This window comes from Pipistrellus hanaki (genome assembly GCF_964339955.1).
Source record: "Pipistrellus hanaki genome assembly, chromosome: 3".
Taxonomy (NCBI): domain Eukaryota; kingdom Metazoa; phylum Chordata; class Mammalia; order Chiroptera; family Vespertilionidae; genus Pipistrellus; species Pipistrellus hanaki.
Genome location: NC_140505.1, coordinates 11,557,763 through 12,508,231, shown reverse-complemented (window position 1 = coordinate 12,508,231; position 950,469 = coordinate 11,557,763). Strand labels below are relative to the sequence as shown.

The 950,469-nt window shown below is 36.7% G+C and overlaps 2 protein-coding genes across 3 annotated transcripts; one reads left to right on the top strand and one right to left on the bottom strand.

Annotated features, from left to right (window-relative positions):
• Positions 1–28,136: 28,136 nt before the first annotated feature.
• On the top strand, positions 28,137–31,163 carry LOC311619060 (uncharacterized protein C8orf48). Its single transcript, XM_084876984.1, has one exon. It carries the CDS (start codon positions 28,267–28,269, stop codon positions 29,131–29,133), a length of 867 nt encoding a protein of 288 aa, XP_084733110.1. The 5' UTR covers positions 28,137–28,266; the 3' UTR covers positions 29,134–31,163.
• A 290,603-nt stretch (positions 31,164–321,766) lies between these two features.
• On the bottom strand, positions 321,767–911,556 carry SGCZ (sarcoglycan zeta). Of its 2 annotated transcripts, XM_084877019.1 has the most exons (8): positions 910,789–911,556; positions 507,695–507,889; positions 433,768–433,869; positions 388,722–388,809; positions 367,156–367,278; positions 336,793–336,865; positions 327,210–327,333; positions 321,767–322,402 (listed from the first exon to the last, which is right to left on the bottom strand). In XM_084877019.1, exons 1-8 carry the CDS (start codon positions 910,825–910,827, stop codon positions 322,211–322,213), a joined length of 936 nt encoding a protein of 311 aa, XP_084733145.1. In that variant the 5' UTR covers positions 910,828–911,556; the 3' UTR covers positions 321,767–322,210. The 2 variants fall into 2 exon arrangements, with proteins under 2 accessions (XP_084733145.1, XP_084733146.1); XM_084877020.1 differs by lacking the exon at positions 433,768–433,869.
• Between the last annotated feature and the right edge of the window lie 38,913 nt (positions 911,557–950,469).

Here is a 950,469-nt window from a genome sequence, read left to right as displayed (position 1 = left end):
AAATGATTACACTGAAATACCAATTAATATTAGCTGGAGGCAATGAAAACCACTACAAAGTAAAATACACAAAATCCTAGGGTAGATACATATTTGACCCAAATTGAGTCTCCTAATATACATCATTTACTGGTTTACAAAAGAAATGGAATAGGCTATCAAAAATGCTTATAGAGTCAAATTTCAATGTATAAAAATTAAACTTTATGTTTAGACAATAATTTGCTTCATAGAGAACATAGCTGCAGGAAGACCCAATAGTCCCCTAAAATGATCAAACTGGGCTGTAGTTACATTTAAATGAGATAGTGGGTATGGTTACTCATAAAACAAATACCTCACAACCACAAAACTATATTTAATGGGATATAAATAACAGGGATTATTATATGAAATATATTTTGAAACATATTATTGATATTTATAATGTTTACTTATATCCATAACTCTGATTATATGGTTAATACATTCTTACAACCCAACATTTTATATATATTCTTCTCAGCCTAATTGAACTAACCATGGGTGAAGGTGTAGATTCATATCACTATGAACAAGACCTTTCTGAGCCCCAAACACACTGAGATACTAGGGCCATATTAGATATTCTACAGAGGTAACATGTATGATCCTGGCTCTCTGGTAGCTCACAAAAAATGATTTTGGGGAAAGGAGATTTATTTTACCACCAATGGCAATAGCAGCTAGGAACAACAAACAACATCTCCCTCCTTCTATCCCAGTGATGGTGAGCTAAGTAAGTAGTACGTCATGACTAATAAAGAATAAATAGTATACTTCATATATTACAGAGAGGGCAGGAGGATCTGATTCCATAGAGAGGCATTAATAACATTTACATAAAGTTAAAAGGTTCCATCACGAGAAGGGAGAAGGTGAAGTTAGAGAGACTGAGGAATTCTAAGGATGTAGGTTATAATCACAGAGCAGAATTAGGCTTCCAAGCTTTGTTTTAATAAAGCTTAGAGTCATAGGTAAAATATAGGTTTTTAGGAGTGGCTCCAATGAAAGTGGAATGAAGGACTTAAGAACAAGCTTTTTCATTGTCAGTACTTACTTGGAACTTCTCACTATGTCAAACAGTAAAACAGTTAACTCTAGAGGAGAGTTAACAGAGATGTGGCAACATAAAATAAGAATGAATAAAGCTTTATAAACATGGTTGTGGAGGACTTTGAATTTCAGGTAAATAGATTCAAAGAATGTGCTCATACTTAATACATCAGAACTGATAAAAAGAATTTATAATGGAATCCATGTCTGGGATATTGAGAAACACAGATATCAGAAGTAAGTGAATAAATAGGCAGTCTAGTAACAAAGCAATTAGAGATCTGGTCAAAAAGCACCATAGTCATTTCCATGGTCTTAGTTAAGCATTTCACTACTAATTTAGTAAAACATTTCTGTGATTAAAATAGACTTAAGCTTAAACTATTCTACTTAGAACTACGCATTCTACCAAACAGTAAAATTTCAATGCTCTTTAGCAAATGACTTTTTAAAAACGAAATTGCAGGTTTAGGGAATCTCTCTAGATGTGATTCAAGTCAGGTGATTGGGTCTGATACTAAGCAGAAAATCCTACTCAACACTCCAATTCTTGAACTGGATAAGCTAGATAAAACACTGTCTGGACAAACCACAGGCGCTGGTTGTGCCACATTTTTCTTCTACAAGTTGGATCAAAAAGCATGCATTCAAGTTCATCAATTTCTGTTATCACCAAAATGCTTGTTAGGTTTGAAGTACTATACTAATTATTCCTGAGCTTGGTAATGAGGCTAAGACAAGATAAGTTAATGAAGGCTTGGACATGACAATCACTCATTTAGGGATTTGTTCAAATTACAATCTACAAACAGGATAGACACTGATCAAAGATGAAAACCAGGACAGTAGTTCAGACTGCCCTCCAAGGATGTAGCCAAATCTGCTATTGGTTTTTATATAAAAGGTTCACGATCTGACCTGTTTAGAACTACTATACTTCTCTTTGAGAAACATGGAATTGATATTCCACATTACTATGCTATCCATTAGACAACTTGACAAGCTAATTCATCATCATTATTATTACTAATTATTATTATTGCTATTAACTTAATTGAATTATAATTTACATACAATAAAAGTCATCAAGTCCTGACACCATCACCAACACCATACTATAAAATGTCTTTCACCAATCAGTAAGTTCCCTTTTACTGTTATTCCTTTCTCTCAATCCTTAGCTCGGGCAGCTATTGATCTTTCTGTCACTATAGTTTTATTTTTTCTAGAATTTTATGTAAGTAAAGTCATACACTATATTGCTTTTGGCTTTGTGTATTCCACAGAATTATTGACTTCTTTTATTCAGGATAATGTTGGGGTTGAGATCAGGCCCTCCCTTGCTGGCCTGGTCCCCCCCAATGGCCCTCCCCTTCTGGCTTAATCTTACCCCCAACTGCCCTTCCCTGCCGGCCAGTTTATCCCAAATGGCCCTCCCCTGCTGGCCTGATTGACCCTAACTGCCTCTGCCTTGGCCCCCACCACCGTGTCTTTGTCCAGAAGAAAGTCGGACATCTAGTAGAGGGCTGGTTGACCTGGTCTAATTAGCATATTGCCCTTTTATTAGTATAGATAGATTATATAGGATAGGATTGCTTAAATGGGGGGGAGGGGGCGAGGACCTTTCTCAGCAGGAGGAAATGCTCTTGGCAGACAAAAGTACATAATTTCTATATCTGGACTGATAGCCAGCCATGTGCACTATACTACCAAACCAGTTATTAAAAAATTGAACCCCTTTCTTATACCTTACACCAAACAACTGTTGCCATTAAAACCCCTTCTCATCCCCCACCTTAGGTTCTGTTTTTGAAGTTCACCCAGACATCCCTCTCGAAATCTGGGACCGCTGGCTCCTAACCCTTCACCTGCCTGCCTGCCTGACTGATCACCCCAAACCACTTTGCCTGCCTGCCTGATTTCCCCTAACCACCTCTGCCCCCTGCCAGCCTAATCACCTCCAAATGCCCTCCCACCCCCCCCGCTGGCCTGGTCACCCCCAACTGTACCCCCTTGCCAGCCTGGTCAACCTTAACTTCCCCCCATCCCTGCTGCTGGTAGCCTCTTACTGGCCCCCCTGCCGGCCTGGCTGCCTCCCAACTGCCCCCTGCTGGCCTGGTCACCTCTCACGGTCCCCCCGCCAGCCTGGTTGCCCCATGCAGTCTACTGTTCAATCCTTTGGTCATCTCTTACTAACCCCCCTGCTGGCCTGGTTGCCCCATGTGGTCGCCCCATGCGGCATGCTTGTTCAGTCGTTTGGTTATCCCTCACTAACCCCCTGACAGCCATCTTGTGAGGGCATGACAGTCAATTTGCATATCACCTCTTTATTATATAGTGTAAGGTAAGGGCCAAGATTATTTTTGCATACAGATATAAATTTTTTAGTAACTAAGGATTGTTGAAAAGATAATCCTTTAACTACTTAATTGATTTTATTTTTTTGTTTACATTAAATTGACTATGTATATTTGAGTCTCTTTCTAAATTCTTTATTCTGTTCCATTGGTTAATTATATATATTTTTAACAATACCATATTGTCTTTACTATTGTAATTTTATAATAAATCTTTTTAAAGCTTAAAGTGTTGGCAATTCTAAGCCCTTTGAATTTTTATATACATTTTAGAAGCAGTTCATGATTTCTTCTTAAGAAAGTCTGAAATTTTTATTGGGATTGAGTTGAATCTATAGGACAATTAGGGGAGAATATACCTCTTAACACTATTGATCTCCCAATTAATAAGCTTGCAATTAGATTTATTTAGGTATTTAAAAATATTCAGCAATATTTTACAGTTTTTAGTTTTTAAGTCTTACATTTTCTAGTTTAATTTAATATAAATATTTTATGCTTTAATGTTGTTATTTTTAGTTTCAATTGTTTGTTGCAAATATAAAGAAATCGAGTTGATTTTTGTATGCTGGATGTTGTAATTTAAAATATGATTAAATCACCTAATAGTTCTAATAGCTTTTTAAATGAATTTCATAGAATTTTCTACCAAGAAGATTACATAATCTAATAATACAGACAGTTTTATTCAATATATATTTAGCAAATGTTTCTGCACTTATTATAGTTACACAAATTATGAAATTTATGTAATTTCTCATTTTTCTGTTAATACAGTAAATTATATGAATTTATTTACCCACTGGCCTTGCATGTGGATAAATTTTACATGGCAACAGTGTTAAGGGGAAGATGCTTGTGTTGCTTGTTCTAATAATAATAGTATCTTCTACATGACTGGTGGTTAGTGACCATTTATTTTTAAGTATGGTCAATTAAAAAATGAAAGAAAGTAGGAAAGCAATTTTTGAAAGTTTAAATTAAGAGAAAATATAACTATAGTCTTTCCTAAAGTAGTACTTTGTGTACAATTGTGATTATTTTGCAAATTTACTAACTTCAGAAGAAGATTATTTAGACCAACAACAAATGCAGTTGTCAACAGATAATCTTAGAGCGACAAAAAGAAACATTTTATTTATTAACTAGTAGCCCATTGCAGGAAGATTCCTGCAATAGGGCTTCCTGCTGCACTCTCCCCCACCCCGCCTGCTTCCCTTCCTTCTCCCCTGACCCACTTGCTTGCTTCTTCACAGCTTTGCTTCCTTCTGCAGCGCTTGGCTTCTTTCTAAGCTGTCTTGATATGCAAATTAACTGTCATCTTGGTGGGTAAATTTGCATACTCACCCTGATTGCTTGGTGGGTGTGACTTGGGCCTAGTGAAAGGGCAGTCAATTTGCATATTATTCTTTTATTAAGTAGGATTATTTTATATCATCTGCAACCCATGTATAATAGATATACAAATTGTATATATTTACACAAATAATCATTTTCACTCTCTTCTATCATTGTCTATCTTTCTCTTTCACACACATTTGAGCAAATATGAGCTACCCTAATACATTGATCTCTTAAGTGACAAATGAAACAATTTAAAATCCAGAAGTCAAGCTAAGGTGTTGGAGCTGCCAAATGGAACAACTTTTATCAGTGATTTCATGTATTTTCTAATGACCTTAATATTTAAATTTAAAAATATCTACTATCTATCTATCTATCTATCTATCTATCTGTCTGTCTATTGTGTAGATAAATTGATAAATATGGTCATACTAGAGGCTCGATGCATGAAATTCATGCAAGAGGAGGCCTTTGCAGCCATGGTGGCCTTGATCCTGTGGCTGCAGCCCCGGCTTTGTCGGGAAGGATGTCCTGTCTAATCAGCATATTATGCTTTTATAATTATAGATGTATGTAATACACACACATGTATATTGTATATATAGTATAATTGTTTGGAGCAATTATATAGATATATATAGTATGTGGCTAATCTCTACATAGTCAATTAAATAAAGTATTCAGCATGAGAAAACAAAATTTAGTAATAAGTGCAGAAATGGGAGGAGCTAAGGGCAGACTTGTGAAGGAGGAGATTACAAAAAGCAGACAAAAGAACTGAAAAAGTGTAGCAGCTGGTGCTGCTCAGTGATTGCACAGATTCATGCCCCTGAGAATAAAAGCTTAAGCACAGTCTAATAGCCTATGTTCAAGATGATGAAATGGAGTCATTAGGAATAAGTTAAGTCTGATCAGTGTACTCTGTTTAACAAGGCATGGACGTGTATAATCCATTTAAAAAAGCTGTCCATTAAAACAGGTAAAAATATTTTGGCACCTTTTGTAGTAAGCTTTATTTCTTTTGGGAAATTCACTTGGACAATACGCTTCAACATCAATTTGTTCAGTAATGCTGCTTAAATAGGGAGTTTGGAATATCCGGGAGCATTCACCATGTACCAGGTAAGGGCCGCACAGACTGTACACTTCCAACTTCAGGGGGCGCTATTGACACGGACTGCGAGTTTAATAGCACCTCCATTGGAATTGTGCGGTACTGCAGTCAGGTTCACCAAGGCTGGGATTTTAAGCTTCTGTTTGGTTCACTGTGATAGCACCAGTGCCAGGACAGTGAATGGCACCCGATAATATCATTTCAGTCACTGTGAATAAGTGCATGTGGAACTAAATTTAAACTGCGACCTTTAGAAACAATATAAATTCGTTCTGAGAAGAACTAATACTTTAATAAGTGCCCATTTATAATATAAACAAAACATTATGGACATCCTGTTTAAATTGGAGAAAAACGTTTGATTGAAGGGTCATAGGGAGATGTCTGCGAAAGGAAGGAAAGAACTGAGGAAGCTTCAGCTTCATGAAAGTGACTGAAGAAAGCTTAGGGTTCACTCTGGGTCACCTTTGCCTGCCAGTGGTCACTCTTTTTCCTGCCCCAAAAGTAGGGCCCAGAGTGGCTTCCAGCATTCTCAGGATTAGATTGTAGTGAATTTTACAGACAAGGCTCACCCTTCTTATTTTCTGCTCTGAAACCCTCAGTCTATTGTAAATTGTTTCTGTGGATTTTATCTGTTTCACATACTTTGTCAGTTCCAATTGTACCAGAGATAGAGAACATTTAGAAAGATGATAATACTAATGATGACAAGGCATTCGATTTGGAATCTGGAGCTTAATATTCTACATCTGGGTGGACCACTATGCTAAGATAAATTATGTCATATTTAATATATAATCTTTATTTATTTCAGAGAGGAAGGGAGAGGAAGAGAGAGAGAGAGAGAGAGAGAGAGAGAGAGAGAGAGAGAGAGAGAGAGGAACATCAATGATAAGAGAGAATCATTGATCGGCTGTGTCCTGCATGCCCCCTACTGGGAATAGAGCCTGCCACCCAGGCATGTGCCCTTGACTAGAATCAAACCCGGAAACCTTCAGTTCCCAGGTAGACTCTATTCATCAAACCAGCTAGGGAAAATTAGATCATATTTAAATAAAAAAGACTGTGTATTTGCCTGATTCTTTTGTTTGTCTATGAGGTTAAAAGAAACTTAAGAATTATTATTCTATTATGAATAGTAATTAAGCAATTTGGAATCCAATGTATCTATACTTTATGCTGAATAAAATGCTGCAGACTCTATGAGACATATTAAAATTAATCATTTTAGGAACTTTAAGTTGATTAATTCTTTAAAGGCACATTAGGAGACCAGCCAAGCAAAATAGTACACTTATAGTCATTAAATGTATGCATTGGCTTCCAAAGTATGTTGAAGAAAATAGGAGAGGGGATTAAGAAAACATTTTTTTATGGTATCTTGGAAATCTAGTCTATTATAAAGTCAAAAATAATTTTTGGAAAACTTGTAAAGGATATGCTATTTATAGGATCCATGGTCAGCTTGTCAGATGTAATGGTTTTCTCATATTGGTCATTAATCTTTGTTTCAGCAATAATCGCAGACCACCATAAATTCTACATACCCATGGAATTCCGTGGTCTGAAATTATTCTCCCATTAATGCCCAAGCATTAAAAATAGACCCAAGAATTCAAGAATTTGTTTTCTTTTCATCAGTTGCAGTGTAAAATGTTTATAAATCTCCATCTTATAAAACTATTTTAATATGATGAAATATTTGGAACGCTTTACAAAGCCATAGCAAAAATTTCACCCTTTAAACTAAAAATCAACTGAGGCCCTTTATAAAAAAGCCATATTTAGCTGTAAAGTTTTTACAGGATCATGTTTGAGGTGCAACTTGAAATCACCTTCCAGATGTCTCGTTTACAGAATGTGGCTGGTTCATCCATGAATCACCCGCATGTCATGCTGTGTCTGCATTGAAGTTGCATGCAAACGAAGGAAATGCCAGAGCCCTCTGTTCTCCTAAGGCTTTTATTGTAGGAGCCGCTCAGTCCATACTGCCTTTTGATAATGGAAGGCAACATGAAGATAGGTCATGCTTCCAGTGGGGTCAGCATCTTAGTAATTGGCCATAATTACTCTGGAATATTATATCCCAGGTTTAGGCTTCTTTCCATCTTCCATATTTTATTCATCAATCATGCTTTCTGTCATAACTTGGCAAGATTCTCTAGAATGCTGCATATTGTTAAAACAATCCTACATTTCCTGAAGTAGACACTCTATGTATCCCAGAGTAAAGAAGTCTGGAGAAGTTCTTTCTTATTGAATTAAGTTATATGTAAAAAGCATCATCTTATTGTAATAATAAGCATACATTAAATATCTGTGACAAATCATTCCTTAAAATCTTGTGATGCATCATCTACTTTTATTGCATATGATAATTTCCTCATTAAATAATGAGGACATTTTTACAGTATCTGCCAGAAAGCTGATGATATAATGAAGGCGCTGCCTTGCATGAAAAACATGAATTGGGGAATAATAGTATTATCAATTCAGGACTTACGATAAACAACTGAAAATATTTTTATAGCCTTCTAAATAGGTATTATCAGTCAAATATGGGAACTTCTATGGCTTTACAAATAAAAGTTAAAGTCCTCAGCAGTATATGAAATGATTTTCATACAGACTCGGGTAAGGGGAGCTTTCTTGCTTAGATGGACACTTGTATCACAGTCACATTTACTAAATGTACTAAAGAAAAACATGGGTGCCTCTGTCAGTGACACAGCACAACTTGTAATCACTCTGACTGATACTCTTCAGACCACAAGGAAATACATCTCTCCTCTTGTTCTCCGTCTTCACAAGGAAGGTGGTTATAGCCTATTGCTCTGAACAGGACAAAGGTTTAAGGGTTTACTTCTGCTGGGAGTAAAAACAGACACGGATCGTGCATTAAAAAGGAGTATTTGTTGAGGTTGGAAAATATAATGGGCTTTATCTGTTGGTTAGCTTGACTCAAAACTTTTCCATGTTTAGCTTCTATCTGTACTCTTCCCTTAATCCCCAACTTCATGTACCTAACTCCTCTTGCTAATTCTTCTCCTGGCACCTGCCTCTACAGACACTTTATCTAGTCATTTTGAAACACTTGCTATTTTCTAAAGCACTCTTATCTCTCACTGGTAGTTTCTTTTCTTGGAATCTCCCTTCTTTTTTTTTTGTCTTCTGGATGAAATTTGTTCATTTTCAAGATTGTATTCATGTTAACACCTCGCAACATTTTCTCAAGCATCCCAAACTCAACATAAATATTAATAACATCTAAAATATAAAATGCTAATATTAAGTGCTAACATTATGTCCAAAACTGTTAAGTGCTTACATACAGGTATATGCATTAATAGTGCACATAGTAAGAGTTCAATATGTTGTTGCTTTTGTTATTAGTTGTTGATGTTAAACTTAACAATCCTCTCCTTTCCCTTACTTCCCCTTTTACCGCACTAGATCAGCTAAGTCTATTATATGCCTCCATATTCTTCTGTACTCAAATATATTGGCCATTTTTAATGTTTACACATTTGACTTACACTGAGTGGCCAGATTATTATGATCTCTGAACGCATAATAATCTGGCCACTCAGTGTATATCCTCTATAATAAAAGGCTAATATGCAAATTGTTCCCTTGACTAGGAGTTCAACCAGCAGGCAGGCTGGCCAACTGCCCATGTCCCCTCCCCCTGGCCAGGCTGGCCAGATCCCACTCATCACTCATGCACCGGGATATATGTGTGTGTGTGTATGTATATATATATATATATATATATATATATATATATATATATATATATGTATGTATATATTGAGTGGCCAGATTATTACATGTTCAGAGGTCATAATAATCTGGCCACTCAGTGTATATTTGTCTTTCTGTGTATATTTCATTCATTTTTTTTGTAAGCCAAGCATCCAATATTAAACTGATCTAACAAATTAATACCAGAGGGAAAATAAAGGGTGAGATTTGGGGTCTGCAGTATAGAAGTAGGTATGAAGATGATGGATAACATAAGGGAATTTTTAAAAGAAATTTTAAAAAATTATAAGAAATATAAAATAAATATTTGAAAAAGTAAAAGAAGGGACTTTCAGGCATTTACTTAGATGCCCCCAAGGGGTTATTTATGTGAATGGTTGGCAATTGCTTAATTAAAGTGTTTACTCCTCCCCCCACCCACCCTTTTACTCCAGTTCCTTTAGAAATATTGAACTGCCTTACAGCAACTGAATATATATATATATATATATATATATATATATATATATATATATTCAAAGTTAATGTGATGTGTCTTGTTTATATCTTCAAGAAAAAAACTTTCAGTTGAACTTGAGTAAATTTTTTTTTATATTGTCCTAACCTGGCATATAATAGGTGCTTAACGAACAGTGTCAGCCAAGTTTCTTAAGAACAATAATATAATTATTAAAATATGCATACATATGATCACTTCTGAAAAAAGAAGTTTGATGTAAAAACTGTAATGGGAGTTTAAGAAACTCTGTCTTAAACTCCCACTGATCAGCTTTCATATGCATTTAGCAATATTACAGTTTTAGTTGAGATCATATCTTAAGAAACTCTTGATGGCATAGAAATGTGAAATATGTCTATGACAACATATTGATAAACAACAAGAAAGCCAGTAACCAGCACAATCTAGTTTCTTTGGTTTGGTATTATTGATTACTTATTTTTAGTTGAGTTATATGAAGTATCTCATACATTTTTTACAATAAAATTTATTTTTAAAATATCTTTTTGGGTTCCAGAAAAATGTTGCAAGGGATTGAGTGAAAGGACAATTATAATTATTAAATTTCAGTGAAATAATTCCTTTCCTTTTTATACTTTATCACCATGATTTAGAAAATATAAAAATTTATATTATTTTTTAATATTCCCCCTACCATTACATTTAGTTATACTTGACCAACTATATTAAAAATCAATAAATTAGTCTCTGCTTATAAAAAAGATTTATTTTTGTACTCTAGGGCTGGCAAAATTAGCAGTAGAAGCTCTGGAAGGAAAAAACATCTTTTCTTTTTATTGTTCTATGACTGTTTTTATTGTTGACCCTATTACATGTATCTCCTGCCCCTCCACCCCCTTTGATTTCTTCCCTCTACCCCGCGCCCATCCTTCCTAGGCCTTCACCACATTATTGTCTCTGTCCCTGTGCTATGCATGTATACGCATATATATTCTTTGGTTGATCTCTTCCTGTCCTCCCCACCCTCCTCCAGAAATTTCTTTAATGTAGGCCTTCTTAAGTCAGTTATGTTCAGTAGCCATTCTTATGAGTAATGGGACAGAACACTAAAGAGCAAGAAAAATAATTGTATTACAAGAAACTCAATAGCTTAAAAAATTTTTTTTTTAGGAACTCATTATCCTGAAGAATATTACAAACTATATTAGAAGACACTTCCATCTGAGTTGAAAATTGTTTCAAAAACTCTATAAAACACTAGATGCAGTAAGCAAATTTAATTGCTTTGACCCTGCAATTACATTCCCATCCTCCGTACTTCCTCATTTCTATAAGGTATCCCAATGAAATTACACCACAGAAACATTACTGTGCAGCTAACACATATCACATAATTCACTAGTCTAAGAAAAGATAATACATTAAACAGCAGAGGAATTAAATGTTTAAGCCATGTTAAAGGATGTGGTAGAAAAAAACATCTGGAAAAGAACAGGTTGATTGAAATAGGCCTTTGTGGTTTTAGGAATGGAAGGTCATATTAAACTAATCTCCAAAAGAACTCAGAATACTACTGCCAAAGTAGACAAAGAAAATTCAGGGATGTAATACATTTGGATTTTCAAGGATCACACGAAAATGCTGGAGCTTAGGGAGTCAGTCCAGCAATGTGTTATCCTTTATTTTTATTCTTCCTATTGTTTTTGAAAACAGATCTCTGGATTGTTTTAGAAATACATGTGAATAGGAAGACTCATTTATATTCATTTAGAAAATATTTATGGTGCTTACTATGTGCCAGGCAGGTGCTGAGATTAGAGACAAGTGATTTATATCTTCACCCTTGACACTCCAGAACCTGGTTTGAGAATCAGGCAATTATCCTGCCCATTCAGTAGAGAGAAACCAACCCAGCCTGAGGTTGTACATGATCTGCTTGAGATGATTAAGGACAACTGAAATTTTAAAATTAAAGATGAGGGTAATCCTCTTTCCCACCCAATGATGACAAAATATACATATATGGAGACATATATAATTTTCTTTTTTTTTGCAGAAGCATTTTGTAGAAATAGAAAAGAAGTGAAACCATAGAATCTTACAGCAAAGTATCAGTATATACATTCTTTTAGTTATTTATAAAGCTGTTTCTTAAAATCAGCTTAAGCCTTAATAGATCAATCATTTAATCAGATTGGTGACTGGAGTTATGAGTTGGATCTAGCTACATGTTTCTTGCTTAATCGTGAAGTTGTAGAGCTAGAAAGAATCATAGATAACTCCTGTCCAGAGAGAATATTGAACTGCATTCTAGAACAACTACCCAAATTTTTTTTATAGTCAAAGAGCATAGAAATCAGTGGACTAAATGAAGTTAACTAAATGCATTTTTTCTCCTGCAAGAATTCTCAGTGAATCTACTCTACCAATGTTTACTATATTTCCCACAAAAAGACAGACAGTTTATAGCATTTTCCAAATGTGTGTGCTCACATATATACATTCCCAAGAAAAATTTATGGGAAATATTAATTTGAAAACTCATTGAACAATATGGCCTTAGACCAATTACCCTACTTTGTAAAGATAGAATAAAGATTTAGTGAGTTAAGTGATTTGCACAATAAAAAGGCACTTAGAGTGAGCCAAGACAAAGAGTTTAGCTTTTAGATTTTTAATCTAATACTCATTCTCCTAAACTGTTTTGCATACACATACCTCTAGAAGCACATAAAGCTTTCCCAGACAAACAGGATTGGGCAAAGTAGGTTTACAGTTATGAGTACATATAGCAGAGTTTATTCTTATATTCTTATTTATTATTTATTAGTTATTATATTAGTTATTGTTATTAATATTATTAACCTACTTTTGCCCAACCTGTATATAGGCACATATAATTTTAATGGAATCTAGTTCCATATCTGTTTCTTAAAACTGATTTGCCTAAGATTAAGTCTGTGGTTCGATCATGGGGTAGAGTTGCTCTTTGCTTTACTACATCCCCTTCCATGGTAGTTCTTCTTTTGATTTGGTACTCGAGAGGCCCATTGCATGAAGATTCATGCAATAGGCCTTCCTTCCCCTGGCTGCTGGCACCAGTTTTCCTCTGGTACCAGGGACCCAGGCCTTTGCTCCGGCCGCAGCAGAAAAGCCAAGCTCTTCAGTCTTCAGTCGTCTTCAGTCTTCACTTGGGCTAGAGCCTTCAGTCTTCGCTCTGGGCCTACATATGCAAATTAACCCACCATCTTTGTTGGGTTTATTTGCATACTCACTCCTTATTGGCTGGTGGACATCACAGAGGTACAGTCAATTTGCATAGTTCTCTTTTATTGGTGTATTTTGGAGGAAATGATTTACTTTTATAGAAAAGCACTAAGGGATCATAGAATTAGGAATAGGAATATTGAACTACAAGCTTGTTACTTAAATTTACACAATATTGGTCTTATTAATGCAATAATCATCAATACCCACATAACACTGACGTATTTAAATTTTGATAGTATCAGCCAATAATGTTTGATTGATAATTAATTATCAATGAAGTAAACCTTTTTAACTCATATTAAAAATTAAACAGCTATCAGCTTTTCTGTATGTATATACCACCTTCCTGCATATTATTTTTTATGAACTATGTGTGCACATTTGGAGAGCAATAGTATGTAATAAAACTGTGTAGGGATGAACAGGTCATTTTAGTTTTATTATTTGTAGGATATTTTCTTAAATAATAAATGATTCGATTTAAGGTTTAATGTTTCTTACATATTTATGGTAGATACAAGGATTTTCATTTTGTTTTTTTCTCTGAACTTTCTGAATGTTTAAAGTATTTAAAATTTTTTTTTAAAAAAAGCAGTTTACTGAAAAGAAGTGAGTTGAATATCAAGAAACTAGCTCTGGGTGGCTGGAGCATAATGAGGGAGGGGACATGGCAAAAGGAGAGAGGAGAAAGGTAGCAGTGTAAGTGTGGCTCTTTTATAAAAGGATATTTGGGACATGTGTTTCTCAAACCTCAATATGCATAAGAATCACCCAAAGGCTTATTTTTTAAAAATACATTTTTATTGATTTTAGGGAGGAAGGGGGAGGGGATAGAGAAAGATAGAAACTTCATTGATGAGAATCATAGATCTGCTGCCTTCTGCATACCTGTTATTGGGGATCAAGCCTGCAACCCAGGCATGTGCTCTGACCAGGAATTGAACCGTGACCTCCTGGTTCATAGGTTGATGCTCAGCCACTGGATGAGCATCACTGGCTGGGTGGGATTTGTTTAATGCAAATTTAATATGCAAATTCCAATCCAGGTGGTCTGGTTGGACTATGTTCTTCCCTTGTAAGACTCTCCCAGGCAATGCCCATTCTCCTGGTGCGAGGGCGCCATTGGCTAGGTCCTAGGGTGCAGGATCTCAGACTTGACTGCACACTGGAATCCCCAGACTTATAGAAAATGCTGATGTCTGAGTGCAAAGCATCCAGTAATTGGCATTGGGTGTGGTTGGGAAGTGCAGCAGAATCTGAGAACCACTATTGGAGACCCAGGCCAGGTGTCTTCCCAGCTCATTTCCTCGTCTGAGGACCCCCACGAGATGTCTGCTTCCTGAAGTTTTCTTCTGAGGGGTTTAGGGGTAGAGGTCACTAACCTATACCCGTCGATGCTACCACTCAGGCCAGGCCCTGTGTGAGGCATCAAAACCCAAAATGCAAACATAAGCTGGATGCCTGTCAGGCGAGCTCTTTCCTGACTGGGCCCCGGGCGCTCAGCTCAATTACTTCAGGAACTTGAATCACCATTATGTGCAAAGCAAAAGCCAAGAAAACATATGCCTACTGCTGAGGAGGAAGCTATCGGAGATGCTGCTGACTTGCCAGCACTGCTGCTAGACTAGGAAATCAATTATTTAATCATCAAACTCATTTGTTATTTTCAAAATTCATCCAATGTCTGATATGTGTAAGGGACATAATCAAATGGTCGAGAAAACAGACTTGTCCCAGCCTTGGTCAGGCTTACAGTTATGACAGACAATAAACAACTTATTACACAGCTGTGAATTTATGATGTGGTAGTTGTTCTATGCATGTTCTGGGTACTGGAAGCATGAGTAGGAGGGGTCTGAGGGAAGGGCTTGTCTGAAAGAGTGATAGATGAGCTGAGACTGAAGGATGAGTAGTAATTAGCTGGGAGCACTGGGTAGGAGGCAGGGGAAAGCTGCTGTTGAACATTGACTGTTCCTGCATCTCTCGGGGGAATTTTCAGCTGCTTAAACAATTTCCTTTCTCCTCCTTCCCCAAGTATTTTTACACAAAACCCTTTAGTAACTGTATTAGTCATTGTTTCCCTGTTTTCTTTTCCTCTCAATCTGGAAAAGCCAGTCCATGCCAGCTGATGGTTTCAGACAAGATAACATGATGAGCCACAGTAAGACACATGAAGCAGGGGAGGGAGGAACCCAGTCTGAGTTGTGTTTCAATCTGGTTGCAGGGTGTGGGCCATTATTGAGAAAGGAGTTGGAGTGAAAGATGAAAGAAAGGAAGGAAGGAATGTGGGGAGAGCCTAGAGGATGTGAGGCTAACTGGAAGACGGGTGCAGTAGATTCAGTGAGAAATCATGGTGTCCTGGCCCAGAGCTTTGGGAAGGGACTGCAGAGAAGCAGCTGCAGCTGCTGGGAGAGGTGTCACCGGGGTTGGTGATGGTTTGGAGGTTTGTGGTGGGAGAGGTAGGGCCAATGGCTGACTCAGACTCCTTGGCTCATTTGTGGGTTTCTGCTCTGTGTGTCATGAGGTTTTTTTTTTTTTTTTTTTTTTTTTTTTTTTTTTAATATATTTTATTGATTTTTTTTTTTACAGAGAGGAAGGGAGAGGGATAGAGAGCTAGAAACATCAATGAGAGAGAAACATTGATTAGCTGCCTCCTGCACACACCCTACAGAGGATGTGCCCGTAACCGAGGTACATGCCCTTGATTGGAATTGAACCTGGGGCCTTTCAGTCTGCAGGCCGAAGCTCTATCTGCTGAGCCAAACTAATTTTGGCAGTGTCTCATGAATTTTTAACCTCATTACTGAATTAATTGGCCATGTTCTAACTACCCAACTTCTGTTATTGTCGGATTGCTTTTAATATATGATAATTCTAGACTTTCAATGGCAAGTCTTAAAATTCTTACTGGCAGTAAGAAATGTATAGAAAACTAAATTTCTTATTTTAAAATGATGTATTTTTTATGAGAAATGAAATTCTGCGTAAATGCAAATATGTGTTTGGGCATTCCTTTTTCTCTGTGTGCTTAAGCACAGGATATTTCTTGGTCACTGGGCCATTACAGAACTGATTAGGAGTGCATCTGAGCTGGCATGCCAAATAGATGGCAAAAATAGTACCTATCCTGAGAAGCATCTAATCGAGATGAGAATTTGGAATTTAGCCATAAATTGCCAAAACTATTGACAAGATAGCATGACAATGTCACATGGAATTTGCCTTTACTTTGGTTAATCATTTTCTTCAGATATTCTTGTCAAGTATAAAATAGATATTTGTCTAGATTTTTTCCCCCCCTGTGATATAGTGAAATACTTTAGAAATTAAGATCCACACATAATCTTTAAAAGATTGGCAGAAATCATATTTGTAGTTTTCAATTCTCACTCCAAAACTAAAATTTTGCTCTTAAAAACAAGAAACAATACAAGTATTGGGTGAGAAATGGGGTGAGGGACAGAAATACATCTCAGAATGATTTGCTAAAATTCAATAGTTTTTTTAAAGAATACTCTAAATATATCTCAATATGTAGGTGGTAGGGAGAAGTGATTTAGCAACTACTAGAAAGACTACAGGTCTGACAAAATGCATTAATGTTATTATTATTCTGATTATAATATGGTGTTAAAATGACATTACATGTTTTCCAAGATGAAGTAAAAATCTGAAGCTAATTTGGTTTATAGCTTTATTTACGAAATCTATTTTCCTTAACCAAAGATTAGAAAATTTGATAAAAAACATTTTAAATAAAAAAATATAAAGAAAACAGACATGCATTTGTACTTGAAGAGTTTAACAAATTTGGTGCATATATTTTAGCAAAGGAAAGGACAGAATTTGATCTCTGCTAGCTAGAACAAAGGCTGGCATTGTAAGATTTACTTTTCTGGCATTTATATTCTGTTGACTAGAAAAGTTTGATACTCTCACTAAAATTGGAAGATCAGAAGATCAGAAAAAATATTAAGGTGGTAGAAATGTAGAGATACTAGGAACCATGATATGTTTTAATTACTTCATTTTTTTTTTCACTTGAGGAAGTAACTTGTATGTCCTTAGTTGTTTATTGTTCAAAGTATTTTTACATATTAAGTTTACTAGTGCTTTGGACAATCATATCGGGAAGTTAAGATACAAATGCAAAACATAAGAATCAGAAAATAAAAAATGTTTATTAAACATTAGATGACTCGCCCAGCTAACATGACTCAGTGGTTGAGCATCAACCTATGTACCAGGAGGTCATGGTTGGACTCCAGGTCAGGGCACATGCCAGGTTGTGGGCTTGATCCCAGTGTGGTGCATGTAGGAGGCAGCCAATCAATGATTCTTTCTCATTATTGATGTTTCTATTTCTCCCTCTCCCTTCCTTTCTGAAATAAAAACACACACACAACTATATTTTTTTAAAAATAGGTAACTCATAATAAAGGAGTTAGTATTTGAAGGATGTTAGTCTTCAGGTTTCCTACTAAGTCTACTCCAGAATTATAATAATGATGGTGACTACACCACCTACCCTATATCAGGTAATAAACCTTAGTCTATGTTATCTCATTTAATACTGAACACCACCTCAAGAGATGGGTGTTGCTGTCATTTTTACATTATAAGAAACAAAAATGTAGGATTTGATACAACTTAAGTTTGGGGAGGGAGTTCATAATATTTTCTTTTTGAAATTTGTAGGCTCTGAGGAACATTTTAACTTTTCTTGTTTGTATTTAGGTTAACTGAAACACATTTTGATAGAAAGCTTTGACGATATCTCTTGATTATTTTTTAGTCTCACCTTTTCAAAGCTTGTATTGGGACATGCCTATTTAATAGTAATTGAAGGAAGGAAGGTTTCTAATCAGATAACACAGTATGAAAATATTGTGAAAGATAACACAGTACAAAAATATTAAAATATTACAAGTGGGCCACTTTTAATACTTCTCAGTTCCATTCAATTCATTTGATACCATTCTCTTCATACTGGATGAATTTCGTTCTTGTTTTTGTTCTTACAATATTGATTATTATCACTATACACAACATAGAAGAGGGATTTACAGAAGACTCAGTGGCTTTTACCACCAAGCTTCTTATTTCCAAGCAGTTCAAACTGATAAAAACTTGGCTTCAAGGATTCTGTAATAAAAAGGCGAGAGACAAAAACAAAACAGCTGAAACTGGTTTGGCTCAGTGGATAGAGTGTTGGCTTGCAGACTGAAAGGTCCCAGGTTCCATTCCGGTCAAGGACATGTCCCTTGGTTGTGGGCATGTCCCCAGTAGGGTGTGTGTGCAAGAGGCAGCTGATCAATGTTTCTCTCTCATTGATATTTCTAACTCTCTATCACTCTCTCTTCCTCTCTGTGAAAAATCAATAAAATATATTAAAAAGACAAAATAAAGCAAACAAGCAAAAACAACTTTACAAACAGAAGAATTTAGTTTAATGCCAGACACACTTATTAAAGGGTCTATCAAGTTTGATGCATGAGACTTACAATCTCAGAAAAAGACAAGAAGCAGCCACTGCGAGCTAGAACAAAGGCTGATATTGTGAGATCTCAGTGGCATAACATACAGGCTTCAAATAGGAGTTCTGGTCAGCGAGACATAAAGGAAGTGCTTTATTAGCTATCATAGTGCATACCTCCCAGGCCCGGACCACGGGGCAGCATGCAGTAAGCGCATGGGCGCGAAGAATGAGCTATTCACTCAGGTCTCATAATCTTGCTCTGTTTCAGCCTCCTGGGTTGACAGCTTTCAAGTTAAGCATGGAAGGCTCTACAGAAACAGTCTTGCATTCTTCGGTGATAGAGTTTGTTTTTGGAAAATGCCTATCTAAAATAAGGAGATAAAATAAGTTGAGCCAGGGAGCTCCATTGATTGCATTAGATGTCTCTTCAGAGCCTGGTGATTCTTTTATGATTACTCGGAACACTTCAGTAACACAGTTCTACAGAAAGATTGGTCTCAGATGAGATTATGTGTGAATTCTATGTCACTCAACCCTATGCAATCATATGAATATTCATTTTACAGTGAAAGCTTACTTTGTAAGTAGAAAAATTACAGTAAAATGCTTTGCAGAGATATGGAGGAGGAGAAAAATAGTTCTATGCAGTAGTTTTCAAGAAATCCACTGTGGATTCCGGTCTTTTATCCTGTTATCTGGAGCCACTTTAGCCCCTCAAGGAGAACACCAAACTCCATGACACAAATTCAAATTAATGGCAACTTTTCTGAATTCATGTAATACTTCCCCTGTGCTTTGAAGAGAAATGCATTATATTTAGGTTTTGATTTATGTTAATTTCCTAAATGCCAAGGTCAGTATTAAATAACATTGCCAACAGTCTTAGGGCCCTAACTATATAAAATTGCATAAAGATGCTAAGAATGATTGTCTCTGAATTAGGACTACAATGAAGAGACCATAAATAAAGTGGCTATCTATTGGGTCAATGCTAGAAAACCTACATATTACGTTGCTATGATAGAATTTCAAGACAGAATAGCAAAAGAAATCATACAATTCAAAATCCATAGTTAACATTATTTATTGTGAATACTATCACCATTGAGGCCCTTAACTATATTGGAGATATTGTTTCTAACATGACTGAATAATTTATGACCTACGCTTGTTTGGAATTTTACCAGATACTCAGATGGAGCAGTGGGAAATCATTGCTTAAAGCTCCAAAACATTAAAAATCCTAAACTATACAAAAAAAAAATTTTTTTTAAGACTTGTTTAAAATTTAAATTTTACTTATTTTCTAATAAAAACTATCATTTCTTACTTAAAACACTAAATCTGAGGAATCACTCCATAGGCTGGCCAGTCAAGTTTGTGATGGTGTCAGAGAATAAATATATTGCACTTTCAAGGCCCCTATAGGCCTTCATCTAAAACAAAGGTACTTCTTAATTAACATACAGGTCAAGTCAACCTTGCTTACTAGAATGTAGCTCTACGTACATCTACAAAGGAGTTTGTTCTTCTTAAGTCCCTGAATCCAACGCATCTATTTTTGTTTCTCAGCAAACCACAAGCAGCTTTTTACTAAAAGTTTATCCCAGCAGCAGACTCTAATTAGCGTTTAATCTGTTATTTTGTTGTTGTTGTTGTTGTTGTTTAGGAAAACCACATGCTATGGTCTAAATTCTTATGTTGATGTCCTAAGCCCCAGTAACTCAAAAGACTGCCTCTGAAGATAGAGTCTTTACAGAGGTAACCAAGTTAAAATGAGGTTATCTTAATGTGAGTGGGCCCCTATGGCGGGCATCCTTCTAAACAGGTGAAATTTGGACACAGAGACATGCATGCAGGGAGAGTGCTGTATGAACATGAAGGTGGCCACCTACAAGCCAAGGGAGAGGCTCGGGGCATATTCTTTCCTCACAGTCCTCACATGGAACCAACAGTCCCAATTCCTTGATTTCAGACGTGGAGGTCTCAACTGTGAGATAACTGTTACCGTGTTTCCCCGAAAATAAGACATCCTCCGAAAATAAGACCTACTTACAGGTTTCCTTCTGAGTGAAATATAAGGCATCCCCCCGCAAATAAGCCCCCTCCCCCCCCCCCAGGCTAAACATGAGAGATTTGGTCCACTGATTCTGAAAGAATGGAGTCACAAGAAATTCACCAGGAAATTCAGGAATTGGATTGTTATGATGATGTTCCAGAATATGATGACATGATTGTCATTGAATAAATGAGTAAATTCTTGATACTGTAGGATTCACAGTTTGTCTGGTTTGTGTTGACAACTACCGTACTACCATACCGTATACAGGTAATAAATTTCCTTTATTTTCATTTAACAATAAATGTGTACCATATTCTTCTTCATGGAAAAATAAGACATCCCCTGAAAATAAGACTTAGTGCATCTTTGGGAGCAAAAATTAATATAAGACACTGTCTGATTTTCGGGGAAACAGGGTATCTAAGCTACTTAGTTTATGGTACATTATTATAGCAACCAGAGCAAATTAATACATCACACAAGAAATAAAGAATGTTCCATATCTCTGGTAATTTATTTATTTTTAGTATGTTTTTATTGATTTCAGAAAAGAAGGGAGAGAGATAGAAACATCAATGATGAGAGAGAATCATTGAATGGCTGCTTTCTGCATGATCCCCATTGGGGACTGAGCCTGCAACCCAGGCATGTGCTGTGACAGGGAATCGAGCCCTGACCTCCTGGTTCAGAGACCGACATTCAACCACTGATCCACACTGCTTAGGCTGGTAATTCTTTTTTAAAAAGGTAACTGAGATTATGTTCATTTTTCTTAATTCTATATGTTGATCAAAATTATGACATTCGGAATGCCTAGGCTCAAACTGTGTTACCAATTTATTGTTAAGTTTATTTGCCTATAATTATTTAAAATTTAGATAAATATTACATACTTAGAAATTATTAAAAAATAAAAAAGTACTATATTTTCAGGATTTAATTTTTAAAAAAATATATTTTATTGATATTTTACAGAGAGGAAGGGAGAGAGATAGAGAGCTAGAAACGTCGATGAGAGAGAAACATCAACCAGCTGCCTCTTGCACATCCCCCATTGGGGATGTGCCCACAACCAATGTACATGCCCTTGACTGGAATCGAACCTGGGACCCTTCAGTCCACAGACCGACGCTCTACCACTGAGCCAAACCGGCTTCGGCAGATTTAATTTTATTTATACTAAGTTTTTAAAAACATAAATCCAGAAAAAGTGGATAACGCACTGCCAATTTTGAAAGAACATAGATGGAAAATTCATTTAAATTCTATAATTGTAGAGTTTGTTCTATGCTAATTTATGGACTGTTAACCAACATTTTATCTATATATTTATCTCTCTATCAGAGTTGTGATATAATAGTCTTTTATAGGGCAAATTTGTGCATAGGACAATAATCATGCAGATCATTTTGAGTTTTTATTTTTCTAAATTTAAAAATATTTCTAAACTAGAAGTTTCATATATGTTTTACAAATCCAAGATACAGATGAAGTTAGTCTAAGCAATAGAATTTTGTGCAACTAGCAGGTCATAAAACAGAAATACTAAAATCTGTAGCATTCTAGTATACAAGTAATAGCAAGTTTAAAGATACAAGTTAGTTCATAATCACTAAAATAAAATTGTACAAAATAAAGTAAACTTCATAAACTAAAAAAGAAATAAATCTAAATGAGGAAGACTACCTAAAATATGCCAAAGTATACTTGAATACTTGGAAAAATATACCATATATTTCTGAATAGGAAGACCAGATTAGAAAAAATTTCAATGTTTATAAATTTAGTGCATTTCAATAGATTACTATTATGTTTTTTTATTATATCCTTTAGCAAAACAAGTTGGTTATAAAATTCATTTGGAAAAATAAATAAGAACATCAAGCAGTTTTTGAGAGTGGTCTGGCCCTCTGAGATGATAAAATGTATTACAGAGAATATTAAACAGTACAATATTGGTATGTGAATAGAAAGACAGACCGATATACCAGAATTGAAATAATAGGGGGAACAAAAACCTAAGTACATATGGGAATTTATGATAAAGGCAGCATTTAAAGATAGTGGGGTAACAAAAAACATTTTGAATGTAAGCATTACTGAAATCACTAGAGAGCCATATAGAAAATAATATAATCAGACTCCTTTTCATACAATAGTAGGAAAGAGACTAAAAAGATCAGAGTTTCAAAGTAAGGGAATAAAATATAAGGGAAAATATTAAAATGTTAATTGTTTATAGTGATTATCTTTGGGAGGTCAAAATTTTTATTTAAAATAAATATTTGTGGCTCATCTTTATCTTTTTAAATGCCTACAGTAAATATATGGTCTTTGTAAAACAATAACTATTAAAGTAAAAGCAGCTCTTCATAAGGCAATTAATCAATTAAAAAAGTAATAAAACTGAAGGAAAAAAGAAGATTGGGATATTTGAAATGTGAAATATTTTTTTAAATAAGAGACAATTACTGCACTGTAAGTTGAAATCATTCTTTATCAAAAGTGATGTAAGATTCTTCACTCCACAAAAATGATTTCTCACAGTGAGATTTCTGACACATTCACTTAGCATCTTAGGAGAGGAAATAACATTTCATTTTGCTTGGTCCACAGAAGCTAGTACGGTGCTGTGAAGTCTATGTAAAGGGAAGCCTACTTTTGGAGGATCTGTAAACTTAATTTCCCTTTTTCATAAAATAGATTTCACCTTGGTACTCTTTTCAGCACAATAGCCCCAGGAAGGGGTACAGGCCAAATACCACCAGTCAAAGCAGATGCTATGGTACCTGGGAGAAGAGCTTGCAGAAAGAAAGAAGCAGAAAGCGTGCCTGACTCCCTCCAAAGGAAGAGATGAATGAGAAAGGAAATCAGGCAGGAAGACTGGTTTGTTTGGATCCCTTCTCTGAGGCTAAGTCTTCAAGCTACAAAGCATGTTTGATTATTGAGGAAAAGCTGGAAGAAGCGCAATTGCTCTGCCTCCCGTTAAGACCTACGAGGACAGAAACGATAACTGCAGGACAATAAAATGAGTGCCATAATGTGGTTAGGGAGGGACACCTGATTGGTCTCTTTCCTTCCTATCCCCTCCTACACCCACCCCAGGCAGCCTCGCCACAATGTAGTCTACATAGGACTGCAGCCTTCCCAGGGGCCCCTAACAGATGTCAAGATGTTTGGAATTTCTAGAGGAACAGCTTGCCAGCGGAAGTCTCCCGAGACATGGTGAAATGGCAAGGCTCTAGGCCATGCTGTGAGTGCCAGAGCACATTCCTTTATTCCTCTGCCATTTTTCAGCAGGATTTTGAAAGAAACAGAGCCAGCTTCCAAGAGGGAACCAAAGTACCAGTGGATGTCAAGACAAGTGGGTGTTAAGATAGGCAGGAGAGGTTTTGACAAGTTCCACTGGCCTTGGACTTTGTCAGGAACCTGGAAGGAGCCTGACTAATTGCACGTTGGTTAAAACAGCACAAACCCAAGGACCGCATGCACTGTGCCGTGAAGGCCAGCAAAATGACATGTGCAAAGTTAGGGCCCCAAACACCATAGATATTAAAGATTTTCCCTCTACGTAGACTCCATCTTAGGAAGGAAGAAATAGTTCATTAGGGAGTTATATTTAGCATTGATTGAATGTTTCTCAAAAGGGGACTGACAGGAGAAGGCCTAGGATATTATTAATTATCAAGTTAACGGTTTTTCATAGCTACCAAATGGGCAAAATGGGTGAGACTTTGTAAAGAAAATTGCATTTATATAACAAGAAATAAAAATGTAGCATTTTCTTTGTATGCTTGAGTATTGATCGAATAATTTGGTTTTAGTTTTTGTTAATTTTAGTTTTAGATAATTAGTTTTAGTTTTGCCAAAAGAAAACGATTTCACCAAAGTTCATGGATATTTGCTAAATAAAGAGTTAGTGATTATAAAACAAAGTTATTGAGACACTGAAACATTACCTGAGTTTTCTGGGAGAGCTATAAATATTTTCTGTCAATCCCTTGGTCTTTCTTTTACTGATAAAAACAATGCAAATAGAATATTTAAAATATTGTACTATATTTTTTCTTGCAAATCTTGATTAACTCTTCTCTCAGAATAGCAAGTTGGAGTGATTTGTATTCAGTGGTGTAATATAAAGAGATTTTAGGTAAGATATAAAAGTTGTAACGCTCCACCTTTCCCCCCCTTTATGCATTCCTATTTTATTTTCTCACTTGAAACATCTAATTAAAAAATAGTGTAAGGCATTATACTTGTTCAAAGATCTCTTAGCAATCTCTTTTAACAATATGAATATAGGTTTCTTGCCAGGAGTGTTTATATAATGGGCTGAGATTTTTTTATTTTTACATATGCATCATTGAAAATTCTCATATAGAAGGAAGATAGGAGGCTAATATTACTTTTATTTCACATATAGAAAAGAGATAACAAAAGAGTATGGATTTTAAGTTGAGTTTCCTTTAAACTTTATTCTGTGATAGACTTAGAAATGAAAGTAAAGAGTGTAAGGTTTATACAAAGGGTCATGGAGTCTGTCTTAAAACCAAACTTTGACCTTCGTCTTTATGAATCTTATTTGATAATGATAGTACTACTGAGCTATTTTACTTCCTTAGATAATACATTTTGGACTGTTAAGTAGTTTACTGGGTCACGCAAGTTATTGCAAAGAAATTGGATAATTACAGGATGTTCCCTCCAAATTTACTTGCTTCTGGGACAAAGTCATCTTTAAAGATAGATAGCATATTAGAAAATGTCAGTATACATTATTTTTTAAGTATAGCTATCTTGCTCAGTATTTTTTTGGATAATGTGTGTTATGATATATTAGGTGTAAATATTTAAGGAATAAGGAAGGTGTTAAAATAAACATTAAAATAGAAAATCTTGAGCCTCTGAGATGCTGGAAATTACTTGAGACTATCTATACATTATTTGATACCTCTTTTAAAGACCAACATTTTATGATGATATTAGAGGCCAGGTACAGGAATTCATGCACCAGTGCGGTTCCTTGGCTTATCCTGTGGGACTGGGTCAAAACCAGTTCTCTGACATCCCCTAAGGGTCCTGGATTGCCAGAAGGTTCAGGCCAGGTCCAGGGATCCCACTGGTGCATGATTGGGGCCGGGAAGGGTTGCAGGAGGGCTCCAGGGAGTGTCCGGCCTTTCTCACTCAGTCCTCAACTGCCAGACCCCAGCAGCAAACTAACCTACCCGTTGACTGTCTGCCCCCTGGTGGTCTGTGCACATTATAGTGAGCAGTTGGTCGGCCTTAGCATATCATTAGTGTGTTAACATTTTGATTGGTTGAACCCATGACCAGATACTTAGCATATTAGGCTTTTATTATATAGGATATAATTTGGTTTGAATACATGAAGTTGGAATCTTTTTTCTTTGTTATGAATATTGCTCATATTTGGGAGATCTTTTTTGGACATTACAGACTTTTGGCTCTCTGCCAAAGAGAACATTTTTGGAATAATATTAAATATATCTGGCTAGACTTGAATAACAGCACCCCCTTCTCCCCCCTTCCTTCTCTCCTCCCCCCTACACACACACAATGGAGCAAGGAAGCCCATTCTCTGGCAATTCTGAAATATGTGAAATAAATGACTAAGACTTAGACTCAGATATTTATTAAGATCTAGAAAAAGCCAGTCTCCATAGATAAAGTTTTACAATTTTTGAGAACAGTTGTTCTTAGCACTCTACCGTGCTTTTTAAAAGCTGTTGTAAAGGAATATGCCATGAGTAACAACTGAATTTGGGGGGTTCTGGAAGAAGAACAGACTGACGTTCCTTGAGCTGGTAATTTCTATCCCATAAAACCCACCAGGCCTGTGAGAGGGAGTGCTTGTTTCTGTCCCCGCAGTCATTCAGCTCACTCTCTCAGCAGAGATTTATTTATTGATACCTCTGTGTGAGGCCCCTGCTAAGGTACGGGCAGCATTGCCTTGGTGTCTGCTTTCATGGAGTTTTTGACTGCAAGCTGTGAGAGGTTGGGGAGTGTTAGGGAGTTGCGGAGGGTGTGCAAGCCTTCCCAGGGAAAGAGGAGCATCAGTAGTTGATCACACACAGAGGGGAGAGGAGTGTGGAAGGGCCTTTGAGAGGGGCCCTGAGAACCTGTGATCTGAGGGCGCTGAAGGATGCCCAGGGCCAAACCAGAGATGGTTAGACCTGCATCACCACCATTTGCCCATCACCCAGAACTGAAATACCATGGCTGACATGTACACATAAGGAAATGTTCGACATTGAAATTGGGTCTCAAAAGAACTGTTGGCCCAGAAGGGCACTCACTACAGACTGATTCATTTGCCTCTCAGCATAACCATTATGGCTTGTCTCAGTTTTGGTTCTTAAAAGTATATTTCTTGTATCACATGATCTCACGCATCTAGGGGAAATAATGAACAACATAAGCTGAAGAACAAAAACAGGCCCGGAGACAGGAGACAGGGAAGCATCTATCAGACTGTCAGACCTCAGAGGGAAGGTAGGGGAGGGTGGGGGTAAAGGGGAGAGATCAACCAAAGGACTTGTGTGCATGCACATGAGACTAAGCAGTGGTCATGGACAACAGGGGGTGGGGCATATATGGGGAGGGGTTTGGGATGGAAATAGGGGGATGAGGACAAATATGTGATACCATAACAAATAATAATAATAATAATAAAGAACAGGGACAGTTGTGCCAGATGCGGCTATAGAAAGGCTGGAGGAAGGTGGAGGGGATGGGTCAGTATTTCCCTCCTCTCCTAAGGCGAGCTCTACAAGCAGTGCTCTCTGGCTGCAGGATGGGCAGGCGTGTTCCTGCGTTTCTGCCTGTGCCTTCTGGCCCGCGGGGATTGTCATTTATTTATTTTTAATCATTTGAAACTTTTATTTATTTATTTATTTTGCGGGGGCTGCGGAAGCTCCTTTCTAGGGTCAGTCGGAGACTGCCTGTCCCTGTTGGACTCATATACGTGGTCTCCTTTGACCCCCGAGGAAAGGCATTTGCACCCTTTCTCAAGGATTATTGCTTTTTGTAGTAAAAACAGCCGCAGAGACCGCGGAGAAGGCGCTGGGCAAACCCTGTGCCACCGGGGGAGGGAGGCGGAGTCTGCGCAGTGGGGCCCGGAGGGGCGGGGAGGAGCGCCGCGGGGACCCAGTGCGCATGTCCGCCCTGCGTTGCCAAGGCAGCGAAAAGGCGTCACCCGGAAGAGGAGCCGCAGGGCCGAGCTGCAGAATCCCACAGGGTCCGGCTCTCCCTGGCTCAGGCCTGGCCAGTTCCTGGGCCACCAAAGCAAAGCCAGTGGGCAGCCGGAAGTGGTGCAGTGTGATGGCCGGCCGCCTAGAAGCCAGGGGATCCGAGAAGCCACGTGCATGGGCCCAAATGGACAGCAGGGCCACGGATGACCTCCCTCCTGAGGCCTCCGAGTCCTTCTCTGAAGAGGTACAGAGTTCAAGGTCACTCAGTTCCCCTGGAGGGCCGCTGCCCTCGCCTCCGGTCTCAGGGGACAAACCTGAGAGTGGAAAGCCCCCTGCACACATGTTGGAATATCAAGACAAACGATCCGAGCTTCCAGAAGAGAGGTTTAGTCGGAAAAGAATCGACTACCTCAAGGGCAAAGAGACTGACGCTGGGGGACACCCACCAGACACTCAGCCTCCATCAGAAGTCACTCCGGTGTCTGATGAACAGATGCGTGCCCTGCAGACGTTTTGCACCGTGAAGGTGAACCTGATGCACCGCAGAGCTACCTCTAAAGGAAAGAAGCGCAGCAGACATCAGAAGCCGCAGCTCAGGTCGGATGCAGAGGCTCCAGAGGTGGATGCCGCCGGCTGTACTGCCCCTGATGAGCTTTTGAACAGAATGCATTTAAAAAACGTGATGGCAACACTAAAGCAGGCGGCAGCAGTTAAGCAACACGTGCCCTCGAGGTGCCCTGATTGTATCAGAAAAAGAGCAGAACTGGCTCAATCTGCCTTCCTGAAACGAAAGAAGACTTTACTGGAGACACTTCTCCTCCAAGAGAAAATAGATGAGCATCTTCATACTAAAGACTTCCTCACCTTTATCGGAGAAGCACACCGGGGCCTTCCCAGGCTCTCAGATGACCCCAGAATAATCTGGAAAAGACTGAATGAGAAAAGCCAGAAGAGAGAGACTGGTTTTGAAAGGTCGGATCCAGAGCAGAAGATATAGTGGAATGGAAATGGGGCTTGCCATTCACTGTTTGCTCTACCACCTCTCAAACCACTTATTCTAACCAAACAGGAGATGCTGTTTATTAATGATAATGTATGATGTGGGTAGGTGTTTTTGTTTAATTTGAATAATTGTCATCATTTCTATAAGCACTTTGGAAACTAACTTAAAAATTTACTATGCTTCCTTCACATTTTGGAGGACGAAGAACTTTTGATCCAGTATGTTTTTCAGATTTTAGAGGGCAACATGGTAGTTGGGATAGTTACAAAGTTTTTACAACAATCCAGGAGAGAGATGCTGGTAATTTTGGACTAGGGTTTTGACAGTGCAGATAGAGGTACAGAAATGTTAAGAGATAATTAAGGAAATAATAATTGACAGTCTTGATGAAGAGATGGGTATGGGGATCTAATGAAAGGTTAATGTTAAAAGTGTTACTGAGTTTCTGACTTGTGTATTGAATGGATAATAATTTCATTAAATTGTACATAGAAACAGAAGAGGATCCTGTTTGATGGAAGTGATTAGCAGAGTGATTATTGGGACATGACTGGTTTGAGATACCCACTTTGAGACATCCACTTTGAGAGGTTGAGAAGCATTGGGTTATTTGCTTTGAAAAGATTTGGCCTATATATTTGGAAAAAAGGGAATGGGCTAGGATCATTGGCTCACAGTTGCAAATTGAAATCATAGACGTAAGTTCTTCTAGAAGAGGATAGGGTGAGAAGTGAACAAGAGGTATAACTCACTCCTGAGAAATTCAGCAATTAAAGGCTGAAAAGAGGAAAATAAGCCATCAAAGGTTTAGAAGAAATTATCAGAAAAGGATGAAAGAAAGATGTAGTGTCACAGAGAGCAAAGAGAGAAAAATGTCAAGAGAGATGGGTTTTCTAAGCTTGCAAATGCAACAGAGTTCATGTGAGATATTTAGTCACGTCCTCGAGCTCTGTTGATCTTAGCAACAGCCATTTCACTTAAGAAAAATTGGCTAGTCAGGCAAAGTAAATTGAGGAATAAATGTAAATGGACATGAAAAATATGAATGTAGACTACATCTTGAAGTTCAGCTTCAAGGAGGAAAAGAGAGGGGAAGGTGGAGGTATATGTATAAGCGAGGGAAGAATGCTTAAATAAATTACCTAAAAAACCATTTTTGGAGGGCCATATTTTATGAAACTTTTCTTATTCTAATTTCCATTCTGATGAAACAATATCATCCCTGAAAATACCATGGCATTTTGAGAATACATTTATTGAAAAAGAGTGTTAGCTGGCATTCTGAGAAATTCATTTTCTATAAAAATACAAATCCTGAAATTTGTAACAATACCTGGAGGCTATTTTTCTGCATGCCTAACAACTAAGCTATAACAGTGGAAAAGAAATTTGTGAAAGTTTTAACAGTCTTTATAACATTCCAATACTATTTGATTTTAGATTTTCATTTATTTATAAAAATACTTTCTCCTACAAAACTTAGCATATTCCCTCGTATGAAGTCAGTCAAGCAAAATGGAAATCAAATAATTACCATTTGCATAGTAACTTTTTTTTATTTGAATTGCACATTATGTCATGCTTTATCTTTGGCATGATAGTATAGTCACATTTCACATAATCAAAATTCTGAATAATTGCCATTTAGAATTCCCCCCTTAAAGGGTTACAATATACTCATTTAGTCAACTAAGTCATAGTCATCTTTTGTTCCTGCCTTTTGTAAAAAAACCCAAGTTAACTACTCTTTTGGCAAAGACCATTAGCTCTTTCTTCAATATTTTCTGACCATGACTTCTTATTTCCATCTCCTTACCACCTCCACTCCTAGTTTCTCTCTTCAGTGCATTCTCCATACAGTTGTCAGAATTATTTTTCTAATTTACAAATCCGTTCAATTTTCCTGTTTAAAAGAAAACTAAATGATTAATCAGTGCCATAGGAATAATTTGAATTGATTAAGGCAGTGGTAGGCAAACTCATTAGTCAACAGAGCCAAATATCAACAGTACAACAATTGAAATTTCTTTTGAGAGCTGAAAATTGACTTCTGTGCATGAACCACAAAGATTCAATTGCACTGTGCGTGCACGCCCATGGTATTTTGTGGAAGAGCCACACTCAAGGGGCCAAAGAGCTGCATGTGGCTCGCAAGCCGCAGTTTGCCAACCACCGGATTAAGGTCACATAGAGGTTCTTTAATATCTGGCCCAAATTTACCTATATAACCTCATCTTCTCCCCCTCTATATTAAGGCTCTCTATAAGACTTGCAATTCCCTAAGCTCCTTGTGGTTTACAAGTTTATATTCATGTTACAATTCTCTTAACCGCCTTTTCCAGCAGGTGGCCTCCTCTTTTCCCCCTCCTCATATTCAGTCATCGCTCCCCTTTCTGCTCCCCCTCCTCTTCCTTATTTAGTTTTAAACTTTACTATAACAGGGATAATATATTTACACTAGAGGCCTGATGCATGAAATTCATGCAAGGGGCTCGGCCCTCGTAGCCCCAACCACGTATGGAAGGTCGATTGGCTGTCCGGTCTAATTAGCATATTATGCTTTTATTATTATAGATGGCACAGAAGTCAAAAGGATATCAAAGATTTCATATGCAAAGTTGCCCTTCCACTCTGTTACCATCCCACTTCATTCTAAGCTGACCTGCCACCACCTACTCTTCCAGGTCAACACTTCATTGACTAGATCATGGGATAAGAGCAGAGGTAGAGAAAATGCAGGGAATTGAGGAGTGGCCACTTACCAACCAGGGCAGAGAATTTTTGTATTATAACTAATTCAACCTTATTAGTGCATATGGCTAACTATTCATGTTACTTATAAGAAGCCACCTATATTAGTTTCTTATATATTTTTTTCAGAGTTTCTTTATGCAAATACAAACACTAAAAATAATTCACTATGTGCTTTCTTTGGTACCTTTTTTGTTGCTATTTTTTTTCTTGTGATAAAAAGGATATAATATAAGATCTGCAATTTTTACTATTGCTAATTGTACTATTTAGTGGCACAAATTGCATTTACAATGTTGTGCAACTGTTACTCTTACTATTTCCAAAATTTTTCATTACCCCAAAGAGAAATTCGATTCATTAAGCAATAACTCCCCATTGACCCCTCCTTCCTAGGCCCTAGTAACCTCAAATGTACTTTTTGTCTCTATTTTAGTACAGTGCCTCATACAAAACTTTCATGGATGAAAAAATAATTGCATCGAAACTATGAGATTTAATGTCTTTTGCACCAAAAGAAGAAAACAGTTTAGTAGCAACATACTTTTTTTTGTTGTTGTTAATCTTTTGCCTTTATATAGCTGTTTTCTGTAAAATTTCTCTCTCACCATGGTTTGGATTCACTTTTGCTTGAATACATGTAATTTTTCTTAGTGTAGATTAGTTAAAACTTAAAAATTTTTTTTTTTATTGACTTCAGAGTGGAAGGAAGAGGGAGAGAGAGAAAAAAAAAAATCACTGATGAGAATCATTATCGGCTGCCTCCTGCATGCCCCCTACTGGGGATTGGGCCTCAGATTGGGCATGTGCCCTGACCAGGAATGGAACAGTGACCTTCTAGTTTGTAGGTCAGTGCTCAACCGCTGAGCCATGCTGGCTTGGCAGTGACAAGCTTTTTTTTTTTTTTTTTTTTTTTTTTTTTTTACAGAGATAAAGAGAGAGGGATTGAGAGTTAGAAACATCGATGAGAGAGAATCATTGATCAGCTGCCTCCTGCACACCCCCTACTGGGGATGTGCCCGCAACCAATGTACTGCCCTTGACTGGAATCGAACCCGGGACCTCCCAGTACGCAGGCCGATGCTCTATCCACTGAGCCAAACCGGTTTTGGCAGTGACAAGCTTTTTGATAAGACATCTTTTCAGGAAGTATGCAGCCAATCACTACAGTATTCATTTAAAAGAATGAATATGAAAATAGTTCTCTGGAATCCTCATTTTTGGATGGAATTTTTTTTTTTATCACAATTGTTAATTTTAAAGATAATTTACGACTTTTTGCAATTTTGAAATGGTGTAAAAATTCTTGATGCTTGAACATAATTTTTATTGCCTCTGAATAAATTCAAAAGGAATGAATATTCTTTCTCCCAAATTTTTATAGTTGCACCCACGGGATTCCAGTGCAGCTGCGAAGGAAAGCCCATCAGATCAGAGGCTAAGAAACCACATATTTCTCCAATGCCCTAGACATGCATCTGGCAACTTGGTACCGAATTATGCAGATAGTTAATTTACATCATTACAATATATGAGTTACATAAAATGCATCTTTTTAGTTTACATTTTGTCGTCTAGATTTTTTTTTAAACCAACAAACAAGATTCTTCGCCAAGAAACAAATCTATGCATTTAACAAACACAGGAATAATGAAACCCTTGAAAAGAAGTAAGTGAGGGACCAGATTGAGAGAAAAGAAAGTTCAGTCCTGAGCATCTGAGTCATTCGAATTCCAATCTCAGAACTGTTTAGGAATGTTTGGGACACCCAGCTCAGAATACCTCCGATTCTAAACATGTTAGTTTAATTCCTGATGCAGCCTAATATAGTAATCTGGTTGTTTCCATAGCAACATAGCTAAACAGGTTGCAAAGAAATAGGAACTGTGGCTCTACTTGGGCATGGGCTCTCTCTCATTTTTTTTTTTTCTTCTGGAATTGGCAGATGAAAAATACATTCACAAGTAGTTAATTTGAAAAACAGAAAAGACAGCCTAACAGCTATTCTTAGTTGATAATCCCCTTTGCAATAGAGAATTGAGAACATTTCCAATTTGCAGTAGACTCAAATTACAGTGAAAATTGCAAAATTCTCTGAGGGTGGCTCAAATAACCCTAAAGCCAAGTTTTGAGGATCTCACTGCTTGTTGAGCTCTGAATTGAGGTTTAGGAGAAAATAGGTTGTGGTCATCACATACAAAATTTGCTTTGGATGTCAAGACGGATGACCCCACTCAAAGTCTGAACAGGTGTGAACAAGTTTATCAGCCACTTCAGGAGGGCTTCTGGGGAGGCTCTCGAGCTGATCTGCAAAGGGCTTGAGAGAGAGAGGAAAGGAGACTGTCTTGGTTTTTACTGTGATTATGGAGGGGCTGAGGTGAAGATTTTTACCTGTGGGCTGCACATTGTCACATGGTTGGAAATTCCTGCCAGTACCAAAGGAGGAATCCACACCTGTGTTTTCTTATCAATCAGTCCAAACCCGGGGCGAAAGGGTAAGGCTTTAAAGTTTTCGATTATCACACAGCAAAGACGGAATCAGACACTTTATAATAATTCCCCTGATGTTTGATTAATGATGGAACTACGCCAGGCATGTTTCATTTAATTAAACTTCAACCTGCTTATGTGTGGCATAATGGTGCTCTCCGAAACCTGTAGCCTCACTGGTAAGGGGGTTCAAGTTCCATTGAACACCTTGTTCAAGGGCTCAGCTTTGTGTATTTTAGAAATAAAATGGTCTCTCTTTATGCCTGCCACTCCAAAGAGGATCAAGTGAGGCTGGCCTGTATTTTGGCTTTAATGTGTAATCTTGATGTATATGTTGGGTATTTGTGAGACAAGAGGTTCCCATGGTTATTTTTTCAAATTGGGTAAGTAACTGATGTTCCTACCTTTGGCGGGAGTGGACCGTGGCTGATTCCCTTGGCAATGGCCCCAAAGTCTGTACAAATGCACAGATGGAGCCAGTTGTTGGCCACGGCCAGAGGCCTGCCTGAAGTTCAGCTGATAGTGCTGACCCTTGTACCCCACTCTTCCTAAAGGACGTCTGGATCAAGGACTGAGGAGCAGCAGCTTTGCAGGAGGCTCCATCCTGGGGCGTTTTGATGCGGTTCACTCATTTGATTCCAATGGCCCCTCTAGGTAGCCAGGAGGTGGGACCTCTCTTGAACCTTGTTACCTGGCAACGGGCTGAGGACAGAAGACGCTACCCTCTCCTGTGGGCGGGCTAGCCCAGAGGGCCCAATCTGAGCTCTGTGCTGTAGGTGATATTTCTGTCTCAGGAAGGAGATCCTGACGGCTATGGCTGAGCTTGCGGGGTGCAGCCTGTGCCCCAGGAAAGGTGTGGAGCGGCCCAGGCTCAGGGCCTGTGAGAACTTGTTTCCAGACGAGCTCCAAATGCAGCCATCAACTGACAATCTAATGGCGCATGGAATGCGAGGAGGAGGAGGGCAGTTCCCACACCGAAATCCATGGGCATCTTATCATCCAGGGTGGTCCAGGGATTTTAGGAGGGAAAAGAGGAGGTTGCTCCTCTTGCACGGCCAGTGTGGATCAGTGGTTGAGTGTCGACCTAGGAACCAGGAGATTACGGTTTGATAACCGGTCAAGGTACATGACCGGATGGTGGTCTCAATCACCACTAGGGGCACCTGGGAGGCAGCCTGTCAGTGATTCTCTGTCACCATTGATGTATCTCTCTTTCTCTCTAAAATTAATAAAAAACATTTTTTTTTTTTAAAAAAGAAGTGCTCCTTTTGAGCACTCGAAGGCACTATAAATCTGCTAAAACTAAGTAAGACACACCTGCTTCAGGTACCTCAACATAATCATACCCAGAGGAATTTTTTGAATTTAGGATTTTATGTAATGCATGTCTAGCAGAGAGTTGGAAATACATGTAAGCAGTCATTCAGACGTGCAGAAGTTGTACTCGGGGAAATTGTTCATGCACACACAACTCACACAGGCATGCACACTCACATATACTGCACATATACTCACAAGCATGTACATGCACAGATGCAACTCTTAAAAGAAGAGATGACATTTTGTGAGTGGCCACTGTATGAACCCGCACATTTGAAGGGTGACGATTGTGTCTTTTAAAGGGTGTGTTTTCATTTTAACCACAGCCAGAAAAAAAAGAGTGATTAAAAACAGCTGGAACATATGTCTATTTTCACCTCCTCCATCTGGAACTTTGTTTTTGGCTATCACAGACATTTTCCAAACAAAACTCTGCTGAACAAAATGATAAATGTAGAATAGACATGTTTGAAGAGCTTTATAGAATCCAAAGCATTGGTGTGTTTTTCAAACATAAAACTAAACCTTTAAACATCACAAATGGATGGTGTGACATTTAGTTTAAATTTGTAATTGGGCAATGTCATTACTACAATTATGGCTATTTAATCAGTAGGTATCTATATCTAGGAAGAAAAAAATGAAGTATTTTATTGTATATTTATATTTGAATAGAACAATTAGGAAACTAATATAATGTGTTAGCCAATCTCTCAATGTTGCCAGGTAATCCACTCTCTGATTCACCCTTTCTCCTAAAATTTTCCATGAAAAGTATTATAGCTAGACAGTTATGCCAGGCCCTAACTACTATAACTTACTCTTCCTTTTCCTGCCTGCGGTATGCTTTTATATCAGAACATTCTATGTAATAAGTCTAGGTTAATCTTTTAAAACTAATTTGGTAAAACAAAAAACTACTTTGGTTACATCACTTCTATTGTGTATACACTAAAATTCAAAATCATCAACAACTTTCAATATATAGATCCCACTTCTGTTTTCAACAGGGCTTAAGAGCCCAGATTTTAAAAGTCTTTGTCTCAAATTCTAGTTCTTCTAATTGCAAGTACATTTTTGCAAAGTTTCATTGTCCTAGCCTAATGGATGAGTTTTGAGGATCTGAAATTAGGTTTCTGCAGAGGAAGTAGATGAAAGATGGAAAAGATTGGGGATAATAGAATGAATAAACCTTGATGGCCAATTGACTAAAAGAGAGAAAATGCTATTAATCATGGCATTTACCTGAAGCTATTACGTGGATTACCTGAGAGAGAGAGAACCCAGGAAAGAGAAGTTTGGCAGAATGAGAAGGAAATAATTATTTTGAATTTGGTGTATGACATCTAAGTGAGCATATTTGTTCCACAGTAGTTGAGAGCCAGAGAAAGAGAGCAGAGGCAAAGATTAATATTTTTGGAGGCACTAGATAATTATAATTGCTATGTTTATCCCACATAAGAGCATTAAATATAAATTTACTCCATTGTAGAAAACTATAGCCCAGGGTGTAGTATATATAAAACCCCCAATTTTACTGGATAATTAAGCAATAAAATTAAAGTATATTCCATAAAAATGACAGAAGCAGTATTAAACAAAAGTTCACATAAAAATCTTGGTACCATTTACCTTGAACATTTGGCTCAATATAAGATGATTCATAAATTGTGACTACTTGACTTTCTCAGCAGATGTTTTCATAAAGACTAAAGATACAGACTTAGGATTCATGGTTAAGTGATATTTAGTAGACTAGGAGAAGTATGGGGGCTGGGAGAGGTCATGGCTACTCTTTTGCTCTACATTTAGGGAAGTTCTTTTGTGACCAAGCATATAGTTCTGAGACAGCTGAGAAGGGAGAGGGTCACTTATCCAACAAGCTAGATTCCCCAGGGCAGTGAACCAGGTGACAGATCGAGTCAGATGGCCCTCACATTCCTATAAGAGAAGATACTTTTCACAGTTCTGGACCATATCCACTCAACATAAAACAGGATCTGATAACAATTATGAGTTGCTAGCGCACAGTGAGAAGTCAAATACCAAAGCCAGTCCTTGCCAAGTTTTCCTTTGTATTTTAACCACATGATCCATATTCTTCATTAGGTTATCCTTCATCTGTCTAAACAAGAGGCTGTTGTTAGTTTATAGAACTTAACCATTCTTAGTCCAGGCATGCTTATGCATTCTTCTTTAAGGTTATAACAAAAGGAAAATGTTTGCATGACCTGTAATTACAGAGAAAGCTAATTGAATGACCCAAACCAAGTCTTTCTAAGAATGTTTGGGAAGATCTAATGAAACAACATTTACATTTTACAACAGTCAGGGGCAGGGGTTCTCCATTTCTTCTGGGAAATGTTAGCACCTCTTCCTAACAGCTTTGAGAAAGGCACTTTGTTGGATAGATTGCATATGCTCTTTGAAAGTTACCTTCAGATGTTGACTTGTGTTTAATTTATTTTGTGTTTCTCAGAAGCTCAACTGTTGGATCATGGAAAACCAGTTTAATTTGCACTTATTTTATTTTAGGAATATTGAGAATTTTCAAGGTAATTAGCTATTTGCATATTTTTTCATATATATATATATATATATATATATATATATATATATATATATATTTTTTTTTTTTCTTTTCCCCCCAGTTCTATTGGGAATGTTCCATTTTCTTCTCACAGATATAAGGCACCTTTTATATACTTATAAGATTGTCTTTTTAAAATAAGATATTGTATAAATATTTTAAAATATTAGAATATAAATAAAAAGGAAATAGTGAAAAAATAAAGATAAAAGAATTAAATACACTCTAATTTAAACTCTAAAATATATGTGTAGACATAGTGATTTTGAAAAAAATGAGAGACTACACCAAATGTATTGAGTTACTATCTGTGTATAAAGGGATTACTTTAATATTCTTTTTGTACATCTATGTTCTTTTCAAAATTTCAACAATGAACATGCATTTTTTAAGTGATGAAAAACAACACAATTTTGGATAAAAATCCTAACATGTTCTTCATATAAAAAATATATATGTATTCTATATCGTAAAAGCCTAATGTGCCACTAGTTCGGTGTCCTGTCGGCCGGCCATTCAACCATAGTGTAATATGTTAATGATATGTTAAGGCCACTCAACTGCTTTCTATGACGTACACTGACCACCAGGGGGCAGACAATGTGGCTGGGGTCTGGACAATAGGGACTGAGCAAGATGGGCCAGACACACCCTGGAGTCCTCCCTTGGTCCCTCTCCAGTTGGCCAACTTCCAACATCCCTCTCTGGCCCCGATCCTGCACCATTGGGGACTCTCAACCTGGCCTATGTCCTCTCGCAATCTGGGCTGAGGGCCCCCTTCCGCCCCCTGAGTACACAAATTTCATGCACCAGGCCTCTAGTTGTGTGTGTGTGTGTGTGTGTGTGTGTGTGTGTGTGTGTGTGTGTTTGTGTGTGTGTATGCTTTTCCTTTATTTTCCCTATAATTTTTTATGTATGTATATTTATTCTATATTGACACTAATTCTGTACATAAAGTGTTAAGGATAGTTTTCATGTATGGGCTCTCAGCATCTTTGAATATATTTCCTACGTCCTAATCATTCCCCACATGATGAGTCCTGCCTCTCCAAGGTAGAAGCTATGATGTTCGTGTCTCCAGTTTCCTTTACAGCTGAGTAGAGCCATGTCTCCCAGGTTCCACCAAATAGAGTCCCCAGAGTGAGATTTGTACTTAAAAGTGATGAGTATAGTTGTGGAAGTAGCTGTCCTTGGACATGACAGTGGTGGGTGTTCAGTTCTGAGCATCTTAAGCTGAGGAAGAGGCCCTAGCGCTTTCACTAGAATGTCCCAAATGATATGGTTGGGCAATGGGTTTGGCTATTTAGCATTAAGATTTTGCTTTCTAGCCTTCTTACAAACTCTGGGGGCTCCAAAGTATTTCTTAGTATACACTTTTTTTTTTCTTCTGATTAAAATGCTCCAAGTAGGCTCCGTGTTTCCAACAGGGAGCACTGCTGTTCAATGACTTACAATTTACATGTGTTTCTTTCAACTTTGCATTAATTTTAAATAGCTTCATGCACACTTTCAAAGTTAGAAAGTGCTGTAATTTATTTACTTTATCATGTGTAGTATATTTGGTTTGTTTCTTTTCTAGAACATAATAGAAATGCTACATTCAGCACTTACTATACATATATCTGTTTATACTTTCTTTCAAAGCAGATATTCGCAGTAAATTATAATAAAAAATGTTTAATACTTTTCAATGCTGTTTACAAACATTGCCAGTGTTTACTGCATTATAGCCCCCGGGCATCAATAAAATGGGTCCCTTCGAGGGATTCAAAGGTCAGTGTGGCTAAGGATAATGGATGAAATAAAATTTATATAACATGAAATTAGAGAAAAAGAAACAGCTCATAGCACATGGGGTTTTTAAGTTAAGGTAAGGAGCTAAGTTTTTATTAAAAAAAAAAGAAAAAAAAGAAAGGGTGATGGGAAGTCCCAGGAAGATATTAAAGAGAGAATGAAATAATCTGATATACTTTATATATATAAATCGAACCCCCATTGTTTCATTGCAAGGAGGGAGAGCCACTGGGAGAATCTAATCCAGAGGGAATGGTGGCTTGGACTTGGTTGGTAACAGTGCAATTCAAAAGACCTGGGAGATCTGGGATAGGTTTTGGAGGAATAACATAAAATGTAGAGAATATAAGCTGTGAGATTTGAGAGAAAGTAGACTCCGGGTGATAAATAGGTATTGACCTGGACAACTTGGAAGGGGTGGTGGTGAAATACACTGAGATGGAGGAAACCAGGGAAGGATTAGGTTTATGAAATGGGAGAGACATCCAGGATTCTGCTTGATCTTGGTAAGTTTAGTGTGCCTTTGGGTATTTTGTGGTGATTGAGCATCAGCAGTTAGATATAAATATCTGAAGTTTGGGGATAGAGATCAGATATTAATTCAGTGACAAATGGCAGGTTGGGGATTGGGTGAGGTCACCTAGGGAGCACTTATTGAATAAAAACAAGAGGCCAAGGATAGTGTCCCTGGGTAACCCAACAGTTAGAAGTCAACAGAGCAAGGACACCAAGCAAGGAGGACAGAGAGTACCAATGTGGGCAAAAGCACTCATATTTATGAACTTTTGGAATGGCCCCTAACTCCAGTATTCTGCCTGCACCCTCCCACCCCTGCCTTTTTTTTTTCTGTTGGGGTATTCATGACATTTGATTAAACTGCAAAAACTTTTCATATGTCAGTGACACAGATTCTTCGCTATAATGTTGGAGTTCCCCTCAATTTTGTCTTTTGTTTAATTTATATTTTGCTATCTCCCTTATTTATTTTGTAGCCAAACATCCTGCTGTTTTAATATATTTTATTGATTTTTTACAGAGAGGAAGAGAGAGGGATAGAGAGTTAGAAACATCGATGAGAGAGAATCATCGATCAGCTGCCTCTTGCACACCTCCTACTGGGGATGTGCCCACAACCAAGGTACCATGTTTCCCCAAAAATAAGACATCCTCCGAAAATAAGACCTAGCGCATGGAAAGATAAGATATCCCCTGAAAATAAGACCTAGTGCAACTTTGGGAGCAAAAATTAATATAAGACACTGTCTTATTTTCAGGGAAACAGGGTACATACCCTTGACCGGAATCAAACCTGGGACCCTTCAGTACGCAGGCTGACGCTCTATCCACTGAGCCAAACCGGTTTCGGCCAAGTATCCTGCTATTTTAATGTACTCATTGCTTTTATTTTTCCTCCAGTTTTTTTTCTTTAAGGGTTCTTGTCCCTCCAAAACCGAATAAACATTGACCAATAGACCTTGCTCAGTTTTTATAAATTCTTATTTGAAAACATTACTTTAGCTCTTTAATTCATCTGGAATGTGTATTGGTAACTGAGCAGACATTTGTTGGAACGATGGAGCGAATCTTGGTTAGCCAATCTTGCTGGCATGGTTCTTCTTACTGAGGGAATTTCCCTCCTTCAATATCCCAGTCCTACCCGAGAGGGGCACCAGGAGCAGCAGGCTACAGAAGACCCGGCTACCTGAACCACAAGCTTCTTTTGTTGTGAGCCTTTGGAATTTGTTTTGTTCCTAGTGGCAATGGTTAATCTCTGTTAACCAGGTTTGGTCATGTTAGCTTCCCGACTATTCTATTTGAATCTGCTGTTGGAAATTAATCCCAGAAATATTATTGAGTCATGCTTTTTAAACAGGGTCACACCCTCACACATACCCCTCCCCCCCAAATATCCCAATCCTGAGTGCTATTTCTGTTTTATTTCTATGTAAGGGATTTAGTGTCAGTGTATGAATAAGATATCATGGTCTGAGGTAGCAAGGCTGTTCAAATTTCTTCCAAATTTGCACTGTGATCTTCCTCACTGAATCGCACCCAATCTATGTTCCAGTTGGCTGTGATTTTTAATAAGAGCCATCATCAATTTTGTTAATAGCAGGTTAAGAGGAGGTGTGTTTGTAAGGGAATCTGGCATCCCTGATTTCAAGTGCCTGGATCCCTTAGTTTTTATTTTTTTATTTTTATTTGTGTGTGTGTGTGTGTGTGTGTGTGTGTGTGTGTGTGTTTTGCTTTGTTGTTGTTATTATCAGCACACCAACTTCAGGAGCATCAGGGAATTTAACTGCTTCAGTTCACCTGGGAACACGTGGCAGCCACTAGTTTTATTGTCAAATATTTTCAGTTCTCTTTCTGGGCACATGGCAGGATTGCAATTCTTGGCTCCCCTGCAACTGAGTGTGACTACCTGATTTGCACCGATTGGTGGAATGCTGAGTGGGAGTGATGTGGAAGCTTCTAGGTGGAAGCTCTCAGTATCACTGTCACCAACCTGCCAATTCTAGAGAGCGGCTGCCCTGTCTGTCTGGGTGCTGGGACTGGACCTTGTGAAAGAGCAACAGATACGTGACTCAGATAAGAAATAAAACTTTGTTGTTTTGAGTCACTTAGTTATTATTAGGGAGTAATGGAGCACCTCCTGACTGATACAGAATTGGTAACATCTAGTGAGATACTCTGGTACTAACCTAATTAGAAAACTTGTTTAAAAAATATGTTTATTAGTTACAGTCAGAAGTGATACCGTGAAAATTGATTAGGAAATCAGTTGAGCACATCCTTGGGCAAAGAACTTCATCCATGTGGGTGTGCTCATAACATAGTTGTACATCAAGATGAAGTTTGGCTAACATGACAAAGCATAGGTCACGAAATTAAGAGAATACTCACGCAAAGATTCTTTCACCACAAAATCATAATAAAACTGGAATAAAAATATGCATGGAGCGTGAATATAAGACTGGCTAATTTAAACAGACAACAGATCTCAGGATCTTCTGAAGCATGGGCCTCTTTTATGGACTTTGCCTTGGACAATGCAAGGTCTTCCAGCGAGTCCTACTTAGCTCTGTGCTCATTACAGATGAGTTTTCTGTAATTGGTGATTCTCTGGCAATTGTTTTTTTTTTTTTTTTTTTTTTTTTTTTAAATATATTTTATTGATTTTTTTACAGAGAGGAAGGGAGAGAGATAGAGAGCTAGAAACGTCGATGAGAGAGAAACATCGACCAGCTGCCTCTTGCACACCCCCTACCGGGGATGTGCCCGCAGCCAACATACATGCCCCTGACCGGAATCGAACCCGGGACCTTTCAGTCCGCAGACCGACGCTCTACCACTGAGCCAAACCGGTTTCGGCTGGCAATTGTTTTTATTTATTTATTTTCAGGAGCAATCTAATTCCTTGGTTCTATCTATACATTCTATTAGATTCTCCCTCATGACTTTCATCTCCTTGCTTGCATGCTGATAGAATTTCAGCAATCTGTGTTTCACATTAGTTTTTCCCATTTTTCAGTGTAAGTCTTTGTAGTCTATACAGCCTTCATTTGAATGGTGTGTTGTCCTTTTCCTTTTCTTCTAAATCCAGAGCCTGGACCTCTCAGGTTATTGTCTTTTCGAAACAGTATTCTGATCACTTTCAAGCCCTGTACTTGCAATATAGAGATAGTTGCAGAAAGTTTTCAAGCAAGTTAGGAGCAATGGCCTAATTTCAGGTTAATTTAATTTTATTTTAAGTTTTCATATGAAGCATGTACCTGTTAATTTACTTCACCATCCCTTTCAGTCAATCTTGAAGGTGACTCTCAAGGTGACTTTGATTCCTGTTTTATTGTAACTTTTCCATATTTCTGTATATATATATATATATATATATATATATATATATATATATACACATTCAGAAAAATAGTGTCTGGGATTCAGATGATCCTTTTTTTTTTTCCACAACAAGTATGAAAAAAAATGGGATCATCTGAATCCCAGACATTATTTTTCTATTCAGACATCTCGAGAATCTGGCTGGAATGGCCAGGGGTCATTGGTGAAATTGTAGTCATTACTGCTCAGCACAGTCACACGCATTAAGATGGCAAAGAAAGACATAATAGAGACGCTTCCTGCCTCTCTTCCTCAATAAAAGGCACCTTTAGTTACTTAAACATTTTTTTGTTAATAAAAATCACAAGCATGTTCCTTTTTGAATAAGAGTAGTGTTCTTGATGTCAGGTGACAATTCTCCTGACTGTTCTATTATAAATGTGTTCATTTTCATGAAAGCACTAGTACATTAAGTATCAAACAACATCATTGAATATAGCTTCTTGGAAAATAGAAATAATAACTAGGTAAACAGAATCGGATTAACATTATCTTTTAGTATCTCAAAAGTGAGTTCTGTGTTTGGAATTTTGATGGAGTGAAATTCATCAACATGTCCTACTTTTGGCATTTTGAACATACCTTCCACGAATGAAATGAATATCAAATATTAAAATGTACATTTAGTATTGGAGTCTTTAAAAGTATTTCACAATCATCAAAGAAAGCAATTAAGTAAAAAAAAAAAGCGTTGACTCTTGCTGAGTTAGAGAAATCTGTGTGAAAGATGTGCTGGTAATGATTAGAGATAACGTTTTAACATAAACATTCAAGTAGAGAAAGATTACTAATTGTGAAAATATGTATCATAAATACAGTGCCAAAAATTGCCTGTGTTTCTTTTTTTTTTTTTTTTTGTATCACAGTACCTTCCAGAAGATCTTTAAATGGAATGACACCCTTATTTCCCCTGCAGATTCACAAATGATAAATCAACTAAAAAAAATGTTTTCCATCAATCTTGTGGGAAACCTATGATTACTGCATTTTATGACACGAATTTTACATGTCTAAATATCTAGAAAGATAAGATATTTAGAAGTCTCTTTCTTTCACATATGCAATCCCTACATTTAATATATATGCTTATATATTCTGGAAGTACCTCTGATGAGTTGCATAGTTCCATACCTATAGCATATAGTTCACTTTACAGATGTTACCTTGAAAAGAGCGTGTTTAAAGTCATGTGGAGAGAGTTAATGGTGAATAAATCAACTCTAATACTATCCCATTTATAGTCAGTTGTTGGATGACAGCTTCAGCATAACACAGCTCTTTGTGAGGAAGAGATGGCTTTAGGAAGCTCTCCCACATGGCCTTCTCTTCCATTATTACTTTGTTCTCTTGACGTAGTAGGATGGGGAGGTTGGAGGCCGTGTGGGGACAGTGGGGTAACTTTTCTTGGCAAAGCCCCTGAGCTGCTGTGGCCCACAGCACCCTGAAGAAACACCCACCAGCCTCCAGTGTCTCGTATTTCCGGTCTGTGGAACTCTCCCAACCTTACTCAAGCATCTTGATAATCAGATTTCCGGTGGGCTTTCTTAAATGTCGCTGCTACTTTCATGGAAGAGATGATACTTGAGCTGCTTAGGAGGTTGGTAGAGAAGCAGCCCCAGGTTTTCAGGAAGAATGAGAGCTTTGAATGAGACCGGATGAGCTTAGAAAAGAGGCAGAAAAGATTTCGTGCATGGATAAAGGTGTGTGTGTGTGTGTGTTTGTGTGTGTGTATGTGTGTGTGTGTGTGTGTGTGTGTGTGTGTGTGTGTGTGTTGAAGGATAAAAGCTTGAGTGGAATTGCAGCATGCACAAACATAAGAGGCATTTACCAGGCTATAGCAAATTATATCATGATTTAATGAATACAGTTTTATTCAAAGTCAACATCTTGCCCCCTTGTAGGTCCCCGCTCAAAATACATTTCATAACTACACAGAAGGATTGGGCAAAAAAAACAAAACTTGTAGACATTCTGATCTATTTTAATTTGAATTGCTACACGCAGGATTTAAAATTACGTCATATATAGAACAACGGAGCCAAGAGACAACTAAATTTAACCACCTTTGTGTGGAATGCAGAATTGCATACATTACTGAGAGTTAGAGAAGTTTGTGTATAAAAAGAAAAAGAGGTATCAAGAGTCTGATTGCTAATCTAACTTTGCCACTGGTAGTGGTCTGCCCTCTGCCTAAATAAACCCTCGTCAGCTTCCACTTTCTCATCCAGTAGAGAAGTTTATTTTCCTGGAGTTTTTGGAGTGCCTGTTCAAACTTTTAAGTATAATTAGAATTATTAAAACGTCAAATAAAATAATTCAGAGAGGTATACTAGGGAAAGTGACATCCAGCCAACATTTCGCTGTTTTACCATTCGTGTCATTTTGAAATTCAGGGGAAATGTCTGGCACTTGCTGGGAGATCAGGCCCTTCAAGGGCGGCCTCTGCTGAGCTGGCTGAGGAGAGGCTGGGCCGCGTGAGCCCTCCCCATCTCTCCTGGCCACTCAGAGAGGGTCTGTTTAGGTCACTTTTATTATTAACACACTCCACAAAGATTTTCTTTGAAGAAAGCATTCTTAGCTAAATAAGAGAGAAGAGTAGCTGATATGTTATCCCCTATATCTCTTTTAGAAGTAATCTACTATTTTAGTATTCTATCTCTTATGAACCAGAACATGGTAAAGTTTCCCAAAACTACGTAACTTTTCTTTACTTCAGTTTATAAGCTGATCGTAACACATTTACATTTGCATACACTGGATTTTTCTTTAAACGTCTCAAAGTAAAATTTATTATCATTGCATTATTACTTTTGTTACTTTGCTTTAATAATCAGTATTAGATATGTCAGTCCATGCAGGGGCCTTAGAAGATGACAAATCAATCCCAAGTCAGCTCCTCAGTACATATTGTTAAATCAACTTTGTTTATTTCATGAGTGAGCTATATTAAAAAAAATAAATATATATTTTTTGCTATTGGGATATTATAACAATAAAACTAACATTTTAATTATTCTGAAAAATATATTATTTATAGAATATAAACATAAATCTGATCTATGTCATACACTTGTAGTAAAATTGTAGCCTTATTTGTTTTTTACCAATTGAATAAATCAAACTAAATATTTAATGTTAAATACCAAAAAGTAAGACCAAAGAAAGGAGCAGAAGTTAATACAGATGAAACTTGCAAATTGTGAATTATAAAACAAACAAGCATACTGATTAAAAAAATTCTGTTTCTATAGAAAGGTCAATAATAAAAATGCTCTATCATATGTGATTAAGACAAAAAGAAAGAAAAGAAAAATATATGACATTAGAAATTATAAAGCAGTTATTCACAATAGTAGGAGAGATTAAAGAATTATAAAATTCATTTTATCAATCTCATATCAATAAGTCTGTACATTGAGATAAATGGATAATGTCCTAAAATAATAATAAATTATTAAAAGTGATTTCAATGGAACAAAACCTATATAAAAATTAAGATCTATGGAAAAATTTTTGTTATTTGTTTTTACTAAAATAGAAGCTAGATGTGGTGTTTATTTCTAATATTTTTATATTAGTAAAAATATTTCAGATGACAAAAATATGGAGAGTGTCTTAAAACTTCTTTTAGGATTTTGTTACCAAATATTAATGCAGAAGGAGGGGGGAAATGGATAAATCAAGAACACATAAATATATTGGAATAAACTATAGAACTTGTAGTAGTCATTTACCCAGAAAATGATAAAACATTATAGAGAGACATTAACAAAGATCTAAATAAATGGACACATATACCAAGTGCCAAAGCAGGACTCTATTTGAACATCAAGAGGACAAAAATTGTGACTAACGAATAAATGTTTATGGAAATTTCATAAACTTCAATATGGATGAATGAAGACTTTGAAATTGTTAAAAGATTTTGCTTACCTTGATTCAGCCATCAATTCAAATGGAGACTGCAGCCAAGAAATCAAGAGAAAGTACAGACTCAGAAAGGCAGCAACGGAAGAATTAGAAAAGATCACCCAGAGCAAAGTTGTGTCCTTAGATACCAAACCTAAGATCATTCAGACCCAGTATCCCTGATCACTACACACGGATATGAAAGTTGGATGAGGAAGAAGGCTGGTGGAAAAAAAAAATGATTCCTTTGGAGAACGAATCATTCTCCAAATGTGTTGGAGAAGAGCTTTATACATATTTGGAATCAACAGAAAGTTGACCAACAGGTTCTAGAGCAAATTAAACCTGGTACATCCCTGGGGGCAAAAATAACAAAACTGAAGCTATCCGGCTTCAGGCACATCATGAGATGTGAGGTGAGGATGCTTTGGAAAAGACAGTGATGCTGGGAAAAATAGAAGAGAGCAGAAAAATAGAAAGACCAACTATGAGATAGATTGACTCCTTCAAAGAAGCCCTTGGGCATACATCTACAGGAGCTGAGCTGGCTATTGAAAACAAAACATTGTGGACATCACTCATTCATAGGGTCAGCAGGAGTCAGATGCACCTACCAAGTTACAGATTGGAAGACTCAATAGTGCAATGTCAGTTCTAGAAAAATCTATATATCAATTTAATCCTAATAAAAAAAAATCTTTCCTTTTTTGGTAGAAATTGCCAAGCTGATTCTAAAAACAAAACAAAACAAAACAAAACAAAACAAAACAAAACAAAACAAAAAAAGCAAAGGTCCAGAATAGCCAGGACAATTCTAAAGAATGATGAAAGTCCTTATAATAACAAGGAGACTGTAGAGTTGAGAAAGAAAAACAAATCTCAAACTTACTACGTGTATCAGTCTGTATGGGGTATGGCCCTGCTGGGCAATCTGATTCAGGCTTAGCATTCTTGCCACATGCGCCATTCTCAAATGATTCTATCCCGTTTCATTCCTTGGAGAAATTGACACAGATGGCAGGATCTCAGGATCCCTAAATCTTTTTGTTACAAGGCAATGGAAAACATGTTTCTCATCTTTTAGGAGTTGGGCCAAAAATTCAGACTATAAAGGGCTCCCCAACTTATGTAACTCTCAATTATTTCTCTATGGATTTTTATTGAAGTAAGTGCACTGTGAGAAGACATATCTGTTTCTCTGATAACCTTTCATTTAATTTATAAGCTCTCTCAAGGCACGGGTTGTATGCAATTTCATAACTAAAACCTAAGTAAGAGGAAATGAGTTAAGGAATTCCTAGGGGAAATTAAAACCTGAAGAAATTTAAATGTCTCAATGAGGCCCAGTAATCAACAGTTCCACCAGGAGAGACACAGAGTTATTCACTTGATCCGAACTCTGGAAAGTTAGCTGCAACTAGAGTATCTTTAAAATAGCTTACCATCAAAGAAATTTTGCATTTTCTGTCATTACTAGCATAATCCTAAGTCAGTCACCTTTACTCCAGGCAGAAATTAGTATAGAAATATTTGGAATAAGGGAAAAGTGGCAATATAAAAATATGCTGTATTGTTCCTATATAAGATTACTTCTATTTTTAATAGAAGTTTCTTTTATATTATATTTATGCTTTTCAAAATCTTAGGTAGAAGAATTCTTATTTTATTTAAAGTAAACTTATTTTAGCATGAAATAATGAAATTTCCATAAACAGCATCCAAAATGAAGTTTATTCTCATGAATTTTATTTGCATATTGTATACATATATACTTTTATGAGCATCAACTGAACAGGACATTTATTTGTATAGATTTGCCTATTTACAGTGTGCACTCATTTAACAACTATTCCAAATGGAATGCACTCATTTTATATGTAATATTCATAAAATCATCATGGATATTTCCCCAATTTGTCATATTTTATTCTTTGCTTATTCAATGCTCCCTGATGTATACATATTCATTTATTTGGGGCCTCATACATTTTTAAAAATCAGTCCCTACTTTCATCTAATGTCTCATAAAGTTACAGAAAGCCCTCCGAAAGCACACCCTTGTCCCATTTAAAATTATTATAGATGTGGCAGCATCAAGCAGTTCTAATATAATGCTCAGATATCCACCCATAGGTGAGCCATGCTCTAGATCTGGCTTCTCATATTTTCACTCCAGTAATCAGATTTTGAACTAGCTTTTTAATATTTTATATATATATATATATATATATATATATATATATATATATATATATGATTTCAGACAGAAAGGAAGAGGGAGAGAGAGAGAGAAACATCAATGATGAGAGGGAATTGATGCAAGTCCCACACTGGGGATTGAGGCCACAACCTGGGCATGTGCCCTGACAGGGAATCAAACTGTGACCTGGTTCATAGGTCAATGCTCCACCACTAAGCCATGCCAGCTGGGCTGGACTAGCTCTTGAGCTCAAATTTCCCATCTGCCACTAAGCAGTTGATATTTTATACTTTAATACATAAGTTCCTGTCTAAGAAAATTATTACTTAAAATATTCTGTTCATGTGATCCCATAAATTATAGAATTTATGAAGAAATGCTGACATTTTAGCATGCAAGTCATATTTCTCAGATTGCCAGAAATGGGGCAAATATTATTTTTCAGGTTATGTGCCCTATTTTTGAGTTGTGGAGACATAATTGCTATAATGGGGTTAATACTCATAAGGAAGTACTTGTTAAAATAATCAGGCTAGCAATATAAACCTAGTATGTGAGATGGCAGCGTGGATAACTTGGCTAAGTGTTCAGTGAAGAACTAGAGTAACAGGATGAATGAACAAGAAAACAGAGAAAGGGAAATAGAAGAATGAAAGGAGTGTGTATTTTCTAAGAAATATGAGACATTTAAATTTCACTATATATAATTTTACGGTCTAGAAACTGCATCAGATATAAGAAAAAACCAAAACCAAAAACCTGCTTTAGTGACTTTGCTAGCTGAGTGACCCAGAAGTATTATTCACATTCTGTTTTGGGTTGTTGTTTTGTTCCCCACAAGAATTTTCAATGTGTCCACTATTTTCAAAAATCGACTCTATGTTTTTACATTTCAAAAAAGAAATATGGCAATAAGCACCAATGGCTGCTGACATCACAGAAAGAAAAACAGCCACAACTTAAGTACCTCCTGATAGGAGAACCCAGGCCTGTTCTGAAGTTCCTGGCCAAGACATAGAACCTGAAGGAGAGCAATTCCCTAGACCCAAACTCCCATGGCTTCCACTATATCAGGGGACTGCAATCAGCAAGATCAGGCTGGAAAATTCTACAAGATAAAAATCCAGGTTCTTTTCAACAAAGTGAAAGGGATGGGGGGAAGGAGAGATTAAAGGAGAAGAAAATGTATAGATTAAAAATAATCCAAAACAAGTCAATCAATTGCTTTATATAGTCCCTGATTTAAATAAATTGTTAAAAAATGACATCTAGGATTATGTATAAAACAATTATACATTTACTTGTTTATTTGATGATTTTAAGGATGTTTATTTTTTGAACTGTAATTAATGGTAGTGTAGTGTATTAAGGAAGCTTATTCTTTTAGAAAGGCACACTGAAATAGCTATAGATAAAATGATATAGCCTCTAGGATTTACTTCAAGATAATATGGGAACTAGGACAAATGGAAGGTGCTATGCATGAAATAGGATTGATCATATGTGTTCATTTTTTGTAATCTTTATTGTTAAAAGTATTACATATGTCCCCTTCCCCCCCACAACATTGATCTCTTCTAGCCTGCCCCCACCCCAAACCTTCACCACCCTATTGTCTGTGTCCATGGATCATACATATCCTATATAATAAAAGCCTCATGTACTAAGTCCGGTCGTCTGGTCGTCCAGTCGTCCATTCAACCAATCAAATCATAAAATGCTAATGATATGGTAAGGCCGTTCAACCACTAGCTATGACATACACTGACCACCAGGCGGGAGATTCTCCAACCATTAGGTTAGCTTGCTGTTGGGGTCCAACCAGTCAGGACTGAACAAGATGGGCTGGACAAGCCCTGGAGCCCTCCTGCGGTCCCTCCCTGGCTGGACAACCTCCCTAGTTCCTCCCCGGCCTCTATGGTGCACTGGTGGGGTCCGTTAGCCTGGCCTGCACCCTCTTGTAATCTAGGACCCCTTGGGGGATGTCAGAGAGCCAGTTTTGGCCCCGTCCCACTCAATGCAGGAGCTTCCCCCTAGTGGTCAGTGCACTCTCACAGGAGGAGCACTGCTCAGCCAGAAGCTGGGCTAATGGCTGACAAACACAGAGGCAGTGGTGGGAGTTTCTCCTGTCTACTCAGTAGTGCTAAGGATGTATGACTGCTGGCTTAAGCCCGCTCCCTGCATGGGCCTAAGCCGTCAGTCAGACATCCCCTGAGGGCTCCCAGGATGCAAGAGGGCACAGGCTGGGCTGTTAGATTCTCCCTCCCCCGCCAAGTGCACAAATTTCATGCAATGGGCCTTTAGTACCAATATAAACTCTTTGGTTAATCTCTTCCCACCACCCGACACCCCCATTTCCTCTGAAATTTTGATAGTCTGTCCCATACTTCTTTGTCTCTGGATCTATTTTGTTCACCAGTTTATTTTGTTCATTAGATTCCACATATTAGTCATATGTGTTCATTGTTAATGCTTGGCCCTGGGTACCTAGAAGTTCATTACACTGTTACTTTTGTATATGTTCAAAATTCTTCTTGTATTTTTAAACAATTATGGCGAAATAAAGGTATTTCCAGGATACTGCATAAACAACAAAAATAAAATAAATGAACTTTTCAAATTTCTATTATTTCCCAGAATCTTGGCTTTTTATATTTTCCAATTCTATGAAACTTTTGGGGGAAAGACTTTGTCTTCTCCCTTATATTTAAAATTTGTTTAGATAAAAGCATCTGTAGTTTATATAATTTTCTATTTGTCATCAGACAATTTCTACATGTATTTTTGTTAGGTTGTAGACTTATTTTAAGATACCAGAAATTAATATTTCTCTAGGTTTTTAGGTGGCAATAACTTTGATAAAAACTTCTGTTAATATAACATAAAGTGAACATGCTAACTTTTAAGATAATTAAATTTAAGATAATGAATACATTAAATTATTCAAAGAATGAACAGTTTTGTTTAATAACATTTAAACAATTATCTTACTTTCCAAATTGTAGTGAGAAACACTTAGAACATGAATACTAATGCTTAATTTGTGATAATTTATTCTTGTGTGTAGAGACACTAATGGAAATATGGTGTTGGTTTTTCTCATCTAGGCATTAGGATGCTGAGTTTCACTGTCACTCATCTCTATGTAATGTTTCTAACATCATTCATTGGTTTATGAGTCTTGGCAATATTAGAATAGTAATTAATATCTACAATTCACTAATCCAGACAGTTTGCTTAATAAGAATGATTAATTTTTTCTTATTATTTTATCAGACTACCCTACATGTTATCCAAACAGAAGTCACAGAGTAATAATAAAATCACTAATAGGGCTTCATAAGATTAGTTTGTAGTAATATTACCTTTTTTTTGCAAACTATAATGGATAACATATTCAACAGAACATAAAAAATAAGCACAGTGAATTTTAATTACTTATGCTAAAAGACCCCACACTTTACATCATACTGACAGTTTAAGTCTCCCTAGTATACGTAAGTGTTTAAGACCTTTGCCCTGTTTCAAAACAGTCAACTGAGCAAATGCAAGTGATTTTAAATTAAGGATGACTGTGCAATTACTTTAGGGAAGAAAAAAATTAGCTTGTCCATTAGTGTTATAGGTTGTTGTAAGAAAAAACATGCTGTCTGTTCATTCAATTAACTCTCAGCCTCAAGGCCACTATTCATCTCATTGATAACATTGTTGATTAAGCATCTCTACATTTTTAAAAGGCTGTGCTTTTAGACCACATCACCTTGATAACATGCTTCTCTGGGTTTTATTGGATCTATTTGGTGCATTAGCTAATTGTCAGAAAAGGTAGACGATTTATTTAATAAATTTTGATCAAATCCTATTTAAAAGTTTATGTTAAGTACACTATACATGCTCTCTTCTAATCAAAATAACTATACACATACATAAACATTACTTCAAAAAGCAATGAAAATCTTATAGTTTCTGTACTGAAATTATTCAATATCAAAATGGAGATGGTAATGCAAATACCAAATAGTATCATCTGCCTTAAACTGAACAAATATTTCCATTTTGACCTAATTAGCAGAAATCATCTTTCCAGTTATACAACACAGCATTGCAATTACACCAATTTTGGTTAAACGTTCCTAATGTTCACAAGAAAGCATGACACGATTTTTGATGAATACAATTTTAGTCCATGTCACAAAGTAACACGAAGCATCTCAAGTATCTATGCACATTTAATCATAGGCAATTTTATCTACTTGCAGAAATATAATGACCATATTTTAAGAAACATGTTAACACGCAAACCTCTGGCATCACAATGCACATATATTATTATACATGACATTACATACAAAAGGAGAAGTAAGAGCTTTACCTAGTTAATCACCTGGGTTGGTCTAAAGCTGAGGAGAGCAAATGGGTTCCCTGGCAATGTCTTGTCTGGCAATCCTGAGCGAGGGAGGCCACAGTTTAAGGGGGTGAGGGCAATTGCAGTTTCAAGGGGCGGGACTTGTGTTCAGTAATGAATTCCCCAGGGACTATTTCCAATAAGGGAATGCTATTGCAGACAATGGAACCATTCTCCATTTGTTGACCCTCGTTTTGTATGTACAATCCACTGTGGGTGTATTCATGCATCCTTAGAGGGAAATGGCACATAGTTCACTGAGCTTATGATATGGAGACTATTTTGGAACAAGGATTATGTAAAAATAAGATTGAGCTTTCATTTCCTTGAAGTTTTTCCATTGTGTGGTTATGTTTTCTAATTTTTTCCCTGTTGGGATAAAAAATCAGAAGAAGGCTGAACTGCAAGCAGTGTCATCTCTGGCCTCTGATACGGGGAAGCCCTCTGAAACAACCCTGAGGTCTCTGCCTTGCAAGTGTTAATGATGACACTGGAGGCTCACTATTTTGGAACCCACCTTATTTAACTTGGGACAGTTATATCTGTTAAATGATTTTTTTAATAGTATGATTTCTTATGCATCATCTTTTCACGAAAATTGCAAACAACCTCACACATCTCAGATTGTGTTACAAATCAGATAGCATTGTTTGACTATGTCTGAGAGTTGCATTTTCCAGAAATGTTTTTCTCATTTTGCATAGATCTCCCAACTTACTCTGACACATTCTTCACCCAATTCTCTCTGTTTCTTTTAATTCCTATCTAGAATCTAACAACTTCTCACTACTTCCACCATGATTGCCCTAGCATAACTATCAGATACCCTTCCCAACCAGCTTCCCCTTTTCAACACTGATGCCCTATAACCTGTCCTCTCTGTACAGCAGCCTGGCTGATCCTTTTAAAAAATGTATTTTTATTGATTTCATAGAGAGGAAGGGAGAGTAAGAGTTAGAAACATCAATGATGAGAGAGAATCATCTATTGGCTGCCCTCTGCATGCCCCCCACTGGGGAATGAGCCCGCAACCCAGGCATGTGCCCTGACTGGGAATTGAACCATGACCTCCTGGTTCTTAGGCTGATGCTCAGACACTAAGCCACACCCTGCCAGGGCTGACTGATCCTTTTAAAACACAGGTCAGAACATGTTATTCTCCAGATTCCCCAATTACACCATACTAAGTAATCTTGAAAATTCTCTAACAACTTCCACCCTAATTCAGAATAAATAAACTCTTTACAACACCCTAGAAAAAGACTGGCTCCTCATTCCAACTCTTTGCCCTTACTTAACACTTTCCCTTCTCTTCCACTGACCCCCTTGCTCCTTGAACTCTAGGCAGACTGGTCTGCCTACCATTCCTCAATGGGGTCAATGGAACTACTGCCTCAGGAACCTGGACCTGCTGATTACCCTCCTGGAATACTCTTCCCCAGATGGGTTTCTATGCATTTAGGTCTCAATTCAAATGGTAGCTTAACCATGGAATGTTCCTTAACTATCAATAGAAATGTTAAATATACACTTCATTATGGCCTTCTTACCTTGCTTTAATTTTTATTTCTTTTTGTTGATTTTTTTATTCTTATTGAATTTATTGGAATTCATAAATTATACAGGTTAACACATTATACATATTTCAGATGCACAGTTCTACAACACATCATCTGTACATTGCATTGTGTGTTCACCACTCCAGATCAGATCTCATCCCATCACCATTTATCCTCCCTAGATCCTTCTCCACATCCCCCACCATCTTTCTCCCCGGAATTATCACAAAGCTGTCTGTGTCTATGAGTGTTTTTTCATTCCTCTCCCAGCCACGCCCAATCCTTCAACTTTCCCCCTCCCCAACAGCTGACAGTGTGCTCTCTATCTACGAGTCTGTCTCTATTTTACTTGTTAGTTCACTAGAGTCCACATATGAGTAAAATAATATGGTACTTGTCTTTCTCTGACTGGTTTGTTTCACTTTGTTTCATTCTCCAGGTCCATCTATGCTGCCTCAAAGAGTAAGATTTTTTTTTACAGCCGAGTAGTATTCCGTTATGTAAATGTACCACAGCTTTTTTATCCAGTCATCTATGATGGACACTTGGGCTACTTCCAAATCTTGGCTATTGTCAATAATGCTGCAATGAACATAGGGATGCATAGATTGTTTCCAATTAGCGTGTCTGGTTTCTTTGTATAAATTCCTAGGCATGGAAACGCTGGGTCATAGATAGTTGCATTTTAAATATTTTTAGGTAATTTCATATTCAAAAAAATATACATTTTGAAAAGTTATACTTTTATCATATTTTGTTTTCAAAATATGAATATAAATGTTAGAAAGAACATCATACTTTCCTCACAATAAGGTCTCAATATGGGAGTATTTGGAGCTTTGGGGGTATCTAAATACCTGTAAGAAATGCTGTAATTCTTCTTTAACTAGAACTTAGCCAGTTTTCTGTCAGCTTTACTACCTGATCCTCACTGCTGTTATTGCTTCCTACTCCTTTCTCCCGGTGCTGAGCTGCAAGTGAAGAAAACAGGGTAGAGGCGCAGAGATATGCTGCTTGAGTTTGGAACTCTATTGCATAGACTGGAAGTCCAGAAGGACCTTGGAACATTAAACTCACATGCACACACACAGAACTTTTATATATAAACTAGAGGCCTGGTGCATGAAAATTCATGCACTTGAGGTGAGGGAAGGGGTCTCTCAGCCTGGCCTGTGCCCTCTCACAGTCTGGAACCCCTGAGGATGTCCACCTGCCAGTGTAAGCCCACTCCCTTGGGGATCAGGCCTAAGCTGGCAGTCAGACATCCCTCTGGCAGCCTGGAAGCCATCAGTCGGACATCCTTAGTGCTGTGGAGGAGGCAGGAGAGGCTCCCACCACCATCGCTGCATTCACAGGCATCAGCCCAGCTTATGGCTGAACGGAGCACCCCCTGTGGGAGCACACTGACCACCAGGGGGCAGTTCCTGTGTTGATGGTCTGCCCCCTGGTGGTCAGTGTGCATCATAGTGACCAGTCATTCTGCCATTAGGGTCAATTTGCATATTACTCTTTTGTTATATAGGATGGATGGATGTGTTATTTTTTGAATCATCAAATTTATGACACATGTTTTCTGATAGAAAATTTAAATAAAAATTTGTAATGTAAATATCTAAAAAGTCTTTCTGGAGACTTTTTATCCTGGGATCTAATGCTCATTACTTCATTATACAGTTATTTGATTTAGTAAAACTCACTAACCTCATTTAGTTGCTTTTTTTTTAATGCAAAAATGAAAGTTAAGATGATGGCTTTCTAACAACTTTTCTAATCACTGAAGAGGTAGTATGTCCTTTACATTGGTTTTGGAAAGTACTTCTCAATGACCTTTGCAGTAATATTCATAAAATAACTACAATCCAGACTTTGAAATTTATTTTCTCAGATCAAGTACAAGATACCATTTGACTATTCTTCAGTAAAGAAATAAATTTGTTCCTTTCTGAGTTCTGTGTTGTGCTTATATTAAATTACTGTCTAACTGGTTTCCATCCACTTTCCTGATTCCCTTAATAGAAAATAACATTACTGCCCCAGGTCATTTCTCTTGGTATAAATGGATTATACACATATATTTTCTTTCTGCTCCTTTAGGGAGGTTTAATCTGGCAGCAGAATTTTCTGAATTTAACTCTGGTTAACAAACACTGGATCCATTAGTGGCCAAGGTATAGTTTGATGTTAATTAAATCATCTTACTCCATTTTGTAGGTAGACTGTTTTCTGTTAGAGAAAATTGAATTCTTAAAATAATCCTTTTTCCTTGAAAATGGAAAACCTTTTGGCATGGTTTGCAGCTGTCCCTCTAACTCCTGATGCATCATGCAGTGTGATAGGAAAGGTAAAGGACTCCATAAGCAAGACAGCGTCTCAGATGACAAAGCAGTAATGCATTCACCTGGCGGAAGCCTCATTTTACATCTGACAAACCCTTTTGTCTGAGTGCAGAGAAACTAGAAATGACAATTGGCATTTCACAGCATCTTTATTCTAACGCGTTTCAGAATTATAGCCAGTTTTATTGTGTCTTTATCTTTCCTTCATGAGAAAGAACATCAGAGCCCTTTCCACACGGTGTGGTGCTGGCTTTGGTAGAAGCCCTCTGTGTCCAAAGGTTAAAATAAAGCCTATTATGCTGATTGGCTTCTGAACTAAGCCACGGGATTAGTGAAATTTTTAAAAATGGATTTAAAGAGCTATCTGCATATAAAAATTTTATTTCCTTCACCTTAATCCCTAGGTCTTAAAAATATCCTTGGTTCTTTATTTATTATCCAGTTATTCTCCTTACGTTGAGTGCTTGTCTCTCTACCCCGCCAGCCCCCAGATAGAGAGGGTCAAGGTGGTATTGGAAGAAAGGAACAAATGACATTTGCTTGTCATGAATGTAAGCAGGCAGAAAAGAGATATTATGCCTGAAAATAACCTTATTCTATATATTGAGGCCCTAGAGGAACATATTTAGAAAACAAGGTAGAAAAGTCAGTGCAAAGTTTTGCTTTCAATCCTAATATTTTAACATGGGCACAGATAAATCTTGATTAATTTTAGTGCTCTTTTGTTTAAAATGTTGAGTGAATAAAGAAAAATAAGCATACACAACATGCATTTTGAAGTTCTTTAAATATTAGTAATTGTATTAATAATTATATTAGTAACTGGAGGCCTAGTGCATGAAAATTCATGCACACGGTGGGGGAGAGGGGTGTCCCTCAGTACAGCCTGTGCCCTCTCACAGTCTGGGGCCCTTGTGAGATGCCCACCTGCTGCCCTAGGCCTGCTCCCTGAGAACAGATGATCTAAAAGAAATAATCATATCCTTGGGTAAGGATTTTTTAAAAAGGTAATGGTCACATGAAAATTCACTGCTAGTGGGGCTGAGGGGACGGGTGCCACCATCTTGTGGTTGTGGGTGCTGCCATCTTGTGAGTGTGTGATGGTTAATTAGCATATTACCTCTTTATTATATAGGATAATATATATATGACATAACTATAAGTTATTAATACATATAAATATTTTATATAATAACACATAATTTATGCTCAGATATTTATACATTTTTGTTACTATTTATTATAATTTATGGATATATCATAGCCATTATAGCATAACAAAAACTATGATCTACATGTTTTCAAGGGTATGGATGTTCTGTCTGAAAAATGTATGGTTTTTCATTGACATTCTCTTATTGTACATGCAGGTAATCATTTAGATGGGTTAGCAATCTGGTGTATCAATAGGCTAACTGAACTCAATTAGTTCTCTATTAAAAACAGGATTTCTAAAAAACTAGCACAAGTTCCATCTGTGCAGTTTTACCTACAGAGTATTATAGAATTAAGTGTTATGGATTTTATATCCTAATATTATAAAACTGAGATCAAATTTGGTAGGAATATAGAGTTTCTAATCATGACCTTGGTATGGAGGTAAACAGTTTCCTTTGGAGAAATATGTGGTGTAAGTTGTATCCCTACTTAGTCTAGGACAGGAAAAAGCTCACTCCTTCCTTGATAAAATATCAAGAGCTCCAAAAATGGAGGGTCTGGCCTCAGGAGCTTAATGGACTAAAGCATTATTTATTTTTTTTTAAAAAATATTTGTTTCTTTCTGCATTCACCTAAAATTCTATTTATAGAATAATTAAATTATAATTAGATAAGTAGGACATTTTTCATGCATTTATTTAAAGTGAAGCTAATTTTTATCTAGCTGTTAAGAAGTAAAATTAGTTATTGGACTGGATATTTTAAGGTTGGTATCTTACATAGCCTTCCCTTACATTTTTAAGCACTTTTATCTAATGCCTTAAGATAATATAAACGATTGAACTCTTAGATACATATTAAGTACCACTTAAAATAATGAAATTGGCTTTACTTACACATTGAAAATAATTTAATTTAATCTATAGATAACTCAGAGCAAGGTAATGGAACCAGGAAAGTTTCTTTCCTCAATATACAAATAAACTAAAAGATATGTCTGATTCTGAACATAGATTTGTCCAAAAAAGATGTTTAGCTTGAAGTAATTTCACAGAAAGAATACAAATTAAAAAGCTAAAATAATATAAAATATTTCACTGAAAATACATCTCCATCAGTATACCTACTAGGTGGAGATATTTAGCATAAAAGCAGCTAGCAATGACAATGCTTTTTTGAAGGTCTGAGGTACAAAGTGGCTGTTGAAAGAATGTGTCACTGTAGAAGCCAGGTTAGACAACTGATAATTTCAAAATACTGCCAAATCTCAGTGGATTAATATAAACATGGCTTTTGCTCATTTCAGTCTAGAGTGAGTGAGATGGCTCTCCTCTAAGCAACGACAAAGGACACTTTGGTGGTAGCTAACTGTATCTGTCCCCATCGTCAGCTCTCCAAGAACAGATTTCCAACTGTTGGATGACAGTAGAGGGTTGACATACTGTAGGCGTGGCAAAGTAGAGAAAATGTCATCAATCTATCCCCTGGCATCTAATGACAGTTTCTAAAAGTGATTTTTCAGAAATACATACAACCACTCTACCTGTTTTTCCATATAACATAAGTGAGAGATGGAAAATACTTAAAAGGATCACAGGACATCCCATTGTTGACTGTTGAGAATTAGGGTCTACAAGAAGATATTGTGATCACTGTTGGCAAACATTGAGTAGAACATATTTTAGAGAACTGCTCCTTTACATAAACTTTGATTATTGATATTAGCAATGAGTTTCCCTTTCCTGTCTTTTAATAATTATTAAAAATTTCCTTTATCCTTAGATGAAGGCTATCTTCCACATAATTAAAGTGATAGTTTTGAAGGGATTGTTAACAGGAAAGGGAGTACATGGTGGAGATTTATATATTGATTTCAGAGAGAAAGGGAGAGTGGGAGAGAGAAATGAGAGACAATCATTGGTTGCCTCCTGCACGACCCACATTGGGGATTGGGCCCGAAACCCAGGCATGTGCTCTGATGGGGTATCGAACCATGACCAGTTCATAGCTTAACTTTCAATCACTGAGTCACAACATTTTTATTTCTACATACATTATGGATTGCTAAGGAAGAAAAACCCTCCCAGTGAGAAAAAAACAACCTAAATATAATGAATAAAATAAAATTAAATTAAAAAGGCAAATGCATACCTGAATTTGGACACATACATACATAAAACAAGTAATATAAATCTAGATAAACTATAAATTGAGTGGGCAAAGCTTCTATGGCTAAAGGATCAGTGGATTAAGAAAAAGAGGACATGCAGTGTCTAAGTGAATAAAGAAAAATACAATTAAAAAGCCCAATCAACAAAAAGTATGTCAGGAAAGGTAAAGAAGAACAGAGGGAAAAAATTAGCTAGATATGAGACAGTAGTAATTAATGCCAAAATTTCAACAATCTCTGTAAGTATAAATAGATTTAATTTCTCAATTATGAGAGATCATTAGAATGAATGCATTGGGTCTATCCTTAAGCTTAAGGTACATCTAAAACTACCCTGTTTCCCCAAAAATAAGACATCCTCCGAAAATAAGACCTAGCACATGGAAAGATAAGACATCCCCTGAAAATAAGACCTAGCACAACTTTGGGAGAAAAAAATTAACATAAGACACTGTCTTATTTTTGGGGAAACAGGGTAAAGAATGAAGAAAGGGTGGTAGTAAAAGGATAATGATAAACCAGACAAATACTATTAAATGAAAACTGAAGTGACTGTACTGTTGTAAGAAAACAGTTGTTAGTGAAAAATGAACAATGGATATTAAAAGGATTATTGCATAATCACAAATGGCTCAGCCTCACTAAGAAATGTAATAATTATAAACCAGAATCTAGCTAACATATAATAAATATTTATGAGTAGAACCTATTTGAACTGTAAGAAAAAAATTAAAAAATATTTAGGGGAAATTTTAATATACACCTCCCAATAATTAATAAAATACAAAAAAAATTCATAAAGAAGATTTAAATAACAGTGAACATGCTTATTAAATGGACATATCCAGAAAAAGAAAAGGCACATCTCAAACTATTCACCAACAAAATATTCTTTTGTAAATATGTTTACTTATATAACATACTTATGATTAAACAATAATAAATTATTACATGTTATAGATAGTAATATTTAGATAATACATTTCCATCATTACAAATATTTGAAATGAAGACTAGCTAAAAATTAGTGAGATAAATATTCAAGCAAAGAAATTATAATAAACAAAATAAACTTGAAGATGCTAGAAAAATATAGTAATAAAAATAAGTGTGAAATTAATGAAATAGAAAAAAAATACAAGATAGAAGATCAGCCAAACCTAAGTTGATTCTTTAAATAGACTAATAAAATTATCAAACCTGGAAGATATTTTTTTTTGAGGAAAAACAAAAGGCACAAATAAATATTAGAAATTAAAAAATGGAATATAATTATGATGTATGTATTTGAGTATGTATCAAGTTTGCTATATACATAAGCTACAAAAATAATTCCTAGGAAATTATTTTGTAGGAAATAATTTTGTAGGAAAACATTTTGAAAATATAAACTTCAAAATAAATGATTCATATTAACAACAAAATGTATAAAGCACCTGGGAATCTATTAATCATAAGATCAGATAAACTACCTGGAAGAAAATATAAGATTTTACTAAAAAATGTCTTAGAAAATGAATATTTATGAACAACTTAAAATTAATAGAGATATTCTATCTTCATAAAGAAGAATAATTCATATAATAAGAATGTCAATTATTTTTTACTAATTCTGTCTATAAAATAATACAATTTTAATAAAAACATTGAGAGGATTTGATTGGCATTTAATAGGATGAGTCTAAAAATTCATAAAAAATCAGAACCCAAAAGCGTCAAGAAAAAAATTTTTTAAGAAAAACTTAATGGGTGTATTTTCCTTGTTGTATAGACATATGAGGCAAAAACAGAAAAATAGCCAATAGTTCAGAAATACTATTTATAAGAAGCCAAAGAATTGACTCACACACATATATAAACTTTACAGATGACAAGTTTGGCATTTCAAATAAAAAGCAAAAATAAAAGAGAAAAAGAAAAGAAAACATTTAAATCATTTAGGTTAAAAGAAAATAGAAAATTTGTAGAATTTTGGGGTGAGGAAAGGATTTCTTAAGAGAAACAAAGCAGAATGCTCAAGAAAATGATGAATAAATTTGACTGTTAAAACGAAAAATGTCTGGTAGCAAGAGACACAAAATATGAGAAGACTGAGACAGTCTGGGGGAAGTTATTTGGAATGCAAAAAATTAACAAAGATTAGTATTCAAAATAGATTTTTCAAGCTACAAATCAAAATGAAAAAGAAAACAACCAAGTAGAAAAATAGAAAAAGATATGAAAAGGCAATTCACAGAAGAGGAAACATGAATGGCCAAAAAACACATAAAAAAATGCTCAACCTCCCTGGAAATCAGGGAAATGCAAATTAAAGTCACAAAGAAATACCATTTCTCAGTCCTCATACTGGGAAAAATCTCAATAGTCCAACAATAACAAATACTAGTGAGGATATGGGGCAACAGGACTTCTTTTCACTGATGAAGAATATGGTTTTAGCTGTGCTAGAGAGCAGTGTGTTATTATGTGCTAGGTCTCAGCAATTCCATTTCTAAATGTATATCCAGCAGATTAAGGAGACTCTTTTTTTAAAAATATGTTTTATTGATTTTTTTACAGAGAGGAAGAGAGATGGATAGAGAGTTAGAAACATCAATGAGAGAGAATCATCAATCAGCTGCCTCTTGCAGGGATGTGCCTGCGACCAAGGTACATGCCCTTGACTGGAATTGAACCCGGGACCTTTCAGTTCGCAGGCTGATGCTCTATCCACTGAGCCAAACTGGTTTCAGCAGAAGACTCTTACAACAATGATCATAGTAGCATTGCGAGTTTTAACAAATAACCAGAAAAATAAAATGTAATCAATAAAGTTGAGTGTATAAATAGAGGTATGACCACCAAATATAATAGAAATATCAGTTAGAGATGAATCAATAAGAAGTAGTATATGCTCTTGAATGGGTCTCACAAATATGCCGAGAGGGAAACAGCAAGGTGCTGAGGAATTTACCAGTTTACTATGATCCATAGGAAGTTTAATAATCTTAAAGGTTATAATATGTGTGATTTAGGATTCATATATATGTAGTAAAGGACAAAGAAATGCTTAGGAGTGATAAACACTACAATCATACAGAGGCAACTTTGTGATGGAAGTTGGGAAATGTATTTGGGGAAGCTGTACAGAAGGTTTACACTGTATTTCTAACAGTTGAGTATATGGTTGAGTATATGTTTTTAAGTATATGGTTGTTTATGATCTTATTATGTAAGCCTTTTTGTGTGTCAGAATGATTTCATAGCTTTTTCCCCTCAAAGGATACAGATTATAAAATGAACCATAAAATGTCTAATCTCATAAGTATTTGACTATAGTATGTATGTATCCATAGATTGATTGGTAACTGAGGCCCAGAGACAGGAAATAACTTAATCAATGCTAACTAATTAGTTAATGACAGAATTAAGACTAAAACCATTTATCTGACTCAAACTCCAGTGCCTTAAGAACTCCTATTATTAAGCAACACTAGAGAATACAATGTTTAGCTCCTTTTTGCAATTAGGAAAATGGATTCTGAGAGAAGTTTAATTGATTGTTTTAGAATTTCAGAATTAGAAAGCAGTGTTTTTTTCTACCACGACACAGTCAATAAACAGATTTATCAACCAAAGTGGCTCTAGGGGCTATGATTTTTTAAATCAAGTAAAAGTTAAACATGATATATCTGAATTTCCACACAGAAGTTGCCTTTAAAAATGTCTACTAGCTGATTCTGATATGTTATTTTCGTTTGTCAATGGAAAGAAGGACTTAGGAGTAAATATTTCTACCTGTGGAATTGAACAATAACTTCACGTTCTAGTCAGAAGAACTATAACAATATTTTTGTTGTTTATGTATTATGTGCTGTGTCTGTATGAGGTATGTTAGTTACATTTGCATAAAGTGTATGTATGTCTGTGTGCTTGAGAGCCTATACATCTTCTAAGGTGGTGGCAGAGAAGGACACTTTCTATAAATATTAAGTTTAAGGGAGCTTAAAGAATGTTGGGAGGGAGGGTGGCAAGTTTATAATATTAAGTACAATCTGCCAGTCAAGTCAGGAGTCCAGAGAGTCAAAGAGGGTAGGTAGTGTGACCCCATAGGTGGAGAGAATTTGCCTCTCACTGTGGATTTGTGCCTAATAAATGGTTCCAGGAACCCAAGCAGCTGTTTATTACTTCATGCATCAGACAATGCCCAGTGAGGGATGAGGATTTTAGGAGCTGAGCAGATTTACTGAGATCCCTTTCACTTAGTTAATCCTTGAGATACAACACAGCTACCCTCACATTTCCCAAACCAGGATAACTACCCAGGTTTGTCTGGATATCTGAGAGGTCTTCTTTCTTCCTTTGTATCAGTGAACGATTTAGCTTCTTTTGTTTTGGTAAATGGAAGTGGAGATGGGTGGACAATAAACACACTTGTTTCAAGGTTCTCTGAAGTTCTCAGGTGAAATGATAGATATAGAAGAAATGAAGTAGAACTTAGAATTTAAAAAAATTCAGACCCCAAAATTAGTAAACCTAGCAAGATTTCTGGAATTAGCAGAACAAACATGGGAGGGAAAGAATCTATTTGGTAGTTTTATTTTGAATGTTTTGAACTTTTATTTTGAACTTACATTTGTCTTTAATGGCTGTACCAATTTGCATTTCTAACAGAACATAAGGGCTTTCTTTACTCCACATCCTTACCAGCATTTACTATGTTTTTTTTTTTTTTTTTTTTTTTTTTTTTTTTTATAGTGACCATTCTAACAGGTATAATGTGATATCTCATTGGGATTTTAATTTGGGTTTCCCTGATAATTAGTGATGTTGAACACCTTTTTATGTACCTGCTAGCCATTTGCATGTCTTCTTTAAAAAAAAAAGACATAGGAGTATATATCAGAAGGAATTCTAATCACTATCTTAAAGGGACATCTGTACCCCAGGATCACTGCAGCATTGAGACATGGAAACAATCTAAGTGAGTGTCCACCAATGGTGAATGTAGTGTCCAAATCCTGTATGATTCAGTCAGAGTGACAAAGACAAATAGCCTATGGTTTTACTTCTATGTGGTATCTATGAGTCAAACTCAGAACCAGAGTCAAGTGGTGATTGCCAGGGGCTGGGGGAGTGAGGGGAATGAGAAGAAATGGGTAAAAAAAATAGTCTAAATTGTAGCTACAAGATGAATAAGTTGTGAGGATGCAATGTACAGCATGATCATTATTTTAGGCAATATCATATTACATACTTAAGATGGACTAAGACAGTAGGTCTTAAATGTTCTACATACAAAGAAGAACAGGTGACATTTTGAGGTAATGGATGTGTTCACTAACTATTATTAATCATTTCACAACAGATACATATATACAATTATCACATTGTACACCTTACATTTGCACAATTTTATTAGTTAATTATACCTCAGTAGAGCAGGAAAAAATCAGTTTGTGCTTGGGTTCTTACTGGTGTATAGAGAAAGCTGCCTAGGCTTAACCCAGTAGAGAAAGTGGTGGTATATAAGGCGGTAAGGGCAGTGGTAGTGAGAGCATCTCCAGTGAAAACCTGTTCCAAGGAGGGCAACTGTCAAGGAGAACGCTGGCAACTCAGATGTGACCCTGGGGTAAATACAAAGAGAGTGGCCAGAAAACTCCTTACTCTCCAAGTGAAGTTCCCCTTCATTTGACTCCTGTCAAGGCTATGTCTAGGATCATATGACAGAGTTGTACAGTAGTATCCCCTTATCTACAGTTTTAGTTATGCTCAGTCAACCTGTTTTTACTTAAATATTGATTGCTTTTGTGTCACCAGGGGCATTTGTGAGTCTGGTAGATAGGGTGGATAATTTCTTAGGGACAACTGCCATCCTATGTAATAAAGAGGGAATATGCAAATTGACCATCACACCATCACAAAGATGGAAGCACCCATAGCCACAAGATAGTAGTGCCCAATCCCTTCGCCCCGCCAGAGTCCCACAGTCCTTTCAGCCCAGTCGGGGAGGTGACAGGCACACAGTGTGGCCAGACCCACCCTCAGCCCCGCTGAAGAGCAGGTAAGCCTTAGATGGTGCTGCCCAACTGCCTGGGGTTGCCCGAGGCTCAGGTAACCAGGGCTGGCTGAGGCTTGCACTGACAACAGTGGCAGCAGCAGAGGTGTGATGGGGGCATTGCCTTCCCCTGATCGCTGGGTCACCTCCTGCCCCTGAGGGCTCCTGGACTGTGAGAGGGGGCAGGCCGGGCTGAGGGACCCCCCTCCAGTGCATACATTTTCCTAGACCAGGCCTCTGTGAAATAATTGACCATGAGTGAGGTTGCCACTAAGGTGAATAATAACTGTGACCAGTTATAGAGAAGTACCCTACAGACTCTAGATATATTTTATTCCCCTATGGCTGAGCAAAGTCTGTGTTAATGGACTATAGGAGAATGTGAATAGTATCTAGTGAGGCATTGCATCAGGTAAAGGTTCCTACTCACATGCCACCACTACATAAGAGCAAGTCTCCATGTCTGCTTTCTGACAGATGGGTAGGAGTTAACTTGGACCTTGCTGCTCCAATGTGGTCCCCAGACTAGTAGCATTAGCTTTGCAGTCCAGATCTACTGAATCAAAATCTGCATTTTAGTAAGGTCTGCATATTCGTTTGAGAGCTAGAGGAGACACACCAATTAGAAGAACTAGAATTTTCAAAGGCATAAATCAGCATGTGCTATTTGGGAGAATAAAGCAATAAGAATTCTTTTTAAAATCATGTACTTCTTTTTAAAATTACGCGAGCATGTAATGTGCGAGGGGTAATAGGAGCAGCAGCAGCAACAGCAATATTAGTCATAATAGAGGTAGCAGTAAAGGTAGTAAGAGATGCAGGAATGTTTGAGGTTGGAGACACAGGCAGGAATTCAACTTGGAAGAGTTTAAATTCATTGTCAATGATCTGATGGAATTTAACTGGAGAGTGATGTAATGGAATTTATGATTTGTAAAGATTGTTTTGGTATCAGAATGGGGATAAGATGAAGGAAGAAAAGGTAGTCAGGTAGACCATTAGCAGATAATTGTGGTAACCCTGATAATACATGATGGAGACCTAAACTAAGGGGGGGAGGGTGTAATAGAGACTTAAAGAATAGGTGATTATTTAGAGGAGAGAATTCATAGACTGTGCAGCCCATTGGAGGAAGGAGATAAGGAAGATAGAGTCAGCAAGGCTGATCCTGAGTTCCTGCTATTTAGGGTGAGTCCTAGGAAACAGACCTGAGGCAGCCATTGTGTGCAGGAAGCTTCTGGGGCAGTGCTGGCAGGGATAACCCTTGTAAGTGGTTGAGGAAAGCAGACGTGGGCCAGTGAAAAGTTGAGCTGAGATGTGCTTGCAGTGGAGGGCTTCCCTTATCCTTCATGTAGATCTGGAACTGGGGTAGCCAATCAGAGTTTCCCCAACAGAGGCAAGGAGTGTGAGACTTAGTTCCTCCATATTTAACAATCCCTGGATCCCCCCAAGAATGGGATATAACCTAGGACAAAGGACTCACTTTAGCTAAGGACACTTTCTAGAGAAGGATTCATCGGTAAGCCATCAGCATTCCTGTAGCAACTGAGGAAATGCATGCCAGGGGCTTAAAGGGAGGATCTGATGACACAACTGAGAGTCCACTATTCTTGTCTGCTATGCCCAGGCAGACAGTGACAGTTTTAATATACATTAATTCAGGAGAGGAGATACGTGTGAGATAAAGGTGGGCTAATAAATGTACATGTTTATTTTGAGGAACCCAAGGGACCTCAGATTAGATCTGACAATGAATCTGTTGGTCCTTGAATTAGCAAAGATCTGAATTATAGATATAGAAATCTTTACCATATAAGTTGTAGTTAAAACTATAGTTATTGTTAAAATTATATAGAATTAGACAAGTAAACACAGAGACTTTGAGATTTAAGTTCAGAGTATCAAATAGGGCTTTTAAGGAGTTAAATGAGCCAAGTGATATGGCAGAAGCTGAACTTAAAAAATTATTTGAGTAAGAAAGTATAAGTAATATTCTCCAGGGCTTTGAAGGGCACGAGTAATTTAAGGAAGACTATTTCTTTTAAAAAATATATATATTTTTATTGATTTTTTACAGAGAGGAAGGGAGAGAGATAAAGAGCTAGAAACATTGATGAGAGAGAAACATTGACCAGCTGCCTCCTGCACACCCCCCACTGGGGATGTGCCCACAACCCAATTTACATGCCCTTGACCGGAATCAAACCTGGGACCTTTCAGACCTCAGACCAACGCTCTATCCACTGAGTCAAACCGGTTTCGGCTAAGGAAGACTATTTCTAAAAGATCCAGCTTATGTATTCCAACCAACCAGTGGCTTCAATAATAGCAGGGTCAGTGGAGTGATGGACAGTGAGGACTTAAAGGCAGAGGACATATTGATAGATTACTGTTTTAATAAATAAAATGTTCTCACTTATAGTTATAAGAAGAGTAGTGGTTGGAGAACTAGGGAAGAAGCAAGTTTAGTAAAGGACTTTCAAAGATATTATTTAGGTATAAGGAAACTGAGAAAATGGAAGGATTCCAGGGCTATAAAGATGATAAGATCATGGGGATGGGGAGAAGGGGAGAGAAAGAGAGGAGAGAGGAGAGAGGAGAGAGGAGAGAGAAGAGAGGAGAGAGGGAATTTTATGAAGAGGACGGTCTGACATTAACTATAACTCGTTTAGTTGAAGGATGTAGCCAGTCTCCAGGGTGATCCTCCTGGGAGAGAAGGAGAAGACGGACATTAAATCCTTGACCTTATTCTCTTTCCACCCTTTCTTCTGCTGGTGTTCTCCATTCAAATGAAATTGAAATCAGAAGGCAAGGAATCTTTTGATGTAGTCCATTTTGAGCAGAAGGAGAAAAATGGAGTGTGAATCTGGAGAGCAAATAGAAGGTCTAGCAAGGCAGAGAAAGAGTTTAATGCCACAGATGAACCTGTGCTCTCTTTCTCTCTCAGATCTATAATAATAAAAGTGTAATATGCTACTTAGACTGGAGAGTGAAATGACCTTCCGGACATCATTCTGGATGTCCTTCTGGACAAAGCTGTTGTGGTGGTTAGGGGTGATCAGGCAGGCAGGCAAGCAGTTAGGGGAGTTCAGGAAGGCAGGCAGAGGGGTTAGGGGCGATCAGAGAGGGAGGCAGATGAACGGTTAGGAGCCAGCAGTCCTGGATTGCAAGAGGGATGATGTCCAACTGCTGGAGTTGGATTGCAAAAGGGTGCAGGCCAGGCTAAGGGAACCCCCCCACCTTATGCATGAATTTTGTGCACCAGGCCTCTAGTGTAAAGATAATTGTCTCCATTCAGAGAAAACTAATGGGGTCAATTAGCTATCCTGACAATAGAAATGAAGAATTTCATATTTAAGACTAAAAACATTCATAAAAAAAGAAATATACAATTTATAATATTAGAAAGTTCAAGAAAGTCAATACTTTATGATACATAGAAAATATTCCATAGAAAATGTGCATTATTAATAACATGTAGACTAAGATTATGATATTAGATTATGAAAACAACAACATGATGTCAGCGTTTTTAAATTCATCCTTAAAAAAAATTGTTCTCAAGAAATGGAAAGCAGAGAAGCTTGGAGACTTACCAGGACTGAGTCCTTTACAGTCAACAACTGGCTCTTAAACTTGCAAAATATTTAGAGCATGTGTTTTTCTTTGCTTGTTAGTTTTCCCACACCACAGATTTTCTAGATTTTGCTAAACTAATCCAAGTGCCTGGCTCATTTCTCCCTCTGCATCCTTATGCATTTCCTCTGCGGATCCAATTCCCTGTCTAAATTAGTACACATTTTTCTTGAAGGAAGGACCAAATAAAAAAGAATAAAAATGAGCCAACATTTCTTAGCATTATTTAAGACAAACAGTTCTGATGTTATTCATTTCAGTTTGCTCACTTAAAAATCATGGCAGAGCTGTTCAAAAGAGTAAATAAAAATCAGGGTTTTTTTGTTTTGTTTTGTTTTTTCATATGAGGTAAGAACACTTAACATCACAGCTATCCTTTCATCAAACTTTTAAGCATAGATACAGTACTGTTAACTACAGGTATGCTGTACAGTAGATCTCCAGGTTTTTTTCATCTTGCATAACTGAAACTTTGTTCTTTTTGACTAATACTTCCCTGTATTTCCCTGCCTTCCCTGACAACTACCATGCTTCTGTCTGCTCTAGTAATAATAATGATAATAATAATAATCATCATCATCATCATCAAAGAAGGTGGGAGGAAATCTTTAGGGGTAATGAATATGTTTATGGCATAAATTATTTCACAAGTTTATACCCATCTCTAAACTAGTCAAGCTGTACACACTAAATAGATACAATTGTTTGTACATTAACCATACTTCATCAAAGTGGTTTAAAAAAGCATAGGTATGTTGAGTTTCAGTTTTAAAAAATTAACTAAAATACAAATTTGTTGGTTATTTTTGGTAATGGGGGTCATTCAGGGAAAAACTGAGAATAGAGGAAGAAGCAGGTAAATTCTTTTCAAGAAGTTTTACTCTTTCCTTCTTTTAGTTTTGCCTATGTAGAGCATTAAAAGTACACAGGGAAGCCTACGATAAGTCATTGGGGTGGAGGGTGAGGGAGTGAATGGAGTTTGGATAGAACTCTGGGGAAGCCCGGGTCTTCACTGGCTCTCAACATCATGGAAGGCTCAGGAGGTACAGATAAAAACACGTGGATGCTGTACCACAGGCTGATGAAAGAGGGCTGAGGTGACACTCAAGAGGACCTTTTATTTTGAAATGGCCAGTAAAGCTGCTCTATCTGGGGATGGCTCTCTGGAGGCCCTTATTTTCTTTTTGGAAAATGGTCTAGGACAGTGGTTGGTAAACTCATTAGTCAACAGAGCCAAATATCAACAGTACAATGATTGAAATTTCTTTTGAGAGCCAAATATTTTTAATTTAAACTTCTTCTAATGCCATTTCTTCAAAATAGACTCGCCCAGGCCATGGTATTTTGTAGAAGAGCCACACTCAAGGGGCCAAAGAGCCGTATGTGGCTCTGGAGCCACAGTTTGCCGACCACGGGTTTAGAAGAATAAAAGAATTTCTAGAAGCATTGACTTCTGATCTAACCTACATGTTTATGATAATTTTCTCTGGATGGTCTTAACCCTCACCATATCCTTTCATGAAGTGCCAATTACAGGGTATGTTTATACTTACTGCCTTCATTACTCAAACCCAGGTATAGGCTGAGTCACTAGTGAATGTTAGGCAATATTGTTATGAAACAAGTAAAACGGCTCTTTGATTTACTTCAAATCAATCACATCGTTAAAATAATTTGAAAATATTTTTTCTGGGTGTGGTAGGTGGATTAGGAATTAATGCGCACTGATGTCAAGACGAAAGGTGAACCCTGTCTTCAAAGGTCCTGCTATGGACACGTTTGATCTTTGTCTCAAACCAGTAGGTAGGGAACCATGGCACAGTCTAACTGAAAACTCTACATTTGTAATAGAATCACTATTTTTACGGGGAACTTCAAAGTATCTACAATTTATAATTCTTTAGTTGATTGTACACAAACCATGTGCCCACAGAGCTTTGGGTCTTGCTTACCTACAAGGGAAAAAGCACATTCCTGCCCTCATGGAATTCATTGGTTCGCTGTAACACTGCTAGTGGAAAGCACACCCTTTCAGTTCTGCTCAGGAAACATAGCCCAAGGGTGCCCAGTGTATATGGCACGTGAACCGTAAGATTAGTCTCTTATTGTCTGAACAGCAAACGTACCTCCTGCTGAAGAGTCCGTACTTGTTTCAGGTTAGGTTTGATGCAGGAAAACTTTTCTTTGAAAATCTCTCCCTTCTAATATGGAAGCAAACCTGTGCCACCCTAACTTAAGTTTCAACTGCAATTCTATAAGCAGTTTAAAAGAGAGATATTTTTAGAGCTATTATGTTTTGTTTGTGTTTTTTTCCTTTTTTTAAAAAAAAAATTATTGAGCTATTATGTTTTTAAAGTAAGTTGTCAAAACAGCAACAAAAATTTAAAGCCTTTCAGAATCATCTATACTAATAAAAGGGTAATATGCTAATTAGACCAGGTCAACAGGCCATCTCCCAGACATCTGACTTCCTTCCAGACAAAGCCATGGTGGTGGGGGCCCAGGCAGAGGTAGTTAGGGGAAATCAGTCCAGCAAAGGAGAGCAGTTAGAGGCAAGATCAGGCTGGCAGGGAAGCGCAGTTGGGGATGACCAGACCTGCAGGGGAGGGCAGCTGGGGTCGACCAGGCCTGCAGGGTAGGGTAGTTGGGGGCATTAGGCTAGCAGGCAGGTGAGTGGTTAGGAGACAGTGGTCCTAGATTGTGAGAGGGATGTCTGACTGCTGGACATCCCCTGAGGGGTCCCGGATTGGAGAGGGTGCAGGCCAGGCTAAGGGATACCCCTTCATGCACAAATTTCATGCACCAGGTCTCTAGTAAGAAATAAAGTAAGAGGATAATTTGATACGCAACATGTGGCTGATAGTTTTGCTTTAAGGACCCGCCTTAGCTAATTCTTCATTAAATAGCTCTGAGTTAGATTGTTTTGGTGTTACTGAGTCTATAGCATCAAATCAATGAATTTCACTGAATCCCAGGCAGATGCCCTTGGCATTTTTGAAAGTCTGGCAGAACTCAAGCCAGGTAACAAAAATGTGCTAACAGCACTCTATTCTTAGTAACAATGAACATGTCCTTAACATAAATACTTTGACTTTCAATACTCCAGTCCCATCAGCTCTTCTCTCTCTTCTCTAGTTTTTCCTTAGAACTCTCCTTGAATATTAGGATTTAGTAAGGACTTTGAGGGGAAAAAAAATCCTCAGCAGGATGTCTCTGGGCATTCCAAGTCAAGAGTATTTATCAACAGTAATTTCTATTTTTATAAATGTCTGAGATCATGTGGGTTTACAAGAAAGACTTGTCTATTTATTATAGTGAGGTCCTCCATGTTCTCCCATGACAACAGCAGGCACAGGCCTAATAATTTATCTTTTCCCTCGGTATTTACTTTGAGAAGAGTAACTGTTCTAGCACTGATTTATGTGTGTGTCAAAAATGATTTCTGCTAAATATTTACATGTTATATACACAAAAGCTTCAATTTTCCCAGTACTGGAGTAATTTATTACAAAAAAAAAATATGTTGATATTTAAAAAATGCAAAATCCCACTAATCCACATTAATTAAAACAAAAATCAGACTGAATTAAGATGTATCCATTTCTGGAGCTTTTTAAAGGAAGCCAGTCTTATGATTTCAACATACATGTACACACACACACACACACACACACACACAGGAGATCAATTGTTACTGTTCAAAATCTTGAGATAATATCTTATCTAATAAAAGAGGGAATATGCTAATTGACCCCATGCCATCGCAAAGATGGCAGCACCCACAGCCAATAAGGAGAGAATACCGGTATGCTAATTGATTGCTCTGCCCTCAAAGATGGTGGTGCCCACAGGCAGTAAGGAGGGAATATGCTAATTGACTGCTACACCCTCACAGATGGCAGCACCCACAGCCACAAGACGGTGGTGCCCAGTCCCCTCAGTCCTGCTAGGGCGGCAGGTGTGTGGCATGCCATTGGAGTCCCCCAGTCCCATCAGCCCCCCAGCTGCTCAAGGCTGGCCTGAGGTGCAGGCAAGCCTCAGATGTCGACTTCCCAGCCGCCTAAAGCTGGTGCAAGGTGCAGGCTAGCCTAGGATGGTGGCTGCCCAGCCACCCAGGGCTGCCCGAGGCTCAGGCCAGCTGAGGCTCGTGCTGCTGGCAGTGGCAGTAGCAGGGTTGTGATGGGGGTGTTACCTTCCCCTGATCACCGGGTCACCTCCCAGACTATGAGAGGGAGCAGGCTGGGCTGAGGGCCCCCTTTCAGTGCATGAATTTTCATGCACCAGGCCTCTAGTGGTTTAACAAACAGGTAAGAATGAGTTAGAGTTAATAACCATCCAGAATATAAAAATAACTTAAAAGTTTCAAAATAATGTGTTAACATTTAAAATCTTGCTTTGAAAATGTATGTTATCTCACACTCAAAAATATACTTTTCATAACTATAGTAGCTTTTGGTTGAGCACATATCATTCCAGGGTACTGTGCATTTAAAAATGTAAAATCTTAAGATTTTTTTCTTGGAAAATAAGTCCAATTTTCAAAAGAATGGTATTTCTTAAATGTTTATGACTATTGTTTGGGACCCTTACATTTCATATAAAACTCTATTTTATCTACTTGCTTAGATTGCTTAGATGACTTCATCAAATGTGTCTAATGTGTGGCACTATGTTAGGTTAATACCATGTTAGGGTAGCTTTATGATCAGTGTGAACTTTCACAGCTATATATACATCCTCCACGGTTAGAGCAGAAGAAAAGTCAGCATGGGCATTAGATCAGTATCTGATAGGAATGGTGTATACTGCCCCATTTCCACTGGATGTATATTCCAGAAATGCCCTTGAATCAGCATGTCCACAAACCCATGCTCCCCCAAATAGAAGTCATGGCTCACGCCTCACTTTCAGTCTAGTCTTCTCAGTGTTTCTGAAGGGTTGATTGAAAAATTGGCCTCAGTTTTTCACCTCTCCCTGTACCCATACCTTTTGTTAGGTTACTGTTCAAGTCCTCCCACTGAAATGTCAGAAAAGATTTTCCTAGCCTGGAACTCTGAGCTCAACGATGTGACTTGCTTTGTCCGAGGGAGTTGGGTGGATGTGGCCACAGATCTGTTCTGAGCCTGGGCCTATAGGGATGCAAAGTACTTCTACTCTCTCTTCTGCATCGCAGCCCTCGCCATAGGGACGTGTCTGAGCTTGTTCGCTGGAGGGTGAGAAGCACCCGGGTTATGTCCACTGAGGCCAGTCTGGATGGGCAGATCGGCCTGCTCACCCCCAGACATATTAGCAAGCTCAGCCTTCAGAGACAAAGCTGCTTAGAGACACTTAGTTGATTTCAGCTACTTGGATAATAGATGCTTTTGTTGCATGCTACTGACATTTTGCGTTTTGTTGTTAAACAGCAAAAATTAACTAATGCAACCAGATGAGAAAATTCATGACATTGGGGGCAGGAAATTTATGCAGTGGTTTTTCAAAACAGAGGCCTTCCACTTTCCATATAAGAATTATTTTAGTGTCTTGTTAGACTATAGATGCCTAGGTCACATATCAGATACACTGAATCAGATTCTTTGGTAGATATATAATCCAGTAATTATTATAGACATTAACATTTGAAGATTGCCCATCTATGGATTTGATCTCTGTAAAAGACTTTTTAAAACTTTTTTTTCTGGTGGTGGCAGCAAAAATTTCCTCAAGCAAAGTATGAGTAGTACATTTTTTTTTGAGACCTCCTTAAGTTGTTCTTTTTGTTAAATTCTCACAAGTAGAGAAAACATAAGAGTCACAATGGAAAACAACCACACATACAATTTAATGGTCATGTCTGTTTTATGTTCTGTAAATAAAGTATTTTAAAGTCATAATGTAGTTTTGCTAACATAGACAAATTTTCTGGAAAAACACCAAGCCAAATGAATTAAGTTCTGGGCTAAAACACTCAGTGATCTAAGTGTCTTAATATCTATATTTCATAAGAAAGTTATTTTCAGCCGAAACCAGTTTGGCTCAGTGGATAGAGCGTCGGCCTGTGGACTGAAAGGTCCCAGGTTTGATTCCGGTCAAGGGCATGTACCTTGATTGCGGGCACATCCCCAGTAGGGGGTGTGCAAGAGGCAGCTGATGAATGATTCTCTCTCATCGATGTTTCTAACTCTATCCGTCTCTTTTCCTCTCTGTAAAAAATCAATAAAATATATTTTTTAAAAAAAGTTATTTTCACTTTTTTATTCCCAATATACACAGGATGTGAGAAGTTCTAAATTTTATAACCATACATATAACCTTAAAAGAGATAATCTTAGGTACATTCATTTATTTTCCTTCTTTCTTTTATGGTTCTTAAAAACCATTTGAAATGGCTGGTACTGAAAGTTCATATGACAGATCTGGACATCATAAAAACTCACACTTTTAGCCTAGGTTTCGACTATGAACTATTTAATGGTCTGGATTCAATTGTTGAAATAACATACATTATTTCTCTTTTATATCCTGAAATACTAACAAAATGTTTCCCATCCCTTTAGTTTTATGATGAACTTATTTTCATGTGATTATTAAAATACAAGTAGATAAGTGGCCAATATTTGAGCTACTTTTTTAAAAAAATATATTTTATTGATTTTTTTTACAGAGAGGAAGAGAGAAGGATAGAGAGTTAGAAACATCAATGAGAGAGAATCATCGATCAGCTGCCTCTTGCACACTCCCTACTGGGGATGTGCCCGAAACCAAGGTATGTGCCCTTGACCAGAATCAAACCCAGGATCATTCAGTCCACAGGCTGACGCTCTATCCATTGAGCCAAACCGGTTTTGGCTGAGCTACTTTTATTAGACAGAATTCTCCAGAGACAGAGAACAAATAGGAGATATCTATATTTATTTCTATATCTATACATATGATATGTGAGATACACATGTATATATACATAGATACATACATATGTGCATGCAGTTTATACAGATGAATATGTTACAGAGAACCAAAAATGGAGTAGATGAAGAATATATAATTTGAGATTTTAAAGCAAGGAGACAATAAAATTCCCAATTTTAAAGCAGCAAAAAGAAAAAAGAATCCAAAAAATATGAGAATAGTATAAGGAGCCTTGGTACAAGTTCAGGTGAACCAACATTCACATCATAGGGGTGCCAGAAGGAAAAGAGAGAGAGCCTTGTTCTGTGTGCCCCTTGGAGGTTCATCATGCTCACTTTGTAACGAGCTGGTGGAAGAGGACAATCACATGTACGAAGGAGTTTATAATATGGTTCAGAAATGTTGGTGCACATCATTTCTGTTCACATTTTATTACCCCAACTGCAAGGGAGGCTGGGAAACAGTCTAATTGCGTGTCCAGTAAGAAGTGAAAAGCTACCCAGACACTGCCTAATTTCCTTTTCCACTGGCTGGCACTGAATGCTCATATGACAGATTTGGACACCATAAAACCTACATTGTCAGCTTAGCTTTGGACTCTGGGCTCCAGAGAGCAGACAAATGCTGCTTATAGGCTTATAAAGACCATATTTTATCACTTCCATTGTGCACATTTTAATTGGTTATTCATCAGCAGCAGGGTCTGCAAACTTTTTGTGCAAAGGGCCCAACAGTGAATATTGTAGCTTTGCAGGTAATAGAGGCTCTGTCTCAATTACTCTACTCAACCATTGGGACATAAAAAGAGCCAATGTGGGAGGTGAGTCTGTGTTAGAATAAAACTATTTCTCAATGCAGCTAGTGAGCTAGATTTTATCCACGGGCCATAGTTTTCTGACTACTGTTCTCCTTGCAAAACACATTGCTTATATTGTCTCCTTCTTATGCAGTTTTTTCTAATTGTTACTGTAATTAAATATAGTAAATTTATGTTTATCTTTATTCATCCTAAGTATATTTAGGGGAGTGGGGTTGGAAGCTACACATAACTGTCATAGCAATCTAGTTGTTTGTTATGGAAATATTTTTCCAGTGTGAGACTAGGGCTTGGGAAGACACTGTGAGAATTAAGAGTTGCAATTTGTTTGAGTCAGGACCTTTCCATTTCAAATTGGCAGAATACCAATTTAAAAAAGGTTTAAGGAGAAAAGGGGACCTTTATTGGCTCACATCACTGAAGAGTCCAGAAATAGATCTTCAGGTATAGCAAAGATCCAAAGGATTGAATAAAGATTTCAGAAATATACTGTATCTCTATCTCTCATCTACATTTTCTGTATGCGGTCTTTTGCTTTTAGATTAGTTATTTCCAAGCAATTTCAACATCTCTGGGCTTATATCCTACTTGCTTAGTATCTCAGTAAACCCATGGATCTTCTTTCCCTATTTTAACAAAAGTTGTAGGGATAATAGTATTGTTCTAACTTAAATGAAATAGTCATTCACTTATGTCTTAAAGCTAAAGGGAAGGGATAGTCCAGTTGGTGTGGCTCAGTGGTTGAGCATCAACTTATGAACCAAGTGGTCCCCAGTTCAATTTCCACTCAAAGCACATGCCCAGGTTGCAGGCTCGATCCCCAGTGAGGGACGTGCAGCAGGTAGCCAGTCCATGTGTCTATCTCATCAGTGTTTCTCTCTCTCGATCCCTCTCTCTTCCTCTCTTTCTAAAATCAATAAAAACATATTTAAAAAAAAACAAAAAGGGTGGGATAGACTCTGATCAGGCATGCATCATATTCCCACTCTTTGGAGCTATGGGATGGATTTGGATGGTTTGGTTTTAACGTGTAATAGATGAGGTTAATCAAAGCAAATCAAGCTTTTATAGTAGAAACTGGGGGAATGCATAATAAGTGAGCAAAACAATAGCTATCAACCCGATGGTGTAATTTAACAAATTTATTTTTCATAATTTTTCAATAAACTTCAGGTGAATATATTTTTAAAATCCCATTTATGACTGCTGTGGTTTTTTTGTTTTGTTTGTTTTTTGAGGGGAAAGAGTGATAAGGAAAACCACAAAAAAATACGAGAAAGTTGAGTTCAATCTCCAGGGATACTTACTTTTAATACAAAATTTGATTTAGCTAAAGTCTGACACAGGGCTCTTACCCTCAAAAGATGCATATCAAACCCCTTAGGGAAAATGAAGTTCTTTAAGACAATGAATGAAAACAATCTATTTGGCTGAAACAGGCTTGGCTCAGTGGATAGAGCATTGGCCTGAAGGGTCCTGGGTTCGATTCAGGTCAAGGGCATGTACCTTGGTTGCAGGCACATCCCCAGTAGGGGGTGTGTGGGAGGTAGCTGATCGATGTTTCTCTCTCATCTATGTTTCTAACTCTCTGTCCCTCTCCACTCCTCTCTGAAAAAAAATCAATAAAATATATTTTAAAAATAAAATAATCTATTTGGTACATAATACTATCTGATAAATGAATACTCTGCTTTTTTAATGTAAACATAAAATACAGGGTCAAAACCACAAAAAATATCAATTACCATTAAAATAAAATAAGGATGCATTTAAAAATTAGATTTAAATTTATTATAGTGTTACATATTCCAGATGTTCACATTTATTACTTGCCTGTTAATCAATACAGATTTGGGATTAAATGACCGATTTGTTATTTTCATTTTGTTTTATATTTATGGCTCTGTGTGCCAAGCCAGCCTTCCTAGAATACTATGTAATTCTTTCATTCCACAAGGAAATAACATGTACCAGATGGTACAAGTACACACGCATAAAGCCCAGATGTCAATATTTCCAAAACGTCATTTTTAATGAGTGGGGATGAACACAAATAGACGTTACATAAGAGTTAGTATCCAACATTATTCAAATTCTGGGGGGAAAGTTGAGAATGTTCTCTACTATTAAACTTGTTGCTTATTTAAAATCCTAGACAATTAGAATAGGAAACAGGTAAAATCTTCTTGCTTGAAATGTGTTAATAATACTTGTAAATCTTGAATTAAGGTGCCAAAAGTCATCTGTAAACGTGCAACGCTGAGATGACAGATGATATGTTTCTGTTTACTTAACGGAAACATATGTGAAAATAGTTTGGAGCCTCAACATGAGACTTCACATGATGCCACTTGAGAAAATAAAGGTTAATGTGATGACGAGTAAAATAAACGCAGGAGATGACAGTCTTGTTCCAGTATGCCCTCGTGTGAAAACACATGGGGAATTTTGTGAAATTCTAGGCAAGAACCACTCCATGGAAATACTACAAACAGAAATTCACCCAGAAAATAGCAGCTGCATATTTGAGAGATGCTCATTAGAAATGGAATTAGTCAAGCTGAAGTGAAGAAGACTTAGATGAGACAAAGCATCGTCACAAGCTTGCCATAAGGAAGAATCTGCGAAGACAGCAGGGGTCAAATTTCCCATTGACATAAAGTAAAACATTCTAACATTAGTGCGAATTCAAAATGGAATAGGTTTTCTTGGAGGGTTGTAAGTTTCCTGCCTGAGGGCCATTCATGGAAACCTGGAATTCTAAGGCAGATGGCAGCTATTCTATCGATATCTTCAAAATGATTAAGTGAGGGTATGGAAGATGATTTAAGTGTATTGAACATCTACTACTTTTCTAACTAGGAAAATAGTTACATAATTTATTCAAATATTCACTTCCACAGCACATATAATTGTCATTTTACTGATCAAAGATCACAAAATAAGTGAAAACCTCAAATTCTTCCAAAGATCTTTCTAGTTTCAAACCTATGCATGTGCTGTCTAGGTTTTTTTGTTCTTGGCTTTAAGATCAGGATTATATAATCTATTGGTCAATGTAGATGACATTGAGGTGGAGGGTGATAAAATGCAGATACAAGAAAGGGGCAGGGAGGAGAGGGCAGGGCAGTATGATAAGTCTCTCATTTTCCAAAGTGAAAGGTAAAGTGGAACAATCATTAATGGACGAAGAACGAGCAGTTTAAATGGATTATTTAAGCTGCAGCAGCAACCAGGGAAGCATCTGTAAGCAGTGAAATCACTATCCGGGAGAAAAGATCAGAAAAAATGTGGCTTAAGTGAGCTGAATTCTCCTGATCTCTATCAAAAAGTCCATAAACAATGTCTGCAGTCAATACATTAAAAAAAATCAATATAGTCACATATTAAGACATAAAGTGATAACTATGCAAAAAAAAAAAAAAAAAAAGCAGAACCAAAATGGTTTTCCCACTGAAAGCAAAAGTGAAGAAAAATAATAATTAGGCAGATGACTGTTGTTTTCATCCTAACTTTGTCAGAAAACATTTGGGTTCTTAAACCACATGTGTGTTTTATGTATTTCTCAGATAAACATTTTTTAAAGTAAAGGTCTGCTATTGCTAATTAGTAGTAGAATTCATGAAATGTTTAAAAACTTTTAATTGTTATAAAATGCTTTTCTTAATTATCTAATATGTCTATCCAATAACTTTGTCTCAGTAATATTAAAAAAATGGACATAATAAAAGGCGCATCTGTATCATAATAAAAATAGTGCTATTACCTTTGATGAAAAAAAAAAAAAGAAAGAAACAATGGATTTAGAATAAAAACATTGTGATAATTTTCTGGAGTGCACCTCACTTGATAATTATTTATCTTATTTGTATGTTCTTTCTCATTGCTAGGCAATTGAGATAGTTGTACAATTGCATCACAGATTTTTATTATTGTGTGCTGGAAACTTCGATAATAAAATAAGAACTCATCTTGCTCATGAAACTCAATTGAGAGCAAATTTAGTATAAAAAAATTGGAACAATTATGGAAGCAAACAGCCAAGCACTAATAAAAATCACATGCATTTTAAATTGCACAAGATCTGAATATACTCTCTTCTTTGTTAACATCAAATAATTATTCAGTAACATGAGGTTTCAATTCACTATAAATTAGGAATACTCAATAGTTGTTAGTGATAAATCATTTAGCAGCATAAATTAAGTGTAATAATCAATTATGTTTGATGTGCTGCCATTTCTTGATGTCAGATTATCCATTAACCTCTGAATTATTTTTTAAGTGGAATAACTTATATAAGAGTTAGAAGAATATGAGCTTTATTATTCAGTATTATTTGCAGCAATATGTCCATAAGGTTGGCGCTCCTTGAATTGTAGAGCACTATGATTGCACAAAGGGGCTCGGTGAGTTCTTATTTCTTGTCTACAAAGAACTTCCATGGCTTGTGACTGTGGAGGCATGATCTTGAGAGCAATCAAAGAACTGCTACCTCTCTCAGGGACCAAGGAAAGGAACACGCAGACTCTGATCAGAAATGCTTAGTTTTTTAAAAAGTAGTTTTTTTAAATTAAATTTTAACTTTGATCCAGTTTCTGAACATTTAAAACATTCCCCAGAATCAGGAAATTATACTTTGAAATTGATTTTGTTTAACTTGCCTTGGGAAGACATTCCGAAATCCTCAATCCTCACGTTGACTTCCTCGATTTTGACTCCCTTGCTTTTTCTCTGAGCTGTCACACAATTTGCATTTTTTTTTTTTTTTTTTTTTTTTTTTTTTTTTTTACAGAGAGGAAGAGAGAGGGATAGAGAGTTAGAAACATCGATGAGAGAGAGTCGTCGATCAGCTGCCTCTTGCACACTCCCTACTGGGGATATGCCCGCAACCAAGGTACATGCCCTTGACCGGAATTGAACCCAGGACCTTTCTGTCTGCAGGCCAACGCTCTATCCACTGAGCCAAACCGGTCTTGGCCAATTTGCATTTTTTATCTCTCTACACAAAGTTTGTTGTATGTAAATCTTGAATAATTTTCTTAATGACTAACTATAAAATTCATCCCGCTCAAGAATACTTTCTGAATAAGTTCTCCTTTAAATTTGTTTTTGCAAGTTTAATATAACCCACTGTTATTACACAGGTGATCACATATACCACCCCAAATTTGCAAATGTCACGTAAACACCAGATGGTTGGAACATGGGGAAAAGAATGAAATACTCTAGGAAGATGGCCTAGACCAGTGGTCCTCAAACTCATTAGTCAACAGAGCCAAGTATCAGTACAAAGATTGAAATTTCTTTTGAGAGTTGAAAACTGACTTCTGCACATGAGTCATGAAGTTTCAATCTTAGTGTATGTGCATGCCAGCACGTGGTATTTTGTGGAAGAGCCACACACTCAAGGGGCCAAAGAGCCACATGTGGCTCGTGAGCCGCAGTTTGCTGACCACTGGCCTAAATTAACATTTATTACCTGCCTTTTTGTATCTCCTATGGTTAAGTTGTATCAAATCCCTAAATTTTGTTTGTTGGAGAGAAACACAATTTTGAAAAATGTCAATTAGAGCCAATTACTATGTAATATATTGCTTTTCCCAATGAGCTATTCATTAATAACCTCCAAATCATGAGACACATAGAAGGAGAAAACATAGAGAGAGAGAAGGAGAGAAGGCAGGGGAAGAGAAAAAGACTATGCAAATAGAGATAATGTGTTTAAACGGTCTAATATGAACCAAAGTAACTATATGAGAGTGCATTTAGTGTCTACAAAACCAAGAGAATGCCTTAGAAGTCAAGCCTTTATTTGAAGGTGAAGCTGATCCTTAGGATCGATTTCGTATGATTGTAACTTAGAATGTGTTGATGGGGAGGTGCCCCCAAAGCACTTGGACCCAGTGTTTAAAAACTGAGTCTAAAGAAAGCAATCTTTATTTTATTTATTTATTTATTTTTAGACATATTTTATTGCCTTTTTACAGAGAGGAAGGAAGAAAGAAAGAGATTTAGAAACATTAATGAGAGAGAAACATCGATCAGCTGCCTCCTGCACCCCCCCCCCCCCCCCCACTGGGGATGTGCCCGCAACCAAGGTACATGCCCTTGACCGGAATCGAACCCGGGACCTTTCAGTCTTCAGGCCAACGCTCTATCCACTGAGCCAAAATTTTCGGCAAGAAAGCAATCTTTAAAAGGTTAAATTATTGATCCTTGTGGACATCTATTTGCAGGCCGTTGGGGGACTTCAGTAGGTCCTTGCAGGAGGGCGTGCGTGCCCCTTAGGCATTTGCCGAGGCTGTGATGATCTGCAGTCAGGCCCCTGGCCCTGTGCCAATGGAGCTGGTCACCAGCTCTTGTGCACCTGGAACCCCTTCATACTGAGGGTGTCGTAGTATGTTTTGTTATGACACTCTTACCATTTATTTTCCATTGGATAATTAATCCCAATTTTGAGTGTTTTTGAATGAATTTTTTTTTTTTCAAGCCATATTATTTTTCAAGACAGAGGAAGTTCCCATGAAACTGCTGTGGTATTGCCAAACCACTGTTACATTTTGGCAAAGATATACTGTATTGTGATTCTTTCTAATAGATAGTGAGTTTGGATTTTATTTAGACAGGTATGTGAGGTATAGGAGGTATTTACTGCTGGAGATTAAAAGTTGTGATTAGCCGAAACCGGTTTGGTTCAGTGGATAGAGCTTCAGCCTGCAGACTGAAAGGTCCCAGGTTTGATTCGGGTCAAGGGCATGTACCTTGGTTGCGGGCACATCCCCAGTAGAGGGTGTGCAAGAGGCAGCTGATCGATGATTCTCTTTCATCGATGTTTCTAACTCTCTATCCCTCTCTCTTCCTCTCTGTAAAAAATCAAGAAAATATATATTTTTTAAAAGTTGTGATTAAAGGTTGTATTTGAATTCAGGAAGGTTCATTGTATTTCTCACCTTATTTAAATGATAGTCCTTATTAGGTAGAACACACAACATGCAGTTGAAAAGTGGAAAAATAAAATTTAAAAAAATCAATCAATCTGTTCTTTAGTCTCCTACATGCCATGTAACTGCCATTAAAAAAAAATCCTTTATTGGTTAGATTATCTTTGATAGACTAGAAAATTGGTGTAAGAGAACAAAGGGACTTTTTTCAATTATGAGCTGTTCTCTCTCTCTCTTCCTCTCTCTCTCTCTCTCTCTCTCTCTCTCTCTCTCTCTCTCTCTTTCTCTCTCTCTTTCTCTCTCCCTTTAAATCTTTACCCAGAATATTTTTCCATTGAGATTAGAGAGAGTGAGAGAAACATCAATGTGAGAGGAACACATTGATCGGCTGCCTCCTGCATGTGCCCTGACCAGGACCTGGGCCTGGGAGGAGACTGCAACTGAGGTACATGCCCTTAACCCTAATCGAACCCGGGACCCTTCGGTCCACAGGCTGATGCTCTATCCACTGAGCCAAACTGGTTAGGGCCTTTCCTCTATTTTTTAATTGCAAACATTAAGTTATACCATAAAAGTTCAATTATCTATAATGCCTGAAACCTAACAGGGCAATTCACAATTTTGCCTTTTCCTTTCTTACCTTTGACAGGAGCATTCAGTGGGCACAGAAACAGGACTTAAATCCTTTCAGGCTGACAGGACACAGCGAGTTAGAAAAGGGAAGTAAAGAAAAAAGAGAGTAAAAGGTTTACTGTTTCCAGCAGGGCAATCTTCCCACAAGTAATGCCTTTTGGCCCCGAATCAAAGGGACTAGATAAGCAGTTCCTCCCACCATCCTGGGAAAAGTGCGGAACCAACCGCTTTCGTAATCCACTCGAGAGAACTGTGGGAACTCTGAGATCTGCAATGCAGTCAAGGTGAGGTCTGCGAAGGGTCATTCCCTCATTCACTAATGCAAACCTTTACTGAGGACCTACTATGTGCTGTGCTTTGTACGATGCACCGGGAAGACAAAGATGAATAAAATATGGTTTCTGATCTTGCAAAGTTCACGGTCAGTTGGAAGATGGTGATGTTCAAACGGATAAGTCATAATAAAACTTGGCAAGGTTGTAATAGATATATCAGTAGCGTTTGGCAGGAACAAGGTGAAGAGACAAATTCAGTTTGATTATAAAGCTTGGGAAATTAAAACGAAAAACTATAGCTGACTCTGGAAGAGCAAAGGAGGTTGCAAAGTGCCCGATACAATGACAGAGGGAGGGAGGAGGGTTCCTAGTGACCCAGGTAGATTAGTTCCTGGGGACAACGTGCAGGGCTCATCCTGAAAACCAGAAAGAGACTTGGTAACAGCTATCCTTTAATTGCGAATGTACGGGATGCTGTGCTTACCACTTTACATGCTTTAACTCATTCATTTCCTCCACAACTGTTTCAAGTTAGATAATATTATTTAGATTTTGCTAAGAAGGAAACCACACTCAGAGAGGTTAAGTAAATAGCTGAAGGTCACCGAGATTCAAATCCACATTTGTCTGGTGCCCTGTGGTCAACGAGGCATTCAGTCCATCTATGCAGTGGCTAGACTATCAGAAAATGTCAAACTGTCTTGGGTAACCGAAGAGAAATAGAACCTTGAAAACGGACAGACTGCTTTTATTGAAAAGAAAAGAGTGCAAAGACAAAGAAAACTGAAATCAGAAGTAGGTGAGTCCAAGAGTGGTCAGACCAATGACCTTGAGAATTCTTTCAAGTCCTGTAAATCACGCACGATGGTCACTGTGGGTTCAGAGTGAGCATTCCCTTTTGACTTTGCTGGTTACATAGAATCTGCATATACACACCTTTATACAGTTCTGACATACCTGGCCCTTTAATTCAGTAGGATTCGCTTGACATGGTCTACTACAAATAGAGCCTTGTGGTGTCTACCATTATAATTTTAATGAAACACTACAAGCTAGAGGTGATCTGGAAAGGCTGCCATGGTGAGGTCAAGGATCAAGGTAGGTGTTCTAAAGTCATGTTAAAGTAAATTAAAAATATATATCTTAAGAAAATTATTATACTGAACTTACACCAACAGATGCTATTTGTACTATTGATAGTAACTGTTAGAATTCACTATTAGCAAAGGTTAAGATATACCTTTTTAAATTTATTTTTTAATTGTAGTTGACATAACAATATTATATTCTTTTCAGGTGTACAACATTGGGATTAGATGTATATATACCTTTCAAAGTAATCAACCTGATAAGTCTTAACATTTATTTTGTTTCTTTCTTTTAAAAAAATATTCTGTATCTTGTGTTGTTTTCTCCTAAGATTAGTACTAATAAGGTAGGCCAGTCAGTTTTGCATTTGTTAAGCAAAATCAAGTCATTATATAATAGATCATTTAAAAATTATCCATGTATTGCCTCTGTAGCAAAAATAATTAATTTCAAGAGGTTGGGAGCATACTGTTTTTTGTTTGTTTGTTTTTTAGTGTGTGTGTGTGTGTGTAAAGACAGCTATTCTAAATGGGAAGCCATAGGCCAATATATTTACCATACAGTTTTGCAGAAATACTGAATATTTCTAGTGGGGATAAAAGAATACAATAGATGTGCATATTTGGTGAATAAAAGGTAGTGCTGGGTGTGAGGTAAGCATTGACTTAGAAATAGGTTTTTTATTTAACCTCAAATCAAGTATTTGACTGTGTTTTTTTTCTGAAACTTCCTCTTTTCCCTCATCTCTCTGAGGCTAAATTAGAGTATCTTTTCCTGCTTTATATTTTAGTTTTCATTGCTTACCTAGAACATGCCTTCAGGTGACTGGAGGACCTACTCCACACTTAATACTTCTTTCATTTTAATAATCTCAAGCTTGCCAGTGTTCCACTCTCATTCCTCAATACCTCAAGGTGATTTTCAGAGTGATTCTTACAGGGAGAAGGAAAACGCAGGAGGACAGGTGTAAAGGACATTTTGAGTGAGGACCATCAGTCAAATCTGAACCATTCCATCTCTATCTGCCAAGTTTATAACCGGGGAGCTACAAATATAAGCATTGATCTATTAATTAATTCCCTTATCTGTTCATAGTTTTACTCATGCAACATATATTCCTGAAGCATGCCTTGAGCAACTACGGCACTTTTGGGGAGGGAAAGCACACGTTTTCAGAGAACAGCTAGTATTATATTTGAGGCGGGAGAAAAATATATATATTGCTATATGAATATTAATGCAATTGAGAAGTAATTTTAGTGTGTTTACTAGAGTCTGAAAATTATTCTCTTGTACACAACTCTTCAATTATGTTGAAACCACAGGGTCCAATGTTTATTCTTCTTAAATGTGCAGAAAGTATGATGCATTTGGTTGCGAACAAGCACTAGTTCGGGAATTATTAAGCAATATGACTAAGCAATGCAATCCATCAATTACTGTTTACATCATGTTTAACTATCTGAAATACATACAAAATAATAACAAGTTATGCTACAGCTTAAGACCCCAGAGACATCTCATCTCAGCATAAAATCTAAATCACTTTCTGGGCCTTCAACGCCCTACACTAGGGGTGTCAACTCAATCAGAGAAGGGGCCAAAATCTAAAATCCAGCCTAAATCGCGGGCCGAATGGTTTACTGAACAGTCATAAACTGACAATGTCATAAACTGACAGCGGAGTGCAGTGATGACAGCGCGGTGCGGGCCACATTGCAAGGCCTGGCGGACTGGATTTGGCCCGCGGGCCTTGTGTAGGGCCTACACAATTGAGTCCTTATCTGCATTTCCAACTTTCCTTCCTCCACTGCCTCACCGATACTTCCATCAGGAGAATTTTTGTTTCTGCCTTCACTCAGTTCAAGAGAATTACTTGTCAGGACCTCTTCTGTTCATTGTTCTTTTCATTCTCTTCCCCCAGGTCTTACCAAGGATGTCTTTTCCTCAATATTTAAGTTTAATTCAAATATCACCTCTTCAGGAAGCCTCTTGGTTTCTCTGCATCACCTTATTGGGGGGCACACTCCCTTATCTTCTTTCTTTAAGGCAGACTTTGTTTCCTGTTCACTGCTCTATGTCTTAAACACACAGATAATAGATATCTCGCTTGTAGTAGGCACCCAATAGATAGGCTAAATAGAATATAGATTTTTCTTGTATCTTAAATAGGATTCAGATTTTTCCTTGGTTTGAAGATCCAAGGAAAAGGTGTGTTAAAAGGATAAAACAAATTGTTATAGAACCTTAGTTTCAGAGAATAAAAGAAAATCACTATGACATACAGACAAGTTGGGTGCATGTTAGCAGTTAAGGGTGAGTATGGGCATGAGGTGTGTATGTACATTAAAAGCGTAGCAAGTTCAGTATGTGTACATTATCTAACTTAATAATCAAAGGAGCTACAGGAGGAATGTATAACGACGATAAGGAAATTCTGACTCATTGAGTTTAGTACGTTTTCTACTTATTCAGGGAATAAATCAATTGAACTGGAATTCAAACCCAAGTCTCTGGCTCCAGAGTCCATGCTGCTTCCTTAATCAATGTCCTCCATATTTATTTATTTATTTATTTATTTTTTAATTAAATTCTTATCTGTGTACAGATACCATTGCCCCCCACCCATACATGCCCTCTCTCCCCAGAGTTTTGTGTACATTGGTTGTACTTATATGCATTTATACAAGTCCTTCGGTTGATCTCTTATCTTCCCCAGATCTCCCTACCCTCCTCGCTGTAATTTGACAGTCTGCTTGTTGAGTGTCCTCCATATTTAGAATTACGGCTTCATAATTAGCATCATTTTCATCCAAAAAAATTTTAATTAAAACTTCTAGTAAAATAAATGTATTTTGTCACATAAAAAAATGAATCATCTGACCTACCAAAATGTCAAACTTACATACATCATTCTTGGAGCTATGAAATATATAGTAAATCCTCTCGTCCCAGTTTGGAAGTATAGCACATTTCAGAACAAACTAGACTTTTAGAAGTTAACATTAAGACATACTGCCACCTTGTGGCAATTTTTATAGCAGGGACACCCCTGCCTTCTCAGAAAGGTTTTTATGAAAGCGTGCTAATGAATTTGAATTTTATCCATTGCACATCTTTGAAATTTGTAGTCACAGAAAGTACATTAACAGTCTATTGAATATCGAGAAAAGATCTAAAGCCTTGGAATGCTACTCATCATTTGACCCTTTTGTGTTTGAGGGCAAGAAAAATCTGCCCTATGCCTCAGTAAGCAGTCGGGACTTTCCTGGTTTAGCTTGTGGGACATGCAGGCAGACAACTTTCAGCTCTATGCCTTACCTACTGTTTAAAAACATTGGAATTCCTGTGTGACACTCAGGGAGAGGGTCAGAGGAAGGAGAGAATGATAATTGAGATGGAGGCCTCAGCTCCATTGCTCGTTCTGTTTCTATCCAAGAAACATGGCACAAGCCTCATATTTAATAGGAATAAAGAATCTAATTACAAAGTGACGTTTGTGAATGTGTGTGTGTGTGTGTGTGTGTGTGTGTGTGTGTGTTTTCACTTTGGAAAGGATATCACGGTTTTGCTGACTTGGAATAGCTTAGCTTCCTATTCACATTTCCTGGCATGTTGTTATAGCGCCATCTGCTGGAATTTGTGGAAGTTGACACCAAAGACTTGAAAGCCTATAGCAAATATGTATGAAAACTGTTAAACATCATTTAAATCCTGTGAGCTACAAATAACCATAAGCTTTGTTTGAAATAATGATCCATCCTCTTCATCCTATCTAATAAAGAGGGGATATGCAAATTGACCATCACACCATAACAAGATGGCGGCCCCCCTAACACAAGATGTAGGGTTCCCTAACACAAGATGGCTGTGCCCACAGCAGAGGCCAGGTTCCATAAGGAGCCTTAACAAGCAATCAGCAGGGACCTGAGGCTGCATGGCGCTGGGCCAGGGCAGTGGACCTGAGGATCCCGTGGGGGTGGGGGGCTGACACACACTCACATGCCTGCACCCACAAAGGGCTCTTGGCCGTGACATGCACATCTCCCTGGACTTCACCCTCCAGCCCGGATCTTCCTAGTCCCACCTCCCACCAGTGTGGTGGGAGTCAGTCTGGGGAAACTTCCTCAGACTTGCTTGGTGCTGGGACTGGATGCACCCAAGCTCATGGCTCCGTGGGGTTTCCTGGTGGCCAAGGGTGCAGAGCTGGGGTGTGGGCGTGCGAGTGTGTGCATGCGTCTGCACCCGAGCAGCACATACTCAACCGCCTGCACCCACAAAGGGCCCTCAGCCGCGCCACCCGCGCCTGCCTGGACTTCACCCTCCAGCCGGATCTTCCTGGTCCCGCACCCAGGGGCCTATCCCTGCCTAAGGTTTCTCAGTAACACAGCATGCAGGATTCTGGAGTCAGGACTGGGAGTGACGGCATGGTCTCCCCGCCACCCAGTGTCCCCACCTACCTGTGGAAGGGGACAGGGAAGGGTGCCGGGGCTCTTACTGTCAGGGCTGGCAGGGATGTGGCCAGAGGGGGACATGGCCCAGCTGCCCCACCCTGCCTCGAGTGCCCCGCCCCAGCACCAGTGTGCAGGGGGCATCCATGCTGGGAGGGTCCCCACTGCGCCTCCACCTCCTTGGGAAACTTTGCTTTTCCAGCTCTGTGCCCATGGGAGAGCCGTAGGGGTGCCAGATCCCTTTCCTTCCCTCAGAAGTGCCCTGAAAAGCGCGCAGACAGCTATGCCGGAAAGGGGTCGCTCAAGTTCAGCGAGTGTTTGTGATTTGCCAAAGGCGCATTGAACGGTTTTCTCCTAACCCATTTGTGGGGGTGTAATCTGATTTAAAACCAATGCACTAAGCAAACAGAAGCACTTTCTAGAAAGTCAATTTGGAAATGTGGATCACAATTCAAGTGAATGAGCTCTGGGCCAGGAGTTCCGTGTCTGTGAATGTGTCCTAAGTAAACAGTCTAATGAGCAGTTATGTTTACGGTAGTTGTTGATGCCAGGGGAAACCAGAGACAACCTGCCCCACAATAAAGGGTTGGTGAAGTAAGCCATAGTGATGTCAGACAGTCAGGGATAACACCGTAGCCGTTAGAAACTATGGCTGTCCATCCCATTCGTTGACATGGAAAGAAGGCCATAGCCAAATGTTAAGTGGAAGCAGGGGAAGCTCAGGAGAGGGCATGTATATTTACATGTATGTGTATTTTACATGTCAGGGAAATAATAGTTTTAAAATGTGGTTCTTCCTGAGCTCTGAAATTGTGAGTGTTAGCAAATTGTGTGACAGGTGTCCTTTGGTGTCCTGTACATACAGACATCCCTGCCTGTGGGACAGCCTGAACCTGTGCCACAACTGCCCCTCTCTGCTGTGGCAACGGCCCAATCAGACATTCCCTTTTAGAGGGCTGGTTTTCTTTTCTCCTTTGCCCAAACTATACCTTTCCAAGCAAAGAATATTAACCAAGCAATCCTAACAACAGTTTTGTTTCTGACGGCAACTTATGCCCTTTTAGGCAAATGTTGTTGCTTTCAAGCCTACCAGGTTGTATTTTAAAACTTTTATTCTTCTGAAACTTGACCGTTTTTTTTTTTTTTTTTTTTTTGTTTATTTGCTTAAAATATTCTGGAGTATTTTAAATACTCACAGAAAAGTAGAGAATAGTATGACAAATACTTATCTATACTAGTAAAAGGGTAATATGCTAATTAAACCAGACATCTTCTGGATATCCTTCCAGACATCCTTCTGGAAAAAGCCATGGTGGAGGGGGCCAAGGCAGAGGCAGTTAGGGGCAACCAGGCTGGAAGATAGGTGAGCAGTTAAGAACCAGTGGTCCCAGATTATGAGAGGTATGTCCAGCAGTTGGACATACCTGAGGGGTCCTGGAATGGAGAGGGTGCAGGCTGGGCTGAGGGACACCCCCCCCCACACACACACACATGATTTTCATGCACTGGGCCACTAGTGCATGGGCGGGGGGGGCTCAGCTTGGGGATTCCTTGAGGGATGCCAGACTGCTGGTTTAGGTCCAATCCCTGTGGATGGTGTCTAAACCAGCAATCAGACATCCCTCTCACAATCTGGGACCACTGGCTTCTAACTGCTCACCTGCCTGCCTGCCTGATCGCCCCTGACTGCCTCTGCCTGCCTGCCTGTTTGCCCCTAACTGTCCTCCCCTGCTGGCCTGATCTCACCCCAACTGCCTCTGCTTGATTTATCACCCCTAACTGCCCTTCCCTGCTGGCCTGGTTTCTCCCAACTGCCCTCCCTTGTCAGCCTGATATCACCTAGTTTCTGTCTCTCTTTGTTTTTCTCAGCAGTCCTCCAGGCCTCCCTGTCTCCCTGTCTCCCTCTACCTCTTTCCCAGATGGGAAGGGGTGGGGCCAGTGCAGGCTGCTCCATCCTTTGCCAGCCCTGCCTTCCATCCAGGCCTCTTCAGGCCCAGTCTGTTTTGTTTCCTCATTCTGAGAGAGGCTCCGAGAGCAAGCTGGGAGGGAGGGAGGGAAAGAAAGGGAGAAAAGGCTGTGAGCTGCTGGGCGCTGTGTGTGTCTGTGCACGTGTGTGGTTGTGAGTGAGTGTGAGTGCAGCCCTACCTCCCCTGTCCCTGTCTCCGCTGCCACAAGTCCCCACCCACCAGAGCCTACTGCGTGCACAACCTGGGCATTAGGTTGAGCCTCCAGCCATTGTGGATGTGATGGACCCAGTGTTTTTATACATTAGGATATGCAACAAAATACTTCCTAGTGTTTAAAACAATAAAATAATTCTGAAATGAAATTAGTTCCAAGTTTTATTAGAAAAATTTGATGAACAATGTGCAGAACTGTGTGTATTATTCTTTTTAATTCAAATAGATATCATATACATAAATATATATTTGAATAATTTTAATGGAAAATATTATACATGCTGGCCTTTTAACTCCTATTGTTTACTTGAGAGCGAAAGGCTTAATGAAAGTGAGGTTCTATTATTTTTTTAAATGACTATATTGTTTCAATTTGTATTTTATACATATTTTACTTTTATTTTATTTTTAATGAAATAATGTAGGTTATCTTGATATTGAGAGTTTGAGCCATTTGTTTTACTTGTATCTTTGCCTAAGTTTAAAATTATGTTAATGTGTGTTTACTAGTAAGTATTATTAACTACTTTCTTTATGTTCCTATAACATTTTCTCTATATTTATTTTATAAGAATTATGTCAATTTGGTTCTAGCATAGTTACCATAGCAATACATCCTCTATTTAAAAAAACAAAACAAAACAAAAACAAGCATGAAAATCCTATATTTTAAAAACCAAATAAATATTTTAGTCTTTGTGCCTAATAATTACATCTGTATTTTTAAAACTGTAAAGTCTCTTATAATAATGAGCTTTTCTTATAATAATAATAATAATAGGAAAATGATTTAAAGTCTAGGTACTTCAGCTAATCATCTGCATTCTGTAGATAATTTATTTATCTTAAAGGATGTTATGAAGCTTATAGAGAATGAATCACATAGGATAGAGAATTGGTATTGTGTGTGTGTGAATGTGTATATGTGTGTGTGTATCTGTCTCCTTTACAAGTTTAAGAACTCTTTGAAGTCTCAGACATATCTTATTCATCCTCAGAAGCTAGCAGAGTATTTTATACTGATTAGCAATAATAACTGTTTTTGAATTAATTGCCTTAAGCATTTAGGAGAGAATTACAAGAAAAATAGCATCTAAGTGACTAGGATGCAAAGGTGACTTTTTGTGAAATTTGACTTTTAGACCTAAGGTTTTTTATTTGTTCTTTTATGTATTCTTTGCTAAATAATTGTCCCAGTTCTTTTAGTAGTGTGTATATTATTATTTTCACCTCCTGCAGAGCAGTGCAGGGCATGCATTAATTGTGTCTGAATGAAAACATTTGCACTAGTTTTAGATGTTTCAACATAGGTGGGTGTTTTGTGTTGTTTTTTGTTGTTTGTTTTTCTGGATAGACTGGGCTGTTTGCCTCTATATCCGCAGCATTTAGCATGTTATCAGAATTGAAGCACTCCATTAATATGTAATTGTTAAGTACAATGACTTTTAATTTTGGAAAGTCACATAAAACTCATTTTTCTCCTTTTTAGAGATATGTTAAGAAATCAAATTAACTTAGAACGAAGGGGCATAAAAAAGACCATGAGAAAATAAAGCAGGAACTGTGTTAACTCTAATGAATCAGGGAGTCTCCTTCCTATAAGAAGTCATGATTGTTGCTGCCTAAACATATTCAAACCCTTTCCAAGGGACCTAGGAAAGAGAATGAATGTGTTTGCATAAAATTCTTATCCTAGAGAGAGGCTGAAGTCATATGATGTACATACCCATTCCTAAACATAATGATCTTTATAAGCCTTGCGGGCCCTGAATTAACATTTTTAAAGGTCCAGGTGATTTTTAGCTACATGGTCTTCTGAGCGCATTTTGAAAGTCACCACCTCAGAGAAGGTGGGGCCATTAGACAGGCAGCAGCCACAGCCACTGGGTGAAAGCGAGCAGGAGGCAGCTTTCCTGTGATTGGGTTAATGAGCAGTGACCATGGCTACGATGCTTTGCCAGGAGAGCACAAACACCGTGGGATAAGATAAAAAATGAGAAATAAAGACGGAACTATGAACTACACAATACTTTTCCTTGGGCCATCATGCATAGTAAAGGATGTAATTTCTTATAATAGAGATGGGAGTTCAATCACTTTTATTTTAGGAGTAGTGGCCCAGCACACAAAATTGTGCACTCGTAGCTTGCTGCTGCTTGCTGCCACTCACTGCCCTGCTCGCCCGCCCACCGCCGTGAACCATGAGCCACTCTGCCTACCACCATGAGCTGTTGCTCATAGGCTTGGAGGGAGGGACCAGAGGTGGTCAATGCACCTCATGATGACTGGTTGAGCAGTCATTCCTGTCATTACATTCATGATCCCTGGCCTTTTACCGTGTTTCCCCGAAAATAAGACATCCCCTGAAAATAAGACCTAGCACAACTTTGGAGAAAAAATTAATATAAGACACTGTCTTATTTTCAGGGAAACAGGGTATTATAAAGGATTTTCAAAGAAATATATTCATCAAACTCATCTGTCAAGATTCAAAAGGTGGATGTGCACTTTCATGTCAAACAGTGTGGCAGACTGCATGGTCAGAGAAACTCTTATGCTACAGTGTCCCAAAAGCATTGAACACAGATATAAAACAGCAACAACAACAAAGTGCATAGGTGAGAAGATACAGAAAGTAGGACAATTCCTTGTAGAATAGAAATGATGAGAAAGCACAAATTCTCACAGGTTTACTGGACACTGATTTCAGAAGGTCTGATGGGTGGGAAGAGATCAACCAAAGAACTTGTATGCATATAAGGATAACCCATGGACACAATAGGGTTGCAAAGGCCTAGGGCCGTGGTCCCCAAACTGGCTCATGAGCCACATGCAGTTCTTTGGCTCCTTGAATGTGGCTCTTCCATAAAATACCATGTGCGGGTGCGCATGTACAGTGCGATTGAAACTTTGTGCCCCATTTGCAGAAGTCAGTTTTTGGCTCTCAAAAGAAATTTCAGTCGTTGTACTGTTGATATTTGGCTCTGTTGACTAATGAGTTTACCAACCACTGGCCTAGGGCTAGAAGGAGTTAATGGGTGGGTGGGGGGTGGGGGAGAGAAGGGGACATATGTAATCTTTTAAACAATAAAGATTTTAAAAATGCACAAGTACAGTGTGGTGACTATAGTTAACAATACTATATTGTATCCCTAAAATTTGCTAAAAGGGTATATCTCTAGTGTTCTCAACACACAGGCATCCATGCACAAATGCTAACTATATGCAGGGATGGAAACATTAACTAGTTTGATTGTGGTGATTATTTCACTATATGGTTTTAAATAAATATAATTTTTATTTGTCATTTATACCCCAATAAATCTGTAAAAAAATATTAAAATATCTGTCCTGTTTGACCTTGGTGGCTTCGTTGGGCTGTGCAAATAAGGCAGAGGGAACTAGACCTGGGGTATAAAAAGGGCAGGATGAGGGATCAGGGATTAGCAAATAAAGCTGGAGTCCCCAAAATAGGATACAGTCATGTGGTTACCTGGGAGAAAATCTGTTCTGCAGAGGATGACAGTGGGTCCCAGTCTAGTCTCTGAAGAGAGTAGTCAAAACTATAAATATTCCCCGAGAATTCCCAACTACATGCATACTTACAGTCAAATTTTACAAGTCCTATGTGGCCTGAACAAACTCAAGCTAGGTTGATTAGTGTTTCTGTCTTAGTCTTTTTGCGATGCTGTGTCATACCATTGCCAGGGTGGCTTAAAAACAGCAGAAATTTAATTCTTACAGTTGTGGACCCCGGGGCAGTCTTAAGATTAAGGCACCAAGATGGTTGCCTTCTCATGAGGGCCCTTTTCCTGGTACATAGCCATGTCTTCTATCTGCAAACTCACAGGATGGAAGGGGCTAGGTTCCATGCCCTTGATGCATGGCAGCCCTCTTGCCTGGATGGAAGCTCTCAGGGACATCCTTAGAAATCTAAGCTGCAGTCTGAAGGCTGATGGAGAAAGCACCCTCTGGAGGAGGGGCCACCTCCATGGTTCCATACCTGGGGCAGTTGAGGATTATGGTGCTGAAATTGGAATTCTAGAGCTGAGCCCAGGATGTGAAGTGGGTTGGATAACAGAATGTCCTCCTCTGACATCATTCTGCCCTGCAGGCTCTTGCGCTCTGCTCTGGTGAGGGCCAACCCTGAATATCTCTAAAATGTCTACAGGGTCATTTTTTCATTGCTTTGGACAACAGGTCTTGGCTATGTGGTATGGATGACCGATCTCCCACTATCTTGATGAATAACTCCTAGCTTCCACAGAGATGATTGATCTACACAAATTCCTGTATCAAAATTGGCCACAAGCCCTAACCGGTTTTGCTCAGTGGATGGAGTATTGGACTGTAGACTGAAGGGTCCCAGGTTCAATTCTGGTCAAGGGCATGTACCTTGGTTGTGGGCACATCTCCAGTAGGGGGTGTGCAGGAGGCAGCTGATCCATGTTTCCATCTCATTGATGTTCCTAACTCTCTATTCCTCTCCCTTCCTCTCTGTAAAAAATCAATAAAATGTATATTTTAAAAATTGGCCACAAGCTTTGAGTTCTTAACGAAACACAGCTTCTCATTTTTTTCCTCCAATATGGGTAGACTGATAATTTTTCAAACTTTTAATTCATTAAACGTTCTGTCTTTCAATCATTTTTCTCTTCTTGAACTTTACTGCAAGCATTCAAGAGAAGCCAAGTGTTCCTTCAACACTTTGCTTAGAAATAACTTTAGCCAAATATCCAACTTTATTGCTCAAAAGTTCTACCTTCCATTAGGATACAAACACAGTTTAGCCAAGCTCTTTGCCACTTTATATCGAAGATCACGTTGCCTTCAGTTTCCAGTAATGTTCCTTATTTCTGTCTGAGAACTTATCCAAATAGCGTTTATAATTCATATATCTGCCAACATTCTGCTCATAAGCACTTAGATACTCTCTAAGAGAAATAAGACTTTCTCTCCATAGCTCCTTTTCTATGGCCTCACCTGATTTTCTTCAACACTTCATGCACAGCAGTGTAGGTGTTTCCAGAATCTTCTAGCCTCTGCGTGTTACTCAGTGCCAAAGCCACTTTCACATTTTTGGGTATTTATTATAGCAGCATTCTAATCTCAGCACTGATTTTCTGTCTTGGTCTCTGTCTCTGGCTTACTTGTATGGATGATATCCCATGCCCTCTACATTGAGTTGGAGCCAATTGGTGGGGAACACTGGTAGAGAATTAGAGGAAGGAAGAAGAATGATATAAGGATAGTTAATCCTCTGGCTAGTTGCCTTAGTTAGCTTTATTCTTCCCCCCAAGAATAATCTTCTTGCTTATCTCAAAATGGCCTGCAATATACAGTTCCATGTCTTTTTGAGTTCTGGGTCCCACTTCATCTTCTTGCTCCTCAACCTAAGCTGCTAACTCATTCATCCTAACTGACTTGGTTGCTGCATGGCTCATGGTTCCCTTCATCCGTCCAACTTTTAAATAGGCATTTTTATATGCTACATATTTCTCTTTGAATTTGTCCAATTTGGGTGTGCTAGTCATTTTGTTTCTTTAAAAAAAAAACACACACACACCAAAGTTTTCTTTCTTTCTTTCTTTCTTTTTTTTTTTTTTGTGGGGGGAAGGAACATCTCATTTCTACTCAATTAAGAGAAACATTTTTATCAGTTCAGAGGTCTTTTTTTTTTTCTTCACACTTACCATGCCATGAATCCAGCAGCATAGGCCCCTTCCCGTTGGTTCTCACAAAGTGTGCTTCTCTGAGTGGAGTAGGCTCATACTTCAGATGAACTCAGATACCTTCCTCTTTGGCTTCCTTCTTTTCTAATCACTTTTCTTCCCACTTTTCAGGAAGCTAGCTCGGCTCTTTGAGTGCTTACCATGCTCAATAGGTACATTCATTCTCTTGTCAAGAGAATGAATGTACCTATTTTAGATAATAGTTATTTTCTGAACTTGCTTGTGCACAATGCCCACTGCATGCTGGGTAACACTGTAGACTCTTCCATGGTAACATTTGTGGGATATTCCTTTGTGAACAGTGCCCATTCCTTTGATGTCCACAATATCACCTTTCTTGTAGACTCACAAGTATGTGGCCAAAGAAACAACTCCATGTTTTCTAGGCCCAGAAAACATACAGTGAGTGCCTCTCCTCTTTCCTTTGTGTTAGTCATTTTGGTGAATTATTGGAAGATGGCGATTCTGATCAAAAGGGCTATTTATTTCTTATTTCCTGTTAGTATAAAGAGAACTGGAAGATAGAGTGAGGTAGTCTAAAAATATGGACATAACCTAAATTCCAAGAGGAAATGAGAGAAGAAACACAATAAAAAATACATAATATTTAATAATGCAAACATTAAGAAAACTGATAATCATCTGGAACTGATTAAAGATAATAATCCTCATATAAGGGAAGCAAACTATATACCAAATATAATAAAGGTAAATTCAAGCTATGTATAATAGATATAGTAGAAAAATAATCCAAGAAAAAGAAGAGATGTTAAAAGCTGTCAGAAAGGAAAATGGGTTACACATAAATGAATTGTGGTTAAACTGATGTCTTTCTTCTCAGTAACAACAAAGGAAGCCAGAAGACTGTGGAATATCCACATTTAAAAAGTGAGAGAAAATAACTATTATCTAAAATGATAGACTTGGAAAAAATGCTTCAAGGATGAGGGTGAAGCAAAGAGTTTTAGATAAATCAAAACAGAGAGAGTTTATTATCAACAGACTATACTAAAAAGAATTTTAACAAATGCGGTCCAGGAAAAATAAAAATGATCCCTGGAAATATGAGAAGCCAGCTCTGAAAATGGTAGACTTGTGGGTAATCCTACACAAATAATATCAACCACACAAATTAATAATGATACATGTTATTTGTGCAGTTCAAAAAAAGAGATTTATAATCTCAAACAGCAATGGCACATGTTTGGGAGATATACGTATATTACAGTGCATTAAATAAAGCTCCACTGTGACAAGAACTCTGGCTGGTGTTTATGAGTTTGTATAGGTAGGAGAGGCTTGTATCTCCATAGTAGAGATCTAAGGCAATCCTGTGAGAGCAAACCAGAGGGGGAATCTCAGGAAATGTGCAATATCCAGAGAATCACTTGATATTTTGCAGTTTCATCTTGCTAGCATCATCAAAGCAAAGCGAAACCATATCTGTGTTCAGACAGAAGGTGCAAGACACTGTTGGGCTGAAATACTGAGTTAGTGCTTTTTTCTGATTACTTAGAAGAGAGGTTTATTTTCCCAATTATACATCTTCTTTTTCTTTTTATTTTTCCAGAGAGGCAGCTGGTAGGGAAGGCAACTTCTAAATCAGAGAAGTGGGTCCCATGCTGATTGGCCAGCATGGTCGTAACCAAGCATGGAATTATCAGACAGAAGGTCCCCTGATCTGCTGCAGGGCTTTCTTTCACTGAAATAGATTTCTCCTCGCTTTAGTTCTGTCCCAGAGCACACCGCATTTTATGGGCAAGAGAGAAAGGTCATGAAAAGTATTCTTTGATTTATTGTTTGAGCTGTTGCCTTCGCTGGAGAGTACAATGAAGTCTGCCTCTTTGCAATGTTGGGCCTGTCCAGGTAGTCAATTTGGTTTCATTTTGGCTTGAAAGCTTTCCACGGACAGGGTCTGGTTTCTTCTAACAACCATCTTGGCGCATGCCTAAGGACTGGCTGGCTCTTCGCTCACCTTGTGATTTCTTAATGCTCTATTAACCCCCAAATTCCAAGTCTGGACTTCTACTTTCTGTCCAACAGAAATAACTGACTTTGGGCCCCACGTTTCAAGGACAATGCGAGCAGTTTAATAACCTAGAAACATTTTCATCATTCTTTTCACTCAATATTTTACCGTTACCCATGGGATATAAAAAAAATAAAGAGACTGCTTTCCACATTGATTTTCTTTGCTCAGAGCAGAATTCAGTCTTTGGTCTTACTTCAGATACAGTGTGGGTCCCCCTGCATGCAGTTGCTTCTCTGGAAGCTGTCAGCTCACCACACGCAGCTTCAGAGATGTGTGACACTTTGGGGACTCAGGTTAATCTGCTAAATATAATCCTCCAGTCTGCTATATGCTGCTTATCCACATTAAGCTTTGACATAAAAAGGATTTGGCCTCTAAAATATTCATTTTTCTCAAGGGAACTTGATTCTAAGACCTAAATTTTTTTTGCAGTACAGGATTTCCATCAAACGTTGCAAAAAAAACCCCTTAATTTTTCAAATAAAAGAAATTCCCCAACAATGCAGCTTTGAGGTTGAAATCTTTAAAGGTCCTTCATTTTTGGATTTATAGGCTTCAAGAGAAGTAAACAAATTTCGGTGAAGAAGATACAGTATGGACAAGGGCTTAGACCAGCTGCCTCCTCTCAGCACGGAATTCTTTCTTTCCCTGTTGTGTTGATGTTACACTTATCCTTGGCTTTTCATCAGTGACATTCAGTGGAGGGAGCTGTGTTTTGTGAGGTGGCTGGGTTTCTATCACCTACACAAGGCACCGAAAGAGATCTGTATTTTGTAAATCCGAAATAGCTGCCTATTCCGGTAACAAATGCTTCTCTTCATTTGGAAATAGGAAGATCTGTGTTTATTGAAAAAATAAAGTTGTTAAACTTTAAATACATTTTCTTATTGGGAAATGCCTTGGCTTAGGGTAGCAGAGGACACAAAAGATATAAAGATATAGATCAATAAACTCTTATAAAGTGAGCACCCATGTAACCACTGCCCATGTCAAAATAGAATCCTGATCCTAGTCCGGGAGCACCTGTGTGATCCCTCCCAAATAGTAACCCCCTTTCTTCCCAATGTGGCTACTAGCTTGACTTCTAATATAGTTAGTTTTCCCGACTTTGCATGTATATTTAATTGGAACCCTTAGATATACATACATACGTAGATGTAGATGCAGATATGCATATTTCTGTTGCTAATACACCTAGGAGTATATTGTGAGAGCTTTGTGTTGTGGGTTTGTTCCAAGTAGTAGTGAGTAAAATGCTCTTTCTAAATAATTATACCCACTTACTCTTCTGAAGAGTGTGTTGAGTCTCTGTTGCTCCACACCCTTAGTAGTGACTGGTGGTGCCATTCTTTCCAGTTTTTGCCACGTCAGGGCATATGTAGTAATAGCTTATTAAAGTTTTAATTGTAATGTTCCTGATGACCAAAGGGATTGAGCCCATTTTTAATTGTTAGTCTCTTTGTGACTTTTGTCCATTTTTCTATTATGTTGGGCTATGTATTTTCTTATAGATCGATGTGGGTTTTTAAAGAATTGTTTTGGATATGAGGCTTTTCTTGATTACATGCTTCATGTTGTATTTTGTACAATATATTTTGATGAATAGACATTCTTAATTGTGTAATGGTTTGTGTTATTGATCTTCCCTTTGAGATGAATGCTTTTTGTATATTAAAAAAAAAAAATCTCACTCCGAGCCAAGGCAATGAAGACATTTTCTTGTATTATCTTCTGGAAGTCTTATCATTTTGATTTTCTTACCAAGAGCTACAGTTTATCTGGAATTACTTTTTGTATGATTTGGTGCACAAGTTCTATTTCTTTTTCCCACATGGATGTACAGATAATCTCTCAAGCTTCTCAAACTTTGAAAATGAACATCCATTGAGGGTGCATTGAGGGCATGTGCTTGGGGTTGGGGTCAGCTGGGGGAAATTCAATGGGGGAAAAAGGAGAATTAAGTAATACACTAAACTATAAAGAACTTAAAACACACACACACACACACACACACACATACACACACACAAAATAGTTGTTTTAGGAGGATAGGATACTAATTTCAATTAATGATTTCAGCCAGTATTTGATACAAATACAATGTTAAAAACCCTTTAATTACAACAGTTAAACTTATTGTGTCCATTTTTTATTAATTTGATAAACATGAGAATGAGTGCAAACTTAAAAAGAAGGGTACATTCACTTGAATTAATTTTAACATTTTTAATCAGTTGTAAACTCTCCAGATCATATGTTCCCAACTTCTATTTAACTAATATAAGTTAACTAGAGGCCCTGAGCATGAAACTCATGCATTCTCAGTGTTAGCCTGGCATGTACCCCCTCACAGTCCAGCAGGCCTTAGGGGATGTCTGGGAGCCCTCACAGGGAGCGGGCCTGATCCATTAGTTGGACATTGGTGCTGCTATGGAGGCAGGAGAGGCTCCCACCACCTCTGCTGCCCTCACCAGCCTCAAGCCCGGCTTCTGGATGAATGGTGCTCCACCTGTGGGAGAGCACTGACCTCCAGGGGCAGCTCCTGTGTTGAGAATCTGCCCTCTGGTGGTCAATGCATGTCATAGCGATCTATTCCGCTAATCAGTCAATTTCTATATATCAGTCTTTTATTATATAGGATAATTGTATTTTGCATGTATCTTGATTTATTGCATATGATAATAGAATAACAAAGCATGGCTAATCCTAATGTGAAGCAATGATTAAATCATAGTCAATTAAAATAATGACAGTTAAAATTTAAGAACCGAAAGACTAAAAGTGAAATGAGCTTGGATAGAGCCTTTATGGATCCATTACTTTCTTTTAGTATAAACTGCAAAAATTGAGTAATTTGAAACATATATTTTTAAAACTTATTTACTATTTGCATTCAATTTATTTATAGTAAAATTTCTTTCCCAGCCCTGTGCTCTTCTAAGCCCTGATATACACCTAGTTTTTGACTGATTGCTCAACTCAGATTTCAACATGTCTTAAAAACAAGCCTGTAACATTTGCACAAAAATGCGTGATCTTCTCATTCCTATCTCTGGATTGATATTTTAAATCTCCTTTGACTTCTCATCCATTCATTTTCCAAAGGTTATCATATCCTATTTATTCTAATATATCTTCTTGGCTTTGCTAATTGTCTTCTTCAGCTCACCTGAATCCTGACATAGGTAACCTAACCTTTTCTCTGCCCTTACATTGTCTTTCCAGTCCATTTTTTACACTACTGAGAAATTTATTTTAAAATGGTCATTAGAATAAGACCATGCTCAGAATAAAATCTTATGTAACTAGATTCTGAACATGAATCCTGGAGTGCTCTAAATTTACCTCTGCTCCCCACATCCAATCCTACCAGTGTATCCTTTTTCTCAGCAATCCTTGACATTTGTTTAGGCTCCTGCACCACTTTCTCAAAGGAAGCCTTTGTCTTGTCTTAATTTCAAGGCTCATACTGGGCTCTTCAACTCTAATGCTAGTCTTGATCTAAGGACAGATTTCTGCTAGAAAAACTGGAGATGAGGAAGGGATGGAGGGATGGAGGGTGGAGGGGGAGAGAGAGAGTGGGAGGGAGAGAGAGAGAGAGAGAGAGAGGCAAAGGACATTTTTGGGTGGTAATTTTGGCTCAGGAACCATGGGGTTGTTATTTTCATCTACTATGTGAAGAAAATATAATGTTTTAGAGAGATTTCTGATTACTAGATCACTTAGGAAGTAGAATGAACTCAGGATTTTTAACTTTATGTATTAACAATACCTTGAGGACCCAGTTCTGTTCTTCTCTCTACTTTACAATTTTCCATGCTGCCCTTATCCCCAGGCTGTTGAAAGTATTATTGTAGTAATATCAGTTATTGGATCTAGTTATGATCTTACCCAGAATCCCTCCAGCGAACCACCTGTGACACCTCATTAGCCATAATTGGGTGATGTGACTCTTCCTGGGGCTATTGTTATGGAAGGGAATGGCATTACCACATTTGGATATAAAGTGTCCCAGCTTCTCCTGAGACAACATGCTATATACGAATGGAGAAAACTGGAACAACAAATGGCTCTCACAGAATCAAAATAAAGACATAGAACAATACAAATGAGTGATGTGGAGAAAGACCAGATTGCTTGTGGCTTAACTAACTAAGGTGGATCTCCATTCTTTTTGATTGAATGAGTGCTAATTAAAATGAAAATTTAAAACTTAAAATCTAAAAACATACTCAAACATTTCTGAGAAAACTCCGTATTTAGTTTCCTTCTTACTCTACTTTTGGAATGGTTTGCAAGTAACCAATATATATATTGGTTCTTATGTTATATATTAAACTAGAGGCCTGCTGCATAAAGATTTGTGTAAGAATGGGCCTTCCTTCCCCTGGTTGCCAGTACTGCCTTTGCTCTGGCCGGAGCTATCTTTCTAATGGCCCGGAGCCATCTCTCCGCCTTAGCTCTGGCCTGGAACTGCCTTTCCACCTTCCCACGCTGCCCAGAGGCCTCACGAGGATGGGGCAGTGCAGAACGCCCCAGCCCAACCTGGCTGCTCAGAGCCTGTGTATACAAATTAGCCCACCATCTTTGTTGGGATAATTTGCATACTCACTCCTGATTGGCTGGTGGGCATCATGAAGGTACTGCCAATTTGCATCTTTCTCTTTTATTAGTGTAAATGAGTCAATGTTCCTCAGCCAAAGACCATTAGGGACCCTCTTGTATCTGAAAAAGTTGGGCTTATTACCTGGTTACAGCAAGGGAAACAGGCACCATAGGAACTGTAAGGGCATCTCAATCAGAGGTATGAGAAAGGATATGTTGTAGAATACAGGCTTGTGTTATGTGATTTGGGGGCAGTCCAAGGGAGGATGGCTCTGCTGTGCATTGGCCGCTGTCAGGAAGCAGTGCATTTTAATAAATCTTATCTGGAAGGCACACATATATGTTATATTTAAAATACAATATATATGTATAAATATACACACGTATATGTTAATACCATATATATTTTAAACTATAAAACTAACAATCACAAATACTTATGTGTTAGAGACAAAGGTAGAAATGAGGAAAGAGTGCCTAGATAGAAAAGATTTTGTCAGATATTCTAGAGTTAAAGTGACTATTTATTCTGTTATTGAATATATACATTAATTTTATTATTAAAAATAAGTGAATACTTTTATATATTGATGCACATATACAAATAAACTCATGCATCAACTCAAAAATGTGTCATGCAAAAAATAGAGCTTGTGTTTAAAAAGATTCCTCATTTCAATCATTTTAAGTTAAGCATTTTCTACTTTGCTTTTAGCTTGATAATTTCCTGAATCAGATCCATAAAACCATTTGCTATTTATCTTGTACAACTATATTTGGTTCATTCATTGTCTTACCAATACTCTTGGCTGAAGCATTTAGAAGTTCTATTAAAATAAACGATTAAAGAAATAAACTGGGCATTAAATTAGGATCGTTTTATGGGGAGGTTTTTATACTGTGGTCCTAAAATGAGCTATTAAGCATTTTCTCATGTAACAGAGAATGATTAGTCCATATCTCAATAAGACACTAAATCAATGCACACTATATCATATGTGGAGCTTAAAGAGTGATCATTTAAATTTTCCTAAGAACAATCTTTAAGTGAAACAAATGCCTTTTTTTTTACAAGTCTCCCCTGCCCCAATTTTATCAAATTAGGGAAGATTTAGGCATATTGATTATTTGTAAATGGAAGACAGCAAGAATAAATTACCCCTGTAGGTGGCAGTCAAACTCTAAACAATGGATTAAAATGTTCTTGCTACAGTGGATTAATACCCTTGGAAAGAACTTGGAGTTTTAAAAACCAAGATACTTTACAATGATCTCTTTATCACTATTTTGAAATGTCTGGATTATTGAGTATTTTGTACACATTCATTTAAGATGCACTGCATAAAACCTTTGGAAAACTAAAAATTAGGAGAAGTAGGACATGTAATAGGAAGGTTCTTTTAAATCAATTGGGTTAGAAAGGCATGTTTATTGCATTTCTAATTTATGAGTTATCATAATTATTTAAAGTAATATACTAAGTCTGCTACAATTCAAATATATTTTTCTTAATCTTTACCAAATAAAGAAAATATTAAGGTAAAGATATATTAATCTTACCAGTAGAACGTTGTTTTAGAGAAGCACTGACATAACTTTCATCTTTACATGTATGTAAGAGGATAGTTATTGTTTTCATATACTCAGAACAGTATGATTATCTTCTTCCAATATCATGCCTTAAAGAAAAAGTATATAATATGCATTTGCAAGTATGTCAACGATTTGGTATATATTATATATTACACAGTAATAGTGACTGAAAGGAGGGAATTAAGAATTGAAACTTTCTAGACACAATCTATTAATTTCTGGAAATATCCTATGTTATATATATCATAAGGATTACTAAAAATGGTTAACAATGTCACTGGCATGGGCATCAACCAATCAGGAGTGATGCTGGCTAGGTGATCGCATGTTGGTGTCTGCCAGCTTAAGATCACCCAGATATTATAATATATTCTGGAGGCTTTGACAATAAGGTGCAGAAAGTCTAGCCTGTTTGCCAAAGAACTAGTAAAGCTGGAATCTAGACTGTACTGACTTCACTGCTATTGTCTTTCTATCAAAATTTAGAGGCTTACATAATACCAAGTGCATGTGTATAATAGTGAACTTCCTTGTTGTGATTGCAAAAGGAGGTAATAATAACTTTTTATTCTTTATTGATTAAGGTATTGCATATGTGTCCTTATCTTCCCATTATTCCCCTACCACCTCCCCCCTCCACACACACACACTCATGCCCTCACACCCCTATGTTCATTGGTTAGGCTTATATGCATGCATATAAATCTTTGATTGATCTCTCCCCTTTACCCACCCTCCCTTACCTTCCTTCTGAGATTTGACTGTCTGATCAATGCTTCTCTGTCTCTGTTTTTGTTCATCAGTTTATGTTGTTCATTATATTCCACAAATGAATGAGATCATATATTTATCTTTGACTGCCTTATTTCGCTTAGCTCTCGAGTTCCATCCATGCTGTTGCAAATGGTAAGAAATCCTTCTTCTTCTTCTTCTTCTTCTTCTTCTTCTTCTTCTTCTTCTTCTTCTTCTTCTTCTTCTTCTTCTTCTTCTTCTACCATAGCATAGTCCATTGTGTAAATATACCACTATTTTTTAATCCACTCATCTGCTGATGGGCACTTAGGCTGTTTCCAAATCTTAGCTATGATAAATTGTGCTGCTATGAACATAGGGATGCATATATCCTTTCTGATGGTGTTTCTAGCTTCTTGGTACATATTCCTAGAAGTGGGATCACTGGGTTAAATAGGAGTTCCATTTTTAGTTTTCTGAGGAAACTCCACACAGTGGCTGCACCAGTCTGCATTCCCACCAGCAATGCATGAGGTTTCCTTTTTCTCTGAATCCTTGCCAGCACTTGTCACTTGTTGATTTGTTGAGATAGCCATTCTGAGAGGTATGAGGTGGTACCACATTGTCATTTTGATTTGCATCTCTTGGATGATTAATGACTTTGAGCATGTTTTATATGTCTCTTGGCCTTCCATATGGCCTCTTTAAAACAAGAATCTACTTAGGTCTGTTGCCCATTTATGATTGGGTTGTTTATCTTCTTTTGTTAAGATGTATGAGTTCCCTGTAAATGTTGGAGATTAAATCTTTATCGGTGATAACATTGGCAAATATGTTCTCCCATGCAATGGGCTTTCTTATTGTTTTGCTGATGGTTTCTTTTGCTGTTCAAAAGCTTTTTATTTTGATAGAGTTCCATCTGTTTATTTTATCTTTAGTTTCCATTGCCCCAGGAGCTGTATCAGTGAAGATATTGCTTCGGCATATGTCTGAGCTATTGCTGCCTGTGGATTCCTCTAATATTTTTATGGTTTCCAATCTTATATTTAAGTCCTTTATCCATTTTTGAGTTTACTTTTTGTATGGTGTAAGTTGGTGGTCTAATTTCATTTTTTTTTTGCTTGTATCTGTCCAATTTGTGGGATCATACCTCAACATAATAAAAGCCATATATGACAAATCTATAGCCAACATCATACTCAATGGGCAAAAACTAAAACCATTTCACCTAAGAACAGGAAAGACACAGGGATGCCCACTCTAACCACTCCTGTTTGACATAGTAGTGGAAGTGCTAGCCATAGCAATTAGAAAACAAGAAGAAATGAAAGGTATCTAAATTGGAAAAGAAGACATAAAACTGTCATTATTCTCAGATGACATGATACTGTACATAAAAAACCCTAAAGAATCCATAAAAAATTATTAGACTTAATAAATGAATTCAGCAACGTAGCAGGATACAAAATTAATGCCAAGAAATCTATGGCATTTTTATACACCAATAGTGAACTTACAGAAAGAGAGATTAAAAAAAATCAAATTTACCATCACACCAAAAAATTAAGATACCTAGGACTAAACTTAACCAAGGAGGTAAAAGACCTGTAATTGAAAAAGTACAGGACATTGAAAAAAAGAGATAGAGGAAGACATAAACACATGGAAGAACATACCGTGTTCATGGATTGGTAGAATCAACATCATTAAAATGTCCATATTACCCAAAGCAATCTATAGATTCAATGCACTTGCCATTAAAATACCAATGGCATATTTCACAAACTAGGAAAAACTCTCCAAAAATTCATCTGGGATAAAAAAAAAAAAAAAAAAAAAAGACTGAATAGCTGCAGCAATCTTGAGAAAGAAGAACAAATGAGGAGGGATCTCAATACCAGAGATCAAGCTGTATTACAAAGCCACTGTTCTCAAAATGGCCTGGCACTGGCACCAGAACAGACATATAGATCAATGGGACAGAACAAAGAACCCAGAAATCGACCCAAACCACTATGCTCAATTAATATTTGACAAAGGAGACTAGGGCATACAATGGAGTCAAGACAGTCCCTTCAATAATAATAACTTTTAATAGTGATAGAAAAGAGGGTGCAGTTTCATTAGTGATGCTGGTGAGGCAGTGGGTGGGTCACTTCATTATTACTACGATGAGATATGTGTCAGAGAATGTTATACACCTTCTGAATGAATGTTTATTGTCTCCTTATTTATTTGTTTTGATGAAGTTATTTTTTTTATTGTTTAAAGTTTCACATATATCTCCTTTTTCCCCAATAGCCTCCCCCACCCCCCTAGCCATCCTTATTTTTAACCATACTCTATTTTTACCAGGAGTGTTAATTTCCAGCCTTCCTGGAAGCTAAATGGGTCCTTCTATCCCTTCAAAATAGAGACAGAGTAAGTCTTCCTAGCCTTGGAATTCATTTACTACCTATTGAACCTCTAATGCGCTAGTCATTATCTATCTGTAGTATTGTGTGCCAGGCTAGATTTTAAAGCTGTGAATACATTTCCATTGATTTTCAAGAAAATTTTATACTTTCAAGAGATAACGGAGATGGTAGGAAAATCCATCTAGATGTGCTGTGAGTGGTATTTTAGAGGGTTGCCCTTCAGTGCTTAAATAATTCCCCATTTTATTTGTGTTCTGGAAAAGGTCATCCCAATCTGATTCCAATTATTGAAGCTATTTCTGTCTATACCCAGGGGAAAATAATAATTTAGACTCTGGTTTTTTTTTTAATGGCATAAAATAATATAATACTCCTGGCTATCTGTGTACACCTGTATAGCATATTTGTTTTCATTTTCTCTTCCATAATCAACTGTATGATCTGAGTTAGAGAAAATAAGCTCTTTAATAAATATTCCTTCTATAACCTCTGTATTTTCTATTGTTTTATAGCTATTGTAAACAGATACTAACTCATCCTCTGTGTAAAAGCCCTTTATAAAACTGAGGACCAATATTCCTTGTTTTAACCTGAATAATCGCCTTAGATTTCTCAATAAGCATTGGCCACTTGTTCATTTTTAAAGGTCTGCCAAGTAATCTTGCTTTCTTAATGAAAATGTTCTGGGACTCTTCTTACATGTCATGTCAAAAATAAAATGCAATGTTATTACATTTATCTACTAGTCATTTTCCAAAGCAGTATTATGATCTTTTCTAATCTTATAAACATCACCATAAATGTCTAAACATGGGACTTCAATTATTTTTTTTTTTTTTAGTTCATAGGGGTGTGTCTATGAAGTAATATAGATATGTTTAGCTTTTTATTTTTAATATACTTTCTCTCTTTAAATTTTTGCCTATACCCTTTCAATTGTATTAGTTTTCTTTTTTTAGTTATTATTCTTTCTAGAACTATAGGTTCAGAAGATTCTCAATGTATTTGGGGCAGCATTCACCTTTATAGGCTATAATTTTTTAATTTCTTATTTTTTATTTTTTATTTTATTTTTTTATCTAGAAGACTAAAATGTTGGATTAGACAAGCTCTCAGAATTCCTCCAGATATAGGTTAGAAAGTATAAAAAAAAAAAAACCGTCTCATTTTATTTTTTCCTGATACGTTGAATTTATATTTCTCTTTTTTCATTGCAGTTATGCCACCTTCATTTCCTTTCAGGCTTTTTAAGCTGTCTTTTGTTGTCTTCCTCACCAGTCTTTTCTGACTGAAAAGCATTCCCATTAGTATTATAGCTCCTCCGGTAGTTCTTAGCTGGTTCACTCAATGTAACCTTGATATCTTGTTAAGAGCAGGATGGCTTTGGATCCGACCCCTGGGCTAAGGTGAGGAAAAATCAGAGGGTCTCAGCTGAAAGAATTGGGATGTTAACATTTTATTTCTGGGAGGCAAAGATTTTGCCAGAGGGAAAGAGTCATTCTACTTTGGCAGCTTTTTTTTTTTTTTTTTTTTAAATGTTTTTACTTTTGTATCATTACCCTTGGACTATAGTACCTGAACCTACAAGTCTGCTAAATCCTTGCATGACCTTTTCAGCACGCTGCACACAGCGTTCTTTCAAATGCAAGGTCAGGGTATCTGTCTCTTTTGATACCATGGTTGTAAAATGAGAAGTGCTGCTTATTTCAGATGAAACCTCTTTTTACCTCTCCAAAAAAAAAAAAAAAAAAAAAAAAAAAAGCTTTATTTTCTCACACATAATATCTGATTTTTACATTCCAGTAAAAAATGGGATAAAACCGAGGAGAAGGAGTCATAATGTTGTGACTATTGAAATCACAAAAATGCACGGTTGGACAGCACCTTTGCAGGTCATTTCTTTCATCTCCTCCTCTCCCCCGCCACCGTCAAATAAATTGCCTGTTCCATCAGCCCAGGAAATGGGTCTGCAATCTTTTCTTGTTGCTCCGTGGCATGAAAATCTACTACTTTTTGTCTACACACAGAATTAATTTATAAATTTAGGCTTTTAATTATACCTAAGTCATTGGACCTTCAACGTGTAGGAATTTTTAAAATCGCTGGCAACTATTACCAAGTATGGCTCCTAACACATTCAAATGGAAATCTCCTTCATTTCTGAGGGCAAATAGAGACAATGGACATTTCCCCCCCATATGTGTTCAAGTAAGTCCTGCTTTGTGAAGAACTAGGTATAAATTTCTAACTGCTAGTCACTCAGATTTACAACTCAAGGCTTATGCAAAGTCTGACTCATTCTTAAAGTTTGGAGGACTATAAAAGGGATAAAAAGCTTATCTCTTATTTGTTTAATTAATTTAAAATTGTATAAGATAATGTGAGTGTGGTTTTATTGTTTATCTATAACACGTACAAATATTATCTGCCAATGACAGCACAAAGGAGGTGAGTAGGAGTAAAGCTGTATTTAGCTAAAGAAATGCTACCAGATGGTAACTCAAATCTACAGGGACAACTGAAAAGAACTATACATGATATATAAGACTGTGTAAACACATAAAATATAAATGCTATAAATATATACTTTCCCTCTTTCTCTAGCTTCTTTAAAATAAAAAGTAATAGTTATAATAACGCATTGCTTACCTTAAAACTTATATAAATGTAATAAGTATAACAAGAATACTGTGGTAATGGGATAAAAGTAATCAAGCTATAATTTCTATTAATGTCTATAATAATGTGTCTATATCTCAGTGGAATTAATCTAAGTCTAAATTATGTTCTAATCAGTGAAGATGCATGTAAAAATCCTTAAAGCAGCTTTTAAGAAAATAATAGTTTAAGAAGTACAAAATCAGACTGTTGAACCTCAGAGTGAAGGCAGGGGAGGGTGGGTGGGAAGAGATCAACCAATGAACTGGTATGCATGTATGTGTAACCCCTGGACACAGACAGTGGGGTGCTGATGCCTGGAGGGGGGACAGGAGTGGGCTAGAAGAGGTTAATGGGGGGAAAGGAGGACCTATGTAATGCTAACAATAATAAAGATTATTCAAAAGCACTGAAAATTAAAAATTACAAGAAAAATATAAAAATACTTAGTGGAAAATAATCAGTTAGTGTAAAGGAGGAATAGAAGAACAAAAAAAGACACAAAACAGAAAATAACATGGCAGGTGTAACCTAACTCTATCATAGTAGCATTAAATGGAAATGAAGTAAGCAATTCAATTAAAAGGCGAAATTGTCTTTAATATAGTCATATAATTTAATGTAACATATCTTCCTTTTGGGGGGTTTACAAGAATTGTTCAACTTTTTTTCTTTGTTAATCCTCACTTGAGGATATTCTTTCCATTGATAGAATGGAAGGGAGGAAAGGGGACAGAGAGAAACATCGATTGGAGACACACATTGATTGGTTACTCCTATACCTGCAACCCATGGTAACTCAAAATTAGTTGGTGCCCTTGACCAGAATGGAACCCTTGACACTTCAGTCCTTAGGCTAAGACATTCTAATCATTGAGCAAAACCAGCCAGAGCAGAATCCTTAAGCTTTGAGAGGGAAGATGTTAACAATCAGATGGGGCTTATGTACATATTTGCAACATGTATGGATACACTGCTTCTGAGTGGATGCTGGGCACATGCTGGCTGCTAATGAACTGGCATTTTTTGGAGATGATACCAAAAGGACCATTATTTTTCCATGAGCAGAGGGTTGAAGCTTGGATGAGGGAATAACTTGCGCTTTGAACAACATCTCTCGTGGCAGTTGCTTGCTGGTTGCACACCATACTGTAATATATTAGAATAGGTGGTGAAGAATATTGGAAATTGACATCAGAAAGGTGAAGGACTAGACTAGCGACGTAGGGTTAAATGAAAAGCTGTAACTAAAGGGTGAGTATGTGAGTAGGTGACTGGCATATGGTTGAGGATCATAGAGATTAAATCACAGGACTGCAAGGTTGGGATTAGGCATGGTCATTAGTTTGGATATTGAAGGCACAGATGATACTGGAAATTAAAGAGAAAATCCATCTGTTTTCAATGGTATGGAGAATAGTGCTAAGGAGGATAGCGGATGTTGTATGAGTAACATGAGATGAAAAGTAGCAAGCATTTGACCTGGGTTGGGGAGGGCTAACTCTGGAAACATCAGTGTCTGACAAGAGGAGGTTGGTCTTCTGGTTGTGTATAGGAATATGGAAACTTCAAGCAATTGGTATTTTGGGGGTGGAAGTAAGGATGGGAATCAGATTCTGGCCTATTAAGTGAAGGTAATGTTCAGGGAGTAAGAGCCCAACTGCTATTTTCTGAAATTCAAATCTTAGAATTTCTCTCTCTGCTTGAAGATTCCCCTTGTAATTTAGGTTTGAAACAATCTCAATGGATTTATTTTTATAACTTAAAAAATGAAAACACCCTATATGAAGGGAAGAGATAGATATACATTATGTTTTCATTTATTCTGCCTTTTGAATAAATAAATGATTCTGTTGTTTTTGTGATGAGAGGGTTTGGCGGAAGGGTATAGCTAAGAGTTCAAAGGCATTAGGTCCCTGTGTGGCAAAAGACAGGCTGGGGTAGAGGTCGGAGGTGGAATGCTATAGGAGGACGCATGGGAATGGCTTAAAAACACATTCAGGTGTAATATCATTTCATGACTTAACTTAGACCTCCTATATTAGCCTTAGATATGAGAGAGTGAGCAGAGATACTCAAAGACCGGATTTCTCTCTCTCTCTCCTCTCTCTCTCTCTCTCTCTCTCTCTCTCTCTCTCTCTCTCTCTCTCTCTCTCTCTCCCTCTCTCTCTCTTTCTCTCTCTCTAAATTTGAGCCTCTGTTCCTTGTGACATTTAATATCACCACTTTTAGTTGGCCTAAGTGATACTTGTTTTATTGAAGCTGTCATCTGTATGTCTCTTGAAAAGCCTATCTCCTCATTTTGTTATTGCCTGTTACTGCTGCCCTCCAGAAAAACTGGCACCCTCATTAACACCAAACAAATTCATAATGCATAAAGCTATTACAAAAGTTAGCAAATTAGCAATATTAATTATAAAAGCCATAAATACTTTAAAGAGTATTTGTTTGGGAAAGTCATCATTGCACTTATTCATTTAGTTAAAGCTAATGGGCTGATTTATTTAATACATCATAGTGGAGGGGGGAAAAAAACAACTATTAAGAAAATCAATTACCTAAAGAAGCTCTTACCTTCCACTTGGTGCAAACGATTTTTAGAGCGCACATGGCCCTTTAGGCCATTCCTGCTTAATGTGATTTAAGTCTTGTGAATTTATGATAATCCGTAAAATTCCAGGGGTGATGGAGACGACCTGGGGACGCAGGAGAGCATGACATTTGCATGGATTTGTGTGTTTATGTGCACAGAGACTGCATCCAGAAGGCCGTGGCTGTGAAAGGGAGATGCTGATGGTGACACTCCAGGACAGAACAGGTGTCAAAGTTGTCCAGGAAACATGAACAGAAGAGATGAGAAGTTGATTTACTCAGCGTTATATTTTAAGTAAATTATTTTTATTCATCTTTAAATGCATGAGAAACATTTACCCCTGATAAATTATGCTCTCATGATTTAAGATTGTATTTATTTAATAATTGATTGATTTTATTCTTTTGAGGGTGAAAGCTAGCTCAAAGTTTAAAATAATCTAAGTTCATATATTAAAGCATCACCAGAGCTCAGAAGAGTGGTGAGCATAAGAGAAGCAACCAGTTATGGTCAGAGATTCTTCTTCTTCCTTTTCATAACATTAAACAAGTATTCATAGAACTTCGTGCCTAATGGCATAAGTGCATGTCGAGCCGTGTGTAAATTGAAAAAAAAAGTGTTTTTAAAAATTGCAGTATTTTCATACACAGTATTTTGAACAAGCCTATCACCTGTGCACATTGACATTTGAGCTTATACAACTTTAATTTTCACTTGCATTTTTAATATATGTGCCTTCCTGATGTAATACCAGTAAATGCCTTGAAGGCAAAAAAAAAAAGTGTGCCCCATTCTTATTTCTAAATTCATATCTGCTGTAATGTATGACACATAAGTGCGATTCAGTACAATTAGCTTATTATCACTCTTTGGTTGGATAGAGGTCAACCAAATCTCCAAATAGAGGAACATTTGGGAGGGTAAATTTGAAATTAGGCCCTGAACATTTAAAAAAAAAGTGTATATATACTTTTTGTATATATGATAATATTATTTTTATTGGAATTTTAGAGACATAACATAATAACCACAAAACTCATTCCTTTATTTCCTTCTGTTAGAGCAGTTCTGTGGAGTGTCTTCTCTGCCTTTGAAATCTCTTCTAAAGCAGTCCCTTTGGTTATCCTAGAGATCAGGATAAAACTCAGTTAAGTTGCAGCTATTCAGATACACTCATTCCCACAAGAAGCCTTGCTTGGTGAGCTGTTAAACACATAGAAGTGCAAATGACTAAATTAATAATGCATGCAAAAAAGTATCAAAGAAAGGTGTCCCTTCAGTCTCTAATCCTTTCTAGATAAACATACCCATTTGGCATTAAACAAACTACACAACAGAGGATCAGCTTTTAAAAAGATTTTTGTTTGGATTTCTCTTAAAGTTCTTTTTTTATTCCTAGTGGGTATCAAAGTCCCTTGATCGATGTTTTATTCCATATTGTATTTTTTTTAACACTCTTGAACTTACTCTACCAATAATTAGCCATATTGGAATTTTAGAAATATTGTTCTTTTGTTATCAACTACATTCTTTTTTTTAAAATATATTTTATTGATTTTTTACAGAGAGGAAGGGAGAAAGATAGAGAGCCAGAAACGTCAATGAGAGAAAAACATCAACCAGCCGCCTCCTGCACTCCCCCTACCGGGGACGTGCCTGCAACCAATGTACATGCCCTTGACCTGAATCAAACCTGGGACCTTTCAGTCCGCAGACTGATGCTCTACCACTGAGCCAAACCGGTTTCGGCTATCAACTACATTCTTGATAAAAATCTCAGAAAATACTTTGACTGACATGGAAAGGGCTAAGCCATGCCACTCTTAAGTAAAATTTAATGCGTGAGAGTTAATGTGAATAAAAATAATGTGAATCTTTCAACCTGAGCATTTACTCCGACTTTCTCTGGTGATTGGGCTTCCTCACAGCATGGCGGCATCAAGGTAGTTTTTATCGAGCGGCTTATGACTCCAAGCATGAGTGCTGCACTGAGCCAAAAGCAGCAGCATCTTCTATGACCCAGCTCTGGAAGTCACACAGTGCCACCTCGGCAGTATTGTATTCTACTGAGTCACTAAGACCAATCTAGATTTAAAGTGGGGGGGGGGGGGGGGGAGGAGGGGATGTAGACACCACCTCTTAATAGTATGAGATGCCAAAGAGTTTGTGGACATGTTTTGAAACAACTACAGGATTTTACCACAAGCCATGATAAATTAACTTGCATGATCAATGTTACACTTGATTAAGAGGTCAAACCTGGCATTGCAGAATAGATGTACAGAAGTAGCTATCTGATTAACTCATCCCTGATAATATTCTTTTAAAAATATATTTTTATTGATTTCAGAGAGGGAGGGAGAGATAGAAACAACAATGATATGAAAGAAGCATTGATCGGCTGCCTGCTGCATGTCCCACACTAGGGACTGAGCCCACAACCCAGGCATGTACCCTGACCGGGTCTTGAACAATGACCTCCTGTTTCATAGGTTGATGCACAACCACTGAGCCCTGCTGGCCTGGCCACTGATCATTTTCTTACTGAATGAGATACTAGAGGTTAGAGAAGACTATAAGAAACTCCCAAAAAGGGATACATTGAAGGACTACCTATCAACAGTTTTAAGATATGTTGAGATTTTTAACATAAAATGAAGTTTCCCAGTAATCTGAATAGGGTAAATAAAATGGAACAATTGTATCTATATCCATCTCATAGTGGCGTACACCAGCTGCCCTCCAAATTACCTACCCCAGAACAGTGTAATATTTAGTTACAACCAGCAACTTAGTGACCATTGTGAAAATAGCTTTGTTAATTAATTAATTGTGTGAGTTGTGTGCTTTTTTATTATTATGTTAGGTTTCATAAATGACTAAGAGCTCAAAAGTTTATCAGTTTTGTCATCTAAACTAGAGGCCCAATGCATAAAATTCGTGCAAGAGGAGGCCTTCCTTCTCCTGGCTGCCAGCACTAGCTTCCCACTGGCACCCGGGACCTGGGCTCCTCTTGCAGTCCTGGCTTTGTCTAGAATAGTGGTTGGCAAACTGTGGCTCGTGAGCCACACACGGCTCTTTGGACCCTTGAGTGTGGCTCTTCCACAAAATACCATGGCCTGGATGTGTCTATTTTGAAGAAGTGGCATTAGGTAAGTTTAAGTTAAAAAAATTTGGCTCTCAAAAGAAATTTCAATCGTTGTACTGTTGTTATTTGGCTCTGTTGACTAATGAGTTTGCTGACCAATGGTCTAGAAGGTCACCCAGAATGATGTCTGGAAGGACATCTAGTATAATTAGCATATTACACTTTTATTATTATAGATTATCATTATAGTAATGATAATTTCATTAAAAAAGAGAAAGATTGAGAAATGAGGTTTATGTAAAAACAAACACAGGAGAGCCATGCCATTGTAATAGACATTGTTGCCTTCAATATGATTTGTAAAATTGCCATTAATAATGTGAACTGCTTTTTATTTAGAAAATAGGAAAAATGAAAAAATTACTTTAAAAATTGCATCAGATTTAAAAGCCCGGATAAGTTATGGAGTACATGTTGCCTAACTTTTAGCAAGTATTCACTTAAACCATGCCAACAGAATGAAAATATTTTAAAAATCATCTCCACTGAAATATATTTTTCAATTATAGAAATGGAAAATATCCTTATGCACTAATATTTAAAATCTATCATAGGAGACATGTGATTAGAAATTGAGTGATAGGGATATCTTTAGATTAATGAATGTTCCCTAGAATATATCAGGTCCTTCCTAATATTTAACTTCATTTTAAAAAGATGCTTCCTAGGATTAGTTAAAAATAATTTAATAACTCCTAAGTCAAATATTCTGCAGTATCCCCTTATAATTTTTCTTATTAAAAATGACAAAAACTGATGGATCTGCCTTAATGGAAAATAGTCATGTTTTCATTTATTTTTATCTCTTCAAGCTTACTTGAATATTGAAATGAATATTACAAGCTTATGGAAACATTGCAAGTTACTATAGGACTGAACCTAAGCTAGATATACACTTGAGAAAAAATAATGAGAATATAAAGTAAAATTATTACATGGATCCTTAAGAGTAGCTATGTAACTCTGGCCAAATATATAAGGAACCAACTTTGATAGAAGCACTGATATAATTCAGTAATTTTTCAAATTCCCGTTGGTGTTCAATTAATAGCAAATCTAGGCCTTTTGAAGGTCTCCTGACTCCTTAGTTTAAAAGTTCCCCAAATAAATCTTTTTATAAACGTAAGAATTGTTAAAGACTATAGTTTCATAAAGAAAGTTAGTTTCTTAGAATCAAATGAAAGGATGTAATTGCTTAGTTTTATGGTTATTATGATTGTTAATGTGGATTGTTTGATAATATTTTCTAAAAGACTGATTTAAAGATTTTAGTACACCCTGCTTTTAGAAATGGTTCTGTTGTTAGGGCAATAGCCACCAGAGGGCAGTAAACATTCCTAGCACAGGAACTAATCAATTAAGGTGTCATGTCTCAACATGACAATTAAGGTGTCATGTCTCAACTATTAACTGATCTTGATAACTATTTATAACATCATAACTTCTAAAAATTAACATAAAAATATCTTGAACCAAATGTGTTACCAATGTATATATATAGTCTTTTTCCCTTTGCACAAACCCTTACATCCATCATATACTTTATTATATTTGCAAATGAAAAGAGTTCTTTCTTCTAAATTTTACTTTTTGCAACAAATCAGAAAGGTTTATTGACTTAATTTTCTCATAAGTTTTACAAAGACAATTTCTAAATACACAATAAACCTAATACTGTGCTTGTGGTCATTTCCTTTTCTCTCCAAAATAAATAATGACAATTTGACCAAAATATATTTGTCTTTCATTAACCTCACTGTGTCTTAGTTACCTCCACTCTGTTATGGGTCTAGTAATTATTCTTTCATATAGATTTGTTGTGAAGCTTGAAAGAAACTATTATGCATAGTTTCTGTTATTTAAGGTCTCTGTTATAGGAGACAAACCTTAATTGGAATTCAATTATTAAAATAAAAATTATATAACTTTCAGAATTGATTCTCTTATCATCACTATTGCGCTTATCTTTTAACTTCTGTGGAAACTTTCATTTTATGCACAACACCCAAGAGATTGCTCAACAGATACAAGTTCTTTTTATGATCAATATCTTATACACATTTGACCATAGCCTTTACTTTAATAATAATCAGATTTACATTTAAAACTATTAAATTGTATACAGTATTTTAAAATTGACTTGAAATAAAAGCCATGTAAAACTATGCAGTAAATCCAATAATTTGGTTACACTCAATTTCTCTCCCTTACTCAACTTAATAGCTACTGCAATTCATGATATTTAGGTAAAAACCATCTATACACATTCAAAATCTTGAAGTCAGAGCTTCAGACACATCCATTGATTTAATAAAATTATAAAGAATCAGAATAAACAGTATCCAATCAGAATAATCTGTGCTTCATATAATGTTGAGCTTATCCATTAGTTTAATGCATATTTAAGATAATTTTTATTATCTGGGGCCTTATGGACTAGGAAAATTCTCTTACTAGACAATAGGTTTCACTTAGTAATGTGCCTGCAGCACACTGAGCTCAAGAGATGAATTGTTCATTTAAAGTTCATTTAAAGGTGTCAGCAAGCACAGGAATTTAGCACTTTCTCCCCCAGATTGCCAACTGCAACTTGGCATGATGCATCAGCCTGAATGACACAGGGTTTTAGAGATTGCAGTGTGGTGTCTGCAAGTCTCAAGGGCCTGAATAACATTTTTCAAAAGCATTGCTGTCTCCAGAGTGTGTACACAAAAGACTACCTAACTTGAATTGCTTTAAAAAATAGCTTATCACAAATATTTCTGATTTATACTTACCTGTTCATTTAGTTACTACTAGTGATAGCAAATCACAGATGTTGACTGCTCTTATTCATTTCCTAATCAGTAATATTGGACATTAATTAATAAGTAGGATTTCACTGTATTTTCAGCCATCCATTTTAAAACTGTAAAGGACTGGGAAAGCAGAAGACAAAGAAATAAAAGTAACAGTTTCCCTGGAGAAAAACTTTCATATAACAAGCAAAATCAAAACGTTAAACAATACTCCAAGTGTAACTGTTCATTCTAAAGATTTACAGATCATTGAGGCCTTGCTATGTGTTAGGCATAAAGTAAATGTTGTTATTTTCCTTTTATAGATGAGAAACTGGCTGGGTGATTAAATAAATGAGTCAGTCGTATGGGGAGTGTGCTTCAGAGATAGGATCGAATCTAGGATTGTCTAACAGCAAATCTTACAGTATGCACCAAGACACAGCTCCACTCTGCTTCTCTTAAAATGCTATTTAGAATATCAACCTCTATATGGATGGCTGGACAGAAGTTAAAAGATAAGAGCAATAATAATGATAAGAGCATCAATTCTGAAAGTTATACAATTTTTATTTTAATAATTGAATTCCAATTAAGGTTTGTCTCCTATAACAGAGACCTTAAATAACAAAAGTTTCGACTAAATTACATTTTAATTATCTTCCACCTTATTGTCTAGAGTTGTGGTCGGCAAACTGTGGCTCGCGAGCCACATGTGGCTCTTTGGCCCCTTGAGTGTGGCTCTTCCACAAAATACCATGACCTGGGTGAGTCTATTTTGAAGAAGTGGCGTTAGAAGAATTTTAAGTTTAAAAAATTTGGCTCTCAAAAGAAATTTCCATCGTTCTGCTGTTGATATTTGGCTCTGTGAACTAATGACCACTGGTCTAGGAAAATACTGTGCATGTTTGCTTGATTAACTTTGTGGTAGCATACACAGAGCTTCTCTATCTTACTGTCTCTTTAGTGAGTTGCCATCATGACATATGGAAGACACTTCCTATCACCTTGTCTGTATCTCAGCCAGGAATCTGAAGGAAAGATAAAGAGAAAACACACCTCTTCTTTATAAGACCGAAATTACTTTTTAAAAAAAATATATTTTATTGATTTTTTACAGAGAGGAAGGGAGAGAGATAGAGAGCCAGAAACGTCGATGAGAGAGAAACATCGACCAGTGGCCTCTTGCACACCCCCTACCGGGGATGTGCCCTCAGCCAACGTACATGCCCCTGACCGGAATCGAACCTGGGACCTTTCAGTCCACAGACCGACGCTCTACCGCTGAGCCAAACCGGTTTCGGCAAGACCGAAATTACTTTTTAAAAAACTGAGATAAAGTCACATAACATAATTTTTATTATATCTTTTATTATATGTATTCGCATATATTTTTATTATAATAGTTCTAAAACAAGATTTTATTAGTCTACATTCACTTTATTTGGACTCTAACCCTATAGTATCATGCAAATGCAATACCTGGTTTAATAATATTAATTTCAGTGGTAATATTTAAAGTTAGATACTGACAATTTTGTGGTCATTATTTCTCTTATTCTTCAAACTTTACTTTCATACTCTTTTTTAAAAAGATGTCCCAAGGACAGAAAAGAATAAACATGCTACACCCAAATATTTCTCTTTAACATATTGGGCATGTAGGAAATCAATGAAGGTGGTAAAAATGACAATAGAAACAAAATAAAATAACTCTCACAGAGTTTATTCTAATTCAGGCATTGATTAATAAGGTTTCAGATCTATACTAGTAAATCATCCAACTGAGATCTAAAATAATATCTATAAGTAAGTCTTATATATTCTAGCCACAGAATTTTCACTCAAGGTTTGTCCTTCTGACTGGTAATGTCATTAACTTAAATGTTTTTCCTGTTCTTGCTCATTAGCTTATACAACCTAATATTAGAAAATAGAGAAACTGTATCAGAGTGAATATAGGTTTCCTACATTATGATTTTATTCTGCTTGACTATTTGACCATTTGTAGTGGCCAATGTTTTGTTTTGAGCTTGAATGCGTTTAAAATATCTTATGGTTGCTTTTAGTAGGGTGCTAAATTCACTTAGAAATCTAAAGCTAATTTCCCAAATTTTTTATGGAAATAAAAATTGAAATTAAGTGTCAGGTTATCTAAAAGATTATGGGCCTCGTGCCACTGTTTCAACAAATTCCAGTGATGAGTCATATAAAAACTGAACTTGCTTGCATTATCATAATAGTTCTGGGGAACAGTGTACTCTCCCAAACCCAATAGGGTATATGGCTCCTCAAAGGTCATCATAAGATCTTCTAAAAAAAGGAAAAGCATTCTCTTCCACATTCTGGCTTAGAATAGATGCATTTGTATATTACATGTTAGAATTTGGACCATGGGCCACAATAACTTACAGAGACATTTTCTTTGGCCAATTAAAAACAAAACAAAACACACAAGGGATTGTCAACATCTTAAAAATTAAATACTTTACATAAAGAATCATATTAGCAGCAGTTAAAAAAATTGAAGTTAATGTTTGGCCACGTAGGGTCCCCACTGCCTCATGGGATGAGTAGTGGAGGCCCTCTTAGGGCATTCTCTCTTTTGTTCACTTCACTAAAATTGGTCTGGGTTGGTTTGGGACACACCACATCTGGCTAGACGTAGGACCACTCGATTGGATTTCAGCAGAGTTGGAAGAAAGCGGGGAGAGTGAAGGGCCAGCACTAGCAATCGCTAACGCTGGTCTTTTCTGAGATTTCCAGGCCATTCTTCAAATTTCCCTCCGTGGCTGGGCGTTCCAGAATGCTCCTGTAGGAGGTGCTGCTGTCACAGGGATGGAGCAGCTGTTCCATGCGCCTGGCTTTTTACTGCAGCTTGGGTCCCCTCCAAAATCTGCTTCCTCATTAAAAGGGACAAAATACACCAAAACCGGTTTGGCTCAATGGATAGAGCGTCGGCTTGGGGACCGAAGGGTCCCAGGTTTGATTCCGCTTGTGGGCACATCCCCAGTAGGGGGTGTGCAAGAGGTAGCTGATTGATGACTCTCTCTCATCACATCCCCAGTAGGGGGTGTGCAAGAGGTAGCTGATTAATGACTCTCTCTCATCGATGTTTCTAACTCTCTCTCTCCCTTCCTTTCTGTACAAAATCAATAAAATATATTTTTTAAAAAATAAAAGGGACAAAATACAAGTTTTATTTTATTTTTTTAGCAGAAGTAGCTTTGGCACAGAGATGGGATTAGATGTAACATAGTTGTAACGAGTGCCAGGATGAACAGTAAGGGAATTTTAGAATTATAACAACAAGTAGTAAGACCTTGGGGAAGCTATGAAATCTGACATTTCTAATTCGGGTGGAAATGTTCATTCTACTTACAGAATACAAGTACAAAAGTAATGTTCATGATAGTTGCAATGTATAGCGTTCATATTATAGACCTTTGGGACACAGGTAAATACCCTTATGGTGTGAATTAGTCAGCCACCTGTAGAAAGCATCCCTTGTTACTGCTTTTTAAAACTAGGTTACAGTTCTATCCAGACATGTGGAGTGATGTTCAGGCACTCTTGAAACTTGAGAGATGGATAGGACCGGAGTGACTATAAAATGCATCGGATAAATTTATGGACTATTGATACTGAGCCTCAATCTCCTCCACCTATAAAACAGAGCTGTTAGACTTGATACAGCTAAATTCCCTTACATTGTAAATACTGGTGATTGCTATAAAACAAAACAAAAAAATATTTTATATGTGAAAGGTGAGAGTAGGCATAAACTAAAACCTGGTGAAAATAAACAAGGAATATGTGAAATAGGCAACAGAGTTACAGAATTATGACTCTTTGTCTTTTGCCAGAGTCAAGACTGACATATCAAAGCTGTTACTCTTGGTGGCCACCCTGTGACTGAACTGGTTAGTATAATGTGCCATCCTTGGGTACCTGAAAACCTCAAGAGGCTACAGTTCTGCTCAGCATTGCTGCATCCTGCTTGGTTTTGCTATATTTATCATGAGCTTTATTATTTTACTAGAGGCCCAGTGCACAAAATTTGTATACTTGGGGGGTGAGGGTGGGAAGTTCCGAAGCCTGGCCTGTGCCCTCTCACAGTCTGGGAGCCCTCAGGGGATGTCCAACTGACGGCTTAGGCAGTTGGGCATGCTTACTGCTGCTGCAGAGGCGGGAGAGGCTCCTGCTACCACCGCTGTGCTCAACAGCCATGAGCCTGGCTTCTGGCTGAGCAGTGCTCCCCCTGTGGCAGTGCACTGACTACCAGGGGCAGATCCTGTGTTGAGTGTTTGTCCCTGGTGGTCAGCGAGTGTCATAATGATCAGTCATTCCACTGTTCGGTCAATTTGCATATCAGCCCATTATTATATAGGATATTTATTTACTCAAGTTGAGTTATATCAGTTAGTAAATTATTTCTTAGGATTCCAATTTTATCAAAGTTTATTCTGAATTCAGCTATGTTCTCCCAGCCTATCCCCTCTCTTCAGAGTTATTATTATTATTATTATTATTATTATTATTATTATTATTTTAGCATTTGCAATCTTCAATGTTTTAACTGCTTACATGAAAAGTAAGTCAAATTGGTCTTCATATTGATCCCACAGCAACTCGCTTGCCACCGCCCTTAGTGGTGGCGAACTTCCTTTCTCGGATTCATTTGTCTCTGGACTCACTCCCCTCTGTTGCAGGCAGTGCTCGTTGACCTTGGGGATTAATCTTTGGTTGGTGATGCATTTTTAAAAACACACTGAAGTTACAGTACTGTAATTTATGGCTTGGTTTGCTTCAGTCAGGTCTGGGATACTATACTTTCATAGAAATGCTAGCATATATGTGTTGCAAATTTGTCTATCCCAACAAAATTATTTACCTCTTAAGCATCTTTTGCTACTTCAGGGTAACTGTATTTTGGGTTATGGCATCACAAGGCATTTATTCTCTTTATCACTCATTATTCTTTCTGCAGCAATAAAAAGCACTTTGCTATGGTTTCTTGTTGTTCCAGCTGTCTAAGTAAGAGATAAAATGCCTTGGGTTCTCATTTTAGTTCAGCCACTTATTGATTATAACATTAAGCAAATACCTTGCCCTCACTTTAGCTCAGTTTCCGTATCTGTGGGATGGACACCATATTAACTGGCCATTCCACTGCACAGAATTTGTACAAGGAAAATGCCAGCTATACAGGAAAGGGATTGCCAAATTTCCTATACAGATAGGTTAATAGTGTATTGTTCCAGGCTAGCAGGGACTCTCAAACAGAGTGTAGGCATGAGATGAATATTAAATGTCGTATGTTCAGTTATTATTACTTTTCACAGATTCGTAGAGCCAAGAGAGATCTTACACTGTCCCCTCCCATGTAAGGCCCAGAAACCTCCCTCTACTTATTAATAGCAAAACTGCAGTAAGATTTAAAACTCCTGACTCCTGGCTTGGCTCATTCACACCAGAAATTCAGACTGAGCTCTCACTGTTATATATACCCTGTGAATGGGTTTGGATTTATTATCAATCTGTGCTCATTTAAATGCTCCCCAGGAAAAAGAGAGAAAAGTGTTTACTCCTTTAGATAGATTCTGGGGATGAAGCATGTGGAGAAAGTAAAAATCATTCTACTCATGTAACTTTTAAAGTAATTAGATGCTTTCATTAAGTTCATTTATAATTGAGTGTTAATCTTCTCTCCTCCAAATTGCATCATGCCCTCACCCAGATTTTTGCTAATTCCTAGAGATGAGGTGTGGTTATGTTCTCGGGGTCACCTCTGCTGCCTGGGCATTGCTTCTGCACCACCCTCTGTTGGACTCATTAAAAAAGGAAGTCTCTGATGCCAAGCATTCATCAGGTTAGCGGACTGGATTGAATATACAGTGGGCGGGGGCATCGGCTATGTATAGGAAAGGGTCAACTCACAGCTCAGAGCTTTCTGCAATTTATCCAGTTTCTGTTTTTCCTGTTGCATTTTTTTTTTTTTTGGTTTGTTTTCTCTATCTCAGATTATCTCAAGAGCTCTAAATGCTTTCTTCTGCAGTTGGCAGAGTTGCTTAGTTCTCTTATAGGAAAAATTGGCAAATGCCAACACAGAAACACAGGTGAAGAGAAGGGAGTGGTTCATTTCATGATGTTATTTTTCAATATAGCTGCTAAGGGAAATTCTGGCACCACTTCTTTATAAGTAACATTCCTCCATTTAGATTTATAAACACGTGTTTTCTTGTAATTATATTAATGCAAGTTTCTGAAGTCCTATGGGACAAATTGGTTACTTAGTAATTGATATTGTCAATATGGAATATCCACCATATACTGTATTCAAAAATAAAACTTCAAGGTTTAATTAACCTAGCAGCTGAACAATGACAAAAGTGATCATTTTCATGTGTGGGTGGCCCTTTTCAAAAAGGTAGGTGTTAACATTTTCCAATAAATAAGATAGCATTTCTTATCTATTCTCAGAGAGTGTGTCTATCCTTCAACTTTAAAATTAAAATTCTGAATTTTTTTGCTGACTGGACTACGTTGTTATAGGCCTTTTCTGAATCCAATCAGTATGACCACGTGGAATAAGATTATTCTGATTGATTTAGACAAATAAATTCCCACCATTAGACACAAGTAAGAACTCGCTTCATTCAAACCATATAGTTTAGTAAGGGGGAGGTTCATTTCCCAGCAAGAATGTTAGGGCTGATAAGACACTGAGCTAAGAAGCCAACAATTATCAATCATTCCATACAGAAACTTTCTCTTATATACTGATTGCCTTTGTTTTAGATGCACAGGCAGCCAGTGTTAGATAAAAACCAAATCAATTCTTTCCCTTTCCACGTTGGGGCTCACTGACTATTGTAAAGTAGGCTTATGTATCATAGCCCCTGAGGCTGGTTGAGATTTACACTGAATGGCCAGATTACTATGATCTCTGAATGCATAATAATCTGGCCACTCAGTGTGTGTGTGTGTATGTGTTTGTGTGTGTGTGTATTAGAGACCTGGTGCATAAATTTGTGCATGGGTGGAGTCCAGCCATCCTGGCCAGAGGGAGGAGACATGGGCGGTTGGCAGGCCTGCCTGGTGGTCGAACTCCTGCTCGAGGGGACAATTTGTATATTAGCCTTTTATTATATAGGATATACACTGAGTGGTTAGATTATTATGCATCCAGAGATCATAATAATCTGGCCACTCAGTGTATATAGACCATATCATGCCAATGAAAGACTGTTAAGGTTTGCTTTTTCCTCTTGTCACAGCATCTGGCATAGATCCAAGAAGTAGTAATTGCAAGCCAATGAGAATCTCAGAATAAGGAGGAAGAGAAAATGTTGTTCAGAGCTCCCACCTGACCCATGAAGTGCGTGGAGAATGGGTAAGAAATAAAGCTTTGTTCTTTTTAAGCCACTGAGAGCCGAGAATCAGCTGTTATCACAGAATAACCTGGTCCTTCCTTCCTTACACACGTTAATCATTTTGGCCTGGCCTATTGTCACGGAGAGGGTCTGGGGCTACATTTCCCAGGCCATGCTTACAGCCATGTGACTATGTTTGTCCCAACAAAATTGGAAAGGAATTGATGTTTTCAACTTCTATATTGCTTGTTTGAAAGGATGTCTGTTTCCCTGGGGTACATTTTTACCTCACTTCTGGTTAGAAAGGGCAATGTCTGCAATAAGCATGAAAGCCTCATGTTGAGGATGGCAGAGCTCACCCCATATCTTTGGCCCATGGAGGACATAACTCACTAAAGGTAGGCAGCCTCCTAGCTCAGTGCTTTAGACGAAAGAGCTATAAAACTCCTATATTCCTTAAATCCCTGCATTTTGGTGTTTACTGGAATAGTCTTTCTTTACTCTAACAAATACATCAACCTGAACAAATAGTAAGCCAGCAAGAATTTATAGATGTATTTATACTATATTCCCTCCCAAGGAATGCAAAATAAACAAAAAAGTTTATCCTTTACTTTTATTATATAACTAGAGTCTTGTGCACGAAATTTGTGCACGGGTAGGGTTCCTAGGCCTGGCCTGTGGTTAGGGCTGATCGGGTTCCCCATCTCCTTACCTCCCCACCTTCTCCTTCTCTCACTCCTTCAGTGCCCCACCACCTCCACCACTGGTCACCCAACATGTTCCGTGCTGCCCCCTGGTGCCGCCCGCGCACCTCATAGAGTGTGATCCACCTCCTGGTCTCCTGGTTGAATTCCTGAGGGGACACTTTGCATATTAGCCATTCATTCATTCATTCATTCATGAATGTATTGAACAGATATTACTACCCTGCTATAAGATGGACAGGACAACACTCAATGCAAAGAGGGATACCTAGATTAAAATACATGGTACTTCCTGCAAATGTGTATCATTTAACAGGAAAGTTAAAACTGTAAGAATTAAGCATTTAGAGAAATGATGAAGCAGGATAGAATCAATGCATCCTTACCGTGCAAGGATCCTGTACTTTGAAGGCAGTCAGACACAAAGTGAGATCTCAGTTTAGACTCGACTACCTGCTAATTCTATGATGTTGGACAAATGATTGTAAAACACATGGTGATTATTGTTTTGCAAGATTGAAGTAATTATTATCAATCCTGTAGATTATGTAGAAAATTTCATGGCAGATAGTAGGCACTCCATTGAAATAGCTATTAGTATTTCGTATTAGTGTTACTTCAAAGCAGTTTGCATAAGCAATGTCATTTCCAAGGAAGAATGTGTTTGTAAAGGGCAGCAAAATTAGAGTAAGGTTTGTTTAGGTAATGAGAAGTAAACTGTCATTTGAACGGTATAAAGGATTTGCCTCAGGAGAGGAGGCGATGACTTCAGGCAGAGTTACACAGATAAGAAATGTACATGGGATAAATGGGGCATGGTGGGAATCCGATAATGTGCAGAAGCAAGGGTATATCAGGATTAAGGGAGTAAGATGGAAATGTGTCTTAATTCTTCTCTAACTGCTTGCATATAGCAGAGGCATGGATTGACCCATTTGGGGGGACTTGCAAGGTGTCATTTGGAGCCTCCTTTTTTGAAAAAAGAATCCAAAATACAAATTTAGGCATTATAAAGTAAATAGCAAGCAGCAGGTCTGTAATCCATTCTACCCCCTTTCTAGGGATGAGGGATGTTTCCAGGGAAGATGATGATATGATCACAATTCATTGTAAACTTGCTAGTGACAGATCCCTTAGCAAGCAAACCAATGGTTTTTGCTAGCAGAAGAGTTACTGCCTTGGAATGCTTTTCCAAAGGATGAACCTGGTTCTCTAGGATTGCTGTGGCCAACAAACATGGAAGTTAGATGGTTTCTGGGGAAAATGTCATATTAACTGTGTAGCTATCTGAATATATAATGGAGATATTATTATTATTACTAGAATGGCTCCTTCTGTGTAAGGAGTATTACTACACACATTACTTGGACATCTCATATATTTAATACTAGGGGTTCAGAGCACAAATTCAAGCACCTTGAAGGAAACTGTGGGCCCGCAAGGCTGCGGTAGGCACAGGTCAGCCCATCCTCCATGCCCCCGTCTGGCCCCTCCCGCCATGGCCCCAGGTCCCCTGTCTGCCTACAGCCCTGCTCCCACTGCTGTTGTCTTCACTAGCAGAGAGGTGTGGACAAGGAGCCCGGAATGCCGGTGACCCTTGAGCCCTGGCAAAGGTCAGAGCTATGCACAGACTGTTGAGTTGAAACAATAGTGGCTGAAGCAACTTCCCGACTAGATAGTCTCATGTAAATCCTTACTGATCAGACAGTCTGTCTGTTACTGGAAATTGACTGCCGAAGGGCTATAGGTGTATCCCAAACTGAATAATAGGTTGGCAAGGCCTGAGCACAAACGGAGTCCTTCCTCTTGCCTTAGGCTCCCCAATTTCCAAATTATTATTTCTTGTCTTCTCTCTTTCATTTGCATGTGACCCCTCTTCCAGAGCCCAAACCTCGAACCACTTGGGACGTGGATCATACACAGAGCGACTGGGGCTGGCACCAACAGTAGGTGCAAATGAGCGCTGCTGCCCCAATCACCCCTCAGGAGCAGGGGGCGGTGGAAAAGTCCTAGCTGGCAGCTATCGCTTGCCCCTGCTGATGGCACTGAGTGATCAGGATCTGCACTAGGTACTGGCAGCAGGTGTGAACGGCAGCTCTGGTGCTGGCTATGGATACAAATGGGGCTGGCACTGGCAGTGGATGTGAGCAGTGGCTGTGGTGCCGGCAACAAGTACGAGTACTGGGTAGGACTGCAGTGCACAGGCGAAAAGAATTTTCAGTAACCACCAGAGGCTCGCCCCAGTGACAGTGACTGGTGCCCCACCTTGGTCTGATGCCCCTACTCACCTGCTCCATCATCCCACCGTGGCTAATGCCTGCCATGTTCTGCACATGCCCCCTAGTGGTCAGTGCACATCATAGCAACTGGTTATTGGGTTGTTTGTTTCCACTGTTCCACCTATTTGCATATTAGCCTTTTATTATATAGGATAGGTCAAAACACATCTGGGGAGCTGCACTGGAGGCTCTGGACTTTCTCTGTGTTGTCTGAGTCTTATTATTACTTGAATTCTTTAAGTTATTAGTAAAGCTTGGTATTCAATAAGATATCAGATTTGTGTGAATCTAATTTGAGGATATGAACCTTCATGTTATATCAGATTGGTGCATTGAGCAGGATTTTATCCACAAATGACAACAGCTAAAACATTTATGATTATTGTTGTTATTATTATCATTAGTTTGGAAAGAAAAATGATGAGATGGGGGAAGTATGATGAGCACTTGATACAAAATTAGCAACCTATCAACTTTTGTATGAAATTGTGAAAACCCAATGCATATTGTTGGGATAAGTCTTAACAATGAAATTTGTAGGTGGTCCATTTAGATATGGGGGAAATGGCTAAGTGGATAGATAGGAAGTGTAGGAAATTCCACCACCTGATGGTTATTAACAGCCTTGGATAAAAGCTAGACTTGTAAAATAAGAGTAGGTGGAAGTGGAAAAGTATAAAATCAATTAGATCAGATTTTCCAGTCCTAGAAAGCTTCTCATGTCTCTTTGATAATCGGGAAGAGATGTTATGTTCATTAGCAAAGAACTCAGCTATGATTGTTGATTGTTGATTACTCAAAAAATTACATAAATAGCTGCAGACCTGATTCAGGTAACTGAATGCCAAGTGTATTATTTTTCCCCCCATTCAAGTATTAGGATGATAAACACACACACACACACACACACACACAACAAGCACACACACAAAAACAAAAACAAAACAAAACCCAGAAAATCCTGGAGAATAACTATTGGCATGATCTCTTAGAGAAAGCAATCAGAGAGTCATATGCTGACACTATATTTTGCTGGATGGAAGTGACTATTTTGGTAGATGGCTGATCCTCAAGTGGCTGAGAACTTTTATGAGCAAAGACATCTGGATAGTCTGCACCTAACAGGTTGCAATAGGTGAAGGTGAGGAAGCTTCCTGAGTCTCACTCTTTGCTTTTAAAGGACCATGGTAAATTCCCTCTAAATTCTGTCTGGAAGAATTTATTACCTCAGTTAAAGGCTAAGCCACAACGTCCAAAAAAGAGGCCAAGTTCTGCTTGCTTAATCTCTGTCAGGGGAACTTGGACTGTATGCAATGATTAGATAGAATAGCCTAGTAAGCAAAACTTTTTTTTGGAACTTTAGATAAAGGTGCCCAGCAAAAAGTAATTCTGATGGGGAGGTGGTGGTCGGAACTGTGCTCTTAATGGCATGGAGGTAATTCTGGGAGGGTCAGAGGTGCTGACAGAGAGAACCAGCATAGAGGTGGAGTTATGACGTGGAAAATGTGACTGAATAAGGACCACCCCTTTCCTTTTCCCTCAGTGTATCCTTGGGATGGGTGTTATATGCAAATGGGGCACATTACTCTTTATAAGGAATATGTCTGCTAAATCACTCTTTCATGCTGTATTAATTGGCTATGATAAATAGGGACCTTGGCAACCATGCCTAAGTTTATAAACTATTAAGCTATAGAGACTTCCAAGAAGAAAACAGAATTGCTGTGAGGAAATGGTTGTGGAGGTGGTTTTGATTTATCTGTCTCCCCTTTTAATAGTCCCATATGACTTGTACTTAAAGAAAACAGTGTGTAGAGGCTAATATTCGACTATGGAGGGTTAGCCAAGGTGGTTGCTTTGATTGCTCCAGCTGTACTTGATAAGGTAGAGATGATGTACAAAGTGCAACAGTCCTGTGGGGACTAGAAGGTTACCTACTTGGCTGATAAACTTTTTTTTCAATACAAGATTTGGAGTCCAGGCAATTACAGTTTGCAATCTTGTGGGGTGAAAATTAGCATGCATCCACTGTTTTGATACAGAAAAATTGGAAATCTCAAGTATATGACCACAATCTAATGAGGCAGGATTTGAACTAGATAACCATCAGAGTGAATGAGTATACTGCATTGATGGTATGATTATCACAGATTCCTCAGAGGAAGAAACTGAGAACTCACAGAGGCTGGCTGATGTATCCAACTGAAACCCAAGGCCTAGCTTTGTCTGTGAAATTCGGGGGATTACGTATATTTGGATGATGAAGGACATTTTCCTGAGAGATAGGTTCTCACAGACCCTGCCAATGAGAAATATGCTAGGAGGCCATCAGGACTCTTCAGATGCACTAGAGAAATTATATTCTTCTTCTAGAAATCCTGATGGCTCCTATTCTCAAATTCAATGGGGGGAAAAAAAAGAATGTGTAAAGGGTCTTAAGTAGAGAAATATACGTTAAAAAATTGGAGAAGAAGGTGGTATAGGGAGACCCTTTGTATTATAAACCATAACTGAACATACACAGACTAAAGCCTTTGGGAGAAATCAAATAAGTTCTGGATGTGTAAACTGTCAGAAGCAGGTGCTCATTACAGATCATTGGGAAGCAGCTGTGGGCTTACTGTGGGCAGTGGTGAAAACTACCCATTTCAGAGAAGTCTCAGGTGAGAAATGCCAATCATGTTTTGAGTGACATCAAAGCAATCTAAATAGGGAGGGAGAAATCAGCAAAAGCCAATCATAAAGCAGCAGTGGAATAGTCAGAAGCATGCTAAGGGGGAGCATCCGGTGGGTACTCACCACATACCCAAGGTGGTTGACTTTATGGAATCCTTCTAGTAAATAAATCTGGAATCGACAAACTTACTGGAAAACCTCACATGGACTGTGTACTGGTAATGATCTATGAAGAAATGGAGATGTGTCAGGATCCAAAAGGCTCCCTCTGCAAATAAGGTGAGTGCGCACTCTGCTTAGACATGCCTGTGTTGACCTGGACCTGGAAGTGAGAAGAAAGTCCCCCGGAAGTTGCATTCTAGGTCCTGGCTATTTTTTTTACTATTATTATTATTATTATTATTATTATTATTATTCTTTTGTTTCGTCTCTGTCTCAGATGCCTTTGCTTGTGCTTATGAAATTACTGTGGGGGTAAGATACCTGAATCAGAAGGGTTTGATTGGACAGTGCGATTGGATGTTCTCTCAGTTGTAAAGGGAAATATTTACTTGGGTTAAGAAAAGTAATCATGCCGAAACCAGTTTGGCTCAGTGGTAGAGCATCGGTCTGCGGACTGAGGGATCCAGGGTTCGATTCTGGTCAAGGGCATGTGCGTTGGTTGCGGGCACATCCCCGGTAGGGGATGTGCAGGAGGCAGTTGGTCGATGTTTCTCTCTCATCAACATTTCTAGCTCTCTGTCTCTCTCCCTTCCTCTCTGTAAAAAATCAATAAAATATATTTAAAAAGAAAAAGAAAAGTAATCACAACAAATCACACATCTGAAAAGCTAATGAAAAATCTGTAATATTTGTATTACCTTGTACCAGGCACACCTCTCTGGCACTCTCTCCCCCCATGCGATTTGGCTGTGTTCTCTCTAATCACCTCTTCACATGCTAATCCTCTTGAAGTATCGCTTTACACAGGAAGAACAGAAAGATGGTTCTGCCTTCCCTCCAGTGTGAGCATTTTATTTTTCATTACTGATGAGTTACTAGCTGCCCCTGAGAAATAAATCCTCTGCTTACAGTTTTAAATTACTGAAGCTTGGAAAATCCCTCACAAAATGTTCCTTGTTATGTTTCAAACCTTGTTTCCCCTCCTCTTCTATTTGGATGGCAGGCCCTTTTAGGACACCTGTATGTCACCTTGCCCTGCACCTCTTGTCATGGCACAGGATCAGCTGGTACAGTGGGTGGCAGACATACTTCTGAAAGCCACTTCTGTACATGGTAATGACTTACCCACGCATGACAGTGACTTGCGGACTGCACAGACGCCCTAAGCACAGAACTAAATGTCTTGTCTATTTGCTTTTCCTGCAGCAAGATTCAGTCATTTCGATATTACCTGGCAAGGGGCAAGTAGGAAATAAAGGTAGGGAGAGCAGCCAGGCTCACTAAGAAAGGGCTTGGTTTTGTCCATTTCACATGTGATGTTGAGAACTCAGTGCCAGGGTGTCCTTTTCAAGCTCTTGGAGGAGACAGTGTAAGTGAGGGGCCCTCCTGCTCAGCTTCATTGCTTTCATGGCAAATATGCCTCTGAGTGGGGCCCAATCATGAAAGGATTTAAACATGGAGCAGAGGAGGCAGGGCTTGATGCAGCCTTCATCTAACATATGTAAGGGCATTATTTTGACCAGATAGTTTAGAAAATTTAGAGTGAGCCAAGGACATAGGAGGTAGATACGTGGTCTCCATATGCTGCGATTATCGACTCAGTACTCAAACATTATCTTTGTTAGCATCTCAAAGATCTTCAGGGGAAAAAATGTTTTCTCTTTGCTCAAGTTTTCCTATTAATGGGAACTGGGTGACGGGAGAGCTATATTCAAGAGGCAGGATTGTTTTCACTGGGCCTGAGCACATTAGCAAGGCATTAAATCACCCTCTGGCTACATCAAGTGGTTACCGCTTTCCGAAAGTGCTGCCAGAGAGATCCTCGCTCAATCTTTTATCAAGGCCACCACACGTTTCAGACTTTTTAAATTCAGGGCCCTCATTCTGATTTATTTTTTTACCCTGTCTAAGTAAATCATCAACCGTGAACATGCTTCTTCATTTGAAAAGCAGGGTGTGTTCTAAACATTGTTAAAGTGCCTGCCCTTTAGTTGGCATTATCAGAGAAAGAAGCTCCTCTGGTTGCCAAAACCCAAGGAATAATGCTGCAATGGAGGAAGCGGCATTATTAGAGATTAATTTGTCTGATGATTTAGGACAGAGAAATGTGTGCTGCCAAAAAAATGGAAATGCTGAGAAGCCAATGCTAACTTCTTTGGCAGCAGCGGTATTAGTAAGCTGCCTCCTTGAAATGGAGACATAGCCAGAAATAGCAATCCTTATTCCATCTATTCCCCCACTGGCTCAGTGACACTGTGCTAGAAGTGGGCCAGCACTCATTTGGGGTGAGTTGGGGCATATTCCCTGTTCTCATTATAGACCTGCATACTCAATTTGCCTATTGTCCCTTTTCATTTGGGTTACCTTAGGCACTTCAAATGAGCATGTCTACCACAAAACTCATGTTTTGTTCACTGATCTAATGCTTAAAAAAATCTGATCACCAATGTATAGTGTCTAAACTGGTGCATGCTCCTGCTTCCAGTTGAGTACCCGGCTCTATCTTATTGCAATTCTTTATTATTCTTCCCATGTTTCCAGAGGTAGCCTTCTCAAAGGCTTCTCTGCCTTCACCTTTTCTCTCTCAAATACACACTTCAAAAGAAAATACAACCAGAATATTTTTTAAAAAGCAAAACAAAAATAAATCTAACAATGCCAGTCGTCAACTTAAACTTATTTAGTGGTTTCTTCTTACTGTCAGCATAACACAGTTTTCCTAGTGGCATACGAGGGGTTCTAGGTCTGGTTTTTGCCGATTTCTCAGCTACCCGACTGATGCTTAGAAACTGTGTGAAGGACTTGTAATTTGCTCTTCGGTCTCTCGGTCTTTGATGAGAGTTTCCCTCCTCCTGGAATGTTTTCTCTGTTCGAGGCTGGCATTTTCTCCCCCCATAACCTACCTCTTCTCTGTGCTCTAAAGTACCCTGTCCTCTAAGTATTTTTGAAGCTTTTTCTTATATAAGTTATCACACGATATTAAAACTCTGTGTTTCATTATCTATGAGGACAGGAGCTCTCTTGCTCACTTGGTATTCCTGCTATCCAGAAATACATTAACACATCCAAAAAAAAATAGATATGTATTTGATCAATGAATAAATGTAGGCTGTAACTAACACATGTCATTCACTCACCCACCAGGAGAGATACTGCCGTGTTTTAATCCCTCAGATACTTATAAAGCAGATAAACTTGCTAAAAATCATGCTATAGACCCAGCATAAAATACAATGGGATCTTAACTAATTAATAAGAGAGAAGATAATTATACAAAATTTTAAATACCCTTGTGTTTGATTTTTTTTTTTTAAACTATAGAGACTAACTGTGTTCTATTCATCAAGGGCTGTTGGGGACTGTCAGGCCACACTGAGGATCTGAGGATGTTATCTGAGAGGAAGACAGAGCGAGTAGGATTTGTAAGTGAGATATACATCAGGCCTACGTTAATGCAGGACCTTAGGAAGGGGACATGAGACAAGGGTGTGAGAGACATTTGGGATTGGTGTCCATTTGGTCACCAAGTAAATAAGGTTCATTAACATGATCATTTACCTATGGGAGAAGACAACACTGGGGCTCAGTTGTTAGGATGCTCCCTTATTTGAGATTATGTGATTTTATAGTGATTAATTCATAGTGGTTGATGCCCATTTTTATAAAGTTAAAATAAATAAATAAATAAATAAATAAATAAATAAAGACAGAAATTCAAATCATAAAGAAGGGAGGCTAAACAGAGGACATATGCTCTGTTGTAAGGAGTCAGAAAAGAAGCCAGGGTCCATAAGAGTGTTTGGGGCTCTAATTTAAGGTTTGGTATGGGGGCCCTTACTCTGAGGAAGACCATTGCAAACGGTTCTCATATTGACCCCATATTCAGATTTATGTAACAGCCCAAGCTTCTGATAGGTCAAATGCCCTCATGAACTTCCATTTTCTGATTGGCAGATCCTGAAGAGTAACAATTATATCTTTGCTCTGTCAATGTTGTTAGAAAAATTTAGTTTTCACATCCTTACATACTAAACACACCCAAGTCCAATAACAACACAGGTGTAAGCCTAGACTCTCCTTATTTACTAAGGTTTTTAATGCCACACAGATTTTATTTCATATAAGTGTTTCTTTGGATCTTAACCTGACCAACTTGCATTTTATTGAATACTAGAGGCCTGGTGCATCAATTCGTGCATGGAGGGGGAAAGAGGGTGGTGGTGTCCCTTAGCTCAGCCTGCACCCTTTCCAATCTGGGACCCCTCGAGGGATCCCCCTAAATAGGCAGTCGGACATCCCTCTCACAATCCAGGACTGCTGGCTCTCAACTGCTCACCTGCCTGCCTTCCTGCTTGCTCCTAACCACTTCTGCCTGCCAACCTGGTCACCCCCTAACCACTCCCATGCCAGCCTGATTGATATCTAACTGCTCCCCTGCCAGCCTATTTGCCCCCAACTTCCCTCCTCTATCGTCCTGGTCACCCCTGACTTCCCTCCCCTGCAGGGTTGATCACCCACAATTGCCCTCCCTTGCAGGCCTGGTCCCTCCCAACTGCTCTCCCCTGCTTGCCATCTTGGGGTGGCCATCTTGTGTCCACATGGGGGCAGCCATCTTGTGTGTTGGAGTGATGGTCAATCTGCATATTACTCTTTTATTAGATAGGATGTCCTCCCCATTATTACTTCCTACCCATTAAGAAAGTTTAAGTCACTTTCTAAGTTTGAACACCATCTAGTCGATATGAGATCAAATATACTGAGAGAGGTTTTTTCTTTCTAAAAAAATATTTTTATTAATTTCAAAGAGAAAGGGAGAGGGAGAGAAAGGGATAGAAACATCAATGATGTGAAAGAGAATCATTGATTGGTTGCCTCCTGCATGCCCTCTACTGGGGATCAAGCCTGCAACTTGGGCATGTGCCCTTAACTGGAATTGAACCTGAAACCCGTCAGTATACAGGCCTATGCTCTACCCACTGAGCCAAAATAGCTAGGGTCTGAGAGAGTTTTTGAACAAAATATTCAGTGCTTGCTGACTTAACTGAGTCCCTCCCCACAGTGTATTGTTCCAGTGCCAACTTACAAGAGACTGTTACATTTCTGTCCCCCATTATTTTGTTTCATTGTGCTTCTATGGTTGGATTATGAAGCGGATCATTCAGTGACCAGCAGACTGAACGTTAGTGTCCTTTCCCAAGTTGCTCCAAATCCTTTGTGGTTAGAGGAACAGGAAAACATTCAACTAGTACATCCAATTTCTATTGCAGGAGAGATACAGTTCTGATAAAGCCATTGCAATACCCCTATCGCCAATTATGGAAGCATGTTTCTATTTGTACAGCACCTCTGGGCACTAAATGCAGTGCTATTGCCTTCTTTTTCCATTTGTCCCTGATCTAGCTGAGATATTTTTTATGTATCCCACCTGCTGCTAATTCATAATCATAGATTTATTCTCAATCTGTTATTCTCTTCCATGTCACCCTGCTAGCAAATTTTTATTTTCTTAAATTTTATATCAAAGCTTCCAAGATACTTACTTATATTACAAGGCCACATAGAACATCCTTTATTCTCTCAGATCCTCAAAAAAAAAAAAAGGATAATATTGTGTCTTTTTAGGTGTTCTGTTCTTATATATTAATCTTCCATTGGCTTTTTTTTTTCTTTCAAAATAGGCTTATAAACAAGATGACGTTATTTCACTTTTTTTTCCTCTGTCCCCAAAAGGTCATAAAGTTTCCAAAGTAAAACTAAACTTCAGAAAATCCTGAGTTTGCTTCTTATGGCACAAAATACCTTTTGTCTTCCAAAGTCAAGTCACAAGCCAAGCACAAGTTCAAAAATGCACAGCATTCTGGGCAAGGATAGCTACTGCCATTGCCAGATCGTGGGATATGCATCATTTATTAAGCTGCTTTTACTGTAATTAAGACTGTCACTCCAGAAAAAAAAATATCTTGTTCATAAAACGTGGAAGAAACTATATTTTCCCTGAAAGATCAGACCCCTTGCTCAAAGAGTTTCTCAGGGATGGAAAGAAACTATTTTGTACCAAATCGCTTTTTGACCCTTTAAATGACTTATGAGGTCACCTAAGGGTATGCGCCTTCTCGTCAGTCATGGAAGCTATTAGATGATACACAAGAACAAAGGAGAGAGAATAGAAATCGTGAGATGCAATTAGTGTGCTTCCAATTTTCCAACCTGGCTCAATAGAATTGTTAATCCTGCCCAATTTGTCAAGCCTATAATGTAGGTTATTTTGTAAAGAAAAGGAAAGCAGATCAATTTTGACCATAATTGCATTTTGTAAATACACCTTGATGTTCATCCAGGGGAAATGTTGTTTATATTAATCTGTTTTCATCACTACATGAAAGTTTTCGGGATGGAATTTAGTCTATCCAAGAGCGAAGGCTAACATGGCCAATGACAGAAAAATGTTTGGGATCCCCACATGCACTCGCTCTAAAGGTTAATTTACAAATGAAGTGTGTCATACCTGAGAGAGTCATGCGCACGTTTGCTCATTATTTACATCAGCCAGAACCAGCTGGGAGGCTGTAGGACAGCTGTAGTTTTGGAAAACCAACTGCTGGGACTCTGCTTTCCAGAACGCCAAATAGGTTATTCAGACCAAATGGCCCGCTGAAAACAACTGCAGTCGTTGGCTAAAAATTATTTTCCAATGCCTCTGTTGAAGGAACAGAACCTTGAAAAGATTGAATGGAATTTTCAGATAAAACTAAAGGGGGAAAAATCAGAATTCAGAGAGACAAGGAAACACTTTCCTCAAAGGGTATTTGCTGGTTCAAGCAAATTAAACTTCCGCTTTCATCATTTGTGGACCTTCGTTACTTCTTACCTCTTATCCCATTCCTTCCCCCTTAATTTCCCTGTTCTAGATATACTGGTCTTCTTGAATATTTTGTGGTTATACTGATTATTTTGTGAGTGTACTGAAAACCACTATGCCAGAAAAAAAGATTTATTGACCATTTTCCATGCTATTAATAACCTTACAGCATATAGATAGAATAATCAGGTTATGAATCAGCTTTGTCAATAAGACAATCTCCCAAATGATAAAACCGAGGTCTTCCATGTAGGAAAATAAATGAGCAGCACCCGTGGCTAAGTGCTTTGGGCAGAGTTACTAGTTTAGACTATAGAGTGAAGAAGCATGCTAATCATATTTTACTAATTCTATCATTTCCATTGGCTCTTAAGTGCCAGTCTATGGCATTCACAAAAAAGCAAGGGCTTGTCAACATAAACTAGTTAAGACTGATTTTAGGAATATGATGAGTTCAATCTTGTTTGTTTACATCCAAGGGCAAAAGAAAAACGTGTTTCTCTAATACTTGTATTTACTAGTAAATGTCAGGTACAGTTGATGTTGTGATGTGAGGCACTCATTGCCCTGGTGGATGATAATGGCTGCCATCAGGAATTGCCCTGAGCCAAAGAATGCTGCTTTGAATCATTCAAATTCACGTTCTCTTCCCCAGGGCAGAGCACAACCAATAACTGGTAAGTGGGTACCAAGACCTTGCCATAATCTTAAGGACCATACCAGATCTAAATTTCCACCTGGAATCTTTTGAGGTCTCTGATGTAACTGCAGCAGAGTTCAAATTTGTCCTTTGCTTATTCCTGCTATCATAACTCTCTTACATATGCTGTTCCTGGATGCACTTCCCAATTAAGTTCTTGAAGACAAATCTCATCTTCGAATCCCTTTCTAGAGGAACTATCTGAGATAATTGGTACCCAAAGTTGTCCTAGGAAGCAGGCTTAAAATGAGGTTTGGTGAAATGGATCACCCACTGGTTAGATGGCAATAAAAATTTGATTGATCTCTGGCATGCTGTAGTGTATAATTGTTGAATTTTTCACTAGGTGTGTTGGATGAGTTTGTGACTATAATTTTCCCAACATGTAAAAATTATCCAATAAATTTTAGAAATTAGGTAATTGGCTAACATTTTAGAACCAGTTAAGATGGACACAATCAATATTCTATTATAAATTGCAAGGTAAATTTGACTAACAGGACTATGGTTTTACAGAACTGAGTTGATTCTGATTAGGAGAAAAAAAAAAGATGTGTAGTCTCTTTGGGAAAAAATGCTGCAATATTTCAGATAATTTAAAATATAAACATGATGTAATTAGTGATTAAAAACACAACCCTAAATGCATATGATCGTGATCTGGATCTATGATCATGGACTGGGAGCACACTAGCATATAAGTAGCTAATGCTGATAAGATGCTGCTTAAACTACATTGTTTAAAATGCAAAGAGGCTTACCTCACTAAGAGTCTGGACAAGTATCACATAACATGTATTTGGAAAGAGAGTTGAAAAGAGGGTCAAAGTAGAATGAAATTATGTACCCCCTACAGATTTAATCCCAAAGAAGGCTGGTGTTAAAAAATCACCAGGGAGGACTGTGGAACAACAGGTTATATCTTCTTTTTGTTAAAAAAGGAGTAAAAGAAAATGTAAATGGACTTTTTTTTTACTCCAGTTCTTCTCAACTATGATTACACGAGAAAAGTAGACAAAAGTCTTGCAAAAAAACAAAACAAAAAAAAACGAAAAACGAAGACATTTTCTGAAAACCTAAATATTTTACAGCTGGTATTTTTCGAAAGGTCTCACTATGAGCTGTTAAAAATCTGTAGTTAAATAAAGGAGTTTGCTTAGCTGATTAATCAACTTGAGTTCCCAGCTGAGATTACATTTAACTATGCCCTACTTTATTATACAACTATAAGATTAATATGAATTCTTTCAGGAAAGAAATTAAAACTCATTTGATTTAGTAAAGTTCTTTTCAGTATCTATAATTTAGTTTTGTTTTGAGCTTTCTAAAATACATATGTCTTTAAAATACGTTTTTATTGATTTTTAGAGAGAGAGGAAGGGAGAGGGAAACATCTCTGATAGGTTGCCTCCTACATGCCTCCCACTGGAAATTGAGCCCCCAAACCAGGCATATGCACTGACCTGGGATTCAAGCATGACCTCATGGTCTCTGGGTCAGTGCTCAACCATTGAACCACACTGGTTGGGCTCTAAAATATATTTTTATGCCGGGACCGGTTTGGCTCAGTGGTAGAGCATCAGTCTGCGGACTGAAAGGTCCCGGGTTCGATTCCGGTCAAGGGCATGTACCGTGGTTGCAGGCACATCCCCAGTAGGGGTGTGCAAGAGGCAGCTGATAGATGATTCTCTCTCATCGATGTTTCTAACTCTCTATCTCTCTCTCTTCCTCTCTGTGAAAAATCAATAAAAAATATATTAAAAAAATAAAATAAAATATATTTAAATATAATAACAATCTTATAATTTCACATAGCTAAAGTATATACCATATTTGTTTATACAAATTAGTATAACACACACTGAAGCAACACAATTAAATTAGCATTTGTGAAACTCCCACTGAGCCTTATCTATGCAGCTGATGTTCTTTCTGATGCCTGATAAAGCCAATCTACTCATGTCTTCTCAGAGGTAAAGCTTAAGTTAAAAGTAGTGTCTTTTGTCACTTTACTTTATGGTTTCCCTCAAGTGGACATATTCTTAAATAAAACATCATGCATTTTATTTTACTTTGTAGAAGTGGTGCCATATTCTACTTCTCTCCAACTTTTCTCATTCAACATTGGACATTATGTTCTATGACTCAACCATGTTGATCCATGTGGCCATAATTTAATTATTTTAAGTACTTTACAAAATGTAATGATATGAACTTATCAATAATCTTTATTTTCTAAAACTTTATTCTTTTAAAAATTGATTTCAGAGAGAAAGGGAGAGGAAGAGAGAGACAGAAACATCAATGATGAGAGAGAATCATTGGACAGCTGTTTCCTGCATGCCCCCTGATGGGGAAATCAAACCATGACCATCATAGGTGGATACTCAACCGTGAGCCGTGCCGGTCAGACTGTAATCCTTATTTTTTAGAGCAATTGTAGGTTCATAGCAAAATTGAAAGGAGGGCACAGAGATTTTCCATGTACTCTCTGCCTCCACATTTTGATAATTTGTAATATTTTTCCTTGTAAAAAGTTTTTCTCATATAGTTAATGATTTGTTTTTCTTTTTTTAAAAAAATACTAGTCATTGAACATAAGCTGTCTATTAAAAACCTTTTCAAAGTCAATTCATAAAATTAGCATAGGAATTGATTAAAATTTCACATTTAAGTTTACTATGATATTTATACAGTCTGTGCTTAGGTTTAGCAACAAACGAGTCATTTGTTGTCACTGAGTCATTTGTTGACATTTTTTACATTTTTAAAATAAAAATATTGTAGATAAAATTTCAAATGTAGCACCAAGAGAGATTAAATTTTACAACTCAGCTTTACTAATGATGTTCTGTTACATCTGTGTAAACTCTATCATTTTGATGGCACATACAAAATACGATTCTGGTCAACAATGTGCTGTTGAAATATACAAATATTTATATATGAATTAAGAAGATTGATTGCCAAGGGCTTGTCACTCATATATGACTTTTGGAGAAGAACATTTTCTTTGCCTTCTGCTTCTTCGATCCATGTTTGCTATGCCTGATACGGGTAAATTATTCACTTGGATGTTCTTTGGTCCAGACCTTGAACCCACAGTCAGTTCACAGCACTCCTTCCTAGTTTTCCTATCTGCACTTGCAATCCCTTCCTTACTCTTCCTACTCCAAAGAAAAGTGGAGTGATAATGCCCTAAATGGCAGGACGGTTGTGAATTAAATGTGAAGATAGATAATAAATGCTAAAACATGTGTCACCTTCTTCCTTCTTTCTTCCTGAGTTTGGTGAACTGTGATGCAGCCTCATTATCTTTCCTCATTAGTGAGTCATTCACAAGTCCCTGCTGGTGCAAGTCCCTTCACACTGCAGGGATCAATCTGCTAAATGCACACTCTCTCTCCCCCTTTAATTTTCTTAATTTAAGTCTGGGGAGTCTCATCTTTCACAAATGTCTTCCATGTGCCAGCTTTGCTATGGTAAACACATGTGGGAGAGTAGCCCTTAAAAGTCTATGTGCACAAAATTGCTTTTATGTTGTTTGTTTGTGTGTGTGTGTGTGTGTTTTGTTTTTTGTTTTTGTTTTTTGCTTTATTTTTTAGTCATTCTCCAGGCATGGTGGTAGAGTTGCACTTTCCAAAAACTTCCCTACATGAAATAGAATAAAATCTACATATCCTGAAATCAAGAAATTCCCTCTTCTCCCAGGTTAGTTCATAGCTAATGGGCATCTGAGTACTGCTTCTTACTCCTCAGTTTCTTGAGTTCCCATACCTCCAGGCAGAAGGTGTGTGGGTGATGGAGTGAAACGGAATCCATTATGTCATACTTCCTTGCAAATAATTTATGCCTCTCTTGTAGGGGTGAGAGACAACTGGCCCATCCAGGCAGTCACAGAGGAAAATCACACAGCACTTGCATTTTTAGTTTAACAAAAATTATCTTTTCTCCCATTTTCTCTTCCTATATTTTCTTTCAGCTTTTCTCATTCTTTCCATTGTATAAGTAAGTCTATGCCATAAAGGCCTGTAATTGTATAACTATAAAATATTGAGTGCAAAAATCCATAAATCTTTAGATCAGATAGCTCAAGAGCTTCTCACCCTAGAACTAAGCTGACCTTGGGCCTGACATGCACTCCTTTCCTTTCAAATATGTCATAGTCTTAAAAATTTTTGTCTGTGCTTATGTAGTCTTTTAGTCATTATCCTAACATTACTGCTCTTGAAGCCATATCAAGAAATGTAATGAGCTAAAGGCTAGGTTAATTCAATCTAAATCATGAGATTGAAAAGTAGCACCCAAAACCAAAAATCCTTTTCAGCAATTCCTAGCCTTTATTTCTCAAACACTGTTTAAAAGAATCTCTTAGCGCATTGTTAAACACATGATATACCAGGACAGGTTAAAAAATGAATTTGTCTTTCGGGAACACATCCTGTGTGTGGATGTGAATGTGTGTAGCCACATGATTATTGTACTGTTTCTGAATTTAAACAACTCCTGAACTTCCTCACTGTGACAGGGAGAGGCTGGTGCTTTATTAATTTACATCTAAAACCCTGCAGGGCTGGGGATAGCACATGCACTGCCTCCGGCTGCAAAAGCAACCTGGAGAGACACACCAGCGAAGGCAGTAATTTTCCATGGCTCTGATATCATCACTGAATGCCCAGTACTACTGCACAGAGAGGCTTATGTGGGAAATAGGCAGCAACCTCTATATAAAATAGAATGATCCCAGTGATAACCAGGCAGATTAATAAATAGCTTTTACAACAGAAACATAGGAACATGGGAAGGGAGGTCACTATTTTGATGCCCTCATGATACGCTGAAATGAGAAAAACTGCAAGTAATTTTGCAAGGTCTTATCATGGAAATCAGATTCCACCAAGGAATGGTTCCTGGTCTCAGAGGGAGGCCATCTCATTTCTTCCTGCTCTACTGCAGTTTTCTCCTTAAACATTTGCTTTAAAAAACAGTGTTCCTTGTGGAGGCATCTTTTAAAAAAATCATTTTAAGGCAGGTACCTTTTTGGAATATGCAAATCCAGATATTACAAGCGATATATTCAGCCAGAAGGATGGACACACCTTCCCCAATCACACACACTAGGGACATTCCCATAGCTTTGGAAGGCTTGTCATTAAAATAGATTTTGTTTTCTTATAAACTTAAAAAAATTTAAACTAAAGGAGTTATAGTCCAGAAATTACTCCTGCTGTTTAAGAGGTTACCCTTTTTTAAAAAATCAATCAAGGTTCAGTCCAAGAAACAGAACATACATTAATAATTTTCAAAAAGAAAGAATAAGAACTATAATACAGAGAAGTGGATACTTACAAAATAGGAAATAGGACTCAAGGAATGGGTTCTAAGCAAGGTCCGTAGGGATGACTCCTAGGACCGTACAAGACAGACCCATCAGGAGAGCCACTTCTGAGGTTGTCCCTGAATCTAAGCCAGAATCAGGAGCCCACCCCCACAACCTCTAAACAAACCAGGAGCCAGGGAACCCAGGTCCATAGCTGTCAACCAGAAGTGGGATAGCTGCTTCACCCCAGACTTGCTCTCTACACACAGGAAGCCAGAGCAGCACTAATAGAAAAGTAATGAGAGGCACATCTGTCATTTCAAACTTTCCAGTACCTCATTTAAAAAATAAAATGATAGGGTAAAATTAAATCGAACATGTTTTATTTAACCAAAATGGAAGCTCTTCAAAATGCAATCCATATAAGAATACTAGAGGCCTGGTGCATGAAATTTTGTGCATGGGGCAGGGGGCGTCCCTCATCTTGGCCTGCGCCCTCTTGCAGTCCAGGACCACTAGCTCCTTACTGACTGCCTACAGCAGAGGCGGGAGAGGCTCCCACCACCACCCCTGTGCTCACCAGCCATGAGCCTGGCTTCTAGCTGAGTGGCACTCCCCCTGTGGGAGTGCACCAACCACCAGGGAGCAGCTCCTGTGTTGAGCACCTTTTCCCTGGTGGTCAGTGCACATCATAGCAACTGGTCGTTCTGCTGTTCAGTTGATTTGTCCATTAGGGTTTTATGACATAGGATATGGAATACTTTATGCTCTTCCTTTCCTTCCTTCCTTCCTTCCTTCCTTCCTTCCTTCCTTCCTTCCTTCCTTCCTTCCTTCCTTCCTTTTTCTTTCTTTCTTCCTTCCTTCCTTCCTTCCTTCCTTCCTTCCTTCCTTCCTTCCTTCCTTCCTTCCTTCCTTTTTCTTCCTTCCTTCCTTCCTTCCTTCCTTCCTTCCTTCCTTCCTTCCTTCCTTCCTTCCTTTTTCTTTCTTTCTTCCTTCCTTCCTTCCTTCCTTCCTTCCTTCCTTCCTTCCTTCCTTCCTTCCTTCCTTCCTTCCTTCCTCTCTTTCTTTCTTTCTTTCTTTCTTTCTTTCTTTCTTTCTTTCTTTCTTTCTTTCTTTCTTTCTTTCTTTCTTTCTTTCTTTCTTTGTCTTTTTGGGGCCAATCCTTCAAAATCCAGCCTGTACTTTACACTTAAAGGACATCTTCATTTGGACTAGCCAAATTTCAAGTGCCTAATAGCCACATGAAGCTAGAGCTCCATATTGGGCAGTGCAGGGCAAGGAAAAAATGTTACTTTACTGTTGCAGATAAATCTTAGTTTCCTCAGGAGTTTCTGAGCAGAAGCAGACAAAATGAAAAAAATTAGACAGGAAGCTAGCTTCTGCCTCAAGTTTGCCTTCCAGATCTCATGCCCATGCATCTGATTGACAGATCTAATTTGCCTCCAGAACCTTTGCTTCAAAGGAATATGGAAAATATGTTCTTTTTGTTTTGTTTTGATTTCTAAGCTTCTCAGTTAGATGAAAAGTGAAACACAGGTTTTGAGTAAACCAACCTACTTTATCCAGTCTTCTTTTCTTCTTCTTCTTCTTCTTCTTCTTCTTCTTCTTCTTCTTCTTCTTCTTCTTCTTCTTCTTCTTCTTCTTCTTCTTCTTCTTCTTCTTTAAAGAATAATTGCTGTGGGAGAATCTATACATTTCATTCCTATAATCTGACAAATACTTTAGAATATGTTACTTGAAGAAAGTCTACCAGCTTTTTTTTCTTCTAAGTTGGAGCACTTGTGTAGTTATCCAAAACCCTATTTCATAAGGTGCATTGTGTTTTTTTGTGAGCAAGATCACAATGATTTATCTCTAAAATTGTTTTCTTTAAGTTGTCTCCAATATACAATTTCTGAGCTTTCAATCACAACTAAATAGAAGGGCTTCCATCAGTTTTTCTTAGGGTTTCTAGACAAAAAAAAAACACATCAGCATGAAAAATAAATTCTTTTAAGAATGTTTAGGTCATTTGCAACATGTATATGTTATTGGAAATTACATGGTTCTGACTGGATCATTCAACCTGAAATTGTCGTCATTGTTACTCATTATAATGCACAACAGCAATGGGAAAACAAGAAAATAAGACACAGGCTCTGGGAAAGATTCATATGATGAGAATAAAAGAGCTTTTAGAGATTATTTATGACAAAAGTAATGAAATGTTAGTGAAGTGTAGGGCACATTTTCTGAGAAAAAATACAGTCCTAGAGGAAAGGAGTCTACAGTTTCATCTGCCTGAATTCCAATCGATGAGACATTGCACCCTGCATATTCACTCCCACACTCAGTGCTTCGATTTATCACCTCTGTGCACTGCAAGAATGAGCTAGGAGCTCGCAAGCCTACATAATTTGTTCCTAGAGTTTAATAAAAACCCAGGCCTGTCTCCAAGAAATAAATAGTAAGATTATATCATCTAGCTCTGTTTTATACATGGTAGGTGTGTACACCTATTGGGTAAGTGCTAAAATTTGTATATAATTTGCTAAAGTGAGCCCCCACTGGTTTTAAAAATATTAAATGAATACTTAATGTCAAATGAATATTATAAGATATTCGAGAAGAGCACGTGCTAGGCTAATGCATCAGAGAAGGATGCATTAGTGCCTCTTCTCTCCCATAGAATTTACACCTCCAAGATTTCATCAGCATGTTCATTTATGGCTCCTGCGGACTTTCTCCTTGATTATGGTTGTAAGGATCACTTCTAAGCAGGTGGACTCTAAAGTCTATGTGTTTAACAGAGACTTCTGTTTTAAAATTTTCTTTTACATTCCAGATCCACATCACCAACTAATTGGTAAAGATCTCCAGAGCATATATGCTGTAAAATACATATTTCTATAGATTTCTGAGAGGAAAGGAGAGGGAAAGAGAGATAGAAAGATAAATGATGAGAGAGAATCATTGATTGCCTACCTCTTGCACTCCCCATACTGGAGACCAAGCCCACAACCCGGGCATATGCCCTGATCTGGAATCAAATGACAACCTCCTAGTTCACAGGTCAATGCTCAACCATTGAGCCTGAGTATATTTTGGCAGGCAAAATATTATGTACAAAATGATCTTTTCCCTTGTAACTCTTGCTGAATTTACTGTTTTTTTATGAACATCACAAAATTTTTTCATTCTCCTATCCATGGGTAATCATCTGAAAAAATCTTTGATTTCCTTCTCTCTTGCCTCTTCCTTTATGCTAAACTATTAGTTTAAGCAATAAAATCTTTTTAAAAAGCCATATTCACATCCATTTTTCTTCTATGAAAATTATCATCACATTTCTCTCCTTTCAGTAATATCATATAATAGACATTTTCTTTTTGCTCTAAAACTTTTTTTAAAACATGTATAAATTTAGATAAACACTGTCATAATCAGGATTCAGAACAGTTCCATCACTCCCCAAAATTTTTAATGCTATATTTTTTGGAGTCACACTCTCCCCTCATTTCTAACCCTCCAAATTATTTATCTGCTCTCTGTCCAAAGTCTGCCTAAATTTTTGTCTTCTTCAGAATCTACACTAGTAAAAGAGAAAGATGCAAATTGACTATACCTCCATGATGCTCACCATCCAACTAGGAATTAGTATGCAAATTAAACCAACAAAATGGTGGGTTACTTTGCATATGTAGGCACAGAGCAAAGACTGAAGACTGAAGGCTCCACTGCAGCCCAGGTCCTGGGTGCCAGAGGAAAACTGTGCCAGCAGCCAGGGGAAGGAAGGAAGGCCTATTGCACAAATCTTTGTGCAATGGGCCTCTAGTGTCATATAAAAGAATCTGAAAGTATACAATCATTTGCCACTGGCTTTTTCCCCCAGCAAAATGTCTTCAAGATTCATCCAGGTTGTACCAGTATCAGTAACTTCTTTCTTCTGAATGCTGAGTTATATTTCACTGAATGGATGTACCACCATTGGCTTTATTATCTTCCAAATTATATTAACTTTCTTTATACTGTTATTCAATGGCCCTTACAATACAGCTCTACTTGAGACTCGGTTCCCTTTATTCTCTTCCCTTACAATTTTGTTCAGGAAGACTACTCTCAGTTATTTTATGATATCGAATATTTTCCTTTTCTTTTTGTTTTATGAGGTTGCTTAAAGTTTAAAATAATTGGCCTCTTAATCTCCATTTTATTAAGATTTTACCCGTTCTTCAAGGCCATTTTCCAGGATTCATTTTCTGGATCTTCTGAATAAAGTTTGTTTCTCTAAAGACTTTATGTGATGTTTTGATTTTATGATATTTATATTGATTTATAGCCATGCTTGTCTTGAAGATTATACATGGATATAAGAAATGAATCATAAAAATAAACATGATGCCTGAGAATAAATATTGAAAATCAAGACACAGATCATCATAAATATGCAAAATTCATCTAAGTAGAGTTTCTTAAAGGATTTTATAATGTGAAATGAATGTAGCTGCAAAGTACATACAGTGGTGCCTCGCATAAAGAACGCCTCGCACAGCGAACGCTGCACATAACGAACTTCATTTCATGATTCATACAACGAACTTCGTTTCACACAACGAAGTCGCCCAAGCTTCCATGACCGCTTTGCCCGAGCTTCCACGACTGCTTCGCCAGAGCTTCCACGATCGCTGCCGATGTATTGCATCCTTCCGCGCAGGCACTGCAGGCAGTCGTTAGTCACTGCGCTTAACTTAAGCACGTATTGCGGCAATCGTTCTTCATTACGAATTAAATCACGCACGTATCACGGCAGTCGTCCTTTAAAGTTAAACTCAATACACTGTATCCGGATTCAGCTGAAGCAAACAGGATCAACGATCTTTACTCCGATACTCTTGTCCGTTATTTCTGGCAGATGTTGGAGAAAAGAGAAAAACAAACGACTTTGGACAGGTTTTTCATGAAACCATCGGCCAAAAAGCAGAAAATGGATGAAGATGTGCAAGATTCGGTAGACTCTACTTAGTCTGTCTTAAAATTAAAAAAATGTGTGTTTTTTTTTAAAAAAAATTGTTTTTAGATGTATCTAAATAAAAATAATAACAAAAAATTTATCTTTTTTATGTCATCTTAGCATATTTTATGCTACAGAACGAATTATTTTTTTTAACATGTATTGTTATGGGAAAACGCGTTTCACATAATGAACTTTTCGCATAACAAACTTGCTCCTGGAACGAATTAAGTTCGTTGTGTGAGGCACCACTGTATTTAGCCTTTGGCAAACACTTAACATTTTTATGTCTTTTTTTTTTTTTTTTTTTTTTTTTTTTTTTTTTTAAGGAATTCAACTTAAAGACCCATTCAAATACTTTCTAACAAAAAAAGCTCTCTGTCTTTCCAATGAGACAAGTCCCATTTTTGGTATGTCAGATATATCCTTATTGAAGCCATGTCCCAAGTCATAGAACTTCGGTCCATTAAATCTTTGATACATATATCTAATTACATTTTAAAAAATTTTTCCATATTGGCCTGCTAGGGTTGCTTACACAAAATTCCATAGACTGGGTGATTTAAACAACAGACATTTATTTTCTCACAGTTTTGGAGGCTTAAAGTCCAAGACCAGGGTGCTGGCAGGTTTGGTTTCTTCTGAGGCCTCTCATTTGCTTGAAAAAGGCCCCTTTCTTGCTGAACCCTCACATGTTCTTCCTTTGTGGTCCCACAACTCTTAAGTCTCTTAGTGTTTTCTACTCCTCTTATAGGAAAACCAGTCGGATTGGATTAGGACCTACCCTAAAGCCCAATTTTAACTTAATCACCCCTTGTAAAGGCCCTATGTCCAAACACAGTCACATTCTGAAGGTACTAGGAATTAAGACTTTATTTAATTAAAACTTTTAACATATGAATTGAAGACAGGGGACACCATTTAGCCCATAACAATTGCTTACTAAGCAACTTCTTGGAAATGTGCCTCCCTATGTAACTTACTTGTGGGGAACAATAAATTGGTCAGGTTCACTCAATTAGAAAGTCTTGGCAGATATATTTATCATGACAAATTAATACATTGACCTAATAAATTGACTTTCTAGAAAGTCTCTTGTGAGCTTTGGTTACATAAATCAGCATTTACTTTCCAATCAACTCTGGAACATCAATAAAATGCATTTTTAATTATTATGGCAGGTGCTGGATCCAGGACTGCGGTAAATTCTAGAAGCTAAATGCCTGTACTGGCATCTATTTTGAAAGGCAGCCCACTTTTTCTAGCTATATTTTTTGCATTGCCTTGTACTCTATCACTTTCCTTTTGAGACTTCTACAGGATATTTAACTTTGAACTCGATACTTTATTTTATTGATTATAAGATATACATTTTCACATTTTACCACATTATTAATTAGGATTCATAAAAGACTAGTTGTTTTTTTTCAACTTTTTTCTCCCTCATTGATATGTTAAATTAATGTTGCAACTTAAAATATGTAGCATCTTAAGTTTGTTGAGATAAGATATGTCTTCTTACCTCTCTAACTCTCTTCTCAGAATTGAGAAAATAAAAGGATCCTTCTATTTGTGTTATGAGGATTAAATAAGTAATTTATTGTCTTTACACAGGTCTTGCCACATTATGTGCACTCAAAAATATTATTGTTATTATTATATGTAATTTTTTTATAATTATGCTTGCTTTTGCAAAGCCTCATGTACAGGAAATGGATAATTAGTATTTATTTTATTGGATAGGAAATAGAGTTAGAAGAGTGGTTACTGTTTATAACTCTAACTTCAAAGATGAAAATCTATAAACCCAGAGAAAAACTTTGTTTATGAAAGTCTATTTCCCCTGACACAGATTTTGTTAGCCAGAGAAGTGAAAATAAGGATCAACATTTCCCTTTGATTAGGTGCTTAAAGACTAACCCTAGACACCTACTTCTTCATGTCATGATAAGAATTTACACTTGTCAAGTACACTTGGTCAAGTGTACTTGATATAGAAAAAAATGAAACACACTTGATATATGAAAAGAGGGCAATAAAACATGAATTGGTTGAATGTTTCTTGGGGCTCAGGTTAGATCCCTTCAGGATATCTCATTCTTGGAGGGAAGGAATTGGAATGGAGCTGGTTTTACAAAATATCTTTCACTAGTGCCCCTGAAGTCAGTATTTTGAGGGCTACAAAACTAGGAAGTATACAGAAAATTTGTTTTAAATATGACCATCATGGAATACTGGAGGCTGGTACATGAAATTCATGCACTGGGTGGGGGTGGGGGAGTGTGTGTGTCACTCAGCCTAGCCTGCACACTCTCCAATATGGGACTCCTTGAGGGATGTCCGACCGCCCATTTAGGCCCCATCTCACAAAGATCAGGCCTAAAGGGGTGATCAGACATCCCTCTCACAATCCAACACTGCTGGCTCCCAACTGCTCACCTGCCTGCCACCTGATTGCCCTAACTGCTTCTGCCTTTCAGCCTGATCAGCCCCTAACCACAACCCTGCCAGCCTTATTGACACCTAACTGCTTCCTGGCTGACCCTGCTCCCTGGCCAACCCAATTGCCCTTAACTGCCCTCCTCTGTCAGCCTCGTCACCCCTAACTGCCCTTCCCTACCAGTCAGGTCACCTCCAACTACCCTCCTCTGCTGGCCTGGTCACCCCTAACTGCCCACTACTGCCCTCCCATGTAGGCCATCTTGTGTTCACATAAGGATAGCCGTCTTGTGTGTTGGAATGATGGTCAATTTGCATATAAGTCTTTTTTTGATAGGATGAGCAGTGAACACTAGATTCTCTATAGCTGGAAAGTTCTATATCTCCTTGTTTGAACTTTGAAAGTCACAAGGATAGCTCTATGTCCAGGTGGGTCAGAAGGTGGCTGAGGGCTGAAGACAGCTGAGGTGCATGGCTGGTTGCTCTTGCTGAATTGCTATGGTGGCACACAAGCAAGGTCATGTGTCAGATGCAGCATTGTGAAGAAAATATTTACTAGGCATATAAATACTCAAGAAATGTCTTGACAACATCCTCTTTACCTCTTCTCTGTCTGAAACACAGAAACATTTAAAGTGATCTTTCTCATCTACTCCTCTGTAAAGCAATATAGTGTTTGTCTATTTCAATAATTTTTTTCTGTTTTCAATCCTCTTTGGTTTTCATTCTGTTAAAATTTAACAAAAAGCTAAGGATTTAACAGATAATAGCCCTCTAATGAATTCTACCCCAAATCCTATGTTTATATGTTTTCTCCTTCTTTGGCTGCTGTCCTAAAGAAAACCATTCTTTGTAAGTGATTTCTTGCAGTCATAATGCTAAATAAGCAGAAGGAAAACTAGGTACATTGAACTTTTGTCTTTGACATACTTATATATTCCTACACTCAGGTCCTCCATTGTCCTGATTCATTAGTTCCCAACAAACAAGGTTGATAAAAATTATTTAACACTATTTGGATCCTCCTTAAATGTATACTGACTACTTATGCATGAAACAACAACAACACAAACCAGACATTTTGACAAAGCAATAGTAGTATTTAGGATGTTGTAGCATTGTCCCAGATGTGGTTTGGACCTGAAAAAATGTGTACATTGGCTTTGCAAGTAATACAAAATAACGTATCTTATTGAGAAACGTGGCTACTGATCTTAACACTAATTAAATTCTTTTAAGAAGATGAGTTATTCTGCTTAAGCTACTGTACAAATTACCATAGCCTGGGGGGCTTAAACAACAAACATGTATTTCTCATAGTTCAAGAGAATGGAAAATCCAATATTAAGTTACTGGTGGATCTAGTGTCTGCAGAGAGTCCACTTTTATTTATTTTATTTTATTTGTTAAATTGATTGGGGTGATATTGGTCAACATGAACATATAGGTTTCAGGTGTGGGTTTCTATGTTACAAGATCTGTATATTGTACCATGTGCCCCCTATCCAAAGTCAAATCTCCTGTCACCACATATTAGGACCCCCTTCTCCCCACAACTCCTTCCCTCTGGCAATCACCACATTGCTGTTGGTGTTCAGTTTTATATGGTACCTATGAGTGCAATTATATGGTTCTTAGCTTTTTCTGACTGACTTTTTTCACCTAGCATAATGTTCTCAAGGTCCATCCATGTTGTTGCAAATGGCACCATTTCATCTTTTCCTTATGGCTGAGAAGTAGTCCATTATGTATATGGACCACATCTTCTTTATCTAGCCCTCTATTGCAGGACACTTTGGTTATTTCCATGTTTGGCCACCTTGAATAATGCTGCAATGAACCTAGGGTACATATATCTTAGTAAATAGATGAGTTTTCAATTTTTCATGTATATATCCAGAAGAGGGATTTCTGGGTTGTATGATAGCTCTAGTCTTAATTCTTGAGGAATCGCCAGACTGCTTTCCATAGTAGTTGTACCAATTTGCATTCCCACCAGCAGAGAATGAGGGCTCCCTTTTCTCCACAGCCTCCCCAATACTTGTTATTGCTTATTTTTATGATAATGACTGAGTGATAATAACAGGTTTGAAGTGGTATCTCTTTGTGGTTTTGATTTGCATTTCCCTAATTGCCAGTGAGGTTGAACACCTTTTCATATTCTATATAATAAAAAATCTAATATGCTGAGTCCCAACAGTTTGACCATTCAAGTAATTGCTTTAATGCACATTGACCACTAGGCGGCAGATGCTCTGACCTGTAGGTTAACTTGCTGCTGGGTTCCCTCTGAATCAGGACTGGGAGAGATAGGCTGGATCCCAGAGCTCTCCTGCAGTTGCTCTTGGCCCTGATCATACACCAGTGGGGTTCCTCTGCTTGGCCTCCACCCTCTGGGACCCCTCAGGGGATGTTGGAGCACTGGTTTCCGCCCAACCCTGCAGGCCAGATTGAAGGACCCCACCGGTGCATGAATCCATGCACTGGGCCTCTAATACATACTATATATATATATATATATATATATATATATATATATATATATGTGTGTGTGTGTGTGTGTGTGTGTGTGTGTGTGTGTGTGTGTGTGTAGGCTGTTGGTATGTCTTCTTGGGAGAGGTGTATTTTCGGATCCTCTGCCCACTTTTTGATTGGGTTGTTTTGTGTTGATTTTTGTGAGTTCTTTATAAAATTTGGAGATTAAACCTTTGTTTGCAAATATCATCTCTCATCTGGTTGGCTGCCTCTTTGTTTTGTTTTCAATTTCTTTTGTTGTGCAGAACCTTTTTAGTGTGATATAGTCTCATTCATTTATCTTTCCCTTTACTTTCCTTGCATATGGGATCAAGTTCATGAAATGTTCTCTATGACCAAAGTCCATAAGTTTTTTACCTACATTTTTTCCTATGTAACTTTTTGTTTCAGGTCTTATATTTAGGTCTTTGATCCATTTTGAATTACTTTTTGTACATGGGGAAACACTGTAATCCAGTTCCATTTGTTTTGCATGTGGCTTTCCAGTTTTCCCAGCACCAGAGAGCCCACTTTTCTTTAACCATAGCCAAAAAATGGTCCTAGAAAACAGCTATTTAGAGTTCTGTTTTAAATTTAATGTATAGCTACAATGATCACCCTCAAATTTTTATTCTGAAATGAAGACAATTATTATTCTTGAAATTTTATTAATATTCAGCAACAGAGCATTTAGCTGCCAAATAAATAATTTATTTGTTGAATTGTCAAGAATAAATAACATTTGCTTTCCCATCTAAAGTTAATTTTGTAATTGACAGATTTTCCCACATATTTTTATAGTTTTATTAGCATTTTATGGCATGTTTTTATATTTGAGAAAACTGCTTTACACTCTTTTTAATTAGTTACTTCTCATATATACCAAATTAGTTTCAGTAATGGAAAGAGGAAAGTCAAAAGATTCGAAAAGCAAGATGTCACATATGCAGACAAATTAAGCTTTAATGACTTCCATCTGGGATTATTACCCAACATCACAAGTGGTTTTAGAGAAAAATTGTATGGATGACAAATGGGCCTGGCTAGTCTTCTCTGCTCCTTCAGGAGAGGGTGAGATGACTCAGTCTTTGAACATCTTTTGGGTTACTTATGAAAATGTGCACACAGGGTGTCTCTGAGTGGGGGAAAGAAGAAATAAAATTAAGCAGGACATAATACATGCACCTCATTGGTAGCTGATGTGACACTAGTAATGAAACAACCATTTAATGCTCAAGAACACAGGCTGCTGGAGTCTCTGACCGGGGTTTGAATTAGGCCTTACCACTTACTCTTCTGTGACAAAAACAAGCCAGTTAATCTCTTTAAGCTGCACTTTCCCCACATACATAATGGAGATATCAATACCTACGTGGTAGGGTTGTTTCCACTTTTAAATAAACCCTTCTTCTAAGTACTACATTCACCAGCATTACTTGTATTAGTCATCCAAAAATATATATTTTTCTGTACAACGTTATTAACTGCCATTCCCACCCTGACCTTCAATTTTGATTTTTACCCAAATGCTATGAAACACCACTGTTTTTTAAATGACAGAGCATGCTGTGACTTAATCATTATGGGCTAGAATCTAAAATCCTTCAACGTAAGACCTATCTATCTAGTAGGAACCTTTGACCATTATACTAAATTTTTTTTTTACCTCCCAAATAATCTATGTAGGCAAAGTTGCTCCATTGGGGAGTATAAATATACATACTCACATGTCCACAGATATATAGACAGGTCAATGGAAAAGCTCCAAAACATTCCTGCCTCCTCTAGTGAGCAGATGCTTCCTCTTATAGTGGCGAGTCCTCCATGGGACGCGTGAGGGCCATCATCATTTCATGTGCAGTTGATGGCATTCTGTTGTCAAATTAAGCCAGGTTTCATGCGATGTTGTATAACGCATTCTCAGTACCTCAGAGTCCTTCTAATTTCAGGATTTTTATCACTTGATGGCCAACCAATAATTAAAAACTAGCATCAAATCAGAAACAGCAAGAACATAATCATCGGGCTTAATATATATCTCAGGCTGGACAGGATCATCTCAATGTTTATTCCAGTTTTATTTTTGAATATGTATGCACATTTTCCAAGCCTATGAAATAGCTGACCTATCGAAAGATATGTCACCAGGCTCCTCAATACATTATAAAGGACTGTCATTTGTGTTACATGCAATGTCAACAATCGTTAGAGTCATAGGTAGAGATAAACCAATCCAGGTAAACAAATATGTTTTTTTTTTTTTTAATTTGTTAGTTCTGGATAAATGTTTGTTTCACATACTTTTTAACTTTCCAGTTGGTGTTCATCTAGCTGTTGTATTTTAGACAAAACATAGAGATGATGCATTCCAGTGTTTATGTGAACTATTGTTGCAATATAAATTGCAAAAGTCATTAAAAATAATGTCTAGAAACTGCATAGAGTGAGAGCCCAAAGGTTAACATTGATCCATCCATAGCCAGCATATTTTTAATACAGTCATATTGTGCTGAGTGCAACAGAATCAAAATTTAATTTAAAAAAGAAAAGAAAAGAAGGAAGAGTAAATAGCTTTGGAAAAGAGGTTTGTCTTTCAAACTGATGGCAATGTGTCCAGAAGCAGGACACCAGACCTACTTACTTTTATCTATATTAGTGACCGTTCACACGAGTTATCATTTGTCATTTGCAGGCCTACACTAGGCCCTGCCTTATCATTTTGTAGTTCTGGGTGGTGTTGATGTCAGGTTTGTCCAGGAGCTTTCAGTCTCCTGCTTGCCTTTGTGAGCATTTGGCATCTTCTTTTATGCTCTCCTTGCATGTGGTTCTTGCTTGCCCAGCTTGACACCCATCTCAGGAAGTTGGTTTTCCTCTTCGCCACGTCTCTTTCAGCGTCCCGTCCCTAGTAGGGTCCTGATTTTCATTTTGTTCCTCTCATTTTTGCCTTGCCCTTGTGATTTCATTCTTCTGTGTGACTGTGAAAAGTCAAACTACTAAGGAGTTTAGATTTTAAATGGACTTACATAGGCCAATATGAAAGTAAATGATTGTTAAATTTCATGGCACAAAAAAATAATTGTAAGAATTTAAAGAGGTTATAAACATATGAATGTATGCATGTATTTATTCATTCATTCATTTACACATCATCTTCAGCATTTGTACAGCACAGACAGGTTCATTGAATTTATACATACAAACACACACACACACAACACATGCGTGCACACAACTGTGATATAAGATTGATACATGTAGCAATGGATATATGGTCAATCAGGTTCATAGCTGAAGCATAGCTAAATAAATTATTTTAGGTCATCCACACTATTCCCTTGCTCTTTTTTTTTTTTTTTTACTACTATATAGATAAATTTTCAAAAGTGCTTCTAAAAATTGAGGTTATTAGAATTTATTTTACATGGCTGCTCTGTGCAGTTTTTCTCTTTTTGGCAGCGACATTGATAGATTTTTCTCTCTTACCCCAATACTCAAGAGAATGTGAAATGCCTAAGTGCTCTCCAAAAAGGTCTTTTATTTTTTTTCTAAATTTTTTTTAACATATTTTATTGATTTTTTACAGAGAGGAAAAGAGAGTGATAGAGAGCTAGAAACATCAATGAGAGAGAAACATCGACCAGCTGCCTCTTGCACACCCCCTACTGGGGATGTGCCCACAACTTAGGTACATGCCCTTGACCAGAATCGAACCTGGGACCATTTAGTCCACAGGCCGATGCTCTTTCCACTGAGTCAAACTGGTTTCGGCCAAAGAGGTCTTTTAAAAATGGGTGTATAGTAGAATTATAGAAATCTGATGTTCTTGGGATCTTTGAGTGAGTGCCTTATAGGAATCTTCAAGGCTATCATCACCGATTTGGGGGAGATAGTGCATTCCCTGTTGCTAAGACTGGTGTCCTAGTTCAGGGTGCAGTAACAGAAGACTATAGACTGGGTGGCTCCCACAACAGTGATGTTCTCACAGTCTGGAGTCTGGAATTCTGGGATCAGGGTGCCAGCATGGTTGTGCTTTTGGAGATGCCTTCTTCCTAGTAAATAGACCAGGGAAGGTTGCAGGAACTGGAAGGCACAGGGATTATAACCTGGCAAGCCCTTGGATGGAAACTTCTAGGGACTCTTGGAAGTTTCATAAAAATGATCAAAATATAGGGCTGACATAAATACAGGATGCCCATTTACACTTCAATTTCAGACAAATAATGAACAAAAGTTTTAGTATAACTATGCCCCGTGTAATATTTTTATATGCTAAATCAGACACTCCCACTAATAAGTATTAGACAAATTTATATGCAGGGGAATAGTATAGAAGGGGCAGATTTCCATAGAAAAAAATAAGGAAACACTTGCAAATTAAATATCACTAAGCTATTCAAACAAGAATTTTTATGGGACACCTTTTAGATAATTGGTCAAATAGTCAACTGAGATATATTATAGAAGGAGGACTCTGTGACTGTGGTAATTACAAAGAAATTTATAAACATTATTAATCAGTTTATAATAGACTAGAAAAATTAAACATGGACATGCTTCTGTAAATGTTCATGATTAGTGAATAAATTTCTTTCTAATGAAGGCTTCAGACGTATAAGGTTTGCCTAGGTAAGAAGTAAGTTAACAAGATGTCAGTGCTTAAATTTTGGTCCGAGCTTATATTCTGCAAAGTCCTTACAAAAGAGAAAACCTTTCAAAAGTCATGGGCCATTGGGTTTGTGACATATAGAAGCTTGTTGAGACCATTGAATTACACACATGTTGATGCCTAATCTTACAAAATTACTATTGTATTTCTACAGGCTAGTGATTTTATTAGTATGCTCATCATCATTAATCAGTTTGAAAATATGGAAGAATTTAAAAATACATAGAACAATAGTGAGTCTTATGACATTTATTTATGAATATGCTCAAAAGCATTCATCATGGCTATTAGTTTTAGATATGAATGTTATGGTACTCAGTGAATATGGAGAAAGGTTTCTTAATATTCTTTCTTTTCAGCATCTAGATTCTAGAATATTTAGTACATTTCAAATTTCAAATTTCTATAATATTTAGTACATGGGCTTATTATCAATGCCTAGCAATGGTATTTTTCAGACAAACTTTCATAAATTCCTGTGATAAAATATAGAATCAACTTAAAAAAAAAAAGATAGAGGAACCTTAGATAGAGGCCAGAACAGTTATAAAGTAAAGAAGCATAGGCTAAGCTTGGTTAACTCTAGTGAATTACTTGAGACCTCCAGACTATATTTTTGAGCTAAGACAATCTAATAAGAAAAATTCCAACTGTATCTAAATATAAAATATTAATTAAAAGAATTTAAAATTATGTTTAAAAGTAGAAATGAAAATAATGTTTTAGTAGCATTACTTTTTTTAATCTTTATATGAGGATATGTTTTTATTGATTTTTAGAAAGAGAGGAAAGGAGAGAGAAAAAGAAGAGAGAGAGAGAGAGAGAGAGAGAGAGAGAGAGAGAGAGAGAGAGAGAGAGACATCAGTATTAGAGAGAAACATTAATCAGTTGCCTCCTGTACACACCCAACTGGGGATCGAACCCATAACCTACTTATGTGCCATGACCGGGAATCAAAACCTTTTGGTGTACCCAATCTGGGCAACATTACATTTTATCACATTTTGTCACATGAATTTGTGGGACACATTCAGGTAAATAATTTCTAAAATTACTCTAGATGATTTAATTGCATATCCCCCCTTTATTTTATTTATTTATTTTTTTTGAGCTCCAAACATGGCCATGTGCTGCATAACATTATTCTAAGAAAAAATGCTATGTGTAACCTCATCGATAACTATGAAAATGTTATCATTATAGACAGAGGGTCAGGAAATATTTTCTTTTTGACTTTTTAAATCTCTCTTGCCCAAGAGGTCAGTACTTGACCTCAGCGTAATCACTTCTTGTTTGGTAACCACCAGTGGAAAATGATTTGCATGTATTTCCAAAGTACCTTTCTCCCTTTCCCCGGTGCTCTCACTCTCTGCACTGTGCTGGCGCTAAAAACAATCACATACCAAACCCCCTTTTCTATTAGAGACAAGGTCTTATTTCAAACTGAGAAAATAATTAGAAAGCTGACAGGAATTCCTTTGGGTACAATAGTATTTGTAATGAGAAAATTGTGCATCATTGAAGTCAGAGAGCTTGGCCTTGGGAGCTGAGAAATGCTGGGTTTTTGTCTCAAGGGCTGAACCCACATGCCTATCATAGCTCTACTGGAGGCTCATTTTTCCTTTGCCTGCCCAAATATGCCAATCAGTGCCTTTCTGATGTCTTGCTGCAATGCTTATTAGGTAAATCCTGAAGTAGTTACCCATGCCATTATGACTGGGAAAAAAATCCTGACACAGGTGCATGAATTAAATCACTTACTTGTGCATCACTTCAAGCATGAAGTTCAAACTCATTGGAAGCCACAAATTATATGCTTGAGAGACTTCTGCAATTTCAAAGAGGACTGTACTTGACTGCTGGAAGGAAACAAGGACACACAAGTGCTAAGTTCGCTTCTGCCTGCTGGCATCTTGCTGATAGTTTGGTTAGCATCTCAAGGATAATTCCAAGGATCAGAGGAAAAAGCAGGAGAAATGGTACAACGACTCATCCCACACTCTCGTTTGAATGACTAGAAAGAAAAATTGGAAGAAGAAATGTAGACATTCTTTTACTAATTAAAAAAAATAGCCCTAGCTGGTTTGGCTCATTGCATAGAGCGTTGGCCTTTGGACCAAAGGGTCCCAGGTTCCATTCTGGTCAAGGGCAGGTACCTGGGTTGCAGGCTCCTCCCTGGCCCAGGCCCTGGTCAGAGCAGGTGTAGAAGGCAACCAATCAATTTGTTTCTCTCATTTCAATGTGTCTCTCTGTTTTTTCCCTCTCTCTTCCACTCTCCCTAAAAATCAATGAAAAAATATCCTTGGGTGAGGAATATTAATATATAAAAAGGTAATATACAAATCAGCGGGGCTTCATTGACCAGCTCAGGAGGAGGCTGCATCAGGACCGCTCAGGAGGAGCTGTGTGTGCAGATGGGCGGGCGGGGACTGCGTGCTGCCCCCAGTTCCAGCGGACACACACCAAAAGTGGGGGCCTGCTCTGAGCTGCTGCTGTGTGGCTAGGAGCACACCCCCAGTGGGTAGCGACAGCAGCTGGATCAAAGTAGCCCAGGTCCCGGGTGCCTGGCAGTGGTAGAAGCAAAGCCCCCTGGGTCCTGGGTGCTGGAGTGAAGCTGGTGCCGGCAGCCAGGAGAAGGAAGGCCTACTCTTGCATGAATCTTCGTGCATCAGGCCTCTAGTATGTGCGTGCGTGTGTGTGTGTGTGTGTGTGTGTGTGTGTGTGTGTGTGTGTGTATCCCCTCTGGCATACTACTATTAATGGAATATGGCATAATGTATTAGTAAATTGAAGGTGCCTTCCAGAAGGTAAGAACTGCATTTCTTCAATAATAATAAATATCTAAACTACCTTTCGTCTGACAGAAATGCAAATTCTCAGAGAACAAAATTATGTTAGTAACATATCTGCTTTAGTTTCTGTCATGAATAATAGAGACAAAACAAAAGTAAGCTTGTGAATGTTGCCGAGTAATATAAAATGAGATTTTTAAATGTTAGAGTGGTTACATGAGCTATACCAACATGTGACCCACTGGTTTCCAGACAAAGCTAATTAGGAACTATTATAATTTAGAAAGAAAGAAGAATATTTTTTACGTGTTTTTGGATCTTCCTGTACCTTCCAATTCTAAAGGAAAATACATTTTGGCTGCTAAGAGGTAATTAGGGTTTGCAGCTAGAAAAGATCTATGACATCACTACCAAATCCTGGTAACATATTTCTCGTTTGCAGCAGCCTAATCCTGCTCTGCCTCCAGGGATTTGCAAATCTCATCATGCAATCAACCACTCAGGGCAGCTCTCCTTGCAGCTCTAGGCAATGACATCATGTTTTGGCTAAAACTAACTACAAGTGACCAAAGAGGAAGTTATCCTTTCCCAATACTTTATGTTTGTATCACTTTCTTTCATCTGTTGGGGATGTTGGAAGAATGTGACTGATTGGTTAGATTTACTCATGGACGTGTTTGTGTTTGTTCATTTCTCCTCCCCTTTGTTTTTTCTCCTCTGACTCTCCCTCTCTCCCTCCCTCCTTTCCCTCCCCCCCTTGAGTTCACACAACGCTTCTTAAAATAATATCACCTTTACCTCACTGTAGTCTAAGTTTTATATTCCTATCTTGGAATTGCTAAGATGAAAACACAGCCTTTAAATGTCTTAAAGTTAAGATGAAAAACAGCCTTTTAATGACTGTAGTTGAAGAAATGCGTATTTACTAGTGAATGTGTAAAAAGATAAAGTTAATATCTAGCAATTATCCTTTAAATCTAAGACACTTATTTAGAACTACTGAGATTTTTACAGCTTTGGCTTCTCAGAGGCCAAAGCTATGTGGGTCATGGTACATTCTTTTCTAAATTAAACAAAATGGTTATATTTTGGAAACAAACTCTTATCTTTCATTCCATGTTTTTCCCTATTCTGTAAACTGGCCATAAGTCCTCCTTGTGGATTAGGGTGGAACTTCAACTTGTGGTGAGGACTTTAGCATGAAAGATTTCTAGTTGCACTGTAAGTCAAGATAATTCTAGATGGTCTTTGGTGCCTGGATTTTCTATAGTTACTATTACTGGGGCAGATTTAAGGCACCTCCATCCTCCACTATAATGGTCAACTGTAATCCTAACATACACATTCTGGAAAATTACATTACCTGATTTTTTTTTCAAGGACACTTCTGGCATAGGTTTCAGGAGAACATCAATTTAAAACTGTTGTTGGAAAAATGCTTAAATTCTAATATTATTGTAATAAAATCTAATCAACAAAATTGCATGTACTTCTGCTGGCTTCCCATGACTTGTGCTGGATTCTAGTTCCCAGGATTGCTCCTATCTTTATTAGGATAGGCTTTAAAAGTGGTGAGAAATAAAAATGAAATCTGCTATACTCTGGACTGTGAAACATGCTTGAATTTTCAAGTGCATGTGCTTTCATTGAATAACTAGAGGCCTGATGCAGGAAATTCTTGCAAGGGGCTCGGCCCTCACAGTCGTGGTGGCTGCCTCTGCCTCGGCCCCCGCAGCTATGGCTTCATCCATAAGGTCATCTAGTCTAATAAGTATATGATATTATGCTTTTATTATTATAGATGCCAATAGTCAGTGTGACAGAAGTAAAATTCTGTCACAAGTGAACTAATATGTTTGGAAACACTTAAGTATGCATTTATGAACTTTAGTGCAGAATAGAGAAAACTATTTGAATTTTATTGGGCAGAATGTTTTTAATGAAAGTAACATTTATTTGGCTTACCCTCGGTATTTGAGCAAAAATGTTTTCCTACCTAATACTTGCATAAAGAAACTAAATGTAAAGCTATGTGGGTCCAAAATTTTGGAACAGCTTTGCACCCACAAATGCAAATTATTGATGAATAGGAGCAAGAGAGGGTCAAATATGTTACATAAACTAAATCCTAGGAGGGCTAGTCAGAAGTATGATTAATTTAATATCCAGGAATAGAATGAAATATAACTACTGTATCATGCCAAAATTGTAGGTTACAGCCACTTTTCTCAGGTAATAAAATACAGTCTCTCAATAACAACTACCTTTCAAGTAACATTCATGTACTGATAGGACCAACAAACAAAACTAGACCAATATCACCTTGAGATTTTCAACAGAAGCAATGATGAAATATCATATCACTTATCAGATAGTCATATATGTTTACTACAGATATTTTTATTCCTTTGAGAGTGCCTTAAATGGGCACAGTAAAACAATTTATTCATAATTATCAAATGGTACCTACTTATCTAAGATTCTTAAAAGAGGATTAATATTAGCACTCCCCCCCCCCCCCCCATTTCTATCTCCTCTACTTTTCCAGTAGGTCTATGACCTGCTGACCTCTTTTGTCAGAATGTGGCCCAAATGCCCTAACTCATCTACATAGCCACTCCTCACTGTACACATCTGTTCTTCATTCTATATAATAAAGAGGTAATATGCAAATTGACCATCATGCCCTCGCACAAAATGGCAACCCCCAAGTGGTCACAAGATGGCCACCACAAGATGACCGGCAGGTTAGGGCAGTTGTGGGTGATCAGGACAGCAGAGGAAGGCAAACAGGTCAACAGGGGAGGGTGGTTGGGGGTGACTGGGCCTGCAGGGGAGGGCAGTTAGGGGTGACCTGGCTGGCAGGAAGGGAAGTTGGGAGTGACCAGGCTGGCAGGGGAGGGCAGTTGGGGGGTCTAGTCCTATAGGGGAGGGAAGTTGGGGACAACCATGCCTGCAGGGGAGGGAGGACAGTTGGGGGGGACCAGGCCTTCAGGGGAGGAAATTTTGGGAGAACAAGGTCAGTAGGGAAGGGCAGTTGGGGGTGACCAGGCCTGCAGGGGAGGGAATTTTGGGAGAACAAGGTCAGCAGGGAAGGGAGTTGGGGGTGACCAGGCCAGCAGTGGAAGGCAGTTGGGGCGACCAGGATGGCAGATGAGGGCATTTGGGGGCAACTGGACCTAAGCTGGCAGTTGGGCATCACCCGAGGGGTCCCAGCGTGGAGAGGGTGCAGGCAGGGCTGAGGGACACCCCTCCCCCTCCCAGGGCACACATTTTATGCACTGAACCTCTAGTACTTGATAAATGAAAATCTGATGATATAATTTCCCTGCTCACATCCATTTCTGGCTTCTTTTTGCTTTTCCATAAAGACCAAAAGTTCTACAGTCACCTGCTAGTCATCCCCTTAGTCTGTATTTTCCAGCTGTTTTTCAGTTCCCTTAATGCATTAGAATTATTTTTACCCTAGGCTCTTCCCAGAGCATTTTCACCTCTCTCTCTTCTCTTTCACTCTTTAACTTTTATTCACTCACCTTTTTTTAATCTCAGCTGAGAGCTCATAGTATCTTCTTTTCTATCCTATCACAACATAATTTGCAATTATAAATGCTCATGATCATGTCCCTTTCCCTATGAAATTCTTAAGAGGAACTGCTCTGTTTATTTTGTTTCCCTCTGTACTTTCAGGATCTTGGATTAGACAGATAATTATCAATAAACATTTTGGGTTAGCCTGTATGAAAAGCAGAGCTTTAAAGGAAATTCAGGTTGGGAGGGAGAGTGATAAGGAGGTGGGAAAAGGGAAGTCCCTCCCAGGGCTGCAGTTTCTCAGTTTTTAAATGAGAGGTCTGTTGCTGCTGAAACATTTTGTTCTTTTTGATCAAACGTATTCTCTCAGTTTTGAAAAGGTATATTCTTTAGAGGGATGACATTTCTGTAAAATTGCTTGTACCTCTTTTGAATCTGCTATTTTGTAGTCACAACTTGGAATTATATGTGATACTTTTCATTCCTAGAAAATAAGTTTTAAATCTAAACATATATGTATACATAAAATATATATATCTAAATGGAAATATAATTTTTAACTCAAGTAACCATATTTTTAATGAAAATAACATGTCTATATTATTACTTCCTGGATATCTATAATTCTCTAAGTGAAGAGTAATATGCATATTAATATATAATTATAATTTTATTAATTATATTTATACAGTAAATACAAAACAAGTGTATGATGCTGTGTGCCTCCTGAAACCTTTGAAATATAGACCAAAATAAAGCTCTTAATGTCGAATTCTTGTTAACAAAATAATTACCTACCAGCTTTCAAACCACCTTGTGGCACTCACAGTGCAGCACGGATTGCCTGGACAGGTGGTACTTCTTAAATCTTGGCTTAGTTTTCAAAAAAACCACTCATTGGAGATTTACATGATCCAAGGAACATCATGAACCTGGAATCAGAAATTTAAAGCCATACCGAACAATTTGCCCTAGCACTCACTTGTTTCTTGCCTACTGTATGTAACCCACCAAAAATCTCTTTAAAAACTTCCGTGTGTTCTCTAAACTAGGGCAGATGAAATTGCTATGTATACTTTCGGGGTAGAGATACTGGTATCGTGTATAAAACATCAAGGATGCTCAAACTATAAAAAGGATAAAAACATCCCCAGAGCAAGCTAAAAATCTTACCTGACAAGAGACTGCTTAAAGGCCGTAGGATTAGAGGGCAAGTTTTTTGCTTCATTGCAGACTTTCTCTCTGACCTCGGCCACCTCTCTATTATAATTACGTTGTTCTGCTGATGGAAGTGGGAATTGATATCATCCCTCTGCCCGTAGGAAGATAAACGAGATATTAAACATATGTTGGGATTTTTTCCCCCCTAGAATAATAGGGGGCAATTAAAGTTTTAGAATGCATATTTTAAATATCAGTTGTGTTAGAAAAAGCAATTAGGGATTTGTTTTCAGGAAGGAAGAGGTTATTAGATTTCCTTAAACTTTAGAGCCGTATTGCCTTTAATTGGAATTATCAAATCTCTGTGTAAGAGCTTGTCTAAGATGGAAAGATTTTTTTTTTTTTTTTGAAGATCAGAAAGTGTATTATCAAGTCAAAGTAGTGATTAGGTCTCAAAGAAAGGCTAATGCTGCCCAGGACAATGAAAGCTGAAGCTAATAGGTCTAGTGATATTGCACAGAGGACGAAGGACCATGAACATCTGTACAAGAGGGTTCTGACTAATGGATACACTCTTTCACTCCGCGGTTTGGCCACAATGATTTATCACTCAGTTTTATTTAAGTACTATTTTATTTTCTATCAGAATATACATTGCATTTTGGAGGTTTTTTTTTTAATGTGGAAGTGACTGTATTTATTTAATAATTTGAGAATATCTCTATTATAAAACATGTTACTTTAAAACAAATAGGAATATCTTTCTAATGTCCCTATGGTATAATTTGTATAACCTCAGTCTACATAGGTGATCATCATATACTTCTAAAGTTTTCAGCTAATGGCCCAGAGAGAACGTAATTCAGAACATTGCAGCCCTGGATTGAAACCATTATACTTGGCACTGTCATAGAATTTAGGTTAGGTATGTTATCGGCATTTCTTACATAACTTCCAAGATAATGCAGTGGGCTTTTTTGGGGGGGGGGGGGGGGCGGGGTGGATTCTCTTTTTCTTTTGGACATTTTTCGCTTCTGCTTATTGAATGGCTGGAATTTTTTTTTTTTTAAACACATTCTGATAGCTAATTATGTGTTTCAAATGCCTTCTTCCAGTGTGAGCATATCAGTCTTTTACTTTTGGGATTTTAAGATTTGTATCATGTCTAGCCTTGGCTGGAATAGCTCATCAGCTAACATCTTCCCTCTAAGCCAAGGTTATGGGTTTGCTCCTTGGGCAGGGTGCATACAAGATCAACCAACCAATGAATGCATAAATAAGTGGAACAACAAATCGATGTTTCTCTCTTCCTCTTTCTCTAAAATAAATTTAAAAAGATTGTATCATGTCTATGAAATATGATCCACTTCCTCCCTGAAAAAGCAATAACAATATTCTCTTTTTAAAGTTTTAAAGATTTCTATTCACAGTTAAAACCTTAATCCATCTGCAATTGATTTTTGCAGAAATAGATCTCTCTTTTTTTTTCTCTCCCAAATGATGTCTCGGCATAGATAACTGGAAATTTCTATACTTTTTCTGCTGCTCTACATACAGTGCCATCTATCAGGCTTTGTAGTGACCGTGATGGATAGCAGAGTCAAAGCCGCCGTCTGAAGAGTGTGACTCATGCGGCCCCATGGCATTTGCTGGTTGATCATGGTTTCCCTAGAAGTGAAATCAATAGGAAGCCTACTTTTAGATCAAGTGAAGCAACAACTAACTCACATCATCAAGGCAAAGGTTAGTGAAACTTTTTGTGTGGTTCTAGCATAAGCACTGCATCCCTCTGCAAGCCAGCTATCTATTCCAACCGAGTCTCCTGTGCCAGGCAAAAGAACGCATTTCCCAGCAGAGAAATTAATTGGTCCATTTCAAATCTACATTTTTGCTTCAAAACACATGCCTTCTACCTATTTGGGAGCACATAATAGCTTTTTATTTCAAGCACATAGTGTATCTTGAATGACAATACCCTAACCCAGTGGTTGGCAAACTGTGGCTCCCAAACCACATGCGTCTCTTGGGCCCCTTGAGTGTGGCTCTTCCACAAAATACCATGTGCAGGCACACACATACAGTGCGATTGAAACTTCGTGGCCCATGCGCAGAAGCCAGTTTTCAGCTCTCAAAAGAAATGTCAATGGTTGTACTATCGATATTTGGCTCTGTTGACTAATGAGTTTGCCGACCACTGCCCTAACCTCATAATGTATCGTACCCATGCTGCACTTTGCAAAGTTTATTTTAGAAAACCCACTTTCAGACAGGGAGGAAATGGGACCAGTGTTGCCCCTCATATTGTAAACAATTAGAAACACGTACAAAGCAAACATTTTTTACACAATTAAAAACAAGCAGTGTGGGACAGTGGTCCCTGAGATAAGGGGCACAAGGAACCTTAAAATCATGACAGATTTCCACCCTGAGGAATTTCTGTACTGCAGTGAGTCCATGCAAAGCAAGACAGCCTCACTGAACTGGTGAGATTAAGATGAGAGATCATGGAGTGTGAATTGGAGAGGCAGTTGCTACTTAAACAAACACAACCAGAAATCTGATTGCAATTTCTAGTATCTTGCTGAATTAGAAGCTAAGCCCACGTTAGGATGAAATATCATAAGATTAGACAAAATATGACCATAGGCTGTAAATAAACCAATTCCAAAGTTCATACAGGTCTGAGATATTGGAATCCCCACCAACCAGAGGAAAATCCTCAATGAATTCAGAAGGCATTCAGTACTCCAGATCTGTCACACCTTGGTAATAGAGCTAAATCAGTCCTACAGTAGAGGCTACTATAGAATATGCTAACACATTTTTTAAAACCTTGAAATACTTAAATTGATCTGTAAGTAATTTAACTGCTTTCCAGAATGAAGTCGGAAACTTAGTAAAGGAAGACAACAATATCCAGCACTCAACAATGCAAAGTTCAAAATTACAGTATTGAATCAAAGTTTATGAAACACTAAAAATGCAGAAAAATGTAATCTACAAAAAAGAAAAAAATATTCTATATAATTAGAGCTTACAAAAACTTTAAAAGGCTATTATATACACACACATATATATATTCTAGAATTTAAAGAATAACATGAACATGAGGAAGAGAAGAAAGAAAAATACAAAATGGGAACAAAGGGAACTTTTTGCTAAACAATATAATTTTTTTTTACAATAAAAAGTTTACTAGATGGGACCAATAGCAGATTGAACATTACAGAAAAAGTTGGGGAATCTGAACACATTGCAATAAAAACTATCCAAACTGAATTTCAGAGTGAAAAAAACAAAGAAGTTAACTCTAGGGAAACATTAGGAGTCTTAAAATGTGCATAATTGGAACAGAAAAAAAGATTTGAGAAATAAATATAGTTTTTCTCAAATTTAAGAAAAACTATAAACTCACATATTTAAGAAGCTCAAAAGTTTCAAGAAAGAAAACCATAAAAAGCCACATGATGCACATTCTGATTAGCGATAAAGAGCAAGTTTTGAAATCAGCCAAAGGAAAATAGTATCATTTTATGGCTACAAAGATTAGAAAAATCCCATACTTCTCAACAGAAAGGGGGAGAGGGGGAGGAGAGAAAAAGAAAAGAAAAGAAAAGAAAAAGGATGAGATAGTTAAATTGTTGAAATACAGATATTTGTTCATTTCAGTTCAAATGTGTTGTTGAGTCCCTCTAATGCATTTTAAATATTTTTATTGGATCGATTGTGGGGACATTGATTAATAAAATTATATAGGTTTCAAGTGTACAATTCTATATTACATCATCTGTATATTGTATTGTGTGTTCACCACCTCAAGTCAAGCCTTTTTCCATCACCATTTACTCCCCTTTACCCTTCCCTACCTCCCTCTATCCCCTTTTCCCTTTTTTAATCACCATACTGTTATATAGGTCTATAAGTTTTCTTTTGCTAATCCCTTCACCTTTTTTACCCAGCTCCCCAACCCCTCCCAGCTCTGGCAGCTGTCAAATCTGTTCTCTGTATCTATGAGTCTGTTTCCATTTTGTTTGTGTTTGTTTATTTTGTTTATTAGATTCCACATGTAAGTGAAGTCATATGGTTTTGGCTTTCTCTGGCTTATTTTACTTAGCTTTCAGTTACTTTTCAACTCTAGAATTTGCTTATCTTAATGCATAATATATATCTGTTAATAGTCTTTATTTGATACAATATTTTCATCTGTCTTACCTTACTTCTTTAATACAATGCTGAGCTGATGGGAGGAATGGGGATGGAGTGGATCATGGTTGAAGTGTCACAGACTCACTGTTCTTACTCTTACCAAGATTTTGTAGATTTGCTTGAATAAATATTTCATCTTGAATAAATATTTCACTGGATGCCTAATGAGCTTCTCACATTGCTATTTTAAAAGTCACACTACTCTGAAATATTATACAATTTTTCTTTTCACTATATTAGAAGCATTTTTCTCTATCCTTTAAAATACATTAAAAATGGAATCTAGGAAACTATATATTGTTAGTATTACTTCCTCCTAAAAATGTGACAGAAGAGACTATAAAAATACATAGTACCATTAAATAAAATTATAGTTATTAGAAATATGGAATAATCATACACTTTTTGGGGGAACAGCATGATTTTGTTTTTATGAACAGGCAAAGAAATAAATACTTTGATTTCTATTCTTTGAAAAAAGTCTCTTGTCAAACACCAGACACCAGACCTATTTTTTAACATTGCCTTTGCCAAACACAAGAAAGTTTTAAGATATATATATATATATATATATATATATATATATATAGTTTATAAAATTATTCTGACTATGATTTTCACAATATTTAGAATGATTACATAACATATGATGCTTTTGAATGAACAGACAGTTTATTGTAATAAAATATAAAGTGTTCTTTTTCAATAGGCCTTTAAGAATGCAGAAGCTTTTGCTTCTAACAATTTAATGTACAGCTACCTATAGTTACTTAAAATGTGAATGTCTGATTTTCTCACCTGCAATGTTGCTTTTTTTTTTTTTTTTTTAGAAACACCAAATCTAATGTGCACATTTTCATTTTCTTTTACAAAGCCCGCTTCTTGGCTCATAAAGAATATAAACAATCTGCAGAGAATTGCTCATAAAGTCCCTGAATAAAAGCTTGGCCAATAACAGTTGGTATATCTTATAAAGATGTCTATCAGTTTGAAGAAATATAAAGCTTAAATGTCAAAAGAAAGTTGCCTTGCAAATGGAACAAATACAAGCTGTTTTTGAAAACCTATTTTGCTAGGCCTTTGAATTTTTGTTTTCATGATTTTGGAGGGCAAAGAAAGAAACATTTGATTTAATATGCATGTTCATACATTAGTAGTCACTCAAAAGTTGCCATTTGTGGTTCATTATAGCAAAAAATAACTAGTTATTGCCTATAATATAATTAGTATTTAATTTGGTTCACCCAATATAACCCTAAACAAGCCATAAATTCAATTTAGATGTTAGTCTTTTAGTTATTTACATATTCACTCCCTAAATGCATATAGAGCAATTATTTAACTACTTCTTATTATAAAAAAGGAATCTCTTAGTATTTAAACGCAGAGGAATCCAGGGTCCTGAAATTGGTGGGTTACTTTCACTCGGGTCCCAGTTCCTGTTGTCCAACATCCTGTTGTCAAGAACTGACACCAGCATCAAACTCTTCATCTAATTTTCTAACTCATGACTGGCCTCGGGTTTGCGGACCCATTCTCTAGCGTTCCCCTTGGCAGAGTCCTTGAGAGAAGCCCCAGTCCTTCTTATGTTCTTTAGCTCCATTGAAGATACTCTCTCTGTTTTGAGTAGCATTCCAGAAGACCTAGACTGGAACCCAAACCTTCCAGACGTCTAACACTTGTACAAACCTAATTATCCGCTTAAATGCCTGCCTGCTTCACTTAAATACCTAGGTCCCTCCATGGAACCAGCCCTGCCTTCCAGAGAACTTCTGTGTACGTTCCCTTTCAGAATTCTTTTCTTTGCTGTGACATTGCACTCTTCCGTCATTGTCATGGTCCCACCTCTCTGTCCTTCTCCCTGATAGGATTCTCTGTCTCTTCTGCCTCAGTCTGTTGGCATGTAGGAGCAGTTCTTACAGTCTGCACACTCACCTTAGGGGGCCTCATGCATTCTTGTGATCTTAATAGCAAGTACATGCCAATGCCTAAATTTATACTAGTAGGTCATATGACGTATTTTTACTTTAGATATATATTTATAGCTTTGGTGCATATCTCTATATGCTTATTTTACTTCACAAAAATTAATGTGTGGAAAATATATTCACTCTTTTTTTTTCTATTCTCAAACATATTTCATCATGTACATTCTTGCTTTATTAGTTTAAAGTCTTTATTGTTTAAAGTCTTACATAAGTCTCCTTTCTCCTCCACTGACCTCTCCCGGTCGCCTCCACCCCCAACACATGCTCTTACCCTGCCTCCTCCACTTTCTGTGTCCATTGGTTATGTCATATGCATGCATACAAGTACTTTGGTTGATCTCTTACCCCCTTCCTTTCCTCCTTCACTCATAGGTAGGACAGTTTGTTTGATGCTTCTATGATTCTGATTCTATTTTTGTTCATCAGTTTATGTTCATTATATTCCACAAACAGGTGAGATCATCATGTACATTCTTACTTGATTTTGCTTTAGCAGTGTATACATATTTGTAATTAAAAATATATATATATATTATTGGCTTTCTACAGAGAGGAAGAGAGAGGGATAGAGAATTAGAAACAATGATGAGAGAGAAACATCGATCAGCTGCCTCCTGAACACCCCACACTGGGGATGTGCCCAAAACCAAGGTACATGCCCTTGACCTGAATCGAACCTGGGACCTTTCAGTCCACTGAGCCAAACCGGTTTGGGCTACATATTTGTAATTTTTATTCTTATCTTATCTTAGTCAATATTATAATTCATGTTCAATTAACAAGCCCTCCCTCATACTTAACTGACTTTTGTCCCATATTCCTCCAACCACTGTTTCTTTGATTGTGTCTATTTTAACTCATGTGAACCACAGCAAGTTTCTTAATTGGCCTTTCTGCCTGTCTTCCTTCAATATGTTCTTCCACACCACAGCCAGAACGCTTTATTTAAAACACAGACAGGCCATGTCACTTCTCAGCGTAGTTCCCCTTTAATGGCTCCCCAGCAGTAAAATACATCGAATACTTTTCTTAATATGGTATTTAAATCCATCAACAATCTGGCTACTGCTTAGCACTCTAGCTTCGTCTTATTTATTTATTTATTTATTTATTTATTTTTATTAACTTCAGAGAAGAAGGGAGAGGGAGAGAGAGAGACAGAAACATCAATGATGAGAGAGAATCATTGATTGGCTGCCTCCTGCATGCCCTACCCTGGGGATTGAGCCCACCACCTGGGGAATGTGCCCTGACTGGGAATCTAACTGTGACCTCCTGGTTCATAGGTCAATGCTCAACCACTGATCCATGCCAGGTGGGCTCTAGCCTCACTGTAGGAAAGTTTTCTGACTCCTCTGTGTCTTGGGCCTTGTGTGCCTTCTCTGTATTCTACTTCCACACTCAGCATACTTCAACCAAGCACCAGATTTTATTGTGTGTATGTATCCCGCCCACCCACCCCCCCGCCCCCCCAGTTGAACTATGAGGTCCTTAAGGGTAGAAATTGTGATCGGTCTATCTGCACAGCTCTAACTACTAGCCTATTTATTAGTAATTGCTCAACAGATTACAAATAATAATATATCAATTTAATAAATCTGTATTGATCACCAATTTTATTTTAATTAATTATTTTACTTGTTTTCCACAGAAGTCTATGTCCACAGCTTCCTCACTTATCTCCACCATTTAGTCATGGCTGACACGCATATACATGCACAAAAGATGCATATATTGAATGAACAACACATGGCATGTGTTATTTTAGCATTATAGCAAAGAATGAATTTAATTGGAAATCTAAACTTGTGCATCTCTCTTCACCTCAATTATTCACCAACAAATACACGTATACTTTGTCCACAATATACTTATTTCTGCATGGGCATTTTTCCTGAGATTTGAGTCAGCAATATGTTCCAGACCCATATAAAGCTTATACACAATGCTGTTTAAACTTACCACTGTGTAAGACTTAGTAATCACTCAATGACACTTCCAAAATAATTTTCCAAGGACTAGATTCATGTAGAAATATCTGTGCCTAAGGCTTCCTGCTACTTTAAATGTATGAGTTCCTTTAAGTGAGTAAATCTCTCATTCTCTAGTGTAGTTCTTTTTATTTCTTCAAATATACTAGTCTTCTTGGAAATCTTTTTAACTTTTTAAGGTACTTTAACTCACCTTCAAATATTTGATTTCTATAGTACTTTGGCTGAGCCCTAATATCTCATTGTGGTCTTTTTAAAGTAATAACCACTACATATTTTCTGAAATATTTTAAAAGAGGAGGTGAAAAATTCAGTGAATGTAAAGAATATCAGATTTTATTTTTCCTAGATTTTCTTTTTTAAAAAAAATATATTTTATTGATTTTTTACAGAGAAGAATGGAGAGAGATAGAGAGCTAGAAACGTCTATGAGTTAGAAACATCGACCAGCAACCTCTTGCACACCCCCTACCGGGGATGTGCCCGCAACCAACGTACATGCCCCTGACCAGAATCGAACCTGGGACCTTTCAGTCCACAGACCGATGCTCTACCACTGAGCCAAACCAGTTTCGGCTATTTTTCCTAGATTTTCCCAAATACAAATCTAGACAGACTTGCATTATAGACAGAATCTAAATTTTTATTCATTCTAGAAAAAGCTAATTAATTAATTTTAAGAAGGAGTAGCTAAAAATGCCAGAGTCTTCTAGAGTAGGAGTTGTATGACATGGTCTAGCCACATAAGAGCAGGTTACTGTGGGCCATGAAGAAGAGAAAATTAATACATCTGGCTCCATGTGGACAGAGCCACATGGATTCTTAGTGGTTATAATTATTCTGGTGTACTATAATAACAATATGATTTTCTCAGAAAATTATGAACCCTTTTGGAAAATTTAATGATTCCTCTTTTTAGTGTATTGATATTCTAGAGGCAGAGCAGAATTAATATACAAGTTAAAGGCTTCTAAGAAATGATAAGTCCAAACTTCTCTATTGCAGCATAACATATTTTTAAGAACTCTAGAAATGGTGATTAAAAGGAGGCCTCTCAAGTGGGGAAATCAATCAATAATTGAAAGAGTAAATTGAATTAAGGGTGAACAATGTAGTTATATGACCATCAGCATTTCTTACGGAACAATTGTTAATATTTATTATGTGATTCCTTTATATATATATGTGTGTGATCAGCTTTAGGTACATTCTATTATTCATCCTTACATAAGTCCAAAGGCATTTGTAATATTTTTGCAACATTATACATATTTTTAGTCTAGTGGCTAAGTTAGGATTAAACCTAGACAATCTCCAAAGCTTATTTTCTTTTAGCATGCTCTATACTGTTTCTAGTGGATTAAACATTGATAAATCATGAAAATGATGACAATAGAGTACATTACTTTTCTAGGGCTGCTATGAGAAATTATCATCAAAGTGGTGGCTTTAAAATAACAGAAATGTATTGTCTCACACAGTTTTGAAGGCCAGATGTCCAAAATTAAGTTGTTGATAGGAATAGTCTCTTCTACTAGTAAAGGCTCTGAGAAAAGGTCTGTTTTTCATACCTCCACTTCCCCAGCTTCTGGTGATTGCTGGCAATTCTTGTCACAGCACATCAGGCCTCTGTGTCTGTGTGTCTTACCCTTTTCTTAGTAGATAACACTTGCCATTGGATAAAGAGCCACCCTAAATCCAAGATGATTTCACCTTGAGATTCTTAATTTAATTACATCTGCAAAGACTCCCCCCTCCTCTACCCTGCTCTCACAGCCACGTAATGGAAAAGTACTGGGGTGTTAGAACTTGGATATATGTTTTTTTAAAAAATATATATTTTATTGGTTTATTACAGAGAGGAAGGGAGAGGGATAGAGAGCTAGAAACATCGATGAGAGAGAAACATCAACCAGCTGCCTCCTGCACACCCCCCACTGGGGATGTGCCCCCAACCGAGGTACTTGCCCTTGACTGGAATTGAACTCGGGACCCTTCAGTCCGCAGGCTGACGCTCTCTCCACTGAGCCAAACCGGTTTCAGCTGGACATATGTTTTTGAGGGCCACAATTCAACCCACTACAAGGGGTATCAAGATGTGGAAAACATTGTCACTGTATAATCTACGTATCGTTACATTATTAAAAAAGCAAAACATTAGAGCAGACAAAAGATAGTCATTGTTTCTTGGTTCAATTGTCACCAAGAATAGATTAGAAGGGCAAGAATCCAAGGCTTTGTAAAAATAGTGGAAAAAATACAACAAAAACATCTGAAGATTCCAACTTCAGATGGAATGCAACAGAGAAAGAATTAAAAACGTGCACATCTATCAGTTATGACATTTCTTAACTCATTTAGTGTTTTTATAGAAGGTAAGAGAAATTTTGTCCATAAAATGTTTTTCTGATTAAGAAATAAACAAGATGTGTAGATTTTTATTGACTCTTTTTTTTTTTTTTAAGATTTTGCATTTGCAATTATATTAGCAAGATATAAATATATTTTACTCATAGGCTGCTACTCATTGTCATTTTTAACAACTCTTCAATGAATTTACTTTGCTTACACATTTTTTTTCTGACTTGCTGAATATTCTTGGAGAACTATGCACATTTTAATGATTTGCAACTCATAAGGCAGCTTTTTATATCTCAAGTGAGACTGAAAGGGCAATGATTTTAGGCCTCTCTACATTGAGGAAAACTTGATATACAATGTGAGCATACTTGGAACATGAATGAAAATACATTAAATCTGTTGTTATGTTTTATACTACTAACAACATATCATAAATCAAAAAAGGATTCCGATTGGACTTAAATATACAATATAAGATTCTTGAGAAAGGTATGCTCTCTGCTTTTGAATTTGTTACATTAAAAAAAATCTAGAATATTTTTGTTCATCAAAAGTGCCATGGGTTGAAAAAGTTTGAGAAACCACTCCTCTAAAGAATGCAATGGAAGATATTTGGAATAGCTAGAACATTCCTCAGAATGGATCCAAATGGATTTAAAGTAGCCTCCAAAAGGACAAGCCAGAAATATGTTTAGTCCCAGAGGTAGGAGAGGGGGAGGAGAAGGCCAAGTAGAAAGATCAGAGTGAGAAGCATGGAGAATGAAATGCATAGATTTACCTAGTTTTCCTTCTGAGGCTAAAGGAAAGTGGCAGATAATGAGACTCCATTTACATCAGCCCTCCAGATAAGAGTATGAGAGAGACACTATGACAGCAACACACCTTAGAGGTGACAAGTAGCAGGACAACTGCTAATGGACTTGTCAGGAGGAATCTGAAACCCACGTGACATATGAGAGAAGACCTGAAGCTAGCAAATGAGCCTTGTGATTCACGGAGTTGTAGGGGAAGGCATCTGCAAGAGAAAAGATGGATTAGAAGTCTGTTTCACAAAAAAGATTCTTCATTTCTTTCTCCATCCCATGCCAACAGCTGACTTCAACTTCTGCCCCAACCATAACTGGAAGAAGTGTGACCAGAGAGATTCCAGATTCGTAGTCATTAGACATGCTGATGGACAAGATTACATATATTTTTTTTCCAAAAGGAAATTAAGTAAACACACCATTCTGGGTGCACCAGAGCCTACTTGTCCCACAGCATGTTGACATCTGTGCTTATCTCCTCTGTTGAGGGAATGGAGGACAAGATTCGTGTCTCTATAAAATAAAGACAGGAAAAGAAACACAGAAAATAACAGTCATTTTTTCCTGATTGGTATCAATATCCCAGCTTTACATTTACTTAGTGAAAAGTTCTGCCCAGAGGAAGAAAAATAGATAAAAGTGGGTTTAAAATGTTACTTTTCTTGGGTCAAAGAAGATATGTGATTGCTTTGAAAATCATTTGGTGATTTATGTGAAAATTAAACATACAACTACCTGTGACAAGTAAATCCACTCCTAGAAATATACCCAATCGAAATGAGTACAAATGTAAGAATCTTGGCAGTACCCAGGGGTGGCATGGATGTGAATTGACGGAAGCACTTTTATATTGTGGGTTAAAGTATAAACTTTTACAATCTCTTTGAATAAAAATTGACATTATCTTCTAAAGTTGAACATTCTGATAGGCATGCATTATACTATTTTTATAAAGCTTAAAAACATGAAAAATGTTGTTTCTGAGTAAAATAAATGACATTGAGATCAAAATTTTAAAGACAAAAATGACTATAACACAAAAGTTAAGAGAATACTTCTTTTTATGGATCGATGGGGGAGAGAATAAGGAAGAGGCCCATTAGTAGATGAAATGATATTTTAAGAATTCTGACAGCCAGGAAGGGATGAAAGTAAATGGGGCAACACATTAAGCTTCAAGAGAATAAAAGCAAAGAGAGGGGGATTTATTTTTTCCTTGTGTGAATGGCAAAAAAGCTCACACTTTCCTAAAGGAAAAGCGATTGTCCTCTTGGCAGCTGAGGCAGAATGGAATCACCTCTTCCACTGATTTGTGGGTCCAATAACATTCTTCTGCTGCTTGTTACAGTGAACTCTGTGGGGCATTTATAACTTCACTTTTAGCCTCAATAACTGTATTTGGGAAACAAACAATAGCCAGAATTCAATCATGTGGTGTTCTTTTGTTATTCTGAAGCCACAAGCCTGTCTTTATGTTTACTTCTATTGATTTAAATACTCTCGTACTTATCACTTTTTGAAAACACCCTTATAAGCTACCTGCAAATGCCTCAGAACCATATTGGCATTTTTAAATTTATTTTATTTTATTTTATTTTATCTTATTTTTTTACCAAATGTGATAAATTTGTCCTCATTACTAAAAAGTGTTGAACTATAGCTAGTGTCCATTAAGCAATGATATTTATATCTTGTCTGTATTACACCTGATGTGAAAATACATTTAGGAGAGGCAAACTACATGAGTTTGCCTAATACTTGCTCTTCCTTTGTTCTGTGGATGGTTAAGTTTACTCAGGTGCCTGTGTGAATTATCACTGTCCTTATTTAGTGTTTGTCATCAACTTCTCAATAAGTGTGGGACATATTGAAGTGACTGTAACTCACAGTGAGGGGCCGATATATATCGATACTTCTCAGATGAACTTAACCTTGTTGACATCTGAAATGACATTTAGCACAGTGACATGCACTTCTATAATTGGGAGACTCAAAGTAATAAGAGAGGCAACGTGACATAATGTGTTAGTGCAGTGGTCAGCAAACTGCGGCTCACGAGCCACATGGGGCGCTTTGGCCCTTTGAGTGTGGTTCTTCCACAAAATACCTGGGCGATTCTATTTTGAAGAAGTGGTGTTAGAAGTTTCAGTTTAAAAAATTTGGCTCTCAAAAGAAATTTCAATCATTGTACTGTTGATATTTGGCTCTGTTGACTAATGAGTTTGCCGACCACTCTTTTAGTGTGTAGGCTCTAGAGTCTAGAGCAAGCATGTCAAACTCAAAGGCTAACATGGGCCAAAAAATTAGGCATGCAGCCTGCAGGCCATGAGTTTGACATGCTTGGTCTAGGGTATGTGTGCTCCTATCCCAAACTCATGGAGCTATGTAGCCTTGGCCAAGCTATTGAACCTTATTATTCTAGATCTGTAAAATGGAAATAGGAAGGTTGTTGAGAGGATTAAATGCTCATGCATATAAAATATCTAGAATAGGACCCGAGAAGGAGTAAGTACCATATAAGCATTTTCTATCATCATCATCAGAAATAGAATTGTTAAAATTTGTCTTTCCTAAATAATTATAAATAAAACAGCAGCTGCATTTGGTTTACTTAAAATGTATGTAATTTACCTTAATCATCTTGTTTAAAAATGATTGCAATTGCACTTTCTTGAGTAAATTTTATGCAAGTATTGTTCATCAGTTATTATATGTTCAATTTCTTAATTTACTAGGTACTAGAGGCCTGGTGCATGAATTCGTGCACCAGTGGGGTCCTTTGGTCTAGCCTGTCAGATCTGGCCAAAACTGGCTCTCCAATATCCCCCAAAGGGTCCTGGATTGTGAGAGGGTGCAGATCAGACCAAGAGACTCCACTGGTGCATGATTGGGGCTGGGCAGGGATGAGGGAGGTTGGCCAGTTGGGGAGGGACCACAGAAGGGCTCCAGGGTGTGTCCGGCCCATCTTGCTCAGTTCCAATTGGCCAGACCCTAGCAGCAAGCTAACCTCCTAGTCAGAGAGCCTGCCCCCTGATGGTCAGTGCACATCATAGTGAGTGGCTGAGTGGCCTTAACATATCATTAGCATATTACACTTTGACTGGTTGAACAGATGACTGAAAGACCAAACACTTAGCATATTAGGCTTTTATTATATAGGATTTATTTTGTTCAGACCTACATTATTTTTAAATATATTTTTATTGATTTTTTACAGAGAGGAAGAGAGAGGGATAGAGAGTTAGAAATAATGATGAGAGAGAAACATCAATCAGCTGCCTCTTGCACACCCCCTACTGGGGATGTGCCTGCAACTAAGGTACATGCCCTTGACCTGGGACCTTTCAGTCTGCAGGCTGACGCTCTATCCACTGAGCTGAACCAGTTTCAGCATACCTACATTAAAAAAAAATTCTTTATTGTTTAAAGCATTACATGTGTCTCCTTCCTTCCCCCTCCCCCCCATTGACCTCTCCCTGGTTTCTCTTCACCTCAGCACATGCCCTCACCCCCATCCCCAATCTGTGTCCATGGGTTATGCTTATATACATGCATACAAGTTCTTTGGTTGATCTCTCCCCGCTGCCTCCCCCCATCCTCCACCTTCCATCTGAAGTTGGATAGTCTGTTCAATGCTTCTATGTCTCTGGATCTAATTTAGTTAATCAGTTTATGTTGTTCATGAGTGCCCATCAGCAGATGAGTGGATTAAAGAACTGTGGTAAATCTATACAATGGAATGCTACACTGCTGTAAAAAAGAAGGATCTCTTACCATTTGAACAGCATGGATGGACCTGGAGAGCATTATGCATACCTACATGTTTTAATCATGCAGTCCCAAGTTAGGCAGACCACCACCCCACAGTGATAGGCAGGTGCTACTTGCAAATGAGTGTCCTTATGGCTCAGGGTTTCAGGAAAGACCATCTATTGGTGACTTTTCTGAATGGGTGTTTTGCTATGAGTAGACCAGCACAATGATATACAATTATTATTTGATTTTCTAGAGGCATTATCATACAGAAATAAAACAAGGTATGGATCATTCTGTTACCATGAGGGATAAATGGAAAACATGTTCAAAAATAGTATATCTCTGGTAGTTTTATAAAAATATTAAGTAGGATTGATTACATTGTAATAAATGGGAAGAGATAAATATGGATATGCCATGGGAATGTTTAATGAAGGAACTAGGAATATTAACTGATTTCTGGAGAAAGAAGTAACCAGTGGTGATAGGATTGGGTGTGGAGCCTGTCTATTTAGTAAGGAGACAAGACACAAATGCGTGTAGCATTTTATGAGATTGATGAGAAAATTAGTCTCAGTGGAATTTGCAAGGAAAATCCTATTGAACTCAAAACAATAGGAGAGATGAAAATAATTCTGAGATAGAAGTAAATATGCCAAAATTATTCCCATATTTCTCTCTTCAGTAAAATACTTCCCCATGCACATCTCCCTGCTTTTCACTCTAGCCAAAGCACTTTTTCAGAAATTTGAATCAAACTGTAGCATGGCAGTTTTCAACCAGTGTGCTACAAGAATTTTAAGACATGCAATATCTGTCTCTTTAGTCAGGGGCATTGACTTCTTTTCTCTTAGATTGACAAATAAAAAAGGACAACAGACAACATAACAATAGCCATCTGGTGTGAATGAATCAAAATTATACCTATTTTTTGGTCAGAGTTTTGGTAATTACTTTGTGAGCCATGAGATGAAAAAGGTTGCAAATCGCTGCTGTAGCAGAACTACTCTTCCTGCCATTCTTGACCCTATTTCCACATCTACCACTACTCCTGAACAGAAGGTGAAGATCAGGGATGTTGTGGGCTTTTATTTTGTTTCCCCGGTGCACGGAAGTGTACCTGTGCATAGAATCACAGATACATTTTAAATGACATTGTGGAATGGAGAAAAGACTTTGAGAAGGAAAAATTGACCATGACCGTAGCCTCAAGCTAGTGGAAGACTTCGCATTCTATCTCAGGATTGTGATGGACACAGATGCTCTTTCAACTCAGTCATATTACCTTGAAGGAGGTCATAGAGAGAATGTCACCAATGGTTGACTCAAGAGCTAAATCAGGCACTCCTCCTCCCCCCTGTCCTTGGTACACCCATTGTGCCCACTCTTCCCACAGTCAAAGCCATTTTGAAGGACACAATCCTGAGAGAGCAGTGTGTGGTTGAGACCACCTGGATGGTATATTGGGTGAACACCGTTAAGGCTTCTATATAAACTTTTAAGATTCTCAGGGGTGGTGCAGAGGCCTGCTCCTCTTGAGGCTGCCTGAGAAAAGCCTCATAGGTTGGCTTCCCTTACTTATTACACCAGCCTCCTATGACCTGGACAGTTGCCTCTTTCTTGGGTCCTTCCTTGCAGTCCAAGTATGGTACCAGTTTGTGAAACCACACATTATGGTTATGCAAACAGGGGAAAAAACAAACTGTAATGAAATTAAGGATAGAATAAGATTATTTCTCTATTGAGAGATATGCCTAATGTTTATGGATAATTTGGGGGAAATGACAGTGACGCCTGTAAACAAAGTTCATCATCAGTGACATGTCCATCCCATTCTAGTTCCCCAACCTGAGATCAGAAGCTCATGCCCCTCTTCTAACAAGATGCAAACAATTTTTATAAATAATAGTTGCTTTATGTTGTGAACGACATACACTGAAGGCGAGCAAAAAAAAAAAAAATGGGGCTTTATGATTTCTGAGAACACAGTAACAACCAGGAGGAGGAAAGGGATTCCTGAACTGTAACACTCACCTTGGGGTATCTGAGATAAACCTTATTGGACAGAGGAAAAGACACAGTATGTCTATAAATGTGTAACTGGCAAAGTCACTATCCTTAGCCTATACTATTTTACCTATTCTCATTAAAAAGTGCCCTAAATAAAACAGCTCAGTTATGTACAATAAAAAGCCATTAGGTCTTATACCATTTTTGTTTTCTATCTTCCTTAATTTGTTCTGTTGTAAAATATCTGTTAGGATGGTACACTTGAAAAATAAATTTTCCAGATGTACTAATCAATGCTCACCTTTAAAATAAAAGAATGCTTCCAACCAATTTGGTCTAAAGCTATAAATTTGCTTGTGCACATTTACTCACTGGGAATAACAAAGTAGGTCAGCTACACAGCTTGTCTGTGTAAACTTCTGCTAGGCAGTATTAAAATGAAGATATTTATATTTCTAATAGGATATATTTACTTCAAATATATTACATAATAATTCCATAAATGGATCTTAAAGGAAAATGCAAGTTTGTAGTATATAAATACATCCTGTAGGCCAAAAGAGAAACTGATCTATCTTCCTGAGAAGTTTTGGTTAAATTCATTGGGGAAAAAACTGTGGTCAACGCAGGAAAAGATCTATAAGGGCAGTCTCGTTTCCTTTGTTGTCCAGAATAATTATAATTATTGAGCTTCCCAGAAATTGGAAACACATTAAAGCAACCCACATTGAGAGAGAGAGAGAGAGAGAGAGAGAGAGAGAGAGAGAGAGAGAGAGAGAGAGAGAGAGAGAGAACACAATGGTCAAATCACTATTCTGAAGACATAAGCAGAAAACAGCAGCCAGTTTATCAGGAAACAGCATAACATACAGAGATGAGGGATTTAATTAAAAACAGAGGCAGTAAATAATAAGACAACTTCAAAATATAGGAGATGGGCTAGAGATTTAAGATTTAAAAAGCAGTTAAAATTTGTCAATTTTAGGCCTGCTGGTGTTGCTCAGTGGTTGAACTTCAACCCATGAACCGGGAGATCACGGTTCAGTTCCTGGACAGATCCCCAGTGTGGTCCCTGTAGGAGGCAGCCGATCAATGATTCTCTCTCAACACTGGTGTTTCTATCACTTTCTCTCTCTTCCTCTCTGAAATCAATAAAAATACATTTTAAAAACATTTGTCCATTTCAGCTTCCCATCCAAATTCCCTGCCTCCTCAAGTCAGATTACGGAGTCAAGTAAAATGTATATTAATACATTGGGATGTCTCGATTTACTGTTAGTAGATTTACTTTGCTCCCTATGGGTCTCCTTTGCCATGAGAGGATTTTTTAGCCACCACATTGATATCTTGCTTTTGCCAGCAGGTTCCTTGCCAAGCTTTTTCTCTATCTTTTGGGACACTTGCATTGTCTGGGTTAGGAGCTGTTCCTTAACGTCAGCCCCCAAATGGCAAAGTCAGAGCTGACTTGCATGGCCATGCACTAGTAGTGTGAGTGAAAAATGCACGCCTTTTATTGGAAGCCATTGAAATGTTGTTGCCAATTGTTATCACATTATTAGTAGGTGGTACGACATAGGATCATAACAAAGCAGAAAATAGAACTTAATTAACTTTGGAAATAAATCTTTAAGACACAATTCAGGAATCTAATAATTGTCTTTCTTACTAATACTTATTGTTAGCAACACAACTAAAATATCAGTTTATACATTTGCATATAAGCATCTACTGCATCATTTAGACTGAGTATCTGAGTAAATTCATAGTTCTTCCCTAATGTTTGAGTTTTAACTGAACCATAAATATATGATTTCAGATTTTGATCTTTTATGCTAAGTCTTTACCTTTTTTTTCATTTTAAGTAAGGCTTATACACTTGTAAGTTCATCTTTAATATTGTGTTGCATTTTTATTTTATGTGTGTGTTAAATCCAGTAGATGTTGAATTCAAATTTGCCTTCTGAGACTTTGAAACATATAAATTTCTAGAGAAAATATGTTTGTGTGTGTGTGTATTTTTAATATTTCATTCAGCTCTTAGCACATTATCTCCATTCTAATAATAAAATGATAGACATTGTCACTTACAAGTTTAATTACATCACTAATATCTTATTCTATCATATTACGATAATATTGTTTTCTAGAGTGTTTTATTTCTATAAGCTACTTCAATGTTTTATTTCTTGGAAAATTACAGCCTTATATCTTGATAATACAATTTATTTGGGCAGTATGAAGAAAAAAGAAGGCTGTTAATAATGACAGACCTGCTTCTTTTACATCTGGGGGACTAGAACTATAACTTCTATTATGGCCAAGTAATTTCTTTAAAAATATATATATATATTTTATTGATTTTTTACAAAGAGGAAGGGAGAGGAATAGATAGCCAGAAACAGTGATGAGAGAGAAACATCACTCAGCTGCCTCCTGCATATGCCCTACAAGAGATGTGCCCACAACTAAGGTACATGCCCTTAATGAAAATTGAACTTCAGACCCTTTATTCCGCAGGCCTATGCTCTATCCACTGAGCCAAACGGGCCAGAGCGGCCAAGTATATTTCTTCTATGGTTGAATGAGCATAAGTCTTTTTTAGGAATGCATGAAGTGTGGGAATGAGAGAAAGTTCTTACTGACAGTCTTCCCATGGGCTCATTAGTAATTGTATAATATAAATATATATGTGAATCATCTCAGCTTTAGGAGAAGCTTTGCAATGAGCTAATATTATCACAGGAAAGGCTGTATTATCAATAGTGACCTCATTACATAATGTATTTATGTCTAGAAAAATAATGCCACTCATATCATACATGAGTTTCACCAAAGACATTGCCTTTATTGTCTCCTAGGTACCTGTAGAATATCAATATTCCATGTCATCTGAAACTAGCCTCATATCTGTGAATAGAAGGATAAAGGTCCTTTATGACCTTTTTTGCTGACATTAGGTAATGCAAGTGCATCCTGCCCAGATTCCCTTTAAAGTGGGTTGTGTGCGTTAGAAAGACATGTCAAAATTATGAACAACAGTAATTTCAGTGCTAGAAGGACCATCCATAAGAGCATTTCCTTTAGCTGGGGTAGCAAAGGTAATGTGATGTTTAAAAGCAACATTTATTTACTCAACTGGGTTTGTCTTCGTTTTAAAATCATAAGTGGTTCTTGAGCTTTTCCACCCACTGATTTTTAATTCAACTGACATTTTAACTGATAATCAAATCCTAGGTTGTTTTTTACTTTGATGGTATTTATGTAATGGAAATCAACACAAAACAACTTAAAAACAGCTTAAGAAAAATAATGGGTCTTAATGATAACTTGTGTGGCAAATCTAACTCTCCTCTGAGGGTAAGATATCTGGGGGGAGATGTTTTATTGCAATTAAACAAAAAACAACCCTTTATTTTTACCATTTAGGAAAATTTGGAGAAGATAATAATGTCCCCTAGGCTCCCAACACACAGCTGTATGACACTGAGCAGGAAAGAGGCCCAGCTTTTCTTTTTGCTTTTTTTAAATATATTTTTTTATTGATTTTTTACAGAGAGGAAGGGAGAGAGATAGAGAGCTAGAAACGTCAATGAGAGAGAAACATCCACCAGCTGCCTCTTGCACACCCCCTACCGGGGATGCGCCCGCAACCAAGGTACATGCCCTTGACCGGAATCGAACCCGGGACCTTTCAGTCCACAGACCGACGCTCTACCACTGAGCCAAACCGGCTTCGGCGAGGCCCAGCTTTTCACTCCAAAACTCATTCTCCTAAAAATCTCTGAGTTATAATTTCTCTAAATTTTTATTTAATTTATTTCCTTAAACAATTCTACCTCTCATAAATCCAAGTCTTCCTCTCACCTCCGTCCAATTAGATCAATTTCTTTACATAGAGTCTCCTGTTCCTGCTTCTCCAATCATCACCATTGCACAGGCTTTGGGAAAGAGAGTCTTCCATTACACATGGTTTACATACCTTTGCCTGATTATTAGTGCCTGCCCCTTCCCTATGGTAGTCTAGGATTTCCATTCCCTTCTATTATACTTTTTGTAATCTTTCAACTGCTAAAAAATTCCTTATCTTCTCCCTCCATTCTCATAGATCACCCTTTCCTGCTGAACCTGGCCCAGCCTTAGCATCTTTCTCAGTACAGTGAGTTTTCCAAGCAACGCTATTAATTGACATGAATTTGCCTGTAAGAACTATCATTCCTGCTTAACACCTTATTGATTGTCTTCAGCTTAAAATTTAAAGCCTCTCCGTCTGATCTCCTATCATCATCACTGGGGAATTAAATATTTATGTGGAGCCCTGGCTGGTTTGACTCAATGGATAGAGTGTTGGCTTATGGACTGAAGGGTCCCAAGTTTGATGCCCAGGTTGCGGACTCAATGCCCAATGGGGGGTATGCAGGAGGCAGCCGATCAGTGATTTTTTCTCATCATTGATGTTTCTATCTCTCTTTCCCTCTCCCTTCCTTTCTGAAATCAATAAAGAAATATATCTTAAAGAAATTATGTGCATACTCTTCTACCTCTCCTGCATATAGTTTTTGAAAAAAATCTAATTCTGTTTTATCCTCAATGGAATAGCTACAATTTGCATCTAATTGTTAATGGAAAGTACTGCCTTTGAGGTTTGAATTTCTGAAATACCTCTCTGTCCAAAACCTGTATTTCTTTGCATTTGTGAAACATTTTTCTACTTCAATCTTTACTTCAGTTTGCCTCTCAATGACTCCTTTTTCATATTTTCCACACTCTATGAGCACCTCCTTCACCTCCTTCAACCATTGTTCCAGTCCAGTTTTATCAATCTTCTCTCCAACGGCATTTTATATCAAAGATAATTGAAAACATATGAAAAACTGTGCACACAAATATTCATAACAGCATTATTCATAAAAGCCAAAAACTTGAAACAGACCAAGTATCTATCAACTGATGAATGCTTAAGTAAAATGAGGATACCAATGCAATGGAACATTATTCAACCATAAGAAATGAAGTAGTGATACATGCTACAACATGGATGAATCTTGAAAACATTAGGCTAAGTGAAAAAAAAAAAAGCCAGGCCAAAGGCCACACAGTGTATGATTCCATTTTTGTGAAATGTCCAGAGAAGGCAAATCCATAGAGTTAGTAAATTAGCAGTTGCCAGGGAGTTGTGGAGTAGAAGAGTAGAGGGGGAATAACTTATTTTGTTTGTTTGTTTTTGCCTTAATAAGCATAGTTTTTCTTTTTTCCAATGATAAAAATACCCTAGCATTCTATAGAGGGGATGGTTACACAACTTTGTGTGAATATACCTAAATCCACTGAATTGTATACTTTAGAAAGGTTAAAAAATGTAATTTTAATTATATCTCTATAAAATAAAAGTACACACACACACACACACACACACTCAGGTTTGGTGAGCCTGCTGTTTTCTAAACCCCTTCTACCACCCTTCTCTCACCCCCAAATAGAAAGATAGGTATCGGAGTTTAAAATAGTAATTATCTATTTAATAATGAGCCAGGGTCATAACGACTGTTACAACCAAAGACTCAGCCAGACTGGAAGTCAGCGCTGGGTTGCCATGGTATCCCAGTATTGACTGGGGCCACTGCCAGTACCGCGACCCAGCACTGACTGCCTAGGAGGCTGTGGATCAGGCCCGGAGAGAGGTTTGCAGAGATGGAGGCAGGGTCTGATCCTTAGCATATGTGGCAGCCATTGATCAGCACTTGCCTCTCTCTTTCTCTCCCAGTCTGGCTAAAAGCTGTGCCTCAATTTCTCTCCAGACCTCCACCAGGGTTGCTGATCAGCCACACCTTTCTGATTAGGCCTCATTTATAGGCCCAGAGATGCTGACTGGCATAGAAACTGATTAATCAGAACCAAATCTGGGTGAATGTAAAGAGCCAATGGCTGTCTTGGAGGTGGAACTTTTGACCTGACTGGCATAGAAACTGACCAATCAGAATCAAATTGGCCCACAGGGGAGGGCAATTGGAGGTGAGATCAGGCCAGCAGGGAGCGCAGTTAGGGGCTATCAGACAGGCAGGCAGAGAGATTAGAGGCAATCAGGCAGGCAGGCAGGTGAGTGATTAGGAGCCAGTGGTCCAGATTGTGAGAAGTGGTCAGTATCCCCCAAGGGGTCCCCAATTGGAGTGGGTACAGGCTGGGCTGAGGGAACCTCCCTCCCTCTGTGCATAGATTTTGTGCACCAGGCCTCTAGTGTTATATGTAAAGCAGAATTGAAGTGTATCAATTCACAAGTGGGCACAATGAACTTCTAATCTTTATCTCTGAATTAAGCAGATTTATCTACCCAGAATTAGGGAGAGATATTATTGGGACACATCACTCAGAGATGCATTGTGGGAACGCAGAGCTAAGAGCATCCTCTCTACAGACCAGGGGTCCTCAAACTTTTTAAAGTGGGGGCCAGAACACGGTCCCTCAGAGAGCTGGAGGGCCGGACTATATGAACTACTAATTCCTACTGTAACACCTCGGCTGCGCTCACTGCCCAAAAAACCTGGTGGGCCGAATCAGACTCCTCTGCGGGCTGCATGTGGCCCGCGGGCCGTAGTTTGAAGACCCCTGCTACAGACTGAATTAGAGAAACCCTAAAGTAACTGAAGCAAGTTTACTGACTTTCTTCTTGAAAATGCACCAATTATGTAAGAAGCAAAGATAAATAAGAATAAGTATTACCAGTAGCTTGATCCCTTCTCCTAGGAACATGAACTCTGGGAATTTGTGTCCTTTATGAAAACATGAAAAACAGATTTGAGAGGATGATGAGTTCAGTTTTATGCACATTGAATGTTGTGACTATGAAACTTTTTAAGCCAAGTTGTTGGTAAAAAAAAAAAAAAAAAAAAAAAAAAAAAAAAGAATATATAGCAAAGATGCTGTAGCCCCATATGACTCTGGACTCTTCAAATTTGCTTTAGGAAATGACAGGGTAAAGATGAGTCTCACAGGAGTTGTGCTTTCCACCAAGCTAGGCTCATAGTAGCTCTGACAGCAGTTTAATGGTAACAGGAGTCTTATGCTTACTAGAAGGATGGCTAGATTCTGTTCAAAAGTGAAAATTGATGATAGATGGCTGCTATAAATGTTAGTAGTTCTTGTTCCATTAAGTTTATTATTTTCATAACATTTATAGTTTTCAATAAAGAGACCTTTAATTTTTATTTTGTTGTTATTTTTGGCAGTGAGAAGAATCCTAATGTATAAATCTATTGGCTCAGGAATGAGAACAAAAATTAAAAGTCACAATGCTTGAAAGTTTTCCTAAAATGTTTATTCATGCATTTATAAAACCAATAGACATCATTTTATTGCTATAAAAAGGAAGAATAAATAAGAATCGTTTCAGATGTGGCCTGCCTTTCTAGAGATTATACTGAATGGGCTGTTTCATTGTAAGTTAAATAATCTAAAAGCCTCCACACACTGAGAAACTTAATGGTTTGTGAAAGAAAGGCGTCCTGGGAGCTGAAATAAAAACATGAATGTAAAAGCGGATAGACAATAGGCTCTCACGTTCATACGACTATTATCCAATTCATTGAGTACTGATTGTCATTTTATTATCTGAATCAATACCAATGCAGTTAACGTGGCATATAGAAATAATAAAAGTGAAGATAGGATAATTGTTCTCCTAAAGGGAAACCTTACATAAATATTTTAAACCTCATCTAATGAAATCACATTGAAATGTAGAGAGGTGAAGGCCCACAAAAATGCAGCTGGCACTAGGCAACTTTTGAGGTTTCGTTTGCTCTTCAATTGACTTCAGTTGCAGTTTAATCATTGTATTAGCTATTGCTAAGGCCAAAGGGGTAAAGAATTTAACAAGTTATTCTTCCGTTTTGATAAGTAAGAGATTATTTGTCCTATCTACTAAAGAGGGAATATGCTAATTGACCCTCAAACCCTCACAGAGATGGCAGTGCACACAGCCAATAAAAAGGGAATATGCTAATTGACTGACACACCCCCAAAGTTGGCAGTACCCACAGCCACAAAATGGCAGCACCTAGTCCCCTCAGCCCTACTGGGATGGTAGGCGGGTCCAGCCTCTCTGCTTGCTTGCCTCCAGAGTTTGCCAGTCCCCTCAGCCCCCAGCCACCCAGGGCCAGCCTGAGGCACAGATAAGCCTCAGATATTAACTTCCCAGCTACCCAGGGCTGGCCCAAGGGACAACCAAATGACTGAACAAGCAGGCTGTGTGGGGCAACCAGGCCAGTAGAGGGGTTAGTGAGGGATGACCAAATGACTGAACAGCATGCTGCATGGGGCAACCAGGCTGGCAGAGCTGGGAGGAGTTGGAGGCAACCAGGCCAGCAGGGGGTGCAGTAAGAGGTGACCAGGTTGGCAGGGGGGGACAGTTGAGGGTGACCAGACCAGTGGAGGCATGCAGTTGGGGGAGCTTAGGCTGGCAAGGGGGGAAGTGAGGGGTGACTAGACCGGTGTGGGGGAGGGAGTTGGGGGCAACCAGGCCAACAGAGGGGGGTAGTTGGGGATGACCAGACTGGTGGGGGGGTGGGCCGTTAAGGGCAATCAGGCAGACAAGCAGGTGAGCGATTAGGAGCCAGCAGTCCAGGATTGTGAGAGGGATGCAGTCGGACATCCCCCAAGGGGTCTCAATTGGAGAGAGTGAAGGCTGAGCTGAGGGGACCCCTCCCATTCAAGAATTTCATGCACTGGGCCTCTAGTAATTAAATAAAAAACATTACATATTATACCACCATTCTATATTTTGAATTACATTAAAATTAAAATATATTAAACTATTATATCTATCTTAAACAACAGATTCAAAAAGTGTTAGAAGTAGAAGTAGCCATATAGGTCATTTAACACAATTCCCTCATCTTATGTAATCTTCATTACACACTTGTAGTCACTATCTTTCCTCCTCTACACCAAGCCACTATTTGCTTCTTTATGATATGGATTGACTTGATCTGTTTTTGTGCATTATATAAATATATAAAATTTTGTACATGATAGGTCTGTATGACTTCTTTTGCTCAAAATTATATTGTAGAAATTTATCCATTATGTTGTATATGGTTATAAATCATTTATTCTCATTATTTTATAATGCTTTACTCTGAAAATATAATTTACTTGTGTATACTACTGTTGGTAAAATTTGGTCAATTTCTAACTTTTGGCTTTTACTAATAGTGGCAAATGACTTTTGATGAATATATATACACATTTCTGTTGATAATATATTCATGAGTAAAAATACTTGATTATACAGTATAACATGCATGTGTTCAATTGTCAGGTTTTCTTTTTTTTCCCACATGATTTTAGCAATTTACATTGATACCAGTAGTGTTTGAGAAATTGGCTGATTTATCTCATTCAAAAACGAATATTTTGTTTTTAAATATTTTTTTTATTATTTAAAGTATTATAAATAATAGTACATGTGTCTCCTTTTCCCTCCATTGGCCTCCCCCTGGCCTCCCCTATACCCCAGCACATGCCCTCACATCCCCCCCACCCCAGTGTCTGTGTCCCTTGGTTATGCTTATATGCATGCATATAAGTCCTTTGGTTGATCTCTTACCCCTCAACCCTCCCTGCCTTCCCACTGTAATTTGCCAGACTGTTCAATGCTTCTTTGTCCCTTTGTTTTTATATCTGTTTTTGTTCATCAGTTTATGTTGTTCATTGTATTCCACAAATGAGTGAAATCATGTTATATGTATCTTTCTCTGACTGGCTTATTTCATTTAGCATAATGCTCTCCAATTCATCTATGCTGTTGAAAATGGTAAGAATTCCTTATTTTGTTTACAGCAGTATTCCATTTTATAGATGTACCACAGTTTTCTAATCCACTCATCTGCTGATGGGCACTTAGGCTCTTTCCAAATCTTAGTTATTGTAAATTGTGCTGCTTTGAACATAGGGGTGCAAATATCCTTTCTAGATTGGTGTTTCTAATTTCTTGGGATACATTCCTAGAAGTGGAATCACTAGGTCAAGTGGAAGTTCCATTTTTAATTTTTTAAGGAAACTCCATACTGTTTTCTACAGTGGCTGCACCAGTCTGCTTTTCCACCAGCAGTGAAGGAGGGTACCTTTTTCTCCACATCCTTGCCAGCAACAAACTTGTCATTTGTTGATTTGTTGATGGTTAGCCATTCTGACAATGTGAGTGAGATACCTCATTGTCGTTTTGATTTGCATCTCTCAAATGATTAGTGATTTTTGAGCATGTTTTCCTATGTCTCTTGGCCTTCTGTATGCTCTCTTTCAAAAAGTGTCTATTTAGGTCCTTTGCCCATTTTTTGATTGAATTGTTTATCTTCCTTTTGTTAAGTTGTATGAGCTCCCTGTAAGTTTTGGAGACTAATACCTTACCGAAGATGAAATTGGCAAATATGGTCTCCCATGCATTTTAAATATATTTTGGGACACATTGCTATCTCATCTTGCATGCAAGCTCACATGTATTTGCATTCTTTTTCCATTGCATCCTATTATCTATTAATTTGATATATGTGATAAAATGCACATATTTTAAATATGAAGTTTAGAGTTTCAGCAAATATAATAAGCGATGAATTGTCATTCCAATTAATATAGAGAACATTTCCATCACCCAAGAAAGTTTCATTTGTCCTTTCCATTCAATAATCTTTTAAATTTTTTTTTATTTTTCTGGGGTGTAAAGCTTCCCGGAGTATGTCTGACTCAGCCTCAGTCTAAGTATTATTTAATTCACATATGTGTTAATGTAGACATTAGGAAATCTAATTTCATTTGGCTAAATTTTTAGTGTTGTTGATTGCCTTACTTTGGAGATCAAGAGAACCGTTGAATTGTTGAAATTTCTCTTCCTCTCCATAAGTTTGTGGTAGAATTCTGTTGTTGTTTTTTTAATGTATTAATACATCTGCTTGTATTTCCTGTCACTACATGTAATACATAGAATTTTGTAATAAATCCTCCTATGGCTCAAAGGACTGTATTTCACACTCAACAGAATGAATTCATGAAGAATACAGAGGTGCTTTATTCCATCCATGAACTCTTCTCTCAACAGGGCACACTCTGTTTGTGGCAATTTGTACTGTTACATTCAGCACTGTACAAGAAGGTAAATGTAGTGGAAATGGTGATTTAAGCAGCCAGCATTGTTAGAATATGTGGTCCTCCCAGTTTTGTGTGATTAAGATCTCTACAGATTGCACAAAATGGAAAATAAGCATAAGAATCCTGATGTGATTGATGTCAAACAACATTTAGTTCTCACAGAGAAGCCCTTCTTCAAAATCTCTGTGAAGGTTAAACATCTTTCAAAAATTCAGCAAAGAATATAGCTTGAAAACTGACTCTTAGTAACACCTGCTAACGGAAAAAAAAAAGAGAGAGAGAGAGAAAGAGAGAGAGAGAAGAATATCTTACACCAGAGCAGTGAGAGGAAAAACAGAGAGTGTGACTAAAATGCAATATGAAGAATTATTCTGTGGATGCTAACACTGATTTCACACTCCGGTGTTAGCTGCCAATTCTACTTTAAATAATTGGGCCTCTTGCTGTTAAAGAAATAGATGGAACATTTCATGAATACTGCAGTAGTACATGTTGTTGGGCAGTGATATATCCATGATATGTACTACCCTGGTGTGATATAATGGGAAAGACACACTGTCCTTGGGCAGAAATGAGTAGGCAGTTGAGATATTGGCAAAAGTAAAGCTAAAGTATAATTACTGCAAAAAGAATAATTATTGCAAAAAGAAGCCTGAGCTAAAAATCAGAATACTTTGAAGTATTTGAACCATTTTTAAAATATGGAAATATTGACATTTTCTTTGGAACAACCTAACACTCTGACAATTTTTTAATTAATCTTGGCACATTCTATGGAAATTTTATTTTGATAGATCACAGAGAAGACATTAGCAAATAAACTGGACAAATACTATTTTCCAATACTATTTAAAATATTAGAACCAATTGTACCTGTTATCTATTTAGTTCTATGTATGTATGTATGTATGTATCTAACATCTATCTATCTATCTCTATGATATATATAGTTATAAAAAGATATCTGGAAAATAAGAATCAAACTTATAATTCCAATGTTTCCTTAGTGTAATCAGTAGGTATTGGGGTGGTACATATAACAAGGATATTTGATGTTTGATTTTATACTCTGTATTTTTTGCATTTTTATAACCTATATACATTCATATGTTACATATATGAGTTTAAGATAAAGCTATTCAGCTGCAAATACATGTTACTTCTCATGAAAATGGAAAGATGACTGAGCCACAGTCCAAGCGTATGGAGTCAGAGACCATAGAAGATTATTTCCCAAACCTTGAAACCTAACATAGAGTCTGAAATTGCTGGAGACTGGTGATAGATTCTGAAATTGCTGGAGACTGGTGATTTAATTTTATTTTCATTTTCTCCCTTTTTGAATGAGAATATTCATAACAATTATTCTATGCCTGTTCTACACTTTTATTTGGAAAGTAAATTACTTTTTTCTAACTTAACAGATCTAGAGATGGAGAAAAATATTTCCTTAGGATGAAATATAGCCAGAGCTCACTGACCTACTTTAGATGGTGAAGATAATGAGAATTGGGGTATTTTGAACTAGCAATACATGAGATTTTAAACTTGACTTGATATTGTAATGTGTTCAGATTATTTGGGACATCAGGACAGGGTAAATGCATTCTGAATGTGAAATGAATGTGAATGCTTAGGGGCAAGAGGGCCGACAGTGACAAGTTGAATAGTGGTCCCACAAAGATGTTAAAGTACTAATCCTAGGAATTTATGAATATGTTACCTTATGTAGAAAAATGGACTTTGAAGATATGATTGAAGATTTTGAAATGAGAGATTTTCCTGAGTTATGTGAATAGACTCAATGTAATCATAAAAGTTCTTACAATCATACTAAAGGCCTGGTGCACGAAATTAGTACACTTGGGGGAGATCCCTCAGCCCAGATTGCAAGAAGGTACAGGCCAGGCCGAGGGACCCCACCAATGCAGGATTGGGGATGGGGACACGGGAGGTTGGCCAGCCAAAGAGGGGCTGTGGGAGGATACCAGGGCGTGGTCTAGCTTATCTCGCTCAGTCCTGATCTGGTGGACCTTAGGAGCAAGCTAACCTACCGGTTAGAGTGTCTGCCCTGGTGGTCAACGCACATCATGGTGACTGGGCAACCGATTGACTATCTGCCCCCTGATGGTCAGTACATGTCACAGCGAGCGGTTGAACAGCCTTAGCATATCATTAGCATATTACACTTTGATTGGTTGAATGGCCAACCAGACGACTGGACACTTAGCATATTAGCGTTTTATTATATAGAATAATTGCCTCTTAGTTTAGTCAGGGAAGGGGAAGTTGTGCTATAGCAAATGCTTCTTGCTAACCCTATTTAAATAAGATATGCTAAATAGTGTATAGTTTATGTCTAGGCTCACGAAAAAATATACCTCTCAAAGAAAGCTTGTATTTTTCAGATATGTTTTTGATTGCCTTTTTTGATCATCTAGTTCCCTTGCTTTGGAGACTTTTACAAGAACTTAATGCAACCATTCAATTTCTGATATTTTCCCGTGTTGTAGTTAGTCTACCTCTTCTACCTAGAGTTTTCAATGCAACTGCACAGCCAGTGTCAAGTCATATGATTAAACAGTTTATTCTGCAACATAAGGAATTAAAGACTAAGTCCAGTTCAAAAACAGACACACTATGTAGGCAACTTCCTCATCAGCAAAATTTTGGCAATGGTAAATATGTGGATGTCTTGGATGGAGGTCCTCTCTCCTGACTTTGGCCTTAGACAAAAGAGGGGACCTGGAAGCTGGCCTGGCTCTAAAGGCTAAGATGTAGTATTATCATGCTGGACATAAATAATTTCACAGAACACTAACATTAGACAAGGTTATTTTAACCATGACAAAGCAAGATGAAAACAAGACCACTCTGTAATCATGTCTGAGCACAGAAAAGAAAAGAAAGGAAATATGTGTAAAACACGATCATATCCAAACATCCCCCTCCTTTGACTAGTTATGTAACTATAGCTCCTCTCTTTTTCTTGCCTTCTAAATTAAAAAGAGAAATTGAGATACTAAAACATGGGATTATATACCCCTGCTTATTGAAAACACCCAATCCAGAGCAAAACCTGCTTGATTATTTTAAACATTCCCCAAATTACTTAACACCACTCCAAATCCTATGAACAACTTTATCCTACATCCAAATGCTAACATTCCTCACAGTTTTCCACTGTGGGGGGTCTCCTTTGTTGCAACAAATAACCAAAACCTTAACTTTGCTTACTATGGTTGTTTCTGATCACCTTCAACCAAATGGCACTGATATACTCGTAATAATGTCAAATTTCAAAAATATCAAAGAGAGGTTCATTTCTCATTTATGCTACATGTCTATTACAAATTGACAGGAAAGTTCCACTTCATGTAACCATCAACCTGGGCAAAATTATACTCTTTCCGCCATCTTGAACATCAGTGGTTGATGTGAAAGATAAAAAAGGGTGGTATTTTTGTTAAGTTTATCTCTAGTTAAGTTTCTCTTAAACCTCTTACTTTTACCACTCACCAACTTTCTGTTTTGTAAGTAAGGAAAAAGACAAAGCAATGGAAAATAGAAGAGAAAAAATAAAACACATCCAACTACTATTAATCCCAGAAAGAAAAGGAGAAGATTATGAGAAAATAGCCAAAGCAATGGTAGGAGAAATTTCTCTAGAATGGAAATTATTAACCTTTAGATGAAAATTATTTACTGAATTTCTACCACAAGTAAAGACCCATATATGTCATATAACACTAAAGAGAGAATTAGCTTTTTTTTTTTTTGCCATTTTTTAAATTAAAGTATTATATGTGTAAATAAAATAAATAAATAAATAAATAAATAAATAAATAAATAAATAAATAAAGAGAGAATTAGCTGTTAGCCATTAGCAGCCAATATGCCAGGAGCTGAGGAAGGGATTGGTTCAGCCCTAGTGGCGGCATTTGAGAGGTGCATCGTAGCTTCCACTACATCTTAATCATTTTGCTATTTATAAGCTCACCTCATCTGGGAACAGCCCTGCTAGGATTATGGTTAGTCTCTTTCTTTGAGAAAACTAACAGAGGAAGATAAGACAAATTATAAAACTTACTGCTACAATCGGTGTCTAGGATGTTTCACTGAGGTTCCAGAATTGGTCCCACATGCTAGATGTTTGGTTGGCAGTAGCAGTAGCTGGGGTAGCCTTGGTAAGAGAGCCCATCCTGTTGAGCCCATGAGTAGCCTCCATCCATGGCACTACACTATGTCTGCTCCATTTAAGAGAAATTTGCCAGCATTGGCCACGGCTGATGACAGAGGCTGTTTGACATCACCTGGCCAGGTTGCTTTGTCTGCTGGATTATTAAATGCCTTTTTTGTGGTGGATGTTCTCACTGTGAGTGTTCAAATGTAATAACAAAATCTAAGTCCTTTTGCTAACTTTCATAAATCAATTTATATATTAGAGGATGCATTTTATATAGTTCCAACTTGTCAAAGAGTAGGTTTGAAAGGAATGGGGAATATATCGGAGAGGGAGGTGAAAAATATAGATCATAATTCATCTCATGGCACCCACTCATCATTTCTCCAGGTGAAAAATGTGTGTCCTTAATACAAAGGACACAAAAAGTCCTAGAAGCTACACTGAGTACTAGATACTACCAGAAAGAGGAAAGAAAAGGAACAATTACCATAAACACAAAAGTAATCATTTTCACTTTAGTAATCACAGGTACCTTCTTCTACCACAATTTATGTACTCCTAACATTTAATCACACCCAATTTGAATGGCATTATTTATCTGGTAGAATTACTCAAATCTTTATTTCTACATGATTTCTTTGGTTATCCTATTATATTTTTCCAGTGACCTGAACTATTGGTTAAGACACTACCAAGGGGAGCCTTGGGAATCTGGAATCACTGAGGTTCCTGGCATTGTCTATTTTCCCCATGTTGCAGAAAGAAATTTTCTCCTTTGAAATCAGGATCAGTCACTTCAGGGAATACAATGATCTTTTCTTTGCCTGTGGGATCAAAATAAATAGTAGTGAATACAGACTGATCAGAGTGCAGTCTCAGCTTCCAATGTAATAAAATCATAATGGTGTTTCCTGGTGAAAGTATTCATTTTGTGAGTACAGAAACCTAAATAACCAGAGAGCCTGTATAATAGAGATGAAGTGCTAAAATCCTTCCAATAGGTTATGACTTTAATAGGGAGAGAAATCATTACCAATTCTATTCTTTGATTCTTAAATATATGCTACCTATGGAAGAGATTACATTGTATATTGACTACTGGTTTAAAGCATATATTACATCCTTTTGATTGATACTCCAATCTTGTAGACTATTGGATATGCTATAAAACATGTTATAGTGATGGAAGATGTGGTAAGACCTATGAATTCTGAGTGTCATTTTTTTATTGCTATAACATATGTCTCTTGATCAAAAGATATTTTGTATGAAATACCCTGGCATTTGAGAAGGCATTTTGTAATTGCATCTATGGAAGTCCTAGCAGAATAATCCTGGGTAGAGATAGTAAATATTCTTTTGGAATATATCTATTCTTATGTTTATTTACAGGGTCAGGTGAAGTGGTTTCTTCTATTTTTGAGGAAGACTGAATTATTGTCACAGATATCAGCTCCTTTCTTTATAAAATAATTATATTCTAATGCCCCTTGCTTATTACTTGTCCATCCTCCTGATATAAGGTACCCTGTATAATAAAGAGGTAATATGCAAATTGAGCCTTATGCCCTCACATAAGATGGCTGCCCCATGTGGTCAAAGATGGCTTCCCCCATGTGGTCAAAGATGGCCACCACAAGATAGTCATCAGGGAAAGGTAGTTGTGGGCAATCAGTCCAGTAGGGGAGGGTAGTTAGGGGTGACCAGGCCTTCAGGAAAGGGCAGTTAGGGGTGACTAGACCTGCATGAGAGGACAGTTGGGGTTATCAGACCAGCAGGGGAGGGGAGTTGGGGGCAATTGGGGTGGCAGGGGATCAGTTAGGCATCAATCAGCCTGGAAGGGGAGTGGATAGGGGGTGATCAGGCTGACAGGCAGGAGAGTGGTTGGGAGCCAGCAGTCCCAGATTGTGAGACGGATGTCCAACTGCCAGTTTTGGTCCAACAGGGATCAGGCCTAAACCAGCATTCAGACATCCTCTGTGGGGTCCCAGATTGGAGAGGGTGCAGGCTGGGCTGAGGGACACCCCTTCCCCCAGTGCACAAATTTCATGCACCAGGCCTTTAGTAAGAGTATACTTTTCCATTCTTATTACTGGGCTTCATCATGTGGATTGTTTTCGTCAAAATAAAATGAGTGGATGTGATTATGCTATTCGCACACAGGGAGTAGAGACTTTTAAAGAATTACATGATTAATTTGTTTCAGTCTCTTCTGATTTTGCTCTTTGTCACAATAGCTGGATATCCCAGGCTGAAATTGTCCTTAACAGTTGGCCTCATCTTAGAAATGAAGCCAAATGGAGCAGACCCACAATGAACACATGTAACATGAACAGAGAAGAAGTTTTTGCTGCTGATATTATTATTTTAAGCCATTGATAGTTTGATGTTGATTTTTACTGCAACAAAATCTATCTAATCAACATCTCCATCATTTAAGGTTCCTAAGCTAATCAACATGTCATCAGGTGGTCAGTTATCACCACCACGAAATAAAACAAAATTGGGAGTGAAACACTGGCCTTTGCTTTTGGCAGTTTGAGAATAATCACTGTAGCCAAATCAACCTGGGAGGGAAAACATCTCTTATTCAGTTGATAGATAACTCCAATTTCCATAATCAGTATCTTTTTGTAAATAGGCCCATTGAGAAAGTACCTGGATGGCTGGCAGTCACAGGGTAGTTCATATGCTCCATCTCTTTTTTGAGGGCTTCATTCATGGTGACAGTCTAGTGGTAGACATTTATAGGGATCAAAATACTTTTACACCCTTTGCTTGTTCTAAGAGGTCCATACCTCACCACTAATTCCCTTGCCACTAATCTTCCAATTTTGCCTTTTCTAAGTCCTTGATTAACCATTACTCATGGATCATCACAAATCTGTTTCTCAAGCTATCTCTCTTTTTATATGAAGTAATGTATCTCTTCTTCCCAAAGACTATTGACTAAAGGGATGTCCCCATACTATGACTTTCCAAGGACATTTCTGAGTGGGACTGCAATGTAGGAACTATCAAAATGTGACCACTTCTTGCATATGATTACATTATCTAGAAACTAAACCCATACATTTTCTTTCTTTATTTTTTTGTCAGTCAAAGGGTCATATGTAGAGTGATGATAGATCCTGGCTTGTCGAGAACACTGCTGACTTACACCCACTGTCTATTAATTATTCGTAGTGCCACTTTTCACTCTCAAGGGTGTCCTGGTTTAGATGTTAACTTTGTGATCACATTAATCATATATGTAGGTTGTGAGAGAAATTGTAAAGCAGTGACAAAAGGGGCATATAAGCATCACTGAATTCAGTTCTTCTGCAGTTTATCTGTGTATTCCAGACCTGTTCAGGTCCAGTCTCATAAATTCCTTTTTCATTATACAGCGATACCCTACTGTACTCATACAATTTTATGACTCGGTAGATCAGTTAATATCCTGTTGATTATGTGCGGTCAGAGATGAATGATTATTTGTTATCCCTTGGGCAAGTATTTTGTTTCTACTGGGGAGCAAAATTAGGTCACAGGGCACTTTTTAAATGGAGAAGAGTTGGTGACTGGAAAAATCCATGGCTTCCTCTCAAAACTTGGGGACCAGTGCTAATTCTCTTGTTGGGGCTCTCCAAAAGCTCCATAGAGCATTTCTGTCTGCCATAAACATTTCTGATACTATTGGGTCTGCTGATTGGCTCCAAATTGAAAGACATCTTTCCCTGCTGCAGAGTCTTTAGTTATTCTAGGCACCGTTCAAAATGGCAGATTTGTGAGTTATCCAGTAGTGGGTTAGGGAAGTCCACATAAATATGATGCATGTTGTCTCAAATTCCAAGGGTCCCAGTAAGCATTGAATCTTTTTCTCTGTGGTGGGCAGTGCAAGGTGCAGCAAGTTGCTTTAACTTTAAAGAGGATATTCTGAGATAATCTCTATACTGCTGAAACCATGGACACTTTCTTGAGGTAGAAAGTCCCTGAAATTTTACAAGGCTTATAATCCATTCTATTGTGTAGATGTATTCTAACTATAGCATTTTGAAGACTTATTAATATATCACAATCACATTCAATTAGAAAATCCTCATCAGTACCTCAGAGTAATGAGATATTGGCACAAACAAGAGATTTTTCAAGTTTATTATGACCACAGCCCTAAGTAAAAAGTGAAAGGGAATACTGACATCACTGATGATGACGGTTAATTTTATTTAAAGGAATGAAAAAAATGAAATATTCTGCACACAAGAGATGGTGTGTGTTGATTAACTCTAGTAAGGACAATAAGTTAAGCATCTTAGCTGTGATTGTCACTATCGTTGTTGTTTCTATCTCTTTCTCCCTTCCTCTCTGAAATCAATAAAATGTATTTTAAAACATAAAGTGTAGTATACAAATAGAAATTTTGACGTATAGTAAAGACAAAAGATCAGGAAAGAGTTGATTTTAAGAAAAACAGTTATTACTGTTCTGAGGAGGAAGGAACATGCTGTGCTGTGTTATGGGGGTGGGGGGGGGGAGGAATATGAGAAAGCACCGGGGTCACTCATGGGCAGAGGCAGAAGGACAGAGAGAGATAGGGGACTGTGAGCGAGAACTTTTATTGTGGTTTTCATGTGAAAGAATGGGTGAAGTAGGATGAACAGGCTTAAGATTGACCAGTTTGGACAGTTTCAGGGGGCTCTAGGACATAGGAACTGTCCCTGGTTGTCTGGAGCCCTTGTGGTGTTTGGGGTAGGGGAATGGTGGTCCAGAGAGTGAGAATCATAGAGGAGGCAGTTAGAGCATGGGCTCTGGATCAGCTGGTTTGTATCTGAGGAGCATGCTCACATTTGTGTTGTCTACCATCTCTTGAACTGGCTCACACTGGGAGGGCAGACCCACAGGGGCAGCAAGACTCCAGATGTCAAAGCTTCAGAACACAGAGAGAAAAAGGCCTGGTTAATACAGGGATCAATGGTCACAATCTTATGCAGAGGGATTCTAATTTCTTCAATGTGTGTGAGTGTTGGATGGGTTGTTCACAAGTACTCTAACCACTTGACCTCCATCTGCATAATATCTCCTCATCCCATGCTACAGTGAGGATAATTTGAGTTACCCTGATACAACCACATGACATGGAATTACACTGGCCCAGTATCCACAGCAAGAAGGTTATTGATTCTCTTATCAAATGTATGAGCAGCTCAATCATGAAATCTTATTTTGATATGCTATTATAACCCTAAAAGGTAGGAAGTCCTGTTTCTTAAAGCTACTTTGAAAGCCAATTTACTTTATAAGTTAATGTCCTAGCTGGAAAAAATCATGCAAAAAGAAATGGTCTCCTTTTTAGAGGAGGACAGATGTGACCCCGAAGGAAGGAAATCTATAAAATAAAAACATGGCCTCAATTTCTTTCTATTCTCCAATTTTCTACTCTAACTTCCCATTGGCTGAACCCAAACAGAAGCCCCAAAATGTGGGAGCAGGTAGTTGCAGCCTTCATAAGTCAGCTTCCAGAATTGCAAGAGGAAAAGTCTAGAGGGTGAACCTGGAACAGCAAACACGAAATACCAGCCCAAGAGGAGAAAATTCTCAGCTAATTCTAACACCTTGATTTTTGTTTTCTAAGCCTGTTTTTGTAGACACAAGGGTGGTAGGTAAACATTAGTTTTTTACTCTCTTCTGTGTCTAATAGAGTTATTCCATCCCCAAATATTTTAGTTTTTCAATTTGGAGGGTTAATGTTTTATGAAATTCAGGAATGAACATTTTCCTTCTGTCTTACTTTATTGTGTATGTAAGAAATGAAGAAATCTACACTTCTAAAACACTGGGAATACGCAAGAGGCATTCCTTCCTTAACATAAATATTTCATTTTTGGCCCTAATTGAGAAAACAAAGAAAAATGTAACCCAATAGAAAGATTACAGTGATATTTCCTTCTCAGAAATTAATTTTACATATCTGAGATAAAATCTAGGCTTTGCCTCCTCTCAGTTTTATTGGCTATATAATTTTTAAAAATTTCTCTGAATCTCTGTTTCTCCATAATTCATATGTGGGCTAGAATACCTAACTTGAACAAAAATTGTTATAGATAAATAATGCTCCAGGCTCAGTTTCAGATACATATTAGACACTGAGTAATTGGATGGAATCATTAATAGCACAGACTTGGAAGTAAAAGAAAAAACAAACAAACAAAACAAAACATTGATTAAGGTGCCTAAACGATGAATGAAGATCCTTGAAGAAATTTAGAAATTAATTCTTAAAACGACATTAATAACTTATAGAATCTTGACAAGATAGACGGATTTATTTATGTATATCTGAAATCTGAATGGAAATGTGTAACGATCAGCTATGCATTGTACTGACAGGATTTTTCTTATCTTTCTTTTCTTCATTTCCTTCTTTCTCTTTCTTTTTCTGTCTTTCTATTTCTCTTTGTAAATTTTAGAGCTATTGCCACATCCACATGGATTTTCTCCTGTGAGACAAACAGTTGAGAAATGTGTGCCGTCCAATATATTGGCTACATGGGTGCTTAACAAAGTGAATTGAAAGCATCAATGATTAATGAGAAACAAAGATACCAGGCTGGACTGCATGTATTGCAAAGCTGGGATACCAGTAGGTTAAAGCTATTTAATTTGGAATTTCAGCAGTTCCTAAAAATCAGCCTTATTCAAAGCTTCTTACACTAAAATGAGCTTAATTTCTGGTTGTAAACAGTCTGCTAAATGCCAGAAATTTCAGGCTTCATGACGATCCCTTGTTTGAGTCAGATTAGTTTAGGAAAGTCTTCAGTTACATTAAAATCTTACATGGTGAATTTACTCCTTCAAACTTATACCAACAATTTTCTAGTGCTCTTTTTCTCCTGATATAATTTTTCCACCGATGTTCCAGAATGCTAAACTGAAGGACTAGTTATCTATTGGGTAAAACTTATTCCTTCTGCTCTGATATTGCTTTTCCTATTTGAAATTAATTATCTATTACTTCTATATAAACTCTCTTAATACCACTGTATCCACATTTTATCCTTCAAGAATTATAGGATATAACAATATATATTGCGAGAGGGATGTCCAACTGCCGGTTTAGGCCCCATCCCCTCAGGATCGGGCCTAAACCGGCAGTTGGACATCCCCCAAGGGGTCCCAGATTAGAGAGGCTGAAGGCCAGGCTGAGGGACCACGCCCCTCCTGTGCATCAATTTCATGCACTGGTCCTCTAATACCTATTCTCATTTTATTTTGCTAACATTTTCTGAATTGCCTTTCAGGCCTTCGCTCCTTCCCCATCAGTCCATCGGACTCTGTAAATCCTGAACCTATCCTCAAACCTTTCTTCCAAGGTAGTCAGCACAATTCTTCAATACAATGTCTTTGTATTGTTGAAGGATGGACTCTGATACTATTAAAGTGAATTAGATATGAGTTGAGTATATATTCACTATATAGGCTTCTTGGAAGAAAGCATTCTTAATTTTCAACAAAAATTAATTAGAGAGGATAATTTCATTTGCTGGAATTGAGTGAGGAAGCCCATAGCTTTAGAAGCAGCCATTTTGTGATTCTGAGGAATTCCAGCCTAGTGCGGAGCAGTCACAATGAAAGACAGGCAAAAATGTAAGAAATTGCAGTCTTTGAAGATATTCAAGTCTGGTTAATGCCTTCCTAATTTCTGGGCATGTTTCAGTTTTAACTATTGTACCAAATTATGATTTTTAAGCTCAAATATGTGTACTATTTTATTAATTGGCCTATTGCTTGCAATGGAGAAATTTCTAACATAGGCATTTATCCATTCTGATACACTTTCTTACTCTATCTATTGAATCATCATTTTTTTGTGTGTGTGTGTGTGTGTGTGCCAGTTATAAAGAATCAGAACTTCCTGCAGTCCTTCATATGTGTATATGGAATTCAAACCAAAAATTTTCCACTTTCTAAGTTTTCATAGAAAATTGTTTTGGTTTGATTTATAAACAGCAATGAATTTTAGTTACAATTTAAAAATGGACTTTAACTATGTTCTTTCTACCTATTACTCAGAATTGCTTAACAATTTAAGCAAAATTGTGAAGAATACTTGATACACGCATGCATATATGCATATATATAAAAGACATAAATAATATGTGTTATTGTCAAAGATAATGCATCTATACTTATAAAATGATTTAAAGCAATTTATATTTGTTTTCATTTGGGTTAGATAAAATATTATGCAGATTTATCATATTTAAAATTTTTATAATTGTCAGTCAGTATTAAATAATAAAAGGTACGTTGAAACACATCCCCAATACAAAATTTACTTCTTACTTATGTAACAATCAATCCTGTTGTATTTATTGATTATAATCTATCCATAAAAATAACCATTATGTCCATGGCAGAATTTGACACAATAATTAATATTTTACTAAATAAATTTTAATATTTATTAAATTATACTTTTCATTTCTTTTGTTAAAAATATCACTTAATATAAGTTTTCTTTAAGCAGAAGTACAAGTAACTTTTCTTATTGACAACGCCCTATGAATTAGATACAATCTGATACATGAATAAATAAAGGACAGAGAGATTAAGTAATTTGCCTCAAGTTACTAAATTGGAAGTTGGGATTCAAAATCAGTAATTCAGACTTAAATTCCATCTTTTTCATCACTAAACTTGACTCACTAATCATCATCATTACCATCAGCAAAGTAATAATAATAGTATACTTATGAATTAATTATCCTATCTAATAAAGAGGGAATATGCTAATTGACCATCATGCCATCACAAACATGGCAACGCCCACAACCACAAAATAGCAGCACCCAGTCTCCTTAACCCCATCCCTCCCCACCACCCTGGGACACCAAGCATGTGGTACAGGCTGGCCCACCCCCAGGCAGGTCTGGCCACTCTGCTTGCCTGCCTCTGGAGTCCCCCAGTCCACTCAGTCCCCCATCCACCCAGGACAGGCTCCAAGCCTCAGGTTGTGGCTGCCCAGACACCCATAGCCTCTGGAGGCTCAGGTAACCAGGGCCAGCTGAGGTTGTGCTGCTGGCAATGGCAGCGGCAGAGTTGTGATGGGGGCTTCCCCTGCTCCTGAGGGCTCCCAGACTATGAGAGTGGGCAGGCCGGGCTGAGGGACCCCCATCCAGTGCTTGAATTTTCATGCACTGGGCCTCTAGTATATTAATAATTATGCTAATTACAAATATATTAATGTCTATACTTTGAAAAAAAAAAACATGGGCTTCCTGGACAGCTGGCTAGCCTGCATTTACCGGCAGTCATTCACTTGACACCGGAGATAATTCAATGACAAATACCAGTCTCTTCAATGTTCATCTGGAGCCATATTTACCAAACTTTCATTTTGAACTATATCAGGAGGCTGTCTGCCTAACAAAATGAATAGTTGGATTAAAAAAGAAACTAGATATCTAGTTTTTCTCTGGTGTTTTGAGTTTGGGTCTGTATGGAGCACACCGAGTGAAGACGGAGGTGTTGTCTAAGTGTGGCCTTTCCCTGAATTCCCCATGACTTTAGCAGTACTTTCTTCCCCATAGCTAAGACATAGAAAGGTAACTCTGAAAAGTCAGAATGTGTTTAGAAATACGTATTAAAAGGCACTGCCAAATCCCTGTTTGAACCGTTTGGAGTGCAAACACAGAAACAAAAACAGAATGAAACTCAAAAAGCTTGCAGGAACCTTTTGAAATATAGCAGCTAGTGATGTTTGAGATAATGGTACTTTAAAGGAAGTAATATGCAAATAAGGCTGCAGAATATGTCTCCCCCATTGGAAGTATCTGTTTTCATGTGACTTTCACTTAGTCTTTAAAAACAACCTGTCAGAATGCTTGAGCTATTTTCTCATTACTTTTTAAACAGACAGTTTCTGCTCAACCACAAATGTTTCCAAAGCCATTAATGAGCAAACCGTTAACTAAACAACAAGTTGGGGACTCACCCAATTTGTTATGAAAGGTTTTCCAGAATTAATTTGGCTGAAAGGACAGAGTTACACATATCCCCTTTCCTCTACTCTCCACTTAGTGGCTATGTTTACACATTGCTAGAATACAATTTGAAACTCTGACAATTAGTGCAGTTATCAAATATGGGCAATAGTGTTAGATTAATGATATTTTGTTATTATTTCCCAGAAACAGAGCTGCCATCTGAGTCAGATAAATTATGTATTGTACATTCTGCAATTTCCTCAGGACAAGATAGTAAAAAACAAAAACAAAAAAAACAAAACAAAAAAAAACCTACATGTGACTTACAGAATAACTGTCTTTTCCAGTAGTTGCAGCTCACAGAATCTTTTTCTCTGAATAACCATTTAAAATCTGGAAAAAACAAACAAACACAAAACCCAAACACATATTTTTTTGACTGCACCCTTCTTTTCAATTTTGTGTTTTTTCTTGTGTATTTTGTTTGGTTGTTGTTGTTACTTGTAGATATATATTGAGAGCTAAGTCAATTAATTAATTTATTTATTTATTTATTTATTTTTAAATAAATTTTTATTGTTCATATTATTACAAGTGTTCCTTTTCCGCCCCCTTCCCACCCCACCCTCTGCCCTTTCCCCAACCCCCATTGTCCTCATCCATAGGTGCACAGTTTATGTTCAGTCTCTTCCCACATTCCCCTGTCCCCTTTTCCCCAAGAATCATCAGTTCACTCCCCTTCCATACCTCTGATTCTATTATATTCAACAGTTAATATTGTTCATCAGATTTTTTTTTTTAATTTCCTTGGTTTTTAGATTCACTTGTTGATAGTTACGTATTTGTTGTTCATATTTTTATCTTTATTTACTTTCTCTTCTGAAAGAACCCCCTTCAGCAATTCATATAATTCTGGTTTGGTGGTGATGAACTCCTTTAGCTTTTTTTTATTAGTGAAGCTCTTTATCTGACCTTCGATTCTGAGTGATAGCTTTGCTGGGTAGAGTATTTTTGGCTGTAGGTTCTTGCTATTCATCACCTTGAATATTTCTTGCCATTCCCGTCTGGCCTGCATGGTTTCTGTTGAGAAATCAGCTGATAATCGTATAGGTGCTCCTTTATAGGTAACCACCTGCTTAGCTCTTGCTGCTTTTAATATTCTCTCTTTGTCCTTTGCTCTTGGAATCTTAATTATGATTTGTCTTGGTGTGGTCCTCTTTGGATTCCTCTTATTTGGAGTTCTGTGTGCTTCCTGGACTTGTAAGTCCAATTCTTTCCCCAGGTGGGGGAAGTTTTCTATCACTATTTCTTTCAGTATGTTTTCGATATCTTGCTCTCTCTCATCTTCTGGGACCCCCATGATTCTGATGTTGGATCGTTTGAAGTTGTCCCAGAGGTTTCTTACATTATCTTCAATTTTCTGGATTCTCTTGCCTTCTAGCTTCTGTGGAGGAGTGTCTTCTGGCTCTTTATGTTCCAAATCTTTGACTTGATTCTTGCGATCTTCCCTTCTGTTTTTAGGACTCTGTAGAATATTTTTTATTTCAGACAATGTATTCTTTATTTCTTGTTGATCCCTTAGCATTTCTTGTTGATCCCTTTTCATATCCTCATAGGTCTCATTTATTTTATCGGCCTTTTCTAGGAGTCTCTTGAAAAACCCTATAAGTGTGGTTTTGAACTCTATATCCAGTCGCTTTTTGTCCTCCATTTCTTTCCTTTGTGATCTATTTGGTTTAGGCATTTTCGCAGGCAGCTTTCCTGATGGGGCGGGGTTTCAGGGTGGAGCCTACAGCCTCAGCTTCCGTCAGCCCCGCCCTATGCGACTCCTGAGACTCAGGGTCCTTCAGTACTTGTTGCAAGCGCCTCTGAGAGAAAGGTGCCCTCGATTTTCGCCTGCTACCAAACAGTGTAAGCTCTCCCGCAATGGGCCCGAAAGTGGGGTTCAGTTCAGTTGGAAGTGGAGTTGGAGGTGGCGTTCACAGCAGTCTGGAGCCCCAGTCTCCTTCCCGTCAGGGCAATCCCGCGGCACAGCCGGCCGTCCCTTCTCTGGGGGCAGTGTGCGCGCCTCCGGGACCTCCTTTCTCCGCTTCCCCGGGGTTCCGACTTACAGCCCAGCTCCCTATGGCTGAGCCTGAGTCCCCGGGGTCTGGCCCAGAACGGGGGTTCAGAGCAGTCGGGGGCCCAGCACAGTCGGAGTTTTATCTCCTTTCCGCTAGGGAACGCCCGCCAGGCACTCGGCCTCCCTCCTCTCCGGCTCTGTCCTCTCGGCGCACGCCGCGTGTCTCCATACCTTGGGCTTTTACAGCTCCTCCGTGCTTCCTTCTGGTTTTCTCCTTGCTTCTTGTTGTAGGATTTCCAGTCAGTCGACTTTCCTGTAGTTCTGGGTAATGTCCATTTTATATTTTAGTTGTATTTATTAAAATTGTTGTGTGCGGCTGCGGCTAGTTGCCTACCCGAGCAGCCATCTTGGATTCTCTCCCTCTAATTTAAATCTGAAACAAATTTTTAACTCACTGTTTAAACTGGATTGAAGAGTTTAAGACTGATGTGGTAAGTTTAAGATAACAGCGTGTTTGACCTCATATCCTATGGTCAAAGAATGTTTCCCAGTTTTATACTTGTGCTTTTACACACACATAAACACTGGCATTCCCTTCATGGGTAGTGGTGATGCTACACCTTCTACAAGTGACTTTGTGGACAGTGTAGTTGTCAGAGGGTCTCAAAATTGACCTCAGAACACTCCAGAGGGGAGAATAGGAGTAAATGTTCAAACAAAAACAACATTGTGGCACAAATTGGAAGTAAAAGCAGCTTACTATACATAAATTGAACTTTTTTGATGTGCATGCCAGAGTGTGGGTGAGATCTTAGGATAATCAACAGAGACAACATTTGTTAGAATATAATGGAGCAATTTACTTATTTATTTATTTTAAAAATGTATCTTGGAACTGGGTGGAAGGGAGTTATTGGGGGGTACGGGGAGGAGAAACAATTGTAATAATCTGAGCAATAAAGATTTTTTTAAAATGTATCTTTATTGTTGAAAGTAATACGGATGTTCACTTTTTTCCCCCGTTCACCCCCTTCACCCTGCACCTACCCCTTCCAGGCCTTCACTACACTATTGTCTGTGTCTACGAGCTATGAATATATGCACACTAGAGCTCCAGTGCATGAATTCATGCACAGGTGGGGTCCCTAGGCCTGGCCAGCAATCAGGGCCTATTGGGGTTGTCTCACCCAGGCCCAGTTGGGACCGATCAGAGCTGGCCAGCCATGGTAGATTGGCTTTGGGAATAAACTGGCCCCCAGGGGGAAGCTCCTGCACACTGGCTCCCTGGTGGTCAGTTCATGGCATAGCTACCGGCCAGTCATCCAGTAGACTGGTCATAATGGTCACTTAGGCTTTTATATACAACATTCCCCACCCATCCAACCATCTTCCCTCTGAAATTCCTCAGTCTGTTCCATGCTTCTATATCTCTGAATCTATTCTGTTCATCAGTTTATGATCTCACTCATATATGGAATCTAATGAATAACACAGAATTACTTAAATAAACCTTTTAGCAACTCGTGAATTCTAGCTTATAAAACATATAATTATTCTCCTCTGTAAGAGATTAATTTTGTTGCTTTAACCATTTATACTGGCAGGAGAAAGCTTTCAGGACATGACATTATGTATAACTGACAAAAACAAAAAGTGGAGAGATGCAAATAAAAATTGTATATATTTAAGGTATGCAATGTAACTTCTTGATTTATGTATAGATTGTGAAATAATTACCACAGTCAAGCTAATGTACAAATCCATAACCTCACTAGTAACCACTTTGTGTGTGTGTGTGTGTGTGTGTGTGTGTGTGTGTGTGTGGTGAGGGCACTTGTGATTTACTATCCTAGAAAAACTCAATTATAAAATATAGCATTATTAACTAGTCACTCGGCTGTATATCAGATCTCCAGAATTCATTTATCCCATGAAACTTGAAACTTTGGCCACCCATGCCCTTCTTTCCCCACTCCTAACCTCTAACAATCACCATTCTACTTTCTAATTTATGAATTTGACTCTTTTAGGTTCCACATGTAAGTGAGATCATGCTTGCCTTTTTGTTTTATAATACTACTCTTTTTAAGTAATCAATGTAACATTTGCAGTATTTTGTATCATATGACATATTTTAAGGATATGGTGCCGATAATTTATACCCTCTAATACTATTTTAAAGTGAGTTTAAGTTAATTTTTGTTTTGAGTAATATACCTTTTGTCTATAATCATTCATTTGTCTATAATCATTCTTCAAAAACATTTGGCTTTAATCTGTTATACCACATTATAGACATTCTTCCTAAAGATTAACATACACCTACTATTCAAATAAACCACCAAACATGTCTAAGGTTACTTGTCTGTTTAACTCAGACACAGTAAATTTGAGTATTGCAAGTATATTTATAAAGAAATTTTCTAGCTGCATTTGAATGATTCAAGCAAATTTCTAGTTAAAAAACATCTTCCAAATTACTTAGACTCCTGCTAAGGAAGGATGTGCACAGTAGCAATTAGGGCAGTTAATCAGTTGGATTTGTCATCTAAAGGGGAAAAATCATTAGCAAGGCACTAGGTGGCCAGTGACAGCTTAAATGCTTATAAATCACAAAATTGTCAGCTCCTTCATTTAAAAGAAATGGGTTGAGCCTTTTTCAATTTAAATTTTTGATTTATGTCACTTTGCCAAAAATCTAAACACTTGGAGACTTGTCATGCAGAAAACTTGAAAACTTTAGACAAGCAAATTGTCCTAGGAGAAGTCAGAACTCTTGTGTGCACACCTCCTCAGATCTTAGTGAATATTATGTAGATTCCCACAGGATCTACTTAGAGGGCACCCACTGAACGATTATTGTGCGACTATAAATAACTGAGTCTATATCATGGGGTTCATATACCATTGTCCCAAAATATCCTTTGAAATAAAACAATGAAAATTTTAGCCTCCCGGTTTTACTCAAGATTTAGTGTTGACCATGCACCAAGAGGTCGCTGGTTCCACTCACGGTCAGGGCACATGCCCAGGTTGTAGGCTCAATCCCCAGTGTGGGACAGGTAGGAGGAAGCCAGTCCATTTTGATGTTTCTCTCTCGTTGATGTTTCTCTCTCTCTCTCCCCCTCTTTATTCCCCTCTCTCTAAAATCAATTAAAAAAAATATTATTTTTTTAAAGAAAAATTTTAAATTCCACAAAACTAATAGATCTATTTTATCCAGTGACTTAAATGGACAAAGCCATACCTGTGCAAAGAACAAAACAAAATAAAAAATACCCCAACACAACCCAATTATATCTGTGATTTGAGGATTAACACTAATCAAATTGCCAAAAATCAGTTTTAAATTGACCTCAATTAGAGAAGTATGTAGATCTCTAGTAAAAATATATGTATTCTCTTAAACATTACTTATTTACCCATTGGTGGCCTAGGCTCATCAATATTCAAGCCATTGAATAAGCTCTTTTTTCCATTCAATTTGCAAAGTTCTCTTCTGCATAGATATCAGATTAAATCATGATCCAAGTCACTTAGGAATTTGAATCTGCACTGAGTTTTCCTAAGCTTTCTGAGGTAGATGTGAGCTCCATTTTAAAAACATACTTTTTCTTTAGAATTTTCTCTATAATAAAACAAAATGCAAAAGCCACTAGGATGCAGAATACAAATTAGCATCTAGATTTTAATCCAATAATCACTTTGGCCTTGTCATTATTGAATTAACTATGATTAATTTCTGAATTCCTGAACTGTCTTAACACACACACACAACCAATTTGATTTGCACAACTTACTTAAATGGTACTTAAAAATAAACAGTCAGCAATGAGTCTAAAATTGCCACCTTAGCAACTCTTTGAAGAATCCTTTAAAATTAATTACTGAAGTGACATCACTTGAATAATTATTTACCAAATATTTGCAGGGAGCTTACTGTGCTTTTTACAAAAGAGCTATAGGTCAGTGGAGCTTTGACCCAATAAGTAATACTCATTTAATAAAGCAAAGCTATGGTAATCTCTTCTCTCTATAATTATTCTTTACTGGAAAAGAAGCTCCTGGTTGATACCTGTACAATGTAGTTTGCCAAGCAATCCAGTAATTTTTGACCCAATCAAATCATAAAGCCACAGGTGTGCAGTAGTATTCCAATGTTATTGGAAATGCTATTTCAAGATCAGGGCTAAGTTTGGAAGATACAAGTTAATTACATAAAATGTGGCTTAATGACTATGTATATAGTCTAGTCTAATATATACATATATATATATTTTTTTTTTTTCCTGCTTCACTGTACTTCTCCAACCCTCTACCAATGGTATAACCAGTTTTGAATAACAGAAGAGAACCCAATGAACCAATTAACAGATGATGAATTTATAGAGACCTGGTTTGCCAATGGGCCTGCCTGGTGTACAGCAGTCACCAGCTGGAGTATGGCACCACACAGGATAGGCCTGTCAGACAGAAGGGAAATCTTTCCAGTTGGCAATAATTTGAGGAGTAAATTTGACTGTTTGAAAGGTCCAATTCTACACTAATTTCTGAGTAATGCCTACTGGTTTGGTTGGCTGGTTGAGAATTTAGAAAGGACAAGATTGAAGATTATGGATAGAGAAGTCTGGAATAATGAAAGTTGAATTGATCTATCTACATAGGAACAAAGTGCAAGAATTCAATTTCCAAAAGAGCATTTGCTGCAGGGAAGGGTATTGATAATCAGATAGACAAGAAGACCTGTTTGTGGTCCTCTTCTCTGTGTTCTTGTGAAAATCAGTACATCTGGTTATAGATTCCTGGTTCTTGCTCAGTAACTATGCTGGCAAGAATAAGACTGCATGAGCTCAATGACATTTTCTGAACAATGCTGACCTGCTTTGTGCCCAAGTGACAAAAAAAGAAGGAGGCTAATGTTGACCCCATTTATCATGCTCCAGTGGACTAACCCGCCACATAATTGAAGTTTGATTATACAAAATGTCTTCCTTCATGAAAGGAGTGAGTAATTTGTCCTCACAGAAATAGAGACTTCTCACAGATGCAGACTAACCATTCCTTTCTATAATATTTCTGCCAGTTCCACCATTTGTACATCTACAGAATGGCTTATTCTTTGCCATTTAGCCAATGCAAGATTGCTTCTAGTTAAATAATTTATTCTTTTACCACTACCAAAGAATTCCAGAGATCATGCTACAGAATCTACCAACCTTACTTTGAGCCCATCACTCAAAATCATCTGACCTGATAGAATGGTGGAAATGGACAACTGATTACTTGATTGCAGTGCCATCTGGGACAAGGAAAAAAAAAATGACAACAAAACATTTGAGGTCCTTCCTTATAGGATGTGACATGCCTTAAAATAATAGACCGTACATATATTGTGCTGTTTCTCCATAGTCATTCAATTTGATGAAGAAGAATGTTCTCTCACTATAGTAGCTAATAATCCGTTCACAATCATTTTATTCCTATCTACACAAACTTAGACTGGAATTCCTACTATCCAAGAGAGATGTTTATTCCAAATATCATAGAAATGGAACTGGGAAATGAAATTGCCACCCAGCCATTTTGAACTCCTCTTCTATTGAACTAAGGAGTGAAATCAGGGATCAATTTGTAAACTGTGGTGATACACCCAAATTACCAAGGGGAAAGAAAATATTATTGCACAAGACAGAGAAAGATGACTACACTTGGAACTAGGAACTTCTTAAGGAATTTCTTTGTATCCCCATGTTCAGTAATAATGTAAGTTGGAAACTTGGATGACTGAGTCAGATCAAGACCAACATAGATATTGATACTTTGGAAGTAAAGAATCATAACCAACAACATTAGTGACTTGTGTAAAGGAAATAAGAAATTAGATAGGGGAAGAAGAGAACTATAATTATTAACTTTGATCTTGGGATTGGCTAAAGGGGTAGGGATAGTAGCTATGTCTTATGTCAAATATAATAATTAGATTTTCTTCCCCCTTTTTATAACGCCATCTGGCTAATGTTGTAATTTAGGATTCATGGAGGGCATGATTAAATTGACTTCACCCTTTGCTGATTTGTTGACATATGGGATTTTGTGATTTGCTCTCTATTAGACAAGAATGGATGTTGAGTTGCAAAATGTGTGAAGTGTTGGCTAATCTCCATTTATCACTTTCTCCTCCCCCATTGACTTATTTTCTGCTACTTTATTTTGTGTGTTATAAGGAGTCAACCCTTCTCATCTACATTCCCTGGACTTTCTTGCCTTCTGGCTTCAGGTTAGATTCAGCCAATGGAGGGCAGAACAATAGATTGTAGAATGAGAGGAAAGAGTGGCAGGGGTAGTTCTTCCCTTCATCCTTTTGCAGTTCCTGCCACACAAGTAGTGATTGCCTCTCTCTATTAGTGATAGGTTCTGTTGAGAACCCCCACTTCTTCCATCTAGCTCACACTCAGAATCACTCTTCCCTTTGCTACTGAGGCCTAATGGTGGTCATAGTTTCCTGCTGTTGGTATTTTCTGGTTTCTGTGACATCTCTAGCTGGGAACTTTAAACATTCTCACACCCTTCATTAAAAGTTCTTAGTGATCCTAACTGAGTATGCCTTCTATTTCATGCTGAGATCCAAACTGATCTACTGATCTATAATAAGAGAATCTTTGTCAATAAAGTTATTTTGACCATCTTTAGAGTTTTCCCCCAGAAATGTTGATTGACATTGTTCTTACAGATTAACTTTTTTCAAAGATTTAGATGCAATGGATAGAAGAGTGATGGCGGTAAACCTGATCTGTACTCCCCCGGGAAAAGCACTCATTTGCTTGCCTGTTTTCAGTCTCCTGGGCAAGCTCTTGAAGCATATCCAAGGAAAACTTTTAAATTTTCTGAAGTGCATGCTGGCTTGAGGTGACACATTGGTAGATTTTACAGCAATACTAGACTGTTCTAATAATTATTGTGTGGTCTACCTGAGACTGTTTAACATAAATCCTGTGCTAGTTACTACAGAGGTTGCCTAGATTATCCCCCAGTTCCTCTGTGCCTCAATGTCCTTATCACTACATGGAAAATGTAATAGATTCTAACATATAGACCTGTTGTGAAGATTAAATATGATGATGATGATGTATGCAAAATATTCAGGATAGTGTTTGGCTCTTAGTAAGTGATCTTTAAATAGGAACTACTATTATTCTACACATTTATCTGCATTCTATAAAGAAGGGCACATCTATACTTACGTTATTTCATCTAGCCCAATTCTCAAACAACTACGAAAAGACTTTACAAGAGAGTACATGGCAGTAGCCACAATGACTTGTCAGCTACTCTCTAATATAGTGCTCTTCTATTTATCAGGCACTGTAAATATTTCCAATTATAAGACTTATACCACTGGAGAGTATGAGCTGCAATATAGCCATCTAACTGTCACAAGGCTTAGTTTATAATTATACCACATTTCCCTTTAACTTCCTTCACTGTTTTCTCATGAGATGTTCTCATATGATTAACATTAATTTTCCTTCCCGTTCACTTCCTGAGATAGCATCATCATTCAAATTAAACCTTACAGCAACATATTTAATGGAAATTTCAGTAACTGATGGCACTAAATATTTCTGTAAAAGAGAAACTATTTCAAACATATTATCCACATGTCTTCATTTTACCTCTTAATTCAAATGAAAATTTAGCCAGGAAATCCATTACCCCATAATGAAAAATGAATTCTAATTTGGCATATGTGTCACTGAATTTGAATTGCAGGACCTGTTCACAAACCAAAGAATTCTGAGATGAAAAGGATATTTGAAACAAGGGACCTATGTCAAATAACCACGGGAAAGTTGATTTCTCCTAAAGACTTCAATAAAGTATGTTAATTAAAGACTGCACTCAAACCTTCTAAGCAGTTTGGCGGTGACAAAGGCACTTCAAAACAGTTTGAAGAGATTATGTGTTTCATGTTAGAGAGCAATTGAAAAGTCAGTAATACTTCAATCATTGAGATAAAATGGTAAAATCTAAATTGGCTTCTCGAAAAGTACAGGCAGCCTGATAAAGGCTAGCCTACTCTCACCTGGCAGTAATACAGGCCAAATCAGAGGTAGATTGATCCTAGCTTTTGTTTTCATCAGTTGACTTGGGATTTTAATACATGGAAATGACTTTTAAACTGGAATAAAATTACACAGACATTATTGCTAAATTACAACAATGATAAAATAACACCATTGTTACCCATCATTGTTGTGGAGAAAACTAGATGGTAGTTATACTATAAAGCTGAGGAAGAATTTTATGAAGTGAAGAACATCTGGAACCATAGAGAGTTCAATATAGTGGGAGATCTTAGTGCTGCTCCAGGCCACCAACTGCATTTTACTAGTGAAGAAGTATGCCTGAAGAAATTAAATGATTCACCTCAGTACTAGCTGGCTTGGCTCAGTGGACAGAACGCTGGCCTGCAGACTGAAGGGTCCTGGGTTCAATTCCAGTCATGGACACATGCCTGGGTTGTGAGCTCAATCCCTAGTAGAGGGAGTGTAAGAGGCAGCTGACCAATGATTCTCATCATTGATGTTTCTCTCTCTCTCCCTCTCTCTTCCTTTCTGAAATCAATAACAAATATATTTTTAAAAATGACTGGCTTCTTATAGAGGGACACCACCATGAAGTTTTAATGCCACGCTCCTTGCACTTCTCCTACACCTGAGGTGGAGAAGAATCTTGGCCTATGGATCTACCCATCTTGACTTATAAGGCCCCAATTTCTATACTTTTCAGAGTTCTGAGTTTCAAAGGAAGAAGTCTAACTGGGAAATCTAATTGGAAGAATCCATCTTAACAGAGCTTCACCAAGTGGATATGGCATTTTTCAAAATTGAAAAGCCTAAAGGGATTCCTGTCTCATGCCTAGAATCAGCCCCCTGTAAGCATACAGACTTTGGTATAAACATTTGGATATGAAACTCTTTTCAGTCTGGAGTCTCATCTTTCATCTACCAACATTTCTTAGATATTCAGGAGTGAGCAAAACAGAAGTGGTTTCCTTAATCATTCCTAGAAATTCTATTGCACAGGTGACAGAAAGACTCCTTGAAGGCAGGTAGATAGATGCCAACCTTCTACCTACAGCTCCCAATGAGGGCTTCTCTCTTTCTTCTCAAGCTTACAACTATCTTTCCATATATCATTTTTTGGGGGGTAGATGGAAGAAAAATGTTGAAAAGCATTACTCCATTTAATTTTACCTTTGTTATTATGGCTATTCCTTTGGTGGGGATATCTGTTAGCAAAACATTATTAGTTGAGAGATAGGAACTTTATGAAGAGCAGTTTCCAGTGATGGTCATAAGAAACTTTAAAAAAGAATATAGTTTTATTGTTGCTAAGATTTATTCGTAAGATACTATGCTTAATAGTTGAGTTAGCTTTTAGATAATTTTTACCTGATGGCATTAGGCAAATAACTTATATATGCATTTATTTCACAATCAGTGAAACCATTTTTATCTACATTGAAAGTCTTGATTATATTGGGGGGAAAGTTGATATGTAGGTAAGAGCTAGTATAGGGAAACAGCATATCTGAATTCAGAGCCCTGCGTACTGATTGTTATGTTAGAGACAATACTTAATTTGTCTATTCTTTAGTTTACTCATCTATAAGAGGATTAGCAGTGGTGACAGCCCAATGGTGTTGTTGTGAGGATTACATGAGATGATATATAAAAAGATAATTTAAAACAGTATATACCATATACAAAGTATTCAGTAGTCTTATTACTCCTCAAAACACATTTTTATGGGAGAGAAAAAATATTACTTCCAGCGACAATAGTCCATCCCTTAGGAAGGGCATATCCTGCGGCTCTGTATTTTTGTTTGTTAGTCTGTCTTCTGTTAACAATTATTTGTTGACTGCATCCTGTGAGCCGGGTGTAAGGCACTGAGAAACAGAAAGAGAGAGGATTGGTGTGGGGGCCTCAGGGTGCTCAGTAAAGTGGTTTTAAAATTCTCCCAGACAGCTAGCTCTACGGTAGAGCTTATTGGTGTCGGGGTATACTTTTTTTTCCCCAGTAGAAAACATAAAAACCTTCCCATGGTTCTATAAAAATGCATTATCTTACCTTCTGAACTTAAAAGTAACTTCACTACAGGTGTCAACTTTAATATTAAAAGAGGGCATCTCTGCTTATCAAAACTGAAAAGTCACACTGCTCTTAAATAAATAACTGTCCATCACAGCTATCTTGCTTCAATCTGATTAAATCCTATTCTCTGAGGATCAAAGACTTCTAATATTCCAATTTAAAAGTCAGAGATTTTATCCTGCAGCATGACTGAATATGAAATCCGTTAAGCAACTTCTGTTCAAACATTTCAGAAGGCATACAGTTGTTTAGAGAAATTTCTGAATACTGGCACATACATTTAGGAAGTTAACATTTCAATGACATGGATAAAAATTCATAATATTAGAAACTAAAAATTTTTGAATCTTATTTTCTCTAAAATGTAATATTAATTAAGGCACCTCGTTTTGTACTTATTTTTCTGCTTATTATTTGCAAACATTTTTTTAGTGAGCTTCAGCAAATATTTCTTATATATAGCAATACATACTCCATGGATAAAACATTATCTCCTGTATTCTGGAGAGTTCCCATCATTCCACATTCCCAACTACATCTGGTGCCATTAGTGTTCTGGATATGGGCCATTCTAATAGAAATGCAGTGGTCTCTCACCATTGTGTTAATTTACAATTCCCTGATGACAAGATGGGGGACATCTTTTCATTCTTTTTATATAGTTATCTGTGACCTGTATTTCTTCCTGGTGGGGTGTCCACTCAAGTTCTCTGGTCAGCGTTCAACCAGGCTGTTCATCTTATTGTTCAGTTCAAGAATTTCTTGCATATTTTGCACAACAGCCCTGTATCACATATGTTTATGGCAAATATTTTTCCATCAGTCTGTAGCCTGTCCTGTCATTATCGGGGCATTGTCTTTCTTAGAGCAGAAGTTTTTGATTTTATTGAAGTCTACAATTATTTCTTTTATTTTCTTTAATCCTCACTGAGTATATGTTTAGAGAAAGGAAGAGAAAGGAAGGCAAGGAGGGAGGCAAGAAGGGAGAGAGAAAGAGAGAGAGAAAGAGAGAGAAAGAAAGAGAAAAACATCTGTGTGTGAGACATAGATCAGTTGTCTCCTGCAAGTACCCTAACTAGGGATCAAACCCTCAACCTAGATATGTGCCCTGACCAGAGATTGAGCCTGGGACCTTTGGTATATGGGATGACACTCCAACCACCTGAGTCAGGGGCCAGGGCTCAATTATTTGTCATATTAATTATGCCTTAGTGTTGTATCTTGAAAGACCTTACCATACCTAACATCATCTAGGTTTCTTTTGTGTTATTGTTCAGGATTTCTATTGCCTGATAACTCTAATTTCCCTGTCATATCTGAGTGTGGTCCTAATGCTTGCTCTATGTCTTCAAACTTTGTACTTTGCCTTTTACTATGCCTTGTAATTTTTATGGGAAGTCAAACATGACATACTAGGTTAAAGGACTGCATTGTCCAGTGTGAGGGCAGGGGAAGTACTTAAGTCCTAAGACTAGGTCTCAGTCTTTCAGCAAGCCTTTCTCCCAGACTGTGAACTTGGCCTGTGCTTCACAGCGCCCTCGCCTCCAGATGGGATGAGATGGCAGGAGCGTGCTGGAGTTGGGTATTTCTCTTCTCCCAGGTTGGTTATGCTCTGACAAAACACCCAAAAGTTAGACACTGGTTAAATATTTCTCAAGGGCAGACTTTGTTTACAATAACAGATTTTTTTTTTCAATTTTACAATAATTATTTTTCCATTCTGGAAGCCCAAGAAGATTTCTCCCCAACATTTTCTCTGAGAATGTGGTAGAACCTTTGGAGGTAAAACTCATAAAAGACTGAACCCCCTGGGATTTGTATCTTTTTTCCTTGTACATACTGAGCTGCCAGCAAATCCTCAAACAGAGGTTAAATTTTTTTATCCCAGTCCTGGTTTCTGTAAAGGTTACTGTTTGTGGTGGATTATCTGGAATTCTAAAAATCTGCCAGGTGATCACAGCATCTCTGAGACAAATATATATCTGTTCTCCAAATGATAATATTGGGTAAGATACAGTGAATTTTTAAAAGCATCACTGGTATCATAAATATACTGAAAACATAAAAGAAAGCATTGTAAGGCTGAATAAATGAGTATCCAATTAATTCTAATTATAATTAACTCCCTAACAATTCATACATTAAGGCAGCTGTGCACTGGGATAATCATAACATATTTTATAATTTATAATTTAATTTTGCTTTTTTTTAATGCTGTCTACATTGAATAGTATTTTTTTTTAATTTTGTAAATCATGACTATTTACTGAAGAACCATAATTTACCCAGGTTTACACAACAATTAGTCACAAAATTAATTGGAATTCAGGATGTATTTTCAGTAATTCCTCTTTTGCAGAATATGACAGAGTAGAGTTAATTAGCACTGATTAAAAGAATGGTGTTTATGTTATGTTTATGTCTGGGAGTTAGGCCTTACATGTCCATGTGTCATGGGAGAAAATTACCAACCCACTTCAGTTAACTATGAAAACATCTACACATAATTTGATGAACATCCATATATGCATAAAAAGAAACATTTAAACCAAAATATGTTGGAAAAGAATTATGTGTGAGAAAATATCCTGAGAGGTAAGGATGCAGGTAGATTCCAACTATCTGCCTTCTCCAGTCAGTGGGAAATGAATGATGGCTCCTTTACTTGTCTTTATACTGGCAAACTTTGGTTGACATTATTGGGGAAATAGAATTGAAATCTTCATCCAACCCATAAAATCTCTTCCGAAAGGTAGAAAGAAAACCAGTTCTAATATTAAATAACCATTAAACCAGATATGATGCACACTAAGCAGTCAGCTAAGAGATTGCAAAGACAAAAAGACATCTCATCTTTTAATATAGTGAAGCATATACAATCTATTTATACATGTTTTCAAGATCAGCAATAACTAGTCCTCCAGTGAATAGTCTTGACAGCACCATTTGTCACACATAGTTTGTCATAAATTCACCTGGTAATTGAAGTGACTGTGTTGGCTAAGTGACTTTATCCAGAGATAAAACCATTTTTCATAAAAGGGGGTTATTTTGCAACTGGGTGCTGGAAAGCTGCCAAAGTTGGGCTCCTACCCTCCCACAGGGACTGGGAGAAAGAAGTGGAAGCTCCTCTGATATTTACATTTTGAAGAGATGGCTCTCTGGTCCTCTAAAAAAAACTATCCTAAGTCATAATGCTGGCAAAAAGCCTACCTAGTTTTTAAAAAGATTTATACATTTAACAGAGAGAAGACTACTCATACTTGCAACTTTTCTAAAGTAAATGTTCTAAGAAAAGGGAAGGGAGGGAAGCATTTTCCTAGTTTTCAATAGGGAGAGTTAAGACTCTTAGTTTTCATTTCTACTTGTCCTCACAATATCAAAACTTGAAGCTCTTGATAGTAGTCTGATGGGGTTACAAGTATACAATGAATGAGTTCAAGTAGAAAAAAAGCACTACACATTCACACTTCATATTCCTCTTTGAGTAGGATATTCTCACAGGCCTAAAGTTGGCCAATATAAACCTATGTAACAAGTAAGGAAGCAATGAAGAAATACAGAGAGAACTAAATGTAACTTAAAGTTAAAAGAACTAAAAGGAAGCTTCAGTCAATGTAAGCCTCACCAGTATCATAAATATACAAACAAAACAAAACAAAACAAAACAAAAAAACATAAAAGAAAGCGGTATAAGGCTAAATAGATGAGAATCTAATTAATTATAATTATTATTAACTCCTTAACAATTCATACAGTAAGACAGCTGTGCAGCCTTAATGTCTCCCAATAATATAATTTCTTTTTAGAAATGGAAGAGTTAGAACCCATCTCCTTATGGCAGCTGTTCCGCCACAAGTTCAGCTTGAGTATGAAGTTACTTGTGCCATGGAAGGCACCACTGGAAAAGTGAGCACAGTGTGGAATGGGGGAGCACCTCTCGGGCAACACTAAATAACCTGCAGGCCCCCCACTCTGAGGCTTTAGAACTCAGTCATTGCTTTGAATTGCATTTGGAAGCAAAAGATGCAAAACGAACAACCTCCAGGGTACATGCTCCTTCTCATTCCTTGGCTTTTAATGAAGGACATTCTGAAGTTCTAGCCTGGAGCTTGAGGGAGTGTAAGATCTCTCTGAGGTAGGAAGAAGGAATTTGAGGGAGGTAAGATGGAGAAAAGGAGTTTTATTGGTCTCTCTCTCTCTCTCAATAAACATATTGGTCAGGGGAAAAAAATGAAAACAGAAAGGAACTTAGAAAACTAAACTAGTCTGAGATCATTTTTCCAGGTGGAATGTTTGTTGATGTTCAGACTAATCCTAGTCCCAGGTCTGTCTAGTGAAAAGTGGCAAAGTGGGTTAACATCTCTCCCAGTTTACCTCTTCCCTCGTAAACCCCACAGAACCCTCTGAGGGTCAGCGCTGGTGCAAAGTTGCTCATCAGAGATGCTGCGGGCACCCAAATTGTTTATCTCTTTCTTTTCTGTTGTTGTTTTTTTCCTATATTCAGAAATTTCTTGCTCTAGGGCATCTTACTTAAATATTAGTGTAAAATTAATACAATTTTGTTTTTAACCAACTGCATTGTTTTTAGCCTTATATATAACCGTACACTAGAATTTTGAAAATCAAGTTTTATGTCTAGAGAATTACATTTGGACCTAAGTCCCATCATGTACTAACCTACATTTTTATCATTTTCAGCTTATTTGTCAGCACAACTCATGTATAAAGTGCGCATGGGTTTATGTCAGTTGTGAACTGTTTTCAGTTCTGGGTGGCAGCTATCGAACTTACTGTGTTTCTCCTAGGTCTCTAATTCCAACTGCCCCACCCCATTTATTGAACCAAGAAGGGTTAGAATTTCCCCTTAGGATGCGGCCTTCTTGGTGGTATAGTTCTGATGTTTGAAGTCTCTCTGATATACATTTTGTCTTCTTTTCTTACCACTGCTTCTTGCAAGGCCATTACAAAAACAGCATCATTGCAGAACAGTGTGTCATGAATTAGGAAAAACAATGTTTATCTTTTCAGCTGAGGCAAGTGCCTTTTTGGTAATTGTGCACGAAAGGCAGAGTGGAGGGGCAGAATTACGAAAGCGAACGCCTCCACAAATAAATATTATACTATCAGATTATTTTTAGATGGCTTTCCTCAGAGGGTATTTTTGTTTTGTTTTCCACAGCTTTTCAGTTCCTTCTTAAAGCAGTAATAAATATTTTTTTTTGCAAACAAAGAAACTTACCACCTTAATAGGGGAAACAAAGCCACTGTTGTTATTGGTCAAGTGCCGTCAGCATCTCCATCTATTCCTGGTGGAAATGGAGTTCTTGGGGTGCCTGCTGAGAAATGCATTTCCTGAGGCCCCTACAGGAGGGTGAGGCATTGTGGAAAGCTTTATTGATGATTTAAAATGAATGGGGTTCCCTTCCAAGGTTCTATCTCCCTTTGTGCCACCATGGACAAAGTCCAGTCTTATCTTCATCAAGTTCAGGATGAAGGCCACTGCCCAGAGTCCCCACTCCATAGTAAAGTCCAGTCCAGTCCAGCATCTGGTTAGCTCAGCTTGTGTTCCCCATGGCCATCCATTGCTTACGGGGTCCCATGGCCATGCAGCTGCTTCAGGCCACATAGCAGGTGAGTGCATGGAAAATGCAGGAGCAAGAGATAGTAAGAGTGGGAAAGGGGATAAGAGAGAGAGAGAAAAAACCCTTTTTTTCTGGGGACGATAAGCAGGAGCTTAACCAATGAACCCTTCAGGATTTTGCATGCTTGCAGTGGCTCCACCCTCCTAGCCAGTGATCCTTTTTCCCAGGCTAGACTGGCAGGCAAGCACCCTGCCTCGCTGTCCCCCTTTGTTGGACTCCTTCCTCCAGTGATTTGCAGGAATGGACCAGTGGTTCCCTAGTAGAGAATGTGAGGTTGCGACTTCCTGGTGAAGCTGCCCAAATGACCATGCTTATAATGCCTGGCCTCCCCTTTGCTTTTTGCTATTTCACTGTTAGCTGGCTAGTTAGGACTGTAGCACTATGTTGTGAGGGGAGAGGGCCGAAGGTCTGTGCTAGCTCTTCCCCCAAAACGCCTCTGTGGTGCACTGGTTACTCCTCGGAACTCCAGGAAATGCAGTTTGAAAATAATATTCGTCAGTGATACCAACATCTAGGATTTCCTGGCCCATTTTCCCTGCTAACTGTACACATCCATAGGTAAAAGAGCTTGTGACCTCAATAATAATAATAATAACTCTAAAAGGTTAATTTGAAAGAATCTCACACCTGAAAGCTTGTGTCCATGCCTGGAGTCACCCTTTCGTTGCTGAGTTCTTAGAGCCTTTCTAACAGCTCGTCTCATTTGGCATTCAAAATATACCAATTTATATTTTATTGCTCATTATTTTTTAAGTTGAGGCCTGGTGCACAAATTCGTGCAACAGTGGGGTCCCTCGGCTTGACTTGGAGATCAGGCCAAAACTGGCTCTCCTGCATCCCCTGAGGTGTCCTGGATTGTGAGAGGGTGAAGGCCAGGCTGAGGGACCCCCCTGGTGCACAACTGGGGCCGGGGAGGTTGGCCAGCTGGGAAGGGACCGTGGGAGGGCTCCAGGGCATGTCCAGCCCATCTTGCTCAGTCCAGATCAGCTGGATGCCAGCAGCAAGCTAACCTACCAGTCAGAGCATCTTCGCCCTGGTGGTCAGTGCATGTTATAGCATGTGGTTCAGCGGCCTTAGCATATCATAAGCATATTATGTTTTGATTGGTTGAATGGACGACTGAATGACTGGACACTTAGCCTATCAGGCTTTTATTGGGGTTTCCTCTTCTGTTCTAGACTAGAAATATCCAAAAAACAGAAACTGCATTTATACTTGTTTGTGTACCAACAATTAGTGCAGTGCCCACATTTACTAAAACCTCTGTGCTTATCTGTTTCTGTTAATAGTGATGATTATAACTGTCAAGATTTTTTTTAAAATACATTTTTTTTTGGAAAATTTTTGAGTTTGACTCGGTATGAGTCTATTTCCCTCTGCTGGACTTGTCTTTAACAGACCTCTTCCTGACTCCTGGTCTGGATCTCCTTTTCTTAGAGCATTTACTTTAGAAAAAGGATCATGGCAAATTCTTCTCTGCCCATTGGAGATGGCAATCAGTTTTAAAAGCCTCTTGCCAGTTTTACAGACTAGGACTGTCTTTCTCAAGAACCTGAAAACCATCTTTTAAAGTGGAATTATCAAGAAAGGGGATGCCTGAACTCCCAGCTTCTGTGGCAGAGAAGAACTGAAACTTCCACCAGACATCCTGAAATTACAGAACTATCACTCATCAATAAAATACAAGTCAGTCACTTTTCCTTCAGCTAAGCCTGGAGTAAACAGCCCACTTAGCAAAAAGAGATGGTTTATAATTCCACTCACCTTTCCATGACCCCATCTCTTAAAAACTTTTTTTTTTTTAATTGAGCACAGACAGAGTGGAATTGAGCACAGACTGAGTTTTGGTCTCTCCTCTGTTGCAATGGCCTTGAATGAAGTCTCCCAGGTCTGTTTAAGTTTTCTTTGTACAAGTTTTGCTTTGACACTAGACTTTCTACTAAGCAACAAGATTGTTCCTCTGCTCAAACTTAAATTAGCATATTCATAGGAAACTATATTTTTCAGAGCATGAATAGTTGGTTTTTAAAATATCCCTTTTCCCTCCAAGGAAAACTTTGTTATTGGTGATGGCAAGGAAAAAGTCTGGAGAAAATAGTGACGACAAAAAAGTTGCAATTAACTGCTTGAAATTAAGCTGAAATGTACTCTGCAAATACAATGATCAGCCTTCTGCAAAGAAGTCTGAGCTGGCTCTTTTGTACATAGTTACTAATCCTTGCAGAAAAGGGCCTTTATACCCTGCAGTAAGTAACTTTTTTAGGGAGGGAAGGAACTCTTGAGGGCATTGGAGGTATATTGCTCTGTCTATTAGGTGGCTGTAAACACTAGGCCCCTTTCTTCTTTGTAAAGTAACAGAATGTAGTAAGTCATTCCTGGTTCCAGGGAAGGAGAGTCTCCTTTGAGCCCCTTTCTGTACCTTTCTTTTCAAAGCGCTGTTTACTCCAGGCTCTGTCCTCAGGGCAGCACCAGGGTATTCACAGGCCTGATCATCCTGAATTCACCTTGAGTGCCTGGAGGAGGGCAGAGTTAGCTCCAGGAAATGCAAGGAAGTAAATGGATTCCATAACATTTTAAGCTGAAAATAACCCTTGGGGTGGTAGAGTCCCACCCTTTCATTCTGGAGATGAAGAAAATGTGGGCTTCCTTTGAGTGCCACACAAGCTCATGATGGTAATGAGACTGGGAATTAGGAATCCCAGAATCCCAGTGCACTGCTTTTCTGTTACTTCCTGTCTGTTTCTGATGTTTTTCTTCTGTGTGTGTGTGTGTGTGTGTGTGTGTGTGTGTGTGTGTGTGTGTGTCTGTCTTTTTTTGGTTTGTTTTGTTTTTGTCATTTGTTCCTATGTCCTTTGATTCTGTGTCCCTATTCTGTCTCACACGGATTCCATAAATTCATCTACTCTAAGATTTTATGGTCTGCATGAGTGGCTCTGTCCAGGAATATATATATTTTAAAAAGAAGAGTGAAGAGTATTACATGGAAAATCATGAATAATCCATGGTGGGATTTCTTTCTGCAGAGTGGACACTGTTTGCACCGGGAGAATGTGCTTTCTTCTGGCCTCCACCTTGCATGCTATGTCTAAAACAGAGAGAGCTTTGGCGTCCCAATCCATAATTCAGTGATGAATATAGTTCAAATAAAAAGCAGGTTAGGAAGAAAGGGCAGTATCCAAACGCAAATGGCTTCAACATACAACTTAAGAAAAGGTGACCCAATATAATTATATCTAAATATTCTCTATCCAGACTACACACACCTTTGGCTGGTACATTTTCATTTCTCTACTGGGAGATGAATGAGGTTACAGGAAAATTTCCCCCAAAATAACTAGCATTGCTTTTGGACAGGTACACCTGTTTTGTTTTGTTTTAAATATATTTTATTGATTTTTCACAGAGAGGAAGATAGAGGGATAGAGAGTTAGAAACATCGATGAGAGACATCAATCAGCTGCCTCTTGCACACCCACTACTGGGGATGTGCCTGCAACCAAGGTACATGCCCTTGACCGGAATCGAACTCGGGACCTTTCAGTCCACAGGCCGATGCTCTATCCACTGAGCCAAACCGGTCCCGGCAGAGTCAGCTAAAGAAATTGCAACATTAGAAAAGAAATTAACTAGCCAATGTAAGCACACACACACACACACACACGCACACGCACACGCACACGCACATACACACACACATACATACACACACATTTTAGAGAGTCTTCTACATAATCCTTTATTGATTAAATAAATATGAAATGTAATGTTAAACACATGGTAGGGAGTTGATTCATCACATGGTTTAATTTCTCCTCCAAACAGACTTGCTTTCAGCACTCTGGAAAATATCAGCTTCTCGTGTCATTAGTAAGCTTGCAACTTATTTTTTTAAATGTTGTAATTATTATTTTTTTTCTTTTTAGAATGAGCCGAGAGAAACATGGATGTGAGAGGAAACATTGATTAACTGCCTCTCACATGCCCCCTACTGGGCATCAAGCTTAGAACCACCAATCCTTTCTCACACTGGATGATATCCAACCAACTGAGCCACAGGGCCTGGGCGATAAGCTTGTGCCTTTATATTTTAAAAATACTGCATTGGATCTGGGGCTTACAGGCTGTTCCTAGACTCAGAGTCCATGTAAATTTAATGTTATGGTAGAGTTTCCGAGTGTTTTTTGTTATTGTTTGTTTGTGTGTGTGTGTGTGCGTGTGTGTGTGTGTGTGTGTGTGTGTGTGTGTTTTCTTTTTTTGCCTTGCTGGTCTATCTCCTGGAATCATCAAGATATTACTGTCTCTGTCTCTGTCGATAACCCATGTTCCCACAGGGCTAGCTTTTGAAAAGATAAAAGCTTAGTAAACCTGACCTTTTAACAGATCCTTCATTTTTTTTTTTTTGCCTATTAGCATGTTGTGTGTATTTTCAGAGAGCTACCTTTCAGTGCTTTTTCAGCCTGTGGATTCATTTCGAAGTTCTCCTCCACGGCATAACATACTTCTCTCTAAAAAGAGAGACATGACCCTGCTTAACATTAAACATTAGAAAATATATTTGAAAAAAAAATTAAAAATATTTACAGTGATTCCCACTGGTATCAATATTGTGAAAGAGAATAGAAGGACACCTATTAATGAAAAATATTTGTACTTATAAATAAAAATGTAAAAGGTGAAAAAGGAGGATATAGGAGAAGAGACATAAGAAGTCACAGGAATTGTGACTATGTTGCATCACTACTTAGAATTTTACTTTAAAATTACGTTAAAAATTAATGTGAGAGGAAGATTATGTGTGGGCTAATTACAGTTATAATTTGATACATTATTGATACATTGAAGGATAATATTTTTTAAAATAAGATTTTAGACAATAAATGATTACAACTTTAAATGCTAGACCTGGAATTACGCTGTTACTAATGTTACTCTATTTTTCTAAGGCAGTATTATGTTAATAGTTTTTTAAATTCTCCAAATAAAATTTATTACTCTGTGCTTCACATATTAAATTGCAGAAAATTGGAATATACAGTATTAGGTTTGGAGCATTCAAAAGCCTTCAAAATTAAAACAATATTGTCCCTATAAAAGGGAAAGCTTCTTTAGAGTTGTGATTTTTTTGGTCTGTTTTGTTCACTACTTAATCCCAAGTGTCTAGAATTTGTTCCCTGGGAAACAATTGGGTTGATGACCTGGACTATTTTTTCTCAGAGAATTTTCAGAGAAACACTGGAGTATTTCTTTTGTAGTTAATCAATATTCTGTGAAAAGAAGTTTCTCTGGTTACAAGTTTGGGAAACACAGCTTGTAAAAATTACATTTTAAAAATTTAAGTTTTATTTAACCAGTTATATCTGAGAATTCCTTCATTAAAGGGGCAGTAATTGTGGTTAATCTGGTTGACCGTGGTAACCTTTTCATAGTAATAACTATGGTCATTTTCCAGTTCTAGTGGAATATGCTATCCTGAGCCACTTTAGCACTCTGACATATGACATTGTACCTGTGTAGGTACTCAATAGGGGATCTGCTTTTGAGTTCACAGTGCATTTAGGAAGTCACTTTTTAAAAAAGATTGAAAGTCAGCATTTATTCTTTGATGATCCTCTGAAGAGCATGAAGCTCTGAAGGAGAAGCAAATTGAGACATATATTCTAACTAGAGGCCTGGTGCATGAAATTTGTGCATGCGGGGGTGTGATACCCCCTCAGCCCAGCCTGCACACTCTCCAATCCTGGACCCCTTGGGGGATATATGACTGCTGGTTTAGGCTCGATCTCTAGGACCACTGGGTCCTAACTACTCACCTAACTGCCCCCTCCCCCCTGCTGGTCTGGTCACCCCCAACTTCCCTCCTGCCAGCCTAGTTGCTCCCAACTGCTCCCCCCACCAGCCTGGTTGCCCCTTACTACCCACTGTCCCCATAGCCCCTCACTAACCCACTGCCAGCCTGGTCACCCCACACAGCATGTTCAGTCATATGTTCGGTTGCTATGGTCATTTAGGCATATATATTCATATATATATGAATATTTTTTCAAGAAGAGTGGCAATGAATTTGCTATAACTACATGGAAATGCACCCTCATAGATGCTTCAAGTCTTAAATAGAAAAATGTATTGTACTTACAATAGATATTGATTTATTTTCATGGCTTACTCTTTATCTGTGCAACCATACATCTACACACACACTTGTCTAAGTAACAGTGTAAGTAAAATGTGTTTATTGGCAACAAAAAAGGAATTTAAAAAAATAAATAAAATAATACCATGCTTTGTTGTTGTTTTTTGTTTGTTTTCCCCCCTCCAAAAAACAAAACAAACAAACAAACAACAACAACAAAAAAACTAGTCTTAGTAATAATGCCCAGCTTTCCAGTTTAGACAAGTCTTGTTTGGGAATGTGCTAAGTAATTGTGTTTTTCTCTCATGAATATTAAGAATACATTACAAAGAGTAGGTGGTTTGGTGGTTTTCAGAGAACAAGTGAGCTTCTAAAACCATCTGCATTTCATCCTTACTAACTACAATCAGTTTGAGGAACTTAAGGACACATTAGGCAGAATTTGATTAGATCTCCTTAACCAAAGTCCTGAATTGAGTAGCTCAATGTATAATTTAAAATTGTTTATCTGTTCCGTGCTTCAGGCCCTTTATTTCTGTCTCTTCAAGAATTCTGTTTTCTTTGATAAATCATAGTTTAATTAATCTAGCATTCTAAGACTTTAATCCTTTTATTATGTTTTAATTTATGCATTTTGATACTTGTCATAAGCAATAAATCTCTCTGCTTTCCTAAAATAAAACATGTGTTATATTAATGTCTCATATTTTCAAAGTAATTACCCCTAACAATGAAGATATTGAACTGATAGCTCAGGAAATATGGTAGCTTTAAAGATCTTTAAAGTAGGGAATGCCTCATTAAACTTTGTCTTTGTTATTTAATGGAATTTTGGACTCTATTTAATAATAAATCCTTGTTTGTTTCAATATATATATATTTCTCATTCATCATCTTTATTTGGAGGCTATGAGCGTGGTTATATAACCTCTGTATTGCCCCAGTATAGTGATTTTCACCCTTTTTATTTATGGCACACATAACCTATTCACCAAAATTTTGTGACACACCAATTTGGCAAAAAAAAAAAAAAAAAAATAGATATAATTTTGATTCATTCACATTGGATGGCTATTGTGTTGGCTGTTGTCATTTTTTTTTTTTTTTAACTTGTCAACCTAAGGGAGAGGTCAGTGTTCCCGACTAAATAATCAGGTATTGCCTCTTTTAAAAACTCTTGTGGCTCCAGTAGTACATCGCTGGCCTGGTATCCCAGCTTGAGGAACATATCACAGGATACCTGGAGTGGTCTCCAGCAGTGATCTGTGATTTCATGTAACCTGAATTTAAATGAAGACCTTGAAGTTTATGGGGTAAAGAAAACCTTGTGCTTTCTGATAAACTATGGATTTGCAAAACTTGATGATCACACAATTATACAAATTACCTGACATTTTTTTAAAGAAAATAAAAACGAGGCACAGAGACAGAGAGGGAATACTTTATGAAAGGAATTGAAAATGAAGAATTGGTATTAAAGATCCAAAATTCTAGAGAGCTCAGGGTCTTTCTAACTCCATAGTTTTGCCTCTTCTTCTGCTGGGTATGTTACATAACCAGTGCTGACACATGTTCTGTATCAATGACAGTCGGTTCAGTTCCTGCATCTCCCCAAAAAAGAGCCAATACATGTCAGCAGACAACATCCTTTTCATAGTTTTGCTTTTAAAGAGATTTGCATTTTGAAGACATTTTGAGTTCATATGTAATTTTCAGGAAGAATTTCATATAAGACTAAGAAGAGTGTCTTTTTAAAAATTGTCTAAAGGTGATGACATAAAAAAAAAAAAAAAAGCTTTTCCAATTTTCTACTTTTAAACCCTTTATAAAAATGCTTTCTTTTAACTTCTCAGGGAGTGACCTGCAATTATGTCAGCAAAAATACAGTGAAAAATAGCCTTCTTCCTGACTTCTCTAGTTCACTCAACATGCTGCCCAGCCTCTCCTCTGTTATACCTTTGTGACTGTTCCAGTACTAATGTGTCACTTCAGGAGCACCTTTTTTTTTTAGTATTTTTTACTAATTACTTAACAAGGTTCTTCATGCCTCATGTTTTCCTGAGGGTCTTGCTGCCTCCTTTCCTCAGCAAGTCCTCCCACAACCTCCTTGGGCTGTCTGATCTCATAATTCTTAAGCAAGTTAGAATGTTCCTTACAATCTGCTGCTTCATGCATCCTGATTCGCTGAATAAAATCTCTGGCAGAGTTTCAATTTATCTATTCTCTAGAGGTCAGTTAGTTGAAGAAATTTTGCTTTGTTGAGGTATTTTTCACCCAGGCCATCCTGCGACGGTAATAAGCTAGTTAATATTAATAAAGGAAAGAAAGCAAAGGGAAGTCAGACTTTGTAAGCATGGTCCCCAGGGCAGTGTCACTAGAATTTTATCCATGTCTTCCAGGTCATCTAACTGTAAGAGTTCAGAGCAGCTTCTTATGATTTTAGTACTTACCTGCTATTAGTTATAATGTCTTTTCTTTCACTTCTGATTTTATTATTTGAGGCTACTCTCTCTTTCTCTTTTTAGTTAGTCTAAAGGTTTCTCAACTGTGTTTATCTCTTCAAAACTAACTCTTAGTTTTATTGATCTTTTCAATTGTCTTTTAGTCTCTATTTTATTTATTGCTGCTCTGATCTTTGTTATTCACTCTTTTTTACTCACTCAAACTTAGTTTGTTCTTTTTTTTTCTAGGTCCTTGAAGTATAAAATTAGGTTGTTTATTTAACATCTTTCTTTAATCTTAATTTAGGCATTTATCACTATAAACTTCCTTCTTGAAACCGCTTTTGCTTTCTCCAAAAATTTGGGTAGGTTGTCTCTCCATTTTCATTTGTTTCAAGATATTTTTTAATTTCCCTTTTGATTTCTTTTTTGACTCATTGGCTATTCTGAAACATGTTCACTCTCCCCCATATTTGTGAATTTTCTAGTTTTTTTTTCCTTGTGATTGATTTAAAATGTATGTCATTATCATCCAAAAGGATGTTTAATATGACTTTAATACTTTCAAACCTATTGACTTGTTTTATTGCCTAACATATGATCTATCCTGGAGAATGTTCCATGTGTGCTTATGAAGAATCGGTGCTCTGCTGCTGTTGGATGGAATTTTCAGTACTAGTATGTGTCTGCATGTATCTAAAGTGAAGTTTAATTCCAGTGGTTCCGTATTGATTTTCTGTCTGGATGCTATATCCATCAACCATATTTAGAGAGACCCACTTTATTTTTGAATTGAGTTTTGAACCACAGAAAATGAGGTAGCAAATGTGTGATACGTTATGACACTAAGTTTTGAGGTAATTTATAATGCCGCAATAAAGAATCATATTCATATTATATGCATAAATTGGAACTTATTCTTACTGAAAAGGTCAGAAAATTGATAGCTAATCTACCAGAAGCAAGTCGACTTTTAACTGTGTTTTTTCATCCTCCCCCCACCCCAATATTGTTTTATCCTACTGATTAGAAATACGTTACTCAGGGGAAAAGCATTACACAAGGCAGGTGATACCAGAAGGTTGGGATCATGTGAGGCTAGCTTAGAGGCTGACTGCCATAATTGCAAAATCACATTTTTAAATATTAGATTTTATTCAATAACTACAGAAACTAGCTCAAATAAAACCAGAATCAGATTTTTAAAATGTTCCCATCATTTCCATACTATTGATTGCCCTTAAGCATTGTTCCTTTTGAATACTGTAGATTATTTTTTCTGAGCCAGTGACTAGTACACTCATAAAATAGTTTTTACAAAAAAACTACACACATATACACATACATACACTAGAGGCCCAGTGCATGAAATTCATGCAAGAATAAGCCTTCACAGCATGGCAGCTGCCTCAATCCCTCCTTCACAGCCTTGGCAGTTGCCACAGTTCTGCGGCTACAGCCCCAGCTTCATCAGGAAGATCATCATCCCACTGTTCAGCCATTCGGTCAATTTGCATAAAATAATAAAAGCATAATATGCTAATTAGACCAGACAAACTTCCAAACAAAGCCATGAGGCAGGGCCCCAGGCAGAGGCTGCCGCCTTGGTGGTGGAGGCTGAGCCCCTCACATGAATTTTGTGCATCAGGCCTCTAAAATATATATATATTTGGTCTTGGTTTGACATTACATTTTCCTCTTTTTAACCTTTTATTCTTACTGTATTTTTACTTTACATTGTGTCTTGCTTTACAAGCATTCTTTTCAAATTTCTATCAGACAGATTTTACTTCAATTATATGAAAATATATGTTATATTTATAGGAGATCCATTTTATATTTATAGGTGCCCCAGTAAGCCCTAGAACATTCAGTAAGAAATACCCAGTCCTCCTGCTCAGACATGGCTCTTGGTGCAGAATCTTCAAATGGTGAACATTTCTTTAGGAGAACAGATGATCTTTTTGATTCAGGGAGATATATGATGATCACAGATGGGATACCATGTAATGTATACCCACATCTGTTCACTGAGAAGCAAACTGTTCTGACATTTTATGAGTCAATTTTGTTTGTACAGAAGAGGAATGATTAAGACAGCTGGATTATAAGAGTTTGATATAAAATGAAGTTTAACTCTGTTGGAGTAGGGGGTGTGGAGCAGGAAAATAAGCCAAGGAAGATATATAATGCCACACATTGCTTATTTTATTGCTTGAATTCATCATTTCAAAGATACAACTACAGACATACAAGATCAACCAAAGCATAGAAACTGTTGTAAGAATATCCAAAATTCTGAGTACACATGCCACTGTCTCCTGAATTGAGAAATGAACTAATTTTATATTGTATTTTATATACAATCCATTATGATGGAAATGATTATAAATTATCAGTGTATAATAATTCATAACCAATTCTCTGCATTTATGTATTTACATTTAAGATGATGGAAATGATTGCAAAATGTGCTACTCCTAGTAATAAATCCTTTCAGAAATATGCTAAAAAAGAAAACATATCTCATAATAGTAACAAAGACAGTGAAGTTCAGAGAATAATTAATGATTATGGATAATTGTAATGCAAAGTCCATAAAAGTTGTCAAACAGCAAGATTGAATCATGATCCTTAATGGTACTTAAGTCAGAACACACATTTACCCTATTGCTGGAGCAATCTATCTAATAATAGGGTAATATGAAAATTGGTTGGGACACCATCACAGTAATGACCAATCAGCAGGCTGCATGCGCAGCAGGCTTAGGTGGGTGTGGACGTGCAACATTGGGGCCAGGGGCAGGCTGCAGTGGGGGCCTCTACACACGTGTGACAGGGGTCCTGAGGCACACAGAGGTCTGCAGGCCTCCTCTGTGTCCCGACCTTGGGGTGGGGTCATGGTGGGGGACTTTGTGTGCCTGTGCCAGGGATCTGCAAGCCTCTGCTGACTAGCCTACCTCTTCACGGAGCCTTGGATGTGCTGGTGGGGCCTATCTCTTTGGGGTGATGAGCCACAGAGCTCCCACACTTTGACAGGACACAAGCCAAGCTGGCAGACCATCCCACTCCCACCCAAGTGCATGAATTTCTTGCACTGGGCCACTAGTAAAGTATAAAAGTGGAATATAAACAATTGAAGAGCAAAAGGAGCAGAGACTCTACATGTATTAGGGAAGAAACATCATATGTACAGCTACATGCAGAGAAATTTCCTCTGAGAAATCCAGAAACTAATAAGTGAGAAACGCCCATATCTCAATGTGCGGCAAATAAAGGCAAAGCATTCTCACCATAAACAGCACCATACCATCCAAACAGAAGGAGACATCCAATCCCATCTTCTTCCTGAAGAGCTAAGTGTTTAGGATGCACATCCAGCATTTGCATTTAAGATGTCCACTTGAGTGATAAGCCCCCAAGACACCTATCTCTGAAAGTCAATGGGGCCAAGTCTGCATGGCTCAGTGGTTGAACATGGACCTAGAAACCAGGAGGTATGGTTCTATTTCCAGTCAGGGCACATGCCTGGATTGCAGGCTCAATCCTCAGTGTGGGGTGTGCAGGAGGCAGCTGATCAATGATTCTCTCTCATCATTGATGTTTCTCTCTCTCTCTCTCTCTCTCTCCCTTCCTCTCTGAAATCAATAAAAAATATCTTTTAAAATAAATGACAGAGACTTAATGGAACTTTTGTGGGCGAGTGCAAAGGTCTAGCAAACAAAGAAAGGTTATTAAAGGGCACACAGGGCTCCCTGAGTCTCACTCCAGGGCATTGCATGCAGGAAAATACTTCATCTCTAAGTCTTTCCCTGGAAGGGGTTTGACTACATACCTCGCATGCTGCTGTCTGAGGATGTGGCATTCATTTAGAATAAATCTTGGTGTTGACTGTGATCCTCCTGGAAGCCCCCCAAAATCAGTGTGTGCTTCTTCTCCTTTTTCTCCCTCCAGCCAGCTCCAGCAATAAAATCATGCCACCAGTGTTTTTATGGAAGGAGCTTATGAATGCATCTAGCACCCTGAATTTTATGGATGTTGCCTAAGGGATGAACCCCAAGTCACCTAGCTCTGATAGTCAACCAGGCTTGCATTCACAAGTCCCAGAGGACTACAGCAAAGAGAAATTTATGCAAAGTCATAGTGCTGCTCCAGAGTGGAGTAACTAGCAAGTGAGAAATACCCATATTAAACGTGTGGCAAATAAAGGCAAGGCATGTCGAAATGCCTTCAAAATGCATGTCTCTATATGCTCTTTTCACTATAGGATGCTATATAATTTTACAGCATGCAAAATATTATGTATAGAGTGTCAGGGTAAATTAAAGTATAATTTGATAGCTATCCTTGTCATTTCAGTTCAGGTTTCGTTTCTAACTCCTTCATCTAAAAAAACATTGACATTCAGTTCAATGAACTGGATTTTACCTCAGCGCCTCCTCAACTGCAGAAAACTTAATAGAAAGTGACAAGGGCACCCTATCTGTCTGGAAGCAACCATTCCAATGTGATTCTCTATGTACGTGACATAATAACATATCTGTGGTAGCAGCCCAGATGGCATCACATATGTTCACTTCATCACTCTGTTTCTATGAAAGCGGAGGATCACACAGATCGGGAGCACATGAGACTTGGTTGGAAAGTTTTTAAGGAGGACATTCAGAGAAAAGGGAAGTGTGTGGAAGGCCACCTGCCCTATTTATTGGAACTCGGACTTAGTGGAGTTCTGAAGGTGGTGCCTCTAATTATTTCTTGACTTTTCCAAACAAGTCTGTGCACATGCAGATCACCAGTGTTTACTGGAATCCTTGTACTTAATCCTTGGGTGTCCTTGCTTAAAGGACACTGCAAATACATGTGTCCTCTCAAGATTACTTACCCTGCTGATTGTATCTAACAGATAAACTTTATCTCAAACTACTACAACAAATAAAATCCTAATGAGGCAGGTGATTAAGGCTGTCTGGTTCCTTTAGCCAGGCAGTCCCTTAGCCCTCTCTTTCACAGCAAACATTGTATCAGAGTAATCATTCATCCCTTGCTCAAAGTCTGCTGCTCAGCCCTGACAGCAAATTATGTTTTTCTAGATGTCCCCATGCTTAGCACATAAAAACATAGGCGTGCACACACAAAAATTAGGTTATACATTTAAATCAAAACCCAAAATAAATTTTAAATATATTTAAAAGTTAGAAAAATAATACTTGGCTTTTTCAGAAAAACTAGAACATGAACTGAAATCTTTTTTCCCCCTGAATCTGAAGTGTACAAAAAATTATTTGGAAATTCATCTATTCATCAATTGCTAAGCTTTTAAATTTAATTGCTGCATGCTCTCATTAAGTATTAATAAAATATATTTAATGTTTGTGCTATTAAATACATATTTTAAATTAGAATTTATAATGGAGGTAAATACTTTGTTTGTAATTAATATTAATGTAAAATTTTAAATATTTGTTTCCATGTAGCAACTAGCTAGAATTGCAAATAGTAATTCACCATAATAGTAGAAGAAAGAGAAAAATAAAACATGATTCTTTCAGTACATACAGAAAGCGAAAAGTGCTATAACTGAACACATTTTATCATTATAAAAACACACAGAATTCCTCTTCAACCTAACAATTGAAGAGTACATGTTGTTTATATGTAAACATGGAAAATTCACAAAGACAGCTCATATTCTGGGTCATATAACAATACAAAAAGTTAAAAATTTGAAATCATACGAAGTTTGATCTCTGACTTTCTTGTGAGATTAAATAAAAAACCAATAAAGAAGCTATAACTGAAAAATCATTTTTTAATAACACAGTTCTAAATAGCATGTACTAGCTTTTGTATTTAGTCAGTAAAAGAAGTTAGCAGTGCCAAAACCGGTTTGGCTCAGTGGATAGAGCGTTGGCCTGTGGATTGAAAGGTCCCAGGTTTGATTCTGGTCAAGGGCATGTACCTGGGTTGCGGGCACATCCCCAACAGGGGGTGTGCAGGAGGCAGCTGTTCAAAGTTTCTCTCATCGATGTTTCTAACTCCCTATCCCTCTCTTCCTCTCTGCAAAAAATCAATAAAATATACTTTAAAAAAAGAAGTTAGCAGTATAAATATTGCAGAAGATCATATAAAATGATTATTTGAGATTAGTCTGTGTATTTTGAAAATCCAAGTAGTGAACTGAAAACTACTATAAGAAAGTAAGCTAGTGGATATAAAATTAATATACAAAAATAAATATGGTTCATATGTACAAACAAACCCCATTAGAAATTATAATGAAAGTACAAGTTCCATTTACAAGAGTAATTATATATAATCTCCAAACATACTTAACAAAAGATATGTAAAATCTATGTAATAAACATTTTGTAACAATCCTGGTTGTTCACCTGGATTATTGGATGATATATGATATTCTTGGAATAGAAAACCCAACATAAGAAAATGTTGGTAAAAATAACATTATATATCAACAATGGCTGAATGGGGAAACAATTTTAATACACAATTATTTTATATAAATTTTGTTGCAGCTGTTTTATAGAAAATTGCTGCCATAGTTGCTAAAATTGAGAGTGTGTACATCATATTACCCCAAATCCTTACTCTTGGGTACATTTGCCAGAAAAACTATAACCACACCTAGAGCACAGAATTAATATAAAGATGTTCGTGTTACCATGACTTGTAGAAAAGTAAATAAATAAGTGTAGTCTAAATGCTAATAAGATGTGTTGGGTACTTATGTAAAACATCTTACAACAGTTAGGAGATATAAAAATCCTAAGAACTTATATATGTACTATTGACCCAGTACACGGATTTGTACACATTGAAAGGAAATTAGTTAGAAGGTGGCCAGAGGGGTGTGACTGGGCAAGACAGGCTGGACACCCTGGAGCCAACCTCACTCGGTCCCTTCCTTGCTGGCGCACCTGGGATGGATCTGTGGCTGGAAGGGCATCTGTGGGGTGAGTGGGATCCCTCTGGCAGGTGGAGTCCCTTGGCCTGGCCTGTGGGGATCAGGCTGAAACTGGCTTGCGATATCCCCTGAGAGGTCTCAGAGTGCAAAGGTCACTCTGCAAAGTTGCTATCATACAGGGTGTGGAACACAAACCAGATTGGGGGCCAACAGTGCCCCTTTAACAACATAACCCACAGCTAAAGGTGGAATCGCGTGGCCCTGCAAGGAATTAGGCTCCCTCTTCTCTGGTTTCTGGGTGTGTCACCTGAGAGCTGCCTCTGCCAAGTCACTGCAGTTTTGTAGCTCCTGAATTGAGCATCTGCCCCATGATGGTCAGTGTATATCATAGCTACCAGTCAGAGAGACACTTAACATATAAGCCATATATATATACTAGAGAGGCCTGGTGCACAAAACCCATGCATGGGGGTATGTCCCTCAGCTCAGCCTGCACCCTCTCCAATCTGGGGCTCCTCAAGGGATGTCCGACTGCCTGTTTAGGCCCAATTCTACCCTCTCACAATCCAGGCTACTGGCTCCCAACTGCTCGCCTACCTGCCTTCCTGAATGGCCCTAACTGCTTCTGTCTGCTAGCCTGATCATCCCCTAACCACTCCTCTGGCACCTAATTGATGCCTAACTGCTCCCCTGCCAGCCTGTTTGCCCTTAACTGCCCTCCCTTGCAGGCCTAGTCCCTCCCAACTGCTCTCCTGCAGGCCTGGGTCCCCCACCACTGCCCTTTCCTGCAGGCCCGGTCACTCCAAACTTCCTTCCTCTGCCGGCCTGGTTACCCCTAACTGCCCTCCCCTGCAGGCTTGATTGCCCCCAACTGCCCTCCCTTGCAGGCCTGGTCCCTCCCAACTGCTCTCCCTTCCTGGTCATCTTGTAGCAGCCATCTTGTTTCCACATGGGGAAAGCCATATTTGACTACATGGGGGCAGCCATCTTGTTGTGGTGATGGTCAATTTGCATATTACTCTTTTATTAGATAGGATGAGCATAGCCAATGGACATAGACAATGTGGTCAAGGCCTGGGGTGAGGCAGAGGTTGGGAGGAGGGGGTTAAAGGGGGACATCTGCAATACTGTCAATAGTAAAATATATATATATATATATATATATATATATATATATATATATATATATATATATTTATTTATTTATTTTAACATATATTTTATTGATCTTTTTTACAGAGAGGAAGGGAGAGAGATAGAGAGCTAGAAACGTCGATAAGAGAGAAATATCGACCAGTTGCCTCTTGCACATCCCCTACCGGGGATGTGCCCGCAACCAAGGTACATGCCCTTGACTGGAATTGAACCCGGGACCTTTCAGTCTGCAGACCGATGCTCTACCACTGAGCCAAACCGGTTTCTGCATTAAAAAAAAAAAAAAAAAAAAAAAAAAATTTTAATAGCTCATTGATGTCTAGAGAGCTTGAAAAGTTATAACAATTTTATTAGGTCACAGGTGCTGCAGGAAGCTACAAACTGATAAAAGATAGAAATTATACGAACTCAGACTGATGGAGAAAGAAAGCAACATGTTTGTAGAATAGAAACACAAGAAAGGCAAAATATAGTACCCCCGAAAGTGAGATTTCCCACCAAAATGTTGTACAAGTCAAATGGCCAGAGACAGTAGGACTCTTCAAATAAATGAATTTTAGACTCTGGAGAAGTTACATCAACATCTTGTTATCATAGATGTTAAGTTTGGCCCTAGATTTCAAGATAAAGGCACAATGATACCTTTTAAAATACATTGAAGTTTTGCCACAGAAATTCACAAAATCAATGTTAGTGTCAAGCAAAAAAGCAAAACAGGAATTAGTTTCCATTTGGTTAACTTCAAAGGACATAAAAAATGCATCTCTAGAAAATATGTTTTCCATTTACCTAATGTTCACAGCCTGTTCACTAATCCAAATGCCAACCCTTAACCCCTGGATTCTCACATCAGTTGGTCAGTACAGCCTCTGCCTTGTATAACATTTTATATTTATTGTCAGAAAGCAGAGAGTACTTAGAAAACACTTCAGCTATAAATATTTCACAAGTTCAACTTCTGTTTCATGAAAATTAAGCAGGCAGCCTAAAATCCCTGTATATTTGAATAAAACCAAGAGCATGAAAGAAAATCACTAGACTGAAAAATCCCTAGAACTGACACTATGACAAACTTTAACATAAAAATAAATATTATCCTCAGAGAAATAAACAAACACCACAAACTAAAAACACATATGTGTGTAAGAAAAAGAAGCAAATGACTTAACATGAAGAAATGAAAATAAAAAGAAGCAGAGTGGGATAGAAAGGTTGAATAACAGAAGGAGTATGAAAGTAGGCTAAACACTGCATGGAAAGGAATTCTCAAAACTGGAATAAAGCAAATGGGATAACAGGAATGAGCACAAAGTTAAAGGGTGTGAAGGATTCTGGAGAACCTTGTCTAATGGAATCCCTGAAATAAGAGATTAGAGAAAATAAAGGAGGAAAACATGGAGAAAGTTAATTTTCCTGAGTAGAAGTGGGGCTTGAACTAAAAGCCAAGACATCTTCTACCAATTTCCTTATAGGAAAACTGAAAACAGGACTGTACTTGACCATGGCTTGGTAATATGATAAAAGATAGTGATGAGCAATAATTTAGCTCCTAAGAATGAGAATCAAATGTAGATTAAGCTTTTGTTTCCCATAAGACCTCTTTGGGTGTGTCTGTGAGGGGGGTTCTACCTGAGATTAACATTTGAATCTGACTGAGTACAGCACTGCACACCTATTGGCAGAGCCAGTATACTGACAACACCCTGTGCTGACAAGGATGTGGGACAACAGAGTCTCTTGTCCATCGCTGGTGGGAATACAAAATGGGACAGCCACTTTGGATGATACTTCGGCTGTTCCTTACAAACTTAAATACACTCCTACTACCTGAGCCAGCAATCACACTCCTTGATAAGTACCCTAAGGAGTTGAGAGCTGATGTTCACACCAACACCTGCACATAGATGTTTATAGCAGCTTTATTCATAACTGCAATACTTGGAAGCAATCAAAATGTTCTTCAGAAGGTGAAGAATAAATTAGATGTGGTACATCCACACAATAGAATATTCAGTGCTAACAAGCTATGAAAATGGTCTATCAAGCTAAGAAAAGATGTGGAGGAAACTTGAATGCATATTATTAAGTGAATCAAGCCAATCTGAAAAAGTCACACAGTGTATGGTTCCAAATATATTACATTCAAAAAAAAAAAAAAAAAAAAAGCAAAGCCAGACAGTAAAATGATCTGGGGTTGCCAGAATTGGCAGGAGGAGGGACAAATAGGCAAAAGACTCGGGATATTTAGGGCAGTGCAAATACTCTGTATACAACTCCAATAGTGAATATATGCCACTATAAATTTGTCCAAACTCATAGAAAGTACCTCACCAAGAATGAACCATAATATAAACTATGGACCTTGGGTGATTATAAGGTGTTGATGTGGGTTCAACATTGAAATGAATGTAATGCATCACTCTATTGGGAGATACTAATAATAGGGAAGGCTATGCATATGTGAGGAAGAGAATATATGAGAAAAAAAATCTCTGTACCTTCCTTTTAATTTTGCTGTGAACCTAAATCTGCTCTTTAAAAAATTGTCTTGAAAAAAAAAAAGACAAATCCAGCCAAAATATTGACACTAAAAGCAGCTGGCTACATGTGTACATGCTTACCATAGAAAGTAGTGTATAATTAGTATAACTATCAACTTGTCCTCTACCATCTACCCCAATATAAGCATAAAGGAATAGTAAATAGTGCCACAGCAAGACTGACCTGCCACAAAATGGAAAACGACTTCCATAGTTTGGAGGAAGAACTGAGGATGAACCATAGTCATCTTGCTTCTATGTTAATTTGTGAATTCCTACTCTATGGGTTAACATTCACAATCCCACAGGCACTATTCATTGAAGCCACTAGGAATACAGGAGTAGGAAGACTATATATTTCAAATTGTGGATAGCCATCAAAACAGTTTGGAAACAACTGATTTATGCTTCTGAGAGAAAGACAAGGACTATCAAGGTAACCTACAGAAGAGAATTAAGACTCTGGTCAATTAATTCTTGAAAATGTAAGCAAAACATTATCACAATGAAATTAAGAACCACTGGGTTATGAAATGAATCACTTGGTAATGACAATGCATGCAATGCACATGTTCCCCTTCTACCAATTACTGGGTACACTTAACTTATTACTAACTCCAACTCTTTAGGCCAACATGACTCTCTAATGTAACTCCAAAGAAATGAAAATCAGTGAAGCAATAGTCTCTCTCTCTCTCTCTCTCTCTCTCTCTCTCTCTCTCTCTATATATATATATATATATATATATATATATATATATATATATATGTCTTATTCCCCCCTCCCCAATAAAAAATGGCCCAGCAGAAATACTTAGAGTTGTGTTTACAGATAAAAAGAAATGGTCAATATATTTTAGACAAGAGCCAGATAGGCCTATTTATCACAACAGGCATATAATGTGAGTCCATATAGCCAGTGACTTTGTCCAACCCTACTGCCAAGACAGACATTCACATTTAACCAAAAGTATTCATGCAACTTAATTATTGGAATAAAACATTTTGATTATATGCAACTGGCAGCAGGGTGCTATGTACTGTAATAGAGCAGATAGGCCAGCCTCATATTGCTCAGAGGTCTATTTTTGTTCCAATGTGCTCCATACCTTGAAGACTTCCTATAATTATTCCATAATTTTCACTATTTCAACTTATTCATGAGTTTTATCAGAATAGACAAGCATAAATTGAATTTTCTACCATGGTTTATGAATGCCAGAGAGCTCAGGGATCAGTAATAGTAGAAGGCATTGGTGCCTGATGTTTAACTTTTCCCTTTTATTTAGGTACACAGATTCCTTCAAGAAGTATTTTAAAATACCAGGACAGTAGTTGTCCTAATTTTAGAGTAATATATATATTACTCTATTATATATATATATATATATATATATATATATATATATATATATACTCTAAATAATGACTCTTAAATACTGATCTTTGCTATTGAAAATTTTGTACTTAGGTTGTGATTATACCTAACTATTTTCCCATTTGTAGTCATCTGAGCAGTATGCCATTTAATTCAGTTTCAGTTTTGAAACTATTCATTGTTTAATGCTTGTAATACTTTAGTTAGATAATTGATTTAAAAGGGTAAGGTGTAATATTACATTATTAATTTGAGAATATTGAAACAAGATTCTGAATTAAAAATCAAGTACAGCAAGCAGATAAATATAACTGTAAACATTATCCATTCTGTTAAGTTCACAAATAAGTATCATAATCAAAGAATACATAATTCTCTTACATCTCTCAACTATGAACATATAAAGGGGTAGTCAAATGTATGCCCAGAAGTTTCACCTGCTATGTTTATATACTCACACTAAACATTCATGGCTGTTACTTATTGATTCAAAGAATTTAAATTCTAATCCTTTGTATTAAAAGCCTACAAAGAATACAGATTTTATTTCTCATTGTGATTTTGCAAGGACACTTGGTGGAATTTTAGGGCTTTGAGTGTGAGGGATAATTCTGTAAAGGTCTTGGTGAGGATGAGCAGATTGGTCACTAGGCATAATTATTTGAGGTGACTCAATAATTCCATTTCTTACTCCAGTTGGTCTGAGGGACTACAAAACATATAGTAATAGTAGACAGGACTCAAAGTAAACGCTGGGTTGTTCTCTGTCATGGTGCAGAATAGGCCCCTTCCACATTGGGCAGCATTTTCTCTAGTCTTTAAAAGATGAAGAGAATTGCTGCAAAAGTCTGCAAAAGGGCAGCCCATCTTCCACCAATACAATTAAACTGCTACTGCCTGGGAGAAAAACTATTGTGCAGAGGAAAACCAAACAGCTCAAGGCACGTCTTCTGCCAAAGCATGCATAGACTGAGCATGAACTGCTCGGATGTGTTTGCTCACCCCTCCGCAGCAACACAAAGTGATTCTCTTTTTAGTTGCTTCTTTTTAGTTGCTTCTTGAGTATTTCATATCTAAATCAAGATTTTTAGATTCATGCAGTCGTATTTTATGTTTATTATAATTTTAGAGTAGAAATATGTATGATAAAGGCTTATTATATGGAAAGTGATTGTAATCAGATGAAATTCTAAAGTTGCATTGCTTACATATTCTGCAATTAAAATCCTTTTTCCAATATCTGCACAGACAACAGTATGATGGTTACCAGAAGGAAATGGGGGGGGGGGGAGTGAAGAGTAAAGGGGGTCAAATATATGGTGACAGAATAAAATTTGACTTTGGGTGGTGGGCACACAATGCAATATACAGAGATGTGTCATAGAATTGTACACCGAAACCTACATAATTTTATTAACCGATATTAATAAATTTCATCCCAAAGAAAGCAAGGACATACAAACAAACAAAAAAAGGCAAGCTACCAGGAATTGTCTTGCAAACACAGGATCTGCTAAATAATCACAACAATGCTCAGTGTTCTCTAGAATCTGGAAGACACTTAGGGGGTTATTATTAACATGAACATCAGAAAATATCCATGTACATCATACACAAAGACATCATAGCCTTAACTGGTTTGACTCAGTGGATAGAGCATCGGCCTGCAGACTGAAAGGTCCCAGGTTCGATTCTGGAGGCAGCTGATTGATATTTCTCATCGATGTTTCTAACTCTGTATCCCTCTCCCTTCTTCTCTGTAAAAAATCAATAAACTGTATTTTAAAAAATAAAGACATCATAATTCTTTCTTTAAATGCTACTTTACTCTCTGGACATTTATAATTATTATAGTTTCCACCATTCTTTTGCAGCATGGAAATTTATCCTACATGTCTCATGCAGCAAAAGAAAGTCTGGGTTTTATTTAATTGGTTGTTTTAAAGGCTGTCAGTTTAATTCTATTTGTGACGGTCAAAAGAAAATGAATGCAAAAAATAATTGAGGTGATTACTCTGTGTAAATAGAGACAATAATTTTCTGGGGCTACTTGCCATTTTCATCTAAAAATGTGATCCTGTCATGGCTTTGTCATAGTTATTTGTGATGTGTATAAAGAATTTGCATCTTGACAAACAACTTTGTCTTCTTATAAGAACTTATAATAAATTAAAATAAGCTTACCATATGTTAATGATCAGAAATATAAATATATTTTTATTTATTTTTTAAATTTTATTTAAAAATATATTTTATTGATTTTTTACAAAGAGGAAGAGAGAGGGATAGAGAGTTAGAAACATCCATGAGAGAGAATCATTGATCAGCTGCCTCTTGCACACCCCCTACTGGGAATGTGCCTGCAACCAAACAACTAAGGTACATGCCCTTGACCAGAATCAAACCTGGGACCTTTCAGTCCACAGGCCAATGTTCTATCCACTGAGCCAAAACTGCTCTCAGCTAAATATATTTTTAAATAAAATTATTTTGGTGGATAAAATTGGGATAACCTTTTTGGTTGCAGTTAGAATGTATTAAAGGGGCATATGCTACTTATTTTTCAAGAACCCTCCACAATTCTCAATTGATATGAACATGATTTAATATTTAATATGATATGCAAACACAGATATTAATAGGCAAATTGTGAACCTATTTTGGCATATTAAAGTAGAGAGAAGATATTAATTTTAAATAAAATCAGAATACTAAATTTTCTAAGAAAAGTAATTACTGATATCTATTCTAATGTTCCTACCTAAAAATTCTCTACATCTTTTTGTTTTCACTACATATAAAATTCTGTATGTATTACTAAAATATTCTCCACATACTATCCCTGTCCATCATAGTTAAAATCAGAACTAGGCTTTTTACTATGGCTTTGTAAGGTTTTCAACACCAGCACGATTCTATTGGTGCCTATTTCTTATAATCAATCACTTTCCAGAAGAGCTTCAGGCAAAATTGTGATGTGTGAAGTAACCTTCAGGACTACTCTAAGGGATAGATATTCCCCTATCGAATGCACCCCAACTATCTCCTTCTGTCAACTCTTGACCAATGAACCACTTAGTTCAATTCATTGTTATGATTCACACACATTGAGTCTCACCTTATCCCCACCAAATCTTGCTAATCAGCAGCCAAGTTAACCTCTTCTAAGTCCTATTCAAATGATTTATATTACAAAGTACTCTAATTGTTTTTGTTTTCCTAATAAGGAAGTAGCTACTACAACTTCTCAAGACATCTATGCATATTTATATGGATTTTTCAAGTCTGGAAGAACATTCTGGTTTGTCAGGGAAGATACTTTGCAGAGGGAAGAAGGACTGTTTGAAGTCTGTGTTAGTTTCACTCCTCCAGGAATCAGATGGCAAGGATTCAGAAGTTGAAGATGTTTATTGGGGAGAATGCCTGTGAAAGATAAAGGAGAGGGAGAGCAGGAGTAGTCAAGAACCTTGACATTGTTGAAAGCCTGACTCTTGTGAAAAGAGAAGGTGGGGAAAGGAGGATTGAGTAGGAAGAGCCTGAGACTGGGATGCATCTTTGAGAATGTCTGGGACCGCCCTATGGGAGATTCATCACGGAGACTGGGCAGGAATGGCCAGGCCCCAGCCACTCCAGTGACCTGGGCCATTGGATAGAAGCTGTCAAGAAAGCTGTCCTTGACCTGAATGAAAACCATGCTAGATCCCCAAGGCACTGTGGCTAGAGGCCATCAGCTAGATGTATTCCTCTTAGAGGATTCTCACTTGAGAGATCTGAGGAAGTGACAGCTGCAAATTCCTTGTATTCGTTTTAAAGCTGCAGCATTGGGAACAAGTCTTTCCTTGTATACAAAGACACTTTTTCCTGAACTTATACATGTGTGTCCATATTGTTACTTAAGTTTTGACAGAATAAAATGACTTTATTCTTAACCTAGTTGCTTTCTTCTAATTTTATTCAGTTCTATAATTTTTTACTTCTCTACATTTGTTCATTATTTCATTATTTAGTTATTTTATATATTTAGACAGTTTTTTTCATATATATATATATATATATATATATATATATATATATATATGAAAAAGCTACTTTCTTGAATATGTACAATATTATGCACACATTGGGGGAACATCAAAGTATACCCTGATGTTTATCTGTAGTCTAAGGCCCAACTAAAGGGGTCCTTCATTGATTATTCTCACAAATCTATAAGCTTGTAGCATCTGCTCTGATCCTCCTGCTATACTGCAAAGCATGCCTGCAATACCTAGATTATTTAATATAAATTGAAACTCAACTAAAATGAGAATCCTTTCTTTATGGTTTTATATTCCTCAGTTCAAAGATGTCCAGTGAGAAAAATCCATTCTTCCAAATATGTCACATATGGTAGTGGTTAATATGTGTAGCTTATAAAAATGCTATGATATTTCTAATATGATTGGACCCATGATTTGCAGTGCTTGTGTCTAGTATATTTCCTATGTTCTTAATGGCAATGTTTGATTAATGTCATGTGACATAGGTAACTTGTAATACAATTTTAAAAATTCTAGGAAAGAAAATGTAAATTAGGATCTTTAAATGTTAAGATAATTTAGGCCAAGAGAATGAAGAGAAATACCTGCTAAGGATGCATAACCTTCTGGAACCTAAGACCTCCAAACCAAGAAAGAGCTTGGGCTATTTCTGTTTGGTGCTCAACAGGGATCAATATGGCCACGAGGAGCAGAATCTGGAATGGGATGCTGGTGCATTCCTATTGGCCAGCCTCGCACATACGGGGCTCTGACTGACGATAATGCCTTCAACCCTTCACATTTCCTTCCTATTTAACCTGCCTATTATATAACAACCTTTCCATGAAAGCTGAGAAGAATTACATATAAGGCACAAGATAAATATGAAAGCAGCGAGAATAAGTAGGGTAGCAGACACACAGGTAGGATGTAAAAAGAGGATGACAAAATGGAGAGCAGACTGAACATATCATGAAAATATCCAGGAAAGAGCAACAAATTCAAGATCAGTTCCAGCCTCTGAGAAGTAAAGAGTTACATTCACATCAACATGCAACACTCTACCACTGAATATCATTCGGAAGTTAATTTCCTTTACCGTGCTTTATAGTGAATACAGTTATTTTAATTACACATGGTAATACATGTAAGATGCTTGGACCAGTGCCTGGTAAGCATTCTATAAATGTAATCCACTATTAAGCACATAAATGATGAAGGCATGCTAGGAAATATGGTTTTAAGACTTTGGGGAAGGGAGTTTCATTCAATACAATAGTAGAGTGCTTTCCCACCATTTTCACACACACACACACACACACACACACACACACACACTCACAAACACACACACATGATACTATGTCTATGACAACCTATTGTTAACTGGAGGAAACTCAGAGCCCCAGGCAAGGTTGTTGGCAGATGTTTTAACCACCCCACACCTCTTGCATTCGCTCTGAAGGGATTCGTCTACCAAGAGACACCAGTGTGCTGGGACATATCAGTTGGGAAGCTCTGCAGGAATGGCAATATGGAAAAAAAAAAAAAAAAGAAAAGAAAAAAAGAAAAGCTGAGTGGCTCAGCCCTTTGTCTGGGAAGGCTTTCTACTAGAAGTTACAGAAGCCCCGAAGCAATAAGGATTCCAAGGTGGGCGGTGCAGGACTTGCCTGGCAGCTCAACAGTGCCCTCAGACCCCACCTTTCCACTGACTCTCCTCTCTTCTCTCCACTCAACACTTACCGCCCTATTTCACATCACCATGGACTCCAGCCCAGATTATTTCTTTATTTTTTAAGGGAGCTCCCTGTGCCTGCCTTTGTTTCCCTTCAGTCTGTAATTACCATAGCAGCCAGGGGATTATTTTAAGACTAAGTAAGATTATGTGCCCATCTTCCCGCAGGCAGTAAGAGGAAAGCAGAAGTTTAGCCTGGTGCAATGGACTACAGGAGCAGCGCCCCTTCAGAATCCATCTCCACGACTCTGTTCCCAAACATGACCTTCACTGTTCAATCTTTAATTTGATTACTTTTACCCCAGAAAACCACATCCTGACCCAGCTACTATTTCTGTGTCCTAGGACCTTTTCCCATTTTTGTACTTACAATATGTGATGGTAAATTTATGTCTTGAGCTGGCCAAGCCCCGGTGTTCAGTTGTTTGATCAAACATCAGCTTAGACTTTGCTGTAAACATATTATTTTGCATGTGATGAATATTAAAATCAATGAACTCTGAGGAAGGAAAATTATCCTCCACAATATGGGTGAGCCTCATCTAATTAGTCAAAGGACTTATGTAATCATAGAATTGGAAGACCTGACTTCTAATACTAATCAGCTGTGCTACCATATACAGTGCATTTAGTATCTTAGTATTTCCCTTGGTTTTAAGAGGAGGACTATGATCTGCATAATTCCTCCAACCCTCGACTGAATCAGATGACAAATATAAAAATACCTAGAAAATTAAATAAACTACAAAAGTTATTCTTACAAGAATTTTTATAAAATAATAATGGTAAGATAATGATTTTGACAGGGTATGTACTAACTTCTGAATATAAGAGAACCACAGAATCAAAATTAAAAGCAATTGTCAACATCAAAGTCAGAAGAGTGATGAAGTGGCAGAACATAGATTTCAGGTTTTTGGTGCAACGTTTAATTTCTCAGAGAGAAGAAAGAAACAGGCAGATAACTTTCTATATTTGTGCCAAATACCTGCAGAGACTGATATTCTTTAGCACTTTGGAGAAAATTGGAAAGAAAACTGTAAGTCTAGTCTTACTCTTTCTGACTCTTATAAAAATACATTATTAACTGTTATTGCACAGTTGTTTCCCCTAGAGATGTGTTTAAAGTAAACAGTGCTATCTTAAATGTGTTATTTTGTTTCCACAATCTTGAGGTACACCTGACTAGAACCAAACTGTCCAGCATAGTATCAATCTTCTAAAAAAGCCAAATTACTCTTTACTTTTTCAAAATGAACTGTGATCATGATTCTTGATAAGCTGCACACAATCTATACCTCACTGCTGAGTATAAACCCTATACTTCTGTTGTCCCCATAGAATTTTATATAAAAGAATTCAAAGGTATTGACACATATTAAAAATCACAGTAAGGGTGTGAGAGAAAAATATCGAACAGTAAAATGTCAGTGGAAAAGAGAAGGAGTAAACACCTTGTTCATGGCTTTGGGAAAAAAATAATGGTTAGTTTCATCACAACATTAAATTCAGACTCTATTCCAGTTTGGTGTTTAATATACTGGAGTAACCATTAGCCAATCTGCTATTAATTTTTTTCAAGTCATATCTGCTCCATTTTATTGAATATCAACAACCTTTATCTTAATTCTAGTTCACAAATTTATGAAGTCTTAACTATAGTATATAAACATATCAATAAATATTTACTGTACTTTTTTTCTTGTGTATTTAGAACATTGGAGACATTCTGTAAGACAGATATTTCTATTTACCTAGAAAAATAAGCATTGCAAACAAATAAGCTTGATCTTTCATGACCAAGTTTTTATCCCAAATAGACACACAATTCAGTAAAATGTTTACAGCTGATACTAAGTGTTATAGAATGTTAACCTATGAGTGGGTCATACCCTACCTCCATTGGGGCTAAGGACTAGTTACACAGCACACACTGAGACCCATGTCTTTGCAAGCTAATATCACTACAATTACTGCAAATTTGATTCAGAGTAGAACACTCCAACAGTAGAATATTTGTGTTTGGGATGGAAACTCAAAATTATGGAAGATAGCTTTTGGATTTAGGAAAATGTTTACCTCATCTATGACTAGACATTGAAATATGTACTGACGAGCCCAGAACACTCAATTAGTTTGACTTTTATATTCAATGTAGAATTAAAAAAAAAAAAGAACAGAATTAAGAGTATGCAGGTGAGTAGGCATTATATTTCAATAGCACCTGTAAAGGCATGAATTGGAATGATAATTTGTATAAACAGAACATTTATACTGCTTAGAAAGTTCTTTCTGTAATACTGCATCTTAAATGTTAGTGGCATGATATTAACCTCTGATAATTGCATCATAATAAGAAAAGTTGTCCCAAGGTTATGTCCATGGCCAAATTACTCTTGGTCATTAAAGGTGGATACTGAAAGAAAGAAGGGCCACTGGGGAAGATGAGTAGGTGAGAAAGATTGGATCTGGAGGACTATAACACACTTGGATGCAAAAAGGTGACCATTTATGATGGCAACATATACACAAGAAGGGATGCTCAGCTCTCAGAAAGAAATCTGTGGCTAAATTTTTGATGAAAGGTCACATATGGGAATAAAGTGTTATGAAAGCTTCATAGAGTTTTTCAAAATCACCGAGGGAGTTGGTAGAAAAATGAAGAAAGGAGGTCAGAGCTTGTCCCAGTTGGTATGTAAATATTTTTCCAATGCAACTCTCAGAGGGAAGATTAATGATTATATTTTAAATAATCACTCACAATATATACACATATTTGCTTAAGAGAAAAAACAGATTTTAGAAAATCAAATTTACTGCTCTTCAGTTGAAAGAACAGTAAAGAAGCATTAGCAGGTTTTCCAGCATTTTAGAATTCTTTTTGTCACCCACACATGGCTCTGTGTATTCAAAAAGGATTGTAATTTCAGATCCAATATCAGGCTTAATTTCAGCACCATTGTCACAGTTCTCAAATATTTGTCTCATCAGGATCCTTCAGGCTGTAGTGGCTCACTCAAAATGATGCTGAATTTCTTTGTTTCTGTCAAGCTGTGGAAAACATCTTTCAAGTTCACTGAGTCAAACGTGATGAGCATGGCTGACACTTTGAGAACCCAATCAACACTCTTCTCAGCATTAAGCCAAAAGACAAAAGAGACATTTTTAAAAGACAGCCTTAAAGCGTGACAGATGGAACAAACATAGAATAAGGATTAGAACCATTCCACAGACCAGATAAACTATTTTTTTTAGAAAAAATATAACTTTTATTTGTTTATATTTTCAAGGGCAAAGGAAAGAAGGCAGAGCAAGAATGTATGATGCATCATACTTAAAAATATAATAATATCTAGGCTAAATTCATTATAGGATATTTTTAAAATAAGGATGTCTTTAGAACCTCAGTTAGCCCATAGACCAACGTAAGTTTAAGGAATAAATCTTACTATAATAAAATTGTAGATTTCCCAGGCACTAAAGTTTTAAAATGAGGAAAATATAATTATAGCTGAAGCTTTTGTTGCCAAAGCCCTTCCTTTGGGTAAGGTTGTCACTGAACAATCATTTCTCAGTCAAGGACTGAGCATCTGGATAGCCTTTGACAGTAAGTGTGACCATGTGATGCAATTCTAGCATCAGAATATTGACAGAAATTATATACCTACCTTGTTCCTTCTCCTTTATGTTTCGAGTGTGAATAAGTGGCTTGAAGATACAACAACCATTTTAGGGTTAATTAGGAAACTAATGGGGGAAAAATAGGTCTCATTGGCCTAGAAGGAGTAGTTCAAATTATGAGAGTAGATAAGACCATCCAGGGAGAGTACATGGGATGAAAATAATGTTGGATTAAGAACAAAAGCTTAAGGCACACCAATATATGAGGGTTAAGACAAGGCTGTAAAAAAAAAAAAAAAAGAGCACTCAAATAATTTACAAATGAATAGTAAAAAGTCTTAACTTAACTAGAGAAAAACTGGCCAGAGAACTAGAAGAGAATGTGGTATAAGAGTATGGTAAAGACCTGGGGAAGGGGGAAGTGTGGGCAGAGGCAGGCTAGACAGGGTCAATGGGGAAAAAGGGGCACATGTGTAATACTTTCAACAATAAAGATTAAGCCAAAACCAGTTTGGCTCAGTGGATCGAGCGTCGGCCTGCGGACTGAAGAGTCCCGGGTTCGATTCCGGTCAAGGACATGTACCTTGGTTGCGGGCACATCCCCAGTAGGGGGTGTTCAAGAGGCAGCTGGTCGATGTTTCTCATCCACATTTCTAACTCTCTATCCCTCTCAATTCCTCTCTATGTAAAATCAATTAAATATATATATATATAACAATAAAGATTAAGAGAAAAAAAGAATGTAGTAGAGACGAAGAAATACTTACCTTCAAAAGGGCAATCAATATGTGTTTTATTCCAAAAAGTTTCCTTTCATTTGAAACTTATCAATTTGTGGAAGGACTTGAGAAGAGCATCTTCCAATGGGTGGTGAGGGCAAAATCCTGACTTTATTTCTGAATAAGGAAAGAGAAGTGGGAAATTCAACTAACACAAAGGAGACAACTCCATGGCAGATTGAATGGTAAGGAAGAAATGGGACTAATATAGAAAGAAAAACTGAGTCAAAGGAGGGGTTATTTATTAGTTAAAGGGATAGAGAAAGCAAAATAATAGGAATGAGAGCTGGAAGAGTGGGTAGTTCAGTCTGGTCCTAGAGATGGTTGGAGCTGGTGAACCTGGCTGGTGTAACTCAGTGGTTGAGCATCGAACTATGAACCAGGAGATCATGGTTCTATTCATGGTCAGGGCACATCCTCAGTGGGGGATGTGCAGGCAGCCAATCAATGATTTCCTCTCATCATTGATGTTTCTATCTGTCTCTCCTTGCTTTCTGAATTAAAAAAAAATATATATATATATATATACATACAAATTTTAGAAAATCAAATTTACTGATCTTCAGTTGCATATATATATATATCTATCTATCTATATATATATATATGTGTGTGTGTGTGTGTGTGTGTGTGTGTGTGTATTTTAAAGTATCTTCATGAACTTGCCAGCTAATGTCTAGAAATTCTTTATTCCATCATTCTTTATATTTAAAATAAAGTACTAAATAAGTTGGAAATTGTGGGAAACTACATAATATAAAGATAGAATACTTTCGTATCATAATTTCCACTTTCTATTACAGACATTAAATTACTAGAAATACAGGCAAGTATTAATTACAACCATTTTCTTAACTACACTAAATTAGTTTTACAGAGTATCATGAGCTCATAAATGAAGATAATTATTCAATAAGAATCTACTCTGCAGTGAAAGATCTCTTTGTCTTAGTTTCCTAGTTTGTGCTGTATATGCAAGAAATATTTTTTCTAAACTGAGTATCATCCCATGCAGTAATCTTCATGGCAAGAGAAATGGCGCCATTGATGTATCCTCTTTCACTGATCAAACATCTTTCATCTGGAAATACCCACTTCCCTGATGAATGCCACAGCTGTCTGCTCAGTCCTTTATGACACAGCCTTAAGCCAATGTGAAGATAATGCAACCTGGTGTAAGTTTCCATGTGCCATTTGCAAGCTATCTTCCAAAGAAGAGGGTTCTGTCATGAAGGAGGTATGTCCTCTAATTTGTTCCCCTCTCCTACAGTGCCTGACAGAATAGTGTGTATTTAGACAAGTAAATATTTGTTTTTGAAAAAGTTAAAATAATAATCTGTGAGACTTATTCAGAAAATCACTAGAGTGCTATTTTGATGATGATTTCAATTATGTTTCCAATCATTGCTAAGGTTAACTAATTTTCAACATATTATGTATTTAAAATAATTATAATATAATGGAATAATTGCAATATTTTAGGTGGCTTTTCAAATTATTTTCTTGTTTCTCATCTTTATATGATCCAGTTAGACAAACTAAATATTATTCAATATCTAAATTTGAACAAGTAAAACATACAATTTTGTATCTGCTTAAGATATAAATATCATCTAAGAGTCAATGTTATCCAATTCCAGAGAGGCTTATGTAATTAATAATAAACAATTAATAACTAATTAGTAATTAGTAATATTTATAAAATGCTTTATAGTTTACAAACTTTCATATTCTAAGTCATTCCAAATCTGTTTTGTTAATAACCTAAGGATGGTTTTGGTTCAATGCAAGAGATACAATGATGAAATTTTGTTGCCCCAAGTTTGTAGTGAGCAAAACTAAAAAGCAAAACAAGCTTTCTAGAGGGTAGTTAATGTTTTGGTGCTCCTCAAAAAAGGGTTTCCATAGTAAAGATCTAGAAGGAGGGTTAGAGAACACAGGAGAAGGATCCTCACTTATTTGGGGAAAATTAGAATCTAGCTATTATTGTCATTAAGTAGAAATTGACTTTTTACTGCCTCTTTTCACTATCTCCTTAAGAAACAAGAGTTAATTTACCCCCTTAATTCTACATTAAAAAATAAACAGAAAAGTTTAAAATTATGTTGGAAGTTGAAGTTCTTATTATAGTGCTCAGAGTTTAAGTATCCGTAGTTAAACTTAAGTGATATAATTTTTATTATGATATAATTAAGTATGGAATGGAAGGGCAGGTCCAGAGTATTTTATGTCACATGGACAAATTAATAATTACCCAAGAACTTGAAATGTTATATGCATTGAATTTTAACATATCTGAAATTGATTTCCACCTTTATATCAGCAGGGCTTCTGATAGTATAAGACAATCACTCAAATATTTCAAAAGATTATATAGATGAACACTATCCCATATTAGTATTGTTTTTTTCCTGTGTATATGTGACATACACTGATAATGCACTCTCTTGGAAAAGACAAGAACATTGCTCTCCCAGAATGCTTAGGGTGCTTCTAGCTCTGTGATTTATCATTGGGCCATCTGAGTATACATATGGCCAGGCTATTCTTTAATAACTCTACAATAGCTTCTAAGTGTTCAAGTGAGGTTAGTTGCGTGTCTCCCACTTTAAATTAAAAGCTAGAAATTATTAAAGTTAGTGAGCAAAACATAAAAAGTTGAGATAGGCTGAAAGCTAGGCCTCTTGTACCAGTTATTACCAAGTTGTAAAAGCAAAGGAAAAGTTCTTGAGGCAAATAAAGTGCTTATCCAGTGTGCACAGGAACAATACTAAAGTGAAACAGCCTTATCTGGAAAAAAGACCAACCTAGCTACAGCAGACCCTTAAGCCATAGCCTCATCAAGAGGAAGGCCCTAATTCTCTAAATTCTTTGAAGGAGGTAAAAAAGCTGCAGAGGAGGAGTTTGAAGCTAGCAAGTTGGTTAATTAAATTTAAAGAAAGAAGCCATCTTCAGAACATAAAAGTAAAGGTAAAGATCTAGAAGCTGTAGCAAGTTACCCAGAAGATCTAGCTAAGAAGGGTAGATTTTAATTATAGACAAAATGCCCTTCTTTTGGAAGAAGATACCACCTAGGACTTTCCTCACTCATGAGAAGTTGATCCTGACTTCAAAGCTTCAAGGCTGACTGTTTAGTGGCTAATGCAGCCGGTGACTTTAAGTCAATGCCATGCTCATTTGCCATTCCAAAAATCTTCGGCCCCTTTAAAATTATGCAAAATCTACTCTGTCCATATAAAAGTTTAGATGATGGCACATTTTTCACCAACATGATTTACTGAATATTTTAAGCCCACTGATAAAACCCAAGGCTCAGAATAAAATGATTGCTTTCAAAATATTACTGCTCATTGACAATGCACCTGGTGACTCAAGAGGTCTGATGGAGATATGCAAATACATTAATGCCCATTAACACATATATATTTGGCAGCCTGCGGATCAAACAATAACTTTCATCTTGAAGTCTTATAATTTAAGAAATATATTTTGCAAATCTATAACTGTCACAGATAATGATTCCTCTGACGCATCTGGGCAAAGGATCCTGGAAAGGATTCACCATTTTAGATGCTATTAAAAACACTTACAATTAATGCAAATAGGTCAAAATATCAACATTAACAGGAGTTCTAAAGATGTTGAATCCAATTCACAGGTATGGCTTTGAGGAGTTTAGCACTTCCATGGAGGAAGTAACTACAGATGTTGGAAACAGCAAGAGACCTGGAACTAGAAGTGGATCCTGAAGAAGTGACTGACTATCTGCAGTCTCATGATAAAACTTGAACAGGTGAGGAGTTGCTTTTTATGGTTGAGCAAAGAGAGGGCTTTCTTGAGATAAAATCTACTCCTGGTGAAAGCAAAGCACAACAAAAAGAAGTATGGCTGCAAAGATTGTGAAAATGACAGCAAAAGATTTAGAGTATTCCATAGATTTGATATTTAGAGTATCCCATTTATTTGATAAAGCAGTGGCAGGGTTTAAAAGAATCAATTCCAAATGTTAAAGAGGTTCTACTGTGGGTAAAAGGCTACCATTACATGCTCTAAGAAAGCCATTCATGGGAGGAAGAGCTGATTGATACAACACATTTGATTTTTGTCTTATTGTAAGAAATTGCCACAGCCATTTCAACCTTCAGCAACCTCCATCCACCCTGATCAGTCAGCGACCATCAACAGCATGGAAGGAGATGGAGAGCATTATGCTAAGTGGAATAAGCCAGTCAAAGAAAGATAAATGTCACACGATCTCACTCATTTGTGGAATATAATGAACAGCATAAACTGATGAACAAAAACAGATCCAGAGACAGAGAAACATTGATCAGACCATTAAACCTCAGAGGGAAGGTAAGGGAGGGTGGGGGTAAGGGTGAGAGATCAACCAAAGGACTTGTGTGCATGTATATAAGCCTAACCAATGGACACAGACAACAGGAGGGTGAGGGCCTGAGTGGGGGGGCGGGGTTTGGAAGGGTAATGGGGGAATAAGGACACATGTAACACCTTAATCAACAAATAAATTTTAAAAAAAGATTATGACTCACTGAAAGCTCAGATGGTGGTTAGCATTTTTTAGCAAGAAAGTATTTTTTTAATTTAAGGTATATATAGAACATTTTTAGACATAATGCTATTGTGCACTTAATGGACTATAGTACAGTAAACATAAGTTTTATGTGCACTGGAAAACAAAAAAATTCATTATTCACTTATTGCAATGTTCACTTTATTGTGCTGATCTGTAAGCAAATACTTGTGTAAAAATGGCACTTCCTGATACTAGTAAACTTTCTGACTAAGGGTTGCCACTAACTTCAATTCATAAAATGCATATCCTTGTAACACAATGAAACAAAGCACAGCAAAAGGAAGTATGGCTGCACACTCAACTTGAAGAGTTCATTGACAGCCAAAGCTATCATATCTGGCCTTTTGACCACAGTCCATAATTAACACAGAAAAGAAGAAACTGACAAGGACCAGTGTCTTAATAAACCAATATATCACTGTCAAAAGAGCATGTGGAGAACTACATCAATAGGTCACATGAATGAGAACAAATTGAAATCTGTTAAAAAAAAATGTGTTCCCTAAAACTTGCCATCATTTATTATCTTTCTGTGTAGTACAGACAGAATGATATATTAAAAGAAAGCAAGGATTTTATTACCAGAAACTAGGTTTAAATCCCACCTACATAACTTCTTTAAAAAAATATATATTTTATTGATTATTTTACAGAGAGGAAGAGAGAGGGATAGAGAGTTAGAAACATCGATGAGAGAGAGACATCAATCAGCTGCCTCCTGCACACCCCCCACTGGGGATGTGGCCGCAACCAAGGTACATGCTCTTGACCAGAATCAAACCTGGGACCCTTCAGTCTGCAGGCTGACGCTCTATCCACTGAGCCAAACCAGTTTAGACCCACCTACATAACTTCTTAGTGTGAGCCTACAAGAGTGAATATTTGTGAATTCATATGGGTCCAGAATGGCCTTTAAGGTCCCCATGTGGTAATCAATTATGTATCCCACCCTCTCACTACAGTGGTAATGATGAACCTCATTGGTCTGGGGCTGTGCATGTGACCAAAGTGGCACAGTAGTCCTTCCTGGGGTTGTGGTAGTTATCTTTCCTCATGAGCTAGGAGGATTACATGTTGGTAGCAATTTTGTCTCTCTGAGGAATAAAGCCCGGCAACAAATAGAAATGACGTGTCAGAGATATATGGGAGAGCCCTAACATGCTGGGAGCCCATGAATGCAGCGAGGGGAAAAATTCAGCCCTGAAAAAGCTGAACTGAGAGAGAGAAAGAGACCCACAGTAAAGGCATTCATGAATAATTAACTCCAAAGACATGGGATTTTGATAACACAGTCTAAGACAGACCCAGATTTTGCCACTTGTCTCCTAAAATTAGAACAGTGGCCCATTCTCTCTCAAACACGACCTGGTTTAGAATAATTTCTCCCCATTCATAGTTCAGTATCTGGATCTTACCCACATTAACTGATTATTAAGATGTTTTTCTTCTACACTTGGGGTTAGGCTTGAAGTAAAGTTTCAAGGGAATTCACAGGAAGGATTAAGAGATTTAGTAATAACAGTAAAGAAGAAGGCCACAGGGAATAGAAAAAAAGGGGGGGTGATAAAAAGAGGGGAACCCCACGTGGGGTTTGAGCTTGGAAACTGCTATAGTGACCAATCAGAGGGGATTCTCCTTAGTGTTATTACTTTCCAAGTGCAGATAAGGGGCCATCCAGTATAAACTAAATAGAAACATTCTTTTCGTGTTTTTTACATTTATCAAAGCGGAATTAACAGAAGAGAGTATACTTAACAATTACTTACCAGACAAGAAGATAAATTGTACCATTGATAGCCTTACACAAACATCATATTTTATGAGATGTGAGAAGTGCTGCAAGACATTTTTTGATAATATTTCATATGCTAACATTTTCAAAGCTTTTGCCTAAAAATAAATCATGCACATTGTTATACTTTAAACAGTACTACCCTTACTTTCCAGTACTCTGGCGCGCTTTCCAGAGTCGGAAGGGCATGCCTGCGTTACAAAGGCATGCAGGTACGTAAGTACTCACCTGAATGCTGCAGCCTGTCAGGTTGCCTGTTAAAAAAAATTGTGAATACTGACCCTAAAAAGCCATCTTACTAATTGAAAATTCACATTTCTTTCCCTTAATTAGCTGAAGTTCATGTATTTATTTTGGACTTAGAGTATAGTGAACAGAATATCATTTTATAGAAATGCTATTTATTTATTTTGTAGGCCTTAGATGATTGGAGGAGAGAAAATACATAGTTTTAATCTGATCCTTCAAGAGATGATGACCCAAATGAGGAAGAGAGAAACGTACCCTCTCTAATTAAAGAGAAACATGCAAATTGAACGTACGGTACCTTCACTACACCCACAAGCCATGCCCACCAACCAATCAGGAGTGAGTATGCAAATTAGTGGGACAAAGATGGAGGCAGCCACTGAGACAGCCAGAGTAGATGGGAGGCTTGGATCACCCTTGGCAATGGATCCCTGGCTGGCCACTGAAGGAAGGGCCTGTTAGCAGAGGCCACAGAGCTGGCCTGAGCTGGGAGGCTTGGGTCGCCCAGGCCAGCAGATGAGGGAGGGGCCTGCAAACGGCCCTCAGCCCCTCACCCAGGCTGGCCAGGCACCCTAACGGGGACCCCCACTGTGAAGGGGGCGTGGCTTGCCTGCAAACTGCCCAGCCCCTTGTCCAGGCTGGCACTGTCACCTGTGGGATCGGGCCTAAACCAGCAGTCAGACATTCCTTGAGGGTTACCAGATTGGAGAGGGTTCAGGCCGGGCTGAGGGACATCCCCCATCCCTGTGCTTGAATTTTGTGCATTGAGCCACTAGTCTATATATATAAAAGCCTAAGCCAGTGGTCGGCAAACTCATTAGTCAACAGAGCCAAATATCAACAGTGCAATGATTGCAATTTCTTTTGAGAGACAAATTTTTAAAACTTAAACTTCTTCTAATGCCACTTCTTCAAAATAGACTCACCCAGACTGTGGTAATTTGTGGAAGAGCCACGCTCAAGGGGCCAAAGAGCCGTATGTGGCTCACGAGCCATGGTTTGCTGACCACTGGCCTAAGCGATTGAACAAATGAACGACCAAACAATGGGTCAACTGGTTGCTATAACATGCATAGACTACCAGGGGGCAGATGCTCAATGCAGGAGCTGCACTCTGGTGGTCAGTGTGCTCCCACAGCAGGAGTACCACTGAGCAGTCCAATCAGCACTACACACGTTAGTGGCACTGTGATGGCGTAAGGCTCTCCCAATGGGAACTGAAGGGCTCCAGCCTGTGGCAGCAGGTGCAGTGGGACTGGGGTGAATGGGAGCAGCAGGCAGGAGTGGCAGGCAGCATTGGATTGCCAGTTTCAGCTCCTTACTCGCAGGCTGCACTGAGGGACCCCACCAGTACATGAATTTGTGCACTAGGCCTCTAGTTTAAAACAAAGCTTAAAAGCTAAAACAAAATGCAAAAGGAATGCTTGAAGCCTTATTTGCCAAATATTTTGGTCCCGGGATTTCAAGTTCAACAGATGGAGGTAGTAGCCCTGTCACAAACCTCCTTGCGATTATTCCGGCTATGGTCCTATCAGTAGGTGACAGCAAAGGGCACAGCACACAGGGCAATGAGTATGAGCCAGTATGCCCATTCTGGTCACATAAAAGTCAGTAACAGGCTGTGTCCAGAGCGACAAATCATGGGCTCCTAATTTCCTGTAACTCCTATCACTGTTACTGCTGTTCTCCTCTCCCAATTATTCAGCTATTTAGATGGCTGGCAATGAGATAAGTTTGCTATGAACTGAACATAGTTAATTACTTTTCTCTGTCATTGGAAACAGATTTTTTCATCGAGGGAAATTAGACTTTCAAGAGCAATAATGGAGGAAGAAATGGAATGGCCTTTGTCACAGTTTTCCCAGACAAACATATGAAAAAGTGTCCTAGCTCATGTAAACGGTGACTATTAAATGAGTGGAGGTAAGATCATTATCTTTTAATAAACAAATTGGTGTAGTTGTGTACCTCTGACAGATGGTGTGTTGAATTGGTGCCACCTAACTGAGGCCAGCTTATCATCCAACAGAGGTATGAACGATATGTCTCGGGTTTTGACAGACTTATTTCTATCCCAGAGCACTCATTTCAATACAAAGAGCTACCCTTTCTTTCTCCCTGGCAAAAAGTCACTGCAGACTCTATTTAATTTACTCCTCATTTCCCATATGCAAATCAGTTCTCCAATCAGTAATAGGTGATGATGGATCTAGATGTCTTGTGCTACTATCCTGGCTATCTCAGAAGGATTTGCCATGCAGAGAAAACAATTCAACCAACTAGATAAAGCTATCACTTTAATGGAAAAAAATTTAATTTCAAGCAAATGGGAGCCATGCATATTCAAATCAGTTTTCATTGCTGTATCCTGAGATGTAGATGGCTGAAAATAGGTTGACCGTTAGCACCCCATTCCTCATGGGAAGGCAGGACATACTCCCAAGTTAATAAATTGAGATCCCATCATATTTCCTGCAAGGTTAAATCATGCACACCTCTGCAAAAAGACAACTAAGGGATCTTTGCAGCTAATCTCAACTCAGTCATGCCTGTCAAGGGCCTTTCTAGAAAATGCTTTGAGTCTTGTAAATAGGTTATTTCCTGACTAAGAAATACCTGTGTTGGATTTTAGTCTATTCCTTTTAAAAAAATATTTTATTGATTTTTTACAGAGAGGAAAAGAGAGTCAGAAACATCTATGAGAGAGAGTCATCGATCAGCTGCCTCCTGCACACCCCCCACTGGGGATTGGCCCACAACCGAGGTACATGCCCTTGACCGGAATCGAATCCGGGACCTTTCAGCCCGCAGGCCAACGCTCTATCCACTGAGCCAAACCGGTTTCGGCTAGTCTATTCCCTTTCAAAGATCTATGTAACTAGTAGGTAAACACTATCAAAGGGATGGGGTGGGAATGTGCCCTAACACTGAGCATTTTTTTCCCTCCATAGTTTAACTCTGCTACACTCGTGTTATCTATTTTTCACCACTTTCTTACAGGGGAGGATCTTTGAAAGCAGACCCAATTACACATGAGCAGCCCTTCCCCCCTGCCTTGTTCCTGAGAATGAGCTGCCCATGGAGAGAACCTTCATTGTGCTGGGTCCTCCAAGGGTAGGCTTTGTTTCTAGAAGGAGGAAGGTTTGAGTAGCTGACCTTGGTGCTTCCAGTGTTGGCTTCCTGGATCTAAGCATGTGGTATTAGGAAGCCTGGCTCTTTGCAAATATAAGCTCTATTCTCTAATAGCTACTTTATCCTAAATTAAAGTGATATGTTGGCTCCTATACATTTAAGTTATTGTCTTATTTCTAAATTGATTTAGAACTTGGATAGAGAAGCAGGATATTTTTTAACTGGGTGTTTCCTAAAATGCTGAGTAAGGGCTCGTGTATAAGTCTTGGATTCATTCCCTTCTGAGAGTAGTCGGATCATCTTGCTAAAGTAACACACATAGACACCAACGTCTTTGGCTGACTGGGAGCAAACTTGCTTTGTCCCATTTTGTCTGAAGCCTGTAAATCCGAGGAACAAATGAGCAACTGCTTTTGTGGATTCCACTTGTAACTCAACCCACCAGAAGAAGCAAATCCATTGTAAACCATTTCCAAACCCAATTCTGGGGTACTTTGTAGGGAAAGGTCTATGGTGGATAATGCAATTGCTCACACACACAAAAGTCCTCGTTGAATAAGGTCAAATTTAAGGAAGGAAAAGAATATTAGCCTTAATTCCAATTGTCCAAGTGCATAATGTCACAATATATTTTCAAGGTAAATAGCTTTACCATCAGTGAATATTTTGTGAGCATATTATCATTTTTTGTAAAATTGATTTCAGAGAGGAAGGGAGAGGGAGAGATAGAAACATTAATGATGAGAGAGAATTATTAATCGGCTGTCTCCTGCATGGTCCCTACTCGGAATCAAGCCCCCAACCCTGGCCAGTGCCCTGACCAGGAATCAAACTGTGACCTCCTGGTTCATATGTTGACATTCAACCACTGAGATACACTGGGCACGCTATCCTTCTTGAATGTTCTAGAACTTTATTTTTTGTACCCCTATTCAAAGCATATCTATCCAACTGTGCTAATTCTTTTAAAAAATATATATTTTATTGATTTTGTACAGAGAGGAAGAGAGAGGGATAGAGAGTTAGAAACATCGATGAGAGAGGATCATCAATCAGCTGCCTCTTGCACACCCCCTACTGGGGATGTGCCCCCAACCCAAGTACATGCCCTTTACCGGAATCGAACCCAGGACCTTTCAGTCCACAGGCCGACGCTCTATCCACTGAGCCAAACCAGTCTCGGCCCAACTGTGCTAATTCTTTTAGAGTCAACATATTTGTGAATCTGGCTTATGTGTGGTAAGAAATTTGACATAAATACTCAAGCATCTGACCATACACTAAGCTTTATGTAGGCTCTAGAACAAAAAGATACTATTTCCCAGAAATTAAATATGGGTGTGATATATTATAATGTTTGCCATTTTTCAGATTCTAAACATTTCCATCCTTGCATCATGTGAGTCACCATAATCCAGTCTTCCATTCCTGTCACTCACATGGAGGTTTAGTTTCAGAAAAGAACTGACTTCAGCCAATGATTAAAAATCTTTTAATTGAAAGTCTATGGTAGCAGCCCTATTCCCGGGAGACATAGTCTCCAAAGCTCAGAACTGATATTGCTTTCTCGAATTTGGAAAATATACTGCTTTTATAAGAAACCGAATTTCCAAGAGAGTAAAAGAAAAAAATTGAATTCCACTTTAGCACTTCATAAAGGAATTTTGGTAAACTTTCATAAGATTGAAGAAATCAGATTCTCTGCTTGACTTAAGTGTGTCCACAGGCTGTTTCTTTAACATGGGCTTGGTTTCTGAGAACCATAATGGCTTCTATCTTCTTCACTTTCTTTCTCTGCTCTAACCTGCAACTCTGGCATCAGTAGTTTGACAGTGTCAAGTGAACTGCAGCTGTCCATGGAAATGTACGTTCCAAATCCAGTACAATAGTTTTCAAAATTAATCTACTCCAGAATTGGATATTTAGATACTCACAGATATTTTTAAATAATTCTAAAACTTCAGTTAACAATGATTTAAGAGAAATTTACTTTTTATTTTAATATCTCAAAGAAGGAAGGAAATTCAAAATGGCCAGGCTATCCTTCTTGAATGTTCTAAAACTTTATTTTTTGTTACCCCTATTCAAAACATATATATCCAACTGTGCTAATTCTTTTAGAGTCAACATATTTGTGAAACGGGTTTACATGTAGTAATATTTGATATAGAAGAAAAGTTTTTAAAGTTTGCTATTTGTATGCTCATCTCATTGTCTTTGACATCTTGCGCCTTCCCTGAAGCTCCTCACATTTTTTTCTCCCGACATTCAATGGTGATGATGATGATGATGATGATGATGAAAATAACAAGAATGAATAGAATGAAGTAACATGAACTAGGTGTTTATTCTGTACCATAGATTGTTCTAAGTGCTTTACTTGTGTTAATCTATTTCATTTTTAACCCAATAAAGTTCTGGTTCTGTCCCTCTGTCTCTCTCTTCCTTTCCCCTCTCTACTGTTCTTCTCAAGTCTTTCTGAAATTATAATATTTAAATAGTCTGGCTTAGTCTCTCTGACTATATTTTTTAATCATTTCTCATTCTTTCTCTTTTTAGATATTTTCCATGTTCTTTATCACAAAACACCAAAACAGGACTGTTAAGAAATAATTCTCCATGGAGTGAAGAGATTGGAGGGAGGCATAAGGACTTGTGGCAGAATGGAGCAGACAGACTTTCATAGATCTTGTATCCAACATATGGGGTGAGGCAAATGTAAGTTCACAATTGTAAATAGGCAAAAACAGTTTATTCTTATATTATTATTTATGAATAATTACATTATTTTCTATAGGGACAAGTATAAGCTTACTTTTACCCCACCTGCAAATAGATTTTATTTGATTGTATTTTACTTTCCTAATGTATAAGACAATGGGGAACACATTTTAAGTAAGTATATTTATTTTCAATAAGTTTATTCATTCTCATATCCGCATTGGTACATTATATAAAGATAATATCTTAAACTGGTTTGTAAATATGTTGGGGTCATGGATCCTTAAGAGATTTTGATAGAACTCTGAGTTTTTACAGAAAATGACATATGATGACATACATACATTACATCTGTGCCATTCATTTGGTTGAAGTAGAAATGTATGCCTTATATATAAGGTGCCCCCCAAAATGTATACATACACTTTGAATAATTATAAAGGGAGTGTTTATTAAAATACATTTCATTTTCAAAATTAAGCTATTTGCTGTTAAGTGTGTATACATTTTTGGGGGACACCCTGTATGAAATGTGTTGTATACAAAATACCTAATTGTTCCTCCTAAAAAAAGAAATCTATTTTAATGGACAAATTAAACAGAAAAGTACATTTTAATTTCAACTTAATATACATTTAAATGATAAGGCTCCCGTTTGGCATGAATACAATTTTGAAATTACAATGAGAATTCTGATATAACAATCATCAATGTTTTTATTTTGTTTTTTTTTTAAATCCAACCCATTTGATTAAGCTTTATTGGCACTATAGAGCTAGAATCCCTGACTCACAGAGGCACGTAACAGAAATGGAGTGTGGACCCTTACTGCTGACTCTGCTCTGTGGTGACAGCTTGTGTCAAAGAAAAGCAGAATTCTCCGATCCATCCCGCATTAAATTTATGTTTCATATTTACTTTGTCTTGAAGTGAGTGAGGTTCGATTTGGCAAGGCCTCTGCCACTGATGGCTTTGTCAGCAAGGAGATGATGATGAAGCCATGTTTCAATGTTAGGGTTGGCTGACATAAAGCAACCTTGCTTTGAAAGCACTCTGCCTTGTGTCCAAGTATCAGGAGATTTCTGTCTGCAGCCAAGTTAATATATTTGTGTCTCTCAACCCTCTGAAGCACTAGAAAAGTTTGCAAAGTTATGTTCTCCAGTCTCCTCTTCGAAAGGGCAGATTAACCAAATGAGCTCATGGGTTTGGGGGTAGAACCATTGATGCTGTTTATGTGACCTCAAACCAAAAGATATACCTCACTTACGAAGCCACATGTGCCCATCAATTTTTGTGAATCATTATTGAAACTGTCTCTGGGCCTTGCTTCCCCTCAAAAGTATATTGCTTAGAATGAGTACTAAAGATTTCAAATTTAGTAATAAATGACTCAAAGATTTTTCTCTGAAAAGTCAGTATATTTTGTGTAGGAGGAGATTATATTTAGTACCCATCTCCTGAGAAAAGCTCTCAGCATGATGGGCCTTCAATGGTCAATCAGATGAACTTGCCTGCTAGCAAATGTCATATACTTTAGGATCCTAAGTGCTTTTTAAATTCCATCGCATGCCAGTGTGGAAAACCAATGACTATACTGAAAGATGTCACTATTGATACATCTTTTGGGTTCTGATTAAGTAGCATCGGGCCCAACTATAATATTCCATGATTTGTCTCTTCATAGTAGAATAAGTGTCGGAAGTTCTAGAAAATTGCTTCTCCAATGTTATATTTTTTGGTTCAGACCTTAGATCAGCAACATGCCCAGGGCTCACATCTTCACCAAGTTCTCTTTCGAAATCAGGAGCTTTGTTTATCTAACCTTGTAGAATATCTCAAGTTTATATAGCAGTGAATCAAAAATGTTGGGAAAATAACATCCTTTTCAAAAACAAAAACAAAACACCTTTTACTTAAACAAAAGAAATTAATTACCAGATATGCTTTACAATGAACAAACGTTTAATTATTTTTATATTGAAGGCATTCGACAAGAATCTGATACAGAAGTATCTTAGCTTTTTAGTTAAATCATATTTGTTAATAAATACAGCTGAATTACATAAACTCTAGTAGGAAGAATAATGTGCACATCCTGAGCCCTTGAACCTTGAATGTGCTACTGGAGGTGGGACTTTGCAGGTGTGACTGCATCCAGGGTGTCGAGACGGACAGATTACCCTGACTGCCCGGGTAACACAAGGGTCTTAGCGGGAAGGGGTGGCAGGAGACTGAGTCAGAGAGAAATGAGGAACAGCCTTGTTGTTGGCTTTGCAGGTGGAGGAAGAGGCCACAAAACCTGAAATGGAGGCGGCCCTTAGAGTCTGGGAAAGAAAAGAAAATGAATTTCCCCTAGAACCTCCAGCACTGCTGACACTTCCTTTCAGCCCAGTCAGAGCAACCTTGGGCTTCTGATCTCCCGAACTGGAAGGTAACAAATTTATTTTGTCTTAATCCAGCAAGTTTGTGTTAATTAATATAGCAACCATAAGAAACTAATATAGCTTTTTTACATTTAAGCTATGTCTTAGGTTAACCAAAACTGAATATAGTGTTATAAACTTGTCACCTGGTGCATTTGTTCTGTTTGCCATGACGCAAAGCATTATGGTGAATATTTATAATGCGTTTTCTAGTTCGCCTCTGAAAAGCGATTAAAACAAAAAGCGAAAGAATGCTTTGCAGCTGCTTTTACCTCTAGGACTTTCTGGGAAAAGGAATGAGATGAGCTTTGGTATTTATGTAGTTTGTTGTCTATTAGGCTTCTTTACTGAGGCTAACACAGCCTTTTACACAATCATAATTAGATTTGATGTTTTATTTGTCTTCATTAGGGGGCAAATTAATTTTTAATTGAAAAAGAAAAGATTACTGCATCACTGGATTATTAAAAAACAACTTTTCATTCCTTAATTCTATAAGTAAGACATAATTATGAATGACTAATGTTTCAGGGCAATAATGTAACCCATTAAATAACTCACTTCTATGGGAACAGAGCAAATCATTCTAATCATTTTAATGGAGATATTTTCTAGGTTTATTTTCATGAATATTTTGTGTTAAAAACTAAAACTCCTAAAGGAATTCTTAAAAGTGCAGGAAGCCTACATTGTATGTTACTATCTTTTAAAACAACTGGATTTAAGCCACAAAGTCCTCAGTAACTGTGAATTTCTATCGGCATTTAAGATATGCACGGAAAGATTCAGATATATAAGAACTATATTATAAGTAAATTATAAAATGACATGCTAACAATATACAATGAATAAAAAAACACCTTGAAACTCAATTACACTTGGGGACCCTGGGGAATGTGTAGCTCTCTCTTCAGTTATTTCACCCAAAGCCTCTGAAAACTGGATTATTTACATTGATTAAGAGCTGACACTGAGAGGCGTTCATTCTCCCACTCACTGGCCTGAGAGGAACTGTAGATACCAGAGTCTTCAGGCAGAGAAACAGGAGATAATCGCTGGACGTGTGGCAGACACACACTGAGACATTAAGGCTGAAGGGATCTGGGTGAGGCTTGGCATCTTCCTATCCATCAAGTCCACATGCATGTGAATGTGGGTTGGGTTAGAACTAACATTGAGAATATTAAGCTCTTTTTTTTTTTAACTCTAATCATACTACACATGTGTTTTATGATAGACTTATCCAGTGTCTTGAATTCATTTGAGACGCTGAAAGACTTCTAAGCTGCAATTACATATACCGATTTTGCCAAATAGTTACATCAATATAGTGTTAACTCTGGAATGATAGTGTAAACAAGTGCAGTTGATTGTCTTTTGATCCAGTAATATTTCAGAAGAATAAAAAGTGTTATATCGGAGTGAATGTTTCACTGCTGTTATTTATAGTTAACAGTGGATTTCAGGATATAGGAAGTATATTTGTAAATAAAACAAATTTCAAGAATGCTATACATTTTATAAAATTGGCTTGCATATTTAAAATATGTGGACAGGTAGTCTTGTTATATTAATAAAGAAATAAGGAACATTCTCAGAGTAAATTCAAACATAAGTGGTATATATGGAATATATTATTTAATAAAGAATATATATATGTATGTGTGTATCTATACTAATAAAAGGATAATATGCTAATTAGACTAGACATCTTCTGGATGACCATCTGATGTCCTTCCAGACAAAGCCAGGGGGCAAGGCAGAGGTGGTTAAGGGTGATCAGATAGGCAGGCCAGTGGTTGCAATCAGCTAGGCAGATGGCCCCTTTGCAGGGCTGACCCTTCACCCCCAGCAAGCAGTTAGAGGTGATTAAGTAGGCAGGGAAGTTGTTAGGGATGATTAGGCAGGCAGGCAGAAGTGGTTAAGTGTAATCAGGCAGGCAGGCAGGCAGAGTGGTTAGGGGTAATCAGGCAGCCAGGCAGAGAGTTTAGGAGTAATCAGGCAGGCAGGTAGAGGGGTTAAGGGTGATCAGGCAGGCAGGGGAGCAGTTAGGGACATCAAGCTGGCAGGCAGAGGGGTTAGGGGTGATCAGGAAGGCAGGCAGGTGAGCAATTAGGAACCAGCGGTCCTGGATTGCAAGAGGGATGTCCAATTGGGCCTAAACCAGCAGGCAGACATCCCCCAAAGGGTCCCAGATTAGAGAGGATGTAGGCCAGGCTGAGGGACACCCACCAGCTACCTGTGTATGAATTTTATGCACCGGGCCTCTAGTATACATATAAAGAGATACATACATACATCTTAATCCTTTCACCAGTCTACCTATTGACCTTGTTTATGATTTTGTTTACTGGAAAATACGTAGAAAAGCCCTATAGGGCAAAGATTTATTATACTATAAGATGTTTATATATTTAATTAATTTACCTTCCCTAATCAAGATATTACTAATACTATTTAAATTAGTAGTCTTATAAACAAGTGTTATAATATTTTATTACATACATTTTCATTACTTACACTTTACTAAGTGCCATGAAGAAAACATATTAGTAAAGAAACAGATTAATAAATATTTTAAAATAATTGTCCTGACATATTCAGAAAAACTGACTTTTGAGCCAAAGATTACAATAGAGTAGATCACTGAAACCAAAAGCTGTTTCTTTAAGTAGGTCAAAAAAATTAATAAGCATCCAGTCTTATAAATCAAAAAAATTAAAGAGAAAAAGCATAAAGTACCAGAGCATAAAGTACCAGTATCAAGAATGATAAAATTGACACCATTTAGAGATCAAACGGGTATTTACAGGATAATGTAGTAACATTATGAACATTAGGCTAATACATTTGACCACATAGAGGCAAAGAATAAAATTGGAAAGATACGGACTACCAAATCTTACCCAAGCAGAAATATACATCTTGATAACTACATATCTATTTATTAAAGTTTGTTTTAAGTTTCCCCCCACAAAGAAAACTGCAGTACTAGTTGTTTAATGCTAGAATACCATAAAAAATGTAAGGACAAAAACTGTAACCAGTTCCACACAATCTCTTACAGAAGGGGAGGGAATGCACTCTGTGAGCTGTCACAGTGAAGGAAACAGTATATAAAAAGCTAACACATCATGACGGAATGTGATTTATCCAAGGAACACAAAGCTGGCTTACCATTTTAAATCCAATCAATGGAATTTACCACATTAAAAATTGAAAATTGCCAAGAAAATGAATCTCTCTAACTACATTTTCAATGTTAACATAATATATCCTCAAAAAAAATTAAGATTACTATTAAACTTTCTCAACCTGGTAAATAATTTAAAACTATCATACTGGTGAAAGATTAAGCATTTTCCCCTTAAGATCAGGAAAACCCCAAGAATATAGGTTCTTACCACTTTTATCAAATACTGAGCTGGATATTTTGGCTGGTGCACTAGTCAAAAATAAATAACTCATCAAATGTGCAGTGGCTGGTTCTCAATATATTTACTGAAAATTATTGGCAACTATGGAGCCTTAGAACTTAAAGACATAAAACCTAACAACCACCTTAAGCCATGTCTTCTGCCCATCTCTCTGAGACAACTGAATGTACACGTCATCGTCCCTGTACCTCTCATTAGTAATTAAAAAGGAATAACAAAATAGGTAATGATATATATGGATAGATGAACAGAAAAATAAGTAGTTAAGTAAATAAATGAAGATATAAGAAAACCCTTATTTGTAGATGGCGTGAAATGTTGGCTCCCTTGCATGGTCAGGGTTTTCTTTCTGTGCTTTCTTGTCATCCTTCCTCTCTACATGTATTTCTTTTCACGGGTCATCATCTTTTTAATAGAAGTTTAAAAATGGACTCAATGATAATAAATATTACCATTAAAATTGCTATTTCTAGTTTTAAAAGAAAAATCAATATTTATTACTAATGAGCTCACCAAATGGTAAGTAGACAAGACAAATCAAACAGTTTTGAAATGCAACTAAAATTTTTTTGAAATATGCAGTGATGTCAAAATACACATCGGAGTTCATAAAAAATGAGCTCATTTCTTTTCTTGCTCAAGATGATCTAAAGGAAATGGATAATTTGTCCATTGACTTTTAAAAATGGAAAATATTAGCAGCAAACTAACATATATTCACAATAGATTTTACAAATACAAAAAGAAAAAAAATCGAGCCAAATACCATTTTAACTATCCATCCATCCTAAAGCAAAAATGCAAACACTAAGTTGTTTATTTATTTTTTTTTAGTTGAATTTTTGCTTCAGGGTTGATAACCTCCAGGGGTTTCTAAGCCTGGCCATACTGTTAAAATGATAATGAGGAGAATAAAAAGGCAACATTTATAATAGAACAAAGGTTTGCTTTTGCACAGAACCATTTTTCAAGGTCAGTTTGCAATCTATCTGGGCCACACATTCAACAGACAAAATCCTGGTTTCCAAAGCTACTTTAGCAAGATGCTGTATTCAGATAGAGTCATACATATGGATGGACTCTCAGAGGGACCTACTCTAAATCCTTATTGTCAAAAATGGACAAATGGCCACCTGGAAATCATATATTTCCTAGCAAATTCACAGCCTCGGAAATAGTAAATTTCCTATGGCTTTCCTTGTGCCATAGAGTCATTTGTTAGTTTAGTCAGGATTAAATCTCCGTTCTCTTAATTTTTATTAGAATGTCCTTAGGCTATCAGGCTGCTACTTAGTGGTTTTTGAGAGAAGTGATAAAAAATAGGTTTCCATATATTTCACTGCTGCTAGAGCAATTACCATTAAGAAGATATTAAACCAACACCTTTGACATTGAATTGATATTGTATATTATGAATGACAAAAAAAAAACAATAGACATATTTATAGACACTTTTGAATCCAAATAGTTAAGTTATACAACACGAGATTTAATGCTGAGGACCTAGTAGCAGGCGCTGGGGACACTGGCAAATTGGCTTTGGCTCCTCCCCTTGTTACCATAATCAGTAGTATTTTCCACTCATCTAGAGGTCATGTATACAATACCAGGAACAGGAATGTGTTTATATATTATATTTTAGCCATTTGGCCTGAAGGTTTAATGAGATGACATTGAGGAAAAAAAATGAAGTATGAGAAACTTTAGCATCCATCGTAATTAGCACAGCTTTTTTCAGAGTTAATGAATGTGTGTGCACTATTACACCCTTAATGAAAAACGATCTCTAAGCATAATGGGTAAGCTTATGACATATGGATTTATTATCCCAAAGTTAAATCTGGGGAAGATTTACCGAGTTAAAGTAGAGGCTGTTTTGCCCCAGAGAAAATAAAGGAAACCATGATTCTGAAAATAAATGAAGCTCTTTGAAAGTTTCTCTTAATTATTAACTCATGAAATGTTAAATTCATTGGCTCTGTGATAGCATGTTAAGCCCTTTTTTATCACTCAAAACTTTAAAAACAAGTTTACACTAGAAAGCCATGTCTTTGGAGGGGAAGGATGCCTTGATGGGCAATTTGGAAAAGGATTTTTAAAAATCCCCAGACCGAGAAACAGGTTAAAGAGTCATTTCAGTAAATGTGTCCATATACTCGTCACTCTGTCCATCCCCTCAGTCCTACAGGGTATTTGTTTTCTCTTGCTGCTCTAACAAATCATCAGGCTTGAGGAGTTTAAAACAACACTGAGTTATTGTATCACAGCTCTGTAAGCATCTGTGCTTGTTACTGAAGTTCCATGGCTTGGCTGTTTCCAAGCCCTTGTTCACAATTTATTGGATGTATATTAACACTTTGAGTGTTCACAATAATCTCATAAAGAAGGTTGGTTTTGTTATCATTTTGTGAATGAAGAATCTCAGGGTTGGAAAGATTAAAAACTGCAAAACTAGTAAATGACAAACCCAATAAATCAACTCACACCTGCCTTTTCTGCACATGTTAAGAGGTAACCTAGAAATGCTGTAATTAAGGAAGCTCACCTTCTGCCCAAGTCAGACCTCCTATTGGTAGAGAGCAGATGTTAATTTTTTCAAAATTAATATTGTAATATTCCTTAGTAGTCTTTTCATAAGCCCAGACATCTCAGGAATTGTTACTAATAAAAAGAATAAAATAAATCGCTAACTTGTATAGGTTGTCGCAAAGTACCAGACACTACTGTTCTAAAGGTTTCATTTTATTAATTCACTAGTGGTCTGGTGCACTAAATTCATGCACATTAAAATATAATTAATTAGAGGAAATATTTTAATATTGCTATTTGCCCTTTCTCTATAACAGAAGTATCAGACATAAAAGAAAATTAGTAAAATATATATGAAAATCTCCCTCCTGTCAGAGTCTAGGTGTGCCACAGGACCTAGAATCAAGTCCCTATTCAACACCTTCATACACTTCAAAAATGTAGGAGGCCCAAACCCAGCCGGCCTCATCCCTATTGGATGAGACCCAGACCTGGCCGGCACCACCACCCCAAGTCCCTCCAGGTAGGGTGTGCAGCCTGAGGTCCCCAGGCCTGGCACTGGGGTGGGGGGGGGGAGAGGAATGGCTTGAGGTGCCTCTTCCAGCCCCACTGGACAGGGGTCAAGGCCTGAGGTCCCCGGCCTGGCGCTGGGGCTGAGGGTGTAGCATAAGGTCTCCTGGTCCAGCACCAGGATGAGTGGAACAGTCTGAGGTCCCCTGTCAACCCCGCCAGGTGAGGGGTGTGGCCTGAGGTCCCCAGGAAGGGGGCGCAAGCTGAGGTCTCCAGACCCAGTGCCAGGGCAGGGGGGCATGGCCTGAGATCCCCCAACAAGTCCTGCTGGGTGAGGGGCATGGCCTGAGGTCCCTTGCCCTGGCCAAGCACCATGAAGCCTCAAGTCCCTGATGTTTGGTCTTTACATTATGGTGTCCTGGCTAATTTGCATTTTCATCTATTATATAGATAGATTTAAGTCTCACAACACACTTGAGGCATTATTATTTTCTTCATTTTATACATGAGTGGACTAAGGGAAAATAAGTGTAAACTTTCTAGGGGCATTCAGCTAGGTAGGGAAAATGATAGTGTTGGCATTGAGAGTTGGACTCAGAATCTGTACTTTTAAGCAGTACAGGGCACTGTGTTGATGGATTCTTCTGTATCTAGGAATCTTGCAAACTGAGACATTCTTCTGATATGCATCTGTGTCTGTTAATACAACAGCGTGCAAAGTGGAAACTATCTACAGACAGTCCTCGGGTTATGTCGGACTCAATGTATATAGTTTCATGGTTATGTCGTCATCTCCCATTTATTTATAAAAATGAAAAAGTCCCGTCACTTCAATGTATGTACATATGTGCTTTAGGTTTTTTATTATTTATTTACCACAAGGAAAGGTCAGGAATTGTTATCTTTTTTTTTTAACTTCATTACTGCTGTGTATGTGCTCCATGTGAGTGACGTAGGTGCTTATGATGTGGGTTCTGACTTACAGTGAAAATCGCGTAACTTTGCGCCATAGGAATGTATCTCCAATGTAACCTGAGGACCTACTGTATATTGCTTAGGGACAATTTAAAGAACATGCACAATGTCAATAGGATTCCATACTGGTAGTAATCTGTAACATTGACTATAGTATAATTTATTAGGAAAGTATTCCATTATAATAAATGTCTTAGTATTTCAATTTATTGCAGTCATATATTGGTGCTTATTTATTAGCCATTAAAATGGGTTATATATCCTGTAAAGTACCTTATTCTTAATTTAATGCTTTCCTTATATAATTTTCACAGCTTTGTGTAATAACAGTTATATAAATGATACAGAGTAGGGAAATATTATCTACATTAAAAAATAGAGATTTTGCAAGAGTTCTTTGAAAAGGGAAAATAATTATATGCCAGAAAATTTTATTCTGGTCAGATATTTAAATAAGCCGCGTAAGGCAGGTAGAGGTCAAACACATTTTCTTTTGATGAAGTGAAATGCAGACGTTATGTATGATTAAAAATATATGGACAAGCTAACATGAGTTTGGCACTTCCTATATATGAAGGGAAATCCCTATGTTTGAGGACAAAGGGGCTTAAAAAGATGAAAGAATCCAGCCAACGTCATCATTAGAATGTGGCAGAACTGAGATTTGAACCTAGATCTATCCCCAAAGCTCAGTCTCCTCCAGTAGGTCAATCTGCTCTACCCAGACCTCAGACATTAGTTTAATTGTTAATTGTGATTTTCTAAATTTATGTTGTCCAGATTAGATAACTCTATTGGATTTACCCACAGTCTGTGTCAGCTATTTAATTTGTGGGGCATGTTTTAAAAACTAATTGAACAGAAGTTAACTAGTGATGTTACCTGTCTCTCCAAATACGGGAAAGAAGACAAACTCATTTAGAATCAGATGTAAAAACCTTTCCCTTTTTCAACAATATTCTCATGGGCTTCAATCTCCTCCTCACAAATTGAGTCCACCCATGATAATGTAAAATGCGAATTAGAAAAATAATGATTATAAGCTAAAGACATTTTGAAATCCTGTTGTGTCACGTAAATTTATTTGTTATTATCTGTGCAGTTTCTTCATTTAACAAACATCTGTTGAGCACCTACTGTGTGCCAGATTCTGAGCTGGAATTTAATGTTACAGCAAGGAAGAAAATGATATCATTGTCTCCATGAAGCTTTGTGCTGAAGTGGGAGAAAGTCAATTAATAAGTAAGTAAACAATATGTGGAATCAGAGTAGGGGAAAGCTGTAGAAAAGAACACATCAGAGTTCAGGAAAACAACATCAGAAGAAGGCTTCCCACTCCCTGTCAGGAGCCTTCTGATATTTATTGAGAAGTTTCAGGAAAAGCCTCTCTAATTAAGTAAACTTGACCAGGAAAATTGAAGTAATTGGGTGAGAAGAACATTTGGGGAGGAATGAACTCAAGCTATAAAGGTCCTGAGGCTGAAGAAAGTGTGCTCTGGTCAAGATCCAGCTAGGGCGCTGGTGTGATCAGAATGTAATGAGCAGGGGGAGATGTCACAGCTGGAACAGGATATGGAGCTGGGGCCAGGCTATTAGGGTGCGATTATAATTATCAGGACTTTGCTTTTCCTCTCAAGAAGGTTGGAATGCTCTAGCAAACTCTTTGGGATGTTCTTTTGGGCTACCATGTGGAGAAGACCGGGACGGGGAGAAGGGAGACAGAGGAAGATGAGTTGGGTGGTTTTTTCAATAGTCTGGTCAAGAGATATTTCCAGGTTCTATCTGGATGCCTGGACTGGAGACGCAGGGGGTCAGTGGCATGTTTTGGGATATTTTAAGTTTGTGGTGTCACGAGTCATCCAAGAGGAAAGAAGTTGAATATTTCAGTCAGGACTTCAGAGGCGATAGATATTGGACATTTAAGAAGAGACTGGCCCCGGTTGGCATGGCTCAGTGGTTGAACATTGACCTACCAATCAGGAGGTCATGGTTAGATTCCCCGTCAGGGCTCATGACTGGATTCCAGGCTCTATCCCCAGTGCGGGGCATACAGAAGGCAGCTGATCAATGATTCTCTCTCATCACTAATGTCTCTCTCTCTCTCTCTCCAACTCCTTTCCCCTCTGAAAGCAATAAAAAGATAGTTTTAAAAAATTATACAGACTGAATGAGCTCAGGTATGGAGAAGGAGACAGAGGTAGAGACAGGATGCAGAGATAATAGAGAGGTGAGGATAGATACGGATGCTTCAGGGATACAAGGCAGATCAAAGAACGGAAAGAGAAGTGGCTGAGTTGATGGCAGGAGAAGCAGGAGGAGCAGTGGCCTGGACGCCCATGTGAAGAAAATGTTTTAAGCAGCAGGTCAAATACTGTTCCAAAAGCTGCCACGAGGTCAAATAAAGACGGAAAACTGACTGCTATCAACACACGGGTCATAATGGCCTCAGAAGAATTGCTTTTTAGGGTTGGCATGAAAACATGATTGAAGTTCGTTCAAGACCGAGTGAGAGAAGAGGAATTGGACTGCTCAGGGAATGTTGCTGCAAATGGAAGCAGAGAGACAGGGTGATAATTGGGTTCAAGATGATTGTTATTTATTTATTTAAATATGTTTTATTGATTTTGTACAGAGAGGAAGGGAGAGGGATAGAGAGTTAGAAACATCCATGAGAGAGAAACATCGATCAGCTGCCTCCTGCACACCCCCTACTGGGGATGTACCCGCAACCAAGGTACATGCCCTTGACCGGAATTGAACCTGGGACGCTTGAGTCCCCAGACTGACACTCTATCCACTGAGCCAAACCGGCTAGTGCAAGATAGTTGTTATTTAGAAGCTTTAGAATTTTAAGAAACAACAACAAGTTTGAATATTAAAGAGAGAAAAAAAAAACAAAATAACTTGAGACAGCGAAGAGAGAATTGCTAGCATCGGTTTTGGGGACCTACAATTAGAATTTGCGCACCTTGGTGAGAGGCAGTTGCTTAGACAATATGGTCATAATGACAAGGAACCAGACAACACCAAGGGTACTGGCAAAAATCCTGCAGAGCACATGGGGATGTTTCTTCTATGTTTTACCCCAGCTTAATTAAGACATAATTGGTACGTAACTTTTTTTTATTAGTCTAATGTATAACATAATGCTGTTCTACATGTATATATTGTGAAATAACTACCATAATAGTTAACATTGGACAACTCATAATGGCAATTCTGTGTGTGTGTGATGGGGACTTTTAAGATTCACTCTCTCAGCAACTCTCAGATATGCAATGCAGTGTTATTAACTAGAGTCGTACTGCGGTACATTATTACAACCCAGACCTTATTTATTTTATAAATGTAGTTTGTATATTTTGACCACCTTTACTTTTTTCCTCTGGTTGTTATTTTTCATCATTGCTGTTTTCTCAGTGGAATAGGAAAGCATCATTTGTCAGTGCAGATGGGGATTTGCTAAAGATTTTAGCAGAGTGACGGTAAGAACTAATGAGCTAGGAGAGTGGAAGTGTGACAGACTGGGAAATGAGGTAGGATTGCTGGGCAGGTAATACCTACAGTAATTACCAGAGCTACGAGTTTTAGTTTTAGTTTTTTGTTGAGGCGATGGGGAGGAGAGGGGGAAAAAACAAACTAGAAAAGCTAAGTTTGGTCCTGTATCATTCTCTTTATAAAGTCTTTGTTCTATTTTAAAAGTTCCAGATCACTAAACATATTATGCTTTTAGTTAAGAGGCATATTTTCCATAACTGTCCCAAAAGAATTATGAGCATCCTTCACCTATTTAAATATATAAATTTTTTGTTTCCAAACTTGTATTGGTTTGAAATATGTGTAAATGAATGAAATGCTAGTTAGTTGGAATTTGGTACTGATCCAAATGCCAATTTCTTCTTGTATGGTACATTACAGAATGTGCTAACAGTGAAAGATTCCTTCACTTTGCATGACTTATAAGTACAGGTCCTTGGAGAGAGCTAGCTATATTTCCTTACTTTAAATATAAACAGATAAATTAGTGTGAAAAATTATTCTAATATCTCCCAACTGGCATGTATGTCATTTTACTCGCACAAGTTAATTAACTGATGGACAGACATGAGTAATAGAATCCTAAAATGTTGAGATCATCAAATATAACTTATTCAATTCCTAAGTGACAAAACTTAGTCACCTAGAGTTAAGAAATTTGCTAATAATCTAACACCTGCTAATGAACTTAAACAAAGATGACTTTAGAATTAGCCAGGTGTCTTTTCCACTTATCACATTCTATTTCTTATGTCTTTAATACTGCTCTTTCTTTTTAATTACATAACAAATCATTACTTGATTATAGAGTTGCTCATATTTTGTCAAAATATAGGGGAAAAGAAAGAACGGAGGAAGAGAAGGAGAGAGGGTGACAAGAGGTAAATAAAAGAATAGAAGTGTGTGTGTGTGTGTGTGTGTGTGTGTGTGTGTGTGCGCGCGCGAGTGCGTGTGTGTAAAAGGTGGCAAGTCTCATCCTAGGAGAGTCCTTGGAAATTAGGCATTATCAACTGTTATTAGTAGTTATAATGGGGTCCGATAAGCCCTGGTCCAACAAACAAACCAAAAGAATACAAATTCATAAAAATTATAGTGAACTAGACATCATACTTGAGTTCAGCAGGGCCACATGGGTTTCAGCATCCCAGCCACTGTGAAGAGTATCACATCAGAACCCAAGTGCTTAGCGAACAGGGTCAAGGACAAGTTGAATGCTTAGCTTTAAGTAAATAGTAGGAAGGAAATGATTCTTTGTCATATAAACATCAGTAACCTGAAAAGAAGCAACATGGACTTTGTAAAAAAAGTTTCGGAAGAAATTGAATGCCTTGGTAAATCATTCTAAAGGACCAGAAACGTGAAAGGCTGGGACTGAGAGAGGAGAGGGATGAACATTTAGCAGATGTCAAAAAAAATAAAATAAAAATCAATGGGCAAACTAGATTTGGAAACATTTAAATATATATAATAGAAATAAGGCTACTATTTATTGTGTAAAAATTCTTTAAAATTAACAAGAATGGGATAAACAAAATGATTAGGGGACATTTGGTCCTGTCCAAACTATCTATGGAGACGTTTGGTCCATGGAAAAGGTCCTTGAAATTTGGGTCTGTTCAAACTTCCACACTTATAAAGTGTCCCTGGGCTCAAATAACATTTGAGGTTGATTTCTGATTTCGCTTGACAGTGTTAATACATTAAAAACACTATCATATGTTATTGGTCAAATGACTGGGTTGTGGCTATGCAGCCAATAATAACCCTTCTTGCCTTGGTAGCCTAGATGGTCATGCCCCATGAGGTGAGATAGATAGGTCAGAGGAATTCAGACAGGATCAAAGGTCCTAGAAAAAAACACACACCAGTGAATAAAAACAATATGCAGCGACTGTAAGAAGATCAAATCCTACTAGCACACAGAAAAAAGTTTCACCTCATTGATAGATAAATTCAAATCCAAACAAGAACAGGTTATGACTTTATATCAATCAGAATGGGAAATACAGAAAAGAATAATGCCATTGCTGGCACAGATGTGGGGCCAAGATGTGTTTTTGTTGTTGTTTTGGCCTAAAACAGAAAAGGAGTAATCCTTTCTGAAAAGGTGTAGTTGAATAAAAAACACAAAATTCAAACATCTATACTAATAATAGAGGAATATGCAAATTGTCACAGTAACAGTAATGACCAGCAGGCTGCATGGGATGACAAGGCCAGCAGAGGGTTAGTGAGGGAAGACCAGATGACTGAACAGCAGGCTGCATGGGGCAACCAGGCTGGCAGGGAGGTTAATGAAGGATGGCCAAACAACTGAATAGGAGGCTGCATGGGGCAACCAGGCTGGTGGGGGTGGGGGAAAGTAAGGGGTGACTAGGCCAACAGGGGGGGGGTATTTAGGGACAATCAGACAAGCAGGCAGGTGAGCAGTTAAGAGCCAGCTGTCCTAGATTGTTGGAGGGATGTCTGATTGCCAGTTTAGGCTCAATCAGGCCTAAATCGGCAGTCGGACATCCCTGGAGGGGAGCGGGTGCAGGCTAGGTTCAGGGGACACCCCGTGCATGAATTTTGTGCACTAGGCCTCTAATACACACACACACACACACACACACACACACACACACACACACACACCATATTTTTCGGACCATAAGACGCACCGGACCATAAGACGCACCAGTTTTTAGAGAAGGGAAATGAAGAAAAAAAGATTCTGAAACAAATAGTGTCCTAAAATATTTTATGTGCATTAAAACCCAACATCACAGTCATAAACACATGTAATCAACCCTGTAAAGTAAACAGCAGCATTTAGAACCATTTTAGAGCCGGGCAAACACACAGAGACCACACAGAGCCGGGCAAGTTAAAAAACTTTTTTTTTACAGTATATGTGTAGGCTATATTTGGACCATAAGACGCAGGGACTTTTTCCCCCCACTTCTGGGGGGAAAAAAAGTGTGTCTTATGGTCCGAAAAATACGGTATATATCAGTAGACTGAATGACTAGTCGACAAATTGCTATGATGAGCATTGAATGGAACACCAGGGGGCAGATGCTCAATGCAGTAGCTGCTTCCTGGTGGTCAGTGCACTACCACAGCGGGAGTGCACAATGTCCCCCACTTTCTACTGTATTTCCTTAGGGCAACTAACTCTTTGCCTGAAATTTATCTTATGCCAACTACAGCCAAATATTTCATTACAGAATTGATTTTATTTTCTCCTCCGTGGACACATCCCATAGATACTACCCACCCAGCATGACACCTGTTAAATAGTCCTATAAATCATTCTCCTGCTCCATTGGCTTGCCACCATTCAAGAGAAACCTGGGTTAATTGATCCTGATGCAGTCTTTCCACAAGATCTATTTCACCAACTGAAAGGGACTTTCCAACTGTCCCTCTAAATTCTCTCAACACTTCTCAAGTGATGTATGGTAACATATGCTTTTCCAAGGGGAAAGAGATTGCTGACAGTTTTAACTTCCGAAGAAAGGAATCTGTGACAGCTTAGCCATTGCCTCTTCCATACTCTTCACATCACTGATTTCTCAATAAGGGCTTTGAAGAGCTTTTCCTATCCCCTGGCTTATTGTAAACCAATCATTGATGGTCATCAGTGCTTTATTAGGCCACTAACTGATTTCCCTTAGGTCTGACTTCCTGAACCTACCCACAGGGGCAAGAACTTTATTTCATGCTTGTCTTAAAAATAATGTTAGGTACATCATCCACTTTTTGTTTTATTAACTTAAAAGCAAAATTGGTACCATTGACCCAATCTTTGAGCCTTTTGGAATTCTCAGTAAGCTCTTACAGAGATGACAGCCAGAGTGAAGACAAAGATTATTATTGAAAGATGCTAGGAAAAAAAGTGGGAAAGAGTTTATCAATTCTATCGTCACATCATCTGCTCAGACACTGTTGGAAAATCGTAAAGGCACTTGAGATCCAGACCCCCAGAAAAGGTAAATCCTTGTTATTCCACAAACAGCAGCATGACAGGGGTGTTTAGTCACCCAGTTTTCCAATGTATTCATTTTTACCTCATTAATTGTGACTGAAACCTAAAATTATTAAGTATTCTTAAAAAAAAAAAAATAGCACCACCCACCCCTCTCAGCATGCTATAAGAGAAGCAAATCAGTCAGGTCCTGGGGTTAGGAAAATAGTGTTAAAAGGCTTGTTAAGAATCTCTAATTGCATCATCGACATCACACTGCTCTTTGAAAAACAATCAGCGGAAATTATGAATAATGAATCTGAAATGTGGGGCATTCATTGCATTTTCCCAATAAGAAATATATTTTTAAAAGTAAAGGAAAAGGCTCTGTTAAGAATAGATCTCAAATAGAATGTAATTAAAATTTTCTATGAATGGAATATAACATCTATTTGGGATTTAAACCCAGTAATCTGAATTGCATAACCTTAAGATTATAATATTATTAGCAATGTATCACTTTGGGGGAATCAAAACTTCTAGATCTTCATAATGGAAAACTGATTAAAGGATTTGAAATGAAGAAACTTTTTGCTTTAGATTATTTCTCTAGGTTAGATTATTTCTCTAGATCCAGTTCTGCAAATATTTGAGTTATCCTCAGCTTTGAGAGGATTTTCTTCAATCAGCAGCTTATATGTAATTAGATGTCTTTAAATTTTCTTTAAGTTTTTTTTGGAATATTTTACACATTAATAAAAGACTCTTTGCTTTGAGTGCAGTATGGCTCACATGTTTAAATTTTGTGTAACCAATAATGCAGGGGCTTTAAGACATATCTAGCAAATACCATGCAATTATGATTTGACCTCCAAAGTATAGTTCTCTGTGTGTTGAGTAGATGACAGGGCAGAATCAATTGTAAGGAAATTGTGAACTACACGAAGAAATAGTCCTCTGTGTACAACTGTTAGAAAAATCATGGTGCATTGTAATTTGAAAAACAAAACAAAACAATAACAAGCAAAAAACTGGTCCCCAGCTCCCTTGAATGCAAATGATTATAAAGCAAACTGCAGCCCATGAGACGAATCAGCGCCTGCCTGTTTCTGTAAGGCGCAGAATGCTTTTTACAGATAAACACTTATAATGGATCTGATGATAAGGAACACTAACTTCAAGCCTTAATTAAATAAAAGTTTATCCTCCTGTGAGAAATGAATTCCATTCTTCTCATAAGAAGACCTGTATTCCCCCGAAAGTTCTCAATTATAGCAATTATATTAAAATTTTTATCAATACCAATGTCTAAAAATTACACAGTTTTTAATCTCTTTTTGTATAAATACTTATACAAGTTTTGATTTTGCCTGTAGTTACCAAGCTTCAAATATTTACTCTCTAGCTTTTCACAGAAACAGTGTGCCCACAAGCTATGTGAAAACATATGAAAATCTACAGAGACGGTAAAGAAAAGTTTGCAAAGTGGTTAAGAACAGCAACTTTACTATTATATTAAACAGGCTTGATTGAGTTCATGAACTGCCATTTGATGGAATCTATGAGCCTGGACAAGTCACTTGCACAATTCAGTTAAGTTATATGTGTACGTTAGTTATGACGTTATAATGGGGTTAATGATAATGATAATAATGCTTATTTCATAGGTCCCTACAAAGATTAAGTTGCCAGGCTCATGCAAAGATGGAATTAATTATCTATTGCAGCAAATGAGCATTCAGGTGCTCAATCTGTTTTTTGTTTGTTTGTTTTTATGGAAAATCAATTCTTAGCAACCCTGAGAAACACACAAGCAAAATCCTAATCATATGAGGCAAGTTTACTTCTAAATATTTCAAGGAAGAGTTTGAAGAGTGAGCCTTGCCTGTTCAGAGCTTTTGTTTGTTGATTTGATTGTTTTTGGCAATGACTAGGGCTTAGGTAGAACAGTTTGGTCAATTATTTTCTGTGATAAGTTGCAAGTCTGTATAGCTGAGAACCTACCAACTAAGAGTTCTTGGAAGGGAGCTTTTGGATCCCGTTCAGAGCACTTGTTCTAGAATATTGTTCTCTTCATGCCCTCACACCTAGGAAGTGACAGGTGGGTTTGCCCACTAGAAGAGGGCCAACTTTCCAGTTACCCTGTTGAATGGATTTCAGTCCTTGCTAGAATCCACTAGCTTTTAAGTGCAAAGACTGCACTCTGGGCGAACCTCCTGCACTCTGGGCGAACCTCCTGTTGATCTCTCCATGTGCATGAGAAAGGGGATCCCTCGAGGGGTCCTGCCCCAGCAGACTGTCTAAAGTAGGGTAGCAGGCCCTGTGCTAAGAAGGAATACCAACACCATTAGCAAAACCCTGGTGAGGAATCTTACCCAAAATGCCAAAGGACACTTTTATGCCCAAAGAGGGCTGCTGTCTATGTGAGGGTTGATAGGAAGAAATCCAGTGCTGCTGCCTGGTGTGGGAAGTACCAAACTGAGCTGTTGTAACTTCTGGAACACTTCCTTCTTTGTTCAAAAAGACAAGAGGGAGGATATATTGGGTCGGCAACTAAGTAATTGCTGATTTTTTAAAGAAAATCAAAGACAATTTTTTCATGGAACTAAATAACTTTATTCTGTAATGTATTGCCCATTTTGATCAATGACCTTTTGCCATCTTTCAGGCAGCATCATAATCCCACGTTCAAAAAACTTCTGGTTTTTATTAGCAAAAAACTGAATCAGGTACGATTTGACATCATCATCATTATTGAAATTTTTACCATTCAAGGAGTTTTGTAAAGATCGAAACAAAAAGTAATCAGATGGTGCAAGGTCAGGACTATATGGTGGATGTGGCAAAACATCCCAACCAAGCTCCATTAATTTTTGCCGAGTGACCAAAGATGTGTGTGGCCTTGCATTGTCATGATGGAATACAACACCTTTTCGATTTGTCAATTCGGGCCGCTTTTCTTCAACTGCATTGTTTAATTTCGTTAGTTGTTCAATGTAGACATCAGAATTGATCGTTCGGTTGGGTGGTAAGAGTTCAAAGTAGACAATTCCTTTGTAATCCCACCAAACTGATAACAAAACCTTCTTTTGATGAATCTCAGCTTTTGATGTTGTTTGAGTTGGTTCACCTGGCCTGCTCCACGATCTTTTCCACTTGATATTGTTGTAAACAACCCATTTTTCATCGCCAGTTATCAGTCGTTTTAAAAATGAATCATTTTCATTACGTTTCTTTAGCAAATTGCAGCTGCTAATGCGTTGCGTTAACTGTGATTCTTTCAGTTCGTGAGGAACCCATGTATCGAGTTTTTGAACATACCTAAGTTGTTTTAAATGATTTTCAATGCATGTATGTGATACATGAAGCTTCTCTGCAATCTCACGTGTTGTACTGTGACAGTCTGAATTGATTATTGCTTTGATTAGGGCGTCATCAACTTCAACTGGACGACCAGAGCGTTTTTCATCTTTGAGTGAAAAATCACCAGAACGAAATTTGGCAAACCAATTTTGACACTGCCGTTCTTTTAAGGCTTCGTCACCATAAACAGCACATAACTTTTTATGAGCTTGCGATGCGTTTTCCCTTTGCGGAAATAAAAAAGCAAAATATGACGAAAATGTTCCTTTTGATTTTCCATTTTTCAACGAACGCCAAACGAAAACTACAAAACAGATCAAAAAACTTTTTTTACTGATTAACAGCTGAATAGCCAACTATCAAATAACAAAATGTGTTTTACATTTGTACTATGTCTGCAAACTAAAAATTCAACTGAAGCCATATATGTGTGAAACCCGCAATTACTTAGCTGCCGACCCAATATAAGAGCTTTCTCTCTGTGTCTCATTGTGTATTCTGTAGCCCGGAGAAAGGCTTTAAAAACGGCACATGCTTAGTCACAGCATAAAAATGGCACATAAAACACTGGTAAAAGGAAGCATCTTACCTAATAAAAGAGCAATATGCAAATTAACCATCACTCTACTACAAGCCACACCCACCAGCCATGCCCAGCAGTCAATCAGAGAAAGTATGCAAATTAACCCAAGCCAAGATGGCTGCAGCCACAGAGAGCAGGAGAGAGGCTTGGGTTTCCATGGCAACAGAGGAAGTCAAGCATCTGCAGCCCTGGCTGGCCTAGGCCTCAATTCCAGGCTACAATGTTTCAATTATAGAAAGTTTACAAATCCAAATAGAAATGGTGGCAGCCATGGAGCCAGAAGGGGGCTTGGCTCTGCTCCAAGCTACAAAGTTTTAATTTTAGAAGATAAATAAATTTCAGATATCAGGGCCTCTGCTTGGGTCACCAGGGGGCGTGGCTGGCCTGCAAACCACACAGGCCACCCCAAGCCCCAAGCAAACTCCCACCCTGATCCGGGACACCCCTCAGGGCAAACCAGCTGGCCCCCACCTTTGCACCAGGCCTCTAGCCTAAGTAATAAAAGAGTAATATGCAGATTGATAAAGATCCTGCCCCCATTTGGACACAAGAGGGCCACCACAAGATGGCCAGCAGGGGAGGGCAGTTGGGAGGGACCAGGCCTGCAAAGGAGGGCAGTTGAGAGAGACTAGGTCTGCAAGGGAGGGTAGTTGGAGGCAATCAACCCTGCAGGGGAGGGCAGTTAGGGGTGACCAGACTGGCAGGGGAGGGAAGTAGGGGGCAAACAGGCTGGCAGGGGAATGGTTAGGGGGTGATCAGGCTGGCAGGCAGAAGTGTTAGGGTCAATCAGGAAGGCAGGCAGGCAAGCAATTGGGAGCCAGCAGTCCTGGATTGTGAGATGGATGTCTGACTGCCCGTTTAGACCTGACCCACTGGGATCGGGTCTAAACGGGCAGTCAGACATCCCTCGAGGGGTCCCAGATTGGAGAGGGTGCAGGCTGGGTTGAGGGACAACCCACCTACCCCATGCATGAATTTTGTACACTGGGCCTCTAATTTAAATTACAAATGCTTTAACCATCTGATTTGTCAGCAACTGGGAATTCTTAGTATTCACATCTATTGGAAAAGGTGTCCATTTGTAATTGACCAAATTTTTGTCTGTGGAAAATGCACCAAGCAGCATAAATGACCCAAAATATTCCACATTGGCATTCTCTACCACCACCAGATACTGTGTCTTCTCAAAGGAAAAAAGATTGATGATATTTGGTGTGCTGCATGGGGCCTGTGCTTTCCTTAGATGAGTAACTTGCTTTTTATGACTGTTCTAAAGGCAAATGAGAGGTCTATTTGCAAACCTCATTAATATCCCTTTTTAAAGCAAGAACATGCTCCTGAGCCGAAACCAGTTTGGCTCAGTGGATAGAGGATCAGTGTGCGAACTGAGGGGTTCCAGGTTCGATTCCATTCAAGGGCATGTACCTTGGTTGTGGACACATCCCCAGTGGGGGGTGTGCAGGAGGCAGCTGATTGATGTTTGTCTCTCATCAGTGTTTCTAACTTTCTGTCCTTTCTCTGTAAAAAATCAATATATATATATATATATATATTTTTTTTTTCCAAAAGAGTATTCTCCTGATTTTATATATCCATAAGCATTATCTGAATAAAAAATAATATATTTCCTGCCAGAATTTGTACTCAGGTACCGATGTTAGAAAACATAAATTATGCTAAAATTTAGGTGTTTGAGAAGAATAATTACAATAGGGATATTACCTGCAGTGTGTTCATAGAATATTGAATTTGAGTTTTCTTGTCTTGGTCCTCTTTTCAACTTTGCTTTTTATGCATTCTTATGTGAATATGGAAGAAATGAGATGCTAAGAAATAATGTTTACTTTCCAGAGATTTGATAAAACCTATTTATAAATAAAATAATTTATATTCATAGACAAATGTTTGTGCCTATGTATATTTTTTTATGATATAACCTCACAATTGAGGAAAACCAAAATATACTAATTTAATGTCTGAGCTACTAATTTCAATTCACACACTTCCACTTAGAATGATTAGACAGTAAATGCAAATATTATCGATAGTAAACTTACATGAAATGTATTTTTTTTCCCAAATAAGACAATATAAATTGCATGAAGGGAATCGATCTGATGTCACTTTTCTCCATACATTCGTTCACAGCATATTCATTGACTGGTTACTGTGTATTAGAAATTCTATGAGGCACGATAAGATACAGAAATGAATAAGGCAGCTAAGCCTTTATGAATTCAAACAAGGTAAGTTCAATAAATGGAGGCATGGTATGTGTCATGAAGGTTTGTATATTGGTGTATGGGAGCAATAAGAGGAGATGATTTTATGATCAAGGAAGGCTTCCCAGAAGAGGTATCATAGGAACTGAGCTTCTAACGCTAAGTAGGAATTAGCTAAAAGCGAAGTGTCATAGCTTGAGCAGCAGGTGTGGAAATCGACATCACAGGACTATTTTTAAGACTTCACATATTGGAAGAGTTAATCCCTTCACCTGTTTCACCCGCCCATCAAACCGCACACCTCAGGTAACCACAAGTTTGTTTCCTGTATCTGAGTTTGTTTCTGATTTGCTTTGTTTGCTTGCTTTTTTGATTTGTTCTTATTGCACATATATATGAGGTTATATGGTATTTGTCTTTCTTTGTCTGATTTGTTTCACTTTGCATAATCTCCTATAATCTCCTCCAGGTCTGCCCATGTTGTAAAAAAGTGGCAAGATTTATGGCTGACAATAATAATAATAATAATTTTATTTATATATATATACATATATATATATGTGTGTGTGTGTGTGTGTGTGTAAGTGTGTGTGTATACATATATACACATATACAGTATATGTGTATATATGTATTTGTATACATATGCATATATGTATATATACATATATATCACCTTCTTTATCTGTTTATATACAAATAGACACCTAAATTACTTTCATATCTTAGCTATTATAAATGGTGCTCCAAGGAACACAGAGAATATATATTATTGAAAATTCATGTTTGTTTGTTTGTTTGTTTGTTTATTTATTTATTTATTTATTTTATTGAATAGCCATAATGGAATTGCTGGATTTTAGGGTAATGTAAATAAGTCATGGGATGTAATGTATAGCATGGGGGATATATTCAATAATATTGTAATAACTTTGCATGGGACATATGCTAACCAGATTTAGTGTGATGATCATTTCATATACATAAATATGGAATCACTTGATGTATACATAAAACAATAGGATATTAGATGCCAATTATATTTTTTTAAACACACCAACTTAATGTATTGAAATTGAACAATGAGTCTAAAGTTGTACACTGGAGACCTTCAGTTTTAATTTATCTTGGAATTCTGGATAATTTTGAAGAAGTTTAACCAGAGGATGGCTATAGTGAGACTGGCTTTGGTTTCACATCCTTGGTATTTGTTTGTTCATTCTGTGTAGGTTTATAGAATTTAACATGTACACATTTGTTTATTCTTGTCTTTTCAAATAAGAGTAACTGGGCATACAGAGTCCTGTGAGTAATCTATAGATCACCATTTTAGGTGGCTAAACAACACTAGAAGCCAGGATTTTTCATTTTTTAGGACGATTTTTCCCTGGAATACCTTTCTTTTCCGATAATAGATAGTTTAATAAGGTACTTCAATCCACTATCACAGTTCCAAAATGTACAGGTCCAAGTTGGAATGATATTTGGAGTTAATGTGTCTATGCCAAAAGAACATACTATGTTTCAGCTGCTCAGAGAAAGCCTGTGACTCATTACAGGTGACCATCAATCAGATGATATGTCTGCTCTAAGCAGCAGCTATTCTTGTCTGGAGAGCAAGAAAATCACCACGAAATTGCTCTAGCTTTCTTATTTGACTGTGCTATTAGGAGACACAGGTGAATTTACTTTATAATCTGTAACTTTTAGATGTTGCTCCATAGTGATACCTTTTTTATCATTACAAATTTAAAAAAATTTTAAGTCAGAGAAATGCAATATCATTGAAGGAAAGGATCCTGTATCAATTCAGTTAATTCTAATACACAAAAATGAGGAGGTCCGTATTTATTTAGTAACAATTTGTGAAGTGAAATATTAAGCTGATTCTAAAACAGCCCTAGCCCTATATAGAATCCTATATAATGAAAGTCTAATATGCTAAGTGTCTGGCCAACTGGTCGGCTGTTCAACCCATCAAAGCGTAATATGCTAATGATACGCTAAGACTGGTCAACCACTCACTAAGACATGCACTGACCACCAGCGAGCAGACAGTTGGCCAGTTGACCAGTTGCTATGACATACACTGACCACCAGGGGGCAGACACTCAGACCAGTATGTGAGTTTGCTGCTGGGGTTTGGCTGATTGGGACTGAGTGAGACAGGTCAGCCATGCACTGGAGCCCTCCTGCAGTCCCTCCTTAGCTTCCTTCCAGGCCCTGATTGTGCACCAGTGGGGTCTCTCAGCCTAGCCTGTGCCTTCTCGCAATCTGGGATCCCTTGGGGCATGTCAGAGAGGTCCTGATCTCACAGATTAGGCCGAAGGACCCCACTGGTGCACAAATTCGTGCACTGAGCCTCATATTATTTGAAGAGCAGTCCAGAAAAAAATCATACTACTTGACTACTGAGAGGTATTTCAGGGGGATAAATGCAAGCAATATAAATTATACAGTTACTCTTAATGAGAAATTTAGTGACATTGAAGGTAAGAGAAATGAGATTCATCTTCTCATCCTTTCAAAATGATTCACTTCCATCAAACAATATTTTCCCTTTCCTTCGCTTTCTTTATCTCTCACCATTTCTTTGTGCATTAGACTTTTGCAAACTGAAATGATCTCCCAGACCCCCTATGGCTTTTCCTTCTCTCCCATTACCCACCCCACCATCCTGAAGATGGTGTGTGTTTGTCATGTACTACTAATGTTTAGTGTTATACACACTGGCACATGTCCCAAACGACATGTGCATGCACTAATCCCAATACATGCTTTTATTGCTATGAATGTTTAAGTTCATTAATGGCATTATATAGTTTTACTCTTCCACATTTTTCTCCATTTTTAAAAAATTGTTACTGACAATTTTATTTATAGGTATACCTACATATGAATATTAGGGGAAACTGCACTTAATCATCCTTTTTCTTACTGATGGAGAGTGTGCAGCCTACAATTTTTTGCTATTAGCCATACTGGTGCAGTGGCTGGATTGTTGTATATGCCTTCTTATGCACACACATGACACTTTCTTCGGGGAGAGCTGGGGCGAGCTCATGAGACACTTCTGTGGAAATTAATAAACACCTGTGTAGGGGGTGTGAGCCCCACTTCAGGGTGTGTAATTTGGCATGCACAGCAGGAGATGAGTCTGGCTCTCCAAGGTACCCTTGGCCTTATGAACCCTCTTATTCAGGACACAATTTGTTGGTTTTAGTAGATCCTAGAAATAAGATCACTCGGTACTCGGTCATTTGGGAATCAACTCTGCAAGTTGGCATTACTAAATTTCTCTTAAGCATGTTTGTCTAAATCACACACTCCTCATTAGGGTTTAGTATCTTGCAATTTCCCATGTCCTTTTCAAACTTTTATATCATCAGAGATGTCCTTTCTTGTCTACTTGATGGATGTGAAGTGGTATATTTTGTTGCCATGACATATCTGCCCCTAGACTCTGTCCATGTATAAGCCTAAATTTTGCCTTATCTTTCTTTTTTCATTACCCTCCCCTTCCACCCCCCCCCCCCCCCCCGCAGAAAAAGTTTTACATTTAAACGTATTTGTAAGGCCTTTCATATATGGTTTATCCTTATCCTATAGACTACCTGCCTAGTCACTAGCTGCCTAGAGAATGTAACAATTCTGGAAACTTACTAGGAGAGATATCCACCTTGGAGTTTCTGGCCATGCTATACACCAATTTCCATGCCAATTTTTCATTCCAATTTTATTCAGGTCAAAGGAGCTTTTTAGTGATGATAATACATATGGTGATTTTAGTTCAAGACAATAGCCTCAGTAGTGATTAAATATCTAGCCAGCTACCTGTGGGAAAATAAAACATGCCAGACCAAAGATAAATAATAAATGGATCAAATATTAAATGTCAAGTTTCAATCATAAAGATGGTGGAGGAAAATATAGGTAAATATTTTCACAATCTTTCAGTTTCTGAAATTTTTATCAAGTTTTATAAGTAACTTGGAGGTCATAAATAAATCATGTTTAGATTCAAATTCATAAGCAAAATCCTTCATATGACACAGAACTATAAAAGTGAAAATAAAAACAAATAAAACTAGAAAGAGAATGATAAATTTTTCTGAGATAAATATGCCATACAATGAATTAATGTTTTCATTACCTAAAAATATTTACAAATAGAAAGTTATTATATATTGAAAGAAAATTAATAAAGCATATGAATAAGCTGTTATTAAATAAAATACAAGTTATTAATATTTAATCGCTTAGTATCTGGAAATTACAAGTAAAAAATTGAAGTATTAATGCTTTTTTTTTTTTTTTTTACCATATTAGAAAAACATAAGGACTAACAAGATTAATTTATAAGGTATGATAATAAGTTGGTTTTATAAAGCTCTTAATACAATATGTATTATATAGTTAACATTCAATTAATATTAGTCTGTTAATAATGCTGGTTGAGGATAGGGAGAAAAGAGTACTTATATCCAGTACTGCTAGAGATGTAAATTGGTATAATTTATGTTTTGAAAATGTACTCTGACTGCAATATAGAATGGATTGTTAGAATTGAATGCAAGGTTGTGTGTATTAAGGACTTTCATCAAACCAATGTTTATGTTAGCACCAAACTAGAAGGAAATAGCTATGATTAGAGAATGTGGATAAATTAATTGTGTATCAAGACATAGGATACTATGAGTCATTATAAATGACTAGAGGCCTGGCGCATGAAATTTATGCAGGGTAGGGTCCCTAGGCCTGGCCTGTGATCAGGGCCGATCTTCTCTGGGTGACAGCAACCGACCCCACCCCCTACTACCACCACCACTGCCAGTAGCCATCTTTGTGGGCAACCAGTGGGGCAATCGGGGCCCAGGCACCACCCACATTCACCGCCACCCATCCCCAGTTCCCTTTTCCCCCTTGGGCAATCAGAGCCTGCCAGCCAGGGGGGAGGGACTGAGAGGTTGGCTGCAGGCCCTCATCTGCTGAATGGGGCCTGCAGGCTGGGGGAAGCTCCTGCGTTGACTATCTGCCCCCTGGTGGTCAGTGCACATCATAGCCAACCAGTTATTCAACCGTCTGGTCAATAAACATATACATATATACTGAATATCAAAGATCTCCCTGATACGTTTTTATTGGGAAACACTGTTCACAAAAGAGTGTGGGTTATAATATACTACTTATAAAATAATGTATTATACTTAAGTAATAAGTATAATGTATTATACTTAAGTAATAAAATGAACATATATTCTGTGTCATATAAAGTGTACATAATTTTAAACATATGTATTAATTTAAATTATATATATATACATATATATATGTATATATATATAATAAAAAGTCTTTATCATCGAACTAACTTGACATAGTAAAGTGCCAAAAGCAAACTGTTTTGTTTCCATCAGGCCACTGTTTCAATCACATTCCCTCACGTAGTCAATGGCTTTAGGTGACATTTTTGACAGCTCCCATATGCATCCGTCTGGGTCACATCAGGAAACAGATGGCACACTCAACATTGAAGTAAAGAGGGATTTAACAAGGCCGTGTTACAGACATAATAATCAGAGCCAGGAAACCCAGCAGAAATGGTGACGTGCACAGAGATGCCCCTCAGTGGGTGCCAGTACCTGCTGAGTGCCCTCAGAGCTGCAGTGAGGGAACTGGCACCGGAGCCCTTGAAACAGAAAACCGAACCGCAGCTATGGAACTCACAGCATTGTCACCATGGAAAAGTAACCCAGACCTTACCCAGCCAATCCCGGGACAGAAGGTATAAGTGAAATGAATATCTCAAATTCTCTTCCTTCCTCTCTCCGATGTCCCACGGGCACCCTAATTAGATGAACATTATCAGGAGCCAAAGGACATGCGGGCCAGGAAAATGCCAGGGACAGCCTTCTGTGAAGGAGCAGGGCAGAAAACAGCAAAGAATGGATCGGAAGGTGCAAGCATAGAGTAACCACCCTAATACAGCTTTTTGGCAAACAATAGGCAATACGGTATTCTTGGTCTCCAGTTAAAAAGCCCATCCAGTCTGAACCTCACATTTAGTTGAGGACTATTCCTCCTCCAACCCGGGTGCCATCAGTTGATTTTCAGCCTTTTTCTTTTTTCCTTCCCTGCCTGTTGTGTTGCCTCTGCTTCATTCTGGGTTGGAGCAGGCCCCGAGGGATATGAATGAAAGGAAAGAAAACCCAAACTTTTTTTTTTTAATCAATTTTATTTCTTGCCCATGGATTAATGTTCTGTCAAGGCAAACATCCAAACTGTTCATTCATTGATGGGCTATTTGTGGGATGGGTGGGGACCTTTACATCATGAACTGTGCCCTTTGACATGGCCATGAATTCTTCTGCTGCTGTTCTGAGCTGTCCTTCAGCTTTTTGTCCTTTGGTGATACCAGATTATCAGTGGCTTTCCAAGTAGGTCACTCAGCTATCTGAGTTATCGTTTCCTCTCTTTTACAACTGTAACATAGGAAATGGGTAGAAATGCAACTGGTTCATGGTCATAGAAATATAAGCTGTTTCTAGTACAACACAATTGATTATTGTCCTGTGGATTGTTACCCATTTTGCATCTATTAAGCAAATAAATTTCATAACATGTCAATTCCTGAAGGGCATATGCATCTATTCTTTGGATTCTCTCATTAGCAAGATTAAATCTTTCACTGAAACCGGTTTGGCTCAGTGGATATAGCATCGGTCTGCAGACCGAAAGTTCCCAGGTTCGATAGATTCCGGTCAAGAGCATGTACATTGGTTATGGGCACATCCCCGGTAGGAGGTAACTGGTGGATGTTTCTCTCTCATCGATGTTTCTAACTCTCTGTCTCCCTTCCTCTCTGTAAAAAGATCAATAAAAATATATATAATTTGTGAAAAGATAAAACCCTTTATATATATTTATATTATGATTTTACCTTCTTTCTTTTTTTTTTTAAACATATATTTTATTGATTTTTTACAGAGAGGAAGGGAGAGAGATAGAGAGCCAGAAACATCGATGAGAGAGAAACATCAACCAGTTGCCTCTTGCACACCCCCTACCGGGGATTTGCCTGCAACCAACGTACATGCCCTTGACCAGAATCGAACCCGGGACCATTCAGTCCGCAGACCGACGCTCTACCACTGGGCCAAACCGGTTTCGGCATGATTTTACCTTCTTTCTTTAATGTCAGTCTATAACATTACTTCTCTGGCATCTATGTGCACCATCAGGAAGCCCTTTGTGGTGAGGTCCTCTGAGATGGCGGACTCAGCCACCTCTGACGTCTTTCTTGTGGCCCATGGGAGTTAGACACCCTTGAGCCACCATCAGGCAAATGACACCAGGCCATCAGTCTGACTGGCTCTTCTCATTCTCCTGTTCAGAACAGCTCCAGACAGGCATGGGCCAGGGAGGAAGCTTTAGCCCCTAAGCTTTTCTTGAAGGCACACACCATTTCCCAAGCTCTGTTTTATATTATTAGAGGCCTGGTGCACAGATTTGTGAGGGGTGGGGGGTGGTCCCTCAGCCTGGCCTGTGCCCTCTCACAATTTGGAACTCTTCAGGGGATGTAGCAGTGCACCAAGTGGCAGGCGGCCAGGGAGGAGCCCAAGCCGGGGCCGGGTGCCATGCTGCTCGTGCTCATCCAAGCCCACTGTGCCTACCGTTGCCACCCAGTAGTGCTACCGCGGAGTTGGGAGAGGCTCCTGCATCCAGCACCAGGGGGCAGCTCCTCCATTGAGCGTCTGCCCCCTGATGGTCAGTGTGCATCATAGCTACTGGTCGACTGGTCATTCCGATTGTTTGGTCATAACAGTAGCTTAGGCTTTTATATATATAGCTCTTTTTATACAAGTTCCTTATCATGGGCCCTTCTTGAATGGCTTAAAGATATTAGAAAAACAATGCTCTGCCTTCTTTCACAGAGACAAAAACAGACACACTGCAACACTGTTTATAGTTTTGATATTCCTACAGTGACCCACCCTTGTCCCCTGTCCCAATTACTGAGTCTTCCCTTTGGTTTTCAGAAATGGTTTGCTAATTGTTGCAGATTGAATTCCCTGAAAATCAGGTTTTGGTAGCAAGAGCAGCACCTGTGGATTGTTAGACTTTCCAACATGTGTGGTAAAGGAGGCAGAGAGGGGTTTCACTGTGAAGGCCATTTAGAGTTGTTTCAATGTGACACAAGTAAGCTGGCCATTTTATTTTATTTTATTTTTTATTTTATTTTTTATATTTTATTTTATTTTATTTTATTTTATTTTATTTTTTTATTTTATTTTGTTAATCTTTACCCTAGGCTATTTTTTTCCATTGATTTTTAGAGGGAGAGGAATGGAGGTGGAGAGACAGAGAAGCGTTAATGTGTAAGAGAGATACATCCATTGGTTGCCTCCCACACATCTCGACAGGGCCAGGGATCAAGACTTCAACCAAGGTATGTGCACAGAAATCAAATCAGGGATCTTTCAGTCTGCAGGCCAATGCTCTATCCACTGAGCCAAATCAGTTAGGGCAAGGCTGGCCCTTTTAAATCCTTCATCAACCAGTAAAACTTTTTTGTATTATTGGATTGATGTTTCCTCTTTTCTAAATGTAATTTGAGGGAGCATATATTTATAAAACTGTACAAATTACTAAAACGAGGAATATAATTTTATTTATGGCTTAATCAGTGTGTTGGGCTTTTCATAGTCTTTGGAATTATAGCTTTTCTTCTGTATCTTTTGCTTGAAGTAGCACTTGGATATCATAATAATGTAAATAAATTTATTTTTAAAATATAGGAACATTTTTCTAAAATAAAACTTATGTAGGTATCCTTTTGCAAGGGCATCAGACATTCTGATTCATTAGGTATGGTCTAGAAGCAATAGAATCGTGTTATTCATGCTTATAAATAATGAAAAAGACAGAGATTTGGATCAGTGACTAACAGATTATCTGGCTACTGGCTTTCCTTATCTTCAAAGTTGAGTTTATCTTCATTTACCTTTTAACAGGAGAATATTTTTATCAAAGACTACATTTTTACTCTCATAATTCTTTAACAAAAACCTTTTGAGATCTAAATTAAAGGAAAATAAACTAAAAGATGCTCTGGGAAAGCTAATCCTTTAAATATATAATGTAAGGAATGTATTATGAAATAAGAATGGAATAGTAGCATTGCTAGTTGTATATGTTATTACTAACTGTAAAAATGTCACACTTTCACCAGATTCTCAAGCCTTAGCCCAGATGCAGTCTGAACCTTTGTAATGGGGAAACGATGATCAGTTTTAAAACAATTTTTATGTAATATATCACATCACAGTGTATACCTGTCATAAATACCATCTGTCAAACACTTATAGGCAGACATAGAAGGCTTGGTAAATGTCAAAAATGCAGTAAGATGAGGGAATCAGAATTCAAACTGGCAGGGTGACTACAACACATGGAACATTCTTAGGGTACATTGGAAAGTCTTTTATTTTTTTAAAAATAGGAAGTTATCTGAGTATGCTCCTGACTGGTGGCTTGGGAGCATTTCTTTGCACAATGATATGGATGATTTATGAGAGCAAAGTCTCCATAGCATTATACTCTGCTGGAAATCTGCAGCAGCATTTCCCGAGATATTCTTCAGGGTGGTGTTTTCTCCAAGGAGGAGTTTTCCTGGATAAATAACTGAGCGTCGCTGCACATGTATCTCCATGTTGAAGTTATTTAGTATATAGTAAAGGAGTTAGCAAATAAAGAAATGTATATGCCTTTTCTTATATGGTTCTTTCTGTGATTTTGTTATTATTGTTGTGCGGTGTTGTTTTGGTTTTTGTCCATATGCCTTTTTTTTTTTTTTCACACTCTTGTTTATATTTTGTGGGAATAGTGTTCAGGGAAACATACATTTGGACACATAGATTCAACGTGATATAAATTTGCATTAAGGAACTTATATATCAACCTGGTTACAATGGACACAATTTTAATCTTCTTCTGCAGGCTGGTTCCTTACAGAAAATTAACTGAAGAAAATGCATATTTGCAGAACACTCACTTATGAAAAGCAAAAGGCATATTGTTATGGAAGAAATAAAGGATCAGTTCACCTTCTGAGTGACCATTTCAATTTGGCATTCACTTTGGTGGATGTTTTGATGCTTTAAAATATAATTTATTTACCTCTATTTTACCAGGGAATATTTTTCTTTCTATAATAAATTATGTTATTACAACGGCAAAAACTTCTATATGTGACACAAAGTTACCACGTTTGACTATAATTTGTACTAAATATTTTTATTTAATTAAAAAATGTCAATTTAATATACATTTTAAAACTTTACAATATTACATGCATTTATTTTTCTAATATACCCAACAAAACATATTTCTAAAAGAATACAATAACACTCTATAGAAACATTAATAGGATAAAATATTTTATTATAACAATAATTTAACTAAAGGGATATTTTAAATTAAACTGTACAATATTATATATTTGGAACAAATGCTTACACAGCTTAAAATTATATAAGGACATTAACTAAACAGATAAAAATTATAGTCTCAGAAAATGGAATTATGTGGTCAAAATTTACTTTTTCTTGTTATCCAAAATATATGGCAATTAATAAATTTTTATTTATATATAAAACTTCATTTTATACAAGGTACTATGTATGTTGAGAAAGTAAAAATGCATCATGATTAAAGAATTTGTAAGATTTTGAAATAGGATGTTAAAAACAAAACATAATAAAACTCAATAACCAAGAAAAAATATGGCATGATTCTAGTACACAATATATATATATAGGCAATGTGTTTTTCTTCAGACAAGGCTTATAATCATGAAATCCAAAGACTTTCATTCATCTTTGTGAAAGTTAGCATAATGTTTCAAAATTTTCCAAAGCAAACTAAGGGTGTGTGTGTGTGTGTGTGTGTGTTAGTTAGCTCACATCTTAATTTTGGGTAAGCATAAATATATTCTCTAGTCACAAAGTAATTTCTGTGAAAAACCATATATTTGAGTTCATTTGAGTGGTCCAATTTTCAAATAAAAATAGAGCATGCCTTTATTACCGAAGGATAAAAATAAGATGCAACTAATTGTATTATCTATACTTAAGCAATTACTAAGGGAATTCGACTTAAAATGTATTCCTATAACTATTTTTTAAAAAAATCCAATCTTGTATTTTAGAAAGCATTTTTGTTTTGTTGCATTTGTTAGTGCTTGCAAGTAGGAAATTTGGGTGTTTTATGTTAGGACCTTTGTGTTGGATTTCCCTGGGTAAAGAAAGGCATCCGATAATACTTTAATTTATTTGATAAACGTATTTGAGGAAAAGTGCAGAGAATTAAATGAAAACTTCTAGGTACCAGATTATTAGCTTAAATACATCTTCCGTTTCAGAAGTGCCAACCCATTTAAACAGTGAGTGATTAAACTCTCAACCAGCTACTTTTCTGTTTATTGATTTTAGAGATGATTCTTCTTTTCTGAGGTTATGAAAAAGCAGATTAATCCAGATGCTATGAAACGAGAAGGTAAGCCTGTGGAAATTGTATTACTTTGAAGGATGCCATCTGCCTTTTATATATTATTCAATTTGTGCTTTTTAAAAATTAGGCCACATGATTTATTTAGTAGTTTTTAGTTCCCAAATTATAATTTATGTCTACTCGCGAGTCTACAAAAAATTTACAATTGATGTCTCCTCATAAGTCTTCAATTTGTTGAAGACCTTGCATTTACAAATAATGGCTTTGAATTGAAAGCAAATTATGCATTTTAGTGGAAATGATCACCTTTAATCTTTCATTTCGTTTGAGTTTTCAAAATATAATGCTATTTTGTTCCTGTAACTTATTCTAATTTTTAACACAGACTGTTTTATGGACAATGACTGATCGCTTTTCTGAAATCAGTAGTCATTTGTGCTCTCTCTGACTACCCATTTGCACATCATTGAAGAAGTTAAAGGTTCAGTAGGACAAAAGCCAAACCCATTGCCCTGCAATTCAGATCAAGTCTTTGCCAGTGCACAGAATGAATGAAATATATTTCCCCACCCTGGCAGATCAATTTAACATAATGTGGCAGATAAAATGCTGATTTTCTTTACATTTTCATTGCATTTCCTACATTTGAAAGTATGTGGCTAGACTATATAAGAAGAACCATACATTTTAGACAATGTAGCCACCACATTCAAATTTTGCAAAGGATAAAAACTTATCTTGCATATCATTTTTCAGAGTTTATTCCAATTACTGTTTTATGCTAGAAAAAATTTTTAACAGATTTTTTTTTGTAATCACATTATCACTTTAATGCAATTAGATCAATCTTCAACTTTTAAGAGTGTGAAAATAGAACACAACCATATATAGTCACCTACTAAATGAAAATTAACATTTTGACTATAAATAACACAAAATGAAAACAGAGAAAGATAAAGAGGGGAAGACATGTTAAATTAGTTTTATTTCCATTTCCTGATTTTCAAGTCGATTTTCAACCCTTGTGACCATGAATATAGACAGGTGATTATTTTGGGACCTGTTAACAAAATAACTTCTAAAAAAATTATCAAATAACACTTAAGTATCAGTTCTCAGAAGTAATGTGAATGTTTTTTTAGAAGTCTAGAGGATACTTGGTTTTTTTGGTTGTACCCATTCAGGTTGTGGTAAAGATACAGTAGGCCAATTTTCCTTAAAGAGGGTGGGAAGTTCTTGGATCAGTCTATTACTGAGGCTTGGAATCTATTTTAAGAATCACCATTGACAGTAAGTATAACTCTAAGCTGAACTGACCCATCTTGCAAAATCATAGTTCCTGTACCACAAATGGTGGTTATCTCTAAGTTGCTACTATTGAAAACAGGTCTGATTCAATTGTTTCTCTGTTTTAATTGTTTTTATCAATAGGTATCTCCATGCATTTTTGTATGATAGCTATGATAAGGTAATGATGCAACATTATAACAAGATGTAATCAAGGAAATGAGGTGGCTGTGAAAAATTCATAAAATCTAAAGTTCCTGAGTTGGAAAATTTTCTGGCCAAAAATCTCTATCTAATTTTTTGTATGCATGCAAAATTGAATATTGGAACTTGCAAATATTATACCGTCTTTAGGGCCAATCAATATGTTTTACCATGAAGATTTGTCATACTATACTCTGGGGGCTTCCAAAAAGAAAATGTTAGGATGCTCAATTTTAAAAGAATACTTTATCCAAACTCTTACCCTACTTATATGATTCTACTTTTTCTTAGGGGCACATGCCCAAGGTGTAGTCTCATAATTTAGTATGTTCAGTAATAAATGATTTTAAAATGCCTCAGAACAATTCAAGATATTAAGATTGATAATTTTATTCCATCATTATAGATTTGCCTGATGGAAATAATCTAGTTTAACTAACCAGGACAACCTAGCAAATTTATGTTGAAACTATAAATATAATATTTCAGAGTAATGTAAATACACTGACAACAAATTTATCCCAGAGAGAAATAACCTGCTTTACTTTTTTGTTTTTTAGATTTTATAAATCCATCATGTAATAATACTTAGGTTGACTTTATAGCAAACTTACTCTATTAGACACATCAAGAGGTAAAGCAACTTACATCATTTGACATAACATGAACAACACTGAGGTTACAAGCATTTTGTAAGGGTAAAAATCCAGAGTAAATATGGCTTCCTGATAGGATGTGATTGCACAATGAATTAACAATCTTTTTTTCTTTTCATAATATCAAGGCCTATACTTCTTATTAAAATACCATTTGGAGATTTATCTTTAGGAGGGAATCATTCATAGGAAATACATTTTTTTTTAGATGCCGAGTAATGCATCTTATTCACACCCAAAACAACATAATTTCCCACATGCACCCAGGAGGAAAAATCAATAGGAATAAAGGACTGCATTAAAAGAGAGTGTGTCTGAGGCCAAACATGGACCCTCACATGTGGTTATGATTAAAACTGTGATCTCAATTTATGACTTAGAATGCAACTGTAAATTGAATTGCAATGAATGTTTGTTTATTCTTGCTTTACATATCTTCAGGTACACAATTGTTTATATTATTGAAACTCAAGATAATGTTCCTAGTCATTGTTCCCAGGGATATTTTCCTGATTGACTCCTGGTATTCAAGTGGTTGGGTTGACATTCTACCACACCACCTAGAAAATGTACTCATTTTCATGACTTGAAATGGTAAGATTCTCTTCTTAAAGTGCTTATCATAGTGAGGCAGACAAACCCTGTCACTATCTCCTTGCGTATTTTCTTCAGAGAACTTTTCACATTAAGTCATTATCTTATTAATGTCTACATTGTCAGTGGTCTGGTCTGCATTCCCCAGCAAGCCCGAAGTTCTACAAGAGTTCAGGCCTTCTCTGTCTCTCTTTGGCTGATCAATGTTTGTTTACCAGTGGATAGAGTAGTAGAACAGTAGCTGACAGACACAGATACTTGTTACCATTTATTAAATAAATGAGCAAATGAATGCATTAAATTTTAATAAAAAAGTATAATAGGTTGACGTGAAACCTATTATAACCTCTCCAAAACACAGCTTTCTGATCTATAAAACAGGGACTAATTAAATTTATCCAAGATAGCTGAGTTTATAATTAAAAAGAATATAAATTAATTATTCTTAATTCAGTATAGAATAAACAATATATAATTCATCTATGTTAGTTCATTTGCTCCTACCTTTGAAAAGTAGACATCACCCAGATAATCCCACTGTGTTTTTCTTTTATTATATAATGGGCCATAATTTATTAAATGTTTAACAGCTTGCCACCTCTATTCCTTATTTGCTCATTTCAGTCCATTGCTCTATATGTACTGAGTTGAAAACCCTTGAGGTCAAATCACTGCTAACATGGACCTCATGCATTTCAATGACTCCAGATCCTTTGCTATTGTTGATGACATGCCACTCTTCCTGAGAGAATGGATTTAGTTCTAGAATCAGACTCAATACAATGTTTTATATTAGTAGCCTTTTCAATTGACTAGAGTTGTCTTACAAGGTGAAACCCAGGTACAATCACAGATGAAGTTTCAACCTTTCACATTCAAAGCAACTCAGAAATTAGAATCCGATTTGTTGACTTATAGTTTGCTGATGCCCCTTTTAAAAAAATCAAATCCATTTTACTTATGGGAATTTTATTACTTCAAGATGGATAATGGATCACAGTAAAAATAATTAAAGAGGTCAAATAATGAGATGCAAAAGGAAATATATATTAATTCTTTTAATATTTTACTTTGAAGTTTCAATTACTATTTAATGAATCTACATTGTTATATTAGTGCTCTTCTTTGAGGCTATACCTAAAGTTTATTTTTTCTGGACTGTCAGACTTCCTTTAAACAGTGTCTTTATATAATGTGCCACTCATTCAAACCATAGTGGAATGCCATTGTCAGTTATAAATTCATGATAGCCCATAATATCTAATTGGGTAATGAGATTGACCCAATAAAATAATGTTATATATTTCTAGATTTTTGGCTAGGTCTTTCTTTGGCTTTATAATTCTTTAGTAAACTTTGAGAACAATAGGTAACTTTCCTCATGATATTGGAAAGCTCTTCATTCTGGAGGCCAGTGAATTCAGAATCTTCTACCAAGTTGTAAACAGAAGGAAAACACCGAGTTCATCATGCTATTCAAATGTCAATGGTGGAGAGTTTTACCAAGATGTTTCATCTACAATACTTTCCCAATGTTTACTCTTCAACATTTCTTGCTGAATTCATCAATAGATCCTATTTACTAAAAGGCTAATGTGCAAATCGACCAAACCGAAAAATGACTGCCCATTATGATGTGTACTGACCACCAGGGGGAAGATGCTCAATGCAGGAGCTGCCCCCTTGTGGTCAGTGCACTCCCACAAGGGGAGCATCACTCAGCCAGAGCCAGGCTCACTGCTAGAGAGTCTGGTGGCGGTGGTTGGAGCCTCTCCTGCTGCATCGCTAAGGTTGTCAGACTGATGGCTTAGGCCCGCTGCCCCTAGGGAACAGGCCTGAGCCATCAATGGGACATCCTCCGAGGGCTCCAAGACTGCAACAGGGTGCAGGCCAGGCTGAAGGACCACCTCCGAGTGCATGAATTTCATAACTGGGCCTCTAGTAGTTATATAAAAGACAGAAGTATTATATAATAAGATAAACTATATAATTTATATACTAAGTGCACTATATATTTGGAAAATATCTGTCAAAATATCAAATGCTTTAGATCTATGCCATTTACGTTTGATGTTTTAAACATTTGGCAAAGTTTATAGACATTTGAGTTAATTTATGTATATTTTAATGGTTTATAATTATGGATCAATTGCAATTCTCATATATTGCAACATAGTAAGCAATTCCAACATCTTATATTCTATAATAAGTGAACAGAAAAAAAGCATTTTTAAATAAAATAATTCTTTAAGGCACTGTATTTTCTTTACTGATCCATAAATATTTAAGCAACAAATAATTTAGATTTAACATAAAAATATATTCTGAAGTAGTATATATTGTTTCCTATAATAATAATAGCTTATGCCACTTCCCTTTAAATATCTGGCTTTCAGAAAACATAAATGTTTCTTTAACATTCAACATATTAACTAGTTTTTGCTTTAGTGACAAAACTTTTGGTCTTTTTTCTTTTCTAAAAAACTTCCTTTATTTTTTCTGTTTTAAGGATTACTCTGTGTTGTAAAAAAAATTAATATTCTTTCTGAAAACAGGTGAAATATTAAAAATAATAAATGATTAATACATAGAAACACATCAAATCAGCTAAAATCATATCTGCAATGCAATTTAATCTTATATTTAACTATATATAAGATACTAAACATTATTTTTGAACAAAGTGAATATATTCATTTCATTTTAAAAATTTATATCCACTACTGGAATAAAATGAGTAGATTGTCTGGTTCTGATAAAAAGTTTAGTATATATTTGTAAGGTGCAATTAAATCTTTCCTTTATTGCATAGTGTTTCTTTTTTTTAGTATCAATGGGATTACTTTGACTGGTAAAGAAATAAGGGTCACAATTTATACTTTCAGTAATTTCAAGTGATTCCTTTTTTGAGTTAGAATAATTTTTTACTAGCAGAATACATTTGACTTTTAAAATAACTAGTGAATACTGTAAAGCAAGATTTTTCCATTACTATAATCCTTACTTTTAGGGCAAGAATTATTCTTTATTGAGAGAGATAAAAATGTAAGAAAAATGTGTCTTCCCTCTAAAATTTGTCATGTGACACAAAGAGGGCAATCTTCTACCTGATAATTAGAAGAAGCTACAGCAACATTTAGAGTTCCCAGAAATGCTATTTTCTGTTCTATCAGCGATAAGCCAAAGTTCTGAAAACACAAAGATAAAGTTACATTGGAATTATCTGACATATCCACCCCAACCTTCACTCTCCAATACCCCACTTCACAAGATAAAAAAGTTTACTAAAAGAAGGCATTATATGGATGGTAAATGGTCTGAGAATCTGCTGGAAATAAGCATGCATGTGTCTGGTTGCTTATTAGAACCATCCCAGACTTTGCTGGAGAATATATAGGGTGTCCCCCAAAATGTGTACACACACTTTGATTCATCATAAAGGCAGTCTTTCTTAAAATATATTTAATTTTCAAAATTGAGCTATCAGCTGTTGAAGTGTATATACATTTTTTTGGGGGGACACCCTGTATATGATTTCCCAAAATAATGCTCTCATTTATTTTCCTCTTAGAATTAAATTTGAAAGATTTTTGTGAGGAGTGTAAATGATTGTGATTTTGTTCCCACCACCCCCTAATATCTGGGCTACAGTATGTATATAGATATTTGGGCTGTAGAGAAAGAAAACAATGATCATGACATAAAAACACACACAACATCTTCCAATGGATACTTTTGCTCTTTTGGAACCTCTGAGAAATAATGTCACTCTCAAAGCATGGAACATATTGGACTGGGAATTCTCTCTCCAAAAGGTAAAGGTGTTCTGGTTCTTGATATTTTGAATGTAACAAAGAAATGAAGAAATATAACATTATTCAAGTAAATTTACGATTAGTATGTGTTTATATTCACTGTTGTACAATATGTGAATGTGTATTTATGTGTGATGATATACATCTGTGTGGAGAGGTGTGAATGAGCAAATGGCATCTACCTAGTATTATCCCCAAAAGTCACAGTTAAACTATTAGCTAATCGTCTGGTTAAATGTAGTCACTGTTACTTTTAAATCGATTTCAATTCTTTAGTTTCATTGATCATACTACGTTTAAGAAGAACATATGTTCAGTTTTTCATGAGAAGCATCTTTATCAAGTATAAATTTATAAATTAAATTAAAATTGCTAAAGTATGTATCTTAATCAAATTGATATTTTAAAACACATCATTGAAAAGGTCTCTGTTCCCTACAAATACTCATTTCCCTTCTTTACGAACTTTTCTCAACAAAATAAATGAAATGATAGCATATGAGTATTGATCCTCTTTGTTGACTATCACATTTAATCATGGTTACACAGTAGCACCAAAATTAGGACAAAAATACAAGAATTACAGGAGAGATCTTAAATGATATGAGCTCATTGCATGCATCTAAGGTCTCATTTTCTGAGGAAAAGAAGTTTCCAACTGCCAGACTTTGTGCATTTTCTCCCAAAAGAAATAGAGCCCACTCTGCCCAGAACTAAACAAAAGATACAATAGACTGATTTTTGAATAGATATGTTATCTACAGTTTATGGAACTGATAGTCCATTTAAATAGAAAAAGATAGATTTTTTACATAAAGCAAGATCGAGTACAAAAGCACAGCTTTTGTAATTTTGGTAATATTGCAATTTTACAAACATATTGCATAGTGTGTGTAAGAAAATAGTTCCATTTGTCATATGTACACAAGAAAACATTTACATGAAAATTACAAAACAAAATAAATGAATAGTGGACCTGGTTTAAAGAATCGTATAAAACGAGACACCGAAACACAAAATTACACATCTCCATTGTTAGCGAATGTCCTTGCACATTGTTAACCCTGTTTGGCTCTCATTTATAAATATTCAAACAAATGAGATATTAAGAACACAAAAACAAAAAGAATCACGGTTCATTATACCTCATTTCCTTTAGTGTTTTTCATTGACTTTCTCAAAGATTGGAATCTCTTCCATCAACATAAAAAATAGCCCTGTGGTTCTGAAAGTATTTCAAATTAATTATATTCTCCAAGGAATTTTTAGCAAGCTAGGAAAGTGTAAACTCAGCTCAGTGAATCCATCTTGGGCCCATGTGGGGATATAGTCTTTACATACTGGTTTTGTGGATAACAAGGATTTTATTATGCATGTATAAAAGATAAGTGGACTACACTAAGAAAGACTTCCTTCTAAAACAAAAGCATTAATTAATCATCAACAGCTCCGAATCTGGCAAGGAGAATGTTTAGTACCTCACATTCTAATTATAAGCCCTGCTATTAATTTGAATAAATTAGTAGAAGCAGCAGTGTTTTAGAGTTTAATATAATAGAAATCTCAATCTTTGGTCTTTGAGATTGAAACAACTAATGAACTGCAATATTAAACAATATGAATAACAATGTTCAGGGAGGACATTTATTCGTTTATGATTGTTTTAAAAGAATAAAAGGACAATGTTATTTTACTTATGATATTTTGCAATATTCATTACTATAATGTATAAGAGGATAGAGAGAAAATAAGTATCTCTAAAAAGGCTCACATGAGCAGTTTTAACTAGACCAAAGCTACTGAAAGAAGGTGACAAGACCTCACTAACATACAACTGAACTGTGCGTTTGCTTTGCTGGCTATATAGAATTTGGCCATTAAGTAGCATTAACTACAACAGTTTAGTATTATGATGTTGACATGACCTGCTATAAAATTTAGCCACGTAAATGCATTAAACACTCACCAGCCCTCTACCTATTGCTGCCTCATTCGAAGATATCATTTTTGCTATGGCATAATTCATTAAAGTTTTATTGTATCAAATGCCAATTTTACAAAATGAGGCACTATCCAATTGAGTAATTCAGATGTTAGAATTACATAGGAATTTTGAATGGCATATTATAAAAAATTTAGCAATTGACCTTTGTGATCAAATTACCTTTAGAAACACACAATGGTTTCTGGTTTGATTTAATAAATAATAATAGAATGACCGACAGGGTATTAACATTTGGTAAATGTTTCCATTATTTCCCTAAATAGTCATTTTCATAAGATCCAAATACATTCTTTTCCTTTTGAAGGTCAACCAAATTACTGAAACCTGTCAAAAAAGCATTATTTTTTAAAAGAGACATTACTGTTCCAATGGTAAGAGCAAAAAAGGGAGCATAGAAAACAAAGGAATAGTGAGTAGCATGCTGGAAGATTTGCATTTCAACATTTATAAGCAACATGTTAAGTAAGGTACAGAGGAGATGAATGATGCCAGTTTAGACTGTGCTACTGAACTGAAGATTACTGTAGTCTCAAGTGAACCAATGAAATTTAGAGTTGAAAATAACAACAACAAAAAGTCCTCCTAGTTTGATATACCCCTTTCACAGACGAGTAAGCTCTGGCCAAGATAATTAATTATATTTCTTCAGGTCACATGAGTAGGGGAGCAGAACTAGAATTAGAACTTGTGGCTATATTTTCAAAGATTTGGGATACCAACTCTAAGATTTTCAGGTTAATGTAAATTTTGGAGCATTTTTTTTAAAAATTCTTTGATAAATGCTTTTGTACCAGATTATAAAGCTTATGATTCATAACCTAAAACAAACAAACAAACAAAAACAGGATAAAGCAGTAGAGGATAGACATCTTAGTGATATAGAGCAAAAGAAACATGAAATTTGAAAGTGTACTTTTTTTTGGAAGTATCTTACTGAAATATTCTGGGGCGAAAACAGTGTTTGTCGTTTGCTTCTTTTCCTTTAAATTACTTGAGTTTAGGATGTAAATGCCAAGACTAGTCCCTTTCCTTCCATTCTCCTTCCTATTTTACCTGCCTGTCTTTTTCCCTCTCCCTTCCTGCTGTCCATAGCTAAGCTGAATGTAAAATTTAGGGTTCATATACTATATTTAATCACTGTTTTTCTGAGTTTGATGGAGAAAAGATTAAATTTGCGACAAAATAAACTTGACTCTATTTCCATATGTTGTGATGTAAAAATGGTACTGGAAACAAAGACAATGAATCTGCCTGGGTGGTCTGCAAAGGAGGGAGTGCTTTATATTAGGAAGGAATCAAATCTTTGTAAGAAATTTTCACTTTGTAAGAAAGTGAAGGACTTTTAAGAGCAGTCTTCCGTGTCTTCAACAGAAGCTCAAACTCTGCACCTGAGTCTATACATAGAAACTAAGGAAAGCAGCCAGTCACCGATTATTTGGTAGTGGAGAGGAAGGCCATCGGTATCAACATTTTTTCCTACTACATTGAACAGACATGTTTACATCATCTAGACATATGATGTAAATATCAATCTCTTAGCTTATATATTTCTTTTTAATTATTTCTATAACATTTCAGAACATATTTGAATTCAAGCATGGATAGCCCCTCACTAGATTGGTTTTTACAGGGTTTTGTCTCCTCACTCTTTTCATCTGTTCTCCTCTTAGGACATAATCTAACATTTCTGTGGCCCCTCCCACCTCCTGTACTATTTGCTCTTAAAATCAGAACATGTTTGAGGTGGAAGGAATCTCAAGAGACCATGTGATTCAATACTTTTGTTGCAAAGTTGAGTAAACAGAAGCTTGGAGATTTCCCCAGATGCCTACATCAGCTCATGATCGGTAAAATTCAGTAGAAGACAGAGCTGAGATTTGAAACACAGCTAATTACTAATAAAAGAAAACCTGTTACCTTCTGATTAAGAACTCTTCTAGTTGTTTAATTTAAGAAGTGTTTTCAACTTCAATATGATTCAAATGAATTAAGTAGTGTTTTCTGAAAAAGTCTGTAACAGTAATTAGCATTCATAATTTCTCAACATTTCTTGTGTTGTACTTTGTATTAGTTTATTGCAAAAAACATACGAGAATGTCTCATGTTAGATTCTAATATTTTAACTTATATAAATTGAAGTCTTATGTTCTGATATGACTTTTAAGCAATAGCAGTAATAGCATATCTTAATCCTTCCTCCAATGTTGACTTAAAGCTTTACTTAAGAAATCCCAAACACAAGTTAAATTCTCTTTTAAAAGTAATAAGACTGCACTAGCTTTCTGCTTCTGCTGGGTATAGAACGTATTGAATGAAATGGAGCTCTCTCAGTTATTTGATATGATGGATCATGCAAAGAAAATGATTCTGGCTAAATCATTCACTCTGTTGCTTACATTACCTGTTTTCCTGCTTCTTCTACCACAATAACCTCAACAAGTCTCACTGTCCCACTTGTCTCTGTGCTGTGGAGGCCTGAACTCCAGTGTCTACAGTCAGGGTCCCTCAGAATGAAGCTCCCATGCACTGGATCCATGTTCATGGGACAGCCTGGGAAGGTTGGTTGATATATGAAAATTAAGGACTTACCTTATAGTAATCAAGTCATTGTCCCCATAATACAAAACGTTTAATACAATTTGACATTCTTGGATTCTGTAAGGTTCAAAAAATTTGAATTAAGGGGTGTTGTGATAAATGAACCTACAGTGTTCTGGTGTTGTTTTTTAGAGGCAAATTTACAAAAAATAAGCAGTGAAGAATGGAAGAAACTATGATTTCTGGTAGGAGGGCAGCGTAAGTGTCTGACAAAAGTCAACGTTAAGGGCGAAAGAACAAATTCCTTAAAATATGGATCTAGTGATGCAAACACATTTTCAACATTTGTTAACATTTGTATTTCTTTTACTCTTTGAGCAGGAATTTTAAATTTAGTTTCTACTGTCCTTAAATATTGATCTCCAGTGGGGGAAAAAAATACATAGATCTACCTCTGAAGATGATATTCCAATGGAAAGTGAATCCATTCTCAGCACTATGCAGCACATTAGTCTCATTTATTTAGAGGATGTTTGAATTTATCAGTCAGAAATCAAGTATAAAGTGAATGGTGCAAACAAAAATTGTACCATTAGAACCTCCATGTAACAAATAGTCTGTGGACCCACAGCACTTGTTTAGCCCTCTTAATCCTACCTTATATCGCAATAAATTAGATGTTTTGCTAAAAGTAAATATGTCACATGCAATAGCCAAGTAAATACTACATAAGGACATTGAGACCTGACAAATGGCAGCATGGTGGCCTATGGTTCATTCTGTAAAATATATTGCTGAGTGCTTTCAAAATTAGCTCATGTACAAAATCCTTGACATAGTAGACAAAGAGTACCAACACATTGAATTGAAAGAAACAAAACTCAGGGTGGGATTCTGTCTTGTTTTGTTTTGTTAAAAAAAACTATGTATCGAATTTTTAATTTTTAGTAAAGCAACCAATACATAATGCTTTAACATTTTAAAATTCTTGAGGGGAGGGGGGAAGGTGGTAGAGGGGAGCATGTACATCTAAAAAGATGAATGGAAAATTGTGCTTTCAGACCGCAGCGTTAGTTTTCTCACAGGGTTAACCGTTCCCTCTTGCCATCGGACACTGGGCATTGCATCCGTGTAGCGGTCCTATGTGCCGTGCGTATCCAGGTCCTGCAAAAAAAAAAATCTAAAACCGTGTGCTTCACTTCATGTAGCAAAGGCACCTATGTTATTCTCCCTTTGAGCCGAAGGTGTGTGATCCAGGTTTCCTGCTGGGGATGAGTTTCAGCTGTCCTGCCACTCACCCTCCGTGCTGAGCGGTGCAGTCCCTCACAGGAGCAGGTGGCAGCTGGCCTGTGGACCACTCGCAGCAGCTCTGGACCGATCACAAGGGAAACCGAGCAGAACCGTGAAGCAGACAGACGGGAACAAAAGGCTATTCTGGTGTGAGGAGGAGGCATCGGTCCCTTCAGCTCCACAGGCAGACGCTGCTGCTGAACTGGCAGGTGGAGCCCAGGCCGGCCGGGGACAGGTACAGTTTGCCGTTGGGGCAGACGCACAGTTCGTACACGGTCTGCCGGGCGCTGGAAGAGCTGGGAGATGAGGAGAAGGAACCGGTGGGCAGGTTTCCCAGCCGAATGGTGTCCGCGTTCAAAAATATCTACGGGGGAGGAAATTACATTTTAATTCAGGGTCGCATTCTCCAGTGCTCAGAGCTTTGCAACACGGCCTGGTGAGAAAGACCTCACAACAAGCAACACTTACTGGTCCAGCTGCCCTTGAGAGGGAGGCAACTGGCTATGGAGATCAGGGGGCATGGCCAGCTGGTGGGGCCCCAGATCACTCTGCCTGTTGGTTGCCCCACAGATCAGCCCTGATTGCCAGCCAGGTCTAGAAACCCTACCCTATATTTTGGGAAGTGTCTCTTAGATTAAAAAATTAAAACCTGGCAAGGCTACTCTAACACTGAAAAGACAGGATGATGCAGCGATGACATGCATGGACTCTGGCTTGCACATTCTGTGGTTAGCCCTGATTCGGACACTTATAACTGTGTGACAAAGCCAATTATTTAACTTCTCTCTGCTTCAGTTTTCCCACCCATAAGATGGGGAAAATGGTACTACTGCCTCAGAGGGACCATGTTATGCACTACTTTTTATAATCAGGGCAAAAAATGTAGCTGCCCATACAACAGCAAGATGCCTTTCACTGTATGAAAAATATGATCACTGGTCCATGTAGCATCCTGGATTGTGAGAAGGATGTCCAACTGCTGATTTAGGCCTGACACCCCCCGAGAAGTCCCAGAATTTTAGAGAACACAGGCCAGGCTGGGGGACTCCTACAACCCCCATGCATGAATTTTGAGCACCAGGCCTCTAGTTTATTATATTATTTTGTAGTCATATTTATATCTTACATTCCCTACAAAATTTTGTCCTTGAAGGAAGGACCACATCTGAATATTTTTATAATTCCATCGTGTTTGATCCTGTACCTACAATGTCCACATAATATAGTTGTTGACTAAATGGATTATGAAACAAATGAATGACTGTATTTAACAACATTATTCAAATTTTAAAAAAAGCATCTTTACTCCCAGGTTAAGTGAGAAGAAAGTAGAGAGGGGGAAAAAAGGCCTTCTCTTTTAATTATTTCCAGATTTGTTTCTACTGATGTAAACGTTAGAAATATAAACCAGCAAAATAAAATGCCAATACATTTTTGGGTACAGATGCTGGGCTTCATTTCTTCTGGCTTTTGTTTCCTCCTTGAGGGCCATGAATGATGGCAACACATTGTTACACAAGCTGGGCTCTTTCCTGCGTTTCTCCACAGGGGAGGAGGCAAAACTGCTCTTCCTGGTTGAGTCTGAGAGAAGAACCGGGATTGCAGAGCTCATCCCTCTTCCCTCACATTTACTTTAGGAGCTAGCACACCTGCAGACATTCTTAAGTTATTATAGGGGCAAGTTCTGGGACGGTGGGGTTTGGGTCTGTATATTTGGAGTTGAGATCTCAGAAGATCTGGTAGGACCGGTGTTTTGCCCAAGAAAACTTGAGACATAGATGACAGACAGTGGAACATGGGAAGCTAAAGAACATGTGGATAAGGAGGTCATGTGGGATCAATCAAATGACTATAGATATTGTGAATGGTCCACTTATGAATAAGCATAGACATACTTGTCACTGGTTAGCCCTGGCGATTTGCATTGCCCTTTGACCCTGTGCTGCTACATTGGCTTTCATAGCTGGGAGCTAACTGTCTTTTTACTGGTGCAGCCTGAGGGAATGAATGCAGAGAGTAGCTGCTTTTACATAGGAAGGGTATGCAGGTGGCAGCCTTCGAAGCAAGCACAGACGTAGAGACCTCATCAGTGGCCTTAGCCTTGAACCTTATGGTGTGTGGCCCACTTCAGCTTTATAGCACTCCCAGCCAGCTCTCCTATCCATTTAGGGGCTGCTCTACACAATATTTAGCTCTATGACAATATTTAATTCCATAAACTTCTGAGATCCAAACTCTATCTTCACCCCCATAAGGGAGGTATATCTTATTCATAGATAAATTAAAACGAATAGGGCCTTTAAAAAGAAAAAAAAATTATATTTTATTGGCTTAGATAGAAAATAAGTCAAGAGTTAAAAGGGACAATATATATTGATTTTTTCAACCCAACATTTCTCAGCTTCTGCAGGCTCCTGCAGCATGGATGGGCTTGGTCATGGGCTTGTTTGTATCTCTTTCTGTCTGCTGTTCGCTTTCCAACTTCTTAAATTGATATTTCTATTCTATATTGTCCTATAAACCATGGAATCCATTTGTTTGGAAACTCCTTCTGGTACTCAAAATTACACCCTTGAGGTTTTAACTAATGGCCCATTCATTGTGTTCTCGCCACTAAGAATTCATTTGTCCCACTCTTACCTGTTGAAATAAGACCTATCGCTGGAGGAAAAACCTTAATCAGTTTCCAAAATAAAAATTGTTTTCTTCTTCCTCTGTGATCTGGTAACATGTAAATACCCCATTGCTTTGCATATACTATTATAACATGCCCAGTGTCCTTACAGCTGTGACTCACAGTGTCCTCAGAGCTAAATCTGAAATTCCTTGTAACACTGTGAGAAATAACTGCATCTTTTACAGTGCTGATTTTGTGTATAATTTCATTTTTACACATTTTGTCCATTGTTTTGGAAACCTCAATGCTATGCCTATTCTGATTTTAATTAGTTCAAAAACTATCTAAAGATAGATTTGACATCATTTTATATTGTTTAATAAATGATCAGTCTGCCTTTCTGTGGCACTGTCAGTGAAGCAAAGAGAAAGATTTTTATATCATTTCACATTTCTTTGTAGGAAAATTATATGGTATTTATTCTAATAGAAAATGCTATGCCTTTCTACATCTTTGTTTTATTAGTATAAAAATGATCACAGCTGAATATGTCTGGATATGATTTATTTAGAGCATTTTACAAATGCCAACCTGTAATTGATTTGAGGAATCTGCTGATATTTTGAATAAAAAACCATCAGTAAAGTGGTGCTTAAGTAAGGAAAGAACAAAGATTAATAACCACCAATATTTCTTATGAATAATTTGAATGAACTATTAACATGATAAAAGCAACTCTTTAAAAAGAATGTGAGATATTTAGAAAGATTTCTGTCTTGCTGTGGATGACAAAGTATTGTAGTATGTAATAGTAGTGGAAGAGCCCTAAAAGGTAATGTGGATATGTTTTTAAAATATCATAAAGAATATTTCTAGATCACATAAGTAGTAACAAGATGCTAATGTGGTTCTGACAATGACTTTGTTTATAAAAATGAAGCAAAATATATAATTAAAATGTATCTTGAATCAACAACTGAGATAATGGCATAAAAGTAAAAAAAAAGATTGCCTCCCTATTCATTTATGCTCTCATCTTTACATATGAAGAGGTATAAAATGCTCCAGAACAGCTCTTAAATTAGCCTTCCATTCTTTTTCTTCTCAATTTAAACTTTCTAAACTCATAATACAAAGTAAATAAGCACACAATGGAAGAAAATACTAAGGGAATTGATTGGCATAAACAGCAATACAACAGCTTTAGCCCTTCCAGGGCTTCGGGAGGCACAGGAGAAATGCACAGAATAGAATATGTTTTATATATAAGGCTTTGGAAGAATTACGGTAGAATTAAAAACAAACAGGCAAACAAAAGAGAAACTACAAAAATGCCCATGCAGATTTGAAAGAACAACAGATGAGAATCCTAGACATGAATGACATAATTACTAAAATTAAAAGCTCAATGTAGGGATTAAGTATGCGGTAAGATACTACAGAGGAACCTGGGCATGTAGACCTGAATAAATAAACAGAGTGAGGCACAGGGAGACAAAGAAATAGAAAGTAGGAGGGAGAGACTAAGGGATCTTAGAGCAAAAACAATGAAAAGTCTTAGCATTTCTTCAGAGTTCCAGAAAAAGTCCACAGAGAAAATGAGGAGAGGTAATATGTGAAAACATTCGGCTGATTAACTTGCAGAATTGACAAAATGTGACTCTACAGACACAGCAATCACAATGTTTAGAGCAAGTAAGGGAAAGGGAATAAATGGTGACTATTGCATTAGAGTGCAAGAGTGGAAGACAGAAGATAAAAGGTTCTTTAGAGCAGACAGTGAAAAAAAGCAGATGGTCTTTAAAGAAAAGACAATAGACTTAAAGGAGATTCTTGGGGTAAATAAAGTGGACAGAAAAAACTATTAAAGAGTATCTCCTTACCCAGGAAATAACAGTATGGTTAAAGAGTAAATTAAACTTTCATTTTGTTTTCCTTTAAAAAAAAAAAGTAGGTACTATTTTTTTAAATATATATTTTTACATTGATGTAAGAGAGGACAAGAGAGAGATAGACACATCAATGATGAGAGGGAATCATTGATCGACAGCTTCCTGCTCACCCTCAATCAGGGGTCATCCAGCAACCTGGGCATCTGCCCTGACCAGGAATTGACGACTTCCTGGTTCATAGGTCCATGCTCAACCACAGAGACATGCCAGCCAGGCTAGGCATTATTTCCACAGAAACAAACATTCAAGATTCTTTTTACGAAGATGTTTTTAAGACCAAAATATAATTTAAAAAAATATTAATCTATTCTTGATAGTATCTTGACATTTATGATGTGTATCTGACAATTTTGAAACTATAAGAATTCAGATGCCCCATTCTTTCTTGGCATATGAATGAATATCTTTCAATATAAAATAAATAGAGCCTTGACTTAAGAAAATAAGATTTACCAAATTTCATATTCAAGAAGTATTAATATGGTCATCATTATCGCTATCTTATGAAGCAGCTCTCTATGTCTCAGCGGGAACCATATGCATATACTTTAAGCAGAAGGACTCTCACCAGTAAAGAGCTACCTGCTACCCTGGGAACTCACCTCGCCCTCTGTAGACTGCAAGTGCAGCTCCTTTCTGCAGGCGGCTTTGAAGTCTCCTGCAGCAGCTCGCACCTGGACCCCTCGAGGAGCCTCCATTATCAAGGATCTGGTTGGTGACTCAAGCCTAAGGGAAAAACAAAAGAATCCTTCAGAGTAAAAATTAAAAAAAAAATTATTATGATGGACTAAAAGATAACATTAGTCAACTAAAAACAGAGAAGGGGGTAGGAATAAATAAAAATATGTGCCATTAAAAAAACAAGTGACATTTATAATGATTTTTGATGGCCTTATTTATTTTTTGGCTTTTTATGAAATTGTTGGCTTCAATGATTTACTCTCACTTGTAAACTGATTTGCTTAGTCTCTTCTGCTGTTGCCCTTCACAAAAAAGTAGGTCATACGTTTACTTGTTTAAATCTTTTATACATTTTTCAATATTAATGATGGAGTTTTAATAAAAACATTTCTAAAAACTGAGCATATAAATATCCCTCAATAAAGAGTCCCTGTTTTGTGGAGATGAGAGAGCTTTCATGAAAATCATGAATATTGTAAACTGCCAAACACACATAGTAAACATTTGTAAACTTGAACATTTTCAAAATACTCTTTACACTTCAAAGAAATTAATCAAAATGAAGAAATAAGACATTCCCTCCATCAACTGCCTTGTACTGGTCAAGGAAAATGTCCACAGAATAAAATACATTAGTCTAAAGGAAGGAAAATTAAGTAAGGGATGATATACAAGTACAAGATTGACTATATGCATTTTGAGATTGTAGTCATTCAAGACTGACTACATACACTTTGAGAGAAGAAGTGTTTAAGATCATTGTGTCTGCAGAACAAAGGTAGCTGGGAGGCAGTTTCAAAATTATCTTCAAATATAAAACTAGAGAAAAGAGCCAAGGAAGGCAGAATACAGAAAATAGGATACAGTTGTAAAAAGCACCAGTATGAGAAGACGCTGTCCCCCTGAACTGGGCTTTGGATAAGTGCTCTGCTCTGGGCTGCAGTGGCCTGTGGGCTCTGGACCACAAGAATTCAGGACTAGAGTCCCCTCAGGGTCACATGCACCATCACTCTGAGCAGCTGGTTTAGAGTGAGGCCATAGATCCAGAGCTGTTGGTAGAGAGAGCCACATTAAACAGTTTGATCAGCTCTCTCTTCCTAAGTCGTGAAGTTGAAAGTGATATTGAGGGACTCCTGCCAGCACTTAGAAAAGTGATCAGGGCATGTTCAAGTGACTTTCCTTCTTTTTTTCCACTAAAAAAAACAACTTTGAAACTTTCATCCCTCTTGAACATCTTCATAAAATCCCTGGCAGAGCCCGGCCAGTGTGACTTGGTGGTTGAGAGTCCACGCAGGACCCAAGAGGTCAAAGTCTGATTCTGGTCAGGGCACAGGCCCTGGTTGTGGGCTGGATCCCCAGTGGGGAGTGTGCAGGAGGCAGCCAACGATGATGTTTCTCATGGATGTGTCTCTCTCTCTATCCCTCTCCCTTCCTCTCTTTCTAAAAAGCAATTAAAAATATAGTTAAAGCCTGTGGTTAAAAAAATAAATAAAAATCCCTGGCAGGAGTGAGGAGTGATATCAGGTTCTGGATAAGGTAATTTAAAGAAATTTCTGTATGTTGTCTTTTTTTTTTTTTTTTTTTAACAAAATCACACATTTTACAGAATAGTTGTAAACTTGAAAAGGAAAAAAAAATCACTTGTCATTTTCTATTAATAATTCTTATACTTTGGCACATTATTTAATTTCAAAATCTGAATGTTAAAATGTGTATTTTTAATTAATTTTCCCAGATACACCTCCAAATTTACATCACCTTATACAGTGTATCTGTGACCTCTGCTATTTCCATTTGTTAATGATTTATAATATAAAATGTTATTCTTTTTTTAATATCTCCAGAAGAATGATTTTAAATATTATGTTACATCTAATAAGCACCAATTATTCAAGGAAAAATGATCTTACATATAATATTACATGCAATAACATTAATATTTCATGAGTAAAAGGATTTTAAGTACAATATTACCAAAACTGTACTATCATAGTATGATATCACAAAAGTTGTAGGAAATATTAAAAATCTGCAAATAAAAGGATTACTTCTATTATATTCTAGAATACTTTTCCCCTCTGGCTCTATTTTTGTTCATCAGTTTATGTTGTTCATTATATTTAACAAATGAATGAGATCATTATAGTCCACAAATGCCTGAGATCATATGTAGAGAGCCCCCTGGTAAGGCACATGGGCATTCTTTAATTATTGTCAGCTGAACACAGTGGCCTCAGCAAAGCCACACCCTGGGAACACGCCTTGCCAAAAAGGCGAGGGTGTTGTCAGCTTGACCTTCATTTCAGCCCACCGTGTGGGGTGGTGGGTTGATATCTAAATCCAGCCTAGCACAAGGAATGCTCAGGGCCTACATAAAATGCAAATAATCTCCTTTTGTCTTGACCTTTTGGGGAAACTTCCTGGTATTTGGGTGTATAAAATAAACACCCTGCATTGGCTCTGGGTTACTGTCTCTCCATCAGAGAGGGCAGCGGTCCACCCAGTCTCAGCTTTTCTTTCTATCTCTGTGTCTGTGTCTGGTCTCTTTCTTTTATTTCTCAATCCCCAGCTGCCTCGAATCAGGAATTGGACCTGCTCTCTAGCCACGCTGAATGAGGAAGAGAGAAAATAGTTCCAATCATATGATATTTATCTTTCTCTGACTGTCTTAGTTCCATTAGTATGATGCTAATAATCGGGGGAGAAAAGTATGTGTAACAATTACCAGATTTTAAAAATAAAATAAAGTGGAAGATTTTTTTAAAAATTAGAACTTAATTTAAAATTATTTTAATTAAAATGATATTGGAACTAGAAATAGAAATTGGATCACTAGAACACAATTCGAACTAAAATAGAAAGTATGAGAAATATCTGATAAATGTGCAATCATTTTGTGTTGGGAAATACTAGGTTATTTAATAAATGTTAATAAGTGATGCTTAATAAACTGACTAACAAAACTGAAGAAAATAACATTGGATCCTTAACACACTGCAGGAATGATTTCCTGTTTCATCTATTCAAAATATAAAAAGTAATAAAGAAATCACAGACTATAAAATTCAACAGAAACTTATAAGAAAATTCATAACCTAATTTTCCACTTAATGCATTTTCCACAAAAAACTATAAAATATAAAAGTGTTCATTGTGAAAGTATTAAATTCACAGCAATGAATTTCTGACTATTTTTCAGAGTCCGTACCCAAAGGTTATATAGCAGAGAAGCATTACTGTTGAACTCTAGTCTGCCTGTTTTTCCAAGTGATTCTGGTTTTCATGGTTTTTACATGGCAAAGATGCAACAAGATTTTGCTTTGAAGGTTGTACAGTTCTCAGATTGAAAATGAAATACCTAGCTCTTAGGAGAAGTCTCCACATTCTGAGAAAAGAATTCAGAATTCTTTTAAAGTAAATCCCAGGATGCAATTACTAAATAGAAACTTAAGTAGGACTTAAGCATCATGTATTTTGTTTTTGCTAAATATTTACAAAGTGCCAGAGAAATAGTAGGCACTCATGAATTATTTGAGGTTTCAATGATGGCATGAATGAAGAATTGAACAAAAAATTGTTTTAAGAAAAGAATTAAAAAAAAATGCCAAAATCGGTTTGGCTCAGTGGATAGAGCTTCAGCCTGCTGATCTATCGAAAGGTCCCAGGTTCGATTCTGGTCAAGGACATGTACTTTGGTTGCAGACACAACCCCAGTAGAGGGTGTGCAGGAGGCAGCTGGTTGATGTTTCTCTCTCATTTTAAAATCTGGTAATTTTTACACATACTTTTCTAGTTCTCTGTCCCTCTACCTTCCTCTCTGTAAAAAATATAAATTAAATGTATTAAAAAAATTAAAAAATTAATGCCAGCTGTGACTTGAATATATAAGAAATTTTACTGTCTTATTATTTCAGACTATAATGAGCTTTCTTCAGATGCAAATCACATTCTTTTTTTCTCTCCGCCCCCCATCCCCCAGTCAACAAAAGAGAAACTTTTTGAGGCCCCGGTGTCATTGGGTTCAGGTAGAAGGCTGCCGTGGGGACCCAAGAAATTGGTGGAGGGGCCTTATTTAACCTTCTTTTTGGGGGTGCAGGTTGGTGTGGCCGTGCTTCTTCTTGTGCAGTTGACAGCACCGGGGTGCAGGCTGGTGTAACACTTGGGGCAGATCATCTTGTCTCATTGGTACTTTTGCCAGAGCTGGCAGAGGGAGGGTTCGATGATGCCAGCCCTCAGAGGAAGCACCAAGTGCAGGTGGACTCTTTCTGAATAGTGCAGTCTGAGAGAGTGAGACCCTCCTCTAGCTGTTTGTCTGCAAAAATCAGATGCTGCTGGTCAGGCGGGATGCCCTCCTTGCCTTGGATCTTAGCTTTGACATTCTCGGTGGTGTCACTGGGCTCACCCCCAAGGGTGATGGGCTTGCCAGTCAGGGTCTTCACAAAGATCTGTGTCTCTGCATCTGCTGGGGAGGCTGCTCTGCCTCCTGGTTGACTAGAAAGAGTGCAAATCCCATTCTTTTTGTTTTCTCCATTTTTCTTGTTTTCTGCTCACTAGCACATGCCATTCTGGTTTCCTCTTTCACATTATCTCAAGCTCAATTATCTTTGTTTCCCCATGTTTGCAAACTAAAACAAGCTTCTCATAATGCTCATTTGTTACTAACTCTAGATAAATATATAAATGCAAATGAAAGAATAGAATGAATGAATGAGTGAATAAAAGGAACGAATCAAGAAAGATGGAGGGAAGAAAGGAAGGAAAGGATGGGGAGGAGAGGATAAAAATACTACTCTTTCTTCTTCTCTAATTAATATAACAATACCAGCAAAGTATTTTACCCCTTTATTGACAAAAAAGTCTCAGAGAAAAATACTCATCTACTTAATAAACGGTGGCTTTTCCTTGAACTTAAAAATGATGTAAATTAGAACAATCTGTTTCCAGAGAGTAATATAAAACCTCAATATTTCAGTTTTAAATTATATTCATGCAAGAATAGAAATGATGAAAAGATGCCTATTACATCATTAAATATTAAACTCATTTACTGATTCCAAGTCAAGATTCTTTTCTTATTTTTGGAACAGTTAATGGAACTTGGATTCAAACAATCTTCGGGCAGTGGGCATTACATAATGGATTTCATCACTTCTCACCGTAGAGTGCAGAAACCCCACTGAACTGTAATATTTTTCTTATAAATTAGCTTAGAAATGTAAAAGGAAGAACAACATTCATACATGAGTTATTCCAGACAAATATGGCATTATCTCCTTACTCACCATTCAGCATGTTTTTATTTCTTTAGCCTTTTAAAATGCAGGCTCTATTAAAAAACAACTTTACCTGATATAAAAAAAAATCCAACATGTGTAGGTTTAAAATGAACATGGAAACTTAGCACAGAATTTGGCACATATTAAGCATACATCAAACATCTGTTGAATACATAAATTATAGAAATCTACTACATGTCCATACCAAAATATTACATATACTCTATAACAAATGTTTTGGGATATTCCTTTCTAAAGCCTTTTATTTTTGACAAAAGCAAAATCAAAGGCAATATGTCTACTTACTCTCCAAATTACCATTTTAATTACCTGCCCAACCATCCCACCTTGTTACTTAAAATTAGGTGTCAACTAGGAGTGCTTCTATTGCCCTGAATGGAAAATTGTCAGCAAAACTTGTAAAGATCTCAGACACTCTAATTTTAATCTTCAGTACACACATAAATAATTGAATAACCCCATCACTACTTTGCTTTATTTATGTTTCAGTTGTGGAATTTAGATCAGTATCACTCATCTTGGGGGTTGCCAATCTGCTTTCACAGCAGCAGATAAGCCTAGCTTAAGTCAATCTTTAAATCACTGATGAATAATTAAAAACCAGGCACACTATATACTAATATCATTTCATCCACTTTTCCCCTTGTGGATTTTGAGACACACCAGCAAGGTAATTAAAATACCAGTTGGTTCTTATTCCTCTTTGGGCATCATACATTTCCTAACCACAAAACATAAAATGAGTATACAATTCCTAAAATGTTAGAAGTAAAATATGTTTCTTTTAGAACTTAGTACTTTAAAATTTCTTTATTGAATGAATCATCAAACTCTGATATTTGTATTAAAACAGTTCAAAAGCAACTGAAATCAGTGTTTGTTAAATGTGCCTTAGCAGCCAAAGCCGGTTTGGCTCAGTGGTAGAGCGTCAGTCTGCGGACTGAGGGGTCCCGGGTTTGATTCCGGTCAAGGGCATGTACATTGGTTGCGGGCACATCCCCGGTAGGGGGTGTGCAGGAGGCGGCTGGTCGATGCTTCTCTCTCATTGAAGTTTCTGGCTCTCTCTCTCCCTTCTTTTCTGTGAAAAATCAATAAAATATATTTTTTAAAAAAATGTGCCTTAGCAATAAGACAACAAATGTTGACACATTCCTTATATGCATGCATTAAGTAGTCCTCATTATTCAGTTTTGCTAAATTTTAGTGATCCAAGTGAACAAATACTTATCGGACACTATAATGTGTGAGATACAGTGCTGGGTGCTACAGAACTAAAGATAAAAAAGCAAAGAAGGTGCAGATCTGTCCTAATGGAGCCGGCAATCTTGTTAGGTGGAGAGGGATAACGTTAATAATTACACAAAAATGTTAAATTCCTGGAAAAAAAGTCATAAATCAAGACTATAACACACTAAGAGACACTATTTACACATATTCTTCAATCCTTCTAAAGTCTTGGGGTTTTGGCCTAGCATAAATAATTATTGTGGTCATCTTATAAACAAACTAGTGGCCCAAAGCGTGAAATTCACATTAGAGCAGACCCTCGCCACCTCGGCTGCTGCCTAGCCCCTTGCAGCCTCCACTTCATTTGGAAGGTCATCTGGACGCTTTCCAGTTTGGCCATTCGGTCGATTTGCATATTACGCTTTTATTATTATAGATACCTTGATCACAGTAAGAAGGCACCTTCTGTTATTGTTAATTAGTTTTTTTTTTTTCTTCCACCTGGGTTACTCTACTAGGGAGAAGCTGAGTTCTTTAGGAAATTTTATCATAGAACTATAAGGTCTGCGAATGTTATACTTTTAAAAGCACGTCTATTTTGGCGTTAACATTTTTCTACTTTATTTTTCTATTTTCACTTGAGCAGTTTTCCCCACTCATCAAAATGGGAAGGACTAAAACTGATATTTATGAAATAAACATTTTTTTTCTTACTATTTTCATAGCATTTTTAAGACAAAGACTCCCAGGATTTAGCTTTAAATATGATTATAATATTTGATTTATTTTTGAAATATCAATGTTGTCCTTTTCAAATTAATTAGTTGAGTTGACAGTGGTTACTAGGTTCATATAGATTTCAAGTGTACATTTCTATGATGCATGATCTGTATATTACATTGTCTGCCCACCACCCAAAATCAAATCATCTTCCCTCACCATATATTTGACCCCCTTTAACCTTTTCTAAACCCTCCACCTTCCCTCTAAAAACCACCATAAATTAATCTATATCTATGAGTTCCAGTTTTATATTCCACACTAGAGGCCTGGTGCACAAATTTGTGCACCCAGTGGGGTCCCTCGGCCTGGCCTGCAGAATCAGGCTGAAACCTGCCCTCCAACATCACCCCCTAGGGGTCCTGTATTGTGAGAGGGCACAGGCCAGGCCAATGGACCCCACCAGTGCATGATTGGGGTCCAGGAGGGATGTGGGAGCTTGGCCAGCCAGGGAGGGACGTGGGAGGGCTCCAGGACATGTCCTACCTGTCTTGCTCAGTTCCAATTGGCTGCACTCCAGCAGCAAGCTTACTACTGGTTGGAGTGTCTGCCCCCTGGCGGTCAGTGCACGACATAGTGAGTGGTTTAGCAGCTTTAGCATATCATTAACATATCATGCTTTGATTTGTTGAACCGTAGACCAGACACTTAGCATATTAGGCTTTTGTTATATAGGGTATCAGTAAAATCATATGGTTCTTAGCTTTTCCTGACTTACTTATTTTGCTTAACATGATATTCTCAAGATCCATCTATATTGTCTCAAATGGCAGTACTTCATGTTGATATTTTATAAAAATAGCTTAGCAAATGCATTTTAGAATGTAATTTATTCATCCAAAATTAATTATTTTTTTAAACAACACATAGTATTGTATTAGTATAAGGTGTGTAATATGATATATTATATGTATACTAGAGGCCTGGTGCATGAAAATTCATGCACTGGTGGGGTTCCCTCAGCCCAGCCTGCCTCCTCTCACAGTCTGGGAGCCCTCAGGGGTGGGATGTGACTAGTGATCAGGGGAAGGTGATGGCCCATCACACCTCTGCTGCTGCCATTGCCAGCAGTGAAAGCCTTGGCCAGCCCTGGATACCTGAGCCTTGGGTAGACCTGGGCAGCCGTACAGCCACTATCTGAGGCTTGCCTGCGCCTCAGGCCCACCTTAAGCAGCTGGGGGGCTGAGGGCATGTCTGGCCGCATTGTGCACCTGACGCCCCCCACCCCCTGGCAGGGCTGAAAGGACTGGGGGAGTCTAGCAGGGCAGAGGGGACTGGGCACCACCACCTTGTGGCTGTGGGCACTGCCATCTTTGTGATGATGTGATGGACAATTTGCATATTCCCTCTTTATTAGATAGGACAGTGTAAAATGATCACCACAATAAATTATATAAAATATATTTTATTCCTAAAGCTTAACTCACTTATTGAATTGAGAGCATCCATGGATCCATGGATCCATTACTGTTTTTTACTATTTTAACTTTAATAAACAGTTGCCATGATTACCCCAGGGAGAACTTCCTATAATACTGTCAGTTCACAATCTTTTTGGTAGAGAGAGCTTTTACATGTAACTGTACCTTTTAAAAACAGCAGCTTATTCCACTGAAAATATTAGATTGAGTCCATCATAGGGCAATTATGTTCTGCCCTTCCCTAATTATTATCCATATTTGTTTTTGTTGTTTCCTTTACATAACATTCCCTGACTTTAATAGCTTTCTCCTAATCTCGGCTTCCCTATTCTTTAAGTCTATGCACCATAGTATATTTCATCGTTTATCACAGATATATCATAGTATATTTCATTGTTTTCCAGCAAGGAAAATCTTCATCCTCCTCCTAACTATGCTAAAACTGCTAAAACTGCATTTTCTTAATTTTTCAAACTCACAATACACACACACACACACACACACACACACACACACACACATATATATATATAATATTATTCATTGTATATTTATTTGGAAACACTATACAGATGGTTATTTTTAGAATAAAAGACATATTTTCTTGTCCTTCATCCAATACTTGACTATTTACTATTTACTATTTACTATTTACTATGTAGCAGCACATGTCAATTCTTCATACAGGTATGTAGGATATTTTCTGTTTTAGTTCTTTATATCAAGGATGGATCAACAGTGGCAAAAACAATGATACAAGTGTAAGAGCCAGGACTTACCTGAGGTCTTGGGAAGGTTCTGCTCTGATGTGAGGTGTCTCGACTGAGTGCCCGAATACTGCTCCTTCAGTGCCTAAGGGCAACATGAATCCCATGTCAGTACTACAAGCAAGTGGAAAGATACACTGTTCTTAAGTTCTATTGTTATGGATCGAATATGCTTCCACACATGGGACGACAGGAAATAGGAATACAGAAATTAAGAGAAAAACTGGAAAAAGAATTCAAGGTAGCACAGGGCTGGAGGACAAAGCTAAATGTGCCAGTATTGACCACTTTTAAGATGATCTTACTTATTTTTAAAGTTCAGTCTGATTTAGAATTATTACCCTTTTGCCAAAGAACAAAGACCCATCTTCTCCTCTTTTATTTCCCAGGTAAGGGAATTTGAGGGAAGAATAAGTCATAATGAAACCAAAATGTGGAGTTTGAGTCTGAGTTCCTTGTTTTGTGAAATCCAATGAAGTCGAGGGATTCCAGGAGCAGGCTAGTGACCAGAGCTTCCTTTCTAAGTTATAGTCAGGAGTATTTTAACATCCAAACTAATTCAAGTCTATAAGTCCATGTGTTGAGGTCCACATGGCCATAAGCCACCTGTGCCCAGGAATGTGCTTCCCCCACCAGAATTCATTGCGCGTAAGCATGCCCTTTAATTTCAGGGTAGATAGCTGTGCTAGCTCCTCATTGGTCTTTTCAAAGAATTTTGCCTTAGCAACATGCCTTGCCTTACTACCTGTGATTGGTTATCTGCAAGTTGTCTGTCTTAGCAACATTCATACATTCATGCCTCTCAGTGCTCTGCGCCCTTCCTTCTCCACCCAGTTGGAGTGCCTTAGTATCTCTGCCTCCTTGGGTTCCCAGTTTCACATCCTCCTCCCCTGGTTCCACTCCTATCTATCTAACGTTCTTTTGTCTCAATAATATACAGAGCATGGATGAAAATGGGAAGAGCTCCAGTATAGTATATTATTAAATATTTAAAGGCATAGCTAGGACTTATTGGGCCTTGAGCATTTCTCCCACCTTTGATGAGAGTGATCATCAAACGGCAAAGAACTGGCATCTTCCTTTGCCCTTGCTGGAAGCAAGGCTCCATCTAAGACCATGAATTGTCGGAATTCGCTTTATTCGAGTTGACTTCTTGTGGGGTCATATTTATCAATTGAAGCTTTCATTTATTGACTCCACTTGATTTTCCGTGTTCTCAAGAGCTTTTCCATAATTTAACTGAGTTAAATAGAATGGTTTTCCTTTTAAAAAATTAAATGCAGAACACATTTTTAAAAGAAAATGATGAAAAAGAAACCTCTTTTTTTTCTTTTGTAATTTCACATAAATGTTTTATATAATTTCTTGCTGAATAAAGGTTATCTTCTTTTAGTCTAATATTCTTTATATATCTTGCTGTAAGAATACTATGCCTGCTCCATCAATGGCATCAACACTAGCTTAATAATACAATGCCATTGAAAAATGAAAATTTTAAACCTACAAAATGAAGCTGCTTCTGCTTATTATGAAGAACAATATAAATGTATTGATTCAATAACCAAAGAAGAAGCTGCCACTAGGAAATTACAGCTAATGTTTAGATGCCTTGAATGTAAGTGGTTTTATAAGGAAATATACTAAAATCATCAGATGACTCTTCCACATAAAACAGCAATGCAGACCTTGATCTTGAATCATAAAAGGAGAGGAGAGTTTTTTCAAAGACTGCACTATGGTTTCATCTATATTATGGTTCTAAGGGTAAATGAATAAGGGTCTGCTGAGGTAGATTTCTAAGATTATAGTTTTTCATTTATGAGCTAAAAATATATTGGCATTTTCGACTTCTTACTGCTTTCAGTGTGCTTTCCCCCCAAAAAAGAGGCTCTGTAGGGTGTATACTGTTATATGGGCAACTATTAAAAAATTATTTAAGGAGTTTGCTCTTTTGATATTTTGTAAGATATTTATTTCTGTGAGTGAAAAATTCTTAGAGATGGGTCTTTGAAAATAAAGTGAAAATTGTAGATAAAACTAATTTTGTGATTGTGGTGAGGGGCGACATTTAAAACAATATTCCAAGATATACATTTGCATATCTCAAGGGGAGGCTCCTTTGGAATTTAAAAAATAAAATATAACTTCCAAAAGGACGCAGGAGTAAAGTTCAAATGCTATAAACTTCCAAGATGAGATAGCAGAACTATAACTAAAGAGCAGTAGCCATATTGCTTTTCAGATACAGAATGACACATGTAGTAAGTTAGTACAGAATATATCAATGTACAATGCTACCAAAAGTGTAACTTAAAAAGGAGGATATAAAATGATAGAAGTTTCAATTCCAAGTATCAATATAGAACATTATTAATGATTTTAAAATAATTCTTGAGGAAATAAATGTATAATCATACCACCTACAGGGCTAAATTGAAAAGTGAATAAAATGAAAAATAATTAGGTAAGTTCAGGCCTCCAGATAATGAGGAAATTACTCTCATCTTTTTCATTTTTGTCCCAGAAGGAGCCAAAGGGACCCCAATTAATAAGCAATAATGATAGTCTTACAAGGAAATCAGTGAAGGAGGATAAAAGCCATCTGATCCAGGCACACGACAAACTCAAAAGTAAAAGGATATATATAATATATATATATAAATTATATATATATAATTTATATATATATATATTATATATATTATATATATTATATATATATATATCTCCCACGGATTGGGAAGTGTCTGACTATAAATAAGACACAGGCTTAGCAATGAAAAATATAGGCCACTCAATTAAATTTTAATTTTAGGTAAGCTTTAAATCATTTTTAGAATAAATACACAATCTTTGAAGGGAATATACTTATATACTGAGATAATTTGTTGCTTATATAAAATTCAAAATTAACTCAATCATTAGTCAACATTCGTTTGGTACAAAGAGTACAGATCTGACTTATTCTCACTTTAGAAAAAGAAAGAAGGTGCGATGAATCCCACATTGTAAACTATAGAAACCATAAAAACAAAGGAAGAGAGAAAGGACAAAAAGAAAAGAGTATAGACATTTACTATTATGTATTTAAACTTATTGACTAATTAAACATTAGATGCTAAAGGATATTTCCGTACCTTAAAGTGAAAGTGAGACTTAGGGAAAACATAGACTTTTAACTGTTGTAATAACAACAGTTAAAAAAACAAGCCCAGCAAACTTCAGGGTCAAAAGTCCTGGATCTCATTCATATGAAAATTTTTGGTTTAAACATAAAAGAATAAGGATGGCATAGAATGTTTTGCTAGAAAGGAGAAAGAGTATAAAATGGAATGTGCTTCTACTTTATATTTAGAGACAGTTTAAGGCATAAGCTAGGATGTTACAAGTGCTCATCATAAAATATCACTCCACAGAAAATGAAAACAAATTATTAAAATTAAATGATCCCCCGCGAGATCTCCATCTCCATCCTTTGCGGAAGCTTCCTTATGTGGCTATATACACTGTAAATGCTATCCTCTAAGCTACTCATTATGAACTTGTTGTCATCCATATATCCTTAGGGAAGTTATTTGCCTCAAAACAGGCAGCATAAGAAATGGAAATTAAAAAAAAAAAACACATTTGATATTCCCATGTTCTTCCTTAACTTTACAGTAATTGAAAAAAGTTCTGTGAAATGCAGCATCTCTCCATGAATTCTAACGCAATATATTTCAGACACAATTTTATGATATTGGCCTTGTGTGGGAGACTTAGGATCAGTAATATACATAGAAGCCAAACAAGGATAGCTTTATGCTCTTAAATATTAGTTTTACATAAATCATCCCATTTTCTTTTCTCACAGAACTTGTTAATATAAGTAGATAACACGTTGTCTACACCGGAATAATGAGAGAGATCTTGTCAGAGAAATAAAATACCTCATTGATAAGGCTAGAATCCTGGCCTTTATGTTTTCTTTCTTTCTTTCTTTTTAAAAAATATATTTTATTGATTTTTTTACAGAGAGGAAAAGAGAGGGACAGAGAGTCAGAAACATGGATGAGAGAGAAACACTGATCAGCTGCGTCTTGCACATCCTCTACTGGGGATGTGCCCACAACCCAAGGTACATGCCCTTGACTGGAATCGAACCTGGGACCCTTCAGTCCACAGGCCAACGCTATATCCACTGAGTCAAAACAGTTTCGGCCTTCATGTTTTCTTATGTGTACTCTGCTCACTTTGAGATTAGCAGATGTAGTAAGCAACCCTCACTTCTTTGTTCCTACTTAAGTGACCTTGAGAAGTTATTTAATATCTCCAAACCTCCATTTCCTCAGACAAAAATTACAATAGTAATGCCAACCTACAGTTTAAGTTAGATTTTTCTTAAATAGGATGTAAATGTACCCCAGTTCATTATAAAGATGTGGTATTTCTTAATTCCTCCCCCCCACCCCCCTTTATAAAAGTCAGCCACAGAAGATCTACACATTGTGTGTGCAGAGGTAATGGCCCAACGTGGGTCACTCTATTCCCAAAATGTCATAGCCTCATGCTGAATTCTGAAATCTGAAATTTGGGCACTGTAAAGAGATTCTTAAATGTCAAATAGGAAATGCATTTTATTAAACAAAATGCTCTTCAGTAAATTGAGGCATTCCCTGATGCAGCTGCTCAGGCATTAGATAAGATCAGTCAATGCTCAAATAAGCTCTGAGCGCTCAGGGAGGCTTCTTCTAAATAAAATGCTGTATTTGGCACAATCTCACTTCTAATTGAGCTCTACCCTAATGTTGAAAATATTGAGAAAATGTGCTCTGACTTTTCTGTGTGTTAGGCTGATTTCATTCTCTGTGTAGATATAATAGAAATGCATCATATCAATAGCTGAAGTAAGTGAAACAGTCCTGAACTCTGCCAAGGTTTTACTTTCCTTTGAAAAAAAAAAAAAAAGCAAGAGTTAAGGGAAGAGTTGAACAGGACACAATTCCTTGAACTATTTCTCTTTTCAATGTGAAATCTTGATTAAATTGGTAAAAATTCAAACATAGCAATTAGCTCTAAGAACTTAAGGGGAGAAATTTGAGTAATTATTAGTCACACTGCCTCCCAAATCCAATCTATAAGATTGTTAGAAGACTTTAAATAATCAAAATTCAATTAACCTCAGATAGCATTTTAAATCCCTACCCTGGAATAGGGCTGAGTCCAGAGCAAATACATCTAGATCGAAGGAGCAAAAAAAATTTTTTTTCTATTTATTCATTCTCTTCAAGTTTGATCCTGTGTTATTGAATGCATACAAATTCTTTAGTACATTAAATTGAAAGTCGCTAAATAAATTATAAATCATTTTTATTATTCTTTTTGATATAAGGGGCCTTTTTCACTCTGCAGCTGCATTTCCTAGGATTTTATCTGGCATAATATAGACATTCATTAATATGTCTATCTGATGTTGCTGAATAAGTGACTGTTTTCATTGTGTATAAGTTAGATGAAGAATACAGTGGTAGAATACTGCCTGGGAAGGGAGCATCTTCAGCCTTCACTAGGGCCTCAGATATGCTGTCACAAAGGGCTTGAAAGGAGAGGTGGAGGCGTGGCACAGAATGCTTGCTGTTCCAGAGTGCTAGAATGAAGAAGAAAAAAGAGACAATCCAAGAAGGCAGGGGACTAAAGAAACCAAGAAAGCCTGGGGTACCTTCCCCTGTGAGAAAGAAAGCTGGAGAGGAGTAGAATTGACACTGCCAGCATACTTCAGTGGTTGAATCTTGACCTATGAACCAGGAGGTTACAGTTCAATTCTTGATCAGGGCACATGCCAGGGTTGCTGGCTGGATCCCCCCTACGAGGCATGCAAGAGGCAGCTGAGCAATAATTCTTTCTCTTCATTGATGTTCTTCTCTTTCCCTTTCCTTCCCTCTCTGAAATCAGCAAAATAAAAATCCTATATAATAAAAGGCTAATATGCAAATCAACTGAACTAATGGCGGAATGACAGATCACTATGATGTGCACTGACCACGAGGGGAAGACGCTTGATGCAAGAGCTGCCCCCTGGTGGTCAGTGCATTCCCACAGTGGGAGCACCACTCAGCCAGAAGCTGGGATCAAGGCCGGTGAGAGCAGCAGCAACAGTGGCAGGAGCGCTAAAATGTCAGACTGATGGCTCCCAAAGAGGAGCGGGCCTAAGCCATCAGTGGGACATCTCCCAAGGGGTTCTGGATTGCAAGAGGGCACAGGCAAGGCTGAGGGAGCCCCTCCGAATGTACAAATTTCATGCACCAGGCCTTTCATATATTAAAAAAGAGAAATATCTAAATTCTATTTTTTTAAAAAAATATATTTTATTGATTTTTTACAGAGAAGAAGAGAGAGGGATAGAGAGTTAGAAACATCAATGAGAGAGAATCATCGACCAGCTGCCTCTTGCACATCCTCTACTGGGGATGTGCCCGCAACCAAGGTACATGCCCTTGACCGGAATCAAACCTGGGACCTTCCAGTCCGCAGACCGAAGCTCTATCCACTGAGACAAACTGGTTTTGGCTAAATTCTATTTTTAAGTTTTGTGTTTTGATGTTTGCCAAATGAGAACCCCTCCTGACTTCAGGTTTTCAATAAAATCTACTGTGATCAACTTCATTTTTTTTAGGTGTTTTTATTTGTTTGAAGGGGGACAAAGAAGGGAATAAGCTTTACATACAGATCAATACAGAACAGAAAAGACAACAGGAAAGGAATCCAAAACCAGGAGGTTAAGGGGGTTAACAGAACATGAGCCTTTATGTCCACTGTCTGGCCATGACAGTGGAGTCTTAGGAAGCATTTTAAATTCCTGCTTTAGAGTACATATTAGGTTCAAGGGTAAATCCATCTAGTTCTCAAGGGCCAGGCAGATTCCTATTTATTCCCTATTTTCAAATTTGAACCTTTGTTACTGAGTATTTCAAATGCTTTGGTAGATTTCACAGTCTTGTTTTGTTTTTCCTTAATTTGAAATTTCCTTAATTTGCCCCAAATTTAAATTGGTGAAGTTAAAGATTGGACAGGGAACACTTTCATTCTATTCCCAGGTCTGCTTCCAGCTTATTCTTTGATCTTTGACAAGTATTTAAAGCCCTCTGGATGTTATTTGTAAAATTAAGCCCTGAATAATGTGATCTGTAAGGTACTTCAATTTCTAACTCACAGTTATATGATATTTTTTTCAAACATGTCATAGCATGTACGCTATAACTCTCTCAATTCTCCTTAAATACAAGTGGAAATGAGATTTTCCTTACATATCTACAATATACAAAATTATTTGGGGGAAGGAATGGAGTAATCATATTGGCAAAAGTAAATTATTAACTGTCATTTCTTTTACTCCATTAAAATGAGTTCCTCTGAATTCTGAAAGCCTCATTATCTTTTAAAAGAAAAGAAGTCTTCTCCTTGTGTTATTTTAATAATCTAAATGGTTTTCTGGCTTCCAGCTAACTTCGCAAAATACAACCTACACATCGCTAGATTGAGCCTCATCTGGACAAAAAGCTGTAATTATACCTGGGTCCTGCTTTTGCTCAGCATTCAAGACTTCTGCAATCTGACCCCATCCATCTACTTAGAGTCCTTTTCCTCTACTCATCTAGGAACTCTCTTTACTAGGTTTGCCACCTGCTAAGGTAACTGTAATCCATTCATTTTCTGAGCCTATTCTGGCTTTACTACCTGTAACACTCATTTGGAACCTAACATATCTGTTCTGAAATTTGCAGTTAAAATTATGTGTTACTCCCCAAAAAAGAAAAAGGAAAAATCAAAGGCATATTCCTTGTATTCCACTGAATTCTTGTGAACAACATGTTATCTTACATAGGTGAGATAATTAATAAATATTGATAATGGTAAACATTTTAAGGCCCTTCTCTTTGAAAGCTGTTTTCTCTTGTTTCTGAATTGAGTGTGTTGTTTAAGTAATGATACATTCATGTCCAACACACTCAATTCAGAAACTGGAGAAGAATACTGAGATGCTCTTTTTTGTTCAACTTCCTTATTAGTTTACCTCTTTCCCCAAATTCAATATCACTTTTATTTTCTTTTAATTATTTCTCCATACCACTGACAGATAATGTTCCAAAACACACCGCTGACTGTGTAATTCTCACTAGAAATACTTCAAGTATCCAATGGTCTATAGAAGTCAACTACAAATTCCTTGGCAGGAGTTAACCCTTAGCAGCTATATGCATGTTATACTTCAGCAACAATACAACTCTTTCAGATTTTGAAATGTTTAAGGATTGTCATAAGTATTACTTCTTCCAAGCATACTCCTCACCTCTCCTCCCTTTGGATGGTAATCTCTGCTCTTTCTTCAGGATCTGATTCTAGATTATTTCCTCTGTGAAACATATTATGTGCCCTTGATGTCCTTACTCCCTCAGTCCAGCTTCTCCAGCTCCTTGAAAATTACTGGTACAGCACTTATCACAATGTGACATGAGAAAGTTTTGCTATATGCTTTAAACACACACTTGGTAAATATGAGTTCCTTGAACTCGAGGATTTTGTCTTAATCAATGTTGTACACTTAGTGCTATTCCTTGATTCTGATACAGAGCTGAGGATCAGTAAATAAAAGAATGAGAGTGAAAATATTAATACAAGAAGAATAATTTAAAATTATTCTATTTTATAATTTATATGCAAAACATGTTTGAGTTTCCTAGGATTTTTCTTTATTTGATACTTGAACACAAATCAACTTATAAATATCCTGGGGAGAAAATGTGAATTTATTGAAACTGTTATTATAAGCCTATCCAGTGTTAATATTTCTAGCAAATGTGAAAAACAATGTTGTTAAATTGTTCTCTCTGATGGACAACAAAAACCCACCGTATTGTTCATTTGAGACTGGAGAATAAGCTGCCAAGATTTCCGAAAAGAAAATATTTCAAAATCTGTTTTTACTTGTCAGTCAACATTTTTCATGATTATAAAAAACATCCCCAGGAATTTACCCTCATATGATGCCAATTCATATTGTCTCCTCCACTTGTGAAGGTTTCAGAAGATTAAAAGAGATAATGGGAAAGATACTACTTGGTGATCACATTGAAAATGCATTAGAATGAATCTATTTTCTCCAGAAATGAAGTATATTTCAAAAGTAAATCATTTGTAACCAATAAAGAAAATTAGACTTGAATTGATCAGTACCAAAAATGAAGCAGAGTCCCTCCTTGCTTACATTTTTTGACTTTCAGCTAGTTTGGAAGTTACTAACATTCATGTCTCTAATTTTTAGGATGAAAGAAGCTTTTCATTTGTTAATTATTTTCTTTTTTTTTTTTTAGTTAAGAAAAATAAGTGAAAATAAATTGTTTTCAAATAGAATAAATATATAGTTTAATAGAAACTTCTTCTAGGAAAGATACATAAATATTTGTAATTCTTCTTTTCAATTCCCACCTCCAAAAATAATTATAATGGTTACACAGAGCACTTTCACTCCGAGGATATATATTTTCAGGAAATAATAGGTAAACCTAAGGTTTATAATCACTAAGGTTGTTCTTTTCCCCATGGTTTTCGTAATTATTAAAGGAATAAGAAGAAATACCCATCTGAGGCCTCTAATAAATCCTAAGTGAAAAAGTGCCACCCAGAACATATCTTAGGCAAACATAATCATATAGTTCTACTGTCACAAATTTATTAAAAGGCAGCTATGTTTGAGTTGATTCATCATTACATTATAAACATTCTAACAGAAACTGAAATACAAAAATAAAATAACTGATAAGTAAACTATACGGTTAATTTTTTTATAGACTTCATAAGAGATTAATGCCTGATGACATTTAGGAAGTTAATAAGACTGGATCTCTAGATGAATTATCTTTTGGCCACATTTAAATAGTCTTTTTAAATTCTGATACACTTAAGCTAGTAGCATATTTTATTCTGAGGTTTGGACGTGGCACCTACCGTGTTTTCCTGAAAATAAGACATCCTTCAAAAATAAGACCTAGTGCATGGAAAGATAAGATATCCCCTGAAAATAAGACCTAGCGCAACTTTGGGAGAAAAAATAAATATAAGACACTGTCCTATTTTCGGGGAAACAGGGTAATACATGGATAGAATAGCAGGCACATCTTCTGTGTAACCCTTTCCTTCATTAACATCATCATCAAATGCAATATCAGCTTTTGTGATCCTTGTGGAAATTCAGTTATCTAAAAATCTGGCAGTTGCACATAAACTCAGATTTATTTGGGAAAATTAATTGGTAACTTGATCCAGCCTTTTTTAATTTTTTTAAAATTTTTTTCTGCAGTTTTTCACCCTTACATCAATTTCTGAAGAGAAGTAAGATGGGCTTTCTACTACTGTTAATCACCGTGGGAGATTGCATTTCCAATGGGCACACAATGCTGATGCTGCTCATTACCAAGTGGATCGCACAGGAATAAAGCTCATCTCAGCAGCACTTTTATTTCTTAATGGTTTTTTCCCATTAGGACTTTTGATACACTGCCATCAAAATGATTTCTATGGAAATCAAAGTCAGTTTGGAGTATCTTTGAATATGTGGACTGTCAGAAACTGGAATCTTTGTACATTCAACTTACCCTAATATATATTATTTCACTCATTTAGTAATACATTCAGGTAAAAAATAAGTCTCCTCTGGTAACAGGATAGTGTGGCATTCATAACAGTATCCAAGTGGGAACAGGCAGGTACACAGACTTCAGAAAGCAAACGTGTTAATGCTGAAATAAATTCCCTTCATCCTTTTGCTTCTATGAGATACATTCTTTTTACCTCTTTTTTTTAAAAAAAATATATTTTATTGATTTTTCACAGAGAGGAAGAGAGAGGGATAGAGAGTTAGAAACATCGATGAGAGAGAATCATCGATCAGCTGCCTCTTGCACACTCCCTACTGGGGATGCGCCCGCAACCAAGGCACATGCCCTTGACCGGAATCGAACCTGGGACCTTTCAGTCTGCAGGCCGATGCTCTATCCACTGAGCCAAACCGGTCCCGGCTCTTTTTACCTCTTGATGTTCTAGATTGTTCCTGTCAATTCCCTGTGTTCTAATAGATAAACAAAGAGAGCTTCATTTATTAATGATTATTTTCTACCCATAAGAGGGTTGGGAACACGACTTTTAATTAATTGAAATAAGTTGCTGGTTTTTACTAGAACTATCCACTGTTTCCTTCTACAATGAAGTTCACCAGGAACACTCATGGCATTTCCAGTCACGATTGCCATGAAAAGCTTCACGTTATGTTTAGAGCCATTATAATGACCATTAAAATTTGTACAAGTCCAGGAATCTTAAAAACTCTTGTGCTATTATTTCACCCTGTAATTTATGGATGTGGTTGTTTATGCACCACACCCAACTATCTTTAAAGATGGTGGTCCTCTGAGCTACAAAATAATGTTTAGAGTTTCCCTTAACCTTTTGACATAAATGGTTCTGTGTTGGGAAATCATGGGTAATGTACAACAGAATAATCAAGATTATACTTGTACATTTCTGGAATCCCTGATATGCTCTGCAAATATCTCGCCATGACTGGTTAAGCAGATATGCAGAATTTTCAATGTATATTGCTGACTTATTTCCGAGGAAGCATGAGTTGTGACACAAACTTATATATCTGTGTGTGTGTGTGTTTGTGTGTGTGCAGACATGATGGTATTTCACTGGGTAGAACTAAATTCAGATTATTTTATAAATATCAACCATATTCTCTCCTCCAAATTCCAATCTAATAGAAACTTATCTAGAGAATTATCAAGATTATTTTCATTGCAAATTAGGCAGGGACTGTATAAGATAAGAGTTTAAAGGCTTACATGTATTCATGGGTATGGTACTAAGTCCTAAAGAAATAATATCATGATTCAGCCAACAATAATTTAAGAAATATTGGGACTATTTGTTTAGGATTTATTATAGGAACATAAATTTGGTTTAACAGTAGAAAATAAATTATCCATAATAATGTATTAATGGAGAATACTACTTAGTCATATCAAAAGATATAGACAAGTCATTACAGAACTTCAAGATTGTTTCATGATTAACAATAGCAACAATAATTATCACCTTTTAGAAAAAGAGGAATGCAAATGAATTTCTTCCTACCAATACATATCATCTACAACAAAGCCTACAGAATCCTCAAGTTACTGATGATGTGTTAAAATGTTTCACTTAACAACAGCAATAGTACAAAAGTTCTGTGTGGTTTATCTTGTGATTAGAATTACTACTTCAGTTCAATTCTCAACTATAGTTGTCCTATTATGTGGGAGAAAGGGAAGGAAAAATGTATAGATATGAAAAATTTATTAGGGAAGTAGTAACAAAATCCTCATGCTTTCCATTTTTATATGGTTTTCTTCATAGAGAACCTAAAAGAACTTACAGATAATTTAATAAAATTAATAAAAGAATTGCTTTGACTTAAAATTAACATGTTATGTGCCCTTTCTAGATTGATATATTAATTACAATTAAGGACATTAAAGAAAATTTAAATATAATGGGAGCATAATGTGATCCTAAATAAGATCTAACCTAAAATAGCTAATTTTCTGAAAATTTAGATTAATGCAATTTCAGGTAGTCAATAACATTTTCATGGAAACTGAAAAGCAGATTCTAAATCTATAGAGAAGAGCACTGGACCAAGAATAATAACACAATTTTAAATCCTTCCAAAATTCCAAATGGGAAGATTTCGCCTACCAGATAACAAAACTTATAAAATTCTAGTGTGGCTGTGAACTTCAGTTAGTGAAATAGACCAATAGAGTAAAAGAAGTCCCCAGAAACAGACCAACGGTCTTACATCCACATGGAACCAGGATTTATGACATTCACTACTGAATATAAATGGCAAACAATAAATGATGGGAAAAATCAAATTGTATTTACTACTATACAAATGTCAATTTCATCTGGCTTAAAACTGTGATGGGTAAAATTATAAATAGATGAAAGACAATATAGAAGAATATCTTGTTGACTTCAAATTAGAGTTCTGATATAGTAAAAAAAAATGACAAATTTTATATACAGATTAAGAATTTTTGCTCAACAAAGGACAATATAAGTTAGAAGGCAAAAGTGTGACCTTGGAGAAGATATTTGTAGCACATGCAACTGACAAAGACTGATTTCCTTATATACAAAAAAACTCTTAAAAGTAATAAGAAAAAGATAAAACAAAACAAAAAATAATTAAGAACTTCAACAGACACCTCAAAAAGACTATGAGTAGCCAATCACCATCTAAAAAAAACACCTCAATTTATTAGTAATCAAAATAAAGTAAATTAAAACTCATAATGTGGTAATAAGTTAAACACTCTGGTTTTACAGAGACTTTAATATCAAAACCATATTTTTTACGAAAAGGTAAGGATAAATTCTAAAGATAAAAATATACAAAGCTTTGAGAAAACAATTGATACATTTTATTATTAATATAACATTTTTATTAACAATAAAAGGTACCATTAGCAAGGTTAAAATCCAAAATCAAATATGTACACATAGTCTACAGCAAACATAACTGACAAACAAATACCACCCATAAAATATAAGAAACTCCTGCAAATCGATAAGAAAACCACAAACAACTCATTTCTTAAAAAGACCAAAAAGGTGAATAGGCAATTCACAGAAAAAAAGAGACTTGGATAGCCAATACAATAATTAAAAACAAACAGACAAGACAAACAAAAAACACAAGAGCTCTGCATCAGTACAAATTCTGGCATTACAAATAAACAAACCCAAAGAGAAAAAAAAAAAAACAAAAAACATTTAATTTCATTTAAATCTTTTCTAGAGTCCAGGATGTTAGAAAAGACAGCCTGTCATGCTGGTTTGTATCACCTTCTTGGCTGAGATAAAGTGCTGTTAACCATCTCCCACTTAAGGTGCCATTAGTGAGCGTTTTGAAAGCTACTTCAACTTTAAAGTAGTGTGAAATGTATAAAAAGGTCATTTTTCATTGAACAAAAAAACCATTTTTAGAAGTAGTCAACTGTTTAAGATGGCTGTATTAAAATGACATGTATGTTTTACCAAATTTCCATGCTTATTTCAAAATATAAATATTTTGTTTTTTCACTGTTGTTAAGGTGACTAAAATTCTACATAAATAAGAAAATAGAATCCAGGCTCAAAATTTGAATATTTAAAGTTCCCTATTTAAATTATTGTGCAGAAATATTTACTTCTTCAGTTCAGTACACAAAGTATCAGAATGGCTACAGTTTTCTAACAGAGAGGACACATGATATCATAGAAAAATTGAGTTCCAGGTCAATTTTTTGTCTTACTAACAATGTGGCCAAGAACAAGTCATTTAGATATTTGAAATCTTAATTTTCTCATATGTAAAATTAAAGTCTATGTTCTCTTCTCCTCCTAGGACTGTGTAAGATTTTTTTTAAAAAAAATCATATCTATACCTATCATCTCTATCTATCTATCTGATACGTGTAAAGTCAATTTAAAGACTTAGTGATCTGTGGTGGTTCAGCAATATGGGAATTTTCATTTACTTCTTATAAGAGAGCAAAATAATGAATTTTTTCTGGGGTCCTTATACTTGGTACAAATAATTCAATTTCAAGGAAATTATCCTAACGGGGTTGATATTTTTGTGCACAAAATATTTAGTAACTACAAAGAAGTTGATGAAAGCTCTGTTTAGGTTTATTAGATATAAACCAAACGTCCCATAATAGAGAATTAATAAACTATTGTGGTTCAACTATACTTTTAGCCATTTAAATATTACTGGACACTTCTAAATGGCATAAATTAAAAATTAATACTAATATATGCATAAATATCTATGTTGTTAAAGAGCGTCATAAAATATTAGCTGGTCAAAATGCCATTTGGCAGACTTTTTTGCAATTATAGCCACCTTTATTTTTCTCTCCCCTTGTTTTTAGTCTTTTTTTTTTTTCTCCTTCATCCCTATTTGGAGAAAATTATTGCTTGAAACATTATCTCATCTTAAAGTTTTCTATTTTAACACATAAAAGAACTTTTACTAAAAAGTGAGCCAGGTACCTGAACAAAACATACACAATTCTTCTTCAAATGTTGCAGTATCTCAAAAGAGATGAGATCTTAAATAAAATATTTTATTATCTACTTTAGAGATAACGTGACTTATTAAGTTAATCTTATCTAAAGATAAAATCAGATTGTCTTGTGAGGTTATGAGATTTCGGTTACCAAGAGTTGAAAGAGAGAATGACTGACCATATTACAAAGATAAAATAAAGATGATGCAAACATGGTTGAAAAGTAGAGTAATTAACACTGAAGATAGTTTGAAAGCTGAGATTCCAAGATAACTATTTTACCTGTTAAAATAGCAGGGGAAAGTAGGCTTACAGTTTTAATACAAATAAATAGAATAATTCACAAATAATAATACAAGAATAATGTACTTACAACTATAAACCTCCTTTTTTTTATTCCTGAACAGTGAAGGAGTGATGAGTAAATAGATTGGTTACTGAAAGCTTATTTTGATCCATTTGTTTTAAGGACCAAACAACCAGGATAATTATCAACAATCACCAAATAATAATTCACTTGATTCTCAATTATAAAATTGTAAAGAGGCCATGCAGTGAAACATAAGTGATTTGCAAAGTTCATATGGGCTTTGTAGTGGTATATGGGGAAAGTAGTGGTGCTAAAGGCTTATTGGTTAAATAAGAAACTGATCCTATAAATGAGTATTATGGCTGATATTGAAGTATTGGCACAATTTATCTAAATATATGAAAGGCTAAAATACTAAGTGTCCATGCAATTGTCTGACTGGTGACTATGACACACACTGACCACCAAGGGGCATACGCTCAATGCAGGAACTGCTGTGGTGTGCACTGGCCATTTACAAATAAATGGCACTGCAGACCTGGAGCCAATAAAGCAACACTGGGCTTCCCACAAGTGGGACACAGGCCCCGCTACAACCCCAGAGTGACACCCCACCAAATCACAGCCAACACTGCTGAGAGTCCATGGTGCAAAATGCAGCCCACAAGCCAGCCCAGCCTGGAAGCGGTTCACTGTGGGCGACAGGAAATGATGTCACATAGCAATGCCCAGTTTCTTCTCCCTAGTGACTAGCCTCCTTGGAGTTTCTTCAGCCCTGGAACATGACTTGCTTCATAGCCAGGTGCAAACATTTTGCACTTTAACCAAATGTCTGTGAAGCATTTCATGTGCCTCATCTCATTTGATCTTCACAGAAGTCCTGGAGTAAGTAGATAAGAGACTGGGGAGAATCCTATTTTCTTTTCATTAGCAGGAAAATGGAGATTTAGAAAGTTTAGAAATGACCTGATTAAAAAGAAGTAAGAAATGGTGGAACTTGAAAATGATTTCTGGTTTTCTCAACTGTGCAGAATATAGTGAAGCACTGCTGCAGTTAAATATTTTATCCTTTGTTCTCCCTGGGTGATCTACAATAATAATCTGCTTCGCGTTAATATTTACTGCTGTGTTGCCGACAATTACCTGAAAGAGAAGTTAGGGTGCTTCAGTGGGCTGTAAAAAGTTTAGCTAAATCAGAAAGGAGGCATAATAAAGCAAGTTTATTCTATATCTATAAGACGCTAAGTTGATTCGCACATGCACAATACATACAAAGCTCTCGGTGCCAATCGCATGCCTGTGTTTCAATCTGTCATTGTTGATCGTGAATTGCGTTGACACTTCTATCGATATTATAGAGAAAGAGCAAATAGTGATATTAAAATATTTCTTCTAATTAATTTCCTTACAATGTGCACGAATCTGTGCACTGGGCCTCTAGTATTACAATAACATAATCCTTAAACATCTTTCTTCCCATGTCACAGGATTCATAGCTCATGTCCAGAGCCATGATCAAAATGAATATATTTTATTTTCTTAATAAAATGGGCAAATTTCCTTGCCTCATATCTGGTTTCAGACACAGATGTGGACACCTCAGACTCATATGCACAACACTCCATTTCAAGCATGTGTTGAGCCTTTCTCTGCTTCTCAGAGACCCAGAAAGCATGCTCAGCGCAAGGAGCACTCAAGAATCACCCCCAAAATGCCTTGTCAGGGAGTTGGCACCACTGAGAAAACCTTCAAGCAATGAGGCAGCGAACGAATGAATACATGCACCAGCCTCATGCCTTTCAGTTGGACAATTATGAGAGGCAGTTGGGAAATTCTTTGTGTTGTCCACATTTTGAAAAGGAAAATACTTGGCCCTGATTTCAAGTCATTTGTATATAGCCTTATCTCACATATAATATGACTGATTCTTAGAGATTACGCTTGTGAGGAGGTCAGAAAACTAACCAAGGAAGAGAGGTATAGCACTATACTTTCTACTCTCCCCTCTTCCTAGAGATAATGATAATCATGGCTGGATTTTTTTAACAGTTACACTAATTTCAGTATTAAGTACTGAAAAATCATTTCAGAAAGCATAATTTTCATGATACAAATCTGAAACCAATTTAAAAAATAATGTCCCCATTTTACAGTTGATGAAATGAAAGCACACAGGGCATTGCTAACTTGTCCAAAAGTATTTAGCATTTAGATGACCCAAAGTTAAAAAAAAATGTATAAACTATTATAATTATGCACTTAGTACAAATGTGCTTATGTCTAGTTTTGTGTGTTTTTTTCTCACTGCCAATTCTGAATTCAAGAAATTAGGAAACCTTTGTTTACTTTTCCAATCTTCCAGGAACTCTCGACTTAGTGAGTAAAAATGTTTGATGAAATTGATCAGTCATACTTAGTGTGGCAGCAGAATGATTCTCTTCCTATCCTGGCCCCACCCCAAATTCCACATCCTAATCTCTGGAATCCATGACTATGTTTCCTTAAAAGCAAAGGCAGATTTCCATGACAAATGGAAGGTTGCTACTTCCATTACTTTAAAGTAGGGAAATTATCCTAAGTAATCCAGGAGGGTCCAAAAAAATCACCAGGATCATTGGAAATAAAAGAGGGAGGTGAAAATGGAGAATTAGCCACAGGAAAGCATGAAGAAGACTTGGCCTGCTATGTCTGGCTCAAAGCAGAAGTCAGCGCCTAGAGCCAAGGAATGCAAAGGGCCTCTAGGAGGGGGAAAGGCAGGACAGTGGATTCTCCTAGGAAAGAGCACAGCCCAACAGACCCTTGCTTTTAGCCCAGTGAGAACCTTTTCAGACTTCTAACCTCCAGGACTGAGGATAATAAATTTTTGTTGACTCTAAGCCACTAAGATTGTGGTAATTATTATCATAGCAGCAATAAAAATTAATGCAATTAATTAGTAATTGGAAAATGTAGGCAACCCATTCAAACTTGCAATATCTTTTCCCTTTCTTCTTTCCTATCTCTCTTCTTCCCTCTCTACCTTTATAGTGAAACTAGAGGTCTGGTGCACGAAATTCCTGCAAAGGGCTCAGCCCTCACGGCTGTGGAGGTTTGCCTCAGCCCTTGCAGCCCCCGGAAAGGTTGATCAGCTGCCCAGCCTAATTAGCATATTAGGCTTTTATTATTATAGATTAAAGATTATCATGGTTTTAATTTATATCAAAGGTGGGGAGCATTCAGCCCTCAGACCATAGAAGGCCTGTAAAATCAGTTGGTCTGGTTCATAAGGTGAGTTAATTAAATGTCTGAATAAATATAGCAGGCTAATTTTTAAGTTGATAATATTGTACGGCCTGCAAATGTTGTTATAAATGTTCAAATGGCCTTTGGCAGAAAAAAGGTTCCCCACCCCTAATTTATAGGAACACAGAATTTATCCACTTATGTAAAGCACACACGGAAAACTCCACAGTGAAATTAGAAATAAAATTCATTTTGACATACTTTAGACAATCCTTTTGAAGATAAAGGTCAGCCTGATGAATGAATACACGGTGGATTTAAAGCTAAAATTTGTTCTTCCTCAAATTTCAATAGGCCTTTAAAATTACAGACCAAGATTATATTACTGTTTCTCCAAAGTGATTATAACATCAATTATTCATCTCAATCTTTTCCCTTGACATTGTTAGGCATATCTTAAGCTTTCAATTTACATAGCTACATGAAGACAGAGAGGTTATTCCGGGAGCTCTCTATGATTTAGTGGAGAAAGTCAGAAAGATAGCATTTAAGTATGCTTGTGCCTCTTCACCTCGAACTTTTCCCAGACTACTAAATAAATCTGCTTGAAATAATGACATTGATACTAAATAAATCAGATGCCAGGAGCTCCACTTCTTGTTACAGAAGTTCTTATTCGGGACCTGAATGTATTACAGACACATGCATGTATCAACACAGATAAAGCAGAAATGAGACTTGGCTATTCAGAGCTGGCATTCTGTGCAAAATCACTTAACCTTGAGACTCAGTTTGCAAAATGAAGACAATCATACACACCCCCTTGAGTCGTGAGGAGTAAACAAATTAATGTAAATGACTGTGGTTTGTCAATAGCAAAAGTTATGCCTATATGTTATTAATGTTCCTCTTTTGATAGTTGTGATGCTTTACTTTATTGCTCTAAAATTTAACGTATAATAGATTTTCTACATTTAGTTTTAGTTTTAATTTCCCTTCATGTGACCGTTTATCATTTTTTCACTTAAATACCTCTGAGAGACCTACACTGGATTGAATACTATTCAGTATTACATAAAATGTTCCGTATTATATTGTATATTATTATGTGTATATGCCAGATAAATGATAAACAATTAAATTTAGAAGGACTTTACAGTAAGTGCTACAAGAGGAAGAATGTTGTTTTATTAAAACATAACATTATAAAGTCTTTATAATGATTATAATAACAATAATTATTTCCTACATTTATTGACCACTTACTATGTGTCAGATATCAGGCTTTTACATGATTCAGTTCAAATTAATTAAATGATATTTCTTTCATCCTTGTTTTATAGATGCACATAATTACTCATCTAGAAAGCAGAATAGTTACAAAGTCAGAGGCAATGCTTACAATCACTACCTCTTGAAGCCCTTCAGTAATTAGTGTCTAGCCTGTTCCTCTCCAAACCCTCCTCCTCCTTTCCCATCTGACCCTTCAAAACAGTTAGATTGTGCCCTGGCCAGTGAGAGGTGAGAGCATTGGCTGTGTACTGAAGGGCTGCAGGATCAATTCTTGGTCAAGGGCATGTACCTGGGTTGCAGGTTGCATCCCCTGCCCTTGTAGGGGCAGGTAGAGGAAGCAAACAATAAATGGGTCTCTCACACAACAATGTTTCTTTCTCTCACTCCTCTCTTCCTCTCCCTCTCTCCATGCCACTCTCTAAAAATCACTGGAAAAGTATCATTGGGTGAGAAAATAACAAGAAAACAATAAAAACACACAGATAGATTGTCATAAAACTAAATATATTTATATCTGTATTTATATTCAGTGACAGGTTATCATGGTCCAGAACTTACTTTGTTGAATAAATCTCTTATAGCTAGTTTTAGTGGGCCAAAATTTAAAATTTTTTCTTAGCAACTTTCATCATAACAGTCACAAAATATAATCACTAATTAGTCATTACTTTACAAATTGGGGATTGAATCTATAATAAAGTAAAAGTATTGATATATATATATATATATATATATATATATATATATATATATGTTTGTATATATAATATACCAATACACACACACACACACACACACACACACACACACACAATTTATTTATTTATTTAGCTTATAACTTCACTCTGTACATTTTTCTATTATTTTTTAACAATTTTGATGGACACTTTTGTTATTTAAAGAGTGCCACTTTTATCATGACCTCTGAAATGTGAAACTATTTATGTAACTTTGAAGTGCTAATTAGTACTTTTCCTTGATTGAATTTTTATTTGATTTATGTGCAATATAAAAGTAATTATAGATTCCATATGTTCTGTGGCATGTTCATGACTTTTGATGGCTTTTATATATTTATTCTATCACAAACACATATAAGTAATGTTAAATATCTTTTACAAGAAAACAATGTAAACAATCCTTAATCTTGGTATAGAATGACTAGAACCTCAGAAGATCTGAGCATCTTAGTTTTTTAAAAATATTTGCTTGAAAAATATCTCTTTTCTCCATTTCACTATTTGTATTCAAATAGTATTGGAATCTGTAGCCACTATCAGAAGGCTTAAAAATATCATCCATCTCTATTTGCATATGACATGATTATTTACATAAGAAATCCCCTAAATCTGCACAATTTTCTACAAATATTGAGTTTAATAAAGTCATATGATATAAGAATATAAGATCAATACATCAAAAAGATCAATCAATTGTTATATGTTAACAATGAACATAGCGAAAATAAAGGAAAAACAAATATACTAATTACTTGGAAGTGAAAAGTTATCAAAATATGTACAGAATGTGTAAGTTGAAAATGACAAAAATGTTCAGGAAAGAATTTAAAACCTAAAAAAAAATTGAGACACATAAAATTTTCATAATTGGAAGACTCAATTATAGAAAAGATGTTAATTCTCCTAAAATTATGTGTGGGTTTAATGCAATTGCTATCAAAATCCAATCAAGAACTTAAACATAAAAATATACATTATGAAATTTATATAATATGTAAAAGCAAAGACTTTAGAATAGAAATACCAATGTTAAAAATGAGTAAGTTTAAAGCATTCTCTTTACCCAATATTACGGCCTACTTTATATTAATAGCTGCACGAATTAAGATATTATGATATTGTCTGACAGTAATCCCAGACAATGTAAAATAATCGAGAATTTAGAAAGAAACACAGATATGTCTAATTGATTTTTTTTTAACCAAGGTGTAACAGGAATTCAGTCAAGAAAGGGAATAAATGCATTTGAGCAATAAAATATTTATAGGCAACACACATATACACACATACAGAAAAGATTCTCTCTCATCATTGATGTTTCTATCTCTCTCCCCCTCTTCTTTCCTCTCTGAAATCAATACAAATATATTTTAAAAATGTATAATGAAATATAACTTCACAGCAACCACCATACTGATACACAGATTTTAGATAAAAACATAATGACAACACCAAAGCAGGAGAGGATCCAGAGAAACTGAGTAACTCACACATTATTAGGAAAATTATAAAATGTCACACTCACTCCAAAAAAACAGTTTGGTAGTTTCTTGTGAAACAAACATATATATGCCATATCAACCAGTAATTGAACTGTTTGGACATTTATCCCAGATACATGAAACTTACATAACACAAAAACTTGTGCACAGATTTTCATAGTAACTTTATTCATAATACCCCAAAATGTAAACAACCCAGATGCTGTTCAATGGGTGAATTATTAAATAAATTGTGGTATATTCACACTGTGGAATACTACTCAGTAATAAAAAGGAAGAAAGTATATATATATATAATTTAAGTGAATCTCCAAGGAATTACTCTGAGTGGAAAAGAAAAATCTCAGAGGGTCACCAGTAAGTGGTTCTCTAAATAACATTCTTAACACAAGAGATTAAAGTGAGAGAGGGTGTGATTTCAAAATGGCAAGAAGGGACACCTGTGGTGATGAAAGTGTTCTGTATTTTGACTATATCATTGTCAATATCCTGTTTATGGCATTGTTTTGCACGCTGTTATCCTTGTGGGGAACTGGCTAAATGTTGCATGCAACCTTTCTGTGTTTGCTCAATCCTGCACATGTAACCCCTGTTACCAACCTGATCCACCTCCACTGCCCCTCTCTGATGCCCTCCTCACTTGAGCCCTTGTCCCTGCCATGCTCATTTCCCAAGCTCAAGTGCCACTCCTCTATCTTTTTACCTTTCACTTACTTGCTCTTGCTTCCACTGGTCTGTCTGTGCTCTTAACTGTCTTTCAAAGGCAGGAAGAAAGGGTGAGAGGGAGGAAGGGAGATAGGGAGGGAGGGAGGGCAAAATAAGCTATCTGTTTATCTGCAATGAGCTTCTACATCTGTAATATAGGCCTTTGTCTGATAAGTGGAAATGTAAATACTCAAGCCTGGTTTCTACCCTCAATACAACACAGCACAATTATCTGTTTTTAACTTAGTTTCACACAAACTGTTATCTATCCATCTCTGAAATATTGTCTCAATCTCCAAATTCACCTCAGCCAATAATCTTCTGGATTTGCAGTTTGCTTGCTATTTCCTGGGTATTTCAATGTCAGAATTCCTCTATTGATTTTGACTTGACTCCTTTCATTCAGCTCTAGACATTCTGAGTTGCCTAAAAATAATTTTCTACTTTAACTTAAACTCTCTAAAACTCAGTTCTTGATGTCAACCATTTAGAGTTGCAAAGGGATGGAAAAATGAGTTGGCTGATCTACCTAGAGAGTATAGGTTGAGAGAGATTTTTAAAAAGTGCCATAATAAACTTTTTTATCCTGATACTGGTAGTAAGATTTCAGTTTGATGAAGATGACAATAGGGACTGAATATATTTTCTTGATTTCTTTTTTATTTAAGTGTATTGGGGTGACACTGGTTAATAGGATCATGTAAGTTTCAATGTACATTTCTATGATACATGATCTGTATGTTGCATTGTGTGCCTACCACCCAAAGTCACGCCATCTTCCATCACCATGTATTTGGCTCCTTTTCCATTGCTTGTATGACATGATAGCGATGGCTTTCAGAAAACAGATATGTCAAAATTAACTGTGTAGGCAAGGTCTGCAATAGGTAAGATAAGGGATGTTGCTGTGGATTGAAGAAGAGCACACATTTTAAAGGCTGATATTGTCTAAATGGTAATATAATAAAATGATGCTTTTTTTCTTTCTCTCCCTTCAAAGTCATGATTAGATTTCTATATTATTAAATCACTTCCTATGGCAGAAGTGGTTCCTTTTCTCATTTAACCCATTCTTCCTTTACTAACAGAAGTTCCCATCCCAAGCTTTAGCAAAGAACATAACCTCCAGTTGGCACTAGCCCTTCCAGTTACACATAAGCACACGACTAAATTTTGGCCAATATGTGATAGCATCAAGCTGATGGAAAGGGTTGCAGACATGGAAGTTTTAAGGAACTTATCACTAGATGTTGAAGTATCTGCCAATGTCTGAACTCTGATAGGAGAGAAAAATAAAATGTATACTGTTTGAGTTCCTGTATTTTGGGACAATAACTTGTATTACTTATCCATATTTCATCCTTCTGTTAACATTTTTTCAAGTCCTCTTCTACTATCGCTAAATATCTAGTAAAGTGTATAGTTTTCCATTTCTAATATGGAATATACAATTTCCATGCCATGTATTTTCAACTCTCTTATTTTGTTTTCTTTCTTCATCTGTTGTGCAAAGTATTTTAATTTCCTTTTCAACTATCTACCTTAAAAACATTAAACAAATCAGGAGAACATTAATGGTATTTTAAAAAATTATGATATGGTGGCTGTTATTAAATAGCAAATTTGTGCTAGGGTTTTTCCTAAGTGATTTTCAATATATCTTTTACCTCCACCAAAATCCTGTGTGGTGTTTCCTCAAAATTCTCCCTTAAAGAAGAAAAACAGAGGCTTAGAGAGATTCATTGATTGGTACAGTACAGAAGACAGACAAACGGCCCCCTCTCCAAAGATGTCCACTCCCTAAATCCTGCATCGGGTGAATATGCTACGTGACAAAAGGGGTTCACAAATGTAATGACCTTGAAAGAGGGGGTCTTCCTGGATTATTCAGGCATCTGGACAATGGAATAGGCAATGTAATCACATGAGCTATTAAAAGCAGCTAACCTTTTTCCAGTGTTGGCAGAAGAGGATATTGGAGGATTTGAGTCAGGAGAGGAACTCAACCGAGTGCTCCTGGAGGCAGGAGACTCAGAAAACCTGCAAAGGAAGATGCGTGGCCTCCAGGAGGGAACCCCAGCTCCTGGCTGACAGCCAGCAAGCAAGCAGAGAAACAGCACACCATTCCAGGACACCACATTCTATAAGTTATACATTTTTTAAACTTCATCGTGACATGTAAGAAATCAGACAATTCACTTACATGGTGGAAGGATACATTATATCTTTGAGATATTTGGGGATTTAAGGCCTGTAGCTATAAGACAAATTTTAAACATCAATGGAAAAATTTAAAACCACTACAAAAACATGTTAATTCAACACACCCCAATTATTTTTTTAAAGTGACTGTCCTCTTTTGAGACGTTTTTCACATTTTTATTATAAAAGCATATCTTCAAGTTTTGCTTTAACAAAAATAGGAAAGATTCAAGTGATAGCTTGGAAAAATAAGTCATGGAGAGGATTGCGAATAAGGCCTGGTTTATTATTTATAAACTTCAAAATCTTCCAAAAGTTCTCCCTGGAGAGTTGGGCATAAGGTAGAGTGGTACTAATCACTAGTGTCTCCAAAACCTTTCTCCTTAGGAGGTTTAAAAGGCAACTGGAAAACTAGGTGAGTGAGTTGGGTGATTTACCCTAGTCTGTGAACTTGAAATGCCACACTCGAGCAAATGAATGCCTGTACAGTGCTTTCCTCAGAATCTGATCTAATCACATTTCTTCAAGTACTATGTGAACCAAGGTGCTCTATCCATCCTGCCGGCTGAGTGGTACACGTTCTTGGCATTTGGACAGGTGGGGGGGAGGGGGAAAGGGTCGTGCATAACAGAGTGCTTGGTTCCAAATGTGCCAATTTAACGGACAAGAACAAGAATGTAGCAGACTAACTAATAAAAACAACCCAGAAAATATTGATTTCAACCCAGAAACATGGTGTTTAATTTAAAAGACAGCTCTTCAGAAAATCCTTTCTTCAATTGTCACACAGGCATTAGAACGTGTCTGTCTTCCCAGGCACTCAGCTAGAACAGAGACAAAGGAGTGGAACTCTTGCTTCTCAAGTCAACACAAGGGCACTGGGTACATGCGTGGCTGGGATTCCTGATTCTTTCAGATTGCCAGTTTTAATTTCTACTCTCTGAAAATAAAAGACATACTCTTTCTCCTCAGGTATTTAGCTTCTTGTGCCCCCCCCCCCCCTTTTCATTCAAATAGAAAAAAGGAGAAGTCTAAGTCCAACCGATAGCATTTAATTGAACATTAAGGTATTCTATAGGACTAAAGTCTTTCCCTTTATAAAGCCAGATGACTTATACATGAACTTGGTTTCCAAGTGAATATATGGCATGGCATACAAATGAAAGTACAAATTGAAGGTGATAGATTCTGCCTGAAAGCACTAAATTTGAGTCTTCTGAGTGGAAAGGCTTCTATCTTCTATTTATTTATCTGCTCTCAAAAGATAATTGCATTAAGTGATATCATTGGTCAATATTAGGGGAGAAAAAATGCAAATAAGGTTTGCATTCAAGCATGCATATGTGAGCTAATGTGAAACTGCCAAATATCCAATGACACAGAGAGGGCATATACAGGTTAAATAAGTGTATTCAAACTAAGATTTAAGAGAGATTAATCAGGGAAACTTATATGTATATATGCATAACCCATGGATACAGTCAATAGTGTGGCATTGGCCTGGGTGGGGGCCGGTGCAGGCTGGATGGGGGACAATAAGAAAAAAGAAACACCCAAGAAGACATTTATAATACTTTAAACAATAAGGATATTTTTTAAATGAAAAAAGAAACACAAATTAAGATTTAAGTAAATAATTACTGAGCAAGTCAAGTAATATCAAGAATAAAGCGTTATACATTTCAAGCGTATGATTGCTCATCATGGTGATAGGCATCTTGAGGAGTGGTTGTGTTCAGGTAACCATTTGCCATTTTCCTTCTTTCCTCCTACACACTAGTGTATGAGGTAAATTCCTGCTATATTGTAGGAAGGGTAAATGTAAATATCCTGAGCAATACTAGATCAACGAATAACTTTAGTCAGGAATGATTTTGCCTCAAGTGTATAGACACACTAAATAAATGCATATACTTCTGTTGCCCTGAAAGAGAAATACTTGTACAAAATGCGGTTGTTTGCAAAGGATAAAGTTAGGAAGGGCTTTAATTCCCAGGAATCTTCCTTAAATAGAACATTTTTGTGTCACAAAGTTAAAATTCTAGAATAAACTCCACACAGATCTCTCTTGTCACTTCAACTTTGAAGTCTTGTCAGCGCAGCTAACTAATTATATGAAGCGCCCGGGAGCCAGCGTTTCTTTGCAGTGCTGTGTGTTAAATGATTCAAGCACTGCTTTAAAGTATATGTGGGCTCACTAATCAAGTCTCGTTCCCCTAAATTGCATGCTACGCTATGCACGATTTTCTCCTCCAAGCATGTAAAATTCTAAATTATATTTGCCTTTGGTATATTCCCCCTCTTTATTTGAGAACTTTCACAGGAAGGAACACAGTACTATAAAATTAATATGCATTGATCTAGTAAAGGAGTATGGACGGACCTTGCAGGGCATGGAGAGGGCACGTGTATGCTTGTGTCTGTGAGATACAGAAATGTGCCTGGATACTTGGGGAGGTGGTGGTAGTTCTAATCAGTTAAGTTACTCTCCATGCATCTGCTAACAATGTGGAGAGGCACGCTCATTTTTTCAGCCTAAGTGCTCTTCTTCAAACCCTTACAAAATTACATTGGGCTCAGAAATGATGGTCTCAGGATTACATTATTTTGTTGTTTGGGATCTTTTGAAATCATATAGTACATAAATCTATTATAAAGCTGATTCATTTTCTGAGATAATTGGGAAATACAAATCAATCAAGGATATATAAAGAATAAACTCAGTTATGTGTATAATTTTGAGATAGAGAAAGAAATAGAAAAAGAGAACCAGAGTGAGATAAAATTATTTATCCATCTATATATATATATATATATATATATATATATATATATATTTATATACTATTCACATATACTATATATACATATTTACACATTCATTCAGACACATAGGGGGAGAGAGAAAGAATAAAATGACAGGTTAGCAGAGATGACTGCCACAAGACAGTTAATTAAAAAGCAGAAAAACTTAGATTTCTCAGGGGGCACATTCTCACCTGACTTAATGGCTCAAATTATAGTCCGATGATACCAAGAAAAAGAGGAAAATAAAATTGACTATCAAAGAAAAAAGAATTCAAAAACTACTGAATGTGTCTAATTTTGTAAAGAGAGCACTCCACTGCAATTGTTAGGGGACATGTCAAGGTAACATAAAGATCAGAGAAAGTTACAATTCCATGAATCCTAAAAGCTATCAAGAGCTCTAGAACTTTCCTTCATTTATGAATGCAATGTACTTCCTGGGAATATATGAATACTGATTAAATAATTTTGGGATAATTGGTAATATCCTAAATGCTATCTCAGAATTATGCTGCCATCAAAGCTGATAACCAGTATGCACTACCAAGGTTGAAAGATTGTTAAATATTGAAATCATATGAGCCCAGTCTTCCTGAGTGCATTTTTAAGCACATCCCCAACTTTTCTACCAACCAGCAACTCACATGTTAGCACAAAGGGCCCTAAAGTCAATGCCCTTAGTGATTTGTCTATGTTCTACACAAACCATATCTTCATGCTTTTTTAAGTCTCCTTTGCCCCTATCAGAGGACTTAGAAAGGTCAATCTGCTTAATTTTTGCCTCGCATGCATACCTCCTTTCCTGACCTTTCCAAGGAATTTTAAGAAAAAACGGAAAATAAGGCAGATGGACAGTAATAGGGGCCACAATCAAACACCAACCTGATGTTACAGGCCTCAGCTACTCAGCAGGACACTCTCACAAAAGACAGGAGGACATGAGGGTGGTAGTGGGTTATGAGCAATCCAAGGGATGCCCAGTGAGGGTCCCCTCCCAACAGCCCTTGTTGAATTTCATTGTTATTTAATAGTAGTTCTTTCTTGAAGTCCATGCAGCCATGCCTGGGGCATTGACAGTATTATTTTTCTCCTTATTAGTAAGAGTAAAGAGCTAACTCTTACAATGTCTTTATTATGTGTGGAAAACCTTCAAAACATACAGATGAACATACAGGCATGCATTTGCCCACACTTATGATTGGACATTAAATTTATTATTATCATTTAGGTGAAGAAAAATTGGAGGCATGATAATTTATTTAAAATATTGAATAGTAGAGATAGGATTCAACCCAAAAACCCATGGAGAGCAGAGGTCAATCACCATGCTAACTGCTCTCACACGGCCCAGAGTACTAAACTGGACCTAATTAGATATGATAGATATCCCAGGAGCTGATTCCAAACTCTGATCTGGATAACACTAAGTCAAAGGTATTTCATCATTTTTCTTTCTTAAAGTAATGTAGGCCTCTTTGGATAGTTTTAATAAGACATATATTATTGTTGTGAAAGGAATAATTGAATAGAAATTGTGCTTAAAATTGTCTTTAAAAATTATTCGCTGTTCCCAATCATCTCTTTAACTTTCTGTTTTTTGGTGTGTGTGTGTGTGTGTGTGTGTGTGTGTGTGTGTGTGTGTGTGTTTTGTTGCTGTTTTTGCTTTTTCGATTTCAGTTGTTGATTGACTTATGACCCTAATGTTAGAACCCTAATTTATTAACTCCTAAATAATATGTGATCAGCACTATTTCTCAGTTTATATACTTTTAAATATAATTATGAGCCCTAAAGAGCAATCATTTAGTTTACTTGTATTATAATCTTTCCCCTACTTCATTTTAAAGTTGGTATTTACACTTTAGTTCTCCTTTTACATCTCTTTTATTTTTAAATAATATCTCTAGATTTTATTTGTCTATCACCAATAGAAAGCTTTACTTAATGTTTGACCTACCTTTTATCTCCCACCATTCATACCCACTTTCCTCCACCTATCCCTCCCTGATATTCACGGTTTGGTTTAATTATACATCAACAAGGCTAATGTTTACATTTCTTTCAGCATCCACAACCAGTTGCCTTCTCTTTGAAGACTGTTAGAATAGGGGTGTCGAACTCAATCAGAGAAGGGGCCAAAATCTAAAATCTAGCCTAAATCGCGGGCCAAATGGTTTACTGAACAGTCATAAACTGACAATGTCATAAACTGACAGCAGAGTGCAGTGATGACAGCGCGGTGCGGGCCACATTGCAAGGCCTGGCGGGCTGGATTTGGCCTGCGGGCCTTGTGTTTGACACATGTGTGTTAGAAAATCAAACATTGTGATATCATGTGAAACTCAATTTTGGACATGGGGATCACACACCTCATAAAGTAGCTTTTTCCACAGTTATAAATTATAAATTCTTTCAAGAAATAAACAATGTTTCAATACCTTAGTCTACAGTACCTGTAACTTTCAGCTTTTCAGCCCCAATGGTGATCTCATCTTCATCTGCGGAAAACAGCACCCTGCCATCTTCGCTCGCTCTCACTTCAAACCTTTTACACTGCGCCTCCACAGCATCAGCTCCTATAGGCGGAGGGAAGGTGTGCAAATGAAACTGGTAAGCAGGGAATCACCAATATGTACTTTTAGAAAGATAAGAGACAGGCATATATTGTTTATCTCTGCAGTATGCTTTACACCCAAATTCCTATTTTTAAGTGTTATACTTTCACTAGCCTGTACAATTGGGAAGAGTATTGCTGGGCTAGGATGGTGAGGCATACATCTGACATGTACATGTCTGATGCAATCCTAAAAATGTTTGTGGGGTTAGCTAGTTCAAAACCGTATTATAAACAAGGAGAGACGATGTCTGCTTTGTGCTTGGTTGTAGCCTGGAAATGGGGCATTACACCGGCACCTGCTGCAGGCTCAATAAATGCTTATGGACTAAATGACTCGTGTTTTCTCTCTACATGCAGAAAATAGTGCCCATAGCTGCCACATCACAAGCTACCTATAAAGCATTATTCAGCTGTGAAACTTTAGTTACTTTACATTTCAGAGTCTAATATTAAAATTTGTTCACCCTTTACTATCACTGAATGTAAAGCCTTTAGTAGTCTTGCATACATATACACATTTATGTATATGTAATTATTTTAGTGCTCCCCAACATGTCTTCTCATAAATTTTTTTCTTGATTTGTTAAAAAATATAATGTTAAATACATATAATTAATGTATAGACTTGAAATCTATTTTTTAAAATTTATTGGGTACTTTTACATATTGATCTATTCACAGATTACAAACCCAACTCCACTATTTGGAAAACACAATGAATATGGGAGTCTGGGGGGCTTTAGTAAGAAAAGAGGTCAGAGGGTGAGGAGTTATTCCTTCCAGAACATTTACTTGTTGTCACATATGGATATATATCTCCCCCTCTTGTTAATATTTGGAACATCCCTCCTTTGCCATATACCCACATCAGAAACGTTTGCGAGTTACAGTGCAGCCCAGTCGGGGACTTAGGCATGAAACACTCTGAGCATTCTTCTTTTCATTTATTTCAGCACATGCTATAACCTTAATGTTTGCGTCTTCCCAAAATTCATACATTGAAATTTTAACCCCCAAGTGCAGTGTTGTTAGGAGGGTAGGCCTCTAAAAAGTAATTTGGCATTAGCATGGAGCCCTTGTGAATGGGATTAGTGCTCCTATGAAAGGATGCGAGAGTGCACTCTCTCTCTGCACAATTTGGTTGTCTGCGAGCCAGTCAGAGGCCTCTCACCAGACACTGGATTTGTTGGTACCTTGATGTTGGAATTCCCAGTCTCCAGAACTGTGATGACTTTATTTTTGTTGTTTAAGTCACTCAGCCAATGGTATTTAATTATGGCAGCCTGAACTAGGAAAATGTACTGCCATTATTTATTAAATACTGCAGGAATCAGGCCAAAATGGCTCTCCAACATCCCCCAAGGGGTCCGGGATTGCGAGAGGGCATAGGCCAGGCTGAGGGACCACATCGTTGTAATATTGGGGTTGGGGAGCCTGAGGGAGGGCTCCAGGGTGTGTCCGGCCCTTCTCACCTAGTCCTGATTGGCCAGACCCCAGCAGCAAGCTAACCTACCAGTCAAAGTGTCTACCCTCTGGTGGTCAGTGCACATCATAGCAACTGGTTGAATGGTTGGACACTTAGCATATTAGGCTTTTATTATATAGGATATTACCCTCTGGAATTGAAAACATGAGATCATCTTTGTATTCTAAAATAGCCTCCAAATTTAAAATTGAGTCTGGTTCCTAGTGGATGCTTAGTAGGACAATGTTAGGTAGTTAAATTCTACACCTAAGCTTACTTTGCTTTCCTTAGTCTTCAGCCCTATACCCAATCCTAGCCCACTGGCTTTAATAACTTACACCTCACCATCATCATAGTTTTCTGAGGATTACTGAACAAGAGGAAAAAGTTAATTCCAAACCCTGATAACATGACAGATAACTCTCTGAAAAGAAGATGTATATGTTTTTTACATTCTGTAACTAGGTACATTTTTTTTTTTCAGTTCAACACAGAAAATTTGAAAAGCTGCTATGACAACCTCACAGGCTTGTCAAGTTTAAAACAGCATGAATTAGTCAGTTCTTTATCTGTCTTTAAAGCAAAGAACTTTCCTTGTGGAATTTAATGACAATATTGAAAAAGCTATGGAAGACCTATCGTCCTTCATTAGCAGTCATTGCATTTGGTCTCGGAAAAGTTATTTCTGCAGCCTGCATTCAGCCGAGTGTATTTTCTTCTAATTATGGTCTACATTGTTCTTTAAATTTTTGAACGTAATAATAAAACTGGGTAATGTTTGAAAAAATGTCTAAGGCAGATGTATTGATAAATGTGGATTGTGAATTTTGTGGCCTCTATGTTGTTGCTTTTTTAAAATATATTTTATTGTGTTTTTACAGAGAGGAAGAGAGAGGGATAGAAAGTTAGAAACATAGATGAGAGAGAAACATAGATCAGCTGCCTCTTACATACCCCTTACTGGGGACATGCCCGTAACCAAGGTACATGCCCTTAACTGGAATCGAACCTGGGACCTTTCAGTCCATAGGCCAACGCTCTATCCACTGAGCCAAACCAGTTTCGGCATGGCCTCTATATTTTAATCTCTCTTCAAGGAACTCAGGCATATATTAAATATTAAATTTCTGAAAGATATTATAGCTCTAATGCACATAAAACCTTAACATGTATATTATGTTACTTCCTTCACGTATACTTAATTATTGAGTGAATTGGTTTGCACAATGTATCACTGACTTAAATGATATTGAGGTGCATTAGATCACTACGCACTACATACTTACATTCATACCTACATATATAAGCAATATATACACATGCTAGCAAAATTTTTCTTGGCATAAAAGTTAATGTCATCATATAAGAGATGCTTTATTAATATAAAAATGAGATATTGTATGTCATAAACTATTAGAACTGTAAGTAAAGTGTCTGGCTATGGCAAGGTGAGTTGAAATCTTAAATCATTAAATTTAAATAAGCAAAGTAACTACACTGTTTCCCCGAAAATAAGACAGTGTCTTATATTAATTTTTTTCTCCCAAAGTTGCGCTAGGTCTTATTTTCAGGGGATGTCTTATCTTTCCATGTTCTAGGTCTTATTTTCGGAGGATGTCTTATTTTAGGGGAAACAGTGTAGTTACTTTGTTTATTTAAATTTAATGATTTAAGATTTCAACTCACCTTGCACCTGGAATAGAAGAGAAGTATCTAGGTAAAAAATAAATGCATGCAGAATTATTAAAATATATACATAAATTATTATTGCAGACAACACTTTATTCAACATATTAGTGTAATTACAGAAGACAAAATTGCAAGCAATTAGCAACGCATTGATAGTAAATAAACATTCACTTCAGAAAATAATTTTTAATATATTGTGCTTCTGTACATTGCTTTTCTCTTCTGCAAATGAAAACCAATAAATATATGTAGTTGATTATATATTACATTGTTATGAATATTTATGCTTAAATTTAGTATACTAGGCTATATAAAACTAAATTTATTGCATCCTAACATGCATTATGTTGACTTATTTTGTTTTTTTATGTTTCTGGCATCACAGATTCTCCAGGTTAGGTCCATTTAGGATCCAGTGTACACAGGAGAGGTGATGTCCAGTTCAATTGGACCTCAACCAGTGAGGCCTCTGGTGTTGCCAGAGAGCAATGTGCCTGATGACTCTGGTAAGCAGCTCTGTTTCCCTAAATAAATCAAAAGAGGTGGGTTGTTCAGGCAGTTCTATATTTTATTAGTTATCTTAAACCCCAACTTGCTAACTAAATGTTTCCTTGGGTATATCTCTGTGGAAATTTATTCTAGCAACTTCAAAATCAAACAAAGAGCAGTCAAGGATAGAAGAAATGAGAATTGTCAAGAAAAAGAGAGAAAATGTGTAAGCAAAAGAATAGGTTCCATAAGAGGATTGAACAATGCAATCCATCTACATATATAAAAGCCTTAGGGACCATAGCAACTGAACTGACGACCAAACAGGCTGTGTGGGGCAACTAGGCCATTAGGGGGGTTAGTGAGGGGTGGCTAAAGGACTGAGCAGCAGGCTGCATGGGGTGACTAGGCTGACAGGGGGGTTTGTGAGGGGCAACCAAATGACCGAACAGCATGCTGCATGGGACAACCAGGCCAGCTGAGCAGGACAGTTGGGTGTGACCAGGCCAGCAGGGGCAGAAATTAGGGGCAATCAGGGAGGCAGGCAGGTGAATAGTTAGAAGTCAGTAGTCTCAGATTTTGAGAGGGATGTCCGACTGCTGGTTTAGGCCTGATCCCCAAGATTGAGTCTAAACTAGCAGTTGGACATCCCCTGAGGGGTCCCAGATTGGAGAGAGTTCAGGCTGGGCTGAGGGAACCCCCCCACCCCCATGCATGCATTTCATGCACTGAGCCTCTAGTATTCAAATATTTTCTCTAGTTCATTTAATGTTCTATGTATTCTTCACAAAGAAACAAACCAAAATAACAACTAAGCTAATTTCTTCGTTACCCTGGGATACTGTCCTGTTGCCTTTTAAAACATCCACATTTCTTATAGTTGTATTCAGTAGCCAAAGGCATGTTTTGATGGGAAGTAGAGAGGCTCTAATAATTTATCTCTTGTCTTTGAATTTTCTACATTGAATCAGTCAAATACATGAATTGGAAAATTTTCTTCAATAGAAATCTTCAAAGGTGCTAACACAATATATTACCACTAGAGGTCCAGTGCATGGATTCTTGCACCCATGGGGTGCCTCAGCCTGGCCTGTTCCCTGTTGCAATCTGGGACCCTTCAGCAGATGTTGGACTGCTGGTTTCAGCCCTATCCCTGCAGGCCAGGCCAAGAGACCCCACTGGGCAGTTTCAGCCAATCCCGCACTGGGCCTCTACTATACATATAAGATCTTTGATTAAGCTCTTCCTGCCCTCTCCCCTCTCTTCTTCCTTATGAGATTCATCAGTCTGTTCCATGTTTCCATTTATGCATTGATTGCCCCATGGTGGTCAGTGTGCATCACAGCGACTGGTCAAGCTGTCATTTAGGATTTTATATATACAGATTGGGCCTTATGGTATGATTTAGTACTGATTTAAAGAAAATAAAGCAAAGATAAAAATGAATATGTCTGATCATCTCTACTGTGTTTTCCTCAAGCATATCATAATGAATTTCTTTGTCTATGTAACTTCAATGTTATATGTCTGTCAATACTTTCTAGGTCTTGAAAATGAGTATTATTAAATGATTAGAAATCCCCATGAGAAAAACAAAAACAAGATTCAATATGTTCAACTAAATTCAGTGTTCTGAAAGTCCTGATTTAGAATTATCATGGGCCAAACAAAACAAAACAAAGTTGGAAACAAAAAATGAAGCTGCTTTAATGAAATATAGATATAAAAAGGCGACTGTACTTTATTTATTTCACACTATGTGTGTCATTAAAAACTCACATGGGAAATGTACTTGTGTATTTGAGGAGGGAAGGAGAAGCAGAATAAATAACATGTCACCAGGGCAGGCTGGAATCTGCAATTCTCATAGGATCCTGCCAGAGATCAGTTCTACCCCACACTCCCCCTGCCTCCCAACACACACACACACACACACACACACACACACACACACACACAGGAATTGTCTTCTGCTTTGGAATCAGAGCAGGAGCCATTCTCCTCCAGGAAGTAAGGTTGCTACAAGAACTCTGAATCCTGCTTGAGACTTCCACTCCATGTCTGGACCACTGCATAACAATTCCTCAATAAAAATTTCGTTTGAACTTTAATGAATTCCAATTCTTCCCATCATTTGTACTTCAGGGCTTTGTTAATCATGGCCTCACCTACCTATACGTCCCTACAATCACATATTATCGGTGCCCCTCATCCTTTTTTAAAAGTTATGAAACAATTACACATATAAAGATTATATAAATAGTGTTACAAGTAAACAGTTGTTATTAACAACATAGATAACAAGTTCAATGCAAAATTTCCTTAATCACGTGTGCCTTCCTTCCCTGGAGAGCTCCAATGTCAACATTATTTTGAAATTAGTTTCCATCGCTCCCATTTTATAACTGTACTTATGTATGTATTTAAAAAGTATATTTTATTGATTTTTTACAGAGAAGAAGAGAGAGGGTTAGAGAATTGGAAATATCAATGAGAGAGAAACATCAATCAGCTGCCTCCTGCAAACCCCTCACTGAGGATGTGCCCACAACCAAGGCACATGCCCCTGACTGGAATTAAACCCAGGACCTTTCAGTCTGCAGGCCGACGCTCCATCCACTGAGCCAAAAACAGTTTTAGCTGTATGTATTCTTAAAACAGTTTTTTAAAATTGACATGTTTATATATATATATACCTTTATAGTACTTATATTTTTCAGTGACTAGGCTTTTTGCATACAACATTAAATTTGTTAGATTCATCTATTTCAATACATGTATCTCCAGTTTACTCATATTCACTGTTTTATTCTATAATATGGATAGACCACGGGTCAATGTGATCCATTTTCTACTGATAATCTTTTAGGTTGTTTCTGGGATATCAGAGTTAGTAACAATGATGCTGTAAAACTTTGTACAAGATTGCTTCTATACTCTGGCAAGAATTTTCTAGGGCTTATATTTGGGTGTGAGATAGTAGAAAATGTACTTTAAATTTAGTAGATAACAAATATGAGAGTTCCTGTAGCTCTGCATCTTTGCAAACACTCAGTGTTATCCGACTTCAAAATTTGTGCCAATCTGACATTTAAGAGATATGCCACTATGTTTTCCATGTATAATTCCCTGGTTACTGTTGAAATAAACATAATTAAAATACCACTTCTCTTCAGTCTTACCGACTATAGATTCCTCACAGTGATCTGGGGGGCCATTGGGGCTGACTCTCTAGAAGTGGTCCATTTCTTAGAGTGGTATTATTTTGTCTGACCAAAACAATTAATTCATACATAAGCACCTGACTCACACACTCCCCTGATTTTTACACTAAGCTTTGAAAGAGGCACAATCTTCTATTCAGATCACAGACACTGACCATGATATAAACTTGAAGCTTTTAAGTCTAGCTCCCATGTGGAAAAATTCTGCCTGAGAATTCATTCGATCCACAAGAAAGGAACAGAAAGAGAAAGACAAGGACAGAGAGAGACAATCCTGAATAACTGCTTAAACAACTGGGGTTAGTCAGAGACAAACCAATGTACTGCTGGACTTTCCAATTATATGAATCAATAAATTACTCACCATACCCATGTTGAATAGTGCATACAGCATGATTTGGCTTTCTTTTAGTTGCATTTTTGTTACTCCTTATTTTCTTCTTCTTCCTTCAAATAGAAATCCTTTTGTATTGGGCAAACTAGAGTTCTATTTAGATTTTTCTAAAGCCTGACCTTAATGGTATAAGTGTAATCTTTTACACTTGTATTCTTGTTGATTTGGTGATTAATAATAATAATAATAATACTTATAGACTACCTAGCCAACCATTTTCTAAATGGTAATTTTGTTAATATTTAGATATTACCATTCCGTTTTGTTTATGGGAGTGTTCATTTTTAGAAGAATTTAAACTTTCATTCATGTAAATCAATTAGTCTTTTCTTCGCAGCCTTTAATACACAGTATACTCTAGAAGACCTTCTCCACACAAGATCAGATGGCTCTTCTAATATATATATTTTCCATTATTTGTTTCCAATTTCAAGTAAAACCTTTATGGTTCTCCAAGTTCAACTTATTGTTTCATTGTATAAAGGTGTAGAGATTTAACTCTTGCTGCTAAACTGTTGGACAATTAAGTCAACTTCCTGTGTTTAGTAATTCCCCTTCTTAGGTCCCCAATGAGTTCACAGGATATTTTTAACCTATGTTGAATTACTGATGGTACATGGTAACTTCCTTGGTTTTCCATCTTGTTCTAGTTACTGATTTTGCTCTCTTTAACCCCAAATTGTATTAGTTATTGTGCCTGTAATAGTTGATGTTACATATATTAAAATTCTCTTGGCTTTTCATTAAATTATATTGTTTATAAATATTTTACCAAGTTGTAAAATACCCATTAGTATGTTCATCTGAATTGTTTTTCATTTGTCAGTTAACTTTGTGGGAAACTGATAACTTTAATAAAGATTCATATTCTAGAGTTCACTTTTTTCATGTATATTCTCAATAACAATGTAAAGTAATATAATTAATATACAGCATTATTCACTACTTGTTTTTATGCTCATATAAAACACTCACATCTAGAATAATTTATTGTTGCCAGAATTAATGAGCTGTTGGAATGTCAGAAAAGTAGGAGAGAACAAATATAAAACCTTAATGTCCTGTCAGTGACTGGTTAAAGGGCCAGATGCTATGGGTAATTTAATTGTGCTTATCGCCCAGCAGTAGTCTTGTGAATGTCATGACATGCGAAGGCACCTGCCCATGCCAATAAATCAAGCGATAGCACTCAATAACCTTACGATGCTAGAATTAAATGTTACCTTGAGTGATCATATTCCAATAAAAATTATGGCACATCAGAATAAATCTTTTCTGGTGGGTCTCTCATTAAGACATACTACTAATACTAGCAGCTAGCACATCAGTAGTACTTACTATGTGCTAAGAATGTCACTTAAATCAACTTATTTAATGACCAAAAAATAACAAGGCAAATATTATCATTATACCTATAATACAGTTAGGAATCTCAGACACAGAGTGGTTAACTTACTTGCCTAAATCACACAGTTGGTTACTGGAATAAATCCCAGTTGCCTGAGAATAAATCCCAGTAGCCTGTCTCCAGGGTCTCTGCTCTTCCTCAGATGCTTTTCTGCTTCCTATGGCACTTTGAATTGATGCTGACCTCCCAGTAGCAGTTAAGTCGCTGAGGTCCTATTAGTAGGACAAACTGAGGCCTCCATTGCAGGGCATTAAGCATCAGTTCCTTCCTCTCCACAGTCCTGTCCTCATACCTTCTTCATTCTCTTATATGTGTACCTCTCAAAAGCACCCTCCTATGTGCTTTCTGCAACCAGCTGGTCATCTTCTCCAGGAATCCCAAAGGAAGATGTGTTGAAAGCATCCTTTATCCTCCCAGAGGTCAGCAAACTCACTAGTCAACAGAGCCAAATATCCACAGTACAACGATTGACATTTTTGAGAGCCAAATTTTTTAAACTTAAACTTCTAACTCCACTTCTTCAAAAAAGACTCGCCAAGGCCATGGTATTTTATGGAAGAGCCACACTCAAGGGGCCAAAGAGCCATAGTTTGCAGACCACGGCTCTAGACCTACTTTACCTGCACCCATTCATCAGTTTATTTCTAATTTGCATCACAAAGCACATCTTTAATGCCATGGTTACACTCTGAGCTCAAACTTTTAAAGGGACTCTGCATAACAAATAAGGCCCACAGTTTTTGGACTTCTATTGAAAATGATACAATATGGACCCAACTGGTTTTTCAAGTTTAAACCTGTACAAACTACCTATTCTAACAAAGTAGGTAATTTTTAAATCAAGTAAACTATATTATTCATTTAATGCATCCAGAAATGTATTTATAAGGGGATAGACATACCAAGAACAAACGAGAACCTTGGTGATAATGCAGTAAATTGCAGAATTCTCCTTGTCAGCAGATATCACCAGGGCATCTGATGGGTATAAACCTGGTGACAGGTGCCAGGGGAAGAGCTCTGGCTATGAAGCTGGGGGGATGTGGAAGTAGTGAAATGGAAAATAATTTAAACTTTCTAAGTGTGCCTTCAATGGCATTGAACCAAAACGCCTGGTCACTATTTAGTATATCACATAGCTTTGTGCTTTTTGACATATACCCCTAAGTGAAAGCTCACTTATGCTGAATAACATCTCTTTATTTTCATTCTTCTAACTGTGGCTGCTCACAGAAAGAAAGAGAAAATAATAAATTCAGATCTATTGATGTTCTGGCATAAAAGAGCTTTTATTATGTTACTATAAAAATTATAAAATGACCCGGGGGAAAAGAGGCACGATAAAGGAGAGAGTGGAAGGAGGCCAACAAATCCATTTAAGATCATAACCATTATTAAATCATTTCTAATATCACATGACGTTCTTGCTTTGAAACACTGATTAGAATCTCAAAACTGTTTATTCTTGTTACTTACACTGTGAACCTACTAACACTTTCCTTAACCCGTTAAATTTTCTACACATAAGAAAATTCTTAGTGTTCTTAGAAAAGGCACACAGGAGTTCATCATTTTCCAGGCTCAGCCAGTGGCCTTGTGCCCTCTGTCTGACAGGAAGCCAGCCTCGCAGCATCTCTTCCTTTTCTTTGAAGCTACTTAATCCAAACACCATAAGCTATTCAGTTGAATTTCCTATAGTTTCACGTTGTTTGCCTTCATTGCCTGTGTTATCCATGTGATAACAACAAACGATTTCCAGAGTTTATTTCTACTTTTGCTGAGCTTTGGGGAGGTTATTCAAAAGCAGAGGTGACCTATTTAATGCATTATTGAAACAAGGGCTCTTCTAAGTGATCAGTTGATTATGGGTGAGAACACAGAACCAGGAGGTGTATTTTGAAGGGAAGCTGACTAGCTTCTTTGAAATTAACAAACCAACCACCCAACAAACAGAAAGAAAGCCTCAGTTTGACCCTGTTAACTTCACAGGAAACAGGCAACCTTGGGCAGAGTGGCCACTGCATTCTGTCCCCAGCAGCAGCAGCTGATGGGACTCATCCCATCCAGCACTTGGTGTTCTCGGTATCGTTCATTCTAGAAACTGCAATGACTACAGTTTATGATTTCTCAGGGCTTTTAATATAAAAATACATAGAATCGATGTCTTAGTGTATGACATTGAAGGCTTTACTTCCCAGATATAATACTGAAGACTTTATTTCCCATAATTCTCCAGTGCGGCTTTTCTGGATACATTTAATGATTCACTTAAAAGTGAAAATTGAGTGAAAAAGGAGGCTACAGGAGATGAAAAAAAGGAAATCCAATCATGAAGACTCAGGAAGACAGACTGTGGGGAAAGTAAGCTTATTTTTTAGAACCACACACCCCCTAGTCTCCCAAAATAACTTGTATGGCAACTGGTCTGTAAGTTACTTTCAGTAATCTTTGTGGAATGATACAAAATGTCAAAAGCAATGAAAAATGAGAAATGAGAGATTTCTTTTTCTAAATATTGTGACATGAGAGAAAGATTTTAAATAGTAGGTGTTAACATGCACTAATTCCTTGGAGGAGTTAAAGGAGGATGGACTAGGAAATTTGCACTGGTCTGATATGTTTGCCAGCATTTAGAAAAGAAAGGAGCTGACACAGGACCTCAGCTGAAATATTTAAAACTAGCCATGCCACAATTGGATCTATGTCTAATATGAGGGAAATATAAGATTTCATATTCTTGATTTTAGGCACATATGTGACAAAATATCTAAGTATAATATTGTGGGGAAAGGTTGCAAGTAAATTCAGAGCTAGTTAGACACTTTAAATAATTCAGATTAAGGGACTGATAGCAATTTTAAGGCAGTCTTAAGGAGATGTGGTAATACTCTTATGGGGCATTATTATCAGGAGTCCAGCAAATACTTGGAAACAAGAATTGCTCTGGTTCATTTTTCCCTTTTCCTATACTCCATTTTCTCTTCCCACTGTGCTTATTTTTCTGATGTATACATTATCTGACTTGGAATTTCTCTAAAACTACACATAAGAATAGACACATACTACAAAGTGAAATTTGAGAAAAAAAGCTAATGCCCTTAATAGAACTAGGCTAGACCATCATACGTAATGGTCCCCGCAGTTTATCTCCCTGTATTCCATGGCCAGGCCATTAGCATTGCTCCTTAGTGGTCTGGGATCCACGGCAACCTCGTCCAAGTCCCTAAAACTGAGATAAATAATCTTCTGTGTACACATGGACCCCTAAGTATTATTTAGCTTCCTACCACAGATGTTTTCAGATAATTAGTCCCATAACCTTACATTTGTGAACAGTATGCCCCATTAAGCAAATTTCCAAAGACAAGTTTCTTATTGAGGCCAACAAAAATTTGCATGTTCAATAAGTCAATTATATATGAAACTCAAAGCACCTGCAATTCAGAGGTCCCACAAATGGAGCCTCATTAAAAACAAAATTTGGTTCAGTGTATAAACTATAGACTCATTAATTTCAGATAAGTCATACACTTATAGTACTCACTAAACATCTAAATATGAAGAAAACACTCTTGTATTTTGCTGACTTTATTTTATTCATCCTGTAGTAAGCTCTGTAATATATCATTTTTATTTCCTTACAATCTTCTTACTGTTAAAATTTAAACACTGAGCTATAGTTGTGGCGCATTTTAAGTTATTTAATGTAATCACATAATTAACAAAATAGTTATTCAGCCCTTTAGTGCTTTCCTTAGTATTATGTTATAACTATGTGCTCAATTCTTGCATTATATTTGTTGAAAAAACTATATTACTTCCTTTTATCACCACTTAAAGAGATGGACTGGCCTAGGTAGGCAATGCTAAGATAGTGAGTATGACCCTTTCTTTATATTAAGTCCTAATAGAGCCACTTTTCATTTTATTCCATATGCTCATTCCTAAATACTCAAGACTAGATTTATTTGTTTGACAACTAAAGGCATTATTACCATATTTTGAAATATATATTTTGCTTGAAAAGGAAGACATTCCATGACATTTTCTTATCAGTCAAAGCATTAGTATCCCTGATAATTTTAGCGGATTAGCTACCCATGGTCTTGACAAAGAGAGGCCGACACCTTGCAGGGATGGTCTCTAGGACCATAAGACAGAGCACTGTTAAGTGGAACTGGCCTCGAAGAACTACAGTGATGGATCCCAGACTAGGGCATGGGTGCTTGATAAGAGCAGGAATACAGAAGCAGGCAAAGGCTAGAAATGACTGAGCCAAAACATCTATTTCAGAATTCGGTCTAGGTCCTCCAGGAAGAAAATCCTCAGCACTCATCGATCCTGCATGCCTAAGTTTACACATATTTAAGAATTTAAACAAATATTTGAGACAAAGCATTTGTTTTGTCTTTATTGTATTATAATAACAATTTGCAACTAACACCAAAAAGTCAGTGTAATGACTCAGGATGTTATGACAATGACTTAAAAATCTCATGTGATATAATTTTTCAAAGCATGCACATTATTTTATTTTGTTTAGATACTGTAATTTTCATTATAACTGAGTTACACCAAGGGTCCTAATTTCTAAGAATGCAATCTTTGTCCTAAAATCATAGGCATCTGCTTCAATATACTACTTTCCCAAACTGATTAATTAATTAATAGTAGTTTAATTAATATGATTGATATTAACAATGAGCCCTTAAAAATCAACAATGTATTTAATCATTTTACATGTATGTGTAACATTAAACCTAAGTGTTTTGTTGATCTATTCTCCAAGATTTGCAGCCTATTTTACATAAAATATTCATTCTTATTAAGTTGTCCCAGACTACTACAGCATTCTTTAAGTTAAAAAAATGAGTCAATGAAAAAACATAAATTTGGTACATAAGAATAATCTGTAACCTTCTATGTTTTTTATGTTCTACACCATCTGCAGTCAATTAAGCAATTCCCAGGTGTTCACAGTAGTAATTGCTTCAATGCAAGATTACATGTCACTTTAGGGGTCTTTAAATATTTATTATAAAATCCTCATCTACATTTTTCTCCATTTATTTCAGGACAAAACATGCTGATGTTTAGTATTTACAAAAATAAGCTGATTGGGCTTGTTGAATTAATTTGCGTATTAAATTTTATTATAAAATTTGCTGAAAGTATACAAACATAATAATGTTGATTTAGTTGTGTCTATTCACATTCTTAATTGTAAATCTAAAATACTTCTGATTTGTGGCTTAGATTTCAAATACTCAAATAGTGTGTCATTTTGCCAGGACTACTATACAGTGGGGAATTTAATGGATGAAATTACTCATCAACTAATTTCCTTCTCTAAAGGTAAAAAATAGTTTTTCACTTTTAGATGTGGAACAGGAGAGACACATGGAGGCAGTGTAACATAATACCCATTTCACAGATGAGCAAAGTAAAATCCAGAGACACCTTAAGTATACAGAATTACTTACACGGAGATCTAACAAAAATTACAATTACAATACTAACATACACATAATGCTTCAGCAAATATTCCCCAAATTTTGTATATATTCATTTATTTAATCCTCACATCTACTTTATAAGATGAATACTGGAGGGGATGTCCAGTGTGACTTGCATAAGGTCACAGAACTAGAGAGTGACAGCTGTTCTAGACCCAATGCTAGGACATAGGGATTAACTTAAATTTGTAGAACATTAAGAAATGTTCAGTGGTTTAAACAATCCAATAAGCATCTTAATTATAACATAGTCACTATTAAAATTTTGTGACTAATGATATGATTGATCCTTAACATTATGAGATTTAATGCACTCCTTGCTTTTCAGAGGTTTTATTTTGTCATGATGTGGGCTGGTAATTTTTTTAAAAAGCTCCTAAGCAAATTAGCTTGGAGCATATTGAAAAGAATAAAATGCTGATGGCCTCATCAACCCTGCTGTGTGCAGTGGTAGACTCAGAAATGTCTCTTTGAAGTTGTGCTGCCTTTGCTTTCCTTCTATGGGGACGCCTGTGGGGTGTGTGTGTGTGTGTGTGTGTGTGTGTGTGTGTGCGCGCGCGCGCGCACTTGCGCGTGCACGCGTGAGAATGTATCTGTCTGTCTTGGCATTTGGGGGCTGCACTGAGGTGGGCAGAGAGCCATTGACAAAGTGAAAAGACATAGGATCTCTAGTTTTTACTCAAATGTATGATTTTATCATCAGGCTACTTGATTTCTGAAATGAAAAGATCCAGCTACAGTCACAGTCACTAAGATTTTTGGGCTCTTTCTTCATCTCATCAACGACAAGTCCAGGTACATATCACTTAAAACATATCACTTAAACAACGGTCACACACATTATCTCTTGCAGGTAGGTCTAGATATTTATCCTTGAATTAAGTTGAACCAGTAAACACATTATATTTTGCCACCCACAATTATTTGTATCTAACTGCACTTTGTTGCCTCGTTCTCTGCATTCTTTGAAGCCCTATGACAAAGTACTAGCAGGCCCAATGCTTCTTTGATGTAGAGTTGCTAAAAGCAGTATACACTGTATCGCCCAGTTATCTTTTTATTAATCAACTAGAGGCTCAGAGCACGAATTCATGCACCAGTGGGGTCCCTCGACCTGGACTGTAGGATTGGGCCGAAACTGGCCCTCCAACATCCCAGGATGGGTCCCAAATTGTGAGAGGGCACAGGCCAGGCTGAGGGACCCCACTGGTGCATGATCAGGACCTGGGAGGGATGCGGGAAGTTGGCCAGCCAGGGAGGAGGATTCCAGGGCATGTCTGGCCTGTCTCGCTCAGTCCCAATTGGCTGAACCCCAGAAGCAAGCAAACTCTGGTTGGAAGGTCTGCTCCCTGCTGGTCAGTGCATGCCAAAGCAAGCAGTTGAGCGGCCTTAGCATATCATTAGCATATTACATTTTGATTGGTTGAATGAATAACTGGCTGACTAGACACTTAGCATATTAGGCTTTTATATTATATGGGATGTGTATATTTCATTCAGTGTAATTTTTGTTTCCCATAAGAAGCTCATATGTCTTTTCCTTAAATGTAGGGGTAGCACATAATTAGTTACAATTCCCTTGTAACTCTACTACCAGAGAGGTCAATGTAGTTTAGTTAATTAATCTACAGGATACAAATAGCTTATATATAGATAAACTGTACTAACTTCAATGTATTTTTATATATTTATACATTTTATCTCCTTATAAACTTACTATATTTTCTGTTTGTTTCATCCAATGAACTATATTATTTGTGTATATCAACTCAAGGTGAGAAGAAAACAAATCAGAGGAACATATTTTCCTTACACAACTCTAAAAGTGTAATTTTTTTTCTTATCAAGCACATCTACTCTAGTCGTAAATAAAACGAATTTGATGTGTAAGTGTGGAGTGGATTGACAGGCCCTGGAAAAGGCAAAGGGCCAGTGCGGCCACATCTGTTCTGGCCCATCTGCTGCTCATTCATCAACCCAGCTCCCCAAATACCGCCCTCTGATGTCCCCAGGGCAATGAAGGCAAACAAACCCCTCAGAGGCTGAAGAAGCCCGAGTCCGCTCTCCTGCAGAGCCCTCTGCACTTGTTTGCAGCATTTTCTGGTGATTAAGCCTGAAAATGTGAAATATTTAAAGGAAACTGGTACTGAATGTAAATGTCAATGTGTTGAGTTTTTTGCCCATGGCATTTTTTACTTACTGCTATATAGCTAGATGTATTTAAGAATTACTTGGAAGGAGTTTAAAGCATTGAAGAAATAGTGATTAAAGACAGACAAAAAACAAACAAAATTGAAAACATAAAAGCCCTGGCTGGTGTGGCTCAGGAGGTTGGAGCATTGTCTCCAAAGGTGGCCTGTTGAGTGCACATGGAAAGCAGCCACTCCATGTTATTCTCTTGCTTGGTTGTTACTCTCCCCCTCTCTCTCTCTTTCTCTCCACATCCCCCTTCTCCCTCCCTTGCTTCCCTCTTTCTCTAAAACATATACTCTGGTGATTTCTTTAAAATTTTTAAAAAAGAAAAATGAGGAACTGTAGGTTGTAATTGAGGTTTTTATATAATTTGATATGCCCTGATTCTTGAAAAATTAAAATGACAATGTCAATGATGAGTAAATGATTCTGACAATAACAGCTAGCAATTCTAGAAGTTAATTAATTTTCCCAAATTTATTGAGCACTACATAAGAAGAAATATGATGAAATACATGTTCCCATTTGAAGCATAAGATTGTGACTTCAGGACATTTTAAAAGAAAAATTTCAGAACAATGACATCCTAATTATTTAATACCAATTAGTCTTAATGTTTTACTGGGATAATGACATAGATGTGGCAGCATGAAGTTTATTATTTTTTCAACCCAGGACCACATAGCAATCATTCTGGGTTTTTAAATCAACATTGTTTGTGACTGCAATTTAAAATAAGGATGCTACTAAACAAAAATAATTAAAACCAAAACTATCTTTTCTCAGTAATATTATTCCATGTTCAAGTTTTCAATTTACTCTCCTTTTATTTTTATTTTCCTGCTATTGACTGATAACAAGACATATGAAAGTAAAAAAATATATATATTATTTTTTAGCCATTGTTTTATCAAAATTAAATAATACTTTATAATGCAATGTAAGAATAAGCAACATATAATTTAATACCTTACTCAAGTTGGCTAAGAAGTATTGAAGAGCAATTAATTTGGTAAAATTAACATTTATATTTTTAAACTATTTAGAATAGTTTGTCTTTTCTATTATACATCAAAGTAATGTTATTGGGAAATAAAAGATAATTATCTCCATGATATTATTGGAAAGGTAATTATATTTTTAGAAAATCCAATTACTATAGAATTAATGATCAGTTTTATGAACAGAGTTTATATCAAAACAACATAATATTACACATGTACATCCCTAAAAATGATTTATTATTCTGTGTATTACATTAGAGCAGTTTCCTAAGAAAATGTGATGTGTTTCACAAAATGCATACTTTACATTTTACCCATGTTATTTGATGAACATGTCCTGAAATATAGAAACTATTATGTTATCAACATATGTTATATGAACATATAACATATAAAATCACATACACTTTAAGTTGCATATAAAAGAGGAACACCCTGCTAACATAGACATTTATTGATTGAAAAGTAGAAATTTTGACCTGGTTAATGATTCTGGTACATGTTTAAGGAAATTCTTATTTCTTTTTTTGAAGGAATCTGACCTCTTAGGATCTTATATGTTCTTTAATCACTTCTTAAAAACAATTTTAGTCCTCTATTTCAGCTTTATTCTAAGAAAAATAAATTGTGCAAAGAAATCTTGAATTCACTCATCTCCTTCTATGAAAAACTGAAATCTTACATGTCATTGGGAGGTGGGAGGCAGTATTCTGGTATTAAAATAAATTTAATACAAAGCCTAGAATTTTATAAGCACACAAAATATATTTCAATTGATTTTTTAAACCCCAAATTTAAAAATGTTGACTTATTTAATTTTGACTCTGTCTGAGCTGTCATATGTTTAAAATATTTTCTTTGCATCTATTTAGTTAGAAATGATCTGGTTTAATATTCTCAGAAAGAGTCTGGGTTAGAATGAACACAGCAGGTCTGCTCAGGCCTTCTTTCCATTATTCCCGAGCCTAAACTGGCAGTCGGACATCCCTCTCACTATCTGGGTCCGCTGGCTCCTAACTGTTCACCTGCCTGCCTTCCTGATTGCCCATAACTGCCCCCATGCCAGCCTGATCACCCCTAACTCCCCCCGCTCCCCCCTGGCCTGGTTGCCCCCAACTGCTATCCCTACTGGCCTGGTTGCTCCTAATTGCCCCCCTCTGCCAGTCTGGTCACCTTTAACTGTCCCCCCTGATGACCTGGTCACTCCTCACTGCCCCTCCTGCCAGCTTGGTTGCCCCAACTGACCCCCTGCTAGCCTGGTTGCCCTCAACTGCTCCCCCCCACCGCCCGCTCCCCACTGGCCTAGTTGTCCCTAACCGTGCCCCCCTACTGGCCTGATTACTCCCAACTGCCCCCCCCATAGCCTGGTTGCCCCCAACTTCCTTCCCTTCTGATCTGGTCACCCCACACAGCCTGCTGTTCAGTCATTTGGTCACTAGACACTACCCCCCACCCCCTGGCCTGGTCGCCCCATGCATCCTGCTTGTTCAGTCATTTGGTCGTCCCTCATCAATCCCCCTGCCAGCCTGGTCACCCCATGCAGCCTGCTATTCAGCTGTTTGGTAGTACCTCACTAACACCCCTGCTAGCATTATTGCCCCATGCAGCTTATGTGCAGTCATCCATCTGGTTGTTTTGGTTATATATTAGGATTACAATCACCATCATCAAAATAGCTGATTCAAAATACAACTGTCTACCATTTGAGGTACTGAAATTGCCTTGATTCTTATAATGATCTTCTAAGTAGGTGTCCTTATCTCTGTTTTAGAGATGAAATAACTGAGTATCCAAAAGATAAATTATTTTTGGGAGTCTCGATAGTTTGACTTCAAATATGAACACTTAATTCTTTCTATGCTCCCCCTATTCTCCATATTGTTTTGTCTTCTTTAGTTCCATTGAAAAAGACAAAGCAACAAAAAGATGGAGGTCACCAACAGTAGACCCCAATGACCAGGATATTGAACAGTTTTTAGTTTAAGCCTCAATGGATTGAGTATATTTCCATCCACATATATATTAATATCATTAGCTTATTAATTTGCTTCATTTAAAACAAAGCATAACCTTTCTCCCTCCATCCACCCTTTCTCTGCCTTTTCATTCTTCTCTTTTTTCCCCCTACATTGACAAATACTGATACCATAATAAAATAAATTTGAACCAAAGGTTCAAAATACAATCATGATACTATCTTTCTTTATATTTCCAGTAGAAAAGATGCAGCAAGTGCAAATGGCATTTGATTTCTCTCTATAGCTGTTTGGCTCTATTAACAATAGTCATACAGCTATTGTATTACAGTGGATACCTGTATATGTCTTTTTATATTTAATACACATTTAGGCATTTCCACCAAGGACCTTTTCTTTTAAAATCAAGATCAGGACATAAAAGAAAGTTTTATCTATCTAAAGTGTTCTCAACATAAGAAAATGATGATATGAAAAAATCTGCCAGCTTAAGCCTGTTTCTGCAGTTGCAACATTGTAATAATAATGAGATGAGTTGGCATATCACTTACACTAGTACCTGGTGCTTCTGGACCAGTTCTGTATCCATAGACATATTTCTTTTCTCTAATTTTGAATATATTTACATATGACCCCAATTCCTAATTGATATATTTCTATGTATCACAAAATACTAACCAGTTAGTATTAGTAAATAATAGATACCTATTGACCAATGCTTATACTTTAAAGATATGTAAAATAATATTTAATTATTATAATCAAAATGAAATTACATATTTTAGAAATATATGTTAAGATATAAGTTCCACTTTTGGTTTCATTAAATAAATAGTATACCAAGAAGTATTTCATATACCTATAAAGGAACTTGAAGGAATCAAACTCATGTTTATAAATCTCATGTTTAAAATGATATAATTTTGTGTAGTTTAATTAGAAATATTAGAAATATAAGTGCATTAAAATGATACTGTACTTATCAAGATAAGAATAACTCAGTCCTCAAAATTGTAATTTACCATTTGTAATATAGTTTCATACATACACACATTACACACACAAAAAATCAATAACTGGTAGGCAATTTTCCCACAGAAAATTGTAATATTCTAGAAAAATCTTTTAGCAATTACACATAAATTCAATATTTGTATTATCTTACATAACTATGACTAACTTTTAATTTGCCTTTCTTCTTACAAATTTGACTCAAATAATAATCCCATCCTCTATAATAAAAGGCTAATATGCAAATTATCTCCTTGGGAGTTGGATCCACCAGGAGTTCGACTGCCCACTATAATGTGCGCTGACCACCAGGGGTAGTGTGGAATGAAGGAAGGCCTTGGCCAACAGCCAGCAGCTGAGGGAAGGAATGCCTTGATTGGCCCTGATCTCTGTCCAGGCCTAGGGACCCTACCCATGCATAAATTTCGTGCACCAGGCCTCTAGTGTATTATTAACCTCTATATTAAAATTATGACAATATGATCAAATAGGTATTTTATCATTAACCTATATTACTTCTAAAGCCTATTAGCCTTAAAGTTTAGATGATTCAATATCAAATTTATAAGTAATTCATAAATGTTAGATTTATTACATTCAACTATTATGTCACTTTTAATTTATATAAGTTGATAATAATATTTATTGGAAAATTATTTGCCTAAAATAAAAAATACATAGACCAGATAATGTTATATCTTACATGTTTGTTCAAGCTTATATACTATAATTGAACACATACTAGAGATATACTTGATAAGAAAACTGTGCAGTTTATAATTCAAGAGTAATAATAGAAAATATATATAATTCAGCCCCATAATAACACACTGAAAAGAGGAATAACTACCAGACAGAGGAAACCATAGCCAGCTTCATGACAAATCAAATCATGTGCAAGATCATTGGTCTGTATGGGATGTCTAGTTATATATTAGAGAAATAATATACTTTTGCTTTTCCCAATTTCAACAACCGTAAGAGTTTTAAATGGAGTAAGATGGTAGAAGCAATTTTACCCCCAAAGACTCACCTACTGTCAGCTGTCCAGTTAACTGCCCCATGTGATTTCTTGCATTCACTGTTACATTCCTGTCAGACTGTAAGACCAGTGGACTATCCTGGGAAACATGTATAAAATAAAGAAATCAAATAAAAAATAGAAATATAGTCATAACTTCATATATAAAATTATACTCTGTTTGGGTATTATCAAAATTCTTTTTTGCTTATATTGGGTAGTAATTTTAATATCCCAAACGTTGGTTGAACAATATAAAAAATATGGATGCTTCTTAACTACTGTACAGAATAGGAATGTTTCTACAATGGAATATGGGCACTAACTATTGGGTGGAAGCATTTTCAACTTTGCTGGTTATTGTATGCATCATAGGTATTCTAGTCTCTCTCTTTCTCTCCTCCCAGGGACTTGCTTTTGGAGATATTCTAGACCTTATCCAACTGAGAAAGTCTCTTTTTAAGCTGAATTTACAATTTACAGATCTCAGCTTAAATGTTATCTCCTCTAAATTGCTTTCCTTGAAAACTGTAACTATAGATTCATTCAATTCCCAAACTCCCACTCTTCACTTATTCTGTTCAAAGTACTTATAAGATGAATTTATTTTACTCATTTATGGGTTTACTTGATTTTTTTACTTGCTTCTGTCATGAGAGAAACCATCCATGGCACAGAGACCATGGCTACCATGTATACACAACTATCTCCCCACTACTTAACATACCACTGAAGGAAAGCATTTGCTAAGTGCTTACTGAGTGGATAAATACATCTTCATGACAAATACTTAACCATCTACCCCATGAACAAATTACTTGTAAATCACAGAATGATTTAACTAAGGAGGTTTATAGAACATGAGGTGTTTGCCTGTAAATTCTCCTTTAGTATATATAACTTTGGTTGATGTTTCCTTCAATCGCTGGCCTAGTACTTAATAATAAAATAATTTATGGAAGGACATTATCATTGCCTAAGAAACTAGTATATGAGGATTTTGCCACCACCTGTCTCAGACAATTATCTTACAACTGACCACTTTATCATTTTTTTAAAAATATATTTTATTGATTTTGTACAGAGAGGAAGGGAGAGAGATAGAGAGTTAGAAATATCGATGAGAGAGAGTCATCGATCAGCTGCCTCTTGCACACCCCCTACCAGGGATGTGCCCGCAACCAAGGTACATGCCCTTGACCGGAATCGAACCCGGGTCCCTTCAGTCCCCAAGCCGACGCTCTATCCATTGAGCCAAACCGGTCCCCACTTTATCATTTTTATGATCTAAAATGTAAGTAGGGTGATTACTTACAAACTGTCCATTCATTCATTCAATGAATATTTGCTGTCTCACTCTGTGTGACAATGAAAATATTTCCCAACCGTATCTTCCCAATCAAGATGGTCTGTCATTCCATGTCAATGTAAATATACACGTACTTTCATACGCAAGCCATATCAAAATTCTTTATAGATTAGGACTTGGAATCTGTGATTTGGATACACATAGGAATACTATAGGCATTTATTCTAAAGCTGTTTTTTGCCCTTTTGGCGAGAGACAAAGCACTGAGCAAACACAAAGCACACACACAAACTTTTTCTTAAAAGTGTGCTTCGCTAATATATCTAAACTAAGACTTAATTTTTTAAAATAATTTCCCACATTTTGAAGATAATATGTATTTTGTAAAGTGAGGCATAGTTGTACAAAAATCACCATGATAGAATTTCAACCCCCTCCTGACTCTCATCACAACTTAATTCTTTTTGCAAATCATGTTATTTTTTGAAATTTAAAAAATCTTATCTTGCTCTAGCCAGTTTGGCCTGTGGACCGAAAGGCCCGGGGTTCCATTCCAGTCAAGATTATGTGCCTTGGTTGCAGAAGCCTTCTCAAGCCCAGGCCCAACCCTAGTCAGGTGTATGCAGGAGGTAACTAATCAATGTGTTTCTTTCACACTGATATTTCTCTCTGTCTTTCCCTATGATTTCAGTCTTCTTGAATTTGGGGAGACTTTGCTTGTAACTCAATATGCAGTCTATTTTTGAAAATGTCCCATGTGCACTTGAGAAGAATGCATATTCTGTGGCTTTGGGGTGAAATGTTATGAAGATGTCAATTAAGTCCATTTGATCTAGTGAATCATTTAGGATTGCTATTTCTTTGCTGATTTTTTTGTCTAAAGGATTTATCCAGTGATGTCAGTGGTGTATTCAAGTCCCCTACTATGATTGTATGATTGTATTATTGTTGATCTCTTCCTTGATATCTTCCAGGAGGTGTGTTTTTTTTTTTTGTGTGTGTGTTTTTTTTATGTATTTGGGTGTTCCTGCATTGGGTGTATATATGTTTATCAGTGTTATATTTTATTGTATCAATCCCTTTAGTATTATGAATATCTGGCCTTCCTTATCTCTTGTTTCCTTATCTCTTGTTATGGCCTTCACTTTGAGGTCTATTTTGTTAGATATAAGTATTGCTACCCCAGCTTTTTGTTTTTTATTTCCATTTGCCTGAAAGATATTTTTCCATCCCTTCAGTTTCAGTCTGTGTGAGTCCCTTGTTCTCAGGTGAGTCTCTTTTAGTCAGCATATATAGGAGTCATGTTTTTATTTATCCATTCAGCCATTCAGTGTCTTTTAATTGGAGCATTAAGTCCGTGTATGTTTAAAGTTATTTTTGATAGATACTTGTTTATAGTTATTTTTGATAGATACTTGTTTATAGCCATTTTTATATTTTGTGCCTATGTTCCTTCTTACTTTTCTATTTCTTCTTTGTACACCAGTTCCTTTAGCATTTCTTACATTGCTGGATTGGCAGTGATAAACTCCCATAGCCTATTTTTGTCTCTGAAGCTCCTTATTTCCCCTTCAATTTTGAATGATAGCCCTACTGGATAGATTATTCTTGGATCCAGTTCCTTGCTTTGCATCATTTTGTAAATTTCCTTCTATTCTTTTCTGGCCTGATGTGTATCTGTTGGGAAATCATTTGACAATCTAATGGGAGATCCCTTGTATGTAACTTTCTGTAACTCTCTTGCAGCCTTTAAAATTCTCTATTTTCTTGAACATTTGTCATCATAATTATGGTATGTCTTGGTGTGGGTCTTTTTGGTTCATCTTGTTAGATTACCAAAAAAGATCAAGGAAGAAAATTAAAAACATCCAGGAAACTAATGACAATAAAAATACAACAATCTAAAATCTATGGGACTCAATGAAAGCAGACCTGAGAGGGAAGTTTATAGCTCTACAGGCTTAACTCAAATAGAAGAAAAAATAGTAGTAAATCATCTAACTCTACAACTTAAAGAATTAAAAATAGAGCAACAAGAAAAGCCCAGAGTGAGCAGAAGGAAGGAGATAATAAAGATCAGAGCAGAAATAAATCACACACACACACACACACACACACACACACACACACATGCAAAAGATCAATGAAACCTAGAGTTGTTTGAAAGGATAAACAAGATTGATGAACCTCTAGCCAGGCTCATCAAGAAGCAAAGAGAGAAGACCCAAATAAAATCAGAAAGGAAAGAGGTGAAATAATAACAGACTTCACAGAAATAAAAAGGATTGTTAAAAAATACTATGAATAACTATATTCCAACAAACTAGACAATATGGAGGAAATGGACATATTCCTAGAAAAATATAACTTTTGAAAACTCAATTAGGAAGAATACAAACAGCTCAATAGGCCAATAACTAAGGAAGAAATTGAAGCAATCATCAAAAAGCTTCCAGCAAACAAAAACCCAGGGCCAGACAGCGTCACAGGGGAGTTTTACCAAACATTCACGGAAGAACTAAAACCTATCCTCTTCAGGCTATTCCAAAAAAATCAAGAGGAAGAACACTTCTAAGCTCATTCTATGAAGCCAGCATCACCCTAATACCAAAACAAGATAAAGACAACACAATGAAAAAGAATTACAGACCAATATCCCTCATGAAAATAGATGCCAAAATCCTCAACAAAATTCTAGCTAATTGGATCCAGTAGTACACCATGACCAAGTAGGATTTATCCCAGAAATGCAAGGATGGTACAATATCCACAAATCAATAAACATACTACATAACATAAACAAATTGAGACATAAAAATCACATAGTTATATCAATTGATGCAGAAAAATCATTTGACAAAATCCAATATCCTTTCTTGATAAAAATTCTTAGCAAGGTGGGAATAGAATGATCATACCTCAACATAATAAAACTATATATGACAAACCCACAGCCAACATCATACTCAATGGGCAAAAACTAAAACCATTTCCCCTAAGAACAGGAACAAGAGAGGTATGTCCACTCTCAACACTCCTGTTCAACATAGTACTGGAAGTACTAGCCATTGAGATAAGAAGAAGAAATAAAAGGCATCAAAATTGGAAAAGAAGTAAAACTGTCTTTATTTGCAGATGACATGATACTATACATAGAAAATCCTAAAGCCTCCATCAAAAAATTATGAGACTTAATAAATGAATTCGGCAGTGTAGCAGGATACAAAATTAACGCCAAGATATCTATGACATTTCTATGCACCAATAGTGAACTTACAGAAAAAAGAGACTAAAAAAGCCCATTTACCATTGCACCTAAAGAATTAAGATACCTAGGATTAAACTTAACTAAGGAGGCAAAAGACCTATTCGCTGAAAACTACAGGACACTAAAAAAAGAGATGGAGGAAGACATAAACAGATGGAAGAAAATACTATGTTCATGGACTGGTAGAATCAATATAATTAAAATGTCCATACTACCAAAGCAATCTATAGATTCAATGCACTCTCCATCAAAATACCAATGGCATATTTCACAGACCTAGAACAAACTTTCCAAAAATTCATCTGGAATAAAAAAAAAAAAAAAAGACCCCGAATGGCTGCAGCAATCCTGAGAACAAAATAGGTGGGATCTCAATACCAGTTATCAAGCTGTATTACAAAGCCACTGTTCTCAAAATAGCCTGGTACTGGCACAAGAACAGACATATAGACCAATGGAATAGAATGGAGAACCCAGAAATTGACCCAAACCACTATGCTCAATTAATATCTGACAAAGGAGGCATGAACATGCAATGGAGTCAAGACAGTCTCTTCAATAAATGGTTTTGGGAAAATTGGACAGACACATGCAAAAAAATGAAACTATTGATAGTCCACTAACTTAAACTGTACACAAAAATAAACTCAAAATAGATAAAGGATTTAAACATAAGACAGAAAACCATAAAAATACTAGAAGAATCCACAGGCAGCAAAATATCATACATATGCTGAAGCAATTTCTTCACTGATACTGCTCCTAGGGCAATGGAAAACAAACAAATGGGATTACATCAAAATAAAAAGCTTTATCAACAAAACAAGAAAGCCCACCGCATGGGTGAACATATTTGCCAATGTTATCACTGATAAGGGTTTAATCTCCAACATTTACAGGGAACTCATACAAGTTAACAAAAGGAAAATAAACAGTCTAATAAAAAAAAATGGGCAATGGACCTAATAGATACTTTTCAAAAGAATAAAGAAGGAAGGCTAAGAGACATATGAAAACATGCTCAAAGTCACTAATTATCCAAGAGATGCAAATCAAAACAACAATGAGGTACCATCTCACACCTGTCAGAATGGCCAACATCAACAAATGAACAAAGTACAAGTGCTGGGTAGAATGCATAGAAAAAGGAACCCTCTTGCATGGCTGGTGGGAATGCAGACTGGTGCAAACACTGTGGAGAACAGCATGGAGTTTCCTCAAAAAACAAAAAATGGAACTCCCCTTTGACCCAGTGATTCCACTTCTAGGACTATATCACAAGAAACTAGAAAAACAATCAGAAAGGATATATGTACCTCTATGTTCATGCAGCACAATTTACAATAGCTAAGACTTGGAAATAGCCTAATTGCCAATCAGCAGATGAGTGGATTAAAAAACGGTGGTACATCTATTGAATACTATGCTGCTGTAAAAAGGAAGGAACTCCTACCACTTCAACAGCATGGATGGGACTGGAGAGCATTATGCTAAGCGAAATAAGCCAGTCAGAAAAAGATAAATATTACATGATCTCACTCATTTGTGGAATATAATTAATAACATAAACTAATGAACAAAACAGATTCAGAGACAGAGAAGTACCAATCAAACCATCAAACCTCAGAGGAAAGGTAGGGGAGGGTGGGATAAAGGGGAGAGATCAACCAAAGGACTTGTGTGCATGCATATAAACCTAACTAATGGACACAGGCAACAGGGAGGCGAGGGCATGAGTTGGTGGGGGTGGGGTGGGGGGGAATAAGGACACATATGCAATAGCTTAATTAATAAAGAAATTAAACACACACACAGCTATCAGAGGTAATGAACAATCATCTATACTATATTCATGTGGACTTCAATATATTACTGTTACACTGGTATGGTAAAATGTGATTAGGTGAACTGAATCAAAACCAAGTAACTATTTTTGGTAAATGAAAGATAAAGCATGTAAGAACATCATTTCTTATTGACAAATCACACCATTTCTGCATTGTAGATAGGCGCAGAAACATTTTGAGGGGTTAGAACCAAGGCCTATTTATCGTAGGTCCAACTCATAACCTTTTACACAATATCCCCAGTACCAATTTAAAAATATGTACCGTATTTTCCGGCGTATAAGACGACCCCCTAATTTTACAGTTAAAACATAGGTTTAGGCCTATATTCGCTGTATAAGACTACCCCCCCCCCCCCCCCCCCACACACACACTTCCGAGGCAACACCAGTTTTGTTTTTTTTTTAATAGACTGCCTCTCTGACTCTGGCCAATTTGAGCAGGCTTTTTTTTCATTTCAAAAGTCGTCTTATACACTGGAAAATATGGTATGTGATACAAATGTCTATGGTAAAAAATAATATCAACTCTTTCAATCATCTAAAGAAGATATAATTCTAAACTATATATAAATATGATAACAAAGCCATTTTAAGTGAAAATCAGTACAAAGAAACTACCTCTTTCTAAAAAAGATTGACATTTGGGAAGGTTTTATATTGTCTTTGCATTCATTTCTCCCAAGATCTCTACATAAGAAAATCACTTCTACTAACAGATCATATCTTCCCACTCTCTTCTTTATATTCTCTCTTCAAGCTCCTTTATATTGCAGTTCTGTGTTCCAACACCTGGAAAGCCAGCCTAGTTTCAGATGTTAAAATAGAGATAACAGTACTCCCTTCTAGCTTATTTTTGCTGGGAACATAATGGGGAGAAAATTATTTGGTGGTATTATCTCATGGAGTAGGAATAAACATAGTAAGGATGAACAGGTGACATCTCAGTCTGCACAATGCACTAGTATAAATACACTTTCTTTGGAGGAAGAAAATGTCATGCTCTTAGATTCAAGTATCTTTCCATCAAAACTAGGATATCCTCTATTAACAGGCATTTCAGTTCTCTGGAGCTGACCTGCATCTTGGCTATAATTACAGAAAATATATTTATGCTATTTATACTTCTGATGCTACTCTTGAGACAAAGCCCATAGAAGATATAGTATGTCCTCGGATTTTGTTGGAGATTCGTTCTTATGGCATGACAACATAATTTTTGCAGTAAGTTGAATCATGTGCATAAGCACATATGTCAGTCACATAGAACACATACACAGCAGTAATGAAGTGAAACAGTAAAAAAAATAAATAAATAAATAAAAGATAACAATTCCTGACCTTTACTTGTGGTAAATAAATAATAAAACACATAAAGTACATATGTACATATGCTGAAATGATGGAACTTTTTAAAAAAAATAAACAAATGGATGGGAGATCTCGAAGTACATTGAGTTCGATGTAATCCAAGGACTGCCTGTACATGGAGAAAGGCAATGGCATCACTAAATAGGCCTGAGAACCTTGCTTACATTTCCTTCAAGCATGCATTATTTAGCTGAGGATCTGGCTGTAATGGTTATCCTATATAATAAAAGCCCAATATGCTAAGTGTCCAGTCATCTGGTCATCTGTTCAACCACTCAAAGTGTAATATGCTAATGATCAGAAAACCGGATAACCGGAAACTTAGCATATGATGTGATCTGACCACCAGGGGGCAGATGCTCTGACTGGTAGGTTAGCTTCCTCTGGAGTCTGACCAATCAGGACTGAGTGAGTTGGGCTGGACATGCCTAGAGCCCTCCTGTAGTCCTTCCCCAGCTGGTCAACCTTCTGTATCCCTCTCTGGCCCTGATTGTGCACCTGTGGGTTCCCTTGGCCTGGCCTGCACCCTCTTGTAATCTGGGACCCCTTAGAGGATGTCAGAGAGCCAGTTTTGGCCTGATCATGCAGGCCAGGCCGAGGGACCCCACTGGTGCAAGAATTCATGCATTAGGCCTCTAGTAGAAAAATAATGCAAAATGTTCTCATTGCAGTGCCTTTGTGACAGTCTGTGCAATTGAGGAAGGGGAAAATGATTATTTTCTTTGTATTTCTATTGAGCTCACCTTTGTTTATCATAAATACTTACTGAATACCTATGATGTGCCCAGCTCTTTGCTCATCAGTGTGTGTAAAACGGTAACATAAAAAGACACACTTTCTTCTCTTACAGACTTCATAATTTACTAAGGCACACAGTCAATAAACCAAGTAAATAAAAGGTAGGACAAAACAGAATGTTACACTCACAAGCTGCTGTGATAGACATTTCTCTAAAAAAGTATGTTGGGCTGATGAGAAGATATTGTGTATATATGTTTATAAGGTGTTGCAGGTATATAGGCACTTCAGATTCCTATATTCATTCTCTCAAGACTAACTATTAAATTGTAGTAGAAATAGCAGTAGAAATAGCAGCTAGGATGTGCTGGTACTTAATCAGTGCTTGATCATGGTCTAAATACTTTACATCTATGAGCGTGAAGTAAAATTTTCCATGAAAAAAATTAAGAAAGTGGTTGTAAGACAGGCAGTGAACCGTGACTGATTTCAAACAGTGAGTCTACCAAATGTTGACTGCTTGACTCAGCAATACACAGAACGTCTCTGTACCATCCTTTCTTTATCTGTAAACAGGGTGATGATACATGATTTCTAGGGTTTCTAAGGAATTAATGATATAATGTACACAAAATGCTCAGACGAGGGCCTCACCTTTGCTAGGGACACTATCAGTGTTTGCTTTAATTATTTATTCCGCACTGCATTCCAGTACTCTACTAATGACAGTGCTAGCTACCATCCGCTGTGTTTCACCATGAAGACACTGTAGCAAAGAGTATAAGTCAGTTGCTCTAAATCATACAGATAATCAATAACAGAGGCTGTAGTCAAACCCGGTAGTCTGGATCAAACCCTGTCAAGCACAGTAAGATACTGTCTTACTGGTCGGTGATTAATTTCTAGGCTTTCTAAACGGCAAAACCAAACTCTGAAAATAAATTCAAAATAATGGGACAAATATAATTTAAATTTGCTTTAAATAACCCAGTCTCTGAAATATCTGATACATATCCTGCCTGAGAGGTAAGATCTGACCTCCACAGTACCATCATCCAAGATTCAGTAGATCTGGTTCCTTGTGTTTGCCCAGGTTGGAGAGGAAGAGGGATATTCCTGGCAGTGCTCTCTGCACACACATTTTAGAACACATCACCTACGAGAGCCTCCCTAATCGCTATCCTCAAACATAACTTGAATTAATGATACATATCATTCCATGTAGATGGCACAAATTTGATATGTCATTTCTGGAATTTATCAAATTTTACCTGAGTTTTACCAGATACATTTTCTAATTAATCCTCACTGACAGAAATTACACAATTTTATAATAGCTTACATTATCTCCAAACTTGGTCTCCCTTTTCTCTCAATATCCAATCAGCTATGCCATATATGTTTCTTAAATACACCTTTTCCTGTGACCCCTCCTGTAACAGACTGGTAACTCACATTATGATAACCACTTCTTGCTTAAATTGGTTTTTTTCATATCCACTGTTAGATTTAAAAATATCATATCTAATAAAGAGGGAATATGCAAATTGGCCATCACACCATCACAAAGATGGCAGTACTCACAGCCACAAGATGATGGTGCCCCTAGCCACAAGATGGCAGTGCCTAGTGCCCTTAGCCCTGCTGGAGTCCCCCCGTCCTTTCAGTTCCACTGGGTGGCAGCAGGTGCATGGTGTGGCCAGACCTGCCCTTAGACCCCCATCTGCCCAGGGCCGGCCTGAGGCATAGACAAGCCTCAGATGGCGGCTGCCCAGCTGCCCTGGGCTACCTGAGGCTCAGGTAACCAGGGCTGGCCTAGGCTTATGCTGCCAGCAGTGGCAGCAGCAGAGGTGAGATGAAGGAATTTCCTTCCCCTGATTGCCAGGTCACCTCCCACCCCTGAGGACTCCCGGATTGTGAGAGGGGACAGGCCGGGCTGAGGGGCCCCTATTCCTGCCCTGCCCTCCAGTGCATGAATTTTCATGCACTGGGCCACTAGTTTTTAAATAAGAAAACATTGGCATTGTTAAATTAAAGCAAAACAAAATAAAACATGTGTTGATTCCTCATTCCCAGGATGAAAACAATTTTACATTCTTAACATATAAAGTACTTCATGATATGCTCTGATTGTACTTTTGTAGCTCTATTTCATACCCTTCACCATGCAAGAACTACCCACATTTCCATTTTCCTGAAAATATGCCACTACTGTGTATTCTTATCTTCTGTTCCCTGTGCCTGAGATTCTCTTCTCCACTTCTCCAAACTGGCAAAACTGTAGCTATTTTGAAGTCTCAGGTGACAGTTATGTCCTCTGTACAGCTTTCCTGACTCTCCCCAGTAAAAATGCACCTCCCACTCTCCAGCGCCTCAGCTGGAGTTGATGATAGTACTTGTCACAGGACTTTTGGCCTGTGCTTCATGGATCTTTCCTTTCTTTATATCCTCCATTACACTGGAATGTCCCAACAGCAGACTTTTGAAAGTATAGTTTGCATCATGCTTGGTACCTACTTCCTGTTCAATAAATGCCTGTTGAAGGAATGAACTGATCCTGACACATTTATGATGCAGTCAGGCTGCATGTCCTCACGTGGGTGTGTGTTCAGATCACACAGACCTTACCTTGCTACTATTTTTTTTTTAACCCAGAGCAATGTGTGTTTTTGTGTTTTTTTTTAAATATATTTTTATTGATTTTACACAGAGAGGAATTGAGAGGGACAGAGAGTTAGAAACGTTGATGAGAGAGAAACATTGACCAGCTGCCTCTTGCACACCCCCCACTGGGGATGTGACCGCAACCAAGGTACATGCCCTTGACTGGAATCGAACCCAGGACCTTTCAGTCCGCAGGCCGATGCTCTATCCCACATGTGTCAAACACAAGGCCCGCGGGCCAAATCCAGCCCGCCAGGCCTTGCAATGTGGCCCGCACCGTGCTGTCATCACTGCACTCCGCTGTCAGTTTATGACATTGTCAGTTTATGACTGTTCAGTAAACCATTCGGCCCATGATTTAGGCTGGATTTTAGATTTTGGCCCCTTCTCTGATTGAGTTCGACACCCCTACTATCCACTGAGCCAAATTGGTCCTGGCAGCAATGTGTTTTTTTTAAAGACATTTAAGTGGAACAAGTCATATCACATGAATTGATTTATATTCATCATCTTTTGCTGCTCAAGGCAGACACCACATTCCTTTCCTTAAGTATTCAAACCACTCAAGAAGTTGCAAAACAGGTAATTTTTAAAATTCTTTGATTAATAAAACAATTAATTGAAACTGTTTCCTACAGAATGCAAATTATTTAATTGCTGAAATACATATGTTAAAGGCGTCAGTGTTGATCTTGAAAAGGAATATTAACAATAGCTGTTAGAGTGACTTCCCCAAATTATCGGTGTTCATATGTTAACTGGAATGTGAAGTACTGCAGGAGAAAGAGCATTTATTCATCAGTCAACTTTTCTCTATTTCTATTCCCAACATGTTTTCTGAGAACCTCCTCACCGTGGTTCATTGTCTGTTATGAATTATCTAGTCACGGAAGTCACTGATAGGAAAATATTCTGAGGAGGTTCTGACCCCCGATTCGCCTTTGTCTCTGCCCTGGCTCTCTCAGGCGATGTAGTGAACACAGCGGTTTAGGCACCCTCCTGAGGCCCTCCTCATACCAATTACTACCCATGAGTGAGCGTGCAGCATAAACCGTAACCAATTCCCTTTCTTTTCCTTTTACTTCCCGAAGTAAAAATTGAAGCAGAAGGATAAAAATCATTTAAGGAGTTTTCTTTCTTTTTTGATTCTGCTCTACTTTTGTTCTAGTTTTTTTTCAAGTCCAGCCTTCCTTAAGTTATTCTTGCTTATATCTTGCTATATTTTTGTACATTTTTTTGTTATTTTAACTATAGTTTCTAGAATAAGTAAGGTGTAAACAGAAACATAATGCATATAAATTAGGCTAATATACATATGCACATATTCAACATGACACAATGATGTTGTGGCCATTTAAAATAACACCAAGAAATGCTAAAAGTCTAAATATCAATACAGATAGATAGTTATAAAGGTATGTAGCTACTCCTACTTAGCAATTTAAGATCAATAAAAGGATAATTTGCTTCAGTATCTTTTAAACAACAAAGTGACAAGAGAATTGGTTAAAATTAGAATTTTACAGACATTTTGGTTGAAGCTATGCTTTTAACTATAAAACAACCAACATAGTAATGTGGTTTTCAAAATAAATACCATCCATTACTTGCACTCTTTAGATTTTTAGAAAGATTATAGCCTACCAGAGAATATAAATATTAACTAATCATTTGCATATCTTAAGATAATTTAAAAATATTTTCTCCACATATGAAGATCACAATGGAAATAATTAAAAAGCAGGTGTGTCCTTGTGAGAAAAAAGATAATTTTTTTCCCTTTCAATTCATAGTTTCTCTGGAGACCAAAATTACACTATTAATCACTAGTCTGGAATATTTTATTAAAAATATGGAGCAGTGCATTAGTCCTCTGTATGCATGTCCAATACACCTCTGATCTGGGAATCCTCTGATTATGCATTAGAAAAAAGTGAAAATCACTTATGTCTGAAGAGGTAATTTGGAACCTTAGAGTAACTCTAGAAATCTACTTGACATTTTGAATGAGCCAAGGTAGACAGGTTACAGGTTAGCACTAGACTCACAGGTTATGGGTACAGTAAATTAATGGACAGAGTAAACAAATGTAACAGAAGATTTACTTCTCCTAAAAAAATAAGTGCTCACATTATACAAACTAATAAACCTCGTATTCAAAATTCATCTACATGTTGTGATAGTGAGCTCTTAATAGAGTGCACTCAATATAACAGTGATAATCATAAATATCACTGGGTTAATGTAATAGTCTTAAGATCAGTTTATCTGCAAGTGGGGAAAACAGGCATTAATTACGCTACAGCTTGAACATCTTTAGATATTATATTTTAGAAAAACTTTCATGACCTTCAAGTGTGAGAATTATGTGCAGCTTGGTAGAAATGAATGAGAAGTAGGTCAGTTTATAGAAATCACTGCAACATGGCCTTGCCTTCTTCATGCTAGCAACCTAACTTCTAAAAATCAATAGACATCCTAAATAATGTAGCATAATGCAAAGGCAGAGAGCTTTTAGCCTTACAAAATATTCAATAAGCTGCTTAACCATCATCATGACATATACTTGGCTGCCACTTTGTGTTTGATTCCAGAGGATGCTAAAACTACCTCTTATACTTGAGTCATTAATCTTATGAAAATACATTTAACCTATGTAACTTCCAGGATATGGGTTGGAAATACTATATTTTACAATGCAAATGTAATTATCAATTTGTCATAGCCTGTTATATAAAATATTTACTGGATTTATTAAAATAACATGAGTTGAAGTGACTCCAGAGAAACATTGAAGAAAAGGGGAAATGATGTTCCTCTTGAATCTCACTCATCAAGAAGAAATAGACTGTTCACTCAGATATAGTATTTTCAGTTAATAACTAAATATTCTAAAACTGGAGTTTCATTGTTATTTTAATAAAATTAATACTAGCACAAAAAAAAAAAAAAAAAAAAAAAAAAAAAAAAAAGAAAACAAAAACACATTTTTGCAAGATGAAATTATTTCACTAAATTTTAAGCCATTAGAAATTATGCTCAAGCACAATTATATTGCCTTGCTCCTCTTTAACTTATAGGCAACTGAGGTGTTACCTGAAACTAGCAAAATGAGACAATAATTTTTTTAGAGACAAGCCCTTCTCTAAACACCTAGTTCAATAAAAGCAAATTTTTTTAATAATGATCTATAATAAGTTTACTTTCTTAAGAAGTTTTACTGAACATACTATTTTATTAACCTCTGTAGAACAATGCAAAATTAATTTGCTCATTAGGATCAATGTTAAGTATAAACTGACTAGTTGAGCTAACACAATGTTTGTTATTCTTAAATTTACATGTCAATATATTGACCAAAGTGTAATGCTGAGAATCTACCAATTTAAGCTGGAAAAAAAATGATCAAATCATATTAAAGGTGTGGATTCACTTTGGGCTAGACTAATAGTCTCCAAAAATTGTCTATTAAAATATTGTTTTTTTTGGGGGGGGCTATAAGCTCTCTCTTTAGGGTGAAAAAGAATCTATTAAAAGTCAACTGAAAATTTTAGGAGCATCAGGGGATCTAAACTCAAATCAGTATGAAAAATTGCTGATTTTTCAAGATAAAAATATTCCTAAAAGATTTGGTATTGTTAAACACATTTATATATATCAAAGCCTAATATGTAAAGTGTCCCCTTGGGAATTCGACCGGCTGGGAGTTCGATATCTTGCTATAATGGGTGCTGACCACCATGGGATGACGCAAAACTAAGGGAGGCCCCAGCCAACATCCAGCAGCTAGGGAAGGGAGGCCCTTGACCAGCAGCTGGCAGCTGCTAGGGCCCTTACCCTTCTGCACAAATTCCATGCACTGGGCCTCTAGTTGAATAATAATTAGGAATGTGACCTATTTCTGCCCAAAGAAAATTAAACATGACAAATAAGACACTCATAGAAAGGACAGCTATAGTTTTTGAGATAATTTAATCTGTGACTGCATTAATCCTTGGATGATCATTTGGTTATCAATTAGTAAAAATCTGCACTAAATGCCACCAAATCAACCTTGTATTAAATGAACCTTAATTTTGTTGATAAAATCATTAGTAATTAAAAAAATATAGTAACAGGTTAAAAATTAAAAACATGATGGATAAACTCAAATGTTATAAAATTACATATGGTTTAATAGGTAAAGTGTTCTTGGCCTCCTAACTGTTTCTGCTGCCCTACGCCAACAGACCAAGACTGCCCACGAAAACTATCTGTGATAATGAGAATCACTGGCATTATCCAATAGAGTATCCACCAGTCTCAGGTATCTAATTAGCACCTAAAATTAGAAGCTAATTGTAATATTTATTTAATATCAATTAATTTAAAATCTAATACCCACATGTGGCTAGTAGATATAGTATTGGAAAATATAAAAATGTAGAATTATCCAGTCCCATTAAGTAACCTCTTTAAAGAATTCATTCCATCTAATTTCTGTATTCAATTTTCAGAACATCTATTTTATTTTTTTTTATATTGCTTAAAGTAATTTATTACATTTAGCCTTTTACTTTTTTTGTTGTTTTCAAATTTTAAAGCATCAAAAATAAATAAATAATACATATATCATAGCCATTATCAAAGATACATCATGTTATATGAGGATTAATGTACAATTTTTAAAAACAATGCAAATCTTAAACAAAATAAATTTCAAACAATGCTACAGAAAAAAAAATCCAATTTCTAAATTAGAAAGATGAAGATGTGAGAAATAGAATCTGACACCCTTAACTACTCACTATATTACAACAGCTAAATAAACAAAAACAAAATTGAGAAGTCCTTTATCAACTTCTTTTAGACCATCACATATATTTTTATGTTTTTTAAATGGATTTGTTTCTTTCTTAAATTTTAAAGTAAGTATGCATTTTGTGAAGAATGAGGAGATAATTACTTTGGAATTGCTTCATATTAAAACATGGTTTTTCTTTAGTTTTGATTTCATTGTTTTGTTTTTGTGTGTAATAAAAGTAGGTATTTTTCTTAAATAATATTTAGTAAAAAAAAATAATAACATTTAAAAAACTTTCCTTAAACCAATTGTAAAATGCAAATAAAAGTATAGCAGTTTATGAATGAAAATAACCCAGAAGCGTATGGTACTACCTTTCAAGTCTATGGAAAAACTTAAAAATCATTAAAAATACCATTGTGAAGATGTGTATTTTGATAAGTCTGTGTACTATTACTGACATGTTCCTAAGATAAAAAGAGGATCTTCCTTTTTGTGTCAACTTCTAAATGCTAATATTGAGATAAGTCCAAACAATTCTTTCTTTTATTTAAAATCATAAAAACTGTCAATTTTAATAATTTAGTCTGTATTAAAGAGTCTCATTCCAAATAGCTCTCTTCTTACACAAGACCACTTTCAGCACAAGAAGGGATTCACAGGCCGGCATCAGTCCACCGAGCCTAAATTGGACCAGTATATGTCTATCTAAACCCCAGCCCCCTGCTACCTCAGTTGACTCCTCTTGAGTACCGATCTTGAATACTTAACACAACTCTGAGATCAAAAGGCACTTTACCTAACTCTGAGTATGTTCAGTTCTGACACTCTGTGAGTCATTTGGGTTTATACTATACTTATAGAATTCATAAAGTCAACATTTAATGGACAGAATTCAAGTACCTGCCACACATACTTTTGTAAGGAGGATTAAAAATTAGTTATTTCCTAAAAGTGGCTGAAATCCTAATACGAAATAGTTTTTGTATTTTATGGTCAGTGTTAGTACTATGTCTTTTAAGTTGGTCCAATAATTTTTCTTGGAAGTACTAATAAAAATGCCAAAGTCTGGAATAATACCAGTTCATGTGAATGAAACCAAAATGTAATGACCCATTAGTATGGAGCAAAGATGAAAGTAATCCTAAACAATAAAAGCCTAATATGCAAAATGACTGAACAGTAGAGCGACCAGTGGAATGACTGGCACTATGATGCACACTGACCACAAGGGGGCAGACGTTCATTGCAGGAGATACCCCCAGCTGGCAGGCCACAGGCCAGCCAAGGCGGGTGCCAGTGGGGGCTCTCCAATCACCTTGCTGGTCACCCCACAGAGGGAGGTTATTAGCTGTAGCAGGGGGTGGGGGCGGCTGCAGTGGGGGGCTGGGGCTGGCAAGTGGGTGGCATAATGCCAACCAAGGCAGGTGCCAGCGGGGGCCTCCTGATCACCCACCAGTTGCCCCACAGATCAGCCCTGATCACTGGCCAGGCCTAAGGACCCTACCCATGCACAGATTCTGTGCAGCAGGCCTCTAGTACAAATGTTATAGGCATGATCCTTGTCTTAAAGTGTCTTCTTTTTGGTGGGTGAGGCATTAATGTAATAGAATGGAAAAATACAATGATACATGTCTTGTAGAGTTCTATAGAAGCACCAAAGGACTCACTGCACAGAGGCATAGTTAGGGGAGGTTTTCTTCAATATTTGAATGCTCAATATTGTGTAGCCAGGAGAAGGTAGGGACTCAAAAGAAATGAAGGGAATGTCTGATAGTGGGGAGAGACCAATCAAACATGATGGGAAAATGAGGAAAGTAGGGAACTGAATTAAATTTGGCTTCATAGAAATTATTATAGGGAAGATCATGAAACTGTATTAATGCTTCATTTATAATATCAGCCAAAATCGTTTATAACCTTTGCTTTGACCTTTACTAGAAGAAGCTACAGTAGAAATCAAATTTACACATGAGTAAGTTATAGGTAACAATTTTTACAACCGAAGGTGATATGTAACGATTTTTGTTACAGAAATCAATTGGATTAGCTCTTAAGTGGAGAGGATGACAACCATCTATTTTTCCCTCTCTACATTAATTTAAATATATCACTGTGAATGGCAAATTAAAAATAAATTTTACATTTAAGTAAAATGAGAGTGCTGTAACAAATTCCAATTGTATTTGTGGAATGCTTTTGTTACCTAAGTCTCATAATGAAAAGCTTTACCCCAGTGACAGTAAATCATTCAGGCTGTTATTTTAAATAGGTACAACATATTTGTAAAGAATAAATAATAAAACTAATAGAAAATTTTCTTTTTTCTGTGTTATTCCTCTTAGTTGCTTAGTCCTAGGCTGAGGGTTTATATTTTCATTACAACAACTATACTGCACCTTGAAAAAAAGACTTAGTATTTCCATCCTTTGCATCGCAGTAAATCATCTCTGGTTTTGAAGTGGAGAAGTCCTCTCTCTCAATCTTCCTGAAATGATGTGTATATGCTTCACATTTCCTGCACACAGAATGCCCTGGGATGGGAATACAATTCAAAACTCCTTGCACTCTCCCAGGGCATTCCAAGAAATCCTAATAAGCCTTCCCAACCCACATAATGACATTTAAATGTGAACTTTAAATACTGTCAATCATAATGTCCAACTACACTGCCACACTACTTCCAACCCTTAGGTTTTAAGGTTTAGAATATTGAGAAAAATCTACCTTGAGTCCTCAACCAACGAAATCCAAGGATATGAGCTAACATACATGATAACTTCCCATCATGTGTGTTGGTAAACTATTTCAGTATTTGTCCTTAACAAAGAAAAGGAGCACATGCAACCTGAATGCTAAATGTAAAAGCCGATGGGCATTATAATAACCTCTCAAAGGATAGAGAACAAAACATTATAATTAATATTTTATTTCAGTTCAAAAATGTAGCAAGTTTGTGACCCTCTAATTTAGGAATTTGAAAGTTGTCAAATTCTTTTTGTTATTTTCCAAGGAAGACTGGGTGGTTTTTAACAAACACACCTGCATGTTTGTAACAAGAAAACACTGAGACAGATGGCCTTGCCTCCTGGTACCATTTGTTCTAAGTATGTGTCAAGGGAAGATTCTTCAGAGTCTCTTTCTTTGATCAAATTTCCTTTAAAATATACTCTATTCTTTTTACATTGAGTTGTGTTTTGAGATTTTATCTGCATACATTGATATAGAATATTAAGCATGCAATTTCTTAAACTATCGTTGTTTTGAATTGTAATAAAGTAAATCTTATTTCAAAAATTTGACAGGAAAAAGTATTGAAATAAAGTATTGAAAATGACAGAAGTTCACTAGAAATTTTAAGTGAATTCCACACCTTTCGGCATTGTAAAGTTTATGATAAATTCTGCACAAGAGAAACAGTTGGTTTACATAAATACTTCATCTTACCAAGTTATGCACAAGATGCTTGTTTTCACTTCTGATGAACTTTAGAAACATTTGATAAGACCAAATAGAATTTGTTTTTAGAGTGCATGTTGAAGTTACAAAAAAAGCCTAAACCCCCTATGCAGTATTCTTCTGTTGTTTTTTCTAGTGTTATTACCAAGACTTAATGTAGTCTTCTCTTGATATCAACACACACACACACACACACACACACACACACACACACACACACACATATATATTTATGCCTAAGCAACCAGCTGACTGACCAACCTGCTGGTAGATATGACTCACACTGACCACCAGGGGGCATATGCTCAATGCAGGAGTGGAAACCACAGGCATAGAAATTTGGAATAAACTAATGAATCTCAGAGGGAAGGGAGAAGGGGGGGTGGGGGTTGGAAAGAGATACTAGAGGCTTGGTGCACAGATTCAAGCACAAGTGGGATTGCTCAGCCTGGCCTGCACCCTCCTGCAACCCAGGACCCCTTGTGGGATGTCGGAGAGCCAGTTTCAGCCTGATCCCTACAGGCCAGGCTGACGGACTCCACAGGTGCACAAATCTATGCACTGGGACTCTAGTGTTATTATATATGACAACCTCCTTAAAATAAGTTCCAAATACACTTATTTTAAATGATGCTCATTTGGAGACCTACTAAAAGTATATTTAAACATCTTCAAAGGTGGCCTTTCTTTATTCCTTTTATTATTTTTTTACAAAAATTTACTGTTTGCAGTTTTCTATATATGCTTCTCAGGCAATCACATAAAATATATATTATTGTACAAACTGCAGTGAGGTAACAATAATAATAATAATAATAATAATAATACTCTGAGCATGTATAAAGTGAAAACTGAGGCCCCAAATTCAATTGCTACCCCACTAGACATTGGCAGCTCATTTCCTTATTTCATTAGCATTTTATAAACAAATTAATTATATCAGTCATATTATTCATTTTATGAACTCAAAATTTTAGAACTGAAAGTGAGACATGACAGAGAAAAAAACAGTTTAAATCCTTACTGTACATATGAGAACAGAGAGAATATGGGGTGGTGTGATCATGGGCCTACAGTAACTCAGGTCAGAGCTAACCCAGGTCACAGTCAAATTTCAGTAAACTAACCAACATCAGGTATTTGAACATTTTATTTTTTAAAAAATATATTTTATTGATTTTTTACAGAGAGGAAGGGAGAGAGATAGAGAGCTAGAAACGTCGATGAGAGAGAAACATCGACCAGCTGCCTCTTGCACACCCCCTACTGGGGATGTGCCCACAACCAATGTACATGCCCTTGACTGGAATCGAACCTGGGACCCCTCAGTCCGCAGACCGATGCTCTACCACTGAGCCAAACCGGCTTTGGCCAGATATTTGAACATTTTAAACTGAAAGGTTTCTAATCATCATGAATAGCAAGTGCAAACCCACATAGTAAAATTAGATCTTACCTTGTTTATCCCCATTGTCTATTCTAACCCATTCTGTAAAACAACCTCTTCCCAGTCCCATTAGATGAAATCTAGTCAAAGTCCAGTGCATTTTCAGGATCCTCTCAGAAAATTAAAAGGTCTCTCTGTAATAATTCATGTATTTAATCCACGTACTACCCAAGCCTCAAATCTCCCTCTAATTCCTCAGCTGGGGCCTGCTGATACTCACTGCCTTCAACTAAAAGGGAGATTAGTTCCTTTCTCTCTCACATCTTAAAACTTCTATTCTTCCTCCTCCTTATTCTCACAGCATGGAGGACAATGACAGGAACAAAGAAAGAGGGGGAAATGTCCATTCACTGATACTGCTCTGGGCTGGAGTTTGCATGTCAGGCCCATGGCAGGTACTTGGAGGCATCTCCTTGCACTTTTCTGGAATACTTATTTCTTTGATTTAGTAGTGGGACCTCCAAATGGCTGGGATCCCTCTCCTGCAGGACCCTTTATGAAGTGGAATGCTTCTTCATCAGCTGGCAATTTGAAAATTTTTTTCTTACCCTAACCGGTTTGGCTCAGTGGATGGAGCATGGGCCTGATGACTGAAGGGTCCCAGGTTTGATTCCAGTCAAAGGCATGTACCTTGGGGTGAGAGCACATCCCAGTGTGAGGAGTGCAGGAGGCAGCTTATCGATGTTTCTCTCTCATAGATGTTTCTAACTCTCTATCCATCTCTCTTCCTCTCTGTAAAAAAATCGATAAAATATATTTAAGAAAGGAAAAGAAAAGAAACTGTTTTCTTATACCTGGGAATCCTGGGCTTCACCTTGGTAGAGGTTACTTTACCCCTATTGATGATATAATGTAACCCTAACCAAGCTCTCACTCACAGAGGATTACCATCTGGCTTAGGGGTGAACCTCAGCATTCTTTGTCTGCCAAACACTGGGAGTCAAAGCCATTCAAATGTGCCAACCTATCATCTTTAAAATCTCTCAGGTCTGAGTCAAACACTAGTTCTCTATGTGATCCAAGTTCTACGGTCATATATAGCATCCTCCAATGGGAGCAGACCCCTGTGCTAGAGGGACCATGCCTTCCCCTCGGGGAATAGCAGAGGACCTGTCCATGAAAAGCTCTATAACTTCTTTATACAAAATCCTACGTCTGTGTATCCTCAGTTTGGTGGGTATGGTGAGTAATGTAAATTACCTTCCCATGCTTCTTTGCCAAGTCCTATGGGATAGTCCATTCATTACTTTGGAATGAGTGTGCACTTTCTTGGGGTCTCAACTGAGACTGTGATTAAAACAATTTCATTTAATCATGTTGTCACAGATCCTTAGAAACCATGTAGCATTCATTTGTTTGCATTCCCAGTGCTTATCACAGTGATTGAAACATAGCAGGTATTAAATAACTGTGTTTTAAAAAAATTATCGAAGTGATTGTTAATTTAGATCCTGTACCGTGTGTTCTCAGAACAACAAACATGTAAGCATTCTTGATTTATTTTCTCCTAATGAGTTTAACAACAAATTTTTTACTGAGTCTTAATTTTGTACCCTTCCTATCACTGAAATATTTGCCTCATTCCACACCTTTTCTTTATCCACCGACTTAGGTTAGGCATTCACCTCTCACTTGTTCTGTTCTAACCATTCTTATTTCTCTATAACACTTACTTTTCCTTCTAATCAGTGTTTTATACTGTCTTTAAGGGTATTACTCTAAAAATTAAAATTTGATCCTTTTATTCTATTCCATTACTCTGTTCTCTGTTTAACCCACTTCTGTTTTCCTCTCACCTATTGAAGAGAGTCTGAATTATCCAGAAAGACACTAACAACTTTCACAATGTGAAATCCCCATCTAACTCTCCATTACTGACTTGTACCATTCACCACTTTTACTCTGTTGAATTTCAATATTATTCAACCACATAGAGATTATAGATTGGACCATGCTCTTTCATAATTTCCAACTTCTGAAAATGTATTTCCTTTTCAAGGAATACCTTCCTCTCTTGTTTATCTGGTCAACTTCAAGTGCCAGTGCAAATGCTATTTTACAACTCCTTTCAGAAATACTCATGTCTTCATTTCTGCTAACTCCAGACCATATGCTATTAATGCACATATTATTCTATATTATTTGTCTATATATCTTTTCAACTTGACTGAAGAGTAGTTTCTTTATTATAATCAATCAATCAATAAATGATTTAAACAACCAATAAATTAAACATTGTTAAATTGCTAGAGTGTTTGTGGGAGAAAAAAAGCATCATAAGCATAGCATCTGGAATATAAATGGAGAGAATGAAATGAGAAGATTAACTGTGTAATTTTTACAATATTTATTAGCTCCATTTATTTTCAAGCAGTTTAATAGTCACCAGAATAATACCACATTAAGTGGTCTGATTATCCCTACAGAGACCTGAAAATAGTTTAGTCAAACTAAGGCCACCATGAGCAAAGTGACTTCTATGGTAAAAGTATACACAGAATCAGTATTTTGAATGTGTTAAGAGTCTCCTGATCAACTACTTGTAGTTATTGGGCAATTTATGTCAAGGTGAAAGGTCTTAAAAGAGAATGAAAGATTGTGAAATTGTGATAACAAACTCATAGAGGTTTCTGTATTTTCTAGATTGCTATTTCCCAAGCAGCATGTATTCTACAAATGAGCTATGCATTTTTTTTTTTGTGTAAAATCTTCCCAATATGAAGCTAAATCTCCTCCTATAATGTAGGGTTATTAGGTCATTAACAGTAGCAAACCCTCATTTAAGGCATCTCAACGAAGCAGGTGTTCTCCTGTGATCTATCTCTACATGAGACTTTGTGTTTGTGACGTACTCAGAATATGCACAAGCCTCCGAGCAATATCCTCAATCAGCCACAAGGTAGTCTTAAATTCTCTGCCCACGAAAATATGGAAATTGCTATCATAAACTCTTAGAATGCATGTCTCTCCCCTGATGAATTGATGTTTTAAGGAAATAGCTCTAATTCTCAGTCTAGACATTTAATGGAGACATGTCTCTTTAAGATGAAATAATAGGAATATATTGCTTCATTTTTGTTCTTGGTGTGCAATTTAATCTTAATTACTTATCTTAGGTTGAATTGCCTAGAAATCAGAGCCTGAATAAAATATTATGTGCTAACGTTTTATTAAGGACTCCAATCAGTCATTGGTGATTAAGAGAGAAGGAGGGAAATGTAGTGAGGCATGGAAAAAGAAAGAACATTTATACTGAGAAGAGAGACCTAGATGGTCACTGATAATCATCCCTCGTCAGAGAAGCCTTATGAATAATGATATCTGAGGACAGTCATCTGCCAGGGGCAGTGCTTATCTGCTTCCCTATCCCTTACCAACCAAAGGCTATGCCATAGTTTATAATTCACCTCTCCCCTTCCGCGCCCCCCCCCCCTCCCCAAGTCTCTCTAGGCAGCTGTTAAGGAAGCCAGAGCTTCAGTGGAACCTGCTCAGTCAAGTTCACAGTGATCTCTGTTTAGTCAATGTCAAGCATGGGGTTTCATTTCAGGATTGGTTGCAGGGACATCAGTACAGACTGGGCTGCATACCTAGAAATTAATTCAACCAGTTGCTAGGGTCTGTCCATCCAGCAAGCAAGGCAATTGCATGGAGCCAAGGTGAAGTTTATACATAATCCTTACCTCCTTCTCATGCCTTTTCATGACATCAATATGTAAAGGCAGTGTTGCCTGAGATCTAGCTAACTACCTCAGGTAGCTGATTTTCCAACTTACTTACTTACTTACTTGCTTACTTACTTACTTATTTGTTTTTGTGTGCTTGCTTCAGAGGAGACTATAGTATATCATTTTTAGTTGACCACGTAAGAGTAAACAGGAGATTAGCTTCCAGTCTAACAAACAAACGAACCCTCTTGAACTGCTTCAAACAGAGAAAGAAGGAAATCAGTCACTGGAGTGGGAGAGTTTCCGTAAGTGGGTCATCTCATCCTCAGATCCCTGGCCTAGAGTTTCTTTCCTGACTCTGTGTAGGGATGGCCAGGAGACTGTAAACAGTGGGGTGTCCGTAATGGCACAGCTGGAGTGGTGTGAAGGAAGCTGATGGATCCGATGAAGCACTGTTTCCTAAAAGCAGAGACTTACATTCCCTAATGTTTATGGTACTTGTCTGTTATGAGTATCATTTTAGTCAAAATCATAATTTTTTTTGTGTTAGTGACAAACGGTTGCTGTCATTGGTAATTGTTCGCTTTGGGGGAAGGGGTCAATGCCAGCATTTGTAGGGCATTGTGTTCCATCCTGAGGATTTGGGGGAGAGGATAGTGATGCTGAAGAGCTCACATCAGGGTCACTAATGGAACTGAGACTCCAGTAGAGAAATGTACAGAATTCTGAGGTTTCAGTCTGAAGAGGTGCTTGTCTAGCCCACTAACTAAACAGCAACATAATGTGTTTTTCTTTTAGCTTCTGATCATTCAACCACAGCTACCCAATTCATTTTTAAAAATGCAAATTCAAGAACCTGACTTGGTGTCTGCAGAGACTATAGTTTTAGAGAGAAAAAAAAAGAAAGAAAACAGATGTGGGTATGTTTGTTTGTTTGTTTGTTTTCTTTCTTTTAAAACGTATTAAAGGTAAGTGCTACATTATCTAAACATTTTCTGACTATGGTTAATTTTGAGATGTATTAATCTGAAATTTTATGTTCCACATCCCCTTCAAACTCTAAGTACTGTTGAATACTTGTTATACATAAGGAAGAACCTGGTATTCAATGATTTACAGTTCAATGTTTGAAGATTTAAATGGTCTTCAGATTTAAATGGTCTTCTTTTCCAATAATACAAAAATCTAGCATCATAGAAATTTTAGACCAGAGAACAACAATAGTAAGAAAACAAAAAAGCACCCTAAATAATCCCTACCCCTGGAAATAAGCACTCACATGATTTTTTTACTCCATATCTCAACATTTTCTAATTCTTCTTTCCTTTTTCAATCATTCCTAACAACTTTTGAAAGACCTTGGTTTGGACTTTTCCCATTTGCCTTGGGGATCAACCAACTACAGCTCACTTGACAAATTCTGCCAGCTGATTGTTTTATTACATTCACAAACAAAGATCAGTTTTTACATTTTTAAATAGTTTGTAAAAATCTAGTGAAGAGGACTATTCTATGACACATGAGAATTACAGGAAGTTCACGTTTAAGTGTCTTCAGATGAGGTTTTATTGGAACATAACCATGCTCATTTGATAACTGTTTTATCATGGTTTTTCAGTTACAATATTCATTAACCTGTCTTGACTCTGGAACCTAATTAGGGTGAGTTTTCAGATAGAGAATCAATAGCCCATATTACTTCACCATTGAATTCAAATGTGTATTGTATTTTTAGTTCAAACATCGTGAATAATTTCTGGTACTGAACAAATTCGTTGTTTTTGTTAAATTTTTATTCTAGAAACTTTTAAATGTTTATTATTTAATTATTTATGTATTAAATTGATTGGGGTGACATGGGTCAACATGGACATATAGGTTTCAGGTGTGGTTTTCTATGTGACAAGATCTGTATATTGCACCATGTGCCCATCACCAAATTTTTAAATATCTATATAAAACCTTCTAGCCATAAAATCGACATTGATGCTTACTATAACGATATATTATATTTGGAATAAATGGTAAAGTAGCATACCCATGTTAGAAGGGATTTGTAATATTTTAAGTGTAGATATAATAATGACCTAAACTTCACTGACCATTTGAAAAGGAATTGAAAGACAGCTTCGCTTACTTATTAATTCATTGGTTTTGTACCTTTTATAAGAAGCAAGGTTAATTTATTTGCTTGTTTGTCACTACACAATTGTCCCTCAAGTTTAAATAAACTTCCTTTTCTAATTCCAGCCCTGGGAATGCCACATGTTTGTTATAAAAATAACAGTAACTACTTCTCTGGCCAGTGCATGGAAATTTCCAGGGCATATTGAGTACAGATGCAAACAAATTTTTAAAAAACTGAAACGTACAACCTGCTATATTTTGTGGAATGTTAAAAAACTAGTCAGGTGAGTTCACTTTTGGTTTTCATCAGGAATCCAGAAAAGATCATTATTAAAACATACATTAATAAACTTTAGAAAAGCATTAAACAATTTAAGATTCATCTGTATATTGTTATTTTCAAAACCCTTACTGTAGACAACAAACTGTTCAAAAGCTATAGGAAACAACAATATGTATGAAAATTTTGGAGTATATGATTGTTTTTTAGATTTGAATTCTTTTAAATTTATACTAAAGAGAACAAAGAGACAACTGGATAACTCACTCCCCAAATCTCTTAAATTTCTTAACAATAAAAAATCTGAACCTACTTTATTAACAAAAAAAAAGAAAGAAATGATACATTAAGAATTCTTAACTGTGACATATGTTATCATACCACAATATTAGATAATGTTACATTCACTACATAACTTTGGGAAGGTGAAGCCACTCGCAGTGTCTGCAAAGAAAATATATAGCCTCAATAGCATTCACTGTGATATTTAAACTGAAATTTCAGAAAAATTTATTTTTATTTTTAATTGAAATATTCATGTCATATGCAATTTTTTTTCTATTTTATTCCACAGAGAAAATAAATAAATAGCAACTATGCCGATCTGAAAATTCATTCTTTTTTTTTTAAGTTATATTTTTAATGATTTCAGAGAGGAAGGGAGAGAGATAGAAATATTAATGATGAGAGACAATCACTGATTGGCTGTCTCCGTACACCCCCTTTTGGGAATGAACCTGCATCCCAGGCATGTGCTCTGACTGGGAGTCCAACTCTGAGCTCCTGGTTCATAGGTCAATGCTTAACCACTGAGCTGCACTAGCAGGTATGAAAACTCGTTCTTTAAATAAATCTATTAAATAAAATATTTATCTTAGTCTAAATGACATAAGTCTAAATATAAAAATTAGTCAGCTTTGGGGCTTTGCTCAATTCCTTTTACTTTTGCCTTTCATTTTTTTTTTTTTTTTTTTTTTTTTTTTAGTTGTGGAAGTCAAACAGACTTCTTAGACTTCTTTCTGAGCCATATGACCTAAGATTTTGTTCAAATGAGATTAAATTTGAATTAGTATCAAGTTAATTTAGTCTACTAGGCAGAAGTCTGAATACACAAATCTTCCATCATTGTCATTTATAATATAACTAGAGGCCTGATGCATGAATTCATGCACTGGTGAGGTACAGTTGGCCCACCCTGATGGGGGCTGATTGGTGCAGAGCCAGCTGGGGCGAGAGGCTGCAGTTGTCCCAGTCCCTCTAGTCGTTCTGCTGTTCGGTCACTGGCCTTTTATTAATAGGATGCTATAGATGATAACAGTAAATCTAAAATAAGAATAATTTTACTTGGCATTAGCTTAATTTTATTGAAAAACTGTATCCGTTCAATGTAGCATCTTTGCCCTCAAATCCATTTGACTACATGTTAGAAAACTAAAAATAAAAATTGAGATGAATTAGTTAAAAGGTTGGGAAAACTTTATCAAGTACATGATAAATTTAAAAAAAACATTTTAAAAATTTATCAAGTACTGTACAAATTGTTTTTAAGTTACACATTTATTTTATTGTTCATATATATACAATTTGCATATTCCTCTGTTCCTGCAATAGAAGAATATGCAAATTGTCTGGGTCACCATCACAGTAACAGTAATGACTGAATAAATAAATAAATAGCAACTAGACTGATCTGCAGGTTGTGTGGGGCCACAAGGCCAGCAGAGGGGTTAGTGAGGGATGACAAAATGACTGAACAACAGGCTGCATGGGGTGACCAGGCTGGTGGCGGGGGACAGTTAAGAGGACCAGACTGGCAGGGGGGACAGTTGGGGGCAAACATACTGGCAGGAGGGACAGTAAGAGGCGATCAGGTTTATAGGCAGAGGAAGTTAGGGGTGATCAGATTGGCAGTGGGCAATTAGGGGAGATTAGGCAGGCAGGCAGGTAAGCAGTTAGGAGCTAGTGGTCCCAGATTGGGAGGGGATGTTCAACTGCTGGTTTAGGCCCAATCATAGGGATTGGAATTAAATTGGCTGTCAGACATTCCTCGAGGGGTCCCAGATTAGAGAGGGTGCAGGCTGGGGACCCCCTATTTATTGTGCAAGAATTTTGTGCACCAGGGCCTCTATTATGTGTCACTTAAAGGCTTAAAAAGCATCCAATGACTATTTCTGTAGTGCATAAAATCTATTAATAAATTCTTGGTATAAGTTTTTAAGAACAATCAACATGACCTAAAAATTTCTTTCTAGTTTCAGTCATGTTTGAATATCTTACTCTGACTAGTTAGTTGCTCAAGCTCTTCCTCCTCCTTGTAGCCCCACCCCTTTCTCTCTCTGTCTCTCTCTCTCTCTTTCATTCTCTCTCACCTATTATTTTATAAATCCCACCTCTAAGGCCATTAATCTCATCAGCTATTTAATGGCCACTTTTGTCTGAGACAGGGAAATAAAAAAAATCTTAAATACAAAATGAAACAAACTTATTTAAAATTTCCAAGTTTTTTTAAGGAATAATATACCCCAAATGCATTCTCAAATTAGCTAAAGAGCAAAGCCATAATAAAAAACATAATAATATAAGGCAAACCAATTAAACCTAGCTAAAACATATATGAATAGCATAAATACAGATGGTAGTTACTTTACAAATAAAATGTAACTGTCATTTATCCCTCAAATAATATATCAAGATTAGACATTTTAAATATTAAAAACCATGGATTTATTAAAAACCTAATCTCTTACACACACACACACACACACACACACACACACACACACACAGAAGCTAGATATTCATAGGCTTAGAAGTTCTGTGATAATAAACTCCAAATACTATTTAGGAAACCAAACATTGCTTCAATGAACAATTAGTCAGTGGATTCATAAAAGTGCCAAACCAAACTTATGGGCCACAAATATGCATTTTTTTTTTATAACTAAATCACTCTAAAAAATTTCCAGCTAAGCAAAACACATCAATAATGACATATTGAAACATCTGTGAAAATAATGGATAACCCATTAAATAAATTTAAGTAGCAATATATTTTATTCTAAAAATTAAAACGTATTACATCATGTTCATTTCATTATTGACTCACTCATTTTTAATAATTATAATATTAGTGATTTTTACTTTATTTTCACTAGAATAATATTGGAGTTGTGATTTAGAAAAAAATGAGTTGATTTAGAAAAAAATGATTTAGAAAAAAATGATTCCAATAGTTACAGTTTTTACTGAAATAAAGACATTTCTAAGACAGCAAAAATCTCATTCTACTACAATTATAATTTTTTTCAATTTATTCTTAGCATTTCTCTGAAACACTACAATGCAACTGACGACTTATATAGTCAGCTGTAATTGTAAAATGTTTTTACATGTTAAAGGAATTATAAAATCATAAGATCACCTAACACTAATGCCATAATCTCATTGTCAAATGGTACTAATGTAGGTATGTGTATACAAGAAAAAAATAAACTGTATATATCTCACTTAGCTCTATATTCCATCACTTTGGTGATGAATCACCTCTTGTGATTGATTTCACTTCCTGAAAAAATAGCTAAACTATTTAAATAAATGTTCTCTCTGGTAACAATTTTAAACTTTAAGGTTGTTTTAACTGTGAACATGAACACTATATCCATTCTATTATAATTCTAGAAGGAGCACACCTATTTTACATTAATTATAGAATTATAGATATAACTTTGTTATATTATAGCAGTAAAAAATTGCCTGATATACAAATTAATAAAAAAAAATCTAAGTTTTGTATAATAGTATTCCTAAGATTATCAGTTAATAGCAACCTAGAGAAAATAGATCATGCTGATTACACCAAAATCTTTAATTCATTTAATCAAATATTGAGACAAACAGCACTTACAAAGCATTATAGTAATCTATCCTAGCTTAAAGAGCTTTATTGTATAAAAATTCTAGATAAAGTAGATTGAACACATATCTTATTTTCACTGGTATTTCTTTTAAAATAATATAAAGCCAAGCTATAAATCTTCATAGGTCAATCAATATCAACAACTAATCTACCAATATTGCTGTCAGAAGGACAATATAATCACATAAATTAAAAGAGATGAATAATGTTTAACATGATAGATGCCTCATAAGTCATAGTAATGCCAAATAAATTACATTTGTTGATATAGTCACAGCACCCAATATTGCTCATATTTACATTGCTTATTTTAAAATTGTGATGCTACAATACTAAAACTTTCAAATAACTCAAAAACTGATCTTTCATATCTTCAAAAAACCATTGTTTTTGAATCATTTAAAACTAAGTTCTGCTATAAACATAAGAGAGCAAAAATCTAGGAATTTTATTTGATTTTTAAGTGAAAAAATAATATGGTCTTTCAAGTATAATTAACAAGTGTTTACTTTTTTTTTTTTTTTTTTAAACAAAAGCTTTAAGTACACAATCCAGTCTTTCATACAAAGTGCTATTGGTAAACTATAAAATAAAAAAGTGCTATAAAATTATTAAGATAAGAAATGATGAAAGCTTTTGTGGTAGGCTGCAAGGTGGCCAAACATTATTCCATTATTGTGGGCCCCTTTGGAAAATGACTTTACTGTTCAGCCATCCCTCCAAAAAAAGTCCAGCAATGTCTTCAGCAGAGCTAGCTTTAAAGCCACAGCCCAGAGTTTCCTCTCCATATTTGCACAGTCCATTCCAATATCAGGCTAAGTTAGTTTGTGTTCCCAGACACAGTCCATTGTATGTGGGGTGTACATGACTGTGGCCGTGCAGCTTGTAGGGCTACATTGCTATGGAGAGAACATGGGGGAGTACTGCGGGGGCTGATCAGCATACCCTGAACAATGGATGAATGATTACTCTGACAAAACATTTGCTGTGAAAGAGAGGTCTAAGGGACTGCCTGGCTAAAGGAACCAGACGGCCTCATTAGGCTTCTATTGTAACAGCAGTTTGAGATAAAGTTTATCTTTTTGATACAATCAGTGGAATAAGCACTCTTGGAAGGGCACATGTGTTTGCAGTGTCCTTTAAGCAAGGACACTTCAGCAACACAAAGTAAGTTTTAACAGTTCAGAAGATGTATTTGCATATCTTAAAAGCAATGAAAATATCTAAATATAATTTTTTTCTGCTACTGTCCACTTTTATAGAATCTGACAAATATCTTTGGTTTCCCCCAGATTTTCTCTCCCTCAGTCTATTCTTTTTCTTATTACTCACATTATATAGGTCAATCTAAACTTTCTTTGGCAAAAACAAATTTTCCTCTTTGGTACATAAAAAGGAGGACAAAGGGAATTATAAGGTTATCTTGGCCCTGAGGGACAGAGCATTAAAACTAGGGCTCTGAACTGAGTGAAAATTTTTGTCCTCTGACATTACTTGATGTAATAAAGACACAAAAGTGTCTAAATTAAAACTATCTTCTGTCCTCATGTTTACTTCCATTATCTGAGGTAAATTCTGTTAACAAATTGTTGGGCATTTTTACATTACATTTTCCTCTTTTTATAGAAAAAAACACAAATGTATATTTTATAATTTCAACTATAACATCAACTTGGCAAGGAAAAAGAACTTTTTGGTTGCTGATATTGAAAAAAAGGGAAAGAGAAAAAGGGAAGAGACAAGAGTGTAAGAATGAGTCCGTGTTGTGATAACATTTCATGTCTTTAAAACTTCAGTGGGGTATTTACAAAATAAATTAAAAAAAAAACATGCAAGTATATGTGTGCCTTTAAGGGGATAAAAGTGGGAAGTCCAATAAATGATAGATTTCCAAAATTGGGTAGATATCATGAGAAAGAAGACAACTTTTCATATAATGCAGGGGAAAAAGAATCTCACTGTGACAGAAACTTGTGACCAGATGCCCTAAGTCCCTTGGAAATCCATATATATTTTATGGATAAATAGAGTTAAGCATAAGACATGGAATAAGGGTTAAACTATATGTAAAAACTCTTAAAGACTCAACAACAACAAAAATAACTTTTGGAAATTATCAACAAAATCAGTAAAGTTGTAGAATATAAACATCTTAATTTTCTAAAAAGCAGGGTTATAAAAGGCAACCTATGGGTTCATTATATTAAAAATATTTTAATTAGCAATAATAAAATTAATACAAACCAAAATTACATCACATTTCTTTCTTAATTATTGGAAATGTCAAGATCTTGATATGTTTTAGTACATTTGTGATAAAGATTATTTATTTTGTCACAGATGTGCTCATTTAAAGTAAGTTCTTATTTATAGGAGGCTGATTATTACTTCAAAAGAGATTTCAATAGCTATGAGGATGTAAAGTTAAGAGAAATAAATTATACCTTGTGAAAATGAATAAAGGAAACTTTATTAAAATCAAAGTGGAGCCCTGACAGGTTTGGCTCAGTGGATAGAACATCGTCCTGCAGACGGAAGGGTCAGTCCAAGGTTCGACTCAGGTCAAGGGCATGTACCTTGGTTGCGGGCACATCCCCAGTAGGGAGTGTGCAGGAGGCAGCTGAATCAATGTTTCTCTCTCATTGATATTTCTAACTCTCTATTCCTCTCCTTCTCTCTTCCTTTCTGTAAAAAAAATCAATAAAATATATTTTTTTAAAAATCAAAGTGGAGAAGCTCTGAAAGTGGAGCTCTCATCACTTCTACCCATTGACACTGTGGACTCCAGCAGGAAGAAGTATACCTTACCCTCCCAACAGCCAAAAGCCTAGTGGACCACTCCAGCAGGAGGACCATTTTTCTCCTCAGCAATAGCCCAGGCAATGAGAAATTGCTACAAATCAGGCAATGAGAGATTGTCACTACCCTGAACTGTTTACTTTCTTCCAATGGCTTTTCATTGGAAAGAAATGGCTTTTCATTAGAAGTCCTCCCTCCCAACTTCCCCTTTTCCTTTATAAAGGAAGTTTTCTTTGTTCTCTGGACATGTCTATGGTTTGCTGGAGTTTGCTCATGTCCCAAATTGCAATTCCTGTGCTGTTTATAAATAAACTATTTTTTCCTTCTTAAATAACTAGCTATTTTATTTTTAAGATGGACAACCCTAAAACTCTCAGTTATTTTATTAATGTAAAGGAAAATCACACAAGTGTGATAGAAATGTATGAAAAGGCAAAATCACGACTACAATAAATTGTGGGCCTTTACAATGAAGAGGAAGGTTATGATAAAATATTAATACAAAGTAGTTATAGTGTTAGTGATTAATTTAATTTTGTACAATAAAAAAAGTTCAGGACAACACTAGAGGTATTGGTCAAAGTCAGTGTTTTCCACCTATAATGCAAGTATACCAAATGTCCAACAGATTTCTGTCATGGATGGGATACATCTTCATGTCCATTTGCTTTACATTGACTTTGTTTTTTACTAAGATTTTATTTGAAGAGCAACTCTCATATCAAAAAGTTATTAATAAACCACCAATCCAACAAATAAAATAATTTGTAATAATTAAGAGTAATGCATTTTTTAGTTTTAAGATACTGGATATTTAAAATTTGTCTTTATTTGTTTATTTATTATATCACATTTTTTTTACTTTGTGAATGTACTGGGGTGATATTGGTTAATAAAATTATATAGGTTTCAGGTGTACAATTCTATAATACATCATCTGTATATTGTATTGTGTGTTCACTACCTCAAGTTGAGTCTCTTTCCATCACCATTTATCCCATCGTTAGCCTTTTCTACTTTAGCTGTGGCTGAGTATAGTGCATTTTACAAAATTTCTATCACATTATGTCTTAGAAATATTAAAAAGAATGATTATCTAGGACACTAAAATTTAGTTACCAAAAATAATAGGAAAGAATATACAGCTTTTTTAGATAATGAAATTTCTGTTTATTATATTTTTAAAAATGAATTTTTATTAACTTGAAATATAATAGACTAGGAATTTTAATATTATAGGTTCTTTAGAGTTTCATTACCTTGAGAACAAATTCTAAGTTCCTTAATATTCTTGCATGTGTGAAGCCCTAAGCTGCTTTTTAAATCAATGTTTCCCTGTTCCTCTATATCTCTGTTCTTTAAGTATATTTGTGCTCACTCATCCCCTAAAATAGTTTTTTAGACTATGCCTTCTCAAATATTTTAAGCTGATGTATGCAATATTTTGGTTTAAAAAGTTTAATGTTTGTAAGAGATAAAATATCTGATGCTAAATATTGTAAATGTATTTCAAATGTATTATGTGCAACACTACAATTTTTTGGAGCTCAAATTGAGCTTAGCCAAATGATAAAACATGCCTGCCATATAACCTAAATCATCAGTACAATGAGTCTTACTTTGCATGGGGAAAATGCCTCAATAAAACCTGAAAAATCTTGGAACATCCTTGGGTTTTAGACACTTGCTTTATAGAATATCTCAAACCAAACCAAACTGCTCTACTCTATTTTCTAAACAAACAATGGTTTTATAACCTATTTTCTTGCTCATAACTATGATCTAATTTTAAATTCAAATCCCAATCATTCCTCAAAGCCCAGCTGAAATTCTTTCATATGGAGGCATCCTGAGTTTCTTATTTCATGTGGAAGACCCAATCTAAAGTCAAAATACAGTCACTAATATTGTTGCCATGCTCAGTTCCCAGGCCTAACTTCTAAGGACAACAAACATAAGTAAACATAAATTTTAAAAAATGCATTAACTAACAAAAACTACTTTATCAAGCAACATTACAGAGATTAAACACACACACACACACAAACATAAGGCAGACGTTTTGTGGCTCAAGGACCACTCTAGTGTGTCCAGTTTGTGTTACTTTTGGTACGAACTTGGGAACATAGATGATGAACCAGTTATGTTTATATCAGCAAGATCATAATAAATCATAAAGACCTGATAATTCAAAGATAGACCTTCTGTTCTCTTCAATTCTTTTTAGGGCATTCAGGTGAGACCTACTATGTCTTTTTATAAGTATGAAATTAATATGACTACTTTTTCATTATGCAGTATAAGCCAATTCTAGGATCTAATATTGGGGAAAAACTGGTGAAACAAATATAAAATATCCGGTGTAATAGGTCACTTATTCTGTTTGTCTAATGTAATAGAGAAACATCTCTTTATGTAGTTCTAATTTACATTTTTGAATATATCAACCATTCATTCTCTCAGTAAAGCAAACATACACTGATATGTATGCAATTATATTGGATAAAGAGTTTACATTTTTTTACTGGGAATTTCACTTATCAGGCAGTTATAAGAAATAGTCAAAATACATGATTGCTGTTCTCATGAAATTTAAACGTTTCACTCTTTGTCCTTTGAAATTCAAATAAAGTGTTCCACTGAAAAATCCATTATTTCTATGAAACCTGAGAGAAGAGAAAATATTTGGCCATAAATTTATTGAACATGCTATCTGAGTAATTAATAGCTATTGTTTTTCAAATTAAACATATACTGGGGCCTTTAAATCAATGTAATGGGTTGCAACAATGTATACACTTAATTTATATACACTATAAATATATAAAACTAGAGGCCTGGTGCACAAAATTCGTGCACAGGTGGTGTGTCCCTCAGCCTAGCCTGTACCCTCTCCAATCTGGGACCCTGTGAGAGATGTTTGACTGCCCATTTAGGCCCGATCCTACTGGGATCCCTCTTACAGACATCCCTCTTACAATCCAGGACTGCTGGCTCCCAACTGCTTGCCTGACTGCCTTCTGATTGCCCCTAACAACTTCTGCCTTCCAGCCTGATCACCCCCTAACCACTCTCATGCCAGCATGATTGATGTCTAACTGCCCTCTCTTGCAGTCCTAGTCCCTCCCAACCACCCTCCTCTTTTGGCCTGATCCCTCCCAACTGCCCTCCCCTTGTGGCAGCCATCTTTGACCACATGGAGGCAGCCACCTTGCGTGTTGGAGTGATGGTCAATTTGTATATTACTCTTTTATTAGATAGGATAGAGGCCTGGTGCACAGATGGGGGCCAGCTGGTTTGCCCTAAAGCGTGTCCTGGATAAGGGTGGGGTTTATCTTGGGGTGAAGGGTGGCCTGGGCAAGGGGCCTATGGTGGTTTTCAGGCCAGCTATGCCCCAGCGACCCAAGCAGAGGCCCTAGTATCTGGGATTTATTTATCTTCTATAATTGAAACTTTGTAGCATTCAGAGGAGTCCAGGCCATCTTTGTTGGGTTAATTTGCATACTCGCTCCTGATTGGCTGGTGGGCAAGGCTTACGTGTGCAACAGAGGTACGGTCAATTTGCATATTAATCTTATTAGATAGGATATATATCATATTTTTAACATATATGAAATAAAATAGTACCATCTTACTATAATATATTAGGCTAGATAAATCAGAGTGCATCACATGTACAATTTATAATTTGTTTTAGTGTGGTTCATACTAAAAATGTTGAAAACACACTGAGCTAATGTATGTGTCACTGCTATATTCACTGTGGTCTGCTCCCAGAGATTTGAATAAAGATGAACCTGTATAGCAATATTAAGTCACAAATTCATGTGGATATGCAAGTGTGGGACAGTGAAGAAATCCACTTTTGGGAGGACAATTTCTTTCAGCTCCGTTATAAATAGTGACACTGAAGCATCATTAAAATTCCATTCACTGGAGAAAGATATTCAAAATAATGAGGGCTCATTTTTGTATTTTTATCTCCTACAAGAAAAATTCTTAAAGGGCTTGAGTTCTTATTTAAAAACAAATTCTATAGCATGGCTTTCAAAAAATGTTTTATATAAAGTAAAAATGTTTCATAGAATAAGAATCATAATAGAAATCCCCTTAAGCTCTCTGTTAAGACTTGGCATATTCCATTCACTGATGTGGAGATTTCACAGAAGCTCGGGGCATGGGTATGAGTCTGACAGACCTGGTTCTCATCCTTGCCCTATATGCTGATATTTACAGGTAAGTTATATACCTTTTTTGAACTGTGAGCTTTTCTCATATGTAAAATGAATGCGATGATGTCTACTTCATGTGGATTGCTATGAGAATTAGAAGAGCATGCATGCATATTAGGTCCTTAACATAGCAGTTAACATGCAGAAATTACTTAATAATTGGTAGAAAGAGCTATTCAAAATGAATTATCAGGTATGCAACATGTAATGGTTTGTGATTCTTAAGCATATCATTCTTAAGATTGGATTATATTATTATATCAGGTAATTGTAGGGCATAATATTCTAGACCTTAAAAATATTAGAGGAAACTATGTACTTGATTTTACAGATGGTAAAGTAAGGCACAGAGAGATTAAACAGAGTAATTAGTAACTGTTAAGTGATAGAGCCAGGATTTAAAAACTATGAATTGGACTCCAGAGATCTAGGGTACAATAAATGTTAGCTAATATTAAATATCATTATTTCTTTGAATAGCCACAAAAATAATTCGAGATATACCAAAACAATAAAACTTCAAGAAAATTGACAGATTACATTTGCAACACCAAAAAAGAACAGCTTTTCTACATAAACACAAATACTAATGAGAAAAATGAATGGAAAACCCATTCTCATAAACAATAAGAATCACAAATTGCCTAACAAGAAATATATGATGATTATATGAGTAATAATGTTAAAAAATGTTTCTGAACAACACAAAATAAGTTCTCAAAAATATCAAGAGAAGAGCCATGTTCCTGGAATAAATAAATAAATAAATATATTTATCCTATATAATAAAAGAGTAATATGCAAATTGACCATCACTCCAACACACAAGATGGCAGCCCCCATGTGGCCAAAAATGGCTGCCCCCATGAGGACACAAGATGGCCACCACAAGATGGCCTGTAGGGGAGGGCAGTTATAGGTGATCAGGCCAGCAAGGGAGGGCAGTTAGGGGTGACTGGGCAAGCAAAGAAGGGCAGTTGGGTGGAACCAGGTCTGCAGGGGAGGGAGTTGGGGGGCAGGCCTTCAGGAGAGGGCAGTTGTGGGGGACCAGGCCGGCAGAGTAAGGCAATTATAAGGGATCAGGCTATCATAGAAGGGCAGTTTTGGGGGACCAGGCTGGCAGAGCAGAGCAGTTGTAAGTGATCAGGCCAGTAGAAGAGGGCAGTTGAGGGAGATCAGGCCTGAGGGAGAGGGCAGTTGGGAGGGACCAGGCCTGCCTGGGAGGGTAGTTGGGGGGACCAGGCCTGCAGGGGAGGGAAGTTAGGGGCAATTGGGCCAGCAGGGGAGTAGTTAGGCAACAATCAGGCTGGTAGGAAAGTGGTTAGAGGGTGATCAGGCTGGCAGGCAGAGGTATTTAGGGGCAATCAGGTAGGCGAGTGGTTGGGAGCTAGCAGCTCTGGATTGTGAGAGGGTTGTTAACTGCCTGTTTAAATGGGTAGTAAGACAGCTCTCAAGGGGTCCCAGATTGGATAGGGAGTAGGCTGGGCTGAGGGACACCCTCCACACACACCATGCACAAATTTTGTGCACCAGACCTTATATATATATATATATGAGGTCTGGTGTATATATATATATATATATATATATATATATATATATATATATATACACACACACACACTAATTCTTCACATCACAAATTAAATATAACCACAATTAACTACTAACAGGAATTTTTATGAAACTTGACACCTGATCATTGTTTATTTATAAAATAAAACACACAATAGGCAAAAGCTCTTTAAAAAGAACAATAAAATAATTTGCTCTAAAGGGTATTAAAACCATTCCTTAAAGTTTGTTTTTTTGCCCAAGTGTATCAATAGAACAGAGACACAGAAATAAATTTATGTACATTTAAGAATGTAGTATACTACAAAATGTGTATGTCAAACAATTGAGGTAAAAAATGGACTATTCAAATTATGGTATTATGTACTATTGGCCATAAAAAAGAAAAGTAAATGAAGAAGAGAAGAAGGAAAGGAAGAAAAGAACCGAAAGAGAGGAGGAGGGAGGGAAGGATGAAGGAAGTGGCCCTATCTGATACTATACTTCAAAATAGAAAAGTTTTCAAAAACTTGTCTCTCTTATTACTTAACAAAGTAAACTACAATGATTTTTATTTAAAAATCGAATTTTTTAGAACAACCCACAATTTCTTGATACAAGTTTATGCTATAAATCTGAAACAGTGAAAGCCAAGAAAAAAGGTTATCTCATACCAGCATGTAACATGTATCCATATACTACTTCCACCCAAACATTGGAAAGAAAAACAAAAAAGATTGTTATCATCTGATAAATCTAATGCAAAGAAACTAACCAAGATAAAGGAAAGATGATGGTAGACACTGCTAGGAAAATCTACGGAGAATGAAGGACTGTCTATACCACTGGAAATATTCTACAGAGGCAGAAAGGGCCACCAAGACCCATAGACTTAAAATGGCCCATGTCTGGTTGTCAGAAATCACTTTGTACAATAGCACCTCAGATGGGAAAAAGGTAGTCACAGTCCGTCTTCCCCTTCTCACCAACTATCTTTTTAAAATAAACGAAGTGGCTAGCCCTTGATTCCTCTACCTCAAATTGTGACTCATCATGGATAATTCAAGGTAGGTAAGGCAAGTGTTTTAAGTTTTAGAATTAAAATAAGTAAATCAAATAGAAACCATAGCTTAAAATCACCAAATATAAGAAGACTTGAAAGGAGACTGTGGACCTAACGGAAATGCTGAGGATCAAAACAGCATCATTGTATATAAAAGAGATGAATGAGGGAAAGCAAGGGCAGAATTCATATTTTCAAAATTTTAAATAAGTGAATGCTATGGAAGTAAGGACTCTAGATAATGGCAGCTACTGTAGTCAGAGGAGAATAACAGAGTTTAAAATAATTGAATACATTATGATAGCTGTGAAGGAAAAAGATGATCCAACATACAAATTACTGCTTTCTCAGAAGTGAAGACTCAACAAAAGAATCTGAAAGATATTGAATGACATAATAGAAAAAAATATCCCTGAGGTGAAAAAGTGAAAGTGCAAAAAATGTATTAGATCAGACAGAATAAGAGCAAAGTATAAGGCTGCCGTCAGAGATTTTATGCCAATGTTCAGTGCTAGAATGTCATAGGAAGTGAGTTAACAGTAAAAGAAGTGAGGAGCCCTTACTAATATTCCCAGAAAGAAAGAAAAAAAGAAAACAGACATATTCAGCATGAAATATTTCAAGGGTTAACAAGCAAACAAGCAAACACACAAACAAAACTAATTAGCAGTGAAATACACGTAAGGAGGATGACTTAAATATTGAACTCAGTTATAGAGAAGCCAAAATGGAATACAGGTTGTGAATACTGCAGCCGCCTATATATAGAATTAAGATCAAAGTGCCAAGGCAATTAATGTTGCAGAACAGAATGCAATTACTATGAACTCTGGCAAAGTTAAAATAATATAATTGTCCAGAAAACTGAAAATGAAAAAGGGTGAGGACAAATTGGAGAGGAGCTAATCACCTCAAATTGCACTGCGGGGAGTTAATGAACATTGACACGTGGGGCTGAGGCAGCCAGCTTCTAAATGGTACTCATAAACTTTTATTCTGGACATAAAGACAAGCTTTAAAAAATTCTTGTTGTGGAGAAAAATTAAAGTTCAGTAATTCTTCTTAATTTATTTCAGATTATATTTCTTCTACTAAATGACTGTTAATTGTAAGAAGCATGCCCATGTCTCTCTCTACAGACTTATCTTTTTGTGAAGATGTGTAAACTTATAACCGTGAAACCATGAAGATATTCAATGTATATTAACAGCAGTTTTTTTTTTCTTTTTCTTTTTTCTGAGTGAAAAGGTTTTGGGATGATTTGTAGTTTTTTTTCTTTCTTTTTTTTTCTTTTAACTGAATGAAGACATCATAGTAAAATAATCACTTTCACTTGTATTATACATCTAAATGCAATATGATAATGACAATGAGGACATGACTATAGAAGCCTGCTCACGTCTCTTTGCATGAATATGTTTGCGTGGGAGAAAGAAACCAGCAAAGAGATTTATAGGGGAGAAAAGGTACCTAGAAAAAGACAGGGTCCGGAGATTAGCATGCTACGTAACCAGGAATGAGTTTTGCTGGGCTTGCCTGACCCCAGGGCTCTGTGTCTGATCTCTTTAAAAAAATCGTTGATTACCCAAGGTAAGAAACTGGTTGTCACCAAGAACTGAGTTAGCACCCGAGTGCTGATGCCAGGTGAAATGAGTGGGCATGGAGCGGGGAGCAGAGCCTCATCCACAGCCCCGCTCACACAGGAACCATAAAGAAAACAAACATGTTTGCTTTGCTGGGTGTTATTGAAAACTGGAATGATCTGGCATGGCTCCCCAGCACAAGTATCAATCTCGTATGCAAGGTGCTGGGATCCCTGGGCAGTGGTGAGGAAACAACTTCACTGAAAAAGTAAACAAGAAAGTGTTTAGCTCATTTCAGATGAAGTTGGGTAATGCTTGAAGAAGTCCCTGAGACCTGCATGATGCCAAATTTCTGGGAAGAATCAATGAAATGCATTTAGTACTGTGGACTCGTGAAATCTTGGGTAACATGCTTCAGTTACGTGAAAAAACAAACAGCCTGGTGATTGCATGTCCTGATTTCCTGCTATTGCAAAACCTTTGACCTAATGTTAGAACATGTGCATTGAAGATTGATTCAGAATGTAATCATTTATTTGAGGTGGCCCCAAATTACATATCCTTCACTATTCTTTCTTATTGAAGAAAACTATATATTTAATTTCCCAAATGTTCAACGAGTTCTAACTCTCTGAAAACAATGTGTTAATTTTGAAAGGTTCATTGAATTCTAAGATATTTCAAGCAGATATGATTTTCTGTGCACTGATATAACGGACCATAGAAAAGGTTGATTTTTCCCCCCCAAAGCATAAAGAAGAGAGTAAGCTGTGATAGATAATTATAGAACTCCAAATATTTATAGACATTTAGAGGTGGAAAAAGGAGGCCAGTTAACATGGAGACAGTAGGAACAGCCCCTGGTTTGTAGATTGAGAGACTAGAAGTGTGTGGGGAACAGTATTTTCTGACAAATAGAAACATACATGCTGAGAGGGAATCATTGATCGGCTGCCTCCAGCATGCCCTCTGCTAGGGATGGAGCCCACAACACAGGCATGTGCCCTGATCAGGAATCAAACCTGGACCTTCGGGTTCATGGATTGTTTCTTAACCACTGAGCCACACCATTCGGCTTTTTCTTTATTTTTTTAAAAAATGGTAGTGTATGTGTAGAGAAATTTTCAGGAAGCAAATGGGTCTCCTTCTTCTGTTCCCAAACCACACTCATGCCCTGACTGCAGACGGACCTTGGCTCCAGCCTGTGCAGCCCCTTTTACCTGGCAGTTCCCTAGAGGCAGGTGAGGACTAGAGGACACACAGGAAGGACAAGCAGCAGGACTGGAGACGGGACAGGCAGCATCTAGATGTTGGTCACCACAGTGGACTTTGGAAATGCTGGTGAGCTGAGGTTGCAAACTTTCCAGGGACAAAGTTCAGGAGGCCTGACTGCCACCAGCTCACACTTTAATATTAGAATCAGTGGACTATTTCTTATTAGGTCAATAGATGGCGTAAACATTCATCTAACTGTCCTAGAGAATCCATAGCTCTGAAAACTGTTCCAGCTGAGAGGGTAAATTCTGTCTTTCTCTATATTGCTTTCTCAGCAGCCAATATAATTTGGTCTAAAATGGATGAATTTTCAAAGAAGTTCCTGCCTATGATGACTCTCACCTTCTTCCCACGTTAAGTAATTTCTTGATTTCCATGTACAAGTTTTCATTTGTTCAAAGATTAAATTGTTTAATCCAAATACAACACTAACTTCCAGTTGGAAGAAAAACACTAATCTGTATAAGCATGATGTTGTTCAGTTTTTACGAAAATAAAACAAAACATCAATCAGTTTTTAATTTTAAATTTAATTACTTTTATAGTTAATCACGTACTAGTAAGGTTAGGTAGTCATATAATAGTTCAAAGCCCGGTTAGGGCTCATACCCGGATTGTGGTCTCGATCCCAGAGAGGGGTGTGAAAGAGGCAGCTAATCAATGATTCTCTCTCATCATTGATGTTTATAGCTCTCTCTCCCTCTCCCTTCCTCTCCGAAATTAACAAAAAATATTAATAAAATAAAAAACAACAATTATCCTCATTAAAGATTTTATATAAAAGAATGCTCTCTTCTATTGTCACTGACATTTAAGTGAAAAAATGGCTTTGAAACAAATTATCAAATTATGTCTTACTATGCACCCAATTTCCTAAGATATTATATCAGTAATATTTAAACATAATTCTAGTTTTAAAAATACTTTCATATTTATGAAATAAGTAACAATTTTTCCAAATTTTATGTCACATGCTTTTTTTTCAGTCTTAATAAATGTATTTCCATACCTACATACATATCCCAGGGAATGCCTAATAGATTGAAAGATTCTAGTTAGATTTTGAGGTAACCAAGAATACTTACTGCCTTCGGAGAAGTAACATGCACACCAATATGAACAATGTCTCATTTATAACCCTTTGAGTTTTAACATACTGCTAGGTGATAAAACACACAGAGCACACACACAGGTGAAAGATAGTATCCTTACTTGCTTTAAATAAATTCCAAAATAAATTTAATTTCTATACTAAGATTCTTTGTCATATCTTAGAAAATGCAGCTGCATTAACAAATATATAATATATTAAAATAAAATCACTTATTCAAGTCAATGCTTCCAGCAAAAATTGCTCAAGATTTACCAAATGCCCCCTTTGGAATTCCTACAAGTACAATATGTATGTTTAACTTCCATTGAAAATAGAGGGGCATATTTTATAGACTAACAGACACAATACTACAGTTTAATTCTAAATGGTTCTCTCATGTGTTACTTTGAAACTACCCTTCACTAGTTTTTCAGCTTTTTAATTGTTTGATTTATTTAAATAAGTCTTTAGCTTAAAGAAACTTAATTACACACTGAAGAGATAAGGGGATTCTAGCTTCTTATTTCAAGCTAAAACATAACCTCTACATTATCTTTCACAGTAAGCCAAAGCCAGTATCACATACCTTTCGGGAATGAATTTCTTTCACATACAATGGAAGTAGAAACTCAGATATACCTTCAAGTCGGATTCCCTTCTTGGTGACTCTCAGATTTCCCATACCATCCTACAAGCAATGAAATATAGTTCACTTTTAGGTTCATGAGAGAATGAATAACTGGCCATAATTTTATTAGGCCTAAATTGAGAAAACAGTAAGCTCAAGTCAGTGATGATTTAAGGAAAATGAGAGATTGAATCTATTTAATGAATGACTGCAGCATTTCGCATGCATATAGAGGGCTCTGTTTGACATAAGCAGGATGAGAGGAATATAAAGGACCAGGTATCTTCTCTCAGCTCAATCAGAGACTAGAATGTATCTATGAATGAATCCTGTACTTTCTTCATGCATCAATCAGTTCAACGATTTGTTAGGTATAAAGATACTTGCTACCTGATTATTGGGAAAAACTTTATTTGCAGAAATCTAATCATATTTTCACATTACAGTTATACACATATTTTTATAATATTCAAATAGTCACACTCAAATAATTCCAATAAGTAATTAATAATTGATAGTATAAGTAAGCATAGTGTTTTAGTATTCAAATAATAAATAAAGCATATGTCCTATCCTTTAGAAAATAATACTATAAGAGGAAGGTCAAACAAGTACATAAATAATGTTTGTGGGGTAGAGTAAAATAAATAAGACCAGAACAACGCTACTGGGAATTTAAAAAGATTTCAAACCTGACAAGTGAGTATGCCATATCTCATGGAAGAGGTTGACTATGATAAAGGCCTTAAGAATATGGAATTTCTACCTGAGATGTCCTTGGAGAGAGGAGCAAAATGAACATGTGGGGACACCCAGGACATAACAATGCCATCCAATCTGGATAGTATATAAAATATAGTGAGAGAATACAACCAGGAGTATGCTTTGAGGCCAGAGAAAGGAAAGCCCTGAATACAAAGCTAAGAAGTCTGTGCTTATTTCAGTCTCCAAGAGAAGAAACAGAAGTTTGTGAAGAACTCAAATGATCAGTGTTTAAGCTTTAAGACGATGCTGGTATACTATGTGGGCCTAATTGACAGAGTATCAGTTAATAATGCACAACTTGGCATATGTGTGAGGGGTGTGGTGGAAGAACAACTTATAAGACCTCGTGACTAACTTTATCTGGAGATACTCTAAAGGGAATATTTACAATTTATCCAAGATTTCATCTCTATGACTAAATAAGGGAACATAGTGGGCTTTGGACTTTATAAATTTGAGGTAACATTGACAATTTCAGATATTTATAAACCATTGCATCTGTAGAAAGTGGGTTAGGGAATGCCAATCACTTAAGGCATGCTTGAGTCAATCATGGTGGATGAGCAAATTTTACTCTAAAACTTTTAGATAATGACTTAGGTTTGTGAATTGGAAAACAGTTATTTCATACATTCTGGGAGAGTGTGACCAGTGATATCAGAGGAAAGCTAAGACATCCTGATGGCCCAGTCTCTACCCCTTCACCCTCCACAAAGGAAGTCGTCGAAGTAGTATAAATACAATTTTGAGTAAGAATGAAAAGACTTTTAAGTTAGACAAGGAAAGTGACTACTAAGAGAGAATTTTTTTATGTGGTGAGGTTTAAATCTTCTCAGCAAAGCAGAAAGTAATAGATTTTGGTTGAATTAAACTGGGGATAGGGAAGAAGAAATTCATTTCTTGAGGCCTTGACTTAAGGCAGACACTGGAACTGGCAACACAACAAAACAAAACAACAGAGGGAGAGAATTTTAAGGACCATTCAAGGCTAATTCCTATGGGAAAATGGTCTACCTGCTTAGGGATGATGACACACCCTGGTTTCTCTGAAATAGCTGTTTATAACAGTTTTATAACAGGCACTTCCACTCTCAAAGTGAAACATGACTCTGATTTAGAAATTAATTACATGGCCACCGATCTACTGGCTCAATTAGTATAGTTTCACATTTTAGCTATGTAGGAACAGACAGAGGCAGAAGTCAGTTAGAGACTCAGAACTGAGGATGTGCCAGGCAGGAATGGCAGAGTCATAAGGATGTGGCATTCTAAAGTAGCAAAACTTATGCCCATCAAATATCAGGCCATTATCTTTCTTATTGGGTAGGAACAAGTGAAGCCAAACAGCACTGTTGGGTTGTAAAATAGCATAAGGTCAAAGAATGATAATTTATAATGAATTAATGACCAAGATCAATAGGGGTTTAAAAAGATGAGAGAGGGGAAGTCAGATTTATCACCAGAAAATGGAGCTTCTGATATTTTATGTTGACAGTGAGAGAATTTCCAGATATGAAAAGGCCTAAAGAATACTTGGGCAGTGGTAGGAGAAGTGGAGACAGAACTCTCTATAATCCAGAAAGCCGATAATATTAGAACATGTGAAATGACACATGGCTTAAAGTATTACATTTCCTCAGAGGGATTTCCTTTACTAAATCTCACACTGTGACTGTCCATATATATGGTCAAATCCTATCTGAAGGAAATTTTCTGAAGTGTTCCCCATGAAGTTGCTCTGAACACATCTAATGTGGAACTATCTTAGGGAAGTAAAAGAATTCTATCACAAACATAATTCCAGTTTCAATATTAACCTTTTCTTAGTTCATATATATATTTTATATATATATATATATATATATATATATATATATATTATATATATATATATTTATATATATATATTTTATTGATTTTTAACAGAGAGGAAGAGAGAGAGATAGAGAGCTAGAAATGTCCATGAGAGAGAAACATCGGCCAGCTGCCTCTTGCACACCCCCTACTGGAGATGTGCCCGCAACCAATGTACATGCCCTTGACCGGAATCGAACCTGGGACCTTTCAGTCTGCATACCGACGCTCTACCACTGAGCCAAACCGGCTTCGGCTTAGTTCTTTTTTAAAGAAACATATTTTTATTGACTTCAGAGAGGAAAGAAGAGGGAGAAAGATAGAAGCATCAATGATGAGAATTATTGATTGGCTGCCTCTTGCAGACTCTCTACTGAGGATCTAGCCCACAACCCTGGCTTGTGCCCTTGACAAGACTGGAACCTGGAACCCTTCAGTCCACAGACAGACTCTCTATCCATTGAGCCAAATCAGCTAGGGCATTTTTTCTAATTTTTTTCTAAATTTTTCTAAATTTCTAAATTTTTCTAAATTTTCTCTTGCTAACATATAATTTCTTGACAAATATTTTCTTCTTTTTCTAACAACCCACATATCATTCACTTCTTGGAACATATGCAAATGCTTAGTAACAAAATAATCAGAATGAAAATGTGCTGAAGCATATTAAAATATAAACAATAGTATACTTAATGACATGGTAGATATGATCATAATCATACAGTAAATGGAGAAAAAGTGGATGCAATCAATAAATCTGATTAGACTATGTATAAGGGATCAGCAAAGATATAAACCTTATAGTAATGATATTATATATAAGAGACCAGCAAATGTTTATTTTAAGTAAATGGAGAATAGATCATAGATGTTCAATCCAGTAGGGACATTTGTAATACACATGAAGTTTATGTTCAATACTCTTGAAAACAAATGGTTTCCCTCAGGAATTGCTGCAAGGAAAAAATTATTCCTGTGACCAAGCCTACTAATCTAATATTAATTGCATAACACAACTTTAAATGTGCAGGGAAATCCCTGTAATGTGCAGCTTTAACTTGAAATTCAAGTTCACCTCTTAAGAACGTGATAAGCCGAAACTGGTTTGGCTCAATGAATAGAGTGTCAGCCTGTGGACTGGGTCCCAGGTTCGATTCTGGTCAAGGGCATGTACGTTGGTTGTGGGCACATCCCCAATGGGGGTTGTGCAGGAGGCAGCTGATAGATGTTCCTCTCTCATCGATGTTTCTAACTTTCTATCCCTCTCCCTTACTCTCTGTAAAAAAATCAATAAAATGTATTTTTTTTTTAAAAGAGAATATGATAAAACCTTGGCAGAAGACAGGCTTATTAATCAACAATGCTCTAGGAAAACTGAGAGTGCTATTAAAACACATCACATTTCTTGATGGTAAATGTGACAACTAAAAAAAAAAAAAAACCCCAGAGATTTGACTTAAGAAAAATATTTAATAATGAATTAATAATGCTAGGCACCCTAAAGACTGCCATTCATAAGTAGGTGTCTGAGAAACATCCATATTTCAATCTTTGCAACATGAATATAAAGCCTAAAGTTTTACTATTAGCACTCCTCTCTTAAACTTCTATATATATAAAAGCTTAAGGGACTGAACGACTGAACAACCAACCACTATAACATGCACTGACCACCAGGGGGAAGACCCTCAATGCTGGAGCTGCTCCCTGGTGGTCAGTGCGCTTCCACAGCCAACCCCCCACAGCCAGGCCAACCTCCCCCAGTCCTTCCCCCAGGCCAGCTGGGCCTGATTGGCTCGGATCAGGACTGGGTGAGAGAGCCCCTGGTTGGCCCCAATTGCTGGCCAGGCTGAGGGACCCCAGATGTGCAAGAATTTGTGCACTGGGCCTCTAGTGTTTAATAGAATACCAGAATTATAATAAACCTGGTGAAAAAAATGCTCAGTTTACAAGTAAACTTAGAAAACTATTGCATGCTATATTCCCTTTGAGATTCCTAATGCACATTAGTATCCTAAATAGTCTAGATGTCTACAATAAAGAAACCTAACTACTTTGTTCAGTACAGAGTTCCCCAAACATTTTCCCCAATGGGTCCCCACCTCACTCACCTATATTTTAGGACAGGTAGAATAATGTCTTCTGAATACTAGTTTAATCACCTGTATTTTACAAACACCATAGAGATACTTATTGAAAAGGAGGTGCATTGTATAGCAAGGAGGTTAAAAAAGAGTTAAATGTTATGTCTCCACAAATATTTTTTTATAGCCTATGAATAGTACCACTAAATTTTGTTTATAATTTGATTTCACAGCTGTCTTTGAATACTGGAGAGAATATGCTGAACACTGCTGGGAATTTGATCTGCTTCATGGATGCAACTTCTTATTGTCTATAAGAAGGGAGAAAGAGAGGTAATGCTGATCATAGCTCTGGTTTTGCACATGATAGTTATCAGTTGTTATGAGCATAATTTAGTTCCTAAAAGAAGGATCCCTTCTTGTCTTGAGCAAATCCAAATTTCTGGATCTGCAAATTAAAGACAAGAACTGAAGGTATGGTCACTCTACATAAGTAGCCTACATGGTAAGGTCTTGTCTAATAAGTCCTTCCAGACTCTCAAGACAGTATCTTCCATTTCCGCCCTAACTGTTATGAAATTAGGCATACCAGCTTAATTCAGAGAGCGCTTTAGAAAATTATGAGCCAATAGCCTGTCAAAACATCCTTGGGAAATAGGCACATTGTTGTCCTTAATTTAATTAAATCACCAAAAGAAAGGGAGTTAAGTAGATTTGATGCAGCTAGGAAGTTAGCCTCAAATCTAGTAAACCATGGCAACTATGGAAATAGAAAATGTAAGTTAAATGTACTTTCTTAGGTAATCCCAGTAGGAAATCCTAAAATTTTTATGATTATTTTTGAGTTCATTTGTGTCTCTTCTTTATTAAAATTGTTGCATTCTTTTATTTTTTAAATTTTGTTCTCTGACTTCATTTACCAGCATATATTTCTCTTTGGGCTCAGATCTGTATCATAGTATTCTGAAGAAAGTTTTCTAGTTCCAAATAATTATAAAATTCACCTCGGAAATGAAGCCACCAGGACAAATTATTGATATTTGTATAGTCAAATACCATTTTAAAGAAATCTCACAAGATATTTTGTAAAGAAAAAAAAATTAGCATTTCGCAATCTTTTTATGAATTGTTTTGCAATTAGCCTCATCTTATAACTAAGTTTTGTGTGTGTGTGTGTGTGTGTGTGTGTGTGTGTGTGTTTCAATGCATGTGTGCATGCATGTGTGTATTTAGAAGTGGTGAGTTGCACAGGAGGGGTAGGTAAAATGAACTTGAACTTAAAATTGTAGGTATCCTGCTAACTGGAAAGTGAGGGATATGAGGTAAATGTCATTCATAACAGGACAGACACACCATGAAGACACAGATGAGCAAGCTGATTCTCCCTGTGGAACTAGGCAATGAGACCGTAGATAAGAGTTTTCTGACTTTGGGTCATTTTATGGTTCACAGACTTTCTAATCTCCACAGTGTTTTGCCATGTACAGTATTGAGTTTATATAGCTGTAGTATGTGGCCTCTTAAACTATTGTAGTCCCTGAGGCTCTGTTAAAACATCTGAAGACCCCTCTCATCATGAAGGAGAACCTTTCATGTGGAAATGCAATGGGTCATCTCTCAGCCAGATCTTAAGAGATTCTGTAAGTTCCTTGAAGGGTAATATTGATTTCCATCAATTTCATCTTGGAATTTTAAGAATAGACTTCTTTTTTCTAAAACATGTAGTCTAGTGTCTCTTCTTTAATATACATTCCATAGTAGGTAGTAGTAACAACCATTAGATACATATTTAAGATGACATGCTTTTCTACATTTTAGCTATTATACTTTATGATAGTACTGAATGGCATCCTTTCTATACTTTTCCTGTTTGTCATGTCAAACACAGACCTCAGCCCATAATGGAATCCTTCTTGTGGGAATTGCCACCCTGACAACCCCTTCTCAGCAACATGCTTCCCACAGAAACTGACATTAGCTGACAAGAGTTCATCATTACATCCAGGTCAATCAGACACTTTTATTAACATATCTTGAACTTAAAATTAAGTACAACCAATTAAAGAATGTCTCTTTGAATGTAGAACTGAAGTTAACTTTGACGATCTTTAAGTTATTTAGAGAAAGCCAGAATAGGCCTAGGACAAGAGAGCAAAGAGGATAAAGGAGGTTACTTCAACATACCACCTGTATCCTGTTTCTAGTTCTTTCTAAAGCACACATGCTTAGCTATCTCCCCCAAATCATGGCGTGTTATTTCTTTCCAACACATCCTTCAGGGTTATGATCCTGCAAATTATGTCATCCTACTTAAGATAACCATTAAATCAATTTAACAGAGAGTCTGCTTTATATTCACACTCCAATTTGGTAACCACATCCACTTCCATGGCTAAATTCTTTAGTTAAGTCAAGCTCCTTGACTCTTCACTATCCTCTCTCTCTAACCATTCCCACTCCTCCTTTATTTTGTTACCTTTGTCTCATTCTTTACATAGCAATTAAAGGATATCTTTATGAAGGCATCTTCCCATATAAGTTCAGAATGCTCCTCTTTATGAGGTAGTGTTCTAACACACTGATATTATAATATTTATAGTATGTCACGTACTAAGAAGACATACGCATACTACAGGAGTCAATCAGAGAGGACAAAACATAAGTAAGTAAAACATGATAGTATAAAATTCCTAAACATGTGAGTGCCCTTATTAAATATATATAATATATATAATTTATGTATCTCAAATATATGTATAGCACATAATATACAGGGTAGAGCAAAAGTATATTTCCAATTATTGCTATGGAAAATAATAATGCAATAATAAACTATTTCATGTACTTACAACTGTAAACCTGGTTTTGTCCACCCTATATATTCATAAATTGCTTTTTAAAATTTCTAAAAATTTGCAAAGTAATTCTGAAGCTAAAGAACCTTGAATTCTCACTTAACTTCTATTTATTATCCAATTCTTAGCAGTTACATATTCAAATATTTTGTAAGGGAAACAACATAAACGTTATATCCAAATGACAAAACTTCTTTTTTTCAAGAGCAGGCCTAATTGAACTGTAAGCATCTGGATTTATTCCCAAGTAATTTTCCATAGTACAACATTAGTAACAAAAATATTTGATGGATATTTTAAAAAATTATAGGTATATTTCTATTTCAATTGGCAAGCTAACATTCTACTATTACAAATAAGGCATTTGTGATAACACTGTCCTTAAATCAAAATATGTTGTTATTATATATAATTTATTATGTAAATTCCTTCCATTTTTATTGCACATTTTATTCATTCCAAAGTGTTTGTGTAATCTGTTGGTGTATAAGGTACAAGCAGATGTTTTGCTATAAACATGTCAGGATGTAGATTATTTATATATTTGATCAGCAGTAAAACAAGAACAAATTTTTATGTGCTACAAAACTCAAAGTCTATATTCTTTGTTTTCTTCATTCCAAATCAATTCACAATTTAATTGCTAAGAATAGTAACTAGTTGCTATCATTATTAGATATAGTAACTAGATTGATTGCCAAAAATAGTAGCTAGCCTTTCTATTTATGAAGATAAATTCACAAACCTTACAAGACAGAAATTTATCCTTCAGCAAGAAATTGATATATTTATTTTATTCAGAATCTTTAGTTGCATCATTTTAATATCTTGGTAAAGTCATCTCATGTAAGATTTTAATTTAATAATTTATAAAATGTAATAATCATGTATGTCCATTCTACTCGATCAATTTGTTAAAAAGATAAAATTGTATATTATTATCAAATATTTTCATAAACTATTGAACACTGTAAAAGCTTATGAAAATAATACAGTCCTTAAAAAGAACTATTAAGTAAATACTCTTTGGAAGTTCTGGGCCAATCAGCCAATACTTTGTATATTTTGCATACTGAGTGGAGCAAGTTGAGGGTGGAGCAAAGAAAGATATATATTATATCTGAGTAAATTGCCTGATTCCAGTGTCAGATCTTCTCTATTTTGACACTTGAAAAAATCTGAGAGGAGCCATTAATTTTGTAACACATATGCAACATGCACAATATATCAAATATTTTAATATCTAATATACATGTTAATTGAATTTCTTCACCAGCAATTGCTATTTGTCAATAGAGTAATATATCTTAAAATATGAACAAGCTATCAAAAATTTCTAGATACTGAAAGAAAATTAACAGAGTAAAGATAAAGAGAAATTGAAATATTGTGTATTAAGAAAAAGGAAATAATATTAGAAAGAGTTAACAATATTAGAGGGTTAACTTGAATGCATTTGAGAGGAAAAAATCTTCATTTAACAAAATATATAATATAAAAAATCTGGATATTTCTGTTGATGAGATATAATGAAATTATTTATTTTTTTGTGTGTTTTCCCCACAATAATAAAGATAATCTACAAAGGAATATTTGTACACATGAAGCAAATTAACTTATGGCAAGATTTTGAGCATTTGCTAGAGTTTGTGAAAGTAAAACTTCTTTACTTATAATGTTTTAAATACTGCCGCTTTAATGGCAATATTAATAACAGCATTGTTAATGCTACTCTGCAGGCTCAAAACCACTTGATTTTGAATAAAAATGATCTATATAAGTATAATATTTTCTTCTATATTACACCCGAATTTTATATTTGATCTAAAGACAATATTAACAAAATGTAATTGTTATAAACCCTGACAATAAATAATGTAATACTCAACAAAAGTATACAATTTTAAGTTATGAGGGTGAGTCCTAGAATTTAAAAAATAAATGTGTAAAGTAGAAATGTTAGGTAGTAGAGTAAAAGGAGACAGAGGTGGTATTGATAAATTAAATTCCTTATCTTTCACAGTCAATACAGTCAATATACTTCTGATAACACAGAAAATACTTATGATGATAACTAATCTTAAAAACTAAGAAGAGTCAAAACCGGTTTGGCTTAGTGGATAGAGTGTCAGCCTGAAGACTGAAGGGTCCTGGGTTCGATTCCGGTCAAGGGCACGTGCATTGGTTGCGGGCACATCTCCAGTGGGAGGTGTGCAGGAGGCAGCTGGTTGATGTTTCTCCCTCAGTGATGTTTCTAGCTCTCTATCCCTCTCCCTTCCTCTCTGTAAAAAAAAAAAAATCAATAAAATATTGTAGATCAGGACCGATTGGAATCTTCCTTCCTCTGGCTGCTGGGTGCTGGCCAGGGCCTTCCTTCTGTCTGTGCCACCTCCTGGTGGTCAGCACATGTCATAGTGAGCAGTCAAACTCCCAGTAGGTCAAACTCCCTAGGGGACAATTTGCATATTAGCCTTTTATTAAATAGGATATATATAGACTGAGTGGCCAGATTATTAAGATCACCTGAAGTTTGTAGGCAAATTAATTGTATACTGCATCATATGGGATATGGAAGCTGAAGGCCTGGTTGAATGCATTTGCTATCTGCAGTTACTAAGATAAAACATCTCCAATTCGCACAGGAACACAAAAATTGGACAGTTGAGCATTGGAAAAAAGTCATGTGGTCCTATGAATCATGTCTCCAGTTGCATCATGCAGATGGCAGAGTGAGAATTTGGCAGAAACAGCATGAAAGCATGCACCCAGCATCCATGAGTACAACCCTTCAAGTTTATGGGGGCAGTGTTATGGTTTGAGGCATGTTTTCCTAGAATGATTTGGGCCTTTTAATTCTTGTGGAACAAGTCTGAATAGCACAACATACTTAAGTATCGTTGTTGATCAAGTTCATCCTATCATGTTGATGGTATATGCCAATAAACATGGCTTCTTCCAACAAGACAATGTGCCATGCCACTGTGCTCGTATTGTGCAGGAGTGGTTTCAAGAACATGAGGGAGACTTTAACTTGCTTAGGTGCCCTCCTAATCACCAGATCTCAATCCAACTGAGCATTTGCATTTGTGGGACAAAGTTAAAAGATCCATCAGGCAGCTGGTTCCACACCATCCAATCGCACAGAACTGGACAGCTCTATTCATCAGGGATGGTGTCAGATTCCTCTCATCACCTTTCAACATCTCATGGAGTTAATGCCAAGAAGAATCGCTGCAATATTGAAGGCAAAAGGTGGCCCAACAAAGTATAGATCGGGTGGTCATAATAACCTGGCCACTAGTATAATTTGAGACTTAGAAGTTTGTTTCTATGCTTATGAATGTTCAATTGCTCTGGCACAATTGTTGAGTAGGCTATCCTTTCTCCATTGAATTACTTTTGTAGCTTTGTCAAAATCAGTTGAGTATATTTATGTGGGTCTATGTAAATTTCTCTTTCTGTTCCATCGTTCTCTGCTTCTCTCTTGATTACTGTAGTTAGAATGTAAGACAGTATCAAGTAGGGTGATCTCTCCCACTGTATTCATTAAGACTGCTTTAGGTATTCCAGGGCCCGTGCATTTCTATATGAATTTTAGGATAAGCTAGTCTATATCCGCAAAGAATCTTGCTGGGGTTGTGATTGGAAAATATTCATAGACTGTTTTCTGATGTCCCATGGTTGTCAAGGGAGCATCTTTGTTCCTGCAGAGTCTCCATGAGAGCCCTTGTGTTCTGCTACTGCTCAGAGCTGGTTCAAAGGCCAAACAAAAACCTCCAGTCTACATCCTCTAATCTTTGTAACTAAAGAAACAGCATATGGACAGAACTTCATTTTATAAAATCATTCTTTTAGAGTAGGAATGAACTTCTGGGTCTATGGAATTTATTTCCTAGCTTTATTATTTTGAGTATCCTTGTTCTGAGCTTGTACCTCATTTAGCTGAACAAATGTTTATTTTGCTAAGTTGTTGTTTTATTTCTTTAGTTTATGTTCCTTTGTAGTTAGTCTTTTAGAAATCAAACTCTGCTCCCACTATTTACAGTTTATTATTTTAAATAAAAACTTAAGAGATATACACAACTCGTTACGCACGCACATTTTATCAATACATGTATACAAATATAGTACTATTGTATATATTAAGAAAATGTATTTTTCAAGTATTTTGGTGTAATTTATTATAAGTTATTCAACACGATACAATGTGAATTTTTAAAATAATTTTACAGGCTCTCAATTTGTGGATGTCAATTTTGCATGTTATCTTCAAGGCTTCTTTCAAAATGACGGTCCGGAGAAAGTAGGAAATTTGATAAATTGTTCCCAATCTGGAGTTTAAATGGGAAGGGATTTCTTTATTTTCTTTTTACCTCCGTGAGACTGAAGACATCTGAAGACATCAATGTGACTGTCAGTTGACATGTTTTCCCTTTGAGGTGGAATTGTTCTATACTGACAACATGAAGTATAGGAGACCTTGCATCCATACTAGTTTTCTCCCATTCTTTATGTACTGGCAGTCTATACACTGTGAATGGCCAGAGCCAGGTACTAAGAGAAACATACCGACTTTCAGGCTGAGACTTAACTCCTATAATTAAAATCTAGAGGTTGCACTTTTCATATCCAGAAGCTCCAGAAGGCACCTTTTAATTCTGGAGCAGTTGCAAGCAGCACTTGGGCATTTTGCTTTATATCCATAGGTAGCTATCACAGAGGTTCAGTTAGAACAGAAGGGTATTTGTGGTCTGAGAGCATCGTTCTTCTTTTTCTTCTTGCCCTGTCCCCAAGCAACAATTTACTTTTAACAATAAAGATCTGATAATTTGGTGCTTTAAGGAATTTTTCCTTACCAACTGGCTAGCAAAAAGTAAAAAGCATTCAATCATTTATTCATTTCAACTCTTTGGTGGCAGCTGCTGCACCAGGTATTAAGGGTGCACAAGACTCATTTGTAAATAGTCCCGCAGGCTTTGCTTTTTCTCCTTTATGAACATCTCCCGTCTGGATTTCATACATTTGTAAACCCCGAAACACTCTGGGGGAGGAGAGGAGGCAGGGAGGCAAGTGACAGTTTTCAAAATTTATTGGCTTGATTGAATTAATCTGTTTGTTTGTTTTTAAGTTTAGATCTGCATGAGTATGGGCAAAATTTATAATATGAGTAGTCTATTAAACTAAATATTTCTAAATATTTTATAACTTCTACATTATAAGAAGAAAGTTTACTTTCATACTCAGGAAGTTCTGATCTGTTCCAAATATGTCATGATATTTGAAATTAATAAAAAAGACAACTAAAAATTAAAACAAAAAACAAAAGCCAAGTTCAGATAGTGATCTAGGTCAGGTTTCAAATCTAAATTACTGACATAGCTTTGTCTTCATACACAATTAAGGAACATTGCCGAGTAATTCAGGGTAGGGTGCAGCTCCCACAGTTTTGGCCAAAAATCCCCATTTCAGAGCTCTGCGGGGAGTTAAAAAGACCTTTAGTTCTAATGAGCTGACAAGTTTGACACAAGAGCTAGCACAAAGGAGGAGAAAGGAGAGTTTTAAATGGCAAAGAGTAAACTGGCATAGAACCACACTTCTCAGTTCTCTGTAAGTCAAAGGATTCTAGAGATGAGTAGACAAGGGCACTCTTGATCAAGTGGTTATGAAGTTGTCAGGTCAGTCATCCGATATTCCTTGATTAAATAGCCTGCAGTATATTGCTTTAACAGGCTTTATTAAATTTTCACAAATATAGTGGCTTTCAAAACTCAGATATTCTGACAAGCACAACCCGAAAAGCCATTAAGCTATGTAAAGTTACTAAAGCAAAATATTTTATATTATTGACAAAATTCTAAATATGAAACATATAAACTTCTGAGAATTTATGTAATTCAATGAAAATAACAGCGAGTAAGCAGATTTACATCTGGATACTTTTACTGGTTTTCTTTTTATTGTTAATGTAAAATATCCTCTAAGTGTATATTAAAAATGAGAATTTATTAATTAATACTGATACAATTAACAATGAATATCTTGGAAATTCAATTGGAATAACAGTTATATAAGCAGACTTCTTGATTGTTTTCTGCTTTGAAGTAATAAACTCCTAGCTCAAAGGTTAGCATATATTATCCACTTAATAAGTATATATATAACTACTAGAGGCCTAGTGCACAAATTCATGCACTGGTGGGGTCCAGCCAGTCTGGCCCAATCAGGACAGATTGGAGATGACAGGAGGTTGGCCAGCTGGGGGAAGGGATTGCAGGCAATTGGCCAGCTGGCCACAACCATGAATGGGTGGGGGGCAATCAGGGGTCAACAGCTGGGGGAGGGGCCATGGGAGGTTGGCCAGCTTGCCCTGCCCCTGATTGTAGTGGGGGGGACAACTGGGTGTGGAGTTTCAGGCTGACCAGGGTGGAGTGGGCCAAATGGGGGCAGGGCTGACCAGGGGAAAGGGCCTTGGGCTGGTTAGCCAGCTGTCCTGCCCTTGATCAGGGTTGGGGAGTCCAATCAGGGGCACACTGGCCAGGAGAGAGGTGCCAAGGGAGGTTGGCCAGCCAACCCCACGCCCCTGATCCTGTTGGTTCCCTGGCCACAGTGGGCATCATAGCTACCAGTTATTCTGGTCATTATGGCATTCCAATCACTGGCTTTTTATATACATAGATATTAATGAATAAAACTCATATTTATAGATAGATACTTGAAATTTGAAATTATCTAATAGTAATATAGTTTGCATTTGTCATACCAGACATGTGATACAAACATCATATGGAAGCCCCATAGAATGAGGCATGTCTACGCTTTTTCGCTACCCACATCCATTAATACATCATTCCAAAGAGGTTACAAATGAAACACACAAATAGATAACTTAGCATTTAAAAGGAGATGTACTTTTACATTGGGGATCCAATAAATATTCTCTTCTTACTCTTTTGTTCCATATGAAATTATTTAAAATAGTCAAATAAATAATCAGATTCCTCCCAGATGGTAGGCGCCTTCAGGAACTCTTTGGCATTTATCAAATTTGAATTAAAAGTTAATTCTCTCTTCAAAGAATCCAGATGTCTACAAAAGAGTATAATTTACTATAACATATTCATGGGACAATTAGCAACTAAGACTCCTGAATAAGAGATCATAAAAATTATCGTTAGAATCATTAAGGCTTTTTGTAACTAAGTCACTTCAGTTGAGTGATAAGATATTCTGATTTTAGAAAAGAATTTCTACTATAAAACCTATTTAAAATCTGTGTTTTATAAATACATTCATTAAAATTAGATATTTAAATTTCTACATTGCCAGCTATCATGATAATGATAATGTAATAGGTAAAAATTAGGAAATGCTGTCTTTACCATTCTATTATTTGTTGTGCATCTTGTTAATTAAACTTACCTATAAAAATAAATGAAAATCTAAATTTATAAGATAATCTCCATATGGCATGAGTGATATTTTAAAGGGATCAGAGAGAAGGATCAATACGTGCTGAAATAATATGGGGAAAACTCATGGAGGAGACATTGAAAAACCTTGCAGGATGTACCTTGGTTTCGGGCACATCCCCAGTGGGGGGTGTGCAAGAGGCAGCTGGTCGATGTTTCTCTCTCATTGATGTTTCTAACTCTCTGTCCCTCTCAATTCCTCTCTGTGTAAAATTAATAAAATATATTAAAAAAAAAAGAAAGAAAAACCTTGCAGGAATTTTAGGCTACATCACAAGATAGGAAATGAGATCCAAAGAATAGTTTATAGATCCCCAAGAAAATATTTGTAGCATCTCCAAAAGTAAACAGTTCCAGGATGACTATTGAGAATTATAAGAAAACTAAAATTATGCAAGGGGGTTCATAATTAGGTTCAACCTGTGTCTCAGGTTGAAAATTTTATGGGAAATATGTATTTATTTTTTTATTTTTAAAGAAATATCAGAAAATTAATTTCTTTATTCATTCTTGGATTTACTGTCTATTCTGTATTAGATCATTTATGTCCTATGAATAGAGGAGTAAACAAGAAAGAAAATGGTTCCACAGAGTTTACACTGGGTTAAGGGACAGGAAACTCATAAAACAAGTTGTATATCACATGGGCTGGTGAAAAGTGCTATGGAGAAACATAAAGCATAGACAGAGGATAGGAAGCACAGCTGGTGGGTGCAATTTTCAGCAGGTTGGCAGGAATAGCGTCATTGAATAGGTAGCATTTTGTGCAAATACTACCTGAAGGAGATGACGGTATGGATCTTCTAGGGAAATTTTGGAGATAAATGGAGGAAATAAAAACATTAAGGCAGCCTGGCCAGTGACTGAGCATGGACCCTTGAACCCAGGAGGTCACGGTTCCATTCCTGGTCAGGGCATATGTCTGGGTTGCAAGTTTGATCCTCAGAAGGGGACGTGCAGGAGGCAACTGATGAATGATTCTCTCTCATCATGGATGTTTCTATCCCTGTCTCTTCGTCTCTCTGAAATAAAAACATTTGTACATAAAAATAACAACAAACATTAAGGCAGAGAAACAGGGAATACAAAGCCCAGGAGGCAGGAACCTGTTTAGAGTATCAGAGGAACATCAAGGGGCATGTGGGGATTGAATCAAAAGCACCGGGGAAAATGAGCAGAAAATGAGGCCAGTGAGATAATGAAGTAGGCTGCAGAGGCAGTTCATAAGAGACTAATAGTTAATTGCAAACATTGTTACTTCCATTCTAATTAGGCAGAGAGCCACAATAAGATTTTGAGCAGAAGAGTAACAACATGGTACTATCTGATTTACTATAAAATAGAGGGTGGCACTCACTGAAGAGTTGAGAATAATCTTTGGATGGCAAAGAATGGGAACATCAAATCAGTCAAGAGGCTATTGCAATAATCTAGAGGACAGAAAATGATTGCCTGTAAAAGGATGGTCGTAGTAGATTGGGTAAGAAATCACATTCTACTATTTAGTACTTGCTGATCTCGTATGAGGTTAAACAAGAAAGGGAGGGATGATATCCAGAATTCAGCTTAAACAAGTGACAGACAGTACTGGCATTTACTGAGATAGTATTTAGTGGAAAATGAAAGGAAGATTATGAGTTCTGCCTGGCTGATGTGGCTCAGTGGTTGACCCATGAACCAGGAGGTCACTGTTTCCATTCCCAGTGAGGGCACATGCAGGGGTTGTGAGCTTAACCCCCAGTTAGAGTGTGAGCAGAAGGCAGCCACATGATGTTTCTCTCTCATTGGTATTTATATCTCTCTATCCCTCTTCCTACCTCTCTCTCTAAAAATCAATAAAACCATATTTAAATTAAAAAGACTACGAGTCCCATTTTGCACATGTTAAATCTGAAATTTGTGTATGGCTACTATGTGGTTGAGTCTAACTCTGATATACAATTCTAGAATTCCTGCAGGGATTCTGGGTTAGAGATATTAATTTGTGAGCACTAAGCACATTCATGGCATTTTGAGCAATGAAACACATGACATTCAGAGAAGATAGAAAAACAGTGAAGCCTCAAGACTCTGCCCCAGGACCAACATTATTTGGCTCGAGGAGGTAAAACCAGCTATAGAAGTGTCTTATTTTGGAAATCAAAGTAAAAAACACACATTTGGAGCAAGGAATGAGTAAGAAGAATTAAAAGTGACTATTGGATTTTACCTAACTCCTTAATGATTTGAAAAGACCAATTTTAGTGGATTTGTGGGGTGGGGGGATGTAATAAACAGATTAAGAGAGAATGAGATGAGGGGAATTATAAACTGTAGAAAAAAACTTTGAAGGAAAAAAAAAGCACGGTTATTTTACAAAAAGACAAAATAAGAGATAAGAAGGAAAAATAACCATTGAAACCACCACACTCTTATAAAGAAGAGATTATTTTGAATATGTCTATCTAAACAAGTTTGAAACGTTACAATTTCCTCAAAGAGCACAGTTTCTGCCAAAACCGGTTTGGCTCAATGAATAGAGCATTGGTCTGCGGACTGAAAGGTTCAGGTCTGATTCTGGTCAAGGCCACATACCTTGGTTGTGGGCACATCCCCAGTAGAGGGTGTGCAGGAGGCAGCTGATTGATGTTTCTCTCTCATGAATGTTTTTAACTCTCTATCCTTCTCCCTTCCTCTCTGTAAAAAAGTCAATGAAATATATTTAATTTTAAAAAAGCACAATTTCTAAAAATGAACTCAATTGATTATAGAAAACTTAGATCAATTTCCACAGAATAAGGAAAGTTCAAATGGCCCGGGGCCCAGATTGTTTTCCAAGGGAATCTTTCCAGACTTCACAAACAGATAGTTTGCCCCTGATGCTACACACCTTGTTGCGAGCATGGAAACGGAAAGACTATTTCCAAACTCTTTTTAGCAAAACATGTAATATGAGTACCCAACTCAGAAAAAAAGAAAGAAAACCAGAAACAATATTACCTGTGAACAGCAGGTAAATATTTTAATGACATTTTAGCAAGCAGAATTCAGTATTACATTGAGAAAATCAGCAGGCATAAGATTTATTTAAGGAATACAATGTGGGTTAAATATTTAAAAACCATTGACAGAACATATTAATAAATTTAAGAAACACGATTATTTTTATAGATTTTAAAAGCCTTTGACAAACCCATTTATTTAAAATCAGTTAAAAATAAACACTGATGGATGTTTTTATTAAGAGATATAATCTCTTTGCCATAATTATTAGCCCAGCATGTAGTTAATGGACAATAAATCAAGATTTCCCATTAATATAAGGGAAAAAGAAAGCATGCACACATTTCCATTACCATTTATAATTCATCTGAAACCATCAACAAATGCAAGCAGAAAAAAATCAACTATAAGCATAAGAATTGGAAAATAGATATTGAACCTATTTCTCTTCGCCATCAAAATGATCATATACTTAGGGAATCTTGCAGAATCAATGAAAAAACTTACCATTTTAAGTTCATAATAAAATAATTTGATAAGATAGCACAAGATAAAATTAACTTATCTACATCAATAGCCTTCATAGGCTACATAAACAATAACTAGATATAGGATACAATGGTATAGAAAACCCATTTGCAATAACACCTATCAGATACTTAAAAAGAAACTTAAAAATTGCAAAGCCTACATCATGAAAACTGAAATGTACTCCTCTGAGTTACAAGCATATCTTGAGCACATGGAAAACCATGCTCTGCTTTCAGGTAAGATAATAATATCAGAAAGATGACAAATGATCTTAAGATAATTTATAAAATTTAAATAAAAATACAGTATTTGGGTCCTAATCAATTTGATGCCACATCTATATGAACAAGTACGCATGCATGATTAGCCAGTCAAATGCTGATAGAGAAAAGCTGTAAGGGGAGAGTTGTCTTGCCCAATCAGTTCTTAAAACATTAGAACAACTCCAAAAATATTGAGTATTTCTGCTGAAACCAGTTTGGCTCAGTGGTAGAGTGTCGGTCTGCGGACTGAAAAGTCCCAGGTTCGATTCTGGTCAGGGGCATGTATGTTGGTGCGGGCACAACCCCGGTAAGTGGTGTGCAGGAGTCAGCTGGTCAGTGTTTCTCTCTCATCGACATTTCTAGCTCTCTATCTCTCTCCCTTCCTCTCTGTAAAAAATCAATAAAATATATTTAAAAAATATATATTGAGTATTTCTAATCTTATCAGCCATTTGTATTTTCTCTTCCATAAGTCTGCCACATTCTATAATTGGCACATGATAATTTTCTCTTATTAATATATGCAATCTTTATATATTACATTAACATTGTGTGTGCCAATTTATTGTGAATATTTTCCAGTCTGTGGTTTACAGTTATGATGTCACTGGCACTGTCAAATTGCCTTTGCTTTCTCCCATTCTTTCATGTTTTGTTAAAAGGTTTTCTTTAATCAATACTAGATAATCACGTATATTTTCTACAACATTTGGATGTCATTATTTAAACTTTAATTCCTCTAGAATTTATTTTTGAAGTATAATATGATGAACTGTTATCAAAATATATTTTCCAAAATAAATTTTCCAATTCAATATATTAAATAATTTATCAACTCTTTTCTGATTTTGTTTGCATTTTTCTTTATTTGAAGAAAAACAGTCATGAAAATCAAACAAAGAACTGTATAATGTAAGATGTAAAACCATCTGTCATGCTCTCAATTCCAATTCCAAGAGATTTCCACTTTAAACTTTTAGTGAGTATTCTCAATGATTCTTGACACATGTTTTACTATACATACATTTTTTTATTCTCATAACTAGTCAGTTTCTGAACCACATTTTTTTTTTTCATCTGACCTGATGATCCTCAACAGAGGTAAAAATACTTCTTGGAACATGTGATAAAACTTGAATCAGATTCATAGGATTTAGATATATGGATGGTTGTGTTAATTATAATGGTTGACTCTGAACTCTAACATTTTTGGCTGAACTCATTGCAAAACTTATATATATATATATATATATATATATATATATATATATATATATTCATTCTAAGAAGTTTTGTAAGAAAAGGAACTAGAAAGGTTCAATAGAGTAGTGTTAGAAAGAAGTTCTGAGTGTAAAAATAGGTAATTTTCTAGAAATTTCTCAGGCCTAGCCACCCTGATAGCTCTGAGAGGGTCACATTATGAATAATAACCCACATTATACCATGTCTTCATCTATTGGTCTTACATGACTCATGACCTCCAACAGCCCCCCTCCCCCAAACATATTGAAATCGCAGAGTTTACCCACACACACAAACATGGTTTCGCTAGTCAGTATTCCCTGAAAATGCTTCTACCTCTCCACCAAGCATTCCAGTTTCTGCCGATACCTCACTAAGCCTTCTCACCTCTGGGAGAATTGTTCCTTCCTTGTCACATGAGCTCACTGAATAGCTTTACCATTTCCTGGGCTTTCCTGTGAGGACTCCTGGAGAAGTGATCATACAGACTATTGAGTAAAAGTGACAGGAAGGATAAACACTCCCTCCAGCTTTCCTTCCTACACCCTGACAAAGGGGACCACAGGCGTGCCTTGTTTGCAAAACAGATTGTGCCTGCTAAACCCAAGCTAGGTTTCTGCTAAATTGACAGTGGATTAGATTTCACTACCTCTTGAGGCCTTGTGTGCAGTAGAAGCAGAAGTATTTAAGAATACTTACTGCCCTGGTAGTGTGGCTCAGCTAGCTGGGCATCTACCCTTACACCAAAAAGTTGCTGTTTCAATTCCAGGTCAGGGAACATGCCTGGGTTGCAGGCTGGATGCAAGAGGAAGTAGGTGGCATGCAAGAGGAAGGCCTATCAATGTTTCTCTCCCCCCCCCCCCCCGCCCTTCTCTTTCTAAAAAAATCTTTAAAAAATGAATACTTACAGAACTTATTTACATTCAAGAGTTTTCTGTCTGTATAAATATCAAGTGTTTTGAATGAGGATCAAGACCTATAAAAAAGAACTTAGATCCAAGACACAGAGCTCAGAAATACATAGACCTGTCTGACTGCCACCAACAAAAGAAAAATATAATACGATCACAGAACTTAGACCTTTGTCTGGCATAGAGCAGGTTCATGCTGAATGTGAGATAATCATGTATTAGCTATTCTTCCCTCTGGGACTCCTCTGCACATAAGTTCCTTAAAGTGAAGAGAGATCAGTGCCACAGACATCATTATTAGGGATGTAAAGAACATGTTGGGAGGAGGTTCCAAAAATATATATAAATAAATTTTTTCTGAATGAAAAGATATGTGCTCAGAACACAGCAATGTAGAAATGTCATGTATTAGTACACACCAGTAGGCAAAGTATTGAAAACATAAGTGAGCTTAATTAAGCAGTTCTGCCCTGTTTACTTATGGCCCTCTCTTTCCTTGGAACATACAGGGTGTCCAGTGCTCTTTCCCAGATACCAAATTCAAACAGCTAGAGTCCTGTACTAAGATGGATTACTGTCCTCTATGGACTCAATTTCTGATACTGGTTATAACTCATCATGTCAGGTTCTGTCTTCTCTCAAGATCACTTCCCTCTGAGAAAGCTGTTCCGTATCCTGGAAGAAAAATTATGTGAAATCATCCCACCATTTCATATACCTGAATACAGCCCAGCAGAGATGCAGCAATGTTTAGTTCCCAGAATTTCCCCCAACTTTAGAAAAATGATATCTGTCGGATCTGGCTCAACCACCCTCCAAATATAAAGCGGCAGTAGATGTCAGTAGGCTGTAAATCAAGATGAAATCTCTGTTATGTCTAAGCCATATCAAATTAGCTATAAAATTGATTAATTAAACTGACAAAATAAAAAGTTCTAATTCTGAAGAAAATTGATGTAATATGTATTAAATATCTCCTCTCTGATTTTATCACTGTTTGAAGAATATTATGATTATGAGAAAGAGACCTGAAGATAAATGACAATATGCCCCAATGTACCCTGTATATTTCCTGGTTATACAGTATGTTCTAACCTCATTTGTTGGAGTACTCCATTTCATTCACAAGTTCCCAATTCTAGATCTTCCCAGGTAAAGGACATGGGCACTGATAATATTAGCAATGATAGATGTTAAATACCAAAAAGAAAGTGAGGACCATCTGTTAAGGAAGGTCCTAAGGGAAAATTACTTTTATGGTAACACCTTCTCACTGAAACAAATATTGAGAGGTAAAATGGGGTAAAAAGCATTGCAGGCAAAGTGGCTGGTAAGAACAAGTACTTGATTGGGAAAGAGAAAGGCAAGAAATATTTCCTTATGGTCTGGAAAATAAGAGAAATGTCTCTACCTATCTGGTAGCTTTAATTTAAAAAATAAATATTCACATACACACATACTGAGGAATAAAAAAAAAACACTAGCTTCAACGATGAATGAGCAAAAGATCTGATTTTCTATAGAAAAAAATATTAAATTGAAAAATGAACATAAAAACTAGTCTAAGATATTAAAGGCACTCGATTTCAGAAAGCATACACTTCAATTTCAACCTTCCAAACTTGGGGTGTAGGGTAGACTGTGACAAATCTTTACTGAAAATGGACTTATGATAAAGAAGTTACAAACTACACAAGATGAAGGAAAATGAAAGAGAATGGGTTGATGTGACAAATAGAAGATGGTATCCAAAGTATTTCAAATAATAGAAATAATTTTTAATTATCCAAATGACACTATATATGTTTATTTCATAGATAAAAATTAATACAAGCATATTAAAATTTTAGAAGTATTAAAATAACAATGCAGAATCCAATTTCCAAACCACCAAAAATAAATCAGAAGAATAAAGTTAACACATTCAAATCAGAAGGAAGAAAAGATAGGGGAAACCTGCAATGAATAGTTATGACAAGTATTATAAACTTCTGACCTACTTCCAGGTGCACAGAACTAAATAAAATATGTATCTCCATTTCCAGTACTACCTAATAACAAATCTTTAGATCTAAGCAACCCAAGTATATATGACCCTACTTGAGGTTCAAGGGATAATTTAGAAATTGATTGATAAAATGCCTGGTTTGCGACTGGAAACAATAAGTCTGACCAAGCAAAATAATCTGTCATCATCTTTGAAAGCATTTCTTCCCTAATATGGTCAGACTCAAGAAAGAAAAGTAAAAAAAAAAAAAAAAAAAAAAAAAAAAAAAATCTAATTTGAAAATTGCTCCCTTTGCATACAACATAGCATATAATTATTGTAGAAATTAAAAAAACAAATAAAGAAAAACCATGCTTAACCCTAAAGTGTAGAAAGTCATTGTAAAGACTTTGGATCATGTCCTACATTATATACTAGGAGATTTCATATGTATCTCAAAACGTCAGATTTGTATGATAGCATATGGGAAACTACTGATGTTGTTCAAGCAAGGAGTACTATGCTCAGTGACAGTACTGAGAAGGGTTCATAGGAAAACAATTAGTCGACTGCTGGGAACCAGTCAGGAGACCACTCCAGTACCGCAAAGAGGTGGTGTGAAGAATTGATCCTCAACTCTAGTAAGATTCTCTAGACAGACCAACTAGTCATTCTAACTGAATTGAGGAAGTAGAGGGTGATAAAAATGATGTGGAAAAGTTTAAAACCCATTATCACAATTGGATAAGAGTGGTAATAAAATGTTTGCTGATTTAGAAAATTGGAGTGAGAAGACTTCCCAAAGCAAATTGTACTGTATTTATTTTAGATCCAAGAGTAGTATATTAGGCACTGAACCTTAGATAATCCTGGTTTACTCACTGATATCAGGTCTATTTTTATAAGTTTAATAACATAGGTAGATAGAGTACAATTACTTAAATTACAATAAAAATAATATTTTAAGCACATATATAAGCAAGTACAATTATTTTGAATTTAGGAAATTATTATAAAATTACATGAAACTTAATACCATGCATATAAATAATGCATTATTTTTTAGATACTTAATAACTTTAATCTTAAAAGATCAAACTCTACAATAAAAATTAGTTGAGACTTACACATGGACTCTACCTTTGTGAATTATCATGTTTAATTGAAAAACTATACTTATTACTAGAGGCCTGGTGTATGAAATTCATGCATGTGTGTGTGTGTGTGTGTGTCCCTCAGCCCAGCCCACAACCTCTCCAATCTGGGAGCCCTCAAGGGATGTCCAACTGCCCGTTTAGGCTCGATCCAGGGAGGATTGGGCCTAAATGGTTAGTCTGACATCCCTCTCTCAATCCAGGACTGCTGGCTCCCAACTGCTCTCCTGCCTGTCTTACTACTTGCCCTTAATTGCTTCTGCCTGCCAGCCTGATCGCCCCAGTAACCACTCTCCTGCAAGCCTGATTGATGCCTGATTGCTCCCCTGCCAGCCTGATTACCCCTAACTGCCCTCCCCTGCTGGCTTTATCACTTTCAACTGCTCTCCCCTATGAGCCTGGTCACCCCTAACTGCACTCTCCTACAGGCCTGCTCCCCCTTAACTGCTCTCCCCTGCAGGCCTGAGTCCCTCCCAAGTGCCCTTCCCTGCAGAACTAGTTGCCCCCAACTTCCCTCCTCTGCCGGACTGGTCACCCTTAACTGCCCTCCCTCCAGGCTTGATCACCCACAACTGCCCTTCTTTATAGGCCTGGTCCCTCCCAATTTCCCTCCCCTGATGGCCATCTTGTGGAACCCAACTTGTGCCCACATGGGGGCAACCATCTTTGACTACATGGGGGCAGCCATCTTGTGTATTGGAGTGATGGTCAATTTGCATGTTACTATTTTATTAGATAGGAAGTGTATCTTTTAACTTAAAAAATTATACTCAATTTACTTTTTATTATAGTTTATACTTTGTATTTTATTAGGAGTAATACATTTAAGAACAAAACTCAAACAATATTTGTAATAATATCAAAATAATTCTAGGTAGATATTTCTGTGGGGGGCCCAAATGGACAAGAGGGATGGAGAAATGCTGTTGCATTATTTTGACTTGGTTGCCTTTCTAAATGTTAGTATCTTTGTTTTCTAGAGTCTAATGTAAATGTCTCCTGTGTATAAGTGATAAAGTAGTGCTATATCCTATATTTATAAACCAGAAGGGCAAATATCTCTTATGCCTTTAGATGCTTCCAGGAATTACTCCAATAAGTGCATTGATTTACAGATCCTAATGAACTCGGAACATTGTACAAACCATTAAATTTTAGGAGAAAAAAATTTAATACCTCCTCTGTATGAATTAACTTTCACATCTTGCAATCCTTTTATGTGCAAAGTTTTTTGGTCTCATGCTTTAATTAATGTATGAACTTTAGAAGTGCCTTCTCTTTAAGGCAAATATTAATGTATTCGTAATTGCTGTGTTCTTTTAAAACATTTTACATGTTTAGTATAAAAAGGAAAGTAAAATATAACTGAACAGTAATACCCTAAACTCTTTTATGCACTTCCTAACTTCCAATATCCTCAAAATACATACTGATATTAAAAACAACAACAAAAAGCTTTTTAAGATGACACAGATAACACGAGTCACACTCAAATACTTGAGGTCATGTCTGGCTTATGTGGCTTAAAGAGTGCGATCCATTCATTCACTCACATGGATTTCAGTCTTCTCATAAAACTCTGTGGGTAAAATGGCCAATGCCTAAATGAACCCTGTGGTCATGTAAACACAGTGAAGGGGGAAAAACAAACCAAAAACAAACAAACAAACAAAAAAACAGCTCAGGGCTTTAGTTTTGGTGATTGGGTAGAGATATCAATTAAATTCAGAATAAAGAGAGCGGAGTTTAAATAAACTCATTAGAGCTGCCCATGTGTCCAGTTGCTCAGTCAGTGAACGGATAGTATTGTGCAGGTATCAAGAACAAAACCACCAGACTTCTTGGGTTTTTATATTTTCCACTATTCCCCAGCTCATGACACCGACAAGTTGCTCCACCACTTGGTGCTTTAAATTTTTAACTTGTAAAATTGGTGTAATAGAAGCATTTACCTCAGAGAATTCTGAGGATTAAATCAAATTACATAGGAAAAGTACTTGGGAAAAATGTAAGGGGTTTAGAACATGTCCCTATGTTCAATAAAAGACAGCTGTAATTATTCTGTCCTTAGACATTCTGTCACAGTCTGCATGCTCTCTCAAGGTCATTTTTCTACTATAATAGTTTCCAATGGCACTTGATGACTTAAAAATCTCTTATCAAATACAGACATTGCCTTGTGGTTCAGAATTATGCATTCAACTAAAAGCGTCATGAGAATAGCAAAAGAAAGAAAGCAAAGACATGGAATAGTAGGATTCTCACAGAAAGAGGATGCAGGGTTGATCAGTCAGGGTAGCTGAAGAAAACAGATGATTTTGCTCAGAATCAGATGTTTGGGGACAATTTAAAACAGAGACTATTGCAAAGGGAGGGCATTTTACTATAAGACGAGGAATAGTGCAGCATACTAGTGTTAATAAATGTGGAGCCTTCAGGGGACAAGGGGAGGGGGTGGTAACCCTAATTCATAAGGAGAGCATTGACTAGAAAGGGGAATGCTGAGAGGATCATTAATCTTCAGCACAGGACACAGCCAGTCAGTGACGAGGAGAGAGTCAGGGGAATAAATATTGCAAAGCATCCTGACCTCAATTTCCTCACTACCTCTGTGATCCCAACAGAGGTACCTATTTGGTGAACACAACCAGATAGCAGAGGGCAAGGGGCCCAAAGCAAATATCAAGGAGAAGGGTGGAGAGCAAATATGCAAGGACAGATGCATGATATCTGGCACATAATGTCCAAAGGAGGGGCTATCCGAGCAAGTAGATATGCTAGTATCAAATAAGACAATTAGAAAATATAACCATAGGCTTCTCACTACATTCTGGTTGGACACCTTTGTACTGGCTGACCCTTCCATTTTCAAAGGTACAAAATAAGAGTTCGAATAGACTTAGGATTTACATTCACTATGTCTTTATTTTATGTATATTTAAGATGTGGGAGAGGATAAGTACAAAAGAAAGGTATTTTTTTAAAGGTAATACCAGAAGGGAGGTATTATTTGCTTGCCTTTCCTGGCAATTATTACCCTTGCCATTCTAAGTGCCTATACCTTGCAGATACTCGGTCTATTATTCTTGAGGTTTAGCTGGAAAGATTACCTGAACCATCCTGGGATAACTTCAATCTCTGCTTCTTTGAGTTTCTGGGCAACAAATTTGCAATTTAGTGTAAAGTGGGAACTTCACATGGATATATTTTCTAAACAAGAAAATTAGGTGTTTTTATCATGTTCAACTCAATTGCTCTGACTTCCTATTGCTATTTCCAACTTTTGACAACCCGCAAGTCAATGGGAGTGATAACTGGGCAATTAAGTCAATGGAATCCCTATCTGATAACAAATCATGGGTAAGGATGAGAACTAGACCAGTGAGATTTGGAGGACTTGGAGATATCCAGAATATCACTTCTGTCTCATGGCAAAGTCATATGTATTCATTCACTCAATATTCCATGAGCACCTATTGAGAAATTCCTCCTTACTGGGCTCTTTTCTTGGTGCTAAGGATAATGAAATGGACAGTCTCACTAGATATTTCATTGAAACTGATTAATACATCTCCCTTTCACGTTGCCCAGGGTTTTCCTAACAGCAAGTTTCATTGACAGGCTACATAGAGGCTTATTTCTGAGCTCAGGTGAGTGGAGTTACAAGATGGGAGCTTTGGGTTGACATCCTATCTCTTCCCTTCTGCACAGGGCAAAGCACAGCCCCTGGGGAACGTTTGGAAGGGGTTAAACAGCAATGTAGTGCTATTTGAAGGAAGCCACAGGAGCAGACTGGTGTATTGGAGAGAGCTCCAATTTTAACCAAGGAAATTTGTTTAATCCCTTTGAGAAGCAGTTCTCTTATTGGTAACGTGATCACATTCATCCTTCATAGCAAGATTGTTGGAAATTAATGATAATATATGAATGAGGCCCAAGAGGTTACTGGTAAGTATTTACAATGTTATTTAAACTGTTTAAGAGTCAATTTTCTCATCTTTAAAAATGAGAATAATGTTTCCTACCTTTATTCAGATTAAATCTACAGGCTTTGATGTATTCTACTAACAGGAGGCACAAAATTTTGACTGACTTATTTCTCCCTGAGTGATGTTTACTAGTATTCCTCACTTCCTATTAAGATATGTCATACATATGAAAGGCTATCATATTTTTAAAGCTAATAGAAGCTATTAATATTCAAATATCATAACATTTCTGGTGCAACAGAAAGCATGAAAACTGAAATTAGATAATTTATAAGTAGGACAAACTCCATAAATCACTTTTAATTTTGAGTGTATATATTCCCAATTAAAATAGTCATTACTGCTTCAATAGGCATTCACCACTGAAAATAGTGTAAATAATTACCTCACAGGAATAATTTTTTCTTTTCTCCTTCTTTGTCAATATGCATTGACATAATATTTCTAATCAAGGTATGATATTACCTTTTTAGTTTCTTGTAAAGAATGAAAATAACTACCTGTTTCATGATATTGGAAGCCTGCATTATTATGTATAATATATATTGCAGCAATTTTTTATTTTAACTTTTTTTTTTTTCAAATTTAGGTAGTTGAGATGAGCATACTTTCATTTTTTAATAAAAATGTTCATAATTTCTCCTTGAGATTAAATATGAAGGATGCACAATAGTATTTTTTTAAAAATATTTTATTGATTTTTTCAGAGAGGAAGGGAGAGAGATAGAGAGCCAGAAATGTCGATGAGAGAGAAACATCGATCAGCTGCCTCTTGCACACCCCCTACAGGGGATGTGCCCGCAACCAAGGTACATGCCCTTGACCGGAATCGAACCCGGGACCCTTCAGTCCGCAGACCGACGCTCCACCACTGAGCCAAACCAGTTTCGGCTAGTATTTTGTATCCAAAGAAATCCTTCACATATCACAGAAGCTACCCTTCCCTGTCATGAGCATCTTCCAATGAATTTCTGGCTCATCAAAGAGCTTTTAGAGGAACACTTCCTTTAGGGTTGCTCACCTCGAGCGAGCTTTGGTCTCTCCTCCTCTTCATCAAAACACCCTCACGCTATATTCCAATCCCCTGAGCCCTGCTTTCTGACTACTGGCAGATAACCAGATACATTCTTTTGATCTCAGAAATCACCTTTTATAAGGATGCCTGTGTTAGTTAATGCTTCCTACCACCAATTTAAGTGAGGGATTTTTGTAACCCTCAATTGACATCACGGGTTCAGTGAAAGGACAAGTGTTTTAGGCAGACAGACTAGCTGCGTAAAGGGGATGCAAGATATCTGAGTGTTCCAAGACCTAATTTCCTCAGCTTTTAAATGGGATTAGCATTCGTTATCCTTTAGAACTGCTTTTAATTACATAAAGTTATACCTTTCAAATGTCCCAATTATTGATTAGGTCTCTGTCATCCACACATTTTTCCCCTCCTATATAGGAACCCCGTTCTTTTCACTCTTATTACCAAAGATCTAGGTTAGGACCATTTAGTATAGTCTAGTCTTCAGCCATAAATTATGGAGCCTCAGTTCAACAAGCATAAGTGCTAACTGAAATAAATAACCGACTTAAATGGTAAATTTCAATATTTATTTTGATAGAACTTGAAGTGTTTACTTGTGACTATTAACTACTTCCAAAAGAACATTTCTTTTTCTAAGCTTCAGTCTCCTGGGCCTGTTGGATTAAAAAACTGGACTTGAACATTATTGTTTTGAGATATGAGAACAATGTGGCACTACCATTGTTTTTTTTTTCGGAAAAATAGAATTTCAAAATTTAAAAATTTGTTGACTGTAAATGTTTCATTTATTACTTACTAGTTATGTTTCAGCCTTCTTTGGATGTCCTTTTTGTTGAAATATTTATGTAATAATTATTGTTCATTACAAAAAATTATGTGATTATAACTATTCAGGTCAATCAGAATTTGCTTCTTACCAACATTTTATTTCACTGGTAGAAGGTCATAGGCCTTGGCAGTCACCTGATTCCAAATAGTGCCTACCATATATTAGTTCAATGATGATACATTGAATGTGACAGGCTATATAACATCTTTCTCATGGGTTGATGCTTTGAATACATATATTCTTTCCCACAAAACAGAGGCTCTACTAGTATGAAAAAAAAATTCTTAGGTCTTTCTAGCTGGAAGCTAGAATGACCTTTTAGAAAGACATTTTGCAGTAAGTTTTTCAGAACTTTGCAACTTCAAAATTACACATCCTGTATAATGAGCTACTTGTATATACAAGCTTATCTTATTAGTTGCTTTTCCTATCCCAGACATTTCCTATAAATAATAACATATAATATGGGGTATTTTGTGATTAGATCCTTTCACTGAGTATTATGTTTTAAAGATATCATATCCATGGAATAGCATGTATCAGCATTTCAATCATTTTTATTGTAAAATAACATTCCATTTTATGAATACACCACATTTTATATATCAGTCATCAATTAATGAACATTTCAGTTGTTTCCATATTTTGGTTAGTATAAGTAATTCTGCTGCGAACATGCATGTACAAGTTTTATATAGATACGTTTGCATTTATCTTTTTAGGATAAATACAAGTGAAATTAATGGTTCTTATTGGATCTTCCATTCCAACTTTTTTAAATCTATAATGTGTCATAAACATTATTTAAATTACCATATTAAATCTTGTATATCATGACTGTTATATTATTATGTGACCAGAACATGTTTTATTGACATGAAACTTGCAAGTCTTAATCAAAATGTCATGCTTGTGCTATCTTGTGTGTAATTATTTATGAATGCCCAATCTCACATCTGTATTTTTTTGTTATAAAGCTACAACTTCCTAATCAATAGCTTATTTGCCAGAAAGTAAATTATATGCAGAAAGATGAAAAAAGGACTGCACTCATGGAATCAGTGAGTTAGCCTGGCTGCACAAGTGAATTTGTAGATCTTCAAAGAGTTCAAAATGATTTATGTAGCAAAATATATGTGGTGATTGCACTTCTGTTTTTCTATATTAAATATATTTCTAACAATGAAGACCTAACTACATATTGCATATATAGGAAGTCTTGGTGGTGAGCAGAACATGACTTGAAAACCAGTGATTCACCGCAAGCAAGTCAGTCCCACCCTACACTCTGATTTCTCTCTATCGTTAATGGCCCTTACATAGTCTTCCTTTCACTCCACAGATCCTAGTCACTGAAAGACTGCTCATTTCACACTTACAATTAGCTTTCCCACGTTGATTTTGCCCATAGTAATGCAACAACATGTACTATTTTTAAATTTCTTTGCATTATTTATATAATCAGTGAAACACTTATCCATAGTAGGTAATAATTCTAAAAAAAATCACATTAATTTTTCTTTTGCTATTGTCTTATTCATTTCAACAGATTGAAAGCAACATGTATCACAAATGCAGGTCTTACAAAAAAGTGTTCTTATATTTAAGTGCAGGACATATTCTGATAGTGGAGAGGAAGAGAGAGAGACACAGTATTTGGAGCTGGAAAACATGTTCTTTGGGGTTCTAGAATTTCTATAAATTTGTTTATTAATTTTACTAGCCGGCAATGATTATCTCAAAAAGAGATTCACTGGTATAAAATAAAATTATTTTTGCAGTGATAAACCATAATTATAAATTATTTATCTAAGTTTCTATAGAAAAATTTAGTTGGTTAATATTTAGCCAATATTTTTCCAACTGCTATTCTTTCCCCCTCCAAAGGAGGTATGTGTATTACTGAAGTTTAAGAAAAAGACGTATATGTATAATATTTATATACAATGCATGTTTAAAGGCTGTTTTACTTGGAGTTATGCCTGTTAATTATACGATTTTTAATCCTGAGAGCTTTAAAAATCATAGAGCACATCAAGAAAGTCTAGGTTTTTGTTGGGAGAAGGATTCTGATAAGGAATTCAAAGGAAGAGGAATGAGTATTCTGGCAACTGGGTATGTGCCTTGCATAAAGCTCAAAGACAAAGACACATAGAGAGACTTGAGAAGATGGATGGGGAAACTAATAAATGGTATACTTGAGTACCATGAAGGAGAGAGAATAAACTACTTGAGGTCAGAGGAGGGATGATGCCAGAGGAGGAGATGCATTACTTGTAACTCAATTTAAAATTTCATCTCATGTTATAACAATCATACACTTACAGCTAGCTGTAAACACCCCATCTATCTGCATTTATCTAGTGCAATTGTTTTAGTAACGTAACACTTCTTCCATGCTCAGCGTGTGTATACTATGCTATAAAATCTTTAACATTATGTTGTTCTAAATAAATTAACTTGTAAATGCTAAGAAAGCATCCATTTTATGAAATATGAGCATTCATGGAACAGCAACACATCCTCTTAAAAGGAGACTGTATTTCAGAGTATGCAGGCATTTATGGACATGGGGAGAGAAAGGAGAAAGTCAGAAGGAAATTCAAATAATTTTAGAAGTTCTTTTCACACTGAGAAATAATAATAAGTGATTACAATGACATTTAGACTTTCAAATTAGGTGAGAAAACTCAGACCTCAGGTTGTCATTTCAAATTAGATGGTGTGCTATTTTTCCTTAATCATTAGCAAAGACCTTTCTTTTTTGGCACACTGAGGATTTAGGAGGATATTTGACTTACTCATGAAAGGAAGTATATTTCCTGGCTGGCCCTTTCTCCAACCCTGCGCTTACGGTGTGATAATTAACATAGCGCCCATCATTTTCTTGTTTGCTCTCAGGTCCATGCCTGGCTTTCACCTCACTCTGCTCATTTCTCAAGGATCTGAAATCTGGAAATGACACTGTTTAGGTTTCTTTGCCTACAGTATCTTGAGCTAGCTTTGACCAATTCAGAGGCACGGGGAACGTGAAGTGCATTGGCTCCATTTTCCTAGGTGCATTAAGATAAATTTGACAGTGGCTTTAAATCCTTAGGACTATAGCCCAGCCGGTGTGGCTCAGTAGTTGAGTATTGACCTATGAACCAGGAGGTCAAGGTTCGATTCCTGGTCAGTGCACATGCCTGGGGTGCGGGCTGGATCCCCAGAGTGGGGCATGCAGGAGGCAGCTGATCAATAATTCTCTCTCACCAGTGATGTTTCTATCTCTCTTTTTTCCCTCTCCCTTCTCCTCTGAAATCAATAATATATATATATATATATATGTGTGTGTGTGTGTGTGTGTGTGTGTGTGTATATATATATATATATATATATATATATATATATTTGTTTTGTTTTGTTTTGTTTGTTTTTTTTTTAAATCTTGGGATTACAGATCTGGCCAGGTGCTTTAAGGTCCAGGCTGGTGGACCCAGGACTTAAATCTTCAAGTGTCCTCTTCCTTCGTTCTTTTTCTGAAGGGCACTGGTTCCTGAACATGGTATACCATCTGATTGCCTCCTGCCCAGCCTTAGGTTTGATATGGATTGCCCGTGAGTATCAACTCTTGAGTTTTCATCTGCACCTAACTCCTATTATTAATTCCCCATGTTAAATTCACTCCCTTGAAATACTACATGAATTCAATTTTTCTGACTGGACACTGACAGATAAAATGAAGTGTGGCTGAATATGTAAGCATTATAAATTACTTCACTATTTTAAGGCTATAATGTGAGTTGTTACATATCCTCCCCAGGAAACTGTTTTTCTCAAACATTGCATTAAGATCCGAGCTAAAATGCACATGGAAAATTCAATGAAATCCGATAAGAAAAAGAATGTTTTAACTTGGGAACTGTTTTTATCTACTTCAGTGTGCACATTATTGGTTATTTAATCAATTTACATTCCTCAGTCATACCAAAGCCTTGTGTTCTCTGTCCAATGTGTTGGCAGAAGTTGGAGAACAATGAAATGAAATGACATTATTAGAATTATATAAAATGTGTTTAATGTTAGGATATATTCTTTTTTTTATTGAAATGTCTCACTTTTCCTTGTCCACTTAAAAAATGTTTCTAGCATTAGAGGTTAATACGTAATAATGATTAAAGTTGTCCTATTTTTGTCTGTTCAGAACTCAACGGCAAGTTTTAGTTTTTCCTTTGAATTATGAATGGACATCATATTTTCCAGATTTTTAAGTTTTTATCATAGATTCAAAATTTTCCATCAAACATTTGATATTGATGGTTATAAAAATGTATTTTTCCTCCTAGTCCTGCCGGTGTCTTCCCTGCACCTGATCTTTTGTTCCAGTTGTCTGGCAGGCTCTGTCTACCACATGCTACAAATTTTGCCAGGTGGTCAGATGTAAGAGTGAGTAATAACAGAAACATCTCCTCCTGACTTTGAGGGGCTATTAGTTTAATAAGCTATTTTACCTCATTTATGAATCTAATCAGCATAAAAATAGCACTTTCAATTATTTAGACCCTTGCTTGCTTCAGTGATAGAGAGATTGCACATTTAAATAATGTCTTAATATAATGGAAACTATAGTGATGATAGAAACAAAATCTCATCCACCCATTTCTATACTCCCTCAGTTTACAATAAGAAGTTAAGCTTTCTTTTGTATAATTTGTGTTCAATTCCCCTATCTGTCCAACTTCCAATTACTATGTGACATTATAACCTTATTAGAATCAAGAATAATGAATGCTGAATTTATTGAATCCAAAGTGTACTGTTATCCTGAAATGACTACCATTTGTTTCCATAAAGATACAAACAATGTGTACCTTCCTCATCATCAATATAATTACAAACAATGTTTCATCTTTTGCTTCAAAATTCATAGGACAGGAGAAGCAAATGTGATCTGCTGGAAGTACAGTTTCTTAATTTGATGTTAACAACTATTCCCAGTATTACTACTATAGAAATCATATTAATGTCATTGTATTTATTGCACTCAAATTCTATATTATAACTCAGTCTGTTTAACTGTACAGAAGGGCTTATAGAACCTGTAATAATTTACCTTTTATATAATTCTGTATTATTCACTATTGGCTCTAATTTTTACAACCTTTTTCATTTTGTTTTCAGAATTCTCTCAAAGATGTCTAAAATAGGACAAAAAAAGAAATCTTTATAATCATATTATATTATATCTTAGCACAAAAAAGATGAGTAACAGGTACTAATTATTGCTATTCACAATTACCCGATTGGTATTCATAACAAAATCTTTGCTTACTACATCTCCTCACATATTTTCTCAGCTTTGCCTGTTAGTCTATATCCATTTTTTTTCTTTATTTGGGCTTTAGCATATTTAATTTTAAGCTCTAATGTTCTCTCTAGCATTTTTCTTATCTTCTTGAATGTATTCCTCTCCTTTTTTAGTTGCCGGACAGATACCAAAATGATTGACAGCCCTGAAGTTCTGACCCCAGAATCCTGTTTGCCCAACACAAAGAGATCAAGGCCACTTAGCAGAACCATAGAAAACACCTGTGATTGGCATGCCAACACTAACAAGTGCACACTTCCTCCCAAGGCCCTCGCTGGACGATGTTTGCACAACAACATTAAAGTTCCATTCTTTCCTGTAGTGAGTATGTTTCTTTTATTCTCCTTTTCTTGTTAAAATGGTCTGAGTATATATTGTAAGTCTATATAGAAAGGACTAGTGGTTTTATATTTGTATGTGATCTTTTTTAAGACTTAATAAAATGACTTCTAGATCCTCCTGATAATTTTACCACTTTATAATATGACTTAGAAATGGATCATACTACTTCAAAAGATATATGTATAGTACTTTGAAGTTTTTGATGGCTTTATTCTAAATAATTCTGAATTGTGATTTCCTCCCATTCTTTCATTAAATTAATCAAAAATATATCTTGAAAAATGTCAGGTAATTTTGCTAGAGCACTTTCATGGGGACAGACTAACGTTCTCTTATTTGAAATAGTATCATAAATACTAATCACACTCTTCCTTTCCTGCTCTTGTCACAATACCACAGGTCAGCATCACTTCACAGTGTCTTTTTAAATGACATTGTTCTTTGTTCTGTCTTTCAACCACTTACATATAGAACAATATCAAGTAATTTGTAAAGTTTTCTAAAAGTTTTACTAGAATTACAGTGATGCAGAAAAGTCACCTTTTTAAAAATATATATATTTTATTATTTTTTACAGAGAGGGAGAGGGATAGAGAGTTAGAAACATCAATGAGAGAGAATCATCAATCAGAGCCTCTTGCACACCTCCTTCTGGGGATGTGCCCGCAACTAAAGTATTTGCCCCTGACCAGAATCGAACCTGGGACCCTTCAGTCTGCAGGCCGACGCTCTATCCACTGAGCCAAACCGGTTTCTGCACCTTCTTTTCTAATAGTGTTACCATTGTAATTAGCTAGTTATTAATGTTAATAATAGGAAAGGAGCAAAAGGGAGGCCAGACATTATAAGCATGGTCACCTGGGCAGGTTCACCAGGAAGCTGCAACTTTACACTCTCCAGGGACCACTGGTCCATTGCCTGCAAATCACTGCAGGAAGGGAGATGGGTGTATGTGCAGTGCATTCAGGATGATGACTAGATGATATTTGCCTGTCAGTCTGACCTGGGAACAAAGATCATTGGCTAGGGGGGCAGAGGCCCTATACACATATGAACTCCTGAAGGCTTCACTGTATAAACTCCCAGTTATAAGGCCAAGACAAAGAATTCTCTCTCTCTTGTACCTCTTGCTCTCCCTTGCTCTGTGACCCGTGCTAGCCTGAAACATGGCCGGAGGAGCTGCATCACTCATGGCCATGCAGACTCCCATGTAATGGACTGCAGCTGGAACACAGCTGACCTAGGCTGATGTTGGACTGGACTGTGCTGTAACATGGCGCGAAGATGGGACCGTGGCTTTGACCTTCGCTCTGCTGAGGACACAAGGGGGCTTTTCCCATGGCTGAACGGAGGGAGATGGGACCTCGGAGGGAACTCCCTTATCATCAATAAGGCTTTCTGCAATGTCTTATCCTCCCATCGGGGCCTCAGGAAATTCTTATTTCTGTGGCACCCCAAGAAGTATATGTCCTCCAGTAATGGTGGGGCACAGAGGACAACTCACCAATAAAAAAAAAAAATACAATTTATTCACTGGCTCAAATTATGCACATACCTGGTCTGGGGATCCCAGAACAAATATAAATATGGAATGTCAGTACATCTTTAAGACATTTTTTTTTCCAGTAACCAGATTTATAATTCCTGAACATGTCATCTCAAGCTAAGTCACCTGCATGTTATATATATAAAAAAAAAGATTTAATTTATGGTAGAATGCTCAGATAAATATAAATTTTGGTCAGAGAGAACAACTGATTTGTTTTACTAGTTTCAAACTTCAAAATAAAGATACAGAGAAGAATTCTGGTCTAAGAAGGTAACATAGAAGGATCCAGAATTCACCTTCTCCCATGGATACAGTGGACATATAGCTACATAAAAACAATTGTTTCTGAAAAGCAAAAACAAACAAACAAACAAAAAACCTTAAAACTATTGAGCAACTCCTACATAGGGCAAATGAGAAAATCCCAACAAAAAAATGGATAGAAAAAGCTAAGATATGGTGTGTCCATAAATCCCACCCCGGTTATAGCAACATACAATCAAAAGTGACCTCACAATCCCCAGCTACTTCCTGAGGGGAAAAGAATTTGGAATTAATATCTAGTAACCTAACTTTTAAGACTTCTATGTGAAGAATGGGCCCCAAAACATCCAGCACTGAAAGGCAACAGGGCTTGAATACAGAAGACCTATCAGAGTATAGCAAATAAAGAAACTCATTTTTAAATTTTTAATTAAACTAATCGGGGTGACCTTGGTTAATAAGATTATATAGGTGTTAAGTTATACCATTCTATGATACATCATTTGTATATTGTATTGTGTGCCCACCACCCAAAGTCTAATCTTCTTCTACTACCATCTATTTGGTCTCCTTTACCATTTAGCACCCCTCACCCCCTTCTCTCTGGTAAACACCGTAATATTGTCCATGTTTGTTGTTTGCTTTTCCTGGCAAGAGAAATTATGCAGGGGAAAAAAGTTATACCAAATTTGAAAGAAAAGGGTAAAACTATCTCTATTTGCAGATTGATATTATATATAAAAAGCCTTAAAGACTCCAAAAAGAACCTTTAAATTTAATAAATAAATCAATAAAGTTGCAAGACACAAAATCAACATACAAAATTTAGTTGTGTTTCTATACACTAATCATAAACTATTAGGAAAAGAATTAAGAAAATAATACTGTTTACATTTTCATCAAAATGTATAAAATACCAATGAGGTAAAAACAGGAAGTACATTGAAACCTTTAAGATATTGGTAAAAAAAAAAAAAATTGAAGATAAAAATAAATGGAAAGATATCTCATGCTCATGCACTGCAAGAATTAATATTGTTAAATGTACATACTACCCAAAGTGATATACAGATTTAATAAAATCCCTATAAAAATATCAATGGACTTTTCCACAGAAATAGGACAATCCCAAAATTTTATGGAGTCACAAAGACTCACAGTAGCTAAAATAATCTGGAAAAGAAAAAGAAAGAAGGATGCATTGCACGTCCTAATTTCAAACTGTTCTACAAAGCTTGATATATGCATAATATTGGCATAAAACAGGCACATAGATCAATGGAACAGAACAGACAGACCAAAAATAAATTTATGCATATGTGGCCAATTAATTTATGACAAAGGAGCTAAGACTATATAATTGGAAAATAACAGTCTCTTCAAAAAATTGTACTGGGAAAACTAAAAAGCCACATGTGAAACAATGATACTAGGCTCTATCTTACTCAATACTGGAAAATAAATTAAAATGGATTAAAGACATGAGTATGAGAACAGAAACCATTAAATTTCTAGAAGAAAACACAAGCAGGAAGCTCCCTGACATTGGTGACTTTTTTTGGACTTGACACCAAAACACTGACAACAAAGGTAAAGATAAAACAGTGGGACTATATCCAAACACAAGGTTTCTGCATAGCAAAGGAGAACGTTAACAACATGAAAAGACAACCTATGGAATGAGAGAAAATATTAGCATGCTCCATATCTGATTAAGAGCTGATATGCAAAATACATAAAATCTCATACAACTCAATAGCAAAACCCAGGGAACCCAATTAAATAATGGCCTGAGGAACTAAACAGACATTTTGCCTTCAAAGAAAACATACTCATGGCTAAAAGATAAATAAAAAAGTGCTTAACATCACTTTTATTCATCAGGAAAATGCACATCACAATGAGATAGGATCTCACATCTAATAGAATGACTTGCATAAAAAGACAAGAGATTACAAGTGTTGGCAAGAATGTAGTGAGGATGCAAATCGATGTAGCTACAACAAAACAGAACATGGAAGTTCCCTAAGAAATTAAACAACAAAGCAACCTACCAAATGATCCACAATCCCACTTCCTATATATTGTATTTAAAGGAAATACCTGCATTTCATGGTCACTGAAGCATTATTTACAACAACCAAGACATGGGAAGAACCTAAGTATTCATCAATAGGTATATGGATAGAGAAAAAAATATTATGTAGTAGAATGTCATTAGTCATAAAGAAGGAAACCCTGCCATTTGTGACCACATGGATGAATCTCCTGGGCATTATACTAAGTGAAATAAGTCAGAGGAAGACAAATAGTATATAATCTCACAGGTGGCATCTAAAAAAACTACTAAACAATAGAGTAAGACTGGTGATTGACAAAGGTTGGCATAGGAGAAAAAGGAGAAATGGTTATCAAAATGTACAAACTTTCAACATAAGACAAATAAGCTCTGAAATCTAATGTACAGCATGGTGACTACAGTTAACAATAATGCATTTATATTTGAAATTTACCAATATAATGAATACTACTACATGATCTTAAATGTTCTTAGCACACAAAAAACACACACACAGATAAGTATGTGAGATTATATATATATTGACTACATTTATTTTGATAATCATTACACAGTATATGAGTATATAAAATAATCACACTGAAAATGTATACAATTTTATTTTCCAATTAGAGGCCTGGTACATGAAATTCATGCATGGGGGGGTGTCCCTCAGCCTAGCCTAAACCCGCTCCAATCTGGGACATTCCTCTCTAATCAGGGATTGCTGGCTCTAAACTACTCTGCCTGCCAGCCTGATTGCCCCCTAACAGCTCCCCTGCTGGCCTGACTGACACCTAACTGCTCCCCTGCCTGCATGATTGACCCCAACTACCCTCTCCTATCAGCCTGATTGCCCCACAACTACCTTCTCATGTGGGGCTGAGGGGACTGGGCACCACCATCTTGTGGCTGTGGGTGCCACCATCTTATGAGGTCATGGCAGTCAATTAGTATATTCCTTCGTTGTTTAAAAATAAAAAATAAAAATTTTATTTAATTTTTTACAGAGAGGAAGGAAGAAGGATAGAGAGTTAGAAACATTATGAGAGAGAAACATAGATCAACTGCCTCCTGCACACCCACTACTGGGGATGTGTCCACAACCAAGGTATATGCTCTTGACCGGAATCGAACCTGGGGCCCTTCAGTCTGCAGGCCAAAGCTCTATCCACTGAGCCAAACTGGTTAGGGCAGCATATTCCCTCTTTATTATTTTTGCAAATATGCAAACTCATCATGGGATTCACCAATAAGTGTGAGTCAACTTTATTGGTTGTAGGCACCACCATCTTGTGAGGGCATAATGGTCAATTAGCATATTCCCACTTTATTATATAAAAGTATACTTCAATAAAACTGGAAAATATAAATCATCAGATATTTAAAGAATCTGAAGCAATATTTTTCAGCAGTAATTAATTCCATAAAAATGAAAGAAATCTGTCTCAAGAATAGCCTAAAATACTGCAATAATACTAAGATAATTCATGATTAGAAAACCATAACTCTAATGATATTTTAACACTAAAATTCCTCATCGCAAAATTCTCAGCCTATCATTTGTTAGATAACATTTTTTATGCCAGAGATGGTATTATAATGAACGTCCAAAGAGGCATTTTCTTTTCAATTTTTTTTTAGCACATTTATAATCCAAAAGAATTTTATAAATCTCAGAAGACAAGAGATAATTAAGATAGAGGACCTTTCACAAAGCATCCTCTGCAGAGGTTTCTAGCTGCAAAGGATTATCTTGCCTAGTGGCATGATGAGCAGCTCGCTCAGAGACATCAAGGGGTAAGGGATGTGTATTCCCTTTAGGCTCTGCCTCTATCCAGTATACATTTGTTAAAGGGAACGGTTCTTTTTAATGAGTAACTGAGTTTGAAACATACTGATTTTAAAAACCATCAAAGTCCAAAACAAACAAACAAAACGCACACACACACACACACACACACAAGAAAAAACAACAACAACAACAACAAAAACACACACACAAAAAAAAAAAAAAACACACCAAACAAACAAACAAAAAAAACCTGACACTAAATAGGCTGCAAAAGGAACATTCATTTACAATATGAGAACTGAAACAGGAATACCAAGTCCCTGTTGCACCTCAGTTTGCAATGTGCACGGGGGATGTGCACGGGGGGGGGGGGGGGGGGGGTGACTCAAATTCTTCCCCTCTCTGCACATGTCCCTGAATGACTGACAGCAAACACACTAAAGAATAATGATTTGGGAGTTACAAATTATTTTTGCAAATAGGCAAATTCACCATGAGATTCACCAATAAATGTGAATAACTTCAATATGTGACAGAAAAAAATAATGGACGGCCTTTTACTTTAATGGCCCTACACTTTCTTAAAGGGACCTACAATGATTCAGGCTGAACTAAGCAAAGTGATCTTCTGCAATCTGTGATAGCATGTGATAACAAGATATAAGTGGGTTTATTTTATTACTGAATAAAACATGAATTAAGATATTTCTTTACTAAAAATAGTTTAATGTAAAATAAATTTAATTCCTTTACAATATAAACTTCTTGAAAAGAGGAAGTACCATATATCTTACTTTCAATAAACCTAAACAATAAGTTCTTTGGACATGATCTTAATTTTATATGACATAATGAAAACACAGCATAACAACTTATATTTAATTTTAAATGTATTATGGCTTATATTTAATTATAATACATTATTCAATCTATAATTCTAGGCATCTGTAACTTTCAAGAAATCATATTATCTTAGTGAAATGTACCTTAATAAAACTTTTATTATAGACAATTATTGGTGCTAGTCTAATTCTAAATAAAATGGTATGGGTTTTACCAATACCAGAAAATATATATACTGAAAAAGAACAAACTAAAATAATCTATCAGATCAAAATATCAGTGTTAAAATGTTCCTCTATTTTCTATATAGTTTTCACATATTTTAGGCTATCATTGCATTACTAGAGGCCTAGTGCATGAAATTCATGTACAGGAAGGGCCCTAGCAGCTGCCAGTGGCCAGCTGAGGCATTCCTTCATTCCATACTGCCCCTGGTGGTCAGCGCACATCATAGCGAGCAATCACACTCCCAGTTGGTCGAACATCTAAGGCAGTGTTTTTCAACCTTTTTTGGGCAAAGGCACACTTGTTTCATGAAAAAAATCACGAGGCACACCACTATTAGAAAATGTTAAAAAATTTAACTCTGTGCCTATATTGACTATATATAAAGTAATTCTCTTGAATAGGAATCAAATAAACACAAAGAAAGTATTTTATAATTACTTTATTATGAAATATTAAGTAAACAAAATAGTGAAAAATTATAAAATTCTTGTCTTGTCTGCACCTACAGCACACCAGGCAACATCTCGCGGCACACTAGTGTGCCGCGGAACAGCGGTTGAAAAACACTGATCTAAGGGGACACTTTGTATATTATATATATATATATATAATATATATTCTAATATATATATTTGAAGCCCAGTGCATGGGATTCGTGCATGGGGGGTGTTCCTCAGCCAGGCCTGCATCCTCTCCAATCTGCGACACCCCTCTCACAATCCAGGACCACTGACTCTTAACTGCTCACTTGTCTGCCTGACTGATTGCCCCTAACCACTCCCCTGCTGGCCTAATTGTTGCCTATCTGTTGCCCTGGGGGCCTGATTGCTCCCAACTGCCCTCCCTTGCTGTGATCTGCCTCCTCCACCAGGCCCCACCTCCACTATGTACGTGGCCATTTTGTGATGGCAATCTTGTGACAAACATCTTGTAGTGGCCATATTGTGACGGCCATCTTGTGACAGCCATCATGTGATGATGTTAGGTCATGATGCATGAGGGCATGATGACCACCCAGGCTATTATTAGTATAGATAAGAAAACTCATTTATAATGTATCAGAATGTGGCAATACATGTTTCTTCTTGTTAAAAGAATCCTCTTATAATGACTTCACAAGGTATAGTATAATTCTGATTGAACTAAAAAAATACATATATCAATATTTAAATATTATACCAAAACAAATAAAAATGTTCTTCTTATACTATGTAAATATGTGTACATGGGTGCATTATGTTTTAAACGTAACAATTTTTTCTGCAAATAATGCTATCGTTAAAATTTCTATTTCTCACAAAACAAGGTGATGGTATCAATGCTAAATAATGATAACCTTCCCCCCAAAATTTAGCAAAGGTCTCCCGCATGCTACACCACAATAGCAGCTCATCTTTTTATGTTTTGTAAGAACTGCAAGACCCTGTTTAGGTAACTGGTTGTGAAGTAATAGTCAATGTGTTTGCAAAAATTAATAGACATATTTTATAGGTTTTTTTCTAATTTCAAATGATATCTAAGATGAATGCTCAATAAAAATAAGTCAGTCTTGGTCACTTAATACTACATGGGTAATTTAGAATGAATTAAAATCTATAATAAAATCTACACCTGCTCTCATACATTTTTAAATACATTACAATGTTTTATGTACTATCTTTATGTCTAATTACAGAAATAACGTCATATTTAACTAAGATAATAGGTTATAGATAACTAATTTCAAATAATATTTTAAGGTGTAAGATAATTAAGAATGAATAAAGGTTCTCCTGCATCCACTATTGCCCTCATATGAAAACAAAACTATTTATTTTTATTATAAATTATACATATGAGATAACCTGATGAAAAACATCACTAATTTTCTACTCTTAACCCTGGAACAAATAAATATCAGGCAAGAAAATATATATAATATATTAAAAATAATGAATTCATTACATGAACAAATGATTCTACAAAAATATTTCCACAAATATTTTCAACTACATACGTACTAGTGAAAACATTTGATAAAAATCCTATGTAATAAAAGACTAATATACAAACAGACTGAACAGTGGAAGAACGAAAATGATTGAACAACTGGTCAACCGGTAGCTATGATGTTTACTGACCATTAGGGGGCATGCACCAAACACTGTGAGCATTGGCCACGGTTGAATGTTGGAGCAGGTGAACAGGGCCACCAGAGCAAGGCAGGGTAGTGGTTGCTGTCATCTGGGTGAGCTTCTGGTGGTTACTGAAAATTCTTTGCTGTCATGCACCATGGTCCTGCCTGGCACTTGTATCTGCTGCTGGCGCCAGGCCCGCTTGCACCCTCTGTTGGTGCTGGAGCTGCCACTTGTACCCACTACCAGCGCAGGCACCGCTCGCAACCACAACCTGTATCCAGTGCCAGTCCTGATTGCTCTGCGCAGCCAGAGGGTGCAAGAGGAGGCTATCTTCCCTGATCATCCTTCAGGGCTTTTCCACCTCCCACTGCTCCTGAGGGGCGATTGGAGCAGCAGCCATCGCTCACACCCACTGATGCACTGAGTGATCAGGACCAGCATCGGGTGCAGGCTGCATGTGTGAGCAGTGACTCCAGCACTGGCTGTGGGTATGAGCAGGGCTGGCACCAGTGACAGCAGGATCAGTGCATGGGAGCAGTGACAGCAGGAGCAGGGCTGCAGGCAGAGAGGAGATGGAGGACTGTGGCAGGAGGGGGAGGGCAGGGGCACAGAGGATGGGCCACAGCCTTGCAGCCCACAGTTCTTTTCAAGGTGCACAAATTCATGCACTGGGTCCCTAGTACATAAATAAGTAGAATTGACCAATCATACTAAATTTAAACAGAAGGAAAAAACTTGCGTAAAACTAATGCTTTAAAATTATTTTTCTATCTGTAGTAGTATTCATTGCCAAATTTTGATTAATTCATTGTGTGGGGGAAATATTACAGATGAAATAACATATCCTTTATTGAATAGAATAGAATATTTACATTGATAAAGGGAATGTGCTACTAGAAAGAGATACTTGCACATAATTTAGCATTTTCTGAAAAAAAAAGTTTATTTTGCACTCAAAACTGAAATATTAAAGATACTCTGTAAAACACATGGGTTAGATAACCATATTTTTTCAATTTGGACTATAATAACTTCATGCACATGTAAATATCCAAACTTATGAATTATTTTTCAGGTCTCTCAAATTTAGTGTAGATTATTAAAATGCTTTTTTTTTTTTTTTTTTTGGATAACAGGTATATGTGCTTTTAAGTCAAAAACAGTGATATAGATGAATACATATATAAACTCATGTTCATACAGAAAGGCTAGAAATTAGTTCTTAAATCCATTTCTAATATCAGAAAACATTTTGCAGTAATAGTCATCATAATTCTCTTTTAATGTTAGGCACGTTTTTACTTCATAAGACAATATATGAGTTAATTTCAAGAATGGAAAAAATAAATCATAGTAGGTAACCCTTTAACAAAATTAAAATAAATCTGTCCATTTGAAAGAAAAAAATACTTTCCTTAATTATATATTGCAGACAGTCTCCTCCAAAGAACTTTGAAACTATACTCAGAAGCTAAAATACTTAAATTTACTGTTATATTTTGAATCACACTGAAAAATCAATTACTTGTCCTTCACAAAACCTTTTATTATATCCAAATGAATTTAGCCACTGAAGAGATACTGAAAATTTTAAGTCACTGACAGCTTTAATCTTATAAGAGCATTATTCCAAAATGTGTGAGATTTGAAAAGGTCAAATCTGCTATAATTATAGCTATTATTTGGATCTCTTTACAGTGGAAGCTGCCAAAAATCTACGTTGAATGCCCAACGAATTGCATACTCAGAAATATATTATTTTCTCACTTATCAGACATCATAATGTGGACTTACTTATAAGTTATTAAGTTGTTATTTTAGATACTGAATATTTCAGATCATGCAAGAACAGCAAGGTAGAGTTGTATATCTAATATAACAATCTGAACCAACTTATACTTAACTAGGGGCCCAGCACGTAAAATCACGCGACACTTCTGTGTCTGCTGTGTCGGCATGAGGAGGGGGACCTAGAAAAAGTTCCACAACTGCCTTCACAGCTCCTGCTGCCACTGCCACTGCGGGAGGCAGGACCCAGAAGCTCGCCTGCCGCCCTGGCAGGACCTACACACCCGCCTATGCCTCTGGCCAAGTCTTCCAGAGTCAAGTCCCCACCTACCCACATGCCAGCCTCCTACTGATTGGTCATTACAGCGTGATGGCATGACAACCACAGGCTTTTTTATATAATAGATTATGTGGCACTAAAGAACAAAAGAATCTTATTTTAACATGATGCTGATGCAAAATATTTTATTTTATACTTATTCCAAATGCATATCAACGTCTAAATATTACCCCTTTTTATAACTGGCGTGTTTTCTAATTCATAGTGACAGAATTGTGGGGATAGTGCCAGACTACAATAAAAACAACTTAAAAGTAATTACAAAAGTAATGCAAATGAGCAATAAAGTAAAAATATTACCATTATTAAATTAGTAATGTTTATAAAGAAATTCCCTTCTTGTTATTTAAACTGACATCCCCATAAATGTTTCATTTTAATTATAGTAATTGTTTTTAAAACAGAAGAAAATACATTTAATGAATATTTATTAATATTAAATTTTCATTGACAGCAACTAATAAAGCTAATATTTTAATTTGTTTCCTATTCTCTGGTTGGTATCTATTTACTAGAATACTTTGTACTAGAATTTATTGGAAGTACAATAAAACCAAAACCCTTATCCCAGGCTTTGCAGATATTATGAACAAGATAGTACAGCCAGTGTAAAAATTAATCAGAAATAATTCCAGGTAAGGAAGTATATGACATGTTCCGTGTGTGTGACATATATACAACAAAATTGTATATACATGTATATGTATGTGAGCGTATAATTTATTTAAAAGTAAAAACTTAAAAAATAACTGAATATCTTAAATTAATCATTAAAACAAAGCCCACAAATAACAAATCTTTCTAACTTTTGAGAGAACTAATTATCAATGGCTAGTCAGAGCTGAATAAGTATATTGTGCCTCCATTTATTGAGTATTTGTATATTCTAAATTTTGAACCGGTAGCATTATGAATGCTAATGCACCAATTCTTACAACAGCTCAGTGACACATTCATTAATGGTCTCACTTTCAGATGAGAAGATGGAATTGTAACTAGCCAAGTTACTTGCCAGGGTTTTATATAGTTCAATGGCCAAGCAAGAAATAAACTCCAGTCTTGTTTGACTACTGCAATCAGACGTTCAGCATCCTGCCTCACTCTCCTGAAGACTCAATCCCCAAACTCCTCTATGTTTTTCCAAAGAGGCAGATATTCATCTTTTCTGTAATAACTATTATTTCCCCAATTGGGCTTTTCAAAATATATCTATAAACAGACTGTGATCCTGAGCCACAGCACACACATACCATGTTCCTTTTGGGAAATCTCTAAAGAATTGTGATCAGTAACATGCTCATCCCCTAATTTATAATTTGGGTATATTCATTCTTTCTACTTTACATAATATATACTTCCATTAAGTTCACCTCTTATTTCTTTTCACTTCTGTAAATAATTTACAGTGATAATTATAAACTTATTAATATTCAACTTCATAAAATATCTCTCCATAAAATTACATGAATTTCTACTGACATACTATTTTTGCATATCATTAATAAGAAAAAGCCCAAACCTGCTGGCAAAGCCTTTACAACAAACTTTTTGACACTCAAGTACTTTGGTTTTAACCATTTGCTTTTATGAGCTCATTAATGGATGTTAATATTCTTCATTGACATTTACTACCTATATTTTTATGCTTTTTACCATCGTGAGTTGTTTTACATACTAGGTATTTTCATTACTTTATTAGTATTCAAAATTGAGTCTGGGTAGTAGAAATGACACAATTATCTTATTTTTATTAGATACCTCCTCATAGTAGTTTTATACTATATTATTCTACTTCAGTAGTTTATTATCTACTAAACCTGTCTAAAACAATATCTAATAAATACTTCTGTTTAGCTAAATCTTAAATAACAAAAAAAAAAAATGTTAGGCCTAAATTTTTAAACATAGGAGCAATTTTTTAGCTGCTTTGATTTTCATCACAGCACACATTTTAGACTATCTTATGTTTAAAACTTTAAAACAGAAGAACATGTAGAAAATATATATTGAAATATCATCCCTCTTCTTCATCTATTGGAATACATCCAGCTTTTAAGGTTGCACATCATTATAAATTTAGTATCATTTATTTACTCTAAAGTGTATAGCTCTTAACATGTGGTTATTAACATGTTTTCCTTTTTTTGTCTTTTATTCCTAGAACTTTTTTACATTTCAAGGAACTCAAAGTTGTCCATAAAAGAAGGATAGGGGATGAGTTGAAGACAAAAACATTTACTTTAGGAATATATGCATAAATGCAATTGACATGGAACCGGATGAAAATGAATGTCAGTTAACACCAAATGTTGGTGAGGTTATGGAACAACAGAAACCCTAGTCAGCACTTATCCCACAACATACACAAAAATAAAAATTTCCTGAAGATTAAAAACATACGTAAATAAAAACTAAAATTTTAACAGTTGTTGAAATATAGAAATAAATATATCTTTGACTTTCATGCAAATAATATTATTTAAAAATGCAAAAAGAGTTAATGATAAATCTTAAGAAAATGTTTGCTAAGCTTAAAATCTCTATTTCTCAAGGGATACTGCCAGGAAAATAAAAAGATTATTCATAAACTAGAAGAAAATGTAAAGTATAACGTACAAATAAACAGCAAAGTGTTAATAGCCAAAATATGTGGATAATAATAAAACAATCTAATAGAATAATGGACAATATATAGAATATGAAAACATGAATAAACAATGGGTATATGATGTTTAATCTCAGTAATCAGGGAGATGCTATTCAAATTTAGGACAAGATGACATTATACTTTAATCATGTTGACAGAATAAGTTTCAATCATAACCCTCAGTGAGGATATAGAATAGGGAGATTCATACATGGCTTGTTAGTAATGAAGGAGTAAGTAATGAAGAAGTTAGTGATCATGTCTCATGATCAATTGGGGCATACTCAATTTATTGTTTGATCAGTAATGCTAAGTATAAGTTCTACAATAATTAATTTTGTGTTTTTCTGTGACAGTAATAGTCTAAAAGAAAAAAAAAATATTTGTTTTCAATCTCACAATCAATGTGACCCAACATTGTATTATTGAAATTTTTGACCCTGCAATCACATCATTCCTTAGTTCATTGTGTTTTATATTATAATTAAATGTAATAACTCTAGTAGAATAAATAATGATCTTGTAGTATTAGTTGCCTCTGGCAAATTAGGAGGAATTTTTTTTCATTATACATTATTTAACTTTTGAATTTTATACTGGGGGAATTAATTACTATTCAGAATATTATTAAAATATAAAATTAAAAACTATGAAAGGTTGGTCAATAAGTAGTTCCACTTCAGATAATAACTGATTCTGGACTTATGCTGAGATTATAAAACAAAAACAAACAAACAAAAAAAAAACTTAAAAAAAATAGACAAAATATATGAGGCAATTGTTTTAAAACACTTGACAACAGGGTGCTAAAGATTGTTTGCCTCTAAATGAGACAGGAAACAACATGAGACCACAACTGTCTCAGATTTCTGTCTGGAAACAACTGAAAAATACCACAGGAAGGAGAACCCAGATGGTTTTATTCTGAAATTACAATCATTTGCTTGCACTCTACAAATATTTTGTTTTATTTGTAATTTTAAAGAGCTGGAAATCACTAGTTAAAGCATGAAAGCAGAAAAGCCAGTGAAGTCACTACATCAGAGACTAGTAATTTATTCAGGAACTACTACTACTTTCTTGTTCTTTAATTGAGGTTTAGCTGGCTACCATTTTTATTTTTATTTTTATTTTAAACTATCATTATTAGAGGCTGGTGCACAAAAAAGTGTGCACTCAGGGGAAGGGGGCGTGTATGTCCACCTGCCAGCTTAGGCCTGCTGGGGTCAGGCCTAAGCTGGCAGTCAGACATCTCTCTGGCAGTCCAGGAGCCCTCAAGTGATATTCAACTGAGGGTTTAGGCGGGCCTAAGCCATCAGTCAGACATCCTTAACATCCTAGTGCTACTGAGGAGGCGGGAGAGGCTCCCACCAATACCTCTGTGCTCACAGCCATCATCCCAGCTTGTGGCTGAGCGGTGCTCCCCCTGTGGGAGCACACTGACCACCAGGGGCAGCTCCAGCATTGAGTGTCTGTCCCCTGACTGTCAGTGTGCATCTTAGCAACCAGTCATTCCTGGTTTTTCTTCCCTCAGGGTCAATTTGCGTATTACCCTCTTATTATGTAGGATAGTTAAAGTAGGCCCTGAGTACTAATGATGGACCTCCACTTTGTGCTTTCAGCTTCTTCCTCAGTGTCATTTCTTCTGTGTAGGACTCCTGTGAGGGTACAATGACTAAAGCTCTTACTTCAACATAAACTTATATCTTAAAGATGAACAGTAAGATAATCTGTCTCTTTATTCACAATGTTTCTGGGTGCAAATCAACCAACACCTTCCTATCTTAGATATCAGGCCCATGAACATAACTTATATTTAAAAATATATAAAGTAATTTATATGTTATTTTATTTTTTAATATATTTTATTGATTTTTTTACAGAGAGAAAGGGAGAGAGGGATAGAGAGTTAGAAACATCGATGAGAGAGAAACATCGACCAGCTGCCTCTTGCACACCCCCTACCGGGGATGTGCTGGCAACCAATGTACATGCCCTTGACCGGAATCGAACCTGGGAGCTTTCAGTCCGCAGACCGACACTCTATCCACTGAGCCAAACCAGTTTCGGCTTTTTTTTTTTTAATTGATTTTTTACAGAGAGGAAGAGACAGGGATAGAGAGTTAGAAACATCGATGAGAGAGAATCATCAATCAGCTACCTCTTGCACACCCCCTACTGGGGATGTGCCTGCAACCAAGGTACATGCCCTTGACTGGAATCAAACCTGGGACCTTTCAGTCTGTAGGCCGATGCTCTATCCATTGAGCCAAACCGGTTTCGGCTAAAGTAATTTATATTTTAAATAAAACTATTTTTCAGATCTATGAGGATAAAACTTATTTGTCAGGTAATAAATATTTTCAAAAGTTTATAAGTAGGTTAACACCCCTTTTATTCTTAAAATTGTCCAGGTAGGGACAATGAATTATTCATTCACATTACTTTTAAGTAATTATTTTAGAGAATGAACTTTCCCTACACTTCCTCTCCCCTTGAATTGCCTGGAACAGGGCACTCTTGCAGTCCCTTTGGGACCCAGATGGAGGATGTTTGCTAAGTATGGTGCTAAGGACCAGCCAATCGGGGTTTCTGGGAGAACATATGGAGAAGAGCCTCCCACAGGCCCTCATCCTTCCAGGAGTGGCTTTCCAATCTTCCAGGGGAAAATCAGCCATTAACCAGGATTATGAGGAAGAGATGAAATGATAAAGGGGCCCTAGCTAGTTTTGCTCAGTGGATAGAGTATCAGCCTGCAGACTGAAGGGACCTGGGTTCCATTTTGGTTAAGGGCAGAAACCTAAGTTGTGGATTAAATCCCCAGTAGGGGGTGGGCAGGAGGCAGCCCATCAATGATTCTCATCATTGATCTCTCTCTCTCTCTCTCTCTCTCTCTCTCTCTTTCTCTCTTTCTCTCTTTCTCTTTTCCTCTTCCTTTCTATCTGAAATCAATAAGAATATATTTAAAAAAAACACACAAAACAAAACAATAAAGGGAAATTTCCTCTGTTGGGCACATGTGCAGTAGGAGCCAAGATAGTGATCAAAAAGGGGAGCTGCCCAGCTTGGGAGAAGGATTTGGATAAAAGACTCCAAACAAGTCCCTGAAGGATTAGGAAAAAGATTGGTTAGTTTAAAAGCAAAGCCTCTCTCTGCCAAGCCCAGGTAATATAATCAAAGCTTAACAAAAGCTTTCTCAGTAGGATGCATTCATCCATTCTAGGGCGTTCTCTTCACAGCTTCTTGATTTATGACAAAGGCAGCATTAAAGTTCTCCCTCAGCCTGACTAAACTTTAGAAAGTTTCTCTGACTCCAAGCTCTTGGCCTTCCTTTTCTTAGAGCATTTAGTTTTCAAAACTGGCAATTGTAAATTCTTTTCCTACCCCTGTGGGACATAAATCTTCTGGAAGTCCTCTGCCACTTTTACAACCCAGGGAGGTCTTACTTAAGGACCTGGGAGCCATCCCTTTCTAATGCAGTTATAAGAAAGACAAGGCCTCATTTCCATCAGCACCAATTCAGGGACACCTCTAGCCTCATCAAATTTGACCAACCTCCTCCTTAATTCTCTTTATTGGATTCCACTAATTCATCACAAAGCATAAAATTTCTCACATCTTTTGCTTTGAAGACAGTTGAGTTCAGTCTCTCTCCTTTATTTCAATAATCTTGACTCTTATCACAGTAGTGTTGAATAGTTTTCCTGACCTGCTTAACATCTAGTGTATTTTTTTTTACATATAACTCAAAAATTAATTACTTTCTAGAGATTTACTCTTTGTTATTCATGGACACAGTGGCATCTTTTACATGAAAATTTGTCACCAACTAGTTTTTTATGCATTTTTAATGTAAAGATAAACTACTATAAGACAATGAAACTAAATATGAAGTAATTCACTTTTGCAGAACTCATAGTTCTTTCAGGCTCATCATTTTATTAAACATGAAAAAGCAATTTAAATTTCTGCAGAATTACCATTTTATATAAATATTCATTAGCAGTAAATTAGATTAAACAAGACAATTTTGTAGGGGGCTGTGGTTGCATTAAAAGTTAGAATGAGAACAATGGCTTGTGAAAATTCAACATTTTAAACTATTACTTATAATATTCATTATGCCTATGGGTACATAAATCTATTTCAGTAGCCACAAATTATGAAAAGGATACAAAAGAGTGACTCCAAAATTAAACAAGCTCTTTCTTATTAAGAGTTTTACAAATATAGCCGGGACCAGTTTGGCTCAGTGGATAGAGCGTCGGCTTGGGGACTGAAAGGTCCCAGGTTCAATTCCAGTCAAGGGCATGTACCTTGGTTGCGGGCATATCCTCATAGGGGGTGTGCAAGAGGCAGCTGATCAATGACTCTCTCTCATCGATGTTTCTGACTGTCTATCTCTCTCCCTTGCTCTCTGTACAAAATCAATAAAATATATTTAAAAAAAAAAAAGAGTTTTACAAATATAATTCAAACAAGCTTGGCACTTTAAAAAAATCTAAATTAACTCTCTCCGCCAAAGACCCCATTTGACCATCTGAATTACTTTTGGTCAGTGTGTGTGTGTGTGTGTGTGTGTGTGTAAATGGCAATAAGAAAAGATGGAAAGTAGAAAGAAGGGAGTGGGTTGAATTTGCTGCATTTTTATTATATACAAAACATATGTACTAAGAAACAATGGTATGGTAAAAACAAAGTATTACAAACTAGACAAAATACTTGAAATTAGCATTTTATGAGTCTTTAAAATGTGGCAAATACATTTGATTGGATCTCACAGCCACATCCACTTGATCATTGACCTTTGATAAACATTTTATCAAAATGTTTATCTACATTTTAACTTAATCTACATTTTACATAAAATGTAGATTAAGTTAATCTTAATCTACATTTTACATAAATGTAGATTTATGTAAAACTTAATCTACATTTTACATAAATAGAATGGTTTGTAAATTTATGTCATGATGCTATTTATTATAGTATGGAAAGGTAGAATATCAATAGCCTTCTATATTCTGCTTAGGACAGACAATGTTTTTGTTTGTTTGTTTTTAGCCTGATACTAAGTGCTTCAAAGCATAGGTTTTACTTCACTCAGAAATGGAGCTCAGCGACAGTAGGAAATACACTGCTGGTTCTCATCCTCTTCCCTCAATCTCTTCCCTCCTCCTTCTTCCTAACCTTCCTTCTTTCTTTCACTTCCTTTTCCCATTTTCTCTCCCACCTATCTCTGATGAATACATTAACTCAATATTTTACAGGTGAAATTAAAATTTATAGACTCAAAGTGTTAATTTGACCATTGAACAACCATTTATTGAGTGACTATTATAGCCAGGCTGTTTTCTAGAAAACAGCTCAGGAAATCAATAGATTGTTTTATTTACTAACAGAAGTAACACTTTAAAAGAAACCAGAACTCTTATTTCAATGCTCCAGATTATAACATAAGCTTTCTTCAGGTATTTTGATATCCGCATCAAAAAGAAATAATAATATTCATTAAAAAAGTCATTCCCGAGACAGAATTGTGGACTTAGGAGATAATGCAGGCCTGTTCTACTAGCATAAAATGTATATACTGTTTTTAATCAATTGACAACTTTATAATTCCTATTTTTATATCACATTTATAAGATATTAAAAATTTAAAAAATATTCCTGATTCATTTTACTCATCACTTTTTGAACATATCTCATTTCTTCGGTTATATTTCTTCATTTAACTTCACCTTGAAGACTTCTGCTCACCATTAACATTAATGATAAATTTCAATTACTTGTCTTAATATTTTATGGCCACTTCGAGTATACTTCTTATAGGAAGCATGTAGGAACGTTCACAGTTTTACACACACACACACACACACACACACACACACACACTCATGCACACTGAGATTTACAGACATAAGTACATACACTCCAGTGGATCAAAAGACAAGGTACATAGGTACATTTAAGGGAAAAGAAACCATGCATTTCTTAGTGCACTTCACACTCCTGTAAATTATTAGGAGTGTTCAACTGAGGTGTGTAAATGGAGGTTTCCAATGTTATTTGAGCTGAGATCTCTAACAAATGGCAGGACCCATTTTAATAATGTACTAAGAGGTGCTCTTGGGCCTTAAATGAATTTCTGTACTTTCCCATGAAAAAAGAGTTATAAGAGCCACAAAAAAAAATATGTTGGTTATATTCTGTGATAGATAGAGCAAAACTGATATCAATATGATTACATTTTAACTTTATATCTATTTTTGTTCTTTTTATTTTGCTTCAAATATACTTTTATTTTTTTATTTTAGATTACTGCCAGTAAGAAACATTTTAGGGAAAAGAAGTCAAGGAAAAAAATACCCTTTTCCCTGTGCTTCAGTCTAATAATCTTTACTATAATACAGATTATAAATTGCTGTCTTGGTAAACTTCGTGGGCATTTCATTTTAGTAGCTAATCCTGAAGAATGCATTTGAGTGAGTCATGTGTCAGGGGCATTTAAATTCTGGCCCACATAGAATTGAATTTTCATAATATGCCTGAAGTGTGGTTATTGTGAATTCTTTATTATCATATAATAACTAGATGCCCGATGCACAAATTGGTGCATGGGTGGGGTCCCTGGGCCTGGCCAGAGATTGGGCCAATTGGGGCCGTCTTGTCCAGTACCAATCAGGGGAGGGACTGTGGGAAGCTGGCTGGCCTTGGGAGATTGGCTGTGGGAGCACAATGACCACCAGGAGGGCAGTTCCTGCATTGAGCGCCTGCCTCCTGATGGTCAGTGCATGTCATAGCGACCAGTCAACCAGTCATTTGGTCGCCTGGTCATAAAGATCTCTTAGGCTTTTATAAATATAGATAAAACTCAAGCCATTAGTGACTTAGGAAATGCTCAATAAGTCTAAACAATATGGACATAAAATGGTCATAAGCTCATCATTATTATTTTTAAAAATTAGTAAAATAATTTATGGTTGAGAAAAATATAGACATAAGCTTACTTTAATAGAGATAAATAGAATAAACTGAGACCAAGAAAACCAAAACCATTTGCACCTCAAATGCCTTGTAACATTAATTGAATTAGTTGTCATCAACATAATTTTCTATTTTTATTGATATATTTTTATAAATAATACTACAAATTTAGACTTTAAAAGAAACATTAAAATTAAGGTAAACATTAAAATTAAGATATATGTTTAGTCCAACATATATATTCTTTATATTCAACATGTATAAAGGCCTAACTAGTTGCATTATTTATATTGAATTATTTGAGCATTAGCTTCTCCCCATCGGATTCTATGGCCATATGTTGAAGGGCAAGTAAGACACACATGGGAAAAGCCCACACCTAACTCATTTCAGCATACCTGCTTGGCTCCTTCCACTCATATATCCTGTATTCCTGCTGACTACGATTTGACTAATCTTCTGACCTCATAAAGACTGCCAGGAGCTGGCATGTGTGAGCAGCATGAAATCAAATGTGCCATATTGTTCAGCATCTGTTCCTAACTCTCCATGAAGTTTTCTTTGTAAATAGCACAGGCCTGTCAGTTTCAATCAGCTCAGTTGAGAACTTCACTAAGATGCATGAGCCTTCATCTAGGAGTGCTCTTTATACCATCAGACCTACACGAGGCACTTAGGTACACAATGGAGAGGTGTAATATTCATATGCACACATTACCAAAAAGGAAACTTCCTAGCTTTTGCCCAATATTCCTATGTGTTTTATGAGATCAGAATAGCAAGCATATTTTCTTTTCTTAACCGTTGCATATCTGTCTTTCTTATAGAAATGCATCTCTGTAGGTTTTACTAAACACTTTTGACTTCAACTCCTTGAACATTCCCTTTATCTCATCTTCATTGCAGACAATAATACAATTTACATCCATTAGTGTCCCTCTGTAGAAACACATTTCAGAAATGTGTAGTGCACTTTGAAATGGGATCTATGCCTTTCTTATTAGGAATGGTAATTAAAGAAGAATTATTTTATAAATTAAGAATGCAGAACTGCTGTGTTATAGGCAATGTCTGATTTTAGGCTTGCTATAGATAAATGTATTTAAATATTTAAACATCTTTAATCTGCCAAAGGCTTAATCTGAAAGATACTAAATAAATATGCCCACATATCCCAGTATGCAAAAACATTCATTTGCATATTGTGCTATTATAGCTATTTGAAGTCATAAAATTACATGTCTGTCCTTAAAATATCTAAGAAAACATAATTGTGAAGATAAAATAAATTATTAACCTCAAAATACAGTATGTCTTTTCTTTTTCCAATCAGTTCCAAAAAAAGTAATCTAATATGTAATCTAATAAACATTCATTAATTCTCCTTTTTGTAAAGAAGAAATACCTGATTCTGTTTGACCATGTTTTTGTTTATTAACAGCTAAGTTAATTGATCAAATATATTCTGAGCATCTTGGCCTGAAAATGCACATTTCAGGGTATTTATAAATGCCTGGCATTTAAGAGATATTATTTTAAAAATATATATTTATTGATTTCAGAGAGGAAGGAAGAGAGAGAGAGAGACAGAGAGAGATAGAGAGAGAGAGAGAGAGAAACATCAATGATGAGAGAGAATCATTGATTGGCTGCCTCCTGCATGGTCCCTACTGTGGATGGAGCCCACAACCTTGGCAAGTGCTGTTGACCAGAATCAAACCTGGGACCCTTCAGTCCACAGGCTGACACTCTACCCACTGAGCCAAAACAGCTATCGCTACAAGATATCATTTAATGTCTCAAATACAAAAAATGCTCTTGTTAATTCTTTGAAGGGACAAGGAGATTGGCAAAAAATATAATATTGCATGGTTTACTATTGAATATTTAATACTAAAATGAGTTGTTCAAGGTAATTAAATTACTTTAAAGTTCTGTAAGGTAAATATTTTTATCAGGTATGATTTTTAATATTTATTGCATGGTAAAAATATTATCAAGAAAATTCAGTTATGTAGGAAAATTCATTTCTTTTTTTTTTTTTAAATATATATTTTATTGATTTTGTACAGAGAGGAAGGGAGAGAGATAGAGAGTTAGAAACATCAATGAGAGAGAGTCATCGATCAGTTGCCTCTTGCACACCCCCTACTGGGGATATGCCTGCAACCAAGGTACATGCCCTTGACCGGAATCGAACCCGGGTCCCTTCAGTCCCCAAGCCGACGCTCTATCCATTGAGCTAAACTGGTCCCGGCGGAAAATTCATTTCTTGATCATAAAGAGTAAGTGAAGTTCTACTCTATGTGTATGGATGAAACCTGAGATTCCAGAGTAGCTGGTAGTCTAAAGGTTCCTAACAATACAAGAGCCTTGAAATAACCCTAGTAGTTTTGAAGAGGATGCAAAGAATAGGCACAAAGATAATAAAAAGGAATCTAATGTATGCCAATTAATAGATTGATTCTTTTTTAAAAATATATATATATTATTAATTTTTTACAGAGAGGAAGAGAGAAGGATAGAGAGCTAGAAACATTATTGAGAGAGAATCATTGACCAGTTGCCTCTTGCACACCCCCTACCAGGGATGTGCCCGCAACCAAGGTACATGCTCTTGACCAGAATCTAACCTGGGACCTTTCAGTCTGCAGGCTGACGCTCTATCCACTGAGCCAAACTGGTTTCGGCTAGATTGATTCTTTTATTTCTATTTCTCATTTCCAACTATTGTCTCCTTTCCCGCTAGTTTATTTCCTCCTCTACTCATAGACTAATCATATCCAATCTTCTAAGCACTATAACATATAGTTACTAGATTGAAATTTCATTAATTCATTTAAAACCATCATACTAGTATGTGAAATAGCTAAAAGTTAAATAAATCTAAGAAGGTACATAGATTCTTAAAGAAAAAATGCCAACCTTAATAAAATAGATGTTGCAATTAACATTTCAGGTATAAAACTTGATTTCAAATGGCTAATTTTATCACACAAATGAACAAATATAAAAGTAATTAATAATTTCATTGGATAATCATTTTAGTTAAAATTTTAGAAATATACATTGAAAACATTATTGAAATACCTTAATGTCATTCTATAAGGACCATACAGATATGTCTATATGCCAAGGTACAGCACCAAAAATCACAGAGGTGTCCTGATGATGGAGAATAGAATTAATTGTGTCCTAGAATTTGAAAAAAAATCTAACATTTACTTTTAAGCAACAGAAAATTGCTAGAGTGAACCTTTAAGTTGAGCTAACTAGAATATTAGCAACCTTTAGTAGATATCGATAGTTTAGTAGAATATGGACACCAGCAGAATAATCACTTGTAACTTCCATAATAATGCTACATATATCTCTATTTGGTGAATGAGATGGACTTTGAATTGGCTCAGAATTTTAAAATTGTACCATTTTGTAAGAAGAATCTGAGCTAAGACCAGGAGAGCTAAGAGCTATTAAACCTTTTGAGAGCCAGTAGAAAAGATTCCTTTTTTCAGAGAAAATGGGAATGTACAATAGAAAAATATTAAGAGGAAACCAGCCCTGAGCTGAATTACAGTGCAAACGTGTTGTGCGAGTGTGTGTATGTGTAAGTGTGTGTGTGTGTGTGTGTGTGTGTGTGTGTGTGTGTGTGTTTGAATCCATGAGCACTGCAGCAGTTCACTGAATAGCATAGTCGGGCAAACATGAGCTGGTCTAAACAGATCCTAATGCATGTTGGCATCTGGCCACGCAGTTGGAAACTGTGATGTAGATGTTGAGACCAGAGGAGCCTTGAAGTGCCGGATGAAAGCTGAAGTTGCAAGGTAGCCTTGTTGTGAGGATGCAGACAGCGCTTGTTTGTAGAGAGGGCAGAATGAAGCAGGTGCATAGAGAGAGGCAGGGATAATTAGATGCCCATGAAAAAGGTGGGAGAGAAGCTGTTTATTAGAGATAATAGGCCCTGTGCACTCAGGAGGGGGGTCCCTTAGCTCAGCCTGCACCCTCTCACAGTCTGAGAGCCCTTGGGGGATGTCTGACTGCCAGCTTAGGCCCGCTCACCCCCCTCCCCGCCCCTGGCAGTTGGACATCCTTAGTGCTGCTGCAGAGGTAGGAGAGACTCCTGCCACCTCCGCTGCACTTGCTAGCCATGAGTCCCGCTTCTGGCTGAGTGGAGTTCCCCCTCTGAGAGTGCACTGACTACCAGGGGCAGCTCCTGCGTTGAGCATCTGCCCACTGGTGGTCAGTGCTCATCATAGAAACTGATTGTTCTGCATTTTTGGTCTATTTTCATATTAGCCCTTTATAACATAGGTTCTTTCACTCATACTGTGGAACTGCTCTTGAATGTTTCATATTTGAGATGAGCTGAGTGGCTTTCCTCATACTTAAAAGTTATTCAGCTGAACAACCATGCATTCCATTTTTTAGAGTTGCCATCTTATTTATTTGCCTTCCTTCCTTTATTTTTTTCTTTCGTTCAATCAATAGCTAAGTATTTATTGATCATCTAAAACCTGAGGGCGACTTTGCAGTGATGGGGAAACAAACATGGAGCTTTATTTCTGAGGCACTCGCTCTTGTAGTGCAGGAGATTTGTAAGCAAAGAGTGAATTACCACACACAAGGGAGCAGTACCTTGAGGTAAGATTGACCAATTGTCTTGGTGGGAGGGAAAAGGGTATTAAGGGTCAAGATATGCAATTCTGCCATCTACAAACAGGGGACAAACTCACTGAAAGAAAATACAACTTGTATGTTTTTTTGGTTTTTTTTCCCAATACCCATATCACAGAATAGCGAATGTTTTAGGCTGATATAACTGAGAGCCTAATTGCAATTTTAAAATGATTTTTTTCAAGTCATTTATTACTGAACCCTCTTATGAATAAACCTTCTAGGATCAGCATACTCTTCTTAGTTATTTATATTTAAAGTTGAATTAACAAAGTAAGGATAACCATTCAGTAAAGCCTTTGTGACTCTTTAGGTCTACTCAGCAACATTCTGTGATCTGTGTTAGAGTTTGGCATGTAAACTTCATTCAGTAATTTGTACCTATTCACTAATCTGGCTGGTGGTGCCTAAGCTGAAATAATCAATTCACCTACAGCAGTATAAAAGAGTTTATTTGGGGCTCAAACGACATTAAAATACTTAAATTTAGATTTTATAATGATACATTTCCTTTTTTAAAATATAGTTTTTATTGATTTCAGAGAGGAAGGGAGAGGGAGAGAGATAAAAACATCAATGATGAGCCAGACCGGTTTGGCTCGGTGGATAGAGCATCGACCTGCAGACTAAAAGGTCCCAAGTTCAATTCCGGTCAAGGGCATGTACTTTGGTTGTGGGCACATACCCAGTAGCTGGTGTTCAGGAGGCAGCTGATTGATGTTTCTCTCTCATCAATGTTTCTAAGTCTATCTCTCTCCTTTCCTCTCTGTAAAAAATCAATAAAATATATATATTTTTTTAAAAAGAAAACATTAATGATGAGAATCATTGTCTGGCTGACTTCTGCATGCCCTGGACTGGGGATCAAGCCTGCAGCCTGGGCATATGCCCTGACCAGGAATCAAACCGTGACCTCCTGGTTCATAGGTTGATGCTCAACCACTGAGCCATGCCAGCTGGGCTTATTATAATATATTTCAATGTTCTGTTTGAACAAAAGCAAAAAAATGCTTTAATTTAAAAAAAATTTAGGCAATCTCAGTGAGTTGAATAAAGTGTTATATGAGTAAGAAAATTTTAATGAATAAGGAAATATTCCTTTTTTTTTCTTAAAAACTACTTGGAAATTAAGTTAGCATGTACCTAATAATAATTTTTGTTATGCTGATGCAGTGGTTTATAATAAAAAAAGACTATATCTGGTACAAGAATGAATCATGGTTATCACTTGATTAACCTACTATCTTCTCTCTCCACAGGAGCTTTAATTAACATTATTCAATCTACCAAAATGTATTACTTAAACATGAAGAGAAGTAATCTTACTATGACTAAACTGATTTTGCAATGTTAAGTCATAATGATTTTACTGAAGAGGGAAATGCAATTTATTAAAATTATATAAGTTTTTCATGTTTTTTTTTTTTTCATTTAGAACTATCATTAGATCATTCAGTGCTTTCAGGACTTCTCCAAATTACTTTAAGAAGAGTCTACAATGACAATGGAATTTCAACATACTTCTTGGGATATTTTGGTTATGGGGTAGGAAAATAAAGAAATTTAATGTGATAGATCAGATAACATTGCAATAATTGAGGGGAGATATATATTTATGAACCAAAATGAAGTAGTAAGATGATTATGAAAATCTTATTGTTGGGGGAAGTCATGTGGTAGATTTTATGATATTTTTAAAAATTCTTTTTTAAGTTTTAAACTATTTCAAAATAAAAATTTACAATAAACAAAATTATGTTTTGATAAACATCAGTTAAAATTAATGAAAAAAAAACCTGATTAAGTACAGGTAGACTTCATATTTTCTCATTACCTTAAAAATAAATAGTAAGAGTCCTGCTTCATGACAGATGTCAGTAGGAAAATATGCACACAGACTAAATGTAAACATTATTAAATTATCTTCAAAACTGCAATACAATCAGAACAAAATACCTGAAAGTATAGTATTTTTGTGAAGAGTTCTTCTTTATCAAAACATAAACACATAATATAAAAATGAAACACTGTTTAAATTTGATCTAAAAGTAATAACCTGCTATTTAAAGATAAGATCTACTTCTAATTCTCCAGGGTCCCACTTGAACACAACTGGTTCCCTGGCATATAGAAGTCACTAACCAAAGTTTTTAAAGAAAAACAATGAAACTCTCACAAATATTTGAACAGATATATATATTTTTTTCCTTTGGGTAAAATACCGTTATGGGGACTAGAAGCACTTAAACATCGTGTTTGTTTTTTTTTTGTTTGTTTGTTTGTTTTTAAAATATATTTTTATTGATTTTTTTTACAGAGAGGAAGAGAGAGGGATAGAGAGTTAGAAACATCGATGAGAGAGAATCATTGATCAGCTGCCTCTTGCACACCCCCTACTGGGGATGTGCCCGCAACCAAGGTACATGGCCTTGACCAGAATTGAACCAGTCCTCAGGCCGACGCTCTATCCATTGAGCCAAACCGGTTTCGGCTAAACATCGTTTTTTGAGCCTAATAAATGCTCAAAGCAAGTTTTAGGTAGGAACAAGGCTGCTTTCCATGAGCAATACTGCATTTCCAGGTCAGGCTAGTCTAATCCCAAAATGATGACTGTCATTTAAATCCCAAGTGATTTTAATGACAATTTAAATTACTTAGTTTTAAGTTGCTTTGACACATATTCTAATTTATATATATATATATATATATATATATATATATATATATATATATATATATATTTTAAATTAAAGGTTGTGTATGATATCAGCAAAATCTGAAATAACTGAAACCATTAACATAAGCTCAATGTGATGGCTTTGTGATCTGTCAAGTTGGGTAAGCTGAACTGTATTCCTCATAATTGCCTTTCTATATGTTGCTGAATAGGGAGCCTGGATAAATATGCTCTGAGATAGTTGGAGAGAAAAATAGAGGCAGTGACTATTTCTCTCAGTTAATCAAACACCGATCTAGGGGCTTGAGTTGTAATTAGCCTCTCTAAACATCTGGCTTAAAGCTAATCAAAAGGAAGATTATCCTTATTGTGCATGACTTAACAGTCAGAAGCCCTGTAAAGAGGGTTTATACACACCCTGAGGTAGGAGACTTCATATATACACATATATATATATTCATATATATACACATATGTATATAATGGCAATTAGGTATGCTACATGTGATTGCTTCACCAGGGTTTTCTTAAAACCACAGGTGTGGTTATGTCTTCACCCCAAGTCTTCTAACCCATGGACTCTCCCTGCACTCCAGACTGAGTGCTTCCTGGTATCAGTGCTCCCTGCAGAGTCTCTGGGACCTCCATTGTAATTTCTAATGTTCAATATTCAAGTTGCAGAGATATTTTGGCTTAATTACACAGAGAGCTTTGACTACATCTCTATGGCTTCTCCTATTTCTTATTTACTATTGCTTAAAAGTGGTGTTTGAAAATGTGTTTGAATGACAATGCCCTCTAAAATTTCATCGCCTTGTGAAGATTTTCCACAGAGGTGGTTGGATAAACCTCACTGGATTTAGGTGGGGCCTGTGGGTAATTTCAGCTCATAGGTTGTAATGAAGATTCTTCATCTCTCAATCATTACTCTAAGGCTCTTTCTTCCTTCCCTTTTAGTTATTGGCTTAATTTTTAAATTTTGCAACAAAATGTGTCACTCTGAGGCTTTGCTCACTTTTTGTCTGCTCACTGGAATTAAAACACCAACAATAGACACTTAAAGAAAAGGAAGAATTAAATGGAGAAGCTAAGAGTATGAACAGGAGGCTCCCTCCCTCCCTCCCTCCCTCCCTCCCTCCCTCCCTCCTTCCCTCCCTCCTTCCCTCCCTCCCTTCTTTCCTTCCTTCCTTCCTTCCTTCCTTCCTTCCTTCCTTCCTTCCTTCCTTCCTTCCTTCCTTCCTCCCTCCCTCCCTCCCTCCCTTCCTTCTTTCCTTCTTTTCTTCCTTCCTTCCACAAATATTCAAGCCTCTACTATAATCAGTCTAAATAAAACCATTGTAGGCAATAGCAATTCAAATCCACTCTCATGGATTATTATAAATAAAGGTGCTTTAATTTATACACTCAATCAAGAGCAGAACATTTATTTACATTAAAAAGGGAATGAAACCCATGTAGCCATGAAGCAGAAAGATGCACAAACACCTATAAAACAGTAGTACCATCTTTATCATAATGTATGTGACTAGATACAAAATATTTAAATGATCTATATATAATACAGAAGTTGAAAACTTCTATCCATTTGCTACTTATTGTAAATTAGTTTATTGAGAATAACATTTTATGTTTTGCCAAATTTTAATTTATTTTTAAGTTCATTAATGTTTATTATTTGTCATCAAAATAATCTTTTTCTATGATATTTTTAGAGACTTGACATAATATTACATATATTGTTTTAAATATAAATTTTCACTTGATGTTTTACCCTAAACACTTAACCAAAATCATTATTATATGAAAAATTAAGTTTAATGATTAAAACTACAGGCACATTTATTATTATAGTTTTAATTTTTTTGGATCTTTGTGGTGTTCATATAAGCATAATATGCACTTTTTTAGAAACAAATTTTCTCCTAATTTCTAATCATTTTTAGGATACATACCAAAGGATTTTTATGGCAATTAAATGCCTATGCATGATACTATAATGATGGGTATATCTAAGCTCTTTCTTATAACTTCTAATCTGCTTAAATTTGGCTTGTGTTCTCTGAGTGAAAGACATGCTGTGGTAACTCTAGCCAACAGTCAAATTACTGTCAAGTCTGGGAATAAATCAGACAGCTACAAGATGACTGGACAGCTGACTGCAGATCCATGAGCAAGTCCTGCCAACATTAGATGAGGGAAATACACAGTCAATCCACAGATACCTAAATTAATAGAATAGTTATTGTTTTGAATTATGGGATTTTGTGTCTGTATAACATTATTGTGGCAATTGATCACTGGTATGTTGTACCTGTTTAAAATGCCTGCTTATATCTAAAAGTTAAGCATTACTATAATTTCTTATAAAGTTAAAACAATGCTCAGATAAGAGATTACACTGCATTTGTACAAATCACAGGAAAAGTTAGAGAAAGTATTGTTATTCTGTAGTTTTGTTACAATTAATATGCTCTAAGTGTGATGATGAATCAAAAGAAAAATACAGCCGAAACCGGTTTGGCTCAGTGGTAGAGCGTCGGTCTGCGGACTGAAAGGTCCCAGGTTCGATTCCAGTCAAGGGCATGTACATTGGTTGCGGGCACATCCCTGGTAGGGGGTGTGCAGGAGGCAGCTGGTCGATGTTTCTCTCTCATCAACCTTTCTAGCTCTCTATCTCTCTCCCTTTCTCTCTGTTAAAAATCAATAAAATATATTAAGAAACAAAAAAGAAAAAAGAAAAATACAGCAACAGTATACGTTAATATTAACAGAGATTAAACTAATAACCTCACCATCATTCCAAAATTAAGTAGAAAATATTCAATGTCATGTCCCTATTGAAAATACGAGATAAAATTGAAGGTTAGCAACAATAAGAATTAAAATATTATTATTGAAATTAATAAATTCATATAAATTCCTATCCAATAAGATTATTCTTAGTAAATAACTTAGAAACAACACATATGACATTTCAACTGTTTTTTAAAAAGTAAATGGTTATCTTATTTTTATAAAATAGCAAAACATTAATCCCTCTTAAGATAATTATAATTATTTGGTTTTAAAACTTAAACTACTGCCAAAGTGCTTACTAAAATAGACAAATTATGTAAGACATACCAAATGCTATTATTTTTATGTAAGACATACCAAATGCTATTATTTGTGAGAATTAGCACACATGCACATACTACCTTAAGTTCAATGTGACCTAACGTAATATTTTATGTTTACCTATGAGTCACCCACATGTGCTTTTATCTTTCTGGACTTCCATCTTTACTATATAAAATGAGGCCACTGAATTAGTCAATAAATGAACAAACAAAACTCCTAGTTATGGAGAACATTTTGATGGGTGCCAGATGGGAGAATGGATGTGAAGGTGGGGTGATTAAGCAGTACTAACTGGAAGTTATAGACTAGTCATGAGGATGTAAAGTACAGCACAGAGAATAGCCAATGGCATTGTAATAACTAGGCATGGTATCAGATGATACTGGATTGATTACTTAGGGTGATCTCTTCATAAATGTCTAATAAGTGGCCTTGTACACCTGAAACTAAAATAATATCATTATGGCAACTCATTGAAAAATTTAAAAAAATATTTACAAACATATGAACTAACAAATCTGTGCTTTTTAGAACTTATTATTCATTGGTAATTTCCTTAATCCTGTGTTATTTTCCTGCAGAATATTTGGTATTACGGTGTACTTCATTTTGCAAGGGCTGTCTATCGTTTGTGATTGATCTTATGCCACCATTTTTGTAGTTTATTTCAATAACACACACTACCACTTGGTACTGGTTTGAACTTGGATAAAAATGACTAAATTTTTCTTTATAAACTCAAGGAAAGAAAATGTACTACTGCTGGGCTAAGACTAAGCATGAAAGATTTCATCCGAGAGGAACAATTTGTCAGAAAATTATGAGGAGGTACAAACAGAGAGTTATAATGGAAGTGGTCTTGCAACATTAACTATATCATTCATTCTCATACATTCTGCCATAAATCCACACACAGCACACTGAGGGGCGGCGCAGGCCTGATGGCTCTCCAGCAGGCAGGCTCCACGGCTGGCACCCGCCTGCAGGATGCTCCTGGCCTCCGAAGGAACCGGCCCTTGGCCTGGGCTGGGCATCAAGAGTCATGTACTGAGGGGCACGCTGGGAAAATGAAAGTGACAGCCCGGGAAAGTGGACAAAAGCTATGATCCTAAATCACCCTCAGATCAGTCTGTTATCATGGCCAATTCGTTACTCCTCAGCAAAATGCTGTTTAACCAGGGCAATACATGGATGGGAATCAAAGGAAAAGACACCATTATGAAAACCACTCTCTGCTTTATAAAGGTGACACTAATAAATTTCATTGCTCCATCCAGAAATTAAAAAAATATATATAATTTATTGATTTTTTTACAGAGAGGAAGAGAGAGGGATAGAGAGTTAGAAACATCCATGAGAGAGAATCATTGATCAGCTGCCTCTTGCACACCCCCCACTGGGGATGTGCCTGCAACCAAGGCACATGCCCCTAACCGGAATGGAACCTGGGACCTTTCAGTCTGCAGGCTGGCACTCTATCCACTGGGCCAAACCGATTTGGCTCCATCCAGAAATTAAAGTCTAATGTCCATTCTGCCAAACTCAAAGGTAAAGTCATGCTTGGGACTTACTGAGGGAATTTTCATTGTTCTAATTACTCACTGACTATGGGAGATCAGGTAGATTCCTCCATTACATTAATAACAGCTGAGAGGAATGAGAGATCTATGGCCCAACAAATTCAAAACATAATTAAAAATCAGTGATGTCATAGGCAGATATTTAATGGTGGCGTTTAAATGCCCTGAGCTATACTGGGAAGCAAGCCATTTAGGATAAGTATTAAACTAATTTAATTTTACTAATGTTAACATTATAAAATGTGGTGGGAAAAGTGTAAGATTTAAAATCGTACAGCCCTTGCTCACCAGGTGACCATGGGAAGTTTATCTGATTTCCCTAAGCCTCTGTGCCTTCAATTGTTGAAGGGGATATAAACATTTACTTGGAAGTGTTGTTGTGAAAGTCAAGGTCTGGTCTTCAAAGCATGCAATCTTGCTAAATAAACATCATAAACTGCAATCTCATAACTGAAGAGTTATAGCCTAAAAGTTATCACTTAGGATGCTGTAAACATAATTCAGATTATAATATCTCAATCCAGTAATAATTTAAAACTCTGAACATTAAAGGATATTGAAAAATTTAAGCTCAAGAATGGAAATCCCATTATATCATTCCTTTTTAAAATACTACATTTTTTGAATGGTTTAAGAAGACATTAATGAGCACTTTCTGGCTAATGAGCTTCTCATTCAGACAGGCCAGGAGGCTCACGTTCAGATAGTACATGTCCTGAAAATAAATAGCTTAGGTCATCAAAATAACAAAGATTTGACAGCTGAACTGTTCCTCTTAGAAGTTTTTAGGTGAACTGTGTTATACCTCAGCATTAAATTAGAATTTCAAAAGAAATCTTAATGATCCTTTCATCATGCCAAAGGAATAATACATTTCCTGTGATAAAAGACACTATATAAAATAACTTTAATTATTAACAGCTAATAATAGATGGAAATCATATATGTCAATACACATAACTGACACCAATTGAGGGCTTACTCTGTGGCTCAATTTTACACATTTTACAAATGTTCAGGTACTTAATACTTCTCATATCTCTGTGGATCAGTGCCTTTAACCATTTTACAGATGAAGAAAGGAGTGGAGTTAGAGAGCTTAAGTAACTCACAGGAGGTCATATTGCTACTTGACATCACTGAGCCATAATGCCCTCTGGCTACCTATTTCTAACAGTCATTCTTTTTTTAAAAAAATATATATATATTTTTATTGATTTTTTACAGAGAGGAAGGGAGAGGGATAGAGAGCTAGAAACATCGATGAGAGAGAATATGTATGCACACAAGTCCTTTGGTTGATCTCTTCCCCTTACCCCCATCCTCCCTTACTTTCCCTCTGAGGTTTGAGAGTCTGATCGCTGGTTCTCTTTCTCTGGGTCTGTTTGTGTTGTTCATTATTTCCTCTAGATGTGTGAAATCATGTGATCCACGAAATACCCTTGTAAAAACCTGAACTGCAACAAGCCATATGGTTATGCTGAGCTACAAATGAATCAGTCTATAGTGAGTTTCTTTCTGGGCCAACAGTTCTTTTGAGTCCCAATTTCAATGCCAGATAGTTCCTTATGTGTACATGCCAGCCATGATAATTCATTCTTTAAAAAAAATCAATATAATATAATAATAATAATTATATATATATATATATATATATATATATATATATATATATATATATATATATATATTTTTTACAGAGAGAAAAGGAGAGAGATAGAAAGCTAGAAACATCAATGAGAGACAAACATCTATCTGCTTCCTCCTGCACACTTCCCACTGGGGATGTGCCCTCAAACAATGTACATGCCCTTGACCAAAATCGAACCTGGGACCTTTCAGTCAGCAGGCTGACTCTCTATCCTCTGAGCCAAACTGGTTTTGGCAACACACTCATTCTTTTAAGCTTTAGGCATGTCATTAGAATGAACATGATTACAAACACTAGTCTATTTATAATCTTTTGCTTAATACACCTCCTTTGTGTCTAGGATGATTTATGCTCAATAGAAAATTCAAGTTAAATCACATGATGTCTAGAATAATTGTGAAGCAAAATGAGTAAGAGTAATAGTAACAACTGTTACATAGCTGTTTGGACATGCCAGACACATCTAAGAAATTTTTACTACTTCAATTTTGATTTCTACAACAATCTAACGAAGTAAATAATAACATTGCACCCATTCTACAGAATGGCAAACAGCCACAGTTAAAATAACTTGCCCAGGTAACATAGCTAGTAAACTATAAAAGCTGGATGTGGACCCAATGGTCAGGTGCCAGAATCCATACTTTAATCAATTAATTAATTAATTAATTATTTTTTACTGATTTCAGAGAGAAAGGGAGAGGGAGAGAAAGATAGAAACATCAATGATGAGAGCGAATTCTGGATCTACTGCCACTTGCATGCCGCCCTCCAGATATTGAGCCTGCAACCTGGGTATGTGCCCTGACCAGTAATCAAATCATGAGCTCTGATTCATAGGTCAATGCTCAACCACTGAGCCACACTGGCCTGGTGTTTATATCCATGTGTTTCACTCTATAGTATAAACTAATTTCCTTTTTCTTCATTCTGTGCAGTTGAATATCTCAATAGCAGAGTGATTTTATTTCCCACAAAATGAAAAACAGGAAAAAAAAATCACATCAACCACACAGATCATGTATAATACTGGCCATAAGGATAGACTTCATGAGGTATTGTAAAACAGGTTGGCAGCTACCTTTGCTGTGCTGAAAACACAATATTTTGATAACAATAACATGCCTAGTTTTTTCAAATAAAAGCTGTTCACAGCCACATATTTTTTTTTATCTGTTGGATGGAAAAACAGTTAAAATAAGAAAGATACACATTTTGTGCAGATCAATAATAATCTCCAGACAACTTACACATCATTTACTACTTCTTACTATATTGTGGCAAGTGGTTTTGCTATTCACTCTAGAGACAGATACAATCCTAATGTACCAAGGAAAAGATAAAATTGATTTTTTTTACTGCTCTAATATAAGAAGATTACACATTATTTCACACTTTTCAAGTACATACAACTTAATCTGATATGTAGTATTTAGGACCACTAAATTCTGCAACTACTTAAGTAATTTGGAATTTCTCTGAATTATGAATTACTGCAGTGAGACAGGGAATATGTTACCTTACAAAGATAAATTTGATGGAGTAGTTACAAGTTTATCTTTTATTTTATTTTAGCTGCATACAATTAGCTTAGATGGCTGAAGGAAGGATAGTCTTCTATTTTGGGTATAGAATAGTACAATTTTAATTTCAAAATAAGTGAGATATGCCCCAAATTAAAAATCATATATACAAATATCAAGCCTCCTATGGAAATAGACTCTTTTTCATTATCCCCAGGAATATGATGACATTTACTATTCTGCCAGCTGAGGTTCAAATTAGATCGCTCCATATGCGACAGACACCCTGAGGCCTGCATGGATCCTGAGGACAAAGGTGATTGTTTCAATTATTTTCCTTGAATGGCTTATCTAGCCTTGGCCTCAGCCTGGGGCTAGACACTGGGAGCCTGATGTATGCAGCCATGTAATTATGCATTTAAGTCTATTTTCCTAATTAATTTAAATATGCTTGAGAAGCTTACATGGCTTGACTCTAAAAAATCCTGTGGCCTGGGCCCTGAGTGGGATCAAAGCCCCTGAAGTGAGAGTTGATCATATCTTTCATGAGGTTTTGAAAGATGCTTCTTGGTAGAGGAAATCAAAGGCTCAAAATTTGAAAACCTGGAGAAAAAACTACTCTTATTTTTATTAATTACTTTTTGTTGGGGGGAGGGGTAATTAAGATAATGAGTTTGAGAAAACTGCTTGCTGTCAGCCATTGCAAGTTTGACTGATGGTTACCAGAGCATAGAAGAATCTTCAGAAATATACACATTGCCCCTACTAATGTGATAGATGATTCATTAATGAAACCCAGACAACTAGTAAGAGAAGATAGGCCCAGAGCTAAGAGGAAGAGAAGGTAGGAGTAGAATTAGTAACATCTGTGCCAAAATATCTCTAAGCCTGTATAGGGGAAGAGGAGAGGACAGGACTGACTGAGCCAACTCTTGAGATGAAGGAATGACTCAGATGTATCACCGGAGTCTTAGAAAGCAACAGCTAGCCTAGTAACCCTCACATCCATCCACAGGCTCAAGCCTGGATCAATGATCCTGAACATGTACCCATGTCTAGAACACTGGTAATTTCTCAAATCCTAGAACATACTGATTCCTGCCCATCCTGTTTTACTCTTCCATTTCATTTTTCATGAAAAACCTTCCAAATTTGCACTGATTTGAATAAAATGGAGCCCTTTCTCAGCTTCTTTTCCTCTATGAGCATATGCTGTTATATCATGATTTGCTTTTTTTTTAAAAATATATTTTATTGATTTTTTTTGCACAGGCGTGGCCATTTTCTCTCTGGAAGGGTGGGCCACCTGCCTTCGCCGGCGCCTTCTGCATCCAACCGCAGTGCCCTGCACTATGGACCGATGCTGGCTCATTTTGCCCTTTGAGATTCTGTTTCGACTTATAGTTAGCTGTTAGTGAAGTTAGAAAGAAATTACTCTAGCTAAATCAATACACAGCAGAGGGGTTTTTTTTGTGTGTGTGTTTTCTTTTCTTTCATTTAAAAAAAATGATATCCAATATAGGAAGATCAGTGAAATTAAATACCAGCTTTCCTTTTGCCCTGAGGTTGCAGAGTTCTAAAAAATAGCAGTCTGGTCAGCAAGTGAAAGATCCCTGCCTGGCTGTGAAGGTATCTTCAGTCTCTAAATAAAAGCCAAAAGGTTGAAGGGCAGAATAGAAAACTTTAAGAATCTAGCCAGAAAATATAAATTGAACTAACCTATACTTTGCTGATGCAGAGAACTTTTTTCCAGAAAAGTCATGCTAATAGGTCTATTGTACATATTCTAAATTCATCAATGAGTTATACAATTATTTTATTTTAGGTTATTAATCTTTATAAAATTGATTTAATTTCTAGTTTGTCTTTTATTTATCATACCTATACTAAAAAAATGAAGTTACCATCTGATAACAATTATAGACATTGGTTCATGCAGCCCAGCAAAATTCCAAAGATTAAGTTTGAACATGCAGTATATACAGAAAAGCAAATACTGTATATGAAGAATTTCAAAGATACTTGTGATTTCTGATGTATATTGTGAAATATCATCTAATATTATCATGAAATACCAGACTCATTTCACAGATGCCCAGGTAGAGCAAGCAATAGTTCCTGTGTATTGGTTAAACGTTTTCTAAATTTCTATTGAACCTATGTGCTGTACTGTCTGGTTACATAAATTTCCCACACTTAAATGGTAGGTAGTAACGTCAGATGTATTTAATGAATATACATATTGAATGTAGTCTTAAGACTACATATGTCAGCCTTTGGAATTTAATTTCAAGATAAATACATGTAAAGATGAAAATGAATAACTTTCAATTAAAAAATAGCAGTTGGATGGCCTTTGAACCAAAAGCAATAGATGTAAAATAAAATCATGGTGGTACTTACCACAGTGAAATTCATAACTTTCAATATCCAAATTGTCATGGCTAAGTTAACTATCATGGTAACCAACAGCAGAAGGACAAAGAAGTATAAGCACCTCTTTCGCCATCCATAAATGCCCACAGGGTACAGTTGTGCATTCTCAACCTTTGGCAGGTTATTCTGCTGTGTTGCTAGTATGTATTGTTCTCGTGTCATCTGGAGAGCAAAAAGGAAAAGAAAAGCATTCAAAATCAAAGCCACTGTTTTGTTTTCTTAATCAAAAGACACAAAATACCTAAAAATAATAGGTAGTGAGCACTCACATCATTATTGCTATGTAATCAAACTAGGTTAATTCATTTAATTAAATGTGGTTCAGATATTAAAAATCCCCTCAACTCATTATCAACAATACAGCCCTTTAGAGCTATTTAATTATTCTATATCTCTAAGATATGTAGTATTTTCAGTCAGCTTTGTCTAACTCTAACAGTAGCCTTCTCTCTCAGGAGTCTCCGAAGATACTCAATTCTACTTCCAGTTGTCCAAAATCCAACAACTCTATGAACATTCAAGATATCCTTGGAATAAAATAAAAATAAAAATGTTATTTAGGGTAGACAAAGACCATGGTATGACAAGGTATTGTTATGTCTTTATCTAAAAATGCAGTACACAAGTAGCTCGGTGTATGTGATTTAATAAATCAACAGTGCTTTTGCTAGAACTTATGAAAATAAGAAAATATGCTTTTATTTGGAATTATACAGTATAATTATTTAATGAAAACTTTTCTTTACAACTTTGTGGGTTATTTATTTTAGTTCTATTTCAATGAGCTATCAGAATGAAACTGAACTCTGAAAGAATGAAACAATATGCTATATTATCCTAAAATGCAGCAGTTTTCAAATGGTGCTAAAAGAATTTTTAAAACATGCAATACATGACTATTGTCATTGTTCTCTGAAAAATGACACATCAAATGGGAGTTAAGTCAATCACGCATTGCCTCTAATCCCATAGTAAAGTACACTTCCTTCCTACAATCCTCTATTTCTCCAATTTATATTTAGACATAAAGTGGAGATTACTGTGAACTTCAAGAGAAATAAAAAATGCATTAGGTCTCTGAAATAAAACAAACACAAATTACAAAGAAAAGGATCTTTCAGCAATAGGTTTTTAGTTTCAATTTTGATTGAAAACCAAGAGATCCAGAAAAACATAGCAAATGCCTCTAACAATTATAAAGAGTCAATTGGATAACAAAAGGCCAAGAAAAGGTTGTCTAGAAAACATGACATATTTTGTTATTTAATGAAAGATATTTTATTACTTCAGCTTAAAGATAAATTTAGCATTATTACTTTATATATTGATACCTTCTTCAGCACAAAATACTTTAGATCATGTACATTGCAAAATGTTTTCTTTAAAAGGTTCTTCATTTCTTAAATCTCACAGATGGTTTTTCAAGATCACAAAAGGTTGTAGTTGCTGGTACAGTGCAGTGATGTTACCAGCAAAGAATAACAGCATACACCTCTAACAGATTAAGGAAACAATCCTAAAATCCTAAATTTGAAACTTTTACAGCCTTTGCCTAAGATATAAAATGTTGATCCATTTTCAAGTATTGAGCGTATTCTAAAATATCTTGGTGCCTTGGCATTATGAGACTTTATAAGTAATACAGAGCATTGTTTCACCAAGTGCTATTGTCATTCTAAAAAAAAAAAAAATCTGTAATTGCAGAGATACTAATTTTCTCAGAACAGCTAAGCAGGTCTCCTGAAAGGAGAGGGAGTGATGGTCACAATTCCCTGAGAGAAAATACCTTGTACTGAGATAGCTCTCTGGCTCAGTCCACTCTATCTCCATTGCAATATGAATTCAATATCCTTAAAAACCTTTCTTTGAAATTCCTTTGGTGTTCAAGGTTGTGCACACTCCTCCTGGGTACTTAAAGTAATTACTACCTTCTGCATCTTACTATTGCAATTCCATTTCATACCATATTTCTGACAGAGCATTCATTATACTCAAATGACTTCTAAAATAGAGTTTTTCTTACTTAATAGCAACAAAATCTTCACCTCCTTGGATCAAGATGAGTATTATTCACAGTAAGGCAAAAAGACTTACTTATAACCCATTGTAAATTAGATAAAGTCAGATTTAAATTTGGACTTTGCAGTTTCTTTATGAAGAAATATATTTTCAAAATATTGATAATGTGAATAAAATTTCCAACATGTTACATGGTTATATGAGAGATGCCTGGTCAAATAGAATTAGACCTTGTAAATTCATTTTTCTGTAAAGATATGAGAAATCTGGTTTTCAGGAAGGGCTATTTTGTTCAGTAAATTTAATAGTATTGCAAATAAAGACTAGGAGAGAATGAAATGTTCTGGAATGACCTTAAGAAATTCTGGTGAAGTCTACTGAGCTGGAGGGAATGTCAGAGATATTAACTAGAGTAGCAGAGCTCATTGGCTATTTCCCCCTTGCCTCACAAGAGGAGGCAGTAGTACAAAATACTAAGACCAAAGGAACATACTAATGATTCCAATGTAACAAGTGTCCTTATTTATGTTATATAAATATTCAGAGAAGGGCATAGTAATTGAGAGTCTAGGCAGAAGTGGGTCTTCCCTTGGCAAAATATGTATTTAGTGACAACTAGGTGCAGGTAGAGTTCAATATTGTTCCACTCATGAATTTCACATATTTGGAGAAAACACAATAAAGAAATAGAAAATATATCAAATTGTAACATACTCTGGAAATGATAATAAATATAATAATATACAAATAAAATAAATATAACAGATAAATTATACAAATCATATATAGTATTAGATTGTGATAGATTCTATGAAGATAATAGACAAGGTACTATAATGGGAAGACTACTTTAATTATAGTAAAAAGGGAATACCTCCTAGAAGAAGGGGTACCTGAGATGAGACTGAACTAATGGAAGTCGTCTAAGCTGAAAGGTAAAACAGATCTTTAAGTATTGAAAGCCTAATTAGAGTGGTCTAACTAAAATTTTAAAATAAAGAAGTGAAGAATGTGGACCATTTGTTGAAGGGGAAAGAAGAGCAAAAATGGGATTTCACATGAGAGTATGGAGTCAGGTGTTGGAGTATTAAATCAGGGGCCAGTGCACGTCTATATAAAGGGAGGTAGAGTGAAAAGGAAATAAGGACACTTAGTAGGGAGCTAATTTTAGGTGACAAAGCTGAAACCAAGAGTTGAGTTATGCATTCTTGGAGGTGTGGTGGTGGAGGAACTGGAGACAATGATGAATTACCCAAGCATCTGGGTCCCACTAGCGAAGGTAATACCCAAACAGACTAGTTCTCCAGCTCATACTCTAGAATTCTGACATGGAGAATTCACAGGGGCATAGGCAAAAACTAACTGTGCTGTGGTTCAATTTTTCAGATGCCTGAAGAGGGGACAGGTGGTGCTGAGACATCTTTTTAGATAGACAGGAAAGGCTAAAGATGATTCAACCTCTGCTACTATTTGGGGGGAAGAAAATAAGAGGTCAAGGGCGATAATAAAGCATAAGATAAATGTTTCAGATTGCTGCTGGTTAAGGGTAGAAATAGGAGTGATTAAAGGAATTCCCTGTTTTCTGTTTTGTTAGGGGGAAATATCGGAAAGGATGACCAAGTGACCCTGCCACAGATTTGTATCTTCATGACTGGAAAAGAGAAAGGATTCAACCTTAAAACAGCAGTGAGCTGCCAAAACCAGTTTGGCTCAGTGGATAGAGTGTCAGCTTGTGGACTGAAAGGTCCCAGGTTCGATTCCGGTCAAGGGCATGTACATTGGTTGCGGGCACATCCCCAGTAGGATGTGTGCAGGAGGCAGCTGGTCGATGTTTCTCTCTCATCGATGTTTCTAGCTCTCTATCCTTCTCCTGTCCTCTCTGTAAAAAATGAAATATATTAAAAAACAAAAACAAAAACAAAAACAAAAAAAACAGCAGTGAGCTGAGAAGTCTGGGGGTGAGTTTTTCCACAATCTGAGTTTTACCAAGAATAGACTCTCCAATTTTGCACAAAAAACATGTGGACATTAAAAAGTTAGTACAAGTGCCTGGCCTGAGTGGCTCAGTGATTGAGCATTGACCTCTGATCCAGGAGGTCAGAGTTCTATTCCACAACAATGCAAATGCCTAGGTTGCAGGCTTGATTCCCCAGAGTGGGGCGTGCAGGAAGCAGCCAATCAATAAGTCCCTCTCATCACTGATGTTTCTTTCTCTCTCTCCCTTCCCTTCCCCTCTGAAATCAATAAAAATATATTTTATTGTAAAAAAGGAAGTTAGTACAAGCTCCAGGTATTGAGGACCTATTACCTAAAGTTCAGATTTTACCACTAAATTGCCAATCTGATGTTAAAGCTGTAAAGAGAACCCAATTTTATATTGGAAGTGATATAATTTATACAATTGTTTTTTTTAAATCTCGCATTAACCATTTTACAGTATTACTCACAGAAACACTGGGTATAATGCAGAGATGTAAGCACAAAGACTGGAAGGAAACAGCAAAGTATTTATCTCACTCACTCATTTGATTTCTACATATTAAACTATAAATCGAGTATCTAATTTCTGCTTAGACTTGTTCCTTGTGTCCCCTGTTATGGGGAATAAGAACATAAAAGAGAAGCATGTGTCTCCTAGAAAATAAGCTCAACCATTTGCAAAACTGATTTTAATTTCTGGTCAGGGAGCTGGCACTTGGCACATTTAAGTAGCACTAGGCAACATCCCTGTGACCATAAAAACGGAACCTTCAGCTCCGAAACCTCTTACCCTCCTGAGAGTAGCCGTACTCCAGAAGAAGTGGTAAATGTCACGTTGGTGTCACTGTTCATTAAGTGCTGATCATGTAGATTTAGCACTACGACTGTCAGTTATTTGTTCAGACAGGGATGGAGCACGCTAGACTAAATGCAGTCTCAGATTTATGTGCCCAACTGCAATCCCAGCCTGGCCATTCTGCTCTGTGCTCCTAGGGCAACTCACTTAGCTTTTCTTGCCCCAGTTTTCTCTGCTCTCAAATGAATATTGCACTGACTTATACAAGAGCAGGCCAGGAGTAGAAAAGTAAGATGCTCAAGTGTCCTTCCCGTTTTAAATGGTAAAAATGCTTTAAAATGTATCATCCACTCCTTAGCTAATGGTTTCCTACTTAAGTGCTGTGTGTAAGTAAGTATTTGCATTGGAATTGTTTTAAATGAATGAACTATGACTTTTAAAAAACAAAATGCTTAGTGTCCAAATTATACGGTATGAACTTTACACAGCAGAAAGGAATTTTTTTTTTTTTTCTGTTCCCAGAAAATGAGTCTCCAAGCCCAGAAAATGAGTCTCCAAACCTCCTAAAGTTGAGGGAGACTGAAACTAAGACGGTAAAGTCCACTGACCATGGTGATACAAACTTCACCCTAACTATGATACTTAATTCTCAAAGGCACATTCCAGCATGACCATAAAGTTAGCTATTAAAAAAAAAAGTCTATCGGGAATGGATATTTTTCCTGTTGGTTTATGGAAAATGCTGTCCTTAGGTTTTACAGCCCAGAAAAGAGGCAGCCTAGCCACTGAATTTCAAGAGGATGAAAGATGTTATCTGAGTCCGAAGGGATAGGAAGTAGAGAGGATTCTAGCCAAGAGTGACAGGAGAAAAAAACCTGAACAGGCATGAAAAGGGAGACATATTCCCAGGTGAATAAACGTTTTATAAAAACGCTGACATTGAAAGAGAGCTTCTTTGGTCAGTCATTCTTAGCTATTCTACATGCTCTCTCTAATTGGGTGCTTTTATATAGGAAGTAACGCCTCAGTATTTATTGAATAAAACTCAATCACCATTGTTGGCCTTTATTAAGGCACTGACTTAGATTTAGGTTCCTAACATGGAAGTAACTCAATTCTCAGATCCTCTCTTGTATTATTAATAGAAAAAACTTAGCCATTAAAGCAATTTTGGAGGCTGGCGAGTCTTTGTCCACTCAGGTGTATCAGCTCTAAGAGGTAAAGTGACAGAGACAGCCGTGAGGACCCTGACACACTAAGACTGCAGGCAGGAGGAGCCCGCTGGCAAGCGAGGCCACACACACACAGCAGGGGGAAAGGAAAAATCTTTAAGGAAAAAACAAATTTGCCAGAAACACAGCTGGAAAGCTCATCTGGGCCAGTGGAAATCCCATACTGTTTAAAGTAATAAAGAGTAACAGCAAAAACGTGTTTAAAGAACAATGGTAACAAAGAGAATCAGAGAAAAGACAAAAGTTTGTTGGCTCTTAACAGTTAGTAGAAAAACTCGGTGAAACAAAGATAAGAGTATGGCTTCTAGCCCTGAGGATTCACGGGAAAGTGTCACCGTGTATAAAACATTCTGCAAACTAATTTCAAAATAGTCTCTTGAAAGTCATTTTCCTCCCAACTTTGACAACCTTAGTTCCATTTTGCCAGATTAGTTTAAATGATGTATAGTGTAGTCAAATTTGCCTTGGTGCACAGTTTTCTAGTGAGTTCTGTTTTTGGTTTAGTTTATTTTTGAGGAAAGAGAAGATTCATAAAGAATATGCTTTAATTTAGAATTTCCTGCTTTAACTTGATTAAACAAAAGATGACCTTATCAAGAACAACGTAATCCAGCCAAATTAAGCTTTTACTCTTAGCATTACTAAATGTTGACTACCTGGGTGAAGACAGAGCATTTGGGCCAAAAATGAGCCTTCACCTTTCTTGAATTATTTAGGTTTTAAATGAATAATAAAAAAAATATATAGCCCATTTTTTTAAATGATTTTACTAATTTTTTAGAGAGAGAGAGAAAGGGAGACGGATAGAAACACTGATGAGAAAGAAACATCAACTGGCTACCTCCTGCAAGCTCCCTACTGGGAATTGAGCTCATATTTTGGCATGTGCCCTGACCAGGAATTGAACCAGTGACCTCTTGCTTCACGTGTCAATGCTCGACCACTGAACCATCCAGCCTGGCAAGGCCCAGTTTTGATATAACAGGTTAGAAGCAGAGAGGAAATGCAGACCAGTTCAGCAACCAGTAGCAAGAAGGAAGGATGTAAAAAGGAAGAGTGAACAGTCGCCATGAAGGGCCCTGTCCCTTCCACGTTCTCCCTGATGTACATGAGGACAGAAGCCAGCAGGCAACATGGATGACACACCTGTCATCACTCACACTGGCCTTGGCTGAGCTCACCTACATCAGGAGTATTTGCTGCCTTTCCACCAGAGATGGAAAACAAGCCACAAAGCAGCCTCTTCTCACTACATGTGTTAAGAAACTAAAGATAAACTGACTGGTTTAGTTAGCTGAGGAGTTTTGTTGGAGGATGTATATGTTATCCTCTTCCTTCTATTATTTTCTGTTGTATATGGTTGTTTCTTGTCTTAGCTTATGAAAGTAGCAGAATATGCCAGCCCAAAATATACCACTTCAGTGTGTAGATTAGTTTGATCTGTAGGCACTTGAGAAACAGCAAATGCCAGGAAAGGCTTTCTCTGAGCTCCCTTATCTGCTTAAAGTCAGTTCTCCCAGAGGAACTAGGTTGTCACAGATCCCTCCCCAGGAGTGTCATCAACCAGGGAGGCCTGACTCGTGTCAGGAGAAGAGACTGGAATCTGACTTCACACCCAGACACACCTGCCACAGAAGATCATACCTCCCATCTGTTCTGATAAGGGCCCACTCATCTCCCCTAAGAATCTTTACTCTTCAATAAGAGGCCTACATCACCCCTTCCCTTTCCCTTTCAAACAGGCATTTATGCCTGAATGTTAAGCCACTTCTGGGAGTTACTCATTTTTCTTTGGGTATTTCCCACTCATACATTAGATTTTTACATATTAATAAATGTTTCTTTGGTTTTCTCTGGTAACCTGTACTTTATTACAGGGCCCTCAGCCAAGAACTCAAAAGAGTAGACAAAAGTATTTTTCTCCCCTGCACTCTCAACACCCCTCCACAGGGCAGAGGACCAGCTGGCTGCACAGAGCTTGCTTTCCTGTCTCCATCTGACCATCCCCATCCCTCCTCTGTGTGGTGAGCAAAGTGCTCTCTCCAAAGCCTGCGTAGTATTGTTTGCAGATTTTCCCAATGTATAAATTGTTTTCTGATTGCATTTTTACAAAATATTTATTTATTTTTTAAAAATGCATTCTCTCCAGAGTTCTGGAAAGCTATATTCCAAGTCACAATACTTAATTTAAGCTTTTATAGGGTGATCTGAAAAGGCCTTGATAATCTTTGTAAATTCCATTTAGTTGGTTTAAAAGTACTTTGTTCACAATCAAGAAAAAGCACAGATAGGGGAGTTCATCTAAATGAATATAAAACAAATGTCTAAAAATATGTCAATTGTTGGTTCTAAGAATAACTGACAACATGAGTAGCCAATATTATTCTTCATATATATACATTTTCTTTATTTACTTACATATTGCACATAGTACGTTTGAAAAAAAATAGGTTGGGATGAATAGAAAAAGAAACAAAAATTAAAACCATCCAATTGTTTAAAACACTTGAAACTCTGCTTTGAATAAGCAAAAATTCACATATTAAAATTAATTTGAAACATTATCTGATTGAATGATAAACTACATAGTGCTTATTCGCTAAATTGTTTCCATGATACAGTATTGATCTACAGAATTTTGCATTTTAACAACATTTTAGTGCTTCCTACTAGACAGATATGTTTATGACCATCCGTATTTGGTTATATTCCTAAACTAAAAGGCTAAGTGTTCCTATTTAATCTGAAAATGAAAAATGATGTAATTCATTTTTATTCATAGCAGCTCAAATTATGTTCTACGACACAATGAGAGGGAATTATTTTCAGTTAAAAAGGAATAGCATATTTAACACTGATTGATCCTCATTCAAGGGGAAAAGCGGGAATTGTTAGAAATGACAATAATAACAGCAAAATGATTGCATAGAAATTTCATGTGCCAGACACAAATGCCCCAGTAAGGATTAACTCATTTAATCTTAGCCACGACCCAGAGAGGGAAGCTGTTATTATTTTCCTTTTTATATAAGATAAAGAGAATAATCCTGGGGAGGTTAGAAATTTCTCCAAGAGCTACTAGGCAAAAGAGTTAGTGAGGGCAAGAAATGTAAGAGGCACCGTTCAATCCCTGAACTCACTTTCTCAGCTAGATCCTGCACTGTCTATGGGTAAACACAGAGCCAGTCCTTCTCATAGGTTATCACGTTTATTCATCTATACCACTCTGTAAAAGTGAGTCTTCAAAGTCCCATTTCAGTAATTAAACATTCAAAGCTCCAAAAGTCAACACACTTACAAATGAGCAGATAATTAATTTTTAGATTCAGGTCTGAAGATAGATGTGGGAGTTGTTGCTGATGTTTTCACTTTCTTAACTATGTCAAACTACTTTCCAAACTAGTATTTACTAAATATCTAGTACATAGGACTTTAATAGATTTAAATATATACAACACTGCCTCCAAAATCATAAACCAACAGGTAAATGAATATAAGCTGTGCTTTTCTTAATTTGAGATTTGTATTACTGGTGGTAGGACAATTGTTTTAAGTAACAAGGGTAGTCATGGCATTAAACATCTTTGACTCATATGAAGAGAAATATGCCTATATATATGAAAGGCTAAGTGATCAACCATCCATCCATCCTTCCGACCATCCAACCAACCTGCAGGTACATATGATACACACTGGCAATTTAAAAATAAATGTTGGCCTGCACATGCGCAGTACATATAAAGCTCTCACTGGCACCAATCACACCTGTGTTTTAATTTTATAATATTATTAGAGGCCCTTTGCACAAAATTCATGCAAGGATAGGCCTCTCAGCCACACCCACCTCTGCTGCTTCCTAGCAGCCCTGGCCACCTTGGCTGCAGCCCCAACCCCCACCCACTGGTCTTTCTGGAAGGTTGTTCCGCTGTTCGGTCTAATTAGCATATTAGGTCTTTATTATATATTATATTATATATATTATTTTGACAAATAATTTTTTGCAGTAACGTAATTACCGCATGAACCTTTCTTCTGATTAGTTTCCTTTCAATACGCACGGATCCGTGCACTGGGCCACTGGTTCTTTTACATTTGTTTCCAAGCCTTTTTAGCATGTCACATAGAAAGTCATTTTTATGCTAGTAAGCACATTCCTAATTTCCAGCCACCCTTGCACACACCCCAAAAAATCTATTGGAAAAGTTCTCAGCTACATATCACCTCTCTAATTGGATGATAACTTTGTTTGTTGTCTTGTGGCAGGTGAAAGTGGCACATCCTCCCTTTTATCCTTTGGCAGATAGAACTGGTTCCAATTCACTATGTCCACCTAAAATGTCCTTTAAATGTAGGTTTACTGAGGTAGAGGTAGTAAGCTGGTTTAAAGAATAATATTGAAGAAATAGCATGCTTGCTATATAAATGTGTAGCTTGTAGGAAGTGGTTAACATTTGGAAGATACCAGAGATACCAAAAGGAATAGTTTTCTAACTAGGCTATCTGAAAATTAAATGGGCTAAATCCATGATAGTGAGGTCACCTGAGTTTATAGGAACTGAGTAGAAATTGGATGTTTTAATGGAAATCAACACAGAGGACTCAAGCATAAACAGTAGGGAGGACTAAGGAGGTGGTTAGTTCTTAAAGGCCCTGCTATGGGTCTTTTGATAAATTCCATGGAAGAGATGCTCTAGAAATTCGAAGGAGAAAATATTCACTCTTTGGATATGATATCAGGTGGCTTACCAGAAGTATCTGAAGCTAGCTTATAACCTTTAGCATTTGAGTAAATATAGACTATGCTTGGGTGGTGGCATTTTGAGCAAAGAAAAAGCAAGAGAACGGGAATGCAAAACTTGTGAAGCATATTTGAAGAAACTTAAGCTGCATGAGAAAGAAAATATGACAGTGACTTCTAGATAACCAACATATAGAACACATGAATAATTCTAAAATAAGAGAGGATGGTTTACAGTTATATTTATAAAAATTAATTTTGTTGTCTCAGAATAAGATTGCACCCATATCTGTCCACTGAATTATTTTTCTAATATTGAATTATAGTAAACTAATTTTCTACTTCAAAATGGAAATGAATTCATATCGATGAAGGAAAGATAGGGGGAAATGTTTGAAAGAGTAAAAACAGTGTTTACCGTACCTGATATCAAGATTTTTTATAAACTTATATTCAACCAGTGTGCTACTGATTCAGAAGTAGTAAGATAAACCACTGAAATATAATAGAAATTTCAGAAATGGACCCAGAGATACAGTTAATTTGAAGTTACTAAAATTACCAAGTGCTGGGGAAAATGTGGTGAAATAGAAATTCTCAAAAACACTAGTAGGAGAATGAATTGGTATCTCACTTTGGAGAGCATTTTCTAAAAATCTGTTAAGTTGAAGATGTATCATCCTATATCCTAGAATTTCCCTGTATGCATACTACAGGAACCCTGGTATTACAAAACTTGCTCAAATAATGTTTTGCAACACTAAAATATTGAAAAACTCTCACAAATTTCCTTTGATAGGGGAATGAATATATATAAAACTATCATTGTTTAGAATAGAAAAACATAATTAAAATGAACTGAATTAGGTCTTCATGCATTAACATCCATAGATGACAAAAAATATGTTAAATGTAACAAATAAATGTGTGTGTGTGTGTTTATACCCACACAAAATTTATGTTCACATGCATAATTAGTAACAATATAAAAGCATATTGAAGAAGCATATAAACCTATACCAGGATAGTTATTAGCTTCTGTCTGCTCTCTTCATAAACACGGACATGAGATGGTGCTCTATTTCCTTTTTCCATAAAATAAACTGATTGACAAAATAAATCCAAAGACACAAAAGCATGAAACAGACCATGGAACCTCAGAGGGAAGGTGTGGGTGGGAATATATCAACCAAAGAACTTGTATACATATATGCATAACCCAAAAACACAGACAATAGTGTGGTAAAGGCATGAGGCAGGGGACAGCAGTGGACTAAAAGGGGTCAAATGCCAAAACAGGAGACATATGTAATGCTGTCAATGATAAAGATTTTTAAACAAAATAAAAAAAAATGAGATTGATGAAATTATGCCTTGGGCTTGCTTTGAGCCATTTATGACTGTATATTGAAACTGTATAGACAAATATCAAGTGTGTGTGGGGGGGGAAGTATAAGAGGAAAATAATTAGAGGTCAAATCTGTGTATCATTGCTCCACGAAGAAAATGTGTCCTGAGGTGAGTCTTCTTAAAGGAAACAGACCCTGAAATGTGTAATCAAAGCAAGAAGAAGGAGAACCCAGGTACTGCATAACAAGGGAAACGGTGTCGTCTAATGAGGGACCAATTAATGGGAATGGGAGATAAATACAATATAAGGTGGTTGAGGTACATTTTAGAAATAGAACATTTGTTATTTATCTACACATAGGAACATTGGCAAAACTAAACTAGAATTGTATTCGTCCAGGAACTTACTTTACCTCCCTGAGATGGACTCCAGCAGACCATCTCCTGGAAACAGTGGCCTGAGTACAATAGCTTAAATGCCTAGGCATGCTTTCATACATCTGTTCTCTACAATCTTTTTAAAACTATATATTTTATTGATTTTTACAGAGAGGAGGGGAGAGGGATAGAGAGCTAGAAACATCGATGAGAGAGAAACATCGACCAGCTGCCTCCTGCACACTCCCTACTGGGGATGTGTCCACAACTAAAATACATGTCCATGACCGGAATCGAACCTGGGACCCTTCAGTCCACAGGCCGACGCTCTATCCACTGAGCCAAACCGGTTTTGGATACAATCTTTTTATTTTAACAGGTTAGAGAACGACAGGGCACAGGCAAGTGCAATATTCTTGAACGGAATTTAACTTCAGTGGAAGAAGTGGTGTGCTCTAAACATGAGCAGAAGCACACAGCAAGAACGTGGTGGCTGCTCAGCACAATTCATTGTTCTCTAATTTTGAATGAGACACAAATAAGAGAGCATCACCATTCTGTCAGGATAAGAAGGAGATGTAAAGGAGGAAAAAGGATGCATAGTCCATGCTTATTAGGTTACCTACCTAGGTGTTCATTTAAAGCAGGGGTGGGGAATGTCTGACCCAGGGGCCACATTAGCCCCCAGAAATCAAGGCATTAAAGGTGAGTTAGTTGAATATTTGACCTAATTCAGCAGGCTAATTTTTAAGTTGTCCATTGGGGGACAAGTAGGCCAGCGGGGCAGTTAGTTGGGGGCAAGCAGGCTGGCAGGCAGAGTGGTTAGGGACAATCAGGCAGGCAGGCAGGCAGGCAGGTGAGTGGTTAGGTGGCAGCAGTCCTGGATTGTGAGAGGGATGTTTGATTGCTGGTCTAGGCCTGATCCCTGTAAACTGCCAGTAGGACATTCTTTGAGGGGTCCCAGATTGAAGAGGGTGCAGGCCAGGCTGAGGGACACTCCCCACCTCCCCATGCACAAATGTACATGAATTTTGTGCACCAGGCCAATAGTATATAATATTAAAAAATAAAACCATATGTTATCATTGGAATCAGACCAAATCAGACAAGAAAAAAATAATGAAGGAATTCAAAAGAAAGCAATTGCTACTGTTTTGGAAATTCATGAAGGAATTCCTAAACAATGTAAAGAATAAATTTTAATTTGCCAAGAAACATTGTTTTCTATATTCTGTTTTATGCACAGCACTATTATGTGTATGATAAAGATTAATTAAAATTAAGAAATTATGATTTTACTCACATTTATCTTTTAAAATCACAATTTTTTTCTTTTATAGTTTATTCCATTATTTACTTTTTCAATTATATTCTACATTCCAATAGTGGGCCAGGATTTGCTTTAAAGTTTAATTTATGAAAATGGAACACATGGCCAAGCCAATACACACCTTTATTGAACTGTGTGTTCTCTTTATACTTACACATACATACACACACACACACACACACACACACACACAGATTGCTTTATATACCATTTATTTTATACAGATATTGCATCATCATTATTTCAGGCTGAGATTCCAAAGTTATGCAACAGTAAATGAGAAAAAGGGACAACAGGCCAAAGTCATCTGATAAATTTCATGTATTATTTCATTGCTTTATATTTTCTTTCTTTATAAATTATGGCTAAATAATTGAGAGGAGTATCATTATTTAATAATATCAAGTAAGTTATCTATTAAATGGGAATTCTATAGTTTTTTATTTTAGTTTTAGCTGTTACTCACTCTCCTCTGAAGATTACTAAGCAGGTCTAGTTACAACTAAACATTATGTTTTATAGAAATTCCTATATTTAATAATCCAGGCCCCCTTTAACTAAATCACTGATATGTTATTTTTCTTACATTTCATTTAATGATGCTGATTTCAAGAGCTTTTATATAGTTCAGCCTATTAATTGATGTATATAAACTTAATTCAAAAAGTACAGGAAATATAAATGTATAGAATATATTTTCAGAATAGAGAAAAGATGTATTATTCCTCAAAGGAAAATAATATACAAATGGAATCAGAATCTGTGATGCAAACATTTCCATAATTATTTTTTATCCTTGAATTTCTATTTTATGGATCTTGTTAGCATAAGTGGATATTGATAAAGTCCATCAACATTTTTCTAAATCATGGAAGTTCAGCAGTAAGAAAACTCAAAACACTGAGTTTCCTGCATAATTTTAATGTTTGAAGCTGAGTAATTTAGAGAAAGCAAACTTTAGCCATTATAAAAGAGTACTTTTGACATTCACGTCAACAGGGCTTAAGTCAGCATGTCTCTTCTGATAGTGCAATTTGCTTGGCTTTATATTGTCCATTATAATTCCACTTTCTTGCTAAGTCGATACAATTATATTACTACAGGGACTTCATTACGGGCACAGGGAGGCAGCAGCTGAGGTACACAATTTTCTTCCTGTGATGCAGCACCATGAAACCGTTATTGGAATGATGGTCTGCAAAGGGACAATAAAAGTTGTTGTCTTAAATATTGTTATGCAATTATATCATCTGACAAAAGATAATCAAAACTTAAAAAAAATGTTTATGCAGTGGAAATTTTGCTTTTAGCAGCATTCTGATTTCGGAAGGGTACTATATAGGGGCTGTTTCTCATTTATTCATTTAAACATAATTCAGAATACACATTATCTCTAGACCATAGAGTCCTGGTGTGAAATTTGAGAGACCTAGAATTTATGGGTATCTGATATGCCTCCAAATAAATGTGTAACAATTAAGAATGAAAATTTTTTTCTTGATTAGATTGCTGTTTACTCACAATACCAATTTTAGAACTAAAGCTGACTTTTTAGGCGGATGTAGCCCAGTATTTTTTCTTACCACCATAGCTTTAAACTATATGTTAGGAATAGTATACATAATTCTACTTTCAACTAGCATACTAATTGATTCCTTTCTTAATTATAGGAGGTTTAGCTCTTCTGAGCTTTATGCATTATTTTCTACCATCTGCCCTGATATAATATATCTCATACACATTATTAAGTCTTAAAAACCTGACATTGTTTACTACTTTTCTTATTCTCAAAAAAAAAAGAACTATAAAAAATATACTTTCTAACAGACATGTCAAACATTAATAGTAATAACATTTCTCTAACAAGGTCATTTTCTACAAATTTTCATTTTAAGTTACATTGACATTTGCCTAAGTCTTACTGTTGACTATGTGTCAGGAACTGAGCTGGGCTCAGAGATCTCAAATTTCTGAAAGAAACAGGATTGTCCCTGAAAGGTGCTCAGAGTTTAGCTAGACAGACCAGTAGAGATATAATGACAGCATCACCCTCAGAGTTTGGGGTAAGAATCCAAGAAAGTGCTTTTAACAAGTTTCTGGATGATGTTCATTTTGCTGGCCCAAAAGACCAGAACTTATGAAACCCTAATGTAGTGAAAACTATGAAACACAGAAGATCTAGGTTCATATATTTGTTACTTTCTAGCTATGAAACTGCTTAACTCCAGTAACTTTCAGCTTCCTTTTTTGTCCAAACAATCTCACAGGTCTGTTGGGATAATAAAACAATAAATTATTCGTAGAAATGTAAGTAAGACTGTAAGGTCATAGGAAACATAATAACTTTAGTTAATGAAAGTCAACCATTTATGCCTACGATAACGTTATTTAATTCTCTGGATGGTTTTCTGGGATAGTAAGTAGTAAGTATTTACTTGCCATTTTTCACGCTCTCAGTACATACATGTGTTACTTTTGAAAATAAAAATAGCATGTGTGCATGAATATATGTGTGTATGCACTGTGTATATATGTTTGTGTAGAAATTATACTAATTAGATGGACTGAAATAATGGTTTCCTGATTTGAGAACTAAATCTTCAATGTTCTCATTTAAGCTCTATTTTCTTTAAAAATATTTTTGCATTCCTACTCTTACAATGACACTGCTATATCTACATTGTTATCGTTTATTGCTGAAAACACAATAGATACTCATTATAGAGTAAAGAAGAATTTATCCTAATTAGTAAAACAGTAGTTTAGTTACTTTAGATCTTTTCTATAATAAATTATTATATAATGATCTTATTTTAACTTTTTATATCATATAAATGGCTTCATTGTGTGTGCTTTGCTTTCTAATTTATTATCACCTTAACATTTTATTCACATCAATAATGAAGATGAATGCAAGTGGGATTATTTCTACTCTCAAATTTCCTATTAGGCTTTTTTTCTCCCTAAGAACTGCTGTCATTCATTACCCTTTGTTTAAAGCCCTTTAGGCAAAATGAAATACAAATCTTTTGAAAAGAGCAGATTTTGTTATTTCTTTAGAAAACATACTAAACGGTCCCTTAAAGTCAAGGTATATCTACACCTGGCGAGTTTTTAAACAAGTACATACAAGGCAACTATACATGCCTTTATGTATGCTGTGTGTGTGTCTACTTACATACATATCTATAATAATAAAAGCCCAAGTGAGCATCGCAACCGAATGGACGACCGAACAGGCTATGTGGGGTGACTAGACCAGCATGGGGGTTAGTGAGGGGCAACCAGGCTGGTGGGGGCAGTTGGGGGTAACCAGTCTGGCAGAGGGGGCAGTTAGGGGTGACCAAGCTGGCAGGGGACAGTAAGGGGAGACCAGGCCAGCAGAAGGGGTAGTTGGAGTGACCAGGCTGGCAGAAGGGTAATAAGGGGTGACTAGACCAGGTAAGGGAAGTTGGGGGTGACTAGGCCAGTGTGGGGCAGTAAGGGATGATCAGGCAGGCAGGCAGGCAGGTAAGCAGTTAAGAGCCAGTGGTCCTGGATTGTGAGAGGAATGTCCGAATGTCAGTTTAGGCCCAATCTCTAGGATCAGGCCTAAAGCAGTCGGACATCCCCGAGGAGTCCCAGATTGGGGAGGGTGCAAGCTGGGCTGAGGGTACCCCCACATGCACAAATTTCGTGCACTGGGCCTCTAGTAAATATATAACATGCACACACACACACACACTCTCTCTCTCTCACTCACACACACATTGACAGGCAGCTGACAGGGAAAGGAACTGATGCAGAGTTAGAATGATAATGACACCGCATGATTTAATGACAACAGTGGTGGATTCTGAGAGCAGCTGCTCTCAGATTCAACAGAGCCCCCCCCTCATCCCCTCCCCCCCAATGAGCAGCTGACTGGCCTTGAGCAAACCCCACCTGTCTGCAACCTCTTATCTCTTCTGAAACCATGAAGGTATCCAATTGCTCAACATCACTAGCCCCTCCACCTCGAAGATCCTGCGAAGCCTTGGTAAAATGCTTATAGGAGAACATCACACAACAGCTGACAGAGAAAACAAGAGCGGAGCCTCCCTCAGTGAGCCGTAATGGAATTGTTTTGATCACTTTCACATTTTAAAAAACGCAAACCTGCCCCGTGAACGTAGGGGATGTCCTGCACGCTATTGTCCATTTGAGCAAAGAGAAGCTTTTAGGAAAAATAACAGACCTACTCAAAATGAATGAAAACTGTGCGTTCAGGAAGACAACACGAGTGGTCAGCCCTCGGCCCTCCGGCACATCTGTCTACAGTGTTAACTAATGAGAGGAAGAACACCTGCCACTGTCAGACAGATGGACTGTGAATCCTCAGGACAGGCTGTGGTCTTTATCTTATTTAGTATCTGTCAGGATGATGGGTGAAAATATACTCCGCAGAGTTTGTAGGCCTTTCATCTGAATGGATTGATAGCCCCAGATGTGGCCCTTTATGACTGGCTTCCAGCAAAATATTTCACAGAGCCTCCCCAATTAGACCACGAATTCTTGGCAGAGGAAGGAACGTTGCATTGACCTCCTTCTACCCAGCACATGGGATAACACTTCTGTAAAAACTGTTTCAGAGCAAGTCTGGTTAAATGGTAAATTCATTTGTATGTAAGCAGATTTAATAAAATATAATTTTATCACTGAATCATAAAAATAGCTTGACCCGGTATTAGCATTTTGATATAGCCATCAGATACTTTATTATAATTTTCCATAGAAGAATTTCCACATGGCTTAAGAAGCAATGAAGGTTAAGGGATGTTTTTGGAATATTGTTTATTTTTTATTCTTTGCAAACTGAGAGAGACAAGTACCATATGATTTCACTCATATGTGGAATCTAATCAACAAACTGAACTAACAAGCAGAATAGAGACAGACTCAACAATAGAGAGTAGCCTGTGGCTCTGGAGGCAGGGGAGGGGACTGGAGGGACTGAACGAAAGTAAAAAAAGAGAAATAACTCATGGACAGGGATAATCGGTGACTGGTAGGTGGATGGAGGAAGATATGGTGGGGATAAATGGCGATAGAGGAAAATAAAATAAAAAAGAGGGGAAGAAGAAATACCACAAGAATACATTTCATTTCAGTTAGGATGACTGAGAACCTGATAAATTGTGTCATTTGAGCAGTCACTTGAGCAGTCACTTGGCAAATTCAAATTCCAAGGAATGGCTGTCATCTATGTAAATGTTATAGTGATGTTCATTCAAAAAGAACTTTTTCCTTTATTAAAAATACTACTGAAAAAGGTTAAGCATACAAACTCTAAAAGAAATAGGTTCTACCTCCTAGTAGTTTTAACGTAACAGCATTTATAAAATAGTGAGGTTTTAAATAAGGTTATAATGAAGAGTGTAGGTTGTTTATTTCAGTTAAAAATTAAATCTTTACTTAAGTTTGTAAAAGGCAAAAGATTTATGCGATCTGAAGAGAAACCAGAGTATAAAATCTTTACTGAAGTTTGTATTGTGAAATAGAAAGATCCACACATGGAATTCAGATAGTAATTGATACTTTCTCTTGCCACTGACATGAACTTGGGTTCTGTTCTCTCTAAGGTACACATGTCACCTTTTTTCCATGACAGCGGGTTTTAATTTGTCACCAAATTTCAAATACAGCGATGCTGCTTTCTTCTGAGAAATCCCATGCTTTCTGATGACTAAGCTGCTTGAGGTCAGGTCCCAGTTTTATCTTTGATTTGTGCTTTTCAGAATACTATAAATTTTTTTATTACATTGTAATTGTTCAAAAAACTATATGATGAAAGGCTTTAGTTATTCAGGACCTGCTGATTGCTTTATCAAAGTAAGATTGCCTAAGGGCATATCTCACATTGTTAAAATAATTCCTAGCAATTACTCAATTTTCTATACAATGCTTCCAGCTGTCCCACCAAAGCTCAGAAGCCACACTGTTTATTCCCAGAGAAATTATTGTTTGCTTAAAATATACCACTCTGATTTGTTATGATTTTTAAAAATATATTTGTATTGATTTCAGAGAAGAAGGGACAGGGAGAGAGAAACATCAATAATGAGAGTCATTGATCATCTGCTTCCTGTGAGATCCTTGCTGGAGATTGAGCCCGCAACCAGGACATGTGCCCCTGACTGGGAATCAAACTGTGACCTCTTGGTTCATAGATCAATGCTCAAGCACTAAGCCACACTGGCAAGGCTGTTACTATGTTTTTGTTTTGTTTTGTCTTTTGTTTTTTTGTGTTTTTTTTAACCTACGAAACATATCAAATGTAATGTTAGGATGTCATTTTCCATATCAAGTAAGGTACAAAGTGAAGAAGGATGACAAATGACTTTCACTCCGTTGCCATACTCAATCGATTCCAAGTGGCTGCCTGGAGTGTGTATTTTTCAGAGGAACCCGGATCCCAGTGTAGGCTCAGGAGGAAAGCATGGGAAGATCAATCACTGATGTCTGTCATGGGCACAGGGGAGATGAATGACAATGCATAAGCCATGGACTTTCTGATCTGTGCAGTAGAGCTTAAAATATGCAGTCATTTTAATGGAGAGATGGGCATATCTTTGCCAGAGGACTGCCATGACAGGTGCAATAAACTCCAAGAAAGCCACCCAGCTATGGGGAACCTTGTTTACCACATATTCCAATGAGGTGATAACAGACCTCTAAAAAGATGGCCATTCCCCAGAATACTATTGTCAAAGTAACAGAATGTCATTGTCCATACTATTGTGTCCAGGATTGAGTCTTTCTGAGCACAGACTGTTATAACATTTTAAAAAAATAGCCAAGAGAGAATTATTAGTTACTTTTACTTAAATGCATTCTGATGCATTCCTAGATGTCAAAAAGGGAATCTCCATCTTACAAAGTGAAAAACAAAAATTCAAAAAGTTCCTGTTTGATTCCACAGCCTTCTGATGCCGCCTTATTTTAGAATATGATCTCCAAACACCAATATGGGGATTACACTGAGTTCCAGTAAATGTCAAAGTGCCGTGTTTGTACCAAACAAATATTATTTAATGATTTTATGATTACTTGCTGTCTGCTTTTAACCTCAATCTTGCTTTCAGAGTTTGAAGCAATTTTAGTAAACTGGGTGCAATTACCATTTCTAACTTTGATAGAGGCCTTATTTTCAATATCTTGATTTTGGACTATACTCTGGCTCCAATTAACTCGCCAAAAAGATTCAATAGAACACTAATCATTTTGCCCAGATAAATCTTTCCTTGAAATGTAACAATCCGTAAGTAACAATCAAATCCTATCTCCATCAGAAACAAAAATATTTGGTATAATCTAGAATTTTACTTATTTATGATTGGTATCAAAGAGAAACAGTCATAAAGATAATTTAATTTCTTAATTGCAGATATAGGCAATGTTCCATTAGGAATTATGAAATATCATATTGAGGAATAGAATTAACATGCTTAAGTTAGAAAATATCCTGAAATTGTATGTAACACTTAAAAACGAATATATGAATACGATGGATTTTTGCTAAAATTCATAGATAAAGTAAGCATTACCTTCTAATTCTGTTATTTTATTCACTTTACAATTAAATAAATAATCACAGTTTCTATAGAACATTCTTATAATATGCCATAAAAGTGAGAATCATTTTTTATCCCTCCCTCTACATCAGGATTATATCAAATTTATCAGCAAGTTTTGACAATTGCACTTTAAAATATATTATTGACAAATCTATTTTTCTCCAACTTTTCTACTGCCATGTAGACATAAGATAAAATCAACCCATACTAACATTGCTAAAATAACCCCTTTATTTTGACCCCATTTATACATTGTCCCATCACCTCCAATTCATTCTTATGACTTGGTTTCAACATGTCTGATGATGCTATGTTCTTGCCTCATATGCACCAATGGTTTCCTGTTGTATTCTTTACTTAGTTCTACACCCTCAACTGAGGCCACCTCCTTTCTATATAAGTTCTAGCTTTTAGGGTCTTCTAGTTCCTCAATATCACAAAGAGCTTTAGATCCTTGAAGGCTTAGTTTATGCGGTTCCCACTACCTGTATGTCCCTGCCCTCACTTCGCAGCATTCTGGCTCCTTCTCATCTTCCTGCATCTTCAGGTATCGTGTTATGCGAGTATATCACTTGAATTACCCCATTTTTCTCTCCTAGCAGTCTAATTCGTCATAGGTCTTCAAGGGAAAACACACACACACACACACACACACACACACACACACAGACACACACACACACACACACACACACACAACAAAACACTAACACAATTGTTTGTTTACTATTTCCTTCTACTAGATTAAAATTCTAAATGGAAAGATGCAGAGATATTTTATTTACCATAGTACATACAGTATCCATCAAAATATCTGGCATATATTAAGGGATAAATACATATTTGTGGGAAGGCGAGTAAGAAGGAATCCTATGGGGTGGCTTGTTGTTACTGTTATTGTGGTTGGTAGTGTTCTATCATGTGATGGTGATGAGTTGTTTTCTTATTTTTGGAAAGTTTTTACAGTTGAGGCTATTAAATATTAGACTATTAAGTATGGAGTAAATTACCCAGTAAGTAGAGAAGCCAGGATATAATTCACTATATAAGGCCATATTGTGGCTTCTAATAGTACATGGTACTGTTTTCATATTCATCATATAGAACCAAGGCAAACCATTGGTTCCACTGTGCATTGACTGTGCTTTGTCCTCAATTTTATTATCTGTAAACTAGCTCTACTGACTTCCACCTATGGACCTATTTTGGATATTGATGAAAGCTGTAAATATATACATACATATAAAGCAATGGGCATATAACAAAATCAAATAAAATCAAATTTTGTCTCTTTCCTAATCATTATCAACATAAATTAGTTGCTTTTGGTCATCAAAGAGTTAACTGTCTTTCATATAGCAGTTTCTAGCATTGAAAATTATCTCTGTACCAAGATTACTTAAACATAACTTGTATTTAGTGTCTTTATCTTTCAAAGTCTATAATAGATTTTGTCTCATATTAATTCATTTGATTTGATAATTCAATACAGTAATGTCCTAATTTAAAACAATCCATTTTCAAACATTACCCTACCAATATGGTACATTAATTCTTTATAACATATAACATTTATGAAAAAAAAAAACAACAACCCACAAACAAACAACAAAACTTGGCAGCAGTTTAATATACATGAACTCTTGAATGCCACCCAAATTGACAATTTCAATTCACTGTCCAAACTCTGAGGCCCAGCAAAATGAAATAAAGTGACAATTACCAAATAGCTAGAAAAAACTTTGAGCTCAGCTTGTGGGATTTACATGATCAAGTAAAGAGAGGTGGGAAATGAAAAGTTTTCTATTGAACAAGCATTTAGGATTTTCTCGGCCATTGTGTTAACACTGACAGATGGAAGCACATATACAAACTATACACTTGTGCCCTGTGTAAACTTAGTAATATATTTTCAGAGTATTGCTCTAGAACATTGTTTTTTATCGTAGTTGAAATCTCTGATTGGGCCACTTGTAAAGAAATAATTGACTGTTCCTGCTGAAAGGGACAAAACAAACAAACAAAAAAAAACAAAAAAAAAACAGATTTCTGAAAGTTTCCAATGACTGATAAGATGGTTATATAATCCTAAAAATGAAGACTAAGATTGTACTGTGCTCAGTAATTGTCAACAGGAAAAATACGTCCGACTCCTTTGTCACTTGATTTTTGTGAACACAACAAAATGATAATTATAATATAAAGATTCTAAAAGGCTACTTTTCAAAAGTGAAGTGCCCAAACTCTTCTTAAAATATAATGAAAATAACCTCTAACACAGCTTTCTACAAATTCATTTCAAATTATGTGCTTCATTTGAGGTTTTTAAAGTGTGGTAAATACCAGCATGTCATTTTAAAGTTTTGGACTTGAAAAAAAGATGTGAAAAAGAAGATCCAACTTCTCCAAGATCATGAATACAACAAGAAAAACAGGATGTTTTGTACAATTTAGATGCAACTAGACTCATGTGACTGTATAATAGAAAAACAAAATTAGATTAAATAATTCCACATTTAAAATTCCATACAGATGAAGTATGGATTTTTTACTGGTGGAGTTTCATAATTTTGTATGATAAAATGGTCAAATGTTTCTATTAAAACTACTTTTAGACATTTTAAGTAATTATGTATAATTTTATTTTTTGAAAAGAATTTAAATATTTCAATGTTTGCCTTTAGCTAAATATAAATTCCATTTGAGATTGTAATAATATGGAACTGAGATAATTATTTAAGAATAAGTAGGTTTTTACCTGCGTTAATATTTAGTCTATTAATTAATTTATTCTCTTATTTCAGTATTATATTGGGTCGGCAGCTAAGTAATTGCGGGTTTCACACATATATGGCTTCAGTTGAATTTTTAGGTTTGCAGACGTAGTACAAATGTAAAACACATTTTGTTATTTGATAGTTGGCTATTCAGCTGTTAATCAGTAAAAAAAGTTTTTTGATTTGTTTTGTAGTTTTCGTTTGGCGTTCATTGAAAAATGGAAAATCAAAAGGAACATTTTCGTCATATTTTGCTTTTTTATTTCCTCAAAGGGAAAAACACATCGCAAGCTCATAAAAAGTTATGTGCTGTTTATGGTGACGAAGCCTTAAAAGAACGGCAGTGTCAAAATTGGTTTGCCAAATTTCGTTCTGGTGATTTTTCACTCAAAGATGAAAAACGCTCTGGTCGTCCAGTTGAAGTTGATGACGCCCTAATCAAAGCAATAATCAATTCGGACTGTCACAGTACAATATGTGAGATTGCAGAGAAGCTTCATGTATCACATACATGCATTGAAAATCACTTAAAACAACTTGGCTATATTCAAAAACTCGATACATGGGTTCCTCACGAACTGAAAGAATCACAGTTAACGCAACGCATTAGCAGCTGTGATTTGCTAAAGAAACGTAATGAAAATGATCCATTTTTAAAACGACTGATAACTGGCTATGAAAAATGGGTTGTTTACAACAATATCAAGTGGAAAAGATCGTGGAGCAGGCCAGGTGAACCAACTCAAACAACATCAAAAGCTGATATTCATCAAAAGAAGGTTTTGTTATCAGTTTGGTGGGATTACAAAGGAATTGTCTACTTTGAACTCTTACCACCCAACCGAACGATCAATTCTGATGTCTACATTGAACAACTAACTAAATTAAACAATGCAGTTGAAGAAAAGCGGCCCGAATTGACAAATCGAAAAGGTGTTGTATTCCATCATGACAATGCAAGGCCACACACATCTTTGGTCACTCGGCAAAAATTAATGGAGCTTGGTTGGGATGTTTTGCCACATCCACCATATAGTCCTGACCTTGCACCATCTGATTACTTTTTGTTTCGATCTTTACAAAACTCCTTGAATGGTAAAAATTTCAATAATGATGATGATGTCAAATCGTACCTGATTCAGTTTTTTGCTAATAAAAACCAGAAGTTTTTTGAACGTGGGATTATGATGCTGCCTGAAAGATGGCAAAAGGTCATTGATAAAAATGGGCAATACATTACAGAATAAAGTTATTTAGTTCTATGAAAAAATTGTCTTTGATTTTCTTTTTAAAATCAGCAATTACTTAGTTGCCGACCCAATATAATAATAATAATAATAACAATAATTCTGGAATTATAATAAAATGAGTTCATTGATTGGCGGAAAATAACCTTGTAACAATACCAAGTTATGTCAACAGAAGTTTTCAAGTGACAATTTCTGCCACCAGATATCTATAAATTATTTTGAGATCCCTGGAAGGAAGATGTTAGATAAATAATACCATAAGTTTCTTTGAAAAAGTTACCTCAGGAAAAAAATAAAATTTAATTGAATATATTGAGGTAAATTTCATCCAGTGATCAAGACTATACAAAGTTTAGATATGAGAATGTCACCCTGCTATTCAGCACTTTAAAACCCAGCATTTCTGATACGACATTTTTAAACCTGGCACTCAGAATTGAAGCTAAATTTGTTTCCTAAGAAATAATAAAGGTGCTTTCACAAGGAACAGTGACTCATATATACTGACTTCTCTTTTCAGGTAGTACAATAAAGAAAATAATCAGAAGGAGGAGAAGAGTCAGCGGGAACATGGTGAAGAAGAATTTTTCATTTATACACAATCTGATTCCATTATACATCATCAGTCTGATAGATCTGATCACCCTGATTTAGTGAATCAGCAAATGAACTCAAGATACATAAGAAAATATTAGATTGGGAACTTGTAAGTCTGCTCAGGGTGGAGATTTCAACTGCTATAATTTTAATTCAATTGATATTTTTGGAGGATCTATAAGGTTGTAGGCATGAATTCAGGCCCAGCTGAAAATCCACAATGAGTAGGGTACATTTATGGATGCCAGGTCACAGCCACTCTTTTAAGAGGAGATACAGAGTTCATAGAGAACCCAGATATGTTTTTTAGTTCTTGGTACATTGTTACTCTAGGACAAAGCATAATTCCTTCAAGAAAAGGAATAAGCCATTAAAAACAACAAACAGTATTCAGTTCTTTTCCAAGCTAGGATTTCAGGAAGCATTAGCTCTGAACATTTGTGTTTTCATATACAAGAGCAATGTTTTTTTTGTCCTTGTTCTTGTTTTTAGATGATAGGAAAAGAGGATTTAAGGTTTACAGCTATAAAGCTTGGATTAGTCAGAACCTGGAGTTTTTGTTGTTTATCTTTTCCCAAAAAAAGTCATAGATTGGAGGAGTGCCGAAATTTTATGAGGATAGTGTTAGGACAACAAAGAGAAGAAAACAAACAAACAGAAAAAGGCTTCCTGACATGGGGAGAGGAGTCCATTCCAGAGGCAGGTGCGTGCATGGAGAGAGGGCTGAGCCTTCCCCTGGTGCCCAGGAGTGACCCTGCTGTAGGTACACGATGGAGGGATGCAATCCACAGAGCCCTGCAGGACTCTCCTGGGAAGTCCCAGAGCAGTTTTAACTAGAATCTGCATTTAGAATTTACATTGTTACTTCCCTCTACATATTTATTTTCATAACATAATCTGACCTTGCTAGTGGATTGCATTGAATGAAACTAGTAAATTCATAAGTTTGTGATTGAAACCATATTTAGGTGGGACATTACCAGAAGAAATGGTAAAATATTGTGTCAACATAGAGTTTCTTGGAGTAAAGTTTATAAAGCCCGCTCATTTGGAATAATAAAATTCAGATAGCTTAAATTTAAATGTATTGAGTAACAAATTTAAGATGATATACTCTTTGAAATAGTAATTTGTTTGCCATCTGTATGATTTATTTCTTATAACATAAGTGCATGAAATTCATTTACTGGGGTAAGGGTGTCCCTCAGTCCAGCCTTCACCATCTCCAATTTGGAACCTCTCAGGGGATGTCCACAGGGATCAGGACTAAACAGGCAATCAGACATCCTTCTCACAATCTGGGACTGCTGGCTCCCAAACACTCACCTGCCTGCCTGCCTGATTGCCCCTAACCACTCTTCTGCCAGCCTGATTGGCACTTAACTGCTCTCCTGCCCTCCTCTGCTAGCTTGGTAACCCCCAACTGCCCTCCCCTACTAGCCTGGGGGCCCCCAACTGCCCTTCTCTGCTGGCCTGGTTGCCCCTAACTGCCCTACCCTGCAGGTCAGTCCACACCCAACTGCCCTCCCCTGTTGCCTAGTCGGTTTCCACCCCCCCTAACTACCCTTCCTGGCAGGCCTGGTCACCCCTAACTACCCTCCCCTGCCAGCAATCATGTGGTGGCCATTTTTGACCACATGGGGGTGGCCATCTTATGCAACAGCATGAGGGTCAATTTTCATATTATCTCTTCATTATATAGGCTCATTCATGCATGAAGAATTTGCAAAGGTGATACTCCATTAGGTTGCAAAAATAATATACAAACCATGCTTAAAACAATTACATTCCAAGGCAAAGATAAATTTTAACTGTGTAAGAGTAAATAACAAAAAGGAATGCAACAACTTTTAAAAAATGTTTTTATTTATTTTTTTTTTAGAGAGAGAGAGGAAGGGAGAGGAATAGATAGATAGAAACATCGATGAGAGAGGAACATCATCAATATGCTGCTTCCTTCAAGTACCCCCACCTAGGAGGGAACCCACAACCTGGCAGTGTCCTGACTGGATCTTTTGGTTCCTGGATTGACACTCAACCACTTTGCTACTCAGGCCAGGCAAGAATGTAACAACTTTTAAAAAATTTAAATTACTCATTTAAAACATAATTAGAATTTCGAAACTTAGCTTAGGGAAAAACAAATTTAGCCATTACCCCCTAATACAAAGAAATAAAAGAGTTAATATTAAACTAAACAGAAAGCCAGCTTTCTACAAAAAAGGCCAATCATAAAGAGAGAGAGTAGGGAGATGAAAGTAAAGTTATTTTATGTACAACTGACACTAGAAAACAATAGTTATCAGATAGCGATGAAAAATATCAGAACCAAGCCTACCTGAATCACGTTGCAATTTACAAAGATCCGAAGGCATACATTTTAGAAAGTTTTGGGATAACATGTGAAGGGTTAGAAGAAGTGTAATGAAGATGGTCATCCATAGCTTGGAAGAAAAAATCCAAATAAGAATCACAGCCAGTTTTCATTAAGTAATTAGATTATATGGATTGATACTAAAAAGAAAAGTAGAAAGAGAAGAATATCAACATCAAGCAAATGTTCTCTTGCCATTATACAACTAACTGGCTGATTTATTAATGAAACTGACAGATTCATGTCAAACTTGACAGGTCAGTTGAGGTGCTTCCTTCAATGAGTACAAGTCCTTCCCTGTCGCTGAACCTCATTAGAAAAACACACACCAAGATACATGACTAGAAATAGATTGGATCCTTCAGATTAAATCACACTAAAGTATGTCAGCCCGTACAGTTTTCCTCACTTGTGTCTAGGTGAGATGTGTTGTCAAGAAACAGATAAAATAGTCGTAACCAATTCGGTTCAGTGGATAGAACTTTCGCGGTTTGATTCTGGTCAAGGGCATGTACCTTGGTTGCAGGTACATTCCCAGTGGTGGGGTGGGGGGTGGTGCAGGAGACAACTGACCAATGTTTCTCTCTCTCTTCTAAATCCCTCTCATTTCTCATGCCTTTTAGTAATAAGAAAAGGGCAATCCAGATAGTTAATAAAAGAAAGGATTCAAAGATGGAACAAAGTTGTAGGGGAAATTGGATAATTTTGATAAATAGAAAATTGTAAGGAAAAGAAGGCATTGGTTTTAACTTATCTTGATGGCTATTATTGGTTTGATTCCTCAAAGCCTTTCTGGATTCTAAGAAAGCAAAAGAAGTATTTTATTTTAGCAGGTGTGTTTATGCTTACCACATATGTTTTATAATTGATTTGTGATACAAGAAAGCTATATTCATATGTGATATTTATAATTGTAAATAGTAGACCTTGGAATGAGTAGACCTTGGAAAAATCAATATGTACCCTGTTTTATAGTATTGGTATAGAACTGGTATATTTGGAGTCATTTTACTGTTCTAAATTATCATGTCTCTTCTATATGGACTTTTAGGATGTCTCATTAGTCATAGTTGTGATTTATTTAAGTTATGTCCTTGATCTGAAAATCGTATCTTTAGAGCACTGTGCTTTAAAATGATGAACGCTATGAGGCAATTTCAAAAAATGTATTTTGGAAAACAGCCAGGGATACTTGTTTTTCAGCTTTTCAGTCTTAACTATAAATGCACCTGAAGTTCAGAGAACACAGAAATAAATGTGAAGGGGATTATTTGGGGAAAACTTCCATCATATAAATGACTTTTCTGAGCCTTTGAGGAAAGGTAGTATTTAGTTAGGTTGAGAATCAAAGTGTCATAGGACAAGAAAGAAGACAGAGTGATAGAAGAAGAAAAAGGAAAAAAAATGTTATAATTTCCTTTCTGATTAGAAGAGAGAATTCATATTGAAGAATATGGGACAGTACTTCTGTGTAATTCCTTTTGTATGTGTAGGACTTTAAAATGTAAGCATACTTCTATAAATGTGCACTTATTTCATCATCACAAAAGTGTAGGAGGTAGAGACAAATAGATACCATTCCCTTTGCAAATAACAAGGGTGCAGTCCAGAGACATTATTGAGTTTTAATTTTTATCAGTAAAATGAAAATAATCTATTAGAATTTTGATCATAAATTAACTTCATGTCCTTTCAGGTACCCAACAAATATTTACAAAGCAGCTATTATGAACCACACACTGTTCTAGGTATCTAAGAAGATTTAGCAATAGAACAGATAAAAAATATCAATCCTTGCAAACCTTACATTTGATAACGGAAGACAGTAATAAACATAATAAAAAGTAAATTATATGGTGGGTTATACAAGTATTTTAGAGGAAAGAGAGCATTGATTTGAAAGACAAGTTGAATAGAACCCATTGTATTTTTATTAATTAATTTTTTAAAATATTTTAATTTATTCCAGATAGACAGGGAGAGGAGGGAGCGAGGAACAGATATATATATATATATATATATATATATATATATATATATATACACACACACACACACACACACACACACAGATATATATATATCTTATATATATATCATATACATATATATATATATATATATATATATATATGCAAGAGAGAGAGAGAGAGAGAGAGAGAGAGAGAGAGAGAGAATGAATCATTGATTGGCTACTTCCAGCATGTGCCCTATTGGGTAGGGATTGAGCCTGCAATCTAGGCATGTTCCCTGATCTGGAATCAAACCTTGACCACCAGGTTCATAGGCCAAAGCTCAACCACTGAGACACACTGTCTGGGTGAATCCATTGTACTTTTAAATAAGTTCATTAGGGTAAGCTTTTTTGAGAAAAGCTCATGTAGATATTTGGTGGAAGACAATACCAACAGAGAGAAAGGCCTGTGTGGGGTCCCTAAATCATAAATTCCCCTGCCATAATGAAAGGAGAACAAGAAGAACAGGGTGACTAGTAGAAGCCTGGGTGGGAATATCAGAGGAAAACAGAAAGCTAACAAGGGGAGGAGGATGGAGCAGGCAGCTCATGCAATCAATTGCAGTCATTAAAAAGACTATCATTTAGTCAAAAGAGGAACCATTGCAGAAATTTGAACATGGGGATAATGAGATCTGACTTAGGGAGACTTATTAACTAAGGCAAGAGATGATGGCAGCTTCTCAGAGTCATAGCCAGAGGGGTCATGAGAAGTGAATAGATTATGATAGACCATAATTTTAAGTATATGCCCAAAATATTATTTAACCAACTGGATGGGGGCTATGAGTAAAACTCAAAGTCAAATATGATGCCAAAATTTGGCCTGGGTAACTGTCATAATGGAGTAAGGATGATGTGAGGTGTAGAAAAGTAGATTTGAACATGTTTGTGGAAAGTAGTAAAAATTCATACTTATTTTTCAGATATCTTAGTGGGTATAGAGCAATACAGTCTGCAGACACAAATTTTGAATTATAAATCATCATATACATGGTGGTTGGAGGTCCAAGAGGATATGAGGTTTATCTAAGGAGTTTGTATAGAGAGTGAAAAGGCCCGAAGACCCACCCTGAAAGCCTCCAAAGAGAAGAGTTTGGGGAGAAAAAAAATCTGCAAAGTGGATTGAAAGGGATTCAGTATTGAATTTGGAGAAAACTCAGAATATGTGTTGTCCCGACGACAACAACAACAACAACAAAAGGATCACATAAGGGCTGTGAGCAACCATCGAATGCAGCTGATGTCTACGGAGTATTGAACACTGGATTTGACAACATAAGACTCTTATCGGAGCTTCCTGAGGGCAGGGCTATGTTATCTATGAGGCTGCAGAGTTTGAAACAGTCCAAGTGCAGAACTCTTTCCATCACAAAAAAACAGTCTGTAGATAAAGTGCTATCACAAAAGTTAGACGATGCATATCTATAATAATAAAAGCAAAATATGCTAATTAGATTGGACATCCTTCTGGACGACCTTCTGGATGAAGCCAGAGCTGCGAGGGAAGCCTGGGTCCTGGGTGCCAAAGGGAAGCCAGTGGCAGCAGCCAGGGGAAGGAAGGCCTAAAAATTGCATGAATTTTGTGCATCGGGCCTCTAGTTTTAAATAATTGCTAATAATAAATAGCTGTTGCCTGAAAAGTGTGTTACTTATGTTCATTTGCTTTTTTCTTGTTCTTTTTAAATAAATCATTTAGTTATTCAAAATAAACCAAAAGCCAATAAAAAACATAATGGGGAGAAAGCTTAGGTGACTGTTCAGAATACGCAAGTGCCTGCGGTGACACTTTGATGAAGAAATAATGATGTTATGTGATAATAGTCTAAAGCATCAGGAAACCAGAAGACTAATGGTGCCAATAATAAATTAGAGTCACTTATACTGATGTAATTAATGCCTTCAAGATAATATTAAATTTTAAATGAAATTAGTTAAATAAAAATGAGACATTTCATTTTTTACCTTGGTTAGCTCAGTGGAGAACTGAAATACAGCTTTCTCCTCCATTCTGATTAAACCCCAGTACCAGAGATGAAAGAATGTGCATGCACTAAAATGGGTCCTGACTTTTCTGATGCCTCAGAGGACATAATTATCCCCCGGAACACAGCAAAACAAGAACCACCCTCAAGGGCCTTATCAGAACTCTATACAGTTTGTTTGAATTTAGCAATGCTTACCAAAAGGTATTATTTAAAATAAAAATATTGGGTCGGCAACTAAGTAATTGCGGATTTTTTTAAGAAAATCAAAGACAATTTTTTTATGGAACTAAATAACTTTATTCTGTAATGTATTGCCCATTTTGATCAATGACCTTTTGCCATCTTTCAGGCAGCATCATAATCCCACGTTCAAAAAACTTCTGGTTTTTATTAGCAAAAAACTGAATCAGGTACGATTTGACATCATCATCATTATTGAAATTTTTACCATTCAAGGAGTTTTGTAAAGATCGAAACAAAACGTAATCAGATGGTGCAAGGTCAGGACTATATGGTGGATGTGGCAAAACATCCCAACCAAGCTCCATTAATTTTTGCCAAGTGACCAAAGATTTGTGTGGCCTTGCATTGTCATGATGGAATACAACACCTTTTCGATTTGTCAATTCGGGCCGCTTTTCTTCAACTGTATTGTTTAATTTAGTTAGTTGTTCAATGTAGACATCAGAATTGATCGTTCGGTTGGGTGGTAAGAGTTCAAAGTAGACAATTCCTTTGTAATCCCACCAAACTGATAACAAAACCTTCTTTTGATGAATATCAGCTTTTGATGTTGTTTGAGTTGGTTCACCTGGCCTGCTCCACGATCTTTTCCACTTGATATTGTTGTAAACAACCCATTTTTCATCGCCAGTTATCAGTCGTTTTAAAAATGGATCATTTTCATTACGTTTCTTTAGCAAATCGCAGCTGCTAATGCGTTGCGTTAACTGTGATTCTTTCAGTTTGTGAGGAACCCATGTATCGAGTTTTTGAACATAGCCAAGTTGTTTTAAGTGATTTTCAATGCATGTATGTGATACATGAAGCTTCTCTGCAATCTCACGTGTTGTACTGTGACAGTCCGAATTGATTATTACTTTGATTAGGGCGTCATCAACTTCAACTGGACGACCAGAGCGTTTTTCATCTTGGAGTAAAAAATCACCAGAACGAAATTTGGCAAACCAATTTTGACACTGCCGTTCTTTTAAGGCTTCGTCACCATAAACAGCACATAACTTTTTATGAGCTTGTGATGCGTTTTTCCCTTTGTGGAAATAAAAAAGCAAAATATGACGAAAATGTTCCTTTTGATTTTCCATTTTTCAACGAACGCCAAACGAAAACTACAAAACAGATCAAAAAACTTTTTTTACTGATTAACAGCTGAATAGCCAACTATCAAATAACAAAATGTGTTTTACATTTGTACTACGTCTACAAACCTAAAAATTCAACTGAAGCCATATATGTGTGAAACCCGCAATTACTTAGCTGCCGATCCAATATATATGCTGAAACCGGTGTGGCTCAGTGGATAGAGCATCAGTCTGCAGACTGAAAGGTACCGGGTTCGATTCCAGTCAAGGGCATGTACCTTGGTTGCGGGCACAACCCCAGTGGGGAGTGTGCTGGAGGCAGCCGATTGATGTTTCTCTCTCATGGATATTTCTGGCTCTCTATCCTTCTATCCCTCTCCCTTCCTCTCTGTAAAAAAATCAATAAAATATATTTTTTTAAATTAAAAAATAATAATAATAAAATAAAAATATATGGACACAAGAAGACAAAAAGGAAACAAACAAAACAAAACAAAAACAACCCAACAATAAAGAATATGACATTAATGTAAAAGAAAAAATTAGAAATTCAAATCAAGCTTGAAAAAAACAAACTAAGTAGTTGGGAAAGCAAAATTCTTACCAATTGGTTTGTACCAAAACATCCTATCTAATAAAGAGGGAATATGCTAATTGACCTTCATGCTGTTGCAAAGATGGTGGCACCCACAGACAAAAAGGAGGGGATATGCTAATTGAGTGCCACACCCTCAAAGATGGTGGCGCCCACAGCCATAAGATGGTGGAACCCAGTCCCCTCAGCCCTGCCTTGGCACCTGCCTCTGGAGTCCTCCAGTCCTTGCATCCCTCCAGCTGCCCAGGGTCAGCTCGAGGCACAGGCAAGCCTCAGATGGTGGCTGCCCAATCTCACAGGTCCACCCAAAGATCAGGTAACCAGGGCCGGCCAAGGCTTGCTCTGCTGTCAGTGACAGCAGCAGAGGTGTGATAGAGTGTCGCCTTCCCCTGATCACCGGGTTACTTCCTGCCTCTAAGGGTTCCCAGACTGTGGGAGTAGTGCACTGGGCCTCTAAAATATATATATATTTTATGTATATATATATATATGCCTAAGCGACCATTATGGCCGCTCACTGGTCAACTGGTCACTATGACAATGCACTGACCACCAGGGATCAGATGCTCAACATAGGAACTGCCCCCTGGTCCTCAGTGCAGTCCCACAGCCTACTTCCCATGATTCCTCTCCCCAGCCAGCCGGCCCCAATCATCCCCAATTGACCTGAACCCCAGGGACCCACCTGTGCACCAATTCCTGCACCTGTCCTCTAGTAATTGATAAAGAAAACATACAGTCATGATACTTGAATATTTTTGTAATTAAAAGAAACATTTCTTCACATGATGCAAAGCATCCTGAGAAGTATACAACCATCCCACTTTGAATAAATAACAGGCTAAGGAGGAAGATTCCTCTGGCCTGGTGCCTCTCAGGACAGTAGGAATACTTAATATGCCTTATGATAACCACAGGAGGAACATCATCACCTCGTGTGTCTTTAGGGATTTTAAAATTTTTATCCAAGATACACACTTCTCTTTTTCCTCCTAATAGAATTTCAGACAGAGATTAGTACATTTCCAGGCTTCTCACCCCTTCCTGCGGCCAATGGATTATGAATGGCTGTGACACTTACAACTTTTCATGCTTTTCTGTGAAGAAGCTGATGGCCTTCCACTCTCTTTGCCCTCCCCTGAGGTTGGCTGTGGTCATGGGCTGAGAGCTGGCTTTCACATACAGAATGTGTCAATAATTTCGAGGATGGCAGTGACCAGACAAAGACTTAAGTTCTTAAAGGTCCCATGAAGGAAACTGTTTCCCCACCCTGGATGGCTCACAACACTCACTTTTGCTCTTTTCTTTGTGGGAGAAATTACATGTTATATTCGGCCAAGGCAATTTTTAATGTCTTTGAAACTGGTACTTAGCATAAACCTTAACCAATTTACATATAGGCCCTAGCATAGTTTCCCACCTGAAAAGTGCACACCCTTTCTATTTTATTCAGGATATATTCAACAAATATTTACTCTGTATCTGATCATTAAGTACCTTTACCAGTCCTTAAACTTTTGAGCAATTTTTACATGTGCATATTTAATTTCAATAAGGGTCAATGAAGAAACATGAATAACATTATTTTCTTAATGTTTAACAAAGGAAGTAAATCAACCTTAAAAGAAAGTTCATCTTTTTGGAAAGCCTTGGGAATTCCCAATGACAAATGTTTTTCATGGCAAAAAAAAAAAAGTGATTTTTTAGGGTTTTCATGTCTGTTGTGTCAAATTCATTGCAAACACATCAACTTATTTGTCAGTAGGAAATATAAAATTATGAATTTGCAAATAACATTTGTAATAGGTGAATTGACTTAAGATAAATGTGTTCAATAGAAAGACATATCAATGATGCCAGTTTTTCTTATGCTGATTCATGATAAGATAAAAGGAATTATAAGAAAACATTAATGCCATCACCGTGACCTGTCATGGAGTTTTATAAAAGACACAGCCTCCTTCATAACTAAAATTCTTCCACAGGCAATTTCCTTCATTTTACATGTGTCTTCTATGTAAATGTACTTAAATGTATAAACTATTTGTTTTATACTATTGTCTAGTAAACATACAAATTTTGTCACCTTATCTGACAAGCTGATAATAATGTTGTGGCAATATCATGTATTGCTATTTAAATCTGTTCTCTTTGTTTAGTGCTCAGTAATGTAAGAATATTGCTCTTTCAGTAAAATTGAAATGGTTTTGAACATACTACAATATGCCTTGATTACACTGCATGTTTGGAAATCTCTGTAATTGATTGCTGCCTTCCTCTCATGGATCATCTAGTGACATTTTACAGTAGCAGCTTCTGCTGATGCATGGCCACTTGGAGCAGAAGATAGGTTTTTCCAAAGAGAAACAGACTATCTCTGCTCTATTGCCACTTATGCTCAGGCCTGAAGAGCATACACAGCGTGATGCTTTACTGCATAGTATTTTTATGGCCTACAAACAAAACATGGACAGAATGAATGTGGGGAAAAAATCTGGTTGGGACTTCTTCATACCCAGAGGTTTCTTTACCAATAACTGACCATTACTGGAAGGTAAAGTTATAATATCAATAGTTTCCCAAGTTTCAATACTGGAGCTCATAGTACTTAGTCTCTGCATTAATGACATAGATCAGCGATTTTCCATCAGTGAGTCCCCGTACACTGATGCACAACTAGGGTTTTGAAAATGTGCAACATCTAACTCTTTTGTCAGGGGCACTAAGTTATTTTCCCTTAGATTGTCAAATTGAAAAGTGACAACAGCCATTTGATGTGAGTGAATCAAAATTGTACCTATTTTCCCCGATTGGAGAGGGTGCAGGCTGGGCTGAGGGAACCCCTACCCCTCTGTGGATGAATTTCATGCACCAGGCCACTAGTCTAATAATATTTTTTTAAAAAATTAATACACATTAAAACACAAGTTACTAATATACTTTGCTACCAAGGTCTCTGTTATTTGAAAATTACTTTCCGATTACTTGGAAAGTGCAGCTAAACAAACTCTTTACTCTTGTCCTTCTTCTGAAAGGCTCACTAACACTTCACTTAGTACATTTTCTGGAGTAAAATTAACAGAATCTGCCTAACTATGCCTTCAATTCAGAGGGATCACCCATTGCCCAAACCCATTTATAGAATGCAGGTTAAGAACATATAACTCTTAAATTTCAAGACTGGAACATTTTAATTCATTCTCTCTTTCCATCCAATGTTTTGTTGCACTTTGGCATATTTCCCTTTTGTTAGTTCAAGAAAACCTGATTTGCTTTTGAGATCTAATAGAGTATCTCTATATTTAATTAAAATAAAAATAAGTGGGTAATTTTAATAATGAGAGTTATACAGCACTCTACATAGAGAAAATGGAGATGCAGTGAATAAGTAAATTAAATTCTTTAGTCTTTATAAAAAGGACCAATATGTAAGCAAATATTAATTCAATAGAAAGAAGATATAAAAACAACATTTGCATTTGCTTTGAATGGTCAATAAATGTATTATATATAATACTATTTAAAAATGTATTTTTGGATTTGGTTCCAAAAATGGCCAAGAAGTAGTCAAATAGCATGGATTCCCTCCTGTACCTGTCTTGTAACTGTCATAACAATGATGTGTGCAATGCAATGGATGTCTGTTGTATTGCATTGCATTAATGCTTTATAAATAAATGTATCCTTTAACATTTCTTATCTGCATTATCTATTTGGGATTATTCTCCTTCTCTTGCTACCCTCTTTCCTGTTCCTTGGAGAAGAACTTATCTTTTGAAATGAGATACACTGAATTTTTTATTCTTGTGCTGTCTACATTAGCTCTGTGACTTTGAGCAAGACACCTGTTTTGTACAATGTTCCATGCTTTATAAACATTTTTTTCTTATCTAAAACAGACATGATGACTCACGAGATGTTTTGATTAAATACAATATTGACACAGCAAACATGAAATAAAAGCTATTACAACAAAATAAATACATTTGTGAGCAAAAGCATTTATTATTTATAGTTCCTATTCCCTAACTAGGAAAAAAAAATGCTGGCAAATGATTATAGGAAGGAAGTTGCACGGTTTTGTCTGGGTATAAAAAAAATGCATGGGCCACTATGAGAGCTGCTTTTGTATATTTTGGGCAACTGTTACAAATTTTACGACTTACTCATTTAATTTTTGGTCTGTGAATTCAGCAAAAAGAAAATTAACACAATGTGAAGTAGAGCTAGCAAAAATGCAGAACTTTGTATTTTTTAAAAGTTCCAATGCAGCCAAAACCGGTTTGGCTCAGTGGATAGTGTATCAGCCTGCGGGCTGAAAGGTACTGGATTTGATTCCGGTCAAGGGCATGTACCTTGGTTGCGGGCACATCCCCAGTTGGTCCATGTTTCTCTCTCATCGACGTTTCTAACTCTCTATCCCTCTCTCCTCCTCTCTGTAAAAAACCAATAAAATATATTAAAAAAATAAAATAAAAATTTAAAAGTCCCAATGCTAAAGTTAAAGATGAAAGCTGAATTCATAGGTCACTTTAACATTCATTGAATTTCACAAAGAAACATTCCCTGTGTTCTGATTATTTTAGCATTCAACTAAATAATTTTTAATTACAAGTGTCAACTTTGGCAGTCCAAAAGTGAATACGAATAGTGCAAAGACTATCGGCATAAATAATTTTAATGCATTTTTCAAAAATTTTGCCAAAATGGACACCATTTAAGTTAGACAAGGTGATATATAGTTTGACATTCAATTTAGAAAAGCAACTATTTGACTGAGACATTCCTTTGCAGGAAGCATTCTGAAAGCCCTGAATACAATATTTCTCGTCCCCAATATCCATCAGGCTGGCACAGGCATATTTCAATGAGTTAAAATGAACAGATTTGTGTCCAGAGTATCAAACTAAATGATGAAATGAGGAGAAATAGGGTTTATGTTGTTTATTTAAGAAAACAAAATGAAAGACATTTAAAAAGGATATTATTTTTTTATGTTTGTTTTTGAAACATTTAATTACAAATTAAAATTTACCTAAAACCATGGTCTAGCAATTATTGCAAAAAACAAAAACAAACAAATAAAGAAACTAAAACATTTTTCCTCTATGGTATTTGTGGAAATATTTTAAACAAATCAGATTGAACCCTTAGCTTAGTTAAGAAGAACCAGGTAATTTCAATAGGAAATGACTATGAACAAAAGCTACCTTGAAGGAGTAAAAACCAGTGAGGTTTTCAATTTCCCTGGAATTCCCTATGAGTATTAATCAAAATAAGCCAGTAGGAGAAAGATAAGTATCACATGATGTCACTCACATGTGAACCTAATGAACTAAATACACTGATGATCAAAAATAAACTCAGTCATAGAAGCATGAACAGACTGTTGAGCCTCAGAAGGAAGGCAGGGGAGGGTGGGTGGGAAGAGATCAATCAATGAACTTGTATGCATAATCACTGGACACAGACAATGGGGGGGTGAGGGCCTGGAGGGCGGGGAGAACAGGAGCAGGCTGGAAGATGTTAATGGAAGGAAAAGAAGGACCTATGTTTTTCAACAATAAAGATTTTATTAAAAAACCAAAAGAACCAAAAAGAGAGGAACCTGACAGGAATGAATGACTCAGATACATGTGGAAAAATAAAATTTCATAAACTTATGGTAACACTGAGAACATGAAATAAATACAGACGCCTAAATCAAGAAGAATTGCTAAGTTAATAATTCAGAAAAAATAAATGTTGATAAATTACATCAATAAATATATTTCCATTATGGATATTACTATGATACATTTCATTTAATTAAAAATTTACATAAAGCAGTACTATTTTAATTAAGAATTTGACTAACGCATCATGTATTTAAATGACTCTAATTAGAAGGAAAATTAAATTTTACACTTGAATTTTATTAGTATTGTTATATTTAAATATTACATTTAATTAATTAAAAAAATATAATTTTTATTGTAAAAAATTAAGTAGGCATTTTATAGTTAAGGCTGAAGCTTTATATATATATTTTTCTTTTTTCCTTTCTATTTTATTTATTTTTCTAAAGGGCTGGAGAGGGCTTACAGGTCTGGAACCATCTTCCCAAGCAAGACTGGTTGGCAAAGGAAGACTTGACTTGAAAGAATTGCTAAGGCAAAGCCCGCTTGCTTTACATGTATTTTCACATTAACTTTTCACACAGTAAGCTATCCTACAGCTGTCAGGAAAGCTTATGAAGTAAAATTGATATTTTTTATAAATCAACTTAAACCATCTCATTCCATGCCAGAAACTAAATATTCTATTTCAATTTATTTGCTCAATTTTTCTCTTCTCTTAATTAAAGGTAACTTCTCCAACCTTTACAAATACTTTTCACTATACTTAAAGTCACTCTCATTTTGCCCATGGTCTTGCTTAATCTGTTATTCTTCAATTTAGAACATAAAAAACATCTCCCTCATTTATTTAATATATTCATAAAATATGTATAGAGCAATTATTATTTGCCAACTACTGTAATGGATTCTGGGGCTAAAACAGAGGGGAAATGAGCACATTTCCTGCCTTACAGAAATTATATTTTACATGGTTACCTAATGTATAAGAAAACATGGAATTGCAATACTGGTGATGTGCCAAGACAGCAAAGATACCATTAGATTAGTTAGAGAAGGCTTGCAGAGGAAAAGATGCCTGAGAAGATATGAATCAAGTGAAAGAATTAGAATATTAATTAACTAGAACATCGTATACAAAGATCTAGAGGAGAGTAAAAGTTTGAGATGTCTGAGAACCTAACAGAAATTCAGTGTGGTTAGATAGTAGAAGCTGAGATGAAACATCTATATATCTTCTATATAAATAAAACCCTAATATGTCAATAGACAAAACGGTAGAACAACTGAACAACTGAACAACCGGTCACTATGATGTGTGCTGACCACCAGGAGGCATGCATGGAACATGGTGGGCACTGGCCGGGGTAGGATGGCAGAGCAGGTGAGTGGGAGCACCAGATTAAGGCAAGGCACTGGTCGCTGTCATCGGGCGAGCTTCTAGTGATTAATGAAAATCCTTTGCTCCCGCATGTAGTAGTCCCGCCAGGAGCCTGCACCTGCCCCTGGCACCAGCCCCGTCCACACCCACAGCCGGCGCTGGAGCCGACACTTGTACACCTTTGCCGACCATGATCTTCGGCATCATCAGTGGGTGCGAGTGGTGGCTGCTGGCCTTGTTCCTGAGTGATGATTAGGGCAGCAGTTGCCACTCTCATCCACTGATGGCAATGGCCATGCTCACACCGCTACTGGCATTGGACCCAATCACTTTGTACCATCAGCTGGTGAGAGGGGTGTGTGGGAGCGGTGATGGCCGACAGGGGCCTGGAGGCTGTGGTGGGAGGGGCCAGGCAGGGGCACGAAGGATGGATCAAGACCTGCCCCTGTGCCCACCGCAGCCTTGGGCTCACAGTTTCTTTCAATGTGCACGCATTCGTGCACTGGGCCCCTAGTAATGACAAATAAAGCTGGAGAGACAAACAGAATCTGACTCACTCTATGAGAATGTATTCTCAATAAGTCACCCAGTATAAATCATTTTCCTTCCTCCAACTCATCTTTTAGGAAGACAAAGTTATTTTTATAAGTTTAAATTTAGTTATTTCAATCACTTCCTTAAAATGAATCAATATCTCCCCACCTACTTCAATACAAATTTAAATTCCTGAGCATGCTAATTCTTAGTTTTACCTCCTTGGACAAACTCACTTACTGCTACCCCCAAACATCCTCTTAACCTCTTTTGGAATGAGCATCTCCTTTTCATAGTCTGGTGAACTCATTTCTCCTCAGACTCAGCTCAGGTGTCACCTCCCCGAAATGATCTCGTAGCCCTTCTATGCACCCTAAATATTGTTTTTGTGATTTTCAAGATTTAGTACTTAGTTAACCTGTGAGTCTCTGTCAGCTACATTGTGAATTTTATGCAAATATTATTTTAAAATTTATTTGTCTATCTTTCACATTGAGAACAGTTACAAATTCATACTATGCACTCAACATGATGACATATTAATATATATATATATATATATATATATATATATATATATATATATATATATATATCATGGTTCACTTGCACAAATAACAATATACCAAAAGTATGGCGATGATATTAGAATACAGAACAAGTTTCTTTAGGAATACTGCTTCAAAAAAGGGAGACTGATTTTAATGAGAGTCTCTATAAATAATCAGAAAAGCCAATCCAGTGGCTCAGTGGCTGAATGTCAACCTGCGAACCAGGGTTCGATTCCTGGTCAAGGCACATGCCTGGTTTGTAAGCTCAATCTTCAGTGTGAGGAGTGTAGCTGATCAATGATTCTCTCTCATCATTGTTATTTCTATCTTTCTTTCCCTCTCCCCTCCTCTCCGAAATCAATAAAAATATATATATATTTTTTATAAAGAAGAATTCTGTTGAAAGTCAGCATAGCAACCCACTGGTGATAGGCTCACTGCTAATATGTCCTTTCTAAAAGCCACCAGAGTCTGCCATTAAGAATGACTTTTCCTCAGGCTCTGTCCATTAGTAATGAGCTCATAAAGTCAAAGAGCCAAAGCTTTTATAGGCCATATTCTTTAACAAGGGAATAAAGTCCTTCATAAAGATATCAGGAATTACCAAGAGGATAAATCACTGTTACTGTACTTCATTTTTCAGGAAAATCATCAGATTTCACAATTTAACACTGAAAGCTAAGGTTTCAGCAGTATTAGTTGATAATACAGCATGGGATAATTTTAAGACATATTTAATATAAATATATTCACCTATGCAGTACTTATACATCTCTTAAAATTAAACAGAGATAGAAAATCAACGTCATGTAAAAGGCTATTTTCTTAGCTGAGGTAGGGGAAATTCCAAGAAAATTGGTTTCATGTGATTCTGGGATTTTGGCAGAATAAGTTGGTACAGTTATTCATGGAGATTCTGTACTAGCAATTCAGATGCTGTCAAAAGACGGCAGTGGATACAAGTTAAAGAACAGAAAAATAAATGTCCAAAGTCTGCTCAAGTCTCTACTCCCTCTGAGAATAAACACATGTACTCATGTATTACGTTGACATTGTTTCTTAATAAAAGCCCTATATTAAAAAGTTAATATAACTTTTTAACACATATTACTTACATTTACTATGTGACTTTTAGGGAAGATTTGATTCAAATCAAGATGTTAAGAAACAAGATTTGGGCAGAATCATAAAAGCAATTAAAATAGCTTTGCACTTAAGTTTAAACTTTTACTTAGAGAATTTTTGGAATTCGAGGACATCCTACAGCTTCCAATCTGAGAAGCCCTCACACAGCCCATTTTCCATGGAGAAAGGCAAGTACACTCATCACTGCTCATCCTGGGAGTCCCTGCAATCTTTGTGTCCTTTGGATGTGGTGGACTGAGTTCATGGCACTAGCCAAGTGGAACAAATGTCATATCTAAGAGAAGAGCTGGACACATGTGGTTAGGAGTCACAGGGCTAATATTTCTTAAACCATTTCATTGTTTCTATATTTTTTATATTTTAATTATTTTTTTTAATTTTTCAATTAAAATTCACCTTCATCATTATTTTGTATTGGTTTCAGGTGTACAGCATAGTGACTAGACTGTCACCGACTTTACAAAGTGTTCCCCCTGATATTTCCTGTACCCACCAGTCACCATGCATAGTTATTGGAATACTATTGACTATATTCCCGATGCTATATTTTATATCCCATGACTATTCTGTAACTACCAATTTGTACTTCTTTCTCACTTCACCTTTTTCACCCAGTCCCCCAAAACCTCTCCCTTCTGGCAATCACCAGTCCAGTTTCTGTCTATGAGTCTTTTTCAATTTTTGTATATTACATATAAGTTCTGCAGGGATAATATTGATGTGAAATCTTGCTCTATGCAATGCAGACAAAATCACATTCAAACGTCTATTAGGAAATTATGTCCAGACTATCAATTATGTGTTGGCTCAAGTCTTACACTATTACAGCATTACTTCCAATCAGTTAATGACAATGGAATCCCCAAAACACACATACACGTCCATATAATACACATGTATAACACACACAGCACATATTCAAACCACACACATGTATCTTAAGATATCAATGCAGTACCATTATTCATGCTGCCTTTCATTTATATTATATTTTTAAAGAACTTAAAACATTAATTTGTAAAAATAAAAAATAAAGTAACACTTAAAATAGCAGAATTTTAGGAAACGTTTGAGGTAATATCCTCAGAAGCAATTCTAGGACACTGCACAACTTCTAAATGCCAGTCCCATTGTATTAGAGTTTCCAAGTCAGCTGTCTTTCATCCCATTTTTGTCCTCTGTTCAGAGACACAAGAAAAACAATGTGTCTGAGGATTAATATATGAGCATTATTCAGAACTAATTTAATCACAATTTTTAAAACACAATATATTTATTTGAAAAATACATATTTTAGACTAGAATAAGTGTAAATCTGGAGTTCTTTCTCCAATTCTAGAATACTTACCCCTTTGGGAATAAAAAGAATAAGGAAATCAGTTCAAGTGTAATTCTGCCTGCAGTTGTTGGTAGCAGAAATCAGAAAAGTCACACAGGCTGACAAAAATAATAACAGACAAAATTACTTTGCAACAAAAACTACCTTCTTCTGCCGAAACTGGTTTGGCTCAGTGGATAGAGCGTCAGCCTGTGGAAGGTCCCGGTTCGATTCCGTTCAAGGGCATGTACGTTGGTTGAGGGCACATCCTCAGTAATAGGTGTGCAAGAGGCAGCTGATCAATGTTCCTCTCTCATCAATGTTTCTAACTCTCTATCCCTCTCTCTTCCTCTCTGCAAAAAATCAATAATATATATTGATTTTATCCCATGGAATTTTTTTTTCTTTACATTCTCATACTATCAGAGATGAAGGGAACATTCACATTTGAGCATTCTCATTGCCCATGACATAGATGACTGACTGAGTTGAAATGCCTTACTCTGACTGCCCGTGCTTTTATATATATATAAAAAAACTACTTTCTTCCTAAAGGTGTATTACTCAAGGGATAATCTCAGATTTTTTTCTATTTTACTACTGTGCAATAAATCTATTTATATATAATTCTTTTCTGCTTACAATATGAATAAAGTTTTGTGTTTTGTTTGCTTGTTTTTGTATAATCTGCCTGGTAGTTTTTTAGCAATGGAAAAACACTGGCAGTCAGTGTCAGGCATTTCAGCTCAGTTCAATATCTATGTCATGGGCAACGAGAATGCTCAAAGGTAAATGTTCCCTTCATCTCTGATAGTATGAGAATGTAATGGAAAAAAATTCCATGGGATAAAATCATTTAAAAAGGGATAAGAGAAATGCAACAACACCACTATTGTTTCTTGTCTTGTGTTTGTTTGTTTTGTTTTTTTTTTAAATATATTTTATTGATTTTTTTTACAGAGAGGAAGGGAGAGAGATAGAGAGCTAGAAACATCGATGAGAGAGAAACATCGACCAGCTCCTGCACACTCCCTACCGGGGATGTGCCCACAACCAATATACATGCCTTTGACTGGAATGGAACCTGGGACCCTTCAGTCTGCAGACCAACGTTCTACCACTGAGCCAAACTGGCTTCAGCTCTTGACTTGTGTTTATATAACTGGTATAAAATTATAGAGGAAGCATAGCATGTACCTGACAAATCAGAATAAGTTGCCACTCCTTCATTCCTGTTCAAGAGATATGAACCTAAAAGAAGTCATATCCATTTTTGTTTAGATATAGCCCTTTGCTTTTGATGATTAGAAAGAATCTTTCCTCAAGAAATTGTCATAGAGCCTTACTAGTTATGTCACGTATGTGCTTCTTCTAACACCTTGGTTTAAAGCTCAACTAGATGAAAACAATATTTGTCATTTTTAGTCTCCATGGTAAATATTTTTATTCCAACTGTTATGCAAGTATTCATAAATAGCTTCCTTGTTTATTTGCAATGCTGTTCCTATTTAAATTCAATACAGGCATCAGAGAACAGGTCTATTTTTTTTTAATATAATTTCTTGACCAGATTTAGAAATTTATCAGTTTTAAGAAAGTAAGTAACTTGGCATATATAAGAAAACAGAGCATGATTTTTCCAATATAACAAGGAGGATTTATATTGCTTTCTAAAATGTAGAGCAATAAATTACTTAGATTTATGTTATTTAGTATACATTAGGTGTCAGCCTGGAAGTGTAAGATTTCTATTTCATTCACTGATGTATTCCAAGTTCCTGGGGAAAAATGACTTAAAAATAGAGGGTGCTCAATATTATTTGCTAACTAAATATATTCGGACTTTGATATTGTTTTCTATTAAAGCAAAGATGCTATATTAATGCACTCATTTGAATTTTTCTCCTTTCTCCATATACACTCCTAAAAGAATAATTTTTAAAAGAAAACAAGTAGCAAATAGACTATGGAAAAAGCAGTGGAAGTAAGAAAGCTGTTCCTTATTGGCATGACTGAACATTGAAAGGCACTCCACCATTAGGCTGGTGGGCCTCAGAGGTGGCAATGTTTCCTCAAATTTAATGCAGGTTATTTTTTTCCACTTTATTTTGTCACTGTACTTGAAATGCTGGCTTATAGAGATTTGTTTAGATTCATGGATTTCATTGTTATAAATGCAAATAGCTCCAAAGGTTATGGGGGTCAGTAATAAAGTAGCTCAATTAGATCATTTAGAACACAAAATTTATTTGCAATCACTTTAATGAAATGGGCTTTCTTCCAAGAGACATGAAAGTGATTTGGGAAAACATACTGGTTAGGAAGCCGGTTAGGAAAATACAAGGTTCAGTGCAATCTTGAGATTGTGGGAAATAGAATAGAGGTGTAAAGGGACAGAAAGAGTCATGAGCATCCATTTCAGATTTCCCTATGCCCTTACTAGGTAGTTCAGTTGGTTAGAGCATTGTCCCAACATACCAAGGTTACAGGTTTCATCCCTGGTCAGGGCATATAAAGAATAAACCCATGAATGCGTGGATGAATGGATGGATGGATGGATGGATGGATGGATGGATGGATGGAACAACAAATCAAGATCTCTCTTTCTCTCTCTTTCCTCATCTCTCTCTCAAATCAATAAAGATATTTTTAAAAATTCCTATAACAGCCCTATACCAAAAAAAAAAAAAAAAAATGTGGAGAAAGGACTGTCCTATCATTTTCCATGAACAGGTATTTTGCCTATTTAGTTAAATGTAACCATATTTCATTATTTTTTTATGCTAGTAGAAATGAGATCATTTTCTTCATTTCCTTTTCAAATAGCTCATTATTAGTGTAGAGAAACATCACTGATTTCTGTATGTTAATGTATCTTGCAACTTTACTGGATTCATTTATTTTTTTCTAACAAGATTCATATAACTCAATAGTGAAACAACCCTCTCACCCAAACAAAACAAAATAAAACATTAACCCAATTAAAAAAATGAGCAAAGAAAATGAATGGATATTTTTCCAAAGCAGACTTAGAAATGACCAACAAGTGCTCAATATCACCAAGTATCAGATGAATGCAAATTAAAACCATAATAATATATTACCTCATACCTGTTAGGATAAACTAAAAAATAACAAGTGTTGGTGAGAGTGTGAAAAAAGTGAACCCTTATATACTGTTATATATTTTCCTCTTCAATTGTTTTAATATCTATATCCAACTCTTTACCAGGTGCCAGTACAAGTTGACAAAAGTCCTATATTAATTCTGGAATTAATATATTTACATTTACATTTTTAGTACTGCCATTAGAGAAAACAGAATGTAGGTTCCTAAAAAAAAATAGCACTACCATATGATGTATATGCCTCTTCTGAGTACATATCCAAAGAAAATGAAATCAGCAACCTCAAAGAAATATCTGCATTCTGGTATTCATTGGAACATTATTGACAACATCATGGAGATATGGAAACAACCTAAGTTTCTATCAACAGATAAAAAAAAATTAGCTCATCACCACCTATATATATATAGCCCTTAAGATTTTGGAAGAGGGAGCTTTAAAACTGATTAATTGAAATTTGAATAGGAGGGTCTATTTGAAGATAATTGTCAGAGTTCTATGAAATTTTCTAGCTGCTAACTGCTTCCTCATTACCTATATTTGTGTGTAGAATGGGAGGCAAGCATTGGCATTCCAATGGAAATAGTCAAAAAACTTGTCTGTGGCTGGTCTGGTACAAAACTGGTTGACTTCAACGCAGCCAGTGTGGCTCAATGGTTGAGTACTGACCTAAGAACCAGGAGGTCTCAGTTCAATTCCAGGTCAGAGCACATGCCCAGGTTGCACGCCTAATTGGGCGAGTGCAGGAGGCAGCCCATCAATGATCTTTCTCATCACTGATGTTTATATCTCCCTTCCCTCTCCCTACTCTCTGAATTCAATAAAAAATATCATTAAAGGGGAAAAAAGCTGGCTGGCTCTGGAATGGTAAAAGGTGAAAGGCTGGCTAGTATGGCTAATGACAGAGCCAAGAAAGATGACCCAAGGTAAGAGGTGCATTTTGCCATAACTCAAGGAAAATGTAAGTGGTATGAGACTGAACCAGTTATGCGCATCATAGCTGAAGGGAAGAAAATGGGAACTAATCTCAGAGAACTAGCTGCCTGGGCACCAATTCCCAAAGCACACTCTTTCTGATTCCGCTGTGTCAGAGCAACAGAGCCTTAATGTAATTAAAGCCTGCTCCAATTACATTATCTCAAGACTTAAATTATAAAATTTCATAATTACATATAAATGAGGGGTGAAAGGGAAAATGATTTCAAGGTACTTTCACAAATCCTGCAAATCTACACTCATTTCTGTTTTTATGCTATAAAAGACAATGTATTAAATGCTATTTGAACACAGCCCTAGGCCCTTTGCCATTTCACAGAACACAAAAGGCTGACTGGGTGAGTGAATCTGGAGGGAGCAATGCATGCCTGCCTCACTGAGTCAGCTACAATCCTTGGGCACTGCAGCTGGGGTCAGAATCTCTAACTATCAGCATAATAGATTGCTTGAAGATAAAGCCCATATTTGTTTTCTCATCAGTTTTCCTGTGCTTGGAAGAGTGTCTGAAAAGGAAAGTAATGCCAATATTGTTTAATTAAATTGCATGGATCTAAATGTTGTTTAGCAGAATAGATAAGAGTAAAATTAAAAACAGGGGGATTCAACTAGGGAATCAGGATTTGAATAGAGAAACAAACATACCATTTATATTATCATTCCTTGAAAGAGGACAACTCAGATGTTTACATTAAAACCAGGATGAGACCAACTAGTGGTATTATATTTTTAAAACGACTTGCTTTCATGTATCTCAATTAGTATATGATTTACCTTTATGTCTCATTAAATTGCTGATTTTAACAACTTTAGATCAACCATTGATATCACTTGCACTAAGAATTTGAATTCTATGAGAAACGTGTTCAAAGAAAAGTCGGTAGCATCTGCTGTTAAATATCTTGTGCTTTTCTATAGCTGTATGATATGGATTGTGTTTGGAGGAACTAGCTCTGTAAGAAAGTCACCTAGTTTTGAATTTGAAGCCCAACCTTGCAACTATGTGGTCCTGGTTAAGTTATCTGTAAAATGCCATTTACATTTTTAGGAGGAAATGAAAGAAGATATGGCCTGTAAAGCTCTTAGCACATTATCAGCCATACAATAAATATTCCATAAATGTCAAAGTTATTTGCATGACTATTTTTGAAAAAGCAATGCTGTCTTTGTAGTTTTACTCAAACATCTTAAACTTGGAAATCTGCATATCACAATCATCTTTATAGTATTGAATACAACCATCCAAAGCAAGGAGAAGTTACTTGTATATTTATATTTTCCTCTTAAATTGTTTTAATATCTATATCCAACTCTTTACCAGGTGCCAGTACAAGTTGACAAAAGTCCTATATTAATTCTGGAATCAAGTAAAAGGAATTAATAAATTAATATTTTGTGTAAATAATATGAATTGAACAAATTAAGTCAGTCTATCTATCTATCTATCTATCTATCTATCTATCTATCTATCTATCTATCTCTATCTCTCCCAGTGTATCTAAGCTCACCCAATGCAAATAATCCTAAAGAAAAAGCTTTGAGAGAAAGACATGGACAGCAGCCCCACCTCCTGGGCAGCATGTGACACTGGGAACATTAGGCATAAGCATGGGAAGGGAGGGCCCTGATCCTGCAAAGGGAGTGAACATGGGCTCCATCTCAGGTTAAACATTAGCCTTTGTGTGTCTTCCATACATAGCATATAGCTCCTGATATTTCCTACTCCTGTCCACCAGCTGTTTAAATGTTCTAACAAAGGTTTCCAAATTTGATGAAGCATTCCATTACTCACATGTTTGTAAGGCATAAAAGAGATAGTGGCAGTGTGCAAAGTAATAAATGCAGCCTCAATGTTATTGGTAATGTTCACTTTACTATTTTCAACAGTTACTCACAATGAGGGGCTTTGGGGATGGTAGAACTCACAGGCAAGGTCTTTGAAAACCTGCCTTACATATGAATTAATGTTTTTCATTTAGGATGGTAATTGGTGACTAGCTGCAGAGAATCAGGAAAATGTTAGTGCCTCTTCAAACTCACAGTCTTTTGTCTGCTTAACAAACAGTGGGATAAAGATTGTAAAAGCAAATGAGAAATAATATGGCCATTATATTATATCAGCACACAGATGAATGCTCAACTATTTTTTTTGTGTGGCATTTTCTTTTCTTTTTGGTAGATAAACCAAATTTATCAGAGTTTGGAACTGAGAGGGAAAAAACACACACACACATAAATTACTTTTGTGACAGAAAGACAATGACATATATTTTGATTCTAAGTTTTGCAAAAAAATAATAGTAGCATATGTTTCTAAGAAAAAAGATAAAAGCAGGGTACATTTAATCATTATTTTATTATGTGGAGAGGAATATTATGTCATCACTTTGCTTATAACTACAGGTTTGGGGGACTAGGATAGTAACTCTTCTGTCTTATTTAAATGCAGCTATTTTAATTTTAATCTAAGTATATAACAAGGTATTATATAAAAATAAACTCTACAAAGATGGGTGAGAGAGAGAGAGAGAGAGAGAGAGAGAGAGAGAGAGAGAAAGAGAGAGGGAGAGAGGGGGAGAGAGAGAGGGAGAGAGGGGGAAGAGAGAGAGAGAGAGAGAGAGAGAGAGAGAGAGAGAGAGAGAGAGAGAGAGAGAGAATGATCTTTAATACTCAATTTGCCTGAAAGTAGAGATTATGTAAATGGAAACTTTAAAGCTCCCAAGAATCACTTTGAAATGATATTTCTTATGGTGGAAGAGCCAAAAGTCATTCAAAATATTTGTAGGGTGTATTAGTTCCTTAACTAATCTTACACGATCCCTCTGGCAAGTTTGATTCAAGAATAAGTCTCTATTAGAAAATTAGAAAACATTATATGGACACTAGGAGTGAGGATTGACAAGTTAAATTCATAAGCCTTTCAGAATAAATTTTCAAAGTATCACCTCCTGATGCATCACCGGACAAGTTGGAAACTGTGTATAAACAATGTGAGAGATTGCAACCACCGCCTCACCTACCCAGCCTTATGTTATATGCAAGCTCTCTCTACCTGACTACTCGTACATAAGCTTCCAGAGAACTGTATCGAAACCACTCTTTTTAAAGACAGATATTAATAATGTTGCCTTATTATACTTTTGATGTGGTGCTACTGTATTGAATACTGTGCATTTACATGCAGTTTAGACCACAAAGATACACAAAAATTATGATCATTTTAGAATAGTAAAATCACAATTTTGAGAATTATCATTAAATATTTGATGTTTATAACCTTAGGGCATTTTGTTTTGTTATCATTTCTGAATGAATAAAACATGGTCCTTAGAATCAAAGAGCTAGCAATTGAGACAGGGCATATAGATTGGAAAAAAATGATGATAGTGAAAAATAATGAACAAATAATTATTAAAATAAGTATTTGTGAACATCTGAGGTGCTCAGATCTCTTGAGGATACCTAAAAATAGAGTTCACATAGACCTCTTCAAGGAAATTCAAACTGTGACCCACTAAGCAGCCTAGACTTATTTTAAATAAATTCAATACATGCTCATAGGCAGGGATTTTTGTTATGATCATATCCAGCACACACACACACACACACATATATATATATATATATATATATATATATATATATATATATATATATTCTGTCTAATTATACACTTGACTTTAGATTATACTTTGTTTGATTGCTTTAAAAAAATAAGCCCTCAGGTTGTTTCAAACTCTAAAGTGGTTTTGTTTATTTGTTTGTTTGTTTGTTTGTTTGTTTGTTTTAAGGCATAATAAATTGAGCTGTTGCCTTTCTAGACAAAATTTAAAACCTGAAATCTACTGGATTTATAATCAGGACACTCCTAGCTCTGTTTTGAACTTTATAATCTATTTTAAAATCTAAATTTTTACTACTCTTTTCTCTATTTGTCTAATGAAAAATAGCCTTTGTCCTAAAGCAATCAATTCTATCACCGTAGATTGAAGTTATGAGAAAATATGGAGGCACTATTTTGTCACAGAACAGTGATGATAGTAACCAGGAAAATTTTATATGAGGGTTGTGAGTCAAAATGCCAATATCATGCAGTCTCATTAGCACTGTATTCTTTCTTAATCTATACAGAAATCCAGACAAAGAATAGAAGATCCAGGTATGGGGGCAGGCTTTTCCCCCTGGTGCTCATAAAGTGACACACAGACATTCACTATGACATTTTGGAATCAATAACAAACCTACTCTTGTTAGCTAATATAGTTTGTCATTGGTCAAATGCATCCTTAGATACATTAATTTCACTAGGAATTTTAAAGTGTTTGTCTTTGGCAGTTTTGGAACTCACAAGTATCTTAGAGAATTGCTCCAGCCTATATTTCATGTTTTAGACTTAGAAAAATGAGAAGCTGGGTTTTCAAATATGCTGCAAGTATAACATTTTCTAATGTAGCTATAATGTGTTCATTGGTTTGGTGATTTAAATATATTAAATTTTAGAATAATTATTTACAATTCCCCACAAAACAAGAGTAAAGAGTTTGCACTTGAATTTATATTTAACATTGTCTTAGTTGTATTGCACATTACTAGAATTTATCACTAGTCCCTCAAATTGGTACTTTTGATTAGTCTGAAAAAAATAATTTTATATATATATATATATATATATATATATATATATATATATATATATATATATCAAGCAACCAGAGTGCCAGAATGACTAGTCATTATGATGTGCACTGCAGCAGGCCAACTGGCTCAACAGGGGACACGCCTCCCCCCAAAAAAACTGGTTCTAATGCCATGCACAAATTTGTGCACCAGGCCTCTAGTTGGTAATAACAGTTAAAGTATTTCCACATATCATTCAGTCTTTTAATATGCTACCAACCTCCAACAAGAATAGCAATGCCCAATTAGATTAAATTTGAGACCAACAAAATATCCAATAATAAACCATTAAAAATTATAATACTTAAGGAAAATAATTCAACTCATATCAGAATTGAGATACATTCCATAATAATAAGAGCGAACACAAGAAAAAGATGGATGCTCTCAACATTCCCAGCCCTGTTCTAAATTCTGTGCTGTATTTTGACTCATTTATTCTTTAAGTGGCTCATGTGGTAGGTGCTATTCTTGTCCCTCATTTTAAAGTAGAGGAAACTGACGTCCAAAAGAATTCAATAACTTGCTGCAGTTTACACAGCTAGTCACTGGTAGAGCTAACATTCAAACCCAAGCAACCTGGCTGCACAACCACACATTTAATGCAGTAGCTATAGTGCCCAGGGTACAGCTAGGAGTGAGAAAGCTGCAGAGAAAGAACTAGTTGGTTTGTATGTATGTGAAGCAGCCACGTGCCTAGCCCTAAGGCCTCCTCCAAGCCCGACAGGGTGGAGAGAAGCACTACTCTCTTTCTTTCCTCCAGTTCTTCTGGGTTTATACAAGTTCTCTGCAACTCAGATTCAGACACCAGAGGAGTCATCTGCCTATAAACGAATTTCTTCTGTGCTCTCTCAAAATATTTAAAAATGTGTAGGTAAAAGCGTCTGGCTGCACACACCATGGTATCTTGCATGACCTCTTCTGCCCATCTCTGCTTTGGCATTGTGTAATTGGGCTTTAACTTCAGGGACCTAGCTTACTTAATAAGACTGCTTTATAAATTGTTAAGGTAAAATGCCTTTAATGAAGAGATGGGAGGACATCAATTGATTTAAATTTTTATCCAGGAAAGAAAAAGGCCAATTTGAAAGCTTTTATGAATTTAGTGCTGCCTATTTTAACGGATGTTCATGCAATTCTTTGGAAATGCATAATTATAAGCTAGCACAAACACAATTAAATTTCCTCAAGAAGGAATTATTGCATAACTTCCTATTACAATCTTCACTTCAGAGTGTCCAGCTGAGGTAAGGGCAAGGATGAGAAAGACAATGATTAAGAAAGTAGGGGGGGGGGGGAAACAGGGGGAAAAAAATCTAATAAATTAAGCCTGAGCAGTTTATATTTTTAATACTAAGGTCCTATATTTTTACTTGTAATCCATATTTCTACTTATCAATATCTTTTTTTAAAATATATTTTTACTGATTTCAGAGGGGAAGGGAGAGGGAGAGAGAGAGAGAGAAACATCAATGATGAGAGGGAATTGTTGATTGTCTGCCTACTGCATGCACCCTACTGGGGACTGAGCATGGGCCCTGACTGGAATCCAACCTGGGACCCTATAGTTTGAAGACTGGCACTCTATCCTCTGAGCCAAACTGGCCAGGACTATAAATGTGTTTATAAACAATGGGGATAATAATATGAGTAACTTCAAAACCACAAACAAAAGAAAACACACACAAATACATGCTTTATTTCTCTACTAATTATAAAAGAGACTGGAGGCCGTTCCCACAGAAAGCCTAGATCTAGAACTCATATTTTCCAGTATACATACACTAACAGATTATAATTATTCTAATATCTTTTACCAGTCATCTTTTTAATCTCATAAAACAGAATATCTAAAACCTGAAGATCTAGATACATTAAAAAATAAAGACCCTTTTCTTATTTTGCAATAAATATCACCAATGTTACCTACAGACTCCTAAATTACGTTGACTCCTTTCTGTTTGAAAACAGGGAAATAATACTAAGAACAGAAAATGCTGTACAAATTTTAAAAGGCCCAAAAGTTCTCTGTGCCTTATAAATCCACTGAAGAGGTTCTGTGCTAACTATACTACCTCTTTGGCAGTTACTTATAACTTCATTTTTGAACATTATTTATTGAACTACTTAAAATATCTTTCAGTCAGTAGGTTACTAGTAATATGTGATTGATTTCCTAACTAAGCATCTAAGGCCCTATGTATATACTCTACACTAGATAGGTCAGCTATAAACATTTGTTGATTAATTTGATCTATTTAAAGAATAATCTTGCAAGAAACATCATAAGGCATTCAAATTAAAAGGTGGTGGTTAAAGTTTTCATTCATCTATGGATATATTTGACAATCATTATCAAAGAGCTCCTATATGCCATTACTATACTATTAAAATGATTCAGGGGCTATGAATCGTACTTTAAATTTTAAAAGAATATGAAATTATGTTAGCAAAATGGTAAATTAGGAATTTCCAGCACTCATTCCCTCCCAAAAATATCAATATGAACCATTATGCATGCACAAAAATACCTTCAAAAGAGCTAAGTTTTTCATGAGAGGGATTATATTCTGGATTAATTTTGAAATTACAGGCATTTTTGTTGCTTAGTAAGTTTATCTGTAAATGTCATGTTTATAATAAGTATGAAACTTATTATAATGTGAAATTAGATTTTGTTAAAGAGGAATTTTTTTTTTGGAATTGTGATTGGCCATTAAAACAAAGTGACTCAGCCTAGCCAGCATGGCTCAGTGGTTTAGAGTCTATGTATGAACCAGGAGGTCATCATTTGATTCATGATCGGGACACATAACTGGATTGCAGGCTCAATCCCCAGGGGGTGGAGGGTATGCAGGAGGCAGCCATTCAATGATTCTCTCTTATCCTTAATGTTTGTATCTATCTCCCTCTCTTTAACTCTCTGAAATCAATACAAACACATTTTTTTATTTTTTTTAATATAGTTTATTGATTTATTACAGAGGAAGGGGAAGGAATTGAGAGTTAGGAATAATGATGAGAGAGAAACATCGATCAGCTGCCACCTACACACCCCCTACTTGGGATGTGCCACAACCAAGGTACATGCCCTTGACCAGAATTGAACCTGGAATCCTTCAGTCTACAGGCCAACACTCTATCCACTGAGCCTGATTAGTTAGGGCAGCAGTTTGCCATTCTGCTGACTAATGAGTTTGCCAACCACTGACCTAGACTCTTGATTATAATAATTATAGTGTGTTGTTGTTCCTTGTGATTAAGACCCTGTCCCAGTGATCTGCAAACTCATTAGCAACAGAGCAGCAAAACGCAGCTCACAAGCAGCATGTGGCATGCGAGCCAGTTTGCCGACCACTGGGTAAGGGCAACACATTTTTTTTAAAAGTTGGAGTGCATCCTCTGGTGTACTGAAGGGTCATGTGTTCAATTTCCAATCAGAGTACACACCATGGTTGCAGTTTCTATTCCTGGTCAGAGTGGGTACAGGAGGCAAAGGTCAATGTTTCTCTCTCACATCAATGATTTTCTTTTGCTCTCCCTTTCCCTTGATCCCTCCCTAAAATGAGAAAAAGCAAAAGCAACAAGATTATATCTTGGGGTAAGAATTAAAACAAAAATAAACAAAAATAAAAATAAACACCCACAAAGTTTAGGACTCATCACATGGGTATCTGAAGATGGTCTTTTGCAAACAATTAATGTAATAGTAACAACAAATAAATTACCTTCTTATATTTTTATTAGAGGCCCAGTGCACAAAATTTGTGCACAGAGAGTATGTGTGTCCCTCAGCCCAGATTGCATCCTCTCCAATCTGGGACCACTCCATGGCTTCCTCCATCCCTAAGCCTCCTGCTCTCTCCAGCTCCATGGCTGCCACTGTTTTGGGGGGATTTATTTATCTTCTATAACTGAAACTTCATAGCCTTGAGGGGAGGCCAGAGCATGCCAGGGCAATCCAAGCATCCTCCGGATCCATGGCTGCTGCCATATTTGTTGGATTAATTTGCATACTTGCTCCTGATGGGCTGGTGAGAGTAATGGAGGTACGGTCAATTTGCATATTTCTCTTTTATTGGAGAGTATCAACACACTAATTTAAGAGTGCCTTATTAAATAATTATAGTTATTCAAATTTGTATTTGCATCTATTATTTTCATGGCTCATTATTTGATTTATTGAATTATCAATAGATTTCTTAGTTAAAAGCATATATTTTGTTTTATTTTTTCTGGTGGATCAAAAAATATCTACAAAACAATTTAATGAATAAAAAGGTAAAAATACAAAGTATTTTTTAATATGTAATGTAACCAATGTAACTAATTGTCAGGTTAAATTTTTTTAGACACCCCCCCTCCAAAAACAAAAACAAAAACAAACAAACAAACAAAAAAACCCACAAATGAAAACAGTTTAACAGAAACCATAATATGTATGAAATTATTTCAAAGAAGTATTTCTTTTTAAAAAAATTATATAATCTTTCAGACTTGGCAGCTGGTCCTTGTCAATTCAATAGACAGCAGATCCTTCAGTGAATCACACGTGTGGGGAGGTAATTCTGTATCCCTGCAGACTGTAATGCCTGGTCATCAGTTTAAATACGCAGTGGCATTTTCAATGTAATTAAGTGTCTAATTGTGCATCCAAAATTTGTCTATGTATTGGCATGCATAATAAATTATAATTTATAATTGTTGGAATCCACTAATTTGAAATCTGCAGGGCAAGTCTTTGACATCTTGACTGTACCATAAGACTCATTATTTGAAATTATTTAAACCATGTTAATTGAACTGAAGTTTAAATATTTTAAAGTTGATACTGTTGGAGACGGAAATTGGAATTTTGAAATTATATTTATGTTGGGCTATTTTTATATTACCACCCAAAATGAATCTATTTATACCAAGAACAATTAAAATAATAAATGCATATGAGTGAAATGAAATATTGTAAGTGTTATGTGTTGTGTTGGGAAGATATTTATTATACATTGAGGAGAATAAAAACATTTATGAATTACTATTGAGAATTGGCCAGAGCTGAAAGTTTATTTTCAGTTACTAAGTCATGTTAAAATAGCATCTAAAAATGAAAATACAGATACATCCTCTAAATGTCAAACACAAGGCCCGCGGGCCAAATCCAGCCCGCCAGGCCTTGCAATGTGGCCCGCACCGCGCTGTCATCACTGCACTCTGCTGTCAGTTTATGACATTGTCAGTTTATGACTGTTCAGTAAACCATTCGGTCCGCGATTTAGGCTGGATTTTAGATTTTGGCCCCTTCTCTGATTGAGTTCAACACCCCTACTCTAAATGAACAATTTTTAACCTTTTCAGTGCCACAGTTAACTGTATTGGCAGAAATTCTGTTTATGAATTACTTCCTTTGGGCAACCTATATCTATTGCTGGCATTGTTATCCTACCTAATAAAAGAGTAATATGCAAATTAACCATTATTCTGCTATACCCACCAGCCACACCCACCAGCCAATCGGAGTGAGTATGCAAATAAACCCAATCAAAATGGCTACAGCAGGAGGGAGGCTTGGGTTTCCCAGGCAACAGAGGAAGCCAAGCTTTCCGCCTGCCCTTACTGGCCTAAGCCTCCACTCAAGGTTACAAAGTTTTAATTATAGAAGGTAAACAAGTCCAAACAGAAATGGCTTCAGGCCACAGAGGGAGCAGAAGGCTTGGCTCCCCTCTAGAATACAAAGTTTCAATTGTAGAAGGTAAATAATTTCCAGATACCAGGTCCTTCACTTGGGTCACCAGGGGGCATGACTGGCCTGCAAACTACTACAGGCCCCTTGCTCAGGCCACCCCACACCCCAAGGGAAATTTCACTCTGATCCAGGACACCCTTCAGGGCAAACCAGCTGCCCCACTCATGTACCAGGCATCTATCCTATCTAATACAAGAGTAATATGCAGATTGACCATCATTCCAACACACAAGATGGCTGACCCCATGTGGTTAAAGATCCTGCCCCCATGTGGACACAAGATGGCCAGCAAGGGAGGGCAGTTGAGAGGGACCAGGTCTGTAAGGGAGGGCAGTTGGAGGCGATCAACCCTGCAGGAGAGGGCAATTAGGGATGACCAGGCTGGCAAAGGAGGGAAGTTGGGGGCAAACAGGCTGGCAAGGGAACAGTTAAACATCAATCAGGCTGGCATAGGAGTGGTTAGGGGGTGATCAGGCTGGCAGGCAAAAGCAGTTAGGGGCAATCAGGAAGGCAGGCAGGCAAGCAGTTGGGAGCCAGCAGTCCTGGATTGTGAGAGGGATGTCCCACCGGGATTGGGCCTAAATGGTCAGTGGGACATCCCTTAAGGGGTCCCAGGAGAGGGTGCAGGCTAGGTTGAGGGACACCCCCCCTCCCGCACGAATTTCGTGCACCAGGACTGTAGTCATAATAATAAAGAGCTAATATATTAAATGTTGGGATGCTGTGACTTCATTTTTTTTTTAAATATATGTTTTATTGATTTTTTTTCAGAGAGGAAGGGAGAGAGATAGAGAGCTAGAAACATCAATGAGAGAGAATCATTGATTACCTGCCTCTTGCACACCCCCTACTGGGGATGTGCCCGCAACCAAGGTACATGCCCTTGACCGGAATCGAACCTGAGACCTTTCAGTCCACAGGCCGACGCTCTATCCACTGAGCCAAACCGGTTTTGGCGGGATGCTGTGACTTTAATAACCTGTGAGTGTGTGGCAGGGCATTGCTCTGAAGACAGGAGACAGTGCGGAAGTGGGGAGGCACCTGGAGGAGGCGGAACCATACTGTGCTGGGGTAGGCAGTAGTGAAAGCCCGTAGCGCCCCCCTCACCAATCCTTCATTTATTTGAATATAGGATTAGTGTCACACTTAAAAACAAAATAACCCCCAAATATGTTCTACTTTTGCAAATATTTGTCTACATCAAAGATTTGTACATTTTATTTTGAAATGACAACAGATATAATTTTAAAACTTTACCTAAATTTTGTTATAAGACTTGGACTTGAAATATAGTGTATTATTTCTTAAAGTTTTTTTATACTTTAAAGAAAAATCTATTTTATAATTTTTAAACACCAAGCAGAGTCAATTTTCTTATTTGGATTGTTAAAATTATTACAAGAGTTTCTTTTAATGCTGACATATTACTGAGGAATTAATCAATATAAGTTTTGTAATGGGTATCATAAGAAAAATTAGGCATATATTATATTTTCATCTATTAATTCTATTATTAGTTTACTAAAATTATCTACAAAGATATTTCTGGAAGAATACGTTTTTTTAAAACTTAAATTTGTAACAGTGGTCAAATGGCTACAAGAGGAGATGGAAAAACAAAATTAAAACTTCGTTTTCCTCTCTAGTTTACTGCTCTAAAAATAAATTGTGATTCATATATCTTACAATTGAGAGTAAAAAGATTTCTACTTAATCAAAATTGATTTTAAAACTATAAAACCATAAATTGAAAGATGACTTTTTAAAATTCAACATATTTTATTCCTAATAGATATTGAAAGATCTTAAAAACCATTTTAAGATTCTTGAAAACTTAAGATTCTCAAAAATCTCCAAATGTTTTACTTTATTTAGGAACTTTAGTATATATAATTAAGGGCAGCATTGAAAAAATTATAAATTACATGTTACTATTAAAACAATTATTTTTATTTCTCATTCCATTAGCACTAATTAGTACACATGACCCCCAGAAGTAGGGCCATTAAAGGTAATTTATGCTTCTGCTTCACCAGGAACATTCCTAGTAACAATTTTTTATTTTATTTTACAATAGTTATTTGGATAGAGGGCCAGTGTGTCTGGAACATTTTGATCACACCAAGGACTTCGTTATTGCTAGCGTAATTAAATTCTAGATTTAGTGAATTATATTATGTTCAAAAGTATACCTCCTTACCAGTGGGAGCAATTTGCCCCACAGAAATCTGCTATAATACTTAAATAAAATTGTTAATCAGGGACTTTTACAGCTGCACCTGCTCATATTTTTAGCAGGAAACTGTGTAATCACTGTCAGTTCTTCCAGACCTGGGCAGAGGATAGCCATTCATACAGCAGAAGCACAGTTCAAGAGAATCCCTATCCGCTGCGTTATCCTGGCTCCGCTAAAGCGTGAGTGGTATGGGGGCAGAGGGCACCCACGGGGAGGAAACACACACACACACTTACACACACACACACACACACACAGGCACACGCACACGCACACGCACACGCACACGCACATGCATGCACACACACACCAAACAACAACAACGATAAAGGAATTACCAGAAAAAAGTTACAAGTGACTTTTTTGACTAAAGTTAGAAAAAAGTTTAATGAATCAGACTATGGTAAATCTTCTTATTTTTAAAGAAAGATTTTGGAATACAAAATCAGTTTGAGAATTCAACAAGAGCCCCAGAGACATCTCTAAGTCAACCGTGTCATCTTACATTTTTTTTTAAAACATCTGTGGGTTTCCACAGGGTCATGTTGGAGCACCTATTGACCCTGTTATAAGATGCAACAGCAAGTGAATTAAATGTTTTCAGAGACAGAGCTATACTATGGTCTAAACATTATTCATAAATTTTACCCTGAATAATTTTTCTTCCTTATTTGAGTAGTTTCGTAATTCTAAAATCCACTCCAATGGCTATTACACATATTGAATATGGGTTTGGGCATACATGATCAAATATGCATGACGTACAAGACTCGACGTTGTTCGTTACAAGATTTAAAGTTATTCTTATTATGCCAACTGTTAGAATGGCTATTATAAGTAAGACAGGTCGTGGTAAGTGTTGGAGAGGTTGTGGGGGAGAAGGGACCTCCATTCACTGCTGGTGGGAATGTAAACTTGACAGCCACTATGGAAAATGGTATGGAGGCTTCTCCAAAATTACAAGATAAAGTTATCACATAACCCACCCATCCCTCTCCTGGGGATCTACCTGAAAAATGGGTAAACATTTATTTGAAAAGATGTATGCACTGCAGCATTATTCACGATGGCCAAGACATAGAAACAACTTAAGTGTACTTCCATAGAGGCTTGGATAAAGAAGATACGGTAAATATATACAAAGGAATCCTACTCAGCCATAAGATGAAATACTGCCATTGGTAACAATATGGGTGGATCTTGGGAATATGCTAAGTACATGAAATAAGTCAAACAGAAAAGGTGAAGAACAATATGATTTCATTCATAGGTGAGATATCAAATTCAAAGCAACAAATGAACAAATAGTAACACACAAAAAATCCCTCATAGACACAGACACAATTATAGTGGTTATCAGAGGGAGTGGAGTGAGGGTACAAAGAGGAAAGAAGGAAGGTCAGTTATATGGTGACAGAAGGTGATTTGACCTGGGAGGTGGGCACATGATGCAATGCACAGACCACGTGTCATAGAAATGTCCACTGAAACCTGCTGGGAAGCACGGGACCTGGTTGGTTGGCATGTCGGGAAGGAGGAATCTCTGAAAGGTGGCAGGCCTTTGAGGGGACCTTGTGGAAGGCAGCCACCCTTGCCTTGACTTTTCCAAACAAGCCGGAGTGTTTTGCTAGAATCTCTATGTTTAGTCTTTAAAGACCTGGCCTTATAGAAGCATATGCTTTCTCTAGGATGCTCACCCTGCTAAGTGCATCCAGCGGTGAATTTTAGTTCAAGCTGCTGTGACAGTAAAAGCCTGAGGAGGCAGGTGAACAGGGTTGCGTAGTAAGTAGCGCCTTAGTCCTCTCTTTCACAGAAACATGTTGTTAGAGTCATCATTTATCCAATGTTCGGGGTCTGCCAGCCAGCCCCGGCAGAGTGGTACCTCACCCCCTACACCCAAGTGTGAGGACAAAGGAATGCAACTAAAGCCTTCAAAAATGAAGAGTAAGAAAATGAAAGTTAAGTCATTGGAGCCCGCTTGAGATTTCTAATTTCAAGGAAAATGTTTCTCAGCTAAGGAATTCACTATTTCTGTTTTGCTTCTTAAGAATGACAGTATTTTTTCCACTAGAAAATTAAGCCTATTTCTGAAAGTATAGGGGAAAAAAGATTTGTCCTGTATTTGCCTAGGAAGCAAAGGTTTTAGATATATATTATTAAAACAATTATGTTAATTATGTTAAATGAATAGAATACTTAATACTGTTTAATGATAATGATAATGATAATAATAATAATATATGACTACCTCCCCAGGGTTTGAAATTTAAGATTTGCTTTTTCTCTTTATGAAGGAAATTTTATACTTAAGGTATTATATATGGGAAGCTATGTTAAGTAAGGAAATAATAATTATATTATTTTTATATATGCATATTAAGTAGATTCTAATATACTTTTTTTAAAATATATTTTATTGATTTACAGAGAGGAAGGGAGAGAGATAGAGAGCTAGAAACATCGATGAGAGAGAAACATCGACCAGCTGCCTCTTGCACACGCCCCACCGGGGACGTGCCTGCAACCAGTGTACATGCCCTTGACCGGAATCGAACCCGGGACCTTTCAGTCCGCAGACCAACGCTCTATCGCTGAGCCAAACCGGTTTCGGCCTAATATACTTTTATTTATAACTGTTATTACTTATAATATTGTGAAATATCGTGTTTTACAAAAGGACAATATCCCATGTCATTTATATTATTCTATAAAGTATCTAGATTTATAGACATACTGGCAAGAAAAATCAGGAGAAACAGAATTTGACTATAGGACTGAATAAACTAAAAATAATAATAATTTTAATAATTATTGTTCTCATAGTAATATGTTTGTTTACATAAATCCAATATGTACAGACATTCCAACCTAGTCCCATGCTTGCCCACAGAAACCTGCGTAATTTTATTAAATATTAGAGGCACAGTGCACAAAATTCCTGCACTGGTGAGGGTGGTCCCTCAGCCTGGCCTGCACCCTCTCACAGTCTGGGAACCCTCACTCCTTACCGCCCACCTGCGTGCTGCTCCTCACTGCTTGGCTCCTTAGTGCTGCCACTGAGGTAGGAGAGGCTCACGCCACTGCTGCTCCGCTGGTCAGTCTTGAGCCCAGCTTTTGGCTGAGCAGCACTCCCCCTGTGGAAGCACACTGATCACCACAGGGCAGCTCCTGCATTGAGCGTCTGCCCCCTGGTGGTCAGTGTGCATCATAGCAACTGGTTGTTCTGTTAATGGTCACTTAGGCTTTTATTATATAGACTAGAGGCCTGATACACAAAATCTACTCAAGGGGTACCTGACGCTGTGATGGCCAGGGGCCTCTGTCCCCTCTGCCTCAGGCTCCCTCCCCCTCCCCCCTGTGGCTTCATCCAGAAAGTCATCCGGAAGGATGTCCTGAAGGACATCTGGTCTAATTAGTATATTATTCTTTTATTATTATAGATTATCGCCCCAATAAATTTAACAGAAAAATAATGAAAAAGTTATTCATGTGAAGTAATCACTGCACTCAAATAATTTCATATTGTGAAGGCATTATAGACAGTATACCCAGGCATGTATAAGATTGGAATTCAATATACATTCTATGAGAGAAAGATGAGAAAAAATCAAGAAACTACTATAAGCCATATTATTATATGTATCATCTTAAATATACTATGTAAATTAATCCAATTATTATTTTTATTGTCTGTCTCTGCACTAAAACTTAAGCTTCTACACACAGGATGTTTTTCCCCGTCAGCGATGAATGAGCTCTATCTAAATAAATACACAGTACTTGGGTGAGACATGTAGTATTTGTTTAATGAATGCATGGCCTTGATTTGAACAATACAGAAGAAACAAACACCCGTGTGGCTGTTTACTCTTTAAATGTAATGCTGTCTAATTTATCTTAGTTTTTAAAAAGCCAAAAAATCTTTATAAATACATTTAGGTGGCAGAGAGTCTATAAAATACATGTCAGCTAATAACTGACTAAGTGCCCCTTGGAAAGAAAGGATAAGCTAATTCTAAATATCACAGGTATGAATAATATCACCTAAAAAAGGATATGTTTACTCCTTATAATTCACATATTTGGAGGTAATGACAACTATACTGTAAGTGCTGACTGGCTGATAGCAAACGTACAGTGCCATTGATTACAAAACACAGAACAAACCTACAGATATTAACATTTGGAGAAAGTGTGTCATAAAACTGATGACATATGATAAATAGAAAAACAGGTGGAGAGTAAATATAAGCCTAAGTGCATATTCAGCACAGGGAGGGCAGAGAAGCTTTTGTCACATAAAGGGCCTTGGTTCCACAGGAAAGGTTATCTTGAAGAAACTGTTTTAACTGCAAAACATATAAAACAGTATAAATTAAGTTTTTATTCTATTCTTACAAAAGTGCTCTTTGAAATGGTGACTGCCCTTTATTACTGGGAGAGAATTCATTGATCTGGGATATTTGCATATTTGGATTCTTGTGGCAATTAATTCTAATTGCAGATTCAATAGCATTCCAGAATTTATTTCCATTTCCGTCCATTATAAGGACATGAATCAGTCTCCTCGGGGCTTGATCCCCCTTTCAAGCTAGGAGTAGTTGTGTTGGGGTCTTCAGAAAGAAAAATGAGATTCTAGAACTTAAGAACCTAGTTGAAGATTTGCCAACCTCCAGCTTCCCTGATAGATTCAAATGTTCACGGGAGCAGGAGCTGTGATTTCCTTGTTCACACTGAACACCCCAGCACTTAGCAACGTGTCTGGCTTAATCCATTTTAGCTGAATAATCCTTATTGGCATTTTAATATAGACTTTCTTACGGAGCCATAGTTACTGAAATCAAAATCTTAAACTGATTCTCATAAAAATGTTGTTTTGTTACCTACGATATCATTAAACATATTGCCAGGTTAGCAATATATCTGTTCAATACTTTCCAGGAAAAAAAAAATCAGATGGCCCTCTCTATAAAGTTCATTCCAAATTTAGATTAAAAATTCAACATTTAATATAAAGAGAAAATAAAATGATTTCAAAAAAGTTACTTCACAGAAAGACCTTCATTATATACAACCATATAACCAAGACAAAAAATAAAAATGAAAGCACTTTCAGTGCTCTGGAAGACAAATCACTTAGCTGAAAAAGCAAAGTGGCTAATGGCCAAGGACAGAGATGTCCACTACTAGTTTCAAGAAAGGGGATGCCCGAAAGGAGCTGGTTTGGGAGTTAACACCAGGTAACAGCCGAAGACTAGAGATGATTTTCCTGGTGGAAGTCATGATATTAATGGTATTTTGCCTTTAGTGAGCATGGACAGAATTCTCTTAGGGATCACTGTCTTTCTCCAGAGCAATAATGGAAGTTAGAAAATAAACCCTTAAAAGAACACAGAATTTTACTTGTCACAGCAAAGTAAAACAGCAGAAAAAATAATAGTAAATGCTCATGGAATAAGAACCACTAGCAATATTCCAAAGAAATGCATCTCATGTATAAAAGTTGTATGTAAGAGGACACATACTATGACATCTGCTGTGACATCACACCAAGAGGGATGTGATGCAAAGTTGAAGGGTTGCTATGCCGAGACCAGATGTGATGGTCTTAACTTACATATAGGCAGATACTGGGATTCTAGTTCACATATAAAAGTAAGGGAACTTCTGCAATCCATATAACGCAGTTGTTTATACAAATTAGAGGCACCCCTACACAAATAGATGCTAGTTTTCAAAGATGCCTCCACATGTAAGGACATATATTCATTGACACAGTTACCTATAAAGGTGAATGGAGTGGGAGGAGACCTAGAAATGACGGGAGGATATGCTAAGACAAGACAAAGGCATTACCAGTTCAATAAAGAAAATAGTTAATGAACTGAGGAACATGAATGTTTCTAATCTGTGCAACCAAGATAAAATAAATATTAAAAATAAAAACACCCCAAATTGCCTATGACAGCTATACCGTATCAGAGGAATTTTATACCAGTTTCCTTATTCCTTTCACCTTCACTCTCTCCAAAGAGTTTGTACGACAATTAATCGCATTTTTATGAAAACAGTTGATTTATACCATTCTGTTTTGGTTGCTTTTTTTAGGTTATAGAAAATTGCCTTTCCCTAACATGCATAGTCCATTAGTGCTTTCATTGTATATGGGGTGACATTGTGTCACATTTATAAAAGTGAACCAGACATTTAATATTCCTTTCATCTAAAACCCCCCTCTAAACTGTGTGATTTAATTAACAGATAATTAAATTCCAAATATGAGAACTTTAGGGACTAAGGCGCCGAGGCGGTATCAGGATGAAAGATGTTTACACTTAACACAGAGATGCTCCCCTGGCTGAATGAGGCTGGGAATTGCAAGCAAGGCAGAGCGAGAGCCAGCTGATAACAAACTGTTCATTAAAGCATTAGCCTCCCTGAGCTTAGAGAATGTCAGAGCCTCCTCTTTTCACACATCCATGGAAAAATAATTACAGAGCCAAAAGAATGCTTCTTTGCATTCGTAATCAGAGGCAAAAAATTACTGTGTAATAGATTCAAAATTATTTCTGACCCTACTCCTTCCCAACAGTTTCTTTTCTGATGGTCTTTTCAAGACCCTCTATTCAGTCTCTGTGGCTCCCTTGCTTTTGTGAATTTGCTCTTGTGAGTTATGCTGCCTGGTTTTATGTTGCATGTTATTGGCTTTAACACAAGTAGTACGTGGGATTCATAAGTGTGTGTTTGTCAAAAACACTCTATGTGGAAGTTCAGAGGACAGCAAATATGTATTTTTCTAGTGGTTATAGTAGAAAATAATATGGAAAATTAATATTGCTACAATAAATGAAAAAAACAACAACAAACTTAGATCATGATCTGGAAATGAGCTTAGTGTAATCTTACATTAGATAAAGATTTTGCTGATCTGACAAAAACAGGTATAATATTGATTCATTCATACTGGATGGCTGTTATTGTGTTGGCTGTGGTAATTTATTTTTGACAATTGAAGAAAAAGAGAGGTCGGTGCCCCTGATGGAACAGTCAGGTGCTTCATGTTTTACTAATTCTGGCTGCACTTGGTTGAAAACCTCCACATAGAAGCAATAGCAATGACTTTGGTCAGCTCCACAGTCAAATGCCTGTGTGGTTTTTGTTCCACCTCATTCCGAAAGGATTCGAGGTGGATCGCCCTTCCCATTGTGAAGCCCTGGGTTAAAATTTTAACTTTTCTGAGTTGTAGTCCTCATTCCCACCAGGATGGTGATGACATGTGCTTCAAGAATGAAATGCTACTCCACATTTTTAGCACCGATAACTTAGTAAAGTATGCTCCGATGTGAAATTATTATTGAAGGCCCTCAAAAAGTACATCATCTGTCCTGGGAAAGCAAAGTACATATTACAGATTGCTGGACAAATATTTTTCTGGCACCGAACGCTGCTATAGTTTAACTTCAAATTAAATTGATACATTTAACTAGTTATTATATTGAGTGTCAAGGGCTAATGAAAAAATTTGCTCCTGACTTTTAGTAAAGGGCATTTCATTAAAACTGTAAAATATGTAAGTATAATATCTAATTATAATCCAAATAATGTAATTATAGAAATTTGGCAACAGACATAATATTTTTCAGAAAAGCAGCCTACCCCTGGCTGGCTTGGCTTGGTTCAGTGGATAGAGCATTAGTCTGCAGACTGAAGGGTCATGGGTTTTATTCCAGTCAAGGGCACATCCTAGGTTGTGGGCTCAATCCCCAGTGGTGAACATATAGGAGGCAGCCAAGCAATGATTCTCTCTCATCATTGATGTTTCTATCTCTCTCTTCCTCTCCCTTCTTCTCTGAAATCAATAAAAATATATTTTTTAAAAAAGAAAAGAAAAGCAGCCTATTCCAGAGATAACATGTTATAAAAAAACTGCATGTTTTCTGCATTCAGCCACACATTTAATAATATTATACATGTGCATATACAAGATAATATACATTTATAATTGTTTACTCCATGGCATTTTATATCCTCATCTCTATGTGGAGGCAGATAATGCTCAGACACAGCTGCTCTCAGTTGGGGTGAGCACTGTGGACTAAATCAAGCCAAGGGACACTCGCTAATCCACCCAGAGAGCTGATGCATGTCACCGCCATCATGTATTTAAAGACAATTAGATAAAACAAGGAACAAATTGAGTTATACTTCCAGAAATGAGAGGATTGCGGTCAATATAAAGATGTGTTTTACTCACTAAAAGGTAAAGCAGGGGAGATAAATATTATATTTGTCATCCCAAAAATTTTGAAGAAGTCAATTCTCAACCAGAACAGAACTTGCTGCTGTAAAGTATATAAAAGGGGATGAAATAAAATATGGTAAAAAAAAAAAAAAAAAAAAAAGGGAGGACAAAAAGTTAGGGAACTAAATAGGGAAATATACCAATGTGATCCGAAACACTTACCCTCTTTGAGCTTTAATGCAAAGAAATACAGTCTTAATTTACATGAGTATCATAATTAAGCATATCAACAACAACAAAATAAATGTAAGCAGGTATCTCTATTTTTTCCATTATTTTGATCACTTTCTTTGCTAGAAAAATACTATCATTAGTGTTTTACATTTTCTCATGTTAAATATAAAGGTAATGTTCATATCTTACATAATCACTTATCACAAAACACTGGCACAGACTAGATTGTATAAAAAAAAGTACACTGATGGTTTTGGATACAGGTTTTGCAAAATACCTTCCAGGTGCCTACAGACTACTTTGTTTCTATTAGTCTCCGTTTTTTTCCCTCTGCAAACAGGACCAAGAGCATTCATAGTAAGTGCTACTGTGAGGGTTAAAATTTAAAAAATAGATATGTATGTATATATAATGCCTTATAGATTATAGGTGAACAATAAGGAGAAACTGTTAGATTTTATTTGTCAATATCATCCTATAAATGAAATTCTACTTTTTAATAAGAAACATGGTAATAATTATCAATCTCTGAGTTTTATAATGTTTGTAAGATGAGAAAAATGCATAATGTTTAGGAAATTTCTCCTTCAAACTAGTGCAAAATACCTAATACATTTGCTACAATACAATATAAATGTTAGTATTTTTGTGAATAAAAGTGCATAAAAAGTCAATACTTTAAAGTAATACTTCTTTATAATAAAAGGTTAACTCTCACCAGGAAGGAAATGTGGTGTGATAAAAGGCTTATCAGGCAGCAATTACGAGGAAAATGGATAATAATTAGCAAGGAGAAAGAATGGGCAGTAGGTAGATGAAAAGAGGAAATATGAAGAGGCTCACACAAGAAGTGAATTATTTCATTTACTAGCCCATAAAATGTCATTAGGTTATAAAATTCAGTGAGAGAAAAAAACTGAAAATATGTAAAAGAAAAGATGGAAGCATATGACATCCAGAACGAAATGCTGCAAAAGAAAACAACGCTCTGAGAAACTGAATATAAATTAAATGTTAGAACAAATAAGAATGACTAAAGGCGATCACAACATGAGAATGTTCAAATCATCTTTTGCAGACCCCACCAGGTTTTTAACTCTTTTCTATTATATAATCTACTTGGGAATGAACTCTCCAACTATTGTAAAAATGAGCAATGCCTGTATTGACAAAAGTACCTTTACCTTCTTTAAATGATGGAAATGGTATGACCACTAAACACAACATATTTCTCTCACATCATTTTACTTTCTTATTTGCTCATCTGAAAGAAAGCCTCAACCCTGCTTGAAACTCAATTCTATTCTCCTCAGCATCTACTCTTGAGCAGATCGGAGTAGATAGGAGAAAACAACATTGGGGTTTCCTGGTTTTATCACTTTAAATTTAGTACCATAAATTCCAGGGGCCCTGGATGCTGCCTGATAAGACTACTACGTTTCCTTTGTCAATGAACTCTTCCCATTCTGCAAGACAATGGAACCATAGATTCTTGCTCTTCCAACCTCCTCTTCCTTTCTCATGGTCAGTTAACTATGATGCTCTTTATTTCATTGAGGAAGGAAGTCTTTCATCACCATTAGTGCTATCATCCTCCTGGCCTCACTGCTATGTGTACCCTGCCTCATTACCGTTAACATCATGGCCTCCTGCTGCCCCCACCATGGATGGGCTTCCTCCCTGGTGCACTGGATCCTATCCTTGTACCTCTCCTCAGCCACTCAGCTCTTCAAGAAACCCCTGCCCATCTTTCATTATTAGTATGCTCCTCTTTATTTGTTCATTTCTCATAGGCTTAAATATGCTAAAATATATCTCCTCTTTTTAAAACAAACAAACAAATCTCTCTAGATTTGCCTTTGCCTCTGTCTATGTCCTGATCAGGTCCCTCGGTTAATGAATAAATTCCTTAAAAGTCCCTATCCTCACTGTCATTTCATTGCCTATTTGCTCTTAGGATTTTCTAATCAGGCTTTCCTTTTCCCACTTGAGCAAACTGTTCTTGAGAAATTCACCAAAGCACCTTCACTTTGTCAAATCCAAATCAAGAGGAATCTTCAGTTATCTCATTACTCAGCCTCTTAGAAGTAATAACACAGTTGGTTACTTCCTCTATTTTGAATTATTCTCTTGACTTGGTTTTCACATTTACACTTGGAAATGTCCTCTCTTGAGTTTCCTCCCAAATGAATGTCTTCTCCTTTGATCTTTCCTGTGGTGCTTTTCTTCGTCCTCCTGACATTTAATATTAAAACACTCAAGGGCTCAGTTTTCTATCTACACACCCTGCATAGGCAATTTAATCTGGCCCTGCTGTGTTCTCCAGAGTACAGGGTATAGATTCTTTATACTTCTGATGATGAAAGATAGCCCTCCAGTCCCAGCTCTGCATCACCCCTAATTTCCAAACTGCTACATACAGATTTCTACATGACATCGTCACATGAATAACTGAGAGGCAATTCAAACTTAAGTCCAAAATAAAATAAAAAAATCATTGATCCAAAACCCCACAACCAATTTCCCTTTGGTGTTCTGCATCTTAATAATGAATATCATTATTTATCTAGTTGCTCAAGTGGAACACCTTGGAAACTCTGATGACTTTTATGCAATGCCGCTTATAATATTTCAGTAAATTCTGCTGGCTGTACAATTTAACTGTACCCTTAATCTGACCACTCCATAGTTACTACCTGGGGACAATCTTCCATCATTTCTCCTAAGTACTGAAGCAACAGCCTTATAACTTCTCTCTAACTTTTTATATTTTAAACAATGTATTTCTTTAATGTTAAATCAAATTATATTATCACTTTATGCCCAGCCAGGAGGTCACAGTTTGATGCCTGGTCAGGGCACATGTCTGGATTTGGGGCATGATCCCTAGTAGGGGGCATGCAGGAGGCAGCTTATCAATTATTTTATCTAATCATCAATGTTCTCTCTCTTTCCCTCTCCCTTCCTCTCTGAAATCAATATATACAGATAGTGGGAATCCTATATAATAAAATCCCAGCAACTGATCAGCCAAAATGACCAGTTGACCAGTTGATATGATGCTCACTGACCACCAAGGGGCAGACGCTCGATGCAGGAGCTGCCCCCTGGTGGTCAGTGCACTCCCACAGCGGGCTGATCCCCACAGGTGATGCCTCCCATCAGTGCATGAATCCTGTGCACTGGGCCTCTAGTATAATATATAATTATATTACCACTTTAATCAGAACATTCTATGGCTTTCAATTATCACGAAACTCCATTTAAGATACCAACTTTGGTCTCTGCAATGCTACGTAAATCTAGCTCTAACTGTTTATTTATTTATCTATTTTTTTAATTGTATATGCTACCATCCATCTCTTTGTTCCCTCTCCTTGGACACACTGACCTCCTATTGTTCCTTGAAAACAGGAAGCACACTTGTCATAGGGCTTTTGCATTTGCTCCTCTTTCTGACTTGGTGGTCCAAGTCCATATATTTGCATAAGTATTCTTTTTATTAGGATTTCCATTCAAGTATTTCACCATCTAAGAGATCTCCCTGTTCATGCAATCTAAGGTATTTTCCTCAACACTATCCATCACCCTTTTATGAGGCTTTACTTCTTATCCATCATAATTGGTACTACCTGTATATCATTTACTTAGGTTCCATGAGGGCAAAATCTCTATTCTCTTCTGACATACATGTAGAAGAAACTCAATGTATGTGAAATAAGCAAGCATATTATAAGGCATTACTTGCAGCCATAAATTCATACATAGTTCTGAAAGGTTTGGACAGCAGCTAAGAAACAATGATCCCTGAAATACTGCTCTCACTAGGTTGTTCAAAATGGCTCTTGTGGCCGTGGTCTCTTAATAACAGTAAGTTTGATTGAAGAGCCATGTCAAGCAATTTGGGCCTTTACTTATTAATCCGAAAACTGCAAATGAAAGAGAAGTTGATGAATCATGCCAGTTATAGAAGATTGCTAATTTAATAAGCAACTCATTAGAATTTGCTATGGTGCCTCTGAAGTTTAATGAGCAGAAATTTTCCCTCTAATTTTTCTGAAGGAGTGAGATGTCAGTGAACTGAATTGATGCTTTAATAATAATAATTTCTTCTCTACTTTCTTCTTCATGAGAAATTAGCCTAGTTAATCCTCCAAATCATACTCACATACATTAGTTGTACCAGTCTGAGAAATCAGAAGTCATATAAGTTATGCTAGTAAAATAAATTACACACCACATACTGCCAATACATAGGTTTAGCCTTGTGGTAACTAGCTTAATGTTATACAGTAATGCATTTTCATATATTTTTCTAATATGTTTGTATAGTAAGCTAATAATAACAGCAGTAACGATTGCCAAGACTCTTAATGAACACTCTAAATACTTAAGTACTTTTTAAAACATAGCTACTTTTATTATCATCTTGAGAAAAAAGCCAAAAATTGGCCATTTTCATCATCTTGAAAAAAATGGCCAATTTTTCCATTTTACCATTTAAAAAAATTGTAACCAATTCACACATATATATTCACTTAATAAGACTTTTTCAAAATCATGCTGGTTTTTACACCCTAAATTAAATCTTTATAGGCTTCTTTAAAGGCTAAAACTCTTCTTTCTTCCATATATAGTCAGATTTCCTATACACTTTAGGAAGTCACCTTCATGATGATATGGCAGAGAAAAGTGTGTTTCTCAAAATGATGTACTTTGAAGTCAGAGCTGAATTTAATACCAGCTCAGTCATTTCATAACTGTGACCTTGGAAAGTGAGCTTAATCTCTCAAGGCTCAATTTCTCCATCTTTAAAATAAGGATAAATCTGTTACAGAGAATTGCTGTGTGGCTCAACTACATACACTTTTATAAAATACTGACTTACAGTAGACATTTCATAAGTGTTGCTTTCTACTCTAGTACTCCCTTTGAAACACTGACACATTCATCCTGCCATCCTTTAAAAATATTTCCTAAGCATAAACTAACTGTCACCCACTGAATATATAATTATGAGTGAGCCAAATACCCTTAATTGAAAGACAGGGTAAGAACTAAGACAACTATTAATCAAACTTTGTTTGTTGCTACTTTCACATATACAAAATCTCCAAAAAGCCTAATTACTTTAATAGTGTAAAATTCACATTTAGTAGACAATGTTGATATAGATTGATGACCACCAAACTAATGATTTTATGGTGATATTTAATGTAAAAGACTAGTCATTCTTTTCCGTTTGAAATTTTAAAACTGTACCTAATTAAGCATTTGAGGCATAAAGTCACTGCTAGTTCATTCAGAGCATTTTTTAGATCTTATGATCATCATGAGAAGTATAGAACCAGAGTTTAATGGTTAGTTTGAATAATATTGTTATGCAATGGGTAACCTGGATGGAGAGCATAAAATATAGGGTTTTAAAGATCAATACTTACAGGCATAAACATTTTGTTTTTTTTGCTACCTTATGAAGAATATGCACTTAGACATTTGGTCATCAAGGTTTCTGATTCTGGTGTTGATATATGGACTATGTGACTTTAATCAAGTATTGTTTTTTATAATCCTCACATGAAGATATTTTTCCATTGATTTTTAGGGAGCATAGAAGAGAGAGGAAAGACAGAGAGAAACATCAATGGCAGAGAAACACATCAATTGGTTGCTTCTTGCATGAGCTGGGCCCAGGCCGGGGAGTGGCCTGCAACCCAGGTATGTTCCCTTGACCAGAACCGAACCAGGGACTCTTTGATCCACAGTCCCATGCGCTATCTACTGAGCCCACTAGAGCTAATCAAATATTTTTGAATTCCAGTTTCCTCACCTGTAAAGTGTGCCTTGAGTATTAGAAGTGATAAAAAGCAAAATGACTGCCCTATAATAAAAAAGAGCAAAAGTGTTCCCCAAACTCTGTCTAGAATTGCATTAATAACGTATTTCATTCTAGTTTTTACACACCTAAATGAATGGACATGTTTTGATTCTCCTATAAAATGATAGTGCATTTGCTTTCCAAATGAAGGGTATGTTTTAAAGCCCTGGATGCTAAGGAGTACATCCAAGAGTGCATTGATACCTTCATAATTTGGGGAGCGAAGGCCCTGAATAGAAACTAATGAAAGTAGCTTTTGGAAAACATATCTAAAATGATTAATTTGGCCCTAAGTCAATCTTTTGCTCTCTCTTCTTCAGTCTCTAGAACTCTGAACATATTTTATATCTATTATGGCTCTCTGAATAATGCATTACTATTAATTTAAACTGTCTATCTTTTCCACCAGAATGAGTTGTTTAAAACATGGATGCACTTATAACACTTGGCATCCCATAATTATTAGTTAAATACACAGCTTAGTATACAAATAGAAATAAAGAATAATTTGGGAATATAAAAAAAAGGATATTCACTTCCCTTGTGAAAAGCACTATGATCTCCTATTCAAGAAATCATTCCTCTGAAATATATATATTTTTTGGTCATATCCTAATGAATTTCTAGTCTTTTTTAAAATCTGAGCTATAAGTTAAGAGCATTATCATTTGTCCTGAATGAGTGTCTGAAGTAAAAATTAGATAAACCCATGTTACACTGCAACTTTAAAAATCAGATTATATAAAGTTTTGTTCACTTTCTAATCAAAATCTTCTTTCACTATGAAGATTCTTTTTGACATGTATATTTAATGTTAAATCTCTAGGATGTTTATACAAACTAACATTTTACCAAATGTCATATTCAATTTCACTTAGTGATATTCTTAAACTCTACAGAAATTAAGTTATATTCAGAGATTCTATTATTCTGTCTTCATGGCTATAAAAATATATGTAAATCTTTTCCAAGCATTCACAACTTAGACCATTTCTTAGACTTAATAACCAAAGTTGAATAAGATCTTAAAGTTTATCAGGTATAGAAATTCCAGATTGGAATTTGAAGATCAAACTCTCTAATTATATGCATCACCTTAGCCAACTTGTGAGCCTATTATACTGAAAACCAAGCCTTAACTTAGCAATGGCTAAAGCAAATCTACAGATTAATAAAAAAATAAATTATTCTATCTAATTAAAAGGGAATATGCTAATTGACTGTCATACCCTCACAAGATGGTGGCACCCACAGCCTCAAGATGACTGTGCCAAGTCCCCTCAGCCCTGCCAGGGCGGCAGGCGTGTGGTATGGCTGGGCCCACCCCCAGGCATATCAAGCAGCTATGCGTGCCTGCCTCTAGACTACCTCAGTCCCCTCAGCGCCCCAGCCACCAAGGGCCATTCAGAGGCACAGGAAAGCCTCAGATGGTGGCTGCCCAGCCACCCAGGGCCATTCAGAGGCACAGGCAGGCCTCAGATGGTGGCTGCCCAGCTGCCAAAAGCCACCCAATGCTCAGGTAAGCAGGGCGTGGTGAGGCTTGCGCTGCCGGCAGTGGCAGCAGTAGAGGTGTGATGAGGACATTGCCTTCGCCTGATCACTAGGTTGCCTTCTGCTGCCTCCCGCTGCTGGCCCGAACTGTGAGAGGAGGCAGGCCAGGCTGAGGGACCCCCGACTCCAGTACATGAATTTTCATGCACCGGGCCTCTAGTTTTATAATACTAATGAATATGTGTCAGTAATGTTTAAGTCATTTAAAATGTATGTTATGGCATTATTATCAAAACATTACACTTTTTATCAGCATATCACACTCATGGGCGTGTGTTAGAGACAGATGCCAAGTTTGATCCAAAACTTTTCCTAAGTTTATAATTTCTTTTTTATAAACTTAGGAAAAGTTTTGGGCAGCAGTGTGTTTTATTTAAAATTCAGATCCATAGAAAAAATTAAGAAATGATATTAAAAAAAAAACAAAAACCCTTAATGGTTTGTTATAGAGTGGGACTATAGTGTCTTATGTTTTTCAACTTTTCAAATTTTCTTTTTTTTGAATTTCTTTATTGATTATGGTGTTACATAATTGTCCTCATCCCCCCCATTCCCATCCCAGATCTCTACCCATGTATGCCCACCCCCTGTTGTCCATGACCTCTGGTTAGGCTTAGGCTTATGTGCATGCACATAAGTCATTTGGTTATCTTCCCTTTGCCCCTACCCTCCCCTACTTTCCCTCTGAGGCCCAAAAGTCTGATCGCTGCTTCTCTGTCTCCAGGTCTGTTTCTGTAAATCAATTTATGTTGTTCATTATTTCCCCTAGATGCGTTAGATCATGTGATACAAGGAATTCCCTTATAAGAACCGAAACTGAGACAAGCCATAATGGTTATGCTGAGAGGCAAATGAATCAGTCTGTATAGGATGGTTTTATTATAAATGCATAATATAACAAGAAATCATCATCATTAGAGAAAAGTTTTCAAGATTACTTAGCAAAGCTTATTTTGTTATTTCATCAGAGTTTTTTTTTTGTTTTGTTTTGTTTTTTTTAATAATGCATTTTGGTTTGCCAAATATATTTTCAGTGATCAAAAACTGATAAGCAGAATTAATAATGGAGAACGTTTTAGAAATAATTGTAGAAGTCATAAACAAAATTAACATTTTTAGAGCCAGGAGAGAAATCAACAGAACCGGTATACAAATGTCTGGTTTCAGCTCCAATTCCTGCTCATCAATCTATCTGAAACAAACAAACAAACAAACAAACAAACAAAAAACTAGAGAACTTTAAGCCTACTTCTATAAAACACTGAAAGATAAAATATTCACAAGTACCATTTTTTGTGATTATTTTATCTAAGGAATAAGGACAACAATAATGGCTTCTTCGATGGCTTTAATAGACTTATTAAAATCTGAGCAGCAATTCTAAAATGATAACCGTGAGCACAAAACCTATTTGAGAGCAACCTAAAATGAACGATTGTTAGAAGAGATGCTGTGGAAACCAGCCAGTCTCTGAGTAGCCTGGACCACAGAGAACATGCCTCAGTGTCCCTTCCTGTGTCCATTCGCCTGAGGCAAAATAAACCACAATTTAACTTTGTTGTAACTAGATTCAAAACTCTAGCTTTTATTAACTCTAATTTATATACATATAAAGGTAGTATGTAGTCATTAAAATAATGAAAATGAAAAATGGTTGTGATGAGTATTAAGTAGATAAAAACACAAATAACTATGCCATAATGATCTACAATGTATTATAGGAAAGAAGAGAGGTATGAAAAGAACTGAAAGGAAGTACAACAAAATAATATTTGCTGTGCATGTAGGAATATGAGTACATTTAAAAACTCCAAACTCCAAATTTTCTACAGTAAGTTAAAATTAATTTCCTGTTATACATTTAAATTAAATTATTAATGACATATTTTAATAAATTATATTAAGTTTAATTATGTTTATAATAACTTTTAAATTATAAAGTGGAATTATAAAACCACGAAGCAGACTAATTCAACAAATTCAACTTCTTGGAAAAGTTATGCATTTGAGATTATTACATAGAATATTAATTCATGCAACAGAAATATCTTGAAGCATTAAACACCTACCAGTGTGATCAGTGTCAGTATTTTGCATATATTAGTCAAAGAGGTAAAGACTTACAGAAACCCCAGTGAAGAAATTTTAAGCAATCATCCCTATATTTCCTCTCTGTTTTGCAGCATTTGGACATGTGTGCACTAGAGTGAAATAAACATTTACATAGTAGCTGTTTGCTATTTCTTATCTATTATTCCATGTTTCTGACATTCCTGAGCCTGAGTCTGATCATCTGCTTGTCAAGGGCATTCCGAGATGAACAGTAAGCTTGGTATTTTATCAATCCGACCATAAGAACACACAGAGATATTATACCAACATCTTAAACCCAGGTATTTAGAGACTTTTTACTTCTTGAAAATATGCATGTTCAGTTTTTATAACAGACATGTATTGTGTGTGTGTGTGTGTGTGTGTGTGTGTGTGTGTGTGTTTTAATATGCAAAGGAGATGACTTCTATAAGGGCAAATTTGAATTGATGTTTTTTACTTATATTTTTCATCAACCTTATAACCTTGTAATATGTATATATTGTTTATAGATGTTCCAATGTTGAAGAAAAACCCATTTTAGAGTCGGGGGGGGAAGGTTGGGCAGAAATATTAGAAAAATGTGATCCTTCTTGGGGAGACAAAAGGCGCCACTGAAACAGGAGGGAGCCCACAATTTGGCCAGGGAAGTGCCTCCTGGCTGCCAGCCTTTCATCCCCACAGCTGGCTTCCTTTGAGCAGGGCACGCACTGCACAGCTGCAGGAGGGAGCCCTGGGAATACTTTTATTCATTTAATGATTTATTGCATTACTTAGCACACATAGTTTTTTTTACGTTTATATATTTTACAAGTATTCTAAACTCAGGTTCAGCCTTGCTTCCTATAAACTTTGGAAACCATATTTAAACACAACCTTATTTTTACTTCTGTAATGGGAATGAGTCATTGGATTCTCTATTTGCTGCCAATAAAGCATACAGAAAAATGGCAGTTCCAAATGATGGCCTGGTTCTTTAAAAATAGGCCAATTAGGAGATTGACCAGCATTGCCAAGACATAAAACACTTTATCCTCATGACGAGGACATCTAGGTGACAAATGGATTCATTTGCTAAACTATTGTGTGAGCCCCTGGTTGGTCATTTTTACTGAAGAGTAATTAACTAAGCATACTATAACAGTTCACAAGCATATTAGGAAAGTTTCTCAGGAATTTAAGTAGATTAGCTATGATTACAACTAATGAGATCTCTAGGAGTACCAGATTTAATTGCAAATGTTGTTCAGATAAGATGCCTAATAATTTATATAAGAAATCTAGATGAACTTACAAAATGACCAAGTATGTCAAACTCAGGCTTATATTAAAATTCCGAAAACATCAACATTGCAAATTGATTTACATTTTCAAATAGCCTAATCCATTGTTTAAACCAAAATGTTAGTGTTAAACAATGTCGTTATTGACATAATTTGTGAAGCAGTCACAGCAAAAGTAGAAGGAAAATCAGTGTGAAGTCAGAAGGGGAGAATGATAAATTACTGAGATAGAACAACCTGAAATGTGAAAATATAGGATAATGTTGATGGACTCACACACTTAAAGGTACAGATGGTATCTACCAGTAAATGACTTAAACTAGTCTGTTAGCATAACATCTTTTTGGTTGTTGTTGTGGTTACAAATCATTGTATCATTTTGAATCAATATCACACATTTGAGAAGAGAACCAACCAGGATAAAAAAAATAATATAAGAAAAATCCAACAATTAAAAACAATTATAGAAAAAAATTGTAAAGTTCAGTAGAATATATTGATAAGTATTCACCACCATCCCCACTCAATATAATGATGTGATTTTTAAAAATTTGTCACTGTCATTAATATTTTTTGTGTAATTTTCAGGGTACTTTGGAGGAAAATACTCTTTAATCTGTGCATCTAGTTTATGTTGAATGCATATTTTTATGGCATAAGTAAAAGAACTAAAATGTCTTTTATCATTTGCTGAGGTTTAACAAAAAAAAAAAACAAAAAAAAAAACCACTAAAAATGTGTGCATGGTCAGGAAACTGGCCATGGCCTTCCTGTGGCTGTCAAAACCTGTGTTAAGCCCCACACTCCACCAGAGGAGCAGTCAGAGGAGCACAAGGCAGACAATGAGACTTAGAAGTAGATGATATGTATCCTATAACCATATACTGATAGCGTGATTCTGGCATCTCACCTGCAGGCATGCAATGGATATGTAAACCAATCAATGTGGTGCCCAAACCCAACAATGTCTTTGTCTGGCTCTCACAAGTCTCACTCTGTAACCCAGAGCCCGCTGAAATCACTAAGACTATCCAATACTATCCTTAGTCATTGATCATTTCCCATGGTAACACCACATAAAGGCTCTTGCCCAGCTGTCCCTCATCCCGCCTCCTGACTGACTAGAGTCTTGACCTTATGGGGATTGCCCTTCACCTTCTTTCTACGAATCTGTGAATATAAACATGTCTTTCATGCTTTCCCACACCCATTTTCAAGCAAAATCTGGGTGCCCTTAAAATAAAATAAAAAGCAATATACTCGTATTAATTTTAAGTAAATAATTATCCTCTTTGAATACTTTGTCAAATATTTTCTTTTTTTTATAAGGCCTTAATTATTAAAATGGTCAACATTGATCACTCCTTCTGCAATTACAACTTGTTTTCAAAAGCATTTTAAATGCATTTATATAAATGCAGATATGATAACATGAGTGAAAGATAATTTAAATAATAATCATAGCTTCTGTAAGAAGCCACAAACCTCAGGGTTAATTTTAACTCAGTCCTAAATTTTGTTATAAAATAGAATGAATGAAAGCAATTTCAAAGCTTTGGAATTACATTTTGTTAATCATATACCCTTGAAGTTCATATTTTTCTCCTCCTTTCACTAGAGACTTGTGGGGATAGTGAATCTTACACCCACAAATCAGTTAACAGAGAAGCTAAACTAGTTTTCTAAACCATTGTGTTTAGCTCTTATGTACCTTGAAAGGAAGTGCTTTAACATAAGAACAGAAGAAGCAATCACGGAAGCCTTCACAGGTCAAAAAGCCGAGGGAGACTACCACAAGGCCCTGACACAAACTTATGGAATAAAATAGCAAATCTGCATTGTGACTGAGGTAAATGGGTAGCAAAATGGCATGGCAAGGTTATGTTGCTTTATCAAGATTGAATTCCCAGGAATGTGAATTGAGGCAGAAAAAGAATTATCTGTAAAGATAATAAAATAGCAGGACATAATCACTAAATAATAAATGGTAAAAAAAAAAAAAAAAAAAAACCTCCAGCAACAAGACTATTTGAATCTCTAAATTTAAACAGAGTACAGAGAATATATAAGCATTTTTCCTGAAATTATTACATCAAAGTATATATTTTTATATCTTCCAAGAGGTATACTAAGGAACTGCAGTTCAGGGAAATTAAAATCCATGTCACATTCCATAAGTATTTAACAAACTTTTTTTTTCTAACGTTTCATATCTGAATAGAATATTGAGGAATATTGAAGCAACTATAAGATCATCCCTCAAAGAGATTTGTAGAGAGACAATTCAAAGGTGCTGTGTCTGCCTCACTACCTTCTTCAAACACCCTTCACCACACTATATGGTTTTTAATAAGAAAAACTATTATTCTACTTAGTGGTAATATCCTGGTAATATCCTTAGTGGTAATGATCCTGGCTTACCCTAAAGATCTCATGTTATCTTTATTACCACTTTAAGGGCCATGTCTTGAAAGACAGTTACATTCTAAATACTGTGTGTTCAGATTCTAACACATAAAGTTTTTGGGGGAGGGGCACAATTCAGTCCATAAGTAGAATGGGAAAGAGAGTCTTTCAGAGTAATTGTGATAAAAAGAGAACTTTGCCCAAACTGGTTTGGTTCAGTGGATAGAGCCTCGGTCCACGAACTGAAAGGCCCCAGGTTCAATTCCAGTCAAGGGCATGTACTTTGGTTGCAGCCACATCCCCAGTAGGGGGTGTGCAAGAGGCAGCTGGTCAATGTTTCTCTCTCATCAATGTTTCTAGTTTTCTATTCCTCTATGTAAAAAATCAATAAAATATATATTTTTTAAAAAGGGAACTTTTATACACTGTTGGGGGGAATATAAATTAGTCAATCATCATTGAAAATAAGTAGAGGTTCCTCAAAAAAATAAAAATAGATTGACCACAGAATTCAGCATTCATTTCTGAGTATATATATATTCAAAAGAAACAAAAATAGTATATTGTTAGATATATGTACAACCACGTTTATAACAGTATCCTACCTAATAAAAGAGTAATATGCAGATTGACCACACCTTTGCTACACCCAAGCCATGCCCACCAGCAAATCAGGGTGGATATGAAAATTAACCCAACCAAAATGAGGGTAAATTTGCATATCAAGACAGCATAGAAAGAAGCCAAGCCTGCAGAAGGGAGTGAAGCTGCAGAGAAGCAAGCAGGGTGGCAGAGAAAGAAGGAAAGCAGGTGGGGCAGCAACCATAGAAGGAAGCTCTATTGCAGGAATCTTCCTGCAATGGGCCACTAATCCTATATAATAAAAGCCTAATATGCTAAGTGTCTGGCAAACCAGTCAGCCATTCAATCAATCAAAGCGTAATATGCTAATGATATGCTAAGGCCACTCAACTGCTTGCTATGATGTGCACTGAACACCAGGGGGCAGACAGTCTACTGGTAGGTTATCTTGCTGCTGGAGTCTGGCTGATTTGGACTGAAGGAAATGGGTTGGACATGCCCTGGAGCCTTTCCATGATCCTGCTCCAGCTGGCCAACCTCCCATGTCCCTCCCTGGCCCCAGTTGTGCCCTGGTGGGGTCCCTCAGCCTGGCCTGCACCCTCTCACAATCTGGGGCCCCGCTGGGGATGCCAAAGAGCTGCTTTTAGCCTGATCCTGCAGGCCAGGCCGAGGAACCCCACTGGTACAGGAATTCGTGCCCCGGGCCTCTAGTTATTTATAATGGTCTATATATGGAAACAACACAGATGACCATCAATGGATGAAAGGACAAAAGAAGACATGGTACATCACACAATGGAATGTTATTCAGCCACGATAAGGAAAAATATCCTGCCATTTGTAACATCATGGATGGACCATGAGCACATTATACTAAGTGACTTAAGTCCAACAGGAAAGACAAATACTCTATGATATCCCTTATATGTGGAATCTAAAGAAGTAAAGCCTATAAAATATACAGACAGGAAACTTTCAATTAACAGGGATGTAGGGTGGAGAAATAAAATTGATGAGTACAAACTCTTAGTTACTAATACAGTCATAAAGATCTAATGAATATCATAATAAATATACTCAACAATAGTACACAATTCTACTACATTATAATGATATAAAGTGATAAATATTGATTCAATGACAATCACATTGCAATATATTAATGTATCAAAGTAACATGTTCAACACCTTGAAATTATAAATTATAACATCATATTTATTAAATAAAATGTAAATATATAAATAAAGTGATGCCAGCTACTCAGCTATAACATTTTCTTTGAATTTACTACTCTGATACACCACTATTTCCTTCTTGCACCTCTGATGCTTTGCTGAGAGTTTATAGGACTTCCTAAAGACAATTTGGGTTAATAAACTGTGAGTATTTCATCCATTATCAGCTCTTCCTTTAGTGGAGAGCCAAAATAGAGAGGAATGAAGATATTCAGGGGACATACAATAGTGACAAAAGTGTTAAGCTGCTTTCAAAAGAAGATGGTCCTATTAATTAAAGACAAATAAAAATCCTGTGTGTTTGTTGTTATTGTTTTGTTTTTGTTTTTTCTGGAAGTGAATCCAAAAATGAAAGCAGGGGTATGGGAAGGAAAAAGCTAGACTGGGCTGAATTGCTTTGACAATGTAAGACATTCATCCAGGTAGAATCTTTCTGGAAGGAAGATCTTGGAAATGTAAACATCAGTAACTCCTGCAAGCACAAACAGCAGTGCCTATGGGGCTGACAAAGGATCTTGAGGAATATGCATGTCTTGTGAGGACCTTACATTTGTTAGCTGTGAATTGTACAGTGTATCTCATCTTTAGATCTTTCTCTGAAAATCTTTAATAGCTACGTCTTGTTCACTTTTTTTTTTGTGTGTGTGTGTGTGTGTGTGTGTGTGTGTATGTGTGTTGCAAGTAGATTCTTTAGGGAAATTCCTAGATTCTCATTTTTAAGGTGGGAGATAGGATTTTGAGAGTCATGATGTTCCTCTTAAGGAGTAAGCTAATACCTTATTAGTATAGCATCTGCAAAAAAAAGTTATAGCATGGGAAAATAATTACATAAAGATAAATAATTTCTAGTGTATTATTCAATGATGACTAAATAAAATTATTAATTTAACTTATTTCACATTCAGTAAAGTTGTCTACACGGGAAAATAAAATCAAAGTCAACATAATTCCCCAGAGATCTGATAATTTTAGATTGCACCCACACACACACACAAATTGAAAGCCTTATTATCTAGATAACCATTTAGAAAAAAAAATAGAAATTACACACTTTTATTTCTCTTTGCTAGTGAACTCAAAAATTATCCAACAGCTAGATAATGCACACCACAGAAGTCTAATACTAAAGAATGTAAAACTAACCAGTTATATTTACTTTTAATATAATGCTCATTTTTCTACTATTAGTGTTCTTCGTAGAAAACAGTTCCATTTCTGTACAGCCATGCATATAATGAGTAACAGAATCCTTAAAGATGATAGTGAAGATATTACTTACAATTCATCTCTTTAACTAGCAAAGAATCTCAACATAAAAAGGAAAGAGGAAAGAACACTTTAATATGCTCTCCATTCATATTCCAGAGGGAATTCTCACCATACCAGGCCATTAAACACTTCCATTTTGATCCAGTAAAGTGGTATCACAATTTCACATTTAATTTTACTACAACATAACATTTCTGTACAGGGAGAAGGGGTGGCATACCTATGTTTACACATAGGAACCAGCATCTGCATATGGAAATGGTCTCCCTGACTTATTTCACAGCATATCCTTAATACCCATTGCAGAGTGAATCCTTTCTGTATCCTTTGTGAGTTAAAATTGGCCTTTAAAACTAGTAAGGAAGGTAAGTGATTAGTGCCATCGGGCATTACACTACTTCTAGAGGTCAATTTCAGCCTCCTCATCCTTGATTCTAGATTCACTGATTTTCTATCTCCTGGAAGACATTATAAGTTATTCCAAGTCAAAGATTTGCATATATTAAAATGCTTACCTTTTTGCCAAGATAGGTGGATTTCTTCAAATTGTTAATTCCAGAGAAGGATCCTTACTGTGAGTTAACTGACTGCACTACCCCATGGTAGGGTTATTAAGAAACAGGGGTCCATCAATGGGTAGGTGTGTGTGGTCTTTTCCTCCCCTTCACGTTATAATCTCATCCTTGTGCCCAAGTTTCCCTATCAAAGGAGCTAAGAAATTGCTTTATTGTTTTAGTGGGACCCTGTGGATGGCTCATAAACAGACATTTGGTAGGTTGGCAAAATATTGTACTATGAGTGTCCACTAATGATGTCCCATTGTTTTTAAATCTCCTTCTCAGTGTGGAGCTGCACTAATTGAGAGCTGACATAGGCACAACTTGGGTTCCTGGGGTGCTACACAGCTAATATTAGTCAACTCTGCACTTTCTCGGTTGTTCTGGGGTTACTGGAGCTCTTACATCATACTTTGGATCATATCAGGGAATAACATTACATATTTCATTTGATCCTTATTATCTATTCCTTTTTCCTGAGTCAAACTGAGGTCTTAATAGAATTTTATTTTTAAATCATCTTTGCAAAATTTGCAGGTAGATATATGGGCATGTACTGAGTCAGGAATATATTCACTTCCTGAATACACATTGTCTCTTTTGCCAGGAAGCTTTAGATGGCATGAATAATTCAGAATAAAGCATAGAAACTATTAATACTACAACATACACAATTCTTCAGTAAAATCTGTCATAAAAAGAATCAGTATCATTAATTATATACTGATTATTTTGCCTTAAAAAGTTGACCTCAAAAAAGAGAGGAAAGATTTCTTGGTAACATAGTCCGAGTGACATAGAAATTAAAACAGAGTTTTGTACAAAATTAAAGCTGTGGCAATTCCTGTTAAATGGCACTGGCTCATACCCTTTTCTTCCTTTCTGGGAAAAAGTGAGGGTGTGCTTATTCGGAAATGTACTTTTCCTTTGATGCACACTGCTTTTGGAGAAATAACCACTATTATGTAACTGATATCCACTAAAATTAAGCCCACAATTTGAACCACATTAACCAAGAAATAAGCAACCCATTTAACTGTAAGTTTTCCATTTGTAATAGATCCATATAAGGGAAGCCGTCAAAGCCCCTTGCATATACTGTTTCATTCTATTCCATTTCTCTTCTAAATAGATGGTACTACAATGACTTCATATTTTGTAATGGCCAAGCATTAAATCTAAAAAAATATTTTAAGAATTTCAGGTTTTCCATCATATTTTATGGGTCATAACTAATAAACATTTTCATTAAAATATTAACATGCTTTTATTTATCATCTGAACAAAATCATAACTTAAGTAAATGCTTTTTATAATATGGCCAGAATTGATTAACAATAAACCATGCTAGAATCCTTGAATTAAGATATAAAATATAAACATTGGCCTAAAATGCTTTTCTAAAAGCATGCCTATAAGAAAATGAAATGTAAATCACATTTAATTTTTGAACATGAATCATTAAATAAATTACAGCACTGCAAAAGAAATAGAAAGGTTTATTTGCATTGGTAAAGCTTAATTCAACAATCTTTAGAAGTAGAATAACATCAATATAAATTCCTTTAACTTAATTTAAAATTTTCTCTGAAGCAGTTCCAACTATTACATACACTTGTTTGCAAAATTTAAACTAGTTAAACATCCCTATTTGCTTAGTCTTACATATACAAAATACACAAATACAATAACATTAATGGGTCTCTGATTGAGAAAGTATTAAAATGCTAACTGAGGTACTGCATTTAGAGAGAACTAGATTTAACCTTATAAATATGCATATATTCTAGAGGTGACACATTGGCCCAAAGTTTATATCCCAAAAAACCATCTAAACATGCAATTCATATAAACCATCTGTAGTTGTCCTGATGATGCATCTGTGGGGATGTTTAAACACAGACAGCGCAGGTGAATAGCTGCAATAAATTTCTTGAGTTACAATACACAAGCACATGCGCACACACACGCCGGTATTTAGTTTTGCAAAATTATCAACTTTAAAACTCAATAATGGTTTAGTCCAATAGTATAGGTTGTCATTTTTTACACTCACCTATGCAGATTAAGAGGAATGTAAAAGGAGCTAAGACATCCCTTTATGAACATGAACAATATAGAAAAAAAAGGCACGCTCTCTGTTTAACAAAACAGGCGATGCAGGGAATGAATGGTAAGCAAGAAAAGTAATTTGGTCAGTTTACTATAATCTCAATTTAAAGAATATTTTTATACTCATACTTAACTTGAATACTTTAGCTCTAAGCAAAAATTATAGTCCATAATTTGAAGTTAGCTAATAAAGATGAAGGTGTTTACTGACACAAATATTCCCAAGAATTCAAGATAGATAAGCAAGAGATTAGAATGCATTTACATTTCAGCTACTTAATAATGTAAATTGTGTTTTACTTTTTACCTTTTCATCACAAGGTTTAATTTAATCCTTAGTCTGCTTACTCATGAGAATAAATGTTTAATGATTATTTTCTAATGGGCAGTTACCTAAAACCTTGAGATTTGTATGCATTTGCTTTGCTAGAATGTTTCTGCCACATGAGCTTGAATTGCTTACTAACCAGCTATGACCTGTCTGATCTGCTTAGTTAACTCAAATATTATAAAAGATGGCATGTATTGATATTTTTTTTGAACTTAGAATAGTATATAGTACCAGTGTTTCATTTCTTTAAAAATACATGTATTATAGAGTTGTATAATTAAAATGTATATAATTTTGCTAAAAATGTCACCCCAATGAATTTAATAATTTTCTAAATACAATGGATTAATAATTAGTAGCATGTTCATTTTAATGCAAACCCTAAAATATCATTCTTCCGTGCTCTATGAGAATCCTTATTGTATAGACAGTATTAAATGCTATCATTTGAAATAGTTCCATTGAACATAATTTCCAATGAATTTACTACTGAAGTTCTGACTACACATTTTTCCAAAGAAGTTTCATAAAGTAAATAAAATATGTTATTAATGTTATTTCAAAAAATATTATAATGTTTCTTCTATCACTATAATTTCCAATATATTGTTGAACAACAAGAGCAGTCACTTTTTAAATAGCAAATGGAACACTACTGAGTTCAACGCCACCAAGTTATAGGATGAGCATTCTGCTGCTGTGTGTGTGACTTTTGGTCCAAGTACATCATCTATATTAATAAAAGGGTAATATGGTAATTAGATTGGACAGACAAGACATCTTCCGGATGTCAGGAACTCCTTCTAGACAAAGCCACAGTGGCTGTGAGGGTCAAGCAAGGGCAGGCAGCCACAGCAGCGGGCAGTGGCAGCAGCAGCAGCAGCAGAGGCGTGATGGGGGTAGCGCCTTCCCCTGATAGGCCCATTCACCTCCCACAGAGGGGCTAGAAAGATAGTGGCATGGTCCCAGGGTCTCTGCAGAGTTGGCAGGAGAGGGGGCTGCTTGGTCCCAGAGCCTCCCCATAGGCTGGATGGGTGTAACCGCAGTGCCTCAACTTCCCCAACCTCTTCCCTAGCCACCCTGGCTCTAGATCCACTCCCCGCCACACACCAGTGGGGGGGGGGGGGGGGAGGGGCGTGGGGCGGGGCCAGCACTAAGAAGCAGAGAGCCCAGCTTCTGGTTGAGCCACACTCCCCCCTCACACCTGCTCATCCAGAATCCAGGCTCACAGCTGGTGAGCACAGTGGAGGTGGCATGAGCCTCCCTGCCTCTACTGCAGGCAGGCAGTACGGAGCAAGGGGTCCTGGACTGCGAGAGCCTAGAACTACGAGAGGGATGTCTCAGTACCATCTTAAGCCTGATCCGCAGGAGTCCTGGACTGTGAGAGGGCACAGCCCAGGCTGAGTCCTGCCCTCCCCCCCCCCACCCCCCCCAGTGCATGAAATTCGTGCACCAGGCCTATAGTGTAATATAGCAAAGTGATGCTTCCTACCAGCAAAGAACTATCATGAGGAACGTGTTTCATTTGTGTGATTGCTGTACCAAAGTATTTTTTATTTATTTTGTAGACGATGATAGTCTACTGTAGGATACATTTTAAAAGCAATGTGTCCAAGTTTAAATAATTTTCTGTGTCAATAACCTCCCATGTTTAGTAGAAATGTTATCAGGTCAAAGAAATACACAGAAAAATTTAAAAACAGTGGTTTCAGTTTCTTGCTCAAAGTCTGTGATTCTGCTCCCATTAGAAGAAATAATTCTTTGAATATTATCTATCTTTAAAATACCGACATAAGTAACATTTAAAACTAGAATGGCAAACTAAGTAAAGAATATCATGTACAAAATCCAAAGATACACATTCCCTTGTTGAATTAATATGTTTGTGAAATTTAAGTATAATAACATTATTAAAGTTTATAATTCAAACTGCTAGAAATGAGTTAAAATAGTAAATCAATAGAATTATTACATAAAGACTGGATTTTAAGATTGTTTATTAGTCTCAGTAATTAAAAGTATTAATCCGAGTAAATTAAATTGAGTAATGTAAATTGATATGTATAATATCTTTAGAGGTATGATTGAAGGAGGACATTTTATACCTGGAAGAAAGAAGGGTAAGCAGAGATAAGATAACTAAGTAACATAAAACAAATAACATAAGCTGGAGAAGACTGCTTCTCTGTTTCCTGTCCTAAAAACTCAGTACTCTAGCATTGATGCTTCTAGGTGCAGATGAAAGGTAATTTTAATATGATGTCATCTAAAAGATTTTGCCTCTGAAAAATCCAATAAATATGTTTTTGATGGCTAGAGAATATAAAGAAATAAGCCATTTGGACTATATTTAAGAACTGAGTAAGTTTTACTTTGCTAGAGCATTCAGAGGAACAAATTCAGTTCTTCCCATTTCTGCCTCAGTATGTGACAAATCTACATAATTAAAGGAGAGCTGTCTCTCACTCTCATTATCATGGAGAATCTCACACACTTCTTTTATTACCACACAGAATATCTCTAAACATGTAATTTTCAAGAATCTTATGTTGATTCTTTCTTTTTAAATACATTTTATTGATTTTTTTATTTTTTTATTTTTTTACAGAAAGGAAGGGAGAGGGAGAGAGAGTTAGAAACATCAATGAGAGAGAAACATTGATAAGCTGCCTCCTGCACACCTCCTAATGAAAATGTGCCCCAAACCAAGGTACATGCCCTTGGCTGGAATTGAATCTGGGACCCTTCAGTCCGCAGGCTGATGCTCTATCCACTGAGCCAAACTGGTTAGGGCTATTGATTCTTTTTTATTTATTTTTTTTAAAGACTTTAACACACATCAAACATGAAAGACAGGCAGTTCAGTGGTGCTATAATGTAGGAGGAGTAAAGTTCATCTGATTTTAAATTAGAATATGTAAAACACTGTGAAAAATGCTATCTTCAGGCACATACCTTTAATCAAGTTAGCTACCTTTACTTAAATCTAGTAAAACTCACTTGCATACAAAATAAAATAAGATTTGCTAAATGCCTGTTACTGTGACAATTCAAGTTCGTACTTTGGTAACTGAATTCTCCTTTTCTCTTACTCTCCCTTCCTATGAATAGAACAGATTATAGACAACTGTAGTCAGAAAGCAATCAGATTAATAAAAGGTATTTCTATTGAAGCATCTTCAATTACTATTACATTTATATATTATTATATAACATTAAATTAATATTACATTTATTTACTAAAATGAAATCTAATGTTATCAAATGTGCAAAAGTTACAAGAATTTTACAAAAGTAAGAAAAGCCACAGATGGTAAGATATCTTTCTTGGTGTGAGCCTACATTTCAATTTATTGTTTTTGGTATCTTTTAATATCTAATTTTAATTCATGAACATAAAGTTTTAGCAGATCAATGATATATAAAGGCATTTTTTTTCTCTCTGTTGGTAAATTAGTGAATTAGCAAATGATACGTATTTTATAGAAGAAAAGTTAAGAGTCAGTGACTTCCTGAATAGCTAGTATGCCCTAAAAAGAATGGAATCAGTAGTAGGGTTCATTAGAAAAAATAAACACCTTATTGAGTCCACTGACCAGTGATATTTAGAATAGTTTTCTTGTGCAATATCTGGTAAAAAACCAAAAAGTAGAATCCATTATTTAATATGCAATAAATGATAATAATATCATAAAGACCACATTAATACCATAATCACATGAGTCTAAAATCCCACATAATATTTACATGTCACCTACTAAAATATTAGGATATGGACTATTCTACCAGTTTCTCATAATTTCAGAGATGGACACTGTGGTCAGCAATTAGCTGTCCCTAATCCCTCCTCCCCACTTTGCTGTTTAACAGAATCTATGCAGTTTGGAAAGGTCTGATTGACCTCAACATTCTGGGTATGATTCTGGTTACAAGAGGCAGGCCAAGAATTTAAAATCTTAGGGGCTTCTAGAATACAACAGAACTACAGCCAATATTTTGCAACAACAAAAGGAGCCAAAGTGAAAGAAAATTTCAAGCACAAAGAGGACAAAGATGAAAAGACTATTTAGCAACAGAACCAAAACTCTAAATAACAACAAAAAATGCTGTTTCTTTGGCCCTTTTAGTTCCATATTTCATTATATCTCATTTACATTTAAACTGGTTTTAGTTGAGCTCTCCAATTTGCAGCTGAAAGTTTCCTATGCTGATCATTAAACTGCTTTTATTGAGTGGTACTTATACCACCTATTTAATATGCTTTTATTTTTAAATTTTTAGATGTTTTTGATTTCAAAGAGAAAAGGAGAGTGAGAGAAATATCAATTATGAGAGAGAATCATCAATCAGCTGCCTCCTGCAAAACCCGGACTAGGGATGGAGCCTATAATCTAAGCAGGACCTGGAATTAAACCGTGACCTCCTGGTTCAGAGGTTTACACTCAACCACTGAGTAACACTGGCTAGGGCTACTTAATATGTTTTTAAATGCACTGGTAACAACATCTCTTATGCTATTTGACCAAATTTCTTGTGAAGTTAACCTTCCTCCTAATTTTTAACATATATATTTTAAAACATAACTCAATACCAAAAAATCTAATTAAAAAATAGGGAAAGGACCTCAACAGATACTTCTCCATCAAGGACATACATATAGCCAATAGACATATGAAAAGATACTCAATGTCACTAACAATCAGAGAAATACAAATTAAAACCACAAATGAGATATCACCTCACACATGTCAAAATGGCTATCATCAATAAATCCACAAGCAAGTGCTAGCAAGGATGTAGAAAAAAGAGGACACTTGTGCACTGATGATGGGAATACAGATTGGTGCAGCCACTGTGGAAAGCAGTCTAGAGTTGCCTCAAAAAATTAAAAATGGAGCTGCCTTATGACCCAGTGATCCCGCTTCTGGGAATATATCCTAAGAAATCTGAAACCCTAATTTGAAAGAATGTATGCACACTTATGTTCACTGCAGCACTATGTATAATAGCCAACATTTGGAAGCAGCCCAAGTGCCCATCAGTAGATGAGTGGATAAAAAAAAAAAAAAAAAAAAAAAAAAAAAAAAAAAAAAAAAAAAAAAAGCATAGTATATTTACACAATGGAATACTACTTTGCCGTAAAAAAAGAAGGAAACCTTAGCTTTTGTAATAGCATGTATGGATCTGGAGAATATTATGCTAAGTGAAATAAGCCAGTCAGACAAAGCCAAATACCATATGATTTCAGTTATATGTGGAATCTAATGAACAAAATATATAACAAACAAAATAGAAACGGACTCATAAGTACAGAGAATAGACTGACAGTTGTCAAAGGGAAGAGGGGTTAGGGAGCTGGGTGAAAAAGGTGAAGGCATTAAGCAAAAAAACGTCATAGACACAGACAACAGTATGGTGATCACCATAGGGAGAGGGGGTTAGGGCAGATACAAGAGGGTAAAAGGGCATAAATGGCAATGAAAAAAGTCTTGACTTTGAATGGTGAACAATAAAAGTTTAAACATATATAGTTTTTTACTTTTGCTTAGGCCAATTTGAGTTGAATCTACTCTTTTTTATTTTTTCCATTACCATTTTTTGCTTATTTTAAATTAGTTTTATTGGAGTCTTCTTTCTTTCTTTCTCTCACCCCTATGTGACAGCTAAGCCTGGGCTATTGTTTTGTACAGACAACTCTCCCCAGTACTGTGTTGATCTGGCAATGAGAAGCATAGACAAAACCACACTGCCCTTGCATGTAAATGGACAGCTTTCAGACTTTGGCTTACTATTCAAAATAGAAATAAATGAAATCCACCTTATTTATTGTTTCCATTCAGAGTGGCCTAGCATATAACATTTTTTTTTCCATCAGCTCATATCAATAGAGTTCTATTTTAAGTTTTGTAATGAAAGTTCTAGCTAATACAATAGATGTTTATTTTGTCCTTGATAATATGTCAGGGACCTCAAAGACATAAAGGATTGGTTGAGGCCAGTGGCTACCTTTGATTATTCGTATATCCCCTTGAAAAATATATTACTTTAATAATATCAGCCTCATGTACTTCTAATATTGGAAATAATAAATCCCCATGATGCCTACAATGGTTGTGCCATTTAGAATTGCCATCATCCCCTCCCCAGCACTGTCATTCCTGATCCCGTCAACCTACTCCATAGTTTTCTTTTTCCATATAAGATACTATATTCTAACATGCTATATTATACATTTATATATCTTTAGTTTATATTTTATTCAGCTCTCCCTCCATTAAATATAAATTCCATGCGTATAATTTTCTTCACTTCATACATAGATGTATCCCGGGAGTCTGGAATAATGTCTGACATATTATATGTCCAATAAACATTTGTAGAAAAAAGTTATTGAACAATAGTATTTGAGCTACATTTCTACAATTGCAAACTTCAAATAGGTTGTGTTTAGAAATTTGCATTTATAAATCTAATGTTACGTTGGTTTTCACAATGAGTTTTAATATTTCAATGCCTTATACATATTGTTTATTCAACATAGAGTTGGGAATATATTTGTTTCAGAGAATTTTTTTTGTTCTGTCTCATTTGTTCTGTCTCATAGAAATTGACTCACTTTTTAAACATTTAATCTTTTTTTATGGATTCAGTAAAATAGAAGCCAAACTATTGCTTGAACTGATAAAAAAAACAATGGTAGTTTGCTTTCTCTTTGTGGCTATGATTTTGTTGATCTCTACTAGCATTGATTTTCACATTTAACTGTACTTCTAATTGCTGTTATTGAAAACATTAGCAGACAAACTGACTGAGAGAAACATAAATCCAAATGAACAATTATGTAGCTCTACTAATTGGCTTTTAAAGTGCCCCCTGCTTTTTTCATAAAATTCTAGAGAAGGCTCACTTGTCTCCACAGCAGAAAGTGCAAAGGAACAGTATTTTATAATTGCCTGTGATGGTATTCTTATCGTAAGCTCTTAACAATTTCAAGCCCTTATTTGCTGTGAGTAATGATTCTTGCTGTGCCTTTATTCATGAGTAAATGATCTGGCTATGTAAGACAATATATACAAAGAAATAATTTGGCAAAGAATGAGATTCTCATAAATTTCTGTATCGGGTCCATGATCTCTCTTCATAAAATTCACCTCCAATAAAGCTTTGGCAAGTGCCCCGACAGCTCATAACTGCAATGAATGCTTTACAAATAAAATTGCAATGCATCCCATGTCCTCTGCAGATGCTACTCTGCAATGTATAGGGTATAGATAAGAAAGAAACACAGAAATGAACAATACATTTGGGGCAAATTCAGGTTAATTCTACTTTAGTATATCTGGACTAGACTCAAGATAAAGGCATAAACGTGTATTTCAAAAGAAGTGATAACATACATACTAAGATATTTTAGTGAGAAGAGTTAAATGTTGACCTAACTGTTCAGGAAGGAGTTTCTTCTGTTTAGATTTCAATAAGTATTTATTGGTGTGGGCCGGCAATACAGTGAAAGATGTTCAGGCTAAACTAAGTTGTGACAGAAATGTAAGATAACATTAGAAATTATTTCTAGAAGCCCTCCATACGTAACTTCCCCCTTTCTCTTCCCATAAGTCTCTTCCTTATGCCTGTACTCTAGTATTTTTCTGTATCATCACTGTATACTTACACTTCTATCTCCTCAAGGTAAATGGTCATGTGTCTAACTTATTTTTAGAGCTTACCTTTTTGTCCACAAATACTAGATGATTATTAAGTGGTGATAGAAATAAGTATCCTTTGTATTAAGTATTCTATTCACTCAAATAGGTAAAAACATAACACTTTGCCAAATATTCAGATATATCTGAAATTGTTCTGATGTGATTCCTATCCCATGAAATTCCAAAGGGTATCACACTAAGTATAACAGTCTAACAAAATGTCATTATTACAACCTGGTACAACTGCATGTATGGAATTTGTTTGAGATAGCAGTGGATTTACTTCTGGAAGCATTCACATGCGCATTTAAGTCTTTCCCTCATGCTGGGCTTATCTCACTGTTCAATTCTTTATGTCATCATTCTTTTGAATAATCACTCTTTCTAGCCAGGTGTCACCATCTTTTAGGTGCTGCCAGGGTGGCCTGGTTCTCTGAGGTATATTTATGGCTGGAACCAATACAGACATCCCTTCCTCCTCTCCACTAACACCTCTGGGCTCATAGAATAGAACCTTAGCAGTCTGGACTCGTGCCAGATAATCTTTATTTAAAACCAAATGATCATTGCCTTTTACATAAAAAGTTGCAAGAAATGACTTGTCAAACCAACCTCAGTTTTGAGTACAGGATAGTATAATAGAGAGAATGAGAACTCCTTCAGTCCCATAACAATACTAACCAGCCACATCACAAAGATTTGTCCATGTGTCTCTGGCAGTCCTCAAGGCCTCTTTTCAGCAATTGGGATTGCAAATATTGCTCAACTCAGTGTTAATTCCTTTTTCATTAAAGTCAGTGTCTTGTCTGATCAATTTAAAATTTCATTATTATCCCCTCTCTTCTCATAAAATAAATGTAATTTTCTTAATAAGCCTTAAAATTCCTAACAAGTAATGTCAGGTGTGATTTTTATTATTCATTTATGAAGATATGTGCCCATATTTGTATGATCTACTAGAGGTCCGGGGTTGGTCGGAGCTGTTTTGCCCAGTCCCAATTGGGGCTGATGGGGGCCAGCCAGCTGGAGAGGGACCACGGGAGGCCGGCCAGCCCCAATTCGCCAGGGAAGGACCATGGGAGGGCTCCAGGGCATGTCTTGCCCCCTCTCCCTGCAGCAATCTAATCTACCAGTTGAAGTGCCTGCCTCCTGGTGGTCAATGTTCATCATAGTGACTGGTTGAATGGTCAACAGATCAATCTATCATTTAACATATTAGGCTTTATTATATAAGATTAACTGAATGGTAACTATAAGATGGAAACCACGATTTAGTAAGCAGCTACAATTTAAACTCTATACTAAAAGTTTTGAATGTGTTAAATATGGTTTCAATGTGTTGAAAATGCTATAAATCTGTCAATTATCATAGCATCTCTCAGAGAGCTGTACAAGAGTACTCTGCATTTCCCCACTTCCACTACGCTTTTGTTGTTCTCATGTTTAAATCCTTCACTTTAGTATATCACTGGTATTCCCAATTAATTTGGTTTTAAACATATTGAATGCCCACATGATGTGGTTTTTTTTTTTTTACATCAGGAATAATAAGAAATTATAGGATTCTTGGTTACTAACAGGAGTCTAAATACAAGGATAACAGAATTTCAGTAATTAATTATATGCTCCATTTGAAGATTTAAAATTTTAAAAATCCAATAATTTTAATTTTTTTCTGCAGGCTTTTTGTTGTTGCTATATTTATAGCTACATGGCTGATAAAGTACAATAGTATTTATTTCACTCCCTATACACATAAAGCTTGTGCATAGAATACTTGTCAAGAATACTAGGTGTGTATAGAACTTGTGTAATAAGTTCTTTCTGGCTGGTGCTTAACCTCAGGAAGTCTTTGGCAGTTCTCAAGGCCAGTTCCCAGCAATTGGGATTGCAAAAATAGCTCAACTTGGTGGCTAATGCTGAAATTCCCTTTTCAGCCAAGTCAGCATCTTGTCTGATCCATTTAAAATTTCATCATTCTCCCCTCCCTTCTCCTAATTCCCTAAAATAAGACAATTACTACTAAGGACCAAAGCCTGAAAAAAAAATTCTCAAGTGTTGGCCAATTAGAAGTGTGAAAATTCTAGGGAAAAAAGTGTGACGTTTCATATAAAAAATTCAGTGCTTTGGATACTGTACAATGCTGCAGGTGTTGGGTTCTGTCTAACACATTAATATATGTGACAGATGCAGAGTCAAATGATATGTCAAATATTAAGCTTGAAATTAAATAATTTGTTTCTCATTCCTTCATTTCCTTAGACAAAATTTTATAAGTGAAATGTAATTAGTATTTAGACAAATTAAAATACACCTCTATAGGGAATATTACATAACTGTTACAATGTGATGCATTTATAGTATACTGACAATTGAAATGCTGCCAAAGAAACGTATACTATAATCCCATGAGATAAGAAAATACATAAATCTTTTTATATGTCTCTGTATATAAAACTCTATTTATAAATTAATATAAATTTTTCTGGAAAAGAGAGGCCAGGTTATCTCGGGAAGGCAATCTGAGACAGGTGAAAAGTAAACTTTCCCTTTTCACTCAATTATGTACTTTTTTTCTGATTGTTTGAACCTTTCTAAAAATAACGTTAAAAAAGTATGGAGAAAAATTCTATTTTATTTTTATTTTTCACTTTGAAGTTGTGTTCTCAAGCTTAGGATCTTAAAGCTTCCTTTTCCTTTGCAGTTAGTCTCAAAACAACCACAACATATTTGATATTTTAGTAAGACTTGGGGAAGGAAATGTATCCCACAAAATATCTAACGATCTTTAACTTTAAGTCCAGACTATGCATTTCCATCTGACATCAAGTAAATAGCCTCTAATGATTTCTTGCTTAGGGAAGCTATTAACATTCATGGAGAGTCTATTACTGGACTTGATTACCTTGTGTATTAAACTGACAGATCTACAGCTGAGATGACAGTATATCAGCTCACAAGCACCCATGGCCAATTAATCCCTTAGGAATGTGGACCAGAGTTAGCCGGTTGAGACGGCTTTGGAAGCCTGTCAGCTCTCCTTGGTAAAGGACACCACAGTACTTAAAGTCCCGTGACTGCCTGCACAGGCGCCCCAATACCACTGTCTGAGGGCCATTGTAAAAGGAGGAGAGGTTAGACCTCCACAATGTGGCCCAGGCCCCAGGATCAAAAGACCAAAGAAGTCATTAAGATTTGACCCTGGGACAAACTTCCTTTTTATTTCAGAACTTGTAATTATAAGCTGTCTCCGAAGAAAATTATTAGCTCTTGAGTGCTCTTTGAAAGTTAGCAACAGAGTCTTAGGTATATTCTCTTTACAGGATGCATCTTCCTTAACTTCTCTCTCTAGGTCAAGCACAACTGCTCTCACACTGAGGGGCCTTGCATAGCTTTATATTTCAAGATTTTAGAGGTTGTTATGCAATTGAATGATTCTTACACCCAGACATCATGACATTACTTAGGGCTTTTTTACTTTCACCAAAAAACCAGAACACAATAGAAATAAGGTGATCCTTGAATATTCATGTATACACAGTAGCCAATAAAGGAGGAACTCATTGCTAAATTCTGATAAATAACTCATGAGCATTGTCAATTAAACAATATGATAGGAGAACAGCTGTTTGATGGATACAAAAGAATTAAATTGTTGTGAATCCATGAACATTATTAAAAAAAAATATTTGTTCTCCTTTTAAAACTAGACTGGGGAGAATATATAGGGTAAAAATAATTTGCCTACCTTAATAGCAGATACACTGGAATAGAAACATCACTTAACAAAAAATTTTATGTGTGCATTTTAAAATCAAAGAATGGCATGTAACCATCATTTAACATTTATATGGTGTAATTGGGTACTTGTTTTTAGTTTAAAGTTGAACATTAAAAATTTAACTCCTGGGCTAATTCAAATTTCAACAAAATTCTCACAACTCTTCCTGTATGCTGTGGAATTAAGGAATAGAATACTGGCTATATAGCCTATAAAAACACATCCAAGTAACAGTCACTGAATGGACTGCCTTACAGGAATCATCTCTAATGTTGCAATATCTAGGACTGATTTTATACTGAAAAAAAGTATTCACTGTTCATATGAAGTTCAAATGTAACTGAGGGCCCTGTACTTTTATTTGCTAAACCTGGCAACCCAATTCATTCTACTTAATTCAAAAGAGCATAGAAACTCGGGATATATATGGGGTCATATGAGTTTGAAAGTTTCCTTCAACTTTCAGATGTCAAATGTAGGTCAGAAGAGGTAGAGGGATGGTGAAGATAAGTTGCAAGAAGATCTGATTGTTAATGTAAAGCTATTATTTTCACACAGCAATGCCCTAATCATCAATTTCTATCCATTTATGTAATTAGTATAATTAAAGATAATTATTCTGTCACAGTGCTTTCATGGTCTTCATTAATCCAAACATATAATTGCATAAGCCTTGGTCAGCTGGAAAATGGAGATTTAAGAAATCACACACACACACACACACACACACACACACACACACGCACGCACAAAACACTCTAACAAGGCAATTTTCTGAAAAGTCTATTTTTGAGAGACTTAAATATTATATTGGAATATTTCCAGTTACTAAATCATGCTGATATTATTTTAAAAGCCAACCTGCTCACTAAAGACAATTAAATATCTACCAAACTATAGAAAACAAACTTTATTTTGTTGGAGGGGGGGAAAAAAAAGCATTCCTCCACAATGGCTATTAGATTCTAATAGGACCTGCTATTAGAGCAGGTAGAGTCTGACTCACGCATTAGTTGGAGACATTCCTAATTTGCACACATTTAGAGCTCACTAGGGTTAGGATCCTTCAGCATGTTGCTCTCAGCAGATCATCTTTCAGCTGCATGTAGTCAGAACTGCACCAGTTTCTCTAACCTGTGAGTGGTAGTTCATGCCAGCACATTTTTCAGTAGAATGAACTACATAATGGCAAGTTTGTCTCAGGTGAAAGCTGATGATGCAGTTAACGCCAAATAGATGGAGATGTCACATTGACATGACATTCGGAAAGCTATTGTTTTTCAGCAGGGAAATGTCAGTGCCAGGATTTAATCTCGGGGATTTTCAATAATCAAAAGAATCCAATGTTCAGTATGTAAGACCTGGCACTGAAACTTTATCAACTATGGAAAATTGGGTCATAGATATATCTCATAGATATTTTCCTCATCTATAAGTAGAGACACATTATGACCAATCCCATCATCACGCCTGTGATCTAAATATGCCATTCTCCCTATCTGCACTTACAAAAGTAATTATTTTTAGTGATATTTCATTTTTAAGCCAGGGAAAACTGGTAGTACAGAGTAGAGGCTATTGGAAGACAATTGTCTATGGGTATCTCACATTTCTGCTCACTTTATGGGTAGAGACATTGATGTTCTCTGTTGAGTATTAAATATTCAAAAAAAAATGTATAGCAATCAGCCTTGGGAGATAAGAGACAGTGCCTCCCTCAGGGCATATTTTTGGGCTGCCCTATATAATAAGGAAATATTTTCAACTGAGGCAAAGGTGGCTTGCAATCCCTTATAAGAAACTAGAGGCCTGGTGCACAAAAATTATACACTCAGGAAGAAGGGGGGGGGGGTGGTCCCTCAGCCCAGCCTGCACCGTTTTACGGTCTGGGAGCCCTCAGGGAATGGGCATCCTTAGGGCTGCCATGAAGGCGGGAGAGGCTTCTGCCATCGCTGCTGTGCTCACCAGCTGTGAGCCCGGCTTCTGGCTGACCAGTGCTCCCCCTGTGGGAGTGCACTGACCACCAGGGGGCAGCTCCTGCATTGAGCATTTTCCCCCTGGTGGTCAGTGCATGTCATAGCGAATGGTTGTTCCATCATTGGGTCGATTTGCATGTTAGTATTTATTATATAGGATTGCATTTCCTATGCTCTGAATTCCTCCAATGTAATGCAAGTCCACAGTGTATCCCTTGAGGTCAGCTTGTTGGACACCTGAGGGACTTGCGGGAATTGGGGAACAAGAAGGTCACCTGAAGGTCATGCTGCCTGCCGTATGTGTGTAAGAAGCCTGTCTCCAGGAGTCTTGATCTCATGCAAGAATGCATGGAATTGTGGCAGCCTAATATTTTAGCTTGCAAGAAGGTAAAAATAGTATTCTTTTCCTAATTAGTGCAATCAATTAAAAATAATGCCTTATTGCCAAAACCGGTTTGGCCCAGTGGATAGAGCATCAGCCTGCAGAATGAAAGGTTCCAGGTTCAATTCCGGTCAAGGGCATATACATTGGTTGTGGGCACATCCCCAGTGAGGGGTGTGCAGGAGGCAGCTGGTCAATGTTTCTCTCTCATCGATATTTCTAACTCTCTATCCCTCTTCCTTCCTCTCTGTAAAAAATCAATAAAATATATTTAAAAAATAAAAATAAAGCCTTATTATATGTCAGTTGGATAATTTCTTCTTTGAGTCTATACTATGAAACACAAAAAGCTCCAGCCTCATATTAACATGAGATTTAAATCATATGTATTAAATCTCCATGTTACTTATTTATGAGTGTGTTATACAACATAGTACAGTGTCAGTTCCATGAGGAAAGGCATTTTATCTGCTTTTTGTCATTACTCTACACCCAGTGTTTAGTGCAGTGCCAGGCAGAGTATATACACATTATGAACATTTTTCACAGAGTACAGTGTTATGAGTCAGTATAGTAATATATCACAAACCAATTTCTCTGATTTAAACTATTGTAGAAATAAAATTAATTTACCTTTTAATTTTCTAATTATTCCAACAATGTCTTAATTCAGATAACACTTAAGAGTACATATTTTAAAATGTGTTATTTGAACTAATGCTGAATTATAAACTGTGCCTTCACATTTTTAAAAGAATAGTAATTTCTAAAAATTATATTGATCAGAATACAATTTTATACTGCTCTCCCCTGTAAGTCTCAAAGGAAGGGCAGTACAAAATGAGATGCAAATAGTATAGAATTAATTATTCATACTGCTGTTCATAGCAATCCATTTAACTTTACTGAGGCTAAGTTTCCTCCTTGCTCATGTTTTTTTTTGCTACACTTTATTCTTTATTAGCAACTTTATTCAATAATTTATCTTCATTATTTTCTTATTGACTTTTTCTATCTACCAGGTTACTAGTGTATGTGTGTGTATTATAATTACTTTCCATATTTAATGGAATTTCCTTATAAATATGAATATTTTACACAAGGGTTTGTCAGTGAATAATTGGGGAAGATAATGACGATTAAGATGATGTTTCATGTACCTGGCACCCTATCTTTTTCAAAATTAAATGCTTCTTTTAAATATTTGTCTTTTATTTCTGACACTCTGATTTTATAGTTCTTACATGCTTTCATGGGCAGAATTTTGACCATTTCTGAGCAAGGGAATTTTGCATTTGATTTTTACCATGAATTTCTTCTCATTTTTTCTTTTCTCATAGCTGTTAGCTTTGTCATGCCATAAAATGCTCTTGCTTACTGTAGCTTCTATTTTTTATCATCTATTTTTGTTGATTTCAGAGAGAAAAGTAGAGGGAGAAAAAGATTAAAAACATCAATGATGAGAGAGAATCATCGATTGGCTGTCTCCTGCATATCCCACACTGTGGATTGAGCCAACAATCTGGGCTTGTGCCCTGACCAGGAATCAAACCGTGACCTCCTAGTTCATAGATTGGAATCACTGAGCCACACCATCCAGATTACTGAGGCTTTTAGAAAGTTGTAATTTTATGTTTCGTGCATATGAGTTTAATGTGTAACTGGAACTTCAGTGTTGCTCTACATTCTTCCCTATAGAATATATGGAGGAGAAATTCATTCATGCTGTCTACTTATCTGCCTTTCCATGCTGGGGGAGTTGCTGCCCACTGGTGTGTGAACGGATAAAGGCGGGCTGGGGGGTCATTTTAGTTTCATAGCATAGAATAGAATTAAATTATATTTCAGGCCTCCAGTTATGCATCTCTATAGCTTATGAGAAAGTAAAATTACATATATATATTTAAGAGGTTTTCTCTTTCAGAAGCATTCAAGATGTAGTCACTTTCATGAAATACATTTATCTTATTTATTTTATATCCCTATCATTAAAATTTTACCAAATATATTTCAGTCCTTTTTGATGACTCTGGAAGGGAATAGAGGGTTAAACTCTTGGTCTCAAAAATGAATTGTTAGGGGCATCATTTCCTGGGACTGTTGGAAGGCTGAGCCACAGGAACTTGTCAGAACACTGAAACCTGGGAATCATACCAGATGTGAGTTTTTGGATTCGTGTTGTGTATCTAGAACCTTGCTAGGCGTTTTACATATTATTTTTATTTCCACCTTGTTTTGGAAAACACTTTAAATCTCTAGAAAAGTTAAAAGAATAGTGCAATGGAAGGAAGAAGGAGAAAGAGAGAAACATCGATGTGAGAGCAGAACATTGATCAGCTCCCTCCTGTATGCTCCCTACTGGGGTCTGAGCCTGCAACCTGGGTGAACCAGCAACCTTAGGGTGCATGAGACAACACCTAACCAGCTGAGCCACACCAGCCAGGGCTACATTTTTAAAAATATGTTTTATTTGCTTTGAATTTATTATGATACTAAGAAATAGCTGTGAAACCTGATTTTTGTTGTATTAAATTAAGATCACTCTCAGAAATATTGTATAGTGTGCCTCCTTTCTTGCCCAGCATTTATTATATACAAAGTTCTGTGCTGATGACTTTGTGTAAGTTAAATAATTTAACTCACAAAAATCTTGCACATTTTCTCTTACAAGTTTTCAAATGCAATATTGACTCATATTTGCCCTCCATGCCCAGACCTGAAAACAAACAAAAAAACAACAACAAAGTCCCTTTGTTCCTGTTCCTGGATTTTCTATCAAGATTAATGATACCATTATCTATCCAGATGGGGCAAGCTAAGCCTTATGATCACCCATTCAAACTCTTCCAGCTGCTTACTTCCTTCCATTCAGAGGACAGAGTGCACTTTCTTCATAGAACAGGTCATGCCCTTCCACGTAACAGAAGCAATTTTTGGAATAAATACAATGATCAAAATTAAATCACGTCTAATCTTTCTCTACATTGCCAACACTAGAGTGCATGCTTTCAACCTCTGAGCAGAGGGAGAAAAAAATACACAAAGCTGGAATGGTGACATGGTGAATGATGGTCCATAAATCTAAATCAGCAATACAAGAAAGGAAGAGAACGTTCCATACCCAATTACTCCAATTTCTCTAAGAAATGAATAAAAGCAAGAAGAGAAGTGAGGTGTAACTTAATATTAATTTAGAATAACTGGCAGTATTAATTGAAACAGGCAACTGAAGGCTAATCTCACTCTCTCTCAAATTATTGCCTCTCTCATTGAAGCCAAAGTTCAACTGTGTGGCCCTGGTCAGCATATAATCTTCGTGGTAGTTACTCTGCAGAAAGAATTTCATTTTTCAGCTTAACATAAAGAGCTAGCTCAACTGTTGACTCAAATGAAACCGTTTTGTTCTTGTAGTTTTAATAAATTTTATTTAGTTTTAATTTTTATCTATTTTGTACAAATTGAAAGCAAGTGCTGGTTGAAACCCATTTCTCATTTTCAATCAAGGATACAGGGTCCTGGCATAAATTTCCTCAGACTTGATCAGTATGTCCCTACATCCCATCAGAGTCTAAGATCGGTCTGTTAACTCTCTCCTTTATACAACCTTGCTATCTTTCATCCCCATTATTGCTCTTGTTCAGATCCACACTTTATTTCACTTCAATGATCGTCATTGTATCTTAGCTTCTTGGTTTCCGTCCCTGTTCCCCTTTACTTCAACCTGTACCTCTCAAAATGCAGACAAACAAATTCTTCAGGAAAGTTCACTCCTCTTATCAGAAACCTCATGTAGTCCAATCTCTTTAGCATGATTTTCCCAGACCCTGTAATCAGGCTGCGAAGGTGGCTCTGGTTTTATTTCTAATGGATTTCTCACCAACTTCCTGCTCTTGTCAGCTGACAACCTACCATTCTTCAAATGCTTCCCTGACTGTGCTTTACCAGTCATATAACATCTCTAAACAGAGACTGTCTCTATCTTTGTTTTCCAATATTTCTCTTTTTTCTTTTTTTTTTATTTTTTTTTTAACAACTTTAAGAAATTTGCAGAAGAAAAGCTAAGATTTCCTGGGGTCAACCTGTAAGAAAGAAGTCAGTCACAGAAACTCAAGTAAAATTTAATCATTTTTAAAATCTGAATATAGAACAGTAAGATTGATTTTTTTTTTCAAAACATATATAACATGAACTTCACTTCCCTGAATATTTTTATCCTCTCTCTCTGATTCATTACTGAAATCAGTAGCATTTTTTAAAAAATGAATTACATTAGCTGGATTTAATTTTTCTTTTGAACTAAAGAATTCTAAAACATAATTGGAAGAAGAAACATTCAGGAAAAAGAAGAAATTCTCAAAGTTAAATAAAATAAGCAAGCAAATTTTGTGTAGTCAAAGAGATAAGAGAAAAAGGAAAAAAAAATAGGATATTATGAAACTAAGACCTGAAGCAATTAATTTAAACAAGAAGCATTTCTTAATCATCCTATAGATATTTAGTATAGAACTGAATTAGTATATATGCCTAAAGGATGAAACCAGCCCTTTGATAGTGTTACCATCATCCTGTATAATAAAAGGCTAATATGCAAACTGATCAAACCATGGGTTGCTATGATGCACACCGACCATCAGGGGGCAGACGCTCAATGGAGGAACTGCTCATAGCTGGCGAGAGAAGCGGCTGTGGCTGAAGCCTCTCCTGCCTCCATGGTAGTGCTAAGAACCCTTTGGGGGATGTCCGACTGCTGGCTTAGGCCCAGATGGACAACCCCCACGGGGTCCTGGACTGTGACAGGGTGCAGGCCAGGCTGAGCCCTCCTCCCTCGCCAGTGCATGTATGTTGTGCACCAGGCCTCTAGTACTGTGTAATTAGAAAGACTACTCATTCAATTCACTACCTCTCCTTCTAAGAAAGTACATTCTAAAAAAGACTTAAACTCAAATAAGAGCCTCTTTTTCTTCAAAACATGTTTTTATTTTTTCCCCCTGCTAAACTTTCCTGCAACTACTTATTAATAAAAATCACTTGATGCCCTAGCTCAGTGGTTGGCAAACTCATTAGTCAACAGAGCCAAATATCAACAATACAACGATTGAAATTTCTTTTGAGAGCCAAGTTTTTTTTTTTTTACTTAAACTTCTTTTAATGCCACTTCTTCAAAACAGATTCCTGGTATTTTGTAGAAGAGCCACACTCTGGCCAAAGAGCAGCATGTGGCTTGCGAGCCACAGTTTGCTGACCACTGGCTTAAATGATTCCTGCCAATCCTGTCAGAACAAAGATTAGTGGTCTCTAATCTATGCTAATGCTTATTGAGCACTTCCTCAGTTTAAAGTAATATTTTAAAATAATTAGAGTAAAATCTGCCATTGTAATTAAGAAAATCAGATTTCATGAAAGTGGGTTTTAAATGTGTGGAAAATACAAATCCCAGTCCCAGACCCTTCACCATAAATGTGCTGAATCACAACGTGAGTCTCTGAAATCTTCTTTTTTTGAGGTTGTATTGTGTGTGTGGGTGTATGTGGGTGATCTATTACCCCTCTAAGGTCTAAAGTCTGTTTCTTCCATATTTCAGAACTGTAACACTAAAAAAAATATATCTCACAAATTTGTCACAACATTTCACAGAAATAAAGGAATTAACCATCTGGAACCACCTAGACAAGAGTCATTCCAGCATTGACAGCCTGCTATAAACATGAATAAATAATCTAATTATGACCCAGGCTGAGAATAGATAAAGGATTTTAATGAATTATGAGATAGTGATATAAATTAATGCCTGATGCAATAACGATGAAGAGAAACAAACAGGAAACCTTTCAGTCTAAGGAGACTATCCATAAATCCTTCCCTATACTTGCTAGTATTTATTGCCAACTTGATAAGATGCATTTCTTGGACACAGGCATATTGCAGGTCTTGAGAGTCTATGAAGGTCTGATTGTATTGTTTAAGTGATTCAAAAGCCAAATGGTACCTGTGTTAGTCAGGATTGCCCACCCCGCCCAAAAAAAAAAACACACACACACACACAACAGAACCAATAGGACACATATAGATATAAATGGAGATTTGTTATGGGAATTAGCTCAAAAATTATGGAATTTGAGATATGCCATAACATGCTCTCTGCAAGCTGGTGGGATAATTCAGTTTGAGGGCCAAGGTCTGAGAACTTGGTGTAGCCAGGGAAGTTCACGGAGGGGGATCTGCTGAGAACTAGCAGTTCAGATGCTCAAGGGCAGGAAGTGCTCAAAACAAGTTGCAATGTTTGCATATCATTTTGGTAGTGAATGAACAAATGCTCATCACAGTGCTTTACCTTGACTGGTGTCTGAAGTATTTGTAAGCAAGCATAGCCACGTTGATATCATATTTCTACTACCAGAAATTTACCCAATAAATGTTATTGGACAAGTACTGGACAAAAAGTTAAGATAAATATACAAGCCTGCTCACTGAAATGCTTTTAACAATGAAAAATTGTAATTGTTTTAAACATTCACTAATTATAAATGATAAATATTTTTACACAAATAATGGGATATGTTAAAGTAATCAAATAAGAGAGCCATTAGACTGAGGTGTTTCTAATGCCTTGGTAGCCTACATTAGCTAACCAAAACCTAACCTAGAGTTAATACAATGAAAGAAAAAAAAAAGTAAGAGCAACCAATCACAAAGAGTCAACGAGGCTCTTTGAAAAATAATTTTTAATTTTTATATATATAACAATATATATATATATAATTTATATATAATATATATATAACAATAAATGTAATAACATATTTAGTATTAAATATTTGTAATAATGTTTTGAAAGAAAAAAATTTTCACAGTTGGTGCAAAGACCATCTAATTAGATAAAACCACATAATTGTAATTTTCCAACAACAAGAATATGAGAGTTTGGTTTTAATGCCTAACTAAAGAATTTGAAGTACTAAAATTTTGAAGTATTAAAGCACAGATGGGCAACATCGCAAAGAAACTCTAAAATCTCTATCTTTAAGTAACATTTATCACACATACACACCAACATAGACTAAAAAACTAGATATCAAGATTTAAATAACATGGTATGAGACGTAAATGACTCATTATAAAAAATGCCCAATTGTCAATGGTTGCTCTTAATAATATATCATGAAGAACAGAACTGTTCAACTCAAAACAAATGCATATATACTTCCATAGTACTGACAATAGCTTTCCAGAAAATGACATCATTATATTCAGTATAAATTTTTATATAATTTCAGAAGATGACCATATTCCATTATGGTTTATTTTTGTGGACCACGGTACAATGTTCTTGAAAATAATACTATATGGTGGACAAAAGTTTCAAATAATAACCAATGATTTGGGTACTATTTTCCCTTTGCATTCAAACAATTAAGCTATCTTAAGCCTTCTTAAACCATTCACTGCCTCAGGGAACAACATGTAGCAGAGCAGAAAAATAAATAGGGAAGCAAGGAAACACAAAGAAAATACTATGTTGTTTCAAAGGTAGTGTCTTGAGAATTACAAATATCTAAAAAGAACTCGGGAAATATGAAAATGTCATAAATTAGAACAAGATATCCCAAGCCAGAAAGGAGCTAAATATTCTAAGTTTTTAGGAGAATGGTGGAAGAGTTAGAAAAGCAGTAAAGATGCAGAGATTCAGAAGGTCTTTGAGAAAAACAAAAACTTTTGCCCTTTCTCACACCACATGTAGGGGAGATGTGAAGAGAGAGAAATGGGTGTGGAAAATAGAAATGCCTGGATAGCTGGTAAGTTTGGGGAATGAGAGCAATGGGAAGTCTGCAAGTTCCCCAAGAATCATGTCTGGATGGTGTATCTAAAAGAAAACTACAGGCCAGGCATCCTAGCCAAGTTCCCTGTAGGCCAATATGACCCAGGAGCAATAGCATAAACTTGTGAGACTGAGAATGCCATGGAAATAGAATGTATGGAAATCTATGGAAATAGATTGTGACAACCCAGATACTTTTGGTTAAAGCACTATGACATGCAGGCAGCAGAAAGGTCCCCAAGTGCCCAACAGCTGAGGAAAGAGCCAGGCCTTACAAGTCCGTTATCTGCAGGGAGATGTCACACACCAGAAGGAACCAAGAACTGGGGGATGAGATCATGAGCATAGCACACTGAGATGTAGGTGAACCCCCAAAACGTAATACCTTGGAGCTTTGTAAACTTCCAGAATTTATACAGGATCCTGAACCATAAATGAACTGGGATTGTGATTATGTCACGTAGAATAGGAGTTCTTAATAGGTACTAAGTTGAGAAAATAGTAGGTTATATTTATTAAATAGCTAAATTTGTATCTTGGGATTATTTATTTTTGCAAACTCAAAAAACGTAAATTTTACACTCTGCAAGATAAATGAATCTCTTTGGAATCAATCTTTTATGAAAAGAGAAGTGAGTGGATTTTAGTCTAATTTAAAGGGCATTTTCCTATTCTGCATGGGGAAAAATGTAGCCAAATATCTCAGCCTCAAAGATAACTAGAGTTTAAGCCTCTAGTGAATAGAAAACACTTTGTAACAGCAACTTTTGCCTAAATCAGGCATGGGGAAGCTTTTTTCTGCCAAGGGCTGTTTGGATGTTTATCGCATCATTCTGAGGCCATAGGAAATTATCAACTTAAAAATCAGCCTGCTATATTTGGTCCAACTCACCCCTAAAGTCTTGGCAGGGCCAGACCAAAATGATTTCCTAGGCCTTGCCTGCTGGAGAATATTCCCCACCCCTGGCTAAATAATGGATGCATTTTAGTCGAAAAATGTCTTCCTCCTTTTTCTTGCCCCAGGGAGAGAGGGCTAAGCATTCCCTTCTTAATGGGCCTTTTCAGATCTCTGGAGAAGCACACAAGGCAGTAACACATCCCATCAGTTCTGTGCTCCAGGAGGTGCAGGTAGGGCGAAAAGGGCAGTGTTGGCAGCAGGACCCTGGACTTGGGATTCTCTAGGCCAGTGGTCGGCAAACTCATGAGTCCACAGAGCCAAATACCAACAGAACAACGATTAAAATTTCTTTGGAGAGCCAGATTTTTTAAACTTAAACGTCTTCTAATGCCAGTTCTTCAAAATAGACTCACCCAGGCCGTGGTATTTTTGGAAAAGCCACACTCAAGGGGCCAAAGAGCCGCATGTGGCTCATGAGCCGCAGTTTGCTGACCACGGCTCTAGTCAATTCGGAGGAAGAATATGTCCCCTGTCAACCTCAGAGAAGTGTGTGGGAACCCATGCATTTAAAAAAAAAAAAAAAAGTTTGTGAAAAAGTAGAAATGTTGTTGAAGTTGCTGCTGCTGTTATGGTTGTTCATCTTAGACAGTGCCTACCCTAACATCTTTGCTCCTAAGTTTCTTCAATTAAAACCATGGCATGTAATACTATCAAAGTAGTTAAGTACTCAAAATGAATTCATTTAATAAACTAAAATAATTTAAAAATAATGGCAGTCACTCTACTAACACTGAAAAATTACATGTAGTGGCAAAAACAGGACACAATGCAATACACACACTGTGATCATCAGTATTGTTGGAATCAAATAGAGCCTCTGGAAGCGTTTCTTTCATGCTCACGTTCTATACATCCTATTGTACAATGTGCATGTTTTAATTATTTAATTAGAACAAGTCATAATTTCCCAAAATCTTTTCATTCTACCACCACATCTGTCCATTTCTGCACTATTTCTTTGAGCTTGGCTTCTCCTGCGAGTGAAAGAGTCTGTGGTCCAGTTCCTTGAGACACTGACCATCACACACGTGCCGGGTGTGGGCTACACAGCATGCGGAGGCGCCAGTCACCACACCACATGTGAGTGCTGCCCTGGACTGAACCTGCAGGTGGGTGACCAGCTCAGAGGCAGTTTTCTGTAACAGAACTAGTTTCACAGGTAACGCATCGTCCTATTTTTATTCTGACAACCTGACATTCCTATCTCCCTACAGTTATCTATTTAAAAGCACTCACCTAATGGACTCTATGCAGTTGGCCAAACCACCCCCCCACCCACCAATCCCATTCCTTTCTCTTTACCTGCCAGTACAACTCCACTGCACAGCAGAAGGTGGATGTCCCAGCTAAATAAGCCTGCACATAAGCAGCAGCCTGTGTGGCTCCCACAACCCAGGAAGATATTTTGTGCACATTACTCTGTGTTTTTTATCCCGCCTTCCATAATCCCAGCGAAGCAATAGCAATAGGTTCCAATGAGCGCGGTCCGGAACTACCAGCATATTGCGTGTCTTTAGCCTTTCTGTTTTAAAAATCAGGCAATGATAAATCTGCGGTCTGCTGTGCAGTACAATAATGTGGAAGGGTTACCAAAATTGATTCCAGCCACACTGTTCAGAGGCAAAGCACAGCTTGGAGCTCATTATTTTGGGAAATAGAAGTGAAATGATAGGATGTAAATAATTATGTAATTCATTTGGAAAAAATATATATATGTATAGTGGTCTGGCAGGTGCTCAGGAGTGTAATAAAAACAGTTGATAATAAATAGAAAGGAAACATTGCATTAGCCCAGGGTTTCATAGATACTGCTTTTTCACGTATTGTCATAAAAATAGCACCTATGCATAGAAATATATAATAACATGGTTCATCTATAATTTAATGTTACATTTTCTGTGAAATGCTATTACCACATAACATATGGTTAAATAGTTGTAAAATATATGGTAATAAACATTTCCTTATTTTTTTAGTGATTTAGAGGAAGGAAGGAAGGAAGGAAGGAAGGAAGGAAGGAAGGAAGGAAGGAAGGCAGGGAAGGAGGGAGGAGGTGGGGGAGGGAAGGAAAGGGGAGGGAGGGAAGGAGGAGGAGGGAGGGAGAGAGAGAGATATGATTCCATAATTGCTGAGAGAAAACAGGAAACAGCAATGTGAGAAACACCAACAGGTTGCCTCCCCTATGCACCACAACTTTAGACCAAGCCCCAACCTGGACAAGTGCCCTGACTGGAATGGAACCCACCATCTTCTGATGGACAGGTCAGTGCTCCAACCAACTGAGCCACACTGGCCAGGGCTGCAAACATTTTCTGAGGTATTAAGATTTCAGTATCTCTATAGACATACGAATCCAGTATTGTTAAAAAAAAAAAAAAAGCAATCATTTGACTCCATAATATAGGTCTTTCTGCCTGCTATTTTTATAGAAAAGATGTTTTATAGAAAAGGCTCTTCTCACTGTCACCAATTCTATCATCAGCCCCTTCAGTCAAGCTTCTGTCCTCTCCATGCCGATCAAAGGTAACAGTAATGTCCAAGTTGCAAAATCCTCTAATCACTTTTGCTTCAGGTAAGTGGCAGGTCAGCATTTTTCAACAGAAGTGACATCCCCTCCATCTTTAAGTGCTTCCTCTTTTGGCTTCAGTGTTTTTTATTTTTCTTGCCACTGTCTACTTTTCTATTCCCTTTGCTTGCACTCCATCTTATCCCTTGCCATTCAAGCTTGCATGTCTAAGATCTTGCCCCCAGAATTTTCACTCACTGCTTCTCTTTGTATGTAATATCAAGAAGCTTTATGGCTTTAAATGCCTTTGGAGTGCTGATTCCTATCAAACATATGTTTCCATTGCTGACCTCTCAATCTCCAATGCTGACTCTAATATTCATTTGATGTCATTATTTATTGTCTACTAAGCATCACAACAGACATAATCCAAGAGAATTATTTTTATCTACACCCACATGTTATTCTATTTTTTCCATTTTAGAAAACAATACACAATTCAATTAAAAACTCTAAGAAACTCTTTCTCTCACTCCCAATGTTTATCAGCAAGTCCAGATGGCATCTCCAAAATGTACTGGAATCTACTCACTTTATCCTCACTGCCACCCCCTTACTCCAGGCAGCATCCTTCCCTGCACTGACTGCTAAAACAACCCAGAAACATGGCACAAAGACTTGAGAGTGAGCGAATGCTGTTGGAACCAATTGACTTGCTGGATGTATGGTTGCTACAAACCTTCAATTTGTAAAAACTCAATAGCTGCAAAATGCAATAAAGCCAGGCACATAAAACAGACTTGCCTGGAGCAGCAGCAAATGACCTTTTAATGCTCAGAATATTAACAGAAAGGTACAAAATAGGTGTTTTTGTGTCAAAAACAGTCACCAAAAGACAAATATATAGTCAAAGAGGCCACTTTTTATGGCAATAAGAATTGCCAGTCCTTAGTTTCTTTTTTATCTAAATAATTATTTTTAGTTGTTCAGAGGTTGCCATCAAATTATAAAAAATCATTTGAAATAGAACAGAGCAGAGAATAAATATAAGATACTCAGTTCTCTGCAGCTTAAAAACTTTCTCAATCCTGTACTGTTGATACTACAACAAATATGTTAATTCAAAAGTGCAATGAATTCTGCTGAATGCCAAAGGAAGGTTCTGATTTGTTAAAGGCTAACATTTGAGAAGGTGTTTATAATTGATTTGTGAAGTTTTTAGATGTTCAGAATATCTTTATTTTCCTGTGGATAATTTTCTAGTTTTTTTTTAAAAAAAAAAGTCATATGGATAAAACAGTTGATATACAAATCAAGAAAAAGTCTTTCTTTCAGCCCTATCTAGTTTCGCACAGTGGATAGAGCATTGGCCTGCAGACTGAAGGGTCCTGGGTTTCATTCTAGTCAAGGACACATGCTCTGTTTGTGGGCTCAATTCCCAGGGGTGGAGTGGGGGGTGTGCAGGAGGCAGCTGATCCATGATTTTCTCTAATCATTGATGTTTCTATCTCTCCCTCTCCCTTCCTCTCTGAAATCAATAAAAATATTTTCAAAAAAGAAAAAGTTTATTTTTCAGATCAATTTTAACAGACCTTTTTATAATTTTAGAGAAAAAGTGCAATTTTATTAGTGAAGGTACAAGAGTAATGGCATGAAAATTTAAGAGTGATTAACAACGAGTTTATATCATCATGGCTATTGCATGGGTGCTGGCCATCTTTTACAGCCATGTAAACAGATCGAGACTCTTAGTAAATTTAATACATAATGAATTTAAAAACAAAATTTTCAGTTATCTATAATCTAAAGGGAAAAAAGTCCCATAATTTACCTTTACTTAAGTCAAATTTTATGTGCTATAAATATTTGAAGTGATGATAAAGACCATATTTATTTTATATTTCCTAAGCATGCATGCATTAGTGTGTATATTTAGCTGCTATTATTTTAACAAACCAAAATTTTTAATGCACTAAGCCTGTGTTACCATCCTAATTATGTAATGATATCAGGAATGAGACTGATGTTTCAAATTTAGATGCAAGAGGCAAACACACACACATGCACGCACACACACGCGTGCACACACACACAAAAGTTTTAAAGTCTTTATTCAATATCAAACAGAATAACAGACCCTAAGTCTGAGATTTTTTAGAATTATATACATGACCATGTTAATTCATCTGTATGCTTGAGCCAGCTAGAATTAGCATGGGAGAGCCCATAGGGTACATCTTTTTCCAATTTCTAGTTCAGACTTCTAATTAATATCTTGAAATCAGCTATGCTTTGAATTTTAAACCACAGAAATTTGTAAAAACTACAAATCAGGAAATTGTTTATTTTATGCTATTAAACATTTACCAGCACTCGACTTACTATAATACAAAATATTTACTTTATTTTTATTTTTGCATAACTTGGAGAATTAAACCTATTTAAAGGTTTTCCTAATTTCCTAGACTTGAAGAAATTTTAAGAGGAATGTGATTAGTTTATACAAATTTAAATGATTGAACTTTGAGATAAAAACTTCTTAGTGCTTCCTTTGTTATTTCTAGGTTAGTTTAATTTGAGAACCCTGAAATAGAAAAACATGCTATTAAAAAGTTTTAAAAAGCTGGCAGGATTTGCTATAAATAGGATACAGAAACAAATAATAATTTGTTCAGCATAAACTTATAGTCCATTTTTTGTGTTCCTTATATTGAGTTTAGTGTTCCATTTAGTGTCTGTCATTAAAAAAAAAAAAAAACATGACAAAACTTAAAAGAAAATTTCATAAAGGTGTACTTACATATTTATATACACCAAATCATGCTAAATACTTTATTTATATAAACTTTTATATAGTTTAACCAAGTTTGAAGGGCATTGGTCTAATCCAATTGCCTTGTTTATAGATTAAACATAAAACACTCATAATTAATAAAACCCGGAGGCCAAAGGCATGGTGTCATTCATCTGGAGTCATATACTCATTGATGGACACCATGTTTTTTTATTTCCCTGCACTGCACTGAAGCTTCATACTTTATACATCTTACAGCGGACAGCCAGAACAAAAGAAACTTTTGCTTGAAGAGGTCTTTTTTCCTCACATAAATTGCATGAGAGAGAGGGGTTAGGAAAAACAAGTGAAGTCACCCATTGTCTCCTCTTCCCGAAAGCACAGATCCCGACTGTTAGAAGTAATTACAGACTTCAGATTCACTTGAGTCATTTTCAGAGCCGCTACCTCAATTTTCTTTCATATGAAGTAGCACCTTGGAAAAATGAATGTTGTTGGTAGAACCACAAAGAGAGCAGTGCCTGGCTTCCACTTGTATATAAGCTTTGGGTTTAAAAGTAATTATAATGTCTTTCTCTTTCCATTCACCAAATGACTTTCATACAGCAAACTCCAACCTTTTTCAAGTCATGGCACACATAAGCTAATTACTGAGATTCTGTGGCTCCCCATAAAGCATATCATATGTCTTGCTGATCTGACATTCATTTGAGTGTTTAAACTGCTAAAAGATTAAGTTCATTTGAATTCTCCACATAATTCAAGACTGAATATCTTGTTTTGATAATGGCATAACCTAGTAGGTTTCCAAAATTATGTAAATGAGCTAAAATATCGTATGATTCGTGTGTGCATTACAATTAATGAATAAGATTACTCTGGAGACAATTTGATAATTTAAATGACTATTCCACATCCATTCTCCTCTTCTATCTATCTTCTATAAGGTAAAACATAACACTTTTTATAATGATTGCTAGTATTCTCATTTAATGTATGAGCTTTCACAATTTTCAGTGATGTTTATTTAACTTTGAAAAGAGAATTGCATTTTGCAAACCTGATGTTAGCACTCAGAAAACTCCTTTTGAGAATATTTCTGAATGTTCTTAAGTAATATGTCAGCCTACATAATTATATAACTCAAGAAATGATTTTGAGAGGACATGAAATGCTGGATTTCAGTAAATCTGAAGAGAATATAGTGGGCTAATTAAAATGTTAAAATATTCCTAAAATCACAATATATAAACTGTTTGAAGTATGTTGTTGGCTGTGGAAAACATTGCTAATATTGGGGTAAATTCATAACCAGCTAATACCTCCAATAATTCAAAGATTCTATTCAATGACAAAGACTTTTTTTTTAATGTATAAAGAACCCTGAGATACTTAGAATTTATCATTCATAGGGAACTTTTCCTATCTAATAATGTACATTTTATTCAATCCATTGACATTTCCTCGGTTTCTTATATAACCTCTATTTAAGAGTGAGGAAAATAATTGTGGGTCTTAATTCACTCATTCACTGATGAGAGAGAATAGAGAAAATGCAGGGAAGTGCATATGGAAGGCAGACTGGGTAGGCTAACCTTGACTAGTCAGGGTGCACAGCCAGAAATTCATAGTTGCACTATGCTTCTTTGCTTATTTGGGGGAAATGTATAATTTATTTTCGAATAATAAAGTTAGGTAAGACCAAGAGAAAGCCTAGCATCATAAGGAAAGGCTTTGGATTGAGAATGTCCTATTCAGAAAGTCCAGCTCCACAGAACCCTGAGATTAGTCAATTCTCTTCGATCTTGGGGGAGTGACCATCACCTCATCTGAGAGCTAATGATAACATTATTGAACTAGAGGCCTGATGCACGGAATTCATGCAAACATAGGCCTTCCTTCCCCAGGCTGCTGGCACTGCCTTCTCTCTGGCACCCAGGACCTGGGCTTCCCTCTGGTACCTGGGTACCTGGCCCCAGGCTTCCCTAGCCCTAACTTCGTCCGGAAGGTCATCTGGTCTAATTAGTATGTTATGTTTTTATTATTATAGATATTCATGGGTGTTGAAAAGGATAACTCGGCAATGCCTATGGAGCTCCTAGTACAGTACACGGTTCTAGATGTCTTCTAAGAGGTTTGTGTTAAATATCTTGATTATTAAGAACTGAATACAGGGAAGATTTTAACTTTGAAGCTGAAAGAGTAAATAACTTATGGGACAGAGAGAGTTAATGTTAGGAACAAGCAATGTTAGGAAGAATCTCATGTCTCAGAACAAAGAAGCCATACTGTGCCTCATTTTTTAGAGTCTTAGTGAACCAGACTGCCCTCTGTCTCTGGAAATGGTGAGCCTGAGGGAGAGGAATGGAAATGTATCAAACTCTAATAGGAGGGGCCATGTTGAGTTTCTCCTGAGCGCGGGAAGGGAAGCAGGTAGAAGAGGGTAAGGCACAGATTAAGAGTTGCATCCCCATTAGCACAGAGCTGGAGGAGGGAGATCAAATGGGACTATTCTGTCTCTGCTAATGGAACCACACCCTCCTGAGCTCCTTATGGAGATTCCTGAAGTGTCTTAGAATTGAAGACAATAACTAGATCTCCACTGCAGCACCTTGTAGTCAAAGTGGCAATTGACTTGATGCATATCCTATTGTCTGGCCCTACTAAGCACAAGATTCTTATAAGAATCCTGAGAGCAGAGAGCTCAAGCGAGGGTTGTATTTCATGCTAGTTGCTGGGATTGTGTTTCATAACAGTTCAGCAGGTGTAACTTATACACTGTACATATATTTTTGCTTTACCCTTCGTCCACTAATATTTATAGCCATCATACAAGGGTACTGAGTATTCTGGAGGCAAGAGGATACTGTTTACAAAGGAGGCTTCAAAAGGGAAATCAGAGAAGCCCTGAAAATAAAGGTCAGATAGCTCTTATCAAAATATACCTCATCCCACCACTGTGCTCAGGATAAACCTGTCATTCTATCTGTATCAGAGTCCCTGAGTCCTTGCAGGGTCAGTTAAGTTTGCTTTTTATTTGGAAAAGGTATTATAACTTTGAAAATAGCACTCTTTTATCAAACCCTAGTAACTCTGTGCACACAGCAATTTGTAAATATGATACATTAGGGAGAGTTGTAATTTTATTACATAAATATAATTGCTCTTTCATACTAGTTAATGTTTATTGTATCTATAATAGGTTATTACAAAAAAAAAAAATAAACACCAAAAAACCCCCCACTGTTCCATGCTTAAACCGGTTTGGCTCAGTAGATAGAGCGTTGGCCTGTGGACTGAAAGGTCCCAGGTACAATTCCGGTCAAGGGAATGCACCTTGGTTGCGGGCACATCGCCAGTAGGGGGTGTGCAGAAGGCAGCTGATGGATGTTTCTCTCTCATCAATGTTTCTAACTCTCTATCCCTGTCTCTTCCTCTCTGAAAAAAAAAAATCAATAAAATATATTAAATAAAAAATAAAAAAAACACTATTCCTCACTGATTACTTACTCTTCCTCTCTGTTTTCTTGTTTCTGATATGTCTGATTTTAAAGCTGAGATTCTACAATATGTGGTAATTGACTTTATTAACTGGAGCAATTTGTCCCAACATGACATCCTGTCAAAAGCCAGTTGTGTTTATGCTTCAATTACTCAGTATAGATTGAGAAGGGAGTGCTCAATATCACTGTACATTGCTAGGATTTTTCTGCAGAATTATTAACTTGTTGAGTAGTTTTCTTTTTTCAGACTTTTTTTTTTTTAATTTTAGAAGCAACTACAAAAATTGAAAAGCAAAAATCCATTTTATAGCCTGTCATTAGTAAAAAAAATAAAAAATATGCTAAAAATAAAATTTATCCATTCATCATTACATTTGCCAATTCTTTGGGCAACTTATATGAGTTTCTGTATGTGATTCATAGCTGCTTATTTTAGCTAAAAAACAGGACTAGATGTATTCACAGATGAGGAGTAAGAATGAGAACAAGACCATTTGAAGAAAATGTCCCTCTGGCAATGTATCTGACAGGAATAAATCTCTCTGGATTCTTCAGACACTGTTGCAGCCTTCATGCTTGAATGTCACAGGAATATTAGACCGGATAAGGTATTACCACCTGGGCAACAATTACTGCTAGCTGCACAGCAGGCTAAGTATGGGAATTTGAGATGTCTTCCTACTCAAGCTATTGTGTCAGTAATAGTGCAGACAAACTATTTCAGTCAACATGAGGCTTCCAGCCAGACAGGGAAGACAAGATACTGAAAAATCCCTTATAGTTGAGGGCAACCTAAAATGTTGTAGAAAACATTGTATGGTAATATGTGATATTATCTGTGACATTTATGGTAGAATATAGGTATTGTATGTGCAAATATATGGGGGATTCTGAAGACATCACTTTGAATAGTTGTATGCCAAAGGGAAAGATGTAAATTTAACATATTTGGCTTTGGTCCACCCTCTCCAGTGGCGGTGCTAAGTAAAAAAATAATGAGCCACATATGTAATTTTAAATTGGTTAGCAGTCAGATTTTTTAAAAAAATGAAAAGACTCAAGTGAAAATAATTTAATAATAGATTTCATTTAGCACATTATGCAAAACTTATGTCAATCATTTAAACGTGTAATTGAAATTATTAATGATATTTTACATTTTTTACATTTTATATTAAGTCTTCAAAATCCAATGTATATTTTACACTTTAGCATGTCTCAATTCAGTCTGGCCTCATTCCATTAGCTTAATATCTATGCATGCCTCATGGCTATGGGACTGATGAGCACAGAGCTATAGCACCTTTTCAACATCTTTCTATGTGTTCCTCTGCTCCCACGAGTTCAGGGAACACATCATCAGAAATTTCTCAAATACTATAAAAAATTACTTAAAGTGTGTGTTCCAAGTACCTACTATAGAGTCCCTCAGGCCTCACTGATTAGTCAGAAAGTTTAAAGTTATAATAACTATTTTCAGTTTGTCAGTTTTCTCTTTTTCCTGTACGACATATGGTTTATAGTGAAACCCAATTTGTTATCTATTAATATAATCAAATATGTGAATAATATATCATGAAAAACATGCAATAGAATGAATTTGGATAATGTTTTTCAAGACATTAATTTATGTCACACTAAGTTACTACTTTAATTAAGCCATGAGGAGAATATAAGAAATATAAGAATAGATAATAAGAAAACCACTGAAAAATTTAACAATATTGAATTCACCAATAGAGCGAGTTTACTAATAAAAGATTGTAGGCAGCATATAATCTTTGAAAATATGTTTTTACTGATTCATTTAATTAATAAAATGTATTAAGGAAAAAGTAAATGCACCTACCAATAGGACAGTTTATATTTTCTTTGTCAGCATTTATTAATTTCAGCCCTAACATTAATATACAAATATCACAATTATTTTTTAATATGACCATGTCTAACCTAACCATTGACTCCAGGGATTTGCTTAGAACCTGGAGGTCCAATGACATTACTATGTCTCAAATCCACATTAAAAAGACTCTTAAATTTTGTAATTTTTATGCAGAAACATCTGTTACTATAGAAGAAACTTTTAAGGTATGTTGGTTACGTTGTTTGATAGTAAAGAATATTCGAGGTGTTGAAAAAAAAAATTGTATTCATTCCAGGTCCTACAGCCTAGTCATTCCCACATTTCACAATTTCTAGGTTTCTTAGCCCCATTCCAATGATCACACCAATACTTTATTATACTTCGTATACTCAGTCCTGTCACAGTCTCATCACAGAGGATCCATCATCCTACTGCATTAAAGGAGGTTGCCTGATAATGCATGCATTGCTCCCCTGTCCTGATATTGTTCATCTATTCAGTTTTCTCATCTATTGAGCTCTTTATATTCCCCATTGATCTCTAAAATATGAGATTCCAGGGTTACATGATCTGCCTTTTAAGGCCCTGTAATCAACCTGGGTGACCTCAAAATTACCGTGGATGACTCATCTAGTACCTATAAGATCTTCAGATACTAAACTTGCTTAAGTTCAAGAACATTCACATCTACTCACCCAGAGTAAAAGCCAAATTATATACCAAGTCATTATTTAAAATTGCTCTAATAAACCTTAAAACCTATGTATATTTCATCATAAAATCTTAGAAGACATGCAAGATCTTTCAATTTATAGTTATATTAAAGGAAAAATATATAATTTTCTGGAAATCTTTAAAAATGATAAAGACATTATCAGGGACTAAACAAAAATCTAAATATTTTTATTATTTTAATTTAAAAAGTAGAATAGAAAATAACTACATAGTTGTTGTTTTTTATTGATTTCAGAGAGAAAGAAAGAGAGATAGAAACATCAATGATGAGAGATAATCATTGATCATTTGCCTCCTGTATGCCCCTCATTGGGGATCGAGTCCACAACCCAGGCATGTGCCCTGATCAGGAATTGAGCTGTGACCTCCTGATTCATAGGTCAATGCTCAACCACTGAGCCACTGGGTTAGAAAATAACTCTATAAAGGATAACACTATAAAGGAGTCAGGACAACTAGTATGTAAAAATCTTACTTGACTCCTAAATAATTATGTGGCTTTGGGAATATCACTTTGTCTCCATTTTCCTGGTCATCATGTAAGAGAGTAATATCTTCTACAACTAAGTCATCTCCTTTCCAACTGGAAAGTATATGTGTCTATTATTACTGGAGTGAAAGATATGGCTAATTGAACAATTAGAAAATACAGTACAGAGGTTAAGAAATATTTTGGAATCATATGACAGCAAAATAATGAGGGGGTTCCATTTGTAGATATTCAAAAATAAGTGGCACATTGTGATATATTATATGGAAATATATAACTTGACCACTAGATAAGGTAGAAGGGGACTATAATTATACCCTATACATTCAGGCAATCAAAGCAAGCTGGACTATGTGTTCTCTGGGACCATGATAACTCCAAATACCCATCTTCCCCCACTGTCTTTGGGATGCTCACAGTTCTCGAACACAATGTTCCAGAGTTCAAGAAATGTTGGCATCAGACAGATGTGGACTTGAAGTTGAGCTCTACCACTTACTAGCTGCATGTGTTTGGATAATATATTTTCTTTCACCAAATCTCTTTTGAATAAATAGCTTCATACAAATATAATAAAAAATCCTAATCCCTATTTAATGATAAATTTTAAAATGGTAGTTAATTGAATTATATTGTACTGAGGTTTATAAGGTGATTAGCCATTGGTAGTTATACTCTGGCATTAGAAATACATCCTATCTAATAAAAGAGAAACATGAAAATTGACCATACTTCCATTATACCCACCAGCCAATCAGAGCAAGTATGCAAATTAACCCAACTAAGATTGCTGTGGCCACAGAACTAGAACAAGCAAGAGGTTTGGGTTACCCCTGGTGATGGAGGAAGCCAAGTTTCCAGCCCTCCCTGGCCTGCCCTGGCCTCTGCTCAAGAATACAAAGTTTCAATTATAAAAAATAAATAAATTCCAGATACCTGCTTCCAGCCAGCACTAGCCTCCACTCAAGGAGGCACTAATTAAAAAAAAAAAAAAAAAGGAAAAAAAGTGGGGGCTGGGAGCTTGGACCACTGGTGGGCATGGCCAGCCTGCAAACACCCATCAGCCCTTCACCCAGGCTGGCTAGGCACCCCAGTGGGCACAACCATCCTGAAGGGGCTGTGGCCAGCCTGAAAACAGCCATCAGCCCTTCACCCAGGCTGGCCAGGCACCCCAGTTGGGACCCCCACCCTGATCCGGGACACCCTTCAGGGCAAACCAGCTGACCCCCACGCATGCACCAGGCCTATATCTATACTAATAAAATGGTAATATGCTAATTAGACTGGGAGACTTTCTAGGAGACCTTCCTATGTTCTTCTGGACAAAGCCATGGTGGCAGGGCCAAGGTAGAGGTTAAGAGGAGAAGGCATTTGTGGGTGATCAGGCCAGGATGGGTCCGTAAGCAGACCAGCAGGGGAACCAGTTGGGGGCGAGTTGGTAGTGATCAGGACAGCGGGTGGGGGCAGTTTGGAGTAAGCAGGCTAGCAAGGGGCCAGTTGGGGAATTTCAAGCACTGGGCCACTAGTTAGTAATAAAAATAAGAGGAGCGTAAACCAATAATAATAATTTTAACTATATTGAAATAGCAAGGCCTTCTTATGACACCATTGAGAAACAGTTCTTTCCTAAAGTTACTATAAAGTTAAAAGGCTCACATTTTGTTCTTTTGTCATAAATAGTTCTATTGCCATTAACTAATGTAAAGAGATTTTGTAAAGATATTTGGAAAAAAAAAAAAAAAAAGGCTTTTTTTAGAGCATCCCAACATTTTTCGTCAAATGAATTACAAGTGTGAAAAGATGTTTATCCCTCTAGAGTTGAGTAGCTGCACTTAGCCTGGGGCAGTTAAAACTTGTCATTTTCTAACTAAGCCAATTGTTCCTTTTACAGTAAGGTTCCAAGTAAGTAGGTTTTTTTTCTTTATGGTTAATGTAGTAAAAGTTGGGTAATATTAATCCAAATGATGACCTACATATCTCATTATTTATTTTCTAGGTATGTAAATCTAATTAAATATAGCTCCACACTACATAACTGTTTTCTCATCTTTTACTTCAAGCTATGTTTTAGAATTAAAAGTGTCTGCAGGTTACTGCATTCCTCTCTGCTTTTCACAGCATCTCTCCAAGCTTGGCCTACTGCTTACCTGCTTTTTCAGTTCATCATTGGGAGTGTTCAATACGGCTGGGCCAGGTACCAATCCTTGAGGCCTCCTGCTAGACACCTGATCTAATTTGATATCCCACATTTATCATGACTTCGTTTGCCATTCTTCATTCAACCTGTGCTTGGCCTTACATCAGAATCTCTGTGATTCTTGGTAAAGCTAACTGTGTGAAAGTATTTACATTTCCAAGGCCAAAAGCCATTCATTCCTAGCCCAAAGGTGGGTTTCTTTATGTCTCTGTTGCTGGGAAATATTTTTGGTAGAAATATTAATCAAAAAATCATAAAAAGAAGAATTTGTGAAAATATAAATTGCATGTTGCATGGATGGCACTGGAGAGCATTATGCTAAGTGAAATAAGCCAGTCAGAGAAAGATAAATATGACATGATCTCGCTCATTTATGGAATATAATGAAACAACATAAACTGATGAACAAAAACAGATCCAGAGACAGAGAAACATCGATCAGACCATCAAACCTCAGAGGGAAGGCAGGGGAAGGTGTGGGTAAGAGGGAGAGGTCCACCAAAGGACTTGTACGCATGCATATTAGCCTAACCAGTGGCCACAGACAACAGGGGGTTGAGGGCATGCACTGGGGGGAGAGGATGGGCGAATAATGGGGGAATAAGGACACCTATGTAATACCTTAATCAATAAAGAAACTTTAAAAAATATAAATTGCAGTACAAAGCTGTTAACATCCTCATCTGTAAGTGAATAGTTAAAATCATGTTTCCAATGGTTTCTACACTCTAACACAAATTAAGATGCCCAGGACTTGAAACCCAAAACAGAGGAGCTAAAATCACCCCTGCCATCCTCGGTAAATTTACTCTTCCCTGAAACCCTAACAGAATTGATGCCATTCAGGGTCATTCACTCTTCAACCCATCCTTATCACTGCCTCCCCGCAATTCACCTCCTGCCCCTCCTCAGACGGCACGGATAGACAGACTCTCTCTATGCTTGCAAGGATCTATGCACAACTGGCTATGAGATCCTAAAAACAAAAAGTCAGTTTGTAGACACAATAATCTATTTTGAGCCAATTATTAATTCTTTCATCACAAGCAAAGCCACTTATCTTATAAAATTGGACATCATTGTCTGTAATATACATGAAAATAATGCCTAGGTCACAAGGGAGACCATTTCAAGCTGGGGACCATGACTGAATCCTCACTGCTGTTTGGAAAATGTAGCTCTTACATTACATTTCCTTCCCTTTCCCATACAATCTCCCGATTCACTGCCAAGCAATCTGTTGCAGGCCAGCAAGAGCTACCAAAGCAAAGGGCACAGTATGGTTCTTTGGATTTTTCATATCAAAAGATTCTCACACTTAGCACTATAGCAGTAATGCAGAGGAACCAAACAACACTTTTAGACTGACATTTTGTAAGGATCTGAATTAATTAAACACATCACAAAACGGTAAGCCTTGAGTAAAGTAGATGTCTGATAAAAAAAATTGTTAATATGATTGTGATATAATTCTCTACTTGAAACTGAAGGAAAGACTATCTGCTTAAATAATTTTAAACACAAAATGTTTCAACACAAGAGAACTGATTATTGATCTGAACAATAGGGAAATTTTTCTTGCCAATGGTTATATTTTAAAAGACAGGCATTAGAGCGATATGAAAATTCAAAAAGGGAATACTTATTAGTATGAAACATTAAAGATCTTATTTGAATTTGGATCAGTCATGTTCCAGGGGTAATAATAAAACAATTTTAAGGAGCATAATATATCGATTTTATTATAGCCAGTAAAAACCATGACACAAAGTACTTTATCACATTCTAGAAAATATTATTTCTGATGTTGCTCATTAAAATTCTGTATCCAGATAATTTGGGCTAATGGGGGAGATAATCAGAATCAATGTCAAAGCAACCCAATCTCATTTCTCTAAAATGATCTTGTCTTCTGCTCTGGGAACTGTCTTCGGGCCGCTCAGAAGTACAGCATGACATGTAAACTGAGGAGACACACACCGTATTGTCTTGTCAGGAGCTATCTTTTATAAGCCATTTAATCTTCACAGAATTTAGTGTGAAGGGATCTGATGAGAAAACATCTTAAATTTATGTTTACCATAGTTTTATGAGACTCTAAAAATGCCACGTTTGTTGATATGTAGCTTTTGTGCACTTATTTTGTCAGTGAGTTATCAATTGCTGTAATAATCTGTCCTATACTTGGGGCATCTACTATATATTAAGTATTATAACAAGAGTGTTACCTTAATATTTCCATCATTTCTAGGATGTTACTCTTACTATTTTCATTTTACAGATGAAGAGATTCTTATCAGAGGATATAAATATTCTTCTTGCAGTCCTATAGCAGGAAAATAGAGAACTGAATATATTCTACACCATAAAAATAGATATGTGAGAAGATTAAAAACAACAATAACAAGAACAACAACAAAACAGGTTACAAAATTGGGCTCCTTCAGTTTGAATATTGCATGCCTGAAATACCTAATCTAAAAGGCATTAAGAACAGAGAGAGTACTGTACTACGTGTCAGTGAGTTATCAATTGCTGTAATAATCTGTCCTATACTTGGGGCATCTACTATATATTAGGTATTATAACAAGAGTGTTACCTTAATATTTCCATCATTTCTAGGATGTTACTCTTACTATTTTCATTTTACAGATGAAGAGATTCTTATTAGAGGATATAAATATTCTTCTTGCAGTCCTATAGCAGGAAAATAAAGAACTGAATCTATTCTAACACCATAAAAATAGGTATGTGAGAAGATTAAAAAACAACAACAACAACAACAAAAAACAGGTTACGAAATTGGGCTCCTTCAGTTTGAATATTGCTTGCCTGAAATACCTAATCTAAAAGGCATTAAGAACAGAGAGAGTACTGTACTACATCTCAATCATCAAATCAAACTAAAGAGCTTTGAAAGCATTCTTCCTTTCTGCTGCATTCACAAATACAGCTCTAAAAATCTTATATGCAACTTAATGGAAGAGACAATTTGAAAAGTCTACTATATAGAATTTTATTAACCTGATTTTAATTTGCATTCAGGTAAATATTGCAATGAGAAAGTTCATATTCATGGTGTTTAAAAAACTAAAATTATATTCTTTTTAAGAATCCTACTCTCTGCATAATTAGATGACTGTTCGGCAGGAGATTGTAGCCACTGGAGCAGGAAATTTAATAACTTGCAAGAACTTTAAACAGTAAGCTTCAAGGAAAAAAAATAAAATTATATAAGTAATTCCTTTCAACTTTTAAACTAAGAAATTATTGGAATTTTAATTTGTCAATGGCTCAAATTTGTGTAGATGATGTTATCAAAAGAGACAAGCTGGTTTGGCTCAGTGGAGAGAGCATCAGCCTGTGGACTCAAGAGTCCCAGGTTCAGTTCAGGTCAAGGGCATATACCTTGGTTGCAGGCACATCCCCAGTAGGGGGTGCACAGGGGGCAGCTGATTGATGTTTCTCTCTCTCATAGATGTTTCTAACTCTCTCTCCCTCTCCATTCCTCTCTGTAAAAAAATCAATGAAATATATATTTTTTAAAAAAGGAGACAAACTCATGTAAATTGGAATTATTGGCAGAAAACACAAATTATAAATTAAAATTGTCATACAATCAATCATAGACTAGTAACAGATGTCAGTAATCACTTTATGCAATGTTCTCATTTTACAAATAAGAAAATTGAGGTCTAGATGTTTTCCCCCCTTATTCAAGTCAAAATGTTAATGGTAAAGAGAAGACTAGAGCTTGGAACCGAACCTCCTACACATGGCCAAGAGCTCTGTACATTGTTCTAATTTCCACATTAAGGGTCAGAATCCTAAACTAGTCCTTCATTCCAAACCTGAATCACATAGGTGTGGATGTGTGCAGACTTAACTATTCATTTAGCAATTAGATACTAAGCATCCACTTTGTGTCAGCACCTGCAGTAGATTCTAGTCATAGAATAATAAGACAAAACTGATAAGGTGCTTGCCATGAAACTTTCATCAGTGGATTTATATCCTATAATATGCAAATTAAAATTAAAAGAAACACACACAGCAGAATGACCAGTCGCTATGATGCACACTGACCACCAGGGGGTAGACGCTTAATGCAGGAGCTCCTGTGGTGAGTGTGTGCCCCCTGAGAGGGAGGCGGCTGGCAGCTGCAATTGGGGGACAGGGACTACAGGTGGTCAGCGCTAGGCTGCCAGCCAAGGCAGGTGCCATTGGCGTTTCCCCGATCCCCCCACCCACCAATCACCCCACAGATAGCCCTGATTGCTTGCTAGACCTAGGGAGTCTAGCCTATATATTGGGAACAGTCTCTTATATTTAAAATTTAAAACCTGGCAAGGCTACCCTAACACTGAAAAAACAGGATGATGCAGCGATGGCATGGATGGACTCTGGCTTGCACATTTTGTGGTCAGCCCTGATTCTGACACTCATAACTGTGTGACAAAGCCAATTACTTAACTTCTCTGTGCTTACCATAAGAATGGAAGTTTCCCCACCCATAGGATGGGGGAAATGGTACTACTGCCTCAGAAGGATCATGTTATGTATTACTTTTTATACTCAGGCAAAAAAAATGTAGCAGCTTATACAACAGCAAGGTGCCTTTCACTGGATGAAAAGTATGGTCACTGGTGCATCCCAGATTGTGAGAGGGATGTCCAACTGCTGGTTAAGGCTTGACATCCCCCAAGAGGTCCCATATTGCAAGAGGACACAGGCCAGCTGAGGTATCCACCCAACCCCATGCACAAATTTCATGCATCAGGCCTCTAATTTATATATAAAGATAAGTGTTCTGGGAGAGAGAAAAATGGAGTTTCAAGGAACAAGTGGTGAGCAGTGAGTAGGAACTGTTTTCCTGAAGTAGTGAAATCAAAGAAAACTAATCCAAAAGGGGATGGTTAATTTTTAAAAGGCAAAATATGAAGAATATTATTATTTCAAAAAGACTTCATATTACTTGGCTGCTAAATTTTATATGCAATACCATTGTAAGTATTTTCATTCAAATGTTCTTTCTATAACCATTTTACTGAGCAACCGAAATATACAAGCATTGTACTAGATCTTGAGGTTACAAATGATGAAAAAGGACACAGTCCTTATTCTCAAGCAGTTAGATGAAAGAGAAAGCTGTATAAATAATAATTAGCTACTGTTAAGTACACACGGGATACTGGAGAATTATAATGACAGAATGATGAGAGGCAAAATGAAGGGTTAGTTTCGTTGGGGAGTTGGTGGAGTGCTGGCAGTGTGAAAGGCATTTCAGGGAAGGATTCATGGAATAAGAACCAAATGAGCAGAGTTTTGAAGGATGAGTAGAGTTAGAGACAGACAAAAATGCAAAACAGGAATATTATGTAAAAGACATAAAGATGCCTTGCAGAACTGAAACTAAGATAAAAATCCTATATAATAAAAGTCTAATATGCAAATTGTTCCCTCCACTGGGAGTTTCACCAGGGGGTGGGGCCCGTAGCAAGGGTGGGAGGCAGCCCTGAGAAGTGGTCCCTCGCCAACAGCCAAGAGGGACCCTACCCTTGCATGAACTTTATGCACTGGGCCTCTACAGTTTTATTATAATGGCATATATGTAATACAGCACTGCTGACCTTTATCCTGAAAGTAGAGGGAGCTTTTAAAGAATTTATGCAAAATATGAATATGATCACATCTAGCTTGAGAATAAATTAACACATTGACATTAAATCTTGGCTTCTTATGATGTAATTTGATGCCAATAATTTTAATAATAACAACAATAATAACAACAACCAAACAGCTCATCCAAATATTTTTTTTTTTTGTAAAAATATATTTTTATTGATTTTTTACAGAGAGGAAGGGAGAGAGATAGAGAGCTAGAAACATCGATGAGAGAGAAACACTGACCAGCTGTCTCTTGCACACCCCCCAATGGGGATGTGCCTGCAACCAAGGTACATGCCCTGGACCGGAATCGAACCTGGGACCTTTCAGTCCGCAGACCGATGCTCTACCACTGAGCCAAACTGGTTTCGGCTCATCCAAATATTTTAACATAATGATATGTTGATGCCTTTGAACTCCGAATGCTTTCATTATTGTCCTATTAAGACACTCTACCAACTAAATAAATGACCATACATTTTGCATAGGAAATATATTTATTCTTTATATTCCTTTGAGGTAATACTGTAAAGAATATTTTTTTCCACTTGTATTTATTTTCTATGCCATGATTATCTTAGTCGATTGCTGGGCACTTTTGGGCATGAGAGGGACCACTTTCTTGGGAATCTCAGTGGACTAAGAAAGACAATTGTCAAATTACAGTGGGAAGGCTGGGGAGTGTTTGGGAGAGGGAGAAAGAGATCAACAGAAGGACTTGTATGCATGCACATAAGCACAACCAATGGACACAAGACACTGGGGGGGTCCAATGAGGACATGTGATGGGGGTAGGGAAGGCTGGGGAAGGTCAATGGGGGAAAAAGGAGATATATGCACTACTATATGAAATACTTTAAACAATAAAAGTTAAAAAAGAATAAACATTGTGCCTATATTCCCTAATTGTATAACTTTTATTTCCCCTCAAAAATAAAAGCATGTTTATGCACAAGATAACCACACTTTATTAGAGAAAAAATGATAACAGCTGTGGTCCTTGAAAATACACAGAAGAAGAATATTAGACATTAAAAACATTTGAAAGATAATTAGAACCATCTTTGACATTTTTACCCCCAAGGAAATAAACATCAGCAATCTATTTGTACCTTCAGGCTTATACATTTTTTTTAATTGTTGAAAAACATTGAAAGAATAATATTTGATGTGATGTGAAAATTACATAAAATTTTCATGTCCACCAGCAAAGCTTTATTGGAACACACACACACACACACACACACACACACACAAAGGTTCCTTTGTATTAGGGATTGTTTGTTTTAGTTAAGGGTATTGTTGATCCCTAAAGTTCTATAATCAATTTTTAAAAAGAGACCATACCTTAAAACTTCCCAGCCATGTCATCTCAGGAAATGAAACAGAAAAATTCAAGTGCAGTGTTTCCCAAAGTAGCATATAATATCTCTAAATATTTGGAACATGGACAGCATAGCCTTAACCTTCAAGTCTATGAATCATTCCGAATATGGAAACATTGCATCAAGGTCAAAAATATTATATTACATAAAGTCTTGAAACTTTGTAAGTAGTTGATAAAAATATAATATTCAAAGATAACTCCTGTTGATATATGCCTACAGAAGATTCTGGTTTTTCTAAGTATCTTGAAAATATAAATAAGGGAAGCTCCAATCCTATATAATAAAGAGATAATATTCTAATTAGACTGAATAGCAGAACGACCATCTGAATGACCTTCTGGAAGAAGCTGAGGTTGCAAGGGCCCAAGGCAGCTGCAGTTATGAGGGGCTGAGGCAGCAGTGGCTGCCAGGCCTGAGCCCCTTGCATGAATTTCATGCATCGGGCCTCTAGTCTATATATATAAAACTCTAAGTGACCAGACGACCGGACTGGCCAGTAGCTATGACATGTGCTGACTACCAGGGGGCAGACACTCAATGTAGGAGCTGCCCCCCTGTTGGTGCACTGCTCCTCCCCATGACAAGCTTGTGGGTAAGGCCTGGCTGTGGTGGCACAGAGGTCCACTGATCCCCGCAGGCCAGGATGCGGTAAACCACCGGTGCAAAAATCCATGCACCAGGACTCTAGATTTTATATATAATTGAGTAATCCATCAAAAAAAATAATAATTCAACAAGAGTTACTCTTGGGAATACATAATCCTGAGGAAACACCTTGTCAACAGTTGCCTGAAAACATTTGTAGAATTTTTTTTCATATAAATTGAACCTTTTGTTGACTTTTTTGTCTTATCACCAGATGCCTGTAATCTTCTCTACACACATCTTTTCTTTCTCATTTTTATTCACATTTTGTTTTTGCCAACTAAAGCTTGTATAATTATGTTGGAATAGGTCCAAATTTGGGAAATATTGTAGAAATGTTTCTTTGGCTCACCACCCACCTCTAGTGTTTCATGGAGGAGGAGGAGCATTTTTCTCCAGCTATGTCTTTCCAGACTTTCTGGGGTATTGTTCCCAGATTCTCCTTAAGTAAACTCTACTGAGGTACTAGCTCCTAAAAGCATATCTCAGCATTTGGGTGGTGCTTTTGCTTCCCTGATAACGGGAACAATGGTGAAGAAGACCGGGCGTGTGCTGCTCAGAAGGGCAGCCACAGTCCTTAGGAAAAAGCCATCTCTGTTTCTGAGGATGCATAGAAACTGTCCTCTATAATAACCTGATCATTCATGAGTTAAACCAGCATTCACCTTTACAGAATGTAAAACGAAAACATGCACATGCAAAAGTGTGCTATTTCCAGCTTAAAATTGTTTGCCCATGGATTTCTAACTCCATCATATAATCTCAAGTTATTTTCCCTTTATAGTATAAACATTTCAAAGCATAGGGGAGAGACAGTAACAATAAAAGTGCTCATGTGAGTAACCGGTATTTTTATGAGAAAGAGAGGCTTCTAAACACAAGTCAAACATTGCACTTCACGTCTCACCTGAAGCATGCCGGCCACTCCAGTCCACCACAGGTAGTTCCCTTGGGGCCTATGCTGGATGGACACCAAGGTCTCATGAGGAAAAAGGCTAGGACACTTGCTCTTTCTGACCAGGTAGTGCTGTGGCTGATTAATATCTACCCAAAGCCACAATCACCTTCTGATCTGAGGAGCAGGTGACTTGGAGATTCTGAAGTGTCTTGATACATTATGCAGGCACATCAAACAATACACATAGCAGATTTCTTTTTAAAAAAAATCAGTCACTAGAGTGGTTTGCTTTGTCCTTTTAAAAACTGAATCTAAATAGCTCATCATCAATCATTGACAACTCTTAGCATGACAATACTGATAAATTAGTATTACATGGGTACCAAGGGAAGAGCTATTTTCTTTCCCAAGGAAATATTTGGGAAAGGAGAGAGGAAGGGAGGAAAATCAACAAGGTTATGTTAACAGCCTTTAAATTTTTACTTTTTTCAGTCTTTCTTTTCATGAACCAACAGACCAGTTTATTCACAATATCCAATATCTTTTCATTACTACATCTTATTTATCCTAAGCCTTCCTTCCTCCTTGCCAGCACAAATTACACCCATCATTCAAGCATCTTTAACACTCAGATCAAAGGTCAAACATTATCTGCTTCACAATCATTCATTCTTTAACACTACAAATGTCATGTGATTGCTCTGATAACCGTACATATATTGTCTGAACTAACAATATTTCTCCTGGTACAGACACAAAATGTAATTGAAGTACATAATTGATATTTTGCTTTTTTTTTTGTTCACCTCATCTCCTTAACTATTTAGTAATTCTTGAGCAAAAGAACTTTTGCCTTGTATATTTGGGCTCTTAACAAAGAGACAGTGTTTAAAAGATTATAGAAAAAAAAAAAAAAAAAAAAGACTCACCATACCACTTCCTTCAAAGGTCATGAAATAGAAAGTTAATTTGCATTACATTAAATAAGTTAGAACATGGGGATTGTTAAAAATGCATAACTTATAGTTTGTTAGACCCTACATTGTTCCACAGAATTTAAAGCAGTAAGAAAACATAAAAATGTGCACATTTATTTAGCAATATATACTAAGAATAAATTGGCAAGTAAAACTAACTTCTAAAACCAATATGTTAAATTCTATAGTCTTTAATTTTGTGCTCATCATAGGAAACCAATTGTTTTTGCTGGTTGTCAAACAATCTTTTTAAATATTGTCCTTATAATAAATGCAAAATATATTTAACAAAATATATATGGATTTCTATGTTACTGAAGAAAAATAAATTATTCACTGGTTGTTCTGATTTATTTTTTCTTTAATTGAATGTAATTGACAAATACTATCTCATTAAGTTTAGGTGTACAACAGTTTTTATGTTTGTGGATCTTCTCAATAGGGCATACAGTCCTTTTCAAAAATATATTTTGTTGATTTTTTTATAGAGAGGAAGAGAGAGGGGTAGAGAGTTAGAAACATTGAAGAGAGAGACATCGATCAGCTGTCTCCTGCACATCAACCAAGGTACATGCCCCTGACCGGAATCAAATCTGGGCCTTTCAGTTCGCAGGCCAGCGCTCTATCCACTAAGCCAAACAGGTCTTGGCCATATAGCTCTTTAGAGTATGTCCCTTTCCCGTCTCCCACACCCCAGCCATTGAAGGTCCATGACCACTATTCACACAGAAATGGGCATATTCCAGAGGTCTGAGCAGTCCTACTGTGCGGCCTTTCTTGAAAAATTTCTGCCTTCATTTTATTCGACTAGTTCACTCTTCCACCAGGACACAGCTTTAATGTTACTATCTAGGAATCTCCAATCTTCATTGCCCCAAGTTGGGATATCAAATGCCTGTGCTTTGTGCTCTCATTACAGCTATCCCCATACTAATTCACTCCTGAGATTCCTATGAAAAAACTGTACCCACTTACTCCCAACAGTGCCCAGTTTAGATGATAGCTTATGGCCAGGGGTTCAACCTAAAACCAGCCTTGATCGGAAGGTCAACTTTGGCCCTTTATCCTCAGGGCACCCCTCACAGCTACCAAGTGCCTTTTCATCAACACTGACTCACTGAAGTTGACCCTGAAGATTTATCAAAAACACTAAAAGGAAACATGTGGTCAGATGGTAATTGTATGATTGCAAAGGCCCACAGAGGCGCAAATGAGCCTTAGGAAATTTTTCTGAGAAATATTCTCCTTTTGATCATCATGAGCTTGAAAGCAGAACATGCCCAGGAACAAACTAGCAATGTCAAACACAAAAGGCAGCCCCACAATAGCTCTGCCAGCATATGATTCACTCTATGGAATACTAAGGCTTTCTTTTCTCATGACTCACACTGTTGCTGATTTGAGATTCAGCTACGAAAGGAACAGACCCAACATTTAGTAAGAGTCTACCTGAAATTTGCAAGACATTTTCAGAGATAACACATGTAATTTCTTCATTATTTTACTTAAAGTGTTTATATTTATGACTAGCACTTTTTTGAGTTCATCAAAATAGAACATATTGTTTGGATAAAGGACTTAAACATAAGATAGAAAACCATAAAAATCTTAGAAGAATCGAAAGGCAGCAAAATATCAGATATATGTCCTAGCAATATCTTTACCAATTCAGCTCCTAGAGCAATGGAAACTAAGAAGAAAATAAACAAATGGGACTATACTGAAATAAAAAGCTTCTGCATTGCAAAATAAACCATCAACAAAACAACAAGAAAGCCCACTGCATGGGATAACCTATCTGCCAATGTTATCTCAGATAATGGTTTAATTTCCAACATTTTCAGGGAACTCATACAACTGAAGAAAATAAAGATAAACAAACCAATCAAAAAATGGGCAAAGGACCTAAATAGACACTTTTTGAAAGAAGACATACAGAAGGCCAAGAGACATATAAAAACATGCTCAAAGTCACTAATCATCCAAGAGATGCAAATAAAAACCATAATGAGGTACCATCTCACACCTATTAGAATGGCTATCACCAACAAATCAATGAACAGCAAGTGTTGTCAAGGATGCAGAGAAAAAGGAACCCTCCTGCATCCTGGTGGGAATGCAGACTGGTGCAGCCACTGTGGAAAAGAGTATGGAGTTTCCTCAAAAAATTAAAAATGGAACTTCCATTTGACCCAGTAATCCCACTTCTAGGAATATATCCCAAGAAATCAGAAATACCAATCAGAAAGGATATATGTCCCCCTCTATGTTCATAGCAGCACAATTTACAGTAGCTAAAATTTGGAAAGAGCTTAAGTGCCCATCAGCAGAGGAGTAATTAAAAAACAGTGGTACCTCTACACAATGGAATATTACTCTGCTGTGAAAAAGAAGGAACTCTTACCATTTGCAACAGCATAGATGGACCTGGAGAGCATTATGCTAAGTGAAATAAGCCAGTTGGAGAAAGATAAATATCCCATGACCTCACTCATTTGTGGAATATAATGAACAACATAAAGTGGTGAACAAAAATAGGTCCAGAGGCACAGAAGCATCAAATAGACCGTCAAACCTCAGTGGGAAGGCAGGGGAGAATGGAAGAGGGTGGGGGTAAGAGATCAATCAAAGAACTTGTATGCATGCATATGAGCATTACAAATGGACACAGACAGTAGCGGGGTAAGGGAACATGCTGGGGGGTGGGAGCAGCCAGGGAGAAGTCAATGGGGGAAAAAGGAGATTTATGTAATACTTTAAACAATAAAGAATTTAATATAAAAATAGAACATATTGCCCAAACCGGTTTGGTTCAGTGGGTAGAGTGTCGGCCTGCAAACTGAAAAGTCCCGGGTTCGATTCCGGTCAAGGACATGTACCTTGGTTGCGCACATACACAAAAGCTGATTGATGATTCTCTCTCACTGATGTTTCTAACTCTCTATCCCTCTCTCTTCCTCTCCGTAAAAAAATCAATAAAATATATTTTAAAAAATAGAACATATTATTAATTACTTAAAAACAGGGTAAAGGATGGTGGCTAGAGTCAAAATATGAGTTCAATTTTTAACACATCTATTATAGTGATTAAAATTTAGTTAAGAGATGACACAAAACTGTAGACTGCTAAGTTGAAACAATACAGTTATAGCATCATATCTGCTTCTGTTTTCAATCTATTGTGTTGTATTGTGAACAACATCTGGACTCCTACAAATGTGAAGTGGGTCTAGTTGGCAGGGAAGACTGTCCTTTTCAACTAATTGGACATTCTTTTTTGATATTATAATAAAACTTGAGTGTCTTAAAGGTTAGCTGAGATGTAGAATCTGAAACCTATTGATCAACTTTTCCCACCACACACAAAAGTCCTTGGTTTATCTGGCAGTTGGAATGATTTTTTTTACCCACATCTGGTTTCATAATATGATACACTGGTCATCTGGAAAATATCGGTTCGCTGAATTATGCCAGTTTTCCAAATGGTGATATAACTCATTATATAATTTTAATAAAAGATCACTTCATTAAACCCCTACCCATCTTATTAAAAAAAAGTCCAAGTACAGAGGTAGCTGACAAGCTCCTGACAGTAAGCACAAGTTTTCCAAAATTATAATTTTCAGTGAAAGCTCAAAGTCCATCTCTGGCAACAAACACTGCCAGCTGTCCCCTTGACCGAATATCCATATCTGAATAAACTTTCTATCAGTGTTCTTTCAAGGGGAATAACATTTCATTAAAAGGCAGCAAGTTCAGATCACAGACCAAACAGGCCCACCAATCCTTTTCCTACAGAGAGTCACGGTTCTATGGTATGCAGCAGAAGTGTCTCCTGTCTACTTCCCATTTCATAACATGGATAGAAGCCTTTAAGAAACACTGATCATTAAAACTGCTTAATTAAGGATATGTTTAAGTAACAATGATAATGGTAATGAATACAGTGACCGCGAGGACATTTTGGTACCATCCCTTTGATTCACATCAAGAAGCAAAACAGGCAAATAAAATCCTAGTGCAATTATGCAGATGATTTTAAGCCAGAAGGCCCTTGAGGGAGCATGAGGGGTACACTAGGGTCTGCAGACTATATTTTCCAGCCCTGATCCACTAAGGCAGTGGTCGGCAAACCATGGCAATTGAGCCACATGAGGCTCTCTGGACCCTTGAGTGTGCCTCTTCCACAAAATAACACATGTGGGTGCGCACATACAGTGCGATTGAAACTTCGTGGCCCATGCGCAGAAGTCGTTTTTCAGCCTGGGTTAGTCTATTTTGAAGAAGTGGCATTAGAACACTCAAGGGGCCAAAGAGACTCATGTGGCTCAGGAGCCGCAGTTTGCAGATCACTGAACTAAGGAGATCCATAGACAGCAGCTCTCCTCTGTCCATCACATAACGCCTATGTCTTCAATGTGATGAACTTTCATCACCGATTCTCTAATCCATTTGCTCCTATCGCTCAGTGAGGAGCTTACCCAGCATCCCCTGGGTAAACTCTTCAATCTATGTCTGCATGTTGTCAGTGTTCTACAAGTTAATTAAATATTACATAAGCCAGGGAAATACGTGAGCCAATGCAAGGGAATTTATATTGCAATCTAAACTCCGCAAAGGGAGGGGTTTTCAGCTTTGAATTTACTATTGTATGCTGGAAAACAAATCAGTTTCACTAAAAAGAGATGTTGACAGGAAGCCAGGAAGGCTGGTCAACAACCTTAATTGCTCTAACCACTCACCCTTTAGTTGAGACATTGTTAGCTGAAGCAGCCTCCACCTTGTTTGTCCCGTGTAAGTTTCTGTTATTTCCTGCCTAAGGGCTACATGTAAATTTCTGTTTATGTTGCCTAAGATGTTTTCCCCAAAGCCTCAATAAAAGGGATGGCAAGGCCAGAGCAGGAGTAGTTCTCCCACTAGAGTTGGACTACTGCCTGGCCCCTCATATCGCCAAGTTGAATTTCTTCAAGTCTCAAGTCTCTTCATTTGTGTGCGGCCCTTCTCCAGAACCCGATCCCTGAATTGGAACTCTTTCCACACAAGTCCTTTAAGAGATTCCTACAATTGTACCCCAGCACCTTGAGCATATTTACTAGTTGTTGACTGAAAATCAGATTTGTTGTTTCTATGAAAATAGGGTGAATCTTTGAATGTCTGTACAACTTTTAAAAGCCAAATTATGTTCTGTGGAGACATGAGGAAAGGGGCGAAAAAACTGACAGAAATCTAGGAGTGGTTATCTCACTGCTTTGTTCTTTGTCTAAAGAAATAGAAATTAGAAACCACAGAGGACACACAAAGGTGTGATTTACATATAAAAGAGAAATTACTCCCCTTGGTTAAAAAATCCCTATCAAAACTGGTTTCCTTCCCATTTACAGTTAGATGGACCACTACACTTAACAATACCTGAGGAATGCTGCTAGTATTTCTAGACTTCTAATACCCAAGGGCAAATTGTTGCTAGCAACATTTCACCTTCATGATGCATCACCCCCATCTAGTGTCAGTAAGAGGTAAGTGCAGGCTGAACTCCACAGACCTTTGACCTTGGCTTCATTCAAAATGGTTCCTAAAAAGAAAGGGAAGGAGGGAGGGAAAGAAGGAAGGAAGAACAGGTACTGTGAGGTAAAGTGAATGTTCTGGCACCTTCTTTTACACATTTTGAATTTACCTTGATGTAAATTTCAAAACTCATATTCAAGTTATATTATATTGAAATTCAACACCTGAATCTATGTTTCGGTATCCATATCATCTTTAATTATTTTTCCTTATTTGCTTTTACTACTTATCATTTCAGAGTGAAGATTCACTTTATGATCATTCTTTTTTTTAAAATATATTTTACTGATTTTTTTACAGAGAGGAGTAGAGAGAGGAATAGGAAGGAGAGTTAGAAACATTGATGAGAGAAACATCAATCAGCTGCCTCTTGCACACCCCCTACTGGGGATGTGCCTGCAACCAAGGTACCTGCCCTTGACCAGAATCGAACACCTGGGATCTTTCAGTCTATAGGTCGATGCTCTATTCACTGAGCCAAACTGGTTTCGGCTTGACCATTCTTTATACATTTGATTTTCAATAATATTGGGAGTGAATAACAAAGTTGACCCTGTCTTGCACATTTTAGTTAAAACTGCTGCGTATAAAAGCCTAAGGTAGGCAGCAGAAAGGGTGGTAACTCCGCTACTGGGGCATAAATCTCAGAGCTACTCAGAGTTGATAGATTGTAGTAAAGGAATGTAAAGACAGCACCTGATACCTGGTGGGCATTGGGGCTTAAACAGGGGAATGCAGATTGCCACTTGCCTACCAGCTAAAGAAATTTAGGATCTATTGTGTGCATTATTATGCATGTTTTCTATGTACCCTGTTTCCCCGAAAATAAGACAGTGTCTTATATTAATTTTTGCTTCCAAAGATACGCTAGGTTTTATTTTCAGGGGATGCCTTATTTTTCCATGAAGAAGAATATGGTACACATTTATTGTTAAATGAAAATAAAGGAAACTTATTATCTGTATACGGTACGGTAGTACGGTATTTGTCAACACAAACCAGACAAACTGTGAATCCTACAATATCAAGAATTTACTCATTTATTCAACGACAATCATGTCATCATCTTCTGGAACATCATCATAACAATCCAATTCCTGAATTTCCTGGTGAAGTTCTTGTGACTCCATTTCTTTCAGAATCAGTGGACCAAATCTCTCATGGTTAGCCTAGCGGGGGGCTTATTTTCAGGGGATGCCTTATATTTCACTCAGTAGGAAACCTGTAGGTAGGTTTTATTTATGGAGGATGTCTTATTTTCGGGGAAACACGGTAGTAGCTGATCACTGATGACAAAGAAAGACTTCTCCGGTTGATGGACTGTTGTCCTCGGTGGCTATAAGGACTCTTGAGGACAGAATAATGCCTAGAGGGGAAAGCAGGTTTCTCCCTGTTCAAACATTTCCTGCTCTCCTCAGTACATACGCAAAGAGAAAAAAAGGTCACTTTGATCTTGATTATAACTGCTACACCAGTGGTTGGCAAACTCATTAGTCAACAGAGCCAAATATCAACAGTACAACAATTGAAATTTCTTTGGAGAGCCAACATTTTTAAACTTAAACTTCTTCTAATGCCACTTCTTCAAAATAGACTTGCCCAGGCCGTGGTATTTTGTGGAAGAGCCACACTCAAGGGGCCAAAGAGCCGCATGTGGCTGGCGAGCCACTGCTTGCCGACCACAGCGCTACACTGTTTCTTCCAGTTACGGTCTTCCTGCAGCGGTCATTTTCACTCCTCTATGCAGTCCCTATGTAGACAGCCTCACAGCTCTGCAATGGAAATATGATTCTCAATGGCAAGCATTTATAGACACCTCTGCAACCTAAACAGTAAGATTTCCATGGCTTTAATTCCAAGTAAGTGACTGAGTTACCTAGAAAGCAATTAAAATTAGCACTGATAGCTCTATCAATTGTTAGAATTCTTACTGCTTTAGTCAATGTACTAGTAGTATATACCTCAAAGTTGCTAAGATACTAGATCATAAAAGTTCTCACCATAAAAAGCAAACTATTACTATGTGATGTGAAAGAGGTGTGAGCTAACAGTAGGGTAGTAATCACATTGCAATATGCACTGAGTGACCAGATTATTAAGATCTCAGAATGCATAATAATCTGGCCACTCAGTGTATAAGTAAGTCAAATCAACACATTGCACATCTTAAACTTAATGATCTATGTCAATTCCATCTCAATAAAAGAGAGACCAGGGAAATCAATACCCTATGAGGAAAGGTTTTTCTCTATTATGCAGCTCATATATTATTGTATTTTCTTGAATACTAAAGGTCTGCTGCTGATAAAGCAAGAATAAATATTTCAAATAAAAAGAGTATCCTCCTCTCTGAGATGGCCAAAATATTAAATTGTCTGCATGCTGTGAAGACCTGGTTATAAATGCTGATATACACTAATGTACTCAGCGGGCAAGTAGTGTCTTGCCTTAAGAGGTGGCCCAGATTTCTCTTTCTCTATGTAAAACTTTACTGCTACTTGGGTAAAGAAATGGGGGGAAAGACACTTTATTCACTACAAAGTACATGCAAATACATTCAGAAAATTGCAAACTATTTATAGAAAGTCTCTGACAGGTTTGAGAGAGAACTCAACCTTCTCTGTGATCTCACCAATTCCCACATCAATATATTTCCCTATAGCACAAAGGTAGTAAATTATTATTTCAAAATATTCTTGAACTAGAAGAGATCATCTAGACAGTAAGGACAAAACATCTTTGTATCTTGAACTATGATCTCCATGAATACTAATGCGGTAAAAAATATCCTCAACTTCTATTATTACTTTCTAGCATTTATGTCTTTCCTGGATTTCCACCCCTTATTTTACCTCAGGTCCACATGTATTTAAAAAATTATATTACTCAGTCTCATATGTTGTAACTTCTTCAACAATTTGAAAAAAAGATAACATTACTAAAGAGAAGTAGTTCCTTTCTAAGGACTTACACTTTTATGTTTTGAAAATCTGTCATAAATTTTGTCAAGTCTGACAAAGATTTATTCACATATTTATAAGCATATTACACACAATCTTCCATCTTAAAAGTAACTTCTTTGGAATAGATCAAAGACCTGTTCCAGTAGAATCTAGTGTCTAGAGAACTTTTATTGATAAACAAGTCAGTCAACAATAAGCTTTAGATAACTTGGTTTCATTTCCTTTCTTCATTAGAATCAGAGTAATAATGAGAACAGGCAACATGATACAAGAGAATTTTACCCTGGTCAAGAAGAAGACTTCTCTAACTCTAAAATTGAGATAAATTAATAAAATCAGGTGACCATCCTTTGTAATGCATCATTTATTCCCCAATGGGGAGAGAAATCTCAGAGATGTAGCTAAGACAATGTGAAATAAGTAACTGGAATTGCTATTGAAAATGGCTTGTTTTAGATTTTAAGAGTCAAAGCATATTTTTATATTAAAATTTTCATAATACACTTTTTTTAAAACTCAAGTCTTAACAAAATATCTCTACCACATTCTTTACAAGTGTCACAATATAAAATAGAAGGCATAGTCAGAAACTCAAAAGTTTTTAGTAAATACAGAAAAAAAATTAAATTTTCCTTCTGCTCTAGTCTGTTTCTTGGGCTATGGCATTGCCAGTGGTCAGCATCGGAAGACACATGTGTCTCTTCCATTCAGATGTGATCCTTATCTAGTTTGTCTGCCAGTTCTTCCGTCTCCTCTCCAGACATTTCAATTTGTTCTCTTTTTCCCTTTATTCTGTCAGATGGACTTTAATGAAACTTTGTGTCTGGAGTCTCTTTTTTCTCTATATTCTCAAATACCTTCTATGCTCTGTTGCAATTTTTGGACAGGAAAACCATGATACAATCACAATATTTAGTTATTAAAAAAATGTAATGGTTCTTGCTACCTATAAAGCAAATTTCAGTCTCCTTAGTAATGCATGCAAAGTCATATATCATCAGGCCTCAAGTTACTATTTTTCCTTCACTTTCTCATCTCATCCCATTGTCCCATTTCTTGGTCTCTATTCCAGGTAAACTCTGCTCAAACTATCAGAACATGCCTCATGATACAAAATGATCTTGATATTTTTGGCATGAATTTCTTCTTCTAGAAAGCTTCCTACCCCACACTTCTTTCCAATGTCTATCAACAAAACCAAATATTTTTCTTCTATAAGTCAACTGCTTCTTATGCCAACAGTGATGAAGAACCATAAACCCCTGTGAATAACAATCTCTGCATTACCCCGGTGACACAGAGTTGGTTGAGGCTACCTGGGAGGGGGTGGTGGTGGGTCTCTGGTCTGTGACTGCAGGTACAGGCATCACTCATGCTTGTGTACTCCATGATCTAACCCAAAGCTTGGAAGGATGTCCAGATCTTCGGGTACTGAAATTAGTTAACAGGTCAGGCCAAGAGATGTGCATAAAGGCAACACGTAATCCAAAAAGTTAGAAACAGAAACAGGATCATCTAAAAGGAGCTAAAAAGCACAGAGCCTCAGCATCTCCTTATTTTACAAGCACTTAGGGGAATTAGTTAATTAAAGGAGCACTCTTGTGAATTTCTTGTGAAGAAAAGAATTCTTTGGCAAAGCAAAAACTCAACCCTGAATTTATAAAGTACTTATGGGGGTAGGTGCTCACAATATCACCAAATTGCACTTTAGAGACCCTTCATTATTAATTTGCTTCTATAAACACCTAGCTCTAAAGGAATCTCTAAGATTTTGAAGAAAATCGGGCTATACTGCCGAAACCGGTTTGGCTCAGCGGATAGAGCGTCTGCCTGCAGACTGAAGGGTACTCAGGTTCAATTCCAGACAAGGGCATGAACCTTGGTTGCAGGCACATACCCGATAGTGACTGTGCAGGAGGCAGCTGATCGATGTTTCTCTCCCATCAATGTTTCTAACTTTCTCTCTCTCTCCTTCTCTGTAAAAAAGCATAATAATAATTATATATATATATATATATATATATATATATATATATATATATATATATATGACCGTGTTTCCCTGAAAATGGAAAACATCCCCTGAAAATAAGATCTAGTGCATCTTTGGGAGCAAAAATTAATATAAGACACTGCTTTATTTTCGGGGAAACAGGGTATATAAAATTGGGCTATAGATAATTTAAGCTGTTAATTTGCATCTTCTATAGAGCGTTAATAAGGCCATATTTGCTTTTCTATTTAAGCTTTAAAGCATCCAGTAGACCAAAAAATAAAAAATAAAAAATCCACAGGTAACATTCTAATATTAAAATCCTTTTGTTTCAGGGAACAAGCAATAAACATTTTTTTAATTATTATTAAATAAAGGGTCTGTTATGTTATTTATATATCTTTGGGAGCAAAATTTCAAGATTTCTTTGTCTAAGTAACGATAAATTTTAAATAGTCTACTTTAAAGTTTGTTGTTTTAAAACTAGTTCACCTGCCAGGGACAGATGGCTGAATTTTTACTATGGATTAAGAGTTGAAGCTCTGGTTTTCCTTTGAGTATTTTTTCATTAACATTCAAAAGCTTTTGAAAGCAAGCATGGTGACTGTTTCAGTGATATGAGAAGGGAAGACACACACTGACAGTGAATATGGGCCTTATTTAGCATAAAATGTCAGCTACAGGATTTTCACATGTGACAGGTTTTGGGGGTTGGCAGTCTGCCAGGGGAAAGAAGCAGAATTCCTGCGATATTGCCTCTAGTTGGGGATTTGTTTCCTGAGAATATATGTGTATGTGGGGTGTTTTGGTGAAGGTTACTGAAACTCTGGAGATGCTAAAATTTCCACCCACACCATTTCTTGGTTGCAAACTTATTTCCTAATTTCTAGGCTAATCCCTATCACAAATGCAATTTATTTCATATTCTGTAGCCCTCTATTCTTTCTTTCTTTCTTTCTTTCTCTCCTACCTTCTTTTTGTGGAAAAGCAAATAAATAGGTTTTTAAAATTTGTGTATGAATTTCATTTAAAAAAAAATAAGGTTGTAATACCTGAACAAATAAAAATGTCGTGAAAATCTGTTAATAAAATCTTATATAATGTGTGAAACTCTACAAAGTTGAGTCCCTGCCCACCTTGTTAGCATCATCTCTATATTTTAGACAGACCTGCTTAATTTCAGTTTCAAGATTCTGTCAAACTGTTTCACACTTCCATGACTTGGCATTTGCCATTTTCATCACCTGAAAATCATATATTCGCTGAATATTTTTTCTGAAATCTACTCTGTGGGAAGAAAGGTGCTAGGTCCCAGGAATGCAGTGTGAAAAAGATATTCACAGTTGCTGCCCACACAGGACTCAGCATCCTTCCTTCCTGGCAAATCCTGCTTGCATCTTGCATCTTCTGTGTTTTTCTCTGGGACGTGGTCCCTGACCATTCCAGGCAAGACTTGTCAATACGTTGAGACTCTGGTTCAGCTTTAATACTCTTGGACAAAATGCTTTTCACAGGGTTATGTATCTATCTGATTCCTTATGAAACAGTGAACTTGCTGTATCTCTTTCATTTTCAAATTATCAGTACAGTACTTATCACTGAATTAATTAATTAATGAAATGACTAAATTGAATAACATATTTTTGGAGAGAGTAAATTGAATTTCAGTCTCAATATTGGTGTACATGTACTGTAGAAGCCACTGCAAAGAACATATTAATATAAGAGTGAATTAGCACAAAATTTTAAAATATGAATTGATAGATACTAGTGAATCTTATCTCTTACATGAATATAAAATCCTCTTATAATAAACCTCAATTATGCTACGTGAAATATAAAAAAAATCATAATGCTTTTGTTCTATTGTTCTCCAAAATAATCACAGTTATTATATGGTTCTGTATGTATGTGTGAGTATTTTTATTACAAAGGTGGTTACTATTAATATCTGGAGTGGTTGAACTCTTCAGAAATGTGCTGCTTAATTAGACATTCACAATGGTAATAGAATCAGTATCTTTTATAAAAGCTAAAAAGTTGGCCTTGGGGAAATAGACTCTTTATGAACAGACTATAGTTTAGAAATCTGCAGGTAACTCTTTTTTTTTTTTTTTTTTAAACAAGTGACATTTTATTTATTTATTTTTAAAATATATTTTATTGATGATTTTTTTTTTTTTACAGAGAGGAAGAGAGAGGGATAGAGAATTAGAAACATAGATGAGAGAGAATCATTGATCAGCTGCCTCCTACACACCTCCTACCGGGGATGTGCCTGCAACCAAGGTACATGCCCTTGACTGGAATCGAACCTGGGACCTTTCAGTCCACAGGCCGACAGACACTCTATTCACTGAGCCAAACCAGTTTCGGTTTACAGATAACTCTTTAATCCACAACGTCCATATGCAGGCACTAAATCTCCATGGAACCTACGGCATCACTGATGCTACTGGGCTTGAGTCATCTGCTAAATTTGCCTGTCCTTCTTGGAAATATTTTTTAAATTAAAGAATAAAGATAATTATAGGATACTCTATTAAATTAATTATATGTTCCTTGAAAATGTTTATCCTATTTTATTTACCTTTTTTTTCCTACCACACGTTTAAGCATACTGCCTTAACCATGGTAGATTCATAATAAATAATGGTCAATTTTATATTGGGTTTCCTACTGCTATTACAAGAAATCTGGAAAATTTTCACTGTTTTGGGGAATTGAAAATAAAAAAATGAGGAGACATATTTAATGATAGTATTTTGCAAATATCTGACAGATTTAATTAACTGTATGAAGTTACAGATAGCCATATAGATCCATGTAATAAGTTAGAAGTAGTCAGAGTTTGGTTAAATTTAATGAAAACTGTTTTTGATAATAGCAGTTATCAAAAAATGGAATGGGTTTTGTATAAATGTGTGTCATTTGGTAGACATTGGCAAACAGAATGCGTGGAAGGTAGCAGAGACTACCTTTGGCTAAGGCTAAAAGACCTAAAATCCTGCTACACAATACCTGTTCTCTAAGTGCTAGAAAAGAGAAAAGGATATAGAAGTGTATATTCAAAGCATGTATTGGTTTATCCAGTTATCTCTTAGAGTGATAACATATATTTGTATAGTCTACAATACATGCCCTTGATGCCACTGAGTTGTAGATTGCCTCTGAACAACTTTTGAAACTCCAGAGTCCTGAAAAATTCAGGAATAATTATAAACTGAGCTAGAAGTGAGTACTCTCCTAGGAGTAGAACTGCTACAATAGAAACCTGAAAAAATTCCTCTGGTTGAAATACTACACAAATGTTCATAACTTGACACCAAGAGGAGCCATTATAGGATTGTGGGTTTTTGGAAATAAAATACTTAGATGAGTTCAGAGACCTAACTCATCGATAGAACAGACTTTCTGTGATCAGCCATGGGTTGATTCCACTCCAGATGAGTATTAGGATAAAAAGAGATTTTCATTGGAATTACATGAAGAATCCCACTTCCTTCAGCTGATTTTGGTGTCCCAATATTCAGATACTGTTTGAAGAATATTTTATTTCAAAACACCCTTGACAAAATGTATATTTAATTAGAAAAAGCAACCTTTAAAAATGGAAATTGAATTTAAGCAGGATGCTATCTTTAATATGATTTAACTACTCTCATTTTTTTATATATATAACTCATGGAAAGGTCTGTCTGACATGCAAACATTTGTCCTTGATTATGCCACAGTCACAAGGCAAAGCATTATAAGGCAAAACATAATAATCACAAATGCTGTAAGCAAAGGAAAATTGTAGTTGACTTTTAGAACTTCTGAAGAAAATAGATTAAAGTGTAGTGAGTGTCAGAAACATATTTTTCAACTGTCAATATTATTTAGTAATTTGAAAACATTTAACTTCATTTTCTTCCAGTGACAAAAAAAAAATGAATGTCCTCTGTAAAGTGATTTTCTAGTTCTCCCTGAAAATAATGCATGCATTTCAATAACTTGGAAAAGAAAATTGTCTTCTTAAGTCAACCTGACTGTCATGCTGCATTGTTTAATTAAACATAATAATTTATCCTGGGCTGCTTGCAAGTCAATTGTCCAGAGCTTCTGTGCTAATATGACTGGGTTTATAATTGTTATCTGGCTCCTTCTCAAAGCAAATTTTTAGATTAATTTTAATTATAATATTATGAAGGAAATGTGTTACTAAATATAAATTCTTAGGGGTAGGGAGTGAAATTTTTATTTGCTCATCAACTAGTGTTCAACTAACCAATATAAACTACTGGTTTAAATATTAAATTTGTTTAAAGTAGGGAAATATTATAATATGTTCATAATATTACATTGTTTCTACCATGCATCCTTCTTGATATGCAGATTCTTTTCTGTCTACTAATTTTAAGTGACAACTGGGCATAGTAAATTCTAAAATATCCACCAAGTGATGTATGTGAATACATGTGGGCCTAAGTCGTGTTCTGTAAATGAATCAGCATGTTATAAAAGAAAAGAAGGCATATCTATTTTGTTAAAATTTTAATTGGCTCCCAAAATGTCTACTTCCTTAGCCTCATTCAACTTCTCCCAGTTATCTAGTCAAAGAGTAATCTACTTGCTACTGTGAAAAGATTTTATAGATGTAAGGAATGTCCCAAATAAACTGATTTTAGAAAAGGATACCATCCTGGGTAAGCCTGACCTAATCAGATGAGTCTAGCCTTCAAAGGGATTTAGCTATTCCTGGGAAGATTTAAAATATAGAGAGACTTGGTGGGAGGAAGATGCTCCACTGATGGCTTTGGGGCATGATCTGAAAGCAAACTCAGAGAGCTGAGAGCAGCCCATAGCTAAAAGCCATCAAGAGAACTGGGACTTCCTTCCTATAATCACAAGGAACAAAATTCTTCCAACAATGCGAATGAGCTCAGAAGAGTACTGCAGGCAACAGATAAGACTATGACCTTCCAACACGTTGATAAATTTTAGTCATGTGAAAGAATTAGAAGGTGGCCCAATCATGCCCTGTCCCTATTTCTGATTATGGAACTATGAGATAATAAATGGTCATTGCTTTAAACTACTAAGTTTGTGAAGACTTGTTGTTACACAGCAATAGAAACAAATACACCCATGATGTATTGTAGTTAAATAGAACATCACCATTATAGATATTTGTAATTTGTGGGGCTGTCTGTTCATAATCTAAATCAGAATAAATAATTGATCTTGAAAATAAAGAATTGTCCCCTTATATCCATAGCAACAAGTTAATTAACTCATCATTCAATTTAGGTCACTGGGCATAAGGTATAAAGAATATATTTTAAAGGTCCTAGCAATAAAATCTTTTGTAAGGCACCATACCACTTTGGACTGCAGTTTCTTCATCTGTAAAATGCAAGAATAGAACTCGGCTATCTCTGAGATTCCTTCTAGGTCAAGGCAACTTAGATTTATGTAAATGGTAGTGCACTGAAAGAACTATGATGTGGTGAAAAGAATATGGTACTGGGGGAAATATTTAGGCTAAATTCTATTTTATAAACGAGCAGCAGCATCTTGAATAGACTATTTCATCTCTAGACTGTGATTCACTTGGTTGAAAACGGGAATAAAACCATCATGACTCAAAACTCTTTGTGAAGATTAAAATAGTTATTTTGAGGAATCAACTACTAGGATGGCAGTGTGGAATTTTCTGAATTCACTCACTATGATTTTAGAACTTTTGTAGCCAACAAAAGCCCCAGAACAAATGAAAAATCATCTAGTCAAGATAAACTACTAAACCTCTTATGACAGGAGTTCTTTAACTTGAAACTATTCCCATCCCCCCTCCTAGCTCAGTGGTGTTGTAGCAAAAGCAAGCAGCACTGCAGATAATAGACAGATCTGATTACCTTGGGACCTTTGCTAAAAGCACAATCCCAAAGCACATTCAATGTTTTGTCGAAACCTTTAGATCCTTGTGAGATACACATATTTATAGAAGCTAAGGCACACACTTCTAACTAACCAATAAGTCAATGAAGAAATTAATAAAAATAACACAATATTCCAAAACTTATGGGACATGGCTAAAGCTGAAGGTAGAGGAAAATTTATAGCTATAAATATCTACATTAAGAAAGAAGAAAGATTTTGAATCAATAACTTCATCTTCTACTTTAAGAAACTATGAAAAGAAGAGCAAACTTTACCCAAGCAAGCAGAAAGAAGAAAATAATAAAGATTAAGTTATAAATAAATAAAATAAAGAACAGAAATTAATATAGAAAATCAGTCAAACCGAAAGAGGATTCTTTGGGAAAATCAAATACTTTGTATACATCAGCAATGCAAAATCTGAAAATTAAATTTATAAAACAAACTCTAAAGATAACAAAATGGTAAATTAATATATTTATAAAAGTACAAGAATTATACGCTGAATAATACAAACATTATTGAAATAAATTAAAAATGATCTAAGTAAATGGAAATACATGCCACCTTCATGGATCAGAAGACTTAGCATTGTTAAGATGGCAATAATTCTGAAAATGCTCTATAAGGCCAACATGATCACTTTCAATATCCAAACTTTTTGGGGGGAGGATGGGTAGTGGAATCAGTAAACCAGTCTAAAATTCGTATGAAAATACAAGATAGTAAATAACCCAAACCCTCATAAAATACAACAAGGTTGGAGGGGCTAACACTTCCCAATTTCAAAACCCAGTAAAAAGCTACAGTAATTAAGACACTGTGGTACTTGCATAAACATAGACAATGGAAATAAAATTAAGAGTTCAGAAATGCATCCTTATATTTAAGATCAATTGAATTTAGACAAGGGTGCCAGGATGACTCAAAAGGAAAAATATAATCATTCAAGAAATACTGCCCTGAACAGTGAGCTCAGTGGTGAGAGTTCTGGCCCATATACCAGCATCTTGCGTCAAGTTGGGGAGGCACCAATCCCTGTGTCCTTCTTACATCAATGTTTATCTTTCTCTCTCCCACCTTCCTTCCCTTTCACTCTCTAAAAATGAAAAAAAGGGTCCTCAGATAGACAAAAGAAATGTTATTGTAACAATTAGATTTCCACAAATAAAATATCAAATGTGTGGCCCTCCCTCACACCACACACACAAAAAAAGTAGTTCAAATGGATATTAGATTTAACTGTTAGAGCAAAATTTACATAAATCTTAGAAGAAAACATAGGAGTAAATTTTTGTGATCTTGGGTTAGGCAATGGTTTCTTAGTTATGGCATATAAAATAATATCAATAAAAAATATGTTTGAATGTCAAAGGACACAACTAATAAAGTGAAAAGGCCACTCACAGAATAAAATAAAAACTTACAAATCATAAATATGACAAAGGATTTGTACACAGAAATATAACTCTTCTCATTCAACAATAACGACAATTAAACTGATTAATGGACAAAATATTAGAATAGACATTCCTCCAAAAGAGATAGAGTCAAGAAACACATAAAAAGATGTTAAACATCATTATTCATTAGGGAAGTGCAAATCAAAACACAATGAGATACTACTTCATGCCTACGAGGACAGCTAAAATATAAAGAGAGAAAATATGTGTTTGTGAGAATGTGGAGAAACTGGAACCCTCATAAAAGGCTTGGGGGAATGTGAAATGGTGCAGACACTCTGGAAAACAGTTTGGCAGTTCCACTCCTATATATTTACCCAAGAAAACTGAAAACAGAGGATCATCACAGAAACATGTGCTTGAATTTCATCATAGCATTGTCCATAATGGGATGGAAATAGCCTTGATATCTATCAACTGATAAGTGGATACATATGTACTATATCCAAACAATGAAATATTATTGGGCCATAAAAATAAATGTAGCACTGATATATGCTATGATGTGGATGAACTTTGAAAATATTATGCTGAGTAAGAGAAGGCAGTAACGAAAGACCACATATTGTATTAATCCATTTATGTGAAATGTCCAGAATAGGCAAATCTATAAAGCCAGAAAGAAAATGAACATACTAAAAACCACTGAACTATACACTTTCAAGGGTGAATTTCATGGTATGTGAAATATAACTCCAAAAGAAGGTGTCTTAGCTAAGATGCCAAAAAAAGTTCTGGGCACTTGATTTTTTTTTTTTTTTAATGTATTTTATTGATTTTGTACAGAGAGGAAGGGAGAGAGATAGAGAGTCAGAAACATCGATGAGAGAGAGTCATCAATCAGCTGCCTCTTGCACACCCCCCACTGGGGATATGCCCGCAACCAAGGTACATGCCCTTGACCGGAATCGAACCCGGGACCTTTCAGTCCCCAAGCCGACGCTCTATCCATTGAGCCAAACCGGTCCCGGCATGGGCACTTGATTTTTTTAAAAAAGAGTTATACATTGTTACTGGAAAGTTATTGACAGACATTAAGCACATTTCATTTGCTTTGAACTAGTTGGCTAAAACAGAATTAAGAGAGAGACAAAAATAAATATTGAGAATTAGGCACAATAAATTGCATATAACAAAAGGTAAATAAGAGCTAACAGATGACATTCATTCGCTTTTACTGTTCCTCGGGCCACCTCCCCAGAGATCCCCTTCCTTGCAATGGGGTTGGTACCGAGCAGAGCACACTGGACAGGTTCTGTAGATGTTTCTTAGTCCAGAGGTGGGGAGTGGACCTACCTACCATGTCTGAGAGCCTGTATTTATGTATGTGTATTTGAGCAGGTTAAAGCCTCTGCTGCCCCTGCCTGGTACCATTATAAAGAAATAAGTTCTTCTTAAATGATACAGGGTTATATTTTAGTATCTATACTGCATTATTTTATACACTAACATGAATCAGGCACTTATTTAAAAAGTCCTGATAATTGCTTAGACTTTATTTCCAGGTAAGCATTTGATTTGCATCCCATCACACACTATAAGTTTTAAGTAAATTCCTGGCATTTATTATCTACACGAAGACATTTCTTGAAAGTAAGAAAGTTGAAATTTTAAAGATATAACAAATCATTTCTCTATTATGTTTAACTGTGAGAACTGCCTTTTGCTGTCCAGCACAGATGTACAGGTCCTCTTTGGATTAATCCACTTGAGCTTTTAAGATAAGGCCAAATTAGATTCATGATTGAAGCTTCTGAAGCATCTGTTTTCTTATAAAATAGTTTTCGTATACAACAAATGATAAGAAATAACTGACAATTCTGGTAATTTGCAATGGTTCTGATAAATCTGTCTCTGTTATTCTTACATACGTGCACTTTTTTCCCCAATGGAATGTGGAATTATAGATGTAACATGAATCCCTGCTGCACAGAGATGAGCTGCACTGAGACTGAACATTCTTTTATGAAAGTCTAAGATGCAAGGGTAAGGACTTTCTTTCCAAGTAAGATTACTTGAATGCTCTGTGTACACAGAAGAGCTTGGGCTGTAGTGTCATCCCCTCCTCATGTGAGAATATCCCAGAAGAAACTTTAATGCATTTAAAAAGCAGGCATGGCTTTGCACTTGAAAGCCAAAATAAGACACAACCCTCTTTCTTTATATCTTACCCAATAGACAAACATGTAGATTGACCATACCTCCGCTATACCCACAGCCAATCAGGAGTGATATGCAAACTAAACAAACAAAGATGGTGGTTAATTTGCATACACACACTCTGAGTGATGGGAGTCATCGCCATGGTGATGATGCAGGCGTTCCAACCCACCCCAGGTCTTTCAGGGTCTCTGGGCAGCGTGGGAAGGTGGGGCTTGAGCAGAAAGAGGCAGTTCTTGGAGCAGACAGAGGAAACTCCAGGCTGGAGCAAAAAAGGGGCTGGGCCGGAGTGGTAAGGCAGTGCTGGCAGCCAGGGAAAGGAAAGCCCATTCTAGCATGAATCTTTGTGCATCAGGCTTCTAGTTTCTTTATATTTTTATAATGCTAACAGAAAACATAAATTGGTGCTGACTCTTCAGAATCTTCTAAAATTTTTCCATTTTAGGAACTTGCCCTGTTTTAGAGATATGCCTTCTATAATTTCCCCACACTCTTTATATATTATTTAAGTTAAAATATAATTAACAACTGTGACAAATGATCTACATTATTTAAAAAGAGAGATAGTACCTATGCTTTTTTACCTAGGTGGGAAAAGTAAGTAGCATGGTGATTCTGATACACTTTGCCCTTGGACTGACTGTATGCTCTGATGTCTGATTGGCTGGGAATGAGAGAAGGTGGCCTATATAAAGTATCTAAGTTGAATTTTAATATCTTCCAAGGTGATACAGCAGTGTTCAGGATTCTGTTGACTTAAGAAACATATGCTTATGGAATAACTTTCAGAACACTTACGTCAAGATCTATAGAAGAAACAGACAAGCAAAGTCTATAATGAAAATAATCACCATGATGTTTAAGAAGCAAGCAGTAAATAACGCATGGCAAAGGCCATGAAACACAAATCACCCCAGTCTAAGGAGAAAACAGCAGTGAACATTCTACTTCAGTGAAAGGAAAACAGTCTCAACAAACAGTTGGACAGTTGACATGAGTACATTAGTGAAAGCAATACTATAGAAGGTTAACTGAGTTCTTTGAGTTGCTTTACATATTTCCATAAATACAATAGATAGAATTTTAATTACTTATACCTGTATTAAGACACTAAAGTATTTTAAGACTAGAAGTGAATATGTTATTTAAAAAGAAAAACACACAGATTTAAAAAATGATAAATAATGGAGATTCCTGTCAAAATACACAACACTGGCTAAGTTCTTTCATATTCTAGCAAGTGAGAAGTCCTCTGCCAGACTTTTCCTGATGCAGCACCCTGCTTTGGTCTAAGAGTTTCTTAAATATCACATTCTAGTAGGTGCTATGTCAGTGTGGTATTGTGTTGGATTTCTTTTTCTACTTTACCTTCAAAGTGTATCTGTCAGATTTATTCCATCTGACAACTGTAGATCTGGTTGATATACAATCATTTTCATACTTCCTATGAAATAGAACGAACACTCTCGGTGCTGTGTCCGTAGACACAATCCCAATATCTAATATAGTTGTGTAGAAGAGACACTACTAGGCAAAGCAGACTGTTGCACATACTGGTAATTGGTTAGGCTCTTGAATCTAATTAATCAATCACGCAGAATGGCAATTCTGCATTCCATTTTATTTTGGGTATCACCAACTATCTGGATTTCTTACCCTAGGGCCCACTGCGATTAGACCAGCTTGGTTCCTGACAGTAGCACAACCTTTCCAATATCTCCTTCAGTCTACTCTCATGCCTTTTATCTTCAATGCTACTCTGTTCTGGCTTTCTTCTCCTTTCCTACTTGCCATCACCACCATTGCATCAGGACAATTTCAAGTTCAGCCCATCTTGTAAATTCTTTCCCCACAGAATAAAACACATACGACATAGAACAGTTTCAAATAGTCATTGATTTAAAACATTTTAACATTATTAGTTTATTGATTCTATCTCATTTTATATCTACCTAAAGTATACCTAATTGTTAAATGAATGGGATCATAAAATAAAGAATTATTTTGAAAAATAATGATTTTGTAATTTCATTTTTAGAAATTACAAAATGACGAATGCTTACCCAATCTCTTGTTTTTGTCTCTGGTTTACCAATTAAAAATTAAACTCCATTTTATTTTATACATTATCTTTCAAACTAATTAACCTCTAATGTGGAGAGGGAAGTCTAAGAACCTCCTCATGTCAGTGTTGGCCTCCTTACAAATAACAGAGCACGAGGTGAGGCCAGAGGAACCTCCTCCTGGGTTCTCATCTGGGTCCATTGGAACCCTGGATTGCTAAGGGGTTCAGTGGCCATTGTGAGTGAGAGGCTGCCGAGAATGCAGGGCGCTGGGCTCCCCTCGATTTATGTTACCATCACACTAAACATTATGCATTAAATACCTATAATATTGTGTAAATGAAAATAATTGAGAATTACTGACCTAACCTTTCCTTATTTAATAATGAAATACAAAGGCCCAGAATGAAATTCAATTAATCAGATCCAACATTTAGTCTCTTACTTCATATTTTCCTCCCTTTGCTCTTTAAGAGGTACTTTTTAATGTTTATTGGTGTTAGTAGCCAATATCTCCTGTATCTCCTGTATCTCCTGAACTTATATAGAGGCCCAGTTAATATACCTCAGCTCTTACTAATAAAGAATATGACTTTGACCTGGTCTGAAACCCACATAGCTACCCTTATTGGCATCTACATTTGATTTCTGGGTTTTTTTGTTTGTTTGTTTGTTTTTTGTTGTTTTTTTTTTCTAATAGTAATCTCTTTTGTTTCTGTTCTAACTTCAAATGTTACATGGCTTTCCAGGTCCTCTATTATGTTTAGAGCAGTAAGTATTTACAGGCAGCTTCGGATAGGTATGGTGAGGGAAGTATCATCCTCTCATGCACTATATATTTAGGATAGCAATCAAGTATTCACAAATTGAATTGCATGGAGCAAACCATTTGTTTTGTCATCCTCAAATTTCATATGGGGAGTTTAGCATAAACTAATTACTCTTGATGATTATTTGACAGATTGGTTTCAAAGGATATGGAAAGAGATCATTTGAAGCATCGGGTTGAATAAAAAATCACTGTGTTTCTCTAAGAGTCTGATTAATTCTAAATATAAATGTCTTGTTTAGAATGCACTGCCCTGGATATATGCAATGTGCATCCTCCCCTTAATGCTAAAAAGCTTCTCAAATATTTCATGCTTCGAAGCACCATATTGGACTGAGTCTATTATAAGGTTTATAAAGACATTGACTTAAGGACCAATGTCATATAATCTGTATTAATTAATTCACAGATAATTATTTCTATAGTATAAGGTAAATTAACTATTTTTTTCATAATATACTATAAATAAAGAAGATTTTTATTCTTATGTACTTTCCTTCTTGGTGGGTGGAAGTTTAGATTGTAATTTATTACAAACTAAACCTAAATCAAAATCAGAAACAGTATTATGTGCATGGTTGTTAAAGGCCGCTCTGCTTGCAGAGAAAAGTGATGGGGATCATCTAACTGTATATAACACTGTAAGAATAGAGATTCAGAGTTAACTTATTTAAAGAAAAGATAATTAGATATTAGGTATATTTCATACCATCCATCCATTTTAGTACATATCTTAACATTTTTTATAAAATATAAACATTACAATACATATGATATTTTTAGAAGCACCGGAGTTATCCTCCCTCATGCTTTCAATCTCCAGTGCTCTTGGTTTCAATCATACTGAAGTCATGTGTCCACATGGACCCAGGATTACCCTCAAGAGCTCGCTTCTCTCTCTCTCTCTCTCTCTCTCTCTCTCTCTCTCTCTCTCTCTCTCTCTCTCTCTCATTTCTGCTGAGCCTTCTTGTGATCCTTCTTCTTCCCCAAAGTCTACAGCATTCCCCATTCCCGCCATGACTTCTCCCTTCTCCCATCTCTTAGAAAATTCTTAATTGCAATTTTTCTCTCTATTCAATATCATCTTTTCTGGAAAGCCTTCACTGAAAATCTCATTCCAGGCTGGGTTAAGTGTTGCTCCAATGGTCTTTCATAACCTTGTATCATTTACAATCTATTTAATATGTCCATGTCTCTATTCATCTAATTGGTTTAGTTATTATTTTCTTGAAGAAAGGAATTGACTCCTGCCCAGCATTGTATCCTTGGCACCCAGTATAGTGCTTGATCTAAAGTGGGATTAATGAATGCTTGGTATAGAGAAGTGCATGATCTACTTGTTACGGCTATGTACTAAAACCCCTTTTACTTATAATTCCAAGGGCCTTCAGTGCGATTATTGAGTATGATACATCAAATACATGCTGTCATGCAGAATAATTACTAGGGCTGGACCCCTCTTTGATGGAAAACTTCAAAATAAGAGTAGTCCGATTTTCAATAACCCAGCTGAATGGGATTACTGTCTGCCTTCCCCTCTCTGACACTTGCTTGAACCTCCATCACAGCCTGCTTTACGATCCCTTGTCATTGATGTAATGTGTCCCTACTCTCTTCACATAGGACTTGAAGGCAGAAGTGGGCATTCTTCGTCTTTTATCTTCCCCTCAGTTCCTGTCATAGAATTGGCACAGTAACTGTAGAACCGAATACATGATTTGAAAAAGGCCACACCAATGTCAGGTTTTTGTTTTAATTAGTCTTCTTGAAATAACTGAGTCTTTGTGAAGTTTGTTGTTGCTGTAGCTTATGTTGCTATTTTGTTTTGTTTTTTAAAAATTCTGGTTAAAAAAGTAACACAACTCTTTGAATAAATTTTGAAAAGAAAAATATATCAAAAAGCAGAATGAAATGTGTCTCTACAACTCAGATCAATCAATGTTAGCACTTTAGCACATTTCCATCCAGTCTGTCTTCTTCAACCACAGATGATAGTTTATCATATAAATTATTTTATACTTAGCCTTTTTACTTAATGTAATAGCAAGCTTTCTGTCATTACAGAATTGTTTACCACATAATATTCTACCCATGAATTCCCACAGCTTTTAAAACCAGTCATTTAGTGTTGATCATTATTAGTTGAAGATAGCTTATAATTTTTTTACAACCATCAGTAATTTCATATCACTGTCATAAATAATTACTGAAAAATTTCTATGTACCAGGTACTAGTTCACATGTTGGAATATAGCAGAGAAGAAACTGAGAAAAAAAACATGCCCTCATAAAATTTCTATACTAGTTGTAGAGACAAAATATGATAAAATAACATATAGTACCGTAGAGGAAAATGAATGCTGAGGGGAGATTAAATAGAGCAGGGAAGTGAAAGGGAAGATGGTCACACATTTAAGATATGAGGTGGCCACAGAAGTCTTCACTAAGAAAAAGTTTGAGCAAAGATATCAAGTACATGAGGGAATAAAATCATCCTGAAAAGGGTGGTGTTGGAGGAGGAGGGAAGACTACTCCAGGGAAAGCATAAGCTCTTAAGACACTGGTGAGAAAGAGCATGCCTGGTGTGTTGAAGGGGCAGCAAAAAGCCACACTGATTGAGAAGGGAAATAGATAAAATCAGAGATATCCCTGGAGGATCAATCTTTTGGCCCTTCAGGCCATTTAACCTACTTGACTTCTTCTACTCTGAACAGGCTTGGAACTCATCAGGTTTTGAGCAGCTGGGCAGCATATAGCAAGGAGTGTAATAAAAAGTTCCCTCTGGCTTCCTAGTTAAAATAGACCAAAAGGGGGAAATTCAGAGCTAGGCAGGCCCACTGAGCAGCTCCTGCCATGAAAGAGGAGAGGACATAATAACTTGGGCCTGGGGTTGCAAAGGAGATTAGGAGTAGTCCATTTCTGATTTATTATTAGATAAAATGTGGGGTGCAACGCAATAAGATGAGTCAAAGATGATGTTGGGATTTTTGGCTTGAGCAGCTGGAGGTAAGGCAATTGCATTAATGAGATGGAGCAGAGTACAAGAGGAACAGGTTGAGGGTCAAGGCCTTGTCCATTTCCCACATCCTTAGTTTAATATCTAATTGCAGATGTTAAGTAGGCAGTTAGAAATACAAATCTAGAACTCAAAGGAAAAGTCCTGGCTGGAGATATAAATATACTTAGCTTTGGCATAGAAACACTTAAAATAGAATATTCTCATGTATAAATCTTTACTCAGATTTTTTTCACCATTTTCATTCCATAGATAATTATACATGAAATATTAGATTCTGAGTTTCCTGATTAATTCATATAAAGTATCTTCCACAAAAAAAAACTGTGACAATTTAAGTTTTCTGTTTGCATTTCATTTTGTATCTTTGAATATGTTAGTTTAAAGGACTACATTCATATGTATATATATATATATATTTTAAATATATTTTATTGATTTTGTACAGAGAGGAAGGGAGAAAGATAGAAAGTTAGAAACATCAATGAGAGAGAGTCATTGATCAGCTGCATCTTGCACACCCCCTACTGGGGATATGCCCACAACCAAGGTACTTGCCCTTGACCGGAATCGAACCCGGGACCTTTCAGTCCCCAAGGCGACACTTTATCCATTGAGCCAAACCGGATTCGGCCATATATATATATTTTTTACCATTATTTTGCAATGTTTTTTTTAATATATTAATACATATTTATTTATTTATTTTATTGATATCATAGAGACTAGGGGAGAGGGAGAGAAAAATAGAAATATCAATAATTAAATAGAATATTTGATTGGCTGCCTCATGCATGCCCCTTACTGGGGACTGAGCCTGAAACCCAGGCATGTGCCCTGACTGAGAATCTAACCAGTGATCTCTTGGTTCATGGGTTGACATTCAACCACTGAGACACGCCAGCTAAGCTGTTTTGAATTGCTTCGATTACTGGTGAAGATATTCTTGGTCTAGAAGTTAAAATGGAAGCAGGCTCCATCAAAAACAGCAAAATCTACATATATATGCACAATGTCATTTGGTAATATGTAAAATACTAATGTAGATTTGAACGCATGCGCAAAAAATACGGAAGAGTAATGGAGTACTTGGTACTTCTTACATTCAAAAGTGTGATGTACAAATGTAAATAAAAGAGAGCTCAACTGCATTGACTCCAAGTTGACTATTCCCCTGAATAATTGAGTTCTGTGGGATGTGACTGTAAAAGAGGACTCTGTAATATTAAAAGTGGAAGTCTAGAAATCTGGGAGACCCAAATTATATTATCTTCTCTTTGGAAAAAATTAAAGTTCTGTTCTCTTTTCTTGTAAAACCAAATGTTTTTTTTTTGTTGTTGTTGTTTTGTTTTTCCTGGTAGTTAATCATTCAGTATATTATTGATACATACATGTCATTAGATTTTAGACACTTGTTGAGGAATAATCAATATAGAATAAAAAAATGAGGCTTGTTTCCACATTAAACTACCTTGGAGCTTAGTAAAAAAAACATGATAAAGTTTTAACTTAAAAGATATTTGTTTTAATTTAATAGCAAATTAGAAAACCTGCACATCACATTAAAGAATTAATGCCATGCCACAGTGGCTCAGTGCTTGAGAGTCAACCTATTAACTAGGAGGTCATGGTTTAATTCCCTGTTAGGGTACATGCCCTAGTTGCAGGCTAGATTCCCAGTGGGGGGGAGTACAGGAGGCAGCTGATCAATAATTCCCTCTCATCATTGGTGATTCTCTCTCTAGCACTCCTGAAATCAATAAAAATATTTTTAATAAATAAAAATACAGAATGAATGCCCTGACAACTCTAAATGCTGATGAGGATGTGGAGCAGTAGGAACTTTTATTCATGGCCAATGAAAATAAAAATGGTAAAGCCACTTGGAAAAGTTTGGTGATTCCTTACAAAATTAACCATAGTCTTACCATACAATCTAGCAGTTATGCTCCTGGGTATTTACCCAAAGGAGTTGAAAACTTATGTCCACACAGAAACCTGCACTTAATTGTGCAGTGAAATTTTAGTCATCATTGCTTAGGAGCAGTCAGGGTGCTACAGTTTGAAAGTTTGTGGCCCTTTGCAATTCTCATGTTGAAATCTAAAACCCCTTGTGATGGTTATTAGATTCTGAGTTTTCTGATTAATTCATATAAACTATCTTAAAAAAAAAAACAATAACAAAACTGTGACAACTTAAGCATTAGTATTGGTATTAGGAGGCAGGGCCTTTGGGAAGTGGTTAGGTCTTATCTGCAGAGTCCTCGTAAATGAGATTAATTATCTTAAAAAGATCATTCCAGAGTGGGCTCTTGCTTCTTCTGCCAAATAGATGGCCATGTATGAACCAAGAAACAGATCCTCACCAGTCACTGAATCTGCCTATGACTTGATCTTGGACTTCCCAACCTCCAGAACTATGAAAAATAGATTTTGTTGTGCATAGGTCTCCTAGTCTATGGTATTCTGTTGTAACAGCTTGAAGGAACTAAGACAATGGGTAGAATAGATAAACCATGGTGTATAAAGATAATGGAATATTAATCAGCACTAAAAAAGAAGTGAATTATTAAGACATAAAAAGATAGATGTAAAGAAAGCAAATATCTATCACTAAGCAAAATAAGCCAGTTGAAAAAGCTACGTGCTGTGTGATGTAACAGTGTACTATTCTGGAAAAGACAAAACGATGGAGATAAAAGATCAGATCAGCAGTTGCCAGAGGTTGAGAATAAAGAGAGATGAGTGAGCTAAACAGAGAAGATTTGGGGGGTTAACCTATCTGTCTGATACTGTAAGTGTGGAAATATGTCATTATGTATTTGTCCAAACCCAAGGAATATGCAACACTGAGAGTGAAATATAATATAAACTATAGACTTTGAGTGATAATAATATGTCAATGTAAGTTTATAAATTGTAAGAAATGTAACACTCTGGTAGGGAACATTAATAATGTGGGAAGCAATGCATGTATTGGGGGCAAGCACTAATGGGAAATCTGTGTACTTTCTGCTCAATTTTTCTGCAATCTAAAACTCCTCTATATTAAAAAAAAAACACCACAATTAATGGCTGAGGTCACTTATTTTTGCTGGTGAATTTTATCCATCTGTCCCTCAAAATAGAAAGTTTCATCTAGAGGATTTCCATGTTTTCCTTTCTAATCCAATATTCTGTGGTTCTAAAAATCAGGATAAAACTAGGTAATGGTTAGAGACACATTAGTACCCACATCACAATCAAGATTGATAAAGCAAGGATCAGCTGTAAGGAAGCCATTCTTCCATGCAGTCCATGCAGTTGCCTGAAAAATGGCAGGGTCCACATCTTAACCCTGTGACTATGTTACTTTCCAGGGGAAAGAGAGTGTTGAATATGCCATTCAATGAAGGACCTTAGCCTGGAGAAACGTTCCTGGATTATCTAGATGGGCCCATATAACCGCATGGGTCCATTTAAGTGAAGAACCTTTCTATCAAGGAGTCAGAGAAAGAGACTGACCTATACTCCTCTAGGTCAGAGAGATGTCATGTTGCTGTGTCTGAAGATGGGAGGAAAGGCTAAAAGCCACGGTATGTGAGTGGCTTCTAGAAGCTGAAAAAGCCAAGAAAATCTGGACCCTCCAGGAAGGAAACCGCTCTGCCAACAACTTGAGTTTAGACCACTGAGATGCCTGTCAAGCTTCTGATATATAAAACAGTAAGATAACAGGTTTATGTTGTCTTAAACCACAAAGTGTGGCAATTTGTTAAAGCAGTGATAGAAATAAGTAAAAAAAAAAAAAAAAAAAAAAAAGGAACAAATGTGTTTTCTCTTTTATAATAAAATAAATGATCATTTAATAGTATTTATGTTCAATTGTAAATTATTATATACCATTTTTCATCATTCATGGATTTCATAAAGCTTTAAAATATTGCTGTCATTTATCAAAGATCCAGTATGGAGTCCCAGGCAAGAGATATTATGATTAATGCTCATGACTGACCTTCTTTAGCTATGATAAATATAATGTTACTTACCAATGTCACACAGAATCTTGAGTAATATGTTAAATGATTTAATGTCCCCACTTTGCTGACTGGAAAAAACATCACTAATAACTATCTGTTCACAAGACTTTGGTATTTTTATAAGATGTCAAAAGTACCTACTTTATCTAATATGTCAGCTTTATATGCCTTTTTTATTCAGCTTTATTATTCCAGCATATGACAGTTCCCTCAATTCTTCTATGTTATTTGCAACACTCATTTTAAAAATATATCTATATTATTGATTTTTTTTTTTTTACAGAGAGGAAGAGAGAGGGACAGAGTTAGAAACATCAATGAGAAAGAATCATTGATTAGCTGCCTCTTGCACACCCACTACTGGGGATATGCCCACAACCATGGTACATGCCCTTGACCTGAATAGAACCTGGGACCTTTTAGTCCACAAACCAACACTCCATCCACTGAGCCAAACTGGTTTTGTCTGTTTGCAATACTCTTAAATCCAGGGAAGAATTGACTGTATCAAAAGATGCTGCTGTCTGGTTTGAGTTTTCCTTTTAATAATATCCCCACAGAAAATGGGTAAAATTTATTTAAACATAGATGAATAAAACTTACATTTCTGACATACCCCTGAGTTTTAAGATAATAAAAATTTAAATACAAAGCATCCAGTAAATATAAAAAATTTGCAACACTCCTACATTACTTACACTTTATTTATATTTTTTTAAAAAATCAGTATTGGGTTTTAAATAAAGAACTGCTTTGAAAAATTAAGTTAAACAACTCCAATTAATGAAATGATGTCTCTCTCAAAGCCTCTCTCAGTTGTCTTTTGAAGAGCATACTTCAAATGTATATGCATTCATCATTAGAAAATCCATTTCCACCTGGCAAAGATAACTGAATGTCAATGGGAAGTCTTAAAGGGAAAGGTGAATTTGGCTTTTTCATTGCTTTTTTAAAAAGCCTGCCTCCCTGGAGATGACTCCAGGCAGACATAGACAGAGATTCTTCGGATTTGCTTCCCAGGGGTCTTTCCTTTGGGGCACAAGCATGAGCTTATCTCCTTTGTTTCTGGTGTTTGCATTTGCTGGGCTTCTCATATTGGTGATATGGTTTTTACATTCCCCAAATGAGAGTTATTGATCCTTACTGGGCGATAGTTTAAATTACCAGGTGACCAAAACAAGTTTCTCAAGTAAGGCCAAAGAAACAAATGGTTTTATTTGTTTTTGGAAACTATTTCAGGTATAAACAGCGGGTCATCTTTTTTTACTATAAACCATAAATAAATCCCCTTTCATTGATTAAAATCAAAGAACAACATTTCATTTCTCTCTAAAGGTTCTTGACAATTTAAAGGCTATAGAATGAAGGGGATGCATATTATAAACATAAATAGTTTGTAGAACTGGAAGACTGATAATTGAGAGGATGCTAAGTCCAAATAAATCTTTACATCTTTTATATATAATACTGACATTGGGGGGGGGGGGCAGGGTGATACCAAAAATGTGTGTATAGCCAGGACCGGTTTGGCTCAATGGATAGAGCGTCAGGTTGGGGACTGAAGGGCCCTGGGTTCGATTCTGGTCAAGGGCATGTACCTTGGTTGCGGGCATATCCCCAGTAGGGGGTGTGCAAGAGGCAGCTGATCGATGACTCTCTCTCATTGATGTTTCTAACTCTCTATCTCTCTCCCTTCCTCTCTGTATAAAAAATCAATAAAATATATTTTTTAAAAATGTGTGTATATTACACTAATAACTTTAAGTCAAATTTTATTGGGAATAACAATGATAATAATGCAGACTTCAACAGAAGTTGCTACACTACACACAGGTTTTGAATTAATAAAATATCACTATAGTCGTTAGCATTTATTATTCATTTTATATAATTAATAATTTAGTAACTTAATGCTGATTTCTTATAGCATTTATTCCCAGCATGTTATGCCATTTAATGAGACAGCTAAGGACAGGAACTTCAAAAGAATACTACCTGGGCTGAAATCCCACATCTGCTCTAGAATCTTGGGTAAATTATTCAATCAGTTATTGGATGCAAATACTGAGTCTACATTTAATGTTAACTGATCATGGAAAACTATCCTAACTTCTCTAGATCTTGCTTTTTTCATCTACAAAAGGAAGGTAATACTTACTATTTGGTAGTCTTCAAAGAAATAAGTGAGACAATCATGTAAATAGTTTGATAGAACACTTATCAGAAAGTAAATGGTCACTGAATATTATATGTATGTGTATATATAATGAACTATTATAATAAAATTAATGTCTGGTGTCCTCTAGGACGTTCATGTCTGGTGATAGGCATACAAGTTTAAGAAATAACAGTTAAAGACAACCTGTTAAGCTTTATTCAGGATTCTTGAAACAATCCACTATAGGTGGAAACCAGCTCTCCTCCCTCAATTTGTGGATGGTGCAGCAGAATCCCAAATTGTGCCCTCAGGCTAATCATTGTGCAGACCTAATTAGAAGTCAATGCTAATTCCATTCTTAACCATTATTTGATAAAAAAGAATGAATCATAATGAAGCGCCTGGAGATTATAAGACATAATGCTTCTATCTCTACATAGGCCACACTATCATGACATTAATTCTTTACTTTCCTACAAATTTATTTTATTAATTAAAGGCCATTGTCATGTCCTCATAAACAATTGGCATGAGTATATATCACCGGCCTTGAAGGTGTCTGGTACACTACCATAAACATTTGAATCCCTTTCCTGTTATTCATGACATACTCTGTCCTGCTCTATCAATCAATTAAAAATATTTGCTTATTTCCCTGGTGAAAGACACTATTTTAAGTATCATGGCAGAAGAAGTTTCCAAACATGTGCTTTTTGTCTTCTTGAAGCTTAGAGTCTATTTTGAAATTAATGTTAAGATAAAATTACTTAATCAGACTTGTGATTATGTGGAAGAAAATATATATGCTTAGGGTATATGATGAGGTCATCCACCTAGACAAGTACTTTATGAGGAAGTAACTGTAAGATGAATTTGAAAGAAGAGGAGAAATGATTCAGACATAGCTGTGCAATGGTCAGAGCCTGTGCCAAAGTTCTGTATGGAACCAGGGAAACAACAATGAGCTTGCAGCAGACCCTCCGAAAGCAACAGGAGATGTGATGTAAGAAAGGCTAGAGGTTTGGAGGGTAGGGTTTGCATAGGCATGTAGGCTCAGCTAAGGACTTCTCACTTTATTCTACAACCAATGAGAAGCTATTAAACAGGGGAGTGATATGGAGCCGTCCTTGTGCTTAAAACATTCTTTTGATTTTAGTGTGAGGAACAGTTGGGAAAAGCCATAATAATTCGAAAGATGATCATTGGAATTGAATAACAGGAGTTGAAGTAATAGAATTTGAGAATATGTATGAGTAAAACCAGAAGGATTTGATAATGAACTATATATATACATAAAAGGTGAGAAAGTCAAGTTTAAGAATAACTTCCTGGTGTCTGGTTTTAGAGGATGAATAGGAGTGCCAATATGTAAAATAGAGACTACTTGCGTGGACTATTTTTAGAGGCATAAAAGAATATTCAACAAATGACAGTGTCTGTTGAAGATATCTGTGCCATAGGCTTCCAGGTGAAGACATTGTGTGGGAAGTTATTAAATGATTGATTTGAGCCTGGAGTTTAAGAGGTGACTTTTTTTTTTCCTGGGAAAATAAACTTGGGAGATTTTGGTTTATCAGTAAGTAAGTTCCTGAGAATGAAGAGAATGTGGAGTAATAAAAGACGGATACCAAGATAATTGGGCCTGTTTGAGTAGCAGACTCTTTTTAACATATTCTAGTTGTTTTTAAGAAGAGAAGCCATTTTATTTAACAGGAAATTGCAACTGTGTTCCTGGAGTGAAGGTTACTGACATAAAGCTGGCTTAATAATAATTTATCAGAAATCCTCACATAATGCCAGCCAGTTGTAATGAATGCGTGCATTAGATGTTGTAGGTTAAAATGCTTGGAAAATTTCATAACCATCACATTAACTTGCTGGTTAAGTACTTCCTACTGCAATCCTTCCTTTCCCCCTCCCACTCTGCCTTCCTGCATCCATCTTTGGGATATTTATATAACAACTATTATACTTTGAAGTTATAAAAATGAATAAAGGATTTCCTGCCCTTAAAGATTTTATAGTCTAGTTAAAAGAGATTTAAACATTTCTCAAAGGGAGCAAAGAATATCGCTTAAAGAAGGTTCTAGAAATATTAATCTTTGAAAGTGCATAGCTATTTCCTCAACAGACAAGGGCAGTGCACTAGATAGGCCAGAGAAGGCCTGTGATCGACACTTACCCTGCAGAGAAAAGCAGCAATGTGCTCTGAGGGCCCCTGTTATAAATGTATGCCAGCGACAGTATCTGATCCGCACAACATACTAGGCTATGACACAGTCACATTTGTTTGTCACCTGGAGGCTGAATAGAAAAAGAAAAGTGTGTGTGTGTGTGTGGGGGGGGGGGGCGTTAATGAAACAGCTATACCAGCTGATACCTCAGAATGAAGAAAGGAAGAGAGGAGGGAGATAGAAAAAGGAGAAAGGGGAGATGGGGGGATAGGAAAGGAAAAGGAAGGATGAAGAAGAGAAAAAGGGTGTTCAGAAATAAAGGGAAATGTTTAAAATGGCTGGCATTTTCTCAAAAGTCCAAACAATCCATTAGCATGATGAATGTTAGTTGTTTTCTATTGGCTAAATAGCTGATATTTAAAACATGTGAACTGACCATTATATGTTCAAAGCATTTCCTCTTTTGCATAAGCAGGATCTAAGGAGCTCTCGAGACCCTCACCTTGTTCTTCAGATGGTGCCAAGCCTGGATTTCGATGGAGCCTTAATCCACCTATGAAGTCAGACATATGTCCACAGTAAGTTTAATTTAACCATCACTAGAATATTATAGCATTTGCCTCATTTATCTTTTTATATACTATGTGGTTGGGGCACCTGAAGGGCAGAAAACTGAGATTTCACTAAGCAACAGATTTTCGTTAAGCAAAATGTTCTCATGACTAATGGCAAGTAAATGACAGAATGTGTCCCTAATTCTTTCTAAGATTTGCCATCATATCTCACAGTGATGTAACAGCAGAGAAAACTTATGACCATCTCTAATCATTGATGGATACCTGTAATTGCTTAAAAATACACAAATAATTGTGTATGATACATGGGCTTAGAATAACAAAATATGTCTTAAAATCCTGATATGAAAGAAAAAGTAAATGCCAATAGGATAACTATTAAGGTGTTCCATAAGTATTTAAGTGAATTCGTTGAAGGATAGATAGATGGTAGGTGGATAGATAGATAGATAGATAGATAGATGATAGACATAGATGGTATTAATCATTAGGATGAATAAAAATGAAAAAAGTGGCAAATGGTTTTAGAGAAGAGGATATTGTACTGACAGCTAGTATGGGAACTACTATAGCCTCTAATAGAGCCTCTAATAGTGATATATAACGCCAGTGAGGCACGTTATATCATAGACCAAGCATGAGTGGTTATTCCATCCATGCAATTATTAAAAAATATTAGAAAAAAAGAAGGCATATTCTTAGTCTTAGGTAAAAATGACAAGACTTGAAATATAAGGAATAGGCAGATATGTAGACAAGAGAAACTGTAGAAAGTATTTACATTAAAGGGGTGAAAACACACTCTATAATGATGTCCTTTCTTGTATTAATAATTTTATACCAAGAAATTCTGGACCATTCATTTCATAGTATTAGATGAATAGAATGGCCATTTTGGAGGCTCGAACAATCGAAAAAGCCAATTAAAGGGAATAATTTATTAATTTTAAGTAAAAATAGTCATTTTTCTCATTTTCTAAACTTATTCTCTTAGAGTGTTTTATAAAATGTATTAGAATAGATTCAGATATACTTAAGGGGGGGAAATGCTGCATGAATTGCTGCCCTCATCCTTTTTCCCGCGAATTCTTTCCCCTGACCTTATTTCTTCGGGAAAATTGTCATTTATAACAAAACATTACTAGATTACTAGTGTTCCTGTACTTGGAAGCAATGTTGTTTTCAGGGCAGACTGAAAGGGACAAACAAATCAAGAGTATTTTCCCTGAAAACAACATTGCTTCCAAGTACAGAAACACTGGTAATCTAGTAATGTTTTGGTAGAAATGACAATGTTATTCCTAAATATATCAATCCTTTTCACAATAGATTAGAATGGTTCAAAATGCCATGCAAAACATCTTATTATCAAATAATATACACGCTTACCCTTTCTGTGAACCAGAAACACAATTTTACTTTTTATTTTCTTCTAAACTCATTTAAAGTAATTTCAGCAAAAAAGTTAAGAATTCTCTGCAAAATGCTTTATTCATATCAGAATAAAATTCCTGATGAAATCTTTACTCAGCCAATAGCACAATTTGTGTGTGTGTGTTTTTTTAAGAGATTCCATCCTGAATACATTGAATTCACATAAAGCTGTATATTTAATTAAATTATCTTTTATATTTATATGGCATTAGCTATTCTATGTTATTCTTCTAAGACTGCTGGTTTTTAAATTATTTTACCCAATATCAATAACTTCTGGTTTTAAAACTACCTTTGTATTTATTTTGTAATGTAATTCTTTTGTGTTTTTTCATTGAATATTTTTATTCCTTAGATAACCATTGTTTTCATTTTAACCTTCCTTCTAGTATTTCTTTCTAAAAGAAGTTTATTTTATCATTATTAATACATGTTCATTATATAAATATGCCTTGCATAAATATAATAATTAAATCATGAAGATAACATAATAAAATAGGAGACAATATCCTTGTAACCCAATGAATTAGAAAATATTACCTAATACTAGTTTTACTCCTAGCCCTAAGTCACAAATTATAAAGAGAAAAGTTGATGGGTTTTATTTCTTTAAAACTAAATATTTGTTTTATCAAGTAATGACATGATAGATAAATATTAGTCAATAAGCATTTACTAACTTGAAAAGCCCAGCTACTTCTTTAGTGATTAAAAAAATAAATAAATAAAAGAGCTGGAATCTACACAGGAAAACTGTCAAAGTTATAGAAAGGAAATCTACATAAAGGAACAACTGAATAAGATGATAATGGTTAATGATAAATAAATGCTCTACCTCAGTAATACATTAGGTATTAAAAATGCAAAATGACACAATACTTCAATTCTAGATAGAAAAAGAGACTGAGAACCCTCATCCACTGCCAATTGGCATTGAAACTGGAACAGCCAGTTTGTAGCACAATCTCCAGTGTTTGGTGAAAGTGAACATGTGTATAACCTGTTACCCCGACATTTATCAATATGCACCAGAGGGACGCCCACACACTGTGCTACTCATCGTATCAAATATTTGGAGTCAACATAAGAATCCATGGTGGGAAATACATAAGTAAAGCCATATAACAAAGAAGTTGTCAGAATCTACAGACCAGATGGATAGCAGCATGGACACACTTTCAATTATACATGGAGTGAGAAAAAAAAATAAGGAAAAAAGAGAAAATAATGAAATTTAAAGCTCAAAGCCAATTATATAAGGTAACTGCACAGAATATAATAAACACATACACCTCTAAATATGTTCAACCATAAATATATTCAACTACATACATCTTAGTAAATTTAAGAAAAGTACATTGGAAGCACATTTAGAAAGGTTAATAAGGGAGAGATAGTGCTTGATTGAAAAAAAAATAAAAATTTTAAAGCAAAAAAAAAAAGGCTAATGCTAATACTGTGTCACACACTCAGACCAACAAAATACTGTGTATTTGAGACATAAAGATAATATAATAACTTTTTCACATACTGAAATATCCAGTATTGTTTACATTAACTTTAAGATTTCCTCTATCGTTTTATATAAAGAATTGTTTGTGTAATCTATAAACATTATAATATATTTAAATAATACTTGAGATTATTTGATTATTATGTAATCATTACTCTTTCTATACTCTTAAAACGGACTACTGTTACATAAATGTCTACAAAACTTATAAAGAAGTAAAAACCTAGAAAGACACCTGGTGTTTATTAAGCCAATGCTCTTAACTACTGTGAAGATGTATCAGGCTATCTACAGGTTAAAAAAAAAATGTTTTTTTCTCTTTTATTTCTACCAAACACTAACATGTGTATTGCTACCATATACAACTTAATTTAAATAAAGACTTTGGCTTTTCAAATGTTTGAGATTTATTCTACAAATGAACTACTCACTTGGGTATGTTATATCCATCACCAATAATGAAATTAACTAACTAGGATTTGGAAGAATAAAGTTAAATGACAGGACTGTGTTATCCTCACATATACTTCTGTGAAACCAACTGAAACCACCCAACGGGTGTGTATGGTTCTGTTTACTTTAGAAACCTTTCTTTTGTCTACCGGTGACTTGGGCTCTTATGAGAGAAAGCATTTCTTTGTGAGGGGTGCATGTCAGAAAGAGTAACTAAGACAATAGATTAGAATCCACCATCATTATAAAGTCAGACTAGTTTCAAATTTATACACTTTAATGGAAAAAATGCGATATTTCTGACACTATTGGAGAATTTATATCAATTCAATAACCTTAAAATATATCTGATAGGCAACTCAAACTGGTACCATATAACCTTTTTTAAAATGTTTTTATTGATTTTATTTTTTTTTATATATTTTATTGATTTTTAACAGAGAGGAAGGGAGAGAGATAGATAGTTAGAAACATGGATGAGAGAGAGACATCGATCAGCTGCCTCCTGCACACCCCTGACTGGGGATGTACCTGCAACCAAGGTACATGCCCTTTACCGGAATCGAACCCAGGACCTTTCAGTCCGCAGGCTGATGCTCTATCCACTGAGCCAAACCGGTTTCGGCCATATAACCTATTTTATTTGTATTCGGCCTGCAAACATAATACTAGTCTTACACATGTTAGTGAATCAATAAAATGTAAATCATTAGCTTATAAAAGAGTAGTAACTTAATTTATCCAGTTAATTTATTCTCCAAAATATAATGTCCACTATTTTCCACAGTGCTCTTTTTGGCTTCCAATTAATTATTGAAAAGTACTACCTTAGCTATGATTTAGATGTCTCCAGTAAGTAGTTTGTGCTTGTTAGTAACTTTGTTCTTAATGAAGAATAGAAACTGGGTTGAGAATAAAGACAAACCAGTAGAGGTGTGTCTTCCATCTCTCCCTCATGCAAGTTATGTGGATAGAGAAAAACCCCTCACCTGAGAAGGCCCAGATAAGAATGTCAGAAATGATGGCATATATACAGATCTTGGCTGTCATTTGAAATACCATTCTTTTGCCAGAACCCAGAAGCTTCTAGCATTAATGACAAAGACAATTTTGTATTGGATGTGATCTCAACAGGAAATGAAATACATCTTTTTATATTTTTGGATGACAGTCAGTAGTATCTTTTTGCAATGGATCTGCTTCCAATTCTTAACTGGGTTCTAAAAAGGAAAAGGACTGACACCCCACAGTGACAGGAGATATTGTGTAGAAACCCACGTATTTAATCATTTTTGTTTGATTTAGATTGTCAATTTGTTTGACTTAATAAAATATTATAATAAATTTTAATAATACATGCTGTCATAACTACGTCCAATATGGTAGAGTGAATAGAAATAAAAATCGTATGGGAAGGCATATATTGGCACATACTTTTAAAACTCATTTTGATTTAATTAAAAATGAAGAAAATCTCATCCCAATTGTTCAGTATATCCTTTAAAAATTAGAATTTTGATATTAACAAAAAATTCAAATATATACTTGCATGGCCTTAAAAATAATTTAATACATGCAAGTAGTGTGTAGCAAATAAATATTTCTGTACCTTCATATTATAATTCCCAATACCGAGACCAATATTTTCTTAACTGTGTGACAAACACCAGATGGGCTTTGAAAAGAGGGCCTCGAATTAAATAAATTGGGGATAAGAAAACATTCGTAAAGGTTCACAATGCATCTTTGCATGCTAAAGGCTTTGACATGTTTAAGCAAACTGAAAAGTACTAGTTCAACTTTGATTATTTCATAGCATCATTTTTCATAACAAGCCGTCATCATAAGGCTCTGAAAAGCTTAATGTTTCCCTAAAAGAATACACTAAGATGTCTCTGCAACAAAAGTATGCAAGGAGTCCATTGCTCAGACAATAAACCCTCCTCAACGGTATCGCCTATTTACTTAATTTTGCCATGAAACTCTAGTAAAATCTATTTCTGCAACTATTATGGTAAATTATGTGAGATGTGTAATAAATGACAATCCGATGCTCATTAAAAATTGTTGTATATAATAACAGGCCTCGGAAAAATATCAGTCAGAAATCAATGTGGGAAAATGGCAGCAGGCAGGAAAGGCAACAAAGATTTCTGAAGTAATAGGCTTTCCAAATGAAGTTGTTTGAAAGAAAAATCAATACAGCTCCCTTGCTCTTAGAATGGTAAAATTAACGCTATCTTGTTTTAGTGCAATCCCTAGCACAACTGATTTTCATTAATGTGAGAGAGAAAAGGAATCGTTTGTTAAAGAAAAAAACAAAAACGTCCTAGTAGAGTGTCCTAGTATACCTATAAAATTCACAATTTTTGCAGGTTTACAGAGGTAAAATTGACAAAAACTGTTTATATCTAAGGTATATAGCTTGATGATTATATATATATATATATATATATATATATATATATATATATATATATATAATGAAATACCAGTAGTAGCCACAATCAAGCTAATTAACATAGCCATTGCCTCACATGATAACCACTTTTTTTAACACATTTTAATAGTGAATATATAAAGTAGCAAAATATAAAGATTACTATTACATTAATAAGAATGCAGATTTTTAAGAGCATGAGAGATTATTCATAAACAAACATTTCTAAAGGGTAAAATATCTTCGTAGAAATTGTGTAATCTTCAATCATATATACTTCTATGCAAACACACATATGTAATGTGCACACATACAAATTGTGGGTATGTATGCATGTAATGTGAATGCACTGATGTCATAAAGAAAAGAATAAGGGGGTGTCAGGGGTATAAATAGCTTAATTTCCATTTCTTATGCATGCTATCCTCTGCATCCCTCAGCTTCATTTCTAATTCCTTCTCATATTGGCAACTATAGTCTCTACCAATCATCCTAAATCTACACTTATTGGGTACATCTTAAAGCTCTTATGTCAGGGGAATTTTCTCTGTTCACTGGCATTTCCTGGCCAACAAAGAAATCACTTTGGCAAAAGGCTGTTCAGAAACAGTAAGATCCAGTGAACAATGCCTACTGTAGAGGTATACCGAGTGAGAACTTTTAGCCAAGGTACATAAATTCCAAGAACAATACCTACCAGAATAATATTTTAAAAATCTGAATGAAGAAACATACAAAAGAATTAAGGCATTTAAAACCACAGGTAAAATGCTCTTTCAAGTGTTATTCCAAAAATCTTATCAAACATGTAGGCAAAGGTACAAAAAGATAAATTCTCCATTAATATTATTAATTTTAATTCCTTGTACACTTTTGGAAAACATTTTTTTTTTTTCCTTTTAGCACACTACGGAGCTGTTTTGGGAAACGCCATTATACACACAATTCAGAAGGCCTCACATTACAGAAGAATTTGCCACTTAGCTGGGAGCCAGCCCAGATTCCCCTCCCCCCCCCCCCCCCCCCCCACTACCACCAGATCCTTTATATTAGGTTACGAAGGCTGCAAAACTTTTGTAAGCAAAAGGAGGACTGGCGGGTGGCATCACTTGGACTTGAGTGTGACACACATTTGCTAACTTTGTTTCTCACTGCTATAAAAGTTTTCAGCTATTAAAATATCTTTAAAATATCTTCCATATCTCTCCTACTTTTTTTAAGCATTTTTCCATCCCCCTTCTTAAAAAGTTTATATTAAAAACATAATGAAGTATATTAGTTTCCATAGTTCTAAAAGTGTATAAAGTTCACATAAGTTTTCATGCAGCTAGATAATTGACATCACACAAAAGTATCTATAAAATTCAATATTAAGCCATTTAAAAAAAATCCATTTGTATATGTACACAGTTACTATGGCAATTTTGCTTGAGTAATTGTGTACTCTAGAAATCAAATATAGGTTGTCTTATATTACTAATATATGTTAGCCATTTTAACATGTTTTTCAGATTATTAAATTGTTGGGATTTATCAACTAGATTCTGTATTTAAAGTATAAAGTAAACACACAGTATATTATACATACAGATTTTTACTGTAAGATACTAGTGGCACTACCTCTATATTAACATAATTTTTGCATGGTGGTAAATTTTAAAAATGAGCTTAAAATATATTCTATGATAAATTGGTAAATAATAAAGTAATATGTAAGATTTTTACTAAAATCAAATCTCTTTGATTTCTTCTCTACTGCCTTAAGATTATAAAATATTTATAACTAGAAATATAGCAATAGTCATGCGGTTTAGATAATATAGGTATAGCATAGAAAAACAAAACAAGATTCCTTACTCAAGAAACCCAAAGGTTTTGACAACTTCTTTGGGTTATAATATTGGAGTCTCTCACAACATCACTTTTAAATAAAATCTGTCATTTCTCTTTCAAACAAATTTTATATACTAACTGTTATATAATTCAAGAATCCCCCTAATAATAGTAATTTGCCTAACCCTTAGAAGAATGGAATATTTAACTGGAGTCTAGGAAAAAAATCTATATATGGCTAAGTGACTAACAACAGTCCATCCATCCAACAACTGACCAACCAACCACTGGTACATATGACACACACTGGCAATTTAAAAATAAAGGTTGACTTGTGCATGCACAATATGTATAAAGCTCTTGCTGGTGCCATTCACACACATGTGTTTTGATCTGTCATTGTTGATCATGAATTTGACTCACACTTCTACTATAGAGAAAGGGCAAATAGCAATATTATAATATTTCTTCTAATTCATTTTTTTTCAATGTACACGAATTCGTGCACCCAGCCACTAGTATTCACATATAAACAAAACAAATGAGAATCAAGTGACCAATCAATCAAATAGAGTCAATTTTTTACAATAAACAATAAGTCTGTAGTTTACATTCTCACTACATCTTTCTAGAAGGTTCTTTTCTCTTATTAAACAACCAGTAAGTTTATAAGTAATATATTTGGGGAAGGCTTCATTACTCTGCTGGCGAGAACATGCAGTCAAAAGCAGTTGGATGGGGTTGCGGCTCACCCACTGCTTTGTGTGGAAGTATAAGAATATCCCATCATTTTTAGAGAATCAGTCTTTTCATTGTAAGAATATTGGTCCTGACCGGAATACATTACAGGGCCACTGCCAAGAGCCCGCTAATAAATTTTATGAAAATATCTTGAAAACGGTAAATGGAAAAATTAATCACTCTGGAGACAGCATATGTTCTTGTTACTGGCAGACACTCTGAAGGACAACAGGGTGGCTTCAAAACCTCCCCAGGGTGTTCACCTCTGTTACCTTGCTTAAGATGTTCATTTTTATACATCAGTAGGGATCAAAAAAATACTTAGCTTTTAAATTGTCAGGACAATTCAATGAGTTAATATTTTAAAATTATTTAGAATAGTGTACATGTATGTTGGTATTATTCAAATAAAATAAAATAAAATAAAATAAAATAAAATAAAATCCTGGATATCAATTGTTTATTATTCTTTTTTACTCATCTTGGAGAACACAAATAAAAAGATAAAAGAAATTTAAAATACAGATTCTGGTGGTATAATTAAGACCAATTAGTGTTAATATTATATCCATGGTAACTTAAAACAGTAGCAGTGTCTACTTTTTATTAAACATCTATTAATAATATTTACTACATTTTTTTCTTTATTCTTCTTTTTGCTTATCTTTACCATAACCTTTTACATAGAGCTGGTTTTCACATTATAAAGTTGCAGAAAGTAGCGCTAGTAAATAGTACAGGTAAGACTGACACTTACATGAGCTGCTTTAGGTAAATTATTTATTGTTTGAAAGGTGAATAAATTGAGTAAGATGTGAAGAGCATTCTAGCTCATGGCTTTTTCAGGGATGGGGTTGCTGTCTACTAGACAAGGCTGTCAAGACACTCAGAAGAGCCTAAGAAGATCATAATAGCCAACAGTGAAGTGGCACTATTATAACAGTTGAAAGTGGCACTTACTGAGTTCTGGATCCCATGGCAGCAAATCTGGCACTTCAGATTCCACTGTCTGCATTGCAAAGAAAGATGGACAGACTTGTTCACATGCACTGCTAATCAGGAAGTTCGGAACCACTTAGGAGGATTTATAGGAGAAAATATTTAAAGGAGGAAATATTCAGTCAAGTAAGACACTGAAAAAATTAGTCAACTGAACATACTTGCCATTAAAAAAGAATGTTATAAAAAAACAAAACATAGTAGTCCAGTCTGAATGATGAGCCAAACTTGGGACACTCATCCTCTAAATCATAAAGTATTGTTTCATAATATTTAAGACAAAACAACAATTTTAGACAACACGTGTCCTATATAATAAAAACCTAATATGCAAATCGACAAAATGGCAGAACAACCAGCAGAATGACTGGTTGCTATGACATGCACTGACCACCAGGAGGCAGACTCTCAATGAAGGAGCCCACAGGCCCCAGGCCAGCCAAGGCAGGTGCCATCAGGACCCACTGATCACCCGGTTGATCAGCCCACCAAATGGCCCTGATCACTGGCCAGGCATAGGGGCCCTACCCATGCACTAATTTCATGCACTGGGCCTCTAATATGTTATAAATGTAGAACAAGAAATAAAAGGTACTGAAAGAGGAAAGAAACACTGAATTGTCAAGATCCAGAGAGGTCATGGAAAGTTATTAGAGAAAATCATCTTCTTTCACAGATGTAGGTATTTTAAACTCAACCACAGAGGGAGAGCTAAAATTTCCATCATCAATTTCTAACTCTAAATTAATTTTACATTTGAAATTCGAACATCTACACTTTGAGGTGTATCTTTGTCTTTCAAATGGAGTTGAAGCCTTTAGAAAAAAGAAATGCATTTTTTTTCTGAACTAGAACTTAAAAGTTTATTTTTATATGTTTTAAAGGTATTTTCTGCAAGAAAATAAGAACTGAAGCTAAAATGCTGTATATTATAGCTTCAGAGCAGTAGTGTAGATAAAGTCTGCTTTCTCGGGAAATATAGTGTTGGCCCCTAGAAGACTGACTAATCAGAATGTTTTTAAATTCTGCTTTGACTTCATTAAATAGTTGCCATTATCTACTGCAATATTTCTAATTGAAATTAAAGACATCTATTGAGTGTATTTTTCTAAAAATGTATGTAAATTCAGCTTTCTTAACTTTCAGAGAAAAGGAGAACCTCTCTGAATGTATACCCAGATCTACAGAGATAAGAGGACTGTATTGCAGAGACAAAAAATATAGATATAGTTAATATCCATAATGATTAAAGCATAATATGCTAATTAGACCAAACATCCTTCCAGACGACCTTCCGGAACAAGCCAGGGCTGCAAGGAAAAGCCGGGTCATGGGTGCCAGGGGCAAGCCAGTGCCAGCAGCCGGGAGAAGCAAGGCCTGCCTATTCCTGCATGAATTTCATGCATCATGCCTTTAGTCCACTATAATATACCATACAGAATATAGTAACAGTCACACTAAAATTGTTTCCATAGTGTTTGCACTTCCATGTTTTCCTTCCAATAAAGGATAACAAACTCATCACTAACGTGGCTTAGTTGGGGCGACAAGATGTGAAGACAGCCTCCTCAGAGCCCAGCAAGGCCCTTGGCCCAGCGGGAGGTGCTCAGAGCCTTTGGTCTGCAACCCCCCATGCTGATCTCTGGGCATGGCACTAAAGTTTCTCTCCCATGATGCTCCACTTGTTCTGTGTTCTGAGCGTTTCCGGTTTCCTTGTCCTAATGTCTTTGGATGGAAACATGGGCTGTGAGAGGTTGGGGTCAGTGGCTCACCTCACCTGCCAGGTGGGCCTTTCCTAGGTCCTGACACCTCTCAGAAATGTGCAGGAAAAGAGTCATTCTGGCTGAATTTGGGAGGATTATTTCAACAAGGGAAAGTGATGGCTGCCCTTCCACCTAAGAAAGCAAGATGGAAGCCTAGAAGACTCAGGAAGTCCACAACAAAAACCGCTAGGGGCCTGGGGAAATACAGACAAGAAATCCAGACCGTTCTGACCAGTGGTGTACCAAAATCCAGGTCGGCTCAAGTCAGACAGTTAAAGCCACTAGGGCGAACGCTGTATAAAGAAATCTCTTGAAAACAGATCTACTGCTAATGAGCATCTCCAAAGTCAAAGCTGCATTTCTGTGGGGACAGATCCAGCAGGTAAAAGCACTCGCCATTTTGCCGTTTGACAAAAGATAATTTAAGCTATTTTTTTTTTCTAAAAAAGTATACTAGAAAAAAAAAATAGCTCAATTAAAAGTATATGCCTATAGTAAGTTTTATGTATTTGGGTATTCTTTAACTAAGGAAGATAATTAAAATAATCAAAACTAGATACACAAAAAAGTATGCATTTCAATTTTTTAAAAAAGAAAAGTCTTCAGAGTGCAGATGTGTTTATTAGTGACGATATTTATTTAGTACTTATTTTCTATGTAGATATACTGCAAAAAATAATCAAATAGAATAAGTTCCTCATAAGTTTTCAACATAGCAACTGAATTTGAAGCTAAGAATTCCAATATGTTAAAAGCTTACGTGTTAAAGTTTTGTTGTTGTTATTAATTACGTTTAAAGTATATTGTGTAAATCTTTATCTAAGAATTGAAGACATTTACTGAGTAAAGCATTTAAATTTAAGAGTTGATTTTCTTATTTAGTATATAAGTATACACACTCATGCAATATTTATATGGTCTCAGATTATCATTATTAAAGACAAAGTTCTCTTTGCAACCAAACATTAATCTAATTCACATGGCATTTATCTTTGTTTTAATTTCTCAGTATCAGTAATTTAGTGCACTCGAAGTAGGAAAACCAAGCTTCAAAAAAAAGAGATACAAACAACTTCATGCTGACAGTTTTGCCCTTTACTTTCATGAACTAAGAAACAGAAAGTTTTAATAATTGACCTAACAGTCAGTGAATTTGATTTATATAAATATTTTTATTTTTTATTAGTATATTTTATTGATTTTTTACAGAGAGGAAGAGAGAGGGACAGAGAGTTAGAAACATTGATGAGAAAGAATCATCGATCAGCTGCCTCATGCACACCCTCTACCAGGGATGTGCCTGCAACCAAGGTACATGCCCTTGACCAGAATCAAACCTGGGACCTTCCAGTCTGCAGGCCGACACTCTATCCACTGAGCCAAACTGGTTTCGGGTATATAAATATTTTTAGAAAGAAAGAGGGAGAGGGAGAGAGAGAAATATCGATATGAGGGTGAGACATAGATGCCCAAATGCCTCCAGCCAGGGATTGAGCCTGCAATCCAGGCATGTACCCTGACGAGGAATCGAATTGGCAACCCTTCCATGTAGAGAGGACACTCAACCAACTGTGCCACGCTAACCAGGGCTACATAGAGCATTTTATAAAAGATGCTTCTCAAAGGCTTGCATTTCCTTCTCAAGGATCACATGCTTATAAATAGAAGGGCAGAAATGGCTGCTTCTTAAACTTGATTCTTAAACTCAAAATTTTTAAACATTTGAAAGGCTGATTTTATTTGTACTATGTAAATGTAAGGGAGAGAGAGACTAAGGAAGGAAGGAGGAAAGAGAAAAACATGAAACTATAGAAAAAAACAAACAGGAGAGTGAGAAGTATAAGCTGGAAGGAGGCAGAGCACTGAAAGGAAAAGATCCAAATATTTGTATCAGAAAATTTTACAATAAATACTTCTACTACAGTGTTTCTTTATCTTTTGGATACATTAGCCTAGTGAGATAAAACAAAGTCTTACTAGCAAAATGAGGTAACAGCATTGCCCTGCTTCATTAAGGGGTAACATTCTACTCTAAGTTTCCTCTGTCAACAATTAGTACACATAACACCAGGCTTTCCTCACCATAATAGAACAGAGTTCAACCACCCTCATTAGTACACATTTGATTACTTTGGAGCATCCCAAGAACCCGGAAGTTATTGACTAATGTCCATCATAGTCAACTTCTTAGTTGACCTCCAGACACTTCACTGTCCAGCATCTGCTGGATGCCTCTGTTTTTTGATTTTTTGTTTTTGTTTTGTTTTGTAGTTTTAGGTCCTGGTCCCTCTTGACTGACCTGTCACACTGCCATCCATGACATATGAAAGTATTTAATGAAAGCCAAGATGTTTAGATAAATGTATCTCTTGGCAGATCATCTCTAATAAACATTCAAAACGCACAGAATTCCAACCAACTCATACATAAGAAATAAAAATTAGAAAACTCTACAAAATGTCTACAACTTATTCATAAACATAACCTTCATATCTAAGCCAAAGAAGGACACTAGAAAATGAAAATCAAACAAACCCATGATGAAAAAATATAACACAAAGGCAGAATTTCATTTTTATTCCAGAGCTCATATTTTACCACAATAGCAAATAAGTCTGGATTATATGGAAGTCTTAAAATAATAACTTTATTAATTTATTTCTTAAACCCTATTTCTAACACGTGACATTTTTCCTCAAATAAATATTGCCAGTTTTATTTTTAAATGCCATATTTCAAATTTATCTCATATGTGAATGCAAGTTGTAATAAAATAAAAATATGTATTAACCAATCAGAAATGTTACAGGGACAAAAAACAACAATAGATTAGTAAAATAAAACATTTGACTGGTATTCAGCTCTCATGATTTTGGTACATATTTTCATTTTACTGAGTCAACTAAAGAAATATTTGAGTTGGAAATACTTACATTAAAAAAAAAATTTAAATGAATGAAATCAATGTGATGATATAGTATAGTATCATTCTATGTTGGAGCTTTGCTAATAACCTTAGGAAAATCGGCCGAAACCCTTAGAATGAGTCCCAGGGAACATTAGAAATCCCCAGCAAGAGGCTGTTTCCATAGAAATATCTTAGGTTGCTGAGCATTGCCTGGGGCCAGGGCATGGTGCTCTACCTTGAATGTACTTAATCCCCCTCTGTCCCTATAGCAATAACGACCTTCCTCTCCTGGGAAGGTTCACATTCAGCCAAGAGAGATGCATAAAACAGAATCCTAATGCACTCATTTGAAACATAATTCTCATCAGAATAAAAACAAAACCCTAACATATATATTAATTATGAGAAATAGGAGTAATATGAGCTAGAGAAATGGAAACCCATAGGATGACACAATGGGGATTCAAATAATAATCAAAAGATTGCTTGATAGCTAATTAATTAGTAATTATTTAAAGGTATCCAGGTGAGCCTCCATTATTAAACGTGCCTCTGTTGGGCAGCATTTGAATGAGCCAACTTTTCCCTCTGGAATACCCATTTTCCTGAGTTTCCAAGGCTGACAACGTATTCACCACTGCATTTTCCCCCTTTGGATAAACTGATATGTTCAATGACATTTAGTCCCAGGGTTTCCATAATTAGAACAATTTTGCCCTTTTTAGGTGATTTCATATCCACATACTGATTCATTAGGTACTTATCTTGCAATTTAAGTTTAAAAAAAGCCATCTTATATCCCTCATTTTCAAGTTCTTATAGGCACTTTATTGCAGTTCCCCAAATACTGACAATAGGTTGTATTACTGTTCTTCAGAGTGCATTGTTTAACATATTGCACCCGTATTTTTAGATTGATTGCTGAATCACGCCTGTCTTACTCAGACATATTCAGCTCTTATATCTTCTAACTGTGAAAAATACAACATTATTTACAATGAAGAATCGTTATAATGCAGCAATATTTCACTAGCATTCACAGAATATACAGAAAGAGATTCACAACACTGCATTCAAAAGACTTGTACTGTTCCCTTGACTCACTAAATCTGGACTATTTAAGTGTCAGCAAAGGATCCATTTTCAAAGCTATGAAATGGAGCTTTTGAATGAAGATGCAAACAACATTTTTAAAATGTGGCTATATACTCTGAAGAAGTAGGAAATATTTTATTCTCCCACTTTAAACATGGGACAGGATGTTGAGTAAAACATTTATGTTGCTCCAAAAGTGTACCATTGTACAATTAGGTAATAATAATTAAAAAACCACATCAATGTGTACCTCATATTCTAGGTCGCAAGCTATTAACATTTAGAACAAACAAAATGTTGAGTCTTTGGATGCTGGTTGACTCCGATGGGGTGTGCTGGGTCCAACTGGGAGATGACTGGTCCTATCTTAACCTCTCCTTCCTCATGGAGAATGGGAGGAAAACTCCAGTGCACTTCCTATAAAGCTGAGTACCGTACTTGGGACTCTGATTTGACAGCCCGCTCCTCTTGTTCTAATTAATATATCAGGAAAGGTCAGGCCTGCAGGCTGAAGGTAGCTGTTTCTTCCACCTCTTGGTCAATTTTGGGGAATGTTGCTGCAGTTTGCGAAAGCTCTCTAAGCACATTTTAGTCCTCAGTTTTAGAACATAGTTGCCAATTTGGTATTAATACAAGTGCTATTTCCATAAAACAAACTGTTCATCTTAAAATTCCTAAAATATATATATATATATATATATATATATATATATATATATATATATATATATGTGCTTAAATAACCTGTTGACCGGTTGCTATGATGTGCACTGACCACCAGGGGGCAGATGCTCAATGCTCCCTCCTGTCTGGATTGGGCCTGCAGGGATAGGGACAAAATCAGTTCTCTGACATCTCCTGATGGGTTCTTGATTGTGAGAGGGTGCACGCAAGGCCGAGGGACCCCACCAAGGCACAAATCCATGCATCAGGCCTCTACTATTACTATATGAACCGATGATGCCATGCCATCAGGTGTTCATAAATGGGTGACAGAATAGTACTATCTTTGAAAAATAATTAACATAGGGCTGAATTGGGGATCAAATTTTTTGAATAATAACAATATAACATGGTTGCAAGTAGGGTGAGGTTTTGGCAACAGTAAACCAAAGACAGGGAGTATAAGTGTATTAAAAAATTTAAAGCTACCTTATGGATTCATTATTCTGAAAATGAATTTTAGATAGTTATATTACCTCAATAAAAGAGAATAGGTAGCAATGCAGATAAAATACCACATAACCTAGTTTACTAGTAAAATAATAGAACATTAGTTTATTCTTGTCAGTAAAGGATAGGTAATTCCATAAATTATATTACTAAATAAAAATATGTCCTTATATTTACATATATATTTATGTATATCCATATTGTAATATTTTTAAATGTGAAAATCAAGTTATGTGAGCGGTACTGCTCAAAGTTCCTGGTAGGTGGCTAGAAGAACATTCTATCATTGGTATAAGGCATGACCATGAGTCTTTTAAACCATTTCAGCCTAATCTTCCCCATTTTTAGAGCTAGACAAGAAAAAGGTACCTACTCAAGAAAGACATGAACAAGAAAACCTCATAAGAATGAGATAGTTACAATAAGAGCCATTGAAAGGTCTTTGTGCAGAGGAAATCCAGATAACCATTATGACATGTTTCTAAGCCAAATTTATGGGGAAGCACTGTTATAAATTAGACAAACTATGATGCAAGCAAAAGGACATATAGAAAAAAACATTTTCATTATCATTTCCCTATTTCCTCTATAACTGCTGCCATAGCTGTATTTCCTGATTAATTTTTTCACATTCTGTGTAATACTCGTAGTAGGAATTCAGTGATAACTTAAAAGATTGTATTTATTTTTATTTTTATTCTAAGCCCTTTGTGCTTGGCAATCATTCCAAGAAGCATCACAAGGAGTTGGCTGAGTTTCAAATACTGGCAAGAATGCCAAGTCGATTTTGGTTTATAAGTCACTGTCCTGTAGCTTTACTCCTGAATCAGAGCAATCAGAACAAAGGGTTGCACAGATCCTTGACTCCTTCCTAGAGCCTCACAGTGGTCAATATAGTCCAGAGGGAGTGCAGATTAGAAGTTGGAGAAGTTAAGAAACTGCAGGCTCTTTGTCTCATATGCTGCTAGCCCAAGGATGGCCACATCTCATCACCCAGAACAAGGAAATAGTGCCAGAGGCAGCTACAAGTTCTGTTCGTGTCTAGTTGCACCACTGCCAATCTCAGCAGGGTATTTTCTGGGAACATTAGTGTGTCAATTCCCTGAATGTGCTTTAGGTAGTTCCACTTATGGAGCTGAGTTCTCCATCTAAGACAAAAAATCACCATACAGAGAACAAATCTATATCTTTTGTATTCTAAGGCAAAATACTGGTATATGCAGCCGGTGTGGGACATGCTACTATCAGCAAGGTCAAATACTTCACACTCAAATTGGATGATTTGATAGAAACATGAATTTTGCTTCTTTCTATATTGCATTCAATCCATAAAATGAACTTTGAGAAAAAGGAAACAATACTAAAGTCTCTGTATCCTCTAATCCCTCCCCCTCAAAAAAAAATATACATATACATATACATATATATATATATATATATACACATATATATATATACATATATATATATAAAACCCCAGCTATATCAATAGAGTTGAATCCAGCTTTTAGTAAAAACACTCCCATGTATCCTAGGAGTGATGAGAGAGTATTTGGGGAAAGACAAGTAGATCCTACCAGGAGCCAAAAAATAAAAAAGAAAAAAGAAAGTAGGACAAAAGCAAAATATCCTGGAAAGAATTCAAGTCCTTAATGGGCCATTAGTAAACACACTCAGTGAGGTAGCGCTCTGGATTTGGGTGCATGGCCCTCTTTTGATCTGAGGCTAAAATCAAAGAGTGAGATCAATTCGGTCATTGCCGTGCTGAAAACAAATTGATTGGCCTTTTTTGTTTTGTTTATTTGTTCATTTATAACTGTTTCTTTGTCCCATTGTGAACAACCTCTGTAAGATTTGGAAATTCCCAGATCACTGATCCTTTATTTTTTAATATTTCCTGCTGGAGAAGGAGTGTGACGTGATGTAGGGAAAACAGGGGGAGAGTCCACTTTGCTCTGTTACTGCACTGACTCTAAAACGTACATGCTTATGTGAGTGAAGCCACGGCGCCTCTTCAACACAAATATTTCATGCTTTTCTGTGATGTGAGCAAGAGCAAATATCATCAAGCATTTTATTCACTGTGTTTAATCCATTATAGATGACACTTGGAAGAAAAGCATGAAATATAATGCCACCTCACAAGGATCCTGTAATTTTAATGTATAAGACATTAGGGCATCTCATTCGGCATAACTTTGACTTCAAGCATAAGCATTAATGTTTTAATAAGCTATTTGATTTGCCTGGTAGGCAGTTACTGAAGAACAAGAATTTCTTTATAAAACTTACCAGATTGAATTTTGAAACCTGATGATGTGGGGTTATTTTTTCAACCTCTTTTCACCAAAGCAGTGTCTAATGATAACAAAGGCTTTTTAAAAGCTAATTTTTAAAAATATATTTTATTTATTTTTTACAGAGAGGATAGGAGAGGAACAGAGAGCAAGAAACATCCATCAGAGAGAAATATAGACCAGCTGCCTCCTACACACCCCCACCTGGAGATGTGCCTGCAACCAAGGTACATGCCCTTGACTGGAATCAAACCTGAGACCTTTCAGTCCACAGACCAATGCTCTATCCGCTGAGCCAAACCAGCTAAAAGCAATTTTTAAAAGTGTTTGAAGAAGACAAAGCCTAGGAGATTGCTTCATTGTGAGGAAGGGGAAGGAGCCCTAGCAGGCTAGGGGCAAAGGGACACTCAGTGTTACCATTTTTCTCTTCTCTGTGAATAGAATGGTCATACTTTATTCTCTTCCTAGGACTAATCCTAGAACTGATTAAATTTAAATTGCTGACTAAAGAAGATGTATGGGAAAATATCATGTTTAATACTTCTAGTTGGTTTAGACAGACTCTGTAAAAGGACTTGGAGTCATGATAAAATGAGAAAAAGTGATTATTTTTCACCCCTAATATACTGGCTTTGGGAAATTTAAAATTAAAGAGGCCACTTACATTCTAAAATTGACTCATCATATAAGAAAGAAATGGAGAGATTAACTCTGTTTTAATAGATATGTTAGACAGATGGCCCTCAAATTTATCCATCTAATCTCAAAAAAGAACAAAAACATAGCTCTCCCTACCTATAGCTTGTATTATTCTTCCCTTTTCTTCTTTTAAAAAGCAAACCTAAGCTGGTAGTTTTGACTTTCTCTCATTGCATATATTCTTTAACCTACTCCACTAACTCCTCCCACCGAGGCCATTAACAACTTCCTGTCTTACGAACTGGATGCATTCAGTTCTAACTTTAGTTCCATCACTGCATCATTTCACGTTAACGGTTAACGTTTTTTTCCTACTTGAGCGCCTTGCTCCCCTGACTTCCACATCATGGCACACAACTGGCTTTTTTTTTTTTTTTTTTTTCCTTCTGTCTTCCTGCTGGTTCACTCTCTGACTCAGTTTCAGTCTTTCCTTTGTCTAATCTATGTCAAAGCTGGGATTTCTCAGCTTTTGACTTAGTTTGGTCTCACTTGTTCTCATTCCTTCCTCATTGGCCTTGGGTGTTATGTATGGACATATCCACAAACAGTTCCCACAAGTATATCTATGTACCAGGCCTCAAATAAATCCAGCTCACTCTCTGAAACATGTACTGTCCCAGAATTTCATCTCTCCAATTCACAACCAGAAACCCAAGAATCAACCTGTGAAGACAACTAAAAAAAGTACTGTATGTATTAAGTATTTTAGGGTGAAAGCTGTGTTCCCTCATTTCCTTTTAGACTGTGAGAAGGATGATAATCTATGTGATAAATCTATAAGTAAAAGCCTGAAATGAAGATAACAGAGATAAATTTTTTTTCACCTTATAAGAAGGAAGAGACTTATCAGATTTTGTTTAGAAAATTAAGGAAGAGACTTAACAGATTTTGTTAGGAACATTGCTGTGCTTTTTACCTTAGACTATTATATACAGATTGAATAAAAATGAACAGATTAGGGTTAAAATAAGCACCTATTTCTTTAAAAAGAAGAGCCTTCAATATGGAGACCAAAATGTTACTGTGCAAAAAGACTAATTTCACTACACATGACTGGTTTGTCTAGAGTATGAAGATTTATTATCATAAGAAGTTATTATTTCAGGAACTGAAAATAAAATCAATACTTTGGAGATCATTAAATCTTGGCATGAATTGAGCACTGAAGGCAATATATTTTATTGGGACACTGGGGCATTTATATTTTGGGAACTCTGGAGGTCATTTTGCTGATATTCTTTATTTTATTAAACAAAGGAAAACAAATTATCTTTTTGGATTATCGCTGCTGTATTTTAACAATGTGTGCTACTCCACATTTGATTATAAAGTTTTGTTTTGCTCTATAACTGTAATCAATAAAACCAAGGCAGATGAGAAATGAAGTAATAAAGGTTTATAGTCAATGCAATAATTCTAGAACAAAAAACCATTTAATCTAAAGGAAATATAAAAGAGTTTGGCAAAAGATGGAGAGTTAATGTAATTCATGTTTAAAACTAATGTTTTAATGTAAATAAAACAGAACTATTTTCACTTTTAGTGTGACAGTAAATGAGAATACCAGATTATTTCTTAGATTTTTATCCTTTTCAAATACCGTACCTTGCTCACTATTTAAGGTTTTCAAATCAGATTGCAATAAATCAGGATACAAGTGATACTAAACTGTTCCTAAAACATTGAAACTATTCATTTTCTCTCAGGAGTAGTCTATTCTCTTTTGCAAGATGACGTTCATCTTCCACAGCATCCAGTAAATGAATGGCCAATCTCAAAATCTTTCAGAGAAAATGAAAAATGGGCCAGAAGATCTTTAGACCTTTATGGGGAATGATAAGTAGAAACAGACCAAATGAAAAACTTCTATATTATTTCCTTCCTTTCCTTTCCTCTACCCTCCTTTTCCCTCCCCTCCTCTGCTCTCTTTCTTCTCCTCCTCTCCTCTCTTTATCTAAACCATTCTCAGTTCTTCTCCTTTCTTTCTCCTTTTTTTTTTTCTTTTCTTCAGTAGTAACAAAAAGGCCAAGAATTAAGCATCTTTCATTTGTAACAATCTTGATTAACATAGTTTATTAGCAGTTATCGTTGATGAAAACAATACTGGATATGTCTAAGTAAATTCAAATTTCCAACTTGTTAGTAGAAATAGTACTTTTAAAGATAGCTTGTTGGAAATGAAGCTATAGTTCATTAAAAACTTCTAGTAACACTGGCATCCAAGTAGAAGGAATATTAATTCATAAATGTAAATGTAACAATCAGAAATAAAAAATAAGTAATTCATAAGAGTTAAATACATGAAAATATGTAGTATGAAACAATTTGAATTTAAATCTGTATTATTAATTATATTATCTACTAGAGGCCTGGTACATGAAATTGATGCATGGGGGGTGGGTCCCTTAGCCTGGCCTGTACCCTCTCACAATCCAGGACCCCTCAGGTGATGTCCAACTGTAGGATCCAGCCTAAACTGGCAGTGAAACATCCCCCTCACAATCCGGGACCACTGGCTCCTAATGGCTCTCCTGCCTGCCTGTCTGCCAGATTGTCCCTAACTGCTCACCTGCTTGCCTGATTGCCCCTAACCACCTCTGCCTTGGCTCCCACCACCTTGGCTTTACCCAGAAGGATGTCTGGAAGGTCATTCAGCTGTCCGGTCTAATTAGCATATTACACTTTTATTAAAGACCTTCCAGACATCCTTTTGGATGACTTTCCAGAGAAGCCAGAGCTGCGAGGGCCAAGCCAAGCTCAGCTGTGAGGGCTAAGCCCCTTGCATAAATTTCGTGCATTGGGCTTCTAGTCCATAATAAAATCAGTATAGATATACTCTAGCAAAATATGTAAAAAATTAAATAGTTGATAATTAATAAAAAGTCTTAAATTTAAGTGGAAAGAACAAAATTTAATGAATACTCTGTGTTAAAATTAAAATATTTAAGTGTATGAGAAATATGTCCAAATTGAAAAGTAATAAATAATGGTATATATTTAAATGATTACTGTTTCTCATATCCTCAATTTTGTGCACAAAATCAGATGAGGGACTAACATTTGTTTTTATCTGGCTGCTATTACTAGAAAGCACAGTATTTAAACAAATGATCCTAACATCATCTTAAGAAGGGATAAAAGCTATCATAAGAGTTATACTAAACAGCTTTCTTTTTATAATTATGCTTTAATCCTAGTTGTGCTGAATTAAACCATATAAATTATTAATTTTTGTTAAACATACAAAACTCATTCAAGAACTATGCTATCAAATATTAGCATTATATTTAGAACATTTAAAAATATTTCTTTTCTTGTGCATTTCACATCACACACATTCTGTATTTTAGAGAGTAAGTTTAAATACCATGTGGCATGCTAAATTCATTGTTTTTAGAAAGAAAAAGAAAAGAGAAAGATATGTTTTTACATTCTGACTATGATAAATTACTCTTAAATATTGCAATGAGATTATATAGTAAAACACTAGATATATTTATCACAAAATAATTATTAACTGTAAACATCAAATTTTATCTTATAATAGTGAGTTTTTAGAAGTTTAATATTATTAAGTTGACATTACAACTGGTTAAACATTAAAAAATTATAATTAATCACTAGTGTAAATGTCTGATTAAGTGATAAGTTGCAATTTGAAATGGTCAAATGATTAAAGTCATAGTCCCAAGGTTAACAAAAAATCCTCCAAATTCCCAGGTTATTTCAAGGTCATGGAATCTCTACTTCTATGATCAATTTATGGTTTTGGCAACATACAGACTTTTTATTTAGGTTACCTGTGTGTTGTCAAAACCATAAATTGGTCATGCACAGAAAATAAAGTAAGTCAACCTTCTTTTTTAGATAAACAGTTTCTAATACAGGAATGGGCAAAAGGAGATTTACAGTTGTTCATATGGAAAAATAAAAAAAATACAATAATTAGAAAATAAAGAAAAATACAAGAATATAATATGTGTTTCATGTACTCAAACTATAAACCTACTTCTGCCCACTCCTGCATTTGTCGAATTTATGATCAGAGAATCAGAGAACAATGCCCAGTTTTGTTTAGTTCTTTTCATGTTAAGAGAATAATATGGTAAGATATTTTACAACTCTTATTTTTTTTATGAAATAATAAATTTTAACATTTGTCAGTTTTAGTAAATTGCAGTCTTTTTTGAGAGTATAGTATTTTTCTTCAAGCTAAGAAAATATTGGTTGAGTGTCTGTGTGTGTGGGCCGTACATACACACACACACACACATACACACACACACACACACACACACACACACACACACGCATGCATATGTTTCCTAGCATGAAGGGGAAAAAAACACCTTGCAAAATGTTTGTATATTATGAAAGGCGGGTTTATGATAATTTTTATAATAATTGATGTTAAATTAATTTGAGAGGTTTGGGGAAAATTACTTTTTAGGATCTATGAAAACCTATCTATCTTCACATAAAATTGAACTTAATTACATATATTATCATTAAATAAATTCTGTAAATATGAATAATTTTGTTTTATCTTTCTTATGCAAATAACCATGTAAATAAGGAAACAGATGTTGACATTGTTCTGTAGAATGAATGAATATGTATTAACATATGCACCAAAATTTATTTGGAAAATATAAATTTTCATCTTTTTTAAATTTATTGGTTAGCATAAAAGTTTAGTGGTAAATAATATTTGGAATAGCTTTAATTTGTATGTGGAAATTTTGTGTATATATATATATATATATATATATAATTTCAATGCATTTTTCATTATTTTCTACTCTTAACCACTTGGGATTTTGTTTACTTTTAAAAATAAATTTATTTTGACACTGAAACATATTTAATATTTAATATACATATTTAGTACCCAAACCTGAATTTTACATATCATAATCTGTAATGAGCTAGGACTACTTTACTTGTTATGTTTTACTTGAGGTAAGCTATTTTGGAATCTATATAAGGTTCCATAGTAATTATTTTAGTCCCTTATTTTTAATGGTAACTTTATGTATTACAAATTCAGTTTAATATATAATATTACAGATATATATGTATGTTCTGTGAATTCAGGTCCTTTTCATGTTGGATGCTGTACTTAGAAATACACATAAAATATTGATAAAAGACAAAACATAGCAACCTATGCTACCCTGAAAACCTAAGATATATCATGAAATGAATGGCCATTTATTTAGTAATAGATAACAAGATCACAGAAAAATCATGTGGGAATATGAGAGTCTGAAATAAATTTAAAAATAAAACTTTAAAGTACAGACTGAAGTCTACATTCTCCAAAGGGGATAAACAATAACACATTTAAAAGTCATAAAAACCAAGTTTTGTTTATCACATAATCAGGTTTACTTGAGCATATTACTCATGAAAGAATTATTTTACTTTATATCATGATGGATAGAATCAGTAGGTATCTGTTGGGCTATTTTATGTTAAGTTTTTATCTTTTTTCCTTTTTTATACTTTTGTAAATATAAAGGAATAATAATTTATTTTACTTATTCTTATAAGTAAAACTTGAAAAGGACCCAGAAATTTTACTTTCATGTTTTTATCCTAAAGAATTAAAATATACATCCATAAATTTTTTAAAAAGGCTTTATTCATAATACCCCAAAATTAGAAGCAAATGAAATGTTGTTGGTTAATGAATAAAAAATTAGTAGTATCTATATTAATAAATAGGTAATATGCAAATTGGTCACAATGCCCTTACAGTAACAACCAAATAGCAGACTTCATGGGGCGACCAGGCAGGCAAGGGGGTTAGCAAGGGATGACCAAACAACTCACCAGCAGGCTGCATTGGGCAACCAGGTTGGCAGGGGGTGAGGGGGCAATGAAGGGTGACCAGTTCAGTGAGATGGCAGATGGGAGGCAACCAAGCTGGCAAGAGGGGCGCTAAGTTGTGACTAGGCCAGCAAGGGCACCAGTTAGGGGTGACCAGGCCAGCAGAGGAGGGCAGTTGGGGGTGACTAGGCTGACAGGGGCGGGGGTGGATTAGGGGTGATCAGACAGACAGGCAAGTGAGCAGTTAGGAGCCAGAGGTACCCCATTGTGAGAGGGATGTCCAACTGCCGATTTCGACCCTATCCCTAAAATTGGGTTGAAATAGGTAGTCTAACATCCCCCGAGGCATCCCAGATTGCAGAGTTTTCAGGCTGGGCTGAGGCCCCTACACACATGCGCGAATTCCATGCACCTGGCTTCTAGTATTCATATAAAGGTACTAGAGGCCCTGTGCACGAAATTAGTGCACGGGGGCAGAGGGGGTTGCTCCTCAGCCCAGCCTGCACCATCTCCAATCTGGGACCCCTCGAGGGATGTCCGACTGCCTGTTTAGACCCGATCCTGGTGGGATTGGCCTATACGGGCAGTCAGACATCCCTCTCACAACCCAGGATTGCTGGCTCCCAACTGCTTGCCTGCATGCCTTCCCGATTGCCCCTAACCGCTTCTGCCTGCCAGCCTGATCTCCCCCTAACCACTCCCCTGCCAGCCTGATTGATGTCTAACTGCTCCCCTGCCAGCCCGTTTGCCCCAACTTCCCTCCTCTGCCAGTCTGGTCACCCCTAACTGTTCCTCCCTGCAGGGTTGATCACCTTTAACTGCCCTCCTTTGCAGGCCTGGTCCCTCCCAACTGCCCTCCCTGCTGGCCATCTTGTGGTGGTCATCTTGTGTCCACATGGGGGCAGGATCTTTGACCACATGGGGGCAGCAATCTTGTGTGTTGGAGTGGTAGTCAATCTGCATATTACTCTTTTATTAGATAGGATACTTAGCAACAAAAAGAAATGTCATATTGATACATGAGGTAACAGGAATAAACTCAAAAACTTATTAAAGAAGATTTGTATGAAAAATGCATTGTATGTCATTTACATGAAGTTCTAGAACAGGCAAAACTAATCCATGATGAAAAAAAAAATAGCAGCAGTTGCCTGTGAAACTGACAGGAAAAGGGTGACAACATTCTAGGTAGTTAGGTCTATATCTTGATAAGAATTTAAATTACACAAGTTGTATGCATTTGTATAAACTCAAATTTTACACTTATAACTTGTGCATCTTATTGTATGTAAATTTTATCTCAAAAGCATAAAAACTAAACAATATTGAACTCTATGGTGTACATGCTGAAATAGTAGAAGAAAACACACCAATGTATGCAACTTATTTTGAAATGCTTAAAAACTTATTGGTTATTTGATGGAGGAATAGAGAGGTGGGTAGAGGTTACTTACAAGACAAGACAATGATAGCAAAATATTAATTGTAGAATCCAAGGTGTTGGATATATAGGTTCACTGGAAAATCTTTTTAATCCTTCCATAACTTTGAAATTTTCTCATTGTTTGAACAGAATGAAAACGATATCAAGAACCGCTACTAGGAATGTGGAACAAATGTATTTTTCTTCATTACTGTATGCAAATAGTAATGCCAATTTACTATAAAAGAACCATTGTCATCTATACTTATAATTACCAATAGATTACAAAGACTATCTTTCTCTCAACAATACAACCAAACTATAACAACATATGTTCATAAATATTTGAGAGGTCTGAAAGATATCAGAGGTTATTTACCTGGGGCTGTGGTCGGCAAACTGAAGCTCGCGAGCCACATGCGGCTCTTGGGCCCCTTGGGTGTGGCTCTTCCACAAAATACCACGGCCTGGGCGAGTCTATTTTGAAAACGTGGCATTAGAAGAAGTTTAAGTTTAAAACATTTGGCTCTCAAAAGAAATTTCAGTCTTTGTAATGTTTATATTTGGCTCTGTTGACTAATGAGTTTGCCGACCACTGACCTAGGGTCACGTGAACATTATGATACATTGGAAAATCACTATATCTATGTTAACATAATGGAAATATAACTGAATTCACTGTAAATATTCTTGATTCCTTTATAGCTGATGGTAATATTGTTCTACGTGTTTGTATAGCCAGTATATTGATTTTGTTGCATTGGGAGGGAAACAGAAAAAGAAAACTCAAAATTAGCAGACTAAATTTTCCAAGGATATCATATATGAAGTAATCCCCAAGTTAATGGGTAAATTGAATGCTGTTTATACTATATGTGTAAAAATATTTTCTTAAAACATAGGATGAGTTGGCTTTATTATTTTAAATTTCTTTATTGATTAAGTTATTACATATGTGCCCTTATCCCAACCATTACCCACACCCCCCCACACACACCCACACTCATGTCCTCACCCCCCTGTTGTCTGTGTCCATTGGTTAGGCCTATATGCATGCATACAAGTCCTTTAATTGATCTCTTCCCCTTTATCCCACCCTCCCCTACCTTCCCTCTGAGGATGAGTTTGCTTTAAATATACAAAAGGGTAAAATAAATGATTTAACAATACTTGATGCAAATGTCTATTTAAAAACAAAACAAAAAACACCACATATGATATCCATATATGGGCTTTCAGGTTCTTCCATTCAGTATCTATCTGCAGCAGCAAAAAGTGTCATCATTAAATGCTTAAGCTTATGACTATATATATATATGTGAGAGCAATATAGGGTCCATTCAAAACAAACGGTTATTACATTTTAAAGATCTATGTGATTATTCACTTTTTAAGTTCTATTAGTTGGCATTTCATTCTCTTTACCATTTACCTGGTTGCACTTGAAAATAGTCTTTACCCCAAACAAAGAGCCACTTCCCTGTTTTTAAAAACTGAGAGTAAGGCAAACACAGCCAGCAGGCGATTAGCGTGCCCTGACCTTACAGCATGCCCTGAAGGGAATGCCAGTTTTAACTGATTACTATGGAGCCAAGCAACCAATCAAAAGTTTTCCAAAACCTTTTCATTACAGAGCTCACGCTGCCATTTCAATACCCTTTAGTTTTGCTTTGCTGCCAAATCAGTCATATAACAATCAGAAGCAAAGAGATTGCTCCTATTATAAAGGTGAAGAATGAAATATATGTGCAGAACTAAAATATGGTGACTTTTTTCCATAAAATATTTTAGGATATCTAGAAATAATATTTTTTCCAGAGCTTTTTGAGAGAGAACAGAGTTTTTTTCTATAAAAGACAGTACAATATTGCCCTAGCTGGCTTGGCTCAGTGGATAGCGTGTTGGCCTGTGGAATAAAGGGTACCAGGTTCGATTCCGATCAAGGGCATGTACTTTGGTTGCAGGCACATCCCCAGTGGGAGATGTGCAGGAGGCGGCTGATCGATGTTCCTCTCCCATTGATGTTTCTAACTCTCTAGCTCTCTCCCTTCCTCTCTGTAAAAATCAATAAAACATATTTTTAAAAATACAGTACGGTGTAGACTTTCCAATCACTGTGACCTATGGATCAGTTGCTATTATAATAAAATTCCATTATTTGCTTGTTTTGATTATTTTATTCTTAGCCATAGGTTAAAACACCATGGAACACAAATGGCTCCCCCTATTTTTTATTTTTTATGGTTTTGGGAATTGTACCATAGGATCACTTCTGAGAGTAGATAATAAACTTTAAGATGCAACGATTCTAAGAAAATGCTGTCAGTCAGATTCTCAGATTCTAGAAGATCTACAAAGTATGACACTCTGTTGAACTTCACCACCAGCAATTGAAGAACATGGTCTTCATTTTATATCTTGAGCAGCTTTTCTGTTTGCTTGAACAGCTGCAATAGTCACGTTGGGGGCTGTGATTATGCAGTGCCAGAAGTGTGAGGAAATTGAGTCCAGCCTTGCCACAGGAGCTTGAACATCACTGAGACATCAATGTGAAATAGTAAAGTCATAATACGCTGCATGATGTGAATAATCCGTGGCCAAAAATACTGACTTCCTTCTGAGCTGTGAAACAGGCAGATATCCCTATTTATACAGAATCATTCAGTGCTTACTGTTTTCTGCTATGTCGATTAAAGAAATTAATAATCCTTTTTTACACACCCTGCCAGTGATTTGGTGCTATAAATACAGAACTACAGAACCATTGAAAGTAGATTGTATCCACTCAGAAGGGAATAAGAATATCATCTTCCTATTCTAAGGGAATGGTTCACGTATGCACACTAACAAATACTGGAGCAAAATTGCACAGCTAGTGTTAACTTTTGCCAAAGAATAGAGGTCATCATTGTCTACTGGTGGATGTCTTTTCACATGCCTACAATTTTAATGGTCAGCTCTTTGGCAGAAGATGAGAATCAATGCTTCAGTGGTGCATGAAGATCACTGAATTATGCCTTTTAATCTCTGGGAACTTTTTGTCCACTAATGATCTTACACAATCTACTGACCTTTCCTGCTCCATCATTCTCCTTCCATCCATATTTTTATGTGTTAGTAAATCTCTCCCAATCCTATGTACCTGCCTAGAGTCAAACGGACTACCTACTGACCAGTTATTGAGTGTAGAAAGAGTGAAGTTCTCTGACACATTTTGGAAAAGACATTGGCTTCAAGATTCAAATGAGGATGTCACAGGGTTACTTCAGAGGAACGGAATGTATATTATAAGTGTTATTATAGGAGGAGCAAGAGCATAGAGGAAAGAATCTCACACAAGAGCATAGAGGAAAGAATCTTGTTTTATATAATAGAACAAGACTGCCCAATGCAGAACACAGAAGCGGGCCATCAATGTGTAGTAATAAACTCCAAACTACTCCCTAGCCACAGTCACAAGGGAAAAGTCAAAATATTTCAGAAACTTACTTGAATTCCTATATACTTTTTAAAAATATTTTAAAATTTATTTCAGAGAGGAAAGGAGAGGGAGAGAGATAGAAACATCAATGATGAGAGAAAATCATTCATTGATCAGCTATCTCCTGCATGCTCACCTCTGGAAATCAAGCCTGCAACCTGGGCATGTGCTCTGACCCAGAATTGAACTGTGACCTCCTGGTTCATAGGTCAACTTTAAATCACTTAGCCACACTGGCTGGGCCTGTATACTTTTAATCCCTTATTTATAGCATTTATTATATCATACTTTAGTTGTTTTATTTACATTCCTCTCTCCCATTAGTCTGCCAATCTCTAACACCTGGTGAAAAGCACTCACTAGATATAGGACAGAAAGGAGGACAAGGAAAAGGGCAGGCAAGAGAGAAATTTTCTTTCTTTGCTTCTTTGAGCACTGAGTGTGTCCCTGAATTCCCAAAAATGGTGTATGAATTATTACGTCTCTCAGTTTCTGATTTATTGTCCCAGTCTCTCTTCCCCTCAAGGGATGATGTCTTTCTTATATAGACAATAGTTTATATATTTTTTATTCCTCAATATATGGTACAATGAAATTAAGAAAAGACATATTGCCTCAAATGTTAATAGCATTTACCCTTCCTCAAAGAAACACTAAAAGAGAAAACATATCAAATCAAGGTCATCACATACATGTCTGTACAATTTATGATCTATCACGCACACAAGAAAAATGAATTAGTATTCTATGTTTATTTATAGATACAATAAATATCATAGAACTTGCTCGAATACTAATTTTAAAAATATGCAGCTTTATCCAGTTTAAGAATGTATTGGTTTCTCTGTACTTCATTAGTAAAATATGAAACCATTTTCCAATTTGAAAATATGGAAAATTCATTTTGGTATATTTGGCAAAGTAATGAATGAGAACAGCTACACAATGTCTAGTCATTTAAATAGATGCTAGATCAATTGGAATTTATGTGAAAGGTTGTCATAAAGATAACTATTTAAGCAATACGTTTAAACAGAACAGAGGGACTGTGCCACAGATGATGTTTGCACTTGGACAAGTGTCCTTCATAAATTTGTCAGAGGTAAGATGTGCAGAACAAGAGAGCCTGAATAATTTCTGCTATCTATTGTGAGAACAGTTCATTCTTTTCCATTGCAGACATGGAAAGAAGGAAAGAAAATCCATATAAAATATCACCAGCATTAGGGGATTAGCCCTGGTCTAGTAAAAAGTAGGTCTCCTCAGGGCTTGCTCTAGGCAACATTTTGATATAGAAGGAGGAGGAGCAAGTTAGCGGAGTGGAAAATTTTTGGAACAAAATTTGAATGTTATATTCCATTCAATTTATGAACTAAATGGCATCATAAGTTTATCCAAGTCTCTTAGTTTATCTGTATCTTAATTTGATTACCTGTAAACTTAAATAACTTTGAGTCCCCTTCTAATTATGAAGACTCTATAAGTGATCTTCTTTGGATTCCATCACACCACACAGTCCTGTCTCACATGCTATCAAGCAGACCCTTTCTAGCTTTTAGTTCTTTTTCTAATTTCTCGTTCCCAGGCTCCACAGTTCCTCCTGCCTAGTGCTACTCAGAATCACTAGCCATAATGTTCAATCCATAATTCTGAGAGTATTTCAGCCTCTGGTGTTGCTTTGAAAACATTATGTTCTCATATTCCTTTTCTAAAGCCATAGCCCACAAATTTGTTTGATATAAGTTTTAATTAATACTTCTGGGAAGTAAGAAATTAACCAGATAGACTTCCCATAGTATAAGGTATATTATAGGTACACACTAAATATGAATGGAAAATGAACAAATGTACACATGCAACAAAATGGAACTAGAATTTAAAACAACACTTTTAAAAGTGGAGCTACCTAGTTAGGTATAAATTCATTTTCTAACTTTCAAAGTAGCATTTTTTTTTTTTCTAATTCAGGCTAGCTCATGGAAATTAACTGCTAATTCTTTAAACTAATGGAAATGGAGGGGAAATACTTGCAGACAGTTAATCCTTTGCAGCCTTTCCCAAAGTCCACTTTGAGGTGCTATTTATGCTTCTGTAGCATAGATCACTCACTGTAGTCTTCAAGTTTCCTGCTTTCTTTCAAATTTATTCATTTCTTTCCAATTCTTCTAAATTAAAAATCTTTACCTATCATTTTTTATCCCAGAATATTTTTTTCTATATAGTCCCTAAAATGAAAGCACATGAAATCTCTAAAAGTTTTAAGAGTAGCCTTGGCCAGTATGGCTCAGGTGATTGGGCATTGTCCTATGTACCAAAATGGTGCTGGCTAGATTTCTAGTAGGGGGCGTGCAGGAGGGCCGATCATGTTATGCCTTCACATCGATGTATCTTTCTCTGCCTCTCTCTCCCTTCCTTTCTCTCTAAAAAATCAATAAATTATTCTTTTTAAAAAGGTATGAGTAAATAAAACCCTTCTTTAAATCATATACAAAATTTAAAGAATATACTCCATTCACTGAGGAAATAGCATAAGCCATGCAGATCTGTTGATTGGTTTGGTTTAACTGAAGTTTTCCCCCCAACCTACTTCTTCCACTTTGTGATTCTGTCACCATTCGAACTGCTTGGTCATCTAATTAAAACTTTCTTTCCTGATGTAGCCTAATTGTGTGAGATTTCAGTACGAAACCCATTAGCTCATTAAAGTGAACACAGACAAGTCCTAATATTACGAGACATGTAACCAAGATGATGCCTTGACATAAAACCTTGTTCATTTCTTATTCCCTAAGACAATTCCACATGCACGGAGGAAAATTTCCCCACCACTAGAAATCAGAAAGATTTACTGCCTAGACCTTTTTTATCTTCATATTTCTGGGGAGACAGTGTGGCTAACCAGGTTCCCTGACAAACAGACTTTGAGATAGTGTTGCATATAGGAATTTCATTGGGCAAACTCAGGATCAACACTTGTGGAGAATGTAAAAACAGGATTGGGCAGAGGGGAGAATTCAAACTCAGCCAATCCCACAGGCAACTCTTGAGACAGGATGGCCCTGAGCAAGATCCTGAAATGAAACAAGGAGGAAGCTCTTTGGAGCTCGGCCCTGAGTAGCTGATGAGCATGTGCAGCTCTCAGGAAAACCAGCACACTTCAATCCAGAGCAGTTCTCAGAAAAGAACTCAACAAGCGCCCTAGTTGGTTTGGCTCAGTGGACAGAGTGTTGGCCTGGGAACAGAAGGGTCCCAGGTTCTATTCTGGTCAAGGGCATATACCCTGGTTCCAGGCTCTTTCCCATCCTGGGGCCTGGTCAGGGCTCCTGCAGGAGGCCACCAATTGATGTCTCTTTCTCACATCAATGTTTCTCTCTGTCTTTTCCTCTCTCTTCCACTCTCTGAAAATCAATGGAAAAATATCCTTGGGTGAGGATTAAAAAAAAAATAATAATAATAATTCAACAAGGGCTGTCAGCTTCCAATAGTCCCAGACCTAGAGGAATGAGTGTTTTGGTCAGTCCAAAAGAGGGTGCTTTAAAACACTCACTAATGATGAACATGTAAAGTGAGGTGGAAAGCTGTGCCAACCTTTCTCCTGTCACCACCATCCAGTGTCTCTCACACTGAATGAAACTCATGAACACCAATGCCAGTCACCACCTGTGGGTGTTCAGGGATGGACCCACCTAGCTCTAATTCACCCAGCGGGAGACTCTACTCACCAATCCTGGGAAAATTCCTTTTGATGCTAAAAAATCACAAATTTTGTATTTTGGGAGTGGGGAGGTAACAGCCTGTCAGGATGATTTATTAACTCGGGAGGGGATCCATAAGGACAACTCCCCGTCCCACAGTTCTCAGAGTTCAAGGTAAAGAGCAGTTGATACCACAAACTGCCATGATTATACGCCAACACTTCTGAGATCTTTTCTTCAATGGCACCACTCATTCTGGCCCACCAAAATGATAGGTGAGATGTTTAACTTTTCTAGTGAAAAATACCAGAACTACATGCCATTTTTGATTGGGGTTAGAAGAGCACACTTCTGGCGGGGGGGGGGGGGGAAATGACATAAAAAGTTGAAAAATAAAGTTAGCAGCCCAAATAAGTTAGAAAATGCAAACAGATCAGCAAAAAGAAAAAAAAAAAAGAGAAAGAAAGGAAGGAAGGAAGGAAGGAAGGAAGGAAGGAAGGAAGGAAGGAAGGAAGGAAGGAAGGAAGGAAGGAAGAAAGGAAGAAAGAAAGAAATGTCATGGGTAGTGACACATAATTCTTATTTAAAATGTAGAATTTTAGGCCAGAATTACAGGATATTATGCAATAATCACAAGCCTTTATGCAATCCACGCATCACAATAAAAAGGAATAAAAAGTGGTTAAAAAATACAAAGGAGGAATTTAAAGCACCACAACCTTAATCAGAGATATAATACACTTTTAAAATAAATCAATAGGTTATTCAGAGAAGAAGTGATATGGAGAATTTCCCATATATTTTTCAGGCACGAGAACTGCATTTGAACAAAGTAAATACTCAGGAAATACATAGAATAAAATGTTGATTAAAAATGATCTAGGCCTAAATTTGCATGTTCACAGCCAAATAACTGAGCAGCCTACGGGATCTCTGCCCACAGCAGAGCCACTAACTCCTATTACCCAACTCTCCTCTGGGAAATTATGTTTAAATGCAAAATGTCCAGTAGGCATTTGTTTGAATTAAATAAATAGGCAATGCAGTGTACAGGTCTTGTACAAAATTCAATCCAACTAGAATTTATTGAACCCAATCTGGGTATGGCTGTCTCATAAGCATATGAATAAAATATAACAATTTTGGTGTCTCATCAGGTTGGTGAAAAAAAAAATCAATGTATGGGTCTAGTTCAGTGATTAAATTACTATCAGAATCCACAGTCCATATGGCTCTTTCATTTGATTTATTCAAGCAATTTGTTGTATCTCATCTTGATACTATCAAACATACAGTATACAACATAATTGCAGTTTCTATTCTGATTTTTGTGACAGATTAATTAAAATTACATAAATGGATTACCAGGGAACATTTAGAAGCTTAGCATTTTATGTAAGTTTACTAACTTAGATTTATAGAACAGACATAATGGAAAAAGAGGGATGTGGAAGAGGGAATTATCTGGATTTGCTATAAACCAGGAATATCCCCCTGCAAAATTACTTTAGTTAGCATTTTATGAAATATTTATCATATAGCCGAAACTGGTTTGGCTCAGTGGTAGAGCGTCGGTCTGCGGACTGAAAGGTCCCACATTCGATTCCGGTCAAGGGCATGTACCTGGGTTGCGGGCACATCCCCAGTAGGGGGTGTGCAAGAGGCAGCTGGTCGATGTTTCTCTCTCATCGACGTTTCTAGATCTCTATTTATAAAAAAATAAAAAAGAAAGAAATATTTATCATATAGCAGAGCCTCGGTAGGGTCATGTGGCTATATCATTATTACATTTTCTTGGGATATTAAAATCTAATGGGAAAATTAAACCAGTTGGTGGGTAATAGAAATGGAGGCGCTCAGTGCTATGGAATATGTTTGTATAGATGATTGGGCAAACACAGTCAAAAGTGGAATATAAACAGTTAAGGCACATGGCATTGGTATGGGGAGGCTGCCTTGAGAAAATGACTCCTAATGGAAGTGCTCAAAGGCTAAAAGAAAATATCTTATTTTTATTTATTTTATTTTTAAAATATATTTTATTGATTTTTTTACAGAGAGGAAGGAGGAGGGATAGAGAGAAACATCAATGAGAGAGAATCATGGATCAGCTGCCTCCTGCACACCCCCTGCTGGGATGTGCCCACAACCAAGGTACATGCCTTTGACCGGAATAGAACCCAGGACCCTTCAGTCTGCAGGCCGAAGCTCTATCCACTGAGCCAAACTGGCTAGGGCAGAAAATATTTTATTTTTAGGGAAAAAAAAAAAAAAAAATATATATATATATATATATATATATATATATATATATATATATATATATATATATATATATATAATTTCAAAGAGGAAGGGAGAATAAGAGAGAAAACATCAATTATAGAGAATCATTGATTGGCTGCCTGATGCACACCTTACCCTGGGGATCAGTCCACAGCCCAAGCATGTGCCCTGACAGGGAATCGAACTGTGAGTTTCTAAGTCACAGCTCAACCATTGAGCCACACCAGCTGAGCAGGAAATAACTTCTTAATTGTGGTATTTGGGAAGGCATTCCAGTCAGATGAAGCATTTTTGTGATTTCACTTGTATGTATTTAGCTTATTTATTTAATTAAAACAAAAGCTTACTGGAAGTCATTGGTAATAATTGGAGACGAGGCTTTTAAATTTTATGAAGTTCCAAATATACTATTTTAAGGACCTGGATGACTTCATTTTGGGCTTTGCTTATATCACAATAACATTTCCTATGCCAATAAAAGATGGACTTGTGAAGTGCAGACAAATATTTCCTTCAACTATAGTCTACATTAACCTTACGAGAACATTTACATCATTATGCTACTAATAGTACTGCATTTTTTGGCAAGGGTGACTGGCCTAAGAAAGAGGTAAGGTTACTGCAAATATATGATGCAATTAATACAGTACTCTTATACGCAATAAAATTTGACATCTTGCTCTATTTAAATAAAAATACTGAATTGCATTTGCTTCTCCCACAATTTCCAATGTACATTTGTTATTAAGACATATTAATAAATGTGGATGTCTATGAGATATTAAATTTCTAGGTCACCACATTGTTTGTGACACCCCACCCTATCTGGTTTGTAAAACTGTATACTCAAACATTTACTCTATAAAGTTTTTTTTTTATTGTAATTGTCATAAACAACATATATTTAAAGTATATAATTTGATAAGTTTGACATATGTATATAACTCTAATTCTATCATTGCTTCTAGATGATGAGCAGATCCATCACCCATAATATTTTTTTCATGCCCCTTTGTAGGTAATTCCTCTGTCTTCTTACCACTCACCAACCCTTATCTCCAGGCAATATCTGATCTACATTGTGTTGATCTGTTTACTTTTTTTAGTATTTTATAAATGAAATCATATAGAATGTAGGGTGGTTTTGTTTTGTTTTGTTTTTTTGGGGGGGAGGATCTGGCTTCTTTCCCCATAATTATTTTGAGATTCTTCCATGTTGTAGTAACTATCAGCTGTTTATTTTTCTATTGCTGAGTAGCATTCCATTGTATGGTACACCACAAGTTTTTAAAATCCATTTACTTGTTGATGGACATCTGGGTTATTTCCAGTTTGGTGCTATTATAAATAAAAGCTGATAGGGTCACCTATTTATGAATCTTCATATAGACATATCGTTTTCATATGTATTGGTTAAATACTCAGAACTAATATGGTAGGCTTAAGTTTCCACTCTAAGAAACTGTCAAACTACGTACTGAAGTGTTTGTGTCCGTTTACATTTCCTGCTCTATGAGAGTTTCTGTTCTTCCACATCTTCTGCAACACATTGTAAAAGCAGCCATTTTAATGTTAGCCATTCTAACAGGTGTATATTGGTTACTCATTGCAGGATGAATTCCTAGTTTCCTAATAACTAATGATGCTGAGCATCTTTTTCTTGAGCTTGCTTCCTCTTTCTATACTCGCTTTGGTAATTTTAATCAAGCTCTTCATTTTATTGTTATTCAGTTCAAATATTCTGATATAAGTCCTTTAACATAATTTGCAAATATTTTCACCTACTCCGGCTTTGTTTTTCATATCTTTAACACTATTCTTGAAAGAGAAGAATTTTTTCCAACTAGATCAAGTATAATTTTTTGATAGGGATTGGGCTTTATGTATACAAAAGAAAACTTTTATTTAAAAAAATTTATTTTTTTTTACTTGTTTATTTATTTTTTAGGGTTAAATTCTTTATTGTTTAAATTATTACATATGTTTCTTTTTCCCCCAATTGATCTCTCCCCGGCCACCCCCACTCCTTATTATGTGTCCTCATCACCTACCCCAGTGTCTGTCTCCATTGGTTATGCATATATGCATGCATACAAGTCCTTTGGTTGTTCTCTTACCACCACCCCACCTGCCTTCCCTCTGAAGTTTGACAGTCTGTTTGATGCTTCTGTGTCTCTGGATCTATTTTTGTTCATCAGTTTATGTGATATTTATCTTTTCCTCCTGGCTTATTTCTCTTAACATAATGCTCTCTATGCCCATCCATGCTGTTACAAATGGTAAGAGTTCTTTCTTTTATACAGCAGCGTAGTATTTCACTGTGTATATAGATTCACCACTGTTTTTTAATCCACTCATCTGCTGATGGGCACTTAGACTGTTTCCAAATTGTAGATCATTATAAATTGTGCTGCTGTGAACTTAGGGGTGCAAATGTCCCTTCTGACTGTTGTTTCTGGTTTCTTGGGATATATTGCTAGAAGTGGGATTACTGGGTCAAATGAAAGTTCCATTTTTAATTTTTTGAGGAAACTCCATACTCTTTTCCACAGTGACTGCATCAGTCTGCATTCCCACCAGCAGTACACAAGAGTTCCTTTTCCTCCGCATCCTCACCAGCACTTGTTGTTTGTTGATTTGTTGATGATAGCCATTCTGATAAGTGTGAGATGGTATCTCATTGTTGTTTACAAAAGGTTTGGTCACCCAGTATATGTTAGAATTTTATATTTTAGATTTCATTATTAAGTGTATGATACATGTTGAGTCATCTTTTATATGGTATGAGTTACAGATTGCATTTGCTTATTTGCATATAACGTGGCAGTTCTAACATCTTTAAATAGGGTCACCTTCTTTGTTTCTATATTGAAAATCAGTTGTTCACATATGCATGCACCTGTTCTATGCCATTATTATATTTGTGCCAGTACTACCTAGGTTTGACTATAAGTCTTGAAATTAGTCATCCAGTATAGTTCTTTGTTTCAGTACAAATTTTTTCTGCTTTACTTACTTTCCATTTACACTGATTCTGTGTTTGCCAATTTTTACATTATCAATTGGCATTGAATTGAAACTATAAATCAATTTTGGGAAAACTGGCATGCTAAAAATATTTAAATTCTCTACCTATGAACACAGCATATATTTCTGTTTACCTAGTTACTTTTTAACTTCTCTTAGCAACATTTTACATTTTCATGTTTTTTTCCCCACATTATTTGTAAGTTTATCCCAAAACATCGAATATGTTTAATGCTTTTGAAAATGATATTAGCATTATTTATGTCCATCTTTATTGCTAGTTTATGGAAATATCATTGATTTTGTATATTGATCTTTTATCTTGCAACCTTGTTATTATTAGCTCTAGTAGCCTTTTTTATAATTCTGTCTGATTAATTGGATGGTTGTCATCTTTTAATAAAGACAGTGCAATGTCTCCTTTTCCAGAAGAGGCTTTTCTTCTTTTAATATATCTTGTTGATTTTTTTACAAGTGAGGAAGAGAGATGGATAAAGAGTTAGAAACATTAATCAGCTGCCTCCTGCACACCCCCCACTGGGAATGTGCCCTCAACCAAGGTACATGCCTGTGACGGGAATCGAACCCGGGAACTTTCAGTCCATAGGCCGATGCTCTATCCACTGAGCCAAACTGGTTAGGGTCTTTTTTTTTTCTTTGTGTATCTGTTCATGTGTGTGTGTCTGAGAAAAGAAAAGAGAGAGAGAGAAAGAGAGGGGGAGAGAGAGAGATTTCATTGGATAACACCTCTGGTATAATAATGAATAGGAAAAAAGAAATTCAGATTTGAAAAAGAAATGGGAAGCATGAAATACAATGTTTAGGGATCTGTGCTTGGATACTAAAACTTAATGAATTGTTTTAAAATCAAATACCCTTGAAACTACCATCTAAATCAAGAAGTGGAATTTTGCCAGTTACTCCAGACCCAATCTCAATTGTCTCCCTCTCCTAAAATATAGCCACTATCTTAACTTTTATGATAATCATTTCCTTGTTAAGAAAATCAAGAAAATTGAAAAATATAAGATATTATTAAAAGTTAAAACATAAAATTTCTTCCGACCAAAACGGCTTTAACCTTTGCCTTGATTACTTAAACTGTAGACAGGCTACCTCCTGGTTCTAGGCCCCTGACTTGCCTTTTCTTAGAGCATCTACTCTATGAAACTTGTACTCGTCCATTCTTTTTTCTTTTCCACATAACAGCAATAGTTATGATTTATTCAAGACTCAATGTAATGGAGAGATGTCAGAAAGCTAAATACGTAACCTACTCTCTTTAAAAAAAAATTTAAATTTATTTTTATGTTTTAATATATTTTTATTAATTTTATTTATTTCAGAAAGGAAGGGGGAGGGAGAGAGAGATAGAAATATCAATGATGAGAGAGAATCATTGATGGTCTGCCTCCTGCACACCCCACACTGGGGATCAAGCCCACAATGCGGCCATGTGCCAATTCCTGGTTTATAGGTCTATGCTCAACCACTGAGCCATAGTTGCTGGGCTTAATTTTCCTTTTTAATTTAACTAACTAACTAACTAACTAACTAACTAACTAACTATCATTATTTTACTTTTGGCCATTCTTTCTTTGGCCCTTTGAGATATAAATCCTTTAAAAGCCTCTTGCCAGTTAAACAATCCAGGAATATCATTCTTAAGAACTAGGGAGCCATCCCTTTGAATGGAAATCCTCCAGGAAGATAGCTTGCCTACCTCACAGTCTCTGTGGGAGGGGAGAGGCCTAACTGGCAGGCCCCTTGCTAGAGCTGCACAATACCAAACACCATTCCACTCCCCTTTGTGTCAAACCAATCTGCCTAAAGCAAATAGGAGAGCCCATGTTCTTCTCAATCCAGTGCGTGCAAACACACACACACACACACACACACACACACCAAACATTCAAGTCTCTCCTGCCTTTGTCAGTGAAACTTTTGCTTTGACATCACCTTAAGGCGCTCACTTTCTTCTCTGATTTACAGGAACCTAGTTTTGAACTTTGAACTTTGGCATCCAAAGCACACCCTTTTCCAGAAGTCAGCCTCACATAACCAAAAGGCTCAATGGTTTTGCAGACGGCCAGAATCAACTCTATATTCTCCTCCTAGATCCTCTTGTGACCTTGGAAAAGTTGCTGATACTTCGATAACAAGTTTTCTCCTCTGCAAGATGAGAGGACTGGTAAGGAGGCACTCTTATTTTGCCTTTGAATTTGGAAGCTCTTTGATTCTATTCTTGCTGCAGCCGTGTTGATGATTTAGGCTAACTCAGTGCATCTATGTTTTTAATCAGCTAATTTACATCAACTTATGTACTTGACATGAGAGACTTTGCTTTTTTCAGTCTGATGATCATTTGCACATTTACAGCGGGAAATGGATTAAACACGTATATCACCTGAGGGTGCAGACGTGGTGCAATTTCCCTGCACCCAATAAAGCAGCTGCAATCGCTGTTTGCTGACTTGCAAATCATTACTGAATGCTTCAGCACATCATTTTACTTGTTGACATTGTGCAAAGTCAGCTCTTGAACTGCCCATAATTGTTGGACTCACAATTTGATTTTTTTTATTTCGATATAGAAAAAGATACCATTAGTAGTGGGAGTTACATTGTACATTCTTAGGTACTTTTAAAACGTGCATACTGTAATTTCCCTTAACAGAAATGCAAAAATGCTCTTTTCTATGGTCTGTGTTGTAATACTGAATATACATGTGGGATATTTAAATTAGCATGCTATGCCTACGTCGCCATAGCTTTTATCAAAGTATAGCTGAGAACGGGAGGAGCTAACCTGAGGAGCATTTGCTACATGCTTGGTCAGTGATTCCCATATCCCTGTACACTTTAGGATTCCTTAAGGATCTTTAAAAACTTCCCAAGCCCAGGCCATACCTCAAACCAATTAAAACACGATCTCAGTTGGTGAAACACCGCCCAAGTCCTTTTTCAAAGCTCCCTGTGTGTTTCAAAGAACGTTCTTTGTGGGAACGTGCCAATGTGGGAACCACTGTGAGGGGCCCTGTACTGAGGACTTTGAACACATGGTTTGATGGTGATTCTCACAACCACCCCTGGAGGTGCAGGTCCTATTTATCCATAGCCCGTAGTCTGTGATACTTGGAGACAAAATTGCTTTTGGCAAAGTCAGTTGGGGTGAAAATGTAAGTGGGAAGGGAATTGAATGACATCACTTCAGCTCTCTAGGAGGCCCAGTGATAGGGCATCTGAAATTCGCATCATCTCAAATGGGGAAAATACTTCTTTTTTTTAATTGATTTTCCACAGAGAGGAAGGGAGAGGGACAGAGTGCTAGAAATATCGATGAGAGAGAAACATCGACCAGCTGCCTCCTGCACATCCCCACGGGGGATGTGCCCGCAACCAATGTACATGCCCTTGACTGGAATCGAACCCGGGACCTTTCAGTCTGCAGACTGACGCTGTACCGCTGAGCCAAACCGGTTTCAGCTGGGGAAAGGACTTCTGGCTGTCTCCTTGTTATGTCTCCAAGATCTAGTGCTGACAATGTCCAAAAAGAGACAACACCAAAGGAACCCGGTGCATCTCAAGGGGAAGCAGACAGAAATGGTCAACCGAATAATACTGAAGAGAAAATGTGGGTCTGGATGCAAAAGATGATATTCACAGACAATATGCTGTAAGATAGGTAGAGTCCTATGCCAGTGAGTCTATACTTTTCCCTCCATGAGGAAAACTACCCCCGTGAACCTTTCTTTGACCATATAGGATTGTTTTCACTGGATTATATGGGACTTCCAGCTTGTACTGAACAGTGTTTTAAGAAATATATGTAGTACCTTTGTTGTCTCAGATGGACTGAGCTGGTGAATGTCTCCAGAACAATCCACAAGAGATATTTCCCCTAGTTCTGGGGTCAGAAAATGTGCTTTCCCAGAGGAAATGGTGTATTTTTATCTTATCAACAATATAATTATGTAACTCTATTTCCCTGTGTTTTGACTAGGAGCTTTAGACACTAATTTGTGCCTCTGCTTCATAATTTGAAAAAAATCTAGATGTACAAAATTTACATACTAATATTCCCTCTGAAAAAATATCATTGCCTTTCATTGCTATTGCTATCCCTGGTTTATTTTTAACTTACAGTATTGTATGTGTTTCATAAGCTACCTTGTATCTTATAAATATAATTTTAGATATTTAAACTTATAACCTGTGCAAGATGTCTATCTCTGCCTGTGAAGTTTCTGACAACACATGAGGTGTGAACATATTTTCACTGACAGCAGCATGCTTCCGAATTGGAGTAAGCCACTTGCAGTCCACAATGAAGGGTATTGAATAGACACATCATGCAAAAATGACAAGGCGATATGAAACACTTACATCATTGCATATCAGTGTTAATCTTGAGATAAATGCTGGTTCTGCTTTAAAGCTCACGAATTAGAGAACATTTGCCACGCTTCCGTTAGTATGAATCCCTGAGTGCTAAAAGTAAAAAGAAAAAAAGGTGTAGACAGGTCAAGGATTGCCCCTGACCTGCCATATGCAGTGTTTTAAGGACTGAAAAGTAATTTGCTCTAAGATGTGGGTGATGGGCACTGCAGAACTTAATATTAGCTTTACCTAAAATCTCTTGTAGCTGTCACTTCTATGTCAATGATGCATTTCAAACACAAGTATGGCACAGGGACAATACATGAGCCTAGCATTGCATCTGCCCTCAAGGAAACATAGTGGTTTGTATTGTTGTTGTAACCCTTTTCATGGTTATCATTCCCTTACCAGAAATAATTTTCCTGACATGCTCTGAAATAGAAACCTACGCTAGAGGGTTCTACTAGACCATCTACTGAGGGCAGGTGCTGTGTCTAATGCACAGAGAGCGTCCACCCCACCAGCCTCCAGATCTCCTGAAAGAATGGGAACCTGCCTTTCTTTACAACAGGACCTGGTACAAAGCAGGTGCTAACTAAGCAACTGCTGAATGAATAATGAGGGAATCTCTCCACCCAGCACCGAACAGCTATTTCATATTTACTTGTACGCTGATACACATTTACTTTAACAGCAGTTCTAAGAAGTAGTACTTTGTCATGTTCCATAAGTGCAACATCATTCCTTTTTATTCATAGTAACATTTTCTCACACTTTAACAATGAGAACTAATGTCCCAGACACATTGTAAGGTGCTGTGCATGCCATCTCATTTAAACAAACCAAAATTATCATTTGCTTTTAAAACACAGGAAAAGAAAAACTTGGAAATATGAAAAAAGAAAAGCTTACCTGAAGTATACAGGCAGCACCAGGTTAAAGCCCAAATCTGAACCCAGGTTTACCCTAAGACTTATGCCTTGCTCCTCACACTTGTAAAATGAATGTCCTCTCTATTGGTGAAGTGACACATTTTTCTAGGCATAACAAGCAAACCATAAACTAATTCTCACCCTTCAAAATCAGAGAAAAATCCTACCAGTATATACTACATATATAATTTTCTCTGCTATACTTAGGTGATTTCTATCAGGTTAGCATATACCACCTCAACTTATCTCTACTTCCTTAAAATTTTACTTTAGTTTCTAAAAGCTATTTTATGTAAGTTATGTCTGCTTGCCTTTGATGACTGTTACTCTAACTTCTATCAGAAGAGCTATCTAATCTTGTATACCAGCTTTTGTTACCACATAGCAGCAATTGGGTTTTGCTACCCGTTCCTAACAACCAATAAACCTGGAACATGCACTTGAAGTATTTAAATACTTTTCTTTAATAAAGTAGGGTTTATGGAGCACCTACTCTTTCCCTAACACAAAAAGAAACCAAGAATTAATCACCCAGTTCCTGCCATCAAAAAGTCTACTTTTCTTATAGAGATAAGACATAAATACAAAACAGTGGACAAATAGAACGATAAATATACTAAAAAGGCACTAACTTGATCATAAGTGTGTTGCCCCAGGTGACTTAAAAAAAAACAAAAACATTTCTAAGAGGGCATATTCTTGCCATAAAAAGATAAACGTGTAACAAACCACACAAACGCAGACACACAACACACAAACAAACACACATATGCGAAAACACATACACACTTATTTCCAATATATAAATATTGGGAGTGGTTAAATTTCATTGTTAAAGTAGTTATAGTCAATTATCTGCATCTATAATTTAAAAAACAGGATCCCAAAAGCTTGTAGCCATTAAAAATTAAATGATCTCCAATGATGGGAAAGGAATGCAAGATGCTTACATAATCCCTTTTGGAATGTCAAATAGATATGCCTTTTTAATGTCCTCTGGCTATGGCTGCTTAGCATTGCTTTAATGTTAACTGCTATCTTATGGTCTCCCCTGAGAAAACTTCACTTATGGGAGTGAATGAATCAAACCTTGGGCACAGACTGCATTTTAGAAAATGTTTGCTAAGTGTACTTGAACCAAAGGCACTATCATCAGCAATGCTAGTCCCTAAAAATTCAAAACCGTGTCTTTTAAATCAACCAACATTTTGCACTAAAGACTGTCATAATTTACCTTTAATAAAATGATTATTAGGGATATGAATAGGTAAAGATAGCTTTGGGTAGGTGATAACTAATTCTTTAAATGAAACAAAGTGATCAAAAGGAAGTTTTGTCATTTCCTAGTTTACACCAAGACTATGTGTTAACCACTGGTAATAAAATATTCATAAAAATTTGGCAATATTAGTAATTATTTTTACACATGATCCTAGCCAAAAAAAAAAAAAGTTGACATATTCCTTATAAAATTGCAGACACTTGTTCACCAACGGAGATATCAATATTTAGATAAGTGAAATAATGGCGGTCACGCAAATGCAAAGGCACCAGTGATTGGGCTCCCTGGCAGCGAGGCATGGCGGGAGGATGGCCTGTAGGTCTGTGGACCACGGCTCGCACTGTTGGAAAAGGACCTTTCCTGGCCTGGTCATGCTCTTTCCCCCAGACTGAAAATAATGAGTCAGATTAGATCCAATGCAGAAAAGAACCTAAAGGAAGCAAAGAGTAAGAAGGAAACTACTTATTGACCAGAGAGCCATAGTATTGAAAGAAAACCAGAAATGTTCTCCTACAGCATTTCTGTCACCATACTTAGAGGGCCTGAGTTTTTGAAAATAGTATCTTAATTTTATTTTAATTAGCACATAACAATAACTATCATCTATCTATCTATCTATCTATCTATCTATCTATCTATCATCTATCTATCAATCATCTATCCATCCGTGCATTCTCTATTTATTCTCAGCCTTAGTTGATTTTTCTTCTCTCACCATATCTCATTACTTGACATCTGGATAGCTATCAGAGCACCCTCCTAGCTCATAAATTCTCCTGACACAATTCACTAAAAATAAGACTGCCATACTAAATCTTAACTTAAATATGGCTTGTATAAAATTGTTTCCCTTGCTCAGAAGTCTATTATAGATTCATATTTGCTTTGGAATAAAGCACATTGCCTTAGCCTTGCACTGAAAACCTTTCTAATCTCATCTTACCATATCTCCTTTGCTGAAATTAACCCCTTAACTACTCAGTTCAAATCCCATTTCTTCTATATAGTCTTGCCTGACTAAACCAGCCACAATTTAACTGGTTCCTTCCGTACTTCTTATCATCAGAACATATTTTATAACTTTCTTTTTATCTTTCCACCTGCATTAAGATGCTACCAAAATGGAGTACAAATTAGATTTCTTCTTAGTTCATTCCTGTGACTAATTCTTGGTAGAAGTTAAATGACTACTCAAATAAACCAAGTTAATGGCCCAGGCTTCCTATGTGAAAAAGCAAGGAGAAGGAAAGTATAAGAATAATCCTTAGCATTAATTTGTCTTAACTAGCCAAGCAATGCATTAAACACTAAGTTGTAATAACGTCCCTTTATTCTATCCCAACTCAAGATTTTTGTTCTTGTGGTTCAAAAATTTGAATATTTCCAATTTACTATGGCCAATATATATGATTCTATGAACAGCAGATGCTTGTGTAGATATATTATACATGGAAAAACAAGCATGACAATAAGCTGCTCATAAGCCTAGAGTATAAACCTACTACACATTAAATCATAAATCACTTACACTTGGAAGTTTAACAGCCAGATCAAGTATATTTCCTATTTAAGAGAAGCATTTCAAACGAGAATGAAATTATATGAAAATACAAACAAGAGTGAAATGGCCCATTTTTTGCTGGACCCTAGTATTGGTTGTTTTTATCTGAAGTGACTGGAAAAAAATGGCCAAAGTTGATATAGTGCTTTATAATTTACTGGTTGTGTGATTTTGAGGAAATTACTTAATTTCACTGAGCAGCAGCTTTATTATATAGAAAGGTAAGATAATGGCACCTTTCTCAGAAAATTGTAATGAAAGGATAGCATAATATCATTGTTAAAATTGTTAGTATAACAGATGCAAATTAATTGCTAGTTTTCTCTATCTTCCTCAGATATCTGGATAATGACATCAGCCAAATGGGCTTTGGAGTCAACTGTACCACATTTCATGTGCAAAGAGTTTTTTTCATCATTTACAAGCTGTATGTTAGCTGATGAGTTATTCACCACCTTTTAGCTTCACCTTTCTCATCTGTTCAATAGGGATAATAATCCCTCCCTTAGTTGGCTGCCATGGCTGTGTGAGCATAAACGAAGTTGATATATGTGGTGTAAAGTACAGTGATTGTGAGATAGTAAGTGTTCAATTTGACAGTTTGCCAAGGAGAAATTAAATTGGAAAACATTTTTAATCTAGTTTTCAAACACAAGATATAATTTTGGAAGGGGGTTGACCCAAATGAATATAAAAATTAGCCGAAACCGGTTTGGCTCAGTGGATAGAGTGTCAGTCTGTGGACTGAAAGGTCCTGGGTTCGATTCTGGTCAAGGGCATGTACGTTAGTTGCGGGCACATCCCCAGTAGGAGGTGTGCAAGAGGCAGCTGGTTGATGATTCTCTCTCATCAATGTTTCTAACTCTCTATCCCTCTTCCTTTCTCTCTGTAAAAAGTCAATAAAATATATTTTTTAAAAGAATATAAAAATTAACTTCTCCCACTAAATGCAACAACTGCTACTTATCCTGAAAACATTTATTAAGCACCTACTATGTGCCATTTTGTTATATATTGCATATCTGGTTTAAGAGGAGAGATTCTGAAGACAAATGGCATGTTTGTGTCCCAAATCATCTACCTACTAAGTGCTTGTCCTTAAGTGGTTCTTTTATTTTTAAAAATATATATTTTATTGATTTTTTTACAGAGAAGAAGGCAGAAGGATAGAGAGTTAGAAACATTGATGAGAGAGAAACATTGATCTGCTGCCTTCTGCACACCTCCTATTGGGGATGTGCCCATAACCAAAGTACATGCCTTTGACCGGAATAGAACCTGGGACCTTTCAGTCCACAGGCCAACACTCTGTCCACTGAGCCAAACCAGTTAATAAATGGTTATTTTAATCCCTGATTTGTAAAACATGTAAGTATGAAGACTCCTCTCACGGAATTGTTGTCAGGATTACATGAGTTAACATATGTTAATAACATATTTAGAAGAATAATAAGTATTTTAGGAGCTTTGATAAATTATTAAAGTCCACAATACCTCTTTGGAAGTTGAGGCTCAGAATATTCAATGGCGTCCTAACTAGACAAGAAGCAAATGAGGACATCAGACCCTGTTTTTTTTCTGGCCCCTAAGCTCATTTACATTTTACTTATCATAATAAAGCCTTAAATATATTCATATATATTTTACCTTTATATTCTTCTGCCTCTTTATAAATGCAAATGCTTGGAATTATATTTTACTACCCATGTGCCACAAATTTTTTCCTATCTCAGATTCTTTCAACCAATACTCTCTCTTTTAATGCAGACTTAAGCCACATCAGTACCCAACATCACAATAATGTACCAGAGTAGAGTGATATTTGAATAGCAGTGCTACTATGAGAACAATTAGCTTAGCTTAAGAACCTATTCTTACTTTTTATTATAGAAAACTCAATCATCTACATAAATATAGACACTAGTTTAATGGACCTCCATCTTTACTTATCAATTCATGGCCAATATGGGTTCATCCATATCTCTAACCCTATTGAATTATTTTGAAGTAATTTCCAGAGACTGCAGCATTTAGCCTTTAACGATTTCAGTATAAACAGTGGCAATCTGACAAAACACAACTGCAATTCAATTACTGTTTATAAAATAGCAAAAAAAAACAAAACACCACATTTGTAAACAAGTCACATGTCTTAAGCTGCATTTCCCTAATATTTCTGATGATTTTTAGAATTATTTGTTTTAAGTCAAATGCAAGTCAAGCCCACATTTAGAGATTATTTTTCATGTTTCTTAATTCTCCTTTAATGTATAGCTCTGTTCTCCTCTATTTATTTTTTATATGGCATTTTGGGAGGATAAGAAAACAGGCTAGTGTTTTGTTCTTTTGAGTGTCCCTTGGTTTATACTAGGTGGACACAAACCCTGGTATCATTTAACTTCCTTTTCTTACCACTGAGTGTCCTGAGAGTTGGACATTTGATCATATTCAGGTTAGAAATGTCCTTGCAATAATGTAATGTTATAAGTTTGGTAGATCTTGTTTATTTAATCTAGTGCACTTCCTGGACATTTTTGAATCACTGAAAATTACTTTGGGCAGGGTATATTAATATTTTCAACATTCTTCTTTGAGGATTGTTTTCAACAGCAGTATTATTTTTATTAACTCTACACACAAGTTTTGATATTCTGGATACTTGAGTCACATTCCTGATCTATTTGTGCATTTTCTATGTATGGATTCCAATAAAATCACCATTAATCTCCTTTTTCCTTTCAGAAAGTCAGGGTCCTTTATTAAACTGGTAATCTTTCACCTTTCTTTTGTTTCCAGTTCTGCTTATCTGAACAAATAAATACCCAATGGTCAAAGAGGAATACAGGAGATAAATACTCCTGAAAGATTTGGAACTGGATTCTTATCCTTGCCAATCGAGAATACTAACATTGAGGAAAACTACACCAAGGAGGCTATTCTCTGTATTTCACCTTGGACTGGAGAGCACAAAGCACCAGGAATCATGAAGTTTCACAAAAGCTGGGTGCGGTATTGGCGTGGTCTCCTGTCCTGGTACATGTGTGAGAAAGCATCTTGTCTGGTCTTTCTGAGGAAGGGAGAAAAGAGGGCCTTGTTCCTTTTTCTACACCCACATAACACACATGAAGTCCCCTTATCTCAGGCTGTTTTCTGCCATAGGGCACAGCCAAAAGAGCTAAACATTCATGAGAAAACTATAGGCTAGCATATCCAGTGCTTTAGAGACTCACCTCAATGCCTTGAATTAGAATTCAAAGAAAATAGGAAGCTGTTTAGAATGCAGGATGAGTGTTTAATGTATTCTATTCAACTCATGGCCGGAAATGAATTGTTGCATTGTGCATCCAGGAGGGATTCAAGCCTGGACTCAAGTACACAGTATCACAGCCCTTTTTTAGTTCGTCAGAAAAACAACATGGGCTAGAACTAAAAGGAAAGGTAGCTGAAGAACATTCCATGAAATACTAGTGAAAACTAAACTGTATTCAATGAGTATTTAGAATTATTTCAGTGCTAAGATTTTATGGAATAATAAAGCTTTAAATCAAAACATGAATGCCATAGTTTTCCAAGGAAATAAATATAAAATAAAATAAAATAAAATAAAATAAAAACGTTCTGTTGCTTTGGTTTGTGGTGGGGGCCCCATTCATAATAAAGTCTAAAATGACCAATATTATTGATACAGTTAATTGAGAAGTATTTTTTATGTTCTTCGAAAGATATTTTGTAGGAAAGATGTTTTACTGTCATATACACAAAAATATCTCTAGAAACACAGTTTTTAAGTGGGAGGGCATCTAGCAATATGTGCCGTACTGTCAACATTGACTTGTGGTAAATTACTTTGAGATTTTGGTTATTACATTCAAATTCTTAGCAGTCATCAGATAAATCTGAAGTGATTTGTTCCTAATGAAATATTCAATCTTAGGAAAATTATATTTTCCTGCTGAATATGTAGAAATTAGGAATAGTATTTTACTGATTAATTTTATATATTTGACAGTTACACATTTAGGCTAAGTGTTATATCATCCAATGCCTTTCAATTTTTGCATAACTTTTTCTCTGAGTCCACAAGGTTAAAATCTATATGGAGAGAGTGCTGGAAATGCAAGATCCTCTGTTCGTTCTGATGCTTCTCCATGTAAGACTGAGCTACAGTAGCCCAAGGCAAGATTTTATGACCCGACAACTTAATAATAGGAGTTTAAGTAGCCTATTTCAGTTTTTTAAATAAATTAACACAGTATTTTTGTATATGGCATCATTGATTCAAATTTATTTTTAACATTTTTTTAAAAAAATTACTTATTAACTTGAGAGACAGACAGAGAGAGAGAGAGAGAGAGAGAGAGAGAGAGAGAGAGAGAGATTGATTTGCTGTTTCACTTTTCTACGCATTCATTAGTTAATTCTTTGATGTGCCCTGACTAGGGATGGAAACCACAACCTTGGCGTATCAGGACAGATACCAACTGAGCTAACTGGCTAGGACTGGATGAAAATTATTTCACCACTCTTCAGTATAAGAAGAAGAGTAAAAAGGTTTTAGGAAATATGGGGGAAACATCAAAATAGAAGAATATAAAGGCTCAATTTATAAACTTTAGTTGATGATTCACTATGGAATGTTTTTCCTTAAGTGAGTTTCAAAGATTTTTAAATTACGTATTACATGTCTGATGTCTATAGGTCAAATTTAAGTCCCCCGTTCCGCACAGAATATACACTGAAAAAGAACTATTGTTGAAAACAACTGTGATTTGAAAGCTGTGAATGCACAGTGTTTTTAGGACTTGTTAGGTCATCCCTCTAACTACCTAAAGACTATTAGCTAAATAGCAAGAAATTTTCTTTCATAGATAAAAATGAAATGTTCTTTTTCTGTCATTGTTGTTAAACCTCACCTGAGGATATTTTTCTATTGATTTTAAGAAAAAGTGGAAGTGACAGAGAAACAAAGAGAAACATTGATGGTTTCCCACTGTTCACACCCTGACCAGGGCCAGGAATTGAGCCTGCCATCAAGGTACATGCCTTGAACTGGAATAGAACCCAGGACCCTTCAGTCCAAAGGCCAATGCTCTATCCAATAAGCCAAACAGCCTAGGGCAAAATGAAATGTAATTTTAAAAAGAAGCAATACTGCCCGGCCTTCATGGCTCAGTGGTGGAGCATGGACCTATGAACCAGGAGGTCAGGGTTGTTTTCCTGGTCAGGGCACACGCCCAGGCTTCAGGCTCTATCCCCACTGTGGGGCAGGCAGAGGCAGCCAGTCAATGATTCTCCCTCATCATTGATGTTTCTATCTCTCCCTCCCTCTCCCTTCTCTGAAATCAATAAAAATATATTTTTAAAGCATTGATCAGACCATCAAAATTTAGAGGGAAAGTAGGGGAGGGTGGGGGGGTAAGGGGGAGAGATCAACCAAAGGACTTGTATGCATGCATATAAGCCTAACCAAATGGACACAGACAACAGGGGGGTGAGGGCATGAGTGGTGGTGTGGGGGGGGGGGGGAGCAATGGGGGATAAGGCCACATATGTAATATCTTAATCCATAAAAAAAAAATTTTAAAAAAGAAGCAATACTATGGCATTGACTCAAAACATTGAAATCTAAAAACTAATTTTGGCCAGGAAAGGAAATATTCAGAAGAGGAATATTTTGAGCATTGAAACACCTGTCCTATAGACAGAAATAGTGTCCTTACACATCCCACTTATTGTATGTTATACACTTCAAAAACTCATTTTTCAACATTTCTGTCAATAACTGAATTGACATCCACAGAATAATTTCATAATCTTCCTACCACTAAATCTTGTTCTCGTATTTGACAAATACTATAATGACTTAATTTTTTAAAAATTCTGACTCTGCATAGGAATCCCACTGGTAACTTTCCTTATTAATATACTTTTATCTTCCATTTACATACCAGGCATTCCTATGCAAAATACAATATAAATATATTCCAAGAATCTTTTGGGAAAATATTCTGTGATCAGAGGTACTTTAAGTGGAAGAAATACACCTATATTATTAATGATCACAATGTAATTAAATCAAAACCATTTACACTTTTAATTTGAAGTTGTATTGCTTCATAATTAACCCAAATGGAGGATAAGGTAATTAATTTTTCAGGAAACAATTTCACTGCATAAAGTTAAATATCAATTAATATGTATATTAAATTGCCAGTAGTGTTTTGAAAAATTAATTTGCTTCCAAACTTTCAGAGCGGAGGTGGAACTTTCTTCAGTGTCATCTCAATGTCGAGTAATTCACATGTAAAACACAGAGTGAATTTAATTACAATAATCACCAAGTATATAATTATGGTTCTATTTGTCTTTTTATATTTGAATCTACCTTCCTAATTTTAATGGTATAACCTGATAGACTCTGTATATCCCTAAGGGCTCTTTCTGGGGTTCCCTATGAAAAAATATTTACACAAGCCATCTTGACAAGGTTGAGTTTTTCTATATGGTAAAATTTACTACTAGCCAGAATATGGATCAAAAAATAGAGTGTGTGTGTGTGTGTGTGTGTGTGTGTGTGTGTGTGTGTGTTTGTTTTTTGTTTTTTTCTAGGAGTTAGAATTGATTTCATTTTAAATCATCTTGTAGTTTTTATGTAGCTAATGGATCTATTTTTTAACATTAAAAAAATTACAAAACAAAAGGGAAGCTGTTATTCTCATATCTGGCCATAGAATTAGATAGAAATATGTATTATATATGTGAAAACATCTTAATAGAATTCTTTTACCATAAAAGTAAAACAATCTGGGATGAGGAATAAAGGTATAATTATTACTTTCTTCTTAAGAAATATAGAAGAAACTATTTTTGTAATATTAACTGATCATTTTATCCCTGGATATACAAAGTTGCCATGTGGCCCTCCACTAATTGGATCAATGCCATTTGGAGAGGAGGGCTACTGTCATTAGGCTTAAAAATTAAATTTTAATTTTTAAAAGTAAAAAAATTAGTTGTTCAACTTAAGTTTCATAAAAGCTGTTTTATAGTGGTTGTTTTTTTGTTTTGTTTTGTTTTGTTTTGTTTTAAGAAAGAAATGCTCTTACATGGACTTTAGGAGTATGGATTCTCACTGAAAATTCAATAAGTTAAGCACAGGTTAGAGGGAAATCTTGGATTGGCCAAGGAGAGCCTTAAACTGGTCATGTTTCAATCTAGAAATAACCTAGTTAACCTCGATGGTCATAGTTACATTTTCCGCATTTTTAAAATTTAAATTCTTTATTGTTTAAAGTATTACACATGTTTCCTTTTCCCTCCATTGACCTATCCCGAGTCATTTCCACCTCCCAGCACATGCTCTCATCCTCCTACTGTGTCCATTGGTTTGCTTAAATGTATGCACACAAGTCTTTTGGCTGATCTATTATCCTCCACCCCTCCCCTGCCTTCCATCTGAGATTTGACAGTCTGTTGGATGCTTCTGCGTCTCTGGATCTATTTTTATTCATTATATTCCACAAATGAGTGAGATCATGTGATATTTATCTTTCTCTAACCAGCTTATTTCGCTTAGCATAATGCTCTTCAGGTCCACCCATGCTGTTGCAAATGGTAAGAGTTCCTTCATTTTTACAGTAGCATAGTATTCCACTGTGTAGATGCACCACTGCTTTCTAATCCATTCATCTGCTGACGGGTATAAGTACAATTTTGATTCATTTATATTGGACATCAATTATTGTGGTGGCCATTGTCATTTTTTTATTTAATCACCTAAATAGTCAAATATTGAACGTTTGAAAATTCTTGAGGCACACCATTTTCTGTCTTCAGCAGAAATGGCTGCTTCTGAGTTGAGCAGACAGAGAGACAGAGAGAGAGAAAAAAAAAAAAAGATAAAAAGAGTTTCATTGGCTCTTTGCTGATAACCAATGCACTCCCCTCCCGGTTTTAAAACCTTTAGTCAAGCGTTGCTCCTTACACATCATGTAAAGGTATAAAAGCAGTGGCGACCAGCATAGCACGCTTTAAAAACACAGAGCACCATGCTCAGGCTGGGAGATCAGAGGCAAATTGAAAACTTAGTGGCATTCGGAGAAAGAAATAACCAAAAGCAGCGATTTTCAACTATTGTGCCACAAGAAAGTTTAAACACACAATACGGACTACTTGGTCAGGAACACTGACCTCCTGGCCTAGACTGTCAAATTAAAAAAAAAAAGACAACAGCACACAAAGCGATCCAGTTTAAATGAATCAAAATTATACTATTTTTGGTCAGTTCGGAAAAAAATACATATGTTTTTGGTGTGCCACAGAATTTGAGTAATTAGTTTATGTGTACATTGAGATGAAAAGGTTGAAAATTGATGACCTAAAAGAACAAGCCAGCTGAAATCAGTGGACAGAGTGTCGGCCTGTGGACTGAAAGGTCCCAGGTTCAATTCCGGTCAAGGGCATGTACCTTGGTTGCAGGCACATCCCTAGCAGGGGGTGTGCAAGAGGCAGCTGATTGATGTTTCTAACTCTCGATCCCTCTCTCTTCCTCTCTGTAAAAACTCAATAAAATATATATATATATATTTTTAAAAGAACAACCTGTACCTCCCATCCCAGAAGAAGTCAGCAGCATTCAGTGGGTTACTTTTATGCGAGTGCTCATTTCTGGGAAGTATTAATTCATATAAAAATTCAAGGTTCTGATTGAGACAAAATCAATTTTTTAATGATTTGGAAAAAATCTCCCTAACATGAATTTCAACCAGTGGCACACCCTGGGCGGGTGCCTGGGATGGAAGCTCTTGTCACAGCTGATGATGGTTCACGCACTGGTTCTGCAGAAGGTTAGATGCAAATAAGAACTGACTCTCAAGTCATAATGAGTTGCTCTGTATCCACCCTGCATGTCTTTTACAATGTAGTTCTGGTTGGAACACACATCAGAAGGACTCCAGAGATCGCCTGGATCTCCTCCCCAGATCCTTGTCATCCATGACCACATGTGACACAAGGGCTAAGACATGCTCTGCCCCAAACCATAATATGCGCAGGCGCCACTCCCTGTGCATGGTCCTTATTCAAAACTCAGCTCCTGGGCAGACGTGAGAGGCACTGACACTTCTGCCCTGGCTTCTAAAATTCGGACAGACAGTAATACAGTTGACCCCAGGGACACAAGAAGGCACTAGGCTAATAACCCTTAATGACTGCTCTGAGTCCCATTTGCCTTTCATGAAAATGCTTATAACTTTGTTATCAACCAGGCTGATGAGGAGGGTGCTATTTTGTCTTGATTTTTTTTTTTTTTTTTTTAGAAAAAATGGGTAGATATTGGGGGACTTCCCTTTTCTAGAGAATGCTGCTATCTTTCTTAGCTTCTTTTGGATAATTGAATTCATATCTCTTTAAATTTCTGATCTTGGAGGCTAAGCATTTGTTTTATGATCATATATTTGTTTGTTTACCCTCCCCCCTCACATTCACACAGCCATACAGGTTCTCCTCCTCTGTGTTATATTTACATAGTTAATAGGCTAATAATATTCAATTCTAGGAAGTCTCTTTAAAATTACTAGGATTTTAAACAGCAATAAAATATTTTATACTGTAAAACCATATATTCTTTTGTGGATTATCCCAGCAGATGATTGAAAACATTATCTGTTATATGCTTTGATGACAAAGAACACATCTGTTATCTAAAAAAAATCCTAGTGATGTAGTCAGGGAAATCCTATTGATACAGTCTCTATAAATAAATACCAAATGATTTAATAATAAAGATAAAAGCAAAGATATGTTATCTTGCAGAAATTTTTTATTACAGCAAAATATACCCAAAGATCATATTATCCAGTTGCACTGCCTCAAATGGAAGTTAATTAGCTGTCATTAATATGTGATTATGTTAATCAGGAGTATCAGCTTTTCATTATTTTCTGCGCCTCTAAAATGTAACACATGTTAGACTTAAAGTTTCTATAATTAGAAAGAGTACTAGTCCTTCTCTGCTTTCAGCCTATGGATAAAGAAATGTAATTTCCCAGTTGCATTTCTCTCATAGGCCAGAAACATTGAGAAGGATCAGCTAAGGAGTAAAACACACACTAAAGTATTACATGCTTTTTCAAACATAAAACAGGAACATAGTGTAGATAGTGCAATATAATCAATAGTTGGAGGCCCAGGAGCACCAGCCTATAAGGAGAAAAAGCAATGAACAGATGTTCATAAATATTTTCCCCAGCTCCTCAGCAAAGACAATGCAGTAAACTAGAATAGAACAGGTCTGCTTAACTCTGACTAAGGCATCTTACTCATGAAAGATGCATTATTCCTGGTAGAAAGTAACCTCTGAATAAAGTGCTGGGTTATACTTGCAACCTTTCCAGTGAGAAAATGCTATGATCTAATCTACACATACTTTCTGTCCCTAGGAGGCATGTTTTCAACAGAAAAAATGATGATAGATAACATGGCTTCACTACCTACCTATATTTAGTGCTTTGGCATATACATTCCAATTAAATACATTAAAAAGTTAATTTTTTCATTAAGGATCAATCCCACTCACCAATCAGAGTGGAATACTCATCTTGACTTTACTTATAGCTTTAGAGCAGTTTCAATTTGCCATTACAAGTTTCAACAGTAACAGCCAGAAATCTTACTGTGTATGAATATCCATCTGAAAGCAATTATTAATATCAGTCATGGCTTGTGTGGTTTTGGAATTCTTGCATAAAATAGGGACATGAATGCAAGAGCATGTTGAATATGCTTTACTGTCTAGATTCAACTCAGGTCTATAAATAACTATTGATTTTTTAAATTATGGTAAAAACTGTTCAGATTATCTCCATAACACCCAAGCCATTAATATTGGCTATGGAATGGAAGAGGTTTCTTATAAAACTCAAATATTTTGTGGAATTTGTACTCTAGGTAGGATTAGCTTCCCCTGTAACAGAAGTTAATATCAAGTGAACAATCTTATCCACTTTAACCACTAATATATCCAGGATATTTTAAATTATATAATGGATTAGCTTCCCCTGTAATCTTGGGTACACAGAAGTTAATATCAAGTGAGCAGTCTTACCTACTTTAACCACTAATATATCCAGGATATTTTAAATTATATAATGATTGGCAGAAATATAAAGGTTCAGATGAATGGCATCCGATGGGTTCATTTCTTGTTACACAAAATATTGTGTGAATGTTACCGGTAACCATATACAATATATGTGAGATATAGTGGCAGCTAGTCCCTTATCAAATACATAGGCTCCTGTTAAGACTAAAACATTTTTTGGAGATGGAGAACAATGAGCTAACAGTTGTAATATATGCCAATAATACTTGCTGAGAGAGTAATTCCTGCACACACAAAAAAGGGGCCACAGTGAAGAAAAAGAAACCAGGAAAGCTACTTGGAAAAGTTGACATGTGAGTTGAAGGTAGAAAGTGAAAAGGAGATAGGCAGGCAAAGAAAAAGAAAAAAGAAAAAAAAAAAAAAGAGGGGGACAAAAGGCCACTCCCCAACAAGGAAATAGCATTTGCTAAAACAAGAGAAAACAAGAGACAGTGGCGCATAGGGAAGATGCTCAAGTCCTTCCTAGGGCCAGAGAAGAGGGGAGCTGCGAGAATGAGCCTGGAGCATCAGGTAGAGGGCAGAGAGGGTTAGCAAATTCACTCCATGCGTATGGCACCCCCTGCCTCCTGATGCTATGGCACACTTTCTCACTTGACCATAGTATTTGTCTTAGTCCAGTGGTGGGCAAACCACGGCTCCCGAGCCACATGTGGCTCTTTTGTCCCTTGAGTGTTCTAACACCACTTCTTCAAAATAGACTTGCCCAGCCAAAAATGGACTTCTGCGCATGGGCCACGAAGTTTCAATTGCACTGTATATGTGCGCCGCACTTGGTATTTTGTGGAAGAGCCACACTCAAGGGGCCAAAGAGCCGCATGTGGCTCATGAGTCGCAGTTTTCCAACCACTGTCTTAGTCCATTCAGGTTGCTGTAACAAAAATCCATGAACTTGGTAGCTTAAACAACCAACAGTTATTTCTCACAGTTCTAGAGGCTCAGGAATCCAAGATAAAGGCATGTGCAGATTCGATGTCTGCTGAGAACCCTACACAGCCATCTCTTCTATTTGTTACCATATGGTGGAAGGGGCAAGGAGGCTCTCTGATAGCCTATCTAATAAAGAGGGAATATGCTAATTAACAATTACACCCTCACAAAGATGGTGGCGCCCATAACCAATAGAAGGGAATATGCTAATTGACTGCCATTCCCTCAAAGATGGCAGCACTCAGTCCCCTCAGACCCGCTGGAACGGCAGGCCCACCGGCACAGCCGGTGGCTCAGGCTGTGCTGGGTGCCTGCCTCTAGAGTCCTCAGACCCCTAGCTTCCCAGGCCAGCCTGAGGAGGAGGCAAGCCTCGGATGGCAGCTGTCCAGCCACCCAGGGCTGCCAGAGGATCAGGTAACCAGGGCCAGCAGAGGCTTGCACTGCCACCAGTGGTAGCAGCAGAGGTGTGATGGGGGCATCTCCTTTCCCTGATTGCCAGGTTGCCTCCCACCCCTGAGGACTCCAGAACTGTGAGAGGGGGCAGGCCAGGCTGCCCTCAGTGCATGAATTTTCACCCACTGGGCACCTAGTCTCTTTTATAAGAGCACTAATCTCATTCATGTTCTGCCATAGTGGCCTAAGTGTCTCCCAAAGGCCCCATTTCTAAATACCCTCACACTGGAGGTTGGCCTTCAACATATGAGTTCTAGAGGGACATAAACATTCAGTGGCCTGAAGGGCCCTCCTTCATGGACTTCCTCACAGCCTGACACAATGCTCAGTACAGCCTCCCAGGCCGTCTCAATTAATTTACTTCAAGAGGCTACCAGGACCAGGGCATGTATGCCGCACCAAGGAGTGTGGATTTATCCAGAAGACAAGAGAGAAACACCACAAGTATTCAAGAGATGTCTGGCAAGATCCATCCCTTGTTTTAGAAAGGTGATTGGGACAGAAGTGTGAATAAGTTATCAGAAAGGTGCTATGGGCTAAACGACCCACACCCTGACCCTAACCTTGATTTCATATGTTGAAGCCCTAAACTAGGGAGGGGGTTGGTGGAGTGGGGGACACCCAGTCTGCAGGTGTAGAAGGCCTGTGAAATCATTAGTTCTGGCTCTGCCAAGGCATTACGGGTGAGTTAATTAAATGGTTGACCAAATAATGCAGGCTAATTTTCAATTTGATAAATTGTATGGCCTGCATATGATGTTATAAATATCCCAATGGTCTTTGGCAGAAAAAAGGTTCCCCACCCTGCCCTAAACCCTAACCCTCAAGTTCTGATCCAGCATAAATTTGTGAATCTGTGTTTCTAAATAAGTTTCCACGTTGGTCCTTATGGAGGCAGCCATGCTGAAAACTGCTGTTCTGTCTTTCTCTCTTCTCTCTAGATCGCTTTAGATGATGTTCTGGACAGCACAGAACTTCTGGGAAAAGGAGCATCATGCCCTTTAGTAACTTACCCATGGTTGGACCATTTGCATCATTTTCAAAAAACCATTAGAGTTCCTATTTTTGGTAATCATCCAAATTACAAGTAGCTTTTGATGTTTATAGGAAATGGTGTGATGCAGTACCAAACACTCATTTGTCTAAGTAAAAGAGAGAGCCCTGTTCCAATTTCATAATCTTCTCATTCACGCTATATCCATGTCCTCACACTCCATAGAAATCAAATTCACCATAGGAATCTCGGACTATATTACAAGTCCTAAAGCCCTGAGTTATTACCTTGGGAGTTTAGTCCAACCACTAAATTTTGATTAATCTATGTAATTTATTTTTCCTTCTATGGAGGAACTAGCCATGCATGATATAGGGTTGTTAGGAGCAATTTATAGCTAACACAAGGTAAGACACTGGAGTAAGACCAAGAGTACACTAAATAAGATACAGTTTCCTGGAAGCCTCCAGAAGGTTGTAGTAAGGGAACCATAACAGATAGTAAAGTGTTCCACTCAAATAGGGATACAGTTCTGAGGGTCTGCAAATGAAGATGTTGGAGCTTTTATAGACAATGAGACCATTTTCTATACTGGTCTAGGGAGTGAAGTATACTTCTCATGGCTATATTTAATGCTATTTTTAGAGTGCTCTGCCATATAGAATATCTAAAAAATCATGAAAACTAGTTCCCCATGTATCCACTATTTTTCCCCAGCATACATACATTGAAAATATAATAGAGTGTGGGGTGAGATCACTCTGAAGTCAACCAAAGCTACACTAACACAATGGTGTGAGGACCATCAAAGACCTAATAAACAAAACAGAACCAAATATTTAGAATTCCAAGATTCATAATGAAAGGAGCATCTGTAGTTCAAGTTTGATGAAAGAAGAATTCCCCATTCCATTGTATGTTACGCATGGCAATTAAAATAAAATAGCACAGCAATTATTCTCAGGCATCTGAAATGTCATATTACAATGAAACATTCAAACCTTATAAGGTCAGAACTATTTATTTTAGGAGACTGGTGTCAGCATAATATGGTCTAGTTAAGTCTTTTGATAATAAGGTTAAACATCAGTGGAGGTTCAATTTGCTGCTTATGAAGTTTTTAAATTAATAATGCAGAAGAGGCAGTCACATTCTCAGGCTCAGTCACGGATAGGCTACGGGAGAACCATGGGCTCTGAGGACAGACTACTTGGGTGTTAAGCCTCATCCTTCTGCTTAATGGTTGTGTCAACTTGGGATAGCAATGTGCCCTCAAACACACATAGTTGTTGAAAAAAATTAAACAAGAGAATAATGTAATTTAGAACATTGTCTGGGATGTATAAAAAAATCAGTTGATAATACTGTATTGTGTTTTTATTTTTTCATTACAGTTTATGTTCAATGTTATTCTGTATTAGTTTCAAATGTACAGCAAAGTGGTTAGAATTGGCCAGTATCAGGCAATACTGACAAGCATGTATTGGTGCTTAAGCAGAACAAGAAGTGGTGAAAGTTCTGCCACCCAATGGCATGATTTAAAGAGTAAATAATAATTTGGCATCTGATATTGACAAGCACAAGTCAAGAAACTTAGCCTAATTTGTTTTGAAAATTATGAATGTATTGATCTTAGAAGAAAGTTCAATTATTGGCTAGTGTGTCTCAGGAAGAAAGATAAATTATTAATTAACCAATTTTTATGTTGTGGATAAGTTCCCCAAAATAACAAAAGTTGATAAATATTGTATATATTCAGCGATATAGGAAATCATAGGACTTATGCTGGAATGTATGCTGCTAGTGATCCACTAATTTGTAGGAGGGTTTTAAAGGATTAATTAGACACTTTAACACATTGTATTGACTTTTTTGAGGCGACCTTGATTAATAAAGTTGTATAGCTTTCAAGTGTACATTTTTATAACACATTATCTGTATATTGTATTGTGTGTTTACCACTCAAGGTCAAGTCTTCTTTCATCACCTTTTATCCCTCCTTTAAAATGCTATGATGGGATATTTTAACTCAGCAATGTTTTTATAGATAAGTTGACAAAATGTAACCTGAAATTTTAAATTTTAATTTTACATGACTGTTAATAATAGAAATTATGCCATCAGAAAATCTCAAATATTCCTTTTTAGACATTTTTGTAATGCAATGAAAGCTAACAAAAATGTTGACTTTTGCATATTAAAATATCAAGGAGTGAAGTGCTGCCCCATGCATTTGAAGGACAAATTACAGCTATTTTTCAAAAAAAGAAATAATAAATTTTGAAAATCACTTAAGAGAGAATGTAATACACTAAGTTGGCACTAGCTAGTACATTTAATTGTTTCAACAACATTAGTGCCAATATTCAAGGGCTGAGTGAAAACATTTTGCTCTCCACCGATAAGCAATAAGCTTTTCAAAAGGAAATATATATATATCTGCAAAAGGCAAAAAAAGAAAAACAAAATAGAAGTTCCATTTAATAGTTAATCACACATCAAATTGCTCTTACCATGAGCATTTCTAAGCTTAAATGCAAACATATATTTATATAATAAATTTATTTTCTTTATTTTTGTATGCTAGACTTTGATATTGTTATAAAATTCTGTGCAGAATACAGTATTAAAAATGAAGCATTTCAATATGTTTTTATTTAAGTAGTTCTCAAAATAATTTTATAATGTATCTTAAAATAATTTCTTCTGTGGAGACAATTATATAACCCTGATCAAAACCATGCCAAATTTTTAAAAAGTCTTTTGATTCTTTCACTCAAGTTTAAATATAGGATTATATAATAATATTAAACTTACTACTAATAAGTAATTATTAACAAATTATCCTTAGCTTAAGTTTTTGAAGAAAAAATATGTATGTATAAAATGTAAATATAAATATATATTTCTGTTACTTGGCATTAAAAAGAGGATACGTGATCTTATTGAGAAATGAATAATTATTTCCTAGCAACAAGAATAACATTAGCCTGCCGTTAATCATAGCAGAAATAAATGGCCTTCAAATCTATGTTTTAATGAAAGAAAACAAATCTGAATATTTGTTCTATAGAAAAACACAAAGAAGAGTGCTTTCAATTGTGAATAGTTTATACATAAATTGTTTTTTTATTAATTTAAAAATTCTTAATTTATGACTTCATAATTTATGCATCCAAGGCAGTTAAAGGTCACATAGAGATAGACTTGTTATTTAAATGTTTAGACAAAACTTTTCATTTGTCCTTATGTATTTAAAGCAATTGAACTCTGATTACAGATTTGTATGACTGAATATTTAAATGAGGTTCTGAAATTCATCCAGCATCTCCCAGGAGTGTTAAGCCTGTCAATCATGTTCTTTGTCTATTTGGAACTTGAAAGAAAATGACTGGGCATCACAGAGTCCATTTGGAAGTGCCATCATGGTTTTGTTTGTATGTTTGTTAAGGCAATTCACATGGTGCTTTTCTAAACACTCAAATGAAAAACCTAAAATTTGGTTTTCTCCAATGATTTTATGGATATTTTACTAAAGATTAATGATCAAAACTATTTACATAAATAGTTAGCATGACCTTATTTATAAGAGCACATTAAGAATTGCCAACTCAACTGCAATATAATATTTTTATTATGATAGCTGAAATAATAAATATTAAATTTTAATACTTAAATTCCAAATTATCTTAGAAACTTCTCATTGGTAATATTTTCCTGGGAGAAAAATGGGTAGTTGTCAAACTCTGTTTGCTACTCTGATAAAAGCAAAATGATATCCCTGTTTAAAATATCATATAATGTTGTTATTCAATATATTTATTGTTGCAGAAAACCATCACCTCAAATATGCAATGTTAATTATATTGAGGTTGATAAAAAAAAAAAAAAGAACACAACATTATGAATGCATGTGTACTATCAATTCATTCTATTCTCATTTAACTGTAACAATTAACAGTAGACACATATTTTCCAGTCTTGGCATAAGTTATCAAGCAATTCTATCAAAACAGGGATATTTCAATTAATAGGTCATGTTTGCATCTACTTTTGAGCCTACATATAGAATTCTCTGTGATTCTACCCTACTGCATTACTTTATTAAGAAAGCTATTAAATTCCCTCCTTATCTATATTTAATGGATTAATTGGTCAGATAGGGATTTTTCCAATTATACTCTGTATACACATTATATTCACTGCTTACTTATTAATTCAACAGGTGACAGTATAAATTAAATAGTTATTCTTTATCAGTGGTTGGCATTTGCTTTTCAATGATTTTTTTTCTACTTGTTTTTAAGGCTAGAAGATAGTATTTGGTTTTATTTTCTCATATACTGATAAGTGACTGAATCACATGTAAAATGTTAAAAGTTATCTTGCTCTTAAGTAAGCTTATACTTTGAAGAGCTGTTCTGCAGAAATAGTGTCTGGTGCCAACTTCTTAATGGTAAATAAGTGGATTTTTAAGGAATGGAGTTATGGTAACATTTTCAAAATGATATCTAATGTGCATTAGGGGAAAATGCATGCATCACACAGTGCCTCATTAAATGAAAATATTTTAGACTTAGCTCCCTTATTTGATTATTTGCTGCAGAGATATGTATCCCTTTTCTGAAATAAAAATCCAGATGGATTGCATTGTCTTAATACATTGCTCTTTGGTTGTACTGAAATGAAATTCTTAGCTATGAACCTTATGAGCAAGATAACAGACTGAAAATAAAATTATCTGAAAAATGGAATCATAAAGTTGTATGGATAGAAAGAGCTTCTTTAAGTATGTATTTTATGCCCACAAATTGAAGTGGGGTTTATTTAATTTTTCCCTTAGCATCTATAATACAAAGGAATATGTAACCTCCAATTGTTCCTCCCCGAGTACTTTAAATCACTAAGTATGCCTCTTTTCTTTTCCTAGTGAACTTCCTCCCTCCCTCCCTCCCTTCCTTCCTTCCTTCCTTCCTTCCTTCCTTCCTTCCTTCCTTCCTTCCTTCCTTCCTTCCTTCCTTCCTTGGTTCTTTTCCAATCCTTTAAAGCTACAGTAATATTTTGATGTTGGGGGGAAAAAACTCAAAACAGGCAAACTTTGTTTTCAGATTTTGACTCTCTAGTGCTTACTAACTCTATGCAGTTGGATCAATTACTTAGCTTTTATGATTCTCAGTTTTCTTCATTGCAGGGCTGTTTTGAGGATGAGTAGTAATACGGAAAAAAGCATATGTCATATAGTATATGCTCAATAAATAGCAGTGGTTATGATTAAGGAGAAACATATACTTGTATACATTTTTAAAGTTAAACTGACAAAACATAAAGAAAATAGAAAATAACTCATATTTGTGGGACAGTTGGAAAAGAAAGTTTGCTTTTCCATTGGGCATAGACCTGTATGGTGCACACTTTCTCTGTGAAATGCTTTTCATGTTACTGATGATTTTTATCCACAATGAAGACTGCATGACCAGGAGAAAAACCTAAAATTGCAGCCACATTTAGGAGCTGGATCTAAAAAAGGTCAAACACTACTCAATTTCTCAGGGCTAGTGAGGATAATAAAAGCTATTTGTTGGCTCAGTCATTTACCTTCTGAAATGAGAGAAGGTAAATAGGGCAAGGGTGAGTGGTCTCAAGAAACACTTTAAGGATATACAGAAAACAAGCCTTAGGCTGTAAATGTCTACTAGTATGGAGACAGCTGGGAAGCCACCACAGTGAACGGGACCTGCTGGCAGGCACCTGCCAATAATGCAACGGCCCCACTATTCAGCAAACAAGCTAGTTCCATGGAGGCCAAAGGATGTGCCAGACATGGTGTCAGGTCCCCAAGGCATCTACACTGTGGCTTCCGTGCGCGGTCACTGGTGCAGGTCCAGAATGATTTTATCCACATTCTCAGGAATGTTACTTTCTGGATGAAAGCTATTTATTATTCACCACATTCTCTAGGCACTTACAAATAGTTATTTTATAGATTATTGCTGAGAAAGTTTCAATGCAGCTGTTCTGATTGGCTTTAGCCCTGGCATGTTTAATTCAAGAAACATGAGGCTCTAGTCACCAGCCACCTATCCACTCAAGTGTCCTTAGCATTTGGCCATTTAGCACAGATATGTGGTTCTCTTCCCTAAAATACCCCATTGGATATGAGCTCCTTATGGTTAACCCTTAGATGCATATTAATCCCCCAAACTGGAGATACTTCCATGACCAATAGTCCATCTTAACTCTGTATAAAAGGATTGATTCCATGAGAGGAGGCACGAGCATTGTGGAAGCTTCAATCTCCTGCCGGAACAGTTACAGCTCAATACCAGTGAGCAGTTCATGATTTATCAGTTTCTGCTTCAGAGCTAGTATCTCCAGCAGAAATAAGCCTGCCCAAGCAGCCTTCTGTGAGAATCAGTCTGTTCTTTATGGGTTGAAGAATTCTGAATGTCCCCAAAGAGTTTATAGAATCAAAATGGTTGTAGTCAAATTTAGAGACTTTCTTTAAGCCAACTGACAAACACAGCTGATAGATGAATTATTTGAGAATATATGAATTCACATTATAAAATACTACTAAGTACAGTTTATCATATGTCTACCTGAACAAGCAATAAATAACAAACAATGTGTTTCTGACATGAGATTCCAACACTTCCTGTCTTAGTCCTTTGGGGATGCTATCACAAAATACCAAATACTAGGTGGCTTGTAAACAATAGAGATGTGTTTCTCACAGTTCTGGGGGCTGGCGGTCTGAGGTCATGGTGCCAGCATGGTTGGGTGAGGGCCCTCCTCTAGGTGGCTAGCTACTCTCTGTATCTTCCTCATGTGATGAATGGTCTAGAGGGAGCTCTGTGGGTTCTGTATTATTAATTCAATAATTTCATTAACCTCCACCTTCATCACTAACCACCTCCCAAAGGCCCTGCCTTCCAAATACCATCACATTTGAAGCCACCAAAGGGTTTTAAACAGGACTATGATTTCAAATGATGAACAGTGCTGGGAATTGATTGCAAGGGTAAAAGACTAGAAGTTGGGGGAACAATATGAGGCTTCTGTAGTTTTCCAGGTGCAGAGAAGAGGAAGCATTCAGGTGATGTCTGAGGATAAACAAAACAGTACTTGATTTAGGCAGATCAGGCACAAGGGAGGAATTAAGGACAGTGGTGATTTGTGGTTTGTGCATCTGAGCAGAGTCAATCACTAAGACAGAGTATGTTGGAGGGAACTGCTTTCTCATAGATTCACGTTTCCAAATCGAGAACCCTCCACAAAAGCAGTCCTCCAATCCCTCTTAGCCCCATCACTCCTTTCTATGGAAGGGGCTGGTCTTACATGGTCTGTCAATTTGGGGAAAGAAGCTAAGCATAAGGAGTCAGCCCCTTCCTCTCAGCTTTTCATGTAACTTGGCTTCAGAAGATGTGCGTTCTCTGCTCTCCCAGCCTGTGTAGGCAGGTAGTAGAGGTGGGGGGAAGCTCACCCTGCGAGTTGGTACAGTCATGGGAATTCACTGTGACTAAGCACATCGTCCATCGTGACTTTGATCAGCAGTAAATCTGGCATTTGTCATTCCATTTGACTTCAGCATTTCTCTGAGGAAATATTGGCCAAATCACATATTTGGGGGAATCAGGAAGGAAGAGGTCTGCTTGAGACATATTAGGGTTGAAGGACAAAAAGCTGAGTATTTCCAGTCAACTCATGCAGATCAGTGGCAGAGATGTCGATTTAGCATCATTGGCTTACATATTATAAAAATACACATATGATTTTCTTGGCAAATCATTGTTAAATAAATAAATAAATATTATGAGTAGACAAAAGGATCCAAAATGGACTAGAGCAGTGCTTTTTAAAAGAGATCAGACTCCTCACACCAGATTGGGTGTTTCCATGCCAACTGTCCCAGATCATCTTAGCTGAGTCACACTACACCAGAAGGTATTCCAAGTGTACTTCTTACAGATCAACCATCAGCAATTTGTCCTTGAGTGGCTAAGTGTAAATGATTTGATGCAAATAAAATTGAATTAAAAATCCCAAGCACTTCACCTCTAATTCATCTAAGCCACACACTGCCACAGACATTGAAGACATCTGAACTCTACAGGAACAGGCTCATGCCGCTGAACCTCCCACATTGATTAAATGACTACCTTGTGTAGAACTGAGGTGGGGATGGGAGCTGGGGACAGAGGGGTATGCATGAGGAGTTGTTCACATGTACACTGTTAATGTTTCTGGCCCTCATTAGTTACATATGATTTCCTGGTAAATTTTTTAAAATTCAGCTAAAAGTGAGATGTTATTAGATTTAAAAAAGCATCTACATTTTTAAAAATTTCTTTATTGATTAAGGTATCATATGTTTGTCCTCAATCCCCCATTCCAATCCCCCACCTGCCCTAACCCCCCTATTAGCCTCGACTACTGGTTAGGCTCATATGTATGCACATAAGTCCTTTGGTTGTTCTCTCCCTTTTATCCCCACCCTCCCTTTGAGGTCCAACAGTCTGACCTTATCTCTGGGTCTGTTCTTGTTCATCACTCTATGTTGTTCACCATTTCCCCTAGATGAGTGAGATCATGTCCTACTGGAAATATACTTCTAAGAATCAAAAATGAGACAAGCAATAATCGTTATGCTGAAAGGCATATGAATCAATTTTATATTTTTTTAATGCACAGTTTCTTGAACTCAAAGCATAGCCTAAAAATTCAAAATTAACAAATCTGTATTTTCAGAAAAAAACATTTTAAATATTTAAATACATCAATATTGCAGGATTCGGATAAAGAGACATTATATATTCGTGAAACTTTGCCAGTGTTTCAATCCAGCAAGTTCATCTGTATAAAATGCTTTGGACTTAATAGATGTTAGTAAAATTAATAAAACAGATCAATTTCAGGAACTATTTTGTTTAGAAAATTTGCCATTTTAAAATAATATTAAGTTAAAATGCTCCTGTGCTTACAAGTCTGATAGATTTAGAATTGTTACTTACTACATAAGTTGTGGGGTAAAGCAAAATAACTGCAATGTAAGTTTCACTGCAAATTAATTTGATTATATCTGAAGAGGATGTGAATTCAGACCTGTTGGCATTATCTATAACTGGATAAAATATTTCCGTGAGTCTCCTGGATGCTAGACAAGCTTGCAGATAAGTGGGAAAAGGCCTGTTCAGACTTGTGTTCAAAAACCTCAATCATTGCAAGTAGATCAGAATCTCCTGGCTTATCTGAGGTTGCACACCCTTCTGATTTCCCATTTTTAAGTCAAAAAGGGAATTAACAAGTCTTACTCACTTTAGAGCAAATGGCTAGAATGAGATCTCTCAGCCAACCTATTGAAAACCTCTTACATAGGGAGTTAAGAAAATGAAAAAAAAAAAAAAAAAAAGGAGTAAATTATAGAGAATACAACCCATTCTCTGTGTCATGAGAATTGTTATTCTGAGCCTGGCTTCTCATCATGACACTCACACTCTCCACTGTATTCCCTTCATTAGGATTTGTCTCCCTGTTCTTTTCTTCATTGCTGAAGCCTTGTTCCATCTCTCCAAATGACCTACTTTTTGTGTTGTTATTCCTGAAATTTGTCATTGCTACCTATGACCCATTACCTATACCTTGACCACTACCTGAAATTCCTTCTGTGATTCTCTAGAATTATGGAAATATTACTCTCTCTTTTTGAGGCTAAGTTCACATTATAACTTTTCTAAGAAACATCCTGATATCTCCAGTTTATAGACATAAGGAGCTAAAAATAAAAACAAAACTGTTCATGTAAATTGATTTTCATATTTTGATCATTGCAATAATACCATGAACTGGCCCTGTGGGCATTGCACATGAATTCATAATGTGACAGGCTCAAAAATGTTGAGGTGACCTGATCAAGGTAACGTTGGCAATTCTAAATTCTACCATTTGTCATTGTCAAGGAATGATACATTCCATAAAATTAAAGTACTAGCATTTATTCATTTGTATTTTCATTTAGTTTAAACATATACTTACCGTATTTTCCGGCGTATAAGACGACTTTTGAAACGAAAAAAAGTCAACCGAAAATCGGGGGCAAAAGACCAAAATTGCACAAAAATTACCTGCAGATCTTGAAGGCAAGGTAGTCTTTTCTTTGAAGTGGGGGGTAGTCTTATACAGCGAATATAGGCCTAAACCTATGTCTTAACTGTAAAATTAGGGGGTCGTCTTATACACCGGAAAATATGGGTAATAAAATTATTAGACATTTATATTAAGTAATGAGATAAGTTAATGTTTCAAGCAGTGAAATCTACTGCTTTAATAAAGGAATGTTATAAAATTCCTATTGAACTCTTTAGAAAATGAATCTTGGTGATATATGATTAGTATACTAAATAATACAATTACTTCACTGAAACATGTAAATAATACCTTTCATAGATATAGTTGTTTTAGCAATTACAAGGTACTTTAATATATATCCCATTATTTGATTTACAGTCTTGTGAAAGAGATATTTTCCACATTTCATTGATAAAGATTGGACTTAGGGAGTTTAAGTAACTGAAGGGTCACAGCCAAGCACACACAATAGCTACTTGTCTGAACAGTAAGCTATGGATATGTGCTAGGTTTTGTCAGTCCCACATTGAGTGGCCATAGACTACTCTGTGCATTTTCTTTCTCTTTTTGTCTGATTATTCAGTCAGCTACCAACTCTTCCAGTTGCCAGAGAACAGCTATTTCTTCCTGCCATCAGCTGTCATCATCTGTTTCTAGTCTATGAGCTGGAAAAAATCAGATAATCAAGCTTGCTGAAACTTGGACATGAAGCATTAAATAGTGTCTGGAGGAGAGCTTCTTACTGGAATCAATCAAGTTCATGGCATTGGTGCACAAGTCACAGTCAACTATCACAGTAGCTGGAGAGCTTGCTCCAGCAGTCTCTTTGTAAGTAGGTTTTAGAAAGGAGGGTCTACTATTTTTTAAATTGATTTTAATTAATTTTTTTAAAGAGAAGAAGGGAGAGGGATAGGTATCTAGAAACATCAATGAGAGAGAAACATCAATCAGCTGCCTCCTGCATGCACACACACACACACACACACACACACACACACACACACAACCACTGAAGATGTGCCCACAACCAAGGTACATGCCCTTGACTGGAATGGGACTTGGGACTCTTCAGGTTGCAGGCCAACGCTCTATCCACTGAGCCAAACCAGCCAGGGCAGGAGGGTCTACTATTAAACCTGCTTGCTAGGCAGGTGAAGTGTGACTATATTTACATTTTGTCCTCAACTGAAATGCCAACAGGTTTGCCTTCACATTTCCAAACCTCCCTCTTCTGCCTGGCATTCACTCTTCTTTGTTCCAGGGTTCTCAAATTGGCCATTAGGAGGAGCAAACCCAGCACTGGAGACTCCAGAGCTGCTAACAGGCCATGCAGGACTTTATATCCCAGCACAGATTTAGGTTTGATTTCATAACCCCATCCTCATTTGGGATGGAGAGAAAATTAGTCTTGAGATTAGAAATTAGTGAGGAAAGTACTAGATTGTACATATTGCATTTGTTCCTTTAAGTTTTGTTCCATATATCTATCTATATATATATATATATATATATATATATATATATATATATATATATATAATTTACACGTGTGAAGTAATTATAATCTGTAATGTTTATAACTGTTTATGTAGATTTATTTAACATAGGGTTTTACCTATTAATATTATTTTTGGTTTGGTATATGTAAATGTCAGCGGGTGCTTTGGACCATGCACACATATTACATGTTGGCACAGTCTGGAATAACTAGCTTCAAATCTCTTCAGAGGTATAACCTTAAAGACTTGCACATACAAAGTTAAAATATCAAAGGTCATAACTTTATGTACTTGATTTTTTAAACTACCCCATAAAACATTTTCCATTTGTTAAGGGCCACAGCATTCCATTAGAGAAAAATAGGAAGAATTTGATGTTTTCCCATCTGTATTATTGGCATTTGAGAAATCAAGTGCGCTATGTAACATTTAGGGAACATCTTATGAGACCACATTATAAATTCTGTCCATAATCATGATAAAGAACACAAAAAAAGCAAATAGAGATCATGAAACATGACCGCCACACACCTTGACAAATGGCTTGCATCTGAATGTGATTTTTAAAAGATAATCAGACTTGACAGACAACCAAATAGAAAATTGGCCAAAGAATGAAGCATGCACTTCATAGGACAGCACATCCCACCAGCTAGTGAGCCTCTGAGGATGAGTCATATGGAAGGGTTGGCCTCACCTGCTAAGTCATACCCATTCAGGACCAACGAAATGAATTTTTCATATTTATATCAAAGTCTAATTTGAATGATCAAAACGTTCCTTTAAGTTCATTCAAAGAAGGGGGAAATTCTCACCCTACCTGATTTTTCTTTTCAACATTTCAAAACTTTGTTTGATCTCTTTTTTGAAAGAAAATACCTAAAATGATAGAAAAGGCATGGTTTCTGAATATGTGACAATTTTTCTATTTGTTTTCAAGCACTGGCATTTGCTGGGTGAAGCAAGAGTACTGATTTTTTAAATCATTAACAAAGGATTTTGTGAAGACTATAGAGTGGATTTTTCCAGAAAACAAAGGAACACAAATCACAGATTAAGATAAAAAAAAATTGTGGATAAAAACTTTGCTATTGTTCCTTAAAGTAAGGCATGAAGAAGTTCAAACAAAGTTCAGTAATTCCCATTTATATATATTGTTGACGCCAGATCCCAGCTGTGCTCACATACCACTAGAGCTTGCTGCACAGCTGTGACATTATAAAAGGGACTCAATTGCCAATCAAGGCTTGGCTTGAGAGATTCATTGTCCAAGCCATTTCCTAATAAAGCTTCTGGAACTCCGTGTTTGCTTCACTTATTGTTTCTATGAACAACCCTGCATTGTGCAACTAAGACACTGCAGAATTTCTCTGTTATACTTATTTATTGCAAGGAACTCTAGCTTCGAAATAAAGTTTGAAGGTGAATTTCTCTTATCACTCTACAATTACCTTGTCCAGGACGCACATGAGGTAGAATATCAGCGAGCCATAACATAGGTCCCTTACGTTTACTCAGCAATCAGCAAGTTTATTGATGATTTGATATCCTTTTAACCCCATTTTTGAGGGTGGTTTCAAGGGACAAAAGTGGCATCGCTGACAGAACCACAAAGGAGAATAATTGCCATTATTATTTTTTGAACCTAAAATGAAGTCTCACTTGCAGATTATGAATTGTGTGCCACAAATATGGCAGCTTTCCCAAAGGCAGTTTTCCAAAAACCCATGAGATTGTTTTTATTTTGCTGCAAGTAATAAAAGAAATCTTTGCTCATCTATGTTTTTGATCATCCTCTTACAGAGCAATCCTGTGAACCTTTTAAAGATTCTAAGATGATCTGGACTAAAGAAAAGAAATGTACTCATCTCTCTTCAATATAAGATTGCTTCTCTATAGAACTATTTTCCTTATTATTAAACAATAGCCTAGGGCTTTATTTAACACAGAGAAGAAAGTTATTTCATGGATTGCTAATTTAAAAAGAATCTTTTGTTGTGATCAAAATTTGTCTTTGATCAAACAACAAAAGGAATAAGTTTTGAGAAACTGCCATATATAGACACCATGCTACTATATTCTTATCTTTTCATGGCACAAGTTGAATTGAAGTTGATACATTCTAAGTAAACTCTGACATTCTAGAATACTTACAGGTAGATATCTTTTATTTTTAGATAATATTTATACCTAAAGATGCAGGCCATTATGTAATCAGAAGCAGAATTCTGTCAATAAATCTGAAGATATTAAAGGAGATTAAGTTGTGACTTCAGATATGCACACTATCAAATAATCTTCAAAGTAAAAAATATATGTTAAAAATCTTTCCTTATCAAGTCAGCATCCATGGTATTATACGCTAGTTTCAATTTCTGACCATAAATCTTAAAGAAAGAGAAAGAAAGGAATGACAACACTGCCTCATAATTTTTATTTAAAATTTAAGATCAATTTATAGTATACATTTATTTAGCTTATTTCATGCCTGGCATTATTCTAAGCAGATGATATTTATTAACACATTTATTCCTCACAGCAAACCTAGGAAGTATAAATCATATTGAGGTGAAATAATAAAGGCACATATAGGTTAAGTATCTTAACCAAGAACACACAGTTAGTAAAAAAAAAAAAAAAAAAAAAAAAAAAAAAAGGGTAGAAAGGCACTCATATTCCTAACCACTGTACAATGCTGTCTAACAGCTTTGCTTTACTTTCAGGGATTATAAGATATTACTGTAAAAGTCTCTTGACTTGTCAAATAATAAAAATTTGAATCATAATTCTAAGAAAAATTTAACTCTTTTGGAATTTAGAGTAAGTTTGCCCTATACAAATAGCTTGTTTTTTAATCTTTTACATTATAGCAATTCTATAGCTCTAAGAAAGGCTAAAAAGTCACAGACATTCTTTGTTTGCTTCTGAAGATTTTATATGTAGAGACCAGTTTCATAAAAGACGTATTTTCCAAATAAATTTGCTTGTTGCTTATGTTCCTTCAGGCATGTTGATTCAAGAGGATAAAATATAAAACCTTGAAAATTATGGTGTAAAAGCTAAGTACATCGATCTCAGATGTGTCTCCTTTACAAATAGCTTCAATTATTCCTTTTCTGGATGCAAAGATTTGGTACTTTTATTTATGAGATTAGGATCTGCATTTCTAACTTGAAGACGGCATTGTTAATCCTCACACAATACTAAAATAAAATCATGTACTTTTATGGTATCAAGGTTTCTAAAGTTTCCCAAACATATATAATAAAAGGCTAATGTGCAAATCGACCAAATAGCAGAACAGGTCGCTATGATGCACATTGACCACCAGGGGGCAGATGTTCAATGCAGGAGCTGCCCCCCCTCATGGTCAGTGCACTTCCATAAGGGAGAGTGGGGGTGGGGGCACTGCTCAGCCAGAAGCCCTAAGCCAGGCTCATGGCTGGAGAGTTCAGCAGCAGTGGTGGGAACCTTTCCTGCCTCCAAAGCAGCACCAAGGATGTCCAACTGATGGCTTAGGCCTGCTCCCCAAACCGTCGGTTGGACATCCCCCAAGGGCTCCCAGACTGTGAGAGGGCTCAGGCAAGGCTGAGGGACCACTCCCCCCACCCGAGTGTATGAATTTTGTGCATTGGGCTTCTAGTATAGTTATGAAAGTTAAAAAAAAAAAAACAGTTTGCAAACATGTTAATAATTTAAGTTTTCTCAATTATTGTAAATATATAAACAGAAAAACATTCTCCTGCATTTTGATGAAGAAAATGTCACCATTCACATGAGGCATAGCTACCTAGTGCAACACCAGTGACTAAGTGGAGAAGATTGGGAGACGCAATGATTAGAATCCCAAATAATATATATTTTCATGGGACAAATTTGATTAAGTAATATTCTATATATAATGTTTATACTATATATATACTGTTTATACTAACAAAACTGAAGAGCAAATAATATATAACACAAAAGGAAATTTCAATGTGCTTTGGTATCGTACTTTAATAATTTTCAAGATTCTGATAAATTTGCTTTAGAAAATTGGAGTTCAAGCATCTTAGATTAGCATTTCAACATTGGCATTTACTTAAAGAAACAAAACCTATGCCCATATGTGCATATATTTAGGATAATATTACATACAATTGCATTTAGGCCATATTCCAAATATATGTATTATCATCTTTATCTGTGAAGTATTCACTGGATATCCTGTGTGTGTGTGTGTGTGTGTGCGTGTGTGTGTGTGTGTATGCACGTGCATGCGTGTGTCTGTGTGTAACCTTAAAGACAAATTAGAATGGAATCTTAAAATTGGATCAAAGAACCTCAGTATGGAAACTGTAATTTTGGTATAATTCCCAAGTGAATTGATGAAAATAATATTTTGTTAGGATCAGAATTTGAGAGGAAAATATTATTCGAGGATATAAAGGCCAATCAGAAACCCCTTGTCCTTTGTAGAATAAGCAAAAAATACTGAATCCCATTTCTGTTTTCCTACAAGTTTATCAATTTTTTATTATGCTTTCACTGTTGAGTGGAAGAGTTTCCAGCCAAAGCCTTTACAATCTATTTCAACACAGTGAAGCTATCATTGTGCCTTTTGAAAATAATGGCTTCCATGAGCTGATTACAATGGATCATTCTGAATTAGAAATTCTTTATGTAGTCTCTTTCAGAGCTAGCAAGTGGTCTGAACTATGTGCTTCTTTATTCCATTCACTGTGTCACACATTTTCAATGGAACAAAATTACCTGCTCAGTGCCAGGCACTGTTCTTAATGCAAGGGACATAAAAATTAAAAACAAACAAACAAACTCTGCACAGAGCTCACTTTTTTTAAAGGAGAGGGACATGGAAAACATTTCATCTACACAAAATCTGGCACATGGATATTTATAGCAGCTTTCTGCTCACCAAAACCAGGAAGTTACCAAGGCGTCCTTCAGTAGGTGAATAGATAAATACACTGTGGGGCATACAGACAACTGAATATCATTCATCACTAAAGAGAAATGAGCTACGAATCCATGAAAGGACAGGGGGGGACCTTAAATATCTATTATTAAGTGAAAATAGCCATTCTAGAAAAGACAAAATTATGAGGATTGTAAAACATCAGTGGTTTCTAGGAATTATAGAGGACAGAGGGATGAAAAGTGAATCATAGAGGATTCTTAGGGTAGTGGAACTACTGTGTGTGATATTATAATGGCGGGTGAATGTCATTATACATTTGTCTAAATCCACCGAATGTATACCAAGTGTGGACCCTAATGTAAACTATGGGCTTTGGGTGATAAGGCCATGTCAGTGTAGGTTCATCAGTTTTAACAAAGGTATCATTCTGGAAAGGAATGTTGTTGATAATAGAGAAACTATACGTGGGCGGGGGAAAGTGACATATGTAAAATTTGTATACTTATTGTTTTTTTCCATGAATCTAAAAGTTTCCTAAGAAATAGAACCTATTAAAATAATAATTATAGTCTATAATCATGTGTGTAATAGTTATAATGTGTACAAAACTTAGAAGCAGCATAGAAATTAGAAAGAATCCCCAAGGGAAAAAAAGTGCATAAAAATATATTTAAAAGATGGTTTGTGAGGGATAAATAAGTTTTTCTAATATCAAAGATCTTATTCTTCCTGTCACTGTAATGTAATTTTCATCTTTATAATAGCCCATTGAACATAGTTCTATCCCAGAATGGGAGGAAGAATAAGGTTTAATTCAATAGCTATAATAGCCTTAGAGTAAATAAAACAATCAAATACTTTTTAAAATAATGTGATTGGTAAAGATTTCATATTTAGGGATACATTTGTGTCTAAAGTAGTATATGTTAGCTGTCCAAATACTTGGAAGAGCTGGAATAAATAATGAGAAGGGATGAAACCTCTGAGTAAAAAATATGAAGGATGTATATATCATTTGACTTCGGTAAAGTCATCAGAACTTGACTAAGTAAAATCCTTACTGACTGATTCCTGCACACAGGGCTCGTTCCTAGCTCCTAGAATACACAGATGAAAGCAATTGTATTTCAATGGAGACTACCATATTGTTAGGGAGAAAACTTACTAAGTGATGATTACATGTTGGAGACCACAGCAGAGGTAACCCACAAAACTACATAGAGGTTTCATTAGCAAGGGAAAGGCTAAAGGAAGAGCCATGCAAAGGAACCAGAAAGTACACTTTAAGATAAAGAAGTGGAGCTTACTGGAGCTGCAATGAGCATATCAGACCAACTGCAATCCTAGAGAACGTACTATAAGGATACAAATTCCCTGGGAAATCAATCAGGAGAGGAATTCATATTTCATGTTAGATCCTTATACCATACCTCCTGTGTGCGTGCATGCATGTGTGTGTGTGTGTATGTGTGTGTGTGTGTGTGTGTTTGTGTGAAGTATCTCATTTAAAACAAATTCTTAGAAAGGTGTAACATAAAACCAATCTGTATTGCAGTAGCTTAATTCTAGGTAAGATGCTATAGCTCTTGCTTTTAGCACATGAAGTTTTTTTATGAAGTAAAAAAAATCGTATTGCCCGATACAGCCAAATAAATTCACTTCTATATGTCAAAGCCAATTGCTTCTTAGATGTTAGGTTGAAGCATTTGGTGCATAGATCGGCAGGCCTTGTCTGGACTTGAAGGTAAAGAGTGCCATGTCTGATTAGTGATGTCTGCCATTCACCAGTGAGTGAGGAGTGTTGAATCTCAACCTAATCCCTTAAGAAATATTTATTTGCCTTAGGCTGCAGCCCTTGGAAACAGAATCCATATCAACGATGGCTAACATGCATTAAGCGCTTACCAAGGGATTTCTACCATTGAATGACTTTACATGCATTAATTCACTTAATCCGTACAATAACCATGTGGGGTAGACACTATGGTACAAGCAGGTCAAAGAATGAGCGCCAGGATGGCAGCTAGTGAGTGAAGCCCTAACCTTGGCAGTGGACTACAGGGGAAGTACTCCTGCCAGCTTCCCATTAGTGCCTCTCTGTCAACCACCCATGCTAAATTATTCACAGGGCACTCTGCTACATCAGAAATGCCCCAAAGCGTAGTAATACATATTCAAATACTATCGTTCAAATAAACAGCCAACAGGAATCGTGCAGGCAGGCAACCTCTCTGAGCTCCTCGACTTTGGATACAGCTCAGGTATTTTCCATTCTGCAGTCCGCTACCCTAGTTCATTTCATCCTGAATCTGCCACATGGGAGAGAGGATAAACAGTGTGGCTCAGGAGTTTCAGACTCAAATCCCATTGTCTGTGATTTTGCACAAATAACTGCTCTGAATTCAGAGTCCTGATGTCTAAAGTGAATATACTGAAATTGCCTCAGTCTAGATTAATTAGGGTAAAATGAGCTGATATACTAGTCCTGTAGTGTAAATGCCCAACATGACGCTTTTTTATTGTAATGTAAGTGCCTGATATGGAGCATTTTTATTTTTATTTTTTTAATCCTCACCTTGAGGATATGTTTTATTGATTTTTAGATAGAGTGCAATGGAGTGGGGGAGGGGGGGGGAGAGAAAGAAACATTGATGTCAGAGAGAAACATCCCATTTTCTTCAGTACTGCCCCAACCGCGAATTGAACCTGCAACCCAGGTATATTCCCTGATTGGGAATCAAACCCACAACCGTTTGGTGGATAAGACATTTCAACTAACTGAATCACCAGTCAGAGCCAGACATAGAGCTTTAGATGCACAGACATCCATCTTGAATAAACATGCTGTCAGCTGCATGAAACAGCCTCCAGCAAAACACCTAGATAAGGAAGCAGGCTGCACACAACCAATGACATTTCCTTTTAGACCCCCCAAGGCCTAGGTAAACAAGAGAACTGATCTATTGATGACCCTAGTTTCCCTTCCTGTGCCCTAATTCCTAATCTCATGCTTTATAGTCCCTAGCAGAGAGTAAACGTGGGAAAGTATAGGCACCCCAAGCTTAATTCTAATAAAAACAGTGCCCCAGACTCCAGCTAACTTCCTCTCTCTCGGCCTTGTTGTCTGACCCTTAGGAATGCCATGCTCACTCCAGAACCATGGAGTAATAAATATTTTTTTTCTTCCAAGTCCCCTAATGGTTTTTGCTGATATGCATCCTGCAATCATAGGAATCCTAAGGGGTGGGGTAGGAGTCTGTGGAGCAGACTTTACCAGGAGTAAAGTCAGTCCTAGCCAAGAACAGCACTATCAATAGGCTGGGACCATTGCAACATGTGCCTAAACTCCTAGCACAGTGTCTGCTATACAATATATCTTCCAAAGCACTATTTCCTAAACGTCTTCTCTGTCACTGTGTACAGGAATAAATCAGGGTATTATTTTAACGTGACATTTCTATTTTTAATTATTTGAATATATTTATATACTATATATAATTTCTGCTTTTAATTATTTGAATCTAAAAAGATGATATCATCTGAGATTATTACAATCATGCGCTGCTTAAGATTGGGGCTACCGCCTGAGAAATGCACATTAGGTTATATTTCTGAATATATATATCTATATTCAGAGAGGAAGGCAGAAAGAGAGAGAGAGAGAGAGAGAAAGAGAGAGAGAGAGAGAGAGAGAGAGAGAGAGAGAGAGAGAGAGAGAGAGAGACATCAATAATGAGAGAGAATCACTGATCGGCTGCCTCCTACATGCCCCTAAAAGGGGATCAATCTTGCAACCTGGGCATGTGCCATGACCAGGAATCGAAACTGTGACCTCCTGGTTCATAGGCCTATGCTCACCACTGAGTCACACCAGTCGGGCACCTTTGGTGATTTTGTCGTTGTGCAAACATCCCAGAGTGCACTTACACAAACCTGGATGGAACAGCCTGCTACACACCTAGGCTGCATGGCGTAGTCTATTACTTCTAGAGGCTACACAGCAGGTCTGTACAAAACAATACAAGATTCAAGCAAGCACTGGAGGAAAAGATGCAACCAAGAGATGCGAACTCAAGATGTATGAGGCTGCTGCCACCGTAGCACCACGGACTATTTCACAGCAAACTTTTTTAGTAAGTAGAAAGAGCATACTCTAAAAGTGCAGTATAGTAAATATCTAAACCAGAAACATAGTTGTGCATTATTATTATCAAGTATTATTTATTGTACATAATTGCATGTGGTTTACATCAGCATCTCTAAAAACGTGAATAACTGGTTGTGCTATAATGCTATGATGGCTGCCATCTCATTAATAGGAATTTTTCAGCTCCATGATAATTTTATGGGATTACTGTCAGATGCTAGTATGTGGCCTGGCAATGACTGCAACATGCTTATGCAATGTTCCATATTCCAGTTATTCATTTGGCATTATATTTTGAGGGAAAAGGATAGTTTCGATGAACAAAGACAAAAGAATTGATACTGAATATGTGTGGTACTTTCAAAAGAAAGGCATATGAATCCTGGGGTTCTATAATGTGGTCTATGAGATGGTGTGTTTAAATATCATAACTGTTCTCCATTTCTAGGTCTATACGTAGGCTACTCAATACAGAATCATCCAATATTGTGCAGACATGTGTGGGGGGAAATGTTATTTATTTAAGTATTCCTGAATGATAATTTTTTACAAGTAATTTTTAAAGCTTGTGAGAAACTTTGGTAAAACAAACATAGCCATAAGCTCATGAAGCTTTTTAAAAGAATCATAAAAACATTCCTTGGGATATTTTATAAAAATAATTTATGAAGATAAAACCCACACACACACACACAACATGGCTCTATTTAATAAAATTATGGCTCATTCCTATGAGTACAAACTCAGGGAAATCATTCAAAGCCAATGACCGTCTCTTTTCTTAAACCTTTTATATAGAATATGGTTTTGTATTCTAGATTAATGCTTGAATTTTAGAAATAGTGAGATCTAGATCATTCTCTAGGATGTTTACTTAAAATTATTTCTATAAAATATTAATTGATAAAGTCCTATGTAACTTCATTTAAGCATGCTTCTCAATTGCAGAAATTATCTTAAGATATCAGTCTTTATGATATGACTCTCTTAATCACCATTATATTCATGAGCTATATTTGAGAACATTTGTTTATTCATTTGTGGGTAAGTGATTAAAAGCACAAGTGAGCTTTGGAATCACCAAGTATGTTTCTGGTTTAGATATTTACTATACTGTACTTTTTCTGATTCCATGTGATCACAAAGTGGCTTACCAGCTGTGTGATTAGCCAGTACTTTACCTTGATCACAGGAGAGTTTTTATGCTATTTAGTGTCCAATATTTCAGCAAAAGGAATATCCATTATACATTGTTCATTATATATATCATAGGCTTTTAACATTGTACACAGTATGCATTATTTTATGAAAGGCCAATTGAAGACATTTAACTTTTCTTCCATTTTCCCTATAAAAATCAGTAATCTACACTTTCTTTGTAAGAATCTTTCTTCCTCAACACATTATTCACATTGGAAATTTCAGTCAATATGAATAACTATTTGACAATATTGATATATCTTATCACAATGTCTCAAAAATAGTGTAGAGCATGCACTCGTATCAGCAATATAATAGAATTTGTGTCCCTAAAATCTCTGACACTGGCTATGATCATATTTTTAAAAATGTACCAACTTTATGGAAAAATAGTATTACAATATTTAAGTTTATATTTCTTTGAACACCAGGAATTTGAATACTTGTGTCTATTTGCATTTTGCATACATGTGTATTACATGTTGTAGTTAGATTGTATGCCTAAAGTGTCGCTTATTGTTTATCCTATATAATCCTATATAATAAAAGCCTAATATGCTAAGTATCCAGTCCTCCAGTCATCTGTTCAACCAATCAAAGCATAATATGCTAATGATATGCTAAGGCCAATCAACCATTTGCTATGACGTACACTGACCACCAGAGGACAGATGTCTCGACCAGTACATTGGCTTGCTGCTGGGGTCCGGCTGATCAGGGACTGAGATGGGCTACAGATGTCCTAGAACTCTCCTGTGGCCCCTCCCCTGGATCAACCCCACCCCTGATGGGTCCCCATTAGGGTGGCCTGGCCCGACCCCACATGTGCACAAATTTGTGCACTGGGCTTCTAGTAATATATAATTCCAAAAGCTTTTCATTCTATTTGGCACACAATTTCCTTAAAGTAGCAGGATATTTCTCCTTTATAACCCATACTTTATGTTTGATACATTTAATTTTTTTATAAGTTAACAGCCAGCAAGCTTTTTGAAAATGTAATTTAATATCAAATATGTGAAGGAATTTTTCTATTTCAGCTCACATAGGAGTTATTTTATAAGACTATGGAATAGTAAATTTGTTATTTAAATAACTATGTGGATAGATCCACTTATATTCTACATATTAAAATACTTATAGTTGCTGAAACCGGTTTGGCTCAGCGGTAGAGCATCGGTCTGCAGACTGAAAGGTCCCAGGTTCGATTCCAGTCAAGGGCATGTACATTGGTTGTGGGCACATCCCTGGTAGGGGGTGTGCAAGAGGCAGCTGGTCGATGTTTCTCTCTCATCGACGTTTCTAGCTCTCTATCTCTCTCCCTGCCTCTCTGTAAAAAAATCAATAAAATATATTTTAAGAAACAACAGTTTTAGCTCTTTTATACCACATTCCTTCTCATTTTCTTTCTCTACTCTAACAGCTATAGTAGGGATATAGCATGGTAATAAACTAGCTTTAGGTCTCCTATGGTCTTTTTGTTTTTTTTAAGGGTTTTTGTTTCCAAGTAAAAGAGTATGACTATATTTAGTTGACCTATGTTTTGTTTAAAATGAATTGCTTCTTCATGGTAAATGTTCTTTAATGGTTAGAGATGTCTGTTCAGTCCTACAAAATATCACCAATGGATGTGAGCTGCATTTTAATTTAAGTATATACATATAAATTTAAGTATATATATATAGATTTTACAGTTCTAAACACACCAAAGTCAGAATAAGTTAATAAAATTACAGAATGGTAAATTTTGTTAGAAATTTGATTATAAAAATATATAATTGTATTCAAGTATATCGTTTGAAAAATATTTATAAAAATTGCACATGTCTGCAAAATTTAATTAGTCTTCAGAATTAAACATGATAACAAAAATTATTAACAAGTGAAATGTATTTTCTAAATATATGGATATGGAAAATATATATAACATACCCTCTGTTTTATAGACTAATGAGCCAGCTTACACTATTTAAACTTTATGAGTAATATGTATTTTTTCAGAAGAATTCCATTAAATCTGTTCATATTAAGTAGATATTTCACCATGATTTAGTACCATGAGAAAAAATTCATAAATACACAGAATTGGTTTAAATTTGCTAGATAAGATTGGTATATTTATGAAAGTTGAGTTATCCTTTTTTGAAAAAGTAATTTTTGAAACATAATTATATTGGTTTATATTATAATGATTATATATTTCAAATATAACTTTGAAAATTATAAAATTTCATATACCTGGGATAATTTTGTGGGTTGTCTTGTCATATAAGGAGATGAATATATAATACATAATAATTATATAATTTATATAATTTTATTAAGTTAGCTATGTATACATAGTTAAAGCTCATATGCAATGGGTCAATAAATCATCAAAAGTAACTCCTCAAATTTAGATAAGAATTTGCATAAAAATTAATATACTTACTTTAATGGATTTAATACTTTTTCTTAACTGAAAACAATAAAATAATTTTATCATGGAATCTAGGTGTACACACAAATAATATTTCAGATGGAGAAAGACTTTTGAATCCTTATGTTGGAAACAAATGGATGTCTCCAATTATATGTCAATGAAATATGTAAGCCAGAATATTGAGGGCCAAGCAAACAGAATATATTAACTTACTACCCAAAAGACACCAAATCATTACTCAGTTTGAAATACATCCTGTTATTTTTCAGACGTGGTCCAAGTCCCTTCTATTTCCTTTTCAACCATGAAACCAATTCGGAAGTACCATATAATGCTGAACATACGAACATGGAAAGGCTAAAGGAAGAAAAGGACTTTCAGTGTATTTTTGGCTACATCCTCTTCAAACTCTTTTGATGGGAAATGCTCACTTTGTGGGAAAAGTCACTGTGTTCATGATGAGATGATAAAGACGCTGCCTTTACCAGCAGATCCTGGCACTGTGGTTCTCTAGTCAACCCCGTTACCAGGTCAGAAGAAAGTTCAAGTCTGGCTAATAACTCCCCTTGTGCGGAGGCCTCTCTGCTGGGGTTCACCGTGCTAGCTCCCCAGCCCTCCGCCAGCCTGCACACACTTCTCATATGCAAGGTGTGAATCGGACCCCAGCTTGGGGAGCTGCCAACTCAGCTGTAACACTGCCAGGTAACACCCCCGCCCACTGTGCCACCAAATAATTCCTTTCCAAACAGCTCATTATATTTCCTTAAATTACCAACATTAGTAGCTGGCCTAAAATGAACTAATATGTGCTTTGGAAATAACAGGCCAAATCCACGGGCAGGTTACTGACTGACGGGGGTTAACTTACTGCCATATTTAAGCAATTTTCTTCTTTACTGAAAGTCTATACACTCCTACCCTCTAATCAAATGGGTGTTTGTTGTGAAACTGCGCACCTGTCTAATATAAACTTATATTTAATAAACTTGAGAAATACTAATTAACAATATAAAATGCCTCTTTAATAATGTAAGCTTAATTTGTAATTCTTTGGAATAATTATGAGATTATATTTTATAGTGCAATAAGTTTTTGAGTCAAAAAGTTTGGAAAATGCCTGTTTCCATAAACTCTGGCTGTCTGTGGTGGGGCTCGCCTGTGAAAGCCAATCATAGAAAGCAGTCAACAGGACACTGCTTTGCTGTAAGTTAATGGGAGAATCAGCGGCCTTGCACTGTGCCTGGCCACACTTTCCACTCTGCTCCAATGGGGTTCTCTGTGCAAAAAGTCTGAAAACCTTTGGTAACCCTCCTGCCCCTCAACAACCTCTCCAGACAACCTCTGCCCACACATCCACGCTTTCCTGCAAAATGAAGCTTAATTGCCATCCCTGTGTTTGCATATTATTTGAATGCTGATTTATGTTTTGATAAAGCTTTGATTCCAGGTGAACTCATCCCATATTCTATAGTTTATGTATATATGAATATATATAATACATATAAGCATAGCTTATAAAAATAAATAGATAACATCTTATTAATATATGTATACATATAACATGTACAGTGCCCATGCTGCATGGAATAAGCCTAACTACCATGGGCTATAAAAACACTCAACTTAAAATTAGTTTTTGCTTGCCACATGTCCATTTGGCAGGGGTGTGCTTTTAAACCTGGTTCTCCATCAGTTAAATGCTTCTAGTTCTGCCCACATTATTTTTTATATTTTTAAAATATATTTTATTGATTTTTTACAGAGAAGAAGGGAGAGAGAGAGAGAGCTAGAAACGTCAATGAGAGAGAAACATCGACCAGCTGCCTCCTGCACACCCCGCACCAAGGATGTGCCCGTAACCAATGTACATGCCCCTGACCGGAATCGAACCTGGGACCTTTCAGTCCGCAGACCAACGCTCTACCACTGAGCCAAACCAGCTTTGGCTCTGCCCACATTATTAAGTCAACTTGAAAAATTCACTTTACTTTGGGTCGTTATCTTATCAATTGTCCCACTGGGAAGGCTGGGACTCGTTGGCAAGCCTCTAACAGGCATCCTATGTATGGTTTCTGCAGTCCTCTCCATGGAGTGTGCCTTCGCCTTCTAGTGAAAATGTCTCACCTCGCAGAAGATAAAATAACGCTTCCCCCCAAACACTCATAGAATCAGGAATTGTTATTTAAAAAATAGCAAAATTTTATAGATTTCCAAACGTGTACTATGGATAAAAGACATTTTTATTGGATTGAGTTTGAAACATACTAATACTCATAATTGTGTTCAATTTGAAAAGCATTCATCAACGATTTGCTGAATGAAAATTATTTAGCTTGGTGCTGTGAAAATTGCAAAAGATGATGAGCTTAGGATTAATTAGGAGTTAATTAGTGTTTATATGGTCTGGTGAGGGTTGGATAAATTTAGGGAGACTTATCTTCTACCAAGAACACAGGTAGAATAAACACAAGAACTTCTACAGGGGATGTTTTGCAAAGGCAATTTTATATCATTTAATTAGAGTAATATTAATGGCTATAACAGTATGAATAAAGTTTTATATAATAGCAAATTATATTATTTTTTTGTTTATATATATTTAGATCACAAAAAATAAAGCTCAATAAAATCACCTTCGCTCCTGGTTTGTGCATTTATACAGGGCATTAGATGTACCTTTTAGATATCAGATATAGAATTCATGTCCACGAGAAATGCCATGAGCACTTCATATATGTTTATTGCCATAATAAACATTATTCTTGGGTTAATAAGTGATGTAAAATACCTCTCTAGTAGAAAAAATAAATATAGAAAGAAGTAGTTCAAGGCCAAACATGAAGTCATATTATTTCAGAGAGACAAACAATAAAAGAGACAGGGTATAATACAGGTAGTCTAGCAAGTCAAAGACCCTTTGAAGATCTGATAGAAACTGAACTAAGCCTGCCCTAGCCAGTTTGACTCAGTGGATAGAGTGTCAGCCTGAGGACTGAAGGGTCCAGGGTTCGATTCTAGTCAAGGGCATATACCCTGTTGTAGACTCGATCCCCCAGTAGGGGGCGCACAGGAGGCAGCCCATTAATGATTCTCATCATTGATGTTTCTCTCTCTCCATCTCCCTTCCTCTTTGAAATCAATAAAAAAAAATATTTTTAAAAAAGAAACTGAGCTAGCTTTAAATAATAGGTAGATTCAGGATTAGTAAAATTGACTTTGTCTTTTAAATAATATTCTATAGACAGGTACTAGGGCAAATGTATATGACTTCACAGATCTTTATATTTCTAGACCTGAATTAAGCCATGTTTGTATGTGTGCAGTTTAAATCAATAACATCCAGGTCTTTTTTTTTTTTTTCTTGGGGCTAAGCCACGGGAGTTTGGGCTTTCAGATTGGGATGAGTTTAGTAGGACAGTGTCAAAGTAATTCTGAGATGTCATGCTTGTGCTTATCACTTATTATTAATTATTTATGCTTGCAAAGCACATTTGTTTATGTTTACACCCCTCTTTCAGATATGGAACAAGTGTGACTGCATTGATCTGCATCCCGCTGCTCTGCTGCTCTGACAAAACAGATGTTCTTATCAGCGTTGAAGGCTCCTTCCATCAGCCAAATTGATTGCAAGTGACATTTGACAAAGTGGCTAATCAGAGTAGTAGTCAGTTCCCTTCTGTGCAGACACTATCCAATCAGACAGATCCTCCCTAGCCAAGGAGAGACCAAATTAGGAGAAAAGGACCAGGAACACTCCACGCCACACCTTAATGAGATGAACTAACATCCAGAAACCGGTTGATAGGTTTTTCCTCTTAAATATCTGTCCTGACATGAATGCAGAAGACTGTCATAATCTTTAACATTCATTCATACATCCATATTACAAAGACTACATTCTATTAAATTGTTAGCTCACTTATTTACATTGATCAATTGCTATTTTGGTAACTTTCTTTTGGACTGGCTTTCATTATATAGAGAAGAGCATTTAAATATAATATAGTCACATGGTTTAAAAAATAGCCAATTTTAATTTTGCTTAACCCAGTTTTTATGAGATATTTGATTAAATAATATGTTGAGGGATAATAGTGCCCACTGAATTGTATATGGAAAATATTGTCCTAACATATTTACTCTTGGTGTGAAGAAATTATCTACCTACTTGGTACTCTTCTCCCCAGAACTCTAAGCCACACAACAGTATGGTCTAGCCAATGTGGCTCAGTGGTTGAGCATTGTCCTATGAACCAGGAGGTTCAATTCCTGCTCAGGGCACATGCCCCGGTTGCAGACTCCATCCCCAGAGGCAGCTGTTTAATAATTCTCTCTCATCATTGATGTTTCTATCTCTCTCTTCATCTCTCTTATTCTCTGAAATCAATAAAAATATATTTTACAAAGAAAAAGAGGTATTGATATAGGCTACATCATGGCTAAATCTTGAAAAGAATTATGAGTAAGAAGCCAGACATAAAACACCACCTATTGCATGACTCTATTTATATGAAATGCCCAGAATAGCTAAGACTGTAGACACTCCTCTGTATTTTTATTTTGTCAAGAAAAATATATGTTTGAGATTCCCTTGACTATAGTACAGGCTCAGTCCACATAACTCCAACAGATAAAATCTAAGGAACATTACTTCTAAGCCAGATTCAAGTAGCTGAGCTTCGTCTTGAAGTGTCTATTTTTTTTTTTTTTAAATTACAAGTGTAATCTCATCCCTATTTGAGACTTTGCTTTGGTGGCAGGTTTCCTATTCAGTCCATCCAAGCATAAGACCCTGTCAAGTTCATGTCTTCCCTTCCGGAAACTGGAGCCACAACCTCTGTAAGCATGATAGGAACTTTGTCTTTCTTATTTATCCTCCAATAATTGTGAATTTTTTTCTTTTTTCTGACACATATTCACTTATTTATCTTTTGCTGGATGGATGATCTCCATTCTCTTCCTCCAGCCCTTTCTGCCTGGCTGGGTTTCCTCTCATTCTCTGTAGCTGATTTCACATGAGTACCTGCTTCCATGGGCTATATGTCTGGTCTATATCACTTTCTGTGCTAACCTGCACACCTGGTCCTGAGCATCCAATTGGAAAGATAGCTTATTAGCTATCTCCATTATTAAAGCCACAAATAACTAAGAGCAGGCCTGTGAGAGTAATAAAGGGAGAAAATGGTTTAATACCATTTTGAGTATAACAAAATTTATTAACCATAGAAGAGAGAGTTGGTGGAGATAAGTTTGATTTTACTTTTCTTTCTTTTTTCTTTTGTCTTTTTGATCAAAGAAAATGTCAGAGAACTCTTTAGAGATGTTTTACTGTCATGAAGGTTTCTTTCCCACTGATATTTCCCTGGGTTACCGTCATTCAGCTTGGATATTTCTGAGCAGAGATTCTTAAGAAAGTATTTCTTACCATTTATACATATGCTTATTATGTGTTTGACATAAACTGGCATGTCACATTGCTCTATGAATGTCAAAATCTGACACACAGACACAAAAGTTCCCATTCTTAAATCATGACTACCTTATCTTCCTTGAAAAAATTCAAAGCAAGATACAAATTTTGCATCTAAGGTATAAAATTAACATGATGCATTTGACCTTTAGAAGTGATGTGAATAGACAGACAGCAATGCTTCAAAACCTGGTACCTTGACAATAACTAAGTAAAATGATGTTGCCTGCATCCTCCTCCAGATATTGATAAGCATTGTCAATGAGTAAATAATGAACTTTTGTTCAGAATGATATTATATATAAACACCAAATAATGGTAATCATCTATTTTGAAAATCATTTCAATAGTAATTGAAATATTTTAAAAATAGTCACCCACCTTATTTCTCCTAGTTCCTTTCTGATGTTAATCCATATGGGTCAGTTTAACTCAAACCCAGCCTCACCCATGTGGCCCTCAATTTCCATTTAAATATATGCTGGCTCCCACTCTCTAGCAGAAAGTAACATGGTCTATCAATAATTTAATAGCCAGGCCAGAATGGTTCAATGGCTGAGCATGGACCCATGAACCAGGAGGTCACGGTTCCATTCCAGTCAGGGCATATGCCTGGGTTGAGGGCTCAATTCTTGGTTGGGGGAAGCTGTTCAATGATTCTCTCTCATCATTGATGTTCCTACCTCCCTTTCTTTCTCCCTTTCTCTCTGAAATCAATGAAAACATGTAAAAAATAGTTCAATAGTTATGTAGTGTTCATCCTAGTCTCACTTCCATACCATGCAGATGAAGTACCCAGAAGTCATAAGCTCCTGAGTGATGCCATAAGTGACACTATCTTTCCCCTCCATGGGCAGACCCATCTGCCTACTTGACCCCTTTTGAACCATGTCTTGGATCAAAAGTAGGATATAGTGGTTTGAGGTGTGGGCCCTGGGTTATGTTAGCTCTGCTGTGTCCTAGATGTATAATCTTTGCAACTTATTTAAATTCTCTAAGATTCAATTTTATAAGGGCTTAAAAACTACTTTGTATATAAGCATGCCACCACTCTGCTTTTAACCCCTGCATAGCTCTCCATTTCCATGATGAAGTGCATTCCTTGTGGAGGAGCATACAGGGCTCCTCACAATATGCCTCCCACACTTGCAAGCCATTCTTATGCTCCAGTTAGAGCCTATCACTACCAGGGATTTGCCATGCGGCCTTGAGTAAGTTCCTGGCCTCTCTATGCTCCAGATATTCTAATAATATATACTTCATATGGGTATTACACTCAAATAATGTCGGACATATATGTTCTCAAAAAATATTACTTATTAGTGTTAATTTCTTTTTTGTCTTTTTTTTTTCTTCTACCCTTTCATATTTGAGGTAGGCTTTGTCCAAAATATGCCTCTGGGTGTACATAAATGGAAGATGTTTCAGGTCCTATAATGAAGGAGCAGACAATGCATGATTATACAAGAGTCTTAGAAGAAGCATGAAAACTAGATATATGACTCAATGAGTAGCAGCATTATTGGTTTATATGGAAGCATAACCATTTCCAGGGAGTAGTCCAGCCCTTCTGGGGTTGAGAAGGCCAGGGTCTGGGGGCCCTACACCCAAGGCTCCTGGGACCACGTGGATTCCTACTTGTCAAGGGCTGCTGCCTGCCACTCACAACCAGTGAGGGTCAAGAGAGGGACCTTGAGAAGCAGTGCTTGCTCAGCTCTCCAAGCTCAGTCACATCCCTGTGATGCTCAATAAAGCTTGTGCGCAGAATGAATCACTGTCCTTGGGCTGCAACTCTCCACACACCTGATACTTTGGAAACAATACCTCCTCAAGACTGCGCTGCTCCAGCTGCCAAAAAGGCCTATATCCTCCTTGAACTGTCCTTTTTCACCTCAATCTCCGTTTTCCTTTATTTTCCTAATAACTACACGACATTTAACTTCGGGGAAATATACCAAGAGTAAAACTAGATCAAGATATTTAGTAGTAAGATACTCTCGTATAGTTCATTTTTTAAACCTGTTTAGAAAATGCTCCTGGACAAGTCAATTCCTCTCTGAAAGCCTTGGTCCAGAATGCCTTTTCTGTGAAGCAGCCTCCTTGCCCTTGCCCTTGACCCTGGGTCAAGGATGGCCGCTTCTCACACTAATTACAAGGACTATTTCCTGCCAAACTCTCAAATCTAAGTACCCTTTGGAGCTTCCAGCCTCGGCCAGGAGTTCTTCGCCTTCTTTCATTTGCTTGCATGGGCTAATATGAACAGATCTGAAAGGAATATGTTAGTGTTTTCCTGTTCTATTGCGAACATTAATCAGAGAAAAAAATATTTTTCCCTTGTGCCTCCCATTATATTTTCTGTTAGTTGAAAACAGGAACTCTTAGTCCGGCATCCAAACATAATGCCAGTTCTGTTGTTAGATGAACAATAAGCTTGCTATTGAATGGGTAAACAGATGAATTATTGAATTAATAGATTTTGATTATCCAATCTTTCTTTGCTCAGGTATATATGCAAAACCAGGCAGTGTCCTTTACATCCTTGTAAATGGGTACTAGATTTATAAGGGCGATAATTTAGTAAGATATATAATGTCCAATTACTGGGTGCTATATCTGAAAGTAATACAATATTGTATGTCAACTGTAATTAAAATATAAAAAAATTATTTTAAACTGACAGTGTCTAAATCCAGATATGATGTGCATATATCTCTTTTATGTAATTGTATCTCAATCTAAACATTTTTTTTTTCTCTCTCCTAAATAAAGTTCTTTCTCAGTCAAATCCGGCTAAAGGAGATTTTGCAAAATGCGGTTTATATGCAAGTTCAACGTGAGCTAAAATGTCAGTATTATTCATACTGCTCCACTTCATTAAATCTACCTTTCTAGCGACTTGAACCGCATGAAATTTATTTTTTTTTAAAGAGTCCCCAAATTGTGCCTGTGTCAGCAATGCAGCACCTGTTAGTCATCATGGACCCAATTCACCTCTCAGGCTATTGCTCAGCATTCTGACAGGGCAGGTTTCTGACAGGCGAGCTGAAGGTGAAGGGGATGGATGTACAAACAGTGGAACTCAGCCTAGCCCTCGCCTCTGCCAGATTGCATGCGCGGGGCTCTAAGTGTGCGAGGGCACGCTGCTAGCATCCGTGGGCTGCCATGCCCTTAATTGGGCGCACATGCCCTGGCATCGCCTTGCCCTGATTAGCACTACGTGGGCCGATCGGTACTAGACCGGAGCACAGCACTTTTAAGAGAAGAGCATATGGGAAGTGCAGATGTTCAAAGGGTGGCTTCACTCCAGGATCAGCCAGCAACCCTCTTTGAAGAATCACCATATCCTGTCTTTAGGAAGTACATGCAGGAAGGGTCCATAGGAAAGCGCTGTCAGAAAAGGAGTCTGATCATTTCCTGCTCAGAGACACCCCACTCGGTATTCCCATTGGGCACCAGGACTTTAAAATGTGTCCCAGGGGCACTCAAATACTACCTCCCTCTTTCTGCGGCTGAAAGAGAAGATATTGATAGCATCACACACCACAGAGAATCGATGGCAAGTAGAAATAACGCAATCCAAATGTTACTGGGTTATATGCTTTATCAGTGCACGTTACTACAGCATTCATTATTTATTCATTTATTAATTAAACAAGTTTATGAAGCACCTGCAACAGACCAAACACATTCAAGGGATAATAGACCTAGGCAAGCAGAAAATTGGAGGCCAGCAAAAGAGGATTTCATTTACTTAGGAAGGACACAATGCAGCATGGTGAAATGAAAATGAGGTGACAGCTAAGTAATTAGTCCCGATTCTTTCAATAATTAGCTGTGCTCCGTGGGCCTCAGTTTTCTCACTCAGAGCTAATCATTTTCAACTAGTGGGGGGGGGGGGGGAGGTGGAGAAACAAACCTACTGCAGGCCTAAAATGTTATGAATTTATATCCTGTAGTTTAGTTATTCATTGAATTTCAGAGCCTAATCTGTTCCAGGCACAGTTCTAGGTGGTGGAGACACTCTGGCCATAGGAACCCAAGCTTACATTCCAGTGTGGCAAGACCAACTTTAACATGTGAGTAAGTTCATAGCAACATGCCAAGGAGAAGAGTCACCAGATCTGAAGAGAAGTAAAACAAGGACATCAGTAGAGAGCAATAGGCAGTTAATGTAATGAGGATGGTCAAAATACATGCTTCTATCACATGTTAGTGGAAAGATACTACCAATAAACATGCACACTAATAAATTAACAAGATATGTTTTGATAGTGATGATGTTCTTTAAAAAACATAATATGGTTTTGCTCAGCCAGCATGGCTCAGTGGATGAGCATCAACTTATGAACTAGGGCCTGTTCCCTGGTGGGTGCTGTGTAGGATACAATCAATGAATGGTTCTTTCTCATCATTGATTCCTTCCCATCATTCTTTCTCCTCTCTCTCTCTCTCTCTCCCTCTCTTTTTTTCTCTGAAATCAATATATATATATATATATATATATATATATATATATATATATATATATATTTAATATATTTTATTGATTTTTTACAGAGAGGGATAGAGAGTTAGAAACATCGATGAGAGAGAATCATCTATCAGCTGCCTCTTGCACACCCCCCACTGGGGATGTGCCCACAACCAAGGTACATGCTCTTGACCAGAATCAAACCTGGGACCTTTCAGTCCACAGGTTGATGCTCTATCCACTGAGCCAAACCGGTTAAAGCAATATATATATATATATATATATATATATATATATATATATATATATATATATATATATGTGTGTGTGTGTGTGTGTGTGTGTGTGTGTGTGTGTGTGTATGTGTATGTGTATGTATATGTATATGTATATGTATATGTATATGTATATGTATATGTATATGTATATATATTTTTTTAACACACCACATAGTATGGTTTTAAAGAAAGAACTGGATCCATAGGTCATATTAGACTGTAAGACCACCTTAGGAAAACTGGATTCTCATTTCAAGTTCAGTGGGAATGCTTCTACATCAGGGATTGAGGTGACAATTTTACACCATGGGAAGTGTATCCTGTCTATTGTGCTTAGAGAATGGGTTGTAAGAGGGATGGCGCCAGGAGCAGGAGCATGGCACTGCAGAAGGCCAGGTAAAAGATTGCAGCGGCCTATTAATAGAGAGAGCAGTAGGAACGTACAGTGGGTAAGTTCATGATGGATGAGGTGTAAGGTCAGAGTAAAAGAGAAAACTGGATCAGTCCTAATTTTCATTGGAGCAACAAAGAGGAGAGGATTGAAGTATTATTTGCTAAATTGGAGAAGACTTGGGAAAATTAAAATCTGTGTAGCAGGATCTAAAGAGGTTGCAAAATGAGGAGGAGGAGCAGGAAACAGACTGGATAGGGCTCTTGAGCAGGAAAAAAAAAATCAGAATAGTGTACTGCCATCTGAATATGCAAATGCATTACAGGGTGCTTAGAAGGCAGGCAGGACTGAATGCCTTTTTGAGATTTTGGTGCTAAAGGGGAATCAGTACAACTGTGTGATATTTTGAGAAAGATAAAGGTGCACAGCAGCAGGTACAGAGCAGAGCAACTAAGGGCTTTAGCCCTGGCTGAGATTCTTGCCTTATGAGTATGACAGAGAGAAACAGCAACATGGGAGCAAAGCATGTTTTCAAGAAAGTGGCTGTAGAGACATCACATAAATAAACTGATTAAGACAAAAACCACATGATCATGTCAAAAGACGCAGAAAAAGCATTCGACAAAATTCGACACCCATTTTTGATCAAGAAAGTGGTTGTAATAAATGACCCATAGCACATGGGTAAAGAAGGACCAAGACTGTGTAATTGGAGAGTGAATTAAGCAGTTGAGTCAATGGATTTGCAACCTGGATGAACTTGCAGAACTTTCAGAAAGGGGGTCCTAGATTAAAACAGCAGGAAGTACAAAAGCTGGTTGTGGAACCATGAAATGCCTAGAATGATGAAATGGTCTTTCAGAGATTTTAGGAATAGTACATTCTCTTACGTGCTCTCCCTCTCTCTCTCTGCCCCTCTTTCTCACAATGAAAAAGCTATTGTAGTTAAAAACACTGACCCACTCCTCCTTTTCCTTAAAAGATCCTCATGTTAAGAATTAGAAGTTAGAGTTAAGATGCTTCTTCAAGTTAGAGGTTAAAATTCACTTTCCTGACCTACTTGCAGCACTGTGGTCTAACATCCACCAACTAGATTCTATGACAGAGTTTGATTCAGAAGCTGGTGGCCAGGAGGAACATGTACCCCAGAAACACGCATTCAGAAAAAGTGACCACATACTCATTCCCCTACATGAGGCAGCGGTGGCAGAGGTGGCATCCTGTACCCACACAGTAGAGTCTGCTGTGTTGTCCAGGAAGCAGGAGCAGTGGTGTGGTGTTCCCAGTAGAGCAGGTGGAAGTGAAGGCATTGCTCCTGACTGCAAACCCTCTGGTCTTGGTTCCTGAGCATAGGTAAAGATTTTGTGTGCTACCAAGTATCTTTTGATAAATTCCTTTTCTGCATAGCCTAACAGTTTCTGAGAGACAGCACAGCCCTTGGTGAGGACAAGGTCTAGCACTCGATTATAGCAGTGGATTGCGAATGTGAGGCCATCAAGAATAGAAAGACCTGTATATTGAATTATAGTTGAAAATCTTATAAATTTCTCACTGGGAAAGTCTGATATTGCTGGATACCAAAATAAATGCATATAAAGATCTGGACATCCAAACAAAAGCCAAAGAAGAATTCCTTGAGAATGTGTCATCATCTTTATCAGTCAATGTACCCTCCTGCTGTGAAGGGTATTTGCATACAATAATAAGTTCTATCACAGATTTTAATGGTTTTTCTTAATTATCTGTGCACCTCATGCTAATTTTGCTAACATTGCAAGAGATTTGTCAAACATCTTTAAAAACTAAATGATTTAATGCATCAGATAATCTGTTCATTCCATTTGGTTTTCCCCTAGAGATCAACCTCCCAGATATTCCCACCTGCCTTGTTAAGTCCATACTGTTGACCAAGCCTGTGGCACAGCAGTGATCATAGAACTCTATATGTTCTCTTAAAAAAAATATTGTGTTACAAGTTCAACATGAAGATTAAAAGATGTGTTAACATTTAATTTTCACTACTGCAATTCAAAAATAGTTGAACCATCCTTAGTATATCCATACATATAGTGCCTATGCTCATTGTTCACAGATAGAAAATGTTAATTGGAAGTGGAAAAAGAAAATAATAGATAATTTAAAAATATGTTTGGGGAAGAAATGTATTACATCAAAACAATTTTTAACTAATGGCATATTTCAAATGTCTCTGAATCACATTCACTTTTTTGTTTGCTGTATATAATTATTTTATTAAAATATTAGTTACTTATTAATTCTGCAAGCATTACCAGGCAGTTAAAATGCCTAAAGCTATTTTATATTTCCTATTTAAAGCATGGTGATAAAATGTTTTTTTTTCCTCCATGGAAAATATCTATAATTATACTTCTTTAATATAGAATTCTGAAATAAATTCTAATTAGTCTTGCATAGTCTTACTTAGGTAACTCTAACTCTAAGCTATCAAAAATAGTAACTGTCAATTTCTTATAAAGCTTGCATAAATACTAGTCAAACTCCATACACTGGATTTTATCTTCAACAGAGCAGAAAAACCCAACTTAACATTTGAGACAACATCCAAATGTGTTTGCCTGGAAAATCCTTTCTTTAGAGACTAAATCAAAAGTAAACTCTTTGGAGCAAGACTAATGTAGCTCCATTGTACTGTACATGATTTCCCAGTAATTTGACAAACTTTGGTTTCTTTGGAACTTCCTACGAGAAAAACAATCCAGTGAAAATTACTATCCCATATAATAAAAGACTAACATGCAAATTGTCCCCTTGATCGGAATTCGACTGGGAGTTCAACAAAAGGGCAGGGCCAGCCAGCCAACCACCCGCAGCCACACCCCTCGACCAGTCCCACCCCAGATCAGCCCCCAACACCCCAAATGTGGGCAGGGTCAGCAAACCACCATCCCATATCCCCTCCCTGCAGCTGGCCAGGCCATATGGGCTCCTATTGGAGCAGGCAGGCTGGACCCCAGCTGTGCACAAATTTGTGCACCAGGCTTCTAAAAATATATAAACAACCAAAACTATACAATATTCCAGCTGACATAAGTACATTGAATATTCAATACTAGACCCATTGAGAAATGTGATTGGTTATTTGATTGCTTATATTATCCCTCTTCAATTGGGATGGGTTTTGCATAACTTTAAAAGGAAGCTTACAGCATAATAGTAATCCTTACATGTAGAAAAATTTACATTAGAAAGAAAACAAAAATATTGTTTTACAAAATAATTTAGAAACTCTACTGACAAATTATTGTCAATAATATGTTTTATTACAATGCAGGGGAGCTCTATTTATCCCTTCATGACCCTCAATGATCTTTTATAAACTCTTAAAGTGCAGAGGGCTTTAATGCACTTCAACTTGTGCCATTGATGCTGCCTTCATTATTCTGAAGTGACTTTGATATTGCTTTTCCAAAGATTTAAATTATTCTTACAAATATAGTGCTTCACAGAAACCCAGTGAACCAGTATGTGCGACTGGTCATTACTGACAAAATTTGAAAGATATCCGGAACAAGACTTAAGAGAGGTTATGGGACATTTCTACTTGAAATTGAGCCACGGGTACTATTGAAATTTAACTTACTATAGTTTCTTTCTATGAGTAATTTTCCTGCTTCCTCTTTCTTATTTCATTTCCTGCCTAAGGCTTATAGTTGAGAGTGGTCTTGACTCAAAAATCTGTATTTATCTTTATATCATAAAAATATTTTATTTCCTGAAATTATTTTATTTTTTATTATTTCCATCATCGACTCTGGTCCTCATATAATTAATTGCCTAGGCCTTGAATAAGACTCACATTTTCTACATTTTAGGACACCTAAGTATATCCTCTCTCTAACTATTTTTCAAATGTCAGTGTTCTCCATAATTGCCCACTCTTGCAATTCTTTTCTCTTTTCTTTTTATTCCAGAGTGATTTCATTTGTGGTCATGCATCACCCATATTAAACTTCTATGCTCCAAACTAATGTTTGGACATACCTATGTATATGTTTCAAATGCACAAAATCACAAATATCTAAAGGAGAATTCATCACTTACTACTCTCAGGCCTCTAGCAGTCCATGTATCTATGAATGATACCAACATTCTCTGTCACTTAACCCAAAATTTAGCCATTCTCAATTTGTTCTGCTCCTATAGTGCACATATATTGTATAATCATGCCATATTGATTCTTTTTAGTTCATTTTTATCATTATGTCCACTCAACTTCAATCTCAGTTTATATCATCTGCAGCTTTTCCCCTATGCAATTTCAAAAGACTTCACTGAATTAATTCCATCCAGTATCAGCAAAGGGGATTTCCCAAGCCACAACTCTAATTATTTCCACCCATTAAAATCTGGACCCCGCCTTGGCTGGTGTGTCTTAGTTGCCAGGGTATCATCCTGGGCACAGAGAAGTTGCTGATTTCATTGGTCAGAGCACATGCCCACCTTGCAGGCTCAATCCCCAGTAGGGGATGTGCTGGAGGCAGCCTATAGATGTTTCTCTTTCCTTTCCTCTATCTCTCTAAAATCAATACAAGTATTTGTATTCATATGGACCCTGATCCTGATCATCCATGTACCATTGGTCTCAACTCTTGCCCACCCACATCTATGTATCCCTCAACCACTCCGAGTTACTTGCTCCAAGTGTTATGCATTCCTCTGTTCCTTGTAACTTGCTCCGACTTCTATTTTAAATTTCATTTTCCTCTACCTCTTCCCCTACATACACACACTTTGATATTCCTTCTTTGTTTTCAAGTCAACATTCAAGCATTCCTTCCTGATCAGACTTCTTCCTCCTAACCCAGGAAGCTTTGTTAGGATGCTATGCTAACTCCTATTATTTTCTGTGGCATCACTTAGCACATGGCACTGTAACTGTTAAATGACTGATTAGTTCTCTGAATAGGTCATGCATTCTTCAAAGTCACAATATATATTTCTATAAGCCTACCTATAAAAGTACTAGGCTTATAAAGTACTCTCAGGCTTCTAGCAGTCCATGTATCTGTGAATGATACCAACATTCTCTGTCACTTAACCCAAAATTTAGCCATTCTCAATTTGTTCTGGTATACTTTATAGCATGAGCTGGAGCACAGGATATGACCTTACTTTGATGTTCATAAATACAATATTGAATGAATCAGTTCTCTGCCTATTTTATCTTACTTAACTCAATTACTGTTAGGAACTTTATTCTAGTATTTTTATTAGTGAATTTAAGAGGATATGTTAGCACAGATGGTGTGACTTAGTGGTTGAGCCTCAACCTATGAACCAGGAGGTCCAGGTTAGAGCACATGCCCAGATTACTCTCTTGAGCTCCAGTAGGGGGCTGAAGGAGTCAGGAAATCAATGATTCTCTCTGATCTTTGATGTTTCTATCTTTCTCTCCATTTCCCTTCCTCTCTGAACTGATATATACACTGAGTGACCAGATTATTATGACCATCCCATCAGGACTTCTTTGAGTCACCTTTTGCATTCAATACTGCAGCGATTCTTCTTGGCATTGACTCCATGAGATGTTGAAAGGTAATCCGAGGAATCTGACACCATGCCTGATGAATAACACTGTCCAGTTCTGTGAGATTTGATGGTTGTGGAACCAGCTGCCTAATGGCTCTTTTAATTTTGTTCCACAAATGTTCAATTGGATTGAGATCTGGTGATTGTGGGGGCCACCTAAGCAAGGTAAAGTCTCCCTCATGTCCTTGAAACCACTCCTGCACAATACCACAATACGAGCACCTTGGCATGGAGCATTGTCTTGTTGGAAGAAGCCATCTCCATTGGGATAAGCTACAGGAGTCCTTGCACCCTAAGGGTCCAATAAGAATCAGTCCCTTCCCAAGCATTGTCCCCAGAATTGTTTTCATCTGATTTGTTTTGATGTCATTTTCCTATTGTCAGCAGAATGAGAATGAGATCGACCTTTCATAACTTATCAGATGTCTGTAAATATTTACCAAGAATTTGGCTTCCTGCTTTATCTTAGAGATTAAGAGAAACAGAGAGTACATTCCTTTTTGTTGACCTCCCATTCAGTATTTGTGTATAAAAGGCATTACACAGTTAATAAAGTTGCTGCAGTCGGTCGATGGCTTGCAGATCCTCCCTATCCTCCACTCCTGTCTTTCTTTCTTTTCTCAATTCCCACCTCCCTACCTCAGCCCAGTTCAACCGTCAGGCTGGCCCTGGCAATATGCCATCAACATGATAGGATGAACTTTATCAGCAATGATACTTAGGTATGTTGTGCTATTAAGACTTCGTTCCACATGAATTAAAGGGCCCAAATCATGCCAGGAAAACATGCCCCAAAACATAACACTGCCCCCACCAGCTTGAAGGGTTGTACTCATGCATGTGGGGTACATGCTTTCATGCTGTTTCTACCAAATTCTCACTCTGCCATCTGTATGATACAACTGGGAATGTGATTCACCGGACCACATGACTTTTTTTTCCAATGCTTGACTATCCAATCCTTGTGCGAATTTGAGACATTTAATCTTGGTAACTGCAGACAGCTAATTTGCATACAAACATCAGGTGGTCATAATAATCTGGCCACTCAGTGTGGGTGTCTGTGTATTTATATAACATTTTAATTCTGTCACTTTGGGGTTATTTTTAGGCTCCAATTTCCCTTTTGTGGTACTTATGGTTACTGTTCTAATAGTCTAAAGATAATATTTTATTTGTTTATCTGTAAAAATAATACACATGATAACTAAGTTTATTTTTGGATAATAAGCTTTTCAGATTTATTTCACCTTTGCTTACTAAGATTTTCATCATCAAATTTTATGAATATTTTTCTGCTCTATTTGGCACCATCTGACATAACTGTTTCACCCCAAAATATTATACCAGTATATTAAGTTACTTCAACTGTTTCCATTTTTAATAATCTCTGTACATTAAATGTTACTTTTCTATTTCTTTTGAATGTGAATCACTAGGCTTTTAGACCAGCTTATTTCCATTTCATAACTCTCAAATTCTGCCACCTATTTCTTCACTGAGATTTTTATTCACAGAAAAATGTTGCCATCAAGCCTGATGTATTATCACAGGGGAGCATTATAGTTGGAAAACAGGAGTATATGAAAAATGACCCGAAATGAAAAAGCAAATAAAATTCTTTTCAAAAGTAATATCTTGATACAAATCATCTATATTCACTTTTATATTTACATTTTTAAAGATATAATCAATAATTAGGGAGCTAAAACTTCCTTATAATATTGAAGAGCCATGATCTATAGTTGAATATGTGGTATGATTTTCAGTCATTTATTCCCACATAGAATCCTATTTCATTCAAAACCATGGGGTCCTGCTTGCATGTATGAGTGATGGCCAATTTGCATATTACCTCTTTATTATATAGGATAAGAGCAAAATACAATAAAATCTAACATTCAAAAATTTAAACCTCCCTGGACAAAAAAGTGACTACTGCTGAGACTGAAGTATTGCCTGGTAAGCAGCACCACTACATAATTTTCCAAAAACAATTTCTTCATTTCATAACCCAAGTACATACTCTTAAGTACCAAAGGTTTCATCCCATACTTTGAGACAGTGTTGAGTTTTCAAAATATATTTTCTGAAGTGTATAAATACTTAATATTTATGAGGTTATTATAATATAAAATGTGTGTAAGCATTAGTATTTTGCACGCCACCTCAAAACTTTGTATGGAGGTAGAATTTGCCTTCATATTCTTTTCTTATGTTCTTTTGGGTAAGGGATACCAAACAATATTGTGGGATAATATGTTTGGGGACTTCCAGGTTCTTTTCCTGATTCCCAATTATTCCACTTCTAATAAAGAGTTCTGATCATTGTCCCCCAAAAGCATTGCCTTACCATGGAATTCATATATTACTTTACTTCAAATCCATGGTCTTCCCAAACATCCATTATATATTTTGGTCATCTTGGCATATTATTAACTTGAAGAACTTAATATCATCTTCAAAGTCAGAGAATGCATTCCTCACACTCCATTTCAAGTCACTTATCCCAATAATAAACAATGCACTTACATCTTGAAATTTTCCATTTCTCTTATTTTTTAAAACATGTGTGCTGTCCTTCATAAGCCATAGATGTGTTTGTGTGTGTGTGTGTATGTATGTGTGTGTGTGTGTGTGTGTATTTTATTATATGTTTTTTTGTTAGGCCTAAACACATAAGCGCATATACATCCGTGCACACAAAATACACACTCCTACAAGAAAAGACTAAAGGATGAAGTACTGGGGTAAAGAAATAGGTGAATTGCCCCTGTTGGCAAGGCTCAGTGGTTGAGTGTTGACCTATAAATCAGGAGATCAAGGTTCAATTCTTAGTCAGGGCACATGCCCAGGTTGCAGGCTCAATCCCCAGTGTGAGATGTGTAGGAGGCAGCTAATCAATGACCCTCTCTCCTCATTGATGTTTCTCTCTCTCTCTCCCTCTCCAGTCCTCTCTAAAATCAATTAAAATATATATTTTAAAAAGAAAGAAAGAGATGAAATTAAGATTCTCTGCCTTAGCACCAAGCAAAATTACCAATGTCCAGTAAAAATTCTTCCAGTGTGAGATGAGCGGTATTTCCTTCCCCTGTTACCTGTCATTTCTACAAAAAGAAAAATACCTACAATTTTTATTATTATGTTAGCTCCTCTCATCTAGTTTTAACATAATTATAATTTTGAGAGAATCACAATACATAAATAATTGCACTAAGCAAATTATAAACACTAGATCATTTGCATATTATCATGAGGTTTCTCTTTACAGGTCATCGACTCTTAAGTCTCGCCTATGTACATGGACACCTGGAAAAGCTCCCTATGTCTACAAATTTTCTTCATGGTTCTGCTACTGATAATGTAGCTGACACTCTCAGTATTTACAGCTTCTCTTGTTCTGCAAAAGTAAGACATTTATACCCATAAAATTAAAATGAACATGTAATTGACTGGGGCTTGAGTTTAAGGTGATTTAAACAATGAATTTCTAGGCACTCAGAGGAAAGAATGTAAGGAGTACAAATTGCATAGGGCCCATGGGTCTTTCAGAAAGTCTTTGAAATCCTTTAGCTTGCATATGAAAATGTATTGCAAATGGATTTTTACAGCACAGGGATGTTACTGTAAAGAGTTATTCAAGGCTCTGTGTGATATTTAGATTTAATATTTTACAAGCTTTACGGTTAAGTTCTTTTAACTCCTTGGAAAGGCAAAGAAAGATATAGTCTTCTAGTTGAATGAGTATATTAGTATTTTTATTAAGGTTTTAGAGACTAGCCCAGCAGAATACAGCAGTTAAAACATAGGAATTGCTGTCAAAACACTGAGGTGTCCACCCTTGATTTGCCAGCCCAGTCAAAGGTCCTCGAACAAGTTAGTAAAGTCTCCAATTAAATGGGGAAATAACACTACATCTCTCTTAGCAGAGTTTGGATAATGTGTACATAGCAGATGTTCAGAAAGTGTTAGGTAACTTTTATCCTAGAAAATACCTAAGGAGAATCTGACTACCTATGAATGTTTCTTCATTTTTAAAGGGAAGAAAAACTTATTTTTTAAAGTAATAACCATTCACTTAAGTTAAGTTCCCTCTTCAATATATGGTCTTCAATGATGTTTATATTGCATAAATTTTACTTACAGAGGCAACTTGATCAAATAAGGCAGCAAAATTGAGAGATGAGCATATTCTTCCAACTAGGTTTCTTACACAGGGTTCTCTATTTTTTTGTTTAATCTGAAAAATTAGCATATAATTCCAGGAATTTTTTTTGAAGGGTAACTAGGTTTCTTTGAGAAATCCTTAAAGCTTAGTGAGATAAAAGGAGCAAGATCTGACTTAGGAAAAGCTAAGTTCTACTCACAACTCTTATTATCCCTCTGATTTTAAGCATGATACTTAAAACATTCCACATAATTGGAACAAAAAGACTTACTATGTTTACTTCACAGGGGTATAAGGATTAAACAAAACAATATAAATATACCTTATAGCAGGATAAAAGAGCTTTGCAACTATTCCATCTTAGTTGTAAATGAAATTTCTCTGAATTCAGAAAAAATATGCATTCAATGATTCACAGTATATACTTAACTTCTAAAATATAATAGCATAATTTGTGTTCGAGTTCCAACCTCAAAGTTAGAACAAAGACCAGCTTTGAAGGTTTTCTGTGGGTAGCACATTTATGGTATTTTGTCTGATCTGATTGACACTTCACAGGGGAGGAGCTTAGGAAGATGATTTAAACGTGAATATGCACAAAGAGTAAATAAAATAGATGTGAACCAACTGTCTACCACATCATCAGAAGCACACTTCTTTTCAGGAAATTGCTCAGGACTGCTCTCATGGACTAGACACTGACTTGTATCCATCCCCACAGAACTCCAGTCCCTCGCCCCAATCTCCAGCAGGTGAAGCTGGCTTCTTTCTTCTCAGTTCGGTAACCCATTGAAATTATCCTCTCCATTTACCAGCGATTGATCTATCTTCAGGTAAGATTCTCCCTCCACCTACTGGACTTATATTCTGGGAAGCTTCCCATTGCTGCTCATGTTTCATCGTGAGGAATAGGAAGGGGATTCAGAATAACGCGAGGGCCTGACCTTTGAGGGAGTGTACCGTTATATAAAACTCATCTTTATAAAACACACAGCACATCAAGGTGACGCAGAGCCTTAGAGATATTATAATTAGTGTAAATTATTTACATACCCATAGTGTCATTTGAAGAGTACCAAAAATACAGCAATGACAACAACAAACCCACTTCACCACCATCGAATTTCTCGGAAACTCGAAAGCCTTCCTATTAATTTCACCCCAGTGATCAAAGCATCTTCTCTACAAAGACAGCATGTTCACAGGATCACACACTGGCTTAAATATAAGGAACACCAACCTGTCCTCACCTACTCTATAATCTATTGTCACATATTGATTTTGCTGCTTTTTTAGCTAAAAAATAGATATAGAACATTAAACTGGTGATGAAGGCCAAAACATGGGACAGGAATATAACCAGGAAGGTTAAGATTGAGTAAGAAATCATAGTAGGGAGTTGAGAAGAGAGAACAGACCTCCAAAGGTAAGATTGAAGGGTCTTTAAATACATTTCATAAACTTAATAATCCTTCTAAATGATTTAATCTGTTTAATGGGGCAGATTCTATTAAATGATCAACTTTTGCTCCAAATAAATACATGTTCTGCTCCCAAATGCAAAACTCATCTTTAGAGAGTAACATATGGCTCTTAGAATGATGTTCTTTCTAAGGTCCAGAAAGAGACTCACACTTACATTTGCAAAGATTATTCATAGAATGGTGGCTTCTCTGGTGTTGTTGGAGAGATTTTGTTATCTTTTTTTTTTTTTTAATATATTCACTGCTTTTTACAGAAGGGAAGGGAGAAGGATAGAGAATTAGAAACATCGATGAGAGAGAAACATCGATCAGCTGCCTCCTGCACACCCCCATCTGGGGATGTGCCCATAACCAAAGAACATGCCCTTGACCAGAATTGAACCTCAGACCTTTCAGTTTGCAGGCTGATGCTCTATCCACTGAACCAAATGGATAAGGGGATTTTATGACCTTTTTAAAAAGTTTTATGCATAAAGTTAAGAGCTGCTATAGAGAAGACTCATTTTAAGGACAAAAACTTCCTCAGTTTCCTATAAATTGATCATAGCCCATCCCAATGAGAGTTTCATGTAGAGACACAAATACTAAAGGCCGGTACTACTAAGATGCCAAGACAGTAGAGAAAGGTCCTGTAAATATGCTATGTCATTGTTGAATCTTTGTTACTTTTGCTTTTATTTTTTTACTTTTTAAAATATATTTTATTGATTTATTTTACAGAGAGAAAGAGAGAGAAGGATAGAGAGTTAGAAACATCGATGAGAGAAAAACATTGATCAGTTGCCTCCTGCACACTCCCTGCCAGGGATGTGCCGGCAACCAAGGTACATGCCCTTGATCAGAATCGAACCTGACCTTCAGTCCACAGGCTGATGCTCTATCCACGGAGCCAAACTGGCTTTGGCATTACTTTTGTTTTTAATTCAGAGAAATAACCCATTTCGCTGCTATAATAATCAGACTATCTTTATAACTGCTAATAACAACCAGTGAAAATATTGCTTGGTTATAATGTCATTTTGCATCTGTTGGTGGTATCCTAATTTAGTTTTCTGAATTAATATGAAGGAGGAAAGGGAAGGACAAGAATAGAAAATGAATCACATAATTTGAAAATCCCGAATAACAATTTACAATAAATTAGCAAATGAGTTTAATGAAAATGATACATTGGAATGGTTAATTTGATATATCAGCGTGGCTAAGCTATGGTGTCCAGTTTGATCAAACACCAGTTTAGATGTTGCTGTGAAGGTTCATTTTTAGATCTAACATTTGATCACATGATCAGTAGCCATTGAGTAATGCAGATAACCCTCCATGACGTGGTGGACCTCATCCTAACAGATGAAATTAGGAAGAACAAAAACTGAGGTCTCCTGAAAAGAAAGTAACTTTGGCCTCAAGACAGAAACTTAACAACCTGCCTGTGTTTTCAGTCTACTTGGCCTGGCCTGAGGATTTCAAACACAAGGCTCCAATGTCAATTCTTACCTGAATTTCCAGCTAACCAGCTTGCTCTATGAATTTCAGACTCGCCAGATCCCAAAACCTCATGAGTCAATTCCTTAAAATCTTTTCTGCATTGGCCTGGAGAACCCTAATATACAAGTCATAGTTCATCATCTTTCAGATAGACTTTTACAATGGCCTCCTGACTGGTGACCCTGTCTCTTGACTTCACCCCACTCTCCTTAGTATTTTAAAATATTTCTAAAAGGCATCCTACTAATAAATTCCTTCTTTTAACTCTGTGATGCAATCAGGGTGAATTGTAAGTTCCTTATTAAATGTAATTTCAAGGCACTATGTAAATATACAAGGCACTATTGTGTCTGTTGCTTGCTCCCTTCTTTTCCCTCCTGCCAGTAAAACGTTCTCTGCCTCTTATTCTTCAGCCATAAAACCACTTATGTTTCTCTAAATCTGTGGTACTGTTTTTACATCTGACCCTTCATATAAGCTCTGTCATCTGCCTATCCTGACTATTCCTCTGGCCATCCTCCTGTTGCCTACCTAGAATACACTTTTGCATCTTTCCTAATTCAACTGAGACATCACCTTAAGCAGTAGCTCAGCCCAGTACATCAACTCCAACCTCTGACTGCACATGACTTATCACTACACCCCAGTGTCCATGACTGCACTGTGGAATGGTCTCATTCTCCTCTGCACCCTCAGACCCAACCCAGCAGCTGTCACATGCATGCCCTCAATGACAATGCACTGAACAGCCTATAGCTTTACCCTCTTTTGGTTCAGTGGATTTGAAATTACATTTAATAATATATTATGTACATTAACATCTTTCTTTAGAAATCTCTTTTCTTCAGAGTTCAAACTATACAAAGATAGAATTTTCATACATGTTCTTGGAAATATAAATACTGTAGCTATAATATATGCAATGGTCCCTCTCCTATGCATAAGGTATCCATTCCAGGAGGCCCATGGATACCAAAGTCATGGCTGCTCTAGTCCCTTATGTAAAATGGCTTAGTATTTGCATGTAATCTATATTTACATATAGAATACAGCATGGTATGCCTACACATCACTTCAGTTCCATGGATTCAGCATAGTACTGGGAAAATCAAATTTTCTTTCTGTAACTTTCTGGAATTATTTCCCCCCATATATTTTATCCAAATATTTTGATTAGTTGAATCTATGGATGCAGAACATGTGGATTGAGAGGGCCAACTGTAGTGTTCAGACAAAATTGTGGGGTATCATTCCTATTTCGAGGGTAGGTGCTTCTGAACCAAGGTATGTGCTTCCCAGATTTGGAGTGTATCTAAATAACTTAGACATGGAAGCTATTTAAATTTCAAGATGGTGTTTGTTTTAAAAATGCCCTGACATTTGAAGAGATCTTTTTCTTTAAATAAGTAAGTTGAACCCAGGGGATTCTGAGTGATGTGACAAAAGGCACAAAGCCAGTTAATGGCAGAGCACAGAGGAAAAGACTGTCCTGGAGATTGTCACATCAGAAACCTCTCCTTTATTCCAGGTGCTAACATAAGTGACCTAAACCTAGAGAAGCAATTACACAAAATGCCTTTAGTGTTACATGCAGAAGAGACAAGGGCCTATAATTTTTGTACATGTTGGTATTTTGAGGCAATGCTTTCCTGCTGTAAAGTCTAATTCACTAAAAGAAATTTGTGCTTGCAATCAATTATTTCTAATGCAATATAAGCATCCAGGAGTCCTGTATAATACAAGTGTAGTGTGCAAATTTTCTCTTTGACCAGCAGTTGTCTGGAAGTTCCACCAGGAGGTGAGGCCAGCTGGGAGAAGGAAGGGAGGCCTGGCAGGCAAGCAGCAGGTAATAGGGACCCTACCCGTGTATAAATTTCATGCACTGGGCCTCTAGTCACCAATAAGTGCTTAGTAGAAACACAAATCATTTGAAATATACCAGAAAACTTTCTTCCCAAATCAGCATTCTATAAACTTAAGTATTTACTATTCACTGAAGTAATATTATATATAGATAAAATTAAAATATGATCTTTTTGTGTAAATTATGACTTCTAATAGGTACTTAAAAGTTGAAGCCAGAACATATAATGGGTGCTTCTTTTTCTCTTCCAACTATAAGAAGATGAAGGAAACACATCCAAATAAATTTATTTTGTGAGTTTTTATTTGTATTTATTAATTTGGCCTTTCTTGGAAAATGTTCAGGATTTTGGAGAAGGGGAAACTTACTATAAGAAGGGAGGAGAAAAATATATACATTAGAGGTGAAATGGGCGATTATGGCGACCAGAGGGCAATTGGAAAAAGAAAGACAGAGGGAAGGAGGAAGAGGAGAGGTAGAGATTGTGACTATACTGTAGTGATAGAAAATAAGTTTATAGGAAAGGATATAAGAAAAAAGGAGGACAAGGAGATGGACCTCTTCAAAATCCACACACATCACACAGAATTAACGTTTCTTGTATAATCCCCTTCTACTATAAACATGCCTTTGATTCCTGTCCTTTTACTAAGGAGGTATCCATTAACTTTAGTTTCCCAACCTTGATCATGTGCCACCTGTAACTGTTCTCTAGAATTTGGGCTGTCTCCCACCACCTCCATCCCCACCCAAGTCCCACACCCAATCCAGCCAGAAGGTGAAGGTGACTCCAGGTCTGTGTCCTCTAACTGTTCTGTACTCCTGAAAGTACTTAAAACAATAAGGAAGTCAAGTAAATATCCCTGCCTCTTCCTTTCTATCTGCTTTTCTCTGCTCAGGTGGAAGTCAAGTAAATATCCCTCCCTCTTCCTTCCTATCTGCGTTTCTCTGCTCAGGTAGGCATGTTTCTCTAGTCTCCCCACCTTGTATCTCCTCCTCTGCTATTCTCTTCTTCTGCCTCACTAAAGGGAAAATAAAATGTGATATTTTCTTAGAGTGTCACCTCTTAATAAGGAACATTATTTTGGCAAAGACTTTCATGGACCATGCTTCATTTCAATTGATTGGGAACTTAAAAGCTATGATATTTTACAAGTTATACATTTCTACATAATTACAGTGATCTGTGGATAGTGTTTTAAGTTCTGAAGCCCAAAGCACAGTGATTTTAACAACTTGAAATGTTAAATTACTTGTGTGGCATGTTCTATATATATGGAACCTCATTGCTGTAATGAAATATACTTTTGTGGGAGTCACATATAATAGGAAAAGTGAGTTAGGAGTCTTTTGAGGCTACATTTGACTTAACTCTATTGTATCATTAATAGGCATTACAATGGCTTCAGTGTTAAGATCCATTACAAAATCATCTCAAAATCTGTAGCTGATAAGAAATAATTTAGAGAAATTGAGCTATTAACATTAAATAAACCCATGCAGCAGAATACATTCCTTATATTTACAACAGTTATTGCAGTAATTTGGAGTGCTGTGCTTGGAAGATTTTTTTTTAACCATAAATAATAGAAATAAGATCTTTCTGTGAGAATTATATTATCATTAGCATTAGGAAATTCTTAATATATTAGCATATTAAAAATCAGTGTATATCCCAAAATATGGCTGTCACTCAAAGAAACTCAATTCTTCTATATAAAGAATAAAAATGGGATTTCTTATCCCTCCCATTTTCTATCTCCATTACCCTACTTCTATGCTTAACTCCAGAACTGTCCTAAGTTTCACTTTTGTCTTTAATACATGCTTCACACTAGACATGTGCTTTATTCTACCCCCTCACTGGGAAAAGTTCTGAAGTAGTTATCTTCTTCCTAGACCTGTCCACTGAGATTTGGATTAATGTAGGTAATATGCACCCAGCAGATCTACTCAGGTAGCCCACAGACCCATCCAACTCAAGAGATGAAGATAAATGAATCATCTTTCTCTTCAAAATCCTTACTAATATTCTCTGTCTAAGTTGAATGTGATCTCATTAGGAAACTTGTAGAGATCCTCTTTATCTCTCAATCCCACATATATTCAACAAAAAACACTTCTCTGAGATTCTCCTGATTTCTGAAATCCATCCTCTATCTCAGATCAAGACCCTATTATCTCTCATGAAAATCTGTGATTGGCTTTTTGACTGGTTTTCTGACTTCCAGACTTAGCTCTTTCAAATCCAGCCCCAACAAAGAAATTAGCAGGACCAGTGCACATGTTGGATTTTTGCCTCTTGATCCAATTGATGAACATTTGGTTTAATAGGATGTTTGGCCTAATTATTCATCTACATTTATTGATATGCTATATATTTTATCTTACTTCTATCATCAGAGGTTATGTTCTCTACATATACAGTCATTGCTTTCTTTACCTTTCTTCTGATGATTTAGATTTTTTTTTATTTTAATGGTTATACTTATAACTAATTTTATATAATATTCTAATCCCTTTTTAGTTTCTCTACTGCAAGTAACAATTTAAGCAACATACTTCCCCTTTCAATTTCATTGAGTATGTCATTTTCTTAATATCTTTTTATCATCATGCTATTTAAGTATACTAATACTTATATTACCTGCTTTATGAGTTTTAAATTATATATCCCACCCTCAGCTTTATAAATCCACATGCTTGCACAGTATGCCCACTTTTCTCTTCCTCCCTCCTCCCAAACTCAGCCTTTTAAAGGTGTAATTTTTAGAACTTTCACATTTTGTTTTAAAACCATAATTTGCAGAGTGATTCGAGTCTTTTGTCCTATATTTAATTGGGTTCAGTACTCACACCCAATCTTTGTTAAATTATTGTTGTCAAATTTTATCATGATAATTTCATCAAAGACCATGGCAACTGTATTTATTGATTTCTTTCATGTTCAAAAAAATATTTATCTGCTGCCTTTGTACACACTTTGCCTGTTTTGGTCTATACAGTCTTTGACTTACACCTTTTTTAGAAAACTTTAGAGGCTTTATATTCTTTTAGTCCTGATCATTGTGGATAATTATAAGACCAAATTAACTTTATTGCCTTAGGGATGACTGGAATTTTATGTATATGCGTAGGGCAAATATCTTTTTCTTTATCATTTGGTAATTTTACTAGGCTATCAGTATGTCTCAAATGCAATCATTCCCTGTTAATTTCTTAAGGATATGTTTGGTCCATTCATTCTGTAGATTCAAGCTTTCTCTTTTAATAAAATGTTTTCTTCAATTGTATTCTTTAAAGGTTTTGTGTTCCTTATTTTGTTCAGATGTACTAACAAAATGCATTTCATATGTCTTGCCATATTTCTCTATTAATATTTAACTTTTCATTTCTGTCCCATTTCTCCTCTAACTATTCTCTAGTAATTTTTTTTCATTTGCTTTGTCTTGTTCTTTTTTAATTTTTATTTTGTGTGGCATTCCTGTAAAGATTTCATGCTGGTTCCCTTTCAATACCTTTGTGTGTTGAGTCCCGGCTCATTTATTTATGGGGGAGACAGTAATAGGATAACTCCTGACCATGTTCCAGGCTGATTTTCAAGCAAAGCTCTGACACTGAATTTCCAGCATGTGTGGCTCTTATCCTTTACCTTTCTCCAACCAGTTTCTCAGAAGCAACAGCACTGCTCACAAAGCCTAGTCACGCTCCTCCGTCCACATTACCCAAGGGACCCTGCTTGTGAACTTGTCATCACCCACATTTATTCCCAGGAAAGTTCCCAGCAACAACCTGGCATCCTGGCCTCTTTCTCCAAAGAGTGGTTTGGTGACATGTGTTATGTTCCCACAAAATTCATATGTTGAAGTTCTAACCCCGAGTACCTCAGATTGTAAACTATATTCATAAGGAATTCATTGAAATTTAAAAAAAAAAATCTGAATTTAAATGAGAAAAAATTGTCAACACTAAAGTTTCCAATGGATTGAAGCACTGCACTACTTATGTAGTTCTTTAGATCTGTTGCTCTTATTACTCTTGATTAACTAAAATGTGATTTTCTTAAGGATAATAGCCATATGTCATATATTATATGTGTGTGTGTGTGTGGGGGGGGTAATGAAGACAAAGTGGTTTAGTTTAACTTATTTTGAATTCCCACCCACTCCACAATTTGGTGTTCAGGCAATGTTAAGTAGGATACAAAAACATGTTGACTAATTAACACATACACACACACACAAGAGAGAGAGAGAGAGAGAGAGACAAGGAGACAGAGAAAAATGGGTTGGAGATGCAAGTTGATTTCCAAAACACTATGTGATTTTCAAAAGTTACTAAGCCCATGTGAAGACAAGCAAGAGTGAGATCTCTGTCTTCATTATTGTAAACTGGGACAGAACATATGTCATACAACACTAGTATGCAAAGTCATTTCCAAGTGACCTGGAAGTAGAAATGATGTTTCAATGCTTATATATCTACAATTTACATCTATTATCCCTCAGAGGACCTTTGTAACTTTGGGGTTATTTCTTTCTCCATCTTCTTATCAAGTCAATATGAGTTAGAGACCATTAGTGGGGCTTTAATTGAATAAAGAAACAATTCTCTGATTATTGCTCCATTGACTTTCTGTCATTTCTGAAATGACCTTACTCTGAAAGGTTGACTTTGAAGATCATTTATGCACAAAAAATGTACTCAGTACTTAACTTCCTGGCTTTTTGCCCCCCAAAGTGTAGAGATTATAGATCAAAACACTGAATTTCATAGTCATATTTAATTTATCAATTTATTTATTTGATTTACTTCTACAGCGAAATTTCTGTTTGAGAGCAGACAAGCTCTCTTAGGTCTGCAGCTTATTAAATATAGCCATGTTAAGATAAAATGTGTACCCTTAAAAGTAGCTTGTTATATAGATCTTAACACAAATAAAGTAATACAGATTGGGTTGTATTAATGCCTGAAGAAAATTAGAACTGTATCATGGAAGCAAAGAAACCACAGATGGTAAACATTCACATCAATTTCCCATCTTTCTTTGATCAATTACAAATCAGTTAATTTTCCATGTTGTTATCAAAGCCAAATCAACTAAGCCTTGTAATCACTGAAGAATCAGTAAGCACATAGTTGATTCTCTTCTTAAAAATGATTGCCACACCGGGACCGGTTTGGCTCAATGGATAGAGCGTGGGGACTGAAGGGCCCCGGGTTCGATTCCGGTCAAAGGCATGTACCTTGGTTGCAGGCATATCCCCAGTAGGGGGTGTGCAGGAGGCAGCTGATCAATGACTCTCATCGATGTTTCTAACTCTCTATCTCTCTCCCTTCCTCTCTGTACAAAATAAATAAAATATATTTTTAAAAAAATGTTTGCCACTAATTTTCACATGTAGGATTCATTCAATCTAAATTTTCTTCATTAATTAAAAAATTAATATATCAGGTAAATTATCTGCCATAATAAAAATGATCTTTTCTTTATTTCTAATTCTAATAAATTGGCCTTTTAAAAACATAAGGTTTTTACTTAATAAGTGAATTTACTATTTCATTAAATCCATGACAACTTTCCTCCATCTCTTCCTAAGAGAATTGGATTTAAGAGTTAAATTCTTTCTTATGTCCATGGTCCATTTTTAAATTTTTATTTTTATTGTTGAAAGTTATTACAGTTGTCCCCTTTCTCTCCATTAACCCCTCCTTTGCTTTTAAATGAATGTTTTATAGTTCTTTACATTCTTTGGTCACTTTGCTCACTTTGCTATAAAAAAATCAGTAAAATAATCACAATATATTCTCATGGTCATGAGAATACATTTGAAAATATGTATAATGTCATCTAAAGTTTTTAAAGAAATGATAGCCTTGCATGTGGCAAATCTCCAAATGAGTGAATGTGTTTTCTAGAAGAATGTGGAATCCTGGTTGGTACATGGTCATTAATGTTCTTTAGATCAATGGTGCCCATAGTTAGACTGTTCTAAGTTCCTTATAGATACAACAGATACCTTATTTTGATAAGTATGTCTGTGATGTTTTTAAATAACACAATCAAATACAGCCTATATTGACATTTTAATCATTTTACATCTGCTACGAATTATAAAGGACCAAAAATTATTGATTATATGTCACTTCTTATTCAGATGGGCAAAATAAACATATGAAGACATTCAATATGTTGTTCTAAGCAACAAAGCTGGCAATATTAAAAGATTTTCCAAAGAAATCAGGGTTTTAGTACATCCTGATGTGTAAAGTAATATATATATGTTTTTATTATTAATCTTTGATATAATGTGAGTTTTACTTAGCTACAAACCAAAGACTTTTTCTTCTAAGGCTTTGTTTTATAAAACCACACCAAATACATTTCCCCTTTCTCTTAGTTTCATTAGCAATGGCCAGTATAATTTAGTGATAAAAATTATGATTACATGCTCAATCTACTCTGTGCCAAGTGAACAAGTCATTTGATAGATGAACATTTTCTAATTTTATCCTCAAAATAAGCCCAAGATATCTATGCAATTAACTGTCTGGGTTTTTATGAATAAAATGAGGTTTCGAAATGTTAAATAAATTACAAATATAGACAGCCAAAATGAGGGTAAGAAAACCAACTCACTTTATAGGACTATTGTGGGGATTGAAAGTGTACTTCAGATCGGTGCTCTGAAATAGCTAACTTAGGACATTCTGCTGGATGCTTTAAATTTTAACCAGAACCTACTATGTACATCAAGAGGCTCAGGAGATCGCCAGCACTGTGGAGGAGATGGCATGTAATTTTCCAGCCTTTGCTGTATGCCTTTTAAGCATAGTCCTACATGCATTTTGGGATGCCTACCTATGGATGTCATTGTTAGCATACCTGCTGTAAAAGCAGAAATGAGACATTCTTGACAACTCCAAGACTAGTTTTACTTCCCGGGTTGTTTTTGGCACACTTGGAATCTTGATGTATTCCTGCCAATAACAATAGTCCAACTGATTTCAAAGTATTTCCAGATACCACTGTGATCAATGAACTGTCATTCTGAATAAATATTGCTCACAAGGGTATGCTAAATAACTTGCCAGAAAAATTGACAGTGTTTATTTAATGACACTGATTTTAATTTCAGATACCGTAGTTAATTATTCATTAATGTAAATCTCCTTTTTTGATGGGTTCAGCTGAATTAGTACTACCATATTAAAGCTTCAAAGATTCGGAAAAACAAACAAACAAACATATAAACAAAAAACAAAAAGAAAGTTAAATCCTTAAATTTACTCAGAGAATAATTTTCTGTAAATAACTTAGCATACCTAACACAATATCCAACTAAGAAAATGTAATGCATAGCATGCATTTATTAACCTAGATTTCTTACTACTTAAATTAAAATGGGTCTTTATGTTTTTATTTGTAACATTTACATCAAATGTTATTTTTCAGTTACCATTATCATCATATGCCTCTCATATTTCACTTCTCTCTTATCTCATGGTGTTAACACAGCAGCAAGGGGATAATGTAAATGTCCAGCAGCCAAGGTATGTGTCAAATCACCAATATCACTGAATAGAAAAAGAATCTGAAAGTAGAAAACTACCATTTCCTGAGTATCGGTGCGCTATGCAATATCCACAGCACTTTATATATGCTGGTGTTTGATCATATTCTTGACTGTCCATGTGTTATATAAGGCAACTGTAATTAGGGATATGACTAATTCACACTCATGCTAAGTGTTGAAAATTGACTCTATTTCTCTACCATAAAAATGACTGTGCCTTAATATGTTCAAAAAAAAACCCCACAATGGCAATCATTTATTTTACATAAATGGAGATGTAAACTAGTGGAGGAAACCACAGAGTCTAAGATTGTTTAAAGATACAAGAATGATGCTTTCACAAAGCAGACATTTGAGACTGAAAACTAGGGAAAGGATGAGTTCCTCTCTCTAAAGGGGAACAGAGCCCAGGTGACAGCATCAGTGTGCCTTGCGGACAGGACATCCTTCCCGCACTTGTCCTCACATCAGCCTCTTTGATTTGTGTGCCATCGAGTACAGATGTCATCTCCCAGATGCCAGCGTCCAAGCCAGCAGCCGCCAACCTTTCAGACCTCACGGACCACTGGCTGGTGACCACTGGTCTAAACCAGGATTGTGTCATAAAATATACACTCTCATCCAGGACACTCAGAAAAACTGGATCAACTTACATGGCTTTTGCACCACAATTGCAAACAACTTCTCTTTTACTTTCAGCTTTCCTTCTGAACATTTCAGACAAAAATAAACCAATATTTGAAATTTATCTTTTTTTAAAGAAAGGTGATATGGGGAGAGAGAGAGAGAGAAAGAGAGAGAGAGAGAGAGAGAGAGAGAGAGAGAGAGAGAGAGAGAGAGAGAGGAAACATCTATCAGTTGCCTCCCATGTGTCCCCACTGGGGATTGAACTTAGAACCTTAGTATGTGTCTGACAGGAAACTGAACTGGCAACCTTTAGGTGTACATAATGATGCTCCAAACCAACTGAGCTACACAGGCAGGGCTAAACTTTTCTTTTTACTTAGAATTTAACAATGGTTTAATTTTGTTTAAAATTTAACAATAGTCACGGTTGCTCCTAATTGTCATGAGAGTAAATATCATCCTTTTTCTAAACTTATTTGTATGTACAGTATTTATTGTTATGGATTTTATTTTTTTTTATTTCATTATTGATTAAGATGTTACATATGTGTCCTTATTCTATTACTCCCCCCCATTCTCCCCACTCAAGCCCTCACCTCCCTGTTGTCTCTGTCCATTGATTAGGCTTATATGCATTACATACAAGTCCTTTGGTTGATCTCTTCCCCTTACCCCCACTTTCCCCTACCTTCCCTTTGAGGATTAATGGTCTGATCAATGTTTGTCTCTGGATCTGTTTTTATTTCTATTGTCAGTGAGAAGACATGCTTTAAACCTACTGAAAATTTGACAGCAAAATGTTGGTTTATTGACATCGTTGTATAATATAAATGCTTAATTAAATTTTACAATTACATGTGACTAATCTGAATATACTAAAGGATAAGAATTTGAGATGAGACTTTGTTATAAATTATATAACCAATTGTGAATAGTTGGTATTCATTTCTTTATCTCCTTTCTTTTAGTTGTTCTTACATTAAGTTAGCTAGAAATGAGTAGACTTTAACATATTCAAATAAGCATGATACTAATTTCAACACTTCTCCTGCCTGTCTGGGACCAGGACAACTTAAATGCTCCTTGAATTTAAATTAGTGTAACCTTCCTGACCTTGAGTGAGTTACTTAACCTCTGTGTGCCACAGTTCCACATCACAGTACGTGTGTCATTAGCGTTTTGCCGGGACTGAGGACGTACACAGAAAGTGCTTACAGTAGGGCCCTGCACACGCTAAGCACTCAATAAATCAGCTATTGTTATGGATCGTACTTTATCAATATAGCTGTCAAAATGTAATAATGCGATTTTAATTTATGGGTGAAGTTATTGCTGAGTGAGTTAATGTTATGATCAGAGAAGGCTGAGTGAGAAATAAACAATCAAGTATGGAGGCACTGTTCCACAAAATGTGGGCCAAACATATAGTATAAAATGCTCTACTTGTCAGATCATCTAATTACAAAGTCTATGGTCTAATCAAGGTAGTAAAAAATATTTATAACTTCCGCCGAGACCAGTTTGGCTCAATGGATAGAGCGTCGGCTTGGGGACTGAAGGGTCCCAGGTTCGATTCCGGTCAGGGGCATGTACCTTGGTTGCGGGCATATCCCCAGTAGGGGGTGTGCAAGAGGCAGCTGGTCGATGACTCTCTCATCGATGTTTCTAACTCTCTATCTCTCTCCCTTCCTCTCTGTACAAATCAATAAAATATATATTTAAAAAAAAAAAAAAAAAAAAAAAATATTTATAACTTCCAGTATCGTATGGTTCTATATAATTAGCCAGCATGTTCTTTGCCAACTTTTCAGTTACTAGCAGAGCACACTAAAAATGAAAATATGTTTATCAGATAAAAATTGGTTACATTTTACAGTTTGTAGGCAACGGTCTTAATAACCCTAAAAATTAAAATTAATCAAACACTATTTGCCATTTATTTACATAGTGACCCACAGGTTCAACCTCAAAAGTTGTAAGAAGCACAGTAAAGGTAAACAAACAAAATAAATATAAATATAAATATAAATATAAATGTAAATATAAATATAAATATAAATATAAATATAAATATAAATATAAATAATATAAATAATATAAATAATATAAATAATATAAATATAAATATAAATATACACACACACCATACAGCAGTTTGGTCAAACCATATAGTTTAGTCTTTAAAACTAGTACTTGAGGTTTTATTTAAATAGTTCCCAAAACCAATATCTATGCATTTCTGTGGAAATCAAGGGATACTAGAGGAAAAAGCGGTCTACATGACTATGTAGGCAGTATGTAGGCTATCCTGAATCCAAACCAGAAGACTCCATCTCTATAAGTACAAGTCCAATTTGAGCATATTCTTAAAAGGCCCAGATACGCTCTCATCCTAGGAATTAAGTGGAAGATTAAGATCCAGAGAACCGGGCAGATACTGACACCAAACAAGGTATTTGTCTGCAAGGCCTCCAGTAGATGGGAATTGGAAGATACAACCAGGGTTAATAGGAAGCAAACAAATTGTTAAGGACTTGCCAGTGGCTAAAAAGACTGGTTTGAGACTCACAAACATAATTTCTTAAAGCCTTTATGTCCTCATGCCAAACAGGTGTCGTGCAGAAATCTGAATCGTTAATTTAGGAGGCTGGAAAATCCAAATAGCAAATTATCATGGGAATGTGAAATAGCCAACATAAAATTTGGACATCTTTCCTCATCTAGGCTGATAGATGACCTGAATTTTCCTGAACAATTAAAGCTGATTACTTTGATCTGCACATTAATTGTTGACATCTATTTGATTGACAGTTATAAACATATTTAGGATAGAAAATGGAGACATTCAGTAATCTGTTTTCATATTTAAATAAATGTTTTCATTTATTCCCACTGACATCTACATTGATAGAGCAATCACTCTTCTGAAATCAGCTTTTTTTTTTTTTTTTGCTTTTTTTTCCCTTTTGGGCAGGACACATGGTGGGTAAGTATGTGCTGTCAATTACTTTTGACAGAAATAATTCAATTACACACAAAAAACTTGTGAATTCTAAAAAGAATAATATATTTAAATATTTTTAAATTTTTTTTTTATTTGAGGGAGAAATAGAGAGAGATAAAAACATCAATGATGAGAGAGAATCACTTATTGTCTGCTTCCAGTATGCCACCTACTGGGTATGAGCTGGGGATGAGCCTGCAATAGGGAATCTATTAAACCATGACATCATAGTTAATAGGTCAACGCTCAACCACTGAGCCACAGCAGCTGGGCAAGAACAAGAACATAAGTTTTTTTTTGTTTTGTTTTGTGTTTTATATATATATATATATATATATATATATATATATATATATATATATATTATTGATATTTTACAGAGAGGAGGAAGGGAGAGAGATAGGGAGCTAGAAACATCAATGAGAGAGAAACATCGACCAGTTGCCTCTTGCACACCCCCTACCTGGGATGTGCCCGCAACCAATGTACATGCCCTTGACCAGAATCGAACCTGGGACCTTTCAGTCCACAGACCGACGCTCTACCACTGAGCCAAACCGGTTTCGCAGTATTTTTTAAATAAGTTTTACATTCACTTGTATTTTTAGGAATCCTTATCACTCAGGAAGGCAATCATCCAATGCCACATAGAGATCCTAGATGTTTGATATACACTTTTCAGATTACATACTTTATGTTATCCTTATGTTTGAATGTAAAGATTCTAACTCAAAATGTTTACTGAAAAAGTCAGAATCACTAGATAACCTCGTTAAAAATGCAAACCCAAATTCCACCGCAGGTAATCAATCCCACAGTCCTGCTGGAGATGGTATGCAAACATCTTTATTTTAAATAAGCATCTGATATAATCCTTGTGCACACCTTCAAAGTCTGAGACTCGTTGCTATAGATATTATAACAAAGATTCACCAAGAGAACTCCTCATTTAAAATCACCGCTGTTACATTCACTACTTGAGAATGTCTATATGAAAAGCCCATACTGGTCATATGGTCAGTAAGAACACTGGACTTAGAATCATGGGCCGTAAACCCTGTGACTTAGTAGTAGCTTTGTAACCTTAGAACAGTATTTTAATGTCTCCAATATGCAGTTTAACTCCGTTTCACTGAGTGGTCAAACACTTTGCGCTCTCTCTCTTGCTGAAACCGGTTTGGCTCAGTGGATAGAGTGTTGTTCTGTGGACTGAAAGGTCCCAGGTTCAATTCCGGTCAAGGGCATGTACATTGGTTGTGGGCACATCCGGTCAAGGGCATGTACATTGGTTGCGGGCACATCCCCAGTAGGGGGTGTGCAGGAGGAAGCTGGTGGATGATTCTCTCTCATCGATGTCTCTAGCTCTCTATCCCTCTCCCTTCCTCTCTGTGAAAAATCAATAAAATATATTTTTTAAAAAAGTCTTTGCTCTCTCAGTCCTCACAGCCATAGTGGTAGAATTGCCATTGGTTCTATGAGTCCTTAGAACTCTCTAATTAATCTTGGATACAGATAACTTATGTGACAAGTTTTAATAGTTACATGTAAATCTGTATCATTGCTAACACTGAATTATTTTTAAATGCTTTACAATAATTTGGAAGTAGGAAAGAGAATTTTTAACAAAATATAGATAGCTGAATATTAAATCAGAGAAACGATAAGAGAAAAATTGTCATGTACATATATTATATGAATGTTCATTCCTGTGTACTCACAGAAACAAAATACATCTTAAAAGCTTATTTTTACATTAACATCTGTATACTTAAGACATAAAAATTCCTGCCAATCTTTAAATCTCCTTGGTGATCTCAATATAACTTTTGAAATTATACATTTCAAAGTAACTAGGAAACCATATTTTAATATTTCTCTATTATATTCTGAACAAGTCCTGTAAAATTCAACATGATAGAAAATAATTGAAACCATCATCACATGCATTATTGGGGCTTCTTAAGAATGGAAAAACTTTCAAATATTTAAAGTACACCCACTCAAAGCAATTTGATAATACAGCTAATAAAAGAGTGGATATGCAGGCATCCAAATAAAGCTCGGATATGCAGAATATCATTTGGAAATTGTTTGCAGATTGCTGTTGGCTACACATGACAAGTGTATGCTCTTCATATCACATTCCCTAAGATGCTGGTAGAATTTTTCTGAAGGTGAGTCAGTCATCACTCTAAAAACACAAAGTTCAAACCCTGGCCCTGTTCTTTAGCAGTTCATCATTCTCAACAGCAAAAATATACCAGTGAAAAAAGTAATGTTAAGTCTTCTTAGACTTAGGGTGACACATGTTTCTAAGGATTTTTAAGAATAGATAATCTGATGCCTGGTTGATTCTCACGGAAGGTCACAAATGTACACAAAATCATTAACCACTCTATCAACTTCTCTTAAAAGTTCATATTTTTCATCAGGAGTTGAAGCTGAGTTACCCTAACTCATAACTGGAGTATCTTTACATACAGGATAGAGGCCCTGTGCACAAAATTTGTGCAATGTGGGGGTTCCCTCAGCCTGGCCTGCACCCTCTTGCAGTTTGGGAGCCCTCGAGGAATGTCCAACTGAAGGCTTAGGCAGTCAGACATCTTTGGCATTGCAGTGGAGGCAGGAGATGCTCACCAGCCATGAACCAGGTCCTGTATTGAGCATCTGCCCCCTAGTGGTCAGTGAATGTCATAGTGACTGGTCATTCTGCTGTTCGGTCAATTTGCATATAAGCCTTTTATTATATAGGACTAAAAGTTGTTGGTTTTTTTCATATTTCATCTCCTGTGTTAATTATGTGCTTCATTTCCAATATTTTTGCAATATAAAGCTTAATAATTGCTTAGGAAAGTATTTCAGGGTGTTGCTGGGTGTTTTTTTGTTTTTTTTGTTTGTTTGTGTTTTGTGTGTGTGTGTGTGTGTGTGTGTGTGTGTGTGTGTTTATCTCATTTATGCCAATATGAGTAAGATTTACTTGGGAAAAGCAGGTATATATTGTGTGAATTGAGGACCAAAATTTTCTAATTTTGCATTTGGTTTAAATGGCGGACTATTGTACCTTTTCACTAAATAATGTTAGAACATTTGGGCTTGTTTATTATGCCTCAAAGTAAAAAGTTGTGTTTTATTGTATTATTTTGGCCTCCAGGTTAATTGATTTGTGAAAATTTTATGAGTTAGGCACAATTTAAATTATAAATTGAGAACAGAAGTTCCAACAATATACACAATAATGTGCTCATTAAACAATTTATACGCATGCTCAATAATTTTATGTGTGTCAACTTATTGAAATATAGCAACATCATTTTTCCACAAATTGCAATTTAGATTTCATATGCCAGGTATTTTATGGACCCTTGGGGTATAGCAATGTACAGGATAAAACAAGACCTCTGTCCTTATGGATTTTATCTGCTAATGGAAAATAAAGGAAAACTACATAAACTTAAAAGTAAATCTAAATAGCATCCTATGGCTGAAATAATGCAGGGCAATGGGATGAAAAGGAATAGGACAATCCCCTTAAACTGAATAGTTTGGGGGAGGGGGGAGGAACATTTGAGGTGGGAATTGAATGACAGAAAGAAACTCTCTCTGGAAGGAGCCCTCACAAAATTTAAAAATAAGAAAGAAAAGAAAGAAAAGAAAAGAAAAGAAAAGAAAAGAAGAGAAGAGAAGAGAAGAGAAGAGAAGAGAAGAGAAGAGAAGAGAAGAGAAGAGGAGAAGAGAAGAGAAGAGAAGAAAAGAAGAAAAGAAAAGAAAAGAAAAGAAAAGAAAAGAAAAGAAAAGAAAAGAAAAGAAAAAAGAAAAGAAAAGAAAAGAAAAGAAAGGCAATCCCAATGCCCAGAGGTACTGAAAGACTAGCACATCTAAGAACAGAGAGAAGCAGCACAGTTGGAAAAGCAAGACAGAAAGCGACATGAGATGAGCCATAATATTACCTTTATTTGACCCAAAACCAATAGGCTCTGATTGTGAAGTTAGGAGATTTACTATACCTCTATCTTAAATAGATTTTGAGAAAGTCTTCTAATTACATGATAACATTCATTTCAGTTGTGTGATTTTTGTTAGTCCCCTACTAGGTTTTCACTTTTATACCTTCCTCATACTCACAAATTATCCTCTGGTTGTTGGCACTTAGTTGAGTTAGCCGTTCTCCTTTAAATTAAAATAAAATTAGAGCCCCCAACAGAATGAGGACTTCAGATTTTCAGAAAAGAAATACATATTTTCCCCAAATTTTTTCTGTTACCAGGCATAAATTCATGTAACCAAATTCTGCTCTTTGTCAAGTTAGCAAGTATTTTTCTGTTTTGTTTTGTTTTGTTTTTGTGTTTTTTGTTGTGTTTTGTTTTGTTTTTGCACAGTTATCTGATGGAAGCATGCAGTCGGATAACACAGGGTGAATGCACTCGGAGCTCCCAGTTACCAAACTTTACAATTTTTAATGAATTGTAATTGGAGAGTTGGCAAATCACACACACACAAAAAAAAAATTTATCTTCCTTTGTGCAAATTCAACAATTTAATAGTTCCAGGAAAACCAAATAGATAATTTCACTCTTCCTTAAACCTCGCTGATTTCCATCCAAGGTCAAGCCTTTTCAAGAAGCAATTTACCTGGTCAACTAATTCATCAAACTGATGAACTGGTTCCCCAAGGGGAGCAATACAATGTTTTGAACAAATCAGAAAGGTCTCAAGATATGCACAAGGAACCATAAAGGCTGTGCTTTTCAAATTGTTAATCATATGCTGCAAAATCTTTCAGCTTCGTGGACTCACCAGCCAGCCTTTGCTACCAGGAGGAAGACCAAACTGCGCCTTACCTAATGCTTACAAGATACAGCTCATTTTGCTTTATTAAAGTCCCTGAACAGAGGGACCATATAATTCATCTTCCAAACTGGGACACTTTCAAGATCGATCACTATGGTGGCGGGAGTGGAGTGGGGGTGGGGACACCATGGGCATTACTTGGGACTGGCCCAGGCAAAATGGGACACGTGAGCTCCCTATCTATGAAGCGCAGAGCCAGAACCTTTAGAAACATATACCTTATCTCCTCACAGAGAAATACAAAGTACAATAAATTATACACACCTTTGATACAGGAAAGCACTGTCTGGGGCACTCTTATCAAAAACCTCTAAGTCTCGGAGATTCCCTTCAGGTTCACCCACTTCATGAGACTAATTATAAGCAAGCACCCTAATATGAAGAGGCCTGGAGCTCCATAGATAAAAGCACTGCACTTCCACTGCAAGTCTCACCCATAGAAGACTGACCTCAATCAAACATAGTAACAGAGCATCCCGCACTCAACCCATTGACCACCAAGGTTGAGAAAATCCCCATTGCTGGGCGAACAGAAGCTGGGTATTTTTTTGAAATAGAAATGGCAGGTGAATATCTCTTCTCTACACTGGTAACAACTTGAATAACATTAAAGAATTCTCTGTGTCAAAGATTTTACAAAATTCACTTCCGAAATGACTGGCCCAGCATGTTTTGGAGCTTTACTCTTTGAAAACACCCCCCAAATCTTTCATGGTTATGGACCAATTTGGAGATCAATTTTGGAGATTTATATTTTCTTACAAGTCATCTATTTCATTAGCTATGACCAGATGGGCCATACACTCCCAAATCTAAGTGTTAGACAGTCTTGAAGAAAAAAAAAGGTTTATTTCTAGTCCACACAAAGTCAGAGGGGTGAGCAGGGCCATGCCTCCATCCAGAGACTCAGAGACCCAGACTTCCTCCACTTGGGGCAGCCACCTCTGCCCGTGGCTTCTGAGGAATCAGAGGCAGGGTGAATCAGGACACGGAAGAGGCACACTGGCCCTTACATGCCTTGGAAGCAAGTGTCACACACATGACTTCTGGCAAATTTCCGTGGCTAGAACTACTCCTAAACTGCAAGGATCTTGGAATTGGAGCATCCTGTGAGGACACGCCTAGTGGAAACATGGATATTATGCAGGCCTTAGAGATCTCTACACAAAATGGCAAAACTGTCTAACCTGATGGGAGTCTAGGATCTTAAGACAGGTGTATTTACCTAGGATGCCTTTTCAGATTGTTAATCATATGCTGCAAATTGCACATTAGCTACCAATAATGATTGATTTAGGAACATATGTCAAGGGCTTTCCTCTCAAAACAGACACTTGCTATGTTATCAATGGCTACAGAAAGAACTATTTTCAGTGTTGATCACTAGCTATCTAGGAAATGTTAATTTGCATAAAATAAATCAGTCTTAGTCACTCTGGATTCCGATATTCTATTGTTCTTTTTGGTCACTGCTGTTGAATAATTTTCTGTGAAGAAATTTAATCTATTAAAAAACAGTTTTAAAAGGTGTAAGAAGGTGGATTCACAGATAAACAGTTGTCTTTTTGCTAAAAGTAGTCATATTTCTAAAGGTAGGAAATAGTAAAGATAATTAAGTAGGAAAATGCATGTAGAAAACAGTACTAAGTAGAGGACAAATTCGAATCTCTTTAACAGAGTTCAGAATAGGCAACATAGTAAATATTTTAGACTTTGCAGGACATAACAGTCTTTGTTGCAACTACTCAATCTGGCCCATTTAGTATGAAAACAGCCCTAAACACTATGTAAGCAAATGAGAATTCCTATGTTCCAATAAAACTTTATTAACAAAAATCTGGTGTGGCCAGACTGGGTCTGCAGGCAATGGTTTTCCAGCGTCTGGTCTACAATATAGAAATGGTGCTAGATATTATGTTTAAAATAATTTCAAAATTTATCTCTAGACAAAATTAAAAAATCATAAATCAATCAGAGCCAGAATATACACATTTGTTATTATCAGTAATATTTATGTGAAAATTAATTGAGATAAATGGGATGTTATGTAGTTTTTCCCCAAAATATCATTGTATAATATAGTACAATGATACCTTTAAATAAAAGGATTCTTTAAATTATCATTTTAGATTAAAAATATATTTACTTCATATATAAAATATTCCAACAAGAAATGGAAAAAGTTTTAGTAAACTGAATAAATATGGCTTTTAATGAATTTAAAAATGTAGAATAGGTTTTGTTAAGGGTTTTTTGTTTTTGTTTTTTGGCTGAATGAAAAGTCCTGCTTTATTAAACCACATTCAACTATCACTTCTCAACAATACAGGTACAAGAAGGCTAACGGTAAGGAAAAAAGCATCTCACAAGATGTGAAATATATATAATAAAGTATACATGAAAAGTGAAGGATAAAGAAAAAGTTCTAATCTTTACACAAAACTTAGTGGAAACAGCTTGCTTACTATTGCTCAAAATATTTCTGTTTGGTACTTTATCATTTTTCTCATTCCTAAAGTGTCATAAACCCATTATATTGTGGTTTTAAAACTGCAAGAAACCTAGTAATCTATAAACACTGTCATTGGGTAACGTTAGAACTTATTGTTCCAGAAATGCAACTGCAATCATAGATCTATGGTCTCTGTACAGTATAGTTTTAGGGATATAAATTGTATTATTTTTCTTCTCGATTAGTAGTTCTAAGATAGCCATACTCATGAATTCTCATGCTATTAGTCCATCTATCCGGTACAGTAACACTTATATTACTACTAAAGTGCCTTTTCTTCAACTCACAAACATAGAAAACTAATGGTAAGAGAAGGGAGGGCTGCATGGGAATGAGCCAAGAAGGTGAATAGTATTAAAAGGAACAAAACTCCAGTTATCCTATATAATAAAAGGCTAATATCCTATATAATAAAAGGCTAATATGGAAATAGACCAAACTGTGGAACAACCAGAACAACCAAACAACTGGTCACTATACTGTGCGCTGACCACCAGGGGATATGAGTAGAACATGGTGGGCATTGGCCACAGTAGGGGGGAGGAGCAGGTGACCAGGGGTGTCACACCAAGGTAGGGTGCTGGTCACTGATTATCAGGGCAAGCCTTTGGTGGTTACTGAAAATTTTTTGCTCCACACACCATGGTCTTGCCCAGTGCTACTGACACCAGCCCTGCTCACACTCACTGTCAATGCCGGAGCCGCCACTTGCACCTACTGCTGGTGCCCAGTCTCAGCCCAATCGCTTGGTGCCATCAGCAGGTGCGAGTGGCAGCTATTGGCCTCAATTGCCCCTCAGGGCTTCTCCGCCTCGTCCTGCTCCTGAGGGGTGATCAGGGCAGCAGCTGCCGCTTGCACTCACTGCTGGCACTGGCTCCAATAGCTCCGCACCTTCAGTGGGTGTGAGCGGGGCAGGTGCCAACAGCTTGTGGGAGTGGCAGTGGCAGGAGCAGGGCTTCTGGCAGACAGGGAGCCAGGGGCCACGGCAGGAGAGGCTGGGCGGGGGCACAGAGGATGGGCTGAGACCCAACAGTGCCTACCACAGTCTTGCAGCCCATAGTTCCTTTCAAGGTGCACAAATTCATGCACGGGGTCCCTAGTAAAATAAATAAGACACAGGGATATAATGTACATCACAGGGACTATAGCCAGTAATAATATAATAACTTTGAATGGGGACAGATGGTGATTATATTATTATGGTGATTACTTCATAAGGCATATTAATGTTGAATCTCTATATTGTACACCTGAAACTCATACAATATTCTATGCTGACTAACTATACTTTAATTTAAAAATGCAGGGTCTTCATATTATAGCTCTCTAACAATTCATTTAAATGATTTCATTTGTAAGAGTATTTGTTCCAAATATACTAGACATCGATTACTTTCTTAAGCAAATATTATCTCCATTCAAATGTTATTATTTTATAAATCAGTCATAGCACAAGGGAAAGGCAGAGTCAGAAAACAAGACGTAAAGCCTCATGTTTTATATTTATTAGCTGTGTGATGTTGGTCAGATCACAACTTCTCTGGATTTCTGTCTTACTATCTGTAAATTATAGAAAAGAACACTTGTCCTGCCGACTTTTTGTTATGTTGTCAGGATCTCATAAGATAATATACTTGTAAACAACTTACGTGCTGTACATACATGATTTATTATTATTAGTTCCCCCATCTCCCTTTTGGATAAGAAAACCCATTTACTAAATTGACAATTTAACTACTTGGGAAATAAATGGCTGCTTTATCCCATTCATCAACAATAACATGTTACCAGTCAGCTACGCTCCAAGGCCAAAATTTCCATATATTAGAACAAATATGTGTTTTATATATTAGAACAAATGCAAAAGCTCAATATACATCATCCAGACACACGTAAGTATTAATTACTATGTTCAACATAATAAATGTGGATTTTATCCTGGGAGAAATATGTTTTGTAACTAGCATGCATGTAGCTAAAGTGCTATGATTAAATCTATGTTGAATTATTATGAAAGATAAGATTTCCCAGTAGTTTGTCTCCTTGCTTCAGCAGATTTTCATGGGACATTTTAATATTAGGAAGGAGAAAACATCTTCAGATCTCATTGGACAATAAGTTTGAAAAATCACATATAAGACTTTATAGAATTCAACACTTAAATCATAAAAGCACTTAAGACTGGGTATTCAATCATTATCATCAGCCTTTCTCAGAGATTTCCTATATTTCTAAATAGGGCAAAAAAAAAAGTGGTGAAAAGTCTTCAAAGGATATTTTTATTTTTTTAAATATCAAAAAATCTTGCACTGGCTGGTTGTGCTCAGTGGCTATAGTGTCAGCCTGCCAACTGAAGGGTCCCAGGTTTAATTCCAGCCAAGGGCATATGCCTGGGTTGCAGGCTCCATACCCAGTGGGGAATGTGCCGGAGGCGGCCGATCAATGGTTCTCTCTCATCATTGATATTTCTCTCTCTCTCTCTTGCCCTCTCCCTTCCTTTCTGAAATCAATAAAAATATTTGGGGGAAAATAAATTCATATAAAAAGTCTTGAGGCTTTAAGCTCATCTTTTGTTTAGTTGGATTCACTGAATGTGGCAGCAAAGGAGGGAAGGAGCTAGAAAGGGGGGGCAGGAAAAGCACTGGGACCCAGAACCACCTTCCTGGTCCTGCTGAGAGGGCCCTCTGTGGTTGAGCACCCCCTGTGGAGCTTTCTGGGAGCAGGTTCATGTAAACCTCTCCATGTGCACGTATGTGACATGTATGTCAAATAGAAGCCAGCTGAGTGGTGGCTCAAAGAGTCTTCTTTACACTAATTAGTTAATAGGTCAATCCCAAGGAAGGTTAAGAAACCCTGGTCTAGAGTACTTAGACTTGTACTGGGAAGAAAATCACTTTCTGTCCAAACTGAGATATCTAGGGGGGAAAAAAAAAATGTTCCAGGCCACTGAGGAAACCACGCTTTCTCTAGTAAGACAGGTTATTTTCCCCTTGTGACAGCCGCTGGAGATCAGCTTTGAAAAGTTACAAATGCAGGCGTTTAAATAATAAGGTGCCTGCCGCTGTGGTAGTGGCTTTTTAAAGGATTATAGATATGTTCCAGACGAAATCATGAATGTTATACAGAGAAAATCTCTGAGATTCTAAGCCTAACATGAGCTTTCTAAATTATGGAGCGGGCATCTTCTCCCGTTCACCGCTATTTGAGCAGCAGGGACTCTCAGAAAATCACACCAGGCAATAAATTACGATTTGATCATTTTTTCAGAAGCACATTTTCTTATGTATGCCTTAGTCCTTACCCCTTTTAAGGATGTAATAAAGCATTTGTTTACAAGGTAACTATAGCACGACTGACAGAGATAGCAATGAACATGAAAGATATTTATGTGGCAGTGAACAGCTTCAAATAGTAATCAATTGCTTTAAAAATCTTGTGGGTTTTTTTTTTGTTTTTTTTTTGTAAAATGTCCATGGATGGTAAAATTGGGTCATACCATTTTTAGGTTAGACAACAGCTCAGTTCCCTTCCCAAGTAGCTCTGAACTTAGGGATACAATTCTTCGGGCACTTTTGTGTGCAGAAAGTTCCATTTTAGTTCCTTCTCTCCTCTATCAGGCCAAGTCCCGAGGTCCTCTCCATGTGGCCTGTCCACAAATCAATTTTGCTTTTATATTTTTCTAACAATGCTTCACCAATGGTGATGAAGCATTATCACATAAATAAATACATATGTACATACACACATACATACAAAAAAAAAAAGAACTTGAAGATTCAAAAATGTCAATGGTTTTGTTGGGATTACCCTATTTGCAAAAGCTGCATTTAACCATATGTAGCTTGAGAGAAATTTTCATGCAACTATAATCAAGCTTTCACTCATCAGATTTAGATATTTTTTATAAAAATCTTGTATGTATAATGTTTAACCCCAACACTATCAAATATATCTCTGCTCTAGGCTATATTTTCCTCATTATTTCAAACAAGTATATTGACTCATTTAAGGGGTTTAATAGCTATTGTTATCAAAGATTTTCTTTTCATGTGGCACTAACTTTCAGATTGAAAAGCTAATTTCTTTTCAATTTACCAGATGTTAGTCACTACAATGATAATATTAGCAATCTGGTATTAGGGTTTAGCAATCTCATCTTGTGATACAATAGATAAGGACTTCTACCAAGACTCCATTATCTCCCTCTGAGAATATACATTGACATGCAGGCCTATCACCCATGTTTTTTGTCTACCTTCCAAGACTATTATCTCCTTCATTTCAACTGGATAGTAACAACATTTTCAAAGAATAGTTTTGTTGATTTTCCCAGTTCTCTCAAACTCTGCAATATTAAATCACTGTCTCATTTGCATATGAATACCTTGTACTTGTAACAGTATTTCTTTTTTAAGATACCATGGTTGCTCTCAGCCCTGGGAATTAATCCAAATAACAGCCTCTGAAGATGGCTTTCTTTGATATCTAATCAAAAGCATCAAGGCCATGACAGCAGCCCTGCTGGGAATTGTGTCGGATTACATTTATCTGAACACACTGGGTAAGCAAGCCAATGGGCACATGATTTCAAACATCACCTTCTCTGCTTTTTCATTGGGTTGCCACATGATTTTGTAATGGGAACATGAATTGATTAATAATTTCCTTGTACCCTTTTGGGTTACTATGAGACATTTTTTCAAAGACCTATTTGAAATTATATTTTATAGCCATACAAACTAATATTGAATAAAAAAATAAAAAAAATCCTCATTCACCCCAATCACAGTCACCAATACCACTCACTTTGTCTCCCAGATCTTTCCAATTTCTTTTAATAAGTGACAACAAATGACATTTCTTTTAGACCTAGGTGGTATATTGCCTCTAGGCACAGGACTTTTAACACATTCTGTAGAACATCACATCTAAACCTCAAACTAAACCTCAAAGATCACAAAATGTGGCACATAGCAAATCATTCTCCTCAGTACCAAGAAGATGCTTTGAGCAACCAATGAACACACACCGGTGACAGCACTGGGCAGAAAGATGATTACATTAATTCGGTTGTTAGTGTATGGCATAAGTGCATAAAATAACCAATGAACAAATTTATATTTATATATATATTTGAATTTTATAACATAGAAAGTTAAATGCACAAAGGGTTAGAGAAAGATCTCAAGCTAGAGTAACTTAGAAAGCTTCACTAAAGCTCATCTCAAACAGGGCTTTGGGCCCTAACTAAGGTAGATTGGCAAGATAAATGAATGGAAATCATTTCAACCAAGAAGATAAAGTTCCATAAGCAAAGCTTCAAAAATGGTTTACTATATGGGGAGAAGATTGTATATTCTGGAAAAATAAAAGCAAAACAGAAACTTCTGAACAGTTTTACTTTCGAACAGTTGCAAAAACTAAAGGTCAGTTGGGTATGTTAGAATTTGGGAGAGCTTTTTGAGCTGGAGAGAGTTGTTGAAAATACCAGATATGTTGATGTGCAGAAATAAAACATAAGTATAACACAAAAATGTGAGACACTGTATATAAAAACAGACAATGACTAATTTACTAACCTCTCTAGTTCCTTCATTTTTATATTTGGAGATTGGATAAAATAACTAAATTTGCTCCCACTGCTAATATTTTATGGATGTATTAAAGAAAAAAACCCTGCAATTTACAATGGTATTGACTAGAAAAACATGTTTTTCCAAGTTAGGAACTCAGGAAAGACTTAATGAGATCCTGTTGGACAGGATCTTAAAGAGTGAGAAAAATTAAGAAATGTGAAATGGAAAGAAAGGACATTCAAGATTTAGAAACAGTGAAGTTTTGATCAATAAGATTGTTTATTTTCCTTCCCATAAAGAAAATCACCTTCTAGTTATATGTATTAGAAAATGTATTTAAATATCTTATTTCCTGAGAGCTAAATATTTGTTTTCCTATTGGTCATCTTTCTGGATAAGGGAAGTCATGGATTGGAAAGAATAAACACAAATAATTGAGTGTTGAAGATATATATATTTAATGGCCTAATATTTTGACCAAGAAGTCCTGGGAATGACACTGAGTGCCTATCATGTACCTCTCTCTGCTCTGTTATTCTCTGCTATGAATATTAGTCAATAACAGAACCTGGTTGTTAAATGGTTCCTGTGAAGATATCAAAGGATTTAGGCAGGTGGTCTAGAAAAACTAAATTTGTCCACTGAAGACAGGAAAAACCCAAATGCTCAGATATGACATGGTGTTCCTAATGTTATACTATGCAAAGGATTATTATTATTATTATTTGGTAATTTAAACTTTCAATGAGAGTAGTATTGAATCATTGTAGCTATAGTAAGAGTTAAGTAAGCTGACCCAAAACATTATCCCCACTCCAAATCTACTTGTAGTTATCTGTCGCTTAAGAGCACTCTGGTACTGCTCTGTAACTAGAAAATCCCATTTTGTGAAGCTTTAAGGTTCTTCTCCTGTTATCAAGGGCTGACAGCCATGACACCAATAACATTCTTCACACCACCTTCTCACTTTGAGGTTTTTTCTAACTTTATGTAGCACCCTACATTTTTTTCAAGAACATTTTTCAAATAAAACCAACCAATGCTACCACTCTTTAGCTCCGTTTCCTTACCAAATATGAAGCTGTATGCCTTTTATTCTTGTTCTTTATCAGGCCTTCTTTCTGCAACTAGTTTTTTAGTTTCTTTCATGTCATTTGCATTGGATCTTACATGTAATGCTTTGTTGGTAAAACATGGTACTTGGTAATTTTGGGCTTAAAGATAGAGTTTTTAAAGCAGATGGGATATATAATTTGTGTAGACTAGATGCCCTTATTTTATAGTTGAATAAATGGGGACAGAGAGATTACGATAATCTGAACAAGACTTGTCACCTAGTTGATGACAAGAACTTTGGTGATGTACCTAGCTCATGCTTTTCACATTTCTTATCTCATCCATTTAATAAATATGTACTGAGTACCTTCTAGGTCACAAGAATGATACAAGGAAAAATATGAACAAGACACTTACTCTCGTAGTTTCTGCCAAATGAGTAGAAATCAAGAATAAATAGGAACTATATTGCAGTAAGAATAGCATTATGGTGAGCTCACTAGAGCAGCATCTATCCTAGGCTTAGAGGATCAAAGGAGGTTTTCTAGAAGAAAACACTTGTCAAAATGATGGTCGGGGTACAGAAGGCAGCTCACAATAAGGGATGGCAGTGGATTTTGCCAGGGGAAGAAAAACAAGAAACTGGACAGGTAGATGGGGCTGATCATGAATGGACTTGAATCCTTACTAGTAAGTTTACATTGCTATAAAGCCATAAATTGCTATAAACCTATAAATCCTTACTAGTAAGTTTACATTGCTATAAACCCATTCCCAAATTTTATGTAAGAGACTCTTTCAAATGTATCTTTTGGTTAAACTCTGACTGTGATGTAGGGAATGAATGGGGTTAGAGGAGGCTTGGGTATAAGATCAGAAAAAGTGAAAACTATTATAATAATCCATGCAACCAACAATGATGATTTCAATTAAAAAAAAAAAAAGGTGAGCTTGAGCTAATATTTTTAATATAGGCCATCCTTATTGTATCTATATTACCAAGATGACAAGATAAAAAACAAATGTGCTTATCTTTGAGAAGTAAATAAACCTTAGCATGGAAGAATTTCAGATTGTGGTCACTGAAACTATGAATCTCAATTACTGATATGGTCTATTGTGACCCACTGATGGGACAGAACTATTTCAGTTCTCAAGACATCAGTCCTGAACCAGATACATCATGTTCACAATGCCAGGGCAGCTTTGCCAGCCATGAATAGGCATGGCTTAATTCAAAATCTTAAAAGTGCTTTAAAATAAGCATTCTCAAAACACAAAATACTGAAATAGTCTATTTACTTAAAGAGTTCCTCTTCAATTGCAAAAGCAAGTGCCAAAATAGCAGCCCAGCTCCTGATTGCTCTGCCAATTCTGACTAGTTTTGTGGTTGTGCAGTTTCCTGTGCCAACCTAAATTTTTAAATTATTATGAGGTCTGAACTGGAAATGCCAAAAAGGAAAAAATAAGATCAAACAATGTGATTGCATTTTAGTTCAAATCTGTCCACTACCGAAGCAAGAGAATACAATTATGGTCTTTAGAGAAAAGAAAATGGAGGAGGAGGAGGAGGAGGAGGGTGAGGAAAAGGAGAAGAAGATGGCATTTGCATAAAAGAAATCCATAAATTCTGATTCTAAAATAAATCAGAAAAATATTTTATTTTATGCCATATTACATTATGGGAATAAATTCTGAAAAAAACAAATGACGACAACAACAACAAAAAAAACAAGATAGGTCTAAAAATAGAGGAGATATTTAAGTATTACATATAGTAATAGATGCTTTAAGGAAATATATCCAAACTTGGCATTTTTTGAAAATTATTAAAATGATTACTACAATATATTCAACATTGAAGAATCTACAGAGATTTGTATTCATTCTATAGGGGCTGATTTTTTTTTAATATCTTTGTTGGTTAGCAAGTACTATTTTTGCAACATATTATTTACTTCTTTTGAATATCTCATCAATAAAGAATGTGATCCACTTACAAAAGAAAAATCACTTTTTTTTCTGAATAGTAAAAGATATCTGCATGTAATTGTTGTTTTTGTTAGATTTTCAAACCACTGTTTCCTCATCACCTTTCACACTCATTTTGCTTTGTCTCCAGGGACCATGGCCACGCTGACCTGAGCTCCGAACACACCCAGCATTCTCCGACCACTTTCTGGCTGTTTGTGCTATTATTCTGGGCAAAATAATGCCTGCTCTACAAAAAAGTCTTAGTCATCGTCAAGCATCTAGATTAAAAAGTAACTTCTTTTTGAAAAATTTCCCTGACCTCTCCAAAAAGAATTAACTATTTTCATCTTTATGCTTCATCAATTTTTCTATATATTGAATACTTTTGATTTACAAGGTTCATAAGTACATAGATACAAACCAGTTTAATTTACTATACTTTTATATTCTCCATAGACTACTAGAGGATCTCAATGAAATAGAGGTGAAAGATATGGGATAAACATACATAAACTTACACATATCTAAACTCATATTTAATTCATAATAATAAATGATTATCCATTGCCACAATGTGTCATGTTCACAATTCCTATACTATAATGTTACTCAAAAACGTGTGATAACTGACTAAAAAAGATGAATTAACATAATTCTATCAAAATTTGCTAAATTCTACCCCTGTAATTCCATAGAAAATTTTTGAAAACAAGCTTTTTATTTAGTAATTTAGTGAGCATTCATTGACATGAACAAGGCATTGGGCAACTCAGAGCACTGGGAATACAAATAGGAATAAGACTGGGCCCCCTGTCCTCAAAGAGTTCTTGGTGCAGTAGGTAGACAAGACAAGAACAGACAAAGGCAGTATTAAGGGATTGAGATTAAAATGGAGGTAAGCAGAAGGCACAGTGAGGGTGCAAAAGCAAACTCTGCATGGGGAAGTAGGAGAGAATGCCCAGTGTGTGTGCAAGTTCACCAGGAAATGAAATGTGTAGGGCCTGCCAGGAAGAGAAAATAGTGTGTACTGGTACAAAGGCATTAAAAACCGTGGTTCATTCAGGAAATTGCCTACAGTTACCAATGACTGGAGTATATGGCAAAAGAGGACAGAAACCCGGAGATGACGTTTAGCGAGGCAGAGAAAGGTCATGTCTTCAAAGGGTTCCTACTTTGGAAAGCTCTTTGAACTTTCCTTGTGGGAGGGATTGGGGACTGAGGCTGGGAACAGAGATGAGAGGGTGGGTTGCAATCAGGGACTAAGGGAGAAAATCATTCTGTGTTTCTTTGACCATCTCATACAGATCTTTAGACACATCCTAATTCTATGCATAATTCATAATTCCATGCATGATGTCATTTCACAGATTGATTGAAATGCACAGATTAAAAGGATAACACTCCATTTTCAGACTTACTTTTTAATTTAAATCACCACATATACTGAATACCGATCATGGATGAGACACCATTTTAAGAACTTTACGGTTGTCAAAGATGTATAAAGTACAACCACCATCCTCTATGACTTCTTACACCCGAAACCCAAATAAGTCATGCCAGGATAGGTGTTATTAGCACAGTTATGACTAAATGTTATGAGCCACAATTCAGCAGAGAAATCTTAAGTACCACTCTGCATCCTGAATACACATTAGGAATTTGAATAAATAACTCAGGGCTTGCTAAACCAGACATGCAGAGCGGCTCTGAAGCAATTGCTATATTTGAATGCATCATTGGGAATTGTGTAATAAAGGGTCAAGAAAAGAATATGTTTTCTGCCTGTACACAAAACTTTCAAAAATACTCTCATAAATTAATACAATAAGACAGGTTTCTTCTGCCATGCAACATTTATATGTATAGATTATCTGAGCTTCTTGGATATTTAAATAAATGTAAGAAAACCTAAGGGAAGTAAATGATAAAGCACATGCGATCCATTTATAAAAATCTCATATGCTGCATGTAGAACCTATACTAAACATTTGGAAAAAAGTTAAATTCAATATTCAACATTAATGTTATCCATGGAGGAGAAACAAAAAATTTAAAAATAGAGAAACCCAAGAGAATCTAACTTTTACATTTCCAATTTTGACATGTAATTTTTCAAACCGTACAGTCCTTTAATGTAGCTATTTATATTCTGTTTCTTTCCTAAATTTAACTATGCTTTTCCCATATGATACTCAAGATGTTGACCTATAAAACAAAAAGAAATTCCTAAGTAGAAAGTATGGAAATGAAGGAGGATTCATGCTGCAGTAGGCCGTTATTCAGACTGAAAATAAATTGATTTCTTTTAAGAAGAAACCTTCTTAAAAAGATATTATGTGCCTGGTCTGCTGCTCACTTCTCCTCCATTCCAAAGAGATGAGCTGAGTTCTGGAGTTTGGAAGGAATCGCATCCATTGGTGAAAAGAGAGTTATTGTTAACAATCTCCACTCTACCCTGATTTAATACAGCTCTGCTGATGTCTGGCTCCTTCCAACTGGCAAAGCTACCCTATTCCCGGAGCCAGAAGCCACTTCGTATACTTTGAGAATGGGGTCCCGTCTTATTCTCTCCACCCTACCTCTGATGAATGGGTTTGCCTCTGCCCAGGCCCGAGTCCCTGCAGCCGGATGTAGGCGCCTTCCCCACACAGATGTTTTGCAGACCTGCCTGAGTGGATCTCAGCTTGCCATCTGCTCTGGGGCTCCCCATCTCCATGCTCTGCCTGTCTCTCCACTCTCATTAGTTCCTGGCATCCTGACAGTGTTGAATTTCACCCAACTCCTGTGGTCCTGGAAAGCTGTGAAGGTTACAAAACCTTCCCACCCTTGGTGTTCCAAGAAACAGCTCCCTGCAAAGAAACATTCTTTCCCATACAACTAACCTAAGACTCACGGATGCTCTTGTTCACCTGTGACAAGGACTCTCTTTGCCTCAGAAATGACCACCGTAACCCATCAATCAGAACCAACTGCTTGCTAACCAAACATTTGCTGAGATTCTCTCCTTCGCCTGGACTCCTGCACTGGGCCCATCCTCAGCCTGAGCCAGCATAGGACCCTTCACAGCCCCTGACCTCTGAGCAAGCCATTCTGTGAACTGCCCGTCCCTCACAACTTCCCTCACTCACTCCTCCAAACCTCGCTCTTTCAAACCATGCTTACTCCTCCTGATAAAAGACAAGCTCTTTGGCCTAACCCTTGACACACTTTCAGATCTCCTGGTTGGAGTGATCTTCCTATCAGAGAAAGATCCTTCCTCCTCTCTGGCAATAATCCTTTTAAATAATGTGTCTCAATTAAATCCAAACTTTTTAAATTAAATGCAGTAGCAAGCTTTCTGCCTGCATGGCTCAATGGCTGGACTTTAGTTGCCTATGGCACTCTGTGCCTCCCCTCCCAACAACTGTACTGATTCAGACACACACCCTTACAACCACCCCCTCGTATGCCTCCCTGTACCCTTCCAATCTGCCTTTCAAAGCATTGCATGAATCTTTGCACCACAGTTCATTGCATTGGCTTTCTTATCTTAAAATCCATCCAATCCATAACATCTTTTATTAGTCAAAACCTAGACAGCGGCATCCAAATTGTTTTTCATCTAATACTCTTCCAAGACTACCAAATTTCATTGCCATAAAATATCCTCGCATCACATGCATGGAAGGCTTACAGATTTTAAGTAAGTTGTCAGAAACTCACAAGTAAGGGAAGAAATTATATTATTTTCTTAAATGTTTCTTATTACTTGAGAAGTCGCTTGATCACAAGCCATTCATAGGGACAATGCGATTTAATGTAAGATTATAAGAGCATAAATGTCACAATATTCAGGTTAGGTAAATTCAGAGATGTGTTGAGTTAAAAAATCACAGCTCTTCCTTCAATTTCCTTGTGAAAATGCATCGCTTCAGTGTGACTCCCTTTGAGGAAGTAGCTAGGCTTCAGGTGGCATTGAAAAGCATCAGGGGGCTGTGAGCGCCCTTCCCTGCATCTCTGTCCTCAAACAGCCATGGCAAGAACCTGTTTCGTGAAGTTGGATAAATATACTCCCACATATGCATATATACATATATATCTGCATATATAATAGTATGTAGCAAGCTTGGTATTTTAAACATGATACTAGTGATGTGGATCAATAGGCCAGATAGTGTGAGTCATTCTTTCTTCTCCTTTTGGTCTTTATCAAGGTCTTATTTTGGATTATTTTGATGTTATGTGAAATTGTATTTATTTATTAGGAGGTTTTGGCAATTCCTGAAAGAATGTGCAGCATCTATTCCTACACTTTGTCCTACTGCTTCCAAAGGTTCCTGGAGAGCTGAGGAGACCTCTGCAGCCTGGTTGGGGGGTGGGGAGGACGGCAGGGAGGAGCGGCAATGAGCATTTTGTCATCATAAGGGCTACACTGTAGGGTAAACTGGGTCCCCGGAAAGCCCCCTGGAAACAAAAATCTGTAGCCTCAGTACTTTGCACAAACTCCACATATTCAAATTAGACAAGGCATGATATGATGAGGCAATGAAAAAGCCCACACAAATAGAAAAGCTTAATAAACACATAGTTACTGAGAGTGTTGTGATATGGTAGTAAACACAAAAAGGAAATGGTCTCTATCAACAAACAGTAAATGCATCCTACAGTAAGCTAAACTGTACTGAGCTAAAGAGTCTTTGGAAATGTTTCTCATGTCAGCAGGTTGACAGTCACATTTTAAAAGAAATGTTTATCTGCATTGGTTCATTATTTCAATCCCTTCCAATGTCTGTTAAATAATATGATGTTATTTAAATGACTTTGATGGAAATATTTCTACCTCCATTAAATATTATAAATAATTATAAAAGTGTAAGCAGTGATTACATTCCAAAATTATATATACTCCCTAAGATTGCATTTCTTATGTTTTCTGAATGTTCATCACCTAGGTCTACAGAATATATCTGAATGATAAAATAATTACTAATTATATTAAGTTGAAATAGTAGTTATTACTTAACATTTCTTTTCTTTTATATTTTTATTTATTTTATTTTATTTTATTTTATTTGTTAATCTTCACCCTAGGTTATTTTCCCATTGATTTTTAGAGAGAGTAGAGGAGAGTAGGAGAGACAGAGAGACAGAAACATCAATATGAGAAGATACATAAACGGGTTGCCTCTCACACATGCCCCTACCAGGGCTGGGGATTGAGCCTGCAACCAGGCTATGTGCCTTTGACCAGAGTTGAACCTGAGACCCTTCATTCCACAGGCCCATGCTCTATCCACTGAGGCAAACCAGCTAGGGCTATTACTTAATATTTCTTAACACCGTCTATCCATTTTACAATCATTTATTGAGCACTTACTGTATGCCAACCATTGTGTTAGATGTGGAGTTGACAAAATGAAATGACCTGAGGAGCTTGCTGTTTCCTAATGAAGGTACCTACCTATTCTTTCTCAGAATGTGATCAATAAAAGAAAGCCTAGAAAACTTCAAGATTTGTATCCAAATATTTAAAAATGTGTTAATTATAAATAGTAGGTTATTATCTAATGACTTAAACAATGTGTCTCAGAAAGTATCGAATATATCTTATGTGTACAACTCAATAACATTTTACTCACATGTCCAAATAAAATGAAATCAGTAATAATCTAGTTTTTTTTAATATATATATTTAAACAAAGGAAACTGATTTCTGGGGGACTGGTTAAGTATTTATATAAGTATTGCACTCTTTAATTTTTATTGGCTAGCTGAATAAATATAAGACACTTCCTTTGAAAGCAAATTTTTCATCAATGAATGGCTTCTTCCTAATTGATAATATCACTGTGCCCTCTACAAGTATTTGGAACCAGCTCTATCCTCATATCCATCAGCATAGACCAAACTCCACTTACCCTACAAAGAAAGCTATGCAACTGGCATGGTGAATGGCTAAAACGTCTTGAGAAAAATAAATGTAGTTTTGGTGGGGTTAAAAGTTTTCTCAACCTCAAAGAGCTTCTTGCTTATCATCTCCATTCTTAATCTCTTCCCATTTTATGACAAGATATTAACTAATACCTTTTATGAAGTGAATTCCTTGATGTTGATTACTAAAGCAAGTCTTTTTATTTATAATAGAGCTAGGAATTGAACACCTCCAGCTAATCATAATTCTTTCAATCTATTGGTGGAAATACATAAAGCCCCTGTAAATTGTTCATGTTGCTTACATGAAGTTGTTAACTCAGTTAATTACTATTCATTGTCTTGCTATTATTTTTTCATATAGTTTATTTCAACATGGCCATTTCTTTAGCAAGAACCATGCACACTTGGGCAAAGTTAAAGGAAGGAAGATACTAAAGAGTATTTACAGCTGAGAAAGGTCACATTAGCTGCTCTATGTTCCTCACACCATCAGTACCATCATCATTTACTCCTTATAGATGCAGCCTATGTGATATCTGTCTGCCCTGGTACATGGCTCTACATGCCCAAAGAGGCATGTCCTGCCAGACTATGGAGTCCTACACCTCAATCTCCTTCTCAACCAACTCTTGCTGTTCTTGCAGCCCACATACCACATGGTAAAGTTATAGGGAATGAATGAATGAATACAAAATGAAGAATTTATATAAATGGGAGACAAGACATATGAAATTAGATTTTAAAGTACCATTTTAATCCAATTTTGCTAAGTTATGGGAATAGAATGGATTTCTTTCCTATTGGTCACTAATAGTCTGACCATAATAGTCTTTCCCTGACAATGATTTTGTTCACAGACTTTGTCAATATGACCTAACTGCTGAATTTGCTGAGTCATGGGAGCCAATTGTTAAATATTCACAATGTTCGGATGCCAGTTGTTAAATTTTGGTAGCGTAAAATTAATCATGATGAGTATTTACAGCATAGCAATCAGTACAGATACTAACAATCAAAGCTTCATTTTTTTTAAATTTTTTTTTTTTTTTGAGAACTTGCTTGCCAAAATACTATGCAAACCCCTTCATAAAAATCTGACACATAAAAATAAAAGAAATATTCCCAATGTTCTTAATTTCTTAGTAATCTACTCATGGTGTGCTGCTCACCTTTTCTTTCCATACTCTTTCTATGTTTTTATCGTCTGCTTCTTAGTACTTTTAATTTAGTATTCTAAATATAATTAACCATTTAAATTTAATTAGTTATTTTTAAATAAGTACATATTTTCATCAGTGCAGAAATAATTGTCTTAAAGGGTCCATGCACTTGGTCAAACAAGCCAGGTCCTCCCAATCTATACACTTTGTGATTTCATAGCCATTGGTGAGATCCCTTCTTAGCTTTGGCCTTTTCAGGTTGAAAGAGGTCATTTCTTTTAGAGTCACCTAAAAGAAATGGCTCTTCCCAGGCACACTTCTCAGGAACTGTTCATTCTTTAAGCACTCAGTGCTGCAATCAGAACCACTCACAGTACCTCACTCACAGGGGAAAACAAATCTGCAACATAACCATGGCAGAATGATGTCTGTCACTTTTTCGTCCTTTCTTATGAGTAATGTCCCTTCATTTTCACCACAGCAACAGCAAAACAAACCATCAGGCTTCACAACACAGATTATAAAGTCAGATCATATCCAAAGAATCTAGTGTTTGAAGTCTATATTCTCTTTGAGCAGTAAAAAAACCTAATTAGAATTTTAATTTTAGATTTATGAAAAAAAAAAAAATGTTAACATCAAAGTGTGGATACCACTTAGTTCTCCTTTTCTAATTATCCAGTAAAGTTTATTTTATCGAGTAAGCCTACTTTTTAGGCATCTGTTTTGATTTTCTATTATTTAACACTACTAATGACTATAAAAGCATTCTAAAAAGTTAATAATATTAACAGTATCAGATTCATCAGCTTTATCTTTTAAGTGTATGATGATTAACATCTATAATATACTTGATTAAAGCAGATGACTGAGGCCAATTAATTCTGTATTTTTTCTAATACTATTCTATAATACTTAAGCATTATTTTTCAGTCACACATTATTATCTCCATTATGCTTACTTTACCTTTACAGTAGGGAAAAAAAATATTTCTAGTATCCAATGGGAAAGCTTCACTTGCATGGTAATGTTAACTCTAACAGGCCAATGGCATTTAAAGAGCTCAGTGGTAGGAAAATTGGGTCCTGTTTTATAATTGCCAATAATTTGTTGATTTTAAACATTCAAATGTAAACTAAATTACAAGATCAAGAAAGTTCTACATACTCTAAGTTAGTTATTTACCCTAAGGCATATTCCTGAATAATCACACATACACACACACACACCCTCCCCAAAAAAGTTCTTTCCTAACTAGGTAGTGAGAAGCTCTCTGTAATTGAATTAGAAATCTGTTTCTTTCTTTTGTAAAAATAAGTCCTTTCAGTTTTAGTATATCGCTTTCAGTAAGATTTGAAGAACTCTCCAAGTAGCATGTACCTGCATGAATGTTCAAGATTTAAGCACAAGCAGTTAATTCTACATAATCCAGGGAGTCACCAAAGAAGTCCAAGCAGGGATCTCATATCCTTTTCTGTGAAACACTGTGTGTGACAAAATAATAGACATGCCATTCCAAAAAGGATAGAATGAGAAAGTTTGGAACATAATACACCAGGGGGAAAAAACAGGTTTTTTAGAGCTTTTAATTTGTGAATATATTTTTTGAATCTCTAAGTAGGGAACACAGAATGCAGTGTTTCCAAAAACAAAAACAAAAAAATTTTGACTATAAAATAGTTGGTTCTGAGAATTTTCTTTGTTTCTGAAAACCAGCAGTTCTTTTAAGAAATGTTGTTTTGAACTGAACTGTGGTAAGTTTGCTGCCAGTTTGCTTGCAGTTTTGCTCTTCAGTTGCTAACTCAGAGGGACCTGGATTCACTTAGACATCCTGCTATCCAATGGGCTGTCCAGGGCGTGTTCCCCACAGCTTGCAAGCAGAGAAACAAATCAAGCACAACTTTAGTTCCTGGTTTTTGACTCTTTCCAGATTGTAGATGCATTATGGTTCTGAGCATTCAATTTACCATTTATATTTTTGTGTTTTTTAAGTAGATCAATATATTTCCCTAAAGGCTGATATTATATTTCTGGTAAGATTTTCCGCCTAAAATATTGCTGAACACTTTCTGATAAACAAGTCAGAAAAAAATCAGAGTTGTTTACCTCGGACCATTTTAGCTGATTTCGCATTTTAATCTAGCTTTTCATTTGAAAAGAGAGGTCTAAAATGATGTTACATTTAAAATGACATTCTATAATTCTTCCATTCATGTTTTTTCCAGCAAATGAAGGAAACAAAGTCACCTTGTCAAAAACAGTCTCTTACTACAATGCACAGAAATCTGTATAGTCAGTGCTCTAAATATTTACCAATTCTAGTAGAGGGAGCTAAAGTCGAGATAAGAGCCAAAACTGGTTTGGCTCAGTGGATAGAGCATCGGCCTGTGGACTGAAGGGTCCCAGGTTCGATTCCTGTCAAGGGTATATACCTTGGTTGTGGACACATTCCCAATAGGAGGTATGCAGGAGATAGCTGATCGATGTTTCTCTCTCATTGATGTTTCTAACTCTCTATCCCTCTCCCTTCCTGTCTGTAAAAAAATCAATAAAATGTATTTAAAAAATAAAAAACTTGAGGGAAGAAATTCTTTTTGATTTCAGATTATAGGTAATAGACCTCTACAAATTCTGGTAGCTCTTACAAATGCTGGCTTTGTATTTCCATCAGGGCGGGTAAAATTGTCAAATAATGTTTCCATTGTATATACTATCTGCTTAGGGCCACTGTGCACGGTCCACCACACTTATTTAAACATTCTTTGCTGTAACTGCTTCTAACCAACAATGAATTGCTTGTATGGTTCAGTGCTTTACAGCACTCTATAGAGTTATCCCAGTGACTTGGGGCTCCAGGCGCCCTCCTCTGAACATTAGCTGTCACTCCTGCATCCTTGGCAACAAGTTTCATCTCACACAGGACTGACCTGTGATGTGGGTGGGTGGAGTAGGTCGCCCAGGTTAGAAATGTCCTAGCCCATGGGTCTCAAGAGGGAGAACCAAGTAAAGACCTGCCGAACTGAGAGCATAGAGGATGGAGCTCAGGATAGAAAAGGAAGTCTGAGTCATGTAATGAGCAAACGCCAATTATACCGATCAAATAGTTTCCTATCAGCTCTATTGATTCCTTGATTTTTTTAAAGACTGATACTTAATGTTGAGTTCAGGCATTGCCTAGGTTAAGCATTTTGCTGTTTGCATACATTTCTCTACATTTTCTCTTCCTCCCTGACAAATGGGGTAAATTAATATCAATAGAAGCAGGCCGGAGAACGAAGGCCTTTGCAGGGGGTTGGCAGCTCTCCAGCTCCTGCGGGTAAATATTACCGGAGAATAAGCACCAAAACCAAATTCCTCCAGTAACTTCAGTAATAACACTTTCTGAACATAGTTCATGTCCTAACGCTTTCGAAATTCTCCAAAGAAAGGGCTATGGACAACAACATTTATCAAATGTGGGAGAGGGCGGGGTATGTCTGGGGACCTTTTCAAAGCATCAAGCACAGTGGTTTTCTAGACTGTGTGTTAGGGATCAATAAGCATAAAGTTTTCTAAATATGCTATTATTCATATGTTTTATAAGGTCAATTACCCATTTCAATAGAATCATTATTATTGTGATGGCGAGAGCTCTTTCAGTATTAGAGCCTAGAAATGATGTGTTCACTGAAATTCCCCCATGTCTCAGAGGAGCCGCTGTCAAGTTCATTACTATTTTATACCTAACCCTAGGCTAAAGCAGGGTACATTTTAAAGTGTTTGTGCCTCTGCTCTATACATTAAGTATGGGTATGCACATGTTGCAAAGATTACTTAGGACTCAGGAATAATATAAGTAGTATAACAGTTCAAAGGTGCTTTAAAACCAATGTTGGGCTCAGCCGGTGTTGCTCAGTGGCTGAGCCTCAATCTGTGAACCAAAAGGTCAAGGTTTGATTCCCGGTCAGGGCACATGACTAGATTATGGACTAGATCCCCAGTAGGGGGCATGCAGGAGGCGGCCAATCAATAATCCTCTCTAATCACTGATATTTCTCTCTCTCTCCCTTTCCTTCTCAGAAACCAATAAAAATATTTTTTTAAGTGCCGAGTTTGAATCCTGTGTGATATTGGGTGAATTAAACTTCAGAACCCTCATCTGTCTATCAGAGTTTAACAAATGTTTTCTCCCTGGAGGATTAAGTGAGATAACATACATTGAGGAACTTAGCTTGTATTAACAATTCAACAAAAATTAGTTGCCAGTTAATAATAATAGTAGTACCACCGAAACCGGTTTGGCTCAATGGATAGAGCGTTGGCCTGGGGACTGAAAGGTCCTGGGTTCGATTCCGGTCAAGGGCATGTACCTTGGTTGCAGGCATATCCCCAGTAGGGGGTGTGCAGGAGGCAGCTGATCGATGACTCTCTCTCATTGATGTTTCTAACTCTCTATCTCTCTCCCTTCCTCTCTGTACAAAATCAATAAAATATATATTTTTTTAAAATAGTAATACCAACAAAACAAAAAATCACCCAAACTGTTTACCCTTTATACCTCCTTCCTCTCCTACAATGATTTTATAAATGTTTACATTTTTGTATAAGTAATTATGTAATGTATTTCTCCATCTATATTGCCTGCTTTCATTGGGTTCCATGAGCTTCTCTAGTTCAGGCTGCACTTTATCTATTACCAAGACAGCTCACTCACCCTGACTGATCCTTCGTCATTTCAAAACCCATTCATTTCTGTCTTCTGATGCCACAAGAGCAACAGTCGACCTTGCACTGCTACCACATCTGGATGAAGGGAGAGCCTCTGATTTGGAAGTTTGGGTTGAGCACCACATTGGAATTAATTTCAGCTACATGAATCATTGTTTTGACAAAATGACTAAAGGACTTTTGACCAACTTGGAGTAAGCAGATGGATTCTGAGGTGTAAGAGCTTCCTCGGGGAAGGGAAGAAAGGTACCACAGAGACAGTTGAGATAGGCTGCATGTAGAATGGATGTTGCTTCTGCGAGCACTCTGAGAAATTATGCTCTTTCAGCATAATCTTCCATAATTTTACATTACACTCAATGTGGGATGTGCTATGTCATTATATATTTGGTGTATTATAAAGTGGAGCCTCTACAACAGGGAGCACCTAGAGCAGTGATTCCCAAAGTGGTCTATATCGACCCCCAGGGGTCTATGACAACCTGCAAGGGGTCTACGTCAGCGAAAAAAAAATTTGGGGGTCCATGAAATGAAAATGGGGGTCCACGATAGTGGATCTCAACATACACTGATAGTACCTATTTACTTACATCATATTATCTTATAATATAAAAACATATAAATTATTTATAAAAGTACCTATGAAGTAAAAAATTTATTATATATGTTTATAAAATTGTGTAAGTTGTAGGATAAAAACCTGCACATAATGATATACCAGTATCATCTTGTTACAAGCATACACGCAGTAAACATTCTTGCCAATTTTTGTCTCAAAGCTTCGCGAACTTGCACCGACTTGTTCAATTCGTCACTCTATAAATATGAATGTGAGAAAAATACGTTCATTCGTTTCCTGAATCTTGAATAGGAAAGTGCTGAGAAAACATTTAAAAAAATATAAACTGGTAGTTTATCATACAAATTATAGTGAATCAGTGTTATTTTGTTTGAGAATGCCGGAGAAAAGTAGGTACATTATTTTTTATTAAATTTTATGTTATGTATATTTTATATAACAGATACAAAATTTTATTTTGAGTAGTTTTAATTTAAATTCAATAAATAAATGTATAAAACAACATGTGTTTTTATTTCAAGTTTTTAACACTAAACTTCACTACAGTTAGAAATTTACAAAAAAATCAATATCAGGTAAGTAGGGGGTCTACCCAAAACCGAAAAACATGGCAAGGGGTCTACGGCACAAACAAGTTTGGGAACCTCTGACCTAGAGCCTGGAGAATTTCTTTTCTGATCATTTTAATTCAGTATAATATGCCACTAGGGTAGCTGCTGGAAACTGATCATTGTCTCACTAATAGAAAGATATGGAAGGCTGGTCAACCTTGAAGCTCTGAAAGGTCAGAGCCAACCACTCCCTATCTAATTAAGACAATGGTAACTGAGGCAACTTCCCCACCAAATAACCATGTAAATCCTTATTGATAAAATAATCTGCCTGTTACTGGAATTACCTGCCTAAGGGCTATGGGTGTTTCCCATAGTCTCATAAAAGGGATGGCCAGGCCAGAGCCTAGAGTAATCCTCTCTTGGGCTTCCACCTGGCCCCCATTTCCCAAATTAATGCTTTTCTAGTCTCTAACCAGGGGTCTTCAAACTACGGCCCGCGGGCCACATGCGGCCCTCAGAGGAGTCTGATCCGGCCCACCAGGTTTTTTGGGCAGTGAGCGCAGCCGAGGTGTTACAGTAGGAATTAGTAGTTCATATAGTCCGGCCCTCCAGCTCTCTGAGGGACCGTGATCTGGTCCCCACTTTAAAAAGTTTGAGGACCCCTGCTAGTAAGCCTTCTCCAGAACCAGAACCCTAAATCATGGAGGACGTGAAAGGGGTTCCCATAGGTAGCTGACAGCAAATCTAGGACCTGGCCCTCACCCCGCCCTGGGTAAGAGGTTCCAGGGAAACCATCACGGGAAAAATGTTATTTTACATTATGCTTGGCAGGTTAACCTATACTTCTTAATAAGGACTTGTCTTAGAAAATCTCAGAATGATTTCTATGCCTTTTCAAAGTAGGTGTGCAGTTGCTAAGGAACCACATGACACAGCCATGGCTGTCGAGTGATACTATATGTGTATAATGTCCAAATAATTATGTGAGAGCTAGTGTGAAAACCATAAACCATGGACATTAGAAATAAGAAGAATGGTAATTATTGTACATTGCCTGCTACAAGCGTAATATACTAGTAAAGCCTGGCTCTGCACTGAAATGAGTGCTCCATCCATCAGAGACCAGCGGTGTTGGCTCAGCCCTCCACCCCCAGCCTGGACAGACTAGTACAAGTAGGATCACACCGATGTCTGCTGATGGAGTGAGAGTGTTTCTTCTCACTCCTGCTCAGGAGTGTTGTAATTAAGCCCTGATACCTCCCATCTGCTTTTCCATTCTCTTCCACCACTATGCAATTTCTATAATGTTCAAGCCAGGAAATTCTCTTAGAAAAAGAAATAATATGCTTTTAAGGGAAACATAAATGGAAAATTTGCATTTATATATCCTCTTCACCATTTCCCAAAGTGCACTGATAAAAGCCACACCTTCCGATATTAGCTAACAGTTTCATTTGAAACTTGTTTCTGATAAATGACTCCTTTAGAAAACCATGCCTTATTAAAATAAAATAAGAGTCCACAGAAAAAACATTGGTTTATTTAATAACCTTGAGACTGGAAGAATTAACCCAGCTCCTTGGGTTCAGCTTCTCCACTGTAAAATAAGTTAGAAGTTCCTCATAGCCTGATCATTGTAACCGCTAATGAGGCTGTGGTCACTCATGTATTTATACATCTGCAGTGGCTACCTCAACTTAAGAATATATCTGTTTCAATTCTGCTTTCTGAGTGAAGTAAAACATCAGTTGCTGGCATTTTTAAAGTTGATATAACAGAATGTTGATTTATAATCAGTTAAATTAAACTATGTAAATGATGTCAGTTTGAGGCAGAGGCTTACATTTAAAATATTCATTTTTATGTATTTGATCATATATCTCTTAGTTACAGACTGAATTTTTCAACAAGACTAAGCATATCTCATTACTTTTATATCCCAAGGTTACATAAAATTGTTTCACATCCTTAAATATTAACTTGTTCCTTAGTGTAATGAAGATATTCATTGTAGCTTAAAGGCGTTCCTATTATTTGTTTATGGAAATACTCTTTACTTCAGCAGGGAAACATCTTTAAAAGATATACTTATCTTCAGTTGTCTTCAGTGAAAGCAACTATACTTAGAGAGACATGAATTTTAATTAATTTTTACCTGACATTTTCTAATATACTGTATCAGGTGTTGTAATTAAACCCTGACACCTCCCATCTGCTTCTTACATACTCTTCACCCACTATGAGATTTTAAAGACAATAAAAATCAAGTGTGGCTAGCAAAATAAACTGCTGTAATGTTAGCTCTAAATTCTTCTCCTGAGCATATGCAGATTTATTTTTCCTTTAATTTTCAAATGATTGCACAGTGTCGCTAGCCATCATTTGATCAGAGTACACAATCCCCATATCCTGATATAATTCCTCAGTTCTTCTGGCTTCTCTGGGGACGTTTTCACTAATTCTTTAATACATTCTCTTTTCTGTCTTTATCAGATCGACTATTAGAGTAGGTGGACCAATGTTTTAATAATTGAAAACATCACAAAAATTAAAATGATATTTTAATAAGAAGCTTTCCAGGGAGCTCAAGGGCTATCACATTACTGATATTCTGTGAGAGGAGGAGCTCTGGAGACCACAGACTGCTTTGAAATCCCAGATCTCCCTGTGAACAAATTTGAATGGTCAAGTCACTTAATATTTCCAAACTCCTGTCTTCTTACATATACCGTGTTTCCCTGAAAATAAGACATCCTCCGAAAATAAGACCTACTTACAGGTTTCCTTCTGAGTGAAATGTAAGGCATCCCCCAAAAAATAAGGCCCCCCTAGGCTAAACATGAGAGATTTGGCCCACTGATTCTGAAAGAAATGGAGTCACAAGAACTTCACCAGGAAATTCAGGAATTGGATTGTTATGATGATGTTCCAGAAGATGATGACATGATTGTCATTGAATAAATGAGTAAATTCTTGATACTGTAGGATTCACAGTTTGTCTGGTTTGTGTTGACAACTACTGTACTACCATACTGTATACAGGCAATAAATTTCCTTTATTTTCATTTAACAATAATTGTGTACCATATTCTTCTTCATGGAAAAATAAGGCATCCCCTGAAAATAAGACCTAGCGCATCTTTGGGAGCAAAAATTAATATAAGACACTGTCTTATTTTTGGGGAAACAGAGTAGAAGAGGGGATAATAACAGAAAACTTTTAGACTGATATGAATACTTGGTAAAATGTTTAAAGATAGTAGCACAGAAATTTATGTTAATCACAGAACATTAAAAACGTTCTTCTCTCTTCTGCCTCCCCAGAACCAGGATAAAATGACAGTCAAGAAAATAAAATTGTATAAACCCCACAAGGGCAAAGAGAACAAGAGGAGGGATAACAGCCACAAACAATGTCAGAGAATGAGGGAAGGGGGAATGACTAGAAAGGAATGAAGATTAATAATTCTTAGTAATTCACAATAAATCAATTAAGAACATAGAAAACTAAGCAAATGAAAATACCAGACAAATATTAACTGGGAAAAATAAAAAGTTGTACAGAAATGAAATATAATCAAAGTGAAAAATGACTCAAACTTATATAGTACTTATAAGAATAGAATGATGGTAATATTTACTATAGAGTGTTATCCGAAGAGAATATAAATTTATATGTGGAGATTAGGAATGTAAGAGAGGTAAATTCTAAACAGTTACTTAGGGAAGTTACTTTTTTTTTTTTTAAATCAAGAACCAGTAGTATAAGTAGTGCATTTTGTTTGTTTTTTATAGTGGTAGCTCTGTAGCTTTGTTTTCATACATGAAGATAATATTTAAAAAGATCTCTAGTAGAGTTTAAAGTAATTTTCAGGAAAGGAATGGAACAAATAATGATTCATTTGCATTATACTTCTTGTTGTGCTACTTTTCTTTTAAATTATATATGAATTATTTGGAAAAATATAATTTTTATAAAAAGAATCTAACAGATTATGACACTGTCTGAATGACTCCTCAATATATATCCTAATAAACACCATTTGGTTAGGTTACCATTAATTTAATATTGTTAAGTTAAAATCATATAGCACATAAAGAATTACAATTAATCATCCCCTAACTCAAGATCTAACACAGATTCTCGTGAAAATAAAATGCCAAGTCTCTCTGAATGTATAATTTACTTTTCAAAGCATTAAAAACTGGAATGCATATTCAGTGTACTGGGTCTAGATGATCTTGAAGTTGTCTTTTAATACTTAGATCTAAGGTAGTATAGATCATTGAAAACATGCATTTATTGGCAATAACCTAAACAGTATGCCTAGTACATTCACATTGAAGAAAGAAGAAGGACCGAAGGAAGGAAGGAAGGAAGGAAGGAAGGAAGGAAGGAAGGAAGGAAGGAAGGAAAAAAGGAAAGAAGGAAGGAAGGAAGGAGGGAGGGAGGGAGGGAGAGAGGGAGGGAGGGAGGGAGGGAGGGAGGGAGGGAGGGAGGGAGGGAGGGAGGGAGCGAGGGAGGGAAGGAAAGAAGAAATACCAGTTTATTTATTTGGTTAATGCTTTGACATTCCACTTGAGATTGGACAGGGTGAATCCCTCAAGGAGAAAGCTTGAGAGAAAGCTTTCCACAGGGGGTTGTCTCAGCCCAGACTTGTCTAAAACGTTGGAGCCCTGGGCCAGTGCGGTCCTTAAAGTGGGAAGCCTCCTTGGAGGGAAGGAGCTCACCCTCAGGGAAGGTACTTCCATATGGGATGGCAGAGATGATGAAGAATGATTTTTCTTAATTTTTCCATATAATAGGCAATGTGAACATCTACCTCTGTGGCCTCTGGATACACTTTATTGAATGTAAATTACTTGTCCATGGTGGAATTTGACTGGCTTTTCTAGGATCATGGTGAAGTGTCAAGTCATTCTACTAAGTGAAAAAACAAAATTCCCAGTTTGGTCCCATGGTCAAATTTACATCTGCTGTCCTGCTGTCAATATGGCTGGGAGCGGCCTTTCATTCTCAGGAGGGTAAAGATGGATACTACACTACAAGGTCAAAGGCGAGGGCAGAGATAAGGCAGCCCATCAAGACTATGTGGAAAAAGATTTTCAACTTAGCTAATTTCTTTACAATAAGGACTTGTCTAAAATAAAATATACACAGTGATGCCTTTCCAATGAAATGAACATAAAAATTCACCCTCTCCTCAGTGACCTGAGTCAGTAATTTGGGTGACAATTGTAGGGGTATGCTGAAATTCTGATGGGCATCAAGTTGATACAGGACACTAGCTGAATAGCTTCATGGGTGGTTAATTAACTACATTTTAAAGAAAAAATAAAAAAATTTGCCTTGATATCAGCTTAATTTTTGCTTATTCACTTTCTTCATATAAAACTGAGTTGCATGTGCAGCCCTGTGACCTCCTGGGTATTATAGCATGACTACATTTCTCCCTAATGAATTAGCAAATCAAAGGTTAAAACAGTCTTCTCCAAGTGATAGGAATCACAAGGAGGCATGCTCTGTGCTGTCCTTACTATGTCTATCAAGTAACCATCAATTATTTTTGCCCTATTAATACAACCCCTGAATCTTCTGTACTAGTTTTAATTATTAAACGTATTGGAGTGACATTGGTTATAAAGATTACAAAACTTTCAAGTATACATTTGTGTGATACATGACCTGTATGGTGCATTGTGTGCTCACAATCCAAAGGCAAATCACCTTCTGACACCATATATTTAACCCCTTTTAGCCCTTACTAACCCTAACCCCCCTTCCCTCTGATAAAAACCACATTGTAGTTAGTGTCGATGAGTTTTTGTTTGTTTGTTTTTCTCTTTCACTCATTTGTTGCTTTTCAATTTTATGTCCCACATATGAGTAAATCATATTTGATACGATACAACATACATTCATGGTTTAAAAAGTCAACAAATTGGGTACAGAAGAAAAGTACCTCAACATAATAAAAACCATATCTAATAAACTCAGTTAATATCATACTCATTGACTGGCTGCCTCCTGCACGCCCCACACTGGGCATCTAGCCCACAACCCAGGCATGTGTCATGACCAGGAATGAAACTGTGACTTTCTGGTTCATAGGTTGACGCTTAACCACTGAGCCACGGCAGCTTGGAAAAAATAAGATTTTAGGTGCACATTAAACAACAATGACATCTCACCTTTGCCTGACATCTTTGCCGAGACTGAAAACAGCTAGCAGGAGTGAGGATAAGGGAGTCAGGGACCCTGCAAGACTGTAGGTAGAGTTACCAACTGCAGCACAAGCTTTCTGGAGGATGACTTAACAATCTGCTTCCAAATTCAAGTGTATATTCACTAACCCAGCAATTCCATTGCTAAAAATATGCAGTAATAATCAGATGAGTGCTCAAAGATGTAGCACGAAAATATTCTATTGATAATGGAGAATAATGAGAAGCAAAATAAAAGGAAAAAAAATAGGAAAAAAGTCTATCAATAGAAATCTGGAAATGTTATGAGACAGCATACAAAGGAATACAGTGTAGTTATTAAAAAATAATTGTGTATGTCTATATTTAGATATATTTGCCTTTGGAAAATATTCAGTGAAAAGAAGTCTGAAAGGCTCTGCACCAAAATAGATGTGGCAGTTATCCTCGCTTGTGGGTTTATGAGAGATTCTCACTTTCCTTTTGTCTGGATATTTAATAAAGAAGATGTACTGCTTTTACACTGAGTAACCAGATAATTGTGACCTCTGAATGCATAATAATCTGGCCACTCAGTGTGTATCCTATATAATAAAAGGCTAATATGCAAATTGTCCCCTTCACCAGGAGTTCTACCAGCAGGCAGGCTGGCCAACTGCCCATGCCCCCGCCCCCTGGCCAGGCTGGCTGGACCCCACCCATGCACGAGTTCATGCACCAGGCCTCTAATGTACACACACACACACACACACACACACACACCACACACACTGAGTGGCCAGATTATTATGCCTTCAGAGATCATAATCTGGTCACTCGGTGTATAATTTAAAAATATAGGTATCTATTACAATATATAGCTTTTAAACAATCTGCACTTTCCTTCCTTGGGCACAGACATACCTCAAATAGCTTTTGTACAAAATGTGACTTTATACAATTCCTGATAAGGAAATATTTTGAAAATTTCACAGACATGTAAGAGCTCTGCTTTAAACCATCACATGATCTGTCTGGACAGCAGCTTGTTTCATTATTTGTTTGCATTTTGTCCATTTCTTTTGAAAACTTAGAGAAGTTGGGAAATGAGCATAGTAATCAAGTTAAGACAAATAACTTTTGAAGAGTTATTACAATGGAGAAAAAATAAAAATTGTTAGCTTTGGCAACCGTATAAAATGTAAAATCTCAGACCTGCATGATACTTAAGTCAGCCAGTTATTTTAATTAACTGACCTGTATTTCCCTTTTGAGGTCACTTCCCCATTTCCTTCTCTCCACTCCGACATGAACTCTCACCTGCCCACACACAGAGTTGGCTAAATAAGATCCCATGGGGCTTATGAGAGTCTTGTTATCAGGGATTTGAATTAGAAAAAAGCAATTAAAGTTGGTGCCTCTTGATATTCAATTTGAAAAATATCTATTTGAATTTTAGAGGCCCACATCCACTGGGACACCAAAAGAGAATCAGAGTTGGGAAAGTGTGTATCCACAGAAAGAAAGATGCTCACTTATTTTGTTTCTAGAAGCTTCTCACCATGCATAATTTGACTCACTGTTTGTTTTCCAGAAGAGAACATAAATTCTTATGACTTGAGCTAAATTTGTGTAGTTGTCGACTATTTGCAATGGATAACTTTGGTGGGAAATCTCTAAAATTGCCCTTAGTGCCCCAGCTGGTTTGGCTCAGTGGATAGAGTGTTGGGTCCCAGGATCAACTCTGGTCAAGGGCACATACCTCAGTTGCAGGCTCCTTCCCTGCTCAGGTTGCATGCAGGAGACAACCCATCGATGTGCTTCTCTTACATTGATTTTGTCTCTGTCTTTTCTGACTCTCCCTCTCCTTTCTATTCTTTCTAAAAACCAATGGAAAAATATCTTTGAGTGAGGATTAAAAAAATAAATAAAATAAAATGGCCTCTAGTGATGCCCACCTTCAGGTATGCAATCCTAGGTAACCCAGTCTTTTGGAGTGGGCACTGGACTTACTAGCTTGTTTCTAAGTATTACATAAAGCAGAAGAGATGGGTCCTCAGGGATGAACTGGACTGGCTTTCTGTCTTAGATTTTATCTATCATCTGTCCTATCATCTGTCTATCTATCTATCTATCTATCTATCAACTCTATCTCTTACTTTCTATCCTATCTCTGTCTTGTCACTCTGTCTTAATGTTTCTGTCTCTGTCTCTTCCACTTTCTTTCTCTCTCACACAGAGTGCAGCCACAATGTAGAGAAGTCCAGACTATTCTGCCTTGTAGGATGAGGGGCCAAGAGAAGGAAGAGGGAAGTCCTCAGCCACCACTCCAACCCAACTGCCAACCATGTGTGTGAGCGTCTTAAAAAGAGACCCTCCAACCCCGGTCAAGCCTTCAAAGGATACAGCTCCAGCCACTAGTGAAATTGCAAAGGAGACACTGAGCCAGAACCATGTAGTTGCTCTAAGAATCTGGACCAATTTAAACTGTGAGATAATAAATATTTTTATAAGTTGCAATAATGGCTTCTAGTGCATAATCTCTGTTGAAATAATTCATCCTATTGCAAGAGAAATGTGCAAGATTAAATAATTACTGATGAAAAGCTGGAAATAGAACATTAAAAATTACTTTGAAAATTTAAGGTCTAAATAGGAAATTTGTGATTTTTAGCTCTCTAGGAATAAAATATCTATCTATTTATATATATATATATATATATATATATATATATATATATATATACACATATATATATGCCTATGTATAAAAACTTATATAAGTATATAATATATACAAAAAATGAGCCAACTATATCATGAATTACTTTTTAATAATATTTCAGATTAAGGGACATTGCAGATCCACAGGCAGTGTCAATGAGATCTAAGCCCTGAACAAATATATTAAAAGAATAAACCAGCAAATAAATAAACTCCCCAGCAATAATTGCTTTTTCAACTCTATAATTACCCATCAACATACAAGTTTTATAATCCTCAGAGAAACCTTGGTTGTGAAATACTATTTTATGATAGAACCAGATACTCTGTGTGTTAACCACATACATTAAGGGAAAATATTTTAAAAGCCAAAAATCCAAGGTGACATTAAACGGATCTCAATAGCTTTAGAACTTCAATAAGGCAAGTGTTCAAGCAAACAACAAGAAAATATCATAAAGTGACAAAGCTTTTTTTTTTTTAATTTAAATTTTCTTCTGAAAGAATCACTTCTCTGAGTTGTTTTTGTTTGTTCCTCATTAAAAAGTAAGGTGCCTTGCCCCGCCAGTGTTGCTCAGTGGTTGAGTGTCATCCTATGAAACATGAGGTCATGGTTAGATTTCCAGTCAGGGCACATGCCTGGGTTGAGGGCTTGATCCCCAAAATGGGGCATGCTGGAGGCAGCTGATCAATGATTCTCTCTCATCATTGCTGTCTCTCTCTCTCTCTCTCTCTCCCTCTCTCTCTCTCTCTTTCCTTCTCCCTTCCTCTCTTTCATTGATTTGAAATCAATGTCAAATCTCAGGGGAAGGTGGGAGTGGGTGAGTGAGTGGGAAGAGGTCAACCAAAGAACTTGTATGTATAACCCATGGACGCAGACAATAGGATGGTGGAGGCCTGGGGCAGGGAGCAGTGTTGGGCTATAAGAGGTCAATGGGAGAAAAAATGGCACCTATGTCATGCTTTTAGTAGTAAAGATTTAAATAAATATATATAGGGGTGTTTTTAAGTGAGGTGTCCTGAAGTTCTTTGAAAGTAACTGGACTTGTTATCCTGAGGTCCAGGCTGTTAGCCATGTAGTTTAGAATTACAGAATCATGGGGAACAGGTTGCTTTGCTAAGCCTGGAAGAATAAAGCAAAGTAACAGAACTTGAAGAATGGTGAGCTTGAAGTCTGAACAGATACATAAGAAAGAGGAGGTGGAAATGTCAAGCTCAGCAGAACAGCAGCTGCAATAATGGGGCACACCACACAGAGGGCTGTCACCATGAAGTAAACAAACAGCCCTGAGGAAGAGCTAGAGCAGCCAGGGCATCTGGTAGAAAATCCAGACTCCGGGTAAAAACAGACCTCCGCTAGCTCCCAGCCACAGATGTCAACACAGATTATAGCACCAGATATGAAACATGACAGGAGAGCAATGAAAACAGTTATCTTATCATCAATTTGACAAAATGAGAAGGCTTTGATGGGAATAGAGAGGATAAAAATCACATGCGAGATAACTTTAGTGGGGTTTTTTAGGCGTGTTTAACTTACCAGCTCAAGAATTTTATTGAGGCTGAATCATAGTATGTTTCATTTGCAAAACAGTCTCTTTTGTTTAATGTCTCAATTGAGAACATTAGTGTATTGTCTGCAGCAAAAGTACTTGAGCCCAAGTGTATCTGACTGCTATACTGCTTCCTAGGCTAAGGCGGTCTGTGTGGGGAAGGGGACTGGCTAGCTGGGAGAGGAGAGGAATTTTATCAGTTTGGAGTCCTGCCTTGTATTCTCTAAGCCTCAAGCAAATGAATATATGAAACTGCAGAACAGTTACAAAGGTGATTTTTTTTCCCCCCATGGCCACTGATAACCTTACCCAAGGTTTTTCACCTGAACCAAAGAACACAGAAAACTATTTGAGAGACCATTTTCTCAATACCCCCAGGGACTGGCTATAACTAGTACCATTCTACACACATAGGAGATCAGAGAATGCATTACATAGAATGGACTACTGAAGCCATCGAGGGATAATTCTCTTATAAAGGTATTTGCATAGTTGGATTGAAAGTATAAACATTACATTTTTTAGCTGCTGAACCAAAATAGATGTCTACATATACAACATGCATAAAACATGTATTAAAAGCCCTGTTGGGGCCGAAACCGGTTTGGCTCAGTGGTAGAGCATCGGTCTGCGGACTGAAAGGTCCCGGGTTCGATTCCGGTCAAGGGCATGTACCTTGGTTGCGGGCCTATCCCCAGTAGGGGGTGTGCAAGAGGCAGCAGGTCGATGTTTCTCTCTCATCGACGTTTCTAGCTCTCTATCTCTCTCCCTTCCTCTCCATAAAAAATCAATAAAATATATATTTTTTTAAAATAATAATAATAATAATAATAATAATAATAATAATAAATAAAAGCCCTGTTGGTACCTCAGTGGAATTTGCTCATCCTATTTAAACTAGAGCATATAAAACAATCCATCACCTAGGGAAGGGAGAATCCACAGCAGCTGCCAGATGCGGAGCTACGGCTCAGAGTCTGTGTAATAGCTTTCACTAGTTTTGCTAATAAAGTCCCAATGGCTCAAGATAACAAAGGTGTATTTCTCATTCACTGCACCTGTTGGCATTGTTCCTTCACTGACAGCTATGCTAAACCCTCATCTGAAATATGATATTTTCTGGAGCAAAAAGCAAATGTGGGACTACAGATTTTTTTTGCTCAGTGTCAGCATGCATGGGCCAGAGTGTCACATTCACAGGCTCAGCTAAAGGGGCAGCAGAGAGGGGACACACAAGGACAGGCCCCCGTACTGAGGGCAGCAAATATGTTGAGCAAATAATGCAACAGAGTCAGAGCAGAATACTGCAGTGTCAAGCCTTGTGTTACAAGGAAAAGGCAGTGGACAATTTGTACAGGAGATTGGAGGAAGTAGCCATCTTTCATAAACTATTGAGGAAGCCATTGCACTTAAAGTTGAACTTCAAGCAATTACAAGTCAAAATGGGATAGTTTGTAATTCAACTGAGAACTTCAGCCAAGATTGTATTTATGCATTTTCTTATGTACATATAGCAATAAAAACAACATTATAGCTGTTGTGTTTGATCTATACTTACATTAAAAAGACTTCCTCAATATTTAATCTACAAGATGCATAATATGATTTCATACTTTTCATGAGTAGTATGAAGAAAAAAATACTAATATTTTATGCTAAAACCTACTGAAGCATATTCAGCATACTAAAGAAGGGTAATAATTCTCATTTAGAAATTCATCTGGAACTTATAATTCATTTGGCCTTCATAATTCATGTGGGAAATACCTCAATAGACTCTTTGAATATAAATGGTGAGGCCTCCAGGGCATAGGCTACAAATAAAGTTAGGGCAGCTTCAAATTTCCCAAGGACAGCTTTGCTTCGGAGATGGAAGGTGGGGGTCTTAGGGATAGTGAAACCAAAAGTGATGAAGAAAGATCTAGGGAGGGAGAAAGATCCTAGAAATAAAATGAAAAGTCTGCACCCCAGGAGGGTGTGATCAGTCTGTGTCAGGTAATGACAGATAATTTTTTGGGACCAGTGATGTCTGATATTGAATTTGATGCTGACTTCCACCTATTGATTCTGGCCTTTCTCGAGCTACAAATCTTGCAGTCTATAAACTCCAGGTCTGCCACAATCTTGTGCCAGAGGGGACTTAGAAGAATGAAGAAGAGAGGAGATGTCTACCAAGGACTAGTAAGAGAGAACAGCAGCAACAATATGGTAAATTTTGTGTGGCAAAATATGCCTAACACAAATTTACTATCTTGACAATTGTTAAGCATACAGTTCAATAGTCTTAAGTACATGCAACCAATCTCCAGAACTCTTTTCAACTTGCAAAACTGAAACGATATCCATTGAACTTTTTGTTTTTATGAATTTCACTCCCTTAAGTACCTCATATAAATGGAATCAAATAGCATTTGTCTTTTTATAACTGGCTTATTTCAATGAGCATAATGCCTTCAAGGTTCATTCATGTTTTGGCATGGGTTAAATTTTTATTATTGTTTAAGGCTGAATAATATTCCAGATTCTGCATACCACCTTTGTTTATCTGATGGACACTTGGTAGCTTCCACCTTTTAGCTATTGTGAGTCATACTGCTATGTACATGCATGTGAGGTGAGAACTGTAAGTAGCAGTCAGTCCATTAGCAAAGCCTGATCCAGCAGCATAACTCTATTTTCCAAGAGGGTCAACTGTGAAAGAGTGAAAATCAAGCATGTTACATTCATCACCAAACTTCTCTAAGCTTTTTTTGATATCTTGTTATCTTATAAAATTATATATTAAAGCAGCCATCTCCATTGATATAGCAAATAGGAATCTCAGATTTAACATCAAAATTAACCTCTTGACCTTCCCTTCAAATCCAGCTCCTATTGGTGCTTTTCTCTTATCAGTTAAGGGCAACTGCATTCTTGTAGCTGTTCAAGCCAAAAGGCATACTGCCATCCTTTACTCCTGTCTTTACTTTTTTGTTGGCAAATCCTATGAACTGTAGCCCCAACTAACATACTCATCCAAGCCACCCCCCACCCTGTAGTCCAGGCTGCCATCATCTCTTACTTGGGTCATTGCAATGGCCTCCTAACTCCCTGCCCATCACTGCTCTTGCTACCATTCTATCTACTCACAACACAATAAGTAAAGAGATACTTTCAATACTTAGGTCAAATCATGATGCTCTCCTGATCAGTCTTTCAAAAGTCAAGCCTCTCTCTCTCTGTGTAAAATCCAAAGTCCTTGCAATGGCTTCTCACTCCTTACGTAATCTGGTCCCTACTCCTTCTGTGGACTCACCTCTTATTACTCTCCACTCTCCTCATATGGCTCCAGACACATTGGCCCCTCTGCTGCCCCTCACAGATGCCAACTTCCCCCAACCTTACAACAGCCACTTTAACTCCCCCCAGCCCACACCATCCTCGGCTCCCTTAATGCTACATTTCCTATTAGGTCTTTCCCAGACAACCATATTTAAAATGGCAATTTCCTCATTCCCTGAAACACTCCCATTCCTCTTCTCGGCTTTATTTTTTTATAGCATTTATCACCTCTCAAAAGACTGTACATTTTACTTGTTTTTCTTAGATATTGTCAATTTTCCATCACCAGAATGTGTTTCATGAGAGCCAGGGTTTTATGTTTTGTCTATTGTTGTGGTCTCAGGAGTGAGCAGTGCTTGGCAACTAGTTAGTGCCAATGGATTTTTGTTGAATTAATTAAATATGTGCAAATGAATGAATAATGCATGCAAAAAGTGAATTTTAAGGAAAAAATTTAAAATGTGGAAACCAAAAAATGTCAACTAAGATTTTTGCATTTTATTTCATTGACAAAGTATACCATGGTGTGACAAACAGTCAGTGATTAAGACATTATGAGGGGAAAAAAGAGAGGCAAACATCTTTGACTTTATGATTGTAGAGATTCACTGTAACAAAATCAGTTTATCTTAAAGTAAAGTTTACTTAGATCTGGTAAGATGGTGGACAAATAACTAAGACATGCTCATAGCTTTACATTACTCAATAAATGGAGAGAGGTGAAGAAATAATCAAAAATTTTTCAAAGTAGTTAAAATCTTCTAGTCAGCACCTGCCCCAGCTCTCATAAATAAATAAATAAATAAATAAATAAATAATAAAAAAAATGGGTAACTGAAGAAAATGGCATTTAAGTTCTACTAAATTAATCTATTTCTTTTTTTAAAAAAATATATTTTATTGATTTTTTTACAGAGACAAAGGGAGAGGGACAGAGAGTTAAAAACATTGATGAGAGAAATGTCAATCAGCTGCCTCCTGCACACCTCCACACTGGGGATGTGCCCACAACCAAGGTACATGCCCTTGACCAGAATCGAACCTGGGACCTTCAGTCCGAAGGCGGATGCTCCATCCACAGAGCCAAACCAGTTTTGGCTTAATCCATTTCTTTATCCTAAGTTATGTACACATGACTTTCAGAGAGTCATAGATACTTCAGCTTAAAGGCATATAGATGGGTATTTTTTTATGACTAAGTTCTCTATGTCCAAAGTGTTTTAATACTCAGACAATGTTAATGCAAGAAAAGAGCTGCCCTCCCCGACTTATCACAAAACATGTCTTGAAAGAGTCAGCTTTAAAATCACACTCAGTCTAGAATTGCACTGCATTTTTTATGAGAGGAAAATCGTGGCTCTCTGAAATGAATTATATCCAGGATGCTTTATTGTCATTCTCTAAGCATAAGTATCCCTCCTCTTATTGCCTCTGTAATCTCTTAATTATTTATTAGGTTTTCAAACATCTTACCTGCAAAGAGTTCAAATACTATATGGAGAGTTTTCAGCAGTAAAATTTTATAAACATTCCCAAAGCATTATTCTACAATAATAAAGCAACAACGAAACCACAGAAACAGCCTAAATAACAAAGATGCAGAAAATGAAGATGAAACAGAGAAGAAAAATGGTGCGAGTGGGTAGCAATACATTTCCATAATCAATACAGCCTCTTTCAACACTATGCTAGACCCACTCCGTGCTCAAGAGGCATGCTGTGAGTGGGACTGCAGACAGATGACTGAGGAACTCTCGGCCTTTTGTTTTCCCTGCTGTGGTCACTCAGGCCTTCTGCATACAGCAGGTCTTAGAAACATCTCTGAAGAGCTACAGACACACTTATCATTTACTTATCCTTGACATACACTTATATAACCTTTACCATGTGCTAGCCACTGTTCTAATCATGTTATAAGCACAAACACATTTAATCTTCACCATACCCCATACGGTAAACACTATCATTAGCCTCATTCTGAAGCATAGGAAACTGGGGCAGGGCTACACAGTGGTGGATCCAAGTTTCAGGCTGAAGCGTACCTCCACTGGAAGCTGGATTGATAAAGGGGTGGGCAAAAGCAGGCTGACAGCTGTGGGCAAAACACAGAGCTCATTCTTGTACAGTGTTTTAGTAAGTATTGTATTACTTATTTGTATTACAGCTGTAAAACTACTTTTGCTCTTGGGCTAGAAAACATTAATTCTGGAACCTTTTTAATTAAGTTCCCTTTAGTCTTCTTGATGTTATGGTTTCTTTACCCTTTATTCAGTCTTAAAGCTATGATAAAAATACTTATAATTATTTCCTTTTTTGTTAATCCTCACCCAAGGATATTTTTTCCAATGATTTTTAGAAAGAGTGGGAGGGAGGAGAGGAACAAGAGAGTGTGAGAGAGAAACATCAATGTAAGAGAGATACATCCATCGTCTGCCCCACAGAACTAAGGCCAGGAATCAAACCAACAGCCCAGGTATAGGCCCTTTACTGGAAATCAAACCCCAGGACCCTTTGGTTTAAGGGCTGACACCCTAACCATTGAGAAACACCAGCCAGGACTTATTTCTCAAAGAGAAGAGTTAATACCTATTGCCTAACTCGAGGTTTTCACATACATTATTATTAAATTTAATGTTAATTTATTTGCTTAGAGTTTTTTTTTACCTTCCAACTTTGTCATATTGATTTGAGGGTTTTTTAGCTCTTAAAAATCTATTACTTAGGGCAATTTGCTCTTTAATAAGCCAAAAATGAGTACAATGTGCCAAGCAGGAGAAACAATAACGTGCATTGTCCATACTGTGGCTCACCATTTCTATAATTGAAATACTTTATGTGACATTGTCTTAGTAAAGAATAAACTATTTAATTCAATGACAGATACCGGTTTCCAATTACAATTCTGAATAACTGAGAGGTTGTTTAAAATAGTAAGTTTTAGAGGCAGTGCCCTCGGGGGGTCCCAGATCTGTCTCTTGCTTCAACAGAACAGCCCCAGGGATGCCCCTTCCAGCCTCTGTCCTCTCTCCTGCATCTTATCCAGTCACACCTTCAGGACCACCCCAGGGACCAGCCAACACACTGGGTGTTTCCTACCTTAACTCCTTATCGCCCAACAGCCATGAGCTCCCAAATTCATCAGCATTAATCCACCCAGTGGAGGCTCGGTCACCGCCTGGCCCGCCTGCCCCTGCGGCCCCCACACCCACCTCTCGGGCTCCTGTTTCTGCCGGGAGGACGTGGCTCCCAGGCTGGGCCGCTCCTTCCTCGATGGCGGAGAAGCAGAGGGCGCTGAGCGGCTCTAAGACGCAAAACCAGCGCGGGGGCCGCCTTCCCTGCCAGGACGTGCCGATGCCCCCCCAGGACGAGGGGCAAACTCAGGGCGCCACGGAGGCCGCCTGGCCTTGGGGAGGGGCCTGACCCAGGCCCTTTGGAAGCTCAGGCCTGGGTCTCCCCGCAGACCCTCCTCTCTGTGACTTCCTGCAGAACCACTTCCGGGTGAGGAGGTGAAACTCATCCAGGAGATGGGCCCCATCTGCCTCACCCTCAGGCTGCGGCCCAGGCTGGGCTGGGCGAGTCTCTCCCAGAGGCTCCCCTCCAGCACCCCCAGGAGCCTCTGGAGCCCAGAGGCCTTGGAGGGGCCCCTCTGCATCCCCTGGTGTCTGCTTTTCCCTGAGCCTCTCCCCAAACAACTAGCCATTCTGTTAACCACCCTGGAGCCCTCTCCCATGCATTGGACCGAATGAAACAATAAAGCTTTTTGCAAGAAAAAAAAGTTTTAGATGGAAATTGAACAACTTTTTGTTGATATAAGTCATTAAAGATTAGTAATTAAATTTTCCACATATAAACTGAGGACATTTTGCCATAAACAAAATTACATTTTGTCTCTCTAAACCCCAGGTGTCTGCCTGTTCACCATGGGAATTTTGCTGGGTCACTTAGACTCTCATACATGTATGAAAATCAAAACATCATGAGTGGCTCACTCCCACTCAAGGCCACCTTGAATCTTGAACTTTACTTTTATTTACTCAGTCAGTCCATCAGTCATTTATAAAACAAAAATAGTTGAGCATCTCCTCCTTCCCAGAGAGACAATGACGAAAGAAAAAAGTAGGATTTCCTGGCCTTGAGGATGTCATGTGTAATAGGAAAATGGATAAATAAATGGACAATTTTTTCATACATGTTAAGTCAAGATACCTCTTCAAGACCAGTCTGCAACCAAAGCTCAAATTCTTTCTTTGTGCCACACAAAGCTGCTGATCCATTTCTTATTGGACAGAATAAAACTTGACGACCCACTTGAAGCGGCTACTAGGTCATGTGTGCCCGGAATCCACAAATTCTGTGTTTATTAACCTTTCTATTTACTCTCTTGCAAAAGCAACTAGAGAAGTGCTTTACTAAAAATAAATATTTAATAGTTCTTTAACTTTTAAGTATCTCAATATACAGGCTTACAGGGTGTCCCTATAATACTTCTAAGTAGTCCATCAGAATTTGTAAAAATCAACCAGAGCTTTGATATGAAGTGTACAAAATGAATAAGAAAGTAGGAAATAGCAAAACATCTATGAATCTTTTAATCCACCAAAAATGAGATGTGCTCTTATAAAATCCTATGAAAAGCTTTAGAGAAATGAAAAGGACAAGAGTTATATTATTCTAGGTGTTGAATCGATTGTACAGTTGATATTTAGACTAACAAATAAAATATGATAAGGTCCTCAGAAATATAACAAAAAAGTAAGAAACAATAATTTTAAACAACAGAAACCCATTTTATCAAGAAGAAAGATAAGGAGAATGACCTCTAAATGCTTGATGTTTGAGCCAACTCTCTGAATGCAGATATCATCTGCTACCTACTCTTTTAATTAAAAAAAGATAAAGTAGTCTTGGAGGTAATTAGTTTGCCTGCATTATAAAAATCAAAGAAGTATGTTTTAAAAGCTTAAAGGGAAAAAGAGATTTTGCAAGGTAGGAGGATGCACTATCAATTCTCAGCAGTCGCTCAGCCTTAGGAAAAAGTACATCACGCTTGAGTAGCTGAAAACAGATCTGGAGACATAAATACCCTTTGCTATTTAAAATGTTTAATTTCATTTTATTTCACTTTATCAGGCACAGGAGATACCAGGTTGATCTTCTTATAAAGGAGGAGGCGCAAATCAGAAGGACACCGGCCCTTCAGGGCCGCTGTGCCCCTATAATTACTCAAAGTCTGCAAGCTTTTTCTCTTTTATCTGGAGATCCAATTGGGCATTGCGTTAAAGTTCAATTAAGTTCAGATTCCTCTGCAGCAAGAAACTTGATTCCTACCAGTTAGAAGTTCTTCTGATTCCACTTTGAATAATGTTTGCCTCTTAATCTTGTTAGCGTGTGAGCCTTTGATCATCTTTCTTGGTGGGGAAGGCAAGTATCAAGCCTGTTGGTGGTGGTTTACTTGAAATTTGAAATTTTGTGAGTGTCAAATATTTTATCTTGGTCAAAACGGTAGGGACTCAGAGTGAAACCTTTATTTAATTCCTTCTTAAGTCATAAGCAATTGTGTATTCATTTCCAATCTAGTATTTTTCACCTACCTGGTGAACAATGTTTTTTATTCCACTGAAAAAGGAAAAAGAGATACTGATTCCATGCATGGTCTTTGTGTCACCAAAAGAACTAATATCTTCTAAATGAAGGTTTTTATGTTAGAATAGCCAATGCTTACACAAAATAAATTACAGAAGCCAGTTAAGCAAAATCAAATTATTCGATATTCTTTTTTGCTTATAGGGGGAAAAAATCTTCTTTTACTCTAAATGTTTTTCATAAAATAGAAACCATTTTGTTATGCACATGACTAGTGGAAAATACACAGCATTATGAACCAGGAGATTAAGCAAACTATTTAATCTAAGTTCTCAAAATATTAACTTATAAAATTTTTAAATAAAATAAAAATATTTTCCCCATTTGTATATGTGGTTAATGAAATATCAAATAAATACTTACCAAATTTCATAAAAGGTGCTCATTCTGACAAATACAGGGTGGGGGGAAAGTAGGCTTAAGGTTCTGAGTATGCAAAATACAGTTTTTTCTAGTATTATTATCTATTAACTAGAGGCCCGGTGGGTGCACAAAATTTGTTCATGGGGTAGGTCCCTCTGCCTGCCCTGAACCCTCTCCAATCCAGGATCCTTTGGAGGATGTCCAGCTGCCAGTTTAGGTTGATTCCAGCAGGATTGGGCCTAAACCGGCAATCAGACATCCCTCTCACAATCTGGGACTGCTGGCTCCTAACTACCTGCCTGCCTGCTGGCCTGATCACCCTGTAACTATTCCTGGGCTAGCCTGATCATCCCCTCACTGTTCCTCTGCCAGCCTGATCGCCCCTAAGCCCTAACTGTGCTCCCCTGCCAGCCTGATCTCACCTAACTGCACTCCCTACCGGCTTGATAGTCCTTAAGCGCCTCTGCCTCAGACCCCATCGCTGAGGCTTTGTCCAGAAGATGTCTGGTCTAATTAGCATAGTGCCCTTTTATTGGTATAGATTATTGTATTATTTTCCATATGAACAACTGTAGACTGGCTTTTGCCCCACCATGTACACTCAGTCTATTTAAAAAAAAATTTTTCCTACAATAAAATTAACCTTTTCTAAAATGTATAGAAGCATTTCCAATATTTGCTTTATCTCCAGAATATTTGGCAAAAGTACATATTTTTCAAAATCATACAATAGTACAGACATAGATTTTACTTGAATTGTTCATAGCAATAAGTATACAGTTTTATTGATAAGTTATGTCCATAAATAGGAAAGGATTCACACTACTAAAAACTGATTATTAGATTATTAGCAGTTAATGTCAAATAAGTCATTATATTAAACTGGTATTGGGAGGGGTATAACAATATTGCAATGATTTATTCATTATAGCACTGGAATTAGACATGGTCAACTAATTTCTTCTCATTGGAATCTAAGAGACTGTATACAGCCTCAAGAAGGTAGTAAATCTAGGACTGTAAAATCCAGGCATGCTGCCAATAGTGAGCTGACTCACTATTTGTATGACCTTGAGTAAAATTTTAAATGTATCTAAGTCTCAGTTTTCTTATCTATAAAACAGAGGTTCAATCCTGAGGAAAAAAGATACCTATTTTTAAAAAGCAAAAAACAATAACAGAGCCCAGCAAAAAGTGAACTCTCATGCAAATTGCACTCATGGAGAAGTATGCACTGTCTGCACTGCATTTCTGCTATTTCAACCAGTCCTTATAAAGAAGTTTCTAGAATCCTATTTCAACCAGTAAAACTGAGGCTTTTCCCATCCAATCAGTTCTGACTAATCAGAGCAGTTCTATTCTGACCAATCAGGACAGTGCCTTTTGGACCAATCAAACAGAGATTTGGAGTTTCATTTGCATGAACATGGACCAGTTAGGGACCAGGGACGAAGACTTCTGTTCATAAAAGCCAGGTCCCATCTGGCTCTGAGAGCACACTTTCCCCCTCTAAGGAACAGTGAAGGCTGGGTCTCCCTGGCTGAGCTGACACACAGATGCCTGGCCAGAGCAGAGCAGAGCAGCACAAACAAACCTTTGAAGAGCAGAACAGAACTGTCTAGCCCAAAAGAGGCCTGGCCCCAGGGCCACCAGTCCCCAGGGCGCCTCACAGGTGTGCTGCTCTCACAGTCCTGCTGTACAACAAGTGAGCTATTTTGCACTGAATAAAGTGTCCTTCTTCACCACACCCCAAACTGGGGATTCCTGTTAGCATTGAATTGGTACCAAGTACCATCAGTTGACAATAGTATCATTTAATGTTTCTATGATGATTAAATGAGACAGTTTCTATCAAGTATACAACTCAGTACCTGGCACATACCTAGGGACCACAAAGTGTCAGGAATAATTACATGAATCTCTTGAATTGCATAGTAAACACAAAAGTATCCCGTGTAATACAATATGTATTATATCTTCACAAAGTTAGGAGCAAACTAAAGCTCTTAAAATACAGTGGAACGAAGTATAAAGCACCCAGGTAAACCCATGCATAGAGTTAACTAACTTTGACAAGGGTGTCAAAAATACATAATTCAAAAGGATAGTGTCTTCCATAAATGATATTGGGAAAACTGGAATGTCACATTGAAAAGGATAAAATCAGACTTTAATCTTACACCTTACACAAAAATTAGCGCAAAGTTTAAGACTTAAACATAAAACCTGAAACCATAAAACTCCTAAAAGAAAACATAAGAGAACGTCCTTCAAAATGATCTTGGCAATAGATTTTAAATTTGAGATAAAATAAATAATGGTAATAAAAGTAAAAAATGAAAATCAACAGTTGGGACTACATAAAACTAAAGTTTTTATTCACAGCAAAGATGAGCAACCTGAATAGTCATGTTTTCTAAGAAGACATACAAATGTCCACCAGGTATATGAATATCACTAATCATCTGGAAAATGCCAATCAAAGTCACAATGAGATAGCACCTCACACTTGTTATGATAGCTGTTACAAAAATAAATAAACAAACAAACAAACAAACAAACAATTTTAAGAGAGGATGAAAAGGAAAGGGAAACCTTATACACTGTTGGTGGGAAGTACATTGGTACTGCTCTTATAGAAAACAGTGTGGAGGTATCTCAAAAAAATAAAAATAGAACTACTATATGATCCCACTAACCAACATCTGAATGTCTATCAAAAGGAAATAGAATCACTATCTCAAAGAGATATCTACACACCCATGTTCATTGAAGCATTATTCACAGTAGTCAATATATGAAAGTCTATTCACTAATAAGTAAATGGGTAAAGAAAATGTGACATAGTTTTTAAAAATAAGGAAGTTCTTTTATTTACAACAACATGTATGAATCTAGAGGAAATTATATCAAATAAGTCAGACACAGAAAGATAATTACTGCATGATGTGGAATCTTAACAAGTCAAACTCATTGTAATAGAGAATAAAATGGGAGTTACCATTCTTGGAGTGGAGAAAAAGTGAAGCTATTGATCAAAGGTACAGACTTTCAGTTTTATAAGATAAATAAGTTCTAAAGCCCCAATATAGAGCATAATGACTATTGTTAATAGCAATGTACTTTATATTTAAAATTTGCTAAGAGAATAAATCTCAAATGCTCAATACACACAGAAATGATAACTATGTGAAAAGACTGAAATGTTAATTAGCCTCGTTGTTATCATTTCACAGTATATACATACATCAAAACATCCTGTTTTATACCTTATATGAATATAATTTTTTATCAATCAGATCCCAATAAATCTGGAAAAAATTCCAAGATACGCATTTAAAAAAAAACATTTATTCAAGTTATTTATTAAATTTATTGGGGTGACATTGGTTAATAAGATTACATAGGTTTCACATGTTCATTTCTATGGTACATGATATATATATTGCATTGTGTGCCTACTACCCAAAGTCAAATCATCTCCCATCACCATATATTTGGCCCCACTTCCCTCTGGTAACCACTATACTATAGTCTGTGTCATTAAGTTTCAGTTTTCTACCCTACATATGAGTGAAATCATATGGTTCTTAACTTTTTCTGTCTGACATTTCATGTAGCATAATATTCTCAAGCTCCATCCATGTTGTTGCAAATGGTAGTATTTCATATTTTCTTATGGCTGAGTAGTATTACACTGTATACTAGAGGCCCAGGACATGAATTCATGCATGGATGGGTTCCAGCCAGCCTGGCCCCAGTGAAAAACTATATGCCACCAAATCCAATAATCTAGAAGAAATGGGGAAGTTCCTAGAATTATATAACCTTCCTAGACTGAATGCTAAAGAATTGGAAAATCTAAATAGACTGATCAACAATGAGAAAATTGAAACTATCAAAAACCTCCCCAAAAGTAAAAGTCCAGTACCAAATGGCACAGCAAAAGAAACCACCAACAAAACAAAATAACAATAATACCAAATGGAGTAGAAGAAGAAATTTGTAAACAACAGCTCCTACCAGGGATGAATATCCAAAATATATAAGATACACATTTTACAAAAGCTAATATTTGTGTTATTCTTTCAGATTCATTTGAAAATAATGCTTGGGGGAACACAAATCCTTCCCTAATTGTCATGTTTTGTAAATTTAGAATGTTGACTAAACAATTTTTAAGTGGTATTTATCATTTCCCTCAGACATAACTTCTTCATGAATAGGCATATTATTTAAATATCCTTTTTAGCTTGCACTTCAATTATGAGCCATCATTAATCATTCTGCATATTCTGGAAACATCAACTTCAATGCATGTTAAAAGTACAAAACACTGTACAAGTGCCTTGGTAGTCACAGATGAATAAGGTGTTCTTATCCTGAAGTCTCTGGTAGAGGGATTAGCAACTCTTATCAATAACTAAATTGCTAGGCTGAGCAGGGTGGATATGGTAAGAGAATACAAAGTAAGTTCACATTATATCTAGCTGAGGACTCAAGTTGCAAATAGCTTATTAAAAATGTTGAAACAGACAGAATTTAGATAAATGGAGAAAGAAAAGGGCTTCTCAGTGAGGAAGGTTGCAGAACCAAGTTAAAAAGGAGAAAAGTCACGTCAAGAACATAAAGTAATGAAGTTGGAGGAAAGATGGGCTAATTAGAGGTGCGAACAGAAAGATCATTTGAAGTTTTGTTGTGGATAGCATTAAATGTAACAATGAAGAGTTTAAACTTCCTAAAATGTACTGCTCATTATAAACTTTGAAAATTATTTAAATGAATTACAAAAAGAAATTCTTTAGTTATAGATGAAAGTTATTATTATTATTATTATTATTATTATTATTATTATTATTATACAAACTAGAGGCCTGATGCACAAAATTCATGCACGGAAGAAGAGCCCAGCTTACACCCTCTCACAATCTAGAATCACTGGCTCCTAAGCTCTCACCTACCTGCCTCATCAACCCTAACCACTCGCCTGCCTGCCTGATCATCCCTAAGAGCTCTGCATGACAGCCTGATTGCACCTAACTGCTTGCCTGCCTGTCTGATTGGCCCTAACCACTTGCTTGCCTGCCTGATCACCCCTAACCACTCTGCCTGCCTGCCTGCCCGATCACCCCTAAACACCTCTGCCTTGGCTCCCATTGCCCCAGCTTTGTCCTAAAGGATGTCCAGAATTACATCCAGAAGATCGTTTGGCTATCTAGCCTAATTAGCATACTATGCTTTTATTATTATAGATTATAATAAATATGCTATCAAATTTTTAGTGATAATTCTTATACATCAAACTGAAAGCTTAATTTAAAAAGTCTGGTAATTTCTAACAGAGACTTCATGCTCATCCACCTCCTACATTGTAACATGAAAATTGCTCTCTAGTCATGTGTTAATGGAAACCACAGCCATGAGTTATCTCTTGTGTTAGCCATAGAATTTTCTTCTTTTCCTTTTTCTTTCTCATACAATATTTTATACTTTAAAATTTAAAGACACTGATTTCTTATACATGTTGCATCTATAAATATTTGGCATTTGGCAGCAAAATAGTCTAATTAATAAGTCTCCCAGGATATTCATATTGAAAAAAATATATATGAATATTCCAGTGTCCATAAATTAACTTTTTAAACATATTAACTTTGTGCTAAAAACATTATGGAATTGTCAACATAAGAAACATCTAAACCCGTTAAGAATTTTCCTGAGTTTATTTGAACAAAACTGATGTCGGTGGCCAGAAATTAAAACATCATTGGATTGAGCAAATTCTCTAGAAAATGGCAGTTTTGCACCTTATTTTATATATGACAATCAAAAAAGGAGGTGTGAGTTACATGAAGTCCACTGATGACAGATTAGGGAGGTGGGAGGAAGCAAAGTAGAGGGGAGGGGAACTTCTGGAATTAAGTCTTGTGTTTCCAGTCCCATTTCTCTTAGTCTAGTCAGAGAAGAAGTGTAGCTGGTGTTTCAGTTAAGCTGGAAGCAAAGCCAGTGTCCAGAGTGTCCTTTCCATGTTGTAGCCAGGTCCAGTTCAGTCAGGCTAGTTTCAGTTCATTAGTTCCTTGTGTGTGGGGTGAACACGGCCATGGGCCATGTGGGTGAACACTAGGGGAGCCCCACGAACCCAGAGTAACACAGATCCCAAGAGTAGTAACAACACAACAGAGCAAATTCTTTTGTTCAGGGGATTCACTTTCCCAAACCTCCTGCCCTCCCAGTGGCCATGACTATTCTGGCCAGTGATGGTTGTTCTCAAGTGTGACTGACAAGCAAACACCAACATTACCAGGTATGCATCTATCTTCCCTTTGCTCCTTTCCTGTTATTAATAACTAGCTTCATTACAACAGTATTAGGTTCAGGGGTTAGCCCAGGATGAGCTGCCGCTGCCTATTGCTTCCCTGGTTGCAAGCCTCCTGGGTCCAAAAGTTTAGGACCATGGTCTGCAAACTGCAACTCCCAAGCTACATGTGGCTCTTTGGCCCCTTGAGTGTGGCTTTTCCACAAAATACCACAGCCTGGGCGAGTCTATTTTGAAGAAACAGTGTTAGAAGAAGTTTAAGTTTAAAAAAAGGGGGAATGGGGGGTGTGGGAAGAGACTGAACATAAACTGTGCACCTATGGATGAGGACAACGGGGGGGTGGGGAAAGGGCAGAGGGTGGGGTGGGAACTTGGTGGAGGGGAGCAATGGAGGGGGGAAAAATGAGGAACATTTGTAATAATATGAATAAAGATTTATTTAAAAAAAAAAAAAGAAATTTCAATCATTGTACTGTTGATATTTGGCTCTGTTGACTAATGAGTTTGCCGACAGTTGGTTTAGGAGATGCGTGCCTGTGGGGGAAGGAGAGGGGGAGAGAGAAGGAAAAGGGGTAGTCCTGGGAAGAAGAGTGCACTGAGATTTTCATTTTGAGGGTTTTAAGGCTGTGAGTTTAGGAAAGGTCTTAGTGGAGGATCTCTAGAATATTTATCGGCTCTTTACTGATGCACCAAAATGAGATTCATTGCCTTAACTTCATCTGTTCTTCAGTGTGGTTGGCAAATGGTACTAACTGGATTTCTGCTCTCTCTCTCCTTGAGTAGAGTGATTTAAGCAATTTACTCTTTGGTTGGGAAAGAGAAATATAAACCATTTACTCACAAGTACCCTTGGTTACAGAAGATAGGATTTTGCGATTTACTGGATGGTTGTAAACTGCTTGGCCATTTAATTATCTTTCTCAGTTTCCCTATTCCACTTGCACTGGCTTACTTGCCTGTCTCAGTGATAGGAGATACAAAATTTGTAATCTTGTTTGTTTGTTTGTTTGTTTGTTTGTTTTTCTTTTCCTTTAAAATTTTGATTTTAGTTTTAAAAATGATAAACCTTAGATATACCAAGAAAATAGTGAGTGCCCATTAGGCTAAGCAGTCCTCTCGACACACAATTAGCAAAGCAGAAGGATTTGGTTCATGTAAATAATATGTGAAATTCAGATTTGTCAGATATTTTTTGATTATACACTGTAGTAAAATTGGTGAGTGTATCTTTGCCTATAACTATAATGCTAAATTATCGCTTCTTAAAATACACTTATTTAATTAATAGAATGTCATTAAAAAGTGTGTAACTTTTCAAGAATTCTTAAGACAAAACATCATTAACCAAACAGCTATTATTTGAGGTAACTGTGTGTGTCTGTGTGTGTGTGTAATTTATTACTGCATTAAGTAAAGGATAGACAAAATCTCTAAAATAATGTCATATTTGGATCTAGAAAAAAACTAAAATTGGATTATTTACAAATTTATACCTTGTTTCTTTGCTCTCCTAATAATTTCTAAGTGTTCTAATTTCCAATTTTTAGACCTCTGATTCATCCCGGGTACTAACAAAAAGAAGTGACAAAAATCATCCTCAAAGAACAGCAGGTAAGTCACAGTGTGGTACATTCCTTATTGATTCTCCATTCTAAGTATACTATTTCAAGAAATAAAGAGTAAGCCATTCTATTCATTCTAAAATGATTCAATAGCAAAAACATTAAATTTGCAAAATGACAACTTTTCATCAGCAAATAAATCTAGATAATATGTATCTGACATTTCATAAATGTTTATCAGATATGGATAATATCCTTAATTTAATTTTTAAATTAATGAGAGAGAATTACACCAAATCTACATCATCAAAGCCTAAAAGAACATAATATAATACAAATTAATAGTGTAGCAAATATTATAAAACATATTGTACCTTTGAAAACTCAGAAATGCTAAACTATCTTATTTTGTCTGTGGGTCACTTTGTGTTTTAATGCTTTGAGGACTTTAATTGATATGGAAAGTTTCAGGGGACTGTATTGAATCCAAAAGAACACTATGACACATTCTTTAAATTGCTAGTTGGGAAAGAAAAAGCACTAGTATCAGCTTATTCATTTTTCATCTATGTTTCTTTTCTTCTCTTTTATTTTTTCAAAGAGAAAGGAAGGGAGAGAGAGAGAGAGAGAGAGAGAGAGAGAGAGAGAGAGAGAGAGAGAAAGAGAGAAACATCAATGTGAGAGAAATACAAGGATTGGTTGGTTGGCTGCCTCCCGTACATGAGCCTACAATGAGGCATGTGCCCTTAACTGGAATTAAACCCAGGACAATTCAGTCCACTCTATCCACTGAGCAAAACCAGCTAGGACCCATTTACGTTTCTTATAAAATCATAGGGTAACTATGACAACACAGTTTTCTCAATTTATATTTACTGGTGACTTTGATTGCAAATACAGAACAGCTTGCTTTAATGAACATCATGATGATACTTTGATACTTAGTAACAAAATACACTGTCTTCTCACAAAATCTACTCAAACTTACCACAAATTAATTTTGTTAGCTAGTATTTATTATTCAAAAATATTTTCTGGGACCAAGTATAATTACTAAATACTGAACAGAGTAATAAAACCCATGTAAAGCAAATAGAATGAATAGACAGAAGAAAGGATGATGAAAAAAAATATCTTTAAATACTCAAAGTCAGAGTGGATACCCAGTCAACTGCTTTTATAGTGCTGAAAATACATGTGTTTATTTACTTCAATCTGCATTTCAGAAGCACATTCCAATTACACATTTTCTATATTTTCTGAGAGATAATTATGCTCAAAATGTTTAATTTTTTCCTGGCATGCTTGCTCATAACAGAGAATGATAATTATGATAAATTCTTTGTCATTTTAAATAAACTGATACACTGAATTGTTTTATATGCCTTCATTGGTAGGAAACCAAACCCATTTCATGATACTCTTTAAAATTTTTCAATCATACTCAAAACAGAAACAAAATGCATGTCACTTCTAGTTAGGCAGCAAATGCGTAAGTACCACAGAATCAAACTCACTGATGTGAAAAGTAAAATAGGTGCATCTGCATCCCCTCAAAATGGAAACACACCTAATTAAAAACACACACACACACACACACACACACACACACACACTTGGTTCTTAGTTGCAGGATCACAGTTTGGGGAGTTGTACTAGACACTGACTTGCTGGTGATTTTCATTTGCCACTTTCCGTTCACCCTCTGCCTGCCTGTCCATTTGGTTGTTTTGTGCTGATCCGTGCCTTGGCAGGTGGCCCCAGGGCTGCATTGGCCTACCTCTCCTGTACTCTGGCTTTGCTTAGTTCAGGAATGAGAGTTAGCATAAGCGACTGACAGAGTGGAGAGGGGGCAGGCTACTCCATTGCCCAGGCCCTTCCTGTTGAGGTGCTGGGAGCAGCAGCCACAGATTCACCAGTCTTTGGTAATATTGGTTCTACCTCTGGACCCGGGCCTGGCGATAGCTTTTAGCTGTTGTTAACCTCCGTATGCCTCAACATCCCTTGTTGGTTCCCTTTCAATCTCTTCTTTATTAGTTTCTAATCAAAAGCTCATTTAATTATGCCTGCTGTATCCTGCCTAGCCCGTGACTAGCAAATGGAGACTACTAGTAAACCCTGGAGATTCTAAAGGCAGTTAGGTTTAAAATGACCTTGTACTGGCAATGTTCCCTTTATTTCTCAAGGTGCCTTTTAGGTCAGGATACAAAGGTCACCTGCTACATCTAAAGTGGAAATCTACAGTCAGAATTTTGGAGCAATGTAATCATAATGGCAATTTTAATTAGGGACTGGATAAATCTCACAATAGCCCCTCTGAAACCAAGTCACATATTTGCAAACTCGGAGTTAGGAGAAAGAGAGGGAAGGGCAGGGCTTGAGGTCAGCCTTCTGCTGAGCATTCCCTAGGCTTCCCCTGGAGGACTAGTAAGGGCAAAGGATTAGGTAGAGCCAAACACAGCTCCCAGGTTTCACCATAATTGTGTGAAAATTACATAACAGGTTTGTTTTTAAGATAAAATAATTAGTTTCATCAAAAACAATTACATAACTTTCTGCTTCAGGAAAATGCAGTGTTGATGCCACAGCTTTAATACTCACTGGGATAGTACCTCATGTCCTGTTATATATTATACATAGAAGTCCCTATTTGTTTAAAGTATTCTTTTGTGTATTGATTCACTTGAGATATAAGGAATGATCTGACTATCTACACCTATAACTCTAGCTAGCTAACTAACCATCTATGCCTTCTCAAAATGCCATAATATATAATAAAACAAATTAATAACATAATATGTATAACATAGAACAATTATGAATTGCTTTAGTTCAATATATTTTAGATATTATTCTGTCTATAAGCACATATATCAGTGTAGAATATGTACTTTAAGCCATAGCATAATAATCATTTCGATTTTTGTGAATTCAAATAGTTTAGAGAAACTGACAGCAGCCTATTTCTCTAAACACCATGACTAATTAATCTTACTATTATATAAAGTGGGATTTCTATAAGACGAATAAAATAAATGAAAACAAATGTCCCCCATGTGCTCATAGTTTACAAGTCTTTTTTATTATTATTGTTATGAGTTTTTAAATTGAATTAGAGCATTGTTTACAGGAGGAATTTTCCTGTATAGATATATTCTCTAGTACATTTTTAAATGTCCTTTTTTAAATGTATCTATAGATCTAAATTAACTAAAAATGCAACTATAGAACTGGCATGTGCCTATGTGAAAAACTCAATTCACTGGGGGGGGAAATTGCCTTTGTCTTTCTACTTGGTAGTCACAAAATGTGTTAGAATTGTTTGTTTTGTTTTCACTCATGGCATGACTCATTTAGCATTTCCTACAAAGAATAGCTCTAAATACTAGGAACATTTTTCCAAGTAAAAGAACAGATAAGGATCATTGGTACCTAGAATTTATTTGCATATAAACAATTAATGTGTTAAAGTTTTTCAAACTGCCATTTTCACATGAGAAATAATAAATATATGTTCTGAAATTTTGTTGATATGACTATTGTTTCTTTAAGACATTTTTGGTCATGTTGTAGCAAGAGGTGCTAATTTGGAAAAGAAAGAAGGAGGAAAGAAGAAAGGAAGACAAAAAGGGATGGAGAAAAAAGAAAAGAATAAGATACCAGAAAACTATGTGGCAATATATTTTCTTTTAATACAATAGTATCACTGTGGTACTTAAATTCTCCATTTACTTAAAATTTATTAAATATTCAGAAAATAGCATAAATATTCTCTTAGAGATAGAATAAACCATAAAACTATTAAGAGTATAGTGCAAAGTAGGCAACAAATACATAGTTGTTCATTCAAAGAGGTTCAGGAAGTTGGACATACTTTCACACAAAAAAAATTTTGTGTTTATTTGTTTATTCTTTGCTTTATTATAGCTCAATGTGCATTTCCTGCCATTTACAAGTAAAGAATTCTGTAAGAAAAAAAGTGCATTTTAAAAGGAAATAAATTTGGAAGGACTGTTTCATGAGGAGGTAAAACAAAAAAACAATTAAGAGCAAAGAATTTGATATAGGTCTACACAATGACTTATTCATTGTATTAACGTGCTCATTGTACAAAAGCAAACCCATTTCACTAGTGAATTTATGACCTCCTGTGGAGATGTTTTCTTGAATTGCTTGCTTCAGTTGATCAGACTTGGTTTTTGTAAGGAACATTTCCTTCCAAAAATTTACCTGGGACCTGAGGTATGTATTGCCATTCATTCCCTGTTAAGCTTAAAAGAATCTTCATATGCAGTTGACATTTCAAAATACTTTGTTAGGACACTGATGAAAGATTTTCCCAAGTAAAATCTCCTGCCATCTTGAGAATGGTCCTAATTTCATCTCCTCCTTAGCCCTCCATTAACTTCCTGCATTCTATAGTCCAAAAGCCTCACTTTGGCAGTGCAGTCCTGTGACACCCTAGCTACAGCCCAGCTACCTTCATTTCTGGCAGCCTGTGACACCCTAGCTACAGCCCAGCTACCTTCATTTCTGGCAGCCTGTGACACCCTAGCTACAGCCCAGCTACCTTCATTTATGACAGCTCTCCACAAAATTACTGGGGTTACAGCTGGTTGACTTCCTCTCCCAACGCTGTATAACCCAACCATATCACAAGCCCATGCCTGGATGTCTGCTATACCTGAAATTTCCCTCTCTACACTGGGTCCCTACTCCCCACCATCAAATCCCCAGGTGCAAGATCCTTGCCTCATTTTTGTATCTTTATGCTATAGCTTGTTCAGGCTTTAAGGAACCCGCATATCAGCCCTCACCTTCACAGAGCAGTCTGTGCATAGTATTTGTGAGCAAATCGGGAAGAGGAGAGATAACTAACTCACCCATTCATTCATCCACCCCAATACTAAGAATGAGGCACTTACAATGCACTAGGCATGACCAGACTCAGAGAAGATAGTGGTGAAGGAGATGCAGCCCGGCCTGTCCCTTAACTGACAGGCTCATCAGAGATGCGAACAAGGAATCCAAAGATTGAAAACCAGATACTTCCTGGTGTCCATGGGCTCTCTCCGAAATGCGGCCCAGCTTGCTTCAGAAATCAGAGTCCTTCCAGCATGAAGGAGGATACAAATATATTGGCTAATACTATTCAGAAATGTTTTAGTTTCAAAGCCATCAAAGTGCTTGCCTAAATCCTTAAAATCATTTAAATGTGTGTGTGTGTGTGGGAGGGTGGGGGGGGGGGGGTAGCCATTATCAACAAAGCCCTAAGGGGTTTGGCTCAGTGGATAGAGCATTGGCCTGCAGACTGAAGGGTCCCATGTTTGATTCTGGTCAAGGGCATGTACCTTGGCTGTGGACACATCTCCAGTAGCGGGTGTGAAGGAGGCAGCTGATCGATGTTTCTCTCTCATCGATGTTTCTACCTATTCCTTTCTGTAAAAAATCAATAATATATATATATATATATATATATATATATATATATATATATATATTTTTTAACTATCAACAGATTGGAAATTTTGATGAAGTATTCTACAGTAACAATTGCATGAGAAATTGTTTCCAAATGAGGTTCCTAGCAGCTATAGGGCTACTATTTAAATTCCATTGCAGTTGGGAAAGACATGCAATTATTTGCTTTAAGTTTTCAGAGGTGTCCAATAAGCTAATCTGCTCTCTACCTTTCCACTCTTGTATAACTTTATATTATACATATCAAAAATACAATGTCACAGCCTGGCCAGCATGGCTCAGTGGTTGAATGTCCACCTATGAACAAGGACATGGTTCAGGTCCCAGTCAGGGCACATGCCCAGGGCAAGGGCTCAATCCACATTGTGGGGACTCACAGGAGGCAGCCAATCAATGATTCTCTCTCATTGATTTTTCTACCCCTCTCTCTCTCTTCCTTCCTCTCTGAAATCAATAAAAATGTATTTTTAACAAATACAGTGTCACAAAATAAAAACTTACAAATTTATTTTAATTGCAATAATAACTGTAATTAAAATCAATTCAAAAGCTTAATAGTTATGCAATATATGCAAATAATCTAACTAAAAGCCTTTGGGTCTATTTTTCCAGGATTATTATTGAGATATAATTCATCTGATAAATTGAAAAAGATCTCAACTCAAACATGTATTTTGTTTAAAACTGAGAAATTCTAAATTTTCTGGTTATCTAGTCTGTATTCATTTCATTCCCTTGCCAAAAGAGAACAATTTTTGTATTCATTTCATATTTGCAAATACACCTAGGCCAGGCAGGTAAACTTATCATAACAAATGATGTGGAAAATATGTTTGACCAAGTAGAATGTCCCTGCTTAAGGGATTTAAATGAAACTATAAATTTGAGAATGTGAATTATATTTAACCTTGAAAACAACTTGAGTTAAGGTTTTGAAGTTAAAACAAATATTAGTATTTTTAAACCACATGCTAAGACCTCAAGCTCTCTTGAATAATATTTCTGCTTATTCATATTTTTTAAAAAATATTTAATTATTTTCTATATATTAATATGAAAGTAGGGAATGTTTGATTTGGGAAAAACAGACAGCAAAAATATAAACAATAACTAATGTTTAGTAAATGCCTCACATGAGCTTTATCTGTGGTAATAAGGTATATGCACAAATAACATCATAGGAATAAAAGGAGCTGAGGAAGTATTGGCATATTCCAAAAGAGAGTTAAGTCTTTGTCAGTAATGAGTCCTACTCGCATAACCATACAAAATGATTCTGAAATATTAAGGGTAAAATAATCCAGGAGAAAACGATTCCACTTCTAACTCTCCCAACCCCAGGACAGAATCTTGAAGGGGCCAGATACTGGCTTTGGAATTGAGTTCCAGCTATACAATCCTGGGCAAAGCTGTGTCTCAGCTTTCTCCACTGAAAAATTTCATGAAAGTAGAACCCATGCAGGGGCTGTGAAGATTAAATAACTTAATATGTATAAAACACTTGGAACTTTATACAATACAGAAACTCTGTAATAGGAGCCATTATTATAGCCCAGTGCTTTTAACTGCCATGAGGACTCTTCTCCCAAAAATGGCAATATTCCTACACCCAATAATATTGGTTTTTGAACTATTTCTTCATCAGTGTAAAATGTTGTTCCTGAATCCCCCTGCCTGTACAGATAATTGCATTGGCGGCATTCTTTTATTCTTTTCAATGCCCAACCTCCCTGGAGATGATGTGAACACAGCCTTAGCTACTTCAGAACATTATTTTAATGAGAAATGTAGGAAGAAATCGGAAGCCTGACACTAGTATCACTTAAAATACACCTGGACTATACAATCCATTTTTCAAAGGCTGGAGCATTAATAGTTCATTTGGTTTACAGTCAATAAAATATGCCAGACAACATTTTAAAAGAAGATTTGCATCATCCCATTTGAGTATCTTCTGGTTATTGTGACTAAGGGACAATTGGAAATATCCCTTCTTGATGTTCTTCTCCAACTTTGGAAAATGGATTCCCAAATCCTTGTTTTTCAAAGAGAGAGCTACTAGCAACTCATCTGAAGTCTCGGGATGAATGTTTAACGGTTGACTGGCACCAATGTCAAGCACGTCAAAAGATCCCACATTTCATCAGTAAAACAAACCGGCCTCACAGCCGTGAAGTTCTGTGCGGTGTGCTTATTCTGTAGTGGTGCAGCGCCTAAAATTATCATTTCTGCTCAAGTTTTCTGCTTCCTCGCAGTTAACTTCAGAGAGAATTTTGAGCTGCTTTGAGGAAATTCGTTTGGGTTCTGTGTCCTTGTGGTTTCTCATTTCCCCCGAACCCCCAAAAAAGCAAAAGCAGCCTGAACCGTGTTTATTTTAAAGTAGGCATATAGACAAAAGATGATTATCAAAAATGTACTGAAGTAAGAATTTCCAGGTAAAAAATTAAATTAATACCCCAAAAATGTGTTTTAAAGTGACATGAAAACTGTCACATTCTGCCCACTTAGTGGAAATTATTATATGCCTATCACCAGCGTGTTTTCACTTAAAATGGTAAATATTGGGAGTGGGGGTGGACACGAGAGAAATCCTTGTCTAAAAACCAAATTAGGCAGGGAAGCCCAGTAGAAGCATTTGACTCAAAAAGCTAATATCCTTCCGGTAAATTTAATAATTTTCTGTGCCAATAACAAAATATATTTTTTCTACTCAAGTTTCCAGTGTGACTGGGAATATAAATCAGAATAGCATTGTTGAAAGACGTTCAGCAGCAGGACAATGATCAGCAATATGGAAGACTATTTCAATATGTCATTGAATATAAAGTTATGCTTCGGGAAGCACGCTGGAGCATTTCGGTCCAAACGCTATTGATTATGTCTTCAGAACTGCCACACATTGGGTCTTGAAACTTTGGACTGACTTCCTATATATTTTAACATCAGATGCGTACTTTTGTCTGTGAAGCACTGTTTTAAGCACTTTCCATGCAGAGACTCATTTAATCCTTATAGAAATCTGATAGAACAGCTACTATTCAATGGTACTCTGCAAATAAAAAGAACAAAACCAAGCAACAACAACTACAAACTGAGACACAGAGTAAACAGCTCACCCAACACCCACACCCACATCCAAGAAGTCATAGAGAGAAGAATTTAAACTCCAGTAGTCTACATCTGGTGCCCATATTCTCAAGCATCATTCTCTTAAAAGAGAGGGAAGGAAGCCAGAAAAAGAATATGGTAATATCTTCCCTTCCTTTTTGCAAATAGTATCACTTAGCATTCTCAAAAGTTGCATCTCAGGCCAAAATATTAGCAGCGAGTGACACCATTTGGCCAAATATAATAAAAATGTATTTAAAGCAGAGAAGAATAAACCAAGCCCCAGTTAGCTTGGGCATTTATAACCTTGGGCCTCATTTGAAGACAAAATATAAGAAGTTAATGATAACATTGCTACTTCTTAAACATGTTCCTACATTAATATTCTAGTAGCTAAAAAACTGAACCAAAATCTCATTGGCATTTTTCTACTCTAAAACTCAAACCAGGCAATATGACTTGTTAGATATACATGCTTCTACTTATAGCCTTGACAAGGCTATTTTTTCCACTTTGCTCAAAATAAAATCAGGCCTGTTAACATTTAATGTTTTCTGAGGTGACCCTTTTGCAAAAACATTTTTCTCCTTGCTTAAATATTCCTAGTTTCCATGTAGTTTCAGTATTTCTTACCAAGTAAGCTCTGACCTAAATTATTCCCCATGCCCAAGCCCTAAACACACACACACACACACACACACACACAGATACACACACACACCCATCCTTGTCCTTTGTTCTGTACAATTCCCCAGGAATGAAGTCAGTCTTGTTGGTAAAACATTCTCTAAGAAGTGGTGCCTACATAAATTTATGCCCAGTGGGCATCAGAGCCCTATCCTAAAAGATTAGATGTCTTTATATATAACAGTGCAGTAGACATACCTTCCCGTCAAAAACAAACAAACAAACAAAAAGAAAAAACAACCAACACCACAATCTAATCCCAGGAACCTATGAATATGGCATTTTATCTGGCAAAAGAGCCTTTGCAGATGTCACTAGTTAATGGTATTGAGATGAAAATTTTTCTGAATTGTCAGAGTGGGATGAATGGTCTCACAGGATTCTCATAGGAAGGATGCAGGAGGGTCAGAGTCAGCAGGAGACGATGGAAGGTTGGAAGGGAGAGAGCTTTTAAATTCTATGCTACCAGCAAGGAATACAGGTGACGTTTAGAAGCTGGAAAAGGTGAGAAAACAGATTCTTTCTCAAGAGCCTTTAGCAGCACACAACCCTACTGTCATCTGGATTTTAGCTCATGGAACCCATTTTGGACTTCTGACCTCCGAAAATGTAAACAAATACATCTGTCTTGTTTTAATCAGTCAACTTTGTGATCATTTGTTACAACAGCACTAAGAAACTCATACACTTGGAAAGTTGCCGAGAACCAATTGCAGCATGTCACCATTACAAGAGTTTTACCAAAAGATTGGTGAGGCTTGGGAGCTCAGCAGGGTGGAGTCACATGGAGTTCACCTGTTGGAAAGGGGTAAAGGATGCTCACCCCAAACCTGCATGGGGTTGTCTGCTACCAGACAGCTCAGGGCATTTTATTGCTGTAGGCTATTCCTGAAACTGACAATCAAAACCCTTTGAAGTGTATGTTGCCACCTTGCCTTGGAATAAATTGTGTTTAATAAAAGCAGGGTCCTTGGTCAAGGAGGAGAGTCTTCTAGCTCCTTCCTCTGGAAGCTCCTCTGACCCCCAATGCCTTTCGGAAAAAATTTTCAACCATGGACTCCTTCTTAATCATCTATGTGGAGCCTTTTCTCGATATGCTGAACCCTTTGTAAGGCTGGGGGAAGAGAACCCAAGCAGAAAGTATCTAGAAACCAGGACATAATTTTTAAAATAATACAAAAGGAAATACCAAAAATGACTTATCCTTTTCCTTTAGAATAAAATGATCATCGTCTTTATTTTAAGTACTGTTAACAAAAAAAAACAAAACAAAAAAACAACAACAAAAAAACAACCATTGAAACCTGTAAAGAATTTGTGTGAGTTTATTTGAGCCAAACTTTGGACATATGCTGGGAAGCAGAACCTGAATGGATTGAGATAATGCTCAAAAAAATGGCGGGTTACATTTCTCTATTTATACACCGAGATCAAAGGAGGGACATAGGTGGGTTACATGAAATTCATTGGTGATGGAGTAAGGAGGCGGGAGAAAGCAAAGAGGTGGGAAACTCCTGGGACTGGATAAAAAGTAAAATGATGGACTTGTACCCAGGTGAATGCAGGAACAATTAACATGATAAGGAAGGAATTTGAGGCATAGGTCCTGGTGTCCACCACATTTGGTTGTTCCCCAGGGGCTCCGGAAAAAGGGAAGTTACAAGTTACCCAGGCATCTCACAGATATGTTATCTTAGAGGCAAAAAGGCAAATGGGTTCAGTAAAAAAGATCGAAGTTGATCTTTGTCTGGGAAAATATCGGCCTAGAACATGACTACCCACTATAACCTGTTTGTAGTTAGATATTTAATTTTCAAACCATCTTTTGTGGTTATTTTAGGTCTCTGAGTTTGCAAGACTGCCACGCAGGCCTCCCCTGAGCTTGTCAGGTCAGCATGTGGCTCTTTTCTTTCACAGCACCTATGTCCGTTCAATAAAGTAAATGCTATGGAGTGTGGTCCCCAGATCCACACTGAGTTTTTGCGATGAGGGAACCAGTAAAAAGGCTTCCGGTATGAATACAGACCTATGGAGACTGGATCACTGCTATCCTAGTCATTATTTTCCCAGTAATCGTTGTCTCTGCCTGTAGTGTTCTTGCCCGGGGTCTCCTGTACCTGAGAGCTGTGTCTTCCTGCTGGAGACCTTATTAACCTTTGAGGATTATGCATAGGATCCTGGTATGTGACTACTCATCCAGAGTTCTGCCAGGCAGTTGATTTCTCTGAAGGCTCACCTTCTCTTTGCTATGTGCTTGCTGCTGGCTCTGTTGACACAGGCTGACTTGCCTCCTTGGCACACCTCCTCTCATGCCCTACCCTGGGCTCTTTCTAACCTGTGCATTTTTTTGTCTCCTGCATCTTTTTTTCTTGCTATCAGCAGCCTCCTCTCTGGCAAAGCAAAAATCATGGGAAAGGTTATATCTTTATCCCTTTAGTCACACGAGTCCCTACCTGATTGGGGCTCAAATTCCATCAGGGAAATTTTATTTAGTGTCAAAGTGGTTGAGTATTTTTCATTGGACTCATATTTTATCTCAACAAATTTCAAATTAGGAGTTTCTCCTAATTTTTCTATATAATATAGATATTAAACTTTGCCAGCTCTTCAAATGTATGTATTCTAGTTTATAACATTCTACTGACTGTGCTTGGAAGCTATTGAAAATTTAAGTTAAGAAATAAACTGGAGTAGTTCATATGTGTAAAAATCTTATAAAAAGAAATTATTTATATATATATATATATATATATATATATATATATATATATATACACACTTTCTTTAGCCTGTTTGGCTCAAAGAATAGTACATCAACCTTTGCACCTAAGATTCCCAGATTCGATTCAAGTCAAGGGCACATAACTCAGTTGCAGGGTCCTCTCTGGCCCCGGGCCCAGGTTGGGCTTGTGCAGGAGGCAACCAATTGATTTGTTTCTCTCACATCAATATGTATCTCTGTCTTTCTCTCTCTCTTCCACTCTCTCTGAAAATCAGTGGGAAAATATCCTCAGGTGAGGATTAAAAAAACAAAACAAAAAACTACTGTACTTTAGAATAAAAACAATTCAGATGAATGCATAACAATAGCAAATAGCCACAAATGTTCCTTACTGGTTGTTAAATTATGTCATAAAAGGAATAATAACTATAACAACAGCCACCACAATAATGGCCACTGTTACAGAGAGGCTGCTGTCTGCCAGTCTCTGTCAATTAGGTCTAGCTAAACACCCAGTGCTGAGTATGAGAGAAGCGTCTAGCCTGACAGTCACAGCTAAATTACAGGCTCAAGCCCAGAGTGACTCTGTGATTCCAGTTCTTCACCCTCCACTGTGCTTCCTCATCAAGGAAATCAATCTAGAGTCAGGGAAAGGCACAGGCTAGCAGGCTGATGGAATATCTACACAAAGTGCAATTCACATGCACAATTCACATGGAATATAATTTTTAACACACTACGTCCTTAAATCTTTTTTTTTTTTTAATAATATAATGATTTGTTTGAAAGATATTTCATGACCCTCCTCTATCCAAACTGGCTGCCAAAGCCTTGTAAATTTTTAGAAATTAATTTTAGATGGAAATGCTGTACAGAACTTTGGAATTTTCACATTTCACATACCCATGTATTCATTCCTCTTTTTTTTTTTTTTTTTTTCATTTAACAAATGTTTCTTGAATGATTGCCATATGTAACCACAATGTTAGTCTTTTTAAAAAGTGCATTATAGTAGTGATAGAAAAACAATAAAAATCTGAAGTTCAGTTTCAATCTAGCTCATAGATGTAATTCACTCAACCATTGGAATAATTTCACCCCTATTAAACACAATATTTATTTCTGTCTTATGTTTAATTTTTTAATCTTTTAAATGTGTGCAATAAAATTGAGCAGCACCATTACTTATGAGATTGGAGTGATCCATGTGTTCTCAAAAGCATTGTCATCTTGCAATATTCCAGAGCCATAACTAATTATGATTCTCAGTCAGGAGGAAAAGCATGAAGCAAATTACGGCTTCCATTTAGGATTAAAAAGTAAATTAATAGATCATCTTTATAAGAAAAAAAGAAAGAAAGAAATAAACCAGCTGATACCCCTCTACATGCAATAAAGTAAATCCATGGTTTGCTAATACTTGCCAATATATTAAAGCAGAAATTAGTCATTAACATAAAACTTAAGTGCCAGAAAAACCAAGAATATACTTTATTAGCTTTAGAATAAATAGCTCTCAATTACAAAATAAATGATGGTTACAAACCTGCTGCTGGAAAGTATCAAAAATGTACGTGAAAAACATTTTTCTTGTTGTTTTCAATTGCATGGACTAGAGCAAGTATTTTTTTTTTTTAAATATATTTTATTGATTTTTTACAGAGAGGAAGAGAGAGGGATAGAGTTAGAAACATCAATGAGAGAGAGTCACCGATCAGCTGCCTCTTGCACACCCCCTACTGGGGATGTGCCCGCAACCAAGGTACATGCCCTTTGACTGGAATCAAACCTGGGACCTTTCAGTCCACAGGCAGACGCTCTATCCACTGAGCCAAACCGGTCTTGGCTAGAGCAAGTATTTTTTTTAAGGGCATTAATGTCTTTATTCTACCCAACCAGGTACAACATGAAGAAAATCTAAGTGCCAATTATAAAAATAAATCGGAGGATTTGTAAAGACAGACAGCACCTTAAGATTATATGAAATATTTGCTGAGGTAGATGCTAATGTTTTTCTTAATTAAAGGATACAAGTCAAATTTTTAAATTTTACTTGGGAAAATTATGTAACCCAAAGGCTCCAATCTATAGAAATTCATTTCTGGGTGTGCGCTTTCTGAGTTTTCACAAGCTCCTTTACCCAAATCTTCCAACTCTAAAGTAAATTCTGAAGGTATAAATGCTAATTTATTATATTGTGGAATTGTAGGAACTATCTCTATTATTTACTAGTAAAGGCCCAGTGCACAAATTGGTGCATGGGTGGGGTCCCTCGGTGTGGCCTGCGGGGATTGGGCCAAAAGTGGCAATCCAATGCCACCTGTCATTCCTGCCCACATGCTTGCTCATCCTGGCCCCTCTGTGCCTGCTGCGGGTTTGAACACCCAGTCAGTCCTGATCAGGAGAGGTTTGCACCTGCCGCAGCGGCACTCACCAGCCATGAGCCCTGCCTCCAGCACCTGTCCTGAGGGGGTGGAGGGGGTTGGGATGTGATCAGCCCTCCATATGGGCAGTGGGACATCCTTACCAGCCATGGATTTGGATCCATCCCACTGACATCGGTGCCTGCTATCGAGAGCCACCTGGCAGCGGCTTTATATTGTTTCTATCTTGTGGAGAGGAAGCAGCCATGGTACCCAAGGCCGACTTCCAAGAGGGAGACAGTGCTGTCAGGATTGTGAAGGTGGCACTGGTCCGTCGGTGCCTGGCCCATTCTCTGGAGATTGGACCTGCAGGACTACTGAGGGAGTGAGTGCCTGTGCCTGGCTGGTGAGCCACCGGGATGGGTCAGTGAGCTGAGCAGCACTCCCACTGAGGGAGTACACTGACCACCAGGCAGCAGCTCCTGTGTTGAGTTTGCCACCTGGTGGTCAGTGCATGTCATAGTGACCAGCTGTTAGGTCATTGGGTTGCTTAAACTTTTATATATATATATACTAGAGGCCCTGCGCATGAAATTCATGCACTGGGGGGTGAGGGGGGGTGTGTGTCCCTCAGCCCAGCCTGCACCCTCTCTAAACTGGCACCCCTCAAGGGATCTCCAACTACTCTCAGACATCCCTCTCACAATCCAGGACTGCTGGCTCCCAACTGCTCACCTGCCTGCCTTCCTGATTGCTCCTAATTGTTTCTGCCTGCCAGCCAGATCACCCCCTAACCACTCCCCTGCCAGCCTGATTGATGCCTAACTGCTCCGCTGCAGGCTTGGTCACCCCTAACTGCCCTCCCCTGAAGGCCTGGTCACCCCTAACTGCCCTTCCCTGCAGGCCCAGTCACCCCTAACTGCCCTTCCCTGCAGGCCCAGTCACCCCAACTTCCCTCCTCTGCCAGCCTGGTCACTCCTAACAGCCCTCCCCTTCAGGCTTGGTCGCCCCTAACTGCCCTCCCATGCAGGCCTGATCCCGCCCAACTGCCCTCCCCTGCTGGCTATCTTGTGGCAGCCATCTTGTGTCCACATGGAGGCAATCATCTTTGACCACATAGGGCAGCCATCTTGTGTGTTGGAGTGACAATAACTTTGCATATTACTCTTTTATTAGATAGGATTCAGTCTCCCTTCCTGAAGTTTGTATTCTATTCCAACTAAAAATATTATTTGCTTATTCTAAGTGATGAATAAAAATTAAAATATGAATGCATATTCTGGAAGTTCCTAAACATCTTTTTCTTTTTATCACTATAGTCACTGGGGATAACAAAAGGCATGGTGATTGGACTTTTCCTCAGCCTCTCAATTATACCAATGTCAAGCTTGAGCGTACAAACCCCTTGACAGGGCTGCCGCCTCATTATGTACATTTTTATCAGGCTGGCTCAGGTAGAATGCACAGGACTTATGTAAAACACAGTCTTGACTTTGTGGGTTTAACCAGCTAGCAAGAAGCACATTGATTCTTTATGCAAATGCCACAGGCTACTTAAAATCTAAATTAGATTTGGTTTTGATTTTTTTTTTTAAATAGAGAAATGTGTTGTGTGTATATATCAGACAGTGACTGTAGCACAATGAAACAGAATGTAAGTAAAAGGGAGAATAAATGAATTGCCAAGATCGAGTAAGCCTACCATCAGAGTCATTTAAAACATACATAAGATTTAGCTAAAATAATACATATAATTTAGCCAGTGTTTCAGAATCAGTCATTTCCTTTTCCACCTATGGATTAAAAATTTCCCTTTGCATTTTTTATCCAAGAAGTGACAGTGATTTCAAAATAAGTAGAAGACTAACTTTGCTGTGAATTTACATAATATACCAACAGAATTCAAACTGATTTATCTACTGGGTGCTACATATCTTTTGCTATGAGACCAAAGTTTTCTTTATTTAATAAATTGCCTTTTGGACCACATTTAGGTGACTAACAATAAAAATATTTTTCAATGTCTTGTTGCTTTATCTTCAGATTTGCCATATATGAGAAAACAGAAATTCATGTGGCCAGAATTATTAACTTTTCAAATCATGTCTAATGATACTATCTATTTACTCCACCTTTAAACAGACCTGCATCTTATCATCCTGCATCTCTTCAACTTCTTGAAAACTGTTGCTGTGAACATTCTATGTACAAGATAATAAAGAGACAACTGGTCACCTGAAGATTGTTTCACTATAATTATATGGAGTTGAGAGCAAACTGGGTAGAGTTTGCAACTTATAAATTCTAGAAAGCCAAAGTCAGATAATGTTTTTTTCCAACATAAAATTCAAAAACAATATGCATCCATGTCTTATCTTAACAGTTGTTTATAGAAGGAAATGCATTTTTTTAAAAAGATACTTTAGATAGGAATAAAAAATAACATGAATTAAATCTACATAATCTATAATTACATAATTTTTAACACTGATGCTTAAATTAAACTGGACAGCTTACCTTGTTCTTAAAAATGGCTTGAACTCATATGCATTCTATTTACTGGAAAATGTACATATTCAGGATTAGCTTTCTTGTGATCTATTTCCTCAGTTAATTAGGTCTTCCCTTCCTTGGAAATGCTCATGACACTCTTTAAGAATGAAATGTGATACTAAAGAAAGACCCATCTTAAGCATTACTCTCTCTCAAGCCTTTCTAGACTCCTGTATCATAGTGACTTTTCCTAAACACTCCTCACAGTACTGGTCATCTATCCTTCATTTCCTAACTAGATCCCACACATCTTTCTAGTATAACATTTAAACCAACCTTTAGCAATTATTCACTCATCTACCAGCCTATCTCATCAGAGTGTCACCATTTACAGACAGGATCATGTTTCATTCAGTTCCGTCTCTCTAAATATTTCACAGAAAACACTTAGTATAAGTTGAATGAATGAACATGGCCCTTGTCTTTAAAGTCTTTTACTTTAATTAAGTAAGTAGAAATAAGGAAATCTTCAGTACATTTTAAAATAGATTTAGTCCTTGAAAAATACATTTCTAATAAAAGTTCAAGGTAATGATGACACAGATTGCTGTGCCAGTGCACACCTGCAAAATGAATTGATCTGTTAACAAATGTCGAAGTTTATGGAAGCCAAGATTACTTAGGGCCAGGGCGGTATGGGAAGGCTTCGCAGAGTGGTGAGAACTGAGCTCTCTGTTATGGGCTGCGCCCGTTGTGAACAGGATAAAGGGTCTTCCAGGAAGGGTGCCAACAAGAGCATCAGCATTTTGTGAAAGTGGTGAAGGATCGGATTAGCTGGGGCAGGAGAATCCTTTTGAGAAGAAAGATGAGACTGGGAAGATACACTGCTTTTATATTGGAAAGAGTCTGTAATGAGTGACTAAAGAGATATTTTTCCAATATAGCAGTCATCCAAAATTTCATTTATAATGGCAGAATCAGAGTGATAATGCAGAGAGATGAATTTGCCTTTAGAATGCAGAAGGGATTGGAATTAGGCTGAAAGATGGGATGGTGGATATGAACAGAAAGATTGCTTCAATAAGACAAAATATTATTGAATAAGGACCTAGAAGAGGCAAACCTGCAGGGGGAAAAGGGAGTAGGATTAAAAGCAAGCAGCACTGTCAAGAAATAATTCACAGGAACTCTAAATGATAGGGAGCTTGAGAGGTAGATAGAGCAAAGGGGTGATTATTATACTTCAAGTGGCTGTAAAGTGAGTTTCTTGGAGACAATAAAAAGATACAGGGAATTCAAGAGACTAAGAACTTTTATAAGAGGAAAAGCTGTTTCATTCCAGACACACTAGTTTGAGTCCCTGGCAGGCTAATCAAGCAGAAATGCTTGGCAAGAGATTGGAAAACTAGAACTTTGAGAGAAGAGCGGACTAGATGTTTAGTAGGAATCATTTTCCCAGATGAAGGTTTTAGTCCTAAGAATAAATGAAATATTCCCCAAAGAGAGGATTGTGATAGATCAGACCACAGTTTAAAATAACCACGTAATCAGAGGGAAAATAGGGGAGGGCGGGGGTAAGGGGAAGAGATCAACCAAAGGACTTGTGTGCATGCCTATGGCCTAGCCAGTGGCCATGGACAACAGGGGGGTGGGACCATATGTGGGAGGGGTTTGGGATGGGAATGGGGGGATGAGGACAATTATGTGATACCATAATCAATAAATAAAATAAATAAATAAATAACCACATAATCATGTTTAAGAGGCAGGAGGTTGGAGAGGAATGAGGGAAAGAGACAGAAGAATGATCAGCAAGACAGTGGAAAGATGAGAGGTGGGTGGTAGAGATCAGTGGAGGAAGAGTGTTCAGGCAGAGGGAAGGGAGGAGCAGATAGCTCAGAGGAGATGGAGGACCCAGAGTCAGTCACTGTACTTACACTGAGAAGGTTAGGAAGCCTAGCAGGGGTCTTCAAACTACGGCCCGCGGGCCACATGCGGCCCGCAGAGGAGTCTGATCCGGCCCGCCAAGTTTTTTGGGCAGTGAGCGCAGCCGAGGTGTTACAGTAGGAATTAGTAGTTCATATAGTCCGGCCCTCCAGCTCTCTGAGGGACCGTGATCTGGCCCCCACTTTAAAAAGTTTGAGGACCCCTGGAGAGTAAGCAGGTTATAGCAGCAAGTACACAGAGTTTGAGGAAGAAGGGCTGTTGAGAAGCAGAGGCTTTTCCCATCATTCAACTACAAATGTTGGAAGTGAAAAGAAGGGGGAAAAGGAAGGAGTTAGAAGGAATGAGAAAGACTTAGAGAAGGGCATTAAGATAGGAAAAACCAGAGCATTTTTATATAGAGGAAGGTGGAGACTGAAGGAGATGCTGAAACTTCTAAGTGTAAAAGAAAGTTTGATAAAGAAAACACATTTATATGTAGCATTTTAAAACTTTTAATGTAACTTCTTCCAAATTATAATCTGATAAAAGACTTGTACTTTCATTGGTTGCTAAATGTGCTTTTAAACTACCCCCCAGATCTTAGGTATCATTCAATTAAAAATTTAATCTCTATTAAATTGTTTTATATGCCTACTATATATTGTTTACTTCTGTTGTTTAAAGAAGAGTCATCAAACAGCAAAGTCACATTGGAAGATAAATACAGTGAAAAAATAATTTCTTTAGAAGGCAACAGGAGCTCCTTGAAGAATGTATAAAGAGGTTGAAGCAAGTGATACTCATGGTTTTAAGGAAAAGGGATAGGGAAGTTGATCATCAGATTCAGGCCCTTGATGTCATCTATTATTTCCAATGTAAGATATGGCACATTATAGCAAAAAATCAATTATCAGCAATGACAGGTACAGTTTGGGACAGAATTTCTAAATAACCCATCCAAACAATTTGTTTGTAATCTCATTGCAAATGTATATTACTAATAATCCCTAACATATAAAAATAGATATGAGATATAAATATATGCATAGCACATAAAATTACTATGATGTAATATATAATATTGATACCTTGTAATTAGCTAGTTATTAATAATAGAAAAGAGCGAAAGGGAAGCCAGACATAAGCATGGCCATTTTGGCTGCTTCAGCAGGAAGCTGCAATTTCACACTCACCAGGGGACCACTGGTCATTCCCTGCAGGTCACTGGGGGAAAGGGTCCAACCAAGAGGAAGATTGGCACACGTGCAATGGGTCAGGGTAACACAGGGAAAGTGTCTGTCACTCAAGTCTGGGGAACCATGGATTGGCTAGAGTAGGCAGAGTCATTGCAAGCCCACAAATGTTTGGGAACACATAATCCCTAGACAAAGGAGCTCTCTCTTCTCCTGGCTCTATCAGCTCTCTGGTCCTTTGGCTGTGCTCCTCCTGCCAGGGTTTCCTCCATTGCCATGTGGCCACCCCGAACCCAAACACCATGGACTAATGAGCTGCAACTAGTCTGATGCTGAATTAGACTGTGTCCCAACATGAAATGGAAATTCTGGGCACTGGCATTGACTTGAGCTCTGCTGAAAGCAAAATGGGACTTCTTCCATGGCAGGACAAAGGGAAATGGGACTTTGGAAATTCAAGAGTTTAATTACACACAAAAAAATGCTTTTCTACAATACCTCATTCTTCCATACCAGTCTCAGAAAATTGATATCCCAAGAAGCCCTGATCCACTAGCAACCAGTAGAAATGAGGACCTCTCCCCACTGATTAATATAATATAATATAATATAATATAATATAATATAATATAATATATGTGTGTATATATATGCATAATATAATATAATATAGTATATATATGTGTGTGTGTATGTATATATACATACACACTGATGATCAAATTCCCTATCCCTTTTCCTGAAAACTATGAGTATATATATTGTTGTATATATTACATGTTACATATTAATATTAATATTACATATTATATATACACACATCTGATTATATATAATATATATATATATATATATTATACACACACATACACATACACATCTGATGATAAACTTCTCTATCCCTTTTCCTAAAAACCATGAGTATATTGGTATTATATATAAAAATAATGATATTACTGACAGTGAGATAATTGTTCTTAGTACTATCTAAAGAGATGCAACTTTTGAATAAAATACTGCATATTTAATGGGGGGAAAAATGAGTCCTTCAGAGTGAAAATGTGTCCTAGACTTGGAATTCTAAGAAACAACCTTAGTTCCAAGCTTCATAATTACTAATGACCTTGAATGCATCACAAATGCCTTTAGTTTTCCCATCTTAAAATAAATGGTTGAGATTAAATTACTTCCAAAGAACCTTTTAGAACCAAAATTATATGTTTGTCAATCAGTATGTGCTGCATTACTTTATATAAACAACATTTACAAGGAAAATTAAATCCTTGGGTCACAAGGCTTCTAAAGTTATTTTGAATTGCATACAGCATACATTTATAAGGAAATTCTCCTTTGAGAGACTTCTGACACTATTTGAAAGGAATGTTAAAAATTAAGTCTTCTGGGGTGAGGAAAATACATAATCAATTATCATTTTTTATTCACATAATCTCTTCTTTCATTTATTTTCATAAGGACCAAAAAATTAAAGGTCAGTGTAAAAGTAAACGTGGTGACTTTTAGCTTTTCTTAAAATACCTCTTCAAAGCATCAAAAAAATAAAAAGCAGCAGCAGCAGCAACTGATATTGTGTGCCTTTTTGTGAGTGGCATTTTTGCATAAATTAAATCCCCATTCTACAGGGGAGAATTGCTCAAGGCCACATATCAACAGACAGAAAATTGTTTCAAATTCATATGCAAGTTTTCTTATCCTTGGCCACCACCACTTGTTGCCTAAACAAAGCCATTACCCTTCATGCTTTCAGAGGAGGCTGGATCTTTCCCAGCCCCTGGAGGTCAATGTTGACTATCCTCAGCTCCTCACAGTGGCCTCTCTAAGGTCATCACACCATGAGTTTAGTCATGGGTGAGTGGTGTAATGTGGGCCATTATAGTTGAAGAGATGCCAGAGCTGAGGTACAATATCTAGGAAGGCTTTACTCACCTTTGAAGGAAGTGGTGGGGTGGCATTTCTTACTTTCCTGCCAATTTGTGTGTTTTGAAAATGCTTGTTACACTTTATTTGATGATCCTAAGGGACAGGCCTGAAAGGAAAAAATGGCTAGACTAGAAAGGATGTCTGTGTGCAGGAAGATGGAAAGAGTTTGAAGCCCACCATGACTGAGCTGTTGAATTAACCCGGAACTGAACAAACGCTGGCTCTGTACTCATGTGGGACAGTAAATACTCAGAGCACTAGAGCCACCTTGAGGTGGGACTTACTGTTATTTCCAAGGCAAGAGCACCGGAGCTTAAAGTCACTGGTATGAAGTGTTTCCTGGATCTCTCTTCTCCCAATATATTAATCCATAAGAATTCTCTGTATTCTTTTTTTTAAATCCAATTTCCTATAGTATTCTTTCTTCCCAAACTCTTTTACTATGTCCTTTATAACTCTACTCCAGTAAAAACGTCCCCATAGGCACAATGTGCTCATCAAACTTTCGCTTTGCCTTTTTGCCTTAGCTGCAACTCAGTTGTAGGCTTTTCACTAAGGAATTACTCCCCCAAGAGCCAACTCAGTACTCACTCACTTTCACTCACTGTCTTCTAGACCTAAGTCCTTCCATCTTCCTAATTGATTTAAATACCTATGCCATGTCCTGGCCTATGTGGGTCAGTGGTTAGAAGGTAGGCCTGTGGGCCAAAGGGTCACACAGGCTGGATTCCCAGTCAAGGGCACCTACCTGGATTGTGGGTCCCTGTCCCGCAGTTGGGGCAGGTGCAGGAGGCAACCAGTTGATTTGTCTCTCTCACATCAATGTTTCTCTCTCTCCCCCTTTTCCTCCTTACCTCCTCCCTTCCACTCTCTCTGAAAAGCAACTGGAAAAAAAAAAAATATATCCTCAGGTGAGGATTAACAAAAAACAAACAAATAAATACCTATCCAAAAAATGTATAATGCAATACTCTCTCATCACTTTATATTCCTAATCTCCTGTACAGTCTATTGCCTGTCCTCTTCAGACATGCACTGCGATACCCACACTCATCTGGGACTCTAAAATATAAGCCTCCTACCCTCTGAAAAAAAAAAAAAAATACCCTATCTCTAGGTCTTGCAATCAGTTACTCCCATTAATCTTTCTTTAATTTTCTCCCAATCAGCTTAGAATCTAATATCTATCATTTCAAATGCTTCAACTCCCTTAGCCCCCCAGTCTTCCATTGCCGCTGCCTAGAAATCTTGGATCAGTCCCACTGTACAAATTTCCCACAACTTCCAACCTTCCCTTGGTTTTATAAAAAACTTCAGAGCCCATGGGTTAATTCACAATCTTCAATGGAGATCAGGCCCTCTCTCCTGATCAATATGCCTTCTGTATTTCCTGTGTGTATTATTTTCCCCATTATCCATACAACAGTTTCTCATCATCTGCATCCTCCCTCAGTCTCCTACCTCACTACCACCCATCCATTCCCAGCAAAAGACCTGTCTCCAGTGTAACAGCCAAAAGAGAATCCCTTTGCTTCCTGCCATTCAGGTAAAAATCCCTGTTTCCTGCCACTACACTCACTAAAATTCAGACTCATTTCTACCCAGCTTTCCTTCCCCCTCACCGGCAAGCAATTGTGTAGCCTCTCCTATAAAGATAATCCCTCTACTTGTTTTCTAGGTCCATTCTTCTCCTGTCTCTTAGAAAGACTGGCTCACTGATTCTTTCCTGCTTTTCTCATCTCTTCAACCTTGCCTCTGTATTGGATCTTTTTCAGCAACATAAAAAATACAGCCAATGTTCCCTTCTTAAAAAGTAAAATGTGAAACCATCTGTAATAAGCTGAACAATGGCTTCCAAAGATAACCTGGTCCTAATCCCTGGCCCCTGTGAATGTTATCTCTTATGATAAAAGGGAATTGGCCCAAGTGATAAAATTAAGAATCTTGAGATGGGTCATTATCATCAATTATCTGGATGGGTCCTAGATTTAATCAAAAGAGGGAGGCTGTGAGGGGGGTTAATGACAGAAGAGGAAGATGGTGATGTGAGAACAGAAGCAGGGGGAGAAAAGATGACTTGGCGTGAGGAAGGGTAATAAGCCAAGGAATGCAGGGGACTAGAAAAGGAGATGAAATGGATTTTTCTCCCTGAGCATCTGGAAAAAACCACCCCTGCCGACACCATCATTTAACACAGTAAGACTACTGTAATGGCCTCTAGAACTGTAAGAGAATAAATTTGTGTTGCTTTAAAACATTAAGCATGTGTTTTTTAGAAACCAATACACCATCCTTCAATTTCACATATTCCTCTAGCTACTCCCCATTGATATAAGTCTGCTTGCATAGAGGTGAATATTTCTTCAGAAACAGTTTTCTTATAGACATCATCATCATTATCATATTCATAAAATTAATCATTGTAATTAGAAAATCGTATATATATATATATATGTTTAAATATATTTTATTGATTTTTTACAGAGAGGAAGAGAGAGGGATAGAGAGTTAGAAACATCGATTAGCTGCCTTTTGCACATCCCTTACTGGGGATGTGCACGCAACCAAGGTATATGCCCTTGACCAGAATTGAACCCAGAACCTTTCAGTCAGCAGGCCTATGCTCTATCCACTGAGCAAAACCAGTTTGGGCTAGAAAATTATATTAATGAATGCCTAAATATTTTCATTTTCTTCTACATCATGTCATATTTCAGTAAAATAAATTAAGTAATTGAAAAATGTGTACTAAAACACTCTGGGGAGTGTGTCTCTCCCCCTTCCCCAAGTTTTCGTTTGTTCGTTGTTTTTAATTGGTTTTTCAGAGAGAGAGGAAGGGAGATGGAGAGAGGGAGAGAAACATGGATGTAAGAAAAAAACATTGATCAGCTGCTTCCAGTATGCCCCCTACTGGTAATTGAGCCTTCAACCCAGGCATGTGCCCTGACCAGGAATTGAACCAGCAACCTTTTGCTGCACCAGAGGACACCGAACCAGCTGAGACATATCAGCCAGGGCTTCCAGTTTTTGAACTGCTACCACTGCGTGAGGCTGAACCAAGTTATCACAAAACTGACTGGTTGTTGGAAATAAAGAATATGGAAGCATCCATATTCCACTTCTGTACATAACAAGGACTGTTTCTCTCTTAATGGAAGTATCTTTGATTAGCTCCTGCTTCAGGTGTAAGGTTTTTAGTGATGTGCTATTCAAGCTTTGACTTGAACAGTGAGCAAAGGGCAGACTGATTAACAAACAAATAGAAATGTCATCAGATGGGGTTTTAAGTATGTATATTAGCCAGGTTGCTCATAATAGTCACATTTACATGCATAGAAGAGATCCAAAAGCTTTACAGTTTCTCCCATGCTGATTATAGGGTCTTAAGAAATGACTTCATGAGCAGCTAAATAACAATAAGTTAAAAATTAGTTCTAGGTTTCCTATTCTCAAGGGACTTCTTAAATCTCTTAAGATCCATCATTCTTAATTAGCGTTGTTCTTATAATGATTTAGCTACTCTATACTGACATCAACACTAGCTAACATTATAAGAAGTATGTTGTATAGAATTACATGTGAGAAAAACCCTTCTGAAGCCACATCCTAATGGATTAACTCCATTGATTCATTTTTATTGTGTAATTAGGACATTATAAAAAGGATCCTAATAATTATGCCCAGGATTCTTACACCAGCTCTTTTAAATAGCTTTATAGAATGCTTTAAGATCACTTGGCATGATTGTTTTAATTGAGCTTGGGAAGGAATTTCACTCTGTTGCTTCTCTCTTCTTAGATCTGATTTCCCAGTTTCTGACTGCATCAGTACATCATGTGGATGTACTGATAGCCTTGACCCAAGCTCAAAAAATATGTTATTTGTTATTTTGTTTAAGTACATAGATTTCCCCTAAAATGAGCCCATGGGCCTGCAGATAAGAGAACAAAGGTGTTTCACTACCTTAGGCAATGCACACAATGTCATAGAGATGATATGAAGTTTAGTTGATAAATCTACTAATATGTTAACAGTGGGCATGGTTAGATTTTTTTCTAGGGGGACTAAAGAACAGTCTATGGCTATAATGGGGGAAATATAATACGCTTCAACATCATCATCTGAAAAAATAGATAGTATTCAGATTCCCTCTTTGGGGCAACAGATTACAACTGATCACTGATCTGTTGTAATGAAAAACCATGGAAACTTGATGTAGATAGTTGTCTATTTTTATGCTCAACATAATAAAAATTAGAATTTTAATCAATGGAATTCAGTAAAATTTAACAGTTTAAATGTACAAAAGCATTCGATACCTCTTATTCCACTACTGAGGGATAGCAGTGAAAGGGAGAAGATTCTATCAGGCAAGCATAATTTATACTAAAGTTATTATTAAATAATTCCCACTTAATTGTAGATAAGCTCATAGACTGCTTAAGGAAATTAGTGTTTCTTAGTTTAAAAGTTTTACCTATATAATTTCAAGAAGAGTAACTCTACAGCTAAACACATTTCAGTACTGTCTCGGGGTTTTGATTGTTAAAAAATGTTATATCATATTTTACCTGTAAGTAAAATACACAAAAAGGTAAAAAGATACTTTTTTTTTTCCTTTGGGAAAGCATATAGGAAATATACATAAATTTATTGTAGCAAAAATTCAGTATTTCTATATATTAAGAAGCATTTGAAGATACAAAGATTTACATTTGTGAGAAAATTTTCTAATATAGGCTTATTAGTCCCATAGGCCAGTTAGTTAAATTTCTAATATGGGCTTATTATTTAAAATTCTCTCTAGTACTGGTCCATCTGCTATGTAATATCAGTATGCACACACAAAAAAAGCGACAAATCCTAAATGCCCCACTCCTACACAGATTTGTAAGTTTTGTGAAATATAGGAATCTCTCTACATTTGATAAGTAATTTTCAGAGGATTGCTGCAGTAAAAGAGGAAGAAGCTGCTTAACATAAAGACCCCCAACAACCTCTGGATCTACAAAAATAATGATGCTATGTAAGTCTTCAGAAAATGGGAAAGACTCAATTTTCCTGAAACGCTTTTAACGAAAGGAGAATGCTTTCCACCTTTCTCAGGGAATGAAACGTCTCTGGGAAAAAGAAGAGGAGTAATTCTAAGCATGCATCTATGTTATTAGCAACATGAAATTATACATGTGTGGTTGTCTTTCAGCTGTACTCTGTGACTTGTAAGAATACAGATTTGTACAAGTTCCCACAATCTTGTTTTAATACCAGTTCCTGTTTCATGCCATTGACTAATAAAAGCTTTTGCATATTCACTTTAGACTTTCATAATTTTTAATATAGTATAAGGGCTAACCAATGCTCAGCCATCTAAAAGAAAGTATATTTCTATCTATAATAAAAAGTTAGGCATCAAAAGTGTCACTAAAAACATTTGTTAAAATATGAGTGACCCACAATATAAAATTATTTACTTTTTTCCCCTTTTTTTGGAATTATAAAATAGACTATATAAATAAATAAGAAACTTTGGTATACATTTTTGTTTTACTATGAAAACATGCACAGTCGCCGAAGCCGGTTTGGCTCAGTGGTAGAGCGTCAGTCTGCGGATTGAAAGGTCCCAGGTTCGATTCCGGTCAAGGGCATGTACCGTGGTTGCGGGCACATCCCCGGTAGGGGGTGTGCAAGAGGCAGCTGGTTGATGTTTCTCTCTCATCGATGTTTCTAGCTCTCTATCTCTCTCTCCCTTCCTCTCTGTACAAAATCAATAAAATATATTAAAAAAAAAAAACCATGCACAGTGATTGTCTAAAATACACACATTTTAGCAAAGATATTTGCTACTTAAAACTTTGACTTTATCAGAAAATCTGAAACTCTACCACTGCTTCTCCATCAACAGAGCAATCTGATAAAGGTACCATGAAAAACAGTGTGGTGATCATCAAAAATTTTAAATAGAATTGCCCTTGTATATATACCCAGAAGCGATTCTACTTCTGGGTATATATACAAAGAAACCTGGAACACTAGTTCTAAAGGTTATATGTACCCCTATGTTCATTGCAGTGTTACTTACAATAGCCAAGATACAGAAGCAAGTTAAGTGCCCATCAATAGTAGAGTGAATTAAAAAAAAAAAAAAAAAAAAAGCTGTGGTACATACATGCAATGGAATATTACTCAGCCATAAAAAGAATGAAATGTTACCATTTGTGAAGCATGGATAGACCTAGAGGGTATTACGCTAAAAGAAATAAGTCAGACAGAAAAATGCAAAAATCACATGATTTCACTTATATGCAGAATCTAAAGAACAACATAAACAAACAGAAATAGACACATTGATACAAGGGGGAATAAACCAACAACCTGATGGTTGTCCTAGGGGAGGGAATGATTGCTAGGTAAAAAAGGGGGAGGGATTGAGAAAACAGTCCTGGGGATGTTAAGTACAGCACAGGGAATAAAGCCAATCATATTGTAATAGCTAAACTTGGTGCCAGGTGGGGTACTTTGAAATATCCGGTGGCTCACTTTGCAAACGATATGATCATCTAACCACCATGCTGTACACCTGAAACTCATATAAAATAATATTGGATGTCAACTATAATTAAAAAATAAAATTAAAATAAAATAAAATCCCACCCCTGCGTCTTCCATTTAATGTTTCCAAAGTGAGCACTCATTGAGGTTTATTTGCTTTAATTTTGACTCATCCAACTTGGAGGAGTCTGTGAGCACAATTGCTTATATAATACCCAGTGTAACTAGCTAATCAAAACAGGGTTTGAAATCGAAAACCTCTGTTCAGTTCCTAATTGCTTCCTGGGTGTTGCCATGGTAGACACGCCCATCTTCCTATGCAATCTCAGGCCAGTTTCCTGAACAGAGAGGAGCCTGCAATTACAATTTACGTTCCCAAAAGAGGCGCATCCCTTACAGAGGTCATATTTAAGAAACCTCAGACCCAAACTTGGAACGCTTGGTCGCCACTTCCCCTCTCCAAGCTAATTGCCTATCCAGGCTGCTGCAGGAACAGTTTTAAGCATCTAATCTGACAATTGGTCTTTAGAGATGTTACTAAAAGCAAATGAAAACAGCGAACGCAATAAGAAATGAAGAGCAGGTGTTCTTTCAATTAGAAAAGAAACGAGGAGTTTCCGATAATGAGACGATGATGAAAACTAGTCCAGCAGAGGACATATAAAACCCAGCGTTAAGGTTGACACTCTTCCCACAGGCTGGGCTGCATGCTTTCTTAATTAAATGAGCATGTTAGTTTGCATCTTTTAACATTTAATCTTGAAGCAACTCCCTCTTCCCATCCTTAAATAATGACAATGTAGACTGATGAATATGCAAAACGCTGTGAGAAATTAGCTTTTAAGCCTCTTACTTAACTGAAGTAGATTGCAGCATTTTGTGGCATTAAACTAGATACATCAGAATTACAATTAAGATAATCCTTGCTCTTTCAAGATATTAATATGGGAATATTTTGCATGTGTATAAAGCTTTCTACTTCATAAAAGTGGTTCTATGGAGACGGCATGTAAAAAACGTTTCCTGAAATCCACTGTATTTTGGTATCCACCAGAGGAAACAGTGAACATTTCAGGAAAATTCCATTATCTGAATATAACCCAAAACAATCGAAATCTTGCTGAACTCGTTATTTTCACAGGCACTGCTTTACTCGCTTCAGGGCAAGTCTAGATTTCATATTTCTGTCTGGAGCACACGTATGCCCATTGCTATCTATCTAGCAATGCCTACAGGTGTTTATGAGTGCGTTTAGCCACTTCGCGGTTACTCGGGATGATTAGAGCCAATTGATGGCAAACTACTATGAAGCCTGCCCTGGGTCTTTTGAGCACAACGGGAGCAGCAAATAGAAGCTTTTCGGTCCAAATGGCAAAGCTTCATCACCAAGACAAGCCGAACTGAACCATTTGCCACCGCAGCCTGACCCTGCCCAACTCGGATCAGATTCGGTGAGCTCTGGAATAGTAGTACCGTGTTTCCCCGAAAATAAGACACCCTCCGAAAATAAGACCTACTTACAGGTTTCCTTCTGAGTGAAATATAAGGCATCCCCCGAAAATAAGGCCCCCCTAAGATAACCATGAGAGATTTGGTCCACTGATTCTGAAAGAAATGGAGTCACAAGAAATTCACTAGGAAATTCAGGAATTGGATTGTTATGATGATGTTCCAGAAGATGATGACATGATTGTCATTGAATAAGTGAGTAAATTCTTGATACTGTAGGATTCACAGTTTGTCTGGTTTGTGTTGACAACTACTGTACTACCGTACCGTATACAGGTAATAAATTTCCTTTATTTTCATTTAACAATAAATGTGTACCGTATTCTTCTTCATGGAAAAAATAAGATATCCCCTGAAAATAAGACCTAGCGCATCTTTGGGAGCAAAAATTAATATAAGACACTGTCTTATTTTCGGGGAAACAGGGTAACTACTAACAGTCACCCATTGGAAGGACCAAAGGTGCTTTCTATCAACAACAACCAGAGGAAAGGCATTGTAAGAAAAATACTCTAGGGGTCTATGTGCAAACCGAGATAGTGATAAAGCAGTACAGACTTGAAGCCAAAATTAAAGCTATCAATGAGTGTTCTAAAGAATGCATTTTCCGTCCATTGTGCTTGAATACTGGAGTGCATGCCTGTCCTTGGCCTGAGCCTTCCTGGTCCACAGGCGCCTTTAATGTCCCTTTGTAGTTTAGGAAAAATGCAGCTCACACAGCCCAGCTGCGCCCAAACATCTCATGTATGGCCCATGGGCTAGGCTGACATCTATTACTCCTAACATCTGCCCAGAGCCAGTCATTTCATTCCTTGGGGATAAAAATGAAACCAAATGCAATTCTAGTTTCAAGAAAAAGGACATTTTAATGTAGCATTTTATCTTATTCCAAAAATGTTCTAAAGGTAGCTGTGATCCCAGAAAATGAAACTCCCCTGTCATTCGGGGGAGTGAGATGTGGAGGTTCTTGGGGCCCACTGAAATAAGGATTTTCAGAAGGCCCCACGGGAGGATGGTATGTGGAAGAAGATTTTATTTGCTTGAAGTTACATTTCTTGGGTTCTGTATTCTGACCTGGGAGAGGGGCAGCTGGGAGTTCAACAAAGTGAGGTCAGTGTCCATAGCATCCCTTCCATGTTGCAGCTGGTGTGGTTCAGCATCCAAGCTATTAAGGTCCATGAGTCCACGCGTGGAGCCCAGTGGAGCCCAACGTGGCCCTGCACTATGTGGGCACAGGGGAGTGCGTCCCCCTGCCACAGGAGGGTCAGGAAGGCAGCCCAAGAGAGAGAGAGAGAGGGACAGAGAGACAGAGAGAGAGAGGCCTTTCTAGTTAGGAAATTGAAACATTCAGGTTTGTCATACTTGCAGTGGCCATGCCTATTATGGCCACTCATTGGCTTTCAGGTGTGACTGACAGGCAGGCAGATAAGCACCTCCTTATGTCACTTAGATCTTACTGGGCATGTGACTCAACTGCCTTTGTCTATTCCCTTCCCCCATGTATCAGCAGGGATCAGACTTCGAAAAATGTTAAATGCAGCTTTTTGGCAAAGCTATACAAAAGGCATATTTATGTTATCTAATCTTCCATTCGCTCCTTTCCTGTAAAATAATAACCAGGTTATAACAATGGCATCAGTTGGACATATCAAAGACCTTGTGCCGGTTCTGTATAAATATTCCAAATTCCCAAAAATGGGCAAAGCAACAACAACAACAAAAAACACATACATGGATACTATTATTGTTATCAACTCACTATTAAAGAAAATATAGGAAACATTGTGTTACTTTCAATTTTTGGAATTGCATTTTCTAAATGTCAAGTATTTTAAAGAACTAAAAGGGTAGAAGTGGTTGTAATAGTTGCAGCTGTAATAGCAATAGCGTTACCATTAGAGAGAATGCTAGAATTGAGAGAATAAAAATCATCATTTCTTGAACTATTTCTATAAGAAAGTTCTGGAATGTTTTTTGGCTAAGAGGAAAGGTCGTAGGTAATGAATTGAACCATTATACTGAAGGCAATCTTTTGGGAAAACTGACAGATTCTCTCTTTACCTTTCAGGCATCCTGTCCTGCTTACATGCACATATTCTTTTATGAAATTGGTAGGATCAAAAAAGTGACTATTATAACCCACAAAGGAGGGTTAAGAACTGAACTCACTGAACTAACTTCTTGAAATTTAGTGGTGGTTTCTGTTTGACTCCTGTACCCTGAGGGCTGGATTCTCAGAGATAACAAATTACACCAACCCAGGCAGGGCTATAATCAAGCTTCTTTCCCCTCCTACTTATCCCCCTTTGCCCTGAACCCCACACTGGAAATACGTAAAGAGGGATTTCACTAGAAATTCCTTCTCTTTATTTTCTGAATTATAGGCACTCATTTTTCCTTTTAGCATTTTTAAATATCAGCATACACAAACTAACTAGCTTGTCTACTTATACAAAGTAAAATATGAAATTTCTTGTATAAAGTCTTCGAACAAAGAGAAGTGATAGCAACAAGGCTTGCAAAACAAGGACTCTGCACACAGAAGAGTATATCAGAACAGATAAATGTGTTACTATAACTTTACCTTGATAAACATTCATGCAACAAACCCTATGCAAAATATTGACGACGCAATATGACTATATTTTAATTAAATTTCGCTTTTTCATCCCATAAGATTTTGCTTCCCCCAGTGGGTTGAGAGAAAATTTATTTATAGTTTATAACTTTTCTTAAATTTCTACTGAAAGCCTTCATATTTTAAAATATCTCAAGGAAACAACATTGCTAAAAGCATGCAAAGAGGCAGAATAGTTATTTAATGCAGACCTAAGTTTAAACAACCCATGTGCTCTATTGTAAATAAATAAAATACCCAGAATCTGAGACTAGTTGAGCAAAAAAAGAAGTTAAACTTGGTGAGATGTGAAATTAGGTTTTAATGCATGCAAAACACATTCCAATGAATATTTTTAGGTAGAGGCTGATTGACTTTTCTCAGTGCTGAAAATTAAAAGCTGCCTTTAGGCAGTTAAGAACCTTGAGAGAGCTTTTGGTATTATTAAGCTCATGCGCTTACATTTACTTCTACCATAGAGCCATGCAAAGAACAACACTTGCATCTCATCCGAGGAGAGATTTCACGTGGCCATCCGGCAATACTGTTCCACACAGCCAGCTCACCAGCTTCTCTTCCCAGAGTGAACCCACCGCCTTACACAGGTGAATACCCTCATTTTTTATCCATCCCACTCCTGCTTCACTCATTCACACCAGCTCTCCTGAATATCATTCCAACAATAATAACAAAATGATAATTGGTATATGGATGGATGGCTCTGGGTCAAGCCCTGGTGACTCTACCTACATAACCACCTCAGGATAGCCTCACAACAGATAAAGAGTAGGTACAATTATTGATCCCATTTTGCTGTTTGACAGAATTGACACTTAGTAAAGATAAACATCTTGGCCAAGTTCACACAGTTCATAAATGGAGCTGTAATTAATCTATGTTGGTGTGGTTCCCAAGCTGAGCAATGAGAGAGCATTCAATAGAACTGGCTTCTCAGAGGCTGTTAGATGGTGAATTTCTCCTTCTGTGGTCAGGCTGCAACTCATTTTACTCCAAGTTTTCTTTTACTTTCTTTGTTGTTGTTATTGTTATTTGTTAACATCACCTGAGGGTTTTTTTTTAATTATTTATTTTTAGAAAGAGAGTGGAAGTGAGGAAAGGAAGGAAGAAGGGAGGGAGGAGGAGAGAAAGAGTGAGATAGACATCTATTGGTTGAACCTCTAACACAGGTATATGTCCTTGACCAGAAATTGAATCTGTGAACCTTCAGTGTGTGGGCTGACACTCTATTCACTGAGCAATATCATCAGGGCTACTCTTAAGTTTTCCATGATTAGGAAAGCAAAGATTTTTTATAGTCAAATTAAACTCTGTTCAGTAACTCTGTATGGAGTACTTTTGTACAAGATAATTGGCTAAGTGGGTGGCTATTATCATAACATATTTATCAATCATTATGTAAATTCATTTATTTTCAGAGTTAAATATGCTAGGGATTTAACTCTCCCAGAGATTAGGCACATGATTTACTGTCATGATACTATTTTCCCAAATTTTCTTACGTGCTTCTCCAAAAACAGTTTTGTTTTGATGTAGTTTACAGAGAAATGTAAGTGTGTGATTTGACCAAACTATAAAATAACAATCATGATTTGTCTATGCTGAGTTAAAATATGTTGCTGAGTCAATATAATTCATAAACTCTGATGCACCGGCTCTAAGGCTTCTATCATTTATTTCATACTATCATTTATTTCCTGTTACTCTCAGATAAAGATAGAATACCAAATTCAATCAAATGGTCATTTGGGAAAGACTTGTTTTTCCCCTTATGATGGTGATGGGAATTTTACCCTGGGATGCATAGAGACACTATTCATATCCCAATAATTGTATCACACAATCATGAGTGTCTCAGGAGCCAAAGTAGATGACTCATTTGCCTGAATACTGATAGTTATCCACCTTATTTAAATAAATATGGGATGAAACAGGTGATTTGACTAAGGAGAAATCTGTTGTGAGCATATAGATCATTCCTCAACACATACTCACTTGTGTCTCATAATGAATTGAGAGTGGGAAAAGCTGTAAGATGAGTATTAAAAAACAACTTTCCTTTAAAGGTTAATTAATTCAACAATATTCATTCAGTGCCTACTCTTGCAACACACTTATTGGAGACAAAACACATTTTTTTAAATATAAAAATGGTTTGACATAGCTGTAAAAAATATAGAACCAAAAGATATTCATTTAATTAAACATAATCTTCATAAGGTTTTATACCGTGAAAGTACTGGTATATATCTGCAGTAGACATTTATAACTGACAAATATGCATCTTAAAATAATTTCAAGAACAAATAGAAAACAACAATGATGACTAACATTTTTATCAATTAAAATAATGGGAAAAATAACTTTTCTCAAGATAGTCTAAACCCATGGTCGGCATACTGTGGCTTGTGAGCCACATACGGTTCTTTGGCCCTTTGAATGTGGCTTTTCCACAAAATACCACGGCTTGGGCGAGTCTATTTTGAAAAAGTGGCATTAGAAGAAGTTTAAGTTTAAAAATTTTGGCTCTCAAAAGAAATTTCAATCTTTGTACTATTGATATTTGGCTCTGTTGACTAATGAGTTTGCCAACCACTGGTCTAAACTATATACTAAAACCAGAAGTGTTTGAGGTAATTAATAAATATGAAAGTGGTATTGCAAAAGTCATTTTTGTTGCTCTCTTTGGATAAATTGATATTTATATAAACAAAGTTGTACTCCAAACTTCCTCTTATCTCATCTTATTCCATTAAGTGTGAGAATCATAAATACATCAGGAAGCATGCGTACTTCATGTTAGTTATGTAAAACAGTGTCTCACTGGGGCTAGAAGAGAGAATTTGGGGAACACCTAAGCCACAGGCCTTAGCACATGGGGCCTGCTTTTGCCCCCACCTCTTGTAGTCTGGGCAATTCTGGTTACACTCAGAGACAATTTGATTCCTAACCAACCCGTTTCAACAAAGGTATAAGCTTTCAAAAATTTGCATAAACTATAGAACATTGAAATAATTTTATTTGCTCTAAGATATAGAAATCAATATGAAAAACTTCAAAGTTCCTTTGGATTCAGTAAGAGATGGATAATAATACCTGGTCAAAGTTTATTTTAATGCCAAAGGAGAGAAATCAAACTAAGCTAATGTGTGTATGAGGAGAGGTGAGGTTGAAGAGGAGCAAGAAGCAACATTTTCTTCCAGAGGAACATCCTAGGACTCCAGAAAGAAAGGGGACCCTTTCTCTCCTGTCTGTTTGGCTTCCTTATTTTTCAGCAGCAGGAGCCCACATCCATAGACTAAAAGTTGACTTTCTAACAATTTAAAATTCTAGGAACCCCCAAAATAGGTCTACTTATCCTTGGCTAATTCAATACTAGTAATTGCAACTGGGGCAATACTACCCACTGGCATGGATATTTTAAATTTGTGAAGACATTTTTGGTTGTCGCAGTGTTTTGGCTAAAAACCTAACAATGTGTGGGACAGTTGTGCCCCACTGTGCCTGGAACCCATGTTTATTTTATTCTTGCTTTCTTTGGCAAAAGTTAATTCATTTTCGCACAGTCAATGAACTGCCCAGGAATACATACCACGTATTTGGAAAGAAATGCTGTGTGTTGTTTTGTTCAGAGTTTATCAAGAGATGCAATGTCATGTCACCACCAGGAACATGAGTGGGCAAACGCAACACATCTCCATCAATCTGCAGTGGTAGCTTTTGCATTTGCTGTCTCCTAAAATTTACACATTGAAATACATCAAACCTCATAAAACGCTTTCCTGTTATTTCCTTTAATTTCTCCTTTGTATTGCAATTAGGTCATGATACTTTTGAAATTATGAGTAAGTAGGTTATATTATCAAAGCTTTTCTAAGAGAATTCTAAAGGGAGCTTTCTAAAAGATGGTTGCAAGTGAGTTATAGTAGCAAAGCATTTTATAAAATAAAAGCATTTTAAAGGAGGTTTTACAAAAACGATTAGCTAGGAAAGCAGATACTGCATCCAACAGGGTTGGCAATCTGGTTATTCCTTCCACATACCAGGGAGAGAGAATCTAATTAGCTCAGCATGGGTCAGATGCCTCTCCATGCTCCACGTACAGGGTGTCCCGAAAAGCGTATATGCACTTGGAATGATTATAAAACCAGTGTTTATTAACGTACAGTTCATTTTCCAAATTTAAAAGAAGCTACAGAAATGAATTCTTTTTTGTCAATGCCTGTTTTCAAACTGATGGTTGTTCTGGTCCAGGCTCTGCTGATAATACAAAGCAATGGAATCGCAAACAACAAGAATCATTTCATTCAGAATTTGTATACCCTCAGTTTGTTGACTGTTGGCCAGTTTTGTACTGTAAACTTTATCTTTCATGTATCCCCATTAAAAAAAAAAAGTCTAGTGGCACTTTAGGATACATTTCCTTTGTTCAAAGCTTAGTCTGGCTTCACCCATTATTTCAAATCAGTTAAACCTGAAAAGGAATGTAAATTAAGTGAGTTATAGTGGTTAAAGTGTGTATACATTTTTCTGTGACACCCTATATTATGATTAAGTAGTGAGACTCGAGAATTTAAAACAAAGTTGCCAAGGTCCACCCTTAAGGGCAGTGCAGTCCATCCCCAGTAATGCAGGACAGGTAGCCTATTACAGAGTTTTCCAATAGCATTATAGGTTTGGCACAACAATAATCATAGATGACATAAATTAGGACATCTTCCCCAACTAGCACTTTCCTCCATTTCAGTATGTCACCTTTACTTTCCCCACGCCTTTTTCTTCACTATGGTTAGGAGGTCCTTCCCTGTTCCCTGGTTATATAGAACCTCATACCAGATTGCTCTATATGGGCCTTCTCATTCATTCAATTATTCACTCCTTCATTCATTTAATACAATTGCTAAGCATGTACTATATACCAGTCATCAATCTAGATACCAGGAATAGATTGGACAAGCAAGATCACTGCATTTATGACATTATATATACTTTATGGGGAGAAAACATAAAGAGAAATCTTCTTTAAAACTTATTTTGGAAAGTGAAACTATTGCTACTACAGGAATCTGAGAGGATGATATGATAGGGAATAACTGGGAGAAACTTCTTCCTTTATTGGAATGGGACATATCCTACCCAACAGGGAAAAATGTCCTTCCGGGAATCTGCTTAACTAGCAAATCTGATAAATATGTTTGTACTAAGCTAGAAACTCTCACAAATGATTTAATACATTAGTTTTCTATCACAGAATTAGAATGGATTACAGTACTTGCAATCACCTATTGCAGCATCTTTATTTTACATTTGAAGTAAATATTTTTACAAATGGATTTAGTTTGTTGTTATATACACACTAGTGGCCTGGTGCATGGATTCATACACATTGAAAGGAAATTAATTAGAAGAAATATTCATGTGGCAATTACATTACTGCAAAAATTTTGTCAAAATAATATAAAATATAATATTATAATATAATATAATGTAATATAATATAATATAATATAATAATATACAATTAAAACGCATGTGATTGGTGCCAGTGAGAGTTTTATATACACTGAGTGGCCAGATTATTATGATCTCTGAACGCATAATAATCTGGCCATTCAGTGTATTTGTCTTTCAAATGGGTACCAAAAGTATTCTAGATTTTTGCTGGAGATCAACCACCTATTTTCCCTGAGCTTTCTATCAGCCAGTGCAATGGGGAAAACTGATCAGGTGCACTATTTATAGGATCTTTGATATCAAATAAATGAGGTACTCAAGAGAAGTGCACTGAGTGGCCAGATTAGTATATGTCCAGGGATCATAATAACCTGACCACTCAGTGTATATCGCACATGCGCAAGTCAACATTTATTTTTAAATCACTAGTGTGCATCTTACGTACTGGCTGGTCGGTAGGTCAGAGAGTCGATGAATAAATCGTGATGGGGTTCCCATTGAATGTCAACAAAAACAACCACATTCACAATCAACAATGACAGGTTGAGACATACATGTGCGAGTGATGTTAGCGAGAGTTTCATATGTACTGCACATGTGTGAATGAACATTTATTTTAAAACTAGTGCCCCAGTGCTTGAATCCATGCACAGTGAGAAGAAATTAATTAGAAGAAATATTTTAATATCGCTATTCGCCCTTTCTTTATCATAGAAGTGTCAACTAAATTCACCATCAACAATGTCAGATCAAAACACACACATGCCATTGGTACCAGCAAATGGCATCTGTGTGTTATATATATATATGCACAAGATATATTGTGCATGTGTGAATCAATTTAGCTTTTTATATATAGAGAATAAACTTGCTTAATTAGACCTGCTTTCTGATTAGCTAAACTTTTTCCATCCCAGTGAACCACCCCAACTTCTCTTTCATGTAATTGTTAGCAACATAACAGTAAATATTAACACAAAGCAGATTATTATTATACATCATACAGGGAGAACAAAGGGTAAAATATTTAACTGCAGCAGTGTTTGACTATATTCTGTGCAGTGAGAAAACCGGAAGTAATTTTCAAGTTCCACCATTTCTTACTTCTTTTCAGCTGGGTCAAGTTTCTAAGCTATCTAAATCTTCATTTTCTAATGAAAAGAAAATAGGTTTTCATCAAGTCTCCTATATACCTACTCTAGGACTTCTGTGAGGATCAAATGAGATGAGGCATGGGAAAATGCTTCACAGACATTTGGTTAAAATGTAAAATGTTTACACCTGGTTATAAAGCAAGTCATGTTCTTGAAGAAACTCCAAGGAGGCTATTTGCTAGGGAGAGAAAGCCAGATGTTGCTACGTGATATCATTACCTGGCACTCACAGCCATCAGCTTTGTCAGGAAGGGCATCCAGAATGAGGTCCAGAAGACACCCAGTCTAATTAGCATATTACCCTTTTATTATTATAGATAGTTTGAGAAGCACTCTCTTAATCCAAAAGAAAAAATTGAAAACATTTATTTAAAAAGACATATGAACCTCCATGTTCATTGCAGCATTATTCACAGTGGCCAAGACATGGAAACAACCAAAGTGTGCTTTGAGAGACAGCTGGATAAACAAGATGTGGTACATGTACACAATGGAATACTAGTCAGCCATAAGAAAAGGTGAAATACTACCATTTGCAACAACATAAATGAATCTTGAGAATATCATGCTAAATGAAATAAGTCAGACATAAAAAGAGTCAAATGATTTCACTCTTATACAGGATATAAAATGAAAGCAACAAATAAATAAACAAGAAAAAAGAACAAACAAAAGCTCATAGAAACAAACAAAAGTATGGTGGTTACCAGAAAGAAGAGAGGTGGGGAGAGAGTTAAGGGGCCAAAGAAGACTTGAGTTTAAGTGGTGGGGCACTCAATGCAATATTCAGAGTATGTATCATAGAAATGTACATGTGAAACCTATATAATTTTATTAACCAGGGTCACCCCAATAAATTCAAATAAAATCCAAACCAAAACAAAAAAAGATGGAAATTTCAGACAATTCAGAAATATTTTAAAATAGGGAGATTAAAGAATCTAAATCATATTACATAGGTTGCTTTCTATTTCTCCAGCATTTTGAGATGATGGCTAGTGATGCCAAACAATCTCTTCCTCAGAGTAATCTGAAACTGAACTGAACCAGGATTACTGCCACTAGTTAGTTCCTGAAACCAGGCAGCAAAGATATAGGATCTCAGGTATATACCCTATATGTTAAAAGTTGACTCCAAAAATCCAAAGGGGAAATTGCCCCCACCTGACCCAAAAATGATGTCTTGTACCATCACTGCAGGATAGTGTTGAACCTATAAAAGCCTAGAAATGTATAATTAATTATCAGTCATAGGAACTGTGAACTACTTCATCATTTAACTCATGTTTTTTAGTCAGTGTTGGACCAGGTAACATACAAATAATAATAATAAAAGATAAAATATACTTTTTCTTCCATTATAGCATGTTTGTCAAGTATCAAATATTACTAAATATACAACAAATACATAATAAATATTTAACATGTCAGAGATCTAGTAGGTAAAATTAGGTATGTAAAATATAAAACACAATCTATAATCCTCAGTGTTTCTGTATACATGTTTATATTTTCTACAGTTTGGATAAAATAAAATAAATTAAATTCCACACTATATATGCACATACTAGTATGATCTAAAAAAAGATATAGCATAGTCACCAGAGTTGCAGTTGCTAGGAAAAGTGTCTTAATAGGTAAACATAACCTTACCATATGATCCATAAATAGTGCTCCTAGGTATTTCCAACAGAATTAAAAACTAATGTCCATACTTACACATGCATATACATATTTATAAGACTTATTTTCATAATCACTAAAAACGGGAGAAACCATGATCTCCTCCAATCAGTGAATGAATAAGCAAACTGAAGAACATACATAAAGTGAAATTTCACTCAGTAATAAAAAAGGAATAAACTACTAAGACAAACAAAGCTATAAAAAAGATAGCAAAATTGTTTTAAATATTAATAACAGAGTCAATTTTTCTCTCTTTTCACAAAGATTTAGAATACATAAAATAGTAAGCTAGATAAAAAGAAAATCACAAATAGTTTTATCATAGTAAAATTGAAGAACATTAAAGACACTAAACACTGCATCTTTGAAGTAGCTAAAGAGAAAAGAAGCCCTATCTCTATAAAATGACACTTGGACTAAGATCTGATTTGTCACTGATAACACTGGAAGTAAAGAGGTATTGAAATAATGCCTTCAATATTCTAAGAAGAAAATACCTATTCATCTAGTGTTGTATGCCCAGGAAAAAAATATCTCAAACATAAGGATGGAATAAAGATATTTTAAAGAAATTTCTTAAAAACCACAAGAATCTAGTTTGCCACCATCTTGTATACATCAGACAATGGGAAAGTGGGTTCTGGAATAAAGAAAAATCATGAAGTAAGGTAGCAGAGATAAATCCAAATGTACTATAATTTATAGGAAATATAAGTAAGCTAAATGTGGTATATCCAAATGGATTTCTAAAATTTAGCTCTAAACTGCTTGCAAGAGATAAATATAAAACTTAACTATACAAAGATATTAAAAATAAAAGCATGAAGAAAATTTATATAGAAAATATTATCACAAATAAAGTTGGGTAATAGTAGAGTGATATTAGTTAAAGCTGATGTAGCTAGATTAAAATTAGAAAAATCAAATTATCTCAGAAATTATTACTAGAAACAAAGAAGGTCATTACAATAATAAAGAGCTCAATTCATCAGAAAATTATAACAATTCTAAATTTATGTGTATATGAAACATAGCCTAAAACATATAAGGCAAAAGTGGAGAGATCTGCAAGAACACCATCATAAAAGAAATTTTAACATATCTCTTTCGTAATTTATACCAAAAAAAAAAAAGAAATATATGGGAGATAAAAGCAATATAAACAATAAACTTAATATGACAGGACTCAGTCTTAACAAGTAAAAAATACATATTATTTTCAAGGAGGTTCAGAACATTTAGGAACAATGAGTTTATACTGCCACTGAAGCCATTTTCATCAAGCCTCAAAAGACTGGTATCACACAGACCACTTTCTCTACTACATACGATTGAGTTAAGAATGTATAGTGGAATTAAGTGTGCAAAGTGTATAGGAACACAAAGGAAGAAACAACTGTCTCTTCCTAGGACTAAGTACTATTCAAGAACTCAACTCAAGTTCTCTCAGCAAAGAAGCAAAAATGTATTTCAGAGAAATACATATAAAATATTACAGAGGAAGGAAAGGAACTGGCATGAATAAGAAGTGATTTATTTACTGAAGTTAAGGTAGAATGTGCATGTGTGTGATATATACACACACACACACATTTAGGAATAGATAGATGATGATAGGTAGATAGATAGATAGATAGATAGATAGATAGATAGATGATAGACAGATGATAGATAGGGATTCTGATTGCACTGTGCATGTAGACAACACACACACATACATTTATTTACAAGAGTGGGGCAAAGTAGGTTTGCAGTTGTTCATATGGAAAAAGACATGCATGTTATGATTATCACAATAGCTTTATTAACTCAAAAGAATGCCACAATGGCACAGTGCACTTAATTACCACCTCATAAAAGCTCAAATTGCAGCCCTTCATTCTTTACGCATTCTTGTCGAGTACTTGCTATATTTAAGCACACTTTGGCACAGAGTTCTTCATGAACCTACCTCCGCCTACCCCTGTGTGTGTTTTGAGCAATCTCAATATCATGTTGTATCATGTTGAAGAGTATGGATTACAAAGTAAGCAACAGGAAATTAACAAAGACCCTTACGCAGGTAAGGGACTACATTTTATTATCTTATTCTAAAGGGGAAATCTGGAACTGTGGAATGTAGGTTGTTGATTGAATAGGCTAAAAAGAGGTCAACCAGTTGAATAGGGTCAGGGAACTGTCTGGTTTCTCAATAAGGAAGACTGCCTTTGAGGAGCCATGAACAGATCTTGTTTCTTAGACTCCCCCATTCTTGCAAATTACATCTTAGAGTTCATCACTGACTGCCTTCAGTTAGATTTTGTGCCCCCACCCGGTCCCACTTTGATCTATGCATACCTGCACTACCTGACTCTTAGTTCATACTATAAGCTCTGATGATTAAGTAATTTTTACTGAAAGACTAACGGTAAACAGAATAAAATAATTACAAAGCCATCAAACCAAGAACTGAGATTTATAGGTCACGAAATAACTAAGTCCACTAGCTAGAATGCACATTTCAGAATACAAGCACCCTGGCCTATCTTTCTTGAGATTCCCTTCAGGCCTGCTCTCTACCTGGTTAGGTTTCTCACTCTGCATACTGTCCTCAGGCCGCCTTACAGAGGCAGAGCTGTTAAATTCCCAGAGGCAGAGAATATTTTTGACTACGAAAAATCTGATCAAACTGTCAAAAATACAGAAAATCATCTAAGAAAATTGTCAAACATAATTCAGGATTCTGGGCCAGTGCAATGCAAAGATTTCAGAAAACTAAAATGTATCATTATTTTGGCTAAATAATCTGTAGTTTCCTTTCCCCCCTATTTAGTCTTAATTAACCAGTAAATACTATCATGTCTAGTTTCCAGAAACCATCTTCCTGTCATTTTTTAGGATAACCTAAAGCATTTCTAAAAACCTCCAAATCAGTTCATCTTTCTTCCATTTCCATTCTTCCCCAAAATCACCCTGAGATGTCTTAAAATTAGAAAGTGAATGTGCCTATCCCTCCACAGTGAGTCTGACCCCACCCCTCAGCCTCAGGCCCAACTGCAACAGCACATTAGAATACACTATAATAAGGCCAGCATCACTGCAAACAAAATTAACATAAATGTATGCTCCTTGAAATAAGAGAGCATTTTACAAAAATTCAGCTTGGAAAAGATGAGAGACTGATCTAGGGTTTTAACAAAAGGTGTGGTGGGAAGAACTGGACTCTGCAGAATGATGGGGCTGCTGATCAATTGGATGAGTAGGAGGAGCCAATGGGTAAATTGAGGAGCATCTCAGGAGCTCCAGCTTGGGAAGCCAAGTGAATGGTGATTTGCTAAACAAACAAAATGCTATAGTGATTCAAAGGTCTCATCCTGTAAAATTTAGACACTGGGTTACTTCAAAGTAATGAGGACAGAATATTATTTAAGTCAGAAGTTCCTTTGAGGTATGAATATAATATCCACTCTGTTTATTTTTATGTTTACTTGAAGTCATTCTTTTTCAACGAAGCTTTAAACAGCTATTAACTGTCCCAAATTTTAGTTCATATTTTTTCTATGTACCTTTATTCATCTGTACTCCAATTCTGTTCTGCAGAAAACAAGCAGTGGAAAAAGTCATATGTTAGTCTTTGGGATTCTGATTGCCCTGTGCATGTGGACAACACTCAAGTTCCATGCTAGAACTTGGAGTTTAAGATAAAATGGGTAATGCATCTCATTAAACATCAGTGATAAGAAAAAGACAAAAAATTACACTCTGAATACTTTCACAAATAATTTTACAATTGTACAAGTCTACAAAATCAATGTGAAGTATAGCATTAACTAATTGTTTGAGATACCATCACTTAGAATTAAATGTTTAGCATATTAGAATAATATCTTTCCAAATGTTTCTGAAATTTATTTCAGGGGTGTATAAATATGAAACATGTTGAAACAAATACCAAAAGCATTACTAGTTGCAAATGATAAATACTTTAAGGCAGTGGTGTTCTTATTATGTATTCAGAGCTCTTTTTGTTTTAGGAAACAAGTGAAATATATACTCATCTACGAGTATATGTAGCAACATATTAGTATTTATAAAATGAAAGGTCTGTATAGTATTGTAATTGGACTCAGAAGCAAATGAGAAATCCTCAATTTCACTTGCCACATGCCCAAAAATATGTTCAATCTAATCCAGCTCTATATTCACATCCATAATTACAAAAGGCTTATAATTTCTCCTATGAATTCTTTAATAATGAGAATCTTTATCATGAAGACCCAACACTGTGTGTGGAACTGCTTTCTCTCAGAACCATGACTCAAGCGTGAAGAATAAAAAAACTTGATGAAATGAAATAAAATATATAAAATCTAACTGCCTATGCTGCTTACAGCAATCAACTGATCAAACCATTGGTTTTACAAACTGGATCTGAAAAAAAAGTGAAAATACTGATTATAATGAGCTCATTTAATTTTAGTTTTCCATAAAATAATGTCTCCACACCAGACAAAATAATAGGCATCAGAATCACAGAGATTTAGAAATTCAGTGATCCTTTCCCCACAAAGGCCGAATGTGAGAACAGTGAGATTACTAAAAATGATTTAAGACAGACTGTCTTAGAACCAGTGAAGGCTCTGATCGCATGAGGGCTAAAGAGCTGTCTCTTACACAGTGGTCCGCAAGCTCATTAGTCAACAGAGTCAAATATCAACAGTACAAAGATTGAAATTTCTTTTGAGAGCCAAAGTTTTTAAACTTAAACTTCCTCTAAGGCCACTTCTTCAAAATAGATTCACCCAGGTCGTGGTATTTTGTGGAAAAGCCACACTCAAGGGGCCAAAGAGCCGCATGTGGCTCGAGAGCCGGGGTTTGCTGACCACGGCTCTAGGAGGCAGGGTTGTCCTTCTGTGGCACATAGGTTTATAGGTTATGCAGCTGTTATACGCAATGGAAACCAGGTCCAAAGCATAGACACACACACGGCATGTCAAGCTTCCTAAACTTGGCAGCCCTTGACCAAGTAAAGTCAATGCACACAGAGCTATAAGCTGCTCAGAAGCCTTGTGAAATATTGAGGCATGGCCACTGAGACATTATAAAAATATCTTCATAATCTTTAAATATATATCTACTTAAAACCACTAATTCTTTATAAAAGTATTTAAGAATAGTGGGGGGGGGGGATATATTTTAAGCCTAGGAATTAGGTTAGACACAGGTATAATTGTTAAAGCTGGGCCACAAATCTGCCTCTAAGCTTTTTAGCAACTAAGGCAAAGGAGGAAGTGAAATCAGCTTTATGACGAAAAGGACTCATAAGATTAACTACCAACCCAGTTTCTGAGAAGTATAACTAATTCTGATACTCAGATGAGGTAGAATTTCTCCCTCATGAGTCTCATGTTGAGAGGAAGGTAGAAACCCAGACTATAATCCACTAAGTCGTAAGTAAGCAATTTCTTTCCTTGAATTAGTTAGCTTCTCCTGCCGATTTGGATTTTTAAAAAGCCCCATATACTCTGAGAAGATACAGACTTGTGAAATCGCAATGATAACATTATTTTCCTGTTCATGACATTGATTTATTAGATCATATTTCACACACACACAAAAAACATTTCTTGCTCGTGGCAGCTGAATTGGTTGTTTCTACCCAAGAAATAATAAAGGTTCTTTTATCTTAGGTATATAATATGTGTTTTTCTAGTCAGTCTATGAAAAATGATGGAAGCTTAAAACCCAAGTATGAAAAGAAGTTAGATGATGACAATGGGGGAGTTAGTGATTGAAGCATTAAATGCCTCCAGAAAAGAAGAGTATGGGAAGCTCTGGACCCCTATGGCTTTAAGGTTTGCATTTTTAACTATTTAGGAATAACCAGAATGTTTAAGACTCGCAGCCATTAATAACTCAGTTGATACCTTGACAAAGCAAAAGTGCTTATGAAAGCACTAACAGTTTACGTCAACCTGATCCATCACCCAGATGCCAAAGCTCAAATCTGCTTGATTATATTCTCTTCTCCATGTCACATAAGCAGTCACTGTGGTGAAGGATAGAAACTGTGTTTCTTTGAGAGTCCTCTAGGAAAATGCCAAAAGCTAGATCTGATGATCAAAGGGAAGAGATGTAAGAATGTGACAGTTCTTAGGGAGAAAAGATGTGTTATCGGATAAATCACACCATTTAGTTAGACTCTTAAATGTTGAGACTTGCAAAGGTTTTGAAAAGTATCTCTCAAAAAATGTATTCTTCAATATTGACCCTATTATGAATAGAAGAGAAATGTTTCTCAAAACTACGGTAGTATTAAGTTTATCCATATATCGTCATTTGTAATTCTTGGTATAAATAACATTCGGATAAAATGACATCAAGATTCAAAACTAAATTTATGTCATAATCACATTTAATTCTGTTAAGTTTCAAAAACTGTCATTGAGAATTTTAGTTTTTTTATGGATTAAATCATGTTATTGTTTTCCAGACTTGAGGGATATCATATAAGCTAAGCATTTAATAAATTTAGTGTAAGTACAAGCACCCAGAACTTTTTTTTTTCTTAATTTTAAGACTAATACTTAATGTACTCTTTGCTGATCATCAAAGCCAGCTTGGAGGTTAAATATAATTTATGGTCCCAACAAAATAAAAATTATCTGCAGTGATCTGAGAGGCAGAATAATGAGGAAGATGAGTAGAGTTAAACAAAATGCATAGTGTTTATTTTAAAAGACTGGGAGGAGGTTATCCAATGGCCTAAATTCATGATTTATCTTTTACTTTCTCTTGGGTTTTATTTACAAATATCAACCAGTAGTAATTTAGCCCAAAATAACTGATTAGGTTTGAACATCTTAGTTATAAAAAAGGTAGAGTGTAAACAATTATTCTGTGACAAGACTAAATGCTATGATTATAGCTCAAATGCTTTTAGGCTTTTAGTTTTCTTTGAAACTTCTACCATCAGAAGCTCTATGAAGTTCCTGGTGCTCTGGCCTGTATATTGCATAGAACACAGTATTTGGAAATAGAGGGCATAGATTTGTGTTCTTAGTCCATTGTTTACCAACCTTGTGAGCCTAGACATTTCACTTGATTTTTCTGGGTGTCCATTTTGGTACTCATAAAATGAGCACATAAGGAGTCATCAGATAAACCTATTATGATGTTTAAACAAGGCAATGTTTGGGAAATCAAAAGAGCTATTTGGATTTTATCCATCTGAAACTGATTTTCTACCAGAAGGGCACAAAAGCAGTCATTCTCAGAAAAGTACTTAGAACTCTAGACTCTCAGACCTGGGAGCTAGAGATCAACTAGCCCTTCAGTGTTTACCCATGTTCTTCACTCTTACCGTTGTAGGCAGCTTCCTGGGGTCAACTACAGGGGTCAAGGGGAAGTAGACTGGATAGAGCTCCCCAACCTCTTTTGCCCCAAACACAACTATGCCCCTTTGATTGGTTTCAGATCATTGTGATTGTCTAGAAAACATTTTTTGAACAAATTCTTCACATGTGGTGGCTAAACATGATTACAACAAAACCTACGAATCCAATTCAATTCCCACCTTGCAGTACCACTATCTTCTGAGAAACCAAAGGCAAAGAAGGATTGTAACACATGCCCAAGGTGTCGCCTCCATTTGACAGCAAAGCCCAGGGTTTGTACTTCAACCTGACCAGTGCCCTTTCCACTACACAAATCCATCTCCTTCAAGGTTACGAGCTGTTAGGTTTGGGGTGAGAGCTTTGGTACTTTGGGGTGCCTGTGACTCCTGACTTCTGCTGAACTTCACTGTGGTGTGGGGTGATTGTTTCCATGGCTATCGAAGGCTGGAGCGTGAGCTCTTGTTTCACAGATGGAGATCACCATGGCAATTGAAGCCTTTCTGGCTGGATAATGAAAGCCCTTCTTTTTAAAGGAGTCTGATGTCACCTTGGCATAGAGCACTCTAGATAACCTATTTAATACCAACAGAGTCATATAAATGCTCCACAATGTGACAAGGGCTTACAATATTTTTTTTCAGAGTCAAGCTACCAAAACATTGTTTAGGAACATCAAGAAAGTTCTCAAGACAGGGTGTGATTTTTAATAATTAGGATGCAAGTCTGCACTTCTCTTAAAGGAATGGAGGGTGATGCATGCATTTGCTCATCCTGTGGTTAGTCTAGAAGTCTGTAGGACGTTTTATTAGATTATAAGACCACCTCATGCTTCTAAACATCTGTCAAGGAAAGGAAGACAATGAATAAAAACTTAGATGTCAGTATGTTAAAATCCACAGTTACATTAAATGAAGGAGCTTACCTTTTCAGTCACATAGAGATTAGAAGCTAAGAATTTTATCACAAATCAAGCACAATTCTCAACAATTAAACTCACAAGCTTTTATTTTGACACAAACTTTTATTCATTGATACCACTGACCCATTTAAGTGTATTACTCAAACACTTCACAGAGACTTGACAAAAGTACATGGCCATTTTCCTTAGTAACTTAGAGTTGTAAGCTCTGCCAAATCATATTTTAGCTGAAATTCCAATACGATAGGGGAAACACTAAATATCCTATAAAAGGAATGTCCCTAAAGACACATGCTGATTTATGATTGTCTTACAGCATTAAGCCACTTGTATAGCTGTGATTTTGAGTCCATAAATCTTAAAATATCCTTTTTAAATGAACCTTCAAAATTTGATGTATTTTCAACCGGTAAAGTTCAGAGATCAGCAAAGCTATAATAGCCAGTGTGGAGACCGGAATATATACTTAGGGATGACAGCAGGACCCTAAAGATTTCTATAATAGTCATTTGCACAACTTCTCTCAAAAGTATTTTTCTTAATTCTTTTACCACTCGTATAAAGAATGTTCACTCATTGCTCCTAACCGTATTAAAAAAAAAAAAAAAAGAATGTTTCACTACTGTTACTTGCAATGTATTTCAACTTTAGCAAAACAAATTCATATTTTGAATAGAAAGAAATCAGGTTAAGTGTTGCTACATCTCCATGACTGGTCCTGTGACCAGAAGAGAATTGGAGCTTGGCCTGGATTGGAAGAAGTTATAATGCCAGATAATTCAGTATTCACAAGTATGTTTCCCTATTCCAAGCCATAAAATGGATATAAAAGGCAGATTGCTAAAAATATGACATTTGTTAGGGAGCGCTATTTTTCACTATGAAATGACTACCAAAAAATACCACCTACTTAGATTCATCACAAAGCCTCCTGCACTGCAGTAAGCCTGACTTCCCTGGGCTGAGTGTCTTATTGACGAAACAAAAAAACATTTTTAGAACTCTTCTAGGCACCAACTTCATTAAAATTGTAGATGAAGGTACTACAAGCTTTAGTTTAAGACCTCAGCAGCTTTGAACCAACCACTTGTTTAAAGACCTGTGCAATGTTACTTTTGCTGGATTATTTCTGGCCCACGCAATGCTTTCTTAAAGACCTAATCGTGTTACTCAGGGAAGCTTTTACCTCACTATCTAGGACATGTTTAAAATTCTTTATAGATGAAATGTTACTTAAATTAAATAGATAAAATTAAGCAACAGGGAATGCACTACAGTTAATTAAATCTAACAACTACAGTTATATTTATTGAAAAGTTGTTTTGTGCATCTCAGGATTAACTATGTACTTTATCATGTTTGCACCTTTGAAAATGACAATTAAGAACACATTTCAGAAGCATATTGTTTATGTTGTGCAAGTAATGAAAACATATAATTTTTTTAGGCTTCTAGCCAGTGATCCGATTAAGGTAACAATGCTGACAAATAATAAATAAAAGCTGGGGTCAAATAAGTCTGCAAAAATTATACACTATTTTTTTGTTTTATGTTTTTTATCTCTCAGCAAATTACAATTATCTATAAATAGTGCTTAGCAGCTGAAAGCATAATTTCTTGATTTCCAAGTTAATATGAGTAAATTAAAACTCTTATTTCAAAAGTTCAGTAAAGGACTCACTAGAGTTATATGTATTATTTAAGTATAACCATTTCCTCAGCCTACTATCTCATAAATAAATGCTACAACAAACAAATTCACAAGTATTAGCTCTGAACATTAGCAGCATTCTCTCTTCCAAGGCATAACATACATTGTACAAATGAGGACAACTACACAGAAAAAAAAAAAAAAAAAAAAAAAAAAAAAAGCTAAAGTAATTATTTTAAATATCAACCCCTAAAAGTGCTCAATAATTCAGAGATAGTCCAGGATAAAGCATGTTTTCTCTAATGTCAATATTCATTAACACCCACATTTCCAAAGCAATAACCCATATTTTGGATTGTTTGATGTTTTTTCTTCTTTAAAACAAACATCAGGGCAAAATCCAGAGTAAAGCTTATACATTTATTGGAGGAAGAGAGAGAGAGGAGATCAAAGGGAAAAGAACAGGCTGAAATTCTTTGGATGAGAACTCTCCCTTTTCAACACGGATTGGTTTCATCACCAGAGAAGATGAAACAGGTGTACCTTCATTAGCAAGTCTCCTGCACATCCCTATATTTTCGTTTCCACCCGTAAATATTTTAATATGCAGAGTATAATTTGGTTTCATGGTAAGGACAGCGATGGCTTAACCCTTCATTATTGAAGCTTATTTTTAGCTTAAAAACTTGCAAAAGACAGCACTATTTACTGGACACAATATTTCAAAAAAATCAATATCCACACATACAGCATAGCAATATATATAGACTTCTGTTAAAATCTGCTAAAGAGAAAATAATTCACCAAAAATATAAAGAATTGGCTGAATACTTCTTTCCTAAGACCTAAGGTAAGCAGCTTTACCTAATGATAGGAATGACCTAAAACTAAGCCGAGTGGTATTATTATGTACATTTATTTATTTCTCAGAGCCCAGTGAATATTTTATTTTCATGCTATTTGCATGAAAAAGTTCTTACATGGATGTGCCTTAATGTAAGCATCCTTGGATCACAGGAAGAAAAGTCAACAAGTAAATAATGTCAAAAATAAGTAGCCCAGCTTTCTCCGCCCCCACCCTCCACTGACCACCAGGAGGGTCTCAGAAAATAACTTCAAGGAGAACTGTCCACAAAACCCAAGCCAATGGATTCTGCTGATCAGAGAAATCCAGACAACGTATTCCACACGTAGTATGCCCAGAGAGCATACATAGTCCAGAGTAAGTTTCAAAGCCCTGTGTTCCAGAAGTGCAGAGGAACCTGACAACACAAATGAATTTCACAAACTGGAATCTCTCTCTCTCTCTCTCTCTCTCTCTCTCTCTCTCTCTCTCTCTCTCTAAATAAAGCCTGACTTCTTTTCCTTTCTTGCCAGTTATGTCTCTCAACAGTGGCTTGTCCCTGCCATCATTTTTCAGCAACCTCAACAGATCTTCACCTCTAACAGCCTTCATGCCTTCCCAGTCTGTTGGTCATTGCCACTACACTCCCTCACTCCCAAGCCCTTTCCCTTTGGACCCTCTGCTCCTCCTCCACAAAGCACAGCACACTCTGGCTGAGAGAGTCTGAACTGACATGCAGTTTTGAGGTGAAGCTGGGACCTTCTACTAAAGTAGACAGAAGTTTCCACTTCTGCAGGTTTGCTCTCTTGCTGATTTAAACACTGTAAGAGGTGCCAGGGTTCAGTGGGGACTAAACTAGTAGGAAGCCAATGGGCATCAGGGGAAATGATTACCCTTAATCACTTTTCTCTCCCATTTCTCACAAGAAAAAAACTTTCCTCTGCACCATACTTCTACATATAACAAAAGTAATAAAAATCTGGAGACTTTGTCTCTGCATGACATGTACGTCAGGAAAGGCATTCCTGTGTTCTTCGCATCTCTGATAAAACATTGCCAATGATGGGGATGCTTGGGAAAAGGCAGCGAGGGATCCTGTCAAACACAAATGTCTGTGTCCAATCTCAGGGTAGTCCAGAGATCATAGGAGATCTCTATTCCAGGCCAACCAAGGTCTACTGACTCTGACCTTGGCCATGACAGAAACTTGTTCCCCAACTTTCACCGGGGCAGCAAATATGCCCCATCCTTACTTCTCTCTTCCCAGCAAACCCAGAATCTTCACTGACGTGGTGTGTACGTTCTGATCACACTTCCCCTCTCCACCTCCATCTCCATCAGCCCAGCCCCAGACCACCTTTCTGCCCCTTCTCCCTTCAGGCCCTTCGACCAACAGGAGAGCCCTCTGCCCGCTACAGGGGATTCCGCCAACCCTCTCGGCTTACTGGGCACCTTCATTCCTCTGACGTTTCCTGGGAAAACCTCTACCCCTCAACTTTCCCCAGTGGGCAGGAGTGGCTGAAACCCTCACCTGGACAAAGACCCTCTGAATTGAGCCTCTAGTAAAAGGAAAAGTAAATAAACAACTCCTTTAAGCAACCCAGTAGAGGGTAAAGGATGCCTAGCCATCGGAAGGGTGAAGAATAAAAAGAAAGGACCTGGTCCCTTTCCAGCTTTTTCATTTCCAGCGAGCGGGACATTTAAATGTTTTTGTGGTTGTTGATTTTTTAAAAATTTTTTTTTAAATTTTAGGTGGGTTATTTTTTAGTTGGTTTTTGTTTTTTTTTGTTTTGTTAACCAGCTCTGCAGGCAGCAGTGCCCATGGGCAGAGGGGTGAGCTGCCAGGCTGATGCTCCTGCCTGCCAGCCCCTCACAGCCCAGCGAGGACTGGGGAGCCAGAGGGCGCCCTGGGGGTCCAGCGGGAGGCGGGGGCTCCGAGCTGGGGCGGGACAGTGCGTTCCCAGTGCGTTCCCAGGGCAGCAGGGGGGAAGGGACGCTGGGAGCACCCCCAGGCGACCTCCCAGCCTGCAGCTCGGACCAGATCTCCCTCCAGTCCCCCCACCACCGCACTCCCAGCCCCGCTCCAGAGCCCGGGCTGACGGAGCAGGCGCCTCTGCGGAGCTGGCCTCGCTGGGTGCGCGGGGACCTCTCCAGCCCCCACTTGCTGCTGGTCTCCCGCCCTCCCACATCCCTCAGTGATCAGGGGTTCGCGCCCGCCCAGGGCCACGCAGCCCTGGGGAGCAGGGTCTCACGGGGCTGCGGACCCATTTGCAGAAACAGGCTGACCCCGCGGACAGGAGGGGGCCGGGACCGGGGCCGGGAGCCGGGAGCGGAGGAAAGTGGCCGCAGCTCGGGCAACTTCCCTGGGCAGCCGGCGGGCAGGGACCGTGCTGCCACCGCGGCTCCCCCAGCGATCAGCAGCACCGGGTGCTGGTCTTGCACCCCAAGTGCTGCTGCAGCTGAGCCCCAGGAGCGGGGACAGGAAGACTGTAGTCAGAGGAGCCTGCAGGGCGGGGAGCCCAGCCCCAGAGCCCAGCGGAGCCCCCACATCCGCCCTCCCTCAGCATCCTCGGCCCCTCAGGTCCCCCCAGGCGGCGCCACTCCGAGGGCGAAGCCTCCCCCCCAAAGCCCCCTCGCCGTCCCAAGGGGCCCCCAACTCCTCCAGCGGCGGGAGAGGAAGAGCCGGGGCGCCCCCCGGAGGGAAGGCTGCCCGGGACCACGCACCTTGAGCTCCTCGATGTCCAGGTCCGTTGCTCTGTCCATGGAGCGGAGCTGGGGGGCGCGGGCAGGAACCCGGGCAAGGGGTCCCCGGGGGCGACCTAGTCCTTCAGTTTCCAGCCCAAACTCAGCCGTGCCCTCCGCCCAGCCCCGGCCGCCCCGCTCAGGCTCATTCTCCGCGATCGCGCCGCCGCCGCCGCCGCCGGTTTAAAATAATAATAAATAATCAAAAAATAAAGAATAACGAAGAATGCACTTTGTTTGACTTCCTCCGGGGTCTCGGTGACAGGTGATCTTGAGCGCGGACGGCGCAGCCCGGTTCAATGGGGGTGCAGCCAGCCGGGGGGACCTCCACGCTCCGGTCTGATTCCTCCTCCTGCAAATCAGCTCAGAAGCCGGCGCACGGCTGCTGCATCCCGAGCAGAGGAGCCGCTCGCTTCCCGGACAGCAGCGTCATGCGGCAAATCCCAGGCAAATGTGTGCAAAGTGCAGGGAAGAGTCCAGGGGGAAGGCTGCCTCCGGCCGCCGGGCTTCCTCCCGCAGCTGATGCCGCACCCGGGAGTCCCGAGCCGGAGGAGCAGGAGGAGCAGGAGGAGGAGCCGGAGCAGGGACCGGTTCCCGGCGCCAAATCCCCCAACAAGTCCTGCCCGGAGCCGGCAGCGAAGGCTTTGCAGCTCCGAGGTGTCCCCTCTACCAGGCAAAGATCACAAAGTCCGGAGAGGGTGTTCTCCTTGGAAGGTTAGGCTCTGGGAGTTGGGAGGAGAGGAGGTGGCTCCCAGCGAGGAGAGAGAGGAAAGGGGGGGAGAGAGAGGAAGCCTGAGAGGGAGAGAGGAATGGTCCACCCGCTTTGCTGTGTTACTGGCCTTGGCCACCAGGTGCCTGACTTCACTTCTCTCCCCCACAGCCGGCATGCAGGGGAGGGATGGCTCTCCCTGTCAAAAGCTGCCTCTGCTCTCCAGACAGACACTGTGTGTGTGCTGCTGGGTCTTAGAGACTGCCCTCTGCCTGGGAGCCAGGGACCAGCATCTTCATTCATGTCACATGTGGCCTCGTGTTATTCGCACAGATCTGGGGAGAACGTGTGTGTGTGTGTGTGTGTGTGTGTGTGTGTGTGTGTGAGAGAGAGAGAGAGAGAGAGAGAAAAAGAGAGAGAGAGAGAGAGAGACGTGGAGTCCCTTCCCATCATCTCTGTTGCTTTGAGTGTCAAGGGATTCTGGGTTTTAACTTAAGAAAGACTTTTAAAGAGAGTGAGGAATAGGAATAGGAAAGGAAATGTCTTGCAGTGATGCTTCTGATGGGGAAGCAGTCTTTTTTCATCGGGAAATGTTTCTTTAAATAGACGGTGACTCTCCCGTGCACTTAACTTGTAGAGTGTGCATGTGGGGAAAAGGCTCACTTTCTTCATTTGATGTCTTCGCGCAAAAGCTTGACTTCTAAACAGTTTCCTTTTATTTTGCTGTGGCACATAAGCTAGTGAGATGTAAAAATGTTTCTCGATTCAGAAAATGAGCTGAGTAAATTATTGAATGTGTTTAAAAAATCTGTTTATTTTCCAGGTAGAGATGTTTACCACCAGTCTCTGGCCTTCCTCTCTAAATTCATCTTCGCCCTCCTCCCTGTCTGTGATCCAGCCACATAATCTACCCATCCACCATCCACCTGCCTTTTCTTCTGCCACTGACTCTTGCCCCTCAATCAAGACAGCTCTCTACCCCTCCTCACAAGTTTAACCCATAAAGTCATCTCTTCAAGGAGTACTTTCCTCGGGTGAGTCCCTCAGATATTTTCCTGCTCTGCCCTCTCTTCAAGGCAGTCGACTGGCTTTATCATTATTTAAAGTGTGCATCTGTTATGCTTCTTCGTCTAATTCTTCCAGTAGACTATAAGCTCTGGAAGGCAAACGCTGTACCTTTCTAATTCAGCAATATATCCCAAGAGTCTAGTACATAAAAAGCACACAAATATGCCTGGAATGGATAAATATCTGTGGGAAGAACTTTTACCAGTTATTTTAAAGTCTAATAACCTCCACGTCTTCCTCACCCCTCAACACACAAATGCCAGTTGATCCCCTCCTAGTCAGCAGCTAAGCCTGGAGTGTTCAACGTTACAATCAAGCATTCAGAGTTCTTCAGTTGAAGCCTCTTATCTTCCACAAATTTATCAAAGTTAGCTTCCTTTCACACTTCTACTTGTGCCTGGTATCTACAGCTTTCAAGGTTAACACCCAGTAGTCAACAGTCCATATTTAGTGGAGCTGAACATCAAATACTCAAAATAAATTTTAGGTATTCACCTTATATAATTATTTTACATAGTCTCTATAATAATAAAAGCATAATATGCAAATTAGACCGGATGTCCTTTCTGGAAGACCTTCCAGACTTAGCCGGGGCTGTAAGGGAAGCCCGGGTCCTGGGTGCCAGAGGGAAGCCAGTGCTGGCAGCTGGAGGAAGGAAGACCTGCTCTTGCACAAATTTCATGCATCGCACCTCTCGTGTATGACAAAATGTAAGGTTGCAGGTAGAAAATAAATGAATTTATATAAAATGTATAATGGTTGCAATGCTTCTTTTCCAGAAACTATCAATAATTCAACATGAATAACATAATTACATGTTTTTTAAAAGTTAAGTTTCTTCATTAAAAAATAATTTTGCATCCCCTATCAGCTTGTTACTGCCTAACTTTAGAAAATTGAATATAATAAGAAATGTATTTGAAGCACGTTAACAAAGTGATACTATCTCTAAAATAACTTTAAAATTTGCAACTGTGAAAATACAGCTCAAGAAAGATGGCTTCCTAAGTAAGCAATGGTGTTTTGCCTGCCCAGGTAGTTGAGTTGGTTGGAGCATCAACATGTACACCAAGAGGTTTCAGGTGTGATTCCATCAGGGCACATACCTAAGTTGCCAGTTCGATCCCCAGTCGGGGCAAGTACGAGAGACAACTGATGGATGATTTTTGCTCACATAAATGGTTTCTCTTTCTCATTTTCTCTCTCTCCCACCTACTCTCTCTAAAATCAATAAACATATCCTCAGGTGAGGATACAAAAATTAATAAACAATAATGTTTAAACACCATTCAGATTGGGCAGACTCCAGATAGTTTATTATGACATAAAATTATGGTTGGACAAAAAGTGATATTGTACTTAATAATAAAGGATAAGCTTAACCATATTAAAAAAAAATTATATATATATATATATATATATATATATATATATATATATACACACACACACACACACTAGAGGCCCAGTGCACAAAATTCTAGCATGGTGGAGGGGGTCCCCTGAGCCCAACCTGCACCCTCTCCAATCTGTGACCCCTTGGGGGATGTCTGAGTGCCGGCGATTTCGGGCCTAAATTGGCAGTCAGACATCCCTCTCATAATCCTGGACCACTGGCTCCTAAAAGCTCACCTGCCTGCCTGCCAGGTCACCCCCAACTGCCCCACCACCACCAGTCTGGTCACCCCTCATGGCCTCCTCACTGGCCTGGCCACCCCATGCAGCCTGCTGTTCAGTCATTTGGTCATCCCTCACTAACCCCCTGCCAGCCTGGTTGTATGCAGCCATCTTATGAGGGCCTGATGGTCAATTTGCATATTACCTCTTTATTATATAGGAGATATATGTGTGTGTGTGTGTGTGTGTGTGTGTGTGTATATATATATATATATATATATATATATATATTGAGAGAGAGAGAGAGAAAGACTTCAATTCATCTTTAACAAAATGAAATTATATTCAACATTTGATATTGACCAGATTGACATGTGAGCTACAGAAACTATAGGTGATTTCCATATCAGTTCCAAATCTGGGTCTAATTAAATGTCTACAGAGCTAGGAATTTCCAAGTACTTTGCTATTTCAAGAATTTCCATGCACATTTATTAGGCTAAAATTTCCTAAAATCAAAAATGGAATCTGATCACAAAAATATGGTTTGCTGAAACATATTGATATAACTTTTCAAGGAAATCAGGACTCAGTTCCCCTTCAACTGACATGTGAGTAAGTGAGACAACCATCAGAAAATGAAATAACTTTAAACATATAAAATAGGGCAATGAAAGGCTGAGGAAGTGAACTGAGAACAGGAATTTATCTAGATGCCCTGAACCACAATTTCAAAGGGAAGGCAACTACCCACGGCTGCTCCAGGAGATCATGCTGGCACATAGCAGGACATGCGGAAGGAGTAAGATTGACTTTTAGCAAAGATGTATAATTCACAGACAAACCGCAAACAGCCATTACTACCCCAAACAGGGGAAGGCGATGGGAACACCTGCAGGTCAGGAGATGCTACAGTTCAGAATCACTCGTCCATGGACACATCCATCAATGTCACCTCTACCATAAGGTGTCAAAGCACAGGTTCACATGCCATTACGAGGTTCCTTATTTTAACTAATTTTAAAAATAGAGAACTTTTTAGATATATTTTCCAGTAGACAAGATGATTTTCATTCCTAATATATGGTTTAAAAACACTTTTCAATGTTGTAGGCCTCCGGCCTCACAACTCTCTAAACAATTTTACAATTTTGTGTTTTTATTTTTAGTTTACTACAGAGTAAGATCAAAATTTATTTTGACTTCCTATAATTATTAAATGGATAAGTGGTATATTATTATTCCTTAAAATAGAGTAACAAATGACTTATTTACATAGTTGACTCTACTTAGTTTCTAGTAACTAACATTTCTATTTATATGTTCTAAAAACTTGTCCCAGAAAAGGTTTATTTTGCAAACAAATATCTTTATTCCATGATGTTTTAAGCATATGTAGCAGAAGATACTAAAACATAAAATATTAGAATTGTTATGAGTAAGAGATATAATCAATGTGATGTGAATAGACGAGGAATAGTTAGATAAATAAACTTTTAACATTGTGATGTAGTTGAAAGGATGTCCTTTGGCTCTTTCCAAAATGACCATCTCTATTATGGCATAGATACTAATTTTCTATTTTTTTTATTAATGTTAAAGTTAAGTTAAAATAATTTCTGCTCACCTTCAAACTATATTGTGCTCCTACTCTTTTAAAAACAGGGAAAGAGAGAAAAAAAAGAAAAAGACAAGAAAAGTTAAGAGGACTAACATGCCTATGCAGATTTTCCCCAAAAGAAGCCAGAATGTAGAATGAAAGTTACCAAAAAAAATGAACATAACTCCTCTTTCTTTTAGATTTAAGGGAGAAAATATTGATTAAGTGCATATTATTAGGTGAAATTATATTCAATCAGTTAGCCACATAATTTAAAAATTACCCATGTCATAAGAATACATAGGCTTTCTTATAGTAGTCTGTAAAAGATAATGGATAATCTTCTTTGCAGAATTTAGATAAATACTAACAGCAACCCCCAAAAATCATTATTTATTGCATCCCAGAATCATGAACATTGAGAATTATAGTTTGAAATTTTAGAAATAAGCCCCTTCAAAAGGCTAAATCTCCTATGTATTATAGTATAAGAAATAGAAGCATAACAAATCTACAAAAGAAATAGTCTGATAAACTCTTGCATTAAAGCTCACAACAAATGAATAGCAATTAATACTATAACACAGTAATAATGCAAACAAAATAGAAGCATGCCAATACATGTCAAAGATCATCCTTTTGCAAATATATAAGTGCAAATAAATATGGAATAAATGTTGTCAAATGTCTTCAATCAAGGCACTTTGATCCTCAATGCACTTTTCCATAAAGAAAAAAGTGGTTATCAATTTACCTAGAAGCTTTAAGTGGTCAGAAATAATGAACCCTAAAAACTATATAAAACTCTGAGGAATTTTTTAATTGCACTTCATCCTCAACCCAACAATCTTAGTATTACAGAAAAGGAACGCCTTTGGCTTCATTATTCATTTTGACTTTGTCAGTTGGTTCATTTAAGTTCAAGAGCACAATTCTCTTGCAAAATTAATCTTTATAAACAGGCCACTTATCATTTTTTTTAAACTAAGCAGTTGGAAGGAAAGTGACTTTTCTGGAAATATTTCTATTCCAAAAGAAGAACCTAAAAGTGTTAAGCCAGACCACCTACACACACCGAGTGAGAAACCAATATAATACCAATAACAATAAAGCCCTCAGAAACTGTCAGCGTTTCAGTGTGTTCTACTGGCATCACTGTAACAAGAAGGGGAGAAAGGTGAGAGGCAGAACCACAGATGTGGAGGGAAATGAGTAAAACAGTAACTGATACTAAGGAAAAGGTCTTAATAGCCAGGAAGAGCCGTAAGTTATACTGGCCTTGGATGAAGTTCCTTTGGAGTATAAACAAATAAACAAATAAACGAATAAATAAATCTATGGAATCTAGAAGGCGATATTTAATGCAATTAAATTCCAAAATAGGCCACTTACTTTCAATTCACTTCTACTTTTGAAATGTTCCTATTCTGAAAATACTGATACCATAAAAAACAACATTATTGTTTTATGATCTGTTTACTGGCATATTATTGTTGTTTGAAACTTTGTTTTAGAATATCAGTCAACGTGAAATGTCTGTTCTTTTTATTCCTATGTATACACTAAGTAGTATAGAAATAATGATTAAATGAATAAAATTATATTTAATGAAGTAATCTCTTCTGGTGTGCCTTAGCAAATTGCTTATATATAAAATTGAATTGTAAAGAATATTCTATACCTAAACAACAATAATAATAAAATTATGATTTTTTTTTCAATTCATCCCTATTTGAGGGATAGAATAGAGTCCAAAATCTTTCCAAACTTTATTTTTATATTTTTTATTTTAAAATATATTTTATTGATTTTTTACAGAGAAGAAGGGAGAGAGAGAGAGAGCTAGAAATGTTGATGAGAGAGAAACATCGACCAGTTGCCTCTTGCACACACCCTACCGGGGATGTGCCCTCAACCAAGGTACATGCCCTTGACCAGAATCGAACCCGGGACCTTTCAGTCTGCAGACCGACGCTCTACCACTGAGCCAAACCGGTTTTGGCCAAAATCTTTCCAAACTTTAATTTTACTAATATCTTTTGATGACTTTCCCATTATAATCACTACTAGAGGCCCAATGCATGAAATTTATGCAAGGGTCTTGGCCCTGGCCTTCCCCTCCACTCTCCCCCCTGTCCACTGCAGCTTTGTCTGGAAGGATGGATGTCTGGAAGAATATCTGGTCTAATTAGCATATTATGCATTTATTTATAGACTAGAGGTCCAGTGCATGATGTATGCACCAGTGGGGTCCCTCAGCCTGGCCTGCATCCTCTCACAATTTGGGATCCCTGGGGATATCAGAGAGTTGATTTCAGCCTAATCCCCACAGGCCTGGCAAGGGACCCCACCGGTGCATCAATCCACACACCAGGCCTCTAGTATGCATACAAGATCTTTGATTAATCTCTTCCTGCCCTCTCTCCTCTCCCTTCCCTCTGAGATCCATCAGTCTGTTCCATGTTTCCATACCTGTGGTTTCCACTCCTGCATTGAGCGTCTGGCCCCTGGTGGTCAGTGTGCATCATAGCTACTGGCTGGTTGGACAGCCACTTAGCTTATATATATATATATATATATATATATATATATATATATATATATATATAGAGAGAGAGAGAGAGAGAGAGAGAGAGAGAGAGAGAGAGAGATGGTATTGTCATAGACTTTTAAAACTGACAATTTTCTCTAAGAAGATAATTTTGAGTTTTTGGTCACTGTTAATATTCTTATCATATATGATGTTTTTCAAAGTAATCCAATAAATTAGAATAAAAGCTAAAATTAAGTAACAATAATAAATTAAAAAGGAAACCTTCTGGTCAAGATGTGTTATTAACGTATAAAAAAACATGTGTTATTAGCGTATAGAAAAACTACTAATTTCTGTACGTTAATCTCGTCTCCTACAACTACTGAATTCATCAATTGGATCTAACAGCTAAAAATAAATAACCAGATAAACAAGCAAATAATACTGTAGTGTTTAAACTATCACTGAGTTGCTATTTTTTTAAAAAAGAAGAAGAAGAAAACACAGAGAAAGGCAAAGTTGGGGCTAGTGGAGCTGTGAGCTAGAATCATCTATCTTGCATGACAAACTATGCTTACACCCAGTGGTCACAAACTGCTTAATCAGCTGTAGCCACTGGAAGTCTGTGCAGCAGGATACCTCTGAGTTCACTCCCCACTCTACCCATTTGTGGCTGTGGAGAGGACCACGTTAGGGAGCATGTATCTGAGTATTTTAAAGCCCAAGGATGTGTGACATTTTTGTTACATAAACTGAGATACTGTTGATATGGAACTGAGCATACATTCCCTGTATGCTGCAGCCTGAATAAGGCCATATGTCAGCATGACAAGAGGTTTCCTAAAAGCCCAGAAACATCTTTGTCCTGATTACATATAAAAGTTCATGTGTTTGCTGATAACTTTTAGGCAGCAGGTGTTTCTTCCCAAATGGGGGGTTTTAGCTTCTTTCCTCTTTTATTATTAAACTAGAGGCCCGTTGCATGAAGAGATTCATGCAATAAGCCTTTCTTCCCTTGGCTTCCAGCACCCGTTTTCCTCCAGCACCTGGGACCCAGGCCTTCACTTTCTTGGTCTTTGCTGCCTTGTCTTTGCTACAGACTTGTCTTCACTGTGGCCAGAGTTCTGCTTCTGTAGATCCCTTTGCTCCCCGCCCTCCCTCTCATAGCAGGCATCCTGCCCCACCCGGTAATTCTGTGCCTGGAGCAGCTAGGCAACCTTCATCTCTGTCCTTCTAATTTGCATATCCCCTCCTGATTAGCTGGTAGGTGTAGTAGAGTGATGTTAATTTGCATGTTTCTTTTTTTTTTTTCAGTGTAGATTTCCTGCTATGAATGCAATCCACTCCACTCTTGCATGATAAAAATTGTGGCCTGTTTCTCTGATGTCCCTTGGAATGTACTGTATTTTCCAGCATATAAAACGACCCCCTAATTTTACAGTTAAAACATAGGTTTAGGCCTATATTCACGTATAAGACTACCCCTCACTTCCGAGGCAACACCAGTTTTTTTTAATAGACCGCCTCTCTGACTCTGGCCAATCTGAGCAGGCTTTTTACTAGAACACAATGTAGCTTCAGGTACAGAACATGTATAATCTGCATGCATAAAAAGTTTGGATTGGCTGAGTTAGAGAGGCGGTCTATTAAAAAAAGAACTGGTGTTGCCTCGGAAGTGGGGGGTAGTCTTATACAGCGAATATAGGCCTAAATGTTTTAACTGTAAAATTAGGGTGGTCGTCTTATATGCCGGAAAATACGGTATCTAATAAAGACTGCAAATCCTCTTCTTTTTCAAAGAGGATACACTTGGAAATGAATGTGTGAAAAGGATGAAATTTCTTAAAAACATAATGAGACATGTGACTTTATTTGATCTAGAGAATAAAGACTTAATTAATCTGTGGTTATTTTTGTTTCATTTTAAAGTACATATGGGTAAAACACATGTTTATTAGAAGTCTCAATGCTATGCCGAAGCCGGTTTGGCTCAGTGATAGAGCGTCTGTCTGCGGACTGAAAGGTCCCAGGTTCAATTCCGGTCAAGGGCATGTACCTTGGTTGCGGGCACATCCCCAGTAGGGGGTGTGCAAGAGGCAGCTGGTCGATGGATGTTTCTCTCTAATCGACGTTTCTAGCTCTCTATCTCTCTCCCTTTCTCTCTGTTAAAAATCAATAAAAAATATTTTTTTAAAAAAGAAGTCTCAATGCTAAAGACAGAATAAAACGTCTTTATAGATTTGTCTCCCAATAATCCATTTTAGAAGCAATCTCAGTGTATACTAAACTGTAGCTCTTCGAATAAAATCACCTTCACAATTCTTTCTTACTGTCTTGTTCTATTTAATATGATATTGCAAACTTGATTTTCTACCTACTTTTTCTACTTTGGAAACTAATAGTGAATTTTCTGTTTATATTTACAAACTAATTTCACAAAAATACATTTTATAAATATATTTTATAAATGGTGATGACCTGGTTAATGATGGTACTAAAGAATTAATTTTTTTTAACTTCTGCCTACATGTGACATAGCCTTGAGTTACAAAAAGCCAACACACAAACCTATATGTTATTATATGCCAATCAAACTTTACTGCTATATAAGACCTTGACTTAAAGATAAATTTTCCATAGTTCTGGTAAATAAAAATTTTTTTTCTTTTATGATAAAAATGCTTTCTTAACTTTTAGTGAACTTATTTTTTTTGTTAAAAAATACGGTAAATTTTTGACTCAGTTATATAATGAATGTTAGGACAACTAACAATATAATCTTTATAACTACTGTGTTTCCCCGAAAATAAGACATCCTCCGAAAATAAGACCTAGCGCATGGAAAGATAAGACATCCCCTGAAAATAAGACCTAGTGCAGCTTTGGGAGAAAAAATTAATATAAGACACTGTCTTATTTTCGGGGAAACAGGGCACTATGCAATTTAACTTAATCAGTAATATTTATTTAAGGTCAGTGCACTTGAAATCACAGTGTTAAGAAGCAGTGAGAACCTGAGCACATAGATTTTATAATATAATCAATAGCAGATAAATGCAAACACAGCCGGGACCGGTTTGGTTCAATGGATAGAGCGTCAGCTTGGGGACTGAAAGGTCCCGGGTTCGATTCCGGTCAAGGGCATGTACCTTGGTTGCGGGCATATCCCCAGTGGGTGGTGTGCAAGAGGCAGCTGATCGATGACTCTCTCTCATCGATGTTTCTAACTCTCTATCTCTCTCCCTTCCTCTCTGTATAAAATCAATAAAATATATTTATAAAAAAAAATGCAAACACAAATTCGAAGACCTGCTCTAGGACACATACAAGTGCCATAATCTTATTCTAAGTTTACAGTCAGGACTTCACAATATCTCAACCTTTATCATTGGATTTCATATGTAATATATTATTTATTCCTTCAAAACATATGGGATGTCCTAGAAAGAGAACTAAACTGGAATTGAACCCAAGACTCCTTAGTAGGCAGGCCAACTCTCTATCCACTAGCCACTCTGGCTAGGGCAAACTTAAAATTTTTACTAACCCTTTGTCACACACAGCTTCTTAAATTTTTTTTTTGTGTGTGTGTCTTACTTTATGGGGTCTAAAAGCAGTGGGTGTTTCCATCTTTTGGTGCCCCAAATTTCTGGACAGTTCCAATTCCCTTTTAAGGACAGTTCCAATCCCCTTGTATGTCCTAGGATTCCTTGCCAAAGCAGCTAATTTCAGTGGATACACACTCTGAACATTTTTTCAAGCTTTTTCCCCTCGAGCTGAAAGCTCAGTAGGTAGATTGTCTGCTTCCCAAGTTATCATTGGCAACCAGATTGTTGCTATGTATGACAAGGCTCTCCAACCTTCTCATCTCTCCTATCTGGTCCCTTGCCATGGTTGACTGATAAGCCAATGCCACAGTTTAGGTCTTTTTTGGCTAAGGAAAAGGGACAGGCATGGATATATTGCTGGGAATAGTCAGGAAATGATGTACACCACTTCTGTTTACACTGCAAAAATAAAGTGGTCACAGGGCCCAAGCTAACTACAGAGAAACCTGGGCAATGCAATATGGATATAGAGCTGGAAAGGAGAGGAGAATATAGACATGTGTGATCACTGACATTCTCCAACACAAGCCATAGAAAATTGTTTGCTCATTTGATGTTTGTAGCAAAAAAAAAAAAATAAAATAAAAAAATAAATACACACACACACAAAAAAATAACTCAAGTTTACATTAACACTGGACAGATATATATATACCTGCATACATGGGTCTGGTTCTACACCCTTAAATCTGAAAGCATATAAAACTGAATAAATTATAAACATGGTTAATAGTATTTAATTATATAAACATATGTTGTAAGACTGTAAAGAAATTCAAAGGCTTGGGAGATTGATGCATACAGCTTCACAGGTATTCACCCCTATGTGACCAATTTATACCATGCCATTCACCATCGGTGCATTCATTCACAAATACTAATTGGAAACCTTCTACCTCCCAGGTCCTGAGCCCTTTATTTTCTCTGCCCTAGTGAAAAAGCCCTGTGACTACCCTGTTTCCCCGAAAATAAGAGTGTCTTATATTAATTTTTGCTCCCAAAGATGCTCTAGGTCTTATTTTCAGGGGATGTCTTATTTTTCCATGAAGAAGAATACGGTACACATTTATTGTTAAATGAAAATAAAGGGAATTTATTACCTGTATACGGTATGGTAGTACGGTAGTTGTCAAAACAAACCAGACAAACTGTGAATCCTACAGTATCAAGAATTTACTCATTTATTCAATGACAATCATGTCATCATCTTCTGGAACATCATCATAACAGTCCAATTCCTGAATTTCCTGGTGAATTTCTTGTGACTCCATTTCTTTCAGAATCAGTGGACCAAATCTCTCATGTTTAGCCTAGGGGGGGGGGGCTTATTTTCGGGGGGATGCCTTATATTTCACTCAAAAGGAAACCTGTAAGTAGGTCTTTTTTTCGGAGGATGTCTTATTTTCAGGGAAACACGGTATTAACAAAATCCTGCCTTGGGCCCAAGGAAAAGCCTGTAATGGGAACATCTAATAGTCAAACAACCCATGATGTCAGAAATAGAATGGTCAAGACGAGCGAGACAAATTGTTCCAGATATTTATTTCCAGAATCTGTGTGTTCCAGCAAATACGGGAAGAATATTCATAATGAAGAATAATTATGACTTTGTCTTTTATGAGTGCTGTCTTGTGGAATCATAGCAATTTTTAAAACTGGAGACCATTAGATAATGTCAGAAAACATTAATTCTATAGAAAACAAAACAAAAAACCTTCAAAAATCCAGATATACACATAAATAGAATTGTTTAATGTAGGTAGTGCCAGAGCCAAGACTGGAACCTCTCCAAGGATAGAGTGAGAAATATTAAAATGGAGAGCTATCTCAAAATATGCCAATATGTTTAATGATATAATAAGAGAAAAAGAAATTATAGAACTAACAAAAGTTTACTAAACTTGATTATTCTATATAATTATCCATAGTGATTTCTTGCATGCTGAAAATATGCTCCTATCTTCTATTGTTAGCTATATATTTTTTTATTTTCCCCCTCCAGTACTTCAATTTACAACCTTTCCTTGTTCTAACTATAAGTTGAATATTACTCAGTTTTAGTACCACTAATAGCTCATGAATGACAGATTTTCTATTCAATTTTTAAAATAAGCCATAGCAATATTTTATTTTATTATGGAATACTGTTACAACATATTGCATAAGCATATCCTCCTTAGCCATAATTGGGGGAATAAGGAGGGGTGGAAATTAAAATACTTAATTCCAAGTGCTTAAAACAATAGCAGGCACCTGATAAACAATAGCTAAATGTAAGGTATTGTTTTTGTCATCATTACTAGAGGCCTGGTGCAGGACATTCATGTACTCAGGGAGGAGGGGTGAAGGTGTTCCTTCAGCCTGGCCTGCACCTTTTTGCAGTCCAGGAGCCCTCAGGCACAGTCGGACATCCTTAGCACTGCCCTGGAGGCAGGCCACTGCTCTAGCCAGCCATCAGTGCAGTATGCCTGTGGTGGAGCAGTGCTCCCCCTGTGGGATTGCACTGACAACCAGGGGGCAGCTCCTGCATTGAGCATCTGCCCCTGGTGGTCAGTGTGCATCATATCGACCTGTCATTCCTCCATTCGGTCAATTTGCATATTACCCTTTTATTATATAGGATTATTGCTATAGCTCATATGCAGTAAGCCCAGAAGTTAGGAGTAATCTACAAGCTGGGAGACCCAATGGTTGACTGAGTAGCTGAGTTCTAAATGGAACCAAAACAGATGATAAGCAGAGAATATACATACACATGTGGAAGGAATGGTCATTGGACAGGATGTCAGGACAAGTGGGGAAAGTTGTGATTGTTGCTGAGCATTTTTGTGCTTGTGATTTGGGATGAGAAGCAGTGCCTTAAGCGTCCTTCAATTTATGGAATATTATTATTCAAACAGATTTGCATTTTCTTACTGATACTGTCATTTTTTGGTTGATGAATCTGTTGGCTGAACCAATCTCTCCTTGATATATCTCAATAATATTCTTTTATGGAGTGACTAAGACACTATTTCGTTTATTTTAGTCAAGATAAACTGCTTCTAAAAGGAAATTGTATTATTCTTTCCTATTTTAAAGTTTTAATAAGAGAAAATATTTGTATTTTCTTTAAGAGATCGATTGAAAATGACAATGTTTATATTGTGCATTCAATAATGAGAAGTCCAGAGAATAAAATTTACCAAGATGTGTCTAAGACTTTAGGTAATTCTTAAAAATGTTTTTATTGGTTTTGGAGAGAGAGGTAGGAGGAGGGAGAGAGAGAAATAATTTTAGGTAATTCTTATTCATTAAATTCTTATTCATAAAAATGTATAATCAATAGTAATACCATAAAAGAATCAAGACATATTTGACTTCCTTTGTGAACTTCATTACTATGAGTAAACTGGCCTTGCTTCTTAGTGCTAATAATAAATGACCTATACCTGAAGAACTTTGTATAAGGTCAACTTCTGAAAAGTCACCCATAGTGAAAATCTTATACCAACTGAAAAAATAATAAGCCTATGTAGGAAGTAGGAAGACTGCTTTCATTTAATTTTTAATGTAAGCATCATAATACTATCTATAATAATATTATGAATGAACTAAAAACTATGAATATAAACCAGTTGGGGTCATTTCATTCACAAGGAAGTTCAATAATCTTAAAAATATAGACAGATCAAATACAACGATAAATTCAACTCAAAATAACCAATCATGCAATCCCCAATAGCAGTATCACTGTAATTTCTGCTACCATCAGACTAATTTGTATAACGTCATATTTGATATCAACTGAGGAAGCAATGTGTTCCTGTTTAAACAGGTTAACCAAATGTAGTTATTTAAAGACAAAGCCAAAAGTGGGGGAGGAGAGCCTTCCCTGACAGAATTATTTGCCACACGGGGCTTTTCTTGGCACTGACCCACAAGAGTAAGGAGCACCTGGAGTTCTAAGGTCCTGTCTGTATAGTAAAGAGTGAAAGACATTTTAGCAGGAAGAGCAGCGCTAACCGTAAGTCAATGTGACTACCCATAGCAATCTCTTTAAGCTTCACTTTCACAGCATCCTCAACCTGTAAATGAGGATATGACCTATCTATGGGTATAGATTTTTAAGAATGAAATGAGATGATTCAGATAAAACTAACCAAGTATGAGCATGCAGCGGGTAAGCTGTAAAACATCACGTGCCTCAAAGGGCTCGAATCATTGTCATTTCCATCATTGTAGTAGCAGTAGTGACTATAATAAAAAGTGATAAGGACTTAGGAGTAGGAGGGGAAAAGAAGAATTTAAGGTCTGTAAATATGACACCCTTATATCCCTGGCCATCCCATCTGGGGATTAATAAAGAAGATCTGAACAGCAGCTCTGGTGCAGTAGTTCTTTGCCTCTGCGTTTTAAATAACCTACATCTTTCACCTCAGCTTCTCCCCCTGCCTCTGGGATGGCCGCAGAGATGTCTCGCTGGTCTCCACAGATGAGCTCCCTGATAATAGTGGAATATCTGCAATTTCCCCTGGACAGCACCCCAGAGGGGCTGGTGTGCCAGCATACGGAGCTTGGCCTCTCATGTCCTGTGATAGGATCACCACGGAGCCTCCCCGAGGTGCTGCCACTGCTCCCGGCTCCTGCCAATGCCGGGGCTGCTCCTGCCAAGGCCTCCTCTTGTCTCCCCGAGGCTGCGAGGCCCTCCGTCATGACTGCTGATGCGTCAGCACAGCCCAGGCACAGAGGCACAGGCCGTGCCAAAGACCCAGGCTTCTTCGGTCTGGCTTCCAACAAACATTTGGATCCTACAAACATTTACTGAGTAACTCCTAGGTGAGGCATGTCCCTAGAATTTTTTCCCCTTAAAAACAAAACAAAACAACAACAACAACAAAAAAAAAAAAAAACACAACACTATATCATGCAGAAGTGGTGATTTTTTTGAATTTTGTGATTGCTTATAGAAGGGTGGCTTCAATATAACATATCAATATATTAGATGGTTTTTAAAATGCATGAAATGTGATTCCTGTCCTTTCTTAAAGGCAATAAATTATGTAGGTAAATGCAAAAGACAACATTTTAGAAAGTATCATAAATACAAATAGAGAGAATTTTTGAGGAGGATAAATTAGAAAAGAGCTATAGATATGCATTTTTAAAATATTTATATATTGATTCATCTTCAAGAAAATAAGTACAACATTCCGTAAATAGCTTTGTTGCCCAATAGATAGATACTCTTTTTTAAAAAAAATATATTTTATTGATTTTGTACAGAGAGGAAGGGAGAGAGAGATAGAGAGTTAGAAACATCGATGAGAGTCATCAATCAGCTGCCTCTTGCACACCCCCTACTGGGGATATGCCCGCAACCAAGGTACATGCCCTTGACCGGAATCGAACCCGGGACCTTTCAGTCCCCAAGCCGACGCTCTATCCATTGAGCCAAACCGGTTTTGGCGATAGATACTCTTACATTAAGTAAAATGCAAGTAAGAGTCAAGGAAGAGACTAGCATCATTAGTGTATAAATCCACTTTTAGTCCAACTCATGTTATAGGCCTCAACGGTACTTTTTAGTCTAATTGAAACAGTGAGCTCTTGACCATTGCTTCAGAAATTGAAAATTACCTCCCAAGTTTTACTAATGCATTTCTGCATTTTTGTCCAACAACAAACCTCTGCTTCAGTAGCCTACTTCTTAATTCGATTTACAAACTCATTTACCTCTATAACCATTATAACTCCCCCTCCTGCCATGATAGAAGGAAGTTAGGTGTCACTCCGACTACCTAAGACTAATTAAACCCTCTACCTATATCCTGTTGTTTGTTTTTCACTTTTCAACCAGAATTTGTATACTCTCCTCTCATATTTTCAAGGTCTTTCTCTCCATTGTTTATATAAAGACAACCAAATCTTTGGTTCTTCAAATATAGAAACATTTAAAATTCTACAATTTCCCTGTGTCCAACTTCCCATCCCAGCCAAGCGCTTAGAAATAATTTTGTAAACTTGCCTTTTCTGTTTGCTCACTCCCTGTTCACTCTTCAATCCCTTGTAATCTGGTTTAAGCTCTCCAAAGGGAAAGCAGAGACAACAATAATGAAATGATTCTGAATCCAGTGGGTACTTTGGGTTCCTACTTAACATTTCTCCATCTTTTAATTGAATCACTTACATTGCCTTCCATGGCATTTCATTTGCCTCCTCAGCCCAGATACCCTTTTAGATTCATCTACCTCTATTCTTTCCTCTCAAAAGGTAATGCATCCAGGTTACCTCCAGAACCTTCTTTCTACAACGCTAACCTAATGCAACTTTTTTTTTTTTTTTTTTTTTTTTTTTTTTAAATTTGGATGTGGTCTCCCTCTTTCTACAAGCCTTACATTTTTAGGATAATGGTCTACTCATAAAACCAATGCTATCTCAATGATGCACAGTTTCCCAATGTGCCAGAACCTTCCATGCCTCAGAGCCTGTGTGCATTTCCTCTACCTGAGTTGCTCCAGAGATAAACCTATTGTAGAACATTTGCTTTGGGTCAGTAACTATTGATTAGGCATCTACAATATATAAGAAAATATACTGGGCTCATGTAATGAGTATGACCATATGTCCCATCTTTAATACCACCAATCTCATGGCCATAGCAGGGACATTTTTTGCTATGCTATCACATCAGACTTTAATAACCCTTCCCTTAAAACTTTCTGATGGCTTCCTATTATGCTTCACCTCCATTATGTTTCACAAGGCTGTCATATACAATATAACTTCTCCTATCCTGTCTGTTGTCACCTGTTTTCATCACACTCCTTGCCTCTAATGCATGTCAGATTTTAGAAGTATTTCTTTCTTTCTTTCTTTCTTTCTTTCTTTCTTTCTTTCTTTCTTTCTTTCTTTCTTTCTTTCTTTCTTCCTTTGCATGCTATATATTATGGGGAGAAAATAAAATGCATTTATTCACACTCAATAAGCCAAAAAGCCAAAATATGCAAAACATGTGTTCTTCCTGCTATTATCATTCAACCAATAAAATACATGAAGAAAACTGCCACAGATTAAGTAAAAATCCAGATGCCAGAAGCATAGAGCCTTTCCCATAACCTCCTCAAAGTGAAGTTTAAAGCATACACGTTGGCACTCATAATAATATACATTATCACTCTTAGTAAAGGAATATTAACTTTTGCCATGAAAAATAAAAAATGTTCAAGGAAATGAATATAATCAACATGTCTCATTCACATTAAATATTCAGAGCTACGTGCTTCATTATTAGATCCTGCAAATTTATCCAGAAAACTAATATCACATTATGTTAAACACAATAACTAAATATCCATTGATATCATTCATTTCACTGCTGAGTATGAATAAAATAGCAATATAAACATTTGCATCTATTTAAAGCACATATAAATACAGCATAAGTGTTTCCTATCAAATAGAAATAGGCTTTTCTTCATCCTATAAGTCCATCCATTGATAGCTCATGAAAACATATCCGTTCTAGTGTCTTCCCACAGTAAATAATAAAAAACTAACCAAAACCAGTTTGGCTCAGTGGATAGAGCGTCAGCCTGGGGACTGAAGGGTCCTGGATTCGATTCCGGTCAAGGTCATGTACCTTGGTTGCGGGCATATCCCCAGTGCGGGGTGTGCAGGAGGCGGCTGATTGATGTTTCTCTCTCATCGATGTTTCTAACTATCTTTCTCTCCCTTCCTCTCTGTAAAAAATCAATTAAAAATATTTTAAAATAGTAAAAAATAATAAGAACTAAGTGATTTTGCAATACAGCAAAGAGTGCTCGGAAGCTTTATAACTGAACTTTGTGAATTGCAATCAACTATGTATTTACTACTCAAAACCTTTACTCCCAAGAGTTTAAGCTTACATATCTTTCAAGCAAATCTACTATTGCACTGATATGTATAAATTCTGTTATTTTTAGATAATTTATTGCTTTACATTATCTCTCCACTGAGCAACCATGACTCTGCATCCTTTGTCACTACTGCCTGCTCCTTTCCTGAACTTTTCTTCTTTGACATCTGAGTTCTCTCTTACCTTTCCAGCCTCAACTTCTCATGCTCCTCTGCAGGTCTTTCTCCTCCAGCCTTTCAATTGCTCTCGATGTTATATCTGCTTTTCTGGATCTCCTTTCTTTTCCCCATCTCTGAAAATACCATTTGAAAGCACAATTTCAATTCCCATTTAAGTAGCACAACCCTCAGATTTATATCTGCAGGTCAGATTTTTCTCTTATGCTCTGGAGTTTTGTAACATCAACCACCAGTGTCTCATAGTTAACATATTCTGAAATGAATCTATATATTCACTTCTTGTATTTACTTCTCTGCATTCCTAATCTCAAGTTTAAAATGTTGAAATTATTTTTATGTTTATCCTTCAAGCTCTACTATCTAATCAGTTGCCAAAAAATTCTCAATTTTTTTCCTAAAAATATAGGGGTATCCCTCCAAAATGTATACACACTTAATAGTTGTTAGCTTAATTGATGTTTCTTCCTTTCAGATTCAACCCAGTGGAATGAGTAATTATTCAAAGTGTGTATACATTTTTGGGACACTTTATTTTTCCAGATTCTACCTTCAAACCATTTCTACTTTCACAGCTCTAGCTCTGAAATGTATTATTTCTTGCTCAATACTCTCCAATCTACATTTTCCCTACTATCACTGTTACCTATTTCACTTGCTTATTTATTGAGTGCAAGATCTATGTCTTATTCACTACAAGTTTCCCTAGCACAATGTCTGGGACATATTGTAGAATTAGTGCAGTATAAATACTTGGTCATTCATGGATTCAACAGTAATGAAACAAAGCACGACTGTGGTGCCACTATGCTAGACGCTCTGGATACTTGATGGGACAAAACTTGGAAAGACACCACCTTCCTGAAGTTTATACTCTAACAGGGGACACCAGACAATAAATTCTAAAGTAAATTTATAAGTAACTAGCATGTTAGCATGGAAAGACCTAGTAAAAAGGAAAGGAAGATCAGATTAATAAGGATGAGGAAAACCAGGAGAGGACAAGTTGGAAATGAAATAAGGTGGTAGGATAGTCTTCTCGAGGTAACATCTTACTAAAACTTAGTGGAGGTAAAGGAGTGATGCCTGCATTTAATCAAAAAAGTTAAAAAATAATAAAACATAAAAATAAAAAAACGTTTCAAGCAGACACACAGTGAGTAAAAAGTCCTAAAATGAGCCCTGACTGGTTTGGCTCAGTGGATAGAGTATTGGCCTGCGAACTGAAAGGTCCCAGGTTTGATTCCAGTCAAGGGCATGTACCTTGGTTGCTCTGAAATGTTTCTAACTCTCCCTCTCCCTTCCTCTCTGTAAAAAAATCAATAATATATATATATATATATATATATATATATATATTTTTAAAAAGGTCCTAAAATGAGAACACACATAATGTATTCAAAACAATAAGAAAGCCATGGCTAAAGGGAACTTATAAGAGGAATATAAGTAGGAGGTAAGATGGGAACAATAATAGGCATTTGGGGCCATTTTGAGGACTTAGACTTTTCATCCTAGATAATAATATTGAATTTTTAAAAAAAGGATAAATTTCCCTATGAAAGAAAGGGACTGCAATACAAAAATATTCACCAAAATAAGAGAAGATGAATGATGGCTTCCTAAACTGCCAGCTAGCTCAGCATGTCTAATAAAATATCCTCATTTTAAAATGTTATTATGTATGTAATATCGGAATCCTTTAATATGGTTTCTAAATTTGGGTTAGTCAGATGGAATCCACAAATCCACCCATGTGAAAGCTGACCCTGTACCACACCGAGCACAGTCCCTCAAGCTGCTTTCAGCAACAAGGATTTTGAAAACGTCCCCAATGGCCTAGAAGGAAAAGCTGCCCCCAACACTGGTTAACCTTTACCCGCAGCACTGACTCCAGAAGAAGACATAATTTTGAAAATTGCTGCTGTGAGTCAAGCAGACCTGGAGAAGGTAGCTTCCTGAAAGGGAAGCTACCATCCACAGCTCATTAGTGGCCCGTTATCCTGAAGCTGCCTATGAAGGCGGGTTTTGCTAAGAGGCCCTGAAGCTCCAGCTGTCCTTTCTCAGTCTAGGGAACTTTGATATTGATGGAAAGCTTCCATTTGGAGGGTTACAGAGTCATGAGCCATCGACAACCCCATCAGTGACCCCGTGCCCTGGGAGAATACCTCATTTGGGGACAGCGATTTCATCTGACCCCTTCCCAGGCTTTCAGTGACGTCCTCTGCCTGAAGGCAGGGCCCCTGATGAAGGAAACTCAAAGGGCAAATTCTACTTTCCATTATGTACCTAACATTGAATCTCCCATATGTCTAATTTTATTCTTTTTTTTTTTTTTTAATCCTCACCTGAGGATATTTTTTCATTGTTTTTTAGAGAGGGTGGAATTGAGAGGGAAAGACAAAAGGAAATATCAATGTGAGAGAAACACACCAATTGGTTGCCTCCTACAGGAGGCCCTACCACGGCCCAGACTGGGGAGGAGCTTGCAACTATGGCAGGTGCCCTTGACCAGAATCAAATCCTGGACTTTCTGGTCAGCAGGTCGATGCTCTATTCACTGAACCAAGCAGGCTAGGGCTGGATTATTATTATTATTATTATTCCAAAGCTAAAACATATTAGAAAAATTTAGCCTCTTCAATATATCTTTTCAAGACATCATTCTCTATCTGTATAAAAAAACAAACCCATGGATATGTGGCTTGAGCTACAACATGGCAAGAGCTTGGAAGATGGCGCTCCCAATTAAGAGAACTGGAACATGCTAAAAATCAATGGCTTGTGCTGGACTCATCAAAAACTGTGGTTGCAGAGCCAAGGGCCACCCCTACACCTGAAGAGGCAGGGAAATCTGGAGCGTCCTATCTGCTTACTTAGCACAGAAGCCACAAGGACCATAAAAGGGTAGGAACGCTCGAATGGTAAAGCTAACAAACTGCTGGAGCCTCATCATGAACCAGAAAGAGAGTGAGAAGTGCCAGGGCTTCCATCCCGGGAAGGGGGATCACGTGTTTGTGAATTTTACCTCTAAGAAGCCCATCATGACCTTACCCAAAGAGCCAGGAACGATTCTCGAGAGGCTCTGGCAAGGGGAGGAAAAGGATACTCAGTGAGAAATACCGCCTGTTCTCCATCACAAAGGCTTATTCTCCAGGGGAAAAACACTGCAGAGCCCTATTCCACCTGCAGTGGGAGGGAGGGCATTCTCCCCAGCCAGCCCCCTTATCCCACCTGGGCCACCTCAAGAAGAACAAGCTAACCCCCGTGGTCGGCAAACTGCGGCTTGGGAGCTACACGCGGCTCTTTGGCCCCTTGAGTGTGGCTCTTCCACCAAATACCACGGCCTGGGCAAGTCTATTTTGAAGAAGTGGCGTTAGAAGAAGCTTAAAAATTTTGGCTCTCAAAAGAAATTCCAATCGCTGTACTGTTGATATTTGGGTCTGTTGACTTATGAGTTTGCCGACCACTGGGCTAACCGATGGGAGCAATGCTTGAGAAGGTCACAGCCCAGGAAAACAGACCCACGCAAAGCTGACACTTAACCAAAAGGAAGCATCCTTCTTATATAAAAACTGCTGTTTGAAAATGTTAACCCTGCTTCTTTGGCTTCTGTAAATGCTTGCTTGCTTAAATAATAAGGAAAATAAGACCACTCCCACTTCAGAGAGGCCATAAACATTCCCCAGTGCTGGCGCCAGGCCAGGCCTTAGGTTGAGGTCTCAAAGCCCCAGCACATAGGGCTCCTTAAGAACTTGCAAAGGGGACCGGAAGCACCCCATATCTGGGAGACAAGGAAGGCAAAAACATACAAATAGGGAACATTCCTCTATGTTGGGGCTGGAATTTGAGATACAGTTTCTGTAGGCCTGCGTGTAACATAAAGTGTAACTCCATCTCTCTAAGTGTTGCTTGGTTTTTCTCCTGTCTTCTGTAACAAAAAGGCTAGATCAGGGGTCCTCAAACTTTTTAAAGTGGGGGCCAGATCACGGTCCCTCAGAGAGCTGGAGGGCCGGACTATATGAACTACTAATTCCTACTGTAACACCTCGGCTGCGCTCACTGCCCAAAAAACCTGGCGGGCCGGATCAGACTCCTCTGCGGGCCGCATGTGGCCCGCGGGCTGTAGTTTGAAGACCCCTGGGCTAGATAGTACTTCCCCATCCTACCTTACCTGCAGGGCTTCAATCCGGTAACAGTGGATCACAGCTGCAAGAAGTATAAGACAGGCTCTCTCAGGAGTACTGAGGGAAGCCTAAGGCGTAAGGGGAGGGGAAAACAAGAAAAAGTGAGGAATATTAAACTTCTCCCACCTATACACCTCATCTCCTGGCCAGGTTAACATAGATCCTCTCCATAAAGACTGTTGCCTTAATTGCCATTACTCCATGAAACATGCCCAGCCACCAACAAAAATTACAAGGCATAACAAAAGGAAAAAAAAATCCTCAAAGGACAAAGAAAGCATCAGACTGAGATAATGGAATTAATTATAAGACAGCATTTGAAATTACTATGACTAACATAGAGAGTAGGATCAAATATTTAAATTGTTAAAAGAAGAAAAAAAAACTAGAATTCTATATCCAGCAAAATTCTCCTCAAATGTGAGAGAGAAATAAAGATACCTCCAGGAAACAATGACTGAGGGAATTCACTGCTGCCAGCCCTTCCTTGCAAGAAATGTTTTTTAAAAAGTTCTTCAGGCAGAAAGAAAAGAAAAAAAAATACAGTTTATTGTAGAAACTCAGATGTACACAAAGGGGAAAAAAGGGCTATGGGAAAAGATTACTTTTTAAATTTATTTATTGAATTAATTTATTAAAATTAAAGTCAAATAATCCTTCTTGTTTCCTCTGTTCATTACTTGCTGTAAAAGATAACTGTTTAAGGCCATAATAGCAACACTGCATTGCATGCTTCCGCACGTGAATACGTGTATAAGTGGCAGAAGTATTATAAGGGCTCCCAAAGTACCTGCACTACGCATAAAGCAGGCTAGGTTTGATTGAAGACAGACATGAATTGGTTAAAACAGTTTTATGGGTATTCTAGAACAACCAGCAAACTAGTTCCGATGAAGAATCATTGCCGTGCTTCAGAGGAGAAATAAAACCAAGTGTCTATGCCAAAAAGTAAACTTCTCACAATAAGAACCCAATTAGGAGTTCTTAGCTGCAAACCATAGAAGCTGATTGTGCTTGGTCAAGCAAAAAGCAACACACACGCACACACACAGGAGCTGATTGGATAAATATTAGGTGAGAGGGCTGGAAACCAGGTTTGTGACTAAACTTCCTAAAACAGAGCACTAAGTTAAGTATACAATTTTACCTATATGTTCCCCAAAATTCTAGTTTAGCACTTCTTAGTTGGGATTCAGGGATCTGTAGTTTAACAACTGCACCAGGTGATTCTCATCAGGAGAGAAGTTGGGGAAACACTGTGCTAAAAGAATGCTATGCTCTGAACCACCCCACAGGACAATGAGCAAAACCACTGTCACTGGCTCTCTTGCCCACAAGCTGTACATTCTAGGTTGATGCTGTTTTGTGTGTTTTTTCTCTTTAATTTGTTGCAAAGAACCTGATTTGACTGACTGCAGTTGCACCTAGCGCTAGCCAGAATACCACTCCTGCAGCCGGGACCCACACCCCACACGCACTGTGGTCACCCAGGTCAGGTGCACCTGCCATGTGGTCCTCACACAGACGGAGCCTGCGCAGCACGGCCCTCCCCGAGGGCTGACCCCCACGCCCCTTCTCCTGCCCACACCCCCCATTAGCACGCAGGTCTGGCTCCGCTGCACGGGGAGACTGGAAGCTGGCTCCCCTCTGGCTCCTACAGGGAGGTAAGCCTCAGAGGGTGGGCACTGGCCACGCAGCCAAAGTCCTTGGCGGCAAGAAGCCACGAAGCTAAAAGGTGCTCAGACCAGTGGGCAGCAAACTGTGGCTCTTGAGCCACCTATGGCTCTTTGGCCTATTGAGTTTTTTAGCAAAGGCCAGCTTAGGAATACCCTAATTCGGTTAATAACAATGTATTTACCTATATAGTTTAAGTTTAAAAAATGTGGCTCTCAAAAGAAATTTCAATCGTTGCACTGTTGCTATTTGGCTCTGTGGACTAATGAGTTTGCCGACCACTGATGACTATTCTGTTGCACGGCCTGTTTGTTCCTGGGGAGCTCGGGAGCTTCACAGGGGAAAGTTGAACCGTGGAGGGCAAGGAGAGACCTGAGTTGCAGGCAGATGGGTGATGGCAGGTGGAACCAGCAAGGACATGGACCCGAGAGGCTTGTCTGTGGCGGCCCCAATGTGAGTACATCCCCGCAGGGCCATCTGAATCTTAGAGGTTCATTCAGAGGCCTGAACTGTGTGGTCAGGGTACAGTCCAGGTGGTCTCCATAACGTATCGCTCAACCTTGAAGACAAACGGCTTTTGCTGTGGGAATGGAAGGCAGAGGCACCTGGGTGGAAAGGTGAGGGCCTCTGATTGCGGTCCAACTCCGGGTCATGACCCCTCCGTGACCTCTTCCAGCACCTTTAGAAATTCTAAAACAATGATCCCAGTTCTTAAAAAAAAAAAAATTATATATATATATATTATAATACTCAATGCCATTGCTCCAGATTACACAGGAATAAGAAAGCATTTGTGTTTGTGCAAAAACTCATGAAGATATTTGTGTATTCTCAACCTTTCTAATGCCACTACCCTTTAATACAGTTCCTCATGTTGTGGTGACCCCCAACTTTAAATTATTTTTGTTGCTACTTCATAACTGTAATTTTTCTATCGTTAATGAATCATAATGTAAATTATCTGTTTTCCGATGGTCTTAGGCTCTACAGCAGCGGTTCTCAACCTGTGGGTCTCGACCAACTGCGAGCAGCGTCACCTAAGACCATCAGAAAACACAGATGTTTACATTATGATTCATAACAGTAGCAAAATTACAGTTATGAAGTAGCCACAAAAATAAACATGAGGAACTGTATTAAAGGGTTACGGCATTAGGAAGGTTGAGAACCACTGGAAGGAAGACCAGTTTTCAGGGTGTTTTTAACCTGCACAGTGACTTAAAGTTACAGCCGTGTGGACACTGGAAAGCATAGCACCCAGTTGGCAAAGTGCAAACAAGTACCAAAGGTCCTCGATTCAACTATCTTGATCTCAAAAAAATGCAGGTAGCTTTGTACGAGGCTTAATTTATAATCAGGGAGTGCTTTTTTTAGCTTGGAAGAATTTATTTCAAAAAATAGAAAGCATCAGAGATTGGCATGAGAAAGGTAATGGAGGCATTTCTGTGTAAGCACCTACTAGCTGAAGAACCTGAAACATGAATAATAACAGACATTAGTCTTAATATGTGTTATGATGTCCTTATATAAACAACATCTAGTAATCCTTCATGTCATTGCAATATGCCAAAATACAGTATATATTCTTATATTTGTCTGATGAAAATACAACAGGAAGCAGGGCATAAAATGAAAAGCTGGATGAATTTCAAATCCATTGTTCCTTAAAATATATAGCCATATTTAATACAATATGTATTTTAATGGATTAGCCCATTCCAACAAATCTAATGATCTAATATTAGATCGGTCCTAGTTTTATAAACTTGCAAGATGGTTAATGCAAGGTCAATAAATGTTTTTTTCATACGAACTAGCCTTTATTTTTTTTTTCTATAACAGCATTCACTTGTCTGGGCTAGCAGGAGTGTTAGTTTAACCAAACTGCATGCCCAGAGCAGTCTATAACACACCCAAACTGACAATCCTCAAAGTCTCTACAAAAGAGTATGTGTCCACTAAACTAGCCTGATGTGTGAGCAATATATATAAAAAAATGATTATGGAAGAAAACACTAAAAAGAGGAAAGTAGGGTTTGGTTTTTGGGTTTTATTATTATTCTTGACACTATTAGCAAAGGGAGCTGTCCTGTGGTGAGGTGGATTCTCTGGGAGCATACAGCAGTCTCTGGAGAGAAATGAGGTGCACTGGGAAGCTACATTAACTCTTTGTGGGCACAGGAGTCCCATTAGTTGCCAGGAGACTTCCACACAGGACGCCTTGCCCACACAGACGTGCCAGGGGACACATTGATTCTTGCCATTAAACACTGGCTTTCCGTTTGGCGTTTCTCTGGAGCGGATCTCCAATTAGCCATGTTGACAGATTTTCATGCATTATATTTTGTCTGCTTCTGTCATAAAAACCCTTGGTTATCCAAGAGCTCAGAGAGTTCAGGGAAAAATCCATAGCGATCCGAAAATGAGACAAGAGGAAAAATGCTGAAAGAACTGATTAATTCACTCAAAAGATCAGAAGGTTGAAGGCAATTTTAAAACAGTTGTGAAATGCCCAAGGGTTGTAAGGTACAGGTGATATTCTGCACAAAAATAGTACTTAACTGTTCTGTATTTCACATAAAGGTAGAAAAGTAAAAAATAGATCTTGATGGGAACATGAGAGGTTTGGCTGAAAAATAAGGAAAAATTATCTGGCTGTTTTGGGTTGTTGTTTTCTTCTCATTACAAATACACACACACACACACACACACACACACACACACATTCTATATGCAGAAAGGGTTTAAAGTGAAAAATAAAAATAAAGTTAAGGAATAAAAATCACACACAATCCCATAACCCAAAAATGACCATGATGCATATGTTTTTATTTTATTTATTTATTTTTAAAATATATTTTATTGATTTTTTACAGAGAGGAAGAGAGAAGGATAGAGAGTTAGAAACATCGATGAGAGAGAAACATCTATCAGCTGCCTCTTGCACACCCTCTACTGGGGATGTACCCACAACCAGGTATATGCCCTTGACCGGAATCGAACCTGGGACCTTTCAGTCCACAGGTCAACGCTCTATGCACTGAGCCAAACCAGTTTCGGCTGCATATGTTTTTAGATTATAAAAAGGTGGGCAAAAGTATATTAAATTACCAGCCATCATTATTATTATTATTATTAATTCTCACCGAGGAGGATATTTTTCCATTGATTTTCAGAGAGAGTACAAGAGAGAGGGAAAGACAAATAGAGATATTGATGTGAGAGAAACACATTGATTGGTTACCTCCTGCATGCACCCAGATCAAGGTTCGGGTGTGGGAGGAGTCAGCAACCAAGATACATGACCTTGACTAAAATCGAACCTGGGGCCCTTTGGTCTGAAGGCCAATGTTCTAATCACTGCGCCAAACCAGCAGGCACAGCCATCATTACTTAACAGATAAATCATAAGCAAGGATATGAAATAACAAAAATAATAATAGTAAGAAGAAAACAAATAATACAAGTACAATAATAAATACAGAATAATAACAGAATAAACTTTCTTTATGTGTACTCACAACTGTAAACCTAATTTTGCCAATCCCTGTACATATATATATATATATATATATATATATATACACACATAAATTTGTAATATAATAGTTTGGATATGATTTTTTCCATGGGACATATCCTCAAATCAGTAACTCTTATTTTTCAGCAAGATTTTTAGTTTAATCCTTATATCTCTTGGATGTGCCATAGTTACTTCATAAGTTACATATCACATTTTGTCTATTGATAACTATGATGAATAATCTTGTACAATAATCTCCGAGCACATATTTTATTTTTCCCTGAGTATAGATTCACAGAATACACAAGAGTGAAGGGCTAAAAACGTGTCTTATGTTATAAATGTACCCTTTAGAATGATTGTTTCAATTTAACTTCTAACATTAAATGTATGAGTTTCCTTGGTCTTACATAGGTTTGTATTTTTTTCATCTTTGTTTTACTTTGTATTATTTTTATTATTTTAACGCTCTTTAATGAGCTTCCCACCCATTTTCCCAATAGGTGTGTTGGTCTCTCTAGAATGTTTCAAGTGTTGTCCATATATTTAGAATTTTCTAATTTCTAATTTACTTTTTTTGAATTTCATTTCAATATGACCTTTTTACTCTTCATGGCTTCCTTTTTTATTCGAAAAATAAACTCTAAGCCCATGTTCTAATTAATATTCAATTACATTTTCTTCAAATAATTTTAATACTTTTTTTATGTTTAACATTATGGTGGGAGGCATTGAGTTCTAACTTCATTTTTTCCAAACAGTTACCTAAATATATTCATTTATCAAGCAATCCATATTTGTTCTGCTAAATTTAATGGCAATCCAAGAATTTCCAAAATATTTCCGTTGACCTGAGTCTATTTCTAAGCTTTGCATTTTGTTCTACATCCTTGTCTTTTTGCCAGGACCATATTATTCCAATAACTAGGTTTTGGGATATCTACTGGTTTTTTTTAACTGCATTCTTCTGTTATATTTATTTTTCCAAAATTACTTTGAATGTAAGCGCTTCACTTGTATTTTATTTCCCAAAGTGTGATTCATTTATTATTATTATTATTATTATTATTATTACACACGGGTCCAGAGAAAAATGTCTCTCAAATTCTGGGGGGGGGTGGAAAACATAGAGAAAGTTTCCCTATTTATATCTTTTTATCCTCTTTGTCTCCCAAATATGGGGTTTTCCAGTCCCCTTTTCAAGTTCTTAAAGAGCCCTATGTGCTGGGGCCTTGAGACCTGAACCAAAGGCCTGGCCTGGCGCTGATAACTTTGTCCAGGGAAGGTTTATGGCTTCTCTGGAATGGGAATATTCTTATTTCCTTATTATTTAAGCAAGCAAGCATTTACAGAAGCCAAAATAGCAGGGTTAAAAATTTCAAACAGCAGTTTTTATACAACATGGATGCTTCAGTGTAGTATATGTAAAGCCATCAAACTAAGAATATGCATTAATTTGGTGTCAATTTATACTCCAACACATCCAATATATAATAATGATAGGGAAAAAATTAAGAGATAACTGAAAGTAAATAACAAGAAAAACAGGAGCTAAGGATTTGTTCCACTTTGGGCCCAGGGTCAGCTCTTGTGAGTCAGACAACCAAAAGGCCCCACTTAAGATGAGAGTCGGATGTCTAGTTTCATGTGGTAATTTGAGGTCAACACCATAGGTGAGTTAAAAAAGAAAAAAGTCATTCCTGACCCAAAAATGTAAGGATCCTTCAAGACCCGAATAAAGTGACAGATTCTTTATCAATCTTTGTTTTTAATTGTAGCAACCTAAGGCTGCTCTCTCCTGCATATCCCTACCAAATTTTGCCAGAAATTCATGTTATTTTTCCCTTTTCTCTCTTTATTTCAGTGAATTCTGACCTTGCTTTGTTCTATCCCCTTCTTCACCCACCTTATTATTATACCATGAGCTTCTCAGGGGTAAGGAGCTCTGTATTATTCATTTGTTCCCTCTAGCGGCTGCATAATCTGTGGTTATTGAATTGCATGTACCATGCAGATATTTCTTGGAGGCATGCCATTCTAAGGCTCTACTACCCACTAACACAGCCTTGCTCCTGTCATCATTGAGTGGAGCAAGGCCAACAGCTGTCATGTCTAGAGGTGGGACTGGACCATGTGGGGTAGGGATGGCAACACAAAAAGAGGAGCTGAAAAGTCTGAAGAAAGACATTCCCATAGGAAATGGCTCTCATCATTACCAAGCCACTGTACTGAGGTGCACCAAAAAGTGATGGGCAATAACAGTGGTGGTTTTAGCAAATCTGGCACCAGCCTTGATTGGCCTGGGGCCTGCAGGCTGCCCACTGCTCCTGGGTTGAGCGTCTGCCTCCTGGTGGTCAGTGAGTGTGTGTGTTAGAGAAAAGGGATAGAAAAAATTTTTAATGTGCTTATCCAATGTTCTTTAGGGTTTATTTTCGATATTCTGATAATATAATGTTACTTCCAAAGTATGTCAAAGAACTTGTACGTGAAAAAGTATGAAAACAGTAGAAGTACTCAAGTCTAACAGCTTTACAGAAGAAGGTAGGTAGTATGGACAGTAAAGCAAAGCCAAACTCCTCACTCCTCTCCTGCCTCTTCCTGACTTGTTGCAGCCCTTTTCATTCAGCCTAGTTCCACAAAGAGCTGGGTAGGCATCACTAGGGGCCAAAAGCAATCAGCAGACAATACGGCAAAGCTTGCAGATATAATTTCAGAATAGCATTGTCTGTGAAAGAAAAATAATAGAAACAATAAATGCTTACCACAATTAGAGATTAACTAAACAAATTGTGACAAATCTGTTAAATAGAAAACAAGTATCATTAATAAGAGAAACTAAAAATTAAACAACAGGTGAGGAATATTATTCTCCTATATAATAAAAGCCTAATAGGCAAATCAACTGAATGGTGGAATGACCAATGGAACAACTGGTCGCTATGATACATTCTAACACTCAACCCCAGAGCTGCCCCCAGTCTGCAGGCCTCAGGCCAGCCAAGGCTGGTGCCAGCGGGGAGGGCCCCAATTATTCTGCTGGTCACCCCACAGATTGGCTGTGATCACTAGCCAGGCCTAGGGACCCTACCCATGCTCAAATTTTGTGCACCGGGCCTCTAGTGTTTGATAATATACCCATTTGTAGAATCATGATCTGATATACTTGTCTGTATGTCAAATATTTTGAAACATTCAAAAAGTATGCTTATAATAACAACTACCCCTCTAAAGTAGGACTATGGGTTGGGGCCAGTGAAAGATCTTTCTCTGTCTATCTTTATGTTTTGTTTCATTTTTAAATGAACGTGCATTCTTTTATTTATTAAAGCCTTAGTCATTTTTATAGTTTTGCCTTATTACACTAGCCCTTCAATTTTCATTTTACTCATTTATCCTATATTTGACTAATTTGACTGTCAAAAATTCCCACATGAATTCTGTGGCAGCAAGAATGAAAACAAATTACTAGCATAATCTTATTTTACCTCTAAGTTGCCTATATTAATGGAAATAAAAGTGTGAAACTTGTTAATGCTGTGTATTTAAGATTAAAATCTTTTAGACAGAAATCTTTATAATTTCTTTAAATAGGTCCTTTCTAAGTCACATGAAAGTATTTGTTTTGACAGATAATTTTCTGTTCATGTCTAAAGTCAACTCCATTTCTATCCTTTTTCTCTGAAATTGTGGAAAATGAGTCACTAAGAAAAGTTCACCTAACACTTCCCTCTTGAATAAATTAAAAGATTAATACTTCTTACCTTTTTTAAATATGACACTCAATTTAATTTAGATAACTAAATGGAATTGATAGACCAAATTATCTTCTATAATTATATTCAAAATGGCCTATATATTTACTAATACATGTATTTATGATTAAAACTTATTTTCGGGGGGGGGGGGGGGGGGTGGACAAAAAACCACAACACAAAATAGTTACTCTAGGATTTTATCTGAACCCAATGGTAAATTTCTGAGGATACCATTTAGCAGCAGGGAAAAAAGAATTCCTCTTTTATTATGAAAATTAAAGTATTGGTCATTTTGTAACTTTTACACCTACTTTTCTTTCTCTGATATTGCTGGTCTGAAATTGTTCTGGGACTGGCCAGCAGACCCTGAGAAACAGACGAATGGATTACTCTGACACAAGTTTCTGTGAAAGAGAGGCTAAGGGCACCCTTGGCTAGAGGAACCAAAACAGCCCTGTTTGCCTGCCTCCTTAAGGCTATTACTATACCAACAGCTTGAACTAAAATTAACTGTTAGATACTATCAGTAAGGTAAGTATCCTTGAGAAGAAACGTGGGTTCTTTAAGCAAGGACATTTTGAAGTCTAAACATAAAGATTCCAGTAAAACACCAGGAGCTCAGACTGTCTGGAAGAGTCAAGGTAGGATCTGCAGCCTTCTGCAAGGTCCCCCCGCAGAGGCCCCCAACCTTTCAGAGATTCCTCCTTCCAGACTTCCCAACCAAGTCCCCTGCTTCCCCACAAAATTGCATTTTAGTAATAACAACAGGAAGTGATTGAGCATGAACAAATGAAGGAGAATACTAGTACTTAGGAGTAGAGACTGGTCACCATGGAGAACCTATACCAAGAATTAAATATATTTTCTTGGATAATTTTCAACGTGAAAGAGTGAAAAGAGAGTGACAGCTATTGAGTATCTCCATGTACGAGGCATTCTCCTTGGCTCTTTTTAAAAGTCTTGTCGCTTCTTTGAGCAGGTAGTTCTGCTTGCCTCACAGGTGATGGCAGGATGCAAAGCAGGACTTACTCTTAATAGCATGGGCTTGCCTACACTATGGAAAACGTTTTCCCAAACTAGGTTCTGGGGAACAGTATTTTTTATGTAAAGTTTAGTGGAAAATATTTTCAAAGTCAACATCATATGACAGTGAACATGCCAAGCTCATTTCCACTTTAATTACTTCTATTTCTCTCTCTCTCAAATTCTCCTTCCTTACAACTTTGTACAACTCTTTCTTATAGCAGTTTCCAGATTTCTCTATCGAAAGCAGCCTCTTCTCACCAGTTAATCTTGACCAGTTCACTATAATTTATTTTCTCCTTAAAACTTCACGTGTTCCCAAAGCATTTTATTCATGTCTTTGTTTATGTATTTATTTTCTGAATAAATAGATAGCACTTGGTTGTCAGCTCCCTGAGAGCAAGGTTCTATCATATCCAATACTATATCATCAGCACCTAGAACAGTCCCTGGGACATAGGGAGTGCTCAATAAATAGTTGTTGAATTATTGATTCTGCACAATCCTGTATACAGTGCACATTGCCTATTAAGGGGTCCCAGCAGTATAACAGTAAATGAATCTGTTTAATGTAGTTCCATCCAGTATCTCCACAATACATTCAATCATTTTTTCCCTAATGTCATCAACATCTCTTTTAATTAGCATTCAATTTTTAAAAAACCCTTGATAAATGTTTCCACAATGAAACTCAAAAGGACCCATATTCAAAAATACTACCCCCTTCATCTGCCAAAAGTCCTATTCAAAGGTAAATGTCACCAAGAAAGACTTATTATGGGAAGCTATTGTCAGCCATTACCATCACACCAGGAGCCAGTCTGTGGAATTACCTAACAGAGAGCTTTGTGTAGAGGGACTGGATCCAGAGGGAACATCATGGTAGGAGGGAAGGAAGCCTGTAAGGAAAGACTCTATCCTCCAGGGACACAGTGAGCTCAATGGCCTGGGAGGGGCTTAAAAGGAAAGGATTTCTTGGTGAAAGGAGCTTTCATGCATTTTCCCCCTTGACCAGCCATGGCTGGTATGTTTATTACATGGTTATTTTTTATCCTCCAATTCAGTGCGCACTAGTGAAAAGATATTAGAGTTCTCACTGTTGGTTTCTTAGGTTGCTTGAATGCAAATTTTATTTTAACTAGTTCCTCCTGGGAACCAAAAAATCACCCCCATTCACCCATTCCATTTCACTGAGAGAGTAAAGAACACATGCAGCCCTCGCTGGTTTGGCTCAGTGGCTAGGGTGTCGGCCCACAGACTGAGAGATAACAGGTTCGATTCTGGTCAAGGGCAGGTACCTCGGTTGTGGGCTCAATCCCCTGCCCTGGTTGGGGCTCCTATGGGAGGCAAGCAATAAATGTGTCTCATCAATGCTTCTTTCTCTCTGTCTCTCCCCCTCCCTTCCATTCTTTCTAAAAATCAATGAAAAGTTATCCTGGGGTGAGAATTAACAAAACGCGAGGCCACGCAGAGGCCACCAATGCTTTTATTAATAGCAATAGCACTAATGCCACTAACCAGTCCTTGGAAACACCTACTCTCTAGCTGGCTGTTTATGTATATGATTCCATGTAATGCTCATAGCAGCATTACCTAGATTTGACATGAGAAGATGCTGAGTCACAAAGAAATCAAGTACTGATTTGGCCCACCTCAGGGTAGTTAGTGAAGTAATAATCCAAACCTACCACTAACTGACTTAAAATCATATTGTCTTGCTGTTCTACCAGGATCCCATGTTGTTTCCCTTTAATTAGTAAAAAAAAAAAAAAAAAAAAAAAATGGCAAGAGGACAGATTAGGGCTCCACCTCCAGACAGAGTCTACCTGGCTCTACAGAGTCATTTGCCACATGGTTAGTTGATTGCACCCATACAGCTGGGAAATGGGGCATTCCTTGAGGACAAGCCAATGGAAAAGAGGACAAGGAGAGAATCATGCTGGAGTTAAGATCTAATAAATTTTCCTAATGTCCTTTTTTGATGCTTCAGGGAAGAAAAATCACAACATATATTTTTACCTGAATAGTTATTATATGAAGAAAAACAGGTATCAATCAAATGGCTTTGGGGAATGTCTGGAGGTTGGAATTATCACCCAGGCAAAAGGCATTTTGTAGAGTTCATGTCAGTTTCTTTGTTTTATTTATTTATTTTTTTAAAATATATATTTTATTGGTTTTCTACAGAGTGGAAGAGAGAGGGATAAAGAGCTAGAAATATCGATGAGAGAAACATAGATCAGCTGCCTCTTGCACACCCCCCACTGGGGATGTGCCCACAACCCAGGCACATGCTCTTGACCGGAATCGAACCTGGGACCTTTCAGTCTGCAGGCCTACGCTCTATCCACTGAGCCAAATCAGTTTTGGCAGTTTCTTTGTTTTCTTGTTTGTAAATAAGAATTCACATGTATCTGCTTGATTTTGAGTCCCCTTGCAAGATCCAACAGTATATTACACAGGGAAAATAAATTCTATAGATGTCCACAGAAAATTCAGGTATGTTACTTGCTACCATCAGTCAAAACTATATCAAAAGGAAAAAGAACAAATGGAAATATTTTTAATTATACAGAATTCTGACTAATCAGAGAAAATATACAAATTTACCTGCAGGGTGAACTTTTTACTTGGGTTGAATTTCAAGAAGGAATAAATATTTTAAATAAGTTTCTTATATAAAAGGTTTCTTAGCAAATTAATTAACAGGTTCCACTGGTAGGAAAGCCTATAGCATAGAAAATTCCAAATTCCTTGTTCTTAATAGGTTCTAGAATGTTAGTCATGCATTGATCACCAAATGATATTTTGGGAAACATTTGGAAAGCAAAGTAATAAACAGATCTGGTCAATTCTCTTCTAAGGACCCTTTGAGAATAAACTCAACCCAGGCCACTTATTGGCTTTGATAATGAGAAAAGTGAGTTGGGAATTACCAGATGTTAATGAAAACCTGTTCAAAGCTCTGCCTTGCATAGGAGGTTATTTAGTTTATTCAAGTCTAATTTGGACTAGAGGCATATTACTTAATAATTACCAGTGCTTTCCTCTAAAATGTGCTATAGAAATATTCTGAACTACCTGTTCATTTTCTAAATGTATACTTGTATACAGACAGATTTATGATAGTCTTTTCCCAGCCTATAGGATTTCTGGGGGAGAATGGATTGAATAGGACCATTTACAGGTCATGCATTTTTTATTTTGATCTTTAGAAAATCAACAAATACTGGCTAGTAATAATTACAACAGTGCTTTAAATCTGTGTAGTATTAGCTTGATGCAAATTAACTCATTTGGTATTTACAAATTAAGTGTATTCTAAACTGGGGTTCTTTGACATTTTGAAATGTGCCTTTTACCAATTGAAGTTAAGCCTTTGAGACTACCAAGTGGGTTTGATTACTTATACTTATATTTATGTATTCCAAGGATATCTATTGGACATAGAAGTAAGTTCTGGGAATACAGAAGTAAGCAAGAGAACTTCCGTGTAAGAGGCAATAAATATTAAATTGCAAAATTCATTATTTCATAGTGATCGTGATAATAAGTGCTCTAAACATGAAGTACAGGAAGCTCTGTTAGTGATTACAAGAAGATTTGACCCAATCTTGTATACAAAGGAGGACTTCTCTGAGGAAGTGGTAGTTTGCATGAGCTCCGAAAGAAAGGTAGCAATTAAGAAGTGGAAAGAATATTCCACATAGAGGAGAAATAAAGTATGAATGCCTTAAGGTGGAATAAAGCTGTCCAAGTTTCATGATCCAAGAATTTAATGAAAACAGGAATGGCTAGACTAAAAAAAATATGTGTGTTGAAAGGTTTTTCAAGGGAGGGGTTATAGAATAGTCAACATGAGATAAGTAGTGGCCAAATAACACACACACCCTTGCTATAGATTTTCATCTGTGTTCACACAAGAGTAACGCATGCTGATTAAGCACTTACTATGTGCCAAGTAGTATTTCATGACTTCACATACTTTAAACTACACAACAACCCTATGACATAGATCCTGATGTCATCTTATTTTAGCCATTGAGCTGAGTGTGGAGAAGTTTTGGTCACTGTCCAAGATCACACAACTAGGAAATGAGTAAGTTGGGATAGGACACAGGTGACTTCACTCCAAGGCCTTCTCTCTTAACTCCACACTGAGCATTGCCAAACTCATGAAGGCTTTGAGCGGGAAATATATGTATCCTCTATCCATCCTTTCAGAGAGGTTGGTGGGTTCCTGTCAATGAACGTTGATTCAAGACAAGTGCTGAACAAGGCACCAAGGTAGATGTGATTTCTCATATGCCCATATCCACAAATTATTCTATTCAAATGTCCCCTGAAAGAAGCAACAAAAATGCCATGATTAAAGGGACAGTGTATAAATATAGAGTTTGCATAGAAATAAACTAACCATTTAATTAAAGTGGTATTTCAACAGGCATGATGATGATATGAATCAGTGCCTTTAATAGTACCTCATTTTACAGAGTTATGTCATTTCATTGGAACCTTACACTGACTTGGTGATGTGGGAAGGCAGACATAATGCCTCCTTTATAGTGTGAAGTGCTTTCTTTAAATTAAATCTTTATTGCTTAAGGTATTACATATGTGTCCTTATTCCACCCCATTGCCCCACCCCACCCTCCAACTCATGGTCTCAATTCCCTGGTGTCTGTGTCCATTGTTTAGGCTTATATACATGCATACAAGGTGCCCTTTATTTTTAAATGGCCAGTGCACATCATGGAAGCTCCTATGTTGAACGTCTGCCCCCTGGTGGTCAGTGAACAGCATAGCTACCAATCAGGTGGTTGGGATGGACACTTAGGCTTTTACATAAATAGATGACTCATATTTTAACAGGAAAGTGCAATCAGGCTTGAATTGTGACTCAGGCCAATATGCTAATAAAAGACAGAAAATTGGCTTCTGCTAGAGTAAATCACTGTCAAGAAATTACTTTATGTGTGTCTGTGTGCATGTGTGTATAATTTATTTAATAATAAATGTTGTCAATTATTTTCTAAGAAACCTGAGTTTCTGATGCACAGAGTGCCCACCTTTGCTGTGGACTTACAAACCCCAATTTTGCTCACAAGCTATGATATCTCCAGGTCATGAATATTGTGAAAAAGATCAATGAAAGAATATACAGTTTCCCCTGTGGATTACTGTTCACTTTGGCCTGCATGCTTTTCCTTCATTAGTCCCAGGCATAAAGCCAACATGAGATTTATTTCTCGTTCATGGCCACTCCTTTCTTGGTTGTCTTTCTCTTACTTATGGACAATAAAACTAATGTCTAAACAAATGTCGAATTCCACTCAAACACTTATTCACCTGGCATAACAGATGATCAAGTTATATGACAGCTTTAGTGCACATTTCAAATGAGATTCTAACAATTTTTATGCATTGAAATGACTTTCTAAGCTCAAGATGGAACCACTCTTGTCAAGGATGCCACATCAGCAAACCTGAAAGGAGATAACTTTTGTATCCCTTTAAATTCTTAGCTTGACCAGAAACAAAGTATTTCTAGTCAGCCAATCCCCTAAGGCCAAGAAAACAGGGCCTTTGCACCCCAAACGATATGGTCCCAGCCAATCAGATATTTTCTTTGTCCTCTTTCTCCTTCTATATTATTTACCCAAAAGAGTTTCCTACCTTCTGCCTCATTTTGAAGTTATCCACAGGAGACTGTCTACTTCATGAAGTGTTAAGTAAAGTTTTTTATATCATCTAAAGAGTTTTCTTTAATTTTTTATAGTTTTTGGTGATGAGGAATGAAACCCAAAGCTGACTGCTAATAGCCTTTGGCCTTCTGGATAACAAGACACAAGGATGGCTGCCTGCTGTTATGAAGGTTTATGGGTAAGTCACTCTTGGATCTGGGTTCCATTTCCTTGTGAGCAATTTTCTGAGATAAACAAATTCTATTTTGATTGATTGATTGATTGATTCATTGTTCCTGGAAATGCCTTGAAGTTTTAAAAAGGTTCTGGGATAGTTATCTCAGGAGTCCACAATCAGTGGCCACAGATAGGGGACTCATAAGTCCAGGGTCCTCAGCATAAAACACTGAAAGTCTTGGGAAAACCAATGAAGAAAGTCAGACTGTGTTGATCATCAAAATCAAGTCAGGCTATTAAAGCTATCAGGACTCAGCCACAATAAGGAAATCTCATGAAAAGGGATAATAGATCTCTTGCTAATGGGAATCTGGGAAATCAAAGCTGCAGTCTGAGGGCACAGGTTGAACACTTAAAAGCTGTGAGAAGAAGAGAGAGAGCAAGATACCA

What these genes read in the sequence shown, in the direction of transcription:
- LOC311619060 (XM_084876984.1), top strand. Translation starts at nt 28,267, where the DNA reads ATGGCCGGCCGCCTAGAAGCCAGGGGATCCGAGAAGCCACGTGCATGG.
- SGCZ (XM_084877019.1), bottom strand. Translation starts at nt 910,827, where the DNA reads ATGGACAGAGCAACGGACCTGGACATCGAGGAGCTCAAG. An exon ending in AACTGGACAGCTGACAGTAG is followed by an intron (nt 367,279 to 388,721) that starts GTGAGTCTTTGG and finishes CTCCGCCTATAG; the next exon opens with GAGCTGATGCTGTGGAGGCG. An exon ending in GAACCTTCCCAAGACCTCAG is followed by an intron (nt 327,334 to 336,792) that starts GTAAGTCCTGGC and finishes TTTTTCCCTTAG; the next exon opens with GCTTGAGTCACCAACCAGAT.